The sequence below is a fragment of the Hippopotamus amphibius genome, chromosome 9, assembly GCF_030028045.1.
Source record: "Hippopotamus amphibius kiboko isolate mHipAmp2 chromosome 9, mHipAmp2.hap2, whole genome shotgun sequence".
NCBI lineage: Eukaryota > Metazoa > Chordata > Mammalia > Artiodactyla > Hippopotamidae > Hippopotamus > Hippopotamus amphibius.
In genome coordinates, this window is record NC_080194.1 from 130,792,723 (window position 1) to 131,946,155 (window position 1,153,433).

General features: G+C 45.2%; 8 protein-coding genes and 2 long non-coding RNA genes across 19 annotated transcripts; 4 read left to right on the top strand and 6 right to left on the bottom strand.

Moving 5' to 3' along the window:
* Positions 1 to 1,885: 1,885 nt before the first annotated feature.
* Positions 1,886 to 64,929, bottom strand: TXNDC11 (thioredoxin domain containing 11). The gene is given in 13 exon segments (XM_057748742.1): positions 1,886 to 2,640; positions 7,258 to 7,338; positions 10,548 to 10,657; positions 10,977 to 11,119; positions 13,391 to 14,162; positions 20,211 to 20,411; positions 22,460 to 22,572; positions 40,433 to 40,526; positions 50,518 to 50,647; positions 54,212 to 54,309; positions 57,460 to 57,492; positions 57,494 to 57,680; positions 64,535 to 64,929. Coding segments are annotated over 13 exon segments (2,856 nt in total). The 5' UTR covers positions 64,786 to 64,929; the 3' UTR covers positions 1,886 to 1,997.
* Positions 64,930 to 71,126: 6,197 nt separating this feature from the next.
* On the bottom strand, positions 71,127 to 105,747 carry ZC3H7A (zinc finger CCCH-type containing 7A). Of its 3 annotated transcripts, none has more exons than XM_057748382.1 (23): positions 105,627 to 105,747; positions 94,775 to 94,876; positions 93,937 to 93,976; positions 91,664 to 91,861; positions 90,192 to 90,350; positions 89,875 to 89,955; positions 89,743 to 89,781; positions 89,028 to 89,061; positions 88,255 to 88,538; positions 86,557 to 86,761; positions 85,401 to 85,465; positions 84,662 to 84,848; positions 83,838 to 83,999; positions 82,613 to 82,809; positions 82,230 to 82,330; positions 81,384 to 81,565; positions 80,897 to 80,973; positions 80,005 to 80,138; positions 79,480 to 79,585; positions 76,808 to 76,916; positions 74,561 to 74,694; positions 72,850 to 73,013; positions 71,127 to 72,032 (listed from the first exon to the last, which is right to left on the bottom strand). In XM_057748382.1, exons 2-23 carry the CDS (start codon positions 94,840 to 94,842, stop codon positions 71,843 to 71,845), a joined length of 2,916 nt encoding a protein of 971 aa, XP_057604365.1. In that variant the 5' UTR covers positions 94,843 to 94,876; positions 105,627 to 105,747; the 3' UTR covers positions 71,127 to 71,842. The 3 variants fall into 3 exon arrangements, 2 of the variants coding, with proteins under 2 accessions (XP_057604365.1, XP_057604364.1); XM_057748381.1 differs by lacking the exon at positions 105,627 to 105,747 and adding an exon at positions 100,577 to 101,104; XR_009055416.1 differs by lacking the exon at positions 71,127 to 72,032 and having other exon boundaries at positions 72,874 to 73,013; positions 79,542 to 79,585; positions 105,627 to 105,674.
* An 83,288-nt stretch (positions 105,748 to 189,035) lies between these two features.
* RSL1D1 (ribosomal L1 domain containing 1) lies at positions 189,036 to 202,669 on the bottom strand. Its single transcript, XM_057749763.1, is given in 10 exon segments — positions 189,036 to 190,939; positions 190,941 to 191,243; positions 193,081 to 193,353; positions 195,655 to 195,780; positions 196,195 to 196,288; positions 198,273 to 198,374; positions 198,461 to 198,609; positions 199,618 to 199,756; positions 201,538 to 201,677; positions 202,515 to 202,669. Coding segments are annotated over 10 exon segments (1,485 nt in total). The 5' UTR covers positions 202,608 to 202,669; the 3' UTR covers positions 189,036 to 190,873.
* A 5-nt stretch (positions 202,670 to 202,674) lies between these two features.
* LOC130861161 (uncharacterized) lies at positions 202,675 to 212,168 on the top strand. 2 transcript variants are annotated; one of them, XR_009055545.1, is made up of 3 exons: positions 202,675 to 202,794; positions 204,336 to 204,431; positions 204,900 to 212,168. It is a non-coding gene; the product is annotated as an uncharacterized LOC130861161 (long non-coding RNA). The 2 variants fall into 2 exon arrangements; XR_009055544.1 differs by lacking the exon at positions 202,675 to 202,794 and adding an exon at positions 202,812 to 203,344.
* Positions 212,169 to 217,128: 4,960 nt separating this feature from the next.
* GSPT1 (G1 to S phase transition 1) lies at positions 217,129 to 245,162 on the bottom strand. Its single transcript, XM_057749762.1, has 15 exons — positions 244,553 to 245,162; positions 232,281 to 232,322; positions 232,118 to 232,159; positions 231,144 to 231,371; positions 230,071 to 230,104; positions 228,333 to 228,410; positions 227,040 to 227,220; positions 226,268 to 226,422; positions 225,921 to 226,061; positions 224,844 to 224,937; positions 223,928 to 224,008; positions 220,216 to 220,389; positions 219,291 to 219,380; positions 218,982 to 219,150; positions 217,129 to 217,619 (listed from the first exon to the last, which is right to left on the bottom strand). The coding sequence occupies exons 1-15, from the start codon at positions 244,905 to 244,907 to the stop codon at positions 217,567 to 217,569; spliced, it is 1,917 nt and encodes a 638-aa protein (XP_057605745.1). The 5' UTR covers positions 244,908 to 245,162; the 3' UTR covers positions 217,129 to 217,566.
* Positions 245,163 to 245,399: 237 nt separating this feature from the next.
* Positions 245,400 to 254,840, top strand: LOC130861160 (uncharacterized). Of its 3 annotated transcripts, none has more exons than XR_009055542.1 (4): positions 245,400 to 245,583; positions 246,906 to 247,130; positions 252,337 to 252,468; positions 254,725 to 254,840. It is a non-coding gene; the product is annotated as an uncharacterized LOC130861160 (long non-coding RNA). The 3 variants fall into 3 exon arrangements; XR_009055543.1 differs by lacking the exon at positions 254,725 to 254,840 and adding an exon at positions 252,949 to 253,185; XR_009055541.1 differs by lacking the exon at positions 254,725 to 254,840 and having other exon boundaries at positions 252,337 to 253,185.
* Positions 254,841 to 317,520: 62,680 nt separating this feature from the next.
* On the top strand, positions 317,521 to 320,270 carry TNFRSF17 (TNF receptor superfamily member 17). Its single transcript, XM_057749764.1, is given in 4 exon segments — positions 317,521 to 317,770; positions 318,126 to 318,257; positions 319,772 to 320,005; positions 320,008 to 320,270. Coding segments are annotated over 4 exon segments (843 nt in total). The 3' UTR covers positions 320,235 to 320,270.
* A 3,730-nt stretch (positions 320,271 to 324,000) lies between these two features.
* On the top strand, positions 324,001 to 883,063 carry SNX29 (sorting nexin 29). 5 transcript variants are annotated; one of them, XM_057748481.1, is made up of 21 exons: positions 324,001 to 324,078; positions 343,186 to 343,250; positions 345,323 to 345,375; positions 368,791 to 368,915; positions 387,609 to 387,789; positions 390,786 to 390,856; positions 392,045 to 392,293; positions 394,634 to 395,009; positions 400,841 to 400,959; positions 407,306 to 407,381; positions 409,371 to 409,453; positions 462,948 to 463,011; positions 465,301 to 465,429; positions 537,476 to 537,558; positions 611,935 to 612,041; positions 677,545 to 677,661; positions 708,127 to 708,182; positions 711,012 to 711,093; positions 784,580 to 784,720; positions 826,065 to 826,204; positions 882,163 to 883,063. In XM_057748481.1, the coding sequence occupies exons 1-21, from the start codon at positions 324,072 to 324,074 to the stop codon at positions 882,290 to 882,292; spliced, it is 2,454 nt and encodes an 817-aa protein (XP_057604464.1). In that variant the 5' UTR covers positions 324,001 to 324,071; the 3' UTR covers positions 882,293 to 883,063. The 5 variants fall into 5 exon arrangements, with proteins under 5 accessions (XP_057604464.1, XP_057604465.1, XP_057604466.1 ...); XM_057748482.1 differs by lacking the exons at positions 784,580 to 784,720; positions 826,065 to 826,204; positions 882,163 to 883,063 and adding an exon at positions 756,592 to 756,897; XM_057748483.1 differs by lacking the exons at positions 784,580 to 784,720; positions 826,065 to 826,204; positions 882,163 to 883,063 and adding an exon at positions 729,093 to 729,251.
* An 83,199-nt stretch (positions 883,064 to 966,262) lies between these two features.
* On the bottom strand, positions 966,263 to 1,087,457 carry CPPED1 (calcineurin like phosphoesterase domain containing 1). The gene is made up of 4 exons (XM_057695900.1): positions 1,087,244 to 1,087,457; positions 1,062,945 to 1,063,163; positions 998,655 to 999,077; positions 966,263 to 966,560 (listed from the first exon to the last, which is right to left on the bottom strand). Exons 1-4 carry the CDS (start codon positions 1,087,311 to 1,087,313, stop codon positions 966,331 to 966,333), a joined length of 942 nt encoding a protein of 313 aa, XP_057551883.1. The 5' UTR covers positions 1,087,314 to 1,087,457; the 3' UTR covers positions 966,263 to 966,330.
* LOC130860176 (proteasome maturation protein-like) lies at positions 1,051,016 to 1,051,801 on the bottom strand. The gene is made up of 2 exons (XM_057748039.1): positions 1,051,619 to 1,051,801; positions 1,051,016 to 1,051,505 (listed from the first exon to the last, which is right to left on the bottom strand). The coding sequence occupies exons 1-2, from the start codon at positions 1,051,799 to 1,051,801 to the stop codon at positions 1,051,038 to 1,051,040; spliced, it is 651 nt and encodes a 216-aa protein (XP_057604022.1). The 3' UTR covers positions 1,051,016 to 1,051,037.
* Positions 1,087,458 to 1,153,433: the final 65,976 nt, after the last annotated feature.

The window sequence follows — 1,153,433 nt, forward strand, 5'->3', positions numbered from 1 at the left end:
CCACCCTGCTACACCCAGCACAGGCTTCACCGGCAACACCCGAGCGGCGGTGGCTACCTGTACCCAGAACCCGGTTGGCCCAGGAAGGAGAGAAAATTGTGATTTTTGTGTTGTTGTTGTATTTAATATTTTCTGCACTGGAGAGGGGGCTTGATTTCTTGCCCCGGACCTTTTCACAAATTCGCTTCCTTTCCTTTCAGATTTCCACCCCCCCTTGCTGGGCACTGGATTTCACTTTCCTCAGCAGGCCACCTAGAAGGAGGGTCCCCTGACCTTGCTCTAAGAGCGCCAAGTGTCATTTCTCGTGTGCCTGCGGACACAGGAGCCCCTGGCAGCTTGTCCTGAGTGGGTGCCCAGGGGAGGGGCCAGGGGAGAGTGAGTTTCAGGTTCGGAATGAGGAGCTGGTGGCTCTTGGTCGAGCCAGTGACCCCCACCCCACCCCTCCAAGATGTCCTTTGTGTATACTTAAGTGAACTTGCTTAGGTTTTTAATCCCACCACTGTAAGCACATCCTAAACTACCATGATTAAAACATGATTTGTGTCCACATCCTCAGTAATAAACTGGAGGCCAGCCCCGGCCGAGCTGAGGAGTGCTGGTCCTTAGCACTTGAACCGCCTTGTCAGCAGCACGGGCAGGGAGCTCCCGGGTGGCCAGGGGCTGACCACCCCGCCCCCAGCTCCCCCTCAAAGCTCTGGCCTCCTGGTCAGGCTGCAGGTGGCTCCTCTGGCCTCACCTAGATCCCCTTTAAAAAGCATGTTGAACGAACCAACTTACCAGAACCCCTAGGAGGGAGCTTAGGGAACACTTCTTTTAGTGGCATACCCCTAAATTAAGGGTCAAACATTAAGTTATAGCTTGGCGGGAGGGGAGGGGTAGCTAGTTAGGCAATTTGAGCTGAAGGCAGGATTGAGACAGCACAGCTGGGCTTTAGTGCAGGGGAGGAGAGGCCCCTGGCCCCCACCTAGAGATGGCCAAGCATGAGTCAGGCTGGGGGGCGGGGGGGGAGGGTCCGAAGTTCTAAAGGAATCAACTGGAAGGTCATGGAGAAGGTGTGCTTTCTAATGAAGGACATGAGAAAAATGGGGCAGGTGTTAGGTGCGTTTGATCCATTCCCCTTGCGTTTCAGAACTTCAGGCTTTCTACCTCTACTTTCTGCAGGTGGCAGCCTGCACTTAAGGCTGTCTGTCCTTCACCCAGGTAACTGAGGAGCTCCTGGGACTTGCATTTTCAGTCCCTGAGCCTGACCCTGACCCTGAAAATGACCACTGCCTGACTGTCACGCTTGCCCTGAGCTTCTTACTGTGCCTGTGCAGTTTCAGTTTTGAAAAGCTGAAGCATCACTTTCTCCTTAGTTTCACTTCTGAAGGTTCCTTATCCCATGACATCTGTGCCATTTGCATCAGGCCCATCAGCATGGGGTCAGTGCCGGGTGAGGGTCACAGGCACGGTGGGGCACTAGTAGGGTCTCTGAAGGCAAGTGCAAGTGCCTGCAGAACTGGTGGCCAACCACATAATAGCTCTCACTGTTCTTCGTTGTCAATAGCTACTTTTTTTAGCATAGACACCAGAGCCACACACTCAGATGGCTTAGTTAAGTTATGACCTCTCATTGAATTCTTTATGAATAGCCCAACTGTTGCATCCAGGTTTTCTGACTAGTCGGTCAGGATGTTGGCCTTTCATCCTGCACGTCATCGCAGAAGCAGCAGTCGCAGAGGGGTGGGGAGGGAACTCCAACACTGAGCCACTAAAATATGGACTAACTTTTCAGACAGACCTTCAAACGGACTGCTACTGTTTTGTCTCAAAGCTACCAAGTTTGTGCAATAAGTGGAAGGGATGTCAGCCCTGTTCAATAAAAGCTGAATGACATTCAAGTTGATTTTCTAGACCACTGAGAAAATCTTTATTTACAATAAATTTCAATAAAATTTGCATAAATATATTCCCAATGTACAGTTTTCACCTCTGATTTCTTCATGTCATTTTCAAAGTTAGTCTGTCCTGTTCTTGGTGCTCCTTTCGGAGGCCAGCGTGGAGCTGATGTTGGAAGGCGGAGGGGTGCTGGCTGGCAGTCGGGGAGTGCCCGAGGGCTCGGGGTGCTCCGAGTGTGCCTCTTTGGGGGCAGCGCGGTCTTCGGCCCCATCCCTGCCCTCCAGTTTCCGCTCCATGGTGGCCACCAGGATCTTGAGCCACGTGTTCTCGGTGAGGAGGTTCTCCGAGGCGTCGGCCAGCTCCTGGAGCTTGCGGGCCAAGTCCTCGAGCTCCCGGGTCTTCTGCTCGTACAGGGCCTGCAGCTGCTCGCTGTGCAGCCGGAGCAGGCTGTGCTGCCTCTCCAGCGTGTGCTGCTGCCGCAGCAGCCGGTGCTCATCCCTGCGTGCGCTCGAGAGCTGGGCCTCCACCTGCCCCTGTGCCTGCTGCAGGGCGCTGATCTCCGCCCTCAGCTTCTGGATCTCTCTCTCCAGGTGGGAGATGTGCCCCTGCTGCAGGGCAGCCTCGCTCTGAAGACACTCTTTGGTAGGAGGGTTAGCCAAGTTCTGGGGGGTGGAAGCAGGGTCTGAGTGATGCAAAATGAACCTCAGAAGATTTGGAAGGGTGATGGGAAGGTCTTCGGGGTATTTCACACTTAGGTCCTTTCTGGAGAGAAAGGGAAAGGAGTCAAAGATGAGAGAGTCACGCCAACATTCTTAGTCCAAAACCAGACTGTCGCTGATGGTCAAGTGCTTATTTCCTATCAAAAGGAAGTCAGCATGGAAAATGTCATCCGGCAAAAAATTTTCTACAAAGCTGAGGATGTCCCATATGCTGCTTCTGTAATTAAGGTGGTTTATCTCAAAGGTGTGTCTGTTCCTGAGGACAAAAAGCTCAGTTTCTGTTCACAACCTTCCAAGAAAGATAAGAGCTCCCAGGCCCAGGCCTAAAGCCAGTGATGCAGGGCAGAGAGGCCTCCATGTGCTCTCAGATGCCCAGTGATGTGTCAGGAAGGGTGTCCTGGGGGAAGACTGACACCCATGTCATCTTGTGGCCATCGACAGTGCTTGGTGAGATGGGAAAACCCTCCAACACTCAGCCTGGTTCTTCAACAAGCATTTATTACACATTATCTGAGGCAAGAGTTCTCAACTGGGGTAACTGTACCCTCCCTCCCCCAGGGGACACAGGGCAACATCTGGAGACACATTTTATTGTCACGATGGGGGAGGTGTTACTGGAGCCCCACCCTTGACAAACAGACCAAGGGGCTCTGAGGAATTAAGGCTGCCAGGCCCTGAGAGCAGAGGATAAGGAAGGAGGGTGACACATGAAGGGGATTTTCCCCAAAGCTTTGCTGCAAGTCCCGATGTAGAAAATTCCTTTTCAGAACTTGTCATTCAATTCTCTGATGACCAAAATTTCTACCACAGATACATTTACCTGTGTATATATAACTCCTGGCTGCAATAAATCCAAACCACTAGCTTTAGCATAAGTGGGACAGACAGCACCCAGTAATAAAGAAGGGAGGTGAAGGGCACGCCTCCAGGGCCTTACAGGGCTCCTCTGTGGCCTGCACTGCCTTGTCTGTAAAGAGGGGAATACGAGTCCCATCTATCTCACAGGACTGCTGTAAGGACTGCATGAGTCACCTGAAGGCTCAGGGAATGTTAGCGTGAAAAAAAAAAAAACCACACTGTTCCTTTAAGAAACTAACCAGAAACCCCTCAATAAAAGCTCGCGCACCCTCTCCATACACAAAGCCAGTGGCCAAATACCTCAGAAAAGAAAAAACGTGTTCTATCAAAGGGTAGCACTTTCCCTATGAAATAAAAATCACCAGGGGGACTTCCCTGGTGGCAAAGTGGTTAAGAACTTGCCTGCCAATGTAGGGGACATGGGTTCAATCCCTGGTCTGGGAAGCTCCCACGTACCGTGGAGCAACTAAGCCCGTGAGCCACAACTCCTGACCCTGCGTGCCACAATTACTGAAGCCTGAGCACACAGAGCCCGTGCTCCACAACGAAGAGTAGCCCCTGCTTGGTGAAACTAGAGAAAAGCCTGTGCGCAGCAATGAAGACCCAACACAGCCAACAACAACAAAAAATTAAAAATTAAAAAAAAAAATTTAAAAATCACAGGTAGGGCTTCCCTGGTGGTGCAGTGGTTAAGAATCTGCCTCCCAGTGCAGGGACATGGGTTCAATCTCTGCTCCGGGAAGATGCCACATGCCACAGAGCAACTAAGCCCCGTGTGCCGCAACTACTGAAGCCTGCATGCCTAGAGCCCATGCTCCGCAACAAGAGAAGCCACCACAGTGAGAAGCCAGTACACCGCAACAGAGTAGCCCCCACTATCCGCAACTAGAGAAAGCCTGCGTGCAGCAACAAAGACCCAACACAGCCAATAAATAAATAAATAAATATTTATTTATTTTTTAAAGTGTTTAAAAAAATAAAATAAAAAATAAAAATAAATAAAAATCACAGTAAATTAAAATCAGATATGCCCCATTTTATAAGCTTATGGAAACGTTCAGGTAAATGGAATAATTTTTAAACTTTGGGGGTAAATATATAAACACGTCTTTCTTTAAAGCATAGTTTTCTTAACATGTAAGCTTTCTTCAAGTGGGGCCTCCCAGCCATTCAATCAACAACTAAGAACATCCTGGCCCCTGTGAAGTGCAGGTGAGGATGGACAAGCAGAAGCTGGATCCACCCCTAAGTTCTGCAGCACGACCTGGTCTTCTAGGCTAGAGCAAATATGAATCATCCCTGGCAAAGAGCTTAGCGTGTGTATCTGGAGACAACATGGGTGAAGCATGCTATTTTAGAGTCTCTGGAGCCATCGCCATGGACCTACCTGATGGGTGTGCTGAAACGCTTTCACACTTCTTAGAAGTAGCAAGGACACAGAGCATCAACAAACTGCTTGCAAAATGGTAATCATTCTGAAAGTGTGGTGGTAAAAGGCCCCACTGTTTGTCTGACTCTCCTCTAAGCTCACTGGGAGCGTGCTTACGCATCTCTAGCATGAAAAGGCCAAATACAAAATGACCAATGGGGTAGAAGGTATCTGCTCCAAAGAGGGGCTATAATACTGAGGGAGGGTGGGCTGCTCCCCTACAATGTGAGGTCCTTCCCCAGGGGACACATTAGAATAAACCCTCCACCCACTTCTGATCTCCTGGCCCAGTGCCGGACCAGAGCATCTGCCTTTTGGGACGTCACACAGTGGTGGAAGAAGAGTGGTCCTAAGGTGCCCCGGCACAGGAAGGCAGCCCTGCCGGGAGCAGGCGGTGGCCCAGGCTGCACACTGGGGCAGAGGACAAGCTCTTTCTTACGGTTTCTTTCATGATTGTGAAGCACAATATGCTCACTGAGGACAATTTGCAAAGGATGTAAAAAGCATATGAGAGGCACCCCCAGACCACTGACAACCCTCGCTCCTCCAAAATCGTTGTCAACCTCTTGCCACCTTCCCTTCTGCACACACTTTAACCCAGTGCATGCGTAAGTTTACGTGTCACCCAAGCACATATACACTTTTACATTCTTCTCACTAAAAATGACATAAGCACGGGCACTATGAGAAAGGTCTTACTGCAAGTCACCAATCTTTTCGTTTCCTCTTTTGCGAGCTGTCAGCTCATATCCTTTACCCAGTTCCCTTCCGAGTGAACTGAACACTCACTTTGGACCAGCTAATGAGGAGCTTACGTCACGTGTGATTAGCTTTTATTTTTAGGAAATAAGAAAAGTTCCATTCCAAAGCAGTAAGGCTTTGGTTTTACCAAGCTCTCTCCATTAAAACAGACCTGGACAATCTTCTCCCGTTCAGTATTCACGTTGCTGGGAAACAGGAAGGGGCTGCAGCGACCTTGCTGCAGGGTGCAGAGAATGAGCTCATCTCTATGCTGACTCCAGCAGGCAACCTCAGGATGAAAGGCACTCGACCCAAACACGGAACGATCCTAGCTGCTGAGAACCTCTCCACGTGAGGGCACGCACTGGGTGTTAGGACTTCCATGCTTCTTCAAACTATGCTTGAAATTTGAAAACTATGCTGTATTAAACTTCACCTCTGTCCCACACACGATGGAATTATTTGTGTTACTGTCCACGGTTCCTGGACTGTGTGGCACTTGAGACACTTCTTAGAAAGAAAAAGGCTCGTCACAATACAGTCAGCGGGAGAACTGGGTGAGTCACACTCTGTTTTTAGTGTGTGATTTGACAAGACCCTACTACCATAGGAAGTATTCCAGCAAAAATTCTTTGAGATAAAGAGGAAAAAGCAAGGAAACGATTCAGCGCACACGAAGGAAGCACTCTCCTAGAGAAACATGAAGAGCATGGCAGCGGCTGCAATACATCATAAACGTGAGCGCCGGAGAATAAAACATATGTGAGTTTGGGAACGTCACGAAAATCACCCTGCAAGTGCTTTTCCTGGCAAAGATGTTGTCAAAACCACGTGACTGGGTCCCTGAGGACCCATCCTTTTAAAAACAAAAGGGAATCTGTACAAAGAGAACATCTGGTTCATCAGGCTTTAAAAGGGCAAGAGTTAATTTCCCTTCTACCAAAACAATCTGGATCCACATTCACTAACTGCCAGGTCATGTCCCCTTGCTAACGGCCCATCCCTGCTTGCTGGGCTTTCAGAGAAGCTGCCCTGATCACTCACCTTGGAGCGCCACTGAGACAAATGTGAAGAGATCAAGGTGACAGCCCCGTGATGACATTCACAGAAGTATGCACACCTGGGCAGAAGGCTCCTTGAGCCTCAGGATGGGGGTGCAGTGGGTAGGAGAGCTGCCGTTTCCTCCTTGTACCAGGGGTCCGGGGTGGCTGTCCACAGGGCTCAATGAGAAATGGCTCACGTGAAAGCGGGCAGGCCAGGCCTGACTCCCTGTGAGGCCCAACAATGAGCTGCTGCTTTGCCCCACGTGAACCTGGGGCTCTCTGCTGTCCATCTCAGCACCTGCTGTGTGCTCATAAGGCCAAGAAGGTGAACAAGTTCCACTGGCCACATTCATGCTCATGTAAAACACACTCCAGGAGGGGCAAACTTACAAAAACCACCACACCTGACATCGTGACACTAAAGCCCTTTTACCCTTGGTCCCTAGTGGTACATTTTTTGAATACATTTTAACCTAAATACTTTAGTAATAAATAATGATGTACATTTCACTTCTGTGAAGTACCTTAAACCCATTTCGTTTTCAGCAAAAGAATCCCATCTGCCCAAATATTAAAAATTCAGCATTACCTGTTACAGGGAAAAAATAAGACAGTAGGAAGACGGTCAACCATAAACTCCCAAGGAAGATCATTCTGAGATACGTCAATCCTGGCAAAGGGAAAGAAGAGAAAAAGCAAAAGATCAGCCCAAGGAACTCCAGTGTGAAAGGATCTTCTCAAGTAACCTAAGAATCCAGAACACCATCTGTGCCCACACAGACTGGCGCCCAGCGGTAAGCGCGCCAGGGGGTGTAAGGCAGGCAGGCACAGCTCACGCAGGAAGCAGTGAGCCTTCTAGGACACGCAACTGCCCGCCTAACGCACTGAGGGAAACGTCATGTCGTAAAAGTGGAATCCCCCCCAAAAAGAGCCTCACTGACACCTCAGGAGTAGTCCATGCACCTAACAGGATCTGGGCAGGTACTTTAACCCTTGAATCAGCTCTGGAAAAAAAGATATCATTGAGCAAAATACATCGAGCCTCTGAAAACGTAAAACTAGAAAAAAAAGATTACAGTCTATACTTTGTAAGTCTAGACAGAGGCAAAAAAGCTGTATTTTCTTAGCAGATTTTAGATTAATTTTCTAATACAGGAAATGCCGTTTGTGCTAAATTACCCAACCTGTGCTTAATTACTACTGAACTAGGTGGGGGCCCCTCCTGCCGCCTGCCCTGAGCTGGGCCTGCAGGAAGGCCTCCCCCACCCGCCGCCAGGGACTGTTCAGTTGAAGCAAAAAGAACATCCTAGAAGGAGGAAGCAGCCCATGGAGGGCCACTTGGCCAGGTGTCAATATTCACAAATAGTGCATACAAAAGATGGAAATGTTTCGAATCATTAACCTGACCGGAGTTTTCAGAAAGTATAATTGGGAGTGGGGTGGGGAGGGGGGAAATCAGTGCCATGCATGTGTCCAAAAGGATGAAATTCACTTAAAAAAAAATTGACATAACCAAATAACAATGGTTTTAAATCGCTTCATTAACAGAACAGCACTCTTGCCTCTCCCTGTGAAAGCCTACCGAGAACATCAGAGTTTCTATTTTTTAAACAAATGGTGTTGAACAGTTTATTCTATAATCAAATGTTTTTTTCCTCTGATTTTCATTTAAAAGAAAAACCAAACTGTAAAATTAAAGGAAACATATTTGTAAACATCCACTCAGAATCCCAGTGGGCTAATCGGGACCTTCTTCCTGGGATTCTCACTCAGGCTTTGGTATATATGCCTCCATACTGTTAAGAGCAGCCATCATATTTCAAACTCTATTCTTTTTAATTAATTATATGAAAGCATTGTTCTAATGAAGGGGTAAAAATCCCATCAAATGCCCAACCATAATTTACTTAACCGTTTTTCTACTGTTGGATATAAACAATGCTGCAATGACTACCGCATGCTTCTCTGGAAGTCCTATTTCCTTAATTCCCCAAAGTGAAATTAACTGGATCAAAAATGTATAACCATTTTTGTGATTTCTTACAAATGTCGCTAAAATGCTTTCCAAAAAGTTTATGCTAATTTACTTATTCTATTAGCTATATCTGACTGTGCCAATTTAATTTTATCAATATAAGATTCTACCACTTAAGAGCATTGGTTAATTTAATAAGTGTAAGTGATACTTTGTTATTGTTTTAATTTACATTTATTAGATTATAATTTCCCCACTTGTTTATTTACTCTCTGCTTTTACATGAAAAGCCTGTTCATGAGCTTTCTTCACACTGCAGTCTTTCTCAGCTGTATCTGCCTCCATCCCTCAGTTTTTTTATTGTGGTAAAATATACGTAACATAAAATTTACCATCTTAACCGTTTCTAAGTGTACAGTGCAGTGATATTAAGCACACTCCTAATGCTGTGCAACCATCACCACCATCCGTCTCCAGAGCTCTTTCATCTTGCAAAACTGAAACTGACCCCATTAAACAACTACTCCCCGTTCTCCCCTCCCTCCCTCCCCTCCCACCCCTTGGCAACCACCATTCTGCTTTCTGTCTCTATGAATCTAACTACTCTACGTGCCACATACAAGGGAGACCATACAGTGTTTGTCCTTCTGGGTCCACTTCACTTAGCATTAACATCCCCAAGGCTCACTCATGTTGCAGCGTGTGTCAGAATTTCCTTCCTAATTTTTAAGGCTGAATAATATTCCATTATATATACAAACCACATTTTGCTCTCAGCAGTTTTCTTAAACCATTTTAATTTCCCAGGGTCTGAAGCATGAACATCTGACTCTGAATCCTGGTCTCTCATTTACAGGTTGCATACCTCTGGGAAAGCTGCCTAATCTTTCTGAGCCTCAGTTTCCTCCTCAGTAAAAAGACAGTGGTAATCACACCTGCTCCACTGAATGGTATAAGGATTAAGTCAGGTAATATGGATGTATAAAAATCTTGCAGCATAGTAACGCCTCAAATGTGGCTCTAAGTTACAGCATACACAGAGGTAAGACATATATGCTCGAAAATACAGCTGTTGTCCTTTTGTAAGTCTGTTTATTTTTGTTGCACATTTTTCTAGTGAAATCTGTTCATCTTTCATTATTTTTTCAACTGCTTTGTTTTGGCAAGTTTCCACCTCTTGAAGGAACTAGCAAATTCCATATTCTAGCTTCTGTGATTTTTTCTACAATTTGATCTTTTATATTTAATTCTATCTATCTGAAGGGTTTTTTGGGAGGAGGGGGAGGAAGAAGCTATAGCTTAAATCTAAATAATTTCCCCCTCAAACTGCCAACAACACCATCCAAAAACTCTCTGAGTCTTGTTTTTACAAAACAATGATTTAAAATTTTTTTGTTTACTAAAGAGCCCACACAGAGCACCACAGAATCACAAAACTAGAACATGTGGATATCAGCCAATCTTTCCTCTTACTTTTAGGAATGAGGAGGGAAACGAGACCCGGTGGAGAGATTTGTGCCAGGTCCCAGGGCTGGGTGGCAGCACAGCAGAGACTGGCCCCCTGTTGCTGGGCCAAGGCCCCAGTGCCATGTATTCCAGAAAGCTGGCCACTTGGGGGGCTGTCCGAGCAACGAGGTCAGCACCAATCCCACAGAACTGCACTCACCCTCTTACGAACTCAAACAGGACTAAACTCATGCCACGTCATGGAAGGAACACTCAGCATTCATCAGGGAAACTTCAGCTCTAATGAGGTTTTGCTCACAGCTTTAAGCTGACAATTTACCAAGTATTACCCAAGGTCAACAGAAGATGTGCGGGCCCTCGCAGGCCATATGGCTAAGCAGTAAGGAAGAGTGAAGAGAGGCATGCGCCCTAACGTGCCGCAGCACGGGCTTCCTTACCTCGCCACAGTGAATGCATCCGCGGGCAGGAGCCGAGCCAGCTGGATAAAGACGTGGTTGAGGGCTGGACAGAAGCCGCACCACTGTGCGTAATAAAGCAGCAGCACATCCTGTGGGGAGAGGAAGCCGCGGCTGTTACTGGGCTCCTCGGGTCCTCGCTGTGCTTAGAACCCGGCAGGCATTCGATAAATGTTGCTCGTGCACAAATTACAGTGAAAATTTAATCTTTAGGTTATCTTCAATTACGTGCTTTCTTAAGGATGTACTGCAATCCCAAAGCCACCATGAAATTCACGCATGTTCTGGAGTAAGACTGTGATGTGGTGGATCTTTTGTACGTCAGGACCGACTGCTCGCCTCGTGACTGCATTGGAAATTACTTTAATAGGGACAGATGGCTTGATTTTCACCTCGCTCATGAGTCCATACCTGCTTTTGAAGGACCACTTCCCAAAAGGTATCGGTTGTCACTTCAGTGATTAAACGTTGAGAAGGGAACTGGGCGGAGTCACTTCCGATAAGATGCCTTTTCAAGGGACTGTAGAGAACGCTGAAGTTTTGAATGAACGACTCTAAAAATGAAGAGAAAATGAGATCAGCTCTTCTCTCAGTACAAGGGAAGTAGCTGGCCTACTTTAAACTCGACATTTAAAAACTCGGGCTGGCTTCACAGGCCCACATTTTTAACACTTCACCTACAGGCAAAATCCTGAACAAAGCCACCCGGGGGGGGACAGTGGGTAGCTTTGGCAGCAGTAACTCAGCAGACAGCACTTTAGGTAACAAAGCACCATGAGGCATTCCAGGTTCTACTATACATGTACTAGGAATTCGATGCTCTTTTTTAAAAATAACACTGGTCCACAAATAGACACCTACGACTGTGTAAGTACATGCCACCATCGAGATTTCAACCTACAATACCAAGACCTTTAAGCATAGCTACTGACGCAGTAACTGCATAAGCTGCTGTAATGTGGAAGGTGTTTAAATACTCGTTAATTTGAGCACGAGGAGCTATGGCTTTTGTTTCTTTATTGAAGTTCTTCAAGTTTCTTTCTTAAAAGGTTAAGAAAAACTCAATTATATTTAGTAGAAAAACACATAAATAAAGCCCATAAGTAATCCAAAACCCTAACTTGAACCAAGAGTTTTACCCTCCCCACCACCGACACTGTCTTCAGATTCCTTCCTATCATCTGAAGCAGCACTAATCTGAGTTTCACTTCTTTTTTTTTTTCTTCTAACTCTCTCCATTTTGAGGTCCTAGTGAACAATAACATGACCCTCGGAGGAAGGGGAGGAAAGTCGTATGAATACTAAAGAGAATCCATCATCAACATCTGAATAACACTTGGTTGGCTACATTTTTGAAATATGAAACCAAGAATTATTTACTAATTTGAATGAAGCCTGAATTCTGAAACTGACCCAGAGACAGATGACTAAGAGTCAACTCTGCAAAACAACGATACACAGTGAATGTTTTTGTACGAGAACTCTGACAAATTTTGTCACCAACCACAGGACAAAGAACAGAGCTACATGTTTCAGAGGAGACATAGAAAATGAAAAGAAATCAGAAGAAAGCTTCTTTCAGATTACTGTTAAATTCAGGGTGCCCACATGAGCTCACCGAATGCTTGAGTATTACAACAGAATGCAGGAAAATCCAATAAACACTTACTTTAAAATCACAGGCGTGTTTCAATTTAAGAAAACTCAGTATACCTAAATGTAACTTTAGAAAACATGAATTAGGAGCAATTTGTAGCATGAAAAGAGAACACACTTCATAAAGTGACTGGTCACAGGGTTCCTCTAAGTACTCAGGAGGCTTTGTGTTTATAATATATAATTTGATGTAAGGGAAAAAAAATCGCCATTTACATAAGCCTTTTCAAACGTGTCTAATGTAAGAAACAAGCTTCACCTGGACTTAAAAGACAGAAGTGAAAATGACTATTATTTAGGGGCTCTGAGTTTACTCTTGCTTTCATAGGCTCCAAAACTTGAAAATAAAAGGTTTCCCTCCCCACCAAATTCCTTCTGTCTCCGTCTGGCAAACGCTAACTTTCCCTCATGTTTCCAACGAGGTTGAACTAACATGGCTTTTGAATTCTCACTTCCTTGTGTGCACATCAAGGATGCCAGTGAAGCCCTGGGAACAGGACAGTGTGGGTTATTTCACTGCTGCTGCCAAGCCTAAGGGCAAGTTCTCGGGTGCTTTCCCAAAATGGAGCCTTACCCACCCCCCCCATATTGAGTTTTGCTGGTTTGCAACCTGACACTTGTTTATTCCACTTGACATCTGTTTGTTACAATCGAGGCAGCCAAGGTCATAGCAGCACTTCTCAACTTGTTATAAAAGAGCAGCAGAACAAATTAGGTCTGGTAGCCCTGATATTTAGAGAGTTAAACCTGTGAGACAAAAAGGGGGTGGGGGTGGGGGGCAGGCGGTTCTATCATTTCACTGCTTTCTGTTTAAATACCTTTAGAATGAAGCTGCTGTCATCAGCCCCTGTGGAGTTAGCACCAGATCCCTCTCCACCACCCTGTCCATCACAGAGGCCAGGTTCCCACAGACCACAGCTCCCGCTACCTTAGAGAGGCGCTGCCGATCTGGAATGCTGGACTCTTAGTCCTCAAGGGCTAAGTGACCAACGGATCCAAAATTTGGAGTTAGAAAGTTTCTGTTCCATTTAATAGACAAAATTCGATTCTTTCAAAATTATGACCAGCTGCAGAGCTAAGAGCCAATTGTAATGAGATCCCTAAATAACAGTTACCTATGTTAAGTCAGGTAAAGCATTAGACTTGGGGAAGGAAACTGCCCACGGTACCTAGGGTGAACTTCATAAGAGCTTGTTTTGGATCCAAGATATAGTGAGACTCTTCTTTCACATCAACAATTGCAGCAAATTCTTTCACCAGAGCAGTGCTCGGAGCACCCAGCCTCTCCGCATATAACCAAAATAAATTGGAATCCAAAAGGTAGATGTTTAGGGTCTTGTTGGTTCTGCAGCTCAGGCCTGTGAAGCGTGTGCTATTCAGGTCCAGTTCAGGAAAGAGATACCCGTTCTCCTCAATGTGAGGAATGGAGCTTGGGCTATCAACCTCACATTTCTTCTCAAGGGAAGAAAATGCAATGGTTGGGGTTTCAAAGACATCTTGCTCGGAATCAATGAAGCCCATCATGCCCCTGTTTATGGTCCTGCAACATGCAGTGTAGTAGCTGAAAGGGCTATAGAAACTTAGAAAATTGCTGCATTCTCTGCTGTCTGATGCCACATGATAAAAGGTCTGCTCCTTGAGGTAGAAAGAATCCAGAGCTGCTGCCATCTCAAAAAAGCTGCACTGGGGCATGCTGACCGAGCTCGGCCTCAGGCCGCCGGCGGTCTGGTTGACACACAGTTCACACACGTTGTGGGTCCTGGAGATGGAGTGCCACTGGGGCAGCACCACGGTGTTGCAGCAGGGGGATGGCAGCGGGGCCGGAGGCTCAGGTGCCAGAGACTTGAACACCGGGGCATCCGCTCGCTGCAGGTGCTGAAGGAGCCGCTCCACCACCTGGTCCCTGTGACAGTTGTTGTACTCCAAGGCCACTGCGGTGATCTGAAACACAGGGTGGAGCTCATGAGAGGTGTGGTGGGGACTGATGGACAGACCCAGTGCTCTGAGGCCTGGAAAGCATCTTGTCTGATTCACGAAAACATCAAACAGGAAGCTGTCACACCAAAAGCTATTAATAAAGAGGCTTGGGTTATTCTTCAGATCATGTCACTCTGTTAACAAACCCTGAACTGCCTGTTCAGAGACGGAAGGGTCTTAGAGGGAGACGTCTTAGCCCACCACGTGACAGGGTGAGGCAGCTCAGCCACGACACACACCGAAGAGCCAGGAACAGAACTGAAATCTCAGCTCCCGGCAGAGTGTGTTTTCCTTTACATCCTTAAAACTCCTCCAGACAATGTCCTCTTTCTTCATCTTAAATATGGTCTAAAAACTTCCCAAGCACCTAATGAGTGGATCAAATATTTCACAGCATTTGTTTCCGAGTAAACTCATGTTTCACAGGAGGTTAAGAATTCAACGTCTTCCAAACCATACTCATCCATTTTGCCTTCCTCCTGTACCACCCTTCCTGGAAAATGGCATCATCAAAGTGGAGAATCAGCTGACTCGCAATTTCTCCTCCACGTCACCCAAGGCTCCAATCCAGCCAGTTCTGACTTCATCAGCACCACGAAGCAGCTCCCCCTCTGCATCCTCACCGCCACTGCCTCAACTCAGGCCCCCACTCCTCACAGACTGCCCTCTTTCTCTCCCCCGCCTCACCGAGCCTCCACACTGCCACCACTTTTTTTTTTTTTCTTTTTTTGCCACCACTTATTTTTAAAAATACAACCCTAAGCATGAACTCCTCGGCCAGATGACACTCGATGGCTGCCTGTTATCTGGAGGACAAAACCTAACACACCCTGACCTGCATCTGCCTTTCTGGTGTCACCCCACCACCTTGAGACAAGGCCAAGCCCTTTCACAACACCTTGCCTTTAGAGGCCTGGTCGGGGCCTCCTCCATCTGACAAACCTCAACACTCTCCCCAAGACCCTAAACGAGGATGGCTGCTCTGGGAAAGCTAACCCACCCCCACCTTGGGAAGAGTCAGGTTCTGCATCTTCAGGGGCCCAGAAGTCCTTCCCAGAGGCTCACAAGCGTCTGTCAAGACGCCCCTCTTCTCCACAGGCTTATGCATCCTTGTGGGGATACGTGTTGGATGTACCCTGCTATCCCCGGAGCCTAGCCCAGAGCAGAAACATAACAAATGCTCCATAAACACCTGGTGAACAAAGGCATCTCAGGGTAACATACATGCTCCCGCTTCTTGGTGAGATGAACCGTTTTACCCTCAGACCACTGTTAGCCATTCAGATCCCCATTTCTTTCCAAGACTCTTCCATTTCCAAACTGAGTACCTTTCACCACCCAACACCCAGCCCAGTTTAATGAAAAAGACGAGCAAGGCATTATAATCCAAAGGCATTCATACCTCCTAAAATAGAACTGTGTGCTAACTTAAATCCTGCCAAGGTTACTTAAAAGGTGTTAAGTCACTCAGGATTTTGTTTCATTAAAACGTGTGTGTCTGTGTGTGTGTGTAAAAACCATTTAATAAGTGCTTTTCCAATTTAAAAGAAAACCCACATTTCATAACATATGATACTTACAGAGTTAATTTAAGACATATGCATTTGTACAGAAAACCAGATTAACTAGTTCTTGGGCATAAAAAGGGATGCTTTAGATGATACACCAGTGTTTTGGTTTCTCCCCACATACAAAAACATCTCAGCCCTTTTTAAAGGACAAGGCTCTGACAGCACATTTTGCTGAAAAGGTCAAGCCCATATAATTTATAAAGAGCCCAGCTGCCCTCTTGCCCCATCCTGGTACTACTTTATATTCAAAGAGGTAATAGATTACCAATCCCAGTCCCCCCCAAAACCCACAAAACTTCAAGTACAGTCAGCCCTCCATATCCTCGGGTTCTGTATCTGCAATTCAAACAACCATGGATAAAAAATGTTCAGGGGGAAAAATTCCAGAAAACAAAGCCTGAATTTGCTGCACACAGGCAACTATTTACATACCACTTATACTGCATCAGGTATTGTAAGAAATCTTGGAGACGATTTAAAATACATGGGAGGATGTGCATAGGTTATATGCAAATATTAGGCTGTTTTATGTACGCACCTTGAGCATGTTGGATTTTGGTATCTGCAGGGGGCCTGGAACCAACGCCACTGTGGATACCAGGGGATGACTATTTACCGTGGGCTTTTATGAAAAGTCAAAGCAGGAGTACATTGAGGGCAGCAAAACTCCTTATGAGGTCTTCCTTCCTCATCGCTTTCATTCTTAACATCTCTCACAAACAAAGCAGTCGTGTAAAGGATATTCTTAACTGAAGAAAATATTTTGTACAGCAATGCTCTTGAAGAGTGAGGAGTTCTTAATTTTCTCCTATAAACGGAACCAGTTTCTACTTTTTCTTTAACAGGAAGTTTTGAAAAGGCACTCCAGTTATATCCCTTATGTGAATCACTTGATGTCATATTTAATTTCATGTGAACTAATAAGGAAAATGTGGCAAATAACTTTAAATGTTTGCACTATAAATGCTTCCTTCCATTTTCTTTAATTGGAGAAATCTGTAAGTCTGGACAAGATAACCGTGCCTTTGTCCACCAGACTCATGCAGTGGACACCTCAGAGTAGCATGGTGAAAGCTAAGAACCCATGTAGACTCTTGGCTGGCAGCGCAAAGATTTTTCACAAGCATGCTGAGATGGCTTATGACCTCTCCAGGACTTTCTAGAGACGCCAGGGGCAGGCGCCTGATGCTGTGCGCAGTGTAGGCCGTGCTCTCCGGGGCGGGCGGGGTTGGCACGTATGGAACAGCAGCTGCCCAGTCCTGGCCTGGGCCTCACAGTGCAGCCCCCACGTGGCTGTCCCTTATTGACTGACCCCACCCCCAGCGGCCCCAACCTCTACTACCCCCAACTCTACCACGCTCACTCTATGACAACCCCTCTCTTCTTGACAAGGCAAGCCTCTTCAATTGCCTGCCCAAACTTAGGCCTAAAAGCATAATGGAAAAACAAGGCTTAAGGCTCAAATTCTTGTGGTCAAGGAGCCTTTGAGTTTACAACTCACCCCATGTAAGTGAGGTGTTCATTCCTCCCACCCTGCCCAACCCTGAAGATGACTTCACTGTGTTACTCTTTCCCTGGTCACATGTCCCACTTTCCATCCCCACCACTCCATCCAAATTCAGCATCTTACTGCTTCTCACTTTTCTGGAACACGGCTACTGACATCGCTCCATTGTCAACGAGACTTTGATGGCGATGATTAATCCTTAAGTCCTCAAAGAAGCACCCAAGGACCTCTCCTCCAAAGGTTTCTTCTGGGTCTTCTCCAATCAGTCCTTTACGGAGACCATACACCCTGTCCTATTTGCTAATATCTAAACCTGCCACCCCTCCCCACCCCTGTGCCTTTGCTCAGGCTATTCCTTCCCTTAAGTTCCTCTCAACCCATCACGATCCTGGCCACCCCTGAAGGCCTGTCTCAAACACTCACCCCTCCTACAGCACCCCCACCTCCCTCCAAGCCCAGCCCCTAGCTTCCTGGGACAGCGCCCACTCTCCTCCAGTTCCTCCTGGGGCTGACCCTCCTCTGCCTGGATTTATAAGCTGTCCCCTGCTGGACAGGCCCCCGAGACCATGAGACCAAGGCTGTGCCTTCTCTGTCTTTCTCCCCCATGGCTCCCTGGTACAGTGCTCGATAAACATCTGCTAAGCGGACCTGAATGAACAGGGAAACATCCTGCACTTGGCTGAGTAATTCACAACACTGCTAAGACACTGCCTGGTTTCAGCTGCTGGCCGAGGTTAAGGGGGTCTCTTCACCTTGCAGGGACACGAGGAGCCTGAAGGAAAGGAGTCGCTGGCAAACCCCTGATGGAAAAAGAAGGACCAGGGCTTCCCTGTTGGCGCAGTGGTTAAGAATCCACCTGCCAATGCAGGGGACACAGCTTTGAGCTCTGGTCCGGGAAGATCCCACATGCCATGGAGCAGTTAAACCTGTGTGCCGCAACTACTGAGCCTGCGCTCTAGAGCCTGTGAGCCACAACTACTGAGCCCACATGCCGCAACTACTGAAGCCCACATGCCTAGAGCGCGTGCTCCACAACAAGAGAAGCCACCACTAAGGAGCCCATGCACCGCAATGAAGAGTAGCCCCCACTCTCCCCAACTACAGAAAGCCCACACACAGCAATGAAGACCCAGTGCAGCCAGTAAGTAAATATATTATTAAGAAAAAAGAAGGCCCAGATGCAGGACTAGGGGAGATGGGGAAGACACTCACCCAGAAACAGAGAGTTGGAAAGTAAGTGTCTCCCACCAGGTACCTAAACTCAAGAGGAATTGGGCTCCAGTCACAAAATACCACCCAACCCAGAACCCCAACATGACTAAGCCAGACAAGATAGGACTCTCCAGGAGAAAACTTTAAAAGTTAAAGTAAAAATCCACAACCACATGTAACACCTTGGTTGAAAACCCCACTTTTCCTACAAAGAGCTTTAAGGGCTATTAATACTAGAGTGTCTTAGTAAAGGAAGAGTGTCTTAGTTCATAAAATAACTGTGTAGTGAAGATTTTCTAAAGAAATCAAGTCTTATTACTTCAAGTTCTCCCTAATCAGAGAGTAAACAAAGCTTTTTCATTTCCTCCTCTTTCCTCCTCTAAGCCATCGTAGCAGCACTCACTCAGAAGGCCCCCGGCAGGAATAAGGACTTCAACAAAGAGACTCCAGAGCAGCAAAGTGAGGGGTCTGACCTGGCAAGAATCCTGCCTCCTGGCTCCCCCAGGTGGGCAGGCCATCAGACTCACGCAGGGGCTCGGGAGAGACAGTGTCTGGGTAGCCTGGCCAGTGCTTCACTGGCTGTTTGAAATTGGTTTTGGCCAATTAAGGGATCCTTGAGGGGAGGAAAAAATAAAACCACTAGTAAATCCAATTCAGCAATCCCAGGCGCTCTCTGCTGATTGTTACTGCTCTAAGTACCTCCAAATGACCCATGTGTAAAATACACCCACACCCAGAGACAGCGAACGCACCAGATGAAGCGGAAAAGGCAGGAGGGAGGGGCTAACTCTTGATGGCGGTTGTCTTGAAAACAGCTCTGTGAGACACAAGGTTTAGAAAAACACGGGATCCCAAGGTCACCACTGTGGCTGCTGGCTGTTGGGCTAAGGATGGCCAGGGTCAACAGGCTGGCCAAGGACTTCCTAGGTGGCGCAGTGGTAAGGAATCCGCCTGCCAATGCAGGGGACATGGGTTCGAGCCCTGCCCTGGGAGGATTCCACATGCCACGGAACAACTAAGCCAGTGAGCCACAACTATTGAGCCTGTGCTCTAGAGCCCGTGAGCCACAACTATTGAGCCCATGTGCCGCAACTACTGAAGCCCACATGCCTAGGGCCCGTGCTCCACAACAAGAGAAGCCACTACAATGAGGAGCCTGCGCACCACAATGAAGAGTAGCCCCGGCTCACAGCAACTAGAGAAAGCCCGTGTGCAGCAACAAAGACCCAACGCAGCCAACAAATAAATAAAATTAATTAATTAATTAATTAATTTTAAAAAAACAAAACAAAACAGAAAAACAAACAAAAAAGCCCAGTCTGGCCAAACCCCAAGACAAAAGCATCCCAGAGGCCACACGAAACCCTGCCTGTGTTGTCCACTCCCTCCGCCTCCCTCCTGGACATCAATCACTGCAGGAAGAGGGCCATCTGGTCCTTCTCCGGAGAGGCATGGTTTGGTTTCCCTGTCCCCTCTGACTCACCCAGACCTGAGCAGCTGTTAGCAATGTGGCCGGAGAGGCCGTGGTAGATGCTACCCGAGGCACGGGCCCTCCTGCCCACTTACAGGAGAAAGGAGTAACAACCCCCAGAAACACAGCTGCTACTCTTGGTGGCTGCTCAGTGACCAGGGGAAACTGCTCTGATCGTGGAATAAGAAAAGTCTAAGTGAATGAGGTTCTCCTACTCCTTATGAGACACCTTTTACCATTATGACTCTTACCTCATCTATTAAAGGATGACTTTCAGCTAAGGGATTAAAAGGTACGAATACAAAAAGTGCTGGTCCTTTCTTCAGTTCATTGTTCAGCAGGAGACTCTTGCCGCCGTGTGGCCACAGCCATCGAAGGAGCATCTCTCGGTTTTCTAAGGCCCACTTATAGATGTTCTCAGCTGTGTAGTTGATGACCTCCCTGGGAAAGACCTGGGAAGGACAAACGCACAGATAAAAGGCAGGGCAGGATCAAAGCACATCAGCCCCATCCTCAATCCCACACTTCGCAAGTGAGGAAAATGAGGCTCAGAGCAGCAATGCGACCTGCCCCAGCTTGTGCAGCTAAACCCTGGCTCTGTTTCTCCAGACACAGCGCTTCCTCACAAGCGGCTCGGAAAAGCAAAAGCAGCTGCAAGAGGTGACTTTCACATCGTGTGATTCATCAGTTCCCCTTCAGACAGACTCATCTATCAACAAATAAGTCTCCCTGCCTTCTGCTGGCAACAATGACCTCTACCACCCTGCACGAGGGGAGCTCTAAGGGAAAGAAGTGATGGAGTCGAGGATCATGTTTACCTTGGTCCCTGGGGACCCTCCGCTAGGGCAGAAGTCTGTATCTGCCTTGCTCACCTGTATCCCCATCGACTAGAACACCTGACACAGAGCAGGAACCCAACAGATATTTGCATGAATCCATGAGTGACCTAGAACTTGTACAAGGCCACAGATTACACTTCACGTGCACAGAACGAAGGAGAGAGACATCTAAATTTTTTGCTTTGTTGTCCTGTAACAAAGTATGTCAACATAAAATTATTTTTGAAATTTCAATGATATAAATCACTGGGTTTCAAACAAAACTCTCCCCAAAATGTTTTGGAGAGTTCCACAAAATGAGATATTTTACACTCCCCAAAACAGAGGTTTCAATTGGCTTATAACAAAGATGGCCACTGCTTTTATTTTTAAAAAATACTGGTATCCCAATAATATTTCATTTACAAAAGGAATTCTGCTGCTACACCAACCATCCAACCTTAAAAACTATGGAACTGATGCAGTAAGCCCAAGATCTTTTTCAGTATCATTCTCATAGTCCTACCTTTTCTTCATCTATTTTAAATTTCTTCCTCAGTACACTTTACTGTACATAAACATGATATATGTTGGTTGTATAGCATGCTATAAAAGAAGGATGAAGGAAAATGACAGACAGCAAAAGCAGATGAAGTCAAAAGCAGCTCAGACAGAGGCACAGGGAGAGTGGGTGGGTGCGGGAGAAACCATCACAGCAGTGATTCTCAAAGTGGGATGGTGGGAGTCTGAAAAAACATAATCATCATAATAAAATTTGTATCTCAAAACTCTGAAACACATTTGATTTTGGGAGTATAAACTGTGAGAAGTAAAGCCATCTGGTCGACAGAGAAATGCAGAAGCCAGGGTGACTGGCACCAAGGGCACCCCCCAGGAGGGTCTAACAGCACAAGGCCTACATGCTGAGCCAAGGGGAGGGTGGGTTTAAAGGGCTGGGCACACTGGGTGCAGGGGTTCTGGTCTTCACTCGACCTGTAAGTCACTGACACCATCAATGAAGTCAGAGAGAGAAAATACTGAAGAAAAATAAACTCAGTGCTGGGACTGAGGAAGTAGCAATAAACAGAGCAGAAGCACAGGACTAAGTAGGATACAGGTCAAAAGCTCAGAAATAGCTGATATGGGGTTGGTCCACCAAAAAGCAAATAAAATCAGTGAGCAAAGACAACAACGGAAATCCGGGCTCTCTGGGGTGGGAAGCCATCAACTTCTCACTGTGATGGACAAGACTTCAAAATCCATTTCATCCGCTAAAGGAGAAAAGCATGCCACATTACTATTCTTGATAAATGGAACAAATGAACAAAGAACATCGCCCAACAGAAGTTTAACCTCTGAGAACATGGGCCCAGAGTAATACTTCTCCAACAGAGTAATTCTGCAATTTCATCCAAGAAGGAAAACTAACAAGGCTGTATCAAAATCTATGACTATAAACAGAATTTCTAGTGTTAAATCCAAGAGCCCTCTAATGCACGGGTTCTAAACCGGGGGGTGTGGGCTCTAGAGAGGGGCTGTAGGGACTCAGAGTTTGCATATAAAATCACATGCACTCTCCTAGAGACAGTGTCCATCGATTGTATCCAATTCTCACAGAAGTCTGTGTCTAAACAAGGTTAAGAGTCACTGCGCTAATATAAACGTGATTTCAAAATACTTACAAGTGATGTGTTGAAATGTCTATGTAAATACACACTTCCAGAGTGTACTAAGGATACCAGTTTCGCAAGATGTTTATTTGTGATAACCCCAAATCGTACTGTTCCTAGGTAATCTGAAACAGAAAATTTTCCTTTATTAAAAAGAAAAAGCCTATGCCTTAAAACCATCACAAAACCCAATGATCAAACCTTGATGCACAAACACCCCGGAGCAAAGCTCTTTGTGGACACCTACCCTAGACAGAAAAGGAGGAGCTGAAGAAACCACCTTCTGAAACAGACCTCACGTCTAATCCTGATACCCATCTCTGAAAAGCACCTGCGCTGTGTCCGTCCATGCCCCCACCCCCTCCCCCACCTGGCCAGCCCTACCTGGGAGCCCAGGCACGTGCTGTTCTGTCTGCTCACTTCCACAGCCCCTTCCTTCTCATCATTCAGATCTCGGCTCCAGCCCCACCTTCTCTGAGAAGCCTTCCCTGAACACCCCACTCCGGGCAAACACTCAGAGGATGGTCTGCAAGGGGAAACTAGGGCTACGTCCTGACTCAGGCCCTCTCTCTACCATTATTATTCTAATTTTTTAATAGCACTTATTATCATTTACATAATCCTACTAATTTATTTAGATTTTCTTTGGTCCAACTTCCTCTTAAGTTCTGTGAAATGAGAAACCTTGTTTATTGCTGTGACCCCAGCACCTAAAGCAGCGTCTGGGCATATGTATATTGATCTCTTGATCAATAAATATTAGTTAAATGAATCAATCTAGGCTTTACAAGGAACTCTTATAAATTAGCAAGAAAAAGAAAGCAGCTAACAATGGGCAAATCACAGAAAAGGAAATGTAAAAGGCTAATAATACACTCAACCTCACTATTTCACGGAAAGCAAATGAAAACAAAATGCCACTTTTCACCTTCAAAGTGCCCAAAACCTGAGACACAGGAAATATCAAATACTGGTGACCAGTAGAGAAATGAGTACTCTGATGCAAAGCTGGTGGAAAAGGTAAAATGGCAGCCACCTGGGAGGGCAATCTGCTAGACTGACTGCAAGGGAACAGGGACAGCCTGCAGCCCCACAACCCACTTCCTTGTGCCTACACATGTGCACCAAGTGTCACACGCAAGGACGGTCACCAAGAAATACTCTACAGATGTTAAAAACAGTGAACTATCTATACAACGTGAATAGACTTTCTAAGACACATGTTAGTAAAAAAAGCAAACTGAAGAAAAATAAAGTGTACCTTTTATGTGGAAAAAAGCCTCACACTTTTAAAATGTTTTTCACTACAGGCACATATGTTTAGAAATGCATACAGAATCTGAAAGGATAATAAAAACTGTTTTGTGTTGGGGAATGGAGATCAAAGGGAACTTTATCCATATGTGTGGAGCTTTCTTTTTTCCCTCAAGGAGAATATTTAACCTAATGTTTGTGTGATTAAAAATTGACTAAAATATCTTGTATTAAAGGAGGGTGGATAAGGTGGTATAGGAAAAAGTACGTTCTTTCCTATCCCCTTTCTGCTTTCATTAGCAGACATTAAGTAAAATATCAGTTGAACTTTAAATGTTAGCAACTGATGTCTAAGTAGCTAAAATATTCAGGTATTAAACACACGAAGCTACTAGCTCAATCACAGGAGTCCACCTTCCAGCAGTGGTGGCCTCTTCCTCTCGGAGCGGCAGGGCTGCTGAGGAGGCGGCGAGGGTGACCGCATCCTTGGTGCCAGGCTGGACCATCTAACACAAGCCTGATGACTTTAAAATGGCACAAAACCAAAGAAACACAAGAAGAATAAACCAGCAATGACACAAATGGCTTACTTACAGGGTGAGCAGCAAAGTGGGGGGGGGTCAGGGCAAATGCGAACTAGAGAACGGGGTGAGGCAGCCTGACCTTCCTCCAAGTATCAGAACTATGGCCAAGCTTCACAGGCTTCACATACTCAAAAACAAAAATCATGACACCAACCAGCATGTGTGGGGATCCAATGTGGAACACAGGCACTAACAAATAAACCCAACTGTCCTGCAAATGCATCACCTCCCAGGGAAGGGGCAGTGGGAGGGGAGACATAGTGGAACCGGAAAAGAACTGCAAACAGTATCTTGACTGGATAGTGTAAAACTAAAGACAATGAGAGCCAGGCTTCTCAGGGCAGGAGAAAGAAGTTGCATATGAGGGGAAAGCTAAAGTAAACTCTGTGGTGTCGGATTGGAATCAGAGGAAATCAGTATAAACTTATGATTTTTAACATAACCTTATGACTTATGACACAGATAACAGATACAAAACTATAGAGGCATGCATGTGCCTGGGTATAAATACACATGTGTCCTAGCTCTATCTGCTGAAAGGGCCTAGAAGTAATGCCATCTGATACCAAAGATCATATCTTGCACCCAGATCTGGGTTTCTAAACGTCATTGTCCAGGGACTTCCCTGATGGCGCAGTGGTTAAGAATTCGCCTGCCACAAAGGGAGATCAACTCGATGATGGGTGATGCCTTAGAGGGCTGGGACAGGGAGGGTGGGGGGGAGTCACGGGAGGGAGGGGATATGGGGATATGTGTATAAATACAGCTGATTGACTTTGGTGTACCTCATAAGCTGGTACAAGAGTGTAAAGCAATTATATTCCAATAATGAGCTTAAAAAAAAAAAAAAAAGAATCCGCCTGCCAATGCTGGGGACACAGGTTTGATCCCTGCCCCAGGAAGATCCCACATGCCATGGAGCAACTAAGTCCGTGAGCCACAACTACTGAGTCTGTGTGCTGCAACTACTGAAGCCTGTGCACCTAGAGCCCGTGCTCTGCAACAAGAGAAGCCACCTCAATAAGGAGCCCATGCATCACAATGAAGAGTAGCCCCCGCTCACCGCAACTAGAGAAGGCCCGTGTGCAGCAGTAAAGACCCAACACAGCCAATAAATAAATTTAAAAAATAAAATAAATAATAAATAAAAAATAAGTGTCACTGCCCAATAAAAAGACACCAGGGCTTCTTGGAGAAGGGGATGATCCCAGAGTTGGGACAAAGGAAGTACAAGATGAGCCTGAAACACCTTGTTGAGTCAGAAGGAAAGAACTGCTCATAAAAGGAGGGGAATGTGTTCAAAGGACACAGGCGCCAACCCAAGATGCTCCTAATGGCCAAAGTCGGAACAATTTGAGCAACAAAATAAACAATGATCAGCATTTTTCAAAAGTGTCAATGTCATGAAAGACAGGAAAGAGCAAGGAATTGTTATAGGAGGGGATTAAGGAGAAAAAATAATTAAATGCGATGTGGGATCCCAGATTGGACCCTGGAAAAGAAAACAGACATCAGTGAAAACACTGGCAAAATTCAAATAAGGTCTGCAGTTTAGTTAACAATACTGTACCGGTCTTAATTTCTCAGTTTTGACAAAAGCACCATAATAAATGCTGAGATAACATGTTAACGCTGGGGGAAGCTAAGTGAAGACAGGGCTTTAGGAAACTCCCTATTCCATTTCTGCAACTTTCCTACAAGTATAAAATTAGTACAAAATTTAAACTTTAGAAAAATGGCATAACATATAAGTTCAGATTCCAAAGCTGTCAGAAGAAAAAGCAGGACCCAAGAGAGGGTATGAATTGGTAGAAGCAAAGACCCCACTCTCCAGGAGAGGGCTGAATCTTGGTAGACAGCCATCAATAGAGAGAGGAGTGAAGGGAAAGCAGCCAGTAGGAAACTCATTTGATAGTCTGCCAAAGTTGCCAACATGATTTATTGGAGCAGAGGAATAAGTAGTGACAGCTTGACTCAAAAGCTGAAGGGCGCCATTCAAAAACCTGTTTAACTGCATTAATAAGAATGGACAGCTGCCTTCATAGAGCAGATTCTAACACGCCCAAACATATTACAGTTTCAAAACTTTATTTTTCACACAGAGAAACGGACAAAAAACACACATTTTAAAAGTTCTTGCATACAGTGGAAATCTTGCTGGAAGAAGCAGCTTAAATTTGCAGTCTCATGTGTACAAGGATACCTGAATTAGCAGAGGACATTTACAGTGTCAGAATGACACAAGAAAATAAACACTTCTCATCTCCATATCCAGAACATTCTGATAAGCAGGGCTTCAGGGCTTCCTACAATAGGGGTCTTTGTTCTTTATTAAAATGAATACTTTTGTCCTAAAATAATGGAGCTTTAATATTTTAATTAAGGACTTTGAATGTGTTGAATAATTAAAAATAAATTCAGAATTGTGCTCTCCCCTCCCCCATCAATGGTCCAACAATGGCATGATCCTACTCAGTTAATAATAATAATAAAATTTCAATAAACTCTGTTAGCTAGGTAACTGGCCAGTTATCGTCTCTACTAATCATCCAGTGCAAAGTGTCAGAAAGTCCAGGGCAAGATGTAACAACCTCTTGAAAGAACATCTGGGTGAAGGCAGTGGTTAACTGAGCAGTTTCTGTAGCTGGTCACACAGACACTAAGTAGGTCAAGGTAAACACAGCATGAAGACTGGCTTGTCTGCCGAGGGCTACAAAAGGTGCTGAGTCCTGGGCCCTGTGTCCCTCAGCTACAAGGCAACCCACAGCGCACACAGTCACCACTAGGCTCCCCATGAGACATGGGGTGAGCGGATCGAATACTAGCATGCCTATTCGCTGTTCGTGTGTTTTGAGTAACAAACAGCTCCTAGCTTTGATCCATCAAACTTTGTCTGCTTTTAGCACTTACTGCAGGTTTACCCCTTGCTATCTTTTATGAGGTTGGGGTTCTTTTCTGCCACTAACAGAATGCTCCACCCCTGCTTCCCATGCCCTCGCAGGTGGAGCTAATGAGCACTTCTTGCGCCTTTCACACCCCACTGTCACCACTTACCTCGTGGCAACCACCAGGGACGCATCAAGAATGGAAAGATCTGAAATTCCACCTGGTTTCCATTTAGATTCATCTGGCTCACTTGTGATCTTTCTGGTGTGCATCAGGGTTTTTGTTTTTGACCACTGCATAATGTTTTAATATCAGACTACTTTATTTTGCTTAAAACCACAGCTTTAAATTCAACCTTTAATATTAAAACTTCAGTTCAGTTTTAAGGTAAAGCAAACATATTCTGAGGCAAGACCTCAGTGAGGCAAAATATTAAAATTCTCAAAACATTCCAGAAAGAACAAGAATTAGTTTCTTTTGTTAGCAAAAGAGAATAGTTCTTTTGCTTTTTATTGAAGTATAGTTGATTTACAATACTAAGTTTCAAGTGTATAGCAAAGTGATTCAGTTATATATATCCATATATTTCATATTATTTTCCACTAAGATTTTTAACTATGCTTTAAAATTAATAATAAAGGGTCCCACCAGAAACAAAGCTACACAATTTGCACTCACCAACTAACAGACTACCAGGAGGACACTCTGAAGCATTAACTCGAGGGTGTGCCTATAGAAAGGAGACTCAGTATCTTAGGAAATAATTGTTTTCCACGGGATACTTGGATAATGAGGCCTAGGTCCCAAGTGCACTGTCTTATGTGGTAGCCACTAACCATATGTGACTAATGAGCACTTGAAATATGAGCAACCAAGGGACTAAATTTTTAACTTTATTTGATTTTAATTAATTTAATTTAAAAGTGATACTCAGTTCAGTTATCAGAAAATGTTTAAGTTATGTTTAAGACAACATGGATGGAATTCCCTGGTGAAGCAGTGGTTAAGAACCTGCCTGCCAATGAAGGGGACACGAGTTCAATCCCTGGTCTGGGAAGATCCCACACGCCGTGGAACAACTAAGCCCGTGCGCCACAACTACTGAGCCTGTGCTCCAGAGCCCTCGAGCCACAACTACCGAAGCCCGTGTGCATAGAGCCTGTGCTCCACGAGCCCGTGCTCCACAACTAGAGAAGCCACGACAATGAGAAGCCTGCACACCACAACGAAGAGTAGCCCCCACTCCTCACAACTAGAGAAAAGCCTGCATTCAACAATGAAGACCCAACCCAGCAGCCAATAACATAAAAAAATTAAAAATTAAAAAAAGACTCGGTTCAAAAAAGAATAAAATATCTCAACAGTTTTTATGCTGATTACATGTTGAAATGCTCATAACTTGGGTACACTGAGTTAAATAAAATATAAATTATTAATTTTACCTATTTCTTCTTAAATTGTAATGCAGCCACCAGGAAATTTTAAAATACTTCTGTGGTTCGTGTTATAGTTCTACTGGACTGTGCCAAAGTGGCGATGATGAAAAAGCAAGATTCATGTAACTCAGGAAGGTTAGGCTCAGATAAAAGCCCATTAGCCAGTAAATCTGAATAATGGACAATTACCTGGGAAGGATACATAAGACAAAGATTTTTTTCATGAAAACCCCTCCAACAGCAGAGAATGATTATTTTTAAAAGAGTGTTCCCACTCTCTCTTTCAGAAAGGAAAATGTGGGGCTCTAAACCTTGTGACTCTGGGTATAAACTGCCAAGCTTCTGAAATTAATTCTCTCTCAGAGGCCTAGAGTAAATAGCACTCGATGTCCTACAAAGTAAGGTACCCAAGGATACACTGAAAGAATGAGCAGAAATGCTGGAACGGCACAACGTGGAAATTTTTACATGAGGACTGGCCATCTGCTCTCCAGGAGGCTTCTATGCGAGCTAATCTCTCAGGGATCACAGGACAAAATGGAATATCAGGTCAAGAAAAATACTGATAAAGGAAACTGCTAACAAGTAAACCATGATACTCTTCAAAACTGAATACCACTGGATTAAGCCACATGGCTTATTATCTGCATGGCTAAGAAGTTATTTACTCCCTGGGAAAATTTCTCTCATTCTCTACTCTGGGAAGTAGTGACATTCCCAAAGGCAAACGTGTACTGTCGTACCTTCCATCCTGGCAACAATTCTCATTTGACTCTATACTCTGCCATTTTTATTAACCTCCACTTTGCCACTCTTCTTCACAAGGTTTTGGACAAGGAAGGAGGAAAACGACAGGAATGGGGTAACAGCAGCCCCTGCACACTTACTCAGCATTTACACAGTGATCAGCACTGCTCACTAGATGGTGGCTCACACGCTGCCAATGCTACATGCACTCATCAAAATGAAAAAATCTTCAAACAAACGCAATAGATTATAGAAATGTTTCTTTCCAATGCATGAACTATAGCTATTGCTTGCATTTTTTCCCCAGAGAACTGTGACTCTGAGATTTGTATAATGTCAAAATTCTTTTTTTGTTTGTTTTTTGGCTGCACCGCACGGCTTGCGGGATGTCAGTTTCCCAACCAGGGATTGAACCCAGGCCATGGCAGTGAGCCACTGCCACTCACCACTAGACCACCAGGGAACTTCTTCAAAATTCTTACTATGAAGCACAAAGCAATTATCGAGAAAAAAATATGGCATTTGAGCACCAGAGATACAATATGCACATTCTGGTGCTTGCCAAAATACTGCTAAACTCTAAGTAAACACGTAACTCCTTAGCTGTGATTTTTCTCTTTCTTGTGAGTTCGGGAGGAGGGAAAGAAAAATACATCATTTTAGGGGAACATAAACTATAGAGCTAACTATGCACTGTCCTGTTTACTAACATGACAGTAAACTTAACACCCTCACACCACTGTTCTCACTTAACCAGAGCATAATATGAAAATGATCAAGTCAAATACATCCCTTGTATGTATTTCAATTAAATTCCTTTTTAAAAAACACCCTCAGGGAGGGAAAGACTTCACCAAAAAAACACACCTGCTTAGAAATCCCTCCTCCATCCCCTCCTATGCTGCTCTTGGGGTCTAGCATAGGTGTCACATACCCTTTTTTCTTCTTCCTTTTTTTTTCAAACAACCCTTTACAAATATAAAAACAATTCTTAGCTCCCAGGTCTAAAAAAAACAGGCCAAGGGCCAATGCATTTTCAAGCTGAAGTTTCCTTCAGAGGCAACCAGGGCAAAGCTCGCTTCTCCTGCAGAAGGGGAACCTGAAGATCAGTGAGAAGGGGTGACTGGTGAGCTGTGGTCCACACAGGATACCTGCCACTAACATGCCTGATCAGAAGTCAGTCCCTGACCACTTAGTAGGAGAATACCACTAAAGTCTAAGGGAAAATCGGAAAACAACATTGGTTGCTAAGTGAGAGACACAGCCAACAAGTGCAACAGGAGTTCCAAGAAGGGAGCCGGTGGATGGAAATCTCCCCTTGACATCCACAGTGTGCCAGACATGTCAGCTGAGCAATACTTACAGATCCCAGAGGACTTCAGCTAGGCCTTGAAAAATTAGGAAGGCAGATAATAACTAGGGCAAGGCACTGCCTTTTAAGCAGGAGCAAGGGCAAAGACCAGGAGGTGGGAATCACCATACTGTGCCACCTGCCCCACCCCAGGAGAGCACAGAGGCAGATGTCTCACTCCTCACTTACTGGTACCTGGCTATACTAAGTTGCTATTTCTGCTGTAACAAATTACCACTAACTCAGTAGCTTTAAAAAAACAAATTTATCTTAAAGTTCTGGAGGTTGAAGCCCAAAACGGGCCTCACTGGGCTAAAATCAAGGTGTCAGCAGGGAATGTTCCTCCTGGAGGCTCTAGGGGAGAGCCCATCTCCTTGCCTTTCCCACCTTTTTTAGAGGCTACCTGCATTCCTTGGCCTGTGGCCCCTTCGGTCTTCAAAACCAGCAATGGCCGTGCAAGTCCTCCTCACACTGCCTCACTCTGATACTATTCTTTGCCTCTCGATTCCACTTCTAAGAATCATTTTGATCACACTGGGCCCACCCAGACAATCCAGGATAACTTCCCTTTCTAGATGTCAGCTGACTAGCAACCCAAATCCATGTGCAACCTCAATTTCTACTTGCCAAGTAATGTAACATATTCACAGGTCCTGGGGATGAGAATGTGGGCCTCTCTGGGAAGCCACTGTTCTGCCTCACAGTGACCTGGACTCTGTTAGCAACCTCCCCAAGCCTCAGTTTCCTCACCTGAGATAGTAACACTGAGACAATAACAGTTCCTACTTCAAAGAGTGGCGGTGAAGACGGGGTCATCCTGGTAGAGTGTACCGTCCAGTGTCGGCTCATCACGCTCAATGTACATAACAAGCGGTCAGGTGGAGACCAGAGCGGGGTCTGTCTGCACCGAGCCGTTTCACTGTAAGCTGGTGACATATTATAGACGGTGATCCCTGAGAGGTTTTCAAGTGATTAATCTTTTTGGTTCTTTGTCCAGGAGTCTTATTTCAGCTTAAACAAAACAAACAAACCACAAAACCCCAATAACCTTGAAGACATAGCATCAGAAATCAACACACACACACACTACTAAAAACAGGACAACTTTAAAAAGGTAGAAAATACCACAAGACAATCAGAAAGTAAAGATGGTGTAATTTTTCAAATACACGGGTTCAAGGAATCAAAATATCTACAAATGACCACATTTGGTTCTGAGCTCTCTGCACAACTTTTGCTTTTCTCAACGCCACCTATTTTCCACTTTCTCGTTCCCTACACACTTACCTGAAGGCTGACCCCTCATTCTCCTGGGAAACCGTCCCCACCTCCAGACTTGCCTGATCTGATCTGCACACCTCACCTCTGAGCTCGGTCAAAGCCTGTCACAGACGTGCCACTGCACTCACACCGTGGGCAAGCCCACCTGCTGGTCACACGAGCTGGCGGCACTCCTGACGGTGAGGAACAAGTTCTACTCATCTTTACAGCTGCAGCACGACGTGGATCCTCAAATGTTCGCTGAATTCATAAGTCATGCTTCTGAATCTAACTGAAAGTGTGGGGATGTCTGTTTTTGGCCTTACTGTTTATCTAGCAGCACTTACAAGGCTTAAGAGATGTCATAACGGGAATAAAAGCATTTGCTATGAAATATGATCGTATCCTTGCTAAAATAATAGCAACACAATTTACAAGTCAGTTTAGGTATGGGAACAAAAAGTATGGAATTTCTAATGTGTTTATTCTAATGTGTATTCATCAGTACCCAGAGGGCCTCAGAACACAGGCAATTAGTTAGAAAAAGTGAGTACAGTGACAACAAATGAGAGTATCTGAGAAAACCAAGTGACCTAGAACCTGCTTCATTCACGGAGAATTGTTAAACCCAATGCCTGGTCCAAACTCCCAAGAGTCAGACCCAGGAACCTGAGAAAATAAAGCAATTTCAGAGTCAACCTTACCTAAGAAGTCAGTCTCTTGTTTTTTCAATGACTTTAAGAATGTCACTTTCAGGATCAGAAAATCCTACTTTTCAGACCTCTTGATGTCATGCAAAGTTTCGCAATCTAACAGAAAAGTGCTCCAAAAAAGCTTTATTCGTGAATAAGGATATGGAGGGAGCTTTCTGTGTCCTGACTGAATTCCACCAGCAAATCACAGCACCATCAGACGCCACCTGGTGGAGTAGAAGGGACCCTACACTGGGATTACTTCCTCTAATAAGATCCTATGAAAAAAATTCATTACAATAGTATTTTCCAAAGGTGTTTCTTAGAAAACTAATGCCACAAGGTTTCCCGTCAACTACCTTTAGGAATTCCTAAAAGTGAAAGAAAGGAGTGGAAACAATGTCTTTAGTTAATAGTTTAGTGTGTTTTGAAGATGCCATTGAAGTATCATGTGAATTTCAACTCAATCCATTAGGATTCTAGTGTCAGGGCACAGTGAGAAGCCAAGAAGAAAGAGTAAGAAGAATGAGCCAGGCAGGGACTCCATCCAGTCCAGTGGGAGTGATTCCTGCACATGGTCTACTGAACCTGAAAGGCCAGGTATGAGGAGAAGTTGTGGTGGTTGTAGGGGATCCACAATGACTTAACATCCCACGCAAAAGTCACTCCCACCTGAGCAATTTCAAGGTTAGGTGTCCTTTACTAGTCATTCCTTCAAACTTTTAGCTAAATTGTAAGAGCTGGAGAAGCAAGATGACAAAACCTTGGCCTCAAGGCACTCAATAAATACTGTCTAAACAAACCAGCTCAAATTCTGGTGGGACAGAGATGCAGTCAATTCCACAGCGAGAACACCATGCAGTACCATCATTCCTTGGTGTCCAGGGGAATTGGTTCCAGCCCCCCACCCCCCTAAATACCAAAATTCATGGATGCTCAAGTCCCCTATATAAAATGGCATGGTATTTGCATGTAAGCTACACACATCCTCTGGTATACTTTATATCATCTCTAGATTACCTATAATATCTAATACAGTGTAACACTAAGTGAACAGTTGTGAATACAACATAATGCTATGTAAGTAGTTACCAGGTACGTGATAAATTCAATTTTTGCTTTTTGGAACTTTCTGGAATTTTTTTTTCTAATATTTTTGATCTGGGGTTGGCTGGATCCAAAGGTGCAGAACCCATGGATATGGAGGGCCAACTACACAAAAAGCAGCAGGTATGCAGTGCTCCAGGAAAAGGGAAGAGGAAGACCTGTGTCTGCTGGTCAGTCAAGATACATAACATCTGGTGTATATGCTTTTAAGAAAACAGACATAGTACTTACTTCAGGTGCTTCCAGCCAATGGCTTTCTCATTAAACTACCACAGACTTTCAGACTATTATTTTATTCACATACAACATACTTCACACATGGGGTGGCCTCATAAAACAAGCATTTACCTTTCCCTCCACCGTCTCCAATGCTACAGACAGAGAAACTCAAACACAGAAATGTTAGACATTTTGTTCAAGTTTATAGACCCTGCCAGGGGCAGAAAAAGGCTAAGGACCAGATACTGCCAGCTCCCAGGGCACTGCTTCCCACCCCCCCCCCACCCCCCGCCCCAGGTGGCATTGCATCCCTTTTGAAGCTCAAATGAACAAAATTTGTTGCAAATTTTCTCTGTTAAAAAAGGTCACTGAATCACAGCAGAATATAACATTGTGTCAGAACAAATTTTTACAGTGAGTAATGAATTAATCATAAGATGGAAGAAAATCAAGTAAGCAACTTAAAAGTATCAACCCCTCTACCAAATTTTCTTTAGGCATAAGGAGCAAGAGCCTGTCTGCTAAGATCAAAGGTGGAAACGCTCCAAGAAGAACAGTGCAGAAGTACAAGAGACAGGCTTCCCCAGGATCCTGAAACACACAGACTGCCAGTCCACAGTTAATCATTCAGCACTTTGAAAGGATTAACCATTAATGAGGAATGTGTAAGACCTTTCACAAAAAACTGAAAGGAAGGTCTGAATAAATTAATATCACGCTGTGATTCTAGAAAGGAAAGCTAAGTTTATGAACATGTCAATTACCTCTAAGTCAACTTAAAAATTTAATAAAATCCCAACCCAAATTCAGCCAAATGCATAGATGGATATAAAAGAATATTCCATAAAACACAAGAACTAGAGGATGCAGAATCCAGACTTCACCAGGTAATTACTTACAAAGTAAAAAATGAAATTACATTTATTCATACAAAAAGAGGGCTCTAGACCAAGAGAAAACACAGAAACAGATCCAATTACATATAAGAAAATATTTTCTGATAAAGCAGGCATCACCAAGATGAAGAAGGATAAAGGAAGCATTATTCTGTAAATAGTGCTAATTCATTAGCCAATAAGAAGGGAGGAAAATTAACTGTGCTCTGTATTTTAAGCCACAGTAAATCCAGGCAGCATAAAGTACTAAATAATTTTCAAATTGAAAAAGAAGAAAGTGAACTAGTGATCAGATTTCTCAAAAAAAAAAAATCAAGAAAAAGAACCACAGATTTAACTACATGAAAATACAGAACTGCTATATATAGGGCTTCCCTGGTGGCGCAGTAGTTAAGAATCCACCTGCCAATGCAGGGGACACAGGTTCGAGCCCTGGTCCGGGAAGATCCCACGTGCCACGGAGCTACTAAGCCCATACACCACAAGTATAGGGTCTGAGCTCTAGAGTCCACAAGCCACAACTATTGAGCCCACATGCCACAACTACTGAAGCCCGCATGCCTAGAGCCCATGCTCCACAATAAGAGAAGCCACCACAATGAGAAGCCTGTGCACTGCAACAAAGAGTAGCCCTAGTTCTCTGCAACGAGAGAAAGCCCACGCACAGTAACAAAGACCCAACACAGCCAATCAATCAATAAACTTAATAAATAAATTTTTTAAAAAATTTTTAAAAAGAACTGCTGGATAGCTTCCTCCACAAGAGGGCAGACAGCAGTATCAAGCAGTATCAGCAGTATTTCATCTTGTGGAACTGAAAACCACAGCCACAGAAAGATAGAGAAAATGAAAAAGCAGAGGACTTTGTACCAGATGCAGGGACAGGATAAAACCCAAGAAAAACTACTAAAGGAAGAGGAGATAGGCACTCTTCCAGAAAAAGAATTCAGAATAATGATGGTGAAGATGATCCAGGACTTTGAAAAAAGACTGGATGCAAAGATTGAAAAGTTTACCAAAGACCTAGAAGAAGTAAAGAGCAAACAAACAGAGATATGCAACACGATAACGGAAATGAAAAATACACTAGAAGGAACCAACAGCAGATTAACTGAGGCAGAAGGGCAAATAAGTGAGCTGGAAGACAGAATGGTGAAAATCACTGATGTGGAAAAGAATAAAGAAAAAATAATGAAAAGAACTGAAGACAGCCTAAGAGACCTCTGGGACAATGTTAAACCAACATTCACATTACAGGGGTCCCAGAAGGAGAAGAGAGAGAGAGAAAGGACCCGAGAAAATATTGGAAGAGATTATAGTTGAAAACTTCCCTAATATGGGAAAAGAAACAGCTACCCAAGTCCAGGAAGCGCAGAGAGTCCCAGGCAGGATAAACCCAAGGAGAAACACGCCAAGACATATAGTAGTCAAACTGACAAAAATTAAAGACAGAGAAAAGTTATTAAAAGCAACAAGGGAAAAATGACAAATAACATACAAGGGAACTCCCATAAGGGTAACAGCTGATTTCTCAGCAGAAACTCTGCAAGCCAGAAGGGAATGGCATGATATATTTCAAGTGACGAAAGGGAAGAACCTACAACCAAGAAGACTCTACCCAGCAAGGATCGCATTCAGATTCCACAGAGAAATCAAAGGCTTTACAGACAAGCAACAGCTAAGAGAATTCAGCACCGCCAAACCAGCCCTACAACAAATGTTAAAGGAACTTCTCTAAGCGGGAAACATAAGAGAAGAAAAGGACCTACAGAAACAAAAACAAAACAATTAAGAAAATGGTAATAGGAACATACATATCAATAATGACCTTGAATGTAAATGAACTAAATGCACCAACCAAAAGACACAGACTGGCTGAATGGATACAGAAACAAGACCCATATATATGCTGTCTACAAGAGACCCACTTCAGACCTAGGGACACATACAGATGGAAAGTGAGGGGATGGAAAAAGATATTCCATGCAAATGGAAATCAAAAGAAAGCTGGAGTAGCAATACTCATATCAGATAAAATAGACTTTAAAATAAAAAATGTTACAAGAGACAAGAAAGGACACTACATAAAGACTGAGGGATCAATCCAAGAAGAAGAGATAACAATTATAAATATATATGCACCCAATATAGGAGCACCTCAATACATAAGGCAAATGCTAACAACTATGAAAGTGGAAATGTAAGGCAGAAATAGAGACAAAGATGTAGAGAACAAACATATGGACACCAAGTGAGGAAAGCGGGGAGGGTTGGGGGAATGAATTGGGAGATTGGGACACCAAATTGCACACTCTAAATATATGCTGTTTATTGTCTGTTAACTGTATCTCAATAAAAGTTCTTTAAAAAAAAAAGAAAAAGAACTGCTATATAAAAAGTGATAAAAGTGGGACTTCCCTGGTAGTGCAGTGGTTCAGAATCTGCCTGCCAATGCAGGGGACACAGGTTCAAGCCCTGGGTCGGGAAGATCCTACATGCCGTGGAGCAACTAAGCCCATGTGGCACAACTACTGAGCCTGTGCTCTAGAGCCCGCAAGCCACAGCTATTGAGCCATGTACTGCAACTACTGAAGCCTGCATGCCTAGAGTCCGTGCTCCACAACAAAAGAAGCCACCGCGATGAGAAGCCCGAGTACTGCAATTAAGAGTAGCCCCCCCCCCACTGCAACTAGACCCAATGCAGCCAATAAGTAAATAAATAGATTTATTAAAAAATAAATAAATAATTTTTTTAAAAAGTGATAAAAGTTAAATGGCTAAGAAAATAATGGACAGTAATATAACAAAGGGTTACTGCCCATGCCACCAAACAGGAGCGCCGACATAAACTGACAAAATCAGCACCAAGTTGGAAAGCAACAGGCAAAGGACACAGGTAACTGAGATGTCCCCTCTCAGCACCCCTCTAGCACTCAGGCAGGATGCTTCATGCATGGTACATTCTCAAAATATCTGTAGACTGATGGCAAGCGAGCTTTAAGAAACGAATGTTAGAGAGTGTCCTGGCTATTTCTAAGACAATTAAAAAAAAAATATGAAGAAAACATTTAGGCAACGGAACGACATGTATTTTATATATGCTTGTGGCTTGGTGAACCAGGATATCTGCTTTCTACCACAACGGTCTAAACACTGCTAACAGTCAGTTAAGCTCTCTATTACCAAATGTTAAGTGCGTCAAATGTTCCTCAGGTCTCAATTTACGTACATAATAGAAACACAACAATGACCTAGAATTTACATTTCAAACTACCCAATTAAAAAAAAGTCTGCACACGTTTCTCTTACTGAACATCGACTACCAATAATAAGTAAAATACCATTTGACTTCAGGGTAGGAGAAAGAAAAGGGGAAAAAAACCCAGATGCCCATGGCAAGATTTACTTTAGGTAATCCTTCATTTACGGAAACATCTTTCCAAATTTTCTTTTTCTTAAACATCTTTCCAAATTTTCTTTTTCTTCTAAAAATGGTTCATTAAGCTTAAGTGGGAGTTTACCCACAAAAATGGGGTGAAAAATTATTAATCAGAATGAACTCAGTTTTTGCAAAGTTCATATGCAACAGGATTTTACAAGACCCAACTAGACTCACAAGAGAGGGAAGAAATGTAGTAAAGGTAAATTGAGCTGGATTTATTCCAGGAGGAAATTTCATGTAATCATTCGGCAAAATGAGTGATTTGACCAAGAGGTTCATTTTTACCTTCAAGTAGTTTTTATCCATTTATTACCCTCCTTGCTTAAAAAAACAAAGAGAAAAGAAAAAAATAGGGGTAAGTTAACTATACTTAAAAAAAAAAAAAAAAAAAAACCACACACAGCAGGGGGAAAAAAGGGTTTTTCCAAAAAGAAGCAAAATTTTGGAAACCTCTGAATGCAAAAGTAATTTAAGATGAATCATTAACACACAATATAAGCCAACTGGATAACAAAACATCCTTCCAAATCTTGAAATAACATCTTCAACTCAAGAACTTGGATGCTGCCATCATTTTAGTGATTGACTCTGTGCTACCCTTTTATACATAATCTTCAAAGGACTTTAGTTTTCTAAGAAGATTTTTAAACATCTGTCTGCTTAAGCTCATTTACGTTGGTAGTATTTTGTTTTCAAAATTCAAACTGACTCACTGAACCTTCTTAGTCACCTGAAGCTGTGCAGCCCAAAGTCTTCCAAGTGGACAGAAGACACACCTAATGTGACAGCTTGAGCTCCTTTCACAATGTCCCCCATGTAAAAAGCATGAATACAGTAGATTCTCTATGCATAAAACTTTAAGACAATGGACATATTAAAATGGCCAGTAATATAACTGTTTGACATATTAATAGCATACTATTATAATACCCCCTCCAAATACTGAAGCAATGTGATTTCCAGGAATAGGAGGATGGCTACATATTTTTGGCTGACCTACTGGGGGAAAGGTAACATGGCCATCAATCTCATCACTCATTTGGCAAATAGTGACTGAGCCCCTGCTGTGTGCCAGGTGCTGGAGAAAGAACACTAAACTGAAGACACATGGTCTCCACCCTCAGAAATCTTCCAGCCCAGGGAAGACAACAGACAGGAAACAAATCACCTCATAACCTACACACATCAATACAAACTATGTTGAGTGCTACAAAGAAAACAACAAATCTCTCCGCAGGGGGGATACTGGGGAGGTGATATCTGAGCTGGAACCTGAAGGATTTACAGGGGTTTGACAGGTGGAGAGCTGGGCCCTGGGGCTGGGGAGGGAGAGGGCACCTTTCAGGCAGAAGGATGAGCACAAAGGCCCTTGTGTGAGCAAAGAGGGCGAGACTGGGTACCAGGTAAGTGCCCCCTGGTCTGGTCTAGGGGTGGGGAAGGAGCTTGGACCAGAGTGGTAACAAGGAGATGAGGAGCAGGTAAAAGTATGTAGCAGAGAACTGACACAGGTCATGGCTGATACAGGGAAAAGAACGTGGAGCAACATGAAAAAATGGGCCGGATACAATGCTTAATTTTAAAAGTAGGACTTCAAATAAAATATAATTTAGCTAAGTAAAAAAAAAAAAAAAAAAAATATATATATATATATATATATGGATTTGAATATAGTCAACCTGGCGATAGGCTTATGCTGTAATGTGACATGACCTTCATACTTACAGAAATACTTCATGAAGAAAATGTATTCCTAAATTATGATACATCCAACTGACAATACAACCACTGAAGACTCCGACCAAAACTTGCAACTCCACCCAAAAAAAGAGGTTATAATAAAGTTTAAAGTACAAAATATATCACTGCAGACACTGTGTGATGCAGCTACATTTTTAAAAAGTCTCTAAACATTTAAGAGACTATACTTGAAACAGCATAAAATTTTGTTTGCCAATAAAACAAAAAACAATGTAATTATTTAATACAAATACAGAGAAAAAGAATCAAGAAAACTAAAACATACAATCATAAAGATAACATATGCAAAAGAAAACATCAATATACATACACTTCTGTTAAAGTTCTAATGTCTTAACATGAATCGTGTTTACCTTTCTTTAATGAATGTAATGCTGAAGTAAAGAAGGTCAAATAACCGGGAGGCTGGGGTGAGCCACTGAACTCAAAGTACCCGAGTACTCCAGGCTGCAGAACAAGAGCAGAATTAGGTGACTGGGGTATCGCTGGTTACTGCATAAGGGGAAAAATTTTAAAACAAAAAAGGCATGTCATTATAATTTAACAATTGCAATTTGTTGCGTTTCATTTTTTATAAAGCCTAAGCCCATGAAAAAAGTTGCCAGTTAGGGCTGACCTTTCCCTCCATTTAGACAACAAACAGGGCAAGGGATGGAGCTGCAGCAGCTTCTACAGGGCAATTCAGAGCTGAAACTTCCTAAGCAGGTCTTTCCACCCTCTGCGGATAGCTCTACATCCCTGGTTTGAAACTTCACTCAAGTTCAGGCACTCACTTGCTTTTGTTTAGCAACTCCAGACAAACTAGGTCATTGATCTGTAACCTTTCTTACATTTTTCCCTCAACCTCTTCCTCCCCTCACTCCAAACACAACTTCACACTTACTGGAAATCAGACCACCTCCGACTGGCTCCACTGGTGCTCAAGGTCATCCTTCGAGGGGCTCCTTCCTCCCGCCACGCTCAGAGCCCAGCATTCCACAATGGCCACCCTCCTCTCCTGTCAGGTCAGTCTGCTGAGAGCCCTCTTACTCCTCCGCCCCAATTTCCAGCTGTTCATGCCTTTTCTCAAAGCTTCACACAGAACGCCCCTCCATTCTTCCAAACCAATTAACTGTGCCCCACCAGACACACTCTGCCTTCTTGTTCAGAGTAAGTTCTTCCTTTTTACAAGGTGTTTTGGGCACTCGTTCTGTCTGGTTTTGTTCTATATGTTTTAAAAGCCCAACTGTGAGATTCTTGAGGAAAGGGTCAGAAGATACAAGCTCAAGTCTGACAACTAAATGATCTCGGGCGAACCCTTCAATGTGAAGCTCAGTTTCCTTATCTGGCAAATGGGGACCATTCATCATGGGGCTACTGAGAAGAATGAGCTTGATGAACTATGAAATACTAGGCAAATGTAAAGAGTCCTTTCTAGTCCTAAAACACGTAAGACTGTGTTCTTAATAGATAATTTTGGAGTTGATGTGCTCACTGGGACAAAGTCACATTCAAAAGGTAAAGCAGAAATTTAACCTGTTGGTTGAAGTTTAAAATTGGTATTTTGGGCTTCCTAGGTGGCGCAGTGGTAGAGTCCGCCTGCCAATGCAGGGGACACGGGTTCGAGCCCTGCCCTGGGAAGATTCCACATGCCACGGAGCAACTAAGCCTGTGCGCCACAACTATTGAGCCTGTGCTCTGGAGCCCGTGAGCCACAACTACTGAGCCCATGTGCCACAACTATTGAAGCCCATGCGCCTAGGGCCCACGCTCCGGAACAAAAGAAGCCACTACAATGAGGAGCCTGTGCACCACAATGAAGAGTGGCCCCTGCTCGCAGCAACTAGAGAAAGCCCGTGTGCAGCAGCGAAGACCCAATACAGCCAATAAATACATAAAATAAATAAATAAATTTATTTAAAAAAAAATTGGTATGTTGTATAAAAGAGGAAATTTCTGATCCGTAGAACATACTATCTTCCAAATCTAAATCACCTGTTAACTCTAATAACATTCCATGTTAAATAAATCAATTGGTTTTCACTCTGGTAGAAACTGAGATAGAATGCTTAATCTTAACATCTAAAAAAACCCAGGAAATAACTAATTATAATAATAATTTCTGAGGAAGTCAGAAAGTAAAATTACTGAAACAGGATTTTCTTCTGCTAAATTCCTTAAAATGTTTTCAAAAAGCCAATCCACAATTGGCTCAAAGTAGAATTACAGTGTTTGGGCTCTTAAGGTTTCAAACCAGGCTACGATGGTATATAAGCCCTTGTACCATGAACAAAGGGAGACAGGATCTTCAGAAATTTTAGTCACTTAGTTAATACTGGATACAAGATAAAAATGAAAAGTAACAAAGAAAATAGACTCATTTACTTTTCAATTCCGACCAATCTCCTAAACCAAAACCAAATGGAATAAATTGGTTCTAAATATTAAGAAATGATTCATGGCTAATAACTGAACAAGGTAAGTTTAAACTCTCTTCTTCCATTATGTTATCTCAGGTGGCTTCACAGGAGGAGACACATGGCCCATACACATGCATCTCTCTACATGCATGTATGCAACTACATATGTGTTTATGTAAACACATGTTAATGGGAAGCAAAAACAATGTGAATTTTGAGTCTTTGTGAGAAACCGAGATTAAACCTTTGAAAATGAATGCAGGTGAGACCATTTGTAGGGATCTTCTGCAGATCTCACTGCAGTGTAAGGGCTTATTCTTGCTGATGGCACCACTGCTACGGTTTTGCAAGGGGCTACAGTTTTCCAAGGCGCTTGGAGCTTCGATGAAAGAGCCTCTACCCTCAGAAGACCCGTACTGAAATTTCCAAGTAGTGTGACCAAAGAAATACCATAAACAATACAAACAACTCCATAAGCAAAATTATCTTTACTTTTCCTTCCCAAAGAAATGAAGATCATAAGATTCAACAACTATATAAGGGGATTAAAGGTTGTAAAAATTATAAAATACTAGCTATTTAAAACACAAGAAACAGGCAAAGTATATTTTAGGTACTATTTTTCAAATATTCATGATACTGTGATAGTCTGTATTAAATTTTGAAAAGTGGCATATTTAATGATATGACATTTCAAAATAATAAAAAGGAAATACAGTGAAGTGATAGTTATCTGTTTATTTCTATTGCAAATTACCACTTAAAAGTTATTGAACTGGCTCTGGTTATGCTTTAAATAAAATAAATTTTGCAACCATTTCCCCGAAGTTTCAATGTATCTGCAACCAAAGCTGTATTTGAGAAATGATCATATATTTCAGAGTTTCCGCCACAGTTCTTTCTTAAATCTGGAAAAAGGGAAGTTTGGGGAACAAAACGCATGCATGTTCACAAAGGTCTACACCCCCTGTTTACTGGGCTGCAAATAAACCCAAGAGCTGGTTCAAAGCAGACACCTTGGCCCCTGCCTCACACTTCTGAGGCTCTCTTTCAGATGAGCAGGCACAGGATGTGGGCCAGCCCGACCCTGGGCTGAGGCTGGGGTGGAAGCCTGCTGGCACGCAGGCTGTCCCTCCACACTCTGATGCTCCCCAACATGTAAAGATGGTCCAACCTCAGAGGGTCCAGCCACAGTGTTTCCACCAGTCCCTCCCAGATGCCTGCCTTCATGTTCACAGGGCCTTCTTCCCTGTGGATTTAGGACCCATTCTAAATCCGGGATGATTTCATCTTGAGATCCTTAACTCGTGACATCTGTACAGACCCTATTTCCAAATAAGGCCACATTCTGAGCTTCTGGGTGGACACAAATTTGGGGGGGATACTACTCAGCCCCCTATATCTTGTTTATTTATTTTCCTATTTGTCTATCTCCACATTTTTTTTTTTGGCTGTTCCATAGTTGCTGCATGTGGATTCTCTAGTTGTGGCGCAAACACTTAGTGGCCCCCCCCGCCCCCGCATGTGGGATCTTAGTTTCCCGACCAGGGCTTGAATCCACGCCCCCTGCATTGGAAGCACAAGTCTTAACCACTGAACCACCAGGGAAGCCCCCTATCTCCACATTTTAACTCCATGAAACAGAAGCTCTCTCTTGTTCATCACTACCTTTCAAGCTCAGATGGTGCCTGGCACAAAGCAGGCACAAAATAAATATTTATTAAAGCCTGAATGGGGATAAAAAGATAAATAAGACAAAGCTCCTCCTCATCAAGTTTACAATTTAGTGAAGAACAAAACATGATGAGTACCAGATTATAACTTGACCCAGTTTGTGTGTTTCAACTCCATTCCATGATGTACAGTATATTCAGTACCCGCTATAATGACGAAGCTGGAAATAGGCTATTTATAGGAGGCCAGCACATCCTCATCAGCATAAAATATTTCTTTTCCTAAGTGAGCACCATTTGCAGTGTCGCATAAATTTCAGCAGATAGTGTACACACCCTCTAGTGGCCATGAGAATAGTTACATTTTTTCCTCAGTGGCAACTGAAACATTTCTGCCCTGTTAACTCACACTTAGAAAACTTAAAGCTACTTAATTCACAGCTGTATAGAACTATGCATTAACAGAAACAGTATCTATTTATGTGTGCAACATTCAGGGTACAAACAACACTTTTACTAACAAACAACATAACAACAGGTACCAGGTAGTCTACTAGGTTTTTCTCCGAAGTGCTTAGGTTTCTGTCACCTGGAGAACTTCTCCCCTCCAAACAACTCCCAAGTCTTCCCCTATCCCACTTAAATTTAAAACAACTTGGTTTACCAAAACTGCTAAGAACAAATGAATGGATGTATGCTAAATCACTGCTCTTAAATAAATTATAGAAATTCATGAAAAGATTTCAAAAATATTTTGGTTACAGATATAAGAGTTCTAAATAATACTGTTGGCATTTGGTGGGTAGATTATAAGGTATAAATCTGATGATTCTGTCACATGCTTTAAAATATTAAAAAGAAAGCATTATTGATGTAGAAGCTACTGATTAAGACAAATGATGTCTAAAACATACCGACAAATGAGCCCTAAAACTAGGTGACTGTGAAAAGTGACATTACCATACTTGGTCTTATTCCCTTTCCAACCAACTTAATGTCTATCCAAAATAAAAATGACACTGGGTTATGTCTGACTATGTTGTCTACAAGTAATAAATTAAATTGTCCTGTCTGTATCTTAAATACGCAGGAAGAATGGAAGAGGAATTCTAAAATGAAGAAAATGAAGAAAGGAGAATTTCTTAACATGGTTTGCAACACGATGACTTAAAGCTCCTGATCTCCTCTGCAGTGTCCACCAGAAAGTCCACTTAGTTTTAGCTACGTTCATTATTTATAAGGCAGGTATGATTTTAGTGCATATCTGGGAAGAACATTCTAGACTCTACCTGGCCTCAATACTGTGATTATCATACACAGAACACTCCCAGTTCTGCAGAATAAATGCTAGTGACCCAATTAATAACAGGAAATGGTAAAACTCTACTGTTTTAACAGTAAGTCAATAGCCATGGCCCATCCTTTACCACTAATTATTCTTACAACCATTCCTAAAGACAAAGGGAAAAAGTTACAGTTAAATTAAGAAGCCAACTTTCAAAATTTCTCTTTCATGAAAAAGAAAGGTTCAAAAATGACATAAAAATAATTAAATATTCAAAGTTTTAACCTCTAGATACACAGTGAAGTTTCAAATCAGAGACCTTAAACATTCCTTTGTGTACAAAGAAGAATTTTGGGAGCCAGAAGATCTGGGCTACAGTCCAGTCTCTCTTAGGGTACATCATACCCTCTCTGTACCTTATCTTCTTAATCTGTTAAAAGGATCTACAATTTCCATCCATCTCACATGCTTGTTGGGAAGGTCAGAAGTAAAAGCACTTGAAAACTACACGGCACTTACCGATGCATAGTTTACTCACTTTTTGTTTGCTAATAATGTCTAAAGTATTTTGGAATTTACAGAGTCAAGTATTTATAATATTCACCCTTTAATGTCTTTCTGCAATGTTCAGTAAATTAAAGGAAAAATTATTTTCCTAAAAATTGCATCTGGGTTCAGTGTCATATTTTATAAACATAAAAGTATGGTGAATGATCTGATTTGGGTAGGTTTGAGATATCTAAGTCAAATAAAATATTTTCCATTGGTTAAAAACGTCTACTCTTCTAGGTAATTCATTATCAAATCAACTGCAATAGGCTTTTAAAAGGATTCACCTGCAGGACTTATAAAAAAATTCAAATCAAGCTAGAATTAGAGCATTCCTCTTTATACTAGCAATATGTGAATAAAGTTCAGTATACGCATAATAAAATTTTATGTCAATATAGAAAGTTGTTAATTTCAGGGTATCATCACTTCCCAAGTAATAAACACTAACTAGACAAACTTATGTTGATCCAAACTGTTCACAAATATCTGGATCAGAGACAAACTTATAAGTAATCAATGTGGTTTTTTTATATGAGGGAGAAATTATCGATTGCACTCCTATATGACGTTACAAACACATCTAGAGATGGAAGCAAAAAACAATGCCACCCTAACAAAACTCAGAAGTGCCAAAGAAACATTAAATAATTATTTCAGGGCTTCCTAGGTGGCACAGTGGTTAAGAATCCGCCCGCCAATGCAGGGGACATGGGTTCGATCCCTGCTCCAGGAAGATCCCACATGTGGCGGAGCAACTAAGCTCATGCGCCACAACTATTGAGCCTGTGCTTTAGAGCCCGTGAGCCACAACTATTGAGCCCATGTGCTGCAACTACTGAAGCCCACGCGCCTAGAGCCCGTGCTCTGCAACAAAAGAAGCCACGGCAATGAGGAGCCCGTGTACCACAACGAAGAGTAGCTCACTGCAACTAAAACAAGAAAGCCCGTGCACAGCAAAAAAGACCCAACACAGCCAATAAAATAAATAAATAAAATAAATAAATTAATTAAAAAAATTATTTCAGCCCAATTTTGGTATACTTAAATTTAAACACACTTGATACTGAAATCCATATTTATAAAAAATATAAATTAGGAAACAGGGCTTGTGATCAAAACAAGTATCTTTCATACTAAGACTTCTTTAAATCACCAATACCCTTAACTCGTTTAGGATGCATGCTTTTTTGAGGGGGGATGTGGTATGGACAAACAATTTGAGTAAAAAGTTGAGTGTCAGGGACATCTATTGATAACAACATAACTCACACCTGGCTCTAGCTCCCCACAGGTAACACTCCACAATTTTTTAGTTAAGGCACTGCTTAATTTTCATCTTCCCTCTACTGTTACACTTATGAGCAGATAAACTTGCAACAATCAGACTGTGGCATTCTGTATGCTACATGAAAAACTTTTTTATACTAAGACCTGTGAGGCATCCTTAAGGCCTTATTTGGGGAAATAATAACTGAGAGCAGTGTTCTCAACTAAGGCGACTTTTCCCCCCTAAGGGGACTTTGACAATGTCTGGGTATTTCTGGTTGCCACAAGTAAGGGGGGAAGGTGCTCCTGGTATCTAACAGATGGAGGCCCAGGATGCTGCTAAACATTCTGCAAAGCACAGGACAGCCCCTCCACAGCACAGAACTGTCTGATTCCACATGCCAATAATGCTGAGGTCGAGAAACCTTAATTCAGAGGAATGTCTAAAAGTACATTATGCTCCAGAGTGGGGCTTCCCAAAATGCCTTTAACTTTCCTACTTATTCAACTATCAAAACCATGACAATGGTTTCATTTCTGGATCTGGAATTCAGTCTTTATGTTACCTTACAGAGAGTAAATGAAACTGATACCACTTCTTTCTAGGCAGTATTTGGTATGTTTCACAAGATAAGTGGCTTCACATCTGAAACCATGCAGGGCTTGACTCCCGAGTTCTTTCACTATTAATCTAATACTGTCTCTTGCCAACCCAACAATTTCATCTCAGCTTTCGGGAGGTATTTGAAAGGCCGACAGAAGCTATCCAGCGTCCCATATGAGCAGCACTCTCTTGGGTCCCATCTTGAAGGCAGTCTAATCGTTGTTGTACATCTTCTAATTAAGTGCACTGTCAAAAAACAACCTTGAGTAATGTCACTGGCATAACAGTGACTCTGATGTGAACTCAGTATCAGACTTAGAGCATCATCTCTGAAAGTGCTGCTGAAAAGCAGGTTCAAAGAATGCACAGGCTCAAGGTCAGGAATCATCCTTGCTGCTCAGTCATAACCATGCACTTGTCACTCTCCTGCAGATCCAACTACAGAGACACTACAAACATCTTAGAGGCAATAAATAAAAAAGAAGCAGAAAGATCTCTGATATAGATGCTCAAAGGCACTATCTCAAAAATACCTTCCCAACCAAAAACGATGAACCTTCTTCTGTCTGCCTCTTTCCAACCTCTAAACTTCACCAAAGCCAACAGTCAGGAGGGATCATCTGAGCCACTCCCTTACTTCAGAGATGAGAAATCGGCATAAAAATCAAAGATTTCTGTCAGGGCTAAGTGTCAGGGCTAAAACCCAGGCCTCTAGAATCCTAGCTGAGTCCATCTTATCACATGACTGCTGCTAAGAACTGGCTCAGAACTCTCTGGATACAAATCTCTGATAGAGTTGGACATAGTAACAAAGCCACCTCTCTGTGCTCTTTTAAGGCTAAACAACCCCATTTTTTCCCACACTCTTTTGGGGAAGGGTAAGTACATGCTGTATGCTATTTGATATTTCACAGCTCTTCTCCCATTTTTTTATTTTTTAGAAGCCACTGAGTGAAAGTTTGAAGAAAAAAACAGAGGGTACCAATCTGGACACGGTGTTCTATAGAAGTCCCAGCTGAGCTAACCTGAAGGAAGACCTCTTGGCCCTTACAGGTTATTTGTTATCGTCTTATTTACAAAACAAACAAAAGGTTTTTATATCAATATAAGTAGGGAATTCCAGCAGGTGTTGTGCACATTTTAAGTCCCCTCAGTCGTGCTAAATATCCAGGATTTTTTCACAACGTCATTTTCACTTACAAATTTTCATTTATTAGGACTATATCCTAGCAGGCATTTTCTTTTTTTTTTTTAAATCTCATCTAATCCCTGTTTCATAGATGACGAAATGGAGGCTTAAAGAGGTTAAGTATAATACCAGCCGGAGGCCACACAGCTACTAAGATGGAGATGAGTCTGGATTCAAGTCTCTCTGAGTTCTGATTCTTCACCATTTTGCCTGACCACCTCCAGTGACTGCCTGTCATCTGCTGCAAATCTATGTGAAAACCCACATCACACAATCATGACACCTAAAAGTTAAAAGGAGTCTCAAGAAAACCCTGTTCCCAGGCCCTGACGCCTAACAGATGAGTGACCTGCCCCAAGTCACAGACCCAGTTAGTGCTGCCAAAGGTATTAGGCCCTGATGCCCTGCTTCCTACTGTAGCTCCTGCCCACCAGCCTCCCAGGCAAAACAGGAGGAAGCCCGTGAGGGGCACAGAAACCCACCCTTTATCCACATAAGAGTCAGGAAGCATTCACCCTATAACGCGCATCTGAGAACTACAAGCAGAACAACTAGATAGTAACTCTGCTGGCTTAGAGAATCTGCCAATAGTTAACACAAAGTGTTTCTAACATAACTGAAAAAAGCTGTAAATGATGTTCTAGGGAAAGAAATTCACGTCCCATCTACATAAAATATACATAGTGCAAAAGGTAAACTTCGACCGAGTGACAATTACTAAATTCTGTATTAGTGAGGTGTGGATTCATATGGTTTTTATCTCTATCAGGTACTTATGGTCTTGATTTTGTTGTAGCTAAGTACCATTTTTACTTGTGCCCAGGTATGATTTTACACTTGATCCAATGAATTTTTTTGTGGAACTATTTTTATAATTTATTGAGATTATTTTAAGCTTTATACTGGCCTCTCAATAATAAGCTGTCTTGAACACTCACCGAGGATCCTATCAAAATAATCCATCAGAAGGGGAAAGCAGTAGAGATGCCATGTTAGGAAACTTTTTGTTAATGAACCTTGAAACTGTTATGTACTTAATAAAACAGAAAGGAACATATTTCTAGTTTTGTTTTGTTTTTTAAAGCTAAACTACAACTGACAAGAAAAACCAGATATCTCAGAGTAAAATGATGTAAGCATCAAATAGAATTTTTAGAAATCTATAGCTGCATATAAATTGTAAGTTCATTCTTACATACCCTAAGTTAATTGTGAGACAAACTGAAAGCTTGTTAAAAACTCCCAAATAAAAAACTGACAAGGTTTTGCAAGTATTCTGCTCTCTAGAAATTCACACAGCCAAACTATCCCTATAATCAAGTATCTCAAAAAGCATTTAATGGGGGCTTATCTATAATGTGATCTTTTAATTGCTGCAAATCAGGAGGTATAAAGACTCTTCTAATATAAACAATCCAGTATAACCCAGTGAAGCCTGGGGGAATGGGAGAAGATAGGAAAGATAGGTACCTCGTAGCTTGAGAGAAAATCTAGTAATTCTGATTGAGATGGGATGTAGAGAAGTGGTTTCATCACCCGGCGGACAAACTTCTCAATGTAAACAGCACTCATGGGGCCTTTGTATTCGATTGGTCCAAAACTAGTGCCAAAAAAATAAAAATTAAAAATAAAAATAATACACCACACATTACACCTGTAATATACAACTGAAATCATCAACACCACAAAATGAAAATGTCTTAGGATCCCAACTGGTTCACACATAAGCAGCCTTCCTTGTCTCAGGAGGTAACCGGGGGGCCAATTAAGAACAAGCATTTTATGTGAGGGGAGGTATAAGCAGCTGTTACATTTTTATTTGAGCTTAATTCTGCAAACTGATTTCAAAGCAAAGCACGTTCATTCTCGTCTCTGATAAAAATTAATTCTCACAATATTTCTTTAAAAAACAAAACAAAACAGACAGGCAACCCTGGAAACTGACCAAATGCCAAAGGACTACAGGATCTTAACTACACAATTCAACTGGGGGGGGCGGGGGCCCTGGGGGCAGACTTTCCTTTTCAAGTCACTCTGAAATAAGGAACAAGTTGAGCAGTTGGTCCTTGGCTACTAAAAAGTAGTTATTAAATATTATCAGAGGCACTTACACAAAGGATCACGAAACGAACCTTAAACCTGTTTAACGCTCTACTACAACAAAAAACTATATGAAGTATGAAGTCAGGGACCTGTATAAACGATCTTCCTTATTTTCCCCTCCAGTTGTGCTTGAGGACGCACAGGGATTTGATTTAGTATTTCTAAGCGATACTTCCAACATTCAGTTACCCTCCTAAGCTAATCAGAACCCTCACATGGCTTTCTTCAGTCTTGCACAATAGAGACATTGCTCAAATATAACTGGATGGTATGTGGCAGGGGTGGGGGAGTATGGTGAAATTCAGCAACTCCATAACCATTCTTCTCTCTAAACAAACTGACATTAAGCTTACTGTTAACAGCAACAATAAAGCACAGTAAAGAACTATATAAATGGTGATCACATTACTATAATATATGGTACAGAAATTAACACACACACATAATGTGATGAGATAAACACCATTCTTCAGTGTGCACTGCAGACTTTTGATACCAGACAGAGGAACATGAGCATGAAAAAAGTAAAAACAGCACTCTACATGCACAGCTGCTGAGAGACTGGGTAAACAAATTCTATCAATTCAAGACTTATTACAACTCATTTGTTAACTAATTCGAGTTTTAAGATTACTACCACCACCAACCCCACCAACCACCACCAATTTTTAATTTAAAGAAAGAAAAAAAAAAATCACGTGATAACTTATTTTGTTCAGCAAAAAGGAGGCAAGTGATCTGGAAACCTTGTTACTCAAGCAAACAGGTTCTGCTGAGGTTCCCTCCTTCTGTGTTACAAGGGTCACAGTGACTTGAAAAGATCCCAGGATGCAGGATGTAAAACACGTTTTGCCAACACACTACAGCCACTGCCTTAGGACAAGCTGACCGAGGGTAGCTGAACTTTGCACAGAGTATTTTGAGAAAACTACTCCCTGCTTCGGGGTCTTTTATAAACTGCCTTCATAACTGGCATCAATACAAGCCAAAAAATGGAATCTACTCTCACAAAACAGAAAAGCCTGCTAATTTCTGTAAGCAGCTACTACTAAAAATGGAATCTACTCTCACAAAACAGAAAAGCCTGCTAATTTCTGTAAGCAGCTACTACTAAAAATGGAATCTACTCTCATAAAACAGAAAAAGCCTGTTAATTTCTTTAAGGAGCTACTACTAGTTAAGTCATTACACAAACAGCAGCAGCAACAACACGCACAAACAGCAGTGGTCTGTCCAGTGATAAGACTCAAGGGTCGTATTTGCAAGCGCCGTTAGCCAGCAGAACCACAAGACTACCGAAGGCTCACAAGAGAAGTTAGCAGAAGGAACACATTCATTCATATGTGTATGTATAAAACAGAGGGCTTAAAGATCCTTAAATACGATATGGAAAGACTATCTTTTGGGTATCTCTGTGCCTTAGCACTTACTTCTATTTTTGGTACATTGAGAATGGTAGATGTTGAAATGAGTATTAATGGGTCTGAACTGACTTAAACAAGTAAAAGTTTAACAGGCAAAGATAACGGGCAAGCACTTCAGGGCAAGTACCAGCCTCAAATTCCTCATCTGTAAAATGAAAGGGCTGGACTAAGTATTTCTAAAATTCCTTTCATGTCCTTTCAATCCTTCTATAAAACTAAGAATATAAATTGTGTAAGACAATGTTGCACATCCACATATCCCCAAATGACATTCGTACTCAATTCAAGGGAACTCTTGTGATTTTAATGCCACATCAAATTAAGCCTAGCTCTGGGCAGCTGGCTTGGTTACATACAGTTGCAAGGCCTACACTCCCTGCCAGCCATCTGTGCCCTATTTCTTATTTCCAAAAAAAGAAATGCACGGATCTCTCCAAGGCAAGCTCATCAACCATTACACAGCACCGACTTTTAGATCCTTCAAGTATAACACCTTATACTTACCTTAAGGAAAAATAAAAATAAAAAAGTAACCATCAGAAAGTTACTCAGAAAAACTGTACTTATACCCACAGGAAAATTTGAGGGTGGAGATGGGGTAGGAAAGCATGTTTTTGCCCCATTACTATTTAATAGCTCCTGAGAAACAACACTCTGTGCCACAAAATTTTCTGTTAGAGACACGGGAGTGTGCTGGAAGGTGACAGATAATCCACAAATGACAGTCTGTTGATGTTTCTAATAAATCCCCATTGATTAAGGCCCAGGAATTTTAGAGGAAGGAAATAAGGCCTAAAAAAGTAAAGCTCTTACTAGTCAACTCTGCTTAACCCATTTTACCTTCAGTAACAAACTTTAAGCCAATTACACAGAACAGAGCCCAAAATCCCATCTCCTGTCTCCAAAGTCCTTCAGGTCAGATTTTAGACATAATACCCACAGCAAGGTCTGGGCAGTTCTTCAAAATCAAACACCAGTTTTTCTGCAGCAAAATAAGTACAGTGGCACCCTGGTATGGTATAAAGACTACAGGCGGCCTCTTGGTACTTCAGGCCAGATGCTTGCATTTGGGGACAAAGTTCATGGAAGTCTCTCAGGTTTTCAAAGTTCTCTGCATTTCATAATGATAGATTATATGACTGCAGACTTGCAGTCTTTTTCTTCCCAATCTGAAAAGATGTTGGATACCCTCTTGACTATGCTATGCTGCCTGGTAATGGGATAAGGACTTTTGTATATTTTTATACCATAAAATACTTTTAGAACATTTGAAATGTACAGCCACACAATGGAGTAACTGGTACTATTAAAAACAATGCTATCGAATACGTAATGACATGAAAAAATACTCACAAAAGAAAGAAAAAACAGCTGAGGAGATAGTATTACTATATGATCCCACTTTTTAATTTATAAAAACCGGGGGGGGTAGATATTATAGTCACAGGAGGATTTAAATTAAAACACATAGTGATTATGAATGGCTGATAAAATCACAGATCCTTTTATTTACTTATTTTGCTTACCTGTATTTTCTCAGTTTTCTACAGTGAATACTTTTAAACAGAATAAAACAAAACTCACTTTGAAACTGATAAACTTAATTGGAATTAGAAACACTACTTGAAAGTTCTTACCTCCGATGATACAGATATATTACAGGAAAATAAAAGAAGTGTTTCTGTTTTCTGCATTTCCCCTGATTCCACCAACAGTTAATTGCAACAAACAACACCTGCAAGCCAAAGAAGGTTTCAAATGACTATAAATAACAACTGAAAAATTACCAATATTTAAAATATAAAATTATAGAAATGAAACAATTCCTCTGCGAAACAGAAAGTTTTAAAAAAATAGTTCTGAGTGTTCAAAGAAGGTCCTCATTCATCACGACAAGGACAAAGAAAGACGCTTGTCCACGATGTCCAGCTAGGACTCTGAATATTAGAGTCTGGCCCAAGAGGAAAATGATTTGCTTCAAATTCTGACGTGAATGACACCAACAAACTTTTTCTGAGTATGATTACACTAAAACTTAGCAGTAGGATATGTCTTTTGATACTCAAACAGAGCATCTGAGAACAAAAGAAATCTTACCTACAGATGAAATATCCCGAATTTCAAAGGGCCATTTTTAATAACTATATTAAAAACTAATAATAGGTGACTAGAACTATGTTCTGAAATGTACTATTAGATAGCAAAAATATGGAATAAATATGTATTTATAGATAGATGCTGAAGTATTTAAGGAGAAATGTCCCAATGTCTGCAATTTACTGTGAAATGTACCCAAAATAAGATGGATTAATAGTTAGATTGGAGCTGAGTTTCTCACCTTTGCTACTACTGACATTTTGGGCTTGAATTGTTATAGGGATTTTGTTGATGCTATGTTTGGTTTTGTTGGGGGAGGGGGAGTGCTGTTCCACACAGTGGATGTGGCATGGTAGGATCCCTGGCCTCTACCTGTTAGATGCTAGTAGCATCCTCCTCAAGTAGTAACAATCAAAAACCTCTCCAGACAGTCCCAAAGGTCCCCATCTACTTCTAGTTGAGAACCACTGATTAGAGGGATGGTAAAATGAATAAATACAAGATAAAACAAGTGTAATAAAATGTTAATAGAGCTTAAGTGGCAGATATATGTCACCTTTGCTGTATAAATTTTTTTATAACAAAATATTGAAAAAATATGAAGATTACAAATGAAAAGTCACTTTCAGATGCCTTACACTTAGCGATATTGCTCAAAACTTAGTGGAAACTCTCAAGAGCTCCTTTTACAGTCTATATGAGAAAGATGGGCAGTAATATCTTCACTAAGGTTGACATCTCAAAAATAGGGCACAATCTACCATGTTTGCTAATTTTATTAAGTAAAGTGGCTCAAAAAATTTTTGCCTGTTTCCAAAAATAAACCCACTCCTTTTCCCTACTGAGAACATAAAACAGTAAGTTCTCAAATTAGAAGGAGCTGAAAAAATTTTTTGAAAAAAGCAAAGCCCATCAGTTGTGCACGGCACTGTAACCTCCACCACTTGTGCTGTGACCTTTAACAAACTGCTTTGCCCTCTAAACCCGAGGTCCTGCTTCAGAAAAACAGCTGCCAGCATCAGCTTGCAGGGCTGTCCTGAGAAACAGCACGCGCCTGCACAGCAGCACGCCATCCCTACAGCCACTCCGAAGGACGCATTCCCTAGGCTGACAGTAAGATAACAAGTAATTGCCACTTACCCTAAAATACAACAGATTCTCCTATTTTCCCCTACAAGTTCTCTAAATTCGGAAAACTCAGGCAATGACTGACAAAGCCTGCCTCTCAGTGCTCCCTTAGAGTCGCTTCCTCCCTGCGAGTGCCGGCATGGTTACTATCAGCCATTTTTAAGCGGGGTGAGACGGGGGGGGGGGGGGGGGGGGGGGGGGGGGGGAGGTAAAAGGAAGACAGGGAATAGATCAATTCCATGGGTCCAAAGCTAGAACACGAAATCACAACCCCCTCAGAATCAATGTTATAGGGAATGAAAACTTGTATTTAAACAGTACCTGGTACTACATTCAGGTATATGAAATAGTTACTGGGCAGGAAGCCTAGCCTATCATTTATAACATTGTTTCTAAGAAAAACCAACTGAGTTCCAAATGGACTTCTGGAACTCAGCTGGGCCACAAGTCACCCCAGATCAGTGGGTCTCAGCAGCAGCTTCTCAGAAATCTCTGGGATGCTTTTTGGCTGGTTGTCAATGGCTGGGGGAAGCGACAGGGCAAGTGGTGGGGGCCGTGGTACCTACCCTGCAATGCTCGAAACTGCTCTGCACGGGAATGGTCATCTGTATCACCCAGAGCAGTTTTAAACGTCCTGCCAAACACTGATGTTGAGGGAAACCTGTCTGTTGTCATTCAAATGCTCAGAACCCAGCTCCACTTTACATGTGAATCCAAAGCACAGCTTTTGTGTTCACTGAATTTCTTAAGAATGCAACTGCCGTTTAATTGAGGGGCAGAAAGTACTTTGGTTCAGAACTTTACCATTTAGAAAAATCAAATCACTGAGAGCAATGCCCTCGTGTCACCTGAGCCTGCCAAACACATCCTACCTTTATGGGCCTGTATTTGTAACTGGTCCCATTCTCAGTGGTTCTACATAAAGGTAGCAGGAACAGGAACCTAACTTACCCAAGCACTTACATACTGAAACATGCCGATTTAATTACACACCACTTCTCTTTTTTCCCCCATCTTTATGTTACAATTAGTGCATTAAATTGGGCTATTTTGAAATTAAATATATAGGTAGTTCACCTATGAACTCCTTTTGAGGACAGAAAAAGGGACATCATAAAATACTTCTTTTATAAAGGGACAACTGGGATCCACTGATTGAAAACCACTGCCAGACAGAAGGCCTATATATCAACCACCTATAGACCCCTTTTATCTAGCACCAAGGTGGCATTCATTAAATATTTGTTGAATATAGTTCTGGTCCAGGTATTTAAAAGGTCTAGCCTAGTTTTACACTGTACTCATGATACATAAATTTCTTACATAAAATAACTAATCAGCAAATATCAAATGTATATTCAACGAGGATTTTCAGTCTCTCCACCAAAACCAAACAGCATGGCACCCTGAGATAAGCGCTGGCCTGCCTCATAAGGAAATGGAGAATCTCCTCCCTTTCCCTGCCTCTGACGAACTAATGACCATCACAATCAGAAATCCTCTGTTTCTTTATAGAAAGCTTCACAATTTCTGACGTAAGGCTCTCTGGACCCTCACACTGGCAAAATCAGCTACCTGGGTAAAGAGGTCTCTATGGGGACAACCAGCCCTGCACATGAACTGACAGTCATTTGATTCTCAGGCTGAATGTCAACATTACCTGGTCTGAAAGCTGACTCGCTGCTTGTTCAATTTTCTGCCCTGGCGGCGATGGACTGTCCACACCATGGGGCGTAAGAAGAACAGCACGCACCACCTCTGAATCCTGGGCGAATGTGCTCTGCGTAGTCCAGCTGACCCTGGAAGAGGTCAAGAACCGGAGACCTCGAGGAGAAAAAGCTGACAGGTGGCTTTGCTGGAATTATCACATCTTTTGCTCGACTAAAAAAAAGAGGCAAACACAAACAACATTGCTTAGTTATCTTCTAACAACAGTTCTGCGTTGGAAGAAGAATGAAGCTTAAAAGAAAAGTCTTCCTTTCAATAAGAAAATGGAGTTCCCAAAACATTGTCCTGGAGTATAAAAGTAATATTTTTGTACTAAGTTAAGGCAACATTTGGCTGAGAGAAGGCAAGACATGAATAGCACGTTAAAATGACCCTCTAACATTGTCTGCCGAGGTTGGTGGGGGTGCGGGGAGGGGAGGTGGGCACTGGTGAGCAGAAGAGAAGGGTGTCTTCCCATAGTCCAAATCCTTGCCTCCCCCCACTCCGAATGACTCCATTCTCATCGCTCTGCAGCCTTGCTCTCCACAAAGCCAATGATCTCGAGGGTTTCAGAGCCACCAGTTGAGCTCGCTCAGTATTAGGGGGGAGGAGAGAACATGGGGCACGCACTAACAGGCATGGGAAATGCTTACGATCAACTCACATTAAGTTTCTTAGCTGGAGTTGGCCTGTACTTACCCAGGGCACTCAGGCAAAAGTAATAATTAAATTATAATGTAGATTTCTCCAGATATATATTATGATCCAAAGGTTAATAAAGATGAATAACAAAGCAACAGCCCATTTAATTGGAAAACAGGTTTCCTATGTACATACTTGAGATTCCCAGATCAGGAGGAGAAAGGAAACAAAACTAAACACGTGGTCAGAAGTCACAGAGCTGCCACTATTTCCCTATCAAAGACAAAAAGATCTCGGTTGAAGCTGCATCCCACCACATTAAAGAGTTCTAATAAATGCCCTGAGGTGTCCATATATCTGCATTAAAATAGTATAAAACCATTATAGCAGCCTTAGCTAAAACACCAATAGAGGAAATAAAAATGGAACCCTAAAAAGTATTCAATTAACCCAAAAGAGAGAATTCCCTGGTGGTCCAGCGGTTGGGACTTCTGCTTTCACTGCACAAGCTGCGTGGTGCAGGGAGGAAAAAAAAAAGCAAGCAAGCAGAAAAGGACCAAGAAAGGAACAAAAACCAGAAGGCACAAATGGAAAACAAATAGCCAGAAGGTAGACATAAACCAACCATTATCAATAATTGCATTAAATATAAAAGGACTAAACCACCCAATTAAGGGAAAGAGACTACCAGGCTGGATAAGGAAGCAAAACCCAACCATGTGCTATCTAAAAGCATTTTAAACATAAAGTCATAAGGATGGGAAAAGATAAACCACATAAATAGTAAGCATAAAAAAGCTGCAGTAACTCATCAAGGTGAAAAGATAAATAAACTGGGGTGTATTCTTACAATTAAATGTTATTCAGCAATAAAAAAAAAAAGAACTGATACATACTATCACTGGATGAGTCTCAAAATAATTTTACTGAATGAAAGAAGTCAGACAGCAAAGAATACATATGATATGAATGTATTTATATGAAATTCCAAAACAGGCAAAACTAATCTATAATGAAATAAACCACATCAGTGGTTGTCTAGAGTTGGGAGCAGGATGGGAAGACTGACTACAGAAGGGCGTACTGAGAGAAATTTGAGGGGAACAAGGAAATGTTCTGTATCTTTTTTTTTGATTCAGTGTTGCTTTATTTTAAAATTTCAATTCACATACAAGACAAATCATGTTATAAACTGTTATGTTATATATTGGTTGAATGAATCTGCAGACACATTTACTGTTAGAAATAATAAATGGCATTAGATTGCCAGGTCCATTCAGATGACGTCTACTTAACTCATAATATAGCTGAACTATAGTACAAGCTCTAATAACAACATGGACAGTGCCAAGAGGTTATTACATTGCTGAATCTCACTACTGAAACATAAGAGTGAAGAGTTCACCCCACTTTTTCATATGAATCCATTTCTAACAAAAGACATGGATTATTTTTCTCCATTCCTAGCCAGGAATCTTCCAAAAGGACTTGGTTAACTTTTTTTTTAAAGCTCTTTATTGGAATATAATTGCTTTACACTCTTGTACCAGCTTATGAGGTACACCGAAGTGAATCAGCTGTATTTATATACATATCCCCATATCCCCCTCCCTCTTGCGACTTCCCCCCCACCCTCCCCCGTTCCCCAGCACTCTAAGGCAATCATCCATCATCGAGTTGATCTCCCTTTGTTATACAGCAACTTCCCACTAGCTATCTATTTTATAGCTGGTAGTATATATATGTCTACGCTACTCTCTCACTTCGCCCCAGCTTCCCCTTCACCCCCCTCCACCCCCCCCCCAACCCCGTGTCCTCCAGTCCATTCTCTGCATCTGCATCCTTATTCTTGTCCTGTCCCTGGATTCATCGGTACCCCTTTGTTTGTTTTTGGTTCCATATATATGAGTTAGCATACAGTATTTGTTTTTCTCTTTCTGGCTTGTTCTATATCTTGATTAGGAGGATGGAGGTGGTTACATGTGCCAAAAGTCATGGACCTATATATGTAAAATGTATGACTTTTACTGAATATAAATTATACTACAATGAAGTTGATGAGGAAAAAAGCTTGGCTGATGTGCCACCTCCTCAGCGAGAATTGCTCTGATGACTCTACCAGAAGCAGGGAGCTCGCAAATTTTTTTCTCTCAGCTTCCCACTGAGAAGTTGCTTTCATAGCCCTCACCATAATCTGTAACTTACTTATTTTACCTGTTTATTAACTCCATGAGGGCAAGGACCCTGGTTCTCTTTTTCACTGTTAAATCCTCACTGTTTCGCAGTTCCCAGTACTCTGAAGTTCAATAATTTGTGAAATGAACAAATCTACCCTACTCACCTTACCTGAACCCATGTGAAAGCAAATTAAACATAAATCCATACAAACATAAATTAGTAAGAACAATCTGAAAGAATCAAAACATCAGAAGGTCCATTCGCCCTAGAGTGATTCTGAGGACCACCTAATTGTGTTCTAACTTTATATGTGTGCAAATGAACTTGATAATCTGGTTTTTCAGAATATAGCAAAATATTAGGAAGGAGGAAAAGGAAGGAACGTGCTGCCAGCTCTGAGATACGCAGCAGACAGCCAGATATTTAGAACCAGAAAGGAAATCATACAAACACCCAAGACTTAAGCTACTTTAAGAGCCTTGGGTCATTTAGTTTGAGGAAAAGAGTCCACCCCCCTTCTCTACATCTAGAAGGTGTCAGCTTCCTGAATTAAGACCGTTTTAAATATACTGCTTTCCCATTTTAACTAAAAATTATTAACATCATAAAGTACTGCTGTTAAAGGTCAGAGCAAATCTCCTATTTATGCACTCATACTAACATTTTAACTCTGCAATCATGGAGCTTTGTCTTTGTAAAATATCTTCATGACCTGAAAAACTCAGTCACTTACACAACTCAAAAAAAAAAAAAAAAAAAAAGTTCATGAGCAAATGTTACTGTGCTTCCGGCACTGCTCTATAGGAACCAACGCACATGTTCCCGAGGGGCTTCCTTTCTCAGGGAGGAAGACAGGCAAACAACCAAACCTGTAAACAAACATAAAACCACACAAAATAATCATGCTCTGCGGAGAATTTAACAGAGTGATGTGACACGGGACCTGGGAGCTCCTCAGTGGGGTGGTGGTCAAGGTGGTATCTTTCAAGCTGAGACCTGAGTGGCAGGAAGACAGTCATGCAGAGGTGAGGGAGGCCCTGTGGCGAATAAGCTGACACATTTCTCAGCAAGTCCAAAGTTCTGCTCTTTGGAGGTATTATTTTTCTACTATTCAAATTTCACATTAAGGGTTAAACATGCCATCTGAGGGAAATGCAGGTCTGCGACAGCCAAACAAAGGATGACCATCCACTGCACGCTGCTGTTGAGCACCTCCTCAAGTAAAGCAGCCAGAGAAACCTGTGGCCTGTGAAAAAGCAAACGTTAACCAGGGCAGAGAAACGTGGGCCTCTGCCCCAAAAGAAATACTCACGCGTTTCCACTTAACTCCTAAATCTGCTATCATTTTTGAGAAACTATACCTAGATCAAAGATTTCCTGCAGCTTTGAAGTCTCTCAGGCACCAAAAACTCAAGAGTTGGTTGCAAACAAGGAAGGCCTGTTGCAACTCCCAATTTTTTTTATGAGAATCATACTCTACACCTCCTTCCAAAGAGGATGTGAAGCGGCTTTGAGGTTACAAAATGAAATAAAGCAAAATGAATATATATACAAATAGAGATCATAGAGACAGATACACAAACACACACTCACAATTTTTTCCCGACAAAAACACACCCACAAATTAGGGTATAAGGAAAGTGAGGCTGAAGTCATGGAGATTCCAATGCATAGAAAGGCAGGTAGGATACAGATTAAATGCCCAGAAATGCACAATTATTCATAGTGTATCAACCCCCAAGTCTACCTTTTCTTAATACTATCTGATTTGAACTAAGCTAAGCAACAAGACACTGAAGAGGGGTGTCACTTATTTCAGGCCTGGAGCTATTAATAAAGATTAAATTAAAAAAAAAAATTCTACTGTCCTTTAAGCCTCTGTCCTCATTAACACTAAGATCTTAAAAGTAAAATATGAGGGACTTCCTAGATGGTGCAGTGGTTAAAAATCTGCCTGCCAATGGAGGGGACACGGGTTCGATCCCTGCTCCAGGAAGATCCCATATGCTGCGCAGTAACTTAGCCTGCGAGCCACAACTACTGAGCCTATGTGCCACAACTACTGAAGCCCACGCGCCTAGAGCCTGTTCTCCGCAACAAGAGAAGCCACAGCAATGAGGAGCCCTTGCACCACAAGGAAGAGTAGCCCCCGATCACAACTAGACAAAGCCCATGTGTAGCAACAAAGACCCAACACAGCCAATAAATCAATAAATAAATTTATTTTTTTTAAAAAAGTAAAATAGGAAAAGAGTGGCAGAAATGTTAGTCAGTTGTAGAGCGATAAAGTAGTATCATGACACCATTCAATCAAAGGAGACTCTTAAAAAAAAATCAATCAGAGTCTATTAAAACACTGTCAAATTTGTCAGTGCACAGAAAGAAGCCCGACAGGCAAGCAGTCTGTTCACTGGCTCAACCTCCTTCCCTGAAGCAGGTGGGGATCTTGCTCAGTCTGCTCTAGTACCTGGATTTACACTCTTCCTTCTTCTTGAAATCTCAAAGGACCTTCATATCTATTAAGCCCTGTTCTCCCAGCGCAAACACTATGAGTTATTACTATAGATGGACAAAGTGATCCAAGTAAGCTCCCCACCCTTGGAGGAAAGAAAACCTTTCTTCCTAATTTGAACCCAAATACCACCTTGCAATACTCTACCTTGTAAAATACTTTGTCTAATTTCCTTGTGCAGGACATGATAAAGAACAAGGCTAAGAGCCTAGTTCCTGACAACAAACAGGTTCCATCCAGCTCTGCCACTTATTAGGTGGATGTGATCTGGGGCAAGTTTTGCAACATGACCAAAGCTCCACTCCTTTGTGTGTAAACTGGGTAAGAGGGTATATATCCAGATTTTACTGGGGATTGAGACTTCAGTGATCCATAATACGCTCTCAGATCACGTGTTAAAGGAATAAATGCATTCATGTAATCTGTAGTTCTCAAACAGGCGATTCTGTTCCCCAGGGGACATCTGGTACTGTCTGGAGACAATTTTGGTTGTCACAATGGGGTGGGGGGTAGGAGCAGGCAGCAGGAAGGGTACTGGCATGAAGTAGGTAGAGCCCAGGGATGCTGCTAAACATCCCACAATGTACAGGACAGCCTCCCACAACAAGAATTAGCTGACCGAAAGCATCAACAGTACCAAGGCTGAGAAACCCTGCTGGTAGTATAGCACCCCGCACATGGCATATGCTCAATGATAGTTATTATAAGTTGTTCTTTCCACTAAAATCCCCAATCCTCTGACATCTCTTTGACAACAAGGGCCACGCACTGTCCTTAACAGACTCAACAAAAATGTTCCAAGCTGAAATCTTCCTCGTGGCCAGTATGCCAGTCACTGGCACCACAGATTCATAAAACCTGGAGACCCAAGAGATACACTGTGGACGTGGGAGGCCAAAAGTACTCCTGAAACTCAAAGTAAATTTTCTATCGGTGTACTTACCAAAGTGAGACACATTAACTTTCATTTATCCCCACTCACTATTCTCCAACCTACTCAGGCCTTCCTTCCAGTTCCAGGAAGGAAAGACACCAGCATTATCCAGCCTCAGGACCTCTGCACTTGCTGTTTCCTCTACCCTGGCCCCTTCCCCTTCTGGAGTGATTTTCCTATGTAGCTCCCTTAGGAAAGCCTTTCTGCTCCACCCTCATCGCTTCTATGCCCTGCACAGCACTTACTGAAGCCCTTTAAAATTATATTAAGTGTGCTAGTTTACTGCCTGTAACACCCCCCTGGAATGGAGAACACGGACTTTCCTCTTCATTGCTCACCTGGCTGAGCGCTCCGCACGTAGTAGGTGCGGATAAATAATGATTAGGTCGATGAATGCACGAATCCTCAGCGTCTGGGTCGCTAATGGTCGTCTACGCCTACCCGAGGCACAGAGGAAATAAATGAGGGCAGAGGCGACAGGTGCACCCGCAAGAAACCTCAACAGGTGACGATCAGCTCAGGACTTGGCCCACCTTCCTCGGTGTTAAAACGGGAGGAAGGGGAGCCGGGCAGCACCCCAAACCTCGCCTTATGGCTGGCCGGCCGGGGAGGGAAAGCGGCGGGCACGGCCGCGTGCTGGAGGAGGATCAAGTCCACCGCTCCAGGCAAAGTCAGGCCCGACTTCCCCGGAGGCCGCAAGCCGGCCACGCGCCGCCCGCCGGACCGAGCGGGCGCCGGGCCCGGGCCGCCGGGCAGCCTCACCTGCAGGTGAACTTGAGGGCGAGGAGGAGCGCGCAGCCGAGCGCCACGGCTCCGCAGAGCAGCTCGGGCCGCCGGCGCGCCATGAGGGAGGCGCCGCGCAGCCCGCGGCGAAGCCGGCCCTCCGAGGACGCGGCCGGGGCCGGGCTGAGCGAGCCGGAGCCCGCGGGGCCGCCGCCACCGCCACCCTCGTCCTCGACGTCGTCGCTGCCGCTGCTGCCGCCGCCGCCGCCGCGGCCTCCGCATTCCGACATTACATGCTCCCCGTCGCCGGCTTTATACCGCCGCCGCCGCCAAGGGCCCGAAGGCCCGGCCCGGCCCTTCGCCCCCCAAATCCCGCAGCTCGCCGAGCCCGCAAACCCGAACGGTCCACGTCAGCCTGCCGCCTCCGCGGCGCCCGCCCCCGCGCAGGTGGCTCCGCCCCCACCCGCAGAGGCTGCGCGGACACCGCCTGGCAGCCCCGCCCCTGGTGGGCCACGCCCGCTTGCTCACGGAGTCTGCGCGGACCCGCTCCCCGCAGGCGCTTCCCCACAGGCCCCGCCCCCGTCCCTGGAGTCTGCGCGGACGCCGCCGTCGCCACGTGCTCGCCCGGGTACCGCGTCCACTGAGTCTGCGCAGGCGCTGGAGCCACTCCTACCCTGGGATCCGCCCAGCTCGGACCTAAGCAGCTGGGAGCTCCTGGCCGTCCCCGCTTGGCTCCGTGAGTTCGAAGAGCCGTGATGGTGACAGCAGTCTGCTAATGTCACTGCCGTCCCCAGAGGAACTTAATTGCCATTTACTGTCCCCGCTTAAGGAAAGGAAAACACGTACAGAGGCGAGAAGTGCCCACGGATCCTGGAGTGAGGTGGGAGCGGTCACAGCCTCGGTTTACACATCTGTAAAATGGGGGTGATATCAGTAGCGCTCTCACAGAGCTGCTTTGAGGATTAAATGAGGTCATGAATGGAAATTGCCGGGCCCATAGTGAGTACTTAATAAATCTTAGTGACCGTTGTCTCCTGGTGTCCATTTCCTGCACCAGTGACGTGCTGTGCGCCCGAGCACCATGTGCCTACACCGCAGCCCTGGGAGGAGGGTCTGTACAGCCTGTACTCACTTCATAGATGGGAAAACAGAGGCTTGGAAAAGCCCCGTGACCGTGGCCGCAAAGCTAGCAGGCGAGGAATTCAGACTCATAGGCAATTTGGTTAACAAGCTGCTCGCACTTACGGACTCTAAATCCTCTCTGACTCTAAATGTTAGGTCCTTTCTAAATAATTTTTTTGATTAAAAACAAGTTGGGGGAGGATGAAATGTGATTTGAGAGTGACAGGAAAGGATTGTTTCCCTGGGACAAGTGTACCTGGAGCGGAGAGAATGTCTGTAATCACCCAACTGCTGGGGCCGCAGATCTAGACTAGACTTACGCCGTTAATAACTACACACCAGACGGATAAAACTCGGAGAGAACTAAGGTAGTATGATGCCACGCAAAAAAAACGCAGAAAAACAGAACATGAGATCCCACTTGTGCCGCAAGCCAGTCGCATGACCCTGGTGCAGTTTCCAGGGATGTAAACTGCGCAACGTAACGGTCACCTTGGTAGGTGACCCAGAGCGTTCCGTGTTAACCACAGAGGTCAAACATGGTCGCTCATAGTCACCTGCCATTTTGCTCTTTGGTTTCTATACCTAGTCTGTTTTGTTCTTCCTTCTTTTGTATGAAGTGGATCTTTTCTAAAACACTATTCCTTTAATGATTTCAAACTTTTTTTTAGTTTATATTCTTAGCGGTTGCTGTAGGGATTACAATATACATTTTTTCCGAATCTACTGCAGATTTATACTAACTTAATTCCGATAAGATACAGAAACTGCTCCAATACAGCTTCGTTTTCTCCTCTCTTTTTATGCTATTATTACTCTTTTTTTAATCTACTACAAACCCAATAATACAGTTTTATATTATTGTTTTATACAGTCTTGTTGGAAGCAGCTAGAAGAGAAAAAATGTGTTTGTTTTTAAAACAATATTAACCTTTTTTACCATTTCTAGTTCTCTTGATTTCTGTCTAGATTAGAGTTACATGGTATATTACTAACAAAAACAAATATGGTCCAACGTCACTGGTACTCATTCACTGCAGGTTGCTAGGTCAGAATCCACCCTACTCTTCCATGAGACACCTGTCGTTTGCACAGGTCTTTATAAAGTTCAAAGAAATTTTGCTGCCTGTGGGTTATCTCATGAGACCCACAATATCTTATGGCAATGCAGGGCCGGTGTCTTACAGGCCTGGAAACCACCCTGAATCAATAAAAGGATGTTTCCTTTTCTCTCTGTAGTCATCTGGCTGCTGTTCTGGCCCCAGACTGGCCCCAGATGTTCTCCTGAAACAATAAGAAATTCATTTTAGATTAGACCAGGCCATCTGGGTCAGGCTGCACTGGTCTTCAAGGCTAGGTCAGCCCTAACTAGTCCACATCAACCAATAGCTGAGCTCTCATGGCCACTTTTTATACCATGATCAAGGTGGTGGCATTTGAGTAGGGGGTAGCGAGACGATTACATATATTTCTCCCAGGTATTAATTCTTTCTTAGAATCAGGGAGAAATAATGCTTGTTAATTTTTTAAATCAGAGCTCTTTCTTTTTGTGTGTGCAAATAATCATTTTTCCCCTGCCCAAAATTTTATAATTCTTTTTAACTGTTTCATTACTATTGTTTCTAAGCTAAATTTGGTTATTTTAAAAAGTGAGTTACTGTGGTGGCTCAGAAAGCAATGATAGCACTTGCTTCAAGTATTTTATTCTAATTTGTCCTTTCACCAGTTTCCTTAAATCTGAGTCTTTAGTTTGGTATTCTGTCAGTACTTCTTACACAAGGAAACCCGTATTTTACATCCTGTAGTTTCAACTAAATTTTTAAAAAAATGAAGTATAGTTGATTTACAGTATTGTGTTAGTTTTAGGTATACAGCACAGTGATGCAGTTTTTCTTGCAGCTTATATTCCATTATGGGTTATTACAAGAAATTGGGTAATTCGGGACTTCCCTGGTCGTCCAGTGGCTAAGACTCTGCACTCCCAATGCCGGGGGCCAGGGTTCAATCCCTGGTTGGGGAACTAGATCCTGCACGCATACCACAACTAAGAGTTTGCATGCTGCAACTAAGACCCAGCACAGCCAAAATAAATAAATATTAAAAAAAAAAAAAAGATATTGGGTAATTCTCTGTGCTATATACAAAGCATAGTAAATCCTTGTTGCTTATCTCTTTTATGTATAGTAACTTGTATCTGTTGATCCCAGACTCCTAATTTGTCCCTCTCTCCCTCTCCCCTTTGGTAACCATAAGTTTGTTTTCTATGTCTGTGAGTCTGTTTCTGTTTTGTACATATATTATTTTTTTAGATTCCACATATAATGGATATCCTATATTATCTATCTTTCTCTGACTTATTTCACTACGCATAATAATCTGTGGTCCATCCATGTTGCTGCAAATGGCAATATTTCATCTTTTTTTATGGTTAATATTACATTGTATGTTGTATATGTTGTATTTGTATATATATACACACACGTGTATATATATATATATATATATATATATATATATATATATATATATATATATATAAAAAACATCTTTTGCTTGTTTTTTTTAAAGCTAGGAAGGAGCCCAGACCCTGACCCTGGGTAAGTCTGGACAACAAGGCTGTTTCTTGGAGACTTTGTATCAAGATCCCAATGCTGCCTTTCCAGAAATTGGCATTCATCCCTTGCAACAACTACTCACAGGAAACCAGTATTCTAATCTCTTTAGGTCAACTAAGGAGTGTTTGAACCTGCACTAACTGCCCAGGGAACATACTGTCCTTCAGTTTCCCAATTGATGCGGGTCCCTAGAACTCAGTGGCAAGGCAAACAGTCCTCAAAGAGCAGGCCCGAGAAGGTCGAGGGTGATGGAGAGGGGTTAGCCCTTCCACCACCAGCCTGCCTGCCCAGGGCACATCCAACACAGGTGGGAGGACGGGGCAGAGTAAGGGTCCACCTGCCACCTCCCACACACCTCTCCAGGACTGATGGGGCCGGCTTGTTGCAGCCAACACAACTTACACGTGAATGTTCCCTTTCACAAGAGCCAAAGAGGGGACTTCCCTGGTGGTCCAGTGGTTAAGACGTCACCTTCCAACACAGGGGCTGTGGGTTCGATCCCTGGTCAGGGAGCTAAGATTCCACATACCTTGTGGCCAAAGAAACCAAAACATAAAAACAGAAGCAATATTGTAACAAACTCAATAAAGACTTTAAAAATGGTCCACATCAAAAAAAAAAAGTCAAAAGGAAACAAATGCCCATCAACAGAGGAATGAATAAACAAAATGTGGTAGATCTGTAAAATGGAGTATCATTCAGCAGTTAAAAGGACTGAAGTACCAATACCTGCTACAGTGTGGATGAAGCGTGAAGACGTTATGCTCAGTGACAGAAGCCAGTCACAAAAGGCCACATATTCTATGATTCCACTTACATGAAATGTCTAGCACAGGCAAATCCACACAGACAGAAAGCAGTTGAGCAGTTGCCTATAGCTTGAAAAGTAGGGGGAGTGGATAGACTGGGGTATAGGTTTGGTTTGGTTTTAGGTAATGAAATACTCTAAAATTCATTGCGGTGATTGTAGCACAACATTTGCAATCTATTAAAACCGTGGATTTGTACTTTAAAATGGTAAAACTTTTGTTATAAAAATCGTATCTCAGTTTGTTAAATGTTGAAAGAAATCCATCCTGGAGGAGATAACGGAGATAAACATGTCCAAGTAGACACACCAATTATTAGTTTCCTCTGCTGTTAATATTGGAGTTTTGCTCCTTCATACTTTTTTTTTCTTTTCCCGTTCCCCCCCTCATGCCTTGTTCTTTGCTTCTAGGATGGAGGGTGTGGCTTCACCGTGGAATAATTAGCACTGGCTTCCTGATGCTGAGACCAAGGCTGTGGCCAGGGTGGTTCTTGGCTGAAACCAGGGCAAGAAACTGGATGATTCAGGCAAAAGTGGAATTTACTGAAAGGATAGCTCAGAGCACAGAGAACTGAAAGAAAGCCGAGACACAGAAAATCTGAGGGGGGGGGGGGGGGGGGGCGTGAAAAACCAAAAAATTCTCATCTTGACCAGTCAGACTTTAAGTTTCTAGCCTAGATTCCAGAGCTTAAGACAACCAACTTTTTTTTTAAGATTGGGGGGGTGCAGGAAACGGACCATTTTTAAAGTCTTTATTGACTGTGTTACAATATTGCTTCTATTTTGTTTTAGTTTTTTGGCTGTGAGGCATGTGGGATCTTAGCTCCCTGAAGGGGAATCAAACCCTCACCCTCTGTATTGGAAGGCAGAATCTTAACCACTGGACCACCAGGGAAGTCCCAAGACAACCAACTTTTTAAACTGCAAGCTGAAAGAGAGCACCAGAGACAGCTTTTTAACATCTATTCTCCCTGGGAAAAAAAGGATGAAAGGAGTTTGGAAGGACAGAGAAGAAAAACGTCATGAAGGCCATCAGACTAGCGAGACCTAGCAGGATGATAACACCGCCAGTCTGTTCTGCAGAAAACGTCCCCCAGAACAGATTACTTATTTGGCAAATAAGAGGCACTCCTAGTGCACCTGCCAAATAAAACTGGTTCCAAATGCCTCCCGCACATGGAGGGAAACCAGCCTCCTGCTGTCTTCAAGGAGTCCCCGGGCTTGCCTGTTGCTCTGAAGCCTCTGGTTCTGCCAAAGGCGTCCCTTCTCTCTCATCTCTCTACTTGCAGTCATGCCCCCCCCACCCCCACCCCTACCCAGGCTGGACTCACGCTGAACAAAGACCTTTTTATGATTGCCCCAAACCCCACTGACTCAAGGTTGTCATGAGGACGAGAATTTCGAGTCCATCAGCCATTCCATCTGACTCTCACCCCCAACAGGGGCTCTGTACTGGCAGTGATCTCATGAGGTGGTGGCCCCCCACACCCCGATGATGACTCTTCTCCCTAGTTCGCCACACCCAGAGCAGGCCTGGGTCTCAGGACAGCTCAGCCCTTTCCTTGTCTCTGCCAGGCTGTGCTGACCATGCCTTCAGTGGTCTTTCAACAACCAAAACGGCCCTATCGAGGGTATCGTGCTGGACAGTTGTCTCTGTGGGATCCCACGGCCCACGTCTTAGCTGACCGTGTGTCCCCTTGCTGGGCGTTCATCTGAGTTTTCACTCACAGAGGAGCCCCCAGAGGGGTTAGCATGTCGATCAATAAGAGAAGCCTCTTAGCAACCCGAATCAGAAGAGAGCGGGACAGAGTGAAAGTTTCTGTCATGTCCCTCTAATTTGCCTTCTTGTCATTAATTGCTTAAATAAGAATGTTTAAAAAAAATCTAGGGAGTTCCCTGGTGGTCCAGTGGTTAGGAGTCTGCACTTTCACTGCTGAGGGCCCAGGTTCGAACGCTGGTAGGGGAACTGGGATCCCACAAGCCGAGTGGTGCAGCCAAAAGAAAAAAAATCTAACCTTGTGATTTTAGTACCCAGTTTTAACAATTCTTTGAGGAATTGGCAGGGACCACACCAAAACATGAAAGGCATCTATATATAAAATCTTTATTACAGGCAATATTGGTCCATACACTACACAATACCAACAGTACAAGTTTAATCTTTCAAAATCATCATTTAAACAGCAAAAGACCAAGAAATAAAATTTGAGTCAGCTGATTATTTTTCAAAATATTCTCAATGCACATTATCCTCAGTTCCCTTATTATAGTGAAACATACAAATACAGAAAAATACCCCATTTAACATATACTAGTGTTAAATGGTTATTTGGCTTAAAATCTGAGTTAAGAAAATCCTTTTTAGCAACCTACATACAGATAAGTAGCAAACTTTATTATATTAGACAAATTCGTTCCTCTTAAAACGTGTGAAGAATTTCATCCATCATGTGTTTTGATCCTAGTACAGTGTTTCTCTCTCACCATTGTGGTTCTTATTTGAAGGACCCACTCAAGGAGTCGTCCTCAACATAACCTTATCCTCTTCCCCAACACAATTCATCCAAAAGTCTGTTCGACAGATGGCGACCGTTAGCGATCGCTTGGCCATTTGATGCCGTGAGAGCCTGGCCAGACCCGTCAAACAGCCCGTTTTCCTACCTACTGTGGGTTGCTGCTCAGGAGGGACGAGAGACGCCAATACAAGCAGAAAGTCTGCAGCTCCTCTGCTACGTGCCTTACAACACTTTCAACTTTTCTGGTCAATGCTCTGATTAAGTAACATACGTAAAAGCCAGCATATTAGTTTAAATCTTTAAACAAAAAACTATATTTTCCAAAGTCATTATCATTGGGGGCAATTAAGTGATCTTTTCGTGCTTTGTTGAGCTTCATCTTTAGGGCATCTCTCCTCTCTTCCCATTCGTGAAGTTCAGCGTTGCCGTGTGCAAATTTACAGCTGCTTCCTTCCGTGCAGGTACCATTCATATACCTGTTAGGACAAGTCAGCTTGGTAAGCCTCCACCGGTTGTTTATAAAACTCTTTAAAATGTGTTCTTCACTATCTTTGTGGTTTGCATTAAACTTTTAGCTCAAATTCTTAATCCTAGAAAAATGAATATTTTATTGCCTTGACAGCTACAATAGAGAAATTGGTACTTTATTTAAATGCAATATTTAATGAAAAATACTCATCACTGGGGGAAGAAAGACTCTACTCCTTCCTGATGCAGTGGAAAGAAATCAGAAGGGGCAGGAAGTAAAAAATATCTTCAATAATTCTGTGTCATGTGGATCTAAACTTGGAAATCAAATAGAAATAGCACCAACAAAATGAGGAGCAATTCAAAATTATCTAGCTTTTCATTGAAATTTTTTCTAAGTAAACTTAAAGGAGTGATACTAATATTTTCCTTTGACCTGAGAAAGTTCCAGATTTACACTTGAAATATAATTCAAAAGCAGTTTCAAGACTGATGAACACCTACTACGAGAAAGACTGCTGTGAAGGGTCAGAGAATCACCACTACCAGCTCAGAGACCGTTTGGGCAAGACTGAATGAACTTACTTCCCTATTTGGTTATCTTAGGACGTTTCATGCCAGTACCAGCAGACTAGTGAATCTTTTCATGCAACACAGAAGAGTGAAGGAAATGTTCAAGGAGCAATGAAAACTTTAAGCCCAAATCCAAGCATCCAGGATTAAAGACGTCATCACCCAAATACTCTGTCTACTCGCATAACAACCGTGAAATTCAGGTTTGCAGGTCAGCAGTTTGCATGTGGAAAACTGAAGAGCCCCACGTACCTATCACAAATACTAAAATATCCTGTTGGAAAGCGGTGCTGCCAGCAGTACTGGTCATCTTCGGTGTGGAAAACCTTCTCTTTGTGCTTCTCAGAGGAGATGTGGCCCTGCCACTGCTTCTCGCTGTTACAGTTCTTCCCACACATCCAGCAGTGGAAGTCCACCTAGAGCGCATGGAAGACACGCGTCCCGTCAGTGGTGGCTGGCTGTGTGGCCCTAACAGGTCACACGAGTTCAGGCACCAGAACGACTAGAGACGACTGCACCTAAGACCCAGACTCTATTCTCAGGGAGTCCGTGCAGTGGGGGGAGGCTGGGCGAGAACATAAAACTCAAAGTCAAGAGCAGGACCAAGGAGAAGCCCCCTCCACGGAAGGCGTGCCAGCACACAGGAGGCAGAGAACTGGGGCCATGGACTGGGCCAGGGGTCCAGCCGTCTCCAGCAAGGAGCTGGTGTGCAAACAAGGGTGTCTGTCAGGAGGACAAGGGTCAGGTTCAAACCAGGACTCCAGGGAGGATTCATATCATGAGGAAAAGCAGAGCGGATGTGAAAGCCTGGGGCTTGCCCACTGCAGAAGGACGAGCAGCCACTCCACTCGTGCACAGGAGCTGAGCCCCTATGACGTCCAGGACTTGTGCCGGAGGCCAGGGAAGTACACGTGCTGGGAAGGCGCCGCCCCAGAGGCAGAGACCCACATACTAGCAACCCTGTGCCACCACAGACACAGAGTAGTATTTCCCAAATGCCCTGCAACCCTGGAGAAGAACAGGTCCAGAGAGACAGGGCAAGCTGGGAAACCCTGGCAGTGCTTGCGAAAAGGTGGGGGGGGGGACTAGCGCTGAGCCTTGGCAGAGAGGGCAGAGTTCACAGGGCGTATCGTGCACAGAGACATGTCCGTGACCTGGATCTGACTGACTCGATACGGAGAGGGGCCACGAAACAAAACCAGAAACAAGGAGCAGAGTCACGCACATGCCTGTGTCAGTTTTAAAAAACCTGCCAGCCGGAACTACAGATTAGGAATAAACAGTCCAAGATATGTAAACATGGCTTGGAAAAACACACACTGGATCTGGTCCCTCTGGGAAGGGGGACAGCTGGGGTTCCAACCTTCTCGGTGACATTTTATTTACGTTACAGAAGCCAACACGACAAGCTGTTAGCATCAGTTCACTTGGGATGGTGGGCTCAAGACAGTCATTATATTATCCCTTTGTCTGAAAAATTTAAAACAGAGCCAAAACAGTGAAAGACCACGGGTGACTTAATGTCTCCACAGAACCCAGAGGCAAAGGCCAGACTGCAGGAGGCTGAGGAGAGAACAAGAGCACCGGGCGGTGGGGAGGCCACATCTCCTGAGCACCTTCCATGGCCCAGCACTGGGATAAACCTGCAGGCTCATTGCACTTCACAGCTCCATCACAGGCACCCCCTGCAGAGACGTTCAGTAACCTACCCAGGGTCACAGGCTATAAGGAGACGATGCAGGACTCAGACTCACAATTTTCTGGCTCCAGAGTTGGAAAAAGGCTCCAGGAAAGGTGTTTTTAGGATGAAGAGATTTCAACTGACAGCAGGGAGCCAGCGCAGAGAAGATGAAGATGGGGGTGGCGGGCAGACCGGCCGTGAAAGAACCAGGTTTTGGAGAAGGTGGGAAAGAAAAGAAAGGCCTGGAAGCAATGGTGAGGGGAACTACCCTGAGGTACTTACAGTAACTTCCGCGTAATCTGTCGGCATGTGAATTTGTTTTCCATTTTCCTTGTTTGACTGACTGGCTACATCATCGCTTTTTTCATTTTTTTGGCTCTTTAGCCAGAGTTCATAAAACTGCTCCATATCTTGTACTAAAGAAAAATGAACTCCTTTCAGCAGCAAATATTTATATACTCCATTTAAATACATACAAGAACATGCACTCTTTTTGTATCAGTCAGCATAATTTTCAAAAGAAAATCAAGAAGGCTGGAACTTCCCTTGTGGCACAGTGGTTAAGAATCTGCCTGCCAACGCAGGGGACACAGGTTTGACCCTGGTCTGGGAAGATCCCACATGCCACGGAGCAACTAAGCCCACGAGCCACTACTGAAGACTGCGTGCCTACAGCTCGTGCTCCACAACAAGAGAAGCCACCACTAGCAGCAACTAGAGGAAGACTTCACACAGCAACAAAGACCCAATGCAGCCAAAAATAAATAAATAAAATTTTTTTTTAAAAAAAGGAAAATCGAGAGGAGACTGAATGGAGACTGATCGTATGAGACACAGAGAAATGGTCCATTTCCAAACTCTCAGGGGTAAGAACCAAATTCAGGACTGTTAGACCACAGACGTTAGTGTTAACTCCTCCCTGCATTTGCAGCACACTATAGGGGTGTTCAAAATTCAGAAACCATCCAAGGGCATTGCTGAAAAGGAAAGCCTTGGCCTGGCTTCATGATGTGTCACATGAAACTCTCGTTACTGCTGCTGCTGTAACACCAGGCTACTTACATGGCCTGGGGGACCTAGAGCTGATGTGTTCCTCACGGTTTATTGAAAAATGTGAGAAACCTACTATAGGGACTGAGATTCTGACCTTGATGAGAGCCTGTCAGTCAAGCCACAGTCCCAGAGGACCGACATGCTGGGGTGCAATTTACAACAACACAATTGTGACCGGGTCCTGGGCAGTGGCTGCAAGCTGCTTCCTACAGTAAGAACAAGTGTACCCAGCATTACCGTCAAGCGATAAACCACGGTTTTTCAACCTCAGCACCACCAACATTCTGCACCGGATAATTCTTTGCTGTTGGAAGTAATCTTGTGCATGTAGGATATTTAACATCTCTCTACTCACTAGCTGCCAGTAGCACAGCCCCACAAGTCATGACAATAAAGATGTCCAGACATTACCAAGTGTTCCCAAGGGGAGAGGGGGGTGTGTGGCAAAATTAATCCTGAGAGCCACTGATCTTTCTTTTAAAAATCCGGTAATGAGGGCTTCCTAGGTGGCGCAGTGGTTAAGAATCCGCCTGCCAATGCAGAGGTCACGGGTTCGATCCCAGCTCCAGGAAGATCCCACATGCCACGGAGCAACTAAGCCCGTGTGCCAAAAAAAAATCTGGTAATGAGGATCTGGTCAAAACTCAGCTTTACTGTCTGCCCAAGTGTTTCTAACAACATACCATCAGGCTAAGATTAGAAATAAACTAAGAAAGTCTTCTTTCTTCAGATCAGTGGTAGCAGGAATCACTGCAAGAGCCTGGATTTGCAAGGACACCTTCAGTAAGACCTGGCTGGATGTCCCCACTCCAAGCAAGAAGGAGTCCCATCCACGCCCATCACTGAATTTTTTACATGGTTGAAATACGATAGGTGATATGCTTCAATCGGACTGGTTCTTGTAATCCAGAGATCGCAGATCTGAAGCAGTCGGTAAATCTCCTTCAGTTTACTCAAGACTGAAGAGCAATAATCATGGTAGCAAAACCTTTTCTGGTTAGAAGTGAAAGGTTGTCCGAGGCTCCTCTCAGACACTCTCACAATAAACCTGACACTTGACCAAGACAAACATTCTCTCCTTGGGCCTTTGAATCTGGACCTGTTCTACCAGTAATGGCTCCTTGAAGAAACCGCCAATTCTAACCTGATTAATTCCGGGGTGATTGTTCACAAAAGGAGCAGATGATCTGATCTACGTGCTCATGGAAGGACTGAACTTCCCCAGACCATGAATCAGGGACATGTCTATGACACGTCAGAGGATGCTGACCTATGTATTTGTATTTGTATTCAAATCCAACCTAAGCAAACATGATCGGAGGTCAGACCCTGCTTCACCGATAAAATGGGGTAACGGTTTAGAACGCAGACTGCTTTCTGAGTGCGCAGTAAGTTGGCATATTTACAGAGAGGAAAGAGACTTTCAGGTGAGCTAGATTTCACGGGTGTCAAGGCCATGGTTAATCATCAACTTACTCCCGTTTTCCTTCATGTAGGTCCACACTTCTCGTTCCTCGGGACTGTGAGCAAAGGAACAGTTTCCAACATACTGACATTTCTTCCCAGAAGCAATATGATTGCACAGCTGTAGTAAAAATAAAATATGAATATGCTTTAAGGCAGAGTACACTTAGTAAAACTGCCTAATTTTTACACTTAAGCAAAATAAATATTATTATCCATACTAATGCTGAGTAATATAATTTTAAAGTGAGATTCATTTGCTTCTATTCAAATTGACTGTAATCCCCAAATACATGATGATATTAAGCTTTCTGTCTCAAAACTTTTCAAAAGAAAATTTTCAAAAGAAAGTAAGTATAGAACTGAAATATGGAGCATTTTCTTATAAGAAAGTGTCAACGAACTCATTTATTCAGAGTTAGCTGCTTTTAACACAGCAGAACATTTTACCTCTGCCAGGCAAGTCTCCAGCCCCTCAGTCTGACGGGTCCTACTCTCCCCTGCCTGACACCCAGGATGCCTCCCTGTCAGCACCTGGGAAGCAGTAAAGAAACCGCAAACTCTCCCAAAGGTACTAAACACTGTCAGAAAAAAATCACGGACATTTACTTATCACCAATACTGGCAGCTAATCTCGACCACATTTTCACTAGCTATGCATTGTCTAAAGATAATTACTCCACTAACCAGGCCATCCAGTTATACAGCATTCAAGTAATACCTCTTCTGGTTATTTGCATTTTTACTTTACAGAGTAAATACAGTAATACTGGTAGGGAAATAAAGTGACAGTAATCAGCAGAATGCAGATGTCCCTAAGACCCATGACTATTAAGAACCAGGAAAACCACCGTCACTGCGAGCTCACTCTTAAATATCATCAACATACGTGTCTTTATAAAGCATAAATCCTAGTACAATTGTTGGCTTATCTTATTTCATCCATGTTTCGACAGGAGCTGGCCCTGTATATCAGGTTTATGTAATAGTAGAGGCTTAGCCACGACTTTCACTAGAAAGCAAACAGCAGTCAATGCTTAACACTACTTCTTTCCTCCCTTGGGCCAACATCAGGGACTTGCCGCCCCCCACGCCCCCATTTTCTGCATGAAGTCAGTAGTCAACAAAACATTCTTGTGATGGACTTTATTATACTCTTTTCCCAATCGAACCCCAATAAGTACTTAGGTATTACTAGGTAGACATTTACCATCCTCTTTCAAAGCTCAATAATAAGAAGCAGGGAGAAGAGAAGATAAAGGAGAAGGCCGCTCTGTGCTGGGTTTTTACACAACACCATCTCATGTATCTTCCCTAGGATGCAATTATTCCCATTTACAGATAGCAAACCAAGGCTGAGTATCTTGCCCTTCGGGCAGACTCTGAAGCCCATCCTCTCTCCACCTCACCACACTGTCTACACACATACACAGAGTATTATTTCTTCTTTTAGAAAAAGGATCCCTTAGCAATACCTAGCATGGTAGGAAAAAAGAGGAAATAAGCTTCTGTAACATTGCAAGGTAGAATACCACATCCAAGGTGAGAAAATAATCAGAGGTCCTTGGCAGCTGCCTCATGAGCTAGAATTGTTCCCAGTTGTCTTTGTTTTAGCAAAGTTTTAAGGAATATGCCCATAATCTCCACTGTCTTTTGAAGCACGATATATCAATGGTTCCAATAAACCTTCCTCACCTCCTACATAACACATGGATTAAATCACCCAAATCTACGAAGCTGAAACCACTGTGGATAAAAACAAACACACCACTTCCTTCAAAGACTGGCCTTGTAACCTGTATAAGTTTTAAAAAACGCAAGGTACGTTGGGTGACGGGAAATGAACCTGCTTCCTCAACTCTCAATTCGGAAAGGGAGCCTGATTACGTAGGGACTTTGCAATCCATCTGCACTGCTTCTCTGGGCAAAAGGCTCTCTCCATATTTCCTCCATTGGGGCAGAAAGTTTCCCCCCATCAGAGCTCCTAGTGTCCCTTGCACAGTGAAATCCCTTCTCTCTTGTGAAGAGGAAAGTCGGACCAGCCCCAGGGCTTTGCCCAGACAATCATCTTTAAGACCACGTAAGGCACAGGGGGTGGGGGACCGAGCTGAAATGTGCCACCTTGTGAGTGAAATGCTACCCACACGTTACATGGGTCTGGTGTTTTCATGCCAAGGGCTTCTGCAGAACATGCTGCTCTAACGTGGAGCATTTTTCCTTTGGGTCATTTCAAGAAAATCCTGTAACGCTGGGTATCCTTTAGCGAGCATCCATTGCTTCAGTGAAATAAACAGGCATGATAAAAAACAACTCATCAACAGCATTTGTGATAATACAGAAGGCCTTGGGCTTATAGCAAAGTTGAGGAATCAAATTTAAATGAAATTCTCTCCCGTTTGCTCCCAAAGTAATTCATCTGGAAAATAAGCTAAGTCATGACCATCACTGTTCTCTAGCCCACTGTCTGCTTACTTTTCCTAAGTAATTAATATGATTCCAATCAATCTAAAAATTGTCCCAGAAGCTCACATACAAAAGGTGAAAGAAAATGAAAGGACCACTTAGATTTCATTAACACGATGAGCATTATTTAAAGGGTACCAGTTTCCATCTGAATTACTACTACGTTCTAATGATCTGAAATGCCTAATAAAAAAAAAGTGGCTTAAAAATTACGTATGTACATCAAACTGTAAAGGCATTTGTTTCTTTGTGGGGAGAGGACGGATGTTCATCCACTTCTTACGTTCAATAGACATCACTCTCATCGCACGACGATCTTTGGTCCACCTAAGAAAAATGGAGTTCAGAAAAACCAAAAACACACCGGCAAAGGCATAGTATAAAGGGGCAGGTACAAAGTTTGTACCTAAAGGACCAGAGTTTTTTGTTTCCTCAACCCTTCTAAAAGAAATGCCTTATGATTCTGTCATTTCATTTCCTGTTGATATTCATAAACAAACACTCCCTACGAATCCTAAACAAGAAAATGATAAAATACATGAAAAACACTATTGAATTCTGTTGAATTCTTAGCTACTAAATCCTAAAAATCTCTTCTCTTTTGCTTTGCAATTACTCCTAAATTGTCTACTTTTCTTTGCTCTCTTCAGAGTTTTAATCTTTTTTTCTTCTATGTATGATTCTACACCCATGAAACAGACTATTATGAAGCAAGCACTATTTCCACACACACACACACTACTTACGAATGCCTTGCTTTTGCACTACAATATTTTCTGTTTTTGTCTGGTTCAATGACTTGACCATTTCTCAGACACTGAGCACATACAAATTTTATCTTCATATTAAGGGATCCAGGCATTATTTGATTGCCAAGTACCTTAAATAATTAAAAGATTACTTTTAATTTAACAGAAAACCAGTTTCTGGGGACACAATCAATCACCATGCGTTTTTTCTCATAATAACATACGATTTCTGTTTTTGTCTGGTTTGATGATTTGACCACTGTACATATATGATCTGACAACTAAATCTCCGGTTCTCCAGACAAGAGAATATGATAAAAGCAGATTACAAATGCTAAATCTCAATGTATGAAAGTCATCTTTGCAGCTAATGACCAGGACTTTTTTCAGGGGAGGGGAAGGGGGATAGCTGGATAAAGCAGTGTGGCCGGGCGGTAACCAAAACCACAAACACAATCGACCTCCCTTACACCAAGGATCCCCGCAGCCCAAGACCCCAACTGTTTTGCCAATGAAGCTGAATAAGAAAACCGTATCCTACAGTCTTTTTTTTGGCTGCACCACTAGACTTGCAGTATCTCAGTTCCCCGACCAGGGATTGAGCCCATGCCCCCTGCAGTGGAAGCTCAGAGAACTAACCACTGGACCACCAGGGAATTCCCTATCCTCCATTCTTAGCAGGTATCACGGGATGCCTAACTTTTTTTCTCTTATGATGACCAACTAAAATTCAGAATTTTTTTTCACATTAAGAATTACTCAACTCAATTAAACATTAAGAAAGTAACTGGACTGCATGTAAGTGTAAACTGCATCTGCTGACAACTAACATCGATCAGGCCGTTCCAGAAAGGATCCCACACGCAGAAAGTACACAGGAAAAAAATACCTGAGCTCCAGGTACATTTGCTTCCAAATTTTGCCAATATCGTTTAGATTCCTGGGCAATAGCATCATGTGAGATACCTGGAAAACACAGAAGCCCTTTTTTAGGTGCTCTACAGAATAAGAGGCCACCAATCTAGGTACAGTCAGACTCAATTCTGTAATTAACCCTCACTTGACATAATCTGTCCCCAAGGATGAATATCACATCAGCCTTTCAAAATGGAATATTTACAAACATAGCTCATGGTGCCTTCCGAGGAATCCTTCTTCCTCACAAATCCATACTAGATACATGAAGTTGTATCAGCAATTGCTTATGTGAGACCACACTCAAAACAGGCCACTCTAAAGACAAGGTGACTACATGGTTTAAAGCTCAGGATAAAATCAACAGTGCTGTCACATCAAGCAGACAGAGAAGGGTCTCCAATACCGTTTCACAAACCCTGACTGCTCTTGAGACATTTCTCAGTCGCACCCAAACCTACCTGTTTCATTTTGCAATATCCAGACTTTCAATTCTACAAGACTATGTGCATAAAAGCACTCGTCTTCCCTTAAACAGCCATATCGAACCTCATGTCGGCATAAATCAAGCTGACATTGACCATGAAAAGAGCGTATTTTGGAGTATTTTACTGTTGTCTCTCGCAAAATGTGGACAAGGCACCTAAGAGGAAAACAGAGTGACATTTTACTATTGTTCTCTCATAGCTTTAAAAAAATGTATATACACATATAAAATGTAAAGTCTAGGCTGAAAATACACTTTAAATCTTTATCAGAAAAACTAAATCACTGTGTGCAACTGTTGGATTAATTGGGGAGGGGAGAGGATAATTATATGTTAAGCTATGAAATACCTAAATCCATGTCATGAGAAGCTATAAATCAGTATTTCTTTCCTGTATTAAATTTCAATTAAATAATTCATTTTAAAATTCTCAGCAAAACCTATTAGCCATTTAAAAATAGTCACCAAAAAAAATTAAAAAAAAAAATAAATAAATAAAAATAGTCACCATCTTTTAAAACAACAACAAAAGGAGAGGGGGGGTTGCAAGGCAGAAATAGAGACACAGATGTAGACAACAAACATACGGACACCAAGTGGGGAATGCGGGGCGGGTTAGGGGAGAATTAACTGGGAGATTAGGATACCAAATTGTACACTCTAAATATATGCAGTTTATTGTCTGTTAACTGTATCTCAATAAAAGTTCTTTAAAAAAAAAAGGAGAGGGGGAATGCGGGGCGGATACTACTCTGGTTTTATTTGGATCTAAAAAAAGAATCTATGTTGTCACTATAAAAATTAGAAACTACCAACATACTTATTGTCTTCAAACTCATGCTTTGTAACCGGATGGGAACAAGAAGTAGAATTATCTTTGTTTCTTTTACTTATCATTCTAGGCTTATGATCAAAACATTTCTGAAATAGAGAAGAAGAATTACCATAAAAACATAATACGAGATACAACTTTTCTGCCATGCTTATGATGTACATACCTATATATTACATGCTTACACCAATTAATACTCAGTAAGTAGGATGTCTGAACAGTATTCTTTCAGATAACAGTAGTGGCTACCATTGCTGAGCAAATGCTTTATCATACAGCAGGACCAGGGCTAAAGTACTTGATACTTCTGGGCTTGCGGGTCGGAAGCTACCACCAATTTCACAGCAGAAAGTAAGCTTTGGAGAAAGTACCTCACAAAGGAATATAAATTCTCCAAGATGCTCTTGGAGCAGTTTGAACACAGTAAGGTTGATCTTTCCATTGCCACCGAAGAAAGCCTCCCTGCTGAACGCTCCCTTTCGCTCCAGCGTCCAGACATCTATCTCTTCCTGGCAATAAGCAAATGTGCAGTGGCCCGAATATCTACACTCCTCCTCGGCAGCAACATCTAGAAAGACAGGAAATTAAAAGACATTTAAAACACGGGCCACTGTTTTTTCAAAACCAATGAATATTAAACATGCTTAGGGCATCATTTGAATTTTTAGAACAATTTATGGACAGCTTCAAACCATGATATGTATATTACTATGCAGGAATGGTATTAACTCTTAAAACAAAAACAAAAACACAGCACCACGACTCGAAATTATTTTTATTTCAGACAGGGGAAAAAAAGCCTTGATATTCGTGTGTATTCCACCTAAGTTTAAAAAATCATTTAAGGACATTCAAAGCTCGTTCAGGTGAAGTGGTCTGACAAAAACGAAAATACTCAGTTGTCTCAAAAACAATTTAAAAGAACAACACTGCAACTTCCCTGGTGGCACAGTGGTTAAGAATCCGCCTGCCAAGGCAGGGGAAACAGGTTTGAGCCCTGGGCCGGGAAGATCCCAGATGCCGCAGAGCAACTAAGCCCATGTGCCACAAGTACTGAGCCTATACTCTAGAGGCTGGGAGCCACAACTATTGAGCCCACATGCCACAACTACCGAAGCCCGCACGCCTAGAGCCCATGCTCTGCAACAAGAGAAGCCACTGCAATGAGAAGCCCACGCACCACAAGGTAGAGTAGCCCCTGCTCGCTGCAACTAGAGAAAGCCTGCGCCAGCAACAAAGACCCAACTCAGGCAATAAATAAATAAATAAAATAAAATAAAAGAGCAACACTTTTCAAAGGCTTAGTTCAGTGTTCTGATTCCATTTAGACTAAGTCGGAGAACCTAAAGTTTGAGACAGTTTTAAGACCTAGGGAAATCCCTATTTCCATAAACAACTATAAAACACCCACTAGACAGGAAGTTAAAAACAAAGGTAAAAATAATATAAGAAATACCAATGTCTCAATCCAAGGAACTTGCTGTTAATTCTATCTAAACATTTTTAATAACAGTAATACTGTAACCATTATAACAAATGTAGCAAATCATTTCTAACTTAGGCAATGTACACCAATTAAGTAAGTACAGCATATACCTTTACATATGTAATAAGGTCCTTCATAATTTGTTTTTGTTGGTCTTGGACGTATTTTTTTCCATGATTTATCTTCAACATTCTTTATCCTACCAATTAAAATATCTTTCTTACATTTATGATCTATATTAGCATGGTAAGTGAAATCCATTAACTTAGGGCCTGAAAAAGATGTAAAAAGGATTGCTCATATGCACAAAAAGTATCATTTCATTTTACAGGCATATTTATAAGCAGATGTGAGGAGATGGATGATGATTATTAAATTTCCATTAAAAAAAAAATCCCATCTTCATAACCCCCAAAACGTAAACAAGCTACAGAAGTGATTTTTGCCTTTTGTGCTGTTTGTCAGACAAACCAAAGGTCAGGACAAAAACACCAGCCCTCCCAAAACATAACCCTTATTTAACTATTAGAAGAGGAATTCTGATGGCTTCTAAAGGTAAAGAACACTGTTTAAAAAAAAAGACTAAGAAAGAAAATTAACTTGTGTCCAGTTTAGAATAAACTGTGTTCATATCACTTGCCTTAGGGGTAAAGATATGAAATAATCCAACAGAAAGTACTTTAATTTTCACAAACATTACATCACCTACTGGTCAGGTAAATATTCTACTCCATATGATTCTATACATAAAATTATATACATAAAATTATATCAAAGAAGAGCAGAGACTTATCCTATTAGACCCCAAAGGCCCCTAATCAACAACTGCTGCTTCTTTAGAAAGAACTCAAATAGAGACTGAAGAGTCACAGTAGCTGGTGTTTCCACATATATTTACAAATTCCTAAGAACAGCTCCTTTGTTTGGTCCTGACCTGATTTAACGAAACAAATCTGGCAAGCTTGTCTCAGTTCATGGGTTCCTTCAAGGGGATGTCGTGGAGTCACTGAAGAAGGTGGTTTAGTTACTGCACTTCCAAAAAAGTTTCCAAAGTCATTCCTAGGGTGACTTGACATTCCCAGGAAACTCTCAGAAGCAAACAAACTGCCTGGTCCATTCATCTGCAAGAAGAATAAGAAAACAAAAAACAAAACAAAAAAAAACAAAAAACAGCCAACAAATATTGCACTATCACTAAAGAAGGAAACAGATGCATCTGAAAAAATAAGACATTCTGCACAGACTGACGTTTCTGTCCTTACTGTGTTTCTATTTAAAAACCATTTCCTTCTACATTTTCCTCTCTTTTGGGTCTCCAGGCCCCTCCCCCACTTTTTTGGATGCTCCAGGAGTTGTTATAAGTGATGGGTAATTGTTCTGCTTCATCAGCCAACACGTTTCTCACGCCTGATCTTGTATTTCTTGTCATTCATGCTGTGCTAAAGCCTCTTACACTACCTGCATTGTGGTTAATCTGCTATGACAGATCCAGCCTTAAACACAGAGCATTTATTACTGGATATTCTAGAAGAGTCTTATTTTAGCGCTCTTTCCCACAGCACACACAGAATTTCAGGGAGACAGTCATGTTCATTCAAATAACCCAGTTACTTAAGTAAAAGACCTATTTGCAATTTAAGCGACGTATTTACAAAAGAGGAAGTGGCACTTACAAGTAAAAGGGAAGAATTACTGTTGTTAAGCGCTGTTCCCTCTCTAGAAGTTGAGGTGGACAGATCTAAAATAATAAAAAAACTTCAACAGACCTTTTCATTCTAATCATGTAATAAGAACATCAGGGCTCCGCAGCTGACTATGGCTTCCCACGTTACTGTCCCATCCCAGCTCCGAGAAGCTTTCTTGCTTGTGACCGACACTCAGAGAGGGCTACGGAGTGTCTTTCCTCTCCTTCCAGAAACCAAGGGCATAGATAACCCTTAGACAAGCAAATGTAGATAAAAAGCAATTTTCAGAGACAAAAGCTAAGGCAGGGCCTACCAAGGGGGACTATTAAAAAGACTAAGAAAATCATTCATTCTCCAAATGGGAAAGGAGCCTCTCCTTTTGAAAATATGAATCAGGAACTCATCACAACACTAAGAAAATCAGTAAGGTTCAATTACTTTCGTTTTCTTAGTCTACCACTCAGTTACTTTCTCTATGCCCTTCTGTCTCCCACAAATTTTAGTTTCTTCAGTTGTCAATCTTTAAATCAATTATTTTGATTTTTACCCCTTTAACTGTAACAATGCCTCAAAAAATATGAAGATTTTTATTGTCATCGTTTAAAGCACATATTAAGCCTAGGATTACAGAAACAGGAGTCAGGCCAAAACCTCAGCAATCTCTTGCAAAATTAAGGCACCAGGCATAGTCTGCCGAGCTCAATGGATGATGGATCTATTATCATTCTAAACACTGATTTTAAATTAGTCTTAACTAAGTATTTGCCTAGTTCAGAATTTAAAAGGATAGCCTGTCTTTAAGACCCTTTAAGGTGGGGTAGTCCTTTTTTAGAGAAAACGTTGAAAGTCATTTCACCCCCCCCAAAAGAAGAGATACCCAGCTTAACAAACTATCCTATTAAAAAAACCAGTACCACATATATTCCTGCTCTCAGGGCTTTGCTTCTTGATCTCTGAAATGGCACAATTAAGTCAGGTGAATTTACAACAGAAATTTAGCACATTTAGAGCTACAATGTATTTTCAGCTACAATGAAAATAATTCAAGTACCAACTACCTAGAGTTAGTTAAACAACTGTCAAACCAAATTGTCTTTTTTAGAAAATGAACTGTAACTGTTTACATAAATGGCTCGAGTCTTACCTCGTTTGGATTCACTCATTGAAAATGAATTTAGAGAAGAACAGAAATCTTCTAAGGATGAAGCCAAAGGTGGATACAACTCCGAGAAGGAGGGTCCAGGCGCATATCTCGCATTGATGGGCAAGGCCCCCAAAAGAGACGCCGAGAAGGGGATGTTTGGGCCAACGCTGGCTGTTGGGAGGGGGCCTCTGACTAAGGCTGATGGCTGGAGGGGAAGCAAGACCAGATTAAAGTCCGTGAAACTCACTTTCAAGCTGGCCAAACCGCTTTTAACATCAGCATATAAAAACAAATTATTCCACTGGGTGATTCTGTTATGTAACAAAGTTGAAATCAAAATCAAGACTCAGTGGCGAGATCCAAGCTACAGAGCTGATTTCTTATCAAGCCCACTTTTTTTTTTTATAATTTTATTTATTTATTATTTTTTGGGGGGTACACCAAGTTCAATCATCTGTTTTTATACACATATCCCCGTATTCCCTCCCTCTCTTGCCTCCCCCCCAAGCCCACTTTTTAAAAAGGATGGAGATGTGATGTCTAATATTACTGTAATCCAAATGAGATGTTCATGGTTCATTTTCAAAACTTCCTTAGGATTCCCTACATTCCCTACCCTTCCCTGACCATAAGGCTCATAAGAACTGGCTTCATCGAAGAGGAACTGTGAGGATATGTGTGGGGCTGGAGCGGAAGGAAGGGTGCTTCAGAGAAGGGAGCTGGAGTAGCCTGGAAAAGTGGGGACCATCTTTCTGGATGTGAATGTACAACCTCACAAGAACAAATGGAACGCTACCTTGCCCCTCCCCCACAGAGCAATGATTTTTCGCGAGCTTCCAGGTGCCTTATACTATGATAAATCATATATCATCTATTTAATCCTTCTAACCCTATGAGACGTATCCTACTAGGACCACCACTGTACAGATGAGAAAACCGAGGGACTGAGCAGTGAAATAACCTGCCCAAGATCAAAGTGGTAAGAACCAACCCTACCCCTGCCTGTCTGCATTTTACATCTTCTCTCTGTCAGCTCCACGGGACATCAATGGTTTCACTCACCCTGGAAAACAGCTCTGAGCCCCACCCCTCCCCGCAATCATCCTACTGCTGCCACTATTTTAATATACTTCACGGCAGGAGTCAGTGAAATTTTCTATAAAGGTCTCGATGTTAATACTGTAGGCTTTGTGGACTACATGGTCTCTGTTGCAACTACTCAACTCTCTTACTGCAATGTCATGAGATATGCTCATGGGTCTTAAAATTTTTTTTTCTTCCAACCAGGTAAAAATCTAAAAACCATTCTTAGTCTGTACAAAACAGGCACTGGGTCAGATCAGGCCTGTGGACCAAAGTTTGCTGACACTTCTTTATGGTATATGGTTATAGGAGAATTATCCTTAAGGAATGAGAAGTCCTTAATCCATGAATTCGTTTTGCCTTATATGTCAAATGCCTATTCTCTGTCAGAAAAACTTACCTTTTCCATAATATGTGATCCCTAGCATGTTCCTTTCTTTATTTAAAAAATGACCAAATTAGCCAGTTACCACTGGAAAAGGACAAAAGTAATTTTCAAGAAACCCAAAGTTTAGTCTATAGTCAATACTGAAAATATCTAGCAGGTTATACTACAATTAAAAAAAAAAAAAAAAAAGCCTGCCTTCAGAAGAAAGGAGTGGCACTGAAATTTACCATAATAGCTTCATTAGTTTCAGGTGCAGAATCAAGAAGGTCATCTATTTCATCTCCAAGGACCATATCTCCATCATCTAAAAATGCTTCTGCCACACCGTAGGGTATCTTTCCTCCATTTGTCAACACTGTCGATGGCAGAGAACTCTCTTCCACTTGCAGTGGCAGAACAGAAGCTAAGTGCGTAATAGGAACTGAGGCCAGCTCACTTCCAACTTGGTGAGAAAAACTGGATGCAGGTATAGAAACAACAGAAACTGCTTCTTGCCGCGGAGTTAATAAATCTGTAACATGGACGGACATGTACTCACTTATCTTCAGTGTATTTATGTAATACTAGTGTTAATAGCCAATAATAGAGAAAATGAAGAGCTGGGTGAAAATATGAACACTATTATAAAACTAAATAGATACAGCAGTGAAAGCAATTCAAATAAAAGAGTACAAGTAATCCTAAAAACAATTTGTTTTGCCCAGGAATAGATATATTCACTTGTGAAAACTTTTCCTTCTGTCTCAAAACACCTGGGTCCCTTCTGTGTGGAGGTACTAGAGGGCAGTGAGGCAGCAGGGAGTATTGGACGGTCGCCCACTGATACCCAGTACTTTCAGTCCCTCACTGGCGCACGTTCAGAGGCACTGATGGAGTTTTCGAAATTACCCTTGTTTCAATACTAATAAGCACACAGTAATCTTATTTGACAACACTATTAACATACATAACATCTAAGGCTGGCACTTTTCAGATTAAGAAGATGTGTGTGAAAACATACCTGGCTCGATATCTTCCACAGAACAGTTCAAAGCCTAGAAATTAAACCAAATAATAGATCATGGTATTTTCAGGATTCTAACCCATAAAGCAAGCTATAAAACTCACTCTAAGGGAGCAATGCAGGTTCTCACATTTGACCTCCTTACAATTAAGATAGAAATAAATGAAATGCATAAACCTTTGCAATATATGGCGTTAAACAGTGCTGGCTTATTGGCACTTGTTTCCTGTGGCCCAGTATTTCTCAAAGGATATTCAGGAGCCTTCCATCCAGAGGGACTAGCCTAGCCACCACTCTCTCCCCAACTCTCAGCAGCATCCTTACAGCTCTAAGAAGACTTACCTTTAAAAAACAGTAACTTGTTAATTATGTTCAACCCAATGACTCCTAAAATTAATATGTGGCCCCAACCCACTTTTTCTCATAAAACCTGACAGCTGTTAACATCCTGTAAAATGTTCCATTAGCCTCAGGAAATGCTGATTGAGAGTAACAGATATTACTTGAATTGTTTGTTTTCTTTTCACAGGGCAGGAAGCTCCGGCTACTTTTGTGTTTGAGGAATAAAAAGGTCTCAAAAATAGACACAAACCAAAAAAAAAAAAAAAAAAAAGACACAAACCAAAAATATTAAAAGCAAAACTGCTAATGCTTCTATCTTTTCTTCTTCTTTTTTTTTAAATTACCATTCTTATAGGAGTAATAACCTTACCTTTGTAGCCCCATCCCCAGGACCTGATTTTAGCGAGAGCTGAAAGAAAATTAAGATGCTAATTTAAAACCAGAACTGACTCCAAGTTACAAAACAAAATGAAAATACCTTACAGCGAGAACTCCAGCTTACCTCGGTTCTAACATATGCTTTTCTTATTTTAAATCCCAATTTCTGAGCTAGTTCTTGAGTTAGTTTTATTACATGTTCATCCTGAAAAAAAGTGAGAATATATGATTAGTGGAGGGTTATATTTACTAACTGTAAAGATGAAGAGGCAAAACAGTTCTAACATACTCTGTCAAGACACGTGCTTTATGGGCAATTATTCCCAACTGCGGCAGGTGAATGGCTGGCTGGAAAATGTAACGTTTTAATGTCATTTCTCTACATACAAGCAATAAAACGGTTATGATGTAAACGAATGAACTAAAACATAAATTCCCTACCTGAGGCACTGCCAGGGAGCACTTCGCTACAGCGTCATAAGCCTCTTTGTACCTTCTTAAATCATTTAGAGCCTTAGATTTCCGATACAGAGCTTTGAAGTTACTAGCATTTAAACCGAGGACTGTATCACAGTCTTCTAAAACTTTATCATGGAAACCCTGGTGAGGAAGACCAAACAAAGTTAGCAATCAAACAGCTCCCATCTTGCGATGATGTCTCCCTGTAAATGCAAACAAATTTAGACCCTCCTTTTCAATTGAACGTTAGCGGTATTTGTTTTTTAAAAAATTATTGTCGTGAAATTTCAAACACACAGAAGTAGAAAGAACATGATGGCTACTCATGTACCCACCACCCAGACATCTGGCCGTAGAAGAGCCCAGATCTTCCAGAAAGAAAACTTTCCAGGTCTGGCTGAGGCCCCCGCGTGTCACTCTGCAGTCCTGTTTTCCTCCCCGCAGTTGTTACCCCCTTTTGAGAGCTCATCAAATGGAAACGTAACTCCCAAACAGCTACTGAATGAGGAATATATTATAGAAAACAAAACAAATCATCAATGAATGTTCATTAGCAAAGAACTAAGTGACAACATGGATACTTTTCTTAAATTCATGGTTAAAATCTACTGGATGTCTATAGTGAAAATTACAAGCACATCAAAATGTTGCTTTTTAAATTCGGACATGTGAAGAGCTTGTTAATTCTTTTGAAGGCTAACTACTGTTTTGTGCCAAAGAAAAAAAAACCTAAGAGAATCCTAACTAAGAAAAAAAACTGTCAACAGAGATACCTGATGGGTACCCTGTACCCATCTGTGAACATCTGTATCTTCCTAGGCCGATTTTTTTTTTTAATATTTATTTATTTATTTATATTTTTGGCTGCATTGAGTCTTTGTTGCTGCGTGCTGGCTTTCTCCAGTTGCAGTAAGTGGGGGCTACTCTTCGTTGCAGCGCTCAGGCTTCTCATTGTAGTGGCTTCTTTTGTTACGGAGCATGGTTCTAGGTGAGTTGGCTTCAGTAGTTGCGGTGCATGGGCTCAGTAGTTGTGGCTCGAGGGCTCTAGAGTGCAGTCTCAGTAGTTGTGGCGCACCGGCTTAGTTGCTCCATGGCACGTGGGATCTTCCCGGCCCAGGGATGGAACCCGTGTCCCCTGCATTGGCAGGTGGATTCTTAACCACTGTACCACCAGGGAATTCACTCAGGTTGATTTTTTTTTTTAATAAGCAGACACACCCCATCAAAAGCCATACTCAAAATGGAATCTCCAAGGACCAGTATCTAAGAAACAAATTATTTTTAAAATCCCTAAACATTTGGCCAAAGCTGATTTCTCAAAGTTCGAGGCCACTCTAAAAGCAGTTAATATACCTTTCTTATAAACTGAAATTAGAAAACTGACTTTTGCTCATGTACTGTTATTGAAAACCTTTTTTCTCTCTAGAAACATTGCTTTAAAAATCACAACTCACCATATTAGAATAGCAAGCAATACGATTTATATATAGTTTTTCAATGATTTCTTTAGGGATTAAAATTTCTTCAGACTTTGCATAATCAGCTATACTCAAAGCTTCTGAATATTGGCTTATAGAGTTGTTCCAATCACGTTCCCGATAAACATCATTTCCTTCATTAAAAAGATTTTTCACAAGAGCCCGTAAATATACCTAAAAAAAAAAAAAGTTATACTTGAAACCCCTTAAAGAACAAGTCAGAGTGTAAGCAAATTTTAATTTTGAACCTAAAACTTCAGAGGAAATAATTTGCCAGAGCAACAAGCACTGCTGCAAGACATTAGGAAATCCAGGCCAAGCCACTGCTAACTCAGCCAGGGTTTCGTCCTGCTTGCATTTCCCAAGAAAAGGTTCAATGTCTCATGATGAAGAGCAGTGCTGCAAAAGCACCATCTCAATATTTGTTGACACCGCCAACTCTGTGCCTGGGATAAATTTCTACGAGTGGAATGAGCATTTTAAGGCTTCTGACTAGTATTTCCAAATTGTCTTCCAAAAACGCAATAAAAAGGAATACTTAGAGTGGCTTGCGTCAGAGCACCCCCGCCAAAGCGTGTGTGCACACGTATGTGAGCATGCACACATAAAATCTACCCATTTCTGGGGACTTCCCTTCTGGTCCAGTGGGTAAGACTCCACGCTCCCAATGCAGGGGCCCTGGGTTCAATCCCTGGTCGGGGAACTAGATCCTGCATGCGGGCCGAAACTAAGACCCACCGCAGCCAAAATAAATTAATTAATTAAAATAAAATAAAATTGAAGGGTTTCTTTAAAAAAAAAGATCTACCCATTTCTAGCTGAAAAATGGTATCCTTTCTTATTTGCATATCTCATCTAGAGGGAGGTTAAACTTCCTCACATTTTTATGGACCATTTGTACTTCTTTCGTAAATGTTTAGGTCATTTACTGATTTAGGGGGAGGGGATGCCAAACCTTTTTCTTATCACCATAAGCAGGGGCAAGGTTCTTAAGTCTCCTTCAGGATTTTTATCATTGTTTTAAGATTCTTTTTTTAAAGGACAGCAAATTTTTTAAAATTATTTGTTTATTTATTTACTTTTTGGCCCAGTGGGGTCTTAATTGCGGCACTGGGGACCTTTGTTGCGGCGTGAGGGCTCCAGAGCGCTTGCGTTCTGAGGTTGCGGCTTGCGTGCTCAGTAGTTGCCACACTCGGGCTTAGTTGCCCCACGGCATGTGGGATCTTGGTTCCCCGACCAGGGATTGAAGCCACGCCCCCTGCATTGAAAGGCGGATTCTTAACCACTGGACCACCAGGGGAGTCCACTGCTTTAAGATATTACAAGTCCCTTCCTATCACAAGATCAGACAAACATTCAGCTCTTTGTCTCATTTTACAAATTTACATCTAAGCTGATGACAGTAATAAAGAAAACCGTTCAGATCAACCTTTAACAATTGAGGTGACTTGAGAGGCGGGTCATTTCACCTCTCTGGACCCTAAATGTATGTTTGTAAAATGAAAGGACTGCTCCATGTGATTGCTAGTTCTCATGTTTTTTAGTTCTACATCTGCTTGGAGAGAAGGAAGGAAGGGAGAGACTGAAATGAACTGAGAGGGAGGGAGGCAGAGAGAAAGGAGTGACATTCTGAAGCACCAAAACCCACAGAGACACAAAGCCACAGGGGAACTAACGGTCTGTACAGATGAGAGCCTTTAGTCTAAGACCCAGTCAGCGGGGCTTTGTCTCTAACTACCTAGACACATCTCCAGCTCTTTCCTCTTTTTATCCAGTCACCTCTTTACTACTGTTACAGCTTCTAGAGAAAAACAGAAGATACTCTGCACTCTCCCTCTCAATATACTCTGTCCCCCTCATTTCCAATGACATGAAAGGCTACAAGTAATTGTCAAGGGGCTCAAAAGAAATTAATTCAAAACTACACTAATAGAGGAAAGAAAATATAGGACAATTGTCCAAGTACGCTGGAAAAAACGACGTCGTCTTACACATACAGGTCAGCAAACTTTTGCTGTAAATGCCGAGATTCCTATTTGATTTGAGGCTTATATGGTCTCTGTCTCAATCACCATGTTGTGAAAGCAGCCACAGATAACTTATCGACAAATGGGCGTGGCTTGTGTTCCAATAAAATTTTATTTACAAAGACAGACAGAGGGCCACATCTGGGTTTGCCAACCCGGCTACATGTGACAGTTCACAGGCTAATTGTAGAGCTTTCACGCAGACCTTCCCAGAGTCCTTACCGCATACTCTTCCTGTGTTCCTGGATACGACAGCGGTGACCTAAAAAGAAGAAACAAATTAACTTTGATGATCAGGTTTGTATCAGGATTTGTTCATCCAGGAGTCATCTTAAAACTGAGGTTCTCATTAGCTCTCCACTGGTTAAAAGCACATTTTAAAGACCTACTTCTCCTTCACGACCATTACTCACATATAACTGTAGTCATGGGGAAAAAATAACCTGAAACTATTCTTTTGTACTTTCTTAAGTATAACATTTTCCCTGCAAATCTACTTCTACTAAAAGAGGGCCTAATTCCTCAAATGCCGAAAAAGTTTTAAAATAATACAGAACCACTAGTACTATTTGATCCAATTTACTATAGAACAGAGGGGAAGAATCTCCCCTTCCCAGGAGGGACAAAAAGGCCTTTCTGCATAGACACGGCCACCCAGGCCATGGTCCTGTCACTGATGTGCTTCACGAAGGCCAGCTAGAGACCGGGCTTTCTAACAGAGAGAGTGTGATCACAAAAGCCCTGTGTGCTGACAGATGTTGAGTTTCACTCATCAGAACTGTTCTTATGAGACTAGGTTCAAATTCCTCAGTCTAACATTTTGGTGGATACTTAAGGATCTTAGCCCTAAAAATCAGTGACAGCAAGATCCCCTTCAGAACACAAAGAAATCAGTGTCCAAGAGCAGAAAATATTGCTGGAACAAAAATATCTCATTTCTAACCCAAATGAACAGGACTTATGAAACATGACTAAAGGTTTCCTAATCCCTGTTAAATCCCTACCACACCAAAAGGAACCACTACATGACGAGAACGCAAGGCAGGCAGTGAGCCCTTACTGTATAAACTGTAGTCCTTCCTTAATGTTCTGCTGCCTTTTTCTTCTCTCCTCGGACACACTGGACATGTTACCCCACACATCCACTTTCTAAAGGAGAAATCTGGAAAGAAACAGGCAAGAAATTACACAACGCACGGGGCTCCTGGACCCGAGTTAAAACACCCATAATCTAGGTCTTTTCACACAATTAGCTGTGGACACGTCCATCTCCACCAACTTGACCAAGGTCCTGGATGCCAAGGACAACACCTGCGTAGTGTCTGTGGTCTCCGCCACCTTGTGAGCCATGAGCAGAGGGTTTCCATACTCTGCCTACCCCACACTGAACAGCCGGGCAGATTTTGTAGGTCCCTCCTAAACAATCGCCACGCCAAAGTTCTCTCTCTCCCCCTCTCATCTTCCCTCCTCCCACAACAGGTTTTGTTTCTGGCCCGTCTCTATGCACGCGGAAGTGGCCATGAGAACAGTCCTGGCCTTGTTTTGCTTCTGGAAGCTTTCCAGAAGCAAAAAGATTTCACATCCGCTTGCATCTGAGGGATTTTGACTTCCTTGTGAGCAAAGTCTAAACCTTATCTGTATTTTGTTACACAGACTTTTGAAAAATTCTTGTTGATACAACTACTAGAATAAGGATCTAAGTGAAGCTACTTTAATTGGAATTTTCTGGACGGTAAGGGTCTATCTTCGATGTAACACTGGCAAATGTCAACACTGTTGGTATTTACCACGACTAGTCGGCCATTCATTAAGCAGTTCCCAGAAAGCTATGGGAGAACCACGGAGAAGAGATCTCAGATAAAACATCACCTCCCAACGTCCTAAACCAGGGTTTCTCAACCTCAGTCGTCTGGGCCAGGTAGTTCTCTAGTACGGAGGGCTGACCTGTGCACTGCGGGACGCTCGCAGCATCCTGGCCTCTACCCACTAGAGGCCAGCAGCACCACCCCCCTCTTGTTGTGACAAACCAGTGTCTCCAGATATTGCTAAATGCCCCCTGGTGGGGGTGGGAAGGGGGTGGGGGGTCCACACAGTCACCCCTGGAGGAGGACTTCTGAGAGCACATGCTCAGAGGACAGCATGTCACATAAACCACATGGACCCACGTGACAGACATGGAAAGGGCACCCGTGTTTCAAGTACAGAGCTGAAATGTTTTAGTTTCATTACTGTTTATTATTTGTAAGCAAGTTTTATTTTTAAGTCTACCTTTCCTCAAAGTGTAGAGTGGGGATGGAGGCTGGAATGTCCCGGAGGCTCAAAACTGGTGCTAATACTTTTTCTTTTTTTTTTCCTTCCAGTTTTATTGAGATTATCATTGAAATAAAGCACTATGTAAGTTTAAGGTGTAAAACATAATGATGACTTACATACATCATGAAATGATTACCATAATAGCTTCAGTGAACTTCCATCATCTCATATAAATACAAAATTAAAGAAAGAGGAAAAATTTCTTTGTCATTGTGTAACAGGGAAGAGCTAAATTGGACTCCATCTTCAACTTGTTTCTTTGACTTTAACCTTTGCTTTTTGCTGCTTTGGTTATTATAATCATATATGATAGCCTGCCTCAGGCAACCCTGCCCCTCTGCCTGAATGTTAAACTAAAGTGCCTCTGTTCAGCTCACAAGCAGACAATATGCCCTGCCCACCTGTGAGAATGGCTGCAAGAAAGAAGAAATTAACACATCCCCTCACACTGGCTGGTCATTCCCAGAGATGTTCTGCGAGACTGATGGCCCTTTTACTTCCCTGCCACCTCTCCCTCTCTATTCTACCTATTTACTTTACCTCCTCACAGCCTTTCCCTCTCTGATTTTATAAAAGAAATTGGCATCCAGACCCCACAAGATGGTTTTCTGGAGACACCAGTCTGCCGTCTCGGTCTGCCGGCTTTCTGAATAAAGTCGTATTCCTTGCCTCAACACCTGCAGCGAGTGAGCTTGGCCTCGGTTACACTTGTGCTGAGAACTCGTAGTCTACTCTCTTAACAACTTTCACATATATCATACAGCAGTGTTAATTATATTTATCACGTTGTACATTATATCCCTAGCACTTATTTATCTGACAATTAGAAGCTTGTACCTTTTGCTTTTTGTCTTTTAAATACTGTCAGTTCTAAATATTTTGATCTTGTATCTAAAAGTTGGTTAGTTTTCTGAAGTATTGATATTTACAAGTACACCTGGAATTTGCAAATACTATGTTTGAAATTATCCCCAAATTAAAAAGTTTAAAAAATTACACTGAAGTGAAACAATTGTTTCTGGAGTTTGTTTTTAAGATACTCTAGCTTGAGGAGGGGGTGGGGGTAAATAGGTGGGCATGAAACAAGAGCAGCAAAAACATAGGGAACTGTTTCAGCTGGATGAGGGGAGTGGGCAAGGGGTTCATTCTGCTCTGCTACTTGAACATGTCTGGCCATTTCCATAAAAAAACTTTTTTTAAATTCATATGTATGCATATTTACAAAGTTCTTTAAAGGCACGATTTCTAAGAGAAAAAGATGAGACGTTAACTCAATGCCTGTCAAAAAGGAAATGGCTGAATAAATTGTGCTGGGGGAAAAAAGGCAACGTGCAAGTATCCACAGTAAGACCCTGTCTTGTTATTTAAAAGGAGGGAGGGATGTAATATTCATATTTGCTTGTGTATACACAAAATATCTCCAGATGGAATCACAGAAAGCTATAGCAAGAGAGAAACCCAGGGTTGTGGGAAAGGGGTGGTGTAGCATCTTTTCACTGCAAACCTTTAAAACTTTTTTTTTTTAACCTTGCAAATAAATGACCTCTGGGAAAAGAAAGTATTAAAAGAAGCCTATGAAGCTTCTGAGCCCTTCCTTAGAAAGATGACTTTCGGGGCCACCCAGCCTTTCTTCTATTTTACTTAAAGCAGAGTCAGAACCTTAGAGCTCAAAGGCACCCAGGGCTGCACGTGGGGGTCCAGGGCGGTCAGGCCATAGGGACTGGGACAAAAGAAATGAAGCCAAAGACAAGAAGCATCCCCTTTCCTTCCGTGAATGACAGACCTCTCCAAACCCCTGCCTGGCGAGGTAGGGAATTAGTTTGAGGTTCACTCAAAAAGAAAATCTGCTGGCTCAGAAGGGACTCTTGGGTGATGATAATCCGCCAAGTTAAGAGCCTTAGAGCTATTTTCCCAGAAAGTGCTCGAAAACCTTGAACCTTGGCCTCTTACGGACAGAGGACAGGTGGAAAAGAGCTGACAACTCAAGCAAGTGATTAAGAGAAAATAAGATGCAGCCTCTTAACAGCATGAACTACTGTGCCTCCTTTACATGTTTAGAGTTGAGAACATATCAGGTGATATTTAAATACAATATGACAGAGCGTTTCATGTTCTGTAGATTTTCCCCCTAAATTTTCTTATGAAGAATTTTACACACAAAGTAAATTTTTTTTACAATGAACACCATATACCTCTATACTACCTATATCCTATAATTAATATTTTGCTATATTTATTACTTCTGCCCATCGTAATCCACCTGCCCACCCTTCCATCCATCCATCAACCCAGTTTTCGTAAACTGCAAAGTGAGTTGCAGACCTCAATTATAAATTACCACTAAACACTTCAGCATATATACTATTACCTGGGGCTCAGCATTTGCTTACAGTTTTTTAAGGTAAAATGCACACATCTTAAGGAAAACTTTTGACAAATGATACACTCATGTAACCCAGACCCCAGTCTTGAGACACACCATCACCATCACTCCAGAAAGGGCCCTCAGGCCCCTTCTCTAGCTAATCCTTGCTCCACCCCCACCACAGGCAGTCACTCTTCTGGTTTTTTTTTTTCCGCCGTAGATTAGTTTTACCTGTTAAATAAAGCCTCCCCACCCCCCACATCTCATTTTAAAAGAAGATGATAAATGCTTTATACACCATCTTACTTTTGGATCCAGTCAACAAAATCTGGCCTCAATTTTAAAGTGAGGAAGAATTTGATAAAGTTAATCCAACAAGCACTTTTCTTCTTCAAGCTCAGCAGCACGTGACAGGTGTCCACTCCCTCCTTGAAACAGGGGCTTCATCTCCAGCCGACCTCTAAATGTGAGGGCCCTGGGGCATCATCAGACTCCCCCTCCCAGGCACCCTCTCCCCTCGGGGACCTCTTGCTCTGCCCAGATGTTAAATACCCTCGTCTAGGGCCTGACAACTCCCCACATCCGTCCCCTGGCAGATTGCGAGATACCCTCTACCTGGTAGTTTTACTTGGATCCCAGACATCACAAACTGTTCCGAAAGCAGGAGTTTAATATTATGACAGTGAAAAAGAATGCTGCCTTCCCAACCCTGTCATCCAGCCACCCATATGCCCTCTGAGGGCAAGCAATCCACACCATTGTTTCCGATCTGTCTGTGTCCTGACAAAGATACTCTGAATCAAGCTGTATTTTGATTGTAGTGGTGGTTACATGAATCTATACATGGGATAAAACTGTATAGATACACATACACACACACACACACACACACACACACACACACACACGTGAATGTAAAACTGAATCAGGTCTGTAGTCTGGTTAACAGTATTATACGAACGTCAGTTTCCTGGCATTGCTATTGTACTACAGTTAGGTAAGATGGTACCACTGGGGGAAGCAGATGAAAGGTTCATGGGATTCTATATACGACTTTCACAATATCCTGTGAGTCTATAATTATTTCAAAATAAAAAGTTTAAAATATCCTGTGCATATGTTATTTTTTATACAAACCCAGGCTCCTAATGTGTTCTACACCTTGCTTTTCCCGATTGGTACCTTGTATCTTGAAGGTCAGCCCATATCAGCACATATCAAGCTGCATTACCTTTAACAGCCAGGCAGTGTGCTACGTGATACGGTTGCACCATAACATCACCAGGCCCCTAGTGATGGGACATTCTGGTTGTTTCCAATCTTTAAAAGTTCACCAGGTACACTGGACATTTCATATGTGCATATCTTCAAAGAATTTCCGTAGGATGAAGGGTATGTGCATTTCTTAATTTTGCCGGCTCCTGCCAAGTTTTACCAAATGACCCTACCCACCTATTTCAGGGTTCAAGAAATTATCAAATGTTTCCATCGCTGTCAAGGAGATGAGACACAGTGTGACAACTGTGGTTGGGGTTTTGTTTGTTTTAGTCTTTCTATCATTAGTGAGGCTGAACATCTCTTCAGATTTAAGAGCCGTTTGTACTTCCTTTACCGTGAACTGTTTCATTTCCTTCACCCATTTTTCTTCCAGGCTGAGTTTTTCTGATTTACGGAAGCTCTTTATATGTTGAGGAAAGCAGTCCTTTGTGATGTTATTATTATTTTCTCCAATGTGATGTCAATCTTTTGATATTGGTTATAGTACTCTTTGACAACAAAAGTTTTATTTTTAAGTAGCTGAGTTTATCAATACTTTCTTTTATGGCTTCTGGATTTTGACATACTCAGAAATGTCTGCACTACTCTGAGATCATAAAATAATTCTCCATGTTTTCTTCTAGTATTCTCACTGTTTCACTTAAAAACCTTTTTTTTCTTCAATCAGATCCACCAGTTTACTGTAAGGAGTGATGTACGGAACACACACACACACACTCACTCACACTTTCCCTGCCAAATAGCTACCAGTTGCCCAAACACCATTTACAAAAAGGCTATCCTACACTGTTATGTATAAGGCCCATACAAAATTCTGCGTCAGTTTGTGACCTTTATTCAACATTTTTAACTGGAAGGCCCCCTAATCCCATGACCTCCCAAGACGAACCCTTTGCCCAAACTTACCTTCTCAGTACTGAGACCACCTTCTGGCCAACTGCTCAAACCAGAAACCTTTGTCTCACCACATCCAATCAATCCACCAACAAAGCCTCTATCGGTGATACTGTCAAAATCATCAGCTCTCAAGCCTCCTCTGCCACCCCAGCCTGAGCCAAGGGGCATGTCGCAATACCCTCCTCTCCCGCCTCTGTTCTCAGCTGCCCATCCTCGCCGCTGTCCCCTCCCCCACCCAGTTCCCACACTAAACTGAAAGGAATGCTCTTTAAAAGCACAAATCAGTTATTCCAGCCCTGCTTAAAATCCTCCACTGGCATCCCCTGGGCACTGAGAATCAAATCTAGACTCCTGACTGCGACGCCACCCTCTCCCAGCGCCTGTGGCACTTGGCCTTCTTCCTGTAGGCTCCTGGGATAAGCCAAGGGCTCTGTGCTTCTGGGACCTCGGCCTGCTGTGTCCTCTGCCCACGACACTCTTCCCATATCTGCACAGAGCCGGCTCCTTTCATCTCAGAGTCTTGGCTTCAGTGTCAGCTTTAGAGGCCGTCCCTCCCCTCCCCCACTGTGTCACCACGCCCCACCCTCACTGTCACCACGCCCCGCCCTCACCCCATCATTCCCTTCCAGGGGCCCCCTGTCTTTCTCAGTCCTGGTCACCTTACACTCTCTGGGTCCAGGTCAATGAAAACTTGAATGAAGCGGCCAAGTGTAGACAGCGCTCCATACAAAGCAGCCTGCACAGCCGGCCGCTCGGGGCAAGTGTGGGCAGGCGCCAAGAGGACGTGACCGGCGGCCAGCCGGGCAGCTGAGGCGGACCCCAGGCCTCAGGGAGCAGCGCAGGGAGTAAACCAATAGGGCGGGAATCAACCAGAAATAATGACAGAGAAAAACCTGGAACCTTAAGTGACTCCTCAAGGAGTGCGGTGAAGGGTTTCATCCATTACCAACAGGGGAAAAGCAAGTCAGCCACACCCTCTTCTCCTTAAACGAAAAGGAAATGGGGGGTGCGGGGGGTGGGCTTTGAACAGTAAAAATAAATGAATAAGTAAATAAAGTCAGAAACTCAATTAAATAGGAATTTCATTCAATTAACTAAACTCTTGCAAGCTGCAACATACATCACCTTTCTGGAATCAGCTGATTTTAAGTTCTTTACTCACTCTGAAGCTTTACAGGAGGAGAGGTCCCCCCGCTCTCCAGTACAATTCCTTACATATTTATTCCGTGCCTGTTAGGTGAAACCCATTACAGTGAAGTCCAGTACAAAGCTGTAACTAAACCATGAAATGCTAAACCATGAACCTTTGGCCTTACCTGGTAACTTCGGAAACTAGCTCCTCTTATCAGAAGACACCAAGGAAACGAGATGTGACTACACTACACGGTGGAGATGGAAATAACAGCTAACACTAAAGTCTCTTCCTGGACACCAGGCATTACTCGAAGTGCTTTGCACATATTAAATCATCGAATCCTTCTAAGAACCCTGAGAGGTAGGTACTTAAGAGGAAACTGAAGCACAGAGAAGTGACGCAAACAGTCCAGGATCACACAGCCCAGAAGTGGCCGAGCTGGCCAGGCTGGCTGGGAGATTGAATTCCTATCCATTTCCACACTGCGTGTGCCAGGAGGGCAGGCACACGACGCTGGCCCTGGGCTGGGCTCTGAAAGACACATGCAGCTGCGACAGACAGGTGGGCACTTCAAAACCACGCGAGAGGAACAGGACAAACGCAGGCCTCTGCACACGCAGGCACACACGATGATGTGTGCCAAGGACATGATTTAAAGCAACTCAGACAAGCAGAGGTTGCCCACCACGTGGACACAGGGAGTTAAGGTAGCACTCCGGGTGGAACTCTGAATGGAATTACGCTCCGCCCACAACATCATGTGATTAGACACAAGGAATAAATATTAAACAGCCTTACTTCCAAGACACCCTCACCAGGGACCAGAGAAGGTGCCCTAGGCAATGCGGCGCAGTACCAGTATTTTTCCCTAAAAAAGACATTCCTAAGTTTCAAGTGAAAAATTATAATTACCAGTCTGTCATAAATGCTATCCTCAGCCTCCAGCCTCTCTTGGTAATGGCATAAACAAACACACACACAAGGTAGTTAAAGTTCCCTTCACCCCAGCTTGCAACAGTGTTCTTCACTCTGCTAACACTAACAAAAGCATGTGGATACATTACCTCTCTCAGAGACCACAAACCCAGGGAGGGAAACATTATTACCATGTTCTAGCATTTTCTTGGAACAGTTAATCTCCTACTGGATACTTTATGAGACAGTTTTCCCCTTTTACTGAAAAGGAAACTCCCATGATCAAGGCTGTGCTAAACATCCCCAGGAGGGAAATTTCATATTTTTGTCACACCCCAGCCCGCAAGCTTTTCATTTTGAACTTGCTGTCAGATATAACAACATGTGCGGGGTGCCCCTTATAGGGCCCAGCCCTCCTAAGGCCCAAGGAACACCTCACTTCATACAGGAACCCTGTATGAGAGGAATGAACAAGAAAGATGTGAAATCTTCCAAACAGCTGCCCAGGGGCGCCCAGCCCCTGGGCAAGCTGGGTGACATGTCCAGGACTGCAAAGGTCTTCAGAAGTGCCAGATTACTATCCTGCTCCAGACTCAGGTTTTCTAATAAAATACAAAGCTTCCACTTTCTTATTTGTGAAACAGAAGAATTTCTGCCTCTCTCTTACTGCATCCACTACCTGGTTCCCAAGGCTTAGAAAGGTCTGTGAAATTAATAGTAATTAACTAAAAACACATCATTAAACTCATAATAAAATTAAAAAGCAAGTTTCTTGTTGGGGCAAAACCTGGTAAAGAACAAGAAACAAGGAAACCTTGTTTCTCTACATCAAAGAAAATTTTCACCTCACTTAATATGCTTTGTGTGTGTGTGTGAATTAAAACATGTATTGTCACAAGCATAAATTTTTAAACTTCTGGATTAATGTTTTACTATTTCTTCACCCTTAAAAATACTATCTAAAGTTTTCCTCTTGATTTGTAAACACTTCACACTTTGGAAAACAAATTTCACTTCGAATCCTAAAATTCTGGAGAAAAAATTTTTTCGTTAAAACAGAAAACCACTTCAAGGTATCGTCTGGAAATCAAGTCTCCGCACATCATACTTCCTCTCGAAATCCCTTCCAGAGTAACGAAGGCAACAGAATACAGACATCTTCTGTTTCTACCTTGTCCCTTACTGGAATGCTCACAACTTTCCAACAGCCATTCTCACCATTCCTAGAGTTGAGATTCTATAGTAGTTGAGTCTCTCCCACTTAACACCCTCCCAAAGTGGCAGGTTTTATACTTAATCAACATTAAGGATTAGGGGACAATATGGTTGACAACCACCATTTTTACTGGCAAAAACAGTATCTGAGGGCTGGGAAGGGAAGAGGGTGTAGGTCAGGGTATGACGAGCGCCCAAGAAAAAGCCACAGTGACTTGGAGGATGGCATTTGGGTGGCAGAGGCCCTGAAAATTAACATGCTCTTTGCATCATACACACACACAAATATTGAAAATACTCAGCTTTGATAGCTCATGATCTGATTCTGAGTCGAATCTTACCTGACTATATACAGACATTTTTTCAACAAAGAAAATTCTGTCCACTAACTTGAATTATTCTGCAAATTAGGACAAGATCCTCATTAAGCAATCAGCACGACAGTTCAGCTGAGGGTGAGAAGGAAGAGGCAGGGGGTTCCTTGAGAAGCTAGGAGAGAAGAGGCCACATGCCATCACAGAAGCAGGAAAAAACAAGCAGATGGCATAGGCTCCCAGCTACCCCTGCCCCCATTCCGATGCTCTAGCTGAACGCTGTCCAATTGAAATATAATGCGAGTCATATATCTAATTTTAAATGTTCAAGTAGCCATGTTAAAAAAAGTAAAATGAAACCAGTGACGCTAATTTTAATAACATCTTTGAGTTAACCCAATATGTTCAAAACATAATCATCTCACTCTGTGTGATTTAAGCAGAAAAAAAATTACGAATGAGGTGGTTTACTTTTTTTTCCCTAAGTGTTTAAAATCAGATGTGTCTTTCACTGGGAGCGCATCTCCATTCGGTCTAGCCACATTCCAAGCGCTCAACAGTCCCTTGTGGTCAATGGCCACCTTCCCGGGCAGCTCACATCGCCTTTAGGCAGACCCTTGGTTCTTAAACACCAAACTACATATCGGGGGACGGGGAAAATACCCAACTCCCGAAAAATTCACCCAATCGGGGTGCAGGCGCGACCTCTCGGGACCAGCCGGAGCCTGCCAGCTGGACCACACCCCTGCAACGACCGTCCCCAACAGGAAATTCGCGCTAATGGGAACTGACAGGTCTTCATTCTTTAAGGGTGCGGAAAAGAAACCTAAAGCCTGGCCGGCTCCCGATCCACAATAAAGGCAGGAAACCATTCGCCGTGCGTCCTAGACGTGCGCCCCGCGCAAAAACAGGAGGTGGGGAGTAACCCGAAATAAACGAGCCAAGCGCCCCGAGAGCATCCTTTCCGCCCCCAAACCCAAGGTTCTGAATTAGGGCTCCTCGATCACCGGAACGCCATACAAATAATGGAAAAATTTTTAAAAAAATCTTTCTTTTCACTTAACCAGAGAGGAGGTATTTTGCCAACGGAAACGCAAACAGGGATGGAGGGAGAGGCAGCCCTCTGCGCCCCGCTCGGCGGAGACGCGCCCCCGGGGGGAGCCCCCCGCCGCCCCCAGGGAGGGAGGGGACCGGGACCGCCCGCCCCCGTCCGCTCGCCCGCGGGACCCGGGCGGCGGCGCGCGCTCGGACCGCCCCTCCGCCGGGGCCGCGCGCCCTTTGTGGCCGAGCCCTCCGCCCCCAGGGCCGGCGCCTCGCCGCGGGGGGGCCGAGCGCGCCGCCCCTCCCCCACCCGGCGTCCGTTACCGACCGCGCGCGAGCACGAGGCGGCGGCGGGCGCGCGCCGGGCGGGGGCGCCGGGCGGCGGAGGAGCGGCGCGCGCGGGCCGGGCCGGCGGCGGGGCCCGGCGGCGCCCACCTACCTGCGGGCACGGCCGCGCCGGCGGGCGGGCGGGCGGGCGGGCGGGCTGCGGCGCGCGGTGAGCGGGCGACGGCGGCGGCGGCGGCGGCGGCCTGGGCGCTCGCTCGCAGCTTCCCTCCGCGACCGGCGGCGGCGGCGGCGGCTCCGCTCCGCCCGAGCGGCGCCCTCTGGCGGTCGGAGGCCGCGCCCGCCGCCCGGGAGAGGCCGCCATTGGCTACGCCCGCGAGCGTCGGCGCCGGGGGCGGTGGCGGCGCCACGTCGGGGCCGGGCGGCGGCGACCCTCGGGCCTGGGCTCCGGGGCCGCCCCCGGGGGCGGGAGCCCGGCTGGGGCCGCGGGGTGGAGCCAATAAAGGGCCAAGCGGTGCCGGGACGCACCGGTCCTGAGAACTGATTGGGGTGGACGTGCAGTTCAAACGGATGGGCGCCGCGCGTGTGTTCTGGGCAGCGGCCCCGGAGCAGAAGAGCAGGGAGTTAGAATAGCGTCTAACAGGGAACTGACCTAGTTTCGGGTGTCGCGAGGCCTCCCCTGAGACGCTGTTTATTTAGCAAATCCTCATCCGGTGCTTCTTGCTCTCCCAGTTGTAACTCTTTGGAGCCTGCGGACAACCATTGTTGTCCCCTTTCCCCCAGATGAGGAAGGGGAGCCCTGAGCTCCGTGGCAGCTCTGCGATGGACCCTAGAGGACCTGGCTCCCTGTCCTCCAGCGCCCCCCACCCCCCATACACACACAGCTGCCATCTCATTCACGTGCATTTTCTTTTTTTTTTTAATGTATTATTTTATTTATTTATTGGCTGCACTGGGTCTCCAATGCTGTGTGTGGGCTTTCTCCAGTTATGGCAAGCTGGGGGGGGGGGGGGGGTGGAGGGGACGGGGATTCTCCAAGCAGATGGCCTTCTCTTGTTGTGGAGCATGGGCTCTAGTTGCAGGGCCTGCCTTCAGTAGTTGTGGCACTTGGGCTCAGTAGTTGTGGCACTTGGGCTCAGTAGTTGTGGCACACGGGCTTAGGTTGCTCTGAGGCGTGTGGGACCTTTCAGGACCAGGGCTGGAACCCGTGTCCCCTGCATTGGCAGGTGGATTCCTAACCAGTGTGCCACCAGGGAAGCCCTCATCCACGCGTATTTTCAACAGCCAGCTGTGCTCGGGGCTCCGCAGTGGGTGAGGCAGAGTCCCTGCCCAACAATGGGATGGGGAGTGGTGGTGTGGACCAACAATGACTCAAAAAAGACCATTTCGGGCAGTGAAAACCAAGGAGACTAGGTCAGGGTAATGAGGCCCGTGATGGGAGGGCTCCACTTAAGGTGGGGAGATGGGTGGGGGTGGGCGATCTGGGAAGGTGACAGTCATGCAGAGATAGGGAATGTGCTCCAGGCAGAGCAAAGGTCAAGTGCAAAGACCCTGAGGCCGGAGCTTGGTGTCTGGGGGACAGGAGGGGCCTCTCTGGTGGGTGTGTTTGAGGGGAAAAAGGTCTGAGTGACAGAGGGGGGCCACAGTGTGGACTTTAGAGTTCTGTGTGGCTCTAATGAGTCTGAATTGGGAGTGACATGATGTGATTTACATTTCAGGTTGTTCTCTTGGGCTACGGTGCAGAGACTGGACCATAGGAGGGATAAGAGGAGAAGCCAAAGCCGGAGACAAGCTGGGTGGCTTTGACAGTGATCTGGGTGATACAGGTTTATAAACCAGATGCACTAGCTCAGGCTACTGTAACAAAATACCGCAGCCCTGGAGGCTTAAACAAGAATTCATTTTCTCACGGTTCTGGAGTCCAAGATCAAGGTGTTGGCAGGGTTGGTTTCTGATGAGAACTCTCCTTGGCCTGCAGACGGCCACCTTCTCACTGTGTCATCACATGGCCTTTCCTCTGTGCACAAACATTTCTCTTGCTAGAAGGACACTTGTCATATTGGATTGGGGCCCCACCCTTATGACTTCATTTAACCTTGGTTACCTCTACAAAGGCCCCATCCCCAGACACAGTCATGTTAGTGCTTAGGGCTTCAACATATGAATTTGGAGGGGACACAATTCAGTCCATAACAGCAGGTAAGTACTGTGACAGAAACATTCAAGGAGTGGCACTTCCCTGGTGGTGCAGTGGTTAAGAATCCTCTTGCCAATGCAAGGAATATGGGTTCGATCTCTGGTCCAGGAAGATCCCACATGCCATGGAGCAACTAAGCCCGTGTGCCACAACTACTGAGCCCTCATGCTGCAACTACTGAAGCCCAGGGCCTAGACCCAGTGCTCTGCAACAAGAGAAGCCACCACAATAAGAAGCCCGAGCACTGCAATGAAGCATAGCCCCCACTCACCACAACTAAAGAAAACCCGCGTGGCAATGAAGCCAAAAAAAAGTAATGAGAATTCAATAATATGGCCAGATCTATGATAAATATGCCAAAGTCAATAGCTTTAAGAAAGAAAGAAGGAAAGAAGGAAGGAGAGAAAGAAAGAGAGAGAGAAGGAAGGAAGGAAAGAGGGAAAGAAAGAAAGAAAGAAAAAGAAAGAAAGAGGAAGGAAGGAAGGAAGGAAAAGAAAGAAAGAAAGAAAGAAAAAGAAAGGGAAAAAGAAAAAAAAGAAAGGAAAAGAAAAGAAAGAAAAAGGAAGGAAGGGAGAAAAATAAAGGGAAAGAAAGAAAGATTGATGCAAGGAGAGCTGACGGGGGTGGCTTCAGGGGAAGCGCCTCTGAGGAAGGGGTTCTGCTCATCACTGAGGTCTCAGCTCAGATGTCTTCCCTTGGACAGGCCTTCCCTGACAGCCACCTAAAATTGCCCATTAACCCAGCACCCTGTTTGGTCATCACTCTGGAATGAGCTTGGTTAATCATTTAGGTACTTATCTGAGGTCTTCCTCCACCCCCCTAGCACAGCAGAGACCCTTCCTGCTTTGTTCTCTATTCCCAGCCCCCTAGCACTCTATAAACATTTCTCCAACGGATGTCCCCAGGAAACTTGGAGCTAAGATCCGCAGGATGAACAAGAGGTAAGGAGCAGCAGGGGTGTGTGGAGAGAGAGAAACATTTAAAGTCAGAAGATGCTGAAAGGCCAGAGTGGCTGGACCACCGAGAGCTGTGTGGGGTCCCAGGGAGGTGAGACAGGAGACAAGCAAGGGCCAGGCCCTGGCGGGGATTGTACAGCTACGTGAAGGTGGGCATCATTCCACCAGGACACAGGAAAACTCGATGCGATTGGATGAGTTTCCTATGGCTGCTGTAAGAAGTCACCATAAACTTAATGGCTTAAGACAACACATTTATTATCTTACAGTTCTGGAGGTCTGACGTCTGAAATGGGTCTCGCTGGGCTAAAGTCAAGGTATGGGCAGGGCTGGTTCCTTCTGGAAGCTCTAGGAAAGACTATTCTCTTGCCTTTCCCAGCTTCTAGGAAACTTGGGCTGCGTGCCTTCCTTGGCTCGTGGTCCCTTCGATCATCTTCAAAGCCAGCAATGATTGGTCAGGCCTTTCTCAGGATGCAGCTCTCCAGCTCTGCTTCTGATGTCACATCTCCTCTGACTCTCCTGCTTTCTTCTTTCCCTTATAAGTACCCTTGTGATTACACCAAGCCCATCCAAATAATCCAGGATGATCTCCCTATGTATATATGGAAGAGTTCTTATGACCAGAACATTCGTATTCTAAAGGAGAGAAGGCAAACAAGGCCTGTTTTTTGTTGTTGTTGTTGTTGTTGTTTGTTTTTTGCCACATCTCATGGCATGTGGGATCTTAGTTCACCAATCAGGGACCAAACCTGTGCCCCCTGCATTGGAAGCACAGGGTCTTAACCACTGGACTGCCAGGGAAATCCCAAGGCCTGTTCTTTTTAGATAGGTTTTGTTTTTGCTAAGGTAGTTTGAATTAGTTTGTGATTCCAGTTTTCCTACACACCCTGAATTCTCCACTCCCCTGCATGTTGTCCTGTCAGTTCTCAGCTGTCAACATATAAGTCTATTTTTGGTTGCCTTGGTTTTCCTTTCAGCAAGGTACCAAATTAGGAATCTAAGTTTAAGAACCTCATCTCCTAGCACTCATCTGGAAATGTGGGAGTGAGTTCTTGGGCCATGGAGATCTCTGGATAGCAGCTCTTGTTACTACCCAGGCAGTAGCTACAGTGGTAGTTCTGTTTCATTGTATAAAGTTCCCCAAGATTCTCAGCTGAAGCTGGGCACACATACAGACAAAAGTGGTTTTTGTTTTATATGTTCACATCCTAAGTCCCCTCCAAAGGAAAAAAAAAAGTTCGCATCATTATAAACACAATACTCTCTCACCCAAGCTCCTCCAAATAAATATAAAGTGAATGTCATGGAATGAATGTTTGTGTCCCCTCTCCCAAATTCATATATTAGGAATCCTAACCCCTGATATGATGATATTAGGAGATGGGCCTTGGGAAGGTGATTAGGTCATTCGGGTGGGGCCCTTATGAATGGAATTAGTGTTCTTGGAGGCACAAAGGAGTTGATTTCTCTCCCTTTCATGTGAGGACGCAGGAGAAGACAGCCATCTGCAAGCCAGGAAGAGGGTCTCACCAGACATCGGATCAACTGGCACCTTGATCTTGAACTTGCCAGCCTTCATATCTGTGAGAAATAAATATCTCTTGTTTAAGCTCCCCAGTCTGTGGTATTTTGTGAGAGCAGCAGGTATGAACTAAGACAGTGAACATCTAAGATACAAGTAGCTGGTCAGTAGGAGGTAGCACAATGGTGGTAGGAGAGGGACTTTGGAGTCTGGGAAACAAGGGTTAAATCCCAACGTGCTCCTTACCCATCTGGCTGGCCCTGGGCCAGTTTCTTACCTCTGTCATGAGCTCCTCATCTTTAAATGTGGCTAGTAATCCCTCTGCTGTGGTGAGGAGTAAATAATGTGTATGTAAGGCACCTGGCACAGAGAATGTTCGATAACTAGCAGTTACATTTCCCTGGAAGTTGTTGCCTAATGAATGGAATAAACTTTCCAGCATCATCTTGGGGGTGGGACGGGGCACTTGCACCCCCCCCCCCAGACACTGTGTGGCGGGCTCCCCGGTCCCCCTGGGAGTTACTGCCTTTGGAGAAACTGTTTTGTTTTTTTGTTTTTTTTTAATTTATTGGCTGAATTGGGCCTTTGTTGCCACGTGCAGGCTTTCTCCAGTTGTGGCGGGCGGGGGCTACTCTGCGTTGTGGTGCACGGGCTTCTCATTGTGGTGGCTTCTCTTGTGGAACACGGGCTCTGGGCGCACAGGCTTCAGTAGTTGTGGCTCGAAGGCTCTAGAGCTCAGGCTCAGTAGTTGTGGCGCACGGGCTTAGTGGCTCCACATGTGGGATCTTCCTAGACCAGGGCTCGAATCCATGTCCCCTGCATTGGCAGGCAGATTCTTAACCACTGTGCCACCAGGGAAGTCCAAGGAGAAACTGTTCTTGAGAGACTTGATGGAAGGGTGACAGATCTCTTAGGTATCCTGAGGCGAAAAAATGCTTGAGAGTCACTGGCTTAAAAATGGAAGCTCAGAGATAAACCCACGATCTTGAGGCCATTATCACTATATTGTCTGTGGAAATGGATTGACCACAGGGCCAACCTCGAATAAGAATAAAAACAATCTATTTGTAAATATTACATACCTGTACCAGAAAAGGAAAACGTTCAATTTTATAGCAATTCAGAACATGAAAGGCATGTTAAAATATTTGCTAAATGACCCCATGATACTTTGACAAGCCACATGCACTGAATTTTGTCAGTGCTCCTATGGGAATCTGTGCTGGAACCTACATGTGCAGCATAAAAAATTTAATATTATTACATTACTTCTTGAACAATGAAGTAAACTGAGTAATCACTGTGAATCACCTGAGCTATACTTCTTCCACATTCTGCTTTGATGAAATGCTGAAGTATAACAAAGATACAAAAAAATATTGACCAGATTCTTTCATTTGGCATCATAGGTACTATATGGATTAGGCGTTTGCTTCCTCTCCACTTTCTCTTGGTATTTATCTCGTGTTATTCGGCTTTGAAGATGGCTTGCTCAAACCTCTGCCCATGGGCTGATCGCGTGGACATCAACTTACATGTGTAGTTACTGCAACCGAGCTCCTAAACATTGCTTAAGGCAAGAGAGCCTTAATTACCCAAGGAAAAAAAAAAAAAGAGCATATGCATAAATAATTGGGGGACTAATGAGATAGACTTTATGTTTTACTTGCCAGCATTTTTTCCAGGAATCCTTTGGGGCTCCCCCGATACTAAAGTTTAGCGCCACAGTGTATCACACAGTTCCTTGCTTTTATCTGGGGAGACATATTTAACATTCAGAAAAAGAGTTGATCAAATTCCTGGTAGCTTCTGGGGATGCAGGAGCATGAGAAATCAGGAGTGCTGCCTTCCCAGTAGGAAAATTCTTTCGAATTCTTTCCCCTATTTCTTTCTGCCCCAAGTTGGGAATACAGGAGTCCCTTTACCATGTATTCTGTCTTCCACTCCGTACCTATCCCCAGCTGACTTTTCCTCCCCCATCCTCTGATTAATCCTGCTCATAATTTCTACTGCCTCCAGCCTCTGGAACTCAAGCCACCTGGAACTGGTCCTCCTGGAATGGTGGATGGGATCCAGGGAGCTCCATTCATCTGTTCAACAAATATAAGAGCCAACTACATTCAGGGCAATTTGCTGAATTCCAAAACCTGCAGTCACGGCTGCTACTCTCAAGATACTTGAAATCAAACTTGCTGTTTGATCCCCCAAGATGTGGGCTTGGGAAATAGATAATTAGAACAGGAAAGCTCGGGGACCCCTATGATGAACCAAAAACACAGATTAAGGGAACCTGAACTGTTGGATATAGCGTCCAAGATCTTTGTCTTTTAATATGTGAGATTCTCAGGATGTGTAAATAAGGGGAATTAACATGAAATCAGAAAAAAACACCACCGACACTGCGGTTTAAAAGATACTTTCTGGATTTCCCTGGTGGCGCAGTGGTTAAGAATCTGCCTGCCAATGCAGGGGACACGGGTCCAAGCCTTGGGAAGATTCCACATCCTGGGGAGCAACTAAGCCCACGAGCCACAACTACTGAGCCTACTCGCCACAACTGCTGAGCCTGCTCGCCACAACTACTGAAGCCTGCGCACCTAGAGCCCATGCTCTGCAACAAAGAGAAGCCACCACAATGAGAAGCCTGTGCACTGCAACTAAGAGTAGCCCCTGCTCACCGCAACTGGAGAAAGCCCGCACAGCAACAAAGATGCAACACAGCTGAAAATTAATTAATTAGTTAAGTAATTAATTAAAAAACACAGAAAAACCCAAGCTTTATATTTAAAAATAATAATAATAAAAGATACTTCTGCTTCAATTAAAGGAAACTGCTGTCAGACTCCTTTAATGCAACTAATCTACAATAGAGTGCTTTTTTTTTTTTTAACATGCTCAAGGATCATAAGTTTTACTCAGTCTTTTATAGCCTTTGGCAGGGTGCCAAGGCTTATTAGGAAATTGCAGAAACCATAAATATAAAAAATGTACAAGTTCTCCATTGAGTAACCACACAATGTTTCCAAAAACATGTCCAAAGCCATTTTTCCCTTCTGTGAAGTTGTAAAATGTACTTAGCACAAAACTACATCTGCTTCTCTAGCCTGATTTATAGCAAAAATTTAAATGAATATATTTTAAAGATATTTGCAAAAAAGAATAAATGTGAATAAATTCTAAATCTGAATCATGGTCATCTGGTTGTGCTATAAATTTTTAATATAAATTAAAAAAAAAAAACACCAAAAAAACCCTGAGCCAGCTCTTCTCCCTAACATTCAGCACGCATCCTTTAGGCATGATATTTAAGGCATGTATCTTCATTAGGAGAGATGTTTGTAGGAGTGTGTGTGTGTGTGTGTGTGTGTGTGTGTGTGTGTATGTTGCAACCAAAAAAATTCATATAGGGACTTCCCTGGAGGTCCAGTAGCTAAGACTCCGTGCTCCCAATGCAGGGGGCATGGGTTTGATCCCCGGTTGGGGAACTAAGATCCCACATGCTTCACGGCATGGCCAAATAAATAAATAAATAAAACTCCTGTGGAAATACAAAAAATCTTTTTCATGTATTTCACACAGACTTATTATAGGATGGACTTAAATCTCTTTTCTCTAGAATAAACATATCTAACCAGGTTTTAAACATCCATGGGGTCAACGTGACTTTGTAAGAGCTTTCTTTGATTTTCAATTCAAATGTAAATTTTCTTCACCTCATCTACAGTATGGGCAAAGTCTGTCTTGCTTTTCTTCAGCTTTGATCAGGGGAATTGTTTTCAAGTCTGCTAGTTTATCCCTAGTAAACATTACAGCAGTTTGTCACCTTTCTTTATGGGAGGACATAGAATTCTAGCAAAGAAGTCCCTCTAACCAGGGGGACCCAAAGTCTTGGTGATTCAGTTATCTTTTGGGGAGCGAGTTCCTTCTCAAGCACAGTACATTACTGGTATTTTCTTCCTTCTTTCCTTCCTTCCTTCCTTTCTTTCTCTCTTTTTCTGGCCAAGCCACGTGGCTTTTGGGATGTTAGTTCCCCTACCAGGGATGGAACCCGGATCCCCCACAGTGGAAGCTTAGAGTTCTACTGGACCACAGAGGAATTCCCTACAGGTATTTTCTTTAAAGAAGTTCATGAATGGGTATGTCAAGAATTTTTTAGTAGCAATGAGCTTTAAGTAGTGAATTCTGCTTACCCTAGAAAGCAAATTTATAAGCACATGTAACTTCATCATCCAGGTAAGCCGGACTTGATGTCACCCAAACCCAGTCTTTCTCCATCTGTCAACTCTGCTTTTCATTCTCAGGCAGGTCCTCCCCTTGTGGGGGCAAGAGAACTGCTAGTAGTTCCAGACTTATGGGGCATCTTCTCAGCAACCCTCACAAAAAGTCCTATAAATATTCAAGGCATGACTCTCATTGGCCAAACTGGGTCATATGACCATCTGGAATCAATCACAGAGGCCGGGGGAAGTTATCCAATTGTGTTGTTATACACTTGCATTGTACACAATCGTTTTAGACAGTGATGACTTGGGCTTCAGCTGTACACTCACTTCTGGAGCTGGGGATGGTGTCAACCCCACCAAGAAACGGAGAAGGATGGATCCTCCAAGGAAAAGTGCTGGTACCTAAAGACGGTTACGAGTGGATGGTACATATATGTCCAAAACAGGGACTCTATCTCTAGTAAAATAATAGATGGATACAGGTCCTCTTCTGTTCCAATTCTCCACCATCCTAGGCAACACTGGTTCCCACTGTCATTTATGGCTCTTCTGTGTACATCTGCAGCCCTGATCAGTCCTCTGAACCCACACCCAAAATATAGTCCAACTGCCTACTTAGTATCTCTTCTTGGATATCTCAGAAGCACTTCCAACACAGCATCTCAAAAGTTGAACTCATGACCTCGCCCTCCCCCATGTGACACTTTCTTAGGGAAGCCTTCCCTTACTTTCCCAGGTACATCAAGACTGCCCAGCAGAGGCAGTCAGCGTGTGTTATGTACCTCCCTCTTGGCACTGGACACGAGCGCAAGGTTACATTTGTTTGCGTGTTATGTGACTCATGTTTGTCTTCCTCGCTAGACTGTAAATCCCCATGAGGTTGGGACTGTTTGTTTTTTCCTCAACATTATATCTCATAGAGACTGGAACACAGTCAATAAATATTTCATTGACTACATTAGTATTTATTGACATATAGCTATTTACTGAGAAACGTGTCCCACTACTATACGAATACCCTCTGAAAAGGACCATCTGCTAGAAAGAAATTAATCCAAAGTACAGCAGACCAGATGGGTGGTGGTGGATAGAAAGACACTGGTTTCAGGAACATGCTCCTTGACCCCCACTGCTCTGTAACACAGAGATCCTAAGGGGAATTTAAGAGACCACCTTCAGGGACTTTCCTGGTGGCCCAGTGGTTAAGATTCTGTGCTTCTACTGCAGGGGGCCTGTGTTTGATCCCTGGTCGGGGAAGTAAGACCCCTCATGCCACACGGCCAAAAAGGAATAAAGGTAAAAGGGCACGAAGGCTCTTGGAAGACATGCAAGGTAAAAAGGACATGTAATATTATATATATATATATATATATATATATAAAAATTATATATGCATACATTTATATATTCTAATATTTTCTATTTCTATTCAACATTAAAGCAGATCTGTTTATTCAGTTCTACTTTTGGGTTCCTCTAAAGTGTATGTGGCATTAATATTTTTCTCTAAGTTTTTATGTAGAGTTTTTGTTACAATTAAAAGGTTATAACTTTTTCATTAAGTTTTCTAAGCTATTAAAACTTTTTATTGAATGAAAGATTCTTTAAGTTCTATAAATGCTCTATAATTTTCAAAAGTTTCACACACGTGATTTCATATAATTCCATAATAACCCTTATTCCCCTGTCCATACATTGCCCTTCCCCCTCCTCTCTCCCCACTGCTAACCGCTAGTTTGTTCTGTTTCTGTGAGTCTGCTTCTTTTTTGTTTTATTCACTAGTTTGTTGTATTTTTTTAGATTCCACATGTAAGTGATATTATAAAGTATTTGTCTCCCTCTGCCTGACTTATTTCACTTAGCGTAATGTCCTCCAAGTTCATCCATGTTGCTGCAAATGGCAAAATTTCATTCTCTTTTTATGGCTGAGTAGTATTCCATTGTGTGTGTGTGTGTATACATCTTCTTTATCCACTCATCTGTTGATGGATGCTTAGGCTGCTTCCATACCTTGGCAATTGTAAATAATGCTGCTGTGAACGTTGGAGCGCGTGTATCTTTTCAAATTAGTGTTTTGTAACATTTTATATTTAGTTATGAAAATCAAGCAGTTATTAAATAACATTCTTTCCTCCATGACTGAGATGTCCTTGTGATAGAAGTCATTAGCCCAGGAGGAAATAAAGCGGAGACTGATAAGATCAGAGAAAAGGTCAGAGAATGAAATGCAAAGACAAGGAAGGAAAGGTCAACAATAAGATTTCATCAGCCAGGGAGCAAACTGTGCTTAAAGGAAGCCAACTCTGTGACAAAGTTCACCATGTTTAATAAACAAAAGTAGCAGTTCCGGTGGAAATTTTTGTGTTATGTGCTTTTTACCAGAATTTTTTTTTTTTTAAGTAACAACTCTGGAAATTATTTACCTCATAAAAGCAATTAAGTAAATTCCTAAAAGGCTGTAAAGTAAAATAACTTTTAAAAAGTGAGGAACGTTTAGTTTTATAGACAAAAGCCATTCATACGAAGCATCCATTTTTGAAGGCAAAAGACCCCAGAGCAATACTAGAATATTATAGATCAACTGCAAACATTGAGAGAAAGGATATGAAGAAAGTGAACAGCATTCATGAACTGTAGGAAGAAAATAAGGTGGATCTAAACAACCACAATATCAAGAGATTAAACAGTAATAGTGCTAGGGAAAAACAGTTAAATGTTTCCCCATTAAATCCCGAAAGCTTTACTTCAGAATATTCTGAGAGCATCCTGGTAACATTTGAAACTATCTGCTGTTATGTATCATAGCAACTCCAATCTAAAGAAAGAAGGTGACATCTAGTATCTTCTTGGAATTCAGTAATTATTAGATGATCATAGAATATATCTTTTCATTAAAAAAATCAACAGGCCTGTGTAAACCATTATTGATGTTTCAGTTTAAGTTTGTAAAACGAGCTATCACTAAACTTTTTTGCGCGATCAGGACCAAAGTTTGATGTATAATAAAAATGGAATACAATTTATGTGTTTTATGTGTAACGCATATACATGCAAACATTATTTTGTGAGTATAATTATGCATTTTGCAAGAACTATCAACTTGTAATATTTAATCCAATCCAGGTTAAAATTATAATTCTGATTTGGTGAGCTCCAAATTAACACAGTTTTTTGTTTTTTTGTTTTTTTTATTTACTTTTGTTTTTGGCTGTGTTGGGTCTTCGTTGCTGTGCACTGGTTTTCACTAGTTGTGGAGAAGGGGGCTACTCTTCATTGCAGTGTGTGGGCTTCTCATTGCAGTGGCTTCTCTTGTTGGGATGCACGGGCTCTAGGCGTGCAGCTTTCAGTAGTTGCAGCACACGGGCTCAGTAGTTGTGGCGCGTGAGCTTAGTTGATCTGCGGCATGTGGGATCTTCCCTGCCCAGGACTTGAACCAGTGTCCCCTGCACTGGCAGGCGGATTCTTAACCACTGCGCCACCAGGCAATCCCCTAGGACGGTTTTATTGTATTGGCAGCAGCTGGTATTTTCTGGGCCTCTGTTTATTTTCTTTGGTCTCTTCTAGATTTTTACTACTCAAAGTGTGGTTGGTGGACCAGCCACACTGACACTTTGAACTTGTTAGGAATCTAATTCAGTACAGCTGGGGTGGGGCCTGAGGCTTTTGCACATCTTACAAATTTTCAGGCCATGCCAGCATTACTGGTCCATGGACCACACTTTTGAGAAGTGAGATTCCTCCAGAGACTGTCCCATTTGCTTTCTTTAAATTCTATTCCTTTTCTTAGGGGTTTCACCAAAAAAAAAGACTGGAACATTGTGATTTCCTAGTGCTCCCAGTCAGAAAAAAACTGTTTGACTATGGCAGTTTCATATTCTTTATTCTTTAAGATGGCCAAGTCCTTTCTTCCTGAATGACAACTCTTGTATAGAGAAATAAAAAAAAAAAAAAATAAGTTTCAGAGAGCTATGACAGACCACTAGTGACCCCCTGCGGTCAATTCTTATAATTACAAAAGCATTTGGGGGTTTCTTCCCAATGTAAAATTAGACTGACATCGGATTTTTAAATTCCAGGAGTCTGTGTTTTAATACTATTTTAATTTTTTTAACTGATTACTTTGAAATAGTTATGTTTTTTAATTTTTTATTTTTTTAAAATTTACTATTTTATTTTTTTATTTTTATTTGGCTGCACTGCACAGCATGTGGGATATTTGCAAATGATGCGACGGACAAGGGATTAATTTCCAAAATACAAACACAACTCATACAACTCAATAAAAAAAAACAAACAATCTAATCAAAAAATATGCAGAAGATCTAAACAGACATTTCTCTGAAGAAGATATACAGATGCCCAAAAGGCATATGAAAAAATGCTCAACATTGCTGATTATTAGAGAAATGCAAATCAAAACTACAATGAGGTATCACCTCACTGGTCAGAATGGACATCATCACAAAGTTTACAAATAAAAATGCTGGAGAGGGTGTGGAGAAAAAGGACCCTCCTACACTGTTGGTAGGGATGTAAATTGGTACAGCCACTATGGAGAAGAGTAAGGAGGTTCCTTAAAAACTAAAAATAGAGTTGCCATATGATCCAGCAATCCCACTCCTGGGCATACTTCCGGAGAAAACTAATTCAAAAAGATACATGCACCCCAATGTTCACTGCAGCACTATTTACAATAGCCAAGACATGTCCATCGACAGATGAATGGATGAAGATGTTGTATATATATATATACAATGGAATATTAGTCATAAAAAAGAATGAAATCATGCCATTTGAAGCAATATGGATAGACAGAGATTATCATATTAAGTGAAGTAAGCCAGACAGAGAAAGACAAGTATCATATATCACTTATGTATGGAATGTAAAAAAAATAAAGATACAAATGAACTTATTTACAAAACAGAAAGAGACTCACAGACAGAAAACAAACTTAAGGTTACCTTACCAAATTAGGAGGTTGGGATTAACATATATACACTACTATGTATAAAAAGATAACTGACAAGCACTATACTCAATATTTCGTAATAACCTATAAGGGAAAAGAATCTGAAAAAGAATATATATGTGTGTATATATATATAATCGAATCACTGTGTTGTACACCTGAAACTAACACAACATTGTAAATCAACTATACTTCAATTAAAATAAACAAATAAATAAATATGTGGATGGGTTGAATGGTATATGAATTTCTCAATCAAGTTATTCTTTAAAATGCCAATAAGAACCAAGCAGCTCTTGTGCTGATGGGCCACACTGTCCTCAAGAATAACAGGAATGAGAATAAGATGATGGAACTGGAGAAGTTTCCAATGACTGATGAGGGGTGAGGGACATGTTGGTGGCACATGGACAGATGGACCCTAAGAGGACCGCCCCGAGAAGAGGAGGTGTGCTATCACCACATGGCGTGAGTGTCAAAGCAGGAGGATTTCAGTAGGAGGAAACAGCCAGTTCAAAGTAAGAGGGGACATTGAAAATCTCTTTCACTGCAGTTTTCAGTGTTTTATTTCAAGTTTGAAAATGGTGCATGAAACAAAGCTGGGGTCCTAGAGACATTCAGGTTAAATATGAGATTATAAGCAGGTACTGGCTGAGATTTCAGGCTCTTGAGGTAGAACTCGACACCAGACAAGGTGAATGTTCTGGGCTGCTTCTCGTGCCCCTGGGGATCTCTGGAAGCTTGAGTAAGTGGTGTACACGCTTATACCTCCAGAAATACTGAGAAGGACACTCAGAAAAACAAGCATCATCCCAAGGAGGACAACCACATTGGTAAACGCTCCAGTTGTGACAGCAATTCCCAGAGCCACAGGCAGGTGAGGACGATGGGACCCGGCCAGTGAACATAAAAAGGTTTTTTGTTTTTTTGGGTTTTTTTTTTTCTGTAAAAATAATTCATTAGCCTTGGATCACAAAATATAGGGAAGACACAAGGGCGATACCTGTGACCCCTTGGCTGCACTTCCCTTCCATAATTACCTTTTAGAAACGCAGGCTTGTGCAGTGCAAGCATTCCCTCCCATCCTAAGAGCTGCCATTGTCACCAAAACACAGTATCACCGTGGTCTTGTGTGGTGCACTGTCTACTGGATGGGGTTATGGTGACAGGTACTGCAGGTAATACTCTGAGATCCATTTTTACATCAGATTAGCTATTCTTTCACTCATTTATTCATTTCCCAGATTTAACCCATCTTCTCAGCAGCAAAGAAGTTGTCAACAAACTCTTCTTAACTATACAGCAATAAGAATGCTTCATATAAAATTAAGAAATACGCTCTAGTTGAATTCAGCACTGAACATCAAGTTTAAAAACCACACACACACACACACACACACACACACACACACAGAGCCAACAAATAGTGGCTATCCCAGGCATGGAAAGATGGCTTAGCATGACACAATCTCAGTGTAACATACCACAATATTTTAAAAATATATGAAAAAAAAAGCCCATATGCTTATTGCAGAAGATGCAGATAAACCATTTGATTCAATTTCCCAGCCATTCATGATCTGTTTAAAAGCATTTATCAAAACGGTAACTGAACAACATTTTCTTAACTTGGTGCATGAATCTGCAAAAAGTTAACACTTTTATGAAAGACAATCTAGCTTTACTTACCAGCAGTCTGTAATCCTAGAAATAAGGAGTAATTTCAAGAAACCAGCTAGCAGCCTTCCCAACCAAACGGACACAACCATCGGAGAAGAGTTGAAACCTTTTCTTTTTCTTTTAAGTGAGAGAGGGTCTTGATTAGATAATGACCGTAACGTGGACTTTCCGGGGACGCCTTTATTAAGCCTTGGATGGGCATTTATTCCCACTTACCACAGTGACTGGCGCTCTCCAGGGGGCTGTGAAGGGCGTCATCAACAGGACTGGTAATGAGCACACTCTTGTGAATGTCGAAGCAGGGAACATCCAAGTGTCTGTATAATATCAGGATGCGATGGATCTGTTTCACACTGATAATGTCTTCCAGTTAGGAGCCACAGCTGGTCCTTCTATGGCTGCTTCATCTTCTACTAGTTCGTTAACTATGAAGTTAGTGGTTCACTACCCTGGATGTATATCTGAATCACCTTGGGAGCTTTAAAAAAAATACCCTTGGGCCTCATCCCAGCCACTACCTCAGAATCCCTGCTGGATGGGGTTGGGGGCCTTGAAGGGTCCCCAGGTGACTCCAGTGTGCAGCCAGGGCTGGGGAGTGTGGTGAGAAAGTTACAAACTATATGTATAGGAACGGTCATCAGCAGCAATGACATCTCCTGACCTGTTACTTTAGGCCAAGCTTTTTACAGGCGGAATCTTGTGAGGCAGATATTATCATCCTTATTTTACAACAAGAAAACCAGGTTCAGAGAGTTAAATAATCTGCACAAAGTTTTTGGGTTTTCAGGAAGTGGCAGAATTAGGATTCAACTCGGGGTCTGGTTTTTATTTTTAAATAGTTGGTGATTTTTAAAAAAAATTTTTATTTATTTATTGGCTGTATTGGGTCTTCGTTGCTGAGCATGGCTTTCTCTAGTTTCGGGGAGCAGGGGCTACTCTGTTGTCGTGCGAGGGCTTCTCATTGCTGTGGCCTCTCTTGTTGCGGAGCACGGGCTCTAGGTATGCAGGCTTCAGTAGTTGCAGCTCACTGGTTTAGTTGCTCTGTGGCATGTGGGATCTTCCCAGACCAGGGCTCGAACCCATGTCCACTGCATTGGCAGACAGATTCTTAATCACTTCGCCACCAGGGAAGCCCTCATGGTCCATTTTACTTGATGCTCTCTTTGGGTATTTCATAGCGCCTCCCTCACAGGCCTGGGTAGATGGAATAGATCAGAGGTTCTCAAAGAGTGGTCCTCAAACTAGCAGCAGCTGTATCACCTGGGATATTTTTAGAAATGCAAGTTCTGGAGACTCCAACCTAGAGCTACTGGATTAGGAATATTTCGGGGTGGGACCCAGCAATCTGGCTTTCAATAAGCCCTGCAGGAGATTCTGAAGCCTTCGAAAGTTTGAAAACCACTGATTCAGATATTCAGTCCTATTTGACTATCCCCAAGACACCTGGAATTCCTCGTAGAAAGAAAGGAAGCCTCCTGTCTTTGAATACTCCCAAGCAGACTATACTTCTATAGATCTGATATTCCCAGTTTAAAACTACACCAAGAAAAAGGAGAAACAAGAATCTCAGAAGAGGCAGAGAAAGATTTCTTTATGAGGAAAGAAGATAATTTTAAAATATTTCGTTAAAGGCAGGAGTCCACTGATGCTTCTGTTACCAAATCAAACTTGGGTCCACTCACCCACGCTCAGTAAAGACAATCTACTGACACCGGGTTGTGGTGAAGGAAAGGGCAGCGTTTATTGCAGACACCAAGCAAGGGGTCCAAGGCAGCTAGTGCTCAAAAGGCCTGAACTCCCTGATGGCTTTCAGGGTAGGGTAGCAGGGTTGTGGGAGGGTGTGGTCAGCTCATGGACATTCTTCTGATTGGTTGGGGGTGAGGTAACTGGGAGTCAACATCATCAACCTTCTGGTTCCAGCTGGTCTGGGGTCTACCTGCCTGTGGTCAGCAAGCAGTTAACTTCTTCCATCTGGTGGGGGTTTCAGTGTCTGCAAAACAGGTCAAGAATATGGCTCAGAATATTATCTATAGCCCTTGAGAAGGAACTAAAGGTCCTTGACTTTGTTTAATGGCTAAACTATTATTATTATCTGGCTTGACTCTTTTCCTTTGTTCCTGCATTTTCTTACTTCTGTGATTCAATTTATTCTACGGAACTTGGGGAAGGCCTAGGAGGCTAAAGTTTTTCTACAAACAAGAGGCAGGTGGAGGACATGGGGGTGGGGATGGGGGTGTGTCCCGGGGAAGGCCCCATGGGGTCCTGCTCTGTTACACTTCCAGTTCATCAGGCACAACAGCTCACCAAAACCCCCCACAATCAATAAAATCAGAAGTGCCCCTGCTCAGCCTAATTGATGACCTTCCGCTGGATGTACATGTCAGAAATAGATTCTCCTGGCAAGTAGATTTTTAAAAAATTTCATCAGGTGGTTCTGTTCTGCATCTTTGGCTAAAAACAATGGGCTCAAGTAATTTGCTTTATTAATAAAGTCTACGTTTTCACCACATAAGTGTGTATTAATGGAAATTGTCAAGGAAACAGAGTGTAAAAATCTTAATTTGTCATTAGGCATCTAAAGATGTGTAGAATTACGTGGCTCTTGGGGTACCATAAAGCTCACTGGAAGCAACAATTTTGTGAAGAGCAGTGATAAAATTGCTATATGGAGATCTCATGGCTTCATACTTTTTGAAAAGAGGGGAAGAGAAATGTTAACATAAAAGTCAAGAAACATTTCCGTATGAACTCTGCTGCTGTGAATTCATAAATCATGGATTTGGTTAGCCTTCCGTTTCCAGTGCATATGTGTTGTTTCTAGCAGATATTAAAAATAATAGCAGCGAATGGTCTAGAAGGTTGTTAGGGGATGACTCACAGTCCAATAGGTTAAGAAATCCTAGGGATGGGCTTCCTAGGTGGCGCTGTGGTTGGGACTCCGCTTGCTAATGCAGGGGACACAGGTTTGAGCCCTGCTCTGGGAAGATTCCACATGCCATGGAGCAACTAAGCCTGTGTGCCACAACTATTGAGCCTGTGCTCTAGAGCCCATGAGCCACAACTATTGAGCCCATGTGCTGCAACTACTGAAGCCCACCCACCTAGAGCCCGTGCTCCACAACAAGAGAATCCACTACAATGAAGAGCCTGCCCACCGCAATGAAGAGTAGCCCCCACTCTCAGAAACTAGAGAAAGCCCATGTGCAGTAACGAAGACCCAACACAGCCAATAAATAAATTAAACAAATAAATAAATAAAAGAAATCCCAGGGACTTCCCTGGTGGTCCAGTGGTTAAGATGCCATGCTTTCACAGCAGGGGGCACAGCTTCAATCCCTGGTTAGGGGAACAGATCCCTCATGCTGCGCTGCACGGCCAAGAGTTAAAAAAAAGGAAAAAAAAAAAAAAAGAAATCCCCCTGACGACTCCAGTCCTGACGACCAACCTCAATCTTCCTTATCACTTGCAGTTTGAAATATACTTTCTCTAGCCCTTCCTTTATGTTATCAATTATTCTACCAAATCATCTGTTAATGGGAACTTTCATTTGTGCTTTTCTTTTTCCCATATCAGTTTGGGTGTTGGTAAATTAATCCTATTTTCTTCTGCCGTATCATGTTTCTAAAAAATTATTTTTAAATTTTTTATCACTGTGCTGCCCAGCATGTGGGATCTTAGTTCCCTGACCAGAGACTGATCCCGCCCTTCCTGCATTGGAAGCGTGGAGTCTTAACCACTGGACCACCAGGGAAGTTCTAAAAAATTACTTTTAGTGGTGGTAAAATATGTATAACATGAAATTTACCATTGTAACTATTTTTAAGTGTATAGTTCAGTGGCATTACATACACTCATGGTTTTGTGCACTCTATGCACAGAACTTTTTGCATCTTGCAAAACTGAATATGTGGTTTTTCTAATCTCATATGTTTAAATATTTTTTCCATTGTCCCCACTATAAAGGGCTCAGCTTGTATACATCTCCTCACCTTCATCTTCCAAATCTTTTCACTTTTCAATTTCTGCCCTCATTTTTAATTGCTAAGTGTCCTTGTCTTAGTTACTAATCCTTCACACAATCTGATTCTTATTTCATTTTGTGATGTATCCTACTATCCCAGGCCTGAGGATATTAATTACAAGCTGAAAGAAAAAAAAATTTTTCCCCCTGTTTATTATCTTCTGCATCAGCTCCGTCTGTAAATTACTTTCAGCTGTTCTTTTGAGAAGAATTCCTTCAAGGTCCTTGATTCTGGTCTCTGTCTTCCTATGTCAAGGGCAGTTGGGTAGGGCTGTCGGCTGGTGAGATTTCTAGGATGAATACGTGGCATGTGAGTCCAATTCTCAACGGGGGACCTTGAAATGTCAGGCAAAAAGAAGGAAGATATTCTTTTGAGGCGTTTTTCTCATAGAGGAATCTGCCGGTTCCCAGCCTGGGCAGCAAAGGAGAGGAGGCACAGTGAAACAGAGGGACAGCAATGGGGGTGCCTGTTTGAAGTCAGCGATCATGATTTGAAGGAAACTATCATATCACTTACTCCAGGAGGTTTGGCTTCTTGGATTCCTGGACCACTTGGATAGGCCAGTAAAGTTACCAGGAATATGCAAGAGAGACCGAAGGCGGTGAAAAATTGGGAACCCAAGAGGGACAGGAAAAGAGTCAAGGTGCTGTGGGAGAGTGAAGAGACCGGGGCATCAAAAGGACGGAGAGAGGGGACCCCTTGGCGGTCCAGTGGCTAAGACTCTGCCCTTCCAATGCAGGAGACGCGGGTTTGATCTCTGGTTGGGGAACGAAGATCCTACACGCCCATGGTGTGGCCAAACTAAAAAAAAAAAAAAAAAAAGAGGGAGAACTCTATGCCACTCGAGGACTGTCAGGTAGGGGTACAAAGGAAAGTTAATGAGGACAAGGGGGGGTGTGGTTAGAGGATGGGGTGTCTGCAACGTTGGGGATCCCAACAAGAGACAGGGCCATGGAGGAAGATAACTGATGGGGAAGACAGGACCTTCCTCACAAGGCAGGTGAGGAGGGCCTTGAGTTGGACACCTGGGGTCCTGGATGCATCTGCTCTCTGCATATTAAAGTCTGCGGGAATTGATGTGAAGAGACAGAGTAAGAAGCAGCAACTGGATCTCAGTGATGGTTGGAAGCGAGCAAGAAGGTGGGTAGTTGTGGCAACAGGGAGAAGGAAACGGATTGCTTCATCTGACATGAATTTGAAAGAACAAGGATTTCTGCAGAAAGATATTTCGGAGAGGCAAGAACAATCCAAAGTCAGATAATAAGCTTTTTAGAAGCCAGAGTTTATTTCTATTTAAAGTGATGCTCAAAGGGTTTTTTAAAGGTCCAAAGGCACAAAGGCATTTGGGATTTAACATCAAATTATAGTCAGGTGCTTGTGGTTGGTGCCCCCATTTCATAATGGTTATTTCTAAGACTGGGTGTTTCTAAGGTTTGAGAATTCTTCTAGGCTGACAGGCGAATTTTCTGAGTTTTGATGTGCCTCATACAGGATGAAGATTGCAGTAATAACAACAAAAACAATTCCAGAAAGAGCCATCATCATTGCAAGAGGAAAAGGTCTATGATCAGATATGAAAGCCACGGCAGGACTTCCCTGGTGGCGCAGTGGTTAAGAATCCGCCTGCCAATGCAGGGGACACGGTGTTCGAGCCCTGGTCTGGGAAGATCCCACATGCCCTGGAGCAACTAAGCCTGTGTGCCACAACCACTGAGCCCACGAACCACAACTACTGAAGGCCTCATGTCTAGAGCCCGTGCGCCGCAACAAGAGAAGCCACCACACTGAGAAGTCTGCACCGCAACGAAGAGTAGCCCCCGCTCGCCGCAACTAGAGAAAGCCTGCGCACAGCAGTGAAGACCCAATGCAGCCAAAAAATAAAATAAAATAAAAACTAAAAAAATTAAAAAAAAAGAGAAAGCCACTGCAGAAAGTTCCAGAAACAAAATCAGTAATCCAATGTGAAAAAACCAGATACATTTGTAAAAATACTGTGGGAAACCTTGCTGTCGTACTCTCAGCAGCCAGCTCCACAGGGTATGAGCTTGAAAAGCTGTAATCATGATGATCTTATCTGCAGAGATTAGAATAAAAAAATTGAGGTCAGATAAGTCAGAATTTGACTAGGAACCTATCTCTCCATTTGCCATGACATTGCTCTTAGATAACTTTTTTTAAAAGATTTATTTATTTATTGGCTGCGTTGGGTCTTCATTGCTGCAAGTGGGCTTTCTCTAGTTGTGGAGAGCAGGGACTACTCTTTGTTGCGGTGTGCAGGCTTCTCATTGCAGTGGTGTCGCTTGTTGCAGAGCACAGGCTCTAGGTGCACAGGCTTCAGTAGTTGTGGCACGTGGGCTCAGTAGCTGCGGTGCATAGGCTTAGTTGCTCCTTGGCATACGGGATCTTCTCAGACCAGGGATCAAACCCGTGTACCCTGTGTTGCCAGGCAGATTCTTAACCACTGTGCCACCAGGGAAGTCCCTTAGATAACGTTTTGAATTCCAGTCACTCTAAGTTGCCAAGTGTCCTGATGGAGTAAAATAAAGGGCTCCTGTCTAGGATGACCTAGGAAGGTTGCCAGGAAGTCAGGGAAGATAAGTACACATTCTTAATTTCCTTTAAATACTCATTCCAATAACCTTTATCAAACTATCACAAACTTCTGGAACACTTGCAGAGAGCACTTGGGCATATAGCCCATAGTCCTGAGGTTTGCTTGGGGTCAAGTAGAGACTCAAGACTGCATTTTAAGGGAGTGTCAGAATTACTTAAATTCATCATTTAAGATTGTTATACTAGTTCTAGTACAGATGATATGAAACGCAAAGCAAAAACCCTGTTAATTAATTTGGATTTAGATATATTGGAATAGAGGCAGAAAGCAACGTGTACTTCAGACAAAACATGTCAAGGGAACTTTGAACTCTTGCATAGGGTCCCTTATATACACAAAATATTGACAATAAAGAAACAAAAATATTAGAGAAACAGAGAGTATAACAAGAAACCCCTATCTGAGGAATTGCAATGGTCAATGAACTTGAAAAGACATCCCTGACCTCACTTAAAAGTAAGAAAAAGAGCACCTTTAACGACTTCCAAACACATCACTACTTTTATATCTAAATATAGATGGTGGTGTGGATTACCTGGTATTAAGTGCAGCTCTTTCACAGCAGATACCCTTCAAGATGAAATGCTAAGCACAGCTCCTTGTGTTTCTTTTATAGGAGACAGGATCTTGGTTGGATAATTGCAATAACATGGATTCTGTGTAGAGACTTTTTCACCCATCAGCTTAGCTTTTCTCCCAATTCATCCGATGATAGAAGCTGCTGGGGGTGTGGGGGCAGAGGGGGTGCTGAGAAAGCTCCTCAAAGGAGAGACTGATGACAAACACTTACTATATGGTGGCTAAGGATACTGTGCCGTGAAAAAAACCCTAGCGAATGATCATTTGTTTTTCCCTTAGCTGTTAATGGCAGTCATTTTATTTGGCTTCACCTGGTGATGGTTTGGTCAAGTTGAGGGAAGTTTCCTTCTCAGCTGCAACCCACTTTATACCAGTATTTCCCAACCACCTGGGCTTGAAAAATCTCAGGGCTCTTGTTGAAAGCCCAATTCTCCACATCCTTTCTTGGAGGACCAGTCTTCCACAAGCACCTGTGAAGAATCTTAATACTGTTATCAAACCAGGCACAGCAAGCCAAACGCTGAGATGCCGAGGCTTGTAGCTGGGAAAGAGTTTACTTACAAGTCAGCCAAGCAAGGAGACAGGACAACAGTTCTCAGATTCGCCTCCCCAACGCTGAGGGGCTTGGGATATTTATATGATAAGCAGGTTGCTCTTAACTATGGGGAAAGGTGATTGGAGGTAGGAAAAAGGTGAGGTAACCCCAAATTTCTGTAAAACGACTGAGCTATGTGAAGCTGGGAAGGTATGCAACTAAAGAGGGGGAAGAAAAGAAAGGAAAATGACTAAAGCGAGCTTAATCAGTGAAGGCAGTTTACAAACACATGGGTTTTAGAATGCTGTTCCCCATCTGTTGCTCTGCAAGATAAGCTCAAGAATTCCTGTTAGATGCACCTCAGTACTCAGTGCAGCACTATTGACAACAGCCAAGACACGGAAACAACCTAATTGTCCATTGATAGAGGGATCAATAAAGAAGATGTGGTACATATATACAATGGACTACTACTCAGCCATAAAAAGAATGAAATAATGCCCTTTGCAGCAACATGAATGGACCTAGGGATAATCACACTAAGTGAAGGAAGTCAGAAAGAGAAAGCCAAATATCATATGATGATCACTTACATGTGGGATCTAAAATAGGACACAAATGGACCTATCTACAAAACAGGAGCAAACTCACAGACACGGAGAAGAGACTTGTGGTGGCTAAGGGGGAGGGGGAGGGCGAAGGGATGGCGTGGGAGTTTGGGGTTAGTAGATGCAAACTATCACGTATAGAATGGGTAAACAACAAGGTCCGACTGCATAGCACAGGGAACTATATTAATATCTTGTAATAAACCATAATGAAAAAGAAAAAAAGAATTCCTGTTAGTCATCAGCTTCTGCTAACTCTAGGGGGCGCAGTTTCAAGACCAGCGAGTATTGGGGAGACAATGCTTAAAGCCATTCATTCTCTACTGCCTTATTCACAGCTTCATAAGAGATAGAAATGCAGTACAAACACTGCACATATTCAAAATGTACAATCCAAGGTGTTTTGACATATGTACCTACCTGGGATAGCATCAGCACAATCAAGATCATTGACACACCCACCGCCCCAAGCGTTTCCTGTTGTAACCTGTGCCTTCTCCCCTCCCATCCACAGGCAACCATTGGTCTGCTCTCTTTTTTCTTTTTTTTAGTTATTTCATTTTATTTTATTTATTTTTTATTTATTGGTTGCATTGGGTCTTCATTGCTTTGCACAGGCTTTTCTCTAGTTGTGGCGGGCAGGGGCTATTTGTTGCTGTGGATGGGCTTCTCGTTGCCGTGGCTTCTCTTGCTGTGGACCACAGGCTCTAGCCATGTGGGCTTCAGTAGTTGCAGCCTGTGGGCTCATAGTTGTGCTCATGCAGGACACCTGGGTTCAATCCCTGGGCCAGGAAGATCCCACATGCCACGGAGCAACTAAGCCCGTGTGCCACAGCTACTGAGCCTGTGCTCTAGAGCCCGTGAGCCACAACTATTGCGCCTATGGGCCACAACTACTGAAGCCCATGCACCTAGAGCCTGTGGTCCACAACAAGAGAAGCCACCACAATGAGAAGCCTGTTGCACCACAACGAAGAGCAGCCCTCATTCAGCGCAACTAGAGAAAACCCGCATGCAGCAACGAAGACTCAATGTAGCCAATAAATAAATAAATAAATATTTAAAACTATATATATATATCGGGAATGTATCTCCATCTCAACGATGGAAAATCCAAGGCCAAAAAATTATCCTTGTTGTTAAATTATACCGGGACTTCCTTGGTGGCACAGTGGTAAAGAGTCCGCCTGCCAATGCAGGGGACACAGGCTTGATCCCTGGTCCGAGAGGATCCCACATTCCATGGAGCAACTAAGCCCGTGCGCCACAACCACTGAAGCCAATGCACCTACAGCCTGTGCTCTGCAACAAGAGAAGCCACCATAATAAGAAGCCCACACACCGCAAGGAAGAGTAGCCCCCGCTCGTCACAACTAGAGAAAGCCCACACGCAGCAATGAAGACCCAACGCAGCCAATAAACAAATAAATTTAAAAAAAATTTTTTTAAATAAAAATGATACCAAGGAAATGTCTATATGAGAGATTGGCAGAAGAATTGGCTGGGACCTGGAAAGGCTCTTCCAGGTCTTTGCTGCTGACAGACACAGGAAGTCTCTCCTTGGCAATGTATTTTCATTTCCTGTAAACTTTCACCAAGTTACTGCCACAAGACAACATAGAAAGGCAATTTTATTTCTTTATTTATTTTTAATTCAACCAATATTTATTGAGACCCTCATGTGTCCTAGGCGTTGTTTTATCTCCAGGGACACAACAGTGAACAAAATTATCAAAAAATCCCTGCCTTTTGGGACCTTCCAATCTAGTGTGATGACGCATATACTATAGAAAAATAAGAAGCAAACTGTATACTGTATTTAAAAGTGATGAACATCTTGCAGAAAGCTAAGTGATAGGAACTGCTGGCAACCATAACCCTCACCAAAAACGTGACATTTGCTCAAAGAAGGGAAGGTACAAGACTTGCAAATATCTTAGAAGCAAGCATTTTAGTCAAGGGTCAGCAAGTGAAAAGGGCGGAATCTGCCTCACCAGCTCAGAAACAAGGAGCAGTGTGGCTGTAGCAGATTGCACGAGGGTAAGAGTACCACAAAATGAGGTCAGGAAAGGTCAAGTGCAGGGAAGCAGCCGATCTCATAGCACCTGATAAGTATACACAGACACTGGGTTTCTGTGCTTGTGAGGCTGGGCGTGGGTAGTATGGGTGGCACTGAAGAGTTTTAAGCAAAGAAGTGACATGTTTTCACTGTGTTCTAAAAGAATCATGCTCTCTACAGATGGCTAACAGGCACATGAAAAGATGTTCCACATCACTAATTATTAGAGAAATGTGAATTAAAACTACAATGAGGTATCACATCACACTAGTCAGTATGGCCATCATTTAAAAAATCTACAAATAAATGCTGGAGAGGGTGTTGAGAAAAGAGAACCCTTCTACAGTATTGGTGGGAATGTAAATTGGTGTAGCCACTATGGAGAACAGTATGAAGGTTCCTTCAAAAACTAAAAATAGAGTTGTGATATGATCCAACAATCCCACTCCTGGGCATATATATGAACAAAACTCTAATTCAAAAAGGTACATGCACCCCAATGTTCATAGCATAACTATTTACAATAGCCAAAACATGGAAACATCCTAAATGTCCATGGACAAATGAAGAAGATACAATGGAATACTACGCAGTCACAAAAAAGAATGAAATAATGTCATTTGCAGCAACATGGATGGACTTAGTATGAAACTAAGTGAAGTAAGTCAGAAAGAGAAAGACAAATACCATACGATATCACTTAAATGTGGAATCTAAAATATGACACAAATGAACTTATCTGTGAAACAGAAACAGACTCACAGACATAGAGAACAGATTTATGGTTGCCAAGTGGGAGGGGAGGTGGAGAAAGGATGGATTGGGAGTTTGGATTAGCAGATGCAAACTATTATATATAGGATGAATAAATAACAAGGTGCTACTGTATATTATAGGGAACTATATTCACTATCCTGTGATTAAACCATAATGGAAAAGAATATGAAAAAGAATATATATATATATAACTGAATCACTTTGCTGTACAGCAGAAGTCAGATCAACTATACTTTAATAAAATAAATTAAAAAAAAAAGAATCATGCTCTCAGGTCTTCCCTGGTGGCGCAGTGGTTAAGAATCCGTCTGCCAATAAGGGGGACACAGGTTCGATCCCCGCTCTAGGAAGATCCCACATGCTGCGGAGCAACTAAGCCTGTGAGCCACAACTATTGAGCCCATGTGCTGCAACTACTGAAGCCCACGTGCCTAGAGCCCATGCTCTGCAGCAAGAGAAGCCACGGCAATGAGGAGCCCGCACACTGCAACGAAGAGTAGCCCCCACTCACCGCAACTAAAGGAAGCCCGCGCACAGCAAAAAAGACCCAACACAGCCAATTAAATAAATAAATAAATAAATTTACATAAAAAAAAAGAATCCACCTGCTAATGCAGGGGACACAGGTTCAATCCCTGGGCCAGGGAGATCCCACATGCCACAGAGCAACTAAGCCTGTGCACCACAACTACTGAGTCTGCGCTCTAGACCCAGTGCTCTGCAACAAGAGAAGCCACCACCATGAGAAACCTGTGCACCGCAACAAAGAGTAGCCCCCACTCGCCACAACAAGAGAAAGCCTGTGTGAAGCAATGAAGACCCAACGCAGACAAAAATAAATAAATAATAAATAAATTTAAAAAGAAAAAGAAAAGAAAAAGAATCATAATCTCCATGTTAACAAGAGATGACAGAGAGGGTATGGGAGGAAGCGAAGCCAAGAGTCCAGTTTAAAGCCAATTTCAATGACAGTATTTTGTGAAATGTTACTTATATATTATGTGGGATTTTTTTAAAAGTATGATCCATACATTATCATCTGTAGTGTGCTTCATGGTGACCCAAAAACTTTAAAACAATTTGCTGGTTTTGATTACAAAGTAATACATATATTCTTTGGGAAACTTGGGGAAAAAACAAGACCCAAGTAGAAATAATCAGTATTTCACCCCCAGAAACAATCCCCATTAATGATTTCCACTGTGTTTAGATATTTTTCCAGCTTCATTGAGGCATACTTAATATACAAAACATCACGCATAGCTGACGTATGCATTTTGATGAGTTTGGACATATGCATATACCCATGATATCATCACCACAATCAAGGTAATAAACATAGCTGTCACCTCCAAAGGATTTTTTTTTTTTTTGTAAGAACACAACATGAGTTCTACTCTCTTAAGTTTTTAAATGCACACAACCATAAAGTTTAGATTTTTTTTTGTTATCAGTTTTAGGGACAGTAAAATATTTCAAGGTCATTGTGTATGTTTTTTAAAAACCTCTATTTTTGGACATCGTTTTCAATTTTTTCACATTGTAAATGGTTCTACTTGAGTATATCTTACAAAAAATGTTGGATTTTTAGGTTCTATCCTCATTTTTAATTTGCAAGACCTTTTGCCTTTTTTTTTCTTATTGACCATTTATAACACCCTATTCTGGTTTTATTTTTTTGTTTGTTTTTTGGATGCATTGCATAGCTTGCGGGCTTGGGGGATCTCAGTTCCCTAACCGGGGATTGAACCTGGACCCTCGGCAGTGAGAACCTGGAGTCCTAACCACTAGGCCACAGGGGAACTCCCATTATAACACCCTATTTTTATTTCACTTATGTGATATGTTCTCCCACATGGCTGAAAATATCAAGTTGAAAAAATTTTAAGATTTTTTTTCCTATTTACAGTTGCCTGCACTGTCTCCTTGTCTTCTAAAGTCCTTTGAGTTTGCAGATCATGGCAGAGGTGCTCTTAAAAAGTCCTGGTTTCTCTTTCTTCATATTTCAGAGTGAGGTACTCAGGGGCTGTTGGGTGGGGTGGACTGGGGTGAATTTCTAGGGTACGCCATCATTTTCCTTGTGGGACCCCCCCCCCCCAGTGTCTGTCAAGGGATAAGGAATGCCCCTTCTTTGCCAGTTACCTTACAAAAGAATCTTCCAGTCTCCAGCCAGAGTTGAAAGCATGACAGCACAGCAGTGGGGAGTGATCATGACTTTGAAGGCATTCAGTCAACCTTTATGCATGATTTGCTCCGAAACATCTGTCTCTCTGATTTCATGTACCCAGGTGGTGGCTGAACCAAGTTCATCTGTGACCAGGCATAGAGTTATAATGCGGTGAGAAGTTACAGGTGTATCCAGAGGAAGCACAAATGACACAACAAGAGAAACAGGAGAGGGATGCCAGGGAAATCAACCAAGAACCAAAGGGGCTGTGTGGTGAGAGAATGGGGTGTCTGAAGGAATGTTCTGGAGTCTCATGAGTGGCTGTGATGAAGATACAGGACATGACCATGAAAGCAGTAGCAGAGATAAAACTGCGACATTAAAAGTGAGGATGGCCATGAGTTGGGAACCTAGAGTCTTGGATGGGTCACCTCTGTGCATGTTAAAATCTCTAGGCACTGATGAGAAGAGCCAGAGAAAGAGGTAGCTCATCAGTGATGGGAGGCAGAGAGCAAGGAGGCGGTAGATGCAGAAACGAGTAGGAGAAAACTGGTACATTTACCTGTCATGTATTTGAAAGAAAAGGGCTTTCCCCAGGAAGAGATTTCACAGAGGCAATAGGGAATGAGAACAATTCAAAATCAGATAAGCTTTTAAAAAGTCAACTTTTATTCCTTTTAAAATGCTCAAGAGACTTTAAAAAAGTCCAAAGGCCCAAGGAGGACCAGGTTTTAAATAAGACGATAGGCAGGTCCTGACTGTTGGTATCTCCGTTGCTTAAGCCTGAATTTCAACCTGCTCAGTTCTATACTTCCATGATGCTTCCACTTGGGGAGTGGTAAATTCCCCTGACTTCATAAAAAATGACCACTCCAAGAATGATGAGAAAAACAATGACAGTAATAATCAGTGTCATTGCCAGGGACAATGTCTTACGATCCAGAGAGAAAGCTGCCATGGCAATCCCAAAAGTCAAAATGATTAATCCAGTAAGGAGCAGAAAGAATCGTTTGCAGAATCGATATGAAAACTTGACATGGGTTGTTCTCCGCAGCCAGGTCTGCTGACTATAAACTCGAGGTGCTGAGATCATGATGAGTTTTGCCTGCAGGGATTAGGGGAGAAAAAAGTTAAGATTAGGTAAATCAAAAGGTTGACTGGGAGCCTGTCTTCCCAATTTGGAGTGATTTTGCTTTTAGATGAAGTTTCAAATGCTATTCATTATGTTAGTGTCCTGGTGATGTAATACAAAGGGCTAGTGATTAAGACAACCCAGGAATGGACTTCCAAGGAACGTTGCTAGAAAATCAGGGATGCTTAGTATATAATCTTTATTTACTTTAAATATTTCTTTCAATAGTCTTCATCAAGCTATCTATCCCAAACTTCTGGATCCTTTTCAGAAAGACCGTTACTGAATTGTGTGTATCATGTAGTCCTGAGGTTTGCTAGTGGGCATGTAAAGACTCAGAACACACGTTGCATTTTATGGGAATATCAATATAACTTGGGGGTATACTTGATTGTTGAACTAATTTAGGTACAGAAGAAATGGAACATAAAGCAATCATCGAGTTCATCTCCCTGTGCTATGCAGCAGCTTCCCACTAGCTATTTTACATTTATCAATTCTCTTTCTGATTATAATTGATTATATCTGATTTCTCATTACAGAAGGTATTAAATTTGCATGCCATTAATTGTAGTTAGCAATTTTAATTTCTAGCAATAATTTGAATACTCTTTAGTTGAATCCTGGATTTTCTAGGTATATGGTCATACCTGTAAATCATTTTTCCAACAGTAACACCACTTTCCTATTTTATTACATTGTCTAGAACAGCGATCTTCAAATGGACATGTGTTCCCTTGAAGGACAGGAAGACCTTGCAGATGGTTCGTGGTCCAGAAGCTTCCCCAGGCTCCACATTCTCAGCTCCCTGTGGTCCTTCCTATGGCTCTGCCTGTAGTCAGGGCATCCCCTTGGCAGGTGCCCTTCCTCCCTCTTGACAGAAGAAAAGCATTTCCCTCATTCACATTTATCTTGCTGTGCTGCAATGCACCAGGGTATTAAAAATATCTACCTGGCGCGCCAAAATGTAGAAACAGTTCAAAATATAGTTGTCGGTCTTAAGAAAGTGAATAACAAATGAGTTACAAATGGTTTTGTAAATAGAAGACTCTTATTCTTTGTTGTTAGGGGAAAAAACCCACACAAGCTGGAGGAGTGAATGAAGTTGTCAGCTAAGGAAAATAACTCATAAAAGATCCTTTTGTGATTTTTTTCATATGTAACTTTGAAGAATTTCAAAGATCAGTGACACTACAAAAGACTCCTTCCATTCTCTTCGTTGTATGGATGCAAACATGGCATCTTTTGCCTTTGCCTATGAAATCTAAGAGAATGGATACTGAACCTCTTCTCCACTACGATGTCAAAGGGTGATAATTCTCTATGCAAATATGCGCTTTAAAAAAAAAAGCAGGGCTTCCTAGGTGGCGCAGTGGTTAAGAATCCGCCTGCCAATGCAGAGGTCACGGGTTCGATCCCAGCTCCAGGAAGATCCCACATGCCACGGAGCAACTAAGCCCGTGTGCCAAAAAAAAAATAAATAAAAATAAAAATAAAAAAAAAAATAAAAAAAAAAGCAAAGAGGGACTTCCCTGGTGGCACAGTGGTTAAGAATCCACCTGTCAATGCAGGGGACGCAGGTTTGATCCCTGCTCTAGGAAGATCCCACATGCAGTGGAGCAACTAAGCGCGTGTGCCACAACTGAGCCTGCATTCGAGAGCCCTTGTGCCACAACTACTGAAGCCCATGCACCTACAGCCTGTGCTCTGCAACAAGAGAAACCACTTCAATGAGAAGCCCATGCACTACAATTAAGAGTAGCCTCCACTCGCTGCAACTAGAGAAAGCCTGTGTGCAGCAACGAAGACCCAATGCAGCCAATAAACAAATTTATTTTTTAAGTGTTTAAAAAAATTAAAAAAAGCAAAGAAAACAAAAGCAAAAGGTATACATATTCTATGACTGGAGGTGCAGTTCCTAAAAGTGTTCTCTGCATGTTTAATAACAAATTTGTAATATGTTTTCCTCAGTCCATTGGGGGTGACTGGATGGCTTATAAAGAGCAGAAATGTAGTGGTCACGGTCTAGAGGCTGCACCTCTCAGATCAGGGTGCCAGCATGCACAGATGAGAACCTTCTCCTGGGTGGCAGATTTTTCCTTTTATCCCCACTTTGGGGAAGGAGTGAGGGAGGTCTGCAGGATATTTTCTAAGAGCATTAATCCCAGTCATTAGATCTCAGTCCTTCCAACCTATTCGCCTCCCAAAGGCCCCACCTCCTAATACTATCACCTTGAGGGGACGGTAAGGATTTCAACATATGAATTCGGGGGAGACACAAACATTCAGACCATAGCAATGTTGTTTTGATCACATGTATACTAATCGTAATTGTAACTCAGTTCAGAAGAAGTTTTACTGTTAGAACATCATGGTCGGAAGAAGTTGCCTTAAATCCAAGTTTATCTATACGTATATAGCTTTGTTGTAGAGAATGATGATATGGGTCATCAAAAAAGACTTGAAAGCATAACACTGTATTAAGATGCATTTCAGGAGAGATTGAATGGAATGGAATGGAAGAACAAATTAAAGAAAAGGAAATGAAACAAAATTTCAGACTGTTAAAGAAGAATTTGTTTATGTGTATTTCAAATGCATGACAGTGGTAAAGATTCAAATTTATGTATATATTTAACAGTACTATTGAGGGGACGTCCCAGTGGTCCAGTCATTAATAATCTGCCTTCCAATGCAGGGGATGTGGGTTCAATCCCTGGTCCAGGAGCTAAGATCCCACATGCCGGGGGGCAACTAAGCGCCTGTGCCACAACTAGAGAGCCCATATGCTGCAACTACGGAACCTGTGCACTCTGGAGCCCAAGAGTCACAACTAGAGAGAGGCCTGAACGCTGCATCGAAAGATCCCATGTGCCACAACGAAGACCTGATGCAACCAAATAAATATTTTAAAAAAGGTTAAAGTGGTAAATTAAAATAATAAATAAATAAATAAATAAATAAATGTAGTATTGAAACGGAGCAGTACCCTATGGTCCTTGTCCCCCATGTCCTCAGCCTTCCTTCTGTCTGTGGAAACTCTTTAGCCAAAGAATATGTTTACTCAGAAAAGTGAAAAAATGCGGAAACAGAGGAAAACAGTCCAACAAGACTAAACAATAATACTCTAGTCATTAAGCGAAGTCAAGGATGTTTAGTTCCTTCTCAAGGGCTGTAGATGATATTCTGAGCCATGTCCTGTGAGCTGTCTTGTAGATACTGAAACCCCACCAGGTGGAAGAAGTTAACTACATGATGACCAGGCTGTAGCCATGACATAAGCTGCCACAATTCTGAGAACTGGCCTCAAGAAATGGAAACAAACCAACCCTGGAACTGAAGAGTGACTGTACTTAAAACAAGATGACACAAGTCAGACCACCGATGACCAATTTCAAGATGACTGCCAGAGCTGACTGTGCTCTTTCTGCACGTAGCCCCCTCCCTTCACCTATAAAAGCTCTTGACCCGTGATTGTCAGTGGGAGGAGTCAGCCTTTGGACAGACGGCCCCCCTTCCCACACGCCCCCCCCCCCCCCCCCCCCCCGCATCCAAAATAAAGCAAACTTTGTGTTCCACCAACCTTGCCTCTTTATTGAAGTTTGAGCAGCCAGCAGCCAGACCCCACTTTCGGCTACAGTGTAACAGTTATTTTGAAGGGTTGCCATATGCCAGAGAGTGAATTCTTTGTGACTGTTTAACGTGATGAAAACTTTTAGAAGTCAACTTAATGTACAAGTAACTATGGAGTTGTCTCCAAAAATATTATGATGCATGAGATCAAAGAAACTGAGGCACTCAAACACAAGGAGAATATCACTGAAAACTGCCTCGCTTTGTAGATTATCGCCTCTAGCTCCAATGCTTGGTTTATTTCACCATTTCTTACATTCTTTGCTGTTGGCAGATTCTCTTTTTTTAGAATCAGCATTTCCATTCTTCTTTGAGAATTTGTCGTCAGAAATTGCTAGGGAATTTTGTCAAATGCCTGTTCAGCACTTGGTGGTAAATGTGACTTTCTGCTTTCCTTTATTAATATGATGAAATTTATCAGTTTTCCTAACTGGACCTATCCTTGTGTTCTTGAAATAAATACTCTGTTAAATGGTACAAGTAATGTTCTTAATCAAGGTGGTCTTCAGTTTTTGTAGGAGAATGCCCTTCTTTGCAGGAGATCTGGGTTCAAGCATTTAGGCATGAAATTCCTAAGGTCTGCCACTGCTCCTCAAGTGATTCAGCAAACAATAATAATAGGAATAATATAATAATAATAGCAACAAATGATATAAACATGTACCAAAGTTACAACGAAATAATTTGTCGATATTAAGGAGGATAGGTGAGGGTTCATTGTGTTTTAACATTTTACACACTTGAAAATTGTGATTCAAGCTTTTTGAAAAGGTAAGATTTTATTTGCTCATTATGTTAGGACCTTTACCGTGTAGGTTTTTGGGTTAAACTATGCCCCCGTTTCATCATGGGGATTTTTATGGGTGCTGGGGCTAAGGTAACGTTACCTTCGGAAAAAGTGGCCTTTGGAAAGCTCCCAGAGCTCAAAGAGATAGGCCACTGGGGCTCTTTAGGGGGAGGTGTGAATACATTTTTCATATCTTCTAGAGTGATTTATATGTCTCCTGCAACTTTCTGTCACTTCTTGAATCCATTTTGGTAACTTTTCAAGGAAACTATCCCTTTAACCTAAATTATCAGCTATTTTGCTATGAAGTTGTACATTACCTTTTTTATAATTCTTTTTACCTGACTATATTTCTTATATTATTCACCAAATGCTCATTTTTTTAAAATTGTTTTCACAGAGTTGATCTATTTGTCACCATTTACAAGAACAATAAATGGATAAATGAATAAATTTATTATTGTTTAGTTTTACCTATCAGGCATGGTACTGTATTTGATTTTGAATTCAATCTAGGCTTTTAACTTTCCTCCTCTATTTCCACTGATTTTATTTATTCTAGTTTTTTTTTTAGATTGAATGCATATTTTCAGTCTTGCTAAGTAAGGAAGGCACTTATGTTTTACTCAAAAAATGAAATAGAGATGCCTTAAAAAAAATCTCTTGGATGGCATGACATCACAAAGTTATGGTAAGTGACCAATTAAGAGAATATATTTTACACACAGAGGATAAAGTGTTAATATCCTTCATAAACAAAGAACATCAACAAATTGAGAAAGAGATAAAAGAGGAATGGGATAAGGAGGGTGGGAGGGTGACTCAAGAGGGATGGGATAAGGGGACATATGTATAAATACAGCTGATTCACTTTGCTGTACAGCAGAAACTGGCACAACAGTGTAAAGCAATAATACTCCAATAAAAAAAGAAAAAGAAAAACAGATACAGGACATAACAGGAAACTCACATCTGAGGAACTGCAATGATCAATGAATCTAAAAAGACATCCCTGACCTCACCTACTAATGATAAGAAAAGCACACCACTACAGTTATAGGCAAAAAATTTTAGGCTCATTTACCTGGTATGAAACACAGCTCTTGAACAACCAAAAAAGTCAAGCTCCTTTCAAGATGAAACACCAAGCACAGCTCTTTGTGTTTCTTTTATAGGAGACAGGATCTTGATTGGATAATTGCAATAACATGGATTCAATGGAGAGCCGTGTTCACCCATCAGCTTAGCTTTCTCCCAGTTCATCCAGTGATAGAAGCTGCTGGGGAGACTGAGGAAGTTCCTTAAAGGAGAGCCTGGTGACAAACCCTTGTTACAGTGGTTAAGGATCATGTCCTCGTGTGAAACACTAGGAAATCATAGGTTTGTTTTTCCCTGCCTGCTGATGGTGGCAGTTTCGTTCCGCTTCACCTGATGACGGTTTGGTCAAGATGAGGGAAATCTTCTCAGCTACCACCCGCTTCATACCAGGGTTTCCCAACTTCCCTGAGCCTGAGAATCCCTGAGGCTCTTATAGAAAGCACAATTCACCTGGTGCTTCATGGAGGACTCAACGGTGGGACCATGTGTGTGGACTTTCCACAGCACCAGGGGCTTCTTAATATCAGCAAAGGTTGGGGAAGCATTGTTTAACAGCATTCACTCTGTGCTTCTTCATTCACAGCTTCATGAAGGTACAAATGAGGTACGAAAACCAGCACATATTTAAAGTGTACAATTCATTGAGTGTTGGCATGTATAAACACATGAGAGCATCAGCTTAAGATAAAAACACATACCCATCACCCCCATTTTCCTTGTGCTTCTTTGTAATTTACACCTCCCTCCTTCCCACTCCCAGGCAACCACCAACCTGCTTTCTGTCATTAGAAATGATTTTGCATTTTATATGAATGACATCATCCAGTAGGTGCTCTTCTCTGTCTGGCTTGCTCCCTCTGAATAATTATTTTGAGACCCATTCATGTTGTCTTGAGTATCACCAGATTGTTTTCATGTTGAGTAGTATTCCACTGTATTTGTTTATCCATTCCCTCTGTAGATGAAAAGGTACGTTGTTTCCAGTTGAGACTATTGCAAGTAATTTTAGATAATTAAAGAGGTACAGTGAAGGAGAAATGACTTTTCCCTTTTCATTTGAAAAATTTTGCTAGAAAAAGTTGAATATGACAGATGGTAATAAAGAACAGAAAAGAAACACCCTACACACATAGAGAAAAAGATTATCAGAAAATGCACTATCCTCGTGTTAGGGAGGTGGGGACTTGAATATTATTTTCTCACAGACTTTCAATCTCAAAAGTGTAAGACACTTCAGGAACAGCTAGGTGATGTATTGATAGCTCAATGGTGGAAAATTCAAGGCAAAAACTTATAGCTGTTTAAAAAAAATGTAGCAAATATGAGAGATTGTCACAACAGCTGGGTACCCAAGTAGTCAGCTCTCCCTTGTTGCCGCTGGATGGCATGGGAATTCTCCCTTTTGGACATGTACTTTCATGTCCTGTATCCTTCAGCCAGGTCACCTGGACATTGATATATATAATAGCAATTTTATTTTTTAACCTTTGTTTTTTTTGATTACAGAGTCTTGGAAAACTTGGGATAATAAAATATCTAAGTACAAAGAGGGTCATTAGTTATTCCATCTCCCAGAAACAATCGCCATTAATGATGGTTTCCTTTTGTGTTTCTTTTTCACGTCAGTTAGGGATAGTAAGATATTTCATGGTCTTGTTCTATTGTATCAAGGTTTTGAACAATTCCATTGTTGGACATTGTAAATGGTTCTCCTTGAATATATAGCTTGACATTTATCATACATAGCTTTTTGGATTTTTTTAATAAACTTATTTATTCATTTATCCATTTATTGCCTGTGTTGGGTCTTCGTTGTTGTGCTCGAGCTTTCTCTAGTTGTGGTGAGCAGGGGCTACTCTTCATTGTGGTACACAGGCTTTTCATTGTGGTGGCTTCTTTTGCTGTGGAGCATGGGCTCTAGGCGCTTGGGCTTCAGTAGTTGTGGCACACAGGCTCAGTAGTTGTGGCTTGCAGGCTCTAGAGCACAGGCTCAGTAGTTGTGGTGCACGGGCTTAGTTGCTCTGTGGCATGTGGGATCTTCCCAGAGAGGGGCTTGAACCCCTTCCTCTGCATTGGCAAGGGGATTCTTAACCACTGTGCCACCAGGAAAGCTCAGCTTTTTGGGTTTTTAAGTTCTGCTCTCAGTTCAAGAGCTCCTGCTTTTTTCTTATGGATCCTTTATAACACCCTGTTGTTGTTTCAATTATGCAGTATGTTCTAGGTGTCTGAAAATGTCAGTTGAAAGATATTTGTTTTCTGCTCCCTGCAATCTCTGTGTCCTCTAAAGTCTTTTGAGTTTGCAAATCATCACAGAGGCATTCCCAAAGGGTCCTAGTCTCTGGGCTCTCCCTTCTCATTTCAAAGTTAGGCCCTCAGGGCTGTTGAGTAGGGCTTGTTCAAGGGTAGAATTTCCATGGTGAGGAGGTTGAGCCACTGTTGTCATTATGGGACCTCTACATGTTAGGGGAGAAGGAACAGTTTTTCCTTGGCCAATTAACCTAGGAAAGAGTCTTCCAATCTCCCACCTGAACTGAAGGACTGGGGACACATCAGAAAAGCAGGACAGCAGTGGTTATCCCCCCTTTGGTGAATGATCATGATTGAAAGGAAGCAGTCACTTTTATTGAGTGATTAGCTCCTTGGATTCACGTACACAGGGGGATATCCTGGTTCAATCAGGTTCACATGTCACCAGGCATGTACAGTTATAAGGGGAGGAAAAGGTAATTCCAAGAAGAAGCCCAACAGAGACAAGAAGTCGAGGCACTGCGGGAGAGTAAGGAGATGTCAGAATCAGAAGGGTGGACGACACCATCAGGTTGGAGGAAGGTCAGGTGAGAGATGCCAGGGAAATTGAGCAAGGATGATGGGGGCTGTGTGGTGAGAGAAAGGGGTGTCCGAAGGGACGTTTTGGTGACTCACAGGCAACAGTGAGGAAAAGTTACAGGACAGGACCATGGACAAGATCAGGGCATTGCAAGTGAGGATGGCTGTGAGCTGGGCACCTATAGTTTTGGGTGAGTCAGCTGTGTGCACATTAAAATCTGCAGGAGTTCACATGAAAAGCCAGAGCAAGAGGCAGCAGCTGGATCTTCAGTGAGGGTTGGAAGTGGGCTGTGGAAACAGGGAAGAGAAAACTGGTACATTCATTTGACGTGACCTTGAAAGAACGTCTGCAAGAAGATTTCAAAGAGGCAATAGGGAAGAGAAGCATTGTGAAATCAAGTAAGCTTTTTTAAAAGCCAGAGTTTATTTCTCTTTAAATCTTTAAAATGTCCCAAGTCCCAAGGATTTCCAGGTTGAAGATGATATTACAGGCAGGTGCAAACTGTTGGTTTCTCCATTTCTAAAGCCTCACAAGGATCCTGAGCACTTCTACTCCTTGAAAATTTTTCTTGTATGAAAGCTGATATCTTATTTGCTTCATGCAAGTACATCAGTCCAGTGAGGAAGAAAAACACGATGCCAGTAACAATCATCGTCCTTACAAGGGAGAAAGGGGTATGGTCAGAGAACAAAGCGATCAAAACACCTCCAAGCAACACCATTATTGTTGCAGCATAGAACAAGTAGAAGCAGATCCAGAATCTACGTGAAAACTCTTCTTGCATCATTCTTTGAAACCAGGTCCAGTGATGATTAGCTTGAAAAGATGGGGTCATGATGAGTTTTAGCTGCAGGGATTAGAGGATGAAAAAAGTTAAGTTCAGATAAATCAAAAGGTTGACTTAATGTGGCTTTCTTTTAAATGAAGTTTCAAATTCCATTCACTCTAGGATATCAAGTGTCCTGATGATATAATACAAAGGACTAGGGACTGACAATCTGGGGGTTGGCTTCCAAGGAACACTGTTAGAAAATCAGGGATGGTTGGTATATAATCCTTATTTATTTTACATATTTCTTTCAATATTTTCATGAAGCTGTTTATTACAAACTTCTGGATCCTTTACAGAGAGACCATTACTGAATTGGGTGTATCATGTAGTCCTGAGGTTTGCTAGTGGTCATGTGAAGACTCAGAACATACATTGCCTTTTATGGGAATATCAATACAACTTGGGGGTATACTTGATTGTTGAACTAATTCAGATACAGAAAAGGAACATAAAGCAAGATCACCATTATTTAATTTAGATGCAGATGGAATGGAATACATCCTAAAAGCAACATGCATTCCAGACAAAGTCTAGCAAGGGAATTTTGACCTGCAGCACAGGGCCTGTGTTTTCTCTTCTTCTGCCAGCAGCAGGACTCGGGTGCAACGTTTGACCTACAAGAGAGAAGGAAGCTTCCAGGTGTTTCCCACTGATGCTCTTGTCCTTGCCTGAGTGAACTGAAGGGGAGTCTTGAGTTCACTAAACCTCCAAAGGGCCACTTGGGAGGGGCAGGGTAGAGGAAAGAGCCAGCAGGTAACTCTTGTCCTGGTTGGCATGTTAACAGACAGATGGGCTGCCTGCTGTCTCTGGACCATGGAGAACCCCCCGAATGGTGGACGTGGTTTCTAATTCATGTGCTTAAGAGACATGATCTCAACTAATCAAGGGATTTACTTCTCCCCATTATTATATTGTTATTATTATTAATCATTAGTTTCTCAGGTATATAGTCCATTTGATCAACCAGTCCTGGTGCTGGCACGTTTTGTTACATTTCAAGAGACATTTAAGAGGCAATACCTCACCTTAAGATTATAAAGTGTTACATTTTAATAACTATGTTATTCGTTTTAATCCATTGACAATTTTTGTACTTTTGCATGAAAAGGAAGTCTATATTCCCTCCTAAATGAATAGCCAAGTAGTCTTCTACCATTTATGGAATATTTCATCTTCGCACATTATTTTGAAATGTTATCCCTACTGCAATAAATTACACTGCAAGATGTTTTGACACCCTATCTTCCATTTACATCTAGTCTTTTGCCAGCCCCAAATTGTACTGATTTAGACTCCATTTTGTGCTTTTGTTCAAAGTATTCCCCAACAACCTGTCTGTTAGACTTCTCCTCACACAGGAAGAAAAGTTAGGGCTTATAACTGAAATTGTGAGAGAAACAATTTCTTAGAAACATATTACATTTTGTAATAAGTCTTCCTTTTCAGAAAGGGCTCTCTACTGAGTTCATCTTTCTAGTCTTCATTACTGTTTTATGCTCATTTCTTATTTAATATTTATATTTCTTCCTTTTATGTCTATCTATAACACAAAATTACATAATCATATCAAGTGACATGATTAACTTTATATACTAATTGTGAATTTTATCCATTCGATTTCTAGCTGGCAATTACCTCCGTAAAGGAAAACTACTAAATTTGTAGACCATTGCTTACCACTAGCTATTTAAATTTGTTGCACTCATTCTAAAACTTTTCAGATGAGTCCTGGATTCTCTAGGTATACAGTCATATACGTAAGAATAATTTTCCCCAATCATTTTACTGTTTCATTTTCCCATTTTATTACATTGTCTAGAACAGTTGTCTTCAAATGAACCTACATGTACCCTCAAGGAACACAGACCATCCAGGTAGTTCATGGTTGGGAGCTCCATCAGGCTTCACATCCTCAGTTTCCTGTGGTCCTTCCTACAGCTGCTCTGCCTGCAGTCAGGGCATCTCTGGCAGGTGCCCTTCTCCCACTTCAGAGGAGAATCATCTCTCTCACTTGTATTTACCTTGCTGTGGTGCATTGCATCAGGGTCGGTATTCTGGGACACCAAATGTAGCCACAATTCAGAATGCGGGCATCTATCTTAAGAAAACAAATGACTACTAACCGGGTAACAAGCAAATTTTACAAGTAGAATCACTTATTTCTTGCTGTTAACAAGAACTGGAGGAATGAATGAAGTTGTCAGCTCAGGAAAATAACTCGACAAAAGATCATTTTGATTTTTGCATGTAACCTCAAAAGACTTCAAAATATTGAGTGACATTGCTATACATGCCCATCTCTCTATGTGTGTGAACGAGTTTCTTTTGTCTGTCTATGAAAAATAAAAGCAAGAAGTATAATGACGCCAAAATTGTTCTCATCCTAGCAGTGAGAATTCTCTACGTAAATGTGCATTTTAAAAAGTGAACGGAAAAGAAATTAGAAAAGAAAGAATATATTATTACATCCTTAGAGATGAAGCCCTTGCCAAGTTTCCTTTTCATTTTAACAGTCACAATTGTATTACATTGTTTTGATCACGTGTATACTAATTGTATTTGTAACTTAGAAGAAATCTAACACCTAGAGTCTTCTAGTCAAAGTTGTTTTGTTTTGTTTTGTTTTGTTTTGTTTTGTTTTTAATTTAGGTTTGCAGGACTTCCTTGGTAGCGCAGTGGTTAAGAATCCTCCTGCCAATGCAGGGGACATGGGTTCAAGCCCTGGTCTGGGAAGATCCCACATGCCACAGAGCAACTAAGCCTGTGCACCACAACTATTCAGCCTGCGCGCCTAGAGCCTGTGCTCTGCAACAAGAGAAGCCACTGCAGTGAGAAACCTGAGCACTGCAATGAAAAGCAGCCCCCACTCACCGCAACTAGAGAAAGCCCGTGCACAGCAGTGAAGACCCAACACAGTCAATAAATAAATAAATTTATTTTTAAAAAATTTAGGTTTACATACACACTCTTACTGCAGAGAACTATGCTATGTTGATCAAAAAAAGCTTTAAGGCATAACATATTACATTAGGACACACCTCTAGGTGGGAGTGCATGGAATAAAAAGCAAGTTGAAAAAAGGAATGATGTGAAGTTTCGGATTGTTAGTGAAGAACTCAGAATACATACATTCACATATGTATCAAACAGATGATCCAGTTAAAGATTCAGACTCAATGTATGCCTTTGAAAGTTGTGCAGCAGTTGCTCTGAAATATCAACATTTATAATATGTCAGTGCATCCTTTGTGACTATTTTAATTTACAATGAATTGCTTTAGAAGTCAACTTTGTACATAATTAAGGACAGAATTGTCCTCCAAAAACATCACGGTTCTTGGGATCAAAGAAATTGAAGCTCTCAAACACAGTGGCGAATAAGAACACTGGAAAGCACAGAGCTGTGTATGTTACATTTCCTGGAAACACGTTGATCATTTCTCATGCTCTTTGACAAATGTCAATTGCCTTTTAAATATTTAGAGAACGTTTCTATTTTTCCTTGACAAATTGTGATGCAAATTGCTAGGGAATTTTTTTCCAACACACTCTCAGCTTTCGTTGATAAACGGGGCTTTCTGCTTTCTTTCACTAGTACAGTGACATTTGATGATTTTCCCAATTTGGATTCCTCTTTGTGTTCCTGAAATAAACCCTCATGGGCATCCTGCTTATATTAAACCTTTCAGTAATTTTCCTACACACAGGTGAGTTATTGTAGGGGAATGCTCTTATATGCAGAAGATGTAAGGTGGTTTTTTTTCTTTTTTGATTTTTAAAATACTTAATTCTTTCACATGTGTGAAATTCATTCTAGTGTGGGTGAGGCTTTTAAATATTTCCCCACGTTTCTTTTTCTTTTTTTTTATGTCTATTATTATTATTATTATTATTTTAAGCTCTTTATTGGCATATAATTGCTTTATACTCTTGTACCAGGTTTTGAGGGACACCAAAGTGAATCAGCTGTATTTATACATATATCCCCATATCCTCTCCCTCCTGTGACTTCCCCCCATCCTCCCTGTCCTGGCCCTCTAAGGCATCATCCATCATTGAGTTGATCTCCCTTTGTTATACAGCAACTTCCCACTAGCTATCTATTTTACAGTTGGTAGTGTATGTATGTCTATGCTACTCTCTCACTTAGTCCCAGCTTCCCCTTCATCCCCCGCCCACCAACCCCGTGTCCTCCAATCCATCCTCTGCATCTGTATCCTTATTCTTGCCCTGTCACTGGGTTCATCAGTATCATTTTTTTTTTTAAATTCCGTACATATGAGTTAGCATACAGTATTTGTTTTTCTCTTTCTGGCTTACTTCACTCTGTATGACAGACTCTACATCTATCCTCATTACATACAGCTCCATTTCATTCCTTCTTATGGCTGAGTAATATTCCATTGTATATATGTGCCACATGTTCTTTATCCATTCATCTGTTGATGGGCACTTAGGGTGCTTCCATGTCCTGGCTATTGTAAATAGTGCTGCAATGAACATTATGGTACATGTTTCTTTTTGGATTACGGTTTTCACAGGGTATATGCCCAGGAGTGGGATTACTGGGTCATATGGTAGTTCCATTTTTAGTTTTTTAAGGAATCTCCAAACTGTTTTCCATAGTGGCTGTACCAACTTACATTCCCACTAACAGTGCAGGAGAGTTCCCTTTTCTCCACACCCTCTCCAGCATTTGTTGTTTCTAGATGTTTTGATGATGGCCATTCTGACCAGTGTGAAGTGATACCTCATTGTGGCTTTGACTTGCATTTCTCTAATGATTAGTGATGTTGAGCATCTTTCCATGTGTTTGTTGGCCATCTGTATGTCTTCTTTGGAGAAATGTCTGTTTAGGTCTTCCACCCATTTGTGGATTGGGTTATTTGCTGTTTTGGTATTAAGCTGCCTGAGCTGCTTGTATATTTTGGAGATTAATCCTTTGTCTGTTGCTTCGTTGGCAAGTATTTTCTCCCATTCTGAGGGTTGTCTTCTTGTCTTGTTTATGGTTTCTTTCACTGTGCAAAAGCTTTTAAGTTTCACTAGGTCCCATTTGTTTCTTCTTGATTTTATTTCCATTATTCTAGGAGGTGGGTCAAAAAGGATCTTGCTTTGATGGATGTCATAGACTGTTCTGCCTGTGTTTTCCTCTAGGAGTTTTATGGTGTCTGGCCTTACATGTAGGTCTTTAATCCATTTGGAGTTTATTTTTGTGTATGGTGTTAGGAAGTGTTCTAATTTCATTCTTTTACATGTTGCTGTCCAATTTTCCCAGCACCACTTATTGAAGAGGTTGTCTTTTTTCCATTATATATTCTTGCCTCCTTTGTCAAAGATAAGGTGCCCATATGTGCTTGGGTTTACCTCTGAGTTCTCTATTCTGTTCCATTGATCTTCCTTTCTGTTTTTGTGCCAGTACCATACTGTCTTGATCACTGTGGCCTTCTAGTATAGTTTGAAGTCAGGAAGCCTAATTCCACCAACTCTGTCTTTCCTTCTCAAGATTGCTTTGGCTATTCAGGGTCTTTTGCGTTTCCATACAAATCGTAAGATTTCTTGCTCTAGTTCTGTGAAAAATGCCATTGGTAATTTGATAGGGATTGTGTTGAATCTGTAAATTGCTGTGGGTAGTACAGTCATTTTCACAACATCGATTCTTCCAGTCCAAGAACATGGTATGTCCCTCCATCTGTTTGTATCATCTTTGATTTCTTTCATCAGTGTCTTAAAGTTTTCTGCATGCAGGTCTTCTGCCTCCTTAGGCAGGTTTATTCCTAGGTATTTTATTCTTTTTGTTACAGTGGTAAATGGGAGAGTTTCCTTAATTTCTCTTTCTGCTCTTCCGTTGTTAGTGTATAGGAATGCAAGAGATTTCTGTGCGTTAAGTTTATATCCAGCTACTTTACTAAATTCATAGATTAGTGCTAGCAGTTTTCTGGTAGAGTCTTTAGGGTTTTCTATGTATAATATGTCATCTCCAAAGAGTGACATTTTCACTGCTTCTTTTCCAATTTGGATTCCTTTTATTTCATTTTCTTCTCTGATTGCTGTGGCTAAAACTTCCAAAACTATATTGAATAATAATGGTGAGAGTGGGCACCCTTGTCTTGTTCCTGTGCTTAGAGGGAATGCTTTCAGTTTTTCACCATTTGGAACGATGTTGGCTTTTGGTTTCTCATATATGGCTTTTATTATGTTGAGGTGATTTCCTTCTATGCTCATTTTCTGAAGAGTTTTTGTCAAAAATGGATGTTGAATTTTGACAAAAGCTTTTTCTGCATCGATTGAGATTATCATATGGTTTTTATCCTTCAATTTGTTGATATGATGTATCACATTGATTGATTTGCATATACTGAAGAATCCTTGCATTCCAGGGATAAACCCCACTTGATCATGGTGTATGATCTTTTTAATGTGCTGTTGGATTCTGTTAGCTAGTATTTTGTTGAGGATTTTTGCATCTATATTCATCAGTGAATTGGCCTGTAATGTTCTTTTTTTGTGACATCTTTGCCTCGTTTTGGTATCAGGCTGATGGTGGCCTCATAGAATGAGTTTGGAAGTGTTCCTCCTTCTGCTATATTTTGGAAGAGTTTGAGAAGGATAGGTGTTAGCTATTCTCTAAATGTTTGATAGAATTCACCTGTGAAGTCATCTGGCCCTGGGCTTTTGTTTGTTGGGAGATTTTTAATCACAGTCTCAATTGCCATACTTGTGATTGGTCTGTTCATATTTTCTATTTCTTCCTGGTTCCGTCTTGGAAGACTGTATTTTTCTAAGAATTTATCCATTCCTTGCAGGTTATCCAATTTATTGGCATATAGTTGCTTGTAGTAGTCTCTCAAGATCTTTTGTATTTCTGAGGTGTCCGTTGTTACTTCTTTTTCATTTCTAATTCTGTTGATTTGAGTCTTCTTTTTTCCTGGTGAGTCTGGCTAATGGTTTATCAATTTTGTTTACAAGGTTAAATGTTTAAGGGTGAAATGTCATGAAGTCTACAACTTACCCTCAAATCATTCCAATAACAATAATAATGATGATAATTATATACACGTACCACAGTTATGACTAATTTGTTGCATCTAAATGTGAGTAAGCATTCTGTTGATTATTTAAACTTTTGTGAATGAAAACTATTATGGCTGTTTTTTTTAAAGATAGGATTTTATTTCCTTATGTTGTTTTGTTTTCTTTACATGTATGTTTTAAATTTAAACAAGGCCCCAGTTTCGACGTGGGGATTTTTATGGGTGCTAAGACTAGGGAAAAGCTACCTTTGTAAAATAACTGCAAAGCTTTCCAGCAGCTCAAAGGAATCAGTTCCTCAGGCCATCTCTAGGTGAATGTGTGACCAAATTTTAAAATTCTTTGAAAGAAGTGGTCTGTTTGGAGCGTCTGTCCTTTCTAAATTTAATTTTGGTAAGGCTTGTTTTCCAGAAAATTATTCGTGTAACCTAACAGATCAAGTCTATAGCTATGAAGTTGTTCATTATCTTTTTAATAATTTTTTGTACAATATTTCTTGTTATAGTCATAATAAACTAAGTTTTTTATTGACTTGACAGGGTTCATCTCTTTCCAAAAAGAAAAATACTTTGCTTTTCCAAAAACCAGCTTTTGTTGTATCCACCAACCACAGTGTTTGCTTTCCGACTGGTTAATTTTAGATGTTCCTTATTAAATTCCTCCTCCATTTCCAATGTTTAAAAAAAATGTATTTTCAATGCCTTGTATAATTTCAACCTTGCTAAATAAAGAAAAAGGTAAGTTTTTAGCAAAAAAAAAAAAAAAAAAAATAAGGACAGCTGCTGTAAAGAAAAAAACCCTCTAGAGATATAAAGTGACAGGATGGGGGGATATATTTTCAACATAGAGAAAACAAAGAATTAAAATCTATTAGATACAAAGGACACCACAACTTAAGAAAAGAGTAGAAAAATTGAGAAAGGGCGTGACAGGAAACCCACAACTGAGGAACTGCAATGCTCTGTGAGTCTCAAAAGATATCTGCAATCTTACCCAGTCACAGAAAAAGAGCATTCTTAATGACTTCCAATCATACCACTACTTTTATATAAATATAAAAAAACTGTAGCATGTTTTACCTGGTGTTAAATGTAGCTCTTTCACAACTGAAACCAGCAAACACCCTTCAAGGTGAAACTGTAAGCACAGCTCTTTGTGTTTCTTTTATAGGAGACAGGATCTTGACGGGATAATTGCAATAACGTGGATTCTGTGGAGAGCCATTTCACCCATCAGCTTCGCTTTCTCCCAGTTCATCCAATGATAGAAGATGCTGGAGGTCTGAGAAACTTCTCAAACAAGAGACTGGTGACCAACACTTGTTATATGGTGGTTATGGCTCATGTGCTATGAATATAGCCTAGGAAATCATTATTTGTTTCTCCCCCCAGTTGTTAATGGTGGTGGTTTCATTTGGCTTCACCTAATGATGGTTTGGTCAAGTTGAGGGAAGCCTCCTTCTCAGGTGCCACCCAGTTTGTACCAGGGTTTCCCAATTGCCCTGAGCCTGAGAATTCCTAGGACCCTTGTTGAAAACACAATTCACACGGTGCTCCGTGGAGACTCCAGCAGCGGGACCAGGAGCATGGATTTTCCACAGCACCAGGGGCTTCTTAATATCAGCAAAGTTTGGGGAGACACTGGTTAAAATCATCAGTTCTGTGCTTCTTTATTCACAGCTTCATGGATGTACAAATGAGGTACAAAAAACAGCACAAATTTAAAGTGTAAAGTTCAGCGAGTTTTGACGTGTATATACCAGTGAAGGCATCAGCACAAATATCATAAACACATCCATTGCCCCCCAAAGTTTCCTTATGTCCCCTTGTATCCATGCCTCCCTCCCTCCTTTATTCAAGCAACCACCCAATCTGCTTTCTGTTACTAAAGATTACTTTGCATTTTATGTAAATAGTGTCAAGTACGTAATGTTTTCTGTTTTGCTTCTTTCACTTAGGTTAATTATTTTGAGATTCTATAGCTTGTTCCTTTTTATTTTGAGTAATATTGCACAGTATGGCTATATCACTGTTGGTTTATCCATTATCTTATTTACGAATATCAGGTTGTTTCCAGTTTGGGGCCATTACAAATAATTTAGGAAATTAAAGATGAGATAAATGCCAGTTTACTATTTTTTATTGAAAGGAAACTTTATTGACAAAAACTTGAAAATATGTAGACTGGAAATATGGATTAAAAATTAAAAGCGCTATATATTGGGGGGAAAGATGATCAGAAGACCAATCATCCTTATGTTTGGGAGTTGTTCAGGTTGAATATATTTTATTGCAGAACTTCCATTTCAGAAGTGCAAGATATTTCAAAAAGTTCATAGGGATGTTTCCCCGTTACAGTGGTGGGAAAGCCAAGACAAAAAGTTTATGGGTGTGTTTAAAACAATACCAAGGAAAGACCTATATGTGATATTGGCAGAAAAGCTGGGTACCATCTTCTAGCTCCTTGCCACTTTTGGGGGGAGTATATTTTTATTTCCTGTAATCTTTCACTGAGCCACTAGATAGATATATATGTATGTATATACACACACACATATATGCAATTTTATTTTTTAAACCATTTAGTTTTTTTATAACTCTGTAATTAAAAGCCTTAGTGGAGGTTTGAGAAAATCCAAAAAAATTCAACTAGAAGCAAAATTCATTACTTACCCCCCTTCTCAGAAGCAGTCACCTTAATGGTGATTTCCTATTTACTTCTTTCTGACATAAGTTCAGGGATGGTAAAATGTTTATCTTATTCTATTGCATCTTTTAAAAAAATCATTGGACATTGTTTTCAGTATTTTTCACTATAAATGATTTTTCCTTACTTTATCCCCTCCCCTTTATGATACAAAATTTTGGATTATGAATTTTTGCCCTCATTTTTGATTTCCAAGAGCTCTTGTTTTTTGTTTTTGTTTTTAACTGGTCCTTTATAACACGCTATCCTTATTCCATTTATACACTGTGTTTCCTGCATGTCTGAAATGTTAAATGCAAGTTGAAAGGTGTTTTTTCTGTGTGCTGCTCCCTGCACTGTTTCTACATCCCCTGAAGTCCTTGGAGTTTGCCGATCATGGCAGAAGATTCCTCAAGGTTCTAGTTTCTGGGCTTTCCGTATTTCAGAGTAAGGCACTCAGGGCTGTTGGGTAGGACTGTGCACTGGGGGGATTTGTTGGGTGATTAGGTGAGTAGGTGGCATAATAGTCATCATTTCATTGTGAGACCCCACACATCTGTTGAGGGAGAAAAGACTTTTCTTTGGTCGGTTATATTAACAAGATTTCACTCCCCATTAGGGCTGAAGGGACACCTGAGAAATGTGGAACAGAAGTAGCCCTGTGAGGCAGTGATCATGATTTTTAAAAGAAGCCAGTCAACCTTTTAGCATGACTCGCTCTAAGATGTTTGGGTCTGTAGATTCACGTACACAGTGCATAGCTTAAGTGGGGTTCCTATGTCCCGAGGCTGGGAGAGTGAGAAGGGACAAAAAATTGGGGGCTTTTCCAATGACAAAGTGTCTCTCCTTGACCCAACTTTAGTCTGGCTCTTCTGAGTCATCTTCCCAAGTAGGACTCAACTATTTGCACTTCTGTGTTGATTTTTGCATCACCCAATTTGAGCAGGAATCTTGCTGAGTCGGTTTAGTGAGAAACCCCCACCCCTGGTGGCTGATCAGATTCCTCATCCCCCCACCCCCTCCCCCTGGTGATGTCTGCTCACCTTGGCCTGCCTTCTGCAAGAATCCTGTTACGTCGGTTCAGCCACAATCACGCCCCGCCCCACCCCCACACATACCCCGAATGTTTCCTAAGTAATTTTCTATCCAGTGACCACCCCCCCACCCTTCTCCTGAGTTATAAATCCACACTTGCCCATGTTGTATTCAGAACTGAGTTCAGTTCTACATCTCTTTTCCCCTTCTGCAATATTTCCTGAGTAAACTCTGATTTTACTACTTTACTTTCTGGCTCTGGTTTTCTTGGACATCAAGAAGCCCAGGACTTCCCTTGTGGCCCAGTGGTTAAGACTCCCTGCTTCCACAGCAGGGGGCACGGTCTCCATCCATGGTTGATGAGTGAAGAACCCGCATGTCATGATGCCACGCGGCATGGCAAAAAAACCCACCAAACAAAACAACCCAAAAGGGACAAGAAGAAAGAAAGTGAAGGCACTGTGAGAGAGTGGGGAGACATCAGCAAAGGGTTGGAGAACTCATTCACAGTCAAGAATTATCACATGAGAGGAAGGAGAGAAAATAATCAGGAATGATGGGGGAGGTGTGTGTGGTGAGGAGGGATGCGTGGTGAGGGAATGAGGTGCCTGCAGTGATGTTCTAGGGGTCTCACAGGTTGCACTTATGACAAGGTACAAAACATGACTATGGAGGTGGGCATGTGGTGGGGGAAGAACAGGACATGGCAGGTGAGGAGGGCTGTGAGCTGGGCACCTGTGGTCTTGGAGGCATCACCTCTATACTTGTTAAAATCTACAGGAGTTGACAGTGAAGACCCAGGTGAGAGGCAGCAGCTGGACCTTCAGTGATGGCAGGGAAAGAACAAGAAGGTTGGGAGCTGCAGAAACAAGCAGGTTGAAACTAGTTCCGACATGAATTTGAGAGAGAAGACTTCTGCAGGAAGAAAGATTTCGTACAAGCAAGAGAGAACAAGCACATTCCAAATCCCGATAACAAAACTTTTTAGGAGCCAGAGTTTATTTCTACTTTAACAATACTCAGGGAAATTTCAGAAGGTTAAAAGACCCAGCAATATCGGGGTTTGATATAATATCATAACCAAGTGCTGCTTGCTGCTGCCCCTGTTTCAAAATCCTCAGGATGACCCTGGGCAATTCGATGCCTCACTGATTCTTCTAGTTGAAGAGGGGTGTATTCTGAGTTTCGGCATAATCCATACAAAACCATCCCTCCAGAAATCAGGATAAAAACAATGCCGGAAGCAATAATTGTGACTGAGAGGGAGAAAGGTAAATGATCCCCGAAGAAAGCCACCACAGCAGTTTCGAGGAGCAAAATTGTAAATCCAGTATAGAACAAACAGATGCGCTTGCGGAATTCTTGCTTTATTCTTTGAAACCAGGTCCACTGACTACGAACTTGAGTAGCTAGGATCATGATGAGTCAGTCTTATCTGCAGGATGGGGGGTAGGAAAAAGTTAAGGTTAGATAAATCGAAAGGTTGACAGGGAACCTGTCTCCCCATTTGGCATGACAGTGCTTTTAGATCAAATTTTTAATTGTATTCACTGAGTTACCAAGTGTCCTGATGGTATAAAACAAAGGGCTACTTTCTGAACAACCTGGGAATTGACTTCCAAAGGAGATTGATAGAAAATCTATGAGGATGAGTACATATTCTTAATTTTCTTTGCTCCTTTCCGTAATCTTCATGAAGCCATCTATCACAAACTTCTAGATTATATCCAGGGACTACACTACAGAGTTGGGGCATGAGACCCATAGACCTGAGAGTTGCCAGAAGACTCAGGTTGCATTTTATTGAACTATCAGCCTAAGCAGATAGTCACGTCCTAAGATTATTACACTAATTAGATACAGATTAAATGGAACACAAAGTTTAGATGCAGATATAATGGAATACATGCTAAAAACAACATGCACTCTAGACAAAACATAACGAGGGAACGATGACCTGCCGCTCAGGGGCCTGTGTTTTCCCCTCCTCTGCCAGTAGGAGGACCCAGGTGCAACGTTTGACCTGCAAGAGAACAGAAAACTTCCAGATGTTTCCCACTAATGCTCTTGTCCTTGCCTGAGTGAACTGAAGGGAGTCTTGAGTTCATGAGACTTCCAAGGGCCACTAGGGAGGGGCAGAGTTAAGGAAAGAGCCAGCAGGTAACTCTTGTCCTGATTGGCATGTTAACAGACAGATGGGCTGCCTGCTGTCTCTGGACCATGCAGGACCCCCCTGATGATGGACGTGGTTTCTAATTCATGTGCGTAAGCACCGTGATCTTAACTAACTCATATTTATTATCATTATTTATCTTTAGTTTCTTAGGCATAATACCCTTTGACCGTTGAATCCCGGTGCTGGGCATGTTTTGTTACATTTTAAGAAACATTTAATTATATTCAATATCTTATAATAGCCTATAATGAGAAGAATAGGAAAAAGAATATATATGTGTGTGTGTGTACGTGAATCACATTGCTATACACCAGAAACTAACATTGTCAACTATCCTTCAATTAAAAGAGGAAAAAAAAATTTAAGAGGTCATGCCCGACTGTGAAGTCTTATGTGGATAGCTTCCTTATTCATTTTCATCCATTGGTAATCTTTTTACGTTGCTTGAATGAGAATCTGTATTTTCCCTCAAAAGAATAAACAAGTAAATCATTTGTGGAATATTTCATCCCTCCCTATTACTTAGTCCCACCTTGGGACTTCCCTGGTTGCTCAGTGGTTAAGAAACCGCCTGCCAATACAGGGGACACGGGTTCGATCCCTGGTCCGGGAAGATTCCACATGCCGCAGAGCAACTAAGCCCATGCGCCACAACTATTGCGCCTGTGCTCTAGAGCCTGCGAGCCACAACTGCTGAAGCCCATGAGCCACAACTACTGAAGCCTGCTCGCAGCAACAAAGACCCAAGGCAGCTAAAAAATAAATAAGTAAACAAAATTTTAAAAAATTTAAAGAAAGAAATGCCACCTTAATCATATTGAATAACTATACATTCTTGGACACATTTTGCTGCAGGCTATTTTCTAGTCCTTTGCTACTTCCAAATTGTAGTGATTTAGATCCTGTTTTGTGACCTGGTTGGAGTGTTTCCCCATCAGCTAGTCAGTCTGCCTTCTCCCAGAACTGCCTTCCGCACAAATTCATTGGGGTTTTGATTGTATGACAGTAAAATGATTTCTTAGGAAGAAGTTATATTTCCATCATCTTCCTCCTTAAAGGGCTCTACTGATTGAATTCATCCTTATAGTCTTCATTATAATTTTATGCTTATTTCCCACTTAACATTTTCTTTCTCCTCATTTCTGTATGTATGCATGTCTATGTATAAACACATATTTTTAAGTGGGATTTTTTAAAATCAATTCTCTAACTGCTAATTGTACCCATAAAAGAAATCTGCAGAATTTTTGTATATTGTTACTGTTAGCTAGCCATTTAAATTTGTGAAGAAAATTTTAAAACTTTTCATTTTAAACCTGGATGTGCTTCCTATATGGTCATCTCCGTAGAGAATCATTTTTCCAACATATGCCATTTGGTTTTCCTATTTTTTATGTTACCTAGAATACTGGTCTACAAAGTGACATACCACACATGTACCCTAAAGGGACACAAAGACCATCGAGGTGGTTCATTGTCGGGGAGCTTCCTCAGACTCCATATCCTCAGTTTCCTGTGGTCCTTCCTACAGCTGCTCTGCCTGCAGTCAGGGCATCCCTTTGGCAGGTGCCCTTCTCCCTCCTCACAGAAACAAAGCATCTCATTCATATTTATCTTGCTATCATGCAATGCACCAGAGTATTAAAAATATCTGGGGAAATCTACAAACAGTAAATGCTGGAGAGAGTGTGGAGAAAAGGGAACGCTCTTGCACTGTTGGTGGGAATGTCAATTGATACAGTCACTATGGAGAACAGTATGGAGGTTCCTTGCAAAACTAAAACTAGAGTTACCATATGACCCAGCAATCCCACTGCTGAGCATATACCCAGAGAACACCATAATGCAAAAAGACACATGCACTCCAATGTTCATGGCAGCACTATTTGCAATAGCCAGGACATGGAAGCAACCTAAATGTCCATCAACAGAGGAATGGATAAAGAAGTTGTGGTACATATATACAATGGAATATTACTCAGCCATAAAAAGGAACAAAATTGGAGCATTATGTGGAGACATGAATGGACCTAGAGACTGTCATACAGAGTGAAGTGAGTCAGAAAGAGAAAAACAAATATCGTATATTAACACATATATGTGGAATCTAGAAAAATGGTACAAATCAACCGGTTTGCAAGGCAGAAATAGAGACACAGATGTAGAGAACAAACATGGACACCAAGTGGGGAAAGCAGGGGGGGTTGGGGTGGGATGAATTGGGAGATTGGGATTGCCATATATACATTACTAATAAGAAAAAAATATCAAATTGTACACTTTAAATATATGCAGTTTATTGTATGTCAATTGTATCTCAATAAAAGTTCTTAAAGAAAAAAATATCTGGGACAACAAATACAGACACAATTCAAAATGTAGGTGTTTATGTTAAGAAAGTGAATGCCTAATGACTGGGTAACTAAGACTTTTGCAAATAGATGTCTCTTATTCTTTCCTGTTACTAAAAAATGGAAGAATTAATGAAGTTGCCAGCTCAATAAGAAAAGTTGGCTGGCTGATCGTTAAGTGATTTTTTGCACATAACCTTGACAAAGTTACAAGAATTCAGTGACACAGCTATAATCAGACTCTTTCCATTGCTATCCTTTTATGTATGTGAACAAGATTGCTTTGGCTTCTGTTTATGAAAAATAAAAGTAACAAGAGATCCCGAACCTGGTCTCATTCTGGCAGTAAGTTACATCAAACAGGTACTAAAAAATGACAAGAAGAAAGCAAAGCAAAGAAAAAGTGTATAGATTGTGTGACTAGAGTTGCAGCTCTTAAGCAAATTTCCCTTTTCACATTTACTACCATAATGTGTAATATGTCATTTTGATCACGTATATTATTACAGTCGTAATAATCCACTTCAGGAGAAATTTTACATTAAGAGCCTTACAGTCAGAAACAATTTTAAATTAAAGCTATATATATAATTTTCTTGCAGAGAATGAACTATATGTAGTGATGTTTTTAAAAAGACTTTAAAGCCTAACATATTACATTAGGATACAAGTTTGGGGATGGTGAATGAGACGGAAAACAAGTTAAAGAAGGAAAAGAAATGAAGCAAATTTTCAGACAGTTAACGAAGAGCTTGTGCATGTGAATTTGACACGGATGCTGATGGTGAAGGTTTAGATTCCATGCATACCTTTAACAGTGGTGCAGCGATCAGAAGTATCAGCACTTTAAAAATGCCAGGTAAGGGCTTCCCTGGTAGCCCAGTGGTTGAGAATCTGCCTGCCAATGGATAAAGAAGATGTGGCACATATATACAATGGAATATTACTCAGCCATAAAAAGGAATGAAACTGAGCTATATGTCATGAGGTGGATAGACCTAGAGACTGTCATACAGAGCGAAGTAAGCCAGAAAGAGAAAAAGCAAATACCGTATACTAATGCATACATACAGAATCTAAAAAAATGAACCCAGTGACAGGGCAAGAATCAAGATGCAGGTGCAGAGAAAAATAAATAAGTAAAGGAAATAGGAGTCAGTTTTTTAAAATTCTTAACTTTCTGGGGGGTGGTGGGAAGGGATGAAGGGGAAGCTGGGACAAAGTGAGAGAGTAGCATTGACATATATACACTACCAAATGTAAAACAGATAGCTACTGGGAAGCTGCTGCATAATGCAGTGAGATCAACTCTATGATGGGTGATGCTTTAGAGGGTCAGGACAGGGAGGGTAGGAGGGAATCGTGGGAGAAAGGGGATAGGGGGATATATGTATAAATACAGCTGATTCACTTTGTCGTACAGCAGGAACTGGCACAACAGTGTACAGCAATTATACTCCAATAAAGAGCTTAATAAATAAATAAATAAGACCAAAAAAAAAAAAAAGAATCAGCCTGACATGGGTTTGATCCCTGGTCCGGGAAGATCCCACATGCCTCAGAGCAACTAAGCTGGTGCACCACAACTACTGAAGCCCACACGCCTAGAGCCTGTGCTCCGCAGCAAGAGAAGCCGCCACAATAAGAAGCCAGAGCACCACAAGGAACAGCAGCCCCCGCTCTTCAAAACTACAGAAAGCCCATATGCAGCAACAAAGACCCACTGCAACCAATAAATAAATAGGATAAATAAATAAATCAGAAAAAACTGCCAGGTATTACACCCATCATGACTGATTTATGCTGAACACCAGTAGAAGTCAACTTAATATATGGGAAATAAGAGTTGTTCCCCAAAATATTATGGTCCTTGGGATCAAAGAGGCTGAAGATCTCAAACACAGTGGAGAACACAGAAAAGACAGAGTTTTGTACGTTGCCTTTAAGGGAAATGTTTTAACTCTTTCTTAGGCTGCTTGCCATTAACTATTCTCTTTTGAATATTTCAGAAGAATTTCTATCCTTAAGAAATTTTAATCAGGAATTACTAGGGAATTTTTTTCCGATACATTTTCAGCATTTGCTGATCCATGGGACTTTCTGCTTTCTCTTGTTAATATGATGTTCATTGATTTTCCTAATGCAGAACCATCCTATGTTCCTGAAATAAACCATCATAGGCGTTCCTTATTATAGTAAACCATACAGGTAATTTCCTTGTGTAAAGGTTGGTATTGAGTTTTTGTAGGGGAATGTCCCTAACTATAGGAGATGCATGTTCAAGAACTCAGGAGTGGAATGTCATGGTGTCTGCAACTTATTCTCAGATGATTCAGCAAGTAATAAATTATATACACATTACATCATGGTGTATTACACCATTTATCACAACTGTGGTATAGTAAATTATATACACCACACTTACATCAAAATATTAACGTGTTGCACTTAAGCGGAGAGTAGGGAGTGTTCATTGTACCTTTTTTAAACTTGTCTAAGTGTTTGAAAATTATCATGATTAAAGGTTTTTAAAAGACATGATTTGCTCGCGTTGCTAAGCATTTTACATGGTATTTTAGTTTTGTCGGGAGGATTTTTATGGGTGGTGAGGTTAGGGTAATATTGCTTTTGTAAGATAACTGGGAAGCTTTTAGAATCCTTGTCCTTTCAGGGCAACTTAGGTGGATGTGTTACCACCTTTCTCATTTCTTCTAAAAAGGTTTGTTTATTCTGATGTTTCCACCTCTCCTTGATTCAATTTTGGTAACACTTTTTGGTAACTTACTTAAGAAAACCATACGTTTTAGGATATTATGCTAAGTGAAATAAGTCAGACAAACACTGCATGATCTCACTTATATGTGGAATCTAAAAAATAAAACAAACAAAATGAAAACAGACTCATGGATACAGAGAACAAATGGATGATTGCCAGAAGGAAGGAAGGTGGGAAGTGGGTGGGTGAAACAGGTCAAAGGGATTAAAGGTACAAATCTCCAGTTATAAAATAAGCCACAGAGAGCTAATATACAGCGTAAGAAATACGGCCAATAATATTTTAATAACTTTGTATTGGGACAGAGGGTTACTAGACTTAGACTTATTGCAATGATCATTTCACAATGTATGCAAATATCAACAGTACATCTGAAACTAACATAATATTGCACAATTATATTTCAATTTTTAAAAGTCTTTATATATGGCTGGATACAGAATTAATGTATTAGCATTTGTTTAAATAAAGGCTGAGAAAAAAAAGAGAAAGAGAACTATGTTTTGCCTAAAATGCCAATTATATTGGCATGAAGTTTTACATGATCTTTTTTGTAATTCTTTTTATCTGACTATATTTTTTGCCTCATTCATAAAATGCTAATTTTTTGGCTTGCCAGTTAGCAACTTTTCCCCTTCCTCAAGAACTAGCTTTGAGTTTTATCTATCAAGCATGGCATCAATTTTCCAATTTATTTTGTTTCCTTATTAAATCCCTCCTTTATTTCTATTGGTTTATTACTTTTTTTCCTGGAGCCTTAGGTTGAAGGCCGAAGGTTGTTTTGAGTCTTGCTAAATAAATAAATAAATTCTTTCAAGTTTTTCTTGGAAAAAGTGAAACAGATGCTTCAAAGGAAAAAAAAATTCCTTGAATGTCAAGAGACATTACAGACAAGTTATGGTAAATGACCAATTGGGAGAATACATTTTACACACATAGAAGATAAAGAGTTAAGATCCTATGTACAAAAGACATCAATAAGGAAAAACAGACAGAAGGCAAAACAGGAAATGCATCTGAGGAATTGCAATGGTTAGTGAAGCTTTGTAGACATTGAGTTCACCTAGTAATAAGAAAAAATAACTTTAATGACTTTCAAACATAGCACAATATATATTTTTTAAAACGTTGCTTCCTTTACCTGATTAAATGAATCTCCTTAACAACAAACAGCCAAACACCCTTCCAGATGAAACGTCATCATATCTACCTCACTGCGTTTCTTTTATAGGAGAAAGGATCTTGATTGGGTAATTACAACAGTGTGGATTCTATGGAGAGCCTTTTTTTATCCATCAGCTTTCATCCCAATTAATCCAATGACAGAAGATGCTGAGGGGCTGAGAAAGTTTTTAAAGGAGAGATGGGTGGGACACGTACTATATATGATTAAGGACCATGCAATTATGTGAAACACTAGGAAATCGTAGGTTTGTTTCCCCTTGGCTGTTGGTGGTGGTGGTTTCATCTGGCTTCACCTGGTGATGGTTTGGCCAAGATGAGAGAAGCTTCCTTCTCAGCTACCACCAATCTGTACTGGAGTTTCCCAACTGCCCCGAGCTTGAGAATTCCCAGGATCCTTGCTGAAAGCACAGTTCACCTGGTGCTTCCTGGAGGACTCAGCAGCGGGACCAGGTGTGTGGACTTTCCCAAAGCACCAGGGGCTTTTCAATATCAGCAAAGGTTGCAAAAAACACTGCTCAAAATCATTCACTCTGTGCTTCTTTATGCACAGCTTCATGGAGGTATAAATGAGGTACAAAAAGCAGCACGAATTTAAAGTGTGCAATTCAATGAGTTTTGACATATGTTGTATACAATGAAAGCATCAGCACAAATAAGGTCATAAACACACCCATTGCCTCTCAAAGTTTCTTTGTGCCCCTTTGTAATCCACATCTCCTTCCCTCCCATTCCCAGGCAACCATTGATATGCTTTTTGTTACTATAGATTACTTAGCATTTTTAAAAAATTTATTTATTGGCTGCGTGGGGTCTTCATTGCTGCACGCAGGCTTTCTCTAGTTGCGAAGAGCGGGAGGGGGGAGCTACTCTTTGTTGCAGTGCGTGGGCTTCTCATTGCCGTGGCTTCTCTTGTTGCGGAGCACGGGCTCTAGGCGCGTGGGCTTCAGTAGTTATGGCGTGTAGGCGCAGTAGCTGTGGCTCGCGGGCTCTAGAGCACAGGCTCAGTAGTTGTGGTGCACGGGCTTAGTTGCTCCATGGCATGTGGGATCTTCCCGGACCAGGGATCGAACCCGTGTCCCCTGCATTGGCAGGCAGATTCTTAATCAATGCGCTACCAGGGAAGTCCCTACTTAGCATTTTATATATACGGTGTCATTCAGTTTGTATTCTGTGTCTTACTTCTTTCACATAGGACAATTATTTTGATATTCACCCTTTCATGTTGTGTATCAATAGTTTCTTCCTTTTTATGTACATAGTATTCCACTATTGAGTATGCTGTATCACAGCATATTAATTCCCCCACCAATAGATACTGAGGTTGTTTTCAGTTTGGGGCCATTACAAATAATTGTAGATAATGAAAGAAGTACAATTAAGAAGAGATAACTTTTCTTTTTCATTAGGATAGAAATTTTATTAGCAAACCTTGAAAAATATAAACAGTAAAAAAGAAGGAAATGGGAACTTCCCTGGTGGTGCAGTGGTTAAGAATCCACCTGCCAATGCAGGAGACATGGGTTCAATCCCTGGTCCGGGAAACTTCCACATGCCTCGGAACAACTGGGCCTGTGTGCCACAACTACTGAGCCTGAGTTCTAGAGCCCGCAAGAGACAACTACGTATACCTTGGGGACATTTTGAAAAATATAAAATGATTCAAGTAGAAATAAAGATTATTACTTACCCCACCACCCAGAAATGACCACCATTAATGATTTCCTGTCATGTTTACTTCTTTTTGACATAAGTTTAAGGGACAGTGGATGGTTTTGCCCTGTTCATATATGCAAGGGTTTTTGTTTGTTTGGTTTTTTGTTTTGTTTTCTTTTTGTTTGCTGGACCATGCGGCATGTGGGATCTTAGTTCCCAGACCAGGGATCCAACCCACGCACCCTGCAGTGGAAGCACGGAGTCTTACCCACTGGAACACCAGGACAGTCCCTCTGCATGCATTTTCAATTCTCTGTTATTGGACATTGTTTTCAGTTTTTCCCCATTGTAAATTCTTCTCTTCAATATATTCCGTCATCATCATCGTGCAAAAATTTTTGGAATTTTAATTTCTGCTCTTATTTTTCATTTCCAAGAGTTCTTGCTCTTCCTGACTGATCCCTTATTACACCCTACTCTTATTTTATTTACATGATTTCTCTGCGGTTTGAAAATATCGGTTACAACTTGAAAGGTTTTTTTTTTTCTGTTTACTGCTTTTTGTCTTTCGGTTCTCTGAAATCCTCTAAACTTGCCGACCATGACAGAGGCGTTGCTAAAAGGTCCTAGTTTGGGGGCTCTCCCTGTATATTTAAGAGTGAAGCACTCAGGGGCTGTGGGGTAGGGCTTGTGCACTGGTGGCTTTTGTAGGGTGCGTGGTGATGTGGTAAATCACTTTCACTCTGGGGCCCACAAATGTCAGCTGAGGGAAAATGAAGGACTCTCCTGCTAGTTAGCACGACAAAGAGTCTGGCAACCACTGGCCTGAGCTGAAGGCACTGCGGACCCCTCAGAAGGGTGGAGCAGCAGCAGCGTGTGGCCTTGGAGTGGGGCGAGCATGATTTTAAAGGAGACCAGTCAACCATTGTGTGTGACTTGCTCCAAGACATGTGCCTTTGTGGATGTGTGGACACGGATGGAAATTTCAATTATCCCAGGCTAGTATGTTACCAGGCATGTACAGTTGGAAGAAGTTGCGGGTGTTCCAACTTTGTTCCAAAAGGGACAAGGAGAAAGTGAAGGCACTATGGGAAAGTAAAGAGACTGTGGCATCGAAGAAACATATTGGAGAATTATCAGGTGAGACGTACAAGAGAAAGTCAGCAAGAACAAGAGGGAATGTGTGGTAGGAGACTGGGGTCCCTGAAATGATGTTTTGGGGGTATCACAGTAGCAGTGGTGACAAGGTATCAGAAACAACAATGAAAGTGGGTCACTGATATCAAAGATGGGGAGACTGCAGACAGTGAGCTGGGCACCTGGGGTCTTAGGTCATTTCCATGCACATTAAAATCTGCAGGAGGTGATGTGAGAAGCCAGAGTGAGAGGCAGCAGCTGCATCTCCAGTGATGGCTGCAAGAGAGCAAAAAGTGTGGTAGGTGCAGCCACCAGGAGTGAAGTGGTTGGCCAGATGACATGAACACGAAGACACAAGGAATTCTGCAGGGAGAATTCATCTCTACCATCGGGAGCAAAAACATTGCAAAAAGCAGGAAATGATTTTAAGCCGCTAGATTTTATTTGTATATAAAAATCAATGCTCAAGCTTCCCTGGTGGCGAAGTGGTTGGGAATCCGCCTGCCAATGCAGGGGACACGTGTTTGATCCCTGGTCTGGGAAGATCCCACATGCCTTGGAGCAACTAAGCCCGTGCACCACAACTACTGAGCCTGTGCTCCAGAGCCCATGAGCCACGGTTAGTGAGCTTACGTGCCACAACTACTGAAGCTCACATGCTTAGAGCCCATGCTCTGCCACAAGAGAAGCCACTGCAATGAGAAGCTCACGCACCGCAACGAAGAGTAGCCCCGCTAGCCACAACTAGAGAAAGCCTGTGTGCAGCAACGAAGACCCAACGCAGCCAATAAATAAATAAATAAATTTTAAAAATCAGTGCTCAAGAGACTTAAAATCGAAGTTTCAATGGCCCGAAGATATCAGAGTTTAGGATACAGATACAGCCACCAGGTGTGGCTATGGGCCTCTTAGTCACTAAAGGCTCTGCATGACTTCGGGTCCTTCTGCCCCTCCTCCCTGCTTCCAGTCTTGGCCTGTGGTTCTCTGTGCCTTCTGGCTTTCTGCACACAGGGTTAGCCGTCCAGTTAGCACGACAATAAAAATGTCCACGGCGACCATGATTATTCCAACAGAGAAAGGCGTGTGGTCAGAGCAGTCACACACATTGACAACCTTTCCCAGAGTCAGGTACCCTATGCAAGCAATGATCATGTATTCAGAGCAAGACATGAACCCGAGCTTTTCCTGCCCTCTTCTTAGTAACCTGGTCCGCGGATTATAAAGTACCACCGGCTGCAACATCATGAGTTTTTTGCTGTCATGGTTAAGGAAAGAAAAAAATATTACAGGTTAGAAATATCAAAATGTTGAGGAGAAATGTCTTTGCTGAAGACATTGTTGCAAATTGCATCTCCCTGAATTATCCATCAGAACTGTGTTGACCCTCTCAAGTGTCCTGCAGCCTTAATTCAAAAGGGCTGGCTTCTAGGAAGAGGGAAGTTTCCCCTCCGAGGAAATTCTCAGAAGGTCAACATGGATTGTGGGAAGTTCTTAATGGCTTAACGTACGTCTTTCCATATATTTCATGAAGCTGTCTCGTGACATCCAGAGAGACTACTTCTGACAATGAGCTTCTCCGGGGTACTTGAAAAAGTGGGATTAACGTAACATCTTCCTGAAGCATCATTATTATTCAATGCTACGTTTTGATTTTTATGCTTTAGATATAAGTGATGAGATTCTAGGTGAAAAGTTAATTCTTGAATCGGAAGGAAACTTTGGACAATTACAGAGAGAAATGTGTTTCCTCCCTTCTGCCAGTAAGGGGACCCACTGCCAAGTTTAACACCTTGGTTGGGGATGTTTCCCACCATTAGTTCTAGCTCTTGGTCTGCTACTCCTGCGTTCACTAGTTGTAGAAAGCGGCACTTGTCAACTGCAGAATTAAATAGCAACTAAAATAACTCGTCTTGACGGGCATTTTAACAGAGAAATGGGCTGCTTGGGTTTCACCAGAATCCATGTGAAAAGGCTTGGCTTCTAATTAATGGGGTTATTAGGCAACTCACAAATCAATCGTTTTTCTTAACATACACAGACAAAAGCCATTTACTGAATGAAAATCTGAACCTGTCTTGTTGTGAAATCACCACTCTTCATCACGTCAAGAACGTTAAAAAAAAAAAAAAAAGACTTTGTCCAACACAAAATCATCAGATCCTAGGTTTTCCAAAATTTGTACAGTGCCTGAAATTTGGTTCTAAATTTTTCACAACTGAATAACCAAGAATTCCTACATTACAGTGCATTTCATTTGTTCCCTTTAATTTGAAAAACCACTATGATGGTATTAAAAAATTCCCCAAAACACTAGGCCTGTTTTGACTTACCAGTTATGTTTACTTATTTACGAGTGTGCGTGCGTGCATGTGTTTCTTCCTGTATCACATAGTAGAGCTTTGTGGCATGTTTTGAAACCTGGATGGAAGCATTTCCCCTTCAACAGTCTTGTAGAGGTTTCCTGGCTATTTTCACATACCTCCTTTTCTAGCAGAGGAATTGACTTCAACTTGTCTATATCACCCCAACACACCTATTCAATCTGGGGTTTTCAGTGGATTTGACGAAGAACTACTATAGGGCAAAGTCAAATCTTCTTAATGAGTCATTAGAGACCTAGCAAAGGGAGGATCTCTGCACTCACTGAGGTTGACTATGTCCTTCCTTACGTCATCTTACTTTTTATTTTCTACATAAGAGTTATTTGTCTTGCTCAATTTATTTGTATGTGTTTTATAGGTCTTATTGCTATTATAAATGGGATTTTTGTCAATTCCATTTGTAATTGGTCTTTACTCCCATAAAGGAAAGCTACTGTGGACTTGTAACCTGACCTTATCTGCTGTATCTGTTATTGTTCTGATATATTATTACCTAGAACAATGATCTTCAGACTGGGATACACAGTCCCTTTGGCGCATACAGGGACTTTCTAAGAATTACACAAGCATGAGAGTTTTAAGGAAATGGTTTGCAAGTTCTCAACTTCTGCATGTTTTTTGTTAAAGCAGCAATGTCCAAGAACCTGCAGTTAAAGCATTCTCATTTTACAACTGCCCTTCTTCCATCTATGGGAGGAAAAGTGCCGAGACCAGCTCGGCAACTCGGGGCGAATGACAGGTGCCGCAAAGCATAAAGAAACACAAACACAGACTTAAGAGAAAGATGGGACCGGGGGACTCAAGACATCTAGGATCAAGAGCCACGCTGATTCATCCCACGTGGCCTTTATTGAGCTCTCGGCATTCAGGAAGTAAGATAGCATAAGGTTCGCACACTCCCAGTTGCGTCCCACAATCAATGTTTTCTTTGAAGTAGCCAAATTTCTCTTTGTACAAAGGGCCTCACATGATTGGGGGCAGTGGTCTTGTGCAAGAACAGCAGAAGAACAACCAGTGCGTGCGCAAGCAGCTTTCTAACTTGCGCTGACCCGGCGTTCCTAAGTCCGCTCCCCTTGCTCCTCCGCTGCACAAGCAGGACGTCCTGCCCCCCGTTGCTCGGCCCATGTACTTTGATTACTCTTAGCCATATTTTCTGTTACATTCTCAAGGCTTCAGAAAAACATCTGAATGTTTCCCCACATTTCCCCCTTTTAGTTTTTGTAGGAGAAGATAAGCCGATTGAGCTACCTCGGCTTCTCTTGCGCATCTGAGGACTAAACATAAGACCATTAAAAAGCAACAAAAGAATATCTGAGTGCCTAGGAGACCACTACCCATGCTTTTTAATCCATTCCAATGGATTCAATGCTTTTAATCTATCGGCTATACCTTGTAAAGTTGCAGTTTGGTGTAGAGATTGTAAGGATGCATGTTGTATGCCAGTTATTTTAGCTTGTAATTGTTGGATGTCCAGTGTGAAGTTATCTGCTTTATACCCCAGTAGATGTCTCCTTACTTTATCCCCAGATGTGTCACTAGCATCATATTCCTGTGGCGTTACGCAAAACGCGGTAAAATTCCAGTCGCATTTCAAATGTATTTGTAACTTCAAATTTTGCACTTCATCCCCTAAGAGCAGCACAGCATTTTCTAAATCTACAAGGCGACTGTTTATTTCCTCGTCAATGTGGCTTTGACTTCCCCATGCTGAACTGGCGTTTTTATGCCATTCTTGCACAAAAGTAGTTGTCTGTATAGTCTGGGGTAATGCCATTCCAGCAATAGCAGCTGTAGTAGCTATAGCAATGATGCCCATAGTGGCTGATATTAGCAACCCTATAAATCATTTAAATCTTTTTAAGATAGTGTTTAATACTGACAGCAGGGCATGCATATCTGGGGATACCTCCCAAGGTCTGGTTTGGTTAACAGGAAGCCAGATTCCCAACCGTCTCCTCAGAATTACATATGAGTGGTTTTGGTTATAAATTGTAGAGTTTAAACATGTATATAATTACAGTCCATACATGTCAAATTTTTCTCCATATCATTAATAATTATAGTGCTGGCCATCAATACGTAAGGATCTCGTACACAGGCTTGAATGTAAAATGTCCAATTAGTGGAAGTATTAAAGGATAAATTATAATTAGTGTTACGAGTATAATTGCCATCCCAGATTCGTAATGTTTTTAAACTTGAGGGAAGTTTCCATGTTTCTGTTTGAGCTCTGCCATTCTCTAATTGAGGCCAGGGAGGTACCAATCCAGCCCCGTGCCATAAGATGGGATAGGGCAAGTGCGTGGCAATATTGTTATAATTATGTCTAGATACATGCCATCGCAATCTTTTATAGGGATTGCAGGAGGAGTTTTGGTGTGAACAATTAGAGACTGCATACCCCTTAGGGGACCAGTCCCATACTGTTCCATAGGAACCATTAAGTAGTACCACACCCTCCGTCCCACAGCAAACATCCCAATGAATCTGATCTTGTCTGTCAGCCCATATCCGTTTTATTTCACACAAAGGTCTATCAGGGATGGTATAATTAGTAAACTTAGTTTCTTGATATCCAAAGCTCAAACCTGAAAACAAATGTAATTGCGCTTTAGTGTGGTTTCTATTTTGAGAATTGACAGACAGCCATGCCTGCATTGTCATATTCAAACATCCTTTGTCAGCACCTATATAGGCCATGTTTCAAAACCCATGGAGCTATTAAATTGGGTTCCTTCTTCGCCCTTGTATTTAGGCAATCTTTTATCCCCTGGTCCAGGAATCCAAGAGGAATCATTAACATAAACAGGTATCGATCTTTCTCCCCAATTAACAGGTCTTAGTAATGGAGGATTAGGCACATAAGCCCAACAGGTATAATTCTTTTCATCTGCTGAGACAAGGGGCATACTCACTGTGATACTAATCAGAGCAAACATCGTCATGGTCAAGTTACCTGGAGTCACTGGTTGTTTCTGCTCATCCAGGTGTTTCTCTGCTTCTTGGCACAAATGCTTCACTTGCCCCCATGTCAGGATTTTCGCTCTCCGTGTTTGTGGTAAAGGGCCTGTGATTTTGGTTGTCTTTTAAAATCAGACCTCAAAGCTCATTACCAGAGGTTCCATGTCCCATACAAAAGGGCATCTCTTTGGGGCGCTCGTGATATGGTTTGACTCTCCGAGACGGGATCCACACAGGTTCCAGGCCTTGTCCTGGTAACACACAAGCAAACCCTCTTCCCCATGTAACTAACTTTCCTGGGGACCAAATATTAGTCATTGGGTCCTGCCACCATATCAGCCGCTGTGTATCATTAAAATGAGTCATTCCTGGACGAGGCTCAAAAATGCCTCTCAGCTACTGTATCTGTAGCCTGTGCAGATACATTCAAAAAATTAATAGTGTATAAGGCTTTATTGAAAGTTGTTTGTGGCCCTTGGGTAATTCCCCCTTTTGGTTTTTGGAGCATGTTTTTAAGTAGTTGGTTTGCTCTCTCAACTATGGCCTGCCCTTGGGGGTTGTAAGGAAGTCCTGTAGAATGTGATAAGGACCACATATCAAGAAATTGTTGAAATGTCTTACTAAGATAAGCAGGGCCATTATCTGTTTTAATGGCCTGTGGCAACCCCATGACTGCGAAACATGCATATAAATGCTTCTGCACATGCCTCTCAGCTTCCCCGGACTGGGTAGTAGCCCATATGAATTGAGAAAACGTATCAATGGCTACATGCACATAGGAGAGCTTACCGAAGGATGAGATGTGAGTAACATCCATTTGCCATAAAGAATTAGGGTGCAAGCCCCATGGGTTTACACTGGGTTCAGATTGTGGAGGATTGTTAATAATTTGGCATGATGGACATGTTCGTAATATATCTTTGGCTGGATTCCAGGTAATATCAAACTTCACTTTTAAACCCTTTGCATTTACTTGAGTTAATTGGTGGAAATGTTTAGCTTCATCCGATACGGGTGCAACAAGTCGATCAGCAGCCCTGTTACCTGTTGCCAGAGGCCCCAGGCAAGGTAGTATGGGCCCAAATATGGGTAATATAAAAAGGGGCGTTTCTAGAATGGACAACCCATTGGAGTAATAGAAAAAATCATAAAGAGGCTGTGGAATGGACTGCTTGATGGTAGCTGTTTCTATCATGTTAGTGACTTGAACCACATAGGCAGAATCAGATAAAATATTAATCGCCTGAGATATGTCTTGCAAAACACAGATAACCACATATAATTCTGCTTGCTGAGCTGAAAACTGAGGGACAGGGATTTGTTGTGTTTTAAATCCCGTTTATCCCACTCGGCCCTTACTAGAGCCATCAGTAAAAATTATAGGATCACCTGGTATAGGATCAGATTTTACTATTCGAGGTAGAATCCATTGAGTTCTTTTAAGAAACTGCAAAATGGGGTTTTTGGGATAGTGATTATCAATTTTCCCAATATAATTAGCAAAGGCAATTTGCCAGCTTACATAATTTTGGAAGCAGGCCTGAATTTCTTTAGCGGTTAAATTAATAACTATATGTGAAGGGTCAGTTCCAATCAAATGCTTACTTCGAGCTCTTCCCTTCAGAACCAACTGACTTATTCATTCCAAATAAGGTGATAAGGATTTTACCATAGTATATGCTAAAGACAACCATTCCACAATCCCTTCATTTTGCGTTAATATCCCCGTTGATGAATGAGAAGGTAATATAATTAACTGCAATGGCTGATTAACGGTTACTCTCTGTAATTGAGAAGAATGAATTTTATTTTCTACGAGTTTTAGTTCCTTTAAAGCGGCTGACGTTAAAGTCCTTGGGCTATTTAATTTTGTATCTCCTTTCAACAGTGCAAACAGGTTAGACAATGCATATGTGGGGACCCCTATGCATGGGCGAAGCCAATTAACATCTCCTAGGAGTTTTTGCAAATCATTAAGAGTTTGAATTTGATCTGTCCTCAGTTCCACCTTTTGTGGTCTAATAGTTGTTCTATCAACGATTGCACCCAAATATTGATATGGGCTATGCATCTGTACCTTTTCTGGAGCTAGTTTAAGCCCTGCTTTATCAAGGCAAAGTTGCATGTTAGTGTACGCGGAGGTAAGTAAATCTTGATTAGGAGCAGCACACAAGATATCATCCATGTAATGAATAAGATAACAATTAGGGAATTCTAATCGTACTGGTTCAAGGGCTTTAGCAACAAAGTTCTGACCAATAGTGGGGCTATTCAACATGCCTTGGGGTAACACCTTCCATTGAAACCTTTTCTAGGTTCTTTATTGTTTAATGCGGGCATGGAAAAAGCAAATTTTTCTTTATCATTGGGGTGTAATGGAATGGTGAAAAAGCAGTCTTTTAGATCAATGACTATTAAAGCCCAGTTAGCAGGGATCATATTAGGTGATGGGAGGCCTGGTTGTAATGCCCCCATCGGTTGTATAACTGCATTGACTCCCCTGAGATCTGTTAATAAACACCATTTACCAGTTGTTTTCTCCATTGGAAATACCGGAGAGCTCCATGGGCTAAAAGATTCTTCAATATGTCCCTTTTCTAACTGTTCAGTCACTAATTCTGTTAGAGCATCTAACTTTTCCGTGGTTAAAGGCCACTGCTCAACCCAAACAGGTGTATTAGTTTTCCAGGTCAATGGGATTGGTGCTGGGGGAAGCAGTAAGCTTTTACGAACAGTGGCCACTAATGAAAAGACTGATATCCAAGACCTTCTCTATTTACATTACCTTCAGCTGGAATGAGAAATACCTTCCCTTTATAGGTCCAAGGGCCTTCTTACAAGCTGTATCTGCATTTTCAGAGGCCATTAATTGTAAAATAGTATCAGTGGCCTCAGCATTAGTGATCTGTTGCTTGATAGCCTCCTGTAATCTGGCAATAAATTCAGTATAGGGCTCTTTTGCCCCCTGCGTGATCTTTTGAAAAGAGACAGGAGCTTGCCCTTTAGTTTCTATTTTTTCCCAGACTCTTAGGCAACAACGCCTCACCTGTTCTATGGCCTGATCTTCCATCAGAATCTGATCTTCAACTCTTCCCCAATTTCCATTACCTATCAATTGATCCAAGGAGATAGGACTCTGCCTTGCTTGGTTATGGCTTGCCATAGTTTCAGCATGGTCACACCACCAAAGTATGAATTGTAAAAATTCTCCTGGGGCTAGTACTGTACGAGCCAACGTTGCCCAATCAGCAGGAATCAAACGAGAACCTTTGGCTAATCCCTGTGCGATTCCTGTGCTGAATGGAGAGTTCACTCCATAATTTTGTACTGCTTGCTTTAATTCTTTCAGTATTTTGAAAGGGATCGGCTCGTGTATTGCCTCGTAAATTCCATTGGGAGTACTAGGATCCACTCCAGGTGCCACCCTTTCATGAATAGTCACCGGGAACGCCATTTGCATAGCCTCCAGATCTCCCTCTTGCCTAGCCTGCAAAATGCCCTTCTGTAAGAGTGATAAAACTGAGTGTCCTTTGGACACGGGAAAGGCAAGAGCTCCCCCAGGTGGCATTAAAGAGGGTGGAGGAGGTGGCGGTAGAGGAAGTTTGCCCTCCTCAGCAAATGAAGGAGCCGAGGGTCTTAATCCATCAGCCACTTGTATTCCCTCTTGTTTTCCAGTTCCCTCTGGCACCGCATATGCCAGTCGGTCCTCTGACGGACCAGCTTCTTCATCAAGGCTATCGTCTGAGCTTTCAGGAGTTTGTAGAGGCTCTAGTACTGATTTCATTAGATCCCATGTTGACCAAATTGAAACAGGTATAGGAGTCCCTTTGGAGTGTAGTTTTTTAAGTTCGCTCCCAACCTTTTCCCAAGTGTGCAAATCCAGTGTGCCCAAAGAAGGAAACCACGTACAATGTTTCTCAATCGTTTGCAAAAGTTTTAATAATCACCCTTCACTTGTTTTTGCTCCCGCTGCCCTCAGAAGCTGCTGCAACAGGCATACATACGGTCAATATTGGTCTGAACTTTCTGTATTTCCCATATTTTACCCCGAAAACAAAATACCCGAGAGATTTACTTACTGGCAGGGAATTTTCAGAGGCCTTTTACTCCCCTCTCGGGGCTTCACGGCACTTCCCAACTTTTAATTTCACTTTTCATGAGCCTTGGTCATTCGAGCCCCTTGAGCCCCACTTTGGGCGCCACTTGCCGAGACCAGCTCAGCAACTTGGGGCGAATGACAGGTGCCGCAAAGCATAAAGAAACACAAACACAGACTTAAGAGAAAGATGGGACCGGGGGACTCAAGACCTCTAGGATCAAGAGCCACGCTGATTCATCCCACGTGGCCTTTATTGAGCTCTCGGCATTCAGGAAGTAAGATAGCATAAGGTTCCCACACTCCCAGTTGCATCCCAAAATCAATGTTTTCTTTGAAGTAACCAAATTTCTCTTTGTACGTACAAAGGGCCTCACATGATTGGGGGAAGTGGTCTTGTGCAAGAACAGCAGAAGAACAATCAGTGCATGCGCAAGCAGCTTTCTAACTTGCGCTGACCCGGCTTTCCTAAGTCCGCACCCCTCAGTCCTCCGCTGCACAAGCAGGATGTCCTGCCCGCAGTTGCTCGGCCCAAGTACTTTGATTACTCTTAGCCATATTTTCTGTTACATTCTCAAGGCTTCAGAGAAACATCTGAATAGTTTCCCACAGAAAAGCAGCATACGGGGTTTTGGTTTTTTGTTTTTTAAAACCTCCAGAAAACCTAGCAAACATTCAAAATATAGATATCTGTGCTGAGAAAGTGAATGGCTAATGACTGGTAACATTGTTAAATTGACCGGGTGTTTGCAAATTTTGGCTTTCAACGCATCCTTGCCCTCAAATGGCAGAACTAATAGATTTTCCGGCCCAGTAAAAATAATTCAGGGATACATCACTGTAATGTGGGCATGCATTGGCAACTTTGAATAAACCCAAAGAATTGAGCCACACTACTGTAAGCCCCCTCCCATTTCTATCTACCAACGTGAGGTTTCTCTGCACTTAAATGTGTGAAAGATGAGGCAAATGGAGGCTGAACCATCTCATTCTGACAGGAAGGAACAGTCATTCACGGAAATGTGCACCACGGAAAGAAACCTGGCTCACTGAGAGAGGTATCTCTCATAACTGTAAACCATGAAAAATAAAATCTTAAAATAGGTGATATACACAATTTGGTCAATTGTATACTAGTAATTATAATTTGGCCTTAGACCAGAGTTGATACTTAGAGACTTACAGTCACAGGAAATTAAATTTTAAATTGATATCTTTTTGGGGGGGGATGGGGTGGGATGAATTGGGAGATTGGGATTGCCATATATACATTACTAATAAGAAAAAAAATCAAATTGTACACTTTTTAATAAATTTATTTATTTAATTTGTTTTTTAGCTGTGTTGGGTCTTTGTTCCTGCACACGGGCTTTCTCTAGTTGTGGTGAGCGGAGGCTACTCTTCATTGTGTTACACAGACTTCTCATTGCAGTGGCTTCTCTTGTTGCGGATCACGAGCTCTAGGCGTATGGGCTTCAGTAGTTGTGGCACACGGGCTCAATAGCTGTGGCACACAGGCTTAGTTGCTCTGCAACATGTGGGATCTTCCTGGAGCAGGGCTTGAACCTGTGTCCCCTGCATTGGCAGGCGGATTCTTAACCACTGCACCACCTAGGAGGTTCCCTCAAATTGTACACTTTAAATATATGCAGTTCATTGTATGTCAATTGTATCAATAAAAGTTCTTAAAAAAATAAACTGATATCTTTTTTGTGTGGCAGAGTGATAGGATAAAGTGATCAATAAGATAGTTAAGTATAAAAAATGCTACATTAATATAAAATCCCAGAGTGGGGGTGGGGAGACAGAAAGGAAACATTTAAGGAGAAAAAGTGTTAAGAGCTGGACCATGTGTTTCTTGAAGTGGGTGATGGTGGTCATCAAACCCCTTAGGTATACAGAATCTAGGGTATACCTGAGTATGAAGTAACCGTTTTATTTTAAAAGATCATTATTTATACAATTTCCAGTAACTGTATCTTTTTTGTTTGTTTGTTTGTTTGTTTTTGGCACACGGGCTTAGTTGCTCCATGGCATGTGGGATCTTCCTGGAGCTAGGATCGAACCCGTGACCTCTGCATTGGCAGGTGGATTCTTAACCATTGCGCCACCTAGGAAGCCCCAGTAACTGTATCTTTATAACTGTATACACTGAAAATTTTAGGTGTTAGATTACATGCTAAGTGACACTGAGTTCTTGACAACATTTTAGGATGTGTAGGAACGAAAGGGTGCAGATGAAAACTATAGAAAATAGTAGTGGTTTTGGCCTTACAGACTCCTTCCTGACTTTAATGGCAACATTTTACTAACTCAGCATTTCATATGATGTTTGTGGCTTTAGAAGTTTCCTTTGCTTGTTCTATTAAAAATTTTAATTGCAAATTGCTGGTCAGTTTGGTAGCTGCATTTTAAACATTTGTTGTTATGGTATTTTTTCCTTTAATTTATTGACGTGGAATTTTAATAATTCCCTAATGTTTTACCATCCTTGTGTTCCTCAAATAAGTTTTCCTAGACTATTTATTATCCTTAAAATGCAGTACATGGTGATTTACATTTATCTCAAGCTAGACCAGGTTATAGGGTTTTTTGAGGGAGGAGGGGGAGAAAATTATAAGGTTTGAGTATTAAGAATGCTACTTTCGTCAACAAAACAAAACATAACAAAGCAAAAAAAAAAAAAAAAACCCAAACAAACAAAAAAACTGGGAACCTTTGATTTACAGTGGGAACAGCTCAAGATTTTTATACATGATATGACAATGATGGTGATGATGACGATGGTGGATCTCATGACCTTTATTCTCCAAATTTTTAGGTTTTTTTCTCTATGTTCAATTTTGATAACTAATATGTTCCCAAAATATTCATTCCATCTAGATTTTCAAATATGTTGGTAGGAAGTTAATCATAATTCCCTGGGTTATTAAATAGTAAATGTTTGTTTTGTTTGGCTTTACAGGGGTTTATTGATCTATCACCTTTCTCAAGAAACAGGTTTTGGTTTTATCTGTTAATTTGTTATTTTTAGCTTTCTTCTTTAAAGCTTTTCCTGCATTTTATTAGTTTCCCCCTCAATTCCTTAGGTTAAATGCGAACCTGATTTTCAGTTTTTGTTCAAGAAAGAATTGCAAGTTTACTTAGAAAAATGAAACCCAGAACCATAAAGGAAAAAAAGCATTTTAGGATGTAAGATTTCATTAATTAAAATAGAATTACTGTTATATTTGGATCTTTAGCACAAACACACATACATATACATAAAACACATACAAAGAGTAAAGATCCCTAAAATACAAAGAACTTCTGCAAAACAAGGACAAAAATCCAATGGCCTAATAGAAAAATAGTCAAGGCATACAAATATGAGACCCACCTCTGAAGAAATGCAAATGTAAATCAATACACATAAAGAGATATGCAGCTCAACCAGCAATAATAGAAAAAGTACATTTAAGTGACTTTCGAACACACTAAGCAAAAAGCAAGTTGGTAATTTTATAGAAGAAATGATAGTTTCTCAAACCTGGCAGTTGTTTAATTTCTTTTTTAAGACAGCTGTTTAATTTTTTTTAAGTATCAGAAATAACTTACCCCAAACAGCCAGATCCTTTTAAGTGACATGTCCTTAGATGAAAAGAGAGCCTGTGTTTCTTTTATATGATTTAGGCTCTTGACTGGATCATTGAGATAACATGGGCTTTTGTGGGGAGCAGTTTTCATGCATAAGCTTAGTTTTTTTTTCTGGATTAATCCAACAGTGTAAATATCTTGATTCTATAGATTTGGAATAAATTCCTATCAGGAAGAGACAGGGGCTAAGTGCATACAGTTCACTTGAATATCCTATGTAAAAAAAAATAGTAAAAATAGGAAATAAAAAGAGATCTTTTACTCTAGTTTTCTTTTACTTGGCTGTTTCACTTGATTTCATCTGCTGAGGATTTGGGTAAGACGTTTCTACTAAGTGGAGGCCACTTCTAGCTACTGCAGACTTTATACCAGTGTTTCCCAACCTAGCTGAGCATAGGACTCACCTGGCCTCTTGTTAAAAACACAGATTCCTAGGTCCCACTGGGTATAATTCCAATGATTAAGTAGGTCTGCAATGGGACCGGGAGTGTGTATTTTTCAAAAGTGTCACACCTCACCCCCAAGGATTTCTAATTTCCTCTGTGCTCTTAATGATAGACATTTAAGGGAGTAAAGTGCAGGAGTACAGGTGTTTGTCCACTGCAAAATGATTTCATTAAAGAAACATGGGAAAATGTAGAAGAAAAATACTTATGCACAGGGAAAAGGTAAGAAAATATATCAAAATATTAAAATATGAACTGTGCTTATGTTTGAGAGGTGAAATTATGGATGTTATTTAGAAATTTTCAAAACAAAGAGTGCAGAATGTACTAAAAATAGTTCATGGCAGTATTCCCATTTCACAGATGGAAAAAACAAGCACAAATGGTTATTTATTGTTGTTTCAAAGCAGGATACCTCAAGAGAATAAGACAAGCTACAGAGTGGGAGAAAATATTTGCAAAAGACACTTCTGATAAAGAACTGCTATCCTCAAATATACAAAGAACCCTTAAAACTCAACAATAAGGAAGCAACCTGATTTTAAAAACAGCCGAAGATCTTTTTTTTTTTTTAAGCTCTTTATTGGAATATAATTGCTTTACACTCTTGTACCAGGTTTTGAGGTACACCAAAGTGAATCAGCTGTATTTATACATATATCCCCATATCCTCTCCCTCCTGCGACTCCTTCCCACCCTCCTTGTCCCGGCCCTCTAAGGCATCTCCCATCATCGAGTTCATCTCCCTTTGTTATACAGCAACTTCCCACTAGCTATCTATTTTACAGTTGGTAGTGTATATATGTCTATGCTACTCTCTCACTTAGTCCCAGCTTCCCTGTCACCCCCTGCCCCCCCAACCCCGTGTCCTCCAGTCCATTCTCTGCATCTGCATCCTTATTCTTGCCCTGTCACTGGGTTCATCAGTATCATTTTTTTTTTTTTTTAGATTCCGTATATATGAGTTAGCATACAGTATTTGTTTTTCTCTTTCTGGCTTACTTCACTCTGTATGACAGACTCTACGTCTATCCACCTCATTACATATAGCTCCATTTCATTCCTTTTTATAGCTGAGTAATATTCCATTGTATATATGTGCCACATCTTCTTTATCCATTCATCTGTTGATGGGCATTTAGGGTGCTTCCATGTCCTGGCTATTGTAAATAGTGCTGCAATGAACATTATGGTACATGTTTCTTTTTGGATTATGGATTTCTCTGGGTATATGCCCAGCAGTGGGATTACTGGATCATATGGTAGTTCTATTTTTAGTTTTTTAAGGAATCTCCAAACTGTTTTCCTTAGCGGCTGTACCAATTTACATTCCCACCAACAGTGCAGGAGAGTTCCCTTTTCTCCACACCCTCTCCAATATTTATTGTTTCTAGATGTTTTGATGACGGCCATTCTGACCGGTGTGAGATGATACCTCATTGTGGCTTTGACTTGCATTTCTCTAATGATTAGTGATGTTGAACATCTTTTCATGTGTTTGTTAGCCATCTGTATGTCTTCTTTGGAGAAATGTCTATTTAGGTCTTCTGCCCATTTGTGGATTGGGTTATTTCCTTTTTTGGTATTAAGCTGCATGAGCTGCTTGTATATTTTGGAGATTAATCCTTTGTCTGTTGATTTGTTGGCGAGTATTTTCTCCCATTCTGAGGGTTGCCTTATTGTCTTGTTTATGGTTTCTTTCGCTGTGCAAAAGCTTTTAAGCTTCATTAGGTCCCATTTGTTTATTCTTGATTTTATTCCCATTATTCCAGGAGGTGGGTCAAAAAGGATCTTGCTTTGATGGATGTCATCGAGTGTTCTGCCTATGTTTTCCTCTAGGAGTTTTATAGTGTCTGGCCTTACCTTTAGGTCTTTAATCCATTTGGAGTTTATTTTTGTATATGGTGTTAGGAAGTGTTCTCATTTCATTCTTTTACATGTTGCTGTCCAATTTTCCCAGCACCACTTATTGAAGAGGCTGTCTTTTTTCCATTGTACATTCTTGCCTCCTTTGTCAAAGATAAGGTGCCCATATGTGCTTGGGTTTACCTTTGAGTTCTCCATTGTGTTCCATTGATCTTCCTTTCTGTTTTTGTGCCAGTACCATACTGTCTTGATCACTGTGGCCTTCTAGTATAGTTTGAAGTCAGGAAACCTAATTCCACCAACTCTGTCTTTCCTTCTCAAGATTGCTTTGGCTATTCAGGGTCTTTTGCGTTTCCATACAAATCATAAGATTTCTTGCTCTAGTTCTGTGAAAAATGCCATTGGTAATTAGATCAGGATTGCATTGAATCCGTAAATTGCTTTGGGTAGTACAGACATTTTCACAACATTGATTCTTCCAATCCAAGAACATGGTATGTCCCTCCATCTGTTTGTATCATCTTTGATTTCTTTCATAAGTGTCTTTTAGTTTTCTGCATGCAGGTCTTTTGCCTCCTTAGGGAGGTTTATTCCTAGGTATTTTATTCTTTTTGTTGCACTGGTAAATGGGCGAATTTCCTTAATTTCTCTTTCTGCTGCTTCGTTGTTAGTGTATAGGAATACAAGAGATTTCTGGGCATTAATTTTATATCCTGCTACTTTACTAAATTCATAGATTAGTGCTAGCAGTTTTCTGGTAGAGTCTTTAGGGTTTTCTATATATAATATCATGTCATCTGCAAAGAGTGACATTTTTACTTCTTTTCTAATTTGGATTCCTTTTATTTCATTTTCTTCTCTCATTGCTGTGGCTAAAACTTCCAAAACTATGTTAAATAATAATGGTGAGAGTGGACACCCTTGTCTTGTTCCTGTGCTTAGAGGGAGTGCTTTCAGTTTTTCATCATTTGGAACGATGTTGGCTTTTGGTTTCTCATATATGGCTTTTATTATGTTGAGGTAATTTCCTTCTATGCCCATTTTCTGAAGAGTTTTTACCATAAATGGATGTTGAATTTTGTCAAAAACTTTTTCCGCATCTATTGAGATTATCATATGGTTTTTAATCCTTCAATTTGTTGATATGATGTATCACATTGATTGATTTGCATATATTGAAGAATCCGTGCATTCCAGGGATAAACCCCACTTGATCATGGTGTATGTTTTTTTTTTTGTGCTGTTGGATTCTGTTAGCTAGTATTTTGTTGAGGATTTTTGCATCTATATTCATCAGTGCTATTGGCCTGTAATGTTCTTTTTTTGTGACATCTTTGCCTGGTTTTGGTATCAGGCTGATGGTGGCCTCGTAGGATGAGTTTGGAAGTGTTCCTCCTTCTGCTATATTTTGGAAGAGTTTGAGAAGGATAGGTGTTAGCTCTTCTCTAAATGTTTAATAGAATTTGCCTGTGAATCCATCTGGCCCTGGGCTTTTGTAAAAATAGCCAAAGATCTTAATAGATACCTCACTAAAGAAGATTAAAAAAAAAAAGAATAATAATAAGATATACAGATGGCAAATAAGTATATGAAAAGATGCTCCACATCATATGTCATCAGGGAAATGTAAATTGAAACCACGAGATGCCACTACACACCCAATAGAATGACCAAAATCCAGAACACTGACAACACCAAATGCTGACGGGGAGCTCTCATTTATTGCTGATGGGAATGCAAAATGGTGCCACTACTTTGGAAGACAGTTTGGCACCTTCTTATACAACTAAACATTCTCTAATCTTATGATACAGCAATCACACTCCTTGGTATTTATCCAAAGAGTTTGCAAACTTACGTTCTCACAAAAAGCTGCACACAGATGTTGATAGCAGCTTTATTCACAATTGTCCCAAAACTTGGCAGACAATAATAATAATATTCCAGGCAATGGGATATTACTCAGCACTGAAAATAAATGTGCTATCAAACCATGAGAAGACATGGAAGAATCTTAAACACCTATTACTAAGTGAAAGAAGGCAGTCTGAAAAGGCTACCTGTTGTATGATTCCAACTATATGACATTTTGGAACAGGCAAAACTGTGGAGACGGTACAAAGATCAGTGGCTGCCAGGGGTTCTGGTGGGGGGAGGGGAGAAGGATGAATAGGTGAAGTGCAGGTGATTTTTAGGGCAATGAAAATACTCTGTGTGATACCACAATGGTGGAGGCACAGTCTTATACATTTGTCCAAACCCATACAATGTACAACATCCACAGTGAACCCTAATATAAACTATGAACTTTGGGTGATGATGACGTGTCAGTGTAGGTTCATCAGTTGTAACAAATGCACCACTCTGGTGTGAATGTTATTAATGGATAAGGCTATGCAAGGTGGGCAGGGAGACAGAGGTATATGAGAAATCTCTGTACCTTCTGCTCAATTTTGCTGTTAACCTAAAACTGCTTTTAAAAAATTGTCTTAAAAACAACAACCACCAACACAGAAGATCTACATGTATACATGTGAGAATTGCCTATATGTAAGATTAGTGAAGAATGACTGGGCAGTGCTCTGAGATGGAAAAACCAAATGTCTTTTTGCTCTGCTCTCTAGTTCTTTGCCATGAGGGCTGAGGAGCGTCTTTCGACAAGTTTCACTTCTTGTAACTTTTCAGTAAGTCATGAGAATAAGGAAAGAAACTCAGTAATTTTCCTTTTACTTTCTAAACACTTTTTTTCTGATTATAAAAGTAATCCCTGTGCCTTTTGAAAAAATTAGAAATTATGGAAACACTTAAAGAATAAAAACCACCTATAATTCACCACCCAGAGATAGCTGTTTTTAGCACTTTGTAGAAATTAGCCCTTTTGTTGCAGATATAAACTTTAAGACAGAACTGGAAAGAGCTTGTGTATAATGTAACTTTCTCTGTCCCATTAATAATAAATAGTAAATGTTGAGGTCCTAGCACGGGTTGGAAAAGAATTTCCAGACACAAGGCAGAATGTAAGGAAGAGAGAGTTTATGAGAGAGAAGAGATGCTGTAAAGACAGAGGGATCACTTCCTGGCAGACCAGGGAGGGCTGACACTTTCGTGAGCTTGTAGCCAATTTTTATACCCTCAAAGAAAATTCTTGCTAGGAAAATGGCATTAATTGATTGGTCAGTACGCCATAAGGCAAAGGATGTCATTAGGTGATTGGTCAGGTTGCTAAATGTTGGATACTTTACCTAGTAAGGAGTGGGGAGGCAGGGGGTGGTCTTTTCAGCCAAGGCCTTGGAGTGGGAAGGGGCTGTTTGGCCAAGGTCAAAAGAGCCCTTGCTGACAGCTGCTATTGGACTTAGTCCAGGTGCTTCTTCTGTTCTGTGTCTTTGCCATAGGGCTCCACAGTCAACATTCCAGGTTTATTAATTTAAACATTGAATTTAAATATTTCTTTGCACATCTTTCTGTATCATTTGTAATGATTGCAGAGGTTTTCAATTCATTGCTCTGTGTCCAAAACCATAAGGATTTAACCAACTCATTGTAATACTGTTATTAAATTTTTCTGTTTTTCCCGTATTAAAAATTAGTACCTTACATATAGATCATTGCATGCAACTTTGTTCCTTTTTAAAGTACATATTTATTCCGAACAGTTTAATTGCTATGTCAATGGGTATGACCATTTGGAAGCTAAAGCCATTCAAGAACGCAGGCTTAATGCTTTCATTACTGCAGGCTCTAAAGGGGAACATCAGTTATGAACTTGTCATTAAAATGGATATGACTTATTAAGCACCTACTACATGCCACTTTTATAACGCTAAATCTTGTGAGCACCCTCTACAGTGAGTATATTAATCCCCATTTTATAAATGAGAAATCTGGGGATCAGAGAGGTTAAGGTTGAGTGGTGGTACAGAAACAATAGAATTAGGATTGAAACAAATCCATCTGGGGCTTCCCTGGTGGCTCAGTGGTTAAGAATCCGCCTGCCAATGCAGGGAACACGGGTTCGAGTTCTGGTCCGGGAGGATCCCACATGCCGAGAAGCCACAAAGCCCGTGCGCCACAACTGCTAAGCCTGAGCTCCAGAGCCTGTGAGCCACAACTACTGAGCCCATGTGCCACAACTACTGAAGCCCGTGTGCCTAGAGCCCGTGCTCCACAACAAAGAGAAGCCACGCAATATGAAGCCTGCGCATGGCAACGAAGAGTAGCCCTTGCTCTCTGCAACTACAGAAAGCCAGTGCACAGCAATGAAGACTCAATGCAGCCAAAAATAAAACAAATTTTAAAATAAAAAAATAAAGTGTGGCAGGCAAGGTCAGCTCACCACCCACCAGCCCTGTCCCCTTAAAAACAAAACAACAAAAAAAACTCCATCTGGTTCTAGAATTATTCCCCTTCTGCTAACCCAATAGATACATAATTTGCTCACATTAGGGCACACCTAGAACCCTAACTGTGGTGTCAACAACTGTGTGGTACCCAGGGAGAAAATGAAAGGGATTTAGAGGCATCCACGTGAGATTCGTGGGGAAAATGCAAAACATTTTCTATATTTTACAATTATATTAAAATAAAATATACCCTATTAGATATTAAATATTGAATTTGTATGAAATTCCCATTTTTATATTTGTAAATGTGAACTTTGAACTTGCTTCTGTGAACATACATTTTTCTTATCAAAGCTGTATAGAGATAATTCATGTAACATAGAATTTACCCTTTGCAATTGTACAGTTCACTGGTTTTCAGTATTTTCACAGAACTCTACAACCATCACCACTAATTCCAGGACATTTAAATCACCTCAGAGAGAAACCCTGTACCCATTAGTGGTCACTTCCCATCCCCTCCCACCCCCTGACCTTGGCAACCACTAATCTACTTTCTGTCTCTATGGCTTTGCCTATTCTGAACATTTTATATAAATGAAATATTACAATATATGGTCTTTGTGTCTGGCTCCTTTTACTTAATAGTATTTTCAAGGTCCATCCATGTTGTGGCATGCATCAGTTAAGTCTTTCCTTTTTGTGGCTGAATATTCCATTGAATGGATATGTTACATTTTCTTTATCCATTCATCAGCTGATGGACATGGGGTTGTTTTCACTTCCTGTCTGTTAAGAATAGTGCTGCTATAAACATTCATGTACAAGTCTTTTTGTGGACCTATGTTCTTAATGCTCTTGGGTGTATACAAAGGAATGGATATGGTAACTCTAGGTTTTAAACTCTTCCAGGAAATGCCAGGCTGTTTTCCAAAGCAGCTGTACCATTTCACATTCCCACCTGCAACGTAATGAGGGTTCCAATTTCTTCACATCCATCTTTTTACTGCCTTTTGGGTTACAGCCATCCTAGTGGTGTGACGTGGTATCCCATTGTGGTTTTGATTAGTATTTTCCTGATGACTAACAGTGATCATCTTTTCATGTGCTTGTTGACCATTCATATATCTTCTTTGGGCAAATGTCCGTTCTGATCCTTCGCTCATTTTAAACATTGGATTGTCTTACTATTGAATTATAAAAATTAATATATTCTAAATACACATCCTTTCTCAAGTACGTATGTCCCTTCATTCTGTAGGTTGCCTTTTCACTTTTTTGATGATGTCCTTTGAAGCACCAAAGTTTTAAATTTGGATGAAGTCCAATTTTTCTTTTAGCACTTACGTCTTAGGTAGCATAGCTAAGAAACTACTGCCTTAGCCAAGGTCCGGAGGATTTACTCCTGATTTTTCTTCTAAGCATTTAAGTGTTTACATTTAGGTCTAAGATCCATTTTATTTTCCATTAGTTGAAGACTGTCTTTTCCCACTGAATTGTCTTGCCACTCTTGTCAAAAATCAGTTGAGCATAAACATAAGGGATTATTTCCGCATTCTCTATTCCATTCCATTGGTCTGTATGTCTAGTTCTTTTTTCTAGTCCCTTCCCATGATCTCCACTAGCACTTCCTTCCAAAAACATACATTCTAAGTTTACAACAGTTGATAGGTATCAAGAGAAGTTCCCTAGGCCCTGGGCCCACCTCCTTGCAGCCAAACTGTGCCCCGTATCAAAATTCTGAGGATGCCAACTAGACCAGGGCATCTCTTGAAGGGCAGAGCTGTGTTCTGTGTACTAGTTTTCCAAGCCTGGTACCTTGGCAGTTTGTAGGAACTTAATGGTTAAAGGGTATGTGGGTAACTGGATGTCTGAGTGAATGAAATAAAAACTTGGTGGCTCAATAGCTGAGTTCAACAAAGTTTTTGAGACCGTGTCATTGCAAGGTTGAGTACAGTTGAGGAATAGATTTTGAGGGAAATCTACAATGAAAAGTTGATTGAGTCACATCAGCTAACATCTTGTGGAGAGCTAAAACACACCTTTTTAGGTGAGTCAAAATCACAGGTACGCCCTACTTCCTGCAGCTTCAAGTATAGAAAATGCCCTGAGTTATACAAACAATGTTAAGTGAGATGTAGTGTTCATCTTTTTAAGATAGTGTTCAGTGAGATGTAGAATCTGGGGTTAAATATAACCACCTAAAGAATTTGCCATTTTCTGTCTCCAGGATCATTATACAGACATCACTATAACCAAAATTTTATTTGTGGTCTTTCATCACATGCATTAACTCCTTAAAGACCCAAGGACTGATGAGGGCTTTTCATACTCCATAAAGTCCTAATTGGGAATCTTGGTGTTGTGACTATTAACAGACTAACTATAGGCAAGGAAAACATAGCAAATTTAAGAGAAAAAAATGTAGGTAGTGCAGAACCTTCAAATAGTTAATTCAATGTCAAAAGACTTGCTAATTAAACCCTTAAACATCCATGACCTGAAAGTAAATATAAAGTGTTTTTGGTCTGGTGATACAACAATATGATTTAGCAATTTCTTCGTACTCACATTTAAATATTTCTCCAGACTATGAAATACAATGTGACTTTATTGAACACTTGGACAGTCTTAAATACATTCAAGGCATTTAAAACATTAAAATTTCCATGCTTATTACAGTTCCTAAAAAACAAATTAAGATTCAAATATTTCTTCACAACAAAAATGCTGGTTTCTCCCACCAGATCTGGTTTTGCCCATTAAATCTCTACAGCATGGAGGACGAATCCAGAAATCCAGTGTTGACTTCCAGTGAAACATAAGCCATATACTCCACCTCTTAACCCACAAAAGAACGTAATTCACTGCATAGATTTCCAGGACTCCTGTTGGCCCCTCGTAGGCCATTATCGGCTCACAGCCCTTTTAGCCGCCAGGTAAGGCGCCCCCTCAACCTTCTTAAGCCTTGGAAATCTAGCACCATGATCTGAACGTTTTCTATACAATTTGGAATTATTTCTAACTCAACTGTGGCCTTCCATTGTCACAAACTACCATCCTGCTCAAGAAACTTAAATAAATCTGCTCTTTTCAACACAGAGAACTATGAGAATTTACTAGAGGGAAACTAGATGCGCAATGGAACAGGAAGGTAAATATCTCCATCGTACTCAACAGGGACTAAGCTACAGCCCAAAGAACCACTGGGTGTTGCAAAATCTCTAGCTGGCTAGAGGGTGGGATTAAAACACCACGCAGCTCTCCCCAGCAGACTGTCACGGAGAGCACAGATTATGTGACGAGGTAGGTGAGTTTGCCCCACGCAAAGCAGCTGGCTTACATCTTTGAATAAGTGAAATAAGTCTGTCTGACCACCTGCCCACAGAACCTAGTTTCTATGGTAAATTACACTAAACCCCTACATTAAATGTAGTATACTCACTTTGAAAGGACTGTGAAATTAAAGGCAAGGTATTTTGTATTTCAGAGGCTTTCATGATTTAAAAAGCTGTCTCGAATCCTCGACTTGCTGGAAAACCATCTAAAGCTTTTATTCTTTTACTCATATTATCTTTGAAAGCATGCCTCACTTTAGCCTTTCCTGTATTACAGTGACTACGTCACTTACTACTAGAGATGTGTACCCCAGCTCAAATCCAGCGAAAGGCTGAGTGCCTGCAAAGTCATTTACTGCCTCAGGATATATATATCAATGACTCAGAGTTTAAGAGTCTACTCTCCCAAGCTTCCTGCCCTAGCGTTGTCACATGTAGGTAAATCTATGTAGCATGAGGAGTAACCAGGGGAAAGATGGAAAGGCTTATGGAAGATAAATATCTTCTTGCCTCCAGCGTGCAGGATTCGATCCGGTGCCTCAGCAGATGTACGCTAACTCAGTGATCTGCAACCTGGGCTGATCCCCACCTGGGCCCTGGAATCAATTCCTTTAATTTTGATTCCAGGGCCTTTCCCAAGACCCACCAAGATGGACCAGCTCAGCATGAAGGCCAAGAAACTGGAACTGGTCCTAAGTTCCATGGCTGATTTGCATGCAGTGAGCCCATCAGTGGCCCACAGATGAGCTTTGGAAATGTTTGCACAAATTACTGTCATAGAGCTGCCACGTGAACAAATGGTTTAAAGCAGGGGAAATCAAGAAAGTATGGAATAGCGACAGTATTGAGGAACAAATGTTACACTTTAATAATAAAAAACAAAGCCACAGAGAAGCACGGTATTTTTCCTCTATTATATTAGCAAATACACAGAAGAGTGATGAAATAAATGGATTTACTCAAACTACTGGTTCTTATACCCTTGAACACATATCAGAATTACTTGTGGAAGTTTTAAAAAACATTTAAGTCTAGGCCTCACTCAGCAGTTGCAATGGAGGGTCAGGACCCAGCTATTTTTACAAGCTCTTCAGATAGCTCTGATGAGTTTCCTGCTGGTTGAGTCTCTGATTTTAGGTTGACTGGGGTACTTTGGGTTTTTTGGGCCACTGTTTCGGGGTACGGGGAGCTTTCTTTGCAGATTTACTAGCAGTAGTGAAGAACTTGGCCTCTGGCTTTTTGGGAGTCTGTCTTGGGTCTTTTTTCCCCAGTGAAGAGGTTCTTTCTTTCTCCACCTCTTCTTTGATTCTTGCCTTCTTCCCTGGGCCTTTACCTGGGGTCTTGGGCGCTGCAGCTGATGGGGTCTCCAAAGCTGGGGAGGCCTTTCTCTTCTTCCCATGAGGTGTGTTGGGACCAGGATTCTTTTTTGGAGACTTCTTTCCTGTGGCACCTTTTTGTATCTAAGAAAAAGAAAAGAGTTAAGTCTGGAGGGTAGAAGGGGGGGGGGAGGCATGGGAGAGACAAATGACAATGTTAACTCCAAGAGTTACTGTTCTTAAAATTTAGGGAACCCCTAAGAGGCACACCGCAGCATGATGAACGAGGAATGGTCTTTTCCTTCTGCCTTGCCAACATCTTCAAGAGGCAGCTGTACTCCATTATTAACGACTGCAGAAAGGACTCTGGCCTCCCCCAGGTCCGATCAGAGGAAAGCCATCTTTCTCTGTAGCTGGCGCCAAGGACTCCTGGAAGCACTGGGAACAGGTGGGGAGACCTGTGGTCTAATCCTGACTCTTCTTCACCTTCAGCTGTAAATTCCCTGCATGTGGATTAGGGCAGGGGGTCCCCAAACAGTGTGTGTGAAACCCAACTGGGGTGCCTGTTAGCAAAACCCATTTCCCAATGTCTGACTGAGCGGTTCTTTGAGGGGACTGTGTTCCAGGCCAGAAATCCTGGATTTTTTAAGCAGCTCAGAATATGGCTGAAGATCTGAGGACAACACTCCAGCAATGGGCTCTTGTCCTATGCAGAAAGAGGTCACACAGGCAAAACAACCAACACAACGAAACTGTTTTTGGATTAATATAAAATAACAGATGATGGAAATTTGGAAAAATATCAAAAATACAAAAAACAAAACTCCTCAATAACTCTACCACAGTCTTAACTATTATCACTACCATTTCCCCGTGAGTATGTATGTATTTATAAGCCCAATATTATGCCCTATCCCTAATTATCTCATTAGTATTTCCTAAGCACTATAAACTCGCACTCAATGCTATTTTGAATAACTTTATAGAAAATACTGCAAGGGTTCATGACATTTTCTCATTTCTGCTTCTACAGTGAACAATGATGTGACTTTCCTAGATGAGTTCAAAGGGCACCAACATGCCTACAACCCTTGACACGCATCACCCATGCAGCATGCTTTCCACTCTTTATTTTCCAACCCATCACCTGCCAGTCCCATCATAACGGAAACAGCTTACTTTTTCTAGAAACAATTATACTGCCCACAGTTAGTATACTGATTATCAACATTAATTTCAAGTATATTCAAAAATTTAGTAGCATTTTGGGGACAGTGTAAAAGGAATATTTTCTCTAGTAGAGAAAAATTATAATTCTGACTTTAAGGATTACTGTGAGGAAAAAATATGTAATAGGTAAAGTACAGTAATGGCCCTGGGTCAACCCTAAAGGGCTGTGCCCAGAGGAGCCTCGAGTCTCATGCACACATGGTGAGGGCAGCCCTCTAGGCTTTTAGGGACCCATTTCTCCCCTTATTTTCAAGAGGTCTCCCCCGCAACAGTTGGATGGATACTATGAGTAAAAACATTACCAAAATGGGAATTCCCTGGCAGTCCAGTGGTCAGGACTCAGTGCTTTCACGGCTTGGATCCAGCACCCAAGTCTCCCTTGGGAAGTTTTCTAAAACTAATTATGTGGTGACTGAGGACTCACCTTTAGAAACCAAACCTGCTTTTCAAAACCACAGGCAACGTTTCTTACAATTATTAATACGGCCCATTCTCCCTTGATTCCAAGGTACATGAAAGGCTGTGCTGACGACATATCACTCCAATATTTAAGAGGGGTAGAGTCAGTCAGGGGTTCTCGGGGTTTACGCCAGTATTTTTCATCCCTGAGTTCACAATCTCTGGTAGAACAGATTTCTACAAACGATGCCTCCCAGCTGCGCAGCACTTCCTGTCCCCCACCAAGCGCCTGCCTGGCACATGGGGGCCCTGGAACCTGTCCCTGATGGATATTAAATATTAATGAAAATACCTCTACGCGTCCTGCAGCTGGCGTTTCCTTCACTGGTACCAGCAGTGGGATCTCATCTTCAGGCTCGTCTTGCACTTTAGGTGGGGCACTCACCCCGCTGGTTTCATTCTGGGGTCCAGGGTCCTGGGCTGGAGCACCACCAGTTTTGGGGGCTGCTGCATCTGTCGTCGGGGCTGGTGCAGCCTTTCTAGCCTGTTTCGTAAGCTTCTTGTTTCCTTTCTTCTCCTGTTGTCTTTTAAGATGTTCTTTCTTCTTTTGGCTTTTCTTTGCTACCTACCAAAAAAAACCAAGCATGATTTTAATGGGGGAATCTTTTGTTGGTAAATAAACGCCACAGACTTAGCATGTGCAGTCAGGCCACTCATAAGCTCCCTGAAAGGGCCGTGACCAGCACCTAAACCCCAACTCCACTCTATTTCAGAGTCACAGCCAAAGATGCATTTTATGTGGTAAATTATATTCAGAATCAGGGTACCTAAAGTGTGCAGTCACCAGTTGTGTGGACGTCAACCTCATTTACAGGTAATGAACAATCCAGAATTGTACAGTATGTGAGGTAAATTAGTTGGTCTTCCATATATACAGGTTACACATCTGCAAATTCAACCAAACTTGAATCAAAAATATTCAGGGGAAAAAAGAAAATTCCAGAAAGTTCCAAAAAGCAAAACTTAAATTTGTTGCACTCTGGCAACTATTTACATAGTGCTCACACTGTAGTAGGTGTTATAAACCATCTAAAGATGATTTAAAGGATGCAGGAGGATGTGTGTAGTTCATGTGCAAATACTATGCCACCTTATATAGGGACTTCAGCATCCACAAATTTCAGCATCCATGACAGGGATCCTGGAACTAATCCCCCCGTGTAGAGATGGGTGACTGTGCATCTCCACGAAGCTCTTACAAAAACCAAAAACCCTGACATTTTTTTCCTGCCTTAGTTTGTGGTTGAGAGTTAAAGCAGTAGCAAGTTTACTTAGCTAGAGGTCCATTATCCTTACCACAGAGTACTGTTAAATAACATTTGTAACTGAGTCAAAATACCATTTTAACCAGCAATTCCAACACTGTCACAAAGCCCTCAAATGAATCTGACAAACGGCAAAAAAATTCAGACTTCCTATTTTCAACAACAGCAGTTTATGTTATTTTGGATTATGAAAACAAGTAAAGGACTTCCCTGGTGGCCCAGTGGTTGGGAATCTGCCTGCCAATGCAAGGGCCACGGGTTCAATCCCTGGTCCATGAAGATCCCACATGCCACGGAGCAACTAAGCTCATGTGCCACAACTACTGAGCCTGCGCTCTAGAGCCCGTGAGCCACAACTACTGAAACTCACATGCCACAACTACTGAAGCCCACATGCCTAGAGCCTGTGCTCCACAAGAGAAGCCACCACAATGAGAAGCCCGAGCACTGCAACGGACGAGTACCCCCCCGCCCCCCACCCCTGCTCACTGCAACTAGAGAAAGCCCTCGCACAGAAACGATGACCCAACGCAGCCAAAAAATACATAAACTTATTAAAAATAAAAAGTGGGGTAACATTAACAATTTTTTTCATAAAAGCACTGATGAACTGATTACACTGCCAAGAAATGTTTGCTCTGAGAGTATTTGCTGATCTCTAACTTTTAACAGCCCTTAAGACTGGGGATGGGAGGGCGGGGGTGTGAAGTGGAGAGAAATCAAATCCCAGCGTCTATACCAGGCAGGGATTCTAAAAAAAAAAAAAACCCCGTTACAATAAGCTGGGACCCCAATGAGCTGGACCCTCAGGGTAGAGATGAACTGGAGGCAAAGCCGTGCAGGTTTATCACCGTGGGTGGTTTGAGTCATTCAGGGAACCTCAAGCCTTGAACGTGCTTCCAGGTGGTTCTGGGCTGAGAGTGCCCCAAGGTGCCTTGCTGCCTTAAGTCTAAATCCTCTGGGGAAAGATCTTCATCCCAACCCTCAAATTAGTTCTACAAATAATTTTCTAAATGGAATGACCATCACAGTCCACGATAACCAAGTACACAGGAACCAGCATGTGGAGATAATCAGCTGCATCACGAAGACGCTTACAGTTTGAATTATCAGACAATAAAGCAACAATGCTTAACGGGTTCCAAGAATCAGGACAAAGTGGAAGACTATTTATAGATAACAGGAGACCAAAAAAGGTAATAATCTGAAAAAGAACAAAACACAGAACTTGCAGAGACAAAAAATTAAAAGACCGAGCCTAAAACTCATTGGATACATGGATGAACATGGCTGGAGGAAGACCAAATAAACCAGGAGACTGATCCAACCAACAGAATAAAGTCGTATTCTCTCATATGGCTTTTTGCAATAGTACCAGCAGCACTGAAAACCTACAAACCAAAACCAAGAGGTATGTCAGCCTCACACAATCCTCAGTTTCGCCCATAAATAACCAAGTGTTCAATAGACAAGATTTCGGTTTTCTTCTCCCTCTCAGCTCCTCTTCCACTGCACAGGCCCCTTCTAAGCCTTTGTTCTCCCTTATTGGGCTGTGGTTACAGCCTGGATTAAGCCAGCCTGAGATCTGAACTTCTACTAACTTTTTTCTTCTGACTTTGTGTGCGTAGTCCCCTGGCTTCACCCTGATTGCTGACAAATGAAGAAAAGACAGGCAGGGAAACCGATCTCTCAGTCTTCACATACAACAGCTTCACGCTTTGCCATTTCTGCAACAGAGAGAAGAATAACATCATCTGTATGTGTTTTGCTTCTTTTAAACGAATGACCAGTTGGGACTTCCCTGGTGACGCAGTGGTTAAGAATCCGCCTGCCAATGCAGGGCACAGGAGTTTGATCCCTGGTCTGGGAAGATCCCACATGCCTCGCAGCAAATAAGCCAGTGGACAACAACTACTGAGCCCACTTACTGCAACTACTGAAGCCCAAGTGCCTAGAGCCCATGCTCCACAATAAGAAAAGCCACCATAAGAAGCCCTCACACTGCAATGAAGAGTAGCCCCCACTCGCTGCAACTATAGAAAGCCCGCATGCAAAAACAAAGACCCAAAGCAGCCAAAAATGAATAAATAAAATAAAAACAAACAAACGACCACGCAGCTGAAGCACCTGTGAGCCCATACCTCCGGCAGCTTCTGTGAAAGCCTTTTTGTAACGGCAACAACGTTTTCGACTATGTGCGGAACCTGCATCCCCGTGTGGCCGATGCGGATGGTGCTGAAATTTAATAATGCATTAGACACACAGGTCTGAAAACGGAACTTGTTCAAAATAAAGCACAGGCAGGTATGTGAGAAACACAAATACACAATCTTAAAAACTTTTCTTAAGGTAGAAACATTAAAATCTTTAAGTTCTCAATTTATTTCAAAGGAAAATGTTCATCCTTCATGTTCTAGAAACGCCCTCAGCCTGAATATGCCCTAACATCAAGAGGTGACTGAGGAGCTGGCGCCTAACCATGTGAGGCTGGGACGGTCAGTGGGAAGAGCCAAAGGCAGCTCTACCTTCCCTCTAGAAAACACAGGTCACTGAGTCAGCCAAGCTTTTCTGAAGGCAACGACCTCCAGCTGCGGCTGTTCTAAAAAGGACCACCCCCAGGACTGCTCGCTATCTTCATAGCTCCATTGCCCCGACACAGCGGCCACCTCTAAAACAAACAAGTGGCTCGTGTAATAGTGTCTTCTGGCTGAGAGCAAAACCATCTCCTCGGCTGAAGCAGAGGGCAGCCGCAAGCCCAGAAGGGCTGCTGCTTGGCCACTGGCTCCGCGGGTCCTAGCAGCCCCCACTCCCCCTACCAGGGGAGCTGAAAGGCAGGGTGCCTGTTGGCAGGCTAAGTGCAGAATGAAGGTGAGACGGGCTGGTGCTCCCACTTCCCTCCAGCCAAAGACGGGGCTCTGCCCACTCTGTGAGCCCACGGTCACTGACCAGCAAGGACACCCTGAACCAGGCCTCTGACCTTCAAGCTAACTGCTTCCCTTGACATCAGCCTATAATCAAAAAGTGGGGGATCCAGGCCTGACCATCAACTCTTCTCAGCTGCTTAACTCACCCAACAAGGGGGTTTTCACCTGCAGGCAGAAGGCAACAACAGAGTCCACCCGTCTCGCCCAGCCATACCCCAACCCTACCTGGAGACACTACTGAGGGCTGGCCTCCCTGGTGAGAGAGCCAAGACAGCCTGGTGGTCCTGTTTTGTGATACACACAGGCTCGCGGGGTATCTCTGGAAGGAAGGAGTGCACCCTACACCCCGCCCTACTGGCAGCTGCCCATCCCCACACCACAGATGCCCAGTCAGCAGATGAAGGATTTTATGAAAAGATTTTGAGTATGTTTAAAACTCCCTTCCTTCCCACAAACTCAAACTCAGCCCTCCCCTCAGGCACTCAAAATTTAACCTGCTTCTCAGCCTAATAAATAAAGGCTGAGGCTGTTCTGTCCTCCTGAAAGCTGGGATGCAATCACTGCCCTAAAAGGTCTTCGCCAGTACCTAGGGCTGGGAGGGGGATTCCACCCGGCTCAGAGTTCCGGGTAAGAGAAGATCAGTGCAGCAACATAAACACATGTGACGGGCTGGTGAAACAGGGGGGACAGGGAATTCATTTTAGAAGTTACAGCAAGGCTGAGTAGACCTTTAAAGGGTAAACGATGCTGGCTGACACAAAAGCCCAGAACTCCCAGTGTTGCCTATGCATCAGTCTTACTCTCCTGTTTTCCTGAACATCTAAAGGTGCCCTGTCCAGGGACGTCCCTGGCACTTCAGTGGTTACAGCTCTGCACTCCCGGTTCAGAGGGCGCGGGTTCCACCCCTGGTTGGGGAACTAAGATCCTACACGCTGCGTGACGCGGCCAAAAAAAAAAAAAGGGCACCCATTCAATACAGTACAAATCAGCAGATGTGCCTTCTTCAATTTAAATTAGTGAAAATCGAGTAAAGTTAGAAATTCAGGTTCTCAGCTGCAGCAGCTACGTTTCACATGCTCAGCAGCCCCCTGTGGCTCACTCTCCTGTGTGAGTGCACAGCTGTGGACTAGCTCCACCACTGTGGAAAGTTCTAGAGAACTGAATACTTCTAAAGAATTTTAGTTTTAACAGAAGAATCTGGCTTCCTTAACACTATATTATTTTAAAAAGTTTATAAAATCAGTATTACATATAAAATTAAACAACAGAGGCACACCTTAATGCCTTTAACCTACCTGCAAGAACCACTTTTAGAGATGTTCAAGACAGTTCCTCCTACACAGTCACTGATTTCTCTGGATAAATTCTTGGCCTGAAGGTTTACAGGTACTGGAACTCTAGAACAACACAAAGGCATTTAGAGCAGCACATACACACGTGTAAATTTCAGCTACTAAATTCCGGTCATTGCTGAGAAACTTACTTTTTTCTGTTGTAGAAATGTCTCCCTAGGTGTGAGGGTAAGAGCCGCCTGATCCTGGCGTCCGTAATGAAGAAGTCAAAACTACCCAAGAGGCGAAGCTTGGCTTCATAGGCTTTATATTCCTTTTTTAAAGTTCTGAGGGGAATAATCTAAAAAATGTAAAAATAAAATCTATACACAAAACAGAAACAGACTTACAGACATAGAAAACAAACTTATGGTTACCAAAGGGGAGAGGGAGGATGGAGGGACAAACTAGGAGTTTGGGATCAACAGATACATACTACTATACATAAAAGAGGGAAGGAACATGGATTTATTGTATAGCACAGGAAACTATACCCAACATCTTGTAATAACCTATAATGGAATATAATCTGCAAAATACACAAACAGAAAACCCTGAGTCACTATGCTGTACACCTGAAATAACAATACTGTAGGCCAACTATACTGGGGCAATTTGTATTTGAATTTTAAAATAGAGTCACAGTTTAGTGAACATGTTTGAGTATCTAGAACAACACAGGCACTACGTTAAATGCTGGAGACACAGGGACAAATGAGTCAGGACCCTCAGCTTAAAAAAATGTACCAATGACTACAAAAAGGGTGAGAAGTGCCAAGTCGGAGGCAAACCCAGGATGCTCTGGAAGGAGAGGAGCTTCAAGATATGAACGTTACTGATGCATGTGTTGAGCTTTTAGGTCAACAAACCTCAACAGCTCACCCATCACAGGGAAGAGGGAATATGCCCTATCTAAAGCCAATGAGAATTAAATTAAAAAGTGAAAACTAAGTTAAAAATTAAATTCCTAGGAGAGAAACACGTACCAGGTAATTTAGGAATGTATTATTTGTCATTTCAATTGAATCCAGTCTTTCGTCTTGAAAATATTAACCTGCTCCCTACCTGAGATGTTCCCCCCCCCAGAATAGATTTTACTGAACACAACAGATCTAAAATACGATGTTTAATATATAGTTTACAGAAATTAAGATATTTTGTATTCTTTTTCCATGTTAAATCCTTAAAATCCAGTATTTGTGTTACAAGACATCTTAATTCTGACTAGCCACCTAACAAGTGCTTAATGCCACGTGAGCTGCTACCATGACGGGCAGCTCAGCATCAGTCAGTTACAGCCATTCATTACCTGAGAAATAGTTTTAATCCCATGCTTGTTCAAAAGCTTCTTATAAAAACGTTCTGTCTGTTCAGGAGTTAAATTGGGTTCATCTTTGGTAAATAAACAGATATCTGCTAAATCTGATCGAATACCATGAGGCAAGGACCTGCAAAATACATGAGAACGAACCACAGAATAAAGCATTATAACTGATAATACATATGTTTATATTCCACAGACTACACAATAAATTCACTGTCATTTCCATAAACTTCATTCACACTTTTTAAGCAAATATGCTACTGAGAACATTTTAAAATACATCTGGTTTTCAGTGGTACAGAGGAGATTTAATATTCAAATACTAAATCACCAGAAATACCTGCAGGCCAAAATGTCACTTAATATTTGGGATACAATTAGAGTTAAAATATAATCAGATGCTCAAAATAGTGCACGTTTAATTATTATTATTTTACACGTCGTTATATATGCACAGGTACTATGATGTGCTAGAACAACCTAGCTTCATCAGGACAGTTCTGATTCAGAACTCTACCCTGCAGAAAGCCCTGGGCTCCAGAAACACAACTGAAACAGCAAACAGGCAAACCTACAGGGACCAGCAAACATGCATTACGTTGAGTCTCAAAAAGGGAAAAAAGGTTTAGCTCACTTCCTAGGCCTACATGTTCTGAGGAAACATTCCCTCAGTTTAAGAAGAGAGCAATCCAAAGTAGCAGGACTTGGCAAACAAGATGGCGCGTGGCAGAAATCACCACAAGGCGAGCAGCTGGGAAAATACCCTGGAGAAGCTAAGGGCTTTCCAGAAGCAAAAAACTGCCTGGGCAGAGGTGTGGAATAAAGAACACCCCCGAATACAGAAAGCAACAACTCAGGCCATCTGGCTGGGGCAGTTTGTGAAGATGGGTTAAGAGAGAGTCTGAGGGTCAAAAGGGTCTTTCCAATTGGTAATCATTTTTAACCCCTAGCCCCCACCTTTATGCGGGAAAGAAAAAGCAGCTCTGCCCCATGCTGTTTTCTATAGCAAAGCTGGCTTTTTAACATCCAGGAAACGAGGGACTCCACAGAGAGGCAGGGTTACTAGACAGAATACAGGACACCCAGTCAAATCTGAATCTTTTTTTCCCCCAAATATTCAGGGGGTTTAATTAATATGGCAACAGTTTATAAAGTTCTTTTGAGACACTAAAGGCAAAAATATACATGAGTCTATACGACTTCAGTTATGTGGTAGAAAGTTATCTGATGGAATGTGTGATACACAGAATTCAAAAGGTGATACTTTATGAAAGATAAACCAAATTAAATCATAATTAAAATCAAAACTGAATCATTTTTGAAGTATAATTATGTCCCAATATTACATGGGACATACTTACACTAAAAAATTGCTTGTATTTTTATTTGCTAAGTCTGGCAACTCTGCTGAGAGAGCATCTCTCACCTAAGAGTCCTACCAATAAGAACGTGTAATGACCATGGGTTCCTTTTCTGTTAGGAATTCACCGCCAAGTTTTTAATAGTCTCTATATAAAGGAGTGAGGTCAGGGCCTCAGGAATTTTAGCTTCGAACTAGCTTGACATGGAACGATAACAAAATCTATGAAAATACAAAAGCTGTTTCATTTATTCTAACTTTTGTCCTCTCAAAACCAGGTTTTCAGTTTCAAGTGAACAGCTTAGGTCAAACCGTCCACCAAACATCCAGAAAACTGGTGAAATTTCTAGAAAACTTACGCACATCTTAAATTCTAGAGAATTTAAGCACATCTGAAGACCTGTGGTTTTTGGGGGGCACAATTTATTTCAACTCAGGTATTTTGAGTTTGCAAAGTTTCCACCAGAAACTACGCCGTCGACTGTTAAAGTTCCACAAAGTGACCAAGCACATAAAAACAGTAAAGGTAGAAAATCAGAACTTACAATCTGACCCTCAGTTCTTTACTTGGAATTTTCCATAATACCACCATTAAAAAGAAATTTTCATTCTCATTCAAAAGCAATCCATTCGCGTTTTTCCTGGATTTGGAATGTGCCAACAGAGCTTCTACCGCCTTTTTAACCTGCAAAGTGGAGATACACAAATAAATTAAATCTCAATCGCATGTAGCAGTTGCCCCTACCCCATCATTTGCCCCTGTTCAGTTTCTATTTTAGCAAGTAATCTCCACAACCGGGTCCATTAGGATCCTGCAATTTGTAATCAGAGGAATGTAACCACCTAAGTATCCGCTAATAGCATCCTCTACAGAAAAGAGCCTCTTCTATGTAAGACGTTGAGACAGATGGGAATATGCTTCCCCCGCCCTGGATGATGAAGGCAGTAATTCCAATAAAAGCGCAATACACCTGCATCTAGCAGTTCCTGAGCGCTTACTGTGTGCCAGGCCCCCTGACTACCGCGCTTTAGGTGCATCACCTCCTCTCAGAGCCCGTTTTAAATACCAAGTCACTGAGGCTTGCAAAAAGCAAGCGACTTGGCCAAAGTCAAAGGCAGAGAAGCACAGCCAGGTGGACCTCACCCCAGGGCCCCAAGTTATACCTGCAATTCAACTCAGGATAAGGGACTTCCCTGGCGGTCCAATGGTTAGGACTTCGCGCTTCCACTGCAGGGGATAGGGTTCGATCCCTGGTCGGGGAACTAGAAACGCGCAAGCCGCGCGGAGCGGACAAAAAAAAAAAAAAAAGAAAAAAATCCAACTCAAAACAGCCAGGCCGCAGGGCCGGAGAAGGGAGGCGGGCGCCTACCCGCGCGTACAAAGCAGCGGGCGAGCCGAGGGCACCGCGACCGAGCGACCCTCCCAAAGCTCCGGAGGCGTCCACACCTGCGCGGAGCCCGCAGGCCGCACCAGCGCTCACACGGCCACGCTTCCGAACACCCCTCCCTAGGGGCCACTCACCTGCGCTTCGTCTAGCTGCTCCAGGTCGGCCGGGGTCGCTGAAGCTGAAGTTGCGGTTGAAGCTGACGGTGGGGTAGAAACCGAGGCCTCCATCTCTCCTTCACCTCGTGGAGACGTGCGTGCTGATCCCAGCCCCCTGGTTCCCCGTGCGCATGCGCAAACCTAGTCCCGGAGCCGGAAGCCGGGGGGCGGGGACGGGGCCTCTCGTCACTTCCGGGAGCGCGGGGTCGAGTTCCTGGGCGTCGCTGCGTCAGGGTTTGGCGGGAGCGAGCAGACTAAGGTAGGTAGTCTCTCCGCCGGCCGGTGTGCGTCTCTTCTCGGAGGGCTTTCCTCTCCCGCTGTTCTGCTCAGGGTGTCCTTGAGGCGCGTGGGGCAGCCTGGCGACACCTCGCTCTCACTCTTCCACGGAAGAAATCGAGCGAGCGCCCGGAGGCGGGAGAGGAGGCCTGTCCGACCACCCGGTGGGACCACCCGCTGTCAGTGGACCCCCCCCCCACCCCCACCCCGTCCCGCCCCGACTTTAGGCTTGCGGTGTGGGAAGCTCGGGGAGTCCGGCCCCATCACCCACCTGCCGGATGACCTTCTGCGAAGCCAGCCACAGCCCCGTCCACCGCGATGGTGGCGGGCCCCTCCCCGCTGGCTGGTGGCAATTCCGTGGACTCGTGCCCGGGAAACACCAGGCGCGTCCTTAAGCGGTGTGGGGCCCGAAAGATGAGCCGGAGCCAGTTTCCTGAGCGTCGGGGCTCGCAGAGGCGGGAGCTAGGAGCTACCTGTGAAGGTGCAGGCTGCAGAACGGGAGAAAGCCTCCCTCCCTCCCCGCGGCCCCAGAGGTGACCACTGTTACCTGTTTCTCCTGGAATTTTCTAGGGATGTTCTAGGCATGTTTAGGCAATACTTATACTTTTTTTTTTTTAAGGATGGCTGGGTTTCAATTTTCTTTTCTTTTTTTAAAAATTAATTAGTTTATTTATTGGCTGCGTTGGGTCTTTTTTTGCTGGGCGCTGGCTTTCTCTAGTTGTAGCGAGCAGGGGCTACTCTTGCTTGTGGAGCACTGGCTCTAGACGCAGGGGCTTCAGTAGTTGCAGCACATGGGTTCAGTAGTTGTGGGGCTCAGGGTCGGGCTCTAGAGCGCGGGCTCAGTAGTTGGGGCACACAGGCTTAGTTGCTCCAGGGCATGTGGGACTCTTCCCAGACCAGGGCTCAACCCGCATCCCCTGCGTTGGCAGGTGGGTTCTTAACCACTGCGCCACCAGGGAAGTTCCTTTTTTTTTTTTAAAACACAAGTAGTATCCTGTATACCCATTGTTCTGTAGGTTGCCCTTTCCTCTTAATATATTTTGGAGGTTGTCCAAGTCAGTCTTTAAGGCTCTGCCTCTTTTTTAACAGCCGTATGGTCTTTCGCCATGTAGATAAACAAGAGTGATTTCGGAGCTTTTTGATGGATATTTAGGATGATTCTTTTCGCAGCTAGCTGTGGAAACTTTTGAGAGATAAAAGAATGGGAGTAGGATGCTCTCGCTTTCAGTTGCTTTCAAAGAAATGCTCCTTCCATATTGCCAAAGCTGGAGGAAGGAGTGTTTCGCTGCTGATCTCTAATAACTGGCTTTGTCTTTTTTATTTTTTTATTTTTATTGGAGTATAGTTGATTTACAGGGTTATATCTGGCTTTGTCTTTAACCAAAAACTTGTAGGAGAAATGTTCTAAACCTTTGGCACCTACTCCCACTTGTCTGTTGTAGAATAATCTAGTATAAGATGGAATTTGTTTTAGCACGATATTATGAATTGTTACGTTAGACTTCATGTATCTGTGTTTCCTAGTAATCTGAAAAGAGCATGAGGGCTTTCAGATGTTGGGTCACCTGAATTCAAGTTCGAGAACCAGACTTCCAAGCCAGGGGAACAGCATGTGTTCAGGTGAAAGAGGATGGTGGTGTTTGGAAGCAGTAAGTGGTTGGAGTAGGGAAGTGCAGAGGGGAGAAATGGGAGATGCGGCTAGAGTGGCGAGGTTAAGGAATTTATTATCAAGCTGAAGTTTTATATTTTGGAGAAATCATATAGATACAGGTTTTTGAACTGGTGTTAGGGAAGAAGAGGAGGTAGTTAGTGATGAACTATGCTATAGGAAGGTTAATCTTGCCGTGGTATTGTAGTGGTTAAAAAAAATGTCATAAGCCCACAAATTCTTTAAAACTTAAGTGATGGAGTTTCATTCCTCTCCCCTTGGGTATGGGCTGGACTTAGTGACTTGCTTCTAGCAAATAGAACAGAGCAGAAGTGATGGGATGTCACTTTGGAGATTAGGTTGTAAAAAGACTATAGTTTCAACCTTAACTTCCTTGCCATCTTTCCCTCCACCTCTCCCTCCCTTTTTCCTTTGTTCAGATTACTTGCTCTGGGTGAAGCCAGCAACCATGTTCTAAGACTGCTCAGGCAACCTGCCAGCAAGTGAGCTTGGAAGTGGTTCCTCCTCCAGTCGATCCTGCAGACGTTTGAGAGATCCTGAGCCAGAACCATCTAGCTATGCTGCTTCCAGATTTCTGACCCACACACAAAAACTGTGGGATACTAAATGTTTTTTTAAGCCACTAAATTGGGGGTAATTTATTATCCAAAAATAGATAACTAGTAGAAATGTGTAGTCCTCCCATCTTCAGACCCATCAGCTGTGTTGATACAGAAGTCCTGTTGGGACCTAGCACCGTAAACAGGTCCCACCATGAACTCTATCTTCCTCTTAAACCTGCTTCTCGTGTGTTTTCTGTCTCAGTTTGTGGCATCATGAACTCACAAGCCAGCATATGGGAATCCTCCTTAATTCTTTTCTCCTCATTCCCCAAATATGGTCGATAACAAAGTCTTGTTGTTTATTTCTTCTAAGTATTTCTTGCATTCATCCAATCCTTTTTTATCCCTTCCAACTTGTGATGCAAGCTCTCGTTACTTTTTTTCCTAGACTACTGTACCAGCCTCCTAGGTTGTCTTCCTAACTCCACTTTTGCATCTTGTAGTCCATTCTCCACCCTTCAGAGGGAGTGATCTTTGTAAAGTGGAGGTGTGATCCTGTCAAACCTGATTGTGCTTAACCAACTTCCTTGTAATATCATTGTCATTAGGATGAGGTACAGGTTTCTTAATTTTCCTTTTACATATCTAAGTGGGCATTTCTTGTCTGGTGTCCTATCTGGTTTAGCATGTGTCCTAGAAAAAAAGTATCCCAGTTTGAAAAATAAATTCTATGGTCATTCTCAACATATTAAGCACTCTTCACCTGCTCTCTCCCTTATTACCTCCTTGACTTCATACACTGCCACTCACCCCTTCGGTCTTTAGATCTTGGTTTCAACTCTGCAGTTTCTAGTGCTCTTCATACCTTCCAACATTCTGTAACTTCCTTCTGGAGCACTACTGCCTTCAAAGTTGTTCTACCATCATTGGGTCTCCCCTGCTTGAGGGTAAGCTCTGAGAGGTCAGGGGATAGCCAATTAATGGTAGGAAAACTACAAATGATATCTTCACCATTGTTTTGTTAGCACCTAGCCCATATATGACATAATTGGTATTCATTTGAAGGGTGAATAATGCATTATAATGGCCTGAGATGGGGCTTAGTTTGACAAGAATGGGAAACTATTGTGATTTTCTAGGTATTGAGGTCTAATATCATGATAGCAGGGAGGACAAAATATAAGACTTGAACAAGGATTGGATAAACAAGGGAGGGAATTCAGATTACTTCCAAATTCTGAATAACTGGGCAAATTGGTGGATTTGTTAATAGAGCTTGGGAAGGCAGGAGGATCAGTAGATTTGGAAAGAAAAATATGATATTCTTTTTCAATATTGAGTTTGAAGTTCCAGGGGTACATCTCTGTGGATCGGAACGTGGAGGAGAAGGTTCCTGAACCAAAGTAGGAAATGTGAAAGTCATGGAAGTGAGGGTTAAAACTGTGGAGAGACTTCCCTGTCAGTCCAGTGGTTAAGCCTCTGCGCTTCCACTTGCAGGGGGCACAGGTTCGATCTCTGGTTGGGGAACTGTGAGGGTGAGTCAAAAATTATCCTCACTCTGGCTGTAGAATTTATTTTAACTTTTAGAAAAGACAAATACATCATTTTTCAACATAATCTCCTTGCTTTTCAATACACTGTGTCCATCTGTCAACAAGCTTTCATATTCCCTCATTAAAAAATGTTTTAGGCTGAGCTGCAAGCCACAAATGCATTGCTGTCTCCACTTCTTCACCAAACAGGTGAAAGTCCGATGGAGCAAGATCAGGACTATAGGGAGGATGATTTAACACCTCAAAACGAAGTTTTCGCAGAGTGTTGACAGTATGCGTAGAAATATGCGAATGTGCACACCTTCAGACCACAAAAAACAAATCACTGCACACTGCTCTTTCCTGCAAATCACAAGTGGGACATCCATTTTCGCTCACACCGCAGTTACAAATGAACTGACTGGGGAGACAGTAGCCTTGAATGGAAAGTGCTGATAAGGCAGTGCAGCCAACAGAAGTTTTAATATAACTGGAGTGAGGATAATTTTTGACTCAACGTTTGTAAGATCCCACATGCCATGTGGTGCAGCCGAAATCCAAAAAAGAAGAAGGAAAAAAATTTGTGGAAATAGATGAGATTGCAAAAAGGAGAAGCATAAAGTCAGAATAGGGCTATGGAGAAACCCTCAGTTAGGGGACAGGAGGAAAAAGAGCCTATGAAAGAGAGAAGTAGTTGAAGATGTAAAATAAAACTAAGAGGGTGTCTAGGAATGGAGAAGTGAGGATGTGTTAATACCGTCAAATACCGAGGAACTTCTAAAAGACCATTTGTTGAGCAGTTAGGTCATGGTGACCTTACAGAAAGCAATTTCAGTGAAAGGATTATGAGGAATGTGAGTGAGAGGAAAAATGCAACATTTAAACTTTTCCCATTAGGGCGAATGAAGTGAACATATTTTTGTGTTCCAGGTAATTCTTTAGATTGCCAATTCTCTTTACTATCCACAGTAATGTATATAATACCACCTGCTCATCTCTCTTTATGGCATTTATTGAATTACTTGTTAGCATTTTTGATTTCTCCAAAGATTGAACGTCTGTGGCCTTATCCTATTCACTTTCACTCCATAGGGCCCAACTCGTGTGTAGGTGCTTACCACCAGTGAGCTTACAAGTTAGAGCAAAATAAGGCATACGAGGCAGGAAGTGGTAAATGCTGTAAGTGGTATAAGATGCCACATGAACTCAGATTACTTAAAAACTGAAAAAAAGAATAGCAGTAGTAAGAAGCGTTCTTAAAGTTAGTGTTTTACCCTACTGTGACAATGACTGTTGCTTAGTTTGTTTCCTCTAGGTACTAGGCACTAGATTGAGTTATTTGAGGACCCAAACTACGGTTTAGTTATCTTGGTGCACACAGAGTCTGCCTGGCACATGGTGAGCAGATGCTGAATCTGTGAATCCCTTCCTGCCTTCTTAAGACTTTATGCTTAATGGTCCTGCTATTCCGTTATCTTCATTTTCCCCTTCTCTAGTGGCTGTCTTTGCTTCATGTGTGTTCTTAAGAGATAGTGTCATGCTACTTCTCCTTTTTTCCTGCTACCTTTTTTTTTTGTCCTTTTGTAGTCAAGTGCTTTAAAGTGCTTTCAGCTTTCTCCTAACTCCTTGGTTTCAATCACACTATTCCTCAATTAGGGGAAAGTCACCAGTGACCCTTTTTTTTTTTTTTTTTAACCAGTGACCTTTTAATTCAAATAATTTTTTAAAAAAACCTAGTTCTTCTTTATCTGTTGTATTTGAAACCATTCTCATGTTCAGTGAAATTTGTCCAGGAATTTTATCCCTTCCTAAATATCCATACCTGCTATTTATTAAGACCTGAGTAAGCCATTAGTGAGCACTAGTTTTAAATCTGAAATGTACTCTATTTCTGTGTAAATATGGTTGCCACAATATGTTACTTAACTTTGGGATTTATGCTGGAAAATATTTTACTCCACCAGTTCATCTTTTATTTTTATTTCTTGGCCACACCGTAAGGCATGTGGGATCTTAGTTCCCCAACCAGGGATCGAACCCATGCCCCCTGCAGTGGAAGCATGGATTCTTAACCACTGGACTGCCAGGGAAGTCCCCAAATCAGTCCTTTAAAACAAGCTGAAAAACTGATCCATGTTATTTTATTAAATTTCACTCAGTACTTTGAGGATAAATATTTCATTCATAAATAATTTAAAATTTTCTTAAACTGCTGTCAGTTTTACTTTTTAAAACTTTTCGAACTCAAGATACTATTGAGCACACACAAGATTAATACTATGTAGCTCTCTATCCAGACTCCACGTATTACATTATTTATGCCTATCTATTGTTTACCCACTAAAAATAATGAATTTTTAAAAAATTAATTTATTTTTTGGCCGTGTTGGGTCTTTGTTGCTGAGCATGGGCTTTCTATAGTTGTGGTGAGTAGGGGCAATTCTTTGTTGCGGTGCGCGGGCTTCTCGTGGCTTCTCTTGTGGAGCACAGGCTCTAGGTGCAAGGGCTTCAGTAGTTGTGGCACACGGGCTTAGTTGCTCCACGGCATGTGGGATCTTCCCGGACCAGGGATTGAACCCATGTCTCCTGCATTGGCAGGCAGATTCTTAACCACTGCACCACCAGGCAAGTCCCCAAATAATGAATTTTTAAATGAATTAAATATGGTAATTGCTAGCCAAAATGAACATAGTATTGTACGTGTAAAGGAATATTATAGGTTGTCTTAATAGTGGAGATTGAGTTAAAGGGAAAACTAAATGTAGTATGTATCCTGAACCATGTATGAGTTACTTTTTAAAAATTAATACATGTTAACATCTGGGAAGAAAAGTGATTAGCATGTACATTTCTAATGAAACAATTATTAAGTTTTGTGGTATAATTTCTTTTTATAGTAAACATACATTGAGTAACAGACATTCAACATTTTGAGTGCTCAGGTCTCACTGCATACTATTAAGTTGTTTCTCTGAAGGTATTGAAAGAGGTTTCTCTTTAAACTTGAAATTTTTTTAGTAGTTGCAAAATCTGCCTGCTTAACAAAATGGCATTAACTATATGCAAAGTAGTATATAATCTTATAAAGGATTTAATAAATCATAATGCAACTACCTGCAAAGAATGTATGAAGATGTTGCTAGATGGTAAACAAAGTTTAAGAAACAGAAAACTTAATAGTGGAGCTCAAAATCTAGTTACTTGAAAATAAATATTTGCTAGAATCAACTAGTAAATCTAGACAGCCCTGCAAAATTAGAATAATTACAAATGGCAAAACAAAAAACAAACCATATAATTAATTATCCATGTCTGGATTATCTAAAAGCAATTTAAAAAATCTTATGTGAGTGTCCTCAAGATACTCATCCTGGTATTGAAATCTGCTAGGAGATATTAACACTAGACATAATGGAATCAAGAGGTCAAACAATATTGTGCCAATACAGAATGTGACATTTTAAGGAAGGTAGGAAGAACATGGTCTTTTTGGTCAGAAAGATCTGAGTCTGAATCCCAATTCAGTGATAAACTAGTTATCTTTGGACATGTTAGCTAATCTCCCAAGCCTCAATTTCTTTATCTGTAAAATGAAGCTAGTTCTCCACTGGAATTAAGAGATTAAATGAGATAACATATATATTTCTACATGGTATCTGGCACATATGTAATAGCACAGGGATAGCCCTTTGCTGAAAATAATCATTAAATGGATTGGAAAGTGAAATGTGCATCTTAGGGTCTGAAAGAGGGGAGGCCATGAACCTAAACTCAAGTGGGGAAAAAGAGGCTAGTAGGTGAAGAAATTATTAGGTTCTGATTTAAAAAAAAAAAAATTGGGGAGGGCCCTAGGGAAGGAGAGGCAAGAGAACAGATCACCAGAGAGGAGAGAAGAAAATGAAAGGTTTTCAGTAGAGAAACTTTATCAGCCTGTTTGCTGTTCCTCTTTAGCTATCTTCTTGTACCTGTATAGCTGTGTGGGTACCTCAAGCTCCTCATATTGCTCTGTCTCATGATGGACACCAACCTTTCCTTGTACACCATTTAGGTAGACTGCTTTTTAATCCAGTCAGCCTCAGTTTAGAGGAATTATATTCCCTGAGAAATCTTATTAAGGCTATTTTTATTTATTTATTTATTTATTTGGCTGTACTGGGTCTTAGTTGCGGCAAGCGGGATCTTCAGTTGTGGCACCTGGGATCTAGTTCCCTACCCAGGGATCAACCGGGGCCCCTTGCATTGGGCACAGTCTTAGCCACTGGACCACCAGTGAAGTCCCATTAAGCCTATTTCTAGAAATGACTTCTAGGCTTTAAAAAACAAACAAAAAAAGCACAACAGATTTTCAGTACCGTTGATCATCTTTCATTATTGAAGATAAGCAGCTGACAACTTCTTAGAGGACTGTTCTTTTAACCATACCAGTATGTAACTGGTGAATGTTACTGACAGTTCAAAGTGCATCTTTACTCAAATTAGGAAGCTTTTCAATAGCTACAGAAAGTATTATGCTAGGTCATCAATAAGGGATCAATAAAAGAACTTCTAAAAGTTATTCATACATGTAATTTAATAAAATAAATCTACCAGAAAAAAAAAAACCCAAGGACTTCGCCCTGAGGTTTAAAAGTTAGTCAGTAGAGGTACAAGTCAGGTGACTTTGCCTCTAGCAACATGCAAGTGTGACAGGGACAGTGAAGTTTTATAATTGACAGGGCACATCAAAGGGGACTGAGTGAAGGACTGACAGGGAGATGGGAAGGGAGCTCACGTTATTTCACCACCTTTGGGGAGACTAAGTCTATTTCTGTGTGGTAGCAGATTTATAAAAGGAGATTAAGGGAGAAGAGGTAAAGCTTTTCTCTTTGGGTACTCATTTGCATTTCTAATGATAATTCAAACAAGGCTGTTTGTGTTTGCAACCAACATGAGAAAGAACCCTGATTGGAAAACAAAATTAAATCTTTCAAGGACAAAAAAAAAAAAAGGGATATTCTTCAAATATTACTCAGCAGTAAAGAGAATAAACTACTGATAAGACATGTGGGTTAATCTCCAAAACATGCTCGAGAAAAGACAGCTGGGTGTATAATGTGCCATTTATGTGGAGCTCAAAAACAGGCAAAACTGGGACTTCCCCAGCAGTCCAGTGGTTAAGACTGTGCTTCCACTGCAGGGGGTGAGGGTTTGATCCCTGGTGAGGGAACTAAGATCCTATATGCCACATGGCGCAGCCAAAAAATAAAAATTAAAACAACAAAAACAGGCAAAACTAATCTATGGCAGAACAGTGATTGTCTTGGCAGGAGGAAGGGATGGACTGGAAAGAGGCAGAGAGAAACTTTCTGTAGTGATGAAAATGTTCCGTATGTTAATGGGGATGTTTACGTAGTTGTATGCACTTGACAAACTCATTGTAAACTTGAGATCTGTGCATTTCACCGTATGCAAGTCTTCTCTTAATAAAAAAAATGCTCTCCTTTGTGTACACTTTCTGTCTGCTGGAACTTCTTTACAAATAATAATTACTCCTAAGAATCTAATTCTTTCAAAATTTCTTTCTTATCCTAAAACTTAGTGTATTTGCCAGGGAAATAGCAAAGATGGTGATGGAGATTGCTTTTGCTCTAAGTAACTTGTGTAGTTTATACTCAAACACAAAGTCCTTTAGGACTGTACAGCTCAATTCAGAGGGGTGAAATCTCAACCTAAATATAATCACAAACAAGGGTGCAAAGAAAGTTCAGTATATAAGTTTTCTTGCATAATGCCCTCTCTAACTCAACTATTTTGCCAGTAGACATATTATCAGTAGCCTCACTCTTCACTAAACTCAAAGAATAGAACTTTGCAAGTAAGGTTCATATAAATCATAAAATTTCAATTTCTTTTACTGCTTATTTCACTTTTAAGACTAACATGTTGAATTTAGCAGACAGATTAAATACAAAGAACCAAAAATGTCATAACAGTGCATGACTTTTCAAAATCTTTATCTAGCATCAAATTTTGGTTCTTTTAAATTTGGAAAACTTTAAAATTTATGTCATTGTAATTTGGTCATCATTTATTGCAGACTGGGATATATACTTCTTCACTGCAAAGCTACAACATCCAAGGTACTGATGCTATTTTTCTGCTTTAAGATGCATTGATAGAACTTGCGTATCTGAAACTGGCTCCATGGGCCATGAAGTGTAAAATTCTTTATTGTTGGTCTTGTACACACTGCGGTACAATACCTGTGTGTGGTCTGATGCCCAAACAGGACATTGAGGACTGTAGAGAAAACAGATACACTCAGTATGATACAATACAGGTGATTATAAACAAAAAGACAAATCCTTCAAAAGGGAAGATGACAATTTTTATTGTTATTACAAAAGCAAATTTTTTTAACTTCAGTCATTTGAATAATTGCAAGAGCAGACTAAGGGCTTAATCCTCACACAGGCACCAAGTCAGGCACAGTAGGTAGCTACAAATCATAAGAAAAAGGTTTCTTCACCTTGGATTCCCATAATTCCTACCTAGAGCATTCTGCCATGCTTTGGAATTAGGTTAAAAACCCAGCAAACCTAATCAGTTCCCTTTAATTCTTTTTAAAAAATGAGAGCTAGGTATTAACCTGCTGTCTAGTGAAAACTAGTCACTAAATCCTGGCCTGAGAGAGATCCATATTTCTTTTAGAACAAAGAGAAGAAACTAGTTAACTAAGAGGTGTGTCAGTTTCTGAGAGCCCCATGTGAGTGCTTAAAATGCAGACCTTCTGGGCTCAGAGCTCAGTTTCACCTAATGCATGTGGATGGTCACCTGAGGAGTGCAGGGGCTCCAGTTCCAGCACAAACACTCTTCCTGGGCAGCAGGAAAGGAGGTAGCAGGGACTTGGGCTGACATCTGAAGCACTAAGCTAATGTGCCTGGCAGAGGGGAGCCTCAGGAAGCACAAAATGTCATTCTCCAGAACTTTGCTGTCCACAAACCTGAGGTTTCCATGTGAAGTATTAAAGGGCACAGTGGCATGTGTGACAAGGCAGAAAAGACAATTACCATTCTGAGAGTCGCTTAAGAAATCCTGCCTAATTTTCTGCCTCATCAGACATGGTGCCTATCTGCTTCTCCCTTATTTTGGAGAACACTCCAACACTCCCACACCTCCAGGCCCTTAAAACATTTCTTAGTAAACAACTCAGCTAGCACATTACTGTTTCAAGGAAGCATAGGATTAGAGGTATGTTGAAAAGTGTATTTACTGAAGGGAAGACTCAATATGTTCTAGGATATTGAAAATTAAGAATACCCTAGAGCCAAGACCATTACAAGTTGAACCAAATTTACTGACATTTGGCAGTAAATTGGTTCAAATGGAATCCACTGAACTACAGGAAAATAAAAACACTTCCTATTCCATTTACTGTGAAATCTAATATAACCAACTGACTGCTAAATTTAAACCTACTAAGTCTTTGAGTTGTGCATGTATAATTACATTTATTTCACAAGTTGCTGCCATGGCAAGATCCCCAGAGAAAGAAACAAGATCATAAATGTATTAGATGGCATCTGCTATAATCACTGGAAAATTAGCTGGAGGAAATATAAAGCCATTTTATTTGGAGACAGAAAATCATCCCCTAAATTCTGTTGATTGCTATCTACCTTACGTATGTATGTCTGTGAGAGGATTAATGGCACAGTTTATTCTGATAAGATAGGCCAACACTGAACATTTAGTAATCCTACAATCAGAGCTATAGTGCTGTTAACCAGAATTTTCACAAAGGGTTTTTAAAAGCTGAAAGTTGCCTGATGTTAAGAGCTGTAATAAAAACTGTCCCTCGACTACTTTAAATTCCTACCCAAAGCAATGAAGCTGGCATCCGTGAAGCAGCGGTCCACAAGGAAGTCTGTGCCAATGAGGAAGGTGCTAGGATGCTGTCATGTGAAACAGCCATCAAAGACCACGGAGTAAGTACAGTCGCAACTAGTGTTTCTGAAGATTGCCAGGGAGTTTAGTTGATTTTTTTCAAAAGTTCATCATGGAAGCAGTTTTTGACCATAAATTCATCTTCTTGAGTTGCAAAATTGCAGCTGGTTGAAAGTGTGACCCAGAATATCTGCAGCGCTTCAGCTGAGGATGCCAGTAACTGTTCAATTGCATTACCAAAGTCCATCCCATGTTGTAAAAGCAGTTCTTGTAGTTTATGTAACTAGCAGACAAGTATGAATTACCTCTTGTTACAGTGAACAATCTGTATTCTTCTACAATTTACAAAGTTTTTACATTCAGTTATCACATATCTCAAGACTTTGAATTCAAAACAAATATACATGGGCTTAATTATTCAAGAACACTTTACTTTTGTCACTTAGTTTCAGGGCATTATATACTCAGTCCATCTCTTTTGGTTTGATTTTACATAAATTTTCATTGGATAAGTTCTGTTTGCAAATTAGAAACAAGAAACAGATGCTATATTTCCCCTTCTCCCATAGTAAGAAACAGGGTTTAAAATGGCCATTACTTAGATGTCTATTTCAATATCTTAAATTCATTTCATTAATTTAAAAAACTATAATTAAATAATCTAGCATGAAAGCTGTATATAAAGAACATCATTAATGCAAAGAAAATGTGATTCTAACATATCTATGCTAAAGATAGAGAAAAAAATGTCTAGGTCTGTAATATCCTAAGTCTGCAGCCAATTACCCTATTTTTGCACTGTCAACAATATAAACACACTTGCACTTACGGAGACAAAATGACAGCATAGGAATCTGTATTGCTTTTGAAAGGTCCAACATCTCCACACACTGCCAGTTCACTTCAGACATTTTATCTGCCTGCCAAGTAACCAGGCAGTGTAACGAGGAGTTTAAAATGCATCAAGTTTAAGTGAGCACTCTTCCCAAAGAACTTCAGAGCCCACAAAAATGTATGGTGGTGGTTAAATTAACAATGAGGTTTCTTCTAAAAAATCTTATTTGCATAAATCTGCAAGAATTCATTGAAATTTTTATTTCATAATTATATTTATTCTTTATTTTTTTAGAGGTAGGCCCTTCACAGTTGATGTATCCATGTCATTTTACTTGAGTCTTGGCAACATGCACATAATATCCTAAAAGTGGAAATGTTTTAATAGCAAACATAACTGGTTTTTTAAAAATGTGTTCAATTTAAAAATGGAAATCTATCTCTGGAAATAATTTCAATGACTCTTGAGCTTTTAAAGATTCATTAAAATCCAAGCAGTTGCTAGTATTTTGTTCTTATTAACTTGGAAGTAGAAAAAGAGTTACTATGTACTGATTAAAGCACCCACATATCCCAGAAAAATAAAAGCCCAGAGATTTGCAGACATAATAAAATTTATTTAAATTTCATGCAATTTTAATAGCCATGAGTATAGTTATAGGAAGCTGCAGGACAGTAACTATGCTCTGTCCGTAAGATGTGGCCTCATTCATGAAATGAATGGGAACTTTACAGTTAAGAAAACAGAATTAGATTAATTTTTATGTTTTGTGACTGGAAATACAGTCTGACTAGGCTTTTCTTTTCTGAGGCAGAAGATTACAGGGAAGGGACATGTCATTAAATACACAATTACAAAGTATCTTATTTAGAGATAAACCAATCTAAAAGAGGCCAAGTCTCTGATAAAGGGGGTGTCCGGTAAACCAAGAAAGTGTGCCTTCCATTTCCCATTTATTCTCATTGAACATTTCAGAAGTTATGACAGTTAAAACAGAAAGTCAGCCTTCAATCTAAAAACCACCACGGTGCTGCACTGTGGTTCATCCAAATCATAATTTAGCAAATTTCAGCTTTATATATAAGAAAACAATTTCAAATAATTGAGACAAACTTTTACTGTGCTTGATTCTACTTATCACTGTTAACTTTAGTCTGTGCAGATTCTGATGGTTCTAAAACGTGTTCGTTGAGTTGCTGGATGAGATTTAGCTTTAATCAGCAAAGATCATCCAGCCTTTAAAATTACTGATACAAACAGTAAACTAATTTGTAGAACTGGCACTTGCAGTTGATATGGTTTTCATACTAGATGCATGCAGCTCTTATAAATACTAAAGGAGGCATTTTTTGGCCAGGTCTCAACATGCTGTCTTTATTATAAATTCCATTAATATAACAGGTTAATGGAATTTTTTTGTAGGGGTACAATTTCATTATGCTTTTATACTTATGAAAACTATAATATGCTGTTCTCTTATTTTAAAACCACTTACTGTGTTTAAGAAATCATGTTAAAATATAAATTGGCAGAAAATAACTGATAGACCTAATAAAGCAGTGTCACAGTTACATAAAGATATTGTATGTATGCATTAACCATCAAAAGAAGGGGTCAAACTAATTCTTTCTTTTAATACAAACTTGAACATTGTTTGTAAATGCCTCATTTACAGTAGTGGATAAGGAAAGAGTTTAGAAAAGTCCAAGTAATAAAATGTACTCAATTACTTGGTAAAGTTAAAAAGCTAATGCAACAATGTTACATCCAGATAAAAAACATTATTCAAAAGCAATTCAAATACCGAAAAGGGTTTCAAATTGAATATTTTATTAACATGGTAGTTGTCGTTGTAACATGTGCACACACACTCGCACACTCAGAATGATCTGCCTGGGGAAAAAAAAAGACCAAGTATGCCTAAGGGGAAATGAAAAATAAAAAAATTCATGGTAGGTTTTCATTATTGTAGGCAATTATGTCCACATCACTTACAAAGCTATTGCCAAATCTCCAAGGAAGCAGAGTTTGAGAGGGGAAGAAAAAAATCTTGGGAAAAATTCAACAGTGGCATAGCAGAGCTCTCAATATGAGAAAGCTGACATAATGTGGACTTTTGCTGTGAATTTTTTGTCTTTGCAAAATATGGGGAGAGGTTTGTCAATGGGCAGAAAATAAGAGAAGGCGGTGTGAAGGAGGCTTTTGCAGTCAATTTTCCTCACAGTATTGTGCAGGGTCATCAAGAAAATGCTTAGTCTTTCTCTGGAACCAGTTTCAGAACTTTTCCAATTGCAATGGTCTTACCTAGAAATGAAATTTTTAAAAAACCTTTTCAGTAGTTAACAGCAAGGCTATGTAAGATATTAAAACATTATTTTAAACCATTATTTTACAATGTAAATTACTAATTAACCAGCTTTACCATCAAAGACATGATTTCTGATTAGTCAAGGGGAACCGGAGATATGATTTTCTCTCAGAGAAGTAAAACATGGATGTCCGTACAATGGAATACGATTTGGAAATAAAAAGGAATGAATTACATACAATACATGCCACAACATGGCTGAACCTCAAAAACATGCTGAGTGAAATAAACTAGACGCTAAAGGCCACAAACTATATGATTATATGTCGTGTAAAAAAAGGCAGAAAGAAAAAGTAGATTTATGGTTGTCTAAGGCTGGGGGTAGGAATTAGGGTTCCTTTTTAGATGTTCTGGATGTTATAAAATTAGAATGTGGGGGTGACTGCACAACTCTGTAAGCATGCTAAATTCACTGAACTGTATACTTAAAACAGGTCAATTTCATGGTATGTAAATGATCTCATTAAAAGCTGTTAAATAGGGCTCTCAGTCCTACTATAAGAGGTGCAAAACCCATTAGGTCTTGTGAAAAACCTAAAAGACTAGCTACTCTACAAAGAAAGAAAGAAAAAAAATTCTGAGGTTAAAATTCTTGTTACATTAATTTCTTCTGCCTGATTTTATCAGGTAACTAAAATTTTGTTATATTAGTAGGACAAATCCAATAACCAGTTTCACTGTCGCCAAGGAAAGTTTTAAGATAATGACTTTAAATGGATACCACTTTATAATGACTTTAAATGGATACCACCTTTATACAGATTTCCCCAAAATATGACTCAGGGACCATACGCATCATACTCCCAGTGCTTGGCACGGTTCCTGCCATGCAGGAGATAGTAAAGTTTTTGCTGACTGGAACTGGAACTAATATGTGAACTGACTATTCTATATTTCAAGTGAACCGTAAAGTTTTCCATAGGCTTAAAATGGTTATCTCAGTTAATATAACAATCTATAGAGAAATGTTTAATAAAAGTCATTTTGTTTCCATGATACCAAAGAGTTTCATGGCTGTGAGATAGGAAAATTACAGCCATTCCAATCCACTCAGGTAGGCAGAAATGCACATACACACAGAACATGAATATTAAACTTCTATTCATCTAGAGCATCCCTACTAAGATGTGTGGTCAAGTCTGTCTGCTGTTCAACTCATAAAACATTTATTATATGAATATATTATAAAACAAGTATTCCAGTTTCCTACAAACTTGCAATGTACACTGTACTCAGAATGAAGATTACCAAAGCTAAGCATCTTAGATATACTGCTAGACATCAATTTATAGGCTTACCCTCATCTCTTAAAGTAAAACGACCCATCTGAGGGAAGTCTTTAAAGGTCTCAAGGCAGATGGTTCCTGCTGTTCTCAAGCGGGCAATGCATACTTGATCTTGTTTCACAAAACGCGGTCGAGTCTTACTTTTTTCTCCTGATTTTTTGTCTACCAAACAGATTAAGGCCTATACAAGAAAAAAGGATGAGATTAGAATAATGCTAGGAGTGCAAATAAGAATACATCACTACTGCTGATCAAAAATTATCAAGATGAAATGGTCTTAAAACAAAACCCCAATTATCTTAAAAAAAAAAAACAACTCACTGTTATTTCCACTTCTTCAATACAGGTATGGATATGCAGCACCGCATTATAACCCGGGCAGATAATGGATTTGTGCTCTATAATCACTATCTGTCAAACAGAAAAATTCACATCTTTATCCCTAGATAAAGAAGAACTGAATCTGTAACTCACAGTCTCCATAGGGCACCAATTTATTTTTGTGTTAAAGTGATAGATCAGGTTGCCTTACCTCCAAACATGAACTTTGATATCCTTACCCCACTGATCTTGGCAAGTGCCCAAACTTTAAGGACACAGACAGACTTTCTTCTCTGGGAAGCCTTTGCTCTATTTTCCCCACCAAGGAATTAAGTTGCTGCTCACATGCTAGGTTTTTTCCTCCTAGATGTGAACTTATAGCTTTATCCATTTCCCAATACTCAAGGTCCAAAGTTAACCTTGTATCTGACATCAAAATCTAACTTGATTAGTCATCATATCTTAGAACTCAAAAATTCTGTGAGCTGTACCAATCACTTACTCTGTCATTCTTCTGGAGAGGTCACGGTGCTAATAACATGGAGAAAATATATGTGCTTTTCTGTCTGCAAAGTTATTTGCTCTGAATGAGCAGACCAACCATGACTTCCAAGGCAGCTACGCTCTACTTAAAATGAAAGATACTTTGAGCAAAACATAAGTATCACTATATATTATCAATAGGAAATAAAAAATAAAAGGGAACTTACAGAGAATACTATCTACCCAGTACTTGCACCATCTTAAAAGACCTTATGTGTTTGATATACATCACAGCTGTTGTGATCTCTATATATGGTTTATTCTCAATTTCCCTTCTGCACACAATGGCATGTCACCAATAATCAGGACAAAGGACATTTAAATTCTAGTTTCATTTAGACAGTAGTAAAGATCATTATGATAATTACAATAACTGGCTTACCTGGGCGTCAAATGTGCGACCAGAATGACAAAGATTATTAGGGTCACAAAGTATGAACCCTGGAAGAATCTCCTCCTCTTCAATTCCTTTCAGTCTGATTTTAAGGTTTTCGCCTGGGGCTACAGAATCAGTTTCTACATCATCGGAAAGGATTCCAAGAACTTCCACATTGTGCTTAAAAAGAAACCAAGATTGGAGATTTTTTTTGACACATTCACTGCATTATAGAATAGAAAATGATCTGTGTGCTGAAGACTCGCAAGTCACATTTTTCTGTGGCTGTTGATTAGCCAAAATAATCCTTTGAGTATAAAATTCTATCACGTTTGTATGACACAAACTTAATGAAAATCATATCCCAGAAGTACAAACTGCCAATTAAAAGATTTATCTGTCATCTTTAAAAAAAAATTATTTATTTGGTTGCGCTGGGTCTTAGTTGTGGCAGGCAGGCTCCTTAGTTGCAGCATGCATGTAGCATCTAGTTCCCTGACCAGGGATCGAACCCAAACCCCCTGCATTGGGAGCTCAGAGTCTTAACCACTGCGCCACCAGAGAAGTCCCTGTCATCTTTTTAATATCACATCCTAATAATTTCCAAATAGAACAAGTATAAAGTAGCATTTGCCTTTTTTTACTTTTTCAAAACTAAAACATTAAATCTAAAATTTGGATTTTAATTTTATAGATGTAATTATTATTATTATATTTAACAGACATAGCTTCCATTACCTATCAATCCCCCAAACATCTGAAGAATGTACTTTTCTAAGGTTATTTGAACAATTAAGCTCTAAAAGTGCATTGTTTAATAGGTACAAGATTTCCTTTTGGGGTGATGAAAATGTTCTGGAACTAGACAGTGGTGATGGTTGCAAAATACTATAAATGTACTAAATGTCATTAATGGTAAAAATTTATCTTTTACCACAATTTTTTTTTAAAGAGCATATATATGGGAAAAATTTTAAAAGCAGTACCCACAAGTAGTCCCATATTTTATTCCATTTCTGCCCTTGGAGATAATTCATGTTTTTAAAATACATAACGGAAAACAACAAAAAATAAAGCCTTCAAGACGAAAATGAACTTTCTCATGATGATAGATAAACAGTAGAGAATCCAAAATCATTATATTCCATACCAGAATTCCACAAACGATCACTTGCTAAACTCTAGTAGTTTCCCCATACACACACATATACAAATAATAGCTTTCTTCCCCAAAAGGCAGCTTATACCTTATCAATAACCTGTCGAAATTCATTCCAAGAACTGGTAATACAGCCATATTTGCTAGCAAATTCTTTACAGTAATGGGATAAAGGGGTAAAAACCAGCAGTTCCATCATATACAATTAAACAAGTATTGTTTAATACTTTTTGCCCAAATAATCCAGCATAACAATTCCTCTCCCCAAATAAGAACTTTTATAGCTAAACACAATACAGCAAGTCTAATCTCTAATCCATACCTATGAAAAATTAGGACCAACAAATTCGTACTTTATGAAAGGTATTAAGGATTTTACCTACTCTAAGTACCTCACATAAGTAGAGTCATATTTGATTTATCTTTTTGTGTCCGGCTTATTTCACTTAGTATAATCCCCTCCAGGTTCATCCATGTTATAGCCTATGTTAGAATTTCCTTCCTTTTTAAGCTGAGGTAATATTCTCTTGTATGTAGACACCACATGTTGTTTGCTCATTCATCCATCAATGGACACTAGAGGATGCTCCCATGTTTTGGCTATTGTGAATAATGCTGCTATGAGCATCAGTTCTTCAAGGTCTCCTTTCAGTTCTTTAAGGTATATACCAAGATGTGGAACTGCTGGATAATGATTATTCTATTTTTAACTTTTCTGAATAAATGCCATTGTTTTCCACAGCAGCTGAACAATTTTACCATCCTGCCAGCAGTGCACAGAGGTTCCAATTTCTCCACATCCTCACCAGCATTTGTTATTTTCTGGGTTTTTGTGGGGTTTTGTTTTTTTTTTTTGGTAGTAGCCATCCAGATAGCCATGAGGTGTTATCTCATTGTGACTCTGATTTGTATTTTCCTAGTGATTAGTGATGTTGAGCATCTTTTCATGTGTTTGTTGGCCATTGTACGTCTTCTTTGCAGAAATGTCTGTCCTTTGCTGATTTTTTAGTAAGGTTGTTTCTTTTTGTTGTTGAACTACAGGAGTTCTTGATATATTATGGATAGTAACCCCTTAATCAGATTTATGATATATAATTTTTTACTCCCGTTCTGTAGGTTGCCTATTAATTTTTTAATGTAAAATAGTCTGGCATCTACATCTTATAAAACACTCTATTCCACTGAGACTCAGGGAACTAAAGTGAACTGAGTTTTTAATGCTTAATTAACAACTATAAGATATGGTACACTGACCTGCTTAGTTATTAGTATAAAGTGACAGCTTCTACAATAACTAGTATATTAAGGCCCTTTACCTTTAGCTATAATCCAGCACTAAGTTCACCTGCCCATATTAAGTCCTTTTCTCTCTATTGTGATAAAATACTCAGAAAATTTACCTTTTTAAACCATTTTACATTGTATGTTTCAGTGGCATCTACATCCATAGTGGTGTACAACCATCACCAATATCTGGATCCAAAACATCTTCATCACCCCAGAAGGAAACTATACCCATTAAGTAGTCACTCCCCCATTCTTCTTCCCCCAGCTCCTTCCTTCCATCTCTACAAGCAAATCTGACTTCTGTGACTGCTCAACAGATAAAAGAGAGCAAGGATTCAAACTGACCACTATTTTCATTCATCATTAACCTTCAAGTTGCAGAGATAATTACCTTAGAAAAAAAGATACCATGATAGGATACTCTGATCTCCAAGGCATCAAGAAACCCCAAAGTATAATTTATAAGGTTCCAATTATACCTAAACAATATACTGACAATTACCTTTTGTAATTCACTGTGCCTAGAATAAGCAGGGTAAAGAAACTCTCAGTTAAATCTAACAAAATCTCTATTTGGAGGTTCTGATGATCGAGGCCTAGTTTCCTACATAAGTAACACCTCTAGATTGTTAGCAAAGTCCTCTGTAAAACAGGTAAAGGTTTTTTAGTAACACACCATCTGCAATTAACAGCAACTGAGCAGTCAGAAATAACACAAAGGAAAAGTTCATAAAGATTTTTGCATGTTATTTAATGAAACCCTCTCCAATAATGAAGAAACAACAATAAGGTAGAAAGAGAGTTACGGAAAGACCCATTTATGATAAAGGCAAATCCTCTTCTCCCAAAATAAATTAAGAGCATAGCTTGGACACATTATTTTATAATATCCAATGTAACTATGTACAAAAAATAAAAGAAATCTCATTATATCACGATTAAACCTGAGTTTTCATCCCTGGCTCACTTACTAATCTGTTGTGTTAACAGAAGAAGTCACTTGACCACTTCAGATCTCTATTACTTCTTATAAAATAATGGAGCTGAAGCTTTCATGATGATGTACCTTTTAACTCTAACATGGAGCTAATACTGTCCCTTCTCCATTTGTCCATACTCTTGTCCATAAATTTTGTACTTGACATTAATAAAACAAAATCCTGGATTTAAAAAGTTGTTTCTTTTAGTGAAACCCCTAAGATTAAAAAGTTCTGGATCCTTGCTAATTTTCAAGAGCAAATTTAAATATGTAAGAGCATTACTAATTCTTACCTTGTTTGGCATCATCACAAGCTGCTGGCCTTTACAAATAGACCCCGATTCCAGCTTTCCCAGGACCACAGTGCCCATATCCTGTTTAAATTTAAAATAAAAAACCAAATGTCAGACTTCTATTAGTGCTCTACAGTAGTTCAACAAAGCAAAGTGAAATCTTGCAGGGCTTACTCATAAAAGAAAATCTTTGGCTCAGGTGGCAGAATGCTTAGGATTAAAGATAACAAATACTGTATATTTGTGTCATAAGCATATATATAATTATAATACTAATAAAAAATATGCCTAGGATTTAAAAAGAAAGCACATTGCAGGAGACGGTGTAAAATTTTGTTTGAAGATCTGGAGTATTTGTTCAAATTCAGCTTCTCTCAAAAATATCTGAAACTTCTCCCTCTTATAAAATTGGGAAAATTCTTATTCAAGAAATTTAGCATGAAGCTAATGAAAAGAATGAAGTATTTGAGATGGGCAAAATATTACATATTGATAGTGCCATATTTAAAAAATGAAGCTGAAAACCTAGTTAAAAATAGTGAAGCTTATTTTTTTAAAGACTAACATCCAGTGTTGGTGAGGCTATGGTAAAACTGGCACTCATACTGCTGGTGGTCATGTAAGTTAGTGCTGTATTTTGGAAGGCTGTTTGTCTGTGTCCATCAAACCCTTCCAGCAGTTTTACTTATAGGAGTCTCTCTCTAAAAAATGATCATTGGCTCACTGGAAAACAGCTGAAATAAACTAAGCCTATAGATTAAATTATGGTCTACCTACACTGCTGAATAATATATAGCCATTAAAAAGGAGACATCTATGTTACATTATTAATTATTAGTTATTTCATAATTTAAAACAAAATACAAAATAATTTATCACCTCCCATAAAACCCAATTTCTTGAACATTTTGGGTACCTTGTACTTATCCACGATTGGCAGCCTGATTGGTCCATCAACTGATCTATTGAAGTTTGGCAAATTATCCAGATATGGAATAAATGGTAATCCACTGAGAACATAACAATATCCATTAAAGAGAGTCAACATAAATGTTAAAATTTTAAGAAATTACATGACTCTATACAAAAAAGTGGTTATAATATTTCCATTCTAACCATGTACTCTTTTCGTTCAACCTTTTTATTACCCAGTTCATCTCAATTATTCCTCTGAAAATTAAAAAAAAAAACCAAAAAGGTCAATATAATGAAAAAGCTTCTCCATAAATTTATTAAGATTGAGAAAAATATTTTATGGCAAATAGCCCACATATAATAGTGACTTCACTCTATTACTTAATTTTTATGGAGTTTTCCAGCTCTGAAATCAGGACTCTATAAAATATTAATAATTTCCCCTTTAAAACTACAGTATATGGATTGTGAGGCTTAATATTCCCAAGATCGCAGTGCTCCCCTCAAACTAATCTACAAATTCAGTGCAATCCTTATTAAAATCCCAGCTGCCTTTTTGCAGAAATTGACAAGCTGAGCCTATTGTTCATGTGGAAATTCAAGGGACCAAGAACAGCCAAAATAATTAAAGACTCACACTTCCCAATTTAAACACTCACAAAGGTAAAGTAATCGAGGATTTACCTTACAAAAAATTAATCCAAAATGAAACACACCCCTAAGAGCTTCAATAGGCTTAAATGAAAATAACAGGGCTAACACTTTAGGACTGGATTAGGCAACATTTCCCTAAGCATGACACCAAAAGCACAATTAAGAGAAAAAAATAAACCAGGCTTCATCAGAATTAAGACCTTTTGTGCTTCAAAGGACACCATCAAGAAAGTGAAAAGACAGCCCACAGAATGGGAGGAAATACTTGCAAATAGCATTATCTGATAAGGGACCCTTAACAACTCAATAATAAAAAGACAACCCAATTAAAAGACAAAGGTCATGGTATTTTCAACGCCAAGGTTACAGTCAATATTTCCTTAAATTACTTGTTAAGACCCAAACGTTTATAAAGGTTACTTACATGTACCAAGGGCAGAAATCTGATTGCTCTTTAAGATTTGCTCCCGTCAGTCCTGAGCAGGGCATGAAGTGAATGTCCTTTTTGGGATTGAAGCCAACTTTTTTCAAAAATGGCACTAATTTCTCTTTACATTCTTCATATCTATTAATATTTATAAATAACTCAGTTACAATGTAAAGCAAATGAACTCTAGTTTCAACATTAAACAAATTAAGGTTTAGAAAAACCCCAGGGGAAAAGAAGCATACAGTAACAAAACCATCCTTTATTCCACTAACATGTCTATTAAAATTAAAAAAAAAAAAAAAAAAAAAAAAGACATGTCTAACATGTCTATCCAAGCTTACCTCTCATTGCTCCAGTTTACTGTTGGATCATCCATCTTATTAATAAGCACAATTAAGTGTTTTACACCTGCTGTCTTTGCCAACATTGCATGTTCTCTTGTCTGTCCTCCTTTTTCAAATCCCGTTTCAAACTCTCCTTTCCTGGCAGAGATTACCTAGTCCAAGAAATCAGATAGTTTATTCTTACACATTCAGGTACACTCTTCTAGCAATAAAACATCTTTCCTTTCAGTTTTATCGGAAGCTTCTTTCAGGAAAATAGAAGTAAATGAGTTATATGTACTTTTGAACGTCACAGTGTTTAAATGCTTTAAGATTTTGGTAAATGTTTCTTCTGATTCCCAACTCTAAATATAGTATGCCTTTATTTTTTTAAATTCAAACATGTATGTGATTCAGTGCTAGTACACTGACCACCCCCCTCAAAATTATAAACTGACTGAAGACCTTGAAACAGATAATTTCTTATTCATTTTTGTACCCACAGTACATTTATTGAGTACAAAACGGATTAAGCTTGGCAGTCAGCGGACACTGATTTCTGACACAGTAAGAGATAATAGCAATGGTAGAGAAAAAATGAAACATTTTCCTGAGTAAATCAAATTATGGAGATTTCTTGGGCAGATAAGTGAGAAGCGAAAATTGTGACTGTATATATTATTGTTCACTGTAACCTAAATTCTAGCTTTGAGAAGGTAAATTCAAATGTTTACATTTTAAGTTGGGCTGCTAGCAAATACACAGGTGAACTGGAAACGTCCCTCCTTACCAGTACAGCCAGATCAGCTTGTGAAGCACCACCAATCATATTCGGGACAAAACTCTTGTGGCCAGGGGCATCTAGAATTGTAAAATGCTTCTTTTCTGTTTCAAAATAGGCACGACCCACTTCTACTGTTTTACCTTTGTCTCGTTCTTCCTGATTTGTGTCTAAGGCCCAAGATAAGTACCTGAAATAATTTTAAAATAAGAATAATACTGATAAGAACATAAAAGTTTTAAAAATATTCTTCTACCAACATTTAAATCATGAACAGGACTGGGTAGAAATAAAAATTAAATGACTAAAACTTGTATTCTTGTGATTCAAACACTTGGAGTTTTTATGTATAGCCAGTGTCAATTATATATTCTATGAGCAAACATCATGTATGAGAACAAGCTGACAACATACAGAGAAAGACTATTTAGTACCAATGCCAATATTACCATGAGTTAAGTAATAAGTTCCTTTATATTTCATTTTTAAAATCATCTAGCACAAAGTATAATACAGATAAGGCTGTCTAACGGTATCTTTCAAAAGTGAAGGCCACTAACCCGCCACTTGGGAGAAAGGGTTACTTGCTAGATTATTTCAATATTTCTTTGCCATATAAAAATTACTTATATAAATTCAAACCATCCATAACAGTAGGTCTTAATTTAGATTACTTCATCATCTGTATTTCAGAGTAAGTAATCCATTTTTTAATATTACATTAATTAGGATTTTTTTCCCTTAACACAGAAATACAATTAAAAAAAAAAACCCATCAATGTCCTATTCAGATAAAGGTTGTTAACTTAAAAAAAATAAGGTCAGAAAGATGAAAAAAGCTGACCCTTTCTCTCACCATGCAAAGGCAATCCCTGTCAATAATTCCATCTATTCTTTTTTTCTTTCAAGTGTTTATTCACGTAATGATCATACCCTAAGTACTATTATGTTACCTGCTGTCTCTCCAAATTCCACTGTTAACATCAGTTTTATTCCTGGCCACTATAAATGCTATAAATGAAATTTTAGTGGCCATGTAATGACTCAATTAAATAGATGTTTTATAATTTATCCTACAAGTCTCCTATTGTCATCCTGGTTGTTTGGATGTTTCCAAATTTTCTCTGCGTTAAGTTATGAAGTCATCAGGAACTTTCCTACTGGGTAGTATGAGGGGAAGGGAAACTTTTCCTTTGTTACAACACCATTTTAGACCTCATGAACTTGTATGTTAGTAGCCTACAAAAGCATTAAGTAGGCAGAGTTTCCTTAAAAGTAATTTATAGTGTCATAAAAGTTTACCAAGTTTCTCTGTTTTTTTCTTTAGCTTCTCTTTCATATTTCTCAAGTGTCCTTTTGTCAACCATTCCAGTCAAATACCTGAAAACATTGAAAGAAAGAAAAGAAAAACATTTAATTACTCACAAATTATTCAGTTGTGAAGTTAGGCAACGTTTCACGCTCTTGAGGGGAATCTGAACTCCATAAAAAAGCTACATTAAAGTACAAGTACCACTGGAGTAGATGCTGAAATCATGGAAAGTTTCAGTGGAAAAGATATTTACAGTATCAAATTACCTCCCCCAAGATAATGGGAAAAAAGTAATTTTGCAGTGGAGAATTTTAGTAGACACCACCTTAACCAAGTAATCATGGCTATTGTCACTAGTAATAAATAAAACATACAGAATATTGCTATCATGTGCACCCTGACAGGATGCTCTGATAAGAGCACAACAGACCTTCTGTGATATTGTTGTCCAAAATGCATACCCTCAATCTAATTGTTAACAGCAGTCAAACCCAAATTGAGGAACATCCCATAAAATAACTGAACAGTGCTCTTCAAATTATGAAGGTCATGAAAGACAAGACTGAGGAAATGTCACAAATTGAAGGAGACAAAGGAGACGTAACAACTAAATGCAGTGTGGAATTCTAGAACAGAAAAAACAACACTGGTGGAAAAACTGGTGAAATTCAAGTAAGAGCTGTAGTTTAGAAAAGAGTATTGTGCCAGTATTAACTCCCTAGTTGTGATAATTGTACTATGGTTATTTCATATGTTAACATTAGGATAGGCTGAATAAAAGTTGCATAGCAACTCTGTACTGTTTTTGCAACCTTTCTATAAGTCTAAAATTATTTCAGAATAAAAGTTTAAAAAGCAAATGTAAATACTATATAAAAGAAAATAATTCCAAGTGTTGTCCAAGCAATTGTCTAACATTTCAATATTTAATATTTTAAAAATATTAATCAAAATGACATTATAATTTTTAAATAATTCCTTAATAATACCTAACTGCTTCCCTTGACTCAATCCAGATCAAATCCTGTTCTTAGCTTTTGCCTCTATGTGTTCTCTGCAGTCATCCATAGTGCATACTTCTAACCATTCTGGTATAGAATCTTGGTGAAATGCCAATGAAAATTCCAGCCCATAAGCAAAAAATATATACTCTCCTAAAACACAACATCGACTGGGCATGTCAATTCCTTCCACAGAGCCTTAGGTAAGGATTCCTGTGTAATAGCCTGCTTTAGGGTCTGTTGTGGAGATTTTCAGAATTGGAAAGACTACTGATAAGATTACTTAACAAGGCAAGACAATGAAGATATGCCCTCTAGATCCTCTGATGATACAGCTTAAAGAAATGAGTTTAATTTAGGAGAGATTAAAAAGACATTTTAATTATTTTTCAATTCTAGAACACATCACTAAAAGTCAACCATGGCATTTTCATACCTAGATACCTTCTATATATGATAAAAAAAATTATTCAGCACATTGCCAGACTGTCCTTGATTAAATCCACATATATTCAAGGAGTTGATGCATGAGGAAAAACCAGTTCCCCCAGATTCATTATTTCCAAGAAAATCATATTTAAAACAGACTAAGATTTTTCATAATCTAGGGTTCTATATTAGTTTTTATTAACAAATCTAAAAGAGAGCTATTAGAAATACATTTAATTAATGTTTCATGAGGGTCTTACAGTGATAACATAAGATATTTAACAAAAAATATACTTACATTATTTGTCCTCCAATGGTTGACTTGCCAGCATCTAAAAGTAACAAATAAATAAATAAATGTAACAACATCATCAATAATAGGCAAACCACAGGTGTAATAAAGACAAAACAAAACAAAACACAATCACTATATAGGAACACAACTAAAGGTCCATTTAACATACACAGTTACAGCTTGCAAAAGCAACTGCAATGATAGGAATCTGGGTCATAAGATTTGGTTAGTCACCTTCTCCCTTTGAAGCTAAGACCCCCTGCAGCTCTATAGTGACTTAGCACTACTTTACTGATAAAGAAGGAAAGACTTTAACAGATTGCTCCTAGACCTTCTGCAGCAGCAACAGAATATGAATTGTCCTAGGGAAGCCTTGAATGAGAACAAAAGTAGCCAGAGACCCATCCATGAACTACATACATTTTGGTAGTCTGCTTTCATTTTTAGGCAATATAGGTGTTCCTTTACAAATTTCAAAGGAGTTCTTGCTACTAAAAAAAGTAGAATGGTGTATCATCAAATTCAGGGGAAGGCAGAGATAAGATAAAGGAAAGAAAAAGGGTCACCTAATTCTCTTATTTTCTCACAATTTTTGGCATAAGTGAGATTGTCAGAGAATATCTGAGTAAATGAAATAGGGTTTTGTTTTGCGTGCTAAACCAGCAACCTGACAACATCCAGAAGTTACTCCAAATTATTAATTTCTCATACACACAAAATTAAACTACCTAAAGATAATACTGCAAAATTTACTGAAGTTCACACAAAAAATAGTGGCACATTTTCTGTGATATTAATTAACAGATGTCATAATATGCTGAGCCATCATCACTGGTCTACTACATACAAATATACTGAAGCTTATTTTCTTCCAGCCTCCATGCCATTACAACTTTCAAGAATAAAGGGTTGGCAATGTTTTGCCAGCTAAAAAAAAATCTACTGAGTTAAGATATTTCAGATTAATTTGGTTCAGTTTCACTAAACACTTCCAAGTAGCTAAATAAGATGTTCTGCGCTTGATGTACCCAATAACTCTGGTCATTTCTTATATCACTGCTATGAGTACAACTTACCTACATGCCCAATGAATACTACATTGACGTGTTCTTTCTTAGGAGCACCTGGCGGTGCAACCACAGACTTAGGTTTTGGTATTTCCTCTTCCTCCTCCATCATCTCCTGGGCACTTTCCTCTGTGGGCCTTCCGTCTCCCAAGGAACCATCCCCTGGCTCTGCTTCATTTATTTCTTCTTTGTGCTCCCATGATTCTTCTGGGGACATTTCTGTCTCCCCGTTTTCTACTGAAATTAGACATTTTAGCTTAGTATTCTGAAAAAGGTTTATCATCTATGCTTTAAAACACAGATACTTTCAAACAAATAGAACTTAACATATTCAGTTCCATTTCCTAACACCTAGTGACACACAAGCAAGAAAATCTCATTCACAACAGAAACGGATAAGCTGGCCTCACTGCTGACATCAGAGCTCTGACTCAGACTAGTAGAGACTATTTTAAAGTAGCTTCATCTTGATAAGGACAAACAAAAACCATAAACAGATCTAACATTCCTATCAGCCCAGTTATTCCATTGTCAAGATGTCCTAACAGTAGAAAAAAGGGAAGTTCCAAATCAGAATACAAAAAAAGATGTGAAAAGATTTAGATCTTTTCTTTTTCCTCTGTAAACAGCAGAACTCTGGTATCAACGTTATCAATCACCTTGGGACTATGAAACCCTTAAGGGTAAGAAAGTTACAAAAAGGAAGAACATTTTCACAAAGTAAATGGATCAAGTACAACTATTCAAACTGACTGTAGCATTTCCTCCACGCATTTCTTTTAGATTTGCCATCACTAAATTTATCATGGCAGTGTTAATGCTCAATTAATTCTGCTTTCCAGATCCTAACAGCAAAGACTCAGTTTTAAATGTAGTTTTAAATGCAGGCATTATAATAAGCATAACACTTACATTTGCACCTTAAATCTTGAGAGTGAAAGATTTTCATATTACTGTATTAATATGGTCAGAAATTTTCTTACCAACAGGTTCTGAAAGTTCCATGCTAACAGCTGAATTTGAACCTAGACAAGAAATTGAGATATAACATATATTTACACAACAGTATCTAGCTTTACACACTAGACAACTTAATATTTTGTTTTCTCAATTAGATGTTCAAAGAGTCACATCACAGAAAATTACCTTCACACAACGACTGTTCCTCTTGAGAAGATTCCACAGGTGCTGTTTAACAGAAATAATTTTTATTAAAAATTGAAACGTATACATCCATTTCCCTTATCTCTTAACATACAGGAAAAGTAGAAGCTCAATAACAAAACAAAAACCTCAATAATTGAGAACAATGGCAACTAATTCAGGCTTTCAAATTAGAAGTCTCTGTTTAACTTACCAAAAAGAAAAACTATCAATTAAAGCTAATTTTAAAACATTTTCAGTAATTGAAATGTATTTATAAAAGCATATTTATTCTCTGAATTTGCTTCATAACTTTCCCTTTACAGATGTTGTAAAAGTAATGTGCAGCCTAGCGCAGCTCAAATGAGATTTTGCTCAACAAAGACACTTTGGGACTTCCCTGCTGGCATAGTGGTTAAGAACCCGCCTGCCAATGCAGGGGGACGTGGGTTCCATCCCCGGTCTGGGAAGATCCCACATGCAGCAGAGCAACTAAGCCCACAACTACTGAGCCCACAAGCCCAGAGCCTGTGCTCCACAACAAAAGAAGCCACCACTCACCAAAACTAGAGAAAGCCCACGCACATGCAACAAAGACCCAATACAGCCAATAAATAAATAAATTTTAAAAAACAAAAAACAGACACATTACTTCTCTAGATTCTCCCTTGGTAGCTCTAGCCCAAGGAGGCAATGATCAGTCCTTTTTAAGATTCTATAATCATACATGTTATCATCAAGATCCTTGAATAAATTCTATTCGATACCAATAAAATTAAAAGGACATTCATAGGCTGTCTCTGAAATGCATATAGGCCCTTACATCATCTCAGAAAAAATGACTGCAATGATGCTGGTTTTGTCCTATATTAGAATTCTAAGGTCAAGCAACAATCCAGTTTCCACAAGGGTCACACTGCAAATCTTATGACATCACTGGAAGAGATGTATGCAAAATATACACTAATATGTCAATACATAAGTTTATTTTTTATATCTGATAAACGTAAATGATATTCCAATATCTAAGTACTCTTGCTTTAAAGAATCACGATGCAAAAAGACATCAAAGAATTTGAAGTCACATGAATCCTGCACACCAATAAAGAATAGTAAATTCATAATCTGCAAAATGAGGGTGGCAGTGGCAGGACAGCTGTCCTGTCTTCTGCACATTTAAAATCACTGCCCAGAAAGTATTACTACCCATAAGTCAACAAAAGTTTTGGACCCAATCTTCAATAACATGAAGTGCCGAAGAAAGTAATTCCTGGGAGTTCCCTGGTGGCCTAATAGTTAGGATTCTGGGCTTTCAATGCCACGGCCCCAGGTTCCATCCCTGGTCTGGGAACTGGGATTGCACAAGCTATGCATCTCAGCTAAAAGAAAGAAAGAAATTCCTGTCCCTGAAAGGTAAAGGCAACCAATTTTTTTTGAGGAAAGAAGTGACGTGCCAAGTGTTACTTAGGAAGATCATTCTAGGGTAATACTTGGATGAACCAGAAAGGTAAAGACACTACAAGACAGAAAGACCAACAACACTACTTATAAATCTGCCATCAGGACAAATGAGCAGTACAACTAGAAGGATTAAGTGCAAAGATAATGGGAGCAATAGCTGATAGGAGTAGGAAGAAATGAAGAACAAAAAGTCTAAGATGACCCCAATTTATGTGGTTAGCAGGGTATTTTAACAGAAACTGGGGGGAAAATCCTTTGAACTCAGTTTGGAAGGTAACAGGAACTGTACTTCAGACATAATATAGATTAACCTTTTTTTGTTTTCCTGTTAAGAAAAGTTTATAGGTAAGATAAGGAAAAATTACTCAATTTTCAGAGAAAGCCAGGCAGTGGTAAATGAATCAAGCTCATACACCACCCTAGGGATGGGGGAGGTGGCACAGAGTAGTAGCAAGAGGATAGAACTGAGCTGACTCCTGCTTTAAATCCTGGCTTGTCATTTGTAAGTTACGAGATACAATTATTTCATTGAATCATGGAAGTGACATGCCATCTGCCAGACAGGATTAAATAAGAGAATACATTTGTTTAGTATCAATTAAATAACTTGTGGCACCTAGTAGGTATTCAACAAATATGAGTCTCCTCCTACCATGGACTGAGCATCAACTCGATTCTAACACCTAACATGTATTGAGTGTCTATTGTGGGCTAGACGGGCATAAGAAGCACTCGCCAATCTCTACATGCTGGAGGTGGGGGTGGGGGTGGTGGCAAATTACTCTAACTCCAGTTAATTTTTATTGAGCCCTTATGTGCTACCTGCTATCTCATTTAATTCCCCTGAAGACCCTGTAAAATAGATAACTACCATCTCACATTCAGACATATCAGACTCAACTGGACTTTTCCAAGTTATGTAAGTGCCACTTTGCTCTTCCTCAGATATCTCTGATGAAAATCACTCAGAGAAATTAAACTGAGAAAGTGATGATGTACAAATATTTTAAGGCAGGAAAAGACAGATAACTGGTGTGATGGGCTCTCCTGTCACTTAGTAAGATAACTCCAACTGCAAGTGGGCTTTATAAAATGAAGTATAGTACATACACCTGGCTACCTAATTCTAGAACCAACTCTTAAATTGACAAATATACAGTAACAATACATGCATTAGGCTGTAAGGCACTTCTCTGACTATGACGTCAGTCATGAGTTCACCCCCACGGGTGAAATGGAAAATCGGTTCACGGTTTTATTTTTCAAAATATCTTAGTTTTATAGTATGTTTATCTTAAGTTTATAAAGCTTACAGAGACAGAGTTAAGCATCAAAAGCAATTAAATGCTTAACATACACCTAAAGATATTATTACAGAGCCCCCAAATAAGCAGCTGACCATAGTTTCCCCATGGTGGGAAAAAGCTTTGCATGCATTCAGACCATGGATGACATTATAAACTTAATGGCAATGCTAGTGACATTTGCAAACTGATGTTTTTGGAATAATGAACCAGAAAAATCACAGATATAATAAGATGTTCCTTAAATTGAAGCTTCTCAATATAGTTGTACCCAGTCTCCACACACACACACACACACACACACACACACACGCAACCCCTTCTTGTTCATTCTGCTCTGGTCTTATTCATCATGCATGTCATATTCAGATTTTACTGGTTACTGTTGATCCTGGGCTTAGAATTCTACTAGGCCCAAAGTCATCTGTTCATGGTTAGCAAATAGATGACTATTAGTATTTGATTTCTCAAGTCCTGCATGGTTCATATCTGTTAGTGAAAGTCTAGAAGTAAAACTCCCAAGGAATGAAATTACGGTTTCATATTTTCCAATTGTATCTCCATGTTCAGAAACATATCCTTATCAAGTATTCAAAGGAATAATTCTAATTAAGTAGGAAAGTTATCAGAGCGTACGAATGAATAAAACTGCCACACCCTAAGTTAAAAGGAGAAACTAACAATTGTAGTAAATTACCACAATTTTTAAAACAAGAAGATTTTACCAAAAGACAGTTGGGCAACAGTACTGTGTTTTAACACAGATGGTAATCTGCATCTTAAAATTGCTAGTTAATTCCAATAAAGAGCTTTAAAAAAAAATGCTAGTTAAATTTGATCATGGCAAAATAAGCCAGTCACAAAAGGTCACATGTTATACCATTCCACTGACATGAAACATTCAGAATAGATAAATCCAGAGGCCAAAAGCAGACTGGTGGTTGCCAGAAGCTGGAAGGAAAGGGGAATGGAAAGTAACTGCTTAATGGGTACAGGTTTCCTTTTGGGGTGATAAAAAAGTTTTGAAACTAGACAGAGGTGATAGTTTTTACAACACTGTGAATGTACTAAATGGCATTGAATTGTTCACTTTAAAATGGTTAATTTTATGTTATATGGATTTCAGCTTAATTTTTTTTAAAGAATATAAAAAATTTCTTAAAGATTTGATCATGGATCAAAGGACTTCAACATGGAGACTCCTATTTGGCCAGTTCACAGTAGAGCACAAGTTAGTCAAGAACATACATGTGGCAGGTAATGAACCCATGTTTTAATTCTGGCTACATGTTTTAAACACAAACGGAGGACTGATTCTTGAAAAGTGCTTAATCCATATACTTCATAAATCAGCAATTTAAATTTGCACTGCTTTAGATATAAAACCAATTTCTAATCCTCTTTACACACTAATTACAGATTTTTTTTTAGACAGAAAAAGTATTTTTATTCTTAAAGTTAGGTACAAATTAAACATAAAGAAAATATTAACATTTAAAGGTTACAAAATTTTCCCATAGGAAATATCTGAGAAGATCACTTCAATTTATAAGAATACATTTTGCCAAAGTTAGAAACATCTTATAATTTACAAATTCTAAATTTTAATGGGCTGCTGAAAGATAAGCTTCACTTATTCTAGAAGAGAAGTAGTTTTTGGTTTGGGGGGCCAAACAAGATCAGAAAAGAAAATAATTATTCATAGGAAATACTCTATTAGAACCCATTTTATTTATTTTTTTAGCTCTTTATTGGAATATAATTGCTTTACACTCTTGTACCAGTTTTCGAGGTACAAAGTCAATCAGCTGTTTTTATACATATATCCCCACATCCTCTTCCTCCTGCGACTCCCCCCCACCCTCGCCGTCCTGGCCCTCTAAGGCATCATCCATCATTGAGTTGATCTCCCTTTGTTATACAGCAACTTCCCACTGGCTATCTATTTTACAGTTGGTAGTATATATATGTCTATGCTACTCTCTCATTTCGTCCCAGCTTCCCCTTCACCCCCCGCCCCCCCCAACCTCGTGTCCTCCAGTCCATTCTCTGCATCTGCATACTTATTCTTGTCTTGTCACTGGGTTCATCGGTACCATTTTTTTTTTTTTAGATTCTGTATATATGAGTTAACATACAACATTTGTTTTTCTCTTTCTGGCTTACTTCACTCTGTATGACAGACTCTAGGTCTATCCACCTCATTACATATAGCTCCATTTCATTCCTTTTTATAGCTGAGTAATATTCCATTGTATATACATGCCACATCTTCTTTATCCATTCATTTGTTGATGGGCATTTAGGTTGCTTCCATGTCCTCGCTATTGTAATTACAGATATTTAAAATAGCCATCCTAACTAAAATATCTTACTTCTGTTAGCTAAATGGTGTGTTCACTAAGGAAAAAAAAAAAAAAAAACTTCGGTGCTGTCACAGAAGTCACAGTGTCCTACACTGCATGGAAGTGAGAAGCGGTGTGACAATTCTGTCCAACACAAGTTTCTACAATGATGGAAATCCGAAATGTGCTATATCTGTGCTGTGATGATGTCGCTAGCCATATGTGGCTATTAAGCACTTGAAAGGTAGCTACTGTGACCAAGTAGCTAAATCTAAACTGAATTTTAGATTTTATTTAATTTTAAAATTAAATAGCCACATGTGCACAGTTCTAGCACCTCTGAAGGAATCCCATTAATTGTGGTAGGAACTTGCCTTATCTGGTTTTCCATTTCCATCCCATTCCCCATTCACCCCACCAGCCGGAAGGGCTAATAAGCTCTCTTCTGAACTCCTCTAGGATATGACCCTTCTTTCAATTATAGATCCACCCACACACATAGCTTAGTTCTTGTTCCCTAGGAGATTATGAACTTCCAGAATGACTGGTTTTCTGAAACATGGAGACTTTTTTCTCTACTCTTGTAATCTCCACGGGTTGGCAGTGTATAATATAGAATAAATAATGCAGTTAATTTTTACTGAATAAACTCAAGCAGTTTCCATTAGGGTTCAATAGAGTAAAAAAAATTTTTTATCTGTGCCAATTTTCTAAGAAGGGAGTTAAAGAAACAATATCCATGAAAAATTAAAGTACAGCTTGAATAAGAAACTAAAATTCTCTAGCACAAAGGTGACCATACAGTCTCACCAAAATTGCACATTGAGGCATTCTTCTCCCACAGACAACACAGGAAAATAGTAAAGGCAGACATCAGAAAGAAAAGCCCACAGAACACATACAAGTGTCCATGGTTTTGCCTTAACTACTTAACATTGTAAAAATAAAAAGGCACAATGTTACAGAGTGGTAAACAGAGTATATCACTTGCTAAAATGTATCTAGAAGTAATTTCAAAATATTACTTTAAATTAGAGCATTGCCTGCTTTGAAATCAGATTTAGAGTCTAATCCTAACTTCTCCATTTATTCATGGATGTCACCTCACCTATTTATTTAGCTTCTCTAAACCTTAATTTTCATATTTGTAAAAATGGGTCAACAGTACCTATACCTTAAAAGGTTGTTGTGAAGATAAGGGCATATTAAGTACGCGGTAACTACTCAATAAATTTATTATTACAATGAGCATTTCAAAGCCCCATAATAATTACAAAAACTTTAAGAATGAAATATAAGAAACACAAATTCCAGGGCCACTCTCTCAGAAATCCATGCTGGTTGTGGTCATTAGCTCTAGGCATGCCCTTTTTTTACCCTGTTATTAAACAGCACGGTGTGGCAGAGAGAGCACTAAATTAGCAGCTGGCAAATTTGGATTCTAGACTCAGCTGTGTCCTTAAATCTGTGAGTGACCCTGGGTGTTCACTCAGCATCTCTATGCTTCAGTTTCTTCATCTGAAAATGAGATTGTATTACTGCCAGGTCATTCCTAGCCCTAACATTCTAAGAACCTATTTACTCAGTCACTAAAGCAATGCTACATATTAACCTGATTAGGCTTTTCTATAGAGTAACTAAAATTCCACTCTACTTTTCAAAGAATCCTAAAAGATAGTCTTATTTATGATTTAAATCCTATCTACTGCAAAAACAATGATATTTAATTGACATTCTAAGGTGCGCACTTTTTTTTTTAAAAATTGAGGTATAGTTGATATACAATATTATATAAGTTTCAGGTGTACAACACAGTGATTCACAATTTGTAAAGGTTATTTTCCATTTATAGTTATTATAAAATACTGGCTATATTCCCTGTGCTGTACAATATATCCTTGTAGTTTATTTTATACATAGTAGTTTGCTAAGGTATGCTTTTTTTGTTTGTTTCAAGTGAAGTGACATACAATTGCTTAGTCAGAATGTGATCTGGAATTTGGTGTGACCACTCTCAGGCTTAGGCTAGTGAAAGATGCTCAAAACATCCTTGCTAAGTGTTTCTATCACCTAGGAAGTAGAGTATGATGGGGACTGGTTTAACCTGGAGTACTGTTAACACCTAGGTTTCCTTAGAACAAAGTCATTTATGAAAAAACCACTACACATCTGTAGCCCAGCCACACTTTGTTAAAATCTATTGAAAACAAGGACACAACTTTTAAGAAGCTTTGGTGTGAATCAGCAAATGACAGCTAAAAAGGAGTCTGAGGATCTCAGAACAATCAAGGACCTTCAACTAAGTAGCCAAATTCCTGCTTCCCCCAAATTTTTAAGAACTGTGAACAGAGTGATGAAATTGTAAATTAACATGCCCAATAGACAGCCAGAATCACAGTAACTCACTGCTGTTTGATATGAAATAAAAAAGCCTCTACTAGTAAGTAATGTAAAGATGACTGGTGCTCTGCTCTAGCAAATTTCTAGCAAACTTAAAGTACAGAAACACAAGAAGGGTGAATTTTATATGTTTATTATACCTCAAAAAACCCACCCCCAGTGTTATGGTATTCACATAGAATACTTAGTAGAAAATACATCTCGGTTTTATGATTTCACAACTGAAATTATTTATATAAGGGTACCTGTGAACAATTCTTCTCAGCTTTGAAAGCCTTCTACACCTTGTATATGGCCCTCTTACCATTAAGTGTCTTCCATTAGAGTAAACTGGGTATCTGATCCCTTTTTAGACTCCTTAAGAACCAGTTATCCATCTTGGTGGAATCACTTTGAGTGCCTAGCACAGCATCCTGCCTTCCTGCAGGCAGGCGAATGTCTGTTCAGTAACTGCTATACATATATCTGAGCAAAACCAGAGATTCACCTCTCAAAAAGTTCCATTCTATTACTGCTAACTCACCCCACAAGATGCAAATCTCTTTTTCATTCCTTTCTCTCCAATCAGAAAGACAACACTATTTTAACACTTTAAGACATTTCCTCTCCAGCAAACACAAATAAAACAAGGCTTAAAATCTATCTGTTCTCTACAATATTTCCCTAACTTGCTGTGATAAATTTTAATTATCTTTTCATGCAGTACAATTCCAGAAAAGGTGAAAAATAAACAAAGGGAAAAAAAAGGCAAAAAGTGCTGAATAAAAGCTGCTCTAAAGGTTTATTCCCATGGGAATTCCCTTGCGGTCCAGCAGTTAGCATGCTGTGCTTCTGGGGCATGGGTTCCATCCCTGGTCAGGGAACTGAGATCCCACATACCAAGATTTAGCCAAAAAAAATAAATAAATAAAAAATGAAGGTTTATTCCCAATCAAAAATTTTAACAGTTTAAACAGCTGCTCAACATGGTACGGCACTAGCGGATGCCCTCACTTGTTCCCTGCATCCTCACACCTGAACCGTTCCAACAGGACAAATCATGAAGAGAGCCAAAAACGAATGATCTCTAATAATCAGCAAGTCAAGGCAGGAAAAGAAGTAATACTCAGGAACAATACTTTCCCTAATCTCCTCAGCCCACTTATCCCATTCACGGTCCCATCTGAAAAATCCTTTCTATTAGAATTGTTATTGCAGGCAGGAAAGAGAAACAGGTGGAGAAACTAGTGGAGAACCGGATCTATCATCTTATCTAAACTTAACTACCCATCAACTGGTATTTGTTAACATAATAATAAAGCTTACAAGCCCTTCAGGACAAAACAGACATTACTTTGATTCTGGATCTTCTCTACTTCGGTGACATGAAGAGGTCACCTTTGGGAAAATTCAGTGATTAACCAGCATCCTCCAAGTGGGGAAGGTAGCACAACTTTGTGAATATACTAAAAAAAACTACAGAACTTTTAAAAGGTGAATGTTATGGTATTTGAATCATACCAGTCATTAAAAAAAAAGTCCCTCCCCCACAACACATTCAGCAAAACCCAAACACTACATACAAAATAGAACATTTCTCTTTAAAATTCAAGTTCACAATATAATTCGTTACATTTTGGAGATAACCCCCCTCTAAGGACTTACTGGGGACTGCTAGTTTTATTCTATACCCATTTTACAATGGCAGAGTTTTGAGAGGCATTGAGGGTGGGCTGATAGGAAGAATGTAGAATTTAACCATGACTTTAGAAGCTCTGGCTGTGTCTAAAAGTCCAAGTTCTACGGCCTGAATGTTTTTGTGTTCCTCCCAAAATTTGTATGTTGAAATCCTAATGCCCAAAGTGTCGGTATTAGGTGGGGCCTTTGGGAGGCCTTAGGTCAATGAGGGCAGAGCCCTCGTGAATGGGATTAGTGCCTTTACAAAAGAGGCCCCAGAGAGTTCCCTTGCCTCTTCAGCCCTGTGAGGACACAGAAAGAAGTCAGTCAGCAGTCTGCCATCCAGAAGAGGAAAGAAGGCCCTCACGCAACCAGGCTGGCACCCTCATCTCAGACTTCCAGGCCAGAACTGCGAGCAACACATTCCTGTTCTTTTCAAGCTACCAAGTCTATAGTATTTTGTTGTATCAGCCCAAACAGACCAAGATACCAAGTAACCCTGATTAACACTGCTGAACCTGTTTCTCATTTAACAATAAAAAAGACTGAAGTTAATGCAAATTGGAACTGAAAATAAGTATATTCAATCATAGAAAATGGTTGTTCTAGCACACACAACCCTTGTCTACGTTTTCATTCATTTCGGGGACTCTAAATAACCATCACTTAGCCATTTTACTTAGTTCTGCAGAGAACTGCACTTAAATGAATTATACTTAATTATATTTACATGAGCTCTACTTGATCATTTCTTTGGAAACCTATATTAAAAATTTTCAAAGCAGTCCAAGGTCAACACTGAATCCGAAGTTCTGACTCGGGATAGCTGGATACAGGCATTAACCAGCAGCCTGCCAGTGAAAGTGAATGACTATGCAAAAGCATCTTTCTCTACTGGTTGCTCAAAGAACCACTGAAATTATTTCAAAAAAAAAAAAAGAAAGAAAAGAGGAGAGAAAAAGAGAAAACTAGCCTTCTTTTCGGAGAATGACAGATATTCATCCCAGACACACACATTTTAAAAGTCATTCATTCTAGTGCTCTATCTCTAGACTCCTTCGAGAGCTCCCCTGGTATCTAGTTTAAAAATACACCCACCACCAATTTCAGGTATGGCATAACAACAGAAGAAAACATGCTAGCCCTACAGTGTATTTCCTCACTATAAAAACCTGGCAAACTTTATGGTTTCCCCTTTGTAAATTTCAGCCTAAGTGCTATTTCCAATTTTTTCCCTGTTCTTCCAAGCATAGTTCTCTGCTCTGATGCTGGTAATTTATGGACCTGAATGTGCTTGAACATGCACTCGAACGGTGCCACATTAACTGGCATTTTGCAGAAGCAGCTGACAGTAACACCAAAATAGGTTTCTGATATTAAAAAAAATAAGAAAAAAAACCCATCATATAGGAACCACAAGGTAGGGACAACCACTTCCCTATACATTCTTACATCTCCAACTTCTAGCAGTGTCACAGAGCAAAAGATTAAAACTGCAAATTGGCAAATATCAGGAAGAGAAAAGACAGTCCTTCTATATAAGAGGCAATTCCTACTCACTCAAGAACGACCACCATTCCAGATCACTGCTCTAAGGACGACTGTCCCTTGATGACTGTTTGGCTGATGACTAAATAGGCTGGAAACGGAGTCCCAGGTCTAGTCAGAGTGGTACTGGTGACTCCAGAGTTAGGAAGGAGGGCCAAAAAATAAAATGGCTGGATAAAAGCAAACTGCATGATAAGGTTTGAGGAAACAGGCACTTTTAAGAGTTAGTAAGTGAACTAGTTTACGTAGCCCAAAGGACTTGATCTAAGCAAAGCTAAGCTCCCTTGTTCAAAGGGCAAACATCAATGGCTTCACACAAGTAAAAGAAATACCAGTCGATAAAACAGCCAAGTCCAAACCATGTGCTCACAGACATACTTCCCAAAAGCATTTCCCCAAACTCTCTTTTTGCCTCTAGAGAGAAAACTGTAGCCAAAGTTTCGGAAGAAACTAAACTCCTAGAGCACTCTTACAATGTTTACTTATCCAAGACATACTAAAATATAGAACTTTAAAGAGAAATCAAGTTCACTCATTCGACATTCCTACAAAATCAGTACCTGAAAGCATGCTATCACTTAAGCAGGCCCTAAATACACGAAGATTTTAGAAGACTTAACTTGAAACCACAGAAAGTCTGTCTACTAGCCATGGTCAAAATGGCACGTGACACCTAAGAAGTTACAACAAATGCTCAGGTGTCTGAATAGACTAATCCTTGACACAAGAACAGAGAGTGAATTACACCAAGCAACCAGAATAAGGCAAACGATTTTAACGCAATACAAATTCTAAACGTGTCACCAACTAAGGAGAAAAGCCCAAGTCCCACTTAAGGAAAAGAGCACACAAATCAACGTAGTTTCCTACACACTTTAATGTTCAGTGAGGACCTCTAACTCTGGGACACTGTGAACTTCAAAATGCTAAGGGTGAAAAAGATCTATTGATAGCCGACAGTTTCTGCCCCATCGCAAGGCTGCAGTGCATCTTGGGATTCCTTCAGGACGGCTCGGTGCCGGAGATATTGGAAACGTAATTAGAGTTTCAATAGTAGAAACTGCAGCGGGAGACGCTCTCTCGTCGAGGCCCAAGGTGAAGGGAAAACGCGAGCATTCGCGCTCCCCAACTCCTCGGCTCTCTCAACGCCCATCCGGCCGACTCCTGGCTCCATCTGTCCTGGCTTCCAGGCCTCGTGGCACTGACCCGCGGCCGTCCCCGCTGCGTCCCATACGGTCCCACTTCCAGCGGGGAACTGCTGCCCCCGGAGGGAGGGGCGGATCGCAGGCCCCTCCGGTGTGTCCAGCCCCCCGCTCCCGCCCCGCCCTCCGCCGCGGTCGCCCCACGCAGGCCGCCTCCCCGGCCAGGGGCCGCCCCACCCAGGACAGCCGCCGCCGCTGTCAGCGCCCCACGTGCCGCCCGGCCCCACGGCCACGCGTCCCCGGTCGGGCGAGGCGCGCCCCCGATGCCACCCCGTGCCCCATCCCAGGTGGGCTCCGGCCCCCAGGCCGGCTGCTCCCGCCCTCGCAGCCCGGCTTCCTCCCGCGTCCCGGCCCTTTACCCGAGGGGCCTCCCGCGACGGTGCCGGCTCCGTGGCTGTTGGCGGCGGCGCCAGCTGGAGGTGCCTGCGGCTGGGCCGGACCCCGCAGGAAGGACGGCACGAACTCGGCGGCGTGGACGTTGGGCACGAAGGGCTTGGCGTTGACGTTGAGTTGCCGGCTGAAGGCCGCGCTGAGGTGCTCACGCTGGGCCTCGGCCGCCGCCGCCGCCGCCAAGGGGCCGCCGGCGCCACCGCACGGACCGGGCCCGGGGGCTTCCATGTCCGCCTGCTCCCAGCAGTCCGGCGCCGAGTCGCTGCTGCTGCTGCTCCCGCCGCCGCCACCACCGCCACCGCCGCCGCCGCTGCCGGGATCCATGATCGGGGGGGCCGTGTGTGTAGTGAAGAGAGGGCGGGAAATGGAGGCGGGGGCGACAGGCCGGGGAGGAGCAGGCTGCGATGACCCGGGGAAGCGGAGAGGCAGAAGGGCCGGGGGCTAGCGGCACAATCTCCGGCGTCGTCGCGGCGGCAGCTCCAGTCCTGACTCCTCGCTTGCGACGACGGCGGCGGCGGCTCAACCCTCCTCGTGTGTGCGAGCGGATCTCCTCCCACCCAGCCCCAACCACCTCCGACCGCCTCAGCGCCAACCCCACGCCCGGCGCGGATTGAGCCCTCTCCGCCACCCGTACCTTCGCCTCGGTAGTTCTCGGCCCGGACCGACCCTGTTTCCGGCTATGAAGCGCGGCAGAAGGTGGAACTACCAGTTCCGGCAGCACTCGCGCGACCCCGCTGCGGTTTTCCCGGGGGCCGACGGGAGTCGGAGTTCGGGGCCGGGAGCAACCGGAAGCGGCTCCGGCTCCCGGCAGGCAGCGCGAGGAGGCGGAGGTCTGGTCGCAGCTCGGCGGCCCCACCTGTCACCGGGTGGGGGCAGGGGTGGGAGCGAGCCCTGGCGCGACTCAGCGCGGGGCAGCGGACCGCGAGTCTCTCAGCCCGCGGGGGTGGCCCGCTCCGTCCCGTTCTGTACAGGACGCGGGAAAAGGGACAACAGTTATAAGGTGTAGAGAAAAGCTCTCAAGTCCTGAAAATTCCATCCTTCTCTTTTAACCAGCCCTCTGCGTTTCCTGCCTCACAGTCTCCTTGCCGTGTTCTTTCTTTCCACCTTCCTCCTCCCCGCCCCCGGCCGGAATTCGCCCTACATTTCAGAGGCGACGCAGGGCGTCCTTCGTTTTCTGTATTCATTTGATGCAAGAGACCATAAAACCGTGAGCCATTACCACTTAAACTGCAGTGTGGCTCATAAAGCGCTCCGGCCCAGGCTCTGCCCCGGCGGAGGGGATTATTAGCTGGAAACTTACAATGACTCACTGTCTGTGTGACTAGTCATTTGAAGCCTTCACTCAAACTTTTCCATCCCTTCCTCCTCCCGGCCAAGGCCTTTGCAAACTAAACAGAGGATTGCCATATTCCATGATGTAGCCAGCTGGACCCAGCTAACAGGGTTATTTTTGTGCGTCCAGCTTCGTTATGCACCTTCAGGTGATAGTGGTTTTCTTTTGAATGGTCGAATTTGCTCAGGTTTTCCCGAAGTACTTTATTGACTGCATCTCAAGCTGCCAGGTTGCGGTTCCGTAAACATGGGGAAAGAAAAAAAGCAAAAGATAAATACATAGGCCCAACTGTTTGAAGTATGAAAGTACCTAACTTTTCTTTTAATTCACCCTCGTGGAGCCCAAGACAGAAAAAAACATACTGTTGATATTTTTCTGGACGAAGTCTAGACAGAGTGCAACTAACCTGCTAGCTAGAAATTATAGAGTACAGGCGGCAACACAGAGAGAATGTTTCTTAACCTTATGTTAAGGTCCAAAATCTAGCTCTAGATATTAATTTTAATTTTAAACATCTATTTAAAGATTAAAGAGGACTCAGCCTAATGAGACAAATCAAAAACAAAGCTGTCAGTTAGCTTTGAAAGCCAGTCCTACTCTAAAGTGGCTCGAAATGGTGTTTAATATTAAATTAGCAAATTTGACGGATGCTTTATTTCTTTAACACATAACACTTGGGAAATCGAGCCCTACGAATGTAAAGAAACCAGAGACCTTTATTATCAGTCTGGCTTTAAATTTGTCAACAGGTCTGTGGTTCATGCTCCCTGAAATCTTATAGACCTTGATTTTTGCTCCCCCAAAACAGAGGATTTATTCCTCTGATTAATACAAAGTTCTGGTTACAGCCTGTTAATATAGTTCTCTGAAGACACCACTGGATCTTTCTTATGTGTCCCGCTTTAAAGTTGGCATTAAGTGATTGACCTCAGGTTTACAGAGAATTTACCAATGATTGATATAAAAACCAGACCTTCTTTCATACATAGGAGACCTGCATTGCTCTTGAACCAGTCACAAGAAAACACCATGTGTCCAAAATAAAGTGCCTAAAGTGCCTTCTGACTCAAGATGTGTTCTCTTCAACCTACTAAGAAAGTGTCAATGCAAGCAGCTGACTCAAATAGTGAAGCACACTGTCCTTCTCCAACCCCTTGTCATCGGATACCATACTTCAAGAGGAATCACCTGGAGGGCACTGGGTGATCACGCTGGTAGGTTACTTCTTCACATCTAATGAAATTAGCAGAGTTTCTTTGGTGCTTTTTCTAGGGACAAAGAAACTGCTAAGACTGCAGCTTAGAAAAGTTGATGTCATTAACTGTCCCTGAATAGGATAATTATTCAGGAAAGAATCCACTCTATTTGTTTTCAAAAGCTTTGACCTGTCAGGGTAGAGACACTGCTCCAAGCAGGAAAGGAAGAACCTCCTTTTTTTTTTTAATCCCTTTTTTCTTTCATTTTCCCTTTTTTTTTAACTGACTTATAGTTGATTTACAATGTCTTAATAATTACTGTTGTGCTAAAACTGAGCAACTTGAGGTCAGAATCTTTTATTCATCTTCTTTATATTTGTAATACCCAGTATAATGCCTGGCATAAAAAACATGCTTAGTAAGTGTTGAATGAACGCATGTGGGAATCAATAGGGAGTCTGGGAGGATACTGCCCTTTTACACTCATTTGGGGCTGTTGAGACACAGGATTGTCAACTTTGAGAGTTTTTCAAGGACGTCCTGCTGTTCCTTGTGTTGTCGGTGTTAGCTTGACAACACGTTTACTTTGCAAAGCTATACTTTTTCAAGGTCTGAACCATTTCACCACAGATATTCCCATCTTCCAATGCAGATCCCCTCTGCTGACGTTCCTAGTCTCTCTCTCCCTGTCTGTCTGTCTGTCTGTCTGTCTGTCTCTCGTGCTCTGTGGTCTTCCAAATCCCTCTTAGTTATTCTGCCTTTAAATCAGGGTCACAGCATTTACACCTTTAATCAACTACACAGTAGTCTGTGGGGTTTTTTAAAATTATTTATTGATTTATTTTTGGCTCTGTTGGGTCTTTGTTGCTGCGAGCAGGCTTTCTCTGCTTGTGGTGAGAGGGGCCTATTCTTCATTGTGGTGCACAGACTTCTCATTGCTGTGGCTTCTCTTGTTGCGGAGCACAGGCTCTAGGCACGCAGGCTTCAGTAGTTGTGGCATGCAGGCTCAGTAGTTTTGGCTCACAGGCTCTAGAGCACAGGCTCAGTAGTTGTGGCACATGGGCTTAGTTGCTCCGTGGCATGTGGGATCTTCCTAGACTGGGGATTGAACTCATGTCCTCTGCGTTGGCAGGTGGATTCTTAACCACTGAGCCACCAGGGAAGTCCCTGTTTTTGTTTTTGTTTTTTGTTTTTATAAATTTATTTATTTATTTATTTATGGCTCTGTTGGGTCTTTGTTGCTGCGAGCAGGCTTTCTCTGCTTGTGGTGAGCGGGGGCTCCTCTTCGTTGTGGTGCACGGGCTCCTCATTGCAGTGGCTTCTCTAGTTGCAGAGCCTGGGCTCTAGGTGCACGGGCTTCAGTAGTTGCAGCACATGGGCTCAATAGTTGTGGCTCACGGGCTCTAAAGCGCAGGCTCAATAGTTGTGGCACACAAGCTTAGTTGCTCCGAGGCATATGGGATCTTCCTGGAGCAGGGATTGAACCCATGCCCCCTGCAATGGCAGGCAGATTCTTAACCACTGCGCCACCTAGGAAGCCCCTGTTTTGTTTTTTTAACCTAAAAGTTTATCTTTTATGCTTCTGAACCTGAGACTGATATGAAAAGTCAAAGCTGTCCTGGGCTTTTAGTGGGTGAAATCTGTGCACACACGGATATTGATGTAGCAGTTCCCCTCCTCGAGGTGTATTCTACAGAAATATGAACACAATTGTGAAAAGTTGTTCTTTCCAGCATATTTTGCAATAATTCCAAACTGGAAACAACCTAAATGTCCATCAACAGGGAAATGGTTAAGTGATGGTATCAATATTATGGAATAATATGTAGCTAAATGAAACAGACTAGAGGCCAACATGGAAATATATGTATAATATATGGCAAAGTAGAGGAAAAGCAAGATATCTAATATGTGTATAATATGCAGTGGATCAGTGTACCTGGTACACTCCTACTTCTGTAAAGATCTCTAACTTTTTTTTCCTCTCCCTTGAATGCTCTTTCCCTAGATCTTCATCTCTCTAGCTTGTCATTCAGCTCACTGTTGTATCCTCAGCTCAGAGACCTCTCCTACCCACCCTGAGCCCCCACCAATCCACATCACTCTCTACCATCTTATCCACTTTAATTTTTTCAACAGCAGTTACCACAGGCTGAAATTCATATTCGTTCCCATGCTTACTGCCCATCTCTTACCAAAAAATTAATTCCATCAGTCTGTTATTCACTACGGAGTTTCCTATCACCTACAAGATTGCCTGCCCCACATGGATAAAGCGCCCAATATACATTCAGGAGAGAAGGAAACAAATGTATCTCTCTGTATGTTACAAAGCTTTTTGAAATGTGGACCTTGTTACATATCAAGCAGTTAAAGGAAGATGTATTTGTGGGGTGGGATTGGATGTGGAGAGGCAAGCACCTGGGAGAAGAAGAAATTGTAATTTTTTGCTTCTACTTTTAGGTTTGAATTTTCCTACAACAAGCAAATTGCTTTAACATTTCTTTTATTGAGATGAAGTTGGAATAACATAAAATGGACCATTTCAAATTGAACAATTCGGTGGTATTTAGTGTTGTGCACCCACCACCTCTATCTAGTTCCAAAACGTTTTCATCATGACATAAGGAAACCCATAACTGTGGTAATGATTCCCATTACCCTGGGAACATGTGCCCATCTCCTCTCCCTAGTGCCCCTGAAAACCACCAATCTCCTTTCTATCTCTAGGATTTACCTAATCTGGTCATTTCATATAAATGGAATCATGCAATGTATAACCTTTTGTGTCTGGCTTCTTTCACTTAGCAAAATGTTTTCAGAGTTCATCCATGATGTGTATGTATCAGTACTTCATTCCTTTCTATGGTGGAGAAATATTCCATTGTATGGATGTACCACTTTTTTTTTTTAATGGATGCTTTTATTTATTTATTTAAACATTTATTCAGAGGGGGAATAGTGTGGAAGAGACTATTTATTTTGAACCTTGAGAGCCCTCTACTTTTTTTTTTTTTAAATAAATTTATTTATTTATTTATTTTATTGGCTATGTTGGGTCTTCGTTGCTGCACACGGACTTTCTCTAGTTGGGGCGAGCAGGATCTACTCTTCGTTGTGGTGTGCGGGCTTCTCATTGCGGTGGCCTCTCTTGTTGTAGAGCACAGGCTCTAGGCACATGGGCTTCAGTAGTTGCGGCACATGGGCTCAGTAGTTGTGGCTCATGGACTCTAGAGTGCAGGCTCAATAGTTGTAGCGCATGGGCTTAGTTGTTCCATGGCATGTGGGATCTTCCTGGTGCAGGGATCAAACCCGTATACCCTGCGCTGGCAGGTGGATTCTTACCCACTGCACCACCTAGGAAGTCCTGTACCACTTCTTGTTTATCTAGTGGCTAGGATTCCATGCTTTCAGCTTTCATTGCTGTGGCCCACGCTCAGTCCCTGGTTGGGGAATTGAGATCCTGCAGGCTGTGTAGCATAAGCCAAACAGGTGAAGTCCCAGGAAGGTGTGGCATCTACTTAATTGTATTGTGGCAATGTCAGTTTCCATGTTTTGACAGTGTACTATAGTTATGTAAGATGTTAGTGGGTACATAGGACCTGTCATAATATTTTTGCAAATTCTTATGAGCCTCTGATTACTTCAAAATAAAAAAAGTTAAAAAAACTCTCATTCTAACAAAAAGCCATGTTTTCTGAACTCTTTGAGTCCACTTGTAATTATATAGACATTAGCCTCAGTTCCCAAGTCTTTACCAAAAGAATTTTTTTTTCTGCCTTTCTTTTTTGTTTGTTTGTTTTTTTTTTTGTTTTTTTGGCACATGGGCTTAGTTGCTCCGTGGCATGTGGGATCTTCCTGGAGCAGGGATTGAACCTGTGTCCCCTGCATTGGCAGGCGGATTCTTAACCACTGCGCCACCTAGGAAGCCCTGCCTTTCTTAATTAAACTTGTTTGGGCCAGGGGTAGCATTGGGGAAGGGGAATTTTTTTCATCTTTGAGGATTTTATAAATATAGAATAATACAAAGACTCACAAACACTCACACACCTACATACAATCCCAGGAGTGTCGATTTTTTTTTTTGACTTTTTATTTTGTATTGGAGTAGAGTTGATTAACAATGTTGTGTTAGTTTCAGGTGTACAGCAAAGTGATTCAGTTATACATATACATGTATCTATTCTTTTTCAAAATCTTTTCCCATTTAGGCTGTTACATAATACTGAGCAGAGTTCCCATGCTATAGTTGTTGGTTATCCATTTTAAATACAGCTGTGTGTACATGTCAGGATTGTCAATTTTTTTTATAAATTTATTTATTTATTTATTCATTTATTGGCTGTGTTGAGTCTTCATTGCTGCACATGGGCTTTGTCTAGTTGCGGTGAGTGGGAGATACTCTTCGTTGTTGTGCACAGGCTCCTCATTGCTGTGGCTTCTCTTGTTGTGAAGCACAGGCTCTAGGTGCATGGGCTTCAGTAGTTGCAGCACACGGGCTCAACAGTTGTGGCTCATGGGCTCTAAAGCGCATTCTCAATAGTTGCTCCGTGGCATGTAGAATCTTCCTGGAGCAGGGATCCAACCCGTGTCCCGGCATTGGCAGGTGTATTCTTAACCACTGCGCCACCTAGGAAGTCCAGGTTTGTCAGTTTTTAATATATCGTCTTGATTCATGTTTTAAAATCAGAATTAGGACAATTCCAGTGCACATGCCACCTCTTTACACCCACCCCTATCCCATTCTACCCCCTCAAAAAAGGCAATCACTCATTTATTTAACGTGATCCGTACAATCTAAAGACATATTTATATACATACAACATACAAATCAATGAAAGATACACTGTGTTGTTTTAAAATTTACATGCAGTATACAAAATCTGTCATTTCATCTATCTTTCAACTGCTGTATAATAATTCCGTCTATGTTTATAAGTCTCTTTTTTTTTCCACCCATTTCCCTACTGATAGACTTTTAGGTTATTTACAATTTTTTGTTATACTGACAGTACTTGTACAAGTGTCAGGATCCTTTCAGAAGCAAGTTACAGAAATTTCAATTCAAACTAGATTTAACCATGGGAAATGTATTTTCTTACATAACTATAAACTCTAAGATAGGACTGACTTCTTAGTCCATTGGTTTGGGAGCTTAATGACATCACCAGTGACCTGTGTCTTTCCATCTGTCTGCTGCTCTGGTTGTTGGCTTCATCCTCAGACAGGTCCCAAGATGGCTCCAGGGCTCCAGATGAGAGTTCCAGATGCCACATCCAAAGAAGCAAGAGAGAACACCTCATCCTGCAGCCCTCTTTTAGGAATGAGGAAACTTTTCCCAGAAGCCCTCTATGAGGTATCTCCTCCCATGTTTTTGGCCAGAATCTGATCACCTTCCCATTCTTTTCTTTTTAAGATTTTTTTTTTTGATGTGCACCATTTTTTAAAAAGTCTTTATTGAATTTGTTACAATATTGCTTCTGTTTATGTTCTGATTTTTTGGCCATGAGCCATGTGGGATCTTAGCTCCCACCTGGGATTGAACCCGCATCCCCTGCATTGGAGGGTGAAGTCTTAACCACACTGCCAAGGAAGTCCCTATCACCTTCCCATTCTTGAAAAGAATATATATATATTCTTTTCCAGATTCTTTTCCCTTATGGGTTATTACAAAATATTGAGTATAGTCCCTTTGCTATACGGTATGTCCTTATTGGTTATTTGCTTTATATACAGTAGTATGTCTGTGTTAATCCCAAACTCCTAATTTTTATCCCTCCCCGCTCCGCTAGAGTTTTTGTTCTTGCTAACTATAGCCAACTTGAATTATTCACAGAAAATTGGAACCAGAGGGGCATGCCAGCCCAGATAGCAATAATGAACAGAAAACACACTGCTTGCTACTTGATTTTCTCACCCAGCAAACATTTTGTCAAAATTGGCATCAAACGCTGTGGTAAATTGACTGGTTCTGCACTTTGGCTCGACTTTCTCGTTTTTTGTGTAATTTGTTTGTTTTCAACAGCTTATTGAGATTTAATTTGCACGCCATACAATTCGCCCATTTGAAGGGTACAACTCAATGGTTTTTAGTATAGTCACAGGTGTGACTCCATCATCAGATTTCATGGTATTTATTTTTTAAGTCTGAGTGGAAATGCAGTTTGCAATGAAATGACCTAGGAGCTGACATCAAAAGGGGTCTCGAGTCACAAATACATAAACAATTCTGCACAAAGAAGATTGCACTGTGCAAGATTTAGAAGGTAAGGGAAGACTGAATTGATAGCAGGTGATGGTGATGATGATGGTGGCGATGATATTGTTACCTGAAAAACTCAGTTTGCCTCTGGGTGGGTGTCCAGCCAAAGGACACCCAAAGACACAGCCAAGCCAAAGAGCAAGGAAAGGAAGGATTTATTACCTGCAGCAAGTAAAGAAAACACCAGGGATCTTCCCCAAAGCAATGTCTCCCCAACAGCAAAATTGGGGAAGTTTTAAGCTGAGGGTACATGCATATTCATGAAGGGGCCTGAGCAGAGGAGAATTCAGCATAGAATTGGGGCCAAGGTCAACAGAGTCCAAGCTTTAGTTGATTGGGTCAACCTCACGATTCCGTCCTCTACCTGGGTTGGGGCCTGAGTTCCTGCAGACCTCAAAGACTGTATCAGATTGTGATGCACATCCCTTGAGGAGGAAGTGGGACTCTGTTTCATCACTGAACTGTTGTTTCTTGACTGCTTTTCATTTGTTCCTGCGTTCCCTCACTTCCCTTGCAATCACTAATTACTGAGACCTGTTGAAGGGCAAGCCTTATGGCCAGGCTTAGATCCCAAAATGGCTTTTTACATCAAGAAAGCCACGCCTAGTTCTCTTTCTCCGGGCACCCGCTGTCCTATCTGCTTACAGTATTGTTAAAACTCAGTGATGCCAAGGAGATCATAATGACTTTAAGCCTGAGGACTCTGTCTTAGTCAGTCAGCCAGTTCTTGTCTTGAAATTGGCTTCCTCACTGGCTCCTGTGTGTTAACCGCCTTCCCAATGAACTGCTAGGAAAACTCGTTGTTCTGGTTTCCCCAGGAATAGGAGATGCTTCTGTGAGTAAATGTTTTGCGTCACTTTGCCCATTCATCTGTATTCAGAGATCTTAGCCAATGTAATCCTAGTGCCCTCCGTGACCAAAACCCAAGAGGCTTAATGACCACTGACCCTCTGGGGTTCCCTGTAAATAGGCTTGTCCTCCTGAAGCAGAATGAAGCTACCAGGACCACCCTAAGAGCTGCATGTTTCCTCAGCCAACATGCCCGACTCTCTCCCTGTGTTAGCAGAGCTTGGCCATTAAAAGGTGTCTAAATAGCAGCAGTCCCCAGGTTCCACTGCCTTATTGATTTACATTTGAAGTAGCTGTCTGAGTGCTAATGATTATCTCATTACATCCCCTTTGTGAATTTAAAAGACTCACAACTGAGAGCACAGAGAGAGACTGATAGTAACCAGCTGACTCAGATGAAAAGTTGATTCATTCTGCAGAAATCAGGGTTCATTATTCCTGAGGTATTAACATAGTACTTGTGATGTTTTACACCTAACAGCCTGGCACCTTTCATTCCAGGGTCCCCCACCCCTTCCGCAGGTTTCTACAGACCCCTTGCTGGGAAAGGTATGTTACAAGTCAGAAGAGGGAAACTCCAACTAGATTCAGTAGTTTTAAGCTGCACAGCTAGCCTGTTAAATCATGTATATATTATACAAATATGTAATAATAGCAATTAAACTTTATTAACAAAATAAGTATCTTTATTTTCTTTAATTTTTCATTTTTAAAGAATTGGGATAAAATACACTTAACAAAAATTTACCATTTTAATCACTTTTAGTTCAGCAGCATTAAGTACATCCACATTGTTCTTCAACCATCACCACCATCCATCTCCAGAACATCTTCATCGTCCCTAACAGAAACTTTGTAAACAATAACTCCCTTCCCCCAGCCCCTGGTAACCTCTATTTTACTTTCTGTCTCTATTAATTTGCCTATGCTAGGCACCTCATATGTCGAACCATATAGTATTTGTCCCTTTGTGTATGGCTAATTTCACTTGGCATGTTTTCAAGATTCATCCATGTTGTATCAGAATCTGATTCCTTTGCAAGGCTGAATAATATTCCATTGTAGGTTTATACCACATTTTGTTTACCCATTTGTTGCAGAAAAGGGGGACCCCTTCCAAGGCCTGAGAGTGGGCTCTTATCTAACACTCAGAAATAGATGTCCAAGTAGATGTGTGTGCTGACAAAGCAAAAGACTTTATTGGGAGGGGGCGCCCGGGTGAAGAGCAGGAGGGTCAGGGAACCCAGGAGAACTGCTCTGCCGTGTGGCTTGCAGTCTCAGGTTTTACGGTGTTGGGGTTAGTTTCCGGCATTCTGACTCAGGGTCCTTCCTGGTGGCACACACATCACTCAGCCAAGATGGTTTCCAGCAAGAAGGATTCTGGGATATTGGTATGACATGTGGACTGGCATCTCCTCTCTTCTTTTGACCTTCCCCCAGTTCTTCTGGTTGGTGGTGGCTTGTTTGTTCCGTGTTTCTTACCAGGACCTCCTGTTGTAAGATAACTCATGCAAGTGGCTACTATCTTGCCTGGCCAGGGCAGGAGGTTTCACTTAGTGTTTCCCCTAACACATTCAACCGTTGAGGGACACTTGGTGGTTTCCACCTTTTGGCTATTGTGAATAATGCCGCTATGAACATTGGTATAAAGTATCTTTGAGTCCTGGCTCTCGATTCTGTTGGGTATATACCCAGAAGTGAAATTGCTGGATCTTATGGTTATTATCTGTAATGTAACTTCAAAATTTATCTTTAGCGTCACAGCAGCCCTGAAGGACCATATATCTTACCTCCATTGTCAAAGGGAGAAAATTCAAGTTCAGAGAAATTGAATGACTTGAACCCAGCTCTGTCAGACTGCAGAGCTGGGGCTCTTCCTCCACGTCTTCACACACAATGCTAACGTCACTGGTGTGTCTTGCATAGGGACTCAGTTAGAAACTGCACAAACTAGCTCCTGTAGAGAGTCTTTTAAAGCTTTGCTTTAACAAATAAGCTGTTTTCTGATCAGTTGGATTAGAAACAAATCTGTGGCTTAAAACTGTTGCTGATTCCAACAAGATGGCCATGCATTCTAAAAATGTCACTGATTTGAAACCCTGTCCAAACTTCCAAGGAAGATTGGAAACATTTTATAATAAAACTGTAGGGATGATAATGCCAAGAAGCATGAAACAAGAGGAAAGTCGGAAACCAAGATATAAAAAGGGGAGAAGAAGGGAGAAAGGATATCAAGATTTTTTTTTAATTAATTTATTTTATTTATTTATTGGCTGCACTGGGTCTTCGTTGCTGCACACGGGCTTTCTTTAGTTGCTGAGAGCAGGGGCTACTCTTCATTGTGGTGCGCAGGCTCCTCATTGTAGTGGCTTCTCATGTTGTGGAGCATGGGCCCTAGGCGCGTGGGCTTCAGTAGTTGCGGCACATGGGCTCAGTAGTTGTGGCTCACGGGCTCTAGAACACAGGCTCAATAGTTGTGGCACACGGGCTTAGTTGCTCCGTGGCATGTGGAATCTTCCCAGGGTAGGGCTTGAACCCGTGTCCCCTGCATTGTCAGACGGATTCTTTACTATTGCACCACCTAGGAAGTCCTATCAAGATTTTTTGATTGAGGAAGGCTACATGGACTTACCACAATATTTAGCTCCAATTCCTCAGTGCAGGGAAATGATCCTCAACATAAACTCTGCATAATTTGCATAGTTCACTTACTTGGGACTTTGGGGAAGTGTGTGGTCCAGTAATTCTATAGCAGAATAAGTTTTATTTATTGAAAATGACCTAATTATTGAAGGGTAGCAGAGTATGCCCACCCAACGTGCACCCAGCATGGCAAACGCCAGGGCATGGCTATTGTCTAACAAATGCCAGGACTTTTGTTCCCTCAGCCAAACTAGCAGAATGTGGTCCTTCCTGGTTTGTCATTCATTTAACAAATGTTATTTCACATCTACCATTTTCCAGATTTAAATAATATTAATGTGCGGCTGATTATACACTGAACCCACTCTTGCTGTTTACAAACTTTTCAAATAAGAATAAGCCATAGAGGGCTTCCCTGGTGGCACAGTGGTTGAGAATCCACCTGCCAATGCAGGGGACACAGGTTCGAGCCCTGGTCCGGGAGGATCCCACATGCCTTGGAACAACTGGGCCCGAGTGCCACAACTACTGAGCCTGCACGCTAGAGCCTGCGACCACAACTACTGAGTCCATGCTCCGCAACTACTGAAGCCCGTGCACCTAGAGCCTGAGCTCTGCAGCAAGAGAAGCCACCACAATGAGAAGCCTGCACACTGCAATGAAGAAGAGTAGCCCCCACTTGCCACAACTAGAGAAAGCCCACTGTGCAGACCCATCGCAGCCAATAGATAAAAATAAATAAAAATTTTTTTAAATGTTAAAAAAAGAATAAGCCATAGACACTGACTCATTATACATATATGTGTATATGTATATTTATATTGAAATATAGTCGATATACCATGTGTTAGTTTCAGGTATATGGCAAAGTGATTTAGTTATACATGTATATATATAAATATATATATTCTTTTTTTTACATTCTCTTATAGGTTATTACAAGATATTGAGTGGAGTTCCCTGTGGCATACAGTAGGTCCTTGTTAGTTATCTATTTTACATATAGCAGTGTGCACAGAGACTGACTTGTAATTCAGCCTATAGAGGGCAAGGTATGGGGAACTAGAAAAACCACCTGGTCGCTTATATATAGATAAATCAGGTTCTCATGACCCTCCATAAAGAGAAGTGTTGAGAGTCTGTGCGCTCGAGAAGAGCCAGGGAGGGAAGTAGAACATAATAGAAAGAGTTCAGCTGAGAGTTAGATAGAACTGGGTCTGAATCTTCCTCTGACGTTTAGCTGTGTGACTTTTGACAAGTTACTTAACCTCTCTGAGCCTTTTCCCTTAAAGCTCTTAGCATATTATGCTCAGAAAGTGGTAACTGTAATATGTTACGGAATTGTAATATGTTAAGCATGGTGATGATAACTCCCCTATATCATTATTTAAGAGCAGAAAATGGATTTGAATTGTTGCAAGACCGATTTAAGCTATATGTAAGAAAGAACTTCCTACTTGTTAGCATGCCCAAGTTAGAGAGAGAGCACGGCCTGGGCTGCCTGGGGGGAGCCAGCCAGGGCTACTTGGGAGGGTCCATGAGAGGTAGGGACTGAGGGAAGGACCATGGGGGTGGCCAGAAAGGAGCCCCTGGTTTAGAGAAAGATCTGAGTTTTATATAGGTGATGGGCCAGGATCTATGTGGGCTTCAGGACAACCCGCCCCAACCTCACTTCTGCAACTTCATCTCCTGCCTCTCTCCCTATCACAGGCTACTCTCTGCACTTCAGCTGCTCCTTTCTGACTCCCCGACTCGCCTAGCTTGTTTCTTTCTCTTGTCCTGCACTCTTGCTGCTCTTTCTGCCTTGCACGCTTTGTCCCCTGCACCTCACATGACTGGCTTCATCTCATCATTCAAGGTTCGGCTGAGATGCTACCTCCTCCTCAGAGAGATTCCTGGTTGAAAATTGAAACCCTCCTCTTCCTCACTCTCTATCACATCACACTGATTCTCATTATTTGTTGATTCGATATTTGTGAATCTGTCTACTCGCTAGAATTTATTTGTAACCCCCAAATCAATACTTTGAAACACTTTCTCAGTCATTCTCGGACATGTATAGAGTGGCAAAAAATTTTCATCACATTCCTGGCTGAGTTGGAGAAAGGCCATCTTCTGCCTTCTTGTTTCTGTTCTCACGTTGTAAGCAAGTGTCCTTTTCAGGAGGCGATCAGGGCACAAACTATCTAAAAATGTTCCGTGTCTGTGTCTTCTTGTTGATTACTGATCATCTGTGTGCATCAGCAGTGGAGGTGCCTTGAGAACTGTGGCCTCAGTTTCCACCGTCAGTTCTGTCTCCCCTGTGCCTAAAAGGTATGTGTCCCACTAATGAAGAAATGAGTGAAAAGATCGAGCTGTCGGTACTTAGGAGGGAGGGTCAGAAGCTGGGAGGGTCCACTGGTGGATGACCATGGAGGAGATGAAGGCAGAGAGCATCCAGGCATGCCAGTGTGGGACTAATCCAGAAACAGCCTTTCCTGTGCAGCTTACGTGGCCAGGGATGGACCCTTGTGGGGCAGACTTCTGAGTGTTAACCGGACACCTAGAATGTGGTCCAGAGGTAGGCGGGGCAATAGTCACACCCATAACATCCATTGAGTTGGCTGCTTTTATGAGTCAGATGTCTTGCTTGGTGATGCACTTATGTATTTAATCCACATATTTAATCCATGCAACTACTCCATAGGGATGGATTATTCCCTGGAACAAGTGAAATAACTGGCCCAGGATCCTAGAGCTACCAAGGGGCAGAGCCAAAATTCAAACCCAGGTCATTCTGACCCCACACCAGAATCCCAGCTTCAGTCTTCACATTTTTGCCATCTGTGCTTACCATCTGTACTATTATTTACTTCATTTTTTTTCTTTAAATGGACACCCTTTTTTCACCAAGTTTATTGTAAATGGAAGCTTTATTTACTATAGTAAATAGAAAACGAGTATCCCTTACCATGAAAAAAAGATAATTTAAAAAATACATACAAATGAAACAAAATATGATTACATTTTGGCTAGATACTGTTACCTGCTTGAGGCCCACTTTCTCTTTGTTCAAGATGGAGGTTAGCAGGCCTTGGAGGTGTGTTAAAAACAGTAGAATTCACCAGGGACTGTCTTCTAGAACTAATCAAAGTGTAATTGAATGGAGAATAATTGTCTCACTGTGTGACTTAATGTTATTTAACACCATGCCTCTTAATCAGAAACAATCTTCTCATATTCCTCCTGAAATCAATTCATGTACCACCCCAGGCTTCTGGAAACAGCCGCTGACCTTTGTGGCCTTAGACCCTGAAGAGCTTCACTCCTGAACAGCCTGAGGAGGCAAAGTTTATGTTATGGAAAGTTGTAGAGGGAATTTAAGGAGCTAGAAATGCAACTCCTTGAGCTGACATTTGATTCAGCCCCAGAGAATAGTCCAAGGATCAGTAGCCCCAGACAATGAGTACTCTGCTATGTTCGCTTTCTAGGGATGCATCCAAGTTATGATGTGTGGCTTTGAGAATGTTGATAAGCGTCACTAGAGGACATCCAAATTCGTACTCAGGGCACAGCAGGGGACTGGTAATTGTGGAGTGGCACACAGTGCGTCCGTCATAGGTGGAGAGCCAGTTTAGAAGGTCTACACAATATCTCTGTCTCCCACTCTGAGTCTTCCTCTACAGACGTGGAAAACAAGTCAGTTATTTGATGTGCAAAGAGGAAGTAAACTCACACCCAGACAAACAGCAGCAGAGAGGAGGGGGCGTCGTGAGAAGCTGGAAAGGCTACAGGATTCCTTGCAGAGTCTTAAGTTACAGAGCCTGATGTGAGACGTGATATCAGAGGCTAAGATGCATTTGTTGTAATTCATATGAGACAGCCTGGGGTTTAAGTCAAGGGTGATCTTGTGACATCTCAGAACTGGCAGATAGCTTGGATGGTTGAGGGGAGAGGTTGCTAGAAGGGCTTTGGGGAGAGAAGAAGGGGTGTGTTTGTCTTTTACTTTTCTCTCTCGTACTCTTCACCCTTAGTCCTTTTATAGTGACCGCGCAGTCAATTAAAAGGTGAGAAAGGAGGGATTTCCATGGTGGCGCAGTGGCTAAGACTCTGTGCTCTCAATGCAGAGGGCCCAAATTCAATCCCTGGTCAGGGAACTAGATCCCATATGCATGCTGAAACTGAGAGTTGTCATGTCACAACTAAGGAGCTGGTGAGCCGCAACTAAGAAGCCTGGCTGCTGCAACTAAGACCCAGCGCAACCAAATAAATAAATAAAACAAAAGAAACAACAAGGTGAGAAAGGAGATCCGAGGTATCTCTATCTATGTTCCATTATAATTTAATTATTCAGCACGTAATACTTGCTACTTGCTGTATGCCGGTCACTGCGCTGGGCACCGGGCAGCCACAGATGAATAAGCCAAGTCCACGCTCACAAGGGCTTTGTGGTCTGTTTCTGTTTTGTTTGTTTTGTTTTTTAGATTCCACATGTAAGTGAGATCATATGGTATTTGTCTTTGTCTCATACATTTCAGATTACTGAGTTGGATTTACTTGCAACATTTCATCTCAGCATTATTTATGGATAAGCAAGGTACAGTGACACTCGTGCTGAGACCTGTTTGCCTTTTCATAACACACCTTTCATTGAACGCCAGGGGGCCACCAGCAGAGACTGAGCCTCAGAGGGTAGCTGTGCCTTCATATGGTCCTAGTGGTCTGGGTCTGGTGAGCTGGCTTTGTGTATTTTTGTCAAATCATTCAGAGGTTATCAGACTCAAAGACTGATTCGTAATTATGAAAATCTTAAGAACCTGATACAGAAAGAAAAATATCAGTTCATTTCTGTACCTAGAAAAATGTCACTGCTGAAATGGCTGAAATCCTGTGCTGGTCTGATCAGCAGACCTCTGCTCTACAGGAAAGTGTATACAGGAGTCATAAAGTATTTACCTTTTTTGTGTTTGGCTTATTTCACTTAGCAGAATGTCCTTTAGGTTCATCCATGTTGTAGCAAGTGTCCAAATGTCCTTCCTTTTCAAGGCTGAGTGTGTATATACCATGTTAGGCTTATCCATCCATCCATCAGTGGGCATTTGGGTTGTGTCCACCTTTGGCTATTGTGAATAAACATTCGGCTTTTGCTATTAACGTTGGTGTGCAAATATCTGTTCGAGTCCCTGCTTTCAATTATTTTGTGTATGTACCCAGCAGGGGAATCGTTGAGTCATATAATACTTCTAAGCTGAATTTTTTGAGGAATCACCATACAGTTTTCTACAGCTGCACTATGTTATATTTCCACCAATAGTGCATGAGTTCCGATTTCCCCACATCCTCATCCATACTGTTTTCTGTTTTTTCTTTTAAATTTATTTATTTTATAGTAGCCATCCTAATGGGTGTGAAGTGCAGTTTTGATTTGCATTTCTCTAATGATTAGTGATGTTGAACATTTTTAAAGTGTTTGCTGGCCATTTGCATATCTTCTTTGGAAAAAAATGTCTCTTCTTTATGAGTCAGGGTATCTAGTTCTGTAGCATCTTTTTTTATAGCTACATAGTACTCCATTGTATAGATGCTCTATATAGTTCATTAAACCAGTTTCTCACGGTTTAAGGTTTCTTTTTTTTTTTAAATAAAAGTATTTATTTATTTATTTATTGACCACACTGGGTCTTCATTGCTGCACACGGGCTTTCTCTAGTTGTGGTAAGCAGGGGCCACTCTTCGTTGTGGTACACAGGCTTCTCATTGCAATGGCTTCTTTTGCTGCAGAGCACGGGCTCTAGGCGCTTGGGCCTCAGTAGTTGTGGCATGTGGGCACAATAGTTGTGGCTCACAGGCTGTAGAGCACAGGCGCAGTAGTGGTGGCGCACGGGCTTAGTTGCTCCGTGGCATGTGGGATCTTCCTGGACCAGGGCTCGAACTGATGTCCCCTGTATTGGCAGGCAGATTCTTAACCACTGCGCCACCAGGGAAGTCTCTCTCATGATTTTAAACAACATGATGATGAACGTTCTTGTAACTAAAACTCTGAAGGCTTCCTTAATTCTATAAGGTAAATTCCTGGATGTGAACTTCTGGGTTAAAGAATATATATATTTTCAGAGCCTTTCAACCCACATTTCCTAATGCCTCGTGGAGCAGTAGCACTGCCTACACTGTGCCCACATTGTAAGAGAGAGATACACTGCAATAGTTAGTTTATGTTCAGAAACATGTTTTAAGCCTTTATCCTTATAAATTATAACTGTGCCCTGTTTCTTTGGGGCTTCAATTGCCTTTGTCAGATTAGCCCGGCTGGTGGGTGCTAATCCTCACAGCTCTTCCTAAACACTATTAATGTCACTAACCTAATAACAGCAGCAGCGTTCGACTCAGCAAGCCTGCATCTCACTTCCAGCCAGGCGATTAGAGTCTGTTTATAATTGCTTGGTGGAAAGACTGGCTGATTTCCAATTAGCAAACCAGACAAATAGTGTTCATTTGCAATGTTTGTTTGTATATAATAAACTGAGTGGTTCCATAATTCAGTTTCTAATTAAACATAAAATCAGAGAATGGTAATTTCCCTATCTTCTGATACTTCCTGGATAAATATTTGCACCCTTGTTATTGAATATTTGTTTCTGAAGATGTATTTTGTTTTTGTCTCCACTTGCGCATAGTTTTTCAGCCTTGAAGTGTTAGATGTAGCAGGGACACAAAAGGCTTGGGCAGATCTGGACAATGATACTCAAATGAAAGTGGCTTTGTCTTTTTCACAGTGAACTGGCTCTCACTTTTCTTGTATCTACATGACATTTATGTTATTCTCTTGCATCACCTCTCATGAATGGATGGTCCAGTTCTAGGAAGATAGCATAAAAAGTAAGGGTCTACAGTCAATTAAGATTCTGGTTGAATTCTGGGGTTGAATCCAAACTTCAGTGTGTGCCTAGTATTTATTTGTCTATTATGTAACACATCCTATGGCAGTGATATATTATGTACATCATAAAACATACACAAAAAAATTTAAATTAGGGACTTCCCTGGCAGTCCAGTGATTAAGACTCCACACTTCCAGTGCAGGGGTCACAGGTTCGATCCCTGGTTGGGGAACTAAGATCCCGCAGGCCAGTGAGGTATGGCCAAATGAATAAATAAATAAATAAATAAACAGGATTAAAAAAAAAAAAAAACCTCCAATCTGATCCTGTCACTCCCCTACCAAAAAAATTTTTTTAATTAAAGCATAAGATAGAAAAAAAATGGTCTAAAGCCGTAGAATCAGAGAGATTTGGTTCCACCATGTACTAGCCCGGATGAGTAATGAAATCTCTGTGTGCACCAGGTTCATCTCTAAAGAGACAGGATAATCATAATCATAGCCTCCCTTTCAATGAGAAAAGGGATGTAAAAGTGCCTGGCAGGCACAAGGAATAGAAGGCTAATCCCTCTGTAAATATTAGCTATTATTGTTGTTGCCATTTTTATCATTGGTGTTGTCAGTGCCTTCCTGATCTTCCTGCAGAAATTTGCAGTAGCACATGTGAGAAGGAAGTGGTCTAACAAGAATTGTATTCATGGTGATAAAGTTTGTTTCAGGTCTGTTAATGCTATTTTGGGTGCTAGCTTCCCGGGGCGGGAGACACTTGAACTTGCTTTGAACATAATCAGAGCTCTCAGTTCCTGTGAGGGATGTACCTCATCAGCTCATAGTCTTTATGTGGGTTTAGTAGAATAACTGGGCTGCTGGCTCTGAGTTTAAACTCTGGTGCATTCACAGAGCAGGTGCTCGACAAATACCTGCTGAATGTCGTCCAGGGATTTAGTCACTGGTGCCTTGGAGCACACCATCACCATTTCCTCTCCCTTCCTCCCTGTTTTGGGTGACTTCCTCCTTCTTTAGAAGTACCCGCAATGTGGTTTTTGTTTTTGTTTTTAAGCTCTTTATTGGAGTATAATTGCTTTACACTGTTGTGCTAGTTTTTGCTGTACAACAAAGTGAATCAGCTGTATTTATACATATATCCCCACATCCCCTCCCTCCTGCAACTCCTTCCCACCGTCCCTATCCCAGCCCCCTAAATCATCACCCATCATCGAGTTGATCTCCCTGTGTTATGCCGCAGCTTTCCACCAGCTATCTGTTTTACATTTGGTAGTGTATATATGTCAATACTACTCTCATTTCATCCCAGCTTCCCCTTTGCCCCCCACCCTGTGTCCTCAAGTCCGTTCTCTACATCTGCATCTTTATTCTTGCCCTGTCACTGGATTCATCGGTGCCGTTTTTTTTAGATTCCATATATATGGGTTAGCATACGGTATTTGTTTTTCTCTTTCTGGCTTACTTCACTCTGTCTGACAGACTCTAGGTCCATCCACCTCACTACAAATAACTCAATTTCATTCCTTTTTATGGCTGAGTAATGTTCCATTGTACATATGTGCCACATCTTCTTTATCCACCCACCTGTTGATGGGCATTTAGGTTGCTTCCATGTCCTGGCTATTGTAAACAGTGCTGCAATGAACATTGTGGTACATGTATCTTTTTGGATTACGGTTTTGTTAGAGTATATGCCCAGGAGTGGGATTGCCGGGTCATATGGTAGTTCTAGTTTTAGTTTTTTAAGGAACCTCCATACTGTTTTCCATAGTGACTGTACCAATTTACATTCCCACCAACAGTGCAGGAGGGTTCCCTTTTCTCCACACCCTCTCCAGCATTTATTGTTTCTACGTTTTGTGATGATGGCCATTCTGACCGGTGTAGATGATACCTCATTGTGGCTTTGACTTGCATTTCTCTGATGATTAGTGATGTTGAGCATCTTTTCATGTGTTTGTTGGCCATCTGCATGTCTTCTTTGGAAAAATGTCTATTCAGGTCTCCTGCCCATTTTTGAATTGGGTTGTTTGCTTTTTTGATATGGAGCTGCATGAGCTGCTTGTATATTTTGGAGATTAATCTTTGTCAGTTGCTTCATTGGCAAATATTTTCTCCCATTCTGAGGGTTGTCTTCTTGTTTTGTTTATGGTTTCTTTTGCTATGCAAAAGCTTTTAAGTTTCATTAGGTCCCATTTGTTTATTTTTTATTTTATTTCCGTTATTCTAGGAGGTGGGTCAAAAAGGATCTTGCTTTGATTTCACAATGTGTTTTTGAAAGGGGTGGCCCAAGATGGTTGTGTTTGTACTAGTTTTTACCACCTACTTGCCATGGATGGTTGGACTAAGGTGTCCACCTGGCTCAGAAACTGCCATCTTCTAAGGAAGAATCCTTCCCTGCCTCTGCTAGCTTCTGGGGAGAGTTGGCAGCTCTTGGCCTTTCTTGGCTTATAGAAGCATCGTTCCAGTCTCTGCCTCTGTCTTTGCATGGCCTGCTCCCTGTGTGACTATATCCAAATTTCCCTTTTCTTATAAGGATACCAGTATTGGATTAGGGGCACCCTAGTGACCTCATGTTAACCTGGTTACATCCGCAAAGACCCCAGTTCCAAATAAGGTCACGTCACAGGTACTGGAAGTTAGGGCTTCAACGTATCTCATTCTAGGGGGACACAATTGAATCCATAATGAGAGAGGTGCACGCTGCTCTTTTGGGTTGAGTGCTCTGTAAGGGAACAATCGACAGAAACCAGGCAGGGAGGAGGGCTCCCAGAACAGATTGAGTATAGAACAGGGCCCGTGTCCTTTGGTGGGAAGGAGCTGGATGTGTCTGAGCAAAAGCCAAGGGGACAACGTGGCTGGAACAGAGGTCAAGAAGGAATTGAGTTCAAATAGGTTGAGGAGTGAGGGACCCAGATGGTGGGGCCTCCCCCCGGTCAGGCCTCCTCTAATGTGGCAGCCCCTTCCCCTTACACCCCATTCTTGCCATGGGGCAGTGCTGGCCCAAGACTACCAAAGTGACCACGTTTTTAAGAGAGGCTAGAAATCTAGGTTTTTAAAGTGTGAAACCTCTCAATTTTTAAGTGTTAATAACAAAGTTTGTTTGAGGCTGTCAGTTTGCAGGAGGGAATTAGAGGAGGGGAGGGAGTCAGGGGAGGCGTCTTAGAGAAGGTTCAGGATGGTGAATAGGAATGAAAAATAAAGGACGAGTCAAAATGTAGAACAGGATGGCTCCCCTCTTCCATCCCCCCCCCCCACCAGTGGCCTTTTTTCTTTTCCTATCTCCTTTGGAAGTCTGGCGTTGTCTTTTCAAGTATCCCCACTTGCAAGCTCTGTGATCATGGTTAAGTCATCCAGCCTCGTTGTACCTCAGTTTCCTCATCTATGAAATGGGGCAAGTCCTTTAACTTCTCTGGGCCTCAGTTTCTACTCTGAGAAATGAACTAAAGTGAGGGGAGAGGTGGAGGGCAGGGCAGCAGTCATGAGGATTAAGTAAGATTCAGGTGGTTAGTAGAAGCCAGTTCTTGTGGTCCTCTGTCCCTTCCTCTTTACACTACCCCTCACCAGCCCAGCTTTGGAGGGTTGACCAGCCTCCCAGGCCCCCACGTGGAAGGCAGCTGTCTTCCAGCTCTGCCCTCCCCCAGAGGCCTTTAGGTACAACCACGGGGATCTGGCAGAGGCTGGTGGAGGGATTCCTTAGCTGTTTCCAGCCGTTTGCCTTGTTTTCCTAGAGAACTGGCAGTGGGCCCAGCATCTCTGGCAAACGAATAACCAACCAATCGTTTCTCGTTCGGGAGGAAGGTGGGATTGCAGAATGGGTGCCCAGCGACTCCTGTTGTTCTGCCTGGATGACTCCTGGGCTGTGATGATGGCTGTGAGTGTGTGTGTGTGTGTGTGTGCACGTACGCGCGCGTGCGTGGGCACTAATGTTCTGTCAGCGAATGGGGCTCCAAGGTGTGGGAGGAGGAACACCAAGGTCCAACCACAAAGGTGAGAGGAAGCCGGGTGAAAGGCTTTCCGGTCACCAGGTACTCTTGGCTCTAATGCCTTTGAAAGCTTTATCTCCGTCATGGTTAATTTTGTGTGTCAAGTCGAGTGGGCACAGGGTGCCTAGATATTTGGTTCAACGTTATTCTGAATGTGCCTGTGAGAGTATTTCTGAATGAGATTCACATTTGAGTCCATAGACTGAGTAAATCGGATTGCCGTTCCCAGTCCAGGGGAGTGGGGGTGCTCGTCCAATCCAATGCGAAACTGAGTAGAACAAAAAGGATAAGTAAGGGAGAATTCGCGCTCTCTGCCTGACTGTTTTCAAGCTGGGGCAGCTGTCTCTTTCTGCCTTGGGACTTGGGATTTGCGCTGGAACTTGCAACCACTGGCTCTCCTGGGTGGGTCTCCAGCTCAATGACTGCAGACATGGGGACTTCTCAGCCTCCTTAATCACTGAGCCAATTCCTTACAATAAGCCTTTTTTAAAAAAATGTATGTCTCCTGTTGGTTCTGCTTCTCTGGAGAACCCTGACTAACACAGCCACTTTCCTATACTTAAGGCCTTTTTCCTTTCTCCCTGTCATGATCCATAGAGAAATCTTCCAAATGAAATGAGTCTGTGGCTGGTTTGGTTTGGGGACTGGAGCTCATTCATTTGTCCATGTATTCGAGAGATCTGTACTGATTAAGTGCCTACTGAGAGAGTTCCCTATGTTGTGCACTTCTTGGGGGATGGGGTGCACTTCACAGAGGCTACAAAGTACACTGTGCCCCTGGAGCCGTACAGCTTGGCAGCCTCCTGCTGTGTTGCCGGGTTCTGGGGACACAGCAGTGAGCAAAGCCGACCACTTCCTGCCCTCCTGAGCTCACCTTGACCTGCTGTAAAGTACTAGAAACCAGGCCAGTTCATGGGCCCAAGACACTTCTGTCATAAATAAGGAAAATTACTGGTTTTGATCACAAGCAGAAGGCTTACAATTTCCGGAGCCTGTAGGGAAATGGTTTCTGACCCTCTTCATTCCCCCAGTCTGGGTTGGATGCCCCATCTCTCTGCTCCCATCTCAGTCTCTGCTTCCCCAATCACAGCACTTACCTTCCTGTTCAAATTTGCAGACAGAGAGACCAGCCAGCAGAACCCAGAGAAAGGAACTATAGATGTAGGACAGGGCTGCCTGGCAAGAGCTGTGGCATTTGGTAGAGGAATGCAGCCAACACGCCGTGTCTTGGCAGGGAAGGAGCTGAGGAAATTGATACCTCAACCTCTTTCCTCCTGTAGGCTATTCTCCTGCCAGTGTCTTCAACTGGCTGAACCTGCCTGTGAGCAAGAGGGTAAGGATTAACTACAGTTGATGTGGTCCACACTTCTCGGCCTCTTGGGGCAGAAAGCAAGGTAGAGGAGGTAGAGGGTGGATCTGGACGGGTGAGTGGAAACCATTCAGCACAGGAAGCAACTCCAAATGTCCTCGGCAACAAAGCAGAACTTTCCAACAGTCCAAAAGATGAAACGGGCCACCAGGAGGAAGAGAAGGGTGTTATAGACAGCCTAGTAGGATCAAACATCAGCTGGGAGACTGGGCTACGTGACAAAGTCCGTATCAAGGACTTTAAAGGATTAAGTGATTCTGTGAAAGCTGTTGCCACCAGCTGCCCTCCTGCCTTATCTGTAGATGCGACAACAGTAGTAGTAATAGAAACAACAACAGCAGTGACGATAACTGCTGACGTGTAATTAACACGTAACGGATGCATGCTCTGTGAGGCACTGCGCTAAGCCACTTGCATGCGTCACTGTATTTATTCCTCACGACAACCCTATTAGGTAGCTACTTTTACTGATTCCATGTTATGGATGAGTAAACTGAAGCTTAGAAAGAATATCTAAGGAAGTGGCTGGAGGTCACACAACTAGGAACTGTCAGAGCTGGGATTTGAACCCAGGTTTCCACAATGGAGAGGTATAGCCTGAAAGCCAGCAAACAGTAGTGGTCTTGTAGCGAGAGTGAGGAGGATGTGTGGAGTTCCTCTGAAAAGAATGAACCCCACCCCAGGCATAGGCATCTCCAAGGGTAGGACCCAGAGTTTACTGTGGTCTCTCTCCAGTGTACGGATGCAAGGGCTTCACGGGCTTCTAGAGCCGTTGTGGTCACCAGTTTCAGTTCTTCCTGACAGTTCACGAGGGCTCCGTCAGCTTTTCAGTCTCTGGCTGAGTCATCCATCAGCTAAGTACACAGACAGAGCTCCCTTTCCAGCTGGGGAAAGGAGAGCTATAAATAATAAAGTTGGGGTTCCGCCTGGAACCAGATTCTCATGGCAGAGGACACCGGTGACGGCTAAGATCTGTCAGTCTTCCTCTTTGCTGACCTGCAGGCCTGGGTTCTGCTGATCCATGTTTCTTGGCAAACTAAGTGGGAGGGATGCCCCCCAGAAGCCTCCACGTAGATCAGCAGACGCTGTGTGCGGGCCGTGGCAGAGCCGGGCCTCCTGTTTTTCGGAGGAAGAGAATGGCTGCAGGGCCACATGGCTCACAGTGGGGAGGCGTACTTTAGGGTGTGCATCCATAAGATGGGGATCATCACAGAACCCACTGCATACGGCTGTAATGGGACTAACAGGCACCACGTAAAAAATACATGTGGCATGGTGCTTGGTACCTGGTGGTCACTCAGTAAGGGCTTGTTGAATGCAAATGCCTCGTGATGTAATTCTAGAAGGGGAACTACTTTGTAATTTTGCCCACTCTGTATAACGTTCTTTTTTTTTTTTTAAATTAATTTAGCTGCGCCGGGTCTTACTTGAGGCACGCAGGATCTTTGTTGCCACATGCAGAATCTTTAGTTGCGGTATGCAGGATCTAGTTCTCTGACCAGGATCGAACCCGCATCCCTGCATTAGGAGCACGTAGTCTTAACCACTGGACCACCAGGGAAGTTCTTTTTAAAAATTAATTAATTAATTTATCGATGCTGCACATGGGCTTTCTCTAGTTGCGGTGAGTGGGGCTACTCTTCATTGTGGTGTGTGGGCTTTCTCATTGCGGTAGCTTCTCTTGTTGCGGAGCATGGGCTCTAGGCACACGGGCTTCAGTAGTTGTGGCACATGGGCTCAATAGTTGTGGCTCATAGGCTCTAGAGCACAGGCTCAGTAGTTGTGGTGCATGGGCTTAGTTGCTCTGTGGCATGTGGTATCTTCCTGGGGCAGGGATGGAACCTGTGTCCCCTGCATTGGCAGGCAGATTCTGAACCACTGCGCCACCTAGGAAGTCCCGTGTTCTTGATTGAATGGCATTAAATGCCTTTTCTACATGAATTGTGATAATCATATGATTTATTCCCTTTAGACGACCAATGTTATAAATTACAATGATAGATTTTCTTACAGTGAGCCATCCTTGCATTCTTTTTTTTTTTTTTAATCTTTATTAGAGTATAATTGCTTTACAGTATTGGTCAGTTTCTGTTGAACAATGAAGTGAAAGAGCCACATGTATACACATATCCCCATATCCCCTCCCTCTTGAGCCTCCCTCCCACCCTCCCTATCCCACCCCTTTAAGTCTTCACAAAGCATCAAGCTGGTCTCCCTGTGCGCTGTAGTAGCTCCCCACTAGCCATCTATTTTACATTTGGTGGTGTGTATATGTCGACATCCTTGCATTCTTGAAATACACCCTACTTAAGAAATACTGTTTGCTTGGGCCTTCCCTGGCAGTTCAGTGGTTAAGACTCCATGCTTCCGCTGCAGGGGGCATGGGTCTGATCCTTGGTCGGGGAACTAAGATCCCACCTGCCACATGGTGCAGTCAAAAAGGAAAAAAAAAAAAAAAGAAATACTATTTTCTTAATACACTATTGGATTTCGTTGGCTAATTTTCCATGGAGAGCTTTCTTTCTTCTTTCCAACTTTACTGAGGTGTACTTGACAATTAGAAATTTATATATTTAAGGTATGCCACTTGAGAATTTGATAGACATACACATTGTAAAATAATCACTTCAATCAAGCTAGTTAATGTGTTCATCCTCTCACATATTTACCATCTTCTCCTTCTTCTTCTAATTTTCTTATGCAGTGAGGACACCTAAGATATACCCTGTTAGTACATTTCAGGTATACAATATAGCATTGTTTTTTTTTTTTATTTTTTTATTATTTTATTTTATTTTTTTGGGGGTACACCAGGTTCAATCAACTGTTTTTTTTTTTTTTTTTTTTTTATTCTATTTTTTTTGGGGGTACACCAGGTTCAATCAACTGTTTTTATACACATATCCCCATATTCCCTCCCTTCCTTGACGCCCCCCCCTCGATTCCCCCCCACCCTCCCTGCCCCAGTCCTCTAAGGCATCTTCCATCCTCGAGTTGGACTCCCTTTGTTATACAACAACTTCCCACTGACTATTTTACAGTTGGTAGTATATATATGTCTGTACTACTCTCCCGCTTCTTCTCAGTTTCCCCTTCACCCCCCACCCCCTCCCATACCTCGAGTTCTCCAGTCCATTCTCTGTATCTGCTTCCCTGTTCTTGTCACTGAGTTCATCAGTACCATTTTTAGATTCCGTATATGTGAGTTAGCATACAATATTTGTCTTTCTCTTTCTGACTTACTTCACTCTGTATGACAGATTGTAGTTCTATCCACCTCATTACATATAGCTCCATCTCATCCCTTTTTATAGCTGAGTAATATTCCATTGTATATATATGCCACATCTTCTGTATCCATTCATTTGTTGATGGGCATTTCGGTTGCTTCCATGTCCTGGCTATTGTAAAGAGTGCTGCAATAAACATTATGGTACAAGTTTCTTTTGGGATTATGGTTTTCTTTGGGTATATGCCCAGGAGTGGGATTACTGGATCATATGGTAGTTCTATTTGTAGTTTTTTAAGGAACCTCCAAATTGTTTTCCATAGTGGCTGTACCAACTTACAGTCCCACCAACAGTGCAGGAGAGTTCCCTTTTCTCCACACCCTCTCCAACATTTGTTGTTTCCAGGCTTTGTGATGATGGCCATTCTGATTGGTGTGAGGTGATACCTCATTGTGGCTTTGACTTGCATTTCTCTGATGATGAGTGATGTTGAGCATCTTTTCATGTGTTTGTTGGCCATCTGTATGTCTTCTTTGGAGAAATGTCTATTTAGGTCTTCTGCCCATTTGTGGATTGGGTTATTTGCTTTTTTGGTATGAAGCTGCATGAGGTGCTTGTATATTTTGGAGGTTAATCCTTTGTCCGTTGTTTCATAGGCAATTATTTTTTCCCATTCTGAGGGTTGCCTTTTAGTCTTGTTTATGGTTTCTTTTGCTGTGCAAAAGCTTTTAAGTTTCATGAGGTCCCATTCGTTTATTCTTGATTTTATTTCCATGATTCTAGGAGGTGGGTCAAAAAGGATGTTGCTTTGATGTATGTCAAAGAGTGTTCTGCCTATGTTTTCCTCTAGGAGTTTTATAGTGTCTGGCCTTACATGTAGGTCTTTAATCCATTTGGAGTTGATTTTTGTGTATGGTGTTAGGAAGTGTTCTAATTTCATTCTTTTCCATGTTGCTGTCCAATTTTCCCAGCACCACTTATTGAAGAGGCTGTCTTTTTTCCATTGTATACTCGTGCCTCCTTTGTCAAAGATAAGGTGCCCATATGTGTTTGGGCTTACTTCTGAGTTCTCTATTCTGTTCCATTGATCTTCCTTTCTATTTTTGTGCCAGTACCATACTGTCTTGATCACTATGGCCTTGTAGTATAGTTTGAAGTCAGGAAGCCTGATTCCACCAACTCCATTTTTCCTTCTCAAGATCGCTTTGGCTATTCGGGGTCTTTTGCGTTTCCATACAAATCGTAAGATTTCTTGCTCTAGTTCTGTGAAAAATGCCATTGGTAATTTGATCGGGATTGCATTAAATCTGTAAATTGCTTTGGGTAGTACAGTCATTTTCACGATGTTGATTCTTCCAATCCAGGAACATGGTATGTCCCTCCATCTGTTTGTGTCATCTTTGATTTCTTTCATCAATGTCTTAAAGTTTTCTGCATACAGATCTTTTGCCTCCTTAGGCAGGTTTATTCCTAGGTATTTTATTCTTTTGGTTGCAATGGTGAATGGGAGAGTTTCCTTCATTTCTCTTTCTGCTCTTCCGTTGTTAGTGTATAGGAATGCAAGAGATTTCTGTGCATTAATTTTGTATCCTGCTACTTTACTAAACTCATCAATGAGTGCTAGCAGTTTTCTGGTAGAGTCTTTAGGGTTTTCTATATATAGTATCATGTCATCTGCAAAGAGTGATAATTTTACTTCTTCTTTTCCAATTTGGATTCCTTTGATTTCTTTTTCTTCTCTGCTGTGGCTAACACTTCCAAAACTATGTTGAATAACAGTGGTGAGAGTGGACACCCTTGTCTTGTTCCTGTTCTTAGAGGGAATTCTTCCAGTTTTTCTCCATTGAGAACAATGTTGGCTTTTGGTTTGTCATATATGGCTTTTATGATGTTGAGGTAATTTCCTTCTATGCCCATTTTCTGGAGAGCTTTTATCATAAATGGATGTTGAACTTTGTCAAAAGCTTTTTCTGCATCTATTGAAATGATCATATGGTTTTTATCCTTCAATTTGTTGATATGATGTATCACGTTGATTGATTTGCGTATATTGAAGAATCCTTGCATCCCAGGGATAAACCCCACTTGATCGTGGTGTATGATTTTTTTAATGTGCTGTTGCAGTCTGTTAGCTAGTATTTTGTTGAGGATTTTTGCATCTATATTCATCAGTGATATTGGTCTGTAGTTTTCTTTTTTTGTGACATCTTTGCCTGGTTTTGGTATCAGGGTGATGGTAGCCTCGTAGAATGAGTTTGGGAGTGCTCCGCCTTCTGCAATATTTTGGAAGAGTTTGAGAAGGATAGGTGTTAACTCTTCTCGAAATGTTTGATAGAATTCGCCTGTGAATCCATCTGGTCCTGGGCTTTTGTGTGTTGGGAGATTTTTAATCACTGCCTCAATTTCTGTACTTGTGATTGGTCTGTTCATGGTTTCTATTTCTTCCTGGTTCAGTCTTGGAAGATTGTATTTTTCTAAGAATGTATCCATTTCTTCCAGGTTATCCAATTGATTGGCATATAGTTGCTTGTAGTAGTCTCTCATGATCTTTTGTATTTCTGAGGTGTCCATTGTGACTTCTCCTTTTTCATTTCTAATTCTGTTGATTTGCATCTTCTCCCTTTTTTTCTTGATGAGTCTGGCTAATGGTTTATCAATTTTGTTAATCTTCTCAAAGAACCAGCTTTTAGTTTTATTTATTTTTCTTATGGTTTCTTTCCTTTCTTTTTCATTTATTTCTGCTCTGATCTTTATGATTTCTTTCCTTCTGCTCACTTTGGGGTTTCTTTGTTCTTCTTTCTCTAGTTGTTTTAGGTGTAAGGTTAGGTTGTTTATTCGATCATTTTCTTGTTTCTTAAGGTAGGACTGTATTGCTATAAACTTCCCTCTTAGAACTGCTTTTGCTGCGTCCCATAGGTTTTGGGTTGTTGTGTTTTCGTTGTCATTTGTTTCTAGATACTTTTTGATTTCCTCTTTGATTTCTGTAGTGATTCCTTGGTTGTTTAAGAGTGAATTGTTTAGCCTCCATGTGTTTGTATTTTTTGCAGTTTTTTTCCTGTAATTGATATCTAGTCTCATGGCGTTGTGGTCTGAGAAGATGCTTGATAGCATTTCAATTTTCTTGAATTTGCTGAGGTTTGATTTGTGACCCAAGATGTGATCTATCCTGGAAAATGTTCCGTGTGCACTTGAGAAGAAAGTGTAGTCTGTCATTTTTGGATGGAATGTCCTATAAATATCAATTAAGTCGAGATGGTCTAATGTGTCATTTAATGCTTGTGTGTCTTTATTTATTTTCTGTTTGGATGATCTGTCCATTGATGTAAGTGGGGTGTTCAAGTCTCCCACTATAATTGTGTTACTGTCAATGTCCCCTTTTATAGCTGTTAGCATTTGCCTTATGTATTGAGGTGCTCCTATATTGGGGGCATAGATATTTACCATTGTGATATGTTCTTCTTGGATGGATCCCTTGATCATTATGTAGTGCCCTTCCTTGTCTCTTGTAATAGTCTTTACTTTCAAGTCTAATTTGTCTGATATGAGTATTGCTACTCCAGCTTTCTTTTGACTTCCATTTGCATGGAATATCTTTTTCCATCCCTTCACTTTCAGTCTATATGTATCCCTTGGTCTGAAGTGGGTTTCTTGTAGGCAGCATATAGAAGGGTCTTGTTTTTGTATCCATTCAGCCAGTCTGTGTCTTTTGGTTGGAGCATTTAATCCATTTACATTTAAAGTGATTATTGACATGTGTGTTCCAATTACCATTTTCTTAATTGTTTTGGCTTTGTATTTGTAGGTGTTTTCCTTTTCTTGTGTTTCCTACTTAGAGAAGTTCCTATAGCACTTGTTGTAAGGCTGGTTTGGTGGTGCTGAATTCTCTTAACTTTTGCTTGTCTGGAAAGCTTTTGATTTCTCCCTCAAATCTGAATGAGATTCTTGCTGGGTAAAGTATTCTTGGCTGTAGGTTTCTCTCTTTCAGGACTTTCAGTATATCCTGCCATTCCCTTCTGGCCTGCAGAGTTTCTGTAGAAAGGTCAGCTGTTATCCTGATGGGTTTTCCCTTATATGTTGTTTGTTGCTTTTCTCTTGCTGCTTTTAATATTTTTTCTTTGTGTTGAATTGTCGTTAGTTTGATTAATATGTGTCTTGGTGTATTTCTCCTTGGGTTTATTCTGTATGGGACTCTCTGTGCTTCTTGGACTTGGTGAATTATTTCCTTTCCCATGTTGGGGAAGTTTTCCACTAGAACCTCTTCAAATATTTTCTCAGGCCCTTTCTTGTTTTCTTCTTCTTCTGGGATGCCTATAATTCGAATGTTGGTACGTTTAAGGTTATCACTGAGGTCTCTGAGGCTGTCTTCTAGTCTTTTTATTTTTTTTTCTTTTTCCTGCTCTGTGGCGTTTATTTCTCCCATTCTATCTTCCAACTCACTTATTCGTTCTTCTGCCTCAGTCATTCTGCTGGTTAGAGCATCTAGAGTATTTTTAATTTCAGTTATTTTGTTATCCATTGCTGTTTGTTTTTCTGAGTTCTTATGAACTGTTTCTTGTACTTTCTCTATTTTGTTATCGAGATTTTGTATCATTTTTACTATCATTACTCTAAATTCTTTTTCAGGCATTTTTCCTATTTCCTCCTCATTTATTTGGTCTTGTGGGTTTTTTTCCTGCTCCTTTGCCTGCATGGTGTTTCTTTGTTTCCTCATGGTTGTCCAAGCTTTTGGGGTTACTTGTCCTGGTGATAGAGGTGTTTATAGAAGACTGTCCAAGCCTCAGACTAATGTCCAAGTATTGGATTAGACGAATATTCAGTCTTAATCAATTTGACTTGGGCAAGTTTATTAGCATCTAAACCAAGCTAGCAATCACAGGTCCTTCTCTCTTCCAGGTGGTTCAGCATGCCCTTGATAAGGCCAGTAAGGGGAGGACGTGTCTAGTGGTGGCTCACAGACGCTGCATGATACAGAATGTAGATTTGATAGTGGTTCTGAGTTTTTCTTAGGGGTGTAAGGGAGAAATAATGCCTGCCTGTTCCGACCATAATGCTGACAGGAGGCGGAGCTCAGGCGGTAATGCAAGTGATGGGGAGAGCATATGTAAATATAGATGAAGTTGCTCTCACTCGGCTGCCACTCACCTCCTGCTGTGCGGCCCAGCTCCTAACAGGTACTGGTCTGTGGCCCGGTGGTTGGGGACCCCGGAGCCTGAAAAGTCATACCTGTGGCTTGAGAAATCCACTCCAATATAGCATTGTTAATCGTAGTCAGTGTTGTACATTAGATCTCCAGAACTCACTCATCTTGCGTAACTGAAACTTTGTACCTTGTGCCCAGCAGCTCCTTATTTCTGCCTCCCCACAGCCCTTGCCGGTCACCATTCTGCTCTTTGTTTCTGTGAGTCTGACTGTTTTAGGTGGCACAGGTGAGATACGCAGCATCTGCCTTTCTGCATCTGGCTCGTTTCACTTAGGTGATATCCTTCAGGTTTATTATGCACATCACTGTGAGTGGCAGGATTTCCTTCTGTTTATTTTTTTTATTTCAGTTTTTAGAATTTCCTTCTGTTTAAAGGCTGAATAGTATTCCATTGTGTAGATGTACATCACGTTTTCTGAATCAAGAAATAGAAAGCCTGAACAGACCAATAACAAATAGGGAGATTGATTCAGGAGTTCAATTAAAAACTTCCCAACAGAGAAAAGCCCAGACTGCATGAGTGAATTCTGCCAAACATTCAAAAAGAATTAATATTGGTCTTTCTTAAATTCTTCCCCCCAAATAGAAGAGGGAATACCTCCAAACACATTTCACGAGGCCAGCATCACCCTGATACCCAAACCAAAGAAACTACTAGAAAACTACAGCTCAATATCCCTGATGAACATTGGTGTAAAAGTCCTCAGTAAAATATTAGCAAACTGAATTCAATAGTGGAATTTATCCCTGGAATGCAAGAATGTTTCAACACTATGCAGGATTTTGGTATCTGCATTCATAAGTAAAATGGGCCTATAATTTTCTCGTATCGATCTTCTCTGGTTTTAGAATCAAGATTATACCAGTCTCATGTTATCTGGGCAGCTTTCTCTCTTTCCCTGTCTCAGATAGTTTCTTGAAAAGTATCTACTTATAAAATCATCTGGACATGGAATTTTGGGAAGATGGAAGTCTTGGTGACTCTTCATTTTCTTTAACACTCATCAGTTTATTTTAGCACTCTACTCCTTTTTCACACCTACTCCTAAGAATTCATCTGTCTCCCAAAGCATTGATTGTAATGGTTGAATAAGAGTTCATCTAGTCCAGATATGTGCATGTAACTCAGACACCAGCTGAGGACCTTCCTGCCACAGTAGAGCTAGATGTAATATGAAATTTTCTTAGAAACACCTTCCATCCTACACCCCAGGGTGTGTGGAAATCCAACGTCCTCCTCTTGATTTCTGCTTCTTCCCAGGAGGTTTATACCTTCCTGGCTTCCCCTGCCTCTGGGGTTCTGGTTTGTTTATGTGCTGTCTCTTTCCCACACCATGTCAAACCCAACGTCTGTTCAACTTCTTCAGTTTCCACAACAGCCAATCAAGTGGAAATTTTAGGTGAAGTTGTAGAGAGTGGTCCTGTCATATAGTGCACGGCTTTCTACCATCTTACTGCCTTTGTGTCTCCTCATCCTATCTCTGCTCCCCATCCTCTCCCTCTAGGATTCCCCAAGGAGCCCAGCTGCTTCTCTTTCTCTTTTTTGGGGTAGCTTCCACTTCTTCTGAAGCCTTGGTAACATATGACCCTGAGGCCTGAGGAAAAAGAGGAGACTCAGTTTCTAACCCAAACACTTATCTAGTCATCTTTACCAACCAAGACAGTTCCCTCCCTAGAAGGGATTCTTTTTTTTTTTTTTTTTTTTTTAAATATTTATTTATTTATTTGTCTGCACCAGGTTTCAGTTGCAGCATTCGGGATCTTTGTTGCCGCGTGCAGGGTCTGCATTGTGGTGTGAAGGATCTTTAGTTGTAATGTGCAGGATCTTTAGTTGTGGCACGTGGGCTCTTAGTTGTGGCATGCAGGATCTAGTTCCCTGGGCAGGGATTGAACTCGGACCCCCGACATTGGGAACGCGGAGTCTTAACCTCTGGACCGCCAGGGAAGTCCCTACAAGGGATTCTTATTTTGCTGTTAAAGTCATATAATTTTCTCCATCTGATTTTAACTGTCCAACTATTGGATATTAATTATCCAATCTCTGTCTAATATTTGGGCTATTGGGACTTTATTAACATGAGAAAAGGGTAAATGGAGAATGGCTAAACCCATACTCTGGAATGAAAATTCTACAACTTTAATAACTTAAATAGAAAGGCACACAATGGGTTATGTGTTCTACACGGTGGGATTCATTCTGACATTAATTTCTTATACTTTCTCGTGAAGGAACTATTACACATTTCTTAGCTTAGGCTGAAATAATATTCTGTATTGTGGCTCAGTTTAGTCTTCTTTTCTTCTTTTCTTCAACTTCCCTCTTTTAGCTCATTCTCTTCTCTGTGCCTTCCTTTATTCTTATTCCTTGATGTCTCTGCTAGAGCCAGTTGCTTCCCTAGGTTAAGTCCTTTGTGCTGTTTGGATGGAATTCTTAGTCCTCACCTCAGCAAGCATGCAAAGTTCACTCCAAATGCTTGATCTTTGCCTCAGAATTGATAAGGAAATGTGCCTTTCTCCACTCTACTCAACAAAATGCAAGTTACAGAAAACCCAACTCAAGCTGGCTTAAACAATACGAAAGATGTCTTGGAGCCTGTGACTGAAGAAGTCTGGAGGTTGGATGGACTTCGAGTACTGTTTCATCAGTGCACTGAAACTGTTCCTCTGAGTAACTTCGTCCTAGAATAATGGGAAGGTCACGGACCTCACATCTGTTTAGAAGAAATAAGACTGCTCTTTCTTCATGCCGTGCTCTTAAGAGTGAGGAAATGCTTCATGAAAAGATGCCAAACAACATTCATTATTACAGACGTGCAAATTAAAACCACAATTAGATGTCACTGCATATCTACCAGGATAGCCATAATCAAAAAGACAGAATGACAAATGGTGAGGATGTGGAGAAACAGGAACCCTCATACATTTCTGGTAGGAACACAAAGTGGTGTTTGGAAAACAGTTTGGCAGTTTATTAAAAATGTAAACATAAATGTACCATATGATCCATCAGTTTCCCAGATATTTAAAATTGAGAGAAATGAAGACGTATGTCCCCACAGAGACTTGTACAAACATGTTTACAGCAGCATTCCTCATAAAAGCCAGAAGGTCAAAACAACCCCCAAATCCATCAACTGATGAATGGATAAGCAAAATGTGGTATATTCTTATGATGAAAAATTATTTGGTCATAAAAAGGAATGAAGTACTGATACCTGCTACAATGTGGATGAACCTTGAAGACATGCTAAGGAAAGGAAGTCAGTCACAAAAGACCACGCATTGTATGATTCCATCTGTATGAAATGTTCAGGAGAGGCAAATCCACAGAGACAGAAAGTAGGTTAGCGGTTGCCTGGGGCTTGGAATGGGGACTAAAGCTGACTGTAATGGGCGTGAGGGATCTTACTGGGGTGATGAAAATGTTCTAAACTTGTATTGTGGTGACGGTTGCACAGCTGAGTACATTTACTAAAAATCATTCAATCATGGGCTTGAAATGGTTCATAGTATGTTAGAACAAAAAAAGAAAGAGAATGTTTTCCCAATGCCTCTGGCAAACCACTTCTTGGGATTCATTGGCCCAAGCCGTGGCTTCGGGAATGGCATGTACTTATTGGCCTGGGCCTTGGTTCTGGAAAGGGAAAGCCCATCCCTGGAGCTGGGGCTGTGGTCAGCTCTCCTGAAGCACATGGGATGTGGGCAGAGATCACTACCTCAACAAAAATCAGGGTATCGCCAAGAAGGTAGAAATGGGAGCTGAGTAGGCAGCCACTAAGATGTCAGCTACACCCAAGACTGGCTGCTTAAGGGACTTCCCTGGTGGTCCAGTGGTAAAGAATCCGCCTTCCAATGCAGGGCATGTGAGTTTGATCCCTGGTCAGGGAATGAAGATCCTACATGCTGCAGGGCAACTAAGCCTGTGTGCCACAACTTCTGAGCTTGCGCGCCTCAGCTAGAGAGCCTGCGTGCTGCAAACTACAGAGCCCATGTGCTCTGGAACCCGCGTGCCACAACTACAGAGCCCACGCATCCTGGAGCCTGTGTGTCACAGCTAGAGAAGAGAAAACCCACACGCCACAACTAGAGAGACACCCACGAGCCGCAAAAAAGAGCCTACGCGCTGCAACAAAAGATCCTGCATGCCTCAACAAAGATCCTGCCTGCCGCAACTAAGACCCAGGACAGCCCCCCCCCCCCCCCAAAAAAAAAGACTGGCTGCTTAATCCAGTGGCCCTACCCCTGCATTCTCTGATCTGTTACCCACATTTGGTCTCTGAGTTCTCTGCTTGGTGTGGCAAAGGGAAGGAGGGGTCATGGGAAGAATCACTTCTTGAGAACATGAAACCTCAACTAGGGTGACCAACTGACCTGGTTTCCCTGGGCTGGAGTAGTTTCCTGTGATGGTGGTAACACTGGGGAGGTCCCAGGCAAACGGGGAGAGGCTGGTCACCCAATGGGCTCACCAAATAGAAATACAGAAGAACTCCTAATGAATTGGTGGATCTTGGCATCAGTGGACGCTAACGCCACAGAAAGACAGTTGGTCATTGTGTGCCTCTGATGAGCACACACTCAGCACCACTTCTGAAATATTTTTTTTGGCACAAAACTTGAATATAAAGAAGGCTGTAGATCTAACTATCAGCTAATAGGAAAAACAAAGGACCATGGGGGATGTGAAAGGACTCCACATAGGCACTTGTGGGACAACTGACAGATGACCTAATTCTTAAACAAATAAATTGCAAGGGGAAAAAACAGAGATGGAGGGAGGACCTGTAGATTAAAAGACACTTAAGAAGCATATCAACCAATTGCAATGTGTGGATCTTATTGGATCCTGATTTGAAGAAACTAAGAGAGAGAAAGAATGTGTGTGTGTGTGTGTGTGTGTGTGTGTGTCAGGGAATGTCTAACAGGATATTTGATGATATTAAGAAATTATTGGTATATATAAAATAAACAACAAGGATTTACTGTATAGCACAGCGAACTGTATTCAACATCTTGCAATAACCTATAATGGAAAATAACTGAGAAAAAATTTATATGTATAACTGAATCATTTTGCTGTGCACCTAACACTAACACAATATTGTAAATCAAATATACTTCAGTTTAAAAAATTATTGGTAAAATACTATATTGCAGTTAGTTTTCTCAAAAAGAGTTCTTACCTTTTAGACATACATACTGAAATATTTACAGTCAAAATGATTCGGGGACTTCCCTGGCAGTCCAGTGGTTGAGACTTTGCCTTCCAATGCAAAGGGTGCTGGTTCGATCCCCGGGCTGGGAGCTGGGATCCCACATGCCTTATGGCCAAAAAACCAAAACAAAAAATAGAAGCAATATTGTAACAAATTCAGTAAAGACCTTAAAAAAAAAAAAAGGTCAACATTAAAAAAAAAGAAAATCTTAAAAAAAAAAAGAAATGATGTGATGTCTGGGCATTGCTTCAAAATAATCCAGGAGGAAGTAGGCGAGGGTAAAAATAAAGCCAGCTCTGCCCGTAGTTGATAATTTTTGAAGTCAGGTGATGGCATATGAGAGTTTGTTATACTGTTCTCTTTACTTTTTGGAAGGTTGACATGTTTCTTCATCAGGACAATTAAAAGAAGCAGCATGGTGTTCTTATCCTGCCTACGTAACCCTCCTGGCTTGGGGGCTGCTCTTAGTCACAAGTAGGCCAGGGTCTCACCAAAATTTAGATTTTCACAGATCAGTGAATTCTCCAAAAATTTGGGTGAAGTACAAAGTCAACTTTTCCTTTTGCCAAATTAAAACAGAAGAAAACCAAAAAAAAATTTTAAACTCCCATCTATTCTCAGTATCATTTCTTAAAAGGAAGAGCATATAAACACCAATAACATCATTTCCGAAAAGTCTGGCCTTTCAACTGGGCGCAATTAGCCTAATGGACAAATTTGTTCCGTGTCCCTCTTTTGTCAGTTCACCCTGAAACTGGCTACACAAACACCCTGGGGAGAGGAAGGAAGACTTGAGGGCTGGCTGCTCTCACTTCCCTGCCTGCTAATGAGGGAAGGACTTGGATGCTGCTGTCATTACAATGTGCAGGGCTCTCAAATTATCAGCCTCTCAAGGGATTCAGGTGAAGGTCCCCTTAAACTGGGTCCCCTGGAACTCATGGATGAACTTCCCTTTCTATCTAATCCTAGTGATGTGTCCCTAGGCAGGGAAAGGAGTTGCAAACTCAGGGAGGGCTTTCCTGCCGAATGAAATGCTTTGAAATTGAATGGAAAAAAGCAGCTGGGCCCAAGGCAGCAAGGGCCCTGTTTGTGTTCAGCTGGCGATGAGGGCCCCTTCGAGACCTCAGAGAGTGGAGCCAGCCTTGCGATTGACATCAATTGTCTGCATGGCTGTGCCCCTGAGACTCCACCTGATACACTGTGACTTGCTCCTCTTTCTGTCTCTTCCTCCTCTCTCGTACCCCACCTACAAGGGATTTTGATTTTTTTTTCTTAAGGCAATAAATTTCAGGATCACATACGAGCCCACTCTTCCTTGGAACTCAGGCACATAAAAGACAGATCATTTGGAGTAATGAAATGTTCTGAAACTAAGTAGTGGTGATAGTTGTACAATGTTGTAAATGTATAAAATGCCACTAATGGTAAATTATATGTGATGTATATTTTAGCAGAGTTAAAAAAATTAACAGACTGTCTCCTGGGTTCTCTTTGGGGCAGAGTCTTAAAGAAGGTCCAATATTAGAATATTAGAGGTGAAAGAAATCTTACAGGTCATCTGTAAGAAATCTTACCCCGTCATTTCATAGATTAAGGGTCCTGAGGTCCATCACAGGGAAGTGATGTGCTCAAGACCACCTGGCAATTTAGGCAGAGGAATTTCACCCTCTACCATGAGCTCTTGGTCCTGATGAAGGAGAGGCATTGGTCGTGTGTCTTTTCATAGTAAGGTACTCTTGGACCTGGCCATCCCCAGATTCTATGCAGCCACCAGATATGTTTTGTTTGGCTGGGTTGTATTTAATATTCTAAAATTAAATGCTAGCATTTAAAATCGGGCAAATTTATATAAAAATCCAGATTTCCAGCGTCTTTTAACAGAAAGCTCTGGCAGCATTGGGCCCATATTCTCACATGGCGGTGATGGGAGCTGGTAGGGACCATGTTCTCTCCAGCTCTCCACAGTCCCCACTGCTCCCCACTGTCTCCCATTTATCCTCAGGCCTGTGTTGTTTTTCTAATGTTTAACCTACTTTTGTCATTTCTACTACCTGCCTGCCATGGGGAGACAGGAGGATTGGCAGCCCTGCTCTAGCCTGGACTGGAGGACGGTGGGTTTCTGAACATTTTTCCTAGGTGCATTTCAGCTGCTGGGTGGAATACAGTTGGCCCTTTGTATCCACAGTTTCCAAATCTGTGGATTCAACCAACCATGGATCAAAACTACTTGGGGAAAAAAAATCCAGATAGTTCCAAAAAGCAAAACTTGAATTTGCCATGAGCTCTGGCAACTATTTACACAGCATTCACATTGGTGAATTAGGTATTATAAGTAATCAAGAGATGATGTAAAGTACATGGGAGGATGTGCATAGGTTACATGCAAATACTATACCATTGTACACAAGAACTTGAGCATCCATGGATTTTGGTATCTGAGGGGTCTTGGAACCAATCCCCCATGGATACTGAGGGATGTCTGTACAGAAGGTGCAGTACACACACCTGGAACTCTGTGTATCTCATCCATTTCTGTTTCACCTACACTGTGGTCCCAAGATATCGTGGATTAGCTTTAGCTGAAGAATTTGCTTCTCTGTGGTGCCTTGCCTTTAAGAAATGTTCCCATTTTACAGATGTGGAAACTATAAGAGAAACAAACACAGGGATATATCCAAAGAAGAAACTCACTTGAAGGCCTAGCACTATATTTGAATGGATGCAGGCTTAGAATGGTATCTCTATATGATGGAATATTATTCAGCCATAAAAAGGAATAAAGTTCTGATAGATGTCACAACACGGATGCACCTTGAAAACACTCTGCTAACAAAGGACACGTTTCGTATGATTTATATGAGGTGCTTAGAAGAGGCAAATTCATAGAGACAGAAAATAGAACAGAGGTCCCTAGGGGCTGGGGGAGGGGGGTATGAGGAGGTATTGTTTCCTGAGTACAGAGTTTCCGTTGGAGGTGATGAAACATTTTGGGAAGAGATAGTGATGATGGTTGTATGACATGCTGAGTGTAGTTAGTACCACTGCACGGTTCACTTAAAAATGGTTAAAATGGGGACCTCCTTGGTGGCTCAGTGGTCAAGAATCCGCCTGGCAATGCAGGGGACACAGGTTCAATCCTAGCGCCTAGAGCCTGTGCTCCACAACAAGAGAAGCCAGCACAATGAGAAGCCCTTGCACCACAACAAAGAGTAGCCCCCACTCACCGCAACTAGAGAAAGCCTACGCACAGCAATGAAGACCCAACACAGCCAGTAAATAAATAAATATGTAAATAAATAAATAAATTTATTTTTAAAAATGGTTAAGATGGTATATTTCATGTTACATGTGTTTTATCACAATAACAATAAAGAAAGAATAGAAAAAAATGTTATCAACAGGAAGTTCCAAGTAGTGTTGCTGCCTCTCTCTCCTCCAGCAGTGGTACTAAATACGGAGAAAGAGGACCACAAATTTTTAAAGGTTCTGTTATCATCTAGGACACCACTGAGGGGTGGGTGGCTGTTCCCTTCCGGCTCTTAATACTTAGTAAGTCCTACTGATTCCTCACATGTCAGCTCACCTTTGCGCTCCCCGAATTTTGCATGCACAGCATTTCGTGCAGTGGCAGTGTATCATCTTTCAGGGCGATGATCTGATTAATGTCTTTCTCACTTGGCTGTCAGCATCACAGCATCACAAGAGCAGGAGTCGTGCCTGGTTTTTGGGTCAACATTATATCCCCAGTGCTTAGCCTACGGCCTGGCACATAGTAGGATATCAACAAATATTTCATGAATGAAAGACTGGAAGTTCATAAAGAAGGTGTACTGAAAAAAAAAAGGAAAAAAATAAGGAAAAAAAAAAAAAGGTGTACTGGAGGTCACAGTGTCACAGGGGAGGACACATGTTCAGCAGCTGCCATGTTGCCTGGATGGTATTTCCTCCGTGATTCACACTACTTGGGGTCATTCTCCCTTTCTGCTAGCCAGAGTCTCTTTCTGCTGTTTGCAACTAAAAACAAAAACAAACAAACAAAAAAACACACAAAAAACCCAAAACCAACCAAAGAAAAAACCCTTCCATTATGTAATCTCCCTGAGCGTCAGTTTCTTCACCTGTAAAATAGGGGTAATAATAGTACCTTCCATTTATTCATTTTAATAAGGATCACATTAGTAAACTCAGTCAGGGTTCAGCAAGATGATGATGAGCAAGAGGAGGAGGAAGATGGTACCATGTGTATTTTCTATGGCTGCTGTAACAAATTACCACAAACTTAGTGCCTTAAAACAACCAAATTTATTCTCTTATAGGTTCGGAGATTGGGTCAGCAGGGCTGCCTTCCTTCTGGAGGCTCTAGAGGAGAATCCGTTTCCTCGCTTTTTCTAGCTTCTGAAGGCCACCCACATTCCTTGGCTTGTGGTCCCCCATCACTCCAACCTCTGCTCCAGGTGTCACCTCCCGTCCTGTGACTCTGGTCCTCCTGGTTCTCGCTTGTAAGGACCCTTGTGACTGCATTGAACCCATCTGGATAATCCACGATAATCTCCCCATCGCAAGATCCGTAACTCAGTCTGCAAACTCGTTTGCCAAGTACCTTTTTCCGTGTAAGGTAACACTTACAGGTTCTGAGGATTAGGATGTGGATTTCTTGGGGGGCTGTTCTTCAGCTTACCACTCGATGTGTCCAGAGATTTGGTTTATAACTATTTATGTGGTTATGTGGAAGATTCCAAGAAAAATAAATTATCTTCCCTGCCTTCAATGCTTAGAATACTGTTGGCGAAACAAAATATTTACCCAGTCCAAAAAAGCCCCAGGCAGTGTGGTTGATGCTACTTTGGGAGGTGAAGATAATATTTTGAGAATATGAAGATGAGTGCAGGAATCCTTTATTTCTGCTGGGTATCTCCTCAGACCTGTAGCTTACAGCCTCGTAGGATGAGCCTGCTCAAATCAGGGGGCCACCTTCCCAGGAACAACGGTGTGAATCTTGTCTCCTGGAAGTGTGTGACACAGCATTCCTGCCTTCTCCTCACGGGAAGTGGGAGACTTTGGGAAAGGCAATGTGGAATCCCTTCATTAGATCAGCAGACATCTTTGCTTTCTACTTTTATAGATTCCTATGGCCTGAATGTTTATATTTCTCCCAAATTCATATGTTGAAATCCTAACCCTGAATGTGATGGTGTCAGGAGGTGGGGTGTTTGGGAGGTGCTTGAGTCATGAGGGCTGAGCCCTTGTGAGTGGGATTAGTACCCTTATAAAAGAGGCTCCAGAGAGCTCCTTTGTCCCCTTCTGCCTTGTGAGGACACAGCCAGAACTCTGCACCACCTTACCTGGTCATGCTGGCACCCTGATCTTGGTTTTCCAGCCTCCAGGACTATAAGCAATACATTTCTGTTGTTTATAAAGCATCCAGTCTGTGGTGTTTTGTTATAGCAGCCCAAACAGACTAAGACACTGATGATTTGTTAAACTTCATTTGGACCCTAGGGAGAAGGTTCTTAGCGTTCATTTTGGCTTAAGGTCTGACAGGTAAATTGATGGTAAAAAGGAGGGGCAAAGGGGAAGGCATGTTCCCCTCCTCCACCTTCCCAGAGCCCTGGAGAAATTGTATCCATTAGAAACTGGACAGGATGATCCAAAGAACAAGAAATCAGCTGCTAGATCATCCACTGGGATACAGTTCATGAGAAGCATGAACCATGCCCATCTTTGATCGAGATAGTAAAGCACCACTGCCAACAGCAATGAAGACAGTCTGTGAGCAGTGTGATCGAGGTATCTAGAAGGGAGACCTACCACTATGTGTCCAAATAGGCGTTCCCCAGCCCCCCAGCGCTCAGGTAACTGACTCTGGATCTGGCTCGTGGCTAGAATGAGTTGGATCATTCATTGGTGAGTTCTTAGTTTTTCAGCTGGTGTCTGTCCTGGGACCTGGCCCATGAACTCTGCTTTCTCAGAATAAAAATTGTGACGTGTGTCTCAGTAAGAATTACTTGGTGTGTGTGAGCTATGTGACAAATATAAAGGTCTTAAAATTTACTTATACATTGGATCTTTTAAGAAAAAACAGCTTTATTGAGATATAACTCACATACCATACAATTTACACATTTAAAGGGAACAAGTCAGTTTTTTTGTATATTCAGAGTTGGGCAACCATCACTGCAACCAATTTTAGAACATTTTCTTCAACTCCTTACTCATTAGCAGTCACTCTCCATTTCCTCCCAACTCCTACTCCCCAGCCCCTGTCAACCGCTAATCTACTTTCTGTCTCTATGAATTTCCCTGTTCTGGACATTTCGTACAAATGGAATCATAAAACGTGTGGGCCTTTGCGACTGACTTCTTTCACTGAACATAATGTTTTCATAGTCCATCCATGTTGTAGCAGTTAACAGTACTTCATTTCTTTTTACGGCTGAATAATATTCCATTTTGTGGATATACACATATACTATATACCTGTATACATATGTGCGTATACTATTTTGGTTATCCATTCATCAGTGGATGGACATTTGGATTATTTCACTTTTGACTGTGAACAGAGAGTAAGGGTAGTATATTCATGTATGAGTTTTTGTGTGGACATTTGTTTTCAGTTCCCTTGAGTATACACCTGGTGTATACTGGGTCATATAGTAATTCAATGTCAGTTCTCTTGAGTAGACACCTGGAATCTCTGGGTCATATAGTAACTCTATGTTTAACCTTTCGAGGAGCTGCCGGTTTGTCCTCCAAGGTGGCTGTACCATTTGACATTCCCACTAGCAAGGTATGGGGGTTCAAATTTCCCCACATCCTCACCGACACTTGTTATTTTCCATTTTTGTTGCTTTTGGTGTTATTTGTCTGTTGTTTTTATGGTCACCCTAGTGAATCCGAAGTGGTATCACATTATGGTTTTGATCTGCAGTTCCTTCATAGCTAATTATGTTGGGCGTCTTTTCATGTGCTTTTTGGCTATTTGTATATCTTCCTTGGAGAGATTTCTATTCAGATCCTTTGCCCATTTTGTTATTGGGTACATTTAATCTTGAACGGTCTCCTAAACGATTGCATACAGAAGCTGCTATAGAATAGTGATTCACTGTGGGAGCTCTGCGGTTGATGGCCTGGATTTGACTTACACCTTGGCCATGTATTAATACATGACCTTGACCATTCTCTCCGGACCTCAGTTTTTCCCACCTACACAATGAGGATAGAAATATTAGCGACTTCATAGGGTTGTTGTAAGGATTTTAAAAGGTAGCACATGTCAAATGCTTAGTAAGGCTTAATAAAGACTCAGTAAATGTTACCCGCAATAGTTACATCAAGCCTTTTCTATTTTATGTGCACATGGGACATCTCATTTAATCCACATGGCAATCTTACAAAATAGGTATCATCATCTCCATTTTACAAGTGAGAAAACTGAAGCTCAGAGATATGAAGGGATGTGTCCCGGGCAGCACAGCTGGTAAGAGACAGAGCACAGAATCCTACCTGGATCTGAATGACTGCAGGGCCCTACGCAAATGTGTCTTTTAGCCTTCTGCTATTAGGCTTCTGCTTTTAGGCTTTTGCTTTTCAAAAAAAAAAAAAAAAGCTTTTAGGCTTCTGCTATTCAAATGCAACTGTAATTAAGCAAATGATATCAGAAAGGAATCAGAGAGGAACCCAGTAATGAAATCGTCACCAGCTTATTCAAGCAGAGGAAAGCTCTAGCACTCCCGAGAAAGATGAGTTCATTTTGATTTGGGCGGCGATTTTGAGTCAGAGGGTCTTTTCACACAGCCCTGGCAAGCTCTCCCTGTTTAGCATGGCCTCTCTGAGGACCTCACGGGGCTAACTGGAAAACGGACGAAAGGCGAGCATTCAGGAAGGCTCCCTCTTCTGGAACCGCCATTTAGGATTTCTGTGTAGTTCTCCATAGTGACATTGGGGGTCACCTGAGAGTTGTTTGAAGCCGGTCTCCCAGAAATGGACAAAATGCATCGTTTTGTTCCAAGAGTTTCTGGCTTTCTAAGATGCAGTTTGGAGGCATTCGTTACCAGCACTCCTGGCCCCAACTCAGCCTGGATAATCTAGTTCTTGTTTACGGAGCCAAGCGTTGTCCTTAAAGAAGAGGGCTACCAGCAGCTGGATAAGCTTTGAGTTTGAAGATGGGATCCATGGCCATGACTTTGCCACTGACTTCTCTTCTGCTGAAAGGGGGGTGATGACATAAGGATGAGATAGTTTATGCAAAGGCCCTACCAGCTCAGAGACCTTTTCTCCCAGAGTTCTTTGCACTGGTCTGTCTCATCTGCTCACACCTGTGTCTACAGCAGGCTGTGAGCAACTGTGGACAACGAGGGGGCCGGGACTCTGTCTCCCTCCCTCCCTCCCTCCCTCCCTTTCTCCTTTCCCTCTCTCCGTCCCTTCCTTTCTCCTTTTCCTCCCTCCCTCCCTCCCTTCTTTTCTTCCTTCTTTCCATTCCATACATATTAAATGAGTACATATTATATGCTAGGCACTGGAGCTAAAACAGAAACAAAACAGCAAAATCCTCTTCCTTCATGGAATTGACATTCTAATTCGTTATTTATCTGTATGTTCTCAGCACCCAGCACATGCTAGGCACTTAATAACTGCTTTAATGGATTGGTATATACTCTTCTAATTTTTCCCTATGCATATACTAACACCATACACAATATTTAAATTTTAGATAGAAATGAGATTGTGCATTAAAACTATTCCATAACCTTTCTCCCAGCTTAGTAGTGTATTGTGGTCATCTTTCCATGTTAGAACATAAAATTCAACTTCAGGGTTTTACATGTCCCCAAATGCTATTTGGAATCACTCTGCCCCTTGGAGTCTAGAAGAGACTGGCTTGAGCTCAAATCTGTTCCCTGGGAATTCTCAGGGTCAGGTTAGGATTGTGAATGGGCCAGGGTGCTCATGCTGTCATGGTCACTTCTAGTCCCTGTTCATGCTTCTGATAAGTTAATTTCATCCCAAATTATTTAACCAGTCTCCTATTGTTGGATATTGAGGTTGTTTCCAGTCTTCCTGTCACAAACAGTGCTGTAGTGAAAAAGCTTGTTCACCCTTTGTTTTATGCAAATTGAGTACATTGCTAGAAGTGGTGTTGCTGGGTAAATTTAGCAATAGATACTGCTATAGATACAGATGTTGCAATATCTATGGATGTTGCTAAATTTTCTCCTCAGAGGTTGTACTAATTTTCATTCCCAATAGGATGTTACCAAATTATGATATTTGCTTATCTGTGCAAATACACACACACACATTTCTTTTTCATATTCTTTGCCTTTTTTTTTTTTTTGGTGAATTGATCTGCAGGATCAACATGTTAGGGAAAGTATCCCTTTGTAACTTAAAATACAAATATTTTTCTTAATTTATTATTTGTTCTTCACATCGTCTTTTTCCTTTAAATAGCTGCCTGGTATTCCATAAGTAATTTTTAAGCCATTTCTTATTGCTATACATCTAGGTCATTTTCAATTTTTTGCTGTTATAAACTACACAGCTCTTTCCATTAATCTGCATTGCATCTCTTTATGCTAAATTCCTAAAAATGGAATTGCTTGGTTAAAGGATATTGACTTTAAAAAGCCTTTTCATGCAGATTGGGTATTGGATACTATATGTTAAAAACCTTTTTATTATTAGAAACAAACATTTAGTAATTTAAAAAAATGTCCCACATCCCAATCACCCATCCATTCAGACCAACTAGTCTAATCTATCCTCCCACCCCCTTCCACTTGTTCTGTATTATTTTGAAGCAAATCATTTCATCTATAAAGGTTTAAGGATGTAGAGAGATGCTATCTTTGGATGAGAAATTCACCGTCTCTCCCCCAAGTTCTTCTAGATAGTGGCAGTGGAAAGTTACCCAGCGATGCTGTTTAGAAGCCTTCTTCTTGGAGGCTGCTGAGGGGCAAACGTTTAATCACATTCATGTGCGCCTTCTCTGGAGCTCTGCTCTTGTTTTGCAGACAGGACAAAATGTTCACCCACACGGGTGACTCAGGCAGCCCCAGGCCTCTGTGGTCCACTGCAAAATCTCCACAGACCCCAAAGCTTTGCTTCAACCATAAGTTTTCACTTGTCTTTTATTCATCCCAGAGGCAGGCAGGAAATTGCCATTGGTCCATGAATCACACAGGAATCTTTCCTCTGCCTCTTCCCATCTGGATGTTGCTTCCTTGAACAATACCCAGGTGGACGGGCACTTCTCCCACGCGATCTTATCTTGATGGACACTGACATCCTGCTGGTGGGGGCTCTGTCTGTTTCATGGCTGAGCTCCTGAGACTTGGGGTGTTGCCCATGGCCTACCCAGGACTCTTCCAGGACCCTCCAGGCCATATTCTGAAAACTCCTCTTGCTCCTGACAGGCTCCCAGTTTGCACCCTGAGTTGACTTCACCCTGGGGGTAATGGGCACTGAGGGGGTCGGGGTGGGCACTGACAGCCAGGACCCGCCTCCTCACTTACGCAGCACCACTTGTTGCCAAGGTGGCTGCTAGCCCTCAGGATGCAGGCAGCAGAGAACCCACGGGGGTGCAGCTGTGTCCAGAGCGGCTGCTGGCAGCCTGGCTCTCTCTGCACGGATGACCTGACCCTGTGCCGGCCGCCGAGGTGCTGGGGCCTTACCCACCTAGCTCACTGAAGCCACCAGTGCCCTGCAGATGGCATTTCATTATTCTTATTTTACCCAAGAGGAATAGGAGGCTATCAGAGAGACTAAGGGAGTCAATGAAAGTTATATAATTTGAGCAAGTCCTGGTACTGAGATTTTGAATCTAGGTCCTCAAGCTGGAAGTCTGACCCTAAAGCCCTTTTGATTCATTTTTAAGAACAAATATGGTGGAGGTCATAGCAGAAAGGCTGCCCAATCAAACTCCCCTCTGAGGCCCAACCTGGGGAATCCAAGGGAAATAAGGTCACGTTGGGAGTGGCGTGAATATCGGCTAATGACACTTTTCCAGGTATAAGTGTTTTCCAGGTGATGGAGGCTTCTGGAGGGAGAGTCTGCTTATAAGTCATGGCTTCTGGCCTCTTTGGGCTGCTGGCTATGTTACTGAGTCCAAGCTCCTACTGTTTGCCACATGACAGGCCAATAAAATCAAGAGATGAGTTGTTGGAGCGAGGAATAGCGACTGTATTCAGAAAGCCAGCAAACTGAGAAGATGGTGGACTAGTGTCCCAAAGAACCATCTTCCCTGAGTTAGAATTCAGGCTTCTTTTATACTAAAAGGGGAGAGGGTAAAGTCCTGGTTCCAGTCACACTCTGGAGGGGCTGTGTTAATTTCTTCCTTCTTGCAGCCATTCACAGGTTGGCCTGGTAAGGAGGTTCTCTATGCGCTAAACAAAGGTATTTTAGCTTAACACTCTTTACATGGGAGGCAGGGTTCCCAGAGATGGGCCATTATGTATAATTTAAGCTTATAGGCAACATCCTTTTTGTGATTAACTTGTAGCAAAAGCAATAGAATACAAAGGTTAAAGGAAAAGAAACAGACCCAATATGGAGTCAGATTTGTTCTTCTCTTTTACATCTAGAGATGAGAGGGGACTTCCTAGTTCAACAATGGGCAGCACTGGGGGCTTTGGAATGTTCTCCCATCACATTGGATGGACAATCCTGTACATCCATGCGGAGTCAAGCACTTTGCCCAGGTGGGGATGCTGGGGCTGTGGTCTTCTCTGCCCACCGCATCAGGACTCTGAGCCACCAGGGGAACTATGGAATGTCAGTGTGGTAAAAAGGAATTTGCCCTTCTGAGTGTTAAATGCTGGATAATGACCAGAGACTGGATTTCATTATTCCCGCTTAGACCCATTAAATAAAGGCACCTGATGGGCAGATTTCCAAATGGGAGCTTCCATGTGTGTCAGGGCTCAGCCGTCATTTTGCACTGAAGCCCTCCTCCCCCAACCCAGGCCCTTTGGTGAGTTTGTGACATCACCGTTTGTCTGGGCTCTCAAATGACAAACTCAGGCTCACTTTCACTTACTCCCTGTAGCCAAGCACGTGTCATTGACCTCTCCGTTCTTTCTCCACATCATTTCAAAACTTTCAGGAAATCCTATTGGTGTTTCCTCCAAAACACACCGCACATTTTTTGACTCCTTTGCACGTCTATTCTACACCCACCCTAGGTGCTCTCACTCATAAATTCTGGAGCTTCCCCCTCTTTCCCCACTGTGGTCTGTTCTCACAACATAGGCAGAGTGAGCTTCTAAAAACACAAATGAGATCTTGTCACTCTTTTACTTAAAATCCTTCTATGGCTGTCTTCCCATTGCATGTAAGAAAAATCCAAACTCCTTCCCTAGGCCCCTAAGACCCTGCCTGGAACTGGTCCCTGCCTGCCCACCTCTCTCTGTTGGACTTTGTTGTAGACATACTGGCTTTCTTGCAATTCCTACCTGTTAGCACAGTCCATCCAGCCCCAGGGCAGCTTCCTCCACCTGGACTGCTACGAGTCTGACCCTTCCTATTTATTTATTTTCTTTAATTTAATATTTATTTATTTAAAAATTTAATTGAAGTATAGTTGATTTATCATGTTATATTAGTTTCAGGCATACAATATAGTGATTCAATATTTTTATAGATTATACTCCATTTAAAGTTATTACAAAGCAATGGCTATATTTCCCTGTGCTGTGCAAAGTATTCTTGTTGCTTATCTATTTTATACCTGTAGTTTGTACATCTTTTTTTTTTTTTTTTTTTTTTTTTGGTGCACGGGCTTAGTTGCTCTGCGGCATGTGGGATCTTCCTGGAGCAGGGATGGAACCCATGTCCTCTGTATTGGCAGGTGGATTCTTAACCACTGCACCACCTAGGAAGCTTGTAGTTTGTACATCTTAATGCCCTACCCCTAAGCTTCCCCCCCACCTCCACTGGTAACCACTAGCTTGTTATCTATATTTGTGTCTGTTTCTGTTTAGTTATATACATTTGTTTGCTTTATTTTTTTAGGTTCCACATATAAATGATAACATAGAGTATTTGTCTTTGACTGATTTCACTAAGCATAATACTCTCTAGGTCCATGCACATTGTTGAAAATGGCAGAATTTTATTCTTTTATATGGCAGAGTAATATCCCATTATATATTATGTACACTGCATCCTCTTTGTCCATTTATCTGTTGATGAACACTTAGGTTGCTTCCATATCTTAGAAAATTTATATGGAATGACAAAAGATCCTGAACTGCCAAGGTGATTTTGAGAAAAATGAACAAAGCTGGAGGTATCAAGCTCCTTAACTTCAGACTATACTACAAAGCTACAGTAATCAAAACAATATGGCACTTGCACAAAAACAGACATGTAGATCAATGGAGCAGAATAGAGAACCCGGAAATAAACCCACACACCTGTGGTCAATTAATCTATGACAAAGGAGGTGAGAATATCTAATAGAGAAAAAACAGTATCTTCAATAAGTGGCCATTCTTATCTTTCAGGATTCTGTTTAAGTGTTAGTTCCTCAAAGAAGCCTTCCCTGATTATCTAAGCAGGGCTCCCCCTCTTTTAAAGTAATAACATCCCTTTCATTTCCTCCCTATAATTTATCACTGGGTTAAATTACGTCCTCTAAAAGGATATGTCCAAGGACTTCCCAGGTGGCGCAGTGGTTAAGAATCCTCCTGCCAATGCAGGGGACATGGGTTTGACCCCTGGTCTGGGAAGAGCCCACATACCTTGGAGCAACTAAGCCCCCTGTGCCACAAATACTGAGCCTGTGCTCTAGAGCCCACGAGCCACAATTACTGAGCCCACGTGCTGCAACTACTGAAGCCTGCTCACCTAGAGCCCATGCTCCACAACAAGAGAAGCCACTGTGACAAGAAGCCCTCGCACCACAACAAAGAGTAGGCCCCACTCACCGCAACTAGAGAAAGCCCACATGTAGCAATGAAGAACCAACACAGCCAACAAATAAATTAATTAATGAAAAAAATAAAAATAAAAAGATATGTCCAAATCCTAACCCCCAGTACCTGTGAATGTAGCCTTATTTGGAAATAGGCTCTTTGCAGATGTAATCAAGTTAAGATAAAGTCATACTGGATCAGGGTGGGCACTAATCCAATGATCGGGGTCCTTATAAGAGGAGGGAAATTTGCACGTGGACAAACGCCTGTGAGAATGCCTCTGAAAACAGAGGCAACGATTAGAGCCAAGGAATGCCAAGGATTGCTGGCAGCCTTTAGAAGCCTGAAGGAGTAAGGAAGGATTCTCCCCTAGAGCCTCCAGTAGAGCCATCCCTGCCAACACCTTGATTCCAGATTTCTACCCTCCAGAACTGTAAGAAAAGAAATTTCTGTTGTTTTAAGCCACCCAGTTGTGGAAGTTGTTACCTAGGAAACAAATACAGTTGGCTAATTATTTTGTTTGCTTATTTGTTTATGATTTTTCTTCCACTTGACAAGACTTTTATTTCTTTATTCTCTCTTATATCCCTAGTGCCCAGCTACTGGCACAGAAAGAACTCACCAAATATCTTTGGATGAATCAATTCTCCCACATAATCAGCCATAACACCTTATCAACTGTAGCTTGTCTTGTGTTCATCACTTGGAGTCATGTCCATCGCTCCCACTTTTGGTCATCATCTGCCTCTGAATTTTTGCAAGAGCCTTCCATCTGGTCTCCACGCTGCTTAATTTTTTCTCCTCTTTTTAACACAAATCCGTTCTTCTCACTTTTCAACTTTAAACCCTTTAGTCTTTCCCCATTGTCCTATACTACCTGTTGGACCTTGGGAATGCACCATAAACTCTCAGCCGCAGCCTCAGTCTCCTCATCTGTGGAATGGGAGTAATAATTGCACCTACCTCACTGAAGATTAACTGAGAATCAATGCAAAGCACATAGCACAACACCCAGAGCATCACAACAGCCAGGTGAATGTTGGCTTTCACCACTATGGTCAGCCTTTCTGTTGGATTGAGGCTAGAGATCTGAGGCTATATAAAATGAGTCCTTTGTTAAGATGAAGAAAAGCATTTGCAAAAATCACAGGTTCAAAGTTGACTTGCCCAGCAAAGTGATTAAAAAGCAGAGTTTGCCTAGCCTTTTGGCCTGTTGAAGTTTGGAAAAGACATCTGTTTTGAAAGCATGAGTTTGTATATCATTAAACACACAATGCACTTAAATACATTAAGTGAAAAATTTAAAGTAGACTCACATTTATATTAAAATTATATCATTTGTACCGTAGACATAATCTTAAATGTAGAAATGAAGGAATTCATTTTAATCATGGCTCAGAACTGATGCTCTCCATTTCTGAAAACCTCTTAATCTGGAAATTTCCAAAAAAAAATTGTTTAAAATACATGGTAACACATTTCAGAGCAATTCCAAAATTTAGTGTGTGCAAATTATTCATATATTCATAATTTTATTATAGCACATCGGATTTGGGAAATCAAGCACAGGGTAAAGGGAATAGCCATTAGCTGCTAAAAAAGGCCCATAAATGAAATGAATTTAAATATTACAACTACCTTGCTATCGACCCAGAGCTCTCACTAAAGCACCAGATATTTAATAATATTGGAAGTTCTCATTGATTTGAAAGGCTAAATTGATGAGAACCTCTCTTTTTTTAAAAGAGCTTTCTTTCAAAAAGTCAGGCTTTCTGTAGAATCGAACAGTTCTGTGATGTGGTCCACTGCTCTTCTGAAGCTGCTTTTGTTTGATTTGGCAAGTTTTAAAAATAGTGCCGCCGGGCGCGGTGGCGCGCGCCTGTAGTCCCAACTACTCGGGAGGCTGAGGCAGGAGGATCGCTTGAGCCCAGGAGTTCTGGGCTGCAGTGCGCTATGCCGATCGGGTGTCCGCACTAAGTTCGGCATCAATATGGTGACCCCCCGGGAGCGGGGGACCACCAGGTTGCCTAAGGAGGGGTGAACCGGCCCAGGTCGGAGACGGAGCAGGTCAAAACTCCCGTGCTGATCAGTAGTGGGATCGCGCCTGTGAATAGCCACTGCACTCCAGCCTGGGCAACATAGCGAGACCCCGTCTCATTAAAAAAAAAAAAAAAAATAGTGCCAGCAGGGAAGGGAGTAAATGATTGAAAATGGAAGTACGAACGTGACTTGATAGTATTATTTACTATTTATTAATATTAGAAATTCTCTTAAAAGTAAATAGGAAAGACAGAGAGGCTTTTGGCCAAAGTACAGAAGCCTGGGAGGACACCCTGTGTGTGTGTGTGTGTGTGTGTGTGTGTGTGTGTGTGTGTGTGTGTGTAAAGACCTTTTTGCCTTGTGATATATCTATTTCTGGACCCGTCCCGGCAGTCATTGTGGGTCCTAGAATCACTGAGAAGAGGTAGAGACTGTTTGACAAGAAGACTGGAGATTTTACTGACTCTTAGAAACGAACCAGGCCCTGAGAACTGAACCATGACCCAGGCCATGCCCAGTAGGAAAGGAGAAGTCTCTCCATTGTCTTATTTTATTAAAAAGTAAAATCTTCTAAAATGGTCTTTGGTTGCATAAATATACCTTCACGTTGTATACGATGAAAATAGTACGGATAAAATGATAGTGTTCCTTGACCGTCTTACTCTCCCCACTCACTCTCCACTTGGGACCCTAGCTCCTCTCAGCCCAAGGTCAACAGGCATCGGTGTGACCATTTCCATGCATCTCCTTCCAGATATTTTCCATGCATTTGTAAACACACATGGGCATAGAGAAATCGACAGGGTTTGTGCACTATTTCTAATTTACATTTTTAAAAAATTCTAAACTATGCGTGCTTAGTTTAAGGATCCAATCATTAAACAAATTCTGAGGAACAGCAGACCCTGCCCAGTTTCTAGCTCCCCATTCACACGGCCCTAAGGTAAACACTTTCAACTTGTCCTTGAACCCTCTCTCTCACTAACATGCTTAGACTTCTACTTCAGATTTCTTCAGCTTTAGACATTGTCTTTTAACTTCCCAGGATGGAAGTCCAGGCTTTAGACTTCAGTTTTATGCCACTGCTAACATCTCCCCTACTTCTGTCCTCCTGTCATCATGGTACCAAAATCTTGGTTAGATCAATATTTGCATTATTACACATACGGATGTGCCTTTCACAGCCGAGCCATATGGAATACCATGGAGTTTTGGTATTTTTTAACTTGCTTTCTCGACATTAGTAATTGTTAAGTTTTCCCATGTATGTCATGTTCTGTATTCTTAGCACTAATTAAGCTGTAAACTCCCTCTCCCAGCCATCCCTACCGCCTCTCCCTACTGCCATGTGCGTTAGATTTTCCATCAGCCTCATCTTGGAGTGACCCTCCAGGAGCCTTTGACCTGCTCCATTTGGTACTGTCTTCTCGCTAAGCCCAATGCACAGGTGTTCGTCCTGGGAACTTTCTTCTCCTCACCCCGGGATTCCTTTCCCTTTCTCTTGAGTTGGGTTTTCTGTTGCCTGGGTTCCCTATCTTCCTCTTTCTTGGTTTGTTTATTTATTATCCTCTCCAGCAGATTTCTGAGGAAGGATACACGGGTAGTGTGGGTGCTTTTTCTGTAAGTGGGATCTTATTCGGCTATTCTATACTCTTCCTTTTTTCCACTTAACCTCGTGTTTTGACAATCTTTCCCCACTGGTGTGAATAATTTCCCTCTTATTTTAATGGTTGCGTAGATCATAGACGCCCTCTTAACTGAAACAATTGGCACTCTCTGTTGGATACTTAATTGAAAATTAGAATCATAAGAAAGACATACTATGGAAAAGAGTAGCTCAAAGCTCACCAATTCCATTTCCTCATAAGAAGACTGCGGGTCCCAGGCTCCCTTGCAATCAGGTTGGGGGCCAGGTACAGGGATTGACCAAAGACATGTGAAATATGTAGAAGTATGTATTAGGGTCTCCAGAGGAACAGAACCAATAGGACATAAAGAGAGATTTATGTAAGGAACTGATCATGCGACTGGAGGCTGAGAAGTCCCAAGACCTATAGTCAGCCAGCTGGCCACCCAGGAAGGCCAGTGGTTTAGTTCTAGTCCAAGTCCGAAGGTTGATATCCCAGCTCCAAGACATGGAGGGCAAATTCTCCCTTCCTCAGCCTTTTTGTTCTACTCAGTCTTCACTGGATTGGTTGAGGCCAACCCGGATTGGGGAGGGCAATCTGCTTTACTCAGTCTGCCAACTCCGGTGCTCCTCTCTTTCGGAAATACCACCACAGACACAGCCTGAATAATGTTTGGCCAAATATCCGGGCACCCTGTGGCCCAGTCAAGCTGACACTTAAACTTTATCATCACAATGTGACAGGTCACTTGCAGACCTAGCCCTAATGCCCCCTGTGTAGTCTTTTTTTCTTCTCTGTGGTGCCTTTGGAAGCCACATATTAGAGGTGGTGGAGTCAGATGGAAGGTGCCTGAACCCCTGGTTCACCATTTGTCCATAAATAAATGAATGAATAACTGGGGAAGCAGGGAAAGCTCTTTCCTACAGAACAATGCCAACTTACACATGCGCAAGGAGCAATGGAATTAGAAAGTCACCATCTGGCAGCCACCACAGTGATGAGTGTTTCAGGCAAAAATCTTCAATGGGTGCTAAAATTAGTAGGTGAAAGATTGACGAGAAACTGGATATTTGCATAGTTTCAAAGTATATCCAAGTAAGATATTTATAAATCAGGAAGGTTAAAAAGTAATAACTTTAGAGTGGAGAGATCTGGCTGAGATCATCTTAACCAATAATCCAAATTAACATCACCAGCAATGTGTCAAATATACATCCTGTGCCTTTCATACGATGCACTGAGAAGGACCAATATCACGTCTGTGGTATTTTGACCATACATGCGTAACCTGAATCTAATCAGGGGAAAAACCATAGGATGAACTCCAATCAAGGGACATTCTAAAAAGTAATGGGCCTGTGCTCTTTGATTTATTTATTCATCTGGCCACACAGCTTGTGGGATCTTAGTTCCCTGACCAGGGATTGAACCCATGCCCCCTGCAGTGGAAGCATGGCGTCTTAACCACTGGACTGCCAGGGAAGACCCAAGGGCCTGTGCTCTTTGAGAAATGCCCAGATGGTGAAAAACAAAGAGAGAAGAATTCCAGATTCAAGGAGACCAGCTAACTGCTTTGTTCCTGGATTGGACTCTGGACCAGGAAAAAAAGTTTTTCTTTTGCTATAGACATTAATGGGAAATTGGTGAAATCTGAATAAGGCCTTAGATGATAGTATCAGTATTAATTATTATCAATATTAATTTCCTGATTTTGACAGTCATACTGTATCTATGTGATAAAGAGCCCTTGTTTTTAGGGAATACACACAAGTATTTAAGGGTGCAGGAGTATCATGTCTGCCAGTTGCTTCCTAAATCATTCATAAAAATGACAATAATTATATATATAAGGAGAGAGCATGCTCTAGTGAGAGGAAGAATTACAGAGCAAGTGTAAAATGTTAACATTTCTATAAGTATGAAATTTTGTCAAAACATACACTTAAGGGAATTCCCTGGTGGTCCAGTAGTTAGGACACAGTGCTTTCACTGCCAAGGCCCCAGGTTCAATCCCTGGTTGGGGAACTAAGATCCCACAAGGTGTGCAGCGAGGTCAAAAAAAAAAAAAAAGCCCAAAACCAAAAACCAAATAAAAACAAAATGCCCATAAAGTTAAAAACAAAACGGCATAGATAGGGAAACCTCTGCCGTCATAAATCTCAATGTTGATTTCACTACAGTGAATTTTCTGAAAAGTAATTTTGAGATAGGATGTACTTTCTGTCACATAATGACAATTATTGTATTTTCTTTATTCTATGAAGGGATACATTAATTACACATTTCTGCTAACATTAAATATGTCAAAGAAAATATATAGCAACTTGCTTTTTTAAAATGCCTAAAGATTTTAGGCATTTTTGTGCATATTTTGGATGGTATACCTATTTCCACTCAGCCTGAGAGGTTTGGGTTTATGAGGCTTACAAAATATCCCACAATATTGATAGAAACAAAAAATGTATGAAACTAGGAAAACTGAAGAATTGGCTTGTAGAGACTTCCCTGGTGGTACAGTGGCTAAGACTCTGAACTCCCAGTGCAGGGGGCCTGGGTTTGATCCCTGGTCAGGGAACTAGGTCCCACGTGCATGCCTCAACTAAGAGTTCACGTGCCGCAACTAAGACCTGGTGCAACCAAATAAATAAATAAATATTAAAAAAAAAAAAAAAGAATCGGTTTCTACCAAGAGAGAATATTTTCCTAAATAAAAATTGATGTACTTTCATCAAGTCTTTCCAAAGCATCCAACTTAGTTTTCATATACACACTAACGCTTTTTACTTTTCACATTTTCATTGGTTTATGCGATATTTACACAAATAATTATAAGGACAAGTACAAATGTAAGTAGGTTTGGAAACACAGAAAATTGACTTTTGGAAAAGCATACAGCTCAACTAATGGAAACAAACGTTCACCTGTTTGTAGTAGCTCAGTATCTCTTCCCATCCTTGCTGTGGGCATCACGGAGACTGGCGAGTATCAATTAATCCACCTGGTTGGGTAACTGGAGATCATGAAAGGACATTCACATTTTATTAAATAGTATGCATTTACTGTACTTTGCTTAATCGTTCCCCTACTGATGGACATTTCACCAAGATATTCTAGGCCCTGATAATACAGTGTGTCCTAGTTATGAACCATCTCTATGGCAAAACTGATAACAAGAGGGGAAAGGGAAGTGGCCCCTGATGCTATCTTGTTCTGGGATTTTCAGTGTTTCAAGGTTGGCAGCGCCACTCCTAAATTCAACATGGTCGTGTAAAGAGCCTGTTGGTAACATTTTCACATTGATGGGATTGAGGATCTATTAGAGAAACCCAGGAGTAGTTCAGTGGTATTGGGTAGGACTCTTTAAGATGCAAGAGACAGAAAAGAAACTCAGATGTGTTTAAAGGAAAAGGAATTTATTGGCATGTGTATCTGAAAAATCCCTGACTTTAGGCACTGCCACCTCCAGGAGTTCAAATGCGTAAACATTTCTGCTAAGTTTATCTCTTCCAGGGACTTGCCTGGCGGTCCAGTGGTTAAGACTCTGCGCTTCCGATGCAGGGGACGCGGATTCGATCCCTGGTCTGGGAACTAAGATCCCACATAGCTCACAGTATGGCCAAAAAAAAAAAAAAAACCTCTTCCCCCCAATACTGAGATTCATTAAAAGCAGTGAATCATTTATTGGCTGGAGAAATTTATTTATTAGTGACAAATGCCTGTACATTTTAGCCTGTGGTGTGTATATCTCTAACAGCATTTCCCAAAATGGGTTCCTTAAGACATCAGTTCTATTCATCGATATTTTGTGAAAAAGGGTCCATGATCACATATGTTTGGGAAACACTGAGGTCCACAGTATTCTCTATGCAGAATATTCACAGACTACTTCATATATTGTCGATGAAAAATTAATCAGTCAATATAAGAAAGAAATGGAAAATTTTATTCAAGCCAAATTTGAGGATTACAACCCAGGAAGAGCATCTCAGAATGCTTTGAGAACTGTTTCACCTGTTAGAAGTCAAGGCACAGTTATATAAGTTTTTTGAGACAAGGAAATGTAACATCGAATGACATGTTATTGACAGTTTACATAATCCAGATCTAAGCATCATCGTGGTGGGTAATGTGACCCCTCACAAGATCAAGAAGGAACGTTATCTTTTAAGGAGTTATCTTGGTGATGCTGGGAGAATGTTGCTCTTTATGATTGAGCAGGTATTCTTGCTGATGGGGGAGGTTTGGTTGATGTCTAATGCAGATACACAATGCACAGAAGAAGGGAGAGAGGAGGCCAAAGGGCAGACAAGAATTCTTTATGTTTAACTTTTTCTTATTGACATAAAATATGAATTTTATTTCACAATATAGGTATGCATCATAGGGACTTCCCTGGTGGTGCAGTGGTTAAGAATCCACCTGCCAATGCAGGGGACATGGGTTCCATCCCTGATCCGGGAAGATGCCACATGCCACGGAGCAACTAAGGCCGTGCGCCACAACTACTGAAGCCCGTGTGCCTAGAGCCCGTGCTCTGCAACAAGAGAAGCCACCACAATGAGATGCCTGCGCACCACAACAAAGAGTAGCCCCCGCTCTCTGCAACTAGAGAAAGCCCACTCACAACAACGAAGATCCAACACAGCCAATAAACAAACAAACAAACAAAAAAGACTTGTACACAAATGCTGATAAGCACTATTCATAATAGCTAAAAAGTGGAAACAACCCAGACATCCATGAACTGATGAAATGGAGAAAGAAAATTGGTCTTGGGTAGATCAACAGAACATTATTCAGCCATCAGAAGGAAAGAAGTACTAACACCTGCTACAAAACAGGTGAACCTTGAAAGCATGATGCTAAGTGAACAAAGCCAGACACAAAAGGCCATATGTTTTATGATTCCGTATATACGAAATCTCCAGAATAAGCAAATCCACAGAGACAGAAAGCACATTAGTGGTTGCCAGAGAATGGAGAGTGACTGCTAATGGGTAGGAGTTTTTTTGGAGGGTGATGCAAATGTTCTGGAGTTGGATAATGGTGATCTATGTACAACTCTGTGAATATACTAAAAACCACCAATTGCATCTGTCCTGGGGCTTTCTGCACCCCCGGGAGGACACATTATGGAAGATGATTGTGATAAAATGGCAATAGGCTTGGGATTCCACCTGAAAGTCAATTTGCTCAGTGCGTTTTGTACCCAAATCTCCTTCACTAGGAAAGTGAAGTGGAGCAGTTGTGAAACATATACTTTTGCTTCAGATGTTTGAATGATTTCACAACAGGAATGGAGGAAAGCCCAGTCTCGCTCTGCTAATCAGTTCATCAGATCATAATGTGTAGGTTTTAAAGTTATTTATACCTTAGGAAAGAGTATTTTCCCAAAAGTACTGGAGAGAAAGTAAAAGTTCTTGAACCTGACGGGAGAGAGAGACAACCATAAAATAATTATGCCATCTCTTTTTCTAAGCCATAGGATATTTATAAATAATTTTCTTGGCATGTTAACTTATACTCAATCTTTTTGGGGTATATGTCTAGGTTATTAGACTCCACATAATACCATTAAATATTTGTAGGTGATCATTGACTGGTACATGGTCCAAATTGTGTTAACAATGATCTTGATATTCACCCAGATGATGTGGAAGCTGTAGATTATGGAACTACTCAAACTTTTAAAATATTTATCAAACAACATGTATGACAAGCCACTTAGAGACTGTTTCCTATGTTCTAGGAATAATTGTATTATATAGATTGTATATTATATAGATAATTGTATTATACAGATTGTATTAATAATTGTAATACATATTATAATTGTAATAATTGTATTATATAGATTGCTTTACAATAGTCTTACAACAGCCCTATGGGGTAGATGTTGGCACCTTTGCACAGGTGAAGAAATTTGCTCAGGTCAGACATCTAAGAGGTGACAACAGCTGGACTTTAAACCAGGTCTGCCCAATTCTAAAGACCATGATTTTCACTTATATACCATACTGACTTTATTCTAAATGTCATTGGTTAAGATATTGAGTAATTTTTAATAAATTTATTTATTTATTGGCTGCATTGGGTCTTCATTGCTGCGCACGGGCTTTCTCTAGTTGCAGTCATTGGGGGCTACTCTTCGTTGCTGTGCACAGGCTTCTTATTGCGGTGGCTTTTCTTGTTGCAGAGCACGGGCTCTAGGCACGTGGGCTTCAGTAATTGTGGCGTGTGGGTTCAATAGTTGTGGCTCATAGGCTCTAGAGCACAGGCTCAGTAATTGTGGTGCATAGGTTTAGTTGCTCTGCGGCATGTGGGATCTTCCTGGTCCAGGGATCAAACCCATGTCCCCTGCATTGGCAGGCAGATTCTTAACCACTGCGCCACCAGGGAAGTCCCAAGATATTAAGTAATTTTATTTTATTTTATTTTATTTTATTTTATTTTATTTTATTTTATTTTATTTTATTTTATTTTATTTTATTTGGCTGCATTGGGTCTTTGTTGCTGCACTTGGGCTTCCTCTAGTTGTGGCAAGTGGGGGCTACTCTTCGTTGTGGTGCTCAGGCTTCTCAGGGCAAGGGCTTCTCTTGTTGTGGAGCATGGGCTCTAGGCACACGGGCTTCAGTAGTTGTGGCGCAGGGGCTTAGTTGCTCCGCGGCATGTGGTATCTTCCTGGACCAGGGATCGAACCCGTGTCCACTGCACTGGCAGGCAGATTCTTAACCACTGTGCCACCAAGGGAATCCTTATTTTAATTACTATGGTATATAGATGGCTTTTGTTGGATTTAAACCTAAGGTATCTCAGATTGTGTGCTGCTAATATATACTACTACTGTTTCAAGTATTTTATACTTTAAAAAATCACTTGAAAATGCCTATTATAAGATTTTATAATGAAAATAACTTTTATTATTATAAAAGTAATATACATTTATTGGGAAAAATTATTTAATACAGACAAAAATAAGAATCACTCATAAAAGGATACTCAGAGATATGCTTTCTTAATACCTTGGGATAAATTCTTTCATGTACTTTTAAACTAAAATTTAAAATTTCACAGTATAAAACTTTCATACCATATGCAAAATAGAAAAGATATTATAGTGAACCTTAGATACCCATGATCCAATTTAGAAAGCAGTTTCCCCTCATAAGAAAGGCTCTAGGAGATCATGGAGGACTGCTCCCCAAACATGCGGGGAGACCGGCTGCCTTGTCGGTGACCCCTGGGAGGTGCCACAGGGAGCCCGCCTGCCTGACTATTCCAGCTGCGACTGCTCGCCGCTGCTTTCCCACGGAGACTTGGCTTTCCCGGGCTGCCCCCAGCCAGGCCCGCACATGGCCAGGGGACTACAGCATTGGGCCCATTCTTCCTTCCAGGCCCAGGACTCCTCGACCAGCAACTTTGGCTCAAGAACCCCCCCTCCCCCACAGTCAGCCTGGCCTTGCCCTGCAGCCTGAGACACTTGGTACCCAAGCCCCTTCCTTGCCCTTCTCCTTCACTGGTGTTAGACCTGCTTTATGGTCTGAAGATTCTTCCCTCTTTCTCAGGCTCCCTCCCTGTATTCTTCACAAGTGTTTCCCCCTCAAAACCTGTCGCAATCTGATCCCATCTGGTGACTGCTTCTTCGAGGGCCCCCAACTCACAGAGGAGTTTCTTTCCGCTGTACCATCTACCCTCATTCACCTCCTTTTAGGCTCTTTTAGCACTGTGCGTTTTCCTTAATAGGTCTTTCGCAATTGTAGACACTTTATTTATTAGTTTCATTTTTTTCCTGTGTCCCCGACTAGACTGTAAACCCCGTTAGGGCAGTAACCACATCTAAAATGAATTCACTGTTGTACCTTGGTGCTGGGCATAGTGCCTAGTATGTGGTGGGCACGCAATCACTATTTATGGAATGGGAGGATTTTTCTCTGCTTCTCAACTCGTCTAATGACTCAGGCACCACTGTCAGCATGCTTTGTGTCTTGTGGTTGTTGGTGTTTACAGTGGAGACAAAAGGTGTTACGAGGAGAAGTCAGTGGTTTGAAAAACAAGAAATCAAACTTCCCTGACATGATGAGGCTTACAACTGCAAACAGCCAGGACGCCCTGGAAATCAGAGTGAACTCACATTGAAAAATTCTTCAGAGCCGACAGAAGGTGGCATTTCTGATAGGGCTGATGGATGGCAGGAGTTCAGAGGAGCAGGTCTTCAAAGGGAATCTTCTCGGAAAACTAGCAGACGGCCTCGAGACTTGGCCCCAAATCAAATTAGCCTTTTCATGTCCATGAGCAAACAGGCTTCTGAGGGATGTGCAGAGATCTGAGTATGAGGGAGAGATGGGAGGAGGAAGGTCTTTGCGTTGGAATCTGCCATTGCAGGATTCACCCAGCAGGGATGCTGAACCTCATGGTTCATGAGGTTCTGGCTCTGAGCTGTTTCATCTCCTCCAACTCCCCTTAACACAAGCTTAGTCTCCCCCAGGCTCTGTTTCAAGTTGAATAAGAGACCAAATCGTCTGCAGTTTATGGGTTCACCAGAAGGCTGGTGTTTCTGGCTTAATGTTTGCTGTTCCTTTGTGTTCTTGTTAGTTTTATGTTCTTTTGAGGTTTCCTTCAGTTTGGACTACAGTACTAACAAAAGCTTTTTTGGAAATATTTAGTGCTCATAAAGAAGTTTTTAGTGGTAGTGAAGAGGCAGTGCTGCACAATGGTTAATATCATGGGTTTGGACTCTGTAGCAGTCAGGATAGATGAGGTCATGTTGCAGTAACAAACAGCACCCAGATCTCATTCATGCAATGTGTCTGTCTCAAGCTGCGTGGGTTGCTATCACAAAATGTGATAGGCTGCATGGATTAAACAACAGAAATTTATTTCTCACAGTTCCAGAGTCTGGAAAGTCCAAGATCAAGGTGCTGGCAGCTTTAGTGTCTGGTGAGAGCTCCCTTCTTCGCATGCAGCTGGCTGCCTTCTCCCTGTGTCCTCCTATAGCACTTGAGTGCTCGAGAAAGTTCTCTGGTGTCTCTTCTTAAAAGGGCACTAATCTCATTATGCTCCCTGCCCCCACCATGACCTCATCTAAACTTTATCACCTCCCAAAGGCCTCACCTCCAAATACCACCACTTTGGGAGTTAGGGTTTCAACAAATGAATTTGGGGGCACAAACATTCAGCCCATAACAGTGTCCCTCTGGGTCAGCTGGGCTGTGCTTCTATCATCCTCCCATTGGAACCCAGGCCCACAGAGCCATCACCATCAGGGGCATTGCTATTCAACATGGCAGAGGGAAAGAGAATGGTTGGATTAAGCACTGGCCTCTGTCTTCAAGTGACATGTGTCCCTTCTGCTCACATTCAAAAACAAGTTACTCATCTATGTGTAACTTCAAAGAGGGGCACAGAAAGTACAATCCTGCCTTGTGCTCAGATGGAGAGAACTGGGAACAGCTCCAGTGATCACCAGAGTCACACAGTCTAGATGTTGTTATGAAGATATTTTCTAGACATGACTAACATTCAAATCAGTGGACTTTGAATAAAGCAGATTACCTTCCATAAAGTGGGTGGGCCTCATCAAATCAGTTGAAGGCCTTGAGAGCAAAGACTGAAGTTTACTCTCCCTCCAAAAAATTTTGGCCTCAAGCCTGCAACATAGAAACCCTATAATTTCCAGCCTGCCTTGCTTGCTGTCTGCATTTTGGACTCAATACTGTAACATCAACTCTTCTCTGCATTTTTAGCCTGCTGGGCTTCCCCATGATTTTGGACTTGCCAGCCCCCACAAACGCATGAGCCAATTCCTTGAAATACCTCTTTCTCTCTCTCCCTCTCTCATTTATCTGTCTTTCTGTCTGTCTCCTGTGGGTTATGTTTCTCTGGAAAACCTTGATTAATACATAGTTATACTCCAATCATAAAATTAACCCCACAACCTATTAACAACCAGTCCAGAGCTAAGCCTATTTCCTTGAACCTGCTCCCAAATTACCTCCTACAAATCCAAATCCTGTAATAAGAACTGTCGAACCTTCTCTAATTAAAGAAAGCACTAAATAATAACTATCAAAATAACGTGCCAGAGTACATACCATGTGCATCCACTGGAGTAAGTGACATTAAAAGCATCTCGCTGTTGATGCAGTTTTGCAATGATATTTGAATTTCTGGAAGCTATTTTTCTACTTTGGGAAAAGGTAAGGGTTTTGGGTTGAACTTGTAGGTTTCCTATAGGCCACTATGCCTGTTCCGTGCCTCACATCGGTCATCCTATAAAAAGAGAATTCTCGCTTTTGCTTCTACTCCTTACTTTAGCACTAACCCCTTGCCTTAACTCATCTCTCAAACGCAAACACATTCTGCTTTCCACCCTTGCAGTGCCCCTTTGCTTCATCGTCCCTTGAAATTTTAGCATTTGTTATTTATTTATTAATTTAATTTATTTATTTGAAATTCTAGCAATTAGTGCATAATATTGTTTTCCTGGCTTTAGTTTGGGGATGACCCCATTTATGTGGGGTCTCCCCCTGGTGATACTGTTCAGGCCACCCTTGGGCAAACAACCTTCCCAAAGGTTGACTGGCTCTGGGCTTCTTGTGAATAACAACAAAATCACTAAAGTTTGCTGAGTACTTACTCTGAGCCAGGCACTGTGCCCATAAATTATTCGCACATAAATTTATGTGTTCTGGAAATTATCTTACTTAATCCTTGCAACAATCCCAGGAAGTTGATGTATAATCAAGGACATTGTTACAGATAAGGCAACTGAGGCTCAGAAGCAACTTGCCCAAGGCCACACAGGATCCACTGTGGTGGAGCTGGGCTTCAGATTTTTCTGGCTCCAAAACTTGTGCCTTAATCATAATGCTGTGTCACTCTTGGGCAGGATCTGGACAGTTCTGAGTGAATTATTTCAACTGTAGGTTCCAAAGAACACGATTAAAGAGGTGTATCAGTCACCTCTCGGATGGTCAGGGGAGCTGAGCCACCATGAGTGGTACAGCGAGAGGGACATATTATAAGAATCAGACCTTCCACAATTGTGGGAGAAGCTGGGAGGTGAGGACCAGAGGAGCCACTTAGCAGCTGATTTGAGAAGTCGGGGGTAACCTCCAGCTGCTAATATGGGGCTGTGAGGGGGAGCTTGTAGGGTCATCTAGGTTGCCTCTGTGTGGCTCCCGCCTCTGTGAACCAGCGGGTAAGCTGATGGCAAGATGGTGGGGCTGGGGCCGCTGTTGGTCAGCAGGGCCAGCAGGTGGGAAGAAGAGCTGGATGTAGAGCGAGGGAGAATGAGGATGTGCCTGAACGCATTAGGCATCTTGGTGACCATCCATCACCGCAGGCAACTGTGATGTCCTTTGGAGAACAGTAGCTGCTGCTTCCTGTCCACTTTCCCAGTGTCATGCACGCTCCTCTGTTGGCCAACTCTATCCTGGAACGGTGCAGGGATGGGGATTCTGGGAGACTCAGCTTGCGGAGTAACCAGGTAGCACAATGTAGCACAGAGGTTATTCAGGGAGGTCAACAGAAGGCAAGGATTGGATGTGTAGTCAAGGGCCTTGTGATGGTTAATTTTACGTGTCAGTTTGATGGGCCAAGAGGTGCCCAGATGTTTGGTTGAACATTATTCTGGGTGTGTCTGTGTGATGTGATTAGCATTGGAGTGAGTACACTGAGTAAAGCAGACTGCCTTCATCCAAAGAGTTGAAGATCTGCCTGACTGTTGAGCTGGGACACCAGTCTTTTCCTGTCTTCAGACTCACACTCAAACATTGGCTCTTTTTGGGTCTCGAGTCTGCTGGCTCTTGGACTAGAACTCACACCATTGGCTCTTGAGCTAGAACTTCAGACTGGACTATCACTGTTGACTTTCCTGGTCTCCAGCTTGCCAAGTGCACATCTTAGGACTTCTCAGCCTTCATAACTGTGTGAACCAATTTCTTATGGTAAATCTCTTTCTATATATATAAGGGTGAGTCAAAAATTATCTGCACTCTGGTCATGTTAACACTTCTGTTGGCCACACTGTCTTATCAGCACTTTCCATTCAAGGCTACTGTCTCCCCAATCATGGCTGTGCTGGTGTGAATGTGTTACATCAGCTCGTTTGTAACTGTGGTGCGAGCAAAAATGGATGCCCCACTTGTGATCTGCACGAAAGAAGAGCAGTGTGCAGTGATTCTTTTTTTGTGGTCTGAGGGTGTGCACATTCGCACACTTCTGCCCACACTGTCAACACTCTGCAAAAACTTCATTTTGAGGTGTTAAAGCATCCTCCCTACAGTCCTGATCTTGCTCCATTGGACTTTCACCTGTTTGGTTCCCCTGAAAGTATCCCTATGAGGACGAAGATTCACTTCTGATGAAGTGAAGACAGTGGTGCATTTGTGGCTCACAGCTCAACCTAAAACATTTTTTAATGAGGGAATACAAAAGCTTGGTGATAGATGGACAAAGTGTATTGAAAAGCAAGATTATGTTGAGAAATGATGTATCTGTCTTTTCTAAAAGTTAATTAAAATAAATTCTACAGCCAGAGTGTGAATAATTTTTGACTCACCCTCGTACATCCTGTTGGTTCTGTTACTCTGGAGAACCCTGACTAAGACAGGTCTAGATTTCCCTCTCCAAGGGAAAAATTGAAGTCCTTGGAAGAACTTGTGTACTGTTGGTTTGGATTAAGAGCTAAAGGTCAAAGTGTTCTGTGAAAACTTGCTGGTAGTTCAGTAATTTGGAGAAAGGTTCTTTTAATTGGATGGAATTTTCCTTGCAGAACACGCTAACGGCTTTGGAATTTTGAGGCAGCGTCTCTTCGCTTCTTTAGAGTGTTGAGTGAGTGCTGAAGCTTCATGCTGACTCGGGGATTGGTTTTCCTCCCTGTTCTTTCTGTGTAGGGCGAGGTCAGACCCAGCACTCTTTTAGTGATGTTATTATGATACTTAAAAAAAAATTCCTTATTTTAAAACTATGCTACTTCTGTTTTATTGTCATTCTGCTAAATCCTCAAATCACAGTCTTTGAGGACTGGAGGGAATTATGGAGATAATCTGGGCTGATTTTTCCAAAATTGTGTTCCACAAAACATATATTCCTAAATGTTCATAGGTGGTCCTTGAAAAAATGAATTCAATGACCAAGTAGGTTTGAAAAGGCAGCATACATTCTTTCCCTTTTGGAGAATCCAAATGCACCTTAATAAAGTTTGAGATACCTCTTAGACTTTGAAATGGACATATCAGGTAGGCAGTTGTAGATGCAAGGTTGGAGTTGGATATACAGGTTCAGAAGGTAACACATTTAAGACCATGAGAGCAGATGAGATGACAAGGGAGAGTTTAGGAGCAATGAGTGTGTGAGGGCTGGACGTGCTGCAGCTCTCTTGTGACCATGAGGGAAAGACCTGGGAATGGAGCCAAGACCCAGAAGATGGCATTGCTGAGGTAAGTGACAGAAGGAAGCTTGGACATAACTCGAGCTACTAAAGCTGATTCTACCATTGGACTTATCAGCTATAATACCAGTAAATTCTTTTTGAACTTAAGTTTTTATGTCATTTCTTATGGAAGGAATCCTATCTAGTATGACATCTCCCACACCTTTTTATACACTTATCTCTGTCTCCTCCTAGCCTGCGGTTCCTCATCTCCTTTCCTGTCATGGAGGAGAATCAGCTGACCCTAAGATGCCAGAATTCACCAGTCACCCCTATCCTAAGGAGCAAAGGGGAAGGCACAGCTTACCTCAGTCAGTGTCTGCTGTTGACATTTCAGGCAAGAATGGAGAAATTAGTTAAGAATGGGATAATACGGTTAAGGATTTTATTTTTGGATTGTTGGCAACCAACCCAACTGACTCTAACTGACTTAAACCAAAATGGGATTTTATTGGAAGGATCACAGGTTTTCCCCACAAAAATCAAAGAGAGAGCCGAAAAAGCTGAACAGCATACCTGGGGAAGGGGAGGGATCGGGGAGCCTCAGCAGGCTAACAGCACCATCCTCTCTGGGCCACCCATCTGCTGATGTGGTACAGCTCCAAGGCCTGCACGCTCTGGTACGAGCTTGAAATGACTGGGGGAGAGAAGATGCTTGCTGGGAGAGGGCATGAGGCAAGATGAGGCTCCCCGGCCTGGTCCCTAGGAGCCTACTCAGCGCATCGAGAGGCTTGGCACATGCCAGGAGGCCACTGCCATGACCTCTCTGAGGACGCAGCCATTCCTGGGTTTCTCCGAGACGCCCGAGGCCTACATGGGATTAAGAACAACCTCTGCAAGGCTTTCATGGCTCGTAAGGCCTAGTGAGGGTGCCGGGGAAAAGGCTTCCTTTGCTTTGGCTTTCAGGCCTCACACTGTCTCAGACTCTGCCCATCAGTGGTCCCTCTGACTTCTTTCCTCTTTCCTCTTTTCTCCTTTGCCTATGCTCTCCATCTTGGGAAAGTCTCCCTTTCACTCTACTCTTTTCCCTCCTCCAAGCTCCCCAGCAGCTGTAGACTGAATGTTTGTATCCCTCCCACCCCGCTCATCAAATTCTTATGTTGAAACCTAATCCCCAGCCTGATGGCTTTTGGAGGTCTTTGGGAGGTCAGTAGGTCGTGAGGGTGGAGAGCTCTCCTATCCCCTCCACCATGATAGGTTACAGTGAAAAGAGAGCTAGCTTCCTGTTTGGCTCTCACCAGACACCACATCTACTGACACCTTGATCTTGGATTTCTCAGCCTCCAGAACTGGGAGAAATATATTTTTGTTGTTTATAAGCCTCCCAGTCTATGGTATTTTGTATAGCAGTCTGAATGGATTAAGACCACCACCCTTTAAAAGAAATGATTCTTATTTAAAAAATAATCATTATTATGAAAAAAAATTATTCAAACAGTACCAAAGATTTTTCAGTGAAAAGTAAGTTTTTTTTCCCCTCCACCCTGGACTTTATGTCTCTTGACAGAGGCAGTGACTATTATCAGCCTCCTGCATATCTTTCCAGATGCAACATATGTTTATGTCTCTCTCTATATAGACCCTACATATTTTATTTGTAAACACAGCAGAGAATATTATCAACACACTGTTCAGTACCTTGCCTTTTCCACTTGGTGATGTATTGTTCGTATCAGCGCACATTGGTCTCATTCTTTTTCATGGCTGTGTAGTATCCTACAGTGAGGTCCCCACTGATGGACAGGCTCGTGTGAATACAGATGATGCTGCAGTGAACATCCTTCTACATGGGACTTCAGGCACCTGAGCCAGTACATCTGTCAGAAACAGCAGTGCTTTCTTTTCCAAGAGTTATCAAAGCTTAGTTTTCCAGTTTCCACCAGACTTCCCAGGCATGGCCCACCTTGGCCACCTCCTCTTTCTCTCCGCTCCTTAAATACCTACAATATGCCTTCCACTCACTGACATACTCAAAGGGCACCAATGACCCCCTTCCTTAGTGCACCACCTCTGACTTTTCTGCAGAACTTGACCCCACTTCCTCTCCTTTCCTGAAACTCTCCCTGCTTGGCTGATAGGAGAGAGAATCTTTGTACTTGCCTATCTCTAATCATGCTTTTCCTGTGTCCTTTCCTGTCTCCCAAAGGTCACCATTTGGCAGGAGCTTGAGAGCGTGGGACCAGCTGGGCCAGCCCTTTCAGCTCCTGGTTGTCCTATCCAGGCTGTCACACCTTTTGACCTCACTGCCTGAACCCTAAAGGAATGTGAGATTGTGATCAGTCTAAGTTTAAACTTTCCTCTAGGCTCAAGCCCTTCATAAAAAAAAAAAAAGTGTTGTTTTTAATTCCTGCATTTTATTTTATTATTATTTTCACATTTGTTACATACTCTTTAAAAAGTATGAAAAAGTGTAAAGAATAGCTGAAAATACAGTAAAAGAATAACACAGGAAATGCCGATGTTTCCACCATTTAGCTTAATAAATGTGACTGATACAGGTGAGGCCTCTTTTGCACCCACCCTGCCTCCCAGAGATATTCCCTGTCCTGAATCTGAGGTTCGTCTTTTCCTTGCATTTTACTTGAGTCCTGCATTTCTGACTGATCTCTCTGGACGTTTCCATATGGGTATCTCTCAGTATGGTTAAAAGCAAACGCATGTGATTCCATTTATGTAAAAAGAAAAATGCACTACATGAATCTATCTATCATCTATCTATCTATCTATCATTCTATCTATCATGTATGTATGTATGTATGTATGTATGTATATATCTATCTATCTATCTATCTAATCTATCTATCTATCTATCATCTATCTATCCATCCACTTACAGAAATCCTTCCAAAACGATCTATGTCAGGAGTTGGCCAAATAGAACACATTGGCAATAGCATGGGGAACTCTACTCAGTACTCTGTAATAACCTTTATGGGGAAAGAACCTGAAAAAGAATAATACAAGTATATGTATAATTGAATCAGTTTGCTGTACACCTGAAACTAATGCAACATTGTAAATCAACTATACTCCAATATAAAATAAAAATTAAAAAAAAAAAACACATTGGTAGGCCTGTTTGCAGACTCCATGCGATACACCAAAATATTAACAGTGATTATTTCCGGATGCTGTGACTATAGATAATTTTTCTATATGCCCAACTGTTTTTTCTAAGTTTTCAGCAATGGAACATGGATATTAATAATATATTATAATATTATATTAATAGTCATTTATTACTATTATGTTCCAAACCTATCTTCCTGCCAACCCTCTTGCCGACTTCACTTTTACCCTAGAAGTCCTATTTGTCAGAATTCTGGGATTCTTCCTAGGTTTGAAACCTGGTAGGCATGCTTCATAGTCCTTCCTTCTCACATTCTATCTTCCTACTACACTTGTGGTTATTCGAGTGAATTTCTGTCTCTGCTGTTAGGTTTTAAGTTCCTAAGGGACGCAGACCTTGTCTTGTCTCTCTCCCCGGGGCCCATCACGCAGCACGGCTCACAAACAGATGCTCCCAAGATGGTTACTGAACCTTCTGCTTGATGCCTCAGGCTTGCCGACATCCTGCAACTGTCACCTGCCTGAGAAATTTCCTCTATAAATAAGCAGTTTCTGTTTCAGGTATAAACAATAGCCCTTGCTACATACACCCCATCTCTTATCCCACACAAGCCTCAAACTTAGAAACTGGAATTAGCGTTGGTATTCAAATTCTCAGCCATGGTACAGAGTCAGCCCCCATAAGAACCAAGTCAGTCCTGTGATGTTCTTTTTTTTCCTTGACATTCTTGCTGCTGTCACTACATTTGCTGGGGAATTCTCAACGAGATTCTACCTGTCCTTCCATGCTGTTCTTTCTGTGGTTTCCTTGTTTCTTTTTGCGATCCGGTTCCAGATGGCTCAGCAGTGCTTCCAAAATGAATATTTTGACAGATTGCTTAATACTTGCAAACCGTGTCACCTTCGATGCCCTAATACCCCTCCTGTAATATGTCGGCGTTATTGTAATACAAGTAAGTAATACTGCTTGAACAATTCCTCATTGGTGTGATGTATTCTCTCTGTATTGACTGTTTATTCAAAGAAGAAACATTATGGGGATGGTGGTGAGATTTTCTGAGTCAAAAAGAGAAAGAAAATAAGGCAATCATTTAAATGCCAACAGGAACGCATAATTATTCAGAACTAAACTCAATTTTATTCGGCTGTCTTAACAACATAGATTTTTATCAGCTCTCCTAATTAAGTATTACTTAGAATTTAAAAGTCAATGCTGAGGAATTAGGGGAATTGGATGACAAATAATCTTTACTTGATGTGGTTATTATGTTATCAGTTCATTATCTCTCTGACATTCTTTTAATTCAGTGAAAGGAACAAATGCAATTCTCTGGACCTGTTTGGGCCTCAGCTTAATAGTTTCTTTGACAGTTTTCCTGTTGATGTTCTTGCTCAGGAAGATGAGCTCGGAACCCTTAAAGGACGAATTTAAAAACACAGGTTGGTTTGATGGCTGATCTCTGAAATCTATTTCCAAGAGGTGTCTGGTCAATTTCAGTTCCTTTCTTTTTTCACCTTGAGTATCTCATTTGGTGAGAGTCCTTTTGAGTGTGTTAGATGACAGTTAGGTTAAATGAACTCTTGGAAGAAGCAAGCTTTCTTTCTGATGTTTACACCCTTTGCTGATGTCTTACAATGTCAGCCTTCTGCAACGCTTTTTCCAGTTACTCTTTTGAAGTACTGAGGCTTCCTTGGGAAACACCCATCTCTTTGACCAAAGTTAGCACACTGATTAAATGTCATGCTATCAGAAACAGCTAGCCAGGTCTGGTACTATCGGGAAAAGTATATTTGGCAAGATCCGTGGCCATATTTTCATACAAAGATCAGTGTTGTTTGCTTGGGTGAACATTTTACTGCTGAAAAATGCTAGAAATGAATACCAGTTGCTCCTGGATTATTTAAGCAATCATCTCAAAGATTTTTATGTTTATTAAGCAGTAGAGAACCAGTCCCAGAGAAGTGAGTGTTCTACTTAGGGGCTTCTTAAGATAAAAATATTTCAGCACCTTTGCCTGTGATCTGGCTCCCGAACACTTTGCAGTCATTGCCCTATTTCTTTATGCATGTATTTTCCGTGCGTAATCCGTAAAGCATCCACTTTATTTGCTTTCTTAGTGCAGTAAGGGGAGGAGATAGCTGTTCCATATCATTTACTCATTTCTCTTTTTTTGCCTGAGGTCTGAGAGACAGGTGGGGGGGTGCCTTTATTGTGACGTTCTGGAAGACAGAGTTACACTGTGGAAGGTTGGAAAAGTAGTAAAAACATGCCTTCACAGGCCTATAATGGGGAAGTAACAGAGGCTCCTTCCTTATGTGATCATGAAAGATTCATTAAAAAAAAAAAGGAATCTGCCACAAAATGCTCTGTAAGAGAAACATCTTTACTTTGAATTCTAAAGTGTCACCCAAGACTGATTTTGGTGTGCTGTAACATATGGGAATTTGTCATCTCACGTGTGTAAAAAGGATCAGTACCTTAGTGCATCCAAGGGCCGAGTGGGAAATGAATGCAGTGGGCTGCTTGAGGCTTCGGTGATAGGGGAGCCCATGCCCTGCTTGAAGGAGACGGGTGCTGTCGACTCCGGATTGTTTCCATGTAGGACTGTCAGCTCCCAGTGGCCACGTTATGCTGTCCTAAAAAAAAAAAAAAAAAAAAAAAAAGAGGCCAGTTGTTTAGATTTGTATGTGAACTCTCTTGATTTTCAAATGTGGGCCAACATAAAACAGACAAGCAAACACTTAAAAACACTGTATGTCCTAAACTAAGCCTGTCTTTGAACTCAGTATGGCCCACGGTCTGTCAGTTCATGAGGTCTACTGTAGGACCCACTTATTTGTTTTGTGGAAAGAGACATGCCTCAGTTGCTTTGATCCCTGATGTGTGCGGCTAAGTCTGGATGACCACGCCCCCTGAACAGTTTAGGTTAACAGTTCTGTTTCTGTGCAATCAGGACCGGCTCTCCAGAAGGATGCTAACACAGACCTGGGTGCTAGCCATGGTGCCGGGACTGTTGCTGAGGCTCTTCTTTCGAGAGGCCTTGGGTACACAGTAGAAGAATGTACGTGTGAGGACTGTGTCAAGAGCACGCCAAAGGTCGATTCAGACCATTTCTTTCCACTCCCAGCCATGGAGGAAGGTGCAACCATTCTTGTCACCACGAAAACAAATGACTACTGCAACAGCCTGCTAGCTGCCTAGCAGTCACAGGGATGGAGAAATCAATTCCTACCAGAAAATTAACCATTTCTATGGTACAGAGCTACTTGGAAAATCTTTTGCCAGAAGGAAAGTGTGATGTATCAGATCTCTTTAGGATGATTGTACTTATTGTTGGATGGCATGCCTTTTTGTCCTCTAATTCTAGAAAATCTTTATGTTTGATATATTTTTCTACCTTGTTGTTGGGAGCTTAACTGTGCAAACTTACTTGGCTTCATGATTAAATTGAATCACTGAAAAAAAAAAAAAAAGCACTGCAATGTGTAGATTCCATAGTCATGCATTGCTATGGCTAGACCTCTTCTCTCCTACACACACACACACATACACACACTTCAGGGCAGACTGGATTTCTCTCTTTATTGCTAAAAGAAAGCAAGGTTATCCCATGTTCTTTCTGTGTATAGGAGAAGGCTGGAGTCAGCCATGCTAATTCAGTGTGCAGTGCATGGCTGGTTCCTGACCTTGTGAGCTTTCAGCTTAACGGAGGCATCATTACAATCATATAAACAAACGTGTAGTTGCAAACTATGATAAAGGTGTACTAGGTATCGTTTTTGCACCTACATGCAGGTAATAATGATAGCTAGCACTTATTTAGCCTTGCTAACGTGCCAGGGCTTATTCCAAGTGCTTTACCTGTACTAACTCATTTAACATATGTGACAAACCACAAGGTAGGCAGACCCTTATAATCCCCATGTTACAGATGATGACGGAAACTGAGTCAGAGCAAGATCACATAGCCTGTAAACAGCAGAACCAGATTTAAACCCAGACCTTCTGACCTATTCCTGTTTTTTCTCTTCACATCAATTTAATTCCATTTCTGAGTTCCCCATCTCTTTGGGCTCCAATCTTAGTCATTATTGGGAGAGGGGTGCCTTCCTTGGGTTGTGCAAAGGTCCTGGGGTGTTATGGAAAGGCTGTGCAACAGGCAGTGCCCTCGGGTAATCTGTTGACTTTGATCATTGTTAACATGCCTACTGGCACCACAGCAGAGACCCTCAAGGTCTTGGGGCTTTGTGGCTTTTGTGTCAGGTCTGGGATGTGGAGAAACTTGGTGGGACCTTTTTATCCACTTGGGGCCCACCATGGATCCAGGCCCTTGAGGGCCACAGGAGACAATACAGTACAGTGGTAAAGGCACTGGCTAGGGGAGTTTGAATCCTGGCTCTGTTACTAGGAAGTTATAAATGTTGGGTGACTGTGAGAAAGGTACTTAACCACTCTCTGCCTCGGCTTCCCCATCTGTAAAATGGGAATAATAATAGCATCTACTCATAACGTTGTTTTAAGGATTGAATGAAAATATACACACATATACATTTATTATTTATTTTTTTCCCATGAAAAGTTTCTGGTTCATGATGAGTGCTTTGTGTTAGTTACATTGCCATCATGGTTTTTATTAGTTCTTTGAGGTCTAGTCTCTTTGAGGGCAGGCACACACTCCTTTTCTGTTATACAGCTTGGGACTATTCCTCCTAGCTTCTCACAGGCCTTCGTCCTTCTCCCCTCACCCCCCTCAATGGGTTTAGAGTTTTTCAAAAGCCCAGAAGAGCTGCTGACATTAGGCTTTTGATTCTCCATCCTCTAGTACCACACTAAGTCTCGGGAAGAAGGAATTACAGTACTTAAAGGGGGTGGTTGGTGGTAGCAATTGTAAAGTACATGCTACGAGTTCAATAACTTTTCCCATGTCAAGTGCCATAAAGAAAGGGTACAGGGCGCTGCGAGAAGGCATAACCTGTATCCTCATGATGATTCCACGAAGCAGGTATGTGATGTCTCACCAAAGGTACAGAGGCAGACAGGCCTAAACTAGGCTTTCTGAGGGGGGAGAGGAGGGATTCAGACACGCTGACTCTTTAACTAGAATAACAAATTAGCACAACTGTAAAGTACAATTTTGAAAATGGGAAAAACAACCCTACCAACCGAACACACAAGTATTTTCATTTTTACATCCTATCACAGTCCCTGCACGTGGCTGTATTTTGACACAATTATAATCATGGTGTACAGACCATTTTGCATGGGGCTTTTTTTCATCTTAAATTTTTTTTGGCCAAACCGTGTGGCATGTGGGATCTTAGTTCCCTGACCAGGGAACGAACCTGTGCCCCCTGCAGTGGAAATGTGTAGTTTTAACCGCTGGACGGCCAGGGAATTCCCTGCATGGGGCTTTTAAAACTTACTGTATGATCATTGGCCTTTCCTTGCATTTCCATAATCTTTACAATTACCATTTTCAACTACTGCAACAGAGTTTTTGCGAGGTGGGCCATGATTTGCTTAGCTATTCTTCTGTAAGCTGGCTTTGGTGCTTTCCACTTTTTCTCTATTATAAATAATGCTGCAGGGCACCGTTCTCCAAAGATCTCTTGATCTCTGATGAGTCCAAAAGGTAAATTCCCAGGGGCGTGAGAGTATGTGTTGAGAAGCAATGTAGAAGGAAGACTGTTGTGGGTCACACAGAACTGGGCTGGAATTCTGGCTCCATTTCCCCATGGGGCTTCAATTCAGTATTTTGTGGATCAAGACTTAGGAGATCAGTCATCGCACTCAGCATTGAAAGAAAGAAAGAAAAATCGAAAAGACTACATTACCTACATGATTGTTTTGTTATACAGCTTCTTAAATGTATGCATTTGTGTACTGGGTTGTAGTGTGAAATGCATTTTCTTTTACTCTGGGTTGTGGGCAAAACAAGTTTGGAAAATGCTAATTTAACCTTTCTGAGTCCCCTTTTCCTTATCTGTAAAATGCGGCAGTAACCTGGACTTAAGATTACTGTGAACACATTTTCAAACACGACCCATCTACATTGACACCATTGCCACCACCTTAGCCCCAAGCACTAGCATCTCCTGTCAGACAATTGCAGTGCCCCCCTAACCAGCTTCCCTTCTCCACCCTGCCCCACTACAATTCATTCTCAACCCGGGAAGAGGAATCATCTTAAAACCTAATTCAGGGGCTTCCCTGGTGGTGCAGTGATTGAGAATCCGCCTGCCAATGCAGGGGACACAGGTTCCATCCCTGGTCGGGGAAGATCCCACATGCCACAGAGCAACTAAGCCCGTGAGCCACAACTACTGAGCCTGCACTCTAGAGCCCGCAAGCCACAACTATTGAGCCAATGTGCCACAACTACTGAAGCCTGCGCGCCTAGATCCTGCGCTCTGCAAGAAGCCACTGCAATGAGAATCCGGAGCTCCACATCAAAGAGTAGCCCCTGGGTGGCCACAACCAGAGAAAGGCCTCGCAGCCAATAAATAAATAAAACAAAAACAAAACCTCATTCAGATTGTGTCACTCTGCTTAGATTCTTGTAATGATTTCGCATTCCCTTACCTCCTTAGAGTCAGGCAGAAAAGTCCAACTCCTTCACCATGGCCTGCAAGGCCTTCCACCCACCTCTTCAGTCTCCTCTGTCACACCCCTTTTCTCGCTCACCCTTTCACTCAAGAGAACACCCTTCCTGCGGAACTTCCCGGGCCGGCTCCCGCTTACCATCCGGTTCTCTAAAGTCCTCTCCATGGGGCAGCCCCCCTCCCGGGACAGCCCACGTCCCCTGCCCCCACGCTTTGGCCCATTCCTCGTCTCAAATTTTCCCGTTCCGCTCCTAGTGCTCTCTGGAATCGTGTTGTCTCATTTCGCGTGGCCACCTTCCCGTCTGGCTCCCCGACAGAGGTGTGAGCCCAGGACGGGGGGGAGGAGTCCCGTCCGGTCCGGTCCGGTCCCTGCCGCACCCCGGGAGCTGCAGATCGCGAGGCGTCGCTGCTGGGGTCTCGGGTCTGCCTTGGGCGCCCAGCCACCGCGCACAGAGAGAATCACCCCAAGCCTTCCACCCGGCGCGGGCGCCGGTGTTTATGTTCCGGGTCGGGGGGCGGGGCCGAGGCGGCTGCGCTCCGCTTCCGGGGCGGGGCGGCGGGCGGGGCGGGGCGCGCCGTCTCCCGGCCTGTCTGGAGCGCGGCAGCGGCAGTGGCGGCGGCACGGCAGGCACCGGCCCGGGGAGCGGCACCATGAGCGGTGAGTGGCGGCCTGGCCGCTGTCACCCGCCCCGGCCGCCCCGGCTCCCGCCGCTCCAGCTGCACACTCCGGCCCCCCAGTCCCCGCGTCCCGCCCGCTCGCGGACCCCGTCCCATCGCTCCCAGTTTCCTGACCCCCATGTACCCGCAGCTCCTGGTCACCTGCACTTTTTTCCCGGGTCCAGGCACTCCTAGTCCCTTGACTCCTGTCCATCACTTACAGCCAGCTTCTGCACACCTGTCCCCCAGATCCCCCAATCCCTCCCAGTCCTCCGACCCCCTGTCCGGTTACCAGACCCCCAGTTTCTCAGACCTCCTGTGTCTCAGTTCCTCCTAACTCCGAGACCCCCTGAGTCCCAGTTCCAGTCCTGGGTCCCCCTGCTCCCCAGTCATTCTCACTGTCCAGGCCCGAGCTCCCAGTCACTCCGGTCTCCACACAGGCAAAGAGTGTCTCATTCTCAGTTTGCTGACCCCGAGCCCCGTGTGCCCCCTAGCTCTCGGTTCCCAGAGGACTCTGAGCTCTCCAGCCTCTTTGTCTTCCCCGTCCCTCCGGTTCCCCCGTCTCCTCTCCCCCAGTGCTTTGCTGCTCCAGTCACCAGGTGTTCCCAGTTTCTCATTTTCCCTCTCTGGTCCTTGCTTCTTGTATTTTGGTTATTTTTTTCATACTCCAGCTCCTTCCATTTCTTTTCCTAGCTCATTTGAGGTCTTCGTTGTCCTGCCCTGCATCCCTTCCCCTCTTGTCCAATGCTGCGCTCATCTGGGGACCACTGCCCTTCCCAGTCCAACCCTCTCCCTCCCACGAGGGAGTGGGGTGGTTTTGGTGGGAGGCTGGGAGGTGTGTGTGGACAGCTTGTCCTCAGTGTTTCTGAAGTTCAGTCCCTGGACTTGGACGGGTGTTCTCAGCCCTTTCCACTCAAGAGATCTGTTGGTGTTTTGGTGCTAAGTCATTCCTGGGTGTAGTGTGTGGAGATGGGAGTGACTCAGGGAAGCCTCACAGCTGCCCTGCCTGGGATCTGGATTTACTTAGGAGGACCCGCCTACCCTCCTTCTGCCTGTTTTCCTTTTACTGTGGAATCGGTCCTAAAGTATCCTTGCAACCATCCCTGCTGGCCCTAGCCTTGCACCCAGGCATTTCTGGAGGTCGAGAGGGGGCAAGGTGAGGGCCATGTGTCTTTCTTCATCTTTAACTTTTAAGTTCACTCTGTGGATCATTTCCCACAACTTAGGTGCTTTGGTTTTGCTATTCATGAGCAAGATTTGTGAAGTTGATGGTCTTAATGGGGGAGGCGGGGTGGGGGTGGGGGTTCCTGGGAGATAGTCTTCTGTTGTCAGGTGATTTTTGGCTTAACTGGAGTTTCTGGTCCTTGAATATTAGTGATACTGCAACAAAGATGTGATGAGCTGGTTTCCACCCAGGAGGTAATAATGTAGCCTGGAATAAGTGCAGACCCTGGTGCAGACAGCTTGGGTTCAAATCCTGGCTCTGCCACATAAAGCTGTGTGATTTAGAGCAAGCTTTTCCACTATTCTGGAAGTCTCAGCACAATGGGGATAAATAATAGTACCTGGATCCTAGGCTTATTGCAATGACTAAATAACATTATTCAGGTAAAGTGGTTGGTACTGTGCCCCTCACATGGTATGTAGCCAGAAACTTGAAGCTGCTATTGTTGTTTCTGTAAGGACCCCTGTGGGGTTTTGAAGGGGGGGGGGTGTTCACTGGCCCAGCTCTGGGACTAGGGCTGGAGCTAAGAGTGCCCTGAGAATCTCTTCCTTTTAATGTGACCAAGGCGCCTCTGCCTCAAGCTCACAGTTCTGGACCATTCTCTCTACTGCCTTCATTGCCCGGGAGCAAGTGAAATTGACAAGCCAAGGGAAACTGACCAATGTATCTTTCAAGGAGCAACTTAATATCCAAGCTAAGGAAGTTTTGAAATTCAGTTACAAAAACCCCATTAGGTCTAAGGTTAAACAAATCACAAAAGGAAACCAACATATGCCTTTTTTTTGCTGAAAAAGCATCAAGGATGAAAGCCTTCTTTTGGAAAGATGGTAATTGATGCAGAAAAAGTGGTTGCTGAGGATTGGAAGGGAAAGTCAAAGGTATTTTCCACCTATGCAGTTAATAATTGGCACATAAAATAATGTGGCATGGAAATATTTCATCTTTTTTTTTTAAAGAAAATTTTAAGCAAAAAAAGAGTGGAGAGAATAGGCTAATGAAGAATTACCAACTCATGACCACTTCACACACACACCTGTCTACTTCCTGCCTCCCTCTCCAGTTTATTTTGAAGCAAATCCTAGACACTATATAATTTTATCTGTAAATTTCTAAAAATCTTTATCACTAGAATATAGGGACTCCTTTTAAAAAAAAATAACAGTTCCATTATCATACCTATAAGAAATAAGCAGTAATTCATTAATATCATATATTGAAGGTTAAATTTCTGTTTGCCTCATAATTTTATTTTATAGCATGTTTTTTTTGGCCACACTGCGTGGCTTGAAGAATCTTATTTCCCTGACCAGGGATTGAACTCAGGCCCCCGCAGTGAAAGTGCTGAGTGCTAACCACTGGACCGCCAGGGAATTCCCTATACTGAATTTTCAAAACTCAGGGTCTAAACAAGGTTTAAACAATGCAAATTGGTTTGTCTTTTATTTGTTTTTTAGGCTCTCTAAGTTTTTTTAAAAAAATGTTTAGTGTATGCACAGAGTTGTGCAAACATCACATAATAAATTTTAGAACATTTTCATTACTCCAGAAAGAAAATTCATACCCATTAACAGCTGTTCTTCATTTTCTGTTCCCTCAGCCCAGGCAACCACTTATCTGCTTTCTCTCTCTATGGATTTGCCTATTCTGGACATTTCATATACATCAAATCATGTAATATGTGGCCTTTTGTGTCTCTTTTCACTAAGTATCATATTCTTAAGATTCATCATATTGTAGAGTATCTGTACTTCATTCATTTTTGTGACTGAGTAATATTCTTTTTAAAAAAAATTATTTATTTATTTATTGGCTGTGTCAGGTCTTCATTGCTGTGCACGGGCTTCTCATTGCTGTGGCTTCTCTTGTTGAGGAGCACGGGCTCTAGCTGTGCGGGCTTCAGTAGTTGTGGCACGGGGGCTCAATAGTTGTGGCTCATGGGCTCTAGAGTGCAGGCTCAGTAGCTGTGGTACATGGGCTTAGTTGCTCCGAGGCATGTGGGGTCTTCCTGGACCAGGTATTAAACCTGTGTCCCCTGCATTGATAGGCAGATTTCACGAGGACAGGCCTGTGACAGAATAATACTCTGTTGTCTGGATATTCCACCTCTTGTTTATCCATTCATCATTTGATGGACATTGCCTTGTTTCCACTTTTTGGCTCTTATGAATAATGCTGCTGTGAACATTCACATACCAGTTTTTGTGTGAATGATATGTTTTCATTTCTCTTGGGTAGATGTCTAAGAGTTAGAATTGCTGAGTGCATTTGAGGAACTGTCAGACTGTTTTCCAAAGCAGCTGCCCCGTTTTCCATTCCTGCAGCACTGTCAGAAGGTTCTGGTTGCTTCATGTCCTCACCAATAGGCTTTCTGTTAATAACTGTTCTAGTGAGTGTGAAGTGGCATCTCTTTGTGGTTTTGATTTGCACCCCTAATGGGCTGTGATGTTGAGCATCTTTTCATGTGCTTGTTGGCCATGTGTATATCTTCTCTGGAGAAATGTCTGCTCACATTCTTTCTCCCTTTAAAAAAAAAATCAGGTTGTTTTCATTGTGGAGCTGTAAGAATTCTGTATAATTTCTGGCTGTAAGTCCCTTATCAGATATCTTTACAAAAATTTTTTCTCCTTTTCCGTGGGTGTTTTCTTCACTTTCTTGATGGTATCCTTTGAAGCACAAAGTCTTTTTTAACCTATGGGTTCCCCTTTCATCTCTCTCTCTTTCTTTTTTTTTGCCCCCTTGCCATTTTTGTTGAAGGAAACACTTTATCCTGTAAGGTCTCTTTGTGGAATTTTGCTGATGGCATCCTTTTGGTGTGGTTTGACATGTTTCTTAGTCTCTCGCATAGCCTATAACTTGGCATTTAGAGTCTGCTATGTTTTGTAGCTGAAAATGTTTGAGTAGATGCAGAGGTCAGATGGGTACAGGGTCAAATACATTAAGTGCAAATAACCAGGAAATGGAATGGTTAGCTAATGCATACAGAAGATAAATGGGCATCAGGGGGCCAGGAACAACTGAGATGACTGTTAACAGGGGAGCGGACAAATATATGTGGTATGGTCACATGATGGAAAACCTCAAAGATGTTAAAAGGAATAAAATAGATTTGTACATATCACTGTGGCTGTATCTTAATATTAATGTTCTCTAAAAAGAAGCAGCATACAGAATTATATCTAAAATATATACCTTGATGCACATTAAAACACGCACATAAAACAGTGTTTATGGATTCATGTATATGTGCAGAAGTAAACACATTACCAGGAGGATGGATACCTGCCGAATGTGGGTGATAGTATCATGATTTGCTTGTTTCTTTTTAAAGAATCTGGTAGGTGGGAATACTTGATTACCAGCCTCTGCTAGCTGAGGAATTCTGATTTTCAGATAATGCTTCTGTTCTTAATGGGGAGTGGAACTTGTAGGGTCAGAAAGTCATTATGATTCTGAAGCATTGTCTTTGGTAAGACTTTATAGTTGAAGGCCCTTATGCTCATTTCCATCAATAATAATTCTGTCACGAACCCTTCTTAAGACCCTGAAGTCCCCGTTTCAAGGCCTGGGGAAAGCCAGACCAAGATACGTTAAATACTTAGTGAACCAGACAAGCTCTAAGGGCCTGAAACACCAGAGTTGGGGCTTAGTGGGTAACTTACTGCTGTGTGTTGTCTGATGTTTAGGTACGTTTTAGCAGCTTTGTCTTATTTTCCTGAAATGTTGAAAGTCATGGTTTTCTCTTCCGCCTTGATGGCGTTGTCTCCAGCACTGGCTTGTATTTGGAATAAAGGATTAGCTGATGGGGGAGAGGGAGATAAATTTGGAGGTTGGGATTCACATATGCACAGTACTATATATAAAATAGATAAACAACAAGGGCCTACTGTATAGCACAGGATATTCACTATCTTGTAATAACCTGTAATGGAAAAGAATCTGAGAAAAGAATATATCTGTGTATGTATGTGTGTGTGTGTATATACATATATATTGAATTGCTTTGCTGTACACCTGACATGAACACAACATTGTAACTTAACTATATTTCAATGTAAAAAACGGTTAAAAAAAAGAGTCGGCTGAAATGAGTGGATGGAAAAAAGAATAGCTATGGTTTTCATTCAAGGCAGAAAAAGCGATGATATCACCATTTTCCCCCCCAATGAAGGCACTGGACTGATCTGTTATGGCGGGTCGTAAGAAGAAAGTGTTCCACTGTCAGCAAACGTTTGCCTGCCTCCCTTGCGAGCAAGCGGCAGTGGACTCAATGCCACTTCATCTCCACTCTCCCGCCTCCCTGTTGTGTGGCTGTGCCTGGGTAACCAACAGGAAGTCAAGTGCTCAGAGGTCTTACAGTTTGGAACTAAATTCTCTAAATTCTGGCATTGCGAACATAATCGCACCTAAAGCGCCTCCCATCGTGCCATCTATTCTTGTGTCTAAAGCACGGATATGCATGATGCACAACATATTTGTGGTATTAAAATTTCATGGTGGGGGTGATTAAGGAAAAAATGTCTAAAAGGGATCCAAAGAGGGAATAAGAAAAAGCTTGAGAGACACTGACATAGGCTGAAGTAATTTTATCACTATCATATAAATTCGCATTTTGCTTTTACCCTTAACATTTCTGGATAAAACTTTATCATATTGCCACATGGTCTTCATATTGATCACTTCTATGGACTTCGTAATCCATCAATAATAATCCATTGTTATACATATAGCATAATTTTTAAATTACCGACTTTACTTGTGGAAACTTACCCCCCCCTTCTTTTCTTTTTTGTTCCTCTTATAAGTAATGATGCAGTGGACATTTTTGTTCAAGGCAGTTTTCCTTCCTTTCGATGATGTCTTTAGGATGATTTCCCTAAAGTAGTGTTAACATGAAAAGTGTTGATGGTTTTTTTATATAAATTTATTTATTTATTGGCTGCGTTGCGTCTTCGTTACTACACGCAGGCTTTCTCTAGTTGTGGTGAGCGGGGGCTACTCTGTTGCGGTGCATGGGCTTCTTGGTGCAGTGGCTCCTCTTGTTGCAGAGCATGGATCCTCGGCGCGTGGGCTTCAGTAGCTGCGGCACACAGGCTCAATAGTTGTGGCTCGTGGGCTCTAGAGCGCAGGCTCAGTAGTTGTGGTGCATGGGCTTAGTTGCTCCTTGGCATGTGGGATCTTCGCCGACCAGGGATCGGACCCGTGTCCCCTGTATTGGCAGGTGGATTCTTAACCACTGCACCACCAGGGACGTCCCATGTCAGTGGCTCTTGATTGTTCTTTCTGCCAAAGCCATTGCACTCATTTAAAATGCCAACAGTGAGAGTGAGGCATTAGTGGCATCAGAGTCTGGACAGAAATTCAGGGTTCAGCATTCAGCAGTCATTTATTGGGTAACTGTTTGGCTCATCTTGTGTAACTTAGCAAAGGGCTGTACTGTCAGTGTTTGTTGAAGGGAATTGAATGAGTGTACCCAGAATGTTAGAGTAATGACTGTGTTAACCAGGGCTCTCCCCCCCCATCCCCCCACCCCTGGCCGCACCATGCAGCTTGTGGAACCTCAGTTCCCTGACCAGGGATCAAACCCAGACCCCAGCAGTGAAAGTGCCGAGTCCTAACCACTGGACCGTCTGGCAATTCCCCAGGACTCTTTTCAGTTGCATGTGGTGGAAGCTGATTCCAGCAGAAAAGGGAGTTTAAAGCATCTTGTGCTGGAAAGATCTAGGGATAGTCTGGCTTCAGCTGGCCCTTAGAGAGTCATCAGAACTGCCTTTCGGTCTGGCTCGCCAATACTTTCCTTTCTGTTGGCTTCACCCTCAGGCATCCTCCCCTCCATGGAGGCAAGAGGACCACGGGCAGCTCTTGGGTCACATCCTACTGTGTAGCAATGCCTGAGCAGGGTGGGACTTTCCCAATTGCTCCGGCAGAAGTCCTGGGGCTGACTCACAGCGGTCTGGCTGGCCGTGCAGCCATCCTGCCCAGGTCTGGATCATATGCTCAGTCCAGAGCCCCAGGGTGGTGTCTGTCCTGCTTGTTGTCTGGATGGAGGATGAACTGAAGGCGGAGGGAGGGCTCTTGTAATTTGGGGTGGGGGGGGTGATGGTCAAGGAAGACCTTGCAAGGAAGGTGATATCTCAGCAGGGAACTCAGGAGGCGAGAGTGACTCCTGAGCAGCTGGACCAGTGAGAATGCCTTTTGCTGAGGTGGGAAAGGCTGTGGGAGGGGCAGCCTGAGGCCTCCAGGCGGAGTGAGGACGCTTCCCCAGCCCTGACTTCTGCTGGTCCATCCAGGAGCCCTTGGAGGCCTGTGCTCCCCAGTGTCCCACCATGGGGGAAACTTGCCCACTGGCATCTCATTTCTCCTTGCCTGCGTCTGCGTATTTTGGAATCTGCTCTTTCTTCCTCCAACCAAAAAAAAAAAAAAAAAAGCAAAATCCCCAAATGACATTAAAGACTATTGTGGAAACAGAATATACCTATAAATATACCTTTCTAGCATATTAAATATTTAGATTTTTAGGTATTCCACTTTTGTCTGTGTTCAAAGCATATGTATTTTACCTAATTGCGTTGAGTATATTTGAATTAGTGTTTCTGCTTATTATAGCATTTACCTGTGTGCCTTCTCGTCACAATTATTTAAAAATGCTGTGTAACATTCCAGTAAATTGATGTGCCGCAGTTGTTTAATCTTTCTCCCATTATAGGAAAAGAAAGTAAATTCTGTTTATAATGTTCTAGGATGGAGTTGGCAAGCATTTTCTGTAAAGGCCCAGATAGTAAATATTTTCTGCTTTATGGGCCATCTGGTCTCTCTCCCAACGACTCATGCCTGTTGTATAAAAGCAGCACAGGCAATACGCAAGTGAAAGCACGTGGCTGTGTTCCAATAAAACTTTATTTAGAAGACCTGCAGTAGCTGGATTTGGTGTGGGGGGCTGTAGTTTGCTGACCGCTGCTCTAGAATGCTATAGGAAAAATCTTCGCCCCGACACCATGTTTAGGCAGGCATTATATTGCAGTGGAAAAACACTTTGGACTCAGGCAGTCCTGGATTTAACTCCCAATGGAAGAACCCGAACAAGTTGTTGAACTTCTCCGACTCAATTCCTTCATCAGAAAATGGAAATGAAAGAGAGTGATGAAGGTACATTGCCTTAGTCAGAGGGAAGTACCTGGATGACAGAGGGACTGGTAAAGAAGTTACTTATTACTTTTCTCATTCCCCCTCCTACCTCCCCCTTCCTCCTTAGCTTAGTTTCCCAGGAGTCAGGAAGGTGCTTTGATGTTCTTGCAGTTTTTGGTATTTCCTGCATGTTGCTTTCCAGGACATCCCTGGAGCTTTACCAGCAATGGGGAATTTCATTTTTTAAAAAAATTGAAGTGTAGTTGATTTACAATGTTGTGTGTTTCAGATGTATAGCAAAATTATTCAGTTATACATATATATGTGTATTCTTTTTCAGATTTTTTTCCATCATAGGTTATTATAAGATACTGAATATAGTTCCCTGTGCTATACAGTAGGTCCTTGTTTATCTACTTTATATATGGTAGTATGTATCTGTTAATGCCAAACTCCTACTTTATCCCTCCCTTGCTTTCCCCTTTGTTAATGGTAAGTTTGTTTTCTGTATCTGGGAATCTGTTTCTGTTTTGTAAGTTCATTTGTATCATTTTTTTTTAGATTCCATATGAGTGATATCATATGATATTTGTCTTTCTCTGACTTATTTCACTTAGTATGGTAAGCTCTAAATCTATCCATGTTGCTGCAAATGCCAATATTTCATTCTTTATGGCTGAGTAGTATTCCATTGTATATATGTACCACATCCTCTGTATCCATTATCTGTCGTGGATATTTAGGTTGCTTGGCTATTGTAAATAGTGCTGTTGTGAACATAGGGGTGCTTGTATCTTTTTGAATTAGAATTTTCTCCAGATATATGCCTAGGAGTGGGATTGCTGGATCATATGGCAACTCTATTTTTAGTTTTTTAAGGAACCTCCGACTGTTCTCCACAGCAGCTACACCAATTTACATGCCCACCAACAGTGTAGCAGAGTACGCTTCTCTCCACACCCTCTCCAGCACTTGCTATTTGTAGACTTTCTGATGATGGCCATCGTGACTGTTGTGTTTCCCCGGAACTTTGCCAGCAATGGGGCATTTCACTTTAAACGTTTCTTGGTGAATTTAGTAGTTATACAGTGGTAACAGGTGGTGGTTGATTTGGTAAGTTTATAATTTGCATTTCTCCAGCCATGAGGGAAGATGCACTTTCTCTTCACAGTGTTTGCAGGCTGCAGTTTTCCTTTTTTTTTTCTCCTACAGCAAGGATTGGCAAACTGGGCTGGCCACCTGTTTTGTAAATAAAGCTTTATTGGAACCCAGCCACACCCATTCTTGCTATTGTCTCTGGCTGCTTTTGCACTCTTGATTGAGCAGCTGTGACAGGGATTGTCTGACTTGAAAAGCCAAAAATGCTTAACCATTTTGCTCTTTACAGAAACTATTTGCCGACCTCTGCTCTAGGGTGAATTCTTTGCCTGTTTATGAGTCCTCTGTTGACCTAGTCTTTTGTTCTTAGGCATCACAAGGCCACTTGGATGGCCTGAGCCCATCTGCCTCCAAGCAGAGCCTGCCTCTTTCCATCGTGTGGTGGCGGACAGTCTGTCCTTTTGTCCTCGTCCAGCTGCGCCACTTTGCCCTACAATACTGGGAACCAGCGCCCTGACTTTGGGTGCGAATGACTGTCCATTTTATCTGTTCATGTGCTAAGGCAAGCAGAATTGGTGCTTCACGCATGCTGTGCGCATCGTGTGCATGAGGTTGTTCTGGTCCTCTCCATTTAAAGCAGCCGCTTGGGGGATCACAGAGCTGAACCCCGGAGTCCTAATCCAACAGTTGTTGAGTTTCTTCTGGGAGGAGGGGAACCAGAAACACAAATCATCCCAGACAATGTCCCACATGCTTACCTGGCTCCATAGACATGCCATATTCATTGCAGCTTTGCAGGGTGCGTTGAGCAAATCCTGTAATATCATTGAATGTATCGTGTGTTTGTTACATAATATCAGTAAGTCATTTGTTGCTTATTCATCTGTGCTTCCAGATGTTTTGGCCCCTGTGTAGATAATTCGGTGCAGGAGGAGATGGGGAGAAAAGCGCCTTGGGCCAGAGCTGGGAACAACCATTGTGGAAGGGGCAGCCCTCACAGAGGGTGTGGCCGCTCTCATGAAGGAAGAGCTGTGCTGGGCAGGACAGCAGAGAAATGGGGTTGCCGCTGGAACGGCATGTGGGAGCAAGGCATGGCTTTCATTAAACGGAGGGGGGGTGGGGCAGTATTACGACATCCCTGTATGCTGTAGGAACTGCAGAGATGAAGAAAGGATTGATGATGTGGGAAAAGGAGGGGACCATTGCTGGAGTATGTCCTTGAGCAGGTAAGAGGAGATGGGTTTCAGAGCATAAGCAGAGGTTTATGTGTTTTAGCCTCTTGGAGCCTCAGTTTCTTATCTGTGAAATGGGATAATCAAACTTCATTTAGGGCAGAGTTTCCTAATTGCAGCACTGTTGACATTTGGGCTGGCTGATTGTTGTGTGGGGCTGTCTTGCTGGAGTAGAGGTCAGTAGCGGCCCCCTAGTTGTGCCAGAAATCAGTTGTGCCAAAAATGTCTCTAGGCATTGTCAAGAGTCCTGTTGGGTGTGTGTGTGTGTGTGTGTGTGTGTGTGAAATCTTGGTTGAGAATCGCTTCTCTCCACTGCTCCTCTGTAGGGCCCCTTATAAATGAACCTCCTTGAAGTCTCCTTATTTGAGAGTGCCTGCTGTTTCCTGTTAGGAGCCTGACTGATGCAGAAGTTAAGGACTTACCAGCATCAGACAGACACTCAGTGTAATCAGAAACGTGAAAGAGAAGTGAGCTTAGCTTTCCTACCCTGTGTTTCAGTGTGGGAGCTGGGTGCTTTCTAGAGTTGAGTCCCACCCCCAGGGGGCTCCTGCTGTGGTGGCTGCTTTTTTGGAATGTGCTCTTATCCGCCTGTTGTAGTCCTTCCCATAAAATAGTTTCTTACTGAGGTGAAATTTAGATAATCTGAAACCATATATGCTTTTAATACAATTAAAACAATTAACAGTTAAATTAGAAATTTAACAATTATAAAAACAATTAACCATTTAAAAGTGAACAGTTCAGTGGCAATTTAGTGCATTTGTAATGTGCAACCACCATGTCTGTCTAGTGACAAAGCACCTTCATCACTCCCAGAGGACACCCTGTACCTATTAAGTAGGTGCATTCTATCTGTATGGATTTACCTATTCTAGTCCTTCCTATTTTTTTAAGCACAGTTCAAATTCCCGCTTCTTCAGTCAGCCTCCCCTGGCTCCCGGCAGGCCAGCAGTATGGCATGGAAGGAGTCAGGTAGACCTTGAGCAGAATTCCCGGCCTGCGGTGGGCACCCAAAGAACCTTGCCATCTTTTTCTTTTCTCCCTCGTACCTGCTGAGTGCATTGCAAGGATTGGCATTAGAGCAGAGAAATTGCTTTCCCTGTGCCACTGCATAGAGAGACAGGGAAATACTGTTGTTTAAGTGTGTGTGTGGCCTTGACCAAGTGACCTAACTCCTCTGTGGATGGGAACCATGATTACCTTGACCTCTTGGGTGGTGGCAGGGATTGAAGAAGGAATATATGTATACATGTAGAGTGCCTTGGGGCATCTTGCAGGTTTTCCCCTCCTCAGATGCCAGAGATGCTTTTTCCACCCCCCAGGGCAGTGAACACAGAGGCCTGGATTGGATCGCTTTGCCTGTGCTCTGGAGAGAAGGAAGCCCGATGAAAGGATTTCTTAAAGCCAGAGGTATAGGGTAGCCCACAACAACAACAGTAATAGTTAACATGTGTAAAGTGATTGGTGTGTACCAGGCACTGTTCTAGGTGCATTAATTCTAGGTATCCATTCACTCATTTAATAGCTTTCGGAGGTGCAGAGAGGTTAAGTAACTTGTCCATGGTCACACAGCTGATGATGTAGGATTTGAACATGGCCTGTCCTACTCTTAACCCCTGCTCAGTCTCCCCAGGAGGTCACTGAAGGCTGGAGGTTTATGGGAAAAATTAGTGTAGGATTTTAAGGATTCTAAACATGAAAGACAGCAGGGATGCACCTGAACCAGGTGATTGATTTTCAGACGCAGGTGATTTCTAAGTTAGGGCCTCAGGGGGTCACTGCATTTCTCTGACAGGACCCCTGGGGGTGTTCCCTGGGGTGCCTTTCTGTTTTCTATTTTCATTTTTTTAAAAATGATTTTTCCATCTATTTATCTACAATGACTGTGGTTTTTATTTTTTTATTTTATTTTTTAAAATTTTAAATTTATTTATTTATTTGTTTATTTATTTATTATTGGCTGCGTTGGGTCTTCTTTGCTGCCCGCAGGCTTTCTCTAGTTGCGGTGAGCGGGGGTTATTCTTCGTAGCAGTGCGAGGTCTTCTTGTTGCAGTGGCTTCTCTTGTTGTGGAGCACGGGCTCTAGGCATACGGGCTTCAGTACTTGTGGCACACTGGCCCAGTAGTTGTGGCTCATGGGCTCTAAAGCACAGGCTCAATAGTTGTGGCGCATGGGCTTAGTTGCTCCGCGGCATGTGGGATCTTCCCGGAGCAGGGATCGAACCCGGGTCCCCTGCATTGGCAGGTGGGGTCTTAACCACTGCGCCACCAGGGAAGCCCCTCTATTTTCATTTTGTTGGTGCTCTAATGGGAGATTGAAAAGAAGCCTCTTCTGTGAATCACTTTGCTGTACACCTGAAACTAACCCAATATTGTAAATCAACTATACTCCAATTGAGAAAAAAAAAAAAAAGCCTTTTCTGACTCATCTGGTTGATCATGTTGACTCAGGGCTACCCTTGCAGAAGGAAGGAAGCAGAGAGGCTGGGCTTTCACAGAGAAATCATTCCTGAACCGGTGGCGGGGCTGTAGCTGCAGGCTTGTTACAGGGCTTGAGGATGGGCGAGACTTAACAGGTGGCTGAGCCAGTGGATTCAAGATTGAATCTCTCCTTGAGCACTGCCCTGGGTGAAGGTCTCTTCCTTTCAGCCTCAGTGCTCTGTTGGGCGGAGCCACCTTCCCTTCTTTGTCAAGGATTAGATGCCAGTCAATTAATAGCTGAGCCACAGCTGGGGCTCAGTAGGTGGACACTGGCTCCCTGCTCCTCTTGGGTGGTTGCAGCGGTTGAGACTGGAAGATTCTCCTTGCTCTGGGAGGGGTCCTTTATCCTCCTCTTGGTCCCTGGGAGAAGGTAGGAAAGAGCCCGGTAGCATTGCTTGCTCTGCCTGCCTGTCTCCACAGGCACCCCACGTTCGCAGCCTGCAGAGCTAGGAGAGTATGATCTCCTGCAGAAGGGAAGTGACTGTCCGTGTCATGTGGCCTGCAAGCAGCCCAGCCCGGATGAGAACTCCTGATGCCTCGTGACTTCCCACTAGCACTCCTTCCGCTGTTCCTCACGGCCACAGGCACCTCCTGCTGTGCTCGGTGGATGCTCCCGAGGCCACCTGTGCTCCCGCCGCCCAACGAGACCCTCTTCTCTTAATCCCCTTTCAGGGCTGGGATGGCCGCAGGTGCCCCTTCAGGGGTCAGGATTGTGTCACTCAAGTGCACTTCTTGTCTGGAGAGAGATGGCGTCAGGCGGGGTGCATGGTGGGCTGAGACCTGCATGACCTCAGGCTGTTTCTCTCTACAGGACAGTCTTTCTTCCCACCACAGAGAGGCTTTGCACGGTGAGGCAGAGGAGGCTGCAGCCCTCTAGAGAAAGCACTGGGGCAAGTTCTGTCGTGAAGATCCGGGATCATCTTGCGTATCATTAGGGGAAGGTGCTGTGTCCCCGCTTTTCACCTGTGGGTCAGGGACCAGCAGCGTCAGCGTCACCTGGGAGCTTGTGAGAAATACAGAATCCCAGGCTGCACCCAGCCCTTCTCAATTGAACCTGCCTTTCAGCAAGACCCCCGGAGATTCGTGTGCCTGTGAAAGCTTGCGAGTCACTGTGCTCACAGTTATCAATATTGAGATGATGGAGATTTAAATTTTCTTTGTACATTTCCCTTCAATTTGTTGTTGTTTTTTTTTCCACATGAATTACTTTTTTAAAAAAATTGTGGGGCAGGTACTTCCCTGGTGGCGCAGTGGTTAAGAATCCGCCTGCCAATGCAGGGGACGTGGGTTCGATCCCTGGTCTGGGAAGATCCCATGTGCCACAGAGCAACTAAGCTGATGTGCCACAACTACTGAGCCCATGTGCTGTAACCACTGAAGCCTGTGCACCTAGAGCCTGTGCTCCATAACGAGAAGCCACCGTAATGAGAAGCCCGAACACCACAGTGAAGAGGAGCCCCTGCTCACCACAACTAGAGAAAACCTGCATGCAGCAACGAAGACCCAATGCAGCCAGTAAAAAATAAATTGAAAAAAAAATGTGGTAAAATACATATAACATAAAATTTGCCATCTTAACCATTTAAAAAATTTATTTTACTTAATCTTTAAAAATTTATTTATTTAAAAAATTTATCTATTTGGTTGCCCTGGTCTTAGTTGTGGCTCATGGGCTTCTTAGTTGTGACTCGTGGGCTTCTTAGTTATGGCATGCAAACTCTTAATTGCAGCATGCATGTGGGATCTAGTTCCCTGTCCAGGGATTGAACCTGGGCCCCCTGCATTGGGAGCATGGAGTCTTATCCACTATGCCACCAAGGAAGTCCCTTAACTATTTATTTATTTATTTATTGGCTGTGTTGGGTCTTCATTGCTGTGCGGGCTTTGTCTAGGTGTGGCGAGTGGGGGCTACTCTTCGTTGTGGTGTGTGAGTTTCTCAGTGAGTTGGCTTCTCTTGTGGAGCATGGGCTCTAGGGGCACAGGCTCAGTAGTTGTGATGTGTGGGCTCAGTAGTTGCAGCACAAAGGCTCTAGTGCTCAGGCTCAGTAGTTGTGGGGCACAGGCTTAGTTGCCCTGCGGCATGTGGGATCTTCCCGGACCGGGGATCAAACCCATGTTCCCTGCATTGGCAGGTGGATTCTTAACCACTGGGCCACCTGGGAAGCCCCCCTCCACCATTGCGGAGTGTGCAGTGTGCTGGTGTTAAATCCCTCCGCAGTGTTGTGCAGCACCCCCACCGTCCTTCCCCAGGACTCTTCTCATCTGTTAAATTGCAGTTGTGTAGCTCTTACACCCGAACCCCCATCCTCCCCCTTCCCCTCCCCTTGACAGCCACCATCATACTTTCTTTCCCTATGATTTTGATTACTCTTAGTATCTCGTGTTAAGTGGAATCATACAGTCTTTTTTTTGTTTGTTTTATAAATATTTATTGGCTACGTTGGGTCTTTGTTGCTGCACAGCGGGCTTTCTCTAATTGCTGTGAGCGGGGGCTACTCTTCATTGTGGTGCGCAGCCTCCTCATTGTAGTGGCTTCTCTTGTTGTGGAGCACGGGCCCTAGGCGCGTGGGCTTCAATAGTTGCAGCACATGGACTCAGTAGTTGTGGCTCACGGGCTCTAGAGCACGGGCTCTAGAGCCCAGGCTCAGTAGTTGTGGCACTCGGGCTTAGTTGCTCCGTGGCATGTGGAGTCTTCCCAGGGCAGGGCTCGAACCCATGTCCCGTGCATTGGCAGGTGGATTCTTTACCACTGTGCCACCTAGGAAGTCCAAGAATCATACAGTCTTTATCTCGTTGTGTCTGGTTTGTTTCACTCAGCATCGTGTCGTCAGGGCTCATCCATGTTGTAGCCTATTGCAGTTTCCTTCGTTTTTAAGGCTGAATAATACCTATTGTGTGTGTGTGTGTGTGTGTGTGTGTGTACATATTCTGCTTATCCACTCATCTGTTGGTGTACACTTGCATTGCTTCCACATTTTAGCTGCTGTGAATCATGCTGCTGTGAACACAAGCATACACACATCTCTTCAAGACCCTGCTTTCAGTTCTTTTGTGTCTAAACCCAGAAGTGCTGGGTTATATGGTCATTCTATCACATGAATTACTCTTGTGATCAGAAAGAATAGCAAAAGCACTTCAGCGGGGAAAACCTTGTTAAGTTTCCAGTTGGCATTGCCCAAGGGCAAGTAGAGTTGTTGGGTGCAGTACTTGAAAAAAGGAAGAAAGCAAGCCTGACTTCCGTATTCTGGTGTTAGAGAGAGAAGCGTGGAAACTAGACCTTCTGCTGAACGAAGAGCAGGATGTATTGATAGACACAGGTGTCAGGAGTGATGGTTCAGGGCCTTGGGGGCGTGGGATCTCCAGCCATCCTGAATGATGCTTCAGGATGGCCTCTGGTTTGGTGGGAGGGATGTATGGGCCATCCTTTCTTAAGACCTCTTCCAGAAAGAATAGCAGTGGCAGCGTTTAAGTCAGCTGCATTACTGTGTGTCCGTGGAGAGTCTGCTGACTGGTTTGATCTCTGGGCCTGGGATGCGGCAGGAGGCCGCGTGGTAGTCCTAACACAGCCCTTTGGGGCACGGTCTCCAGTCAGGGTCACAGTTCCAAATATTAGTGTTCAAACCAGAACAAAACCTAAACCCATAACCGTGGTCCACGAGGCCTTTGTGACTGGCCCCGCCTGCCTGTCTGATCTTTGCTTCTCCTTTTCTGCTTTTTGCCCAAGTCACAAGAGGCTTCCTTTGGGTCCTGGAAGACCAGAAGCCAAGCTATTCTTGCTTCCCTTCCCTGGCCGTTTGCTCTGCCTGGAACGCGGGTCTCCCATACCTTTCCGTGGCTGCTCCTTCTCGTTTTACAGAGGGCTCAGCTCAGGTGTCACGTGTGCAGAGAGGCCTCCCCGACTGCCCGGCTGCCGTGGCGCTCTTGCTTCCTCCCTGTCTCATCACCCTGCTTGGATTTTCTTCCTTGTATGACTCTCACACATCATCTCCTTTATTAGTTTACTTAGAACTATTTGTTTCTTCCTAATAGGATTTTACCTCCATGAGAAGATGGCTTTTTTATACCATTTACGTCCTGTGACCCCAGCGCTTAGAACATTGCCCGGAACACGGTAGATGCTAGATGAGTGGGTCAGTGCACGCAACTGCTTGTCTCCTCTGAGCTTCAGTTTCCCCATCTGCAGTTCGGGGATCCTAATACTTGGCTGCTGGGTGGTTGTGAAAATTACAGAGCACAGTGCACCCAGAGGACTCAGTTTCATGCCTGGCATGCAGGAAGTGCTCACCACACGGGCACAGTTGTTAACAACCAGGTGGCCCTGGCATGACTTGCATGAGTCACTGACTGTCTCTTAGGTAATGCCCAGCTGGTACTCCCTGGTGAAGCCCAGGCTGAGTTGCCCCAGAGAGAAGGAGCTCAGGGGCAGTTAAGGGCCTGCGGTGTGGAGCATCTGCTCTTGTGACTCTAAATTTGGGTCTCCTTTGAAACAATTGTGTTCTGTGTCTGATGCATCATAACATGTAGCCGTGTCTCTGTTGATTGGAGTCACTGGGTCTCTTGTGGGGCATCAGATGTGGTTCTGACAGCGGTGTGCCTGGGGCTTCCAAGTGTCCTTGCCACACACCCTCTTTGTTTTTTTTAATTAAAAAAATAAATTTATTTATTTATTGGCTGTGTTGGGTCTTCTCTAGTTGTGGAGAGCAGCGGCTTCATTGCAGTGTGTGGGCTTCTCATTATGGTGGCTTCTCTTATTGTGGAGCATGGGCTCTATAGGCACGTGGGCTTCAGTAGTTGCGGCACATAGGCTCAATAGTTGTGGCTCACGGGCTCTAGAGCTTAGGCTCAGTAGTTGTGGCACACGGGCTTAGTTGCTCTGAGGCATGTGGGATCTTCCTGGACCAGAGCTCAAGCCCGTGTCCCCTGCATTGGCACGCGGATTCCAAACCACTGCGTCACCAGAGAAGCCCTGCCCCACACCCTCTTAAATGGGGGTTTCATGTATGCCATATGTATCAGTTGGGGATGCTTTTGGCTGTAAGTAACAGCTCAGTGTACAGTGCTTGAACAAATGGAACTGTTTGCTGTGTGAGAGGTATGAGATTTCTGGTATTTTGGTTCAGCAGCAAAACGACATCAGGGCTGGTGTCTGATTCTCTTGGGCTTCCCTGCAGGCTTGTGGGCTCATGGTAGCAAAATGCTGCTCTGGCTTCACCCGACGTGTTTATGATTAAGCCATGAAGGATGGAAGAAGGCATGAAGCCATTAACATCTGTTCTTTTATAAGGGTGGCATAATTTCCCCAGATCCCTCACGAGTGCTCTTCTGCTTACATCTCATTAACTAAAACTTCTTAAGGTCAGCCTTACAAGAGAGGCTGAGAACTGGAGCAATTAGGTTTTTCATGGGAAAATGATGTTGGAGATGGTGGTGAGGTCAGCCAACGAGCAGTGCCTGCCATACTAGGAAACCTATATTTTAAGTTAGACTGTTGGTTCTCAACTGGGGGCAGTTTTGTTCCCCAGAGGATATTTGGCAGTATCTGGAGACATTTTTGTTGCCACAGCTAGGGTGTGTGTGTGTGTTTGTGCACTGATGGTATCTGGTGGGTAGAGGCCAGGGATGCTGCTAGACGTCCTAACACTTCGTGGGGCAGCCACAGAGAATTATCTGGTCCAAATGTCAGTGACACCAAGGTTGAGAAACCCTGGGTTAGACCATTCTAGAAACATGATCCAAATTTGGGAAACACTAGTTTAGCAGCTTTCCTGTGATGCAGTCACAGGAAAGTGGTCAGTCTTCATTGTAATGATGTAGATTATTGATACCTGGTCTTGTTACTGATTTTACTAAAGAGGAGGCTGATGCTAGTTGGGCACAGCCCACGGCATGTCAGAGAGTCTTAATAGAAGGTGAACGTCAGACAAAACTAATTAAGCCTCATTGCATTTTAGGATCACAGAACAATGACATGAAAAGACAGTTTCTGCTGGAGCGACTGTTGGATGCAGTGAAACAGGTAAGAATAAAGCTCACGTTTGACTTTGAGGTCAGGTCATAGTGTCAGAGGATGAATGCAAAAGTCATTTCTGCCCTTCTGTCTACACAGACTTACTCCCGCTTGGTATCTGGGAATGGTGAGGCTAATCGTTTTCCCTAGCAAATGAGAGCCATCAGAGCTAGGGACAGAGGAACTCCTGTGTCCTGACTTCCTAAAGCCCCTGGAGGACCCGACCCCTCCCTTCACAGGTGTCCCTTGGAGAAAGGCATTGACTGGGTTTCAAAGCCTGGTTTCCAAGCACTTGTGTTTTAGGGCAACTCCTAAGGGTGCTGCAGTGGTGGTTGGAGTTAGGACCTGGTGAGCACGAGAACGGAGAGGAGGCCGTGCTCAGGTGTGTATGCATCCTCCAGGTGGGCTCTGCTCGGTTTGGTCGATGCTGTTTTTGATGCCCGGCTCCTTGCTGGGCATGGAAGCGAGCTGTGACTCGAGGCCGGAATCAGTTTGCCTGCTCGCAGCTGGACCAGACAGTCATTGTTTCCTGCATATTCATCGAGTGCTTGACTCTCTGCTAAGTGCTTTACATCTAATCCTTCCAACCACCCTGCAAAATAGTTCTTGCAGTTATTTCCATTTCACAGCTGAAGAAACTGAAGAACCGAAGCTCAGGTCCACTAACTTGCTGCCAGTGTCATAGTGAACAAGCAGCAGAGCTCGGGTCCAGCCCTAGGAATTCACGTTTTGGTAGGGGCGACTGGCAGTTATCTGCGTGTAACCACGAGGTAGGGAGATAGACATGTCCTTTGATGGAAGTGTCTGTTGAGAGCTGATGCAAGCCCAGAGAATTTAGCACCTGTCCAAGCCTTGAGGCGTCCGGGTGTGGTGGAAAGGACACAGACGCAGGTGAAGCTGGGGTTGAAGGCCCGCTTCGTCTCTTCACAGCTGTGTGTGCTGGAGCCACTCCGCCAGCCTCTCTGAGCGTCCTTCTTCTCTTTAATTGGCTTACTGGTTTCTGTAAGGCTGTTGAGGGAATTGCATTTGTTAAAGTGGATAAAGGGCCATGGCCAGCACCTGGTTCCCAGTAAGTGCAGAACTCATGTTATTAGTTTCTTCTTTTTTGGCTCCAGAAGTGGAAAGTAAAATAAGAAGATGAAGGGTTAAGTCAAACCACTTCAGATGTAGCAGTTAAACAGAAATAACTTGGATCTTCTGCCCAGAGCTGCTATTATTATTATTATTATTATTTTGGGGGGGTGAAAGTGTTGTATATATGCCTTTTAAAAACCAATTTTATTGAGGGATAATTTGCATACAATAAAATGTACCAGTTTTAAGTGTGCAGTTCCATGAGTTTTGACAAAAGTATCATTTAAATTTCTATATGTATACAAACACACACATATATATGATAATAAATTCAGGAATCTTGCAAACCTGCCACCCACAGTGGAAATTCTACACCTTTGAAAGAGAGTAGCAGAGTGGTGATGGTTGTACAATATTGTGAGTTGAATTGTGTAACTAAAAATGGTTAAAATGGTAAATTTTATGTTGTCTTTATTTCAGCACAGTTAAAAAAAAAAAGAGTGAGAACAGTTTGCTTTTGTTTCCACCCTCCTGGGTGAGTTGTCGTTCAGCACAACCAGAGGACTTGTTTGAAGCTTGGTTTATGCTGTCATAACTTTACAGCCAGCCATAACAACTTCGGGCCCTGTCAGAAGGGACCCATCATCACAGATTTGTGGAATTTTTAATTATTGCCTGTTTAGAGCTCTATGTTATTGACAGTCAGCTGCTGACAGATAGAAGAAGCTTTCTAGATAATCTGCAGGAGGCTGTTTTCCTCTCGGCGTTGTCTTTGCACAGCGCTCACTTCTCTACAAGCGGGAGATAGGGTTTCCTTCTAGTGGCAGCTGGAAGACTGGGATGTCCTCCATCTTACGTCTTGGGCTGACACCCAGGGCATGGGGACGCCCTGACTCGGCACCCAGGGTTCCTGCTCCTGTGTCCCCCGCGACCCTGAAGGTCTATGGGGGCAGTTTTGTGTGTCCCATCTCAACAGGTCACCTCAGTGCTTCTTTTTTTCCGTGCAGTGCCAGATCCGCTTTGGAGGGAGAAAGGAGATCGCCTCGGATTCCGATAGCAGGTAAATATGTAGCTTCTGAAACCCTTTACCCTCAAGACCAAAAGGGTGGCCCGAGAGGGACCAGTGTCTGTATTCTGCCGCTGCCGTCGGGTGGGGCACTGATTGCCTTTGGGGATGTGTAGGTCATCGATGCAGGGACTGCTTGTCTGAAGTACTTCCAGCTTCCCGTCATGCTCCTTCTAGGAGTCTACTCTTAGCGAATTACTTGAAATGACTTTCCGCATGAAGTTATTTTCACGGTAATTTATAATGATGAAAACTCAGAAATCTGAATGCTCAACAATTGGGAAATGGTGACTAAAGTATAGTACATTGGTGGAATGGAAGGTTATATAGCCATTACCGTGATGTCTGTACAGAATTTGTTTTAAGCAGAAAAATGCAAATGTAGCGATTTAAAAAGAATATATTTAGCAAAAATAAAAAGAGCAGGATACAGAGTTAATATGGATGCAGAGTGATCCAAGCTATGTGAAACATCTCTGGCAAAAAACGTACTAAAATGTGACTAGAGGTCATGTTGAGGTTAAGACTATTGGGAATCTTTTTTAAATAAATAAATTTATTTGTTTATTTATTGGCTGCATCGGGTCTTTTGTTGCTGGGCACTGGCTTTCTCTAGTTGCTGTGAACGGGGGCTGCTCTTCATTGTAGTGCGTGGGCTCCTCATTGCGGTGGCTTCTCTTGTTGCAGAGCACGGGCTCTAGGTGCATGAGCTTCAGTAATTGTGGCACTTGTGCTTAGTAGTTGTGGCTCATGGACTCTATAGAGCGCAGGCTCAGTAGTTGTGGCGCACGGGCTTAGTTGCTCTGTGGCATGTGGGATATTCCTGCTCCAGGGATCAAACCCGTGTCCCCTGCATTGGCAGGTGGATTCTTAACCACTGTGCCACCATGGAAGTCCTATTGGGAATCTTTATACTTTCTGGTATTTTTTTTCATATTTTAAACTGTGATAGTGTGTCCCTTCTATAATTTAAAAAAGTCCTAAAAATGGCCATTGAGGGACTTCCCTGGTGGTCCAGTGATTAAGACTCCACACTCCCAATGCAGTGGCCTGGTTTCCATCCCTGGTCGGGAAACTAGATCCCACATGCATGCTGCAACTAAGAAGTCCACATGCCACAACTAAGGAGCCCACATGCCTCAACAAATATCCTGATTGCCACAACTAAGACCCGGTTCAGCCAAAATATGTAAATAATAAATAAATAAATGTTAAAAAAATATAAATGGCCATTGACCTTCACGACCCAGGAAAGGCTGACATGACTGCATAAGCTTATAGCACCACCTGGGAGGAGAAGGAGTTCTTTTGGCAAAGGTAAGAGACACAGGTGTTTGCTGAAAATGCCCAGTGAAGTCGTTCAGGGCTAATTCATGCTTTGCAGCTGTGGCGGGGCAAGAGGAACATTCCCGCAAAGGAAGGGGAGAGAAGGGAACTCACGTGCTCAGCATCCTGGAGACCGAGTGTCCCCACCCTCTGATCTTGCCCCACCCCTCCCAGCCAGTTCCCTTCTCTGTCCTTCCAGACCCTTGCTCTTTGTGACCCTTTCCCAGCCGTGAGCAGAGCAGTGTAGTGCTACATTTTAATCGAGTTACGGGACTATTTGAAACTGGTGCAGATTTAAAATTCTACCCCCCACCTTACACTCTCCGCTGCTCCTTTGCTCAGTTTTTTTTCCTATAACACCAACTAACGACTGTACATTATGCTTTTTAATTTTGTTTCTTTCTGTCGCTCATACCGTGATGGTGGGCAGGGATGTTTGGCTGTCTTGTTCAGGATGTATCCCCAGTGCCTAGAAGCATCTAGAAGGTGCTCAGGGAGATTCATTGTCCGGTTGAGTGTGTGCATGGCTTCATACTGCACACGATCAAGTGTTCTCTTAATTTTTAAATATTTATTTATTTATTTGGCTGCATTGGGTCTTAGTTGCGGCACGCAGGAATCTTTCGTTGCAGTGCATGGGCTCTTCGCTGTGCACATGGGCTTAGTTGCCCTACGGCATATGGGATGTTATTTCCTCGACCAGGGATCGAACTCCTGTCCCCTGCATTGGAAGGCAGATTCTTAACCATTGGACTCCCAAGGAAGTCCCTGGTCAAGTGTTTAAAGAAGCTGTGAGCTTGGAGGACAGAGGGGCAGCTTTTCCATTTTTTCCTTTCTCAGTGTTTTGCACAGACCTTCTGTGCCCGTCACGCACTAGGTTCTCTGTGTTTGTGGCATTAGGTCATGAAACTGATTTATTGCTTCAGGTCTTCCTGGGGGTCTGCTACGGGCCCTGGCCTCTGTCAGCACAGGGGTTCTCATTTTGGAACCCAAGGTCCACGTGCGTGAGAATGGGAGGCTTATTAATTAATAATGCAATTCTATACCCCATCCTAGATCTCCTGAACCAGGAGGTGTGTGTGTGCATGTGTGCGTGTGTGTGGGTGTGTGGGTGTATGTAGTCAGGAGTTCTTTATCACTTCTTTTCATAATTATGCTTTTCATCTCCTGAGAGAACCCATCTCTGAATGTTAGATTAACGTGTTCTTATAGACTAGAGCTTATTATTACAACTTTTGTTATGTAAACTGTTGTGTTTCTTGGTTGAATTAACAAAGTTAATTCCTTCCATGGTAACTGTGGTTTCCGGCTGAAAGGAATATTCTGCTTAATGAGAGTTACTGTCTGTTACTGTTCCAGCTGCCCTTTGTTCGTGTTGGCTCTTAGTCTCAGGGCAGCCCCAGGAGGAGTGGCGATGTAATTCTTTCTTTACAGATAAGAAAACAGAGGCTCAGAGAGGGGAAGTAACACAGCCTAGGTGAGTCATCTTGGGAATGTTAGACTTGCAGGTTGAACCCTAGTTTCTTGGGCTCCAAAGTCTATTCTTTCTCTGTTATATCACCTTTAGCGATTACACTGGTTTTGAAGCTGCATTTAAACAACTTTTTCGTTTTTTACCCCCTAGAGGGTTCCCTTTCAATATCAGAGTCTTGGTCTCATCGTGCAGTGTGTCTGGCTAAAGGCAGCACCACCTTCATGTAGGAAAGGTCACATCATTGTCCTTATTCTGTGAGAAAGTTTAACCTCAAGAGGGAAAGTTGGTGAATATTTTAAAACAACTGTTGTGAAGTCTGAAAAGAAAGATTAGTCACCTCCCTCCTTGCGCCTGACAAACGACCTGGCACCAGAATGGATCTCAAATCCATTCTCTTCTCCCCAGCTGCCCGGCTGCTGCCCCGTCGCAGTCACCACGTGGCTCACAGGACAGCTGCCAGAGACCCACCCCATCTTCCTTCTTGTCCTGCCTCCTGGGCATCGAGAGGGTTCTGCCAAACGCAGGTTCCCACCCGTCACTCCCCCATGGAGAACCTTCCGCTGGCTTCTCTTTGCTCTTGGGAAAAAGACCCATGTCCTTAGCAGCCTGAAGGGCCCCGTACCTCCCCCGGGCTCTTTGCTTCTGCCACCCTGGCCTGGCCTTTCTGTTTTTTGTTCTGAAAGCCTTTCAGTAATTTTTCAGGGAAATCTCCCAGACCCCTGACACGAGTCCTCCACGCTCCTCTCCAGCCCTGGCCATCTGGACTGTTTTCCTTGCTCTGCACCATGGACTGGCAAACTCTCTCCGTTAAGGCCCGCATTTGGCCTCAGGCTGTACTTTGCTGACCCCTGCTCTGTACTGTCAGAGTCTGTAAACCTGTTTCTCATTGTGACACATGTGTGTGATGAATCGACTACATCTGTCTGCTCAACTAGATGACCAGCTGGAGAGAAGCCTGTTTTGCCCCCACTACGTCCACAGCACCTGACACGTAGTAAGTGCTTAGTAAGTACTTATTGGATCACTCATTTGTTCAGTGGTTAGTTACTGAACGCCTACTTGGTATCACGTTCTGTGAGAGGCACTGGGGCTTCCCAAATATTTCAGACAGGTTTCTACCCCTCAGGTGGCTTTGTGTCCACCAGGGAAGATAGTCCAGTGAGGCAGTGATTACAGTGTGCGACGCCGAAATCCACTTCCAGGGACTGTCGGGCGCCGCGGGCAGGCTGGCTCGCAGGCTCACAGGCTCTCCAGGCCTGGCTTTGAAAGGCTTTTCCTCATTCCAGCTGCATCACTAACTTTTCTAAGCCCAAGACTTAGGTCTACTGTGATACTGTGATTTATCATAAGAAATATACACATTTGTTCTTTGCCCCATTCCTGGTACTGAGCTCCTAAAACCTCTGGAATTTCCAAAGCGGTGACAGCCAGAAAGGTGTCTTTTGTTGTGTTAATGTAGGAACTTTGGAAAGCACCAAAGGTTGGGGGCTGGTTGCTAGGAGAACCCAGCGTGGTTAGAGAGTTGGAACTTTCAGTCCCATCTCACCACCACCAGGGAGGGGAGAGGGGCTAGAGATGGGGTTCAGTTGCCAGTGGTTAATTATTTAATCTTTCAAGCCTGTTTAATGAAGCCTCCATAAACACCCAAGAGGACAGGGTTCAGAGAGCATCTGGGTCGGTGAATACTTGGAGGTGTGGGGCGGGTGGTGCACTGGGAGAGGGCCTGGAAGCCCTGTGCTCTTTTCCCATACGTTTCCTCCAGCTGGCTGTTCCTGAGTTACATCCTTTTATGATAAACCAGTAATCCAGAGAGGAAACTGTTTCTCTGAGTTTTGGGAGCCGCTCTAGCAAATGAATTGAACCTAAGCAGGAGGTCGTGGGAACCTTTGAGATACATAGCGGGTCAGACAGGAGCATAGGTGACAACCTGGACTTGTGATTGGTGTCTGAAGTAGTGGCGGTGGCCTGAGACCTTCACCTGTGGGAGCCGATGCTGTCTCCAGGTAGATAGTGTCAGAGCTGAGTTGAATTGCAGGACGTAACCAACTGATATCAGAGAATTGCTTGATGGTGTGCGAAAAACCCCCACATTGGAAAAGGTGGCCAGAGTCCCATCTGCTGTGCCCCTTGTGAGGATTAAGTCAGATACTGTGTATGAAAGTGCCAGACATGTTAGGATTGTTAGTTTCATTCCTCACAAGGAGGTCCTTGCCCCTCAGGGAGTGAAGTCTGCCTGGGACACTCATCACTCAGCTTGTGACACCTGCCCACGCTGCCTGTTGATGCGGGTGGCAGACAGCAAAGAGAGTAGAAGGGCTAATGTGAATTATTGAGCCTTTTGTCGACGTCCTCTTTTATTCTCAGATGAACAATGGAAGATAAGTGTTTATTTGCATGTAGTTCTGGACCTAGTTTTCAGTCCCGTTTGGAGAGTGGAACTTCTTACGTGTCTCTTCCCATGTCAGTATCCTCCAGGAATCCAAGAACTAGGAAACACTATTAATAATACTAAGAAATAATGGATAATTGGGAGAGATTCTTCTTAAAAGGCCAAGTGTTATCTTTGGATGCCATTTTAAATTTCCCGTCCTAGGAGAAGTTCTAGGCAGGACTGTGAGGGGTAGGCTTGTGGTTGCAGCTGGTGAGTCCAGCTGGTTGGATGAATATCAGTAGGAATCTTGGAAAGGATGGTACACTGGTGTATCTGCCAAGGCTGTTTGGTAACAGGCAACAGAAATACTCTCCGCTTGAGGATACTGTGAGCTCGTGGAATCAACGGCAGGTCAGGTTTGGAAACAGGAAGGAGTCAGAGCAACTTCAGAAGTCTCCTAACCTGGAAACAAGGTCCACGAAATGGTCTCATGGCAGAAATGGTCCAGTTAATGCCCTGTTGCAGGAGCGGACACCACTCCTGACGTGCTCTCATTCTGCCCAAGGTTGGCATTCCAGGGAGGAGGCGCCTGATTGGCCAGTCTCAGGCCACATGACCGCCTCCTGGCCGCCAGCAGAAGGATTGGCTGAAGGAGCTTCCTGGGACCCCATTGGCTTATAAAGTGCAAAGATGTCTGCTTGGGTTCACCACTATCCCCCTAAGACAGTATCCAGTGAGGAAGAAGTAACCCTTCAAAATGAAATCTGGGTGCTGCTGTGAAGGTGGAGTGAGTATAGGGTGGCCACAGTACCCAGCACTTGTCCCTGTAACTCCCATAGCCTTTCCCGTGACAGTTCTGTGTGGTTTGAAAATACTTGCAGGTGGTGGAATGGGGCTGGAGCACAGACTGCATATTCCCAGTGTGGTCGGCACTCGCTACCACTTCCCTTCTTGTTTTTCAAGCACAGAGTTTCCCCTGATGAGAGATTTGTATCATTGCAGGTACTTAACGTTATTTTAAGTGTTAAATATCACAGCATTACATTCCTTTCTATTGCCCAGCGGCTCAGTTATTCTCCTTTCAGTTCCTTTTAAGTCTCAGTGATGTTGGGGGAACACTTGGTTTGCTGTTAAGTTGAATTAAATGATATTGCCAATATTTGATCATTTTTTGACCTACAAAAATAGCAGTATCGTACAGTCTAAAATAATATCTGAAACAGCTCCCTTTCCCTCTTTAGACAGGGCGTACAGATTTTAAGCACGGTCTTCCCCTGGCAGCCGCAGAGGCAGAATTTAATACTTTACTTGGGTGGCATTTACTTTCAGGGCCACTCTGTTGAGGGCCCACAGTACTGGCTTTCCATTTGCCATACTGGTGGAGTTTTCCTTTTAAAACAGGTTTTTACAAGTGGGAAAAACGAGTCAGACTCAAGACAAGTAAATAATAGAGATGTCTTCACGAGTGACCAAAGTGGCCAAGGTGTCTGTGGACAACTGATGTTGAGGAAAGAAAAAGCGGGCCAGACTGCAGCTGCTGGTTTTGGGGGCCTACACGATGTATAGTATTATCCTGTGAAAATCCCATATGCAAAGTACATGTGTGTATGCGTGTGTGTATGCGTGTGTGTATGTGTGTGTGTGTGTGAGAGAGAGAGAGATTTGTTTGGTCTTGTGAGATTACACGGCAGGATGCAGCAGTCCTCACTAGAAGTATAAAACAACATTGACAGGAAGGAAAATGACAGGCAGGGCTTGTTTTTTCCCATCAGATTTTGTCCTCAGAAACCTCCCCTGGAGGAAGTGATGGCGGTCGAATCACACGGGCTCCATCCCGCACACATTTCTCCTTGTCCGGTTCTGTTGGCCTTGTTCTGCTCTGTGTTCCCTTAAGGACAATGACCCATTCTTGTGCTTCAATGAAACTATTCCCCGTTCTGCCAGTCAGACTGGCCTGTGGGAAGGCTGTCACATATCTTTCGAATAGTTTGCCTTCTAGGAAGAATGGCCCAAGAACTCAGCAGCCACTGGAAGTTACCTGTAGACGCGCTAGAGCTCCACAGATGCATGTCTTCCCACGTGGATTACAGAACGTGCTGAGTTTTCCTGTGGAATTCAAAAGAGCAGCCCAAACCGTGGGGCTGCAGAGTGAGCGTGGGACTTGGAGCTCCGAGTTTGAATCCTGGTGTTGCCAGTTCCCGGTCGTGTTGAACTGTGGGCAGCTTCCTGACTTGTTTGTGCCTCAGTGTCCTCGTCTGTAAATGGGGAGAGTGGTGATAATATTCACTTCATAGAGCTGTGAGTTCATGTGTAGCCCTTAGAACGGTGCCTGGCAGCTACTAAGTTTCTAGAAACTGTGAGCTGTTGTCACTGCTGTTATAATTTTGTGTGAAGTGTCTTGACACTTGGTAAATATTCTCTGCATACTGGGTGCCTGCCATTATGGGTGGCAATGAGTTGGCTTTGGGCATTTGCCTCATTTAGAAATTGTCAATTTTTGTTACTCATTCAAGTGACTATGCCAGAAGAAATCTGATGGGAGAGTTTCTTCTCCTTCCAAAACATGCCAGGGAAGAGTGCTTTGTTTTGGTGATTTGCTTTACCTGTTAAGGAATTTGAAGCAGTTTTGAACTTTTTAGGAAGCTAAAAAACAAAACCAGCTGCCCTTTGCTTTTCCCTAATGATGTTTCTTAGCGCAGTGGAAAACTGTCCTGTGCGTTCCTCTGCTTATGAAACCGAATGGCTTTTTCAGACGTTCCTTTTCCTTTTTGAAATGTCTCTGGATGTCCACCATGTGATTTTTTAATCTTCAGTCTGTCACAAGTTTCTTACCAGCCTCTCAGTGGTTTGAGGTGTTGACTGGATGTTCTAATTCTTCTCAACCTGGCAAAAAACCTTGGGGTCCATTAATTGAATTTCTTATCTCCTCTGCCCTGTGCACTTGATTTCCACTTTGAGGCTCTGTAGTAGATAATTCCACATTACATATGCTTTCATTTTACTGTATTGATCAAATGAATCGATTTCTTTTTGCAAAAGATAATTTTTAGCAAATGGGGAGCCCTAGGGCATTTAGCGTATCTGAGCACATTTCCACCTGAATTTTAGTAAATATTTGTATGGTTTATATTGACAGTTGTTGAGAGCAGTGCTTGGCCCAGAGGAAATCATGTGCAAGCACAGTCATCTTGAACACCACCACCATCCTGGCGTGGAGAGAGGCCTTGACCGTGAAGTATGAGCTTTGGAGTCAGGCAGACTTATCTTCACACCCACTTGGCCCACAAACCACCAGTTACCAGCTGTGTAATTTAGGACTTGCTCAGCTTCTCTAGGCCTCTTTGCACTATCTGTAAAATTAGATGATGATTGTGGTACCCACTTCCTAGGGTTGAAGTGAGAATCAGATGTAGTAATGTTTGCTTGACACACCCAGTGAGAACTTAATAAGCACAATACATTTTCTTCCTATGACTAGACATACCAGTGTTTTGGCTAATTTGGAAACTAAACGCTAGAATGGTTGCTCATTAATTCCTTCATTCAGCAGATACTTACTTGTAGGTCACTGGGTTGGCCTTGGCGCTATAAACTGGATGAGATGGTTGCTGTTCTCAAGGAACTCAAAATTGAGCCTGGGCGATGGGCCTGTAAATTGCAGACAGTCATGGTGGCCTGTGGTAATAATTACATAGTATAGATGTGAGAGGTGAGTACAGGGTCATTAGTGGTCCAGTGGTCAGGATGGGACTTGCAGACAGCAGGAGTAACAAATGAGAAGATGCAGGGGTGTGTGAAAAAGTAGTGGGATCACGGATGACGTGTTGTACGTGTTGGGAAATTGGCTGGGAAGTCAGTAGGTTCTTGGCTTGCTGTCACGGGGACGTGTTTGAACTTTATCCACTGCAGTATTATTTCTTAAACTGTGGCGATTTGTATACTATTTTCACAATTTTTGTGATCTCCATATACCTTTGGAGGCTGAGATTGGCTCGAGGTGGAATTTCAAGGCCCTGTCTACTGTGGTCTTGTCATAAACTATCAGTGAAATCAAAAATTGATGGCTACTTCTGTTTTGTCTTGACATAGTAAAATGATTAACCTAAAAATGTTCATTTATGGTCCCCCTAGAATCATTGTCATGTACCATATACCCATAGCAAAGTGTGGTAAGAAAAATAATGACGTTGTTGGATTTGCATTTCACGAGGGTAGCTTCTGTTCAGCATGCCAGGGGACGGGTGGGTAAGATGGGACCTGGGATGGCAGTGAGAGGTGGTGGCTCTGTGCAGTAGACGAGGAAGCTGATGGAGGTGGTTGGTGTTGGGAGAAGGGACTGAAGGCTTAGGACTGAACCTTGGTAAGATTGACTGACCGGACTTGGGGGATGAGACATAAATGCTCTGGCTCTGAGGGATGGCTAGAAATCAGAAAAAATGTATATTGTTTTAAATTTTGTTTTATTTATTTATATATTTTTTGGCTCTAATAACAGCCTGCAAATTGTGTTAAGTGGCCTTTGCTTTTTCAAAGGTACATCTGTACTGCAGAGTTGCCTGCATCTTATTTGTTTTTGTTTTTTTTTCTGAAAGTTTTTAAAATTTTCTTAAAATTAAAAAAAAAGTTTTAAAATATTTATTTATTTATTGGCTGCATTGGGTCTTCATTGCTGCACACGGGCTTTCTCTAGTTGCAGCAAGTGGGGGCTACTCTTCATTGTGGTGCATGGGCTCCTCTTTGCGGTGGCTTCTCTTGTTGCGGAGCACAGGCTCTAGGCGCTCGGGCTTTAGTAGTTGCGGCACATAGGCTCACTAGTTGTGGCTCATGGGCTCTAGAGCGTAGGCTCAGTAGTTGTGGTGCCCAGGCTTAGTTGCTCTGTGGTATGTGGGATCTTCCTGGATAGGGTTTGAACCCATGTCCCCTGCACTGCCAGGCAGATTCTTAACCACTGTGCCGCCTAGGAAGTCCCACATCTTATTTGTTTTTGTTTTTAATTGGAGTGTAGATGATTTATAATGTGTTAATTTCTGCTGAACAGCAAGGTGAATCATTTACACGTATATGAGGGTGAGTCAAAAATTATCTGCAGTTCGATTATATTAAAACTTCTGTAAATTCTACAGCCAAAGTGCGGATACTTTTTGACTCACCCTAGATACATCCACTCTTCTTTAGGTTCTTTTGCCATATAGGTCATTACAGAGTATTGAATAGAGTTCCCTGTGCTATAGAGTAGGTCCTTGTTAGTTATCTAATTTATATATAGTAGTGGGTATATGTCAACTCCAATCTCCCAATTTATTCCCCCCCTCCCCGGTAACCATAAATTTGTTTTCTACGTCTGTGACTCTATTATTTGTTTAAAGGAAGCTTTCAGTGTGGAGTTTCTTTCTCCCAGGCTATGGACTCTGACCAAACTTGAAGATCCCTTGTCCACTGACTTTGTTTTTTTCTTTTTTTCTGTTTTCTTTTTGACCGCACTGCGCAGCATGTGGGATCCTAGTTCCCTGACCAGGGATCTAACCTGTGCCCCATGCTGTGGAAGCACGGAGTCTTAACCACTGGACCACCTTGGCCACTGACTTGATATCACGTCTCTGTTTCTTCATTTCCCATTTATTCACTCCTTCTGCATCAGGGGGGCTCTTGCTTTCCTCCATCCTCTTTTTCCCTTTTGATTTACCAGCTCCTTCAGCTGATCCCTTCTCAGCCACCATCTCCTGTTCCTGACTCTGAAGCTCCCCATCTGCCAAAGCTGGGGTCTGTCTACCCAAGAGAAGACCATTACTGTGTTTGTATTAGTAACTTTTAAAAATGATCAGAAAATGATGATTTAACCCATTTAAAAATTGGTTATTTTTCTAATTTCTTGTTCCTCTGGTAGAACATTCATTTGACTGCTTTTTGCATGCCTGTTTGCCATCCTCAGGCCTTCACACTAATACTGTCTTTTTTTTTTAAATTGATTTTTATTGGAGTGTAGTTGCTCTACACGCACTAATAGTATCTTGAAAACTACTGCCTTGTGAGCTTTCACTGTTACCAAGCTTGCATTTTTTCTGGTTCTTTGTCAGCTGTTTTCTTTTTCCCCTCTTTTTTCTCTACCATATCCTCTTCTCCCTCCCTCTGGGTAACTTATGTTAATGATCAAGAATCATTTGTTCTGTGTGTTTCTCCACATTCATTTAATCTTTTACAAATAAAATACATGTGTATACACACACATGCACACAGGTTTTATTGCCATTGTCTTACAAAAATTGAATTATATATAATGTTCTGCATCTATATTTTCTCTCTTGGCACTTCTCTGTCAAAACCTTTCCAGGGACTTCCTAGGTGGCACAGTGGTTCGGAATCCACCTGCCAATGCAGGGGACGTGGGTTCGATCCCTGCTCCAGGAAGATCCCACATGCCACGGAGCAGCTGAGCCCGTGTGCCACAGATATTGAGCCTGTGTGCTGCAGCTACTGAAGCTTGCTCGCCTGGAGCTCGTGCTCTGCAACAGGAGAGGCCACTGCAATGAGGAGCCCACAAACCATAATGAGGAGTAGCCCCCGCTCACTGCAACTAGGGAAAGCCCTTGTGCAGCAACAAAAACCCAACACAGCCAATAAAAAATAAAAAAATTATTTTAAAAAAAACCCCCAAAAAACAAAAAATCTTTCCAAGTTAGAGTTCTAAAAATTCTTTTTAAAAGCCTGCATCATATTGCATGATGCAGATGTACCAACAGTTGCCTATGAAGTAATACTGGCTTTGTTTCCAATTTTTAACACTCTGGACAGTGAAACAGTCAACATCCTTGAGCATCTTTTCTTAGGTAATAAGGATTCTGTCTGGCAGAGATTTCCGGGAGCTGGGTTGCTGGGCCAATGAGAATGTGTTTATTCTTAATAGTTGTGGTCAGTTATCGTTCTAAAAATTTCTTCTGGCAGTGCATGAAACTACCCTTTTCTTCCTTCCTAATAATAGTTCTGAGTGTTGTTTTGAAGTTTTGTCAAGTGGTGGCTCACTGTCCTTTTAATTTGCATGTTGATGGCTAGTGAATTTCAGTTGTTTTTTTTAACGCTTGTGCGCTATTTGGCTCTGCTCTTTTGTGCAAAGCTGCTTCATACCGTGTGTCCAGTTTCTTGTTGGACTATTTGTCCTCTTGTCAGTTTGTGAGAGCTCTTTGTATATTATAGTCATTAATTAACCTTTCATCTGTTTTCTGCATTGCAAATATTTTTTTCAAATCTGTCCTTTATCTTTGTGAGCACAGGTAGTAGTATCTATTATAATATTACATTTAAAAAATTTTACACGGTTAAATGTCTTTTTGCTGACCCATATACCAGCCTACCAGTTTCTGTGTTTTCAGTGTTTTGAAGTCTTCCTCAATGTTAGAGTGTGTATGTGGTCTTTTACATTTTCTTGTAAGATTTTTTATTGTGTACAGTTAAGTCTTTGGTCCATCTGGAATTTACCTTTGTATGGTTTCTGAGATGAAACTAAAGCCAATTTTAGTTTCTTCTAGATGGATACCACCTTCCTCAGAGACCTTTTTGGCTCTTTATCTCTGGGATGCAATTTACTTTCGTTCCATTTATGTAGCACAGAGAGAGGATGCTCTAGGCCAAAGCAAGGAGGACTAATTGAGAGCACTGTGCTGACTGAATTCCCTGGTCCTGGGACCCCTGGCACAGCGAGGAGTGCGAGAGAACCTTGCATACTGGTGCTGTCACGCTGAGGGTGAGATGCCCAGCCTTAACCCTACCCCTCATTAACCTGGCTCTAGATGAGCTTGCCTGAATTTTCAAGAATGCTTAAGTCTACCCACTTGACAGTAGATGATGCAAATAATTGAGAGGACAGTCTCATCGAAGCCCACTCCTCCTTCACTTTTTCTCCCTCTTCCTCCAAAGGGAATCATACCATTTACATTACACTGTAACTTGCTGCTGTTTTTTGTTTGTTTGTTTTTAAATAAACTTGGCCATGTATTATGGACATTGTTCCAGGTCACTAGGTAGCATACTGGTGCAGCCTACCATCCATGGCTTCTTTATGTGTAGTTAAGAAAGAAGAACCAGTGCCCGTTTTAATAGGATAATTTCATCAAGTAAGAGGCACACTTGGATTTCCAAGACCTTACAATGTGGGAAAAAAGGGTGCTTCTTAGGTTGTTTAGGTTTGGCATCTCATTCTTTTAAAATTTCTACCTAATATTTTGTAGTGTGGAGGTGCTGTAACTTATTTACTGTTTTCCTGTAAATGGACATTCAGGTTGTGTCTAGTTTTGTTTTTGCTTTTACTATTATAACAGTGTTGCAGTAAAAATATGTATATCTTTGCCTACTAGTGCTTTTCTATTTAATTGTTTATTTTAACTTTTAATTGTGAGATAGTTATAGATTCACATGCAGTTGTAAGAAATAATATAGAAAAATTCCATTTATCCTTTACCCAGTTTTGCCCAGTGGCCACATTTTGTAAAATTCTAGGATGGTATTTCACATTTCGCTAGTTTTACTTATACTTCTTTGTGTGTGTGTGTGTGAGATTTAGTTCTATGCAGTTTTATCACTTTGTAGGTTCATGTGTCCCCCACAGTAGTCAAGATAGAGAATGGTTTCATCACCACAGATTTCCTCCTGTTTTTTTTTTTTTTTGTCTGTTTTTTTTGTTTTTTTGAAACAAATGATAGGAGTTAGGGAGATGGAAGCAGGGCAGAAGGCCATTTTTAAAAAAAAATTTTTAATTTAGTTTTGGCTGCATTGTGTCTTCGTTGCTGTGTGTGGGCTTTCTTTAGTTGCAGCAGGCGGGGGCTACTCTTTGTTGCGGTGTGCAGGCTTCTCAGTGCGGTGGCTTCTCTTATTGCAGAGGCTTCGTTAGTTGTGGCTGGAGAGCTCAATAGTTGCAGCTCTTGGGCTAGAGCACAGGCTCAGAGGCTTAGTTGCTCCACGGCATGTGGGATCATCCTGGACCAGGGTTTGAACCCATGTCCCCTGCATTGGCAGGCGGATCCTTAACCACTGTGCCACCAGGGAAGTCCCCTGTTGTTTTCTTTATAACCACGCCCACCTCCCTCCAGTCCCCTCCCTCCCCATCCCTAACTCCTGGCAACTACCAATCTGTTCTCCATTTCTGTAATTTTGTCATTCCAAGAATGTTATGTGAATGGAATCATACAGAGTGTAACCTTTTGGGACTGGGTTTTTTTTTCACTGAGGGTAGCTTTCTTAGGATGCATCCGGATCGTTGCATGTATCAGTAGTGTGTCTTCCTTTTTATTGCTGAGTAGCATTCTGTGGTCTGGATGTCCCACAGTCTGTTTATTCACTGGAGGACATCTGGGTTGTTTTCAGTTCTTAGCCACTGCAAATAATGCTGCTCTAAACATTCATGTACAGGTTATATGTGTGAACATAAGTTTTCATTTCTCTGAGATAAGTACTCGAGTGCAATTGCTGGATTGCATGGTTTTTTTTCTTTAAAATATTTATTTAGGCTGTGCTGGGTCGTAGTTGCAACATGCACACTCTTAGTTGCAGCATGTGGGATCTTTTAGTTGCAGCATGCAGACTTCTAAGTTGTGGCATGCGGACTCTTTTAGTTGCGGCATGTGAACTCTTAGTTGCAGCATGCATACGGGATCTAGTTCCCTGACCAGGGATTGAACCTGGGTTCCCTACATTGGGAGTGCAGTGTCTTACCCACTGGACCACCAGGGAAGTCCCTGATATTTGCATATCTAGCTTTATATTAGAAACTTCCAGCTGTTTTCCAGACTGGCTGTACCATTTACATTACCAGCAACGTGTGAGTGATCCAGTTTCTCTGCATTCTTGTCAGCATTTAGTATTGTCATGATTTTCTCTTTTAGCCATCCTTACAGATGTGTAGGCATATCTCTCTGTAATGTTAATGTGCATTTCCCTAATGGCTAATGATGTTGAACATTTTTTCATGTTCCTGTACGTGTGTATCCTCTTTGGTGAAGTGTCTGTTTATGATTTTTGCTCATTTTCTAATTAGTAGTGCTTTTATTTTTATAGGATAAATTCCTAGAAGTAGAATTGCTGGGTCAAAGGATACGGGCATTTAAAAAATTGTACTGCTCGATCTTTTTGCAGAAAGATGTAGCATTCACATTCATATTCCTATCAACAGTACCTGTTCGTATGTACTCTTGCTAGACCTGTGACTGGTTTTAAACTGATTCCTAAGTTGGTATGTTAGTATTGTGACACTTTTCTGGTCACTAGTGAGATTTAATATCTTTTCGTATGTTTATGGGACAACTCTGTTTCCTCCTTTCATAGTTTGTTGGCTCACCCTCTTTAACAGATTTTTTATTTTTTGAGTTGCATGTCTTTTTCTTGTCCATTTGTGGAAGCTCTTCACGTACTATGGCCCTTAATTGTTTTCAGTTGTGTGCTGTAAATATTTTCTCCAGTCTATCATTTATTGTTTTACCATATTTATATCTTTTGCTGTGTTGAAATTTAAACATTTTATGTGGTTAATTCTACGAACCTTTAAAATTTTGCTTTGAGAATATTCTGCCTGAGGTTCTTCTGTATTTTTCTCTATTATTTTTACAGTTTTATTTTTCTACACTTATATATTTTTTTGGATCTTGACCCATCTGGAATTTAGTTCTGTGATGGCTTGAGACACAAATTTATTCTTATTTTCTTTCAGCTCTATAGCCACTTGTGTCAGTGCCATTAGTTAAATAGCCCTTTTTTGCCCAGCTGAATTGAAGAGCTACCAGTATTATATATAAAACATTTACATATTCATTTGGATTTTTGGAGGGGGTTCTCTCCTCCATCAATTTGTTTATCCCTGTATGGAAAACCACACTGAGCCAAGTCCTTCCTGTGATCATTATTGGAATTGTATGAAATGTATACATTAATTTGGGAAGAATTGACATTTTTATTTTAATAAATCTTCCCATGTAGGAAAACAATATTTCTATTTATTTTAATCTTTATACATTTTAAGAAAATATGGTTTTCTTCATATAGGATATGTATCTTTCTTTTTAAAAATATGATTTATTTTACTTTTGTTACTGTTGTGAATGTAGTTCCCCTCCCCCATTTTATTGATTAAAAATATCAACTTTTAATGTTATGGTTTCCTTTGTTGCAATATTTGTAATTTGTGAGTTAGAAACACTTTTATATCTTTTTGTAGATCTGCTTTTTTTTTTCATTTAACATTATATAATCTAAGCTTTTAAAAAAATGCCATTTCAGGTTCTCTGTAAGCATTTTAATAGTTGCATGATTTTTTCTTACCATAACTTTGATGCCATATTTCTTCATTCTTTGTAGCTCAAGGTAGCAGTATTTCTGGTTCTTAAGACATGAATACTTTTTAAACGCTTGTTTTAGAAAAAAAGCTGTCAGAAAAGCATAGAGGCAAGAAAGACATCACCAGTAACTATTTTACCATGTTGCTCTTAATTTTTCACGTAATTCCCTTCAGATTTTTTCTGTTTTTTTTTAGCATAGTTGAAAGCATACTTAACATACACTTTCACACCCTGCTTATTTTTCATTTTATGTTGTAAAGCTGTTGACTTATCATTATAAACTCTTGGTAAATATTTTTAAGGCCTAATGGCATTCAATTATGTTGTATTATCATTTAACAAATTCCCCAAATGTCAAATCTTTATGTGTTTTTAACTTTCCACAGTTGTAGATCATGTTTTGAATATTTTCATTCTTATATCATTATCTGACTTGTAGATTACAGTCGAGGATTGATCTCTGCCAGTAAAATTCAGCGGTTAAAGGATTTGAACCTTTTTGAAAACGTATAACACGTAAATGTAGGGCACGGCCCGTTTCAAGTGATTGTCATGTGACAATCAACTGTAGCAAGGCTAGTTGATGATTGTACTGTGTCAGATCTGAGGTTTGGCTAATGCTGTTAATGGCCGGTTTTTATGGTGACACTGGAGCTTTCCAAACGGGGACAGCCAGTCCATTTTCATGACTGCACTTGCTTTTCACTGAAAGATTCCAGTAAAGCTGTAACATAGTGCAAGGATCAATTCGAAGTTATGCCCTCTGTCACCAGGTTAATTTGATGCGGTTCTTAAAACGCAGCTTTTATCGCTGACCCTGTCTGTCTCACATTTGCTATAAATGTCTAACATTTGCCATAAAAAAGGACAGGATTCTTATTATTGATTAATGTGGCAGGTTAAGCAGTCTTGAAATATAGGACAGCTCAGGAAAACCCATGCTTGCAGAATTTTAGCAGTGCAATATTCCAGCTGTGCTGGTGGTGGGAGACAGTTTTAAATTCAGCAGAAGGAGGTTATTTCATTTTCCACTCGTTAAACTCCTTTACTCCTTCGTTAAGCTTTCACCGAGCACCTTGAGGACAGGTTTTTTTTTTTTTTTAAACAGTTTAATTGAAGTCTAATTTACTTACCGTAAAAATCTCCTTGTACATATACAATGTAGTGATTTTTTTTAAAGTAAATCTATAGAGTTGTGCAGTCATCACCAGAATTCAGTTTCAGAACATTTTCATTACCCCAAAGAGTTTCCTCGTACCAGTTTACAGTTAGTCCCTGATTTTAGCCTAGGCAAGCACTAATCTGCTTGTAGTTTCTATGTACTTACCTTTTCTCAACATTTCACAGACTCATACAGTGTGTGGATTTTGGGTCTGACTTCTTTCCCTTAACTTAATATTTTCAAAGCTCTTCCTTGTTGCAGCATGTATCAGTACTTATTCCTTTCCACTGCCAAGCAGTATTCTATTGTATCGATACACCACATTTTATTTATCCATTCATCTGGTAAATAGCTATATGCATAAAAACTTGAAGTGATTTTCTTGGCTGGTGCTTTTTAAAAAAATGAAAACGTTCACTGTAAGTGCCCCGCCTAATTAAGAACATGGCCAATTCATTAACTTATAGAAGTTAGATGTGAGAAAATGCCCTGCAAGCAGCCAGTTCCACCCCCACCCCCACCCCCCATGGATGCCAGAGAGCACTCAGCAGAGAGCATTCTGGGAAATAGGAGAGGCTGAGCTGAGAAAATAATGAGCTCTATGAAAGCAGCTGCCTCTTTCATTCTGCAGAATGTGTCATAGGCCTGCGTCAAGATGAGAAGAAATGGAAAAACCTTCGGGTGACGTGATTATACATCAGTGGCCATAGCATGCCCACCACACTGAAAGGTGTAGATTCATGTGGTTGGACAAGTGTGTTCTCCTTGGTTCCCTGGTTTTGACTGACCTGGATTCCAAATTATATAAGATCTCCTGAGATGCATCTCTCACCTGAGTAGACATCAAGTCCATGTTCTGAGCTCTTCGAGGGGAGGGACCATATTGGTCACATATACCATAGAAGGCAGGCATCATGCTAGGTGCTGGCGCGACTAAGATGAACGAGGCGTGATCCTTGCTGTCAGGGAACTCAGATTAGCAAGAGGAGACAGCTGTGGAAAGCAGATTGTTAACAGAAGGAAGTGTTGCAGCGGAAGGAAGCTCAACATGAGGAAGCACTCAGGAAGGCTTCCTGGAGGCGGAGACCCTGGAGCTAAGTCTTGAATGACCTGTAAATATACGCTCAGGTCAAAAGGGGAAGGGAAAGGGAGCCATGGGGAGGCTGTGAAGTAGAATGGCCTTGAGCAAGTCAAGCATCACTGTGTAGGACTAACGCCCACCTGGGTTTTCTGCTATGTTGGGTTGATTGTGACCTTTGGGCACCTGGAAGGTGATACTGCTGATGTCACCCAAACCTTGCAGACTGAGTTTGTGCTGTTCACCTGCATTCCATTCCCCTTAGGGGCCAGATGTTATTATAGAGTTGGTGGGGCAGTTACTGACTTGTGCATTGGCGACAAACAGACCAACGAGATTGTTGAGTTAATCATTTTATTTGCAGGTGATTTGCTTAAAGATGTGGTTTATTATGGAGGACTCAGAACACAGACCAAGGTCTTTGTCCGTCCTCTGCCACCCCCCCCGCCCCCCCCCCCCCACCCCGGCCCCGACTCCGGCCCTGGTCAGGCTCCATTTTGCTATGCATCTGTTTTGGTTCCTGTGAGGTTTGGATAGTTTTGGCGGGTGTCTCAGCTTTCAGGAAGCCCTCAGATGTGTGCCTGTGTGGATATGCAGAGAGACTAGCATATGCACATCTAATATTTAAGAGTGACGTCTGCCTAGCAAAGAGGGTTGTTTCAATGTGGGGGAGTACTGTGGGACCCAGGGTTCACGGTTAATCCCCCTTTTGCCTACTCACTGAAAAAGCATTTGCGGCGCACACGCTGTGTACCAGGCACTGAGTGAGCTAGGCGTAGGGGAGCCAGGAGGACAAAGTAGGACTTGGAAACCAAATAGTATAGTTCAGAACAAGTGTTAGGTTTGGGATGTCAGATGGGGCTCCTTCCTGTGGAGGGCTAACTTTGATCATTGGCAGTAGTAACCGAGAATGCTGGGATGGATTAGTGGTGTGTGTCACATGCATGGACTAGAGAGTAAATATACCTGTGCTGTGTATTTGCTGATACTGTGTTAGGGTTTTCTGGTGTGGGCAGAAGACTTGAGTAAAGGTGGCATATGGGAGGGAGTGGATTTCAAAGCACATTTGTCTTGGTGGTATGGGGTGTAGTGGAAACTACCTCGATCAGCATGGGGGTGGGTAGGGCTGGAGTAGCAATGTTGCTGTTAATTACGTACTTATTAGGTACTGTCTCTTAGAGGTCTCTAAGCCTCAGTCTCTCGATGTGTAAAATGGAGATAATACTACCTGCTTCAACCATATCATAATGTTGATGGGAGGAGCTAGTGAAATCATGGATATGAAGATGTTTTACCAGCCACAGAGTGATAGACACTTGGAGTATTATTACTCCAGGTGTGGGGGTGGGTGGAGCAGGAAATGTCTACAGTTAGGCAGGGATGAACCAGGTAGTGGTGGCCTCAGGGTCTTTGCACTGGGCCTCTCTGCCCAGCCTGCTGCCTCCTGTCAGCAGATTAATAACTCTAAGGTTACCTGCATCTGGGCCACAGAATCTAAGCCCGTTCTTGCCCTGGCTCCATCTACCACCTCATCCTGTTTTATTTTCTTCAAAGTTCTCATCAGTTGATATGGCCTGGTTGGCTTATTTGTTCGTGTATCTCCTCCTGCTAGAACTGTGGACATGTGGTGAGGCAGAGACCTTGTCTGTCTCATTCCCACCTTTGTATCTTCAGAGGCTAGAACAGTGCCTGGCACGTAGGAGGAATTCAGCATTTCTCAACATTTGTTGCATGAGTGAAGGGAAGGGTCTCTGAAGTCCACAGATCCAGTCGGGCTAGGGGTCCAGGAGCCCTGGGAGGGTTGTTCAGAATCGAATGTAGTTGCTGTGACCTCACCTCTCTGTGAATATGTTCCTGAATCTCCCATTTCTTTGGTTATTGAGAAATAAATTCAATTAAATGCACAGTAAGTGTAACTTAATTGAAAATTCCATCAATTTCGGATCTGAGCTCACAATGTAATCTCTTGCAACAAAATAAAGAACAAGAATCAGAATTCATGATATTTTTTTAGGGTATGTAACAGGCCATGAAATTACACAGTGTTTCCAATTTGGCAGGCTGCTGAATTCCCTCTCTTAAAAGGTAATCTTGTTTCATAAGCAGCATGATATGAATTAGAGTTGAAACTTGTGAAGTGGAGACAATTAACACCCAATCCATTGTATATTCTTGCCTGCTTTGTCAAAGATGAGGTGCCCATATGTGTGTGGGTTTAACTCTGGGTTCTCTATTCTGGTCCATTGATCTACCTTTCTTTTTTTGTGCCAGTACCATACTGTCTTGATCACTGTGGCCTTGTAGTATAAAGTCAAGAAGCCTGATTCCACCAACTCCGTCTTTCCTTCTCAAGATTGCTTTGGCTGTTCGGGGTCTTTTGTGTTTCTATACAAATCGTAAGATTTCTTGTTCTAGTTCTGTGAAAAATGCTGTTGGTAATTTGATAGGGATTGCAGTGAATCTGTAAATTGCTTTGGGTAAGATAGTCATTTTTACAATACTGATTCTTCCAAGAACATGGTATGTCTCTCCATCTGTTTGTATCATCTTTGATTTCTTTCATCAGTGTCTTATAGTTTTCTGCATACAGGTCCTTTGCCTCCTTAGGCAGGTTTATTCCTAGGTATTTTATTCTTTTTGTTGCAATGGTAAATGGGAGAGTTTCCTTAATTTCTCTTTCTGCTCTTTTGTTGTTAGTGTATAGGAATGCAAGAGATTTCTGCACATTAATTTTATATCCTACCACTTTACTAAGTTTATCAATTAGTGCTAGCAGTTTTCTGGTAGAATCTTTAGAGTTTTCTATGTGTAATATCGTGTCATCTGCAAAGAGTGACATTTTTACTTCTTTTCCAATTTGGATTCCTTTTATTTCATTTTCTTCTCTGATTGCTGTGGCTAAAACTTCCAAAACTATGTTGAATAATAATGGTGAACAGCTACATGTAAAAGAATGAAATTAGAACACTTCCTAACACCATATACAAAAATAAACTCAAACTGGATTAAAGACCTAAAGGTAAGGCCAGGCACTATAAAACTCCTAGAGGAAAACATAGGCAGAACACTCTATGACATCCATCAAAGCAAGATCCTTTTTTAACCCACCTCCTAGAATAATAGAAATAAAATCAAGAATAAACAAATGGGACCTCATGAAACTTAAAAGCTTTTGTACAGCGAGAGAAACCATAAACAAGACAAGAAGACAACCCTCAGAATGGGAGAAAATACCTGCCAATTAAGCAACGGACAAAGGATTAATCTCCAAAATATGTAAGGAGCTCATGCAGCTTAATGCCAAAAAAGCAAATAACCCAATCCACAAATGGGTGAAAGACCTAAATAGACATTTCTCCAAAGAAGACATAGAGATGGCCAACAAACACATGAAAAGATGCTCAACATCACTAATCATTAGAGAAATACAAGTCACAGCCACAATGAGGTATCACCTCACACAGGTCAGAATGGCCATCATCAAAACATCTAGAAACAATAAATGTTGGAGAGCGTGTGGAGAAAAGGGAACTCTCCTGCACTGTTGGTGGGAATGTAAGTGGGTACAGCCACTATGGGAAACAATTTGGAGGTTCCTTAAAAAACTAAAACTAGAACTACCATGTGATCCAGTAATCCCACTCCTGGGCATATACCCTGCGAAAACCGTAATCCAAAAAGAAACATGTACCATAATGTTTACTGCAGCACTATTTACAATAGCCAGGACATGGAAGCACCCTAAATGCCCATCAACAGGTGAATGGATAAAGAAGACATGGCACATATATACAATGGAATATTACTCAGCCATAAAAAGAAATGAAATGCAGCTACATGTAATGAGGTGGATAGACCTAGAGACTGTCATACAGAGTGAAGTAAGCCAGAAAGAGAAAAATACCGTATGCTAACTCATATGTATGGAATCTGAAGAAATGGTACTGATGAACTCAGTGACAGGGCAAGAGTGGAGATGCAGATGTAGAGCATGGACTTGAGGACACGGGGCTGGGGTGGAGGGTAGGGGGTGAAGGCAAAGCTGGGACGAAGTGAGAGAGTAGCATAGACATATATATACTACCAACTGTAAAACAGATAGCTGGTGGGAAGTTGCTGTATAACAAAGGGAGATCAACTCAATGATGGGTGATGCTTTAGAGGGCTGGAACGGGGAGGGTGGGAGGGAGTCACGGGAGGGAAGGGGATATGGGGATATATGTATAAATACAGCTGATCCACTTTAGTGTACCTCAAAAGCTGGTACAAGAGTGTAAAGCAATTATATTCCAATAAAGAGCTTAAAGAAACAAACAAAACAAACCAAAAAAAAAAAAAAAAAAAAAAAACACGCAATCCTTCCCCACACAGAACTGATTTGTTTTTAAATTGGCTTTTTGTTCCCCTTCCCCTGCTGGCTGGCACCAATTGCATTTCCCCTTGTTTCTTGTGAGTTGTTACTGTGCTTTCACCAGTCTGAGGAACTTGGCTAGACTGTGTGTGCCTTCCCTAAGTTATGTGAAATGAACATAAATGGGGAGAGTTGGTGTGGAGTCAGTTACGTGTCAGTTCCTGTCTGTAAATCCAGGTGTCTGGTGTGCACCCTCACTTGCTCCCTGGAGCCACCCTGGTTGCTTCTCTCCCTTCACAGGGTGGATTGATGAATCGTTGGTTCTCTTGCAGGGTAACCTGTCTTTGTGCCCAGTTTGAGGCCGTCCTGCAGCATGGCTTGAAGAGGAGTCGAGGATTAGCACTCACAGCGGCCGCGATCAAACAGGCAGCGGGCTTCGCCAGCAAAACCGAAACAGGTACTGCTCGGCCTGATGCATCCCGGAGGACGTTCCTTTCTCTTGCTCTTTTAATTTTTATTTGTGTTTTAATAGAAGGCAAGGCAGTCATTGGGCAGGTGGCACGCGTTGTTGCAGAAATCCATGGATGTCTTACTCGCAGTCAGTAATGGTGTTGTCTGGCATCTTAATTTAAATGAAGTCTCCCTTTGTATAGAGTTCTCAGAGCCATGTATTGTGCTCTCCGAGGGACTGGGGCGGGGTGGGGGGTGGGGCAGCGCCCTGCAGCCGAGGTGCTTATTTTGCTAACATGGTGTGGCAGTTGCTGAGAAATTAATAATCTGTTCTATTTCTGTGCGTAAGGATAGCGTGGCATTTCATCATTAAATCTGTCTTCAATAACAGCAGCAGAAACCACGCAGGTCTCTGAGCTTACAGTTCTGCTGCCATCCATTTTAGAGCAGTCATTTCCCTTGTCCCGTGCTCCTGTGTCTCAGTGTCAGGGATGATGCTCGTACTACTAGCTCATAACAGTCATGAGTGTTGGGTGCAGGCCTGGCGCTTTGTGAGTCTTTTATATAAGCTGACTCGCTCAGTTCACACCATAGCCGTGTGAGTGGTGGGGACCTTCATCTCTCTTCTCCACAGTGCAGATGTGATTTGTTCAGTGATGTGCTTTGGATCTGAACCTTGAAGTGTATCATGTCATATAAAAAAATCCTACGTCCCCCCACCCCCGCCCCTGACAATTTAAAGAGCAGGTTCTTTCAGACCCTGCTTGTGGCTGCTGCCCTGAATTCCTACATTGTTCCTGTTACTGTGATATCAGCGTCACTACTGAGTAAAATGTGTTACCTTCTGCTAGTTCACCTCCTTTCACGGCAGAAAATCAGTGCTCGCTGTGTTTGGTGGAGGCATCTGTGGAAATTCTCTGCCCACTCAGGCGAACCCTTTGCCTTTCCCTCTCACGTTGGCGTATCTCCCTTCCCCTTTCTCTCAGCCCTTCCGCAAATCTTTGATCCCTGTTCATCTCACCGGTTGCTCATTTTCAGAAATGAATATGGGTCAGGCTTCCCTGGTGGTGCAGTGGTTAAGAATACACCTGTCAATGCAGGGGACATGGGTTCGATCTCTGGTCTGGGAAGATCCCACATGCCGTGGAGCAACTAGGCCCATGCGCTACAGCTGCTGAGTCCACGTGCCACAGCTACTGAAGCCCATGCACCTAGAGCCTGTGCTCTAGAAGAGAAGCCACCACAATGAGAAGCCTGTGCACTGTGACAAAGAGTAGCCCCTGCTCACCACAACTAGAGAAAGCCCGCGTACAGCAACCAAGACCCAACGCAGCCAAAAATAAAATAAAATAAATTAATTGATTAAAAAAAAGAGAAATGAATGTGGGTCCTCAGGGGACAGCTGCAAGAGGGATTCCTGACACCATTGATTTTTTTCCGTGTTCCTGGGTCCCTTCCTTAGAAATCACAGGGACACAGGGGGCCGGTTCAGAGGAGAGCCAGCGTCAAGGGCCTCAGTCCTCGTAGAAACCACAGCCAGCTGCCTCGGCCACCTCAGATGCCAGCCTCAGTCATCTTGGTGGCACCTTATGTCCAGGATGCTTCCCTGAGCCTCTGTGTGGGGATGGCGTAGGGCTGGTTGATGGCTGTTTGAGGACACGGCTTTTCCGAGAGTCCCCGTCAGGTCCCTGGGCCCTCTTGTTTCTTCTCATTTCCTTCTTGCCTGTCTGCGGGGGGAGTTGCCTCAGAGGAGCTGGTGTGGAATAGGCCACGAGGCTCCGGGCAGTGCCGGGGCATGGCACAGGCAACCCTGGCTTTGGAGGCAGACTCAGAGGGTCGGTCTGGCGTGACCCGGGGAAGATGCCCGTCTGTGCCTTCAGAGTTTGCACCTGCAAAGGCACAGCATCGGTCTCCCCGGGGGGCTGTCAGGAGGCTTCAGTGAGAACCTCATGTGAAGCACCTGCTTCGGTTCACAGATCCCAGTAAATGTTTAACCAGTTACCCTCTTCTCCCACGCACCCTTTAAACTTTTAGCCTCTTTCTCCATCTCACCCTCTCTTGAGGCGCTGACCTTTTGACCGTGAAGAACGGCTCTGTCTATTCCCCTCCGGACTGGTATTCCTGTCTCTGTGTGACTTGGCCCTTATTATCACAGAAGCACTTACATGTTTGCAAGGCATCGCCAGCCTTCACGTTCTGGCAGTTTCCCTGCATCTTAGCCTGACTTCTACACTTGTGTCCTGAAGAGACTGACGAGCAAGCCGTCTCTGGCTTTGTTTCTGCCGGGGAGGGTGTCCTGGGCAGCCTCCTGGTCCACTGGAAGCAAAGGAATGACCAGGCTAGCTTAGCCCTGGAGTGGCTGCCAAGGGCTCGCGTCGTCCTCGGCGGCGTTAATTAACCTCTCACAGGTGCAGGCTGGTCCTTGGCTGATTCAAACCTCTTTCCTGCCATTGAATGTTTGATTAAAAACCCCGCGAGAGTGGGGCAGGTGTTTCTTCAGTTGCTCAGAGTCGGGAAAGATCAGACCAGTGACTTCTCACAGGTGTTCTTAAAGCCACCGGAATGACCTTGCCAGGCAGAGTGAAGAGAACGAAGTCTGAAGAGGAGGATCAGGTGGGATGCGTGTCACTCTGCTCCCGCGTCCCAGCTGGCTGCTGGGCTGGGCCCTCTCTGTGGCTTAGCGATCCGACAGTAGGGTTGAAGTCCCCGCTCAGCGACTTGTAACTCACGAGCTCTCTGGGACATCTCCTCTCTAAGCTTCGGTTTCCTTATGTGTAAAGTAAGGGTAATAACGGGACCCGCCTCGCAGGGTTGTGGGCTTGGTACCAGGCTGCCTGAGCTGATGCATTATAACACGCCAGCAACTTTCCAGCATAGGTGTTGGTGTCCTTACTTTTCAGATAGTGACCCTGAACCTCAGATAAGTTAGTGTTACCCAAGTTCCCACAGCTGGTAAATGGCAGAGCTGAGGATTCCAACCCGGCTCAGAGTGACGTCAAATTCCTGGCTCTTCCCCACTCCCTGCCTCCTCTGGCAGCAGGCCTGACGCCCATCAGGGCTCCTCTGTAGACCACTCTGGCTCAGTTAACTGAATTGAAAGTGACAGGAGAGAATGAGGAGCACTGAATTAATCCACAAGGCTGTTGCAGTAGCTCTGTTTCTAGATGAAGAGAGAAGAGCTGAACTTCACAGTGATGGCTGAACAAAATGACGTTCTTGAAAATCACAATACTGTTGATAATACTGAGAGTCTGCCAGGGGCATGACTGCATTTGGTTGTCTGTGGTTAGGGTGCATGTAGGACTGAGTTTGGAAACCGGTGCCCTTGTAAGGCATATTGAAACTTTGTTTTTTAAAGTTGCCAGCATTTAAAAATTACGAGATTTTATGTTGGAAGTATATAGATTTCTAGGTTTTCTTAAACTTGAGGATCTGTGACTCTGGGCCTACACGTCCTGTTTGACTTTGTTTGGAGTCCAGCAGCGCTGCCCTCTGCAGATGGGGCAGAAGAGCTCCAAGTCACCACAGTGTCCACCCCTCCCTGTTGCCCCTGACACTTGAGACAGAGTGTTGGTTGCCTTTTCTTGTTGTACTGTTGTTATTGTTCCCACTGTTCTAATTAGAAATTCAGCAGTTTTCGAGGGTAAACACCTATCAAGTTGGAAGCCTTTGAAGCCAGATTCTAGAGTGCTGAAACCCTTGTTTTGGTCAATTTTGTCCAGTTTATAGTTGCTTTTTGGGGAGAGGATTTGTTAACCTTCTCACTGGGCTGTAGCCAAAAGCCCCTTATTTTTTGTTTTCGTCTTGACTTTGAATACATTCTTGTCTTCGCGCGTATCTGGTATTTTTGACTGAATGCCAGATGTTGTGTAGGAAGAATTGTAGAGTTAAGTTGACATTTGGGATGATGTTATCTTTCTTCAGAGAGGATTTACTGTTGCTTCTCAAGCAGTTAGGGTAGAGAGAGGTCACTGTAATCCAGTCAAGGATGGAGCCAGTTCACACCTGGGCTTTAGCATCTGTGACGGCTGATGTAAATATTTCTAGGATGTAGTTCTTTGGTGTTTCCAGCTTCTCTCAGTTTCCTGGAGCTGCTATAGCAAATTTTCACACCCTGGGTGGCTTAAAACAAGAGAGAGAATTGTACTTTTTCACAACCTGGAGGCCAGGAGTCCAAAATCTCAGTGTCAGCAGGGTTGGTTCCTTCTGGAAGGCTCTGAGGGCGGGTGTGTTTGTAGCTTCTGGTGCTTGTCAGTAGTCCCTGCTGTTCCTTGGCGTGTAGCTTTATCACTCCAGTCCCAGCCTCTGTCTTCACGTGGCTTCTTCCCTCTGTGTCCATGTCTCTCTGTGTCCCCTCCCCTCCTTAGAAGGACACCAGTCATGTTAGATTAGGGCCCATCCTACTCAAGTGTGACCTCATCTCAACAAATTACACCTGCAGAGAACCTTTCTCCAAATAAAGTCACATTCTGGGGTTCCAGGTGGACATGAATTTTGGGGGGACACTATTCAGTCTGGTACACAGCTGAATCCTTGAGGTGTTTACCCCAGTGCCCTTCCTCATCTTCAGGTCCTGAACTCTCATTTTTTTTTTTAAAGACCCTGTGGGATGTGGCACATATATACAATGGAATATTACTCAGCCATAAAAAAATGAATTTGAGTTATTTGTAATGAGGTGGATGGACCTAGAGACTGTCATACATAGTGAAGTAAGCCAGAAAAAGAAAAATAAATACTGTATGCTAACTCGTATATATGGAATATAAAAAAAAATGGTACTGATGAACCCAGTGACAGGGAAAGAATAAAGATGCAGATGTAGAGAATGGACTTGAGGACACAGTGGAGGGGGAGTGGCGAGGGGGGAACTGGGGCGAAGTGAGAGGGTAGCATTGACATATATGCACTACCACATGTTAAATAGATGGCTAGTGGGAAGTTGCTGCATAACACAGGGAGATCAACTTGATGATGGGTGATGACTTAGAGGGCCGGGATAGGGAGAGTGGGTGGCAGTCGCGGGAGGGAGGGGATACGGGGATATATGTATAAATACAGCTGATTCACTTTCTTGTACAGCAAAAACTGGCAACAACAGTGTAAAGCTATTTTACTCCAACAAAAAGCTTAAAAAAAAAAAAAGAAAAAAAAAAAGACCCTGTGGGAATTCTGAAAGCTCTACCTAACTTCTCATCAGAGAAGCTCTGTAGTTGGAAAAAGCCTCAGGACAAAATAAGGCTCTACAAGATAGGAGTCATGTCTGTGGACTTCTCTTTGGGATATGAGGTCCTCATGACTTTCCTGCCTATGCAGAGCTCCTAGGCCTTCAGTTTTGCTTTTAAAAAAAAAAAAAGTTGGCTTTTTCCGTTGCTGTTGTTTTCGTGTGGGAGTTGGTCTGGTTCAAGCTAATCTTCCCCAGCTGACAGTGGACCCTTGGAGTGATGCTTTCAGCATGTGCCTTTTCTGGTGCCCAGATGCGCCCCCTCTGTGAGTGACCATCTTCAGTTACTTTCCTATAAATCAGGTACCAGATTTTCCTCCTGAGATCAACTGTAGCCTGGGAAAGGGAGTTTGCAGGCAGTTTTCCTTCTGTTTTGTGATGATGTTAATCACATATATCTCCCATTCCTTCATTTGCTGTCTGTTCGGTGGTTTGTTTTGTTTGGTTTTGATTTTAGCTTAGCATTCAGGTTTCTTTCTGTTTTTGACTTGGGGAGTTTTTAACCCAAACATTCCTGACCTATGAAATGTTGGTAAGGTAAACATCATTCTAAGTAGTTATGCCGCCAGCTCAGCAGTTATGCCATCTTGGCAGACATGGGAAGCAGTGTCCATCCCAAACTGCGATCCCTTTGAATAGATCATCCAGGTAGTTGGGTTACACTACGCAGGATGCATAGAAGTTTAGAATAAGGTCACCTGGTGTGTCTCCTTTAGAATTCAGACCCCAGAAGTGAGAGCTTGCTGTGCCTGGTAGAGCTGTTTCCTCTGACTTATGACAAGTGACTGGATTTATCTGCACAGACAGTTGATTTGCTGGTGGTGAGGAGGGAGCCTACATTTTCTGAGTCTGGTCCTGCAGTTTATTTAAGCTTTTCATTCCAGTTGTGCAAGTTAGCGTGAATCATTTCAGCAGACACTGGTTATTCCTCACACAGCAGTTATGTTGCTTCTTTCTTGCTAATAGAACTCTGATTTTGTTCTCATGTCGGGTGGCCACGAGCTTCAGGCCTGAGGCTAGCCACAGGAGGAGTGAATCTGCATCAGATCAGCCATAATAATTTCCAGCCTGCTGTAGTTGGTTTAGGAATAGGCATGTTTTGCAGTTCTGACCAAAGGGAATGAAAGAGAGGTCTGCTGAGGGGCTTCTGAGAAAGCTCCTTGTTATTTAAACGGAGACATGAGAAGGCTTATTTTATGGCCTTGGGTTATTGTGTGAGACTGATGGTTGGAGCTGTGGCAGTGATGTTGTGACCATGAGGAGGGAACAAGTCTGAAAACAAAAGCCAGTACACTCAGGTTGGCAGCTCAGAAAGATGGAAAGTACCTTGGACCCTGATAATGTCACTGAGCTTCTGAATTAACCAACTCTGGAACTGCCCTACCTCTGGACTTAATGTTATGTGAGATAATTAATTCCCTAGTATTTTAAGTCACTTTGAGTTGGATCTCTTTTTATTCACATCTGAAATCATCCTAACTTAAACAATAGAGGAAAGCAAGACAACTTAAAAAGAGATGGGCTGTACTCCAGAAATGGGAGGAATGATGTGCTTAGCACATTCTTCTTGGAAATGACACCTGGGTGTTTTCTACTCTTTTTAGTGACCCATGGGCCAGGCTTGCTTCGTGTTTGCTAGTGACTCATACTGAGCGGCTCCTGTGACCCAGGGGGTTCGTTAGACCCTTCGTGCTCAGTGTTCCATTTTATTGCTGAAGTGATTATGCATAGTGAATGACAGGGGAAGAAAATGAGGCTCAAAGAAATGAAATCGTTGCCTTAATGATTCAGAGCTAAAAAGTGGCCAAGCTGGGATTTCTGCTGAGGCCTACACGATTGCGATTCTGAAGCCCTTGCTCTTCTTCACAGTGGCATGTTGTTTCCAGAAAGAGGGTTCTCTGAAAGATTGTGGCCTCCCCAGTGTGAACTCACAAATAAATTAAGGAGCAAGTATTGAGTAAGTTAGGAGCACTGAAGAGCAGAGGCTATTAGCAAACTGTGTCCTATCACCTGCTTTTATAAATAAAGTTTTATCAGAACACAGCTGCAAACATTCATCTACTTGGTGTCTAGGCAGAGTTGTGACTGAGACCATCTTGCCCATAAAGTCTTAAGTTTTTATTGTTTGGCCCTTTACAGAAAACGTTTGCCACCCCCTGTCTAGAGAACAAAGGTCAGAGGATTCCCCCAGATTCAGATGTCAGTTGTCCGGATACCCCACTAGATGGGAAGCTCTAGAATGCCGGGCACCATGTCCGCATTACTTCCTCCTGGCTTTCCAGCTCCTAGCATAGAAGCACGTGGGCTCTTCAGCAAATACCTTTCGGCTGGAAGGAAGGGCATTATTCAATGTGCATAGTGCTGGATTTTGTGATTCCCAAGGTGCCTTAAACCAGATTCACTCCAGAATGCTACCTCTTCCTGGTTCATAGCCTGTGCCTTCTCACTGTCCTCATGTGGGGGCCCCTCTGGAGCCTCTTTTTTCAGGGCACTAATCTCGTTCATGAGGGCTCCACCCTCATCACCTGAGGTCCACCCAAAGGCCCCATCTCCTAATACTATCATCTTTGGGGATTAGAACTTCAACAGGTTAATTTTGAGGCGACACATTCCGATGATAGGAGTGGCGTTTCAGTGGCATAACGTGGAATTGGATGTTCTCATGAATCATAATTCATCCTCATCAGGTTACGCGTCAGCTGTCTATTACAAGGCGATAGGCAGGATTCAGCGCATACATACATAATAGCACTTGTTATTACTGAGATGCCTGTCTTGTAGAATGTAAGTGAATCTTCCTTATCTGTTCAGCAGCCTTTGGCGCCTCTGACCTTGAAACGTTGTCTTCCCCTCTCTTCTGTAATGCCACAACCTCCGGGCACACTTTCTACTTCTTTGCAGATCCTTCCTGGCGAATCCCTCCTGCACCTTCAAGCATTAAGTATTATTTATCCTCAGATTCTGTTGTTGACTCTCGTTTCTACACATACTGTCTGAGTTACTTGGTGAAAACTGCTATCTAGGTGTTGATCACTCTAAGTTATACCTCCCTCAGATCACTCCCCGTCTTTCTCGAGTGTCTCTGTTTGGATGTACCACACTCAAACTTCTGTTTTTCTCTCCCTCTCTTTTAAACATTGTCATAAAGTATACGTAACAAAAAAAATGACCATTATAACCATCTTTAAGTGTACAGTTCAGAGGCGTAAAAGTACATTCACATTGTACAACTATCACCACCATCCATCTCCAGAACCTTTTCATCTTTCCAAGTTGAAACCCCGCCCCCATTAAATAGTAACTCTCCATTTTCCCCTCCCACTAGCTCCTGGCAATCACCACTCTATGTCTTTGAATTTGATTACTTTAGGTACTTCATATAAGTAGAATCATACAATATTTGTCCTTTTGTGTTTGGCTTATTTCATTTAGCATAATGTTTTCAAACTTCATGCGTCCTTTTTAAGGTTGGATAATAGTCCATTGTACAAATAGACCACTTTTGTTTTTGTTTTTGTTTTACTTTTTGGCCACACCACATGGCATGTGGGATCCTAGTTCCCTGACCAGGGATGAAATCTGTGCCCCCTGCAGTAGAAGCACTGGACCGCCACGGAAGTCCCTAGACCACCTTTGTTTCTCCACTCATCTGTCGATGGACACTTGGGCTGCTTCCCCTTGTTGGCTATTGTGAAAAGTGTGGCCATGAACAAGGCTGTACAAATAACTGTTCGAATCCCTGCTTTCAGTTCTTTTGGGTACATACTCAGAAGTGGAATTGCTGGATCATGCGGTAATTCTGTGGTTAAATTTTGAAGAGCCGCCATACTGTTTTCCACACTGGGTGCTCCATTGTAAATTCCCACCAGCACTGCATGAGAGCTCCAGTTTCTCCACATCCTCACCGACGCCTGTTATTTTTTGTGTTCTTGATAATCGCCACTCAGATGGGTGTGACGTGGCATCTCATGGCGGTTTTGATCTCTTGTCTGTTGAAGTTTCAGATTTCTCTCTAAAAGTCATTCATGAATTCCCTGTTCAGCGGGACAGTGCCCCTCCTGTTGGTGACCCCCCACCCCCACCCCCCGCCATAGTCCTGAGCCCCCCTCTCACCAGATCTCTGTATGGCGCTACCTGTCTTCTCGTCTCCCTCTCTGGTTGGTCAGGGGCTGGGTCCATCCTTGCTCACATTTGCAGCTCCAGTGTATTGCAAGGAGCCTGGCCACCGAAAGGCTACATTCGGAATGATGACTCGAAGACCCAGACGTCAGGTCGTGCTGCTCTTTCTCCTGGGATGCCGGACCCCACCCCCTTCTGTCTGTGCATCCTCACAGTTGAAAGCAGGTGGTATTAATATACCCCCAACTGTAAAATTAGAAAAACCAACTTCCTTGATCCTCCGTGGGGATTTTTGAAAATGGTTGATTGCATTTAACTCTAATCAGAATTTATATCTTGCTTCGCCGGGGCGCCTTGGGTAACGATTTCATTTCTGTGGAAAGTTAACCGAGGAGGAAGCCGCATGCGCCAGGAGAGCCCCAGGCCCATCCTCTTGATCGTGAGGGGAAGTCCACTCCCCACCCTCCGGTCCCTGTCGCGTTTTCAGTTCCCTCTTTGTGTTTCTCTGTTGAATTCGCGAACTTGCAAATCAGCTAGTTCTGATGAAAGAGACGTTGGGAGGATTTCTGCCGAAGGGGCAGAGAAGATGTCTAGGGTGGCCATAAACGTGTGCAGCAGCTGGTGGGGAAGGGCTGGCCTTAGAGAGGGAACCAGGGCCACAGCGCTGTGCCCCGTGGGCAAGGTGTTAACCCGTGAGCTGCTAGATTTGGGCGATGTGCACAGGGTCCTGGGAGGGTTCTTGACTGCTGGGGTGGCTGAGGGCTTGGGCCAGTGGCCATTTCCTAAGGCGGATGAAACTGTCCCAGCATACTAGGATCTGCTGTAGCCGGACTGATGCCTCTGGGCCGAAGGGGACCTCTGGCTATTTCAAAGGTGTTTAATCTTGATGTCCTGTAAATTAAGACTCAGACCTGGCCTCAGAGTTGTCAGTTGTGAACTATTATCCAGCCTGTTGGGTCCATGGATTGTGGTTTCGCTTCTTTCAGCATGAAAATGGCTCTTGTGCAGAGAATGGGAGTACACCCCCAAAAGGGAACAGGACACAGGTTTTAGAAGCGCTGGAGAAGGTTCCCACTTGTTCATAAAGGTGCTGTAGACCCTTGTGTCATGTGGATGAAGGCCAGGTGTGCTATGCTGAAGTGTTAGAGCTGGGAACTCAGACTTCAGTTGCTGACACGGGCCAGACAGCTGACAGATGAATGAGTGGGGCTGATGAAGGGTGCCAGGGAGCAGTGGCACCTGTGAGTCACCTGGCCCCAGCAGACCAGGCTGGGATGTGTAGTTAGTCTGCAGGTTCAGGTGGAAGAGAGGATAGATTTGGATAAGCAGCTAGCAGTCTGCCATGGTGAGGGTTTTCCTTTTCTCTCTAGAGGGGCAGAGACACCTCTTTATTGGGACATTTGAATAGATACCTAAGGAGGGAGTTAGCTATCCTGTTATCGGAGGAAGGAATCCCAGGTGGTTCAACAAGTTCAAAAGCATGTAGCAGTCAGTCTCTTGTTTGCTCTCAAGTTGACTCCCTGCCCTTCCCCTGCAAACTCTGTTTCCTGGGTCCCCTTGCCCATCTTTTCAGTGGGAGGTGGTGACGTGGTGAGCCGGTGAGAGGAAAAAGGAAGCTGGAATATTTCTTCCTCTCAGCCCTGCTTCAGGGGGCATTGCTGGCAGTGGCTGTGTTTCCTCCGTGGTCCATGGAGGTCCCCCATGGCTGCCAGTCAGGGCTTCCTCCTGTCCCTACACTTTGCCACTAGGTGCCTCTGCCACAGTCCAGCTTTGCCCGTGGCCCTGGTATCACCGCCTGGTAACACCTTTTGTTCCTCTGGCTCTAGGGATGGGTTGGCTTTCTGACATCAGTTATCTCTGGGTGCCCTCTGTATCTCCTGTTGGGCCTTCTGGCTCTTCCAGAATCTCTGTAACAGATGTCCTGTTTGAAATTCCTTCAGTGGACCTAGGTGACCTGGTTTCTGTTTTCAAGGCTAGGTGGGCCCTGAGATAGAGCAGGCTTGGCTTGTTGGAGGAGCAGCCTGGAGACCAGTGAGGCCATCGCAGGGTAAGTGACAGGGAGCGTGTGATGAGGTGAAGTGGAGAGGTAGAGGGGAGCCGGGCCACATCCCGGCAGTAAGTGGTCCTCTGTCCTCCTTGACTTGCTCTATGTTTGTGGTCTCCTTTCACCTCCCCCTCCAAGAGCATTGGCGCTTGTTCCATAGAGTAAGCAGGGATGTTTATTTATTTTATTATAAATTTATTTATTGGCTGTGCTGGGTCTTATTTGCTGCGCACAGGCTTTCTGTAGTTGTGGAGGGCAGGGGCTACTCTTGGTTGTGGTGCGTGGGCTTCTCATCCTGGTGGCTTCTCTTGTTGCAGAGCACAGGCTCTAGGCACATGGGCTTCAGTAGTTGTGGCGTGTGGGCTCGTCATTAGTTGTGGCTCGTAGGCTCTAGAGCACTGGTTCAGTAGTTCTGGCGCACGGGTTTAGTTGCTCTGAGGCATGTGGGATCTTCCCAGACCAGGGCTCGAACCCGTGTCCCCTACATTGGCAGGCGGATTCTTAACCACTGTGCTACCAGGAAAGCCCCAGCAGGGATGTTTAAATTTAAATCTACTGAAGTCTTCAGAAGCAATCCAGCATCTGAGATCATTGTGCATTTATTCATTTAAAAAAAGTTTTATTGGGGTATAGTTGATTTACAATGTTGTGTTAGTTTCAGGTGTACAGCAAAATGAATCTATATTCATTCTTTAAAAATGTATCAAGTTCTGAATTATACACTTTAAAATGGTGAATTTTATATTAAGTGAATTTTACTACAATTAAAAAAAAAAACCCTGGAAGTGGCTAAGTTACCTTTAACTGACAAATTTTTTTCCTGAGAGTTTGAAAACTAACTGAAAGGGAATTTAATAGCAGAATTAATTTCAGTTGCAGAGAAATATAGACAATTCCATTTTTAAAAAAAAGTGTCAATGTAAAATGGTGCAGCTGATGTGGAAAATAGTTTGATGGTTCCTCAAAACGTTAAACGTAGAATTACCAGGCCATCCAGCAATTCCACTCCTAGATGCATACCTAAAGAAATTGAAAGCAGGGACTCCAAACACACAAATATTCATAGCAGTGTTCTTCACAAGAGCCAAAAGGTGGAAATGACCCAAATGTCCATGGACAGATGAATGGATAACAAAGTGTGGTGTGTGCTATATATAACGGAATATTATTCAGCCATAAAGAGAAATGAAGTAGGGGCTTCTCTGGTGGCGCAGTGGTTAGAAGTCTGCCTGCCAATGCAAGCGACACAGGTTCGAGCCCTGGTCCGGGAAGATGCCCCATGCTGTGGAGCAGCTGAGCCTGTGCTCTGCAACAAGAGGAGCCACCGCAGTGAGAAGCCTGCACACCAAAACGAAGAGTAGCCCCTGCTCTCCACAACTAGAGAGAGCCTGCACAGCAACAAAGACTCAACACAGCCAATAAAAAATAAATAAATAAAAATGTGAAGTACTGCTATTTACTGGAACATGGATGAACCTTAAAAACATGCTAAGCGAAAGTTACCAGACATAAAAGGTCATGTATTCTGTGATTCCACTTATACATAGAATCTAGAATGGTCAAATTCATAGAGACAGAAAGTATGTGGGATAGAGGTTACCAGGGGGTATGGGAGGAGAGGATGGGGCAGCGTTAGTGTTTAAAGGCTATGAAATTTCTATTTGGGATGATGAAAAAGTCCTGGAAATGGATAGTGGTGATAGTTGCATGACATTATGAATGTACTTCATGTTGCTGAATTATACACTTAAAAGTGGTTCAAGTGGTAAATTTTATGATGTATGTTTTACCGCAATTTAAGAAAGCAAAAAAAAAAAGTCCCAAGTTTACATACTTTGTGCAAGTCTTGATTATGTATTCTTCATGGTTAAAGCACAGTCCTTGTGTTTAGTTCCAGGAGGCAGGCTTGTGACTGGTTGGGCGATGGCCAAGTGACAGAGCCACAGCCCCTTCTTGGAAACTCTGCTTTGCCAGTGCACTTGTGTCTTGTAGTCGGGCTCATGCAGATTGGGGTGTGACGGGGATTTAGGGGCGCCTGTGCTCAGCCAGGTCTCAGGCTGAAACATGGAAGCACTGGGTTTTGCCTTTTGTTCCTGGAATGGTTGATCCCATGTTTGGGGCTGATTCTGTTAGTTTCCTACCTAGAATCCTTTCCCTTTTCTTCTTTGGTTTCACAGAACCCTGACTTTGCTTGGGGCTGTGGGATGTCCTTCTCTAGGTCCTGGCTCATGAGTGATTTAGCCAGTCTTGATATATTCTGCACTCCCTTGTGCTTTTCTGGGGTCACTTGCCTGAAAAAAGGGGGTGATAGAGCTGGCTTTATCTTTTTTTTTTAAATTGTTTATTTATTTTTGACTGCACTGCGGCATGCGGGATCTTAGTTTCCTGACCAGGAATCGAATCCGTGCCCCCTGCAATGGGGGCGTGGAGTCCTAACCACTGGACCACCAGGGAATTCCCAAGAACTAGCTTTATCTTAACCTCTTTCTTCTGCTCCAGTTGTGGATGTGAGGCCCACAGTGGTGGCAGTCCTCTGAGACAGGTGAAGGTCAGGAGGGTGGAGATTCTGCCCATGACTGAGCCTTTGAACCAGCTCTCTACCTCTCGACTAAGCATGTGAGAAAAATAAGCCTTTCTTTGTTTACAAGGAACCTAGCTCCTTGTAGTTGGGTTTTTTCGCTTCTTGTTGAGCAATGCTTTTGTGTTTGTTGTTGAGAGATGCCTTTGCCCTGCAGTGCGCAGGCATTGCTCAGGGCCTGCTGTGTTCTTGGTCCCCTGAAATGATTTGTCAGATGGTTGAAGAACATGCCCTAGCTCCCTGCATTAGGCTTCTTCTGGTTGCAAGTGACAGCCAGACGCTTATACAGAAAAGGGCTCTTACTGACTCAAGTGACCAAGAAGACCAGGGGTTGAGCTGGACCCAGGGACCCAGCATCCCCCTCATCTGTCCCTTGGTCTCTCTCGGCCCCGCTTCTCTCTGGGGGGCGCATCTTTCCCAGCTGGGCCACTGGGTCACTCTACATGATAGGGAGAAAAGACCCGGGGAAGCTCCAGATTTACATGACTATTAGCGCTCCTACTTCTAGAATGGCGGTTGGCAACCTTCTTCCTTAAGGGATCAGATAGTAAGTATTTCAGGCTTTGCGGGCCATAGGTTTCTGTAGCAATGTCCCAGCTCTGCCTTTGTAGCAGGAACGCAGCCACAGACGGCCTGTAAACAGATGCATGTGACTGTGTTCCCGTGAAACTTTATTTATAAAAACTGGTGGGTGTGCTGATTTTGGCCTCGGGCCGTTGTTTGCTGACTTCAGTTCAGGAGGGAGACAAGGCCTCTCTTCTCATGGCTTAGGCAGAAGTCACAGGGAGGGCCCAGTGGTCCAGGGCTGAGACTAGGGTGAAGCCAGTGAAGCACTCCCTTCAGCCACAGAATTTAAGGGAACACCAGAAACCCAGCAATCAAGATGAATAATACTTTCACGCAATATTTTAGAAAATCAAAATTAACACAGAAAAAAATCCATCACGCAAAGGTCAGGCGAAAGTCAGACAAAATATCAAACAGGGCCAGGATGAGGGGGTGCTGAGTGAGGCGAGTCGAGGTGCCTGCCCTGCTATGTATGGCCAGGTGGTTGACCAGCTTGGGTCACCTGCCCACCCCTCTGGGAGGGAGAGGTTGGTGGTGCTAAAGGCAGCTTCACAGGGAACCGAATGGAACATGGTTCCCCTGGGAAAGCGGGGTGCAGCTGCCAGAAGACAGGGGAAGGGATGCCATTCACCTGCCTTGGTGACTTAGCACCAAGCACTTCACATGCATGCTTTATTTTCTCATTGTTTTCCCTCTTGGCAAACTTCAACGGCAGGTAGTCATCCCCATTTTACAGAGGAGGAAAATCAAGGACAGACTGTGTTGCCAAAGGTCATGCAGCACCTGAACTAGAATTTGAGCCAGGGATTTTGTCCTCCAAAGTATGCATTCTTGAATTCTTTGCATCGATTAAAGTTGAGGCCTGTTACAAGCTTTGCCAAAGGCTCGTGCGTTCGGTCATCCCCTGTCAGCAGGTGGCCCCAGGTAGCTCACCTCAGTGCCCCCTTCTTGGCTCTTGTTCCTGTCGGCAGATGACCTTCAAGAGTTGGGAGAACCAGAAGCCCTCACGCACTTTTGGAGTCAGCCTCCGGTTTACAGCAGTTAGAGATCAGTGTATATTCCCAAATTAAATCATGGACACTGCACGTGTTAAGTGGCAGGCGAGCCGCGCTGTAAGTAGACCACGTGAATTCTGGCCGTGGCAGCGGAGCCCTGCTGGGATGGTAATGATCACCAGCACCATCACTCGGCAGGCTTCAGAGGGATGCTGTAGCGGTGAGCGGTTTGCGAAATCGAAAGGTGAAAACACACCTTAAAGTGTCTCATGTGTACTCGGGGTCAGAGGGAGGTGACTGCAGTTTTCAGGGAAGACAGACTGCAGGTGAGCATCTGTTGATTGGAATTGTGGTGCATGTACAGATGGTCGTCTGGTGGGTTACAAAACAAGTTGTTGGCCATCTGGCTGGCCAGCTGGCCCAGAGTGGTACTCTCACCACATTCCCTGTCTTGGTTTCTGAGAGAGGCTTTAAGTAGAAGGAAGGCTTGTTATGCACTTGTGTGGTTTGGGCTGATCTAATGGGTTTGGGAAGGGAATTAGTTTGACTTTTAGGGATTGAGACAGAAGGTATTCTGAGTGAACTGACCTGCTGGTGGTTTTACCAGTCGTTCCTGAGATGTTTATTCGAACTGATCTCAGAGGTTGACTTGATCCACAAATGTATACACACACTCATACGTACGTACACACTTAGATGCTGTTAACAGGAAAAGGAGAAGAGGAAACAATACGGATGCTCTTGGCCAAGAAGATAATTATTTAGCAAACGGTGGTTGGTCATCACAGGCTGGGCGTCACGCTCAGTGTTTTACCTCCCTTTTCTCCAGTTACCCCAATAACCCTGGGTGATTCTGCACGTGGGGGCCTGCTTTAAGGGAGAGGAGTCTGAAGCTTAGCATGGTTGAGGGATGTGCCCAGGGTCATTCCGCTGAAGAGCTCCTCACCTGCTGTCCTGCCGGCTGGACCGGAAGCTTGTTAGGGACGAGTGCTTGTCCACCTGGCAGCCCACAGCCCCACCCAGCTCGTGGCTCCTGGGAAGGAGGCAGTCCGCGCTCCCTGAGCTGAGCTGCAGTCTTAGAGTGAGCTTATTAACGTGGCGTCCAGTTTATGGAGATGTGTACATTCGCATCCTTCCGGAAGGAAGGTTGAAAGATCTTTCACCTTGTCAGAGGGCTCCGAGTCTGCTTAGCTCCTGGGTTAGAATCCCCATCGGGCTGCAGGGACGCAGCAGCTTCTCCCTCTGGACATCAGGCTGTTGCGAACATGATCCTTTTTAAAGAGGCAGAGCCCCTCCTCACTTCGCAAGGCCGTGTGATGACGTGGTTTGCAGTGAGACACACTGAGGTCCCTTTCTGCTGTATCGCTTATTACCGCGTATCACTGGGCTGGTTACTTCACTTGTCCGGGCCTCTGCCTTGTCTTTGAAATGCAGACGCCTTGGTAGTTGTGAGGACTGAGGTCAGATGGAAAGTGTGGCGTGCAATGGCTGGTACGTAGTTAATGCTCAGTGAGTAGCAGCGGCTGTTGCTGTTGTTGCCGTTATTATTACTGGCAGCATTGAAAAGTGTTGGTGGATTATTGTTAAGTAAAGAAGATTGGTCATAAAATTAGGTGTACACTAGAATTACACCTATGAATAAAAATCTGTGTGCGTATGGACTAAGAAGGCAGGATGTGAGGCGACATGATGACTATTTTCTGGGTAAAAACAAACTTCTTAGCTTTCCCTTAAAGCCTTAAATCTGTTCCTATGCTCAGACCTATGGAACTCTCCCCTAAGGAGCTAGAAACGAGGACAGTGAGTTTGTACAGGGATGTTCAAAGTGCTGTACAGGGAAAATTGACATCATACTGTGTTCCCGGCAGTTGCGAAAGAAATTGTGTTTATCTGGGGAGCCAGCAAAAGTCATGTTTTCAAGGGTCTTTTTTTTTTTAAATAAATTTATTTACTTATTTATTGGCTGCATTGGGTCTTTGTTGCTGCACACGGGCTTTTCTGTAGTTGTGGCGAGCAGGGGCTTCTCTAGTTGCGGTGAGTGGGCTTCTCATTGCGGTGGCTTCTTTTGTTGTGCAGCACGGGCTCTAGGCACATGGGCTTCAGTAGTTGTGGCACATGGGCTCAGTAGTTGTGGTGCACAGGGTTAGTTGCTCCATGGCATGTGGGATTGTCCCAGCCCAGGGCTCGAAGCTGTGTCCCCTGCATTGGCAGGTAGATTCTTAACCACTGCGCCACCAGGGAAGTCCTCAGAGATCTTTAACTGTTACAGGAAAATGTTCATGATGTAGACAAGAAAAGAAACAAGTCAGGATACAAAGCTACGTGTGTGTGTGTGTGTCTGTATACATATACAACACACAGTATGATGGTATCTTAATTTCTTATGGGTGCTCTAACAAATTACCACAAACTTTGTGGCTTAAAACAGCACAAATTAATTTTCTTACAGTTACGGAGGGCAGAAGTCCAGAGTCAGTTTCACTAGGCTCAAGTCAAGACGATGGCAGGGCCGGCTCCTTCTGGAGGCTCCAGGGCAGGATCTGTCCCTTGCCTCTTCCGGCTTCTGGTGGCTTCCGGCAGTCCTTGGCTGTGGCCGCATCACTCCAGGCTCTGCTTCCCTAGTCACGGTGCTGCCTTCTCTTGTGCATCAGCTCTCCCTCTCTCTCCCTCTTTTAAAGACATTTGTGATTATGTCAGGTCTACAGGGACTACCCAGGATAATCTCTCCATCTCCAGACCCTTAATTTAACCATACCTGCAGAGACCCTTTTGCTGTATAAGGTAACACGCACAGGTTCCAGGGATTAAGATGTGGTTATCTTTGGGGGTCATAATTCAGCTATCACAGATGTCAGTTTCATATAAAAAAGCAAAGTGCCCGCAAAAAGACTGACTTTTTGAAAATGTTAACGTTGTTCACCTCTGGTTGGTGGAAGGGGGGTCATTTTTATTTTCAGTATACTCTCGGGTATCTTCCTTGTCTGTGCTAAGAAGTAACTTTTACAGCGCTCAAAACTGCCCACGGACATGTATACCTTCTTTTTTTAAAAAATATTCTTTTCCATTATGGTAAATCAACTGTACTTCATTAAAAAAACAACAAAAAACTGCGCATGGACTGTTCCTCTGCAAACGATGCGCGTCCCCACGGCGCGGCCCCGCTGTCTCTGCAGAGCCCGTGTTCTGGTTCTACGTGAAGGAGGTCCTCAGCAAGCACGAGCTGCAGCGCTTCTACGCCCTGCGCCACATCGCCTCGGACGTGGGCCGCGGCCGCGCCTGGCTGCGCTGCGCCCTCAACGAGCACTCCCTGGAGCGCTACCTGCACATGCTCCTGGCCGACCGTGGCAGGCTCAGGTACCTGGGCGGGGCTCGGGAGGCAGGGCTCGGGGAGGGGGTGCGCCGACAGGTGACCGTCGCAGCATCTGCCCGCCTGCATCTGGGCTGTCCGGGTTCCCCTCTCCCAGCCCCAGTTTGTCCAGCTGTGCTTTGGGGACAGTGGACCAGAGACTACATGAGGATGCCTGTAAAGGGTTTCCTCCGCGTGGCAGCTGCATGCAGCAAGCACTCAGTAGATGCTTGTTATTATTAAGGCCTGGGATGCGGCGAGAGCTGTGGCCTTAGGACACAGCCTGCGCCTCATTTGGTGGAATTTTAATCTGGGCTTCTTTTAAATTTAGAATTTCTTTCTCTTTATATGTTGGGGTGTTCAGTGCCCGGTTGCATGTCGTGTCTCTTCTTGCATGCTGGGTACTACAGTACACGGCTCCTTCTGGTTTTTTTGAGGGTAATCCATCCCAAACTGATGGAAAGAAATAGGGAAGTTTTAAGTTGGGGAGAGAAGTCATTTGTTTAAAAAAACAACATCCTGTTTTACTTTGTTTTCTTTTTTCTTGATCATAAAGGTCACTCGTTGGTTAACATAGGCCAGGTTATGCTGCCATGACAAGCATCGTATACACCTCAGGGGCTGGAGGCAGCCAGGTTCATTTCTTCCTCCTGTTGCATGTCTGTCATGGGTGGGGTGTGTCTCAGCTCAGGGACCCAGGCTGACAGGGGCTCTGCCTTTACATGTGCTTTCCTGATTGCCAAGGCAGGACAAGGGGCTGTGACTCAGGGAAGCACTGGCTCTTAAAGCCTCTGCCTGCCGTGATGCTTCGCTTCCGCTCGTATTTCATTGGCCGGCAAGTCACACGGGCAAGCTCCGTGGGGTGGGCGAGGTATGTTTATCCCACATCCATGGGGAGAGGCCACTGAATACGCGCCAGCGATGGTGCCGTCAGCCACGTCCCTTCAGAGACATTTGACGGTGCTGTAGGACCCACCGGGACCAAACTTAAATCACTCATAAATGACACAGACATCAGTGCTAACATGTTGGTATTTTTTCCTGTCATTTTGCTTGTACACTGATGTTTGTGGCCTCTCTCTCTCTCTCTCATTCACTTGCTGCCGTTTTCTCTCTGAGAAGGGTGGACTAGACATGTTTTGTGTCACCTGGTGATACAAAGGGACAGTGATCAATTCTGCCCCGGTTCCTTGAATAACTTCCACATCGGCAGTGCACAGATCCTCACCAGTGAAATGCCATTGAATTCAACAAGCTGGCATTTCATAAGTGCTGTGACGCATTCCTGTGATTTCGTATCTTGCTGTGCATTCCCTAGCTCAGGTCTCCTCTTCTGTTTCTTCTGCTTCTTGTGGTCACCCCTCTACCAGTAGTTTGTTGGACGTTCTGGGATTGTGCACTAAGGCTGTTAAAGATACCCTTGACGTTCTGTTGACGTTGCCAGTGATACCTTGTCCAGTTGTGTGTTCAGACCCCGTGGGTACGAAATGGTAGGGATGTGGGCCAGGATGACTGGTGTCAGCTGTACCTGTGTGCTGCTTAGGGTCTGAGTTGGGAGGCTGCGAATGTCTGTATGTACCTCTGAGCATTAACCAGCTTTCATTAAGGAGAGCATACTCACGTTTCGTACAGTAGTTTTTTTTAGTGAAGCTCTCTCCACAGATCATTTACAAGTGCAGCCCGCCTTCCCTATCCCCAGGTTCCGCGTCTGTGCACTCAGCCAGCCACGGACTGTGTTTAAGAGCCGTGGTTGGTTGAATCCATGGATGCAGAATCAGCCGCAGGTTTGGAGAGCCAGCTCTGCGATGCTGTTATATAGAAGCGTCCGCAGATTTTGGTATCCATAGTGGGTCCCGGAACCAATCCCCCATGGATACCAAGGGACGGCTGTAGTTGTACTCTCAACGTCAAGGTGGAAGGGAACAGTGAGCAGCTAAAGCGAATCAGCTGTTAAGAGTCACAGTTGAACTTACCTGAATTCACTACCCACTCAGACCGGACGTGGGGAAACCAAATTCATTTACTTGTATGAAAACTGGCTCCAGTTTGTAAAACATCACAATTTTGGGAAGCAGAAGTCTAGTTGCCAGCTTGGCCATGTTGTCTGTGCTTCCACTGCTGTTTTTGCTGGGTTAAGTGAGTTGAAAGTGATGTGTCTCTTTCCTCTTTCTGTGAGTCGCATTCAGTCACTTCAGCCACTGTGTGTCTGGTCTCTTGCTGAACTCCAGGTCACCCATCACTGACTGTGCTTCAGGGAAGTTGAGTTTTGACTCCATCAGTTTAGAGTTCTCTCACCTGAAGGGAAAGTCAGGGGGGTGAGGATATTTCCTTGTTATTGCTTAGCCGGGAGTCGGATAAAGAGCTGGGGAATGAGGCTGGGAGACCAGCTTTGAGCGCTGGCTGTACCATTTATTACCGAATGACCTTGAGCAGTGGAATGAGCTGTAGGCCTTTCTGTCCCCTCCTACCCCACTGCTGTTTACATTTGTGGGCCTTTTTAGCTTCCCAGCCCTTTCCAGGGGAAACTTGGGCTTTTGAGGCTGCACCCAAGCTAGTATTATATATAAATGCCCTGGTTGATGTGGAACTACAATTTCTTTCTAAAGTAGTCTCTTCTTGTATTAGCCCGATCAGGGAGGCCCTGTGGGCTGGCTTGGATTTCCTGTCTGTCTCTTAGAGACATAGCTTGAGTGGAAGTCACTCCTCTGTCTGTCCCCTTCTCCTTTTCTGCTTCATAAATACCGCCTTTACATTTCATGCCTATTTCAGTACTTTCAAGCTCAGGGGACTCTGAAGATCTCAGGGGACCAATGAGGAAGTTGTAGGATATACGCGTTCATTCCTTTGTTTATAACCAGAAGCCTCAGCACAGTAGAGGCCTCGTATGTCCACTCTGGGATGACCAGGCATGGATTTTCCAGGGAGCCGTTTGTGGGGATTGTCGGGCTGACGGTTGCTGAGAACCACTGTTCAGAGGTTTTCCTCTCTCTCTTTCAATTTGCAGCACTTTTTATGAAGACTGGGCATTTGTGATGGATGAAGAAAGGTCTAGCATGCTTCCTACCATGGCAGCTGGTAAGCCTGGCCAGGGGCGGGGGTGGGGGGTCCTGTGGAGCTTGGTGAGCAGAGGAGGCTACCTGGGAGTGAATTTATAACTCCAAGGGATGCTCTGATTTCCCCGTCCCTCACTGAATTAATGAGTCACTTGCCACTGTCCTTACTTTTTGGTGGAGATGAGCATTGAGTCCATTCATCTAGAATCTGATACCCTGATTGGGAAAGCATGGGGTTGAGGGGTTTTGGCTGTGGCTTTGCAAGTGTAATATAAAGAACTGGGGAACTGGAGAGGAGACCTACCTTTGAAGCCTGGCTCTACCCATCTCTGGCAGGTGGCCTGGGGCAGATCCTGTGAGCTTTTTTACCTTTACTTTCCTCTTCTGTGAGATGCGATCCCTGATAGCATGGCAGTCACCTGTATAGGGCTGTGAAAGAATCAGATGTGAGAAAGCGTCAAATACATGATTTGTCACCATGAAAGCCCTGCATTGATGCTAGTGGGTGAATTGTTAAATTGTTTAACATTTGACTCTCACTCAAAGGGTGACCCCAACAGAAGTGGGTAACTTGCTTCTTTCTTTCAAATCCTTTGTTGCCTCCTTTTTCTGTCTTTCCTGGAAGTTTACACTGAGTCCCACCTACCAAGAGCTATGTTAGGCTTGTCCATTGATAAGGAGATGTCAGGTGACCATGATGTCCTGTGTGGGCCACAGGAGACCAGGGCAAGTTTTTGCTGAAAGTGATATAATGGTAGTGATATTGATGCACATTTTTTGATTGCTTACTGAGCTGTTTTTGGTGGGTGATGGTCTTTAATAGTCTGTGAGAGAGATGCTGTCATCCCGTTTATAGATAAGGAAGCTGAAGCTCAGAGAGGTCATGAATAGCTTGACCAAGGTCTCAGAGCACGTAAGTCACAGTGCTGGGATTCAGCCCAGGCAGTCTGACTCCAGAACGTACGCCTTAACCTCCCCAGGTTGACTTCTTATTTGCATTTGTCTTCCTGATAGATAGGGAGAGAATTTGGAAAGACTCAATTCCAGTGACAGCAGCACCTCCTGACCCCTGTTTTGTGGGTGGTTTTTATTATCATTTGAGATGAGTGTGTACCGTCTCGTGTACTGTAACATCTGCAGCTTGTCTGTGGTGTTGGAGGTGTGACTGTTGAACAGCAGACACACCGGGCTTTTCCCTCTTGGGGGGCAGGTCTGAACTCCATACTTTTTGCGATTAACATCGACAACAAGGACTTAAACGGGCAGAGTAAGGTTGCTCCCACCGTCTCCGACCTCTTGAAAGAATCCACGCAGAACGTGACGTCCTTGCTGAAGGAATCCACGCAAGGAGTGAGCAGCCTCTTCAGGGAGATCACGGCATCCTCGGCCGTCTCCATCCTCATCAGGCCTGAGCAGGAGACCGACCCCCTGCCTGTCGTGTCCAAGCACGTTGGTGTCGGTGAGCGGGAATGGGGGAGGACGGGGGGTGGGTGGGTGAGGATGACAGGTTGTGTCATCTGAAAGCGCCAACGGGAGTGAAATCTGATGCACTTGTATTTTCAGTTCAGGTCTGTGTTTATCTTCTTAAATTTTTTTTTTTTTTTTGTGACACTGTGTGACATGTGGGATCTTAGTTCCCTGACCAGGGATCAAACCCGTACCCCCTGCAGTGGAAGCTCAGAGTCCTAACCACTGGACTGCCAGGGAAATCCCCCCGTGTTTATCTTTCTTACCGTTATTCACTCAGAAAGGGATCTGAGAGCCTTTCTGAGATGTGAAGATGGTAGGCTAGCCCAGCCAGCAGCTCAGTCAGAGCAAACTGAAAGGAAGGGTGTGATGGTCACGTGAAGCCGGAGGAGGTTGATCTTCATTCCTTTATTCCTTCATCCATTCATTTATTTACTTATCCTTCTGATAAGTAGGGTGAAAACCCAGCTTAGAGTGCTGTGGAGAACGTATACTGTTGGGGGGATGACATTTAAGTGGAGGCTGGGGGAAGGGAGGAGTTGCTCAGCTTTGACTCTAAGCTGTGGGGAAGCAAAGGAAAGTTGATGTAGTTACGATTAATTTTTTTAGAAGGAATTTATATATTTTAAAAAATTTTATTATTTATTTATTTATTGGCTGCATTGGGACTTTGTTGCTGCAAATGGGCTTTCCTTAGTTGTGGAGAGCAGGGGCTACTCTTTGTTGCAGTGCATGGGCTTCTCAATGTGGTGGCTTCTCTTGTTGTGGAGCACGGGCTCTAGGTGCGTGGGCTTCAGTAGTTGTGGCTCACGGGCTCTAGAGCACAGGCTCAGTGATTGTGGTGCACAGGCTTAGTTGCTCTGTGGCATGTAGGATCTTCCTGGCCCAGGTCTCAAACCCATGTCCCCTGCATTGGCAGGTGGATTCTTAACCACTGTGCCACCAGGGAAGTTCTAGTTACGATTGATTTTGTGAGACATTTACAATACCCTTTGAGCCTTCTGGGACATCTAGAACGTTGCAACAGCAAAATTGGACATTGTGGGTATGAGGGCTTAGTCCTGGTATTCTCAAATCACTTAAACAAGGTGGTAATCATGGTCCTCCCTTTGGAATTATTAATGATGTGAAGACTCAGAATCCCAGGGAGTTTTCAGTGTACACTGGCTTTATCTGTCTTGTCCTCTCTTTCTCGAGCAGAGACCCCACGTGAATGACATAGAAATAGGACTGTTAATAACTTTGTGTAACAGAGATGCTGGAATTTGTATGCCCAAAGGAGTATCTTTTCCATCCGTTTTGGGGACCCTGCTTTTGACATCGTCTCAGAATTGTGACACTGGTGAAGCATTACCACGTCACACCTTGGGTTTAGGTGGATTCAACTTTTTGGAATTGGCTCCAGAGTGCCTCACACCAAAGTTTGTTGATTAAGATGGGTGAACAAACTGGCTCATCTAAGTGCTGGTCACCAAGGAAGCCTTGACTTCTGCTTCTTGTTAGTCTTTGCCATGTAACAAACAGCTCCAAAATGTAGTGGCTTAAAACAAACAACCACAATTTATTATTTTTTTATGATTCCGTGGGTTGGCAGGATGTTTCACCTGGGCTTCCTCATGGGGCTGCATTCAGCCAGTGGCTGAGCTGGAAGATCCAAGACGGCCCCACTCACACACCTGACTCTTGGCTGGGGCGTCTCAGTTTCCCCCCATGTGGCCTCTTGTCTTCCAATAAACTGGGCTGGCCTTGTCCGTGGTATTTTCAGGGCAGCATTCCATGAGGGTGGTGCCGAGGCTCTAGAACACACACACTGTTGTTTCTGCCACGTTCTGTTCTTCAGAGCAGAGCACTGAGCCCACCTAGATTCACGAGGAGAAATAGACACCACCCTTGATGGGGGACAGCAAACTCCCACTGTACAGGGGCATCGCGCCGGGCTGGGAGGAATTGTGGCCGTTAAACAATCAGCTACAGTCCCCAGACTAAGTTTCTTTGTCTCATCTCCCAGCCAGGAGAGCATTTTCCAAAGTGGAACAGTACAAATCATTTCAATAATGATACATCCTTCAAATCACCGTGCTTGGAAGGATTGCTTAGAAGGAATGATTGTAATGTATGCCCTGAGGCATATTTGTTCAAAGCAGAAGTAGAGGCCCACATCCATTTTGCTTGGTCTCCCACAGACAGTTTTTTCCCCAAGGATTAAAAAAATCGGATTTTATCTGAGATTTATTTTTTAGTAGAATAGTAGAGATTTTCCACAGTCTAGGGGCAGGATGGCTTGATCGTTGCTTTATCTTGCCTGCTTTTTCTTATCTCTATCTTTTGCCAGATGCCAAATGTAAAAGGGAACGGAAGAAGAAAAAGAAGGTGACCAACATCATCTCGTTTGATGACGAGGAAGACGAGCAGAGCTCCGGGGATGTTTTTAAGAAGATCCCTGGGGCAGGGGAGAGCTCGGAGGAGAACTCTGACCGCTCCTCGATCAATATCATGTCAGCCTTTGAAAGCCCCTTTGGGCCAAATTCCAACGGAAGTCAGAGCAGCAACTCCTGGAAAATTGATTCTCTGTCTTTGAATGGGGAGTTTGGGTACCAGAAGCTCGATGTGAAAAGCATCGATGATGAAGACGTGGATGAGAACGAGGACGATGTATACGGGAGCACGCCGGGAAGGAAGCGCCTGGGCCACTCGGAGTTGCTGGAAAAGTAAGTTCTGCTTGAGCTTCTGAGGAAGAGTGGTACATGAACTGCTCTTTCTGCAGTATTGGGTGAAATTAGACTGCAAGTTTTCTGTTTGTTTGGGGCATTATTTATTTTTCAGATCTTGATTTTGGAGGAAGAAGGTTGAGCTTGCTCTACTTCTGAGAACTAAGGGGAAGGAGCATATGTACTGTTTGAAGGTGCTTGTTGCAGAGTTGGTATCAAGACGTTGTACCTTGAAGTTCTTTTTCTTTTTTTTTTTTAATATTTATTTTATTTATTTATTTGGTTTCACCGAGTCCTAATTGTGGTGGCACTCTGCTTAGTTATGACTCGCCGGCTCCTTTAGTTGTGGCATGTGTACTCCTTAGTTGAGGCTTGTGTGCTCCGTAGTTGAGGCTCATGGGCTCCTTAGTTGGGCACGTGGGCGCCTTAGTTGTGACATGTGGGCTCCTTAGTTGTGGCAGGCAGGCTTCTTAGTGGTGGCATGCATGTAGGATCTAGTTCCCTGACCGGGGATTGAACCCAGGCCCCATGCATTGGGAACGTGGAGTCTCAACCACTGCACCACCAGGGAAGTCCCTGCCTTGAAATTCTTGCTTTATGTATACGTCTTTCGTTTTTGTTGCTTGCATCTGTAACTTGCCAGTAGCCCAGGAGAGAGGCAGGGTTTATCTGTGTTTATCTGCAGGGGTGTGAATGGCAGTAACTTGCCTGCACTCACCACCTTAACCCTGGAGCTGCTGTACATTTATGCCCGTGGGAGGGGCTTGGTGCATGTGAAGGTGTAAAGCAGAAAAGCATAGTTAGGAGCTTGGATCTTAGAATCAAGACAACCTGGGTTCTCACTTACTAGCTACGTGACTTAGGTTAGACTAGGTTTGAGTTTTTTCATCTCCCGGAGCCTCAGGCCTCACCTGAGACCTGGGGGAAACACAGCACCTGCTTTGTAGAGTTGTCGTCCAGTCATTGGGACCCTGTGTGTGGTGCCTTAGCCCAAGAATGCAGGACGCAGGCAGCTGCGGCTGCTGGTACGCTGTAACTCTTGCGGTAATTCCTGTGCTTGGTCTTACTTGTAATGCCCAGTAAACTAGTGACCTCTTCACCCGAGTTCTGTAGCGTGCAGTGCCGCCCTAGTCACGGGTGGCTTCAGAACCAGCCTGTGAGAGTATAAAATGAAGACACCGGGACCCCACGGTGCGATGAAGGGGCACAGTGTGCCTCCAGCCCTGAGCTTAGCATTTCCATGTGCTGAATTGGAGTTTTTTTTCTTTCTGATGAGACTCTGTTCCTGTCTTTGGTTTTTACTCTCATCCTCGTTCACCCGGATGCCCATGTTAGTAGTGTTGCCTTCTTGACCACTGGGGACAGGCCAGCTGCGGCAAGCTGCAGGTCACTGTACCCGAATTCTTAGAGCTGCCCGGGGGGCTCGTGAGTGTCACCCACCAAAGACTGCACGCCGCCAAGAGTTAAGATGTGTCAAAGCAACGGGCAAAACTGGGGTTAAGGTTAGGTTGTGCTGTGCTCCAAAGCTTATATGTACTGTCAGATATTTTCCGTGTTTCTACATAACCCTGAACCTCGATTGGTTGATATTTGGTTAGATCAATGTCACGATTTGCTAAAGGTTCCTCTGTTGTTGAGTATTTAGGTTGTTGGTATTATTTTTGTTTTCTGTTATCAGCCATTTCTGTTATCAGCCATTCTCGCTCACTGGGTATGAATGATTTTGTACTTGGATCCAGTCTTGTGACCCGCTGTATTAGGGTTCTCCCGAGAAACAGAATCAATTGTGTGTGTCTGTGTGTGTGTGTGTATGGCCGTCCCCACGTATGTGTGCATGTATCTAGGGAGATTTATTTTCAGGAATTGGCTCATGTGATTGTGAAACTTGACAAGTCCAAAATCTGCAAGGCAGGCCAGCCAGCTGGAGGCCCGGGAAGACGTGCAGTCTGAAGACCGTCTGCTGCCCGAATTTCTTCTTTGGGGGAAGCACAGTCTTTCACGCTTAAGGTCTTCAGCTGATTGGATGAGGTCCACCCAAATTATGGAGGGCAATCTGTTTTATTCGAAGTCTCCTGACTTAAATTTAATGTCAGCTTAGCAAATACCTGCACAGAAACATCAAGGATAATGTTTGGTCAAATATCTGGGTGCCACAGCCTAGCCAAGTTGACACACAAAGTTAACCATCACACCTGCCGACAGTTCTTCCTCTGGGCCTTTCAGGAAATGCCATTTGCATTCTCTGTCTCTGTAGGTGAGTGCACCTCTGCGTTGACTCACTCCACGAATTGGTTTTTTGGCCTCAAACGCAGTCGTTTCTCTTCCTAATGGACTGGAGCCACAGAGGGGAGGCTGGAGCGGGGAGGCCACCTTGCGAGCCAGGGTAGCTGCCCGCATGGTGATGTGTGAAACACAAAACAGTGCAGGGTGGCCTTTACAGGGTCCGGGCCCTTCGAGGCCATTGGGTCCCCTGTGGGTTACAGACAGCCGCTCCCTGGTGTAAAGCGGGGATCTTGAACGAACGTTCTGCAGAGCATCTTGGGGAAGGAGCAGAAAAATGATGAGTTGGCCTGCTAAGTAATACTTTCATTTTGCTTCTAAGCTGATATTCACGTGAAAGGTCTAGGAGCCTGGAGGGGCCAGAACTTTAAAAATTTAATAGCGCAGCCAGGTTTGTTAGGGGGAAGGGACCAGGCTGGGAGAAGCACGTGGTGGGTTGCAGTGGCCTCTGGCAAAGTCGAGCGCTCTGATGGTCTTTTAGATGCTCTGTTGGCCCAAAATTGGGTTTACACCTCTACTTGCTAGCAGTTAAACCACTTCTTTGATGACTGAGGAAAAATCTTGTCCCTCCTACCCCGGTATTTGTTAGTGATGGCCTTGTTGTTGTTCTTTTCTTAAAGCATTTTTTAATTTATTTTTGGCCACGCCCTGTGGCATGCGGGATCTTAGTTCCCTGACCAGGGATCGAACCGAACCTGTGCCCCCTGCAGTGGACCCCCAGGGAAGTCTCTGTTTTTTTCTTGAAAGAAGATAATACTTTTGTGATAAAAAGGGGTTTTCCTGTCACTTTATATGTGCTCCACGACACCAACAGGGAAGTGGGGCAAAAACATAATTCAAAAAGAGTTACAAGCATGAAAAAGGCTGCGCTTCACTAACAATTAAGCAAATGCAAAGTGACACCAGACACTGTCTTTTGATCACCTTCTGCGGCAAGATTTAAAAAGAGAACTGGGTGGACGGCGGCCCTGGGTTAGTGCCCTGCCGAGAAGGCCCGCTCTCAGTGTGTCCTCAGTGCTGGGAACCTTCCGGACACACAGCAGGCGTTAACTGTGGAGTAATGACGAGGCGCGGCTGGTGCCAGGGTCATCCTGATAGAGCCTGGTCGTGGCCACAGCCCTTGGGGAAGACGGCTTGACAGAATGTCAGGAGCCTTAAAGATGTTTATCCCCTTCAATTTAGTAATTCCAGTAATTCTGCCGCTGGGAGCTACGCTGAGGACGGGCCTCAGGAAGAAGCTTGCTGTATCCAGACGCCAACGTGCGGATGTAGAGACGCTGAACAATGAATCTGGCAAAAACGTGCAACCACAGGGGAACAGTTAACAGCGGAATATTTCATAGTTTAAATCTTAAAGTCTTAGTGTTCAGAATCTTAAACATCTTAAGTGACATCTGAGAGTATCTCAGGAGTGTGAAGATGAACTTGTGAGTTAATACTGAATGAAAAAAGCAAAATATGAAAACCTGCATCTGACTTCATTATGACTTGGTAAAGAAAAGTATGTGAGGAAAGAGAGAAAAGACACGAAGGAAATCGTGTCTACCTCAGCGGTGTTTTGGGTAATGGGGCTTTGGGTGTATTTTTTCACCTCCTCTTCATGGCATTTTCTAGGTTTTAAAATAAGTGTCTTACTTCTCTAATGAAAAACAACACTGGTTCTCTTTTTAAGGCACGCGGTGACACCGTATTCTGAGTTGGTCTCTGCTTCAGGAATCGCTTCAGCGTACCTGCTCTTTAAGGTGGAGGCCCTTGGCTACTTTTGTTCAGGTCCGAACCTCAGTTGGTGGGGCCTGACTTCACCTTGTGCTTGTGTGTTGCCGGGAGATGGCAAGATGTCCCCTTAGAAACAACAGAAAATCCCGCCTGTAGGAGCCGGTGCAGCAGCCGGGAAAGGACTGTGGTTTTGTCGCTGTGTCCCGAGGGGCGCCCCTGGCCACCTCTGGGTGTCCCCTTGGTTGCCAGCTGCTGGATCAGAGCCCTGGGTAGGCGGTTCTTTACGGACTGTAGAGGCAGAGCCAAGTTCACCCCAGAGGCCGGCTCTGCTGCTGGGCACGCAGGTGGGGGCCCCCCTCTTCCGGGCCCTGTTGTGTGTGTTACCTGCAGGACTAAGTGACACAGGTGGCGAAAGTCTGTTAGGGTTACTTCCCCCTGTGCTTCTTGCTCAGTGTCACATGTGTGACTGAAAGCTCAACGGAGAACGTGTCTGCAGGACAGGCCTTAGAAGAGGAGTTGGCACACGAGCCTGCTGGCCAAATCCGCCCCTAAGAATGACTGTTACATTTTTTAAAGCGTAAAAAACAAAAACCAACCCAACAAAAAACCAACCAAGACGTATACTTATGGCCACAAAGCCTAAAATATTGACTGTCTGGTCCTTTCCAGAAAAATTTTGTTAATCCCTGCTCTAAACCAACGAAGAACTAGATACATCACGTAACTGATGGGCAGTGGCCAGAGACTCATTGTAATCAGATCTGGACGACCTGGGCTGAATTCTACCAGCCTTGGTTCTGGCCAAGTGATGAACTTGGACAAGGCCCATGATCTCTTTGAGCTGTTTTCCTCCCCCGCTCTCCTCCCCTCTTTTCCCCTGCCCTCCCTCCCCCTCTCCCTCCTCATCCCTCCCTCTCTCCTTCCCTGCCTCTATTAAGTAGGTCTGATTATGATCCGCTTTGGTCTCCTTTACAACCGAATTACAACGTGAGTTTTATAAACTTGCAAGTACTACACAAATGCATCTTGGTACTTATCCGTGTTTCCTGGTTGCCCAGAGGCAGACACTGTGGTGGGCAGATACTTTCTCACACAAATTTAACTGAATAAGCCAGGAGTTACAAAAATCATTCAGGTTAGTTGGGTACTTGGTGGGTAAGGTGACAGTATAACAGATCATATGAGCCTGGTTAATATTTGAGCTGACCCCCTTTCTTGGAAGGAGCCCAGACGCGCTCTGGTCTGGTTCTGTCCTTTTACTCACGAGGGTTTGAGAACCAGCAAGGCGAAGGGCCTGGAGCCCAGGGTCACATGGCTGCCCTCATTTCAGAACCTGGAGCCCACGGGGCCTCCCCGCACGTCAGCACAGGCATACACTGCCCCTCCCCCCACCCCCCCCTTGCCTCTCATCTCCCCCCTCCCCCCACCCCCCAGGTGATTCCGGTGCTCACCTCAAACCTCCCTTCTTCCAGGAAGTCTTCTAGCGCCTTCCCGGCCAGCTCCCCGAACCTGAGCTGCCGTTTCACACCTTCTCGTAGGATTATACGCTTCATGATGCGTCCCCCAGCAGAATGCGAGCTCCGTGAGGGCAGGGTGGACACTGTTGGCAGGTTCTGTGCCAGCAGAGTGTGCGTGCCCTGCCGGGCAGGTGGCAGGTGCTCAGTAAGCACGGACTGCAGGAGTGAGCACCGGGGGGCCGGCTGCCGACTCCCGCCCGGGCCTCCTCTCTTCTCAGCCCCTCACGGCCTGGTTGGTTCCCAGGAGGGGGCTTGTGGAGGCCCGGCAGGTGCTGTGGTGCTCGGGACCCTGACGGCAGCTGTGTTCTCGCCCCGCAGGCCGCTGGACGGGGACGCCTGCCTCTCCCAGATGCATAGCTGGGCTCCGCTGCAGGTGCTGCACGGCGACGCCGACGTGCTCTTCCCAGTCAACGGCATGGGCTCCTACAGCCCTGCAGGTGGGTGTCTCCCGATCCCTCCCTCCCTCCCCCTCCTCCCAGCTCTGGCTCGACAAGCAGCAGGAATGGCTGGCTTACGTCCGTGGAGGGCAGGGAGCAAGGAGGCCGGGGCTCAGGGCAGGCAGGGCCCGTCGAGCTCAGGAGCGACAGAGGCTGCTTTGCTTGCTGAACCCGTGTAGTTTGAGGTGCTCTCAGCTGAGCGAGTGTTGACAAATCACAGGGGAGCCCCCGGGCCTGTTTTCTGGCCGGGGGTTTGTTGAACTTGGTCACGCACAAGCTAATCACAAATGGCGTCCACTGTTTTTGCCTCTTGGCAGAAGGTCACAGAACCCAAAGCTCTAAAGGTCTCTTACCCTTTGCAGCCGAGTGCTTGGGGGTCAGGCAGTGGCTTGTTTAAAAGTGGGTAAGTGTTTCTGACATGTTCCTGTGGTTGAGCAGGCTTGCGTGTGGTTTGTTATTATTTTCTTTAGCTAGAGCAGGTCGTGGTGGCAGGGTGTGAGGGTGGGAGCATGGATGAGCCTGGCTCACCTGGTGGGGTGGGTGTGCCCAGTGCCTGGCCCAGTGAAGTGCGTGGTCGCCGTCACCACCCCATGGCACCACTGTGTCAGTGAGGCCTTGCCCCCCACCCCACCATGTAGGTGCCCTTCTCATCCCCTAGGCCCAGGTTTAGGAACCGTGGACGGGGCCCACTGCCTACCCAGGAAGCTGTTGGCATTCTGAACCGGATGATACACTGCTGTCGTGTGAGGAACAGAAACCCGCTCAAACTAGCGGGGCCGTGAGGCCGGGTGGGCACGCTGGCTGTCTCTGGTGTGGAGTCAGCTCAGGCCCAGCGCTGGAAGTTGCTGAGGCAGGCAGGTTGCCGCCCTGCGAGGCCTTGTTTCCAGTGTAAGTTGAGGCGGATGAGAGTGTGGCTGAGTGACTTAGGTCCCCAGGCTGCTCTCCTCACCTGGACGTGTGATGGAGGGGATGACAGCCCTTAAAGTGGGTCTAGGACCGTGAGGTGACTGATCTGCGTGAACTCATCTGCTCTTGACCACAGCCCATGGGGGGGTTGGTTATTGCTATACCTCCTCCCTCTCAGACCTTCAGTGGAGGTTCCCTGAGTTAATCTGGGAAGAGGTGCCAGGCACACGTGAAGGCCCTGGGCAGGCTTCCCGCCGGCATCTCACTGGTGAGGTGACAGGGCATCTTGGGGGCGCCCGTGGGCCGGAAGCTGGGGTGTTGGGAGGGAGGGCCTCTGGGCCTGGCGAGGTCCTGCCATCTTTCTCCTTCTGGGCCTCTGACTCCTCTTCCTCCTGGTCTGCCTTTTCTCCCTCATCACCCTCCCTGCCCCTTCCCGTGTGGCCGACACCGCTGCCTCGGCCGTGCGACCTTCCACGCCAGCCGGAGCTTCTGTCCGGGTCTCGATTGAAACCCCAGAGAGGGACGGCCTGGTGGGCCTAGTGGGGTCTGCAGACCAGACTGCAGCCACTTCCGTTCGGGGACCAGCCTTGGTCCGCGCCACCGGGGGTTGGGGCATGGTCACCTCGCCCTTGCCTGCTCAGCGGTAGTGCAGATGCAGGCGGAATGGCTGAGCGGTGGGGGAGGGGTGGCTGGCAGAGAGTAGGTGGTCCTCACGTGTGGCTGAGACCACTGGAGGGCCACCAGTGCTTGTCCCTGGCATCCGAGTCGGGGTCCAGTTCTGCGTGCCCCTTATCCAGCTCCCCACTGACGGGCCTTTTGGTTGGGTCGTGAACCGTCCCTGGGCTGTCACATCAGCCTGCTCCAGGGGCTTGGCTGTTTGCTGGTCACCTCAGGGTTTAGTCACAGAACCTGGCATTCAGGCTGGCCTCCAGGATCCTCGCCAGGAGGCATCCCCCCGCCTTCGGCAGATTTCCCGTGGTCCTGCCTCGGGCTCTCAGCCTCTCAGACCCAGAGGCCCCATCTTGTCACTACTGATGGGACCCCAGCTCTGGCTGATCTTGACCATCCTCACCAGAGGCGCTGCCAATTTTTTAATTTACTACAGTAACTAAGCTGCCAGCAGGCTTGTGGCCGCCTGAGGGACAGACTCACCGTGGGTGGGAACCCTGCATGGGAAAGCACATTATTCTAGGGCTGCACAAAGATACTAGAGTCGGCGCTGGAGGAAGCATGACCTGGCTGGAATGCCAAAGCACATCAAGTCCCTCCTGGCCCGATGCCCCATCTCCATGGAGGCGCGCAAGCCGGTGATGCTGAGGCTGGCCTGGCTGCCGCCCCCCGCCCCAGAAGCCCTGGGTGTGCACGGCCAGATTTCTCCCCAAGACTCCTTCTCTTCCACTCCATTTCTCACTAGTGTCCCTTCTGATTGACACCCACCTACTTCAGTGACATTCAGATCTCCTCTCTCCTTCTGGCCTGGGAGCTGTTTCTTGTCTTTAACTTGGGGGTAGTTAGAGAAAGAGGGAAAGGATAAAAAAAGGGAGCGAGGCCTGTGGCAGGAAAGGATGGATGTTTTAGGAGCTAAGTCTGGGGAGGGAGCAGGTGGCAGAGAAGGGGACCCTGAACACAGGAGTATTATCCTTCTGAACCTTGGAAGATGCACTTCTGTGGTTTGGGGGGGGCCATGCCTTGGGCTGCATTTTTGGGGTTAGGGAGGGGCTCAGAGAAAGGAGACACCAGCCCAGGGTCACCGGAGACCCTGGCAAGCAGATGGAGGATTAGATCCAATCATTCCTCTGGGTGTGTCATTTGCCACAGAGCAAAGCACATCTATCAACATCTGTTTGAAGCTGCCAGGAAGAAAAAGCCCCCAAAGTTTCTTTCAACTCAGAATCATAAATTGAGGGAAACAGAAAACCCATTGTGCACACTGTGTACGTGGGAACATTGCTGCTCCTCGCTGAGGGCCTGTGGTTGGTGCTGGGTTTTGGCAAATGCGGAGCCGATGCACCAGACACCTCGCGTCCTCAGCCCCTTCCTCTCCTCATTGGGTCCAGTGTTCTCCAGCTTCTCCTGGTCTTGCCATCGGGTCTGGGGTTGGGTCACTGCCAGGCTCTGGGAGATCTAAAAGTGAGTCCCCTGGGAGTGTTGCAGGCGGGGAGGGCGCAGGAACATCATTTTAATCCCCTGATGTGGATGAGGAGGAATGAATGGTCGAAGTGTCTGCTGAAGGCTTCCGCCACCCTATTCTAACTCATCCTTCTCTCTCTCTTTTTTTAATGATATCTTTAAAAAAAAATTATTTATTGGGCGCAGTGGGTCTTCATTGCGGCACGCGGGCTTTCTGTAGTTGTGAAGAGTGGGGGCTGCTCTTCATTCCTGTGCGTGGGTTTCTCATCACAGTGGCTTCTCTTGTGGAGCATGGGCTCTGGGCACTTGAGCTTCAGTAGTTGTGGCTCGCAGGCTCAGTAGTTGCGGCTCGAGGGTCTAGAGTGCAGGCTCAGTAGCTGTGGCGCATGGGCTTAGTTGCTCTGCGGCATGTGGGATCTTCCACGGCCAGGGATCGAACCTGAGTCCCCTGCATTGGCAGGCGGATTCTTAACCACTGCGCCACCAGGGAAGTCCCTCATTCTTCTCTCTTGCTGGGCTTTTGCAAAATAGCCTCTCAGTAGCTCTCTATTCCTGCCCCTCACCCCATCCATCCTTCTTTCAGCAGCCAGAGTGATTGTTTTAGAAGGTCATCAGATTGCCTCATTCTCCTGCTCCAGACCCTTCTACACCACTTAGGGTCAAAGCCTGAATCTTCCCTGTGCCCACCCAGCCCCGCTCTCCCTGCAGCCTCCCCTCCTCCCATTTCCCCGCCGCCCTGGCTGCACCAGCCAGCTTCCCCGTCCTTCTCTCCTCAGGCTCCTCCTACCTTTTTCTGCAGCCCAAGGGCCGCTGTCGTAGAGAACACACTGCCGCCCGGCACACACCTCAGGCCGGCCAGGCCTCGCGTTTCACACTGTTGTAAACCTAGGCATCTCCGTTGCTCTAACCTTGGTTTGTGATCGTGTATTTGTGTAATTACTTGATAACTCCTGTCCCCTACTTGCCCCCTGCACTAGCCTTTGAGGTCCATGTGGGCAGGACCATGTCTGTCTTGCTCCCAGTGTGACCCTGACCCTGGCCAGAGCCAGGCCCGCAGCTGGGGTTCAGGGGAGCACATCGACGCAGGGTTGGTGGTGTGGGCTTGCTGGAGGGAGTGGACGTCTGGCAGTTGGAAACATGACATCTGGTTGGGGACAAAGGAGCAGGGGGCCTCAAGGGTATGTGAGACAGTCTGTGTCTGCCATCACTCTGTGGCCCCGTGCGTCAGGCCCGCTTTGGCGCTCACAGGGTCTAGTGTTGTGTATTACGATGGGAAATCCACCTGGGCTGGGTAGGTGTGGTGTCCAGAATGCTAGTGGGTGACCTTGGCCTTTACTCGAGCTGTGGATTTCCATTGTGTAGTTGGAGTCCAGTCTTTGCTTCAGGGAGTGGAATCTGACAGCCGTGTGTGGGTTAGATTAGAGGCTGAAGCAGAGCTGAGGGGACCTGCTACAGAAAACCCCGGGAAGGCCCGGAGCCCTTGAACTGGGTGGTGGGGGAAGCGGTTGGGGAGCAAGGAGTGGGACGTGACTGGGGGGAGCCGATGGGCCTTGGACACCAACCAGCCCTTGGATGGGAGGGAGGGTGGTGTCATGTCTTCTGAGGCTGCAGGCCAGTGGGAGCAGTTTTGAAGGTCACGATCAGTTGGGAGGACAGTAGTGTATCCCGGTGCAGTCTTCTGGCGGGTGGTTATAAATGTGAGATTAGGATTCAAGATTGAGGGCCTAGCCAGAGGTGAGGGTTGAGAGCTTTCACCTTCGTGGAGCTGAGAGCTGGAGCCAGGACCTTGTGTCAGAGGCTGTGATACAGAGATCTTCATGTAGAAATCAGAGAAAGAGACATTGGGGGGAGGAGGACCGCTGTGTTTTGAAGGCTGAGAGAGAGCTCCTGGGAGGCGGGGTGGGGGGGATTCGGTTACAGGGCGAGCTGATGCCGGCCGCCACTTGCTGCACACTCTCACTGAGGTGTATGTGTATTAAGATGTGTAAGTTAATTATGTAGCGGGCATTATGAAAATGTATGGTTGGCACTAGTGTCAGCCCATTTGAGAGATGAGGAAACTGAGTCACAAAGAGGCTGAGTAACTTGCTAGATTAAAGTTGGGGTGCAGGGACTTGAAGCCAGGTGAGTGGGCAGAGCCTGCACCCTAAACTCACCATGATGCTGGGGAGTGAGGAAGGGGAAGTGGAGAGATGGACACTTTCTCTTTCCCCTGTGAACTTCTTAAGAGTTAGGAGTCAGTGGAGCAGCTTGATGGAGACAGCAGGGTAGAAGAAAAGGTGAGAAAACATTTTTTCCCCGAGGGTTCCCTTAGTTCAGCCGCATAAGAGCTGGGGAATCTTGAACAGGACCGGGAGGGGGAGGTCACACGACAGATGACTTAGGGCAACGAGACGTGCACCCTTCTGTCCCTGCGTCCCTGTCCCGATTCAGGCCTGGTTGGGGGTGTCAACAAACCAGAAGTTTGTTCAACATGCAAGTGTTCTCCTGGGTAACATTGGCCTTAATATCACCGTTCAGCCCCAGGGACATGGATTTGCACTTTTTTCCTGGAAAGAGACTTTGAATAGCAGCTAATACATCTCTGAAAGTCTTTAGGGCCTCTTGCCTGTTGTGTCTAGAGATGATTTATGGCCTCACTTCTTCCAAATGCCTTTCCCACTTGACGCGGGGCAAGCGGCTCTAGAAAGCAGCAGGCACTGGGCTTTGGTAGAGCAGGGGCCGTCAGCGATTGGGCCGTGCTGCCCTCGCGTGTCTGTCTCCAGACACTGCACGTGGGAGCCATTCTGTCTAACCGCGGATTTATTATCCCCTGGTTCTGAGGTCGGCTCTGGCTGTGGACTTCATGCATTATTGCAGGTGGCTCAAGATCTAAAAGGTTAATAAGTAAGTCATGGGATGTAACGTACAGCCTAGGGGATATAGTCACTAGTACTGTAATAACTTTGTCTGTGACAGACGGTTCCCACATTTATCGTGGTGATCAGTTTGTAATGTACGTGAATGTCGAATCCCTATGCTGTATACCTGAAACGGACAGAGTATTGCATGTCAGCTTTACTTCAAAAAAAAAAAAAAGGTTAAATGGGAGAACAGGGCCTCCAGTCAGAGACTGATGCCAAGTCTGAGATTATGGCCGAAAGAAATGAAAAGGGTAGCAGATGAAAATCCAGTGTGCAGATGGGGAAACATTCGTAAGTCAACTGATTTAGCAGGTGAGCCAGTGTCTGCACTGTGTCCTTGTCTCATGGGGAAAATGAAACGAGAACAGAACCCTGACTTTCTCTCTGCGGTTGCTGTCTGTGTGCAGATGCCCCCCTCGGGAGCCTGGAGAACGGGACGGGACCCGAGGACCGCGTCCTCCCGGAGCCCGGACCTCGGTACAGGTGAGTATTCAGACCTCGAGCTGCCTCTGGAGTTGAATTGTCCGCTTCACAACTCTGCCTTTTATTCTTTTTTTAAAGACGGGCGGGCACATGCTGGGACTGAAGGGCAAGGCCTCCCTTCACATTAATTTAGTTCAGGTTTGGTCTCACATCCGAATGTGAAGTGGCCAAGGATCTCAGGCCCAAGACGTGGTATCTGTCGAACTTCATTTGCCGACCACCTTTACTTTTTCCACTTTGGGGGCCCTATCTGGGGACCTCTTATATCACGATTTGCTTGATCTTAATATTTGATAATAATAAACAGTTGAACAAGTTTAATATTACAATTTACAATTTTAATATTATATGATATTTAAACCACTTCAATATCATGTATCTGTGACGTGCTTAGTCTGGCATTCAGTAGCAAGCACCGTGTTGGTTTTCTTTCTTTCAAATGAAAGTATGTCAAGGAAAGCTGAATTGTCCAGAGTCACTGGACGTTTGGTGGCAGAGCTGCGATGGACACCGAGGACTCCCTGATGCCCCCGTGGTCCTTGTCACTCTTACAGCTTTTTCCGTCTTCTCTCCGTGGGTTTAAATTGGGTCCCCGTGATGTAGCATCTGCATTTTCACCCTGGCTCCGGAGTGGGGTCATTGCTCACCTCCACCTGTGCCTGGTGTTCCTTCTCGCCCTGCTCTCTGAGAACGACGCTCCCCACAGGAGGCTCACATGACCCATCCAGGACGCTGAGTCCTTCCCGCGTTTATTTTAGAAAATTTGGAAAATGCGGCTGTACATGAAGCTTTCTCACTCTTAACCCCAGCTCCATGTTATCGATGATGTGTTTGGTCCTTTTCTTCCTGGTTTTGTGGGTGGGGACGTGGTAACCAGGTCATGGTCCTGGTATTCTCGGAAAAGATGTGAAGGATTATTTTCCCATGTTGCAGATTCTCTGTAATGACACAGTCACCTCTCCTTGTTCGTGGTGCTGGTGTTCTATCAAGACGGAACCATCGCTCCTAGGCGTATTTGGACATAACGTTTTTGTCAACAGATCAATACATACCTTTGTTTTACTCTTGTTTCTGTTTAAAGAAACCTTATTTAACATGCGTTGTTGATTCACGGATGGTGAACTTGAGGCCAACAGCACTATCATCAGGCCTGAACAAGGGCTACCTCACATGTTTTCTCCATCAGGCACCTCACAGCCTTGCACGCAGAAATACCAGACAGCACTTTAGCACCATGTTGGGGCCATTTTAGATGCAAAATCACCAATAAAAAGCATAAGGAAGTGAACAATGTGGTGCTAAATACCTCGCCAGAAGGACAGAATCATAGTTGAGAGAAGGGCAGGGACTTTTCTGGTGGCGCAGTGGTTAAGAATCCGCCTGCCAATGTAGGGGACACGGGTTTGAGCCCTGCTCCAGGAAGATCCCACGTGCCTCGGAACAGCTAAGCCCGTGCACCGCATCTACTGAAGCCCGTGTGCCTAGAGCCTGTGCCCTGCAACAAGAGAGGCTACCACAACGAGAAGCCCTTGCACTGCAGCAACGAGTAGCCCCTGCTCGCTGCAGCTAGCGAAAGCCTGTGCACAGCAATGAAGACCCAACGCAGCCAATAAATAAATAATAAATAAATAAATAAATAAATAAATAAATTTATTTAAAAAAAAAAAGAAAGAAGTGCAGAGCTTGCCTTTTTTTGGCGTGAGCTGGGAGCATGTGTGTCCGTGACGTAGCTTTTTGGCCACTCTGCCTGTGTTCATGGGTGACTATGTTAGCCCCGAGAGTGCAGAATTTTGGGGTAAACTTCAGGGAGTAGGCGAATTTGCAGATATGGAATCCACAGATAATGAGGACCACCTGTAACTTTAAAGGGCTGCCCTCCCTTCCTTCTAGTCCATACACCTGGATTAGCGTAGCGCCTGCTGGTTTTGCATGGCGAGGTGGCGTGTTGTAAGTGGCCGACTGTAACCTCCCTCTGCTTGCCTTTCCCAGTGTGGATGCCAGTCCCCCAGGCCAAGGAAGTCCACTGAGCAGCCTGTTACCTTCTGCCTCGGTGCCAGAGTCCATGACAATTAGTAAGTACTTTCTGAGCAGCTTCTGCCAGTGCCGGGATGGCTCTTGGGCCTGCACATTGCGGCAGTGCCTTCGTGCTTGCTCCTGCGTGACCTTGGACTTTGCTGAATGTGGGATGAAGTTGGGTGTGTGTATGCCTGGTCATGGACTTGAAGTGTGGTGTGTGGCCGTAAGCTCCCTGAGCTGTAAAACTTGATCTTGGGCGTGTGCATGCTCTAAAGGACACGCTTCAGAGGTGGAGCAGCACTGAGGCAGAGGGAAGCTTCTCTTGTTCAAGATTTGGGGTTTGCCTCCTGCAAGGCCACCAGCTACAGAGCAGCTTTCTGGCTGGGTTTGCTTTGTAACTCTGGAGGAATCAATTTTATTAAGTAAGGGAGAGAGTGTCTCTCAAAGATGAATGAAGGTTGCTAATGGTCAGGTTCAAACTGTTTGCAGCCTGACTGCTCAGAAAAAGTATTGGCGATACAGCTATTAAGGTTAGGTTTGAGTGGCTTTATGTAGTAAAGAATAAAACAACTAATTGTGGCTGAATGTGATAGGAATTCACCTCTCTGTCCAGAGGTAGGCAGGCTGGGTCAGTGTGTGGGTCTGTGGTCATCAGCGACCAGGGCTCCTTCTATCTTGCCTCATAGTCCAAAATGGCTGTTTTAGCTCCAGCCATCCCATTCTCATCCCAGGTTTCAGGAAGGAGGAGGGGGCAAAGGAGAGACTTCCTCTATTTCCATAGGTAGGATTCAGGGGTCTGAATTTGCACAGGGAAAGAAATTACAACTTTTTTCTCTAGCCTCTGACTGTAATTTAGTATTTATTTTTTATTCTAATTTATTTTTTATTGAAGTGTAGTTGATTTACAATATTATGGTGTACAACATAGTGATTCAGAATTTTTATAGATTATAGTTCATGTAAAGTTATATTGGCTGTGGTCCCTGTACTGTACAATATGTCCTTGGAGCTTATTTATTTTATACCTAGTCGTTTGTACTTCTTACCCCCTCCCACATCTTGTCCCTCCCCCTTTGCTCTTCCCACAGTAACCACTAATTCTCTGTGAGTCTGTTTCTGTTTAGTTATATTCATGTTTGTTTTATTTTTAAGGTTCCACATGTAAGTGATATCATATAGTATTTGTCATTTTCTGTCTGACTTACTTCACTAAGCCTAGTACCCTCCGGGTTCATCTGTGTTGCTGCAAGTGGCAAAATTTCATTCTTTTTTAAGGCCGAATGGTATTCCATTGTATATATTACCACATTTTCTTTACCTACTCACCTGTCGGCGAACACTTGGATTGCATTTCCTTTAATTATGAAAGTCGCAGCAAACCATAGGAACCTTAGGAGTCGCAGCAAAATGGGTGACTTTGTCAGTGATGGAAGTCACAGGCACCTGTAAGAACAGTGATACGAAAAAAATCTCCGTGTCATTTCTGCTCAAAGGTACAGTCGTGTTTTAATGTGATAATAAAAAATCCTGCATTCTAGTCTGTCCCTGTTCTTTTTGGCATTTTGATAATTCTATTTCAAAATAATCACCGTCTGAGAAGAGGCCCGTGGGCTTCATCACGAGACTGAGGAATGGGTCTGTCGCACAAAAAAAGGTGAACCTGTCCCTCCCGCAAGCTGTAAGGACCCTTCCTAGAAGGTGCACACAGATTCCCACTCGTGTGGCTGACACCCTCCCCAAGGACTCCCCTGGCCTCTGGGGAGGCAGGGTGTCCCTCCCACCACCCTCGCCCCTCCCTCCCACCAAAAACAGGGTTCTCAGGGTTCAGGAGGGAAGAGTGGAGTTTGGGGGGCCACCAGCGTCCTGATTCAAGGGTGAGGAAGGAAATGAGTAGGTGCTGTGAGGTCGGAGTGTGGGGACTGGCTGGCCTCACTGTGTGCAATGAAGGCATGTGGTTTATGGTGGCCCCTCAGGCCTGGGTTCAGCTGAGCAGATGTTTCTAGATCCGCCAGTGTGGGGGACACACGGGCCAGGAGAGCACAAAGGTCACTGGTTTTCAAATTTCAGTTATTTCTTTACCGCTGTACTGTTACCTACCCTGCCATTTAAAAAAAAAAAAATGGGTGCCCTTAAAAAACCTGAATGCCTTTATTTAAAAATGGAATTTTATGTGCTTAATGTCAATGGAGAACCACTTTCAGTTGACTTGAATAGGAGGTAACTGTGAAAATAATGTCAATGAAAAGGAACCAGTGCTCGTGAGTCGGCCTGGATGTTGTCACCTGTCCAAGCATCAGAAATGTGCTGACGATGTTTCAGTGCTAAATGCAGGTATTTTTCCTGACATTGTTGGAAACGGGACAGGGAACATCACTGAGAGGGAAAGAGGAACTCTCTCTCTGGCTCACTGTTATTTGATGCCTGTCTTTCTAGCACCTGCGATGCTGCCTCTTCGTGTGGGTCACACCGTGATGTAGAGGGGTGAGACTTCACCCTGGCCCTCAGGTGCACCTGTTCTAAAGAGCACCAGTGTTGGCCTTATTTACATTTGTCTTGAAAAGGGTAGTGACCCTGAGATTGAGAGCGTGAAGGCCAGGCTTCGTAGGCACCTTGTCGTGGGCACCTTTTTGTAGGAATACAGGAGTCTCCACGCCCACCCCCCACCGCCAGCCTGTGGTACCCAGCTCTGGGCTTCATATAGGTCTCCTGCACCCTGGGATGAGGTCCCGCCATCTCAGACACGATTCGCTTTGTCAGCTGCTCTTTGGGGTCAACAGAGATGGTGGTCTGTGGGCCTCCCTCAGCCATTTTCCTGACTTTGAGGAGGTGCTGGCCCTGCTTGTGTGTTTTCACTAAGGACAGGCCTCTGCACACGGGAGTTATGTTGATGGTAGGGGTTTAGGCTGTTTTGCTTGTTTTTAGTCATACACTTTTCTAAAAATGTAAATCCGGTTTTCTTATTTGGTATCTTTGGCAAGTAGAGGCATTTCCAGAGTTTACAACCTGCATCTCTGAAGAAAAACATCACTGTATCCACATTCTGACCTGCGATACTCTAGCAATGTGCTTTGTGGGGGGATATGTGTGTGTGGTGGGAGGGGCTTCTGTTTTCTGCAGTGGCTGTAAATTTCAGGGAACCTTCAGGGGATAGCGCTGTTGTCTGTCCTGTGGCTCTTCTAGACGAGAGATCAGAACCCTTAGAAATTTTGTGAGCAGGGGAGGGGGGTGGTTTTGACTTGTACCCTCCCCATCCTGCCTCTGCCTCTGGTGTCATCGCAAAAAAATAAGAAGAGCAAGTCTGTCTGGTATCCAGGGCGTATTACTTTGCTAGGGTTGTCGTAACAAAATACCACAGACTCGTGGCTTAAACAATGGAAATTTATTTCTCATAGTTCCGGAGGCGGGAAGTCCCCCAAGATCAAGGCGCTGGCAGTCTTGGTTTCTGGTGAGGCCTCTCTCCCTGGCTTGATGGCCTTCTCTTTGTGAGCGCACAGCCCTGGTATCTCTTCCTCTTATAAAGATGCTTTCATTACCTCTTTAAAGATCCTACCTCCAAATGCAGTCAAAACATATGAATTTGAGAGGGATGCAGTTCAGTCCATAACGGGGTGTCCCAAGGGCTCTCCAACTTCAGGATGAGAATTGCATCCCAGCATGTGACGCACCTAGGATTCCACTCCAGGGGAGATGCCCCACTCTCACAAGCCCCAGGAGAGCCTGGCAGAGGAACCCCAGCTCTCTTCCTTGGAGTAGAGAATGTTTCCCTCACTTCCTGCCAAGTGGCTCCTGGCCTGCATTGAATAATCGGTCCAGGTGGCTATCTTGGTCCTGTCATTGAGCTGGAACACGTGTTCTTCATCCTCAGCACTGCGGGTAATTGACAAGTCATCTGCCGAGCAGCCTCCCCCGCTTGGCTGTCTCTGAAATGGCAAAGGATTTTGCCCTGGGATTTGGGGCATATATTCTTATTGTTATTTAGTGCCCAGGAAAAGATGTGTGATCACACCCACATTGCAGCTCTCTCCTTCTGCAGAGCCTTTGGTACTTAAAAAAACACAAAAGCCTATTATGAAAAATTAATTATTGAGGGGAGTCGTAAAGACACGTGCTAACCCAGATGCCCATAATTCTGCCCCAGAGGTCCTTTCCATTCCTGCAGGTGAATTTGCAGTCCTGGATTTGGGGGCGTGCAGAGTTGTAGCTGGTTGGAATTGCAGCGTGCCTGTTGCTTTAGTAAGACATGCTCTGAAACCACGCCCACTGCCCAGGTTCAAATTCTTAAACCTCCCAGTGTCAAGCATAAGGATTCGGTGAATACTCGTCTTGTATGGTTGTTGTGAAGTTTAATTGTGATGTGCTTAGAAAAGTACTTAGATCAGAGTTAAGAGTCATGAATGTTAGCTATTGTCGATGTGCTTATTTTGTATTCAGCTCTTAACGTTTTATCACAGTTGTCCTTTTTTTCCTCACCTCCCCGTCCTCCTGTTGAATGTGTTGACTGAAGAAAAATGCACAACTTAAAAGTTGCGAGTTAAGTTTTGTTTGGGTATCATGCCGAGGACTGTAGCCCAGGACACAGCCTCTCAGGTAGCTCTGAGAAAATGCTCAGAAGGGGTAAGGGAGGAGTCAGGATATATAGGAGTTTTTTGCTGGGAAAATAACCCAAAAACATGTAGTCCAACATCAAAAGACTACTACTAATCACAAAAACCAGACATTTCAAGTTAATGACTTTAGTGCTTTTCAATGCATGGGAAGATGCAAGAGTCTGGGTTCGTTGAAGTAATTCCTTAGACACACGTCTTATCTGGGGTCATTATCCAAAGCACAGAATGCTTCCTGTTTTTCTCCATCCTGGATTCTCCTTGGGGTGCACCAGCAGGGTCAGCTGCTGTGGCCAGTGGCTTGATCCTTGTAGGACTGGAGTGGCGGGCAACATTCTCTGTCCACAAATGGCTGTGTAACGTTCCATCACTTGATTAATTACAATTTACTAGGTTATTTTTTGGGAGGCTCACCAGCCAGGTTTTTTTTTTCTCTCCACAGTGAGTTTCTTCTTTCATTGTAAGGAAGAGTTGGAGAGTGCTATTAGTAAGTGCATTCTAAGAATATTGGCTATTATTCTTTTCTGCTTAAGCATTCCTTTGTGGTAAATTTGTGGGATAGGAGGCCAAGGTTGGACCGTATTTATGGGCTAGTTCTCAGTAGCCATCTGTGTTCTGAGTTAGCGCGTTGCCAGGTGGATGACAGCTGCATTTCTTTGCCCTCCACCGACATTAGGTGCTCACGTGTTAATTTGGTTTTGCTCCTGGAAAATGGCCTGGAAAACGGTCCTTTGTGGACGGGTGGCTTTGCAGTCCCTCCGGGGCAGCCCGTTCTCCGCTGTTGTTTAGCATTTGTGTCCCTGGTTTGAGTCGTTGGCTTACATCCTCTAGTTTTGGGGTGTAGTCCCCCACTGGGTGTTCTGCCTGGCTTGGGAGGGCACAGAGAAAAGAGGGATGTCACTCCAACAGTTGCTCTTGGCTGGTGGCTCAGTGGGGAGGAGGTCAACAGGGGCCAACATGTCATATTGTGTAAGAACATGACCTAGCAAGATAATAACAAGCTTTAGTAGGTCTTACAGCCTGTCAGGCATTGTGCCTAAGTGGTTAAAATGCTGTTTTCTCGTTTAATCCCCCAGTAGCCCCCTGAGGTGCGGGTAACATCACTCTTTCTTTTTGTTTAGGAGGACAGGATGAGTGAGGTTCAATAAGTTGTTCGAGGCTTTACAGCTAGGATAGCGTTCAGTTTATTGAGCACGTACTTTGTGCAGGGCATGGTTGCCAGGTTGAGTAAGTTATGAAGCTGGTGATGGACCCAGGTTTCCTGACTCCCAAGTCCGGATGACCTGAAGAGGGTTCTGCCATCACCCAGCCAGAGCCTGCAGTGCTGTCAGTAATGGGTGGGCATCCAGCTCTGAGAGCCTTAAGTTATTTTCATCATTATTTTTTTTAAGCTCTTTATTGGAGTATAATTGCTTTACACTGCTGTGCCAGTTTTTGCTGTACAGCAAAGTGAATCAGCTGTATTTATATATATATATCCCCAAATCCCCTCCTTCCTGCAACTCCCTCCCACCTTCCCTATCCCAGCCCTCTAAATCCTCAGCCATCATCGAGTTGATCTCCCTGTGTTATGCAGCAGCTTCCCACTAGATATCTGTTTTACATTTGGTAGTGTATATATGTCAATGCTACCACCATTTTTTTTAAGCTCTTTATTGGAATATAATTGCTTTACACTCTTGTACCAGCTTTTGAGGTACACCACAGTGAATCAGCTGTATTGATACATATATCCTCATATCCCGTCCCTCCTGCGACTCCCTCACACCCTCCCTGTCCTGGCCGTCTAAAGCATCACCCATCATCAACTTGATCTCTCTTTGTTATACAGCAACTTCCCACTAGCTATCTATTTTACAGTTGGTAGTGTATCTATGTCTATGCTACTCTCTCACTTCATCCCAGCTTCCCCTTTGCCTCCCGCCACCCCAACACTGTGTCCTCCAGTCCATTCTCTGCATCTGCGTGCTTATTCTTGCCCTGTCACTGAGTTCATCAGTACCTTTTGTTTTTTTAAGATTCTGTATGTATGAGTTAGCATACAATATTTGTTTTTCTCTTTCTGGCTTACTTCACTTTGTATGAGAAACTCTAGGTCTATCCACCTCATTACATGTAACTCCATTTCATTCCTTTTTATGGCTGAGTAATATTCCACTGTATATATGTGCCACATCTTCTTTATCCATTCATCTGTTGATGGGCATTTAGGTTGCTTCCGTGTGCTGGCTATTGTAAATAGTGCTGCAGTGAACATTATGGTATGTGTTTCTTTCCGGATTATGGTTTTCTCTGGGTATATGCCCAGGAGTGGGATTCCTGGGTCATGTGATAGTTCCATTTTTAGTTTTTTAAGGAACCTCCAAACTGTTTACCATAGTGGCTGTACCAGCTACATTCCCACCAACAGTGCAGGAGAGTTCCCTTTTCTCCACACCCTCTCCAACATTTATTGTTTCTAGATTTTGTGATGATGGCCATTCTGACTGGTGTGAGGTGATACCTCATTGTGGCTTTGACTTGCATTTCTCTAATGATTCGTGATGTTGAGCATCTTTTCATGTGTTTGTTGGCCATCTGTATGTCTTCTTTGGAGAAATGTCTGTTTAGGTCTTCCACCCATTTGTGGATTGGGTTATTTGCTGTTTTGGTATTAAGCTGCATGAGCTGCTTGTATATTTTGGAGATTAATCCTTTGTCTGTTGCTTCGTTGGCAAGTATTTTCTCCCATTCTGAGGGTTGTCTTCCTGTCTTGTTTATGGTTTCTTTCACTGTGCAAAAGCTTTAAAGTTTCATGAGGTCCCATTTGTTTATTCTTGATTTTATTTCTATTATTCTAGGAGGTGGGTCCAAAAGGATCTTGCTTTGATGGATGTCTTAGAGTGTTCTGCCTATGTTTTCCTCTAGGAGTTTTATAGTGTCTGGCCTTACATGTAGGTCTTTAATCCATTTTGAGTTTATTTTTGTGTATGGTGTTAGGAAGTGTTCTAATTTCATTCTTTTACATGTAGCTGTCCAATTTTCCCAGCACCACTTATTGAAGAGGCTGCCTTTTCTCCATTGTATATTCGTGCCTGCTTTGTCAAAGATAAGGTGCCCAAATGTGTTTGGGTTTACCTCTGGGTTCTCTATTGTGTTCCATTGATCTTCCTTTCTGTTTTTGTGCCAGTACCATACTGTCTTGATCACTGTGGCCTTGTAGTATAGTTTGAAGTCAGGAAACCTAATTCCACCAACTCCATCTTTCCTTCTCAAGATTGCTTTGGCTATTTGGGGTCTTTTGTGTTTCCATACAAATCATAAGATTTCTTGTTCTAGTTCTGTGAAAATTGCTATTGGTAATTTGATAGGGATTGCGTTGAATCTGTAAATTGTTTTGGTAGTATAGTCATTTTCACAACATTGATTCTTCCAATCCAAGAACATGGTATGTCTCTCCATCTGTTTGTTTTGTCTTTGATTTCTTTCATCAGTGTCTTATAGTTTTCTGCATACAGGTCCTTTGCCTCCTTAGGCAGGTTTATTCCTAGGTATTTTATTCTATTTGTTGCACTGGTAAATGGGAGAGTTTCCTTAATTTCTCTTTCTGCTCTTTCGTTGTTAGTGTATAGGAATGCAGGAGATTTCTGTGCATTAATTTTGTATCCTGCTACTTTACTAAATTCATCGATTAGTGCTAGCAGTTTTCTGGTAGAGTCTTTAGGGTTTTCTAGGTATAATATCATGTCATCTGCAAAGAGTGACATTTTTACTTCGTCATTTCCAATTTGGATTCCTTTTATTTCATTTTCTTCTCTGATTGCTGTGGCTAAAACTTCCAAAACTATGTTGAATAATAATGGTGAGAGTGGACACCCTTGTCTTGTTCCTGTGCTTAGAGGGAATTCTTCCAGTTTTTCACCATTTGGAATGATGTTGGCTTTTGGTTTCTCATATATGGCTTTTATTATGTTGAGGTAATTTCCTTCTATGCCCATTTTCTGGAGAGTTTTTGTCATAAATGGATGTTGAATTTTGACAAAAGCTTTTTCCGTATCTATTGAGATTATCATATGGTTTTTATCCCTCAATTTGTTGATATGATGTATCACATTGATTGATTTGCATATATTGAAGAATCCTTGCCTTCCAGGGGTAAACCCCACTTGATCATGGTGTATGATCCTTTTAATGTGCTGTTGGATTCTGTTAGCTAGTATTTTGTTGAGGATTTTTGCATCTATATTCATCAGTGATATTGGCCTGTAATGTTCTTTTTTTGTGACATCTTTGCCTGGTTTTGATATCAGGGTGATGGTGGCCTCATAGAATGAGTTTGGGAGTGTTCCTCCTTCTGCTATATTTTGGAAGAGTTTGAGAAGGATAGGTATTAGCTCTTCTCTAAATGTTTAATAGAATTCTTCTGTGAATCCATCTGGCCCTGGGCTTTTGTTTGTTGGGAGATTTTTAATCACAGTCTCAATTGCCATACTTGTGATTGGTCTGTTCATATTTTCTATTTCTTCCTGGTTCCATCTTGGAAGATTGTACTTTTCTAAGAATGTATCCATTTCTTCCAGGTTATCCAATTTATTGGCATATAGTTGCTTGTAGTAGTCTCTCATGATCTTTTATATTTCTGTGGTGTCTGTCAGTTGTTACTTCTTTTTCATTTCTAATTCTGATTTGCATCTTCTCCCTTTTTTTTCCTGGTGAGTCTGGCTAATGGTTTATCAATTTTGTTTTTCTCAAAGAACAAATTCTTTTTCACTTATTTCTGATCTGATCTTTATGATTTCTCTCCTTCTGCTCACTTTGGGGTTTCTTTTTTCTTCTTTCTCTAATTGTTCTAGGTGTAAGTTTAGGTTGTTTATTCGAGATTTTTCTTGTTGCTTGAGGTAGGGCTGTATTGCTATAAACTTCCCTGTTAGAACTGCTTTTGCTGCGTCCCATAGGTTTTGGATAGTTGTGTTTTCATTGTCATTTGTTTCTAGATATTTTTTGATTTCCTCTTTGATTTCTTTAGTGATTTCTTGGTTGTTTAATAACGTATTGTCTAGCCTCCATGTGTTTGTATTTTTTACAGTTTTTTTCCTGTAATTGATATCTAGTCTCATGGCTTTGTGGTCAGAGAAGATGCTTGATATAATTTCAGTTTTCTTGAATTTACCAACGCTTGATTTGTGACCCCAGATGTGATCTATCCTGGAGAATGATCCGTGTACACTTGAGAAGAAAGTGTATTCTGTAGTTTTTGGATGGAATGTCCTATAAATGTCAATTAAGTTGAGATGGTCTAATGTGTCATTTAAAGCTTGTGTGTCCTTATTTAGTTTCTATTTGGATGATCTGTCCATTGATGTAAGTGGGGTGTTAAAGTCTCCTACTATTATTGTGTTACTGTTGATTTCCCCTTTTATGGTTGTTAGCATTTGCCTTATGTATTGAGGTGCTTCTATGCTGGGTGCATAGATATTTACAACTGTTATATGTTCTTCTTGGATAGATCCCTTGATCATTATGTAGTGTCCTTCCTTGTCTCTTGGAATAGTCTTTACTTTACAGTCTAATTTGTCTGATATGAGTATTGCTATGCCGAGACCAGCTTGGCGACTCGAGGTGAGTGACGGGTGCCGCAAGCTTGAAGAAAACACAGACACAGACTGAAGAGAAAAGTGGGACTGGGGGACTCAAGACCTCTCGGATCAAGAGCCTTGCTGACTCATCCCACGTTGCTTTTATTGGTTTCTCGGCTAACATTCTCAGGTTACTCCCATAAACAATCAAAAGTCTCACATGACTGGGGCAATTATCTTTGTTTGCCTCCTGGGTCCCAGTTGAGCAGGTGTGGATTTGAGCTGGGCGTGGAGAGCAAAACAGCCCTGGGGGCAGGAGACCTCTCTCAGATACTAGGGGTCTGTGCCCCACCCGTGTTGGCCCCTCTGCGACTGTGCCTGTCTTAGGTTGTTCCTCCCTTGAGGAATCTTACCCGTCTCTGGCTAACCAGTCATCCTCCAGGGCCAAACAGGGTGATATAAGGAACGCTCTATGCACCACCCCTGTTGGCCCCTCTGCGGCTGTGCCTGTCTTAGGTTGTTCCTCCTCTGAGGAATCTTACCCGTCTTTGGCTAACCAGCCATCCTTCAGGGCCAAACAGGGTGATATTAGTCTCCACGCCCTGCACCCTCAGCTCCTCCACTGCTCAAGCAGGACGTTCTGAATCCCATTGCTCGGCGCACATGCTTTAACATTTTCAAGGTTTCAGAAAGGCTCCTGAATGTCTTCCCACATTGCTACTCCAGCTTTCTTTTGACTTCCATTTGCATGGAATATCTTTTTTCATCCCTTTGCTTTCAGCCTATATGTGTCCCTTGGCCTGAAGTGGGTTTCTTGTTGGCAGTATATAGAAGGGTCTTGTTTTTGTATCCATTCAGCCAATCTGTGTCTTTTGGTTGGAGCATTTAATCCATTTACATTTAAGGTGATTATTGACATGTGTATTCTGATTACTATTTTCCTAATTGTTTGGGGTTTGTTTTTGTAAGTCTTTTCCTTCTTTTGTGTTTCCTACTTAGAGAAGTTCCTTAAGCACTTGTAAGGCTGGTTTGGTGATGCTGAATTCTCTTAACTTTTGCTTATCTGTAAAGCTTTTGATTTCTCTGTCGAATCTGAATGAAATTCTTCCTGGGTAGAATATTCTTGGCTGTAGGTTTTTCTGTTTCAGGACTTTCAGTGTATCCTGCCATTCCCTTCTGGCCTGCAGAGTTTCTGCAGAAAGATCAGCTGTTATCCTTATGGGTTTTCCCTTGTATGTTATTTGTTGCTTTTCTCTTGCTGCTTTTAATATTTTTTCTTTGTGTTTAATTTTCATTAGTTTGACTAATATATGCCTCGATGTATTTCTCCTTGGGTTTATTTTGTATGGAACTCTCTGCACTTCTTGGACTTGATTAATTATTTCCTTTCCCACGTTGGGGAAGTTTTCCACTATAACCTCTTCAAATATTTTCTCAGGCCCTTTCTTTTCTTCTTCTTCTGGGATGCCTGTGATTCAAATGTTGGTGCACTTAATGTTGTCACCAAGGTCTCTGAGTCTGTCTTACATTCTTTTTATTCTTTTTTCTCTTTCCTGCTCTGTGGCAGTTATTTCCCCCATTCTGTGTTCCAACTCACGTATTTGTTCTTCTGCTTCAGTTATTCTGCTGTTTATACCATCTAGAGTATTTTTAATTTCAGTTATTTTGTTGTCCGTTACTGTTTGTTCTTTAGTTCTTCTGAGTCCTTATTAACTGTTTCTTGTATTTTCTGTATTTTGTTGTTGAAATTTTGGATCATCTTTACTATCATTACTCTGAATTCTTTTTCAGGCAATTTTCCTATTTCCTCTTCATTTATTTGATCTTGTGGGGTTTTTTCCTGATCCTTTGCCTGCATGGTGTTTCTTTGTTTTCTCATTTTGTCTAATTTATAGGATTTGCTGTCTCCTTTCCCTATGCTGTCTAGTAGTAATTCCTCTTGTTTCTGCCCTCTGCCCCCTGTGGTAGGGTTTGTCCAGTGTCTTGAGTAGGCTTCCTGGTGGAGGAGTCTGGTGTCTGCTTTCCGGTGTGTGGCTCTGTGTCTTTTCTCTCTGATGAGCAGGGATGTGTCAGATGGTGTGTTTTAGGGTATCTGTGAGGTTAATATGGCTTTAGGTAGTCTGTGTGCTGATGGGTGGGTTTATGTTTCTGTCTTGTTTGTAGTTTGGTGTGAGGTGTCCAGCACTGGCAGCTGCAGACAGTCAGACGAAGCCAGGTCTTAGACTTTGATACAGGGCTCTGTGAGAGTTCTCTGCAGTTAATCTTCCCTGTGTCTGAGGACTCCCTAGAAGTCTTGCATCCTGGATTCAATGCTCCCTCCCCAGAGCCTCCTACTTGACTTCTGATGGAGTAGTCCAGACTTCAGAGATTCCTTGTTCCAGCAATAAAGGGGTTTAAAGAAGACTGTCCAAGCCCCAGACTAATGGCAGTGTTGAGTCAAACAAATACTCAATCAAGGAAACACATACATGTATAAGACACACAAATACTGAATCCAATAGAACATAAGGCACTAGAAGGACCTGACAGAAGAACCCCAGTATGCAATCAGACAATCAAAGAGAAAACCAACAGATATTCAAAACCAAGAAAAAGAAAACCCCCCAAAAAACCCACCACAAACACCACACACACACATATCCAGGGAGATTTTGAAAGGTAGAATCAAATGTAGTAAAGAGCAAGAATACCACCAGACAGACTGAAGGTTCTCAGAACAAAATCAGACAGTTATGCTTAGAACGAAGATAAAGACAAAACATAATAATGAAAACCAAAGTAGTGTGTCATCTGGAGAATAAAGCAAGGAAACAGAGCAGACCGATAATATTGCTTATAAGTATGTTACAATAAAAGAAACTGAGAAAGGATATAAGACAGGGCAACAGAAGAGCATAGTGTGGCTGGAAATATGAAAAGAAAAAGAAAAGAGAGGAAAAAATAGAAATGTATAAAAGATAGTGAAGAAAAGAAGGTAAGAGAGAGAAAATCAGCACTACAAAAAACTTAGCTAGAAATAGAAATATGTAAGAAGTCTAAATATAAAAATAGAAGAAAAATAGAATAAAAGAATAAAAAATATGTTATAATACATGTAGATCCCTTAGGACTAAGATCGTAATTAATTAAAAAAAAAACACCACACATGCACAAACACATATCCAGGGAAATTTTGAAAGCTAGGATCAAATATAATAAAGAGCAAAAGTACAATCAGACAGACTGAAGATTCCCAAAAACAAAATCAGACAATTATAATCTAAACTAAGATAAAGACCAAACGTAATAATAAAAACCAAAGCAGTGTGTCATCTGGAGACTAAAGCAAGGAAACAGAGCCAAGCGATAATATTGATTATAAGTATATTAAGATAAAAGAAACTAAAAAAGGATAGAGACAGGGCAACAGAAGAGCGTAGTGTGACTGGAAATATGAAAAGAAAAAGAAAAAAATAGAAATGTATAAAAGAGATGAAAAGAAGGTAGGAGAGATAGCGCTACAAAAAACTTAGCTAGAGATAGAAATATATAAAAAGGCTGCAAATAAAAATAGAATAAGAAATAGAATAAAAAATATGTTATAAAACGTGTAGATCCCTTAAGACTAAGACAGTAATTAATTAAAAAAAAAAAAAAAAGCTAGGACTGATCCCAGAATGGACCAGAGCAATAGAATTAATAATAATATTTCTTTTCCCTTGGGGTCTCAGTTGTAAGTGTCCTTCTACCCACTTTGGGCTTTTTGTGTTACTCTGCGACCAGCAGAGCTTCCTTTATTGTTCGTCTGTAAGCGCCAGTGTGTGGGGAGAGAGAGGGTACAATAGTGGCTCCTTCCCCTGGGAGTGAGTGAGCGGTGGTGCCCTGCCTGGGTCATGGTGGCTTGGGCGGCTCAGGCTGAGAGAGCGACTCCAGCCGGGGCTCTTACCCCATTCTATGACTCTGCCGGGATGCCCTGACTGGGTCACGGCGGCTCAGTTGGCCATGGCGGTGCCTGTTGCAGAGGGACGCCGGTGGCTCACGTGTAAACAGAATGTCTCTAGAGCTGGGCCACTCTGCGAGCTTTTGGCTCTCAGCTGCAGGCACTCTAGGCCAGTCCCACCCGGGGACCTTTGTTATCCCTGAGTGTGTTAGCCAGACCCAGAGGGGTCCTTCCTTTGTCCGTCGCAGACCCTGAGAGAGAGGCCACACCTGCGGCTCCTCTCCCCTACTTGTGAGTCAGCAGTATCAAGCTGCCGCCACGGCTGCCCAGCTTTCTGCGGTAGGCACTCTCCGCTGCGGATTTCTTCCCTCCTGTCCTCTCAGTCCGTCTCCCCACTGCCAACAATGTTTCTCACCCTGAATCAGTTCTCTGGTTCCCACGTTCCAGCTCCCAGACCCCCTGTTCAGCTGTGAACCGACATCTCAGTCCAGGCATGCTGAGCCGTGGTGTGGACCTTACGTGTGTTTCTCACTCTTTCCTGTCTGCCACAGCTCAGCTGCTTCACCCTCTCTGAACAGTCCCAAATGCCTCCCATCTGACCCAGGGAAATTCCCCGTTGGAGAAGGAGTTTTCCCGTCAAATAAGGGATGTTTCCCTGAATTCGGCAATCTCCCTTCTGTTTCAGATCCCCCCGCCCCAGGGTGTGGGACCCGTCCCTTTCCTTTCTTCTCCTCCTCTTTCTCCTTATTTTTTTCCCCCTCTGTCCTACCAAGTTTTGTCGGGATCTTTGCAGTCCTTTCTGGTGTCCGAGGTCGTCTGCTGGTGTTCAGCTGGTTCTCTGTGGGAATTATTGTGTCTTTTGATGTATTCCTGATGCATCTGTGGAGAGGCGTGCATTCCATGTCCTTCTACTTCACCACCATCTTTCTTCTCCCATCATTATTTTTTTTAATAGAGCAAGGGATTCCTGGGTTAGGACCACTAGGTTTTTAGGATGAGCATACCAAACTTGTTTATTTTCAGGGACACTTTTTTGCTCTGAATGTGTCCCCTCCCTAAGTTTATATTTTGAAATCCTAATGTCCAACGTGATGATATTAAAATGTCGGGGCCTTTGAGATGTGATTAGGTCCTGAGGTCAGAAGCCTTCCAATGAGATTAACACCCTCACAAAAGTAGTTCCCGAGAACTCCCTTGTCCCCTTCTGCCACGTGAGGACACAGCGAGAAGTCTGCAGCCCTCACCTGACCACACTGGCCTCCTGATCTTGGACGTCTGGGCTCCAGAACTGTGAGCGGTACATTTCTGTTGTTTATAAGCCGCCCGGTCTGCCTTGTTTGGTTTTTGCAGCCCAAATGCACCACTGACCTCTGGTCCATACCTGCCACTCTTTGCAGGTTGCTGCTTCTCTGCTTCCCAGTTCATCCCCTTCCACTAATGCCCCAGATGCCCCAGGTGACAACCAAGCTGTCCCAGGTTGATGTGTCACCTAGTGGGTGGTCCAGGAACTAGCCCTGGAGTTTCTCTTCCCCATCGCCACCTTTCCCTCCTTAGAACATGAACTTTGCAGCTCTTGGTGTGCTTTTCATTGTAGATGGTTTAGGGAATTTCACCTGAGATTATCATTTTCACATCTCCCTAAAATAATAAATAGTGATGGTTATTATTCATATCCTTTTAACTCCGTTTCCCTTTCTTTTTTCTCCACCTTTATCTCAAAAATCTTTGTCCTTTTATGGGATCAAAATATAACCTTATTTTTAATGGGTAAATAGAAAAGGAGTTTGCCTAATATACTGAAATGGAAGCAAAAGAAAGTCGTATATTTTTGAAGTGAAATTAAACACCAGAAATTCGTGTTGTTTACCTCTAATGCCTTTAAAAATATCCAGCAGGGCTTCTCGTTCCATCTTGGAATTGGCACACAATAACTTTCTACCTTGTCATCATCTGCTGTTTAAGCTGACTTACTCCAGACACCAAATTTTACAATGAATAAAATTCCTTTTTCTATTCTGCAGTTCCATTGAACTGTTGGCATTCTTTTAAACTTAGTTTGTGGCAGCAGTGTTTCAACAGAGTTTTGGATTAAATAGCCCTAGGGTCCTAGTCTGGGGTCCGAGAGGGTGCAGATGGGGCAAGAGAGAAGAAGCCATGCGAACTGTCGTGAGGGAGCTTGACCCAGGTCTAGAGCCGTGAGTCTTTTTGCAATAGCAGGTGTCTCTGCTTTTGGCCAGGTGTGCTTTAGTCTGTGTGGTAACGAGCAGGGTAGCTAATACCGAGGACTCACAGGCGAGTGTGGCTCATGGTGGTGGCGTGGGAGGGGCTCTTGGTGGTCAGTAATAATCACGATAACAATTAATACTCATTAAATGGTGTCACCACAGTCTGTGCCTTAAACGTAGCCATCACCTCCTAGTTTCCTCACACCCTACTGATCGATGGATTGAATGATTAAGAGCACGTAACGTATGATCTACCCACTTAGCAGATTTTGGGGGAGTGCTTATCTTGGTGAAGAAAAAGTGCACTTTTCTTTTCTTTTCTTTTCTTTTCTTTTCTTTTCTTTTCTTTTCTTTTCTTTTCTTTTCTTTTCTTTTCTTTTCTTTTCTTTTCTTTTCTTTTCTTTTCTTTTCTTCCTCCATCCTGCCCTCCCTCCCCTCCCTTTCTTTCTCTCTCTCTTCCTCCCTCCCCTCTCCCCCTCCCCCCCGTTAGATTTTTTCCCTATCCATTCAAAACCCCTTTGTGCCGCTGCTGGCCAGGTGTCAGACACTGTGCTGCTTCTGGCCTGGGCATCGCTGAGCAAGAGGCCAGAGTCCTGCCCTGAGCACTCGCCAGGCCAGTGGGAGGACAGACACGTGGGTGGGGGGGCTCTTTTAAGGTGGGTTACCAGGGAAGCTCTCTCTCGGGAGACAGTGGGACTGAGGTTGTGGGATGAGGGGACTGGGCCGGGTTTGGTGGCGGCTGGGCAGAGGTGGGGGCAGAGCTGAGCGGGAGGATGCTAGATTTTATCCCACGCTCAGCAGGAAAGTGGCAGAGGGTCTGCAGCAGGAGTGATGTGACTTTCCCCACTTTTTCTTGGAAAGGGCAGGCTGTTCACTTGTGTGCTGTCCTCTCCCCGTCCTGATGGCCCTTCCTCGCCCGAGTGGTTCTTGAAGGGCCTCCCTTGCGCCTCGCAGGGTGGGGACTCCTGAGTTGACGGGGGCTTCCTCACTCTCTCAAGCTGCTGACCATCCCTCGTGGGTGCCCTGAGTACGGTGCGCTGACCCCCGGAATTCAGAGAGACCTGCTAAGGGCAACAGGTGAGCAGAGTGGGGGAGGCTTTGGGGGGTGGGGTGGTGATGGACCACTGCCCTGGGGTCAAGCCCAGCTCCAGTACTACCCAGCTAGGTTTCTCTTTTTTCCCAGATTCTCTGGGGCCTGTCTCCTCATTTATAAAATGAAGACACTTATGCTGGCTTCTCAGGGCCATTCGAAGGGTTAAATGCACCAGTGTCCAGAGGCAGAAAACCTGAGCCCTGAACCAGGTGTTGTACGGTTGGTTGTGCGTTGAAAAGCTTCCACAGGTGGTGAGCGCTGTCATTTTAGTTCTTCGGAGTCAGGTCTCTGCCTGGGGAGGCTGAGGACCGAGGATGGTGAGGGAATCAGTGCCACGTCTGGCATCATCTCCACGTGTGGGTGTCACGGGGTGGTGTCACTGCAGGGAGGCCAACTCTTCCGGAGATCATTCTGAAGACCCTCTTTGGGCATCTTTCCTGAGCCCATTCAGTAGCTCCAAGGATGCACGCCCTAAACCCACGTCAGAGCCAGACCCCTAGGATTCTAGAGCCTGGTCTCACGTTTCCATGCTGGTCCTTTCCATTTGATGTCTGCCAGCCTTCAGACATCAGAGCCACCCGTAAGTTCATACTTATTTCTGGGGCAATTCCAGATATTCCTTCAAGGAGTGCCTGGAAAAGATTAATAATATGGGTATCTCCTCATTTATTTTCCTACTGTGAAGCAGGATGTGTCTATACTGACACTCCATTTTCACAGCATCCCTGCAAAGTGGGAGCACCATTGGCTTTGTTTTGTAGTTCGAGAAGCAAAGGGCGAGAGAAGCTTTGGTGAAGGTCCCACCGTGAGGATGTGGGGGAGCCAGGGTTCACCCCCCCCCCCCCGCCCCCGCTGTTCCTGGACACCGCAGCTTCTGGAATGCTCTGCCCTTGGTGGGAAGCATTCAGGCCTGTTGAGATGACCCTGTTGGAGAGGCTTCCCTTCCCTGATGGCCTGTCTGCTCCCATCACCCTCATCTTATACACACTTTGTTTGCGTCTGCGGGTGCCAGGCTTCTGAAGCCCCCGTGGGCTGTGTGTACTGTTTGTTTCTGTTCCCACCCGCTGGAAGGTGAGCTCCTCCAGGGTGGGCGCCTACCTGGCTTGTTTGCTGCGAGGCCCCGGTGCCTGAAACCCTGTCTGCTGTGCACTTGTTGCTCAAGACCCTTTAGTTGATGACGTGAAGGAAGGAATGAATGTTCTAGTTCTAACACACAGGAAATTTACAGAGGCTTCGGTAGGAATGAACTGAAAGTGAGTTCCCTGAGGGTGGGTTCACGTCTGTTTTTATCACCTTTGCATCTCTAGCTTGGTCCGTGGAAAAACCTGGAACTATGAGCTGCCCACGGAGTGAAGGAGTGAATGTTTCCCCTTTTTCCCTGTTGCGTCAGGGAGGAGGCAGCTGGGGTGGAAGGAGCACCAGCCTGGAAATCCGGAGCACTTGGTTCTGATCCCAGCCCTGATAGTGGTGGGTCCATGCACCTCTCTGGGCCTCAGTTTCCCCAACTGTAAAGTGGAGGAGGCCACCCTCAAGGATTCCTAGCCATCTGTTCTGGGAAGAGTCATGATACTCACATCCTCCTTTGCAACCATTCCAGCTCCAGGTTGTCGAAGTCTGGATGTTTCTAGCATCGTGCCTGGTCTTGTTGGCTGTCCTGCTGCCAAGGCAGGTGTCTTCATTTTCCCCTCACTGACTGTCTCCTTTGCAAACGTGTTGACTATTGCGTTGACTTTGAATGACTTTTGGCTGGGGGAGCTGGTATCCATAAACATACTGGCTCTGACGTTTGGCCTGTAGCTTTTTCTACTCTGGGACAGGTGCTGGTCAGTGTTGGAGAGAGACAGGATGGTGTCTGTGTGAGGGTCCAGGCTCCCAGGGACTGCTGTGAACCGATGTTGTCTTCCAGACCATGTAAAGGGGAATCAGCCTTCTTTGCGAAAGGCAAATGTCACCTTCACTGTTTCATTCTGAGTGGCCAGCAGCCCTTACATTGTCACTGCCAAGTTTCCGTCATCAGTGCTGCTAGATCAGACGTGTAAATCCTTTCTGTCCTTTGTACATCTTTTATTTTTGTAGTGCCCTGGTGTGGGCGGTCATGGATGAATTGAGTTGTAAAGGCAGCCTTCTGGGGAGGAAGGAATGCTGTAGTCAGGCAGACCACAGTGCTGCTGCTCCAGAGCATGCGACCTTGGGCAAATGCCTTCACTTCTCTGAACTCAGTTTCCCAGTGCATGAAATCGTGGTGATATTACCTGTTTGCAGGACTCTTCGGAGGCCTCTGATGTGTCTAGCACAGAGCCTAGGATGTATTGTCTGGGTGCTTCCTTGGAGGCCCATAGATAGTTTGGGAGACTTCAGAAGCCTTTTGCGACTGTGTGCAAAGTGATGTCTGTGTATATGTGCTCATACGTGGATTTTCCTGGGGAGAAGGTCCTTTGCTTTCATCAGTCTCCTTCAAAGGATTGCAAACCTTAGAAAAAAGTAAGAAACGCTTTGTGATGATTGCACATAGTGTCCGCTGCAGCCCTAATAATTACGGTGTCATTGTTCTCGTTGCTGCCATTCTGCTCTCTGACAATCCTTCCAGCGAGACTGGCTGTGTTCTCACCCACCTCCGTCCACAGATTAGCAGTGGGAAGTCATTTAACTTGTCCAGGCCTCAGTGTTCTCCTCAGTATAAAATGAGTCTGCTAAGAGTACACATCTGACAGGGTCGTGAGGATTAAATGAATGAACACATGAAAAACGCTCCAGATAGTGTATGTAAATTATACCTTGATAGGAAAAGTGGAAAAGAACATGAAGATGAGGAGTGCCTGGCATATTAAATGCTCACTGACTGGTGGGTGCTATTTTATTGTTAACCTCCTCAAAGGGTACATTGCTAGCTAGTCACCTGGAAAACAGTATCCGGGCCTTCTTGTTAAACTGCAGGTGGATAGACCTAATTTCCTGTTTTACTGACACCATCCTTCCTGCAGAGGCCCCTCAGGGTGCCTTCCCGTGGCGTCTCCTCCTTAATCTTTCCCCTCCTCTAGAGGAGACGAAGCGAGTGGCCTCAAGAATGGACATGTGATCAGGTAGGACAGTGATTCTCAGCCAGGGGCGATTTCAGCCCCCAGGGGGCATCTGGCAGTGTCTGGGGATGTTGTCGGTTGTCACAGCGGGGGTAGGGATGCTGTTGGCATCTAGCGGGTGATCCCAGGGATGCTGCCATACATCCTGCCACGCATGGGACGGGCCCCACAGTGGAGAATTCTCCAGTCCCAAACGTCAGCGCCGAGGGTGAGAAACCCAGAATAGGCAATGGGGCTATTTTCCAGGAACCATATTTTATTTTAGACTTTTTTTTTAAACCACCTGCCTCCTGCATGGTTCAGGGAATGAAATAGGATAAAAACGAACCTGAACGAAATGACAGATACCAGGTAGCGTTTGTTCCCATGTGTGTATTTGGGAGCTGTTCGGTTCCATCACCCCTGCACTGAAGGTTATTTAGGGGGTGCTGTAGGGCGCATAAGGACAAACACCTGTAGAAGGTACCAGAATAAATGATCTCAGCCTGATAGCTGCAGAGACAGTCATAGCACATGCAGCTCATTGGTGCTATTTTACCAGAACATAATCGAAAATTCCTTCAGTTGATATTTATTGGCATTCATGTCGGCCTTACATTCCATCACTTCCTCTTTAGAAAATGAGTTTCTACTCTTGAATTAATTTCTTTGTTTGAATATATGATGATTTGTGAGCTGGAAGTTGCAAGACAGTGGCTCAGCTTGTATGTCTGTTGATTGCAGGAAGAGCAGCACTGCAGCCACCAGGGGGCGCTCTGGCCCTTTCTCTGCCTCACTCTCCCCTGCTTTCCTGCTGGGGATGGTTGCTGGTTCAGTTTTTGATGTCCAGCGCTGATGCCCCATTTTAACAGTGAGGGGGTGGTGGGAGCAATGGTCTTTTCTAGATGAAAACACCATGTACACATAGAACATCCTACTCGCCATTAGCACAGCAATGCCGGTACATTGCCAGTAACTTCCTGAAGGGGAGGTTTAGGCGTCTGGTCCTGTTTTGAAATGGAGTACACAGCTAATTAGAAAATACTTCTCCCTTGTCATTGCTTTTCATGAGAGATAATTGATTATCCAGGGATATTTATTCAGCACTTGAATCCTAATCATTGCCTTCTTTTTTCCTTTTTGGTGGGGGGGAGTCATTGGGGAGTGATAGATAGTGGAGAGCGTTAAGCCCAGATAATCAGCCCGATTGTTTCCTTTTGATTTCTCCCCACTTTTGATCTTGAGCCAGGGCAGAGGGGGCAAGAAAAAATATCCTCGGTTGTCAATAGGCCTTCTCGAGCGGGTCCTTTCTTCTCCTGGCTATTGTTGGAAGGGATTCTCAATACTAGTGAGGAGGTCCGGCTGGTCGCCTGGCAACGTAGTTCCAAACACTCGGCAGCTTGGAGAGCGCGGTAATAAACGTTCACAGGGAGATGGCGAAGCCCCCAGCCGCCGACTGCCTAGCCGAGGGTGTGATGATGGAGGTTTAGGAAGAGGCGGTGGGGCAGCCGCGCCACCTTGGTTGTGCTTGAGCCCTCTGGCCTGGAATCACAGGGAGTGAATCTGGGTGGTGCAGCTGACCCAAAGCCTCAAGTTGGGCAAGTGTCTTGAAAGGGGAAACTTCCATGGAATTTTATCTGCTAGACCTTCAGGGACTGACTTGGTAATTGGAACGTTCCCGTTGGAATTTAGACATATCTCCTTTCCTTACTGATCTGTTATTCAGTCCACAAACATTTACTGAGCATCTGTCACATGTCGGGCACCGGGGAGTCAAGGTGAAGACGATCCAGCTCTGCGCTCAGAAACTCTGTGCCTGAGTTTTGCCATCGTTCAGCTGCAGATTGTAAGAGAACCAGCATCAGAGTTGTCGTGAGGTCCAGATGAGTTAATCCACACAGTGCTTATGCCAGTGTGCTCACTGCCTAGTCGATGTAAGCTCTTCCTGTGCAAACCTGGCCCACGAGGAGTTTAAAATCTAGGGGAAATAACAGTGCTCATAAAATACAGAAGCAAAGAGCCATTGGATGGGGAAAAGGAAGGCAGTTGGGGCCCTTGGGGGTGATGGAGTCTTTGTTACCTATGGGCACCATGTGACCTCCCAGGTCACCTTCCCGCACCCTCACGCTGAATGAGTTCCCCAGAAGTGGGAAGTCCTGATCTGAGTTTCAGATCAGTTGTACAGCATCAGCCCCTTCCCTGGAGCCTCAGAGGCCTTGAACCTACTGCCAGGGCCCATGTTGAGTGACACAGACTTTGTTTCCTCCATCCCCAAGGTGGGAGGGGAAACGGGTGAGAGTGCAGGGGGTGAGGGTGATAAGGATGGGTCTGGCTGAGGAGAGGGCGATGGAGGAGGAAAGGGCTCAGGGTGGGGGCTGGGGAGTTAAGGAAGCCTTGACAAGGAGGGGGGCCCTCCCCGGGGAGGGGCAGCCTGTGCAGAGGCGCCCCAAAAGAGTAAGGTGGAGGGGCTTTTCCCACCTCGAGAGATGGGGATGCCACTGCTCGGTCCCTTGCCGTGTTCACTCATCCTCCGCAGTGATCCCATGGGAGGGGCTCCTGGTACTCATGTTACAGAGTGGGGTACTCCACCTTACAGAGGGGTGAAGGGGCTCGTCCAGGAAGGCCATGTGCAGCCTTGCCCGGAGCCCCTCCCAAGCCTGCTTCCCGGGGCGTCTCCATGAGCCTTTCTTGCAGGACGACTGCCTGCTTCAAGGGGTGTCACTGCCCCAGCGAAGCTCTCCCCCAACCGCAGTTAAGCAGAGGATGCTGTGAACTCCCCTGGTCTCAGCATCATGTCTGTGCTGTTGGTTCTTTTTTGAGCCAGACATGATTTTTTATTTTTTCATTTTGAATTTCTTCCTTCCAGTCGCGGTCGGTTGCGTTCCCGCTGACCCCCTTAGCGACTCGGGCTCCTCGTTTGTTCGCATGTGTTGGAGTGAGGGTGCTTGTGACCCCTGAGCCTGGATGACTTTGGGCTTGAGCTCTCCAGCTCTCTGTCTCTCTCAGCTGGGCCTGGTTGCAGCTTATGTAACAGCTTGATGCCTTTCAGAGCGGATCCAAAACAGGCTTCTTGCTCAGCGGATGAGGCACCAGTCGTGCTTGTTGGAAGTGTCAGCTTTGTTTGAAACGTGCCACCAGAAGAGCTGGGGGAACTGCTTTGTAGAGTTGCAAGAGGGGGGCAGTTACGAGGCTTGACTTGGGGGTGGGGGTCGGTGGAACTGGTGACCCTGGGCTGGGGGGGCGTGAACCTGGAGGGGGGGCAGTGAGAATGCCCAGCTCCTGCAGCCCTGGCCCTCCTGTCTGCTGTGCCCGTTCCTTACCCTCCCTGGACCCCCTTTTCCTTATTTCTAAAGGGAGGTGGTAACACCCGCCCGTGAAGAGCCGCACGCTCGGCTCAGGGGGCCTGATCAGCGAACAGAAGGGGGCGCTTGAGTGTTGCTCGTGCTCAAATTCTTCCAACTCTTCCCCCTCCCCCACTTCAGCTCCTCTCCCTCCTCCTCCCCCCATCTTAAATACTAACTTTAAAAATTATTGTTAACGTTTCGGTTTGTATATGAATACATTTACGTGGGGAAAATCCTCAACAGATACTGCTGGGCACGGTGACGTTTCCCTCCTGTCTCCTCTCAGCCCCAGATCCCCCTGCAGGGCTCTGACCTTTGCGGTTCAACATCTGGGAGAGCACAGCTGCCAGACTCAACAGGGGGTCAGAGGGATAGAGCCAGTACTTGACTTTGACCGTCCCCAAGCCCTTTGCCAGGAAGCCTCGCTGCCTCGGCAGCTCTGCGCTGCCCCTGGTCCCTGCACACGGTGCCTGACGCTGCCCCGGCTAGTCCGTGTGCCCGGGGCGCCCTTCCCACTCCCCCAGTGTGGCCTGTGTGCTCCTTCATCCTTGAAGCCTCAGCGTAGATGTCACCTCCTCTACACAGGCAGAAAGATGCAGATCAAAGTGGTAGCTTTGTTAGCAATCAGGCGGACTGGGAAACAGAACTTTAAGCCTGTGGGCAGATGGGCCGCAGAAATGCCAGCCCTGAGCTTGCTGGTCGGGTGGGGACCCCACAGGGGCAGCTCCTGAGCATATGCCGTGGTGGGTGGGCAGCAGCTGGCCCCTGAGAGAGAGAGACGGCCCACAGGGGGCTGAGCTGAGCTCGCCCAGTTCCTTCTCCCAGGCTCCTGAGTCAACCTCCCTCCTGGGAGCGGTGAGGGGCAGAGTTGGGGTGGGGAATGGGGCGGAGGGCACTGGTTCCACCTGGAAATGGAAAGTCAGGGACTTGGCGGTTCGCCTCCTCGCTCGGGAAGAGACATTGAGATTTCAGGCTGTTTTTCTGGTATGTGGTCAAGGGTCAGTGACGTTCCTGAGGGTCTGTTTTCACTTCTGCAAAATGGGGTCACTAATCCATCCCTCCCAGATTTGCTGGGAGCATTTGTAAGATAAAGCATGTCAGGAATGGTGCCTGGATCCGTGAGGCACGCGGCTGTGCGTTCCGTCTTTGTCATTGCGGGCTTGGTTCCATGTTCTCGTGCCGCCCTTCTCCCCGACCTTGCTTCAGACCCATGTCTCCTCTTCTCCCTGGAAGCGCAGCTGCTGCCTGGGGGGGGCGGGGGGGCATATCTAGCAGGGAGCGGGGTTCAGTTGAGGAAGGGCCAGCGCGCTGGAGCCACGTGGCTGGGGCACTGGGTGACAGCCTGTGGCCCAGCGTGTGGTGGCCGCCAACGTGGTCCTCTGGGGCAGGGGTCTGGGGAAGCGTCCGTCTGTCGAGCAGTGGGGAGGCCACGGCCTGGGTGGGTTTTGACCTCTTCCTCTCCCCACGTGTCCACACTCCCCAGCTGAGTGTTCTGACTTTATGTAGCCAAGAGCTCAGAACTTAGTACGAACGGTGCAGCCACAGGAAACTGGAGCAGGTGCAGCCTGTCCGAGGGCGGCCTTCCCTGGCGCCGGGGTTCCCTCCACGGCTCTGTGCTGGCCTTGGTTCCCAGTGTGGGGGGGGTCGTCCTGCCAGCCCCAAGAAGGCAGCTGGTTCTGCCTGGGCCACGGCCCTCTTGTTCAGACTCTCGTCAGATTTCGGGAGAAGCCGCTCCAGCCTTCTGGGCACTTTTGATTCAGGGGAGGCTCCTCAGCGGGGCTTTCCCGGGGGAGAAAGCTGAGTGCCCAGGTGTGCCTGCACCCCCGGGAAGCTGGCCTGTCTGCTCCCTGCAGGACGCCCCCTCTCTGTGACGTAATACCGTAGCACCCGGCTGGTTCTGATGCAGACTTTGATCTGAGGCCCCTGACACACCCGCTGCTGTGGGCAGCGTTGTGAACGCCAGGCATAAGGGACTTGGCATGAGTGGTAAGGAAGTATGTCCTTGATGGGCGCTGCGGGCCAGGCACCGTTCTGCGCCCCTTAAGCCTATCCCCACATCTAAGCGTCACACCAGCTCCACGAGGTGGGTGTGTTGTCACCCCGTCTTACTGACGCGTAGGAGCTGAGGCTCAGCCGTGAAGGGGCTTGCCCAGCAGCACACGGGGAGTCCTTGACGGGAGCCCGTGGGACCGCATCACCTGGGCTCCCAAGCCTGGTGCCCTGCTGCTCCGGCCCGTCCGTGTTCACGCAGGCATCCGTGCACTGAGGACCTCCTGTGTGCCAGGCACCGCGTGGGGCTCCGGGGCGGGGGTCTCAGCCTTGGCACTGTTGCCTTCGGGTTGGATTATTCTCTGTCACGGGGTGTCCCATGCACTGTAGGGTGTTTACCAGCACCCCGGCCTCTTCCCACTCGATGTCACCCCCCCCAGCTGTGACACTGAAAATGTCTCTGACATTGTCAAATGTTCCTTGGTGGGGCAACCCCCCCACTCAGGTGAAAACCAGTGTTCTAGCAGGGAACATGGAGCTTATGTTCTAGTGGGGGAGCGTGGAGACCACAAACATAAATATATGTATCAGGTGAGGGTCTGTCTGAAGCAAATGAAGCTGAACGAGAGCATAGATGGAGTGTGGCCAGAGGGGCTGCTGTGTCCTGCTGTCCGTGAAGGCCCATCTGATAAGGGGACTTTCACGTAGAGGCCTGGATGGAGTGAGGAAGGGTGTGTCCAGCAGAGGGGATAGCCAGTGCAAAGGCCCTGGGGTAGGAGGGTGCTGGGCGGGGCTTAAGCAGAATAAGCCTTAGACAGTAGGAGGTGAGGATAGGGTGGGTGGGGTGGCTTTAGCTTTTTCTCTGAATGAGATGGGAAACCATTGGGGACTTTAGAGCAGAGGAGGGACTCCTTCTGACCTGTGTCCACTGGGTGGAGAGTTGACTGGGGGTAGGGGCTGGAGGGCCAGGGAGAGAGCAGGGGAGCAGCTGATCCAGGCAGCAGATTCTGGCCACTTGGAGGTGGGTCCAGGAGTCTCTGTGTTAGAGGATGACCTGTGGGGCTTTTTTGCAGATTCAGATAGTCAGCGCAGTACACATCCATGGTTGAAGGACCTGGCTCACCTCTTTTCATTGCTAGCCCTGTTCCTTCCAGGATTAAGAGAGCCTCTTCACCTTCTAGCTGTTATTTCTGCAGCTCAACACTCCTCTTGAACCACTGTTTCTTGAGTGAGCACTTTTTAGCTTTTTATCACTTAATTTCCTGCTGGGATGGGGAGGGATTGTGTTTACTGCTTTGAGCCCTTCCTGGGCCGAAGGAGGCAACCTCTTTTGTCCTCCTTGCTCAAGGCTCTGCTTTGTTTTCTCATCTAAATTGAGGTGTCCTAAGGTAGCTCTTTGCCCGATTTTGCCTTTCAGAACCTTTCATTTCTCTCTGATTGTGTTCCTGCCTCTAATGAACAGCTGACCCCTAATTAATTTTAATCATTTTATATTGGCAACTTCAGTTCGTCACAGCTGTCCCTTGATGTCTTTTTAATGCATCCTTGTTTCCATTTATCATCTCTCCACAGTGTTCTCATAATCATTAATTTATTCACGCATTCCTAGAGGCCTAGCTGTGTGATTAGGGCCCTTCTAACGTTTACTGGTAAAAAGATGAAATATACTTGAAAAAAATGACTTCTACTCACTTCACTTTCCTGAAATTGGAAACCCGTGTCTGGAGACTAAGGCTCTCACCCCAGAGGATGCAGCCTCAAATCAGAATTTGTTTCCTTGAAACTGTGGCTGCTCCTTGGTCCCAGACCATCTGACAGGCGCCTTGTTTGAAAATCAAGGTGTTGTTTGATGTTTGTGGGCACGTAGGTGCCAGGAGAATCTTCTCAACGGACACCAGACACAAACCCTTGTCAGAGGTCTCTGGGGCAGCACTCTTGGAAAAGTTCCTGCCACCTGAGTTACTGGGCTGCGTGGCTTCACGCAGCATCACTGGGGTTAGCTTTGGGTCTGGGCATTGTTTTCACACACTGTACTTAGGAGTGTTCTTTGTAGTACACGGAATAGGTGACATACTGATCACTGTGGAAATGGGTTACATTTTTCTGTGAAAATCTTTGATGAAAGTAGTGGGTGACCCTTGGCTCTATTGCTGTATGTCATAGAGCCTTCTTTGCCTTACAGAGATAGGCCCCCAAAGCAGATTATGCTGAGGAGAAGGACCTGGAAAGGATGTCAAAGGCTTCTGCCACATTGTCTGCCGGGAACGTGGGGTTGGCCCAGCTCCCACAGGCGTGTCTGGTCGGCTCCGAACTCAGACCTGCTTGCATTTTATCAGTGCTTCTTTTTGCCTGTTCCTGGCCAGTCAGCCCAGGGAGCAGTCCGAGGCTTACACTGAGCTTCTGGGAAGTCAGCCTCCACACTCAGAATGTGAGAAACGCAGCGAACAGTCGTCTTCACAGTTAAGCCACGGTTAGCCCATGTATGAAGCTGGACGGTACTAAGACTCCAATTTTAAAAGAGTATTTTGGAAAAAAATCCACCAACAAAATTTTGGTGAAGTTTGACCCTTGTGTCTAAGTTAGATTTTTTTTTTTTCCTCTTCTGAGTAGCACTGATCTCTTAACTCATTATTGACTGGGGGATTTTTGCAGAAACGAACACCTGTGGCCGGTGATTTGATATGTAAGTGATATTTCTTCGTCTCCGGTCAATAATGTTCAGGTAACAAAGGACGTGTTAATACGTCTCTGGTCAATAATGTGTTAACACAGCAGATGTCTTTTTTCAGGTAATAAGTTAGCACTAGAAAACTCAGAAAATGGCGACAAGTGCTGTCTGTGTTTCCGGGGATTCCTGTCCCCTCCTCCTTCCAGATTCATCACCTGGTCCTGTCATGGTCCTTGAAGTGCGGCCATCAGTCTGGAGAGGTGAGTCTGGCCGAGTTCTCTTTGTGTGGATGTTCAGTTCAGGTGACTGAGCTAAGAAGGTGGGGCCGAGGGACCCCCGACCGTACGTACTGAATGCTGTCTGGTCTTCGTGGGAGGAGACAGAGTGACTGCTCTCCAGAGGGAGCCCCCGTCATCTGTCGTCGCTGAGACGGCTCCTCCGTGGGGACAGAGCATGCATCTCCATCACACCGGGGAGGCGGCAGAGGCACTGAGGTCCTCACAGCTTTGTATGAGATGCTTCCACCAGGGACCAGAGAGGCTTGGCCTCTGTACATTTCCTCTGCTCACCTGGCTCACGTGGGCCAAGGAATGGGACTGGAAAGTCACCGCGCTGACGCGTTGTTTGCTTTGTCAGGAGATTCATATGTTGTGGTATCTGGCAGGAAGTTGCTCCACAGCAAGGACCCGGAGTAACACTGGTTTAACTGGGATAGGATTTTATTTCTTCCCACATAGCAGCTTGGGACCCGGTGCCCTTTCATCTGGCCGCTCCGTTGTTTCTCCGATGTTGCCCTCGCGCAGTTCACATTTCTGCTGGAGAGGAGGCCTGGCCCCTTCTCCTAAGGGCACAACCCCCAGCTTCCAGCATTGCTTCCACCCATCTCGCTTCGGCGGGAGGTAGTTGGAGGGTCACATCCAGCTGCTGCAGCAGGTGGGAGATGTTTTTATTCCGAGTGGTCACTTTGGCCAGCTGTGCAAGAGGAGGATGGCCCCTGCTCCCCATGGAGGACAACACGGTCAGTCTGACCGGCACACTTTTGGGGGCTATATATATATTTTAACCTTTTTGTTTTGAAAGACTTTAAGCCTCACAAGAAGCTGTCAGTCATGGTAGAGAACTTCCATGTGCCATTCCCCAAGCTTCCTCCTCCCTGATAACATCTTCCAGAACCATAGCACGGTGTTAAAACCAGGGAACGGACGCCGCGGCAGACCTCATCTGGATTCTCCCGGTTCTTGCGTGAGCTGTTGCACGTGTGTGCACGTGTGTGTAGCAGTGAGAGATTCTGTCACAGGTAGATCCACGTGGCCAGCGCCACAGGTGGCACTTCTGAAAATCCCTTTGGGGTTGCCCATCCTTGGAGACCAAGTCCAGGCCCGTCCGTCAGCAGCCACTGCCTCATCGCCCGCCACTCTGTTTCCTCGACAGGCACTGTGAACAGCTGGTGGTTCTCCGGCGCTTCCTGTGTGGTCCCCTCGCTCTCTGCATTCGCTTAGGCCCATAGGTGCCAAACTGGCAGTCACAGCGGGGTTTCGTTTGGGCTGTGCAGTGTTGAAAACGTTTTTAGAAATTTAGTTGCCGGCACGGAATCATGTGAGATTTTCATGTTAACAACAACATCAGTAAACCAATACGCTTGACCTCAGTGGAACAGTCAGAACCCCTGCGGCCTCCGGGCATGTTTGCACAGCGTCGCGGTAGCTGGAGAGTGGCTGCCCGCTGTACCGGGCCCTTCCCAGTTCCTCCCAGCCCTGGCCGGCTGGCCCCCAGGGAGCTGAGAGGGCACTTCCTGACAGAAGCAGGTTTCTCTGTTATGGGGGGTCTTAACTTAATTTGGGGGTAGCCGCTACTCACCCTCCAAGCCTTTGTGCGGCGTCTTTCCTCTGAGGAAGGATTTCTTGCCTTCCCGCTGCCCACCCCACAGGCTTTCGGCGGCTCTGCTGTCTTTGCTGGTCTCCGTCACCCCGCTCTGTGCTTACTGTTGTCCTGGCAGCCCCCTGGCAAGCCTGCAGGCTCTTTGAGGGCAGGGGCCCGGCTCAGGGCTCGAGTCTCCTCTCTCCTCTCATCCACTGTGTGTCCGCAACCTCGTGCCTGTGCCTGGTGCCTCGGGAGTGACTCATCATTGTTGGTCGAGTGAACAGAGCAGAATTGAGGTGATGAATAGGCAGTTAGTAGGTGCAGCGTGTTGACTGCCCACCTGTGGCTGGGCCCTGCCTTGGGCCGCGTCCTCACTCATCCCCCCCGCCCCCCCCCCGATCCTGTGGGGAGGTGTTCTCTTGTCCGTCTTATGTGTTAAAAACTGCAGCCCAGAGAGATTACAGGGTTTGTTTTCAATCATAGAATGAGGTGAAGCTATGACGTGTCTTCTGCCACGGGCATTTTTTTTTTTAAGGCCAAGGATTGATTGACAGCTCCCAAGTGAGACATAGAAATGTATTAGGAATTGCTAGAAAAGCACAGGAAAAAGGAAGAGGTCAAGTGTTGAGCCACAGAGATTTCCTCTTGATGCATCAGTTGCTGTTTGCAGTCCCAGAGAGGATAATGCTGCCCTTCCAGCTAAGGTGGCAGACAGGCTTGGCATCGGCAGTCAGGCTCTTCCTGGACAATCCTCAGGGCTCGAGAAGCCCTCCGGGTGGCAGAGGAAGTTGACTTTTCCTAACCTTCCCTGACACTCTTTGAGAAGCACCGATGGAAATGAGGAAGGGGTCAGGGTGAGTTTGGGGGAGAATGCCACTTGGCTGTTGGGGCTGGGGTTCCGGTCCTGGTGCCTCTTTAAGGGAAGGGCCATGCGAGGCCCTGGGGAGACTTGGTTGATGACGTCCATCAGGCAGGATGACCTGGCCGCGGAGAACAAGGCAGCAGGTGCGCTGGGAGCACCTGGACGCTAGTTCTGGCTCTGCCCCTTAATAACCCTTTAGGTCTTGGAGGTGTCATGTCATCTGTTCTTTTAGGGGAGGGTTAGAGGCGTCCAGGTTGTGGGGCACCTCCTGTGTCTGGGCACCGAGCTGGCAGGAGCTGTTGTAGCCTGTAACTCACTCAGTTACCCTGGCAACCTTGTGAGTTGGGTGATCGTATCCCTGTGCCCAGATGCCACCACTGGGGACCAGGGAGGTCAGTTCATTACTCAGAGTTACACAGCTAGTACTTGCTGGAGCAAGGATTGAACCGAGGCTCAACTCTGAAGCCTCTGCTCCGTTCACCATGCCAAGTGGCAGCCTCACCACTGCACTGGTCCTCATGGTCTACATACGGGGCCCTTGCATGCACCATGGAGTTTTGCCAACTGGAGCACAGAGAGGACATGGTGGTAGGAAGCTGTCCAGCTGAGAAGCCCAGCACCAGCTCCAGAAAGTTCTCGTGAGAAAGATGTGAACATCCTTACAGACCCCATTGTTAACCTCTTTAGCTTCCAATTTCATCTTTAAAACAGTGTGATCTCACCTGCCTGCCTTCCTCATGGGGCAGAGTGAATGCAGTTTGCAGGTGTGTTGAAAGTGAGGCGGGGGCTGCACGGGGTGAGCTGGAGTTGGCGTCGGGCTCCGAGCTGGGGGAGGGTTTCTCAGTCAATGCTTGTCTGTCTCAAGCTGCAGACAGTCTCAGGTGACGTCCCACGTCCCTGCTCAGGGGCATTCTCCCCACACAAGGCAGGGGAGAGGCGGAAATATTATTTGTTTACTTCTGCTCAGCCAGTCCTGGCCCTCATGGGGTTTTGGCAGCCCGCCCTCCCCAATTTAATACCTCTTCCCGCCCACCATGGTGCCTGTGTATTCGTGATTAAAGACTAATTTTCTAGCTCTCAAGGTGGAACTCAGCACAGATTCTCTACTTCTCTCCAGATGAGTGGGTTTTACACTGATGCCTCAGACCATAGGCTGTGAGAAACCTGGAAGCAAGCTTCCAGGGCCATCTCCCAGCGCACTGAGCCCTGCCACGAGGACCACGAAGACCGAGGACGTAGGGGGCAGGTGTGAGAGGTTGACTGCTTAAGCCCCAGGTTTCCAGAAGTCTTAGGTGCTGTCCCAGGCTTTTGAAAACACACAGCCCATCGTCACGTCCCACCAAGCCTGTGTCTAAAGCCCGGTCTGCAGGCCCTGGGCTCCTGGAAGATGGGGCGGGCAGCCTGGGAGAGCAAACCTGATTATTCACAGAAAAGGGTATTTTTCCTGCGGGTACCAGGATTTTAATAAATGGAAAGTGTACAGGGACGCCTAGAAAGAGGTACTGAAGACTCGTCCACCGCACACTCGTCCTCTCGGTGGGACGGCCATGTACCTGGGCAGGTGGGACGGGCACACCCACACCCCTCCGCCCTTCTCTCCTCTGATCCCTGCAGTGGCCTTTTTCTGCACTTGGCAAAATCTGAATTCCTGCCACGGCCTGCCCTTTCTCGTCTCCGTCCCTGTCCTGCCACGCTGGCCTCTGGGCAGTTCTCAGACTCACCAGGCCCTTCCTTCTGCTTGGATGCTCTCGTTCCCCCACGCCCTCTGCCCACCTGAGGACTCTTACTTCATCACCTCCAATTTTCACCCTCATTTTCCTCAGCATCACCCGGCCATGCCCCCTCATGTGGCTTTCTCTCCCTGGTCTCTCCCTTCCCGGCATCCGTCTGTGATGCTTTCTTTCCGCATTTGTTCAAAGCCTGCCTGCCTCACCGGTCTGAAGCTCCGAGGGGGCCTGGGGTTTCTGCTCCTTCCCCTCCCCTCCTGTGGCTTTAGGAGCAGTCTGGGCAGGTAAGACTGTGGCCGGAGCGAGGAGAGTGCCTGCTGTTCGCTCAGGTCTAGCACACCTCACCATGTGACCTTGGGGGACCCTCGCACCTCAGGGGGTGCCCTGCAGGTGGGATCAGGGGGCACCCGCCTCATGCCTGCTGCTCCTTCCAACACTTGGGTCCTTCCTCGGTGTTTGCATGGGGAGGCCCGCCAGCTGGCGGTCTGCAGCCTCCACCTCGCACCCTCCTCCCTTCGGGTTTCGCTGGGGGTTTGGAGTCTGACTGTGAGGAATTGATGCAGCCCAGGAGTCTTAACTCTCAACACGAAAAGCACCCAAAGAACACCGTCATTCCTCGCGCCACCTCCGTGCTGGCCTCCAGGTATGTGTCCCAGGCCTGGCTGTGCCATCCGAAAGCAGGATGGCCTGCCTGGGCAGCCTCTTAAGTCTTGGGGACGGGGATTCAGCGTGAAGGAAGGGAGCTCATTCTCTTGGGCTGCACTCTGTTAGGTGCGAATCCCCAGGTGGGTCGAGGGTGCCCATTTCCACCAGGAGGAGGCTTTCTGCCTGTTTACTTGGGGCAGTGCTTTTCCTTCCTGACCTCGGCCCATGTTGGGCAGGGAACTTCGCCGCACAGACTTGGCTGCACTAAGGTGAGGCGGCTGCCTCCTCAGCTTCCTTTGGAGGATTTGCTGCTGTTACCAAACTAAACTTGGGTCATCTCGCCCACGCACAGTAAAGCCAATCGACTGACACTGGGTTGTGGTGAAGGAAAGTGCAGCGTTTATTGCAGGCACCAAGGAAGGGGTCCAGGCCGCTAGTGCTCAAAAGGCCTGCACTCCCCGATGGCTTTCAGGGTGGGGGAGGGGGTTGTGCGGTACGTGATCAGCTCGTGGACATTCTTCTGATTGGTTGCTGGTGAGGTAATCAGGAGTCAACATCAACCTTCTGGTTCCAACCCGGCTGGAGTCTGTGTGCTGGTGGTCAGTGTGCAGGTAACTTCTTCCACCTGGTGGGGGTTTCAGTATCTGCAAAACAGCTCAAAGATATGGCTCAGAATGTTACCTACAGCCCTTGAGGAGGAACTGAAGGTCCTTGACTTTGTTTAACGGCTAAACTATTATTTGGTCTTGCTTGACTGTTTTCCTTTCTTTCTGCATTTTTTCACTTCTCTGATTAAGTGTATTCTTTGGAACTTGGGAAAGGCCTAGGATGCTAAAGTTTTTCTGCAAGCAGGAGGCAGGTGGAGGACGTGGTGGGGGCGGGGGTGGGGGTGGGGGTGGGCGGCAGTTCTGACTGGGAAGAACCTGTAGCATCCTGCTTGGTTGCACTGTGAGGTGAGTCTGTCCTGGGGTGGGGGCAGGAATAAGATGGAGGGAGGGCATGGGCCTTCCCCCTCCTACTGGTGCCCTCCACTTATTCTCCTCCAATCTGCACAGTAGCCGAAGGAGGTAAATTTGATCTCCCCATTTTATGGGTGAGAAAATGGGTTCAGAGAGGTTACTTCATCTGCCTGAGGTAAAACAGCAGGTAACTGACAGAGCCAGGTGCTTCAAACCTTAAGCCCATCTGACCACCAAGCTGGAGTATTTTTTGGCTGTGCTGCCTTCAGGGAAGCCAGTGAATGTTGAGGACCTACTGTGTGTGAGAGGTTTTCACACCCTACCAAGTATTTTATCTTGTCTACTCCACAGGGCCAACCTGTGGCATAGGTAGTATGACCCTATTGTAACAGGGGACACCGAAACTCTGGGAGGACAGGTAACTTGGCTCTGAGTGGAATCCGGGTTGCATGTGTGGCTGGTCCCAGAGAAGCCTTCAGAGGCTAAGAGGTGGGCCTGAGAGAGGTGCTGACAGTGAGGAATGCTTTCAGCTGCAAGTAATTGAAAACCCAGGAAAAGGAATGCTTTCAGCTGCAAGTAGTTGGAAACCCACGAAAAGGAATGCTTTCAGCTGCAAGTAGTTGAAAACCCACGAAGAGTGGCTTCAGCAGGGGTTTATTTTCCTCCTAGTGTGGGGGTGGTGGGAGGTTGCCTGTCTGCTTCAGCAGCTCACTGCTGCCAAGGCTGCAGGTTCTTTCTGCCGCAGCCTCTTCGGTGGTTAGTTTTCACCCTGATGTTGGCCGCCTCATGGTGGCCAGACAGTTGCTGCTGTTGCGGTGCCCACTCTGAGCAGGAGGCAAGGGAGCAGGGTCAGCCCCGCCCTTCCCTCCCTTCATCAGCAGAGGAGCTTCCCACAGGCCCGCACGGCAGACTTGCCTTCACATCCCTGTGAGCAGAACCGAGCCTCACGGCCCCGCCACCTGCAAGCACCGTCAGGTACAGTGCAGACTGGGCGTGGAGGGAATCCGAGGTGACAGGTTGCCTCCTGCTCACACACCGCTCGCCACGTGGCAGGGCAGGTTGTGAAAGGTAGAGCCGAGGCCCTCGGGCTGCCCCACGGAGAGGAATTGGCTTCAGCTTGTGGAGTCCAGAAGGGCTTCTGCGGGAGAGGACGGCTGAGCTGGGTTTTCATGGTGCACTAGGAGGGAGTGTGAAACCCGTGGGTGTGAGAGGCCACTGCCGGGGCAGTTTCCTGTGACGCTGCCTCTGGTGGGGTGGCTCTGAACACCCTCCTGGCCTGAGCTTAGGAGCCTCCGTTACCAGCACTGAGGGCAGCTTGACGCGTGACTCCCGTATCCTGCCTGGCGTTAGAGGTCTCTGCTCCTGGGTCACCAGGGCACGCGGGGGCAGTGCGTGTGGTGTGTCTCTCGGAGGGACAGTGTGGTGGACTCGGCGCCGGGAGAGCCCAGCCATTTGCGCTGTTCCTCGGGCGCTCGTGTCCTGGGTGTGTCGTGGCTGTGAGTCCACGTCTCTGGGCCTCCCTTGTCTCCACTGTGAGAGGAGCATCCTGCCTCCCTTCCCGGTTGCCCACGACTGAGGGGTGGCGGCTCGGCTAGACACCCGCTCGCCTTTCACTGATGAGCTCCGCGTGCCTCCTCTCTCTCTGTAACCTTGGAGGTGGATGAGCTGCCGTCATGCCCCTTGCAGACGAGGGGAAGCAGGTTCAGAGAGGGCAAGCGACACACCCACGGCTGCACAGGAGGTGAGTGGCAGGACTGGGAGTGGAACCCGGTCCATCTTGGCCACCGGGAGCTCGTGTTCTGTGTAGCGACATCAAAGCACCCAAGTGTGGAGCAGGACAGCGGAGAGCTGGCGCGACTCCGCCTTCCGTGAGGTCTGCCTGTGCCCTCTCGGGAGCTGTGTGCTTCTAATTGCAGATTATGGGTGTGGGTCTGTCCGACAGTTGCCCACACATGATCCCACAGCCTGTGGGTGGACGGAAGCTGCGCATCTGATGTCCTGATTATTTACAGGCATTTCACATGTGAATAATCTTCCTTGCCGTCAGTTAACCCCACCACCCTGCTGTGCGTGAGACCGGTCTCAGCAGGTGCTGGCGTTGCTGCCCCCTCGGCCGACCTGGGGCTTTAGACAGGTCAGGTCATGTTGCTCCTGGTTGCAGTTGGCAGCCCCGCCAAGCGCAGGCAGCCGGCGGGTAGAGCAGATGTTGGGGATGCCTGGTGCTCCCCGTTTGCTTGCCGGAGCCTGGAGCTAGGAAGGCTCATCTGCTGCCCCTGATGCTCGCAGCCTCTCAGAGCCAGGAGGGTTCCAGAGGGTCAGCTGGTCTAACCTCCTCATCTTATGGACCGAACATCTCAGACCCAATGTGGGCGTGACACGCTTAACGCACCGTGCCAGCTAGCAGCTGGACCGACCGTGGACCCGGCATCCTTACCTGTTGCTTGTCATCACGTCGCACGTCTTTGCTTATCGTGCCGTTTCCTCGTCCTCTGTGTCTCCCAGCTTGCTGGCCACACTGATTCCAGTGCCACCTCGTGTAGGCTCCAGGGTGCACCATGTGAGGAACAATTCATTTGGTCCCAGTTGCCAGAAACCAGCTTGAACCTGCTTAAGTAAGGGAATGTGATTGCCCTCAGACCTCCAGCATCCAGGGGGCCTGTTGTGTTTAGGCAGCACTGGGTTCCCAGGCTCAGGTGGTCTCCAGGGCTCCTCCTGAGGGCTGTTGATGGAGTGATGAGGAGAAGCTGGGGAAAAGCATGTCCATGACCTCTGGCCAAGCCGACTCTGCCCAGAACCTGCTGAGGCTGGGTTCTTTAATGAAAATCTTGAGGATGTTGATTTTGGGCTAAAATACAGGGCTGGCATGGAGCTCTGGCCTCCTCTTTCTGAGATCCCCCTGTGGGTTCGGGGGGAGGGTATCACATGGTAGGTGTGGTTGTGGGTCCTAGTGTCAAGTGGCTTGTATTCTGATCTCTGTCTGTTGCCTTATTTATAAGATGGATTTGATTTGAGCACCTGCTTTGTGGGGTTGTTTGGAGGGCTTAATGAGACAATTTATGTACAGTTTCCCCCACTGTGTGGCAAGTGGCATGTGCCCTGCTAGCAGCTGTTATTAGGAAAAGTTATTTAATGTCCTAGTTTTACCACCTGTAAAGTGGAGGCTTGGATGCCACCAGTTCTATGAAATAAGGAACTTAGTTCTTTCAGTATAGCCAAACCCAGACTTATGCTTCAAGGTTGGTAGTGGATGAAAAACTGCGACGTGCAGAGGGGCAGCTAGACCGGGGGCCCTGTCTCTCCTCTCCATCAACTTTTCCCTTTTGGGTGCTTCCGTCACACTCAAGCCCCATGCTTCCTCTTGGGGGGCGCTCTGTCCGCTTTAACACTCTTGCCGTGCCTCGGACAGAGGCTAGGCTGGAATAGTTAATAGGGTTTGTCTGAAAGTCGGGGTATAGGTATCAGCCCCTTTTCCCTCCAAGGGGAAGCATCTGCAAACACTTCCCTAGAGAGACCACTGTGATTGTTCAGGACCAGGACAGAGGCTTCCGTAGGTGGCTCTGCAGCTTAGCGGTGAGGAACAGGCACTAGGGCCTAGCAGGCGCCCTAGCTTCCTAGCTGTGTGTCCCTGAGCAGATTGACCTCTCTGAGCCTTGGTTTGCACATCTGAAAAACAGGAACAGCGACAGCATGTGCTTGTTGGGAGGATTGATTGAGGTAATGTCTGTAAAGTTCTCTGGGTGGCGCCTGGCCCACAGTAGGAGCTTTTGAACGTTACCTGCTGCCACTGCTGCTGTGCTGAGTCGTCTTCAGCTTGGGGTCACCTGCAGCCCTGCTTCCCAGCCTTGGCTGCACGCTGGAATGAGTGAGGGGATTTACCCAAAAACACTGCTGCCTGGGTCCCAGCCCAACCCAATTCTGGATTAGCTGGTCTGTGGTGCAGTCTGAGGTTTGGTTTTTGGTGCTGGTTGTTTTTTATTAGCTTCCTAGGTGGTTCTATCATGCAGCCCAGTGTGGCTGTAGAACCACTGCACTAATGTCTGCCAACATCTGCTCCGTCCCCGCGTGACCGAGCACCCCCGCCCCCCCCCCCCCCCCCAACGTGGGTGCTCTCTTACCTGCTCTAGGCTCTGCCAGGTCCAGACCCTGGAGAGAGAGAGAGGCTCTCCTTTTGCTAGAGGCTGAAGCCAGGAAAGTCACCTCTTTGAATGGAGACTTCGTTCTCTGCCTATACCTGTAGTCCAGCACCCAGACGAAGCTCCTGCACCCATGAAAGGACTGCACTAGGCAGAATGGGGTGGGGTGCCCTCTCGTCTCTTGATTAAGGTGGTCCGTGAACGTCAGGGATGCTGACAGGAGCTGGTCAACCTTGACAGACCATTCTCTGGGGAGGCTCTACTTCTGATTGACTTATACATACATACCTGAAGAGGTGGGGCCAGAGGACTCTGGCGGTGGAGTCTTTGAACTAGTGGAAGAGCAGTGCTACCAGCGCTGTTTTCCTCTTGGTTGGGAATCCTGTCCTATGGGAGGGATTGGAGTCTCCTCCACACCCCACAGGATGAAGGTGGTTCCCCAGTTTACCCAGGGGTTATAGATCTGCCTGGCTTCAGAAGCCAGGCCGGTCAAACCTCTGGCACAGGTGGGACCTAGCAGGATAGGACATGCTCTGTCCAAAGAGATTAGTTTTTGCTGAACCCTGTCGCACAGCACGGGTCGTGTGTGTGTGTTTCAGGGGGGAGGGGAGGATGTTACTAAGTTGAATCATGCTGTAATAGCAGTAGGATGGCCTCAGTTACTCAGTAGTTCCCACGTGAACACCTTTGTAGAATGTACCATCTCTCTTGGGGTGTCTGCTGATTAAGCCACTTTGCAATACAGAGCAGGTAAGCCCTGCTTTTCATGTCTTCATATGTATCTAATACTGTCTGGTGAACACCTGCATTCCACTTGGCACCTTAACTCAGACGCTTCACTGTTTTTGCTGCATGTTTCTCACTGGGCCTTTCTCATACAACACTTTGGCACATGACTAGCATCTCCCTGCCTGCTGGTGAAGGAGAAGAGGATGAGCTTGGTGTCTGAGAGCTGAGTGAACAGCCCGCCACCCCTGCAGTAGCATCCCTCCTGGGTGAGCAGCAGGCTCCTACTCCTCTCCTCCCAACCCCCGGTCTCATCCGCCATAATTTATTTTTCAACTATATCTGTAATGTCTTGTTGTTAAAAATATTTGAAGTGAAGATGGCAAAATAATGAGTTGGCCATGCTGGGTGGTGAGGATGAAGACATTCACTGTATAGATTTGTGAACTCTTCCGTGAGACGTAGTGATTGCAAACAACGATGCCTGCTCCCCGTGGAAAAGTTTGGCAGTTCTTTGGAAAGTGTGATAGAATCACCACTTGTCCCCACAGTTTCACTCATAAGCACAGACCCAAAAGGATTGAAAATGGAGACTCGAGTACGTGTACACAAATGTTCACGGCAGCACTATTCACGACAGCCCAAAGGTGGAAACAGCCCAGATGTCCGTCAGTGGATGAATGGGTGGACAAAATGCGGTCTCTCCATCATACAGCGGAATGTTATTCAGCCGTTTGAAGAAGTGAAGTGCAGACACCTGCTACAACATGGATGAACCTTGAAAACATGCTCCGTGAAAGAAGCCAGATACGGAAGGTTACATGTTGTAGGATGCAGTTTATGTGACATAGCTGGGATAGGAGATTGCACTGAGCCAGAAAGCAGATTAGTGGCTGCCCGGGTTTGGGGAAGGGGTGACATGTGGGAGAAGCTGCTTCGTGGGCGAGGGTTTTACTTTGGGGTGCTGGAAGTGTGTTGGGACTAGACAGAGGTGGCAATTGCACAAAACTGTGAATGTACTAAAATGCCACCGAACTGTTCACTTTCAAGTGGTTGACTTTATGTTATGTGAATTTCACCTCAGTACCTTAAAAAAAACTACAATTATCCCCGCCGCCCATGCTGCTCTTACTGCCCACAAAACTCACTCAGTTCTATTTCTTCTTCTTGAAGCAACTTCTGCTTACAATTGTTTCTGATTTTAGTTCTTCTGGTGGATACCTCGTTAAAGCTAAATGATGTACCGATGCCTTTTTCTTTCTTTTTAATTTTTAGAGAATGTAGACTCTTGACTCCTTGATATTAAAAAAAAAAAATGTGGAAAGGATGAAATTAAAAGAGACAACCCCCCACCTTGCCCCGGTTACTCCTCCTAGCCTTCTGAGAATTTCGTGTGTTCTCAGGTGCTTTCCTTTCTAGGTCTTTCTGAGTGGGGCATGGCAGGGGTGCTTGGGGAGCTGCCCTGAGGGGTCCAGCCCCTGCCCGTTCTCTCCATCCCCTGGGGGTCTCTGCCTCCATTAGAGTCCCTCTCAGGTCCCTTCCAACTCTACACTTTTGACATTTCTTTGACGGGAACAGAAAGCTGATTTTTCAGAAGTGGCTGTGCGTTGTTGTGTGCTACTCATCTTGACATTTTCAAAATGATTGGTGGTCAGGAACTCAAACTTCAGGGCAGGGGGTCTCAAAGTGGGGGCTGGGAGCTGTGATCTGTTGGGCCAGCCTGGTAAAAACCTTTGTTAACAGCCTTTAAAATCAGATTTGTGTAAAAACATGAATGTTGGTTTCTCAGAGCAAGGCTGTGTCCCTGTGTGGGGCAGTGGACTGGAGGCAGGGCTGCTGCCTTTGCTGGGCATGTCTGACCCTCTTCCCACTGTCCCCACGTCCCTCTGAGCACTTTATTGCACTCACTCATGACTTTTTGCTCCTGTCTGTATTTGCTTTGGGGACACCTGCCTTAACATTTGTATCACAAGTCACTTGTAAGCAAATACTATGTGTGTGCACGTGTGCACCTATGGGTGTGAGTACACACACCAGTGAGCGAGAAAACCCACAATCACACACATGGTAAAGTTCACAAAGGTTTAGAACGTTATCAAGGTATTGAAAGGTATGTTTCTTATCCCTTCTGATTTTCTTTTATTTCTCATTCTGTTTCCACGGGTTCCTCAAACCTTTTCTTCTCATTTTCAGATTGCTAGAAACAATACCTAAAGTGGGGGTGGGGTGGAGGGTAGGAGGGGCAGAATTTAATCAGATTCCTGATTCTCCTGGAGGGGAGAGAAAGGTTGAGAAAGTTGCTGGAGGCCACACACTGGGAGCTGGTTGAGTCTCGAGGGCATGTGTTCCATCCCAGGAGACGGCAAGGCCTGGTGCTGCAGCTCGGGGACAGGCTTCCAGTGGAATCTGGCCAGGCTGGGACCTTGCCCTGCCACCTCCTCCTGGCTGTGTGGCATGGGACAAGCCCCTTTCCTTCTCTGGTCCTCTGTTTCCTCATTCATATAATGGGTGTAGTAGACTAAGTGCTTTTCACCTTGCTGGGTGTAGAGAAAACAATGCACAGCGGCCACTGGCCACGTGAACACCCAGAACATGTCCTGGGGCATTTAAAATGTTTTCATCATAATGAATTGCAAAGCAGAAACTCTGGGTGGGTAGAGGGAAAGGGCAGGCAGGAAAGAGAAACAACAAAAAGCTAGAATGGGCCCGAGATTGATTTCAGAAGTTATGTTTTGGAGCTCAATATAGTTCATCCTTTCTTTTAGAGATAAAAGGAAAGGGAGTGGGTAGGCAGAAAAAGATATAAAAAGCAGTATGAGTTTGGAAAACGGCGGTGTAGGTTAAGTATATATCCATAGATGAACACTGTTTATTTCTGTGCATGTGCCCTTGTGAGCCTTCTCTTTAAATATAACTGAGTACGGGCCCCAGGGGAGTGTTTGTAAAGGCTCTTTGAGGTCTTTGCAAAAAGTTGCTATATAAAGCCAAAGAATTATCACACAGCTCTATGTATATGGGCAAGAGCGTATGCGTGTGCTTACACGTGCCCGCACGCACCCCGATGTCTAGTTACAGTCATCGAGTTTTCTCCCTTTAATCTTGAAAAGGGCATTGAAGATCAATTGATCTCAAGATAATTTTCTTCCTGGAGGGCCTTTAATGGCTGGAGATGGGAAGGCTCTCACCCCCCCCCCCCCCCCCCGCCCCCGTCTTCTCCCTCCCCCACTCCTGACGTCATTGTTTCAATACTTTATGAAGTGACCTCTGACGCCCATTCTCATCGTGTGAATAGAGGGTTCCCTGTAGTGTGTGTCTTTGTTTCTGTTCGGGTTCCTGGACAGTGGCAGTCGGCCCCTGCTCTGCTGATCTGTTAGAAGTCGGGCATTCGGGTGGTCGGATTCATGTGCCAAGGGGGAGGGGAATGGTTTTGCAGGCTCACCCGGTTTTAGGTCACGGTCGTGATAGGTAAGAATTCTTCCCTTTCCTCCCATGTGTATCCATTCATGAGACACATATTGGAAAAAGCTCATTTTGAGTCTGAGTCCCTGTCACTGGGGCAGGAAATTACAGCTGTGAACTGGTAGTTAGTGCCTCTGGTGAGGCCTTGAACTTATTATTAAATGCACTTGACATTTCTGCCTGGCCCATCCCATGCTCAGTTCCTGGAGGTGAGGGGCAGGTTCTAGCAGTGGGCATCTGTCAGTCATTCACTGACTTTTATTAATCACAGTCATTCACAGTCATTTATTAATCCACTTATTCATCTGGCCTTTGATTCATTCTGTTGGTCTTGTGGGTACTGTGCCCAGGGGCTGTGGTGGCCCAGGAGCCCCTGTTCTCAAGGGGCTCACAGGCTTGGGGGCGGGGCTTTGATAGCCACACCTGCAGAAGAATAAGTCCACCTGGATAGACAGAGCTTTCACGGAGGTGGAAATATACAAGATGTGCTGGGGCTTAGGGAAAGTGGGGTCCACGAACTCTCCTTGGCTTGTTTGGCTGGAACTCGGAGCCTGCTCAGGTTAGAACACTAGGGTAGAGGATGTGGGGGCTCACAGGGGCTTGGGTGCTGGGTCCCTACATGGTTGTCTCATTCCTAGGGCTGCTTGGTTTCTGCAAGTTGTTCTCAGAGAGCTGTCTTGGCGATTCTAGTAGAGCAAGAGACCAAGCCAGCCAGTAGCGAGTTAACTGAATCAATAGGGATTCTTTTCAGAGTCTGGGTTCCTCTGTGCTTTGCCCCATTGTCAGGCCACAGGGCTCTGTGGCTCATGTGTGACATTTCAGGTGCCAGCCACTTCGCCAAGCTCAGCCTTCTCTGCATGGAGTGGTCTTGCCCTCCTGGAGGGGTTTTATTGGCTCTTTGGTGGGCTTCTCATGTGTCCCTGGCCAGGCCTCTGCACCTGGTAACAAAAGCAGCCCAACAAACCGTCCTTGGCTAAGCTTTCAGCAGGTGAACCTTGCTCCCATCCTCTTTTGTCGGAGACTGTGGCCCATCCCAAACTTCTGGAAGACTCTATTAGAGTTAGCCAGCCACCCTAGGTCTCACCACCACCTCCACCCTGCGGATGCCCAAAGCTCCAGCCTGTGGGCAGAGGAAGATGATCTCGGGCAGGAGGCCGATCAGGGACAGCGGAGGGACAGAGGCAAAGCTGAGGGGGCCTTTGAAGAGGCAAAAGGGATCCACAGTGTCTGAGGCAGCAGCTGCTGCACTGCTCTGTCACATCTGTTAAAGCCGGGCCTGCAGTCCCTTCTTGGGTTTCCAGCCGTGGGGCCCCACCACTGGCACCCATGTCTGGCAGGCCACACACCTAATCTCAGAAGCCCCGCATCAGAGAAGGCTGGCATGGGGAGTGGGGGCAAGAGCTTCTGGATGCTCTTCTAACCTTTCTTGTAAAGGGCCACATGGTAAATGTTTCAGGCCATGGGCTCCTCAGCCTCTGTCACAGTAGCTCAGCTCTGCTACCATAGCATGACAGCAGTGTAGACAATGTATAGACAGACAGTGGGGCTGTGTTCCAGTACAACTTGTGCCACCCCCTGTCCTGTTCTATGAGGTCAGTGTTATTAGCACCATTTTTCCAGCTGAGGGGACTGAGAGGAGAGGAGGGACCCATAGCTGAGACCGATGGAATCTAGGATTTGATTAAAAAAACCTGTGTTCTTTCTGCTCTGCCTGTTCGCTGCCCCGAAGAGCTTAGTTAGTTTCCACAGTGGACCAGTTTTTTGTTAGATTGGCCTTCAAATTTGCAAAAGGTTAAAAAAAAGCAAAAAAAAAGCAAAACTATCTATTTATTTATTATTTTTTTGGCTTTGTTGGGTGTTCATTGCTGCGCACAGGCTTTCTCCTGTTGCGATGAGTGGGGACTACGCTTTGATGTGGTGCACGGACTTTTCTTTGCGGTGGCTTCTTTTGTTGTGGAGCATGGGCTCTAGGCGTGTGGGCTTCAGTAGTTGCAGCACAGGGGCTCAGTAGTTGTGGCTCATGGGCTCTAGAGTGCAGGCTCAGTAGTTGTGGCACGTGAACTTAGTTGCTCTGCGGCATGTAGGATCTTAGTTCCCTGACCAGGGATGGCACCTGTGTCCCCTGCATTGGCAGGTGGATTCTTAACCACTGTGCCACCAGGGAAGTCCCAAAACTATCATTTCCTTAATGGACTTGTTCCTTGATTGCATGTTAAGAGGGGCCTCTGCTGCTACAAGATGGCACAAATGTTTGTTCCCATATTTATATTGTTTTTATTGCCACATTTCACACATTTAAATTATTCTGTCTGAAATTTATTTTGATATGTAGTAGCTGCAGAGATTTAAGTCTTGTTTCTTGCTTTCAAAATGGTTCCCTGCCCTGGCAACATTTATGGACACATCCATCCTTTCTGCAGTGATTCGGAATGCTCTTTATCCCAGACCGATTTCCTGCGGGGTTAACATTTTCCTGTGTTCTTGACCGGATTTGCTGTTCAGTTCTCTGAAGTCGGGCCAGGAACTGATTTCGAGATGGACCATCCTTTGCCTTTCAGCCTTAGGAGAGGGAGACCCCAGCTCAGCCGGGCTCTGCAGAGACTGCAGTGCAGAAAGGCTGCGCTGTTGTCCCTCAAAATGTGTGTCGCGGCTGGTGATGAAGAGGAAGGAAGTCACAAGGACAGTGGCTAAACAGTGGGCTCTGCGGCGCCGGGAGAGAAAATGACAAGTGAGGAGCGCCTCTGCCGGTGTGTGTCACCGATGTATGGACGTCAACCCCAGCGTTACCTGTCCAAGAAAAGTCAGCAAAGCAAATGCAGGGAAAGTTAAAACCCATCAAAAGAGCGATTCTTTTTTTTGGGGGGGGGGGGTGGGGCGGGTGGCAGATACCAGCTCTCAGGCCGTTTCCTTTTGCACCATTAAGCGTGAATTTCTGTAATGGTAACTTGGGGAAGGCGGAGGGGACAGTCTGACAGTGATGGATTTTTTTTTTTTTTTTTAAAGATCTGAAGTATCAGAGTACTGCGTGACCTATATTTGTGTCCTCAGTCATTCGGATTGCTGATGCAGACATAGGGTGTGGTCCCAGAGGCTGGAGATGCACAGCGTGTGGGATGGGGGAGGGAGGGGTTATGATGGGATGATGGCCATCCCCCTGCTTCTGCGGCTTCTGTGCAGTGTGACTGTGGCCCCTGCTAGGTGAACTTGTGGCCGAGATGTCTCATTTCAGTGGCTCGTGGCTGTTCTTTGCCAAAAGAGCATTCACATGTTTTCTGGGTCTTCCCGGGAAACACTTCCTCCTCCAAGTTTTCTTTTCCCCATGGGCTGCCTGCACGTTTTTCAGCTTCAGAAGACTGAGTGGTGACGTTCGGCATCCCCGCATGCTGTGCCTGAAAGCCCGGAACCGTGACCTGACACTGTCGCAGTCCCCTCCAGCCGACACCTGGCTCTCTGGGTCTGATTTCCCATGTTGCCCGTGCCGAGCTGGTTTGACGGTTCATAAAATTATGTTATCTAGTCTGCTGCTCTGGGGCATAGACTGCTTAAAAAAATTCCTTTTTATTTCCCAAGGTTGAGTTACCTGGGAGCTCAGTAAATCCTGTAGCTCCTGAGAACGTGCCCAGTTGAACCCACCTGTGCTTGGGTGGTCACCGCGACCTTTGTTGCCATCTTTCCATCCCTGCCATTGAAGGGAAAGGCACTAATTATGGTGATCAGTAGCATTTGTCCAATGCTTTCTACGTGCTGGGGCTTGAATCCTTACAATACTTCTGTGAGATAGTGACTGTATAAAGATCCCATTTATAGATAAGGGAGTAGGTGCTCAGAGAGGGTGGGTAACTTGCCCAAGGTTACCCAGCTGCAGAGGCAGAATTTGAACCCGGGTCCTGACTCTGGAGCTCATGCTCTGAGATCCAGGGCCCTGAAGCACCTCCCTGCATTCGCTGCAGCGCTGATACCACCGGGGAGCTTTAGTTTACTCTTTCCGCATCTTGCAGGAAATGTGGCTTTATCCCCTTTTGTATTTTGCTTTGGCGGAAACCTGCTCGAGGTTACCAGGCAGTTAGTGGCTGATCTGGGGCTTGAACACAGATCTCCCCCGCCCCAGGGCTTGTTGGTAGCAACCTTCCATGGGTCCTGCTTCTGCGATTGAAATGGAAGCTACTGGAACCCCCACCTAACCTTCTTGCCCCTGGCAGGTCCCCACTGAAGCACTGTTTCTCTCTAGCTCTTGGACCTGCCCAGGACAGTTTCCACAATTTTTGGCCCTTACGGTTTGGAAGGCGACTTGGGGCCCATATGGGCAGCCTGGCTAGTCCCAGAGTGGGTTCCTGCTCTGTGTTTTTGAGCGTCCTCATCAGGTGGTCGTGAGAATTGAAATGAGGCTTCGGTGCTGACATGTTCCTAGACACAGAAGTGCCCACCACATTACAGCTGGTACCTTTGTGCTCCGTTTTAGTAGTGTCATACTCAGGTAGGAATCGTGTCTATGCACCACTTATTTTCCATCAACCTTGACCAAGCGCCTGGCCTGTGAGAACTCTGGAGACCCCAGATGCACGGCGTGCTGTGCGCCTTTAAGGAGTTGTGAGGTGATTGCAGGAGACAGAGGTGGTTAGCTGTTGCACACTCTGCAGCTTGCTGAGGGGTAGGGCAATCACGGAGGGCTTCCCAGACGAGGTGCCTTTTTATCTGGGCCTGAGTAGATGGGTTTCATCAGATCGGGATGGCGGGTGGTGGTGAACACAAGGGAATCCATGAAACAACAGTCTGTTGGAACAATATTCAGCCTTAAAAAGGAAGGAATTTCCGCCATAGGTGACAACGTGGGTGAACTTGGAGGACATTATGTTAAGTAAAATAAGCTGGACCCAGAAGGACAAACACCGTATGATTCCCCTTATGTGTGGAATCTGAAATAGTTGCACTCTGAGACGCGGAGAGTGGAATGGTGGTTGCCAGGGGCTGAGGCAGGAGGGAATGGGGAGATGCTGTTCACCGGGTGTGAAGCTTCGGGCAGGCCAGACAGGCCAGCCCTAGAGACCTGCTGTACGGCATTGCGGCTGGACACAGCCCTGAACATCTGTGAAGGGGGGAGATCTTGTGTGACGTGTTCTCACCACAGTGAAAAGCTCTTGGGCTTGTGTCTTATTTAGGGCCAGGTGCTCACGTTTGTGGGGAGGGACACAACAGTGCAGTCATGTCACTCCGGGGGGTCCCTCAGGAAGGCTGGGGCCCAGGCTGCTGGCCCAGGCAGATGGCGTCTGCAGTCCAGACCAGGTAGAGGGGTTGGTGACACCTGATGAGGCCAGGAGAGGGCATGACACCAACATCTCAGCATGAGGATTGTGTTCACAGGTGGTGAGCTGCTTCCTCCAGGACAGGCTCGGCACGGCCGAGGGGCTGAGGGCCCTGGAGCCGGACCCTCCTGTCCTGCCTGCTCCAGGGTGCCTGGTGCTGAGTGCCCTGGCCAGTGGGTGTGCCTGCCCTGAGCACATGTGCCCTTCTGAGCTCTCATCCCACGTGCATCCAGTGCACGTGGCTCATTAGTGTAAATCAGGCTCGCATGTGACATGCATCACGGATCAGAAGGCTGGCGTGATTCCTTTGATTAAGAGGAGATTTCAGCAGGCGTTAGTGGGGAGGGAGGATGAGCAGGCGGAACACAGAGGATTTTTAGGGCAATGAAACTATTCTGTATGATACTGTCGTGGTGGATACATGTTGTCACATAGTTTCTCCCACTCTTGGAATACAGGCAATGTCAAGAGCAAAAGCCTGATGTAACCGGGGGTGATTATGATGGGTCAGTGTGGGTTCATCGGTTGTAACAAATGTCCTACTCTGGTGGGGGCTGTTGACAACGAGGGAGGCTGTGCACATGTGGGGGCTGCTGGTAGATGGAAAAACCACTGTACCTTCCCATTTTGCTGTGAACCTAAAACTGCTTTAAAAATAGTCTATGTAAAAAAAAAAAAAAAGAGGATATCACTTCTTGTAGCCTCATGTTGCAACGATGACTATCCAGTCCTTTGCTCCCATAAGAAGTTTGGGTCAGTTGAGAATTCCAGAAGTCCTTGTTAGAAGATTCAGACTTCAAACAGGCTTTAGAGTAAAGGAGCAGTTTCCTGAGGCTGCGTCTCTGATACCCAGCTGCAGCCTTGCCACCTGCTATGGCTTTCTTTTCTTTCTTTCTTTCCTTTTTTTAAAAAATAAATTTATTTATTTGCTGCATTGGGTCTTCATTGGTGCATGCCTGCTTTCTCTACTTGTAGCGAGTGGGGGCTACTCTTCATTGCGGTGCGTGGGCTTCTCATTGTGGTGGCTTCTGTTGTTGCAGAGCATGGGCTCTAGGCACTCGGGCTTCAATAGTCGTGGCACACGGGCTCAGTAGTTGTAGGTCACGGGCTTAGTTGGTCCGAGGCATGTGGGATCTTCCCGGGCCAGGGCTGGAACCTGTGTCCCCTGCATTGGCAGGCGGATACTTAACCACTGCGCCACCAGGGAAGCCCCTGCTCTGAGTTTGTTGAAGTTAAGAGCCTGTCTTCAAGGATATATTAAATCTTGATTTCCTGCCCTCCCCTCCCCTCCCCCCCCCGCCCCCGAGGCTGTGGTGTCATGGGATTAAATTCCTGGCTTGTTTTTATTTTTACAGATTTATCAGTGTTTTTAGTTAAAAATGTGAAATCTAGCATTACGTTGAGTTCTTCTAAACTGTCAGCACTCCCCGCTGCCGTCCACGAGAGGCAGTGCCTTGACTCAGCACCGTCCTATCTGGTCTCTCCTCTGAACCTTGCAGCACCCCAGGGAGGTGGGAAGGTGGGTGCCGTTCACCCTCGATCTCAGAGAGGCTGAGACCCTCGTTACCTGGTCATGTTCAGGATGCAAAGTCAAACAGACCCTGTCTCCTCGTAGGCATGTGTGTCTGTGTGTGTGTGTGTGTGTGTGTGTGTAGAGGGGTTTGTCCTCCATTAAGAAGTGCTCTGTTGAGGACACCCCTTCCTTAGGTAAGCTGGGAGCCTGGCTCTCCCCTTGGGAAGGTGCCTTGTAGCCAGTAGGTAGGTGCTTAGTAGATGTTCCTGATGAATGAATGTGTGAGCTCAGGGCTGTTGTGACTCCAGGCAGCCTGTGGCGGGGCAGGCAGCACATGGTGGCTTTATCTGTGTCACTGCCAGCTCTCCCCCGCCTTAGAACTTCAGGGCAGCAGCTTGGCCTCTTTCCTGTCTCTTTAGGCTGATTAACTCTGCTGAGGATAAAATAGGTAACTAATTAGGGCTTACTGTATAGCACAGGGAACTCTTCTCAATACTCTGTAATGACCTATATGGAAAACTAATCTACAAAAGAGTAGGTATATGTATAACTGATTCACTTTGCTGGACAGCGGAAACTACCATGACATCTTAAATCAACTATACTCCAATAAAAATTAAAAACAAAACAAAAACCTCTACCAAGGGCCTGACCCTCATTCCCTCTTTCCTTCCTGGTCCTGCCCTCTCCCTGCTCTTTCTAACCTTTAGTAATATCTTTTTTGGAAATGCCTTTTCTGCTTATTGTTTCCATTATGGACATTTTCAAACCTTGTGAAAAGTGTAAAGGGTGCTGTGCGGCTCTGGTCCTACAACGTGTGCCAGGAATTGAGCCCCTGGGGTCTCGGTTGTGGCCTTGTTACCTGGACCCATGCTGCTCAGTGGCCTTCCCGCGGGCCGAAGTCTCCTCCCCAGCCAGGCGGCGGCCTCAGTTTTCATCCTGGCTCTGACACATAAAGGTGTGTGGTTGTGCAGCTTATTTAATTACCTCTCGGGTTGGTGGTTGTGGCTTAATGTCACTGTGAGGTGTCATGAAATAGTAGTTCTTACATGCCTGCATGCCAGTGGTGGTAATCACTGTTTCCTGGGGTTGGGTGCAGAGGTTGGAACTGGACAGATTGGACCCAGATTCCAGCTGTGACTTTACATCTCCTCTCTCTGAGCCTGTTAGCAGGCCTGGAGAAGGGACATGGCCATAGCTCCCAGTAACATCGTCCTGCAGCACCAACGAGTCAGTATACCTGGGGCACTTCGCTGGTGGGTGCTAGAATTACCATTGAGTCCTCGCGTTTCCAAGCTTTCTGAGGGCAGGGCTACCCTGCCTTCCTCGTGTGACCAAGCTCACGCCTGTCCCAGGGCCTTTGCACGTGCCTTTTGCCGTGTGGAATGTTTCCCTCCATAGAGCAGCACGCTGGCTCCCTCTCTTCCTTGACCTCCGCTGACATGTCGTTCCCTCAGAGAGGCCTTCCAGAGCCCCCCAGGAAATGGCGCCCTCCCCACCCCCCATGTCTGCACTGCACCTGGCTTTCCTCCTGGTGCTTCTCGTCGCACTGATGGTTCCCTGCTGGTTTGTCTGTCTCCCCTCTTAGGGAGGAGGCCTGCCTCCTGCAGGCAGAGACTTTGGTGTCCTCTGTTCAGCCTTTATCCACAGCACCAAGAGCAGTGCTCGGACCTTGTAGGTGCTCAGTAAGTTCACATCGACCCAGTAAATTTTGAGTCTTCCTTGGTGACACCAGGAGAGGGCCACCTCAGACACTCGTCCTCACAGCACCTTAGGAGACTGGTCTCTCACCATGGGACCCGCAGGTTTCACGCTGTCACAGACACGACGGGGAAGCCAGGGCCCGGACCTCCCAGTCATGTCCTCGTGATGCCTATGTGGCTGCTCTGGGTCCGAAAAGACAGGAGAGGGTCTGTTTTTGACCCCGAGGTTGGGGAGGAGCCCCCCGATTCCCCTCCTTCCCTTTCGTCCCCTGAGACCTGGGCTGTGGGCTGTTATCTCCCCTGTAGCAGCCTGAGGGCAGCGTGGGTCCCGGGACCCATTTCTCGTCTCAGGGTCTTTGGTGGGCATCCTGAGTGTGATTAGACTGAGGGGCCTTCCTATTTATCTGTGTCCTCTTCCTTCCCCATTTCCCCCTTCGTTCCAATTTATCTGTACCCTAACAGTGTGGGGGTAGTGTATCTTAAGTGTGGGTAGAGGACTGAGTGGGATGGCACCAGTATGGGCTTTGAACAGAGCCTGGCAAATACAAGGGTTTGAAATTTAGCTAAACAGAAGAAACCAACAAACTATACGTCTTTCCAAAAGAGGACTTGAGGCAACATATTAAAACAGATAAAAAAAAAAAAAATAGTGAGACGTGTTATGTGTAAATGGGCACCAGGTGGAAATGCAGGTTGGCGATCAGGGAGAGGGTTCGGGCGTGTCGTGGTGGCCACGCGCCCACGTGCACTCACTGGATGTGGAGCTTTGGCTGTGAGCTTCCTCGCAGCCAATTCCAAGAGGGACATGAAGTTCACGGGGTTTGTTAGGAGAAAAAACAGAACCGGCTCTCCGGGAGAAATTCACACCTTCCTGGTCTTGAGATCTGAGTGTTACAGTAAACAGTCCACCACAGGTGGACAGAGACAGCAGGTTTTGAGGTAGATAAGAAACTCGGGTGCTTATTGCGTTTAAAGGCGTCATTTTCTACCAGTGACTGCTTTCCTCTGTTGAGGCTGTCGGGAGGTGCCGAGACCAGCTCGGCGACTCGAGGCGAGTGACGGGTGCCGCAAGCTTGAAGAAGACACAGACACAGACTGAAGAGAAAAGTGGGACTGGGGGGCTCAAGACCTCTCGGATCAAGAGCCCCGCTGACTCATCCCAGGCTGCTTTTATTGAGTTCGTGGGCTAACATTCTCAGGTTACACTCATAAACAATCAAAGGCCTCACATGACTGAGGCAATTATCTTTGTTTACTTCCTGGGTCCGAGTTGAGCAGGTGTGGATCTGAGCTGGGTGTGGAGAGCAAAACAGCCCTGGGGGCAGGAGACCTCTCTCAGATATTAGGGGTCTGTGCCCCACCCGTGTTGGCCCCTCTGCGACTGTGCCTGTCTTAGGTTGTTCCTCCTCTGAGGAATCTTACCCGTCTTTGGCTAACCAGCCATCCCTCAGGACCAAACAGGGTGATATTAGTCTCCACGCCCCGCACCCTCAGTTCCTCCACTGCTCAAGCAGGACATTCTGAATCCCATTGCTCGGCCCACATACTTCAACATTTTCAAGGTTTCAGAAAGGTTCCCGAATGTCTTCCCACAGGGAGGGTTGCTCCTACAGATCATTACGGGCTGTGTATTGGAGAGGCCTCAGCCCCTCTCACAGAGTCTAGGGGACTCAGTGCAGGCAAACCACATCTCTCAGTAAACCTGAGTATTTCTGTGTTAGTATGGAGTCCATTGTCCTGTGATCTGCTGTCTGATCCGTGGCTGATAAACATCTGTAACTGGGAACGTATTGGGTTGGCCAGAAAGTCTGTTCGGGTTCTTCTGTACCACCTTATGGAAGAAACCCGAACAGACTTTTTGGCCAGCTCAGTATTATCGTTCAAAACAGATGCTGTCCGGTCGCAGAGACCTGGAAAACCGCTTAGAAATTACCAGGCTGTTTCTTCCCTAGTGGCTGATGATATTCACCAAGGAAACGCCTCCACGGTTATTCTCATCCTGCCTTGCCTTTGGGTTTTGTGTGGCTAATAAGAGTGATTGACTGAGCCCACTGGATCTCTTAGACTGTATAGGAATTATTTTTGAAAGGGAAAAGGGAACTTGTCTAGACAAGTGGCCCTAAATAGCACACAATCCAGACCGGTGAGGGGCGGTGTAGCAGGCGGGCCCTGCTCTGCCGGCTGATTTGGACTTGGCTTTCTTCCCTCAGGTGAACTGCGACAAGCCATCGTGGCCATGATGAACAGGAAGGAGGAGCTGGAAGAGGAGAACAGGTAACGAGAGCTGCCGGCTTGCGGGGCCGTCTCCTCCGTGGAAATTCTACCTCTGGGGCAGAGAGAGTAGCACCGCGAAGGAGGTTTTGCTTTATTGGCAGAGCTGCGACCGGTGATTCCACACGTTTCGGTTTGGGATGTCCCGCTTTAGTATATATATAGTGGCTGGAGTGTTAGCAAGAAACAAAAACCTATGACCCTGGCCCCATTTTAGAACAGACCGAGGCTCTGTAAAGCAATCTTTTTTAGTTTTTAAACTCTTTAAAAAAAACCAAACTTTGAGATACAATTCACATATCATATAATTCACCCATTTACTGGTTTTTAGGATGTTCACAGATAAATGCAAGCACCACCACAGTCAGTTTTAGAACCTTTTTAAAACTCCCTCCGAAAGAAGCCCCATCCTCACAGCCATCACCCTGCGAGCCCCTTAAGCAGTGGGTGACTTTTAATTGAGGGTCTGTCTGCCATGATCCAAGCACTAGAATACTTAAAATTTTCTTCAATCAGGTACACCTTGGGCAAGATGGTATGTGGGGTCTTCTGACTTCCCCCAGAGCCCAGTTGCAGACACAGAGAGGTCAAAGGGTTTTATTCATTTTGATGCGCTGTTGAAAGCAGGGCTAGATACCGGCCAGGTGTTAGCCGTGTTGCCACCGTCTGGCTGCCCGGACATGAGCTGCTTCACAGTCGGGACCTTGTCTTGGCCTCGTCTTGGCCTCAGGGTGGTCACTAGAGGGGTTTGCCTGCGGTTATCTGCTGAGGCTCTGCGAGCACGACAGGCTGCCTCCCAGGGGTGTGTGAGTGTGTGTGCGCTCATGTCGCCCTGTTTGTTTATTTGGCTGCGACAGGTCTTAGTTACCGTGCGCAGGATCTCCGTTGCGCGGTTGGACTTCTGTCTAGTGTGGGCTCCAGAGCACACGGGCTCAGGAGTTGCGGCGCATGGGCTTAGTTGCCCCACGGCATGAGGGATCTTAGTTCCCCAGTCAGGGATCGAACCCGCGTCCCCTGCATTGGAAGGCAGATTCTTAACCACCGGACCACCAGGGAAGTCCCTCATGTTTCCCTCTTATCCTTGTACTCAGAGCAGGAATTTTGTCCCTGGTGACACGGAGTCGTGATTCTCCTTTTTAAGCCTCGATTTGGGCCCTGCTTGACAAGCTTCTCCCTCATCCTTTATGGAAACATATAAAAGCAAACAAGCGTGATCTGGAAAACAAAAGTTTTTAAAAAAGGGAATCTTCAGACAGTGTAATTTTCCAACGAAAATAAATTCCAACAACGGGCTGTAGATAGTGTAGGATGCTTTTTCCTTGCTCCAGCTGGGGCCATTATCTTGGAAAAAGCCATAGATTTTTGTCTTACCTTGTAAAGAACAGTAGTCACTGTCTGGTAATTTCTTCTCCTTCCCAGCGAGAGGAAAAAAAAATCACACTGTGTTTGTGTTGGGGGGTTTCCAGGCCCAAGGAGGGGGTTGGGATTCATACACTTTTGCTTATGTTCTGATGTCACGTGGCAAGTGTCCTCTAGATTTAGGATGTGGCTGCACCAGAGTTAGTAAATGTTTTCTAGAAGTAGCCACTTGAGGTCTAGCGACGAAGACAGTCAGAAGAACCCTGCTTGGCTCATTGTGGTAACTTGTTATTTCTGGAAGAGCTGCTGTCCTCTCTGCTATTTAAGACCAAGGACGACAGAGTTGCAGGCGAATGTGTTTGAGAGGGTTAACACACTCCAGATTTAAAATACATTCCATGCGATGTCAAACGATTTAGCTCTGGAAGGCACTATATGCTTGTTTAACCTGGAGTGGTGAGGGAGCAGGGGAAAGGTGTGTTTTGTGGCAGAAGGAGAAATGGGGCTCCCGTTGTCCATCAGGTAACTAGAGCCTATCTTCTGCTTTTGTGGTTTAGGCAGTTCTTTTGGCCAGTCTTGCAGTCCTTTCCTTTGTTAAATCTCCTACGCAGTGTGAATGTCTCGGTTGAATGTGCTGCACCTCTGCGTGGGGTGTGTTGAAGGGGGCTTGCCTGCATTGGTTCAGCACATCGTTTTCCCCTGCTTTAAGCTGCCCACAGGCTCTCAGGGCCGCAGGGCCGGGCCGCAGACAACTCATCCTAATTATAACTCGGAGGCTCTTGAGCAGAGTTTGGTATCTCCTCAAATCAGTGTATATGAGATGGACTTGAACTGAGGTCTCTGCAGAGCCTGGTGGAACCTGAGTGAACTAGGACTTGACTCCACGGTCTCTCGGTTGACAGCGTCTGAGCAGGTGGGACCTCCTCTCCCCAGGTCGCTGCGGAACCTGCTTGACGGTGAGATGCAGCACTCAGCCACGCTCCGCCAAGAGGTCGACTCCTTGAAAAGGAAGGTGGCCGAGCAGGAGGAGCGGCACAGCACGAAGGTCCAGGCGTTGGCAAGGTAGGTGGGGGGGTGGGGTGGGGGGGCTGTGTTCAAACCCCGAGCACACCTTTCAGCAACACTTTTTAATTAAAGAAAAAAGCAACCAACGGAAATAAAATGTATGCATCTGAAATTTTAACTTATTCAGTATTGAATCAATATTGAATAGCATGTATGTACATGGTTCAATATACAAAAGGTACGAATTGCTAAACTCTGTGATGCCCGGCCACCAGCTCGCCCCTGGAGGTGGGCAGTGCTGCCATCCCGGAGGTGAGCCGGGCGCACCCGAGCAGACGCGTACGTTCAGATGCACAAACTTCTTCTTTTTTTAAAAGTGTAAAATTTGATATTTTTTTTCTTATTAGTAATGTATATATGACAATCCCAGTCTCTCAGTTCATCCCCCTGCCGGCGTCCATATGTTTGTTCTCTACATCTGGTTGATCTGTACCATTTTTCTGGATTCTGCCTATATGCGTTACTATACGATACGTGTTTTTCTCTTTCTGACTCACTTCACTCTCTATGACAGTCTCTACGTCCATCTACAAATGTCCCAATTTCGTTCCTTTTTTTTACGGCTGAGAATACTCCATTGTATATATGTACCACATTTTTTTTATCCATTCATCTGTTGATGGACATTTAGGTTGCTTCCATGTCCTGGCTATTGTAAATAGTGCTGCAGTGAACATTGGGACACCTGTCTTTTTGAATTATGGTTTTCTCTGGGTATATGCCCAGGAGTGGAATTGCTGGGTCATGTGGTAGCTCTATTTTTAGTTTTTTTCAGGAACCATCATACTGTTTTCCATAGTGGCTGTACCAATTTTCATTCCCACCAGCAGTGCAGGAGGGTTCCCCTTTCTCCACACCCTCACCAGCATTTATTGTTTGTAGGTTGTCTGATGTGATGATGCCCGTTCTGACTGGTGTGAGATGATACCTCATTGTCGTTTTGATTTGCATTTCTCTAATAATCAGTGATGTTGAGCAGCTTTTCATGTGCCTCTTGGCCGCCTGTATGTCTTCTTTGGAGAAATGCCTGTTTAGGTCTTCTGCCCATTTTTTGATTGGGTTGGTTTTTTGTTTTTGTTTTTGTTTTTTGATATTGAGCTACATGAACTGTTGGAGATTAATCCTTTGCCTGTTGATTCATTTGCAAATATTTTCTCTGATTCTGAGGGTTCTCTTTTCGTCTTATTTATACTTTCCTTTGCTGTGCAAAAGCTTTTCAGTTTTGTAAGGTCCCACTTGTTTATTTTTATTTCAATTACTCTGGGAGATGGGTCAAAAAAGATCTTGCTGTGATTTATGTCAAAGAGTGTTCTTCCTGTGTTTTCCTCTAGGAGTTTTATAATGTCTGGGCTTACATTTAGGTCTTTAATTCATTTTGAGTTTATTTTTGTGTATGGTGTTATGAACTTTTTTTTCTTTTCACTTCCCTCCCATCCTCCCTTTCTGCCGTGATGCAAGTGGTCATGTATCCTACACCCCACTCCCTCCCTCCACAGCTTAGAGGGCGTTCTGCGTGGGGTACACAGGGCTGCCATCTCTCTAACGGCTCCGATCCCTCCTTGCACGCTGGCACACCAACAGCCAGGCATCTGGGTTGTTTCTAGCCTTTTGCTGCTCCTAATAATAATAACATTCATGTTTGTCATTTTGTCCCCACATGACTGTATTTGCGGGAGAAGTTGCTGGAAGTAGAATTGCTGGGTCAAAGCTCAGTGCTTTTCTGAGTTGGATAGCGGTCTCAACCTGCCCTCCGTGGAGGCTGGGCCTCACCCTGCATAGCCCTGCCCCCGGGGCGGATCCCACTTTGGGGTCGTTGATAAAATCACAGGTGAAAGCGGTGCTGGCAGAATATTTTTCCTTTGCATTCCCCCTGGTTCAGAGTCTGGCTGAACCTTTTTTTTTTGAGCTATCTTATTAATATTTCCTTTTCTGTGACTTTGTTTATATCTTGTTAAAGAGAACTGTAAAGCAACTGCCCACCCCCACCAAAGCACCAACTCCCCTAAAAACGTGCGTTTTTACTGAATTCGTTCACATGCAAACGTATTTTTAAGTACCATACTTAACATCTCCAGCCTGTCACTTCTTAGGCTGCCTCCCTCCACCACTGAAGCTTCATGGTCACCATTTTCCTGTTCCTGGACGTGGCATTTCATGGAGTTAATGCACCATCTTAAAATAACCACTGATTGCTGGGCATTTGAGTTGTTTCCGTTTTTTCCCCCCATTTTAGGTAAGATGAGCAGTTTACCACGTTGTTCTTTAAAACTAGTTTAAAATTAGACCAGGAGGTAAAACTGTCTTGCGGATGTGCGGGGGAGCCCAGGGTTAAGTAAACCGGCAGCAGCGGTGTTTCCCAGCCTCGTGCTGTCAGCTGATGGGAGTGGCACTAAAGTGTTATGTGTATGTCACTGAAAGTTGGCACCCTGATCCCATATTTAATTTAATTAAATTGATTTTTTCTTATTAGTCATCTATTTTATTTATTTATTTATTGGCTGTGTTGGATGTTCATTGCTGCGCACGGGCTTTCTCTAGTTGCGGTGAGCGGGGGCTCCTCTTCGTTGTGGTGCACGATGTGTCATCTGTTTTATACATATTAATGTATATATGGCAATCCCAGTCATTCAGTTCATCTCCCCCCCCCCCCCCCACCCCCTGCTTTCCCTCCTTGGTGTCCATGTTTGTTCTCTCCATCTGTGTCTCTCTTTCTGCCTTGCACACTGGTTGATCTGTACCATTTAATTTTAATTTGAACTTCTCTCCTTTGTTCACATTTGAGAATGACACCTCAGGAGCTTCAGAGGCAGTTAAGTGACTGATACAGTCCCAGCTTCCTGTTGGACATTCTCTCGAGTGGACCCCCGTCTCACCGGGCTGTGCTGGGGTTCCGTGGTGTCATTGTGTTTCATGTTCTCAATGAAACTGCAGTCTGTGGAGACTCGGGTTCTGAGTCATGGAAGTAAGGCAGACTTCTGTCCCCTGTCATTTTTTATTGTGATAGGAGCCAGATTAGCCTTGAGTCCTTGCTCCAGTGCTTGCAAATTGTGTGTGTTGGGTGAATTGCTTCACCCGCCACAAGCACGCGTTTCCTCGTTTATGAAATGGAGAGGGTGGGCTTATCCCCCTGCGAGGGCCCAGCGAGGAGGAGTGTGTGTGTGAAAGTACAGAAGGTGCTGGGCGGGGGCACGCTGTTGGAGTGTGTTTACAGTAAATGTGTTTTGAGAATATGATAATTTGGGGGTAAATTTTATTTAGCCCACGAATGGAATAGAAAAAACTAACTTCTTAATGGAGGAATCTTGTAAACTGAAGCCTCTCCATTTAAACAATGGTGGCTGAGCGTTGAGGGTGCCTGAAAGTTTGCAGTTTGCAGGTAGGAGGAACGTGTATAAAATGCGCAAACACTTCAGAAGGAGAAAGCTGGAGGAAAGCAAACGTTGAGTTGAAAAACTCAACTGCTGACGTGTTGCTGCCAGACGTGACCGCTGCCAGCTGTCAGAACTTTCTGCTCGCTTGGCCGCAGGAGGAGCGGCTGTCAGTGTTGTCGGATGGTGGACCTGCGTGGTCAGTTGCGGCTGGGGGGCTGGGGGGTGCTGTCACCGACGGAACACAGGCAGGATGTGCAGGATCACAGGCCGGAGGCGAGGCCCACGTGGGTGCACCAGGGCTGCCCTGTTCCGGGTCCCCGTGTGTCCAGGTGGCAGGTCTCACAAGCAGGTGGTTTGTCCTAGTGGTTGGTGGCAGGGATTCTGACTTTGGACCCTGGGGATCCGATCATGGCTCTGCTGCTTATTAGCTGTGTGACCTCGAGCAGGTTACTTAACTTCTCTGTCTGTTTCCTTGGCTATAAAATGAGGATAAGAGAACTCTCTACCTCATAGACTGGTTAAATAGTAAAATGACAGACCATGTATCGGCTCTGTGAATGCACTTCATGAATGCTCAAAAATGTTAACTATGATTACCATTTTCCTCCAGCATAATGATTATATTACTAAGAAACCTTGCTTAATCAGAAGTTGTATTTTAATGGCAGTGGTGCAGAAAGAATTAAGAATTAGGCTATTTCAGACTCAAGGAAGTGAAATTATTTTTGCCGTGAGTACTCCAATGCTGAGAAGCGTGTTTGGGTGTATGGGGGGCTTACTGGCTCTGAGTGTAGAGTTGTAAAAATGGGAACATCCCTGAGCAAACCTAGCGTTTTATTGCACATTCATTTTGCTCAAAATTAATGGCTTTTCTTTCGTGCTATCATGGCTCAACAAAGAGCAAGGTCATATAACCACCCCCATGCCTTTGTGGCGCCGAGCAGCTGCTCCTCGCTAGGCGGAGGCATTGTAATCAGTTGCTGTTCAGGGTCGGTAAATCTCATTCCCCGAATAATTGATTGCCTTATTTCCTGTGGAATTAAGAAAACTCGAGCTAAAACAACAGGGTCCTACTGCATAAGCACAGGGAACTATATTCAATATCCTGTGATAAACAGGGTATGAAATGGAAAAGAATATGAAAAAGAATATATGTATAACTGAATCTCTTTGCTGTAAAGCAGACACTAACACGACATTGTAAATCAACTATATATACTTCAGTAAAATAAAAGAAAGCTCACGCTACGAGACAGGTGTTAGCAGAAAGAAAACACACCTTTACCTGAGCAGAAGTTCCTTTGAGGGAAGCAAACAGAGAGGGTTGTGAGATTACTTCAGGGACGTTTTCTGCTTCTGCTCTTTGTATTAGTTACCCCTGGCTGTGTAACAAATTATCTCCAAACTTGGTAGCTTAAAACGGTGACTATTGAGGATCCTCTATAACTTCTGTGACTTAGCAATGTGGGAATGGTGCAGAATTTCTCATAAGGTTGCGGTCAAGCTGTTGGCCAGAGCTGCGGTCATCTGAAGGCTTGACTGGGGCTGGAGGGTCCACTTTCCAGCTCCTTCACGTGGCTGTTGGCCGGAGACTTCAGTTCCCTGTCACATGGGCTGCTCTCTAGGGCTGCTCACAACCTAGCAGAATGAACTACCCAAGAGCAAGGGAACACACCCAACACGGAAGCCACTGTGTCTTTTGTAACCTAATCTCGGAAATGACACACGATTATGTCTGCTATATTCTGTTGTCACAGAGCTCAGCCCTGGTTCAGCATGAGAGGGGTCTGCACATGGATGTGAATACCAAGAAGTAGGGGTCATTGGGGGCCACCTCGGAGGCTGCCTGTCACACCCACCCTGGGACAAACACTACCCCAGTCTTCCTTGGCCGGCTCTTCCTCCTCCCCATTCTGTCCCTGTGTTTTGGTGGGAGTGACCCCACCACTGCCCCACCTGGGCTCCAGAGCAGGGCAGACGACATCGGCCTGGACAGTCAGCTTGTTTCATCCTGTGGCCACCATGATTAGGTCACAGGAGGGTGTGCGGCCAAGCTGATTTGGTAAGAAACAGTTCCAGCATTCTTGGGAGGATATGATGGGAGTCTGGAGTTGCTGGCTGCTGTCCTTACTGCTGTGGGGGAAGGTCCTGACCCCACGTGGTGACAACACAGTGGGGGATGGAGGGAGGGAGAAACCAACAGGTCCTAATGATACTGTTTGAGCTCCTGGATCCAGTCCTCCCTGAAGCTATATTTCCTCTGGACTTGTCAGGTATGTGAGCTGATAAATTCCTTTAGTTACCTGAGCCAGGTTGTGACGGCCTTCTCTCTGTTACAGTCCTCAGTCCTGACCAACCCGGCTGCCTTGTGTGGTTATTAGGGGATCAGAGCGGGGGGTGTTTTCTCTGTGCATAAGTGAAATCGCTCCTCAGCCATCGGCCTGCTGGGCCGTGAAGCGACCTCTTTGTTGTGATCACCGACGTGGTTAAGAGGGTTTCTTGAGGAGCACCCGCTGGTCAGTCCACAGAGCACCGCTCAGGGCCTCGCCTGCCCATGTCTCATGTCGGGACCAGCCTTCTGAGCATCCTTGCGTCATGACTTTCCCCTCCTCCTGGCGTTGGACTAGATGTGTGACTGGGGCCATTCCCTCCCACCTTCTGAGACTCTGGTCCTTCATCTTTAAAAGTTTGAGGTGGGTGGTGGGTTTGGGGCCCTCTCCACACCTTGTGTGCCGTGACGTCAGGCAGGATGCTGTGCGTGTGTCCTGGTTGCTGCTGGCGTGGAAGGGCTGTGTCTCATCCTCAGCGGGGGAGGCAGCACAGACTCCTGGCTCTGCCAGAACTCAGTAACTTCTCAAATCTCCCGTCACAACTGGGACATAATAATCTTAACTAATAGTCATGCTTTTGGTGGCAGAAACTCAAACCACATTAGCTTGGGTCTGCAGGGGAATTTTGTGTTTCTGGAACTGGTCCCTGGACCTGGGTGCTTCTGTGAGGTCAGTGCTCTTTCCTCCCTGCTCTGGGCTCTGTGTCCTCTGTGTTTTTGTTATAAGATTTATTATTTATTTATTTGTTTATTTTTGGCTGTGTCAGGTCTTAGTTACAGCAGGTGGGATCTTTTGTTACAGTGCTCAGGCCCTTCGTTGCAGCGTGCGGACTTCTCTCTAGCTGTGATATGCAGGTTTTCTCTTCCCTGGTTGAGGCATGCAGGCTTAGTAGTTGGGGTGTGTGGGCTTAGTTGCCCTGTGGCATGTGGGATCTTAGTTCCCGGACTAGGGATTGAACCTGCATCGTAAATGCTCTGTGGACGTTCCCCGACGTCTTCCTCCTAGCTGCTGCCTTGGCAACGCACGGCGAGGGATGCTGAGGCTCGGCCAGGATCTCATGAGTCCTTGCTTGACCCAGCTTTCCCCTGCACTGAGCATCTTGGAGCCTTTGGCGGCAGGCTTCATTTGACCTTTAGCCTCCCCTGGTGCTGTTTTCCGGCCCTGCTTGCCCAGCACGTGTCCCTTTATTTGTCCCTGTTGGGCTGCTGAGCAGTGATCTGAGACAGCGTCCTGCATGTAGACGGAAGTGGTCTGCACAACCTGTAAGCAAGGCTGGACCAAGGGCCTCGGGAGCCCTTCTCACGCCACTCCATCCAGCCTCCCGGGAGGCCTTTATTGGCTTTCTGTGAAGGCTTTAAATCTCTGTGTCTGCCCCAAGGCTCAGTCTCTCTCTCTCTCTCTTTTTTTTTAAATTATTGGAGAAAGATGAAGACTGTGCTTTTTGTGAAAAAGAACAATAAACATCTTATGTCCATATAAAGACATTGATTATGTTTTTAATCGCAAGAGGCAAATGGTCGAAGTTGAGAAAGTCAAACATGGAGGATACTGGCTTGAATTCTGAGCCTGTCCTGGGTTAGGGGTGGCATTTGGAACCAAGAGTCGGTTCTTTTCATCACCAACTCCCAGTTGGAATACATGCTTTGACAGGAAAAGCCAATAGTAGGTTTCGTCCTGTTGCCAACTCTGGAAGTTGGTGCTTGGGGTTCTGGGTTGAAAAGGATTCTGGGGTCTCATCCAGGCTCAACAGGAGGCAGTGCTGTTACTGATTGGTGACGTCTGCCGTGGACAAGAATTTGCCTTCCCTGTACTAGTGCTGGTGGAGCAGTGGGAGCTGCTGGAGATAAAGTCTCAAAGCCAAGAGGGCAGTCACACATGGGACTGAAAAAGGGAGAATCTGTCATTCTTTTATGACGTCCCCTTGTTCAGTCCGTCTCATGAAAGAAACACGCTCTGGAGGACTGTTTCAAACCCATTATGTAAAACAAAACAAAACTGCAGTCAGGGTGAGTAGAAATCAGAAATAAAGTCCAGTTTTTGTCTATATGTCTTTTGGTTTGTTGTCTGATTCTAGAAGCGCATGGTCGGGAACTGAGAGTTGGGAAGGGAGCTGAGGGTGGGCTTCTTTCACTAGAAGAAGAGTTGCTATAGTAGACATATTGTTTCCTGAAAAGCCCTCCCCTACATTTTTCCCACACGGAGAATCAACTGTGGCTTGGTTTTTAATTTTTTTTCCTCTTGGTTGGTGGTAGGGTTGGTTTTTAATTTTTTTTCCTCTTGGTTGGTGGTAGGGGTTGAACTCTCCCAAACACCCAAGGGTCAGCCCTGATTTGCCTAATCTGGTCAAGATAATTCCATCTCCTTTCCAAAATAATTGGTTCAGGTAACCATGGCTTGACCCAACTAGGTGTGGTGATTGGACTTGGCTCAGGAAATGGGCCCAAGATCTAATTCTGGCCATGGAGATGTGGCTGAGGTTTGCTAGGGCTTTGGAAGAAGATGGTCCCTTGGTGGTTGGATGGCTGGATGGCCCTGAGGGTGTAGAGGCAGGAACTGCTGTAGCCATTTTACCACCACGAGGGGGACAGCCTGAGGGCGAAGCTTATGCTACCGCTTGGAGTGGAGAGGAGGGCTGAGATAACTGGGTCTTATGGTATCAAAGGGCTGCTGAATCAGCCTCCCCTGGAAGCCAGACTCGCCCCTTGTGATGGCCAGTGAATCCCCTTTGCTAGTTAAGCTGTTTTGATTTGGATTTTCTGTTTCTTCATCAGGAGCCCTCATTGATGCAGAAGGCTTTGCCCACCATCTCCTGCCCAACCACGGGCTGGTTCAGGTCCCTCTGTGCTGTCCTTCCGTGGGAACCAGTGTCCCACTGTAGTTGTATTGTTGTCAGTCGTGTGTCTGTGTTCGCCTTTAGGCGGTAAGCTCCACGAGGACAGGGACCATGACCTTGTTGTCTTCCTGACCCCTAGCACCACACCTGGCACACAGTAGGTCCTCTGTAATAGCGGTTAGATGAGGGAGGGCAGGGACCACCGGACCAGTGACAGTGCCACTGGGTCCTAGTCTCGTTGAGGAACGTCAGCTCCTGGGACACCTAAGGGCTCTCCTGTTGGTGTCTTCCCTTGGCACAGAACTGTCACACCAGGCTCAGCTTCAGACCGGCTGATGGTTGTCATTTGCCCCAAGATGATGTTCTGGTCACTCTTGGGGGCTTGTGGCTTTCTGGAAACCCCTCAGCCATCTACTTAAATCTTATCGATTAAGATAGGTAGGTAGTGAGAACCCTCTGTATGAAGTGATGGAAACCCACCGGAAACTGTCTTGTGGAGAGGTGCCCTTGATTGCTCGTGTAACTGACAAGCTTCGGAGAAGAGCCAGCTCTCCGCCCAGCTGGATACAGAGCCGGGGGTGTCACGCGGGACCCCCGTCCTTCTGCGTCCCCCACTCCTTCCTTCGGGTGCAGCCTCGTTCTCAGGCCTGCTCTTCTCTCGTGGTGACAAGCGGGCTCCTGGGCAGCACTAGGCATAAATCTGATTGGCTTGGCACCCAGTGGGAGGAGAGCACGTCTCCCCGAAAGCTCGGGAGAAGGTCCTGGGGTTCCCTCTGAGTTCCCTAGCCAGATGTGCTGCTCTTGCTGCCCGGGCCTGGGTCGCGTGCCCCCCTGGAGCCAGGAGGCGGCTCGCGTTTCCTCACCTGGCCGGGAGGAGCAAGAACAAGCGACAGAGGCGTTTCCTCAAAAGGACAGTCGGGGAGCTTGTCCCGTCCGATGGGGATGAGTGGCGGGGAGGCAGAGACGGCGGCCCCTGCGGTGGGCTTGGCGCCTTGTTACATTTGGAGACTAGGCTTCCCAAAGCAGAGGTACTGTTGCTCTTGAGCCAGCCCTCCTGTGAGTGATGGTGAAATCTGGGCACCAGGTCATCCCAGTGTCTCTGCGTGTCTTTCTTTGGTGGAATGTTTACGTCTGATATAATTTGACCTCATTAGTAAGGGCCTAGTCCAGCCACTTTGGCATTTCTGGGTGTATAGTTCTCAATTTCAGCCTCAGTATCCTTTAAAAACAAAACAAAACAAAACCCTTTTACTATCCTGAAATGAAATTCATAGCTAACATACCCTACCTGTACAAATAATTTAAAAAATCAGTATAATATCCTAACTCTAATATGAAGGAGAAATAATAGGAAAGTAATTTATAATATGAAGTAGATTACAATATCTATTGGCTGGGCATTGCTAGAAAAACACAATGCAGTGAAGCGCTCACACATAAAATGCATACGTTTCGATTTAAAGGCCATAAGATCAGGAGTTTCTCTTTAGAAGAAGTGCAGAAAATGAAAGAGCAGCGCATGGGTCAACCCCAGGGTGAAAACTGGTATATTCATTGTATAGTTAATGAATTCAAGGATAGGCTCAGATTACAAACAAGCTTTTCACCCACGTGAAGGGCCATCGGGACCACTGAGAGCGTGGCAGGATGTGGTTTGCTCTTGGCTGTGCGACTGTCTTGGTCTTTCAGGGCAGTTCGTAGTCTTGGCCGCCTCTCTCAGCGCTGGCAGCACCCCTCATCACCGTGGTGACCAAAAGCATCTCCACGTGTCGGCCTTGCCTAGACTTTGCGGTGCATCGCCGTCACCTGGGGAGCTTTAAAACGGTGTCCACTCCCAGTGAGCATCGCCGCTTGGCCCTTTCTGTAGTGTTCGCGCCTCGCCTTCAGGTCTGTAGATGTACCTTCAGGATTCTATGTTCGAGAGCCTCCTTGTGGCCCACGTTCACGTGGCCCCTCTTTTTGAGTCCTTGGGCAGGGACCGAACCCTGCCCCCCCACCCCGGCTTATCCGCGGAGCTCCCGGTGTGCTGGCCCACCCTGCCCCCTCCTGTCCTCCACTTCCCCTTGGGCACGAAGCTGGCTCCCCCGAGGTTGCCGGCTCCTCCGCTCGGCTGAGTCTCATTGGCTGAGTGAGTTGTGCTCTTCGTTATTCTTCAGCATGTCCTTGTCAGCAGCTGACAGGCCCTCAGTGCCTTGGAGCAGCGCGGCGTGGGGTGGCACTGGCGTGTGGCGACGGGGGGAGGACCGGCCACGCGTGTCGGGGCAGCAGACACGGTGGCACGGGAGGGGGAGCTGCTCGCCTGACGTTTAGTGCTGCCGGGATCAGGGAAGGAGAGTGGCTTAGTTAGCACTTCAGCAAACACCTGTTCTGTGTGACGGTGCCTCAGTCAGAGAGAAATAAGATACAGCTGACTAACCTCTGGGTGCTGAAAATTGGGGGAGGAATATAAACACAGACTGTTTACCCTTCTGGCCAGTCGTTCCCTGTGCTCTGGTCGAGGTGGCCGTTCTCGGTGGAAGTGCGGGGCGAGCCTGGACTTGAGTCCAGCGTCTGAAGGCTGGGACTGGAGGAAGGTGGGAGAGACCCTGGGTGCACAAAAAGGGCGGCGCTCACTCTGAGGGCCCTGCGCGTGCTCCTTCCACTTCTAGGTGTGTGACTTCAGCTGGTCATTTCACCCCGGATGCTTCTCACCTAGAAAACAGCCACATGGTTGTCTCTCCCTTCTAGATGCTATCGATACGCAAAAGATAACGCAGGACAAGTGCTACGCACAGCGAGTGAGCGCCTGCGTGAATACTTAGCAAAGGCAGCCGTGACTGTTATCACTGATTTTGCTCAAGTAAATTATTCCTCCATTCAAGGCTGCAAAGAGTCATTTTCAGGAGTTCATCTAGCCCTCTGTTGCTCAGATGTAACTAACTACCTAATAAAGAATTCTCTGGGCTGAGGCGCTACATGCCTTGCTTAGATTTGGCTGTAGATACATTGCAGTCACCAGGGGAGCTTTTAAAACTGCTACGACCAGGCCGCCCTCCAAACCAATTACATCAGAATCTCTGGAGGCGAGACCCAGACTGCTCAGGTGCAGCCGAGGGTGACAGCCCGTGACTCAGGGCAGCACGTCTCAAACCTCCGCGTGCCCGCCTGGCGCCTGGGGGTCGTGGTGGGCCTCGGACTCTGATTCCGTAGGCCTGGGTGGAGCCTGAGAGCGAGTATTTGTAACAAGCTCCTGGGTGGTGCTGATGCTGCCTGAGGCCTCTACCTGAGGCCACTCCCGACTGTGGGTGGCCAGGGCTCAGACAGTTGCTGGTGATGATCTGAAAGCGTAAGTTCAGTGGTTTGAAATACCCGGGCTCTTAGAAAGACATGAAGGCACTTGTGATTTTTTTTTTTTTTTTTTTTTTTTTTTAAATCTCAGAACCAAGTTGGAAGTTAGTTTTTGTTCGTTGGCTTGTTCGAAGAATATAAAGGATGCTATGATCCACAAGAATTAGCACGATTAACATTTGTCATTTTTACTTTCGATTTTATTTTCAAGTGAACTACATAAACCATGTACAGGCTTGCTTTTTTGGTGGGGTTCAGGATCTGCATGTGGGCTTTTCACACGAGCCCATCCTTCTGCAGCTTACCTTGCTTGCCCGCCATCAGCTTGAATGCGTTTAGGTTAAGTTGCCCACAAGGGGGATTCCGGGATGGAATTCAGTCATGACTGGCCAGCGTGAGATTTCTTGAGAAAGCTCTTGTTTCCTTAAAAACAAGAAAGATTACTTTTTTGCTTAAAAGATTACTTTTCAGTACTTTTAAGTTACGAAAGCAACATAACTTGAAATAGTCCCAAATCTCATGACCCTAGCATGACAGTTATTTCTATTCTTAGTCCATTTAAGTACAGTTTTTACATAGTTATGCCACCGTTAGTGTGTACATGCAACTCTTCTTTTATAGAAGTATAGTTCGTTTACAGTGTTGTGTTAGTTTCTGGTGTACAGGGAAGTGATCGGTTATATATACACATATATGTACACATACACATATTGTTTTTCAGATTCTTTTCCATTATAGGTTATTACAAGATATTGAATATAGCTCCCTGTGCTCTACAGTAGGCCTTTGTTGTTTATCTATTTTATATATAGTGGTGTGTATCTGTGAATCCCAAACCCCTAATTTATCCCTCCCCACCCCTTTTCCTCTTTTCTAACCGTGAGTTTGTTGTCTCTGTCTGTGAGTCTGTTTCTGTTCTGCAAATAAGTTTATTTGTATCCTATTTTAGATTCTACATAAAAGTGATATCATATGGTATTTGTCTTTCTCTTTCTGACTTCACTTAGTATGATAATCTCTAAATCCAGTCTCTAAATCCATTCATGTTGCTGCAAATGGCATTATATTTTATTCTTTTTTAATGGCTGAGTAGTATTTCAGTGTGTATATACCATATCTTCTTTATCCATTCATCATCTGTTGATGGACATTTAGGTTGCTTCCATGTCCTGGCTGTTGTAAATAGTGCTTCAGTGAACATTGGGGTACATGTGTCTTTTTAAATTAGACTTTTCTCCGGATATATGCCCAGGAGTGGGATTGCCGGATCATGTGGTAACTCTAAAAAACTGACTCCTTAGTTTATTAGGGAACCTTCATACTGTTTTCCATAGTGGCTGTACCAATTTACATTCCACCGACAGTATAGGAGGGTTTTTACATGCAGTTTTTATTCTGTTTATAGTATTTTCTTGTGTTTCTACTTAGACTTCAATCTATGTTTAAGGAGGTTTTACCCTTAGAATATAAAAGAAATACACAAATTACATTCTTTAAGTCTGGGAAGAACAGAAAAGCTTAAAGAAGAAAATCACTTGGACATAATTACTGTTAATGTGTTTTATTCCAGTTTATTTTAAGTGCATTCATTTTACATAATTCAGATCATTCTGAATCCATAAATTGATGGTCTGCTTTGAAAACCGTTAACAAAGTAAAATATCCTCTTGCTGTTCACTTACGTGGATATTACTTTTGATGGCCATGTAGAATTTTGTTGGGTTATGTTCTTGTTTCTCATACCATTTCCTTTTCTTCACCATTTCCCCACTTCCCCTCCTTTTAGAAGTAGTATTTCCATGGACATTTATATTTTTTGTCAACTCTTCCTTTTATTTAAAAAAATTTTTTTTAAGCTGGATTTCTAGAATTGGAATTCTCATTTTAGAAAGTATGAGTATCTGCAAAGACTCTTGATTCATGTTGCCAAATTCCTTTCAAGAAGAGGTCTCACTTGATCCCCCCCTCCCCCCTTAAGTATATGGAGGACCTGCTTCTTTGGCATTTTTTAAAAAATAAATTTATTTATGTATTTATTTTTGACTGTGTTAGGTCTTTGTTGCTGCACGTGGGCTTCCTCTGGTTGTGTCCAACAGGGGCTACTCTTCGTTGCAGTGCACAGGCTTCTCATTGCAGTGTGTTCTCTTGTTGTGGAACATGGGCTCTAGGTGTGGGCTTCCGTCGTTGTGGCACGTGAGCTCAGTAGTTGTGGCTTGTGGGCTCTAGAGCACAGGCTCAGTAGTTGTGGTGCACAGGCTTCGTTGCTCCTTGGCATGTGGGATCTTCCCAGACCAGGGATAGAACAGACAGAGGAACAGGAGCGCTGCAGCATCTCTTAAAGCAATCACGTACAAGGGCGAAAGCCACGTGCTTGTTTATTTTCTCTAATGCTCCTCGAATCCAATCAAAGACTCAGGTTTTGTTGATGAACTAAAATTTTTAGGGAGTAAGCAGCAAGGTATATTTGCACGCACATCTGCATCTGGAAGCACGTGCCCCTGTGGAATGGTTCAGCGTCAGAGCCATTAGTAGTTGGCGCCAGATGTTCCCCACAAAATGTGCACCAAACATGGAGTTGGGCTCTTCATCAAGATGTGAAAAATAGGCAGCTGTTAAGGGAAAAGGGAGATGGTTGTGTCTGAAACGTTGCTCTAGCCCCTCACTTTTTCCCCATCAAAGCACAGAAGCAGGAGGAGATAAAAAAAAATTACCCAAACCAATCAGTGTGATAGAACTCTCATTAGAAGGTTACGGTAATTATCTACTGGGGAGGGAAATGCGTTTACCATTCATTAACGCTCTGTTTGCTGTCTTTTCTAATGAGAAGCAGGCAGAAAAGTCTAGAGGAATAAATACAAATAAGAGAATGGCTTTGAGGGATAACAGAAGAGCCCAGGAAAGGAGACCAGCTGGGAGAGATGTGATGCTACCAAGTGAATGTCAGTGTTTGTGTTACTTGAGAGAAACGGTTGAAATTAAACAGCTAGACCTCGCTGATCCCAGGAGCCGGAGCCCTTTGCTCAGATTAACACCCTGGCTTCTTCCTCTTTGTCTTGGAAGAGGTAGAGCTGGTAGCCTGATTCTTCGTAGAAAATAATTTTTCAGACCTTGCCTTTCCGGTATGGTTCACAAGGTGGCAATTTCCATGTCACTGAACATGAAGTCTGGGTCTTAAATATAGCCAGCATGTGAATGCCCTGCAGGCGGTGACAGTGGCAATGACATCACTGCTAAGCAACTTCTTGTTATTTTGGAGCCGGGGAGGGGAGCAGCAGGAAGCTCGGCGGAGGGGAGATATTCTTGGCAGCAGCAGTAATGCACTTTAGAGAGAGACAACTGTCAAGTCTAGTGGCTCTGGAAGTTTGCAAAGTTTATTTGTTGCGCGAGCAAACAAAAGTTCACCGAGTTCGTCCCGGGTGCCAAACTCAGACACGTCACAGACATGTGAGACGCTCACCTACTTTCACGTGGCTCACGCCACACAGCCATCACAAAGACGTTTTATTTTAAGCAGAAGAACTGTTTCTTCAAATGTAGCCTTTCTTGGAAGCTCCGCATGTAACCTTACTGAGAGCTGAGCTGCACGGGTTGGCGCGGAGGGCGGGGGTCCTGGAATACTACCTCCTGAGCTGCTAAACCCCCCATTGTGAGCCGCACCAAAAAGGCAATTTAGAAATGATCAGCTAGTGTGGAACAGGTTTTCCTTGGAGTTCATGTCTCTCCTTTCTGGTAACGTGGAATAAGGAGTTGTTAGGACTGAACTAAACTCGCAGATGGTCCCCACAGCTCTTCTCCATCTTGTGAGGCTGTTTCCTTTCCCAAGGTGGTTTTGCTGGGAGAGGAGTTAACTGTGTCTTAGAGATATTCTTGTTTTCCTCCTCACTCAGTCATTGGTCTGTCAAATCTCACAGTGCAATCTCTCCCTTTCCCTGCGTTCTCAATCCCCCTTATTTTGCTCTTTTCCTTTTTTCTGTAGCATTTATCATCTTCTGAGATGTTACTTGTAATCAGGTGTTACTGCCTTTTTCTCTTATGCTGTAAGCCTCGTGGGGGCAGGGACCTTCATCTCATCTGTTCACAGATGGATCTATCTTGGGGGCCTGTGCAATGCCTGGGACATAATAGAGCTCAGAAATTTGTCAGATGAGCAAGTGAGTATTTGTTAATTACTTCTCTGTTGTTGCTCTGCTGTGTTTCTGGCTTAAGTTTCTAATGTCCTTCATGATCTAAGATGGCTGCTAGAGCCCCAGCCATTACATCTAAATTCTAGGCAGTGGGAAAGGTGAAGCAGGGGAAGAGTAAAAAGAGTGTGTGCCACCTTCTTTTAAGGAGGTTATCTGCAAGTCACTCAGAATAGTTTCTTCTGCATCTCAGTGGCTTGTACTTTTTCTGTTAGGGATGCTGAGAAATGTGTTTTTGTTTTTTAGTAGGACACATTGTCACTGTAAATAAACCAGAAGAAGGGAAGAACAGGTATTTTGGGAGGTAAATAGTGGTCTGTGTTCAGTGCCTTGCACATAGTAAACTCTCATAGAACTAAACTAAACATAGAAAGCCCACTTCTGTTGTTATACATGGAGTGACAGGGTAGCTTAAGTTCTGTTCTGTGGTCATCAGTATATCAGATTGACCCCGTGGTGATTAACAAAACAGCTTTTGAGTCAGAAAGACCTTGGCTCAAATCCCTGTATGAAGCTGTGTGACCTTTGGCAAGTTACTTTACCTCTCTGAGCCTCAATTTTTAAAAAAAATCTAAAAGATGGGGATAATACAGAACCTCCTCAAGGGTGATGACGAGGATTAAGTGAGATAACGCAGGTAAAGAAACGTGGCCTGGTGTCTAAAGCCTGGAAAGTTAATAAATAGAGGCTGTTATATGTCATCCCAAGATCTTTATCACCATCCTCAATCAAGTATGTTTTCTAGATGTCATCCACGGATGACAAAGACATGATGTCTGTATTCCAGAAGCTCACAGAAGGGCATTCCAGGAAGAGAGAACAGTTTGTGCAAAGGGAAAGAGACAGGAAGCAGGATGATGTGCTAAGAAAGCTGCAGGTGGCTCACGGTGGCTACAGCGCAGTGTCCTGGAGTCCGGGGTATGTTTGGGGAGTCACTGAGGAATGTTCTTGAAGGGCAACCTGGGAACAGAATCCAAAGGCCCCAGTGAGGCGTTTGGACAGTTGGAAACTAAGGAAGGCCTTTAAAGAAGGAGGGTAATGGATCAGATCTGTTCTCTGGACAGTTCCCCATCCTGGGCCCCACAGAGAAGTGGGTGGAAGAAGGCCAGCCTTGGAGGGGAGAGTCTGGGCTCCGGGTGCTTTGAGCCGCTCAGGTAAGAGACTGTGCTGGTCACATCTGAGCAGGGCCAGCAGTTCCAGAGAGGAGATGTGGTGGGCGAGACAGAGGGTAGAGTCAGCACTGGCTAGTGTGACGCTAGCTGTCCCTTTCTTGGGTTAGAGTCTGTTTTTCCGGCCGACTTTGTTACGTGGGGGTGAAGGGAGGGTAAACAGGATGTAAATGGAATATTTTTTACGCCCAGCATAGCTTCTTAAGGTAAAGACCAGACCCAAGCCAGGTCTTTGCTGGCGCAAGTATTTTCACTGCAGACGTTTACTTCATTCCTGAGTCCGTGCATGTTTGTTAACCTGAAGCCGTTAAGTGGCAGGTCTTTTGAAGAGGGAGTCAGCATTGCAACTTTAAAAACCTGTGCCCGGTGCCCAGAAATGGCAGCTAATGAGCTAATTACTGCCCATCAATCACATCTTGAGATTGTGTGTGTGAACCTGCATCCCTTTGTAATTACCATGGTCACAGGGTCAGCCAGCCCCAGGCTTACGAGAAGGAGGTTGTCCCTGGGTCACCAGTGGGGTCGCAGCCTGTGATTTTGGTTCATTTGCACAGATTGGGGCTAATTTGTTTTGGCTGCTTCGTCTGAAATAGAAATTGCTCAGCAAAGACAAAAGATGTGGTCAGTTAACAAACAGATGTGCTGAGATGGGGAGTGTGAGGTGGGATGTGACCTGGGTTTTCCTCCAGGTTCATTGCTAATAGGGATGTGACCTTGGTTTTGAGAGGACCTTAACCAGGCCAAGATGCCTTTTCCCCTTCTGCCACATGGCCATAGAGTGAAGCTTTTAGTAACTGTTTGCTTATGTTGCTTATGTAACATTTTTTAAGGCATCTTTTAAATACATGCTAAAGTAGACGGCAGAGTATAACAAACCCCTGTGCACCTATCACCCGGCCTCATAGTTATCCACATTTTGTCCACTCTGTGCTTCTTTTTTTGTTGGAATATTTCAAAGCACATCCTAGATATTACGTCACCTGTAAATGCTTCATTAAATAGGAGTCTCTAATAGATATGGACTTATTTATTTTTTAAGAGGTATTATTTATTTATTTATATTTATTTTTGACTGTGTTGTCTTTGTTGTTGAGTGCAGGCTTTCTCTAGTTGCATAGAGTGGCGGCTTCTCAGTGTGGTGGATTCTCTTGTTGCGGAGCATGGGCCCTAGGTGTGTGGGCTTCAGTAGTTGTGGCACGTGGGCTCAGCAGTTGTGGCTCGAGGGCTCTAGAGTGCAGGCTCAGTAGTTGTGCACGGGCTCAGTAGTTGTGGTGCACGGTCTCAGTAGTTGTGGTACACGGGCTTAGTTGCTCTGCAGCATGTGAGATCTTCCTGGGCCCGGGATTGAACCCTTGTCCCCTGCATTGGCAGGCAGATTCTTAACCACTGCGCCACCAGGGAAGGCCCCAGATATGAATTTAAAAAAACATAATCATGTAGAATGCTATTATCTCACTTATTAAAATGAGTACCAATCCTTTGGTGTCATCTAGTTTCTAAGTTCAAAGGTCCTTGGGTTGTCTCAAATTTTTACAGCGGCTTCGTCTGAGTTAATTCTGAATTCGCTTTCTAAAGTGTAAATTAGCTCCTGTCATTCTCGTGCGTAAGACCCTCTGTTGCACACGGAATAAAAGGTCCACGCTCCTTCCTGTGGCTGAAGCCCTGCACCGTCTGACCTGCGGCTCCCCACTTCCCGCCGAGGCTCCCTGCTCTTCCTCCTGGAGTGTCGTACCCCGGGGTCTCTGCGTGGCCATTCCACCCCTCATCTTCCCCTTCCTCCCCCAGGCATCTTCTCTCATCCCATCCCTCACACTACCTGTTCTCGTCCATTTCTCTGTGGGGTGCAGACCTTCCCCTCTTTGGTGCCCGTTCACCAGGGGTCGGGGCCAGGCCTGCTTGGCCACCACTGTGCCCCCAGTGCCCGGCACGCAGGAGCTGCCCAGCCAGAGCTTGTGACGTACGTGGACGACGCACAGCACAGCCCCCTCTGCAGCGTGTGGCCTGGAAGCCTGCAGCACTTACCTTTTTTGGGGAAAAGTATTGAAAAGGGAGTTTCCTCTCCTTTCCTGCTGCTCTTCTTTTTTTTCTGTTTTGTAATTGCAGTGTTGGCACAGATGGTTCCGGCTCTCAGAAGCCGTGCCCGTGGTGGTGGTGATTTACATGAATAAGACATTATAGACACTGCATTGTAGGATCCTTGGTTTAGAGAACTCTTTCCTGTGAAGGGGAGGTCCCGAACTCGCCTTTGAATCCTCACTCCCCACATCTGGGCCAGGAAACGGGCTTACCAGATTGGGAAGCCAGGGCACCTCCAGGTGGTCGTTTCAAGGTCTGCCTCACGCAGCATCTGGAGAGGAGTCACTTAACTTTCTCTGAACCTCGTGTTGCTTGTGTATAAGTGGGGTAAGCCAGCACCCCCAAACCAGCGAGCGGCCAGGCCATCCTCTGACTCCGTCTGTGCATCCTGCACAGAGAGACTGATGTGTTTTAGTTGGTGACCCTGTCAGTCCGAGAGAGGAATGCAGCACACACCCTACAGGTTCCTGGAACAGATGCTACCAACTGAGTGTGGGCAAAATGTCTTAAAAATTTTTTTTTAATTTTTTATACAGTTTTTAAAGGTTACTTTCCGTGTATAGTTACTATGAACTATTGGCTATGTTCTCCATGTCGTACAGTGCATCCTTGAGCCTGTCTTACACCCAAGAGTTGGTACCTCCTGCTTGCGCATCCCTGTACTGCCCCACCCCGCCCCTCCCACGGATAGTCTTTAGTACTCTGTCAAGTCTGCTGCTCTGACGGCAAATGTATTGTAACAGCTAGCTCTCCAGTGTGTTCTGTGCGCCAGGGATTGTTCTGTCTCGCACACATCTGCTCAGTTAATGCGCACAGCAGTCAAAGCTGAGCCCTGGGGTTTTCTCATGACCGATGAAGCAGCTTGCCTGAGGTCACTCGCACAGTGGCGGGGCTGGGGCTTGGACCTCTGTCTGCCTTCAGACCCTGCTGTCAGGCCCCATGACATCCACTCCTCGTGGTCATCAGATGGTTTTTGTCCTATGTGACTGTCACTTAGGACAAGGGTCTCTTGTCATGTCTCTTACTGTAGGGTTTTTTGGTCCCAGCCCTGGCTGCTTTTAGTCAGTGAGAACGACAGTTTAAAAAGGGGCCGCGTCCTTCATTTTCAGGAGGGACATTTCATCTTCCAAAATTGTCTGATTCTGTACCTACCACCTTGTTCCCTTTTCTAAACTTCTCAGCCAGGCTCATGTCAAGTTACAACCTGGGCTGAAAATGTCTCTTATTTTGCCTCTCCCTGAATCTTTACGGTGAACGCAACTTCTTCGGAAAGTATTATGTAGCAAGACATTATGACAGGAAGACAAATTGTTAAGCTTTAAATCAAAGAAAAACAGCGGGCAATTTGTCTGGTGTGCCCCAGGTCTGTTCTTCTGCCTTCTTCTAGTTTGAATCATGGAGATGATGTCCTTTCCTTTTGAAGGTTAAGCTGCTGGAAAGTGGTTTCTCGGGGAGTGTTCTGTTAAAGCGTTAAGAACAATTAGACGTAAAATCCTTTTTTTATTTCTACCGATTTTGACATGTAAATAATTGGAAGTGTGGCTCTCTTTTGCTCGTCCTTAAAGGACTTTTAAAAGCACTGGAGTGAAATGTATTTTAGGGGGCATTGGGCAGCAGGCTTACCGTAGTTGCCCAGAGAGAAAAAAAATATACTTATTTTTGGAGGTTGAAGCTGATCTCCTAGCCTGAGTGGTCTTTTTTTTTTTTTAATATTTTATTTTTATTTATTTATCATTTATTTTTTGACTACGTCAGGTCTTAGCTGCAGCACGCGGGATTGTCGTTGTGGCATGCGGGCTTCTCTCTAGTTGTGGCGTGCAGGCTCCAGGGCACATGGGCTCTGTAGTTTGTGGCACGCAGACTCTCTAGTTGAGGCGTGTGAGCTCAGTAGGTGTGGCGCGTGGGCTTAGCTGCTCCATGGCATGTGGGATCTTAGTTCCCTGACCAGGGATCGAACCCGCATCCCCTGTATTGGAAGGCGGATTCTTTACCACTGGACCACCAGGGAAGTCCTGGCCTGAGTGGTCTTGATATGGCAGGCTGTCCCCTCCCCTCAGAGGCCCCTGAGATGGAGCAGGTTGTTCTTTTCCTCCTCGTCTCACTCTGGCTTATAATTATGTATTTGTGTGCATCTTGGGTTAGAGATTGTCTCCTCTGTGAGACTCGGAGTCGTGTGAGAGAGGGCATCCTGGCCCTTCCCCTCATCTCTGGCTCTTCATCCTCAGGCCTGAACCTAACACATAGCAGGATGACTGGCATCTTTGGCATTTGAGGAATGAAGGGATGGAGCTTCAACAAGGCTTTCCCTCTTACACCTCCCCAGCCCCCCAGCCCAACACCGCCCAGCCTTCCACCAAGGATTCTTCCTGCTGGGTTTTCACGTGTCCACTTCCTGTTGGTGCTGGCCAGCACTCCCTCGCCCACCCCAGGCTGCTCTGGTGCCTGCTGCCATTGTGCTGATCAGGAGAGAAGACTCCCTCCCGGAGGAAGTGGATTTGGTTGGGAGGTTTGTGACAGTATAATTATGTAGCTATGTGTGCGTGGAAATATTCTGTGTATGATGTTGGTGGAACAATATTGTATTAAGTCACAGAATTCAGAACACACACAATTTATCAAGCCTTTGGGAGGAACAGCTGACATTGTTTATCTTCTTGAGAGCCCAAGGGTGGGATGAGTCACGGATACAGTCATTAACAGGTAGAGGAAAGGGTCTGGCTTGGGTGGAAGGACCCCAGACCCCTCAGTGGCCTGGTGTAGCCCACTTTTCCAGTGAAAGGCGGCCTCGCTTGAGTTTGAGTAGAGGTTGGTGCTGCAGTTAGATGGAAAATAAAAGAGGGAACTGAGCTGGGTGGCTCGGAGCACCTCGGGCCCTGAAACTTTGTCTGGTTTATCCTGCTGGAGTGGCCACACCCGCCAACAGGCACGATGTGATATGCGCTTGACAGGCTGATCTGGGTGGAGTCCTGACCCTCATTTCCTGCTGTGTGACCCTGGGCACCTTTGAGCCTGGTTCCTTGTGTGTAAAATGGGAGTGTGAGGATGAAACGAAATGGAGCCTGTAGCGCTGTGCTCAGACCTGGTTATTGGCCATTAAGTCTAGACCCCAGCCGACTTTCCCCAGCTAGTGCCCAGTGAATTGTTCACGTCATCCCAACTCAAAGCGAAATCTTCTTGTCCTGTGCGGTCAAGTTGTCTCTCTAATCATGGGGGGGTGGATTCAGAATGGGATTTGCAACACACCTGCTGCTGTGCTGAGATCAGTCCTCCTGTCAGGAAAATGCTGGAATTTACATGGCGTGGGTGTTGGTAGAGAGCACCTCTTGTGCATTATCTTAGCAATTAGCGCAGACAGAGCCTCCCAGTGACCCCTGCCGAGGACACCAGTCCACTGACGGACTTCCTTGGCTGCAGCAGTGGCTGCTGCTCTCCATGGGCGTGGTGACTCCCTGCCAAGTTACTCCCCGGCTCTGCCTAATCCCCAGTTGCAGGCGGAGACTGCAGAGGGTTTCAGGGAGTGGGCCACACTCCCCACCCCTCCGTTCTCTCAGAGCTGATGGCTCAGAGCTCTGTGTGTTTGGCGGCTCCTCCTCCGAGTCCTCGTAATCAGAGAGCCCAGCGCTGAGCAGATGCAGGAGGGTCTGGAGAACTCTCACCATTTCACTTGCTAGGCTGTGCCTGCAGATGTCTTGGACTAAACTTTTCCCTCCAAAGACGGTGAAATTTCACCAAATGTGTTGATGAACACATCATCACGTTTGTGATGTCGGCCTCCTGGACCACATCTCCTTGGAGACAAGGCGGAGTATTCATTAGAGGAGGTTATCTCACCAGTAGGAGAAGAATAGAGATCTCCACTGACTGGGAGAATTCGCACCTCGTGGGTATGGGACTCATCGTTTGCTGCTACTCCTGCATCCCATGCCCATGGCTGACATTGGTAATCAACTCCCGCTCCCTGCTGTAGCCCCAGGATCTGGCGTCCTTAGCGTCCAGTATCTTTGCATCTAAGTGCCGCAGTATCTAGGTAGTCACTTCTGATCAGAGTTGCTTATTCAGTGAAAATCTATTCTTTGACTTTCCTATCTCTGTGAACCCTAAGAAAGGCCCTTTCTGGAAGGGGCAGAATGGACAAACACCTCAAACAAATGGTTCTGAGGCCACGGGGGATGACGAGCTTCACCACAGCCAGGAGGAGCAGCGAGACCGTGGTGATGGGCAGGGTGGTCGTGATGCCAGTGAGGCCGGCTGTCCCCAGTCCGTCCTGGGCCCAGTTCTGCTGGCCCCCAGGAGCTGCCTCCACACCACTTCCTCTCCGTATCTGCACTGGAGGTGGCCGTCGTAGGAATACGCCACATTTACCATGAAGAAACTCTTGTCTGGGTGGAGGGTGCTGGGCCTCCGTTTGGTTTGGATTCACAATTCCCAGTCCTCTCAGCCGGCCTCCTGGGTTACGTAGCAGAGGGGTGTATGTGCTCTGCTGACCAGCCCACTAGCTGTGGCAGGTCCCAGCCAGAAGGTTGGTCTGAACGAAGCAGTTAAGAATCCCGTGGTGCTGTTACCTGATTGTATGCACGGGTGATGGCCAGAATAGGCAGGCTCACTGGGAATGAAAGATGACTGGTTGTCAGGGGCTGGGGGTGGGATGGGGCAGCTGGGAATGATTGCTGATAGATATGAGTTTCTTTGGGGGTGATGAAAATACTCTGGAATTAGTGGGGATGGTTGTAGAACATACTGGGAATATACTGAAGATGACTGAACTGTGCATTTTAAAAGAGTGAATTGTGAATTATGAATATCTTGATAAAAGTAGAAAAAAAGTACGTGAGGATTTTAACCTAAACAAAATCAAATGTTTGTAACAGCTGCCATTAGTCAAACACTTAAAAATAACTTTGCCCAAGGGTTAGTGCCATTCCTTGTCTTTTTTTTTTTTTTTTTTAAATTAAAAAAATTTTTTTTGGCTGCGCTGGGTCTTCATTGCTATGCATGGGCTTTCTCTAGTTGTGGCGAGCAGGGGCTACTCTTCAGTGCGATGGCTTCTCTTGTTGCGGAGCACATGCTCTAGGTGTGCGGGCTTCAGTAGTTGCAGCACATGGGCTCAGTGGTTGTGGCTCGTGGGCTTAGTTGCTCCACGGCACGTGGGATCTTCCTAGACCAGAGCTCGAACCTGTGTCCCCTGCATTGGCAGGTGGATTCTTAACCACTATGCTACCAGGGAGGTCCCTTCCCTGTTTCTTGATGACATTAGAACATCAGCGTGGGCATGATGATGGCTTTCTCTTTTGGGTCCAAAGCAGTAGAGACTCGGTTGCTTTCTGCTCTGGCCCTGTGCTGGGAGCAGTTAACGTGTGTGTGATGTTGAGATGTGCAGTCAGCCTTTCTTAATTCCACCCAGGAATGCTGACATGTTGTAACTGATCAAAGTACACACCAATTACATTTTTGACAGAGATGCAATAATAACAATTTCATTTTCCATTTGCTTAACACTTTTCTCCCAAAGAATGTCTCTATCTGGTACCTCACAACAAACTTGGGGTTGATACGATTGACCTCACTGACGGCCCTTGAAGTGACACTGACCTCTTTTCTGACCTTCAGATGTACAAAGGGTGCCACGTAGACTGTGTTTTCCCCTCCCAATTTACTGTCCACTCTTCTCTACCTTGCTCTGCGCCCCAGGAAGTGCACCCTGATGGGCTGGGTCTCTGGGCTCCCCTGACCCCAGCTTCCCGTGGGGCTCGGGCCCTTTCTGTCCGATGGGAGGCGCCAGCAGGAGGAAGGCAGGGTCAGGGCATTTGTGCCTCCAGCTCCCTGCCTGCCAGGCCCTGGGTTGTGTTCTTGTCCTGGGGGCTGCAGCTCCTCACGTGTCTGCCCGAGTGCTGCTGGGGTCAGGGAACCGCTTCCTCTCGCCCCTTCGGGCCTGGCAGAGGGTCGGGGAGGGGTTTCCACCACCTCCAGCCCCCGAGTCCCTCCCCATCCCTCACTGGTTTTCCCTGCACCTGGCCCCTCAATACAGAGTCTCTTCATTAAGCCCCATGGTGTGCCATCCGTCTTCTGCTGGGCTGTGACTGAAATGCCAGGCCTGGTCGAGCTTCATGACTTTGCACTTGGTTGTTCCTCTCCAGGAACACTCTCTCCTCAGATCTTGGCACGGTTGGGTCCTTCTCAGGATACCCAGGCACAGCTGCAGCTGTTACCACCTCGGAGGGGCCTCACCTGTCTGCCCTCCCAGCCCCTCTGTCCTAGTCCCAAGACTCACTTCTTTACAGTACTTTGACCTTGAAAGCATCTCTGACTTGGTTGTCTGGCTGGCCTGGTCCAGGTCATCCTCCTAAGTTGACCGGAGGTCAGCAGACGTTTTCTGTAAAGGGCTGGAGAGTAAATATTTTCAGTTTTGCAGGCCATACAATCTCTGTTGCAGCTACTGCCTTTATAGTAAGACAGTGGCCACGGACAAGACGTGAGTGACTGGGTGTGTCTGTGTTCCAATAAAACTTTGTTTACAGGCAAAGCAGAAATTTGTGGTAGGTAAATTTTATCTCAATAAAGCTATTAAAGAACAACAACAGAAGAGGCAGTGCAGTGTGTTTGGCCTGTGGGTCGTAGTTTGAGAACCCTGAACTAGACCTAGAACTCGGTGAGCATTGAGACCTTATTGTCTTATTCACTTTGGGCCCTGAACTTTGAATGGGGCCTGTCCCATGGCAGGCGTGTAATACATGGTCCCTGACTGGACATACTTATTGGATGCCTCTGTGTAGGTCACTGTGCCAGGCAGTGGCAACAGTGGAAAAATAAGACAAAATCCCTTGACCTTGCAGCCCTGGAGGACACCCAAGCGTGTGTTTATTGCACAGCACAGCTGTTGGTTCTGATGACAGAGGGAAGTGCCGCGTGGGTTGGCTCACCTGCTGAGAAAATCGGGGGCTGGCCTTTAAGGGGAGGATCCTTGAGCTGCATCTTGAAGGATGATCAGGGGTTTGGCAGGTGGGCCAGGTGGGGGGATGGCAGAGAGGAAGGCTTTTCGAAAAGGCTGGGAGAGGATGGTGTGGACTCTGCAACCCAGGATGACAGAGTGACCGAGAGGTGTGTACTGGACAGAGGCCAGATTGTGAAGAGTCCTGTGTACTGTGCTTCGGGAGTTGGTGGCCGTTGTCCTGTGGGCAGTGGAAGGCACTGAAGGAGGTCAAGTTGAAGAATTACCATGATTAGATGAGCATTGTCTTCGAGGGTAGTACAGAGGGTGGGCTGGGAGGGGTGGTAGCAGCGGGAGACAGACTGTGTAGAAGCTGCTTGTCTGAGAGTGGGGTCTTGGTCTGGGGTGGGGTCTTGGGAGGATGCATAGTTCTTAAGGCTGAATTTTATGTTCAGCCAGGACCAGGGACTGTTCCCTGCCTTGAACTTGGTGTGGGAGGAGATGGGAGGGAGGCTGTTGCAGACTCCAGTTCTGCCTTGATGGATGGCAGTGCCGTGGTGCAGGAGGATGGCGGGTGTGGGCGAGGAGTGTTCAAATCAGACTTCCTGGTGGGGTGGGGTGGGAGGAGAGAGGCAGTAACAAGTACGGCCGGCCCTTGAACAACGTGGGTGTGAACTGCATGGGTCCACTTACACGCGGGTAGTTTTCAGTAGTAAATACTACAGTGCTACACAGCCCATGGTTGGTTGACTCCGCAGACGTGGAGAAACCTTGGATGCAGAGGGCCGACGATGATGATGAGTTATATGCAGATTAACCCCCGTGTTGGTCAGGAATCACCTGTACCTGAAAATGTTCAGAGACTGTGAGTACCGAGAAGACGGCAAGAGATGGTTGATGCAAAGCTGATGGGGACGTTTGGGGGCAGCTGCTCTCCTAGTTACGGAAAGCCTTTCGGGGTGGGGGGGGGTGTCCGGCACAGAGGAGCCAGATTGGGAAGATGAGAAGGAGCCAGCTCTCCCGAGATTGGGGGCAGACTGGTCCAGGTAGGGGGAAGGGCACATGCAAAGGCCCTGAGGCGAGGATGAGCGGGAGGTGTGTAAGGACTGTGACGAAGGCCAGTGTGACCAGAGCAGGACCCTGGAAGGGGAGTGAGGTACAGAATTAGGCTGGTGGTGCTCCAGGAGCCCCCATCATAAGGAGTCTGGGAAACAGAATTTCCAGTTAATGGCGATTCCTGGTGAACAGGATGCTAGTTACGCCAGTTGAAGAAAACTGGCGCCATAGTGGGTTGTTACATAATGGGGGTTTATAGGACGTACTTGGGAACCCTTGATCGTGCAGGTTCAAGGCTTTCAGAAGTTGAGCCTCTGCGTTTTCCCTTCCGGCCTCGCGTTACAACTTTGAGAAGATTTAGTACTGTTTACGAGTGTGTTCCTTTTCAGTTGTTAATATTTTTTTAAACTTCTCACTTTGAAATGGGCTGGCATGCGAAAACTGTGCGAGCAGTCTGAGCATTTGGCTTGTTTTTAATGCTGGAATTTTCTTATTTTGGGCAGTGAAATTCACATGGAGCATGTTAATTCCTGCCTTCTTGACTCACGTCTCCCACGGCTGTTCTTGCATTTGCATCGCCACCGTATGAATGAATCCAGAATCTGTCAGGTTCAGTCTTTTGAGGAACAGATAAGAAGCTCTTACCAGAACTTTTGGAGACGCATTAACAACTTCTTAAGTGGAAAATACATGGTTTCGCACGGAAGTGAATGTAAATAGAGCGGGCCCGTGTTTTCGCATCAGAGGACTCATTGCTCAGTCCGCCTCGCAAAACATGCTTTTCCTGGGTAACTGTCCTAAAGCATAGAGTAGCTTGAGTGACTTCCCATCCGCACACCCCTTTTTCCACCGCCCTGTGCTTTCTAGTTACCAGGGGGCACATGTGTGGCTTGTCAAAGCCGTTCAGCCTTTTAGTGGCATGGAAAGATAACTTGCTGTCATTATTCTGTCCCAGGTCAACTCACTTATGCCTAAGGCGAGGGGAGGAACGATCTATGCAGTCAAAGTTGTCGATCCTTTCGTTTCTGAATGCTTATTCAGCTAAACAGTTTTTGTAAGTCTACTCTTATAGGCCTATTTTTATCATTCAGATATTAAAAGTAAACTTTGATTCCCTGCACATTTCTGGAGGGCCTATGTGTCATTTAGGGCTCACGATGATAAGTGTCAGAAAATCCAATGCAAATTGACAGGAGCGGAAAAGGAGGGGATTCGTGGGCTCCCATGACCCAGTTAAATTTTGGCTTCAGGCACGGCTGGATCCAGGGTCCACCTCTGTTCTCTCTGTCTGGGCCTCGTTTCTGGAGAGAGTTTCCACTCTCCACGTCTTCCAGGTGTGAGATGGCCACAGCAGCTCCAGACCTCCCGTCTTCTTCACATTATGTCCAACGGGCAAGATAGAGCTTCTGGACTCTGAGCAGTCAAACAAAAGCCTTGGGCTTGACTCTCATTCCTCATATTAGGGCCAGATGTAGGCCCATCCATGAGTTGGTCTGAGTTGCTGGGGAGAGTGAAGGCCTGACTAGCGAGCTCTGAATTCTACACCCACCCCTGGAGGTGAGGCGGGTTGGGGGGGGGGGGGTCCGCTCCCGGGCGACCATCCTGGGAGAGAACCAGGTATAGAGGGAATGTTCCTGCTGAGAGCAGAACAGGCGCTGCCCCCTAAGATGTATCCTGTTCCCGTGGGTATCCCTCTTTGCACCCCACAGATGCCCAGTGCCGTGCCTCACCTGTAGTGTGTAGATTCAGAAAATGTCCTCAGAATCCAATTACACCCCCCACAAGAAGCTGCAAGTGAGGCTGTGCACAAGCTGGCCAGAGGGGGCGCTGCGGGGCTGGGCTGTGTTCCCAAGTTTGCAAGATAGGATGGTTTTCCTTGCTATATGAATGAATGTTTTTTACTTTCCTAATTACATTATTTGGGTAAGTTTTTAAAAATAGAGTATAACCCGTCAGATCTGTGACTTTTCAGAATCCGTTGCTTAGGACAAAGTGATGTAAAAAAGTGGGTCAATTAAAAAAAATATTAAGGAAGTATTAGCATGATTGAGAGCGACTGATGTGTGTGCAAGCCTGTCCCAGTGGCGGGTAAGGGGTGGGTCTTGAGCCAGACTGCCCAGAATCCCCCAGCTTTGCGCACATGTGGGCTGGGTGACTTTGGACTCCTTGCCTCACCTCTCTGGGCTGTTCCCCCTGTGAAGTGGGGCTTCCGTGGAGGGTGCCTGGGAGAATTGTATGATGTGGTTACAATAGTGCTGAATACATAAGGCATGTTTAGTCAGTATCAGCTATCAGTAGTAGTAGTACTCGTGGTGGCATATGGACACCAAGTTTGGCATATGGACACCAAGTGGGAAAAGCGGCATTGTTGGGATGGGATGAATTGGGAGATTGGGATTGCCATGTATACATTACTAAGAAAAAAAATATCGAATTGTACACTTAAAAAAAAATGTAGTTTGGAGGGTCAGTGAAGTAGATATGTTAGTTCATTAATGAAACAAGTGTTAACCAAGCCTCTGCCATGGGCCAGGCACTGAGCAGGGCACTGGGGATGCCGAGGTGAGCAGGCAGGGCCCCTGTTCCTGGAGGGCAGCCGTCCAGTGGGAGAGGTGAATGCAGAGGCTGCGATAGGTGTGCAGGGCGGCAGGTCTCGGAGAGTGTTGAGAGGAGGGGGCGGTGGGAGGACAGCGGAAGAAGCCTCCCCACCCAGCGAGGATCAGAGAAGGCCTCTGAGCTGAGCCTTGGCGCCGGAGGCGCCAGCAGGTGAAGGTGTGGGGGTAGGGCTCCCCACCCAGAGGAGCCAGCATGTGCAAAGGCATGGGGCACCCAGAGCTAAGTCTCCCGGTTGCGGGCAGGACTTGAGCGCCTGGGGCCGAGGAGTTGGGCGCTCACTTTGGTTGGAGCTGATTATGTCCTTTGGGTCATTTTGTCATCACATGCTTCCCCTGCCTACTTCCCAGGTGACTCCTCTCTGTCGGGAAAACAGGACAGGGGCAAATTGTAAATCCACAACTTACAGAAAGTGTGAAAACCCTGTGTGTCTTTCCTCCCTCAGAGGCTCTGCATTTATTTGTTTGAGAATTGCCACCAGTAGCTTCAAACATTGCAGTGTGTGTGTTTAAAATCGGGAGGACATGATATACTTTCATTAGATGATTCCAGAGAATCCCTGGTCTAACTTAATACTGTGAATTTAACTGTAACTCATTATTGGTCTGTGTGAGCTATTTATTTATGTTTATTTTGCAAAACGATTAACTTTGGGCTGCTGCATGGACCTCCCCTTAGGAGGGGTCAGCCGGTGGTCAGTGATGACGGTCAACGAGGGACATTCTGTTACGACTCCCCACGTGGCTCGTTAGCTCCGTGCCTGTCTCTTTTGCATCCAGAGGACTGTTTGACTTTATGAAGGACCCTGTAATGGAGTCTTAGCTTTGCTGGCTGAACCAGGAAAACTGACATCCGGGCCAGCTCTCAGCAGGTGAGGTCCTTGTCCTCATTTGCAAATGGAAGTGCCGGTTGGCTGGCGCAGAGCTGGAGTCACCCAGGGGTCCTTGTCTGAGTTCTGCCAGGGCATCTTGTGGGTCAGCTGAGAGAGGTGACTGGCGGGCCACCTGTCTGACCATCCAGACTGTCCGTGGGTCAGCTCTCATGGAGCCTCTGTGCGCCCCAGAAGAGTTCTTGAAATGTCTCATTCCTCCCCGGGCTCACCTAGTTGCCTCTCTCGTTGTCGTCCTCCTCATCATTGTTAGTATGGGCACCGTCGTGGCAGCCAGCACTTATTAAGTGCCTAGGGCTGGGAGGTACAGTCATTGATTCTCTTATCCCACTGTCATTAGTTAAGACTTTAATGATTATGACAGCTCACATTTGTTGAGTGCTTACTGTGTTCCAGCCGTTGTTTCATCCTCCCAAAGCCCAGTCTGATTTGACAGATGAGGAGACTGAGGCACAAAGAACTTAAGCCACTTGTCCAGGGTACCATTGCTGGGGCGTGGCTTAGCCTTGTGACCTGAGACAGGGTTGCTCCAGCTTCTAAGCCTGGGTTTCCTCATCTGGAAGGACACTTGTCCTCTCCTATCCCCTTTTCTCACCCCTGGGCCTTTGTACATCCTGTTGCTTCTCCCTGAGAAGCTTAGGCCACATACTGTGACTCTAGAGCAGAAGTTGTCAGACTGTGGCCTCTGGGGCCACCATCTGTTTTTGTAAATAAAGTGTTACTGTAACACAGCTACACCTATGTGTTTACAAATTGTCTCTGGTGGCTTTTGTGTTACAGCAGCAGAATAGAGTGGTTGTAACAGAGACCTCCGGCTCGTTTCTGAAAATGTTTGCCACCCCCTGCCCTGAGCCCAGCCTCTCAGCCACCACGCTATGCTGACTCTCAATGAAAAAGCAAAGCACAGAGTTCCTACAGTGTGTGCGGCACTGTGCCAGGCCCTGGGAGACAGTGAGGAACTGGCAGACACGTGTCACATTCTGGCGGGGCCAGATGGTGGTCAGGTCCTCATCTTAGTAAATGCATATTTATAGACAGGAGTGCTCTGAAAGGAAAGTGTAGGCTGTGTGAAAGCAGAGAAGAGACTGTTAGTGCTGGAACATACGTGGCGGAGGGCAGGGGTCAAGGAGGATTCTCTCATGGAAGTGATTTGAGCAGATAAAGTTTGAGGGAGGAACCCTCAGGGAGAAGCAGCAGGATATGCAAAGGCCCTGGGGTGAGAACAGGGGATAGGAAAGGACTCCTTCCAGATGAGGAAACCCAGGCTCAGAAGCTGGAGGAACCCTGTCCCAGGTCACAGGGCAAGGTAAAAGGTCACGTAGAGAACTGAACCCAACTTTGTTCTCAGCCCCATATTGTTCCTCCTGTTCTGTTCCTCTGCTCGCTGTGTCCGTCTTCTTCCATGCGGTGTCCTAGTGGGACCCATCGTCTCATGATGGGATAGGCCTGTGGGGCTCCAGCGTCCCAGGACGTGGCCCGGACCCTCGGTGGGCAGTAGCGCAGGTGAACCAGGGCCTTGAGAGCCTGGTGTGTCTTTTGCAGCCTGACCCACTTTTTTGCGTTTCTTGTTTCCTCCATGAGAGCGACTTTTTTTCATCCCTCGTCACACAGGGAGGCAATTTGAGCACGTTCCTGAGTTCACCTTTGCTGCTAGAATTTTTTAATGATAACATCTTGAGTTATTATTAGACGGTTACATAAATTCCTATCAATGCACTTTGGTAGCTTGCCCTCTGAAGTGATCCTTGAGAGGATAAAAGAAATTCAAAGGACGATGTGAGTGAGTTCAAGTTGCTTGTGTGTTGGTTTCTTCTTGCTCGGAATCATCTCGAGAAAGGGCTGAGCGCTGGGCCCTGGGGGTCGGGTGGGGAGGGGGCTGTCCAACTTCTGAGCAGAACCTGTTGGGGGGAACAGTCCCAAGAAAGGGTTCCCCTTCCTGAAGATCATGGCCATAACTGAAGGATGGCTTTGGAGGTGACCTCAGAACTTCAGTTTACTGCTAAGGGCTGCAGGTTTAGAGGGATGAAATGTTCTAAAATGGGTTATAGTGCTGTTTGCATTAAAAATCATTACATTTTACAGTTGAAATGGGTGCACTGTATGGTATGTGAGTTATATCTTCATAAAACTGTTATTTAAAAAAGGGACTAGAGGGGAGGGGAAACCACTTCAGCTCATTCAGGCCTGATAAACAGAGGATGCAGGAGGGGCTGGGGATTTGGCAGCTTTAACAGGTTCCCAGGGCCCTCGTTGTGCAGGTAGTTGCGATCAGGCCCTGGTTTTAGAAAGGGCACCTCTGATGCACTCTGGAAGCCAGCTGTACCCCATAGGCTCAAAACGCAAGTAAGGCCAGCTGCACACAGGCCCCCAGAGCTGTGCTCTGACATTGAATAAGGCAGAATGTGCCAGTCGTGTGTGGAACCCATCCTGGGATTTCTTCCCAGAAACGATCCCGTGAGGCTCTGTGGGGCTTGTCCATGGGACAGGCGGGGGGGGGGGGGGGGAGTCTGGGCCTGGCAGGGGTCTGTTGTCTGTGGGTGTTCTCTCTAAGACCAATAACTGTAGGGGGAGCAGTGCGTGAGGATTCTGGGTTGCAAATCAAAGAATCCCAATTCAAATCAGTTCATATAAAATAAAGCCAGAAACCAAGGAGCGTACCCGGTTAACATCACTGGGAGCATCCAAAGGGATGGTGTGGGCTTCCCTTAGATCTGGACCCAGGGCTGTGCTGACGTCACCCACCTCTGAGTCTTTCCCCTGGGTTTGTCTTCTGGGTCGACATCACGCTCAGGTGGGCTTTCTCCAGAGGTGGCAGACGTGGCCTGGGGCAGAGCCAGGCTGCCACTCTTCTTTCAGGCAGGGTCTCAGTGAAGTGAACCCTCTGTCCCTCCCCAGAAGGACCCTGGCCAGCTCTGTATGGTCATAGGGCCTCCCTGGCTTGGCTCAGTCTTCAGTCCCAGAGGGTTGGGCCAGTCAGGCTCCCACCCCTGGTAGGGAAGGTGGGGCTGTGCGATTGTGCCCACCAGAATCTCACAAGGGGCAGGTTCCAGAAGGAAGAGAAATGGGATGACCTAAAAGTAGAAGTTCCCTCCCCCTGAAACCTTCACAAGTGCCAATGGCTCTAGGATCCCAGATTGCAGGTTTCAGGCATACTGCTGCATTTGGGTCAAATTCATGTTTCTCTAATGATTGTTATAGGTACACTTTTGGAATGGCCTCTAATGTCTCCTGTGTTCACAACTCAGGGCACGGTGAGTGGCCCAACTGCTGAATTTGGTTGAATTTAGTGCTCAGCTCTGCTCCTTGCTGGCTGTGTGCCTTCAGGCAAGTCTGTTGACCTCTCTGGGCCTTGTTTCCAAGGAACACCAAGCCTGTCAACCTCTCACAGTGCTTTTGTGAGGATCTCATGAGAATCCTGACTTCGTAAACTGTGCACTTCCTAGCAGACATTCCTGCTGCTGCTTCCTGGGGTCTTCGTTCTGGGACACTGTGTGTGTGTTTTATTGCATCGAAAACTTTCCATCTTTATTCTGGAAGTGTTACTTGCTCTGATTTAAAAAATGTTTCGTGTTTTCTTTTTTTACCTTCTTCACAAGGTGAAGCGTTGCATATGAGTGAAACGCAGATGGGCACCTGAGGCTTTGTTCACTAGCTGAGGAGCAGTAGTCTGCGTTAAAATAAACACAAGGTGGCAAATTCCTCTTGGCAATTTAAATGGGGAGGGAGTGGAAGGAAGGAGAGGGACAGGGCTGGAGGGAAAGTGTGGAGGCCAGAGGGGGCCGTGTGGGGCTGAGATGTGTCACTTCACTGTTCTGGTGGGTAACACCTCCAGCACCCGAGTCCCCAGGACCTGAAAGAGCAGAGGGTGTGGATGGGTTAGGAGCTGGGATTGAACCCCAGCTCCGCTGTTGACTAGAGGTGTCGTCTTGGTCAATATCCTTCATTTCTCTGAGCCTCCGTGTCCTCATCTGTAAAATGGTTTCGTAATATTGGGTTAGCCAAAAGGTTTGTTCAGTTTTTCCGTAAGATGGCTCTAGTAGTACTTAGTTGTCTTTAACTTCATTTGAAACGGTTTTGTTAGGTCGTATTGTGACAGCTGTCATATCAGTATGTATTAAAAAAAACTTATCAAAATTGGTCAATATTTGTGTAGCCATTTTAATATTGAAGATGGAAGAAAGAAAACAACGTCTTTGGCATATTATGCTTTATTTTTTTCAAGAAAGGTAATAAAAAGCAACCAAAAAGCAAAGATTTGTGCAGGTATGGAGAAGGTGCTGTGACTGATTGAACGTGTCAAAAATGGTTTGTGAAGATTCGTGCTGGAGATTTCTCACTGGATGGTGCTCCACGATTGGGTAGACCCGTTGAAGTTTACAGCACTCAAATGGAGACATTAATTGAGAACAATCAATGTTCTACCACATGGGAGATAGCCGACATACTCAAAATATCCAAATCAAGCCTTGAAAATCATTTGCACTAGCTTGGTTATGTTAATTGCTTTGATGTTTGGGTTCCACGTAAGCGAAAAAAACCTTCTTGACCATATTTCCGCATGCGATTCTCTATGTAAACGTAACGAAAACGTTCCGTTTTTAAAACAAATTGTGACGGGCGATGAAAAGTGGATACTGTACAATAATGTGGAATGGAAAAGACTGCGAGGCAAGTGAAATAAACCACCACCAACCACACCAAAGGCCAGTCTTCATCCAAAGAAGTGACGTCGTGTATATGGTGGGATTGGGAGGGAGTCCTCTATTATGAGCTCCTTCCAGAAAACCAAGCAATTAATTCCAACAAGTACTGCTCCCAGTTAGACCAACTGAAAGTTGCAGTCAACGAAAAGCATCTGAAATTAGTCAACAGCAAACGTATAATCTTCCATCAAGATAACACGAGATTGCATGTTTCTGTGATGACCAGGCAAGAACTGTTACAGCTTGACTGGGAAGTTCTGATTCATCCGCCGTATTCACCAGACATTGCGTCTTTGGATTGCCATAAATTTTGGTCTTTACAAAGTTCTCTTAATGGAAAAAATTTCAATTCCCTGCAAGACTGTAAAAAGCACCTAGAACAGTTCTTTGCTCAAAAAGATAAAAAGTTTTGGGAAGATGGAATTATGAAGTTGCCTGAAAAATGGCAGAAGGTAGTGGAACAAAGGGGTGAATATGTTGTTCAATAAAGTCCTCGGTGAAAATGAAGAACTTGTCTTTTATTTTTTCTTAAAAATCGAAGACACTTTTTGGCCAAGCCAATATTAACTTCTTCATAGTGTTGTTGTAATGATTATATAAGATAATCCAGGCGAAGTGCTCGGAATCTTGTCTGGCAGATATTAAGGGATCAAAGAGTTGTTATCATCGTTAGTATGATGTTTTAGTGAATGAATTTGTTTTTTATAGCTCTTCGAGATACAAAGGACAGATGGTCACGCACTTCTCATTTTAAGGATAATGGGCACAAAGTCAAAGATGTAAAATAACTTCTGTGAGGTGTCACATGGCATGTGCGTCCACAGACTTCATCTGTAAAGGACCAGATAGTAAATATTTTTAGGTTTGTGGACCATCAGGTCTCTGTTGCAGCGACTCAACTCTGCCAGTGTAGCAGCAGCTGCAGATGACACATCAGCTAGTGGTTGTGACCCTGTACTTGTAAGACTATTTACGAGAACAAGTGGTGGCTGGATTTGGTCTGTGGTCCACAGTTTGCTGACCCCTGATGGAGCTGATAAGTGGCCAGGTGCTGGGTTTTCTGGCTTGGAATTCTAGCCCTGTCCCGTGTGATGCACGGCTCCCTCTACATGTGGGTCAGGAGAGGCTTGCCCGCCCACCAGGAGCCAGACACCTGCTTCTGGAGCCGATTAGAGCCTTTGGGAGAAGAGAAGGCTTTGTCTCCCAGCCTGTGAGATGCCTGCGGAGACATTTCCTCTTTTATGACTTAACGTGTTGTGAGTCCCTCGATGCTCAGGTGGGTGTTGCCACCCCTCTGCTGCTTGTTGACAGTTCAGCAAAAGTGGACTCTAGGAACTTGAAGGCTTGACCTGGACTGGTGGGCCTGTCTCAGACTGCAGGGCAGCTCAGCGGCCTTCCTGGTGCCCTGTTGCTACTGTGCAGCCGCCAGCAACGGCATCTCCTGGCGGGCCCTGGTCACCTCTGTGCTCCTGAGCTGCTGGGATAATCGCGTGGGAGGGATGGTGGCGCGAAGCCTATCAAGACAGAAAGTGGCCCCTTGTTACCCCGTGGCCACTGACTGATGAAAATTAGGTCAGGGAGAAGTCTCATCTTGACAAGAGGAGTCATTGAAGACTTTCAGCCTTGACCTCTGCTCAGAGGGAAGTGCGGACGCACCCGGTTGCTGCTGCCAGTGTCAGCTTCAGGCAGGTGGGAGGCAGAGAGATTTATCGTTGGATTTCAACCAACCCCACAGCAGCCTTAGCGCTGGTTGACCCCAGCTGGGCTGGGAGAAGACTTAACGGTGACAGACAGACCAGCTCGAGTGACAGTCTCCAACTTTCAAGGTGTCATTTGAACCAGCACAAAAGAATCCTCAAAGCTCATTTAAAAACCGGAGGAATCGGTTTATTTTTCACATACTAACTCTGTTGGTGCTTTATAAATAATGAATAATAAAAAGATTACGAGGCTACAGAATAATATGAAAATGGAATCTGTGCTGGGTGGCTTGTTCGAAAGATGCTGTATTCTCCTCCCTCTTAGTAATAAACAGCATGTTTAAGGAGATTTTGTGTTTGATGGTTTTGCTTTTTGGATTTTGATGGGGGAGGAAAATGGTTCTGTAAATTGAAAGTGTTGTTAATATTTCAAAAACCTCAATCCTTTTGTCCCTGAGGTGGGAGGGTTAGTACATGGCTTAGTGTCCTCTCCTGAGAAGCCTAACAAAAAACGTTACTTGTATTTCATTTACCGCTTAGGTAGTTTCTAAAGGGAGATTGGCTTGGGAATAATTATTTGGGGATTATTCTATTTTTAGGGTTGATGTTGAAGGATTACTTAAATTGTGACTAATCTATTTCTAGACTGCATTTTACTCACTGCCTCTGTTAGAAAGTTTCAGCAGGCTTGGCCCCTATAGGAGGTGGGTCACTCTTTGTCTCTTTGTTACGGATGCGGTGTGTCCTTCCAGTATTCATGTGCTAAAGCCCTAACTCCCGACGTGACTGTGTTTGGATATAGGGTCTTTAAGGAGGTAATTACAGTTAAATCAGGTCATGAGGGTGGGACCCTACTCCAACATGATGGATGTTCTTTTTTTTTAAAAATTATTTATTTTTATTTATTTTGTGTTGGGTCTTTGTTGCTGTGCACAGGCTTTCTCTGGTTGTGGTGAGCAGGGGCTAATCTTCATTGTGGTGTGCAGGCTTCTCATTGCAGTGGCTTCTTGTTGCAGAGCACAGGCTCTAGGCGCATGGGCTTCAGCAGTTGCATAATGCAGGCTCAGTAGTTGTGGCACACGGGCTTAGTTGCTCCGTGGCATGTGGGATCTTCCCAGACCAGGGCTCGGACCCATGTCCCCTGCATTGGCAGGCAGATTCTTAACCCCTGCACCACCAGGGAAGTCCCATGATGGATGTCCTTGTAAGAGGAAGAGATGCCAGGAGTGTGCACACACAGGAGTGACCAAGAGAAGGCGGCCGTCTGCAAGCCCAGGAGAGAGGCCTCAGGAGAAACCAAACCTCCTACACCTTGGTCTTGGGCTTCTGGCATTCAGAACTCTGAGAAATAGGTATCTGTTGTGAAGCCGCCCAGTCAGTGGCATTTGGTTATGGCAGCCCTGGGAGATGAACACGCTCTTAACTGATGTCTCTTCTCCCAGCTTTTGGCAGGTACAGTTTCATCCTGGCCCCACTGCTTATCAGCTGTGAGTACTTGGGACGAGCTGATTAATCTTTCTGAGCTTCAGTTTTCTTTTCTGTAAAATGGGGAGTGTGTGTCCCAGGAATTATGTGTATATGTGTGGTTTTAGTGTGAATTGCAAAAGGGGTTGACTCTAGCTGAGCCTTGCTGTGTCAGGAGACTCCACATGCTGAGGTTCAGTGTACCTGGGGGATCCCTCTGTGTTTCCTGTGACTCACATTTGCTGCTGCTGGAGGCAAGCATCTCACTCGGATTGGTGACCAAGGTGGTGTGGTGTGGGGGGAGACGAGCTGGTTCTGGGGTCAGGCTGCTCGGGTGTTCATCTCAGTTCTTCTCTGTTGGGTATGGCCGTTGGCTAGCTGTGGTCCTCCTCACAGCCTGTTTACTCAGCTGTAAAATGGGGGTGGGTGTGGAGTTGGGCTGGGTCACTAGCATTCTTGTATGTGATACAGACTCTGATTTTCTGACTCCACGTCGATAACCCAAACATGACTAGGCCCCTCATGACTGTCCTTCTGGTTTTCCTTCCCTCGTGTAGGTAGTCTGTGTAGTGTCTTTTTTAAAAAAAAAAAATTCATTTATTTATTTTTATTTATTGGTTGCATTGTGTCTTTGTTGCTGCATGTGGGCTTTCTCTAGTTGCGGCGAGTGGGGGCTACTCTTCATTGCGGTGTGCAGGCTTCTCATTGTGGTGGCTTCTCTTGTTGCAGAGCACAGGCTCTAGGTGCTCGGGCTTTAGTAGCTGCGGAGCATGGGCTCAGTAGTTGTGGTGCACGGGCTTGGTTGCTCCAAGGCATGTGGGATCTTCCCCGAGCAGGGATCCAACCCAAGTTCCCTGCATTGGCAGGCAGATTCTTAACCACTGCGCTACCAGGGAAGCCCTGTGTAGGGTCTTAAATGAAAGCCACGTTGATCTTCTCGAGAGGCAGACCTTGTTGGTTATATTCTTTCACATCCCTGTGCTTGTCTCAGTGCCTAGTGTATAGCAGATGCTCAGTTATTTTTATTTTTTTATCAGCTTTGTTGAGATACAGTTCATACATCATGCAATTCACCCACCTAAAGAATGCAATTCAGTGATTATTTGTATATATACAAATATTTTTTCTCAATTTTTTAAAATGAATGAATGAATGCTTTATCTGTTGCTTCATATGTAGTGCTCATTCATTCATTCATTCATTGAGTGTTTGCTGAGTGCCTGCTGAATGTGAGGGAAGGTACTGGTTGCAGCACTGGGGATCCAGCAGTCTCCCCATCAGATGAACTCCCCTGCCTCCACGGGGCTCACAGTCTTGTCAGGAGGACTCTGTGAACCAGGAGTTAGTGGCGTTGGCCTCCTGTCTCTCACGTAGCTTCTCTCTAGCTGTTGAGCAGAGCTGCCTAGCAGTAACTGGCAGTCCACACTATCTTAGACTTTTCTGTTCCCGCCATCCCCCAGCTTGCCCGTACAGGCTATATGTCATTGTAGTTGTCATCTGATCACTGTTCACTGGACCTGAGGAGGGGCCCAGGGGCAGGAATGTGAGGCTGGAGGCTACACGATCCCTTGAGCTCCAGGGGCTGAGATGTGCGGGGGGCCTCGCAGGAGGAGCATCTTTTGGTGACAGCGTGTGGCTGCTGTGGGGGGTTGACGCCTCTGGTCTTTTCTGGTCACGGCCCCTTCCCTTTGCCGTGGTCTGTGGGTGGTTCTGGGGCTGGAAGGGGGCTGGTGTGAGCTGTTGCTACCGTGTGAAGAGGTGGGAGGGCGAGTCGTGTTCATCTGAGAGTGAAGCTGGAGACAGGCTTTGCTTTGGTCCCACGGCACACAGCCCTCAGCCCGCACATCAACCAGATCCCAAGGGTCCCAAACCAGCCTGGTTTTCGTCCCCTTTTAAGTCATCATCCCAGGACCACAGAGGGCCAGAACTCCTTCAGAAAAATGCCTTGTGGTCCTGGAAGCAATATGGAACCTGGAATAATCAGGAAACTCATTTAATAGGCCTTTTTGTCTTTATTTTGGAGAGGTGAATGGTAGGTGATTGGATTCACCAAAGATGAATCAAAACATAATTTCCCAGTGTACACCATGGGATCCTCTCCTTTTTTTTAGCTTCTCCTTTGCTTTGTGACAGTGGCCATCTATCTTTGTGGACCCCAAAATAATGTCCAAGTCATCAGCGTTTTTACAGTTCAGACTAACTTGGGTGATGTTTTGTTTTCTTTGTACTATTGTGTAATTGTGTAGACGTGTAACTTCGATGTAGCATATTTGGCTAAATGGACACACAGACTTCTTGAATGCCTTCTGGTAGTATTGTTATTCTGAGACTACTGTGTATCTATAGTGTTATAAAGCAGACAAGTTATGATGGTATATTCTAATTCTATTATCCTGTGCATCTTGGTGTGCATATTTTGTATGAAGAGAAAAGGATATATACATTTGTAACATAAAAGAGGTTAAGTAAAAAACTCTCATTGAATTAGAGTTGGAAATAGTATGAATAATGAGGTATTTTATCTTAAAATAAATAGAAATATATACAGATACCCAAACCTATGTGTAGCTAATCTGTAAAGTCTCAGAATACACTATAACAATAATTGCTGAGAAGATAAAAATTTTTGCATATGCTTTCTCCATTCTCCTCTATTCTTGAAAAATATTCATTCTATATCTACATTATCTGAGTGTATAGCCAATACATACTTTACTCTTTCCCTTTCCTCCTTATTTAGTTTTAGTTCTGTAAGTTTTCCCACCAGTTCTGGTGCTATCCTGCTCGTGGTTTTGTCTGTCTCAGGCTTATCTTCTGATAGATTCTGTGGGGAGGGCTCATGGGACCAGTGTTCCGAGTTCTTACATGTTGTTACTGGTTTGTACTTCAAAATCAGTTTGATGGCTCTAAAATCCTTAGGTTGCATCTTCTTGAATATCTTAAGTATGTTACTACATTTTGGGGAAGCATTGTTGTTGGACGTGGATGAAAATCTAATTTTCTTTCCCTTGGAAGTCACTTGCCCAAAGGAGTTCTTCCCTTTGTTTAAAGTTCAGTAATTTTACTAGGATGCATCTTGGTATTGGTCACTCAGAATCAGCTCTCTCAGGTACCTGTGGTCTCTTCCCGTATGTGATTTCAAATCTCTTTATTTCAACAAAGTTGATTTGAATCATAGTTCAGTATCCCTTCCCTCTGCTTTTCCTCCCCTTTGGTTTCCCATATGTTGGATCCTGTCTTTAATATTGGACACTTTCTCTCCAATCTTGATTCTTTTCTTCACTTACTTTTAGTGGGTTTTTTTTTTTTTAAAGTTTGTTCTTTTTGCCTTCTATGTATTCCTTCTACGTCAGTGTTCATTTCTGAAAATTTCCCTTTAGTTTCCTGAGTTTTGTCACTTCACAATTGAGTTTTTCTAATCCCGGTTCGTGTTGTTCTTTCATGTCTCGTACCATCTCCGCATCGTCTTTGAGCTTGGATTGAAATAGAAGGCTGCAGTTACGGGGGTATTTTTGGCATGCCTTCATTGTCTGTAAAAACTTTCAACTCCTTCCGCTCTTTTTTCTTACAACTTCTGTATGGGATTTTCTCTGGCCACTTCTTTGTTGCTGTTCTTTCTGTGTAGTCAAGACTCTAAACTTTTATAGGGGAGTGAGGTTGAGGGCAGATCTTCCTACCTTCTCTTGTGTTCATGGAGGGACCAGGTGTGTCACAGCTTGCATTCTGAGACCAGCTGGTTCTGTTCTTCTCCCTTTTATCTAGATCTTCTCTTCCCTTTGCCTCTAGTGTCTCTGTACTGCTCAATTACTGTTCCACTCAAATAGTTGTTTTCTCTGTCCTGTGAGGCCCTGACCTGGAAGGGAGTCCGAGGGGGCCAGTTTGGAGAATGAGTGGAGGCCCGCCTGAGGTATCTCCTTGGAGTTCATCTTACGTCCCTTGCACTCATCTGCTGTTGGGAGAAGGGAAACCGCTCCCGGTTTTATTATGGTTGTCAACTTGGTCCACCATGCCTTCCTTTCCAGGAATACTCGTTGGTGATTGGGGGGTTCTTTTCTCAGGGTGTCTCCTCAGATGCCCTGTTGCTGCTTCCCTCTGCATCCTCCTCACAGGTGCTGAGGCTCTGCAGGCCTTGTACATGTTGGTTTGTCTTTACCTGCTTGTATTTTGGGGTTTTGGGGCTTCCTCATCACCTAGCTTTTTTGTATTACCCATCGGCTTTTGATTTTGCTGTATATATTTAGAGAGATTAAAAATTAGGCTTCTGTCACACCTGTCTTCTCAGAATCCCCTTCTAAATAGACATTTAATATAATACAGATAAATACCCCCTTAATATTGATCCCACCAGACAAAGCACGAAAAAAGGAAGCTGCCAGTGAGGGTGAAATTGAAGGCGAACAGTCTGCTGGTAATAGGCCGATTGATTACAGGGGATCAGAACTCCTTTTGCTTCACACAAGTGGTTACTCTCCTGGTTCCTAACAGCCCTGGTTCATTCAGGACAGAGCTTCCCAGCCAGGTGCTGCAGGGGCTTACGGGCTGAGATAGCGATGCTTCCTGCTGTTGATGTTTTCAGAGGGACCTGGAGGCAGGACCCCTGCCAGTTGCTTCCAGCCTGAGCGGCTTCATCTGTTCATCCTCAGTGGGATACAGAAATGTCATTTTGAGCCTTGCTTGTGGATGTATTTATTCATCAAATATTTATCTAAAAAAAAAATTACCTTGTTTACTTTTGAGAATTTTCAAACCGACAGAAAAGGTGCAGGACTGGTGCAATGAACTTGGGTACAAACACGCTTTACCTAGATTCACCAGTTGTTAATATTTTGCACATTTGTCTTTACTTTCACTTTTTCTTCATAAATAAACAAATGAACAAAAAAGTGTGTGTATATACCTATATATTTTATATATATATGTATTTTTTTCTGTACTGTTAAAAGTTGTTTTCAGACATTGTGATTCTTTACTCCTAAACCCTTCTACATTCCTTTCCCGAGAACAAGGATATTCTGCTACATTACCACAATATCATCATCCTACCCAAGAAAATTGACAATAACTCCATAATATCTAATTTGCTGTCCATATTCATAATTCAATAATTGTTCCTAAAGGGTCTTTTTTAGGCATTTCCACCCCTAGATTCAGGATCCAAAAAGGTTTATGCTTCACCTTTGGCTGTCGTGCCATCAGGCCAAAGCCGGAATTGTGTGCCGTGTGCGGTACCGATGCAGGGGTTGCGTAGGGCCCCAGTGCCTGCTCCTGAGGAGCTCGTGGTCCGGAAGCGGCCAGGTTAAAGTAAGAGCGGGACAGATCTGGACCTCCTCGGATCTTCGTGCTGGTAGCTATAGTCCTAAGAGTTTCAGTTCACCTTTGTAACCAAAGGCGTGTGGTTCTCACCTGGTCTTCAAGCGTGCCATGCCCGGTCAGCTTCCTGGAATCCCTGGGAACGCATTCATGTTGGACCCTGACGTGTATAAAGTCATCTTGAGAGCCTTCTGGGCACGTTGTCTTGACCCTCCTAAATATTCTGCCGGGAGCCTGGAGGCCAGAGAACAGACCCTCCTTACATTTAGTAGTGTCTTCTAAAGCTTTTCAGTAATTTATCCCCGAGGTGTGCAGTGGAATTGAACACGTTAAAGTGTTTTAACCAACTGTAGGTGAGCAGCAGTGACAGACAGCTTGAAGGAGCCTCGTTTTCTTTTCACTCTGTCAACTTGCAGTCTTTAGCTGTCGACAGAAAATGATTGTGTCTTCTCAGAAATGCATTTTAGTTAGCTAGATCTTTTGGGACTCTTTTTTTAAAAATTAATTTATTGACGGCGTTGGGTCTTCATTGCTGCGCATGGGCTTTCTCTAGTTGCAGAGAGCAGGGGCTACTATTTGTTGTGGTTTGCGGGCTTCTCATTGTGGTGGCTTCTCTTGTTGCGGAACACGGGCTCTAGGTGCACGGGCTTCAGTAGTTGTGGCACACAGGCTCAGTAGTTTTGGTGCACGGGTTCAGTAGTTGTGGCCTGCAGGCCCTAGAGGACAGGCTCAGTAGTTGTGGTACACGGGCTTAGTTGCTCCTCGGCACGTGGGATCTTCCCAGCCCAGGGCTCGAACTTGTGTCCCCTGCATTGGCAGGTGGATTCTTAATCACTGCACCACCAGGGAAGCCCTGGGACTCATTTTGCATCAAGGCAGAAGTGCCTGTTTGAGCAGGCCAAAGGCAGTTTTGCTGTAGTCACTGAACCATTGGCCACCACACGGAGGGGGCTATTTGTATGAAGCTGGACTTAGGACGTGGTGGTGACCTAACTTCTCTATCACGTTCATGTTTTGACCGTGAAATTGCCATCCCACAGCTGCCTCTGGAATTTGTTGGAGTGCCAGTGTTCCTGTGTAGTGGGGTGGGAGGTTCTCAAACAGGCATTCCTACAAAGGGCCAGATGGGTAATGGAAGTAGATGATGCAGGCTACAGGTGACAGGATGGGGCGTGGGGCCTGGGAAAGCACTTGTCCTGTCTGAAGAAGCGGCAGTGCCAGCCATTACTGGTCCCGTGGGCATGTGGGTTTATGTGGTCAGACACTCGGATTTTTCAAGAACAGTTAGAAACCTAGATCTTTAAGGGAAATATCTTGATTTTTAATTATTTGCACCTAATTAAAAAACAACATCAGGGGCTTCCTAGGTGGCGCAGTGGTTAAGAATCTGCCTGCCAATGCAGAGGTCACGGGTTCGATCCCAGCTCCAGGAAGATCCCACATGCCACGGAGCAACTAAGCCCGTGTGCCAAAAAAAAAAAAAAAAAAAAAAAACACATCAGATGTGTGTACACACACCCCCGCGTCCCCCCCCCCCCCCCCACTCTGAGGGACGATAGAGCATGTCCACAAGCCAGACAGTCCTTGTGGTTGAGACGTGTGGTAACATCCACCCTCCTTAGGCAACCTTTGTCTGTCTCTCTCTCTCTCTCTCTCTCTCTCTGCTGCTTGGCCTCCAGTGCTGTATTTTGTTGCTACCTTTTTATTTTTGATTCATTCACAGTCCCTGTTTCCTGCCTGAGGCCTCAGGAGGCTGGGATTTGATGAGACTATTGTGACTTGTTCAAGAGCCAAACTGAGTTTTCACCCTGGCACTCAGATGCAGGACGCCGCTCTCTCCAAGTGCTGTGTTGGTAACTACAGCTCCTCCGCGGCCGATCAAAACCCCCAGACCCCGTGCCGCCTCGTGGGAGGAAAGCGGCCCTCTCCTGGCCCTTCCGCCCGTTCTCCTCACCTGCCGATTGGGAGATGATGATGGAGATTGAACGCCCCTGTTCCCAAATGCCACGCGAAGTGTTTTCTAGATTCTAAGCGGTCAGGCCGGCATTGCCACGATGGAGACCAGCGGATTTCCAGAGCTGCACTCCTCTCAACCACGCTGTTTATCAAAGTGTGCATAATAATAGTGGCTGGGCCTTGTTATTCCCAGGTACTCTTTAATAGTTAAGGTGCCGTGTTTATACTTAGCAAGCAAATTTTCTTGGCTTTTCAGTGCCAGTTAGGAGCTATTCAGTTAACCTTTGTAACCCTACTGTGTGGGCTCTTATGATAAGTTATGATACAGTTGGGAGTCTTTCTTTCCAAAGAGTTTCTTTTTTAAAACTTATTATTTTGAAATAATCTTAAATTTGGTGAAGAATTGCAAGAATTGTAAAAGAATTCCCATGTACCTTTTACCTAGATCCACTAGTTGTTAGTATTTTGCCATATTTCAGATAGATATCTCTCTCTCATCTCTGTCTGCATTCACCTGTATAAACTTTTTTCTGACCCATTTAAGAGTTAGTTGTGGACATTATGACCTTTTACCCGTCAGTGCTTGTATTTCCTAAGAACAAGGGCACTTTCTTACATCACTATAGTGTGGTGATCAAATTCAGGAAATTTAACATTGATGCAATATTATTATGTAAAGTCCATATTCATCTTTCTCCAGTTGGGCCAATGAAGCCATTTATGGCCATTTTCTTTGCCTGATCCAGGAACTGGTCCAGAACGAGCTACAGCATTAAATTATCCCCTAAATCTCCTTTAACCTGGAACACTTCTGCAGCTTCTTTGTTTTTCATGACCTTGACTTTTTTGCAATCCTCTTCTGGCCAGTTGCTTTGTAGGACATCCTGCAATTTGGGGTTGTGAGCTGTTTCTTCATGGTTAGATTCGGGTTATGCATTTTTGACAGGACCTCAAGGGTTTTAATCCATTTCCTTGGTCTTACAGACAGCGAAGTTTGATACCAAAAGGTGAAAGTCAAGAGCAGAAGTAGCACTTGGTGGCCCCAGGTGGTATTCCGCTCACAGATGTGCTTTCTTTGGCATATGAGATATTTTTAAGAATTGTGAATCAGTGTTTTAAAGGCCTCTAAACTTCGCAGAGAAATCCAGATTTCCAGCTGCTCTTGGAGAGTTCGACAGTCTGGCAGCACTGGGGCCACCCTCCCCTGTGCCTGGTGTTGAGCTGTGGATGTGCCCTTCACACAGGCATGTGCTCTCTGCTGTACTGTGATCCTCACCCTCACACAGTGCCTGACGTGCCCTGCTCCCAGCCTGCTCCACTCCTCTGTGTTCCTTGCTTGGCTCCTGCAGGTCCATGACCCTGAAACCTCTGGGACCGGCTTGTAGTTAAGCCCTCTCTGTATTCTGCTCCTGTAGGCCGTATATATTCTTCTTGGGGCCCACCAGGAAACAATTTGCCATTTCATATCTACTACAGTTGGCTATTCTTCCCGCTTTGGGGTGGTTGGTTTATTTGAATATTCATTCTTATGCAGTGGTACTGTTTGCATTCACTCTTACCCAAGGAAGATGACATGGAAGACCTTGGGGTGTTCCAAACTGGCTCCCATGGAAGCCCAATGCAGTGAGAGGCTCCTTCAGCTCCCAGTGAATGTCGGAAATGCTACATCCCTAGAGGGACCTACGCTAGCCTGGGGAGATCAGATAAGTGTTTTCTGAAGAGGTGAGGTTGAATTGGTAATGCCTTGTGTTAACTAGGGGACAGGCTTGGGGAAGAGGACTTGGTATTGATGCCTGACCTGGAAATCCGACCAGGGATGATTTGAGCATCACTCCAGGTCTTCCCTACCCTTTCGCTTCCATGGAGAAAAAAGACCTCTTTGGGTTAGAATATAATGACAGTGGAGCCCTGGTTTACAATTTATGACTAATGATAATCATAACTAATAAAAATAATAGCTAACATTTTTTAGTACTTATAATGTGCCAGATACTTCTGTCAACTTTAATAACAGCCTGTTATTTTACCAGCAAAAGTGAGTTGATGTGGGAGTAGCCAGAGGAATTGGAATTCGGGATATGTAAGCTATGGTGGACCATCGGCAGATCTGAAGAACTTGCTTTTATGGGGAAAATGGCGGGCTTTGGAGAGGCTCTAATAACTAAAGAGTCAATTGGAGGAATCTGAGAGTCCGAGTATGGAGGCTTCTCATTGGTTGGGCTGCTGCAGTCTCTGATTGGCTGGGCCGTCATTGGATGGAGAGCAATTTTCTTCTTCCTGCTGAATAGTAAAGTAGGCAACACCTCTCCGTTTGGAGTAGTTGATGGTGCCTGGTGGGGTGTGAGAGTTTCCCCAAAGCCCTGTCCCGACTCTAATTTTGGCTGAGGTTTCTTTAATTATTTCCACTTTTCCCCCTTTTCATCAATATCTTTTTTTCAAAAGCATTGCTGGTCAAGAATCAGGATCTCCACATGCAGTGGTTTTTCCTTCTGAGCCAGGAGGGAGCTTCTCTGGTTGTCATGTCCTACGTTGGAGGGAAAATACATAAACCGGAAACCTCACGAGACCACATTTGAGTAACAAGGAGGGGTGGTACGGAGAATTTTGAGGTGTTTCATATTTGGAGTCTGCTTCATTAGAGTTGTAAGCACCAGAAATTATCTTGAAATGCTGAGCTAGCATCACCTTATTAGGCATCTCATTTTTACAAAAGTTCAACAAACAACAGGTGCAGAACATAACAATAAGTATGCAAGCAGAATTAAAAACAACATTCCAAACCTAGTTGGCAAGATGCTTCTAAACCAGGAGCCCAGATCTCAAGGTAGCCAGCTGAGTGAATAAAAGACAGTGGATTGTCAGGTGAAATTTGCTGTAACCAATGTGCTTGTTCTTTAATTTTATGTAACTGGGTCTCTACTTCCCCAAAGGCATTTATCCACATCCAAGAGGTGTTTGCTATTTCACAGATAATTCCTTGCTCAGCAAGTAGGTTATCAAGGGCTTTGCTATTATCCAATGAGCTAAGTGACAGTTTCTGAGCTGAAACGGTTGTTTCTGGAGTCAGCTAACTCTCCAGATGTCAGGGAGAGGTTTCTGATTGTTGGTGCTCACTTCGATTTGTGGGAAGAAAGCTCTCCCTACAGAGGCAAAGCCAGAAGCACACATGCCTGCTAAAAGTTCTTGCTTAAGGTGGTTTTAGGGGTTTATTGGGATGGATCAGTCTGAAGCTTCTGTTTGGGAAAAGCTTGTGTAGGGAGAACAGGACAGTGAATACAGCAAGGGCACGCTGTCCTTGCGTTCTCCAGCTGTCAAGCATAAAGGCCATTCCCCAAACTTCTTCACTTGAAGTTGCGACGGGGGGTGGGGGATGGCGGTGGGGTTTATAAGGCCCTTGCATAGAGTGTGGTAGTATCTGATGGACTCATTCATTGGTGTAGAGGTGTTAGTATCACTTAACCAAGCCTCAGACGTTGTGTTGTTATACACTGAGAAGTTATCTACGTATTAAGATACGTCAGCAAGTTTGCAAATGACCTGACTTGCATTGCCAACTCCACGGAACCTTTCATACCAATATTCAGGTCTTCTTTTGCCACCCCAGGGTCAGGTAAAACTGAAGCAAGGAATAATTTTAGGCCGGCTCAGCACTCTTATTCAATAAAACGGGCCTGTGAAACAATTTGGAGAGACAAGAGTATCTCGAACTCCAGTGAAACTACTTACAGGGTGAACCAGAGGGTCATTGCTCTCTTGGACATAACTGAGGTTTCTGATGGCAAATCGAGTGATCAGAGAGGTTTCCCCCTTTTGTAAGGGATTAGGAAATATGGAAGAGGGCATTTCTCATGGAAAAGAGGGAGAAAGCAAGGTAAGAGACAGTACTGAAAGAAAGGTATTCAGGCCTAGCCCGACATCTTGGGAAAGCTGTCAGCCTCAGATATCATCTGCTTCTGAGCCTGGTGAGCTTTACCTGCAGGTTCCTGGATGGTGTGCAGGTCTAGTGGTTCGGTGTTTTCGTTAGATGTGACTCATGGATCCAGGGGTCTACTCCCTGGAGTTTGGCAGCACAAGAGCTAGTCAACAGGGCCTGATAGGGATCCTTCTAGGGAGGCTGGAGAGAGAGTCCTTTCAGTATACAAACTCTCTAGGTTGTAGGGGGTGACATTTGGGGTCTTTGTCTGCTGGGAGTACACTGCAAAAAGAGTGCTCTACTAGAGCATGGTTATTTTTAATAGAAGCAATTGGCCTTTACGATGTGGAGTACATGCTCTCCTTTATCAGTTGTGAATCAAAAGAAGCAGGAGCTAAGTGTATTTGGCATCCTGTGATCATTTCAAAGGGTGAGAGTTTATGATTGCTGAAGCGGGATAGGCCTAAAAGTCAGAAGGACTAGTGGCAGTGCTTTTGGCCAGGATTTCTGGAGAGTTTCTACAGACTTCACTCGTTTATTCTTAATGATGCCATTGGTGTGTTTGACCAGCCCAGAGGATTGAGGATGATAAGCCCAGTGGAAGTGTTGCAGAACTGGCCAAACAGCACAGACGTGCTGTAGTATTTGGCTGGTAAAGTGAGTTCCCTGATTACTGAAGGTCAGAAGGGGATCCCCAGGTGAGAATGATCTCTTCCAGCAGGACTTTAGCCACAGCAAAGACAGTAGCTTGTCTAGAAGGGAAGGCTTCGGTCCAGTCAGTAAACATGCAAACCATGGCCAGAACGTATTTAAATCTGTGAGATGGGGGAAGCTGGATAAAAGCCAATTATCAAAACTTGAATGGTCCATTGGGCAAGTTAAAGTGTCCAGGAGCAGGGTGAACAGGTTTCCCTGAATTGCATGTTGGACAGGTAGGGCAAGCAAAATAAGTGCTTTTTGCAGCTTTATTGATATTTCCTCACTAGTATTGATGCATAAAAGTTACCCTTTATTGGTAGACCAATGATTTCAGAGCATGTACAGTGGGCAAAAAAGGGAACTCTAAAGTCTCTGGTATGACCAAGTGGTTATTTGGTCTGAATCAGAGCTGCTTTTTTTTTTTTTTTCTTTCTTTCTTTTTTTTTTTTTTTTGTCAAACCAGCAGTTGTTGAATTTCCAATCTTGTTTTACTTTTTCTGAAGCAAATTATTGGGTTTCTGTAGTCAGCTTTTCTAAGCTCTCATTCAGGAAAATTTCGTGTTGAACCATGACAGAGATTTGGCTGCAGTTGGCTCCTTTTTTGCTAAACTATCAATACATAGTTTCCCTTAGTCTCCAGGGATTCAAGTTTAGAATGTCCTAGAATCCGAATAACAGCCAAAGCAGCAGGTAAGATTATGGCATTCAGTAGTTCCTTAGCATAAGGACTGTTTGTACCTTTATTTCTGCTGGAAGTGAGGAAACTACTTTGCTTCTGTAGCATCCCAAAGGGCTACTCTGAAAGCATACCTGCGGTTGGTATAAATGTTGGCAGCCTTGCCCCCCGGCTACTGTACAGGCTCGAGTAAGTGCATATAATTGGCCTTTTGGGCTGAAGTAGGCAAGGGCAAGGGTGCCACTTCAGTTACATCAAAAGGTGTTACTGCATATCCAGCACAATATTTGCCATTGTCACATTTTAAGTAAGAACCAATAGTGAACCATGAGATGTCAGCATTACTCAGAGTGAGTTTCTTGTAGGTCATCGCAGTGGCGGTTGGCGGGTGTTCAGAAGGTGATTCCTCAGTATTAAACAGTTGTTGGGGATTTCATCGGTAACAGGGGAGAGAGTTATTACAGGTTATTACAGTGGAAATTATATGAGGAGTGGTTTTAAGAGAATCTCATCAGCGGTGAGATGGCTACCAGAACGATGCTGTGCGTGGTGAGAATTTAGAAGGGCTTCCACTGCATGAGGTATGGAAAGGATCAGTGAAGATCCTGCAGCTATTTCTTCAGTGGCCTTAACCAAAAAGGCAGTTGCAGGGGTGGCTCTAAGGCAGAGAGGGTATCCGCGTGCTCCGGGGGGCAGTTGTTGGCTGTAGTGTCTTCTGGGCCAGGGGTGATCCCCATGCTTCCGAGTAAGCACCCTGAGAGCCTTCCCTTCTTTCTCACGCACGGAAAGGAAAGGTGGAAGTTGATATCTGGGGTGCCCAAGGGCAGGAGTGTTCATTACACTTTCCTTTAAGGCTTCAAGGGCTATTTATCCTGTTCGCATAGAATCGAATTGGGATGGTCATCTTTTAGTAAAACGTACAGGGATTTGACTGTAAGAGAAAAACTTGGATTCCAATTCTGAAAACAGCCAGCCAGCCTGAGAAAACCTCTTAACGGGCATTTAGTTTCGAGTTTTGAGACTCTCAGGACCGCCATAAACCCAGTCTGGATCTAGGTGTAACTTTGTTCTGATATCAGGTGACTCAACTACCAAACCTGGACAAACTGCAGTTTCTCTTGGCGACCTTGTGTCCTTTTGGGGCTAAAAGTGTTGGTAAATGGATGCTGTCTTCCTGTGAGGAGGCCTGGGGGGGAGAACAAAGAAGTAAGTTGTCTACATATTGCAACAAAGTAGAACCTCTAGGAAACCTTACATCATCCAGGTCAGCCTTCAGGACTTGTGAAAAGAAAGAAGGGCTTTTCAGTAAAGCCCTGAGGCATTGCTGTCTAGGTAAATTGTTTTCCCTCCCACAGGAAAGCAGAAAAGGTACTGGCTGGCTTTGTAAATCAGAATACAAAAGAAGGAACCGGATAAACCAACTACTGTGAAGAACTGTGAAGAATTTGCTTCCAGTTGGGATAGGTCCCAATAACATACGAGAGTTAGGAACAACTGGGTGCCTAGTGATGGCTGTGTTACTGCTTGGAGGTCCTGGACCGATCTCCATCTTTGGCCATTGGAAGTAAAATAAGGAAGTTACAGAGATGAGTGCAGGGTACGATAAGGCCTTGGGCCTTAGAGTCCTCCATTATCAGCTCAGTGCCCTAGAGGGCCTCTTTAATGCTGGTTAATTTTGGGAAGAGGCTTTCTGGGATCTCTTTGGATTTTGATGGGAGGTGCACTGTGGGGTCTGCCAGTATCTGTTGCAGACTTTGCCCACGAGGAAGGTTGAATGACTAGTGTTCAAGTTTGTTTTGGTAACAGAACAGATAAAAGATGTTTTAGGATCATTTAATTTACCAAATGCCAGTTAAGAGATTTTCTCAGACTCTTTCCGTTGTTGCTGTCACTGCTGTTATCAGACTCTGGAATTATCTCCCCCTTTCTAAAGAAAGAAATACCAGCATGGTATTTTTCTAGGAAATCCTAGCCCAACAAATGAACAGGAGTAGAGGGACTAAGAAGAAAAAGGGTGGGTATCTCTCAAAGGGCCCAAACAAAAAGGAATGGGTGTGGAAGCAAGGAGTGTCGAGGTCTGTTTGAGACCCGCCTGTCTGAACCATTGAGTGCACCGAGGCAGGGCTGTTGAATGGCAGTGGGGTTGAGCACCAGTACCTCCGTGTGCAGGTAAAAAGGTTCAAAGATCCATTCTCAGTCTGGAGAAGGGGTTCCCCAAGCTAATGACGGGGAAGGACTGGTACAAGCTTTGGTTCCTGGGAGCCTCGGCATTGGGGCTAGGTTGGTTAGAGGACTGAAGGCACATGGAGTGCTTAAGCTTGTAACAGTCCCAGTGTCCTGGCCTCTTGTAATAATGGCAGAGACCAAGAATGTTTTTTTTTTTAAGTTTTGTTCAGGGATCTCCATTTGTCGTAGTTGAAAATTTGTGTATATTGGCATTTGCGCACACACTTATTTTCATTCTTCCTAGTTTCTTTTTTTTAATTAATTTTTTATTAGAGTGTAGTTGATTTACAATGTGTTAGTTTCAGGTGTACAGAAGAGTGAATCCGTTATACATATACATGTATCTACTCTTTTTTTAGATTCTTTTCCCATGTAGGTCATTACAGAGCACTGAATAGAGTTCCCTGTGCTGTACAGTAGGTCCTTATTTGTTGTCTATTTTGTATATAATAGTGTGTATATGTCAATCCCAGTCTCCCAGTTTATCCCTCCCCCTTTCCCCTTGGTAACCATAAGTTTGTTTTCTACATTTCTGTTTTGTAAATAAGTTCATTTGTACCTTTTTTTTTTTTTTTAGATTCCACATATAAGTGATTATCATATGGGATTTGTCTTTGTCTGACTTACTCAGTATGACAATCTCTAGGTCCAGTCACGTTGCTGCAAATGGCCCTATTTCATTCCTTTTTATGGCCTAGTTTCTGAAGTAGGTACTTTGATCATCCCATTTTGTAGTTACTAAACTCAGGATCAGAGAGGTCAGGTGACTTGCCCAAGGTCACACAGAGAGGTGGAGGCAGAGCCAGCATTCACATTGGGCCTTTCTGACCTTTCTGACCCTTTCAGTGGCCCTGAGGACTGAAGGGAGCAGTGAGCTGCCTGCTCGATATATAAATGCACCAAGAAGTAACTTTGCAAGAGTTTTGAGTGAGTGAAATGACAGTCAAGTATGATTCCGGCTATTAGGTTTGGAACCCTGTGATTTTCCCATTGTGCTCAGGATATTTTGGGTGCGTGTCATCTGCAATTAATTACCTTCATGAGTTGTTGGAGTTGTTTGGGCTGTTTCCCTGGCTCTGGATATGAAACGTGGGGGCCAACGTGCCATTCTGAGGGGAATTTACCAGGTGGCTAATGAGACGGGGCTTATAAAACAAATAGTGAAATGATGGGAACGGGGCACGAGCACTAAAAATCCAACAAGCTTTTCACGGCTCCCCCACTCCCTCCAGCTGGCAGATGAGATGCCGCACAGCCCAAGTGAGAGGACGGTCAAGGAGAAGTGCAGACTTCCTGGAATGCGAATTCCCTGGCAGCCCTGGCCCTGTCTTTTTAGTGAAGACAGCTCAAAGAAAGGAGATGAGACCACTGTTTCCTGAAGGGTGTTAGAAGCAGGATCGTTGCCCCTGTCTGGGTTCTCATTCCAGTTGGCATACGGCAGGAGAGCCCAGGGCGGTGTGTGCTTCTTGGGCTCGAGGGGCCCAGAGATGTCCTGGAGGCTGGTTAAAACGCAGGTGCCAGCCCCATCCCAGAGCTCTGCAGCAGGGCCTGGGAGTCTTTCTACTTTTCACTTTTTTTTTTTTTTTAAAACCACAGAATATTAGTGTGTTTCCTACAAATGAAACATTCTCCTTCATAATTGCACACAAGTATAAAAACAGATGATTGAACTTGGTGTACCCCCCCCCCCAAAAGAAAATAATTGCACACAACAAGCAAAATCAGAAAATCGATAGTGATACATTTTTACCATCAAGTCCTCCCCCTCCTGTTCCGCACTCTCCGGTTGCCCCCAGTAATGCCTGTTCTGACAGAATGATTGAGTCCAGACTGACTTGTATTGATAGCAGGTCGTTGTCAGGTTTCTTCCGTCTGGAACAGTTTCTCTCTTTCCTTGTTTTTCGTGACCTTGATATCTTTGACGATTACAGGCCGGTTTATTTTGCAGCCTGTTCGTCACTTTGCTTTGTTTGCTGTTTCCTCAGGATGAGATCCAGTTTCTGCATCTGTGCTATTAATATCACAGAGGTGATGCGTGTGCTTCTCAGAGCATCCTGGCGGGTGGTACATGGCTTCATTTTGTTCCTACCATCATGCTAACTTTGATCCCCTGATTAAGGTCATGTCTGTCCCCCTTCTCCACTGTGAAGTTACTCCTTTTCCCTTTGCAGTTAGTAAGTATTTTGTGGGGCGGTATTTGGAGCCTGTGTTAACATCTCATTATACATTAAATCGCTTCATTTATTCATTTTTGGATTCCTGGGTTCGTGTCTCATTCAGTAGCTCATAATCCATTACCATCACTATTTGGATGTTCATATTGCCCCTGATTTGTCGGGTGAGAACCCTACTGAACTGGCTTCCAGGTCCTTCTGAAATGACCCCGTAAGTTTACACCAACACCTTGAATTCCAGCCCAGCACCGCAGTGCTGACGTCTGGTTTCCCCCCGTACTTATTTATTACTCCCTGCGCTGACAGCAGAAGCCTGGCTCCCGTGGTCTGCAGTGTGTTGAGGTATTTGCCCACTCTTCTTACATCTCCAGTGGCCTTCACTGAACAGTTCAGGAAGGAATGAGCAAGGCTGGGGGACACCTGCTCTCTTAAGCTCCTCCAGCTGCTTCCTATAGGAGAACCTCCATCCTCTGACCACATTGCAAGAACCCTGGCCTAGGGCTTGAGGGTGTGGACTTTGCAGTTGACCAGATGCCATTCCCAGCTCCACTCCTGGGTGACATTGGCCAGTCACCAACCTTGCTGAACTTCTGTTTCCTGTTGGGTCAAGTGTGGATGTGGGCGATACCTGCTTCATGGTTTTCAGGGCTAAAATGAGATTAATAAGGTCCGGCTGCTCTCCTGCAGGTCTCACAGTCTGGCTGGGGGAGATGAGCACAGGCCAGCGGTATGGAAGTCTTAGACTTGAGCGTGGAGCTTGCCTGGGGTATGGCAAGGGCAGAAGAGGGAGTGGTCACAACCCCGGATGGTGGAGGTGGAGTTAGCCGGAAGAGCTTCAGAGAGGAGACAAGCCTTTAAGGAGACTCTTGCAAAATCTGTAGCTGTTCACCAGGGAGCTGGGGAAGACAGGAGGGGCGGGTCAGCCTTCGTGAGAACCTGTCTGCTGTGGGTGCCAGTGAGGAGCTGGTGGCCACATCCCAGAGTGGAGGTGGGTTCTGTGTTAGCCCATCACCTGAGCTACCAAGCTACTTCTGGAGCCCTGGGAGCTGCAAGAGGAGGAGAGGGGTCCAGCCTGAAGAGCCCTGACTGTGTGTAGGGGGAGCAGTAGCCTGAGGGAAAGCCTGGGCCAGGCTCCCCTCTGTGGCCTGGGGGTGGTGCTCTGAAGGGCATCCTTTGCTTCCTGCACTGACCCTCACTGCCTGATGCTGGCTGCCTGCCTGGGTTTTATTGCACCAGACCTCTTGTGATTGCTTCCTGTTTCACAAAGACAGTAGAGAGAAGTGGTCAGGCTCTGACTCCGGAGTCACACCTCCTGGCTCGGAATCCTAGCTCTGCACCTTGCACTCTTGTCACTGCTTAGAGAATTACCGAGTCTCCCTGGAGGCGTCTTGTGTCTGTAGATGACTGAGAGCCTGCTGACCCGCTCGCCACCCCTCCTCCCCAGTCCGTGCTGGACAAGTGTTAGCTTCTGGTCACTGTCATGGTGAAGACTGAAGATGGTGTGAGCGCAGAAGTGTCCTGCAAAAGACGATGCAGAAACAGAATGCATGTGCTCATTTGAACAACAGGTGTGAGAGGGTATATGCCCCCAGAGGGTGGTGGAGCTGGAGTCGGGGGTCTGAGGAGACTAATGGGAACGCACACAGTTTTGGGAAAGTGGCTCTTCTGCTTTGACTGTGTGTTGTTTCGCAGTGAGCTTGGCGGTGGCCGTGAACATCACAGAGCCGGGGGAGTTATGCCTCCCTTCCTGTCTTTTGTTGGTGGCGGCTTGGGGCAGTCATCTTTTGAATAATTTGGTCTCTTAGCCACGTTCTTCTAGTAATCAGGTGCCTACTTGGTACCCACCAGACCACTGGTCAGAGGTACCCCGATGCCATCGTCTGGCGGGGGAAGGCAGAATTCCTGTAGGTGTGTTTCACTGCGATGTTTTGATGCCTGCGAATTACCAAATGCACTTAACAGGTTCGTTGGTTTTGTTTTGAGTAATTATCCTTTGAGTGGTGCTGTCTGGGGTTGCCGGCTGTTTGTTCTGACATTGGGCCAGGCATAATTGCTTTGACTTACAAACATTAATTATTGCCGTCATTGGAAGCTGTTGAGAGGTACTTTCCACCTCCTCCATGATTTGCATCCTTTTCTGATGCTTTAAAAGAAAACTGCAGGGTGGCCAACAGGTGTGTTTGGGGCTGGAGGTGGGAGCTGGCAAGACTTTTTGCAATCCTAGAGATGAGATCTGAATACGGCTGTCTCTGCTGCCACCACCCGAGTCCTCCCGGTCCTGGAGTCCTTCCGGTCCTGGAGTCTTCCCGGTCCTGGCCGCCATCATGTCTTGCCTGGATGGATAATCACAGTAGCTTCCTTCTGGTCTGACACTTGTCCTGTTTCCACCCCACTCTTTTGTTTTCCCCGCACAGCCTGCCATTCCCCTGCTTAACACTTTATTGGTTGCCCTTTAGGCTTAAAGTTCACACGTCGAGGCACCTCATGATTCCTCCTTGCTGCAGCCTCCTTGGCCTCCCTGAGTTCCAGGAATAGGCCAGGCGCTGGCCTTGGGGCTTTTCCCTGACTTGTTCCTCCGTCCAGAACCTCACAGCTCCACGTGCGGTCCAAGGTCCGGTGGTATTGGCATCCCCAGAGGGCCTGGCAGAAATGCCGTTTCAGGCTCCACTGAGACACGCCGAGTCAGAATCTGCATTTTTGCAAGGTCTCTGGATATCCCCTTCCCCCTGTCACACGGTCCACTTTCTTTAGGTCTTGCCTCTGTCACTTTTCAGAAAGGCCTTCTCAGATCACCCTGCCTAGAACACCCTTTACATCTTTTTCTCTTGCTTCATTTATAGTAAGTCCCCTACATATGAATCTTCAAGTTGCGAACTTTCAAAGATGCGAACATGCATTCGTCTGTCCAGTCACGTGAGTTAGTTCTATTTGAGGAGGCGCTGTTAGTTTTTGAGGCACAGGACCTGAACATAGACTGGTACACGAAGGTTACAGCAGCCATTTAGAATGCGCTCCAGTGCCACCCTGTCATCTGTGACGGGAAAAAAAAGACATCACTCGATCGTTGTTTCAAGAGGGTAGATAGAATTGAATCCAGCCAGGAACCAGAACCTGTGCTGTCCACGTCGGGCGTGGGTGAAACTGCAGCTCGCCCTCCATCTCCTGTTGCTGACCATCTGTCAGCTCTACCACCTCCCACCTCCTCTCCCTCCTCCGGTCCGTACCTCTTCCTGCCTGTTCACTCGAGGTCAGCCGCTGTGTGCCAGCTGTTGTACTGCTGTACTTTTCAAGGTACTGTACTGTAAGAGGAAACATGTTTTCTGTATTTTTTGTGTTTGTTTTTAGTGTATTATTTGTATGAAAAGTGTTATAAACCTATTACAGTACAGTACTGTATAGCTGATTGTGTTAGTTGGGTACCTAGGATAACTTTGTTGGACTTAACGAAAGTGCGCTTAGAACAGAACTCGTTCATATGTCGGGGACTTACTGTATTTAAATTGATAGACTTTCAGGGAGCAGCTTTAGATTTACAGAAACGTGTACAGCAAGCCCAGAGATTCCCGCATATAATATGTCACTGCCCTCCTTTCTAGTTTCCCCTGTTATTGACATCTTGGGTTGGTGTGCTACATTTGCTACAACTGATGGACAACACGGACCCATTACTACTATTGTTATTATTATTTTAATATTTTTTTAGGGGGTATTTATTTGTTGGCTGCGTTGGGTCTTCATTGCTGCACGCGGGCTTTCTCTAGTTGCACAGAGCAGGGGCTACTCTTCATTGCGTGGGCTTATTGTGGTGGCTTCTCTTGTGGAGCATGGGCTCTAGGTGCTCAGGCTTCAGTAGTTGTGGCATGTGGGCTCAGTAGTTGTGGCTCGTAGGCTCTAGAGCGCAGGCTCAGTAGTTGTGGCTCATGGGCTTTGTTGCTCCACGGCATGTGGGATCTTCCCGGACCAGGGCTCAAACTCATGTCCCCAGCATTGGCAGGCGGATTCTTAAGCACTGTGCCACCAGGGAATCCTGGACCCATTGTTAATAACCAAAGTCCAGCTCTACATTAGGGTTCCCTCTCAGTGAGGGACATTCTGTGGGTTTGGACAGATGGGTGACATATGTCCACCACTGCAGTATCACACAGACTAATTTTGTTGCCCTAAAAATCCTCTGTGCTCCAGCTATTCATCCCTCTCTGCCAACCCCTGATCTTTTTACTGTCTCAGTAGTTTTGCCTTTCCCAGAACATCGTGTAGTTGGAATCATGAAGTTAGTAACCTTTTCAGATTGGCTTCTTTCACTTAGCAGGAGGCATTTCAGTTTCCTCTGTGTCTTTTGATAACTTGGTAGCTCACTCCTTTTCATCGCTGAGTAATATTCCACTGTCTGGATGGACCCCAGTTTGTTTACGCATTCACCTATCAGAGGACATCTCGATTGCCCCCAGGTTTTGGCAGTTATGAATAAAACTGCTAAATATCATGTGCAGGGTTTCGTGGGGATATATGTTCTCAGTGCCTTTGGGTAAACACCGTATGATAAGAGTATGTTTAGTTTCGTAAGGAGCTGCCAGACTGTCTTCCAAAGTGGCTGAACCATTTTGCGTTCCTGCCAGCAGTGTGTGAGCGTTCCTGCTGCTCCACAGCCTCACTGGCGTTTGCAGTTGCCAGTGTTCTACCAGGGGTGCTTTGGCTTTTATCGTCCTCACTGTTCTCTGAAGCCTGTTGCTTGACTGGTGTGACCACCTCCTCTTTGTGATGGTCACTTCCGTGAGTGCAGAGACTTAGTCTTTCTTGTCTCCCCCTCCATTTCTGTTTTCTAAACAATGCCTGGTACATAGAGGGTTTCAGGAAAGCCTTTGTTGAATAAATGATATACTTTCTGCAACAATCCCCTGAGGCCTCGGTATTCTTCCATTGTTTGGACGAGGAGACGGAGCTGCAGAGGAGGATGTCCGCCTTGCACACGCTTGGATAGATGTGAAATTGCCCAGACTGCAGGACTCTGACAGATGAGGGACTCGAGGGTCAGGAATGAGTTGCCTTCGGCATGTTATTTGTCCTCTTTGTCGTTCTTACCTCTCTGTTCCTTGGCCCAAAAGGATCAGGGTACCGCATACAATAGTTGTAAGGATTAAGTGAATCAGTGTCATGGAAAGCTATATTAGTTATCAGCTGTGTAACAAGTATCCTCCAAATTTAGCAGATGAAAACAACACATTGATTATCTCATAGTTTCTGTGGGTCCAGACTCTGGACATGGCTTAGCTGGTGCCTCTGGCTCAGGGTCTCTCATGAGGTTGTAGTCAGGACATTGGGTGGAGCTGTGGTCATTTCAGGGCTCAGCTGGGCTTGGCAGATCGTCTCAGTTCACTCAAGTGGTTGCTGGCAGACCTAATCATTTACTGTGTGGGCCTCCTTCGGCCTGCCCAGGTGTCCTCAATACAGGGCCATTGACAACTGGTGGGGGGGGGGGGGGGGGAGGGTGACGGCGCATGTGCCCAAGCCAGAGAGCATCCCAGGTAGATGTCAGAGTCTTTTAATAACTGATCTCCAGACTGACAACCCGTCTCTTCTGTTGTTAGAAACAAATAATGAGACCAATCTGAACTCAGATCACGGGATGGCTCTCACACGCAGCTGTTAGTACCAGCATCGTCGGGGGACAGTTCAGAGGTTGCCAACCACAGAAGTGTTCACAGCAGTGCCTGAGGCCCAGTGAGCACCGTGTAAGGGTTTAGATGGTGCTGCTGCCCCTCTCCCCCCACTGTTACTGCCACCACCGTCCCTGCCACACTCCCAAAGAGCTGGTAAGAACTGGAGCAGAGAGCTGAACCCAGTTTGTCTGGTTCTGGATGTTTCCAGTTACCTACGCTGCCTCCTCCAGTTGACTTTTCTGGTCCACATCGTGGTTCCCAGAATTGGCCTTCTCTTCCCGGCTGGATGGCGAACTGCGGGGTGGGGGCAGGGTCCTTGTCCATTTTGGGCAACCTCGTGCCTCCTACACTCAGTCCTTGTTCAGTAGATGCTTTTTGATGGCCTTGCTGGTAAAACCATCCTCAGGGGAGTGTGTGCTGGTTTTGAGAGTACAGTCCACTGCTGTGTATCGGGGGCAAAGCAGACTGTTGAAAGCCCAGCCCTCGTGTGGAACCCAGATTTTGTGGGATTTGGATCTAATGCATATTGCAAAAGCAAAAGAGGAATTACGGTTAATGAGTGCCTCTGGGTGTTGAGCACTGACTTCATACCCACAGTCTCTAATCGTCTCAACCCTGCAAGGCTCGTTTCCTCCTCTCCTACTTGGGAGCTCAGGAGTCCTGGGCTCAGAGAACCGTTGGCCCCCAGCTGGGCGAGACAGGACTGATGTTTGAACCCAGATGTGGGTAACTCTAGAGCCAGACACCCTGCTTCCTCTTTGGCTTTATGTGTATAAAGGATCCAGTGTTTTACAGTAAAAGCCTGCCAAAGTGTAAGTCTAATACTAATTGAACAAACTAAAAACCTGAAGCAATTGAGAATAGTGGGGATTTGGTTAGTTTTTTAGGTGTGATGCTGCTTTTGGAATTAGGTTCAAATAAAGACTCCTTGCCATTGAGAAGTAAATCCTGACATTTTTATGGATGGTATTCTGTGTCTGAGATTTATTTCAAAATAAGTTGGGGAGGGGGCACGTGGGTAGGTGGGACTTGGAAAGAAACGGGACTGACTAAATTGTAGAGCTGGGTGGTAGGTCCATGGAGGCCCACTGTCTTGTTCGGTCTGCTTTTCTATATATGTTTTTTTTTTTTTTAGAGACGTTTATTTATTATTTTTTGGCTATGTTGGGTCTTTGTTGCTGCGCTCGGGGCTTTCTCTAATTGTAGTGAGCAGGGGCTACTCTTTGTTGCAATGTGCGGGCTTCTCATTGCGGTGGCTTCTCTTGTTGAGCACAGGCTCTAGGTGCATGGGTTTCAGTAGTTGCAGCACATGGGCTCAGTAGTCGTGGCTCACAGGCTCTAGAGCGCAGGCTCAGTAGTTGTGGCACACGGGCTTAGTTGCTCTGTGGCATATGGGATCTTCTTGGATCAGGGTCAAAACTGTGTCCCCTGCATGGGCAGGCGGATTCTTAACCACTGTGCTACCAGGGAAGTCCCTCTGTATATGTTTAAATTTCTTTCATCAGAAGTTAAATCTGCATAACTGAAGAAAGCTGGCAAAGGCTTACCAAGGACCCAGAGTCGGTGACCTCATGAAGATGGTCTGATGCAAGGCTGGAATGGAACCTTACTTTACTTTTCAAGTGTTGCAGCCTGTACCTGTTCCAACAGAAAAGTTAAATTAAAAAATTGGGAAATAAATGAAGCTCCAAGAGGCCAGGGAATTTTGTCCTTTTTGTTTGTTTGTTCATGTGTTTTCAGCACCTAGATCAATGCATGGCCCTCAGTAATACCTGCTGAATGAATGACGAGAATTGATCCCTTTTTGTAGCAAACACTCTAGCCTCCCTCTGGCTGATGTTGTGGTTAAACTAGTGATGCGTTCAGTAGAGGTTAAATCCAATTGTCCAGACATGTTCACGCCCTGCTTTGTTCTGTACGGATTTTAAAGCATCTTATACTCTGGATGTGAGCAGTCAATTTTCAAAGAATTAAAAGGTAATAAAATAGTTGAATCTAGGATGGAACATAAGCTGGTTTTTGATTCTGAAGTTGAGTCAGGATCTCAGGAAGGAAGATTGAGGTGTCCGTTGCATCCATCAGTTCTCACTGCACGGGAGGGCTGCTGCAGGCAGACCTCTGTGCGGTAGAAGCCAGAGCAAGCCAGGCTTGACTGGCCTCCTTGTGTTGATGTCCTAAAATGACGCTTGTTTATGGCTCATGAGTCTTTGCAGCCACGTTTCAAACCAAGTTTTGAATTGGTGTCCACTTTCCTCAAAGCCACAAGCAAGCTGTACCACTGTTGATACTAACATTTGCTTAATCATCTTTCTTAAAAGGATATAAATCACAGAGACAGCAGGTAGCATTGGTGGTTGTCAGAGGCTGGGGTGGGGGTTAGGGTGGGAATGGAGGGTTCTTTTTTAATGGGCAGAGTTTGTTTTGCAAGATGAAAAAAGTTCTGGAGGCAGATGGTGGTGATGGTTGTACCGAAACGCAAAGGTACTTAACCACTTATAAGTGTACAGCTCTGTGGCATTAAGATGGTAAATTTCATATGTACTTTATCACAGTTAAGAATAAAAAAAAAAAGAAAGAAGGGAGGAGAAAAAGTCTGCTCTGTCAAATGCTAACCTTGTTAACTGTGATTCTTTTCCTGTCCTCCCCTGCCCGCAATTGGCAGCCCGTGGTTGTATGGTGTATTTTTCAGGTACCCGTGTTATGGACCCTGGTCAGCGGGAGATGCCTCTGGGCTGACTTCTAGGCAGGCCCACCTCCTGTTTTCTCACTTAATTCTTTTTTATTAACTAAATTTTTTGGTTTTAATGTCCATACAGTAAAATTCAATTTTTAAAGATGTACAGTTGCGTGCGTTTTAGGACTTGCATAGATGCATGTAACCCCACCACCACAATCAGGATACAGAACAGTTCCATCACCTGCAGAAATTCTCTGCTGCCACCCCTTTGTGGTCAGACCCTCGCCCCATGCGTAACTCTTGTCTACCACTGAGCTGTCCTTTTCCCTTGTAGGTTTAACTTTTCTAGAATGTCAAATACATGAAATCATAGAGTGTGTGGCCTTTTGGGACTGGTTTCTTTCCTTTAGCATACTGTTTTTGAGATTCATCGAATTCGTAGCATCTGTCAATACCATATTCCGTTTTATGGACAAGCAGTATCCATTTGTATGGGTGGACCACTGGAAACAACTCAGTTACCCAATGAAGGGCATTTGAATTGTTTCCATTTTTTAGTGATTATGAATAATGCTGCTATAAACATTTATGTACAGATTTTTGTGTGAACAATAAAATTGCATTTCTCCGGGAAAAATACCCAGAAGTAAGTTTTTGGGTCATATGACAGGTGTCTGTTTAACTTTGTAAAAAGCTGCTATACAGTTTTCCGGTCACCAAACTATTGTGCATTCCTGCCAGCAATGTAAGAGGGTTGCAGTTGCTCCAGATTCCCCCGGCACTTGATATTGTCATTAAAATTTTTTTAAGCTATTTTAATAGGTTTGTAGTGCTATTTCACTGATTTTGATTTGTATTTACTTAATAACTAATGATGTTGTGCATCTTTTCATGTGCTTATTTACTGTCTGTCTTCTTTGAATTGTCTATTCACATCTTTTGCCCGTCCCCCTTTTTATTGGTTAGTTATGTTTTGTGTGTTTTGAGAGTTCATTTCAGATACATGTCCTTTTTTATTGTTTGTCCGATTTTCTCCCCGTCTGTAGCTTGTCTTCTCCTGCTCTTAAAATGTCTTTCACAGAGCAAATCCTGTTTAACTTTTTAAAATTATGACCCATGCTTTTGGTGTTAAATCTAAGAACTGTTTGCCTAACCCCAGATTAGGCATGGAGGCTTTCTGAAGTTTTATAGTTTTATGTTTTGCATTTATATGTCTTCCAGTTTCAGTTAATATTTGTACAAGGTGTGAAGTATTAATTGAAGTTTATCTTTTGGCATATGAATGTCCAGCTGTTTTCACACCACCTGTTGAAAAGACCATTCTTTTTCCTGAATTGCTTTTGTACCTTGGTCAGAATTATTTGGCCATATTTGTGTGAGTTTATTTCTGGACTCTTTGTTCTGTTGGTCTGTGTCTTTCCTTTGCCTATGCTGTGTTCCTTGATTGAAGCTTTATAGCAAGTCTTAAAATTGGGTAGTGTGAGTCCTTCAAATTTTGCTTTTATTTCAAAACGATTTTGGCTACTATAGTTTCTTTGCCTTTCCATGTGAATTTTAGAATCAGCTACTGTTATATGTGTAAAATATTCTGCTGGGATTTTTATTGATTCACATCCAGTCTGTAAATCAGTTTATTAATTGTCATCGTAACTATTTTGAGTCTTAGAGTCTGTGAACCTGATATTTACATCGATGTGGTTCTGTTCTGATTTCTTGCATCAGTGTTTTATAGTTTTCAGCGTGCAGATCCTGGACATGTTTTGTTGGATTTACATCTGTGTGTTTCATCTTTTCAACTATGATGAATGATTCTTTTTATAATACTGCTTTCTAATTGTTCGTTGGTAATATATAGAAATACAATTAATTTCTATATTAGACCTTGAAAAAGTCACTTATTAGTTCTCAGAGCTTTTTGTAAATTTGGGGGATTTTCTATGTAGAAAATCACATCATCTGCCAGTGGAGACAGTTTTAGTTTTTCCTTCCAATCTGCGTACCCTTTTTTTTTTTTTTAAAAAAAAAACCCAACAAAACCTAATTCCACTGGTTAGAACCTCTAGTACTGTGCTGAATAGGAGAGAGAGAGAAAAAGACTTGAGAAAGACTTCACGCCTAACCTGGGGTTAGGCAAAGAGTTCTTAGAGACTTCCTAGCCTGTTCTCAGTCCCATGGGGAAACCATTCAGCCTCTCACCACTGAGTATGATGTTAGCTATAGGGTTGTTCTTGTGTTTTGTCTGACCTTACTCTTCACATTACTGTTTTTTATCTAGTGTGCTAATAAAGTCTGTTGATCACATATTAAAATTTTTTTCTCCTAATTTCATCCCTCAGAAGTAAGCCCCGTTAACATTGTGGTGCATATATTTCTAATGCAAATATATACCAGTAAATGTGAGGGGCTATAGTAAATGTATTTTCTTTGTCCTCTGCTGCATTCATGCAGTGATGGATTGTAAATGTTCATCCGTGTTAATTGACGTGCAACTTCATCACAACTTGGGCAGCTTCATAGTGTCCTATACACTGTAATTTATCTCCGCCCTCCCCCAGGGTCAGACATTTAATTTGTAACCTGTTTCTTCCTGATACATTCACAACATCCTCAGGTGTATGTTTTGAGACTTCTGCTCCTTCTTATTTCCTAGATGTGGAGTTGTTGGGCCAAAAGGTATATAGTTCTTGAGGCTGTTGATTCGTATTTGGAAAAAGCTCACCCTGGACCTCTGTCCTCAGTTCCTCCATCTGTAAAATGAGAGTAATGAGTCAGAGACAGTAATGCCTCCTGCAGAGTTGCTGTGCAGACCCAGTGAGAGCACATTGTGTCTGCAACATCTTGAACGTTCAGAGCCCCACTCAGAGGCAGATACTCTTGTGTTGTGGGTAGAAAAGCCTATTTCCTATGACACACGGAGGGAGCTTTTGAATGAGGCCCAGGTTTCACCTGCGGGAGGTCTTGGCACCAAGCTGCTTCTCACTTAACTCACACGGAGGGATTTCAAGGAGGTGTAAACATCTCAAATGCCCACCTCTGCCACGATCCACATGGGCAGTGTTTTTCTAACAGACACGTGATTCTCTTCCACTAAGATTTCCCTCCCACTCTTAGAGGTTTGTGCTCGTTGTGAGAACGCAGCGTTCCACAAACTGTAAGGTTTGAGGAGTTAGTAGGTGGTCAGTGTGCGTAAATAGGTTGAAGGCTCTGAGGAGCCCCGGCAGGCGGTGGTGGGGGGGAGGGGGTAGGGAGAGGGAGCTTTCCTAATGTTGCTGGGAATTCAGTGTGGGAAGTCTCTTCTCCTTATACCCTTATTTTATCTAAAGCAAAGATTCCCTTCCTCAGGTCGGTCTCTGTGCACCCCCTTCATGGTATTTTGCCGTGTGTGTATCGCCCATGTTACTTATTCCTTAATGTTTATCTTTCAGTCCACTCACTTTTGAAAACCTTTGCATTTCTTTCCAAAGGATTCTTTATATCACTGCCATAGATGGAAAATATACCGGGGGAAAGGCCTAGGTATTAAAATACAAAAAGTTTGGTAAACCCCCAAATGATCTTGGGGATGTACCACATTCGGGAGATTCTGTTTTAGTTCATCCTCTTTTGTGTTTTTTTCTCCTTTCACTGAACTGCGAGGAAGTTGGATCCCACCACCCTTCAGAGTGGGAAGAACTGGGTGGTTACTAAAGAGGTGGTGGAGGGGGGGCAGGGGGAAGGGTTTCTGCAGGTTTATCTTCCCAAGTGCGGTTGGATTCCCACTGCCACGAAATAAAAACCAAACCTCCACCCCCACTCCTCCTCACCCCATGGCTTTCTCATCCTCACTCTTGTAGAGTGATGGCTGAAGGCACCCCGCCACCCACATCCTCCTTTGAGGCAGATGTGGGAATTGCAGCTGAAAGAGTAAATCCTGGGGGAGGGGCCAGGTGGACAAGTTGACAGGTGGACCACCATCTGGTCACAGAGGGTGAGACATCCACCAGCTGCGCCTGGAGCACCAGTGATGGCCCGCGGGATGAAGGTGGAGGAATTGGTTGAACGCTCAGGACCTCTGAGTGGCCCATTTCCTTAGATGGTCTGAGCACTGATAGTTCTTTTTCAACAAAGCGCTCCTGCCCCTGGCTTTTCTAGGCAGTTTTCCAGGTGGAGCGTTAGTATTTGATTAAAATACGCTGTTGGTTGCAGAAAGAGCCAGGTATCATGGGTCACGTCCAGCTGGGCTCGTGTACACCCAGGAGGTGGAGAGGGGGACATCCCATGAAATGGAGACGAGAAAGTCGCCCTAAGACCTGGCTCACGGGGCTGCAGCCATCTGTGCCGCCTCCCGCGGGGGTCCCGTCCTCACGGGCTGGCTTGCTTGCAAGCAGCCAGTGTAGATGGGGCGGGGGTGGAGCGGTGCCTCCCCCCAGGCGGGGCGGGGCTGGGGGGGCCCTGCCCCATAGCAGCCTCATCGTCCCTCTTAGCATTTTCTTTAAGTTTAAAATTTTTAGAGACTAGGCAATGAAAGGGTTCTTTTGTTTTCAAACATGATTTTGTGGTAGACAACTAGAGAACGTAGCTGAACAACAGCAACCAAAAAAGTTAAAAGTCAAAGCCCTGTGACTCGACTCAGAGATGTCTGGTCAATCCCACCTGTGTGTGTAGCCTCCTGGGCCCTGTGGCTCTCGGTTTACCGCACATGGGTGTGCTCACGTGCACACACACACGATAGGCACCCAGGCTCTGGACTGCCTGGGCGCTGGGCGCGGTTTGGTCCGCTCTGCTCACCTTGCCTCTCTCCTGTTCAGGTCAACGGGCGCCCGTGATGTGACTGGTGCTGGATTGAAGGCCCCTGTTGGGATGAGCCTCAGCCACAACCCAGTCTCGCTCGCACACTCGTAGGGTTTCTGAGGCCTCTCACAGCTAGGATGTGCTTAATCGTTGGCCCATGCCATTGTCTCGTGATGTGGCAAATAAAACGGCATTCTTACTTGATCATCAGGAATGGTACAGTCTATACGGTTCCTCTGTCTACACATTACAGTTCTGTTGGCTGGTTGCAAATTAGTCGTTCGGAGCCTGGGAATTATTTTCTTGGGCCACTGACGTGTTAGGTTTTTAAAAAATACCTTTTGGTGGGGCAAGAACTCTCTAGTTGGCCTCAGCTCCCGCCCCTTCGGCCCTCTTGTCTTGCGCCTGGCTTGCGTCCCTCATGGGCCTTGTCTGTCTGCCTGCTGCGGGCATCTGAGCCTGTGTCCCGTCTGCATGTTGTTATGAGCATCTGTTGAAATACTGGGCTGGATAGAACCACACATGATGTGACCGCGTCGGAGTCCTGGATTTGCTATCGGACCATAGTCACGGAAGATGTAACCGTTGCGGGAGGCTGGGCCGGAGGTATACAGGACCTTCCAGTAATATCTTTGCAAATTCCTGAATTTGAGCTTTTCTGAAGATAATTACTTCAGAATAAAAATGAAAAAGGACCTCATCTTGCCTGGGGTCAGGAGCCTGTTGCCTCTTTGGGGTGGTCAGTGTGCCCTCCAGGGGTTTGCATTTGCAGCAAGAGCGGTTCCACTGACCTGAAAGGGTTCATTTCCCACAAAAAACAAACATGTTCATTGGCGCAGAGTTGACTGGGATGAATTTCTGGTTCCCAAAGGCGGCTGTCCACAGGATGTTCTCCATGACTTATCGTTTCAATGGAGGTCTGATTTGTATTAAAATTTTTGGTCTCTGTCTGTTAGGTCTGATATTTAGATAGTCTTAAGATGCTTTTAAAAGATGGCTCCAAACCAGAAGAAAGGCAGCCACTTGAACATTTTAGTACCAGCTGCAGAGTTGAAGATGAACGAGACAGCCGTGGGTGGGCCTGGATGGTGTGAGCAGCCAGGCTGAGACCTGGCAGCAAACACAAACGTGACCCACCTGTTGGCCTGCCTGAAAGAACCTGCCTCTTCCACCTCTTGGACAGCATTCTGCATGAACCGTTGATAAATTAGGCCGTGTAGAAATGCACATCCGTGGCTTTTTCTCCCTGGTTTTAAGATGATATGTGCGTGGAGTTCACACGGGATTAGGAGTAGGCTGGAATGAATGACAGGATCTGGCTGAGGGGATCCAAGAAAAGCAGCTGTACCAGCCTGTCTGTCGGGGAGTGTTTCCCTCCCACAGACCTTCTAAAGACTTGTTAGTTGTTTAGCTTCAGACGTTTGCTCTCCGTAACTCAGAGAAAGCGTGGCTGCCGATAGAAACCTCCGTGATGGGCTGTCTAGGAGGAGGGCGATAGTTAAGGGACTCCTTCATGTTTTACTTCCTCTCCAGCTTCTGAGATGAATGTACAGTTCTCAGGCGACACCTAAGTATGTGGTAGTATCCGCCGTTGGTACTTAGGTTCTTTCTGCCAAAATACAGTGTAGGGATGCAAAATACAAACAAGGCGCTGTCTCTGGGGGCATCAGATGCATCGAAAACAGACAGAACCAGTGAAGGGCAGTCTGCAGTTTTCCCACTGAGCAAATGTGTAGCATAGTCATACCGAGGAGTGGCATCTCCATCCGTGAAGAGGGAGTCAGAACTTACCGTGGTGAATTGTTAAGAGACAAGCCAGTTGCAGAGAAATTTGTAACAGGATCTGGTTTCATAAAGTAAACTCTATTTGAGTGTATCAGATTTGTAGTGACAATATGAGCATGGAGGAGGCGTGAAATGTGTGTACCAGGTGTTTAACGTTCGTTACCATGGAGAAGGATGAGCGTGTCAGTAAACAAAGGAAAAAAGACTTCAAACAAAAAAATTTAGAGGAGTGTGAGAGGTGTTTCATCTGTGAATAATTATATTTAGTTGTGTGTGTGCGAGCGCGCGCGTGCCTAGAAAGAGGGCGGATAGGACAGATGTAAAAATGTTAGTGGCATTTATTTCAAGGTGTTGAGTTTTTAGTGGATTTTTTACATTCCTTCTTAAATGTGTTCTGATTGTTTGAGTGTTTTGCAGTGAGTGTTTTATGTTTTATAATCATAAGACACCCAGCCCTAACGCTCTTTTCATCGTGAGGAAATAATCCAGCACGTGTGAGAGCACTGAGGCTGAAGAACTTGCTGCGAGAGGAGCAGGAACAGAAAATGTGGAAGAGGCATCTGTCTCTGGGGTAGCCAGGGAGAAACTGACTCCAAATCCCAAAAGAGACAGGGAAGATCTCTTCTGGGCCTTGGAGGCAGAGAGACCTGGGCTTGTGTCTTGGCCGTGTGCCTTATGTACGACCTTGGCCTTAGCTGTGTGACTTTGTTCATGTCCTAGTTCCTCTCCTGCAAAATGAAGACAATACTACAGGGTCACTGTGCCTGACATGTGGTTAGATACTTAACATTATTCAGCGTTACCATTGAATGAAGGATGGTTGAATGAATACACACGTGCTTGATTCAGTGAGGTCACGTATATAAGTCTGAGCTGTGTGGTAAATACTCAACAAATGGTAGTTTTCCCTCTGACCCTTGTGTCCTGTTCCTCAGCTAGGGTACCTGGGGAGTGAATTTAGTAGAGTGGGGTCTTGTCATCGCCTGGGTTCCAAGTTCCACACTACAGTCTTACATGGGGTGTTGGTGAACTTGGTCGGCTCGTTATACCTCACTTTCCTCATCTGTAAAGTGGGTGTTGTGATAATATACATCTTGGGGGGATTAAATGAGAAACATAAAGACTTCACATGATGCCTGGCAAATAGGAAGTGTTCAATACATGTAGTAGTTAATAAAAATCCTGAGCGTTCCCCAAGTAAGTGGTAATTAGTGTGTGCTTCCGTAAGTGGAGAGAATACTACAGAGAGCCTGACATAGCACAGGCACCTAACAGATTGTTAGATTCAAATAATCTGAGCACAACACATGTCCACATCCTGAATTTGTGGGCACTGCACCCAAATTAGCACTTATTTCCATCACGAATGAATGGTTCTCGAAAACATTCTGCCAGTGTGCCCTTGCTAACATACTCTTTTCCAGCCACGATCTCTAAAACAGAGAATATGTTATTGTTTATAAGATGCGCATTGTGTATTTTTCTTTTCACAGATTCTCCCCCTACCTTGGGTCTAAGTTGCCAATTTTTAAATATATTTTTCTAACGTTCTTGTACCTGCAGAGAAAACGAGGTGCTCAAAGTCCAACTGAAGAAATACGTAGGAGCTGTCCAGATGCTGAAACGAGAAGGTCAAACAGCTGAAGGTGAGGGGCAGATGGAGCCTGAGTGGGGAGGGGCTGCGCCTTGTCATCTTCATCACCCCGTGCCTGGCAGAGCAGACACTCAGCATGGGATGAATGCACACGCAGATGAATTAGGAAAACGGTGCCAGTTAGGGTTCCGTAAAATTAATTAGATGGAAAACCCTTCTCTGTATTCTTGCTAAATGCGTAATATTGTAAGATTTGCTAGATTATTAGTGTATCAATTTGTGTACTTAGGGAATTTTGTGTCGAGGGTCTTGAGACCTTTGCAAGGTAGTGAACATGCAGCATGATCACGTCACGTCAGGCCAGGGGTGAAAGCAGCAGAATGCCGACGTTGGCAGAGCATCGGAGCTGTGGAGTTAGGCTGATTAGGCTCCAGCCCCAGCTCTGGTTACATTTCTTAATCTCTGTGGACTTCAGTTTTCTCATCTATAAAGTGGGGTTAGTTGACAATGCCTACCTCATGAGGCAATCCATGTAGACATCTTAGCGTAATGCCTACCACAGAGTGAGTACTGTGTAGATTTTAGCTATTGTTATTAATATTCTTAATCAGAAATACAGGTAGATTGAAAAATGATCACTTGACCAAGATCTCACTAAATAAAGTGGTGCCATGTGCTTTCCTCCCTGTGCAGTTTGGCTGCACTTTAACTGTCATGACTCTACTAAAACATTTCTCAGGTCAGCCTGAAGGAGGTATATTTAACTTTGGCTGAAGTGTCTTGCAACTTTCAGCCAACTGACCATTACAAGATTTTCTTAAACAAAAATGAGCTTTCAGAGTGTGGACATTTTAACAGAGAGGTGGACGCTCCACGCTCACAGGTCTTGGGAGTCAGCCAGACCTGGATTTGAATTCAGGCGCACCCTCTTTAACTTGACCTCTTGGAGTTATCAGTACTTTGCCATGTGGACGAGGAAACGCCACACCATTGTAACAGGAAATCACAGCAGTGTCCCAAGGGTCGTTGTAGAGATTTACTGAAACAATGAATGCAGAGCTTTCACTCATGTTGTACCCAACATACAGTTGGTGCTCAGTAAATGGTAGTTATTTTTGTTATTTTTGTGTGTCATGGAGGGAGACAGGATTGGAGTCTGGATTTGGCTTGCAGAGTAATATCATAAAGGCTTGAATTTTCTTTGGAGCATTTGTATTTATTATGCTTTCTCTTTGATCAGGTTCAACATGTTGATTTTCTTTCTACTTTTATTTTTTTTCCTTTTGGTTAACATACCTCGCTTCATTCATGGTTTGTCTGTAACTGTTACCAGTCTGGGGGTTATCAGTGCAGAGTTAATGTTGTCTTCCTCTGGGGACTCATCACCCTTTTCATACAGATACTGCTCACATGACCCGGAATCCATCTTGTGTGGATGTGGAGTTATGTCCATGCTGGCCTTTTTTTTTTTTTTTTTTTTTTTAATATTCATGTTCATTTATTTGGTTGCGCCAGGTCTTAGTTATGGCTCGCTGGCTCCTTAGTTGTGGCATGGGGACTCTTTAGTTGTGGCATGCAAACTCTTAGTTGCAGCATGCATATGGGATCTAGTTCCCCCACCAGGGATCAAACCTGGGCCCTCTTAACTACTGCATGACCTTAACCACTGCACACCTGGGCCCCTCCTAACCACTGCTCCACCAGGGAAGTCCCTCCGCTGGCCTTCTGACTTTTCACTTCTCATCCTTGTTCCCTCAGCACCTGGCTTTTGCTGTCATTTATTCCATTCACTGCATGTTTCGAATGAATAGTATTTGTTTAGCCCTTTGACCCTTTCCAAGCAAGTTCAAATCTATTCACATTTGACTCAGTAACCCTGTGATGAGTAGGTATTTTCCCTTTATTTAAAAAGAATTCATTGTTGGAGCTCAGGAGAGCTTAAGGGACTCGTCCATGGATCTGGGGTGGAAGTGAACTTAGGTCATTTTCCTCCAAATTCCTGGTTCTTTGCTTTATGAACTTCTTATACTAGTGTGCAGAGGCCTTTCCTAGGGAACCTCTTAAACGTGCCTCTTATCAGGAGATCTGGGATGAGGCTCTGGATTCGCATGTCTAGACAGGTGACTCTTATGCAGGTGACCTGTGGACCATACCACCAACCTTCTGAGAAATCTATACCCACACAGAGCTTTGATTTGATGCAGTAAGAAAATTAAACCAAGGGGGCGGGGGTGGGATGGGGGTGGGGGGGAAGAACCACTGGGCTTGCCTTTGGTTTAAAAACCACAATACTATATTAAGTACATTTCTGAATAGGAGCGTTTTTGGAGTGCATCCCCCCAAAACAGTACACAGAACATACAGTGTACAAAATGGTTTCTCATAGCAGCCAAAGTCCCTTTTCCTAAGACCCAGCCTGAATGCTCTGAGCCAAAGCTGGGTATGACGTAGCCCTTAAATGGAATGGAGCAGAGATGATGAAACACATTTTTTTACTTCTTTGCAGTCCCGTACCAGTAAGTTTCTTACTGGGTCATTTAAGACCATCTCCCTTATCTGTGAGCCATCCTTAGTGGAAGGTCTTTATGAAAACCCTCAAATGTGGGCACCTACTGGCCGATGCCCTGTGTTTGCTTATTTAAGTCCTGCAGTTAATTCCTTCTTCCACTTAAGTAACATCCGTGAGCACCAGCTGCATGGCAGACACCAGGAAGCAGCCTCATTAAAAGGTGCACTTTCAGAAATTGCACTCTGGCTTTTCCAGAGCTTTTACCTAGTTTTTTTTTTAACAGATTTTTTTTTTTAAGCTCCTTATTGGAATATAATTGCTTTACACTCTTGTACCAGCTTATGAGGTACACCAAAGTGAATCAGCTGTATTTATACACATGTCCCCATATCCCCTCCCTCCTGCGACTCCCCCCCCACCCTCCCCGTCCTGGCCCTCCAAGGCATCACCCATCATCGACTTGATCTCCCTTTGTTATACAGCATCTTCCCACTAGCTATCTATTTTACAGTTGGTAGTATATATATGTCTATGCTACTCTCTCACTTCATCCCAGCTTCCCCTTCGCCCCCCGCCCCCCCCCCCCCCGCAACCCTGTGTCCTCCAGTCCATTCTCTGCATCTGCATCCTTATTCTTGCCCTGTCACTGGGTTCATCAGTACCTTTTTTTTTTTTTTTTTTTTTAGATTCCGTATATATGAGTTAGCATACAATATTTGTTTTTCTCTTTCTGGCTTACTTCACTCTGTATAACAGCCTCTAGGTCTGTCCACCTCATTACATATAACTCCATTTCATTCCTTTTTATAGCTGAGTAATATTCCATTGTATATATATGCCACATCTTCTTTATCCATTCATCTGTTGATGGGCATTTAGGTTGCTTCCATGTCCTGGCTGTTGTAAATAGTGCTGCAATGAACATTATGGTACGTGTTTCTTTTTGGATTATGGGTATATGCCCAGGAGTGGGATTACTGGGTCATATGGTAGTTCTATTTTTAGTTTTTTAAGGAATCTCCAAACTGTTTTCCATAGTGGCTGTACCAGCTACATTCCCACCAACAGTGCAGGAGAGTTCCCTTTTCTCCACACCCTCTCCAACATTTATTGTTTTTAGATGTTTTGATGATGGCCATTCTGACCAGTGTGAGGTGATACCTCATTGTGGTTTTGACTTGCATTTCTCTAATGATTCGTGATGTTGAGCATCTTTTCATGTGTTTGTTGGCCATCTGTATGTCTTCTTTGGAGAACTGTCTATTTAGGTCTTCCGCCCATTTGTGGATTGGGTTATTTGCTCTTTTGGTATTAAGCTGCATGAGCTGCTTGTATATTTTGGAGATTAATCCTTTGTCCGTTGCTTCATTGGCAAATATTTTCTCCCATTCTGAGGGTTGCCTTCTTGTCTTGTTTATGGCTTCTTTTGCTGTGCAAAAGCTTTTAAGTTTCATTAGGGCCCATTTGTTTATTCTTGATTTTATTTCCATTATTCTAGGAGGTGGATCAAAAAGGATCTTGCTTTGATGTATGTCATAGAGTGTTCTGTCTATGTTTTCCTCTAGGAATTTTATAGTGTCTGGCCTTACCTTTAGGTCTTTAATCCATTTTGAGTTTATTTTTGTGTATGGTGTTAGGCAGTGTTCTAATTTCATTCTTTTACATGTTGCTGTCCAATTTTCCCAGCACCACTTATTGAAGAGGCTGCCTTTTCTCCATTGTATATCCTTGCCTCCTTTGTCAAAGATAAGGTTGCCCATATGTACTTGGGCTTACCTCTGGTTTCTCTCTTCTGTTCCATTGATCCTCCTTTCTGTTTTTGTGCCAGTACCATACTGCCTTGATCACTGTGGCCTTGTAGTATAGTTTGAAGTCAGGAAACCTAATTCCACCAGCTCCATCTTTCCTTCTCAGGATTGCTTTGGCTATTTGGGGTCGTTTGCGTTTCTATACAAATCGTAAGATTTCTTGTTCTAGTTCTGTGAAAAATGCCATTGGTAATTTGATCGGGATTGCATTGAATCTGTAAATTGTTTTGGGTAGTGTAGTCATTTTCACAATGTTGATTCTTCCAATCCAGGAACATTGTATGTCTCACCATCTGTTTATATCGTCTTTGATTTCTTTCATGAGTGTCTTATAGTTTTCTGCATACAGGTCTTTTGCCTCCTTAGGCAGGTTTATTCCTAGGTATTTTATTCTTTCTGTTGCAATGGTAAATGGGAGTTTCCTTAATTTCTCTTTCTGCTCTTTCATTGTTAGTGTATAGGAATGCAGGAGATTTTTGTGCATTAATTTTGTATCCTACTACTTTACTTTATAAATTCATCGATTAGTGCTAGCAGTTTTCTGGTAGCATCTTTAGGGTTTTCTGTGTATAATGTCATCTGCAAAGAGTGACATTTTTACTTCTTCATTTCCAATTTAGATTCCTTTTATTTCATTTTCTTCTCTGATTGCTGTGGCTAAAACTTCCAAAACTATGTTGAATAATAATGGTGACAGTGGACACCCTTGTCTTGTTTCCGTTCTTAGAGGGAATGCTTTCAGTTTTTCACCATTTGGAACGATGTTGGCTGTTGGTTTCTCATATATGGCTTTTATTATGTTGAGGTAATCTCCTTCTGTGCCCATTTTCTGGAGAGTTTTTATCATAAATGGATGTTGAATTTTGTCAAAAGCTTTTTCCGCATCTATTGAGATTATCATATGGTTTTTATCCTTCAGTTTGTTGATACGATGTGTCACTGATTGATTTGCGTATATTAAAGAATCCTTGCATCCCAGGGATAAACCCCAGTTCATTATGGTGTATGATCTTTTTAATGTGCTGTTGGATTCTGTTAGCTAGTATTTTGTTGAGGATTTTTGCATCTATATTCATCAGTGCTATTGGCCTGTAATTTTCTTTTTTTGTGACATCTTTGCCTGGTTTTGGTATCAGGGTGATGGTGGCCTTCTAGAATGAGTTTGGGAGTGTTCCTCCTTCTGCTATATTTTGGAAGAGTTTGAGAAGGATAGCTGTTAGCTCTTCTCTAAATGTTTGATAGAATTCGCCTGTGAATACCTAATTTTTAAATGATGTCATCTACTCCTCAAAGAAATGGGGACTCACTCCTCAACTGCAGCCAGATGCTGACTTAGTATGTTGAAAACGATTGAGTATGTGCCCTCACCAGCTTGGGGTGCCCTTGTCAGTCTTGGTATTTTGGGGTGTCCTGGCCAGGCTTGGGGACCTTGGGGTTTCTGGGCAGTTGGAGGAGCAGTGGCAGGGAGAGGTTGGAGAGGGAGAGTCCTTTCTGAGCCATGATTTCCTTGGCTCCTGATGTTAGATGGATGTAGGAACATGTACTAGCTTCCCAAATTCTAGAGGGGGATTCAGAATGCATTTTCCACGCGAGAAGCCTTTTAGTTTGAGGTTATAAAGATTTTTTTTATCTTTTGGACACAAATTGTTTATGAAACTGAGCTCATCGGAAGCGAAAAGAGTGAAAAATCATTTAAGCCCCGAGGCCTTCAGGGTTGACTCGATGGCTGAGGGCTGTGTTGGGATCATTACATTCACTGTTGTTGTGGGAAGTGTCTTCATGATTAAGAAAAACAATCAATTTAAAATGGACCTTTAGACTAGATTGCTGGCAAACTTTAAGAGGTTAGTAGGTAACTTAGAGGTTGTAATTCATCATGGCTCTTCTTTCCCCCCAAATTCTCGATGAAACACTGATGTAGGAATCAGACAAAAAGTGATCAAAATAACATTTTATTACTGACAGTTGATTGGAAACTCCAGCTTGACCTGAAGCCAGAATCACTCTTCCCAGTACATTGCCTCCCAGGGACCCCCCTCGTGAGGCATTGTTGGATCTGCAGAAGTACGCTCACCTAGTGGGCACCAAGAGGGAAGGCAGTCCATGGGGGTGTTTTCCTTTTCAATACATCATCTCCATGTGATTGCCAGTCTCACAGATCAGGTAGGGGGTGGGGAGTGAGGCTGAGAGCATATTATGGTGGGTGTCTCCCCATGAGAACATGGCCCTAGGTGGGGGCCCTTGGCTACGAGCTGTGGTGACGCAGCTGCGGTGCCTCCTGAGGGAGAGGCGGGGGCAGCGGGGCTGGGGGAGGACTGGGTCCGTGAGTGAGCACCTCCTCCACTGCACCTGACCGTCTGGAGAAGGGCGGTGTCAACAGAAGGAAGTCTCATTTCACCTGTAGCTGTGACCTTTCTCCAAGGGGGTCACTTCATCCTAGTCCCTGTACATGTCCCCACGAAAAAGGTAGTCACGGACAAAATGTTTGGGAAACACTGTGCTTTCCACATTCTTCTTGCACGTCACGACGGATGTGAATGAATGACTTCTGTGCCAAAGACACTGAAGACTCCCTGGGGAAACTGACTTGGAGGCCATGTATCTTTCTTTCTTTCTTTCTTTTTTCTAGACCAGGTGGGGTTATTATAGGAATGCAAGAGGGATTTACGGTTTAAAGTCAATCAAGAGGCCATGTAACTTTCTGTACCTCAGTTTCTTCCTCTGTAAAATGGGAATTGTAATAGTACCTTCCTTATAGGGTTTTGGGGGAAGGGGAGATAGATTAAGTACATGGAGAGCATTTAGAATGATGTCTGCTATGTAGTAGCCACTCAATAAATGTTATAATAATTATTATTACTGTTTCTACTATCTTACTTTACCTCTCTGGGCTCCTTTGAACAATTGTAAAATTAGGATTTATTAAAGTAGTGTATACTGCGTCGGTTGTTGTGAGGATTAGCTGTTAAGAGATGTAATTCGGATAACATGCTGGGATCTAGAAAATGCTGTGGTGGACAGAATGTTGGTCCTCCAAAGAGGTCCGTGTCCTGATCCCCGGCATCTGTGAATATGCCACCTTACATGGCGAAAGCGACTTTTTGGATGTGATGACTTTAAGGAGCTTGACATGGAGCGATTATCCTGGTTTACCCAGATGGCCGGCCCCAGTGTGATCCCAAGGGCCCTTGTGAGAGAAGGGCAGGGGGGCTGGAGAGGGGAGAAGGGGTGACAACAGGAGCAGAGGTAGGAGTGATGCACTTTGAAGATGCAGGAGGGGCCGCAAGCCGGGGACTGTGGGCATCCTCCAGGAGCTGGAAGAGACAAGGGAACAGGTGCTCTCCTGGAGCCTCTCGGAGGGATGCAACCCTGCCGCCGACACCGTGATTCTAGCTTGTGTGACCGGTTTGAGGCTTCTGACCCCCTGAACTTCAAGGTAGTAGATTTGTGTTATTTTAAGCCACTAGGTTTGTGGTGACGTGTCACAGCAGCCACGGGATCTCATATAAATATTCAGTTAAGCTGAGGTATTGCCTTCATCCTTCACGGACACGGGCATCATCTTTATCAGCACCTTACGGAGCTTGTGGTGGAGGCTGATGTCTTGAAGGTTGGCTTTTTGGGTCAGAGGCCCCCTGGTGGGCAAACTTGGGACCTCAGAGGAGAGCTGTGGTCTTCGCTTGGCAGCCACACCTGGGGCAGGAAAGCCCACTGCCCCTCCTCCACGCCCGTCTGTGCCCCGTGCGTTGACCAAGCCCGAGAAGTCCTCGTCGCAGGCCACGCGCGCCCCACCCTGGGGTCGCCGGTGCCAGCCCCGGTGGATGTTTCCTGTCACCGGCCGGCTCTGGACGTTGGAGGCAGGGCCCCCAGAGCTGCATGGTAGTGGCCTTATTGTCCAGTGGGCCCTTGGTGTGACTCTTCGGTGTGGTCCGTGTTGCGTGTGCAACTGTGGGGGATCTGGGCTCTCTGAGCGTCCCACAGCAGGGGGTCAGGTCATTCTCATGAAGGTCTTTGCTGCCCAGCAGAGCCTTACTGGGTGTTGGGCTTCTGCCTGGCTCTCCCGAGGAGCATTTGCCTGTGAGTGGGAGCTTGCTCTCTGTGCTAAGGAAGAGGTTCTCCTGCCAGGGGCAGCCGAACTTGGGATTCCAGAGGTGCGTGAGTCTGCCCTTGTCACACGGCTCGGGTTGCCTCCCCCGTCTGTCTGTGTATGGGGGACATCTGTGGCCTCACAGTGTCAGGTCTCACCAGCTCCAGTTTTCCTCGGACCAGTGTCCTCGCTCAAGGTCAGCCCCATGAGGTAGGTGAGGCTCCAAGCTCCGTCCTGCACTTGACCTCAGCCACCTGGCTCCAGCTGGATGCCAGGGCTCTGCTAGGCTGTCAGGAGTTCGTTCTTTCCCATTGGGCCTGGAAGGCTGGGGCCACTGTAGGTACCTTGCCTCCAGGTGGAGCCTGGGCCTGAGGCTGTCACACGGAGAGAGGAGCTGAGCTGAGGGGCAGAGAGGAACTGGGAGCCAGTCGTGTCCTTTGAGCCCCTGAATCCAGCTGTGCCTGATGTGACGGTCCGGCCCTGAACGTACTGTTAACAAGAGCAGTAATTCCCCAACGTCCCTTGCCCCCATTTTCAAGCTTGAGTTGGCTTCCACAGCTCATGTGCTGCGTGGTGAACTATTAGCTCTTTCCTGGGCGCAGGGTCCATTCTGTCTTCATGAAGCACTGTTTCTCTGGACTCTGTCCTTCCCCATCCGCAGTGTCTGTCGCTGTGGTGTGAGGTCCTTCCTCCCAGCTGCCCTCCTTCTCATGAGGTCCAGTCCGCTGGCATCATCTGTCCCGGCCGCTGTAGTCCTGTTATGCGGTGATGGATTTTAAGGCTGTAAGCTCTCACCAGCATCTCCATTTAATTCATCAGCTGTAGGCTCAGGGGCAGATGGAGAAGAAATGGCCTCTTGCTGGCGGCGATCAGAGTCGTCGGCGGCGGCGGGACAGGAGATCCAGAGGGAGGAACTTGGCGGATGAGGGAGGCTTGGGAGCAGTTTTAACAGTTTACTCTACGGAACAAAAGAAGTAAAAAAAACCAAAAGTCATCAGCCTGTCTCACGTGCCGCGTCTCTGCTTGTGTGTGGCATGCCCAGGGGTCCCTGTTCCACACCTGCCTGTGCTTCACACCCTCCCTGGGGTCTCAGTTTCGCTGGGCTCCCGGAAAGTGGGGCAGGACCGTTGAGAAGCCCGATTCTGTGAAGATGGACGGTCACGGGCGAGAGGATTCCCGGAGCCTGTGTGTTTCAAGGGTGCGGTGCCGGGTAACCTTTTATCCTACAGCGTCAATTGACACAGGTGCTGGCGTGTCTCCCCTTAGGTGGCCCCACATTCTTGCCACCTGTGTGCGCAGAGGCGGAGGTGTCTTGGTTTGAGGCAGGCTTCTTTGGTTGCAGGGAAAGCAGGCTCATGAGTCTGTGTGTGTGTGTTTGTGTCTGGTTCCAGTGGGAGAAGCGTGGGACCTCGTGGAAACTATGATAGGATCTCATCACCCTGCTGTGTAAAATTCAGTCCAGACTTTTTGACGATGGGCTGCGGTGCTTGGTGTGATCTGGCTCTTCCCTGCTTCCTAGCCCCACCTCCCACCCTCTCGCTCCCTCTCTCGGCCCCAGCCACACGGGCCTTGAGTAAGTAATACCTCAGGGCCTTTGCACTTGCTGTCCTTCTGCTGGAATGCTTCTCCCTCAGTCTCTGAATGGCTGATTCTGCCTTGGCTGGCAGTCTCTGTTCAGATGTCACCTCCTCTGACCCCCCTGCCTCTCCTTCCTTCTTTGTTCCATTACTTCCTATATCATCATCACAGCACATGTCTGTACCTCACAGTATCTCAGTTGTTTATTCCCTTACCTTGTTCACTGTGTGTGTCCACCCTGCAGTGTACAGCCCACAGGAGCAGAGACCTTGCCTGTTTTCCCCCTCTGCTGTGTTCAGAGTGCCTTGTAAGTGCTTGATCCAAGGGACGTGCTCCATAAATATTTATAACATGAATGAAAAGAAATCCAAGAGGAGCTGTTATAGGACCTGACCTCCTGGCATTTAGGTGATTGAAAACCAGTGGCAGCTAGGGAGAGCTCGGCAGTGGGTCTTCATTCTAGTGCCACACCAGTAACGTGCTGTATCCTGTGTGACTGCCTCCTTCCATCCTGCCTCCAGATTCTCCTCATCACTTACAGTTTCAGCTCCTTGTGACTGTAGTTAGCACGTCCCTTTGATCTTCCAGGGTTTCATCATTCAGAGCTCTTTTGCTTACAAGAGTCAAAATCCAATTCAATCTGTTTTAAACGAAAGCAATGGAAATCCAGGAATGCCTGTCTTCAGGAGTGGCTTGATCCAGGGGCTCATTAGGAGGTTTTTTATTTTTGATTTTTTTCACATCTCAGCTCCATACCCCACCTGCCCAGTACTGGCTGTGTGGTGCTGGTAAATGTTTCACAACTGTCTCTCTGGGGGGAGGAGGCTCTGATTTAGAGTGCTCGCTGATTTCCATGGTGTCAGTGCTCCCACTGAGGCTGATTTCAAGCTGTCAACACGACGTCTGCATGCAGAGCTGGGAAGAGGTGCACGCATTGGGCTCCCAGGAGCCAGTGTGCCCCGGCTTTGCCACCCCCCACCCCTGTGTGTTGGCTCCATCTTCAGGCATGTTCTTAGGCCGGCGGAAAGCTGCCAGCAGCTCTTGGTGTAATCTTCCCAGCAACCCAACTGAAAAGAGAGCTCTTCCCCACTAGTTTCCTTATAAACCAGTCTCCCATCTTTCCCCATGTGGAGCAGTGCTTCTCAATCTTAGCTCCATATTGAGTCACCTGGGGAGTTTAAAAAAATTCCAGTGCTCAGCCTCTTGGAACCACTGCCTTACAGGATATCACTTTTGAACTAATGAAGTTCAAGGTCAGCCAGTGTGCTACAGGTGTGTCAGTACTCCTTGATCCTTGGCCAGTGGTAGATATCTTGAATCACATTGACACAAGAAATTAATCACTGCAGTCATCCCCCTCTGAAGTGGCTGGGCCAAAATTCCTACCCAGATGTAAGCCGAGTCCATGCTTCCCCCAGCGCCCCTGAGTTGATTCTCCTGGAAGTGTTCTAGGTGATAAGATACACTGTACGACTCTGGGCCTCAGAGGTGGTGTCTGACAGGTGACTGAGAGGTGCTTGTCTGTAGCGGCAGCCTCTGCCTGGGGCTGGCTGGCTCAGTTGGTTAGAATCTACCCTTTAACTTTATCCTGAGAAAACCCACTCTATTCCCCTGTCCTCCGTGGGTGAGTGAAACCCAGTCATGGACCATCTGCCACGTGGGGAGCCGGGTCAGAGGCTGAGGGGCTTGGAACTGGACATCAGCTGGGGACGAACAGAAGCGCTGGCTCACCGCTTCTCAGTAGCAGTGGTGTGTGTGAAGCAGGCTTGCTGTGGACATTTCTTTCTTCTTCCGTGAAGGCTCCCCTTTCCACAATAAAGGGAAGCCTTTGCCTCAAGAAGGAGCATGGAGAATGCGACAGCAGAGCTTGGATCAAAAGGCAGGCACACATTTTCCAGTTGGGGGGTCTGGGTTGAACTTCAGCCCTGTCACCTACCAGCTCCGAAGTCTTGGAATAAGTTTTAATCTCAGAGCTTCAGTGTTTTTATTTGAACAGATATTAATAGTGTTGACTTACTAGCATTATTTGAAGTTTAAAATGGGTGACATATGTAAAGTACCAGGCAATTGTTGACATTATTTTGGATCGGAGATGCGTTTTGAAGGGCATCCAGGCTATGGAGGGTCAGGACCCCTTAGCAGAACACCTGTACATTAATTTCTGAAAGTGCGTGAATGATTATGGTGATAATTGTAGAGTAAACCTCTTTGAAAGCTTTGCAGTCCATTATCCTGATAAAACAATATTTGTGTGATTAGCCAGTTTCCTGACCTTTAAATAAAAATCTGAACAGATAGCCCCAGTACCTGGCCCTTGCTAAGTGCTCAGTACTGCTAGCACCAGGAAGATGCTCCAGGGACAGTGGCCAAAGCTTTGATATTTTAAAATTAGCATTTACTGGAAAAGCCCAGAGAGTAGTGAAGTCCGTAAAGTTGTAGTATCACTCTACGTACTCACCACCCAGGTATGACAGATGCATTTCCATATTGATTTCAGATTAATAAAAAGACTTGAAAGTTGCAAATGCAGTTGAGGGTGTCCTTACTGACTGCATGCACAGATATTTCCAGATTAATTCTGATCGGCCCAGCTCGGGTGGCAGGCATCAGTTAAACGACTTCTGGGGGCTTGGGTGTGTGTGTGGGAGAGTTGGAACTCCGATGGGCCTGGCCATGGTCACGCACCCATTCCTGGAAGGGAGGGCATAAGGTGGGAGCAGCCTCATCTGAACATTCTGGATTGAGAGTGGCAGAGGGACAGGCCCCCAGAAACAGAGATGGATTCTGACAAGAGAAGATTTTAGGAGCAAAAACACAGATGACGCTGCATCTGGATGATGTGGGAAATGGTGGTGATGCCAACATGTTTATGTAGGGTGGGGTTTGGCGGTTCTGTTGGTAAGAGGGTTTGAAAGCATTGTTTCGAGACTGCATCTGCATAACGTGCTCTGTTTTTATTATATTTGTGTGTTTCCTTGGGAGAGCGTATCAGGTAGAACTAGGTTTGGCTGCATTAAAAAAAAAAAAAAAAAAACCCACGAAAACCTAGACTATACTGACTTCCACAGTTTTTCTCCTTATCTCACACAGGTCTAGAAGTAGTCTAGAAGTCTAGTCCAGGCCTGGTGTGATGATTTCATAGTGGTTGGGAACTCAGGCTGCTGTTTTCATCTTGCTCTATCATCCTCAGTGCACAGCTTTTTATCTTCTTGATTGCCTCATGGTATATATGTTTCAGGTAGTGCTCCAGCCATCACATCTGTATTTCAGGCAGAAAGAAGCAGAAGTGGGAAGGGCAGAGAGTGCATTTCATAGCTGAATTGTATATTCTATAAGGATTTAAAACTTTAAGGATCGTAAACTTTCTTTAAGGAGCTTTCCCCCCAAATGACTTCTATTTAAAACTCTTGGGCCTCCCCTAATTGCAGGGAGAGCTGGGAAACGTGGCTGCTTAACTGGCACATAAGGAAGGAGGGGCAGTGGATATTGGGTAGGCAGCAGCAGTGCCTGCCCCAGGTGGCTTTGAGGAAGGTGAAGCTGATGACAGTTTCGCTGGGGTGGGTGGAGGAGGATGTTTCTGAAGTCCCCCCAAGCCACCCCTTAGTGCCATCACTACTGGGAAGAGCTTCATCAACGATACAGGGTCATAGCTGCAAGAGGATGCAACCCCAGGCTCTAGAAGTGGCCCATGTCTCTCTGGAGACCTCCATAAGGGATGATGTTTTATTTGTTCCACCTGATTTTATCCCCTGCAGGATGCTTTCCTCTCCTAAATCATTGTAAAAAGCAATTGCCTGCAAACACGAAGTGTCGATTCATCATTTTTGTTCATTTCCTTTTATTGTTGGGTAGGAAATTAAGGCTCAGAAGCAGAACAGGAGCGCTTGGAGTGCTCAGCGCCCTCCTTAGAGGCCCAGGCCAGACACACATTTATCCCCGTCATCGTGACTTTTTAGGGCCATCTTGCATTGTCATTCTCGTTGTACAGTTTGTCAATCAGCGTCTCCTTTGGTGTTCGGCTCCTCCCCTTCCTGCAAGCTCACAGGTGACTTGTTTTGTTAAATGCCACTTTGGTTCTGACAACTGCTCTGTTCTAAGTTTCTAATTACAGTTTTCATCAGGCAACTGGTCATTTTGCTTTGCCCGAGTGGGTGATGATGCTTTTCCCTTGGCGGAGAGTGACTTGTCTAAGTGTTTTCTTTCTTCTTGGACCGAATAGAAAAATAGACATCCTATAAAAAGATAAAGGCCCTCTCTTGGTCTCGGGTTATTTCACTGTTTATGGCCTCATTTTCATTCTTTATGTTTCAGGAGAAATACACGCCCTCCTCACCCCTCTCTGTGGAGTGCCTTCTTACCCTGGTACCTTCTATTCATTTAGTCTAGAATCTTCCTTCTGCCCGGTACACCTCCTTTTCACAGTCAGCTATCATTGCTCCAGGAAGCCCAAATGATGTCTCCAGCATCCCTTCCCCTAGTTGGTCACTCCCAGATCTATAGTATTGCTGCCTAATTTGTGCTGTAAAATTTTAGTTTCTTCCTTTCTTTAGTGACGTCTTCAATAAACATTTACCAGATACAAGCTCCGTGACAGTGGGGACTGACTTGGTTTTGATGCTGTTGTGCACTCAGCTCCTAAAACAGGTATCTGACACCTGGGGGTGATCAGTAGCTGGTTGGTGAGCGACGGACTGACTTACTGAGTTCAATAATAATAATGGCTAATGCAGGTTACACGCCACATGCCAGGTCCTGTGCTCACCAGCCTAACAGGCCACCTTCCTGTGAGGTGGGTCCTCTCGCCATCCACGTTACAGGTGAGGAAACTGAGGTCGAGAGAGGTCAGAGAGAGAGTGTAGAGGAGTCAGACTGTCGACAGTAAAGTCCTTCCCACGTACTGTGTTAGGTTGCTCTTGTTGTCAGCGTCTCCGTCCAGTACTGCGCCCAAGGCACACAGCTGGTGAGTGAGGGGCCCAGATCATGGACGCCCCGACACAGGAGTGAATGACACGCAGTGTCTACACCTCTGGAGCTCACAGATGGGGGCGAGCGGGTGGGTCCGGAACCCTGGACTCCAGGAGAGGGGCCGCCTGGTCTTTCCAGTTTCCTCCCAGGCAGCCAAGCCTCCAAGGCAGAGCAGGCGGGGAGGCGGAGGCTGAGCCACGTGAGGTGCTGCTGGGGCCCGGGACCCGAGGCCCTGGGAGGCATTCTGGGCCCGCGCTGTGCTCCCCATCACCTCGCTATTTCTGACTTAGAGTCTGTTTCTGAGGCCCAGTCCCTCCAAAAACACCCTCCTTCCCCCAGGTGGAGCCAATTAGGCCAAGCTCGGCTCTACCTTGAATTCCTTTTGCCCTCATTTGCATCTGGTTTGTCTCATTATAGTGCCGTCAGCAGGATGGCAACCAGGGATGGTGCGCACACGGTCTTGAGGCCCTGCTCCTGTGGTCTCGGCTTCCTTCTGAGTCAAATGAAGGATTTGGAGTAGACGCAAGCACACGTATCCCCCTGGGCCAGAAGCAGCCTGCTGAACTCACCTCGCTTGCCTGACATCTGTCTTTCAGCAACCTGATTGTGGAATAATTAACAATTTGTGTTTTCTTTCCTTGTTAAAAAATGAAACCATATTCATGATAGAGAATGTAAAAAGGGAGACAAGCGAAAAAGGAGAAAATAAAAATCGCAGACCCTCGAGCGTTATTACTATTTTGGAATATGTCCTTCCAGATGGACATAGCACTTTGCTCTGTGAACACTCTTGGGATAAACCGTCCTGCCTGAAAAGCTTGGGTGCCCCTTACTGCCCTGCTTTACACAAGGACTTCGTGGGCTAAGAAGAAAGCTGATGGCATTTTAAAAAATGCCAATAACAAATAATTGGTAGGGATTTTAATAGTAAAATCAGGCCGTGATATAATAGGATTGTAAATTATGCCAGGATCCTGTCAGTAACCAGTCACGTATGTGCCAAGGTGACAGGAGGTGGGGTTTGATGGGCATGCAGGCTGGATACTGCTGTCTTGCCTCCTTCCTTACCTCTGTTCCAGAGGAAAGCAGGACAGCATTCATGAAGGCTGCCCATCTTGGGTTAGAGCACAAAGGCGTAGTCCCTGGGTTTGGCCCGGAAGATTCTAGCTCTGTCCTTTGCCAGCAGTGTGACCTTGGGCAGATAACCTGGCCTTTGTGTGTGTGTGTGTTTTTCCTTTCTGTATGTGTATTCTTTGGCTAGTGTGTGTTGCTAAGCATTGAAGTGCACTAATCTTTCTTCTGCAGTTTGCTCATGACACTGTACGGTGGCTGTACCTGGCTGTAAGGGATGCGGGGGAATGTAGTCTCATGGTTTTCTGCCCCGACATCCAATCACCCAGCAAAAATTAGTGTTTTTCTCAGTACAGAAGAGAGATTGGCTATTAGGGGAGATGAGCCATTTTTGCCATGCATTTGAATTAATTGCTACTCTGCTTTTGATGAGGAAGTGGGAGCAAATGCTGGCTTTGGGGGCAGTGGCAGTAATGGGGTCAGTTTCAGTGAAGAAGTGGGAAGAAGTAAAATGTGAAGGATGGTCTCTGCTCAGCACTTGGAAACGCTCCCTCTGTTTGGATGAAACAGGAGTCATCCTCCTCTTCATGTTTAAGAAGCAAGGTAGCCAGTTGCTGTGTGTCCCATGCAGATTTGCCCTGTGCATCTAGGGTGCCCTCGTGGCATGTAGGGTTAGATTTACCATGGGCACATGTCCCATTGATCAGCTAGGTCAGTGCCAAGAGAATTTGAAGAAACTAGAATTGAGACTTGGCTTAATGCTCTTAATGCTCATGTTGTTTTTGGATGCCGTAAACTCACCGCGCCATCTGTAAGGCATGGGTAGTGACTACCTGGCTCAGTTAACAGTGGATCCCAGGTTTACAAGATCAAGTTTTGAACTACTCTTTTTATATCATTTGGTCTCCCACTGGGAGAGGAAAATAAACTTTACAGTATTTTTCTTGGTTTCTGCCTTCCTTGAATAATTTCTATCTAGAGTATGACAGTTGACATTCAATTAACTATGAATTATAGAAGGTCTCTTCTGTTGTTTACAATGATAAAAATATTGGTTTAATATATTAGAATTGATTTCGGTGAAAGCAATCACTACATAGCTTGTTTTTCATACACATTGTTTTTTATATTGAGTATTTTATTAGAATTTCAAAAATGAGTTATGTGTTTTTTATAACAAGCCCAATAATACAGAGACATAGAAAGGAGTTAATCTCCCTCAGTGCTCCCCGTTTTAGACACCCAGGGTGAATTGATGTCTGTGAACTTGGGCACATCTATACTCTACAAATGTAAGTATACCTGTTCTACCGATTCCATTTTTTCCTCTCAAAAATGGGATCGCAGTTGCTATCGGGTTGGGAAACGACGGCCCGAGGGCATGCCATCGGTTTTTGTAAATAAAGTTTTATTGGAACACCGCCACACCCATTTGTCATATATTGTCTGTGTGCTTTCTCTTTACAATGGAGGAGTTGAGTGTTTCCAACAGAGAGACATGGCCTGAAAAACTGAAAAACAACCTCGCCCTTTAAGGAAAGTTTGCTGACCCCCGATCTGATCTACTTTGGCTTTCTCAGGTCACAGTATATCACTGAACAGTCATGAATCTTCCCCCAGATCAATAGATACAGATCTAAGTCATTCTCTTTGATATCTGCATATCAGAGTTCATGATGTGACCGTCCTGTGATTGTTAAAGTGATTCCCCCATAGATGGTATTTAGGGTGATTGCAGGTTTTTGCCATCACGAACAGTATTTCATAAATCCCCACGTACATGTTTTCTTATATCCCGGGCTGCTTCATTTGCGTAGGAAAGATCTAGAGAAGTACGGTTGCTGAGGGAAAGCAGGGGGTCTGTGCCCATCAGTTGCCTTCTAGTTTGAAACTAACGAGTCGTGTCATCAAAGGTTCTCTGATGACGCCTTTTTTTTGGGATCTGACAGTTTTTATAAACGTGATTTTCAATCCCTTTCAACTCTGGCTTACAGTAAGAAATACGCTTTTGAAGCACATACTTTCCAGTACGGATGTAACTGAGACACAACCTTCCTGGAATAATACTTAACCTTTACTGTGGGCAAAACCTTCTCATGCTTTGTATCTTGTTCTGTTCCTTCTTAACAAACGTCAGTTGTGACTCACTGAATTATTTTCACCACCTCACTAAAGGGACACAACCTGTAGTTTGAGAAACACCATTTTCTAGAAAGGGGCAATATTCTGGAATCTTGTAATCTAGTTAAGTTTGATATTTTATCTGTTGGTCAAGGTTGTTCCTCCTCCTGCCTTTCCTTATTTAAGGTAAAAAAGTTATTCTTCTTAGTGAAAATTCATGCATATTTTAAGGCATAATGTCTTTGCAGTTGCAAGGTGGACTATAGACCAGTTTCCTTTGGAAATGGGAGTTGTCCTTTGGTTTTCGTGTGTTTCCCCAGAGAGACCAAATACTGGGGCTTTGCCACCATGCAGTGTGGACACACCTGTCAGCCAGGCCACCTCACAGGTGATTTGTCCTCTCTCGGGTCTAGCCCGGTCGCTCATACATTGATCCCGACCAGCACCTGACCCCAGCGTTCACACACATCACTACCCCCTGCTCAGCCTCAATTCCTACTCTGTCCACTTAGGAGTGCTCTGCAGGCTTTGGCCTAGACCAGCCATGAAAACTGTGATTATGCTATTCCCTCTGGGTCTGTTGAGGCCTGCGGCCTTATTTTAGTAATAGAACTTTTCTCGTCTTTGGTAAACAATGAAGCCAACTGAAGCTAGCAAGAAAGAGTATTATCTCACAGAACTTCTTCAGATGCAGGTCTGGCTGGATCCAGGTGCATAAGCAGTTTACCAGGAAGATCTGTCTCCCTTCCCCTTTTTCCTGCTTCAGGTTCTGGTAGGTTTGTTTCATTTTCAGACAGCTTATCTTTCCTGGAGGGAGGAAGAGGTGAGATAGAAGCTGGAGAGACAGGCAGGGTCAGAGCAAGGATCACTCTAGTTGACCTGTATAGAGGCTTGGATTTTATCCTCAGGCTGGGGAACCTGGTGAAAAATTTAAAGTGGGAAGTGACATGAGTCAGTTTGCATGTTTCCTTCCCTCACACGAAGATCTGCCCTGTGTGTCGTCCTGTTCTGTGCACATCAGAGACTGGATTCTGCCTTTAGAGGGATGGTTACTTTCAGACACCTAAAATATTTTTCTTTTTTTCTTTTTTTTTTAAATTTATGACATTGTTTGAATTTAATGATTCATATTACGAATTATTCATGAAAATGATCTTTTAAGCTTCTTATAATAGCTGAAATTATCCTTCATTAGATACTGACAGTTCCTGTGATGGGTGTAATTATAAAAAAATATTCTTAGGCTAGCTATATTCTGCAGTGTTAAAATTACGCAAATGAGCAAGGGATAAGAATAGAAGCTGAGTAGGATGGTCAGATTTTATGGGATGGGGGGGTGGCGGCATTGCAAAATTTCCAAAAATGAATAAATATGTGCTGTACACATTAAGTACGTTTTTATTACAGTCTGCCTCGATGCTCACCCTCTCATTGGCAGCGGAGTGCATTAATTTTAGCGCCCTGAATTGTTTGTAGCTCTTGCCCATGTATGAATCGCATAAAGGAGAGTTTCTTTTTCCTTTCCTCCTCCGTTCCACTCAGCATTTTATGCAGGGCAGGCTGTAGTAATCTGATAGTTCTGCAGAATGGCAGGCTCGTTCCTAATACAGAGAAAGCTGAGCGGGGAGGGGGGAGGTTGGAGGGTGGGGGCAATAAGCCGGGTGGGTCTCTGGGTTATTAGCCTGAGAGATAGGGACTGCATCTTGTTCGTGTCCCAAGGGTGGCCAGGTGGGATGTTCATGGCTGATAGGGGCCAACCTACTTCTTGGGATTAACCTTGGCAACTTTGTGGGGAAGCTCTGGGATGAGAAGAGTTGAGGAGTCTTATAAACTTATAAACCGTGATGGCCAGGGCCCCACGTGACCTGCCCTGCCTGTCTCCTCCGGGTCTCTGTTAATCATGCCCCTTTCTGCCTCTTCCTCATGTAGTCCCATCCCTTCTTGGGGGCTCTACAGAACCCCCAAGAGAGCGATTGGTGAATAGAGCACCATCACTGGCTGTACAATCTAAGATCAACTCATAAGTAAAGCTGACGGAGTTAATTCTCCCATCTCTGTCTTTGAACTGGACCGGTCAGCAAAATGTAAGGTAGAGAGTGATTAAAAAAAAAAGGGGGAGGAAAAAAAAGGCTAACGTTTAAGCAGTGCTTACTCTGAAGAACCATCCATGTACTCATTTAGTCCTCGCATCTATCTGATATGCTAGATGCTATTATGGTCTGCAAGTGAGGAAACATAAACTGAGAGCTTACGTCTCTCATCCAAGATCACTCAGCAGATTAAGAAGGTGAAACAATGCTGGTAAATTTCCATTGATTGGTGACAGGTGGGGGTGGGGGCCTGCTCTGCCACCCAAGAGGTTCTCAAGCAAGCTTGGGTTTATTCACGCAGACATGTCTTCTAGAGCTCTCCTTTTGCTTTACCTCTTGGGACCTCAACCCATTTCCCATCAGGTTCTGGGTGCCCACTGTGCTGCCTGTTTCTGTGCCCAATTTCGCATGTACCGCCACCCCTTGTGTAATATTATATGTCACTGCAGTGTGGGGATGGCTTGGTGTCTTCCTCACTTGCATCTGGGCAGCCCTCTGCCTTGGTGTTTGGTTTTCTTCCAAAATGTGCACAAACTTCATTATGCCTTCAGATGATGAGAAGTAGATGCTTACTTTCCATTATATCCTAGAGGCCAGAGGTTGGCAAACTTTTTTTTTGTAAAGGCCCAGAAGTAAGTATTTTAGGCATTGTAGCTGGTCTGCCTCCTCGTCTGCTTTCTTCTTCTCCTCCTCTTCCTCTCCATTTTTTCATTAATTCCCCTCCTCCTCTGCCTCTCCCTCACAGTTTTTTCAGTAAAATAGACCAAAGGCTGGATTTCATCCAGGGGGTGTAGCTTTGCCGACCCTTCTTACAGTCATTTGTTGGTGTTAAACTGCCTCTCTTAAAAAATTGACAACAGCAACTGTCCTTGTTCTTGTGGGTGAGATTTTTGGTTCAGGTGGTTCTTCTCGCGCTTACTCTGTCTGCTTGTTTCTGATGTGCCCTGGACCGCTTGTGTGTTTTCTCCCATTCCCTGTTAATCTCATGCTACTCTTGCCTGTTCTGGTTTTGCTCCAGCCACCCTGGTGCTCTGGAAATTTCTCAGAGATGCAGACCTACTGGAGTTAAAGGTAATGGTTATTTACTTCTTCCGACTTTTCTTTCCATAGTTTCTACATGAAAAAGCCCGCTTGATAAAAGGTAAGTACCAGCCTGTGTGTTTGCACCTGGACATTGCTTTGGGGCAGCTTCTCCCTGAGTGCTGGCTGTTGCAGGAGGAGGCGTGGGGAGGAAGCTCTGTGGTTTGCAGATGCCGTCCTCTTAGCCATCCTTTGCCCGCCTTCTGAGGTTACTAGTGTAGATATGCTTCTCACTTTTTAAGTGAGAAAACTGAGGCTCCACACAGGGTTTGCACGCCGCATGTGGCAGGGCTGAAGAGTCAGTTTAGGTGTGTAGATTCCAAATTTGGGACTCCAGCTGGTACCTCCCTTGGACGTGAGTAATTCTGGAATGCTTCTCCTCAGTGTGCTCATGGTTCAGAGCAGGGTTTCTGGAGTCAGGCTGTGTGTGTGGGGGGGGTGAGCCAAGTTCTACCCCTCAGCAGCTCTGTGACCTTGGGTAAGTTACCTACCCTCTCTGGACCCCAGCTTTCTTTTTTTTTTGTAAGAACTTCTATTGAGATACAGTTGACATATAATAAACTGCATATATTTAAAGCATACAATTTGATATTGTTTTTCTTAGTAGTAGTGTATATATGGCAACCCCAGTCTCCCAGTTCATTCCCCACTCCCAACCCTCCATGCTTTCCCCACTTGGTGTCCATGTGTTTGTTCTCTACATCTGTGTCTCTAGTTCTGCCTTGCAAACTGCTTGATTTGTACCATTTTCCTATATTCTGCACATATGTTAATATACGATATTTGATTTTCTCTTTCTGACTCACTTCACTCTGTATGAAAGTCTCTAGGTGCATCCATGTCTCTACAAATGTCCCAATTTCGTTCCTTTTTACAGATGAGTAATATTCCATTGTGTATACGTACCACATCTTTTTTATCCATTCCTCTGTTGATGGACATTTAGGTTGCTTCCATGTCCTGGCTATTGTAAATAGTGCTGCAATGAACATTGGAGTGCATGTGTCTTTTTGCATTATGGTATTCTCTGGGTATATGCCCAGCAGTGGGATTGCTGGGTCATATGGTAACTCTATTTTTAGTTTTGCAAGGAGCCTCCATATTGTTCTCCTTAGTGGCTGTACCAATTTACATTCCCACCAACAGTGCAAGAGCGTTCCCCTTTCTCCACACACTCTCCAGAATTTACTGGTTGTAGATTTTCTGATGATGCCCATTCTAACCGGTGTGAGGGGATACCTCATTGTCGTTTTGATTTGCATTTCTCTAATAATGAGTGATGTTGAGCAGCTTTTCATGTGCCTCTTGGCCATCCGTATGTCTTCTTTGGAGAAATGCCTGTTTAGGCCTTCTGCCCATTTTTGGATTGGGTTGTTTTTTTGATATTGAGCTGGATGAACTGTTTATATATTTTGGAGATTAATCCTTTGTTGATTCATTTGCAAATATTTTCTCCCATTCTGAGGGTTGTCTTTTTGTCTTGCTTATAGTTTTCTTTGCTGTGCAGGAACCCCAGCTTTCTTATGCATAAAATTGAGATAGCAGTATCACCCTCGTGGGTTGTAATGACTACAGAATGAAACCGATGAGCTGATGGTCGGGAAACATTAACTATCACTGCTATTTCTTTTTTTATAAACTTTATTTTCAATTGTAGTAAAGCACACATAAAATTTACCGCCTTAACCGTTGGTAAGTGTGCACTCTGGCAGTGTGAAGCACGTTCACATGGTTGTGCAGCTGATCTCTGGAACTCTCGTCGTCCTGCAGATCTAAAGCTCTGTCCCCAGCCCCCTGCTTTGCTTTTTTAAACACTCATGTTGAGGCGAGCAGCAGGCGTTTGGTTGAACTGAAAACAGTGCCTGCAGTCTGTAGAGGGCTGCTGTGCCTTGCCCTGTGGGTGGCCCGGCTCCTGGGTGGCTGTGAGGCATTTACAGTTGGGGGTCGGCTCCCTCCCTGGCCCTGGCATCTACTGTTCACTGCCTGCTTTCTACTCATGGGCTCTGGGCTGAGCACTTGACGGTCAGCATCTCTTGGAATCCACACCACAGTACTTTCTGGCATGTTCTTGTAGTTCCTCTATTTTACATAAGAAGAAACTGTGTCTCAGAGAGGCTCAGCAGCTTCTGTCCGGCCACGTGGCTTAGAGAGGGCAGAGCCGGGGCTCTTACCCTCACCCAGGGGCTGGCTCTGCACCTGGTAGCCTCACCTCCCTACCCAGTTTCTTGTTATTGGGCAGCTAAGGTGAGGGTTTTTTCTCATTGTTTTCCTCAGCATGTGAAATACTGATCCACTTGAGTAGTGGTTATTGGAGCACCTGCTTCTGATTTCAGGAATGGAATAGATGTGGCAGACTGTACATCTCCCTCCCTACTGCCCATTTCTCTCCTCTCTTTCTTGCCTGCCTGCCTCCCTCCCTCCCTCCCCTGGCTTCATTGCTTTCTGTGACACATCTTTATAGAGGGCTGGCCATGGACCAGGCCCAGTGCCCGATGCCCAGATGCAGACATGAGACAAAGTCACCGCCCTCAGAGTTTGTGCATGAGAAGGGCAGACAGATGAGTAGGAAGAAGTTACAATACAGTGTGATACATACCCTAGCATGGCACTGAGGTGTGGGGGGAGTCCAGGTGCAACAAGAGTATAGCCGAGAGACCAGCTCATTCCGGGTCTGGGGAGAGCATCAGGTTCTTAGAGAGAGTGTCTCTGATTTGAGGGTTGAGAACTGAGTAGGAATTCTCTGGTTCAAAAAAGGAAGGATGAGATGGCCGTAGCTTTCTGAAGAATTCTAAAGAAACTGTCTGTGCAAAAGCAGGGCGGGCCATTGAATTTGATCTTTCTCTGGTCAAAAGATTTTTTTTTTTAATAGCAAATAGGCACAAAGCCAGGTAATCCACGAAGACAAGCCTGCTGGAGTCTCAGCACTGTGTCCTTTTGGATGCTTCCATAGTGCCTCGTGGAAGAGCTCAAGGCAGATGTGACAGTATTCCAGGGCAGGACCAGTTAAGATTAATGAGGGATTCGAATAGGTGGCTGCACGCAAGACCAGGGTAGAATCCAGCCTGGGCACCTCGCAAAGGCAGAGGGCTGTTGGGCTTTCTGGATGTTATACTGTATCCAAGCAAGGAAAGAGTGTGTGTGTAACATTTCCAGCTAATCTGTAAATCTCAGCCTCCCTTTATTTCACTGAAAAATCGTTTCTAACACCCATCATTCTACTGAACAAAGTCTTTGGTGGTCATCAGAGACAAAGATGGCCGAAGTCTTAATATTGCCTGTCTTTAAAAGGCATCTTACGTACTTGGCCCTGGGTGTGTCGTAAAGTTTGTGGTAGGCATCTGGGTCAGCCGAGGTCCAGGGTGCAGGGTAGAAGCAGCACGGAAACTTTAAGGTCCTTTCCTGAATTGTTTGAAGGGTTGAGGATTTGAGGTAGGGGTCTCACCAGATCTCAGCAAAGCCCAAACAAGCCGTAGTTGTGAACCCAGAAAGCTTTCCTCTCTCTGTTAAAAAAATGCACTTTCCAGCCTGCAGCCCCATGTTTACTTTGCCGTCCTCATTGTAGTTAACTCTGCAGTAATACACTGGAGTTAATGAAGGGGCCCTCCTGACTTTCAGCTAACCCCAGTTAGACAGATGAAGCAATTGAGCTCAGTGTTTTACACTTGGAAACCAGGCAGCATTCAGCCCTCATCCCCCGGCATTCCAGCGAGAGGCAAATTCACCCAAAGTATGAAATCCCTCGCGTACAAATGACTTCTTTGCTGCCCCACTCCTTCCTAACAATTAATCCTGGTGATGATGAATCGTTTTGCTGTTACTTTATCTAAAGAACAGTCTTGTTGAACATTCTGGAGACTTGAAAAGCGCTGTGTATGTTTAATATTAATAAACAACCAGTCAGAAAGGTGCAGAATAAATTGAATTAATATTGTCAGGGAGTTTGGGATGCTGTAACCAGCAGAGGCCCAAAATCGAGGTGTAAGCTGGTGGAAAGTGTGAATCACCTCCCCGCCCAGGAGAATGTTCTCATGATTTTTTAATGGCCCCCTGAAAATGAATGTGTGCTATTTAGGTAAACTCTTTAAAAATTAAGGCTTTGGTAACTCTGTGAGTTTAAAAGGGAGAGAGAGAGAAAAGATTCTGTAGACTGTGTAATTCAGAGGAGGCAGCTCTTGGAACTGACTGGGCTGCATAGAGCTGCAGGGTCTCTGTTCATTGTGAAAAAGAGACTTTGGTTTCCAGTGCAGCTGAATGCAGTGAACTGAGCCTTCATGTTTGGGGAATGTTTATTTAAGACCAAGTCCACTGGCCAGCTGATCCCATCTGCCTTCAGCAGGGTCTGGCTACAATCCTTGATTCAGAGCTGATTTGGATCTGACTTTGGGAGGGAAATTTGGACTCAGCTAGTTTTCATATTATCAATAGTTGGGATTATGGACCAGGAATGTGGTGGAGTCCAGACACAGGACACAAACTCCCTTTGGGGGCTTTTGTTAAGAGCCAGCCTTGCTGTCGTCATGCAGCCTGGCTGGGGCTCCAGCAGGGGGCGCGGTGCAGCTCTTCTGGGGACCCAGCTGCAGCTTTAGAGCTTAGAGTTCAGATAATAGCCCATGGTTAGAGTCAGCCCTGTTAGGCAGATTTCTACCCTCGGCATTTCATCACTTCTTACCCTTACCCTCACCCAAATGATCTGTAACTCAGTAAGGATGAGGTGCAGGTCCACAGACGACATATGAGACATATGTGTGATGTTGTTGGTGATGTTCTAGGGTCATGCTTTTTATGGCCAGCTACCTGGAATTTTTCAGAGTTCTTTTTATTTCAGTTAAGGGCCAAAAGTCACACACGAGCAAACAAACAAAAAAAACCCCCCAACTTGGCTCAATCAGCATTTGTCGAGAGTCCTTCCTGTGTTGAGCCCTGGGAGCTGGTGTTCATCCCGTGCAAATCTGAGGGGGAAGAGAAGAGTACAAGCTCCAGACGTGTGCTGTTCAGAGTGACGTGTCTGGACCAGCAGTATTGGCATCATTACCTGGAAATGATTGAAATGCAGAGTCTCAGGCCCCCCCACCGGCCCCACTGTTTCAGAATCTGTACTTTAAAGATCCCTAGGGGAGTTGTACACACATCATAGTGTGAGTAGTACTGCTTGAAGTTTCTGTAGACAGGATGTATATTGACACCTGTTTCTGTTATTCCCTCTCCTGTGCCTGTGGCAGGCATCACTAATCAAACCAGATACCTTTTCCGCAACGAGCCCTGTCTAAGCTTCTCAACACAGTGGTCCAGGTAGCCACTTTCAGTTGTTCAGAGCAGGTCCTCAAGATCAAGTTTTTAGTTGCTGAACTCGACCTCCATCAAGTCCATGATTATCTCTTACCTAGACAACAGTGACGTCCTGATCCCTTCTTTTCTTATCCCCCTCCTTTCCTGTTCTCTATAACACAGTCATCTTTTAAAAGTAAAAAACTGCCCTGATTCAAACCCTTTAGTGACTTTCCATTGCAATTTAAATAAATCTGAATTCCTTACCATGACTTGCAAGACCCTGCCTGACTGGGCCCTGCTCACCCTCCCGCCCCGTCTTGTGGCTCCCTCCCCCTTTGCCTGCTGTTCTCTGCCCCTCTGGCCTTGTACCAGGTCGTGGGGCATGCCACGCTCTTCCTGCTTCAGGACTGGGACACAGCTACGTCACCATCTCCCCCTTGTCCCTGTGAGAAAGCGGAGGAGAACAGAGGTTTGGTCTGCCCTGAAGCCTCATGAGCAGTTAGAACTGGAGCGAGTTCCTTCAAAGCCTGTGATGCTTGTGTAGTTCCCCCCCACCCCGCCGTGGACACACCAGGGAGCCTCCTGAGTGTCCTCTGAGTCTTCCTGTCCTTCTGTGACAGCAGGAAGAGTGCCCCCCTTCCTAGACTGCCCCCCAGCACCTCTCATGGCCAGCTCCTCCTCATCCCTCAGGGCTGGCCTTGGGCTGTCACCTCCTCAGAGAGGCCTCCTCTGGCTGTTCTACCCAGGCGGCCCCCATGTTCTCTGTCTCAGTGCTCTGGAGAACGTGTTCTCATTCACAGTTTTGTTTGTGTGTTGTGGGCTAGTGTTCAGTCTCTGGAGGAGATGATAACCTCCGCGGGGACAGGATTGCTGCTTGTGTTATTGGCCCCACATGAGAGCACCAACAGTGTGCCTGGCGCACAGTAGGTGTTTAGTAAACACAATCCGAACACATGCACGAATGTGTGACAGAAGTGCAGGACGGTCCTCACATTTTTGGCCTAATTTGGACCCAAGAGCACGTCTAACCAGTCTCTGCTTTGTATGTAGGGTGACATTGAGGCACGGAGGGGTTTGCCCTGCCTGAGGCCGAGTGGCCACTCAGATCCAGAGGGATTTTGTCTCACTGCATGGATGCCTTTATATATATATACATATATATATATATGTATATATATATAAAAGATTTATTTTATTATTTATTTATTTATTTATGGCTGTGTTGGATCTTTGTTGCTGCACACAGGCTTTCTCTAGTTGTGGTGAGTGGGGGCTACTCCTTGTTGTGGTGCAAAGGTTTCTCGTTGCCGTTGCGGAGCACGGGCTCTAGGCGCACAGGCTTTAGTAGTTGGGGCATGTGGGCTTAGTAGTTGGGGCATGTGGGCTCAGTAGTTGTGGCGCACGTGGGCTCAGTAGTTGTGGCGCACGTGGGCTCAGTAGTTGTGGCGCACAGGCTTAGTTGCTCTGCGGCATGTGGATCTTCCTGGGCCAGGACTCAAACCCGTGTCCCCTGCATTGGCAGGCGGATTCTCAACCACTGTGGCACCAGGGAAGCCGCTGCATGGATGCTCTTTAAAGTTACCGTATCAGGTAGCCCCAGATAAATATTCTTCATACCATTTGCATCTTTTCTTATTCCCTTTGAAGAATGGCATTTTTTTTAAGACCATCAAGTGACCTTTTCCTCAGTCAAGTAAGATCCTTTCTGTGATCTGCAGAGAGCTTCCAGCAACAGGATTTACCTAGAATTTGAAATGAAGTGTTGCTTTTCTTGGGTGGACAGTCCCCATGGGATAGTGTCTGTGAGCCAAATCAGAAGGGATGAGCTGGGCTGGCTTGGAGTTCCATCTGTGGTCCTTCCTGTCTTGTGCCAGAATCTCTGCAGGTGGCTCAGTCCCATCTCGTGCTTGTCTGGTTGGACTCATAAGGTGACTCAAATGAATTGCCATCATTTTTTCTAGGACAGAGGTCTGCAAACTTTTTCTCTGAAGGGCCAGGTAGTAAATATTTCTGGCTTTGTTGGCCAGAGGAGTCTTTGTCAGAGCCACTCAACTCAGCTGTCATAGGGCAGAAGCAGCCCTAGACATTATGTAAATGTGTAGACACCATTGAGTGCCAATAAAACTTTATTTACAAAAACAGATGTCAGCCCAGATTTGGCCTGAGGGCCAAAGCTTGAGGCCCTTGTTCTAAGATGTCCAAATTAAAAACCGAAACCAAAACACTTTAAATGTTAGATAGCTTTCATTTCTTGGCAAATTTGTTTGCAAAGTGCCTTGGAAGACAGATTTGAAGCTGTTCTTTGGACTCAGGAACTGGTTCTTAAACTTGAAAAACATCATTGCTTCCTGTTTGGGCAAAGAGTCAAGCAGTGATTTCTCAGTTGCAGAAAATACTTTTCATTTTTCAAATAAACAGTCACGTTCTCTTTGTTAGTCGCCCATCTGCTGGGCCCTCTGTGGTACCGGGGAAAGATTCCTTCATAAGCTGTAGCAGGATTGCATTGTCCCAACCAACCCTGCTTCTTTAGTGATAGCTCTTTTGTGGAACCTGGGCTGTTCTGCATGTGCCCAGATGCTGGGAGGGCCCATTCAGCTTTAGTGGAAATGCTAACAGTACTTCCAGGTCGATCACACAAAACTGCACATCGACCAGTTTCAGCACTTCTTTTTTGACCAACAAACAATAGACAGGCCTTGAATGTCCCAAATGTTCATCTTTGAGTTAGGTTGGAAAAAAATGCAAAACCGAATCCGAAGTGGGAATTAATGCTACTCTACCACCTAGAAATGATTTGGGCTGCAAGTAACAGCTGTGGCTTTTAAGAATAAGTGTTTGTTTTCCTTTGTAACAAGTCACTTAAAGGTTAAACTGGCTGATGAAGAAACTGAGTCTGGTTGATTAAATAGGGTGCACAGTTCACTCTGGGGGGATCCAAAGCTTGGTCTCTTTTCACCACACTGAGCCCCTTCACTAGAGAACATTAGGAAAACAGGACTTCCTTCAAAAGATTTTTCTTGGGCTTCCTAGGTGGCGCAGTGGTTAAGAATCCGCCTGCCAATGCAGGGGACACAGGTTCGTTCCCTACTCCAGGAAGATTCCACATGCCATGGAGCAACTAAGCCCATGTGCCAAAAAAAAAAACCAAAACAAAACAAAGAAAAGATTTTTCTTCTCTTCTGACACCTTTGAAAAACATTACTGAACTCACGTTTACATCGAATTTTGTATCTTGCTTCTTCCCCTGAATTGTCTGCCTCAAGGCCTTTTCTATCATTATATAGACTGTGTAACTCCAACTTGTAACACCTGTAGGACCATCTGTTTAGAGGATGGCCAGAGTTTGTTTACTCCATTTCCTATTCTTGGGTTTTTTTTTTTTAACTGTTATTTTATTGAACAATGCTGCAGGGAATGTCTTTTATATCCAAAAATTTCTCATGTTTCCAGTTAATTTGGGGGATGTTGTACCATAAACCGAATTGTTGGATGAAATGCTGTGTTTTTTCTGACTTTTGTTACGGTTTTCCGTGTTGCTTCCCAGAAGGACTGTGTCCATTTGAATGTGTCACCCGACTACAGGGCCTTGTGGCCACTCTCTCCATCATTGATGGACGGTTACCATTTGAATTCTAGTAGGCAAAAATATAGCTGGTTGTATTTGTACTTCCTGAGTTGCTATGGAGATGGAATCCTTTTTTTTTTTTCCTGCTGTGTTTATACATTGAATTTCCTTTTGGCGAATTAGCTCATTTCCTTGGCGTTTGTGTCTTAAGGATTTTTCCTTTGGGCTCTATGAGGCCTTGGCATCAGTGAAGATGTCATCTCTTTGCTGTAGTGGGTTCACAGTTCTAAGGTCTAGAAATAGTCAGAAATTGTCCTCTCCTTTTGGAGTGTCCCCTAGTTTAGGTTTCCAGCGGGTGGCCTGGTTAAGGCACTTTGACAGGCCGTATTTCGAGAATGAACGCTTTAAGCCTTTGTTTGAAGGTACTTATAGGGGCTTATGGTTATTAAGGGGGAAAAAGCATCACGCAGCCCCATCAGAATTCCTCGCCACCCTGTTTCCCGTGGTATAATTACTTTGCTAGTGGATGTGTCTGAAAGCTTGGATCCTGGGCTTACTTTTCCTTTGGTAAACAAAAGAGCAGCTCTGGTTTGTAAGCTCCCTCTGGGCTTCACAGCGGGGGAGCTGGGACTCGAGGAAATCTGGCTGCTCACAGGAGTGTGGTTCTCCCCGAAGCTACACAGACTTCAATACCGAGTGCTGCGTGCAGCCCATTGCTGTCAGATCCAAGCAGGACTTTGGAGACAGCTGGTGTAGGAGGAATGCTGATGGCTGGCTGCGTTTGAGCCCTTGCCCTGTGCTGAGCACGAGGCATGGCAGAGAGAGGCTGGCTGCGGGGCGGGTCCTGGCCAGACGCTTTTTTGAGCCGCGTGCGCGTGCCTTGGCAAGCTGCTTCTCTGAGCTTTATATTCCTTATCTGTAGGATGCGCGTGGTAACAGTTCCCTGACCACTGTCCTGAGATCGAGCCAGTCCAAGCCTGGTCTAAGTCTCTGGTGCAGGAGGGTATCCAATGAGCAGTTTTCTTCCATCTCACATTGGTGTGCATAGAGTTTATAAAGTGCTTTTGTATCTGTTACCTTTATTTTTATCTTGAAAATAACTTCATGGCTTCTGGTCTCTCAAACGTGTCACTGCTTAAGACCCTTCCTTCCCTGGTCCCTTGTTGCTCTTGGAGGTCGGCTGTCAGCAGCATTTCCTGAGCTGAGGTCTCCCCACCTTGTCCCCAGCTCCCGGCCCATGCATGTCCCCTTCCCCCTGCCCTCTCCGTGCTAGCAATGCAGGCCTGTATCTTCCTCCAGTTTCCAGGAGCTGTGTCCTTTTTCTTCCTAAGGCCTTTGCACTGACCGTTTTCTTCTTTGCTTGAACTCCCTCCAGGAAAAAAATAGCCAACTCCCTCCCCTGTTTGACTGGCCGATGCCTGCATCCTTTAGGCCTTGGCTGAGGGTACATGGCCTAAGGGGTCCGGGGCTGGGCAGTTGGGAGGTGCCTGGGCGGGTGCCTCCAGCACTGGACTTGCTCGCTAGTTCCCCGCAGCACAGTGGCACTTATGTCATCACTCATGTACCTCCGCACTCCAGTTCTGGCTTCCCCACTGCAAGCCACTCCCAGCCCTCCACCCAGACAGGGTGGAGATTACTATTCTGTCTCTGGAGATTGGCCTGTTCTGGACATTTCGGATGACAGACTGGAGTAATATGTGACCCTGTATGTCTAGCTTTTTCATTCACTGCAATGTTTTCAAGATTCATCCACATAGTAGCAGGTGTCAGTACTTCATGCCTTTTCATGACTGAATTATATTCCATTGTAAACACCACATCTTAATGAATCCATTCATTAGTTGATGGGCATTTGGGCCGTTTCTGCTTTTTGGCTCTTGTGAGTAATGTTGCTGTGAACGTTCAGGTACAGGCTGTTGTGTGGACGTGTCTTTTCATTTCTCTTGGCTACATGCTTAGGAGTAGCATTGCTGGTCAAGTGGTGACTCTGTTTACTTTTTTGAGGAACTGCCACTCTGTTTTCCAGAGTGACTGCATCTCTCACCAGCAGTGAGTGAGGCTTCCAGTGATTCCACCTTCTTGCCAACCTTGGTTACCCTCTGTCTTTTTATTACAGGCGTCCTAGTAGGTGTGAAGTGGTACCTCACTGGGGTTTTGATTTGCGTTTCCCTGGTGACAAGTGATGCTAATCATCTTTTTCCTGGCCACCTGCGTATCTTCTTTAGGGAGATGTCTCCTCAGATCCTTTGCCCATTGTTTGATTCAGCTGTCTTTTTTATTGATGAGTTGTGAAACTTATTTGTATATTTTGGACATAAGACCCTTATCAGATATGTGGTGTGCAAATATTTTCTCCCATATTGTGGGTTGTCTTTTCACTTTCTTGATGGTGTCCTTGAAGCATACCTGTTTTTAATTTTGATGAAGCTCATCTTTTTTTTTTTTTTCCTTGTTATTTGTATTTTTGGTGTCATACCAGATTTAGTTGGTTTTTATTTAAATCATTGTTTCTGTCAATTTTATGTCTCAAGGTGACTTGATATTTAGAGATGAAGTACCCTTTGGCTCTGCTCTGGCCCAGTGGTTTTGGGGGTATATTGAATGGAGAGTTGTTCATTTCCTCTTCAGAGTCGCCATCATGCTGCATTTACATGCCTCTGTTACCACCACCAAGCACCCAGGACTGGGATTGTTGAGAGTTTAGCTGTGTCCCTGCTGAGCATATGGTATGTGCTCAGAAAATACCTGCTGAGTAGATGGCGGAACAGTGGACTTCCCATGCAGGCAGGTGTCACTGACTCTGTTTCTCTGATATTGTTTTTCTTCTCCACTCTCTCTCTGTGTCTCTGAGTGTGTGTGTGTGTCTCTATCTCTGTCAATACTCCCCATCCTCCTCCACCTACCCCCCTCCTTTTGGTTCTCTCTCTTTCACTCTCTTGGTCTCTAGGTTCCTCTGGCTTGGTCTCTTTATTTCTCTCGAATCTCTCTCTCTCCTCCTCTTTCTTTTTTCATTCTTGTTTCACTTTTCTGAGCAGTTTACCGCATCCGTTGATCTTTGCAAGTGATTGAAAGTAGACCTGCTCTTCCTCCCTCCCTCCCTCCCTTCTTTTCCTTTTCTTTTCTTTCTCTTTCTTTCTTTTCTCTCCTTTCTCTCTCTCTTTTCTGTTTCTTTCCTGTCTCTTTCCCTCCCTCCCTCCCTTTCTTTCCTGTCTCTCTGATTATCTTCGGTGTTTAATGAGTTGAGAGATGTTGTACACAAACTGTTGATGACTCTGACCGGCCCGGGTTGGGAGAAGTCGCTCGGGAGCCACTGGCCCGTGGGCTGCAGCGCTCAGATTTCCAGCTCGCTGTCTGCGAGTCTGTCCCCTAGACCTGAAGTACTTAATTTGAAATTTGGCTTGAAAGCTGCAGTGATACATTTTCACATTCTGAGGTACATTTTTGGCCTGTTGGATGGGAGCAGTGCAGACAGACTTTTCCCTGCACGCTACTGCTGACGGTTTTTGTCAGGGGCTTTGTTATGGAAATCACCATTTCTGCCTTTCCATTTCCTCAGGTTACTCTCCTATATTGATATATTTTCATCTGTGCAACATTGGGCTATTCTTCAGGCTTCTTGCTTTCCGATTCAGTGGCAACACTCAAAATAACACAGAGGAAAGAAATGGAAAAACCTCTGGGTAAAAAAGATTTGCCCTCCACACTTCTCTTATTGAAAGGAAAATTAATCAGTGTTTTGAACAGAAAACATAAACACAATAAAAGATGGATGAAAACATAGGTTGTAAATTTGATCTGTGTGTTTGTGTATGTTCGGAGCACTTCTTTTTTGGCAGTGTACAGAAACCTGAGGGAACTGAATAGTAACAGGTGAGGATGCAGAAATAAATAACAATTTAGGGGTTATTGGGAAAGTACAATATTCTGTTTCTGTAGGACTTGTTTCTGCCTGGGGTGGGGGGTGGGGGAGGAGAAATATGTGCGGCTTAAAACCTGATCTCTCTTTTTATTATGTACTGCCTCTGCTCGCACAGATAACCCAGAACTGCTTTACATATTCATTTCCCAATACTATAAGTTTGGATTTTTATATCTCTGGTTTCTTCATATCAGTCTGATGCAAATTTCATTAAATGAATGTCCATCATTTTTTAAGTACATCTTTATTGGAGTATAACTGCTTTACAACGTTGTGCTAGTTTCTGCTGTACAACAAAGTGACTCAGCTATATGTATACATATATCCCCATAACTCCTTCCTCTTGAGCCTCCCTCCCAGAGAGTAAGAACACTTTTACAGTTCCTTAATTTATTCTTTTCATTAAATCAGACAGGTCTAACCTAATTAGTCCAAATAAATGAAGTTTCACAAAACCCTTTAAAAAAAAAAAGATAGCTGGGCAAAGCCAGAGTTTACCGAGAATCCTAATTTATGAATAAACCCTGGTTTGTTCAGTTGTATATTTAATCTTTTATAAGTATTCAGGCCTGGATTTGGGTCATTTTGGAATTTTCTGCCTATGTGCAATCTTTTCTACTGCTCTATCTACATGTGTTGTTTTAAATTGTCTAATAAAATGATTTTAATACACAGTGAAACCTCAAAAAAAAAAGTTCATCAGCTATGTTCTAACAGTTAATACATCCTGTCAGTTGAACCAAAAGACTAGATTGGAGAAGGAAGGGCGGTCACTTTCAGGTTTCGAGTATTTGTTTTTAAAGTCTTCATTCGAACGCATGTCTGTGGGAGAAAGCAGAAGGCAGAAAGGGCTCACTGCCGTCTGTCCTGCGGTGAAGGAGCTTCCTTGGGAGTCCTGTCTAGCAACTTCCATTTCTGTCTTCCTAGCCAGACCTAGTGGCACCACTTGGATATAAAGGAGATGTGAGGTGTGGTCTCTCAGCTTAGTGCATGGCCTTCCCCAATAACACTGGGCTTCTGCCAGGAAGGAGGAAGGAGGGGAGGGATGCCTGCCGGCAGCAGCCGATGTTCACTGAGTGATTACTACGTGCCAGGAAGTACACTAAGCACGTTATACGTATTAGAGATGTGTGTGGGTAACCAGATGGCACCTACACCTGCTCTAGGCTCCAGCATTTGTTGGCCAGGAGATTTTTAAACTGTTCAACACCATTTCCTGGGTAGTATCTAGCTCACTGGACTGCCAACCCATTGAGGACAGGGGGTACTTGCTTTTGTCCTTTAGAGTACCTATTTCAGTGCTGTGTACCTAGGAAATGTCCACCACATTTTGGCTAAGCCAAGGCTACTGCTCCTGAAAAGTGTGTGTGTGTATGCGTTTTCTGATTATAAAGAGCTGTACACTTACTAGAGAAGAATTTTCAAACAGGGGTGAGGACAAAGAAAGGAAAAACAAATCACTTTTAATCTCATCACCCAGAAATAGCCACGGTTAAGATCTTTCAAATACCTATGTTGATCTTTTTTCTTTGTTTTTATATTTGTGTAAAACAAATTTGGATCATTCTACGTGTATCATTTTGTATTCTCTCGTTTCACTTGGGATTTTATCTTGAGCATTTTTACAGGTGGTTAAATATTTTTTCTTAACAGTCTTAATGGCCGTGTAGTGTCTCATACTCCCTTTGGCTGGACGTTGACGTTGTTTTTATTGTCCTTACTGCTGTTGTGACTGTTTTTTACACCCACATTTTAGTTTATGATTCTAATGGTTTCTCTGGGGTCAGCGCCTATGAAGAGAATCACTAGGTCATTTAAGGCTGTTGACAAAGATTGCCAACATGCTTTCCAGAAAGAGAATGTTGGTGCCAACTCTGTGTGTTTGTGTGTGTGTGTGTGAGTGTGTACACGCACCTGATTTCTTCTCATTGTTGTTAGTATTTCAACTCTTTGCTAATTTGATAGTGAATTTTGTCTTATCTTATATTTCTACAGTAGTTGGATTTTTCCAAGTGTGTTTGGAGAAACACATTTGTTGTTCTGTTTGGGTGTTTGCTGTGTAGAGTCAGTTTACAGTCAGTCTTTTTTTTCTCCCCATGTGACTTTTAGTTTTTCTGTTTTTGATTTGGGCATCCTTCTTGTTTATATGAATAGCCATACTTGGCCTTTTTTGTGGCAAATACTTGTTTTCCTTTTGTTTTCCTGTGTAATTTTTTTTGCCATATCGCCATTTTTAATTTTCACCGAATCAAATCTATTGACTTTTCTTTCTGATTTCTTCGATATAGAAACTTCTTACAGGTACTGAGAACTAGCGTTTTATTATTTGGCTTACTTGTAACTTTTAAATCTCTTTAAAGCACTCTGAAATTTATTTTAGTGAAAGATGTAGGGAGAGGGTCTGACTTGTTCCTCACCACTCCCCAATTAAATAGTTATTTTGTTCTGCATTGTTTACTAATGATTCTTCTCCCTCAGAAATTTGTGATACTACCTTTCAGTCTTTGTTATAACATTAAAAAACAAAAAAACATTCTAGCACCTGTATCTGGTTATTTTTTCTGTTGCAATGAATCTGTTGGTGGACTCTTGTACTTTATTATTTTAATTATTATAATTTTGTAGTATGTGTGTTGGAAAATCTCAGCTTACTGTTGTCAAAAAAAAGTAACTGTTCGTTGGATCGTTTTCTAGATGAGCTTTAAAATTTGGTAGATTAAAAACTAATTAATTAGGATTCCAATATTAATCTCATAAAAATGCCTAAGTGGCTTTTAAGAGGATTAGTGATTCTCTGGTAAAACTCTTCTCGTCTGGCTTGGCCTGATGGTCCCTCAGAAGTCATTGTTGTAAACAGAGGAAGACAATTGACTTAGTATTGAGGCAAGAAACCCTGAAAATGACTAATCCTGATTTATATTAAAAGTGAGTTTATTGATTTCTGTAACAGAAGTTTCTGGCTTCGGGCAGTGCTTGATCAAGGACTTGTTGTTACTAGGACCTAGTCTGTCTCTAGGTCTGTCTGTCTCTGCTTGTGTTTATCTGTTAATATCTCTCTTTGTCTCTATTTCGTTCCTTGTCTGTCTGTATTTTTCTCTCTTTCAATTTTGTTCTCGCCCATGTTGGTTTTGTCATCAGACAGGGCAGTCTCTCTGCATGACTATAAGGTGATTGAAGCAGCTCCAGGCCTTGGATGCTCATGTTGACAACAGTTTCTTGCAAGTGGTAGATTCTCGCAAGGAATGCACTTTGGGAAAGTGAGGGGCAGGAAGGGGACTATTGGAGGAAGCTACCCGCACCCTGACTTTTTTAGGAGGGGGAGTTACATTCAGTGCTGATCTCGAATCCTGTGGGTGTTGATGTTTGTAGGCCTCTTCTTTTTTATCTTGAAAGCAGCCAGCTCTCAAGGAGCACTAGGCTACTAGATTACAGGGGAAGAGCATCGATCCCAGGAGTGAGTTATGTCTGCTGTGACTGGCTTTCATTATTATCAGAGAATCCGAATCACACATTGCCCACCGGAAAAAGAAGACACTCTTGCAAGTGTTTTGCCTCTTCAACAGCTGACTTCTCGTAGGATGAAGCAGAGCAGACAGTAATTGTGTGAACGTTGCTGGCAAGCAAGTTGGTGGTGGTGGTTCACCAGGAAGTCACATCGGGACCTTATGGGTTAGGGATGGATGCAAGAGGAGGAAGATGGGTGATTTGAAGAAGACAGCAAGTACAGGTTAAAGCAACAGGTTTAAGGAAAACATGCTCCACTATCAAAAAACACATTTAATCTTCAAGTTTTCTCTCGTCATTTGTGTTATCTGACGCATTGTTCTGTGGCCTTGGGTAGAATTTTGTGTTCCTGTGAGAGGCCGTGCCAAGCTTCGAATTAAGTGGCCTTTTGATTGAGTCACTATTGGCCTCCACAGACGCCTCTAGTCTATCCAGGAATGCTGATAGCTTATTTGGACCTTCATCCTGGCCCAGACTCTTGCGGAGCGTTTAATTGGGTTGAATAGTTTTGTTTGGTTGGGTTTCAGGTCCATCCACATAGAAGACTCCAGGGGCTTTGATTGCAGGCCTGGCTCTGCCCTCATGGGATCTGGTGACTGTCGGCATCCCTGAGCACCAGGTTGTCCCTCTGCTCAGACAGAAGATCTGCTGGTCACACCTGCGTCAGCAGATCATGGAGATGGAGGAGGATAATGTCCATGAAGACTGTCGTCATCAATGTCCGTTCATTCAGCACGCCGCTGCCCGTTGTCTACTGTCACAGAGTCCGTTGTGGCTCTTGCAGAGCTCTGCTTCTCACCAGCATGGAGGAATCACCAGGAATTAGAATTACTCTGGAGAATCCCTTAGAAAGGTGCCATTATGGAGATGCTCCTTCTTCTGGCAGTGGAACAGATTGTGGTTTCTGAAGTCAAACGCCAGATGAAGTGGCTGGTGGCTATTTGAGGGCATTTAAGAAGTGGATTGTTTTATAAACACACACTTGGTTAAACCCTTAACCTCTCACTTCTGCAGGAACCTCGTACTGGAAGAAGCACGTGGCTGCCTGCTTCTGGGGAGTGGACATTCCTACATGTGCCCTGAGCATGTCCTGACACACAGGCTGGAGGAGTGGAATTGGGGGGTGGCGTTGACTTTATTTCTCTGCTTTTCCTCTCTTTATGTATATTTCAGTGCAGGTCTGATCGCTCTCACATGCGTCCATGAACTTGGTTGACCATGGATAAATTAAATGTGCTTTTGATGTCACTCCAGGGCATGTGCTGGACACAGGCGCCATGCCCTGCATGTGACCAAGCCCTGTCCCTAGGCTGGGCTGTCGCGGCTTGTGGCGTGAGTACTGGGGCAGGTTTACCAGAGGCCCTTGCTGACCTTTGAGCTTCTCCCTTTCTGCCGCTCCACTGTGTGTCTTAAAATGCCTGGCGTCTGCTTTCTTAGTTGGTAATACCACCTGATGCCTCAGGATGGTTAAATAAGAACACTTTGAACCAAGGCTGTCATGGGACTTGAGGTTGTTGGATAACTTTAACTAGGTCCTGGTTAGTATTCTTGCCCATCAGGGTGATAAAGTGGGGTCTAGAATTCTGAGAATGGAGGATACGATTCTGTTTTTCATTCATATGGTCCAATAAGTGACGTGCGTTCAATGGAGGGTTTCTTATGCTTCCTCGAAGCAAAGTCATCCTCTCAATACTGACTTGGGCCCAGTATGATCTAAATAAATGGAAGGTGATTTCCGTCTTTGAGAAACTGTTGCACATATCTGAGAAGCCGGGGCTGGAGGGATGGTGCAGAGGGGTTAACAGGAGGCTCGCTGGTTAATGTTCAAACGCAGATGTGCGTTGCTCCCAGAGTCACATTTCTCGCCATTTGTTACTGTTACTTAATTTGAAATGACAGCAGTTTTGTGCTCTCAAAAGAACAGTCACATTTCTCCTTCCAGATTTGTTGTGGTAACTTATTAGTGGATCTAATTATAATGTTTGTTTGATGAGGCCTCAGGTAGGACCCACCTAAGTGGTAATAGCGCTGCTTTAAAAATAAGTCTGAAAGGGCATAGTTTCCTTGTAACGATAGAGAACATTGATTTTTTTTTCCCCCTACAGCAATTACTAAGTGGTAAACGTAAATGGAGAAAGGATGTTTCCCTTTTTTGTTGGATTCTTACGTGGTGGTTGAGAGCTTGGGTTCTGGGATCGGTCCGTCTCCTGGCAGAATCCTGACCATGACTCCTTATTAGCTGTGTGACTGTGGCTGAGTTGTGCCATGTGGCCCAGCCGCAGTTCTACCTCCGACAAACGGTGTCATAAGAGGATGCCCTCATGAGGCTGATGGGATACGTACAGGTCTGTGACGTGCTGTGACAATGCACGTCAAGCACTTAGTGGGATGACCCTCTCCCTCCCTAGAAACAGCCCAATACACGTGACGACAGTTATGATTACTTTGAATTCTTATCCTTTGTTTGGGTTTTGATGTATAGTGACAACTTCTTAAGCTTCCTCTCGCATGGGAGATGCTTAACTCTTCCTAGATATATTTAAGGGAAAAGTTCTCTTAAATAGGTTTAAAAGTATAGTGCTTAAAGACATTTAACTTTCTCTTTTTTTTTCCTTTTTGACCAGACTCAAACCCTGTGGGTGACATTTATTATTTGCTGCACCCCCCCCACCCCTAATTTGTGGGAATAAGGCCTCGGTTGATGAATTCTGAAACAAACGTTGTTTGCTGCTGAAGCATCATCTGTTTCTTGGGCTGGAAACGCACTTGTGTTGGCTGCTCTGGGGTTAGGCTGGTTTTGTGGTTGATGGTGTGTTGTGGAGAGGTGAGAGTCTCTGCTCCAGGAACTGGCCGGCTTGATTGACAGTGGAAGGGTTGCATGTTTGGACTTACCAGCCCTTTGACCTTGGGTTAGTAATTCCCTTAAGCTTCATTTTTCTCATTCGTGAAATAGGATAGTAACAATGGCTTCTTTGTAGAGTTTTTGTGCAGGTCGAGTCCACAAAAGGATAACTCACACAGTGCGGGCATGTAGTCAGCACACTATAAATGTTAGCTGTTGTGTTTTTCATTCTGTTATACTTTCCTTGTAAAACACTAAAGATGACCGAGAGGGTGTCTTCATGCGTTGACCTTGTCATCCTTCTTCTTGGAGTCTGTAATTTGGATGATATATATTCATACTGAAATAAGTTCAGTTATTGGTGAGATAAGGTGATACCCTTATTTCAGAGATGGGCGTATCTCTGGATGGCTGTAAGCAGTTTTGATGTAGACATTTGGATGGTCCGAGGACAGGAGAGGATGCTGGTGGGAGGCACAACTAATAGTAATTAGAGCTAATAATGCCGCCTCCTTTTTGGTTGGGCCACAGCTGGGATGAGTCTTTGGATCAAAAACAGCGCGAAGCTTGATCATTAATGACTGTGTCCTAGAGTCAAAGAGTAGCCTTTAATGTGTGGCCAGCACAGAAGAGGCAGTCTGTGGTGTGCTGAGAACAGTGGCCCCAGGCCCAGCAGTCACTTGTCCAAAGCAGCAGCTTCAGAGGATCTGCTCAGGTCTGGGGGTTGGGGGTTTGCACGGGTCAGACACAGCTTCGCTGAGGATGGGATGATGGGGCTCAGATCTGAAGCGAGGAGGGTGTTTGCCTTTCCTCACCAGGTTGAAGGCCTGAAGAAGGAGGGGAGCAAGGTGTTAGAGGAACTGAGGAGAGGCTGGTGTCATTGGAGCTCGGAGCTCAGGGGAAATGGCGTGGGGCCCAGAGCACCACAGGCCCCATAGCTCCCAGGAAAGGGTTTGATCTTTCTTTTTTTTTTTTAAGTGTTTTTATTTTTATTTATAAATTTTTTTTATTTATTTATTGGCTGTGTTGGGTCTTTATTACTGTATATGGGCTTTCTCTAGTTGCAGCGAGCAGGGGCTACTTTTCATTGTGGTGTGTGCGCTACTCTTCGTTGTGGTGTGCAGGCTCCTCATTGCAGTGGCATCTCTTGTTGCAGAGCACGGGCTCTAGGTGCACGGGCTTCAGTAGTCATGGCACATGGGCTCAGTAGTTGTGGCTCATGGGCTCTAGAGCGTAGGCTCAGTAGTTATGGTGCACGGGCTTAGTTGCTCCGCTGCATGTTGTATCTTCCTGGAGCAGGGATTGAAACCGTGTCCCCTGCATTGGCAGGTATATTCTTAACCACTGCGCCATCCAGAAAGTCCCAGGGTTTGATCTTTATTCTAAGAAAAATGGAAAGTCTTTGAAGAGTCATAAATAGAAGACTGACAGGATCAGATCTGCATTTTATTTATTTTAATAAATTTATTTATTTAATTGGCTGTGTTGGGTCTTTTTTTTTTTTTGCTGTGCATGGGCTTTCTTTCAGTTGCGGTGAGCGGGGGCTACTCTTTGTTGTGGTGTGTGGGCTCCTCATTGCCATGGTCTCTCTTGTTGCAGAGCATGGGCTCTAGGCTCGTGGGCTTCAGTAGTTGCAGCACATGGGCTCAATAGTTGTGGCTCATGAGCTCTAAAGCGCCGGCTCAATAGTCGTGCACAGGCTTAGTTGCTCCGTGGCATGTGGGATCTTCCTGGAGCAGGGATTGAACCCGTGTCCCCTGCATTGGTGGGCAGATTCTTAACCACTGTGCCACCTAGGAAGCCCCAGATCTGCATTTTAAATGTATCACATTCCCTGCACTGTGGAGAGAGAACTGAGGAAGTGGAGGCCTCTGTAGGGGGACCAGTTGGCTGCCCAGCAGTGATCCAGCTGGGTGTGGTGGTTGGCACTTAGGGTGGAGATGATGGGAATTAAAAGAAGATCACAGGATCCAGGAGAGGCGAGGGAAATAAAATGGACAGGACCAGGAACCCATGTCTTGCGTGTTTTGATAGAACTCTTTCTTATCAGACTATGTTGTTTTGTTCGTCTTTCTGCCTGTACTTAATTTTCCTATGGCCTGCACAGTCTGTTTCCTTTTGCTTTTCCCTGAAAGTGAATCTGTGGGTAAAAATAAATATCTTCCAACTTAGAGCAGCTCCTCTTCCACATGAAGCAAATAAATGAGTGCCTGAAATGAAGAGTGATTTATAATGAGAAAGGAGTCAGCGGCCCGTGATTGACACAGGTGCAGCGTTTCCTCCCAGAGAGCTGTTGAGTCCACGCTCCATTTACAAAACGCACGGCAGGGTCTGCATTGGGTAGTGGCGTTACCCAGCAGAGCATTACAATATCGTGTAGTTTATTTTCAGCCTCAGTTAAGGTTGAAAATCTCCATCTCCAAGCAGTCTTCAGACTAGGGTTGCTTTTCTTTCGGCTGCGTTCCTTACGTGGCGTGCTCAGGAGGTGCCATTGGAGCGAGTTTTAGAAAAAGAAAACCAGCTGTGTGGCAGCCACATGTGTGTCCTGTGCCAACCCTGAAGTTGTACAAGAATGGCAGTCAGTCTCATCTTATCCCAGAGAAGGGCAGGTCAGCCGCTGGATGTCGTTGACCAGCGTGGGGTTACCATGGGAACAAGGATAAGGTGAGCATCTCTGAGCCGTCCGGACTTCCAGTCCAAGTCATCATCATATGCCTCCTAGATGCTCTCCCTGCTTCCTCTCTGGCTACGCCTGTCCCGCTGTTGAGTCTTCTCTGCCTCCAGCATGATGCTTTGAGAAGAGTCAAGTCTGTTGCTTCCCAGCCTCTCTCTCTCAGGCTTCCCTCCCTTCATCCTGAGGGCGTGGTGAGGCCCTGAGCACAGCCCTTCGAGCCCATGCAGTGGCCCTGCCCTCCTTTTCCTCTTTGTCTCCTGCCACTGTCCTGCCCAGACACTGCCTCTCCTTCCTCTGTGGTGTGGCTCAGTCTCAGGGCCCTTGCTCTTGCTGTCCCCGTGGCCTGGAATGTTCTTCTTACAGATCTTCGTATGGCTTCCCCTCTTCCTTCAGGACTCTGCTTAAATATCACATGATCAAGAGCCCGTCTCGTTTTTCTCTGGAGCTCTTGGCACTGCTTGACACGAAAAGGAATTTATCTGGGCTTGTCCGACTCCCCACGAGAGTGGAGGCTCTTCGAGGGCCGGAGCTTTGTCTCTTCCCTTCTCGGCCAGGTCCTGGGCCCAGACAGCGACATATGCGCGGTATGCTCTGGGTGTTTGTTGAATGAGTGAGCACGTGCTTGAGAAGCTCCGCACTGGGTCAGCCTGATCCTGTCTGCAGTGCTTCTGTTACCTGTGGCTTAAAACTCAGTGGCTTAAAGCCACCAGCATAGCATTTGCTCACTTTCCTGTGAGGAAGGAATCCACCGAGGACGCAGCTGGGGTGGCTCAGCGCTGCTCCCCGTTGTCTGAGGCCTCAGCTCACGTGGCCGGAAGGACCGCAGGCTGTTGTCCCCCGGCTCAGCTAAGGCCCCTGTGTTGGGACCTCCATTCTGGCTGTTGACGGAGTCGCCCCAGTTCTCGTGACGTGTCCGTGAGCCTGTCCATACCCCAGTGATCTCAGAGTTCTGGGGGAGTGTTCCCAAAAGACAAGGCCACGTGCACGGCTAATTGAGCCTCGCTTGTCCCACACTTGCTGACGTCCCATTGGCTGGAGCACGTCTCCAGGCCACGTCGGGGCCGATGTGGAAAGTGACTGCACGGGGGCAGCAGGGGGTACCAGGAGGGGTTGTTCATCTGAGGCCGGTGGTATAACTGGCTGCCACTGGCAGGATGATAGTTTCAGGGACGGATTTTAGAACCAGCCTGCTGGGTTGGAGACTTTACTTACCCACCCTCGGTGAAAAGTGTGACTTTTGGTGAGTTGCCTAATTTTTCTGTGCTTCTGTTTTTTCTAATCTATAGAATGGGACAGAGCCTACATCATAGGGTTGTTACTGAGTTTGGGGAGAAATACATGTAAAATTTCTTAGACTGCCTGCTGGTGCATGATGAGCACTGTCTGAGCTCGGGGTGACCAGTAGCCATCTTTGTGCTGAGCTGTCCTGTCACCCATTTCCCCATGCATTTCTTCACTTAGTGTTCATTCATTTTATCTATCAAATATGTATTAACCGGCTGCTGGGCACCAGCCCTGTGCTGGGCTCTGGGAAGGGGGCTGGTGAAGGCAGAGTGGGTGGTCAGGATGCAGTCTCAGTGCAGTGTGAGGTGGGCAGGCTTGGGGCGCCCCATGGGGAGCCCTTGCTTGGGGCTGTGGCAGGGATGGGCCGGGAAGGCTTCCTGCAGGGAAAAACAGTCCTGGAGGGACATGATGGCCTGAAGGGGGAAAAGGTCCCAAGCACATGGAAGAACATGTGCAAAGGCCCAGAAACGCGAGAAAGCGTGGTTGATGGAGGACCCGAAAGAATTATGGGAGGAAAGTCTGCTCCCTGCTCCTGCGGAGAGACGGACTAGGGGTTTGCTACTTCTCAGTCTGGGGAGGCAAGGTGCCCGAGGAAGGGATGTTGGTGGGAGCCCCAGGACAGGGGGGGCACAGGTGGGAGCTGGGCAGGTGGCCAGTCGGTTGCCAAGCTGGAAGAGCCTGGCAGGGAGAAGAGGGTTTCCAGAAGGAGTGAAAGTAGACGTCAGTTGGCCAAGAGCCGGCCTGAGTGCACATGGGTAGGATGGCGGTGGGGGGGGTGGGGTTCATCCTGCAGGCTGCTTGTGCCCCCGCGTGTGCCGTGCACGCACTGTGTGCTCGCCTGCTCGCCTGGGTGTAAGCTCTCGAGGGAACAGTGCGGGGCCTGACACATGTCCTCGGGTTGTGTTCTGGGAAGAGATGATTATTTGTGTCCATTCTGTACGCTTCTGTACAATGAGGTACCACCTCACACTGGACAGAATGGCCATCATCAAAAAGTCTACAAATAATAAATGCCGCAGAGGGTGTGGAGAAAAGGGAACCCTCCTGCACTGTTGGTGGAAATGTAAATTGGTGCAGCCACTGTGGAGAACAGAGTGGAGGCTCCATGAAAAATGAAAAATAGGGTTACTGTGTTATCTTGCAGTCCCACTCCTAGGCATACATCTAGAAAAGACAAAAACTGTAATTCAAGAAGATAAATGCACCCCAGAGTTCATAGCAGCACGATTCACAATAACCAGGTCATGGAAGTAACCTAAATGTCCATCAACAGATGAATGGAAAAAGATGTGGCACGTGTGTGTGTGGAGCAACATGGATGAACCTAGAGATGATCATACTAAGTGAAGTAAGTCAGAGAAAGACAAGTATCACATGATATCACTTATATGTGGAATCTAAAATATGACCCAAATGAACTTATTTACAAAACAAAAACAGACTCGCAGACGTAGAAAACAAACTTACGGTTACCAAAGGGGAAAGGGGGGAGGGATAAGTTGGGAATTTGGGATTAACAGATGGATACTACTATAGACAAGATAGATAAACAGCAGGGTCCTCCTGTATTGCACAGGGAACTATATTTAATATCTTGTAATAACCTATAATGGAATAGAATCTGGAAAAGAATATATATACATACATACGTGTTTGTGTGTGTATATATGTATAACTGAATCACTTTGCTGTAACCTGAAACATTGTAAATCAAGTATACTTCAATCAAAAAAATGAGATAATGTGTGGCAAAGACTTAGAACTGAGGTAAGAACTCAGCAAATGTAGTTATTATGGCCGTTACTATTATCGGTCCTCAATGGACGCTATTTAGGGTTTTTAATGATGTAAACTTTAAGATGCAGAAGTCATTAACCTGAAAGAAAATTGCAGCCCAGGCCGTACTCATTGTCACAAATCATCTCTTCTCCTGCCCTTACCAGTCTACCCGCAGTCCATACAGATTTCAGGAACAGAAGTGAATGACAAGACTGTTCACAAAGTCACATCTTCAAACCTTAAAGTGACAGATTTAAAGGAAACTTTACCTCTCTTCCCGCCCCAGCATGCAGCTGGAAAACCCGAAGCCTCCAGGAGCGTGTGGCCTGGCCCCGCTGCCTGGTGACCTCCCCCGTCTCCTCGGGAACTCTGAGCCAGAGCCCCTCACCACCCACTGGCTTCTTGACCTCATGGGAATTCAGTTCTTGTATCTCTGAAATGGGGGAACACGTGCGCTTCATAGGATTGTTGAGAGAATTGGGCGGGGTTGTGTGCCGGGCTCAGGTCATGGTACGTGCGCAGGCAGTGTGGCTGAAACAGCATCATCTCTGACCAGTAACTCTCTGTGGACAAGAGCTCATTTCCTGGTCCCACGGGTGCCTTTGTGTCTCATTCCTTCCGTGAAGGGTCCCCTCCCCACGCCTGCCTTCAAACTGCCTCCTCTTGCTGCCGGCAGCTCGCCTCGGCCTCAGGGTGTCTCGGGGAAGCTCTGCCCCTGGGGTCACACCCCTAAGAGGCAGCAGCCCTTCGAGGGGCTCCGGGCACCCCGCCACGTGGAGCCTCGGTGGGCCACCAGCTGCCTCTCCCAGTGGCGCAGCGCCCATAGCAAGCGAGCAACTGCCTCTCCCAGCTGTCTAATTGCTCGGCACATCCACTCGAGCGCCAGCTTAACAAGTTTCACTTCTCATGCCAAGCCCTCTTTTCCATGATCTGCCTGCCAGCCCAGGATCAGGGTGGGGAGGGGTCGTGGGTTGGGTTGGAGGAGTGCTGAGGCCAGATGGAGAAGCTGGTGACGTTTGGGTCTCTGGATCATCTCCGGGGGCCCGGCGATCCCAAAGGAATGGTCATTCTTGCTCACGCAGCAGACGTCCTCTAACTGCCTACCATGTGCCTGGCAGATCTTGAGAGAGAAAAGGCAGAGGGACACAGTCATCAAGGCAGTGACCCACTGGTACCTGGGCACTCGCCTGCAGGTAGTCATTCGTTCGTTGTCCATTCATTCATTCGTTATTTTATAAATTTATTTATTGGCTGTGTTGGGTCTTCGTTGCTGTGCGCAGGCTGTCTCTAGTTGTGGTGATCGGGGGCTACTCTTCGTTGTGATGCGTGGGCTTCTCATTTCGGTGGCTTCTCTTGTTGTGGAGCATGGGCTCCAGGCATGCGGGCTTCAGTAGTTGCAGCACGCGAGCTCAATAGTTGTGGTTTGCAGGCTCTGGAGCACAGGCTTAGTAGTTGTGGCGCACGGGCTTTGTTGCTCCTCGGCACATGGGCTCTTCCCACCCAGGGATCGAACCTGTATCCCCTGCATTGGCAGGCAGATTCTTAACCACTGCGCCACCAGGGAAGTCCCCATTTGTTATTTTAATAAATATTCATTAAGTGCTTGTCATAGGCCGGACACCCTCCTGGGCATTTGGGTGAACAGTGAACAGAGCCCCGTGGAGTTATGTTCCAGCTGGGGGTACCAGGCGTGGTACCTACTGTGCGGCTGGTGGGAAGGTGACAGTCGCTGTGGAAGGAGGGTAGGAATAGAGCAGGCCGAGGGGCTCGGGAGTGTGGGGAGGTGATCGCTTCAGACACGTGAGGATGAGCTTCACTGAGAAGGTGACGTTTGAGCACACACTTGAAGGAGAGGAGGAGTGGCCATCAGGCAGGAGAATGTTCTAGGCAGAGGGGATGGTCCAGTAACGGCCTGCGGAGGGAGTGTGCCCGGCGTGTCTCAGGACCATCAAGCAGGCAGTGAGGGGCAGGGGGTGGGGAGTAGGAGGACGTAAAGTCACAGAAGCTTCCAGCAGGTGAGATCCTGCAGGGCCCTGTGAACTGCTGTGAGGAGGTTTCTTTTGTGTGAAATGGGGAGCCGCTGGAGGATTTTGAGGGAGACTGACATGTTTTCCAGCACTGCTTTGGCTGCTGTCTGGAGACTAGAGTATGGCGGGCAGAGGTGGAAGCTGTTGACCAGGTTGAGTTTGGCTTAGGGCAGAGCAGGCTTTGAGGGGTTGGGGGGCGATGAGGAGTTCCGGTGGGGATGTGCTGAGTCAGAGACGTGGACATCTTGGAGGAGATAGGCCGGAGCCGTGTGTGTCAGGAGTTTAGAGGAGGTGCCGGGGCTGCTTCCGACTTGGAAGGTGTGGGCATATCAAGATGTTTAAAGCCCTAAGAGCGGAAGAGCTCCCCGAGAGGGCATGTGTAGATGGACCAGGACTGAGCCCCAGGGCATCGCACAGGAAGAAGATGCAGGAGAGGAGGAGGCACCAGCAAAGGAGATGGAGAAGGAGTTTCCGAGGAGGAAGTGGGGAAACCAAGGGAGTGTGAGGTCCAAACGGAGAGCCTGTTTGATGGAGAGGAGAGCAGCTGTGCCTGGTGCTTCCCAGTACCCGGGCCAAACAACCCAGGGGCAGGTGGCCTTTGGGATCATCTAGTGGTGAGCATTTGGGGTGACGTTGACAGGAGCAGGTCAGTAGCCTGGTGGGGTGATTGGAGAGCTTTGGAGGGAGAGTAGGAGAAGAGGAACTGGGAGCAGCAGGCGTAGACAGTTCTTTCCAGGAGGATGGCTGCAAATGAGAGCGAGGAAGCATGGCAGCGCACAGTAGGGATGTGGAGTGAGACTTTGTCTTAAGAGAGGACCATCAGCATTCATTCAGCCGGCACCGGCTGTGTGCCGGGCCCTGTGCTCCTGTCTGACTGACATCATTCCTGGGTACGTGGGACCTACGTCTGCTGGGGATCACAGTGGGAGAGGCAGGTGTGACCCCCGACCTCCCCACTTATCTCCAGATGTGCCTCTTTTTGGTGACTGGCCTCCATCCAGGAGCATGCCCTCCCCCCCCGCCCCGCCCCCAAGCATCACCTCCATAGAACAAAAGACAGTCTCTCACCCAGAAAATTCCAAGGGATTTAGGAGCTCTGTGTCAGGAACCAGGCTCAAAACCCAAATATTAGAATAAAAGATGCTCCCAGCATCTTATCACTCAGGAGAGTACAAGGGTTTTAGGAGACCTGTGTCAGGAATCGGGTCAAAGACCTATATATATTTCTTATTATTTAACAATTTTTCTGTCTCTCCACGTTATTTGCTTAGAGGAAAAAATACTTTCCATCTGCCCATGTCTCGTGGGACTTGTAAAGGTTTGGGTGTTGGTTCCTGAACTTGATGTCTTTTCAGTCAGAGGTGCCAAGTGTGGAAAGAGTGGTTATTTTTTATCTAATATACAATCAGACACCCTCGAGGACTTCCAGCCTCCCTTGGGAAATTTCCTTGAATCTCAGTAGGAGGAGGACTTCTGTCCTGTGTCATTATCTGACTGCAATAGTCAAGTACAAAGAGACTACCGCAAGCAGACAAGAGACAGCCCATCAGTGGTGGGTTCAGCCCTCTGGCTTGGAATGTTCCAGTTCCTTCCCCTTAATCCTCCTCCCCAGTCTCTTCTGTCCTCTGCTTCCTCCAGATCTTTCCTGCTTTGGGTTCTTAGATATAATTAAGGTTTTCTGGGGACTTGTCAGAGCTGCAGAACATCTCTGTGAGCTTTTCGAAATGGCCTCTGGTTTGTCATTTATTATCATGTTGTTCTAAATAGTTCAAGGTCTCGTTCTCACGTGGGAAAAAAAGACACTCAGCTGTTCAGATTGCAGTGTGGTCACCGCCCGCCACTGGGTCCTTCGGCCCCATCTTTGGGAGGAGCAGCATGGGCTCGCTGGCTGGGGTGGGACCCTCCTGGGACCCTCCCCCTTTCTGCCCTCCTCCTGCAGCTCTCACTAGCCCTGATTGAGCTGGGCGTGTCTGCCTTCCCTCCCCACGCAGGGGAGCACTGAGGAGTGGGATGGGGCCAGCCCTGGAGGAGAAATCTTGCATGTGGTTGTTCTCCCATTTCCTAGTCTCCGTCTGGAAGACATTTTCTCATTGCTTAATGCTCTGGTTCTCAAACTCAGTGTGTACATTGAAATCACCCTGGTATTTATTAAAAATGCAGATACCTGGCCCTTCCCTCAGATGCACTGAATTAATTTCTGGGAGTGGGGGCCCAGGAACCTGCATTTAAAGAACTTGCCACTCCCATCCCATCCCTCTCTAAGTGGTTACAATGAGGGTGCCCTTGGCCCACGCTTAGAGCCATGCTGAGCTAGTGGACCTCTGGGCCTGGGTCACCACCGCGTCCGCGAGGCCCCTGCCCGGAGTCCCCGCATCAGCAGCCGCCCCGCCCCGCGCGTGAGGCCGCTTGGACCTTGCTCCTCTCCACGAGCCTCCGCTTTTCTTCTTCTTCTCTCTGTCCCCTTAGGAGGCAGCTGCTCTGTCGGAGCTTCTCCTGTGCTTCTCTGTGACCCTCTTTTTCTTTCCATTGTGACCTGACCCCGTGGCATTCTTTAGAATTCACGAGATGTAAGCTTTCAACATGATTTCTTTCTAAACCAATCTTTTTTCGCCCCTTGACACGTTAGACTTCCCCGTGACCTTGAGTCTCACGGATGATGATTTTTGTTTTCATGACTGTGTTCTAGATGTCCTTTGACACTGCTCTCTTGCGGGTCCCTGGAGCAAGGACAGATTTTGAATTCTCAACATTAATTGTATGAGCTTTTTTTTTTGTAACCCCTCCACCTGATAAAATCCTCTTCCTTGCCTTCTGCAGCGTGGCTTTCCTTGACTGGCTTTGTCGGTTGGGCTTCCGGTGGGTGAGTGTCCTCGAGGTACTTGCTGGTGTTCCCTGTGGGTAGAATAAACCGCCCCATGGAGCCCAGGCCCTACAGCCCTCACGGTGGGAGCTGGGGGGTGTCCGCGCCCTGCAGCCTGCCAGGCCCCGGGAGACCTGAGCCCTGGAGTGCATTCAGCCTCCGGCCGTCTCTCTGCACACTTACTCCAGCCCCGTGTGACTTTGTCAGGCTTCCCCTGGATCTTAGGATTTAAACAATGAATATGTGAACTGAAATTGACTACAGAGTCTTCTGCTTGGTTCTATCAGTGAGGGCGCTGAGGCCTGTGGAAGTGAGGTCATTGTTCAAGGTCACAGGACACTCTGTGAGAGTCTGGGTGATGGGCAGGATTCATCAGTTTTCAGAGTTTAAACTGCACAGCCCTCGACCCAGCAGCTCCATTTCAGGGAATTCTTCACAAAGAGAGCTTTACGTGCGTGCGTGAGGAGATGGGCACAAGACAGTGGACATGGCATTATTTGGATCAGGATCAATAAAAGACGGGTGAAGTAGATCGTGATTCCTTCCAGAAATGCAGCTGCAGTGAAGAGATAAGGCTGGTGTGTCTGTGCCCTGGGGTGCGGTCGTCAGGTCTGGCTGTGGAGGGAAAGGTAGCTATGCCACATGTGCCCCTTACGGTTTATAAAGATCGAAACCTGTAAGAGTATGTCAGTATGTGTATCTGTATACATAATTACACAGGAAAGCGTAGAGCTTGGAAGAATGATCCTGTGACAGTAGTGGGGGCAACAGGATTGGGGGCGGGAGGGTGAGCTGTGATAAAGGATGCCCTGCACTTTCTATGCTTAGGTATTTCCATTTTTTTATTGAGATATAATGTGTATACCATACAGTTTACCTGTTTTAAGTGCACAGTTCCGTGTTTTTCAGTGTATTCACCAAGTTGTACAGCCATTGCCACTTTATTGCTCCATTTTCTTTGCCCTGAAAAGAAACCCAGGACCCACTAGCAGTCACTCCCCACCCACCCTCTTCTCCCCCAGCACTCAGCAGCTGTGAAGTTACTCTGTTTCTCTTGATTTGCCTATTGTGGCATTTTGTATAAATGGAACCATACTATATGTGGCCTTTTGCATCTGGATTCTTTTACTTAGTATAACGTTTTCAAGATGCATCCAGGTTGTGGCATCTGTCAGCACTTCATTTAAAAAAGATTTAAAGATATTTAGTTGTGGTAAAATGCAAATAATATATAGTTGACCATCTGTTTTGAAATGTGCATTTTGCTGATATTAAGTACGTTCACATCGCTGCGTAACCACCACCACCATCCGTCTCCAGAGCTCTTTCCAACTCACAGAGCTGGACCTCTGTACCATTAAACAGTAACTCCCCAGCCCGCCCTCCCCTCAGCCCCTGGCCACCAGCATTCTCCTTCCTGTCTCTATGAATTTGACTAATCCAGGTAGTTCATGTAAGTGAATTCATATGGCTTTGGTCCTTTCGTGGCTGGCTTACTTCACACAGCATCATGTCCTCAAGGTTCGTCCGTATTGTAGCAGGGGTCACAATTTCCTGCCTTTTTAAGGCCAAATGACTGTTCATTGTAGGTACAGACCATGCTGTGTTTATTCATTTGTTCATCCCTGGACACTTGGGTTGCTTCCACCTTTTGAACACTTGGATACAAGTTTTGTGTATAGTTTCAGTTCTCTTGGGTTGAATTTTTTTAAACTACAAACTTGTGCTCACGTATTGCCTTTGAATTTATAAAGAAATGGGGAAGAGAAAATAAGTAGTCACATCCACGATATCAAGGTTTCCTGCGTTTCTTTCTGGGACGTGGCACCGCCTGGGGGAAAAACCAACATCCTGGAGAACAAACCCCAGCTGTCTGAGGCTGGCTGCGGCTCTCCATCTGGAACCCAGACCTCCCGTCTGTCTCTGCCAGCCCAGACTCACGTGGCTGAAGGGAGAGGCTGGGGCTCCGGGACGGAGGTGTTGCAGGGCAGTTTGGAGCACAGCCTCTGGACGCGAGTGCGGGCGGCAGTGCACGGGAAGTGCTCCTGTAGTGCCAGCGCCTAGGAGGCAGCCAGCACACGGTAACCATTGTTACTAGTATCTTCTCTTCTTGGCCAGTCGCCCAATCCCTGAAGAGTTTTATAGGCCAAGGGAGAGAGTGGCTGTGTACACACCTTGGTGAGAGTGTGAACTGTCTAGAAATATAATGGATTATCTATGACTTGTTGGCCGAGTTGGGATTTATACCCTGTGAATGTCCCAGTGGTCTGGTGTATGTACAGCAGGGACATGAAGATATTAAAATGGGTTATTTTTCCTGCAGTGAACATGTGTGACTTTTATAAATTGAGAAAATAAACTTGTGAAAGAAATAGAAGGACTTCCCTGGTGACGCAGTGGTTAAGAATCCACCTGCCAATGCAGGGGACGTGGGTTTTGAGCCCTGGTCTGGGAAGATCCCACATGCCGTGGAGCAACTAAGCCCATGCACCACAACTACTGAGCCTGTGCTCTAGAGCCCACGAGCCACAACTACTAAGCTCATGCACTGCAACTGCTGAAGCCTGCGTGCTCTAGGGCCTGCGTGCCTCAACTACTGAGCTCATGTGCTGCAGCTACCGAAGCCTGCGCACCTAGAGCCCATGTTCCACAAGAGTAGTCACCACAATGAGAAGCCAGTACACCACAACAAAGAGTAGCCCCCGTTCGCTGCAACTAGAGAAAGCCCTCGCACAGCAGTGAAGACCCAACACAGCCAAAAATTAAAAAAAAAAAACAAAAAACAAAGAGAAGACATAACCACAAGGTCTGAGAACCACGCTATGCTGTACGTGCCTGGTCAGCTTGATGGCAGCCCCAGTGAGAGTGGCAGATCTTTGCTGACATCCCGCACACCCCCCCCCCCCCCGCCCCCATCACACACATTTCTGCTGCTCGTGGAATTCTTGAACCTGAGACATATCTGCATTTTGGAATGAACAGTTTTACAAACAACCTTTGGAGCCGTCTGTGTCATCTTTTCCCACTGCTCACAAGCAGACCCTCGTGTGTCTGCAGAGTGTGGTGGGGTCCAGGGTTCTGCTCAGCAAGCACTTTTCGTGCCACTTCAATCAGCAAAGGTCTGCCACTCTAGGTACTTTGCTACATTCACACTCAAAGAGGTGTTGGTCAGCCAGCCTGGAAGTATTGAGAATCTATTTTGTGCCTCATCAGATTTTGGACTTTTTTGTGGGTTCAGAGAAACAGGATGGAACCTTTGCCTTTTGGGAGCTTCTAGTCTGGGTAGACAGTCAAGGTCATGATCTGATGTTCCGTTAATTACCGCGATAGCTCCTGCCCCCATCGCCGCGCACGCCACGTGTCCTCGGCTCCAGGCCTCTGCTGGCCGCTTCACCTGTTATCTCCACGAATCCTCCACTGTCGCCCTGCGGGATGGCTGTGATGAGGAGCCCTCTTTGCTGAGCCGGAGACTGGGCTCAGGGCAGCTGAGGACCTTGCAGAAAGGGGCCAAGCTTGCGCCCTTTTCATTCTATTCACACATTGCCTTTTTTTTGTTGTTTTTTTTTTTTTTGTTTGTTTTTGGTCACACTGTGCAGCTTGCGGGATCTCAGTTCCCCGACCAGGGATTGAACCTGGGCCATGGCAGTGAAAGAGTGGACTAACCACTGGACTGCCAGGGAATTCCCCACACATTTTCCTTTTAAAAAACTGCACCACGTCTGCCTGTAGCATGGCGCGGAGTCCTAGGACCACGGCAGTTTAGAGAAGTCTTCCACGTGGGCTTTTGAAATTCTAAGTTTCTTCTTCTTCTTCTTCTTTATTGATTATAAGGGTCTTTTTTTAAAAAAATAAAGTTGTTTATTTATTTATATTTATTGGCTGTGTTGGGTCTTCTTTGCTGCCCACGGGCTTTCTGTAGTTGCAGAGAGCGGGGGCTACTCTTCCTTGTGGTGTACGGGCTTCTCATTGCAATGGTTTCTCTTGTTGCGGAGCACGGGCTCTAGGCACTTGGGCTTCAGTAATTGCAGCACGTGGGCTCAATAGTTGTGGCTCGTGGGCTCTAGAGTGCAGGCTCAGTAGTTGCAGTGCACGGGCTAGCCCTTAAGTCCCTTCTTTTTTTTTTTTTAATTTTTCATTGTTTATTGTTTGCAGTAAACTGCATATATTTAGAGTATACAATTTGGTATCCCAATCTCCCAATTCATCCCCCCCCCCCCAACCCTCCACGCTTTCCCCACTTGGTGTCCAGATGTTTGTTCTCTACATCTGTGGCTCTATTTCTGCTTTGCAAACTGGTTGATTTGTACCATTTTTCTATAGTCCACATATATGTGTTAATATATGATATTTGTTTTTCTCTTTCTGACTCACTTCACTCTGTATGACAGTCTCTAGGTGCATCCATGTCTCTACAAATGTCCCAGTTTCATTGCTTTTTACAGCTGAGTAATATTCCATTGTGTATATGTACCACATCTTCTTTATTCATTCCTCTGTTGATGGACATTTAGGTGGCTTCCATGTCCTGGCTATTGTAAATAGTGCTGCAATGAACATTGGAGTGCATGTGTCTTTTTGAATGATGGTGTTCTCTGGGTATATGCCCAGCAGTGGGATTGCTGGGTCATATGGTAGTTCTATTTTTAGTTTTGCAAGGAACCTCCATACTGTTCTCCACAGTGGCTGTATCAATTGACATTCCCACGAGCAGTGCAAGAGCATTCCCTTTTCTCCACACCCTCTCCAGCATTTACTGTTTGTCGATTTTCTGATGATGCCCATTCTAACCGGTGTGAGGTGATACCTCATTGTCGTTTTGACTTGCATTTCTCTAATAACGAGTGATGTTGAGCAGCTTTTCATGTGCCTCTTGGCCATCCGTATGTCTTCTTTGGAGAAATGCCTGTTTAGGTCTTCTGCCCATTTTTGAATTGGGTTGTTTGTTTTTTTGATATTGAGCTGGATGAACTCTTTATATATTTTGGAGATTAATCCTTTGTCTGTTGATTCATTTGCAAATATTTTCCCCCATTCTGCAGGTTGTCTTTTCATCTTGCTTATAGTTTCCTTTGCTGTGCAGAAGCTTTGAAGTTTCATTAGGTCCAACTTACTTATTTTTGTTTTTATTTCTGTTATTCTAGAGGGTGGATCAGAAAAGATCTTGCTGTTATTTACGTCGAAGAGTGTTCTTCCTATGTTTTCCTCTAGGAGTTTCATAGTGTCTGGCCTTACATTTAGGTCTTTTATCCATTTTGAGTTTATTTTTGTGTATGGTGTTAGGAAATGTTCTAATTTCATTCTTTTACATGTAGCTGTCCAGTTTTCCCAGCACCACTTATTGAAGAGGTTGCCTTTTCTCCATTGTATATCCTTGCCTCCTTTGTCATAGATTAGTTGACCGTCGTTTATCTCTGGGCTTTCTATCCTGTTCCATTGATCTATACTTCTGTTTTTGTGCCAGTACCATACTGTCTTGATCACTGTGGCCTTGTAGTATAGCCTGAAATCAGGAAGCCTGATTCCACCAACTCCGTCTTTCCCTCTCAAGATTGCTTTGGCTATTCAGGGTCTTTTGCGTTTCCATACAAATCGTAAAATTTCTTGTTCTAGTTCTGTGAAAAATGCCATTGGTAATTTGATCAGGATTGCACTGAATCTGTAAATTGCTTTCGGTAATATAGTCATTTTCACAATGTTGATTCTTCCAATCCAAGAACATGGTATGTCTCTCCATCTGTTTGTGTCGTCTTTGATTTCTTTCATGAGTGTCTTATAGTTTTCTGAGTACAGGTCTTTTACCTCCTTGGTTAGGTTTATTCCTAGGTATTTTATTCTTTTTGTTGCAGTGGTGATTGGGATTGTTTCCTTAATTTCTCTTTCTGATCTTTCATTGTTAGTGTATAGAAATGCAAGAGATTTCTGTGTGTTAATTTTGTATCCTGCAACTTTACCAAATTCATTGATTAGCTCAAGTAGTTTTCTAGTGGCATCTTTAGGATTTTCTATGTATAATATCATGTCATCTGCAAACAGTGACAGTTTTACTTCTTTTCCAATTTGGATTCCTTTTATTTCTTTTTCTTCTCTGATTGCTGTGGCAAGGACTTCCAAAACTATGTTGAATAGTAGTCCTGAGAGTGGACCTCCTTGTCTTGTTCCTGATCTTAGAGGGAATGCTTCCAGTTTTTCACCATTGAGAATGATGTTTGCTCTGGGTTTGTCGTATATAGCTTTTATTATGTTGAGGTAGGTTCCCTCTTTGCCCACCTTCTGGAGAGTTTTTATCATAAATTGGTGTTGAATTTTGTCAAAAGCTTTTGCTGCATCTATTGAGATGATCATGTGGTTTTTATCCTTCAGTTTGTTAATATGGTGTATCACATTGATTGATTTGCATATATTGAAGAATCCTTGCATTCCAGGGGTAAACCCCACTTGATCATGGTGCATGATCCTTTTCATGTGTTGTTGGATTCTGTTGGCTAGTCTTTTGTTGAGGATTTTTGCATCTAAATTCATCAGTGATATTGGTCTGTAGTTTTCTTTTTTTGTAGTATCTTTGTCTGGTTTTGGTATCAGGGTGATGGTGGCTTCATAAAATGAGTTTGGGAGTGTTCCTTCCTCTGCAGTGTTTTGGAAGAGTTTGAGAGGGATGGGTGTTAGCTCTTCTCTAAATGTTTGATAAAATTCACCTGTGAATCCATCTGGTCCTGGACTTTTTATTTGTTGGGAGATTTTTAATCACAGTTTCAATTTCATTACTTGTGATTGATCTGTTCATATTTTGTATGTCTTCCTGATTCAGTCTTAGAAGGTTATACCTTTCTAAGAATCTGTCCATTTCATCCAGGTTGTCCATTTTATTGGCATATAGTTGCTTGTAGTAGTCTCTTATGGTGCTTTTTATTTCTGTGGTGTCCATTGTAACTTCTCCTGTTTCATTTCTAATTTTATTGATTTGAGTCCTTTCCCTCTTTTTCTTGATGAGTCTTGCTAGAGGTTTATCAATTTTATTTATCTTCTCAAAGAACCAGCTTTTGGTTTTATTGATTTTTGCTATTGTTTTCTTTGTCTCTGTTTCATTTATTTCTGCTCTGATCTTTATGATTTCTCTCCATCTACTAATTTTGGGTTTTGTTTGCTCTTCTTTCTCTAGTTTCTTTAGGTGTAAGGTTAGATTGTTTATGTGGGATTTTTCTTGTTTCTTGAGGTAGGATTGTATCGCTATAAACTTCCCTCTTAGAACTGCCTTTGCTGCATCCCATAGGTTTTGGATCATTGTGTTTTCATTGTCATTTGTCCCTAGGTATTTTTTGATTTCCTCTTTGATTTCTTGAGTGATCTGTTGGTTATTTAGTAGTGTGTTGTTTAGCCTCCATGTGTTTGTGTTTTCTACAGTTTTTTTCCTGTAATTGATTTCTAATCTCATAGCGTTGTGGTCAGAAAATATGCTTGATATGATTTCACTTTTCTTGAATTTACCAAGGCTTGATTTATGACCCAAAATGTGATCTATCCTGGAGAATGTTCCATGTGCACTTGAGAAGAATGTGTCCTCTGCTGTTTTTGGATATAATGTCCTATAGATATCTATTAAATCCAGCTGATTTATTGTGTCATTTAAGGCTTATGTTTCCTTATTAATTTTCTGTGTGGATGATCTGTCCATTGGTGTAAGTGGGGTGTTAATGTCCACCAGTACAATTGTGTTCCTGTCCATTTCCTCTTTCATAGTTGTTAGCATTTGCCTTATGTATTGAGGTGCTCCTATATTGGGTGCATATATATTTATAATTGTTCTCTCTTCTTCTTGGATTGATCCCTCAATCTTTATGTAATGTCCTTTCTTGTCTCTTGTAACATTTTTTATTTTAAAGTCTATTTGATCTGATATGAGTATCACTACTCCAGCTTTCTTTTGATTTCCATTTGCATGGAATATCTTTTTCCATCCCCTCCCTTTCAGTCTGTATGTGTCCTAGGGCTGAAGTGGGTCTCTTGTAGACAGCATATATATGGGTCTTGTTTTTGTATCCATTTAGACAGTCTGTTTCTTTTGGTTGGGGCATTTAGTCCATTTACATTCAAGGTAATTATCAATATGTATGTTCCTATTACCATTTTCTTAATTGTTTTTGTTTCTGTAGGTCCTCTTCTTCTCTTATGTTTCCTGCTTAGAGAAGTTCCTTTAGCATTTGTTGTAGGGCTGGTTTGGTGGTGCTGAATTCTCTTAGCTGTTGCTTGTCTGTAAAGCTTTTGATTTCTCCATTGAATCTGAATGAGATCCTTGCTGGGTAGAGTCTTCTTGGTTGTAGGTTCCTCCCTGTCATTACTTTAAATATATCCTGCCACTGCCTTCTGGCTTGCAGAGTTTCTGCTGAGAAATCAGCTGTTATCCTTATAGGAGTTCCCTTGTGTGTTATTTGTTGTTTTTCCCTTATTGCTTCTAATAACTTTTCTCTGTCTTTCATTTTTGTCAATTTGACTACTATATGTCTTGGCGTGTTTCTCCTTGGGTTTATCCTGCCTGGGACTCTCTGTGCTTCCTGGACTTGGGTAACTATTTCCTTTCCCATGTTAGGGAATTTTTCATCTATAATCTCTTCCAGTATTTTCTCAGGTCCTTTCTCTCTCTCTCCTCCTTCTGGGACCCCTATAATGTGAATGTTGGTGCGTTTAACGTTGTCCCAAAGGTCTTAGGCTGTCTTCAGTTCTTCTCATTCTTTTTTCTTTATTCTTTTCCACATCAGTGATTATCACCATTCTGTCTTCCAGCTCACTTATTCGCCCTTCTGCCTCAGTTAATCTGCTATTGTTTCCTTCTAGTGTATTTTTCATTTCAGTTACTGTGTTGCATCTCTCTCTTTGTTCTTTAATTCTTCTAGGTCTTTGGTAAACTTTTCTTGCAACTTTTCAATGTTTGCATCCAGTCTTTTTTCAAAGTCCTGGATCATCTTCACCATCATCATTCTGAATTCTTTTTCCAGAAGAGTGCCTATCTCCTTTTCATTTAGTTGTTTTTCTGGTGTTTTATCTTGTCCCTTCATCTGGTACAAAGTCTTTTGCCTTTTCATTTTTTGTGTCTTTCTGTGGCTGTGATTTTCAGTTCTACAAGATGAAATAGTGCTGATACTGCTTGATTGTGCTGTCTGCCCTCTTGTGGAGGAAGCTGTCTAGGAGGCTCGTGAGTGCTTCCTGATGGGAGGGACTGATGGTGGGTTGGGCTGGGTGGGTGGAGCTCAGTAAAACTTTAATCCCATTTGGTGGGTGGAGCTCAGTGACACTTTAATCTGCTTGCCTGCCAATGGGTGGGGCTGTGTTCCCACCCTGGTGGTCGTTTGGCCTGAGGCGACCCAGCACTGGAGTTTACAGGCCCTTTGTTGGGGCTAATGGTGGACTCTGGGAGGGCTCACGCCAATGAGCACTTCTCAGAACTCCTGCCGCGAGTGCCCCTGTCTCCTCGGTGAGCCATAGCTGCCCCCCACCTCTGCAGGCAACCCTCCAACACCAGCAGGTAGGTCTGGTTCAGTCTTCTATGGGGTCACTGCTCCTTCCCCCTGAGTCCTGGTGAGCACACTTTTTTGTGTGCCTTCCAAGAGTGGAGTCCCCATTTCCCCCAGTCCTGTGGAGGTCCTGCAATCAAATCCCACTGGCTTTCAAGGTCTGATTCTCTGGGGATTCCTCCTCCCGTTGCTGGACCCCCAGGTTAGGAAGCCTGACGTTGGGGCTCAGAACCCTCAGGACTTCTGTGGTATAACTGTTCTTCAGCTTGTGAGTCACCCACCCAGCATTTATGGAATTTGATTTTAACGTGATTGCCCCCCTCCTACCATCTCATTGTGGCTTCTCCTTTGTCTCTGGATGTGGGGTGGTTTTTTTTCTGTGAGTTCCAGTGTCTTTCTGTTGATGATTGTTCAGCAGTTAGTTGTAATTCCGGCTCTCTTGCAAGAGGGAGTGAGCGCACGTCCTCCTACTCTGCCGTCTTGATCCTTCCCCCTCCCTAAGTCCCTTCTTAAGGGCAGGTTGTACAGTGACTTCCCAAGGAAGGTTTGATGCCTGTAAACCCAGGGCTTACAGATGAACGATTCCTGCCTCTGATAAGTGTGGTCTGCTGCTCTAAGCATGAACTGCAGGAATCACAGGTGCTGGTTGTTCCAAATAAAATAATTCAGAGGCTTAGAGTGAAAACAATGATTGTTATCTACTGCTCTCTACACCCAGGTGACTAGGGTTAACAGCTTGGGTGGGCCCTGTGTCCTTGCTCAGACAACCAGGAACACATCCAGGTTGTCCTCCATCCTCCCTCCCCCTCCCTTCCCCCCAGGTGGAACCACATCACACACATTTCTGCTGCTAGTGGAATTCTTGAACCCGAGACATAGCTGCGGTTTGGAACGAACAGTTTTACAAACAACATTTGGAGCCATCCGTGTCATCTTGTTCTGCTGCTCACAAGCTGACCCTTGTGGGTCTATAGAGTGTGGTCGGGTCCAGAGTTCTGTTCAGCAAGCACTTTTGCACCACCTAGATCACGGCAAGGAACCGCTTGGGCTGGCATGCCTAGCTTCATGTTTTCTTCCAGCAACAGAGTGGTTTTCACTCTCAAACTGGTTTTCACTTACGGGGAGAAACAACGCTGAAGTTTCCATCAGAGCTTCTGCTAGGCTGCATCATGTGAGCAGGTGGAAATGTGGTTGGCGAAGGGTGTGATGACAGTTCTGGTTGGATGCACTTGCCATTCCCAGCTGTCCCTGTGCATGTGTTATGTATTTAGATGATCCTTTGGAAGAGAGATGCGGCATCTACACAGGTGAACAGATTTCTCTGCAAAGACCTGGAAGAGATGGAAACTTCTAATGACTAGACTTTCTAATTTGAAAAAGGAGGCAGGCTCTCACTTTGTATTTGCCTATAAAAAATTACCATATCTTTAGTGCTATATAAGGTAGCTTGTATTTGTTTGTTTAATATAAGGTAGCTTGTATTCGTTTGTTTAATCCTCACAGGAGATATAGTTATCCCTTTTACAGATGAGGAAACTGAGGCTCAGGGTCATGAAGTCACGTGCCTGTGATCTCACTCTGCTTAGTGACAGAGCCAAGGTTTGAACCCAGGGATGCACTTGTGTCTCTGCCCACACTTCTGTACTTATGATCATACATGATTCCTCGTCTGTTAGAAAAACAGTATCCCTCTCGATCCCATGGTTCCTGGGTTCTTGAGGGATACAGATGAGGGTGTCTGGGTAGATGATGTGGATGTCATGTGCTAGGACATTGTTTGAGAAACATTTTCTTAGCTTGGCTAAGACATGTCCCCTGTTTTTAATCAAAGAATCATCTATCTGTAAGGTGACTGGGTGTATCAAGTTTTTGGAGAATTAGGTTTCAGCTTTCTGGAGAGTTTGAAGTTTATAGTTACCTGTGAGCAGGCAACCAAAAATGTAAGAGTGTGTGTGTGTGTTTGATGCATGTAGGGAAGTAGGTTCCTCTGGGGTTTCAGCACATGGTCTGGAAAGTCTGTCACAAGTGGAAATTGGTGACACAGTGACCAGTAGGCTTAAGAGATAGGCAGGCAGTGTGGTGATTTGGGAGCGTAGGGCTTTGAAATCAGGCCGACTGGGGTTTGTAGTACTGTGTCCATTGTTGACAGTGTTGTAAAAGAACCCACACCTTTGGGGGGGACTTCCCTGGCGGTCCAGTGGTTAAGACTTCGCCTTCCAATGCAGGGGTTGTGGGTTCGATCCCTGGTCGGGGAGCTAAGATCCCACATGCCTGGGGGCAAAAAACCAAAACATAAAACAGAAACAGTATTGTAACAAATTCAATAAAGAGTTTTAAAAAGTGGTCCGCATCAAAAAAAAAAAAAAAAAAGAAAGAAAGAAAGAAAAAGAGCCCATACCACTGTTTCCTCGTCACTGCAGTGGAGATACTGCATGGTGGTATTTGGAGCCATACATGAGATGGTGTAAATCAGCTGCTTGTTGGGCTCTGTAAACAGCAGCTTTTCCCCTTTATTGCTGCCCATGGATGTTCCCTCAGTGCTGCAGCCTGAGGCTGTGGCAGGGAGGTGGAACCTTCTCCCACTCCATTTGGGAGCCACTGTTCCCTTTCAATGCCTCAATCTCTTGTCTGTTTCACCACCTTCTTTCCTGAGTACTATGACCTGGCTTCTCATGGGAAACTGGGTGGAATCAAGATTTCTCAGTTTGCGGAGACTCCCTTCCCCAAGGTCAAAATTAGCTGACTAGCAGCCAAAGTTCATTGGTTGTCCTATCCCTATGAAGCCCGAACATGCTCAGTGATAGTTCAGAAAGCCCCCAACGGAAGCTCTCTTGAGAGATGCCAGAGACTTGCTGCCCTGGGACACCTGGTTCTGGGGACTGGAGGCAGTGTTGGGTTTCCTCCCTACCTGAAAGAGGTATGGAGGCAGTGTGGTGACTTGTAACCTTCGGGCAGGGAGAGGAACCCCCTAACCTCTCCTTAGCTTTGGGGACTGATGAATGCCTGCTGGACAAAGGTCTGAGCCAGAGAATAAGTGAGTCTCCCTTAGCTATTCAGCTGCTGACGGGGAAGGAGCGTGTCATGGGGGAAGGAACACAGGCTTGGTTTTCATCGCGAATCTGCCCTTTGGTACCTGTCTGACCTTGGGCTAGTCCCTTCATGCCTTGGAAACTCATTTTCGTGGGTTAATAATATCTACCACGCGTGTTTATTGTGAGAACAATAGATAATTTAGTAATGTGCTCAACAGTGTGCCTGGCGAGGCAGAAGCATGTTGAAGGATGACCTCAGCAGTAACGTCTGTGCTTCTGGCCGCACACGGTACTGCGTGCTTTGCCCGTATTGTGGTGGTTCATCCTGTGGCTCCGTGGGGTGGGGGCTGTTACCAGTAACATCTTACAACAGGAGGACGCTCAGCTTCCAAAGGTAAGGTGGTCTCACCTAGTTCTGTGGGTCTTATCCTGATGTTCTTGTCTCCTAATTTTGTATCTCCAACCCTGACCTCTCCCTTAAACTCTAGACTTACGTGCTACTGTATTTTTGATATTTCCTCTCAGGTAATATCCGCTTTCTGAAAACGAAGCTCCTGGTGGTCCCTCGCCACTTCCCCCCCACACCTGCTCTTTCCCTAGTCTCCCTGGCTTAGTCCAATGATGGTTCTATTCTTTAGGCTCCTGAGGCCAGCAATCTTGGTGTTAACGTTGACTCCTGTCTTCACCCAAATCCCACATCAAATCTGACTTCTCCTTCTCACCTTCTTCCACTGCTCGTCACACCTGTTGCTGTTACCATGGTCCGGGCCAGCATCATTGCCTCCTGCCTGGACCACTGCCGTAGTGCCCTAACCAGCTCTGTGCCCTGGATTCTCTCAGGAGAAGATGCTGTGACAAAGTGAGGAGCACAGGAGGAGTCCTGGGGGATTATGCCCATGAAGTATAAAGGGGGCAGGCAGCATCGGGCAGGGAGAGCCTCAGACTTGGATGCAGACTCAGCAAAGTTTTGCCCCACCCCCCAGCTCGGTGGGGAGGTCTGTACAAAGATTGCTCATGAGAGGGGTCCCGCATTGTCCCAAGGTACCTGTCTGTGCTCAGCCACTGGCTAGGGCTGTCCAGGAGGAGTAGAGCATCTGGAAGGGGCTATAGCTGGCGATTGTCAGCTAGCTGCACTCCTTGCTACCTGTAGGACAGTGAGTTCTCTCTTGAAGGCAGACCTGAGCTGGGTGCCTCCCCAGCCACTACACCTGCCCTCCCAGCTTCCACACTTGCCCCTTCATAGAGCCTGTAGGATGATCTTTAAAAAATATAAGTGTGATCATCCCACCTTTAGTTCAGAATCTTCCAAGGGCTTCCTGTTTTGCTCAGAATAAAATACCATAGCCTGCAAATCCCCACCATCTCCTCTGTGGTCTCATTTGCTGTGTCTAGTTCATGCATTTTCCTTAAGCCATACTGGCCTCCCTACTGTTCCTGAAACACATTATGCCTGTGCCTACCTCAGGGCCTTTGCACTTGCCATTCCCAGGAATGCTGTCCCTCAGGGCTTTGCATGGCTCACTCCCCCACTTTATTCTCATCTCTGCTCAGATGGTATCTTCATAGTGAGGCCTTTCCTTACACTTTAATTAGTATTCCTCCACCATCATGCTTTAACTCTCCCATAGCACTTTTGACAGCCTGACCTATTAAAGAGTTCTTTATTTTCTAAGTCTTCCCATTTGAGTGTAAGTTTCATACTGGCATTCCCTACCTGCCACCAAAAACCCCCGTACATCCCTGTATTAAGTATCTAGTGTGTAGTGCCTGGCGTGTAATGAATCTGAAGTAGCTAGTTGTTGAGTGAATGAATGAAAGACTTGCCCAAGGTCACTTGCTGAGTGGTAGAGCCAGAATTGCCCCTGGTATCTGTCTAATTGCAGAGCTCACGCTGTCTCGTTCACTGTGCTCTCTCCTTGCCGCAGTGAGCGCTTGGAGATTGGCGGATGCTGTTATGAAGACTGTTTTCTTTGCTGAAACAAGTGTGGGTACTTGCCTTCTTGTAAGGATCACTGTCACCTTCCCCAGGAGGAACTGTTCTCCTTTGGAACCTTCACATGTCCCAGATTCCCATCACACCAAGCCCACCCACTGTTATAGGACCTGGCACACCTCCTTTTGTCCATTAGAATGTTCAAGGGAACCATCTCTGAATTTTAAATGGTTCTTTATCCACCAGCATCTCATACTGTTTGCATCTGGGGTCAGGCTAAGTTTGTTTAAATTGAAAGCAAAACAGTAACCTTATCATACTGTTTGCCATGCTGCTCTCCGTGGTATTTGAAGTTTTGCTTAAGATAATTTAGGCAAAAACCCCATGTGTTCTCTGGTGCCTTGCCTGCTAGTGAGATCAGCACAGTGTCTGCGTATTTCAGGTGAATTATCACAGACGCCTCGGCAGGCTGCAAGGAGGTGAGAAACTGTGTCATGTTCTCTAAGTTTAAATGACCTGCTAGTGGTGCTAACAAACCCACAGCTCTTCTGGAACATGAAAAATAGTTCTGATTTAAAGTCAATCTCTTTGTGCTTCTACCGAACACAGTTTCAGTGTCTATTTGGATTTAAAGAGGGAAGGCTTATTATTTTGCCAAATTTCTCCATTTGGAGTCTAACTTCGATAATTATGCCATCCAGGAAATACAGGAGAAAACTGCTGACTGCTCAGAGTATGTGCAAGTAAATAAAGTGTAGATTTTCTCGTGAATAATGTGGATGTTAACTAGGTTGCCTGGGTTACGGGGCATTGTGTGCTAGATACCGAAGGTAGCTGCACAAACCTCAGCGGGCCAGGCTGAGCTCTGTAGGGAGGCTCATTTGAAGATGCTGGTAAACTCCAAAGTGCTGTGTAAGATGAAGTGATATTGTTTTATTTTTATGGGAACCCATTGTGTATGGATGTAGCTTTCAAATTTCATTTGACAAATTAAATATAGCCTTTATTTCGTTTTGCTTTTGGATCTATGTTTATGTTTTGACCCTTTTAACACAATAGTCCCTCCACCCCCAATCCTCTGGGGGTGTGTTTCAAGATGCCCAGTGGATGCCTGAAACTGTGGATAATACCGAATCCCATATATGCTATTTTTTCCCTATACTAACGGGCGGGCCACGTGTACAGCATTGGATACTCTGGACAAAGAGACGATTCACGTCCTGGGCAGGGCAGAGCAGGATGGTGCAAGATTTCACAATACTACTCAAAATGTTACATGATTTAAAACTTATGAATTGTTTATTTCTGAAATTTTACATTTAATATTTTTGGACCACGGTTGACCACAGCTAACTGAAACTGTGGAAAGTAAAACTGCAGATGGGGGTCGGGGGCAGGGGATGATGCTACCATACAACTTAAGTTTCTTATCCATGGTTGAAATATCTAATCATGTGGGCGAAAGTTTCCTTCTGTCCTGTTGGGGACCAGCAGCTGCCCTCTTTGTGCAGTGCTTGAGCAAGGCAGGAGGTCAAGTTCTGAACACTGTCAAAGTAACTCAAAATATGGACCGAGACCGTTAATGAAAAAATTTTAGGTTTAAGATGGCTTTGCTACCCAGTGTTTTTAAGTCTTGTATTCTGGAATTCAGTGAGCTATTTTGGACATGAATAGAGAGTTTCCTCCTGGGTTGTTACATTGTCTTTCTTTTTGTTCCAAGACTAACAGATCACTCTCAGGAAATAGGTACCTTAAAACAGCAGCAACAAACTTGAAGTGTGATCAGTCACAAACATTTGTTCAGATCAGACTTGCAGAATTTGATCACAGTTGATCCTCTCCAAGTTGATCGGTCTACTGGAGGATGTGCAGAGAGTAAGGAATGGTGCTGTACGCTGCTGTTTTTGGCTCTCCAAATGGCTTGGCGTTACTCACACCTTCCTTAAACACCTGAATGTTCTTGCTCCCAGGGCAGATGAAATCTTCTTGACTTGAAAATACACAAATCAGATGTGGTGCTTGTACAAACTTCAGCTAAAGGGACAACTGACTTCTGGTGCCTGGCCACTGTTCACCTTGCCAGTAGGGAGATGGGGAGTGTGTAACTGATGAGATGGCTCCCCTCACTTTCCTAATATTAATCTGTAAGCTATAGAGGTACATCTTTTTCCTTTCATCTGTTGATGGACATTTAGGTTGTTTCCATATCTTGGCAATTGTAAATACGTAATGTGCCTCTATGAACATTGGGGTGTATGTATCTCTTCAAATTAGTGTTTTTCATTTTCTTCATGTATATACCCAGGAGTGGAATTGCTGGATCATATGGTAGTTCTGTTTTCAGTTTTTGAGGAACCTCTATACTGTTTTCCACAGAGGCTGCCCCAGTTTACATTCCCACCAGCACTTATTATTTGTGGTCTTTTGCTGATAACCATTTTGATAGGTGTGAGGTGATGCTGCATTGTGATTTTGATTTACATTTCTCTGATGGTTAGGAATGTTGAGCATCTTTTCATGTGCCTGTTGTCCATCTGTATATCTTTTTTGGAAAAATGTCTGTTCAGGTCTTCTGACCATAATTGGGTTTGGTTTTTTTTTTTTGATATTGAGTTGTATGAGCTGTTTATATATTTTGGATATTAACCCCTTGTTATATTATTTGCAAATATTTTCTTTTTTGCTGTTGTTGATAGTTTCCTTTGCTGTGCAAAAGCTTTTAAGTTTAATTAGGTCCTATTTATTTTTGCTTTTATTTCCTTAGCCTTAGGGGATGGATCCAAAATATATATTGCTACAATTTATGTCCAACAGTGTTCTGCCTTTGTTTTCTTTTAGGAGTTTTATAGTTTCTGGTCTTACATTTAGTTCTTTAATTCATTTTGAATTTATTTTTGTATGTAGTGTGAGAAATGTTCTAATTTCATTCTTTTACATGCATCTGTCCAGCTTTCCCAGCACCACCGATTGGAAAGACTGTCTTTTCCCATTATATATTCTTGCCTCCTTTGTTGTAGATTAATTGAGCAAAAGGTCATGGGTTTATTTCTGGGCTTTCTATTCTGTTCCATTGATCTATATGCCTGTTTTTATGCCAGTACCATACTGTTTTGATTGCTGTAGCTTTGTGGTATTGTCTGAAATCAAAGAGTGTGATGCCTCCAGCTCAGTTCTTTCTCAAGATTGTTTTGGTTATTTGGGATCTTTTGTGTTTCCATAGAAATTTTAGAAGTATTCTAGTTCTGTGAAAAATGCCATTGGTATTTTGATAGGGATTGTATTGAATCTATAGATTGCCTTGGGTATTATGGTCATTTTAACAATACTAATTTTTTCAGTCTGAGAACACAGTGTATCTTTCTATCTATTTGTGTTGTCTTCAGTTTCTTTCATCAGTGTTTTATAGTTTTCTGAGTACAGGTCTTTTACCTTCTTGGTTAGATTTATTCCTAAGTATTTAATTTTTTTGATGTGATGGTGAATGGGATTGTTTTTTAAGTTTGTCTGTCTTTATAGTTCATTATTAATGTAAAGAATTGCAACAGATTTCTGAATATTATTTTTGTATCCTGTAACTTTACTGAGTTCATTAATGAGCTCTAGCAGCTTTTTGGTGGTATCTTCAGGATTTTCTATGTTTAGTAACATGTCATCAGCAAACAGTGTCAGTTTTACTTCTTTACAATTTGGATTCCTTTTATTTCTTTTTCTTGTCTGATTGCCATGGCTAGGACTTGCAGTGCTGTGCTGAATAAAAGTGGTGAGAGTAGGCATCCTTACCTTCTTCCTGATCTTAGAGGAAATGCTTTCAACACTTTCAGCTTTTTATTTAAAAATTAAAAAAAAAATTTACCAACTAAAATTGAGTTTAGTTTTTTTAGAAATTGAGCTTTTGTACATAGCCCTGTGATAAAAGACCTGATACTTGTAGCCACCAACTTCCCTCATTTCCCACTCCCCACAAGCAACTGCTTTAGACTTTTTAACTGATGGTTTTAGTTGTTACCTTGATATCTCTGAATAACATGTGTCTATTCCCAGTTGTTGATTTTTTTAGTTGTAGTTGTTGTTTATTGATTTCTCATTGTGGAAGATGAAGGGTATCATTCTCTGATCCTCCATGCTCTTGAAGTGTGCATACACGTGCATGCGCGCGTGCACACACACACACCCTCCAGCTGTCATATAATCTAGCACAGTCATGTAATCATTTTGGTTTGATCAGTGGTCCACGATTACGTTATTATGACTCTGAAAATGCTCTCCACAGTTGAGCCATGAGATACATGATCAGTATTTTTGGACTTTTAAATTTCTTTGAAGTTAATACTTATCTGTTTTTGTTTTTTAAATTTTGTTGGTATTCTGTGTACTTATCTCTGATTCAACCCCAAATGTTCCCTCAGTTTTGTAAGTCTCAATATTTTCAAACACTTGGGTCATCAGTGTCATCCTGAGGCAGTCTCTCCTGGAGTCCTCTGACCGATAGTTGGAAGAAGCCTGACTCCTCTGTGGGCCTGTACTCTCCAATTCACTCCTCCTTTATTGAGATATAATTCATATACTATACCATTCACCCCTTTAAAGTGCACAGTTCAGTGGGTTTTGTAAATTCACAAGGTTGTGCAACCATCATTTTCTATTTCCAGAACATTTTTATCACCCCAGAAAGAAACCTGATACTCACTAGCAATCACTCTCCATCACTCCTTCCTCTCAGCCCTTGGAAATCAGTACCTCTCTGGACATTTCATGGAATCAGGCAGTATGAGGCCTTTCATGTCAGGCTTTTTTTCACTTAGCATCATGTTTTCAAGGTTCATCCATGTTGTGGCATGGGTCAGTACTTCATTCCTTTTTAAAGTGAACAATAATCCATTGTATGGGCATTCCACACTCTGTTTATCCATTTATCCATGATGGCCCTGCAGGTTTTTTCCACTTTGGTTATCATGAAGAATTTCCTGAAACTCATTTTTATGTTGGATCTCCTATATCTTGGCATCTCCTTCTTCCTCTTCCTAGATTTCTTCTCTTCTTTGGGTGGGAGATAAAATTTCTGAGAGGATGCATATCTGTAAATGCCTTTATCCACTTCTCAGCATGGTTTGGCTTTGTAGATAATTCCAGGTTTGGAAATAATTCCTCGCAGGACATTAAAGATTCATTGTTTTCTAGCTTACAGTGATGCTTTTCAGAAATCCTGTGCCATTAAAAATGTTTTTATCCTTTGTAAAAATCCTGAGTTTGTCATCTCTCCTCTTTGTCTCCTGTGTTCTGGAATTTCACTGTGAGCATCTCTCATCACTGAGCTCGTCCTGTGGAGCTTCTCAACCTCAGCACTCATGTCTGTTGGTTCCGGGACATTTCTTGAATTATATCTTTGACTTCCCCCTCTCTGTGTTATTTTTTCTTTCTTGAGTTCTTCTTATTTCATAATTCTTTTTTTTTTTAAAGATTCATTTATTTATTTATGGCTGCATTGGGTCTTTGTTGCTGCATGCAGGCTTTCTCTAGTTGCGGTGAGCAGGGGCAGTTATTTGTTGTGGTGCGCAGGCTTCTCATTGCAGTGTCATCTCTTGTTGCATAGCATGGGCTCTAGGCTCACAGGCAGGCTTCAGTAGTTGCAGCACGTGGGCTTAGTAGTTGTGGCGTGCAGGCTTAGTTGCTCTGAGGCATGTGGGATCTTCCCGGACCAGGGCTCAAATCCGTGTTCCCTGCATTGGCAGGCGGATTCTTAACCACTGTGCCACCAGGGAAGTCCGCATTTGATAATTCTTGGTTTCCTTTTTTTGTTCGCCATTTTGTCATCCTTTGGCTCTATTCTGTAGAAATTTCTTTACCTTCTATCCCTTATACCTGGTGTTCCATTTCTGCTGTCATAGTTTTGCTTTTCAAAGCGCTTTTTTTACATTGTGTGTTCTTTTAAAATATCTCTCTCTTCCTGTGTCTCAGCTGCGCCTGCTCCTCTCTCTCCGGGAGTATTACCAGTAGTTCACTTTTGAAGTGTTCTTCTCACTTAGTAATTTTTCTTTCCTTCAAGTTGATCACCGTTTGTTTATTCTGGTTCCTGTCTTTCATCTTAGGTGCTTGTCTCAAATGTAAGGTGATTTCTGGCTGTCTTCTCAGGTGTAGGAGTGGGGTACTAAAACACCGATTGAAAACTGTCTATGATCATTTCTTAGTGGGGTGGTGGGGCTGTGCCTTTTTCCAGAGAGCCTCATGCATGGGGCCCTTTAGGTCTTTCCTCTTTGGCTGGTAGATTCCTAGGAAAATACTTCTCTTTCCTTGCTCAGAGGTTACCTGCTACTCTGGGAGTGGGGGACGGAACAGGAATGCGGGAACTTCAGAAGTTCCGTGCACATTACTTTTACCTCTGTTTTCAGTAGGGTACCCCTACCCTCAACTTGGATACAGCTGCCTTCCCACCCCCTCCAGAGAATAAACCCCTAGTCTTCTGCTAGTTGCTTCTTAAGACTTTTTATCCCTTCTTTGACTCTTAGCTGGTGTTCACCCCCACTTCTAGAGGTGTCTAGTGTTAGTAATTTATGCAGGTTGTTCGTTTGAGTCAGATTGTATTTTGGAGTTGCCCACTTGCAACCTAGAATGAAATTTTCTCCGGTCTGTCAAGTTACTTACAAGTTACCTGCCTGCTTCTCGCTTCTAAGATTTTGTGTGTTGTTTTCTCTCATATTCGCTTTTTCTTTAAGGATGGAGCCTTAGGAAGAATTATTTTTACTTGGTGTTTTAATGAGATTTTGAGAGGTTGTGAATGTAAATTAACACGTTCAGTCTCTCAACTTTAACAGATTGTTACTGGGTCGCTCCCTGCAGTCGTGCCTGGAGCTGTAGTCACTGCTGGCGTGGAAACCACTTAGGGTTTTAGTCCAGCATGTTCTGCATCATCGCACAGGGGCCCTGACCAGCTGTGGCCGCACGGAGGCGCCGTGAAGGGCTGAAGGGGGAGCCAGCGGTCAGTTCAGGGCCAGCAGCGACTCCCATCTTTGCTCAGCCTTTCCCCACGTTGACTTCTCCCTCGGTGCCAGACCAGAGCCCTGTCTCTCTAATCTGTCGCTGGTAGACTCACTGCAGCTTCCTGTCCTGCCTCGCTGCCTTCTCATCACACTGTTGGGCATCCAGGAGTCTCATCTCAGGGCACACAGGCATCTGCATCTGCATCCCTGAGGCTTGTTTGCAGACCTGGGGCGGATCCCTTCCATCATACCACTGGGTGGGTCTTCTCAACTGCTTGTGCAAGAGTTCTCCCCTGCTCTCCTTCTCTTACTTATCTTGGAATTATCTGGCTCTTTCCCAGTTTTTATCTATTTACTCTTTTCTACAAAGTGAGCATATGTGGATATATACCTGATAGGAGAAACAATGCCCGTGGGCATCTACTGGGCTAATTGTTTTCTTTTTTTAATTGAAGTAGAGTTGATTTACAATGTTGTGTTAGCTTCAAGTGTACAGCAAAATGATTCACTTATACACACACATATATATACACACTTTCAGGTACTTTTCAATTATGTTATTACAAGATATTAAGTATAGTTCCTTGTTCTATACAGTAGGTCCTTGTTGTTTACCTGTTTTATATATGGTAGTGTGCACAGGTTAATCCCAAACTCCTAATCTATCTACCCCCTCCCCCACTATACCCTTTGGTTACCATAAGTTTGTTTTCTTTGTCTGTGAGTCTACTTCTGTTTTGTAAATAAGTTCACTTGTATCACATTTTTAGATTGCACATATAGGTGATAGCATATGGTATTTGTTTTTCTCTGACTTCCTTCACTTAGTTTGATAATCTCTGGGTCCATTCATATTGCTGCAAATGGCATTATTTCATTCTTTTTTATGGCTGAGTAATATTCATATATATATATGTATGTATATGTATGTATTTATTCCACATCTTCTTTACCCATTCATCTGTCAGTGGACATTTAGGTTGCTTCCACATCTTGGCTATTGTAAATTGTGCTGCTGTGAACGTTGGGGTCCATGTATCTTTTCAAATTAAAGTTTTCTCCAAATATATTTAACTCTATTTTTAGCTCATACAGCTTAGTATTAAAAAAAAACCAAACAACCCAATCAAAAAATTGGTAGACCTAAGTAGGTATTTCTCTGAAGAAGACATACAGATGGTCAACAGACACATTAAAAGATGCTCAGTATCACTAATTATTAGAGAAATGCAGATCAAAACTACAGTGAGGTATCATCTCACACCAGTCGAAACGGCCATCGTTAAAAAGTCTCTAAACAGTAAATGCTGGAGAGGGTGTGGAGAAAAGGAAACCCTTCTACACTGTTGGTGGCAATGTAAATTGGTACAACCACTATGGAAAAGGGCTTGGAGGTCCCTTAAAATACTGTGCTGATTCTTGTGCTGACTTAAGACCCGAGAGCTAGTATCTCATGAAGATGTCTTTGCGTTGTCATTGTGCATTGGTTTTAGAGTTTTTCCAGAAGCTTCCTTGGTTCTAAATGTAATCTGAGACCCACTACCATTTCACTTCAGGCTGTAGGCAGGCGCTATCTCATAGAAAACATTTTTGTTGGAGAAAAAGATATTTGACCAGTATAAACAATGCAAGTGCAAGCTCTTATATCTGCCAAAGCATTGTCTGTTTTCCCTTGAAATGGAAAGGCGTGACAAGATAGTTCCCCAGACTCCTGTGCATCTGTCTCTAGAACAGTTACGTTGTTTTTAAATACAGCTTATCATTCACTTTATTGTACTTGTGTGAAAATAATGCAATGCTGAAGTAATTAGTAATTGTGATTTTTTTTTTCTCCTTTAACAATAGCTTTCTCTTTGGAGAAGCCATTTGGGAAAGAAGAAATTTTTTTTTTCAACTGGGAGAATTATTTTTGATTACTCTTAAAATACTTATGGAATGTCTTTCTTTTCCTAAAGTTGTACCAAATCTTTGGAATGTGGATGGTGAAGTTACAGTTACTGAGCAGAAGCCGGGAGAAGTCGCCGAGGAACTAGCAAGCTCCTACGAAAGGAAGCTCATCGAGGTAAGGGCGGCAGAGTCTGCCTTTGTTCCCAAAGTTGGCTGCTTTGGAGACTTTTCAGATACATGCCCAGCCTGTTAAACAGGTGTTAGCAAAACAAGCAGTCACACACTCCACCTTCTCCTCCAACAAGCAAAACACAAAACAGTAAAACCATTGTAATTGATACCGAAAAGTAAGAAAGGAAGGGGTGGTTTTTTGAAAAATATCATTTAATTAGAAACCTGCGGCAAGGAGATAAGAGAGAGAACATAAATATATAACGTGAAAAAATAAGGAAACAGTTGTACCCTTGGGTTTGGAGAATAGTCAGAACAGAAGAGAACATCACATACAATTTTGTGCTGAGAAATGGGAACATGTTGGATGTGAGGGACTATTTTCTAGCATCACATTCAGTATCAAAATCCACTGAAGATGAGGCAGCCTACCTGAAGGGACCAAAAAAATTCTGTGGGAGAAGGCAGCAAAAGTTAAGAAAGAACTGTATCCCTAGAAGGTAGCAAGCTGGGATGGGTTTATGTTGATTTTCAGGACACCCTTCAAGGTGAACACAAAAAGTCCTTCGCTATTTATATTTCCTTAGAGCAATTTTTTTTTTTTTTTATCATGTCTGTACTTTGGTTCAAGTTTGTATCACTCCAATGTAAAAAAATCCTACAAAGATAGCAGAGACAAGAGAAGTATAGACTGGTAGCATTTGTGCACGTATATATAACAATTCAAGAAAGGTATTGCCCAGTCAGATTTGGGTGTATATTAAAGGAACAACACACATAAAAACTTAAGATTTATTTAGGATTTCTAGGATGGTTCAACGTTAGGAAGTTCATCCACGAAGCCTGCTCATTAATAAATGAAAGGAGAAGAACTGAATGTTTATCATGATTGGTACTAAAATGTCCATTTGATAATGCTCACCATTTGTATCTGATAAAACATTCTTGGTAAATGAAGAATAAAGGCACAGACATATATATACTACCAACTGTAAAATAGTCAGTGGGAAGTTGTTGTATAACAAAGGGAGTCCAACTCGAGGATGGAAGATGCCTTAGAGAACTGGGGCGGGGAGGGTGGGGGGGACTCGAGGCGGGGGGAGTCAAGGAAGGGAGGGAGTACGGGGATATGTGTATAAAAACAGATGATTGAACCTGGTGTACCCCCCAAAAAAATTAAAAAAATTAAAAAAAAAAAAGAATAAAGGTACTTCTTTGATATGATTAAAGTGTTTTTGGCAGAAACCGTTAGTTGTCACCATACTCAGTAGTAAGGCTGGGAGACTCAGTTTTTGATTAGGTAACTAATATATGAAATATATACAGTGTGTGTATGTGTTTTGATCACATGGTGGTAGTATTTATTACAAGTCATGTGTTTGTATACAAGTATACGCAGTAGTTCTAAATCTTCTATGGTAAGTAAGTTTGAATTTTAGAATCAGGAAAACACCCACAGTTGCCATGGAGACATGCCTGGCCTGGGGTGGGCTTCAGGGCAGGGCCTTTGAGAACAGCCCCTGAGCTCATTCTCGTTCAGGCTGCCATCCCTGTGGTCTGTTTTGTCGGTCTCTAAATGACCTCTGAAGAAGGGAGCTGACTTTATTTATTTATTTTTTAGATTTATTTTATTATTTATTTATTTATTCTGGCTGTGTTGGGTCTTTGTTGCTCGCAGGCTTTCTCTAGTTGTGGCAAGTGGGGGCTGATCTTTGTTGTGTTGCACAGGCTTCTCATTGCAGTGGCTTTTTGTTGCGGAGCTCGGGCTCTAGGAGTGCAGGCTTCAGTAGTTGTGGCATGTGGGCTCAGTAGTTGTGGTGCACGGGCTTAGTGGCTCTGTGTCATATGGGATCTTCCTGGCCCAGGGATGGATCCCATGTCCCCTGCATTGGCAGGCAGATTCTTAACCACTGCACCACCAGGGAAGCCCTGGGAGCTGACTTTAGAAGTAACTTGAGTTCTAACTCAGGTGAGCTCAAGGGAAGGCCAGCCATGGTCTTAGCAAAACAGGCAACTGGGGGAAGAGTTACAAACTGGGTTGGGAGGGCCTGGGCACTGGGGAGGTGGTCCCTGCAGGGTCTCCGCCCACCACTACGCCCATCCGTGGACCCTCATTCGATGCGGGGCAAGGGGGGGGTTGTCATGAGACCAGAGTTGGCTGGTGGCAGAAAGCCCAGGTAGAGAGGGGAACGGGTCCCTTACCCTCAGGGCTGTGACAGTCTGGGCGGACTCCGAGTCTCTGGGTGGCAGAGATGCTCTTTCATCTCTGCATTCTCAGTGACCATTTGTTGACAAGTGGTGAATTTAGCTAAATAGCCCTTGAGTGAAAGTATTTGAAATTCTCCTGGGACAGGGATGTCTCTGGTTTACTGAATGAAGGAAGGACTGCTGAGCTAGGAAGGGTGAAGGGTTCTTACCAGAGTGAAAGGGGGTTGGGAGCGTCTGTCCCTTCTGGGGACACCAGAGTGAGGTGTCCACTTGTAAGGGTGCGGTCAGACCCACGCAGTTTAGAGACCAATGATCGTGTCTCCAGATTCCTTCGGGCGCCAGGCCTGGGACAGGGATCCGGGGGCGGGGTGCTGACATGCTCATCAGAAACTCTGAGGGGCTCAGGAGGAAGGGACTGGCTGCCTGACCCACTGAGGAAGCACTGCACTTCGTTCCTGGGCTGGCTGCTTGCTTGCTTGCTTGCTTGGCTCATTCAGTGTTTGTCGGGTGCCCTGGCTCTACCTGCTTTGACCGTGAGAAAGTCTCACCACCTCCCTGCGCTCCAGCTGCAGAGCGCAGGGAAGATCACGGTGTGATGTGAAGTGTCCGTCAGACCCCCTTGCGTTGTTGCTCTCGTTGCCTGCGAGGGAGGGAGGGGTCGAACTCCCACATCAGGGCAAGAGACGTCTCTTGTCAGCCTTAAGCCTCCTTTCACGTCCTTCTGTGATCCTCTTACCCCAGGAGCAAGTGGCATCGATGGCTCCAGTCAGGGAGCTGGGAGCGAGGTGAGGTTGAAGCAGAGATGGTCCTGCAGCGGCATCTACTACGCTGCCTTGAGTTTTCTTTCTGGTTTTGTTTGCAAAGTGAGATCCTGTCAGGGATCTTCTTTCTGTGAATAGCATTAGCATTTCATTTCCCCATGAGTTTTACCGAACCCTCTTCGTTGGCATTAATCAAGCCCATTCTTCGTGATGCGCGGCTGTCATTTTATTAATGGGTTGGTTTTTACCAAGAAAGAGTTGTAAACGCGCGTCAGAGTGGAGTAATAAAAGGATGAGGGGGAGCAGTTTATGCACTGCTCTTTCCATTTTAAAAGGGCAAAGGAAGAAAAGACATTTCGTTTTAAATAATATGACTATTTAAAATACCCCAACAGTTGAATGACTCTTCTGTGATTCATCCCAATGAAAAGGGAGTTCCTGAACCTTCTTTCTCTAGGTGTCTTTCAAAGCATTAAAACCATTCCGCCCACCTCCACACACACACTGCACACTGCATGGACAGCTCGGAACCCAAAGCAACTCCATACCTAGTAGCTGGTGAGAATCAGGGACCTGGGACAGGAAGGATTATGCAAAAGGTTGTTCCTGACACCTTGTGGGGGTCAACTTTTGAAAACGAGAAGGAAAAGAGAATCCTGACAGGTGTAGGTTGACCTGGCAGGGAAAGAACAGTAATTTCAAAACACTCATCATGTAAGAGCTGCTAAAATGTTAGCAGCTAGCCGTCAGCGTGGACTCTCAGTTCTGCTTACCGTGCTAAGGCTTTACCTCGGTGAACCCTTGCAGTCGCCACAGAGTTCCCTGAGGAAGATACTGTTCACAGATGGGGTTTCAAGAAGTGAAGTAGCTCCTCTGAGATATCTCAGCTGATAAGAAGCAGAGCTGGGTTCAAATCCCTCAGGCCGTCCAGCACCAGAGCTGTGTCCTGGAAGGCTGGGCTCGGTGAGGAAAGGAGACATCGAAGAGAAGGGCCAGTCACCAGTCACATTTGAGGGAACGCGTGGAGGGAGGTGAGGAGGGTCGCCAGCAGTAGCTGATGCAAACGTGGCCCATTGGCCATTTGGAATAGGGCTGGCAGGGCCTCGTTCACACCCTCAGGTACCGCAAGAGGAGGGGATGCCTCCCATCCGTGCTCAGACCTACCTGCTCCTGAAGTGCCTTGCAGTAAAATGCCAGGCTGAGAGCTCCTTGAGGGAACTGTGGATGTTCTTTTTAATTGTATATTTGTTGCCTAATTCAGATATAGCATCTTGTAGGAGCGCCAGAGGTCTTGAATGGGATGACAGCCTATCAGGTGGATTGGGCTGTTCAGGGTCATATTCAAAGATTGATGGTCTTCTCTCAACTCTCAGGTTGAGAGTGGGTTGTATAAGGCAGCCCTTTAGCTTAGAGCATCCTGGTGGAAAAGATTTGATATCTAATGAGAGGAAACATTGCTCTTGGGAGGAGACACACTTTTTTTGGCTGTCAATTATAAGGGAAATTTGAGCTTGGAGAGGCTGCAGGGGACTTTAAGAGACAGATGGGCAGTACCAGCTCATATAGCACATGTTTACTGACTACCGCCTAAGTGTCCAGCCTTCAGCTTGATGATTCTGGGAGACAAGCCACCAGAGATATGAGTCTGAAGCTGATGTCCCTCAAATGGCATCTTCTTTCCTAGACTGAGTTTTCCTCCTTTTTTTGATTGCAAAATCATTGATATTTCATTCGTGGATAGCATCTGTGTAACCAGGATTTGTCGTTGTAGGTTACAAAGATGAACAAGACATAGTGCCTACTTCTGGGGAGCTCCTGGCCTGGTGGGTGAGGCAGACATGTCCATTATGATCGTTAGGAAGCAGGGTTAAAGTGCCAGAGGTACAGACGTAGAGCGACACCTGCCTCAGGGGCTACTAGAGCTACGTCTGTAACAGCAGTGTTGTAGAGAGCTTGGGCACCTAACTGGAGCTTCTAGAATATCCTTTCCCTTTTCTTTGGGATTGTTAGTGATGACTCAGAAATTTCTTTTGTCCACTTCCCATCCCTCCTGAAGATCTAGTCATCAGAGGAAATGCATTTGTTCTCACCTGGGGTTTTGAGGGTATAGGATACTGGACACATCCAAGATAGATCTGCTCTAAGGTTCTTCTTTACGTTTTTCAAGTACAGTTCTCTTGGTTTGGACTCATCTCCAGAGATTTTCCCATTCTTTTCTAGCAATTGCCATCAAGAAAAATGTAGAATGTTGGTAGCATTTGGACTTTGGTCCTGTATCACCTTCTGCACCCCAGTGGCTTGGAGAGCACAGGTGTCCCACTCCAGATTGAGTTCAGATTGGTCCCTCACTGCCATGTGCTGCTGGGCAGGCCACCTGACCTCTCTGAGCCTTAGTTTATCTGTCAGTAAAATTGGGCCAGTGATACCTACTGGTAGGGTTGCTCTGAGGATTAAATATAGAGAATCAGGTTCGGTGCCTGCAGTAGAGAGGAGGTTCCTTTGTGCTTTCTTTGCTCCTCTCTCCTGATTTCCTTTGGAGGAATGATGGTCCCACTGTGTCTTGCCATCTTGATGGAGGAGTAAATTTAGATACTGTGCCCTCCCCTGGCTCCGGGGCAGGCCTGTGACCTGAGCCAGGGCAGTCGGGGCTTTAACTCCTGAATTAAACAAGAATGGCAAGAATGCCTGAGAGGCCATTTATTCAGTAACTGGGTCCATTTGTTCCTGTGTGAACTGGCCAGAGCTGTTCTGGTTTCAGTTCCTTCTCTGGGCTGGGTCCTCCTGGTTTCCTGACAGTTACAGTAATTGCTTTGTAGCTCAGGTTAGAGTCTGCCTCTGTCACTTGCCTCCGAAATACCTCGGTTCACATGAAGCCTTGTGAATGCCTGCCATCCACAGATGCCACTTCCTCATCCTCTCTGTCTACTGGGGCTGCTTTGTTCTGCCTTCTTCATACTGTCCTATGTCTTGATCCCCACCCTGCTTGCCCGTCTCCGTGCTGGGTACCGTGCTGCCAGTCCATCCTTGGCAAACAGATCTTTACTTCCTCCCGTGCGGAGGGACTCAGCTAGCTGTTGATTGATTTTTCAAATTATAGGATACTTACCATTTACTGTGTGAATGTAGTTAGTCCCTGAATTTTTGCTCATGGGTGAAATAAGTGTGTGTTAGCAGCATTTGTTCTCATTATAATGGCAGAGTTACTATTAATGGAAAAGTAAGTGTAAGCATCAAGCTGGTAAAAAAATACTTTCATAATCACACGCTGTGGATAACTGCCAATGTGATCATCGTTTTAATAAAACGGAAAAGTTCCTGAAGCAGCCAGGACCTTGGGAGCAGGTATACCGCCAGCACTGGCTTCATAAATTGGCACCAAGTGGGTTCCAACACTCTTGATGTAGCTGGGAGTCATTTGTTTTAACTTAAAAAAATTTATTTATTTATTTATTTATTTATTTATTTATTTATTTATTTATTTATTTCAGCTGCGTCGGGTCTTTGTTGCGGCATGTGGGATCTTAGTTGCGGCATGTGGGATCTTAGTTGCGGCATGCATACAGGATCTAGTTCCCTGACCTGGAATCAAACCTGGGCCCCCTGCATTAGGAGCACAGAGTCTTACCCTCTGGACCACCAGGGAAGTCCCTCTGAGAGTCATTTTTATACAAAAGCAAAAAGACTGGATTCCATGTAATGACTCTGAGCTGAGATCTCCATTAAACGGCTGCTCAAAATGAAGAGTTTGAATTGTTGACTTAGAAAGATATATACACAGTGTGAGAGTTGCGCGTTAAGTTTTATTTGGGGCAAAATGAGAACTGTAGCCTGGGAGAAAGCATCTCAGCGCTGAGAAACTGCTCGGAGGAGGCGAGGGGAGGAGCCAGGATATATAGGAGTTTTGTAACAAAGAACAGGAAGTCAGGTACCTCAAGAGATTATTGTTAATTAAAGGAAAGCAGATATCTCAAGGTAAGGAATTTAGCACTTTTCTGTGTATGGGAAGATGCAAGAGTCTGGGCTCACTGAAATCCTTCCTTTAATATGTACCTCTGCCACCTGGGCCAGTATCCTGACACATCCTGAGTCTCCTCAGGGCTCCCCACAGGGAGTGCTGCAGTCTGATGGCAGGTACTCTTTTCAGTGAGGGCTGCAGTCCTTGATGACTGTGACATCCTTTGTTTATTGGTATGGCAGGAAGTAGTCCATTTATAAATATTCCATTTATCAGAATTGAGTTTGCTTTTGTTTTTTAGTATCCCATGGTGCTGAGCAGATTGAGAGCAGGCTCTCACTGCATAAGGGAAAAAAGTTTGCTCACCCTGCAGAACTAGCTTTTGAAGTGAAATTGTTATGTGTGAATGAATACTGGAAAGGCGTTCTTTCTGGAAGGATGGGGTAATTCCCACTAAAGTGTAAATGACTAACAAGGTCAAATCTCTAAGGAATTCTTAAAAATCTTTTTATTATGGAAAAGGTACAAAAATAGAATAGTTTAATCAGCCTCCAAATACCTGTCATCTGGCTTCAGCAGTTAGTATGTAAGTCCTGGCCAGTCTTGCCTCACATCTCTTCCATCCTACTCACCAGTCTCTCATGGTATTTTAAGTTTTCACATCATTCCATTCCTAAGTATTTCAGGCTATATCTATAAAAGATAAGAGCCCTTAAAAAACACAAAACAAAACCACAATACCATCAAAAAAACCTTATAAAGGAGGCCCATGTCAGTCCCAGTGAATCTCAGATTGGAATATGAGAGAGAGACTTCTTTTAACGGAGCACCTTTTAGGGGACCCAGTTCCAGCGTGTGTGTGTGTGGGGGAGGGGCTGTTAACTTTGACACGTGAGTATTTCTGGAAGGTGCTGTTTTGGAGTTACTGCTAGTGTTCATCACTGAACGGCACACAGCAGGTTGTGTGCTTTCCCACAGCAGCAGGGTGTCTGAGAATTCAGCTGAATTCTGACACTACCTACCCAGAGATAAAATCAGATTCTATAGGTAAGAGGGCAGTCCCACAAGACCACCCTCCCCTCCAGACACCCGTTGTAAGCCCAGGCTGTCACCTGTGCTTCTAACCGACTGGCTATAAATCAGAGGTTCCCAAGACATCCCCCCCCCCCTTGGGTTTGATTAATGTGCTAGAACGACTCACAGAACTCAAGTATTTTACTCACTAGATTACTGATTGATTGTAGCAGGATGTAAGTCAGGAATATAGGACCAGGTACGGGGACAGGGCATGGGGCGTCCATGCCCTCTCCAGCACGCCACTCTCCCCAGATCTCCACGTGTTCACTAGCCTGGAAGCTTTCGGAACCCTGTCCTATCCATAAAAATAGAAGCTTCATTACAGAGGCAGGAATGATGAAATCTTTGACCATTGGTGAGTGACTCAACCTCCAGCTCCTCTCCCCTCCCTGGGGGGCCAGGAGTAGGAAGGAAAGTTCTAATCTCTAATCACAGGGTGGCTTCTCCTGGCACCCAGCCCCCATCCTTAGGTGCTTCCAAAAGTTACCTCATCAACATAACAGAAGACATCTTTATCATTCTCAACACTTAGGAAATTCCAAGGGTTTGGGGAGCTGTGAGCCCAGAGCTGTGGCCCAAGACCAAAGGATATTTCTTATAAATCACAATATCGCAGGGCCCCTTGCTTCCTGTTCCTCTTCGTAGTTTGCTAAGGAAGGAACCTTAGCACCTAATTCACGTGAGGTGGCCAAACCCAGGTCTTCCTCCCCTTTGCTTGGCTTTATACATTAATTCCAGTTAATGTCAGCCACAGCCCTGTCACCAGCACAGCTGCACCAGCTCTTGGAAGTGGAGCATGTTGGACACAAGGAGGTGTCACCGTGGCTCGTAGGTTTCCCAGTGCTTGGGTTTCCGAGAGCTTGAGTTCACAGGACTCCGCTGTGCCCTTGTGCGTGAATGAACTAGTTCCCTAATGAAGGTCACGAGCAGTCCAGTATTTTTTTCAAAAATTTTTTTTGTGTTTTCTTTTTAAAAATATTCTATTTAAAAAAATTGAAGTATAGTTGATTTACAGTATTGTGTTAGTTTCAGGTGTACCATAGTGATTCAGTTATACATATGTATGTATATATGTGTGTGTATATATGTGTTCTTCACATTCTCTTCCCTTATTCAGAATATATTTTTATTATGGAAACTTTGAATGTAAGGATAACCAGAAGAGTATAATGAACGTTCATGTACCCATCACCCAGCTGCAGTGGTGGCCAGGTTATGGCCAATCTCACTTCCGTCCATACATCTTCCTACTTCCCTCCCTTCTCATAGATACATTGAAGCAAATCCAAAACGTAAAGTTGGTTTCCTCCCAGAGTATTTTGGAATATATCTCTAATAAAACATAAGGGCCCTCCTATTTTTTTTAAAGTAAAAAAATCCTATAATATCACACCTAAAAATTAGCAATAATTTCTTAACATTATCAAATATCTGTTGAGTGTTCAGATTTTCAATTCAAACAAACGTTTGGATCAGGTTCCAAGTGGGATCCGTCCACACGCTGTGATCGGTTAATAGACCTCTTAAGTCTCTTTGAATCTTCAGGTTTCTGTATCTTCCCTCCCCTCTCTTTCTTCTTTACTTGGAATTTATTGGTTGAAGAAATCGGATTGCTGATGGAAGAGAATGTCTCCTGCCAGTGTTTTCTGAGAGTCTGTTATGTGCTTGGTACTCTGTGACCTCTTAGGCTTTTGGTGACGTTTACTTAGAGGAAAGCAACCCCAAACGCTGATGACGGTGACGGCAGTAGCAGTGAGCATGTTGAGGGCTTATTCTGTCTTTAGGCCCTGTGCTGACTGCATCACAGTGCCTTGTCTAACCTAATGTTTGCTGTATCCTTACAGATGAGGAAACTGAGGCATGGAGGTGACAAGGCACCTGCCCAAGGTCACACGGCTTCACGTGTAGGATGTGACCTTGGCTTTCTGACTCCAGAGTTAGTGCTCTTCCCATCACACCTAGCTAGAATCCGGAATCAGGCCTTCCTGGCTGGCTGTCGTTTAACTCTAAGGGGAACCGCAGTGGTGAAAGGCTGGCTGTGAGCCTGTCACACCCCAGGGACCTGCTGAAGGTTGAGGAGGGGTAATGGGAAGAAATCCTGGCTGATAGACTCCGTCCCTGCTGTAAGCCGCGTCGATGCACACGAGCCCTGCGCCTGCTCAGATGGCAGCCCTCTTCCGATGCCTCTTTTTTTTAAATTAACTTTTGTTGGAGTATCGTTGACTTACAGCGTTGTCTTAGCTTCTGCTGCCATCGCCCCGGTGCTCATCACGTGTCCCCAGCCTCTTCCTGTGTGCTCAGGCGGCCTGCCCAGTGTAGCAGAGGGTTAGGTTCCCCTTTGGGCAGTGCGCCGCTTCTTGCTGGGCGGCCCTCCTTTCTTTCCTGCACGTCCCCTGGCCTTTCAACACTCATTGCACTGGGCGGGGCTGTCTTGAGCAGCAGGTGACAGCCGGGCTCCTGTGCAGGCGCGCCCGCACTCCGGGCTGGTTAGCGGCTCGCGCGTCCCCACCCACCGCCGGGTGTCTCTCGTAGACCTGTGGACCCCTCTTCTCCCGTCGTGTGGTGGGGCCACCGCCCTCCGTAGGTGATGCCACCGCAGGCCCTGCCCTTTGCTCGGTGTCTCCGCCCCGGGTGTTCTGCTCGGCCTCCGTTCCTGTTACCACCTCATTTCTGGTTGCGTCTCCAGAGTCTGGAGCACTCGAGACGGAACAGATGAGCTTCCTTAGAGAGACGCTTGGAAATGATCTGCTACTCCTTTTTGGGCGATGGATAAAAATACTTGTAATTATGGTGGCTGGTTTTCAGCTTTTCAGCCCCACACTATTTTGGGCCTGTTTTATATTTGCTTTCCTTCTTGAGGCAGGAAGTGGCTTCTCGAAGCTGCTTCTTGGGCTCCCAGAAGAGCTGTGTGGTCTGGGTGGAAGGGGGTGCAGGAGGCACCGTCCTGTCGGGGCCGGGCTCTGTGCTGAGGATGTGCCGGGCGCAGGCACAGGGCTGTCGTGCATGGAGAGCCCAGCCCACCAGGACATCTAGGGGTTGTCCCCAACAGTGTTGGGGGGCAGATGCTGAGACAGGGAGAAAGGAGGTGGCGAGTTTAGTGCACGTGGACGGAATAATGAAGAACTACCCCAGGGCCATTTTCCTGCTTCAGACTCCAGTGACTCCCCTTTGCCCTAAGAGTCGTTTGAACGTAGCCCCTTTTTCATATGTTCCTGTGAGACCCCGTATGCCGTGGCTCTTGCCTTCTCCTTCAGCTGTGTTTCTCACCTCACCGTGTGCTTGTGTCAGTTTCCAGGTGGGCATGTTCTCACTCATCTTTAGACCTTTCCACTTGTTGGTTTCTTACCCGGAACCCTATTCTTTCTCCATCTCCCCTCCCCTCCCCATTTTCCTGGGCTGACTTCTGAGCTTTCAAATCTCACCCTAGACACTTTCCCAGCCACCCCTCTGCACTCCTGAAGGCTGAGTTCCATTACCCCAGGTGTCTTGTTGCTACCTGCCTCTCCCGCATCTCCACCCCTCATCCTGACTGTGGTGTGTGTGTGTGTGTGTGTGTGTGTGTGTTTGCCTGACTTGTGGGTTCTTGTTTCCCTTTGTTCTTTGCCCGCCTCTCACTGTGCTGTGGCTTCCGTGGTGGCAGCTCTCACATGGTCCTGTTCATGGTTATGGTCGCAGCATCTGCCGCGATCCCTGGCACCTGGCCGGTGCTGATGTCATTTCAGAGTCTTTTGGTTGCAGGTAACAGAAAGCATGGCTGAGACTGCTGTTGTTCATCAAGCCCGTCTCACTTCTGTCTCCCTGGACTGGCAGGGCTGGTGTGTTTTACAGTCTCCCTTAGGTTAGGCTGGGGCCACGTGACTCGTTCTGGCCAGTGGGCTGTGAGGAGAAGGGATGAACGTCCTCCAAGGCTGAAGCGTAGAAGAGCTGGTGTGGATTTTCTTTGATCTCGTTGTCCTTGCCATGATGACCCTGGAAGCCATGTGTTCCGTGTGGCATAGCTGCAGGGTGACACTAGCCTGGATCCCTGAGTCACTGCTTGGAAGGGATTGGCCCCGTCGTGCTGCTGGGCCCACTGCAGACTTTGTGAGAACAGGAATAGACCTCATCATTTCAGCCATTGAGATATCAGGGTTTGCTTGTTATTAGGGCAGAGCACAGCCTACCCTGATAATGCCTAGAAAGAGAATTTCTTGATTGAAGGGAGAGTTTGGCTTTGGGTGCGGCTGAATCTTGGGACGTGAGCTCTGTTACCAGGCTCCTGTCTCTCTTTCTGTCTGGCTCTTGCCTCTACCATTTTGGTGGGTTTATCCCTCCTGATCACAGCTGGCTGTGACAAGCCCTGGGCGGATAGTTCTTCCTCCAGGTTCACATTCTGGGGAAGAAGCAAGGGTCTCTTGATTCCTGGGAAGAGCCTTGAGCTCCTCTGATAGAGCCAGCTTAGGTCCCCTCTCCCTTTTCAGCCAGTTGCAGAATCCCTCTCGTGTGCCAGCGCCCAGGGAGGAGCCCCATTCAGACGTGAGGATGAAGGCTGGCAGAGGGATGGATCCCCCAGTGGACACAGAGACTGTGGCTGGACAGGAAATGGGTGCCATAGGACAGGTGACCAAGGTCCACGTCAGTGCTCTGTGGATGTTTGAGTGCCTGCGTGCATGAGCCGATGAGCGAATGGATGCGTGAGTGAATGAGTGCCAGTGATTCAGTTTATATATATATACACACATATATATATATTCTTTTTCAGATTCTTTTCCATTGTAGGTTATTACACAATACTGAGTGCAGTTCCCTGTGTTATACAGAAGGTCCTTGTAGTTTACCTGTTTTATATACAGTAGTGTATAGATGTTCACCCCTAGCTCCTTATTTCTCTCTCCTTGCCACCCCCGCAAAACTGGGTTTTTTTTGTTTTTTTTTTTTTGGTTTTTGTCTTCTTTCCCCAGCCGGTTCTGATGACAGCAGGGGCCAAGATGCTGCCACCTTGTTCTTCAGACGGTGCCGTCGTTTGCAGAGGTGTCACTGTGAGACGTGACAGCCCTCCTTGGAGATTAAGCACACCATTTCTGTTATTTCCTGACACATTTTATGACCATCTTCCGGTGGAGTACTCTTCCAAAGCTCTAAATAGACTCGAGGTTGAACCTGAGCGACTGTGGGGTTTTGCCGTTTCTCCTGGCTCATGGCTTGAAAATTAATCAAGTGAATTACATAGCCCAGCTCATAACTTGCCTTCATCAAGGAGCTCTGTAGAATGAGTTCAATGTTTTTATTTAATCCATTTTGGGGGCATGTTTGAATGGATTAAAAGAATAAAAAGCACAGAGAATCCTTTTTATCAATTGATTGTGAGCCATTCTGTTCTTCTGGGGGCAGGTGTCTTTCTCAGGGATGGTTCAGATCCTTGTCAGGCTGCCTGGCTCACATCTGCTCTGTGCTTGTAGCGTGCCAGGTGTTTTTCTGAACACTTTTTCTCACTTGATCCTTAGAATCACGTGATGTGATGGTCTTACCCTTATCTCCATTTTATAGGGGAGGAAACAGGCGTGGCGAGCTGTCTGGTGTTTCAGGTCACACAGATAACTGGTGGCAGAGCTGGGAGTGAAATTCCAGGCCCGAAGTTTATCACTGCCCCTTGTTGAAAACAGCCTTGAATCTGAACTACAGGAGCTGGTAGAGGTGGTTTGTCCCCATGTTGCCAGAGTGTGAGAGTCCCAGTGATGGCCTTAGGTGTGTACCCGGCCCTGTTACCCAGCCTCTGTGAGCCTCAGTTGTCCTCATCTGTAGCCCGGGAGTGTTGATTTCTGATGTGCAGTGTTTACAGATCAGGTGAGGAATCATCTGCCTTGCTTCCTGCCACCCTTCTTCTCCTTGGGTGCCTTGTGCACCATGGGGAAGGACTCTCTTGTCTCATTTACCTGCTGGGGGACAGACAGTGACACTCCTGAGTTGAATGACCCCTGAGCCTCACCAGTCACAGAGCAGCCCCACGTCTTGTCATTGCCTGGACCTCCCTCCCCCGATGGGCCGAGAATGGCCTGGTGAGCGCACTCAGGGAGATGCCTCCTCGGGAGTCAGTCCCAGTTTCCCAGGACACGCCCCTTCCACCCAAGGTCAGCGAAGTCCATGGTCATCAACCCTCTGCTGTCTGCGCAGGAACCTGGGCATCTTTGGGCTACCACTGCCACCGCTACAGCAGAAAGCATCGTCTCTGCTGCCTCATAGCTGGGCCTGGCTCCCTGTGTGATCCTCTTCTTAGGGGTGAGCACATATGTCCTCTCTGAACACATACCGGCCCTTCCACAGCCTGGCTCCCCAGGCAGCGCCCCCCCCCCCCCCAACCCCCGGCTTGCTGTCACATGGCTGAGGACGGCTTGCTGTCACATGGCTGAGGACGGCTTGCTGTCACATGGCTGAGGACGGCTTGTTTCACCACGGGAGCTGCTCTGGACATGCTGGGGCTGGACCGCAGCTCCCAGGGCAGTCAGAGCCCCAGGGAGAAGATGTCCCTCCATCCCCCGCCTTGGTCCTCCACTCTGCCTGTCCCGGGACTGACTTGACCAGGATGAGGAACAGTGGGGTCATTGGTTCTCTTTAGGGAACCCCACACCCCACCGCAGGGCAGTGAGGTCTGCCTCCCGCCTCGCTCGGAACCAGGTTTCTGAGTCACCACCCGTCTTGTCTGGAGGGGCTGCTGGGATCCCTGACCCTTCCTCCCTCTCCTCCCAACCTCAGAACTTTCACTTGCCAAGTTGCCCATGGCTCTCTTAGTTTTGTTTTTCAGAAAACAACTCTGTCTCACAGCATCCTTTGTGGCTAATTTTTCCCCATCAGCATCCTGCTTTTTCTGCCACTTCCGTTGACGCAAGTAAATTTTACCTCTGTACCTGGTGAAGCACAGACCTGAATATACTCTGCCTCCTTGACGTGACTCACAGGTTCCGTTTCAGTACCGAAAACTCAGCTTTGCCAAGGCAAGCTGTCAGCCTCTTTCATACAGTGACGAGTACGTCTTAAAAGTTTCTTTTCCTTCACAGAACCTTTAAGATGCCCTGATTCACTGACTTCTCTGGGTCATGCAGCCAATTCTGTGGCCTGCTTTGGGCAAAGAATGATACTTCTTTTTTAGCAAAGGGGATCGAAATTGGGTTCTCTTGATTTTTCTTTTTTCCTTCACGCCCTCTAGGTGGTTTTAAAAAAAGATCCATTTTTAACAGTGTAAAGATAGAGAAGGGAGACCAGTGTTACAAAAACTTGGAAAGTTTTTTTCTACAAAGACCAACTTCTGTGCCCCAGCTCTTTCGTTTCCAGGTGCCTGAGATTAATGCTTCTGAAAATGAGTCTTTTAAATTCCATTCTTCTTCTCTAAATGAAATGTGTTCTGGGATAACAACCCAGTTCCTACGATGTACAAATTATTTTCCTTTTGTGAAGAAAACTGGATTTAAATGCAAAAATACTGCCTTTTTTTGTCTTCTTGAAAAATCTTTTCTGCTTTGGTAGTTAAACGCTTTTAAAATTAATGGAAAATTCCCCCATCCCTTTGCTATAGCTCAGGAGGAGAGCAAGGTATTGGTTTCTCTGTAAATAACATAACAACTGCCTTCCTGGTGTTTGAGCTGCTTTGATGGCATATATTTTAAAACAAAGTGGTGGTCAGTTTGGATGAAAAGTGATAAAATCGAGTGGATGAAATTGGCCGTCAGCAGTTAAAATGCCATTTTGCGTCTGAAACTTTGTGCCAACAGCTTTTATGTATGTGGGGAAAGAAAAGTCAATTTCCTACAATTTTCTTTGGACACATCAGAATTATAGCTGGGGTGTGTGTGTGTGTGTGTGTGTGTAGATAGCATTTTGCAGTTTCTAGATCGTGGGTCAGCAAACGTTTTTTTCTGTCAAGTAATAGTATTTCAGCCATTGCAGTTTACATAGTCTCTGTTGCAGCCACTCACCCCTGCCGTTGTAGCATGACAGCAGCCTCAGACAGTGTGTAAACAAATGGATGTGGCTGTGTTCCAATAAAACTTTATTTATCAAATCAGGTACTGGGCCGTATCTGGCCAGCAGGTGGTAGTGTGCCAGCCCCCCATCTAGGTGATTCTCCTTCTTGATGATGGTGGTGGCGGTGGTGATGGGGGATCATCATGCTGTTGGAGGCAGCTCCTGTTCTCAGTGCCTGTCGTGGGCCAGGCAGGATGCATGTTTCGTGCTCGTAACACTTGGGTAAAGGGTAAGTATGAGTGTTGTCGCTTTACAGAGGAATGCAGTGCAGCTCAGCTGTGTGCTCATAAAGCTTTATTTATGAAAACTTTATTCCTCCCGAATAAAAAGCAACTTCTCCAGTTAAAAGGAGACCTACTCATATATATATATATATATATATATTTTTTTTTTTTTTGCACTGACACTATAATATTCTGTTTATCATTGTGGATTGTGTTATCTGCTCTTCTTTCGCTTTGGAAGCTTTCTGCTAAGTAGTACCTTTTACAAAGCACAGTGGACTATCTTGGGACCACATTTGGGGGTGAATACCTTCTGAAAGAAATCTCACCATTTCCTCAAAGCTTTTCTAATTCAGGAGGGTCCATTCTGGGCTCTTGAGGAGCGTGGCCATTGTGCGTCAAGGGAGTTTGATTAGTCTCTCTCTCCTGTCACTAGGAATAAAAGTAACGTAGGATCACTGCAAAAATTACAGAGAAGTAAAACTTAAAAAAAAGAATTCACTTGCTGTTCATCCCAGAGATGATCACTCTCGACACTTTGGGGTCTGTTGTGACCTTTTGTTCCCATAATTACCATATAATTATTTGTTATCTGTCACATACTGTATGCTTATTTTTGACTGGAATGTATTGCATTTCTCAAACTTGGCATCATACTCTCTACAGAGTTTTGTAACTTATCATTGGGGGTCAGATTCCCACTCTGGAGGCATTGTCAACAGTGGGTGGCTTAGTAGCGCCATTTCCAGAGCACTGTGTGACCTGCTAACAGGTGGTCAGATTTCTAACCCAACAGCCTTGGAAAGAGTAGGGATCGGCCCTTGGTCAGTAGCACATATGTCTTCCCTCTGGGTTTGTGTGAGTATAAGGTCACACTTTGTTCCTTCCAAAAGTCTCCAAAAACTTATTTTTAAGAGATGATATTCATAAACATCTGCCTGAAGGTGAGATGGTCTGTCCGTGTGAAGCCCTTTTGACCTTGAATGAAGCTAGTTCGTGGCAGGAGCACCTGCAGCGTGAATCGTCTTCCTGCCTAGAGAATTATTCTTTTTCAATTTACCATGAAACTGTCAGTCTGTGTTGAAGCCTGCAGACCAGCAGCTGATAGGCAGCGTCTAGCCCATGGGTGTGTTTTCCTTGCACGTGTACAGTTGATCCAAGTGTTCTTTTTTTTTTTTTAAAGATTTATTTTTTTTATTATTTATTTATATTGGCAGCATTGGATCTTTGTTGCTGTGTGCGGGCTTTCTCTGGTTGCAGCGAGCGGGGCTACTCTTGGTTGCGGTGTGTGGGTTTCTCATTGTGGTGGGTTTCTCATTTCGATGGCTTCTCGTTGCAGAGCACGGGCTCTAGGTGCGCGGGCATCAGTAGTTGCGGTGCGTGGGCTCAGTAGTTGTGGCTCATGGGCTCTAGAGTGCAGGCTCAGTAGTTGTGGTGCACAGGCTTAGTTTCTCCGTGGCATGTGGGATCACCCCGGCCCAGGGCACGAACCCATGTCCCCTGCATTGGCAGGTGGATTCTTAACCACTGCGCCACTGGGGAAGCCCCAGATGTTCTTTTTTAACTGAAGGTAGTTTGGACAGTGTTAAAATCTAGCTTTGAGCCCCATGCTAGAGAAACATTTGCCCACACGCATCAGGAGAGACACAGATGCTATGTCCATAGCGTTGCTCATAACGACAGAATGTTCAGTGCAGCTTGAACATCCATCAGTGAGAGAGGCAATGTTTTTAAAAAGCGTGGCATGGCATAGTGATCAGTACAGCAGTGACACTGGACGGGCCTCAGCTGTGCACGTCTATGTGGGCGGGTCTCAGGAATATTACGTAGCAAATTGCAGAACATGTTTATATAAAGATGAGAAAAACATAGGACGGAACAGGAGGTAGGTTAGGAATGCACCCATGTGGTGAACCATCCAGAAAGCCAGAGGCATGACAAATATAAAAATCAGGGCAGTGTGGCCACGGAAGAGACTCTCAGACTCTCAGAAGGACTGGAAGGTTTTGTATCTTAAGTGACACAGGCAGCAAGTGGGTACACAGATATTTGTTTTATTACTGTTAGTTATTTCCGCCATGTCTGTATGATAATTCTTCTTTAGTATGCTTGAAATATTTCACAGTTTACAAAACTGGATTGTCTCTAAGCATTGGGCCCATATTCCCACACAGCAGCAGTTGGGTGGAGCTGAGTTCCAGCCGCCTCCTTCAGACGCTTTGCAAACTTTCCAGCTTAATACTGTCCTTAACTACCTACTGTTCCCTCGTATTCCCCCAGGCCAGCCTATATCTCACCTGTTCTCAGTGGTATTTGAGTTTTTGTCCTCCATCCTTGGGGTAGAAGGAGATACAGCCTGCTGAAAATCATTGTTGTATTTTCTGCAGGCATGTAGGTAAGGATGTTGCTGACTCCTCACAACACATTGTATGTAATGTGAGTAATTTTATTGGTCTACAGTTAGTTATTGCTGCGCATGGGCTTTGTTGCTGCACACGGGCTTTCTCTAGTTGTGGCAAGCAGGAACTACTCTTTGTTGTGGTGCACAGGCTTCTCAGAATGGTGGTTTCTCTTGTTGTGGAGCACGGGCTCTAGGTGTGCGGGCTTCAGTAGTTGCAGCACACGAGCTCAGTAGTTGTGATTCAGAGGCTTAGTTGCTCTGCAGCGTGTGGGATCTTCACGGACCAGGGATCAAACCTATGTGCCCTGCATAGGCAGGTGGATTCTTAACTACTGCGCCACCAGGGAAGTCCCATGTGAGTAATTTCTATGTGAGAGAAGTTTCTTATAGTTATAAGTCCCAGGAATAATTCTCTTGAGTAAGTAGTCAAGTCTTTTGGCTGCTGTGAATGTTGTCAGTGATGGTGTTTCCTTCTTTGCCTTGCCTGCTAGGAAGCTCAGGGGCAAATGTGGGCTCATCCTTAGCTAAAGTGGAGACATTGTAGCCTGTATGTGCTGTTCTAACCTGTTTCTGGCTTCCCTTCCATCTGTTATCCTCCCTTTTTTATTTCCTCACTTAATTTAAAAATATTATCCCATAATACACCTGATTATGAGTGGTCATATTGTTTTTGGAAAAAGAAGATATAAATGATCAATTTTCATTTACCTAGGATGATGGAAGGATACAGGTTTAGTGAGAACATTCTGGAAATCTGAGCTTTATCCAGAATGTTTTATTCACAAAGCTGCCTTGATCATCTATTTCAGCCACGTGGGTTAATAATTTTCCAAGAATGAGAATATAATTAAAATACACTTAACGCTAAAATACAACTGAACATAATTTGATCTTTGATAATTTAGAAGACAGTGAAGGAGCTTGCCGTGCCTCGAGGCCATAATTACGAGCATCAGTTATCATAGTGTGACACTATAAAAAAATCTGGTTATTTCAGCTTTCAGATTTCCGATTATTTGAAATCTGTAGGAACTAGAATTTAGAGGCAGTGTGTGCAGTGTAGATGATGGTCTTTTGACTCTCCGCACCCTGTATAAATAGTTCATGTGTGATTTCATAGTTGATGAGTGTCAGAAAAGGGCAGGCAGGTGGTAGGATGAGTTCAGTTCTCCAGACATTTACCAGATAGTTCCTGCCATACGTTGAGTGCTGGAAGTGTTTGGTTTTTGATTTGATGCAAAATACAGGAATGTAAGTAGATTTTTTTTTTAAAGTGTTGAATGCCTTGGCAGCACAGATTGGTCTCTTACCTGAGCATTAAGTGGGTAGTGAAGGAGTCACTATGCCAGGAAGTAGCATGTCCATTGGGAAGCAGAGTGTAAGTGGATTGGGGCTTGGAAAGATCTAAGAAGACCCAGAACAGCCTGGTTTGTTTAAGGGGGTTATCTCTTTTCATCATCCTCTTCCTGGTGATGGGGAAGGAGGTGGAGGAGATGGTATTGTTAGAGGAGGAGGTGGTGGTGGTGGAAGAGAAGGTGTTATTGATGGAGGTGGTGGAAGTGGAGAAGGTGGTGTCATTGATGGAGGATGTGATGGTGATGGAGGTAGAGGTGGTGGTGGAGGTGTTGATGGAGGAGGTGATGGTGGTGGGGGTGTTATTGATGGAGGATGTTGATGGTGATGGAGGTAGAGGTGGTGGTGGAGGCATTATTGATGGAGGTAGAGGTGGTGGTGGATGTGATGGAGGAGGTGATGATGGTGGAGGTGTTATTGATGGAGGAGGTGATGGTGGTGGAGGTAGAGGTGGTGGTAGAGGTATTATTGATGGAGGAGGTGATGGTGGTGTTTTTGATGGAGGTAGAGGTGGTAGAGGCGTTATTGATGGAGGAGGTGGTGGTGGGGGTGTTTTTGATGGAGGTAGAGGTGGTAGAGGTGTTATTGATGGAGGAAGTGATGGTGGTGGAGGTGCTATAGATGGAGGAGGTGATGGTGGTGGAGACGTTATTGTTGGAGGTAGAGGTGGTGGTGGATGTGATGGAGGAGGCAGTGGTGATGGTGGTATTATTGATGGAGGTAGAGGTGGTGGTGGGTGTGATGGAGGAGGTGATATGGGAAATGGGGGTGCTTGGTTTAGCATTTGTTGAGCATTTCTGGGCCAGGCACTGTGCTATACACACATTACATACACTGTCTCACAGTAACCCTCTAAGGGTAGGTATTTTTTGTACTTCCGATTTTCGAGATGAGGAAGCGGAGGCACAAGGAAGTTAAGTATATTCCTCAAGAGGTGGGAGTGAGCAGAGGTGCCCCAGGCCAGGATATGGGCTCATTTCCTCACCTCCATCAGGTCTTTACTCAGATACCCACTTCTCAGAGGCCCCTCCCTGACCACGCTATTTCCCTCCAGCTGAACTGAGAGATTTTTGTCACATAACCTATGGAAGTTTAAGAGGTGTCAATGTGGTGATCTAATACACGAGTATGTTGTGAAATGATTACCACAATAAGGTTAGTTAACATCTCCATCCCCTTACAAAGTTACTATTTGTGTGTGTGTGGGGGGGAAGGGGGTTGAGAAATTTAGGATCTACTCTCTTAACAGCTTTCAAGCATACAATACAGTATTGTTATCTATAGTCACCATGCGGTACATCAGAGCCTCGGAACTTAGCCATCTTGTAACGGCAAGGTTGTGCCCTCTGACCAGCGTCTCCCCATCTCCCGCACCCCTAGCCCCCAGCGGCCACTGCTGTACCCTCTGCTCCTGTGAGTTCAGCTCCTTCCGTTCCACATATAAGTGAGACCACGTGGTGCTTATCTTTCTCAGACTCCTTTCACTTAGCACAGCTTTTCTGACTGTTTGGATCTCCTCTCCGAGCTTTGCCTTTTTTTCATCTTACTTATCGTCTGATTTACTCTGTCTCACCTGCTCTGTCTGTCATGTGTTCCATGGGAATGTGATCTCCATGAGCACAGGTGTTTGGTCACTTCTGTCCACTGCTGTGTCCCCAGCACCTTGAACCTTGCCCAGTGCGCGGTGGGGCTGATGCTGGCTGGAGACCTTGTGCTTTCTCTACCCTCGTGAGAAAGTAGCCCCGGAGTTACCAAAACCTTTCTTTGTTAAGAGAAGTCCCACGTCTCCTGTTATCCTGAAATCTTAATTTCAAAATGCTGGCAACTGAGTTTAATCCTAAACACCCAGGGAGTCCAGAGAAATACGTTACGAGCTGCCACTGGCCTCTCCTCTGGATGTGGGAGGAGCACTGACCCCGGTGAGAGAACTGTGCCCACCCAGGTTAGATTGACACTTGGTGAAGATCCCTCGGGGCAGGGAGGGCGGTGCAGTGACCCCACCCAGGGCGGCAGGGATCCCAAGAGCACAGAGCAGAGGGTCTCGAGGCCTGGGAGTGTTAGTTCCCTGTGATGTTGTGACGGTGGCAAGTCACTTTGCTTTTGTGGACATGTTTTATTATCTTCGGAAGGAGCAGCAGTGTGGAGCCCAGCCACAACACAGCCTGAGGCTAAAGGAGAAATCAGTATCACTCATCCCGTCTTTATGGAAAATTTTGCTGTTTTGTTCATTATAAGTTTTCTGCATTATTTTGATTTTTCAAAATATTGCACAAAGCACGATGGTTGATTTTTTTTTTTTTTTTTTTGGCGCCCTCTTAAATTTTGCACCTGCCCCCTCGTCACCCTGTCCCACCCTGAAAAGCAGATTGCTTTTGACATGGGGGCCCATGTGGGTTCTGAAAACCTCAGACACGGCAATTACAGTTTCCTAATTACACTTCTGTGGGCCTTGAATAGGAGAAGGCAGTGTTTCCACTAGAACTTGGTCAGATTACTTGCCTTTTTTTATGTGGCAAGGCAGAGTACCAACAAGCTATAACCCATCCAGATTTACAGCAAGGCCTTTACATACATCTTGCGATTTGTTGAAGTAGCAGAATCTTTGGCTGGAGAATTCCAGTATTACAGAGCTTTTGAAATCTTCGTCCTGTTCTGGCCGAGGCTAGCGTGTAAATGTCTTTGAATGCGTGTTTTGCTGCCTTTACAACCACACTCCCTCCAGTTGAAATTGAAGGGAACTTGGTTTAGTGGTGGACGGCTTGAACGCACTGCTGACGGCAGAGCTGCCACCGCAGTGGCCTGGCCTTCAGGGATGGTGGCACAATGTTCGGCCCCATTTCCCCAGCACTTTGGAAATTTTTCAAAAGAGTTATTAAGGATCTGACAGCAGAGGACGGGCTTGTCAGCCGAGCTGTCCTGTTGAGCTCACCGGGAGCACTGGCCCAGAGGAGGCGCAATGCTGGTCTTGGTGGGGGGTGGGGAGAATTGCTGCTCTTCAAAGCTTTAAGACAGAGAGAGCATTGGGATCCTAGGGACATGGCCCCCTGAGCACCCGTGGCCTTCTGCACCTCCGTTTCCTTGTCTTTAAGTAGGTGATGAAGCATGAATTTCAGAAGAGAGCACCAGAAACTGTGATGGCTTTGATAACAGAAAGATACAGGTTCAAATTCGGGGTTCTCCGAGCTGCCTCAATTATGAATTTTCCCTCCATCAAATGGGGTCGTGATGCCAACTGCATGCTGTCATGAGAGTGAATGATTACATGTGTCGAGTGCCTGGCAGACCGAGGGTGTGGGACTAGCGGGGTGTGGTGGCGGTAAGGGGACAGAGAGAACCGTTTGCGCTCGCTGCAGTGAGGATGCAGTCCTGTCACTGAGTGAGGTGCTGTGAGGTCATGAACGCGAGGGGTGGTGTCACATGGACCTGTCACCATGCACATGTCTCATGAACCGGGGAGCAGATGCACGAGGTCCCTGCATCTGCTGGGGCTGGTCAGGGTCCGTTTTCCTCGACATTTAATCCCGCGTGTCGGGCATGGTGTCGGGCAGCTCAGCATCGGTAAGCATTTTCTGGATGCAGGTCTAGGCCAGGAAGAGGCAGGAAGCCATCAGCATAGAATCTGTGGGGGGCTCCTGAGCCGTCTGGCACGTGTCACAGCCCGAGTGGCTCTGGGAACCCCAGAGGCCTGTCCGCAGAGAGGGCAGTGCCTGGCTGCCTTCTGTCAGGGCTCGGATTTAGCACTGATGTGGCTGGGCTGGTCATTAAAATGGTCACGTATGCCCCCACCTGTCGGCAGCGTGCTGTGCCAACTCCCTGTGTCGTCCTTCACCTCCCCTGTGACCTTGACCCTCAGGACCCTGAGACCACCAGCTGCCACTGCTCTGAGTGTGCTTTGCAACCAGCAGCAGAGGTGACAGGCTGGCCCCTGGCAGGTACGTGTATGTCTGCCAGCTGGCACTCCACCTAGTCCCGGCTCCTGGTGGCTTCTGGGACCTTCAGCCTCTGCTCTGTACTGACTGCTGTATGTTGTGACCATTTCCCGCAGGGCCTGGGGTGGTCCCGGACTTGACTCGGACCTCAGGTTCACTAGGTGATTGCGGGGCCGCAGCACCACGTGGGCCCGGACAGATACCATTCTCCAGCCTCCGCGCGCCTGCTCGGTGGTACTGTCATCTCTCCCTGATATGTGTTGAGTTACTCTTCAGATACGTACTGAGTCCCTACTCCGTGCCAGTCTCTGTTCTGGGTGCCAGGGGTAAACAGTGAACAAGACAGAAAAAATCCTTGACTTCATAGGTACGAGGTCAGTGGCGGCAATGCAGGTGTGATACTCACTATTGCTATTTACACCTACGTGATGCTCCTGGACGGCTACCAATGAAAGACAGTTTCATCACTTTCTCAGGGGGAGAGTCTTGACCACACGTAAGAATTTATTTACCTAGCGAGCAGAAGCGACAGGGTACGACGATTATGTATGACTACGTGAGCCGTCGGTTATGTCCAGACCCATCAGAAGACCGTTAATCTGCTGTGCGTAGGAAAGAGAAGAGCAAGTCAGGGGCACGCAGGTCACGGTTGGCTGGGGATGAGGGGACAAACACGAGCAGTCCTGGCAGAGACCGTGTGGGAGGCAGCCTCGCTGGGTGTTAGCAGCTCTGGGGCGTTAGCATTGACAGGAACTGCCCCAGGATACGGGTACCCGCCACGTGTGCTTGGGAGTGATTTTGGTTTCTGAGGCCCCGCTCTGATTTCTGTGTACCCCGAGAGAGGGGAGCAAAGTGGTGGGTTCCCCCGAGAATTCTGGGTCCGCTAGAGTTGTGCTCAGCTCAGAAGACCTTTGGTATAAACAGAGGTCCCCATCCTGTCCCCAAGGCGCTCGAGTGGCGAGATACACAGTGTCGAGATGCACAGATACATATCATCTAACTAGCTGTCCCCACACCCCTGCCTGGGCCTGTAGCTGATAATATAACAACAGCCGACAGCCAGCCAGCGTTCACTGCCCTGAAGGTTACTCGGTCCCTGCTCAGAGATCTGCCCCTCAGGAAGTCCTTCCTCCCTGACCCTCCGCTCCGAAGTACCCTGCCTCCTCCCACAGTGCTCCGTGCGCAGCCCCCCCTTGTTTTCTTCCCAGCACCTGCGCACATGCTGATGTCTGTTCCATCAGCTTGCTCCTCCACGCTGTGAGAGCAGAGACTGCTTTGTTCACTGTGGGATCCTGGAGCCTCCACAGTTCCTGACACGTAGCAGGTCTGTAGCCGTGCGTTGAATGAAGGACGACTCACGAGGACTCTGGAGATGGGCGCCGCCATCCTCGCTCTGCGGCTCCTGCCCTGGGAGTGACGACGCGGCAGGGCTGACTCACAGCTTTAAATCGCCCGTGTCGGTGACTTGCAGCCGGAGGTGTGGTGTGGCATGGTTCCCCTTAGAAAGGGCAGTGGAGTTGAAGGCTCCAGTGTGGGTGTCACGTTGCCTTTGATCACCCCGTGCCTTTGGCCTGAAATCTACGTGCATCCCTTTCATCTGCACAGCTTATGTCCCAGTTCAGTGCTGGGTCATATTTTGTCTTCATACCTCTTAAGTCAGATATGCAGCAGTTAGAGTTCTGTGAAAGAAACGGAACCACCAAGACATCTGTCCGCACGTATGTTAAAGAATTTGGTCCGTGAGCTTGGCCTTACACGGTTGTGGGAGCAGGTTGAGCCTCTGTAGGGCTGTTGTTTTCCCATCTGTTGCTAGAGCTTGAAGTTCTCAGGCAGCCTCCAGGATGGGGGAGTGGATGTAAAGTGGGGGGATTAGGAGCAGGTTGGCCCCACGCCCGAGGCAAGGCCATGTCCATTCTCACTCCTTCACCAGGGTGCCCGTGGGTGCCCTGAAGCAGGCAGGCCCTTCGCCACGGAGCTAAACCCACAGCCCAACCCGGGGGAGGGTGACCCCGAGAAGGACCAGGCAGGATGGAGGAGTTTCAGGCCCAGCTGTGGCCTCACCCAAAGGTGTGAGCCAGCGGGTGAGCAAGGAGGTGCGTGAGCTGCGAAAGGGCTGCTTGCTTCACTTCTACCCTGCAAACCTCCCACGGGAATCTCTTCATGGACCACCCTAACTGGAAACGTGCAGGAGAGGGAATTCTGGAAAATGTAGTTCAGCTTGCCAAGTCGACACGTGATGAAGCCACCACAAAATGCATGTTATTAAAATACATGTAAGCACTTTGAGGCAGGTTAGCATACTGGTTAAGGATGTGGACCCAGGAGCCACGTGGCCTGGGTCCAGATCCCGCCTGCACGTGGAGCTGCTGGGTTGGTCCCCTGGGGCAGGTTACCTCCGCAGCCTCACCCTTGGTTTTCTTGTCTGCAAAGTGGTGATGAAAATAAGACTTGCTTCATGAGGCTTTGAGAGGATTCATTTAGTTACTAACTGCAAGGTGTTTATCACAGCCTGAGGTGTATATTAAGTGCTCAAATGTTAATAGAGATAATAAAATAGCATTGTTTACCTCGGCACCACTTTGAGTTCTCTCATATCAAAGATCGTCCATGCATTTGGAGAGACTCATTTCAACACTGATCCCAATATTTGAACCTGAAAAGAGAGAAACGCCAAAGGGACAGTACTCCACCTTCAGTGGCAAGGTCGTCATTCCTGTCCCGCGTTTTTAGCAGGAGGAGGCAATGCATGTCCACACAGTGACCTCTGCGTGAGTGTCCGCAGCAGCTTTACTGGTAACAGCCCTAAGCTGGAAACACCCAAACGGCCGTTGACAGTGAAGAGACATACAGATTGTAGAACTTCCATCCGCTAAACAGGAACGAACCACTGGTACACAAAACAGCATGGGTGAATCTCACAGTAATTAATCTGAGTCAGTCACGTCAGACCAGAGATGAATATTACACCATATGAATGTGTTTACAGAAACCTCTGGTAAATACAAACTCACCTACAGGGACAGAAAGCAGATCAGTGGGCGCTTGGGGGTGGGGGTGGGGAGGGCGGGAAGGGGGGTGTGGAATTACCAAAGGGCCCGAGGGAACTTCGGAGGTGATGAAACGCTCGCTGTCGGTCGTGGTGATGGACTTCACACACGACCAGACCTGCCTGGGGCACCTGGCACGGTCCGGAGCAGTGCCCCACCGCAGGAGGGGCTCACTTACAAGCCACCCGTTCCTGGAAGGATAATGGGGAGCAAGCAGTGCCTCCCCCAGAGAGGAAGCTTGTTGTCTGTTCAGTAACCGCTGTGGAAGGAGGGCAGGGGGCATATAGTGAGATGAGGCTTCCCTAGGCGGACCATCACCTAGTTGTGAGTTAGGGCCGGTCCTTCATAATCAGCTCCACAGAGCAAGGGTGCCTCACTGAAAAATCAAGCTCTTTGTTTGAAACCCTGTCAGGGGCTCAGGAGTCGGTTTCTGATTTTCTGAAAATCGTGTGAGCTAGGAACTTCTCTTTCTGACCCTTCAGTGCTTCTCTTCCTGGAGGTTGCTGAACATGTGTCCAGGGGTCTTCCAGCAGGTTCCATCACAGAGGGGACTGATGGGAACTGAAGGCTCTGGAGGCAGCCTGCTGAACTCCTTCTGTTGTGCAGTTCCCTCTGCTGGAAGCACATCCTCCTGCCTGTGGGTATCGTTTGAGATCCTGCCCAGGTGGTGCTTCCTCCAGGCAGCCCTCCTGGACTTCTTGCACTGGGTTAGGTGCTTTCCTCTGTCCTTGTTTCCCTCTGCTCACTGGACAGCCCTGCACTGCCCTCCTTTTGTGTCTTCCCAAAGCCTCCAGGCTGCTGTACTTGCAGTTCCTTGCGCCTGGAATGTTCTTCCCAGGGCCGGCGGCTCTTCAGCCTTCAAGTCTGAGCTCTCACTTCCTAGAGAGGGTGTTTCTGAGTGCGCATGCCTGTAGAGATTAATCTCAAACCCTTCATCGTCCTTCCTTCAGGACAACACAGTCTGAATTACTTGTTTCTTGTCTGCCTGCAGTTAGGATGGGAGCTCTGTGGAGCAGACACTTTGGCTGTCACTGCTGTGTCTCTGGCACGTAGAACAGGTGGGCAGCATAAGTGGGGCTTGTTATAATGAGCTTAACACAGACAGACTATCATAGGATTAAACAAAGTGAAGAATTACTCTGTCCTACATGAAAGTCTGAGCTGGTAAGTGGTCGGGCAGGCAGGCAGCTCTTCTCCATGAGATGATTTAGGGACCCAGGTTCCTTTTCTCTCTTGCTGGCCCTTGGAAGGAGAACAGGAAAGGGAGAGCCAGCACCTTGGCTGTGGGACCCAGAAGCTGCCCACATCACTTATTCACATTCCACTGGGCAGAACGTAGTTCCTTGGCCACGCTCAGCTGCAAGGGATGCCAGGAAATGTAGTCTTTCTCTGGCAGCCATGTGTTCACAACTAGGTTCAAAAACTGAGTGGCTTTTATTACTATAAAGCAAAAAGGATATTGGGGGATGTTAGCAGTCTCTCTTATGTGCTTGATCGGTGTTTGTTAAATAAATAAATGAATGGATGGATGGATGAATGAGTGAATGCTCCCCATCCTAGCCCCTTGAGCTTCCTTCCATCACAGCACTTACCACACTGTAATTTATTCATGGCTTACCCATCTCAATTCCCAGTGCTTGGCCAGGGTCTGGTGCATGATAGATGCCTAGTGCAAGTTGAATAAAAAGCCAGCGCCTAGATTGTAAAGGTTTTTCCTTAACTCTGTGCCATTTGGTGGGAGTTAGGGTCTGTGTTTGAGAAAGCTCTGTCCATGAGCACGAAGAGCTTTTCTTATAAATGCAGCTGAAAATGAAGCGTCCCACTGAGGCAGGTTTTGCAAGAAAATAAGCCCCAGAAACCAGAAGCTGGGATGAGGTGTGCAGGGCAGGGGAGCCCAGGATCTCATGTTTCTTTGGAGCTTAGGATCTGGTGCCTCATCTTCTCCCGCTCGTCAGGAATCCCCTTTGCTGCTTGGCTTGGGGACCGGGGGGTTTGGTGGCAGATGCTTTCATATGGTTCTATTATTTAAAAAATTTATACACCAAATAACTTCCATGTTAAGGGTGAAAACGTTTTTCTAGATGTTATCCACTCTTAGAAGATGGAGATAGAAGAGCTTTTATAAAGTGCTCTGAGACATTCTTGTGGGTATCCCAAGAAGAAGAAAACCAGTTATGCCCGATGTGTGTATTGCCTTGAAGGCCTCTCACGGACAGGAGGATACATGGCCCATTGGGGACACGATGGCCTTCGGAGTCAGGAAGATCTGGCTTTTGGGATCCTGGCATTGTCATGTAGGAACTCTGGGACGCCGAGTCTTAATCTTTCAAAAGCTCGGCTGGTGCGTCTGTGAAATAAGGATAATTACACTTCCCTCATGGTCACTGCCAGGGTAAATGGTGATGCCCAACCGCAGGCTGAGCTCAGGACCTTTGCACGTGCCCTTCTGTCTTCTGGGAAAGTGCCTGCCACCATGACCTGGTAAATTCCCACCAGCTGAGAAGGGCCCTTCCATGACCCAGCAGAATAAACTAGGACAGTTCCCATCATACTTCTTGTGGTATCCTGTTCTTTACCCTTGCAGTGTTATATGGTCTTAATCTGCAGCTTTTGCCTGAGCACCTGTTGTGTGTCTGTTTCACCCCTTGACTGTAAGCCCTGTGAAGGCAAGGTGGTGTCAGTTTCGATCACCAGTGTGTCATCCCTTGCAGCTCACCCAAGCGCCTGATGTGGCGTGACTGCCCCGTTAGTACTGGTTGAGAGAATGAATCTGTAAGTAATAGATACTCAGTGAACTGAATCCCACAGCAGTGGTTTCCTATCTTGCAGAGAACGTTTACGGTCTTAGCTCTTTGGCATCTAAGCTAATCATTCTTTCTTTTAGACCTCACTGCTATATTTATTCTAGAAATACCTGGTGGATGACTGGACCACAGACGTGACCTATCCACGTCACGCACACCCAGAAGAGAAGAAACACAGAGTGGTGGTTGAGGGCAGACTCTGGAGCCAGGTGGCCTGGGTTGGAATCTTGGCCTCTTGACTTCGTAGCTATGTGACCTTGGCTGAGCTACGTAGCTTTTCTGAGTCTCTGTTTCCTCATCTGTACAATGAGGATCATAACATCCATCTGCCTCCCCCGTCAGTTTGTGGTGAGGACTAAATGAGTTAATGGAGATGAAAGGTTTGGAGCAGTGCCTGGGACACAGGAAGCACTAGTTAAGATTTGTTTAAAAAAAAAAAAAAAAGGACTAGAATTGGGTCTTCAGTGTCTTCTTCCCTGTGAGCTTTTGAAACTGAGGTTCTTTGACTCTAATTGAAATTGTGGTTGAACAGAAAGAAAGCCACAAGAGGAATAGAAGCCAGGCACGTCTGGGGCCCTTGATAGCTCTTGGTGGATAAAAAGTGACATCCCTGGCATCCCTCCGTCTCATCACAGAAGGCCTGGAACACCAAATCCTCCATTCTCTGAACACTCCTTGAGTGGTTTCTGAATCATGATGGAGATGCTGTTAGCAAACCGTGTATCCCACCAGATTGCTGCGGGGCTGGCGTGTGACAGGTAATGCGCTTCCCTCGTTTCCTGGATGTATCTTAATTACGGCTTTGTGGGCTCAGGGTTTTAATCTCTGGTTTCATACTCTGCAATCGTGGGCACCTCCGTAGCCAGCCCAGGGGAGTGACAAAACTAGTGGTGATTGCAAAGCAAAAGAAGATGTCCCAGGGCTAATCAAGAGCCGTGGGGAAGATGAGGACTGTGGTGATGTGGTAAACACAGTGGGAGCCTTGCTCTAGACCAGGAGGCAGCAAAGTCGTGTGAAGGGCTGGACGGGAACTGTTTCCCCACAGTGCTGAGCTGCTGGGCTCTGTCACGACGGCTCAGCTCTGCCGCTGGAGCGTGGAAGCTGCAAGAGGCCACGTGCCACCGATGGGCGTGGCTGTGTCTATGTGCTGACTTCTGTCCCCATCCCCACCCCAAATGCCTGTGGAAGCCCTAACCCCCCAGTGTGACTGTAGTGGACACGGTGCCCAGAAGGAGGTAGTTAAGGTTAAATAAGGTCACACACGTGGGGCCCAAGCCACCAGTGGGACTGATGTCCTCGTAAGGAGAGGAAATTTGGACACACAAAGAGACAGCAGGGCTGTGCGCTCACAGAGGAAAGGCCACATGAGGTCACAGCGAGAAGGTGGCCATCTGCAAGTCAACGAGAGAGGCCTCAGGAGAAACCAACCCGCCGACACCTTCATCTGGGACTTCCAGCCTCCAGAACCGCGAGCAGTGAATTCCTGTTGCTTAAGCCACGCCGTCTGTGGTGTGTCGTCTTGGCAGCCCTGCGAGACGGATGCAGTGCCAATAAAACTCCATTTACAAAAGCACACAGTGGAGGGCTGTCAAGGCTGAAGACATCAGCAGAAGTTTTTGGTCCCGTATTCTGGGCCAGGTGCCAGGGATCTGAGGGGGACATGAGGCGTACGTCCTCCACTGGAACGGAGGTGACGTTCTCCTGGGTGAGACAGTCAGCAAAGGCACGAATACACAAAGCCAAGGCGATTGCACATGGAGCCCCCCACCCTGCAGCTGACGGGGTAATGTGATCGGGTGGCCGCTGGGCGGGGGGCAGGCAGAACGGTCAGGGGGTCCTCTGGGGGGGTGACGCTTAAAGTGCAAGATCAAGGAGTCCGGTGTCCCAGGCAGAGAGGCTAGTAAAAGGCAGAGGCAGAAGCAAGCCAGGTAGGTCGGAGGGCCTAGTGGTAGCCTCAGAGGTGGGAGAATTTGGGGCACGTGCCCCAGGGACAGGGCGGACTTGTATCTCGACTAGTGTCACCTGCAAAAGGCCCCTTTACTGGAATCAGGGTCTCATTCTTTGCTAGCTCAGGGGCCAGTGCTGCCCACCTGGGGTTACTCCCTCCATTCCCACTGCTGCCCACCCCCTCCCCAGCCCTATGGGCTCAGAGTGGGCACATTCTCTTCTCTGCCTTCTGCCCCTTCTGTCTCCCGGTTTCTCTGCCTGCCTCTGCCCCTTGGCATTTCCTGCAGCCTCCTTGTGGGCAGAATGATAAGGGCAGGGCCACTGCATGGTGAGCTCAGAAGAGGGCGGGAGGTGAGAGCTTCCAAGGTCATGTGGAAAGTCATCGGAGGGTTCTGAGCAGAGGCAGGCTTTAAAAGGCGCCTTCTGGCTGTTGGGTTGAAAACAGACCATGGATGGAGCGGTGGCTAGGGCCAGAAGCCCCATGTCCCTGGGGGTTAGACACATTGCACTTCATTGATTTTTTTATTATATGAAATTTGCCTCTTCTTGCCCAGCTTGCTTCTTACCTGCTCTGCTTGGAGGAAATCTAATCACAGCCATATTTTTTTTTTCCTTTCCCCCCAGTAGTTTCTCTTCCCACCTTGGCGTTGTGTAGGAGCCCAGGGCTTCTCCAGGAGAACAACTGGAGGGCGCTCTTCTGGTCCGCAGGGCACAGAGACAGCCGCTCCCAGGGATAAGTGATGCACAGGCTGCAGGCCCGGATAAGTGATGCTCCCTCCTTCCTCGTCTCGGGTCCTACCCCCTGAGCTGGTGGTTCCCTTTCTCCCCCATCTCCTCGTCCCTCCCCTGCTTCCTGTCGTGGCTGTTTCCCCACAGTCCTCGCTAACAACCCGTCCTTTCTTTTCCTGTCCCTTTCTTTTATGATTGGGCGTAATGACTCATCCAGAGATGCTGGGGAGTTTGGACAGCTGGGCCCCAGACCCTGGAACCACCTGAGAATCTGCTGGCCTTTCTCAGGTTCTGTCTGGACACCCGCCGTATCAGCCCCCCTTCCATCCCCTGAAGGTGGGAGGCACTGCTAGTAAAGCCCCAGAGAACAGATCACACGGTTTGCATTCCCGTGTCCTGCTGTTTGACAGTCTCCCTCCCCTCTGTGAGCGATTCAACGTACATGTAATTGTTTAATATCTGACACCGTCTATGAAGGCAGGGACTAAGTGTGTATTATGCACCATTGTATATGTGGTGGCTTGCATACAGCAGACACTTAGTAAATGTGGAATGAATGTGAAACAAATCAAACAAGCATTATTAACTGGATGACCCTGGACTCGTTCCTTAAACTGTCCACTCCTCAGCTGCTTCATCTGCAAAATGGGGATGATGACACATCCCTCCACGTGCGGGGAAGGTGAAATGAGCTAACATACGTGACGCGTCTGGTTTCGTTCAGGACCTGCCAGCGTTTATCATTTCCTAGTATTTCCAGGTGCCGGGGGGCGGGGACCTTGCTCGGCTCAGGCGGTAGCAGTGGCCGGGTCAGCCGTGGAAACCACAGCACCACCGTCCTGTGTGTGGCGGAGTTCTGGCCTGCGTTGGGCTCTGTGCTGGCTGTTTGAACTCCTGGCTCTTGATTCTTCGGTTGGGGCAGCTCTGGCCCATCTTACGGATGAGTCCGTGGGGCTTGGAGAGGGTGTGCGCGCCGTGCGTGGCCGGAAGCCAATCCCACGTGGCAGAGCTGGGATTGAAATTCGCGTCTTGCTCAGAGCCCACGCGCACAGGAGCATCCTCGAGTTCTGTCCGGAATCAGCAGCCGGGAGACGCGTGTTGGACCACGAGCAGCAGCCTTGGATCCGGCGGGGTTTTCTGCCCTGACGTTCCTTGGACGTTGTTATCCTTGGTTTTCTCTGGGTGACAGGAGCCCCCGAGGGCACCGTGTTTTGTGTCATCTGCTCAGGGTGGATGGAAACAGCAGGTAGAGAGGGAGGCTTTCTGCCGCGGGTGGGAGATGCGTGTGTGTCTTGGATACAGACTCTGCCTGGGGGGAGGAGAGCTGCTTTTGGTGCAGAGAGAGGACTGAGTCGAGAGGGCAGAACCGCACAGCTTTATTCGTGTTCTTTCTTAGAGAAGAGCTTGGGACCAGCAGTTAGAACCTCATCCTAAGGATGTGTAGTCTCTCCCAGCACAGTAGTCGCGAAAATGTAAAAATTTCAAGTTCCCCTCCCACTACTTCATAGGGACCCTCATGTAAGTAATAACATTTCCAGCTGCAATTTGACAGGGACCATTGTCCTGAGAGCATGAGCGACAGGTCATCTGTGATGCTGCATCCACTCATCCCAGGAACTGAGCAAAGCAGTGATTATGAGTACCCATTTTACAGATGAGAAGGCTGTGAGATGGGTACTCATTTTACTTCTCCCCGGGAGGAGAGGAAATGGTATTGGCAAGCAGCCACAGGAGGTGTCTGCTCTGCCCTTGGCACGTGTTGGCTCAGATCCTGTAACAGCCCTGGGAGGGAGGCTTCCTGCTTGCTTTGTGAATTGTGGAGCATTTAATCAGGAAGAAGGAAGAACAAATGTTCTTTCTCTTAGAAATTTCCTGGATGGCAAAGGCTCAGCCATGATGAGTTTGTCGGTGGCAGATTTCTCTAACCTCCCACCAGGAGCAGATCAGGGTGTCGTGTTGAAATGCCCCTCTGGCTGGCTCCAGGCTTTCCCTCTTCACTGGCCTCACCTGCTCTCCAGGAGCGGCTGACTTTCCGTAACCAAGCCCAGCACACTAGACGTGGCCACGACCAACAGTGAGGAAAACTGGTGGCTCCAGGCTGACCCATTGGTGGCAAAAAAACTTTCTTTTATTCAACAAAATAGTGAGAGGTTGATAAGTAAATAAGCAGATGGGGCTGATGCAGAGGACAAGTGTTTGTCCCAACATTCCTGGCAGAGGACCTGAGGGGGAACCCGTAGGCCCAGTCATGCTGGTGGTGGCAGTGGGAAGGGTTCCCCGACTGGCCAGCCTCATCATATGTTCCGCCCTGGTGCCAGGAGAGGAGGCCTCTTGCCCAGAATTCCTTGGGGATACATGGGAAATCAGAGGCCATCACAGGAAGGGCAGGGGATGGATGCTTGGGGGGAGGCGGGGCCAGGGGGCACCTAGTGATCGCTGCAGATCTCGTGGGATTCTGCCCCGTGGGAAAGTGCAGGGAGTCTAGTCCTGGGTAGGTGCGCTTGCTTGATCAAATATCCCAGTCAACAACAGGATTCTGCAGTGTTCATCTTTGTTTGCAGCATGCATAGTTAGATTATTTGTAATGCGCAGAGCAGAAACCTGAGACCTTTAAAGATGACAGGTAAAAGTGGATCTAAATTGGAGCATTTCTTTTGGCGTCCCAGTGGATTGTCTCGAGCGCCCTGCTCTGACAACCCCCGATGTGATGCTGTTGCCTGAGGCTGAGTCATCCCCCTGCCACCACGTCCCAATGCCATCACCTCGAGTTGAGTCATTCCTATTCTACCATCATGATTTCTGCTGTATCTGCCCACCAGTGGTTTAATATTTTCTTTAAATTGGCTCTCATTTTTTGCCTAAAGTAAATTTATTTATAAAGAAAACCGGGATCCTTTGCCACCGGGGGAAAATAACTGCAAAAATACCAGGATGAATACAAAACAACTGTTAGTTTCTGGCCAGAAAATGTTGCCTGCCCAGAGGTAAAAAGGAAGGTGAGCACCAAACTGAGTCTTCAGAGAGACTGCGAAGGTGTGAAGGGAAGAACTTTGTCTGTGGGGCGTCAGCGTCGCTCCCTCTGGTGTCCAGGCTCTGCAGAAAATGATCCTCGGTTCTTAGTTCCATGCCTGGGGAAACACCAGTGGAGTGGTTAAGAGCTTGGGCTCTCGAGAGGGATGGACGTGAGTTTGAGTACTGACTTTATCGCTTCACTCCCATGCCTCAGTTTCTCCAAAGTCTGTAACATGAGCCTGCCTCACAGGGTTTCTGGAATTTAGATGGAATCACATTTTCAGATCTCTTCACATAACATGCATTTGATAGATGCAACTTTTTGTTATGAGTGGTCGGTTATTTGAGCTGTCCTATGTTTTTTCATGACTCAGTCCCCTTTCTCAGCATTCCATGGGCTCTTAGGGAACCCTGTAGTTTTGAGGATCATATCCTTGGAGCCTCAGAAAAGAGAGCAGCCCATCACCAACTGGTCCCTGGATGCTGTGAAGGCAGGCCTCACATCCAGTGGGGTCCAGGCTGGGAGCCTTCATGAGGGATGGAGGCCACGGGAGGACTGTGGGGATGATGGCCCTCTGTCAATGCCAGCTGATTCTTGCCCTGGGGGAATGCTTTTGGCATTTAAATGTTGGCACCTGGCTAATGCTTTCCTTCTGTAGGTTATACAGGGTGAGCAAAACCTATTTGCAATCCCTGGCCTGAGTTCATCTGCTTAACTAATTCCGTTGACTGCTTTTGCCCCTGTGTAGTAGACCTTGACGTTTACTAAGTCCTGGTTTACTGCTCATCTCACAGCCCCTTTGATGGTAGCCAGTGCCATGAACACAGCTCAGAGCTGACAAACGACCCTCCTGACCCCGCAATCCATTTTTCTGGGAAATTCCTGAAACCGCCCCAGCTACCCAGACCTCTGCTTTTAAAGCCGCATCAGGTAGTGAAAGATATTGAAGGAAATTATTGCCGCAGAGAAAACAGCAGCAAAGTTTCAACCAGGACACAAGCTGTGAGTGACTTCACCCAGAAGGCTCTTCCTCTGCCTCTGGCCCTTTACATAATCCTCAGTAATGGTAGGTATGGTGCAGCAGTGTTGCAAAGCAACTGCCTTATGAAAGGTACAGAAACCACGTGAAAATGCCCAACTTTTAACTGACTTTCCTTTGCAGAGTTTTGCCCTCGCCAGCACTTCATCCTGTTTCTGCAGTTCTGAGGCCCTTTCCTAATGGGAAAAGAGAATCAAAATCTAAAAATGCCTACATTTCGACTGTCACTCTTCCAGTCAGCCCCTCTGAAAGGCATTGGTTAGAATGGTGGCATTGTTAGAATGTCACAGACATTTATTTGCATGGTATCAGAGCAGATTTTAATTTGACAAGGAAATCTGCCGAAAGAGGAAGGAATGGAAAGCCAGCACGAGGTGACTTGGAAAAGGTTCGCTTTGTAAAAATTAGTTAAATGCATTCTGGCAGCTCTTCTTTGAATGTTAATTGTGATACTGACTGTTAGGAAAAACCTAATTAATAATAACAGGGGAAAAAAGTTACATTTAAGTAATATTAAGGTTGTGACAAGCACTTGATAAAACCAAGAATTCAACATTAAGCTTTAGACTTGATCTTCCAACCTGTGGCCCATTGTTCCCAGGTGGCGGAGCAGATAAAATGCATTAATTAAATATTTGGGAAGCGCTCTGCTGGTTCTCCTTATTTATTATCTTGTGTGAGGTTGACATCTTGGCAATTTCTGGGAACAAAAGAATCTGTGGAGAATTTGGTTTGCTCTTTATTTTATCAGGAGGATTATATTTAAATGCAATTTTTCTCTCTGTTTTTCTTTTTCCTTTCCTCTGTCAGGGTGTGAGGGGCAGTCAGGGTTCGGGAGAGTCCTAGAAGGGTCGAGTGGGGTGGGCATGGGGTGAGGTCAAGAGTCTGCAGCAAGGTTGGCAAACCTTCTGTAAAAGGCCAGGTCATAAGGTCAGCTTTACAGCCACGTGGTCACTGTTGCATCTGCTCAGCTGTGTGGACAGCACAGGAGGGAATGGGCAGGGCCGTGTTCCAATGAGACCTGATGTACAGCAGGGCTGGATTTGGCCCACGCGCCGTCCTCAGTGGGAGTCTGGAGTCAGCTGGCCTGGGTATGAATCTAGGTCTCTCCCGAGTCTGTAACCCTGGACACGTGCTGTAGGTTTCTTGGAGTAAAATGGGGACAATGGTAGTACCTAGTCCCACAGTGGGGCGGTGAAGGGGGCACAGCGGGTGGGAGCAGTCTGTGTATGGGGGGGCGGTGATTGTGCCTGGGGGCTGGGTCGGGGGGGTGGCCCCGTGTGGCTGAAGCCCGGTGCATGTATCACTGTGGGCCGTTGTCAGAGGCGTTTGGGAAGCGCTGGACGGGGGGGTGGAGGCAGATACTGAGAGGGGGGAGAAATACTTGAGGCTTCCTGTTGGGCTGACACAGCCCTGGGCCATTCTACTAGAAAACTGGAGGAGTGATCCCGTGGGCTCAGGATTTCATGCCTTCTGTGTGGGTGACGTGTGTGGTCAGCGTGGATGCTGTCACAACGCCTGGACAGCTTTATTTGTAGATGATGGGGGTCTTGTTAAGTTTCTGAGTCTTTAGCCTTTGCAGCAGGTTGGGAGCGCCTCTCGTTTGAGGGTATTGGATGGAATAACAATTGGCTCAGGCCACCATGACAAAGTACCCCCGACGGGGTGGTGTAAATGATAGGTGTTTATTTTCTACCAACCCTGGAGGCTGGGAAGCCTGAGAGCAGGTGTCAGCAGAGTCCGTTTCCTCTGAGGCCTCCCTCCTTGGCTTGCAGATGGCCGCCTTCCCCACGTGGGCTTCTCTCTGGGCACATCTGTGTCCTGACCTCCTCTTCTCAGGACATCAGTCATATTGGCCTAGGGCCCATCCTAGTGACCCCATTTTACCTTCATCATTGCTTTAAAGACCCTATCTCCAAGTGCAGTCACATTCTGATATACTGGGGATTAGGATTTCAGTATGTGGATCTGGTGGGAACACAATTCAGCCCCTAGCAGATGGAGTCTCTAGGTGCATAAAGAGAGAGTGTGTGAGTGAGAGAAAGCGTGCAGAAATCAGGGAATGCGAGGCCCCGGTGTGTGCAGGGAGGAAGCGGAGGAGGGCGCTGAACTGGGCCACGTGCTGGGCTTGCTCCGGTGAGGTGGCCGTGTTGGGTGCGGTCCCAGCACCAGGTTCCCGAGTGCCAGGCGGGCAGGCCCTTTGTGCTGCCGGCCTGGGTCATGATCCTCTGGATTTCCGCAGGACCTGCCTGTGGAGCGCAGCCCTACTCAGGGACCATGCTCAGGCAGTGTCACAGCCAGACAGTGTCACGGTGGCAAGAGCAGGCCAGCCTGGCTTTCCAAAGCCATCTCAGCCGCTGCCCGCTGTGTGCCCCTGGGCAGATCCCTCCTTTCCTGAGGCTTAGTCTCCTCACCTGTGAAACAGAGACACACCTACCTGTCGTAGAGTCTTGGGAAGATGTAACCAGAGCCTGCACATAAGCCTCCCACACAGTACATGCCCGTGAACGTTAGCTGTTCTTTTATTACAGTTGCAGTCACACCTCCCTTTTCTGCACTTTGCAGATACTATGTTTTTTGAAACTGAAGTGGCAACCCTGCGTCAGACAACTCTACTGGCGCCATTTTCCAACAGCATTTGCTCACTTCCCATCTCTGGGTCACATTTTGGTAATTCTCAACAGTATTTCAAACTTTTTCATTATTATTATATCTCTTATGGTGACCTGTGATCAGTGATCTTTGATGTTACTATTGCAAAAAGATTATGACTCACTTAAGGCTCAAATGATGGTTAGCATTTTTTAGCAATCAAGTATCTTTAAATTAAGATTTGCACATGTTTTTTTAGACACAGTGCTATTGCACACTTAACAGATTACGGTACAGTGTGAACGTAACTGTTTTATGCACCGAGAAACCAAACACCTCCTGTGACTTGCTTTATTGTGATAGTCACTTTATCGTGGCGTTCTGGAACCGAAGCGGTAACACCCAAGGTCTGCCTGTACTGCTTTTGTCATTTTACTACCACAGGTGTGAGTACCCTCAGCCGAAGATGTTTCCTTTGGTCTTTTGGATAAAGACGGTTTTAGAATTAGCTGCTTTAAGAAACAGACTCAATGGTGTTTTCGAGAATCCTGGATCTAATTGTAAAGAAAATTCTTCCACGAGCTCAATAGCAAGGCCTGGGCTGCCTCACACCCCCAGTGATGGTATTTTTCTTGCTGGCAACAACTCTTAGGAAACAGAAGCACAGGCTGTGGCCCTGGCCTTCGAACAGTGACTCTCGGCTGGGGGGAGGCTGCAGATGGCAAGGCTCCCTGGAGCATGACTGATTCCTGGGGGCCCGGGATTTGTGGGTGTCTGTCCCCAGAGGACCCAACTCTCTGATCAGTCACCTTCCTTTATGTTACCATGGTCAAGCATTTCTTGAGGAGGAGTCGTCCATCCCTTCCCCTGGGCACCCTGTAAATCGGAGTATATTTCTACCACAGCTCTGCTGACTATTCTTGTGTCTTATTCTTTATGTGTGTCTCACTTGTTAAGCTTCCTTCCGTTATGATTGCCAGAAACCCGTCTTAAAATGATTTAAACATCATTAAGCATCGTTTACTGGCTCATGTAACAGACTGTTCTAAGAGTGGTGGCAGCTTCAGGCCTGGCTGGGTGTGGGCACTGACATGATGCTGTCAGGCCGCACTATCCCTGCTGTCTCAGCTGCCTTTCCTCTCTCGGCTACATCCTCAGGGGGCTCGTCACCTGTTGGGGCAGAATAAGCACCGCAGCTCCAGGCTTCCATCCTAGTGGCTCAGCAACCCCAGCTAAAGGCCTGGGGTGGAGTCTCAGTGGCCACTTGGAGGAGGACTCAGTAGACTGGCCAGACCTGGGCACTTGTGCCAACCCCTGGTGCCATGCGCACTGGAGGTGGCCAAGTCAGGGTTTCCCCAAACAAAATGTCCTGCCATCACCAGTGGATGGGAGGAACGCTGGGCTGCCACCAACAGCACGCGTCCCCTCTGCCCCTCGGGGCGGGGAACTCTGGCTTCCTGGGGTTTGTTGTCTGTCGCTTACAGAGTGCGTGGCAAGTAAATCCCAGGCATTGAACCAAGTTGTCACACGAAGGTAATTTGGATCCTCGCTTGGACGCTCCTGTTGGCTTCTGCGATTGTGTCTTTCCACGGTGATCTGAGAGTGACTGGTACCCTGCACAGCCCTGTGTGGTAAACAGGAGACAGGCCCCACAGCGACGAAGTATCTGGCCCCAAACGTCAGCAGTGCCAAGGCCGGGGACCGTGGGCTAGTCTTATCCCTGTGGCACATGCAAAGAAGCCGAGTGCAGAGCGGTCACACGGTCTCCGCAAGTCGCACAGTGCGGGTGGCAGAACCCGGGCTGGAACCAAGGCTGGCCTGCTGGCCGAGCTTCCGCCCTTCCTTGCTGTGGTGTTCGGTGTGTGATGGTAAGGGTGATGGAGGTGGTGATGACGGCCACCACCTGTGAGCCTTGTCTTCCAGCCATCACTCTAAGCCAGAGGATGACAAAGTTTATAATGGGACAAATAGTATTTTAGGCTTTGTGGGCCTACAGTCTGTCATTGTACCGCAAAATCAGCCACAGACAGTGTGTAAACACAGGGTCATGGCTGCATTCCGGTAAAGCTTTGTTTAGAAAGCAGGCCCTGGGCTGGATTTGGTCTGTGGGCTCTGGTTTGCCAACGCTGGTTCTCTGTGGTTTATGTGACATTTCTCATTTTGGGGTTGTTCAATAGTCAGAGAGCACATGATAGAGTCAGAAGGATGTAGATTCTGTTTTTTCAAAGATCTGCGTGTGAATTTTGGTCCCGTCACTTACTGTCTTGTGAGTGTGCCACACAGTCTCTCAGGCCCTGGTCTGTGTCTGTAGAAGGGGGACCGCAGCACTGACCTCATGGTGCTGGTGGGAGACTTGGGAAGCATGTGGCACAGAGATGTTGCTCTGGGAACAGTGGCCCCCTCGTGGCCTGGCGCAAGTGACGTAACCTCTCTGAGCCGCAGTTGCCTCAACTCTGAGATGGGCTTGATGCTTATATAATAGCTAACGCTCATGTGGTCCATCTTTGAGCCAGGCTTTCTGCAGGAAGCGAGCCATCCAGTCCTTCCCACAGCTCTGTGAGAGGAGTGGGCACTGCTGTCACCGTTTTACAGACGGTGGAAACTGAGTCCCGGGGAGTTTGAATAGTAGCCCGAGGTGACATCCCAGCAGGTGGTTGAGTGGGCAGCTGAGTCCCAGAGCAGGACCCGGGCCTAAGTGTCCACACCCGTGCAGGTCCCAGAGCTGATGTCAACATGCTGGCTTGGGAAGTCACAGGAAGTATTTTTAGCCATAGGTTCTAATTTCTCCCTCAGCCCACTGTGATCCGCTGCTGGATGAGCTTGGAGCAGTTTCACATTTCATGTCTTCCCTGCATTTCCTTCCGGAGCTCCTGGGGCAGAGCCCTGCATACGGGACACGTCGTCCATTCCATTCCTGCCTCCCCCTCCGCACAGTGGCAACAATTCAGTTTCTCACCTTCATCTCCTTGCTCCACAGCCTGCACCTGTGTCTGGCTGGGGGCTGTGGCTTCACCCCCACCAGGCTCCCACCCTGAATCCTGGGCTGGTGTGAGCAGGGCAGGGTTCAGATGCAGGTCCTTCTCCAGAAAGAGCATCTTGGCCTTAGCTGCTCTAGCCCAGCTTCCAGGCCGCCAGGCTTGGCCACGCTTCATTCCCAGAACCTCCTGCCTGGAGATGAGATTACAGGACAGAGGAAAGACTAACACCTTCTCTGTGTGCTCCAGGTGGGTCCCCTCAGCGTAAGTTGCTGGGGCATCGCTGTACCAAAAGATGGATGCAGAGGCTTCCCCAAACTTGATTTTTTTAATTTATTTGTACCCTGTGTTGTTTCAAAAAGCATTTGAAGCAGCATGTCTTACGTATAGGTGCTGGGACTGTGGGCTGTGGCATCAGATACACTCTGTGATCATGGGCGTGTTCCTTAAATCTCTCTGAGCCTCAGTTTCCCCATCTGTGAAATGGGGACAACAGAAGACCTAGTGCACCGTGTTTGGAGAATTAAATAATTTACAGCATAAGCGTTAGTTACTTTTGTTGTTGTCACTGCTGCTGTTACTATTATACTCACTAGAAAGCATTTAGGCATCAGGCAAGGTGGGCTTTTAGTCCGGCTCAGGACCGGGGCTGTGTGTGTGCTTGTGTACCCGTGCACCCATGTATACATGTCCTGACCTCGGTGCCAGATGACTGCACCTGGTTCTCCCTGCATGAAATGCCATCATTTTCCATGGATGCTGAGCAAATTAACATTTGCTTCTTGCAGAGATGGCTCGTGAGTGTCATGCCTGTTAGGAATACCTTGTTAAAGCAGTTTTATTGGTGATATTTTAAAAACAGGTTGGGACTTCCCTGGTGGCGCAGTGGTTAAGAATCCGCCTGCCAATGCAGGGGACATGGGTTCTATCCCTGGCTCAGGAAGATCCCACATGCCACAGAGCAACTAAGACCGTGCGCCACAACTGCTGAGCCCGTGTGCCACAACTACTAAAGCCCACGTGCCTAGAGCCCGTGCTCTGCAACAAGAGAAGCCACTGCAATGAGAAGCCCGAGCACTGCAACAGCAAGTAGCCCCTGCTGGCCGCAACTAGAGGAAGCCCATGCGCCGCGATGAAGACCCAGTGCATCCAAAAACAAATAGACAAAATTTGAAAAATAAAAATAAAAACAGGTTATTCTCTGTGTATCCCTTTTGCCTATTGGATGATGCCTTCCAATCTTCCCCCATCCCGATCATATTTAAGGCCATGATCCAAAAGCTTGAGAAAGACCCAGCGCCTGGTGGGATGGCCGTGGGCTTCCCTGGGGTCCTCTGGCAGGTGCTTCTGGCTCGCGAGAACTCCAGTTTTAGGCCCCCTGCCGGGTTCGCCTGCATCTCCAGCTCCTAGATGGACACCCGCTCTGTGTTTCCCTCCCAGCCCGCCTGTCGCTGCCCTGCTCCCACCCTTGATTCTGCAGACTCCGCTCTCCTCCGCTGTCCTCACAGCCCTGTCTGCTTTTCTGCTGTTTCCTCTTGGCTTCGTCTGTCCTCCTTCCTCCTCACGACGTCTGCCCCATCCTTTAAGCCTCAACTCCAAGCCAGCTCCTCCCCTGGACCAACTTCCAGACCCGCATGTTGGCCCTGCTTGCGTGGTTGGCGTGTGCTTACACAAGTTGGGAGGAGATGGACAGAGGAAGGGAGGGTGGCGCGTGAATATTAACACCTGTGCAGGGCACCGTGTTTTATGGTCACTGGACAGTGGTGATGGTTTTCCTGTTTGAGAGATAAGAAACCTGAAGGTCAGAGACGTTCAATAATTTGATCAGTGACTTGTGATGATGAAGTGTTGAATTCAGACTTTGTTGATTCGTTCGTACATTCAGCAGCTTTTCATCAAGTGCCTGTCATGGACCTGGAGCCTTTGCAGATGCTGGGCTGGTAGCTGTGAACAAGAGGTTCTCACCTTTTGGGGTTCACAGTCCAGGCCCAAATCCACTTCTGTGTGACTCCAGGGTCTCTGTTCTTTTTACAGCACCACATCATCCGTAACGGTTTCTTCCCAAGCACATGATCAGGTCCTACCCGGACCACCATCTCCATCCCCCACAGGGCCTGCATATGGGGGCCTGGGTGGGAAGGGGGAGCTCCTATAGTGTTGAATGACTGATTTAGACAAGAGCGCGTTTGGCCAAGTCCAGTCTGCTGTCCGCAGAGGCCCAGTTGAGAGTGACAGGGGCAGCTTCCGCTCCCAGCACATGCAGCCTTTCTGTGTCCCGTGTTTATCTCTGTTATTTCACTGCACTGGGTGCCACCTCGTGGGAATGCTTATTGTTTACTTCTGAAGCTGATGGGTCTGTCTGTTAAATATCTGGGCTGTTTAAATTTTGGATAGCCTTTTAGGGGGAGAAAAAGAGATGTATCATCCTTTTCAGCTAAAGAGAAACAAATAGGAAATCACACTTCAAAGACAGGGTCCCTTCTGAAGCATCCCCTCCAGATTTTGAAGTTTTGACTAAGACAAGTGCAGTGAAATGATGAATGTTGATTTAAACCCGTAGGCAGTCTGGAGAGCCTTTGGATGGGGTGTTTTAAAAGGAAGTGCAATGCAGATGAACCCTCTTAGCTTGGAGCAGCTTCCACCACTACTGCCTGTGGATGGGCCTTTTGATGGAGAAGCTCTGGAGACAAAGGTCTGGGGCTTGGCTTTTGGGAGGTACCCTCTTCCTCTGTAGATGGTCCCGCTTCAGGAAAAAGTAATACTGAGCCACATTTGAACGTTACCCCATTGAAGGCACTGGGTAGAGCACTTGACGTGGATTCTCTCATTTAACCTTGATTTGTGAAGCTGATGGCCGAAGTGGACGTGCTTCTGATGACAGAGGATTCTTCCCCTCAAAGATGAGTTTATTTGCAGGACTCCTTTAAACCAGAGATCCTTTTAGCCACATCAGACCTAAAGACCTGTTTCATTTGGCTAATGCCATTTAAAAAACTGAATTTATTGACAATGTCGAACAACCCATTGTTGAATTTCCTATAAAATCTTCGATTTCCAGTTTCTCTTGAAAACATGCAAGGATCCAACAGCAGTGGGTCTGTGCTCACCCAGGGCCGAGCAGCACCTGCCCCGTATCCAAGAGACGGTCCTGGCCACATCCCTAGCCCACCCAGCTTGTTTCTCTGTCAGGTTTTGCCTGCCTGGTCATCGAGGCATTTGTATCGGCCCCTTCTACTTTATCAGTCTTCCTAGTCTTACTTAAGGCAGCAGTTTCTCAAATTCGATTTCATATACAGACTTTCAGACATGTCATTCACTTAGGAGACCCTTGCCAGAAAATAAAATCTGCCTAAGAGGTTGGTTGACTGTTGCTTCACGATTTCTTTTCTGTGGGAAGTGACTTAAATTGCAACAGGGGAGAGGCCGCCGGGTCCGTCGGCAGCACTTCCCACGGGGGCCCCGTGAAGGCGTGGCTTCTTTGGAGATCCACATGGTCAGTCATGTCTTAGATGGCCAGATTATAGATCCGCGAGGACTTGGGAGTCCAGGTGCGTGTTGCAGGTCCTTCCCAATGTGGAAAAGAATCGTTCGTTTTACCCTAAGCTGTTGCTGCGTGGAGTATGAGAGTTCACTTCATCCAACAGAAAAGGCTCTAAGCAGTGCTGCCCAGTAGTAACAATAGTGCTAATGCTGTTTGCGTTCTCATTGGGTGCTAGACAGTATGCTGAGCGCCTTACCCAGGCGACATCAGTTACTTCTCACCACAGCCCCGTAAGATGGGCACCGTGATTATCTCTGTTTTACTGACGCGAAGGCAAGGCCCAGCAAGGACTAGTTCAAGGTCATGTAGCTCTCAGCTGGCAGGTTCAGTACTGAACCCAGGCAGTCGGACTCGCCGCCTCCACCCTCTCCTGCCTCCTGTGGGTCAAGACACAGCCACGAAGACAATCTGTCTGGGTCTGAGTGTGGAGCAGTGGCCAGGGCGCATTCTGTCTTTATTAAGCCATTATCATATTTGAAGAAGAATCGGGTCGGTGTTGAGGGAGGTAGAAACACATAATATTTACATTTAAAATCAAATTAAATTAGACCATCGCCAGAGACCAGAGGCACTGATTGTTCCCAGAATAGCTAACAGAAGGTTGAGATGACTTAATAGTGTTGTCTTTCAGCTTTTAGGGAGAAAGATTTGGTTTGGAACTCAGGGCAGCACAGGTAGAGCCAAGGTGTTCAAAATAGAGTCCCTGCTTAGCATCTTGAGACCGCATGGGAGCCGTAAATAGATCTCACTGCAGAGCAGCTCTTGGCAGGAATTTTAAAAAATCTTGTAGCAGGTGGCACGGTGACATGACACGAAACTCTGTTCGCACTGCCCTATATGTGTCACGATGCCATTGGGTTTGGCCCGGGCATGCTGGCACTTCTCACCGACTGTTCTTTGTGTTGTGGTGACTCTAATACCTTAAAGTTCTGTCCTCTTAGAGAAAAGGTATTGGGAGACTGTATTTCTCTTTATCCAGGGTTTGCATTTTAACCGGTGACATTTGTTCTGTTTTCTTTATCCTGAAGGGACAGCAAGTGACACATCATTTGTTGTCCCATTTTCGAGGTGGACCATCGGGGTGCAGGGAAGCCGAGTCTTCCTGCAGCCGCGCCCTGAGGCTGGTACTGGAGGAAACCACAGAAGGCAAAGGGGCTAAGCATTCACTTATTACCAGCATCCGCCAGGCCCAGGAGAATTCTCTTTCCTGATTTTATCTTCTTAACCAGCCTAGGAAGCAGACAGCAATAGCCCTTTTACAGACAAAGACATGGAGTACAGGACACTGAGTTTAGGATGTGTCACCTGTTCAAGGTCACCTGGCTAGTGGGTGATGGAGCTGGGATACAAGTCTATTTTTATTTTTATTTTTGTTTTTTTTAAATTATTTTAAGCTACTTTGTTTTTATTTTTAAGTTTTATCTTATTTTGGAGTATAGTTGATTAACAGTGCTGTGTTAGTTTCAGCTGTACAGCAAAGTGGTTCAGTTGTACATATACAAGTATCTATTCTGTTTCAAATTCTTTTCCCATTTAGGGTGTTACAGAATACTGAGCACAGTTCCCTGTGCTATACAGTAGGTCCTTGTTGGTTGTCTGTTTTAAATATAGCAATGTGTTCACGTCAATCCCAAACTCCCAGTCTGTGGAATGCAAATCTAGATTTGTCTTCTCTCCAAAAGCCCCGTTCATGTCACTGTGCCGCATCGCTTGTAAAGCTGTGATGTGTAGATCTTCTCAAGCACCAGCTGAGACTTCCCTTTCCCCAGGGCACCAATTTGACTATGGGCCTTGATCCCCAAGTGGCCTTTCCAGAATGTCCTGGAGAAGGCAGCTGCAGGTAAGGCTTGGTCCAGCAACACGGAAGCAGTCATGAAAGACCAGAGTCCTCCCCAATCCCTCCAGCTTCCGAGGTGTGCACCTCTGCTTCCCCACACACCTCCTGAACGGCTCCAGAGCCACCAGCCTCTGGTCACAGCACTGGAGGAAGCAGCCAACTTCTCCTTCCAGAAGGCTCCACAAACATCTCGCTTCTCCTAGACTCCTGGTGGTGCAGTCCTTGAGCCAGTCACGTGTGATGGGGGTGAGATTCATCCTCCCAAAAGCCTGTGGTGGAGGATGGGAGAGGGGCCCTTCCATTCTGCCATTTGTAATAAGAGCTCTTTGTCATCTGTATCCTAGAACTATTTTCCTTAGATCTGTCATTTGTCTGTTGCAGGGCTGGCTGCATAATTTGCAGGGCACAGTGCAAAGTGAAAAGGCTGGTCTTTGTTCAGAAATTAGGGTGAAAACGTCTCCCTTCCTTCTGTAGTCTCCCTCTTGACTTGTTAGGGTGTTTTTTAAAAATTGTGTTTGCTATTTAATGTCATGCTTCCCTGGATGTGGGGATCCTTGCAGGGCAAATGCAGACCCTCCCAGGCACCTGGGGCCCTGCCTGTGGCCTGACGTACGGGGGGCACGTGTCCACACAGGCCGGGGGTGGGGGTGGAGCGTGGCAGCACGTGCTGAGTGTGGTGGGGAGGCGGATGGCCAAGAACCTGGGTCCTCTGCTTATACAGGCGCTCCGTGGCCCCATCAGACTTGACATACAGATCACTTCTAAGATCAGATTACTTTAAGAATTTCCCAATGGTGAACACGGAGCGTTAAGCCCCAAGTGCAGGCTCCTCCCCCTCTTTGAAGCACAGGCCCCCATGTGAAGGAACTGGTCACATGCCCCCGAGGCCAGTCCTAGCCTGTGGCCTTTATGGTCACTACCATACCAGAGTGTTAACTTTTCATCTAGTTAAACATCTCTGTTATTTTAGTTTCTACATTTTCAGGTTTTGCAAAGGCAAGCCCAGGTGTATTGCAAGAAGGGGGTGTAAATGCTGGGCAGTAAATAGCAGACGCCCATTGCAAGGAGCTGCAGCTGGAAGTCTGGAGGCCGTGTGTGTGTGTGTGTGTGTGTGTGTGTTGGTGTGTGTGTTGGTGTTGCCAAAGACTGGATGAGACGTAGGGATGTGGGGGTGACCTTCCTTCCCCAAGTAATCTTTTCATGTAGTAAACCTGTTGCCGCCGTATGAGCTCAGCCATGCATGTCAGCTTAACAGCATCCCTCGAGGGCCCTGTCCTTGGCACATGTAGGGTTTTCTTTAACTACAGGTGGCTCCTTCCAGCCTCCATCCTGTCCATTGGGAGCTGCCCATACCTTCCTTGGCAACTGAGGAAATGGATGCTAGCCTGGCTCCGAATGTTGTCTGACAAGCAAAACACCTTCCCTGTGGGCGGGGGGCCGTGGTGGAAAGTGGAGAACAGTGTCCCATCCCCTCCCCCCCCCCCCCCCCCCCCCGGAGTCCATGCAGCCCCCAGGGTGTGGGGTGGAGGTGGGACCTCTGCAGGAACATCCCCGCCCCCGCCCAGGTCTCTTCTTTGGAGGAATCCTTTTTTCAAAACAGCAACTTGTTTTGCTAAATTTCTGGCTAAATTTACAAAGCAACTTGTGTTGATATTAGTCTGTTGATACCAAAATCACATGCTAGTTCCTTCCCAGGAGTAAACTACTCACAGAGGGGGTGTCTGCAGAGTCGCTGCGACTCTCCCAGCCTCCTTGAGATGCTGCTGCTAAGAAAGACACTCTCCCAGCAGTGACTTGAGGTTCACGGTTGTGAAGTGAGTAGCTCCCCACTCTGGGAATCAGACAGAGCTGGCTTTGAACCTGACTAGCAGGGTGGCTTCAGCCAGTTGCTTCTGCTCTGCAGGGCTCTGTTTCCTCATCTTAAAGAGGGAGGTTGACGTGGAAGGATGAGGTGAAGGCAGCTCAAGTAAAGGGCTTGGCACTGTCAACAGGCGGCAGCTGTCCCCACTTGCCCATCATCTCTGAACGTCCTGTGCCCCGTGTGCAGCCCCACGGAAGAGCTTCCCAGGAGGCTCTCCCAGGAAGGCATTTCCAAGTGTGGCTGATGTCAAGGAATCCTAACGCCAAAGAGCTTCTGAGCTCACCTGCCGACTCCCATGGAAATTGTGTTGTCACTTTTGCATATTTATTGAGTGCCTTTGCCAGGTACTATGTGTGTGTGTATGTGTACGTGAGCACACAAAACAGACTTGGTCTTGCCTTTATGGAGTTGATATTCTAGCAAATTGAATAGACTACAAACAAATCAACAAGTAAATTAATCTAGGTATATTAGTTACCTATTTCTGTGTAACATTTGCTTCCAGACTTAGTGGTTTAAAAGAACATGGTATTTATTGTTAACTTCTGGCTGTGTTTGCCATGCCGCACGTGTGTGTACCAGTGTGTCAGCACCAGATCACATGCTCCTTCCCTGCTGGGCCTCAGGTCCCCGTGCTTAGGATGGCTGACACGTGGTTCTGTTGTAGGGAGCGGTGGAGAGCAGCTGCGAGGGCGACAGCAAGAGGGGTTCAGCCTTTAGTAACCTGTGTTCGCAGCAGCACTCAGTACCATTCCATCCTCTGTTCGTTGAGAGGCAAGTCACTGGGTCCAGCCACCCTCATGGGAAGGGGATTCCACGGAGGCGTGAGGCGAACAGGACCCAGTGCTGGGAAGAGCCTCTGCACACAGGGCGGTCAGGGAGGCCTCTGCGGAGGCGACGTTTCAGCTGAGTCTTGAGTGATGAGAAGGAGAGAAAGGAAGAGTAGAAGGCAGAAGGAGCAGCAGAAGGAGGCTCTGAAACGGGGACGGGCTCCTTGGAGGAGCCAGGAGACCATTGTGTTGGGGCATAGTGAGTTAACCAAAAAAAAAAAAAAGGTGTGGAATTGTGCTGGAAAGGTTGGCAGGGACCAGCCTTTGCTCAGGATCCCGTGGTGGTGGGGAGTTCACCTCCTACCCACTGAGGGTTAACAGTCATCGTCGCGGGTTTCTGTTGAGCTGGAACTGGTCTTCTTGCACTTGGCTACAGGGCCCCCTGGTTCTCTGCACTTGGAGTCCTGAAACTTACTGAACACAGAAGCCTCCTGTGTGCGGGGCGCGGAGCTGAGCATCACAGCGTGTGTGCTCTGGGGACGATGGAGGCTGTCCTCCCTGAGGCCTCCTTGCCTCCCAAGCCGGTCCCTTCCAACGCCCACACACCTTATCTCTTCCTTTTCAAACCTCACGGGTCAAAACATACTGATGTGCACTTAAAAATCCCTCAGAGAAGGTGCCAGAAACACCTAGGGCCGGAGTCGAGAGGGGGCTTGTGTTTATGTGGAGGAACCTCCTTCAAGCCGGTGGGAGTGTGGGCAGGCGTTGCCATCCCTTCTTCTTGGCGTCGGACCCGCTGAGCTGCCTCCCGTGATGACCCGCCATGCATCGGCGGGCTTTGAGCACAGACTGTGTGTCAGAGGCAGAGCAGTGAGCCCAGCCGCAGGCCTTGCCCGGAGAGCACCACCTCTAGTCCTGTGGGAGATGCCAGTGTGCAGCAAGAAAGCCAAAGTCGTGTGCTAAATGCTGTGCTCGGGAAGGGAGAGGTGGCCACCTTCTGCGTTCCTGCTGGTGATTCAATGACCTGAGCCGGGCTGACATCACGTGAGCAGGACCTGGGAGTCCCAGCACGCGGGCCGGGCCAGTGGCAGCCTGGTCAGCAAAAGAGGCCCTGCTGACCTGCGGGGAAGCACCACCAGATCTTAACCCTGGTCTGAGGCTTGAGGTCCCCACCCTGCGGGATCCTCCCCCGTCACCTTCCCCTTCTTTCCTCGAGCAGAGGAGAGCCCCTGAGTGAGGCATTTCAGTCCATTCAGGCTGCAATAACAAAATGCCACAGACTGCGTGTCTTACATACAACAGGCATTTATTTCTCAGGGTTCCGGAGGCTGGGAGTCCGAGACTGCGGTGCCAGCAAGTCCAGTTCTTGGGAAAGGGTCGGCTTCCTGGTTTGCAGATGTGCATCTTCCTGTGTCCTCACGTGGTGGAGATCTAGCTTTCTATTGTCTTCTCTTTTTTTTTGTTTTTAAGAAAGTTTCAATGATTTTTAAAATTAACGGATTAATTTTATTGGCTGTGTTGGGTATTTTTTTTGCTGTGCGCGAGCTTTCTGTAGTTGTGGTGAGTGGGGCTACTCTTTGTTGTGGTGCTTGGGCTCCTCCTCATTGCAGTGGCTTCTCTTGCTGCAGAGCACAGGCTCTAGGCGTGTGGGCTTCAGTAGTTGCAGCACATGGGCTCAATAGTTGTGGCTCACAGGCTCTAAAGCGCAGGCTCAATAGTTGTGGCACATGGGCTTAGTTGCTCTGTGGCATGTGGGATCTTCCTGGAGCAGGGCTCGAACCCATGTCCCCTGCATTGGCAGGTGGATTCTTAACCACTGCGCCACCTAGGAAGCCCTCTATTGTCTTCTTAAAGGGCACTGCCGTGGTCTGAATGTTTGTGGTCCCCCTGCCCCAATTCCTAACGATGAAAACCTAATGCCCAAGGCGATGGTCCTAGGAGGTGGGGCCCGTGGGAAGTGCTGAGGTCATGAGGTCATGAGCCCTCAGGAGTGAGATTTAAGGCCTTTATAGAAGAGGCCCGAGAGAGCCCCCTTGCTCCTTCTACCACGTGAGGACACGGTGTGGAGTTGGCTGTCTGCACCCTGGACGAGGGCCTTCACCCCACCAAGCTGGCACTCCCTAGTCTTGGACTTCAGCCTCCAGAATCGTGAGAAATAAATGTCTGTTGTTCATCATCTACTCAGTCTGTGGCATTTTGTTATAGCAGCCCGAACAGACTCAACCTAGCACTAACCCCATTCATGAGGGCTCCACCCTCATGACCTAATCACCTCCCCAAGGTCTCGTCTCCTCACCCTGTCACATTGGGGTTAGGCTTCGACACATGGATCTTGGTTGGGGGACGCAAATGTTCATTCTGTAGTGCTTGCACTTCATCAAAGGCAGAGGTCCTTCACTGTGGATATAAACCCTGGAGTTCTAACGTGGTTGAATGTTTTTTTAACATTTAAAAAACCATTCATGGGCTTCCTAGGTGGCGCAGTGGTTAAGAATCTGCCTGCCAATGCAGGGGACACGGGTTCCATTCCTGGTCGGGGAACTAAGATTCCGCAAGCTGTGAGGCCAAGAAAATAAAAGATAAAATAAAATAAGATGGTTAAAATGGTAAATTAAAAGAAAATGCAAGTGGGGCTGCTGAGCGAGCAGTTGAATGTGTGAGCCTGGGGGGTCCCAGTGGGAGATGTATATTTAGCGATCACCAGGGCGCAGGTGCTTTCTAAAACCATAGAACCAGCTGAGGTCATCTAAGGAGGTTTTTTTGTTTTTGTTGTTGTTGTTTGTTTTTATATATATATACATATATATTTTTAAAATAAATATATTTATTGGCTATGTTAGGTCTTCGTTGCTACATGTGAGCTTTCTCTAGTTGCGGTGAGCGGGGGCTACTCTTCATTGTGGTGCACGGGCTCCTCATTGCAGTGGCTTTTCTTGTTGCGGAGCACGGGCTCTAGGCACGTGGGCTTCAGTAGTTGTGACACATGGGCTCAATAGTTGTGGCTCACGGGCTCTAGAGAGCAGACTCAATAGTTGTGGCGCACAGGTTTAGTTGCTCCACGGCATGTTCCTGGAGCAGGGATTGAACCCGTGTGCCCTGCATTGGCAGGTGGATTCTTAGCCACTGCGCCACCTAGGAAGTCCCTAAGAGGGGTTTAAAAATCTTGCTTTGAAGAAGAAAGCTTACAACCATCTCCCAACCCATTCACCCAGACGTTTAGTGGAGGAGTGAAGTGAGGGCGGCCTGCCCGGCAGCATGAGGACAACGGCCTGGAGGAACCTGGAAGTTGGCAGTCCTGGCCCAGCAGCTGCTGCTCATCCCAGGTCTGGAACAAGTCAGCTCAGGTCCTAGGAATACAAGCACCAAGGAACCAGACAGATCCTGCCATGAAACTGGTGCAAAGTGCAAGTTTCCGGGGCTGAGTAACCGTGGTGTGACACTTCCACGGCCCTCCCTTGGCTGCTTCAACCTGATGTGCTGCATCCTTGAGCCAAAGTCGTGTTCTCTCCACAGCAGTTTCCAGAGGAGCCTCTGAGGCCCCTGCAGGTGGAGAATATTCAGTCTGCTGTGAGATTGGGTGTATGATGGATTTTTTTTCTCAGCATGAGTAGATTTCTACCTGAGTGTCCCATCGGTGCTTTGGGGGCTGAGTCATTATGGAAGTGGGAGGCTGATCAGTTTTTCAGGCCAGACATCGCCTGTTCAGCCTGCTGAAGGCAAGGTCTCTGTTTCTTTGACAAGGAATGTGTTGGAGAGCAGTCCGCATCCTTCCCTGTGTGGAGGTGCTCCAAGTTCACCTTCCAGCACCCGCCCACACTGCCCCCTTGTACTTGAGCGGCACATCCTTCTGTCCAGGCTCTGTGTGTCCACAGTTCACTGCTTGGCATGACTGTGTCCACCCTGGAGAAGCAAGGCGGTCGTTACCTGAGGGCAGCTCCTCTCAGCTTGAAGCCAGTGCTATTTGGCGTGAGAAGGACCATCCAGGGAGAGAAACACTTTTTTGATGCTCATAAAATTTAATGCTTTTCATTTATTGTCTCTCTTTTGAAACGTGGGCATAATTTATTGAGCCGTGTTTAAAATACTCAGCAGGGCTCTGTGTATTCCTTCCAAAGGAGTATGATTAAAAATGCACCGGCCGCCCCTGATTCCTGGAAGACATTAGAATGTGACAAAGAGCCACATAATTTCAGGATTTACATCTTTATATGAAATCCTGCGCTTTCTAGCACCCTGCACAATACATGTAACAGCAACACTTCAGCGTGAAATATTTTCTGGAGAAAGCCTGTGAACTGGGGAGTGAGTGGTAGATCTGTGATATTCTGTGATTCCCTCGGACTGGCATCCAGTTCTCCGGAATGAGAATAAGCTGTCCCGGGGGAGCCCCTCCTGTGTGCCAGCTGGGAACTCTGAGGTCAGCTCTTGCCCCATCTGGGCCTCCCACCAGCCCTGCCCGCTCAGACTGAGGGGTGCCCGCTTTACAGCACAGGAGCCGGGTGGGGGGGGGGGGGGGGCACGGCAGTGCTGGGCTCAGGAGCAGCTCGGCCTGGGTGTGACCTGGTTCTCCTGCCTCATGCTGGCTAACCTCCTCCCGCCCCGCAAGCCTCACCTTGGGAACAGTCTTCTGGACCCCTCCCCCATGCTCCCAGGACCCCAGTACATTCTGGTGGGACACTGGCTGCGCTGTATGGGCACTGTCAGTGTCTGAATCCCTCGGGGGCACGGAGCTCCCCACGGTCACCACTGATGCCCAGCGCCCAGGACAGCGCCAGGCACAGCAGCGAATGACTGCACAGGCGAACAACGTCATTTCAGAAGCAGCCGCAGGTAGGAGGAGCTTTATCAACAAACCACCCCAGAGCCAAGAGAGGGTCCCTCTTGGTGGTGGTGAGCGTGGGCTATGGCTTCAGAGCCCAAGTCCTCTGCCTGTTAGCCTTGACCAGGACTGAACCCCCGTGCACCTCCATCTCCTTGTCTGGGGGCAGGGGGGGCATCCCTGCTAGATTGGAGAAACCACCCAGGCAGGGATTTTCTCTCTCATTTGCTGCTGTGTCTGCAGTACTTAAAACAGGGCTTGGTAGATGCTCAATAAAAATTTGTTGAATGAGTAAATCTCTGAAAATTCTCGGATACTGAAGATGAATTTCTGAAGAAGAAACGATGCCGTGGCTGGACCTCAGAAGGTTGCCTGCAGATGAGCTGATGGAGGGACGACGCTGGGAACTGGGTCCAGCCCAGGGTGTGCGCTCAGCAGATGTGTGCTCTCGATGATGCAGACCTCTCCTCCTTCCTCCTCCTTCCTCTCCTTTCTTCCTCCTCCTTCCTCTCCTTTCTTCCTCCTCTTCTCCCCCCACTCCTCCCTCACCCCCACCTCAGCAGGCTGGAGAAGGCTTTCTGCACTGGGGAGGCAGGCGAGGCCAGTGCTAAGCTGCCTTCCAAGTGTGCAGTCCCTGGGAATCGATAGCTGTCCTCCGTGAGCAAGCCTGTAACAGCAGGGCTTTTGAAAGGAGAGTCCAGCAGAGCCTTTTAAAGTAATTCTTGACCATTTTCACAAGTCCGGCTGGGCACAGTGTTTTGTACTTGTAGTGGGTTATAATTACAGCTATTGTATGATGCCAGATAAATGACATTATCTGCTGTGTTAACAGAAGAGAGCCTTCGCCCTCCTCAGTTGTTCCCCACCCTTCATTGATCCAGCAGGAATAAGCCCAGGAAGTGTCTGGTATTGTCGGTGGCTTTGGCCGCCATCCCCAGGAAGACATGTGGAGTTGGGTGAGTGCTCCGTGACAGGCCTGGGAGGCAGCATTTTGTGCTGTGGTGTGTGGAGGCCGGCCACACAGGGCCACACCTCCTCCTGCGGGAGCCTTGTATAACAAAAGGAGTATGCTTCTGGGCGTCACCTAGTGCCCTCATCTCTGTGTGACTATGGTCAAGTGTTCTAGCCGGTTTGGACCTCAGTTTCCTCCCGTGTAAAATGGGAGCAACAGTAGCACCTAGCAGAATATCTAAGGCTGCTGTGTGTCATTGTGCAGGTTGTACACTGCACAAGGGCATGTGGCTCTGGGGACAAGTGGGAGCTGTGTCCAGCCCATGCACCTCTCACTGAGCCCCTGTGGGGCTGTGGCTGGTGTGGCTCTGGAAGTGCTTGACATGTATCAATAGTAACTGCTCAGAAAACAGGAACTGCTCTTACACTCTTGAGGAATCATTTATGGAGAAGATAGGTAAACATATCAAAGGATCTGGGGAGTAAAGTAAAGAGAGATTTGAGTTCATCTTTGAAGGGCGGATAGGATTCTAGGAGGTGTGCACAGAGGAAAGTGGAGGGGCAGGATGAAATCGCATATGATCAGTGTCAAGTTTTCCCTTGAAATATTTCTTCCTCTCCCCTTCCCACCTTTCCCCTCCTCCCATTACTTGTGTACCACACCAGGGAAACTCATGGGAAGCCATTGAAAGATACTTTTAAACTTTGAATTACGGAGAGGTTTTAATGTAGGCAGAAGAGTGTAATGTCCCCCATGTACCCATCACACTATCTTATCCGCCTCACATTCCCAAGGCCAGTCCTACTCCATACCTGACCCTCTGTTGCCTTCACCTCCATGTTCTTTTGAAGCAAATTGCAGACCTCTTGTCATTTGTCAACATCAGTGAAGGGTTTTAAGCAGAGAAGGGACATGATTGGGTTTGGGTCATAGGGAGGCCATTGAGCACCAGCTTTGGGGTAGGGCAGCGGGATGGCAGCTGGGAGACTGTTGTGTTTGTCCAGGTGGGAGATGGGGGCGGGGCACTTCTCAACCAAGGCTTGGGTGACAGAGATGGCAGAGAGGAGACAGATCTGAAGGTGGGTAAGGCTGTAGATTCTGCAGGACCAGTGACACTGGGTGTTTTTCTTGGTGCCAATTTAATGGCATAACCATGGCCAGCAATTACGGAGCACTTGGTGTCTGTGAGCTCCTCACTGAGTGCTTCCGACATACATGAAACCTTATTCAGATCTCTCTAAAGCCCTGTGAAATCTACACTGCTAATCTCATCTTATGAATGAGAAACTGAGACCCCAGTAGGTAAAAGCTTCTTGTCTGCAGTCACAGCTAGAAGGTGGGGATCCCAGATTGCTGGGCTCCAGAGTTTGCGCCTTAAACACCAGGCTGTGCGACACCTCTGGTAATGCCAGGATGGGTGACAGGTTGTTTTTGGCCGAAGCGTGAAGGATCTTAGTTCCCTGACCAGGGATTGCACCTGTGCCCTTTGCAGTGGAAGTGCTTGGACCACCAGGGACATGCCAGGGTGAGTGACAGTTGATGGAACCTGTCTAAAAACCTCCTCAGATGCAGGACACCTCTTGTGTTATTCTTCTGATAGGAACACATCTTTCATCAGAGGGCTAGGACTCAGGGTTTTTTGCTTTTTTCCCCCATCATTGCTCATTTGTTTCAAACGACCACCAGGAAGGTGTTGGCTGCTCTTTTGTTATTGCCATTTCTGTATATTCTGCCTTTGTTCTCTAAGGGCCATTAGCGGAAGGCAGGAAAGAGAAGGTGTTATCTGGGTGGGTAGCAGCTGTTGCCATGCGCAAGCTTTCTTCACCGCTCGCCCGGTGTGTTCCCTGAAAGGTCGGGCATCAGGAGGAATGAGGTTCAGCGTCGGGGACGGGGACCCAGCTGCTCTGTGGTGGGGCCATAACAGTTATGTAACATCTGTTTCTCAGACACATCCCGTAATTACTCAGTTCTGGGTGTTTCCTTCCCCCCTGTTATCCCATAATCCCAGCCAAACGTTTTTAAGCATCCCTTGTCTAAAGCTCGGCGTTCTGAGCACAGAAGGGCTCCTCACAGAGGAGATGAAGGGAGTCTCTCTTCCACAGTACTTATCCCTCGGCCTCCTTGCAGGCCCTTACTTATCTCAGTGGTGCCACGGACGGAGCCACGTGGCGCTGTCTCGGTGGCATTGGAGGATGGAGCTGCGCCCGGGGCAGTGATCCAGGAGGATCTGTCCCGAGACCCCAGAGCTCTGCCTCGTCAGGATGCCTGCTTACCTCCTGGGGTCGGTCCCTCACAGCAGAATCAGAGCGCAGGGTGGGCTGGGAGGTGCAAGGAAACGGGAGACTCGGGAGATACAGGACCCCGAGCCCTGTGGTCAGACTGGCCCCCTCTTGCAGACCAATGTTGGACAATCGCCTTATCTTGCCCAGCCTTGCTTTCCTCACCTGTAAAATGGGCATAAAGCTCGACCTCCCAGGCCATGGCGCCTGTTCCCATAAAGCCCCTGGAACACCGCTGGCCTGAGGAGGTACTCTGTCACCATGAATAAAGGCTCCCTCACTGTGGAAGACACTGGGTGCTACCCAAGCTCTGTCATTTTTTTTCTCCTCATGACAAATCTGAAGAATAGGGAACAATACCCGCGTTTTACAAAGAAGATACCAAGAGTCAGAGGTGTGAAATTATTTACTCCAGATCACACAGCAGTGAATAGACAGGACCTGGGTTTGACTTTCACCCTCATTTTTCTGCACCTGATTCGACCCCCCACTTAGAGGGCTCGTTGACGCCACACATCTCCAAGTATTCCTGACCATCCCTGGGAACTTCTTTATGTCGGATTTTCATTTACACACTGGTCTCCATGGTGCCTTCATATGAAGCAAAGACCACCTTGAAGAAGGCTCACCTTGGCTGCAGGCCAAGTTTCTGGGTTTCTCCTTTGGACCCTGCATTTCACAACAGCGCCTGCTCCTTCCCTTACTGCCAGGGTCCCCTCAGGGTGGGTGGTTGCAGACTGGTCTGTGATAAGCCAGACTGGGCCTGGGAGCAGCCAGGGATGGTGCCTTTTCCCGGAGCATGCGTGCGTGCGTGTGGGCGATGGGGCCCCTTACTTGGGTGATGCTCTTCATACTTGATCCCCGGCACCTCCTCCAGGTCTTCTGGTATCTTGAGATGCCAGCTCAGCCCCCTGGTCATGGTATATGCAGAGAGGCAGGGTAGCGAGGCCAAACCATGGACTCAAAATTTTGAAAACCAGTTCTGCTGCTTGCTTCCTGTGTGGCCTCGGGCAAGGTGCTTACCCTCTTTGTGCCTCTGTTCGGTTTGCTGCTCAGTTCCTGAACCTCTCCTTCCTCCTCTGGGAAATGGGCGTGATCAGGCCGCTGTGGGAAAGGCTCACTGTCCGTCTCAAAGAGAACAATGGCAGCTGTCATTTTTTGAGGATGTCTGTGACCTGTGACCCAGGCTAGGTCTGGACTTGTGTTGTTTCAGTTAATGTTCCTGGTTGTCTTAGTCTTCAAGCCTAGGTTAACACTGTACAGGAAACAGGGTATATACATCTGAAAGACCAACAGATATTAACGCTGGTTCTTACCTTTCTTTTCAACTCTCTGCACAAATTTTATACAAAAATGGTCATATTTTGGTTTTTTTCATCATTATTAGTCATTGTTTCTAATTAATATTAATGCAAGACATTCTCTCAAGTGTAGCATATGTGTTGTCAATAGGTGCTTCTCAAAGTATCTGTGCTGAATAACCAGTTTTTTTGGTTTGTTGTGGTTTTGGTTTTTTTTTCTTTGTTTTTGTTTTTTTCTTTTGTATTTCCAATTCATTGCAGACTGGTACTTTTGTAAAATACAGGAACAAAACAAACCCACAAAAAAAAAAACCAACTCAAACAAAAAAAACCCAACTAGAGAAACTATGGAATTCCTGGATTTCATACCAACATGAAATTGCTTTGAATGTTTCTAAATGCTCATTGTGAACTCCCGGCCTGCTTCAGATGAGCAGCAGACAGCTCACAGCCCTACCCCAGTCATAGTCCCCTTGGTTGCAGACTAACTCTTCTGCCATCGCAGGAGTAACAGTGCTGTGTGTGGCGGTTGCTGACATCCGGTGCTGGCCAGCAGGCTTGACGTGGCTTTTCTCTGGCTGTGGCTTTGTTCACCTCCTTCAAGTGGAGGAGCTTCTGTGACATTCCTGTTTTACAGATGATGAACGGAAAAACTAGGGAATGGCCCCACTGCAGTTCACACCTAAGTGTGTGAAATCCTTCCCCTTTGTCTTTGCTAGTGGTTTCCAAGTCTGATGGATCATCACAGTCACTGGGGTCTTTAAAAAGTACTGTTCTGGACTCCCCCACATTGAGTCAGCATTTCTGGGAGTGAAGCCCAGAAATCTGCATTTCTCAGAAGCCCTCCAAGCGACTAACGATTGGCTCACTTTGGGGGCCACTGGTCTGCACTGTGCTGCTTCCCTCTGCTCTGCGGCACTGACGCATCTCCTTAACCCCCGAAGGCTCAGCTTTCTCCTGTGCCCCAGGGTGGAGGGCAGGGAGCACGGACAGTGGCTCTGACTCTGATGCCCTCGGCTCATAGCCTGACCTCTCTGAGCCTTGAGGCCCCGTCGGTGGGAAGCCCTGCCCACCTCACAGGAGCGTGGCGAGGGGCACGTGAGCTGATGGATATAACGCCCAGAAGAGGCCTGGTGTAGAGTTGGTGTTCGGAAGTGTGTTAAGGCATGTGGACACTGGCGAGGGCTTTGCCTTCTCCTGGGCGGGTGCACTGTCTTCACGGCAGAGGGAGATTCTGGTTCCCTCCCACAGCCTCGTCAGCGTGACCCACAAACAGCCTGTGCATCTTGTAAAACTGAGGTAGATTCTGAGGCCTCAAGTGACTGTTCTCAGAGAGTTTGGGTATGTGACCAAAAGCGTCTCAGTTGCTGTTAAAATTTGGGGGTGTCTTGGCCTAATTAAGCAGGAAGTCTAATTTGGTAGCCGAAGGAGGGATGAAGCAAGATTTACTTGAATGTGATTAGATAGAACATTCTGATATGAAAGGAAATGCCAGAGGCATTTTGTTTTTTTAATTTATAATCTTTTCGTGATTTGGCAGGTAATTATGATAATTCCTGGGATTTTCACAGACTTAAAAGCTTTCTCACTGACGCATTATTTTTGGAGATCATCTTCCCTGATGCTCCAGCTGGAAGGGATTGCTCAGTCTCCTGAGGCTCCAAAGGCTTCATCTTACGAAGGCCAACTCAAATGTCACCATCTTGATGATGCCTTCCCCCATCCCTTATGCCAGGGATACTAAATAGGTGTCATCCTGTAGGCCAACACACTGATAGATTGGTTAGGCCTGCCTGGGTGTCTTCTTGAGGAAGGAGGCAGAGATTGACTAGTGATGTCTGCCAAGCAGCAGGCAGTGGGAGAGAGTAACAGCGGAACCTGATAGATCTCACCAGTCCCCTGTGGTTGGACATTTAGGTGGGTTCCAGCCATTTGGAGCTAAACTTCTGCTTGAGCACGTGTACAAGTAGAGGCACAGGCTGCTTCACCGCATGGGCTTTGCTAAGCCACAGGTGAGTGGTTTCAAAAGTTTGACAGACGTTGGCAAACAGCCTTGTGACTTAAACTTCTTAAATCTTTCTGCCGTCTTCTCTCCATCCAGAGGACAAAACCCAAATGATGACCGATAAGCTTTCATACCTTGTTAGCTCATGCGTTGTGCACCTTCCAGACACAACTTAGGAGCCAGGCCTGCTGCCATCCAGGTCTTCCCTCAGGCCTTTCAGAGAATCAGGGCTCAGTTCCTGGCACTTTGTCCACCTCGGGCTCTGCTGGAAGCTGCATCAGCTGTGGTCAATGTCTCTCCACCTGGCATTTGCCTCTGATTTTGTCACTGTCATTCGTGCTGTCAAGTGGCAGCTCCTCCTTAACTGCCTTCAGATTAGTTTTCAGGGAGATGCAACCGCTGAGAGTAGTGAGAAACACAGCAGACTTCTCAAGTGGCCCTGAGCGCTGATGGTGCAGGAACACAGCGAGGGCCTGGCCGTGATTTAGGGCAGGGATGGGCCACGGGAGGCTGCTGGCAGGTGTCGGGGCCAATTAGGGGAGTGACTCCTGAGTGTTTTCTCTGGGTGAGGCCTTTCCTGATACCTCACCTTCCTTCTAAGTCGTCCTCGCTCCCTGAGCTCAAGTCCAGTTTGACCTCTAGGATGTGAAGCCCGTAATGTTCCTGCACCCCAGCACCGAGAACAGTGCCTGGCAGATGGTTAGCAATTCTCTTGGCAACTTTGGGGGACAGTGAGTCTCTCTGCACAGCCGTCTGAGCCACTTGTTACGGCACATGTGGCCCTTCTCCATCTGGCTTCCGGACACCTGCCAGTCCTCCTCCTCCTCCTTTCTCATGTCCTTTTACATGATCACCCTCCATGTAAAACCAGCTCTCGTCCCCTGAGCATTTGCCACGCCTGGACACGGTGCCAAGCCTGCTAAGGGTAGCAGCTCATTTCATCCACACGCGGCCCGATGAAGTGAGCATGGTTTTTAATCCCCATTTTGTAGGTGATGGGCTTCAGGCTTGTAGAGGTTAAGGGACTCGCACAAGAGCACACTGTTAAGTGATCCAGCCCAAGGCCTGTCTTGCACCAGAGTCTGAGCCCTTAACCACCTCTCTCAGCTGCCTGGCTGCCAACCTCTGGACCTTTGCACCAGCCGTTTCCTCTGCTGGATGTACCTTTCTCCTCTTTGTCCACAAGATGACCTCCTAGAGCTGAGCATGTTTAAGGAACGTAGAGGACCCATGAGACTTAGTGACTTTAGGGAGAGTCGCCAGAAGGAAAGGGGCAGGATATGGTGTTAGGGAGAGAGACCAGCACTGGATCTGGAAGGAGGGTGGATTTTTATCCTTAGGGTGGCGGGAAGCATTGAAGGTTTTAAACAGCAGGTGACAACATCAGCTGTTGCTTTGGGAAGATCACTGCTTCTGCTTAGTGGAGAGAGGATTGGAGGGCACCTGTCTCTCTATCTCTCCACATCCTATTCCCTGCAGCTGTTGAAAATAAGGAAGGCAGGTCAGATGAAATGTGTAAATGCCCTCAGAGCCTCATAGAAATTCCGGTAGGCAGTGGTTGTGCCTTTTGTTTTGATGAAAATGGGAACCATTTGTGATCTCACATTTCTCTTCGGAGGCTCTCTCTGAATCTTGAATTCATTTCTAGTTATGCTAGAGTGTGGAAAGTGTTACTTGAGGAATAGTAAGCTCAGTATGGTTTATGAAAGCTGTTTATATCAATAACTGTTTGTAGGGATATGTAATGGAGAAATTCAGGATTTCAGAGCTTAGCTTAGTAACGATGAGCATTGCCGTTGTAATGACTGCAGGAAATTATTTTGTCAAATTGTGTCTCCTCGGTTCCAACGGAATTTTTCCCCCATCGCCTCATGAAATGGAAGCTTTGTCTGATGTGGTCAAGTTACTCTCTGGCTGCAAGAGAGAGCCAGGGTTTTGACAGCTCATGATAAACACCTCTGGAAGCTGGGATGTTTCAATGTTTTATGCATTTATGGGAAATTGTTTTAACACCCTGGCTTCCACTGCCAAACAAAACAAAACAAACACAAAGCGAAACCCTGCTTTGCTTTGGAAATGACAGTGGCACTTATTTAAAGCTTGCGTTTTGTGGGGGCATATTAGCAGGTATTTAGCAGTGATATTAGCAGTTGTGTGTGTTTCCTGCTTACTGTGTGGTAAGTGGATTCTCAGCCCTGAGGAAGCTCAGGGAGGGTTTATGTGATTTCTGTGCAGTGGAGTTGAACAGACATTATTAGTGATGTATTAGTGATGTTGTATTTGTTTGTGAAAGGCCAAAATATCATCTTAAGCTTTTTTTATACAAAAGAAATAAGGCACCAAGGGAATATTAATTTTAGGTCTGTATGACAAAAAAAAAAAAAGTTGGTTAAAAGACTCAGTGACTTATTCTCCATTTGTTAATTGCAGTGTCTTTTGTGCCATTTTCACTTTGCATTTCACACTGGTTTGAAAAAAGTGAGCACCTGAGGGACAGAGGGGATGCCATTTGAGTGGAGAGTCACAGAGCAAGTTAACAGATGCATCAGAATTACAGTTGGGAACCCGCTAAATTTCATGTTGATTGCATCTGGCTCCCCTTAGTTTCAGGTGAAGAATTTTAATGCTTTTAAAGAGCCTAAGTGGTTATTCTTTCGATAAATGAAATAATATTCATTATTAGGAAACTGAAAAGTAAGGAAAAGTAGAAAGAATGGAAAGAAAAAACACCCCTTGACTAATGTTAATATCTCCGTGTATTTCCTCCTATGCCTTTTACCCTTTATAAAACATACCCAAGAAAATAAAATAAAAAGGAGGGCTTCCCTTTATTCCTCCTGAAGCATCAAGATTCAGGTTAATCTTTTCTTCCCACAAAGCTTCTCCTTATATCCCTTCTTTATTCTGACAGTATGTTTTATTTTTCACATAGAATACTTACTATAAATGATTTGATATTATTTATGCATTGTACAGAATATAGTAAGTACCTGGCTGAAGTCTGTGGTCTAGGAGGGGTGATCTTTTGGGAAGGGCAGGGAGACAGGGGCTGGGTGGGGTCTGCTTGTTTGCTGCATTCTGGGGGCTTCTCTGTAAGATGCTTGCCAGGTTCTTCTCCCAGGGTTCCTGATGAGCATGGCAAGATTACATCTCACATTTCTCTAAAACCTTTAACTAAATTACGGTTGAATTTGATTTTAAGCCCCAATAAGATCACTGTTGTCTTCAGAGAAATTACTGTATATTTTGACCATATGGGATATCTTTGTTCTGTTTGTAAGTTACAGCTGGGAAGGTCTGTTATTGATTCTGTACATCAGTCATGGGCTATCTTATCACAACCTCTATTTTTATTTATTTGCCATCAGCCAAGAGTATTGAGACGTGGATAAAGTCGCAGGCTGTCGGCAGGCCTGAGTGGGTTGCACAGTGGAGTGGCAGGATTGTGGCGTGTGGCCCAGTGGTCAAGAGCCAGGGCTCCAGGGTCAGCCTTTATTACCTATGTGACCTTGACCCAGTTCCTTGAACACCTCTGATATTGTTCCTCTTTCTGTGAGGCAGGAGTAATAATACTTGCCTCAAGTATTTTCCCGGCACAGAAAGAGCAGTGACCGTAGCACAGCTGTGCTGCTGCAGGTGTGTCTGTCACCATCTTCAACAAGGCTCTGTTTCTGTCTTCTTGGTTTTCAGAACCGAGGTGCTGATGAACAGAAACGGCCAGTCATTCTAATGGTCGGTGCCAATAGCAGGGAAATTCTTGACATATATGACTCAGATGAGAAAGAAAGCCTTTGCCAGAAAATTATCCATGTCTTAAGAATAAAAGCCTAAGGTCCCAAAATGACCTGATACAGTCATATTCTGACCGTAAACTGGGGACCGTTCAGTCCATAGTGTTAAAATCAACCAAGTCCAAAACGTATTCAACTTACGGGTGGATTGTGTAGCTAATCCATAAATAAGCAGTGTTTCTGTTTCCAGCCTGAGGACCTCCTGCTGCCTTGCTGGCACACCATGGGCTCCGAGAGGGCGGGGTGCGTCGTGGGGAGGGTCTGCCCCCTGAGTCTCACGATGTGGTGCTCGTGTGTTGCAGGTGGCGGAGATGCATGGGGAGCTGATGGAGTTCAACGAGCGCCTGCACCGGGCCCTGGTGGCCAAGGAAGCCCTCGTGTCCCAGATGAGGCAGGAGCTCATCGACCTCCGCGGGCCGGTGAGTGCTCCCACCCAGCAAGGCCTGGCCTTGCCGTTCTGCCCAGGCCGTCTGCCTGTCCACCCGGCCTCTGCTGCCACAGCCCCGCGGTTACACTTGCGCAGTGTCCAGGGTGTGGGAAAGGACAGAGACTGGAAGAGGGAGCGTCAAGGACCCGCCCTCCAGATTTTACGTGCATCGGCCGTTTCCACATTTGCTTTCCTTTGGGTGGGAAGGGGTGAAGTAAATAAAATGCTGCAAAATCCAGCAAAGCCCCTTTGGCACCCTTTCATGCCCTGCACGCGTAATCGATATTCTGAAATTGGCAGGTAGCCTTCTCCTCCCTGTTTTTAAAACAGTACTACGTGGATAAATTTCCGTAGCAGTAAATAGTCTGGGTTCTGTGTAACTTTTACCTGCATGGTATTACTTGTACATACCTGCCCCGTGTATGTGTGTGTGTGTCTTCAGTATTATGGTTCAAGGACCATCCCACGTCAGTCTGATAGAAGGTTTTTAAACTGCAGCACTGTGGATACTCTGGGCTGTTAATTCTTTGTTGTGGGGCTGTCTTGTGCATCGTGGCATGTTTAACAGCACCCTGGTTTCTACTCACTAGAGGCCAGTAGCCCCCCACCCAGTCATGGCAACCAGAAATGTCTCCAGACGTTGTCGCATGTCCCCTGGGGGGCAGAATCACCCCCGGTTGAGAACTCCTGATCCATGTCATTCACTTTCTTGGTTCTTTAGTTCTCTGTTGCAGGGGTCCCCAACCCCCAGGCCACGGACTGGTGCTCGGTCTGTTAGGAACCTGGCCGCACAGCAGGAGGTGAGCGGCGGGCAGGCCAGCAAGTGAAGCTTCTTCTGCCGCTCCCCTTCGCTCGTATCGCTGCCTGAACCATCCCCCGCCTCCCCATCTGCGCAAAAATTGTCTTCGACGAAACCAGTCCCTGGTGCCAAAAAGGTTGGGGGCCGCTGTTCCACTGAATGAAATACTGCTATACTTTAAATCTGGTCTTCTGTTCATGGGTATTTAGGTTGTTTCCAACATTGTGCTACAGTAAACCGTGTCGCCAAGAGCATCTTATCCTTTTGTGCACATTTATAAGTTTCTTATTTGCTTTAAAACTTTCTTATGATATCAGATGTTAAATGCCCAAAGGTCAGTGCACTGTCATGTAACCATTGTTCAAACGAACTGTTGTCAGTCGTGGTCAATCTTACTTCAAGTTACCAGCACCTGCTTTCCCCTTTCTTATTGTTTTGAATCAAATACCAGAGATTATTTCATCCATAGACATTTCAGTGAATAGCTGTAAAAGTGGAGAAAACAAGTAGGATATCATTGTCAGCCTTTCAGGATGAATAATTCCTTTTTACCAACAAATATCACTGTTCAGATTTTATTGTCTCATAATTTTTTAACGTTCTTTTGAATCAGAATCTGCATGAGTTCCATGTGTTATAATTGGTTGTGTCACTTAATTTTTTTTTCTTTTTAAAAAACTTGTTTTAAATTGTAGTAAAATATACATAACATAAAATTGACTATTTTAGCCATTTTTAAGTCTACAGTTCTGTGTTCACTAAGTACATTCACAGTGTCCTGCCACCATCACCACTGTTAATCTCGTGAACTTCTCATCTTCTCCAGCTGAAATTTTATACCCATGAAACATGTATCCCCACCAGCCCTGGAAACCACCATTCTGCTTTCTTTCTCTATGAATTTAACCCCTCTCTTATTACTTTTTGTCTCTAGAGTCCTTCATCTCTCTTTCTCTTCTGATTTATTCAGTAAAGACACCAGGTCACTGAATTTTGCTGATTGCATCTCTGCAGTGCTGTTGGACATGGTCTGCTGTTCCCTGCATTTCCTGAAATTGGCATTTGGACCTAGAGGATCGTGTTTAATTTTGCTGAGAACATAACGCTGTTGTTTCATGGTGTTTTCTATCAGGAGATGTATAACATCTGCTTGTTTCTCTTTTTGTGGTATTAGGAGCCATTTATGAACACTTTTTACATCCATTACATGAGTGTTTCCTTAAGGTCAAGGCCTAAATGGGAAGTTGCTGAGTCGGAGGGTGTGGTGGTATAAAATTTGCTGTGCTCGCCTTTTTATGAAGTAGAGGCCCTAATTATGATCCCTCTGTCAGTGTGCGAGAGTTTCTGCTGATACTTTCACATTGACCTACCTGCACGTCGGGCATGAAGTGGTTTTGACGTGTGTTTCTCTGATCACAGTGAGATGGACCACCTTTTCATTTGCTTCTTATCCATTTTGCTTTCGCTTCTGTGACCTGTTTCTCATAGTCTTGGCCCATTTGCTATTGGATTGTGTTTTTTATAACTGATGTTTAGTGGTTCTTAGTATATATTTTTCAATTATATGTGTTATAAATATCCTACCCCAACTTATGATTTAATCGTTTACCTTTTTTTATTTTTTTATTTTTTTAATTAATTAATTAATTAATTTTTTTTTGAGGTACACCAAGTTCAATCATCTGTATTTATACACACATTCCCGTATTCCCTCCCTCCCTCGATATCTTTTTTTTAAATTGAAGTGTAGTTGATTTACAATATTGTGCTAGTTTCAGATGTACAGCAAATGATTCAGTTATATATATATCTATTCTTTTTCAGATTCTTTTCCATTATAGGTTTTCAGAGGATACTGAATAGAGTTCCCTGTGCTCTACAATGGGTCCTCGTGTATCTGTTTTCTCTATAGTGGTGTGTATCTGTTAATCTCAAACTCCGAATTCATCCCTTCCCCTCTTCCCTCTTTGGTAACCGCAAGTTTGTTTTCGAAGTCTGTGAGTCTATTTCTGTTTTGTAAATAAGTTCATTTGTGTCATTTTTTTAGATTCCACACACAAGTGATACTGTAATCACTTACTTTTAATAAAAGTGGAAAACTTCAAACATGTAAAAGCAGAGAGAAGCATTTAGCGAAATCCTGTCTCTCAGCTTTCACAGTGTTCAACTCAGGGTCATTCTTGCTTCCGTCATACTCATTTCACTCCCTTCCCAACTCAGATGATGTGGGTACGTATCCAAACCATATTATTTCATAATAATGTTCCAGTATCTATCACTAGAAGACATTCGCAATATCATTATCATGCCTAAGAAATTAACAGTAGTTCCTTCATATCATCAAACGTCCAGTCAGTGTTCAGTGCTCTTTGGTTCTCTCGAAACCTTTTCCATGTATTTGCTCTAATCAGGACCCTGGTAAAGTACACATGCTGCAGTTGGGTGGTAGGTCTCCTAAGTCTCTTCTCGTCTGTGTATTCCTCCTCCACATTCCTCCTTTCCTCCCCTGGCCTTCTCGTTGTTACTCTGAAGAAACTCGGCCCTGTGAACTGTAGGTTTTCCTAGTTGGGATTTTGTTGATTGCAGCCCTATGCTGATGCTTGCCTCTCCTTTGAATTGGTCGTTAACTCTAGAGTCTATCAAGCTCCAAGTCTGATTTTTTTGACACAACGCTTCACAGATGGGGTGTGTGTTTCCATCAGGGGACTTGTAACCATTGGTCTGCGAAAGCACCCTTGGAAGCACTACTTCACACTGGGCCCTGTTTGCTTATGTGAGTGTAACCTCCTGTATTCAAAGCCTTGTGGTGCAGTCCCTGGTTGAGGGTTCTCTAACTCCTGATAAGTCCAAGAATTTGTACAGATCTTTTTGGAATTATTTAATGAGGGCAATACACATTTCCCTAAGAGGGAACCGCATCTAGTAAGCACCTATTGTGCATGAGGAACCCTTTGAGGAAGTGACTTCATCCCTGTTTTATAGTCTCATAGAGGCTCAGAGAGGCCCCAGGTCCTTCACTGAGTATGTTGTAGGGCTGGACTCAAACTCAGATTTAATGATGAAGTCTGTTCCCTTTCTCTGCACTGCACCAGCTTTAGGAATTGCAGGCAGCGGATGTGAGCTGGTCCCTTGTGTTACCCATTGCCCTTCTGAGCAAGGTCCCGAGGGCCCCTGTGCAGTGGCCTTCCCAGCCATGCCCCACGTCAGAGACTTGTAACCCTGTCGCTGAGAAAAGGCAGGGGGTGGTGGGGATGGAGAAATCCCGGTGCTGACCTCTGTTTCCCAGTGTAAGGGGGCCGGTCTGAGAGACAGGCAAGTCTCTCCCCCACCCCTGCCCAGTTCCAAGGTCCCAGCCTGCTCCACCGCCCACCTTGTTGGAGAGGAAACCGACAGGCAGGCAAGGACCAAGGGGTGGGTTCCACTCCTTGGGACAGATTTGTTCCCTGTAGGAGGATTTGTGTGTCCTCTAGGCTGAAGGAAAGGTCCGGCACGCCCTTCACTACAGATGCATTTCCAGAGGGTATCTTCAGTGCATTATTCTCCTTGTGAAGGAGAAAAACAATAAACTAACTAGTACAAATCAGCAACTCCTGTCTTAATAGCTAACATTTATTGAATAATGGATGTCTGCCAAATACTTGCAAAGTAATAGTATTTCACCTAGCCCTTACCAACTCTAGCAATAATTATTACGATTCCCATTTTGCAGAAGAGGAAACTGAGGCTCAGAAAGGAAGTAACTCAGACAACGAATGTCACATGGTGAGAGGTGACAGATCTGAGTCTGTGTGCTCTCAAAGACTGAATTTTTTTTCCCACAATTGTTTTTCCTACAATTGAAAATTTGGACTCTTGACAAACCTTGTTACACCCATGCTAAACAGCCAAGGAGCAAAAAAGGGTATATTCCATGAAAAATAAATCTCCTTCCAATCCCTGGCCCCTTAATTTTCCTACCCAGAGGCAGTAACAATTATTTGTCTTGGGTTTGTCTTTCCAGAGATGAGCAATGCTTGAGGAAGCCGCCCGCACTACCTACGTGTTTAATAAGTAGTAGCCTGCTCTATTCCCCGTTCCCTATCAGTACTCGCCCCCCACTTAACTATATACTTCAGAGATCATTTTATTTTACTTTGCACGTAGCTCTGCATCACCCTTTTAAAGAGCTGCATTGTAATCCTTTGAACTGGCCGTACCTCAGTTTATCTAACCCGACCCCTGTTGATGGATATCAAGTTGTTTATTTTTACGACAGCGTTGGCCTAATATCCTTGTGAAATCCCACATTTAGATTAGAGGGTTGTCTGGCAGCTCGTGGGGCTCCGCTCGGCTAGGTGTAGACCCAGAGATCTCGTCTTGCAAGATTTCAGGGCGCTGGAAGGGCCAGCCTCTTCTTCCGTCCTCCTCCACCTGTTGCAGGAAAACCCTTCCTGAGCACCAGCATCCGTCAGAAGCTCCCGGTTGTCGGAGTTCTGACAGTGTGTCAGGCACACATGGGTCTTCACCTTCATTCTCTCATTTGATTTTGAAAACGAGCCTGCGAGTCGAGTGGTATTAGCATCCTCTTTGATAAACATGGCAGTTGAGATGCAGAAGGGTTCAGGCCCCGCTGGACCTCTCATTATACTCCGCCCCCAGGCTTTCTTCTGCTCCGGGTCTGTTGCTTCCTCCCTCTGTGGGATCTTGGCTCCTGCTGTCCCCTCTGCCTGGAATAAGGCTCTGGACCCAGGTAATTCATCCCTCGGTGTCTACTCACCGCCTCCTCAGGAAACCCAGCAAGGTCAGCTTTTCTGTGTTGAGCGTGTTGTTTATATGTAGCTCTGCCTTCTTCTTTTACTGTGATCGTATGTTTCTCTCTCCCTGATCAGCGTCTCCATGAGGTGCCCCTCCTGGAGGGTAAGTTCCATATCTTTTTCTGTTCCCTTTGAATCCCAGTGATTCAAATAGTAGGTGCTCAGTAAATACAAGTTGAGTTATTGAGTGAATGAGGGAATGTCACAGGTAGTAAGTGGTGGAGTCCAGCTTTTCCCTGGGCCCCTCTGACATGCAAACCCATCTTCTCTCCTCCTGCCAGGCTCACTCTTGCTTCAAGTCTGATTTCCCTTCAAAGCAGTGACATCCCTTTACCCAGAGGCAGCTCAAACCATCATCAGATCCTTTCCTGCGGGCTGGTTGTGATGACCAGAGTGAGGAGGGAGTAAAGCAGTCCTGAAGGCTGTTGGGAAGGGCTGGCCATTTGGGCATCGGCCCCAAGGGGACACCTTGACCTTGTCGTTACTGCCTGAGGCCCGTTCTGGTCATCTGCCCAGAGCCAGAAAGCCGGGGTGGAGAAGGGAGGCAGCCGCAGGCTCAGTTTCAGTTCTGAGCCCACTCTTCCTTTCCGTCCTGAGGGGCCTCTGTCGTGGGAGGCTATCCACCCCCTCACTTCATCTCTACTCTCTGCCGACCCCGGATAAGACTTCCTCCCAGACCGCCAGAGTATTTGAGCGCCTCAAGGGCAGGACCAGGTCTGCTTTATTGGGAAACCCTGGTTTCCCCTTCCATCAGGTGGGGAGTAGCGTGGCACCAGCTGCTCGGGCGGCTCCGTGAGATGCTGCAGGTAAAGGCGCTTGGTGGTGGGCACGTGGTGGGGCCCGGTTTTCATCTCTGAGGCCCCAGTGCCCAGTGCCATGCCCGGCACATAGTAGGTGCTCCATAAATGTTTGCTAAGTGAGAACTTCATTTTCATAGAGCAGAGGATGGACCAAATAGTAACTTTTTAAAAAGATAGGAACAAGGACACAGTTTCTTCTCAGTGGTATCTTTTTTTGATATTCTAGATTTTTAAGCTAAATCACTTTATTTTAGGGAGAAAGAGTTTGGGATTAAGGGCTGAATTTTTTCCTTTTTTTGAATGTATTTTTAGGACTCTCTCCTCATTTTTTCCCCCTCTGGTATGAGATGTGAATGAATGCTGGAGGTTTTTTTTTTTTTCTTTTTTTCTTTTTAGCAGGATTTGATTACAGCCCTGAAAATTCTCTGGGAGAGTAGCTCCTAATTTTGAATAATAAATGGAGACAGAGAAATAGAACCTTGTAAAGTAGCAGGATGTGTAGAGGTCAATTACAGTCACAGCACAGGGAAAGCTGAAGGCAAAGCAACTCATTAAGTGCAAATTTGTTCCCACAGGGGAAGCAAACTTGGTCTCATTTTATGTAATGGAACTTGAATTCCTCTCTCTCCTGCTCCTTCTGTGGGTCTCTGTTTCTCTGTCCCAAGGACCATTTAAATGCATCACCTCCACTTAAGCGGAAAAGATGCCCCACCTGGTGTGGCTAGAGGTCTGTAGAATCGCTTCCCTGACAAAGCATCAACTCTGTCGGTTTGTCCTCCTGTCGCCACTCTCTCACCTGTCCCCTCCCTTGTCTGTTTGGTGAGGGCCATTTACTTCGTGCTTGGCGTCTGTGTGCATTTTTATCCTTTCCCTTCGGAACAACCCTGTAGAGTATGTAATGGACCTAATAATGTCCGTTTTTCAGCTTAGCAAACCAAGGTGCAGAGAGGCTTCAGGACTCATGCCGAGGCACAATGCTCCGTGGTTGCACAAGACTGAAGATCCAGGACCATCTCATTCTTGAACACCATGCTGTATACTCCTCTGTTTTTCTTTCCTTTTTCATTTCAAGCAAAATTTAGTGTCTGTTGTGCTCCAAGCACAACCTTCCTGGGGATTTTAAAGATTCAGATCCATTCGTGGTGAAGTTCTCACACATTCCACACCCGACTGCATCTCCCCCTTCCTTGTCTTCCCGTCTCGCTTTGTACATCACAGTTGGTTGTTTTTTTTTTTTTTTTTGCCTTAGCCTACTGATCACTTCATCTTGATATCAGACAGGCTCTTTGGGAATTTGGAATCTGGAGAAGGCAGAGGTTCCTAAGAGTAGAATAATGATTCAGAGGGCGCACAGAGGTGGTGCAAATGAAAAAGGAGGGGCGCTGTGGTAAATCATCTTGAGAAAGGACGGTCAGTTGGCTTTTGGCTGTAGCCCTTTCCGCCAGGGCGCCTCCTGGCCGTCTAGAGGGGAGGTCTGGCATGCCTTCTCGGCATTATTTCCCCAAATTATTCCTCCAGGACTGCCTTTTCTAAGTTGTTTTTCAAGGGATGCATTTTAGGAAAGTTAGGGTGGAGTTACGTACTGTGTTCATTACCCCACACCAGCTGCAGGGAGATCTGGGCAGCCCGGGTGGTCCCATGAACCCATCCCAGCCTGGGGTGCACAGGGCCTGGAGGGGAGGAGGTGGCACTTCTTGGCCACGGGTGTGGTGGGCCTACCCCGCTCCACCAGGGGTGAGTGCCCGGCTGGGTGTTCAGTCTTGGGTTCCACTGGCCTTCCACCGACTCACCAGCTGGCTGGGGTCTCAGTCATCTGAACCGCACTGTGTGCCCAGGCACTCGGGGCCTCCTCCACACCGGCTCCCAGAGAGCAGGCCGTGTGGTTCCCTTCGATTCCCTGTGCTCTTTTGCTGTATTTTTTAATCTCTTTGTTTCTTCTCCTGTGTCTTTGTGTCCCTCTCTCCCTGGTCCTCTTCATTTCTCAGTCTCTGCTCCTCTCTTTCTTGGTCTGCCTCTGCCTTCTTTCCCTCTCTCTCTCTTATCACCTCCTATGTGTGTGTTGGTCTCTCTGCCTCTGTCTGTCTGTCTTGTCTGTCTGTCTCTCCCTGGTGCTGAATCTCTCTCCCTGCGGCTGTCTCATGTTCTGTCTCTCCCTCCCCCCTCCCCACCTCCCTCCTCACTGTCTCTAGTTTCATAAGCATTTACGTTGCTCTGTGGCATGCCAATGATGCTATTCATTGCAATTGCCTTGAAAAACTGCAAATCCTTTCTGTTTCACGTCCCCTGAAGTGGCTTACAGTAGAACCAATTTCTGCGAGAGTCTTTGCAGACTCTTCCCCTCTTGCCCGCCCCGTACCCGAGCACCTGCCTGGCTCCTAGTCTGTTTCGGTGGCACTTTGTGTCCCAGCATCTGTCACTGTGTATCACCACTTTGTGTTGAATATTCTTTTTTTAATCTGTGAACAGATAGCTGCCCTGTGACGGGGGCTGTGTTCATTTTCCTCCTGTCAGAGGCTGGCACACACAGTCACTCAGGGAGTCGATGCTGTGCGAGTCTGACCCGCACCTGCAGTATCTATGGAAACACTCTATTAACCACAGTGTTTGAGTATCCAGAAAGGTGCTGTGCTGGAACCTGCTGGATGCCAGAGACTTCCCATTAATCCTCGCTGAGAGCTGCGTGGATTTTCCATGGGACACCTTCCGTCCATTATTGAAACGACTGGGCTGGTGGGAGAAAAGACAAGGAGTTTAAAATTCAGGGATGACATAGATGGAAAAAGCTCATCCCAACTTTTGTATTAAGGTTTACTTCGAAATAAAATGCTTCCTGGAACTCTCTTGGTATCTTTAAAACCTTCAGAGGGAGTGATCTCATTTGAGGGTTGATGCTATTTAAGTCCAGAAGCTTAATAAGAAATATATTTTTCAGCTGGGTGCCACTTGCCGAATATCTAATGATCAAGCACCAAATTGTCTGCGGTCCCATGGCAGCTCTAAACAGCACGTTCCAAATTATAAGAGGCCTTTTAATTCGGCACTTGGACATCCGTGTTCTAATCGTCTGCCGTCTTGAAGGAGATTATTTTTAAAAGTGCCATTTAAGAGAGGCTACTAAAAATACGTCTCACATAGAGGCTTAGCTCAGAAATATTAGTTTTTGACACAAAATCATCCGGAAAGATGCTTGCAGAACCCACTTTAAACAGCTCAGTGCCAGAGAATAAAAGTTCCTCTTTGAGTCCAGTCATCCTTTTCTGTCAGTGGGCATATACCCCGTGTGATCACATGCTCCTTGACATTAATGCTGGACTCACAGGTCTGTCTGCCCACGGGTGCCTGGGTCTTGCCTTGGTTTATGCCTGGTTCACTCATGGCCACGGGTAGTTGGGTTCCTCTGAGGGGCTACAATTTAGGGTTTAGGCAGAGCCTGGCTACCCAAGGCTTACGGGTGGGGTACTTTGAAATTACATTTCCAGTAAGATCAGAGTTTTGTGTCGATTGGCAAACACAGTGCGTGCGAGCTTTGTCGCAAGGCTGATCCCTTATTGATGCAAATAGGAAGCACCGGCAAGGAACAAAGTCATCAAGACGTGTGCATGTAGGGCTCCCTAGTGACCCTGGCTGTGGGTTCAGGGAGATATTTGCTGCCTGTCCGTCGCTCGTGTTTTGTGAGGCCGTCTTTACACAGTGTGGGGTGCGCCGCAGGGCTGTGCAAGATATGCGCTCTGAGAAGGTCAAGAGCAGAATATATTTTGCCTGACTTGCATCTCTCTGGTTTGACTGCATTGTGACTTGGCCTGGGGACAGATAACTCAGAGACCTTTCCTGCCACTGATGTAGAAGAGACAGAAGCCAGGATTACAAGGCAACTTTTGCCCCCATTTCACCTGCTGGCTCACGTGGCCGTGTGATCGCTCGGCTCGCAGCCGCACCGGCAGGAGAGACGACAGGCAGCGCCAGCCAAGATGCTCCCAGGCCTGTGCTCGCCTTCTGTTTACCACCCAGTCCTTCCTGACCTGAGCCGGTTCTTCCTTCTTTTGTTTTTAATTGAAATCCTGAGCTAGTGACCCACGCTTATTATTGGTGTAAACAAGACCTCCTTTTCTTTATTTAATAAGTTATCCCTGATCTCCCTCTTTACCTTCTACGGAAGCTGCTCCCAGACTCCACCCCACCCCTCCTGCGGGTTTACCCTCAAGACCTTGGATTCCTTGGCTGCTAACCGTTGTGGGTGTCATTGGCATGTAGGTTTCTCAGTCTAATGTTATTAGCCTGGAAAAGTGGTTCTCGGGGCTCAGGACTCTGTCCCGTGCTGTCAGACTGTGGCGCTGTCCTTGACTCATGTCATTTTTGTCATCCTCTCCAGCCTCTTCCATTCTGTCTCCACTGCCTTGTCAATCCTACTGAGCGAGACTGGTCCATCTAAATCCTAATTTAATTGATTCTATTTCTGCTAAATTAACACACGCTGCATTTCCAAGGATACGTAATAACCACATGAGTATACTTATATAAACCCTCTAACTAAATACGTGCTTATTTCTTTTTTAAAAAAAATTATTTATTTATTTATTTATTGGCTGTGTTAGGTCTTCATTGCTGTGCCCGGGCTTTCTCTAGTTGCGGTGAGCGGGGGCTACTCTTCGTTGTGGTGCGTGGGCTCTAGAGCGCAGGCTCGGTAGTTGTGGTGCACGGGCTTGGTTGCTCCATGGCACGTGGGATCTTCCCAGCCCAGGGATCAAACCCGTGTCCCCTGCATCGTCAGGCAGATTCTTAACCACTGCGCCACCAGGGAAGCCCTGTGCTTATTTCTTAATGAATATCTTTCTCCACGATAATAGAGTTCCCTCCTGATTAGTCCTTCCTTCCCCACCAGTTGTGACTTTTTTTTTTTAATTTCTTCTTATTTTTTGTAATATTAAAAAAATAAAGGCCCATCTCTTCTGCCTTCTCTCCTGGCCCATCATTAACTGGGGCTGCTGGATTGGGAAGTGAGCAGTGGCTCACTTTTCATTAAGTGGCATCTGGGCATCGGAGGGCACTTACAGTTTGTTCTGGAAGCGTTCCCAGTCTCCTTGGAGTTGGTTTATATAATCTTCCAGGGGAAATAAATGCTGTTTTTACTGTACGCGTCATGGAGGTTGATTCCCTGGGCAGCTGGTGGTGTGGCATCCAGAGCTGATTGTGCCTGGATCCATTGTTGTCGTCTTTTCCGGGAAACCAAGCCAAACCATTGGCTGCCTCGACCTGTTCTTTTGAAAATGACCTCTTCCTGAGGGACGGGTACCATATTGGAATTTCCTGTGGTATTCCTGAGGCTTCCTGCCCATTGGGTCTGCAGAGCTGCTGCTCTTGTTTCGGCGGAAAAGGATTTTGCTGACCAGAGTTCAAGTGGTGTTCTCCCAGGTACACAAAACCTCTGGGCCTTATCCGCACTGAAGTGGGTGGCCGTGTTTTGAGATGTGACAGATGTTGCCAGCCAGGCATTCGAGATCTGACTTGGACAAGGCTTTTGATAAAGTCAGAAAAATCTCATGTCCTCTCAGATTTTTTTTTCTTTTCTGGGAAAGTAGCTACCTAGCTTCCTCCCTCCCTCCCTCCCTCCCTTTTTGCTGTCCCAGGGTGTCATGGCCTTTGCCAGCATGAGGGCACATGCCTCCAGTGGGAATCACCTCCTTCCCCTGCCGCTGTGAGGCTCACAGCCAGCTATGTGGCTCCCAGAGCTTCCATACATGAAGATCTTTTTTTTGGCTTTTTTTTTTCTTCCTACTGAAGTAGAGTTGATTTACAATGTTGTGTTAGTTTCAGGTGAATCGCAGCAAAGTGATTCAGTTGTGTATATTCTTTTTCAGATTCCTTTCTATTATAGGTTATTACAAGATATTGAATATAGTTCCCTGTGCTCTACAGTAGGTCCTTGTTGTTTTTTTTATATATAGTATTAGCCTTGTTTTAGGAAGAATCAGGCAAATGCTGCAGCAGGGCCTGACTCCGGCCTTCTCCTCGCCTCTCGCTGTTGGCCGGTGGGCCACAGAGCCTGCCCCAACCTGTGCTCCTGCCCTCCAAGTGCATTGCCTTGCTTCTCTGCCTTTTGTCTTTCAGAAGACGTGCTTAAAAAAAATTTTTTTTTACTGAATTATACAGATAAGATAAGAATCTACTTTTGAAAGAAATTATTATACAACTGAAGAGAGTATAAAATACAAGTGTCCATCTCCCAGAGGTCCTTACTGTGAAGAGCTTGGTGTGTATCCTTCATGAGTACGCGTCACCTTCTCCTTTCTTCCCATCCTTCCAGACCTTCCCCGCCCTTCAAAATCCAGATCATTGTAAAGCCCCCAGTGGCCTTGTCAGTACTGAATTGTTTTTATCTCTAACTTCTGAAATCCTGTAATCCTCTTCCCCTTCTAGACCAGCCATTTTGTCTACTTATGTTGTCTTGTGTTTACTTATTAATCAATCCGTTCTGTTGAATTACACCCAGTTGATTTTTTTCTGGCCGAGACAGAAGCTTGTCGTCCAGTGGAGGACACACAGAGACGTGTTCCCACATGACTGCTGTAAAGTATGAGGAGGGTCTGGCTTGTTTAGGGGAGGCTCTTTATACATATTTGTTGAATGACTGAAGTAACAAATAAGAGAATTACGTGGAATCAGGTATAATGGTGGCACAGTGGTGGGCTAGTTAACTGCTGGGATTGTCCTGGAAGGCTTCAGAGAGGACAGGTTTGACTTGGGTTTTGAAGGATGAGTAGAACTTGGCCGAGAAGACGGGCCTGTCAGGCGGGGGCTGTAAATCAACATGGTGTGTTCGTGGATATTATCATCCAGTAGTTTCATGGGCATATGTTTTGGCTTCTCCATCAGATAATGAAGTGCTTGAAAGTGAGAGTGGCATTTCCACTCCTTCCTTCAACGGGTAACATTCATTGAGCACTTTTTATATATCAAATCCTTCCCCAAGTGTAGCAAGCCCATGAGGTGCGTATTCCTGATTCCATTTTTGAGATAAGGAAACTGAGGCACAAGCAAGCTAGATAATGTCCCCAAGTCTTCAGGACTAGTAAGCGTGGCGCTTGTGAGTCTTACTTTTTCAGTCTTCACGTCCCCATCCTTAAATGGGGTGATGCCCACAAGAGAGAGTTGTATGAGGTTTGAATTAAATGACTCAATACTTCTAAATCATCCAAAGTAGGCACCAAATATCAGCTTCTCAGAACCCTGAATAAAATAGCACCCCCCCCCCCGCTCTATTTTTCTTTGTGGCACTTATCACCACTTGGCATAGAGTTGCTTATTTGCTGTCTCGCCCTTTGTCTGTTGTATACGTGACTGTGTCCCCAGTGCCTGTAGAGAGTATTAAGTATTTGTGGCACGAATGAATGAATATTATTCTCACTTCCCACCATAGCATCCTGACTGTTGATGCTCAGGAAATACTTGATGAATCTGACTGACGCGAAACATCCTATGCCAGTTGCCTATACTGACAAGGGACCATGGATTTATATGTCACAAGATGATCGACACTGCTGTTTTCATTTTTTATTTGCTGTCACGTTCAGGGAACTACCATATGTCTCCCACCCTTGATTTTCATGATGTCTCAGTGTAAGCGTTTCCAATTTGAGTATGAAATTATCCATCAGTCGCAGAGAGAATTTGTGTTTTCCTCGGTGCCTTGGGAACAAGCCAGAGCTTAACTGGAGAAACTGCTGTTGGAAGAGTGAGGGCTGGCTGGAGGAGGCTTGCCCCGTCTGCCCGGGGCCCCATCCAGAATACCACTTCCCCTCCCCGGGACAGTGGTCTAATCTTGCCCATCCTCAGTATCCAGGATGACACCTTGTTTATTTACTCACTGCATACACATTAGCATCCTCTGTGTGTCAGGGGCTGACCTGGGCACCAGTGATGCAGAGAGTGGACTGTCCCTTGGGCCCTCCAGTCAACAGTGTGGTAGGGGAGATGCCCACATGAGCTGAGCTGGGATGACAGCATCCAGGCCCTCGCCAGAGCACATAAGCTACAACTATCTATTCCGAGATATCTAGAGGTCCGATGCCATGGCTCAGCCCCAGCTCAGCGGAAGGAGAATCCCTGCAGTGGGGCCAGGGCACCCCTCTCATTGCCTCGGGCGATTCTAATGCAGGTGGCATCGAGAAGTGCTGACACTTAGAATTTAATAAAGTTTTGCTTTCATTAGATTCAGTTTGCTTTGTATAGCAAGTGCAGTTGGTTTTCTATTTGCTAGAGTGATTTCCCTTTGAGTAAGTTGTATAAATGAAAAAGGTGAGTTGATGTAAAAAATAACATCAGTAAACAATAGTGCAAGCAGTATGCGAGTGTGGCAAACATCACGACGGTGCCTCAGGACAGGCTGAAGTGTGGGAAGTGCTCCTCTCCATTTTACCCTCTTATTTTGACTCTCCTAGCATCGCTGGGACTGGTTGGGCAGTAAGCCAACGATTCATGAAGGGGTAGCATAGAAACAGTGAACGAAACTCACCATTATACTTCTTTAGAGATTGTACTAGTTGTCTAGTTCTGCGTAACAAATTGTCCCAAAACATAGAGGCAGAAACAGCATCTTGAAATAACAACATCTACGATCTCATGGTTTCTGTGGGTCAGGGATCTGTGCGGTTTAGTTGGTGCTCCCTCCGGGTCGGGGCCACAGACCTCTCAGGCCTGACGGGGCAAGGGTCTGTTTCCACACTCACCCCTGTGCTTGTTGGCAGGACCCAGTTTCTCAGGGGCTCTTGGATTGAGGGCCTTAGTTCCTCCCAGGCTGCTGGCGGGAGGACGTTTCTTGCCACCCTGGGTCATCATGGCCACTTGCTTCAACCAAGCAAGCTAGCCAGGATTACGTAAGAGAGAGACCAGCAAGGCAGAAGTTGCGGTCTTTTATAACCTCATCTCAGAAGTGGCTTCCCATCACCTCCACCTTCACCTACTGGTTAGAAGCAAGTCAGTAGGGCCCGCCCACACTCAGGCAAGGGATGACACAGGGCACGAATGCCAGGAGGGGGGCCACTGGGATGTTTGTTCGGAGGCTGCCTAGCATGGGACTGTGCTGAAGACACCTGCTAATTCACATCCCTGTCACCTTGAGGGGCACCCATGGGAGAATGTTCTCACAGGTCCTAATGCCAGCAAAGTTGTGCTTCCACTAAGCAGTCACTGGTTTTGTTTTTGTTTTTTGTTTTTTTTAAAGATTTATTTTATTATTTATTTATTATTTATTTTTGGCTGCATTGGGTCTTCATTGCTGTGCACGGGCTTTCTCTAGTTGTGGCGTGCAGGAGCTACGCTTCGTTGTGGTGCATGGGTTTCTTATTGCGGTGGCTTCTCTTGTGGAGCACAGGCTCTAGGTGCGCTGGCTTCAGTGGTTGTGGCACGTGGGCTCAGCAGTTGTGGCTCACAGGCTCTAGAGCACAAGCTCAGTAGTTGTGGCGCACAGGCTTAGTTGCTCCGTGGCATGTAGGATCTTCCCGGCCCAGGGATCACATCCATGTCCCCTGCATTGGCAGGCAGATTCTTAACCGCTGCGCTACCAGGGAAGCCTCTGTTTTGTTTCGTTTTTTTGAGTACACAGTGACTCTTGTAACTGGTTTTGTTTCAATCTTTGGTCAAGAGGCATTTGAGTCAAAATTACTGCTTCTTTTTGATTATAGAGAAATAAGGTATAGAAATTTATGATCTAGAAATTGTAGGGCAAGACTTTCTGAGTACTGACTCCCTCTGGTCTGGTCTTCAATAATATTTCTATTTTATTTCTTTCATTTCTTTCCTCCATTCTTTTTTGTATTATTATACTGAATTGTGTATATTTTTACATGCCTGTACTTTCACATGTCTTGGGATTTGGGGAACTTGGTATTTGTGAGTTTTGCTATTTTAGGGTAGATTCTTGTTTTCTTAGGTACAGAGGGAACAACACCTCTGTTTTCCTAGTGCCAGGGGCTTCCAACCAGGAGCATGTGGGCAAGGCTGGCAGTGGAAGCCCTAAGTCAGCTGGTTGGGGGGGTGGGGCATGGATCACAACTCCTTAGAACCTGAGGAACAATGGCTAAGGCTTTCTGTGTTCTCCAGGCCTACACATGCCTCTCTGCTTCAGTAACAGCATGGTTTGGGACAAGGCCCTTCACCTCTTGGAGCCTCAGTTTTCCCATCTATAAAATGGGGTGTGGATTATTAGGGTGGGCTGGGTTATGCTGCAGTAACAAAGAAGTCCAAGATGCCATCACAGAAAACAGTGGTTTCTGTCTCATCCATGTTGCATGCCCTTCCTGGGTTGGCCAGGCCTCTGCTATATCTTGTCATCATCCTCACACCCAGACCCGGGCCCTGGTAGAGGGAGCTGACAGCCTCGCCAAGCACACACTCTCTCTTCCAGCTGGATATGAGACATACCACTTTTCTCTTATTCCATTGGCAAAGCAAATCCCCTGGACGCAGGTCATTGCAGGTGGGTGAGGAAGTGCAGTCCTACCAGGCACCTGGAAAGAGCAGAGTTATTTGTGGGTGGCCCTGGTGACTTCCAGAGGTGGCAGCTTACTTGCCTCCCAAGATGGTGATGAGGCCTCAGTTAGGTGATCTATGCAGAGCTTTTTGTGCCTGTTACCTGGGTAGCACTCACTGAACCATAATGCTGGTAGTGGTTATGGTGGCTCTGATGGGGATGCTGATTAGAGAAGTAAAGCTTACACCTCTGTCTTACCGATCTGTTTATTCAGTCCATGTGTGTTGAATTTCTCAGTTTCCTGAGTTCCACGTACATACTATGCTTTGAACTGGGCATCAGAGACAAGATTAACATGGTCTGTGTCCTTAAGTAGCTGCAGTCTCTCCTTAGCAATGTGGATTGAAGGGCTTCCTTTGGGTTTTTCTTCTGAGGCCTTGGCCTTCCTAGGAAAACATATGGAATAAAACAAAACAAATGCTGGAGCTGGCAGGAATCATCGTTTCTGTATCAGTTAGGATGCTTTCAGCGACGGAAACAGAGGACCCAGGCCAAAGTGGCATCAGCAGAGCAAGGAAGTTGTTTCATTAGGCAACTGAAAGGTTCAGAGCTGGGTGAGCAGCGATCCCATCTTCTCAGTCATTGTCAAGAGAAAGAATGAGACTGTCCACTGTTGCCAGCAAAATCCCCAGGCTTCACTCTGATTGAACCAGCTTGAACCAGTCACTGTGGCCACAGAACAGGATATGCTGACTGACCTATGATATTGGGGGCTCACCCTTGGATCAAGGCGTGGGTGGGGTTTGTTCCACACAGATCTCTTGGTGGGGTGAATTTCCCAGGCGGGGAGTGGATACCGGCAGCAAACAGCCACAGTCCACCCCTTTATCCTGCCCTTTCCTTTCCTTGGGGAGGAAATGGAAGCCCAGAGCAGGGAAATGACTTGCCCACTGCCCCTCAGCAGGTTGGAAGCAGAGCAGGGACCAGACTGTGGGTCTAGGACTGTGTACTCTTGCTGCTTTGACTCAGTTCCAGAAACATCTTCTCAGGAAGTCATCAGTTTCAAAGGGGGTTGGGGAAGCGTCACACTTTGGGAGATGTAATTATAAAACAGATGTTAAATTGTCTGTCCCCAGCATCTTTAATGAGGAGAACTTCATTATTGATTGCTTATTGATAAAAGACAGATTGAAAATTCGGCAGATTTCTCCCTGGCAGGACTGCCTCTCATGTCTGATCTCTGCAGGGAATGGTTTGGGGCTCTAATTGAGGGTTTTGGTGATTGGCTTCCTAAGTCAGCAGGGGCAGCGAGTGGGGGCTGCCCAGCCGTGATGAGGCCATTGTTTAGCTGGTGGTGGGAGGCGCTGGGGTGGGGGGTGTGTGTGTGTGTGTGTGTGTGTGTGTGTGTGTGTGTGTGTGGTGGGGCTGTTAACTTTGACATGTGAGTATTTCTGGAAGGTGCTGTCTTGGAGTTACTGCTAGTGTTCATCACTGAACGGCACACAGCAAGTTGTTCAGGCGCTGGTTCGGGAATGGGCCTTTTTAGTGTTGGAGGACAGGAGTTCAGCTTTAAGAATTCTTTCTCCCTTTCTGCCATCAGTACCATCACCTTTTGCTCTCGCACAGTGGAACCCCTGAGGCTGACCAGCTGCCAAAACTATCCTGTGGAATTGATCAACTCATCCATCCTCCCACCCATCTGGTGTTTCTGAGAGCCGACAGCATAGTGGAGCGGGCCGGGTGAGGGAATGTAGGAAATGGTCTGTGCCCACAGTCATCGTGTTGCTCGTGGAAGAACATGTCTTCCAGCCATTTCCTACCCCTGGCCTCTGATATGACCATCCCTGCCTGTGAATAGCACCCTGACGCGATCTTATCCACACCTTCAGGAGATGCTCGCTGAGTGCCTCCTCTGTACCCAGCACTGGGATACAATACACCAGACTCTCTATTTTCATTCTTTCACTTAATCCCTAATAAGCCTAGCAAGGAAGTATTACTTGTCCACTTTATAACTCAGGAAAGTGAAGCTTGGAGGGGTCGGGGGCCTTGGTTAGGATGGCAGAATCAGTGCAAGCTTAGCCCTGACAAACCCCAAAACTGTGTTCTTTCACTACATGTTACAGCCCAGTGTGGACTCTGGACCCTGTGCCCAAGTCCACTTCTGGCTCTGTCACTTACAGCCCTGTGCCCTTGACCAAGTGAAGTCAACTCTCTGAGTATCTGTTTCCCCATCTGTAAACTGAGGATGATAATAGCATTAACCCCTCAGGGTAGTGACACATTTAAGACATGTAACCCAGGGCCTGGCGCCGAGCCTGAGATCGATAAATGTGACAAGTCACCACAAGCTTGGTGGCCTCAAACAACTCACATTAGTCTCCCAGTCCTGGAGGCCAGAAGTCTGACATCAGGGTATCGACAGTGGCAGGGCCCAGCGTTATCTGGAGACTCCAGGGGAAGAGCCTTCCTGCCTCTTCTAGCTTCTCGTGGGCCCGAGCGTTCCTTGGCTCGTGGCCACATCATTCCAGTCTTTGCCTCTGTCTTCGCACGGCCTTCTCCTGCTTCTCTCTGTGTCTCTAATAAGCACACTTGTCGTAGGGTTTAGGACCCACCCAGTAAACCAGGATGATCTCATCATTAAGATCTTTAATTAAGATCTTAAGCTTAATAACAAAATTGTTTTTCCAAATAAAGTTACATTTACAGATTCTGGGGCTTAAGATATGGACATACCATTTGAGGGGGACCATCATGCAACTCAATACATCTATTATTTTTAAAAAAAGACTTTTTTGGAAGGCACCAGTATTCCATGAATGTATTCTGCGTGCAAACATTGAGACATGATGTCAAAATCTCTTTGGCAATCACCCTCAATTCCATTCCCCTCCCCAGAGGTTACCGACCGTCCTGATGCGTTTGGTGCTTACCCTTCCAGCCCTTTCTGTTAGGATAGAAAGACAGAGGTCATCACGGATTATTACCCTGTGGCCGGGCCCCATGAGAGGCCCTGGGCATCCGAGGTGAGTGAAAGCACAGCCTGGTGCCCGGTCAACTCACAGGCATCTGGGGAAGTAGGGAGCCAACCAGTGATCTCCACACACGTGGGAGGGGCTGTAACAGACACACGTGCACAGTGCCATGGGGATACCACAGGGCAGCCTTTAGCTCTCTTTGCAAAAGAGGAACAACACGTTATAAAGGCTTTACTGAGTGGAGGGCACCTCAGCCTCATAGGGTTTGAAAGATACCAACCTTGAAAGGTACATGTCTGGAGAGTTGGGTGAGGAAGGAACCCAGAGTGGACGTGGCCAGTGGCAGGAAGTGAGTGCAGGGTTCCTGGAGGGTGTGCCTGGGGATCGTCCTCCTTCGGGGTCGGGAGTGTTTCTCCAGGGTGGTGGGTTTCAGCCTGTGTCCCACGGGGCTCCAGGCCTCTGAGGGGAGGACACAGGGCTGGGGTGGGTGGGAGGAGGGCAGGGTCCCAGGCTCTCACCTGGCTGGGCCCCAGCATCCCCTCTCCCCAGCAAGTGGCCTGTGGTCCCCTCCCACCTCGGTCTCCATCAGTGGCCCCAAACCTCTGGAACAAACATGCAAATGAAGGAAAAGCCATGTGCTTTGGACAACTGCTATATTGGCAAATGGCAATAATAGGTCTAGATGGACCAAAAAGACAAAATGAGGTGACTCTGGGTGACTTTTCAAAGTCACCTTTTTAGGGTTTGCTCATGTAAAGGACACAGAGGGTATCCATTGTGGCTGGCAGCCAGATGGACCATGTTCTCCAGGACCAACGGCAGATGCAGATGCTCGGGCCCAAGCCCCGGGCTGCTGTGTGGGTGTGATGAGTGAGAGGTGCTCAGACCTTCTGGAAGCATAAGATCCGTCTCCACGTCCAGCCCAGTATACTTGGCCTTGTGAGGACTCTCGCTAGACCTTCGCATGCTGGGCCGCTCTGGCGATGCAGCCACAGCTGCACTTGGAGCCCTGACTCTCCAGCTCTCTTCCCTGCACGTCACATCAGTTGTTTCACTTCTTCAGGACAACCCTGCGAGGGAGGTGTAGTTATTCTACAGAGAAGGAAACGGAGGCGCAGAGAGGTCTAGTCACTTGCCAGGCTCACAGCACTTGGGAGCGGGCCCCTGGACGCTGGGTTCTGGCATCCGTGCCCTTCTCTCTTGCTGCCCTGCTCTCCACCATGTCTCCTAGCCCGCGGCCACCAGGGTGATGCCCCACAGAGCAGCCAGGGCGACCCAGAAAAGTGGTTTGCTTAAAAAAAAAGAAAAATCGAAACCTTGAAAGTACAGGGAAGGGAAACCCACAGATGCGTTTTCAGCCTGGGCCGTATTGTTCACAGACATGTGGAAATACAAGTTCAGTGTTGATAAGCGAGGAGGTGAAGGGTAAGAAATGAAACAAGAAGCCTTCTGTCCCGGTAGAGAGGACAGACCAGGTAACAGAGAGTAGCACGTGTCAGTTGCTGACGTGCAGAAACCGAGAGGGCGTCCTGCTTTCAGGGCCTTAGCACCGCCTGGGAGGCACGCGGGGCTACGTGGGTATGGCAGTTCTCACCTGCTTGTGGCACAGCTGCTTGGGGTGAGAAATGCCGGGCCTAGGAGAACGCAGATGGCCTGCTCGCGTGCCCGTTCCTCCCGGTGGGGCCGGGGCTGCTCTGCTTGGAGTAGCTGGTGGGCGGCCCTGGGCTGCCCCAGAGACAGATTGGGAGAGATGGTGGGTTCTCAGTCGTGGAAAATGGATTCTAATTAAAACAAACAAAAAACCGAGCTGAAGGCAAGTTCACTAAAGTCCAGAGCTGGTCCGAGTTCCCCTTCCTGTCACCTTTTTCGTGCAGGGAGGCGACAGGGAAGGTGAGAAATGGCAGCTGAGAACGATGTACTATAACCGTGCAGGCAGCTGGCTGGGCAGAGGTTGGGGTGGGTGAGTTCTGGCCCCATTTTACAGGAAAGGAAACTGGGGCATAGACGTCATGGTTAGTAAGTGGCAAGGCCCAGGTCTGCCTCACCTTAAGACTCCAGACCCTGTGTCTTTCCCGGCGACCTGGGCAGCCAGAGTGAATCACAAAAGAACTTGCCGATAAACTCACCCCTCCAACCCACCCCACGTGCCTGAAGCAGCCTCCAGGGTGTGGCTCTCTTTTTGAGGGGTAGAAATTAAATCCCCAGAAAGAATCCTGGGAGGAAACATCCCAGAGTCATTCTGCTTTTATCTGGGAGTCAGCAGTGCCTGCTCGTTTGCTGGTGTGATCATCACACTTGTAGCGGCAGAAATACAGTCCAGACGCGTCGGTCGCCCCAGGGAGCCCAGGCGGATGCATGCTCTGATTGCGCGAGTGTCTTCGTTTCCCATTACAAGGAACAGATTCCTTCCTTCAGAGATTAGCCTGGATTCTTGTTCTGTACCCACGTGTCTCTGGGGGGAGGCAGCAGGTATAGTAAAAAGAGCACAGCTTGGGATTCAGCCAGACTTGGCTTTGAATTCTTGCTGTGTCCGTGGGCGCGTTGCAGAGCGTCCCTGAGCCTCTCGCAGAATATGGGACACAAAATCCTCATATTAAACGGCTGCTGTGAGGATGATGTAAATGAATGTAAATAAGGTCCTGGATCCTCAAATGTCATTTCTTATCCCTCCCCCTCCATCCAGATCTTTTTACTCTCAAGCCACTGAAAGTCATTCCATGAAGCTGTGGAGCACAAACATTTGTTCCTCCCCACCAAGAAGAAGGACGTGTCCCCTGAAATTACTGATAATTTTTCTACATCTGTTCAGCCGTGAGTGACAGCAGAAGTTGGCAGACTTTTCCCATAAATGCCCAGAGTAAATAGCTGTTGTGGGTCGTACTGTCTCTGTCACACGGACTGAACTTTGGAGACAGAGTGTGACAGCAGCTCTAGGTGATACACACACGTGTCAGACCAGCATCACTGTGTCCCAATGAAAACGTATTTGCAAACGCAGGCTGGATTTGGCCTGTGGGCCACAGTTTGCCAGCTGCTGATTTTGATTCTGGGGAGGTACTGGGTTTAGGGACCAGAAGTGTAAAAATGATCGACACCCCCCCCCCCCAGGGTTTTCCCTAGTGGCACACCTGGCCGTGCAAGTTCATGAGGGGTGTTCTGTCTGCAAGAAGACAGCATTTGGGATAACAGGCCTAGAGAGGGGCTTCTGTTGTCCTTACAGCCTGGTGTCTCCAGCGAGTCAACCCAGATAGACCCGGATCCGCTCCCGTCTGCAGTAATGAGCTCCTCTGACCTGCCTCTTCAGCCTCCTTGATACACCTTAATGCTATTAAATGCTGCTTGGTGGTCCCTGGCCAGTTTCTAAGCGACAATTTCACTTGTTTGCCGTGTGTTTAAGAAAATCCTACATTCACCCTCCAGTTACAGCGCAATCCTGGTGAGAGCAGGTTTGGATTCTATAGTTTGCACAACTCCGCTTCTCTTTGGCATCCTCCGGTTGCTCTGTTGCCTCCGTTTCTCTGGCTGTTCAATGGGAGTTAATGGTGAAATGAGGCAGTTTATTCATTTTAAGTTCATTCATTCAAGTTTATTTCTAAACTTCTTTCTTCTTAAGTAATCATGCTTGTGTAACCTGTTCTTTAAAAGGAGCTCTGTGTTGGAAACTCGGTGTGGGAAATGGGTCAAAGTGGAAGCTGCCCCCGCGGAAGGAGGGCGTTGGGGGAGGGGAGGCTCTGGCCACCGAACCCTTGCAGCAGCTACTAGAAACTTTGGAGGCCTGTCAGCAGCAGGCAGGACCCCCGGATGTGGTGCGAAGCCTGCAGGGGGGCCTGGCCGCTCCTCAGCCCTGGGCGTCCTCATCTGCAGCGGGAGTGAGGATGGATGTGTCGGGTGCTCTCAGCTCCTCCTTAAGAAGCCTAAGTCTCGTTAGAGAGTGGCCGAGAACTTATGACTGAAGGATAGCTTTCTATTAGTGATTAAGCCTAGAGAGACTGTAGACGGTTGTGGATTTGTACTTTCTTTACATGTGAGGCTTAAAAAATTTGTTGAAAAGGCGACGGGCAGACAGGCTGGCGAGTGATCCAGTGTGCAGTCACGATGGTGTGTGCGCGCACATGCGCGCGTGTGCACGGACGCGCATGCGCAGGCTCACACCGCAGCCTCCTGGCCGTCGCCTCTTGCCTGCTGCGCAAACTGATTTATTCAAACAGGGCTTTGCCTAGTCTCTCCTTTGCTTAAATCCCTTCGGAGGCTTCCCTCTACCTGAGCAGAGACCAGAGCCATGCTGTCCTCCCAGCCACCGTCCCTCCAAACCTCTTTCCCGAATCGCCTTCCCAAACACCTTAGTTATCTTGATGCTTCTCCATGGACCTTTCACACCATAATTGTGCTATCAGTGTTTAAAGATGTCTCCCTGGAGGGACTGTGTACTCCGTGAGCCCCAGGCCTTCATCTCCCCTGTTCCCTGCTGCCTCCCTGGTACCCAGAGTGACTGGCCCATAAGAGGAACCTAGTATGGATTTACAGACTGAACGTCTGAGTAGCAAGGGTGTGTGTGTCTGTGGCGGAGAAGCTGGCCCTGCACTCGTGGGTGGAGACTGCTGGGCCCCAAATGCCTGTCCTGTCCAACACCCTTGAACTCTGCCCATGAAGAATGAGAGTAACTGCCACTTAGCATTCCCTTTGTACATATGTTGTCCGTGCATCTTAATTGCTTGGAAAGAAACTAGATGTCCATTCTTGGTCAGTTAGATAATTTTCTCACACCTCCTCCCCTTTCATCTCTGCCCTCCCCCAACCATCCCATCCCCCTTCTATTTGTTCATCTGTACATCTGTCCATCCATTGGGAACATGCTCTGAGCAGTCAGCATGTACCTGATAGTATCTGGGGCTCTAAGAATATTGTCCTCGAGACCCTCAGAGTCTTTTGGGAAAAACAGGCACATCAAAAACTAATTCACAGAAGTGTGCTAGCCTGCATTTGTGCAAGCTTCCAGGGCTACTCAGAGGATAGAATTAAAAACTCTTTAAAGCTCTTATTTGCCAGTTCTTTACTCCCAGCGGAGAGTCTTTGGCCTCAGCTGATGCCTGTAATTGTATATTTGTAAAACAAAAGAACAAATTAACAGATAAACACAGAACCCTGAACATGGTCCAGACCTGGTAGCTGCCTCCCGGAGGCAAGGAAAGCCCAGGCCTGCTTTGTGTTCAAAGCAGCAGGCCTGGGCCTGTTTGTCCTCTGGTCCCGAGACCAAGCTGGAAACAGAGCCCTGCATTTCACATGTTGTTCCTTCTTAAAAAGTGAGATGAGAAAGTAAGGTGTTGGCAGGATGGGAAGTAGTTGTCGTTTCTGGCAGTGCAAAGTGAGAGCTAATTGCTTAAGGGGAAGGCTATGTGGAAAGAGGGACGTGTGAGAAAGTGAATGGAAAACATAAATTATGAGTGTTTTTTCATGATTGGGACAAAGATTTGCTGTCCTGTATTATCTGCCTTTTTGCCTTGTCTTTTGAGCAGTGAGTCAGAGAGCCCTGTAATTAGAAGACAGAGAATATGATTCTCTTCCTTTGGTTCCTCTTATCTCCAAACCAACTGATCCTTCTCATGCAGGATGATTTCGAATTTGCTCCAGAGCAGTTTAAAACTTGATTGACACTTCCGTGGAAATGGAGCTTCCCACATCATTCACTCGCTTCCTCAGTCACAAATGCCCAGTCAGTGCCCATGGAGTGCCAGGGCCTGTGAACGAGAGGATGTGGAAGCTGCTGTTCCCAAGCTCGCAGGGAGGGACCAACACACAGCATGGAATAATTGTAGCCTGAGCACTGGGAACAGTAGGGGGTGGCAGTGCAGAATCAACTTAGTTCCGGTGGTCAGGGAAGGTATCTCATAGGAAGTCATCTTTCAGCTGAATCTTGAAAGATGTGAAAAGAGCCAGCCATGCACAGAGGCAGGGGGAGGGAAGGAGGGAAGCATGAGTTGCCATAATACTTGCTTCACAGTGTTTGAGGATTAAATGTGTGAATACATTGGCGCATAGTAGGTGTTCAGCGCACATTGGCCCCCTCTGCCTGCCATCTTTATTGCTTTCTGACAGCTTGTCATGGGATTGGCGAGGAAGAAACCCAAGTTTGCTGAGCCACGTGACTTCTCTAATGATCAGTGGAGGCTGACTTGTGTACCCAGAGATGGAAAAGGATGCTGGTTGTCTGTGGGTCTCGCCTGTCCCTCCACATCCTCGTTTATGCAGCACCTGGGTGTTTGCTCCAGAAAGACCCAGAAATCCTGGCTGCTCTGCTTCTCCAGCCACAGGCTCTGCCTTTCCCTGCACTTGTGTACTGCCCCCTGACCCCCCAGACTGCAGGCCAGATTGTGAGCCGCCTTCTCTGCGGGGCAGAGAGAAGCGAAGCAGGACGACCACGCTTACTCGTGTATCCATGTTGGGAGGAACCAAAGAGAAGACTCCATCGCAGAGATGTGTCCTCCGAGATGCCCAGGGCTTCAGGAAGGCACGAGGGATGTTTGTGGCCAGTGTCAATAGACAGTTGATTTTTCTTACAAAGCCTCACACTTCTTTCACTGCCAGTATATAAGGTCAGATCAGCTCTCTGGACTCTTGCTGTAAACCCCACATGCTGTCTAGCTCCAATCTGGGTAGACAGCATGAAAAGACAGCATGTTAAGATGTTTAATAATTTTGTCCATCATTTATCATCCTGCACTTGCTGTAAAGCCTGGCCTGATTTTCAAGATCTCTTCCCCTGAGGTCAGAAAGTTCATGGATGCATTTTTCAGCCAGACTCCCTGAAACTCATGCAGACACATATATGTCTCCTGGTTTTCTGATGTCAGTCATGCCAGTGATTAGAAGAAAAGCTCCTGAGCCGGAAGGATTTAACTACCCCCAGATACTTAAATCCACTGTCCAAGAGGGTTCCTATAAGTAAGCATCCCTAAAGGGAAATTTGTCTGTTAGGAAAATACCTTCTTTTAAAAATCAATTGTTTTGAGGAAGCTCTTTGTTCATAGCATTGTAAAATGACATCTGTCCTTAAAAACCTCACCTTATATTTTGTTTCTGGTCACCTTTCCCCTCAGTCTGGTTGGCAGACAGTCAGAACTTTCCTTCTTGTGAATGAGGTACCCCGAGTCCAAGCTCTGTTCACGTCCGGTCTGAGACGAGGCTGCATTTGAATGCAATCTAATGACGCCACTGGCGCCTTCTCAAGTCTCTGGTCCTTCCTCCAATCTGTTTCCCTGATCCTCGCACTGTGGCAGAGGACCTTCCCCAGGCCCAGCTGCTGAGAGGCAGCTCCAAGAGGAGAGGCCAAGAGCCGCCCTGCAGGCCCATCAGAGAAGGCACTGGGTTCCATGGGGAAGCGCCAAGGAGAGCGTGCTTTCTGGGGTTGGCGGGGGGCGGCCAGGGTGGGGAGTGCCGAGGCACTTCAGAGCCTGTCTTAGCCCTCTTCCATCCCTGACGCATAGGAAACTGGAGGCACAGCCTCTCCCATCCTGTGGGGGAAGATTGGAAGGAATATTTTATTTACTTCACACAGTAATATGCATATTTAATGTGTAATATGTATCTGTTAGCAGTTACACGACTAATGCATCTTCATTGTAGAAAGTACAGGAAAGTTCAGATTCATGCTACGAATCCGTCTGACTGCCCTCTCTCTGATACCCCACTGTCTTTGGGATCCCTTTCATCCTAACCTTATTGATCCATGGCCATTGTAAGTTATATTTAGGACTCACACTGGGCACTTGCAGTTCATAGCAGCTTTTTTTAAAAAAAAATTTTATTTTTGGCTGTGCCATGTGGCTTGCTGCAGGATCCTAGTTCCCTGGCCATGAATTGAACCTGGGCCCTTGGCAGTGAAAGTGCAGAATTCCAAGCACTGGACCGCCTGGGAATTCCCCACAGCCACTTGCTATTAAACAGAGACCAGGGGCTTTTTTTCTGTGCCATTAGAAATTTATCAAAAGCACTCTTTTGGTGAGATAATACATTTTAATTTATATTTTTAATTGGTAGTATTAGATTATTTCAACACTGAAATGATACAAAAGAGGGTTGAATAAATAACCTTGCTCCCACCCCACTGCCTAGGTCCCACCCCACCTCACCCCCAGCACCCAGTCTGGTGCCCCTTTGCTTGGTGCCTTGAAGTTCACGTCTATACCTTTTGCTGCAAAACCAAACAAATACAAGTTGATATTCTTCATTCTCCATTTTTGCACCCAAGATAGTATATTAGACCCACTGTCTGTACCCTGCTTTTGTGCTCACCTGATGGTCTGTCTTGGAGATGTTTTCGTAACTGCACGTGGAATGCTATCTCATTTTTCAAAAGCACATTTAACTTCTTTGAAAGCAATTCACTCAAAAGATAATTTTTTAATCTTACAGAAAGATAGCAAATGAAAAATAAGCGTCATTTTTCTCCCCCATGCCACTCCTAATCTATTATCAGTGATAGCCACTGTTACTCTTTTCTTATATAGTTTCCCAGAATTATTTTTGTGTCGTGAGTGTGTGTGTAACTTTTTTTTTTTTTTTTAAACCAGGCATCTCCTACGGTCATAACTTCTTGAATCATTCCTCTGTAGTTGGACCTTTAGATTCTTTTTTCTGTGACTTGTGTAAGCATGGAAAGAGGAATGATCTTCCATGTAACTTTTGGTTGGTGTCTTTGACTGCTTCCCCTGCATAACAGAGGAGTGTGATTTCTGGGTCAAAGGATGTAGATGTTTTTAGGGATCTTGGAACACACAGCCTCGTGGCCTCCCCCCAGTAGATTGTACTAGCTCTCACCCCAGCCACCTGGAGGAAAATGACAGTCCCTCTAACAGCAGGGCCACCCTGACCCCCAGCCCAGGGAGTTCCTGGTCTTTTGAAACTGATGTTGTTTGAAGCAGTTAGGCAGCTTTCTCAATTTTTGAGTTTGAAAGAATCTCTTAAGAGCAGCTCCTTAGCAAAGCCTATGGCCTGGAGCCCAGTTGAGCTGCTTAACTCCAGAAACCTGGAAAGGGCTCAGCCTGGGCCATCCTCCCTTGCGGCTGCCATGTATGGGGTGGGACACCCCTAGGTGGCAGGCAGCTTTGTGTCTGGTGTCAAGGATAACAGACAACTTCTCAGTAGTTGTCATATTATTATAGTATGCAAGTCAGTGAAGGAGACCCTCTTACCTGCCTGGCACTGTTCCACACACTCTACACGTATCAAATCCTCTTGTCCTCAGAACAACCCACTTTGTATTTCTGTTATACCCACTTTATGATGAGGACAGTGCGACACAGAGAAGTCGGGTGACTCGCTCGTGGCCACACAGTCAGGAGCTCAGGATTCGGTCGTGAGCCTTGTGGTCCCAGAGCCATGCATAACCACTGCCTCCTCCTACCTCCAAAAGGGACTGCCTTCTAGAGCCTTCTTACCCTCTGTACAGGCAGGACTTTACTGAGTCTCACCTTCTCCTGTCACCTTTGAGCTGGCCTTTCCTCTGTTTGCTAAGGGTTTGTGCCAGAAGAGCCTTGAAAGTTGGACAGACCTGGCTTCACGTCCCCTTCCTGCATGTGTGGCCGTGGACAAGTGCAGCCCCCGGGGGCGGGGGACGTCACCCACCCCGGGGTCGTTCTCACAGTTGATGAAGACCGAGGATGGCACAGAGGCCTCGACAGGTGCACAGTGTGAAACACGCGGCCCTTGTCCCTCGTCACCTCGTACCCGCCTCTGTTCCACTTGGTCCCTCTTGGTTCCTCTCTGTGTTGACCCACAGTCCTCAATTCTCTTCTGCTTAAATTCGACCCTGTCACAAAAGGAAGCTCATTCCCAGCGTAGGATAACATCATAAAGTTTTTGTTTGTTTGTTTGTTTTTTGGGGTTTTTTTTGCCACATGGCGCGGCAGGTGGGACCTTAGCTCCCCAACCAAGGATGGAACCTGTGCCCCCTGCAGTGGAAACGCGGAGTCTTAACCACTCGGCCGCCAGGGAAGTCCCCATGTCACAGTTAATTGAGCATCTACGAGTGCTGGCCATTTGCTGTCTACTGTGCGTGAGACTTGCTGTCCCGCCAGGCGGTTTATTTTCTTGCACCCAATCCTGTTCTCACGGGGCCCTTCTGAGTCAGAAGAGAAAGTGATGGGTGGCTGCTTTAAATTGCTCACGCGTGTGAGGGGAAAGGATGGAGCCATCTGGGGGACAGACATTGGCCTCTGTGTTTGTGCTCACACACCAGGCCTGTCTGTGTGTGATGCTCATCACCGTGGCGGTGGATCTTTTTGCCATTGCACATTTGATATCTTGTCTCTCGGCTCCTAATTAGGCCTCTAGAGCTCCAAAATTACATGCTTTTACACGCCCGTGATGATCTCAATAGGATTAACAGTCCTCTTTTTCCATGAAGATAATTGAGATCTTTCATGGTGGCATATTTTTGTTACTGTGACTCCGTCTCTAACCATCCTTCCACAGAATCTCTTATTGTTTTCCAGTAACTGCTTCTTCACCTCATTCTGAACAGGAAGTGTTCGGAGATCATTGAGAGGCAGAATTCCCCATGATTATGCAAACCATGGTAACCATGATGTGTTTTCTCTCTCCTCCTCCCCCTCTCCTGATGGCAGGTGCCTGGAGACTTGAGTCAAACATCCGAAGACCAGAGTTTGTCGGATTTTGAGATGTAAGTCCACAGCATCCGCTCGCAAGCGGCCCTTTAGAAACAGGCCTCTGATGCTTGGCTTGCATCCCAGGAGACCACAGGGGGAAACAGCAACAGCTGTTGAAATCTGCATGGCTGATTTGGTTATTGTAGAGGTGGGGAGTTGTTCGCCTGCAGCCTGAATCTGGCCTTCAGATGTGTTTTTATCTCCCTCCTTGGGTATTAAAAACCAATTTTGGGGGACTGACATTTAAGAGTTGGAAGATAACACATGAAAATTTAAATTTCACCATTTTTTTTTAAAAGACGAAATCCCGGCAAGGCCACCGCCAGCTAGAGCTGAGCTGCAGCCGCCTCTTGCATCCAGGGCGTGTGCTTGTCAGCCTGCCACAGTCCCCCCTCCTCCCTATTGCCTGACTCTGGCCCACTCCACTCATTCCATCATCTGGGTGTCTCCTGTTCGAACTTTGAGTTTGCAACCCCGGGTTATTGGAAACAACAATAGTTCAGTACATTCGTCAGATTTTTGATTGGATTTGATTCTCTCTGGCGCCTCTGCTGATAACCCCTAAGGAATTTAGTTGGTCTTCAGACTGACTCTTTCTGGACCTGAGTTTCCTCATTCATAAGGCATAGATCACAACTGGCCTTCGGAGGCTGTCATGGCGATAAGAATGGGATTATGAAAAGCGTGAAGGGGATCAAGAGGCCCTGCGGTGCTTGGGCGGCTGCAGTGGAGGCAGAGGTGGCTGTTAGATTGCGAAGTGAGGTCGGTCATGGAGGTTAAGAGGTGAAGGATGAAAATCAAAAGCGAGTTTGCCTCCCATGGGCCTGGGGGGCGGGGTGGAGGGGAGTACAGCATGAAGAGGATCATGGGATGGTGGCCTGGTGGATGGCAGGGAGGGACCCGCTGGGGAGAGAGGTGAAAGCCATGGAGGGGAATCCCAGACACGAGCCACTGGTGAGGCGGTAGAGACTCATTATTAAAACAAGAATTTATCACATGCCTGCTGCAGGGAGGGGTCATGCCAGGTCCTCCGCAGAGGGATGAATCAGCCCTGGTCCCTGCCTTCAGGCAGCCTCTGCCTGGACAGTCCCGGCCACATCCTCCTCCTCCTCCTCCCAGGTTGCTCATCTCCACTAAAGCCTGAGGAAAGTGCCATCTCCCTCTCTTGAGATGGAGGTGCAGATCCTTCCCATCCTTGCAGAGAAGACCCTGGCTGACCTTGCTCCATCCCCAGCCTCCCCCGACCCCCACACAGCCCGTTCACACCAAGTGCCCTGGTGGATTTGACTCCTCCAGCTTGTTTGGTCTTCCATACTCAGGATCGTGATTTTACTCACTAACGCACACTTCTAAGTCTAGGAGAGAGGTGGTCATGTAAACAATGCTAATACAGCACGGTACACGCTCCGGAAGGAAGACATGCCCACAGCCTGGGTGACGGCCTGGGAGGTGGTCCAGCCCTCACCCATCCTGGGAGGTTGATGAAAACCAGAGTGTTAGTTACACTTCTGTACCTCTCCCCCTCCCAACAGAAGTGAAAGGGGAGCATTCTAGTTACTAGCACAATTTGGGGGACCTTTCCAGGAGGGGTGTCTTAGATATCCAAACCAATTTGGTGGCTCAAAATAGCAGTTTGTGCTCGGAGCCCAGGAGAGGTGATCAGTAGGGTGCATTTTGCCCCATGAAGGAGGACAGCGCCTGAGCTCAGAGCCGAGAAGAGATGCTGCTTCAGGAGAGAACCATTTCTTTGTGAAAAGGAAATGCTCTTTACTCTGGAGGTTGTGAGGCTGTTGAGTCATGGAATCTTTCATCATCATCATCTCATCCTGTGTTCCAAGCACAGGAGGCTGGCGAGTTTTTATGAGCTGCTCTTAAGAGAGAAGGAGAGCTTGAGAAAAAGTATTTAGCCTCTGAGTGGAAGCAAAGGCTAGGACCTCCCAGCCCTTCTAGAATTGCACAGCACTGTTGTGAGACCTGTTGTGATTGATCTGGAAGTTTCAGTGACGGTTAACTTATCAGCTTCACGTGATGTGTGTCCAGCCAGTGGAGGAGTGGTGGTGGCGGGTGTGTGCACCCAGCGACTCCGAGTTAGGTTGAAGTCATCACATAAGGCAGAACTGTCACAGTACCGAGAGAACCCTTGAGGTTCTCTCAAATAGCCTGCAGGGATCAACCAAGATAATCCGGGTGAGAGCATGGAGCCGTACCTTGTACGTGCTGAGTAAATGATTTTGCAATTGAATTTACATCTCGCTGTGTTCGAGCCCCACAGAGTGTTTCTGGAAAAGTTGCAAAAGCAGTTGTTGGTGCCTGGCTTCCTGGAATCTCCTCCCCCCACCCCCAAAAGCTGCCACTCACATAGCATGAGTGTTGGTCTCCTGAGCTCTTTCGTGGAGTCTGACCTTGAAATGGGGGTCAGGGTCTAAAGTGAACACAATGAGGAGGCAGCATGACTCCTCCGAAAGCTCCAGAAACCCTCTGGGCATGAGTGCTCTGGACCCTGCCCCCTCGTGGGGGCTTCTGGTGACCGTCCCCCTCTTCAGACAAGCAAACTGAGGCTCAGAGAAGTTATGGGCCATGATCACTCAGTAAGAACTGAAGGGCGGCTCTCTCTCATCCAGAATACAAATTGCATATATAAATTTTAAAAATACATATATTTTAAACTAAGTCCCTTAAAAATGATCTCGGGGAACCAAATAATGAGACGGAAACTGATCCTTTAGCTTACAATTACGTGTAATAGATGTTGTCATACATTGTGTGCCTCTTAGAGGAGAAAATAGCTTCCTCTCCTTTTTTGGTGAATTGAAATGACCACTTTCGATCTTTCTTTGGTTCAGATCAAACCGAGCTCTGATCAACGTCTGGATCCCGTCAGTGTTTCTCCGGGGCAAAGCTGCCAACGCGTTCCACGTGTATCAGGTAATTACCTGGTTTTCAGTTAGACGTCTCCGTGGGGGCAGAGCCCATGCTTGTTTGTTACTCTTGGGTGCTTTTGCCTCTTGGCGATGGAGAAGCCACGGCCTCGCAACGACAGCATCCACCTGCCCAACCTCCCCAAGGAAATGGTCCTTCCGTCAGAAAGGAGGAGGCAGGGTGGTGCTTCCTGGTGCTGTCAGGCCTCCTAGTGTGGCTGTGAGCACTCGGCTCAGACTGCTTGAGCAGAAACGGGATTTGTTGGCTTGTGTTGCAGCTGAAAAGTCCCAGCATGGGTCTGGCTTCAGGCCTGGCTGGACCTGGGGTCAGGAATCTGCTCCCATTTCCCCTGGTTTCCTCTGCTTGGGTGTCCTTTTCGGGGTGGCGCCATCTGTGGGTGGACCAGGTGGCTCCCAGCAGCACCAGACTCTTAGCCTGTCTGGGCATCTCTTGAGTCTGTCTTGGATCCCAGACCCATTCCTAAACCCTGGGGTTGGGTGATGGACTTCTGTGACAGGCCAGGTTTGAATCATGTGACCCCCACTGGCACTGGGATTGGAGTTGACCTCACCTGACCATGTGACTGAGAGGGGGGTGAGACAGCTCCCCAGATGAAAACCAGGCCACTCTTTGCCAAGCAAGGGGCGACAGATACTTGGCAAGTGAGCACTGCAGATGTGCTCTCTGCCTCCTTGACGTGGGGCTGGCCACCCCATCCCCCCAGTTGGGGATTTAGTGTCTGGGACCAGGGGACCTTTGCTTTGCAGGTGATTTTGCCCCAACTGTTGGGAATCCCAGTTTTCCATCTTTCCTCTGATTTTCTGATGCCCTTTCCAGCCTTTCCTACTTACCATCTTGTTGTCTTTTTCTTTTCTTACCTGAACTCCAGCTGTTGGTGTTAACTTGTCCAGGGACTGTTTTGTTTTCACCTTTGACTCTTAGCTGCTTCTGCTTCTACTGTCGTCTTACATCACAACTTTCATTAGGTTTTGTTCTTATTCCCCATGAGCTCTGTGAAGAGCCTTGAGTTTTGTTGCCATTTTTTTAAGTGGGGAATTGACCATTGAAGAAGTCTTCTCGCTATTAAGATATTTCCCCCAGAGACTGGAGTGGTGCAAAAAAGGATGCTGAACTTGAGCATAGAAGCCCTGGTTTCACTTTTGTGGCCTTAGGTAAATCTCAGTTTCCTCATCTGTAAAATGAAAATAATAATAATGCTTACTTTGCAAAGCTATTGTCAGAATTAGAAATACGTGGTGTCCAGTAGGCACTTAGTATTCATTTCTCATCTTCCGAAATGATTGCTGCGTTTGGTCGCTGGTGGTCGGACTGGTACTGGGCATGCGTTATATAGGAATGGGCTTAAGCATGATACACACCTCTAGCCTAAAATCTTACGGACAAATGAGCTAGAGTTTGGCAAGGAAGTTTGCACTGAAAAATTATTCTGGTTTATGTGTTCAGCTGGGCGACAGTAGCACTTTTATAAGCGTTAGAGAATCTGAGTGTTCCTGATGCTCTCAGCTCTGGCTTGAAAAGAGAATTAGATATGACAGATTTCCGAATATCCTATTCTCCTTTTGTCCCAAACTAAGCCAAGAAAATAAATAAATAAAAAGCTCTTATTTGAGTGTCCTTCAAGATCTATTTTATGGTCATCAGAAAGCTGGGAGGTGTTACCTGGAGAATGAAAAGTGAAGCAGACGGCTTCATTTTAGAGCAGAATTAAAATGTGAGATCACTCGAGAGGTTTCCTTGACCTTTCATTTTTGCCTCTTCCCCCTTGCCTCACCCCAGGGAGCAACTGGGCCATTTTTAGCTACTGAAAGTCAGTTACGGAATGAGACGGACACAGCACATATGCCGTTGCCTGGGAGATTGTTTCCACGGTGGTCACGGTGGCATTCGAGCCACACTGTCCCCATCCTTGACCATTTCTAGAGCTTTCCTTGGTGTGGTCCAGCCAGCACACCAAGGATGAGTCCCAGGTTTCGTGGAGCCACGGGCCTGGCAGCTCCCACATCACCCAGGGCAATTTCATCCCACCCTGTGGGCTGTCTGAAATCTCTCCTGATCTTGGAGGGTGTTGAACGCAACTGTTTTTCTCCTTTGAGCTAACAGTGCTTCTGGTTGGTACCTAAGAGCAAAATCTGAGCATGTGTTTGGAAGCATTTTAGAAAGTGTCCGTTACGGTGTGCTTTTTTTTTTTTTTTTCTTTTATTTATTTTTATTTTTTTTTGGGGGGGTACACCAGGTAAGGTGTGCTTTTTTGTTTTTTGTTGTTTCTTAAATAATAAATGATATTGGAGAAAGGGTGACTCATTTAAAATACTGGTACCAGTGGACATTATTTTTATTAGTTAAGAAAATGCATTTTATATAATTCCATGAAACATTTGAGATCATTTCTAGAGAAATTCCAAAAAGAATGATAAAATGGAAGTAAGAAATAAAATATCAGAGTCAGAGAAAATGTGAACTAAGAGCGTTTCCATTAAAGGAACAGAGGAAATCATATGTATACATACATACACACATGTATATGTAGGTATGTAATGAAATCATACATGGTTGCTCTCATTGGTTTGTAAGTTTCCTTTGAGCTTCCTGGCAGCCAACGTGAAAATGGAAATGTGGCTATTTTGGATAATTCTGTTGCTAGTAAGAAGAAAATATGTCAGTTTCTCAAAGTGACCTCTAAGAGAAATGCCCTCACAGGGCTTTATATTAAGTTATAATAAAGGATGTCCTGTTGCATCCCTGTGACAGATCACTGTCAGGTTTCCTTAAGATCTCCCTCCAAGGAAGCCAAGGGCATAACCTCAAAATGAACTGCAAGTCCGTTAGAAAAGCCCAGACGAAAGGATCAGCATGTGTAGCTTTCTCAGTAGATCTGCACCGTCCAGTTTGACAGCTACTAGCCACTTGTGGTCATTTAAATTTGACTTCATTAAAATCGGAAGAAATTAAACTCAAGTTCCTCGGGTGCACCAGCCATGTTTCAAGTGCTTCGTAGCCACGTGTGGCTCATGGCTACCGTATCAGAAAACACAGACACAGAGCACTTCATCATTGCAGGAAGCTCTATTGGGTGGTGGTGATCTAGAACAGCCTCTCCTGGAGTGGCGGAAGGCAAGACAGTCTTCTGTGTGACCTTCTTTCTGCTTAGCGAGGTTTCAGAGAGACAGAGACTGGACGTCCAGTAACAGGTTCTGCAGGAGAAGGCCACTCGCCTTTCAGCTCTTCCATCACTGGCGATGATCTGAAGGAGAAGGTCTCCCTGTGCCCACTGTGGCTTTAATGCCCTCTAATCTTGCTTAGCAAAGACAGAGGAAGACCCAGGATTAATGCCTCTGAGGGGCAACAGACTCCAGCTCAGTTAACTACATTGTTCTCTTTCATGGTATTTATTTTTACGCCTGCCTTCTACTTACGGCACAGAATTCTATCTTTCTGTTTACCACAGTGATGTATAGTTTCCTTTTAAAATAGTTTTAAGCAGAAAGAAAGTGAGTCAGCTTAAAGAAAAATAGCTACATGTACAGTAAAAGAAGTTTAGGACAGTGCTATGCGAGTAAATAATATTTGGAAAATGCCACCTCTCAGTGGTCTGTGTACGTTACATAAAATAGCTTATTCAGTCCTCACAACAACCCAGTGAGGTAACAAATACTCATTATCCCCATTTTCTAGATGAGAAAACAAAGACACAGAGGAGCAGCTCATTCCGTAACGTGATTTTCAGTCCAAAAACATTTTCTGACAAGGTACCAGTTTGCACAGAATAAGTGAAGGGGGGTGCAGTCCAGCTTTAAAAATCCGAGGAGCAGATGGGGTAATTGCCTTGCAAGGGCCCAGCCTGACCAGGAACTTGCCTGTGTGGGTGGCCCCCTGCATCCCTGAGGCCATGGGCCAACGGCCCCTCTGCTGCCAAGCCAGGGATTTTCTGTGCATCTGCTCTGGTCCCCTACAGTGCACACATCAGAGCTCTGCAGAGCCCAGAGCCGGGCTGCAGGCGGGTTCACTTTGGACAGTTGTTAAAGCAGGGCCTGTTGGCCATGACTGCTCTGGCTGCTGAAGAGTTTGGGGGGATGCTCCTTCAGAACCTGTTGTGTGAGCATCGTCAGGGTGGCCCAGAGGCTGGGGAACTGTGGTACTTCCGACTGCAGAGTGACTCAGCTGGGTTACCTGCTGCCCTGCGTTGCTGGGCTCTCACCGCTTGTCTTGTGGGAGAGGTCTGGGTGTACATTTGGCACAAAGGATTCTGGCCAGAAGTGCTGTCCCTTGACAGGATTGAAGGCAAGTTATTAAAAAAAAAAAAAAAAAGAGTTTGTACCTCGGAACACCGTGGTTTCCACACTGTGCTCCTGGATCTTGAGGTGGGGCTGAGGTGTGTTCTGGCATGAAGGTAGGAAATGGCTGCCTTTAACCAGTTTTCAGAGCAAAAGTAAAATTGATGTCCAGAACTTGCCCAGTTTAAGTTTTTCTTCCATGAATGTTTCTTACCTCTGGCCCCTATTAATGCTTGGCTGCCAGCAGACACTAGCCAGAGACAAAATGATTAAACAGCAACAAGCAGAATGGAAACAACAAAACAAAACCCTGTTTACTAACTGGTCTTGCTTAGTTTCTCTCTCTCTCTCTCTCTTTCTCTTAACACACAGTTGTGCTGTCGGGTTTGACTTTCTGTCCCTTCCGCATGACATAGTGACATTTGTTGTTAATCAATTAGTTGCTAGTTTATACCTTTGCAAATGTTTGCTCTTATTCCCCACATATCCCAACTTCCAAACAAGTTTCAGGTCCACTGTCTTAATATCCTACTGTAGTGTTTATAAAGGCATGTTAGACCTTAAAATAATCTACTTTTTTTTCCTCATGCAAATATTACAGCCGCTAAATTGGCATAAAATAATACATCAATACACTTATTCTCTGAACGCTTAGATCTTTCCCTTTGAAAAACACCATTAGTGTAAGTACAGCTGGAGTCAGTCCTCTACCTGGAATTCATTTCAGCCTTTGAATTTCACCACCAGAAACACTGGCTACGGTGCAATGTTCCGTTTGCCCGGCTCAACTAATTAGGTCTGCTTTGTAAAGAAGGTTTGTTTCAGCAAAGCTTTTTCCTTATAGAATAAGCCCCTTTTCCTAGGGACCACAGGGGGCTGTCTTGGCTTAGAAAAAAGGTGGTACCCCAGGAAGACTCCTTCACTGTTGGAGGTTCCCCCGCCCCCCAAAGGTTATTATGTAGCCTGGGCAGGAGTTTTCAAGGTTTATTCTAGTGGAGCATGTTTATATATGTGGTGCAGGGAAAAATCCATGATTTTTCGTATTAATAATAGATCACAGGGTCTGGCAGGCTGCATGGGGCTGCAGGTGGTTTGGAGGATGGTGGTGTTTTGCACCTCAGGCTTCGGCTGCTTCAGCCCTTTTCATCTCTGTCTTAAGATGGTTTACCCCTCAGGCCCTCAAGTTTGCTTTTACCTACAGTTCCATCTTTATGCTTGCTTAGTGTGTAGCTATGCAGAGAGGGAGGAATTCATTAAGTAGAAGAAGATGAGATGTTTGAGCCACGCACAGAAATGGAAATGGCAGCTGCATAAACATAGGCTGATCAGAAGCCTCCACCCTGGCGGGTACCATTCCAGGTGTGGGGACACAAGGACCGGTTCTGAGGCCAAAGGGATTCTCTCTCATTCACGTCAGGTCCTTCCCTCTACACCTGCTGTGAACCAAGCAGGCGGGGAAGGCAGCTGTGGATCGTTTGATTTCTGAGTTTCGTTCCAGCCAGGTTGGCTTCTGTGCTGCATGATAAGTGAAACTGTGGGAGCCTTTGCCTTTGTTCTTGCTCCCTCCTTCCTCTAGAACTTTCCATTCCACAAAGTCGAGCACCTCTGCACCTCTGAAGATTACAGCACATTAACCTCCAGCTGTTCTTGGGATGCTCAAGGCTTCTGGGAGAGCCTGATACAGGTGAAAACAAAAAGCCAAACTGAAGAAGCCTGTTTTCCTCACCGTGGACATACATGTCACTATGATTCTCTGTTACTGCCTTTATCTTCTCACACAGGAGGAACTTTTTTCCTCCTTTCATAGTATAATTACTTTATTTATCCCAAAGCTGTGGATGGGGGCTGACTAGATGCCCGGCATGTGCTAAACTCTGCAGAGCCTGGGGTGAGCAAGACTTGACATTGCACTCACCCTCCTAACCTCACAGTCCAGAGGGGGAAAGATGCTCTCGTGTAAACATAACAGTCTCGCGAGATAAGGGCTGCAGAGAGAGGTACGTGTGGGAGGGACGTAACACCACTCACCTTGCAAAGTGACAACAGAGGATGATGGATAATGTGGTTAGCGCAGCACCTGGTGCACAGCTGCCCTTGGTGACCTAAGGACCGCTTGACTCGTGATAAGCAGTTAGACCTGAAAGTAAACGTAAATGAATCTCCCCCTGTTGAATCAGATGTCTCTGGGCACATTTGCATGTTCAAAAAAGCCTTTATTTAGCATCTCCTTGATCAAGGGCTCCTCATCAACCTCCTTAAGGACGTCAAGGAGCAAGATATGTTTGTCCTCAAGGTGTCTGGTTCTGGTGAGGAGATAGAGCCCCACTCAAGCAGCTGAAATGCAGGGACCGTGTCCAGCGGCTCCGTGGAAGCTTAGCAGAGGGGCGAGCTCTGCTGGAGGGAGAGTCTGGGGCTTAGAGGTGAAACCTAAGTTCAGAGTTCACTTTCCCAGTGGGATTCCCTGGACGCCTGAAAGCATGAATGCCCAGGCCCCAGGACAGTATAGTTTCAGCAGCCCAGAACCGCCCAGTCGGTGTAGGTTTAGTCTAGTTTTGAATTTAAGTACAGTTTTTACTTGCTGCGTAGTGGGTTGCACCGGTGGCAGTATTCACCAGTGTTTCCAGGGCGCCTGCACCTGGCCCATGGCAGCATCACCTTCTTGGCCTCCCCCAGGGAGGTTGCCCAAGATGGTACCAAGTTTAACGCTGCCTCTTTGTGTGGAGCCGTAGGCACAGCTGGCATGTGAGTCTGGATGAGCTAAGCACGTGCATGTCCTCGGTTTCTGTTGCTGGAACACAGTTGGGGTGGCTTCAAGGGGGTACCATCCCCCAGTTCTGAAGTACTGCTGGCTGTCGTCCTCACAGAGCCCTGCAGCTGGCGTTTGGTTGCTGTTGATCATTGCCAAGGAGCTCTCCTCCTTTGAGATCTTCCCTGTAAAATCTTTCACCTTTGCTAATTAAGGCAGTCTGAATTGGCCATCATTGTTATATGGGACTTTTAGGACATCTCCATTTCTGATTTGGTGTAGAAATGGACTCTAGTAAAATTATTGAGCATTAAACACTGTATGAGGAATGCTTTTTGCTGCAAGTAACACATTATCCCACTCAAAGTGACTTAACCAATAGGAGTTAATATATGTAACAAAAAGTTTGGGAATCAGGTACTCAACAGCTTAATCACATCAACGCCTTCCAGAGCTGCTAGCACTTCCTCTTCACAAGAAAGTGTCCAAGTGGAAAGAAGCGAAGTTTTTACTGGCACATTATTTTTCTTAATCAGAAAGGAAAATCTTTGCTTAAAACCCTCCTGTGGCCTTCCCTTGGATCCCATTGACCCAAAATGAGGTCACTTAGCCATGGTGTCACTGAAAGCAAAGCTGGGGAAATGAGCATCTCCCTCAGCCCCTGAGCAGGTGGGAAGCTGGCCGTTGGGTAGGCAGCCGGGCCTCTGCCACAGGCACTGTCATCTACATCATGTCTACAGAAATTAATCAGTCGATCTAAGAAAGAAATGGAAAATTTTGAGTCAAACTTAGGAGTATAACCCAGGAACAGCATCTCAGAAAGCTCCGAGAACTTCCCCCATTAGAAGTCAAAGCACAGTTACGTAAGTTTTTTTGAGACAGAGGGCTGTACGTGAAATGTATTACTGACAGTTGACACAGTCCACCTGTGCAAGTACAAGGTGACCCCTTACAGGATCAAGAAGGAAGGTTATCTCCTAAGGAGTTGTCTTGTTGATGCTGGGAGAATGTTGCTCTTTACGGCCGCACAGGTATTTCTGCTGAGGGGGAGGTCTGGTCGATGCCTAATGCAGATACGCAGTGCACAGTAGAGGGGAGAGAGGAGGCCAAAGGGCAGAGAAGAGTTTTTTATGCTTAAGTTTTTCTCGTCTTGCCGTAAGACGTGAATTTTATTACACAGTGGCCACCTTCTCTGGTAGGCACTGTTACCATCTCCCCTGTTTCTGTCGATGAAGGTGCTGTGACTCCGTGGGGTAAATAGCATCGTGTGGGTCACACGCGAGATGCTGCCTGTTTGCTCTTGTTACCCGCCGCGTGGCCCACTGTCTGCCCCATAGGTATGTGCCCTAAGTGTATGTTGCAGTGAAACCGACCCATTTCCATCACCTGCTTCCTCCAAGGAATTCTCCCCACAGTCTCATTGACCCATCACTCGTTGTCAGGACTGCCCCAGGCAGCTGATACTGGTGACAAGGGAATATCCTGACAGGGTAGAGAGAGCTGCGAGGACCGGAGTATGGAAATGATGGGTCCCTCGGAATTTGAGAAATTCGTTAGGGCAGAGACTTTCAGCCTAAATATGTAAAGTCATCGACTGTTAGGGTTTAAAGAAAGCGGAGAGCTCACCTTTGTGTGGGAACGTGTGTGCGTGCGTGTGTGCAGGTATGTCCAGGTTTGACACCCCCCCCACCCCGCCCTTGTCTATTTCTTTCTTATGTGAGGAAACTGAAAGCAGTGACTTGCAGGAGAGCCTGCTGCATGCAGCACAGAGCAGAGCACGGATGTGTAGCCCGGAGCCCGTTGTCTTCCTGCTGTGTCTCAGGGACCCTTCCTAATTGCTGTGCCCCGAGACAGCCCCCGTTTTATCTAGGGCTGCTCGGGGCGCTTATCAGGTGGTGACTTGGAAGGTCGCGGGGCTGATAACTTTGCCCATCGCGGAGATCTGCAGCTTTCGTTCCTTTTCTGTTCTGTGGTCACTGGCGTCCCCTACTAGAATACAGGCTCCCCCTCTGTCTGAAAGCGGAGCGTTCCTATGAGACCTTCCGTAAGCGTCAAGTGAAGAAGCAGTTACCTTTTTTTTTGTAAAAGCAAGATTCCTCTTCGGATTTCTTTCAGTTAGCAAAAACAGGTGCTCATGTAGGTCTTTTGTGAAAGCAAAGCGGCATAAAGTGAACTTTCAAAAAGCAAGGGATACCGGTGTCTGGTATTAGTTGGGAATGGAGGGCGGGGCTGGGCGAGGTGCGCTCGTGATTGAAGCAGCCAGGTTCTGATGGGGAAGGTGGAGGTTAATCATTATGAACACGGAGGATGTTTCGGCCGGGGGTGTGCAGAACCGATGAAGGACCCGGCCCCCCACTCTTGCTGCCGTGGGGCTGGTGCCTCCTAACTGCAGGCAGACGACCCAAGCGGTAAGCACTGCCAGCCTCCAGATGAAGGGAAGGGGCGGGCGTGGTGTCCAGGGAGGGCCCGGGAGTGGAGAGCAGAGCACCGGACTTAACCCACGGCCACCAGAGTGCAGCGACCTCTGCAGGGACACCTGAGGCCAAGGAGGAGCCGCAGGGTGAGGTGGGAGGTGGCAGGAAGAGCATCGCGGGAGAGTGCAGCGGGGAGTAAGGACACACAGAGACAGGGAGGAAGGAGGGGTGAAGGAGAACGCAGCAGGGGCCTGGCAGCAGGGCCAGGGTTCCAGGCGTCCCCCGAACGCGTAGCCTCCAGGTCTCAGGAAAGGCGCACGGCGCAGGGAGTCTGCCCCACCGCCCCGTCTGATAAGATGGCTTCTGAGGCCCCTGAGCTCAAAGCCATGGCTCCCCTGCCCCAGCCGGAGCCAAGACTCCCCAGGAAGCCTGCCTGGACTCCCTGACCAGGCTGCCATCCCAGTCTTACAGCTCCTCCTTCGATGAAGAAATAGGAGGAAGGGGCTGTGCCACCTCTGAGGTGGGGAAGGATGTTCACTTTTACTCCTCAAGGCAGCAGAAACAGCCTCGTGCCTCCTCTTTCCGGGCCCCCTGCCCTTGCTTTTCGCATCAGCCGAGGGCCCAGAGTCACCACCTTCACTTACTGTTTTTAGATGGTTGTGTCCCCTTTTCTAAGCCCACCTTAAAGGTTTTTTCCAAATGAGGCAGGATGTACGTAATTACATACGAAAGGAAGAGGGGTGTGTGTTCTCTTTTCCTGTTGTGCGTTGGCACAGCTGGATGGACCTGTGTCAGCTTGGTCCCCGCATCCCACCTTCAGCCCCACCATTAGAGAAACAGAAGCTAAGAAAGAATAACGTGGCTGAGATGTGAATCTGATTCCCTCCAGTGATGCCCTTTTCCAGGTTCCCCAGCCACAGCCAGCTGAGCTGGTCCTTTTCCGTTCCCTCGTCTGAAGGGAGATTTCCGGTGAAAATAGAAGTCCCGAAAAGCTGCTTTCCTGCCTGGCTGTTGTTTTTCAAAGGCCGGAATTTTGTTTCTTTTTATGAGAGACTCCTTTGCATTTTTGTTGGCCTCCTGAGGAGACAGATGGTGGCTCTGAGGGAAGGTGCAGAAGCTCCCAGTGGCCGGAGCCCCAGACAGGCGAGGCCTCCGAGAGAGGGTGGGGTCCTCTCGGGGCAAAAGTTCTCCCCTGCCTTGTGGGGCGTGGGAGCAGAAACCGGGACCTGCAGGCTGGCAGCGAGTGGGCCAGTGCCTGCCTGCAGGTCACCTCCGCGTGGTCTGGGCACCACACAAGTGCCCACGGTGTCTGGTAGGCGGGGACGGGGGCAGGACCCCCGGAACTGAGCTGGCCTTGCCCGCCAGCTCAGCAGGACCAGCTCGGAGTCTTGATTGAAGTGCAGTCAGCAGTTACTGCTGGAAACCTTGATTTTTCATACCCACCCCAAGCACCGTGATGTCTTGTAATCACACAGGAAGAACAGGCTGTTTCTTCTCCCTACTCCCACCTTCCCTCGCCCGAACAAGAAATAAATAAATAATACAAATGCCACAATGAGTGAATTCAGCTGCATAGGTCTCCTTGCGGGAGGGTCGATGCTCGTGCCTCAGGACGCCGTGCGGTCCAGGGCCCGGGGTCAGCATCCAGCACGCCTTCCGTCCGCCCGGGGATGCGGCCTGTGGGTCGACATTCACAGCAGGAGGAGGGAGGTGCCCCACCCCCCAGGACATGATCTCGCCCAGCCGGGGCTTGAAGCAAGGCCAGCAGAGTGACCTGGTCCGGGCTGATGGGTGGATGGGGCCTTCTCCCCACCCAGGCCGCAGGCCCCATGCTCCCTCACCCAGGCCAGGAACACCCACTCTTTCCTTTAATACACCCAGAAGGGGTTGATTTTTTCTTTTTCTTTTCTACGAGGTGGTGAAAAGCAAGGGCTATTAAACCACTAAACTCACGTCTCCCCTGGGAAAGAGCTCTTGGGCAGAAGACACGACAGAAAACCTTCCCAGCACAGCTTCTCCGGGAGCCTGGGTGGTGGGGCGAGCAGCTTCTTCCCAGACTGTGGCCAGAGCCCATCCCTGCTCTCTCTCCTGTCCCCTGTCTTGGTAGGTGGGCTCAGGGGACACGGAACAGTGTGGCTTCATCCTCAGCTTTGTGAGGCTGAAGCAGCCCCTTCATGTTAGCCCGGGGGGAGATGAGAAATCCAGAATGGGCCGCGCTCTGCTCAGGTTCTGAACCAGTAAGGCCACTAATGGTCCCGTCCCCTTCAGCTCTTCCTAAACTCTCCCCTCCAGTCCACTTAGTGCAGAGTCAGGGAACGCCAGGGAGTTTCGGGTCACAGCACAGTCATTATTCATTCAGCATTCATTTGCTGGGCCCCCCCTGCAGTGACAGGAGGAACAGAACGGCCCTCCCTCCCAGCCTCCATCCAGTGAGGACTGCAGCCTCTCGGTCCGCGTTAGACAGTCATGGGCACTGCTTGGGCTGCTGCACATCCATCCAGGTTTTGTCATTGAGACGGTTTTGTGCTTCCCCAGCTCACCCACAGGGAAGATGCTCCGAGTGTTCACCCCAGACTTATGCGGCCCCACGGCATACCCCTCATACTCAGAGTCTAGAGGGCCCTGGTTCCAGAAGGAGCTTCCACGGAAGCTGCCTCTTTCCAGGAGCATTTGCTGCTTTGAGGCTGTGTGGCTCATCTGTCTCCGGGCATCTGTCACGAGGGCTGGGGGACGGCGACCTCCCTGTGGGACGTGGAACAGAGGAGGGCTGGTGTGTCAGCATTTCTGTCCTCTCTGTCCACTCGGCCCCAGGATTTCTCTCCCTTTCTTCTTCTTCTCCCCCTCTTTTCTGTCCTTTTCTGTCCTTTTCTGCTCTTCTCTCTCTTTTTTATTCTCCTTCCTTCCATCTCATCCTCCCCACCCCATCTCCCTCCTTCCTTCTCTTCCTCTCTCTTTGTGGCTCCCCGCTCTCTTCCTCTTTCTCCCACTTCTCGGCTTCCTGGCCTTCTCTCTCCTTGCCTATTCTTCGTCCTTGACTCAGAGAGGAAATTCCTAACTCCCCATATCCGCCCATCTTTCTTCTGCTCGGGGAAGAAAAGTTCTGCAAACCACGGATCGGCAAGTGTTTTCTACCTTCAGCCTTTGGATGGCTTCTTGGTGTTACCCGTTCAATCTCTCCATTTGGCTGCAGACTTCCTTCTCTGAGCTTTTGGGAAGGGGGAAGGGAAGGAATCAGGATAAAATGCAGGGGACACTTTTTCTCCTGGAAGCCTGAATCACATGCAAATATGAGAGCCCCAAGCTGCCTGCCTGTGGCAGTTGTCGGAAATCAGAGGATCCCTGCCTGTTGGGAAGATGTTGCTTTCTGGCACGATGACCTCGTCACTCCTAATAATATTCACCTGCAGCTTTTTAATGACCAATGATTGTTCTGTTGCAGAGTTCAAATGGTACAGAGTTAATTGGTTGGTGATATTTTTATTCTTGAAAATTGTACTGCTGTTCATCACTGTCTGTGAAACGCTATGCCAGTGCCCCCTAAATCAGCCTGGCCAGGAAAGAGAACATCGCCGTTCACCGTACAGATCACGTACAGAGTGTTCGTGCTGGCAGTGAGGATATTTTTTTGCCAGAAAGTTGTTTTCCAAGTGGAGAGGGGAAGAAGGGGAAAGGGCACCTGTATTGTCTGGTTGTGGTCTCGCATTTCTGGACATGGTTTGGTCCTCTGCACCAGCGTCTGTCCTGCTGTGTTCCTGAAGTTTTCTCCACGTGCCCCATGACAATTCTGGTCCCAGGACTTGGGGGTCTCCTGCTCAGAGCCAGCTCTGATGTCTCTTCTTTCTTCCCATCACCAGGAGCAGTCGTTGTAAACCTGCCCACGCTTGCCTAATGTCTCTCCTTCTAGACCGTGGCAGTGGCGGGGGGCGGGGAGGTTAGGGTGCTGCTCAGCATGGCTCCACGCACAGGACCGCCCCCACGACAGTGACCTGACCCCGCGTGTCAACAGTGTCACAGCCGAGAACCCCTGGGCTGTTTCGTTCTGGTGCTTCCGTTTGCTGGTCCCTGCTCCTGGTCCCCTGCGGGCAGGTTTCCGTGAACCTGAGAGCCCTGGAGACCTGGATGACAGGGTGTCTGACGCAGCTTCTCCTCGGCAGGACCCAGCCTGATCCTGCCACGTGATCCCCCTTCACTTCCGGGTCAGAGATCCTCTCATTGGGATCATGTGGTTGACTAGCTGCCCACCCGATTCATCTAACCAGGGCACTAATTCCTGACCTACACCAGCACTGTCTTCCTTGTAGGAGAAGGAAAACCAGCTCAATCCAGTGTAAGAAATGCAGGACATTCATTGACTGCTAATGGAAAAGACCAAGGGTGTGCGTAGCTTGAATTCCAGGAGCTCAAGGTCATGAGGACTGACTGCTGTCTTTGGAGAGGGTGGTTTTGCGCTCTGTACTGGCTCCGTTCACAGCTAGGCTGAGGTGGCAGGACATCTGTGCGCACCTCCAGGCTTGCATCCCCTCAGGTCAGCTGGCCCTATTGGAAAGGCCTCTGTTTCTCCCAGTGCTGACAAGGGTCCTGGGTCTGAGCCTCGCTGCCTCTCGCTGGCGGGGGCCATGCCCCTTGTCAGCCAACCTCTGTGTCCACCTGGGTGCCACGCTCACATTCCTCCTACTCAAGCTGCAGGCCAGTGGCAGTAGGGTGCTTCTGCAAAGGAAAATGAAGATGCTCTTACCAGCAGAAGGGGGCTGGGTCAGACTGGCCAAAAGAGCGCATGGCCCCCAAAGCCTGCAGGCTGCTCGTAGCCCGGAGTTGGCTCGTGAGCCAGCTTGGTGACATTTAAGTGTCGCTACACCAAGGTTTCTCAACTGTAGCACAGCTGACATTTGGGGCCGGGTAATTCTTTGTTGTGGGGCCTCACCTGTGCAGTGTAGGACAGTGAGCAGCATCCCTGGCCTTTACCTGGGTGCCACCTCTCTCCTCTCTGCAGTTGTGACAACACAAGATGTCTCCAAACATCACCAGTGTCCCCCGGGACACCGAGCTTCTGCTCTACACAGCTGTTGCACGCTGTTGTGGTTTTAGCACACATTTATTGGTCTCCTTCTTTGACATAAACGGGATCATGTGATACATGCCCTCCTCCACAGTAAATAGACGTCTCTTCTGCTTACTGTGTTTAAGCTTCTGCATAGTATTTTCTAACATGAAGGACTTGCCCTAACCCAGGGTGGCCGAGAGCAGGGAGGGTGCCTCAGCCTCTTGTTCCACATCACGGTGGCTCAGCAGAAGCCACTTAGGTGGCTGCTGTGGTTCTCCTGCCGTCAGCAGGGCCATGGCTACCACGTTTACATCCCTGGCCTGGACCTGGCTCCTGAGGTCTAGACCCAAGCCCTGGTGTGCCGCCGTAGGCAGGCTGTGACCTGCTGCTCACCCCGTAAGTCAGCTCCACAAGGCACAGCTGCGTGTCAGTGCTGTTGACCGCAGTGTCCCCAGTGTCTAGGACAGGGGAGGCAAGCTCGCTGCTTATTAGACAAATGGATGGATGATGGGATGGACAGACCAATACGTAAACCTACAAATGAACCTTTCTAGTGGGAGGGCTGTGGTCTTGATTTAAACTCTTGACTCCAGTTCTCCAACTGCAGTGCATCCTGATAGGCCCCTCTCGTCAGAGTTCTCGTTTTGCATTTCTTATCAAACTCTTCCCTACACGACCCGCCCCTCCTGGATCATGCCTTTTGTCATTCAAGTTCAGCTCTGCCTCAGTTTTCTCACTGACTCAAACAGCTTTCCTCATTGCTTGTAACTGCCCCCCCCTTGGTTCAGAAAGTTTTACCTGCCCAGGTATCACATGCTGTCTTGTGGTTTAGTAGTAGTTTCTCTAGAGTTCGATGGTCAGGGGTAGCCCCTGCCTTCAGCTGTAATCCCCAGACTTTCCCATGATCACCTTCACACACTCAAGGACCTGTGCCAGCACCTGCCCCAGCACCTTAGGTACTGGGAGTAAGAGTTCAGGATCAGCAGGAGGGGCTTTATGAAGGTCAGCCGGAGAGCATTCATGGAGCCCCTCGTGTGAGTCAGGCACTGTGCAAGATCCCCCCGCCCCAATGGAGCTTGCAGTCTTATCGGAGAAGAGACTTTAAACCTATTACTGTGAAAATTATAGATGAATGCATAAGTAGTTACAAACTGTGTACATGCTGTGAAGGAATGCTACACAGGGTCCCGAGGTTACAGAAGAGGCCCAAGTAATTGGGGGCAGGAAAGCAATCCCCTGAGGACATCTGCTCATTCCTGAAAGATGGTTTAGAGTTAACTAAGTAACAAGAAGAGGAATATTCTGGGCAGAAGGAACAGCGCGTACAAAGGGAGGAAAGGGTTTCGTTCACAAGAGGAACTGGAAGGCTGGTATGGCTGGAGCGGAGGGAAGTGGGGCTCAGGGCACTGCAGCCAGCTGGGTCTGTCTGTCTTTCTGTCATGCCTGGCCGCCTGCCCACACAGAGCGGCCACAGGGTGGAGCACAGGTGATGCGCCTGACGTGCATATCTGTGAGGATTCCTGGGCACCTGAGACGGTGGTCCAGATGTGGACTCTGCAGGCAGCCTAAGTGTGTACCCACATCTGCCACTTGGTTCCGAGCTGGGTGACCTTTTAGGACAGAATCTCTATCATCCTGTCCAAGTCACAAATTTCTCACCTCTAAAACAGGGCTGCCGCTTCCTTCATGGGGTTGCCGTGGGTTAGAAGACATGTGTGGCGTGGGTCTTGACACGCACACATGTGCACTCACAGGCCCACAGTGGCCCCCAGTCCTAGAAGCAGCTTGCTCTCCAGCAGGGAGCCCGGAACCCCGGCTACTGCATCCTTTATTCCAGTTGATTGTTTGGGCACAAGTGTCTGCCCGTCCCTCCTTGGCCTTGAGGTTTGATTGTGACCAGAAGACTCAGACCACAGTCTGGACCCTCCGAACCACGTGATGCTGAGCTAGTTTCCTCATCCAAAGATCCCGCTCCGGCCCAATGCTCGCTGAAGGTGAAGGGAGACAGATGTAGAAACAGTTTGTCAGCCATTAGGCATTTGTTCAGATGTCAGCTGTCATGATTTATGTTTATGTGCTGGATGTTTTCCCAAGGCCTATGGCACGAGAATAATCACTATTTCATTCTTGTGTTTAAAAAAACAACCCTGTGCATCGGGTGAGTAGATGCCTCTCCTTAGCTTGGGTGAGTTCTCTTATGATCTTTAGAACTTGAACTCTACTGGCATTAACGGGGTTTTTGCATCACCTTGGTAAGCGTTCATCTGAACCAATGAACTGAAACCATTAAGGCTGTTGTGTTTTGGGTATTTTTTCCTCCTCCCTGGTCTGGGCTTCGAGAAGCCCCAGTGAAGTCAGTTGCGGGGGGAGAGGGGCTGTCGCTTTAAGTTTGGAATCTTTTTTTCTACCCCTCCCAGATACGAAAAGCATTTTGAGTCCAACCTTTAAAGGTTATCTTCTTGTGCCGCCGGTAGGCACATCCCGAGAGACTGTGAATTCCAGCTCTGTGCCAGACTTTCCCATGGAGTGACGTTCTGCGAGACTGCTCTGGCTGTCTAGAGCTGGAGGAAGTGGCTCAAGTTGGCGGCCAAGTGGAAGCTGCTTTTTTTCAGGGGCCAGCAGAGAGGAGAGTGTGAAAAAAGTGCAGGGTGCTAATTGGGGTCTCAGGAAGACGCAGAGAACAGTGTGATGACCGTCACAAGGGGTGGCGAGTGTGAGGAGGAGGAATCTCACTGCTGAGGTGGCAGGGCTGCTAGTCTGCTGTGACCCAGATACCAGGAGGCAGTCTGGAGCCAGGGAAGACCAAGAGGGAAACGGGGTTTGAACACTTCAGTTATTAGAAGACGCAGAAAGGAAAACAAAGTGCATTTTGCAGCACATGATTTAGAGGAAGCTTCGTGCTGAACTGTGGAACCACAGTAAATAACTGAGTCATGTTACCACGTCTGCCCCGACCCTGCCCATTTTTACGTGAAAAAAGAACATGGGAAAGAGATACACAGGCCGCTGTTAATAATAAGCACTTGCACTTACTGAGCCTTTCATTACATAAGTCTGATTCCTTGCCACCACCCGTGAGGGGAAGTATTTTCATCTCTGTTTACAGATGGATAAACTGAGGTCAGAGAATGTAGTAACCTGCCCAGCATAACACAGCAAGTGAGTAGCAGGGATGAGGTGCAAACCCTAGGTCTTGATGACCTCCCAGGTCTATGTTCAAGAGAAAAATACTGCCTCTTTCTTAACTGAGTTTCCCTAAGAAAGAAAGGAGAGAGAGAGATGTGAAATAAACATGAGGAGGGGGAGAATGATAGATGATGGTGAGGAGGAGGAGGATGGTTGATGAGGATAAAGATGAGGATGAAGATGAGGATGATGGTGGTGGTTGATGATGATACCTGATGAGGATGGTGATGGTTGGTGATGGGAGCAGATATGTTTCCTGAGCACTTCCCATGTACCAGACATTGTGCCAAGTTCTCTCCATGTTTTATCTCCTTAAACTCACACAGCACTCCAATGGGGAATTTCTAAATACAGCTGCAGGAGTAAGAAGAGGCCCATGTTTCCTTTGAATACCCCATCATATCAAGAAAGATTTGGGAATCTTTTCGCTATTAAGAGAAGGTTTTCTGCATGTTACAGCTGGTTTTCAGGCATTCACTGTCAAGGACCCGACAGAGCCTGAGGAACCGAAAGCCCTATTTAGTCCCCATACCTCCCTTGGGACCCTAGTGTGTACTCTTTCCCTGACTAGATCTTTGCCTAGACTTGCTTAAAGCACAAAGTAGGTGCTTTTCATTTCCACCTCCAGGCCCTGGCTTTTAGGAGTAGTGCCCACCACTTTGGACCTCTAGCTCTTTTCATGAAAAATAGAGAAGTTGTGGCCAGCTTGGCTTCTGTCATTGTTTTGCTTTGCTTTTTTTTCTTTAATACCTTGGACTTGGGATCAGGGGGCAAAGCCAACCTCTGTTATTTACCAGCTGTGTTTTTACCAGCTGTGTCCCTCATCTGTGAAATGTAGCTACTGACCACCTCACGTGTAGGATTGGCGCAGGAATTAAGTGAGATGTATAAGAGAAGTGCCGAGCATGGGACCCAGCACATAGTAGGTGCTTAATAGACCCATGTCTCCTCCATTTGCCCATCTTGCTGTCTCACGCAGCACTTACCTTTTATTTATTTATGTGGTTGCTTGTTTATTGTCCCTCACACCTTCTCCATGAGCGCTGTCTTATTTTTCTGCTGTATCCTGCTGCCTAGGCCAGTGCCTGTCAATAAATGTTTATTAAGTGAATGAACAGGCAAACATACATTTACACGCATTGCGAAAACGAGAATTTGCGTGAGGAGTCAAGGCATGTGGGCAAAAGATGAGGCTACTGAGGGATGTCCAGGCTATTCATAATTTTCACATAGAGCATGAGCTCCCTGGAGTGCCGTTTTAAGGTCATCTTCTGAATTGGTTGGTTGGAGGGGAGCAGGGCCACGGGTGGCCTCACCTGTGCCTGTGTCTGAGTTGGAGCCTCACAGGTAGGACTGAGAAGACTCAGTTTTAAAAGGATGATGCGTACAAATCCCAGAAGCCAACTTCTGTTCCCACGTGGCAGGCAGTGACTTCCTCTTGTCAACCTCCACTGCTGTGAAAGGAAGAGCCCATCCAGAGTGGAGGGTGGCGTCCCTCTAGGGTGTGGCCTCAGCCCAAGGTGTGAATCCCTGCCTAAGAGGCCCCCTTATCACTTTCTGTTCTCCACCTTGTGCAGGACTTTTGTGTGTTGTTTGCTTTTTTTTCCCCCCTACCAGTGCGTATTTTACAAAAAAAATTGAAAAGATAATTGAATTGTGCAGGTTTTCTCTCTTGAATGTTCTGACAACGTGAAGTTGATAATATCCTGTCTTAGAGCCCCTCCCCAGGCAACTAGATGCTTGGCAAGGAGCTTTTTTGGGGAGCCGGAGACTCCTGGTACCTGCAAACTTTTACTGATAACATCGAAGTATCTTTATTGGCATTAAGAGGCAGGAATCCTTTAAGAGCCCAGGGGCTTAATTTAATGTGAAGTATGCAGGGAGGGAAGGAGCTTACCGTGAGCAGGAATTAGGAAATTATTCAGCTGGATTGTTGAAACAGACCTTGTATTTGGGGCGGAGGTCCTGTCTTTGGACGGACGGGTAACACGTGTTCCCTTCCTCTCCTCTTGCCTCCTTCCCCCTCCTTTCTTTCCTGCCTTGCCTCCTGTTACGGATCAGGCGCTGTGTTAGGGCTTGGATTACAGTAATGAGAAAGTATAAGGTGGGTTCTTCTCATCATGGAGTTACAGTCTAGCGAGGGGAAAACAAATATTAATCAATCACATAAATAAAAGCAAAATAGCAACTACGACGTGCCCAGTCACAGAAAACGGATAAATAATCTGTGACGTGTTCACACGATAGAGCGCCAGACAGCAAGGAGAATGAAGCTCTGTAACTGCTTCCAACAACGTGAATGAGTCTCACAAACAACGTTGAATGAAAAGCTAGATCTAAAAAGATACACACCAGGTGATTGCGTTTCTCCAAATACAAAGGCAGGGGAGGCTCATCCATGCTGTTGGAGGCGCCCCTCGTGGTTGACAGGACAAACAAGTTTGACCACTACACCATCAGCGAGGTCCCTCTGACCGCCCAGTCGGCCATGAGGAAAGTGGAAGGTACCAGCACACTGGTGTTCACTGTGGAGGTCAAGGCCAACAAGCACCAGGTCAAGCAGGCTGTGAAGAAGTTCCATGACATTGACATGGCCAAGGTCAGGCCTGATGGAGACAAGAAGCATATGTTCAACTGGTTTCTCTCTGGTGCTTTGAATGTTGCCAAAAAAAATTGGTATATCTAAACTTGAGTCCAGCCAGCTTATTCTAAATATACGCTTTTTCGCCATAAAAAATTCCTTCCAAAACCAGGCCCTTTGGAGGCCTGGGGGTGAGGTGTGGCTGACGTCGGTTGCTTAGGTTAGCAGGGCATTGGGTGACAGTGGGGGGGCTGGGAAAGAGGAGAAAGTGAGGTCACCAGGCGCATGTTGAGAAACCAGGATCAAAGCCTTGGGCGTGGCTGGTCTCAGAGGATTCTTACTCAAGGAGCACGTGTCCCAGTGTGTGCACGAACCACACGGGTGTCGGGGATCTGCTCCTCCCCTGGTCACGCTTCATTTCCAAGTTCCTTTCGTATTGTGAGCATCTTGCTGCTTAAAGCTACCTGGTTTGGGTACCGCTTTCTTCCACCCTTGGACGCCACCAATAACCATTTAAGGTCTCAGCCGTGAAAGTTGGTGTGTTTCCTGCAGGGCCAACATGGACCCTCCTGTCCTGGAGTCCAGCAGGTGCACGGAGCCACTGCCCGCAGCCACATCCTGCCGAGACCTTCAGGGCCAGGCTTGGGCACCGGCCAGAGACCTTTTACGATGGTCTTATTTTAATTTTTAAATTTATTTTAAAGTTTTAATGCTTTAGTATATTGATCAGCTGAGGCTAAATTATGCCATTGTAACAAGCCGTCCCCAAATCTTGGCAGTTGGCAGCGTTAAGTTTACTACATGTCTGGTTCCCACTCGTGCTACACGTCCCTCTGGGTCAGCTGTGTTTACGCTCCACATCATCCGCATGCCAGGATCCAAAGCAAAGAAGCAGCCCTGAGCCGGGGCACCCCGCTCTCACGGCAGCAGAGACAATGGCGGATCACGCTTGCTTCTGAAAGCTTGTGCTCAGAAGTGACACGTATCACTTCTACAAGACACATGGTCAGGCCCGACGGTAATGGACCGGGAAGAATAATCCTCTTGCAGGGAGGATTGCAGAGGGGGGCCCTGCAGAGAGGGGAGCTGGACTGTCTGGTGGAGTGGTAATATGATACACCTCAAAAAGTAGTACTTACTCATGGAAAAATCAGCCAAGATAGGTCAGTAGTGTATAGCCACTCAACATGGTGATGTGGATCTCATGTCAGCTTGTTGCCGGGAGGGGGGGCCCCTGCCAGGGCCTGAGAGTAGGCTCTTCCCTAGCATTCAGAAACGAATTATCTGAGAAGGCACACGAACTGACAAAGCAAAAGACTTTGTTGAAAAGAGCTCTTGAGCGGGGTGCAGTAGGGTAGGGGAACCTAGGAGGACAGCACTGCCTTGTGGCTCGCAGCCTCAGGGTTGACGGAGGTGGGGTGGTCAGCTTCCAGGTTGTCTGGCCAGTCATCTCACTTGCCCCATATTTGGCGTGACGCTCGGCCCTGCCTGGTGGCGCATGCCTCTCCCAGTCAAGATGCGTTCCAGTGCGAGGGTTTCTGGAAGGTTGGCAGGACATATTATGGGCTGGCATCTCCTCCCTCTTTTTGGCCCCTCCTGAATTCTTCTGGTTGGTTTTCGTGGCCTCTTGTCAGTTCCGTGTTCCTTATCGGGACTTCCTGCTGTGAAACCACTTCTACAAGCACCCAGGGTGAGCAGTTTTGGTCCACGGTTCCCTAACACGCTTGGAAGGTTATTTCTTATATATGACAAAAAGAGGGGAAAATAGGTGACTAAACAGAATATATCATTTAATCCCACTTAAAAAAATAATGTAAACATTTTCAGGAAAATGAGATGGAACGTTCTAGACCAGCTGTGGTGAGCAGCGAGGCAGGCCAGCTGCTTCTCCCTGCCGGCCAGTTGTCAGCAGGCGGGAACTTGGGCTCTTTGTCCCCCGATCTTTCAGCCTTTTTATGTGAAATGGAAATCTGGATTTAAACAGTAAAATCTTTTATTTTTAAATGTTGGCGAGTAATTAAAATTTTTAACGTGCGCAGGCTGCCAGGTTCACAGTCTTTGACGTGAACCAAAAATCATCTTCTCTGGCCAGTGAGATTTTGTGTTTTCTTCCTTTTTCATTATTTTTTTCTAGCTTTATCTTAAAAATGGCCATTTCTTTGTGACAAATAATGGGGAAAACAAACAAGAAAATCACTCATAAAAGGAAAAATGTGTTTTAGCTCTTGACTTTGTAACTCTCTATTCAGTTGACAATTGGTGGTTCTTAAAAAAAAAAAAAAAAAAAAAACCAGTGACCTAAAGAACGAGCCATATTTGAAGCTGCCTGATGTTAATAAAACTGCCGAAGACCCAGGTCTGTGATGAGGGAATGCCACAACCCAGGGGGCGGTCGCAGGGAAGAGAGCCCAGGGGTCCTCCCTGGTGTCTTGGTGACTTCAAGCATCAGGATTCTTTTGTGCTGAAAATGATGCCGAGACAAGAAGCCAGCTGTCTTAGCGGGAGAAAGGAGAACCACTCTGAGGACAAGCTCCCAGGGCAGTTTGCTTGAAGAAAATCAGGTGAAGCATGTGGACCCCAGCTGCATTGACCAAATGCACCTTTTGCCTTTGAGGACATGGGCGATTTGTGTGGAGGGGAAAGAGGATGTGTTGGGTTTGAATGTGGATGCAGGAGTAGGCTTTACATTCAGGACATGCTGTTGAATATTCAGGGTTTTTTTTTTTTTTTTCCATTTCTTTTTACCCCCAACTGTAATTCCCTGTCTCATCACCCATCATGCAAATGTGATTCTTACACATTTTCTGATGTTACTCTTTCCCTAAACAAGTAATCAAAACAAGGTTTTGAGCTGTATTTGAGCTGCAAATAAGTTTAGTATAAAATGCAATTATTCGCCTCCAAAAATCAACAGAGACGATTTGGACATTTCAAAGGCTTGAATTACCCTTAATCAGAACTCAGAATGGCGTCCATTCCAAGGATTAAAATAAGCTAAGACTCAGCCCTATTTCATTATAGCCCGTTGCTTAAAAAAAAAAAGTTTTTAAAAGGTGCTAAAAGTAGCATATGCTCATTACAGAAAATCTGGAAAATAAAAGAAAGTTGGAACGAAGGAAAACAAATGACTCAGTCCCATTACATAGATACAATTATGATTAATATCGTCTTCCAGCCTTTTCTCTATGTATTTTTTCTCTAGATGAAATCATCCCATGGATGAACTTCTGTGTCCTCCTTTTAATTTAACATAATTTTTCCTGTCACTCTGTACTTTATGTCAAAATCATCTTTCACAGCTGTATAATGTTCTACCATAGCAGTTTAATTTCTTTGATCATTCTGATAAAAAAAAAGGAGTCATGTTACAAATTTCAAGAGTTTATTTGAACAGACATTGATTCCAATCAGGCAGCACCAAACTGGAAGTGGTTTTCAGCATTCCACCAACAGGAGCTGGGCAAGGTTTTGGTAGAGAGGATGTGACAGCAAAACAGGGAGATTACTTGATTGGCTATAGCTTGAGTGGTTACATTATTTAGGACAGCTTTGCTGGCTGTTTGTGATGGGCTGGCCTTGGCCTTGAGGCCATTACAGGGACTGACCGTGGCTTAGGTGTTGGTTTGCTTACGTAGGCTGCCAAAGCACTAAAGCCACCACAGTCTCTGGTCTCCCTGTTTGATTAAGTTAACAGTTCTTATTGTTCAACATTTATGTTTTTTCTAGTTTCTTACAGTCATCAACAATTACAGAGGACCATGATATCCTTCAGGCCTATTCTGTATTTTAGATTCTTCTTCTAAATAGGTCTGTAGTTGGAGAAGGGAGCAGCAGTGTAATATATAGTAGGAGGGGCCTGGACTTCTGGAGTAGATGAAGACAAGTTCAAGTCTGACCCTCCTGTTTTGTTTCTCTGTGATCACAGGCACCTTATGAAATTGCCTTTGCCTTGCTTTCTTCATCTGCACTTTGGGGGCAGTATCACCCAACCTGCAGGTCATGGTGAAGTTTAGAATAATGACTGTGAAGTCACCAGCCTCCAGGGGACACATAGATAACTTGGCTTGTTGTTGGCTGCAGTGACTTTGACATCAGACACACCAGCTTTGGAATCAGGTCATTTCTGGATTAACATCACATCTCTGCCCTGAGAGAGCTGTAACCTTGGGCAACTTTTATAACAACCCCCAAGCCTCAGCTTATTCACTTATAAATGGGAATGGTGGTACACAGCTCACAAAGGGCTTGTGAGGATTAAATGAAATGAGTGACATGAGATTACACATACAGCACTTCGTATAGTGCCTGGGCTACATCTGGTTCATACTTAGTACATGACGGCGTTACTGTATGATTTCTATCCTCCTTGTTACTATAAGTGCCGGAAGTGAGCTTTACCGAAGCTGCCGTGGGAGAATAAGGAGAGACCCTCACTCTCTTTGCCAGTGGTGGGGAGAGGTCATGGAAGCTTCCAGGAAGAAGTGATGCCTGAACCAGTCTTTAATGATGAGCCCGGCGGGTAAGAGAGGCAGAGGGTCCTGCAGGCTCCCAAGCTCCCAGAGATGAGAGCAGACAGGAGAGGAATGGCCACGCCCCCTAAGCAAGCGCCGCAAGGGTGCAGACCCGGATGACGTCTCTTCATTAACTGAGCCCTGGGGGTTTGGGAGGAGGAGGAGCAGAGTATGAAACCCTTCTTGCTGTTTCATCCTCAGGGACTGGGGCCTTCCTTTTGTTCTTACATCGCTCTTATCGACCCACAGCGTGAGAGCGAGGCTGTCCGGCTCTGCAGTGGAATGAAAAACCCAACTTGACGGGACACATCAGACAGTGAAATACTCATTCCTCCTTAAAAAAAATCTGATCTCTTGCAGAGTTTCAGAAAATGAGTCCTGTGTTATGTAAAATGCTGTTTCGTTTTCTCCTTGAGTCGAACAAAGTCAAGAAATAACGAAGCAGAGGTCTTCTGCTTCAGTGTTAAGAATTCAGGGATGCAGCTCTGTGGCCGGTGTCTTCTGAGCTGTTAGCCATGCCCTTAGCTGATACCAGGCGGTCAGGTAATGCTCACAGCGCAGGGGTGGGTGGCTCACAAGCTTCTTTCTGATAGTTTGTTTGTTCATTTGCTCATTCATTCTTTGAACCAACCAACCAAGGACCCCACCAACAAATATTTGTTGAGCACCTTCTGTTCCAGACTTTCTGCTGTGCCCTGGACATGTACTCATGACCCTCAACGGATACGATCCCTGTTCTCACAGAGCATACGCTCTAGTGCAGAGGCCCTGTGAACACATGCACGAGCACTGTGGTTTTATCCAGCATTTAGTACTGGGAAGCAGATAGCATGGGTGATGTGGTGGAGGCAGCAGGGCGTGTTCAGGTAGAGCAGCTTCCCGCAGGGTCATTGGGGAAAGCCTTTCCTCATTGGTCAGCCTGGGAGTGAGTCCTGGGGCTTAAGGGCAACCCCGTGGGTGAATGTCCTCCCCATCCACCCATTCAGCAGGCGGATGTTGTTACTTACAGCTCTTTGTACTTCTTGGTGTTCTAAGACTTGACCCTTGTCCTCAGGGAATCTTACGGTCTAGCGGAGGAAACGGATGCTTTGTGGGATAAATGCTGTCATTGTCATAATACCCTGTGGTGAGTGTGGAAGAACAGGGTTTGGGCACTTAGCTGTGGCCCGGGTAGAGGAGTGTTCTGGAGAAGAGATGCTTGGGCCGATGGAAGGGTGATCAGGGAGAGATCACCCCAATCTTTGGGCAGGGCGGAGGGAAGGCCCAAACAGGAGCCACGAAACAACACGCGGGTCAGAAGCGGCGTTGCCGACCTCACAGCGGCAGCAGACATGGTGTCGGCCCAGAGCCAGACCCTCCGTTTAACCTGTAAAGTCCAGGTACAGGGCACTCTTAGTTTGGATCCTTCACATGTCAGTGAGAAGAGCTTGGTTAGTTTAAATGTTTAAAAAAAAAAAAAAAAAAAAAGGTGGGCGAGAGGGCTTTTAGCCTACACAGTGAGAAGAATACTGTGGAAACTCACACAACAGGCTGTGGCAGCGGAAGTCTGATCCTTGAGGCCGGAAGCCGACCTCACCACCTCCCCCCCACAAGTCACCGTGGGCCTCCCCGTGCTGCCTGCAAGATCCGCGTTCTTCCAGGGGAGCAAGGCCAGTGGGCAGAGAACTTTCTCCAGTGTTGCGACGGTGGATTACTCTTAGGAGAGAGCTTTGGGGGCCGGGGGGGTGGACTTGGCCAGGCCACGGACACGGGGCAGTGGGGTTGAGCAGGCCTGGGGCCGTGTCATGGGGGCAGGTGTGGGTTGAGGTGGGTTCTGTGGCCACCAGGGTGGAGTGGGCCTGGGGTGGTTGCCAGAGGCCGGGGCACGACGCAGCAGAGGCAGCCCCGCTCTTCTGAAAGGCGTGCTCACCCCCACACCTTTGTGGCCATTGCAGGGATCTCCCCGCCCCCGGAGGGTAATCCGAGCTGTCACAGCGTGGTTAGCCACAGTTCCCGGCAGCTTTTGTCAGTTTAAAAAAAAAAAAGTGTCGGGGAGGGGAATGTCCTGAGGGGAAATAAGTCTACGTAATGAGCCTCCTTCCTCTGCTTTAATGTCCACTAATTGGAATACTCGCTTTAGTACGTCTCCTAACAGGAAAATAATGAGAATTGTAGAGATCAAAGGCCCCGTTCAACTTTCCGGTGTTTCCATGAAAACATTTCCAGATCCCAGAACTGTTAGAGAAGCTGAAATTCAGCAACGCCGCCCACCACCCTCTCTCAGTTCCAGCTGGAGCTGCCTTCGTGTCTGAAGTTCAGCTCCTCTGCGTGACTCACCTGCCAGAGGGTGTGTCCTCTGCCCCCCTATCCTGAGGCCCTCAAGTTGGGCGTCCTTTTTAATTCCTCCCAGACTCCTTCACTAGGTCAAGGGTGACAGGTGACGTTACCAGATGCTGTTGGTTTCACGGCCTTTGAGGTGGTGGGGCAGCAGGAGTGTGGGCTCTGGGGTCAAATTCCATCCCGCTGACTCCTCTTGGCCTCTGCAGGCCTCTGTACAGTGGGGACAGTAGCAGGAACAGCTTGGAAGATGGTGTAAGATGTTGAGCAGTGTCTGCAACATAGGAAGCGCTCAGTGACTGCTCTTGTTTCTCTCTTTGCCCTGAATAGGGAGTGGCTGGTCAGTGAGCCCCAGGATTGGAGACCTGGGACCCGGGGACAGCCCTGCACCCTGAGAATGGTGGGGCTGCGTGTCTGGTGGCAGGAGGGGAGGGGCGCTGCTGTTCGTTCATCCTTCCCTTTGTGTCCCATCTCAGAGCTATAGCTGTGTGCCCGGAAGTGCCCCCCAGCCCCCAGGGCCTTGTGATGACTCCACAAAGCCAGCCCCTCCGAGTGCTGGGGGCTGTCTTGACCCTTCACCCGGTGACAGTGCTACGTGCATCTGCACTGCTGGACTGGCCGACCTTGACCCCAGGAGAACCAGGGGCTCCGTTTGCTCCGGTCCCGAGACAGCATTTGTGTTAACCTGTAAGGAAGAGTTAGAGCAGATATGTTATCAGGTGACACTGACATTGTGCTGGGACATTCCTCCCTGCTACCATGTTGTCACATCTGTGTTAGAGAATAAAGTCAGCCTCTCGTGGTCCCCACGGGAAGACTACCATCCCTGGGGGCCTCTGCCGTCAATCCTGTTGAGCATAGAAAGAGGATGGGGGTGCGGCACACCTTCCAGGGGTAGAGATTGCATTTGAGGAGCCTGACATCAGCCTGGTCAGCCCTTCCTCCGGCCCAGGGTAGGGTTGGAGGACTCAGAGCCACACGTGGACCTCTGCGTTGTTCCACAGAGAGCACGTGGCCTCCCTGCCTTGAGAGCTCCAGCGTACCTGACATGACTTACTGGCGTTAAAGGGATCCTGCAGGAAAACGTTCCACCTTACATCTGTTTCTTAACGTTCTGAGCTATCCTCTCTCTGACTTAGAGGAGGATCCCACTTATTAAACTAAGGACCGGCGGGGAGATGGCCAAGTGATTTCCTTGCTCAAGTGGATCAGGGAACTGCCCTCCTGTGCTGCCCCTCTTGGAGATTCTTGCCTCGGGAAGCATGGCAGAGGCTCCGAGAACCTGCTGGAGGGATGCTGAGCAGGGCGTGGGGGGCTTCCTTCCATTTTAATGAACACCTGTGGACGTCAGTGACGTGGCTGTTTCACGGCAGTTTAGAAAATGCTAGTTTTGGTACCCATTTCCCTCCTTAGTTACCACGATTCTCCGTAGTAGCCACGTCCAGGAGTGCCGTCTGGGTCCTCAGCATGGGTTTCTCTTACTTCACTTTCTGAGACCCTGGCTGGAAGAGTGGCGGGTTTGTCATCTGATCCTGCCCCAAGCTGGGTGAGTGCCACATGGGGCGGACACTCCTAGCCCGGGGTCCTGGACTGGTCTCCAGGCTTCAGGTCTGCCTTGTTTGTGGGGCCGCTGCTAGGATCAGGTGAGAGAGTGGCCCATGGCTCTGTCGGGGCCACGCTCAACCCCAGAGCTTTATATTGAGATGCAGCATCTGTCAAGGTTGATGTCCCAGAGGGGAGAGCCATTTTCCGGGGATGCCCTGCAGCACTGGGTGTTCCGCCCAGGCCCCCGAGGTGGCACTGGTACAGGCGAAGGCCATGTCTCCTGCCTGGGCTGGGCATCAGGCCGGCGACAGGAGGCAGCGGGTTTAGGAGCTCACAGCCATTTCTATTCGGAGAGAGGTGAAGGAGCAAAGGTAGAAAGACGGTACCATTTTTAGCACAAGGAGACGCGACAGCTTGGCATCAGTGCAAGGCGTGACACCTCCGTGTGTAAGGTGTGTGCTGCCTGGTGGAGTGGGGAGCCGGCACCTGACTGCTTGCCTCCCGCCAGATGCCATTTCAGGAAGACGCCTGCGTTGCTCAGACAGGCGTTCGCGGCCCCGACTGCTCAGGCACCAGCCGTGCTCAGGATGTGGGGCTGCTGAGCAGCTTCTCTGAGCCCCAGTTGTTCCTGGAAGGGCGATGCTGGGTCCCTGGAGCATGTGGTGACATGGCCATCCCTCCAGGGCACTGTCTGTCTGGGTGCTGGGTGACCTTGGCCGTGCCCTTTCACTTCTGGGGGCCACACTTCCGTTGCCTGTGAACCTGAGGGTTAAGGTTAGACCAGACTGACATCTCTGAGTGTGTGAGAGGAGGGTATCAGGCCTGAGATTCTGGAAGACCTTTTGTGTTCCAGCTGAGAGTGAGACACAGGCAGACAGCATGGCCACAAAGACCTATTATTTTTTGGTAAAATGTTACTGAAATCCTGTATTGTTTCACCATAACCAAAACGAATGTGATGTATTTCTTTCTTCCTCCTTCTCTTCCTATTCTTTCTTTCTCTTTTTCTCTTCTTTTCTTCCTTTTCTCCTCTCTCTCCATTTATTCTCTCACTCATTCTTTCATTCTGTTTAACCTCCACATACCGGCAGGGCTGATATTGTGTGCAGTGGTAGGGATGGAGTGGAGGAGACCAGGCCCTGCTGCACTATATTCCTGGTCTCACTGGGGAGGGAATCACATGTTTCAGGCCACCGTGATGTCGTGGATCAGGTGTGGAGAGAGAGAGGGGTCCCCGGGGTGGTGGGTGTACAGAGGCCTTCCTGGAGGGCAGGTGTCACCGGAGCCAAGTCTTGGGTCACACGTCTGAAAGATATTGACACAGAAAATGGGGCTGGGGGGTGGGGCTAGCTAGCAGTTAGGGCACCACCTCTTCCCATACTTAACCCCTGGAAACCTGTCATCTGCATTCTTTCTCTGTGGGTTTCTCTGAGGGTTTGCCTTTTTGTGACATTTCATGTAAATGGAATCACACAGATCTTATAGTGTGTGGCATCTTGTGTCTGGCTTCTTTCACTTAGCATAGTGCTTTCAGGGTTCATCTATCTCGTAGCAGGTGTCAATGCTTCGTTCCTTTTTGTGGCTGCATAGTATTCCCTTGTGTGGATAGATCACATTCTGTGTGGACATTTGGGTTGTTTCAACTTTTTGGCTGTTATGAATAATGCTACTGTGAGTATTCTGTACCAGTTTTGTGTGGGCATTTGCTTTTAGTTCTCTTGGGTATACACCTAAGAGTGGGATGGCTGGGTCCTACATCAGTTTTATTGATTATAGCCATCCTATTGGTATGAAGTAGCATCTCATTGTGGTTTTTTAATTTTATTTTTTTAAATTAATTTATTGGCTGTGTTGGGTCTTCGTTGCTGCGTGCAGGCTTTCTCTAGTTGCAGTGAACGGGGGCTACTCTTCATTGTGATGTGTGGGCTTCTCATTGCGGTGGCTTCTCTTGTTGCAGAGCACAGGCTCTAGGTGCGCGGACTTCAGTAGTTGTGGCACTTGGGCTTAGTTCTTCTGCGGCATGTGGGATTTTCCCAGACCAGGGATCAAACCCGTGTCCCCTGCATTAGGAGGTGGATCCTTAACAACTGCGCCAGCAGGGAAGTCCCTCTCGTGGTTTTAATTTTCATTTCCCTAACGGCTGATGATGTTGAACATCCTCTCATGTGCTTATTAGCTTTTTGTATATCTTCTTTGAGGAGTATCTGTTCAAATCCTTTGCCCATTTTTAAATTGGGTTATTATTTAATTTGAGTTCTTTATATATTCTGGATACAAGTCCCGTATAAGATTTGCAAATATTTTCTCCCATCCTGTGGTTGTCTTTTCATTTTGTTGACGGTGTCCGTGACATGTGAAAGTTTTTAGTTTTGATGACTTCCAGTTTATCTGTTTGTTTCTTTTTTTCCTCATGCGTTTGGTATGATATCTGAGAATCCTTTGCCAAGGGCATGAAGATTTAGTCTTGTTTTCTTTCTAGGAGTTTTATAGTTCTTGCTCTTACATTTAGGTCTTGATCAATTTTGACCTAATTTTTGTCTGCGGTGTAAAAAGGGGATCTGACTCCGTTCTTTTACCAGTGGGTCTACTTGTCCTGGCACCATTTGTTGAAAAGACTATTCTTTCCCCATTGAAAGGTCTTGGCACTCTTGTCAAAAACCAATATAACATAGATGAATAGGTTTATTTCCAGACTCTCAGTTCTGTTCCCTAGATCTTTATGCCTCTGCTTAGGACAGCACCACACTGTCTTGATGCCTGTGACTTTTAGGAAGTTTTGAAGCCAGGAAGTATGCCCCGTCCTTCCCATTTCTTGTCCTTGTCTCCGTTCTTCCTTCCTCTCCTTTATCTTTTTGTGTGTTCTTTAGAGCAAGTGCTCATGAATGTTTTCAGTAAAAGGCCAGACAGTATTTCAAGCTTCGCAGGCCATGTGGTCTCTGTCTCAAGGACTCAGCTCTGTTCTTATGGTCAAGGACTCAAAGCACTCATAGACTATATGTGAGGAATGGGCGGGGCTGTGTTCTAATAAAACTTTGTTTTGTTTTCTCTGAAATTTGAATTGCACATACTTTTCATATGACAAGAAATGTCATTCTTCTTTTGATTTTTTTTCCAACCATTTAAAAATGTAAAAACCATGCTTAGTCTGTGGGGCACACAAAAACAAGCAGCAGGCCACACTCAGCCTGCAGGCCGTGGGTCTGCCAGTCCCCGTTTGAGAGGAATGAACCTGGAGGGGGATTTCAGAGGAAAGTGGAGAATCCCCCGAATCATGTATGGCCCCAGGCCAGGCTGGGTTTTTTCTGTCAGCCCTCCTCCTCACAGAACCCACAGGAGATCCTGTGGGGACAGGGTGGTATCCATCTTCCTCGGCTTGTGATGGGGTTGTACCCCAGTAAACTCCTTGTAAGTCAAAAATACTAAAAGTCAAAAATGCACTTAACACACCTAACCTACTCACCATTATAGCTGAGCCCAGCCTACCTGAAACACTTATGTTAGTCTACAGTTGGGCAAAAACATCTAACACAAAGCCTATTCTGTTATAGAGTGTTGAATATCTTACGTAATTTATTGAATACGGTACTGAAAGTGACAAACAGAATGGCTGTCTGGGTCCAGAGTGGTTGGAAGTGTACTGGTTGTTTCAGAGTACGGGTTCTACTAAACGTGTATCCCTTTCACGCCAGCATGAAGTCACAGGCCTGAGTTGAACCATCACGAGTCAGGGACCATCTGTGCTGCCCTGAGATGTCACACAGCACTGTGTTCGGTGCCGCCAGTGGGAGCTGCAGTGCTGGGTGGCTCTGTGGGGAAGGAAAAGAACTTTCCTCTACCCTTTGAGGTTCTTCTGGCTAGAATAAGAATTAAATTGACAGCAGACAGGATTAATAGGGGAAAAGCAGAAGTTTAATAACACGTATACATGGGAGAGACCCAGGAAAACTGAGTAACTCACCAAAATGGCCCAAACTCTCGCCTTAAATACCATCTTCAGCTAGAGACAGAAGAGCATGTTGGGGGTGGTGGTTTGGGACTTCAGAAAGGGAGGAAGGCAATTCACATGGAGATGGAAAAATAAAATGTTTGGTAAACAGATGTTTGCTGGGCCGGGCACAGACAGTGGGGCACAGCGTGGACTCTGGTCTCTAGACCCTGCCGAGTTCCCCTCACCCACCTCGCCCACATTTGCAGACATCTCTAGTGATAGTTCTCTTCCTGGACCAGGCTCTTTATCCGAATTCCCTTAAGCAGCTAAGGAAGAGGTAGAAAGAAAGACTTCCTGAGTCTTCTGTTTCTTAAAAATAATCAGCCTAAAATAACCCTCATGCCTAAAAGAGACACATTTGGGGGTGGCAAATTTTGCTTCCCCATAGTCCCACCTTTGAAATGTCTCCAGGAAGTTTCTTGGTCCAGACGTTGAGTTTTTAGGTTGTTCCACCTCTCTGAACCAGCCTCTCAGTCCTAACAGTTGGTCAGTGCAGTTAAACTCATTTCGGGAGGTGGTGATGCAAGTGGGCTCCCAGAGTTAGGCCTTTGGTGTAAGCAACCAGGTGTTTAATAAGAGGCATGTCTATGGAAGCAGGAAAAAAAACAACGGGTCATGATTGGAGCAAACCGTAATCCTAGTTTCTGAGTTTTGAAGGCAGCCAGCTGAGAAGATTTTTATCTGTCCTGCTGGAAGTATCTTCGGATAGAGTGAGGGCAGCTAACGACAGACTGACAGATCTTTACTTTGCCATTCGAATGTCTCTGGTGATCTTTTCTGAGTGGCCCAATGCAGCAACAGGATGAAGATTGTCTGTATATGAGCTGTTGTGGTGATTTCTCTGAAGTTTATGTCCAGTTGTCTAGCTTCAGTTTATAGGGCTTCAGGGAAAAGGGCAGTTTTAGTTCTTAATGATTCCAAGTCAAAAGGATGGGACAAGTTGGAAATGTTCGCTTGGAGAGTTGTAGCCAGATATGAGGAAACCATAAGAATTCAGAATCTATTCCAGTTTATAGGTAGATAACAAACAGCAAAGAGAAAGGATGGTTTTAGGATGTAATAACCACAAAGGTATATTATGGAAACAATTTTTTCTCTCTAAGATCACCCTCATTTCTACCAAAGATAGCTAACTGAAGACTAATTTGTTTGCAAAATGTTTAGTTTCATTAAATTTGGTCCAGTTATTTACATAAGTACAGTAGGAATAGAGATTGATGATATGGGCTGTTTATTTATTTATTTTTATTATTATTTTTAATTTTTATTGGCGTATGGGTGCTTTACAATGTTGTGTTATCCTCCACTGCACAACAAAATGAGTCAGCCATACACATACAGATATCCCCTCCCATTTAGGTCACCACAGTGCATTAGGTAGAATTCCCTGTGCTATACATGTATTTCCATCAGTTGTCTATCTTATACATAGTATCTATAATGTATATGTGTCAATCCCAGTCTCCCTATTCCTCCCTCCTCACCCCTTTCTCCCTTGGTATGTGTTCATTTGTTCTCTACGTCTGTGTCTCTGCTTCTGCTTTGCAAATAAGATCACTTATACCATATTTCTAGATTCCACATGTATGCATTATTGTATGATATTTGCTTTTCTCTTTCTGACTTCACTCCCTAGGTCCATCCACGTCTCTATTAATGACCCAGTTTCATTCCTTTTTATGACTGAGTAGTATTCCATTGTATATATGTGCCACATCTTCTTTATCCATTCCTCTGTCGATGAACATTTAGATTGCTTCCATGTCCTGGCTATTGTAAATAGTGCTGCAATGAACATTGGGGTGAATGTGTTTTTTTGAATTATGGTGTTCTCTGGGTATATGCCCAGTAGTGGGATTGCTGGGTCATATGGTAACTCTATTTTTAATTTTTTAAGGAACCTCCAGACTGTTTTCCATAGTGGCTGCACCAATTTACATTCCCACCAACAGTGTATGAGGGTTCCCTTTTCTCCACACCCTCTCCAGCATTTATTGTTTCTAGGTTTTTTGATGATGGCCATTCTGACCAGTGTGAGGTCATACCTCATTGTAGTGTTGATTTGCATTTCTCTAATAATTAGTGACGTTGAGCATGTTTTCATGTGTTTGTTGGACATCTATATGTCTTCTTTGGAGAAATGTCTGTTTAGGTCTTTCACCCATTTTTGGATTGGGTTGTTTGTTTTTCTGATATTGAGCTGTATGAGCTGCTTGTATATTTTGGAAATTAATCCTTTGTCAGTTGTTTCATTTGCAAATATTTTCTCCCATTCTGAAGGTTGTCTTTTCGTCTTGTTTATGGTTTCCTTTGCTGTGCAAAAGCTTTTAAGTTTCATTAGCTCCCATTTGTTTATTTTTGTTTTAATTTTCGTTACTCTAGGAAGCAGGTCAAAAAAGATGTTGCTCTGATTTATGTCAAAGAGTGTTCTGCCTGTGTTTTCCTTTGAGAGTTTTGTGGTATCTGGCCTTACGTTTAGGTCTTTAACTCATTTTGAGTTTATTTTTGTGTATGCTGTTAAGGAGTGTTCTAATTTCATTCTTTTACATGTAGCTGTCCAGTTTTCCCAGCATCACTTATTGAAGAGGCTGTCTTTTCTCCATTGTATATTTTTGCCTCCTTTGTCATAGATTAGGTGACCAAAGGTGTGTGGGTTTATCTCTGGGCTTTCTATCCTGTTCCATTGATCTATATTTCTGTTTTTGCACCAGTACCATACTGTCTTGATTAGTGTAGCTTTGTAGTATAGTGTGAAGTCAAGGAGCCTGATTCCTCCAGCTTTGTTTTTCTTTCTCAAGATTGCTTTGGCTATTCAAGGTCTTCTTTGTTTCCATACAAATTGTAAGATTTTTTGTTCTAGTTCTGTGAACAATGCTATTGGTAATTTGATAGGGATTGCACTGAATCTGTAAATTGCTTCGGGTAGTAGTCATTTTCACAATATCGATTTTTCCAATCCAAGAACATGGTATGTCGCTCTATCTGTGTCATCTTTGATTTCTTTCATCAGCATTTTATAGTTTTCTGAGTACAGGTCTTTTGTCTCCTTAGGTGGATTTATTCCTAGGTATTTTATTCTTTTTGTTGTAGTGGTAAATGGGATTGTTTCCTTAATTTCTTTTTCTGCCCTTTTGTTGTTAGTGTATAGGAATGCAAGAGATTTCTGTGCATTAATTTTGTATCCTGCAACTTTACCAAATTCATTGATTAGCTCGAGTAGTTTTCTGGTAGCATCTTTAGGATTTTCTGTGTATAGTATCATGTAATCTGCAGAACAGTGAGAGTTTTACTTCTTTTCCAAGTTATATTCCTTTTATTTCTTCTTCTTCTCTGATTGCCATGGCTAAGAATTCCAAAACTATGTTGAATAATAGTGGTGAGAGTGGACACCCTTGTCTTGTACCTGATCTTAGAGGAAATGCTTTCAGTTTTTCCCCATTGAGAATGATGTTTGCTGTGGGTTTGTTGTATGTGGTCTTTATTATGTTGAGGTAGGTTCCCTCTGTGTCCACCTTCTGGAGAGTTTTTAACATAAATGGGTGTTGAATTTTGTCAAAAGCTTTTTCTGCATCTATTGAGATGATCATTTGTTTTTTTATTCTTTAATTTATTAATATGGTGTATCACATTGATTGATTTGTGTATATTGAAGAATCCTTGCATCCCTGGAATAAATCCCACTTGATCATGGTATATAATCTTTTTAATGTGTTGTTGGATTCTGTTTTCTAGTATTTTGTTGAGGATTTTTGTGTCTGTTCATCAGTGATATTGGCCTGTGATTTCTTTTTTTTTGTAGCATCTTTGTCTGGTTTTGGTATCAGGGTGACGGTGGCCTCGTAGAATGAGTTTGGGAGTGTTCCACCCTCTGAAATTTTTTGGAAGAGTTTGAGAAGGATAGGTGTTAGCTCTTCTCTAAATGTTTTATAGAATTTGCCTGTGAAGCCATCTGGTCCTGGACTTTTCGTAAGGTATCTCCAGATTAAACTCTTAAATGTGTCTCAAGGCCTGAAAGCCAAGCCAAAGACTTCTCTCGGACTGACCTGTAATACCTATAGCTTTGGGTGAATTCTTCTCAAGGTCCTCAGAATATCCTGACGGTCCTGCACCTGCTAGGAAGTGACCTTCCTTACTTACTTGATGAAGCCACTGGGAACCCTGTAAGCAAAGTACCAGGCTTTTTCCCCAAAGGGCTTTATCAGCTCCATAAAGTCAACCTTAGTTCTTTAAAGCTGTCTGGTTATATCTGAGTCTATGCATGTCTCTCTCAAATATGGCATTCAGTCAAAGCCTTGGTAATATATCCATTTCTCAGTGTGTCCTATTACAAGGAGGACAGATTCTTATTGAACTTATGTGAATGTGACTGTGTTGCTGTGAGAAAAAGGGTATTCACTAGGCGCTTCCAAATTCTGGAGGGATCATGTAGAGAGAAGAAGGTAAATGTTTCAATTCTGCTTATAAAGCTATAATTTACCAAATTGCTTTAGTTAAAATTAGTGTAAGAAGAAAGATTTCCTTATATTTGGAAAACAAAAATTAAAAAGCCAGTAATATTTCAGACAAAAAGTTATAAAAATTGTCATCATATTCATAGTTTATTCAGTCCTATGTGACTATTTCTTGTTGATCTTGAGCTTCTGTTAGTGGTTTTATGAAGTCATCCGTTTTTCCACTAGAGTTCTGTAATTTCTTACCCAATTCAGTGGTGTGATTTGAAAGTTATCAGAAACTTGTATTTTAGAGTACTTGTGAGATTCCTTTCCATGAATTTTTCTGAAAACACATTTGCAGGAAGCTTTTGTAAAAGCATTTGTGTAGAACAGTAACTGTCTGTAAATGAGAAAAAAAGACTTAAAAATGGCCATTCCATTGTTAGAGTTCATTTGATAAGGAAGTGTAGTTACTTTTGTGATGTACAATGTTTTAAGATAACAATTGAAATTATGATGACAGTATTATATCAGGTTGTATCAGATTTGTAGGGATTTCATAAAATTTCTGGAACATTTATAATATATACCTATACAGACACAGCGTAAAGAAAGCTTAGTATTACTTCTTATTTAACATTGCTTCCCATGTAATTTAACATGTCAAATAAGCCTAATTAGTTTACTATCTCCCTTTTATAAGGAGAGAGAACAGATCCTTTGAAATGTTCCAGGGGCCCTCTGAAAACTTCAAAATTTGTTTCGTATTAAAAAAAAAAAAGATTTCACTTAGGATTTGATTTGGGGTTAGTTTGTCAAAAATATCAAAAGACTTTAAACACTTGATTAAATAGGATCATAGGTCACTGTGAAACAATACTTAGTTATTCATTTAAACCATGGTGACAAAGACTTTGCAAGCAAATACAGGAACTTAAGTAGTTGTAAAAAGCCTTAGCTCTTTTAATATTGAAAAGACTCAGTTTTTTTTCTTCTAAGTAATTGGAAACCTGATAAAGACAAAACACAGAATCTTTGTTTTTCTAGACAGATTACAGTAAAGGTAAAGAAAAACCTTTGTTTATAGTTTCTCATTAAGAATAGACCAATAATGTAATAAAAACTTTGCCTAACAGAGAAAAAGCAAATTCTAATTTTGTACCAGTGTACCTTTGATAATGAAATTCATTCACTTGATTAAATTTATTCCTATCTGAGCCATCATGATCTCATGTAAAATTCATTTTCCAAGATTCCTTTTTTGCAAACCTTCTACAACTGTGTCCATTTTTGTTTGTCCCTTGTTCTCTTTCCCATTTAGAAATAATCAGCTCCCTTTCATTCCCTCAATAAAAATACATCTCCATATCTCATACCTTTTCTTAGCCCAAAATACATTTTACTTTCTGTGCATACAGAATTGTTTTCTTTATTATTTCTAGTAGCCTTCATCACGTATGTTATTTAGAAACCTTAATTTCTAGTGAAAATTAAAAAAGCAAATAATTGTGAACTGTTATTAGTGTTTATTGGCTTGGCATATTTATAAATACCTTTTATAATTTCTAGAAACATGTGCCCATTTAAATAGTGTAACCTTTCAGTGTGGCACAAGACATGGTTACTAATAGACCCTAATTTTTCTTTAGTTTCTCTACAATAGGAAGCCAGAAGCAGATAGACTTATGTTCAGTAACAAATGTTTTATTTCTTGTCTTCTGTGGGAATGATCTAGATGTTCAGTGAATGTAACTAACTCATCATTTAACTCAGCTTAGCAAAGCTCTGAGAATTCTGGTAACCAAAAAGATTCTAGAAGCTGTTTTTAAGTATACATATACCATAACACATAATTATTGTTAAAAGCTTCACTTAAAAACTTTTTATCATGCTTACAGCTATTTAATTTTACTTGTTATTAACAAGTATGTTTAGAGTACCTGTGAGAACTTCGTGAGGTATTAGACAAAGTCAGTCATCGTCTCAAGCTATATGTATTTTTTTCTGAAAAATTTTATAGCAGAGATAAATGAACTTGATTAATAACCCAGGTAGAGTAAACGCTGCATGTCTGTATTATACCCAGTGCTGATAACTCTGAAGACATGCTTATTTAAATTGTCACAAACTTAAATAAGCTCTTGTTTACCAAAGATTATTTTATATCATGTTAACTTGAAAAAAATTGGGGGTTTAGTGTCTATTATATTTTTTGAGAATTTTTATATAAGCACTTCTTTGTTTAAGCCAATTAAATGGAACTCTTTTACAAATTAGTTTTGGCAGTACCATGGCGGGGGGATCACACATCTGTGCACACACAGACACACACACGAGCACACAGACATATGCAAAGAGATCTTAAAGCTTTCATTTTAAAAGTTTCTTAGTCATGAGACGAGTACAGTAATACAAAAGTCACTAGTCTGTAAAAGAATAGTTGGATCCAGGGACTTCCCTGGTGGTGCAGTGGTTAAGAATCTGCCTGCCAATGCAGGGGACACGGGTTCGAGCCCTGCTCCAGGAAGATCTCACATGCCGCGGAGCAACTAAGCCCACGAGCCATAACTACTGACCCCGTGAGCCACAAGTACTGACCCCTCATGCCACAACTACTGAAGCTCACACTCCTAAAGCTGGTGCTCTAGGCAACAAGAAAAGCCACAGCAATAAGAAGCCAGCACACCGCAATGAAGAGTAGCCCCTACTCGCCACAACTAGAGAAAGCCCATGTGCAGCAACAAAGACCCAACTCAGCCAATTAATTAATTAATTAATTAATTTTTAAAAAAAGAATAGTTGGATCCAGATTTTGTTCTGGCAGCTTGAAAAGGTTAGGTTTATCTGTTCAGATGGCTAAAGCCTTTTTACTGTTTGCAGAGAGGACTTTTAAGATTTGCATTTGATGAGTAATCCGAAGGAGGCTGTGGTCTAGGGTTTGGGCAAAAGAGCTTTTCTTCTAGGCTGTATCTTTTTAAAAAGCTCCTTTCCCTCTTTTTCCCCCTCTTTGGTTTCAGGTTCTACTGTTTGGATTAACCCAGCTCAGTTTCAGGAGATTGTGGGTTATGTTTATGTTTCTGAGTTTGTAGAGATTTGCAAGAGAAAGGCAGTTGTTCCTGTTGTTGTACATTGGCCTCCTGCTTACACCACACCCTGGGTGGGCTCAGGCCACCCTGCTGGTTCCCTTTACCATTGCCCCAAGTGTGGATTTAAATGCCCTGTTCTACAGTGCCAGGCAGGGGAAGCGTTCCCCAGCGAGACACAGTCCCCATCCCCACTGTACACTCAGGCAGAAGAGATGTGCAATCCTTCTACACAGAGCCCACCAGTTTTCCTACAAACTTCCCCCTCAGTTTTAGTAACTGTCTTTTTTTAATTGCAGTATAGCTGATTTACAATGTTGTGTTACTTTCTGGTGTACAGCAAAGTGATTCTTCAATGAATAGATAAAGAAGATGTGGTGTACACACACACACACACACACACACACACACACACACAGTGGAATATTACTCGGCTGTAAAAAAGAATGAAATAGTGCCATTTACAGCAACATGGGTGGACCTAGAGATTTTCATACTAAGCGAAGTAAGTCAGAAAGAGAAAGGCAAATACCATGTGATATCACATATGTGGAATCTAAAATATGACACAAATGAACTTATCTATGAAGCAGACTCACAGGCATAGAAAACAAGCATGGTTTCCATGAACTCTTATACCTCTAAACAGGTGCATTTCACTAGGACCCCATCAACCAGTTTCTGTCTTACAATTTTGGGTAAAGGAAGCTTTCCTGGTCCAACCCCACATCCATTCCTATAAAACACTCAGGCAATGTTGACACAACCTCTTCACATAACACCCACTCAAACATTCCAACTTTATCATCAATCCTTGCATTTTTACATTTTCTCAATGTCATTATAGCCCGAATTGTGGCCCCCACAGTGGGTTTTGGCGTCACAGCTTAGGGGGCTCCCACATCAAGGAGTCCTGGAAACTTCTTTCTGCCCCTGACCATTTGACCCATTTCTGTGCGAAAGGCCTTGGCTATCGGGTGAGGGGTCCAGCCAAGGGTCCCGGGCCCTTCTGCCAGTCTTTAACTTGATGAATCAGCCCAACTGTTGCCCCAAAAGATTGACAGTCAGGTTTCTCAGTGTAATTTTTGCCTTCCGGCCTTTTAAATTTCTGCAGACTTGTTCAGGGCCTTTAAATACTGGGGGGATGGGTGGCAGGTCCCTTTGACCCCCACCCTACCTTAGGTAGTGCTGCATTAAAACCTTTGTTTTAACCCCATCGATGTCTGTTTTATTTACCCCATTTCTTAATAACCATCTAAAGATTTCCATCCTGCTGAGACCAGTCCTCTGACGCCTCCCTTTCTGATTCTTCTGTTTTGCCTCTTTCAGTATTTGCTTTGTTTACCTTGTTTCTTAATCACCTAAATTAAATTATTAAATGATCTAAATTAAAAATTTCCACCTTGTTGGGAATGGACTCTCCCCTTGACCTCTTCCCATTCTCTGGTTAATTGACCTAATGCTTTTTTTTTTCTGTTTAAATTTTAATTAAAAAAATTTTTATGGCTGAGTCATATTCCATTGTATGTATGTGCCACATCTTCTTTATCCATTCATCTGTTGATGGGCATTTAGGTTGCTTCCATGTCCTGGCTATTGTAAATAGTGCTGCAGTGAACATTATGCTACGAGTAGCATGGACATATTTACACTACCAACTGTAAAATAGATAGCTAGTGGAAAGTTGCTGTATAACAAAAGGAGATCAACTTGATGATGGGAGATGCCTTAGAGGGCCAGGACAGGGAGTGGGGGGAGGGAGTCGTGGGAGAGAGGGGATATGGGGATATATGCATAAATACAGCTGATTCACTTTGGTGTACCTCAAAAACTGGTAGGAGAAGGTAAAGCAAATATATTCCAATAAAGAGCCTAAAAAAATTTTTTTTAATTGAAGTATAGTTGATTTATAATATTATGTAAGTTTTCAGGTGTACAAAATAGTAATAAACAATTTTTAAAGGTTCTACTGCATTTACAGTTATTATAAAATATTGGCATATTTCCTGTGGTGTACAGTGTATCCTCATAGCTTATTTTATACATATAGTGTGTACCTCTTAATCCCCTACCCCTATCTTGCCCCTCACTTTACCTTCTCCCCACTGGTAACCAATCATTTGTTCTCTGTATATGTAAATTTGTTTCTTTTGTGTAATGTTCACTAGTTTTATTTTTAAGATTCTACATATAAATAACAACATAGAGTACTTGTCTTTCTCTGTCTGACTTATTTCATAAGCATAGTACCCTCCAAGTCCATCCATGTTGTTGCGAATGTCAAATTTTCATTCTTTTTTATGGCTGAGTAGTATTCCACTGTATGTATATGTGTGTGTACACACACACACACACACACACACATGAGGGTGCGTCAAAGATTATCCGCACTCCGGTTATATTAAAACTTCTGTTGGCTGCATTGTCTTATCAGCGCTTTCCGTTCAAGGCTACTGTCTCCCCAGTCACTGCTGTGCAGGTGTGACGTGTTACATCACTTCATTTGTAACTGCGGTGCAAGCAAAAATGGATGTCCCACTCGTGATCTGCACGAAAGAAGAGCAGCAGGCAGTGATTCGTTTTTTTGTGGTCTGAGGGTGTACCGGGTACCGTTATTTATCGAAAACTTTGTGCGCAGTGTGGAGAAAGTGTCGCAGAGAAGTGCGTATGAGTGGATAGAGAAGTTCAAGGAAGGTTTCACAAGTGTTAGCCATCAAGAAGGAGTCGGATTCACTTCTGATGACGAAGTGACAGTGGTGCATTTGTGGCTCGCAGCTCAGCCTAAAACGTTTTTTAATGAGGGAATACGAAAGCTTGTTGACAGACAACGTGTATTGAAAAGCAAGGAGATTATGTTGAAAAATGACATATTTGTCTTTTCTAAAAGTTAATTAAATTCCACAGCCAGAGTGCAGATAATTTTTGACTCATAAGCACGCACACACACACACATTCCACTGTGTGTGTGGATATATATCTACACATACATACATACATACATATATATGCATATGTATATCTACACACATGCATACATACATACCACATCTTCTTTATCCATTCATCTGTTGATGGACGTTTAGTTTGCTTCCATATCTTGGCTATTGTAAATAGTGCTACTATGAACATTGGGGTGCATTTATCTTTTCAAATTAGTGTTTTGGGTTTTTTTTTCAGGTATATACCCAGGAGTGGAATTGATGTATCTTATGGTAGTTTTATTCTTCGTTTTTTGAGGAACCTCCATACTGTCTTCCACAGTGGCTGCACCAATTTATATTCCCTCCAACAGTGCACTTTTCTCCACATCCTCACCAACATTTGTTATTTGTGTTCTTTTTGATGATAGCCCTGCTGACAGGTGTGAGGTGATATCTCATTGTGGTTTTGATTTGCATTTCTTTGATGACTGGTGATGTTGAGCATCTTTTCATGTGCTTGTGGGCCATCTGCATGTCCTCTTTGGAAAAGTGTCTATTCAGGTCTTCTGCCCATTTTTTTAAAAAGTTGTTTGTTTTTTATATCGAACTGTATTAACCTAATGTTTTTGTTAGCATCTGTAAGGCCCCCAAGGGGAAGCTGAAACCATAAATTTGCAAACTCAATAAGGCTTCTTGAACTTGAACTGTTTTTTGTCCTGAGTAAGGGAGTTCTTAAGGCTAGCCATTATATTTCTTTGCATCCACCTTCTAATTTGATCTTTCTATAGGTACCAATAAAACAGGTGTTTATAATGAGAGCTTTCTAGAAATTTGCCAATTTAAAAGTTTTTCCAATTCAAAAGGTCCATCATCTGGCCATTGATGAGAGGAGGATCTTAATAGTGACTCAGACCAATAAGCCTCTTTATAGCTTAACGAGGGATATAAGACGTATCCCCAAAGGAGAATTCAAAAAGATGCAGCTCTCGTAAGACCCAGAAGGTTCACTTCTCAAAATAGTCTAAGAAAGCAGAGACCTTGGTGCACAGGTGTCAAGGATGGTGTAGTGCCCCTTCGGGACCGGGATCCCTGATGACAGATTCCCCCGAGAGCTGGCTCCACTGGACAAAGAGATGTTACCAGTGCTTCTGACCAACTGGCTGCAGCTGCTGAGAATCCCAGTCTATTGGACTGACTGTCAGATGCACACCAGTACGTGAACCTTCCGGGTGGCGGAGACCATAGAGAATGTTCTCACTGGCCATAAAGCCAAGCTCTCAGCACACAGAACAAGACCAAAGGAAAAATCTCATCTGGTTTTTCTTATGTGCACATTTACAGCTAAGCCTTGTGTCTCTTGGAACCAAAATGATACCCAGGAGGGAGGTGTCTCAGGGTTGGGGATTGTACATTGCTTTACAGTGTACCTCGTTGCATGGAGAGTTTCTTGAGGTTGACAGGTGACCTAGGGTCTGTCTAACCCATTCTGTGACCAACTTATCCTATCACGGGTGCCTTCCTGAGCACCCCAGTGGCTCTTAAATGCTCAGCTTATGCCCACCAATTTTTGCAACTTTGGCCTCTGAGATTTCCCTTAGCAGTAGCTTTTACCTCTCTCATCCACGGGGACATCCTCCATTTTGCAGTGTTCACTCTGTGCGGTGATGGGCTCTTCCTGTGATTGTCTCTCCATCAGATGGGAGCTGCTGGAGGGCAGTGGCTCTTTATCCTGGGCCCCCGATCCTCTCACAGCACAGACACGTAGTAGGTGCTTGGTACCTATGAGAGGGATAGGCGACTGATTGGCTGGCTGAATGAATGAGACAAGCATACTGAATGGTTGGCTAAGAGAGATTCCTTCCTGGTTGAACCTAAGCGAAGCTTCTTCTCCTGCAGAAATGTGGCGTCAGTGTAGAGTTGGTCCAGAAATTCCATCTGCAGTCCACCAGCTCCCTCCCCAACCCTCAAGGGAGGAGGTGCCACTGTGAACGTGACAGATATTCAACATGACACGTGCTGTGTGCCAGCCTCTTGCACTAAGTGTTTTAGGGATATTAGCCAATTCCAGCCTCAGGACAAGTCTAGGAGGAGGGTACTGTTACTACTTCCATCCTCCAGATGAGGAGATCAAATATTGGAGAGGCTCAGTGGCTTTCCCGGGGATGCCCAGCTGGTAAGTGTGCACGTGTATGGACAGTGGGGTGGGGGCTGCATTCACACCCACACAGGTGAGCTCCAGAGTCACGCCCCTCCCAGGGCACACGCGCTGCAGCCCCAGGGGGTGCAATTATAGCAGCAGCTTCTCATTCCGTTTGCTTTAAGACAAGGAAACTCCTTTTAGCTTCTCTGCTTCAAATCCTAAAAGCCCAGCGCAGTCAGTAATTGTGCTTTATCATCTGGTGGCATATTTAATGCATTAACTTCCTTTAATTGAATGGGTGATTCAGGATCGATCTCGCGCTCCAAGAGGCACCCATTGTGTACTCAAGCAGAGAAGAGAGTCGAATGAGCTTGTCAAGAACTTGTCTCAGAAGAGGAGCCAGCAGTAAATGTTTTCATTCGGCAGAGCTGGCCCTGTGGAGGGGTTGCCTCACGAGGATTCGTGGCCGTGGAGCTCTCGGTGACTTCTTACAGAACGCTGGTTTCCCCTGCTGGAGTGGAGCAGGTCGACTTAATGGAAGATTAAAGGACAGGACCCTTAAAGCAAAATCCAGATGCTGTGACCATAGAACAGGGTGTGGACATACTGGGAAGAAAAATAAAAATACCCAAGCAAACAAGAAAAAAATGGCTCTTGCTATTACTGGCACAGGTTCAACTAGATGATGTTGTTTGAAGTGGGTAATGAGATTTGTATCTGGCACTTTCACTGGGACGTGGCAGGAAAGTCAACCCAAACCGGCCTAAGGAAACAGGGAATTTGTTATTCCTTATAACTGACTAGTCCTGGGGATATATCTGGCTTCAGGCACAGGTTGATCAGGGCCTCACATGAGGTCCACCTGCTCTCAACATTTCCCCGCTCTGTTCTCTGTAGGCACATTCTCAGACAGGCTTTCTTCTCATGGGTCAAGTTAACTGTGGCAGCTCTAAATATGATCAACTGTAAGTCAGTGGGAAAAGAGTAAGAATCGGTTTCCCAGTAATCCCAGCAAAAGCCTTACCAAATCATAGGAGGTCATGTGCTCATCCCTGAGCCATTGTCTCTGGCCAAGGAAGTGAGGGAATGAGCTGATTGTCTTAGGCCTGGGTCGTAGGTGCTATCCAGAGCAGCCACAGGAAACAGAGGGCATCATTCTACCAGGTGGCCCAAAGCAGCCCACACCCGGTACAGTCTGCTGAAGCGGACTTTGTCTGCGGTGCCGGAAGCTCGGCCATTGCCCAGAATGTGACAAGGAGCCTGTGAAGTGGTTCCGAGAGGGCAAGGATCCATATGATGGGTGATCTGGGCCATTCGTTGTGGGGAAGGTGGGGTTGACTGGAGGTCCCGGCGAGAGTTGATAAAGGACTGAGCTCAGGAGTGAAGAAGGGGGGACAAGCCCAGGACGTCCGAGGAGGCAGACTCAGCCAGACTCGACGTGCTCCTTTGCCTGGTGAGAGATGTGATTTGCACTGTGCAGAGTGGTCAAGGCAGGGACCCAGTCCTGGGGGAGTGACAGGGCTTTTACCCGTGATTTTAAACTGAATGCTTACCTTCCACAAGCGAGGGGGAAAGTCCATCTATTACCCAAACAGTAGCCACTTTTGTCCTTGAGTAGAAGAGCTCCACAATACTCAATGCTATTTGTATGTGTTCAGCAGCCCACTACCCAGTGGCCCCCAGACTCGAAATGTATGTCCTCATTCCTCCTCACCACGTTCCCCTGAGTACACATGAGTCATAAACACAGTTTCAGGGCGTGAGGAACTGGAGATGTGCTGTCACAAAAAATGAGCTTTCCTGCCAGCTGCACCAGGTTTGGGTTTCCTTTCCTTGGAAGGCGGTATTCTTGATGGGGGAGAGAGGAACCCTCAGGTCAGGAGTCCTAGTGACCAGCCACTGAACGGTAGCAGCTCCTGTCACCCATCATGTAACCATCTGGTGGTAGCCCAGTGGGCAGGATGACCCGTGACCCCCTCTGTTTTCTTTACCAACAAAACATACCCCATGTAGCAGCGTTTTGGCACTAAAATAAATATGAAAGGCCACCATGCTGTGATCGCATGGCTTCCAGAAACATGCTTTAAAACCAACTGGCCTCACTGGGCAACTCCCTCTCTTCCTGTCCTGGAATAAGGGCGGGGGGGGGGGAGGGGAGAGGGAGAGGGTGGTACTGTACACCATCAGCTTTAGCCATATGGGCCTTGTGGATTCAGTTCTAGAAAAGGTCAGTTCCCAGCTGTTTGACTTTCAGAAAGTTATTGAACCTCTCTTTTTTCATCTGTAGGATAGGGGTAGCTGTACCCATCCCATTGGACTGTTATGGGGCTGAGATGAGATATGGAAACAGCTGGAAGGTGCTTGATGAGCACTGGAACTAGCTGTGTGGCCCTGAGCACACTGCTGGGCTTCTCTGAGACGTTGTCCCTCAGCGATTCTCAACCAGGAGTAATTTTGCCCCTAAGGGGGCCTTTGGCAATGCCTGGAGGCACTTTTGGTTGTCACAACTGGGGAGAAGGGGGGGGTTGCTACTGGCATCTAGTCAGCAGGGGCCGTGGATGCTCCTACAGCGCACAGGGCAGCCCCCCAGCAGAGAGTTATCCTGTGCAGAGTGTCAACGGGGCTGAGGTTGAGAAGCTCTGAAGTACAGAAAATACGTAGTACAATGTGTGGCTCTGAGTGTGTTCTCATAGAGGGTAGCCATCAATGGTAGGTGCCATGTGCCAGGGACTGGGCTCAAATTAGAGCCAGAGATCAAGACAGATGTGCATGGGGTGCTAGTGATAAAAGTACCGGAGCTCAGAGGAGAGTCACCTAACCCAGACTGGGAGGCAGGACTGGCCCTCCTTGGAGCACAGGGCTCTTGAGCTGAGTTTGGCTAGGTGTGGAGACTAGGTGTCTACCCATGTGACTCCTGAACCCTTCTGAGTATCAGTTGCATTGGGCCTGTGGGAGGGAGAGGAGGAGCTGGGTGGCCAGGGTGTTGGCAGGGACAGTGCTTTAGGACAGGACCTGTCACCTCTGCTCCAGTCTGAGATTGTGGCTCTGTCCTAAGGGTGGATTTTAAAATAAACTTGCACCTTGTTCTGACTGTAGCTGTCACTTTTGTTACTTTTGAGGCCGTTTGTTAGAAGAATAATTTGGGGCTTAGAGATGGCCTTCATCTGAGAAAGTTGCTAAACTTCCACTCTCTGAAAGCATGGGAGCCAGAAAGGATTCTTAGCAGCACACCTGGGACCGTCTCACCCAGTGGCAGTGTGTGCCTCCCCTCCCACCTTCCACAGACAGACCAACCACCAGAAATCTTGAATGTGGGACTATGAAATGCATGGCACTCATGCCACCCCTCCCCATTACGACGTCCCCGGCAGACATAGCTAATCAATCACCACCTTTCTCAGTGAGCTCAGGTCCATTCTCAGAATCCTCCTGCACACAGCTGCTACCTTCCCCAGGCAGCCACCACGAATGGACTAGAGCAGGCAGGCACCTCTAGCCTTGGCAAATCTGCCATTCTTGCTCTAAAGCCTCGCCGGCTGTGTGGCCCTGGGCACATCAGTTATGACCCTTCCAAGTTTCTTTCTTCTGCAAAACGGGGATAATAATACCTCCTTTGAATGATTGTTATGAACACTACAAGGTAAAAATACATGAAGTGACTAGCATAGCACCCAGTATAGAGTAAGTGCTCAATAATTAATTGCCTTCTTATTTGCGTAGATCTTACCCTGCCAAGGGTGCATCCTGCACCATGACCTGTGGTCTGTTTTATTCCTGCCTGATATTGTCATTTATCTCTTCAGCTGCATCTGTCTCAGTCCTCAATCAGAGTGTGGGCACTTAGTGAGCAGGGATGGTGTCTTTGGATTCTGTCTGTCTGCTGGCCTTCCTTCAAGATGTAGTGCTTGGGTATATAGGAATGTGGCAGAGTCTGCTAGTTGCTTGCCCAAAGTATCTATTTTTCGCTCGTCTTTTAGTAACAGAGCAGTGTGCCCAAGAGGAAAACACTAAAATTTTCAGCTTCCTTTGTACCTGTGTATGGCCAGTGTGACTAAAATCTGGCCAGTGAGATATAGGTGGACGTGTTGGGTATGGCCTCCCAGGAGGGCTGCTAAAAGGGAGATACTTCATCAGGGTGGAACATGCTTTGCCCTTCTCCTTTGTCTCCTTCCTGTTGTCTAGAATTTAGACATGATAGCTGGAGCTCCAGCAGCCATCTTGGTCCTTGAGAATGGCAGCCAAAGAGTAAGGATGGCAGAGCAGAATGATGGACAGCACTTGGTCCCTGATGATTTTGTGGAGTAGCTGTACTAACCCTGGACTGCCTCCCTCCAGACTGCTTGTACAGGAGAAAAGAAACCAGAAATGATTAGGTCCCTGCTGTTTTGGAGCCAAATGCAACTCCTAACTGCTACAAAGAGTTCTTTGAAAAAAAAAGTTAAGAGAATTGCCTTCCAAGAACCCTAGAGGTGATACAGCACATAGCATTTAAGGAATCTGGAGTTCGAGTCATTGTTTTCAACAGCTATTTATGAGTTTCCACATGGCAGGTGCTGCTAGGCAGTACGGCTCATTGCTGGGTTCTTAAATAGCCCAGGGGAAACAGCCAGAGAAGAATCAGAGGAGAGAGATGGGCAGGGGAAGAGCCTTCCATGCCCTTTAAGCCATGTCCAGATTAAGATTAGCACCATGGAGTGCCATTGAGGGGGCTTGGATTCTGCTTTGGAACCCTCGCCCTGTCTGTGGCTTCGAGAAGGGCTGGAAAGGGAGAGAGCTGCCCTCACCTAACCTGACCAGGATTCCACTTCCTTCTAGAAGATCTGAGCCTGTCAGCCAGCTCTAAGACCGCCTTTCCCACAGTAGACCCCCAAGTCTAACTTGGTTGGCCAGTCGGACCTCGGTATATGTCTGGTGCTTTCTAAAGCATCCACAGCTCTTGACATTCTGGGCTGGGCCTTCTAGACCCTTGGTCTGCTCCTTTCAAAAGGCCTTTAATTGAGAACCTCCTCTATTCCTGGTCAGCCACATGCCAAGCAAACTATGGAGGGTTTGGCCAACATCCCAGCATCCGCTGTGTCTGTAACTGACCTCTAGGTGGCGATGGCTGCCCACTGGTGCTCTGGCTCTCGGCGCCATGGCAACTGGAAGTCTTTCCTCCACAAGAGCCATGGGGTTCCTTGCCTCTTTCCTCCCTGCAGTTTGGACCCGCGTGCCCATCTCTTTCTGTCTCTTTTGTGCTGCCCCTCTCACTTCCAAGTTTTCACTGCTGTGGATGTCATGGGTCATCTTTACAAAGTCTTTGTTTGCACAGAGGGCTGGTCAGGGCATCACACACAGAGTCCACATACACACGCCTTGGTCATACAGGACATACACACCTGTCAAAGACATCTGTCCATTGCTCGCTGTTAGGTAGTCACCAATGAGTCACTTTCACCTGGGGGTGGAGTTGGGGAGGGGTGACAGACATCGAGTGAGCTGAGTCTTGGGAAACGTGTGGGTTTCTGCCTGGCAGACTGAAGGCGGAAAGGCCTTGCAGGCAGAGGGCCTGGTGCAGGCAGAGGGCCTGGTGCAGACAAAGGCCACATGGGCCAGAGCACCCGCGGTGAGGAGGGAGAATTCGGGGGTCTCTGGACAGCTCAGCATGACGTACCCAGGCCACAAGACAGATGGGAGAGGGGCAGGGCTGCCAAGACAAGCAGGGAGGAGGTTGGGAGGGGCCTCAAGTGCTTTGTCAGGGAGTGTGCACTTGATCTTCCATTCTGGGGGCTTTCAGACCTGGGATTGTGGTGACCTAGCACTCCACTGAGGTGCCTCTGGTCCACCCTTGGGAGCAAGGAACAGGTGGGGCCCTAACCTCCTCCTCACTTTCACCAGAGCTGCTCTAGGTCTAACACCTAGGATTTGGTTTGATAAAGGGGTTTGGCTGCTAAAAGGGATGCTTGAAAACCTAGAGTGAGAATGGGGAGAGATTGTTGTTGAGCATAATTATTAGCCATGTGGGCTTTTGCTGTCAGATCTGGCTCTTGAAGGCTCAGTTTATTCATCTATAAAATAGGGGTAAACAATAGCACCTGCCTCTTAGGGTTTGTGTGAGGATGAAACATGCTGTAAAGTGAGATGCTTAGCAACAGCGCCTGCCACACAGTTGGTGCTCAGTAAATGGTGGTGTTATTATCATAATTAGTATTGGTTCTCATGTCTTTTGTTCTTCCCACTTCTCCATTGCTTAGCATAGTTCTGGACACACAGTTAGCACTCACAAAATTAAGATTAGTTGTCACTCCTTCTCCATCTAGCCCAGATCCTATGGCAATAAAGCTCATCCCCTGGTTCCTCTTTCACAACCGATACAATGGAAGCTGGAAGAAAGACAGTGTAACATAGTAGCTAAAAAGCTCAGGCTCTGAAGATCAGAGAGACCCAGGTAGAATCTCTGCAGCTTTCTATGGTGTGAGTATAAACAAATCATGTAACCCTTCTGGGCCTTCATTTTCCAATCTGTAAAATGCTTGGGATGATTAAATAAGATGTGTAGAAAGCAGTTAGGACAGTGAAAAACAGTGGCCACACTGTAAGCATTCAGCAGAGTACCTTTGTATGCATTCAGCTTATCCAATTTCACCTATTCCAGCCAAGTGTATCAGTCAGCTATTGCCACAGTAATATGGTGTAACAAACAGCCCCCAAACTCAGCAGCTTAAAATAATTCTTGCTCAAATGTCTGTGGATTATTTGGGGGTTGGCAGATCTAGCTGGGCTTGGCTCTAAGCTTCAGTTGGTCCATTTTCCACATGTCTGTCATTCTCCAACTGGCAGACCGACTGGGGCATGCCCTTCTGGTGGAGGCAGAGGTGCAGAGACCAGCCAAACCACGCACATGCATCTGAAGCCTCTGCCTGAGTTACATGTGCTGATTTTCTGTTGGCCAAAGCAAGTAACACAGCCAAGCCCAAAGTCAGAGGAAGTACAATCTCCCTCTAGTAGAAGGATCTGCAAAGTCACATGCAAGTGATGTGGACTATGTTGGGGTGTGGTTGGGGTGGGGGCTGAAGAACTGGGACAGTAATTCAGTGGCCCACAGTCAGCAAAAGAAAAAGGGAGAAAAAATTTAAATTGTGTAACCAGGCTACTTTTCTCTCATTAAGCATCCTCAGAGAAGCATGATACAGGAGACAGTCTGCTGGCCCTTTTCTTGGTCTTCGATGTAAAGTTACTCCCAGAGTGTAGTGTTTAAAGAGCTGCCTCTTTTATATAATTAAAAATCTTATAAAATTACATTTTGTGCATAGCCTTTATATAGTATATAATACTCTGTGCACTATATGTTTATATAGCCAAATTACCCCTCAGGGTTGTACACCAAACCGAGTTCACTGTACTTTATGGGCAGGTTAAGAGATCTCCAGGTGGTAATTTTGACCAAGCTCACCTTTTGCCTCTGGGCTGATTTTAAAACATAAAAGTTCAACTTCATTTAAATGGATTCTTCTATTAAAGGTCCATAACTTATTATTCAAAACTCTTGAGATCAACACAGTTCAAGATACACAGTGTTCATTTTTCTTTTCTTTTTGAATTTTAGGAAGGAAAAGGGCATAATCAGCAGGTCTGGGGCAGCACCTGTAATCGGACACTTCAGTGTTTCTAGAGTGAAACAGGAGCGTTCATACGAAGTGGAATGGGTCAAGTTTATGAACATCTTCATTTTGGTTCAGTCAACTTTTGCTGCCAAATGGGTTTGCACTAAACTTAATAAGAGCCTTTTGGTTTTCAGAGCTTTTCTGATAGGAGAGTTGAGGATGGGGGGTTGTGGCTGAGAAGTTGGGCCCCTATTAACATTACTGTTCTTGACTTGCCCCCCAGTAATACACGGGCCAGTTGGTCCTGGGCCCTAGGAGCAGCCCTCCCCATTCCCCACCCCAGGGCCACTTGAGGATGTGTTTTGCCCAAGTCCATTAACTTGGGTCAGCAGGTATGAGATATGTGGTTTTCACAGCTCCTTTCTGCAGAGGAAGCTAAGCTGTCAGCTGATGTGGGCTCTGACACATCTCAGGAGGACCCTCAGAAGAAGTCTTTGGTGCTCAGTCATTGCATCGCACCAGGCTGCCGGGTCATCTGCTAGGGTTAGGGCATAGGCCTTCCTTCCCCCCTTCCCCCTCTGTGCATAGGAGAAGGGCTTGGGTGGGGAGCTAGGACCTGGAGCGTGAGGATTTCCTAGAAGCAGGGCTGTAGGTAGCCCTCAGGCAGCTTAGGGCCTTATTTGGACCCTTTTGGAGCCAGAAGTGCCCACTTGTCACTCAGAGGTTGTGTGTCCCTCCCTCTAAAGTAGAGGTGTGACAGTGGCCTGCAGGGTTGCTACACGGGGTAGACGAGTGAACGTGTGAATGCCACTGAGCTGGCCGACAGGGGGTGCTGCAGCAGCAGGGTGGGGGTGCTCGGGAATTCTAGTTCGTAGACCTAGCCGCTGGTGACTTCCTCACTGCGGTGGCTGGATGGGCCCCAGCTTTGTTGAATGCTCTGAGATGATTTGTAAAAGTGTATGTACCTGGTGGGGCTGTGTGCGTGTGCGTGTGTGTATGTACCTGGTAGGGCTCTGTGTGTGTATGTATATATGTACCTGATGGGGCTGTGTGTGTGTGTGTGTGTGTGTGTGTGTGTGTGTGTGTGTGTGTGTATGTATGTGTACCTGGTGGGGCTGTGTGTGTGTATGTATATATGTACCTGGTGGGGCTGTGTGTGTGTGTGTGTTTATGTATGTGTGTGTACACCTAGTGTAATGTGTGTGTATTTGTCTTTTTTCAGGAAAGAATCCCCAGCCTTTATGAGTTATTTCAGGGAGTCTGTGATCCAGGAAGCGGGGAAGGAGTCTGAATCCTGGCTGCAGGGAGATGTGGCTGGGTAGATAAGAACTGCTCAGGGCTCCCCTCCATATAAACTCCTAGAAGCCAAGGGACCTTCATCATCTTTCCACCAAAGACCTCGAGAGAAAATGCTTTGTGCATCTTGGTGCCAAAGGAATGTTAGAATCAAATTGCCAGTGTTGATTGTGACAACTCTTTGCCATCGTGCCCCCCTCTTTAGTGGGCAGCAAGCTGAGCTATTGGGCAAGGCTCTTCCGTCTTTTCTTTCTCTTACCAAGTAGCAGCACATCCCAGTGTTCCCAAATGTTCACCCCAGCCCCATCTTGAACATCCGAAACTTCAAAAAAAGTTATCTTATTGGCGTCATTATGAGGAAGAAATGAGTACACGGACCAAATTAACTGTGTTATGATGTTTGTGGTCTGCAAGCTGGCAAAATTTGCTTGTGTAGGGGGATAAAAGAGGGTTCTTCCTAATGACTAATATGCCTCTTTAAGCGAACATTAGAGAGAGGTGCACAGAGTTCTCATCCGAAATGTTCTATTGTTCTGTTTGTTTCTCATTACTCTGAAATGATTACTGCAAAAATTCTTAAATTGGATGCTTTTCAAAGAGAAAGATTAAAGACTGTAAGCAGAGGCTCACAGCTGTGTAAAAAAATGCGTGCATCTGGGTTGCTTTGGGATGCTTTGGGAAGAGCTTTGGCGGCTTCACCTTGGGCTCTCGGTAGCACGTGAAGGAGCTTTCAGGCCTGTTAGGGGTGTATCTGCCATGCTATGCTCCCTCCATGAGTCTGCTTGGAGCCGAGTTGGCAGCTGGTAGCGTTTCTGCGCAAGCTCAACGCCATCTTTTTTCATGTTATTTAACTAAAGCCTCCTAAATGCATTTCGGTGAGAGATCGGTTTCCATAACACCAAGACAAGGATGCTGAGGCACTCTGAAGAAACCCAGGCAGAGACCTTGAATGAATACACAGGAGGAAGGGAAATCTGGTCTCGACATGCTCACCAAAGTACTTTGCAGTGACTGCCTGGGAATTCGTAGCTATTTGGTTAAGGATCTGTTCTAACTGGAGAGTCCTGTATTCCTAATCCACACTTTTTTTTTTGTTAGACAGTCACCATTTGTCCTGTTTCTAGACTGAGGGGGAAATATTTGTACTCTCAGCTCGGCTCCAAGGCTATCCCAGCCCACAGTTGCCAGCGTTACTGCAAAGGGCACCAGAAGAAGCTTTGTGTTGCGTGAATAAACGAAAGGCCCCCTTTGAGGTGCTTTCCCAATCTTCTTCTACTTCTCTTGGAATTGGCCCCTTCTGCCTCCCCCCCCACCCCAATGCACACTGCACAGATACACAGAGGCAGGCACTTGCCAAGGCTAATTGCCCAGAGTGGACACCCACCCAGGGGAAAACTGTGCAGATGCTGGTAATCACATTCTCTTTTGGTCTGAGTTCTTTTTGATTGTAAGTGACAAAAATGTTATCTTAAAACAGAACTTATTGGCTTAAGTGACTAATGAGTTCAGGTATGGCTTGATCCAGGGGCTCAGTCATTCTCCCTCCCTTTTCCTTTTCTCCATCCTCCTTCTCCTTCTTCCCCTCCCTCCCTCCCTTTCTCTTATACCTTTATTCTCTAGTAAACCCCATTTCTTGTGGTGTCTCCAGCAGCTCTGAACTTATATCCTCATAGGCCAAATACAACGAAAACACCCCTCCCCTCTTTCCCAGTCATACAAGCTCCCAGTTGGCCTGGCTTGGGTGACATGCCCTTCCTGTGGTGCCCCCAGGGCTTTGATTGGCCAGACCTTGATCTCATGCCTGCTTCTAGGGTCAGAGCCAGAGTGGGGTCCACAGGAAGCACAGGGATTGAGGTTGGGTAGAGAGTGGGTCCGTAGAGGAGAATTGAAGTCCTGCTGCCAGAAGGAGGGGCACGGGCGCCCGGCAGAGAGAAGTGCCCAGTGTTCACTCTGGAGACTCTCTACTGGAACATTTGGGATTGCGCAAGCCACGAACGGGTCAGCCGGAACATATAGGGGGCTGAGTTTGAGAGGTGTCCTGTTTGGACCATGAGCTCAAAAAGCAGAGAAAGCAAGCATGCTGAGAGAGCGAGCAGGGGGATGTGCAGCCCCCTGCCCTGGTCCTGGACGGCTTTCTGGCTCCTGGTCCAGCCCCTCGGAGGGTCCAGCAGCACTCCTAGGCCTTGGTTGCCTGAGATACCCTTATACCTTTCCAGTAAGTCCCCATTTCCCGGAAGCTGTCGTGCATTGGGTTTTCTTTCTGGCAATCAAAGGGTCCGTGACTGGAAACAGAAAACTCAGGGACAGCGTTAGACTAGCTCACAGGGTTCCTTCCAGGAGAGAAGCTCCCCCTCCTGCAGGGGATTGATGTGCCCAGAGCAGAAGCGTCGTGCGATGCAGCCGCAGCTGGTATGGATCGAATTCTGCACGTCGAGAGCAGCTCCCAGTTCCTTAAAGGACAATTAGCAGCAGCAGCAGGAGGAGGGTCGCTTAATCACATTAGAAAGTGACACTCAAGGCCATCCTTGCTGAGTTATTGCCTCCCTAGCCCATTCGTTCACACGAGAACTGCTTGCCTGAAAAGACCTCGATCACGCAGCCCAGGCCTCTGGAGGCCACACATGGTTGAATAGTCCTCATGTGTCTGAAACTCTTCATTCAGAAGGAGAAGCCCTAAAACCGTCTTTTGGGGGTAGCCATTTCTTTGGTATCTTCAGAGTTGAGTGTAATGCTTCAGATACCAAATTCTTTAGTAACGATTTCATTTTCACTATTTCTCTATTCTCAAGGACATTTGATTTGGAAAGGTCTTGGTGTAATCAAGCAAAGCAGAAAACTCAGGCAGCTTTAACCTGAACTGTCCTCTCCCTTCCCCTCCTTCCCCTCACCCTTCAAGGTTTTGTTTAGACATCACCTCCTCCAGGAAGCTTTCCTTGATGGACTCCACACTGCATTCCATGCTGCTTCTCCTAGTCTCCCTGCCTCCCGTGCTTCCCTCTGTCATGGCACTGATTCCAGCAGACTATAGTTTTTGACCATTTGTCTGTCGGCCTCACTAACGTGTGACCTTTAGTGCAGGCCAGAGCTTTGGCTAATAACAGCCAACCTTTTTTTTAAACAGCTACACGCCAAGCAAAGTAGTCGATCTTAAACACAATCCTAGAAGGTGGGTGCTAAAATTGCCCCCACTTTTACATTCAGAAATTAAGGCACGTGGAGAGGTTTAGTAAATTACTAAAGTTCACAGCCAGTAAAGTAGGTGAAATCAAGATTGGAACCCAGGCAGCCCTAGTTCCAAGCTTTTGGTCCACCTCTGTCTATCTCCTTGCAGCCAGCACGGGTCCCGGCGCTTAGTAGGTGCTCAGTAGACACTGGGTGAGCTGAAGTAGGTTGAATACCTACGTATGTGCAGCTCAGCTTAGGAGGACATTGTCAGGTGGTTTTGCTTCTTTCATGACTGCAGTGAAACTTAGAGACAAGGGTTGGTTTCCCACTCAAGCAGTTTTTTTGCAGCGGAGAGCAAGTTCTCACCAGGACCCTTCTCTCTGAGGCAAAGGGACTTTATTTTTAAAACGAATTTCCCACACCAGCAGCCTCCTCCAAGGCTTGAGCTCTGGGAAAACAGAGCGACAAGTAACTTCCCATCTATCACAGCAATATCACAGCTGTTTGGGGCTGGGAAACAATTTGGAACATCAGATCTTCCAAGAGCATTTTCCTTTCAATTTCCTTATGTTGGCAGAATCCAGGCATATATGGGGATCAGTATCGGAGACATCCTGGGCCCCCGTTCTGCCTTCACACGCATGTGCAGTTTGGTCTCATGCCATGCGCAGGACTGCCTGGTCCCCGGGCCCCAGCGTCAGGGCCCTGCATCTCCACCCCGCTCACTTGTGCAGATTTCCTCCTAAATGACACAGATAATTGTTTTGTTTTTGGATGTGGCCATGCATTTCAAAACAACTCTGTATTTGAACATTTATCCAATTGCATTTGGAGAGAAGAGGGAGGGTAAGCTATGCGTTCTCTTCTCAGAGCCCACCAGAAGTCCCTCTTACTTGAAATATATCATTTAATTTTTCCGTCATCAAAGTCTGTATTCAATAGAAGCAAGAAATTTGGGAAACTGGGAAAACCATAATGATAATAAAAATTTACCAACATCCCAAAATAACCACTGTTAATGTTTTGCTTCGAATCCTTCTGGTTATTTTCAGTGATATAATGGCACACATACACACATGTGATTAGCCTCATACTTATATCATAAGTGGTCTCTAAATTAAATTATTTCAGGGTAAACAGATGTCCAGCTTCTGCTTCCCCCGCCCCCCTCCCCACACCCCGGACGACTTGGCTGGTATTTACATCCGTGAAGAGAGAAGCAGAAGGGTTCACTACTTTTTCAGTGAGTCTAAAACTCTGTTCGTAATTTCAATGCTACAAACAGAGTAACCAGCTTTTATCAAGTGAACGTCTGTTGCCGTGTGCATGGCTGGGGATGGGGTGGGCATGAGGTGCGTGACTCACATATCCAGACTGCGGCGTGTGACTGCAGGATGAGGTCACATTTCCTTTTAAAATTTCCCAAATGTGATCGTTGGAGCCCCCGGCAGCTTGATTGCGGGAGATTAGCTCCCATCACATGGCTCCAGCTGTTTCTGAGTCTCCTGGGAACTGTCTCACGTGCACTCAGGGACCTGCCCCTTGTGGTTTTTCCATGACCTCTGGTGTTGCTGCCCGTGCTGAAGATGACCCTCATACATGGCTGGGCACCTGGCCTGTGGTGACCTTTGCTCTGGCTTGGGATGGGGAAGTGGGGGGTACAGTGCCTTCTCTCACTTTGCTATTTGAACCCCAGAAGACAGCTGGGCCTGTTCACTCTGTCCCCTCAGCACAACAGAGACCAGGCCAGAACTTTTTTTTTTTATAATTAGGTGGGTTTTTTGTTTTATTTTGTTTCTGTGTTGGTTTTGGCTGCATTGGGTCTTCGTTGCTGTGCACAGGCTTTCTCTAGTTGCGGCGAGCGGGAGCTACTCTTCGTTGTGGTGTGTGGGCTTCTCATGGTGCTGGCTTCTCTTGTTGTGGAGCATGGGCTCTGGGCGCTCGGGCTTCAGTTGTTGCGGCACTCGGGCTCAGTAGCTGTGGTTCACAGGCTCTAGAGCGCAGGCTCAGTAGTTGTGGCGCACGGGCTTAGTTGCTCTGCGGCATGTGGCATCTTCCCAGACCAGGGATCGAACCCGTGTCCCTTGCACTGGCAGGCGGATTCTTAACCACTGCGCCACCTGGGACGTCCCAGGCTAGAACTTTTAGTAAAACTGGGCCAGCAGGGTAGGGCTCATGGCAGAGAAATACAGCACAGGGGAGACCTTGCAGCTGCAACTGCTGGACACGGCTGCCCTCACGTCCAGGGGTCCCCGAAGGATGATTTTGCCTTCCTTCTGGTCTCCAGCTACCTCAAAGGGCAGATGGCCACCCCATCGGGAGGGGGTTCCGCCCCAGCGCGGGGCAGAGCCGTGACGCCCAGAGCACAGGCAGTTTCACTCTTGTCTCCTCCTTAGTCCTCTGGCCGAGGCTGTTGTTAGTGGTTGGGGCTGAGGGGGCCGCGGTGGGTGTCAGGGGAAGCAGAGGGTCCCTGATGGACTTGAGTGGGTTGGAAGGTCCATTAACGTCGCAGGCGTGACGTAACCTGGAGGCTGTCCCCATGGGTCCTCTGTGAGGGTCCACCTGCATCTGCACCTCACCGGGAGTGGTCCTGCCTGTGGCTTATCTAGTCAGAGACTTTATTTTAGAGCCACAGGGTAGGCTCCAGGGTCAGAAACTCAGTCAGTCAAAGGGACCAGAGTTGCCGCTTTTGTCGCCAGCTTCGTGGATGGCAATGGGATGGCAACTGGAGTCAGGCGGACCTGGGCCCCAGTGTTTACTCCCCTTCTGACTGGCTGTTGTTGGACCAGTGGCTCGGCCTCCGTAAGGTAAGATGGCAAATGAAAGTACAGTTGAACAGGCCAGCCCTGGTTCATGGGCTCTAGTATTTAAAAAAAAAACTTTCCTCTCTTCTTAGAGGCTTACATCTGTGTCCTCTCTCCAATAATCTAAAAGTAGTATAAGAGCGCTCACTGGTACGTAAAGCGCCATTGTTCACTGCAGTGGAGGTCTGCGCTCTCATTATGCCCCCTCCACATCCGCTAGATGAAGGTGACAGTCCCGTGCTCTGAGCAGCCCCTGCTTCGTGTATTGGACGCAGAGCCATTCAGGACACGCACAGACACGGGAGGGGCAGACATCCTGCTTTTGTGGGCCTGAGCTTGGCCATGCTCTCACTGACATCTGAGCACAGCACCGGTGTTCACCCAGGGCCTGTCCTTCCGTCCATCCACCCATTCCATCCTTCTTAAAACTTTATTTACATCAGTGGATGTATATTGAGGGCCTCCCTGTGCTGGGGTGGCGGATGTAGCAGTGGACAAAATCAACCTGGTCCCTGCCCTCACGGAGCGTCGCTTTTGGCTTAGAGAGCCGAACAAGAAACAGACAAAGAGACGAATACCTAGTGTGCCAGTGGAGGCTGGTGCTGTGGATCAGTAGGGACGGTTGATGCAGAAGGCTCCAGGAGTGAGGGGACAAGCATTCTAGGCAGAGGGAACAGCAGGAGCAAAGGCCCTGAGGCTCCTGCCCCTTTCTTAATCTGTGACATGTGAAACCCAGCTCTGCCCACCTCCAGCATCCTCTCACATCCCCCTGTTCTCCTGCCCAGCTGCCCTGGCCTCCTTTCACTTCTCCTCTGTTCCATTCTCCTCCTGCCCAAAGTTGGCCTCCAAACATGCCCTGCCCTTTGCCCCAGAGCTGTTTCCATTCCATGACTGGTCCATTTGGACTCATTGCTTTCCATCCCAGATCAAAACCTCCCTGTGGCTAACCTGACGCCATTCCCAGGCCTAGCACAGCTGCAGGGCCCGTGTCCTTTTCCTTACAGCTCTTTGCCCATGTGAAATATGTTCACATGTGTGATTATTTGCATAAGGGCAGCTGTCTGCCCTGGCTGACTGTGGGCTCCAAAAGGCAGGATTGTGCCTTGTTTTATTCTCCATAATATGCCTGGGCCCAGCCCCGAGCTTGGTGCATAAGAGGCACCAGTGCTTCCTCTGGGGAGGGAACGCCCAGTTCTGATTGGGGTCCAGAAGGGGTGGGGGAAAGAAGACAACTGCCCTGAGCAGGGTCTGGAAGGAAAAGTCAACGCCCTGAACCCAGTGTCTGGCTCTCATCACCTTCAAAACCAAGTCAAGTGTCTTCTGCTGCGAAGGGTGGTCTTTGGGTCCTTCTGGCTATGCATGAGATTGAGGTCGTGTCCAGAGACAGTAGAGCTCTGGCTGGAACCTGGCGTGTGCACCATGGTGCAGTCCCTGAGAGAGAGTCAGCCCCTCAGCCAGCATCAGTCATCAGTGCCGTATCCCTGTTCCAGGTGGAGCAGGGCCCGGGCGGGGTCTCTTCACTTCTCAGCTGCTCATCCTCTGCCCTTCTTTAAGAGGAACGGGGATGATGCTGGCCATTCCTAGTAAATACTGCATTTCCACCTTTACAAGTCGGCCTCGTCCACATAACCCAGTGAACCAACACGTCGTTTTCCTCCAGCTAAGTTATTCTTCTTCTTCTCGGCATTTGGCTGCAATAATATCCCTCCATCAGCGTGGTCATACAGTAATTCAGGCATTTTGTTCTAGCAATGAGGACACTTATAGTTAATAACACATGAAGCCATTTCATTAAGAGCAAAGTTTTGTTCGGATCCATTACCACAGGCCGCCAACCAAAACACAAATCATTTTCTTCCTTGGATATTAAGGAAGCAAAATGAATCAGGAACCTAAAACCATTTTTAAAAGACTCTTTCTTATGCTGATGTCATCTAACTCTCGGCATATAACAGTCCTCATAAGGGGCGTCTGAGTTCAGTGTTTACGGTGCTTGCTTTTCTCTGGGGCGGAGACCATGTGGCATGGGCATTGTGTGTGGCAGCAGCGTGAGGTCCAGTTCCGGTTCTGCTCCTCACTCTCTGGGTCACTTTGGGCATGTTGCTTAGTTGCTCTAAGACTCCATTTTTAGACATATAAAATTGCAGGGTTTTGGTGAAAATTGTAGGTAAAATGTCTGGGACATGATTGGCGCTGCTAAATGGTACATGATCTTCTCTAATTCTGAGGACCTTCACGTAATTTAGCTTTCACTCTTGAATATCACAATACACATAAGAAAGCATTGGGGGACTTCCCTGATGGCACAGTGGTTAAGAACGTACCTGCCAGCACAAGGGACACCGGTTCGAGCCCTGGTCTGGGAAGATCCCACATGCCGTGGAGCAACTAAGCCCATGAGCCACAACTACTGAGCCTGTACTCTAGAGCCCACGAGCCACAACTACTGAGCCCAAATTCCACAACCACTGAAGCCCGCATACCTAGAGCCCGTACTCCGCAACAAGAGAAGCCACTGCAGTGAGAAGCCCTCGCACCACAGTGAAGAGTAGCCCCCACTCGCCACAACTAGAGAAAGCCCGAGCGCAGCAACGAAGACCCAATGCAGCCAATAAATAAATAAATAAATTTGTTTATTTATTAAAAAAAAGAAGAAGAAAGCATTGGGTTCTTTTGCTTGTGGATAATGAGGAGGAGTGTGGATAATAAGTCACCTGAAGCTGGAAACGGAGAGGCAGACATTTGCTCTAGGAAGTTTCTGAACAAGTAGCGTGTAAATGAACATTTATTTCAGGCTCTTGCTGCTTTCACATCAGCAGGTTTCTCTGGTCCTTGCAGAGGTTAGGAGTATCCGTCACGTATCTCCTATGAGGTCCCTGTCCTAAAGTAGCAGCTTGTCCGGGAACCTTGGTGCTTGTGGGATGGGGCTGTACGAATGCCCGTGTACCGAGCTCGTTTTGAGCCAGCAGCGCCAGCAGCGCTTCCCAGGTTTTGTTTGCACGCTTGAAAACCCGCCCGAGAAGGTCATTTACTGAACTCCACTGTTTCCGTTGACAGCTTTTTGGAAGCAGAGGGGATGTTTAACTGCCCAGCCCACAGACTGTGTGTTATGTTTGTGTTTCCTTGCCTGCCTAGCATTCGACAATTAATTAGGCATGGTAATTACCTGCTTTAATTTCATGATTGCACATCCTATAATTACCCCTAATTCTGTAATAGGGAAGTTCATGTACACAAAGGCAGATGATGATGAAGGTGATGGGGTTACCATATTAACAGCTGCCATGGCTTCCCGCCTGCCAGGCATGGCATCTCACAACCGCCCGACAAGATTGGTCTTGGCCCCATTTTACAGATTGAGAAGCTGAGACTTGATTGAGGTGGAGTATTTGAACCCAGGCCTCCCTCCCTGTACAGCCCATGCCCTTTGTGCTCATCTGCCTCCCCCAGGACAGGCGTCACACGTCCGTAAGATTCAGCGTGCTGCTGGCTAAAGAGCCTGTGCTCAGCAGACCCTCAGAGCAGAGCTGGGACCTCAGCCCCCCTGAGAACAAGCTCTTAAATCTTCATTCTCCCTCCCCCCTTCTTCCTTTTCCGCCTGCTCCCTCCCTTCTTCATATATATATATATATATAGAGAGAGAGAGAGAGAGAGAGAGAATCGAGGCTTGAAGAGGTGCATTAACTTACCCAGGATGGCTTGGCTAGCAAGAGGTGGAGCTGAAATTCAGACCCAGGTCTCCCTGAGGCCAGAGTCCCATCCCTGGACCCCTTCCCAGCACTGACATCTGACTGTGTCAGGTCCACATGGAAGCTCACAGACTAGCTTAGACATCCTACCACCATAAATTAGGGTAAAAGCTCACTCTCTGGAAGATAGTGTGGGCATGGCTTTCTTTGACTTTTGCTTTTACATCCAGGTTTAACATAAATATCATCAGAGGCATAAATCTTTTTTTGTTGTTGCCGGTAGTTGATTTACGATGTTTTGCCAATCTCTGCTGTACAGCAAAGTGACTCAGTTATATACATATATACATGCTTTTTTTATATTCTTTTCCATTGTGGTTTATCACAGGGTATTGAATATAGTTCCCTGTGCTGTACAGTAGGACCTTGTTGTTTATCCACAGATGCATAAATCTTAAAGGTATAGTTCAATTAACCTTTACTTCTGTGGGTATTTGTGTAACCACCGCCCAGAGACAGAGGACATTTCCAGCACCCAGAATTGTGCCCTCTGTGCTCTGAGCAGGAATCCTTACCATCCCCAGGGTCACAAAGATATCCTTCTAGGTTTTCTCCTGATAGCTTTCTGATTTTACCTTTCACACTTACAGCTATGATCCCAAAGGAAATGAGCGCAGAAGCCAAGTGCATCAACGCCTGGAGCTGCTTTACTCATAACAGTCCCAACTGGAAACAACCCAAATGCCTATCCCAGCCCAGCGGGTGTGTAAGCTGTGGCAGGTCCATACCGTGGGCAGGCACTGAGTGCTACCCCCTCCACACAGAAGCATCCCACAAACGCAGTACAGAGCAGAAGGAAGCAGACACCAAGGAGCACACTCTGTGGGAGCCCATTTAGATGAAGTTCAAAAGCAGGCAAAAGAAGCTGGGGGGAGAGCTCAGCAGAGGGGATGGGTGGTGCTGACGGGCAGGAGCACAGGGTGTGGGGGCCCCCCCTCCCGGGCAGGCGGCCTTCATCTTCTAAATGAGAGTGCTTCCCGGAGGGACTGTCTACACAAGGGTTTGTTCTGGATTCAGTTCATCCAGGCTGAGGTTTTTGCCTCCTCTCCCCCACTTAACCACTCCTTCCCCCAGTATTATTACAGGCGTCCCTGGGGTCATTCTTCCCAATGGAAAAGAAGCCTCAAGATTCGAATTTTCCTCTTAAAATAGAGAGGAGAGAGTTTGCCCCAATTCCTGATTACAGATATTACCCTCCTATTTTATTTTTCTTTTGCTGAGTCGAGGAGATTGGACTTCAAGTGTCTTTTTATTGCTTATTTTAAAAGGGAACTTGGCTTTGCTGGAAGAGGTCAACTCTTTTTATTCCTCCAAGGAATTATTATCTTTATGGCTCAAGCGGAAGGAATTGGGTCCTATCAAACTTAATTTGGAGGAGGTGAGCCTTTTAAAAACAAAAACAAACAAGAACAAAAACCTAATAATTTTGGACGTAAGCCCTTTGACTTCTTCAGTGAAATAAGTGCACAGTTTGGTTAAGTATAATTCAAGGACAACTTAATTTGCAGAGAAAGTTTCCCTATTTCAGATGCTAAAAGCACAGCTGTTGAGGATGGACTGTTTGGGTAGTTCTGGGCAATTTTAATGGCATTAGATTCCTGAAGGGAGAGGCATGAATGAGAAAGCACACTTGAAGCATCTGGTGCCAAGGAGACTGTTGTGAGGACATGTGATCTGCCCAGGAGAGGGGCATTGGGGCCTCAGAGCTATTGAGCAGGGACCTTCTTGTCAGTTGCCAGCATTTCTGGCTTGGGGTCCCTGGGGCCCTCGGGAGCCTGGGTTCTGCAGCAGCGTGCTGTAAGAGAAAGGGCCGACCTTAAACATCAGGCAGATCTTCCATCTCCCCACTTCCCCTGTGCAAGGGACACACGCCCTCGGAGCCCACGTCTTCATCTGGAGGAGGGCAAGTTCACACCGGCTGCCTTGTAGACTCACGTGAGGATGAGAGGTGAGGCGTGCAGAGTGCCCTGCACATAGTAGGTGCTCCATAAATGGCAAGTGTCAGCATTGAAGGTATTTAATATTCTAAATTCTAATGTCTTATTAGAATTCTGGAAAGTATCGTTTTACTCTCCCAGGTCTGGCAGTGTACTTGACTCTTGCTGGGGTTTCTCATGGAGCTTCAGAACTGTGACTGCTGATGGGAGAGCTGAGGATTTGGTTAACATCCAGACCACAGCAGAAGCCAAGAACAGGGGCGCTTGACCAGAAGTGTGTTGCTGGTCTCCATGGGCTCCGTAACTAGCTCCCCTCCTCTCCCCTCCCCTCATTATCAAATGGCCTCCAGCTGGAACAGAGGCTGGTCCAGAAATGCCCACGGGCCACTTTTCACCTGTGAGAGGGCCTCAGTCTAATGATGACGGCAGAGGCAGGACAGTCACTAAACTTGCCCGGTTCCCCCTTGGGCATCAGTTGTTTCCTCCCAGTGTTCCCAGGAAGCTGCTCTCCTGCTTGGCAGGGCGACTCAGACAGCTGAGCTTCCAAGAAAGAAGCCCCAGGGGTGGTTCTGCGGTTGCCTTTCCCCTTGAGTATGAGATCCTCCTAAATCAAGCCCAAGGTCAGACCTGCTGCCTGATTCCATGAACAACCTTGGTCTCCGCAATGAAGTGGGAGCGGGATGTGGGTAGAAGAGGCCCAGTGACGTCCATGGGATTTAGGAATCACCTGAGGACTCAGAGGACCAGAACTGGAGGGCTGTGAAGGGACCTGAGGCCATCTCATCTAGTTCAGCCCCTGCATTTTATGCAAGAGGGAGCGAGGCCTGGAAGAAGCAAGTGTCCTCCCAGGAGCGCACATGGTGGCTGGAGGGGCCATGCCATCTGGTCTCAGGGACAGAGCTGCTGTCTGGTACTCCTGAGAAATAACATGTTTTGGGAGTCATGTTTATGGAGCGTTTTAGGGGAGGGGTATGATAATTTGTATTTTTACTTAGAGTTTTTAATGACCCACAGCATAATTTGCTCTCAGCTCTTGGTCTCAGGCTCAGCAGTAGTCTGCATACTTGTCCTTTGTTAAGCAGAGCTCCTATGGTGGAGATCGTAAAGCTAAGACAGGTGTGACTTCTGTGGCAGTGCTGCTTCCAGTTTGCAGAATTTCATGCTGTTAATGTTGGTGGTAACAATAGCAATAATAATAATAGCGACAGCAGTTAACCCTTCTGGCATTTTTATGAAGGCTTTCAGGCATGGTTGGGGTTTTTCTTGGGGGGCGGGGGGATTATACCCATTTCTCGGATGCGTTAACTGAGACTCAGAAAGAAGCAATTTGCCCAACATCATGTAACTGGTAGGCAGTGGAGGTGCTGAGCTTCTGGGATCCCCCTGCAGTTCATGAGCCAGCCCAGACCATCTTGATGTCCCAGTAGAGCCCAGTTCCCATCAGTCAAACCATTGGAGGGGATGACTGTTCAAGCTGATCACCAAGATCAGAAACTTACAAAGTCCAAATCTTTGTCAGTTCCGAGTGGCAACCCAGCCAATAGGTTACATTTTTAATTATTTATTCATCAAACACTTACGTGACATCCTCTATATACCAGGTGCTGTTCTAAGCCCATTCCATGTGTGAACTCATTTAATCTTCCCAAGAGTCAGCGAGGGAGGTAATGTCCTCATTTCTCAAAGAAGGAGGCATAGGCACAGAGAAGTGAACTGACTTTCTCAGGGTGCACAGCTAGTGCACCGGCAGAGCTAGGGTTTGAATCCCAGAGTTTGGCTGCAGAGTCTGTGCTCTTAACTGCCTCCATGCATCGCATCTCCTTACCGATCACACTGTTATGATGTCAGATCCCCTCCTGTCCTCCACCAGGATCTTGCTCCCCAACCTGGTCATCATGCCCATGACCTTCCCTCCCTCTGACATGTTTATTCAAACCCTCAGTCCAGGTGGCTTTCCCCAAGCCATTGACCCCCTGGAGCCAGACATCAAAGAGGATATGTCATGAGGAGGGAGTCTTTTGACTTGCGAAAGGAAGAGTTGAACTAATGGTTTCTGAGGTCCTTTCTAACCCTGGCATTCCGAAGTTCTGAGTTCCTGAATGTCTGCTGTCCCCCAGAGCAGGGGGTACAACTAGGAGAGAGTTGGAGGGCCAAGGGATGATGCTATTTCTAGGACAGGATATTTGCTCTGATCTGAACACTTTTTTAAATAAATTATTTATTTTTTGGCTGTGTTGGGCCTTCATTGTGGTGTGTGAGCTTATCATTGCGGTGGCTTCTCTTGTTGTGGAGCACGGGCTCTAGGCACGTGGGCTTCAGTAGTTGCAGCACATGGGCTCAGTAGTTGTGGCTTATGGGCTCAGTAGTTGTGGCGCACGGGCTTAGTTGCTCCGCAGCATGTGGGATCTTCCCGGACCAGGACTCAAACCTGTGTCCCCTGCATTCGCAGGCAGATTCTTAACCACTGAGCCACGAGGGAATTCCCTGATCTGAACATTTTAAAGGATATTTTAAAGAATGCAAACAAATTGGCACCATCCTGGTTGCAAATAAATTTTTAAGAATTGAAGAAATTTAAAGAATTTTTTTAATGTTAAGAATTGAAGAAATTAAAGAATTTTAAAGAAAGTGCAGGCAAGTTGGCATCCTCCTTGTTTGCCAAAGCGAGGGATGGAGCCTGAAGATGATTGCAGTCATGCAGGAGCCCTCCAAGCCCACGGGGGCCGCCCACTGTCCCTACCCCAGATCCAGTCTCTGGTATGAGCATTCTTCATGAACAGTTGTTGAAGGAGTGTGAACTGGGGAGGTGAAAATGAATTGAATGGGGAAAACAAAGGAGGCCAGAAGGGCAACTGGAGGCCTGCTGTAGTGGCCCGGGCAGGAGCGGGGCTGACTCTGGAGGTGGGCTCAGCAGGCCCTGCTGTTCGCTACTTGGATGTGGGGGAAGGAACAGCACTGATCGATGCCAATGCCGGATTTCTGGCTCAGGCAACTCAGTGGTCCTTTCGCTGAGAGAGCGAGGTGCGGATCCTGAGTGTGGATGTAGCATTGTCAGCTCTGAGTCCAGAGTTCACATCAGAGCCCCAGACTAGAGATGAAAATTTGAGAATCATTGAACCTAAAAGTGAAATGTGCAGACATGGGAGTGGATGCTTGTGGAGGAGAGAGGAGGGGCCAGGGGAAAAATCTCCACCTTCAAGACATGGACAGAAGAGGAGGTCCCCACATGCAAGGCCCAGAAGGGGCCATTGGAGAAGCAGGAAGGACTCAGCGCTTTCGTGGAGTGAAGCATTTGGCTCTTGAATGTGTTATGAAAAATGTAGAATCATAATTTATAACTCACATTAGAGTTGCCAATTTTTATGGTTATGTGAGAGGTTTTTAAGATGTGTATTGACATTCACTGATTGCAGATTATAAGAGCTATTTATCATTGGAGATTTTACTCTCTGGGCTGTTCTTAACTCTTGTAATTTTTTAAAATGCATTGATCTCTCTCCCACTGTTTTCCCTTGCGGTGTAGTTGCTGCATGTCCCTGGAAGGTGTGAGGGCCTATAAAAAGCTGATGAAACATCCCTCGTATGTTGTACCCCCAGAGTGTTCTGTTGATTAAAGTGAAGAAGGTTTATGCCCCAGTTATGCTTATCCCATCTGGAGGTCTTTCCATCCATTTGGGCCGATCTCAACTCTGGCCCCTCCCTCTTTCCCCAAATCAGTTTGCCGGTGTATGTGATTCCATTATATACCTGAGGACTCTCCATACTGCCTTGCGAGCAGGTGCTGTTAAATCAGCTCCATTTTATAAAAGAGGAAACACATGGGGAGGAGGAATAGTCTGTGCTTTACTTCAAGGGGCCTCCAAACTGCCCTTTGTCTTAGTGCACTTGGGCTGCTGTAACAACTATAAACCATAGTTCTGGAGGCTGGAAGTCCAAGATCAAGGCACCGGCAGATGTAGGGTCTGGTGAGAACCTGCTTCCTGAGCTGTCTCTTCACTGTCCTCACCTGGCAGAAGAGGCAAGGGGTCTCTCTGGGGCCTCTTTTATAAGGGCACTAATCCTATTCATGAGGGCTCCACCCTCATGACCCAATGCCACTACATTGGAGGTTAGGATTTCAACATGTACATTGGCGTGAGGGGAGGCACAAACATTCAAACTGTAACACCCACTCATCAGAATCACCAGGAAAGCTTTGGAACACTAGGTCCCAGATGACTGCTGTGCCCCACCCAAGGGCTGGTAATATTGGGAAAGCACTGCCCCTCTCCATACTAGGTTTGGGTGTGTTGGTAGAAAAATAATAATGAGGACTTCCTGAGTATCTAAATCAGGGATCAGAAGAGGTTTTCTGTAAAGGGCTAGAAAGTAAATATTTTCAGCTTTGCAGGCCGAATGGTCTGCTGCAGCTGCTCAGCTCTGCCATTGTGTTGTGAAAGCAGCTATAAACAATAGGTGAACAAATAGGCGTGGCTGGATTTGACCCACGGGGCCATAGTTTACCTCCCCTGATCTAGATAATTAGTTTTGTGCATGACGATCAGATAAGTGATTGATTTTGCCACTCTTCAGGGCATCTTTGGACTTGTGTAAGAATAGACTGCAAGCAGATACAGTCCATTCAAGATGTATGGGAGCAGAGCTGCATTTGGCCAGTAGTACAAAGACCTCTAAAACATTAGCTTGAACAAATTAGAGGTGATTGTTTCTCTTCTGTTAAGAAAAAGTTTTGGATAGTCTAGTATTTGGTGTGGTGGCTCCGTGATGTTGTCAGAGACCCATGGTCCTTCTGTCTTTCTACTTCCATTCTCACGATCAGCTCATGAGCATAAAATGACCTCTGGAGCGCCTGTCGTCACATCTGTGTTTGAGAAAGAAAGAAAAAGAAAGGGAGAAGAGTAAAAAAGGCACTCATCAGCTGAGCCAGATCTCTCCTAATAGCTTTTTTTTTTTTTTTTTTTTTTTGGCTGTGTTGGGTCTTGATTGCTGCATATGGCCTCTCTCTAGTTGGGGCGAGCAGGGGCTACTTTTTGTTGTGGTGCACGGGCTTCTCAGTGTGGTGGCTTCTCTTGTTGAGGAGCATGGGCTCTAGGTGCATGGGTTTCAGTAGTTGCAGCACTTGGGCTCAGTAGTGGTGGCATGTGGGCTTAGTTGCTCCACAGCATGTGGGATCTTCCTAGACCAGGGCTCAAACCCATGTCCCCTGCATTGGCAGGTGGATTCTTAACCACTGCACCACCAGGGAAGTCCCTAAGAGCTTTCTTAGAAGCCCCAAGCAGTGATTTTTGCTTATATCTCGTTAGCCACTCTTATCTGCAAGAGACATAGGAAAATGCAGTTAAATTTTTTTTTCTCTGAACACATTGCTATCCCCAGAAATACTGGGGGAAAGTGAATACTGAGTGGGCAACTAGCACTTGCTGTGACTTGGGAGGACCCAAAGAATGGCCCAGATGTGCTGCATTAAAGTCCCATGAGCTCTGCTGGGTTTATTTGCTAACTGATCCATCACATCTCGGTCTGTGGAGACTGAATGCCTGAAGTTCCTGTTCTCCACAACTAGCCAGGCCTTTCCAGATGCTTCTGGGGTCTAAGGTATCCTTCACTGTTTTAAAGCAAACCCTTGCATAATTGTGTTAACAGTCCTATTAGTCATCCTAACACTGCTTGAATACCTAGTGCCAGGAAACCTTTTGAGACATGCCTTTTCCTCTCTGGGCAGCTTTGGCTGCTATCAAGTTCTTTCCTAATGAAATCTGTCTTTGTCTAGTTTCTGTCTGCTGGAAGTTTGCTTCCTGGAATCATCCAGAACACATCATCTTGGTCTTTCTGCTTCCTCATTACAGCCTTCAGAGCTCTACCTCCTCTATCCTGAGGCTCAGGTTATCACCCTCCAGTGTCTTCCATCTTTCTTCTGATAATTTGGTTGTAAATCAGCTTCTAGGGCCTGTGCTTCTAAACCTGAAAGTGTGTATGAGCCACTGGGGGTTCTGGTTAAAATGCAGATAGGATAATTAGGGAGTTTGGGATTGACATGTACACACTGCTGTATTTAATGGATAACCAACAGGGACCTACTGTATAGCACAGGGAACTCTTCTCAATATTATGTAACAACCTAAATGGGAAAAGAATTTGAAAATGAATAGATACATGTGTAAGTATAACTGAATCCTTTTGCTGTACACCTGAAACTGACACAACATTGTTAATCAACTATACTCCAATATAAAATAAAAAGTTTTAAAAAAATGCAGATTCTGAATCAGTACACCTGAGGTGGAGCCTGAGGTGTTACATTTCTACCATCTTACCGCATGATGCTGATGCTTTCTGGTCCACAGACCACACTTGGAGAAACAAGTGATCTGGGCCTTTCCAAACCTGTTTCAGTTCCTCTTTTAACAGGTCACAACCAAATCCTAAGTTGGTGTGGTCAATTTAGAATAGAGCAAGACTTGTCAATTCCTTTATTCTATAAATATCATATAGCTTTTAATGAGGCGTAAATAGTACATAGGCATTTTTGGTGGCCCTTTCACATTATTCACTTAGCTTGAATTTACTAAAACCTATAAATCTTTGTCCCATAGGCCATTGCTGTGCTGTATCTCCTCTGTCTTATACTTACAGTGTTGGGTTTTTGGATTATACTGATTTTTTAAAATTTCATCATGTTGCATTAGACTCTTTCCTCAGGCCAGTTGAGATCACTTGATATCTGTCATCCAGTGTATTTACTGTCTGTCTTAGCTTGGGGGCTTCTAACAAACTTGGTAAGCCTCTGTTTCTCCATCTAACTCCACTGGAAACTTCCATCCATTGATTGGAATTCTTCGGTTTAAATTCTCCTTCCTTCATCTTATTTACAAGAATATTGTGAGACCTTGATGGTCGCTAGGGATGCCTACTTTTATGGTTAAAGAGATTTTAAGATTTGTATTGACATTCACTGATCGCAGATTACTATAGCTGTTTATCATCGGAGACTTCGCTCTCTGGACTGTTGTTCACTCTTGTAATTTTTTAAAATGCATCGATCTTTCTCCCAGTTCTCTGTTTTGCCTTGAGACATAGCTGATGTGTGTCCCTGGAACGTGTGAGGGCCTGTAAAAAAGCAGATGAAACAGCCCTTACATTTTATACCTCTAGAATGTTCTCTTGAGAGTCACATCTTGATTACAATAAAGAAGTGTCCTGCCCCAGGTGTCTTTATCCCATCTTGATGTGACCTTCCATCCAGCTGGGCTGATCTCAGCTCTGGCCCCCTCCCTCTGTCCCTCCCTCCTTCTTTCCCGAGGTGATCCCACCCCCTCGCGTGCTGGGCTATGTGATCCTAGGCACAGCTGCAGGGCTTACATGCCCAACTGTGCTCCACACCAGCGTGGGAGGAGGTGCTGTTCATCAGCTGCATTTTACAGAGGAGGAAACACACGGCCAGTGAGGATGCATGGCCTCTCAGGCACAGTCTGTCACTGCTGAAATACGCATGTGACAAAAGTATGACAGCTGCATCTCTGAAATTAATTGGGATGTCCAGCTCTGCTGATACTGGGAAGCTGACGTACAGCGTGTTATTCCTGCAGCCTGCCTGATGGAGTGATCTCTCATGTACCCACTTGTGCACTAAGTACACTGAGTCCCTCCTCTGTGCCCAGCAGAGCTGGTTTTCATGGGGAGAGCATTGCCAGAATCCCACTCCTTCGTAATGAGAGTTTTAAGAGACGTTTACATTTTCTTTCTCACTCCTTTTCTCAAAAGGTCTACATCCGGATAAAAGATGACGAGTGGACCGTGTACCGGCGGTATGCGGAGTTCAGGAGTTTGCATCACAAGTTACAGAACAAATACCCTCAAGTGAGGGCCTATAACTTCCCACCCAAAAAGGCCATTGGAAACAAGGTAGGTGCTGTCACTGCCTGGGGGCCAGGCACCTCCAGCTGGTGCCTCTGTCTTCTCCTTCCATTGGGGATTTAAACATATGTGCTCCTGTTTTTAAATATATGTTTATTTTATTTATTTACTTATTTTGGCTACGCTGGGTCTTAGTTGCTACACATGGGATCTTCGTTGCCACATGTGGGCTCTTTAGTTGCAGCACGTGAACTCTTAGTTGCAGCATGTGGACTTCTTAGTTGCAGCATGCATGCAGGATCTAGTTCCCCAACCAGGGATCAAACTGAGGCCCCCTGTATTGGGAACACGGAGTCTTACCCACTAGACCACCAGGGAAGTCTCTGTGCTCCTTTACATAACTCAAAAAGTTGGCTAATATGAGACATAATAGGAACGAAGAAAACAGTCACCCATCATTCCACCCCCGAGAGACAATCCCATTGTGTTTTGTCTGTGTCTGTCCTCTCACTCCTCTAGGGCAGGGGCTGCCGAACCTGTTCAGTTAAAAGACCAGAGAGCAAAGGTTTCGGTTTTGCGCACCGTACCATTTCAGCTGAAAATACCCAGCTCTGCCGTCACGGCAGCAGCTGCAGACAGTGTGGATGTATGTGGGCGTGTCTGTGTGCCAGTAAAACTCTATTTATAAGAGGAGGTGGCAGCTGGATCTGGCCTGTGGGGCATAGTTTACCAGCTCCTGTTTTCAACCAAAAAAAAAAAAAAAATGTTTTCTACTTTTCATCCAGGGTTGTCATGATATTTATTTGGACTTAAGAATGTGTAGTTATTTCCCAAGCAGGGCTTTCTCAGAGGAGCTCCTTTTATTATAGGGTTACTACCTCATGAAGGTTAGTCACTGAAAATGACCCAATTTGTTCCTGTGTATTCATCCAAGTAGCCAGGAGAAGGGAGGCGCTAGCTCTCCACTCACCTGCTGGTCAGTTAGCGTCCATCTATTCATCCAGCCAGCATTTACTGAGCACCAGTTAAGTGTCACAGTGCAAGGAGCACCGCAGATGACAGCCGAGCCGGACACCAGGGCCCGGTGTGTTGTCCGCTTCAGCTGGTCAGCATCATTTCATCTGTCACGTTTGCAGCTGTTCTCCATCTTGGCTGCTCTTTGAATCACTCGGGAAGCTTTAAATAAAATCTCTGAGACCCGCCCACCCCCACCCTGAGTTCATCGGTCTGGAGTAAGGGCACTGAAGGATTTGAAAGCTCTCCAGGTGACTCCAGGATGCAGCCAAGCCAGAGAACCCCTGGCTTCCGGTCACGTGGGTGACAGAGACACTTCATCTACTGCAGTATATTAACTAGCTTGGCAGGGACAGTGGGGTCAGATGCAGTAACGTGGACCCTTCTCAGGATCTGGGAGAAAGCAGGCCTTGGAGGGGGGCATCCCTCTACTCCTGTGGTTCTCAGAGCATGGCCCCCGGCCAGCAGCATCGGCCCCACTGGAGCTTGCTGGGAATGCAGATTCTCAGGCGCCCCCCTGCATCTGCTGGAACATAGGCTCCGGGGCTGGGGCCCAGCACGGGGGACTTACCAGACACTCTGGGTGGTGCTGAAGCACAGGAAGCATGGGGACCACAGCACTATCACATGGACGAAGCCTGCAGATTCCATTAGCCGTGACTTCCCTAGCTTTTCTCTTGAGGAGGCGCCTTGCCTAGGATTTCCTGCAGTCTTCATCATAGAAACACCAGAGCCAGTTTCCATAACCCGCTCCCCACACTTGGGAATTCCAGAGAGAAAACTGTTATTGACCGTTACGTTTACATGTTCAGAGAGTTCTGTGTTTAAACCAGATTGGAAATCTGATCACATCAGGGTCTGCTGGAACATAATGTAAACAGTTATGAAGCAGGTTTATCTCAGGCCCAGAATAAATCTGTCGTGCTTTTTTTTTCTGTTGAAGAAAAGTAGAGTTGAGCCCATAAAAACAGAAGACTTAGAAATTCTACCCTTGTTCATAGCAAGGAGTCCAATAACTCCTATGAAGAGCGGGGAGGGGTGGGGACTTTATACTGATTTAATCTAATGACATGCAGGCTCATACAAATGTTGGGACCCATCCAGAATGTCAGAATGTCATAAAACAAAATTCTACGTAACCAACAATTATCACTGTAAGACATTCTCATTTGCAGAGAGCATTGCACTTAAACTGTCCTTCCACCACACCTGCAGGGAACGCGGCCTGTCTGTGTCTCACTAAGGGAATTAGTTCAAGGCTGAACTGGGAACGTGTCTGTCTTTCACTGTGTTTTCACTTCCTCCGACTGTTGTAACAAATTCCCACACATGCAGTGGTCTAAGACGATTCAGGTCTCTTATCTAAAACCAGTCTCACTGGGCTAGGATTAAGGCCTGGGCAGGGCTGCATTCCTTCTGCAGGCTCCAGGAGAGAGTCCGTTCCTGGCCTTTTGCAACTGCTAGAGGCCCCCACATGCCTTGGCTTGTGGCTCCCTTCTGTCTTCAAAGCCAGAATCACATCACTCTGGTCTCTGCTTCTGTCAGCATAGTCACACCTCCTTCTCTGACTCCTCTTCCTCTAATAAGGACCCTTGGGATCACAGTTCCCCTCCCAGTTGCCCCCCCCCCCCCCATCCCCGATAATCTCTGATCATCTTCTACCTCAGGTTCTGCAAAGTCCCTTTTGCTGTGTAAGGTAAGATGCACTCAGGCTCTGGGATTAGACTGTGGACACCTTTGGGACCCACACTTGCTGAAGGATTTCTCTGCAGCCCGAAGGACCCCCCCCCCCCGCCCAACTTCACTTCATCTCTCCTCAAGCCTATAGCTACGCACAACTTACTTAAGACAAGAACAAAGCTGCCAAGAACACCACCAGTCCTAAGTATGCTGGTGTGCGAGGCTCAGGCTTAGTGAGATGACGCACAGGCCTGAGGAGGCGGGGCTTTCTGGAGTGATGTGATTTAGAAAGAGCGTGAAACAGTCCTCTCTCTCCTGTGCCAGGAGCAGGGACCGCGAGTGAGCTTCCCCTCTGAGGTGCGTCACCCGCAGCTCTGCTCCCAGTCCTCCCGTCCCTGTCAACCCGGGACCGACCTTCAGCAGCAGTGGCCTTGTCGCCTGTGAAATCTGTATCAGTAGGGCACCCAGCGCAGCCCTGTTTGCAAATAAATGAGCTTGGAATTAATGGTACTATCTTGGTGGGCCTGGCCCAGTGATGGCCCGCTTGTACACGTGCACGGGCTGGTTCTTAACTAGATCTTTGGTCCTGCCCCCCATGGTCAGGGGTGGATCTGACAGTTTCCTCTCTCGCTCCGGAATCTGACAGCTCAGAGACGTCTCGGGGCCTCAGCCTCTTGTCTCGTGTGTGCGGCCCTTTAGCTTTTAATTGGCTGGTCAGGTTCTGACTGTAGTTTGATTTCCTGTGCTTCCCTCTCCCCGTCCTCCACCAAAGTACACTTTGGCTGCTGCCCAGGACAGATATGAGGATTTTCAAGGGCAGAATGAGTCAGGATTCAGGACTTCAGTGCCCAACAGAGGCTAACGATGAACTCTTCTTAAGAGACCAAGCTTGTGCTGGCTGCAACTGGGTCTAATTGCTCAGGGTACCTCTTTGATACCCTGAGGGCAGGTTTTCTAGAGAGCTTTGATTCTAATTTGGCCCAGAAAAATGTATCACATCAGAATCTTTTCTTTGATCAGATCACTTCTACAGTGAAACGCTTGCCCACTTGAACCATTTAGGCACATAGACAAGACATCCTTAGGTAGATTGAGTTACATACACCTTGTTGCTCTAAGCCTTGGACTTGTTAAATGACTCACTCCAGAATTCACAGTCCTGGACAGTATTCAAGGATACATTAAACATAGTGTAGCCTTTTAAAATTCATCAGATGAGCATCTTTCTAGCCTGAATTTCTAGATATTTCCCCATCTTTCAAAGTAAAATGTGATCTTAACCCTAGTTTGAACTTTTAAAAAATTGTTTAAATTTATACATTTTATAGTTTCTGGATGCAAGATTTGTCTTCACCAAAGCATTTCTTTTACCTCAATATGCCACTTATGTGTTTAGTTATAAATGTGCAAGGTGCCCAGATCACTCACTAAAGACATCCGTGTCTTCATGTACCACATCCAGCCCATCATGTTAAAATAGTTTCCTGATTCTCAGTCCACCACTTGATGAAATTTATTCTTTGGTAACTGAATCAAGCCACAATAGTTGAATATTAAAATTACTCATTAATTATTAAATATCATATGCACAGGGCTTGTATCAGTCAGGATAAGCTTGGTTAGGCTGAGATAACAAACAGCACCATGGTCTCGGCAGCCCACGCCAACCAAGGCTCATATTCAGTGTCCATTGTGGGTCATCAGTTAGGAGCTCTGATTCTCATAGCATCCGGGGCCCAGGCTGCTGGAGCCTCTTCTCTGTGTGTTGCCACAATTATGGCAGCAGGGGCAAGGGACAGAGGCAAGTCAGATGCTGGTTCTTAGAGCTTCTGCCTGGAAGTGATACATGTCAATTCTACTCGTGTTTCATTGACCAAAGCAAGTTACACAGCCCTGCCTAACACCAGGGGGGGCAAAGGAGTCTGCTTCCACCACATGCCCAGGAGAGCCAGAATCTTCACAGTTAGCTCTTGTGACCCCCACAAGGGTGGCATTTCTCTTGAGCCACGTGACTGAGCAGGATTGAGATAATAACACAGCTCCACCAACCCACAGCTGGAGGGCCAAGACCCGTGGTCTCCGCCTCCAAACAGTCCTAGCTCACCTGCCTCCCTCCATCCCATCGATTACTCTGACCTAAGCCACTGTCATCTCTGGCATGGGGCCTACAAGGACTGCCTTTTTCCATTCTGGCCCTACCTACAGTCCCCTTCCCACACTGCAGCAGTGATGTCTGTGCAACATCAGTCCAGTTGTATCGCTGTTGATTAAAACCCACCAGCAGCACCAGTTAAATTCAGGACTCCTTGCCATGACCTGTGAGGTGTCCCCTGACCTGTGCCCCCCTCCCTCCCCTACCTTAGCTCAAGCTCCCCTCCTCTCCCTCTATAGACCCAGCCAGTCTGACCTCCTGAGACTTCCATGCGGTTCTGTAGCCTTTGCACCTGCTGTTCCCTCTCCCTGGAACCACCTTTCCCCTGTCTCTGCGTGGACAGCTCCTTCGGCTCATGAGGTCTCCGCTCAGTTCCAGTCCTTGGAGAGAAGCCTTCCCCAGGACCCTTGTCGGTGCCACACTCTAGCCCGTTACTCTGTTTTCATTTTCTCCCAGCCTCTGCTGGCACATACCATGAGTAGAAGTGATTCCTTTGTGTACTTGAGTAGCGACTGTCTCTCTGCACTGTCTCTCTGCATGGAAGCTCGGGAAAGAGGGCCTGGGTCTGTTTCTGTTCACTGCTATCTCCAGCTCCTAGTGTAGAACCTGGCACATCGGAGACACGCGTGGCCTGAATGAATGAATAAGTGAGCAGAAAATAAATGGGAATATGTCCCTTTTATTTTCTTCTTTACTTCACCAGGTCTTGGCACAAATTCAAAAAAATCTGAATTCCCAAAGTGAGTAGAATAACTTTCAGGGGGTCTTTGGAGGTTGTTCCCACTCCACTTTTGGCTGAATATTTCTTGCAGGCTGGGCAAAAGACTGGCAAGCCTTTGCAGACAGGGAAGCAGGCTGCCTAGCAACCTGAGGGCGTGGCCCAGAGCTCCCTGTCCGAACGACTTCACTGGCATAGGTGGAAGATGCGTTTTTGATGATGCTACTAAAAGTCTGCATTATTGCTCAGTGAGCAAATGAGAATTGAGGGACTGTCATTCCTTCTTAGGATAATGGAGTCAGTCTCCAAAAGTTCATTTGGCACTAAGGCAAGGCAAATCGCTTTCCCCCAAGCTGCAGATAATTCAGCTTGTTGGAGAAATTATGCATTAAAATTTTCATTAAAAACACATACACCATTATGCGGTGGAGAAACTGACGGGCACTCGCTGAGCTGAGGAAAGCGCCTCTGCAGCTCCTGAAAGGCGTAGGTTTCAATGCAGCCCCGGAGACGATGGCAGGACCCTGGCAGAGGGTGGAGACAGCGGTGGGAAGTTGGAGCTGATGAATTCTTCCACTTGGCAAACATGTTGCAAGTGCAGGGGTGTCATGCTAGGTCGGGGAGTCAAAGATGATTTAAAGTGCGGCCTCTGCCTTCACAAAGGTCACAGTCTTGTAGGCAGAAAAACTAGTGAATCATGTGGGCTGGAGGAGGGTCCCAGTGCACTTGGAGAAGAGCGAGGAGGGGGAAGCAGAGCTGCTCTCTGCAGGAGAGAATGCTCAAAGGGCCAGCAGGAGTCCTGGTGGTGAATCTCACATGAGGGAGCAGGCGGGGACACAGGCAATTCTGGGGACCTTCCCTGTTTCGTGAGCTTCCGTTCCTGTGCAGAGAGATGAATGCTACTCAAGTACACAGTTCACAGTTCCCGTCCTCTGTGCGTCTGTCTTAGCCTCCTATGGCTGCCTTAACAAATAGCACAGACCTGGTGGCTTGAGGCAACACACATTTGTTGTCTTATAGTTCAGGAGGTCAGAAGTCTGACACAGGTCTCACTGCACTAAAGTCAAGGTGTTGGCAGCACTCATTTCTTCTGGGGGCTCCAGGGAAGAATTTGTTTCCTGGCCTTTTGCAGCTCCTGGTGGCTTCCTGCATTCCTTGGTTTGTGGCCCCTTCCTCTGTCTTCAGCTCTGCGTCTCTCTGACCATTCTTCTGTAGTCACATCTTCAGCTGACCACAGCAGGGGAAGGTTCTCTGCTTTTGAGATTAGATGTGGTCCAACCAGATAACCCAGGATCATTGCCCCATCTCAAGGTCCCTAATCACCTCTGCAGAGTCCCTTTTGCCACATAAGATAACATAGTCACAGGTCCTGGAGGTTAGGGTGAGAACATCTGTGGAGGAGGCATTATTCCACCAACCTCACGCCTCTTTCCTTGCCTGGAGTAGAACACCATTACTGTTACCTCACTTTACAACTGGGGAAACGGGGACACCGGGAGGTGAAGTGACTTGTCCAAGGTCATCTTGCTCAGCAGTGTCAAGGCTGATGTGCGTGCCCCGGCCTTAAGCCTTCACCCTCTCACCACAGATCTGCTGCAGAGGACCCTGGAGGGCGGGTGAATGTAGATTATTTAGCCATTGCCCAGTTGGTGGACATTTATATTGATTCCATAAGTCAGGATCTTAGCCTCATTGGTGTAAAAATCAGGGAGCAGGTGACACTGCCCCCCCCCCCCCCCCGCCCCCGCCCTGGTTGCCTCTCCCTTCTGCTGAACCATCCAGGCCTCACACTCCACCCACCCTCACTTAGCAGCCATTTTTGGAGCTAGAAGGTGCTGCCTTCACGGCCAGCCTGCCAGCTTATAAACTTCCCTGATAACCTGAGTGTGTGGAGAGTCAGTCACTCATTTGTGTATGTATTCGTTCTGCAGGACTTTGCCAACCCTGAGAGTGAGAAAAAAAAAAAAAAAAAAAGGAAAAAACGGTTCTTACTGGTTCACTACTTCTGTGGCCTTGGGCAAGTTATCTGACATCTCTGTGCCACAGTTTCCCTTCTGTGTAACACGGATGGTCCTGGCACTTCCCTCCTAGTGACGTTATGAGGATTTAAGGTGGAAACGTTTCTATAGTGCTCACAACTGTGCCTGCCTGTGCTGAGTGCTGCGTGTGGGTTTGTTAAAGGGGCGTGTGGTCTGGTCACGAAATGGAGCAAGCAGACAGCATAAGCGCATCCCCACCGTAAAGGATGCTGGGACTCCGGGCGCGCACAGTGGACGAGCCTGACATAGGTGGTCCGTGCAGAACCCCCACGCCCTGTGTTTCTGTGTACAGCATTGCCAGCCATCGTGTGCCCGGCTGGTCATGTACCCTGGAGGCTGTATGTTCATTTTCTCATCATGCAGTTGTTACCAAGCCCTGTAGAAAAACATCTTACAGGTGAGGAACAGGTGAGGAACCCGGGCTCAGATGCTGTAGGCATCCCACCCAAGGTCCCATGGCTCCTATCAGGGATTGAGTCAGGCTCGTGCTAATGGCACTGTGCCTCCTGGTTGAGAAGCCGCTAAACCCGCACCCAGATCTGGGGGCTGGTACTGCAGGAAGTCACGGTTACCACAGGTTTCTCTGTGGAGATGCAACATCTCAGGGGCTTCCGCCAGAAACACCCTCATGTGCAAGAGGATCCAGAAGGCAATGTGGATACCACCACCCGATTGGAATGGAGACACAAGGAGCTCAGACACCAGTCCCCGATGCTGAAGTCTTTCCAGAGAGAAGTTTAGGAGAGAAAAGAAGCTCCAGCCGAATGAAGCCATAAATGCAAGCTTGTTTCCCATTTGACACTCTGCCAACTGCTGTGTAAATAGTCCTGGTACTTAATGTATTAAACAGGAAGAAGAAAGAAATTGGGCTCATGATACATCACACGTTTGTGTTTCTCTTTAATACAGTAAAAGCCTCTTAAGATATTTTCTAGGAGAGCAGTTGCAGAAGTCATCTCGCCAGAAAACTTGTCTCAGGAGAGAGGCAGTGCTGAGCCTCAGACCTGGACTGTGTATACGCCTGCATATGCGCTGTGGACGTGCATTTAGTACGTGGGGGGTTCTTGGGAGGACTTTTCTGTAACATCAAATTAAAATCCAATTTTAAAAATCAAAGTCGTTTTACGAACGAATAATCCAGAGCCTGCAGCTGGAGGTGTACTTGCTGCTCTGTTCCTGCCCCTGTGTTGTCTGTGTGTAGCGTATGGAGAGCTTGATTCCAAGAGAATCATCTTGGTGGTCTCAGGTCACAGACCTTGCAGGTCCCGCCTCCTCCAGGAAGCCTTCCTTGAACTCAGAGTGTTAGCCATCCTTCCTCTGGATTCCTTTCTCATGCTCCCCCCGGGCTGCCTGATACACAGTCCTCTCCCCCCACCCCCATTATCCCACGGAAATAGAGAGCAGAACCAGGCCTGATGAGTCTTTGTCTTCTCAGCATCTCACTCAGTGCCTGGCACATAGCAGGTGCGGAGTGAAACACGTTGATGAACAAATGAACTCAAGCTACATAGAAATCAGTGTGTGACGTCAGTGTTGTACAGCTTCCATTTCCCTTTCTTCTCAGTTCTCTGCATCATTTAATACTTACAGCTCTTTTGGGACTTCCCTGGTGGCGCAGTGGTTAAGAATCCACCTGCCAATGCAGGGGACACGGGTTCGATCCCTGGTCTGGGAAGATCCCAGGTGCCGTGGAGCAACTAAGCCCATGCACCACAGCTACTAAGCTTGCGCCCTAGAGCCTACATGCTGCAACTACTGGGCCCACATGCTGCAACTGCTGAAGCCCGCACACCTAGAGTCCATGCTCCACAACAAGAGAAGCCACCACAATGAAAAGCCTGCGCACCGCAATGAAGGGTAGTCCCTGCTCACCACACCTAGAGAAGGCCCACATGCAGCAACAAAGACCCAACACAGCCAATAAATAAACAAAACAAAACAAAACAAACACTTACAGCTCTTTGATAATTGCTCCTAGAAAGATCCTCAGGCCCTACCTGCCCACTGGATGTAGACCCAACACTGAGAATATTTGCAGGAGGGTCTGTAACGATGTTGCATTAGCCGTGCCTTGTGACACACCCGGGCTCTGGCCCCTCGGTTCACCAGCTGGAATGGGCCGGCTGCTCCTCAATCATCACTGGGGAAGCCTCTGATGGTGCAGTGTGGTCTGGAAATTGACATGAGTTATAAAACAGTTGACTCGCTCCTGGGCATTAAGTGTTGCCCCACATGTTTCTGGGGCTGTTAAATAACTTGCATGTCATTATTTAATCTCTCCTTCTAGCTCTGAAGACCTTCTGAATATACATAACCCATGTTATATCTGCTTTCTCCCCCCCCTCACATTTTTGGGCAACCGCTTAAAATCACAACCTGGAAGAGTACTTCTCAGCTTTTACTCACGTCTCCAATAAGTGAGAATAATCTCCGCCTTCCCCTTCAGTACCCCCATTAACAGTTGAGAACTGTGTATTGCGATCTTGGTTCATCTTTAGTAAGCTAGGGAAAAAACAGCTTTTGTTTCTCAAGTTGTTGCCATTTTAGTTCTGTCCCCGCTACCAGGTCTCTGGGGTCAGAATCCTGCATGGATGGAGGAAGCCACCCGCTTCCCCTTGACTTTCTCTGCAGCTGCACGGGCCTTATGCGTTTTTAGAAGCCATGCTGTTTAGCTTCTAAATTGCCAGAGGCCAAGGGGTTAAGTGCGTGGGCTGGGCATCTCACTGGCCACAGCTCAAGCCTGTCTCTGGCACACACTGGCTGCGTGACCTCGGGCAAGCCTGTGCCTCCGTGGTCTCAGCTGTCACGTGGGGCGAGGGCGCTGACATCACAGGCTCTAGAGATGGTCCAACGAGACGCTGCCAGTGAGCTCTTAGCACCACACCCTAGACGCTAGCTTGAAACTGTAGGTCTCCAAAGAAGCCTCACTAATTTGGTCACTGTTCTTTTCTGACCTGTGATGACTGAGACAGGCCTGCTGGGTTCTTCTTTCTTCCCTTCTCCCGCCTTCCTCTCCTCTTCATTTCTCTCGTTGTTATGGTGGCGGTTTTGTTGTTGTTGTTGTTATTTTTAAAATTAAGGTGTAACATCCCTCCAGTCTTAAGTGTGTAGTTTGATGGACTTCACAAAATGTGTGTTCACAAAATGAACACACCTTTGCCAACAGCACGGAGACCAAGAAATAGACCATTAGCAGAACTCCAAGCCTCCTCTTGTCACTCTCCCCACAGGGGTGGCCACTCTCCCAATTCCTAGTACCATGGATTCGTTTTGCCTGATTGACATCAGTGGGATCATAGACTCTGTCCTCCTTTGTGTCTGGTTCCTTTCTCTCAGCATCGCATCTGTAAGATTCATCCATATTCTTGCAAAGGGCACTCATTTGTTTCTTTCATTGCTGAGTGGTATTCCATTTTATGAATAAGTCACATTGTATGAATTCCACTGAGAATATTTCATTGTATGACTGTATCATGACTTTTTTTAATCTTTGACTGTTGGTGGAGATTTGGGTGGCTTCCGGTCTGGCTCAGTTACACACAGAGCTGTAATTAGCCGTCTCATGTGTAGATGTCTCCTGGTGGAGGGCAGTCCTGCTTTCTGTGGGTCTGTACTTGGGAATGGAACTGCTGGGTCAGAGGATGGGCGTGTGTTCCACATTAGGAGATGCTGCCAAAGGGTTTCCCAGAGTGGTGATACAGTGACAGGTGGTTATACAGTGATGATTTCTTGAAGGAAGGAAAAAACATATATATAAGATAGCAAGCACTCATATCCCCACAGCCTAGAATTAACAGCTGTTCACATTTTGTCATATTTGCTTCTAAGCTTTCAAAGATTTTATTACAAAATATTTCAAATGTGCCTTAGAATACACAGAAAAGTGTAAGGAACATGCATGTATCATCATCCAGATGTAATAAATGGTAATGTTAAGAGTTAAAATAAACATTTCAGGTACAGCCGAGTCCTCTACTGTATCCTCCCTCCCAGAGGGACCATTCAGTCGCGTTGTTGTATATCCTTCCTGTCTGTGGTTTTATGCCTTTATTACATATGCTTAAGAGAGGGTTTGCCTTTTATTACTTTACATAAATATCAGTCTTTTTTATACTTCTCACACTTTGTATTTTTCACCAATATTACCTTTTCGAAATTTATACATTTGGATGTATGTCCTAATTCATTAGCTGCTATACTTACTGATATTCTAGTGAATGAATATTCAATGTTGTATGTATGTATTCATTCTCCCTTTGATGGGCATTTAGTTTGTTTACAATTTTCCTTGTTCAAACAGTGTTGCAGTGAGCATCCTTCCATATCTCCTGGCACACGTGTTTTAGACTCATAGGTGATGTACCTGTGAGTGAGGTCGGTGGCTCATAGGGCATGCTTGTCCTCAACATCCCTAGCTGTTGCCAAATTGTCCTCCCAGGTGGTGGCACCAAGTGTTCCCTCCCAACCCGGTGGATGGGAATTCCCATTGTTCTCAATAACACTTGGCATCGTTAGACTTATAATTTATGTTTTGCCAACACGGGGGGAAGAAGATGGTACTTCGCCGTGGTTTTCATGTATTTGCCTGGTTACTGATAAGGTTGATGATTTTCGTCCCTTCATATCTCTTCTTCCCTTTCTTGCCTGTTTGTATCCTTTGGTCATTTTTCCAAATGACCAATTCTTATATCTTTCTGGTTGGTTTCTATGATCTTATGTTTTTCTTGTTGGTTTCTATGGTCTTTTCATGTTTTCTGGATGCCACCCTCTGTGCATTCTTTTAAAAAGATATAACTCTTGTCTTCATCTCCAAGAAGCCCCTCTGGCTCCCCTCACAGTAGAGCTCACCACCTCTTCTTCCTCCCTGTGCTTCCCACATGCATGGCGCCCATTTCCTTCACAGCCCCCATAATGCTTTAGTGCGTACACGTGTTTACACGTCTGCTTCCTCATTGGTCCAGTTTCCCAGAGGAGCAACGACTTCTCATCAGACATGCCAAGACACTGGCATGAAGTCCTCTATCAGTCGAGGCTGCATCAGTGGTTATTTGCACGAAGGAACGTGAGGCCCCAGGTTACGTTCTTTAATGTGCACCCAGAATCAACCCCTCCACAGCTCCTCTGCCTGAGATGGGGTCCAGAAAGTCCTGAGTGTCCAAGAAATGTTGGACATAATTTCCTTTGCGTCTTTGGAGAGCTGGTCTTCTCTACCACTACGCTAAGCTTAGCCACCTCCTTGGAACTTTCTCATCATTACTCTTTCAGCTCTTCTGCCTTCCAAGGGAAAGTGAAGTTCTTTTCGTAATGAGTTTAGAAGATTTTTGAGTTAAGTGCCTGATCATCATAAGCCCATGAAAATGGAACTGTTTTGTATCATAAAGGAGGCTTTGATGCTGGCTTTTAGCTCTCCCCTGTGAGCTGGGCAGTGTATTCCTAGCAGCAGGAGATAAATAAGCCTTCCTTCACATCAGCACTGCCGTCTTACTAAGAATAGCAGCTATTCTTTGAGCGCTAACTCCATCCAAGCCTGGTGCCAAGGACTTGGCCTGCACACTCTCATCTAATCCTCTCAGTGTCCTGGTGGCTGGGGAGCTGTTATCCCTGCCCGACCTCATGCCGCTGTGCATGTCTCCCTTTTAGATTTTAAACCCTCAAGCCCCTTCATGCCTCAGGGCCTTTGCACATACATTTCCTCCTAGAACACTCTATCCCTCACCCTTCTTTCTCATCTGTCAGCTCTCAGCTTAAATTCTACCTCCTCAGGAAACCCTTTCCCAGCCAAACAGAATAAATGGTCTCCCTCCATTAGGGGCTTTTTCGGCCCCATGTTTTTTTTCCCCTTTGTAACATTAAGTACATTTTATAACTACAAGGACTTGTTTAAACATAGATGTGTGTGTGTGTGTGTGTGTGTTGGGGGAGGAAGCCATTTAGGGATTTTTTTTTATAAGTTTATTTATTTGTTTATTTGTTGACTGCATTGGGTCTTTTTTGCTGTGCGTGGGCTTTCTCTAGTTGCAGTGAACAGGGGCTTCTCATTGCAGTGGCTTCTCTTGCTGTGGCGCACAGGCTCTACGTGTATGGGCTTCAGTAGTTGTGGCACATGGGCTCAATAGTTGTGGCTCACGGGCTCTAGAGCTCAGGCTTAGTAGTTGTGGCACATGGGCTTAATTTCTCTGCAGCATGTGGGATCTTCCCGGACCAGGGCTCGAACCCGTGTCCCCTGCATTGGCAGGCAGATTCTTGACCACTGCACCACCAGGGAAGTCCCCATTTAGGGATTTTAAGCAGAGAATTACACAATCTCATTTTTATTGTGGAGACATGGCTGCCATGCAGAGGATGGCTTGAGGGGGTGAGCAGGGAGACACATGCCAGAGTGTGGACAGATCATCTGGTGCCAATGAGGTTTGGGTTGGTACAGAGCCACTGAGGACTGAGAGGGTCATTAGCAGACCTGGAGATGTGGGATCTGACCTGCAGAGATGGGGTCTTGTAGGAGAGGTGGACACACATAGGTGACTGTACTCTATGGTGTTGTAGTCTTATTTTGTGCCCTGGACAGAGCGCCAGCCCAGAAGCTGTCAGCTGGTGGCACACAGGTCACATTCCACCTGAGACATAGTTTGTGTTTAATGACGGTGATGAAGGTCATGGTGACAACAGTAACAATAAACCCACGTCTGCAGCTGAGGGTGCACGGGCTGCCCAGCAAGGGGAGGCTGCTCTTTATCTTGGATTTCCTTCCTTCCTTCCTCCCTCCCTCCCTTCTCCCCTTCCTCCCTTCCTTCCATATATACAGAGAGAGAGATTGATTTGGTTGTGCCAGGTCTTCATTGTGCTAGGTGGGCTCCTTAGTTGCAGCATGTGGGCTCCTTAGTTGCAGCTCACTGGCTTCTTAGTTGTGGCACGTGGGCTCCTTAGTTGTGGCACATGGGCTCCTTGGTTGCAGCTCTAGGGCTTCTTAGTTGTGGCATGCAAACTCTTAGTTGTGGCATGCATGTGGGATCTAGTTCCCTGACCAGGGATCAAACCCAGGCCCCCTGCATTGGGAGGGCAGAGTCTTATCTGCTGGGACACAAGGGAAGTGCCTGTCTTGGATTTTCTTGTGGCAAACAGTTGGCAGGAGTTGAACGGTGGCTGGTCCTTAGATGGAACACATGTTCCCCAGGTCATCAGCCTGCCCAGCTTCTCTCACTTGTGGTCCCTGAAGGCTTTTGGACTTGTCATCCCTGGGAGTTCAGGGCAGACTCCTTGGAGGGGAAGATTTTTCATGTAAGCTTTGAAGAATTAAGTAGAGAGGAAAGGGAAGAGCACTCATTCAGGGGAAGGCATCAGCAAAGGTACAGAAACATGAAAAATTAATGGGTTCAGGCATGTGTTGGATCCTTTATGTCCCGGTGCTCCAGCCCCTCACCTGGACGTAGGGATCCAGTGATGACTTTGGCCTTGGATAATGTCCAGACGAGCAAGAAGCATGGTAATGTTAGGACCCTGGGCCACGTGCTTTCTCAACACCTTGGATCTGCCCCTTCCTGTTATCTTTGGAATCTCTGACTTTGGAGAACTGAAAACAAGCCATCAGGGGAGCAGAGGAGACTGGAAATAGCCAAGATCCTGAGAAGTCTAAGAATTCTTGTCAGAAAGGCCCTTAAAGTAAAGCAAATAAATGGAAAGCTTTGTGAATTTCCAGATAAACATTCCTTCACTCTTTCAGTTCACACATCTTTATTGCGTATTTGTGGTACACCAAGTCTTGTGGCTACTGAGGTGAATGAGAGTGTTTCTTGCCCTCAGGAAGCTCACAATTATGTAGGAAATTGGTAGATCACCCCCTCCCCAGTAAGTGCTATGAGGAAGGTTAAATCAGGGTTTCGTGGGCACAAAAGGGAGGGTATATCATCTAGGATGCTTTTCCCTGCAAGTGACAAAAACCAAAGTCAAACTGTTTTTAATTTAAAAGAGGTGTTATTGACTTGTGTAACTGAAAGGTTGAGATCTAACTTCAGGAATGGCTGGCTTCAGGAGCTTAATGACATCCTCAGAGGTCAGTATTTTTGCCAGTCGTTTTCCCCTTTGCTCACTCACTCTCTTGCTTCTTTTGTGCCTGTCTATCTGTCTCTCTTTCCGCCTGCTTTTTTTCTCAGTTAGCTGCATTTGCAGACAGGCTTCCCTCTCATGGCTTTCTCCATATCACCTTAGCAGCTCAGTGCTCTGTGACAACCTACATGGGTTGGATGGGGCAGTGGGGGGCGGGGGGGGATAATGAGAGGGAGGTCCAAGAGGGAGAGGATATATGTGTACATATAGCTGATTCACTTCATTGTATAGCAGAATTTTGTACTTTCTAAAGCAATTATACTCAAATTAAAAAAAAAAGAATAAATCTCTTTTCAGTGGTCCAATCTCAGCACTGATGCTCACTGGCCCAGTGAAGACCATTGAGGACTTGCTGCGTCCTGTGCCTATTCCAGAGTCAATAATAATGACTGTGATTGGCCAGATCATGTGCTCAGCCTTGAGTCAGGGGGTGGAATCAATCCCATCCCAAACCCATGATCTGAGAGTGGGAAAAGGTTGATTCCCCAGGGGAAGATTATAGCACTGTCACCAGGAGAAAAGGGCATGGGTAGTGTGTGTAGGCGAAACAGCAAGGGGGACCAGCCTGGGGGGAGAAGGGAAAGAGGGAGATCAGAGAAGCTTCAGAACAGAGGCAAGAGCGGAAGGATGAGCCTCGAAGGATACAGGATCCAGCTGTTGAGTGAGAAGGGAAATTCCAGGAAAAGGAAACAGCACTTTGGAAGGCAGAGCTTGTGGTGCAGCTCAGCTCCTCAGGCTTCTTGGAAAGCAGTGTGGAGGATGGATAGCAGGAGAGACTGGCCCAGAGAAATGTCCACAGACTTGTCAAGAGGAGCATCATGCATTCACTCACTCACTCATTCAACAAATCTTTCTTGGGTTTCCGTGGTGGTGCAGTGGTTAAGAGTCTGCTTGCCAATGCAGAGGACACGGGTTCAATCCCTGGGCCTGGAAGATCCCACATGCTGTAGAGCACCTAAGCCCGTGCACCACAACTACAGAGCCTGTGCTCTAGAGCCCTCAGATCACAACTACTGAGCCAATGGGCTGCAGCTACTGAAGCCTGCATGCCTAGAGCCCATGCTCTACAACAAGAGAAGCCACCATAATAAGAAGCCCACACACCACAACAAAGAGTAGCCCCCACTCACCACAAGTAGAGAAAGCCTGTGCGCAGCAATGAAGACCCAGCGCAGCCAATAGATAAATAAGTAAATAAATAAATTTTTTAAAAGTAATAGGAGAAAATGGTTTTAAAAAAATCTTTCTTGGGCATCTACTGTGTGTCAGCCACTGGGGCTAAACAGATAAGGGCCCTGCTTGCATAGGGCTTACAATCTGTAGCGGAGAAAGGGGTGAGGAGGGAGGACAGATGATGTACACTTAAACAAGCATATAGATAGTTTCTGATGATCTCTGTATAACATGCTAGGTAAAAGAGATGTAACACCAGAACTGTCCTGGAAAGGTTTCCCAGGTCATAGGAGATATTAAGTTATGAACTGGTCAGTATGGAATTTCTTTGGCCTGCAAACTAAAAAATAAAATAAAATTTTTAGCCCACTGCTGCCAGGCAAATCAAAATTACTCAGCTCCCATTGAAAGACAAGGGTAAAAATAGAGAGGTGGTAGGTTCTCAGCTAACAATGGACTATTACTTGGGCTTGACCTTCTGCTGCTTCGTGTTCGAAGTGTCTCTGTGTGCTGACTACTGGATCTGTAGTTCATTTTGGACAGGTGCATAAATCTTTGGGGGAAGCTGAAAAATGAGCCAGCCAGGCAGGCCTGGCATTCTGCTTAATCCTCATTTCCGCCTTTTATCCTCTCCCCTCCCCTCTGCTCATACCTCGCTCTTACAGCGGGGAGTCCCTGTGGAAAGCGCAGACTGGAGTTTCGTATAGGCATTCTTCAAACTAGAGCATCAGATAAGGAATGGTTTTGCTCTCTAGGGCCTTTCCCTCAGTAATACCATTAGTGTTCAGGCAGGTCTGGAGAGCTGTAAATCATGTCTTTCACCATTGCTTTGGGGACTGTTGCAAATGCCTCAAATGCATTGATTTTGAAAATAATTGGGCATAACTGTTTTCCCTTTTCCCTTGATTAGGCGTCACTGCTGTGTGCCAGATGACCGATGGTGTGCCAGTAATGCTGGTAGCCAAGCAGGGCAGAAGATGGCTGCATCTTTTCAGATTCTCAAACAAAGTGGGGAATTATCACCTCCCAGGGATCTCCTAAGTCTGTGTTTAGTCCACATTGCACGGCACTGGTCAGCACCACGGAGAGTTCCACCGCGAATGTCATTTGTCTGATGGTTTCCCACTCTGGATGTGTATCTGAATCATTGGGTGAAACAGATTCAGATGCTCAAACCACCCCTCAGACCTACTGAATTAGAATCTCTAAGGGTGAAGCCCTAGAATCTGTATTTTTGAAAAATCCTTGGAAAGTGCTGGCACAGCTGGTCTGCAGATCAATAATGGGGGGCCACTCAGAGGCCCAGGAAGAGGAAGTAAGTTGCTCGAGGTAACATGGTGAGGTATTCAGAGGGCCAGGACTGGGGCTTCTGATGAGTCCACTTCCCGTTTACGGGCTCAGCAGGTGCACTTACTCTCAACCTTGTGTTCTGTGCCAGGGTTTCCAGCCAAAATCTGACTTGAGATGAGCATATCAAATAGGACCTCAGAGGGTGGTTTCAGATTCTCATATCTGTTCTTTCTAAAGATCTTGCCACTTAAAATGTGTTTTTTGCACCATCGACATCACCTCACCTGGAAGCCTGTTAGAAATGTGGAGAGTCAGGCCCTGCCCCCAGTCCAGTTGAATCAAAATCTGCGTGTTTAACTGGCTTGCCAGGTGAGTTTATACTCTCAAAAATTTGAGAAGCAGTGTTCTGGAGTTTCTGTAATTCACTGCCTGACCCGGATTCTTCCAGCAGGGCGCTTCCCCACTCCTTCCTGTTCCCCTCTGGGGGAGGAACGCTGCACAGGTTGTCAGATGGTCAGGCTTGGAGCCACAGCTGTCAGTGGGCAGAGTCACTGTGTGTTAAACAGGTACATCAGGATGTGCCTGTGTCCGGTCTCAACCTCCCAGGTCGAAACAGGAAGCTCCCTAGAGGTAGGCTGGCTCTGTCCCTAGCTGCTTTTTCTTCTTCCTATGTGACATTCATTCGTATTTATTAAGCAATTGTGTTTAAGTCAGTAGGGGAAGAAATGGTCCTTGCCCTGTGGAACTCTTAGTTTAGCAGAGACAGACATTAACATATAAAGCTATAAATAAAGATACTTTTATGAGTGCTTTTATGAGCTTTTATGTAGGAACAGCGCAGAGAGCTACAACAGAAGATCTGATTTAGTTAAGGGGTCCAGGTAGGGACATTTAAACTGAAATAAGGGGGCTGTGTAGCAGTTAGCTAGGAAACAGCCCAGGAGAGGCAGCGGCAAATACAGGCCGGCGGGCAGCCCTGTGCTGGGTACTGAGTCAGAGTCTCTTCTCTTCTCAGCTCCTACAGCTTTTCCTCTCTTTGGGATGAAAAGATTCTAGTTCTTGATGAAAATTTAGGGTCTGTGTTGTCTCCAGGCTCAGGATTGCTTGACGCAGGCTGAAAATGTGTTCCATATAGACACGCAAGGTTTGGAGCCAAGGTCTAGAGGCTTTTATCTCCCTTGGCTCTCTGGGGTAGTGGGAGTGAGAGGCGCTGGACGAGAGCTCAGGTCTGGGGTCCCCTGAGTTTGAACTTGAGTCTGAACCCTAATACCAGTGTAAACCAGCAAGTCCCTTGCTGTGCCTTGGTGTCCTCAACTATTGGCATCTCCCTTTTGAGGTTGCTGCATGGATTAAGTGAGGTAACAGGAACATGCTCAGAGTATGCCTGGCCCACAGTGAGAGCTCAGAAGCTGCTGGTGGTGGCTGGTACTAGGCCATCTCCTGGGTCTCCTGGCCACACTGCCTTCGTAATGCCATCCCCCTACCTCCCCACTCCCCTCCCCACAGCGGCAGGGCACCATTCCCAGCCCCATTTTACAGATGGAGAAACTGGCTCATAGTGTCCTGCTCGAGGGCACAGCCTGATGTAGCGCAGGAGTTCTTATCCTAGAGTCTGAGGATAAAATCCAGGTGATCAATGAGCAAGGATCACACTTTATTTTCACTAATATGTAACTGACACAAACCGTAACAGTAGTTGTGGTATCTGTGACTTTGTCCCCAATAGAAACCAGTCATGTGTGTTTCCCTATCACGTGACAGTTGTTGCAGATGGCTCACTATCCTAAAGCTCATCACAACTTTGAAGGCAGTGATTAGACCTGCCGCTCAATCTTGTTTTAATGCCCTAGCAAAGAAGCACTCACACCGCTTTATCACAATTATGATAGCTGTGCTTAAAATATAAAAGCTGTGCTTTTCTGTCTAAGCCTATGTACCTTGTTTTGTGAATTTAAAAACACATTTCTGACAAAGAGATGGTGGGCTTCACCAAGGCCACGCGGAGAACCCTGCCAGTGCCCCTCCCTCGCGTCCCCAGCGTCTCTCTCCACCACACACGGTCGCTCCCGGCCCTGGTGGAGGGCTACCACCCACCTCTGCAGTTTCCAGCTGCGTTGCTCTTTCCAGGCTCTTCTCCCTATTCCTTCCCCACCAGATTCCTTTTTTGTACAAGCAGGTGCTGGATAAATAATAGGGTGGGAAAACTTGTTGGAAATAGTACAGCTCATGTTTATTTTTAAGCAGCTGAGTTATAGAGCCCTGCTTCAGGTGCAGTCCAGGTGGGGAACGCATCTTTGGCTAGAAAGAAGTGGTGTGAGGTTGATGGGGGCTGCTGTGAGCGAGATGCAGAGGAATTTGGGATAAGCCTGGGCACTGGGAGAGTTGGGGGGTTGGGTGGGAAGCCCAGGGAAAGAGGGGTCTGTGACCTGAACAGTGAGTGGAGGGTGTCAAGGAAGAGCCACAGTTTCAGTGAGGAGCAAAAACCCTCCCAGATGGGCAAAGGCGTGAGAGGAGTTTGGTTTATGCGATTGAAAAGAGCAGGAATGGATTGCAGCTTCAGACATAGCTGGTCCAGGGCTCATAGGATCCCATCAGAACCTGGTCTCTCCCTCCCTCTCTCCCTCCTTCCCTCTCTCCTTTGCTTTCCTGTGCTGGCTTCGTTCTCAGACAGGCTTTCTCCAAGATGGACCCTCTGGTAGTTCTAGGTTTATATCATCCGGACAGCAACCCCAGAGGAAAGAGCTTCTTTTCCAGTAGTTCCATCAAAAATTCTGGAATTAGACTTCATTAGTCTGCCTGGATGATGTGTTCATTTTTTTCAGTAGCTTTAATCTACTTTTTTATCTAAAGATTTGCCTCTTCTGGAAATGTTATATAAATGGAGTCATATACATATGTGGTCTTTGTGACTTCACAAAAGCATGTTTTCAGGGTTCATTTGTGTTGTAACATGTATCAGCACTTCATTTGTTTTTATTGCCAAATACTGCTCCGTTGTATGGATAGACCACATTGTGTTTATCTACGCATCAGTTGATAGACATTTGGGTTTCCATTATTTGGCTATGATGAATGATTCTGCAATGGACCTTTGTGTCTAAGTGTTTGTGTGGGCATATGTTTTCCTTTCTCTTTCATTTCGTTCTTTTGTTTCATTTCATTCCACCTGGGAGTGGAATTGCTGGGTCATATGGTGACTCCCTGTTATGCATTTTGAAGAACCATCTGTTTTCCAAAGTGGCTGCACCATTTGATATTCCCATCAGCAATGTATGAGGGTTCTAATTTCTCACATTCTTACCAGCACTTATTATCTGCTTTTTTTTTTAAATCACCATCCTCGTGGGTGTGAAGTAGTATCACGCTGTGGTTTCAGTTTGTGTTTCCCTAATGACTAATGATATTCAGCATCTTTTCATGTCCTCATCTTCTTTGTATATCTTCTTTGGAGAAATATCTATTCAGATCTTGTGCATTTTAAAATTGGGTTACTTGTCTTTTTATTGTTGAGTTGCAATAGTTCTTTGTGTGTTTTAGATACAAGCCCCTTATCAGATAGATGATTTACAAATATTTTCTTTCATTCTGAGTTGTCTTTTCACTTTCTTGATCATGTCCTTTACAGAACAAAAGTTCTTAGTATTGATGAAATCCAATGTGCTTATTTTCTCTTTTTCTTTTCTTCCTTATGCTTTTTATGTCATATATGGAAAGCTTTGCCTAAACCCACAAAGATTTATTCCTGATATCTTCTAACAGTTTTACGTGCTTACATTTAGTTTTGTGATTTGTTTGGAGGTAATTTGTGTGTATGGTATAAAGAAGAGGTCCAATTTCTTTGTTTTGCATGTGGATATCCAGTTGTCCCAGCACCATTTGTTGAAGAGATTGTTCTTTCCCCCGTTAAGTTGTCTAGTCATCCTTGTGGAAAAGGAATTAACTATAAATGTGAGAGTTTATTTCTGGACTTTCAGTTCTTTTCCACTGATCTAAATATCTACCTGCATGGCAGTACCATACTGTCTTGATTACTGTAGCTTTGGTCATAAGTTTTGGAATTGAGAAGTGAGTCCTCCAGCTTTGTTCTTCTTTTTCAAGACAGTTTGGCTCTTCTGGGTACCTTAAATTTCCATTTTAGGATAAGCTTGTCAATTCTGTAAAAAAGAAAAAAAAAAAAGGCAACTGGGATTTTGAAAGGGATTATATTGACTCTATAGATCAATGTGAGGACTGTTGTCATCTTTATAATATTAAGTCTTCCTTTTCATGAACATAGGATGTTTTTCATTTATTTAGGTCTTCTTTGATTTCATTCAACGTTTTGCAGCTGTTGGAGTATAAGTTTTGTACTTCTTTTGTTTCCGTGCTCATCCTTGAGCCAGTCTCTGATCAGAGGGAACATTGCAGTAGCTGGACCAATCTCACGTGCCTGCTTCCTTCTGCAGCTGGAGGTGGGAGCGCAGCCCTTCCCTAATGACGTGAACTGAAAATGAGGAACAGGAGATCTTTGAAAAGATTATTGTAGTCCTCTTAACAGAGGCGTGGAGGGGATGGTTGCTGGGCAGGCAAAAGTAAGAAAGACGAAAAATTGGCTATTATAAATTCTTACAATCACAGCCTCGGAAAGGCGTCTAAAGGAATATAGAGGCAACGGAGCCGGGATTTCAAAGGCCATTGTCCACTTGATTACCCCAGAAAAGAAGAGATGAAGAGAAATCACTGACACCTCCAGCATCCTAGGGTACACGGGGGATTTTTTTTGGAATCTTATGTTCAGCAAAGGCCTAAGACATCAGGACTTCATCAAGAGCTTAAGAGAAGGTCAGTTTAAGAACCTCAACTCTGGTCAGTGACTGATAGTAACGAAGAGTTAGCTGGGGAGGTGGGAATCTCCTGCCTTAAAAACTTACACTAACCACACCTCTCTCCCAACCAGCCCACCAAATCCAGCTGAAACCTGCTCATTCTTTGGTCCCTTTCCTGGGGCTGGTCAATACAGTACACTGTCTACCTTCTGATTGTCACTCCGTTTTGTGTTCCTTGTCTGATTAGAGCGTGAAGAGCACGTCTTGTGTGCTTATCCGCCAGTGGGGACAATTATCGTGCTGAACCCACAGGTTATTGTGAGAATCAAACAGCCCAGCAAAGAGGATACTGATGATGGAAACAGGCAGCCCAGACTGAGTGCTTGCTTTGTGCCAGGCCTCCCAACTCCTACTATTATCCCTCTTTTAGAGATTCTAAAACTGCAGTAACTGTCCCAAGGCCAGAGATCTAGGGAGCGGTAGAGCTGGGCTTCAAACCCCAGTGGTCAGAGCCGGCAGCTCAGGTTCTTCACCACCAATTCGAAGCACTAGCACAGGGCCTGGCACAGAGCAAGCCCCCAATGCGTGTTGGCTGCTGTGTGTAGTCAGAGAAGGAGACTCTTTACTGTTGTGCGGAGTTGCTGATACTTGTGCACTGGCCCCATGGTCCCAGGGCTGGACCGTCACTGACCAGGGTAGCAAGGAGTCCCCTACCTCATCCCTTTCTCTACACGTGCTAGCTGGGGTAGAGCTAGCTGCTGCCACAAATTTAAACCTCAACTCTCAGTTTATTCCTTGTTAATGTTATTGTCCAGTGTTTGTGGTCAGAAGTGGCTTGTACCTGGGCCCAAGCTCTTTCCATCCTGAGCCTTCATCATGCCCTGGGGCAGGGCTCTGCCAGCTTTTTCTGTAAAGAGCTTTGACAGTTAAGTATGTTTGGCTTTGTAGATCCTGTGGTCTTAGCAGCAACTGCTCGGTTCTGATGTTGTAGCATGAAAGCAGCTACAGACAGTGCAGAAACAACTGGGTGGACTGTGTTCCAGGAAACTTTATCCACAAAAAAACAGGAAGTAGACCGGATTTGGTCCGTGAGCTCTACTTTGCTGACCCTTAGGGCCTCGGAACACTTCACCAGGGGTAGAGAAGGGAGGAGAGAGTATGAAAAAGACACATCCGCTTTTTAAACACCTTGGCCCCAAAGTACAGCATTGCTTCTCCTTACATTTGATTGGTAAGAACTAGTCCCTCAGCGTCACCTAAGATGCAAGAGGGGCTGGGGAGTGGAGCCTCTGTCTGGGTCACTGCTTTCCAGAAACAAGCCTCCCTCCTGGAAGGGGAGCATGCATTTGGGGCTCAGCGAGCTGGAGTCTCTGCCCCACGCCCCTGAGGCACCTCCCAGTGCTGCACTAAGTAAACTGGGATGGTCATGGGGCCCCGGTTTGCGATACATTAACCTATTTTCATTAAGTAGATGGGCCAGGGTTGGATTTCTGGTTCCCATTGTTCAATGGATGTTTGACCTTGGACAAGTTCTTCACCTCAGTGCCTCAATTGCTGCATCTGTAAGCTGGGTCTAATAATAGCGCCCACTGCCCAGGCTGTGGGGATTGAACAAGGTAATATATGAGAACTGTTTAACCTTGAGCTTAGCACGGACTGAGCTCTCAGCCTATGGCAGCTTGCTGTTACCACCAGCATCAGCATCTGCAGTTCGCTAAACAGACACAAGGGGAGCTGCCACCCAAGACACTCCTAGGAACCCTGCAGGAACCTCCTTTGAAGACCCCTGAACTCCATGAGATTAGAACGCCCTTTGGTTCCCAGGGACTCGGAGTCTAGGAGTCTTGGTTGAATCTTGGCTGCAGGCAGGTCTGTGCTTCAGGGGCCCCGTCTGTGCAGTGGGGTTGGCAACAGCTGTTCTGCTATCAGCAGGTCATCTGAGGCTTGGAGGGGAGAAGGGCAGAGCACATTTTCTTGGAGCGTTGAAGAGAAAGGGGAGGTGGGGGGAAGTAATGGCCCCCAGGTCACTGCAGCATCCCCAGCAGAGAGATGTGGGAGAGACACACCAGCCCTGAGCCACCCCCACGTGGTAGGGACCACTTCTGTTCACCACCCATTGGCTGGAACTGGTCCTGGGACCCCACCCCACTGCAGAGGTTACTGAGAAATGGAACAGATCATAAAGATATTTTGTGAGCACCAACCTTCTATGCTATAGTCTTAGTCACCACTGGATCCCAGCTCCCAGCACAGGGTCTGGCACGTCATGTTGGTTGAATAAATGCACGATGACAGCACCCACTCTCATTTTACAGATAAAGATGCTAAGACCTCGAGTTGGGACATGTCTTGACATGTGGTTCCTTACTTGACTCTGACTTTATTTTTACTTTGCTTCCGAGAGGAAAACTCCAGAGACCTTGTCCAGGGTAAATCAAGTTTCCAAGTAACTTTAAAATAAAATCCCTTTATCCTCTCAACTTTATCTTATCCATTTGGTTTTATGATATTGTGATGTAATAAGCCATACATATTTGCTCTTCCTCCCTGCTTCCTGACCAGCTTGTAAAACCCTTGTAATCTCCTGAGTGATAGGGGTGAAAGAAGGGTCTTTTGTTACAATATTTGTTCTGACACAAGAGCTTATAAGACCCTTAGAAATCCTGGAGTGATAAGAGTGGGTTTTGTATGCTAATGAAATGACTAGTGGCTGGAGCCCCAGATAGCTTCAGGATGGGGTCTCTTTCCCCAAAGGACCAAGACGTGTTTAGAGGGTTAGCCTCCAGGGAGGGAGAAGGGCTGGAGATTGAGTTATCACCAGTGGCCAATCTTTTAGTCAGTCACTGCTGTATAATGGAATCTCCACAAAAACCCTAAACTGTGAGGTTTGGAGAGCTTCTAAGCTGGTGACCACATTGAGGTGCTTGGCGGGTGGTGCACCTAGAGCTGGCGTGGAAGCCCCATTGCCCTCTCCAGTACCTCTCCCTCTGCGTCCATTCCATTTGGCTGTGCTTGAGTCATATCCTTTATAGGATACCAGTAACAGTGTGTAAGCGGTTTTCCTGAGTTCTGTGAGCCATTCTAGCAAATGATCAAACCTGACAAGGGGGTCGTGGGAACCACTGATTTATAGCCAGTTGATCAGATGTCCCAGTGGCTCAGGATTGCACCTGGCATCTGAAATGCGAGCCGTCTCATGGGATCGAGCCCTTAACCTTTGAGGTCTGATGCTAATCTCAGGTAGTTAGTGTCAGAATTCAGTTGAATTGTTGGGCACCAGTTGGTGTCCAGAAAGTTTGAGAATTGGTTGTTGGTGTGAAAACAACCTCCACACATTTGGCGTCAGAAGCATTGTAGATAAAACAGTTCAAGTTTGCATTGAACTCAGATGGCCTGAGAGGTAGGGCCCACCCTCGTCCTCCTCATCCCTCCAGCGTCCAGCCTGGCACCAAGCATGTGATAGAGGCCCAGTCAAAGTTTTTGAAACGGGTGGATTTTTTTTTTTTTAAAGATTTTCTTTTTGAAGTGGACCATTTTTAAAGTCTTTATTGAATTTGTTACAATATTGCTTCTGTTTTATGTTTTGGTTTTTTGGCCGCAAGGCACGTGGGATCTTTAGTTCCCGACCAGGGATCGAACCCACACTCCCTGCATTGGAAGGCAAAGTCTTAACCACTGGACCGCCAGGGAAGTCCCTGGATGGACTTTTTGTAGCCTTCCCCTGTGTAAACAAAGGAACAGTGTGGAACAGCAGAGTCACTGGGCCTGGGTTAAAATTCTAGCTCTGACTGCTCTAGCGTGACCGCAGACAAGTTAATTCATCTCTGTGAGTCTCAGTGCCCTTACCGGTAAAGTGCAGAGACCACCCCTTCCCTGAAATGTGTTTTGAGAGTTAAGAAAAATTCTGTCTTCTGAATGTCTAGCCTCAGGTTGGTGTGCTCTGTGTTCAGTCTCTAGGAACATAATCAAGGGTAGGAGTCCCGAGGAACGGGCCATGGTGTCTAGTCCCAGCCCTGCTCTGGAGGGTGGGCTGGCCTCCACCCCTTCCCAGGATGTCTGGATTGTTTCTGTAGAAAGATGCTTGGCCCTTGGAAGCATGGAACCATCCCACCCCCTCTCTGTAGCACAGCTTGGGGGAACTAATTTTGCAGAGGTGTGTTTTTGAAGACCCTAACAATTTTTTTCTCTTGCTTCTGGATGGCCTGTGGATATATTTTATTTCTTCTGCACCATCATATTCAAGCCTGTGAATTAGCTGCCAATTGAGAGATTTCACCTAACAATCCAGATTTGCAGCTTCCCTTAAAAAGTGGGGGAGTGGGGACTTTCCTGGTGGCGCAGTGGTTGGGAATCCACTTACCAATGCAGGGGACTTGGATTAGATCCCTGGGCCAAGAAGATCCTACATGCCGCGGAGCAGTTGGTCCTGTGTGCCACAACTGCTGAGCCCACGTTCCGCAACTACTGAGCCTGTGCTCTAGAGCCCTCGAGCCACAACTGCTGAAGCCCGTGCGCCCTGGAGCCTGTGCTCTCACGTCAGGCCTGGGCCCTGGGCCCTGGAGGAGCGGAAGCTTGCGCCCCTGCCCGCTGCCGTGCACGTTGCGGCTGGGGCTGTTGGCATCTGTCCTCTTGCCCTCGGGAGGGGTGCAGCTGCCTCTCCACCTTCTCTTCCTTGGCTTTGAAGCCTGCTTGTTCCTCCCAGCCGTGTCCCACCCGAAGGGCCCTCCCTGGGGGCGTGATAGCCGGGAAGAGCCAGAGGAGGATGGGCTCTCGAGTCAGTTCCCATCCTGCCACTGCTGCTCCTCAGCTGTGTGATCCTGGGCACAGTACTTAACTCCTCTGAGCCTCATCTGTGAAACGTCGTTGGGGTCAGAAATAATATTCATAACCGTCTCCGCTCACATCCTGGCATTCGACACACACTGCCTAGTATCAACACTTTGACTCCATTGTGCCTCTCTTTGCCCAAACAGCTGTTTCAGCCTGCGGCATCAGCAGTTAAAAATTTATACTGAAGGTAGAGGCTACCAATTAGGACAGTTAGAGACGGCCCCACATAATTCCGCTGTTGCTGCCGTTAAAAGCTTCTCTAAACCAGACCCTGTGTGGCCATCAGACTTTCAATAGACTGTGAAATGGTCCAGGGCATTGTGGGGGACTCGCTTGTCAATAATGAGGAAGTGGCTGTGTGGGTACCATCTGTCTGCCCAGCGATCACTGTGTGGTCTGGGGCCAGCACAGGCAAAGCAATCGCATAGGGGAGTGGGGAGAGGAGGAGAGAGGGGCCCCACAAAGCCCCCAGCGAAGACTGGGACAGAAAACACATTCAAGCACTCTGAATTCCTGGTTGGGCTCTTACAGCTCAATCTCAGCCTCTGGAATTGTTGGACTTGGAGCTTTTCAGAGCAGGACACATCTGGACCCAAGATCCCGCTAGGGTCTTTGGGTCCATCGGAGGGAGGTCCTGGCAGAAAACAAGTGCAGACAAGAAAATACCACATTTCTCCTTTTTGATTTTCCTCTTCGGACCTCACATACAGAACAGCAAGTTCATGCTGTTGCCGAGCTCCTGATACAGGGGTCTCAGTGTTCACTCTGAAACCTTATGCCTCAAGTTCCTCATCTCTCATGCTGTCAGCCTCCTGCTCTTCGTGCTGCCACAAGTACTGCTCCAGTGTGTTTGGCTCAGAGCTGTAAATCTGTATATTTCCTTCTAGAATATGTTGCATTATTCCTATTTTTAATTAATTTACATGACATTGTGTTAAGAGTCTTCGTTCTTTCGCTTTTTACACTCAGCACCTGTTTAAGCTCTGTGCGTGTGGCCGGGGATGCTGCACTTTGCTTCTGTAACTGTTCAGTATATTCTGGGGAGTGTGTCCACCACATGTCACTTATCCTGTGCTACGGAGTTGCCACCAAGTGGCTCCCGACTCCACCTCACTCAAAAACAGGGCAGTGATCTCCTTGTATATGACCCTTATGGTCCAGTATGAGAATTTCTCTGAGATAGATACTCAGGGTGGAATTGCTGGGCCGTGTAGTGTACTATATTTTATTTTTTAAAACTGTTACTGAAGTATAGTTGTTTTACAGTGGGTTGTGTGGTGTACTATATTTAATTTGACCAAATACTGCCAGACTAAAGAGTATGGTAGTTTTAAAGGCAGAAGGAACCTGAGCTGTGCCTGCTTCTAAAAAGGAAATCACGTGTATTGAGTGTCTACTATGTGCTGGGAATAGCTCCAGTTTTTGCTTTATACACATTATCTCATTTGATCACATAACAGTCCTCTGGGGCAGGCACTCTTAACATCTGTTGCACAGGTGGAGAAATTGAGCTCCAGAGAGGTGGAGGAACTTGCTCGGGGTCACCCAGCTAAGCAGTAGCTGGGGCTGAGCCCGGCTCTGAGTGATTCTTCTGGACACATCATGCTGCTTTCCTCAAGAATCCCAGGCCCCAGACCTGGCTTCTATAAGTTTGTGGGAAGCATTCTAAGTCAGGGAGCATCTGATTAGATCATATGTCTGAAATTGGTGGCTTTGTGTGGCCTGCATTCTATTTTGTTTGATCCACCTGGTCTTTAAATCTTTTATAATTTTCAATATTGAAAAACCTGGAATTTCACTTAAAAATCTAGGTGATCTGACAGAGTGGGCCCACTTTCCCATGAGGCAACAGTTGCTGGAATTAAAGTTGTGGCTGTATCTTCCCAGCTGGCACTGTCCACACGGGCCCCTCCCAGCACTGGAGCTCACAGCTCTGGGAAAAGACGTTTTTGCACATGGGCAAGGTCTTTTTTCTGCTCTGAGTTCTTCCCAGTAAATGCATGAACCAGCCTGCCCCCCGTCCCCCACTCAGCTGTCCAGCCTGCAGTTTCCCTTGGCTGCAGAGTCAGTAACAGAGAAAAGTAGGCTTTATCTGCGAGGGAGCTCTGCTGCTGGGAGATGATTTTTCTAGGACCCAGCCTGTGTCCGGCACCACGGAGGGTGGAAGAGACGTTGCAGACTGGCTCCCTCTTGTTGAGGACAGGCAGCCGTATCCAGCCCATCCTGAGCAACAGAGGCTGCTGTGAAGCTTCTGTCCATAATCCCCCCCTCCCACAGTTGGGGGGAGGGGGGGAGGTTCCCATGGTAGAAAGACGAGCTTCATCCAGCCCCAAATATATAGCTCTGTGCCAAGAGGAACATTTTCACAGCTATGGTATTTGGTTCACCCCATGTGAACTGCAGGACTGCTTTGTTTTTTTATTCCTGTTTTTAGCAAAGCTGTAGGGCTCCTGCTGTTGTGAATAAATTGACCCTAAGAGCCAGGACAGCATCGTGGTTATGAGCTGAGCTCAGACGGACATGGCTCTAAATCCCAGCTCTATTCCTCTCTAGCTGGGTCACCTTATTTCTTGGAGCCTCAGTTTCTTCATCTGCAAAATGGGAATATTTTTATCTACTACATAGAGATTTTGCAGGGGTACATTGAGATAATTCAGGTAAACACTCCACACAGTGCTCAGCATATAGCAAACTTGCAATAAAAACTATTATAAACAAATATATATATAGCAAACTTGCAATAAAAACTATTATAAACGACCTTGTTGTCGTCGTCTTGAGAAGCGCGTGGGAAGAGAGTGTAAGCATACCTTGAGCCCTGAAGGGGGGTGTGTGTGTCCCTTTTCTGAGGTAGAGACTTGCTTTCTTTCCTGTGTTTGCAGTCAAGGGGTTGGGTGGGGATGCCTTCATTGCAGGTGGGGGTCAGGATCTATCTTCTGTTCCGACATTTAGCATAATTCACTGACATCACGCAAGTGCTGTTTTACAGTCTTCAAGCTCTGCCACATATTGTATGAGCTGCCCAGCCCTGAGGGTCTGATCTGTTTCCCCCATTTTAGAGTAAGGTATTGTGAGCGATGGGGCTGGTCCACAGCCTTACTCAGGGCTTTTTGAGCAAGAGGAAGAGGGTCTCTTGGGTCAACGGGAAGCGCAAGCTTGGATTTGGTATGGGCACTAAGCTAAGCCCCCTGGCCTTTTTCGTGGAAGTAGTGTGGAGAGGACTTTGGGGTCTGTGATGTCCTCTTGAGTCTGCCCCTTCTCTTCCCATCACAGTCAACATCTCACCCAGAGGCCATCAGAACCTCGGGGCTGCCGACAAGAGTCGTACTTCTTCCTGTGCGCCATGTGGAAAGTCCTATTTCAGATATGACGGGGGAGGCAGTTAGGTTTGCAGTAGCCCTTTCCGTGGGGCATTAACATATGCCATTGATGGAGTCAGAGGACCTGGCTTCACATCCCGGCTCCATAATTTTCCAGATCCGTGGGATTGGGCAAGGCTCCTCCTTTTCCTGCACCTTTGATTCCTCCTCTGTGAGATGGGGGTGCTAGTAGAACCTACCTAGAAAAGTAATTTTGTGGATGAAACCAGGTAACAGGTGCAGAGGACTTAGTAGGCACTCAGATGTCAACTGCTTCTGCTGCTGTTATTATTGTTGGTACTGTACTGTTGTTCTCGCTGTCATTCTTTATGCACCTATTGTGAGGATGTTTTTAGCTTCTCGGGAGTTTCTGTTACCTGTTAGAAAGGCGGGGTTCATGGTTTTCTTCGCCTTCCCCACACACAAGGTTCTACACAAAATAGGTGGTGTCAATTTAACAATTTAGTGCAAAAACAGGAGTGGGGTTTGGATCAGAAAGTCCACAGTTTGAATTCTGGCCCCTCCCCTTTTTTCTATGGCCTTGGGATGGGCGAGGAGCCTCTTCAACCCTCTGGCACCGCTTCCCATGCCCCTCCCTGTGCAGCAGGGTTGAGCCTGCCCCACGTGTTCAGCGGTTTAGGGGGTTAGACATGCCCCCAGCTGTAAATATTATTGAAAATGTTACCAGGTGAATGGGAACAAGGGCTCTGGTGTTAGACCACCTGAGCTCAAATCCCAGCACCATCATGTTCTCCTTGTTGGCTTTGGGCATCGATGGCATGAACGTCTCTGAGCCTCAGTTTTCCCAGCTGTGAAATGGGGGTAGTAATTCCAGGCTCACAGGAAGCCACAGGGGTAAATAGCAAAACTCCTGTAAAGTATATAGAGTGGTCCACGTTATGCGGCAGGCATCAAATGATCAACTCCTTTCTGTTCCTTCCCTGAGTCTTGATCTCCAGGGCTCCTGAACGCCCAGTGTGTGCACCTGGTCTCTCTCCCAGACCCTCAGCACAGACTTCATGACTTACCATTGGCTTCTTTCCAAAGCCTGGCTGCTTCAGTCCATATATCCCACCCCCCCCCGCCCCGAGAGGATTTCACCCTACTCCCTGAGCCTGGGCTCCCCGCACTGCCCTCAGGCACTCTGTCTGGGCACCTTTCCTCCCGTCACCATCTGCCGAAATCCCACCCACCCCTCCAGACCCAGGCCGGAGGTGCCTGCGGGTTCCCCGCAGCCCCGCTCAGAGGGGCCGCCACCCTCACTCCAGGAGCTCTCCTCCTGTTCTGCCACACTGTTGTCACCACTGGCTCGAGAGCTGACACCAGGACCTGTCATCTCGTCTTGGGGCCCCCAGCACAGGACCTGGCCCGTCAGTGTTGGGAGAAGGAAGGGATTCTCAATTACAACCTCTGTGAGGGCCGCCGTCCTGCTCACCTTCTCTGGCATCTGCTCATCACAGGCCCTGGTGCGAGGCAGGCGTCTGGGGCAGGTGTGGATGGGCGAGGGGAACCCCCTCTACTCGGGTGCCTGGTAGATGCTCACATATGAATGAGTGAGAGGCCATTCGTGCCTTTAGGGCAAGAACTGGGTGTTTTTCATCCCAACTAATTGGGCCTGGCAAGGGGAAGTGTCAAGTAAATGTTTGCGTGGATGGATAACTGTAATATCTTAGGGACGCAGTAAATGTTCCAAGTGGGAGACGCTGACCTCCATGGGACTACACCTATTTCCTGTCTTTCTGTGTCCTTCCCAGCCTGTTACCAAGCTACTTGCTTGGTAAATGGTGGCCAGGCTGAGTAGCGACAGGTAAAGTAATTCAGTTAACAGGACTTTGCTTCCCTGTCCCCACAGGAGGGGCAGTGACTCCGCCTCTAAATTAGTGGGTGTCTCTCAAGGCTTAGGGCCTGAATTTCTCACCAAGGGTGCCTTAGAGACTCATGGGCCTTTGCTCCCCTCACTTGCCCTCCCACTCCCAAAACTGCTCCAAATAAAGCACTCCTCCTTCAACTCTCATTCACACCTGGTCCTTCCAGCGGGTGATCACCTGGAAGAAAGCTTGTTAGACAAAACTTGTTTAAACCGGCCAGGCTGCTCATGCATCTGTTTGACCCAGATGTAGACATGAGGACCCCTGTCCTGACCCCTTGGAGCCCACTCTCAGTGTAAGGATGAGAAAGAGAGTTTCCTTTTTTAAGTTCACAATCTTATTATTTCCGAGTTAAGCAAATGAAGATACTTTGCGCTGTTTTGCTAAAAGCACCCAATCAGACACTTATCAAAGGGCCTCAGTGATGTTCGGGGAGCTGCTGCCAGGCTCCGTCACGCCCGGCTCTCCATTGCTCTCAGAGGCCTCTGTCTGGAGTGTTTCAAGTGGCAACAGCAGGCATTTATTTTCTCTCCTCAGTTTCCCACCAGCAAGTGCACGATGGTCACCTTAGAAACAACCCTCAGGTGTCAGCGCTGGGAATCCAGGCCTCACCCTTGTAACAAAGCTGAGTTCATGGGTTACAGCCTTTGCTCCAGGAAGACGGGGTTGGGCCTGTGGCTCAGATGCACCCACACCTCTCAGCCGACCCACATGTGCAAGAGGAAGGGCACTTCTCAGCCCCACAGAAAAGGGATTGGAACAAGAGAGCTTTCCAAAACTGACGCATCTTCTTTTCATTCTCACGGAAGCAAGAGCTGATTGTCACTCTTTGCTTAAAATACCTGTGACCCTGAGAGTAGCAACCAGATTCTCTAAGGTGACTTCCCAGGTCCCCCTGCTCCCCGGATCCCCCTCTGTCAGTGCCCCCTCTGATCCTCACCCCCCTGGTTCCTCCGGCTGTGGTCTTTGGAACCTCTGGGCAGTTCTCTGCCTCCGTCTTAGAGCAGAGGGATCCAAGCACAGGCTCGGAGGCAGGCTTCCTGAGGTCGAGTCCTGTCTGCACCCCTCAGTAGCTGGTGTCTGGGCAGTGGCATTCATCCCCCTCTGAGTCTCAGCTTCTCTCTCTGAAATGATACTAAAAAGTACCTATCTTGGTGGGCCTCTGAGAATTCAGTAAAATAATTCATGTGAGCGCAGCCCAGTGCCCAGCAGAGAAAATGTTTGGTAAACGTTAATAGTAACACTTCCTCTTCCTGCTGCTGCTATTATGATAACTATTACAATCACATGACCCCCGGGGAGGGCCTGTGTGCTCCCCACGCACCCCTGCAGCAGACCTTGTGTGCACACCTTTTTTTTTTTAAATAAATTTATTTATTTATTGGCTGTGTTGGGTCTTCGTTCCTGCACACGGGCTTTCTCTAGTTGCAGCGAGCAGGGGCTACTCTGTTGCGGTGTGCGGGCTTCTTATTGCAGTGGCTTCTCTTGTTGCAGAGCATGGGCTCTAGGTGCACGGGCTTCAGTAGTTGTGGCACACAGGCTCAATAGTTGTGGCTCACGGGCTCTAGAGCACAGGCTCAGCACTTGTGGCGCACGGGCTTAGTTGCTCCGTGGCAGGTGGGATCTTCCTGGAGCAGGGATCGAACCCGTGTCCCCTACATTGGCGGGTGGATTGTTAACCACTGTGCCACCAGGGAAGTGCACACCTTTGTTATGTGTGTTCATGGCTTTATCACGCTGTTTTGCAACGATCGACCTGTTGGTCTTTTCCATTGACTGTAAGCTCTGTGAAGGCAGGGACCGAGTCGCATTTATTCCTTCACTCACGGCGCCTGGCTCACAGTGGACCCCCAAGGTATCTGTCGCATGAATGAGTGAACCGATAGGTGGCCGCATCATTGAATAAATGAATGAAGGGTTCCATCCCATCAGCACATCCCACCTGGGTCGTCGGCTCTAAGATAGAACTCGGAGTCATTCGCGAACGCTGGGCTCCTTGGGAAACTAGTCACTGTTCTGGGATGCTCCAGCCAGCGAGGCGCCCTTAGAGGCGCTGACTCTGCAGGAGCCTCTCTCCACGGGGCCTGAGCTGCCTGCCGCTCCCGATGGACAGGGCACTCTATTTATTGTATAAAACACCGTGATTCCCTCAGACGGAAATAAAGAGGAACTCTGGAAGTGCGGCATCGTGGGAACGGTCCCCTTGGAGAGGGTGGGACATGGTCTAGAAAGCACTGTTGTCAGCAATGACCCGGGAAAGATGTCACGAAGCACAGGGGGCAGGGGGTCGGAGCGTCGTTTCCAGAAGCTGTGGCCCGTCGTCTTGTTCACAACATCCCATCGTTTTTCAAATGGCTAGTCTCCATTTGATGGCGTCTTTATCTTCTTGAAGCTCAAAATAAAATTAACCTTTTCTGGAGGGGAAAAAAAATACTCCCATTAAAATAGTCCTGACTGTTCTTTTTTAAAGCGAGGACAAACTCCCAGTGCTATTATTAGTGTTCAGCCGTAATTGACAATAGTATTATGACCAGACTGCCGCGCAAGATGACAGCAGGGCCACAGGCAGCGAGGACTCATTAGGCGGCCACCAGAGGCGTCTGGCAGATTCCGCGAGCTGGGCTTGCGTCCAGCCCCTCGCTTCTAATGCTGCGTTTTGGCTGCAGCCTCAGGAGCGCAACCAAAAAACTCACAAGTGCTCCTTGGCCCTTTAAGTGCTGGCCCCTACCCAGCAGGGCAGGCCCTGCGTGGACGCTGATGTCCTCCCGGGGTCCCGGGTGACAAACGGGGTCCCTGAAGGACCAGCTCCCTGTCTTCACTGCCCTGGGGCCAGGGGTGTAGTTGGGAACCTGGGAGCAGGTTTGTAGCTGCTTCTCTCCATCCTCCCCCCCCATCAGGGGGCTTTGTCGTCTCTAGTCGGGGCTTGTTGTCCCCGGCGGCCTGCCGTGTCGCCCCTCAAGCCATCTCCCACATTTCTGTGCTTTTACAACAAATGTGGATGGGGCAGCTGTGATCTCCAGGATACGGGTGTGTTGATGGGGTGGGGATTGGGGGTAATGGGGGGTGCCGTGAAGGGAGGTGGTCGCAGGGCATACGGGGCCTCACGGCGAAGGTTCCTGCGAAGGAAGCTTGGTTGTGCTAAGGGTTCGGTGGTGTGTGTTGGGAGGGGCAGAGTTGATGGGCACCAGGGGAGAATTCCAAGCAGGGGAGTGGCTTGAAAGGTCCCTCTGCCTCAGGCTGCTCTGGGCCATTCCCCGCCAATAGTCTTTCTGAATGCACCTCCTGTGGAAGGACCTAGAGTCTGTCACACAGAGTGAAGTAAGCCAGAAAGAGAAAAACAAACACCGGATGCTAACGCATATACATGGAATCTAAAAACAAACAAACAAACAAAAACACGGTGCTCATGAACCTAGAGGCAGGACGAGAATAAAGATGCAGACATAGAGAATGGACTGGAGGACATGGGGTGGGGGGGACCTGGGAGGAAGTGAGAGAGTAGCATAGACACATGCACACGACCAAATGTGAAACAGATAGCTAGTGGGAAGCAGCTGCATAACTCAGGGAGGTCAGCTCGATGCTGGGTGATGACCTGGAGGGGTGGGATGGAGAGGAGGGGAGGGAGGCTTAAGAGGGAGGGGATATGGGGACATAGGTGTAAATACAGCCTATTCACTTTGTTGTACCATGGAAATTGCGCAACATTGTAAACAGTTATACTCAAAGATCTGAGGGGAAAAAAACAAAAACAAACAAATAAATAAATGCACCTCGTGCACCCCACCGCCATCAACTTCCTTCCTGGTCCACAAGGCTGTGTGTGATCTGGCTCTTGCGCGGCTGCAGCCTCAGCTCAAAACCAGGAACTGCTATGCCCAGCCACGCAGGCCTGCCTCCTGCCACTCCCACAAACCACACTCCTTCTGCCTTTGGCCTTTGCATCTGCTGTTCCCTCTGCCTGGGCTGCCCTTCCCCCACTGAGAGCACCTAGCTAGACCCCTGACAGGTGACTGTCCTCCGAGAGATGCTGAGGCAGCACCTTCAGGAGTCACCTCCTCCGAGTGAAACCCTCTCTCTGCTTTTCCTGCAAACTGCCCGCGTGCTTCCCTGATCACCCGTGAAAGGCGGCCTCCCAGCACTTGCCCCTGCGTGGGCACCCACTGTCTGCCTGCCTGTCCCCACCCCGTGCACAGAGACTCCCTGAGGAAAAGCATCCTGGCTGAACATCCAGAATCATCAGTACCTGTCGCAGAGCCTGGCAGGCGATGTCGGCTCCTGGGCACTTCACCTGGATTACCACGAAAGACGTAGACACCATCCTTATCCCCAGTTTACAGATGATAAAACTGCAGCTCTGAGTGGTTTTAGCCGCCAGACAGCAGAGCTGGCCAGTGGCAGTGCACGCCATCCTGCTGCCTAAGGGAACGTCACGTGGAACGTGGTCACCTGGAACATGGTCACCTCGCAGGGTAGCTCTTGGATGGTTCTGTAGGGCCTCGGGCAATCCAAGTGGTGCAAATCCAGGGTCCAGCGGAGGCCAGGTTGGGGATGGGGCCAAGGGGAGGAGGCTGGTAGCCCTGTGTTGCCAGTAGTGAGAGCCATTTATCAGGGGAGGCCAGGAACCTGAATCTGAGGCAGATTCATCTGGTTTTGATGTTTTTAGGCCGTACAAGCTTTGTCAGCAGCTGGTGGTGGAAAGGCACCACCATCTTCACCTTTTGATCAGAACCCAACGGATCCCCGAGGGGGAATCTGATCTGGACAGAATTGCATTCAACCTGATGGAGAATTGCCAGCTTTGTTCTGGGATGGACTCCACCCCCTCTTTTTCAAAATCCCAGAAGCAGGAGACCCATTTGAAAACTCAAATGTTTGAATATAGACTAGCTGTGAGGTAACACCAACAAATCATCATTCATTTTGCTAGAGGTGATCACAGTATTGTGGTCCAATAAGAAAATGTTCTCAGTATTTTAGAAGTACACCCTGAGGTGTATAAGGGTAAAATGTGATGACTGTAATTTACTTTAAAACACCTTCGCATAAAGGTAAAAATGACGTAATATGGGAAAGGATTAAGACTTTATTAGATGAAGGGTCATGGGGTTCATTATACCATTCGCTCTGCTTTCTGCCATATTTTGAAACTTTCATAGTAAAAAATGAAATGATAGTCATGAGAAAGAAAGTAGGCTTCCTTGAGTTGTTCTGAGATCTTCCCAGCCCCACTGCATCCTGCCAAGTCACATGCAGCCACTTGAGGTGTCTGCACCTCCAGGATCAGTTTGAGACTCGAGGGCAGGGCATCCCGGCAGAGGCTGGTAGTCAGCCCCCCACCTTCCTGCCCTGTAACCAGTTTCCTTCTGCTAAGCCAATGGGCGGCTGCAAGTTAACTGCATCTTGGCTGGGAGATGCCTGTGGTTTAGAGGACCCATAGATTTTTCTTCTGTAAATTGAAGAGCGTCTTCTGGATTGCGGGAAGCTCTGACTGCTCACAGGTCCATGACCTGGGACCCTGCTCAACTGCCTGCAGGTCCTGAGCCCTAGGGCAAGTTCCTTACCCTTCCTGAGCCTCAGCCGTGCTCTAAGGATGCAGTACCAGCAAAACACTGAGTGCAGAGCGTGAATAAAGACTCCACAGATACCGTCGCTTGTTCTGAACAGCGCAGGTAGAAATTGCTCGGCTGTCACACTCAGATGGCTGCCGTGTTGGGTTTTCTCAGGAGCTGACTGGGGTTTCCAGGGACTGGCTAGTTCAAGCAGTCAGTACATGGGAAGGATTTGGGATTCCTCCAGGATGATAACCTTTCTGCCAAGTTGCTGTTGGCCCTGGGGCCTGGGCGAGAAGAGGCCCAAGTGAAAATGGGCAGATTCAACTCCTGGGTAGGATCCTCTGACCTTCACCTGGGGGGTCCTCACCTTCCTAGGACCCCGTAAGCCCAGCTCAGTCCCACAGGCAGCTCAGGGAGCCAGCTGCAACCTTGCCTTCGTGCTCAGAATGTTTTGAGCATCCTCCCTCCAAAAAAAAGAGAAATCTCCATGAGTTCTTCCAGGGCTGATTAGCCTCTTTCTCGCCTTCCTGCAGCAAAGCCTCTCAGGCCATCCTTGAGGGTGTCTTCTGCAGATTAAAAACCAAGCCTGATTAGCCGCATTCGCCACTGCTCTGGCACATTAACCACCTTGCCAAGGAGGAGCATCTAATTGCTTAATGATGGGTTGACACTTGGAGACCGCGGGGTGGACTCTGGCGTCCGACCGGTGAGCGGAGCCCGGGTGGCCGAGTTTGGGCCCAGGACCCACAGCTTTCCTGGCCTGCCGCCTTCGCTCCCCTCACTCAGCGCCCCTCCCGCCAGGCTGCAGGAGATTTAGCCCCCGCCTGAGACCGCTCTGGCGCTCAAGTGGGAGCGGCCAGCAGCAGTGTTTGAGCGCTGTCGCCCTCTGGAGAAAGGTCCAGCTGAGGCAGTGCGTGAGGGGGTGGCTTCTGGTGAGATGACCTTGATGTGACCTTGAAGTGGCCCCCAGGGACCAGCAGATGCTCTGTGTTCCCTCCTCTCCACCTGGCACTCGGAGGAGGCTCGCCAGATGACATACAGTGAAATACGAATTTCAGACAAACAACGAATCATTTCTTAGTATAAGTGTGCCCCAGATATTACATGGAAAGGTTTTATGGTATAGGCCACACTTGAGTACTGCAAAATTATTGTCATGAATTATTGAATACGGAGTTATGAATGCTGAAAAATTCATTGTTTATCTGAAATTCAGATCTCACTGGGCATCCTGGCTGTTGATTTGCTAAGTCTGACAACACTTGAGAAAGAATCTCCCTGCTCCGCTCAGGCCGTCGGCAGGGCCTTGTGGGGACAGGGCACGTCCTCAGGTGTCTGAGCACACGGGCTCATCCTGCGCACTGTTCCCTGGCTGGGAGCGGCAGAGTGGCGAGTGTCCTGCCCCGTCTGCGGGGCCTCGTGGGTGAGCGGCCCCGCCCCACTCTGGGCCGCAGTGACCTCATTTGTCACGTGAGACTCCTCCTGTGAGGATGGGCGACCCTCTTCCTCCTGCCGCCCTCGCCCTGCTGTCCCCTCTCCACCCGACTCGGCCGTCAGTCTGGGAGGATCACCACTTCCTCAGAGAAAGCCTTCCCTGCCCCTAGGCCGGCCCTGCTTTCCTTTTTCTACGCCAGGCCCCCCAGTGCAGATGCCCCTGGGCAGGACGGGCTTCGGGATCTGTGGGACCCAGGGCAACAGGCAGATGTGGGGTCCCTCGTCACTGAAGAGTATTCAGTATTTCAGCCTAGGGGCAGCAGGTCACCACACAGGGCAAGTTCTGACCTGACTGACTGCCCAGGGCACACACCTGGCAGCCGGCCAGGCAGACACGGGGGTGGGTGGGGGCGTGAGTCAGGAGGGCCCTGAGCGCAGATCTGGGGCCCTGTGCCTGCCGCGGGGGCCGCACCGAACAGCCCCCGCCTGGAGCGGCCCTGGGGGCGGGGCTGCGCTGCTACCGCTCCTAGTTTTTCAGAGAAAGTGGAATTTGTTTATTAATGAAATCGTTCTTAAATAGTGGCAGCTGATTCATATTTCAGAAAATTCCCGTGAAGGCAAAATGAAGCATTCTCTCTGGAGGCCAGCATTGAGTGTGATAAATAGTTACACGCTGACCTGTGTGGTCACTGGATTTATTGGCCTGTGACCTCCACCAGGGCCACAGCAGTGACCCTTTGTGTTCACGGTTTGTCCTGGGTCCGCGCACCACTCTCGGCACCTTGCAGGTGCTAAGATTTCATCCGTTCCTGGGAACACACTGTAGGAAGTGTCACGGACCTTGCTTTCCCGTTAACAGTGGCACCAGCATCTCCCGTTACTAAACGTGATCACACGTGGAAAGCCCGAGGCACTACGTACACTTGCTCAGGGTGGTGGTGATTTTTTTAAATTAATTAATTTATTTGTTTATTGGCTGCATTGGGTCTTCGATGCTGCGCGTGGGCTTTCTCCAGTTGTGGTGAGCGGGGGCCACTCTTTGTTGTGGTGCATGGGCTTCTCAGTGTGGTGGCTTCACTTGTTGTGGAGCACTGGCTCTAGGCACTCGGGCTCAGTAGTTGTGGCTCTCGGCTCTAGAGCGCAGACTCAGTAGTTGTGGTGCACAGGCTTAGTTGCTTCGCGGCATGTGGGATCCTCCCGGACCAGGGATCGAACCCGTGTCCCCTGTTTTGGCAGGTGGATTCTTAACCACTGCACCACCAGGGAAGTCCCTGGGTGGTGGTGATTGATGGCTGCATGTTCTCCGGGTCATCCATCTCCGGGCAGGTGAGGAAGACACAGCTGAGCACACCTTTCTGTCTGTCTGTCTTCCTAGGATGCCAAGTTTGTGGAGGAACGCAGGAAGCAGCTCCAGAACTACCTGCGTAGCGTCATGAACAAGGTCATCCAGGTGGTGCCCGAGTTTGCTGCCAGCCCCCAGAAAGAGACCCTGGTCCAGCTGATGCCCTTCTTCATGTGAGTACCGGTCACGTTCACGTGCTCCGCCCCACGCGTCCCTCCTTCTCTCTTCTGAGGTTGGGCAGCAGCGTGTGTCTGCGTCCCAGACACCCCAGGACCCAGCTGCTCCCTGAGAGCCTGCCAGGTGCTCATGTGGAGACTTGGGTGCGGGCATTTGGGAGTTTAAAGGGCTCCCTGGAGAGCAAGCCCGCAAGCGAGCATTGTTGACTTTAGCCTCACAAAAAATGCAGAGCTCTGTGGCTTTATCCTTTAGTACATTTTGATCAAAGGAAAGCCTGCAGCTCACAGGTGGTCCAGAGCTAAAGGGGTCTCTGTCAGGCTTTCTTCAGCATGTGAGTGATGAACGCAAGGAAACTTCTGGCAGACTCCCACAGGTACCGACACGGGTACCGACTTAATTACTTGCATATTAATATGACTTAAGTATGAACCAATTTAAAACTAGGTATAATTCCTTGTTCTTATATGTCTTATAAAAGTAAAAAAAATTAAAGACGTTTACATGTTAAGTATTTACAAAATCATCACAATTCAGAATCAGCGGTTAACAGTGAATGCTACTTTTTCTGAAACCATACCTTTGCGCATGATGTGTGCAGCGGCTTCTTCTGAGCTTGCCACATGCCGTGTATGGTGCTGGTGGTCTGCATGCCAGCCACCCCCCCCCCCCCATGATTTTCATTGGGTTACGTTGCCGGGAAACGTGTTCGGGCCACATCTTGGGGCATGTGGGCCTCACTGGTATCGCTACTTTATCACTGATCAATCCCCTCTATTCTCATAAGTCTCTCATCACATCACACCGAGACATTTCCACCCTTGGATTCAGGGAACCCGAATGACAAAGCATCCTTAGTTTTTATAGAGTCTTCAGGTGCCAGAGAATATAATTACACTCTACCCTTGAATAATACAGGGGGTAGAGGTGCCAACCCCTCATGCAGTTGAAAGTCTGTGTGTAACTTTTAACTCCCTCAAAACTTAACTACTAATAGCCTACTGCTGACCTTACCAATGACATAAACAGTCACTTAACACATATTTTGTGTATTATTTGTATATCTACATATATTTTATGCATTCATGACATACCAAGCTTTTTCTTAATTTTTTCAATATTTCCAGGCTATGCAATTTATCTGCAATTTTTTTCAAATTGTGGCAAACCTCCACAAATTTTTCCAATGTATTTATTGAAAAATATCCATGTATAAGTGGACCCACACAACTCAAACCTATGTTGTTCAAGGTTCAACTGTATATTATTTCTAAAATGTCATCACAGTGGAAATGATAGATATAAGAATCTATACCATCACAGTGGAACCATAGATAGCAAACCCATGGGCCTCTGAAAGTGGGTTGGAACTTGTCACTTGAGAAACACAGATTTTCTGGGATGAAGCAAGAGTTTCCTTTCCCCAGAGCTCTGTTAAAGTGGTATGCTGAGGGTTTGGGGATCGGTTTAGTCCTAATAGTGATGCTGTAACTCAAGCTGGGGCTTATTTCTGCTTCCATCTCTGGGGGGAGGGGTGTGCCTTTGGCATCACACTTTCCAGAATTTCCTAGTTGAACTTCCAACCAGACAGCCATCAGCAGGGCTGCCCCTCTTACCTGCCTAGGGCTTTGAAATTGCAGCCAAGCCGCTTGCTTACGTCTTTCTAATCATTTCAGGACCTTTATGAGAAGATATAGTTGTACTGTGATAAAAAGATGCCTTTTCCCCCCCAAATAGGATACACCATATGGAAAACTGTGTTTTTCTTTTTTTGATATTTTTTTCTTATTACTAATGTATATATGGCAATCCCAATCTCCCAATTCATCCCCCACCCCCGCTTTCCCCCCTTGGTGTCCATACATTTGTTCTCTGCATCTTTGTCTGTTTCTGCCTTGCAGATCCATTGATCTGTACCATTTTTCTAGATTCCACATATATGTGTTAATATACGATATTTATTTTTCTCTTTCTGACTTACTTCGCTCTGTATGACAGTCTCTAGGTCCATCCATGTCTCTACAAGTGTCCCAATTTCATTCCTTTTTATGGCTGAGTAATATTCCATTGTATATATGTACCACATCTTTATCCATTTGTCTATTGATGGACATTTAGGTTGCTTCCATGACCTGGCTATTTGTAAATAGTGCTGCAGTGAACATTGGGGTGCGTGTGTCTTTTTGAATTATGGTGTTCTCTGGGTATATGCCCAGGAGTGGGATTGCTGGGTCATATGGTAATTCTATTTTTAGTTTTTCAAGGAACCTCCATTCTGTTCTCCTTAGTGGCTGTATCAATTTACATTCCCACCAACAGTGCAAGAGTGTTGCCTTGGAAAACCGTATTTTTCTTTTACTCAGTTATTTGTGATGCTTGGCCTTGATCTTGCTGCTTGAAAATGCTGCTGTAGTTCACGAGAGCAGGTCCCCTTCTTCTTTTAAAGGCAGGCCCCTGGCCTGTGATGAGTGTTTGAAAGTCAACCCCTCACTGAGTCAGGTGTTTTTTGGCCAAATTTCCTGATGAAAATGGAGTCCAAGAGATCGTCCCGAGACCCCAGTGCTAAGAAACGCTGCCCACCTCAAGTGTGAGAAGAGGCTGCCTTGTGCGGGTGAGCTGGTGCCCCTACTGCAGGGGCGGGCAGTCCAGGCAGCCCCGTGGAGCATGCCCCAAACATCAGCCTGCAGAATCGTGACGACTGCACATTAACTCAAGTGTCTCGGCGTGTAGTGCCGCCGCAGCCACGCTGGTTGCCGTTGATCAGAGCTGAGAGACAAAGCTTTGTGCCTGATCAGCACCGAGAACGTGGGGTTCAGTTTCACGGACTTTAAAAAGCACAACGCATTTTGGTAGGGAATTAGGGCAAATGGCACAGTATTGACACGAGACTCCCGACTCAACATTGGTCTCAACCCTGGTTGTAATTAAACAGTTCCCCCTTTGGCTTCCCCTGCAGTTCTGCAGTTAGCTGCCCTCTCCTCCTTTGTCTTTTTTTTTTTTTAAGATGATTTCTTTTTCCTTTTTTTAAATTAATGTATTTATGGGCTGTGTTGGGTCTTCATTGCTGCGCGTGGGCTTTCTCTAGTTGTGGCAAGCAGGGGCTACTCTACGTTGCGGTGCATGGGCTTCTCATTGCGGTGGCTTCTCTTGTTGCGGAGCATGGGCTCTAAGCTCTCTGACTTCAGTAGTTGCAGCACATGGGCTCAGTAGTTGCGGTGCGCAGGCTCAGTAGTTGTGGTGCACGGGCTTAGTTGCTCCACAGCATGTGGGATCTTCCCAGCTCAGGCATCAAACCCGTGTCCCTTGCATCGGCAGGCGGATTCTTAACCACTGTGCCACTAGGGAAGCCTGCTCCTTGGTCTTTTTTCAGTGAGATGGGATTACAGGTTGGAGCGTGCAGATTGTTTCGTTTGGGGGAGATGGAAGGTGAGCCGCAGCCCAGTTTGTCCATGCTGGTGGGTCTCCACGTGATCATGTGCTGTCTGTGTGGTACCTAGATAACAGTGGGCCTGGTGTCTCGGCTCAGAAGCTCACCCTGAGAGATTCCTACTTTAAAAACCTCTCTCTCAATTAAGGAAATAAACTCCAAAAAGCGTGATTATTATAATCTTGACAGATTTCCTCGGGTCTTTCAAATGCTGATTCAGGGCCCTAAGGATCCCTTTCAGCTACTGAACACAAGTGGACTTTGATAAGGATGGCTTTGCCCTGCTTCCTCCCCTTGTTTAAACAGTCGAGCATTTACTATAAGCTCCGGCTGCAGATTTCACCTGTGTATCTCATGCAGTCTTCCTGAGAGCCTGTTAGTTAGGTGGGCACTGTATCTTCATTTTGTTAGGTGGAGCCTTACAAAGTTGACAATGAGAGGGTAATTTCAGAAGGTTCCACCTAACACTGACAAGGAAAATGAGGCCAGAGAGGTTACCTGGTGATCCCACGGTTACCTACCAGCACACGGGAGGCCTGGGCTGTTTGGTGCCAGAGCCCATGGTTAGAGGGTATGAGTGACAGACCTGCTGCCTGTAGGTGGAGCCTGACCCTCCAACCTGTTTTATTTGACTATTCTGATGGGGTTTTGTTATCTGTTTTTTTTTTTTTCTCTTTTTTTAGTATCTATTTTATATATAGTAGCGTGTATCTGTTGATTACGGACTCCTAACTTATCCCCTTCTTCACCTTTCCCCTTTGGTAACCATAAGTTTGTTTTCTGTGTCTGTGAGTCTGTTTCTGTTTTGTAAGTAAGTTTATATCACTTTTTTTTTAGATTCCACACGTAAGTGATATTATATGATATTTGTCTTTCTCTGTCTGACTTACTTCACTTAGTATGATAATCTCTAGGTCCATGTTACTTGTTTTTCTTTTTTTAAAATTCTATTTATTTTTTTTTAATTTTATTTATTGGCTGTGTTGGATCTTCGTTGCTGCACACGGGCTTTCTCTAGTTGCAGCGAGCAGGGGCTACTCTTCGTTGCAGTGTGCGGGCTTCTCAGTGTGGTGGCTTCTCTTGTTGCAGAGCATGGGCTCTAGGCACGTGGGCTTCAGTAGTTATGGCGTGTAGGCAAGGTAGTTGTGGCTCGCGGGCTCTAGAGCACAGGCTCAGTAGTTGTGGTGCATGGGCTTAGTTGCTCCACAGCCTGTGGGATCTTCCTGGACCAGGGCTCGAACCTGTGTCCCCTGCATTGGCAGGTGGATTCTTAACCACTGTGCCATCAGGGAAGCCCCTACTTGTTTTTCTTAAATGAAGCGTTGCCCACATCAGAAAATTAGGTGTCAGATAAAAAAAAATTATGTATCAAGCTTCTCTTGAAAACTCAGAATTGGTCACACCCTGTCGTGGACTGAATGTTTGTGGGCCCCCCCCCATTCATATGTTAAGCCCTAATCCCCATGTGGTGGCATTTGGAGGGGGCGCCTTTGGGAGGTGATCAGGGTTAGGTGAAGTTATAAGGGTGGGTCCCCATGGTGGGATTAGTGTCTTAAGAAGGAGAGAAAGAGACACTAGCGTGTTATCTTTCTGCCATGTGAGGTCACAGTGAAAAGGCAGTCACCTGCATGCCAGGAGGAGAGCCTTCACCCAGAACCGAATCTGCTGGCACCTTGATTTTGGACTTCCAGCCTCCAGAACTGTGAGAAATAACTGTCTGCTGCTGAAGCCACCCGGTCCGTGGTATTTTGTTATGGCAGCCAGGGCAGACACATACCCACCCCCACTCCCACTGGACCAAGCTTGGCTACCGTCAAACAGTGCTGCCCTGCCGTGGCTGAGCCCCCGCTCTGCTGTCTCCTGGACCCCGAGCCGAGCCTTCCTTGCCATTCGCTGTTAGTGTCTGGCTGTTCTTCTCCCACAGTCACTCGCGTGACCTACCTGGCCCCCGGAGACACTTGAGTTTGCAGCGCTGCTCCTGCCTGCTGCTCGGCCGTGTAGGCTTTGGCTGTGAGGTGCCCATGACGCATTGCTCATGCTCTGTGCTCCGAAACATGTCCTGCAAGCTCACCCACTGCTGAGCGCTGGTCAAGGTGGTCCCTTTCCCATGTGGGGTGGGAGAGGGAAGGTATACAGGGGATTCAACCTCCTGGCTAGAATTTGCTCATTTTTCTCCACCAACAGCCTTAAAACCTTCAGGTTTGTGCAGCCTGGAATCCAGTATTCCATAGCACCTGCTTTTGCACACACTTTTCCATTTCATTTTTCTTGTTTAATGTGTCAGTATTTCACTGTGTTCTGCAAGGGGCAGAGTGACTTCTAAGGATTCTGCCATCTGCACAAATCTGAGAGCTGAAGAATCAGCAGGTTGAATTTTTTTCTCCAAATCTCTCTGCTGCCCGGTTCCTTCCTTGCTAATGCCAGCAGCAGTCAGAATTAGAAAGTAGGACAGTAGGAAGTGGGCTGTTTCTTTTCCGTTTTGAACCCTGTGTGTCTGGCCCATGTGGGGACCAAAGCCTGCCTTCCAAAGTGGTGGGCAGACAACAGCCCCTAATACCCTCTTCCTTTGGGGGCCCCATGTTGTTTGCATCCTCCTGGCATCTTGGAGGGAAAGGCGAACCCCAAGACATGACACATGGTAGATGTGAGCAGTGGCTTAGGGAAATGCCAGGTGCTCCTTTGAAAGTGCATTAATGAAGGGAGACCAGGATTCCAAGAATTCATTCTGTGGGACTGGACCGCAGATCAGTGAACGCTCTAATGATTTGCTGTGCTCTCATTTCACACGTTGTTAACATGTTTTTCTGCAGAGTAATTCATCCTTGGGAAATGCATCATGTTCTGCTGTTCTGTGAGGGGAGAGGAAAAGTCCTGGGGGTGGAAGCCAGAGTAATGTAGGTCACAGCACAAACTCCCCACCAGATTCTCAGCAGAAAACACGGTCGATGTTTCCCCCACTCCCCACCCCCATCTGCTGCCACATTTACTCTCAAAGCTGTTAAATATATTTTTGCCGAAATGGGAGCTGCCACGTTCGCCTGGCGAGTGGGGGTTTGGCTCAGGGTTGAGATGCTCCAGCCTGGGTACCACCAGGATCACGTGGACCCCCGCGGACACGCTGCTGTGCCAGGGGCTGCTCACAGGAGTCACATGGTTCCTTCCTAGGCCCCTGGACTCCCATTGCTTTTGTGGACTGACCCAAACCAAACCTTCCAGGTGGCAAAGTGGTCCGCAGTGCCCAGCGGCCAGAGAGGAGTGCAGACCCCGTTCAGAAAACTTCAGTTGTGTGGCCAGACTGGCAGACTGGTTAGGTGTGGGCCATGTTTTAAAATAAAATATCAAGGCGAGTGACTTTTGATGGGATGAGTCTGCCCCAGGCTGGCAGCTCTCCCGCTGCTCTCTTTCGAGTTGCCTAGGTCTGCTTTGCTGATGTATCTCAGCTACCTGGCCCTCGAAGGCAGATGAGTCTGAGACCCCTGGTGTCCAGATGGAAAGTGCGGGGATTTGGGAGTCAGTCCTGTTCCCCACTAGTTCTGCCATGAAGAGGGGGGGTGATCTCGGGCAAGGATCCAGCCTCTCTGAGTCTTAGTTTCCTTATGTGTAAAATGGGAAGAGAAGTATTGACATCACTCTTCTGCTGGGATGTTAGGTGAGGATTCTGTGTGAGAGCTGGACACAGCGGCTTCTTCGTGTCAGCTGCCGTTGATAATGAGACTCGTGAGAAAGCCCAAGAGAGAATCCCCGCCAAAACCCTATGGACATTTCTCCATCTGTCTTCATCCATCCATCTGTCCATGCGTCCATCCATCCTTGTCTACAGGTGAAAAGCTGGAAGCGCCAGGAAATCTGAGTGGTTTGCGTAAGGTCCTTGTGAGGATAAGTTATGGGCCAGGGCAAGAGTCCACAGTGCTGCCCTGAGGTACAAGGACTCTGAGCATTCGGCACATAGTAGGTGCTCATGAAATGCAAACTTATAACATGAAGTTTTCTGGAAGTCAGCCTCTCCTCCCTCCTTCCCCCATGGAGATCTCTCATCTAGATGCAGTGACTCAGGGCCTGCCCCGGGGAAACTGCGTACAACAGCTTAGCTCTGGCTCTTCTGGGAGCCCGAGAGCTCGGCCGGGCCCAGATGGCAGCGTTTCCCTCTGTGGGCCAGGGCACTCCCACAGGAGGACACCCACTCCTCAGAAGCTCATTTACCCAGAGGCCCCTCCCTGGGGGGCCCTGCTGCCTGTCCCTGGAGAGATGACATGTAAAATGCCACTTAATCACCTCCATCTGCTGGCCTGGCTATTTCAGGGGCCATGTTAAGGGAGGCAGAGAAAGTGCAGTCCCCAGGGTACTGGTCCTCCCTGTCCGCGGGGCTCCCGCCCACAGAGATCAGAATGAATAGCTCTTTCTGAAAATGACGAGGGCAACAGCTACGCTCCTCTGATACTGGGATGGCCTCCCTGCCCCCTACGCATCCCACTAGTCACAGTAATTGTGTTCCACTCCTGCCATTTCTTTCTGTTTGGTGGTAAAGAGGGGAGAGATCAGCTCCACAGAGAGGAGGGAGAAGAGGACAATGGTGCAGCTTTTTTTTTTTTTTTAATGTATTTATTTATGTATTTATTTATTTTATTGGCTGTGTTGGGTCTTTTTTGCTGTGTGTGGGCTTTAGCTGTGGTGAGCAGGGGCTACTCTTCGTTGTGATGTGCGGGCTCCTCATTGTAGTGGCTTCTCTTGTTGCAGGGCCTGGGCTCTAGGTGAGTGGGTTTCAGTAGTTGCAGCCCATGGGCTCATTAGTTGTGGTTCACGGGCTCTAAAGCACAGGCTCAGTAGTTGTGGCTCACGGGCTTAGTTGCTCTGCGGCATGTGGGATCTTCCTGGTTCGGGGATCGAACCCATGTCCGCCGCGTTGGCAGGCAGATTCTCAACTACTGCGCCACCTAGGGAGCCCCAGACAATGGTGCAGCTTTTACAAGTCCCAGAAAAGGTAGGGGAGCCTAGAACATCTCCAGGGCAGAAACGCCGCTGAGCGGATACACAGAAAGCCCCTGTCAAAGGGCTTGTGTTCAACAAACAGCTCTTTCGTCCATTCAGCGTTTATTGAGCACCTGCTAAGGAGTCAACAGGCACTGGGGATGTAACAGAGAAGAAAACAGAAAAAAGAGGATAAACCACCTTTATGGAGTCGGGGAGATGGAAAGCAGACAAATAAACATTATAATATGCTGCTAAACAAGGTCTTTGAAGAAAATTAATGTGGTGTTTGAGGCTAGGCTGTCATAGTCACATGGGCGGTGTTTCCACCAAATGGTCAGGAAAGGCCTCTCCGAGGGAAGACCTTGTGAATTTCTGGGGGAAGGGTGTTCAGATAGAGGGAACAGTAAGTGCAAAGGCCCCAAGGCGGGAGCAAGCTTGGGGTGTCAGATAAGTCCATTGTGGCCAGAACAGAGGAAACAGGGGAAAGAGGCTGGAGAGGTTGCCAGGGCCGGGATCATATAGGGCCTTGGAGGCCATAGCAGTGACTTTGGGATTTACTCCAAGCTGAAAGGGTTGGAACAGGGGTGCGACATGATGTGGTTTATGCTTTGAAGACCTCACTCTAGGTGTGGGGTAGAGAATGGAATCTGGGAGGGCCAGGTAAGGAGGTTTTTGTAGGGTCCAGGCAGGAGGAGGTGGTGGCTTGGCCAGAGTGATGAGAAGGGCAGCATGAAGTGTGTTTGGACCCTGGACATATTTGAGGACCAGCTGTCAGGGTGCGAGAAGAGAATTATGACATGCCCGGGGTCCTGACAGACGGGCAGATGTGGAGATGCACCAGGTTACTCCATGTGGACAACCCTGTATTCAAGTCACAGACGTCTCTTGAGCACCTGCTCCACTAGGCCCCTGGGGTAGCGGGGAGGTTGGTGGGGGTATTATTACACAGACGACTAAGACAGGTCCCCAGCCCTGCGGGTCAGCAGGTGTGGGGTCATGCTGTCATTCCAAGGCAGCAGTTTGTTCCTGCATCCCTGTGCTCACTCACTAGGAATTTACAGAGTGCCTCGGCAGGTGTCAGACTGCCCTGTTTGTATCCCAGCTCTGCTACGGACTAGCCGTGTGGCCTCGGGCAGCTCGCTTTAGCCGGCCCGGGCCTCGGGGTCATCCTCTGTACAGTGGAGATGTTCCCAGCATCCCCTCATGGGGCTGCTGCGAGGCTTGCATGAGCACATGCACATCAAGCTCGTAGAACAGCACCTCGCACGTTGTAAGCTCTGTACGTGCAGAAATATTTTTTACAGCAGAAAGGGAGCATGGGCAAAGGAGAGTCTGGGGAGCAGACGTTTTGGAGGAAGTGATAAAATGATGGTATTAAAAAAAACCTGAAACACTACAAAAAGATATAAGAAGGAGACATAAACATCACACCCCCTTCTGCCGTGTCCCCCACCCCCTGTGATCACTGTCAAGTTTCTTATGTAACTTTGCAGAAATCGTCAGTACTTACGTAAGCCGGGCTCTACCCAGCCCTTTGTAGTTTGCCTTTTTAATTTAATAAAGCTGGCTCATTCCCTTTGAAAGCTACGTAGTACTCACTGCAATGGCTGTTTCATAATTTATCTCACCATCGCGCCATCTGAACACTTAAGAGGTTTCCATATTTTTCTCCCTCAAACAGTATTGCCAGGAACATTTCAAATAGATGTACATTTTGGCAGGTAGGTCTGTAGGACTGATTTCTAGAAGTGGTTCTGGCTCAGGGGGCAGGTGCATGTTTAAATTTGGACAGATATCACTGACCCCTACCCTCTCATACCAATTTGATACCATTTTGTTAGGCGTGCGGCGGGAGATGTCCTGTCCAGATTGGCAGAGCAGCTGCAAAGCTCAGGGAGCGTCCCCCCTCCCCTCCACTGTCCCCCACTGGCTGAGAACAGGGCGCTGCCCTGGTGGTCAGGACGCCCTGGAAAGCAGGGCTGGGAGCTGGGGGTGGAAGGTCTTGAGGGAGTTTCCATCTTGGCCTCTGGGAAGGGAGCCCCTGCAGGTCTCTCAGCTCAGGTCTGTGCTTTACAAGGATCCTGCTGGCAGCCGGGGTGGTGGTGGGGAGTGAGTGGTGGGGAGACGGGCAGGGTGCTTTCATGAGAGCCCAGAGAAAGGGTGGGAGGGCCTGAATCAGATGATGCCAAGATTTTGAGGCTAAATATCTGGGTGAATGATGGTCGGGGGAGAGAGGGGAATCTGGTTTGGGAGCAGATGAGGTAAGCATGAGGTTTTGGGTTTAGAAACGGTCTCTGTGAGGTCCTAAAGGCAGGAGAGAGAGGTGAGCCTCTCCTAGGTTTTCAGCCTCTGGCCTTGGCATCATGTGCGAATTCCTGCCTGCACTTCTCAAGAAATATATTGTTTTCCAGATCTCAAGAAAAATCAGTCAGGAAATCAGGAAAAAGTATGATAATTCTCCTGTGAAATTAAAATGTAACAATCAACATCTCTGGTTTGAAGGACTGCACGCTCACCAGGCAAAAGCAAGAGCAGGACGTGCCACACGTGGAGGTGGAGGCAGAGGTCGGTAATTCCAGGAACCGGGACAGGCGCTCGTAGGAGAGGAGCGGTCACGATCTCATTAGTCAGTCTTGCTTTCAGCTGACGCCGTGTCAAAAGTAGTGTGGCTCTGTCTGCTGCAAACTATGAATCATTCTTGCAAATAAAATAAATACGAATATGTTTATGTGCATAGTATACTTGCTATGAGTGGCATTCCAAGAAATAAGTTTTGGAAGCACAAAAAGTCCTTAAATTGGCGATATCCAACACAGGAGATTCGCACGTTCTGTTATTATCCAAATAGAACCCAGTAGTGTTTGCTGGCATTTCCCAGCATTTGAATATTTGCCCTAGGCGATGATTCTTTGTGAAATAACACTGAACCTAATATTTCTTATTTATTAAGCAGATCATGTTAGAGTTCCACAGTAATGAGTAAATAGTATGAAGAATGTTGGCACTGTCTTAAGAATAACTTATGATTTGGGGAATTTCCAAGAAAACACCCAGGAATTCTGACTTCTCACTCTCCAATCCCAAAGAGTCATCTCTTTCAGGATTTGGGAAACACTCCTTGGGAGACAGTTTCCCAATATAAACTTGGGAATGGATGTCATGGAGGTGGGGAAGGGTGCTCAGGGAAACAGGGAGAGCAGGAGGAAGTGACAGGGTGGAAGCTGGGACAAGGCAGGACAGGAGCCAGCGCAGCAGAGGGCAGAGGAGGTGGGAACTTGGAGAAAGCTGGGTCAGGGCTGCGAGGCGAGAGAGCATTTCCCAAAGAAGGCTTCCTCTGCATGAGAGAGCTGCCAGGTTAACACCTCGTCCCCAAGCAGTGAGGACAGCAAGCTTTCCCCCTTCCTTGCTGCCAAGCTGGCTGGGGAGCACAGAGCAGGTGGCGCAGAGCAATGGTGGTGGCATCCCTGCCACCTGCGTCGGGGGAGGGCGCCTCAAACACAACATCGAGGGTGGCAGGGGGACGCGCCTGTGAGAGCCCAGCTGCCTGTCGGGCCTCCTGGAGTGGGGTGGTGCAGGGGAGACAGGTTGGCTCCACAGCCCTGCTTAAGAATGTGCTTCTTGGACGGGTGGGCAGGCCTCTCTCTGCAGGAGCCCATGCGGGGCCTGGCAGCTGTCCAGGGTCCTGGAGGATAATTGGCCTTGCCTCGCAGGATGGGGCAGTTTATTCCGATGGGGAGCACTTTACAGAGGTCAAAGCTGCCACCTGGGGAGTCAGCTCTGGTGACTTTGGGGCCAGTATCTGGCCCCTCTCTCAGGAACCATGACCGTTTGGGGTCCTGGAATAACTCAGATCAGATAGAGGTCAGCTGGGATTTCAGAATCTTTGACTCCTTTTCTGATGAGTCGGTGTTTGGATTCGATGGGGCAGAGTACTGAGGTCTCACCCCCAGCTCAGAGGGGACCACGAACAGACTTGGGTAAATTGTACAAGTCTTTTCGTCCATTGCAGCCTTCGTCATTGTCTCCTAGCTTGTACCTCTTACCCCATCGTTATTAATCCGGTGACGTTTGGGGGAAGAGGCACCCCACCATCAGGACTGGCACCCCAATCGGGGCAGATGTGTCCTGGGGGGAGGCCCCTCCTGACTTGTTTCTGCGACCTTTCAGCATCATGCTTATCGGGCTTTGGCACCTTCCCAGCATCCAGGACCAGCAGAGCAGACACCCCAAATGTATCCCTGTTAACTGGAGGACCATGGCAAACTCAGATAGCTCTCGGGTCCTGCAGGTCAGGAAAGAGAATGAAGCCAGTGTGCTGTGACAGTAGGCACGGGTGTGGAGTGGAGCTCAGAGACCCCGCCTAAGAGTCGGCCACTACTCAGCCTAATTCATTACCACTGAGACTGCAGGTTGCCAATTTGTGAGTTTTCCAAGAGATGGCGGAAACCCATGTTGTGACATAAAATCTGACTTTTAAATGAGTTGGCAACTAGTTTGTCTGTGGGCCAAACACAACAGCTGTGGGCCTCTTTTGGCCCACTGTATATCAAACACCTTCTAGAGCCCAAAGGGCCTGCTTTAGATGAATCTGTTTAACACCTGAAGAAATGCAGGGCACAAGCAGGCAGTAACCCGCTCAATCCCAGAGGACAGTGACAACAGGTATTGGCCAGCGTAGCGCTGACCCCAGGGGCTCATGGCAGAGCGGACCCTGCAGTTCCGACTGAGGCCTCATGGGTGATGGGTGCACCGGAAGAGGCCACAAGCAGTAGACGTCGGCTCAGTGTGCAAGTCGGCCCTGCCCTGTTGCTCTGTGCAGAAGGTATCGTGTTCCCAGAGTGAGGCCCTTGACCAGCCAGATGTTCAGTTCCTCCAGGCAAAGTGCCTGCCTGAGTCTCCCACGTCTTCTCCAGGGCAGTTCTTTTGTTTCTTGTCATCTTTGTGTAACCACAGGCCATGCCTGTTTACCTGCAGAAAGAACACAGCCAGTAATTATGTGGTTTTCCTCTTAGCAGCTCACCAAGAAACATGGGTCCTTGGAGGACAGTTGTGTCTGTTCCAGGGAACTGATCACAGATTGTTAGGGTTGAAAAGGAAGTCTGATAATCTCTCCTGTGAAGTTGAAGAAACAGATTCTGTTCATGAGTACAGTTTACCTGAAGGGGTTTTGTGCAGAGCAGCTGTTGCAGGACTTTTTATTATGATTGTGTTCGTGTTGCTTCTTTTTCGCACTCAGTGCCCCTGCCCCACCAACCCCCATTGGGTCTCCTTGTGCCTCTCGCTCCATGGTTCTCAACTAGGGGCCTTATTAGCAGTGATTGGAGACGTTTTTGGTTATCACAGTTGTGAGGGGCAGTACGACTAGAGTCTAGTAGGTGGAGGCCAGGGATACTGCTCAGTCCCCTGCAATGCACAGGACAGCCCCCCCCACAGCAGATAGCCACCCGACCCCAAGTGTCAGCCGTGCCCAGGTTGAGAAACCCTGATCCAGCCCGAGAAGCTGTCACTGGATCTTGTAGAATCAGCTGCAGACTCCTGTGGTTCCATGGCCAAGAGAGAGATAAAGAGGAGACACACCAGGAAATAGGCCAGGAGCTGTTCTTTCATCAAGTCCTCACATCTACCCTCTGAGGGCGGTATAACTGTTCCCTCTTTTTCAGAGGAGAAGACTGAGCCTGTGACAGTGACGTGACCTGCCACAGCCTCGCAGCTGGAGGTGGCGGGCTGGGGAGCGTAAGCTGAGTGTGTACGGTTTGGCAGCCTCCACTCTGTGTCACCGTTACGTCGAATGAAGCACACGATAGAGCATTCCTAAGTATCTTCCGATCGGCTGTTGCCAAGTTCAGGATTCTCATTGTGGGTCCTCTGTACCCCTAGGAAAGGAAGCCTGGCCTTGTCACACTTGTCTTTGGCCACCTGCCTCTCCTCTGGAGGGTCTCTGGCATGGGCTGGGGCCACTGGATTAACCCCGTCCCCACCATGGTCTCTTAGTGTGCACATCTGTTATAGGGCAGCTGCTTGGTGCTCTCCAAGGTCCTACCCAGCTCCCGCTTTGGGCTTAACTCTGAAAGTTAATGTTGCAGAAAGGAAGGGAAAATGGAGCTGAGGCGGGTTCAAGCATTCCTGAGGGCTTTGACCCAGTTGAGAAGAGCGGTCTTAGATACCTCCTCCTCGCACACTTTCTACCCCTCCTCTTCCAAACTGGCTTGCTCGCGAGCCTCAGCCCCTTCTTGTTCTTCGTGAATCTAACACACACAGGATGTTTTAACTGGGCCAGAAAGGAGAACCGAAGTCCTGCCTGGGCCCTGGGAACACTCTCCTTTGAACACACCGTCTGCTGGCTTAGCAGGCATCACTCAGAAGGTAAAGCTGGTCACAGACTGCTGAGTAAGAACAGGATCCCTTGTTTTTATTTTTCTTTTACATATGTGAGAACTTGCTGTGACAGAGTTGTGGATGTTTTTCTCACTAGCTTGTTCGGGGAAGGCAGGTTGAGAAATTACTAATGTGACAGGAAACAAGCCATTCTCTCAGGGTTTGGGATACGGTATGTTTTATGACTTTTGCATTAAAGGTACAAGCTAACGGCATCGTCGTTAAGAGAAAGAGCTAAAGTCGTGCAGGCCCGGGTTGCACTCGAGGCCATTTACTAGCTCGGTGATCTCTGATCAGGCCCTTTAAGGGCTTTGTGCCTTGACTTCCCCACCTGTAAAATGGGGAATAGGCCGTCCGTCAGAAGGCTGATTCAGAGCTGAGACAAGACAGTGGTGGAGCACTTAAACCTGGCACATACTAAACATTTACTGGGTTAGCTGTGGCTGCAGGAATAAAACAGTGGCTTCTGTTGTTAGCAGGAGAACACACAGCTCATTGCTGGGCTCCTTTAGAATCGGGGCAGACCTTGGAGCTGTGGCATTTTCATGGCATGACAGCCAGAGGAACACACAGCAAGCTCACTCGATGAGGATGCGTGGGAGACAGTATAGATTTCTCTGTGACTCTCCCAGTCATGGTCACTCCTTTTCTTCCCAAATGTCAGTCAAGTGGATCTGGGGGGCTGAGGCTCTGTGATCAGGTTAGCATAAAGATGGCAGCCCCAGGGCCAAGCCCTAAATTGCTGAGCCCAGTGACCAGGCAGCAAAGTGCCAGGTTCCTCTAAAATAGCAGACCTTCTGTTCACCCCAGTAACTTCAGTGTGATGGATAGATCACATGATAGCAGATAATCCAAAGCTCTGCTATTAATTTCTTACAGGATTTAAGCAGCACCTTGGTATCTAACTGAAAGACCAAGATTTTTTTTCTTTTTCTTTTCTTTTTTAAATTAATTCATTAATTAATTTTATTGGCTGTGTTGAGTCTTCATTGCTGCACGTGGGCTTTCTCTAGTTGTGGTGAGTGGGGGCTACTCTTCATTGCAATGCATGGGCTTCTCAGTGTAGTGGCTTCTCTTGTTGCAGAGCATGGGCTCTAGGCACATGGGCTCAGTAGTTGTGGCTCGCGGGCTTAGTTGCTCCACGGCATGTGGGCTCTTCCAAGACCAGGGGTCAAACCCATGTCCCCTGCATTGGCAGGTGGATTCTTAACCATTGTGCCACCAGGGACGTCCCTGAAAGACCAAGGTTTTTTTTTAATTGAAGCATAGTTGATTTACAATATGTGTCTATTTCTGCTGTATAGCAAAGTGATTGTTATACATATATATATTCTTTTTTTATACTAAAAAGAGCAAGACTGAGTCAGATAGATCTGGGTTCAATGTCAACTGCACTACCCAGCAGTTTGTGATCTTGGCCTCTCTGTGCTTCAGTGTCCCCATCTGTAAAACGGGCCAGTAGTACAGACCTTGCCATCTTGCTAAGAGGATGACATGAAATATCACCTAGTAGGAGCTTCTGCAAGGGGAGCTATTTTAGCTGCACATTTCACTTACTACTTTGTTCAGACTCTCACTTCAGTCTCGAAATGATTTGAGTTGGCAACTTCGAGATTATGACAATTGCTTGCCCTACTTCATGTCTTTTATTTTTAAACATTGGAGCATCTGAAAATTCAGTTTGGAGCAAGGGAAGCAGATTAAGTTATTTTTGGCACAATAAAACCTCCATCCAGTTTGCTGTTAGTAAAAAAAATAATAATAGTAATAAAAGTTCTCTAACATCAAGGGGGTGAGACCACAACACACAAGAAGTTGACTGCTCTTTGCAGACAGAATTATTCTGTTCCACTGTGTTATAATCAATCTCAGTGACAGCTTTCTTCTCAGTGGGTCAAACAATTTCACAGCTTTCTACATTTCCCCCTGCACTTTTCAAATGATCTCTCTGAGCAGTAACTGAGAATGGTTACTTAATTGGGTGATGTATCAGTTATCTACTGCCACGTTAATGCTGCGTAATAAACAACCTTGACATCTTGATGGTGTACAATAATAATGACATATTGCTCACATGTTAGGTGATGGGCTAGGAGGCTCAGCTAATCTTGGCTACATTTGATTCTGGTCTGGGGGGTCAGCTGGCTGTCAGCTGGTCCAAGCTGGCCTTGACTGGGAATAATGGGGCAGCTGGGACCAGCAGGCCAGCCTGAGAACGTATGGCAGAGGGTGAGAACAGGGAAAACCCAATCAGTGCAGCACCTTCCAAGCTCTGACTGTGTCACGGTTGCTAATGTCCCATGTCAGGCCAAGGCATGTCCACAGCAGAGACCAGAGTTGGAGTGGGAGGGCCATGCAAAGCCACAGGCAAAGGACAAGACACAATGAGGGTAAATAATTGGAGCCATTTGTGCACCTACCACAGATGAATAACTTGATCTGGGTAGAAGGTGAAAGGGTGTGGGGGAGGCACAGCTGTAAAGTTCCACAGCAGATGATATTTCAACTAGTAAGACAGTGGAAGGAAGCCCAGTAATTAGAGCCCCAAGTGCCCACAAATCAACAACAGGGCTCAGAGAGGGGTCCTTCCACTGCATTCTGGAAAGGGCCAGGCTAACACCTTTCATATACTGACCAGAGTCCTGCTTGCCTTCACTTTTTAAAAAACTTCTTTTTAAAATCAGCGCACAAGGAATTCCCTAGCAGTCCAGTGGTTAGGACTCAGTGCTTTCACTGCCGAGACCCGGGTTTGATCCCCGGTGGGGGAACCAAGGTCCTGCAAGTCGAGTGGCACGGCCAAAAAAAAAAAGAAAATCAGCATACAGTAAAATTGACTTTTTTTTTTTTTTTTTTTTTGGTATTCAGTTCTATGAGTTTTAACACGTGTATAGGTTTGCATTGCCACCATCACAATCAGTTCCATCATGCTCCCCCCCTCCAAAAGCTGTCTTTTGCTGTCCCTTTATGGTCACACGCTCCCCCATCCCTAAGCTCTGGCCACCACTGCTCTGTTCTTATCACTACAGTTTTGTCTTTCTGAGAGTGTCATCTAAACAGAATCACGTAGTATCTAAGCTCTTGAGACTGGAGTCTTTCACTGAGCACAGCTCCTTTGAGATTCACCCAGGTTGGCAGGTATATCAGTTGTCTGTTCCTTTTTGTTGCTGCATAACATTCCATTATGTGGATATGCTGCAGTTTGTTTATCCATTCACAAAAGACACTTGTGTTGTTTCCAGTTGTCAGCAGCTTTGAATGTAGCAAATAGAAACATTCGTGTGCAGCTTTTTACGTGAACTAAAGTTTTCATTTCTCTAGGGTAATGCCTTAGAGTGGGGCTCATAGGGTAAATGTAAAAACTGTTGAACTGGGTTTGGGAGTAGCTGTGCTGTTCTGCATTCCCACAGTCAGTATGTGAGTGTCAGATGCTCTGTGCCCTCATCAGTGTTTGGTGTTGTCACAGCTTTTATTTTAGCAGTTTGAAAGGATCCACCATGGTATCTCGTCATGGTCTTCATTGACGTTTCCCTAGTGGCTAATGATGTAGAGCATCTCTTCGTGTGCGGATGTTTCTTTGCTGTGTCCTCTTTGGGGAAGTAGCTATTCAAGTCTTGTGCCCATTTTTAAAAATTGGATTGTTGTTTTACTGTTAAGTTTTTTGAAGGTTTTCTTTTGGGGGGGGTTGTTTTAAATTTATGTATTTATTTTTGGCTGCAGTGGGTCTTTGTTGCTGCATATGGACTTTTCTCTAATTGCAACGAGCGGGGACTACTCTTTGTTGCAATGCACAGGCTTCTCATTGTGGTGGCTTCTCTTGTTGTGGTGCATGGGCTCAGTGGTTGTGGCTCCCAGGCTCTAGGCGTGCCGGCTTCAGTAGTTGCGCCTCCCAGGCTCAGTAGTTGTGGTGCATGGGCTTAGTTGCTCTGCGGCATATGGGATCTTCCCGGACCTGGGCTCAAACCTGTGTCCCCTGCATTGGCAGGCAGATTCTTAAACCACTGCACCACCAGGGAAGTGCTTGAGTTTTTTTTAAAGTATAGTTGATTTATATAATTTACATGCTATAAGGTTTTGTTAGTTTCAGACATACGACATAGTGATTTACTATTTTTATAGATTATACTCTAAAGTTATTATAAAATATTGGTTATATCCCCCTGCAGTGTACATTACACCCTCATATCTGGTTTATTTTAGACTTAGTTGTTTGTACCTCTTAATCCCCTTCCCCTCTCTGACCCCTCCTCCCCACCCCCCTCCCCACTGGTAACCACTAGTTTGTTTTCTATATCTGTGAGTCAATTTCTGTTTTGCTATATTCATTTGTTTGTTTTAGATTCCACATACAAGTGAAAACATATAATATTTGTCTTTGTCTGACTTATTTCACTTAGCATAATACCCTCCAGGTCCATACACGTTGTTACAAATGACAAAATTTTCTTTCTTTTTTATGGCTGAGTGGTATTCCATTGTATATATACACCACAACTTCTTTATCCATTTCATCTCTTGATGGACACTTAGGTTGCTTCCATATCTTGGCTATTGTAAATAATGCTGCTGTGAACATTGAGGTGCATGTATCTTTTTGAATTAGTGTTTTTGTGTTCTTGATATACACCCAGAAGTAGAATTGCTGGATCATATGATAGTTCTATTTTTAGTTTTTTGGGGAACCTCCATACTGTTTTCCATAGTGGCTACACCAGTTTACATTCCCACCAACAGCGAATGAGGGTTCCCTTTTCTCTACATCCTCACCAACATTTGTTATTTGTGTTGGGTTTTTTTTTTTTTTTTTTTGACAATAGCAGTTCTGACAGGTGTGAGGCCATGTCTCATCGTGGTTCTGATGTGCATTTCCCTAATGAGTAGTGATGCTGAGCATCTCTCCATGTGCCTCTTGGCCATCTGTATGTCTTCCTCGGAAAAATGTCTGTTCGGGTCTTCTTCCCATTTTTTAATCAGGTTGTTTGTTTTGATATTGAGTTGTATGAGTTCTCTATAGATTTTTGATGTGTTGAGTTTTGATGGTTCTTTATATATTCCGTATACAAGCCCTTGGTCAGGTAGGTAATTTTGCAAAGATTTTCTCCCTGTCTGTAGCTTGTCTTCTCTTTTTCATAATAGTGTTTTTTGCTTTACAAAGCTTCTAAATTTTGCTACAATTCAGTTTCTTAATTTTTTCCATTGCGAGTAATGCATTTAATGTCATGTCTAAGAACTCTTTGCCTAAACCGAGGTCACAAAGATTTTCTCCTAGGCTTTCTATTGAAAGTTGTGTAATTTTGTATTTAGATCTGTGGTTCATTTCGAGTTAACTTTTGTATAAGGTGTGAGGATTGGGTTAAGGTTCACATACCTCCCATAACTGTACCCGTGTCCAGGGCCAAGTGCAGGGAGACAGAGAGATAAAAGGCACTGAGGGTTTGTCCTGCCCACGTGGGACCACAGCTCTTTCATCTGAAGACTATTTTCCCCCCATGTCAGTTTCCTATGGCCACTGTAACAAACCTACCACAAATGTAGTCACTTAACACGAGTATGTTGCCTTCCAGTTCTGGAGGTCACAAGCCCAAAATCAGTCTCATGGGACTGAAGTTTAGACGTCGGCAGGGCTGGTTTCTTCTGGAGGCTCTAGGGCAGCATCTGTTTGCTTTCATTTTCCAGCTTTTAGAAGCTGTCCACACCATGCCCCCTTCCTTACATCACTTCAGCCTCTGCTTCCATCAGCTGCTCTGTGACCCTGACCTCCAGTCTCCTCATGAGAACCTCGTGATCACACTGGGCCCACCCAGATAAGCCAGGATAGTGTCCTCATCCCAAAGCCCTAAATTAACCACACCTGCAAAGACCCTTTTCTCATATGAAGTAACAGGGATTAAGACAGGACATCTTGAGGGAGCTGCTATTCATCTTACCACATCCTCCCTCAGAGTTTTAGGTGCTTCAGGACCAGATTCGGGCACGAGAGCACAGAGGAAGGAGAGAAAAGAAACACGGGTGTCCCCCACTCTTTCTGACCATTAGGAACGCCCTTTCCTGCCTCTTAAAGTAGAACTAGAGGGCTGCCCGGAGCCCTCTCTATCCACACCCTGCCCACTCTCGAGTGTCTGGCTGCCTTGAGTCCGGGCTGAAGGATTCCAGATGGTAAAAACAGTGAACTCACTTGAGGTTTAATGGTTCATCAAACTCTGGTCACCTTCTCCAGTCCACCTGCTGTTATTGACTTTTCAGCCTCCACGAATCACTGCCTCGTGCATTTTCTCCAGGTTTTATAGCCACTTTTGGTGGGAGGCCCAGGGTGGAGTCAGCTTACTCTACCTTCCCCACATCTTTTGCCTTTCCTGCACCAAAGTATCATGGAGCAGCTGTGCATGCAAAGAAGGAGTGTGCTGTGTAAACATGTATCATGTCAGGGAGTGAACGCTCAGTGCCAGGGAGTGTTACTGGGAATTATGACAGTCAGCATTTGTCAGGCACTTTCTGTCTGCCAGAATTTTCTCTGCTTGAATTAGCATGCTTAATTTTTGTAATACTCCCTCTGAGGGCAGTTACCATGCTTAGTCCCATTTTACAGATGAAGAAGCTGAGGCCCAGAGAGGCTAATGAACTTGCCAAAGGATCCGTAAGTAGTGAGTGATGGGGACAGGATCTTGGACCCAGATGTGTGTGACTTCAGGGTACCAGGTCATAACCACTCTGTCGTGCGGGTTTTAACTACTCTGCCCTATCAGGGACCGCAGAACCACTCTCCACGGCCTGGCCTGTTTCCCGAGTTCAGACCTTGGCCACGTCTCCGTCTAGCCCCATCAAGCCTTCCTTTAGCTGTCCTGACACCCTGTTACCACCACCATCAGGTGGGGTTGGGGGGGCCTCACCTGATTTCCATCACCTCATGTGCTACCCTCCATGGAGGCCACCATTGCCTCGCGCCGACCTGCTGTGTGGACGTGTGTCTCTCACCCCCTCCGGTGTAACTGTCCAGAGGGCAGGAACCCCTCCCCCTTTATCTCTGCTGTGGAGCATGGGGCTGGCGATGGCCGATGCTCCAAGAATATTTATTGTAACGAACCAAAAGCTACTTTCCTTTGATTCCCCACAGTAGGGACCTCCCCAGACAGGATGTGTGATCCACTTAAGGAGACTTGTCTGATAAATCCAGAAGCGTTCCTGTTTGGGACACTACTTCTCTGTTTTCTTTTTCTTCCTTTCTTTCCTTCTTCCCTTCTTTCTTTCTTTCCTTTCCCTCCCTCCCTCCATCCCTACCTCCTTCCTTCCTTCCTTTTCAAATTAGTAAAGCAGAGATAGACCTAATCTGCAGTTAGCTCAAATCCTGCAGTACTGCCTCCTCCCAGACCAACTGATCCCTGAAAGGCACCAGCATTTCAGATTCAGCCACGTCACCTAGAGCTCCTCCCGTGTGTCAGGCCTTGTGTTGCGCATTTCCCAGGCAGGATCTCATGTCATCTGCAATTCTAAGAGCGATGGGACCCATCCTTATTCCCGCTTTGTAGATGAGGAAGTTGAGGCCTAATGTGATTGAAGAACTTGCCCAAGATCACACAGCTGGGAGGTTTCAGAGCTGGCATTGAACTTGGGTCTAATTCCTCAGCTTGTGCTATTCGAAGGCAAAGTATTGAGAGTGTGGACTTTGGTCCCAGGCAGGTTTTGATCCCTGGTCTCTGACTCTAAGGCCATTTGTGCATGGAAACACTCTCACTTCTTTTTACAAAAATAAGTTATTAGTTAAGTGGGAAAATGAGGCAAAGGCATCTTGTAAGGTATCTGGACCCAAGATAGGCCCTCAAAGTGCTAAATGTCTGAGTCTCTAAAGGTCCCAGAAGCATGGTATGTGTCACAAGGGACTCTGGTTATAAAATATCAGAAACCTGCTTTGAATTATCTTCAGCTGAAAAGAAGTACTTACTAGCTCATGTAACTATAAAGCCCAGGGTGGCTTCAAAGGCTGGATCCAGAAGTTCCTATAACATCAACAGGACTCTGTTGGCTTCATTTTCAAGCAGGTTTTCTCTTTCTGATGGAAGATGGCCCCTGGCAGCTACAGGCTCTTATGGACCCTAAAAATGCAAGTGCTAAAGAATAAGCATCCTATTCACTGGCTTCTGCCAGAGTCCTAGGGAAGATTCTGATTGGTCGAGCTTTGGGTCATTGGCTTATCTCCAAGCCAATCACCGTAGCGGAGGGAATGGAGTACCTTAATTAGCCGAATCTGGGCCAAAGGGAAGGGCATTCAGCCACCTCGACTCATGGACTGAGCATGATGGTTATGGAAAGAGGGGGGCGATTTCCTGAAGGAAGAGAAGGTGGGTGGACAAACATGTCCGTTTGATAGGTCTGTTGTGAAGCCACAGCCAACTACCATGGTAAGTTTTTGTGGAAGAAGCTTGTGATGCCTCTGGGCCAGGCTTCCATGCCCACTGAGCCACGAGACCACACTTCTGTGCAGGAACCTTGTGCACTCGTCGTGGAGTGGGAAGTATGCCTTACCGCTTCCAGCCATGTTTGATAGGACATTCTGATTGTAACGTATTCACCAGGATGGACTAATGGATTTGGGGGTTGCATGGGTTTGATTGGGGTTGTAGGGTAGATGTCTCAGGTAGTTTCCTCCCAGCCCATGGGGTGGAGGTGTGAGAGACTCTCTCTGTGTTTGAAGGAGAGCAGTCTAGGCTGAGAGGTCTCTTACCACGCTACAGAAACCCTCGTGTCCCTTTGCCCTGGGTCACAAAGGTAGGATCCAGTGCCTTGTTGCGGATGAGGAACAGACCCAGTGAGGGAGGTAGGGGATGGGAGGGAAGGGACTCCTCCAAGATCACGCCATGACTCAGCAGCAGAGGCCCTGGACTGCAGACCCGAAGAGACAGGAATTCCTGTTGCTCACATCAGCAGGGGCAAAGGTCTTTTAGCAGGATTGGGTGCTGAAGGCTGTTGTGAACAATAAGTCCACATCCTGGATTTTAAAGTAAGCCTTCATCGTTTAGAAGAACCCATGGCAGGAGGGAGGGGGAGGCGTGTGCATAGACCGGGAACCACAACACCCGGTTCCTCAACACCTAGGACGCAGCTCAGGGTGTTAGACTGTCCCTGGGAACTGCCTCGGGGCCCCAGGGACGGGCGTCCCTGACACTCGGACAAGGTGGGGGGAGGCGGACCCTGCAGTCACGGGACAGCAAACGTCAAGAGTGTTGGAAGGGGCTTCCTAGGTGGCGCAGTGGTTGGGAATCTGCCTGCCAATGCAGAGGACATGGGTTCAATCCCTGCTCCAGGAAGATCCCACATGCCGCGGAGCAACTAAGCCCATGTGCCAAAAAAAAAAAAAAAGAGTGTTGGAAGGGGTCCTGGGGCTTGTCTGCTGAAGCTCGAAGGCTCTGTCATCTGTGGACACTCTAAACTTCCTTTCTAGCCCGCGTCTTCTTCCGTAGAGGCAGGTCCCTTATTGGGGCTTGGATGGAATGTTCATGTGGCCCAGGGCCGTCCTCCCAGCATGTTCCATTAAGGGGCTCATTTGTCCAGCAGGCCTTTATTACTCAGTTGCCATTCCCTATTCTCTGTCAGACCCTGGGATCGGTGGGTTCGTGGGAGAGCCCATTTATTTCTCCCTACAGCCCTTGAGAGAGCTGTTACTCAAATTATCTTCACTTACCATCCTTTCCATAGGGGCAGGAACATTAAGCCCAGAGAGGTGAAGTCACTTGCTGTGGGTCACACAGCTGCTGAACAACAGAGCCAAGATTCCACAGCTCAAGCTCTTAACCCTGCCAAGGCCTTCTGCCAGGGAATTCAGCAGGAGCTCCTTGGTGGGATGCTCAGAGCTCCCAAGGGAAGGGTAAAAATTAACTCATTTATATTCAACTTGAAGAATTTCAGAGCTGCACAAATCCCAAGGGTTAGGTGGAGCAAGGGGTGTAGATCAGGCTCAGAAATCCAGGAAGTGGGGAGGGTCACCACAGCCAGTGCCTCAGAGGAGGAGCCCGAAGTGTCAGGGCGATAACACAACACCTGTGTGTGGCCCGTCCCTGATCCGGGGTGGGTTGACCAACAACCAGCGGCTGCTACATGTTATCATCACCATTCTCTGTGCACATTATTTCCACATGAGGAAACTGGGGCTCAGAGAAGTTAAGCAACTTGCCCGAGCTCACACAGCCAGGAAAGGGCAAAACTGGGCTTTCACAGCCACGCTGTGAGGCTCCACGGCCCAGGCACACTCTTCCCACTCCACTAGCACAGTTACTAAGTGCAGACACTCTGCTGGCCCCCGGAGAAATAGCAATGATTAGGAAAAAGGACGGGGGATGGGCTGTTTTACAAGGAGATAGCCCCTGGTCCCAAATAGCTCCACAGAGTTTTGGTGAGTAGCTGGCTTGCCACGTGGACCTATTTAAACATGGAGGACCTGCAGCCCCAAGGAGGGGGCAGCGTTGACTCCCAGTGCACGCAGATGGCGGCCCCTCGCTGCCACACCAGACACACAGTCACCTTCCCAGCCCACCCCTGCCCAGCTCCATCCCCCAGAACTATTTCTGTCCGGCTCATGGGCTGATATAATACCACCTCGCTGGCCCTGGGGCCTGCAGCCTCGAGCAGGACTTTGCCCTCCTGTAGATGGTCCCAGTCAGAGCAGGTGATGAGGGCCTCTGACAGCAGGGGCTTTTTGGAAAGAGCTAGTTTGAAACACTGAGGAGGCTTTTTCCTCCGGAATCTGTACATACAGAAAGCAAAGGTCCGACTGTTTTCTGCTCTTCTCTGAGTCCGGACTGTGGCCTTTACTTGGCCTGTAGCCTCCAAATAAAGGAGAGTGTATGGTTCACAATTGGCCTCACTGTTGCCTAAACTAGGGGGTCATCAGACTATAACCTGGGAGCCAGATCCAGCTTGCTGCTCGTTTTCATTGATAAAGTTTTATTGGAACACAGGCTCCCCCATCTGTTATATACTGTCTCTGGCTGCTTTCATGCTGCAGTGGCAGAGGTGAGTGGTTGCAGAGACTATGTGACTCTTACAGCCTAAAATATTTGCTCTCTGACTCTTCACAAAAGCTTACCGACCTCTGCACTACACAGCGCCCAGCAGTGATCTCAGGTGTGGTTAATCCTGGGAAGGATGCCCTTATAATTCAGAGTGTAAGTTAAAGAGGGAGGTTGGTTGCCGTCCTGGCAGACAGTGTAGCACAGTGACCACGAGCATGGGCTTGGGAGCCAGGTCTAGGTTCCAGCCTGGACCGTGGCCCTGACTAGCCATCAGACCTTGAACAAGTTACTTCACCTCTCAGGGTCTCAGATGCCTTGTCTGTAAAATGGAGTTAATAGTAGGACATGCCTTTTTGGGTTGCAGTGAGGATGACCCCTAGAGCAGTGCCTGGCCCATGGTAAATGTGAGACACACTTTGCCGTCTCTGCTGCGGCAGCTGCTGCTGTGGTATTATTATCAGGAGCATGGACGTGATATCAGAGCATGGACCAAGGCTTCTGTTGTTTAGTAGCTCTGTGAGTCTGGGTGAGACTCCCTGGGCCTCAGTCACCTCCTTTATAAAATGGACACAATTGTATTTCCTCCTCTTGCATTTAGTCCTCGCTGCACAGTCAGGCACAGGGTTGTGCCCCAGAGGTCAAGGGCACAAGGGTATTTGTATTGTGAGTGTTGAATGTTGTCAAATACTTTTCTTGCATCAATTGAGATGATCCTTTTTTTTCCTTCGTTGCATCTGTGTGGTGTGTTACATTGATCAATTTTTGTATATTGAGCCATCCTTGCATTCCAGGAGTAAGTCTTCCTTGGTCATGGTATATAATCCTTTTAATATGCTTCTGAATTTTTTTTTAATATTTATTATTTTACCTTTTTTTTAATAAATAAATTTATTTATTGGCTATGTTAGGTCATTGTTGCTGCCTGCGGGCTTTCTCTAGTTGCAGAGAGTGGGGGCTACTCTTCATTGTGGTGCACGGGCTCCTCGTTGCGGTGGCTTCCCTTGTTATGGAGCACGGGCTCAAGGTACATAGGCTTTAGTAGTTGTGGCACACAGGCTCAATACTTGTGGCTCATGGGCTTACTTGCTCCACAGCATGTGGGATCTTCCTGGAGCAGGGATCAAACCTTTGTCCCCTGCATTGGCAGGCGGATTCTTAACCACTGTGCCATCTAGGAAGTTCAATATGCTTTTGAATTTGATTTGCTAGTGTTTTATGAAGGGTTTTTGCATCAGTATTCTTCAGGGATTTGAGTCTGTAGTTTTTGTTTTGTTTCTGCAGTGTCTTTGGCTTTGCATCAGGGCAATGCTGGCCCCATAGAATGAGTTAGGAAATGTTCCTTCCTCTTCTATTTTTTTGGAAAAGTATTGGCATTCGTTCTTTAAGTGTTTGGCAGAATTCATCAGTGAGGCTATCAGGTCCAGACCTTTCCTTTGTCAGAAATTTTTTATTACTGATTTCACTCTCCTCACTAGTTATATTTCTATTTGGATTTCCTATTTCTTTCATACATTCAATCTTAGTAGGTTTTTTGTTTCTAAGAATTTTTCCATTTCATCTAGGTTGTCATCTGTTGGCATACAATTGTTCATAGAACTCTTACAATCCTTTTTATTTCTGTAGAATCAGTAATAATGTCCATATTTTCATCTCTGATTTTAGTAATTTGAATCTCTTTTTTTCTTAGTCCATTTTTTAGTCAATTTTGTTGATCTTTACAAAGAACTAACTTTTGGTTTCATTAATTTTCTCTATTGCTTTTCCATTCTTTTGTTTTGTTTCTCTCTGCTCTCATCCTTATTTTCTTCCTCCTGCTAACTTTGGGTTTAGTTTCCTCTGTTTCTACTTCCTGAAGTCATAAGAGTTCTGATTTTACATCTTTCTAGTCTTTTTTTTTTTAAATATAAGCATCTATAGCTATAAATTTCCCCCTTAGCACTGCTTTCACTGCATCCCATAGGTTTTGGTATGTTGTGATTTTGCTTTCATTCCTCTTGAAGTATTTTCTAATTTCCCTCGTGATTTCTTCTCTGATCCATTTGTTGTTGAAGAGTGTGTTTAATTTCCACAACAACTTGTGAATTTCCTAGTTTTCCTTCTGTTATTGATTTCTAATTTCATCCTCTTGTGGTTAGAGAAGATATTTTGTATGAAATCCATCTTTTAAAAATCTGTTGAAACTTGGTTTGTGGCCTAACATCCCTTGTGGCTTTGAGAAGCATGTGTGTGCTGTGGTCGTGTGAGTGTTCTGTGTATGTCTGTTATCTCTAGTTGGTTTGTTATATTATGTCTTCTCTTTCCTTATTTTCCATGTGGTGGTTCTGTCCACTATTGGGAGGTGGGGTATTGAGGTGTCCACCTATAATTGTAGAACTAGCTGTTCCTCCCTTTGAGCCTGCCAATTTCTAAAAAAACATTAATTTATTTATTTGCCTGTGTTGGGTCTTAGTTGCAGCACGTGGGATCTTCATTGCAGCACGCAGGATCCTCTGCTGTGGCACACAGGCTCCTTGTTGCAGCACACAGGCTCCTTGTTGCAGCACACAGGCTCCTTGGTGAGGCACGTAGGCTTCTCTCTAGTCGTGGCACATGGGCTCCAGAACACGTGGGCTCTCTAGTTGTGGCCCACGTGCTCAGTAGTTGCAACACGGAGGCTTAGTTGCCCCGCAGCATGTGAGATCTTAGTTCCCTGACCAGGGATCGAACCTACGTCCCCTGCATTGGGAGGCAGATTCTTAACCACTGCACCACCAAGGAAGCCCCCAATCCTGTCAATTTTTGTTTCATATATTCTGGGGATCTGTTGAGGGGTGGGGGCAGATGTTTATATAATTGTTATTTCTTCGGGCTGTATTGAGCCTTTCGTTAATCTGTAATGTCCTTCTCTGTCTTTGTAACCTTTGATTTAAAGTCTGTTTTGTCAGATACCAGTGCAGCCATATCAAGGGTGCGGGGTGAAAAGGAGACTTGCAGTCCCGCTGCTTTGGGATTAAGTCCTTTATTGACAGCTGTGTGTTGAGCCCCCTCTGCCCACCCCCAGGCACCATGCTGGGCGTTGGGAAGACACAGCCGACAGCCTGTCCTCGGGGAGCTTCAGGTCAGCCTGGAGGCTCCGTTGGGGGTCAGGAGGCACAGTCAGCGGAGGGGTCTCCGACTCGTGCTTTACACCATTGGGGGTGGGTGTTATGGGGGTGGCCCCTTGCCACTGCCACCCTTAGAGCGAGCCATGGCCGCCTTACCCAGGGAAGGGTTTCCGTTACACCTGTACATGCCACACAAAGTCCATGCAAGGTGCCCTAAGACGTGACACAGGACCCTCGGCTGGTGTGGGGTCAAGGACGTGTTTGCTGAATGAGGAGGATGACCAGGAGTCAGCCAACCAGAGAGGGTGGAGGGAGAGAGGAGTGAGGAGGGAAGCTGGGGGGGGGCCATGGGTCAGGGCCGGCAGGTGGTAGAAGAGGGCAGGGTTGAGGCTGGGGCTTCAGGGGTCACGGTCAGGCCTTTAGATCCCAGCCTGAGACCCCGGGGCAGCCTTTGAAAACCCACTCTCTCTCTTCCACTGGGCACGTGGGTGCTCTGGGTGGCCTCCTCATCAGACCCTGAGCCCCCACTCTGTAGGCTGCTGTGGGTGGGGAGGGACCATCCTCGGCAGAGCCAGCGAGGTCCTGCAGACACTGTGCCTGGGCTCCTCCCCCAACGCCTGGCTGCCTCAGCCCTGTTTCAAAACCTGGACTTCCGGCCTCAGCAGGACGCAGGGCACCGCTGCTCTACCCCACCACCATCAGTGCACTGCTGAGCCTGGCCGGTCCTCTCTCATCACAGGGGCCCTGTGGTCCAGCTCTCCAGACACCCCCACCCTGCAGGGCTGCCTGGGGGCAGAGGGAGGGAGCGTGACTACGTAGGCTTGGGAAACCCTTCTGAGAGAAAAATACAGGCACACTTCATGTAACTGAGCTTCACAGACATTGCATTTATTTTTTTAACCAACTGAAGGTTTGTGGCAGCCCTGCATCAAGCAAGTCTGCCGGCCCCATTTTTCCAACAGCGTTTGCTCACTTCGTGTCTGTGTCACATTTGGGTAGTTTCCACAATATTCCAAACTTGTTCATGATTATATCTGTTACAGCGATTGGTGATCTTTCATGTCACTGTTGCAAAAAGAGTACGACTCACTGAAGGCTCAGATGATGGTTAGGGTTTTTTAGCAATGACGTAATTTTTAATTAAGGTATGTACATTGTTTCAGACATCATGCTATTTCACACTTAATAGACTACAGTATAGTGGGAACATAAGTTTTACATGCACTGGAAACCAAAGCATTGTGTGACTTGCTTGCAATGTTCACTTTATTGTGGTAGTCTGGACCACCGAACCCGCAGAATCTCCAAGATGTGCCTGTAGCAGGAAGGGATGAGTCTGGTGGGGGTGTGGGGGAGGAGGGGGCAAGCAGCCCAGATATTTGGGGATATTTATTTATTCTCTACTTTGGTGGGGAGCTGGGGACTGTAGCTTCGATATCTGAATATCAAAAGAATACAATTGGAGTGACTTTCCTGGTGGCGCAGTGGTTAAGAATCCGCCCGCCAACGCAGGGGACACGGGTTCAAGCCCTGATCCGGGAAGATCCCACATGCCACGGAGCAACTAAGCCCGTGCACCACAACTGCTGAGCCTGTGCTCTAGAGCCCGCGAGCCACAACTACTGAGCCCACGTGCCACAACTACTGAAGTCCATGCACCTAGAGCCCGAGCTCCACAACAAGAGAAGCCACCACAATGAGAAGCCCAGGCACCGCAACGAAGAGTAGCCCCTGTTCTCCCACAACTAGAGAAAGCCCATGTGCAACAGCAAAAGACCCAACACAGCCAAAAATAAAATAAAAATAAATGAATTTAAAAAAAAAAGAATACAGTTGGAAAGAGTGGGGCAGTCTGGGTTCAGGTCCCCAGTCTGTCACTTAGCTAAGTGACCTTGGGCAATTTATTCTCTTCTCTGCACCTCACATTTCTTCATCCATAAAATGGAGCCGATAACCTAGGCCTCACAGCATGGCAGCGGTACTGATGCAGTGAATATAAAGCAACCAGCCACGTAGTAGGTGCTCCACGCCACAAAGTATCGATGAAACGCAATTTCCCTTCTCCGTCCTTTGCTCAACCCAGGAAGGATGATAGGAGTCAAGTATAAACACTAACTTGATTGATTGGTAATTATAAACAATGATATAGAACAAAGGGAGGGGGGAATCTTTATTTGTTAATATATATAGAACCACTGCAATTAAAGCTGTTGTTTTGACTGGAAAACTAAGAAAACATGATGAGAAAATTACAGAGACATTTAAGCAGCTACCTTCTACACAGATACATTTATTACAGAAGATTTTAAATATAAATGATTAGGACTGCTTTCAAAATATGTAAAAATAGAGGGATTAAAGTTAGTCTAAACACTAAAAGGTATGTGCAGGCTAGCTTAGTTCTCCCCAGGATCTGTCCGAGTTCCAGGGAGGAAGAAGCACAGCTGCTTCAGCCTCGGCTGGGCCAGGAGGTGGACTGAAGTCATGGTGGGATTGGAGCAGGTATGATGGGAGGAAAATTCCTCAGTCTGTCCGTCTGTCCATCCATCCCACCCAGCAAATACTTACTGTGCACCTACTATGTGCACCATTTCAGATACTGATAGTTCAGCAGTGAATAAAACAAAGTCACTGCCCTCATGGACCTTAAATGAAAACATAAACATATGTATGTCAGATGGTAATTACTATGGAGAAAAATAAATGGGAAAAGGGCACCCTAGGGGGTGTGTTGGGGAAGGATGCTGGGGATGTGTCATGTATGGTTGGGGAAGGCCACCAGGATAGTCTGACAACATGGAGACCTGAGGGACTGAGTCAGGTGGGAGAAACAGCAAGTGCAAAGGCCCTGAGGCAGCGCCTGCTCAGCCTGCTTGAAAAACAGCGGGGAAGCCAGTATAGCAGGAGCAGAGTGAATGAGGGGGAGAGCATTGGAGGTGAGGTCAGGGAGGTGATGAGGACAGTCAAGGGAGGACTCTGGCTGCCAGTTGGAGTGAAATGGGAGCCATCGGAGGGAAACAGCTCTGTTGTGAATAATGATGTGGGACCAGAAAAGAAGCAGGCAGGGCAAGCAGGGGACGATGTGGTCCCTGAGGTGAGAGGAAATGTGGGAGGGGCCGTGGTGTGAGCAGCAGTCAGATTCTGGATGTGTCCTGAAAGCAGAGCAGGCAGGATTTGCTGATGGGTCACTGTGGGCTTCAGGGAAAGAGAAGAGTCAGGATGGCCCCAAGGTTGTTGGTGTGACCGACAGGGAGAAGAGAGTTACCATTGACAAAGTGGAGATGGCCAAGGGTGGGGGGGGAAATCAGGAGGTGACCTTGGACTTGTTATGTTTGCCGTGCTTGCACTCAGACTCTGGGTGGAGACTACCGAGTCTGAGAGCCTGAGTTCAGGAGGGAGGGCTGGGCTGGGGATGGAATCCTAGGAGTCATCACACACAGGTGGCACCTAATGCCACAAGCCAGGGGAGGTTGCACAGAGAGGGAGGACGGAGCCCTGCCCGCCCCCGTAGAGGCTGGTACCTGAGAGGGAGCAGCCGAGAAGACAGAGGAGCCTGGGAGTTCTTAGGAGGACCCAGCTGGAGACCAAAGGAGAAGGAGCACAAGCAGGCGGGCAAGCACAGCGAGGGCTGGGTTCTTCCCACGTGGAACATCCTCTGACCTGTGTCCAGGAGGCTGCGATGTGGTGGGAAGAGCCGCCTTTGGGGGTCAGGCAGCCTGAGATGCAGTCACACACTTGCCAGCCATGCGGGTGGTGTGGCAGCGACCCTCTGGAGCCTCGCCTGTAACAGGGCACGGCTGTCCATTTCTGTGTTAATGTCTCGATCCTCTTGGTCCCCACCCCAGAGCTGCGGTTCCCTGTTACACCATTCGGAATGCCACAGATGTTGGTGATGTGGCCTGGCAAAGGGTGGTGACAGTGCTGATGCATAATTATAACAGGTCTGTTCACTGTGGGCTTGCTGTGCGGCAGGTGCAGAGCTCAGCACCGTTACTTTATGAAGTTTTCCCTCCTACCAACCCTGGGAGGTAAGGACTCTGAAAACTCAAGAAACTGCTGTCACATGTGGCTTCCTGAGCTGCAGGGACTTGTGTGATGTCACACGTGTCCTATGTAACAGAGCAGGACATGAGCCCAGGCCCATCTTCTCAGCCTCTGGGCTGAGTGGCAGATGACAGAGCAGTATTTGCAGAAAAAAAAAAGAAGGCCTGCGGGGTGCTGGGAAGATGGTGCAGTTTGTGAATTTGCTCACCTCAAGTGAGCCTTTTCATGCCCGCCCTTGGCAACCCGTCTGTTCTCTGTGTCTGTGATTCTGTTTCTGTTTCATAGATAGGTTCATTTGTGTCATATTTCAGATTCCACATATAAGTGATACCCTGTGGTATTTATCTTTCTCTTTCTTGCTTCACTTAGTATGATAATCTCTAGTTGCATCCATGTTGCTGCAAATGGCATTATTTCATTCTTTTTTATGGCTGACTAGTATTCCATTGTATATATGTACCACATCTTTATCCATTCATCTGTCAATGGACATTTAGGATGTTGGCTATTGTGAATAGCACTGCTATGAACATAGGGGAACAGGTGCCTTTCTGAATTAGTTTTGTCTAGATCTATGCCCTGCCCCATCATCTCCATTCTCTTCTAGATGGTGTCCTTGACTTGTGAAAGAGGCAATAACATCAACAAGAGTATGCTCTCCTGGGGCCACGTTCTACCCCTTCAGCTTCTGATCTAGTAAAGCTCCCTTTTTAAGCCGGGAAGTGGCCAAGGGCCTCTGATATCAGGCAGGGAGCCCAGGCAGGGGCAGGAAGAAGGCCCACTGGGCAAAGGAGGGGCTAGACTTGTCTTTAAAGAGCTGGAGGGAAACCTTTGATGCCTCACATCCCTCCCCTCTCTGCGCCTCAGCTCCTCGCCTCTAAAATGGGTGTATTGCAGTAAGGACCTCTAAGACCCTCCCTCTCCTGTGCCCTACCTTGAGCAGGTGTAGCATTTTGCAGAGGATGGGAATTAGCAGTGTCTTCCTTGAGTCAGAGGAAACACAGCCACAGACGGGCTGATTTACCAGTCCGGCAGGCTCCTTGGGGGAGGCGGCTTCAATCCCAAAGCGGCTTTACCTCCACTGTGTTGAGTCGGCACCTGGAATGCTCATCTGTCTGGGTCCAGCTGTGGACCACGGTCACAAGCGCCCTGGGGTGTGCCATCCATCCCAGGCTGGTGGCGCACAGCCTCTCTCTGGCTGAGCCCAGAGGGGGCACCAGTATGCTTGTGAAGACCATGCTCAGGGCAGCTGGCACTAGTGGAACAGGGCTGGGTCTGAGGACTGGCCTGATGTGTGGTTTTTATGAAACAGCAGCAGTAGTCATAGTAACGGTCGCCGTCACTCCTGGAGAGCCACTCGTCTCTGAGACTGCGGGAGACACTTTCCGTGCCTTTTCTGTTCTCATCCTTGACCCTGTAGTGTAGCTACCATTGTTGCCATTTTACAGGTGAACAAGATGAGGCTCCACAGATTGAGTGTCTTGCGTGAGATTCCAAAGCAGACCCTGCGGACTCGCGTCCAGGCCTTCCCATTCCCTGCTGCAGCCCCTCTTTGGAGGGACACCCCCAGAAGTCCATGGGGGCTGTCGTGTTGCATCGTGGCTAAATGTGGCATCGGGGCTGCAGCCTGTGATGCCTGCTCTGTATGTGGGAAGAGGGTGGCGGAGACATCCTAACACAGGGAAATCACTGCTGTTAGGGCTCCAGTGCAGAAAGCGTGGGAGCGGCACCCTGATTTGCCTCTTTCCAGGTGAGAGCGGCTGTCAGCTGCTCCTGTGCCCTTCCTGTGGGCTGGTCACGGGCCAGCTGCTCTACATACTCTACGTTCTTTATGAGACACTCACTGCTTCTCAGCATGGGTCTTCTCTGACCCTCAGTGTCCTCATCTATAAGATGGGCTTATTATTACCCTCCCTCGAAGGGAAGTAGCAGCAGTAACAACTCATTTGAACTTCCCTGCATCAGAGCCTGTGCTGAGCACCTTCCGTGTATTCATTTGACCCTGTCGACTTCGGGGCCGTCGTGGTACCAGCCTCACCTAACAGAGGACAGCACGGCAACGAGGTGAGGAACCCGCCGCAGTCCCTCAGCCTCTCCGTGAGAGCAGGGATGCGAACCCAGCCCGTTTGCCTCTGATCCTTTCACTTGCTCAGTTAAACATGCTGATCTAAGAGCCCGGCGTGTTACTAGGCAAACAGGAGGTGCTCTCTGTACGTTAGTTTTCTTCTCTTTAGTGAGTGCTCTGAAGAAATTCCCAGAGGCTACCATGGGAGGGCTGGGCGGCCTGTCCGCTGCCCGGGTTGGTCTCGAGGAGAGGTGTCTGTGTGAGTCCTGTGGGGGCCCGGGGTCAGAGGATGGCCCTGGCCCTGTCCAGCTCTCAGTTCCTCGAGTCTGCAGCCAGGGTCCTGGGTGCGTGTCCCACAGATACCTGCATTCATTCAGGCAGCTGATGTTTTCATCACCGGCAAAGGGCCAGGTGACCAGGGAAACCACAGAAAACATGAATAACTAAGCTAGCCTGCTCTCTTGGTGTTTTTGGTCTACTGAAGGCAGCAAAAAAAATTGCACAGGTGATTCCTAGCTACAGGCCAAGAGGTCAGGGCAGAGTTGTCCAAAGAAGGGACAGCTGGTCACATCTGGGCAGGCGTTCCAACATGGAACCAAGAGTGGGGGTCGAATAGGAACAGGTCGTGGAATGTCTAGGAACTTACGGCCATACTTGCGGCTGGTCATTCATTGTGGCATCTGGATTTACGTTAAATGATGTCATTTCTTGGGGACACGGCAGATGGAAAATCCTGGGGTCGAATTTTGACCTTTTATTCGACAGTTTTCATCCTCATACTGCCTGCTGAGTGTCTGCAGGCCAGGCCCCCTCAAGATGCTTGGCTTCTCTGTCATTTTGGATCCTCCCACACAGCGGAGAAGGGCTGGAGTGGGGTTCAGGCCTTGCCCAGGACCCAGTCCTAGGGCCCAGGCCTCTCCTACCCCAGGATTTCCACAGCCTCAGCGCTCCCCACCTCTGCACACTTCTCTGCAAAGAAAACAGAGCTGCGGAAACCAACAGTCCCCGCGCCTGGCACGTCTGTATCCTGGATGCTGTTCAGAGGGCGGTGGGGTCGCCAAGCACAGTGGGTTCCAGCGTTTAGCTCGCAGTGTGCTGGGCGATAAGCAGACGGCAGAGTTCTCTTTGCAGTCACGTGCTCATGGAGGAGGGAGGCCCACCCCCGGTCCCCGCGCTTGCGACCGGCAGGCCCCGCCTCCTTGGTGCTGTGCGGCCGCTGATGGGTGGACGCAGCTGTGAGCAGACGGCCACAGGGAGTGTAGAACAGCGGTCAGTAAACGGTGGCCCGCGAGCCAAGCCCCACCCACTGCCTGGTTTTGCCAATAAAGATGCGTTGGAACACAGTCACTCCTGTTTATTCACATATTGTCTGTGGTGCCTTCGTGCTACAAGGGCAGAGCTAAGCAGTTACAGTAGAGACCAGAGTGCCCGCGAGTGCCCGCGAGCCCTGAAATGTTTACTACCAGACACTTTAGAGAAGTTGGCCAGTCCCTGAACTAGACTATTGGGACTGATCTATGTACAGTGATACGGAAGATCTCCAGGATGCATTGTTAAGAGGAAAAAGCAAGATGTAGAGCAGTGCATACATTTCCATTTTCAGAAACAGCAAACAAATATGTGTATGTTGTGTGTGTATATACATGTACATATATACACACACACACACCTGTGTACATGCTCTGTATGTGATGGGTAGCTCTAGAAAGATACAGTTAAAAGTCACTGTGGAGGAGGGGGATGGGAAGACTCACTTTTTGTACATTTCCTCTGCATACTTTTTCATTTTACACCACTTTCTATGTTCCTTGTTCAAAAAATGAGATCATTTTGTTCAAAAAAGTATATTGAGGCCAAAGAGTTGAGATCAGGAGGGTGGAGAAAGGAATATCTTCAGCCTTATTTTCTTTAACCTTTTCAGGAAGACAGAGCTACTATATATTTTTTAATGGGACCTTTTTTTATTCGAATGATATTTTCTCTCTTTTTTATATATTACTTTTTTTTATTGGCTGCACTGGGTCTTCATTGCCATGCGCACGGGCTTCCTCTAGTTGCGGCGAGCGGGGGCCACTCTTCGTTGCAGTGTGCGGGCTTATCATTGTAGTGGCGTCTCTTGTTTCGGAGCACTGGCTCTAGGCACGCAGACTTCAGTAGTTGTGGCACATGGGCTTAGTTGCTACGCAGCATGTGGGATCTTCCCAGACCAGGGCTCGAACCCGTGTCCCCCACATTGGCAGGTGGATTCTTAACCAACGGAATTGCTACAATGTGCTACAACGGAAGTCCCGAGCGATATTTTCATAACAGGCTCTTTCTGGGAGGAAGCCTGCGAGAGAACTGCCAATTCTACTGAAATGGAAGTAAATCTCCAGTTGACCCGTAGAAGTAGAAAGTGTTTCTCCATCTCAGGCCAAGGGATCTGTGCTTCTAAGTGGGTGCATCTTCATTTTCCAGTGATGAGGCCTGATCTGGAAAGATGAAACCAGGGCCCACAGCTGCTGGGTAAATACTGGAAACCCCTTGGTACTGTCCGTGAGTCTCTCGCACCAGCAAAGCTCTATGCACTGTGCCCAGATGTGCCCTCTTTCAAGGATGGTTCACATTGTCTCTCCAGAAAGTTCTGACACCATCAAATGTTCCACCAGTTTGCCAACCCACCAGAAACCTGCCTTTGACCTCAGAGATAAAGGGTTTCGTCCTCTTTCTAGCTGGCAGATCGCCTGGCACGCCTCCAGGTAACACGGGGGCCCTGCCCGCTGCCACGTGGCCCTGACGGAGGGTGTGGGGCCTTGGCGGCAGGCTGTGAGGAGCATGAGATGTGTTCAAAGTGCAACGGGCAGCCTCTGAAGGGCTGTCGTCAGGGGAGTGTGCTGTGATCGGGCTTCTGCCTCAAGAATGATGTAAGCCTAGTTAGAGGGGATCACTCTGATGCCATTTCTCATCAGAGCCGCCGTGTCGTGTGGGCTGGGCCTGGGGGTGCAGGCTGGCGCGGTCGCGGACATCTGGCTTCCAGCTCTGGGATCCTTCTGGGGTTTTTTGAATCCTTAGTCAGTGCACGACTGCAGTTCTTTCCAGGGGCAGTGCCAGAGGATGGGGCTCGGGAGAATGGAGGGAGACTCTTCCAGATCACTGTTGCCTGGAGGTATCCACCCAGGCCATGCAGAAAGGCGAAATTGAGAGAGCAGGGCAAACATGGCTGGAAACTCAGCGACAAGGGAGGCAGAGACGACAATTCAGTCTTCCCAGAGCTTGCTGGCGACAGTGATAAATTGGACTGGTTACAAGCAGATCTGGTGGCTGACAAACAGCTCAGATGCGCTCCTGCTAGTTGAGCTGCCCTAGGCTCGCTCTGGCCCTGGATGGCTTCAGCCTGGCCCAGCTGCCCGTGCTTGCCCTCCCCGTGCAGAAAAATGGAACCTGGGGATCTCCAGGCAGCAGCCCAGGGGCTCTTCCCATGCAGTGTTTTGCTTTTTATTGTGTTTTTATTAAGTGAGTAATGTGTTCTATTTTTTTTAATTAATTAATTTATTTATTTTATTGGCTGTGTTGGGTCTTTTTTGCTGTGCATGGGCTTTCTTTAGTTGCAGTGAGTGGGGGCTACTCTTCATTGTGGTGCACAGGCTCCTCATTACCATGGCTTCTCTTGTTGCAGAGCACGGGCTCTAGGTGCGTGGGCTTCAGCAGTTGCAGCACATGTGCTCAATAGTTGTGGCTCACAGGCTCTAAAGCGCAGGCTCAATAGTTGTGGCGGACGGGCCTAGTTGCTCTGTGGCATGTGGGATCTTCCTGGAGCAGGGATTGAACCCGTGTTCCCTGCATTGGCAGGCAGATTCTTAACCACTGCGCCACCTAGGAAGCCCAAGTAATGTGTTCTAGTTGAAAAAGTTAAAACAACATGAATATACAGAACAAACACGAATGTCGCCCTTCACCCCCATCCTTCTGGTCTCTGCATTTAGACGCATGTTTATGTGCACATGCATTTTGAGGTTTCACTTTTAATAAAAATAGAATCCTACACTGTCTTGTTCTATAACCTACTTTCATGTCATCGTACCTTGAAACGTTTTCTTGTCTGTGAACATCGGTGTGTTGTGTCTTCTGTGACAGCAGCATTGCTGTTTACACATGTGCCTTCATGCACTTAATGTCTCCTGCCTCCAGGCAGGCAGGTTGTTTCCACGCTTCCTCATTAGAAACCACACTGCCTTGAACATCCTTGCCACGCGCAAGTGTCTCCGTAGGAGGGACGCCTAGAAGTAGCATTCCCGAGTCAGAGGGTTTGCACATGCATGTTTGTGTGTGTAAACATGCGTATGCATGCATGCACAGCTCCCTCAACTTTCCTAAAAGCTTTCACCAGTTGTACGTCTGCAACTGCACAACCACCAACTTCTCAGCATCCCCACAAAAGCTTGGTAACAAGCAGGTTGTCTCTTACCTTTTGCCAGTTTGCATTCTCCTGACGACTAGTGAGGGTGACTCTCTCTGGATGTGTTGAGTCCTCCTCTAGGACTCTCATTCCACACGTGGTCATTGAGCACTACTGTGGCATTGTCTCTACGTGCTTGTTTACAGCCGCGAACCAGACCCATGGCAACATAACACACCAGATGACAGTGCGGAGTAGGGGAAGGGAGAGGTAGGAGGCCGGTGGTGGCAAGGAAGGCGGCACTGAGAATGTCCCAGAAGAGGAACGACCTGGCAGAGGAGGGAGAGAACCCGGCAGAGAACCCTCTTTGCTGTGGGGCTGAAGAGACAGTAACTGCAAAGGCCCCAGGGCAGGCGTGCGCCCAGCACCCACTGAGGAGCCCCAGGCAGGGGGTGGAGTGAGGGAGGGAACTGCCCGGTTAGGGATGGCCTGGAAGAGCATTGTGAGCACTTTACTCCGTGGAAGGTGGAAGCTTGGAGAGTTTGGAGCAGAGAGCGCACGATTGGGCTTGTTTCGTCAGCTGGGTCGCTAGGCATTGGATGAGAGTAGCAGCAGGCTGGACACGGGAGGGCGCGGGGAGGGGTTCAGGTAAGAGAAGACGGTGCCTGGGGCCACGAGGCCACCTCCCCAAGAGCAGGAGCTCTGTCTGCTATGCTACATGTAGTTGGGCTTCAACAAATAGCAGAATTACTGAAAAACCTAAAAAACCATTTATTTTTCTTCTATCACGTGCTCCCTGCATCCTTTCCCTGTGTGCCGTTGGGCTGTAGCCTCTTCCTCTGTGGTTTGTAGGAGCCCTGCACACACCCTGCACATTTCATCCCCCTCCTTACCAGTCTGTCTGTCATTTCAGTGAGTCATATCTCTCCATCTTTTCCCTTATGTACTTCTGCATATGGTATTAGGTCTGTTCACCCCACACCAACTTTTATGCCACTTTAATGTTCTCTTTGCACCCCTAGTGTTATAACCACTGTAGCTTTTACCTGATGGGCCAAGCCTGGGTGATACTTCGGAGGCAGTTATTTTTCTTATTACCAATCTCATAAAAGTAATATGACCTCCACTTTCTATGAGAGAAGTGAATGTAGATTATTACTCTTGTTTTTTCTAATTGAACCACAGAGGCATTAAATGGCTTTTTCGCAGTCACACAGCTGGTACCTTATAGAGTCAGGTATTAACCGGGGGCTTTCTGATTCTGAGTGTAACACATTGCTGACTCCTCGAAGTTGGGGGAGGACAAGGCACCATCCAACCAGGAGGACAAGGTCCAGTGGGGACGAGCTTGGCATTTGCTGGCCACTTTGACCTCACCTAAAAGGTTAAGGGGGCCAGGCACTATTCTAGGCACTGAGGTTAGGGTGGTAAAGATGATACTTCAGAGAGTGACAGGTGCTGTAAAGAAACTAAAACAGAGTTGACGTGATGGCACATGACTGGCAGTGACTTAAGTCCCCCTGAAGAGGAGACTTCCGAGCAGCCCAGGCAGTCCCAGTACAGCTGGAGGAGGTGAAGGTGAGCTGGAGCCCTGGTAAGGATTTGATTGAGTGCAGAGGGAAGCCACGGAGGTGGGAAAATGATGGGATAACTTTGATGAGTTGGCTGAGGAATCAAGTGGAAGCAGGGAGAACATGTGGGACTCGGTCGTGAGAGTCCAGGCAAGAGGTGACGGTGGCCAGACCTAGGACAGTCACAGCAGAGTGGAGAGAAGTGGAGTAGAGAGCGTGTATCTTCAGGTAGAACCCAAAGGGCACGTGGATGGATTAGGTCTGGAATGTAAGGGAAAGGGAGAAACCAGGGTGATGTGCTAGGTTCTGGCTTGAGCGATGGGGTGGGGGATTGCACCAGTTACGAAAGGGGAGACCAGAGAAGGAACAGAAGTTGGATGGGGGAATAAGATAGGGATGCCTATCAAACATCCAGGTTGAAGTGCCAGAACGTCCATTGGATCCATTGACCCTGGAGCTTGAGGGCAGCCGGGGCTGAAGTGTCACTGCAGGAATCCTCGGCGTTTAGACGTATGTGATGCCGGGGTCTGGGGGAGACTCCACCCAGGGGCTGCAGACAGAGATGAGGAGAGAACCGAGGCCTGGGACCCTCCACGGTTTAGTGACCAAGCGGCAGAGTTGCTGCCGAGGGGTCAAGGGGACCACGGGCTTTGAGAGCGTGGAGGTGGCCAGAGGGGCTGGAGGCCAAGGAGGGCTTTAAGCTGAGAGATCCCAGGACATGGTGACATGTGAAGGAACCCGGCAGGAGGGGGCAGGGCCACGTCCTCGGGAAAGTCCTGAGGGAACCGCCCCTGGGCCCCACGGAGGGGTTGGCCTTAAGTAGGAGCAGGGACACGTGCTCCTGTGTCAGGGGGGGAAGAGCCAGAGCCCCCCGGCTGCTTTCTGGGTGACCTGCCAGGCAGGGCGGGACGGAGATGGTCTGAGAAGAGGGAAGGAATAAAATAGTCCCTTCAGCGAGACAGGGAGGGGCCAGGCAGGGACCAGGGGCAGGATCGTTGGGGGCTGTAGGGTTAGCTGTGAACTGAAAACACAGCAGCCGGCCCCATCCCGGGCTTTTTTCCTCCCCGGTCTGCGGCTTGGTTTAGCCAGGATGGGTTGGGCCGGGCTTATGACGCTGAGGGGAGAGCACCGTGAGGGGGTGGGCAGCAGTTACCGTGGAGATGTGATGAGGGCTGGCCTGTGAGAAGGGGCTGCAGACGAGGTCAGTGGTGGGATTCAGAGAGGGGGTCTTGGTGAGGGATTGGCAGGGGGCTCCTCGGGGGAGCAAGCAGAAGAATCATCCAGCCCTTTTCAGAAGCGCCTTTTAGGTACAGATCCCCAGCCTAGGACATGACGTATAGACTCTCTGAAACGTCAGCCGAGTCAGGTTGGGAGCCTCGGAACACCCCCCCACCCCCACCCCCACCCGGCCGCCCCGGCTAACAAGGAGCCGTAACTGAAGAGGCTCCCAGCCAAGCACCCGGTGCAGCCCCGTCTGCATCTGGGCCATCTGTAACGATCAGAATCTCATCCATCATGGTTTGTAGCCATGAAGTAATGAAAGCTGACGTGTCTGGGCGCCCAGGTAGGGAGTACAGTGTTTGTGTGGAATTGTGAGATCTTCCTGGCAAACAAGGCCAAATGCATCCTTACTTTTTTTAAGAGCATAATTTATCCCGGGGACTCATGTGCCCCCCTCCACCTGTCACTTCCTGTACCGTCCCCCTCACCCAGCTCAGCCATGGCCTGTAGTCCAGTTTCCAAGCACAAATGAAACCCGTCCTCACTTCCCCCATCTGATTGGTCATCGAGCCTTAGGGATGCTCTCTCTTCAGCACCTCTGGATCATCCCTCCGCTCCCCCGCACTGCCACTGCCCCACCTCCGCTCTGTCCTCAGGCTCTTTCTCTCGGGGGGGTTACACCAGCCCCACACCAAGGCTCCCTGTCTCTGGGGCTCATCTCTGTCCTGTGGCTCCTGGCCCCATCGGGAGATCTTTAGAAGCTGTGCATTCGAAGGAGGTTACACCCTTGATGCAGCTCCCCAAGGATCCTCTGCCAGTTCCCCCAGCCCCTAGGGCCCTCGTTGACAGAGAGCAGCCCCTGTGTTGTTTTTTTTTTCTTTCTTTCTTCCTTCCTTTCTTGGCTATGTTGCATTTTCATTGCTACAAGCCAGCTTCCTCTAGTTGTGGCAAGCAGGGGCCACTCCTCGTTTCAGTGCACGGGCTTCTCATTGAGGTGGCTTCTCTTGTTGCGGAGCATGGGCTCTAGGGCACATGGGCTTCAGTAGTTGCAGCACACAGGCTCAGTAGTTGTGGCACATGGGCTTAGTTGCTCCGTGGCATGGGGGATCTTCCCAGACCAGGGATGGAACCTGTGTCCCCTGCCCTGGCAGGTGGATTTGTAACCACTCTGCCACCAGGGAAGTCCCCATGTTGTCTTGTTTAATCCCGTAGCCCCATTTGTCAGGTGGCAGTCATAGATTAAGAGACTTTGCCTAGAACAAGGCTAAGAAATTCCTTAACTAGATGATGACAGAGGAAACGCAGAGATATTGGGGGCGGGGTGGGGGGAAGGGCATGAAAAGGCTCACTTCAGGTGATAAATTCACAAACTGCACCATCTTCCCAGCACCCTGTAGGCCTTCTTTTTTTCTGCAAATACTGCTCTGTCATCTGTCACTCAGCCCAGAGGCTGAGAAGATGGGCCTGGGCTCATGTCCTGCTCTGTCACGTAGGACACATGTGACATCACACAAGTCCCTGCAGCTCAGGAAGCCACATGTGACAGCAGCTTCTTGCATTTTCCCAGAGTCCTTACCTCCCAGGGTTGGTAGGAGGGAAAACTTCATAAAGTAACGGTGCTGAGCTCTGCACCTGCCGCACAGCAAGCCCACAGTGAACAGACCTGTTATAATTACACGTCGGCATTGTCACCACCCTTTGCCAGGCCACATCACCAACACCTGTGGCATTCCGTGAAAAGAATGCCTTGATTTAAAAGAACATCAGAGCTCAAAGCAGGTTTATCTATGAAGTAACCATTTTCATATTGAAAGATCCACTACAAGACATGCACATAGAAAACGACCTGAAAAGTCTACACTCCTGCACTAACAGTGGTCGTCCGTGGAGGGCAGGATTACAGGCTGTTTCTGTTCCCACCCGTACGTACCGGTTCCATTTCTTCCCCTACAGTGAGCCTGTGTCGCTCCTCTGTAACGTTTGTCAATGACGAGAGGGTTCTCTACATCCTCCTGCTTCCCTTTTTACCATCGTTTAACTTGTGTGTATTTAACCACCAGGCCAGAGCTTGGAGTAGAAAAGCTTAAAGCTAAAATATTAGAAATCTGTCAACAGAGAGCAGCAGTTACATCAGAGCACTATTGAAATCACATGTTGAAAGATCTTGAGAATGTAACACGGGATTTACTGAAATGGGGTTTTTGGTCACCTGGAGACGGATGCACCCTCCACAGTTCAGGCTGTTTCCAAAGGTCAGATGGTGCGTGCTGAAGGCACAACCTCTCAGATGGCACGAGCACCAGCGGCCCTGGCCTGACTGCAAGGTGTCCTGTGTCATCTAGTTGTGGGCTTTCAGTCCAGACTGCGGGATTCAAGACCAGCCTCTGCTTCTCACTCGCTCTGGGGACTCCAGGCAAGTGGCTTCTCTGCTTTAACATCCCCAGTTGTGAAACAGAGCTGGTTATCCCCACTCCTCCTCTCCACAGCTGGCGTGCAGATTACATGAGAATTGGTGTTAATTTTAGCCCAAGACCTGACAAGCAGTGGCCTTATTTAATCCATCCAAAAGAGTTAAATCACTAAGTGCCTTTTGGGGTCAGGAACTGTGAGGACCCAAAGAAGAACCAGACCAAGTCCTGCCTTCAGGGAACCCTTGCTACTGCCAAAGCCATTTCTGGGTCACATCCAGATGGTGACACTCTTTAGACCCAGGTCAAACCAAGGGACAGAGAGGAAATGCAGTGGAGGCCTCCTTCCTCAAATCCACAGGCGACCTTAATGGACGTTAGTGGAGTGGCAGAGTGCGTGGGTAGAGGTGGGTCTCCATCATGTGGTCCTGAGCCTGAAGATGTGTCTACAAGCGAAGTCAGAGGCTGCCTAGCCTGGTGCCGGCACCTTGACTGATGTGGAGGGAAGGGCAAGGCCTGGCCTCCCCTCCCCTCCCAGAGACCAGAGGGCACAAGACTCAGGGTCTGAACACCCTGGAGGCAGTTCTCCCAACTCCTGCACACACAGGCTTCGTCAGGGGGCCGCTACTGGAGGACAGCGGCCACATCTTCTAGAGGAGGCCACGCAGTCCCAGCTGTGTTCCAGAGTCCAGCCCAGCAGCAGGCAGGGCCCCTGTGAAGCCACCCTCCCACCTGCAGAAGGCAGCTCCCAGCAAATGGAATACTGACCGGCCCTCGAGAGCCACTTTATAGGTGAAATGAGCAGTACATCTCTCCTCATGGTCATTTTCACTGATGAGTGGCTGAGACTGGTAGGTCAATTTCCCCTGTGTGCTGGAGGACAGGACACCGCAGTAATTTGCCTCAGAGGCTTAGTAAAAGGAACAGCCCCCCGGGGCTCCTGGCGGGGACCGCTTCCATCTTGATAGTGGCTGGCAGTGGGGAGAGTGATGAGACTGGAGAGTTTCTGGAACAGATGCCGAATGTGTCTCAGGAACGAGAGATCTGATAGGAGGAGGGGGCTCTCTGCCTCAGCTCCTGTCTCCCCATCCCCGCAAGAGAGGGGGCGGTTACTCTGGGGATGTCTGGACTGTCTCCTGGGCAACCATCAGATCTCAGGAGGCTGTTTGTCCACTGCCTTCCAGCTGAGGGCCCAGTTCCAGATGAGCTGAGCGCTAGGTGTGAGCCCTGGGGAAGCGATGTCCCCAGACAGCTCCCCGTCTCCATGACAGTGAGTCCCTGGGGCTCAGGATGGCCAGGATCTTATGGGTTTGGGGAAGAAAGCCTCTGTATCATTGCCTCCCTGGTTCCTTACCTGCTGGTTTGAACTGGGTCTCCAAGACTCTCTCCATGGACCCAGAAATGGCTCTAACAGCCTCAGACCCAAAGCACAGGACTCAGTTATGACCTGGAAACAGTTTTCTCAGAGGCAGAGTGAGCCATGCTGGAGGTTGCCAAAGCCAAGTTCAGAAGCAGGTGAAGGGAGGGGACAGTTACTGAGCACCCCCTCCAGTACCAGGCTCTGTCCTAGCATTGAATGCATCCCTCAGCTGTGACGCAAACCTGCCAGAGGAGATCCTGTGATACCCTTCCTTTTTTTTTTTTTTTTTTAACACGTACCACTTTTAAAACAGCCTTACTAAGATATAGTTCACATACAGTTCACCCATTTAAAGTGCACACAAGTTAGTCATTTTCAGCATATTCACAGATGCACGCAGCCATCACCACAGTTGATTTTAGTACATTTTCATCACTTGGAAAAGAAAGCCCACACCTTCCCTGCCCCCAGCAACCACACATTTACTTTCTCTAGCTATGGACTGCCCTGTTTTGGACTTTCATACAAACAGAATCGTAACGTGGACTTTCGCGTCTGGCATCTTTCACCAGGCACAGCATTTGCAAGGTTCATCTGTGCAGTAGCACATAGGGGGGCAGCGTTTTCTCTCTCCCCTCTCAGGGCTTTTCAGCTGGGTCTGAGTCAAACCGGCATAAGATGGAAAAACAGGAGAAACGCATCCAGATGTATACAAGTGTGACATGGGAGCCCTAGTAAGGAAGTGAAGACCCAGAGAAATGGCCTGGCCAAACCTACCTGCTATTTTTGACTTGATTTTATATTATGTTGAACAGAGAGAGTCAATTGTGGAAAAGTAAACTATGTGAAGAGGGCAAAGGAAGACAATTATTTTAACAAGATCTGTTTGTACAGAATTCTCTCCACTTCAACTTCTTGGCCTTAATGAGAAGAATGTTACTTTCCTTCTGGTATAGGGAGGACATCTTGCACTTGGGAATTTCATCTCCTACTTTAAAGAAAAAAAAGGAAAGTAAAAAAAAAAAAAAAAATTCTTAGCCTAACATTGGGAAAATAAAGTGATCCCCATTACTAGCGTAAAAGGATTCACCTAGAATAAATCATTCTAAACAAACCCCCCCCCCCCAAAAAAAAGGTCAGAGCGCTTACTTGTATTTGTTTCTTTTCAAGTGCCTTTAACTGGAAAATAGTACGCCAGAGCAGCATTTTGGAGCGGAGCACACGGTAGCTACTACATTCAGATGTATCAGTGCTTCATGCCTTTTACGGCTGAGTAATAGTCCGTTTTATGGACAGACCACATTTTATTTATCCGTTCCACCGACACCCATTTGAATTGTTCCTACTTTTGGGCTGTTATGAATGATGCTGTTTTCAGCATTCATGTCCCAGTGGACATGTTTTCGTTTCTCTTGCGTATATACCAAGAAGTAGAATTGCCAGGTCACATGGTAATTCTATGTTTAAGCAAAGTTGCACCATTTAATATTCCCACCGGCAGTGCAGGCGGGTTCTGATTTCCCCATATCCTTGCCAGCACTCATTACTTGTCTTTTTGATAGTAGCTCTCCTAGTGGGTGTGAACTGGTGTCTTTTTTTTTTTTTTTTTATAAATTTATGTATTTATTGGTTGTGTTGGGTCTTCGTTGCCGCACACGGGCCCTCTCTAGTTGCGGGGACTGCTCTTCTTTGTGGTGCGTGGGCTGCTCAGTGTGATGGCTTCTCTTGTTGTGGAGCACAGGCTTTTGGCGCATGGGCTTCAGTCGTTGCAGCACTTAGGCTCAATAGTTGTGGCTCACGGGCTTAGTAGATCTATGGCATGTGGGATCTTCCCGGACCAGGGATCGAACATGTGTCCCCTGCATCGGCAGGCGGATTCTTAACCACTGAGCCACCAGGGAAGCCCTGAAGTGGTATCTTAGCGTGGGTTTTGATACCATGCCCTGATCGTGCTGTTGAGCATCTTTTCACGTGCTCACCGGTCATTCATACATCATCTGTGGGGAAATGGCTAGTCAGATCCTCTGCCTCTCCATTGATTGATTGTCCTCTTACTGTGATGTGATCCCTTCTCACAGGTGAGGAACCTCTGTCCCAGGGAGCATCCGTGACCTGTCCAGGTAGTCAGCTGGTAAATGAGAGAGTTCGAGATACCTGTCCCCATGTCCCCACGCTTTCCAGCTGGGGAAGGGGATGAGGTCACTGTCTCCTGGGAGACCCAGAATGGATGAGAGGTGCTCATTCACGCTGAAAAAGCAGAGATTTTTAAAAACAGCCTTTCTCAGCCAAGCTTTTTGAGACTGAAGTAAAATTTATACATGGTAAAATTTGCCCTTTTTATTATATAGATCTGAGTTTTGACAAACACATGGAGTCACGTACCACCACCACCAAGATACAGAATAGCTCCTTTAGCCCCCAGAGTCCCCTGGTCCCCCTCTGTAATCAGTCCCTGGCACCCACTGATGTGTCTTTTGTCCCTATAGTTTTGCCTTTTCTAGAAGGTCATATGAATGGACTCGAATGGGGTGTAGGCTTTGAGGCTGGCTCTGTCATTTAGCATAATGCCTGTGAGATTTATCCATTTTACCAAGAACACACATGTTGAAGAAGAGAACATTCACCCAGTATTTGGAGTGGTAAATTAACCAGTGGTGATATGTAGGAAATTTGTATGTAATGTCAGTATGCATTAAATCCATGTTTATGGACATTTTTTTTTTTTAAGGGTCTTGTTTTTGTATCCATTCAGCCAGTCTGTGTCTTTTGGTTGGTGCATTTTATCCATTTACATTTAAGGTGATTTTTTTTTTTTTGTTTGGGGGGTACACCAGGTTCAATCAACTGTTTTTATACACATATCCCCATATTCCCTCCCTTCCCTGACGCCCCCCCCCCCTCGTATGGACATTTTTGCATAGGCCCAAAGTAACCTAAAAATAAAGGTAAAAGAAAACCTTGGGTATTATATAGGAGAGACGCAGACATGGGGGAAATTGTGGAAAGCATAAAAGCTGATAAAGCCAGAATCTGCAAAACATCGCTACATGTTCTCATCACAGCTCTGGGCAGGGTGACCCTGGTCTTCAGTAACGGTTACTCTCCAGGATAAAGGTGACGTGATTCTGGGAATCACACACCCAAAGTGGCCTCCTCCCCCATCGCTGACCTTGGTACCAGAGGAGCTTCAAGGTCATCTAGACCGTGGGCTCTGAAAGTCCTGTTTGTGGTCTGGAACCCGTCCCGGAGGGAGTGTTCTCCAAGTGAGACAAAGGACAGCAGTGTGGTAAGATCTCCCCGAACCTAATGTAAGACGCGGCTATTATTCTGAGAGTCTGTTACTTTATTACTGTTAATATCAGTGGCCATGAAAATAGTTGGATTGTGTTCATGTGTATTATGTCCTTAGTTGGCAACTTTAGCAAGCTGATTTGTTGAATTTTGTTGCCATTAAGAAGTCATCTCTGGACTTCCCTGGTGGTCCAGTGGTTAGGACTCTGTGCTTCCACTTGCCACAGACTGAGTGGATCTAAACCTTCAAAAAGGCAGTCATAGAACTCACGGACCAGGTGTCTGTATCATCTTGAAACCTTCCTGGTCCACATATTCTGCCCTGCAGACATGGGCAGCTCCAGACCCCACCACCTGTCTTTCTCCCCCTGGAGCCTTTTCCCGGCTGTTCTTGCTGCTTGGAAAGCCCTTTCCTCCCCCCTCTACTCCACTGAGCCTTACTCATCTCCCCCAGTCTCATCCCCCCACCCTCAGGCCCCCGCCCCCAGCTCTGCTGCTGTGCATGTTCTTCGTTTCATCATGTATTTTCCCCTCCTTCCTCTGCCACCCTCGCCCCTGGTCCGAGCACCTTGAAGGTAGAAAGTGATTCTGTTATCTTGATCTCTCCAGAGTCGAGCACAGGGTCTGGCCTTATCTCAAAGGAAACTGTGGTTTGATTTCATTTCATTACAGGATGTCTGTGATTTTTCTGTCCTTGTTTGCTGTTGTATCTTAAGGCCCAGTATCCACCTGTTTGCTCACTTATTTCCTTAAGCTGTCTCCAAACATCCCTGCCAAAGCCCATCTCTCTCCTATCTCTGTAGATTTTAGGACCCCCTTTCCAGAAAGCCTAGTATGGTCTCTTCAGAGAAGGTTCCGTCCTCTGCCTCCCAGCTCCCTGCCGCCAGGTCAGACAGATGGAAGACTTGAGTTGTGCTGGGAACAGGGATGGGAGGTTTTGAGGTATATTTCTGTAGTTTGTAAAACTCTTTGCAAAAGCCTCTACCTACTTGCCTTGATGCCTCTGCCGTCAAAGTTTTTAAGATTTTGCTGGCCAGACTTGCCTGTGCCTATTTCAGTCATCTCGGGGCCTTGAAAGAGCCAGCTCTGTTCCTACTTATAACAGACTTATGAATTTGTGTCGAATGATACATGAACAGTAAGAAGGACCAACATTATGCCCATTTAACAGCTCAGAAAACTGAGTCTCGGGGAGGTTATACATCTTCCTCAGAGGCACTAAGGTGTCTAACTGAAGGCACATAGATTTTCTGACTTTGAATATGGAGTTTCTATTATTCCACACAGCCTTTGGAAGTCTATTCTTATAGTGGAGGTAGGGCCTTTCCTGCCCTCCACACCCCCCTTTTCTTGTTTGCAAAATTGGGGTAGACATACCGCCCACATTAAAACAGAATCGAGTGGATCAGGAACCTAATTTTACCTTGCTTAGTGGTTCTGATCCTGCCCAGACCCAGAGCCACCAGCCTGCTTTATTATGAAAACATAGGCCGTAGGAAAGGAGAGCTTCTCAGTGGCCTGACTTTTTTTTTTTTTTTTTTTTTGCTGCGTTGGGTCTTTGTTGCTGCAGGTAGGCTTTCTCTAGTTGCAGCTACTCTTCCTTGCAGTACGCGGGCTTCTCACTGCAGTGGCTTCTCTTGTTGCAGAGCACGGACGCACGGGCTTCAGTAGTTGTGGCGCACAGGCTTAGTTGCTCTGAGGCATGTGGGATCTTCCCGGACCCAGGGATTGAACCTGTGTCCCCTGCATTGGCAGGTGGATTCTTAACCACTGCGTCGGTGGCCTGTTTTCTGTCGATGGGGCTGGGTAAGAAACAGCACCATCCTCTTTTAAATCTCACTAGTGCACAAGGCCAACAAAGGCTATGAGCGATGAGCATTTCAGCCTGCGGACATAGAAATTTCTGTGATGCCATCTGAGATGGCAGCTGCAGTGAGCTTTGATGTAAAAAAAATCAATGTCAAGGCTTTGCTTGAGACTTTCTGTGAGACTTTCCCTGGAAGCTACTTGTGCACAGCCCTGGGCTCTGCTGATGGACTTCAAGTCCTGGGGTGCACGTGGCCTTGGCCCTGGCTCTCTCCTAGAAGGAAGGGACCCAGGGAGAACCCCAGCTCTCCTTCCCATTTACAGCAGGCCCCACCGTTTTCCCCATCCACCCCAGATCCCTATCACCTCGCAATTTATACTTACCCACAATCCCCTGCCTTCAGGTACTGTTAAACCATGTGAGATTGCCAATACTAGACTTTTTTTTTTTTTCACTGTGGCAAGAACATTTAACCCTAAATCTACCCTCTTCACAAATTTTAGGTGCACAGTATAGGACTGTTGCCTCTAGGTACAGTGTTGTACAGCAGATCTCGAACTTATTCATCTTTTTAATTTAAAATTTCTATATTGTAGTTAAATTTATAAAGTGATTCAGTTATACATGTATCCATTCTTTTTCCAATTTTTTTCCTATATAGTTTATTATAGAATACTGTGTAGAGTTCCCTGTGCTCTACAGCAGGTCCTTGTTGATTATCTATTTTATATACAGTAGTGTCTGCATCTGTTAATCCCAACCTCCTAATTTACCCCTCCCCCCAGGGTTTCCCCTTTGGTAATCATAAACTTGTTTTCCAAGTCTGTGAGTCTGTTTCTGTTTTGTAAATAAGTTCATTTGTATCATTTTTTTTAGATCCATAGGTAAGTGATATCGTATATTTTTCTCGGATTTACTTCACTTAGTATGATAATCTCTAGCTCCATCCATGTTGCTGAAAATGGCATTATTTTGTTCTTTTTTATGGCTGAGTAGTATTCCAGTGTATATATGTATCACATATTCTTTAAACATTCCTCTGTCGACGGACATTTAGGTTGCTTTCATGTCTTGGCTGTTGTAAATAGTGCTGCAATGAACATTGGGGTGCTTGTATCTTTTCGAATTACGGTTTTCTCCAAATGCATGCCCAGAAGTGGGATTGCTGACTCATGGTAATTCTTAAAGTTTTTTAAGGACCCTCCATACAGTTCTCCATAGTGGCTGCATCCGTTTACATTCCCACCAACAGTGTAGGAGGATCCTTTTTCTCCACACCCTCTCCAGCGTTTACTGTTTGTAGATTTTCTGATGGTGACCATTCTGATACCTCTTTGTAGCTTTGATTTGCATTTCTCTAATAATTAGCGATGTTGAGCATCTTTTCATGTGCTTTCTAGCCATCTGTATGTCTTCTTTGGAGAAATGTCAATATAGGTCTTCTGCCCATTATTTGATTGGGTATTTTGTTTGTTGACATGTAGAGCTATATGAGCTGTTTGCAAATTTTGGAGATTAACCCCTTGTTGGTTGCTTCGTTTGCAAATATTTCCTCCTATTCTGTGGGTTGTCTTTTCGTCTTGTTTATGGTTTCCTTTGCTGTGCAGAAGCTTTTAAGTTTAGGTCCCGTTTGTTTATTTTTGTTTTTATCTTGATTATTCTAGGAGGTAGATCCAAAAAGATATTGCTGTGATTTATTCATGTCAAAGAGTCTTCTGCTTATGCTTTCCTCTAGGAGTTGTACGGTGTCCAGACTTAATCCATTCTGAGTTTAGAACTTATTCATCTTATTCAGCAGCAGCCTTACGCCTGTCGGTTAGTAACTCCCTGCTTGCTCCTCCCCCGGCCTCTGCTAACCACCATTCCAGGCTTTGCTTCTCCAAGTTTGACTACTTCAGATGCCTCATGTAAGTGGAATCATACAGTATCTGTCCTTTCGACTGGCTTATTTCATTTAGCATAGTGTCCTCAGCGTTCATCCACGTCGTCACACATGTCAGAATTTCCTCTTTTAAGGCTTGAATATTCCACTACATGGATGGACCACGTTTTTTATCCATTTACGGAGATTCAGGTTATTTGCACATCTTCCCCTTTGTGAACAGTGCTGCAGTGAACATGGGGGTGCAAAGAGATCTCTTCCAGATCCTGATTTCTACTCTTTTGGATAAATATTTATTCTACCCTAGAAGCCTCAGCTCAAAGCCAACAAGACTCTTGCCTAGGGAAACGCAGCTCGTTAGTGGCTCCACGTGGGGTGAACTTGCCTGTCGTTGCCACAGCGCCGTGAGGGCTGAGCGACTGTCATCCCCATGCAGCCCAGGGTGCAAGGCTCAGGGACAGCGAGCACAGCCCATTGGCAGGGGACCCACCCTCACTTGCCGTGCTGCTCCCCACACAGTAGGTGCCTTTGGTGAAATTAAACGAAGTGCCAGAGTCCCGGCCCCGCTGACTCCTAAGTGCTCCCTTGCACCAGCCAGGCTCCAGCCTTTCCCAGGCCCTCCCAGGAGCCAGCTCTTCTGAGGACCACAGGCTCTGGTCACTGCAGACAGAGGGCCTCCTGGCCTCGTGCGTTATGCCCAGTGATGATGGCACCACGGGCAGCTGGCTGGACCCCCGACCCTGAACAGTGTGAAGGGAGGAGGTTGCGGGGGGCAAAGATTCCTTCCAGCATCTTCTGCCCACCTCTAAGGGGCATTCAGGGATAAAGAAGCTTTTGGTAACGTGAGTGTTTGGAAAGAAGAGAGGGCCGTGGTGCCTTTGGGGCCACAGAGGATTCAGAGCAGTTCTGGCTTTGTTCAAGGTCAAATGCTTCTCTTCCCTCCATGCACAGAAGCCCAGCACACCCTGGCTCCCATGGGAGAAGGTGGTAGTTAGAGGGATTTTTCATTTTTATCTTATGGAGATGTCATCCCAAATGCAAAATGAGGGACATCTCACAGAACACAGTGTCTGGGTCCCTGAAAAGGCATGAAAATCAGATCGTGTAAACGGAACCACTCCTGCGATGCAGGAACCAAGTGGCCATTGCAGGGACCCCTGTGGGAGGAGCGTTTCTCTTTGGATATGACGCGTTCCTTTGCTCCCCTGGACCGGCCTTGGACACAGCTGGTGGTGATTCTGGCTCTGCCGCTTGCTCGCTGATGGCTGTGTCCTCCCTGAGCCTCGGGGCTCAGCTCCAGGTGGGCCCTGGCTTCCCTTGCAGAGTCCTGTAGGACTCACATCCGGAAAGCCTCTGGCACGGAGCCTGATGCCCCAGAGACAGTCAACATTTAATCTTTAATTTTTAAAAGCATTTTGTATCAGTGAGATATTTATTGCCAAAGTTTTCTCTTATTTCTCTTATATTTTCTGTCAGCAGTGATCTCACCATGTAGAGGCAGTTCAGTTACCAAGTCTTGTTGCTTCTAATTCCTATTCAATCTGTGATAGACAGGATGACACCCACCCACCCCACCCCCCTGGCCAAAAATGCACCCTAACCCCTGGAACCTATAAATGTGTCCCCTCACATGGCAAAGGGGACTCAGCAGATTTAAGGATGGGGCAGAAGAGAGATACCCAGACGGCCCAATGTGATCACAAGGGTCTTTATAAGAGGGAGGCAGGAGGGACGGAGGGAGAGAGATTAGAAGATGCTGCACTGCTGGCTTGGAAGACGGAGGCAGGGGCCACCAGGCAAAGAGTGCGGGCGGCCTGTGGAAGCTGGAAGAGGCCAGGAAACAGATTCTCCCTTAGAGCCTCCAAGAGGTACACCTTGAGGTAGCCTCATAAGACCCATTTGGGACTTCTGGCCTCCAGAACTGTAAGACAGCACAGCATGTTGTATTAAGCCACCAAGTGTGATAAGACAGAGTTCAGCAGCTCTGCATTCACAAGCCCAGCCCAGGCTTCCGTGCCTGGGGCAGTGGCCTTGGCATCGGGCAGTTCAAAGGCAACCAGATCATGGACCCCAGCCCCTGCCGAGAGCCCTCCAGAGGATGCCCTGCACCCTCCAGCAGCTGCCTCCCTGCCTCCACCTGTGCTCAGAGCCTCCTGGTCCCAAGCTTCACCCAGGCCGGCCTGCTACCCCCACTCTGGCACCTCCTGCCATCACTCAGGCTCCCTGCTTAGGGCAGCTGTGGCTGCATTTGTAACCTAAGTCTTTATAACATGTGATGTTTTTAACCCCCCTTCAGACTGTGAGCCACACGGGGCCTGGAAGAATCTGTGTTGTTCACCATTTATCCCCAGTGCCTTGCACAGTGCTTGGCCCACATGGGTGTGCAAAGATTCTTGGAGTAAACAAATGCATCATGTATCCTTCGGGTGTTTTCTGTACACAGCGGGGTTACACCCTCCCTACTGTGCTTTCTCCTGTGTTGGAATCATACGCCCTCACTGGTTCAGAAACGCACACCCGTGCATTTACTGGCTGCTGCTGTCTCGTGTGTAGGTGTTTCATACCCAGTGTCTGTGATCCCCTCGCGCTGGACTCTTAAGTTGTTCCCTAGTTTCGGCTCTTTCACACAGTGCTGTCGTAAACACCCTCACAATTAGACGCTGGCAGACATCCTGATTATTCTTTTAGGATGAACTTCCACCAGAATTCCCTCTTCTGTGTTTGTGCATCTTTTATAGCTTTAGATGCAACATCCTCCAAAGCATTTTTTTTCTTTGACTTTTAAATGTGCCTTTGCTGGAAGATCAGTGAAAATGGTGAGAAGAAAGCCAGGGCCACAACCTTATTCCATTGACTTAAAAGAGGGTCCAGAACTGTCTGGGGGCTATTGACAGACAGGAAGTTTACACAACTTGCCCCCCCCCCCCCCCCATTTCTCCAGGCTGCTCTCGCCACCCAGCCAGGCAGCAGCTGTGCCCCTGAGGCCACTCCCACTGTCCTCCTCACCCCCGGCTCCTGCCCTGCCTGTAGCCATTTGCACTTGGAATCCAACTTCACCCACTTCTCCCCACTCTGTCTTACAGCGACATCACTCCTCCCGGAGAACCGCTCACCAAGAACAGCCGACCCAAAGCGGCTTCCCGCTTCCCCAAGCTGTCCCGAGGTCACCCCAGGGAGACGCGCAACGTGGAGCCCCAGAGCGGCGACCTCTGACCTCGACGGCCACCCAGACTCGGGCCCTACGTGCCACGCCAGCTGCCTCCACCCTGGCCACGGCAGCTGGCCCCTTCCACCTCGGAGGGACAACCCTGTCCCCCGGTGAACCCCAGAGAGCACACCTTCCCCGTGGGGCACGTGACACCCCGATTAAACTGGGCCGTGTGAGAGCAGGGCGGCTCCTCTCTGGACAGACGCAGACACGCGGGCCCTGCTCTCCCCAGGCCCTGCCCTGGGCCACGAGGGCCAGCCGTTCCCCTCCCTCCAGCCCAGGGGCCAGCAGGAGGGTGGGCGCCGGGTCAGGCTTGGAGTCTCCCTGGTCGAGATGCACAAGTCTGATGTCTCATTTGGTCAGAAGGTTCATTCAGAAACCACGTCTTGACTCTTTCCCCTGTGGGAATTCGAATGACTGTTACCTTTTTTGTTTTCTCCTGTTTAATGTACTTGCCTGCTACAACCTATGGGCACGGAAGGTTTGGGCTGGGGTGGCTCCTGTCCATGCACTCCCCATCGGTGGTCAGTAGACACCCTAGTTCTTGACACCGTGCTCCAGGGAAACAGTCCCATGGCCTTCATGCAAAGGAGCCGTTAGAAGGATGCGGAACTGTGGTTCTTGGAGAACTTCCCTACCTCCTTGTGGTTGATTCTGGAAGGACCAGCCCCTACAGGAAACCTGAGGCCCCCTAGGCCCACGTGCACCTGCTCAGGCCAGCCATCAGCGGCAACCTGGTGACCCGTCCTGGAGTGCCCTGGGCTATCCAGGAGTCGGTGGCCTCAGCCTCGAAAGCCAAGAGGTGAGGCCTAAGCCTGTGAGAGACGCGGCCGCGGGAAGCCCTCCCGCAGGTTCTGGGGGCCTCGGGCTTTCAGACCTGGCTCCGGGGCTCCGTGGAGCTCGGCCTGAACGTGGACATAGCGTCCCCTCGGCGCAGATCGTGGCTGTCCCCTGCTGACACGGGTGTGCAGCACAGCCCCTCAGCCAGCAGCCCTCAGTGGCAGCAGGGCCCCGTGTGGCCCCGAGAACCATCCCTCTGCTCCTCCTGTTCAGAGCAGGGCCCGGCCGGTGGGAACAGGACGAGGAGGAGGGACAGCGTCAGACGGCCCCGCGGGACCAGCGCCTTTGGCCGGTTTCAACATCCGGAATCATGGAACTCTCTCCCCCTCCGGACAGGAGCCGTCCTCAGCTGCTGATACAAAGAGGGGCATCTTCTGGGGACGACAGATGTGTAAATGTGTGTGAAGGTGGTCGGTAGACGGCTGACCACCCATCCGCTTACAGCTGGGCAGCAGCGTGGGTGATCATTGAGCATTTCCTAGTTAGGAAAACTCTGGAAGCGATCGCCTGGAAGGCTTGTGCTGCATGTTCCCCCATCAACCAGAGGGACACTTACCAGAGCAGTTAAGCAGAGCTGAGATCACGTACGCACAGCCCTCCAGAGACTCGGAGGAGGTCTGAGTGACTTCGGAGGGAACATTCTGCCCGGTGAGCCAGGCCCCGGTGAGCGAAACGAGTGTGTGGGTCTGGGGGCCCTGTTGACAGTTCTTGAGGGTCGGAGGACCCGAGGGACGCGGTGTCCTGGAAAGGCAGCGTGGTTTCTCTCTTCCATGTGTGCGCGGAGGGATGCGGTGCACCTGCGCTCTGTAGGGCTCCCGAGGGCTGCAGCGCTACCTGGAAGACAGCGCCCTCCTCCACCAGATCCTCCGGGACCGTCTGGAAGCTCCAGCTGCCCCAGAGCCCAGCCCCCCGCATTTGGGTCCGTCCACGGCGGTCAGTTTGATGCCAGCTGACAGGCTGCACAGCCAGATCTCTACCCAAGATGTTTCCTCTCTGTACGAGATCCAGAATGGAACCACTGCCCTGACATCCCGGGGGCCAAGGGTTCCGGTCAGGCAGTCTTGTTCTGGTGCCTGACACGAAACATGTCTGAGTGAGAGTCTGGTCTCGCCTTCTCCAACCACGCCACCAGGAACCAGCTTTCATGTTCTGCACACGGAGTTTAGAAAAAAAAAGGCACCCAGAGCTACGGCGGACAGATGCTGAGCCGGGAGACAAACGCACTCGCAGCCGGTGTTAAAAAGGAGAAACTCTGCCTCCCCGTTTTTTAAAGCTTAATTATTCACGGAAAACTGGCCCTGCTCTTCCAAAACGTGCATCATAAAGAGCATGTTCCTAGGGGCCCCACGGGGACCCTCCAGGCTACTATCTGTCCCCCCGTTTTTGTGATCCTGCAGCAACCCTGATCTTCAGTCCCTCTGATTTCAGCTCAGACATGCATGTGACGTGCACATTACAGCACCTCCTCAAAGCCTTAACTTTGGAATCACATGGAATATTCTGCAATGATACAGCCCATCCAGCTGCTCAAAATACTCCTGCCCTGCTCTCCAGGGTGGCAGGATGGACTTGGAAGGGGCGGACCCCCCAGCTCCTGGAGAAAGAGAAGAAAACACTGAGGCCCAGGCTGAGATCCAGGGCACAAAATACCACCCTCTGAGGATGTGTCATCATCCACCCACCCACCCAGATCCAATTTAGAGGGTGGGATGTCCACCCAGACTCACCAGGAGGAAAGACATCCCCTCAGAAAGGACCCGTTGACCTTGCTTCTGTCTCCTTGATCAAATTAGAAGATTCTTTGGCATTTGAAAGAGGAAGCCCTCCCCATTCAGAGAGGAACCAAAGGGCCTGTCTCTCTCTAATGGCCTTGACCCTCTAATGGCACCACACCTGTACTGGGAGGAAGTCCCCTGCAGGTCCCCTGAGCAAAGCCAGGCCATCTGCTCAGGGGTGGCTTCAGCCAATCAGAACACCATCTCTGCCATCATCTCATGTGCTCCCTCCTTTTCCCCCAGATAAAGGAAACCCAGGAAAAGCAGGGCTGGGCAGAGATGTCTCTTCTTCAAAGAGAAAACCAAAGCTTCCAGGAAGGGAAGGCTGAGGCTGGTGTAGACCTCTCCCAGAAGTGAGTTTTCTCAGCTACCATTCCCGCCCCTGGTCTGAAATCCTGGCTTGAAACAGTGCAACATCTCTCTACAGTCAGATCCTGGGGAGGAGGCAGCTTTCACAGAAGAGTCTGTTACACCCCAATGGTGGTCGCCTTTAATGCCATCACCAGGCCCATCCAAGGGCTTCCTGGCTACAAAAGGGATCACCTGATTGAGTTGTAGAGACACAAAACCATCTTGTGAGACCTGACAAGAGGTATGAACAGTGAGGGGGAGGGACACAGAGGGGGTGTGGACCAGGTCTGGTCACACAGCTCGGGGCCTATTGAGATGCATTCTTTGATAACCGCTGGGTTTTACAGCAATGCCAGGCTGTGTTGCGCCTTTAAAAATAACAGAGGCACTCAGAGCTGTTTACACCCCTGCGATTGATAACACATGCCGAGAGGCAGTGGGCACTGGAGGCGCAAGAATGAATCCCCAGGTTTGGGGCCGAGAATCAGGAACCAGGAACGAAGACCCACTGGCCAGCCCAGGTGATCGGAAGCGCTCCTAACACACTGAACCAGGGCTCTGCGACCCGGACAAGCTGGTGGTCCAGCCTCCTCCTTTTCTCCTGTTTCATCATGAGACAGTTTGCCCACTGGAGGACCAGGTCACCAGGTCCAGGCCTTGGTCCCCCACGCCAGCTGCTCACCCTCACAGGGGGTGCCGCCCAGAGCCACCAGCTGGCCCCCTCACCAGGAGGCCAGACCCTATTCTCAGGCCCCAGCAGACTTCTCCTAACCAGTCACCTCTGGCATCCTTCCTTCATCGCTCTGCCTGGCAATTTGGTACCAGCACCTGTTCACAGGAGATGCTCTCCCCCAGAGGGGACATCTCGCCTGGGCATGTCACTGACAGCAAAGACCAGGCTGGGTTCCTCAGCTGGGTGGGCATCCCCCAGGACCTGCTGGAGGAGGAGCACGCCCTGCTCAAGCTTCAACCCCAAAGGCAATAACTGTCTTGACCCTGTCCTGCTGATTCCCTCGGGACAGTGCCACCTACGCTGGACCTTCCCCCAGGCTGGGCGCTTCCGGCAGGCAGGCATCCGCTCACGAGCAAGGCCTTTTGTAATGATCATTTTTCAAAATATTGTGCATTGTTTCGTTAACGCTAACATTAAATGTTTGCTGTCCAGATTGGCTTCTGTGCTGACTTTGCACAATTGTAGCACTGTATATTTTATCTACCATTCCCATGGCAAAAAATTCATTTTTCATGTTTCCCTAACACGTGGTCTTGATTATGTTTCTAAAATACAACTTTAGCTGCTGGACCGATAGAAGTGAGGGTGGAGTCTTGCCACTCTCCGTGCTCTGAGCTGAGCATCTGTGCTCCGAGCTCATCCGCTGTGACTGAAACGCCCCCAGCTCAGTTCATCATGGGATTTCTGACCTTCCCTTCTGCCATACCCATTGCCAGGGATGGGCCTGATTGTGGTAGTTCTCACGTCTGTCAAGGAGCCCTTACTTTCATCTCTGAATCCTAACAAGCACATTGAATGAGTTTCCTTACCTACCCAATCAGTTTCTGAAGAGACATGGAAAAAAAATCTGGTTTCTCTAGAAGAAGGTCGAGCCTAGAGCAAGGAAGAGCAGTCCCACTCGAAGGACGGGCTGGACCCATGGGTGTTTTGAGGTCCAGGGATTCAGTTCTTACTGGCACAGAAATGTTGTTTGCCATTGTCATTGAAAACCACTAGCTGACCCGCCCAGGCTCCCCCACCTGCCTTCAAATCCCATCAGGTCTGCCTCCTGCCTTCAGGAACTGCAAGGGGAGAACTGCAAGGGGAGAAGCCATGCACCTCCAACGGTTCTTTCCGCCATCACTCGAGGCCACACAAGGGGAGTGAGGATGGGGAAGGGTACAAAATGGGGGAGCGCGCATTTGCAATTGGAGCTGCCAGCCGCTCCAGAGATGAGCTGGAGAATGGGCCTTGGGGGGGGGGGGGGGTGGAGCTCCTTAGGATTTTTTATTATGTAGGATTCACCCTAGAAAGAATGTCTTTACCTCTGCAGCCTGAGAGGCACCATCCCTGCCATCACCATTGGGTAGAACACTTTGCTTAACCCATCAGATGCCGACTTCTTGGAGGAGGGAGTCTTTTGACTGCAGGCGCCGTGGTGACCCAGCCAGTCACCCACGACCGGGTCCCAGTGAGCCGCTGTCTGTCAGAGGGGAACAAGGCAAGAAATCTAGAGTCTGTCTGTTGTCTGGTTGTAAGTGAGGCCTAGAAGCCCGCAGATTCGCTCTGAAACACGTAGTATTATCTTAACTACCCTCTTCTGTTACGGTTTACACAATAGAATTTTTAAACAAATGTGTTTAATTTTCTAAAATCTCTTGTATTAAAATTTTCTTTTGGAATAAGCTGTGGTAATTTTGTTACAATCTGGTTGAGATACACCTCTTTACAACGGACAAAATTAAAACAGTGACATTTTCTAAGTTAGATCCTTGGTTTACGGTCTGATTCTTTGTGTCCATCCTTTTTTCGGCAGCTGGGGATCAGGTGAACTTTCAATATACATGTTATAAAGACTTCCAGAAAGGTCCCTCACCGTGTCACATGTTACCCTAAACCACAGGATTGCATTGGACCCACATCACTTTTATTTGAAGTGGAGCAAAATCCTATTTTGAGCTTATCAGGCAGATCTGTACTAATTGGAGATGTAGAATCAAAATTCTATACAGAAAACAAAATCCCTTCCTATTCATCACTCAGAAACAGATTGTATTGGGCACCTACTGTATACCATCATGCCAGGCACTGACCAAGACAAAGACCCCGCCATTGGTTTTGTTTGTTTTTAATTTTTAATTTTCTATGTTTTACAATAAACTGCATGTCTTTAGCATGTACAGCGTGGTGTCCCAGTCTCCCACCCCTGCCACAGCTGACTAACCTTCCAGGTAAGGCAGATGGACAATAGTGTATGTCACGTATTTCTGTCTATACACACACACACACACACACACTTTCTGAAGTCAGCCATCCAGGCAATTACAGACCACGATGAGCACCATGAAGGAATAAGCAGGACTTGGAGAAAGGATCCCCTCTAAATAGTCCCGGCCAGGCTCTCACCCTCAGCCCTGCTGACATTTGGGGCTGGACAATTCTATGTCAGGGGGACTGTCCTGTCACTGTAGGATGGTCCACAGCCCTGGCCTCCACCCACTGGATGCCTGTAGAACCCTTTCCCTTCTGATAACCAGAAATGTCTCCAGATGTGACCACACGTCCCTGGAGTGAGGAATACCGCCCTCCCTCCCTCCCCCCATCTCCTTGAGAACCAGGAGACTAGACCAAGGGATTCTTTGGGCAGAAGTGACATTTAAGCTGTGACCTGAAGGATGAGGAAGAAATGCTACACTGTCTCCTGCTCCCCACCCCAAATTGACATTGGCTTAAAAATTCATACCCTATAGCAAGGCACTTAGCCTTTTTAACCAGGATAAGAGCCCAGGCATAAGGTCAGTATATAAAAGTCATACCAGCAAATCCTGGGGAGATTCAGCCCAGGGCCCCACGAAGCGTGCACTGCAGACCCCTGAGCCCAGTGCTGTGGGAAGAGCACTCCTGGGCTGATAAAACAGGAGAAGGGGTAGGACCAATGTTGGTTTTTGAGGGCGTGTACATGAATCACACGGCGCCCCATGCTCTACAGCCTCCAAGTTACTTAACCCTTATGCCACCCCAGTGTATCCTCTGTTTGAACAAATGAGAAAACTATGCACAGGTTGAATGCTGGCCAGAGCTACCCCAGCCTCAAGGTAGAGGAGGAACAGGACTATTTCTATCATGCCCACAGCCTGCATTGTCTTGGCCACACTAGTCTGTCCTGGTCCTCACTTCCAGGAGTATGGAACAAACTCCCCAGTAATCTATAACCTCTCCTCAGGGAAGTCTCCCAGCTTCCCAGCCATCTCCAAGCATGGCTGTCTCCTAAGGGAACTATTCACTCGAGCTCCCCGAAGGAGAGGCTTTCTTTTTTATTCTCCCTCAATCCATATTCCCAGTTCCCAGCTTCCCTGCTTCAGACCCCTTTGCCTCCTTAAAAACATCAGTTCCTTTGACGCTCATGCCATCCACCTGTAACACCCTCTCCGCCTAGGCTTGGACTTGTCTATTGACCTTCAAGCTGCTTCTCACTCACTGACGATGAGTGCCTCACTCAGCGGCCCCTCCGTCCCCTCCAGCCACACCCTGCTCCTCCCGTCTCTGAGCTTCTCCCTCTCTAAAGGCTATTCCTCTGTGCTGCTCGCAGCTCTTCTAGACTAACGCAGCAGCCATCACCACACCACCTCTAGAATCTTGATGTCAGATTCTCTGCTCTGATCCACTCTGTCCCCCCAGCACTTTGCTCTAGTGCCCCCACAGCAACAACGCTTCAAATTCTTCAGGCCTGCAATCTATCACTTTTAAAACTCCGTCCTCCTCACGTATGCTTGCCAAGCACCCCCATCCCAGCATCAGTTCCGTGGGCCATGATGATCGTCGCTCCCTTCGGGACATCCTGATGCCCCTTCCCCACTTGAATACTTGCTTCGCAAAAACCCAGCCCTAGTCAAGCTTCTCAACTGAGAAGCTAGTCTAAAAGCCAGTATTATTTGTAACTTTGCTTTGTAATGCCACATTTTGTTTTCTACATAATTTAAGAGACTAATGCATTTAAAAGAATGATTAGTTTATGCTTGGAGGAACACAATGTATGAAGATATATAAAGGGGTGGGGATGGAGCTATAAAGGAGCAGGGTCTTTTTGTTACTGAAGTTAAGCTGAGATAAATTCAAATTATTATTCAAAGTAACTTTAGGTGGTTAAATGTAATCCTCACAGTAATCACACAAAAAAAACAGCTATATAGTATATACACAACAGGAGATGGAAAAGGAACAAATTCTGACAAAAACAAAACTAATCACAAAAGACAGGAACACATGAAATGAGGGACAAAAAAAGCTATAAGGCATGTGGAAAATGAATAGCAATGACAGAATAAGTCCCTCCTTATCAGGAATAACTTTAAATGTAAATGGATTACACTTTCCAACCAAGACAAAGCTTGGCAGAATGAATAAGAACACATGATCCAACTATATTTTGTCTACAAGACATTCACTTTAGATCCAAAACCACAAATAGATTGAAAGCATGGAGAAAGATATTCCATGCAAGTAATAACTAAAAGAGAGCAGGAGTGGCTATACTAATCTCAGACAAAACAGATTTTAATGAAAGGTTCAAAACAGGAAGAAGATAAAACAATTATAAAACATTTACGCACCTAATAGGTTATCAAAAAACAGAAAGCAGAAACTTACAGAATTGAAAGGAGAAACAGATGGTTCTACAATAATAGCTGGTGACTTCAATACCCCACTCTCAATAATGGACAGAAAAACTAGACAGAGGATAAGGAAATGGAGGATTTAACACAATAAACCAACTAAATCTAACAGACACACACAGAGCACTCTACCCAACAGCAGCAGCATATACATGCTTCTGAAGTGCACATGGGACATTTTCCAGGATAGACCATATGTTAGGCCACAAGTTATGTCTCAATAGATTTTAAAAGATAGATTTCATACAAAGTATCTTCTCCAACCATGATGGGACAAAGTTAGAAAACAATAAGAGAAGGAAAATGGAAAATTCACAAATTTGTGGAAAAGAACACAAACAACCAATGGATCAAAGAAATCACAAGGGAAATTAGAAAATACTTCAAGACAAAAGAAAATGAAAACATTTAAAAACCTATGGGATGCAGCAAAAACAGTGCCAAGGGGGGAATTTATAGCTATAAATGCTTATAATAAAAAGCTAGAAAGCTAAATCAACACTCTAATCTTATAGCTTCAGGGACTAGAAAAAGAAGAGCAAACTAAATTCAAAGTTAGCAGAAGGAAGGAAATAAAAGGTAGAGCAGAAATAAAATAGAGAATAGAAAAGCAATAGAGAAAATTAATGAAAGTTGTTGGAATGAATCAATAAAATTGACATACCTTTAGCTAGATGGATGGACTAAGGAAAAAAGGAGAAGCCTCAGTATACTAAAATCAGAAATGCAAATGGGGATGTTACTACTGATTCTATAGAAATAAAAACAATTAGAGTATCATGAATAATTTTATGCTAACAGGTTGGATAACCTAGATGAAATGGACAAATTTCTAGAAACACAAAACCTTACCAAGACTGAATCAAAAAAATAGAAAATCTGAATAAACTTATATGTAAGTAGTAAGAAGACTGAATTAGTAATCAGTCTCCTAAGGAAGGAAAGACCTGGACCTGATGGCTTCTCTGGTGAATTCTGCCAAACATATAAAGAACTAATGCCAATCCTCAAACTTTTCCAAAAGATTAAAGAAGAGAACACTTCTCACTCATTCCATGAGGCCAGCATTACCATGATACAAAGGCAAATAAAACACTACAAAAGAAAACTGCAAACCAATATCCCTGATGAACATGGATGCAAAAATCCCCACTAAAACACTAACAAACAATTCAGCAGCATATTAAAAAGATTATTCACCATGACCAAGTGGGATTTATTCCTGGAATGCAAGGATGGTTCAGCATGTGAAAATTGATCAGTATAATTTGCCACATGAACAGAATAAAGGAGGGGGACCACTTGATCATCTCAATAGATGTAGAAAAGGCATTTGAAAAAATTCAACACTGTTTCATAATAAACACTCAACAAACTAGGAATAGAAGGAACATACCTGAACATAAAAAAAACCATATACAAAAAACACAGCAAACATCATGTATATTCAGCAGGGAAAGACTAAAAGCATTTTCTCTAAGAACAGTAACAAGAGAAGGGTGTCACTTTTGCCACTTCTATTCAACATAGTACTGGATGTTCTAGCCAGAGCAATTAGGCAAGAAAAAGAAATTAAAAGCATCCAAATTGAAAAGGAAGAAGTAAAATCCTCTATTCATAGATGATGGGATCTTATATGTAGAAAATCTTAAAAATTCTGCAAAACAAAACAAAAAGAGCCCCACAACTGTCAGAGATAATAAATTGCAGCAAACTAGCAGAGTATAAAGTCAACACGCAAAAATTAGTTGCATTTCTGTATACTAACAATGAATAATCTAAAAGAAAAATTATGAAAACAGTTCAACTTGCAATAGCATGAAAAATAATACTTAGGTATTAACTTAAGAGGTAAACGACTTGTATAATAAACTATAAAACATTCCTGAAAGAAATTAGATAAGACATAAATAAATGGAAACACATACCATATTCATGGCTTAGAAGATTTAATATTGTTAAGATGTCACTACCCAGAGTGATTGATTCAGTGCAATCCCCATCAAAATCCCAATGACCATTGTTGTTGGTTTTTTGTTTGCTTTTTTTGGTTTTTTGGGTTTTTTTTTTTTTTTTTTTTTTTTTTTGCAGAAATAGAAAAATCCATCTTAAAATTCATGTGGAAGCTCAAGGGACCCCAAATAGCTAAAACAATCCTGAAAAAGAAAAACAAGCCTGGAAGACTCACACTTCTTGATTTCAAAACTTTTAACAAAGCTACAGTAATCAGAACAGTGTGGTGGTGACATAAAGAGAGACGTACAGACATATAGAATAGAGTGGCAAACCTAGAAATTAACCCTTGCATATATGGTCAAATGATTTATTGACAGGGGTGCCAAGACCACTCAATGGGAAAAGGACAGTCTTTTAACAAATGGGAAAACTGGCTGTCCACATGTGACAAGAAGTTGCATCCTTACTTAACACCACATACAAAAATTATCTCAATCGATCAAAGACCTAAATATAAGACCCAAAACTATAAAACTATTAGCAGACAACACAGGGGTAAAGCTTCACAACATTGGGTTTGGCAAGGATTTCTTGAGTATGACACCAAAGGCACAGGCAACAAAAGAAAAAATAGACAAATTAGACTTAAGAAAAATATTCAATTTTTGTACAAAGACAATATCAACAGAGTGAAAAAGCAACCCAGAGAGTGGAAGAAAATCCTGGAATATCAAACTTCTTATAAGGGAGGGACTTCCCTGGTGGCACAGTGGTTAAGAATCCACCTTCCAATGCAGGGGACATGGGTCTGAGCCCTAGTCTGGGAAGATCCCACATGCCTCAGAGCAATTAAGCCCATGTGCCACAACTACTGAGCCTGTGCTCTAGAGCCTGTGAGCCACAATGATTGAGCCCATGTGCCTAGAGCCTGTGCTCTGCAACAAGAGAAGCCACTGCAATAAGAAGCCCAAGCACCGCAACAGAGAGTAGCCCCTGCTCGCCACAGTTAGAGAAAGCCCGCACACAGCAAGGAAGATCCAACACAGCCAATAAAAAATAAGTTGTTTTAAAATTTTTCTTATAAAGGATTAATATGCAGAATATGTAGAGAACTCCTAAAACTCAACAATAACAAAAAAACCTGATTCAAAAATGCTCAACAGACTTGAATAGACATTTCTCCTAAGAAGATATACAAATGACCAAAAAGCACATGAAAAGAATGCTCAACACTAATAATCGTTAGGGAAATTCAAGTCAAAACTATAATAAGATAACAGCTCATACCTGTTCGGATGGCTACCATTTTTTAAAAGAAGGCAAACAGAAAATAACAAGTGTTAGTGAGGATGCAGAGAAATTGGAAACTTTGTACATTATTGGTGGGAAGGTAAAATGGGACAGCTGCTGTAAAAACAGTGTGGTGGTTCCTCAAAAAATTAAACAGAGGATTACCACATGATTCAACAATTCCACTCCTGGATATATATCCAACATTATTAAAAGCAGAATCTTGAAGAGATATTTGTATACCCACATTCACAGCAGCATTATTCAGAGTAGCTGAAACATAAAAGCGACTCAAGCATCCATTGACAGATGGTTAAGCCAAATGTAATAGTATATACATACAATGGATAGTGCTCAGCCTTAAAAAGGAAGGAAATTCTGACATTCTACAACGTGGATGAACCATGATGATATTATGCTAAGTGAAATAAGCCAGACACAAGAGGACAAATACTGTATAATTCCACTTACACGCGGCACTCAGTGAGACTCACAGGGAAAAAGTAGAATGGTGGTTGCCAGGCGATGGGAGGAGGGGTTGAGAACTTATTGTTTAATGGGTACAGAGTTTCAGTTTTACAGGATAGAAAAGTGCTGGAGACAGATGGGGTGATGCTTTTACAACAATATGAATTACTTAATGCTACTGAAACATACACTTAAAAATGGTTAAGATAGTGTTATGTGTACTTTTTCACAATTAAAATAAATAATGACTCTGATTTCACAGAAGAGATGATTAAAGCCCAGAGGAGTGATCAGCTTGCCCAAGTGTATGTGGCTTTTATGTTATTGCTGGGAATTCAAACCCAAGTCTGTCCACACCCAAGTATTAGCTCTTTTTACTAAAACTAAAGGCGTGAAAAGAATAATGAAATAAAAGTTGAATGAAAGTTCACTAATGTGTGGGGTTTTTCTATCTTGTGCTACCGTGGGTCTCTCTGTCAGTAATTTGGACTTCAAAATTTGAAGATTTTAAGTCAATACAATGGAAAAAATTATAACGGAAACATTTATCACGGGCTGTGAAAAGACTCTTTGAAAGAGGTAAACTTTGTGATCAAACAGAAGTGAGTGGATTACTCTCCAGAAGGCTGCTAGAGAATTACTGCTTAAGCTGGAGTTGCACCAGATGACTTCTAAAATCCAGGCATATGGACTTCCCTGGTGGCCCAGTGGTTAATAATCTGCCTGCCAATGCAAGGGACATGGGTTCGAGCCCTGGTCTGGGAAGATCCCACATGCCTCGGAGCAACTAAGCCTGTGCTCTAGAGCCCACAAACCACAACTACTGAAGCCCATACTCCTTAAGCCCATGCTCCGCAGCAAAAGAAGCCACCACGAGAAGCCTGCGCACTGCAACAAAGAGTAGCCCCCACTTGCCACAGCTAGAGAAAGCCCACGCGCAGCAACGAAGACCTAATGTAGCCATAAAATAAATAAGTAAATTTTTAAAAATAAAGTAAAAATAAAATAAAATCCAGGCATACTCTGTTTTAGTGTGCATCACAGATATCACTTTTTTTTTTTTTTTTTAACAACTTCTACTCCAGGTAGAAGCTTGCACAGCTGGTGCATGATTCACCTTCCTTTCCCTCTGCTGTGGTGATTGTGCAAGTTTGTGTTGAGAGAAATCTTCTATTGGCCTGGACAACAGAGTAGTTCCAGTGACCAGAGCCCTATTGAACACATATTATGAAAGAGAAATAAACTGTTATTGTGTGAAGACACTGACATTGGGGGATGTTTGTTGCTGCAGCATAACCTGTCTTATTCTGACTTGTACAGCTTCCTTCTCTGATGCATTCTCCACATTCCTCTCCTCCCCTCACTCTTGAGCCCCTCTGATCTGGCATTTCCCAGCCACTGACCTCAAACTATTCCAGGAGAGATTATCAGCAACCTCCCCATGGTGACACCTGATGGTCAAATCTTGGTCCTCATGTGACTTGACCATCCAATGAGGCTGCTCATTCTCTCCTTCTTGAAACCTTTTCTTCACTTGTGTGAGGATGCCACACTCTCCCGGCTTCCATCCTGCATCTCCAGACACTCTCGTCCAATCTCTCTTGCTGGCTCCTCCTCATCCCCCTGACCTCTTCCTGCAGAGCACCCAGGGCTTGGGTCCAGACCTCACCCCTCTGCTTCTCAGGGACTGCATCAGTCTCCTGGCTGCCCCCAGATGTCTCTCTGTCAGCCATGCTGCTCCCTGATTCCCAGCCTACGTTTTCACCTGCTCACCTGACAGCTCCATGTGGCATCTCATCAACATCTCAAACTTAACACATCCGGACAGAGCTCCTGATCACCCCCACAAGCCTGCTCCATCCCTAATTGTTCCTCCCTCAGGGTCCCTGAGTAACCATGATGAGCAGGCCAGAAACTCTGGAATAGCCTTTCAGTCCTTTTTTTTTTTTTTTTTTTTTCATGCCACACACATTCTATTTATCAGCAATTCCTGTCAAAATATATCTGGGCTCCCATCACTTCTCACCATCTCCTTGGCTACCACCTTGCTCCAAGCCACCTGCCCCTATCACCCAGACTATTATATTAGCCTCATAACTGCCCCAGCTCTCACCTTTGCCCCCTTACTAATGATTCTCAACCCAGCAGCCTAAAAAATCCATCATAAAATATCATTCTTTTCCTTAAAACCCTGCAATTGCCACCCCCCCACCACTGCCCCGCAATTTCCCTCACAATAAAACCCACCATGTTTAACAATGGTCTATAAGGTGCAAACCATACAGCCCCTAACACCCTCCTCCCCGCCCCTGGCCTTCTCTCCCAAGACCCTCCCTCAGTTCCTCCAGCCACACTGCCCTCCTGGTGTATCACACTCCCACTTCAGGGCCTTGCAGTTGCTATATCTTCTGCTCAGGACATGTTGCCCCTACGTCTTTGCTCAAATGTCACCTTCTCAGTAAGGCCCACTCTGACCAGTCTATTTAAATACTTGGTGGGCAGAATTCTAAGTCCCCAGGGGCCATCTAGAGGGAATGGAACCTATGAAATGACGGGATATCAGTCCAGTGATTATATTATCTACTTGGGGACAAAAGCAGTTTGAGATATAATTAAGGTTACTAATCAGTTGACTTTGAGTTAATTGAAAGGGAGAGTATCCGGTGGGCCTGACCTAATCACATGGGCCCTTTAAAGCTGGGTCTAGAGATGGGAGACAGAGGAGGCAGAAGCTCAAAGCATGAGAAAAATCTGGCACTTGTTGCTGGCTTTGCAGATGGAGAGGATCACATGGGAGCAGCTCCCAACTGACAGCCAGCAAGGAAATAGGGACCTCAGCCCTACAGACACAAGGGACTGAGTTCACCAATGACAAGAAGGAGCCTGGAATTGGATTATCCCCATATCTTCCAGGTGAGAACTCAACCCCAATGACACCTCAATGTAGCTTGTGATGCCCTAAGCCAAGAACCTAGCCAAACTCTGCTAGACTTCCAGTCTATGGATGCGAGCTAATACATACGTGCTGTGTATCAGCAGCTGTGTTTGTGGTAATTTAATTTATTTATTTTTTGGCTGCGTTGGGTCTTCGTTGCTGTGCATGGCCTTTCTCTAGTTGCGGTGAGCAGGAACTACTCTTCATTGAGGTGCGTGGGCTTCTCAGTGCAGTGGCTTCTCTTGTTGCAGAGCACAGGCTCTAGGAGCACAGGTTTCAGTAGTTGCGACATGCAGGCTCAGTAGTTGTGGTGCACAGGCTTAGTTGCTCCGCAGCATGTGGGATCTTCCTGGAGCAGGGATCAAACCAGTGTCCCCTGCACTGGCAGGCAGATTCTTTTCTTTTTTTTTTTTTTTTTTAAGAACTTTTATTGAGATACAGTTAACATACAACAAAGTGCATATATTTAGAGTGTACAATTTGGTATCCCAATCTCCCAATTCATTCCCCCCCAACCCTCCCCGCTTTACCCACTTGGTGTCCATTCGCCTGGCAGGCGGATTCTTAACCACTATGCCAACAGGGAAGCCCCTGTGGTAATTTTCTATGCAGCAATGGAAAACTAAAACAAATAACCTTCAAAACTCTAGAGTAGGAAAATATATTTGCAATCCATCTAACCCACAAACAGTTCAGAAGATAAAAAACTTCTACCAAACAATAAGAAAAAAACAGGCAACCCAATAAAAAAAAATGAGCAAAACACCTGCATAGATACTTCATGAAAGGATACCCAGGTGGCTGATAAAACATATGAAAAAGTATTGAATGTCATCAGTCATCAAGGAAACAAATTAAAACTGCATATATCTGGAGAAAACCATAATTCAAAAAAAATACACACATCCCAATGTTCATTGCAGCACTATTTACAATAGCCAGGACATGGAAGCAACCTAAACATCCATCGACAGATGAATGGATAAAGATGTGGTACAGATATACAATGGAATAACTCAGCCATAAAAAAAGAATGAAATAAAGCCATTTGCAGCAACACGGATGGATCTAGAGATTACCATACTAAGTAAGTCAGACAGAGAAAGGTAAATATCACAATATCACTTACATGTGGAATCTAAAAAAATAATACAAATGAATTTATTTACAAAAGAGAAAAACAGACTCACAGACACAGAAAACAAACTTATGGTTACCAAAGGGAAAAGGTTGGGGGGAGAGATAAATTAGGAGGTTGGGATGAACATATACACACTGCTATATATAAAATAGATAATCAACAAGGACCTACTGTACAGCACAGGGAACTCTACTCAACACTCTGTAATAACCTATACAGGAAAAGAATCTGAAAAAGAATAGGTAGACTATTTATAACTAAACCACTTTACTGTACACCTGAAATACAACATTGTAAATCAAGTACACTCCAATATAAAATTAAAAAATAAAAAAAAACTGAAATGAGACAACACTCCACACCTACCAAAATCCTAAAATGGAAAAAGACAGGAAATACTAAGTGTTGGGCAGGATGGGATACAGCTAGAATTCTCATCCTGCTGGTAGGAGAACAGATTGATACACACTCTTTGGAAGACTGACATATCTACTGAGGTTGGACATATGTGTCCCCAAGATCCAGTAATTCTGCTCCTGGGTATATACCCAAAGGAAATTAGCACACATGTCCAATACAAGCCAGACATAGGAATATTCATACATGCATTATTCATAGTGACTTACAAATGGCCAGGCTTTCCAGGGCCTCTCTGAGCTCACCTCCCTCTAGTCTCCCTCTGGCTCACCCTGCTCCACCCTTACTGGCTTCCTTGCTGTTTCTACACACAACAGGAGGCCTTTGCACTTGCTGTTCCAACTGCACAGGAACCCTCTTGCCTTAGAGCAGTAGTTTGCAACTGGGGTGTGACTTGGCCCCCCAGGGGACATTTGGGAATATGTGGAGGTGGCTTTGATGAGCATGCCTGGGGGTTGCTACCGGTATCTGATGGGTAGAGGCCAGGCGTGCTGCTAAACATCCTACAGTGCCCAGGACAGCCTCAGCGACGGAGAATCCCCCAGTTTGGAATGCCCAAGGTGCTAAGGTGAGGAAGTCCACCCTACATACCACTGTGGCTTGGTTCCCACTTGCTTCAAGTCTTTGCTGGGATGAATGTCACTCTCCCAGTGAGGCCTTCCCAAACCACCCTGGTGAAAATTGTGAATGACCCCCTTTCACACAGCCCTTAGTTTCTCCAGAATAGTCATCACCTGACACACAATATATTTTACTTATAAATTTGTTACCATCTCTCATTGAAGGTACACTTTTACAAGGCAGTGATTCTGGTTTGCTCTCTGCATCCCTAGCCCCTAGAAGAGGTGCTCTGTAAACATTTGTTGGATGGATAAATGGATGGATACCAGACTAAACGAGAGGAAAAATAACCAAACTTGACTACTGTGCCCAGGAATTTTATTTACTCTCCTACACTGACAGCAAAAATTGTTTTGAAAGGTAGGAGCCTATGGTTGGGAAAGCACCAATAAGTACACGCAGCAATTGAAAAGGAAGGCTTCTCATCTGCCTATGTTTTACTTGTTACAGTTTGCTTTCAAGGTCCAGTGTTTTGCTATTAAAACTAGACTTTTTGTCCAAGGCAGCTGGCCATTATTGTCGGTAAAACAAACTTGGGGAAAAGTGGAGGCAAGGACCACACATGTTCAGAAAGCAGATGACACTATCTGGATGTAAAACCCGTGATGGCCAGAGGGAAATCTGTGCTGATGGTGCAATTCCACTAGGCAAATGCTGTCCTTTCTAATGCTCTTCATCTCGACTCCCTGAGCAGGCAGAGTTGAATTAGCACCACTTTAACTTTTCTGTGGAAGATAAACACCCCCTCCCGTGGTTCTGATGCAAGAGTTTTAGCGAAAGGCACCGAGTGAGAACCTGGGCTGGCTCCAACGGACGGGGTGGGGTGGGGGGGCTGTGAGGGGCCCTCCTATGATGTCAGCTTCTCTTTGGTGTGTGCTTCCAGAGGTCTTGATCACCTGACCTTGTCTGCAAATTTCTGAGCATGAACCCACAATAGTTTTTCTTTTAATTTAGAAATTATGAAATGTGTTTGACTCTGCTGTTTATAATACATACAGCCTCCAAAGAAAAGTTGTCAAAGAATGAGATTTTCAGAAGTGAAACTTTTAGATTTATACTACTCCCCAACGAACTGTCTCTGGGGCACGTGTACTCTGTCTTGGCAACAGCTACGTTAAAGGCAGTTTCTAAGACTCTTCTCAACTGGCTTCATTACAGCAATCACAGCAAATGAACTGGAGGCCCAGCAGCAGCAAGTTTTGTCCCAAGAGGGCCATTATAACCTCATAGCTGTCACCAGCCACATTCATCATGATGAGGGGCTTTGGAACTAAGAACAAGAGAACAGGGCTAAAAGCATCTGAGACAATTTCCAGCCTTTCTTTTCTTCTGTACATCCTTCACCTCTTCTTCCACCCCTCTTCAAAGCATCTTATGTAAGACCACTGAATTTGCCTGGGCTGTGTAGATGCGCTGAGCAAACTTGATGGGCCACCTGCACTAGAGGTCAAGGACCCCTACCCAATGACCAGCCAGTATGTTTCTGGAGGCTTCTGTGGCAGAGACTTGAAATCCCTCAATATCCATTCTCCCCTCCTTCTATCATGACAGAACACACAATTTTTATGGAACACCTGCCCACCCAGGATATAGACTGTATTTCTTAGATTCTTTGACATTAAGTGGAGCCATGTGACCAAGTTCTGGCCAAGAGGGTGTAAGCAGAAGTGAAATGTACAATTTCTGTAAAAAGAAAGATGCTTGGGGCTTCCTAGGTGGTGCAGTGGTTAACAATCTGCCTGCCAGTGCAGGGGATAGGGGTTCAATCTCTGCTCCAGGAAGATCCCACATGCCTCGGAGCAACTAACCCCGTGTGCCACAACTATTGAGCCCTCGTGCTGCAACTACTGAAGACCACGCACCTAGAGCCCATGCACCTAGAGAAGCCACGGCAATGAGGTGCCCGTGCACCACAATGAAGAGTAGCCCCCACTGGCAGTAACTAGAGAAAGCCCGTATGCAGCAACGAAGACCCAACACGGCCGATAAATAAATAATAAGTAAATTAAAAAAAAAAAAAGAAAGATGCTTGTCCTCCTTCTTCTTCCTTCCTACTGGCTAAAGTGTGGCCATGAGGGGGGCGCCATCTTGGGCCCTGTGGACAAGGGCAGCGCCTTAGGGATAGTAGAGCAACAAGATGCAAGGAGCCTGCGCCCTTGACAACTCTGCAGAGCAGATCTATCTCTGCCTTGTTCAGACTGCTGGTATTCTGAGTCTCTTGTCTGCAGCTGAAGTTATGTAACACAGATACTGAAAAACTAGATAAAATCCAGGAAAAGTTCACCACATAATGAGGGGTCTGGGTCTTGTGTCTTAAAATCAACATTTGAAGGCCTAAAATATGTTTAGCCCGGGAAGAGATTAAGTCGAAACATGGCAACTGTCCTCAAACACCTGAAAGTCTGTCCCCAGCAACAGAAAAGGGTGGCCTCCTCTGTGTAACTACAAAATATTTGTTGAATTGGTTAATGAACGATTGAAATTTGATGTGTGGCTATTTCAGGAGGGCTTATGTTGGTTCCAAAAGAAAAATACCTTTTAAACAATTACAATTAATAGAGAAGGGAAGAAAAGTCGTGTCTGAGGACCTGTTATATTCCATACAAGGTGTTATGTGCTCAGCATCCTTCATGTGATGTCATCACCCTCTAATCTGCCCTCCAGTGTGAATTTCCAAAGCATAAATTTGCTCACAGTGTACACTTTAACTCAAAGACCTTCTCCATTTCTCCAAAGTTAACAAATGGCCAATAAGCACATGAAAAATACTCAACATCATTAATCTTTAGGGAAATGCAAACTGAAACCACAATGAGATACCACTCTACACTTACTAGGATGGCTGTAATTTAAAAGACAGACAATAACAAGTTGTTGGCAAGGATTTGGGGAAGTAGGAACACCAGTGTCTTGCTAGTGGGAATGTTAAAAGGTACAGCTGCTTGGAAAACAGCATGGAGGTTCCTCAAAATATTAAACATAGTATATAACCCAGTACTTGTTCTCCTTTATATACCCAAGAGAACTGAAGTGTGTCTTCACACAAAAATTTGTACACAAATAATCATAGTAGCATAATTTGTAATAGCCAAAAAGTAGAAGCAATCTAACTGTCCATCAGCTGATGAATGTATAAGAAAAGTGGTCTATCCATACAGTGGAATAGTAGTTGGTTATAATAAGGGATAAAGTACCAATATCCATGGCATCATGGGTGTGCCTTGAAAACACTGTGTGAAAGAAACCAGATACAACGGGACAAATACTGTGTGAGTCCATTGATATGAAATGTCCATAATAGGCCAATTCAGAGAGACAGTAGATTGGTGGTTGCCAGGGGCTTGGGCTGGGGCAGGGGCAGGGGAGGAGGGGAAGGGGAGTGATGGCCAATGAGTGAATCAGCTTTCTTTTGGGAGTGATGAAAAGATTCTAAAATTAGGTAGTGATGACAGTTGTACCATCGCTGGGAGTATACTAAAAACTGAACTATTTTAAATGAGTGAACTGTATGTTATATGAATTCTTTCTCAATAATGTCATTTTTAAAAAGTCCTGTGGCAGCTCTGTTGGCTTATGCGATAACCACATGCACCATTATTTACTTAATATTTTCCCTTAATGCCAATTTTTTACTGAATATTTCTTTTAAAAATTGTTCATTACTCGTAAATGAAAAGCTAATATTACTTGAGAGAAATAAGAACTATTGACAAGCTCCATCTGTTCTGATTTGTCAGCGTTCATGCCACCCTGTTACTAAATATTTCGCATTTAAATAAATAAAACCCATGACTTTTTAATTTTTAAAAACTGAAGTATAGTTGAATTACAATGTTGTGTTATTTACTGCTGTACAGCTAAGTGACTCAGTTATACATGTATATGTGTGTGTACACACACACATTCTTTTTCATTCTTTTCCATTCTTTTCCATTATGGTTTATCACAGGATATTGAATATATTCCCTGTGCTGTAGAGTAGGACTTTGTTGTTTATCCATCCTATATATACCAGTTTGCATCTGCTACTCCCAAACTCCCAATCCAACACACTCCCACCTCCCACCCCCTTGGCAACTACCAGTCTATTCTCTGTGTCCGTGATTCTGCTTGTTTCCTAGATAGGTTCATTTCTGTCATATTTTAGATTCCACATACAAGTGATATCATATGGTATTTGTCTTTCTTTTTCTGACTTAATTCACTTAGTGTGATAATCTCCAGGGCCATCCATTTTGCTGCAAAAGGCATTATTTCATTCTTTTTTATGGTTGGGTGGTATTCTATTGTATATAACAGAAGACCTAAAGAGACATGCCTAACTTCTAAGATCTGTTGTCTGAAGGCTGCTCTTAATTTGTTAAAGAAAAAAAAAAAGGGTAGGGGGAGGGGAATTAGTGTTAGGTGTTAAAAGACCTAACACGTGAAATATTCTCCTTGATGTGATCGGGCTAGAAAGGGAGAAGAAAAAGGAGTAATGTCCCCTTTATGTGATTTGATAATTTAATGTGGCCGCTGTGATGTCTACCTGAAGGATATACCAACCCTTTCGGAGACACTGACCTTGATGAGAAAGTGTCCAGCTCTAAATACATTTAAACTCCTTGGGAGTCATGACAGTGTCTCATTTGTCCCTGGATCCCCCTGTGCCTGGACCCGTTAGGGGACACTCTTAGCACCAAACATATTCTAGCTGTTGCTGTCAATGCTCCCAGGGTCTTATATGGGTTTGTGTCACTCTAAAGGCTGTCGTTTCAAATTTCTGGTTACCAAAGGAGATAGCGGGGGCAGGGTGGGGAAGAGATAAATTAGGAGTCTGGGATTAACACACACACACTATTGTGGGTAAACAACAAGGACCTACTTTATAGTACAGGGAACTCTACTCAATATCTTGTAACAACATATAGTGGAAATGAATCTAAAAAAGAATGTGTGTGTGTGTCCGTAACTTTGCTGTACACCTGAAACTAACACTGTAAATTAACTATACTTCAAATTAAAAAAAGGTCTTGAAAAAAGATAAAGGCTGTGGTTTCTCAAGGGTTGAGTTTTCCATCAACAAACTCTTTTCATGTAGAGGTTAGACATCATCTGTCAGAAATATGCAATGGATTCCTGGTACAGGGGCACCTGTGATCTTGGAGCAGCCCAAAGACTCTTCCAAGACTAAGAAGAATGAATATACATGAAACCACCCGCATCAGAAAGAGCACAGCCTCTGCAGGCAGGGAGCTGTGCTGAGTGCTGTAGGCTTGGCTATCTCCCCCAAACTCAGTTGTTCCATCTGTAAAATGGGCATGCCATGCCTAGCTTTCAGGGCCATTTTAAGGATTAGCTATATAATTGAAAGGTGGAGAATTCAGGGGGTAAAAAGGACAATAGGAGGGCTCTGAATTGTGACCAAACCAGTTTTCAAGCATTGTCTTGGTCCTGAGGACAAGAAGGGAAGAGCAGAAAAAGCAGACCCAGGAGCTTAGTCTCCTCGCTGTTGTCCTTCGAGGCAGAGGTGAGCTAAGGTTTCGGCTCCATCTTAGCTTCTCTTATCATCAAGCACTGCACCTCATCAGGTTATTCAGAAGTGGAAATATTGCCCTCTCTTCCACGTCCAGCCGTGATGGGATAACTGGGACCCAAATAACCCTCCTCTGTAAACGACTATAATACCGGCAAAATATACGAAATAACTGTGCCCAGACTTCGTGCAGCTGAATGTGCAGGACCGTGATCCCTAAGACACGGGGGGAAGGGAGCGCCCAGCTTTTGGCCTGAGATCCCTTCTGGACGCAGCAGAGGAAGGCAGAGTCCAAACAGAGCAAGGAGGAGAGAGACTGGAGATTGGCAGAGCTGAACTGGCTGGAATCTGCGGGGAAGGGTCCTGGAGAGAAGGGGCTACAGAGAAATGCATCAGGTCCCTTGAGCATCTGGCTGAGCAGGAGGCTGTGAACGCGAAGACCAGTCCTGCACGAGGATGGCCCTGAGCACCTGCAGGGGAAGGAACTACCCAGGAAAGAAAACACTAGGGAGCGGTGTGAGCGGAACAAACAGCAGAGCTCGCAGGGCTGGGAAGCGTTCAAACGCCAACCGTCCAGAGCGGAGAGGCCCCCTGAACACGCGGAGCTTTCCGGAGAGACCCCAGGAGGCTGCACTTAGGAGTGGGGCTAAGCCAGCCTCAGAGCAAAGGCTACTCCTGATGCAAATTAACACATTTCTAAAGGATCAAGCTAATGCGCAAATAAGGAACTGCCTGCTGCAACACCATTCTATCAAGACCACAGAACCCTGACACTCGGCAGCATAGAATCCATGCAATGAAACATACATGAAAACGCAGGAAAAGGTAAGCACGACCCAGAGGATCAGAGTCAATAGAAACTCGTCCAGAAACGAAATAGGATGGAATGGTGACTACGACACCTGTGATCAGCATATTCCAGCATCTAAAGGAAAATAAGACCGTGAGGAGGGAACAATGGGGACTCTAGATACAGAAATGAAAAGATGACAAGTAATCAATACTGGAGAGGGTGTAGAGGAAAAGGAGCCCTCCTACACTGCTGGTGGGGATGTAAATTGGCGCAGCCACTGCAGAGAACAGTATGGAGGTTCCTTAACAAACTAAAAATAGAGTTACCATCTGATCCGGCAATCCCACTCCTGGGCTTATATCCAGAGGAAGCTCTAATATGAAAAGATACACGCACCCCAATGTTCACAACAGCACCATTCACAATAGCCAAGACATAGAACAAACTAAGTGTCCATCGACAGATGAATGCATAAAGAAGATGTGGTGTGTGTATACACACACACACACAGAATATTACTCAGGTATAAAAAAAAAAAAAATGAAGCCATTTGCAGCCACATGGATGGACCTAGAGATTATCATACTAAGTGAATGAAGTCACACAGAGAAAGACAACTACCATATCACTTATACCTGGAATCTAAAAAATGATATGAACTTATTTACAAAACAGAAATATACTCACAGACATAGAAAACAAACTTATGGTTACCAGAGGGTATAGTGGGGGAGAGGGAGGGAGATAATTTAGGAGTTTGGTATTAACACATTCACGATTTTATATATATATAAAATCACATAAAAATATATATAAGCACTTTACTGTATACCTGAAGCTAACACAACATTGTAAATTAACTATACTTCCATTTTTAAAATGGTTAAAAAAAGAAATGAAAAAAAAATTTTTTTAATTCTAACTTTTAGAACTGAAAACTACAATATCTAAGTGGAGATTGTTCACTGGATAGAATTAAAAGAAGATCAGACATTGTATAGAAAGAGAGAAAGATTAATGAACTTGAAGAATAGAGCAACAGAAATTGTCCAAACTGAAGCAGGGAAGTGAATAAAAGAGGAAAACAGAGCCTCGGTGACCTATAGGAGGAAATCAAGGAGTCTAACCTGTGTAACTGGAGAGCCAGAGGAGCAGAAAGCTTGGGGCGGGGCTTCAGTTTCTACAGCAGTGCTTAGGTTGAATGCACAGCTCCTAAGGGAGAGGTGTGTGAAATCAACGATTCAGGTCTCTATCTTAAGAAGTTAGAAAAAGAAGAGTAAATGAAACCCAGAAGGAAGGAAACAATAAAGAATGAGAATCAATGAAAGAGAAAACATATAATAGAAAAAAATAAAAAAAAAGGTGAGGCGGTATCTCATTGTGGTTTTGATTTACATTTCCCTGATGATTCATGAGGTTGAGTATCTTTTCATAAGTTAAAAGGATGTAATGTACAGCACAGGGAATAGAGTCAATCTTTTATAATAACTTTGTATGGAGTGTAAGCTGTAAAAATATTGAATTACTATTTGTACCCCTGAAACTAATATTGCAGGTCAACTATACTTTTTTTAAAAAGCTGAAAAAAAAGTTGTTTCTTGGAAAACATTGATAAAATTGATATGCCACTAGGCTAGACTGATTATGATATAAAGAGGATAAAATAAATTAATCAACATTAGGAACAGAAGAAAGGACATTGCTACAATCTTAGAGACATTGAAAGGACAGTAAGAATTTTATGAACAATTATTTCAATAAATTTAACAACTTAAATTTTAAAAAATCAATCAATTCCCTGAATGAAACAAATTACCAAAACTGATCAGGAAGAAATAGAAAATCTAAATAGTTCTCTCTACTAAAATATTCAAATTCTTAATTAAAAAGCATCCCACAAAGAAAATTCCAGGCCCAGAGGGCTTCACTGGTAAGTGTTATCAAACATTTAAGGAATTTTGTCGCGCCATATGATTGCTTCACAGATTTCTACCTCTCATAAACATATATGCAAACATCCTTAACAAAATATTGAAAAGTCCAATCCAGCAATCAGATGAAGTTTGATTATGAAATGCAATATTGATTTAACATTCGAAAAATCAATACAATTATCCACACTAAGAGGATAAAAGAGAAAAAAACATATGATCATCTCAACGGATGCAGAAAAAGCTTTGGGGAAAAAGTCCACATGAATTTATGATAAAAACTCCCAGAAAACCAGATAAAGTATATCCATAAAAAGCCTACAGCTAGAGACTTCCCTGGTGGTCCCAATGCAGGGGGCCTGGTTCAATCCCTGGGTCAGGGAACTAGATCCCACATGCTGCGACTAAGACCTGGCACAGGTAGGTAGGTAGGTAGGTAGGTAGGTAGGTAAGCAAGTAAGCAACTAACTAAATAAATAAAACGTTATTGCATTATTAAAAAAAAAAAAAACACCTACAGCTAACATCATACTTACCAGTGAAAAACAGCTTCCCTCTAAGACTGGGATTTCTATTGAACATTTCACAGAAAGTTCCAACCACCACAATAAATAAAAGACATAAAAATTAGAAAGGAAGAGCTAAAACTATATTTATACATTACATAATTGTATATGCAGAAAATCCTAAGGAATCTACCAAACCAACCAACCAAACCAAAAACCCCCCACTAGAACCAATAAGCAAATTTAGCAATACCACAAGGTATGAGGTGAACATACAAAAAGAAAATCATTCTATTATATCAGCAGTGAATGATTGGAAATGAAAATTTTTAAATACCATTTATAATAGCATCAAAAAACATAAAATATATAAGGATGAATTTCAACAGATATCTAAAACCTCACTAAAAATGACAAAATATCACTTAGAGAAAACAATCTAAATAGATGAAGTGATACATTATGTTCACAGATTGGAAAATTCTAATGTTAAGGTGTCAGCTATAGACTTACAACCTCAATAAAAATTTCAGTAGGATTTTTTTTTATAGAAATTGGCATGCTATGTGTAAAATTTATATGGGAATGCAAAGGACCTAAAAAAGCCAAAACAGTTTTGGAAAAAAGTATGATTTTGACGTAAGAATAGACAAATAAAACAATGAAGCAGAACAGAGAGCCCTGTAGATTCACACCTATGAAATTGATCCTATTTCTCAAAAAGGTGCCAAAACAATTTAACAGAAAAAAGAAACTCTTTTCAACAAATGATCCTGGAACAACTAGATATCCACACAGAAAACAAGTGAACTTTGATGCATACGTCATTTCATAGACAAAAATTAGAATGAGAGGGATCAAAATTCTAATCTTATTGCTAAAACTATAAATATTCTAGAAAACCGAGGAGTATATCTTACTGATCTTGGGCTGGGCAAAGATTCCTTAGACAAGGCACAGAAATTATCATAAAAGTTTTAAAATGTTAAAATACACATCATCAAAAAAATTCTGTACGTTAAAGGACATCATGAAGAAAATAAAAAGCTGCTGATGAGGAGACAAAAAATCATAATATGTATGGCTGACAAAGGACTTTTACCCAGAATATAGAAATGAGTTTTACACCTCAATAATAAAAAAACAGTAAAATAAAAACGGGCAGGGACTTCTCTGGTGGCACAGGGGTTAAGAATCCACCTGCTGAGGGTATGGAGATAAAGGACCCCTCCTACACTGTTGGTGGGAATATAAATTGGTGCAGCCACTATGGAGAACAGTAAGGAGATTCTTTTAAAAACTAAAAACAGAACTACCGTATGATCCAACAATCCTGGGCACATATCTGGAGAAAACCATAATCTGAAAGGATACATGCACCCCACCGTTCATTGCAGTACTATTTACACTAGCCAAGACATGGAAACAACCTAAATGTCTATTCACAGACAAATGGATAAAGAAGATGTGGTACATATATACAACAGAATATTACTCAACCATAAAAAAGAATGAAATAATACCATTTGCAGCAACATAGATGGACCTAGAGATTATCACATTAAATTAGCATACTAAATGAAGTCAGACAGAGAAAAACAAATATCATATTATATCTCTTATATGTGGAATCTAAAAAAAGGTACAAATGAACTTATTTACAAAACAGAAATAGAGTCACAGATGTAGAAAACAAACTTATGTTTACCGGGGGTAAAGGGGGCGGGATACATTGGGAGATTGGGATTGACACATACACACTACTATATATAAAATAGATAGCCAATAAGGACCTACTGTATAGCACAGGGAACTCTACTCAATACTCTGTAATAACCCATATGGGAAAAGAATCTTTAAAAAAGTGGAGATATATATATACACATATGTATAACTTATTCATTTTGCTGTACAGCAGAAACTAACAGAACATTGTAAATCAACTGTACTCCAATAAAATTAAAAAAAAAAAAAAAAAAGAACCACCTACCAATGCAGGGGACGCAGTTTCGATCCCTGGTCTGAGAAGATGTCACATATTGTGGAACAACTAAACCCATAAGCCACAACTACTGAGCCCACATGCCACAACTACTGAAGCCCTCATGCCTAGAGCCTGTGCTCTACAAGAGAAGCCACTGCAATGAGAAGCCCGAGCACTGCAGCAAAGAGTAGCCCCCAGTCTCTGCAACTAGAGAAAACCTGCGCACAGCAACGAAGACCCAAAATAAATAAATAGGCACAGCCTAAATATATAATATACATATTATTATGTATTAATAATATGTATTAAATATTATTAATATAAGCCAAAAAAATAAATAGGCAAAAGACTTGAAGACCTCTTTACAAAGGAAGACGAGTGAATGTCCAATAAGCACACGAAAAAGCACTCAATATCATTTGTTGCAAGGAAATGCAATTTTAAATCAATGAGATACCACTACCTGCCCATCAGAATGGCTAAAATTGAAGATTGTCAACCTCATGTTGGCAAGAATGTAGAGCCACTCAACTCCCAAACATAGTGGAGATGTGTAAAGTGGTACAACCAGAATGACTATTTCTCGTAACATCAAACATAAACCTTCTCCATGATGCAGAATTTTCGTACGTAAAATAAATGAAAATATGTATCCAAAAAAAGCCATGTACAAGAACGAATGGTCACGGCCACTTTATTCATTGTAGCCAAAACCCAAAAATCACTTAAATGCTCAGCAACAGGTGTACAGATAAATGATGCTCCATTCATATAGTGGAAGACTGTTTATCATAAAAGAATGGACTGCCGATAAATTTCACACCATGGAAGGAGCCAAAAACAGGCTGCATGAAAAAGTCTGGACCCCAAAACAGGACATATTGTATGATCCTGCTACATGAAGACCTGAAAGAAGCAAAACTAGTCTACAGCAAAAGAAATCAGAACAATGGTAGCTACTCAGCTGGGGGGCGGGGGTTGACTGAAAAAGGACGTGAACCATCTTCCTGGGGATGAAAACATTCTGTGTCTTGGTAACGGTATAGGTTTGTGTGAATCTGTCATTGAACTGTATGCTTAAGATCTGTGCATTTTCCTGTATCTCAATTTTTAAAAGTTTTAAAATTAAAGACAAACCAAAACAAACTTCCAAAACGAACACTTCTACCAGTCCAGAAGTTTCTAGGTCTCTTGAGCTGAAGTTCCCATGCAGAGAAAGCCATATTGTAGATTTCTCCTTTCCATCACCTTCATAGCAGCCCCCATTTATTGAGCACTTACTATGCACTGGGCACTCTTCTAAGTGCTTTATGCAGATTAACTTCCCACTATTCACAGTCTTCACGATATTGATCATTTTCACTTCACAGATGGAAAACCAGACCTACACACTCCCACGGGTAGCCTCCCCTGGGAGACCTTTACAAACGGATTTCAGTCATTGATGGTGGCAGTACCACGTCCCAGGGTGATATGGCTTTGCCACTGGCAAGGTGGTGTCACACTTTGCATTTAATTAAATCAAGTTCATGGGTGAAGGTTGTAGACCTAAGAAACAAAGCTAGTGAAGACAAGACTGAAATACAGGTTTTCTGGAGCACGTGATGCCCTGGTCCCCTAAAGAAAGGGACTATTTGGGATGCTAAGGCTAGTGAGGAAGGGTACTTCCTGCCTGGGAGCCCCAGGGGGCCATGTTCAGGTCATACTGGGTCCTCCTCTGCAATCTTCCAATCGTTTGCATCCCGCATGCAACCCCATCCAGCTCATGAGGGACAAACCCAACAGGGCAGGCTGTCATGAAAGCAGTTTAGGAGAACCCCAAAGTCCCATGAAGTCACTGTGTAAACTTGGGAAACGTCGGTTATAAATAGAGTCCTTTATTTGCAAGCACATCAATATCCGTGTCCATTGCTACATGTTGCCAAAAGTAAGAACCACAGTGCTTTAGGGTCCCTGCTTGCTTTCCAGGTTTCTACTGGACATTGAGGGAACACTTGCCCCTCACCACCCGGAGTGCGTTGAGAGAGCATTGGTGTTTGTGCAAATGAGAAAGACATGTTTCTCTCCCTGGGCAGATACAGCCTCACACTCAAGTGCGCAAACTTGGCAAGTGGGTAACAGGTCGGGATTAATCTCCCACTCACCCCATCACGGGACATCCTGAGGTCATGTATGACCTGCCCAGTTACACCCAGCAGCCCTTACAGAGGTCTGGGATATTTCCATCCAAGGTAGAAAAAGCAACCAGAACCCCAAACAGTTGCTGTCTCTTACCCACAGAGCTCGGCTATAGTAAGCGAACCTCTTCGTAACCACACTCCAAACAGGAGCCCTGCTTAGAAATGAAGAATCCACCTGTGGCTGATGGCTAAGGGCTGGCTGCTGTGTGGATAATTACGAGTATCACTGCTCTGTGTCCTGAGGCCACAAAACTTTATCGCTTTACAATGAGAAGAATCAAGGTAAAAACTGAACCCAGAGAGACAGGCTGACTGGTGTTTCCTTGGGTTCCCAGATCCTGGTTTCCTTTGCTTGGGGATCCTCTGTCTTCTGCCCTCATTCTCACCCAACAGATCCCAACTCAATCCTGTTCATCTTCCCTTGTTTAAGTCATTGGTTTTTGTTTTTTTCATCAATTAATTAAAAACCACTCTGTAGAGGCTTCCCTGATGGCTCGGTGGTTAAGAATCTGCCTGCCATTGCAGGGGACACAGGTTCGATCCCTGGGTTGGGAAGATCCCACATGCCATGGAGCAACTAAGCCCGTGCACCACAACTACTGAGCCTGTGCTCTAGAGCCCATGAGCCACAACTATTGAACCCACATGCCACAACTACTGAAGCCTGCATGCCTAGAGCCTGTGGTCTGCAACAAGAGAACCTGCTGCAATGAGAAGCCCATGCACCACAACGGAGAGTAGCCCCCACTCACTGCAACTAGAGAAAGCCCATATGCAGCAATGAAGACCCAACACAGCCAATAAATAAACAAATTATTAAAAAAAAATAAAAACACTTCGTAAGGTGAGAAGTGAGACCTAGAGAGTAAAGGTGTGTCAGCTAATACAGTCAGAGCCAAATTTAGGCCCAGGGCTGCCAACTCCAAATTCAATGCTCTTCCCATGCGTCCACCTCACTTGGGGTCCAAACCAGGAAGGCACCCCCAAACATCAATATTAATGACACTTAAGAAAATGGCATTGATGCCTCTAAGCCCAAAATATGCCTCAAATGAATCCAAATTAAGGTCAGGCTGGCAAAAATTAAAATCTGATAACCAGTGGTAGCAGGCAGAAAAATGGCCCCAGAGACATCCACGTCCCAATGCCTGGAATATATGAGTACATTCTGGAGGTGGCAAGGGCAAGCTGAAGGTGCAGATGGAAATCAGGATGCTCGTCAGTTGATCTGAGACGGGAGATTATCCGGGTGGGCCCAGCATCATCATGGGGTCCTTCAGAATGGAAGACGGAGACAGAAGAGGTCAGAGAGATGTGATGTGAGGAGGATTCTACCTGCTGTTACTGGCTTTGAAGGAAGGGGAGGGGCCACACAGGTCCTTTTCCAGAAGCAGGAAAAGGCAAGGAAACGGATTCTCCCAGAGCCTCAGAAGGAATGCGGCCCTCCCACACCTTGATTTTTAGCCCAGTGAGACCCTTTCAGACTTCTGCACTACAGAACTGTAAGGTAATAAATTTGTGTCATTAAACCACTAAGTTAGTAATAATTTGTTACAGCAGCAATAGGACGCCAAACACCCAGCACCCCTGCTAGCACACCGTCAGTGCTGGGTGCTATGGGAACATAAGATCACCAAGTGCAGTCTTCAGGGAGAGGGAAGGAGTAGAATCGTGGAGACTTTCTAGAAGAGGCAGCGTCTGAGCTGAAGCTTGAGGTTCCCGCCACAGAAGGAAGGGGCAGTGGTTTTCACAGAGACCTCTGTGGAAGGCGAGCTAGAAGGAGGTGCCTGGGGAGTAACAGCAGTTGGCTCTCTGCATGGGAAGATGGAGTGGACGCTGAACGTGGATGTGGGTGGTGGCCACATTAAGGGTCGTGGACTTTATTCCCAATACAGCAGGGAGCCTGTAGGGGATTTTAGTGGGTCATGCTTGGCTTCATCAAATTAGTCTTTTTGCAAAGCCCACCCTGGCTGTGGAGAGTGGATGGGAGGGGCCACTGCAGCATCCAAGCAGAAGGTGAGAGGCCTGGACCAGGATCTGGTCCAGATTCATGTGGTCATGGCAGCGGCTGGCCTGGGCCTGGGGAGGGATGCAGGAGCTATGTGGGTGTCTTGTTTGAGGTTCTTGGCACGTCCCTTCCACATTCTTTCCACCACGTCCTACCCTGAGTCTCCCAAAGCTGCCCCGTGCTCCTTGAAACCACCGCAAGCTCCTCCGCTGTGCCCGGAGAAACATTCGACGTGGAACAGGGGTTGTCATTTACCATTTGCTGAGAGAGGCCCCAGTGGAGGACGAGGCGTGTTCATTAGGAGGGGGGCACAGGAGAGTGAAAGAAAATAATTGCCATCTGCTCCGGTGCTTTGGGGAAGGGGTGGGACTAGGACGGGGAGACGCAATCGGTGACCCCAATTTAGTTAAAAGTGCAGCTGTCTCGAGGTCTGAGCTAGAGGGACCCAGATGTCCTTGGCAGTGCCCTTAGCAGACAGATGGAGTTTCTCTGGCCCCCACCTAGAAAGTGGCTCTGGGCCTTCTCAAACAGAGCAGGGTTACCAGGCAGGGTCTGTCCACACTGGGGGTCCGTGGGAGGGCACTGGGCAGGAACCATGACCATGGCGGCCAGATGACAGGTCTGTTGGGTAAAGAAGATGCTCTGTACAGGGGAGAGAAGGAAGGAAGGGTGGGAAACTGCCTTCAGGACACACAGATTCAGGGTGATTCTAAGGAGGATGGACACCATTTTCCAAGCAAAGTTGGGAATACGGGTAAGAGATTGTTGTACATCCCAAACACTGTACAAGTTAAGAATTTTTAAAGAGAACTCATTTAGGCTTTACAACAATCATATGGAGAGAAGGGGTGAGTCCTATTATTACAGCCATTTGATAGATGGGCAAACTGAGGCCCAGACAGATTAAAAGGCCCAAGCTAGTCAGTGCACAAGACAGGGCACTGGTCTAGCTCTGGTCTGCAGCTCGCATGGTGCTCTGTTTATCTACAAAGTGGACCATAAGCTCCCTGAGAGCAGGGCTATGCGTGTTGGTCCTGTGACCACCCATGTACACACACCCCTCCCCCAACACTGAGCCCACCAGCCCTTATCCTTGTTGACAGATTTGGTCCATTGAATGAACCTTGACCAGCTCTGATTACACCAGCTGATAACAGTAAATCCCAGCTCGGGAAATCGCTGCTCTAAGCCAGGGGTCGGCAAACATTTTCTTTAAAGGACCAGCTAGTAAATATTTAGGCATTGCAGGATGTTAGACCTTCGTTTCAAATGCTCGGCTTGGGTGCCTGGACATGGCCATGTTCAAACCAAACTCCATAAAATGGGAGGACTGGCTGGATTTGGCCCACAGGCCAGAGTTTCCTGGGCCCCACACACTTATAAGCAATTCACTAAAAGCCAGTTATGGGGACTGGGGTGGATACCTGATCTCAAAGGATGAGACACGTTCTTCCTTCCACCTTTCTGTAAGAAAATGAACAAGATCTGCACTGAAGATCAGAGAATAATGGCATTTACCCATAACGTGCTGCCTACTGCCTGTTCGGCACCTTCATTCATTCATTGTAACCCTCACAATCATTCCCAGGAGGAAGGGTTTAGCTCCATTTTCCACATAAATGAAAACACTCAGAGAAGTTAAGGAAGTTGTCAAAGATCACACAGCCAGGAAGGGGTAGAGTCAAGATTCCAACACAAAAGCCACCTCTCTTCCTGCCATACCCTGCTGGCTCTCATCCGGTCCTGGCCTCAGACCCCTGCATGTGAAATAGCTTCATGATAGCCACTGAGATGACCCTGCAAGGTCACTGCTGGGTGTTCAGGGCACAGCAGACACAAAAGCTACATGAGGCCAAAAAATAAGAAACACAGTGTCTGCTGTGCCCTGAATGCCCAGCAGGCTGTGTGCTGACCACTTCGACCCAGGTAAGAACTTGATGGAAACATAAAATCAGCGAAGAAGGTTGTGAGGAGACCATACGAAACGTCTAGAGATTTGGGGAAATTTAGGAGGGTACTTTGAACTTCCCCGAATCCATGGAATAGGGGTTTTAATTAGTTTTAGATCTTAAGGGGCTGGGAGATAGTCCCCCCTCCCAGCTGACTCTGGGGCTTCACACCAAAATATGTATAAAATTGATAAAGGGCCCGTTCTGGTTGAAATGGGAGGTGACAGACCCAGAAAGCTGTCTGCTGCACTTCCCCCTTCTCCCCCGAAATCGCTGGACTAGACGATGTTTGAGATTCGGGCCTTTTGGCTTTGACATTTGACAATTATAACACCAATTATACATTAGATGGAAACCACACTCCAACCAGAGGGTGTGGACAAAAGGGAGATACACACAGACCTTGGTCGTGCTCCCAGCACTAGAGCTGTGCAGACCAGGACATGATAATCACTTGTTAGCCAGCAAATACCTGGGTGCTCTGTCTTGAATTCAAAGACTGAGAGACGTATTCTTGCTTATTTCCCTTCCAAACCCTGCACTACCCCATCGGTTCATGAGAAAGCTTCCAACAGCCACAGGATCTGGAATACACTATCCAAGAACTGACTTTTTTAAAAAAAAAATGGTGCCTTCATGAAACGATGCGCATCATTGCTAATTATTAGAGAAATGCAAATCAAAACTACATTGAGGACTTCCCTGGTGGCGCAATGGTTAAGAATCCGTCTGCCAGTGCAGGGGACACAGGTTCGAGCTGTGGGCCGGGAAGATTCCACGTGCCACGGAGCAACTAAGCCCGTGCTCCACAACTACTGAGCCTACGCTCTAGTGCCCGCGAGCCACAATTATTGAGCCCATGTGCCACAATTACTGAAGCCCATGCACCTAGAGCCCATGCTCTGCAACGAGAAGCCACCACAAAGAGTAGCACTGCAACAAAGAGTAGCCCCCACTCGCCGCAACTAGAGAAAGCCCATACACAGCAACGAAGACCCAACACAGCCAATAAATAAATTAAATAAACTTATAAAAAAAAAACACTTACTTGTAGTACCACCTCACAATGGTCAGAATGGCCATAATTTAAAAGTCTACAAATAATAAATGCTGGAGAGGGTGTGGAGAAAAGCTAACCCCCCTACACCATTGGTGGGAATGTAAATTGGTGCACCCACTATGGAAAACATATGGAGGGCCCTCAAAAAACCTAAAAATAGAGTTGCCATATGATCCAGTAATCCCACTCCTGGGCATGTACCCAGACAAAACTAATTCAAAAAGATACATGCACCCCTATGTTCATAGCAGGGCTATTCGAAGACATGGAAACAACATAAATGTCCATTGATGTGGTACATTATACAATAGAATATTACTCAGCTGTTAAAAAGAATAGAATAATGCTATTTACAGCAACAAGGATGGATCTAGAGATTATCATACTAAGCAAAGAAAGACAAATACCGTATATCACTTGTATATGGAATCTGAAATATGACATAAATGAACATATCTATGAAACAGAAACAGACTCAGACATAGAAAAGAGACTTGGGGTTGCCAAGGGGGGTGGGGTGGGGAGGGATTGATTGGGAGTTTGGGATTAGCAGGTGCAAAATATTATATAAAAAATAGATAGACAACAAGGTCCTACTGTGTAGCACAGGGAACTATATTCAATATCTTGTGATAAATTATAATGAAAAAGAATATATATATGCATAAACTGAGTCACTTTGCTGTACAAGAGAAATGAACACAATATTGTAAATCAACTACAATAAAAAAATTTTTTAATGGTGCCTCAGGATCAAAGCCTCATTCTTGCTTTTCATTTTGGGTGCACGTACTAGTTTTTGATAAGGTTGTGCAATGTCGGTTTGTAACCTGAAATCAGCAAGAACCCCAATTCTGAAATGCAGTGAAAGTTTAACTGCATATACAATCTCTTGATGTGTGAGCCCCAGATTTCTCATGGACATAGTTCACATTTCACGGTCAGCCAAGTTTGCTTACTTCAGGGCAAAAAACTAAATGACTGTGGTGTGGTCTTTAACAATGTTGATGTTATCTAAGAAAACAAGGGTAACTTTACACATCTGTGTGGATGTCACTCAACAGGAGATACTCAGTGGAGAAGAGGGAAAGAGCTAGGAGAAGAAAGAAAGGGCCTTACTGTACAGCACAGGGAACTCTACTCAATCGTCTGTAGCAGCCTATATGGGAAAAGAATCTAAAAAAGAGTGGAGATGCATATAACTGAATCACTTTGCTGTACACCTGAAACTAACAACACTGTAAATCAGCTATACTCCAATAAAAATTTTTTTTAAAAAAGAGGTAGCCCTCGCCCTCCTCTGTTTCTGTTCAGGTTACTTATATCCCACTTATAAGGAGAGGCAGGCACGCACCGCCCCTCTGCACAGGCATGGCGTGTGGTCCACACGCAGCCTTATGTCTGCCCAGCAGGTCTCACGTGGCCGAGCCTTGTATCTCACCGGGTTCTGCCCCCAGACCTCAAAGCCCTTGGCGACCTGTACATGAAGGACGAATTTAGGAGACGTAAGACCGTTGGTTGCGACAAGGCCGAGCGACTCTTGCAAGAAGGGAGGCATACGCAGCAGTGCTATGGCAACAAGCTAGTGAAAATAGACAAAATGCAACTGAAAAAGCAGGTTTTAGAATCTCCCTACCTGAACAGAAAGTTAATGACTTTCGGGATGGACAGACTGGACAGTTGCAGGAGCTGATGCAAGAAGCCACTAAATCCAACAGGCAATTTAGTATGACTGAGTCCAGGAAACCAAAATTTTAGTCTATACAATAAGGTTTAACAAAGCATTTCAAGTTCAGAGCCCTTGATTTTAACTATCATTGGTTTTTAAGTTTTATTTCTTAAGCTATTAGGCTTTGAGAATGCCTGGTGTTAATGAAATATTCTTTTATTTGGGGATATTATGAATGAGTCCTCTAATATATAGATCAGGATCATGAGGGGATGAAACTTTACATTACTGAAGTAATAGCACTTGCTGGATAGGATTTGTTTTTTGGACTAAACAAGAAGGAATGGCTCTAAAATGGACAAGCTTGTGAAATTTTTTATATATAAATTTTTAATATATACATTTTTTATATATAAATTTGTTTTAATGCTGTTCTTGTTCAAGTATTAGTCTCAGGGCTTTAGCATCAGGTAAGTATATCATGATAATGATAGTTGTAGAATTCCAAGGTTATTATTTAATTTCCATTTGCATGGAATACCTTTCTCCATTCCCTCACTTTGTCTGTGTGTGTCCCTGGATCTGGGGTGGGTCTCTTGTGGACAGTGTATATAGGGGTCTTGTTTTTGTGTCCATTCAGCCAGTCTGTGTCTTTTGGTTGGAGCATTTAATCCATTTATGTTTAAGGACTTGAGCTCACCTCCTCTCACAAAAACACCAAAATCACAACTAACTGCTTAACAGCCATCGACAGAAAAGACTCAAACCTACCAAAAAAGATAGCCTACACTCAAGGACAAAGAAGCAGCCACAACGAGACAGTAGGAGGGGCACTATCATGATATAATCAAATCCCATACCTGGCAGATGGATGACCCACAAACTGGAAAATTATATCACAGAGGTTCTGCCACAGGAGTGAGAGCTCTGACCCCCATGTCAGGCTCCCCAGCCTGGGGACCTGGCATCATGAGGAGGACCCCTCAGAGCACTTGGCTTTGAAGGCCAGCAGGGCTTAAGTGCAGGAGCTCCACAGGACTGGGGGAAACAGACTCCACTCTTGGAGGGCGCACACAAAGTTCCATGTGCACTGGGACCCAGGGCAAAGCAGGGACTCCATAGGAGCCTGGGCCAGACCTACCTGAGGGTCTTGGAGGGTCTCCTGGGGAGGCAGGGGTTGGCTGTGGCTCACTGTGGGGACAAGGACACTGGTGGCGGAGGCCCCAGGAAATATTCACTGGTGTGAGATCTCCCAGAGGTCACCATTTTGGCACTGGGACCTGGCCCCACCCAACAGGATAAACATGCCAAGATACATTGTCTTTAATTTGTCAATTTGATTGCTAAGAGAAAGTATTAAAAACAAGGGAAAAGCAACAACTAACATACAAGGAATCCCCATCAGGTTAGCAGCTGATTTCTCAGCAGAAACTCCGCAGGTCAGAAAGGAGTGGCACAATATATTTAAAGTAATGAAAGAGGAAAACCTACAACCAAGAATACTCTATCTACCCAGCAAGGCTCTTGTTCAGATTTGACGGAGAAATCAATAGTTTTACAGACAAGCAAAAGGTAAGAGAATTCAGCACCACCAAACCAGCTTTACAAATGCTAAAGGAACTTCTCTAGATGGGGGGAAAAAAGGCCACAAATAGAAACAAGAAAATTACAAATGGGAAAGCTCACCAGTAAAGGCATCCACACACAAATATATCAAAATCAGCAATTGTGAGAACAGGAAAATACAAATGCAGGATATTGGAAATGCATTTGAAATTAAGAGACCAGCAACTTAATGACAGATGACCCCTTAAATAATTTGTTAGTTAACCTTGAAAATATCGCTCATGGCTTAATTCACGGGGAGATAAAAACTTTCATTATTTTTTTCTTATACTTAAGTCAATTTATAAATTGAAAAAAAAATTCCATTCATATCCTAAAATGCTTATGAATTTAAACAAAAATACACACTAAAAAAAAAAAGAGATACAGGGTCTAAACAATTTGTCTATTTCCATCTTAAGAGATTACGGAACAATGATAATAGCTGGGATAATATTAACAACTAGAAGAAGCCAAAATGTATTGAGTGTATAAAGTGTGCAGCGGATTGTGATGCATGAGGTGTCTGCTGGAGCTACCATAACAAAGTACCACAGACAGGGCGGGGTGGGGCGGGCTTAAACAACAGAAATTTGCTCTCTCAGTTCTGGAGGCTGGAAGTCCAAGGTCAAGGTGTCTGCAGGGTTAGTTTCTTCTGAGGCCTCTCTTCTTGGCTTGTAGACAGCCTCCTTCTCCCCCTATCCTCGTGTGGCCCTTCCTTTGTGTGCACACAGTTCTGATGTCTCTTCTTCTTCTTATAAGGACACCAGTTCTATTGGATGAGAGCCCCACCCCTATGACCTCATTTAACCTTAATTACCTCCTGAAAGGTCCATCTCCAAATACAGTCACATTGGCAGGTCTTCCACATATATATCTGGGGGGTAGGGGGCGGGGTGGGGAGGGACACAACTCAACCCATAACACATGGCTTATTTTAAAGACCACCACTGTCCCAAGGTAGGTCCTATTATCCATTTGATAGTTTACAGCTATGGTAACTGAGGTTTCATGCACACGGTGGGCAATCTGAGATTTAAACAGTGCACTCTGAGTCCAGAGCCTGTACTCTCGACCACTAGGTGGTCCTGCCTTTCACAGGCCCTAGTGTGCACTTCCTATAAGCAGGCCTGAGGAATCGCTCCCTGGAGAGAACACTTTTAGAAAGATGCCCGGGGGATTCAATGATCAGCCAGTTTGAGGACCAGGAGTTAAATACAGGCTCTGCCTTCAGCAAGGGTTTGTGATATTGTGAGTGGCTACAGAACAGCCTTAGGTCACATCATCTGTACAAATGGGGTATTGATCCCTCCAATGCATGACTGTGGCAATCAAATCAGATGATGTATCAGAGCCCTCAATCAGAAGAGATATGCAAAAATTCCATTGTGATCCTCAATCTCAGTTTGGAAGAGTTCTTAGTGTTGAGAAAGACCTTAAGAAATCACCTGACTTACTTCACTCTGTATGACAGTCTCTAGGTCCATCCAAATCTCTACAAATGACCCAATTTCGTTCCTTTTTATGGCTGAATAATTTTCCATTATATATATGTACCACATCTTCTTCATCTATTCCTCTGTTGATGGACATTTAGGTTGCTTCCATGTCCTGGCTATTGTAAATAGTGCTGCAATGAATATTGGGGTGCATGTACCTTTTTGAATTATGGTTTTCTCTGGGTATATGCCCAGGAGTGGGATTGCTGGGTCATTCAGTAGTTCTATTTTTAGTTTTTTAAAGAACCTCTATACTATTCTCCATAGCGGTTGTATCAATTTACATTCCCACCAACAGCACAGATGTAAATCAGAAAGAGAAAAAATGAATATCATATATTAATGCATATACATGTAATCTAGAAAAATGGTATAGATGATCTTCTTTGCAAAGCAGAAATAGAGACACAGACATAGAGAACAAACAAATGGATACTAAGGGGGAATGAGGGAGTGGGATGAACTGGGAGATTGGGATTGACATACATACACTATTGATACTATGTATAAAATAGATAACTAATGAGAACCTACTGCCTAGCATGGGGAACTCTACTCAATGCTCTGTGGTGACCGAGATGGGAAGGAAATCCAAAAGAGAGGATATACGTATATGCACAGCTGATTCACTTTGTGTACAGTAGAAACTACCAACATGGTAAAGCAACACTACTCCAAAAAATTAAAAAAAAATAAAGAATGAACACAAATGAATCATCCCTGCACACCATCTAAAGAAACCGATTATTAAAAAAAGAAAAAGAAATCATTTTTCTCTAAATAGAACCTTGCCCAAAGAGTCCCTTGTTATAGAAAAGGTGAAGAAATTGAACCAATGACTCAACAGCATTGGCGGTGATGAACAGAGCTGACACATCAGACAATTCATTTGTCCCAAAAAGCAGAAGGCCAAAGGCCAGAAAGCAAAGGAGAAGACAATGATTTGGGAGGAGAAAAAAGAACAGTGACTCTTAAAACTGTTGGTTTTCCAAAGAAATTAAAACAGAAAGAATACACAAAGACATAGTTGAGGAAATCATGTGGCCCGAAGACCATTCTTAAAGTTTTTATTATGAGGAAATAAATTCTGAAAATATCCAGGAAGATAAAATAAATGTTAACCCAGAAGAGGCCAGAAATTTTTCTGGGAAAAAAATCTGAATACAACAGAATAAAATCTGAAGGATTTTGAGAGGAAAAGCCATGATGTAGCAATTTAATGCCCAACCAAGCTGCTGTTTGTGCTTAAAGCTGAGAAAAAGCCATTATCAGAAGAATAAAAAGGCAAAATTAAAAAATGAATAATAATTGGTGATGACTAAGCCATCTATGTATTAAAGCAAAACAAAGCTGCAATAAATAGAGCAGCATGATACTAGTTTAAGAATTAATCCTCCTGTACCCCCAAAAAATAAAAATTAAAAAAAAAAAAAGAATTAATCCTCCTGTCAATGCAACTGAATCAATAACCTTAAAATAGACCCCAGTATAATTTTGTAAGAGTTAGGGACAGTGCAAAGATTCATGCTATCTTTCTGCTACTTTTCAAAATTGTACTTAAGGTTGTAGTCTACATAAGAATAAGAAGAGAGAGAAAAGATGGCGGCGAAGTAGAGAGACGTGGAGTGCATCCCTCTCCACAGATGCATTGGGAATGCACGGAAGGACGCAGTGATTCCCACAGAGAACCAGCTGAACACCAGCAGACGGCCTCGGACACCAGAGAGGGCTGCGGGGAGCCCGACATAGCCAGTAGGGAGGCATCTACGAGGGCTCAGAGAGGGTGAAGCGGCGGAGCTGTGGCAGACGGGAGGGAGTGAGAAACATACGGAGGGTCCGCAGTGCAGCTCAGCGTTCCCGGACCGAGACATCGATCCGCGGCTGAACGGAGGGTCCAGGAGCGGGAGCGTGGGAACCGGAGAGCTGGTTCAGGGGGAGAAATATTGTTGCCGGTAGGGTGACGGACCGAGAGGACAGGAGGGAGGAGGTCCGCGGAGAGGAGTGCCCGTCCCTGAGAGCTGCCCGGCCATGATGGCGGCTGGAGGCTGCAGGCTCACGGGCGGGGGGGAGGAGCCGCACGCATAGCCTCTCCCTCTCTTTCGGTGCCTCTGCAACAGGCAGTGGAGAGACGCCCTGCGGGCCACCTAAGGCGCTCAGGGATAACAAGCACCCTCAGGCACTCGGGTGGGGCTAGAGTAAAACCCCTTGCAAAGCCAGCAGCAGGGAGGCTGCAGAGAGAAAAAAAAAAAAAAAAAACAACAGCATCAAAAAGAAAAAAACCCCGAGAGAGGCCCAACTCTAAGACTTTCTGTTTACGCCTGAGCCACCAGCGCCCTCTGCAACAGGTACCTCCAAGCCTGACGGAAACAACAGTGCGCCACTGCTCACTCACTCCCAGGAGAAGGAGCCACTATTGTACCCTCTCCCTCCCTACACACCGACGCTTACAGACAATAACAATAAATAATAAACAATAACAATAAATAATAAACAATAAAGGAACCTCTGCTGGTCACAGAATAACGCAAAAAAAAACCCAAGGCAAGGAGAAGGACACTTACAGCTGAGACGCTAAGGAAACAGAAATAGTAGTATCAATACCTATTGAACTGGTCCATTCTGGGATCAGTTCCGGATTTTTTATTTTTTTCTTTCTCTCTCTCTCTCTCTTTTTTTTTTTTTGATTTATTAAATATGATCTTAGCCCTAAGGGATCTACAAGTTGTATAACATAATTTTTTAATGATATTTTTTATTCTTTTTTTTTTTTTTTGCCTTTTTATATACTTCTATATCTAGCTAAGTTTTTGGTAGTATGGACAAAATATCTCTCATACTTTCCTTTCATCCCTATCTTTTATACATTTCTATTCCTTTCTTTTTATTTGCATATTTCCAACCACATTATGCTCTTCTGTTCCCCTTTCTTCAAGCCTTTTTAAGTTTATTTTATCTTAACATACTTATAAGCAACACTATCGGTCTGCTCAGACTCCTTGCTCTATTCTCCAGATGACGCACTGCCTTGGTATTTAATGTTAGGCTTTTATCTTTATCTTAGTTCTTAGTACAGTTGTCTAATTACATTCTGAGAATCTCCATTCTCTCTGGTGGTACTCCAGCTCTTTTCTATATTTGATTCTAGCTTACAAAATCTCCCTGGATTGATGTTTGTATGTGTAGGGTGTTATTTGTTGTTTGTTTGCTTTTGCTTTTGTCTCTGATTTGTTCTGTTTCAGTTGTCAATTTCTGCTGGGTTTCTCTTTGAATATCTGATAGCACACTGGGGTTCTGTCAGGTCTTTCTAGAGCCTTATGTCCTAACGGATTCAGTAATTGTGTGTCTTATACATGTATGTGTTCCCTAGACTTAATATTCGTTTAATCCAATACTTGGACATTAGTCTGAGGCTTGGACAGTCTTCTATAAACACCTCTATCTCCAGGACAAGCAACCCCAAAAGTTTGGACAACCATGAGGAAACAAAGAAACACCATGCAGGCAAAGGAGCAGGAAAACAACCCACAAGACCAAATAAATGAAGAGGAAATAGGAAAAATGCCTGAAAAAGAATTTAGAGTCATGATAGTAAAAATGATACAAAATCTCGATAACAAAATAGAGAAAGTACAAGAAACAGTTCATAAGAACTCAGAAAAACAAACAGCAATGGATAACAAAATAACTGAAATTAAAAATACTCTAGATGCTCTAACCAGCAGAATGACTGAGGCAGAAGAACGAATAAGTGAGTTGGAAGATAGAATGGGAGAAATAACTGCCACAGAGCAGGAAAAAGAAAAAAGAATAAAAAGATTAGAAGACAGTCTCAGAGACCTCAGTGATAACCTTAAACGTACCAACATTTGAATTACAGGCATCCCAGAAGAAGAAGAAAACAAGAAAGGGTCTGAGAAAATCTTTGAAGAGGTTCTAGTGGAAAACTTCCCCAACATGGGAAAGGAAATAATTCACCAAGTCCAAGAAGCACAGAGAGTCCCATACAGAATAAACCCAGGAGAAATACACCAAGACACATATTAATCAAACTAGTGACAATTAAACACAAAGAAAAAATATTAAAAGCAGCAAGAGAAAAGCAACAAACTACATATAAGGGAAAACCCATCAGGATAACAGCTGACCTTTCTACAGAAACTCTGCAGGCCAGAAGGGAATGGCAGGATATACTGAAAGTCCTGAAAGAGAGAAGCCTACAGCCAAGAATACTCTACCCAGCAAGAATCTCATTCAGATTTGAGGGAGAAATCAAAAGCTTTCCAAACAAGCAAAAGTTAAGAGAATTCAGCACCACCAAACCAGCCTTACAACAAATGCTAAAGGAACTTCTCTAAGTAGGAAACACAAGAAAAGGAAAACACCTACAAATACAAAGCCAAAACAATGAAGAAAATGGTCATTGGAACACACATGTCAATAATCACCTTAAATGTAAATGGATTAAATGTCCAACCAAAAGACACAGACTGGCTGAATGGATACAAAAACAAGACCCTTCTATATGCTGCCTACAAGAAACCCACTTCAGACCAAGGGATACATATAGACTGAAAGTAAAGGGATGGAAAAAGATATTCCATGCAAATGGAAGTCAAAAGAAAGCTGGAGTAGCAATACTCATATCAGACAAATTAGACTTGAAAGTAAAGACTATTAAAAGAGACAAGGAAGGACACTACATAATGATCAAGGGATCCATTCAAGAAGAACATATCACAATGGTAAATATCTATGCCCCCAATATAGGAGCACCTCAATACATAAGGCAAATGCTAACAGCTATAAAAGGGGACATCAACAGTAACACAATAATAGTGGGAGACTTGAACACCCCACTTACATCAATGGACAGATCATCCAAACAGAAACTAAATAAAGACACACAAGCTTTAAATGACACATTAGACCATCTCGACTTTATTGATATTTACAGGACATTCCATCCAAAAACGACAGACTACACTTTCTTCTCAAGTGCACACGGAACATTTTCCAGGATAGATCACATCTTGGGTCACAAATCAAACCTCAGCAAATTCAAGAAAATTGAAATCATATCAAGCATCTTCTCAGACCACAACGCCATGAGACTAGATATCAATTACAGCAAAAAAAACTGCAAAAAATACAAACACATGGAGGCTAAACAATTCACTCTTAAACAACCAAGGAATCACTACAGAAATCAAAGAGGAAATAAAAAAATATCTAGAAACAAATGACAACGAAAACACAACAACCCAAAACCTATGGGATGCAGCTAAAGCAGTTCTAAGAGGGAAGTTTATAGCAATACAGTCCTACCTTAAGAAACAAGAAAATGATCGAATAAACAACCTAACCTTACACCTAAAACAACTAGAGAAAGAAGAACAAAGAAACCCCAAAGTGAGCAGAAGGAAAAGAAATCATAAAGATCAGAGCAGAAATAAATGAAAAAGAAAGGAAAGAAACCATAAGAAAAATAAATAAAACTAAAAGCTGGTTCTTTGAGAAGATTAACAAAATTGATAAACCATTAGCCAGACTCATCAAGAAAAAAAGGGAGAAGATGCAAATCAACAGAATTAGAAATGAAAAAGGAGAAGTAGCAATGGACACCTCAGAAATACAAAACATCATGAGAGACTACTACAAGCAACTATATGCCAATCAATTGGATAACCTGGAAGAAATGGATACATTCTTAGAAAAATACAATCTTCCAAGACTGAGCCAGAAAGAAATAGAAACCATGAACAGACCAATCACAAGTACGGAAATTGAGGCAGTGATTAAAAATCTCCCAACACACAAAAGCCCAGGACCAGAGGGATTCACAGGCGAATTGTATCAAACATTTTGAGAAGAGTTAACACCTATCCTTCTCAAACTCTTCCAAAATATCGCAGAAGGCGGGACACTCCCAAACTCATTCTACGAGGCCACCATCACCCTGATACCAAAACCAGGCAAAGATGTCACAAAAAAAGAAAACTACAGACCAATATCACTGATGAATATAGATGCAAAAATCCTCAACAAAATACTAGCTAACAGACTGCAACAGCACATTAAAAAAATCATACACCATGATCAAGTGGGGTTTATCCCTGGGATGCAAGGATTCTTCAATATACGCAAATCAATCAACGTGATACATCATGTCAACAAATTGAAGGATAAAAACCATATGATCATTTCAACAGATGCAGAAAAAGCTTTTGACAAAGTTCAACATCCATTTATGATAAAAGCTCTCCAGAAAATGGGCATAGAAGGAAATTACCTCAACATAATAAAAGCCATATATGAAAAACCAAAAGCCAACATCGTTCTCAATGGGGAAAAACTGGAAGAATTCCCTCTAAGAACAGGAACAAGACAAGGGTGTCCACTCTCACCACTATTATTCAACATAGTTTTGGAAGTTTTAGCCACAGCCATCAGAGAAGACAAAGAAATAAACGGAATCCAAATTGGAAAAGAAGAAGTCAAATTGTCACTCTTTGCAGATGACATGATATTATATATAGAAAACCCTAAAGACTCTACCAGAAAACTGCTAGCACTAATTGATGAGTTTAGTAAAGTAGCAGGATACAAAATTAATGCACAGAAATCTCTTGCATTCCTATACACTAACAACGGAAGAGCAGAAAGAGAAATTAAGGAAACTCTCCCATTCACCATTGCAACAAGAAGAATAAAATACCTAGGAATAAACCTGCCTAAGGAGGCAAAAGATCTGTATGCAGAAAACTTTAAGACATTGTTGAAAGAAATCAAAGACGACACAAACAGATGGAGGGACATACAATGTTCCTGGATTGGAAGAATCAACATCGTGAAAATGTCTGTACTACCCAAAGCAATTTACAGATTCAATGCAATCCCGATCAAATTACCAATGGCATTTTTCACAGAACTAGAGCAAGAAATCTTACGATTTGTATGGAAACGCAAAAGACCCCGAATAGCCAAAGCCATCTTGAGAAGGAAAAATGGAGTTGGTGGAATCAGGCTTCCTGACTTCAAACTATACTACAAGGCCATAGTGATCAAGACAGTATGGTACTGGCACAAAAATAGAAAGGACGATCAATGGAATAGAATAGAGAACTCAGAAGTAAGCCCAAACACATATAGGTACCTTATCTTTGACAAAGGAGGCACGAGTATACAATGGAAAAAAGACAGCCTCTTCAATAAGTGGTGCTGGGAAAATTGGACAGCTACATGTAAAAGAATGAAATTAGAACTTCCTAACACCATACACAAAAATAAACTCCAAATGGATTAAAGACCTACATGTAAGGCCAGACACTATAAAACTCCTAGAGGAAAACCTAGGCAGAACACTCTATGACATATATCAAAGCAACATCCTTTTTGACCCACCTCCTAGAATCAGGGAAATAAAATCAAGAATAAACGAATGGGACCTCATGAAACTTAAAAGCTTTTGCACAGCAAAAGAAACCATAAACAAGACTAAAAGGCAACCCTCAGAATGGGAAAAAATAATTGCCTATGAAACAACGGACAAAGGATTAACCTCCAAAATATACAAGCAGCTCATAAAGCTTAATACCAAAAAAGCAAATAACCCAATCCACAAATGGGCAGAAGACCTAAATAGACATTTCTCCAAAGAAGACATACAGATGGCCAACAAACACATGAAAAGATGCTCAACATCACTCATCATCAGAGAAATGCAAGTCAAAGCCACAATGAGGTATCACCTCACACCAATCAGAATGGCCATCATCACAAAGTCTGGAAACCACAAATGTTGGAGAGGGTGTGGAGAAAAGGGAACTCTCCTGCACTGTTGGTGGGACTGTAAGTTGGTACAGCCACTATGGAAAACAATTTGGAGGGTCCTTAAAAAAAACTACAAATATGATCCAGTCATCCCACTCCTGGGCATATACCCAAAGAAAACCATAATCCCAAAAGAAACTTGTACCATAATGTTTATTGCAGCACTATTTACAATAGCCAGGACATGGAAGCAACCTAAATGCCTATCAACAAATGAATGGATACAGAAGATGTGGCATATATACACAATGGAATATTACTCAGCTATAAAAAGGGATGAGATGGAGCTATATGTAATGAGGTGGAGAGAACTACAATCTGTCATACATAGTGAAGTAAGTCAGAAAGAGAAGGACAAATATTGTATGCTAACTCACATATACGGAATCTAAAAATGGTACTGATGAGCTCAGTGACAAGAATAAGGATGCAGATACAGAGAATGGACTGGAGAACTCGAGATATGGGAGGGGGCGGGGGGTGAAGGGGAAACTGAGACGAAGCGAGAGAGTAGCACAGACATATATATACTACCAACTGTAAAATAGTCAATGGGAAGTTGTTGTATAACAAAGGGAGTCCAGCTCGAGGATGGAAGATGCCTTGGAGGACTGGGGCAGGGAGGGTGGGGGGGACTCGAGGGGGGGGGGGTCGGGGAAGGGAGGGAGTATGGGGATGTGTGTATGGAAACAGATGATTGAACCTGGTGTACCCCCCCCAAAAAAAAAAATTAAAAAAAAAAAAAGAATAAGAAGATCTATAAACATAAAAAGGGAGATACAAAGCTAACTATTTATGAAAGATAGAATAGAAAATATTCCCTAGAAAGTTCTAAGGGACCAAATTGACAAACCCTTTATAAGTAAGGGAGCAAAGTAGCCAGATATTAGACCAACATAAAAAAAATAAATAAAAGATTTAAAAAAATGGAAAGCTAAAATCTAAAAAACAAAAGTAGAAGATGCAATAGGAAATTTTTTTAATAACCAAACAACAACAAAACTTTAAACTTTAATAAGATCTTTATAGTGACAGTGCTAGATCTTTACCGAACAAGAGATTTCTATAAATGGGGTGATATACCATGTTCATAAATGATAAGACACGTAAAAATGTTAGTCAGTTCTTCCCAAATTATTTTATAAACGTAATGCAGCCCCAATCAAAGTTCCAATAAGACTTGTCATAGAATTTGACAAGCTTATTCTGAAATTCATAAGAAAAGCCAAGACAATTTGGGGGGAAAAGATCAAAGTGAACCTTCTCCTACCAGATATCAAAAATATATGTATACAAAGCTATGTGATACAAGTTATTGTGATACATAAACCAGTGAAGAGACTACAAACCCAAGAAATGAAGGTTTAATGTGTTAAAAGGAGGTATCTCACATGGGTGAAAACAGACACACTCTTCAGTAATTTGTGTTGAGACAACTGACTGTGCATTTAGAAAAAAATATGTAAGTTGGATCCTACCTCATATGACACACAAAAATAAATTTTAGTAAAAACCAAAACTATAAAAATATTATAATAAAGTATGAGCAAATGTTTGACTTTAGGTTTTAAAGGCCTTTAAAGATTTTTTTTTAGAATATTTTATTTATTTGGTTGCACTGAGTCTTAGTTGCAGCAGGCGGCCTCCTTAGTTGTGGCATTTGAACTCTTAGTTGTGGCATGCATGTGGGATCTAGTTCCCTGACCAGGCACTGAACCGTGGCCCCTGCTTTGGGAGCGTGGAGTCTTAACCATTGCACCACCAGGGAAGTCCCCAGATAAGATAGTTTAAAAGCCGTAAAAGACTGAAATTTGACCATACCAAGATGTTAAGGTTCTGCATAACAAAATATAAACAAAGTTAAAAGGCAAGCAACATTGACGAGATCTGTAGCATATATAACAATAATTGTTACTGAGAGAAAATTTATATATATAATTTGAGGGGGGAGAAAGCCCTTTTATACAGGTTAATATAAATCAAAAGGAAAAATTTGAGCAGTGGTAATGAATGACCAATTTGCAGAAGATGATCATATGAAATGATCATATGAAAAGATACCCAACCTCATTAACAACAAGAATTAAAAATTTAAACAATGAAATAACATTTCTACTTATTAAATTGCTCCAAACTGAAATATGATAATTACTTTTATACATCGCTGGTGGTAAATCGCTACAACCCTTTGAGAATATTTTAGCAGTAAAATAAGTGGGTACCCTAGGATGGAGTTTTCACTACCTGCCCCTGGAAAAGCATTTGCCCATGTTAACAAGAAAGCCTGAACAAGTGTGTCCATCACATCATGTGTAAGAGCAAAATCAGAACACCATCCAAATGCCCACCACTGAGTGAATGGCTAGATAGACTCCGATGCACCTGTACCATAATACATTGTACAGCAGTTCGAAAGAAGGAAATGTAAGCATACTCTAAGATATCTAAGTGGTAAAAAAAGCAAGTTGAAGAAGGATGCACACATCATACATACATTCTGTTGACACCACCAGCACCAATAGGTTCTAAGGGTATGGATATGAATGTGTAGGAAACGGTCTGGAAAGGCATACTCTAAACCAACGACAGGTCACACCAGATAAAGGAAAGGAGCGGAGGCCTGGGATCACGGCTAGTGGCGCAAGAGGACTTTAGTCTTTTAAGTCACCCTTTTGAAACATCTGGGTCGTGATGAATGTATTGATAGTTCTCTGAAAGGATTGAGAATACCTCCCATGTGGTCGATTACATTTAAAGTCTTGAAAAGGATCTTGAGAAATAGCTGCCAGAATCCTAAGAAAATAGGCAATGGATGTGAGTGGAAGACCAGGTTCAGATGTGTGATGCTGGGTCTACTTAACTCGAGTAAACCAATTTCAGGAGAAAAATGTTCTGCTTAGGTTCCTGGAGGATCAACCCAATGACCTAAGAAAGTAGAATTTCTTCTGGTCCCAAGTGACACAGCACGCATCCTGCTACAAAAATTAGAATTCCCGTATTCAAGTGCCAACTCCATCACTTCTAAACTGGCAATCTTTGGGCAAGTCTGTGATCTCTGTATGCATAGAATGGGATAACATGGCATGCCCCACCTATTTTCCTGGGCTATTTCGAATCTTACATGAGATAATACAAGCAAAATGCTATTGAAAGTTGATAAAACCATAAAGACATAAAATATGACACCACTCCCCCCACCCCCCAAAAAAACCCCAAACACACCAGAATGAAGTATGCACATACTCACTGAGTAATTAAAAACATTTAAAAATAGCTATTTTTCCTTCAGAATTTCTCATCAGTTCAACATCTCATGCCATATTCTTTTTAAAAAGCCCAGATGAAACAAATAGTAAAAATGAAACCATAAAAAAGCCAACAACATGATTTTGAACACAAAGGAAATATTTGACCACGTAAAAACTTTAAACTCCTTGTCATCAAATAATACAAGCAAAAAATAAACGGCAGACAACAAACTTTGAAAACAATAGACACCACATTAAACAATTGCCCATGATCCAATGAAAAACACAAATTATCTAATAGCAAAATAGACATAAACAATTTCCAGAATTATAAGCTTATAAACCCAAGAAAACACCTCACCTCAGGGAAGAAAATTTTAAAACAAATGAGATACTATTTTTTGGCTACCGAAGTGTTCAAAATTTAAAATACCATTAATACTTAATGTTGCCAAAAATAAAGTAGGATGGACCCTCTACAGAAGTGCTGTCCAAGGAAATATATGCAAGCCACATACATAATTTAATACTTTCCAGGATCCAGGTTAAAAATAAAAATAGGTGAATTTTAATAATAATTTAACCCCATATATTGAAAATGTTATTTTAGCTTGCTATGATTAACAAGATATTTACATTCTTTTTTGGAGAGGTACAAATTCTTCAACAGTATGAATTTTATACTTTCAGCATCTTAATCCAGATGCTAAATTTTTACTGGAAATATACTTCACATTTTGTAACATTTTCGATTGAAAAAGGAGGTTCATGTACTCAAGTTGCTCCAAACATACTTAAAAACGTTTTCCAGTAACTGAATGGAGTACCAGGTTTTAAAATTTATTCTAAATTAAAATTAAACCTCAGTTTCTCAGTCCCACTAGCCTGAAAGCCACATGTGCTGCTCTCTGATCAGCATTCAAGAATATTTCAAGACATACCCGCATCCTCCGATGCATGGGTCCAACCCGACATCCTTTTCTGTTCCTGCTGTGACTCTTCCCATGAGTCCGACAGCCCAGCCCATCACCGGCACATCTTGAGTTCTCAGGCTCTAAATGGTTAAAAAAAAAAAAAAAAGAAAGAAAAAGAAAAAGAAAAAAAGAAAAAAAATGGGAATGACAATAAAGCACGATGGGTTCTATCTGTTGAGCAGAGCATGGCGTCAAATGCTTTCCATTCTTTATCAATAACCTGTACCCCTCCCGTTTACAGACGGGAACCTGAGGCTTCGAAAAGGAACCTGTTAAGGTCAGGCTATCAGGAAGTGGAAGAGCCACGCACTGCTGGAACCAGAGCTGACCGGCCCTAACCCCCCGTCCTCACCCCTTCCCCACGCTGTTCTGTTTGGGTGTTAAGGTTCCCTCCCCCACCCCCGTGCAGCCACCCACGGGGGCCCCCAACCCTCCTTGTGGGGTCCGGGGCTCTGGGATCCCATCCAAGGTGCCTTCTCAGAGTGTCATTAGGCCAAGTTGAAGGAACCACCATGTGAGAGCCTACTGGGTGGCAGGCCCTTTGCAATAGGAACCGTCACTGCTCCCACTTCACAGAGAACGACTGACTTGCCCAAGAGCAAACAGCTAGGAAGGGGGTGGAGGGACTGAGATTTCATCATCGTATCTGTTCCATGTGATAGGTGATGCAGGGTGTTTCCCCCTGCCTCAGTCTCCACCTCTGAGGTTATCTAACCCCTCTTAGGATCTGTGGTCAGAGCCAAGTATATAACCCATAATGTTATAACAGGCAAAGGTGTTCTTAACACTGCTGTGTGTATAAACGAGGAACCATTTCAAAGGCGTGTCGGGAGAGGGTCACTGAGCCCCTGTGTGCTTGCCCTGCGCGAAGCATACACCTGCATCTTTACACCTAAGTCTCTAACAGCCCTACAGGCCGGGTGCCATCCGCTGCATTTCACAGGCTACAAAGGCCAGGGCACACCTAAGATCACAAAGTATGTCAATTGCAGAGTCAGGGTACAAAGCCCCATCCTGAAGCACAAGGTCAGGCCGAAGGCTCATATTCCTCCACGCAAACACCACGTTTTGGCATCTACTACTGACTAGGTAGGAGACAGGAATAGGACGGACACAATCCCCAGTCCAAGGAGCTCAGACTCCCAGCAGGTGGCTGTGCCGACAATGTGTACCGATGCCAGGTCTCCGTGTGCTGCCTCCCTCACCTGCCAGGTCCCGGCCCTGCTGCAGTTGGGTGGGTGGGACCCTGTGTTGGGGTCCAGCCTGCAAGCTCTAAGTGGCAGTGAGGTGAGGCCGTCAGCTCCAGGTTGATGCACTTTGGAGGCACGCCCCTCAGCTCTCTTTGCAGAACAAGTACTGAGTGGGAGGAGCCAGCCTGGAGCCTGAGTCACCACGTGGAGCACAGCTGAGTGTCCTCACGTGAGGGCGAGGCCTGGGTGCATGAAGCCAGTGAGATCAGGGGGTTTGCTTGTGACGGCAGCAGAGCCTAGCACCTCTGGATCACAGGGAGACATAAGAAGGGCACGAGGAGAGATTTGAACAGGGAGACAGATCTGGTCCTGCAGGGAAGGCAAGGGTTGGGATTGGGCGGGTGCAGCCCAGACTTGCAGGTAATAATGATGGCAGGTGACAGTCACTGAACATACATGCCAGGTACTGTGCTCAGTGCTTTACAAACATCCGAGCAAAACCATTCCCGGGAAGAGTCTAAAGCCTGGGGGACTTGTGAGTCCGCCCACTGAGTGTGGTTTCTCTCCCCTTTATCTGCCAGCACTGAGCACCTACTCTGTGCCCGGCAAAGCAAAGCCCCTGCTTTCACGGCTCTCACACCCTGGAAGGTGTGAAGGGGGAGAACAAGGATGACATGTCAGGAGGTAATAAGTGCTATGAGGAAAGAGAGCAAGGTAAGGGGCCCCTAGCGACCCGGGCTGGTTGAGATGGAACGTACAGGAAAGCCTCTCTGCAGAGGTGACGATGGAGACGAGGGCTGGAGGGGGACCGTGAGCCCTGGGCACGGGGACATCTGAGGAAGGACATTCTCAAGGGAACTGTAGGTACAAAGGGGGTGCCTGGTGGGTTTGAGAACCAGCAAGGGGGCGATGGTGGCTGGAAGAGTGAAGGCGGGGGAGGATGAGGTCAGACACAGGGCTCTGGATCCTCCTGAGTGATACGGAAGCTCCGGAGGGTTCTGAGCAGACAAGGAACATTATGTACTTCACGAGGATCTCCTCAGGGGAAGCGGTTCTCAACCAGGGGACATTTGGCCACTTCTGGAGACTTGTCACAACTCAGGGGTTGCTCCCAGCTTCCAGTGAGTCGAGGCCAGGGATGCTAGATGTCCCCAATGCACAGGACACCCTCCCCCACCAGCAAAGCATGATCCAGCCCCACATGTCAGAGTCAAGGTTGAGAAATCCTGCTGCCAGGGCTTGATAGCAAAGAGACTGCAGAGGGGAAGCAGATGCCAGGAGCCCAGTTAGGCTACTGAGTAGTCCAGACAAGAAACAGGGGTGATGGATGGACCTAGAGTTTATTGTACTAAGTGACGTCAGAGAAAGACAAATACCATACGATATCACTTATATGTGGAATCTATAAAAAATGATACAAGTGAACTTATTTACAGATGAGAAACAGATTCACAGACATAGAGAAGAAACTTATGGTTACCAAAGGGGATAGTGGAGTAGGGGGTGGGGGAGGAAAATTAATTTGGGATTAGCAGATACAAACTACTAAATATAGAATAGGTAAACGGACTTTCCTGGTGGTGCAGTGGTTAAGAATCTGCCTGCCAATGCGGGGGACACAGGTTTCAAGCCCTGGTCCGGGAAGATCCCACAAGCTGCGGAGCAACTAAGCCCGTGTGCCACAACTACTGAGCCTGTGCTCTAGAGACCACGAGCCGCAACTACTGAAGCCCATATGCCTAGAGCCCATTGCTCTCCAATGAAAGCCACCACAATAAGAAGTCTGCGCACAGCAACAAAGACCCAACATAGCCAAAAAATAAATAAAACAGGTAAACAACAAGGACCTATTGTATAGCACAGGACCTATCGTATAGCACAGGGAACTATATTCAACGTCTTGTAATCACCTATAATGGAAAATAATCTGAAAAATATACGTGGCTGAGCCACTTTGCTGTACACTTGAAACTAACACAGCATTGTAAATTATACCTCAAAGAAAGAAAAGAAAAGAGAAACAGTGCTTGTTTGGACCAGAGTGGCCAGAAGTAATATGACTGGGGATGCACTCTGAAGCAATGGCAGTAAAACATGAGAGAAAGCGGGGGGATGTCCAGGACAATGTCAAGGTTTACAATCAGAGCAGTGAGAGAAGAGAGGCATTTACCTGCCAACAATGTATTTGAGGGCCTACTATGTGCCAGGCACTGTTAGATGCCAAGGAGATAGTAAGAAGGAAAAAAAATCACTGCCCTCCTTGGCACTTAGACTTGAAGGGGGAAGGAAACAGGCGGGTAAGCCGACAAATTAATAAGTCATTTTGGATCACAATAATCCCTCTGCAGAGAATAAGAGGATGATTCGATAGAGAGGGGGTTACTTCATACGGGGCAGTCAGGAGTTTCTCTCAAAAGCTGACATCTGAACAACAGAAGATATGGGGTGAAGGCACACCAGGCAGAGAGTACTGGCGGTGCAGAGACTCAGAGGCAGGATGTGCACAGCATGTTTGCGGAACGGCAGGCAGACCAATGTGGCCGGAGCAAGAGGGCGCTGGACAGGTAGGCAGGGGTCCAAAACTAGAGGGTCCTCGGGCCACACAAGAGTTCAGATTTCACGTCCAGTGCGGTTGGCTGCCATTCACGGTTCTAGGCAAACAGCATCAGCTAATCTTCAGACATCTTCCAAGGAGGTCTCTTGGCTACCACGGGGGAAAGGACTATGGGGGCATCAGGGAAAGTGGGGAGACCCCCCCCCCCCGGGAAGCTGTGCAGATATCAGGAGAGGGGATTCCCTCTCAGGACCTGGGAGTCGGGTGGGCTTGCATGATATAAAGAAAGTGCTGCCAGCTGGTATGGGGCCTCTTCTGCGCCCTTACTGGGGTCCCGTGGGTGTGTTCAGGCAGCGACCAGCCCTAGCCATGAGGTGTCCCATTCCAGGAGGGCTCCCTGGGAACAGTGACTCAGAAGCCCACAGCTGGGCGCTGGCCCTGCCCATCAGACCCCGGCCAGTCCTGTGAGTTGCACCAGCCACGGTGCCGTGGAGGGGCACCCCCAGAGCTATGCCATCAGGCAGACTCAGATTAGGGTCCTGACCCCGCCAGCCACATGCTCCAGCTCCCTCCCGTGTGAAAATGGAAACAGGGCCTGCCTCGCAGAGTTGAGTGCATGCAAAGTGCTCAGCCCAGAGCAGGTACCCAGGAAACTATGGCGCGGATCATCTGTGTGGGCATGGAGATTCAGCCTTGTGAATTACGTGCACGGCCCATCCTCTTCCAGTTAAGAAACATGAAACTGGCAGAAGCAGCAGGAGGAAGGGAAGGAGACAGTGGGTCTGTGTCCCTAGAGCCAGGAAGCCTGGGTTGGGACGTCACTGAGGGCTCTTACGCAGCTCATTTGAAGTTGATGAGCCTCAGTTTTTCCATCTGCAAAGTGGCAATAACACAGCAACTACAGGCATACCTCGTCTTATTGCACTTCACAGATACTACGTTTGTTTTAACAAATTGAAGTCTTGTAATAACCCTGCATCTAGGAAGTCTATCGGTGCCATTCTGTGCAACGGCATTTGATCACTTCGTGTCTGTGTCACATTTTGGTAATTCTCACAATATTTCAACCTTTTCCATTGTTCTTATCATTGTTACTTCATTATTATTACTTGCCATGGTGACCTGTGGTCAGTGATTTTTGATAGTATTGCAAAAAGATCACAGCTTACTGAAGGCTCAGGTCATGGTTAGCATTTTTTAAACTAATAAAGTCCCTTTAAATGAAGGTATGCACGTCGTCTTTTCAGATACGCTGCTGCACACTTACTAGACAGTACAGTGTAAACATACCTTTTATACATGCTCGGAAACCACAAAATCTGTGTGACTCGCTTTACTGCGACATTTGCTTTCTTGCAGTGGTCTGGAACCGAACCTGAAATATCTGAGGTCTACCTATACTTCCAGGGTTCATGAGAGCCCTTCACGAGCAGATGCACAAAAGATGCTTAGTACCACACCTGGCCATTAATAAAAAGTTGAGCATGAAAGGCAATGAGGCTCTGTAGAGTCCTAATCCACACGTTGGAATATGCTGTTCTAGTGTCTGTTTCCATTTCCGGAAATACTGCTCTTATTTTTCTTACTCTGGACCCTAAGGCAGTGGTGCTCTCAGGGCGAGCCCCACACCGACAGCAACAGCATCACCTGGGAGGCAGGGCCAGGTTCACAAACGTACAGCCTGTGCAGTCCCCCAGGTCCTGTGCTCCGAAGGGCCCCCCGCTGGGTTCCAGGCCCTGCTGTCACCATCTCGAGATTCTCAGGTTAAGCAAGGCCCCCTGCAAACTGTGTAGCTGGGCCTGCCTGGGAACTAGAAAGGCAAACTCTCGGGTCCCACTCCAGACCCACTGAATCAAACCCAGGGCGGGGGCCCAGCCGGCTGTGTTTCATGAGCAGGTGCCGCACCGCCTGTGATAAGCAAGTGGCACGCATCTTCCTGGCCAGCTACATAAGAACTTCGCCACCGGGACAAAACCACGGGCCAACCTGTGGGAGGGGCTGGGTCAAAGGGTGCTGTGCTTTCTGCCTGTAGCATCTGCCTTCCCTCTGCCGACATCAAGAGCTGTCTGTCCAGAGGCAAACTTAACACAAAGCTAATGATGTCTCAGCCTCCCTCACTGGCAAGGGCCCCTGCCAAGACCCAGTAACTGATTTTACATCCACGATGCTGCAATCTCTTCTTAAAGAGGCCCACGAAATCGTACCCAGGCCTGCTGTGGTCTAGACAGGCAGGTGGGATTATCTACCTCAGCTATGACATTTCAGTTGCTAAGTAACTAGGTGACACTACTTCTCAGACATCCCCCTGCATCAGCGTCACCTGGAGGGTTTGTTAAAATTCAGATTGCCAGGCCCCACCCTCAGTTTATAAGGAGGTCTGTGTGGAGCTTGAGAATGCGCATGTCTAACAACCTTCCAGGTGATGCTGCTTCTGCCAGCGGGGACCACACTTCAAGAACCAGCATCTTTGAGGATTCTTCCCACCTCCACCTGCCCCTCATTCCCCAATGTCATGGAGCTAACGCTGCTCCCTTGGCCAGAAAGCACCCCTGATTTCTGCCTCCAAGGGGCCAACCCCTGCTTGTCCACCCCCTCCAGGAAGCCCTCCTGACCTCCCAGGCTGGGCTTGGGGCCCCATCTTTGGGCAGCATCTAGCCCTCTTCTCACTCTCAAGCTACATTGTGATGGTCAGTTGTTTATCAGTTGCCCCACCAGACCTTGAAAACCTGGAGTCTCCATCCCACCTCCACACTGCAGGTGAGCAGGAAGGCTGCTCTCTTCTCCTTGGACTTACGATACCCGCTTCCTGCCCAGGGCCCTGCTCCCTTGCCAGCGAGGCTCCTGCACGAAGCCTCAGGTTCCCCTCTGCAGGATCTCCCAGTCAAGGTGACTTTCTAGAGATTCCCTAGAGAAAGGGGAGCCAGGTGGAGACACAGGTGCTGCAGTTGCTGCGGACACAGAAGTCTGTGTCTCCCGGGCTGAGTTATTACCTGGGAGGTGGTGGCTTCCCCCAGCACAGCAGTCTCAGCTGCTTCCTAATTAGGTCACAGCCAGCGGAGGGGACAAAGGGACAGGGCTGCCCGCTCCTTTTCCTCCCGCACCCCTCCTCTCTCTGCAGGAACAGCGCCCAGAGTGTGGAGCTTGTGGCTTAAAAAGCCTTCATGCGATTAACACGTATATGTGGACTATAGAAAAATGGTACAAATCCACCGGTTTGCAAGGCGGAAATAGAGACCCAGATGTAGAGAACAAACATATGGACACCAAGTGGGGAAAGCGGGGAGGGTTGGGGGGGAATGAATTGGGAGATTGGGATACCAAATTGTACACTCTAAATATATGCAGTTTATTGTAAAAAATAAAAAATTAAAAGAAAAAAAAAAGCCTCCACGCGGCATGCGGCCTCCGGTCCCCCCTCCCTCTCCCAGCGACGCTGTCGCGGCCCGTCCCTGCAGCGTTACAGGGGCCAGGGGTTCCCCTCAGCTCACCCATCACCAGCACAGGCTAGGCTTTGTCCCCTCAGCCACTTTGCCTCTGCACTTTCCCACCACGCTCAGCCTCCCCCTCCCCCCTCCCCTCCAGCAGCGAGGTGCATCCTGGAGTTGGGTGAAAGTTCAGAGGCCTGGCCCAAGGCTGGGTCTCCAGGGTCACCGACACACATCTGAGGTCCACAGAGCTGCCCCAGCCCCACCCATGTCCCCCTGTGGATGAAGGGAAGCTACTCACCTCTCTGGCTTCCACCGACATCCTCCTAGGCCTGCGGGAGAGCTGGAAATACCCAGCCGTGAATGGGCACGCGGGCTTTAAGCCAGACAGGTTAATATGGTCCACAGCTGGTGGAGCCCTGGGCCCACCCTCAGGCAAACCGGCTGTGGGCCTCTCGGGCTTCGGAGCAGAGCGTTGATCTCCATCACCCGAGTGAGATTCACCCCAGGTGCTGGGCAAAGGTTCCCGGCCACCCCCGACCCCCACCCCAGACCCGCCGAGGCACAGCTGCTGTTGGTGGGGCCTGGGAGGAGGGTCTGCATTTTCCCATGCAGTCCCAACACACACACACAGGGAACTCTGAGGACCACTGCTCCTGCATCTCCATCATTAGGTGCATATTTTCAGGCTCTTTATTACCAGGCGATCTGAGGGGCCTCAGCTGTGAGGGGTTTTCTTCTTTCTTCAGGTTTTATTTATTTGCATTGTCTTAATGAGCAAAGGTGGGGAATGGCATCAGCTCTTGCTAGGAGCCAAACACTTCACAGACAAGGAAGCAAAGCTTTGTCATCACAAACCACCCCATTTAAAAATAGTGGTGCCCTCTGTTTAGTCAAGTCTTGCATGTCCGTTATAGGGAACTTGCAAGTTATAGCAAATTATAAAAATAAAATGATAGTCATCTATAATTCCTCTAGCTACAGATACCAACACCATTTTGATATATTTCTCCCCAGTATTTTTCCTAATGCCTGTATGTTAACATAATTGAGAGTTTACCAAATACTGTTTTTCTTTAAGAATTAAAAAAAATGAATCCTGATCAAGGTATAATTAATGTATAATACACTGCACATATTTAATGTGTATAATTTAAAATGTTTTGACAGTTGTGTATACTCATGCAACCACCACAAATAAGATAAAGAACAGATCCATCATGCCCAATTTTTTAAATGGAGTTTTTATTTTGGAATAATTTTAGATTTACAGGGAAGTTGCTAAGACAGTACAGAGAGTTCCGGTATAGGCTAGACCCAGTTCCCCCTAATATTAATATCCTACGTACCATGATACATTTATTAAAACCAAGAATTTAATATTGGTAACTTGCCATAAACAGCTACAGACTTTATCTGAATTTCACCAGTTTTTCCACGGACACCCCTTTTCTGTTCTAGGATCCGGTCAGGATACCAAATTGCATTTAGCCAAATGTAGTTTGATACCTTACTTTTTATTAGCATTCGATGGTGAAAATCTCTTCAAAAACTTGCTTTAAACAAGTGCCTCATATTTCTTGATGTCAATTTACTTTGCTTTCCAATTTTTGCTATTATTCACAGTGTTGCCATGAAAATCTTTGTAGACAAATCTTTGTTCACATCTTATATTGCTTCCTTGAGATATTTTCCCTTTTTTCCCCAGCATTACTGAGATATAATTGACATATAACAAGATTTCCCTTGAAAAAGGAAAAGTCAATGTCCTTTGATGCATACTTGCTTTTAATCCTCGCAACAATGCTATACGATTTGGCAACCATTATGACACTTGTTTAGGTGAACGATCATCTGTGGAAGCTAAAATTAAAGCGTGAACGTTTGATGAGAAACAGGATAGTCACGCGGTCTCAAAATAACACCCCATGGATTCCTGGTTGATTACAAAGGAAGGAGCAGCCGCTTGCCAGTGAAGAACACCTGTGGGCACCACCTTAATTGAGTGATCAAAGTTAGGACATCAGAATGAGACAAACCCCACCGTGAGCCCCCTCCTCGGACATGCCAAGGAAAACACAAGATCAGGCTGAGACATTCCTGCCAAAGATGCATTACCTGAATTTAATAATGAGAACATGTCAGGCAAACCCAAATCGAGGAACATTGTACACAATAATTGGCTTGTACTCTGCAAAAACGTCAAGGTCCTGGAAAGCAAAGAAAGGCTGAGGAACATTCTAGGTGAAAGGAGATTAAAGAGACATGACCACCAAATGCAATATATAATCCTGGATTGGATCCTGAATGAGAAAATACAATTAAGAAATTTTTATATAAAAGACATTATTGGGAAAACTGATCCATGGATTAGATAATACTGAATAGTACTATATCAATGTTAATTTCCTGACTGATATTTTTTAAATTTTTTATTTATTGGCTGCACTGTGTTGCTACGCACAGGCCTTCCCTAGTTGTGGGGATCAGGGTCTACTCTTCATTGTGGTGTGTGGGTTTCTTATTGCAGTAGCTTCTCTTGTTGTGGAGCACGGGCTTTAGGCGCGCAGCCTTCAGTAGTTGCAGCACTCGGGCTTAGTAGCTCCGCGGCATGTGGGATCTTCCCGGACCAGGGATCGAACCTGTGTCCCCTGCATTGGCAGGCAGATTCTTAACCACTGCTCCACCAGGGAAGCCCTGATAAATATTTTTTAATGCAGAAGGGGCATGGAGTTCCATTGATAAGGGATTCCAGAAAGATCCAACATCAGACTTGTTTTAAGTGCTAAGAGGCATAGTATGATGCTTTGGAATTCAAGCAACAGAAAAGCCTTATTATCTCACCAAGGTGATGGTGAGATGCTTCCATAAAGTCTTGGAGTTTTCAACTTACATAATTAAAAGTTGCATAATTATAACAAAGAACTCCCATATGCCTCTCACCCAGAGACCTTATTCAAGTTTTGATAATTGCCCTAATGATACTCTTTAGGGCAAACCCATCCAGTCCAGGATCAGGTGTTATAACCAAGTTTCACAACCCTTCAATGTGGGCTGAATCTGGAAGGAAGGAAGGAAGGAAGGGAGGGAGGAGAGAACAGAGGGAGGAAGTGTGGGTATAGATTTTTAGAGCATCCTTTTGTTTTCTGAACATCAAAGTTTTTGAGTTGGAAAATTTGGAAAACACAACAAAGCACAGAGAAGAACTAACCTCAGAGTCACTCCACCTGGAGACAAGTATTGTTCACTCTGATGAACCCCATTTTTTGTTCTTTGATCATATTTGAGATTATAGTGAATATATAACATTTTAAGAATGCACAGCATCTCTTGGTGAGCTTGCTAAAAGTACAGACTTTTTTGCTCTGGCCCTATCCCGAGTCTACTAGTCAGGACCTGCAGCGCTGGGGTTCTGGCATCTATATTTTTAACTAGATCCCAGGGATGCTGATACAGACCCAAGTTTAAGACTCACTCTTTGTGTTCTGCATTTTCTATTTAATATTATGTCATAACTATGTCCCTTCACTGTTAGGAGGCCTATTCAATCACTTATATGGGCATGCTTTATTTATACTATCCAAATGATACTTTAGAAAATCTTTTAAAGGCCAGCCAGCCTCATAGTCCTGATGAATAACTTGTGTTAGAGGATACATAGAGGTGGACACAGAGCAGGGGCCAAGGGGCCATCTGGTGGAATCTCAAAAAGACAAGTTGTGTTGGATCCACACATCAGGAAACGGAGTGAAGTGGATCCTGCCCCAGAGATTCTCACACATTTTGGGGAAAGAGTGAGCTGGTGACATTGCATTCGGTGGTGATACCTACTGAAATTAAAAATATACTTAGCCAATGACCCAGCATTTCCATGACTAGGAATTGGTTTCCTGTGGATATTTTGACATCAAGCAAAGATGGATGATTTAAAGAGCTCATTGAAGTGTCGCTTGTAACAAAGAATGATTGGGCACAACATAAATATCATCAAATGACATGGAAACCAAGTCATGGGGTGCTGGGCAGCTATGAAAATGATGTAACAGTTCTCCATGTAGTGTTATGAAGAGATTCCAAAATGCCTTACGAACTGGGAAGAACTGTGTATATGTTTTAAAAAATTAGAGATAATAGCATTTGCACACATGTGTATGCTAAGACATTTCTGGAAGGACACACAAGAGACTGTTAAAATAGCCATGGGTTGGGACTTCCCTGGTGGCGCAGTGATTAAGAATCCACTTGCCAATGCAGGCGACATGGGTTCATAGCCCTGGTCCAGGAAGATCCCACATGCCTCAGAGCAACTAAGCCCGTATGCCACAACTACTGAGCCTGCACTCTAGAGCCCGTGAGCTACAACTACTGAGCCCGTGTGCCACAATTACTGAAGTCCTCAGGCCTAAAGCCTGTGCTCCCCAATGAGAAGCCATTGAAATAAGCCCACACCCCGCAAAGAAGAGTTAGCCCCTGCTTACCACAACTAGAGAAAACCCATGCACAGCAACGAACACCCAACACAGCCAAAAATAAATAAATAAATAAACTTATTTAAAAAAATAGCCATGGGTTGGGAGGAGGTGCTCTCAGAGGTCTGGGGTGAAAGGGGGATCTATTTTTAGTTGTATATCTTCTTGTGCTGTTTGACAATTTTACCATGTGGATGTACTATCTGCTTAATTTAAAAAATTACAGGGAACTATATTCCATATCCTGTAATGACATATAATGGAAAAGAATCTGAAAAAGAATATATGCATATATAACTGTCACTTTGCTGTACACCTGCAACTAACACAACATTGTAAATCAACTATATTCCAATTTAAAAAAATGATTAATACTTGAAAAATACTAGAAGTAAAGGAATGCATGCATGAATGAATGAATGTTGACGAAATATTAGTAGGGGTGGGAAGGCAGGGATTCAGAGAGTGTGCAGGCACTGGTTCCAGCATGGAATTCCCAGGTGATCCTAATGGTGGCGCAGTGGTTAAGAATCCGCCTGCCAGTCCAGAGGACAGGGTTTGATCCCTGCTCCAGGAAGATCCCACATGGCGTGGAGCAACTAAGCCCAGGCGCCACAACTATTGAGCTGCGCTCTAGAGCCCTCGATCCACAACTGCTGAGCTCGAGTGCTGCAATTACGGACGCCTGCGCACCTAGAGCCCATGCTCCACAACAAGTGAAGCCACCACAGTGAGGAGCCCGTGCATCACAACTAGAGAAAGCCTGTGTGCGGCAACAAAGACCCAACGTGGCCAATAAATAAATAAATAAATAAATAAATAAATTTTAAAAAAATTTAAAAAATCAAGTGGGTGAGCAAGGGGTGTCTGCTGCAGGGGGTGGGTTGCATGACGAGTGTGTAAGATGCAGAGTCCCTGCCCACCAGCCCGGAAGCGCAGGTCCAACCCAGAAGTTTTCAGATCAGCTCCCAGGTCACTTGGTTTCTTCCCGCGGCCTCCGTGTAGCCCACCTGTCCTTTCAAACTGTGGACTCCTCCTCCTGGGCTTATGAAACAGCTCCTGTGCTTTGAAGCCCACCCCATGTCCAGTCAGATGTGGTAGTTATGGGTATAAGCACAGAGGGCAAGACAGCAGGGTTCAATGCCTGCTTCCACCACTTACTGTGTGACCTTGGGAAACTGACCCAACTTCTCTGAGCCTTCCTTGCCACATCTGTAAGATGGCATTAATAGTAATATCTATCTGAGTTCCCTGGTGGCCTAGTGGTTAGGATTTTGCACTTTCACTGCTGTGGCCCGGGTTCAATCCCTGGACGGGGAACTGAGATCCCACAAGCTGCCTGACGTGGCCGAAAAAGAAAAAAAAAATCTATCGTTAAGGGGCCATAAGTATTAAGTGAGATAATCTCAAATCAGAGCTCACCAAATATCAACTATTTATTTCATTAACAAACATGTATCAAGCACCCTAGCCTGTAGCAAATCCTTTGCTAAGAACTGGGGATTAAAAAACTTTTTAAGGTGCAATGGTCTTTGTTCTTAAGTAATTCATAGTTTAACAGAAACGGGGTCATACATAATATTTAATACTTTTTCCCCCAAAATGCTTCCAGATTTATTACCTTCTTTAATTTTGATTATAACCCTATGCAGTACCTCTGATTATTCACATTTTATAGATGAGGAAATGAAGGTTCAGAGAGGACCAGAGCAGTGGGCTGGGATGAAGAGGAGGCTTCTGGGGAAAGTACCACTGTGTTTCTCCCCTGCTCCCTCACTGCTACCACACTTCGCTTCTAACATCAGATGGGTAGGTTTTTCACGCATCAGGCAGTTCTCCGAAACACCAGCTAGGTATGCTACGATCCACTTCTGACACTACTCAGAGTTAGTGCAGACTCCACAGGTTAAAGGATCCAGCCTACACGACTGCCCCCACCAACTTCAGACACCAATCACAAGTCATAGGTCCCCAGGTTACCTGCAACATCTGTCTGACTTGGCTACAAATTGGAAGTTCCCGTGACCGCTTCCTTGGGTTCCATCATTTGTTAGAACAGTTCACAAAACTCAAACAATGGGTGATGGGTGGCATCACAGAAACATAGCCCGTCTGCAGGCTGAGAGATGCTGGAGTGTGTGGGGGCCAGATATACATTGCCCTGTGGTCCTGCAAAGCCTCCCCATCTCTGGACCAAGTTCTGGGTCATGGGATTTTCTGAGATGGAGGGTTGCTAAGCGCATTGGCTTGATAGGCACCCCAGCTGTGCGTTTTCCCTGGGCTGATCCTCCAAATCTCTTCTGAAAAAAATGATGCAACAGTTTTGGGCTGCAAGTAACAGAATGCCCTGCTAAAAGTGGCCCAAACAACAAGGACGTTTATTCTGTCATTGAATGAGCAGCCTGGAGGTAGGTGGTTCCAAAGTTGCTTCATTCAGCCCTTTGATGATGTCCACATGGACTCTGGGACAGTTTCCCTGCAGTTGTTGTTTTGTTTTATCTTCCTCTGAGGGTTGCACAAACACCACAACCTCACGATGCCCAAAAGCGGGCAGGGAGCGAGGGGTTCCCTGGGCACACATCGTTCCCTTAACCAGGGAGGAAAGTCTTCCCCTAGAGCCATTGCAGACTTCCCCTTACATCTCATTGGCCAGAACTGAGTCACGTGCTCCAGGTCTGGTAATTTCACCCTAAACTTCTTTGCCATAGACATCTTTGCCTCAAGCACTTTTGCTGCAAACATTTCGCCACATAACTAAATGGCCGTAAGGCAATTTTGCCGTGAAAGATAAAATAACTGGTTGACAGTGTGTTTTGACAGTTTGGTTTTCGACTGGTTGAAATTTGTTAGAACTTCCAAGCAGTGATGTTATCGATGGCTTTATGGAGCTGACAGATGATGAGGATTTGCCCAAGAGTCGGTTTCTTATTTTGAAATACACTACATGGAAGGAGAAAGAGGCTGAGGGCCTTGAAGGTCCAGAGTTGAACCCACATGTCCCAAAGAACTTTGGAATGTTTATCGATGGACATGTGACAACATACCAAGAACACAAATGATGTAGAAGGTTTTTATGATGCATTACAAATCTCAGTTACAGACTAGTATTGGGAAACTAATACCTCTCAATTAAAGAAGACATTTTAGTGAAAAAAAGTGCAATGCTGAAAGAGGAAACAAACAAGCAAAAGAAAAAAATTTATATTATGAACAAAAGACTTGAAAGACAAGTGCTTTGGTACAACCCACAAAATAGAATCAGTTTTTTGCACACTATTGCCACAAATCCACACACATTTTATTTATTATTTATTTAATTTTTATTTAGTTAATTTATTTATTGGCTGCGTTGGGTTTTCGTTGCTGCAAGCAGGTTTTCTCTAGTTGTGGCAAGTGGGGGCTACTCCTCATTGGGGTGCACAGGCTTCTCTTGTTGCAGAGCATGGGCTCTAGGCTCTCGGGCCTCAGTAGTTGTGGCACGTGGGCTCAGTAGTTGTGGCTCATGGGATCTAGCACACAGGCTCAGTGGTTGTGGCACACGGGCTTAGTTGCTCTGCGGCATGTGGGATCTTCCCAGACCAGAGATCGAACCCATGTCCCCTGCATTGGCAGGCAGAATCTTTTTTTCTTTTTTTTTTGGTAATACCACATTTTATTTATCCATTCATCAGTTGATGTTCACTTGGTTCTGCCTGTCCCCAACACACATTTTAGCTTTTATGAATAGTGCTATGACATTTTTTTTTAACTTTTAAAAAAAATTATTTATTTGTTTGTTTTTGGCTGTGTTGAGTCTTCCTTGCTGTGCGCAGGCTTTCTTTAGTTGCAGAGTGGGGGGCTACTCTTCATTACAGAGCACCGGTTCTAGGCGCAAGGGCTTCAGTAGTTGTGGCACATGGGCTCAATAGTTGTGGCTCACAGGCTATAGAGCACAGGCTCAGTAGTTGTGGTGCACAGGCTTAGTTGCTCTGTGGCATGTGCGATCTTCCCGGACCAGGGATCGAACCCATGTCCCTTGCACTGGCAGGCGGATTCTAAACCACTGCGCCACCAGGGAAGTCCACACATTTTAAATGTATTCAGATATTTTGTAGTTTGTGATAAAGTCTTTTTAATTTTGTTAATCATTTCTCATGTTTCATCATGTCCTCTTTAACATCCCTCTTTCATTATTCATTATTTTATCTTTTACAGCAAAATTGCCATTCGGCCAACTAGTTACATGGCAAAAACGTTTGTGGAAAAATTGCTGCAGCAAAGGTGTCTATGGTAAAGATATCTTTGACAAAAGTACCTAGAACCCACATGCCCATGCCTGTACCAACTGCTGGGTGCTGCCAGCCGCATTGAATGCCACTGTCCCCACTGTGCTCCTTGCATGACACGTTCCCTCCTGCTGTAGGACCGTTACCAGTAATAGTCCCTATGTCTGGAGTGGTCTCCCTTGTGAACACCTATGCACCCTTCATATCTCAATTAAGTTTGTCAAGGAATTTACTGAGCCTCGTCATGCCTCACTTCCCTCCTTGGTAAAATGCACCCTCTTATTTACTTGTTTATTACCCACAGTTCTGCAGGGAGGCTGTGCTTGGCTGGGTGGTTCTTCCGCTGCTCTCATTTGCTCTTGTGCAGTTGCTGCTTGGTGGTGGCTATGGCAGTTGTGACAAGATGGCCTCACTCACATGTCTGGTGCCTCAGAGGGGACAGCTGGTGGGCTGGCACTTTTGTCTCTCCTCATGTAGTCTTTTCCTATCACTTGGGCTTTTTTACATGGTGACTGGGTCCCCGCAAGCACAAACGTGCCAGGTTTTCTGGAGGCTTGGATCCACAGCAGGTATGCTGTTACTTCTGCCACATTTCACGTGGTTAAAATGAGCCATAGGACCGCCCCTGGTAGGAGTAAATGTCTGGCTTGGGTGTGAGAGGGGAGGTGATGGAAACAGTGCCTCTTACTGGCTACTGCTAGACTAGATTTTCTTATGGAGTCTTCCTAGCTCTAACATTCCAGAATGATACATTCTTCCCTAAACCTTCAGTAGAACTTAGCACCCACTTAATGATCTGACCCACTTAATGACTGGGAGGTAGTGGAAATATTTGTCTCTGGTCTCTGTGTTCCTTTTAAAACCTGTACCATCTACTTCTTGCCTGATAAATGTAGAGACTGTTGACTAGAGGGATTAACTTTAAAGCCTTTACCCAATCTACATGCATCTGCCCTGAAACTAATGATTTCAGGCTTGTGAGATGTGAGTCACCTTCTCTTTTTCTCTGGAAAGACATTGAAAAGCCACCTCTTTAGAGGCAGGGGGTCATTACCAACGGGAAAGGGAAGGACCCCTTCCTTTAATTTGTGGATAAAAGTGGGGTGCTGGAAATAGCCTTTAAGCATGTGACCGCAGAGGTGGGACAGGCTGTCACAGGCTTCAGCCGTCTTGGAGAGGAAGCCACAGGTTCTGCTGCGGGGAAGGGAGGCAAGGCACGGAGTAGTATCCTCCCCAGAGTGTCAGGAAGACTGACAGCCCTCCCCCAGCATCCCTGCCGGGAATGGAGGAACTGGTCATGGGGCTGGGACCCTGGCTGCCATTTCTGACAGCTTTATAATTATACCATTTATTTGTCAAACTACTGGTAACCTTCTGATCTGCTCATTGGGGAGTGTGTGTGTTTTTGATGTGTCTTTTATCCTAGCCTGATAGTCTAATCATCGTTTTCTTTACTTTCCCTCTCTTCTTTATCATGTTGACTGCAACCCTGGATTCTTGGGGCCTACTTGGCTACTCTTTCCTTCTGCTTTTCCCTATTGTTGAATTACCTTGAATAATCCCTATCACCTCTCTGACATCAGTTTCCCATTAGTGGAATAAAATATTTTGATTGGATGGTAAGAATTGGTGACATAAAACATCTAACTCAGCCTGACACGTCTCTGTCCAAGTCCTCATCCTCTGTCATAGGTGAGACCTCAGTCCTAACATCCCCAGATGGCATCCCCATGGGCATTTGAACTCCCCCCACAATCCAGTCTCCACCTGAGCTGGAGTGATCTTTTAAAGCTATAAATTGGATCATTTCACTCTCTCGCACCGTCATCACACCTCTAAGACCAGCCTCCCTAACGTGTTCTCCGAGGTCCCATGTGTCCAGTGTCTGCCCACCTCTCCTCCCTATTCCATATCACTTCCTCTCTGTCCTCAGTCATCCCAGCCTTCCAGGTCCCCTAGCCTAGAACAAGAGTTCTCAAATGTGGCTGCACATTGCAATCACTTTGGAAACAAAAAAAATCCCAATGCCCAAGCTTCACCCCAGACCTTTTAGAGCCTTTGGAGGTACATTCGTGGCATCAGTATTTTTAACATCTTTCCAGAAGACTCTAATGAGCAGCCAAGATGGAGAATGAACAGTCCGGAGCACCTCCATCTCCCTTACTAATCATCTCCTGCCATCCCAGAGGCTGTTGTCAGAGTACCATCCCTGACCCCCACCTATGTCTGAGTTAGACCTCTTGTTATTACTTTCAGAGAACCAGGGTCTGTACTTTCAGAGCACATGCTTCAGTTTGCAACTGTACATTCATTAGTATGATATTTGATTACCGTCACCATGACTGTGGTGGCCAGACTCCAAGACAGCCCCCAATACTCTCCACTTCCTGGTATTCACATCCTGTGCAGCCTCTTCCCACAAGGTACCAGAATTGGATTCTGTGATCAATAGCAAACGGCAGAAGTGACAGTAGGCCACCTTCAAGATTAGGGTTTAAAAGACTAAGGCTTCCATCTCAGGGATTCTCCTTCTCTTGGGTCAATTACTTTGGGGGACGCCAGCCACCATGTCAAAAGGACCCTCCAGGCAGCCTGTGGAGAGACCAATGTGTTAAGGACAAGGGCCTCTGACCCACAGCCAGCAGAGAGTTGAGGTCTGCCAAGAGCCACATGAGTGAGCCTGGAAGCAGATTCTGCAGTTTTCAGGTAACTGCTGTCCCAGCCAACAGCCTGACAACAACCTCATGACAGACTTAGCCAGAACCACTCAGCAGGGAACTTCCCTGGTGGTACAGTGGATAAGAATCCGCCTTCCAATGCAGGGGACCTGGGTTGGATCCCTGCTTGGGGAACTAAGATCAACATACTATGGGGCAACTAAGCCCACATGCTACAAGTACTGAGCACATGCACTCTGGAGCCCATGTGCCACAACTACAGAGCCTGCATGCCACAAGTAGAGAGAAGCCCGTGCACCGCAACAAAGAGCCCGTGTGCTGCAACAAAAGGATCCCACATGCTGCAACTAAGACCCAATGCAGCCAAAAATAAAATAAATACTAAAAAATAAAAAATAAAAAGAACCACTCAGCAGAGCTGCTTCTATATCCTCAACTTTCAGAAAATGTGAGATAATGTTTATTGCTTTGAACTGGTTAAGTTTGGGGGTGATTTGTTACACAGCAGTAAATTACTAACACATTCTGATAGTTCCATGCGGGTGGAGACCATGGCCATGGCTGCTCACCATTCTATCTCCAGAGTCTGTAGGAAGCCTCAACAAATATTTTCTGGAATTTGTCAATCAACAAATGCTTCTTGAGCACCTACTCTGGGAAGACACTGGTCTAGGCAAAGGCGATACAGTGGAATTTACATTCCAGGGGGATTTGGTGAATAAAAAGTGGGAAGGGGATTCTAGGAAGAGGAAACAGTTGGAGCAAGGGTGGGGAAGTCTGGAACACAGAGATGTGCAGTGGGGTAGAGGGAATTCAGTCATGAGCGAAGGGGTCTGGGGTTTCTCAGGCCTGTGGGTGGGTCTCAGGGAGGCCATGAACCCATTAGTCTTGTGTGTAAAATGATGTGCAGATGTGCCTTTGGAGGATGGAGGGATTCTACATGGCATCAAGTTCTCAAAAGGAAGGCTAAGAACAATTGGCCTAGATGAACGTTACAGGCGAGTGCTGTGGACTGAACTTTTGTGTCCCCCCCCCCCAAGTTCATATGTTGAAATCCTGACCCCCAAGGTGATGGTATTAGAAGACGGGGCCATCGGGAAGTGATTAGGTCACTAGGGTGGAGCTCTCATGATCAGGACTAGTGGCCTTATAAAGAGACAGGAGAGCGCTTGCTTCCTCTTCCTGCTCTCTGCCACGTGAGGACACCGTGAGGAGGTGGCCATCTGCAAGGCAGGAAGCGGGCCCTCATCAGACACCAGATCTGCCAGCACCTTGATCTTGGACTTTCCAGCCTCCAGAACTGTGAGAACTAAACGTCTGCTGTTTAAGCCACCCAGTCTGTGGTCATTGGTTAAAGCAGCTCAAACTAAGACACTGAGGCAGGGGGTGATCTTCCAGGGCAGCCAGTTCCTATTCTTGTTGTAGGCAGGAGAACAGAACGGGGAGAAAACTGGACTTTGGGGTTTAAATATTTGCTCTGACATCCACCATCTGCAGACTCTGGACAAGTTATCATCTAAAGTCTCAGTTTCTGCACCTGTAAGCTGAGTATAAGCAATGGCTTCATAGGGTTCTTATGCAAATGAAATAGGATGTGTATGTAAAGCTCAGAGCCCTGCTGCCCAATGAGTGCCTACTGATAGCTGTTAAGGTCCTTAATGAGGTGAAAGAGATTTGAGTTCTGATACCTTTTTTCTCAATATTTTTATTTTTTTAAAGCTTTATTTATTTAGTTATTTAGTTAGTTAGGCTGTGTTGAGTCTTCGTTGCTGTGTGCGGGCTTTCTCTAGTTGTGGCAAGCCAGCTTCTCATTCCGGTGACTTCTCTCGTTGTGGAGCACAGGTTCTAGGCACATGGGCTTCAGTAGTTGTGGCTTGTGGGCTCAGTAGTTGTGGCTCGTGGGCTCTAAAGCACAGGCTCAGTAGTTGTGGCACATGGGCTTAGTTGCTCCACAGCAAGTGGGATCTTCCTGGACCAGGGATGGAACCCGTGTTCCTTGCACTGGCAGGCAGATTCTTAACTACTGCGCCACCAGAGAAGTCCTTCAATATTTTTAAATGAAAAAATTTCAGATATAATGAAGTGTTGTAAAGGCTTTGAAGTGAACATGAATGTACCCACTACCTAGGTTCTACCATTAAAGTTTTGCTGTATCTGCTTTATCACGTATCTACCTACGTCGCTGTCTAGCAGACAGTGTTTTTGCCAGACTGATGTTCTCAGACTGTGATTAACTTTGTTTAAAGTCTTTACTTCTTCAAAGCTCAATGGAACCCTGCCACTGGGGAATTCAAACGAGTCCCCTGCTCTTTTTCTTTTTCAAGCAAGAGCACATTGTGAAATTTATCAGTATCAATTACTATATGCATATGCGCTAATCCTTTAGGCATTGAATGGTTCTCCTTTCTGCTAGGTTTGATTTCATGACAATAAATGGTACCCAGGGGCATGATGATTGCATTGGTGGTTTGATCTGAATTTCTGATGCTTGACAAAATTCACCCCAAAGCAGACAATTGGCTTTAGAGCCCCTGGAGGATCCAACCTGAGCCAAGATCGGCAAGGTGTCCAGAGAAGCAGAGCTGAGTTCCTAATTTCTAGTTCTCCAGGATCTGGGGTTATCACCTTCAGAAAACCCCATCATGCACCAAAAGGGTGTTACAATTATCAGCCCTGTTGGGGAGATGTTGCTGAACTGTCTACACAACATCAAAAAGCTTGTTCTCTTAAATGATAATTAGAGCATCGCCATAGGAGAGCTAGTTCATAAAGACGCTCCGTATGACATTGCTTCCTGCAGACAAACAAGCCAGACGGGAAACTGTGACCAGGAGGGCAGAGGCCACCACTAATTAGACGTGACATCAGCATTTAGACTCTGCTGGCCAATTATGTCGGGAGAAATAAATAAAGCTAATGAAACTTTCTCTTCATCTGTGCCAGGAGCTGCAGCGTCTCCGTAGGTGAGCGGGGTTGGCCCAGAAGTCCCCTCTGCTGGAGACCTTTGGGGGAATGTGTGACTTTATTGCTAGAATTTGTTGGAGAGAGAAAAACAAAATACCTAACTAAATTGAACAATTAAATGGGTAAACTTGGTTCCATGTGTCAGAGGAGACATAATTTTAGGAGGGAAAGAATTTGCTTTCCAGGCTATGACTCCAAGATGAGCAGAAGGACTTCCATGTCAGAGTACAGGCTGGGGTCCTGTTTGGTAATCCAGTCCTCCCTGTGTATCTGAGGGGGACATGCCTTGTTTCCACTCCTTCCACCACAGGGGGCTGGAGGCTTGCCTCCACGGTCAGCCCCCGGAGGACCACTTTTGAAGCCTGGGGCAGTATAGGGGTCATGGGTTTTGGAACCACATGGATGGGTTTTGATTCCCAGCTCTGGCACTTATGAGCTGTGTGATCCTGGGCAAGTTCCTTAATGTCTCTGTGCCTCCATTTGCTTATCTGTAAAATGGGGATAATGAAAGTACTTACCTTACTAGGGTTGTCTCCAGCATTCGGTGTATTCAGGCACGTGAAGCTATTAGAAGAGTGACGGGCTGTTTAGCTGATGTCTCCCTGCCTCGGCTCCCCGCTGCACTGACCAGAGGGTGCTTTCTTTTCTCCTTTTGAGGCTGAATTGTAAACACACCCACTGCTGCTCTGCTAGTCACTGCACCTGCCTTCCCTCTGCCCTTCTCCCACGGCCATGCCCATTCTCCCCACCTGATGTAATGACCACCAGTGATGCTATCCTAGGAATTCGGGAATATAAATTCACTTTTAAGGAGCCAGCTAGAAGGCACAACACAGGAGTGGCCCTTCGCGAGGCACTACTGGGCTCTATGCTGGGGTGGGGGTGGGGAACCAAACTGTGGAGTTTAATGTTGATTAGCATCTTTGTCTACAGGTGCACATTCTGCATCTAATACGCTAACACGTTAAAGAATAAGCTCATTTCAACTTTATGGGGAAGGTATTATATTGTACCCATTTTAACGATAAAGAAACTGAGTCCCCCAAACAGGCCCCTACCTGCGCAAGGCCACAGAGTTATTGAGTGAGGGGCACTTATTGAGACAGGGGACAGCAGAAGAGAAAGCGGTTTTAGAAGAAAGATGAATTCAGTCCTGCAGATGGTGTGCCTGAGGCCTCTCTGGGTCACTGTTATGCTGTCCGGTTGGCATTTGGAGGATGTGAGGCCAGGGCTTAGAGGGCATCTCATCTTAAAAATGGCTTCTGTGGGAACTGTCATCACAAAAGTGGCAACTGATGCTATTGGTACTGATGCTTCCCAAGGACAGAAGGGGGCAGAGAGGGCTGCCCGGGAAGCAGGGGAGACATCAATGTTTAAATTGTCTCACTGGTGGCTTACAAGAGGCCATCCTGTCCCCAGGGGCTCATGACCCTTTCTGACAAACACTGGAGACCAGAAAAGTGCAGGCCTACATGGTAAGTACAGGACAATGTCACTGAAATGGCTTTTCAGAAAATATGTGACAGTGAGAATAGGTGATTTAGGGACATGATGTCCCAGTTTGGTAGATTCCACAAAAAGCAAATCCAGACAGTCTTTCAAAGACATTATAAGAGATGAAATGGATGAATTTCCCCATGAAAGCTTGAAAGAACAGCTTCAGAGCCCAAGGAGAGACTTTGATGGGCCCAGGAGTAAGCCACACCCTGAATGTGCTCTCCTTCAATGTCTAAACACATCTCATAGGGTCTATCTGGGGCAGAGATTCTGTGAAAGCCAGATGGTTAGCAGTCTATACAGATGGTGGCCTTTGCCTGACAAGACAGTTGAACTGAGCATACATTCAGAAAGTCTCACCTCTTTGCAATGAAGCACAAGCCCAGAGCATCTGACAAATGCCTTCTCGCGACATGGAATGAGCAAATTACGGAAAGAAGTGTGACTTCGTTTGCTCAGCAAGATCACTTTCAGTTCATCCGTGTTACTTCATGCATCAGTAGTTCTTTCCTTTTTAACGCTGAATAGTATTCCGTCGTAGGAAGGTACCACGTTTTGCTCACTCACTTAGGTTGTTTCTAGTTTGGGGTTGTTATTACACATAAGCTGCTCTGTACAAATTTTGGGGTGAAAATATATCTACATTTTTCTTGGGTCAAGGAGTGGAATTGCTGGGTCATATGGCTGACTTTCACCTTTCAAGAAACTGTTCAACTCTTTTCAAACATAGCTGTACCATTTCATATTCTCGCCAAGAATGTATATGAGTTAGTGTACAGGAAAAAGGCTGATTTTTCTTTACTCACTGCTCACAGAATACCTCACTTTTGGTACTTAGGCTCACCAGATGTGTGGGTTTTTTTCCCCACACCAAGCAATTCTGCAGCACTGGCTGGATGTGCTACAATAGAACTCAACAATGACGTTATCTACCTAGAGATCACTTCAGATCCCAAAGGTTAAGGGTTCAGTCCCACGAGACTGCCCCACCCCCCAAGTCAGATACGAGCCCAGGTTGTCACCTGTGCTTCTGACTGATCAGCTGTAAGGTGGAGGTTCCCACAATGCCCTTGTAGGGTTAAATGAATTCGCTAGAGAGCTCACGAAGCTCAGGGAAACATTTTGCTCACCAGGTCACCGGTTTATTACAAAACGATGGCTCAGGAGCAGCCAGATGAGGAGATGCTTAGGGCAGTCTACAGCTATACTACGCCAAACCCGCCCGATCTCGTCATGTAGGCAAGGTCAGGCTGGTTAGTGCTTGGATGAGAGGTGCACAGGGGAAGGTACATGGGAAGGGGCACAGAGCTTCCACACCCTCTCCAAGTGTGCCACTTCCAGCACTATCACCCTGGAAGCTCTAAGCATCCCGTCCTTTGGGATTTTATGGAAACTTCGTTGCCTGGCACGATTGCTTAAATCATCGCTTGCTGGTGATTAATTCAGTCTCCAGCCTCTTGGCCCTCCCTTGAGGATGGATGATGGGTCTGAAAGTTCCAACCCTCTAATCTGGTTCCCCTGGCAACCAGCCCTCATCCTCAGGAGATTTCCAAAAGTTGCATCATTAACATAAACTTAGGTGTGGTAGAAAGGGGCTTCTTATGAATAACAAAAGGTATCCTCATCTCTCTTAGCATTTAGGAAATTCCAAGGGTTCTAGGAACTCTGCCAGGGACAGGGATGAAGACCAAATACATATGTTTCATTATGAACCGTAATATCACAGAGTTGTACCAAATTCTTACTAACATTTGGTATTGTCAGTCTTTTCCATTTCAGCCACTTTAGTGAGTGACAGATGGCACCTCACAGTCTTAATCTGCACATCCACGCTGGCTGTGATGGAGAACATTTTTCCATGTGTTTGTGGACCATTCATATATTTTCTTTTCTTAAGTGTCTGTTCAAATATTTTGCCCACATTTTCTTTTTATTACCCTTTTAAAAATTGAGTTGTAAGAGTTCTTTACATATTCTGGATACAAGCCTTTTATCTGATAAATGTGTTATGAATATGTCCTTCCAGCCTGTGGCTTGCCTTCCATGTTCTTAGTGATGTCTTTTGAAGAGCAGATTCTTTTATAAAGTCCAATTTGGCAATATGTTTATGGCTCATGTTTTCTGTGTTTGCTGAGCATCTGGAATTTATAAACTTTTGTCTTTTTACCAAACATAGGAAGTTGTTGGCTTTAGCTTCTTCACGTAATTTCCTGCTCCATGAGTCCATTCTTTTGGGGGATTCCTATTAGCTGAATATTAGACCTTTTTACATTGTCCCACAGGCCCCTGAGGCTTAATTTTTTTCCAACCCTTTTTCTTTGCCTTTAAGTTGGATGGTGTATTCACCCATGTTCATGTTCACCCATCCCCACTGCGGTATTAAGCCCATCCTGGGAATTTTTCAATTTCAGATATAGTATTTTTTTCAGTTCTAAAATTTGCATTTCATTATTTTTATACATTCTATTTCTCAGGTGAGATGCCCTTTATATTAATTCATTTCAAGCATTTCTTTCTTGTGCTTTATCTCACTGAGCGCTGTTATCACAGCAGCTTTGCTACCCTAGTGTGATAATTCCAACACCTGGGCATCTCGGGGGTTGACTGCCTTTGCCTTTGAGAGTGACTCAAATTTTCTTGGAATGTGAGTTTTTGTTTGCTTTCTGCTTCGTTCTGTTTTGTTGTACATCAAGCGATTTGGATTGTATCCTGGGAATTGCACGTTATATTGTGGACAGTTGGGATTCTGTTACATTCCTCTCAAGAATGTTGAGGTTTCTGCTTCAGCAGGCAGTTAACTTGATTAGACTCAGGTTAATCAAGTTAAGTTCTCTGTTGCTTGCCCTAGGCAGTAGTTCAAATCCCAGTTCAATTCTTTAAGCTTTTGCTTCTCTATTCTGCTCCTGTATACTCAGAGGTAAGCCAGAGATTTGTGTGAAGTTCACATAGAAAATCAGGGAGTTTCCATCCCCAGCTCCCTGGGATTCCCCACTCTAGTGACCTGGGCTTCTTCCCTGGCTTCTCTGGTCAAACAGATGGTGGGTTTTGGGGAAACACTTTGACCATCCCAGTTGTGCTGCTCTACAACTGTGGTTCGCCCTCAGGACAAAGTGAGGAGAAGGCAAGTGTTGAGCTCCCGGTTTTTGTTCACTCTCCAAATTACCAAGTAGGTTGAGTTTATAGTTATCCGCAGGAGGGCTAGTTCATGGGGGCTTTAAACCACTCAGCTCTGAGTGGAACCCATTCCTTTTTCTGTTTATTCAGTGTGCATCAGTTTGAACTTTTCAAAAAGATTCCCCTTCCCTCCTTCTGTGGCTTCCATCTTTCTCTTCTTGTGCTGAAATGCAGATGTTCCCTAAAGGTCTATTTTGAGGTTCTGTCCTTAGGTCTCTTCCAGTGCTGCTCAATTTTCTCAGGAATCTCATTCATTCATGTAGTATCTCTGGGCAGACCTTTTTTTTTCACTGCATTTTTCACTTTTTTTTTTCTTTTTAAAGAACTTTTATTGAGATATAATTGACATACAATAAACTGCATATATTTAAAGTGTACAATTTGATATATTTTTTTCTTACTAGTAATGTATATATGGCAATCCCAATCTCCCAAGCATTTTTCACTTCTGAGTGCCACACTTGTATTTCCAGCCATCTCATTTACATATTCCCATATAACCTTTAGTCTAAACTCAGTCCCTTCTCTGGGCTAACCTGCTTTGGTTATTGGCACAGTATTCATTCAGTGAGCAGGGCTCAGAATGACTAAGAACCAAGGATACTTTTCTTTTTACCCCCAATTTCTTCACTGAGTGGAGAACCAAAGATAACACTGATGCTGTTATTAACTGACCTGTTGACAATACCTAACTCAGAGGACAATCCCCAAAGAACTACCACAAGGCTTAGGGATGTGGCCTCTTTTCCTTTCTTCCTTCCTTCCTTCCTTCCTTCCTTCCTTCCTTCCTTCCTGCCTGCCTGCCTGCCTCCCTCCCTCCCTCCCTCCCTCCCTTCCTCCCTCCCTTCCTCCCTTCCTCCCTCTCTTCCTTCCCTGTATTGAGTGTTAATGTTGATCATCAGTATTGCTACATATCTTTACTTATTTATTTCACATTCATGGACTAGCTGTTCATTACTCATGGAATAAGTATGCACTGAGCAGCGCCGCTGTCCCAGGCAGGGTTCTAGGCATGGGGGAGAGTGGCCGATGAGACACACAAGGCCCCTGTTCTGGAGCTTGCATTCTGGGTGGGGGTGAGGAGACACACAATGCTCATGAAAAACAAGTAGATTTCTTAGTGATGTGCTAGGAAGAAAATAAACAAGGGGACGGGGAGGTGACGTCTGGGGACAAGGAGCACGACCACAGACAGGTGGGGAAGTAAGGCCATTGTGAGGACTTCTGAGCTGTGGTCAAATGATGGGAAGCCAACGCCCAGCAGAGGAAATAGCAAGTGCACAGGGCAGTGGGATGGGCAGCAAGGGCAAGGTGGCCCAACCGACGAGGACTGGGGGTGGGGCGGGCGGGCAGAGTGGGCGGGGCCTGGGGAGTCATAGGAAGGAGTCTGGAATTTGTTCTAAGTGAGGTGCAAAGCCCCTTTAATGAAGAGAATTACTTTTTAAAGACAAATATCAGAACAGAATAATAAAAGGTAACGAATGTGTGAATATTCATCCTCCATGAAATTTATTTACATAGGTTTTTTATTTACATTGTTACTTTAGGTTTTATCTAAAGAAAAAAAACAACTTGTATATACTTGTGTATGTTGTCAATGATGTTAAAAAAAATGACGGAAATAAAATCCATTGAAGGAAAAAGAGAATTTAGTCAGTAAAACATTTGCTAGAAGGATGCTAGAAGTCATTTATAATTCCAAGAAAAAATCCTCCACTGTGTGTATATGTAAATATACCTAAGAGCTCTCCAATGGTATAACACTATTTTATGAAGTTATAAAAAAAATCAATATCACCTGTCGAGTACTATTTCTTGCACGTGCAACCAAAACTGCTAAGGTTAGCTGAACAAGAAATCCCTGGTGTCTATTACAGAGAGTTTTTAATAGAACTTGCCTTGGTAATGTATTCCTAAATCTTCTTTTTCCCCCTTAGTTCAATACTATATTGCTACTAAATTTCAAGACTGCACAAAGCTGTTTTAGACACTACTTGGGGAATAAGTTATTAAGAGTTCAAGTAAATGCAAATGATGTTTTTGATACCTTTTCTCAAAAGATTTCACATCAGAAGACAGACTATAGTATTAAGCTGTATTATGTGTATATACTGGTAGATTCTACAGTCATATGTAATTCAGTATCTTTTGCAGGTATGTAAGGTAAATGGCCCTAGTGGTTTTGTTTGTTTTTTATAGTGCTGCTATGAACATAAGGGTGCATATATCTTTTTTTTCTTTAATTTTTATTGGAGTATAGGTGATTTACAATGTTATGCAGTTTCTGCTGCACAGCAAAGTGAATCATATATATATATATATATATATATATATAAAATCTCCACTTTTTTAGATTCTTTTCCCAATCCTAGTGTTATTGTTAAGGCTTAAAACTAGTATTTGCCTCATAACCCTCTATTAGGGACTGACTATATCCTGCAACGCTGCAAATCAAGATATTATGAAACGTTCTGTTTGTTGGTTCCATGAAGTTTGCTACATTTTCCCCCTGTTCTCCAACCTGAGGGAAACATGATTGAAGACTTGAGATAAACTTATTTATTGTAAAAAGCAAGTGCAATTAGATGACCATCTCCCCACCTGCTATCCACAAACCCACTCTTGAGTCCTGACAGTTCAATTCTAGATCACTTTAAAGAAGCTTCCTCCTGTAGCAGTCCCTCATTTTTTTCCCCAATTAAAATGATTAACTGGAGGGGGAAGCATTAGGTGGCCCTCTTTGCCCTGAGAGATGCTGGCTTCCTACCCACCGGGGTGAAAACTGTAAACAAGGAAGGAAGCTTCATCTGAGGAAGCATTTACTGCTGTGGCCAGAGCTGCGTCTTGTGGCCCGTTGTGGTTCAATTCAGCCTTTCAAACTCCTTCAGTGACAATTCTCTGCTAGAACAACCTGCTCCTTGGACAAGCTTTTGCCACCCTGAACCTGGTGTCAGAGAAGGGGCTTCTGGGCTTTGCAAACCCTGGGATGCGGTTCCAGGGCCTCCAGCTAGCACTGGGTGCCGTGCTGCCAAGAGCAGGTGTGAACCTCTCACCTGTGAAAAATGTTTCCAGGAAAGAGGATGGTGTTAGGGAGGACAGGCTCAACAGCTGGACTGCCTGCATCTCAGTCCTTCCTGCCCCACTGAGGAGCTGTGTCACCTTGGCCAAGGGGCCTCACCGCTCAGAGCCGAAGGACGTAAAACAATACTTAGCGCACAATAAACATTCAAAACCATAGAGCTTATGACCATGGTGTGTTTTATTGTTTATCCCAGTATAAGGCACTTTTTAAAAAATGTCTTTTTTTTTTTTTAAGAAAAAGGAATCATAAGTGAACACATGGGTTATTATCTATTATCAGAATGATACACAATCATTTCCTAACTCCTTTCTGAACCTATCACCATTGGGGAACACTGCTGTTTGGTTACTTTAAAAAGGGTGAGAATGTCATAGGATTCCCTATTCGTAGCATATTCTTGCTGTGTTCTGAACCAATTATCTTCCTTATTAGATTTTTAGAGAAGGAGATTTAGAAGGTCCATTTTGGTTACTCTGAATTATTTTCATATCCTTCCCCAAACCCAAGTGCCACAGTCCAGAGGAGCGGTCCCCAAGATTTTAGGCACCAGGGACCTGTTTCATGGAAGACACTTTTTCCAGGGACTGGGGGTGGGGGGGGGGGTGGTTTCGGGATGATTCAAGTGCATTACATTTACTGTGCACTTTATTTCTATTATTACTACATTGTAATATATAATGAAATAATTACACAACGCACCATAACGCAGAGCCAGTGGGAGTCCTGAGCTTGTGCTCACTTGCCACTCACTGATGGGGTTCTGATAGGAGTCTGCAAGCAACTGATTGATGATGGTCTCTGTGCAGTCAGACCTCTCTGCTGATGATAATCCGTATCTGCAGCCTCTCCTCAGAACGAGCTTCACCGCCTCAGCTCCACCTCAGATCACCAGGCATTAGAGTCTCACAAGGAGCCCGCAACCGAGAACCCTCGCAAATGCAGCTCACAGTAGGGTTCACGGTCCTATGAGCATCTAACCTGATCTGACAGGCGGCGGAGCTCAGGCAGTGATGTGAGCGAAGGGGAGCGGCTGTGAGTACAGGTGAAGCTTCGATCACTAGCCCACCGCTCACCCACCTCCTGCTGCGCGGCCCGGTTCCTAACAGGCCACAGAGCGGTCCCGGTCCCAGGGGGTTGGAGTCCTCGGTCCAGAGCATTGTGCACAGGTGAGAAAGACGACCCCATCACCGGTGGTGATTAAACGCTCCCCAGGTCCCCCAGGAGCCCCACATCTGCACTGATAATCCTGGGTCACATTCCTGGTGTCTGAGTCTGAAGTTACCACATTCCCAGGCATCAAACACACGGCTTATTATTGGTCACGCCTCTCACTGAATTCCTCTTCTTGAGCTCTTCCATCCACATCTGTTGTAGAGAAAGACGAATACAAAGCAAAAATGCAGCAGGACTCCAAAACAGAAGCATCCTAATTTTGAAAATTTTTAATTTTCTTGCCACATAACAATGAGCTATGGTGTGTCACCGATCTGTAGTATAATTAACTTCTTGTCTTTTGTTCCTTATGAATTTACATATCCAATTATCTATTTAATTTCTCATGGTTTTGCTACATGGACTAAAACTTTTTAACAAGAAAGTCTTTTAATTTAATTGACTTTGCAGTTCATTTGTAACCAGTTGTGGGGTTTTTTTTGTTGTTTTGTTTTTAGGGTGACTGAATGCTACTGTGTAACACTGCGACGTTTTCCTGGCAGGAGGGCAAGTACTCGGGTTCCTTGTCCACTAGGATGACTTCTGGAAAAGATGACGTGGATGGAATTACGCAGTGGTCAGGAGCCACGGAGACGCAGCAGCAAAGTAGGTTAAACAAAGACAATGCTGATTTTAACCCATCCACGCTCCTTGGTCAAGAGACCCTGTGCCAGTGCATGTAATCAACGTCAGTGCCAATTTAGACAACGTGGCTGAAAGCACTGTTTTTGCCCCATAGGAATTTCTGCTTGGTTTCTGAAGGACTCTACATCCATTCCCAGGTTTTCTGTCAAAGGAGACAGAGCTAAGAGGCTCATAAATGGAGAATGACTCTGATCACACGAGAACATGCACGTGCGGCGGGAGGCACTGCAGCAGGCAACGTGAACGTGAACGTGAGTCAGGCATGCTGCCCGTGACAGAGGCAGCCTTTCGGGGCTTCGGTTCTAGTCTCTGGGATGAGGTTTTTGAATATGGACGACTTATGGGCAAAGGTGACTTTTCTAGCCGTCAAGACGGTAAACTCAAGCTTTGACTTGTATCAACTTCATCACTGGCCATAACAGACGTCCCAGACTTTACCAGCGCGTGTCGGCGACTGAGCTCCCTGTGAAGGTGAGTCTGTGGCTCTGGCAACGGGACATGATTATTTTGTTTTGTTAGGAAGGGCATTTCGCCTGGTATTTTGGGAATTGTGACCGCAGTTCACTATAATCAGATGCAGTTTGTTCAAACCATCATCAAAGATCACACTTGGATATCAAGGTGCGAGTGAGGTCGATAGGGAGACATTTACCACGTGATGCCAGAAAACCACTTATTTCAGAGCGCAGCTCGGAAACACATCATCAGGAGAACGTACTCAATCACCCATGCAGAGATATTCTAATAATATCATTTATTTTTTCATATCCAGTCTCCTCCCCCTCTTTTTTTTTTTAAAGGGAAGGCAGTTCTATTTTGAATATCATTTAGGGCAGGACCCGGCTCTCTGATTTAAGCAAAAGTACATGAATTCACAAACCTGCCTGTGTGCAGCTGCTGTTTCTGACAAAATGAAAAAAACAGTAGAAATGAAAAGTGAATAAATCATCACCGGTTATCATTTTTTCTTCAACAAGTCCATTAGATCGTCTTCTATTCCCTTGTCACTCAGCTCATCTAAACTGTAGTACCGATGGACGATTTTCTCAGCAGTGACCACCACGACTCGGAGCCCATGGGTGTCTCTGCCCAGCTGGCATCCGATGGCGGAGGACACCACCATGTCGAGGTCCTGGTAGGTGCCCCCGGCATTCCTGTGGTAGTGGCCTGAGAACACAGCTTTGACACCTGCAGGGAAGGGAAAAAACATTAGGGGGCCAAGGATTTCCACTTAGGTAACTTGGGGGCTCCAGTGGTTTCTTCTGTGAACAACAGCACATTATTATAGTAAGTGCATAATATTATTCAGCATATAATAAATAAGGCATCATATGTGACATCCGGAATCTTTTCAAGGATAATTCATAAATATATAATACATTATTAACCTGTTTCTTGTAACTCGTACAGGAAAAAGTACTAGGGAACAAGGAGAGAAGGGAGAAAAGGTGAATGACTTTGGGAGAGATGAAGGAAATATTTTGAGGCCTATATAAATAGCCACAGGGTAGAAGGCACATGTCTATGAAAAACGTTTATGGAGTGCTAATCAAGATAGCACAGCATGGTCAACATTTAACGTACCTCCTTCTCTCCAGACTTAGAGCCGTGATGGAAAAAATACAAAAAAGAAAACCAACGGACAGAAGCAGCTTCAAAGCCAAAATAAATAGCTCCGTGGACCAGAAAAAAATAAAGATGGCAGAGCAATGAGTGGAAGCTGAGCTCTTAGAAGATGACCTAGACTGAAAGCACGTTCTCTGACATGAGGAATTAAAGGCTGACTCCTGGGTAGAAACAGGGGCAGCGTTAATACCTCCATTTTTGGAAGGAGACCGAAGGAAACCACTGCTGCCCTGGGCCAGGGTGGTGAGGGCTGGTGTGGTTAACAAGAACTCCAGAAAAAAAACAAACAGAAAAGACTTGACTTACAATGTTTGCTAATTTCTATGGCATAAATATTCTCACGATGGCCGATTTCAAATGGCCAATGTGATGTCACTGAACCAAAGTGGGCATCCCCACCACCACGGAGTGTTTCCACCACACATACGAAAGCTGAATGCACCCAGAGAGCAGGCATGAGAAGAACACGGAGCAAGAGAATCAGAGAGTGGTAAGTGTGGAGTATGATCATTTATTACCTTTGCTTCTTCATATAATTTATTTAATGATGAATTTATATAATTAAATTATAATAATGGCTATTTGAAAACCAACTCACACAATTCCTTAACATTTTATCATTGGTTTTCATGTGCTGGTAGGAACTGTTTCCAGCGCAGCACTGGGCGAACGAAGGCTTATAGCAACCCATGGGTCTAGGGAGGAAGGACAGACACAGGCTCAAGTCAAGGAATGGAAACATGTTTTCCCAGGATGACTGTGGGGCCCGGACTCTAAAGCACTATTATAAGGCCTGGTCCCAGAGGGGAGCCCGGAGGTCAAGAGAAAAAGTGAGGGAAAAGCAACCCAGCCCCACCGCCCCCAAAATACCTCTTACTCAAACTGAACCTGAAATAAAAACATTCCACCGCTCATGAAAATCTCATGCTAAATAAGACAGTCTTCAAGCTCTTCAATCGGGAATATGAATTCACCCCAGGGGAAATCAATGATATAAACTGTCTGAAAAACACTTAAAATAACTGTTTAGGATATCAAACATCCTCAATAAAGGACAAACATCCATGAAAAAGAACAAGATGTTGTGAAACAAAACAGGCATGAATTGAATGAGAAAGGTCGGTAATGGAAATTTAGAAATGGTGGACATAAAAGATATGAATTAAAATTTTAAAACAAAACTCTCAGTAAATGGGATAAATTCTAGACTAGACACTAATCAGACAGGGAATTAGTGAGTTAAAAGGTAGAACTGAGGAGCTGAATCAGAAAACAACACAGACACCCAGACACAAGCAATAAGAACGGGAAGTTCAAAGAGCCTGAGGGATGGGTTAACAGGTATCAGTGGATGTTTAGGAGGAGCTGGAACAGGAGGAAGGAGGCGACGATAGTAAGAATAATTTAAAGAAATGGAATTTTGCAGAAAGGAGGAACATAGGGTAAGTAGGATAAATAAAAATCAATTCATAGTGACATATGTCATGGTACAATTATGGAGCACCAAAAAGAAAAGTCTTAAAAAGATATCATGGCAAAAATACTGTAAAGGAATGGTAATTACACAGGTAGCAGACATCTCAGCCATAAGAACCAGGGAGTAACACCTTCAAAATGCTGAGGGCAAGTAACTGTGAACCTCAAATTTTATACCTAGCTAAACCATCATTCAAGTTTAAGGGCAAAATAGATACATGTTTGGACACATAAAGACTAAGAGTTTACCACTTCTCAAAACATTATGCCAAGTTAAAGAAGTCAGATGCAGAAGGCCCCATATTGTATGACACTATTTATAAGAAATGTCCAGAATGGGCGAATGCCTAGTGAAAGAAAGTATATTAGTGGTTGCTGGAGGAAGAGGGGAAAGAGGCAGTGGGGATGACTGCTAACAAGCACAGGGTTTCTTTGCAGAATGGTAAAAATGGTCTGGAATTAGACAGCGGCAATAGTTGCACAGTCTTGTGAATATATTAAAAGCACTGAATTTTGGAGTAAATTATATGGTATGTGAATTATACAGCTCAATAAAAAAGTTAAAAAAAAAACCAAACAAACCTGGAGCTTCCTTGGTGGCGCAATGGTTAAGAATCCGCCCACCAATGCAGGGGACACGGGTTCGAGCCCTGGTCCAGGAAGATCCCACATGCCGTGGAGTAACTAAGCCCGTGTGCCACAACTACTGAGCCTGCGATCTAGAGCCCACGAGCCACAGCTATCGAGTCCACATGCAACAACTACTGAAACCTGCATGCCTACAGCCCATGCTGCACAAGAGAAGCCACCACAATAAGAAGCCAAGACACTGCAACGAAGAGTAGCCCTTGCTCGCCACAACTAGAGAAAGCATGTGCACAGCAACGAAGACCCAATATTTAAATAAATAAATAAGGGGGGGGGGGGAGAACCTGCATGGGAAGGGGAGGAGGTAATGGATTAGAGTTGGAGACATCAGGATGAATTTGTGTTTAGCTGAGATCCTGTTGACACCTGGAAATATTTATATACGTGTAAGTACACGGGTTAGTAGACGGACACGCATTTCCTTGCTCTGTCAGGTGCGAGTGCCCAGAAGCAAGGACACATACTAGCAGTGAGCACACCTGACACCCACATCTTGGTTTCTAACTCTATTCTCCAACAAAAGGAGCTGTGGATTCTTGGAGAAATAGCTGACAGTAAGACTGGGGCAGGAGATGCATTTAAAGAGCCACGAGTCCATATTAATACAAATAAATGATTGAATAAATGAATAAATGTGGGGAAAAGAGGCAAATATCCCCTACAGAAGACTAACAGATAATTTATGGGGAAATTTGTCCTTCAAGGAGGTGGAGCATAACTCCCTAACCTCTAGGTACTGGCTGTGCATAGCGACTTCCTTCAAACAGGAAAGTATAAAGAAAGGTTAAAAAAAAAAACTGACAAACATCAACAGTGATGATGTACCCTGATATGACTGGGATTAAAACACTAATTGACCTGTCTGATCTTCCTCTCCCAAACCCATAATTCTGGCATGAGAAAAACATCTGACAGATCCCAATAGACATTCTATGAAATATCTGACCAGTACTTCTCAAAACTGGAAAGGTCATCAAAAACTAGGAAAGTCTACGAAATGGTCACAGTTAACAGGCATCCACGCCAATGGAATACTCCTCAGCAATAAAAAGGAATCAACCATTGACAAATGCCGCATCTTGAATGCATATCAAGGATGTTACACTGACTTTAAAAAGCCAACTCAAAAGGTTCCATACTGTATGATTCCATTTACATAACATTTAAAAAAATTTTCTTTTTCAAGTTTAAGTGGTTTTTTATTTATTCATTTATTTTTTGGCTGCATTGGGTCTTCGATGCTGTGCACAGGCTTTCTCCAATTGCGCAGAGCAGGGGCTACTCTTTGCTGTGGTACGCCAGCTTCTCATTGCAGTGGCTTCTCTTCTTGTGAAGCACGGGCTCTAGGCACTCGGGCTACAGCAGTTACAGCACGTGGGCACAGTAGTTGTGGCTCATGGGCTCTAGAGCGCAGGCTCAGTAGTTGTGGTGCACAGGCTTAGTTGCTCCCACGGCATGTGAGATCTTTCTGGAACAGAGATTGAACCTGTGCCCCCTGCATTGGCAGGCAGATTCTTAACCACTGTGCCACCAGGGAAGTCCTACATAACATTGTTAAAGTGACAAAATTATAGCTATGGTTGCTAGGAGTTTGGCACAGGGATGGAGGGGGCTGGGAGTGGGTGTGGCTACAGGAAATGAAGGAAGTGCTCTGCATTTGATAATGATTCCAAAAGGTCTGAAGGAAATAGGATCAAAACGTTTAACCCTTTTGGTTAGTAGGGTTCTGGAGACTTTGAACAGAGCTCTGGAGACTACAGTCACTCTCCAGCAGCAAGAACTGAGACGCATCTGTGGGCAGGTGTGGGTCTGCCAGCCCCTGTCCATAGCTAGGGATGGAAAGGAAGGTTTCCCTACTTAAAACAGCCAAGGGTGGGGAGAAACAGTTATTTCCATTGACCGCTAATAGGATGCAAACAGATACAACTCATTTCAGAGGGTAATTAGGTGCTATTAGGTTTTCACATTTTGTCATGCATTCCCCTTTACCCAACACCAGCATTTTCATAGAAATTTATGCTTCAGAGATACCCAGAGAAGAGCCCACTGATGTAGATGTGTTGTGTCTGTGGGGATAAATATGCAGTGTTCATGGAGGCACTGTTTCTAATATTCGTTTACAGGAGACTGGATAAATTATAGTATGTGTATTAAAAAAAAAAAGGGGGTAGATTTACATGTACCGGCATTGAAAGGCACCAAATATAGTATTAAACATGAAGAGCAAGATGTAAAAAAAAAGAGTTATGATCCTGTTTTTGTAAAATAAAGATAACGTCCGTATAAGAGGGTGTGTGCTTGTGTTTGTAACCCCGGCTGAATGCGAGAGAAACAGACACTAAACTCACACAGGTGATGTCATGGCCAGGGTGGTGGGGTGGGATTAGCAAAGGGGGCGGGGGGAGATCACTTTCTATTTTTTATTACCATAATGTCTGCAGTTGATCATGCATGGATCTGGTGATCATGAACAAGCATCAAGGTGATGTGGACCAGGAAAGAATGACAGGAGGGATGGAGGTGCTGCCACACCGGGGCTGGGTGTCTTGCCGTAAGTGGGGAAGCGAACAGCTCCTGATCACTCAGGCTGGAGGGCCGTGGAAATGATTGCTTCCTCCACTGCCTTCCTGGGGTTTCTAGGCCTTATGGCCTATGGCGCGGGAGGCCCAGATGGGAGCGTGTGTGATGAGACCCACCTTGGGGAGCTGCTAATGGCCATTCAGAAATTAGGAGTATTATTTTGTTGTATGCTAAATTATGTTTATGAAATTTGGCTCTTTATGCCTAACTCATGGTTGCAAAATGTACTATTCTGGAAGGAATGCTGGGCAATTTTGAAAGTCGCTCGCATTAGCCGTCATTAGCTGTAAAAACTTATTTACGTTTAAATTTCATGCCGTACTTATTGGCATTTGCAGACAGGAGTGTTAACGTGGATTGTGCAAGTGACTGGCAGACCTTTCAGAAGGGTTCTGGGTAGACTGTGGGCAGCTGGGCTTCTCTGCCATCAGCGTGTCCCATCCATTTCCTGTCCCAGGCCCCCGAGGCCTCATCCCTTGTTGTTGATGTCGAAAGTCACAGACAATGTGACCAAAGGAGGATTTTTAGATGAGCAAAGGAGCCTAAAGAGGACTAGAAATGATGAAAGAGACTGTCAGTGATCAGAGCTGTTGTGTTCAACAGCTTCTGGTGAAAGAGAACCCCCCCCTCCCCCATTACAGCAAGGACCTTGACATTCTGGAGTCGTGGACAGGAAATCAGGCAATGACCATGTGGTACATTTACAAATGGATGGGCAGGCAGCAGACTCAGGTCTGTCTCAAAGTAGGGGCATGTGAATGACTCTCCACTCTCCTGGCTTCTGGTGCTGAGTTCAAGGCTCTGGGATATTCCTGGTTGGCCCAGGGAAAAGCGAAACACAGGGATGAGACTCAGGTGAGAAGTGAGGGAGCCTCTTCTTGGGTTGGAACCGGAACCAGGAGCCCAGTGTTTGGGAGCCGGAGTTTCTATTTCCCACCTCCTGGGAAGCCCAGGAGTTCTGAATCCCGATCACATCTCCGGATCCCGTCCCAACTGAGGGCACACACTGAGGCAGACGGGGTCGAGGGGAGCTTGGAACGAGGACAGCTGCAGGACACTAAGGACTTTTTATCCATCATCTCCTGAATCCTCCCAATGGACCTTTGTCCTAGAGACACAGGAGTCATCTCCATTTTACAGGTGAGAAGACTGAGGCATGGAGAAGTTAAGGGACTAAGGCAAAGCTACTCCGTTAGAAGGCAGGGCAGCGAGGATCAGAACCATGGTATTCGGATGTCAGAGCTCAAGCTTGCAGGCTCAGGTTCTGTCCTTTGGGACCTTGGGCAGGTTTCTGACCTTTAAACCTCGATGTCCTCATTTGTAAGACAATGCCTGTCTCACAGGTGGCAGAGAGGTTAGGATGAGAGCGCGGATGCTGGCAACGTGTGCCCAGTAAACAGTAGGTGCTCATCATCTTGTCATCCCCCGAGTGTCCCCTGCTGGAGTGGGACACAGGCACAACCAGCTGGCCCTGCAACACGCAGGCCCTCGTCCGAGCTACAATCCTCCACCGGGACTTGCAAGGAGTTTTACTCATTGTGGTTTTCTATTAGCTTCTGATGGGGACGCATTGATTCACAACTCGATGGAGGTAAAGAATATTAATAAAGCATGGTTTTCCTGACAGGGGATTGATTTCAGTGGTGTTTTCCAGAGTTGTCCAGAATTTCCACTCAGGCTGTTCATCCGTCATCTGTGGCCGACATGCCTCTATGTTTCCTTAATTGAGCATTACGTATAGATTGTTTTTGAATTATGAACTGCTGTAAGGAGATGGCAAGCATCTTCTTAAATTACCACCAGGAGAAGAATTCCCAGCAGAGACAGCCCCTGCATCAAGAGGACGACTTCCGTGGCACCAGCTTTGTGTTTGTTTCTCCGTGGTAACAAGCCATAAAGATGCTATAAGAGCTATTTTTAATTTTTTAAGCTGTCCTGATTCAAATTCATTTCAAATCAATTAGAGGATTGGGATGCAATCTCCATATAATTTAATATTCTAATATCAGAAACTTGCCTCAAATCAACCAGGAAATCGGGAGAGACCCCGGTACAATTTTGGTATTAAGAACTGACTTCCTTAATGCCTAAGTGTTACTTAGGCTTGGAGAGTGTAAACAGGTTCTAATCGGGCAGTTTTTACTTTTATCCTGCCTGAGTATACATTTATGAAAATGCTTTGCATCTTTACATTGCCAGCTGTAACAGTGAAAATTGTGTCACAAATCATTAGTCACACTCAATTTATTCTGTTTCAGCAGTAAGGAAAAAAATGGGACTCATGAAAGAAACAAAGAAAAGGAAAATTAAGAAAACGAAAGGTTGGTGTGAACATATAGAAAGCAGGTATAAATAATCCCTCCTGAAGGTAAGGAATTTGCTCAGCAGGCCGCCAAGATGCAGGCCTGGAGGCGGTGATCCCTGCCAGCGGCCGGCGGCCCAGGATGGCCATGAGCAAAGGGAGAGAGGCAGATGTTTCTTAGGCAGGGCTGGGAGGTCAGCTGCTGATCCCACATAGGGGTTAAGGCCCACCTGACCCACTCGGTATGACATTCTTCATATTAAATTACGATTTTGAGCTGCTAATTTCGGAGTTCTAGATTCCCGTATAATCACACTCAGAATTCCACTCGCAGGTATCTTTCCAGATGCCTTAGCGTCCACGGCCCACGGCTGCCAGGGACCGTGGAGAAAGGCAACGGCCTGCTCCTCGTTCTCTGGGTGAGGCAGGATGCTATTTCTTCAGCCAATTTGAGGCAATAGACATTTGCAGAGCTCCCTCTCGATGCCAGGTGGTGGTGGAGCCCAGTGGGGCACCCAGAGCAACCACTCCCAGCAATCAAGAGCTTCACGTCTACAGCTGGGCAGTACTATAAAGTGCTTTCATACCAAAACGCAGAAAGTGAAAATAACACAGCTTAGCAGAGTTTTGTTTACTGAACATCTGCTCTGAGCTGAGCGCTCTGCACGTGCATCATCTCAGTTAAATCTCATAAGGACCCCCGCGAGGAAGATACTGTCCCCTTTCACAGATGACGGGATCAGGCACAGAGAGGCTAAGTAACTTGCCCAGGATCACACAGCTAGATCAGACTGACTCAGAAGTAAATGCTCTGTCTACCATCCTGGAGGTACAAAATGCCGCAGATCACTGATGGTGCTGGGGCCCAGTAAGAAGGCTTCCTGGAGGGGGTGACTTCGACCTGACACACCCTCAGCTGCTTCCAGTTCTTTGCTCGCGCCTGCCCGGGGACCTGAGGGAGGGTCGTGATTACGGTAGCAGTGAGAAGCAGCAGCGAGAAGCAGCAGCAGCAGCCCTTGTGGGAGCTCACTGCCTGCCAGACAGTGTTCTGAGCTACTTCACACGTTTGTAGCTCACTGAATCCTCACCATTTCCCTAAGAAGAAAACACAGTTATTATCCCAGTTTTGCAGATGGGAAAACTGAGATGCAGAGACATTCACTAGTTTGCCTAACTCAGCCTGTACCCAGGAATCTGGCCCCAGTGGGTGCTCTGAACCAAAACATCTGCCAAGTGAAGATAAAAGCAAGGCCCGTTAGGGAGGGGGCAGTCACGGGCACAGAACAGGAGTCAGGCGTGTGCAGGAAGCGGCAGCAGCTGAAGAACAGCAGCAGCAACGCTCCTGCTGACTGGCTGCCGGCAAGCACCGTATTTCCTCGCCAGCCTCTGGAATCCTCGCCAGCCTCGGCAGAATGTACGCGTGCTTCCCAGGGCAGCGGCTGGCAGCACCAGGGTTCCGGGTCAGATTCTGGTCCCGCTGGAGGGCCCGGGAGGCGTGGCCAGAGGCTAGACTCCCTCTGGCTGCCGTGGAAATGGACTCCAGACAAGTGCCAGCTCGGTTGTGTCTTCCTCTCGGGGTGAGCAAAGCATCCCATCACGTCCTGTTTCAGCCTTTCACTGACTCAAACCCTCCCATCCCCAAATTCACATTAACTTGAGGGGGATCTTAAAGACATTTTCATGGACCTTCTTTTGAAGATCACATGTAACTCACATGACCTGGGGTCTGCCAACCTTTTCCATAAAGGGCCAGACAGTGAATATTTTAGGCTATTCAGTCTCCATCACAACTACTCGACTCTGCCTTCCTATGTGACACAGAAGCAGCCACGGAAAGTGTGTGAACACGTGGGTGTGGCTGTGATCCAATAAAACTTTATTTACAAAAGGGGAGGAGGGCCACCCCCAGTAACAGGGGAAAAGCATACCATCCTAAAAATTACATTTGGGGACTTCCTAGGTGGCACAGTGGTTAAGAATCCATCTGCCAATGCAGAGGACACGGGTTCAAGCCCTGCTCTGGGAAGATTCCACATGCCACAGAGCACCTAAGCCCGTGCGCCACAACTATTGAGCCTGTGCTCTAGAGCCCGTGAGCCACAACTATTGAGCCCGTGTGCCGCAACTATTGAAGCCCACGTGCCTAGAGCCCGTGCTCCACAACAAGAGAAGCCACTACAATGAGGAGCCTGCACACCACAATGAACAGTAGTCCCTGCTTGCACCAACTAGAGAAAGCCCGTGTGCAGCAACGAAGACCCAAAACAGCCAATAAATAAATAAAATAATTTAATTAAAAAAGGAAAGAAAAAAAAGCATATTTAAAAAAAATACATTTGGGTGATCAAAGGTCAGTCACGATTTCTTGATTCTTCAAAAATTGGAAGCTCCTATGCTTCTCCCAGATAAAGTAAACAATAAAGGACAAAGTAATTTGTAATTCAGTTTATAAAGCTATGGATGCCATTCTGACCAGAAGAGACAAGCATATTTGCCCCAAAAGAACACTGCTTTAAAGAACACAAAATTGGTCAATTTTTCTATAAACAAGAGCACCTGTCCTGATGGTCAGAGACTTCTGTGCCTACCTCAAACTAAGTGTTCACATCCTTCCATCTAAAAAAGTAATTCAGACCTGCAATATCAAAAAAAAAAAATTGCTGACAATTTCTGCTTCAAATTAAATAGCTAATGGACTTAAGAATAAACCCATGTATCAATAAGGGAAACTATAAAACTTAACCAGCATACATCTTACACTCAATAAATATAAACATATGCTGTTGAATTAACTTCTTAGTCGCCTCTCACATGGACAATGTGGTAATGGAAAGAGCTCTGAGGCAGCACTGGTTGAGAGAAATGTACTGTGAGCCTCACGTGTAATTTTAAATTTTCTAGCAGCTCCATTAAAAAAGTAAAAAAAAAAAAAAAAAAAAGGTGACATTAATTTCAGTTATGTATTTCATTTAACTCAATGTATCTAAAATATTATTTCAACATCTATTCAATATATAAAATATTACTAATTTTACATCCTCACTTTCACATTAAGTTCTTGAAAATTCAGGGTATGTTTTATACTCAGAGGTCACCTCAATTCAGACCAGCCACATGTGGCTGGTGGCCACTATATTTAACAGTGTGGGACAGATGTGGAAATCCAATTCCAGCATTGGTACTTCTTAATGGAATGGCCTTAGTTTCATCATCTATCAAATGGGGATAATAACAGCTGCTTTGCAAAGCTACTGTTGTGAGAAACAGCTATGTTGTGCCTGGCACATAGTAGGCACCAAATGAATGAAAGCCATTATTATATTAATTAATTAAAGCACTGAGTATTTCTTTAATACAAGTTCTTAATTATTAATATCAGATGACATATACAAGGCGCTTTTTTAAAAAATTTAATTAATTAATTTATTATTTTTTTGGGGGTACACCAAGTTCAATCAACTGTTTTTATACACATATCCCCGTATTCCCTCCAATACAAGGCGCTTTTGCAGAGCAAAAATGACAACTACACCACATACACAAATAGACAAAAGAGGCTGGCTCCAGGGTCATCAGCTTCCAAAGTTTACGAAAAGGTTGAACTGCTGGGTCAAAGCACACCTCTCCCTTTTGGGTACAGCTTAAGGTATAACTGAAGAACCATAAACTGCACGTATTTGATCAGTTTTAGCATATGCACACACCTGTAAACCATCACCAAGATCAAGGCCATGAAGCAGCCATCATTCCCTCCCTCCATCCCTGTCCCAGGCAGCCACCGACCTGCTTTCTGTTCCTATAATTAACTTTGATTTTATATAAATGTAATCACACAGTGTACACCTTTGGGGGCGGGGGGCGGGTCTGGGGTCTTTCATCCAGCATACTTAAGAATTATGGAAGCATAATTTTGAAAGATCTGTTCATGTACCAACAGTTCATTTTTTCACTGCTGAGAAATATTCCATTGTAAGATGTCCCATAATTTGTTTACCCATTCAGCTGTTGATGGACACTGCAAGTTGTTTCCAGAACTGCCTCAGTTTTGATGAAAAATGATTAACCATATACATTTGGGTCTATTTCTGAACTCTCTTTTCTGTTCCACTGATCTATTTATCTTTTAATACCAAATGCCAAACACCCTTGATCACTTGTAGGTTTATAGTTAATCTTGAAATCAGGTAAGATAGGTCTTTCAACTTTTTTCTTCTTTTTCAAAATTGTTTTGCTATTATAGGTACTTTGCATTTCCACAGAAATTTTAGAATCAGCTTGTGGATTTCTACCCAAAAAATAAAACTGCAGGAATTTTGATTGGTATTATGTTGACTCTATAGATCAATTTGGCGGAAATGCCATATTAACAAGTCTTCTGGTCGGTGAACGTGACCTATCTTTCCATTTACTTAGGTCTTTAATTACTCTTTGTAAGGTTTTGTAAATTTTTTTAATATTTACTCAATAATAAAACTTCTTTTTTGTATATTTGAGGAAAGGATTTTCTAGGTTGACAGGAATTTTATTTTCCGTTTTCCCTCAACACACGGAACAAGCTTCTGTCACGATAAAAATATAAAATAAAACAACGGTCTCATCCGTGCGAACTGCGCTGATGCCAGTGGTTTTCCCATCACTTGATCAAATCCCGGGGAAGCAGCTGTACTGCTAGATGGATCTTCCCAGTGGAAAGAACTGGAGAGATGGAATCTCTGAAATCTTCGTGTGTTCAAAAGGGCTCTGGGCACAACCCACACTTTACAACACTATAGGGACTGAAACTCCCATCCTCATGTGGACCCTGGGTATTAACGAGCTGGCGTGGAGTATGTGTGTTGAGAGGACTTCTCTCACCTAGAACTAAGTGACCAGGTCCAAAACCAGTCTTCCTTGCCCATTATTCCCAGGGCAATGGTTATTAATCTTTTGGAGAATGTCATTAATTCTTGGGAATTCTCATACTGAAATGGTGCACCTCAGATTGGGACTTGAACTCATGCAGCCGGGACTTGAACCCGGCCAAAACGTATGGTCTTCCAACTGAGATCACACACCTGGTTTCAGGACTTAATGAAGCCCAGGTTCTTGACGTCTCCTCGCAGAAAGAATTCAGTGAGAGACAAAGTGATAGGTAAGAAGTGGATTTATTTAGAGAGAAACACACTCCACAAACAGTGTTGTGTGGACCGTCTCAGAAGGTGAGAAAGGCCTGTTTTGTAATTTTTAGGGTAGATATCTTAAAGTATCTTTCATCATTCCTAGGCATTTTATAGTTTTTGGTGCTATTGTAAATTGAACCATTTTTACAATTTCACTCAACAACTGTTTGCTGCTAGTATATACTGTATGTAATGATACTAAGAATACAATTGACTTTTGTCTATTAAATTGTTCAATTCATTTTTTAGTTCTAGTGATTTGTATATTCCTGTGATTTTCTAAGTAAACAATCATATCATCTGCGAACAGGGACCGCTTTACTTTTTCTTTTGAACCTTATGCTTTCTCTTGCTTTTTGTAATGGCTGGAATCTCCAATAAGACGTAAAACAGGAGTCCTGACCTTAGGGGAATCATAGTGTAGGCTTTTGATATGACTGTCAAACGATCCTTCAGAAAATGAACCAATTTAAATTCCCACCAGGGGTGTGAGAGCTTGGTTACTGAGATTCCATTCCCTGCTTTCGAGGAAGAGCCTTGTAGGGATTACCAAGGGAGCCTGCCCAGGACAACATACACTATGCCTCTGCTTATCCAGAACTTCTCAGTAACTGCTGTATAATCCCTTGCATTTCACTCTCAAAGAAGCCCTTTCACGTGATTTTACTCTGGGGAACTTGGATGGTGTCCCCCGCTAGGCTCCTTTGCAGGCTGGTGTGTCTATCCACCAGCTGCTGGGCAGGCTGGCTCCTAATGGCTGCCCTTCTCTGGAGGCCTGAATGATGGAACCAAAGCCACTTCACTCCGGAGGTTACCTCCCCTTGAGGGTCTGGGGTGGGGGAGAGGCACAGCCCATGACTGAATGACACGAGAGTGCAAAAGGCCAGCCCCCAAACTGTATCGTATGATTCCATTTCCATGACATGTCCAGAACAGGCACATCTATAGAGACAAAAAGTAGATTTCTAGGGCAGGGAGGGAGGGGGTGGGGAGGAAGTGGAGGAGTGACAGCTAAAGGGATAGGGTTTCTTTATAGGGTCATGAAAATGTTTTAAAATTGACTGTGGTGATGGATGCACAACTCTGGGAATATACTAAAAACCACCGAATTCTACATTTTAAATAAGTGCATTGTATGTTAATGGTATGGTATGTCCATAAAGTTGCCATTAAAAAAAAAAGGAAAACAGGGAATAATGACTATAATAGTGATAGCTATCATTTGCTGAAGATCCACTGTGGGCCAGGCACCAGGAACAAGCCTCACTATGTCTATTAATTTGAATTCTTTGACATTCTCTAAGTATATTATTGTATACAGGGGATGGGGGAGTTCCCCCCTCCCCTCCCCTTGCTCCCCCCACCCAAGGAGGGACCACCTCTGGTGTGACCCCTGCTCCCTCTGGATGGGCTCCCTCCCAGCAGAGCTGAGCACATACCCTTAAGCTCCGGTCGCCTGCCCTGTCCCTTTGTTTCTTCCCTGTTCCCTCACATGTCCTCCAATCCTGGCCTCAGGCTCTGCCTCCAAGGACCCCATCTGCTTGGGTTGGACCCCTTGCCACCTCTGTTGCTCTATTTGTGAGGCTCAAGGGCTCATCAGCCACCTGACTTTGCCTATAGCCTCACCTACTTTAAAAACAACAGAGACTTTCTATTAGAGCCTCAGCTTGCTCTTTTCAGTGGTTTTAAAATTTCCATACCACGATTTATCTTTGTTTTTCTGCTTTCAAAGTAATGCATGCCTTAGGAGAGCAGTTGAATAAACTATGGTTCACTCACAGCTGTTAAAAAACAAAAACAAAAACAAAAAAACCAAGGAAAAGATCTCCATGAACTGATACGAAATGATTCCAAAGAAAAATATGAATAATGTGCAAGAAAGCATATAGAGGAGCCTGCCTTTTGTGTAAGGAAGGGAAAATAAAACACACATGATGCATGCAATGTACCCTCGAATAGACCAGAAAGACACACTTGCAATATCTATTGCAAATAATAAAAAAATTAAGCAATTGGGGTAAAATGCCAGATAAATCTGGGTAAAGGGTATATAGGTGTTCTTTTTACTTCCAACTTTTCTGTAAACTTGAAAATATTTCTGAATAAAAAGATTGGTTTTTTTCCCCCCCAAAAGCAATGCATTCCTGCTAAAAATAAAATCAAATATTGTAAAAATACAAGGCATTTTTTTAAAAAGAGGAGGGAAATCTCTTCCCATTTTAGAAGCTCCATGTGTATTGTCCAGATGATTTAAATGTCTGTACTAATAAAACTCATGTAAGATACAGGTCTACAGAAATACACACATACACAAATACACATAATTTCACAAAAACGGGACATGCCACCTCTGGATCTGATCCTTGCTTTTACTGACTCAACAATCTGCCCTTACATTGTTCCCCTCAGGACATACAGAGCTGCCGTATAAAACCCTGAAAACCGTACCTGCAGTGTGTAACATCTAGACCGTCAGATGATCAGTCTATACTTTAAACCGGGAGGTCGGGAAGTTCAGAGCCTTCCAGGAACGGCTCAGGTACTTGGGGACACTCAGTGCAGCTTCTCAGAGAGCCTTGGGGGGCGCTGGGGCAGGGACCCCACAGGGAAGAAGGTGAGCATCTGCCCAGCCCCTGCAGCCAACTTTCCAGGGTGGGGCCCACCTGCTCCTGTGTGCTGCTGGATCACCAGCACAAGAAGAGACTCCCTCAGGTTAAAGAGCACCCAGGCCAGGCAGCCCCGCCTCTGTGCCACTCACCCTGGGGTGGGGGTGGGGGGGTTACCAGCCACAGGATGTTGAACCCCAGTCTTCTGAAGGGCAGGAGCAGCCACAGAAGGCAGGCGAGGACTTCGCTGCCAGGGGATCAGGTGCTCCTGGGCTGGGCCACCGCTGGAAGCCTGGGTTCACGCCACCCTCTCTTTTGTGGGTGCTACGCAACACGCAAACACCTGGCCGCCTCGGGCATTTGCTCAGGGGTCTGGTCCACACGCCGTGAAGCATCTGGCTTGTCTTGAGGATGCAGAGCCTTCTCTTGGGATTTCCCACCCCCCCCCCCCCCCCGCCCCCTTTGTTTTGCTTGGGTTGAAAGTAATGGCCCAGTTATTGAAACGACCTTCACCCAAGCCCAAGAAGATTTCTTTTCTCTCTGGAGCAGAGGCTGGCGTTGGGTGAAGAGATTTCTTTTGTTTTAAAATTCCCCTCCCCCACCCCGCTTCGGCTCCTAAAAAATCAGCCATGTAAATTCCACATTTACCTCCCTTAGATAATCATCAACAAAAGGACACTCTTCCCCTCCCCAGGCTCCTCCTAGTTGAAACTATAAGAAGGTGGGAGGGCGAGGGGGTGAAAACACAATTCTCCGTGGCAGAGGAGTGGCTCAGAGAACCCCGAGGGGCTGTGCATCTCCAGCTCAATCAGGACGGGAGTGGTTTTGCTGGAAAAGTTCCCAAGAAGAGCATGTAGAGAGAGATTCACTGGTCAGTCATCACGCCCACAGGGGAGGTGGTGGAGAGGGCCCTGTTCCCGTCTGTCGCAATGTGTCTCCTCCTCCACCCTCCGCACCCGCCTCACGACGGTCAGGGCCTCACGCTCCTGCCTTTGGAGCACGTGAGCTCACAGTCCCGGGCACAGGGCTGGGGCGTGATTCCTCTCGAGGCCTGGAGGTGCCTGTCTGCCTGCCCTCACACGTCCAAAGTCCCCAGAGTAAGACTGCAGTGAAGCACTGCTTCTCCACCTGGAGTGGAGGATTAATTACGCTCCTACAACCTTCAGACTCACTGCCCTTTATTCTTCTACGTGGGAGGTATGCTCAGCTTCAAAGTGTTTCCTGTTCCTGATGACTTGGAAATTCAAAACCTGTGTGCAAGAGGGCTATATTTTATTAATAGTCACATTTGGTTGCTAGAAAAGCAGTGGCAGCTTGGGGTAGGGGCTCAGGGGACGTTGGCTTGAACCCCAGCCTGCCACTGCCAAGCTGTGTGAGCGCGGCATGCGCGGCCACCTCTCTGAGCCTCAGTTTCCCCCATCTGGAAGGGAGGACTAATGTCAACCACCGCCAGGTTCAGCACCGTGCCCAAGGTCACACGGCAGGAAGCTGCACGTGACACACGCAGGCGAGGCTCAATAATTATACCTTCCTCTCATCCTTCTCTAAGGATCTGATCAGAAGATCTTTTCATTTGCACAAATTACATCTTTTCTGCTATTCATAATTTCCTCTTTATTTTTAAAAGAAGGCGGTAGGCTTGTATGTGAGCTGGAGCGTGGGGCACAAGTAAGGTTCCCATCCAGAATGGACAATTTTCTAGATTTCCATTAGCCGGTTTCCATGCCCTATCTTAAACACAGCTGTCAGGACAAGAGGCTCATTAACAAGACTGTTTTGACTGATGGCACGTTCATGTATCAAATTGGAAATCCATCCAAAAATACTCGAGGGAGGTAGACAGAGGTGGCAGCAAGCCACGGAAGGGAGATGTTGTGCAGAGTGCTGAAGATGACATTTACTGGGGAAAAGGGCTCTGGCTCGGACCAGGAGGGAAGCTCTGTGCCATGGAAATGTGGGGACCTTGGGCAAGTCAGCTTCCATGTTAATAACTTGGGAAAGAAGGCTTCCAATCAGGCAGAGATGCCTTAAAGAGCACAGCGGGCTTCCCTGGTTGGTGCAGTGGTTAAGAATCTGCCTGCCAATGCAGGGGACACGGGTTCGATCCCTGGTGTGGGAAGATCCCACATGCAGCGGAACAACTAAGCCCATGCGCCACAACTACTGAGCCGGCGCTCTAAAGCCCGAGAGCCACAACTACTGAAGCCCAGGCACCTAGAGCCCGTGCTCTGCAATGAAGAACAGCCTCCGCTCTCTGCAACTAGAGAAAGCCTGCACACAGCAATGAAGACCCAACGCAGCCAATAAATTAATTAATTTTTAGAAAACAACAAAAAAAGAGAGCACGGCATCTGCCGAATTAGCGTGCTTTTTCACAAACCCTTTAGGTGGCACCTTCCCTGGGCTCTGGCCATGCCCTACTCTACTGGTGGGATGATCACGGCCTGTCATAATCTCAGTCACCCACCTACTGACGACCCCGAATCATTTCCCGGCCCAGACTTGGTTCTCCCACTGCCTGGAGGACCTCTCTTCCTGATGTCCCTGCTGGTACTGCAAGCTCACTCCTTCCACTCCAGCCTGCTCCTCCTCGAGGGCTTCCCTGGGCCTGCACACAGCCACCCGCTTCAGGGATGCGGGCCATGTGTCCCATTGGTTTTTCTGCCTGAACCTGCTCACAGCCCTTTCTGTTCTCCATCATCAGGGTGGTCTTTGTGGCCACCTGCTCTGCCCTCCTTTCTGCCCCCAGGTTTGTCAGGATGACATTCAGCTGTCAGCGACTTAAAGAAGCAAAGGGTTGTGCTTGTATTTACCTCTGACCTGTCCATCCCATAAAGAGAAAGGAGGTGGGCAGTCAAGGTGGGTTAACTGCTCAACAATTTCACCAAGAATGCAGGCTCCTTCTGTCCTGCTCTGCTATCCCCAGCTTGTGGCTTTGGCCTCAGGACTGCAAGATGGCTGCAGAGCTTCCAGGCATTACGTCCAAGTTCCAAGCAAGAAGAAGAGGGAAGGGCCAATGAAAAGCTTTCCAGGAAGCCCCACTTGCTAAATTCCAGAAATGGGACCTGTGGCCATACTAGGTGTAAGGGGGTCTAGAAAGGAGTGTTTCTGGCCTGTCATATGGTGCCCTGAACAAAACCAGCAAAGGAAGAAAGAGAAAATGCACCCTGGACAGACCGAGCAAGGTTGTCTATCTAAAATGCAAAACCCCACTGTGCCACTTCTCCACGTAAAACCTTCCCATGCTTCCCCATCACCTTGGGGCCAAATCTGGCTCCTATTCCGCGTCATCCAATACCTGAGCCAGTACACTGTGGTCACCGAGCAGCTCCAGGGCCAGGCCCGGTACCTGCCCGGTTGTTCTGTGGCTCGTCTCTGCTCCGCCCTGGGTCTGGAGTGCCCTCTTCCTGCCCACATCTGCCTGTTGAATGCTCACTCATCCTTTAAGACCCTGCCTGCTCCTCTCCGTGGGGAAGACAGCCCTGGCCAAGCTGGACCAGGCTGAACCTCCTTCCTCCTGTTCCTCCCACATTCCTCTACTTTGGTCCTTGGGTTTCTTGCTCCCACCCTGGTGTCCCTGCTGGCCTGGGAGGACAGAGGCCAAGTCTGTCTCACTAAATATCCATCCCCAGAATGAAGATAACAGGGCTGCTGCTCTATAAACGACTGCTAGAGGATGGAGGGATGGATGGATGGACGGTTAGACAGTGAATGAATATATGAGATTTGTGGCAACTCATAAGCTGCATTTTAGTAGGTGTCCCCAAGGAGACAAATCTCCCCTTTGCCAATATTATCTAAGGAAAAGTAGAGTGCCAGTATTTTATGATATTACAAAAGACCTGCCATGTTCCTTACAAAAGGGGGCCTGATGTTACCACATGAGGGTGGGAGGCAGAGATGGTGGAATAAGCAGTGACTCTGAATCTTGTCTGTCACTTAAATGCCACATGAGCTACTTTACCTTCCTGAACTCAGTTTTTTCCTCACCTTTAGAAAGGGGGTGATAACAGATCCCTTGTGGAGCTGTTGTGAGTTTCAGAGATGATGTGCTGGAGCCCCGGCCTGGGCTCACTAATGTGCCCTGGGGACACAACACTCTTCAGTCCTGTCTTTGAAATAAAGTGTAAACGCGGGTTCTTCCTTCCTTGCCTTGGGAGGCAATGCTGGCTGCCTCCCGATATCCATGCCCTTCCTTTTCCTCTTTGCTAAAAGGATCCTGAGTTTGCTCTGGCAGGCCCTGGCGGCATCCCCAGAGCCAGGAAGGAGGCGGTGCTCTTCCTACGGCCACCCATGGGGCTGGGAAAGGGTCTGTGGCCCAGGTCTGGGTCCGGCGCTGCGAGAGGATACCTGCTGGGGGTCCGTCCCAGGAAAGGTGTTGTTTCTTTTTTTTAAAGTCCCCTTTTCTGCCTCTTGGGGGTCTGTCAAGTCTGAACTGGATGCCCAGAACTACAGCAGCCACCTGAGGTCAAAACGAAGGAAAGGGCCACACTGTGTGTGTGTGTAGGCGGGGTGGGGGGGGGACAGCAGAATCACGGCAAGATCCTGGTCCCTGAGTTAGACTTGTCTGAGAGCCTGGACCACATGACACAATCAACTTCCTTATTCTCTGAGCTGGGCAAGTGGGAGCTTCCGATTATGTATAGCCAAAAGGAACGAATATTATCCTACACTTTAATTTCTTTTTAAGCTCTTTATTGGAATATAATTGCTTTACACTGCTGCGCCAGCTTTTGAGGTACACCAAAGTGAATCAGCTGTATTTATACATATATCCCCATATCCCCTCCCTCCCTCAACTCCCTCCCACCCTCCCTATCCTAGCCCTCCAAGTCATCACCCATCATCGAGTTTATCTCCCTATGTTATGCAGCAACTTCCCACTAGCTATCTGTTTCACATTTGGTAGTGTATATATGTCAATGCTACTCTCTCACTTCGTCTCAGCTTCTCCTTCGCCCCAGCTTCTCCTTCGCCCCTACCCCCCACCCCGTGTCCTCAAGTCTGTTCTCTACATCTCCATCTTTTTTTGCCCTGTCACTGGGTTCATCAGTGCCAGTTTTTTAGATTCCATATATATGAGTTAGCATACAGTATTTGTTTTTCTCTTTCTGGCTTACCTCGCTTTGTAAGACAGTCTCTAGGTTCATCCACCTCATTACAAATAATTCAATTTCATTCCTTTTTATGGCTGAGTATCCTATCCTTTTTATTTTAGAGCCGTAACTTGTCTTTTGGGGTGACCAGTAATCTGATTTTAAACACAACATAAGTTGCCCTTTGGAAGCTCTTACAAGACATTACAAAACGTCCCAGGATGTTTCCTGGATAGGGTGGGGTTCAATAGAACTCCACTAGAGTGCTGTTTCATCAGGGATCTTGACATCCTTTCTACAGCTTGTGAAATTGCTTTCTCAAGCATCAAGCATTTGGGGCTTCCCTGATGGCGCAGTGGTTAAGAATCTGCCTGCCAAGGTAGGGCACACGGGTTCAATCCCTGTTCCGGGAAGATCCCACATGCCGCAGAGCAACTAAGCCTGTACACCACAGCTACTGAAGCCCACGCGCCTAGAGCCCTGCTCTGCAACAAGAGAAACCACCGCAGTGAGAAGTCCACGCATCACAACGAAGAGTAGCCCCCCTTGCTACAATTAGAGAAAGCCCATGCATAGCAACGAAGACCCAACACAGCCAAAAATAAAATAAACAAATAAATAAAATAAACCTTAAAAAATAAAATAAAGCATCAAGCATTCAACAGGACCTCAGGCACAGACCCAAGGCAGTGCCTGGCACAGAGGAGGGGGCAGGGCACTGGGTAACCTTAGGCCATGTCTACATGACAACTTGGAGGCAATCTGGAAGTGAGAAACAGACAACACAACAGAGGCAGAGTGTGCTATTACTGAAAGGCCCCAAACATGGTCAGCTAATAACAAAGAAAGAAAATCTCCTTCCTTAGATTTTAGTCTTTCACTTGTGGGCAGAAGAGATGAAGTGTGGAAGATGCTAAGAGGTATAATCTTCTGAAAATAACTGACGGTGTTGTATTATTATCCTTAAATACAAGTGTCAAAGGAGACTGATCTTAAGTATCTAGACCAGGGGCTGGGAAATCACAGCTCATTGTCTATTAGCTTTTTTATTTATTTTTGTTATGTATTTATTTATTTGGTTGCGCTGTGTCTTACTTGCAGCAGGAGGGCTCCTTAGTTGCGGCTCAAGGTCCCCTTAGTTGCAGCATGTGGGTGCCTTAGTTGTGGCATGCTGTGGGATCTAGTTCCCTGACCAGGGATCGCACCCAGGCTCCTGCACTGGAAGTGCGGAGTCTTAACCACTGAGCCACGAGGGACGTCTCTGTCTATTAATTTTTAAGGAGTGTGAACTCAGAAAGCTTCTTACATTTTTCAATGGCTACATTTAGGTTTACATGAGCCCCTATGTATTCTTTTCAATTTCACCTCTTGATCCACAAGGCCTAAGATATTTACTATCTGGACCTTTACAAAATCAGTCTGCCAAGCCCTGACCTTGACTTCATTATAGGGATTCTTTTTATTATTCTTTTTCCATTTTTTGAGAAACAGAAGATTCAGATGAGGAAAAAAATAATCTAACATTTATATTCTCACCATCCACAAATGATAAATATTAACAACATCTTATAAGATCTCCTTTCACAGTTTTTAAGAAAGAAATGAGTTATAACTATATAACTGTGTAAAATCATAACCCATGTGCCCTCTGACCAGCCCCTCTGTCTCAGAGGCACCTGGCTTCACCTCTAAGGAACAGGCCACTCTGGCCAGAGGGTCACGGGCCTCCACAAGGTTGAGAACAGCTGCGCTACAGCCTTGGTCAGGAGACAGGAAACGGGCGCAGGGATCACAATTCGTCCAGGTGCTGATGGGTCAACCACACAGAAAGGGCTCTTCTCCTTGAAAGCACTCTTTGCCATGATAGTGGGCTCAGCACATAGCAGGCAGACTCCGGGCAACTGAGTTAACTGAATGGGTGCCCCCAAAGCAAGACACAGCCGCGAAGTAAAGGAAGGAAGGGGACAGGGAACGAAGGAAGAAGGAAAAAGGAAAGAGAAAGGAAGGAGGGAAGCAATACCCCTGATGTGGAACCCATCCCTGGCAACCAGTACAACGCCATTCACACACTCTTAAGGGAAACCACGCCCTATCAAGTAGGTAGCAAGCAAAGTACATACACATCTTCAACTGTGATTTATGGAGAGAGGAATTTAAATATTAAAAACAAGTCTCTAATGTGTCAGGAAGTACCTACTCTAAGGCTTCCACACTGATTGTAATTCTCTGGTTCCCTTCCGACGCTGCCCCTAGGATTGAGCTTCTTGAGGGTAAGATCAAAGCTTATTCATCTTTCTTCCCCTAGTTTCCAAATGCAGAGAACACGTGCAATGTGCTCAAAATGCAGAGATGTACGTGACCATACGCACAGCACCCGACCCCAGTGTCAAGACTGTCAAAAGACACTCTCCAATCAGAATGTTGAACCTCTTCAACAAAACATGCCTCCAGGTCACACTTGGCCTTACTGTGACCAATTTCAGGCATTCGTTTCATACATAAAAAACATGTAAGCATTTTTATTTTAAGATTTGGCCCTGTTCGTGCACAAAGAACTTCATAACAGTAGTATTTATCACAGAGAAAAATCGAATACAACTTAAGTGTCCAATAGTGGCCAAAGAGTTCAATGAACATGCTATGTTTACACTGTATAAAACATCTGTGGTTTGGAGAATATTCTTAATGACATGAGAAAATGCTTTGTATGACATAATCTTATGCTTCTAACGTGCTCATATGATCTTAACTGTATGAAAAGAGAACTTCTTAATAACGAGAAAACATTAATGAATGGATTACTTATAAATCAAACCACTACTAAACCCCACCCCTCAACCTGTACAACCAGACAGAGGAACCGTTCCATTAAATCACACACACATACACACAAAGATGCAGGATTTTATGTGAAGCCGATGAAAAGTAACACCAGAGAACTGCCTGAATCACAATTTAGGCCAAGGGAAGCAAGCTGACACTTGATTCATTCTTTGTTCATCCTAAGAGTTGGTGCATATTTGCAGTAACAACCAACATTTTATCAAATACAAGTTGAAATAAGCTGATGACCATAATTTGTCTCTTTTCTCAAGTCTCAAGCCAACCTTTATTTTTATTTTATCACTATTTTCTACGAGCTACAGTTGCCATTTTTAAAGTGAGCTTTTTCTAGTGCTTAGAATCCTCTGATAGGAGCCCACTTGGACTTGTATCCCTGGGGGGTGGGGTTGTCTTGGGGAAGCAGGGATACAGATCCCTTTCTGTTTCAAGCAGCATCTCTGTCTGCAGAAGTCAGAGCCCATTCATTCAAGATGAAAGGATGAGGTGAGGGGCTTACTCTGAAAAAAGACTGCTGCTTGCTGAGGCCAGAGGGGAATTCCACACACGGCGTGGACTCCCTGGACCCTCACCCAGCAGGACCCCTTCAGACGCTGTGATTCTAAGCCTCCACGGCTGGCTGGACCAGCTCCTTCCCTGGGGCAGCCCCTGAAGAAGCACAGGTAGAGAGGGGACATGGTAGGTAAGCAGTGGGAACTGCCCTAACACAAGCTGGCCTGGCTCCTCTCATCGTGCCCAATGCATGTTCTACTCATTACCCCAAAAGCATGATTAAGAGGCCAGGGGCCAGGACCCTGGGACTGGAGCCGAGCTGTGTGAATCTGGGTAAGCTAATGTGTCTCTCTGTGCCTCAGTGTCCTTATCTATAAAGTCAGAGCAATAGTATCTATAGTATAGTACTTAATAAGTGGGAATTATTATTATTATGTGAATGTAATGTTGTGTTTTAAATGGCTTATGAAGTAAAACTGATACTCGAGGAAGCTGGTTACCTTGGGGTCTTTAGCACCCACTGATGGCACATGTGAGGCTGACTCAGGGACGTGGGACCCTGGTGTGGCGGGCAGAGGAGGGGTAGAAAGAACACAGTCAGAAGGACTTCGGCTCCAACTCCGGCCACACTCCAGCCACCAGCAGCGGGTGAGAGGTGTTAACTTATGCAAGGGAGAAAATAGGTTCCTTACACACCTGTCTCTCTGATGTTAAGTCACCTGAAATATTTTTATGATAATAATGAACACGGCGACACTAAGATGGGTGATATAAGAGCGCCATCGTCACTGAGCACTCACCAGGAACCAGACACCGTGTCAGGGTGTTGGATTATCTTATCTGATCCCCACATAAACCTGAACTGTTCCATCCCTGCTTCCTAGCTCTGTGACCTGAACAAGTGATTCAGCCTCTGGGACTTTGCTTATGAATAAGATGGTGAGAACGCCAGTACCGTGATGGGTGTTGTGTAGGCTGCAGGGATGATAAGAACAGCCACTGACAATAATGGGAGCAATAAAAAACTGAGTATTAGCCATGGCTCAAGACCTTGTTCATCTTCTGCCTTTTCCTGGAGAAAAACTGCTCTATCAGGTGCCTTCGGTGGCATCACGGAGGAAGTGAGGTGAGGAAGTGAGGTTACAGCCCCTGAGGGAGACAGACACAGGCCCCCACGCTACAGGTGGCCCAGCAGGAGGCTGGCGGCTGAGGCAGCATTGCACCTGCCAGGACTCGGCCCCTCCCCTCTGGGCAGTGGTGCAAGGACTCCTCACCTGCACTTTCACTGGTGTGTAGGGGAGGGCCTTACACAAAGGAGACATTTAAGAGAAGTTCTTTTCTGTCCTCGTCTGTCTATAATTTAAATTTGAAATGGACTCAGGCTCCTCACTGCTGTGTGCTCGGGTTCCTCACCTGGACTGCAGACACCTGTACTCACAGGACCCTTGGTTGTGATGACGGGGCACATAGGAGGCTTTACCCAAATGGGTGATGTTCTTTTACTTCCAAATAAATCATCAATATGCAAACATTTCTGTTAAGTAAAATTGTAAAACAAAACTAAAGCAATTTCCAGCTTATTTTACGTAGCAATATTCTAAATTTTCACATAGAGTATTAACCATAATTGGGGCAAGTGCCTTTTAAATGAAGGCAAGTCCAGTAAATAAAAAAAAAATACTTGGGCTAGTATAGGAAATAAAGGACTTTGCTGGTGGCGCAGTGGTTAAGAATCTGCCTGCCAATGTAGGGGACACAGGTTCGATCCCTGGTCCAGGAAGATCCCACGTGCCTCAGAGCAACTAAGCCCGTGCGCTACAACCACTGAGCCTGAGCTCTAGAGCCCGCGAGCCACAATTACTGCATCCACACGCCACAACTACTGAAGCCTGAGTGCCTAGAGCCCGTGCTCCGCAACAAGAGAAGCCACCACGCTGAGAAGTCCACGCACTGCAATGAAGAGTAGCCCCCGCTTTCCGCAACTAGAGCAAGCCCACTCACAGCAAGGAAGACCCAATGCAGCGCCCAACCCCTCCCCAAAAGTATAAGAGTGTTTAGCTAAGTGAGGGATATTTCAATTTTACAAAGGAATCCCACTGCTCATTTGAAAATGACACTAATTGCTGTTTTTAAAAACGTGACCTAAAAAGAAAAAATATCATATTTTGACTTCACAAGCTTAAATAGGCATTGCTGTTTCCCATGCACTTGTGGCTCCTTTTTGAAATGTTGCTATGGGATTTTCCAACAAGATTTTGAATTTTTGGTTTGAGGGTGACCCACACTACTCTGTTTTGTGCACTGCAGCCCTGGGTGCCCAGCACAGGGCCCAAGCTATTGGCTGAATGGATAAATGCTGACGTAACTTCAGGAACCAGCAGCACACACTTACACATGCCAGATTCCCAACTTATAAATATTTACCATCAGGACTTGATTTTAGCTTTAATTAGCCCAACTGTTAAGGATACCTCCAAAGTGAGAAATGTAACCCATCCCTTCGCACCAGATGTAGCTTCCGCAGTTGGTCTTTTATCTTGGTTTATAGCGAAAGGAACACAGACATCAAATGACTAAAGCATGATGTTTCATAGTGAACTGATTGAAACATAAAGCAGACCAAAGCTGGAAGATGAATTCAAGACCAAATGTAAATTAAAGAAGGTCAAGTTTCCTCAAGCTGACATGCCCCCAGAAACTAAATTCTACAGATGCTCAAAAAAAGGACTGTTTGTTGAGTTCTCACTTGAAAATTAGTTTAAAAAAGAACCAATCAGATAGGGTTTTTTTAGTGCATTTTAAACAGAGTGTGTTGTTTGATGATGGCCTTGCCTTGTGGACCCATTTGCTAGATTCAGAAACATCTGACTATGAAATTACGCATTCCAAGGTGTGTTTACTAGTACACTAATTGGTGAGGCATGTGCTTTAAAAAAATAAATGCAGAGTCAGATCCTCTCACTAAATTCCATAGGAATTTTCCATCTAGTTCAATGTTTCCCAACCTTTGAAACTAATATACCTTTTCAACAAAACTGAAAATAGTGTGCATTCCTCATTCACCCTGATAAACATCAGACTCCCTGAGACATACTGTCTTCCTGCGTAGCCCAGAAGCCAAGAGGTTTCTTGTCTAGTTTTATTTCCTTAGTTTGTATTCTGAAAAGAGTTGCTAATTCCTTTTTCAATATCTAAAGTTATGTGAGCAAACTGCAGGCATGTCCCCAGTCCTGGCACGCCTCTCCACACTTTGAACATCCTCACTACACCCTCCATAGAGGACACTGCCCGCTCCTGCCAGCACCAGGGGTGAGAAACGCTGCTCTAATGAGAGGAGGAAGCCAGACCCGGGTAAGCTCACGTGCCTGCTGTGGGCTTGCAGCATGGTCCAGGGTCAGATGACGACAAACCACCCTTCATCAAGCACATGCCGTGTCCCAGGCACGGGGCTAAGTGCTCTTACACACGCCTCCCTTTCCTTGATTCTCACACTAACCTTACCAGGTTGGGACAAGCTAGGGGCTGGGTTTATAGAGGTGAACAAATCTGGGACTCCACTTCCTGGAGGAATCAGGATGGAAACAAACAATTTCAGTACAACTCAGTATCTGATGTCAGAGTAGGATTTGATGTTTCATTTTTCCTATTAAGTAGACCCTGCAAACCTGACCTTTTTGTTCTTTAAACCTTTGAAATTCTAAAACCAGAACATTACATGGGCTAAGATTTCTCTCCACTTTTTTTTTTTTAAAGCATAAATAGAGATGAAACTAGAATTCTGTGAAATTACTCAGCTTTTACAGGAAAGATCAACTTATTGGAATTTTTCATAATTGCCATATTCGCTCTGGGCTTTCTACTACACAGTTCTAATCTCTATGTGGAGAATGGAAAAAAGAAAAGGTATCGAGACATCAAGGGAAACAGGATCAGTTAAAGAGCTAGACTTTTGTTTTTTAAGATTGAGTTTTTAAATTGAAATCCGTATTAACTGGGTCACATATTAACCTTCTGCTGAAAAAAGGCACGAGGGATATAGACAATGGCCAGGAGGTTCGACCAAGATTTCATTATCTCCTGTCTTTGCAACTCCAACTAGGTATCAGGTGAATTAAGGGGAAGACCAATTTCTACGTCCCGTGGATGTGATGAAACTGATTATCCTCGGGCACAGCAAAAGAAGACGGAAAATAACGGTGCTGCTTCACATCTGTGCATCTGTCCTGCCCCGATAACTGTTTATCTGCACTGGCTATTGACAACGTTTTCTTACCATACAGAGAAGTTTTTTTATTGAGCTTCAAAAGGAGAAACCAAATGCACCCGTTTCTAGGGAAACCTGAGCTGGGACGCGCGAGGATCCGATTCACAGAACGCATCCCTCCACACACGGTGGCCCGCTACATAGCAACACCCCTCCTCCTCACTTCCCTCCTCCCCTTTAGGAAAGTAATGCCACAATGTGAGATGATTGTTGATGCTCGTTATTAAATCATTTATTCATCCCACACAATGATTCAGAATTATTCATTAAGCTTGCTGGAAGGAGGCTGGGTGTTACCTCCATGGTGGTTTGAGGAGGGAGGTGCTCTTTAAAAGGATATTTTGTAACAACACAATTATCATAATTAAAAGCTACCCTGATATTCTGATGAGCTTTTGACATATTTTTGAGTACTGGCATTTCAGCACGAGGAGATAAATGAGACTGAAATAGTATTAGGGAATAATATTGCTGTGGGGGGAAAAGCTGGAGGCAGTATGAAATACCATCTGCCATCAGGACCCCCAATTTGATCACGGGCTTTAAGTCAGTGAATTTCACAAAATGTCACTTGAACTTCTGGCTTTCCAAAATGAGTTCAAGAATTACATGGCTGTGACCTGAGTGATCTCTGGCATTACCGAGTCGTGGGGACCTGCATTCCCCAGGATAGCCCACCTACCTGTGCTCCCAAACCACACAGGCCCCTCAGGCGGCCACGAGCTGTGACCAAATCTGATCCCCATCTCTTCCCAACGCTGCCCATGGTTTGTTCTGAGTTTGAAAGGCCATTAAGCAGAGGGCCTGGTTTGGGAAGCCACTCAAACTGACAGGTGACTGCAGGAAGGGCACCCCTCTCTCCGCTTTTCCGTGGTCAAGCAGGTCTAGGGGAAGATCCTAAGGGCGGTGACCAAGAAGAGCACACCTGCTCATACATGAAGGTGGCGCCTGGTGGGGACAGCAGGGGGCCACCTGGGAAGAGAGCCATCGACTGCTGGGTGAACCTGGAGAGCCAGCACGTGGGTCGGAGCAGAGTCACACGCATGGCCTCACCCAAGACCGAAGGACCAGGAGGCCACGTGATGTGTGCCCGAAACACACCACGCACAGGCTTGCGCCCAGGAGCTCCTTGCAGAGGGACCTGGTCTGCTCTGTGCCGGGTGCACAATGGGTGCTAAACAGAAATGAGCTGGGCTGGTCGGCCCCAGAGGGAAGGAGTCTGAGTCAGAGGTTCACCCTTCACACATCCCGCCAACACTGATGAAGCATTTATTACAGGCTAAGACCTGAGCCGGGCGTCCCCTGCACTCAAGCAGCTCAGAGGCTAGGGGGGCTTCAGACAGGCTGACACTTACCAATGCGCTGGGAACAAGGGAAGCTGAGGAAGAACCCAGCGGGCAGGGATGGGGGCACCTTGTACTGAAAGTTGAGGTGGCACTGCCAGCTGAAATGGAAGAGGCACAGACAGTGACAAAGGGTGAGGAGCCGGCCCGATCCTGTGCGTGAGGAGGCCTCCGAAGGGTAGATGCTGCCAGGCTACACACCCCTCTGGCTGTAGGCGGAGAATGGACTGGAATGGGGCAAGAATGGGCAGGGGACCACGTCAGAGCTGTTGCTACGACCCAGCTGGGAGGCAATGGAGGCCTAAAGAAGTGGACAGGCTGGAGAGCTATTAAAGAGGTAGAATTAAAGGCACATGAAGCATCAATCTTCCTGGGCAAGGAGGCCCTACTGGAGAAGAATCCATCAGTTCCAGAGTCAGATGCTGCTAAGAGCTGATAAGATTGTTTACAGTAGCCAAGACATGGAAGCAACCCAAGTGCCCACCAAAAGACAACTGGATTAAGACGTGTGGTACACACACACACACACACAGAGGAATATTATTCGGCCATAAAAAAGAAGAAATACTGCCATCTGCAGCAAAATGGATGGACCTAAGGACTATTATACCCAGTGAAATAAGTCAGGGAAAGACAAATACTATATGATATCACTTACATGTGGAATCTAAAAAATAATACAAATGAATGTATGTGCAAAACAGAAACAGACTTACCAACATAGAAAACAAACTTGTGGTTACCAAAGGGGAGAGGGAAGGGAGGAGGGACAAATTAGGGGCATGGGATTAACAGATACCAACCACTATATATGAAATGGATAAGTAGCAAGGCTGTACTGTACAGCACACGGAATAGTACCCAATGTTTTGTAATAACTTATAATGGAGAGTATAATCTGTAAAAATACTGAATCGCTATATTGTACACTTGAAACTAACACAATATTGTAAATCAATTATACTTCAACTGAAAAGAAAAAAAAAAAAGAGCAGATATGAAAACGAGTCCCTCCACTCTGTCTCATGCTTTGCAAGCAACCTCCCAATTATAGCTTGGCCTCCCATGTTGCTCTGCCTACGGGAAGAGACTGTGCTGCTGGGGTTAAGGGGAGGATTTCAGCCCTGCTCTAAACTAATAAAATGCCATCCCAGTGGTAGATCTCAGTCTCTGTGAGCTGGGGCAATTGGAGCCCACCTGTGAGACACAGATCAGCTCTGGGTGTACCCACAAATCCTCCCTGAGCTCACGGGGCTGCAGGCCTGAAGGGAGAGGTGTCTGGTGCACCTCAGATGCGATGCCACCCTCTGGGGTTCCTGGTGGGTGGACAGCAGGCTTCCCCCAAGGATGTCCTGTTAGAGCCAAGGGCTGTCTGGGGTCTCAGTATCTGGGGTTGCTCATGGGCTGCGTGTGCTCCGTCCTCCGATGGGAAACCCAGAACCACGTGCCACTCAAGAATACAGCTGACAAGAACGGAGAACAAAGAGCAGCTATGGGGACGGCATCTGCATCGTTTAACATTTGATATGAAAGGAATCATTTCAGTGGCATAAAGTGTTCTCACTGGCATTATTCTCTGTTACAAAATAATCTCCGTGGTGGGGCTGATGCCATCTTGACACTTCATTTCCTTGTCATCAAACTCAAGCATGGCATAAAATTTCAAAGACCTTAATAGAAGTTTTCCAACTTCATCTCCATGGAACAGTTGGAAAATGTCTCCAATTATGCAAGCTTTTGGTAAAATGTCTCGAAAATACAGAGGGGCCTATTGTACTTTTCACCAGCAAATGTGAATACATTTAATGCTCAAAGATGAAAGGAGTGTCAGGATTTTTTTAATGACTGCTTGCTACTTAGTGGGGTAGGCCACTGTCCTTTCCCTCCCCCTTAACAAATAATAGAATGTATTTAAATTTTAGAAGAGTCTGATGAAGCACACTCTGGAAAGATCTGAAAGGAGGCATTAGGACCAAAACAAGAGACACAACAGTTGTCAAAATTGGAATCCTGCCAAGTCACTGGCAACATAGGGAACTGGCTTAGAATGTACCATATCTCGGGAGAGGAAAGCTGCAGGTGCTCCCAGGAGGAGAAATGAGGTGTGTGGGCCGGAGGTGCACACAGCGTCACCGGAAGTGAGAGCTCTGGACACAGGGTGTCCCCACTGTGTGTGTGCGTGAGGGTGTGCACACGTGCACACATATGTGACGTGTATGATTAGCTTACAATTCACAGCAGGGTAAGACAGGACTAAAGAGATGTCTCCTCCTGCTCAGTCCACCTCCCTAAAGGAACACTGATGAGGCTCCCGGACCTGCCCTACAGCCATGTCCAAGGATTTCCCGGACTACATCTAATACTGGTAGGAAGTCTGGCTCTTAAATATCATCTGCCCTTGGGCAAGTTCCTGAGTCCCAGAGAAAGGAGAAAAAGCATCCCTGGCGACTTCCTTTGCTTGGGGCACAGACAGCTACACTCAGACACCCTCCCTCTATAACCCCCAACCAGTAGTGTCCCCACCCTCAGCTGTGAGCAGCTACAACTTCAGGAGTCAGCTTGGGGCTGCTCTAATCCTGTCCAGGCCTCTTCTCGTTGAATCCTTACAGCCATCCCGTGAGAGAGCTGCTATTCCTACTTTACAGACAGGAAGGTGAGGCTTGGAGGGCGAGGCAGCTCGTCTAAGGCCACACAGCCATGAGTGGCAGAGCAGGGATAAAAACCCAGTTCTGTCCAAGGCCGCATCCTCCCCTCTCCCCTTTGCCAGGTCGCAGAGGGGCAGGAGAAGGATCCGGACACCCCGTCTCCAGACCACCCTTCCACCCAGATGCCGGGAGTCCCAGGCCTACCTGCTTCCGTGAACTTGTCTGCCACCTCCTTCCGCACAGATTTGGTGAGGTTGAAGTAGTCGTCATCCTCATCAATGCTCTGCAGGAACAGCGGGATGTGCTGGAAGACAACCGCGTGCCGGCACTTCCGCTGCCCCGCGATGCTCAGCTGTTGGTCCAGCCACTGGTCCTGGGCCTGCTTCAAGGCAGGGCACATGGAGGCGTCATACAAGAACTGGGAGTTGATGACGAGGAACAGGACGCCCCCGACCCAGAAGCTGAAATAGTCATCTCCCCAAGTCCGCTGGAACTCCGCGATGGTCTCGGGGGTGGGGACGTTGCCCACGTCGTGGTTGCCGCTGACAAGGACCAGCGGGATCTCACTGTCCACAGCCCTGAGCACCCGCTGCAGGTCCTCCGTCTGCTCCTTCCGCCAGGGTGTCCCTGGAAGAGTGAGGCATGTCCTGAAATGGCCAAGGCTGTTTACGCCTTTGTTAATATCAAATAGGAGAATAATCTAGAAATCCACTCAACTGGACACGTGGAAACAGCCAAAAGCGGTCATATGTTAAACAAATCAACAAGTGAGGTGGGAACTTCTGTCCTCCTTCCCCTGAAAACTCAGCGTCTAACTGGCCATCTGATGCAACACTGATGATTAAGTGATTGTGTAGCGTCCTTCTAATCGTAAATATTAGTGAAGCTGAATTTCTATTTAATTTTATTAGAAAATAAATAGTTGTGACTTTTCTCCCCTGTTTCAAGGGGTCATCAAATGCACCCCTGAGATGTGTGGACCCAGCTCTGAACACTAATCTCAAATGACACCTATTTAGGTTTTTCTTACCATACATAAGACCGTGTAGACTGTGCGACCACCTTTACGGGAAAAATTCTTAGAATCCAAATGGCTACATCAACTGGCATGTGTATCTTGCCAAACCTTCCCCATATGGGGGAAGAGGCATGTTATATTCTGCTAACAGTGTGTAAGAGAGCAGGGGATCAATGTCTTAACATGAAGTACACTGCCCCTGGCACTCAGGAGTTGGTATGGAGATGATTATGTGGACAAAGACTGGGTTCCCCCCTCTCAGGCTTCCAACTGTGGGTTCCAAGTGTGGATTCCTGGCTTCCACACTTCCTGTAATAATGTATTAAAACCTTAATAAATGGGTTTTGAAATGACCAATTTAATTCCAGATCTGCTTTGTGTGTGTGTGTTTGTGTGTGTGCGTGCACGTGCGCGTGCACTAATTTATTCAACAAATATTTTTCTAATACTGACTATGTATAAGGTACTGATTTAGTTACTAGGATGAGCTGTGAGTCAAAGAGACACACAAACCCTTCCCTTCAAACTGGTGAGTCACATAATCTGTCAAGTAAATCACAGAAGCATACACATCTGATTCACATGTTATTAAGCGTGATTGAGAAAAGTAAAGCGGGGAAAGGACGGAATTCCTGATAGTCCTGAGGATTAAGCTCAGCATCCCACAAAGACAGCATAAGACAAATGATGAAAGAGAGCAGTCTACCTTCACAAGGGATGATAAAAACTCACCTGAAAGGGCTTCTCTGGTGGCGCAGTGGTTAAGAATCCGCCTGCCAATGCAGGGGACACAGGTTCGAGCCCTGGTCCGGGAAGATCCCACATGCCGCGGAGCAACTAAGCCCGTCAATCACAACTATTGAACCCATGTGCCACAACTCCTGAAGCCTGCATGCCTAGAGCCTGTGCTCCGCAACAAGATAAGTTCACGCACCACAACGAAGAGTAGCCCCCACTGGCCGCAACTAGAGAAAGCCGTGCACAGCAATGAAGACCCAATGCAGCCAAAAACAATTTAAAAAAAAAAGAAAGGAATTCAGTCTAGATCAGGGGTCCCCAACCCCACTGGGCAACACAGCAGGAGGTGAGTGGAGCTTCATCTGCCACTCCCCACTGCTCGCATTACGGCCTGAACCATCATCATATTCCCCCCTTCCCCCATCCAAGGGAAAACTGTCTTCCACGAAACTGGTTCCTGGTGCCAAAAAGGTTGTGGACTGCTGGTCTAGATGGTCAAAAAATAAGCAGATGTGAAATAGGAACTGGTAAAACTAACTCAGGAAAGAAAGAGAGGGAACTGACAAAGCTGTCAGAAATTATGACCACAGGATTAGCAGTAGTGAGATTTCCTTCACAGCAAGTATATGCCTGTTTTTCTAAATAGGCCACAAGAGCATGTGCAGAATGTGCATTCTCTAACTGTTGAATATAGAGCCCATCACGTTTCCACTCAAACTTGTTAATGGGGTGAACTCAAATTCTTTGCTTTTGGCCTATTGATCTCTATCAATTTCTAAAAGACTTAGTTAGGGCACCACTGTAATTATGGATCAATCCACTTCTTGTGATTCTGCCTAGTTCAGCATTCACTTAGTTTTAGCTATGTTGTTAGACGCTTAAAAGTTCACAATTCCCCAACTCACTGAAATATTTTTACATGTAATTCTAACAAAATAAATAAGTAAAAAGAAAATAAAGAGGTAGATCTATATTGATGTTCTGGAAAGATCTGTAATATATATTAAATTAAAAAGGTAAAACATGGAAGAGTAAAAATCACATATAAATTTTAAAAAGGCTTACACATATTCATGTATTATGGCTAGAACTTCTCCAAAGATACAAAGGAAACTATTAACTCTGGTGAAATCTGAAAAACAGAAGTGGAGAGTGAAGGAGACTTTCACATTTGGCTTAAAACCCTTCAGACTATATTTTTAAAGTTCCTTCCTTTCTTCTCCACTTTTTCCAAGCTTATGTATGTATCACTTTCATTTTAAAAAAGAATTAAATTTTAAAAAGAGAGAATTTTTAAAAGCTTATGTATTACTCTTCTAAAAATTTTTTAAAAAAATCCTTAGGCCCAGGATCCTAAGGATTGAAGAAAATTCAGAGGAGGCCAGTCAGGCTGCTGTATTTCCAGTGGACCCCAATCTCAGGGGTGAGGGGAATTTGCTTGGGAAAGGCCAGCTGAGCCCCACAGGAAGAGCTCAGGTGAGGGGAGAAGCAGGTCCTGCCTGGCACTGGGGACCAGGAAGCCTCTCCCTCGGTGGTGCTGGGGATTTGCTTACAACCAGCATCTGCTTCCTCACTTGTCTATGCTGCCCTGGGGTTCCTGGTTTGAAGACGCCATTGACTGATGTTGCTTTCTTAGCTGAATTTGGACTGTGGGTATCTGTGTTGACTCTAATCCCCTCTAAGACCTCGCTGGTGAGTTCTTCTCCCATGTGAACATACTGCTAGTTAGAGATGATGAATCCTTTATGGCCTTGAACATGATAAACCATCTCAAAGGGATCCATGAATCAAGACTAATGTTATCACTACTTTTCATAATCAGTTTTCTAAAAGGCCCCAAAGCCACCACAATTGTTTCCTTCTTTCCATTGACTTGAGGATTTTCTGACACTCAATACTAGCCAATATTTACCGAGCACTTACTCCAGGCCAGGCACTTCTCTAAGAACTGTACGTGTATTCACTCAGGTAACAACCAGTGGGGAACTTGAACTCGGTGCTCTGGCTCAGAGTGCTGCCTCTCATTACAGCGTCCTGGTCACAGTGTATTATCAAGTCCTGATCCATAAGATGAGGACTTGATAATACACTGGGGTGCAGAGTGTCTCCCATTCTTGATTTTCAAAAGACATTTCATCACAATGCTTCACACAATGACTGAGGCAGACACAGAGAATGTTCAAGTAGCATACACAGAGAAGTTAAAAAGGAGCACCTCAAAAGAGAGACTTATTCAAACCTTGGAAAGGAGACCTTGTCTACAAAGCAATCTACAGTGAAGAGCTCTGAATTATTCACGATAATAGGATGTTCATTTGTTTCCAAACTTCAGATGAATGCTGCTCTTGGAGAAATCACAAATAATTCCCAATAACCTGTTTAAAAAACATGAAGCCCATCTTCCCTAGATCCCCTCAATCAAAGATGAGCCTCTCTTGTGCAGCTTTCCCAGAACTTTCTATACCCTCCTCCTCCACTCCCATGTGGATGTGGAGTCTGTGACACGTGGGTTTGGAGCTTGGCTCTCGCCCTTCACAAGCTGTATGTCCTTGAGTGAGTCACCTGGGTCCTCTGAGCCTTGGCCTCATCATGGGTGAAAATGGGAATGACAATCCCCATACCTCAGAGGGCAGCTGTCAGGATTCACACCAAGATGATTTCTAGAGTCTGGTACAAACAGGTACACAAAGTGTTAGCTGTCTTCCCTCCGTACCCACACCTAAATGTATTAATTCTTCCCTCTTCATCAGTGACACGACCATGTACACATAGCAGTCAATGTGTCATTTCTTGGGAATTCCCTTGTGGCCCAGTGGTTAGGACTCCAAGCTTCCACTGCAGGGGGCACGGGTTTGATCCCTCATCAGGGAACTAAGATCCTGCAAGCTGCATGGTGCAGCCAAAAAAGAAAAAGAAAGAAAGAAAGAAAAGAAAAAGAAATATTTCTGAAGGAATGAAAACATGCTCCGGGATATAAATAATTTTTAGCTAAGAATTTCAAAGTGAAAGAGTAAATTCTAGATGGTAAAAAGCCAAGTTTAATGAAACTATCTGCATTACGTTCAACATGCTCATTTGTGTATATCAGAATTTCTTTAGGGTCAGAATACCCAATAATACCTTAGAATTAACATAGCTCATAGCACGTCTTAGCACAGCTTCCTAAAAAAGTCATAATATTGTAGCAAAGCCCAAAGCCAAACCTCACTAGCACCAGGAGTAGGAAAAAAATGGAAACCTGGCCAAGGATCCAGAGCTCCCATGAGATTATTATTAAGCAAGGCTCTGCACTTCACAGAGAAGATAGAGAGGGAGGCAGGAGAATAAAAGACTGGCAAAGGAAGAAAAATTGAAAGAAATGACTCAGAAGAGAGAAGGAGAAGGATTGTTCTGGGTGGGTCTTCAAACTGGATGAGGGGCATCTGTTGAGAAGTGGGTGCTGAGAGAACGGGGACCCCCGAGGTCGGCACACAACTGTTGCACGCTGAGGATAACTGCATGGGACTGGCAGAGCAGTGTGGAAAGCTATGATGTGTTTAAAATATCTTTTAAAAAATTTTAATGCAAGGAATTAAAATTAAATCAGGAGGTAAAGAACATTATAAAGATAACAGCAAAATACCTATACCATTTGTTGACTTTGAAATTTTAACATGATGTGGTACCACAAAATGTGTAACTAACTACTGTCAATATTCATTAAAGCAGAGATTATTATCTTGTTATCAGAATAGCCTCAAAATACATTGATAAAATCTCTTAGCAAACTTGGAAGAGAAATAAACATCCTTCACTTGATAAAGCGCATGTACAAAAAAACTATAGCTAACATATACTTAATGGTGAAAGACTGAATGCCTTCCCCCTATGATTAGGAACAAGGCAAGAATGTCTGCTCTCACCACTTGTATTCAACATCATATTGGAAGTGCCAGCCAATGTAATAAGGCAAGAAAAAAAATGAAATAAAAAGCATACAAATTGGAAAAGAAGAAATAAAACTGTCTATTCTCAGACTGCCTCCATAGAAAACCCCAACAAATCTAGGAGAAGAAAAAAAAGGGCTCTAGAACTAATAAGGGGAATTAGCTTGGTTATTGGATGAAAGGTCAATATATAAAAGTCTGTTTTATTTCTATTTACTGGCAATGAAGAACTGGAGGAATAAATAGAAGGATTTAAGAGATATTTAGGAGGTAGAAATGAGAAATCTTTGTCGTATTGAGTACAAGAAGGAGAAAAAGGACTCAAAAATAATTCCCAGACATCTGAACAACTGGAAGGTTAGCCAGGTCATTTATTGACATGGAAAAGACTGGGAAAGAAACAGATCAGAGGTAAAAGTCAAAAGCCCTTTTTCAATATAAAACTTGATGTATAGGTACAGGCAACATAAGAAAAAATAGACAAATTGGACCTCATGACAATTAAAAACTTTTGTGCATCAAAAGACACTATCAACAGAGTAAAAAGGCAGCCTACATTTTGGGAGAAAATATTTTCAAATCATATATCAGATAAGGCATAATATCCAGAATACATAGGTAACTCCTAAAACTTAACAACAACAAACAACCCGACACAAAAGTGGGTAAAGGACCGAAATGACTCTTCTCCAAAGAGGATACAAAAATAGTCAATAAACTCATGAAAAGATGCTTAACCTCACTAGTCATTAGGGAAATGCAAATCAAAACCCAAAAGGGATTACCAACTCACATCCATTAAGACAGCTACAACAAAAAACAAACAAGCAAAACACAGAAAATAACAGGTGTTGGTGAAGATGTGGAGAAATTGCAAACCTTGTACATTCTTACTAGAAACATAAAGTGGTACAGTATGTTGGCTCCTCAAAAAATTAAAAAGAGAATCACCATATGATCCAGCAATTCCACTTCTCTGGGTAAATACCCAAAATAATTGAAAGCAGGGTCTTGAAGAGTTATCTGTACACCCATGTCCATAGCAGCATTAGTCACAATAGCTAAAATGTGGAAACCCAAATGTCCATCAGAGGATGAACGGATAAGCAAAATGTGGTATATACACACAATTCAGCTTTGAAAAGGAAGGAACTTCTGACATATGTTACAACATGGATCAATCTTGAGGACACTATGCTAAGGATAACTTGCCAATCACAAAAAGACAAATACTGTATGATTCCACTTATGTGTTGGGGTTGGCATTTCAAGTTGAAGCACAGGTACGCTCTAGATTCAAAGGTTGTGAGACTGCCTTCATGGGGGGTGTCCTTTAGGCACAATCCCTTCTGGGTCTCTACCCCGTAAAATGGAAATTTTATCACCTCTTTTATGGAGATGCTGTAAGATAAATGAGATCGTGCACTAAGTGCGCGATGTGTGGCACGTGCTCTCCTGCCTGTCCCCTAGCCCTAACCCTCTCCTCACCAACCCCCCCCAGTGAAAAGGTGACGAAGAGGGAAGCTAGACTTTAGGTCATCTTAGATCTCCCTGGTATCCTCCTTACTCTCAGGGTGATTGGCTCCTGGCCCTGCTGCTGTCCCCTGAGCTGTGCAGGAAAGGACAGCACACACATGCATGCTGACACCCTAGCACAAGGGTAGGGAGAATACCCCACTCACATTTACCTGGCAATTTGCTTGTGATGTTTGGAGGCCACATGGCACTGCAGAAAGATAGATGGATGGATGCATGGATGGATGGATGGATGGACGGATGGACAATGATAAGACACTTGCACTGAGGGTGAAACCGGCCAAAGGTGAGAACTTATAGTGCCAGCCCTCAGAGATCTCTGGCAACACCATCAGTGGTGGCCCTTTATCACATGAAGATTGGAAACAGAACAGTCATATCAGGGTATCTACTAAATGGTTAAGATCATAAATTAAAATTCCTTTTAGGGGACAATTAGGACAGATCAATTTAAAATTTTAAGAACTCATATCTAGTCCTTAGCAATTCCATTTATAAGAATTCATCATCATATACACAGAAATATACATGTGTATGTATATTCACTGCAACATCATTTGAGAAGACAGAAAAATCTGAAATGACAAATATTCATCAGCAGGCAGTGTCTTCACTATATATTTATAAACATGTAAATATGTATCATATAAATGTACATTTGTGTATAAATATATAATATAAATACATAATAAACAGGTAAGTAAGTATATACTGCTAAAGCTTGGGGAGTGATGGCTTGGGCAGGGAGGTTATGTGAAAACAGTACATTGCAAGAACTAGTATGTAAGATTCTGTTGAAAATAAGCCAACAAGTTAGAATACTCAGAGATAAAATTTCTAGAAAAATAGGGACAAATTATTAATAGTAATTATCTGTGGGGAATAGAATGACAGAAAACATTTCAGTTTCCTGTAAGGTCTGAATTCTTATAATGAGCATAAATTACTTTTATACTCAGAAAAACAATTAAGACATTTTAAAAATCACAAATGTGCTAGAATTATATCTTGTTAGGTAAACAAGTATAATTTAAATGGGAGCAAATATAAAACAAAAGACAAGGCCAATGTGTAAGATAAGTTCTTCACTCTCAGAAAGACAGAAAATAGAGGAAAAGAAAAGGAAGCACCAGAAAAATAGGGGTTCTTTTAAATTGTTTTTTTGGGGGCTTCATATAAATAGAATCTTACAATATGTGGTCTTGAGTGGCTGGCTTCTTTCACTTAGCACAGTGTTTTCAAGGTTGATCCATGTGGTACCTTGTATCAGCACTCCATTCCTTTACTGCTAATTGATACTTTATTGTACAGATACATCACTGTTGGGTCTATCCATTCATCAGCTGACGGGTATTTGGACTGTTTCCACTTTTTGGCTATTATGAATAATGCCGCTATGCTATTAAACGACTACATACAAGCTTTTGTGTGGATATATCTTTTCATTTCTCTTGGGTATTTCTCTAGGAATGAAATTGCTGGGTCATATAACTGTATATTTAATCATTTAAATAACTGCCAGACTGTCTCCCGAAACACCATTTTACATTCCTACCAGCAATATCCAAAGGTCCCAATGTCCCCACATCCTAGACAATACTTGTTATTTTCTGTCTTTTTGGTTAGAGCCACTCTAGTGGGTGTAAAATGGAATCTCGTTATGGTTTTCATTTGCATGTACCTAATAACTAATGATGCTGAATGTCTTTTCATGTGCTTATTGGCCATTTGTTCATCTTCTTTGAAGAAATGTTTATTGTGATCCTTTGCCCATTTTTTAAATTGAGTTATTTGCCTTTTCATTATTGAGTTATAAGAGCCCTTTATATATTGTGGATACTAGTCCTTTATCAGATATATAATTTGCAAATATTTTCTTCCATTCCATGGGTTTGACTTTCCACTTTTTTGTTAATGTCTCTTGAACCACAAAAGTTTTCAAGTTTGATAAAGTCCAACTTACCTGTTTTCTCTTTTGTCATTTGTGCTTTTTACTATTATACCTAGGGAATCACTGTCTAATAAAAGTCATAAAGATACATGCTTACATTCTCTTCTAAGAGTTTTATAGTGTTAGCTTTTATTTGGTCTGATACATTTTGATATAATTTTTAATATGGTGTGAGGTAGGGGTCCAAATCTACTCTTTTGCATGTGGATATGCAGTTGTGCCAGCACCATTTGTTGCAAAGAGTATCCTTTCCCCCACTGAATTGTCTCAGCAACCTTGTCAGAAAACAACTGACCCTAAATGTGAGGGCTTATTTCTGGACTCTCAGTTCCATTCCACTGGTATCTATCCTTATGCCAGTACCACACTGTTTTGATTACTGTAGCTTTCTAGTAAGTTTAAATCAGGAAGTGTGAGTCCTCTGATTTTGTTCTCCCTTTTCAAGGTTGTTTTGGCTATTCCGGGTCTCCTGAGTTTCCATGTGAATTTTAGGATCAGCCTTTGGTAACTGTGGAATCAAGGAGAGCTAAGATCAAGGTCTACCATGCAAGAAACTTCTAGCTTTTCAGGAAAGTCTGTTTGAGTTTCTGTCATTGCAAACATACCACAGGCATGCTGGCTGTTCTGGCACTGGACCATGACTCAGCAGGTTGGCCCATGCCCAGAGATCAAAGGTGACGTGTACTTCTGAAAATAATGTCCTAACCACCTGTTTGCCTGCACTATACAGATGAGGGAGGCAATGAGGGTGTGGGGCCCTGTCATGTTCTGTGAAGGATGTCACGTTAGGAGGACCGTGCCCTCAAGAAGATTCATCTGCCAAAGGCAGACAGGAGGGCTTAGAGGGAGGTGAACAGAGGAAGAGGGGCTGACAGAGCGGCGATTTTATGGACTCCAGCCAAGAGGCAATAAAGACTGGAACAGGGCCATGATACTAGGAATGGCAAGACAGAAGACCATCAAAATACACGTCAGCTTTACCCTATTTGAATAAGAAAACACGGAGGAGAAAATCATGTAAACATTCTGCCATTATCTGGACTTACTGCTGCTAGCCAAGGTCTTCTGTAAGTTATTTTTCCCTCCAAAGTGATCCTCTACCTGGTATTTGTCTTCTTTAGAGCCAATCTTGGTGCTACTATACAGTGTGTACAAATATAATGATAATAAAATATTCAATTTAACAAGATGCTACTGGCCACTTGGTATATGCAAGACACTGCTTAAGCCCGATGGTGGTAAGAGACAATGCCATGTCCAGGGACAGAGAAGCTCCAGGACAGGTACAAGCTGATTCGCCTCCAGTACCAGCAAGTCCCCTCAGAGGAAGGAATGAGCATTTCTGTTAACAGTTTCTAGGGTGTCAGGTGCATGAACAGGTCTGATTTAGAATGAGTGCCTCTTTTTTACTTTCAGATTCCATTTTATAATCTGAACTCTAGCACTAGCCCCCTCAATCTTTGGTTCCATTTGGGATTTTAAATACGCCACCTAATGAAAAGTTAATAGAGTCACAGTTAAACTCCAGATACAGTCACTGCTCTTTCAAAGCCAGAGGCAAAAATCTAAAAGCCCCAGTCATTGCAGGGCTAGGAGAAAAGAAATGATTTGTCTTCCACTAGGCATTTATTCAAGGTACACCTGCTGTCCTACTGTGTGCTAGGTCATGGCCACACCAGAATAAGTAAGATGGCATCTCTGTTCTTGTGGAGCTCAAAATCTGAAAACAGGCAGTGACCAGATGGGTTGTGAAGTTATGTGAGGGGAGCACAGGGTGGGGGTAACCGATTAGTCAGGAAGTATTCGAGAATGCTGTCAGAGGAAGCAACACTCCAACCAAATATCAAAAGGCTTAGAAAGAGGGCTTCCTAGGTGGCGCAGTGGTTGAGAATCCGCCTGCCAATGCAGGGGACACGGGTTCGATCCCTGCTCCAGGAAGATGCCACATACCATGGAGCAACTAAGCCCGTGAGCCACAACTACTGAGCCTGCACTTTAGAGCCTGTGAGCCACAACTTTTGAGCCCATGTGCTGCAACTACTGAAGCCCACGCACCCAGAGCCCATGCTCCGCAACAAGAGAAGCCACGGCAATGAGGAGCCTGCACACCACAACGAAGAGTAGCCCCTACTCACCGCAACTAAAAAGAAAGCCCGCGCACAGCAAAAGAGGCCCAACACAGCCAATAAAATAAATAAAAAAAAAAAGAAAAAGAAAAAGAAAAAAAGGCTTAGAAAGAATTTGTGCCTGCTGAAGGGGGGTGGGGGGTGCTTTCCTAGGCCAAGGGAATAGCGGGGTGAAGGCAGAGGTCAGAAGGAGAACCTGGCACCTTTTGGGAAGTCAGGCAGTAAAGACTGCACAAGCCAGAGTATAGAGCTTAGATGCTTGGGTGCCTGTTCTGTACTTAGCACTGAGCTAAGTGCTTTACACGGATAATCTCATTTGTCCCCATGAGAACCCTATGGGGTAGAATTAACAATATAAATGAGGAAACTGAGGCACAGGTGAGGACCTCATTCAAGGTCACAGAGTTCATAAGTGGCACACCTGGATTTTAAGCCATGTAGGGATACCAGATAAAATATGGGATACTCAAGTTACATGTGAGTTGTAAACAGATGATTTTTTTAGTATAATTATGTTCCATGGAATATTTGTATTCCTGTATTTTTATTTACTAAATCTGGCAACCCTAAACTTCGATCCCTCCTGGGTTAACCCAGCCTGACTCCAGAGCTGGTGTTCTTGGCTATGAATGTAAAAGGGTGCAAACACCATCTCCTGGTCAGCGCCAAGAGCAGATGAGGAGTAAATGCTATCAGGGAAGAGAGGGGGAGCTGCAGGCAACCCCCTGCGTTTCTATGTTGAGATGCAAGGCTATAATCTCAGGCCCAATCCCTGGAACAATTAGCCTGACCACGTTTTTCTTGATGTGTTATTCATCCAACTGGCAACAATCAAAAAGTGTTAATAATACAATTTGTTGGTGAGGGCATGGGGAAACAGAGCCTCACTTATAGAGTGTAAATGATTTCCTTTATTCAAATTTTTTGAAAACCCACATATACTTTGACCCCAACATCTTAACACCTGGGAATTTTCCCAACAATGTGTGAAAAAATAAAAAAAAAATAAAAAACCCCAAAACACACACAAAAAATGTACAAAACAATTTTTATTGCAGCCTGGTTGTAAAAGCAGAGCAGCGCTGGGAGTAGGACAAAGAGAGTGAATGCAGAATTTAAGGAGGCACTCACTCTTGGGTTTGTGCAAGTGCTGGCCCTGAATTTGCACAATCCTGAGAGCAAGTGCCTCCTTAAATTCTGCTCCCTAGATGCCTCCCACACTTCACAGACCCCCAGTGCTGCAGCCTATCATAATTGCCAACCTAAGCGAACACAGATAGGAGACTGGGTAAATAAATTACTGTCAATCCATACGATGAAATACCATGCAGCCACACACAAAGAATGAGGTAGACTGTCTACACTATGGGGAAAGAGAGCAAGACATTGTGCATAATTTCCTACCTTTTATGTGAAAAAAAAGGAGAAATATATATATATAAATATGTGCATACACTATCTCTGGAAAGATGTCTTAAAAACTGGCACTATGTGTTGCCTCTAGGGAGGGAAAGTGGGTTAGCAGGGAATATTTTATACATTCTTTTATAACTTTTGAATGTTGGTCCATATAAACAGACTCTCTATTGAAAATGTAAATAAAATTATGAAAATAACATGTAAGGAAAAAATATGCAAATACACTTAGAAACGCATCTGGAAAAGATACACAAGAAACTGACAGTTAGGCTTCCCTACTGGCATAGCGGTTAAGAATCCACCTGCCAATGCACGGGACACAGGTTTGAGCCCTGGTCCGGAAAGATCCCACATGCCGCAAAGCAGCTAAGCCCGTGTGCCACAAGCACTGAGCTCACGCACCACAACTACTGAAGCCCGTGCGCCTAGGGCCCTGCTCCACAATGAGAAGCCACCGCAATAAGAAGCCTGTGCACTGCAATGAAGAGGAGCCCCCGCTCTCTGCAACAACAGAAAGCCCGCGTGCAGCAATGAAGGCCCAATGCAGCCAATTAAAAAAAAAAGAAAGAAACTGACAGTTGTCTCTGGGAAGAAAACTGCCACTTAGGGGCAGGGGGCGGAAACAACTGATTTACCATTGCTTACAGGATTTGATTTTTTCCCCATATGCACATATTACCTTAAAAATTAAACACATATAACTAACTGCATGTATGTTAATTACACATACATCACACTGCATGTGCGTGTACACACACACACGTTTATGTTTCTAATCAGAAAGTCATTAGAACTGAACAAAACTGGATGACTTCAGATAGATAGATAGATAGATGGATGGATGGATGGATGCTGGACAAGCCCAGATATCTCTGCACAGCTCATCATCTTCAGGGCATGTGCAGTAGATCTGGTAAGTACCTGGCATCATTTTTCTCCCCAGGGGATGGCACCGCAGAGAGACTGATTAGAGCAGTGTGGGACCAGGCTTTTCTCATCTGTGGCTTTTTCCACTGTAGAGAAGGAAGCCTTTGCCCTAAAATACAAATGTTGGATTCTCTTCCATATTCTTCCTTACTGTCCCTGATATCGGACACCCATGCGTGGCTTGGCTTCAGTTGCTAGCAAGTCTTTCTCAAACAGGTGTTCAGTGTCTATGTTCTCAGAGCTCTCTCCCAGGGATCTGTGTTGCAGCTAAAGAACCTTCTTCTTCTCTGAGTTTTTGACATTAACTTGGGTTTTTTATTATATACAGGTCTATCAAAGCTTAGTTTACAGCTCAACATGATTAAATAAAATTATATGTTGTTAAATATCGTATATTAACACATGTATGTGGAATATAGAAAAATGGTACAAATAAACTGGCTTGCAAGGCAGAAATAGAGACACAGATGTAGAGAACAAACATATGGACACCAAGTGGGGAACGCAGGGAGGGTTGGGGGGGAATGAACTGGGAGATTGGGATTGCCATATATACATTACTAATGAGAAAAAAATATCAAATTGTACACTTTAAAAAAAATTATATGTTGTTATGGGACAATACTCCCATGCCCGGTTCATTTATTCCACAATTAAACTCTTTTGGGCATAGTAGATTAAAAGTAAACATCAGAAAGTACCTGAGATGGCTATTCATGGAATATTCCCATAATATTTCAGAAGCAATGGTAAAACCCTTGGAAGGATGAGATGAACTCTTGGCCATGTAGCTTTTCTTAGGATTTTAATGCACTGCAATTTATTCTTTATTGAGAACCCAAATGGTTGCTTCATTTCTAAGAACATAAGTGTCCATGTTACTGCCATTTTCTCCCCCTAGACTAAGGCTCCATCTCCTGAAGAGAAAATAAGCACCATGCATCACTTAAAGTATACCTTAACCAGAAGTGCAGGCAGATACTGCAGGAATTTTTGTGCTTACCAGCCAAGAACAAAACATCATGATAATACACATTTGTTTTCCCCTTTGGGGTAAAGGAAAATAGAAGCTGCAGCAAAGCACCAGAACCCACGAGTTTCCATTTCCCTTAAACCACCCACCCCAGCCAGCAATACACAGTACTGCAAAATCCCACCAGCAGATTGCTGATAAGAGCCATCCACCTCTGAGACCTTCAAAACATTTTCTCTCCTCTGTGGAGGTCACCTAATAAGAGATACTGTGAAACGATTTCAACAGCGCTATGAATCTATTTACTGTTTTAATAAGAAGTTTTTCTTCTTTTTATCAATACAAACAAGGAAACCAATGTTCTCTGTAGCAAAGCAACGTGAAAGGATGTTGCTTAGTTAATGAAAATAAGACCTCTACACTCCCCAGTCCCTATAGCACAAGAATTCAAATGAGAACTGATGATAATACACTCAACCACTGGCAGGAAAAGTTAAATTAAACAGCAGAAGAGTAGAGAAACAGTCAAGTGAGGTAACGGGCTACTCATTCAGGAGAATCTAGAGTGGACTTCCTGGTTCAATACCAGCGGCAGCGAAAAGAACAACAAAATCAATGCAGCCCTCGTTTAAGCCCATTCTGAGCAGTTACTTGCAAACCAAATGATTTCTCCAGCTGAGGCCAGTGCAGGGGAGGCAGATGACTCAGCCTGCGGTGGGGAAGGATTTCCTGGCGGAGAGGTGGCTGCTGCACTCTGTCAAATCCTTTCACATCCACAGAGCCTCTTGCCTGCTCCAGATCCTAGGTGCATCCTTCCTCCTGGGCTCTCACACAGACCCTGGCTTCCCCACAGCCTCTGGAGGCTGGGCTGTTAAAAGACAAGAGGTCTCCAGCAGCATTTTTTTTGCACAGTGACGATGTTTGGTAGATATGTGTCTGGATTTGGTCTAATCTGGCTGAGTACAGAAAGTAATAGGAGGGACTTCCCTGGCAGTCCAGAGGTTAAGACTTCACCTTCTAATGCAGGGGGTGTGGGTTCAAGCCCTGGTTGGGGAGTTAAGATCCCACAAGCCTTGGGGCCAAAGAACCAAAACATAAAACAGAAGCAATATTGTAACAAATTCAATAAAGACTTAAATAAAATAATAAATGGGGAGCTTCCCAGGTGGTGCAGTGGTTAAGAATCCACCAGGTTCTATCTCTGCTCCAGGAAGATCCCACATGCCACAGAACAATTAAGTCCGTGCATCACAACTACTGAGCCAGTGCTCCAGAGCCCGTGAGCCACCACTATTGCGCCCGTGTGCCACAACTACTGAAGCCTGCATGCCTAGAGCCTGTGCTCTGCAACAAGAGAAGCCAGTGCAATGAGAAGCCTGCGCACCACAACAAAGAGCAGTCCCTGCTCGCCACAACTAGAGAAAGCCCGTGCACAGCAGCGAAGACCCAACAAGGCCATTAAATAAATAAGTGAATAAATTTATAAAAATAATAACAAAAAAAATGGTCCACATCCAAAAATCTTAAAAAAAAAAAAAAATTAATAGGAAGATACTGAGCTATGCATGGAACACCCGTTTCTCGTCCCTCCTCTTCCTGATTTCAGCAGTAGGTTAACAGCTGGGCAGCCTCAGAACCCTTGTTCCTCAGTCCAGGCTTTCTGACAAGAACAGAAGTCCAGCAGCTTCTCCACTCAGTTCCAAACCAACTTCTACACACACACTATTCCTCTGTCTTCTAAAGTCTCTTTTCCTAACAGAGTTTTGGCCAATTTTTAGGCAACTGAAGGCATGACACATGGCTTTTGGCAATCAGCAAAGCTGTAACATACAGTAGCATCTGCCTCTTATGGACTGAACTGCCCCCCACGCTCATTCGTATGTTCAAATCCTAACCCCCAGCCCAGGAAAGCTAACCCTTTGTCCTCTATTTAAATTCCCCTCTACCCATCCTTTCCGCATCCTAGAACTGGCAAGACCAGGTTTCCTCTCCCCTGGTCACAGCTCACTGCCCAGAGGACCGCAATACTCTCCTGACCAGCCCAGTGGCTGTGAGCACCCCTGGACAATCCGTTCTCACACAGCCACCGGCATGAGTCTTTTTCAGCCAGGCTACCAGCCTGTCCAATCATTCACCTCTCCCAATCACAAACTATTCAAAGTTTCATAAATTTAATCTCATCTTCTCATACTTTGTCACATCTGATCCTCACATCGTCCCTCTGATGGCCCAATGGATGGCCCTGTGGCATCTTATGCAAGAGGTATCTTCTGAAAACCTTGCCCAATTCACAACTTGCATATTTCCAGACTACTCCTGAAACAGAATGGTACTTCTTTACCAGCTCGAGTGTCCTTGCCACTTTGCAAAAGCACCAAGAGTTCTGCATTTACAGCAAGTCCCCTACATACAAACCTTCAAAGTTGTGAACTTTCAAAGATGCGAACATGTGTTTTCATGTCCAATTACGTAAATTAGTTCACATGTCTGGCGTATATTGTCATGTGTGTGCATCCTCTACAAGTGGTCGTGCTTTTGTGTATAGAGTACAATATCTTTATTTCAAGCCCAGGATGTCTGGAAGCAATTGTAAAAGCAGTGGCGATATAGCTGATACTTCTAAGAACTGCCAAGCAATTAACAATGGAAACATAAGTGAAAATAATTGAGAGAGTGGAGCAACAAGAGTTAGAGGAAGTAACTGAAGAACTGAAGCGATTCAAGACATGGGAAATGGCAAGGGGATTTTCTTCATTTGGGGAGGCACTGTTAGTTTTTGAGGCACAGGACCCAAACACAGAACAGTGTGCGAAGGTTGCAGCAGCTGTTCAGAATGCAATCCAGTGCTACCCTGTCACCTATGATGAGAAAAGACCTACTACCCAGACATCACTGGATCATTATTTCAAGAGGGTAGATAGAATTGAATTCAGAAAGAAACCAGAACCTGCGCCGTCCACGTCGGGCGTGAGTGAAACTGCAGCTCGCCCTCTGCTCCTATTGCTGACGAACCTTCAGCTCTACCATCTCCCACCTCCTCTCCCTCCTCCGGTCCGTACCTCTTCCTGCCTGTTCACTCGAGGAAAGCCCTGTGTGCCAGCTGTTGTACTGGACTACTGTACTTTTCAAGGTACTGTACTATAAGATGAAACATGTTTTCTTTATTTTTTTGTTTTTTATGTACCATTTGTGTGAAAAGTATTATAAACCTAATACAGTACAGTACTACATAGCTGACTGTGTTAGTTAGGTACCTAGGCTAACTTTGTTGGACTTACGAACAAATTGGACTGAACAGATGCACTCTCGGAATGGAGCTCATTCAGGCGTAGGGGGCTTACTGTACTCATCCACAGCTTTACCAGCTCTAAAATGACATGATTCTTGACAAAGGTTTAATTTGAAGGGATTTGTATTACTTCAAAGCTAAAGCATAAACAGAGGCTTTTTTTTTTTTTCTGGCATCACACTATTGTGGGTTCACATAGCATCCATCCCATTGTTCTGTTACCACTGTTTACAGACAAGCAAACCAAGGCTTACTGCAGTCACAGGGTGGAGGGGATGGGGTATGAGGACTCAAAGCTGAGCCACACAGAGCCCAGGGCTCAGCCACGGAGGACTGGCCTGGGAATGGGCCCGTCTGCGGGGCTCACCGCTGGGGACTCAGGAAGTGGGGAGACCCGGTGTTCGATACCTCACTCGCCGACCAACTGGCTGTGCTCTTTTGGTAACAATCAATCATAAATACAGCCCTCGCTATCATCAGTGAGGGTTTCTATCTGCCAGGGCACCAAGGAAAGCACTTCACACATAATATTTCATCGGGACAACAGTCCTGTCACCATGACACCACTTCTTACTTAACTGTGTGTTGCCCTCATTTCTCCAGGTATAAAGTAGCAATAGTAAACTTGCTGTATCTATTTTCAATGAATGGAAAACAATGAAAACAATGACATGGGACTTCCCTGGCGATCCAGTGGTTAAGGTTGGGCACTTCCACTGCAGGGGGCACGGGTTCAATCCCTGGTCGGGGAACTAAGATCCTGCACACTGCGGTGCAGCCAAAAACACACACACACAAAAAATGACGTCATGTGTGCACAGCTAGGTGCCCTGGATAGCGTGAGGAATGAGAAAGACACGCCCCCTTTCCCCATGGAGCTCGGCCTGTGTACACAAGGCTATGCTGGAGCCGTCAGGAGGAGGACACTTCTTCCACTTGGTCTGAGGACCATCCTCGTAGTATCCATCAAGGAACCATCGATTCAGTAACAGGAGAGAACAAACGGCCCTCGGACTTTCGACCATAAACAACTTGACCCCTGGGTTTACGAGGTATGGTTAGTACATCCAAATGTGTGTCGAATATCGGGGGATTCTAGACATTCCTGAAGTATACCCAGTTTAGTTGTTCAGACAGGCACTCCAGGTTGTGGTAACAGGGAATACAGAGCAGCAAATCCTTTGACCAGAGCATCACGTTTGCCAAAGGGAGGTCGCTGGAATTGTAGGGGAGATTTGGGGTACCAAAGGCAATTTTTTAAGCATCCCCTTCTAATGGAATAATGTCAACTCTCCAAATAAAGTTGAGGCTCTACAGTTTCTAAATTCATCATAATTCTGCACTTATGAACATTATAATATGGATTTATTAACTTGCAGAGTTTGTAAATTATCCCCTTTGTAGCATGCAGCAGTATGAAAAGAAAAGGGAAAGACAATAGAATTATAAAACTTTTTTAACCTCTTAGAGCGGTCTTCATTTAAAAAACGTAATGTGAGCAGAAGTTCGCTCATAAACTGCCCGTTTCAAATGCAACGACGGTTTGTCACAGAAATAACACTGTAATTTGTGATTAGACCTCACAAAAACCTAGCTTTTTTTTCATCACAATGTACTAATTCAACTACATAAGAGTTATAACCAAGCTTTTCTCCCTAGCCACACTGTTTACTTCCTAGTAAAACATTTGAGATTTCTATTATTGTTACCAAATTTTATGTCTTTTCTTCCCTTCAAAATTCTCCTACCAGCTAGCATAGGAACCTAACCACTACTTATACCCATAGGTAACAATGATCATAAGGGAATTTAATATACTAGAGGAGAGAAATGTATTATGTAAAGTAGTAAGTATATTAAATGCAGCTGATTAGAGGGTCAGTAAAGGCACAATCATGGTTATTTATACTTAGAAATATTATTTGTTACATTAATAAAAGTAAACTGTATGAAATTAGTGGCTTTGGGATAACATCTCTCTGATAAATGATGAAGCAGGAAGATAAAGATGAAGGGTCTGCGGCTGCTTATATTCTCAAGACTCCAAAGTAAGAGACAGGTTAAGTCAAGGTCACAGTTTGAGTTTGATGAAGTGAAGCATGTAACTCTCCTGGTTACTCAGAAGCTCACTGTATAAGAAATAAACATAATATCAGTTCTCATTCATGGAATTCTTACCATGTACACCTGCTTGACTGCACCCTGTGGAGCCTATTAGTTTATTACAACACATGACACATCTGGTTGACCAGCTGACGGGGGCCCCTCCTCATGCTAATACTATTCTATGAGTAAAACCACATCGGATGAAGTGAACCATAACCAAGGGAGAAGAAACACGGTCTTGCCAGTTCTGTGATGCAGGAGGGATGGATCAAGAGGAATGTACCTACAGGAAAAAGGGCGAGCTCTCCCGAGGAAGAGCCTGGGTGGTAAATGGACGCGGACATCCGGAGTCTGGGAGCTCGGGAGCAGCTCAGGCACCGAGGGTGCCTGTCATCTTGTCTGCCTCACGGTTACCATCACTGTCAGCAAAGATGTCTGGGACTCCTTGCTGCCATCCTGCCCTGCCAGCTGCCATCTCTGCATTGGAAGGAGGCCCCAGAGGGGGCCCAGAGGGGGCCCAGAGGGTCAGTGGGGGTCAACATACACCACCGGCTCTTTGGGGACACAAGATCTGACTCTCGATTCACGACTCTAGGAGTTCCACTGTGTCCCCTGGTGTATAAACCAAAATGGTGAAGAAGTTCCAGGAGTGATGGGAACACCTGGGCCTCACGCTTGGGATGTTACAAGGTTAAATGTTGGGATGTTACAAGGTTAAATGTTGGGATACTCCAAGGTTAAATGTTGGGATACTCCAAGGTTAAATGTTGGGATACTCCAAGGTTAAATGTTGGGATATTACAAGGTTGAATGTTACAGTATTCAGATTTGCCTAGACTTGTACATTATTTGATCAGCTTAAAAATCCTAAATACAATAGTATACTCAGGGTTTTACAAACTGAAGAAAAAAATGTAACGGAAAGCATCCCAACAAACTATACCTTCAGTTTGTGTTCTTTATTAATCATTATATCTGATAAAGACATGGAATCATAATTATCTTACTATTGGGTTTGCAGTGCAGAACACAGAAAACAATGTCTACAGTAACTGTGAAAGGCTGAGAACCACAGAACCATGTTTTTATAAAACCATTAAGCATAAATGACTCAGAAAAAAACACAGGGATAATTATGTTTGGTGAAACTGAGAGAGCTAAAAACCATCTTAAAATCACATCTTAAAATTTGCTTCCAGTTAAACATGGTGGACTGAAAACACACACTTATCTCTGTTCCTTCCACAAACCCTACTGCAAAGACAGCAAATTTCCCAGGACAGAGATAACAGGGAAAGAGAAAAATAGCCACAGATATTTGGAAACCAGAAAGCAGATGGACAAGTGGTAACGGGCTTAGCCAATTTATAAAGTTAAATATTCCTCTGGCAGTGGGAAAAGTCAAAAAGCAAATGGGGACTTCCTAGGTGGCACAGTGGTTAAGAATCCACCTGCCAATGCAGCGGACACAAGTTCGATCCCTGCTCTAGGAAGATCCCACATGCCACGGAGCAACTAAGCCCGTGTGCCACAACTATTGAGCCTGTGCTCTAGAGCCCATGAGCCACAACTATTGAGCCTGTGTGCTGCAACTACTGAAGTCCACGTGCCTAGAGCCCGTGCTGCACAATAAGACAAGCCACCGCAATGAGGAGGCTGCGCACCACAATAAAGAATAGCCCCCGCTTGTCGCAACTAGAGAAAGCCTGTGTGCAGTAACAAAGACCCAAGGCAGCCAATAAATAAATACATACATACATAAATACGCAAATTTGTTTATGTATGTATGTATGTGTGTATTTAAAAAAAAAAAAGAAGCAGCAGCAAATGGTTTGGTACAATCACTTTGGAAAGAAAACTCTGGTGGTATTTACCAAAGCTAAACCTACATCTTCTGATGGCCCAGCAATTCCACTCCCAGGAATACACTCAAAGAAATGAGCACACAGGTCTATTAAAAGACAAGAAGAAGAATGTTCACAGCAGCTTTACTCATAGCAGTCCCAAGAGAGAAACGACGCAGATAACCATCCACAGTGGAATGAGTAAATAAGCTACGATATAATCACTAGATGGATACTACATGGCAATAACTAAGTGCTGCTACATAAAATACCATGGATGCATCTTTGACATCAGGTACAGTAGAAGCCAGAAGAGTACATACTGTATGGTTCTATTTTTATGAAGTTCAACAACAGGCAAAACCAACTGATACTGATAGAAAGATTACTGATAGAGAAGAGACACACGGGAGGAGCCTGGCATGTGGAAAATGTTCTCCATCCCTGAATGGTGGTTAAGGGTGGATTCACATTTTCAAGTTCTTCACTTCAGATTAATTGCATTTCACTTTATTTATATTAAACCTCATTTTAAAAAAAAAGTAAAGAAAATGAATGAAAAGAAAAAGACTCTGCTTTATATTACAGATACCCCAAAGGCCCAGGAATCTGTGGTGACAGGTATCCTTGGAGATGGGAGTAAAAGAGCAAAAAAGAAAGACCTACAGACACTGGTATTGGGGACAGGGGTGGGGGGGGCTTTACTACGGTGAAGATCATGGAACACCAGCCCTCCCACAAAAAGGGTCCAGTCAGCTTTCTAGTGCTGCATTGTTTTTGTGTGTGTGCTACACCCTTAAACTAGCAGGCAGCCAGGTCAACAAGACGCCTGAGGAAAGTGTACAACAAAAAATCAAAACAGGAGGAAAACAGACTATTTGGAGAAAAAAATAAAACCATCATTAATATTCTCAGAGAGGGAAAAGAAGATATTGCCTCCACTAAACAATGGGAGGATGCTATTTTTAAAAGGCATTTAATGACCAAAAAAGCTCTTGGAAATAAAAAGTATGGTAGCAGAAAGGAAAATCTCAGTAGAAAGCTTAACAGATAAAGTTGAGAAAATATCTCAGAAAGTAGAATAAGCAAGGAAATGGAAAAACAGGAAATAATATTTGAGGACCAGTATAGCAAGTGCAGCATCTGAAGAATTCAAGTACCAGAGAATATAGAAAAGAAAAAAAAAATCACAGAAGGAAAATCTGTGAATAAGTTATTTTGAATAAAATAATTCAAAAAGATTTCAGAACCAAAGGCATGACTTTAAGATGAAGCAGATTCGCACAAGGTACATCACAGTGTTATTTCAGAACCCTGCATACAAAGAGAAGATCCTACGTGTTGCCAATGCCATTTAAAGGATCAAGAATCAGAACAGAATCAAACATCTTAACATCCATATAAGTGAGCAAAGGCAAGGAAGCAAAGCTTTCGAAACTCTGAGAGAAAGATGACTCCTTACCTAACATTCTATACCCAGCCTAACTACCAACCTACCAACTCAATGCGAGGGCAGACTGAAGATATTTTCAGATATCATTTCTTCTCCAGAAGCTGCAAGAGGATATAGTCCACCTACAGAGGAAAGAAACAAGGATCCAAGAGGAGAGCGAAGTAGGCAGTCCCTTGAACAGGAATGGAAATCCCAAGATGACAGCTGTTAGACGCAGAGAACAACCAGCCAGGAAACAGAGGGCTCTAGGAGAAATTTCTTCAAGAAGCTGAAACTGATAGAATGCCTAATATTTTTTAACGTATGGACATATCTTCCAAAGATATGTGCACCTAAACCTTTTGAAGGAGAGACTGAGGTTGATCTAGTACATTTAAAAAACTAAGAAATTTTACTTTAAAAATGCAAATAAAATTTGCAGGAGAAATAATCATGGCTTATGAAATGGCTCAGTTGTGAGTAGTGTTTAAAATATCATATATATAGATGAACTATAAGAAACACTAAATATCAATATAACCAAAATTAGGATTTAATGAAGATGCAAATTCAATATACAACAATAATCAGATCCAGAAATAGCAGCATAAATATGTTACTTCAAATTATGGAAGTGACTATGAACAAAGTTAGCTAAAATCATTGATAGTGGTGGCCTCTGGGAAGAGACCAGTGGGCAGGTGAGGAGTCCTAAGCAGCTGCTTCTCACAACATCCTGTGTACAATTTGACTCATTACCCTGTGTGCATATACAACACTGATAAAGATGAAAAACTAAATCAAAAAAGCAAAACTTTCAATTATAACTCCATTTTTGTTTTCTATAAAATAGCAAGTCTATAACCTATATAAACCACTACACAATCATTTTTGTAATTTAAAAAATCACTTTCCTGTCCCCAAAGGCACGTAAATGTCTGGCTCCAGAAGGCAGTTCAACTCCCCGAAGTGTCTGTGGGGTTCCCACAACCGCTCATCAGAGCAGATGAGGAAAGTGGTGGAAACTGCACACAGAGGGTCACGAATCACGGTGTGCAGCCCATGAAGACCACAAGGCAGACGAGCCTCTGGGCAAACAGAGATCAGCCAGGGCCCGAGATTCGTGGGCTCCTCTGTCTTACCCTGTGCTCAACCGCTCTCCCAAGCCCAGCACCAGACTTCAGAGACCAGCCAAGGCAGGAGAACGCAGGACAGGATATGGGTGAGCCCTGCCAATAGGCAGAGAAGAAGTGGGGTCCTCTGAGTGTCTGAAGGGTCAGCTGGGAAGACTTAAGTCGCTGCCGTCACAAGTACACAGACTCTGGGTGCAACACCTTTTTACGCGCCTGAAAATCTGCCCCTTTGACGTACTCCACGGAACGATGATTATTTTTCCCTTTTCATCTCTTGGGAAAAGAGAGAGGATAAGCAGCCTGTGACTATAAAGCAATTTGCGCCAAGATCCAGGTGCCCCTTCCCCAAAGATGAATTACATGCAGTGTAACAATATGTGTAATTATACTGCCTGCTTTACAGGACTGTTACAAAGATGAAGTGAGTTCATCTTTGCAAAGCACTCAGGACATTGCCTGGCACAGAGCAAGCTGTATGGATGTTAGTGATATAAATAAAACAAAACCAGGGAAGAGGACATGGCATGTTTGCAGAGATGTTATGAGACGTCTCAGTCCAGAAGCTGTGCTCACATGCTGATGAAGTGTTTCTATAAGAGAGTAAACAGGGCCTGCCCCCTCAGTGCCCCAGTGAGGAGAGATTCAGATTAAACCAAACAGTGGAAAGAGAGGTAGGCCTGGATATCATGACAGGCCATCATTTTAGCCCTAGGGGGAGGTATCAGTACAGCAGACCACCCCCTGCCTTAGAAACAAGAGCCCCTGGGCCCTTGGAGCTGGACTGAGCTTGCTGCCTAGACTTCTGTATTCTGACTCTGTTGTACTGAGCTGGGCAAGGGAGAGTGGGGGGCCCCTACATCTAGGGTGGCGTTGACCTTCAGAGAACCATCTTCCCAATAGTGGGCTGTGTATCCCAATATTGCTCTGAACTGTGCACAGATGAGGGGATGGCCTAAATACCTTTGGATTTGGGCTCTTGTTGTCTAGGAACGTTCAGCTATTGTCTCTTGTTGTCTAGGAACACTCAGCTGTTGTGTTTAAAAGAATCAGAGTACATACCCAGAGAGAAGACTACTAAGAAAGTGGAAGAGTGATTTAGATTGAATATCCCCCCTCATCAGCTTAACAAGTATTTACTAAACAATTACTCTGAATTTATCTACAAGAGAGAAATAGTTACAAATGTAGAAAACAAACTTATGGTTACCGGGGGGGGGGGGGGGGGGGGGGGGGGGATAAATTGGGAGATTGGGATTGACATACACCCATTACTATATCTAAAATGGATAACTAATGAGGACCAACTGTACAGCACAGGGCACTCTACTCAATAGTCTGTAATGGCCTATACGGGGAAAGAATCTTAAAAAAGAGTGAATATATGTATATGTATAATTGATTCACTTTGCTGTACACCTGAAATTAACACAACATTGTCAATCAACAATACTCCAAAAACAATTAAAAAAAAAAATGAAGAAAAAAATTACTCTGGACCTAGCACTATGCTAGGTACAAAGAACAGAGGTGACAACAGAACAAAGAAAACTTCTTGCCCTCTTCGAACTTATATAATAGCAGAGAAGAGACAGACTATCAGTACAGTTAATAAGTAAAACACGTAGGATGTTAGATGGCACTAAGTGTTATGCAAAAAAATGAAGCAAGGTAGGTGTCAGGGAGCTGGTGGGGATGGCAAGCATTGTAATTTTAAAATCAGAGATAATCTCAATGAAAACGTGACATGAGAGCAAAGACTTGAGGGTAGGACCACAAATAAGTGGAGGACCAGCATGAGTTCAGACTCGGGAAGGAGGGAGAGGAGGTAGATGGAACAGTGCAGGAAGAGGGAACAATATGTGTGAGACCAGAAGATCAAAGGAACACAGACCACTGAGGAAGTGAAAAGTAGCTGGTAGGGCCGGAGGCCACAGCGCTCAGGGGAGAGTGACAGGAGATGCAGCAGGAGGGGCCAGACAGGCAGAACCTTGTGGCCCACCGCTGGGACCTGTCTGGATTCCAGGCACAATGCGCAGCCCCTGAAGGGCTTTAAGCAGGGATGGGCATGTTTGGGACTGAGGTTTCAAATAACCTCCCGGGCTGCAATGCTCTTCTTGCCCACAACTTTTCCTTTTTTTTTTTCTTTTTTTTTTAATTTTTATTGAAGGATAGTTGATTTACAACGTTGGGTTAGTTTCAGGTATACAGCAAAGTGATTCAGTTACATATTCAGTTATATCAGGGGTTCCCAATCCTCAGGCCATGAAAAGAGGTGAGCAGCAGGCGAGCAAGGGAAGCTACATCTGTATGAAAATTTACAGCTGTTCCCCATTGCTCACATTACCGCCTGAGCTCTGCCTCCTGTCAGCATTATGGTAAGCTGTATAATTATTTCATTATATACTACAATACAATAATAATAAAGTGCACAATAAATGTAATACGCTTGAATCATCCTGAAACCATCCCCCCCACCCCTGGTCCATGGAAAAATTGTCTTCCATAAAACTGGTCCCTGGTGCCAAAAAGTTTGGGGAATGCTGAGTTTTATGTATATATGTAATCTGAAAAATAATATATATATACATTATTTCTGAGATTCTCTTCCATTATAGGTTATTACAAGATATTGAGTACAGTTCCTTGTGCTATACAGTAGGTCCTTGTTGGTCCCAAAACTTTTCTAAAGAATGAAACATTAACAGATGGTCTAAGTTTACCCTTGCCTTACTAAAGAATTCTGTTAACCACATGAGGTTGCAGAGGCCAGGGGTGCTGGCTGAGCCACGAGAAGAAAAGGGACACTGGAGCTGGATGGCAGTGGGGCTCGAAGGCCACCAAATGGTGGCCAGACAGGGAAGACCGGAAGAGAACAGCTGGAGGAAACATATGAGTAATTTTCTCTCTGACTTCTTGGTACTCATCCTCTTGGTGTCAGGGGACACCTGCCAGCAAGAATGAACATCTGGTTGTTTCTTAAAATATAAAAATTACCAAGGAGAAGTCATCATGATGACTGATGCTCATCCGTGGTAAGTGTTAACATGCCATATGATGCAGTAGAGGACCTGTTCGCAGATGTGTCCGGACGTGGGTTATTCTTCCTTTAGAAAACATTAGCAAGTCAAGGCTCACATCATGACATCCATGAGCTAATCCAAACATCCATCAATAAAGGAGGGTGTGTTCTACTTTTTGGGGAGTGGGGGGGCTGACGGGGAGTTCCTTAAGCCATGGCTGTGGAATGGCACCCTTCCATTGTAAACAACTGTCTATGAAGAGCCAGATGCAGCGCTGAAGGCAGGAATGAAGGAAAGCACAACTCAAAGGCTGTGCTCACTTTCAGTAAAGACAACCTCAGACCACCCTGTGCTCACCAATGAGCCACCCTCTATAGCACCCGAGCCTGCAAACCTACAACCTCGTCCCCACGATAAGAGAGGAGAGCATGGCTGGTTGGTAGTCACACTATTCTCTAAGAGACCAGCCTCTTGGAAAAGCCCAGGCATGCCCACACCTAAAGGCACGACAGAGCAAAACAGGGAGGGTTCTTGAAGTTCTTGTCAATGCTTGGTTAGTAACGGGCCCAGGAACTGGACTCCCATGTACAAAGCTGCTGGAAGACTGGCAGGCTGCCTGTTAAAGAACATGTGAGTTATCTGCAGAGAAATCGTCAGACTCAAGTCTCTATAAGGTAGCAATTAATTTCCGTGTTGGGAACAACCACTTGCAAACTCCAGAAGCACTTTAGGCTATTTGATAACAGCGATGCAATCATCTGCAGGTTCATATAGGCACAGAGAGAGAAAATGAAAGGTCACAGGCAAAAGTTGGGAACTGGAAGAAAAACATAAGGCACAAGTTCTTAACTCTTCTTCCTAACACAGAGATGGGATACACCTGGCAGATCTGTTGCTAAAAAAATCATTCCTTAAATTATACATTCAACATAGGAGGAAATGATGCCTTCTGAAAGAAATATATTAAATTTTTCTCTAACAATTAAAACAATCTCTCATCTGGTGGGTTCTCATATTTGTAGTATCCATCAGTCACAGAGTAGAATAAATTATGTTCCAGGCCTTGAATTGCAAAACCGAAACAAACACAACCAAAAATATTGTCTCCATACTAACTGTAGCATCGGCCCCAGCCATGGAAATTACATTATCCCACCCCAAGCACGCGCTGCAGCTATTCAGAATTCTAGTAGCTGTCAGTGTGATACTCTGCAGCTCTGAGGGCCCTGGTCCAGATGTTACCGAATCCCTCTATTTGGAGGTAATCTGAACAGAAAAGTTAGGAAGAGGAAAGGAGGGAGGAGGACAGCCAGGCAGTAGATGTGCTTTCCCACTGCTGTCTTGGTAAATCTGGACTTGAGGTCAGCACCCTAGTGCCTGCTGGGCAGGAGGAAATCTAGACATATAAAATGGGCCAGGAAGACAGGGGGCAATCACAGTGAACCATCACATCAGAAGACACCGAACATTCAGAAAGAGAACAAACATTGCTGGAGTAAAGGGGAGCCTGGCAAAGAGAGGACGATGCCTTGGTATGAACCACCAGAGAATACACGTTTACCAGATCTTCTTAAAATGAAGAGGCAGGTCCTGAAGTGAATCTATCAAGAAAGTGTTCCTACCTTGAAGGATAAAAAATATTGAAAATATTTTTACTTAAGGGACTCTAACATTGTTTTACCTTGGTGAGTATTTAAAAATTATGAAGGATGGTGTGTTCTTTTTTCCAGATCTTTATTGGAGTATAATTGCTTTACACTGTTGTGCCAGTTCTTGCTGTACACCAAAGTGAATAAGCTGTGTTTATACATATATCCCCATATCCCCTCCCTCCTGAGACTCCTTCCCACTCTCCCTATCCCAGCCCTCTAAGTCATCACCCATCATCGAGTTGATCTCCCCGTGTTATGCAGCAGCTTCCCACGAGCTATCTATTTTACATTTAGAGTGTGTATGTCCCTGCTACTCTCTCACTTCCTCTCAGCTTCCCCACCCCCCGCCGCGTGGATGATGTGTTCTTAATGAAGAAACATTATGCAGCCATTCACAATGATGCTTGTTTGTGTTCCATGAAAAACCACAGCAGAACTGCAAATAATGTATGAACTCAGCTACACAAAAAAAAAAAAGTAAAAAAAGATTAGGAAGGACATATGCCAAAACTGCTAACAGTTACTGTCTCTGGGTAGCATAGATTTATGAGTGATTTTTCTCATTATTCTTCTTCCCACATTTCTTTCAATTGAGCATCTATTACTTTTATAGTCAGAATAACCACACACAGTAAGAAACATGCTGCAGGGATGAAATGTCTCTAAATATTTTAGTTCACAAATGCATAACTGGAAGCTGAGAATATGAATATAGATGACCATTGTTTCGTTTATTCTGAAATAAGAATGCTGGGGTTTTCCAGAATAATAAAGGGCAAAAAATCCTGGCAAAGTGCCTTACCTACCTAAACAGGAAAAGATCATGCAAATTATTCAGTCTTAAGAGTATGGACTAACCGTGGGGTAAATGCTTATTAACTAGCCTACCACACGTGGCCCTGTACTAAAAATTATAACTGCTCATAGGATGAATGTCATTTCCTTAGACCCCAAATATAAAACCACCCCAAATTACAGTTGCAATATTATTAGCAACCTGTTTTTGCCAAAACAGTGTTTAATGTAGAAGCTAAACTCTGTCAGGCTAATAATCACTGAGCTCTGGTAGAAAAGAAATCAAATGCAGGAGTTTCCATGGGATCAGCTGTAATCATTCCAGAGGCAGTGTAGCATTGTGGAAGGTGAGACCCGGAGGGAGGGAGGTTTGTGTTTGAGCCTTGGTTCTGCCACTTATAGAGCTGCATAACCTTAGGCCTGTCATTTATTCTTCCTGAGATTCCATTTCTAATTGCAAAATAAGTATAATAATGTCGAGACTTCCCTGGTTGCACAGTGGTTAAGAATCCACCTGCCAATGCAGGGGACACAGGTTTGATCCCTGGTCCAGGAAGATCCCACATGCTGCAGAGCAACTAAGCCTGTGCACCACAACTACTAAGGGCCCGCGAGCCACAACTATTGAGCCCACATGCCACAACTCTGAAGCCCATGTACCTAGAGCCTATGCTCTGCAACAAGAGAAGCCACCGCAATGAGAAGCCCTCGCACCACAATGAAGAGTAGCCCCGACTCACCACAACTAGAGAAAGCCCGCATGCAGCAACAAAGACCCAATGCAGCCAATAAATAAATTTTTAAAAAAAGTATAATAATGTCTACCTCGCCAGAACTGCCATGAGAACAAGAAAGCTGTATCTGAGAGAGACTAATGCCTGGCTCACACTGCACAGTGGATGGATGAATGAGCAAATAACCAAAGCAAGTGTGCTTTTCCTACTCGTCCACTAACACCAAAGTACTTGTTTTGGTAAATACTGGGGCAAAAGGGGTGGGGCAGACCACTTCTGGTGAGCTAGCCTAGCGCTCATTTCTTCCCTTTTTCTCCCTTGTTCACCTCCAATATAAAGGCTGCAAAGGCCACACATGTGGTTTCCAGACTCCTTTCTAGCTACAAGTGACGAAGTAACAAAGTGACATAAGCACAGATTGGCTGGGGGGATTCCAGGGAATCTTCTGCTTTCTAAATGAAAGGGTCACATGTCAGTGGTACTGTCTCTCTAATTTCCTTCTTCTCTTAAACATGGAGGAGATGGCTGGGCTACAGCAGCCATCTTGCACCCATGAGGAAAGTAACAAGAATGTGGCAAAGACCCTGATCATGACAGTGTTAAGCAACTTAATGCCAGAAGCTGCCTACCTTTAGACTTGTTATTATATAAGATAAATAAGCCCTACCTTATTTAATCTACTTTTTTTTTTATTTTAAACCAGCAACAAAAGCATTCTTTTTTTTTTTTTTTAAATAAATTTATTTATTTATTTAATTGGCTGTGTTGGATCTTTGTTGCTGCACATGGGCTTTCTCTAGTTGCAGTGAGCGGGGGCTACTCTTTGTTGTGGTGTACAGGCTCTTCATTGTGGTGGTCTTTCTTGTGGAGCACGGCTCTAGGCCCGTGGGCTTCAGTAGTTCGGTACATGGGCTCAATAGTTGTGGCACACAGGCTTAGTTGCTCTGTGGCATGTGGTATCTTTCTGGGGCAGGGATCGAACTGTGTCCCCTGCATTGGCAGGCAGATTCTTAACCACTGTGCCACTTAAGAAGTCCCGAAAACATTCTTAAAGAATACAAATCATGAGTATAATTAGGTGTGGTGCATGCTCTCATGGGGCCTACTGTCTACTAAGGATAAGAATAATAAAAAGGGCTCACAAATAAATGTAAAATTAGAATGTACGGTCAGCCCTCCAAATCCACAGGTTCTACATCTGTGGTTTCAACAAACTACAGATGGAAAATATTTGGAAAAACAAAACCTAGAATGTTCCAAAAATCAAAACCTGAATTTGCTGTGTGCTGGCAAGTATTTACATAGCATTTACATTGTATTTACAACTATTTTCTTAGCATTTACATCATATTAGGTATTATAAGTAATCTAGAGATGATTGAAAGTATACTGGAGGCTGTTTGCAGGTTATATGCAAATACTGTCATTTTACATAAGGAACTTGAGAATCCACAGATGTTAGTATCTGAAGTGGGGAGGGGTCCTGGAACTAATCCCCATGGATAATGAGGGATGACTAATATTATTAGTGTTTGAAGAAGGGGGTGCCTGAAACTCAGTCCTTCCTAGATGAGGGCATTTGAACCAGCGGAGGAGTTCAGGGGCAACTTCCCTGACTGGGTCATGATGATGCTGAGGACGGTGGGACTGAAAGAGAGGATTCTCAGCAGAGTGAAGAGCAGGTGCAAGGCCCTGTGGCAGGAAAGAAAGTACAAAGTGTGAGGATCCTGAAAAAGGACTGTGGGCTGGCACACATAGAGCATGGAGAAGTACAAGATCAGACTGTGGAGATGGGCAGGGTCAGACCTCTTTGGGCCTTGTATTTATTTTAAGTATTTAGTGTTTTGGGTTTTTTGGTTTTTGTATTTTATTTTTCCCTAAGAGCAAGGGAAGCTACATAAGTGAGTCTGGCAAAGAAGTGACATGTTCAGATTTGATTCTGGTGGTTATGTGATATTGACCTCTGGGTGGGTTGTGGTGTATGAGAGAAAAAGAGAGATTGAGAATACACATCTGTGGCCAACACTAACAACTGAGTACCCAGTATCCATCCTCCTTCCTCTCTTGCCAACAGAAACCCAATTTTGTTGAGGGCAACCATGTGCTGTGCCCAGCTGAAGAGCAATGACGGGTCCACACCAATAAGTGCACTCCTCTTCCGTTTTCCAAGACTCCCTGGGGTCCAGAAATGGCCACATGACCCAGATCTGGCTGAAGGGACCTCAGGAGACGTCTACGGAGCACTGAGGGTGGGGTGAGGGTAGAGGTGTGTGCAAAGGGCATAGTCCTAGGGAAGCGATAAAAGGGGACCCACATGTGGCCGATACAGCCGACTTGAGAGCACAAGGCAAGAAGCAGGAATCTGAAAGCCGGATGCTAAGGATGATGGTGCTTAAAGTTACAAATACTCTGGGTCCCTGAAGGCACTGCTTGGGCTACTGAACTGCAGACTCCTATTTGTTTAGGCTGCTGATACTTGGGTGGTCTATTAATTGTAGCCAAACACTTCCTAAGTGATATAATAGCTTTCCCCACCTAATTGAAGGAGAAAAGACTAAGGGTCTACACTTATCCAACATGTTTTATAAGTAATTTGCTTAATAGCTCCAAGGAGCCAGCACTGCACTAGGTAACATTTCCATTTTAAACCAGGAAAACTGCCCAACACAGCAACATAACGAGACCCAACAATAACTTCAGGTCAACCACCTGGATGATAACTGTAATATAGTGGGCAGAACAGAAGAGTAATTGCTCAGAAGGAACTATTCTGCCCTGTAAATGGCACCAGAGATGCTCAGAATGGTTTTATAACAGATTTTCTAAAATGGGCAGAAAAAATAAACCCTCCTTTGGATGCTTTTCTGTAGGATAAGTGAATTGAGACAGACCTGCTCATAGAGAGCTGCAGAGAATCACATGTGATCGGAGAGAGATGGCAGTCGTTCAGAGTGATATCCATTCAGTGTGGGTGTGATTTAAGGCATTCAGCTCAATTTGGAGCAGTTTCTGAAGCGGGCGTGATTATTTGCTTCCCCTCATTAGGGGAAGAAATTAGTTGGACACTATGGATCTCTTCGTACAAGCCACCAGGGAGAATCACTATCAAAAAGCAGGCTGGGTGTGTGAATTTCTATGAGACAAAATACACTGAATGGACAAATAAGATATCTCAGAATTTTATACGAGGGTTCACAGTTAACTGTGCTGCAACTTACAATTTCTTGTATATAATGCCAGTCCCTGTACCTGTGCTTACCTCACCTCTATGGTCAAAGTCAACAGTATTTAAAACACGACAAAATAGAGATGTTCTTGTAAACACATGAAGAGAGAAATATATAGAGATGACCATAATATTTGTAGAATATATATTTTAAATAACTGTAGACGTGTTTCAAAACATGCTAATGAAATCACTTAACTAATAATGAACTATTACCTACAGAAACATTACGTGAATAAAAGCAACTGGTTGGATGAACAGCTGGCTCGCTCTGTTAGAAAACAGAGACGAGTCTTAGTTTGGCTGCTATAACAACGTGTCACAGACTGGCTGGCTCATACACAACAGACACTTATTTCTCATGGTTCTGGAAGCTAGAAGTCCAGGATCGGGGAGCCAGCATGGTCAGGTGCTGGTGAGAAACCTCTTCCAGGTTGCCACCTTCTGGCAATGTCCTCACATGGTGGAAAGAGGAGTAACAGAGCCCTCTGGGGTCTCTTTCATCAGAACACTAAGACCAGCTATGAGGGTTCCTCACTCATGACCTAATCATACCCCGAAGGCTCCACCTCCTAATACTATCCCATTGGGAGTCAGGAGTTCAGCCGATGAATTTGGGGGTGGGAGGGATACACACATTCAGGCAGGAACGTGAAGCATGTTAAGTAGAAGGATCTTACACTCGCAGACAAGATTAGGGAGATAGAAAAATCCTAACTTGAGGTATTAAAGGAACTATAAATGTTTCAAGATGATAAAAAAAATGACTGCTAACCTTAAATAGATATAGGAAAATTTATTTCACGAATTGCAAAAATATAAAATATGCCCACCTGAAAGATTTACAGCTAACTGTTTAACCTTCCTCAAACTACCACAGCACTTTACCTATTCCTTTCTTACGGTCCTTAATGATCGTTTATTGAGTGATGTAGCGTATGTGCCAGGCATCGGCTAAAACACCTGAAAGCAACGGGGGCTTAGATGTTTAGATGAAGAAACTAATGTTTAAGAGTAGTTAAGAACACTGCCCAACATCTGCTTCTCAGGATTACGTTCACATCAGCAGGGAAACGATAGTGTGTTGGGGGTCCTCAGGACCACTCCCAGGTTTGATGACTTGGGAGGACATACAGTACTCAGCACCTAGCACTCAGGGTGCGATGCATCCCAGCAAGAGCATACAGAGCAGGATCGGCAAAGGGTCAGGGGCGTGGGGTGAAGTGTGCAGGAAATCAGCCGCCAGCTCCCGAGAGTCCTCTCCCAATGGACTCACACAGGACGCGCTCGCCTCTTCCACAATGAGCTGTGACAGCACATGTGACGTGCTGTGTATCAAAGAAGCTTGGTAGAGACCCTGCATCCAGGCTTCTCACAGGCGGCTGGTCACGCAGGAGCCTCTGCCTGGCACAGACCGACGTTCCAGACTCGCAGAGGGAAGGCGGTGTCCAACATACACTGCATTGTTTGAGCAGTCCAGGCGCAGTGAGGCCCTCTCCTCAGGTCTGGGCATGGGGGGAGCCCTCCGAAGCCCAGGTTCCCAGACGCCGGCCAAGGGGCTGACCTTGTGAACAGGCCTTTCATGTGGGAAGTCTCAGGCCTGCCGGGCCAAGTCTCTTCTGCACAGATAGACTATTCATTAAACAGTGACGGGGCAACTGGTAATCCCAACTGGAAAAAAGGAGAATAAAATGGGGTCTCTATCCCTACCACACACAAAAATCAGTTTCAAATGAATTAAAGACCTAAATATACAAGAACTTTCAAGCTTTTAGAAGAAAGTATTAGTAGACTATCTTGATAACTTCAGGGTTAAGCCTTTCTTAACTAAAATAAAACAAAATGCACTCACCTTATTAAAGGAAATTGACAAATTGGACTACATTAAAACAACTTCTGTTCATCAAAAAACAATATAATTTTAAAAATGAAAAGATAATTAAAGCTAAGAAAACTTAGCAACAACCAATTTAAGCTGACAAAAGATTAATCTGTAAACTATATAAAGAACTATTCCAAGTTACTAGAAAAAGTCATATATACCTCAATGGAAAAAACTAGGCTTACATGAACAGACAATCCAGAAGGAGGAAATCCATGTGGTTGGAAAACATGTGACAAGATGCTTAACCCCACCAGTAATTACGAAAAGGAAATTAAAGCCACAATGAGGACTCACTTCTGCTCCCAGCCAAGGAGTAGGAACACACACTAGGTTTGCCCTCCTGCCTGGAACATTTAAAACACTGATGGCACTCAAGACAGTGAACTGGGCCATGGCCGTCAGTGACCAAAAGGGACAGGAAGCAAGTGAGGTGAGCCCTACAACTGCCCGGATACTGTGTGGAGAGTTTCCAGGCCATGCTGTAGGGAAGGGGGACCCAGGCAGAGCCTGACAGTCTCCCTGAGATAAGAAAATGGAGTTGCAACCATGTATTTATACTGTCTGGGAACCTGTGGTTATAGTTCTGTGGGAAAAATCATTTGTCAGTGTTCAGCAGCTTGTAAAAATCTAATGTGAGAGCTTAAACATTAAATAAATGATGAAATTTTAAGGAAGGAAGGAAGGAAGGAAGGAAGGAAGGAAAAAGAAAATGGAGCTGGGAGTCCAGACATCGAGAGTTTGAGGACGGAGAACAAGCAAAGAGAGAGTCTCATTGATAAAGATTCCCAGATATTCTGCGAATGCCCTCCCCGCCCCGCCCCCGCCTTCAGTGAGAACAGATTGAAGCAAGTGAGGAAACTACCCCAGGCCAAGGAAAGAAACACTTGAAAGGATTGCTGGGAACAGTCGCCAGTGCTCCACGGGGCCAGTAACAATTCCCGTTACCACCCATCGGAGAGGAAAACCTCATAATTCGTGGGCAACTGGGTAGAAGACCTCAAGATGTTTGCTTTAGTACTTTGGGCAAAATTAGTACCAAACCAAGCTCTGAGCTGGTCCTGTGTAATAAACTTATAAGGAAGACTGAGAGGATTAGCTGTTTCCATGTTAACTGTGTCCTAGAATTCCTCAAAAATATTTACAGGAAGATAAAAATATCCAATCAGGTACAATTTACTAAGTCTGGAACCCAACTAAAAATTACGAGAATTGCAAAGTAGTAGGAAAACAACATCCATAACGGGGAGAAAAATCAATCAATTGATTTATAGAACAGAAGAGAACAAATATAGCAGCAAAAAACTTAAAACATCTTACATGTCCAACAACAACATAGTGGGTAATGGTAAATTATGGTACAGTCATATACTGGAATACTCTACAACAGTAAAAAAATAAATGAACTAGGATGATTCCTGTGACTGTGGATGACTAACATACAGCCAAGTGAGGGAAAAAAAGCAAGTTGTGGAAGAAAATATACAGGATATAATACTATTTACATGAAGTTTAAAAACATGTAAAATAAGCCTATATATTTCTGAGGGATACATACACATACAGAAAAAATATAGAGAGACAATTTTTTAAAAGCCTCTTAATTTAGGATAGTGTTTACCTCTCAGGGAGAAGCTGAGAGCTGCCTATCTAATAAGCCTTCTTTTCTTACTAGAAGAACCTACATTTTGATGGCAGTAAAAATGGTCTCTGCTGATAACTACAATTTCCAGTACAATTCTGGTCTCTGGGATGAAAGTCATTGGATGGGCCTTCCTGAAAACCCCTTTTGCCATTGGCATTTCCTCCTTCGTGGAACTCAGATGTGATGGCTGCAGCTCCAGCAGCCATTCTGTAAAGCATGGAAACAAAGGCCACACCCTAAAGAGGAAGGATCCCAGAACTAGAACAGCCTGGGTCCCAGGGATGCTTACCCCAAAACTTCTCATTACCCAAGAGGAAAACATGTATTTTTGCCCCTTTTATTTGGATTTTCTGTCACATGCCTTTAATCTCTAACTGAAACTGGCACACAGGCAGCTTCAACAGCATTGTTAATGTTTTATTTTGTAAGCTGGCTGGTAGATACACGCGTATTCATTATATTAATCTCCAGGCTATTTTTGGTGTTCTTTATGCCTTTTAGTTTTTCAGGTTTTTTTCAAATGCTCAAACATTTAAAACTCTTAGCCCAATACTTAATCCTCAGTAAGATTTTGAAGACTCTATGATAAAATATATGAGAAATGCCTACAGTAGGCAACTCAATAAATAAACTGAATCAGAAATAAAAAGAAAGCTTGTAGGCAGTGGTGCTAGAATTCAAATCAAGTTTTGTCTGACCTCCAGTTCCCAGCAATTCCCAGTACACCCTAAACGAATAAGCAGACAAACACAACACTGCCTTAAAGATAAAAGTGCCTCATAATAAACTCATTCTGGCTTATAAAAACCAAACACAACAGGAATAGAGCAGAGGTTAAAGTGCTATTTTAAAATGAAAAGGCTCATTCTTTCTTTAAGAAAATCTGTTAGACATCACAGGTTGTAACTGGATTTTGGTGAAAAACATCCTTAGGATCTTAAAAAGCCCACCTGATGTTAGTTTATAACATATATGTGGCACCTGAATTGCTGTTCAGGTTTTAATGAGCTGCCACGCTAGATAAGAAGCTCTCATGTTATCTATTACTCGACCACACAAATAGGGAAGCTTTGTTTAATCTTGACAGCGCCCACTTAATTCTCCCTAACTGCCTTCTGTTCAACCGCAGTTGTCTTCAGATTAGTGGGAATAAATCAGTTCGCGTCAGCTTGAGCTGATCAGATTGATTAAACTCTGAAAACCGGTTACTCGAGGACTATTCTGGCAGGTAAACAAATGAATAAACAGAGAGAGACTGCATGGAATGGTATGAAAAATTACCTATATATTTTATTCTGCCTGGGTGGCAATACCAACTCCAAAATCTCTTGCCTTTCAGACTTACAAGCTGAAGACTGAGAGCAAAATGAAGCTTTCTAAGCAGATTTGAACTGTCTGAACCATCATAAATTCAGTACAGTGTGAGTTTATCTTTAATTTTTTTTCTTATTCTCTTATTACTTTATCAACCACTGAAAATATTTCTCTGAAAATATTGTATTTCTTAACATGTTATTATGGACGGAATGTTTATGTTCCCCACCAAGTTCCTATGTTGAAATTCTAACCCTCTGGACTTCCCTGGTGGCGCAGTGGTTAAGAATCCACCTGCCAATGCCAGAGACACAGGTTCGATCCCTGGTCCAGGAAGATCCCACGTGCCGTGGAGCAACTAAGCCTGTGCTCCACAACAACTGAGCCCATGTGCCACAACTACTGAAGCCTGAGCACCTACAGCCCATGCTCCGCAACAAGAGAAGCCACTGCAGTGAAAAGCCTGTGCACCGCAACGAAGAGTAGCCCCTGCTCGCTGTAACTAGAGAATGTCTGCGTGCAGCAACAAAGACCCAGCCCAACCCAGCCAAATAAATAAATAACTGAAAAAGAAGAGAGAAATTCTAACCCCCAGTGTGATGGAATTAGGAGACGGGGCGGGGGGGGGGGGGGGTCTTTGGGAGGTAATTAGATCATAAAGGTGGAGGTCTCATGAATGGGATTAGTGCCCTGATAAGAACAGACCCAAGAGAGTGTGCTTCCCCTCTGCTCTCCACATGTGAGGATTCAACGAGAAGGAGGCTGTCTGCAAACCAGGAGAAGGGCCCTCACCAGACCCCAGAGCAGAGCAATGCAGAAGGAGAGGCACCTGGACAGTGGTGCTGTGAAAAGATCTTCCATTAAGCTCTGCTTCCCAGCTCCCCAGAGCTGGTCTGTTCCTTCTGCTTTCCAGATGCCTGTTTTTCAGCTTTCCCTTCAATCCTGTGAACCATTTCTTATACTTTCCATTAATTGCTTTTTATTTCTTCTTAAATTGGCTGCTTCGTTTCTGGTACTTGAAGCTAAAGAACCTTGAGCAACAAACTGAAATGTCCTCCTCCCTCTCTGGCCAGGGATATGCTCTGGTAGACGACACCAGCCTGGTCCCACTTCTATCCGCACACACATTTATGGGGCCGAGTGCCAGTAGCCATGTGTGTACCGCATGACCTTAGCACCTGGCAGTGGCTGGGTGGTGTCAGAAGACACCTGACCCCAGCTCAGCCAATCACAGGTTCTCTTCTGGGAGTCTGAAATTGCACTTTTTGATATCGATGCATCTCACTGAAGAGCTGAGATGTGAAATAACCAGAAGGCAGATGGGGGAATCATCCTGTACCTGCACCCAAATGGTGAAAGCTACCTTCCACGAAGCAGAGGCCAGGCAGGCCCAGGGACAGCATGTGTCACTGACAGATGCCTTTCCTGTCTCTGTCCTCACACCTCCTTCCTTGGATTCCATGAAATCCTCCTGAGATCCAACCACCTCCCACCCCCACCCTCAGTGCTTGATTTTTCTCTCAAGCTAGTCTCCCCCTGCCCCACCGACTAACAGCATAGTCAATACACTGCTGGGAGAGCACAATTCTAAACCTGGTGAACCACACAGAGGGGATGGGTGCACAGTACATGTGCATCCTTGGCCTTACAAAAGGATAAAGGGCAGAGACCCTCTGATCCATCCTCTGCCGCATCCTATTTAATAGTGGGTTGGCCAAAACGTTTGTTCGGATTTTTCCACAGCCTCACATGGAAAACCCGAACGAATATTTTGGCCAACCCAATAAACATTCAATTTTCACACGTACTTTTCTACTGCCGGTGAGAAAGAGGCCGAGAGGGAGAATACCAGCTTTCCTGACCTTCCAGTAGACCAAATTAAAGAAACTATTAAAGTACAGCAGGAAAGGTGGGGTCAGACTCGCTATCACACTTCTGCTCACAGGAAGTGGCAGGGCGGGAGCTGTATCCCAGACTCAGATGAACAGTCCTCGTGTGCCCCCCTCCGCCCCGGGCGTGAGGCACCAAAAATGGGGTCGAACGGTCTCCAGTGAGAGTCTTCGGGCATTGGAACTGCATCATTTTTATGACCATCACAGTGACCCTTGTGGATTAACCTCTGAAATTCTCTCCGGGTGACCCTCTTACGACTATTCCAATGCACATCTTTATGTATCTACCAGCTATGCAGTTAGACCACTTGGCACAATAGGTATAAATACTTTTGAGAGGGTTCATCTCCACAGAGTAAAATTAATTCCCTCTCTGTTGCTTTATCATATGAAAATGGCTAGACACATTCAGCAAATTTGGAAGATATGTTTGGGACGGTGTGATGCAAAACCCAGGTTAAGCGGCATATTAGTAATTTGCACTGGGGGCTCTGCCAGGTGTCTCAAAAAAGCAGAAGTCGGTTCAAAGGCAGACCCTCTGAAATGGGTACAATGGTATGTCTGTAGGACAGGAGATTAGGGAGGTACGCTGTCCGTACTGAGAAGCTGTGGACGCAGGCAGCTGTGGTTTTAAACAAGAGCCCCAAACGGAAAGTCACAAGGGCAAAGCTGGCAAATGAGAAGAGTGATTTGCAACAGAGCTGCATCTCACACCGGCAGTTCTGTGCAAACTGCTCCCAGGGAAGCAGCAGCAGAGAGACATATTTATTTAACAACAGTTAGTTATTCTCTCGAGAAATGCCAGGAAAGCCAGCCATCCACAAAATAAATCAGACAAAAGTAAGCAATTAAAGGGCATTATGGGAAGCTTAGGGTACAACTTTAACCCTGGGGATCAAAGTTACAGACCTCGACTAGGCTGCTCTCCCAAACAGGATCCTGATGGATTGTTTTCCCCACAGAGTGGTGAACATTTACCTTAAATGCATGGATCAACCATTTCCTAGGTCTCATTTCTGAAGTTTTTAGTCACAGTGCCCTGGAAAACATTTTTCTTCACAAACTACCATCTGGGCCTGGGAGATTGAGAATGACCAACCATCTCAATTTGCCCAGAACTGAGGGTTTCTCAGGATGGGAGACTTTTTGGTACTATTACTGGGATAGTCCCCATCCAACCAGGCTGCCCTAAATTAGAGCAACACAGAACTCTCAAGGTCAGCTCTAAACATCCCCATGCATGCTGGAGGAGCACCATATTTTGCAGTCTGCCTGTAGGGTCTGCCTACCTGAACTGTACAGAAGGACCTTAACACGCTTGAAAATAAAACCTCATAAATAAGTCTCAGGAATTAACATACAGCATGGTGACTACAGTTAATAATGCTGTACTATGTATTTGAAAGTTGCTAAGAGGACAGATCTTAAAAGTTCTCACCACAAGAAAAAGAAATTGTATAACTCTGTGTGGGTGACAGATGTTAACTAGATTTACTGTGGTGATGATTTCACAATACACAAAATATCAAATCATTATGTTGTATGTGTAAAACTGATACAACGTTACAAGTATACCTCAATTAAAAAAAAGCAAATTCAAAAATGAAAACAAACAAAAAAATCAAAACAAGAAAGAAAGGAAGGAAGGAAGGAAGGAAAGAAGGAAGGAAGGAAGGAAGAAAAAGAAAATAAAGGCCCACATGACAATGCCTTGGCTGGTTTTCTTTTGAGCACTGGTATTTTATAGATAGAGCCTCAGAACCTAGGCACTGGTATTCCACACAGGGGTCTTAGCAGCAGAAGTATGGTGAAGGAATAACAGTTTGCACCAATGATGAGCTTCATTCCCTCCAGATCAAACCAGTCCTAATCATCAACGAAACCAGTCCTAATGGCAACTTTTTAAAAACGTCCTCCTGGTGTCCTGTCAGATGGTGCCAGAGGAAAACGCTGCGTCATTATTTACAGGAGACGGTGGTGTGTCAGAACATTTGGCTGAAAAGACCATGTTTCCAAATAAACTTAGTAGCGAGCTAGGGTTGCTTTAAAGCACAGCAAAATATACAACAAGGAAAGGCAGAAGAGGAACTGGTCATTTGGGTGAATCATGTAATCACATACTCAGTTTTCGTCACAGGGCCCTCTTGGCTGTTGTTTTTCCATGTAAGCTTTTGGAAAAAGCTCTGAATAAGAGCTAGAAGGTCAAAGAAAGAAAAAACAAAGCCCCTTTCTATTCCTCATGTTTCCACTTCCTGCAGGAAAAAGGGCAGGGTACTACTGCATGGTCCAGCACGGCGTCAAGTGAGGATAAAGGAAAACGAGCCAGGACATCACTCTCTTATTGCTGCCACCAAGGTCTATGATGGGCCCTGTAACTTCCCACCTTGTTTGATCCTCCAAACAACCCAGGAACAGAGATATCATCTTCTCTGGCTTCCAGATAAGGAAACAGACGCTCAGTGAGGTCTAGGACCTTGCCCACGGCCAAATAGCTCTTAAATGACACTTAGTTTTAAACCCAAGTCTGCCTCTCTCCAAAAATGCTTTGAGCACCTGCCATGTGTCAGACACTGTGGCAGGTTCTGGGACACAAATGGACACATGGCAGAGAACCTGTCTTCAAGAGGTTCACGAGCTGGGAGAAAATACAAGCAGCAGCACCGTGACAGTCATTAGTAATGATGGGGTGCTTAACAGGTGCCAGATACCGTGCAAACGTTTCCCAGGCTTCAGTTAATCCTCCCACCTGTCCACGGTCACAGCTATCACCTTCCATGTTTTACAGAGTCTAAGGTTTAGATAGTTAAGTATCTAACCCAGAGTCACCGGGTAAATGAGTCATGTCTCCTGACTCCAAAACCCAGACTCTTCACTGGACAGCACATCAAACAAAAGGAGAGGATGGGCTGAGCTCAAAACCACATCAGTGAAGCAGACCACCAAGTTTAATGCAGAAAGAAATCACTAAAATACTGCTATTTCTGAAGAAGTTTTCAAGAAGAAGAAAGGAAGTGGAGCTGAATCTCAAAGGAAGATGTGATGGTGAGGCCGATGTATGACAATGACGCCAGCATGATGAAGACGGAGGGTGATGGAAGGGGTGGGCGGTTCAGCCACCGTTTACTCAGTGCCTGTGTTGTGCCAGACCTTATATCAATACATCCATCATCTCGCCTCATCCCCACAACCAGCCTCTAAAGTGGGTACCACTGTCAGCCTCATTTAACAGAGGAGGAGGCCCAAGGTCACATGGCCTGTGCTCTTGACCTCTGCAGTCACAAGGTGAAAGGAACGTGAGAAACACACTCCACCCCTGGATGGGAGAGCTGCAAAGGCACACTGCAGGGTAGGGTGCAGGACTCAGACCACTGTGTAATAAGAACACTTCAAGGGTGATGAGGCTGAGTATGTGACACAGAGGAGGTGGACCAGGTGGGCAATGGATGGGACAGTTTGATGAGGGGCCACACTGGCAGTAGAGGGCTCAATCAGGAGGCAGCTGCACAAGTCCTGGCATGAGAGTGTCTGGGGCTAAGAGGACAGAGAGGAGTCAGGCTACACGGGGACTGGGCAGGACTGGGCAAGGGTTGGGTGGGGAGGACAGAGGGCTCAAGAATGAATTCAAGGAACTTCCCTGGTGGTCCAGTGGTTAAGACTCTGTGCTCCCATTGCAGGGGGCTCAGGTTTGATCCCTGGTCAGGGAACTAGATCTCACATGCGTGCCGCAACTAAGAGTTAGAATGCCACAATTAAAGAGCCTGCATGCCATAACTAAAAATCCCACATGCTGCAGCGAAGATCCCACGTGCTGCAACTAAGACCCAGTGCAGCCAAATAAATAAATAAATATTAAAAAAAAAAAAGAATGAATTCAGAAAGTTCACATCCTCATGACTGAGGGAACAGTGAGGAGGAAGGTCTAAGAAGAAAGCGAGTTTGGTTTTCACACGATGAAATCAAGGAGGTGGAGTGGAACGACTAGGCAGATATACCTCGGGGAGAAGCACAGAGTGGAATCTGCCCCAGGGTGGTGACCAGGCAGAACTAGAAGAAGGGGTTGTGGAAGCTTCCATCGGTCTGGTTCTTTGTCGCACACAATTGACTCTGGCTAGTATGAACAGAGAAGCAATCTATAAAAGATATCACGTAGCTGGGAGTCTCACACACAGCTGGAGAACCAGGTTTCGAGGCGAAGAAGGCAGAAGCAGCACCTCCAATCACATGCAAAAATGCTTCCAGGGAGAAGCGCTGGCCTGGGCACAGACCCTCCCAGGCCGCCCGCTGCACGGCTGATGGCAATGCCGGGTGCTAACAACGTGGGGACCCCGCCCACTGCTTCCCCTGAAAAGTGGACACAGCTGCCAACCTCCCGACCAGGACAGATCCTGCCCCCTCTGTGTCAACAGCTGAAGATTCAAAATCTGCTTCAGGGAGGTGTAGGTGGTTGAGACGAGCTCACACAAAGCCTGAGTCCTAGCTGCACAGGAGGCTGGAAAGAGCAACAGAGCAACTGGCTTCAGTCACAGCAGGTGGTTTCTGCCTCCCTCCAAGACACACACGGGAGGGAACGTGCAAAGTACTGGGAGTTCTGTCTTTTCTCAATAACTGACAGCTAAATTTGCCTTTCACAGGTGGAAACATTTGCTATGTCTTGGAACGAACAAACTGTTTAAGATGGTGACGCTAACATTTTGGAGCAGATGGTCACATTCATCTTTAGCAGAGTCTGGGGGCTGCTATAATGACATGGTCTATTTTTCTGCTGTTGGGGGCCCAGTGGTCTTGGGGCAGCAGGCCTAGTCACTGAGAATACCAAAAATGTCTTCTGTTCAGAAGTATTGTGAATCTCCCACAGCGTGTGCCAAGTGTTTGGAGATCCCTGGATTAGGGACTCTGGGGACCGTTTTTAATTTACCGATAGGTAGAATTCTAAAATGTGACATCTTTGAGTACCGCTGCCCTGGTCTATTAAACAAAGAGGAGCAATTCCCATGCCAGTATCATCCTATTAACCTAAAGCTGATAATGCTGAGGTGGCCCAGGGCTGGCAGGATGGCCTCGATTGCGACGGAACAGCACCTGTTTGCATGTACAGAAACGTGGCTGCACCCTCACTGTATATGCTGCATCTAGAATACGGAGGCTGATCATTTTTGATTGTGTAGGTTTAGCTCCAAAACCACGGCTAGGGCTGGCCATCATCAAATTCGAGGAGGGAACACTTGTTCTCCCCCCTCCAGCATCTCTTTCCCTACTTCATGCAGCCTTGGCCTGTTGGAGGGCAGCAGATAAAGGATTCACCCTAGGGTGGCTGAACTCCTTGAGGGTCCAGGAAAGGGAATCTAGGCTCTGAGTTACTGAGCTGGGCTCAGCCACTGCATCACCTCCCGCAGCGGGTGGAACCGAGCAAGCTGTCTGACTTGACAGTTTGCTCATCTGGAAAAAGGGATAAAAGCACCGTTCTCTCATAACACAACTATCTTAGCTGCTCTGCACTACCACGAGCCCTACTCTTTAGAGTAACAAGGTCTTCCCAGTTTCCGGTGGCCATTTAGTTGACCTAATGATGAGAAAGGAATCAAGACTGTTTTTGAAGTGATTACGTAAGAAATAATAGGAGGCTACAGATACTTAACTAAACTTTGTAAACTTGCTCTTCATTTTCCAAAAGTTTGGGTTTTATTTTCAGACAAAAATATTCTTAATAAAAACTGTGAAAAAATGAAGAGTTAGAGTCTTATTTAAAAACAAAAAACAAAACAGGCTGTCAGCTATTTGAGATGGCAAACTAAGGTTTGCCTGAAGGCAGGGAGATGGCCCCCTCCCCACCCCCGCCTTCTATTTAGTGACCAGGGACTTGAATTCCCACATTAAAAATACCCTCTCTTTGGGCTTCCTAGGTGGCACAGTGGCTAAGAATCCGCCTGCCAATGCAGGGGACATGGGCCTGATCCCTGCTCCAAGAAGATCCCACATGCCATGGAGCAACTAAGCCCATGCATCACAGCTCTTGGGCCTGCGCTCTAGAGCCCATGAGCCACAGCTATTGAGCCCATATGCCGAAAGCACTGAAGCCCATGTGCCTAGAGCCCATGCTCTGCAACAAAAGAAGCCACGGCAATGAAGAGCCTGCGCACCACAACAAAGAGTAGCCCCCGCTCGCCGCAACTAGAGAAAGGCTGCGTGCAGCAAACAAGACCCAACACAGCCAATAAATAAACACATAAATAAATAAATTTATTAAAAAAAACCCTCTTTATTTATACTTTGGGGGGTAGTAATACAAAGAATACAGTAAATTTGGTCTCTTGGGCCACTAGGGATATTAGTAATGGAATAAAAATATTAAAATATATGGACTTCCCTGGCGGTCCCGTGGTTAGGACTCTGAGCTTCCACTGCAGGGGGCCTGGGTTCGATCCCTGGTTGGGGAACTAAGATCCCACAAGCCTCGGGACACAGCCAAAATAAAAAATAAATAAAATAAAATAAAATGTACTAGCTGACCATATATTAGGACAAGAGTGTAATTTCCACTTTCCTTAATACTAACATTTGGTTCAACAGTCTATTTCTAAGAAGTCATCTCACAGAATAACAATGAAAAGTAAAAGCAGGTAAATGAAATACAGTCTATCCCTACAATAGAATATTATTCATACATAAAAGAGAATGAAGTAGTGACACCTGCTACAATACAGATGAACCCTGAAAACATCATGCCCAGTGAAAGAAGCCAGTCACAAAGGATCACATATTATATGATTTCATTTACACGAAATGTTCAGAACAGGCAAAGTAGATTAGTGGTTGCCTAGGGCTGGAGGGATATGGAGAGGAGTAGTTAATAGTATGAAACGAGGCTTCTTTTTGGGTTGATGAAAATGTTCTAAAATTGATGGTGGTGCTGTTTGTACAACTGTGAATATACAAAAAGCCACTGAATTATGGGTGAATTAAATGGGTGAATTACATGATATGGGAATTATATCTCAATAAAGCTTTTATTAAAAAAAACAACTAACTAGTGGAAGTGATTGTAGTTACTGGATGGTATTAAATGCCAGACAGTGTTCTGAGCACTTTAAGTTTTATGAGAAGCATACCAACTAGTATCATTATTATCTGCATTTTACAGATAAGGAAACTCAGCTACTGAGAGATAAGGTAAACTGCCCAAGGTTACCCAGTTAGTAAACAAGGGATCCAGGATGTGAATCTGAGCAATCTGACTTCAGAGCCACATCTTTAACAGCTGCACATGCACACAGAGGTGCACTGGTCACCACAGAACACAGGGCACAACATAAATGCCCCCTAGTCGGGGATGGTTCAAACACATGCTGGTATCCTGTCCATCGAAAAGAGTGACGCACGTCTGTACCTGCTGCTATGGAAAATCAACAGAAACGACATAAACAGATGCTGTGTCTTTTTTTCTTCTGTTTGTACTTTTTACAAAACACTCTACAAGCAAGTGTACATAAGCTTGACAATTTTCTGTCATTTTTCATGAAAAATTAAGAACCGTGGGTTTCCTCTAGGAAGCAGGTCAGTGGTGGCTGGAATGCCTACTTTTTTCCTGAATACCTTTCAGTACTGTTAGATTTGATTTGATTTGTTTGAACCATGAGCAGGACAGCGGCTACCTAATACTACGCCGACTTCAAGGCAGCCTTCTCTAATCCACCTGACCAGGGGCTGCATCCTACACCTGCTCCCGGCACCAAGCACCACGCCTGGAATCACTCACCAAGGCTACCTTTTATTTCATTTGAGAGCTTTTCATGTGCCTCCTCTCTCCCTGACTGTAAGCCTCCTGATGACAGGTACTGGGTTTGTTGCTTGCTAAGCAGTGCCAGGCACGTAAGAAGACCCTCCGCACTTATTTGCTATTATTGATCAAACATACGAGTAAATGAATTAAGGTCTAATTACCTGACTGCAACTACCAACAGTCAAGACCACAGGCAGTGACTGATGGAACAGGAGGACACCTGGCTGGAAAGCACTAGGACTAGGGACACGGTGGCACAAGCTGCTTTGAGCAGAACTTAAGAAAATGATTTATTTCTTCAATTAAAAACATTTACTTTCATCTAGTCCCAGAGGATTTATGGAGCCATAATCCCTTCCATCTCAAATCGTTTCCATTATCTTTCCTAATTAATTGAGGTATGTAAATTCATTTGATCTAAATCTTTGCAAGCATAAATATTACTCACGTGGTGATTTGGCAGCACACTGCTAGCAGATCAAGTTTAATCAGGTTCTACTGGTTTTTAAATTATACATGATATTAGACAAGATTCATTTCACTTTGCATCTAACAGCTACAACTTGTTACGTTGACGGCTCCCACACATTTATAGCAAATCGCTGTTGAATCTGTACTGTGAACCAACTGAAAATACAATTAATAAAAAACTCTTTGACATAATAGGAGCTTTTGGTATGATATAAAATATACTTTAATGTATTTTAGGGAAAGAAAAAACATTAAGGAAAGTGTATCATCCAAGGGAAATTTCTAAAGCTGCTACCAGACAGATCAATACCAAATCTCTTCACAAGAATATTTACAGATTATGACAGCAGCATTTCACCCAAACAATACATAAAGAAAGAAAGGAGTAGTAAATTTTTTATACAACCCAAATAATATATATTGAAAAGAACCTACCATGGTTTTCCAATAAACTATTTAGGAACTGAAGGGAGTGATACAGAATTCCAAACATGTAGGTGAGTTGCTAAAATTCTGGGGGTTACAAAATAGGCATCCTCAGCAGTTTGGGCCTGAAATGTGCTACTTTTTCCAACCTCTCATTATTTTTTTCATTTCACATTCCCATCACTTGACCAGCTACCTGATAACTGAACTCCTCTGGGATCATGCTTCATTTTAGTATTTCACTTAGTTGCAGATAATAGGCCCATTAAGGAGGTGAAATGTCCCAATTCCAGAAAATGAATATTTAGAGCAAAAACAATAAAAGGAAAGATGTAACTATTCCAATTAGCTAAGCACAAGCTAGAAAGATGCTGGTTTGTCTACACTGTATAGGTTTGCCTGGGACTCTGCAAACTTCTGCAGCATCTGTCTGCCACCTCCAGGAAATCCCCAATGATGGGGGGAGGGTGGAAGTGGGCTCCAGAGCTGTTCTGCTCAGTGGCCTGGGCCGTTCTGAGGGCCGGCTGGTGTCTCAGAGCAGATTGCCACAGGTCCTTTGCTTAATGGCCTCTATAATCACTGTCTGCTACAAAGAAACAGGGATCCAGTCTGAGAGAGGTATTCAGTCCCTAGAACAGGGATGGAAATACCAAGACAATAGCTGTTAGGCTTAGAGAGTAACCAGCCAGGGACTTCCCTGATGGTGCAGTGGTTAAGAATTTACCTACCAATGCAGGAGACACCGGTTTGAGCCCTAGTCCAGGAAGATCCCACATGTCACGAAGCAACTGAGCCTGCGCTCTAGAGCCTGCAAGCCACAACTACTGAGCCCATGTGCCACAACTACTGAAGCCCATGCACCTAGAGCCTATGCTCTGCAACAAGAACAGCCACAGCAATGAGAAGCCTGCACACAAGGAAGAGTAGCCCCCATTCGCAACAACTAGAAAATGCCCGTGCACAGCAATGAAAACCCAACAGCCAATAAATAAACAAACAAACAAACAAATAAATAAAAGAGAGTAACCAGCCAGGAAACAGAGGGCTCCAGGAGAAATTTCTTCAAGAAGCTGAATACCTTCTATTTTTAAATGTACTGACAGGAAGAAGACACTGAGGTTTTAGTACACTAGTACATTTGAAAAACTAAGGGATTTCCCTGGTAGTCCAGTGGTTAAGACTCTGCACTTTCAATGCAGGGGGCATAGGTTCAATCCCTCCCTGGTAGGGGAACTAAGATCCCAGGGGTCATGCAGCGTGGCCAAAAAAGGGAAGAAAAAAAAAAAAAACTTAAGAAAAACTGCCTTCAGAAGGGAGTCAAAGTCGAGAGAGCTCAGATCATAAATGATTTTTGCGCCTTGGTTCCTTATCCTTCTTTTGAATCTCAGAGCCCGTGAGGAAAAAGCTATATACATCTTCTCCCCATTTCACTCCCCAAAGCATCTGTGCAAATACACTGGATTTTGCCCAGTGTGATGGGCTCATTGGTGAGATGAAAAAAATTTCTTTTCAGCCCAAGATTCTCCAGGAAAAGCTGTGATCCTCTTAGACATGGGAATGGCTTTGTTTCTCTGACTATACTCTGTCTCGCTCACCCTTCATCTTATCAACCACAACAGCCCTGAAGACCTGCCTCTTTGTTTCTGCCTCCTGCCCTCTGGCCTTGACTTCCTATATGAACTTATATTTTCTTTGGTTCTGGTTGGTTGTTCCATACTTATAATTTCCCATTGTCTGTTTCTGTTTGCATTAAGCCTTCTCAAATGCTTCCTGGAACAAACAAACAACACCATACTCTCTCAATTTTCAGGTTTTGATCCAAACACTGAAGACCAGAGAAAAAGATTATGAAAGATTTTTTTCCTCCTTAATCAAAAGACAATTGTTAACTAGCTCCTGTTACTCAGCTCATTTCTTTTCAGGGCATAATCAAACGTCTATGTTTTCCTAGCAACAATTAAGCAGCATTTTAGCCTTTAATTAAAGGTAGAGTTTCTGCCATCGAGTTTATACCCTGGTCAATTATAATATCCACACACTGAGTATGAAGAGGCAGCTCCAACTAGTCAAACAAGAGTATATCCACGTGTGCACAAGGATAAGGGCTCTTAACCTTGAGTCCACGGGGATCTGTGAACTCAGATGGGGAAAAAACCCCGATTTTCACTGACCTCTAACTGACATTTAGCATTTCCTTCTACTATGAAGCTAGGCAGAAAACCGCAGAGGTATTCATGCTCCTGTGACTTTACCACCAACAGAAATCACGAGGATTCTTCATATCCCGTTATGGTTGCTGCAACACTGCACAACGTTGCTTAAGCTCAGCACCACTTTGAAAACGTGGTAGTGATTAGCCTTGCTGTTAGACTGTGTTATATAACAACAGATCAACAAAGAGGTATGCATTTTACTCTATCAAATAAATTTTAAAATATTTTGATAACTGTATTTCAATACAATTGGTTTATGTGAAATTCCATGCATTTTGTTTTACGCATTTAGAAACACTATTGTGAGAGCTGGTCCACAGGCTTCACCATCTGCCAAAGGGGTCCGGGCACAGAACAGGCGGAGATGTCCTGACTGCGGCAGTGGGCACAGTGCCTCTGCCATGAGGCCACGTGGCAGACGCTGGCGGGGGGTGGGAGGACCATCACCGCTCCCAGCAAAGCTGCTTCAGACCACACATCATCAGAAACAACTTCGCAAGTAATGCTCCGAGTTCCCTAATTAGTAATATTAGGTAAATTCGTTCAAACCACTTTCAATCAGCCCCAGCCCCAGGCGGGAGGCATTGTGGCTGATTGCCTGGACGTTTCAGCTGCGCTTATAATGGGTGTGAAGGAGGCCAGGAGCCCCGGGCTGGCTGATTGCTCCAGGTCACCACTGCTCAGCATTCAGCACACACACGACCTGCAGCAGCCGGCCCGGTTCAGGGCCTGGTGATATTTCTACCAAGGCACTCACAGAACCCCCCTTTAATGTTTCTGTATGTTAAGCTGTGTGGTAAATTGTCTTTAAATCGTGCCATTTCTTGGAGCCTGGAATATGCACTTAAAAATAACAATGCAAGGCTAATTATACAGCCGAGGAACTGAATGAACATGAGTTAACTGAGCTTCTTTTTGAAAACAACAACAACAGGGACACACAGTTTTGAGGGCTTTAGCCGGCTGTGGCCCCTTGCCTGGCAAAGCAACAAAGCTATTCTTTTCTCTTTTTTTTCTTTTTTTTTCATGTGTCAGTGTTTTTAATGTTGTGCACATCAAATTATAGTAAAGACAACTATAAACAAGACACAGCCCCTCTGTTTCCATGAACAGCACACTGCATTACAGTAAACCGACCTTATAGTCAACCATCAAATGTGGTTCTCCCATTAGTTTACTCTGTGACGGGTCATTAAGAATATCTTCAAATCCAACAGTCTCATCATTACACCTCAAAATATCCAGTGAAAGGTCTGAGCTTGGAAGAAATGGAAGACGCTGAACCTGCTGCACTGCTTTGAATTCTATTTGCAGTTTTAGTGGAGCAAATAGACCACGGATGTTTCTCAGTGTGGAAAAGTTCATTTTATCTTGGTTGAGCTGGAAATTTTTTTCTGATAATTCAAGAGGATGACTGGGCAAAAGTTCATTTTTCACACAAGAAAAACCTTTTTGAAGAAGATCATGACCTTCAAAAGGTCCACTTGCTGAAAGTTCAGTAACTGGAATACTGTCCTTTAGCTGAGATTCAAGTCCTCTGGCATTCAACTTCACCTTGCTCTGCGCACAGCCTCTCAAAGCTATTCTTGTCTACTTCACCCCCCGCCAAAAAAAAAACCCAAACACCACAGCAACAACAACAAACAACAACAACAACAGGAACAAATCCCACTGTTAACAGGGACGAAAGGGTTTCCTCCCACTGGAAACTTCCTGAACACCTGGGGTACGGTGGGCAGTGTGGGCAGACATGCGGCTGCCCGGAAGAGGTGACACGGAAGGAAAGTGCGGCCAGGCCCCGAGTGGGGTCCTGGGAGCTGCAGAGCAAACTGCCTGGTGTTCACTCCCTCCAAGTGCTGGAGCAGGTCCCGAACCAGCCAACCCATTTTGACTTCAAGCCTGAAGAACAGCTGACCTGAGTACATGAGAAGAACCTCTGCCAGCAGCGCTGTTCAGATGATCCCTCCCAGTGATGCAAGGAGAGGACTACCAATGAGGAGATTCCAACCATGGAACTCAACGCAGTGATTAAAAGCCTGATAGAAACCTGCATGTAGTTATGTAACAGGCTTTTCCAGATGGATGCAAGGGGGAAAAGTGATGCCCAGTGGGGCCCTGGGGGGCTCCTGGGCATGGAGGCCTTTTGTCCCCCATTTCCTGTAGGCAAGACTCCAGCCTCCATGACCTCCCCTGAGTTCCAAAGAGCAGATTCACACAGTTGCTCATCAAGGAAGAAGCAGCCATGAAACCACCTGAGGTGAGATTAAAGAGACCAGAGATGCTGAGATTAAGAGATTGACCACCTGCGACACTGCACATATCCCAATCCTGTCAGTAACCCCACCCTTTTGAAACTCTGCGGAAGAAAGAAGACTGTACTGCCGTGATCCTTATCACACACCTCTGATCACTACCCTTGACTGTATAACCTCTCCCTATTCCCCAGGGAGGGGGGCACAGTTCTTGAGGTGCTGCTAGCCTACTGTGTTCCCCCTGTGCCTGGCAAAGAAGTAAAGCCACTCTTTCTTTCTCCTCCATAACTCTGTCTGCATATTTTGATTTGGCACTAGTGCAGAGGGAGTCAAGATTTTGGCAACAAAAGCAGGGCACAGAAGAGTGTGCAGAGAATGCTGACATTTGTATCAGACCATGAGGCTCACAAACATGTATACTTCTAACTATGGTGCCCTCAAGGGATGGACCTGGGTGGGGGGTTACACAGTTCATTCTAGATACAGACTAAATCTTTACAAAGAGAACCTATTCACATATTGATTGTTTAATTTTAGAATCTAATAAAATAACAATAAAACAGCTCCACAGCTACCTGAGTTTGAGTTGTGCAAAAGATGAGAATAACAGAAAAATAATAATTTCATGTTTCCATGTGTCCCTATTCCTTATTTCTAGATCGAGCACAGGTTTGGTCTGTTTTATTCACGATGTAGCACAGGCTTCTGGAACAGGCCTGGCTCGGAGTATGCACTCAATAGAGATGTGGTCAATAAACGACTTGATTACTCACCTAATCCAGAGATATGTACTGGGTGCCGACCACGTGCCAGCTACTTGCTAAGGACCCTGGGAAGCATACAGTGATTCACGTGACCTGCACTCATCCACACTGTTCACATGCCCACAGTATTGGGCGCTAGATAAAAATGCACACCAACACAGATACACACAGATACTGCCCTTTAGCAACTTAGAATTCAGCTTGGGGGAAGGTGAATCACAGAGGTTGGAAGGAAGAGATAAGACCTTCTCCTGGCAACAGCCACAGCCTTAATCCTGGCTTTGGTTTTCAAAAGTGTGCCTCTGAGGATTTGCTTATCATAGTCTGCCTTGTACCAGGATTACATTCACATGTTTGTGCCTGCTCAGCTGGGGGGAAATAAACACCAACCTTCCTGGACTGTGTGAACCACAGAAGGACAAATGGCTTATTCTCTGCCTGAAGCCCAGTGCACCAAAGCACTCTATCTTGCTTTATTTCCCAATTCTACCCATTGATCACAGAATTAGAAATCTCCAAGTGGGGAAGGAGTCTTGATGGTCATTTGGCCAGGGCTACTCTTATCTGGACCTCGGCCCAGCTCTTTACATCTAATTTAAGGTGAGGGGCTACCAAACTCGATGACATAGAAGCTTCCAGGTCTCGGTTGGGTCTTGCGGGAAAACCACAATACCACGTGTCAGCAGCCTTACACTCCCAGTGTCTTCCGTCCTAAACACCACTCCGCTGACCCCCTTACTCTCCAGACGTTTGCAGCCATGTCTGCAGAAGCCCAGTCTTTCTCTACTTTGAAGGGAACACTTCTGCACCTACGTGGATTATTCTGCACGTCAGCTATAAATTGGCACTTGCCATCCACCTCTACTACAAGGATTAAACCACACACGCCACTGCAGCTGCTGACCTTCAACATGCCCTGAAGGGAATTCAGGGAGACCAGGAATGAGGCACTCTGTGCTTTGGAAAATGGACGGAACAGGTCTTCAGATAGTTTGATGTTTTCAGGAGCTGATTTTATGAGCCCAAGCCTTGCATCTCCTCATATCTAGGAAAGCACTAAATTCCTACATGATGACGTCTGCTCCTCGTGACGAGCAGAAACCCCCTACGAAAAAAATGTTTGATTGCATGGACTCCTCCTTTACCAAGAATACATATATACTAAGGTTGCCCCCTTCCTCTTTGGAACAGTTTCTCAGAACTATCTGGGATGCTGTCTCCCCGGCTGCAGTCCTCATTTTGCCCCCAAATAAACTCAACTCGCAACTCCCACATTTTGCAGTTTTCTTAAGTTGACACGCACTTACCTGTAGCAAACATCATCTTTTTTGTACACATACCCTCTCTTTCAAGTTGTCAGAATCATTTCTGAATTCAACTCCATTTTCATATTCAGTCACTTTGGTCCCAACAGGAATGGTACCCAAAATTCAAATATAAGTTGCCTGGGGGGCTTCCCTGGTGGCGCAGTGGTTAAGAATTCGCCTGCCAATGCAGGGGACACGGGTTCAAGCCCTAGTTCGGGAAGATCCCACATGCCATGGGGCAACGAAGCCCACATGCCACAACTACTGAGTCCGTGTGCCACAACTACTAAAGCCTGTGTGCCTAGAGCCCATGCTCCACAACAAGAGAAGCCATCACACTGAGAAGACCGCACATCACAACTAACAGTAGCCCCAGCTCACCACAACTAGAAAAAACCTGCACACAGCAACAGACCCAACACAGCCATAAATACATGAATGAATGAATGAATGAATAAAAATACATATAAGTTGCCTGGGAACATTTTTAACTTTGAAACTAAAAGGTGGCCATTGTGCAGTGGGTGTGCAGAGGTGAACTTGGAGGATGACATTAAATGGGAGGGAAGGAAGAGCATTCTGCTTCCAGTGATGAAAGGTTTCTTCATCATACATTCCAAATGATCAACACTGCAGGTTCATATGTTCTTATTCAAAATGCTTTGGGCCAGATCTGGTTTGAAATCTGGAATTTTTCAAACTTTAGAACAGCAATACCAGACAGAGGGTGCGTATTAAAGAACGCCTCAAGCTGGGTCTCAGGCAGCACCCTGTCGTGGAACAGGGTAGTATTTCACTAGCAAAACATATGAATGTTCTAAGTAGGATAAATAGAGGCTATAAATAGCCTCACGTTAGTTCAGGTCAGTTTTGCTGCCAACTGAGTTAGTTTCAAACTTAAAGCGAAAAAGGCTTAGTGTTCAGGGCTTTGTGAACTTTGGAACCGCAGATAAGGGATCGTGCACATGGACGGGACCCAAAGAACCCTCCTGACCTTTCTTCACAAAGATCTTCTGCAAGCATATAGATGTGGCTGCTTTCCTGAATATTTTGGTCAAGTTCTGTTTGGGAAGCCCTGCATAGCAGAGGTCACTTGACTTTAGTTACTCAAACTGTTGTTTAGAAAGCAAAATAAAACCTACAAACTTAAAGCATTTCCCTTTGAAGCTGAGCGCTGGAAGTCTAAAGCAATGATAGTTCTCTTGCTAAACCATTATCTTTAAGAGCTGAAGGGAATTTTCACAAACCACTTGCATACACACAAAATGGTACATAATACATTGAAACGCAAAACACCCAGGGCACTGTGCCTATCAGTCTACTAAGTGCTTCTCAGACTTGATTGTAAGATTCGCCTAGGGAACTTGTTAAAATGCTGATTCTGTCTCATTAGGTCTGGGTGGGACAGAAATTCTACATTTCAAACAAGCTCCTGGCTACTGCTCTGAGGACAAGCCTTTGAGCAGCAAGGCTGCAGTAGAAGTATGTAAAGTTTGGAAACAGATGGACTTGAGTAAGATCCTACCGCCACCACTTACAAGCTGAGCGACCCTGGGAAAATGGAAATAACAATGACACCTTTTCAAGACCATAATGAGTAAGCGCACTAGCAGCACAGTTCCTGGCAGGTAACAGACCCTGAATTCACCCCACGACAATGACAATCTGTGGTTGGCTGAATAACGGTCCCCCAAAGGTGTCCACATCCCAACCCCCTGAATCTAGGAATATGCCACCTTACGTGGCAAAAGGGAATCCGCAGATGTGATAAAGTTAAGTCTTGAGATGAAGAGGTTATCCTGGGCTAAAGGAAGGAACCAAGGTGATCACAAGGCCGTTGATAAGAGGGAAGCAGGAGGGTAGGACTAATAGAATATAACAGGGTGAATCAAAGGTCCGTAAAGAGAGAAGATGCTATACTGCTGGCTTTGAAGACAGAGGAAAGGGCCTTGACCCCAGACATGTGGGCAGCCTCTAGAAGCTGGGACCCCCAGAAGGCATGAGGCCCTGCACACCCATTTTATACTCTGTCCTCCTGAATGATAAGTGGAATATTTATAAACGGAATATTTCCTGCCACATCAGTAATCAAAGGATGTCACAGCCATCAAGACTGCAGCCCTTGCAGCCCTCCATAAGCTGGTGAGCCCTGAGGAAGCTCAGGAAGGAGAAGAACACCTGCCATCAGCAGCCATCAGACCGCAGCCACTCCCTGAGGTGAGCCCTGAGGAGACTCAGGATGTGAACATACAGGATACTGGCCCCAGACAGCTGAGGTGCACATCAAAGGAATGATTTCACACTCTTGCATCTTCCCATAGGTAGAAAAGTGCCATATTCCTTAACTGGAGATATCTGGTTTCCTTTGCGTAACAATTATCTTTGGATGTTCCCAATTACCTGCCCTTTGCTGGCAAAACTCCTATATAACCTGGCTCCTCCGCTCGCCTCCTTGGAGCAGTTTCTCAGAGCTATCTGAAACACTGTCTCTGGGCTGTGGTCCTCATTTCGCCACAAATAAAACTTAACTTGCAACCCTCACGTTGTACTTTTTTTTAAGTCAATAAGAAATGTAAGAGATTAAATATGTTGTTTTAGATCACTAAGTCTATAGTAATCATTTACAGCAACCATAGGAAATTAATATATCACCTATCGAAATAATGCTAACTGCAGGCTTGCCTCACTTTACCTAACAGAGGACATCCTGCGGCTGAGGTCAGTAAACAAGGAAGCTTCCAGGAGACTTTGTATCAAGGGAAGAATTCCTCCTGCATTATCTGTTTTGTTTGGTTATAGCCCTTGTTACCAAACAGGGACAGAGAGGTGTGTTAATAACACACTGTCCAAAGGCTGAAGGGACTATTCTGCACTCTGCTTGTATCATCATGTTCCGATTTGTCATAATTGTCGAAACCTAACAAGGGTCCTGGGGACAGCATCAGTGAGCTGAAGCCTCCACGTCAGGAGGACTGAAGACAGTCACCCTGGGCTCAAGAGTGAAGGACTGAAAATCAATGGTTTCAATATTTGTACAAGTCTTCATTCGCTACTTATAATGTGGTTTATCCCACAGAGAGGTTTATAATATAAGAAAATACCAAGAAAACCCAAAAGACACCTGCAGAATGAAAACATATGTTTCAAAACTAAATGGGGAAAAAGATTAAGATGGCAGAGTAGGAGGACGTGTGCTCACTCCTTCTTGCAAGAGCACCGGAAATACAACTAAATGCTCAACAATCATCGACAGAAAGACACTGGAACTCACCAAAGAAGACACCCCACATCCAGAGACAAAGGAGAAGCCTCAATGAGATGGTAGGAGGGGCGCAATCACGTTAAAATCAAATCCCATAAATACTGGGTGGGTGACTCACAAGCTAGAGAACAGTTATATTGCAGAAGTCCTGAGGGTTCTGAGCCCCACGTCAGGCTTCCTAACCTGGGGGTCCAGCAACGGGAGGAGGAATCCCCAGAGAATCAGACTTTGAAAGCCAGTGGGATTTGATTGCAGGACCTCCACAGGACTGGGGGAAACGGAGACACCACTCCTGGAGGGCACACAAAAAACTGTGCTCACCAGGGCCCGGGGGAAGGAGCTGTGACCCCATAGGAGACTGAACCAGACCTACCTGCTGGTGTTGGAGGGTTGCCTGCAGAGGTGGGGGCAGCTGTAGCTCACAGAGGAGACAGGGGCACTGGCAGCAGGGGTTCTGGGAAGTGCTCATTGGCGTGAACCCTCACAGAGTCCACCATTAGCCCCACCAAAGAGCCTGTAAGCTCCAGTGCTAAGTTGCCTCAGGCCAAACAACCAACAAGGTGTAAACACAGCCCCACCCATTAACAGACAAGCAGATTAAAGTTTTACTGAGCTCTGCCCACCAAATCGGATTAAAGTCTTACTGAGCTCTGCCCACCCAGCCCTATCCACCATCACTCCCTCCCATCAGGAAGCACCCATAAGCCTCCTAGATAGCTTCCTCCACAAGAGGGCAGACAGCAGTATCAGCAGTATTTCATCTTGTGGAACTGAAAACCACAGCCACAGAAAGACAGAGAAAATGAAAAAGCAGAGGACTTTGTACCAGATGAAGGGACAGGATAAAACACCAGAAAAACAACTAAATGAAGAGGAGATAGGCACCCTTCCAGAAAAAGAATTCAGAATAATGATGGTGAAGATGATCCAGGACTTTGAAAAAAGACTGGATGCAAAGATTGAAAAGTTTACCAAAGACCTAGAAGAATTAAAGAGCAAACAGAGATATGCAACACAATAACGGAAATGAAAAATACACTAGAAGGAACCAACAGCAGATTAACTGAGGCAGAAGGGCGAATAAGGGACCTGGAAGACAGAACGGTGATAATCACTGATGCGGAAAAGAATAAGGAAAAAGAATGAAAAGAACTGAAGACAGCCTAAGAGACCTCTGGGACAATGTTAAACACACCAACATTCACGTTATAGGGGTCCCAGAAGGAGAAGAGAGAGAGAAAGGACCCGAGAAAATATTGGAAGAGATTATAGTTGAAAACTTCCCTAACACGGAAAAGGAAATAGCTACCCAAGTCCAGGAAGTGCAGAGAATCCCAGGCAGGATAAACCCAAGGAGAAACACGCCAAGACATAGTAGTCAAACTGACAAAAATGAAAGACAGAGAAATGTTATTAAAAGCAACAAGGGAAAAAAGACAAATAACATACAAGGGAACTCCCATAAGGGTAACAGCTGATTTCTCAGCAGAAACTCTGCAAGCCAGAAGGGAGTGGCACGATATATTTAAAGTGATGGAAGGGAAGAACCTACAACCAAGAATACTCTACTCAGCAAGGATCTCATTCAGATTCGATGGAGAAATCAAAAGTTTTACAGACAAGCAACAGCTAAGAGAATTCAGCACCACCAAACCAGCCCTACAACAAATGCTAAAGGAACTTCTCTAAGTGGGAAACATAAGAGAAGAAAAGGACCTACAGAAACAAAAACAAAACAATTAAGAAAATGGTAATAGGAACATACATATCAATAATTACCTTGAATGTAAATGGACTAAATGCACCAACCAAAAGACACAGACTGGCTGAATGGATCCAAAAACAAGACTCATGCATATGCTGTCTACAAGAGACTCAGACCTAGGGACACATACAGACGGAAAGTGAGGGGATGGAAAAAGATATTCCATGCAAATGAAAATCAAAAGAAAGCTGGAGTAGCAACAGTCACATCAGATAAAATAGACTTTAAAATGAAAAATGTTACAAGAGACAAGAAAGGACATTACATAAAGATCCAGGGATCCATCCAAGAAGAGGAGATAACAATTATAAATATATATACACCCAATACAGGAGCACCTCAATACACAAGGCAAATGCTAACAACTATGAAAGAGGAAATGCAAGACAGAAATAGAGACACAGATGTAGAGAACAAACACATGGACACCAAGTGGGGAAAGCGGGGAGGGTTGGGGGGGACAAATTGGGAGACTGGGATACCAATTGTACACTCTAAATATATGCTGTTTATTGTCTGTTAACTGTATCTCAATAAAAGTTCTTAAAAAAAAATACTATATCTTAGCATCTAGAAGCAGGTCTGGCACATACTAGGCATTCAATAAATACCTATGGACTGAAAAAAAACCCTAAATGGGCTTTGTCCTGCATTTCTTAGGCTTCTTCCTGCAGGCCCTGGCACCAGTGGTGCCTCTTTAACCATCCTGGGTTTTGCACTTCCGTAACCAGATTCTAAACTGCGGGGAAGGGCTGGTCTCTCATTTCTAACTATTGTCTCCACAGCATCTAGCACTATAACTGGCACTTAGTTTGCACACAATAAATGTTTGTAGGTGGATGGATATTATGACAGATATTTATAATGGAAAAGCATATTAGGACTTTCATTAGAAAAAGCATTACTTGTAAAGCTCTTTTCTCTGATCTAAACTTAAAACTACTTGGCCCAAGATATTATTTACGGTAGAATTAAAAGTATGCTCTCCAATTTTATTTGCCTATTAATATATGCACTTGATAATTAACAATGTGCTAAGCAGTCAAAGCAAATAATTACATTTCTAGTGTCTGTCTCTGCATATGAGCTAAATGAGGGGGAAGCCACTAACTGCATATTAAAAAATGCAATTAAATGCAAAAGAAATGGTAACTAGATTCAAAACATTCTGTTTAAACCTCAGACCACAATATTCAAAGCAGTTACAGTCCTTTCACTGGCTCAGTTACAATCCCACAAAACAGTCCAAATCTTCAGAACAGATAAGAATTCTGCTTGGGTCACACTGGATATAAAACAAGTTCTCAAAAGTTTGCCAGTTCACATTTTTGAGGTCTTCTAACTAACTGGTAGGGTTGATCATAAAAACTCTATCTTTTATTTTATTTATATTCAGTACACTTTATTTAAGAAGCAATGTAATCACAAGAAATGCTTTTATTTTAAACCTTATTTTGAAATATGACTGAATACATTAACATAATTCAGAACAAGTCAGTAAACATCTACAAGAACATGTTATATAATTCTAGTGAGTCTCATAATATTCTATTTTCAAAAGAAAAAAAAAAACCACTAGACAGAAAAGCAGTAAATTTGGAATCTGTTTCAAGTGCCCAATAAAAGCAGAAGTTTGCTCACTGTGCGGTCCGGAGTGAGAGCTCTAGCTGATGCTACAGTGTGTATCAGGCAAAATGATTCCAAAGAAACCAGCTAAGTGCAAATCAAACCATCTGGAAGTAGCATTAATCTGTTAGATCAACTCATACATTACCTTGGGTTACCCTGTAAACCAAAACTCCAAGTCCTGCTATGATTTCTAACTTCTTTAGAAACTGGGGTACTCTGTGGTCCCCTTAGCCCTGTATAATCTCAGCACTAGGGAACCTTCAGCCAAGAGTCACCAAGGGTGGCCAAATTCATAGGTAACTAAGATTTTACCTCTCTACAGAACAAAACTCAGCACCATCTTGAGAATGCATTTCTTCTGTACCAAGCTGCTGCGATGTTCACCACCTGCATGGAGGTATAGAGTTGTCTGCCCCGTGCTGTGTAGCCCCAGACTGCTGAGGTTTCAAATTCTTACTGCATCAATGGGCTCTTGGCTCAGAAACTGAGGCTCTAAGAAGTTAAGGGGTCTGGCCAAGTGTACCCAGTGCATAAGCGGCAGATGTGGAGCTGGCATCCTGGCCACGTGAGCCCTAGTTCAGGTCTTTGTCCACTGCCTTGTTTGCCCTCTTTCCCGTGCTGCAACCCAATAGCAGGAAAGGCAGCTTCTCCAGGGATGACATCACTGGGTTCTCCAGGGGCAGTCAATGATGTGGGCCATGGGCTTGTCCACAATCTTGACTTTGTGTAAAATGTGAGTAAACAGAGAATGAGGGAAGATCTGAGGGTTCTTCCTGCTGGCCACACTCCCTGGACTTCAGGGAGAGCAATTCTGGGCAGCCCCTTTTCCATAGTCACACATTCACTCTGGGATTGTTCTGGATAGGTAGGTTACCAGGCAAGTGAGCCCTGGTGGGGAGGAATTAATGCACCCAGACTTCCTGCAGACTGCCTCGGCTTCTAAAGGCATTAGAAATCACAGCAGGACTCAAGAGTCATGGCTTACAAGGTAACGTCAGCCAAAAACGAACACCCACAGCTACTGCAGTGCTTGCTGCAATGGTCTCTGGGTCATCTCTGTTTCACTAAGCAGAGACCAGGACACAGACAAGAGTGATCATGGGTGCCTGTTCTGCCTCCTGGATGGGCAGGGTGGTTTCCACTTGCTTATACTTGCTCAGCAGGCTTTATCCTTGCCTGGGAGAAAAGGATGTCAGAGTAGGAAAGGGGAATAAAAAAAAGGAAGTGAGTTCTAGAAAGCATCTGTTATGTTCACATTCCTAGTATCTATCTCACTTTTCTTTAGGGGAACCATCCTGTTCTTCTGACCACATGGCTGAAATGAAGCTGACCCCACACCCTGGCTTCATGGGGCTGTGTGAGCTGGATGGGTGCTGGTCTGGAACTTTGGGCCACCAAGAATAAGGCACTTTCTTTCTGTTGTGGTTTCAGTAAGAAGGACATAAACCTAGAGCTCCCAGGAGCCACTAACTAGACAGAGACTGCATGAGAATAAATTCAACCCAGAGGAAAGCAGGGCTGAATGAGGAAGAGACTAAGTCCTGATAGCAAGCTCTAAGCTCCTGGATCCAGCCATACCTGAAGGCCAAATCTGCCCCTGGACTTTGCAGTCCCATAAGGTAATGCAAACTTTAAAAAAAAATTAATCCAGTTCAGGTTAGATTGCCATTTGAAACTGAAAAAGCACCAACAAATACAGAAGAAATAAAAGCATAAGAAGGGAAACGAAAGGAGATTACGTTTATGGATGTGGAATCTGAAAGCAGTTCAAGTTTGTCCCCTGGAAATGAAGAAAGGTGACACATAGGAAGCTGTTCCATTTTTCATAGTAAGCGCAGATCATCAGAACTGTAGCTCTGCCTAATTACTGTGATTAATCTTGCCAAATCCTAAAAATAAAACGAGTGTGTATTTTCTGATGTTTGATGATACCGCAACCGTTGTGAAGAGAAGGAACGAGCCATTCCTGAATAGAGATGTCTTTTAAGACAAATCATTTTTTTCTGGCTGGGGGAAGGAGACAAGGTCACAGCGACAACCTAAGTCTTACCAGGCATGGCGTGGACGAGGTCCCCGCACAGAACAAAGAACTTGGGCTTGGGCTTCAGCTTGTTGATGGCCTGGACGGCCTGCTCCGTCAGTCGGATCTCCTGCTCCCACTCATCACCACCGCTGTCACAGTCCCCAGTGGACCAGGCCTTCATCAGTCCAAACTGTGGGTCTGCACCCTGGATGAAGTAGAATGGGCCTTCCCATTCCCTTTCTTTTTCTTAAGAGAGAGAGAGAGGGAAGAAATATTATAAAATCTGTCAGGGAAAGCATCCAGGTTACTGTGCGAGTGGATACAATATTTTTCTTAAATTAAGTAGGTCATTTTAATAAGCTGCTGTTCAAACACACCATTTTCCTGTCATCATCTAGAGGATTTTGATTTATACTAATTATGCCTGGGACCTGGTGATTCCCAAAGGCCAGGGAAAAACCACGTGGCATAACAGCCACACAACCAAGCTGTTTGTTTAAAAGCTAGACAGTCAAAATGGAGCGCAGAGGCACCGCAGCGTGCTGCACAGAGGATATTAACATTCAATAGTTTTTTAATTAGAATTAAAAATACCCCAAATTGAAAGCTGCCAGAAGTATTATGTTTAAATGACTAGGTGAAATGCTTTCAAATCTTTTACGCCAGGCTTAATAGCACAATTTGCACTGTTTCAGGGGATGTGACCAAATTCTAATTATAAAACTTGGAGCTCGGAAGCTCAGGCTATCTGGTGGGAAAGGCAGGGCCTTAAATGGGGAAGGGTAAAAAAAAAAAAAAAAGGATGCTAACATTTCCAGGGCAGCATGATGTGGGCAGAGGTGAGGTGTGAGGCTGCGGGGCAGGTGTGGGAAGATGAGATTCCTTCATTCTTTATGTACTTAGAAAGCACTTAGGTCACCTGAATGTAAATTACCAGCTGCCCTTCCCATTGGTTCTGCTGGCCCAAAACTTCCCCCAAAGCTTCACGATCCACAGGTCTCTACCCTAATCTGACCAAAAGAACTGCCAGCACTCTGCATTTACACAGCTGGAATCCCCATCAGTGGGCTCGTGGGTTTTAAACTTCGGCCACAGAATCCTTTCTTCAAACAAAACCACAGGTGGGTGACCAGTGTAGACAACACGTAGCCTCCTCTGCCCTAGTGGGCTCCAGGGACAGGGCAGTCCAACACGCCCACTCGTCAGCCCAGATTTTATCCTCAGCCCAGAGAGGTGACGGGACTAGCCTCATGGCCGCCAGCCATCAGCTGCAGGGACAAAACTACCCCACAACCTTGAGTCTGTTTTCTTCTTTTCAAGAAATGAACGTACTTAGCAGGTGAGCTGAATAAATGGCATTTCCTTTGGAAGTACATGAAGATATTAGAATTTCCCAAAAATTCCTTGAAATCATGTCACATCTTTGTGTTCACTCGTCTATTTGGTATTTACTGAGAGCCTGCTGTTTGCCAGGCCCCGTGAGAGGTGCTGATGGCACACAAGTGGACCAAGACAGGTGAGGTCCCGGCTCTCATGGGCTTAGTTCTCATGCAGGAGAGACAGCAAACAAGGAAATAACGCAGAGACTAGAGCGGGAGGGTGCTAAGGGCTCTGCAGAGGATTAAGCCAGAAGCAATGGTTAATTTAAATTAGATGCACAGGGAAGGCCTCTCTGAGGTGGTGTCAAGCTGAGATCTAGATGTCGCACATAAGCTTTTAAAATTCCACGGCCGGGTCTTCTTTGGTGGCGCAATGGTTAAGAATCCACCTGCCAATGCAGGGGACACGTGTGAGATCTCTGGTCTGGGAAGATCCCACATGCCTCAGACCAACTAAGTCCATGGGCCACAACTACTGAGCCTGCGCTCTAGAGCCCGTGCTCCGAAACAAGAGACACCACTGCAATGAGGAGTCTGTGCACCACAACAGAGTAGCCCCCACTCGCTACAACTAGAGAAAGCCTGTGCATAGCAATGAAGACCCAACACAGCCAAAAATAAACAAATAAATTTATTTAAAAAAAAAAATTCCATGGCCACCTTCCCACCCATCAAACCTAGCTTACTATCATCTTAGGAGTGGCTCTCAGGCTTTAGGCCTCCTTTCCTTAATTCCTTCAACTTAAGACAAGCATGTAAACAAACAAATCTACCTGTACATACTTTTCAGAACAAATTGTGTATGTGTGTTAATCACCAGTTCTTAACCTACAGCTTAAAATGCTGGCTGTTCAGTCAAATCACAACTGACTTGAACTCAGTCTAAACAAGGACTGCATGAAACCCTGTTGTGTACATTTCATTACTGAGGACAGCAACCCAGCACTACAACAAATTCCACTCATCTTTATTGAGCCCTTACTACACGTGGTGGAAACACTCCAAGATGCCCGGAAGGCCCCTCAGTCCTGATATTCACATCCTGTGTGATCCCCTCCCCTTGAGTGTGGGCTGGACCTAGTGACTTGCTTCTTATAAGCAGAATACAGTTATGGGATGTGCCTTCAGAGACTGGCTAGATCAAGATATGGAAACCTAAATGCTCCTCGATGGATGAATGGATAAAGAAAATGTGGTATATACATACAATAGAATATTAGCCTTAAAAAAAGGAAATCTTGCCATTTGGGAAAATATGGATGGACCTGGAGACATTAAGCTAAGTGCAATAAGCCAGTCACAGAAACACAGATACTGAACAACCTCACTGGTGTGTAGAGTCAAAATAAACTCACAGAAGCAGAGAGGAGAGTAGAATGGTGGTTTCTAGGGCCTGAGGGGGTGGGGGAAACGGGGAGCTGATGAGCAAAGGGTACAAGTTTCAGTTATGCAAGATAAACAAGTTCTGGACATCTATGAAACAGGATGGTGCCCACAGCTAACAATACTGTATCGGACACTTAAAACTTGCTACAAAGATAGATCTTCAGCGTTCCTATCACTCACACACACACATACACACACACTAATAATAAAGGGGGCGCGAAGAAACTTGAGGAGATGGATGCTGATGGTAGGGATGGTTTCACGAGTCTACACTTATTCCCAAACTCACTGAGTTGTACACATTAAATACATACAGCATTTCACGTGTCACCATACCTCAATACAGTGGTTTTAAAAAAGAGAGATTAGGCTAAAAAGGAAAAGACAGTGACTTTCACCTTGCTCACTCTCCCTCACTCTCTCTCGGAACCCTTGTCCTAGGGGGAAAAGGCTGCCATGACGAGTAGCCCCATGGAAGGGCCAACATGACAAGGAACTGAGGGAGGCCTCTGGCCAACAGCCTGTTTAGAACAGGGGCCTGCCATGCAACAACCTGAAAGAAACCGAATCCTGCCAACAAGCACATGAGTGCACTTGGAAGAGGATTCGCTCTAGGCGAGCTTCTGGATGAGACTGCACCCCAGGTTGACAGCTTGACGGAAGCCTCACGAGACTCTGCAGCAGAAGGACCCAGTTAGGTTGCACCCAGGTTCCTGCGGGAACCTGGGAGATTACACACATGAGTTGTCTCAAGGTGCCAAGTTTCTGGGCAGTGTGTTACATGGATCAGGTAAAGGGCCAGGAAGGAATCATAAAACTACTCCAAGAGCTAAAGCCTGGTGTCATAAAAAACACTGAGATTCTGATTTGTGTTTTAAAGTTCATTGTTGACACTGTTCATTTATTTTACTTGACTAATAACCTTTTTGCACTGATGAATGCTTCTAGCTGTGTCCCTGTTTCTGAGGCAGTTTGCAAAGCTGTTTAAACTGGATAAATTAATCAGGGGGGTGATCGTCACCCCCACGTTGGGGCATAAATCAATCTGCCACAACAAACAGAGTTTATAAACAGTTTTCTACAGCTAACGTTTTAACAAATATAGTTTCCTACAACGATCAGTCTCGAAAAGTCAACAGTCTTTGGAGATATTAAATCTTTCATTATTACCGGTTTACTTAGTAAAATCTTAGAAGAATCTCAATTTTATGATGACAAGGCACAAAATAAACAGATCTGACCTAAAATAAATGACAGCGTGTATGTCACTGTTCCATCTACCTCATCTAATAAAGGCAATCTGGTGAGTCAGGGTTTTGTGTTCTCAAAAGCACCTGGAGCCTCTTAAAGTTCCTGCTACAGAAGTTTGTGGTCTTTGATTTCACCTTAATTTTAATCAAGGTTGAATTACAGATATTTGAAGCTTGTAAGGCTTAGTACTAGATGGAGGGATGTTTTGTAAACTACACTTCCCTGACCCTTCAGAAGGGCAGATTTTCATATCAGGAAAGCGAATTCTTAGCATTTGCATTACATTACTTCACCAAAGTCCAGAGATACCCCCAGGACAGGGCATAGGTATTAGTTGACTGATACCTACAAGAGCTTTCGATGCCTCCCTTTCAGGGCAGAGCAAGTGTCTGGCCCCAGAACAGACCAGCTTCTCTCTTTAGATGCCCAGAAAGCATTGTTCTGGTAGCTCAAACCATGGAAGTCTGGATATGGTGAGGTCCATTCCTAAAGCACCCTGATACACCATCAGGGCATTTAAAAACCACTTAAGGATCCAGTGGTTTGTTTTTAATTTTCTTAGTAAAAGAGCCTAAATGTGAGACAGCCTGGTAAATGCCTGACAACCCACATTAAGGAGCAGAGGTACCTAAAATGGAGGCTGAGGGAGAAGGCGAGGATGACGAGAGAACAGCAACCACTCGGGCTGCACTTGGGCCCACGGAGCAGGGCTGGGCCTCCACCTCAGTCCTCAAGGCGTGGCCCACAGACTAGCAACATCACCACCACTTGGGAATTTGTTGGAAAGCCCACCTCAGACCTACTGAGTCAGAATCTCCACTTCAGCAAATCCCCAGGTGATTTTATGCAAATCCAAGGGTGAGTAGCACAGGCGTGCAACTAATCAAGGAATTGCTTAAACGTGTTCTATATCAAACAGAGGTAAAGCAATTGTTTCCCTAAACTGAAAATAAGGTCTTGGAAGGGTTTTGTTGTTGTTGTCAGGGGTTGTGTTTTTTGTTTTGTTTTGTTTTTGTTTTTGCATATTTTCCTATTCATTCTGACATCCTGCCTATGTCCAGCTCAGGTATTTGGTCCTAAACATTTCTTGGTCTTATCTATTACCATCTAATCATCTCCCTTTAAATCACCTTTCAAAACCAATTCAATATTCTTGGTAAGAATTCCCAGATTCCAGGTAAGAATGTAACCAGGGAATTCATTACTAATTAGTGAGTTCTAATACTTTAGATTTTCACATGACATCATGGCATACAACGAAAGCACCCGTTAGCAACTGTGTGTGTGCAGCTTACACAAATGTGTATTTTCAAAAGCACAACAGAGAGGGTTTTTTGGTTTTTTTTCTTTTGGTCCAAATTTGATACAAGAATGCAGTCAGGGGCTCTGATGACTATGATAAGACCAAGGTCAAATTCTGAGATAAACTCAGTACTTTAGAATGAATGGATTAAAGAATAAAGTGAGTTGATTAAATTAAGATCTCATTGAGTTGATTAAATTAAGATCTCATTCCCGACCCTGACAGTACGAAAGCAAGATTGTAACCTTTTGAAACATTTGACACAAACTGCTGGATAATGCCTATACAGTTCTTAGTGTTAAGACACAGTAATGCACACATTCATTTAACTAAAACACTTAAATCTGCTATGAATAAGAATGTCGACAGTGAATTCAATTTTTCAATGTTAATTTTTTAAACAAATTCAAAGAGATGGTCTATTAGCTATCTACTGGTATGCAACAAATTACCACAAATGCTGCACCTTGAAACAAAACATTATTTATCTCACACAGTTTAGCTGGATCTTTGCTCAACATCTCTCAGAAGCTGCAATCAAAGTGGTGGCTGGGGCTGAGGCCTCATCTGAAGAGCCGGGTAAGGCAGGATGTGCTTCCCTGCTCACTTAGGTGGTTGTGGACTTGGGGGGCTGAGGGTGCCTGTTCCTTGCTGGCTGCCAACCAGAGGCCACCTCTTCCCTGACACACGGACCTCTCCAATGTGGCAGTTCATAATGTGGAAACCTGGTCACCAAAGCCGGCAAGAAAGAGGGTTTGCTAGCAAACAGAAGTTACAATCTTATGTAACAGAAGTGACTGCCCATCACTTTTACCAGGTTCAATTCACTACAATCAAGTCGCTAGGCCAGCCACACTCAAAAGCAGGGGTCACTAGGAGGCAGGTCCTGTCTGCCACAAGCAATAATAACTAACATAATTAACTAATCTCAGGTAACCAAGTTTACACCTGACCCTCCTGGACTGAGCTGAGCGAGCTCATCTGTTGCAGCCCATCCTATGAAGGCTAAAGGCTCACCTGAAACAAGCCCACCTTTCCCCCTTTGTGCTGGAGGGATTCTCAGAGTTACTTTAACCAACACTCTCATTTAACCAAGGCGGGAATAGTGAGGCCTGGCTAGAGAGCTTAGTCATGACTCAAGTTCAAGTTTACACATTTATGAACAACAGCCTCTACTGCTGAGAATCTCAGGGCTGCCCGGCTGGCCTGGAGAGTAGAGAGCATGAAGAAGACGGAATGCTCCCTGGGCTTCCTGCAAGTTGCCCACCTCCGTAAAGACATTTTTGTCTCTAAAAAGTTTCCTTTAAGTGGCGCCTCTTGGTGAATAAGAAGACAGTACACAAAGATAATGCTGGCAAGGCCCAGAGCTTTTCCCCAGGAAGCTGTGACGCTCACAGACCCTGCCAACAGCAAAGGGCTGAGACAGGGGTACAGGCTGGGGCCCAGGAAATCCATCGTCTGTGGTGTGCTGACCACTAACTCCAGGTCTCTGGAGGCGATCTGGCGAGCAGATGTGCTCTGCTTGGCCCACGCAGTGTTTATAAAATTTTGAATTTGTTGCCAACATTTTAAACGCATGACTTTCATATATACACCTGGCTTTCTAGGTTCTCATGGGAAATCTAGCCACACCAGGCCCAACTGGAATGTGCCAGCAACTAGCTGGACTGAGAGGTAACTGCCCCTTGACTGGCATGAATGCTCTGGAATTCACCACGGTCCACACCTGGCCCCATTCACCACCTGGACATCTGGGATGCGAAGCCCTCATCCCCAGTAACCCTTCCATTTGGCTTAGAGGCACAGAAGAGGAGACTCACAAGGTCAGGGGTAAACAACCTGATCGAGACTACAAGGGGTGAGGGGGCAGAGCCAGGCCAATTATGCCACAGAGCCCAGACTTCAGGGCAGGTGATCATACAGGTGAGATCACAAAGAAGACTCATCCAGGTAGGAGTGCTGAGTTCTGCTCAAATGACAAGCCAGCAAAAAACAAGCTCTGAGCTACCAAAACAGACTGCCATAAATAAGCATGCTACCATAGCCTAAATCAAAACTTCAAATTAACTGAAAAATACTTTTTAAAGAAAAAATGGGCCTTACAAAGAAATCTGATTCATCCGTCGTATACAGAGTAACAAGATATGGCCACTTCCAATTTGCAGCTAATGGATGGAGACTGCCATAGAAACAATCTTTCAAAACTGAGGTATAGGGCTTACTTGGTAGCACAGTGGTTAAGAATCTGCCTGCCAACGCAGGGGACACGGGTTCGGCCCAGGAAGATCCCACAGGCCGTGGAGCAACTAAGCCCATGCGCCACAACTACTGAGCCCACGCTCCGCAACTACTGAAGCCACTGCCATGAGAAGCCTGCGCATGGCAACGAAGAGTATCCCCCCGCTCTTTGCCACTACAGAGAGCCCGCATACAGCAACCAAGACCCAGTGCAGCCAATAAATGAAAATAAATAAATTTATTTTTTAAAAATTGAGGGATAAAAAGGACAATGGATTTTGAGTGGTATTAAACCATGGTCAGGAAAGGCCTGTGAGTCTCCTTTAAGCATTATTGAGTACACAGCAACTACATACAGAGAAGAATCTTAAAGACCTTTTAAAATTCACATGATTCCATACCATTAAGCCTTCCTATGAGATTCTGTTTATGTGCCAATATCCTGCCTGAAAGACAGACATTCAAATTGCAACCATTCTTTACAGTTTGCACTTTTAACATTACCAACTAAATGTTTCCTTGGATTTGTCTCTGCCGATATATTTCCTCTCACTCATTTTTATTACACCTTTTGGGCATATCTGTCAATTGTTAATGAAAGTTGACTTTTTAATATATACCAAGAATTAGAAATTGCATTGATTCTTTCACTCTTACCAGTTAATCAATGACTCACTATAACAAACGCACTCCCCAAAAACAAATAAATCACTGCTCCCATCACCCAACTTGGAAAAGGCCTACGGGAGTCAGCCATGTCACTAATTAATATTCTAATAATTTATATTTTCATGATGTGCTAAACTTGCTACTTCACAGGCAACCCCAAATAATTCAAGGTGGAATACAATGATAAATAGCTTTCTTAATTTACTTTCTACAAATAAGAGTCTCATTTTCTAAATCTAATTTGACTCTAGGAAGACAGAGTTAAAATCACAAGATAGTGGTTAAGAAGTGTGAGAGTGTGTAGTCTGATTAACAAGGTTCCTGTCAGCACAACACATCACTACAGTGTAAGAATATTTAAGAATTCAATGTTTTGACTCCTGTTAACTAACCTGACTCTAAATAATACACAAATTGGGACTATAGAGGCCACATTTCTCCACTGGACTATAAAGTTAGAGAATTAACTCAGCATTAACTGACAGCATCATCGTCTTGAGTGAGGTGTCCATTGAGTCCTACCCAGCGTGACCAAGACAGCTCCATGCAGGACTCCCCACTCTGCTGTACCTCAGCCAATCACTGCCATCACGACTCTTCCTAAAATGCGCACCCTGATCATCAAACTCCCTCACAGAAAGACCACTACCTACTCATCTCCACGAGGAAAGGCCTACATTTGCTTTCCCTTCCCAGTACTCTGTCAGCATGTATCACTTGGCCCCTGGCAGGTGGGACGCATTCAGTAAACACTTGGTGAAGGGATTAAATGAAGATGTTAGTGCATCCTCACACATTCCGGCAGCTGGTGCTAAAACGGAGCCCGAAACTTTTCCAGCTGTACCGATTACTGTTCCCACTAGACCAGTGGCTCTAAACCAGGGATGATTTTGACCCCCAGGGCACATCTGATGTCTGGATGTCACGCGGGGAGGGGGATGGGACTCCTGGCATCCAGTGGACAGAGGCCAGGGATGGTGCTAAACATCCCACATTACACAGGGCAGCCCCACAAAAGAATCCAGCCCATGTCAACGCCGAGACTGAGGAACCCTGCACACCATGTACTACAGGATCCCTCCACCTGGACCCTTATCTGCTCTTCAAACACACCCCATGCCTCCCCAACCCTTCCTCCAGGGGCTGCTCTCCATTCTACCAGCTCTTCCTGCTGAGATGCCATCTGGCCTTCCCGGCCCAGCTCCCATGTTACCTCCCCTGACGCCTCCCCTCATTCAGCTAGTTTGTTCTGAGGACAGGTGCCACGCTAGTCACCAGACAGTCAACAGTGGCTAAGGCCACAGGTCCCATTCCTTAAGACCTTACAGAAGGTTAAGTGGTTAAGAATCTGCCTGCCAATGCAGGGGACATGGGTCCGAGCCCTGGTCCAAGAAGATCCCACATGCCATGGAGCAACTAAGCCTGTGCGCCACAACTATTGAGCCTGTGCTCTAGAGCCTGTGAGCCACTATTGAGCCTGAGTGCCGCAACCACTGAAGCCCACATGCCTGAAGCCCGTGCTCCGCAACAAGAGAAGCCACCACAATGAGGAGCCTGTGCGCCACAATGAAGAGTAGCCCCTGCTCGTCGTAACTAGACAAAGCCTGCATGCAGCAACAAAGATCCAATGCAGCCAATTAATAAACACACAAATAAATTTAAAAAAAAGAGATCTTACAGAATGGTGGTAAGAGGGACAACGCAGGTCAACAACTGAGCTCATTACACACTGTGCTCCTCAGCGCCGCAGAAGGAATCAAGGTAATCACGGATGGAGCATCTCGTGGCTGTGCGAGCTTTGCGGTGGATGGAGCAGTGAAGCAACACAGGAGATGAGACCTGAGGACAAGACAGAGCCAGGCCGGGGGGGGGGGGGGGGGGTGACGGACAGTGGGAAATGCACCTCGGTGGGCACAGCAAGGACCAGACCCTGATACCAGGGGCAAATATGAATGTAGGGCAGGGGATAAGGGAGCTCACACGCAGATATGTGGGCTTGGGGAAGGGCTTCAAGCCCCTGTTACCACCATGGGCCTCCAGCTCCCAAGCCCTAACCTGGCTGCAGTACAGCCCAGATTCTGCGGCTTGAGTGCCAGGATCAAATCCCACTTCCACCCTTTACCAACTCTGCGATATGATGCAAGTTCCTTAACCTCTCAGGGCCTCAGTTTCCTTACCTGTAAAGTTACAATAACTCACCTACCTCCAAAAGGTTGTTGTGAGGAATTACTGAGTTAATACATGTGACGCATTTGGACTGGGCACACAGCAAGCAGTCAAGTGTGAGCTCCTAACACCATGACTGTTATTCATGGTGACTCCTACCCCTGTCTTGGCAGACTGAGTTCTCAAAATGTTACCTATTTCTTTGTTCCCCATAGCACATGGCGGGGCTCAGAAAATATCGGATGGTGTGTGTGTGTGTGTGTGTGTGTGTGCGTGTGTGTGTGCGTGCGTGCGCGCGCGCGCGCGCGCGCGTGCACTTTGGTCTTAACATCTTTTCCTTCACATACTGTGGATATTGCTTTGGTTATAAAATGGCAAAGATGGGTAGCTTTACAGATGCCTGGAGGCTTTCTGGCTAAAGAGCAAATGCCAATGAAATGCAATTTTTGCAGTTTCTCACAGTAGCAATCTGCACCGTGAATCACAATCTAAATGTCTTCAGCAATACCCCTCATCTTCCTCTGGGGACTAATTTTATTTTAGTGATTAAAAAAGAAAAAACCAAAAAAACACAACAGTAGCAAAACAATCTTCACCACTTTGGGACTTTTTCTCGTTTAACAATCCAAATGTCCCAATGGTAAGACTGCCGGGACTTAATGCAGCAGTTAACAGCATCTTCCATTAGTGTCTGCCCAGCGTTGGGGGGGGGGGGGTGAGTTTCGGGGTGACAGCTAAGGGATGTGGCATTTCTTTCTGGGGCGGTGAAGATTTCTAAAATTTGTGGTGATGGTGGTACATCTGTGAATAGACTAAAAGCCACCAAATTGTTCACTTTGCAAGGGTGACCTGGGTGGTATGTGAAGCTATTTAAATAAACAAGTAGTGTCCTTCAGGACCCCTCTCCCCCCAGAATAATTAAGTGTGACAGCAAAATCCTCAGAGTCTCCAAATTACATTTCCTAAGGACCACAGTGAATTTAACCAACCTCTTTTCTTGGACTACATGCTTCCAAAAGGTAGCTTTCTGAGATACACAAAAGCTTTTGAGTCACAGCTTGGCTGCCACACTTGCCATTTGGGGATGAGGGGCCTGCCAGCATCTTATCTGCAGCCCTTCAGAGAAGCAGGAAGGCAGATGGGCCAGGACTGCTTAGCCAGGCAGCTTTCAGCATCACTGGCTTTGGCCAGTGCTATTCTAGACAACGTCTAACGGGGGAAAAAGACATTTTCCAAACCTCTCTCCCTTTTCAAAAAGCAGAACTCCATTTGGGGTCTGTGTGTTTTGGGAAGAGGTTTGCTCTGACTTTTGCGCCATTCCCCATGTTCCGCTGCCAAGAGCGCTGGCCCGGTTGGTGCTTTGGGGAGAACTGGAAGAAGGCGCTCGTTTTGGGCAGAGGCAGCCCTGCAGGGACAGGCTGGGCAAACAGAGGCCCTGGATGGGAAGAGAAGGCCACCTTTCCTGAGGGCAGATGCAGCTCTGTGAGCAGACAGGGAGAGGAGGGACCTGCCTGGGAACGAGCGCCGCCCCCTGCAGGTACCTCTGGATAAGGCGCCAACTGCCCAGTGGTGTGAGGTTTGCAAGGGTCCTGCTGACTGGCTCAGTACCTTGGTTTCTGTTGGTTTTGTCCAGAGAAAACATGCTGTGTGTAAGCCGTGGGTTTGGCGGATACACGCACGTGATCCAGGGGGCAGTGTATTCCTTTTCATTCATTCATTCACAAAATGAAAGGCCACCGAAGGTCCACTACTGCCAGACACCGTCCTAGGCCCTGGCTTCCTGCCCAACTCCCCCCAAGGAATTTATCATCTACAGGCAGGAAAGGACATCAAAGTTACAGGAGTAAAGACAAAACTCTAAGTTGTAATAAGTATCATAAAAGAAAAGACTGGGTGAAGGCGAATGACTGCAGGGCACCTAACTTAGAATGGGAGAACCGGCACAGGTCTGAAGTGCGAGGAAGAGAGAGAAGAGGGGGACAGAGAAAAGCCACGGCAAGGGCTGACAGACCCAGTTTCTCTTTCAAAGACATGACTCTGGATGCCATTCAGGGAATGGAATGGAGGGACAAGAGGAGATGCAGAGGCTGTTGGGACTGTCTGGGGGTGAGAGGTGGGGTGGTCAGGTTCACGATGGTGGGAGCCGGGATGCAGAGAGGTGGATGAAGCCCAGATGTTCCCTGGAGGTGCATGGATGGGACCGTGGGCAGCTGAGACATGCAGAGGAGGGAGGACCAGAGGTCAGGAGAGCCCCCCAGGCTGCTGGTGGGACAGAGGAGCTGGGGGAGACTGGGAAGGAGTGGACTGGGGGGGAAGATGAGGTGCTCTGTCCTACTCCAGTGTGTTCTGCTCGTGAGGCCAGAGGGCTGGGAGCCTAAAGAGCTGTGTTCTCCTCTCAACCCTCCTGCTTACTGGTTTGGGACTTGAAACCACCAAAGTGCCCCCACACAGATGAAATCAACGCACTCAACAACAACATCACCTGGCTGCTCCTTAAGACACATCTGGCCAACACACAGCCTCCTTCTCACAAATGAGGACCTTTGCCATTAGCTCAAGGATTTTTCTTCTTTTCTTTAAACAAGGCTACAGGGCTTCCCTGGGGGCGCAGTGGTTAAGAATCTGCCTGCCAATGCAGGGGACATGGGTTCGATCCCTGGGCTGGGAGCAACCAAGCCCATGCGCCACAACTACTGAGCCTGCGCTCTAGAGCCTGAGAGCTATAGCTACTGAAGCCCAAGTGCCTAGAGCCTGTGCTCCACAACAAGAGAAGCCCCTGCAATGAGAAACCACCGCACTGCAGTAAAGGGTAGCCCCCACTTGCCACAACTAGCCTGTACACAGCAACGAAGACCCAACACAGCCAAAAATAAATAACAAATAATAAATCTCTAAAACAAATAAACAAAAAACAAGGCTACATGGGAGAGTTTGGACATTCTTTCGCTCAACAAATGTTTCCTGGGTGTCTGACTCCACATGAGACTTGGTCCTGAGAGTGGCTGGCAGCAGTTCCGGGGCTTCTGGAATCTCTGGTTGCCCTGGCCCCATGTTACTGCCCCTTGGTCACTGGAGGGTTTGACTAAGTTAAAAATCACATATTGCACAAACATGAAAAGTTGTCTGTTAGTCCTCTCCGTGAAGAAGACACTCTCTTAACAGAAGTCCACTAGACCAAATGTGAAGGAGTCCCAACACTCTCCATGCCTCTATGAAGGCTCTGACCATGGCCGAAGGCAAGCAGATGGCCCTCCCATGCTCTGTACACAACAGTGTCTGTCAGGAGGTGTCCCCAAATCTGTTCGTGCTAACACTTATTTTTAAATTGCCTAATTTAATTAAACATGTAAACCAGAGAAATACAAATGTAAAAAAGGGTTGTTTCTATTGAAGCAAAGATGGATGCTTTGGGAAGACTCAATAAAAGCAAGCTGGTAAAAATAAAATACTATTGAATAGTGTTGGGGAGGCAAGTGTAAAAGATCTGATGAAAAAGTATAAACCTAGAAGAATCCTTTGCTCAGAGTGCTCTCTTAAGTGATTTTTAACTGACTACTTACTCCACTGGAAAAAACCCAAACTGGACAAGATTCATTACGGGTGTTGTTTATGTAAGAAAGGCTCCCCCGCAGGCCCATCTGTAAACCCATATTACAAGACACAACCTTGGCCTGACCTCAAAAGATAGGTAAATGAATGTACATTTATAGTTTACATTAAAACAAAATGTCAGGGACTTCCCTGGTGGCACAGTGGCTAAGACTCTGCCTGCCAATGCAGGTGACATGGGTTTGATCCCTGGGCCGGGAAGATCCCACATGCCATGGAGCAACTAAGCCCGTGCGCCACAACTACTGAGCTTGCGTGCTGCAATTACTAAGCTCGCGCACCTAGAGCCCGTGCTCCACAAGAGAAGCCACGGCAATGAGAAGCCAGCGCACCACAACAGAGTAGCCCCTCCACCCCCCACTTGCCACAGCTAGAGAAAAAAGCCTGCGTGCAGCAACGAAGACCAACACAGGCAAAATAAATAAAGAATAAAAATTAAAAAAATTTTTTTAAAATGAAATGTCAAAAATGTGTAATTTTTTAATGATTCCCTTCTTTAGCTAATTTTTTCTATTCGGTGAGAAACTACCAGTCTTCTACTGTGGTTAAAAAAAAAAAAAAAGGAAAATTTCTAATTAGACCCTTATCTACACCATAAGTAAAAATTTACTCTATATAGACCCAGACCTAAATGTAACAGCTCCAATTATAATACTCTTAAAAGAAAAAACAGGAATAAATCTTTACAATTTGGGTTTAGGTAAATATTTCTCAGATATGGCATCGAAAGTACAAGTAATAAAAGAGGAAGTTGATAACTGGGCCTTCATCAGAGTTAAAAACTTGGGTGCTACAAATGGTATCATCAAAAGTGAAAAGACAAGCCACAGAATGGGAGAAAATATTTGCAAATCATATATTTGACAAGTGACTTGTATCCAGAACATATAAAAAACTCTTACAACTCAATAATAAAAACATAAATAACCCTATTACAAACCAGGCAGAGAGGGACTTCCCTGGTGGCGCAGTGGTTACAAATCCGCCTGCCAGTGCAGGGGACACCTGTTTGAATCCTGGTCCGGGAAGATCCCACATGCCTTGGAGCAACTCAGCCCACGCACCACAACTACTGAGCCCTCGTGCCACAACTACCGAAGCCGACCCACCTAGAGCCTGTGCTCTGCAAGAGAACCCTCCACAATAAGAAGCCCATGCACCACGATGAAAAGTAGACCCTGGCTCTCTGAAACTAGAGAAAGCCCAGGCACAGCAATGAAGACCCAATGCAGCCATAAATAAATTTATATTAAAAGAAAAACCCAGGCAGAGGATCTGAATAGACATTTCTTCAAAGATTACAAACAGCCAATAAGTATGTGAAAAGACATTTATCATCATTAGGCACTAGCAAAATGCAAGTCAAAACCACAATGAGATTCCCCTTCACACCCATTTGCTTGGTTATAATCAAAAATACGAAGTGTGGAGGAGGATATGGAGAAATCAGAACCCATATGTACTGCTGCCAGGAATGTAAATGGTGCTGCTGCTTTGGAAACCAATTGGTGGTTTCTTAAAATGCTAAACACAGTTACTTATGCCAATCCTAGGTATCTACCCAAGAGAAATGAAACATACATCCATACAAAAAGACTTCTCTGTGGATGTTCATAACAGCCTTATTCATGATAGCCAGTGTCCAAACAGGGGAATGTCTGCCAACGTCCAAAAAATATTCCAAGTGCTCATCAATGGGGGAACAGATAAACAAAATGTGGTAATTCATACACTGGAATATTGTTCAGTAAAAAGGAACAAAATGCTGATACACACTGCAACGTGGGTGAATCTTGAAAAGATTACATTAAGGGAAAGAAGCCAGTCACAAAAGACCACAGATTATATGATTCCATTTATATGGAAAGTCCAGAAAAGGCAAAGCTATGGAGGTAAATTAGCAGTTGCCTTTGCTGGGAATGGAAACATAAAGAGACTGAAAATGGACACAAAGTATCCTTTTTTGGGGAGACAGAGACTTCTAAAATTCAGATGTTATACCACTCTGTAAATTTATTAAAAACCAGTGAGACTTCAAACGAGTGAATATTATGGTACCTCAATAAAGTTATTTAAAAATAGAAAAGCAAAGAAAAAAGGCATCCAAAAGTAAAAAGTTCATTTGTCTTTTGGAAATGTTATAATGGGAACTTTATGCACTGATTTTTACAGACGATGAGAATGAGGGAATAAATAATCGAAATTCCTACTTTAGTCACAGGAGCCATTCTCAAACAGGGAACTGATTTGGCCTACATGCATGGCACAATTAAAGGTATTCATTTCATTGTTTTCATTGATAGGTTAGAATTTTTTACACCTCAATATTTCCAACCCTGTTCAGACTTGAACAAACATTTCCAGGTCTATTGTTTCTAGAGAAGTTCTTAGGTGAGAACTAGAAGGGATGAAGTACATTATTCTTTAGAGATTTCATTTATTCTCTATAAGTGAGAGGGTGTTCAGAAGGGACGAAGAAATATTCAGAATTAGTGAATAGAGTTGGCTCCTCTGAAACAGCTGCGGATGTTTAAAACGTCCAGGGAAATCTCTTTTTAGGTAAATCACTGAAGATCCTTGTTCTCTAAGGGGGAAAAATATTCCAGTGGTAAAATAAACTGGAAAAACTGATTAGGACCGGAAAACAATTAAATATAGGCAATTTTGAAAACATATTTTATCTTGATATTTCTCCCTGTGAGAATTTCTTCAAAACAGGTGTCATAAACTTTTCAGAAAGACAACTATTTGCTAGGAGGAAGCAGTCTTAATTAGGATATGTGTCAAGGAAATATAATTATCAATTTGCCTAATTAAAATGAATATTTGAACATGTCTGAGTATTGTGAGCCTTCTCAGGTGAGACATGTACAACTTACTTTCTATAAACATCTGTTGACAGAGCCTAGCAGATTGTGTTAACAGCAAATGGATGACTGAAGCCAGGCTTTGCATACAACTCTCCTGGAGGAAGTGCATGGGAAAATTGTTACTCAAAAATCACCAGGGGGAGGTGGTCTTAAAGTGCTTGCCATAGACAGTGTCCCCCCAAAATTCTTACGCTGAAATCTAACCCCAAATGTGATATTTGGAGATGGGGACTTTGTAATGTGATTAAGTCCCGAGGGCTTAGTACTGGGATTATTGCCCTTATAAAGAGACCCTAGAGCCCTCACTCCTTGCTTCCTCCATGTGAAGACACAGCAAGAAGACAGCCTTCTACTATCATGCTTACATGTCATTACATGTCATTATACAGCACATGTCATTATACAGCACATACACATTGTATGTAAAAGGTACAACTCCAAGAGTGAGCTGTAATATAAACTGTGGACTTTGGGTAATTATGTTGTGTCAATATATGTACATCAATTGTAACAAACATACCACTCTGGTGGGGGATGCTGGTAATGGGGGAGGCTGTGCATGTGACGGGGCAGGGGACATAATATGGGAAATCTCTGTACCTTCCTCTCAATTTTTCTATGAACCTAAAACTGATCTAAAAAAGAAAGTCTTAAAAAAAAAAGAAAAGAAAAGAAAAAAGAAGACAGCCGTCTATGAACCAGGAAGAGGGCTCTCACCAGACACTGAATCTCAGGTTCCTTGACCTTGGACTTCTGGTCTCCAGAATGTGAGCAATATATTTCTGTTGCTTTTACGCCATTCAGCCTATGGTGTTTTGTTAGAGCAGCCCGAGTTGACTGACACAGCACTCTTTCATTCATTTGACAAGCTTCACTTGAGAAACTGTTTAATTCTGGAGGGGGCTTCCTATAGGGAGTGTGAGGGTTATCAGGGCTGTGATTTTAGGCACAGTTGCTTGAGTTCACCAAAACCTCTTTGACAGGCAATGTGTATTTTGGCAAGAGGCAGAAAAAGCCAGTTCCTTTCCTTTCTCTTCCAAGCCTGCCCTTGGGGCAACTCTACCAGCTTGCCACTTGCCCACAGAGCCTGAACTGGCAATGGACCCTCCAAGAGCATCATTTAAAGTCACCAGCAATACTAATAGGGAACTAGGACCCAGGGAAGTCAGCGACATCAGTAGAGGCAGCCTGGAGGTACACTAGGTGTTCAACATCTAGAGAAGAGTTCTCCGCCTGACCCTCCAAGGCTGGGCCTCTAAAAGCCCTGAGCTACATGACACATACTGGGCATGCCCACTGGGGCTGCTCAACCTGCAGAGGAGACCAAGTGCAGGCCCCACTTCTACAAGTCCAGGGTCATTTTCCCTCCTATCTCAATTTATCTTCTAGGTCTCTCTTCATCCCCTCCCTGGGCCCCATTCTTTTCCAGGTGAACACTTCTCTTGTTCTCTGGTCCCACGGCAGCCCTGGGGCAGCTCCAGTGGGCTAGTAACTTTCACACTTCAGCACCCCCATAATCTCCACCAGAAGCCCCTACCACCTCAACATATGCCTCCAGCGACTGAAAAATCAACAAATTCAAAGTGAATAATGTGTGCCTTGGAAATGTTGCTTCAGGATAAGTTGCTGAGCTCCAGCTTACAGTCAATTGCACCCCACGTCCTCACAAGCAGAGACTTTTCTGTTGTTACTGCTGCAGCCAGACCATTCTTTCCAAAATGGAAATCAGATCATGTTTCCTTCGGACTTCTCTGGTGGTGCAGTGGTTAAGAACCCGCCTGCCAATGCAGGGGACATGGGTTCGAGCCCTGATCTGGGAAGATCCCACATGCTGCAGAGCAACTAAGCCTGTGTGCCACAACTATTGAGCCCATGTGCCGCAACCACTGAAGCCCACGCGCATAGAGCCCATGCTTCACAACAAGAGAAACCACCACAATGTGAAGCCCGTGCACTACAATGAAGAGTAGCCCTCGCTCGCCACAACTAGAGAAAGCCCATGTGCAGCAACGAAGACCCAAGGCAGCCAATAAAGTAAATTAATTAATTAATAAAAAAAAAGAGACCATGTTTCCTTGAGTCCTCACAGATGCAACTTAGATAAAGACAAAACTTCTCAATGACTCCCTTCCCCATGCTCCAGTCTCATCCCATGCCACCCAGCTCAACTTAAGGGCTTCTTTCTCCGCACACCCTTCCCTTTCCTGTCCCACCACATCAGACTTTCACATGTGCTCCACCTACGCCTGGTCTACAATGGTCCTCCTTCCCTTCACTGCCCAGGTACCTCCTACTCATCCTTCAGCAAGCAGGACACACCCCTTCCCCAAGGAAGTCCTCCCTGAAGGGCCTTATTAAGATGCCCCTCCCCTCCTGACAACTGACATTCCTCACTTCACTGACATTTGCCGCAGCTGCGATTATGCTGGTCTGTGTGACTGGCAGGTTACTGTCGGGCTCTCTAAGTAGCCATGTGCCAGAGGTGAGGAATCGCATCTGGTTTTTGCTCATCACTGCACTCTGGGATCTAGCACAATACCTGGAAGGTGCTTGGTACACCTGATGAGTGGGCAAATGGATGAATCAATGGACAGGTGGATGGACAGACAGATGCAAAGATGGACATATGATGGACAGACTGGTAGACAGACGAATGGACAGAAAAACAGACAGATAGAAGGAGAGATGGTCGAAGAAGACATCTGTTCCCAGGGCCGACCTCTCTTCTGAGCCGTTAATGCCATCTTTTCCCACCTCCTCAGGAATGTTCTCCAGCAATTATCCTGCCTTTTGCATTTTTCAACCCCAGATCCAGCTCAGACCAATCGTGTGACCTCAGGCAAGTTGCCTAGCCTTTCTGAGATTGATTTTTTCCCACTGTAAAAACAGGATAACCCTAATAGCTAGCTCAACAGGACTACTTTGAAGATTACAAGAGACAGACCACATACAGCACGGAGTATAGTGCCTGGCACGCTGTGAACACCTGAGAAATCTTAGATACTCCTGTTGTTTTTGTCATCATTACAACTATTGCAAACCCTTCAGCCCTCCTTCAGCATTGCTCCTCCCTCAAGCAACCTTGCATCACCAAATGGCTCCAAACAGAATCCTACCCTTGCTGACTGCACATCCTCACTCACTACCACTCCTCAAATGCCAATGCACCAGGCTTCCCCCTACAGCTTTACTGAAACCGTCTTCCCAAAGGCCACATAACAATCAAAGCTGCCATCCTCTGCTCAGTGAGCACTCACCTGGACGTCTGCAGCATCAGAGCCTGTGCACCACCCTGCCTGAAGCCCTCCTCCCCAACTTTGGTACCAAGGCTGGCTGCGAGATTTTTGTTTGTTTGTTTGTTTTGTTTTTGTTTTGGCGCACAGGCTTAGTTGCTCCACGGCATGTGGGATCTTCCTGAAGCAGGGATCGAACCCGTGTCCTCTGTATCGGCAGGCGGATTCTTAACCACTGCGCCACCTGGGAAGCCTCAGCTGCAGGATTTATCTTCCAAAAGTTCTGGTTGTTTCCTTCTCTGAGACCTTCAGTGTGTCTTTTCCTTCTTCTAACCCCCTAAATGTTGGTATATCCTAAGGTTACACACACACACACACACACACACACACACACACACACACACACACACACCCTGTCCACTACTCCACACTTTTCCCCTTAGCAATGCCACTGACTCCTACAGCAATATCATCTATTCCCCTCTCCATGGATGGGATCCATACCTGCATCCCAGCTGTGTGCTGCACCCTACAAGCTGCCTCAGATTTCCTGATGGCACCTCAAAGCCACCAATTCCCAAATCAATCCCTTCAAACCCTACTCCTTACTCCCTGATTTCAGTTAACAGTCTCACCATTACCCAAGACCAATGCTTAAAATCCTGATTCCCACTTCGGTGGCCTACAGAGGCCACCAGTTGCCAAGAATTTTTTTTTTTAATACTTATTTATTTGGCTGCATTGGGTCTTAGTTGTAGCACCTAGGATCTTCAGTGCAGCATGCAGGATCTTTAGTTGCAGCATGCGAACTCTTCATGTGCAATCTAGTTTCCTGATCAGGGATTGAACCCAGGTCCCCTGCATTGGGGGTGCAGAGTCTTAACCACTGGACCACCAGGGAAGTCCCTCCAAGAATTATTTTTTGTGCCATAGCTCTGTGCTTTGATTATGAGCCCTCGCCTTTTTCTACTCTCCACAAGATACTAGAGAATGCAGTATGAACATAATACTTCCTGAACGGAAAAGAGAGTGCAGAGTCACAAGGAACTCTCATACTCTGCTAGTGGGAGTATAAGTTGGTGCAAGCACTCTGGAAGGTGATTTGACAAGATCTAATAAAGCTAGGAAAGATCATACTCTACAACCCAGAACTTTGCTCTCCTGGGTATATGCCCTGGAGAAATTTTTCCACGTATCCACAAGAAGACCTGTACCAGAATTGTTCATAACAGCACTGTTACCCACTGTGAAAAACAGAAATAACTGAACGTCCATCATATCAGGATCCTAGCAGGAAATAGCTGGCAGACTCAAATTAGGATAATTAAAGGCGCATTTAAAAAGGGATTATTTGGGATGAGTTGAGTGTAGCAAAACATCAAAGGATCTAAATTGGAGACAGAAAAGCAGAACTATGTCTGAAAGGAGGGAAGAAGTGGTTACCCAAATCTGAAAAGAAAGTTCCAGCAGAAAGAAGCAGTGAATTTCAGGTAAGGAATACAGCCAGCTGGAGGCAACCCCACAGGGAAGAAAGCAGGGGGATAAACTTTTGTTCCCCATCTCTCTGCTCTCCAGTCAGGATGCCCCATTGGCTGAATCCAATCAGAGGCCAGAGGGCAAAGAGCAAATGGATGAGGCCCCATAAGAGTTCTACCTCAGGGAGCAGTGGGGCAGGGAGAGGGTAGACTTGAGAGGCAGAGGTAAGACCCAGCAACAGAACATATCAAGTATATGCTTATATAATGGAATACTGCCCAGCAGGAAAATGAGCAAACTAGAGCTACTTTTACCAACATGGGTAAATCTCAAAAGCCTCATATTGGATTGAAATCAAGCAGGAACCTGCAGGGCCCTCCAGGAAATAAAAGCCTTCCCGTGCCCACCCACCCCACCCCCCCCACCCCCCGATTTCTTGTTTGAAGAAAAAAGGCTTGGTCTCCTAGATCTTCCCTAGTTCCAAAGAGCAGATTCAAGGAGTTAATAATTATGGAATTGAGGGAATGCAGACACAGAGGGAAAGCAGCCTAGAAACAACAGTTCCGCAATAAAACAGAGTCCTAGTTCCTCCTCAAGGGAGGCACATAACAATCTGATACTTTGAGTTCTGCAGGCCCCCACCCAGGTGAAGAATGGTAACTACATGCTGAGACCCCAGACGGGTCCAAACTGGAAGGCTGATGCTTGAGTTTCCTGGAACACCACCTTGTTAGCTCACCAGCAATCAAAAAACAAAGCCATTCACCCTGCAGTTGTCACCCCAAATGTTGCCTTTAAAAACTCTTCCCTGAAAACCAGAGGGAGATCAAGTCTTTCAAGTACAAGCTACCCATTCTCCTAGCTAGGCCCTGCAATATAAACCTTTTTCTGCTCCAAACTCTTGTTACCAAGTCCAAACTCGCTCTGCTCACTGCACGACAGGCCAATAAATCGGGAGGTGAGGTGTTGAGACAAGGAATAACGACTTTATTCGGAAAGCCGGCAGACCTAGAAGATGACGGACTAGGGGCCCCAAAAAAACCATCTTATCGTGGTCTGGATGCCAGTTTCTTTTATGGAATCAGAGAGGGAAGTAAAGTAAAAAGGCAGAATAGAGAAGGAGAGGTGGGGAGGAAGTAAAGTAAAAAGGGCCGTCAGTCTTGCAAAACCTCTCCTGGAATGGCCAGCCTCAGGGAGGGTATGGGTTTTTTTTTTTTTTTTTTTTTTTCTTCTTTCTTGCAGCCATTCACAAGTGGGCAGGGTTCCCCGAGGCAGGCCATTACGTATGATTAGAACAAAAAAAAAACAACAAAAAGCAAAGGCTAAACTCAAAGAAACAGATCCAATATGGAGTCAAAATTGGCTCTTCCCTGTTACACTCTGATATTTTGGTTTGTTTGGTCTCCCTGTGCGCCAGGCACACGAACTTGGGTTCAAAAACAGGGTGAAAAGGGCAAATTAAAATAATATTTAGAGAATGGGCACTACAACAGATTGTTTTCTAACATCCACCTCAATTAGATTTCTGGCCCCACATGCCCTTCCAGAACCTTGCCACCCCTTCCCACCCCCCACCAGTTGCAGAGAAAGAAAAAAACAAGGCTTTAGAACAGAGAGTTACAGGGGAAACCCACTTTAGTAAGGCTAGCCAGGGAAAATCTGTCTGATAAAGTGACTGAACTTTAAATAAAGTGTGAAGATGGAGAAACTGCCAGGCCCCCAGCCCAGCTATTATCTAGGCAAGCAAAGAGCAAGCACCACCAAAGCCCTGCAGAGAGAAAGGACTTGGCCATTTTAAATGCGAGTTCAAGAAAACCAGTGAAGCAGGAGAACTGAGCAAGGGGAAGAATGGTGAGTATGAAACAAGGAAGGCGAGCACAAGCCAGATCACGGAGGGCACCTGGGGTGACTTCCCTGGGGTGACAAAAACTGGTGAGTTCGCGGGAGGGAATTTGACCACGCAACAAAAGACGCGGGGAGGACCAAGGAACGGGGAGCAGTGGTCCCTCTTATAGCTCTAAGGTTAGCACACACTGAGCACCTGGCCTGTGTCAGGCACTGGGTTACAGAAATCCTTTTAACCTGCTAACCCTCCCCTATGCGGTAAATATTAACAAGCCCATTTTCACAGCGAGGCGGATTATCCGAATCCAAAGTCCAAGCACTTAACTCCACAGGACTCTTGACTGCCTCCCCTCTCTCCAGTTCGGACGGGCACTGCTAACATTTTGGTGGATGACTCATTATAGAAGGTAACCATGATTATGGAGTATAAACTACACCACGGTGAACGACCATTATAAAAATAACCGCATCGCATGTGCACCCGGCGCTTATCCAGTGCCACACATAACCTGGCTGCGATCATTCCCCTTTTACAGATGAGGAAACTGAGGCTAACACTCGCTGCGCATCCTGTCCAAGGCAAGGCTTGGAAACCGAGTCTAACTGCAGCGCCCACGCTCTTCACTCTGCTTTGCTGCCTCACTCTATCGTCTCTCAGGGAACCTCGGCCGTGGCCACCGAGGCTCTACGGCCGGACCCCTCGCCCCGCCACCCTTCTCTCAAAAGCGCCCCTGGAAGTCCCAAGTGCGGCTGGTGCCGCCGCTATTGCGGTCCCCGGCCCGTGGGTGCAGCCCCTGCTGGGGTCCGGTGCGAGGCGCGCATCCCGCACGAACGTTCCCCCTGCCGAAGGTTCCGCAAGCCCTGAAACCAGCCCCTCCCGGGGGCGAAGGGCAGGCAGTACCTGAGGAAAAAGCGTCCAGGGTCCTGCCCCGCGCTCTGTGGAAAACAGCCCCCGCCTCCGCAGCCGACATGGCGAGCGACTTTCTGGCCTCTGCTGAGTCCACTGCGTGGGAGGGAGCGACGCGACTCCTCAGCGCCCAACTGCCGGGTGGGGCCTGCGCCGCTGGGGGCTGCGACCTCTGCTCGGGGCGGGGCGGGGCCGGCGGGCGCGCTGGGCTCTGTCGCTCGAGGCGCCACTGGTGCTGCCTGGGCGGGGCTGGACGCGTGAGCGGCCCTTCTGGGATCGACTGGGGCTCCTGGCAAGTGGAGTAGGCTTGCCTGGGGTCTGGTGCACAGGAACTCAGGCTTGGTGGGGCAGCCCTTCCTTAGAGGAGGGGTCTGCAGATTTAACAAGAATGTAGGACATCCGGTTAAACTAGAATTTCAGATAACCAACAAATGATAAACATGTTGTATGCAGTTTGGGAGAGGCTTGTGCCACACGTTTTGTCGTTTATCTGAAATAGTTTAAGTGGGGCTCTGTATTTTATCTGGGAATCCTACCCTAAGGGTAAAAGGACTGGGCCCTGTCCTTGCAGGACAAGACAGGACAGTCCTCCAAGGTGTGATCTCTGACACAATTCCGAGGTATCTTCAGTTTACCGGTCATCATCACCATCATTACATTTGAAACAAGTGTCTCTAAAATCGAGTTCCCTTACTGAGTTTATGATCAATCTCACTATGCAAAATGTTATTGTCTTTCAGGTCCCATCCCTGTTCCCCTCAGGACTGAGGACTATCAAAGAAAAGGGGAGGTTGAAACCAAGTGGGTACAAAAGCCCCATCGTGTCTCCTGTTTCCTATTTAGTCTCCTAGGCCTTCCCTGGTTTCTAAAGAGAAGGCTCAAGCAGTTAATGATTGAGACAATAAAGTCCCCGGACTCCTAGTTCCTCCCGAGGGGCTGGAGATAACAATCCCATGCATATCAAGACCCCCACCAAGGTGGAGGGTGGTGACCACAAGCGCTAGACCCCAGGCTGGTTGGAACCAGAAGGTTGAAATTCCAGAAACATCACCCTGTTACCTCCCCACCAACCAGTCTGAAGAAAGTCCATGAGCATCCTTCTACCCTCTCCCCTAAAACTGTCTTTAAGAAACACTTGCCTGGGACTTCCCTGGTGGTCCAGTGGTTAAGACCCCATGCTTCCACTGCAGGGGGTGTGGGTTTGGTCCCTGGTCGGGGACCTAAGATCCCACATGCCTCCCAGTGCAGCCCCCCAAACCCCCAAACAAACAAAAACAAAAATCCTCGCCTGAAAGCCATCGGTGGGCTCAGGTCTTCTGAGCATGAACTCCTTGGTTGGTCTCCTGCGAATGAACCCTTACTTTGCTGCAAACCCCATGTCAGAGTTTGGCTGTGTGAGCCTTGGGCACAGGAGCCCTTGCTTGGTGACACGTTATTGTCATCACCACTCACTAAGCATCAGGCATTGTTCTAAGCACTTTGCACCAGCTCACTTAATCCACATGACAGCCTTAGGGGATGGTGCTATCATTAGCTGCATTTATTAGAAGGGGAAACTGATGTCCAGAGAGGTGAAATGGTTTGCACAAGGTGACACACATCCAGGAAGGTAGTGAAGCAGCCACCCACCCAAACTAGGATCTGTCCAGCAAAAAGCCATTAAACTGAACTAAGCCAGCATTTGTCAAACGTGTTAAAAATACAAATTCCAGAGTGAACCTATTGTACCCAAAATTTGGCCTCTGTTACCGAATTGAGTGTTGGAAACAGAGTTTTGGGTGAAGTAGAAAAGGATAGCTTTAGGGCTTCCCTGGTGGCGCAGTGGTTAAGAATCTGCCTGCCAGTGCAGGGGACATGGGTTCAATTCCTGCTCCAAGAAGATCACACAAGCTGTGGAGCAACTAAGCCCGTGTGCCACAACTATTGAGCCTGCGCTTTAGAGTCCGTGAGCCACAACTATTGAGCCCATGTGCTGCACCTATTGAAGCCCACCCACCTAGAGCCCATGCTCCGCAACAAGAGAAGCCACAGCAAAGAGGAGCCCACGCACCACAACAAAGAGTAGCCCCTGCTCACCGCAACTAGAGAAAGCCCATGTGCAGCAACAAAGATCCAACACAGCCAATAAATAAATAAATAAATTTATTAAAAAAAAAAGAAAAGAAAAGAATGCTTTACTGCTTTACCCGGCAAAGGGGGGCACGGCAGGATAAAGCCCTTAAAACTGTGTGTGTAGACCTGGAGCAGGTAGTGAGGAGTCTGATAGTCATGGTTCAAAGAGGAGGGCGTGATCAGATCGTGGACCTTCTTCTGATTGGTTGGGGGTGAGGTACCTGGGAGTCAGCATCATCAACCCTCTGGTTCCAACCATCTGGGGTCTGCGTGCTTGTGGGCAGCATGCAGTGAACTTCTCCCACCTGGTGGGGGTTTCAGTATCTGCAAAACAGCTCTAAGATGTTGTTATGTGTATCCCTTGAGGGGGCACCAGGACCCTGCCCCAAGGCTGCACTATTATTTCTTGACTGCTCCTCCCTTATTTCGGCACCCCCTCCCTTCCCTGAGTAGCAACTGTTTGGAACTCAGGGAAGGTCCTGGAGGCTGAAGGAAGCCTATTTCCTGCAATCAAGCATGGGGGACACTGGAAGGCTTCTGTGCCCAGGAGCCCCAGAGGGTCCTGCTCAGTTTCATTAGAGTATAAATCTCCAGGAAAAGGGTCTGTTTCTAACTCCCCTGGGAGTTCTTATGATTACGCCACGATTGGGAAACTCTTTTAACCAGCTGCCTATTTCTGAAGCATTACTTGGGTGGCTAAAATGACCAAGACAACTGTCTTCTAATCTTAGACAAGAGGAAGTAAATCATAGCAGTTAAGAATATAAGTGCCTAGGAGTTCTGGAGTCAGACTGCCTGTTACCGCTTGCTGGTAGTATCATCTTGAAAATTACTTAGTTTCTCCATGCCCCAATTTCCCTATCCACCAAAGGAGGACAATAGTGGTATCTTGGTCATAGAGTTACTGGGAGCTCTAGATGAGTTGGTGGATCAAAGTGCTTAAAACAAAAAAAACAAACAAACAAAAAAGTGCTTAAAACAATAGTTCTAACAGCAAGTGGTAAGTACTCAATGAACACTGGCCATTGTTATTCTCATCATTATTAATCACTGTATCTCTACTGACTGCTTATGGCTTGGTCCAGCAGAAAATTCTCAGGAAGTGTTCAAAGAAGGAATGAGTAAATGAGAATCAAAAGTCCTGACGGTGGCCTCAAGGCCCTGCAAGATCCAGCCCTTGCCTACTTCTCACCCACTAACATCTAGGCCACAGTCTTCTTTTTTCTTTTTTTTTAATTAATTTATTTATTTGCTTTTGGCCGCATTGGGCCTTTGTTGCTGCATGTGAGCTTCCTCTAGTTGCAGCAAGCAGGAGCTACTCTTTGTTGTGGTGCTTGGGCTTCTTATTGTGGTGGTTTCTCTTGTCACGGAGCACAGGCTCTAGGCGTGCAGGCTTCAGTAGTTGTGGTGCACGGGCTTAGTGGCTCTGCTGCATGTGGGATCTTCCCAGCCCAGGGTCCCTGCATTGGCAGGCAGATGCTTAACCACTGTGCCACCAGAGAAGTCCTGAGGCCACAGTCTTCTTTCAGTTCCTTAAGCAGGCACATCCAATTCCCTCTTTGCATTTGTGGTTCCTTTTGTTTACAATGTATCTGTTTATTTGAGTATCAAGGCCTTCATTTAAATCACACTTCCACAGAAAGGCCTTACCCTACACACTTGCACATACTCTTCAGCGCTAAACTAGGTCTCCCTCATTCTTTTTGTAGCACTATGCTCATGACCATCCTAGCCCTTTGCACAGTCGGTTACTATATGTTTACAGATGTAACTATTTGTTTAATGTTGTCTTTCCCAGTTCAAATGTAAGGTCCATGAGGGCAGGTACTTCGATTGTCTTGCTCACCAAGCAGGGTGCTTCAGACCTAGACTCTAATGGCTGTTGCATGACAAATAAGTAGATGATGGATATCTTGGCAGGATAACCTTGTTTTGACCCTGGACAGTGGGTGGGCATAGCTCTGTTGGAAGTGATGGTGAGTAACTTCAGAGCTGCATGGGTGCTATTGAACAATAGTTATGGCTGCATCTACACCCCGTCCACTAGTGGGACCAGCAACCCCTGAGCCTCATTGCCTGCCACCTCCTCCCTGATCACTGTGCAGGTCAGTGCTTCCACGCTCCCTGACTGTGCTCTTTCAGCCCATACACTCTTGTTTTCAGCTGTCAGCCTGGAAGGTAAGAGAGGCAGATAGATAGCATAAGAAGAGCATATTCCTGGGCAGCAGGCTGACCTGTTCAGTCCAGTTCTCAGCTGTGTGACCTTTGGGACATCACTTAATCTTTCTGAGCTTCAGCTTCTTCATCTATAAGGAGGTAGTCAGGGAGCTCCCTGGCAGCCCAGTGGTTAGGACTCGGCACATTCAGTATGGAGGCGACCACGTGCAATCCCTGGTTGTGGAGCTAAGATCCTGCAAGCTGTGCGGTGTGGCCAAAATAAAATAAAATAAGAAATATAAATAACTAACTAAATAAATAAATAAATATTTGGAAATAATCACAGCCCCAATCTCAAATGGTTTTTGTGAAGAGTACATGATCCTCCAGGCAGAGTTTGTGGAGCATACTCAGTGCTTGATACATTTTTGCTGTAGTTGATATTGTTAATATTGTTGTTGGAATACACTTCAACTCATTTTTTTCTAGTCAAAATTCGACTCTCTCAAGATTCTTTTAAGGAATCCTCTGGCACTCCAATGGTTAGGACTTGGAGATTTCACTGCTGGGACCCCGGGTTCGATTCCTGGTTGGGGAACTAAAATCCTGCAAGCTGCACTGCTCAATCAAAACAAATGTTTTTTTTTTAATTCTTTTAATCAACTATACTTCAATTAAAAATTTAGAAAATAAAAATAAATTTAAAAAAAAGATTCTATTCAGGTGTCACCTCTCATATCAGCCAGGTATCATTTCATTGCAAATAACTAAAAATCAGTTCAAAGTGGTTTTTTAATTTATTTTTTATTATTATTTTTTTAATCTGTTTATTTTATTATTTATTTATTTATTGGCTGCGTTGGGTCTTCGTTGCTGCACACGGGCTTTCTCTAGTTGCTGCGAGTGAGGGCTACTCTTCATTGTGGTGCTCAGGTCCCTCACTGTAGTGGCTTCTCTTGTTGTGGATCATGGGCCCTAGGCACGTGGGCTTCAATAGTTGCAGCACATGGGCTCAATAGTTGTGGCTCACAGGCTCTAGAGCACAGGCTCCGTAGTTGTGGCGCACGGGCTTAGTTGCTCCGTAGCATGTGGGATATTCCCAGGGCAGGGCTCGAACCCGTGTCCCCTGCATTGGCAGGCGGATTCTTTACCATTGCGCCACCTAGGAAGTCCAGTTCCAACTGGTTTGATCAGAAAAAGGAATTCGTTGGCATATATAAGTTAAAACTCTGGGAGGTGTGGCCAAGATGGTGGAGTAGAAGACCCTGACCTCTCCTCCTCCCACAGGAACATCAAAATCACAACTATTTACAGAGCAACTATTTATGAGGAAGACCAGAAGATGAGAAGAAAAGATCCTCTGCAACTAAAGAAGGAAGCACAGTGAGATGGGCCGGAGATGCAGTATAGTCCAGACCTTATAACCTCACGTAGGCGACCCACAAATGGGAGGATGATTACAATTGCAGAGATTCTCCCCAGTGAGTAACGAGTCTTCGTCGCACATCAGGTTCCTCAGCCTGGGGGTCCTGCACTGGAAAATGAGCCCCCAGAATGTCTGGCTTAAAGCCAGTGGGGCTTGCATACAGGAAAGCTAGAGGGCTATAGGAAACAGGGACCCTGCTCCTAAAGAGTGCACACAAAATCTCACGTGCTTTGAGTCCCAGCCCAGAGAGTAATTTGAAAGGGGTCAGACGTACTTGCTGATCTTGGAGACCCTCCCAGAGAGACAGGAGCCACATGGGACTCCACCTGGGGACAAAACCATGGGTGGCAGCCACTGGGGGGAGCTCCCTCTACCATAAGCACACCTGTGCTGGCTAAAGCCATTTTGGAGCCTCCCTCTAGCCTGTTAGTGATGGGGCTTGCCCCCCCATCCGTGGGCCAGCATTAATCCCAGGACACTGTGGGCCCCACAGCCGGCCAACCCGGGACTCAGCCACTTCCACCAGCAGGCTGGCACCAGCCCCAGCACTCCCTGGGCTGTGCAGCTAGTCATGCCAGGGCTCAGCCCTGCCCACGAGCAGGCTGGCCGCTTCCACACAAGGCATGGCCTGGCAGACAACTGGGATGAGGGCCACCTTTGCCTACCGGCATGTCCATAGTAACTGGCCCTGCCAGAACAGAAGGGCCCATGCAACCCACATAGGGGGGATCCCTAGAGCTTTTTTTTTTTTAATAAATTTATTTATTTACTTACTTATTGGCTGTGTTGGGTCTTTGTTGCTGTGCACGGCCTTTCTCTAGCTGCGGTGCGTGGGGGCTACTCTTTGTTGCGGTGCAAGGGCTTCTCATTGCGGTGGCTTCTCTTGTTGCAGGGCGTGGGCTCTAGGTGTGTGGGCTTAAGTAGTTGTGGCATATGGGCTCAGCAGTTGTGGGCTCTAGAGTGCAGGCACACTAGTTGTGGCACATGGGCTTAGTTGCTCCTCAGCACGTGGAATCTTCCCGGACCAGGGATTGAACCCGTGTCCCCTGCATTGGCAGGTGGATTCTTAACCACTGTGCCACCTGGGAAGACCCCGGGTCATTTTTTAAAAAAACCTGAAAATAACTTGCTTTGACCAGGTCAAAATATTATACTTCAGACCCCCAAAATGACTGTTTTAGTTTTTGTGTTTTAAATTTACTGACTTCATTGATACTGTTATAAGCTTGGTATTAAAAAGATTTTTCACAATTTTTTCTCCCTTTTCAAGATATTAGAGAAATTTCTGAAATGTTCCAGGTATACCTATATTCTCCAGCATGAAAGTTAAATCACTTCCTTCAGACCTTTGAGACATCATTGCACATCTCTTAGGTGAGTTGTACAGCTTACACATTTTTGTTTTCATTATTAGAAATAAAATATAACTCTTATGTGTGTTATATGTAATTATTCTTTGTGAGTGTCTACAGGGCCTTTCATGCATATTCTCTCCTTTTATCCCCTAAACAAAATGTAGTTCCACCTCGTGTTAAAAACGAAATCATAGAGCCTCAAGGAAGCTAAGTAACTTGCCTGGAGTCAGTTCACCATATACCAAAAGTGGTAAAGCCAGAACTCCGCTTTCCACGTTCTTTCTGCCTCTTGTGGTCAATTTTCAGGCCTGCTGGGTACTCCTTAGACATATATGAAGCCTCACTATTGCCTACCATTTGATTTTAAGTTTCTTAAGTTTTGACTTTGAAAACTTGTGTCCATAGGGAGGTACCCATTTAGAGGCCAGGCTGGTCAGTCACATGACCTGAGTATAAACGTGCTTATTCCACTTACTAGCTCTGTGCCCTTAGGCAAGTCACTCAACCTCTCTGAGCTTTGTTTTCCTCATCCCTCAAGTGGGGATAATCACATTTCCCTACAGAGGTGTTGGCAGGATTCCGAGCATGGATGATTTAGTGTGTATCACAGCACATAATAAGTGCCCCATAAATTGCTTGTTATTATTGTCATTGGTATCATTTCAGATAAGCAACTGAAGACCTCCCAGTACGACAGCACACTCCGGCTTCTCGTGCAGTGCGGCAGGGCTTCTTGGCATTCAGAATCTGGAATGGAGAACTGGAGTTCAAAAAATCACCCCTAGGAAAGGAAACCCTCCTACACTGTTGGTGAGAATGTAAATTTGTGCAGCCACTATGGAAAACAGTATGGAGGTTCCTTAAAAAACTAAAAATAGAGATACCATAGAAATGCCATCCAGGAATCCCACTCCTGGGTATATATCCAGAGAAAACTGTAATTCAAAATCATACATGCACCCCTATGTTCGTAGCAGCATTATTTACAATAACCAGGACATGGAAACAACCTAAATGTCCACCAACAGATGAATGGATGTGGTGTGTGTGTATATATATATAATGGAATATTACTCAGGCATAAAAAAGAATGAAACAATGCCATTTGCAGCTACATGGATGGACCTAGAGATTATCATACTAAATGAAGTTAGAAAGTGAAAGACCATATGATATCACTTATATGTGGAATCTAAAATATGATACAAATGAACTTATTTACAAAAAAGAAACAGACCTACAGACAGAGAAATCAAACTTATGGTTACCAAAGGGAAAAGGTTGGGGGCAGGGGTAAATTAGGAGTTTGGGATTAGCATATACAAACTACTATATGTAAAACAGATCAGCAACAAGGTCCTACTGTATAGCACAGGAAATTATAGTCAATATCTTATAATAAACTATAATGGAATATATATATATATAAATACATATATAACTGAATCACTTTGCTGTACACCAGAAACTAATGCAACATTGTAAATCAACTATACTTTACTGAAAAAAAATTTAAAAAACCATCCCTAATGAAGTCTCATGCTGGCAGACATCCTCTCACTTAGCCTCTTCCTTCAGATCAAGCTGACCAATCTACAAGTTGCTAGCTGCATGTGGCTACTTAATCAAAATTAAAATTAAATGACAGTTTCTCCATCATACTAAGCACATTTCAAGTGCTCAATAACCACATGGGGCTCGGGTGACCTGATTTAGGGAGAAAAACAATACAGAACACTCAGTTAAACTTACGTTTCAGGTGAAGTGTGTCCCCACCTACTTAAATGAAAAACTCATTTGTTGTTTATCTAAAGTCAAATGTAAGTGGGCTCCATATTGTATCTGGCTAGGGGCTGCTGTATTGGACAGCACAGATGTGGAGCACTCCCATTATTGCAGAAAGTTCTACTGGACAGCACTGCTTCAGAACCTCAATGAATGGGACTTCCCTGCTGGTGCAGTAGTTAAGAATCCGCCTGCCAATGCAGGGGACACAGGTTTGATCCCTGGTCGGGAAAGATCCCACATGCTGTGGAGCAACTAAGCCCGTGCACCACAACTACTGAGCCTGTCCTCTAGAGCCTTCAAGCCACAACTACTGAAGCCCGTGCACCTAGAGCCCATGCTGCGCAAAAAGAGAAGCCACCACAATGAGAAGCCCTCGCACTACAACCAGAGAAAGCCCGCGTGCAGCAATGAAGACATGAAGCAACCAAAAATAAACAAATAAACAAATAAATAAAATTTTATATATAAAAAAGAACCTCAACGAGCAACTTATAGCTAATGAACCCATCTGTTACTTCTGTTCTTCTGTCCAATGACACGGGATAGGCAAGTAGAGCACAAACAGCCCAAAGTATCCCTAACTACTATAGTAAAGTTATAGAAAGGGTTTTGAAACAGATAATACTAATTATTCCAATACTTTTTCCTCCAAAAATTTGAATTTAATTTCCTTGCTTAGGCTTTTGTTCATCCATTTATATTCTTTTCTGGCTCCCCTACATTGCTTAATACCCTTTGTGTGAAATGTGGCGTGATTGTAGGGACTTACTCTCCCTTTCTAATCTTCATTTGCTTTATCTGAATATTGAGATCAGCTTCTGAAGCATTTAAATATTTCATAACTACTCACTTTGGGTTGTGAAAAATCCTTTTTTCCTCTTCTCAACAAGAACTAGTGTTCTCAGGACTTCCCTCATGGTGCAGCAGTTAAGAATCTGCCTGCCAATGCAGGGGACACGGGTTCGAACCCTAGCCTGGGAAGATTCCCACATGCCGTGGAGCAACAAAGCCCACGTGCCACAACTACTGAAGCCTGCACCCCCAGAACCCGTGCTCTACAACAAGAGAAGCCTCCACAATGAGAAGCCCGTGCACCGCAAGGAAGAGTAGCCCCCACTTGCCACAACTAGAGAAAGCCTGCACGTAGCAACGAAGACCCAATGAAGCCAATAAATAAAATAGACTAAAATAAATTAAAATAAAAGAATTATTGTTCTTCTTAAAGCTCCAATCCTAGTGAACTTCGTTGTACACCTAGTGTACAATTTAAGCTCCTTGCAGAAATATAAGCTGCATGGAATATACCAATTTCCAGCATCAAACCTGACACATAGGAAGCCTTCAGTCAATCTGCTGAATTACATTGAATCACTTCTCAAAACTTACTAATGCGAAGAGTCTTGGGGCGGATTTCAAATTCTGCTCAGTTTTTCCACTGGTATCGGATCAGTTCACAGTGAATGACAACGACAGAATGCCACACACTTCAGAGCCTGCCCCTTGTATTGTGCATTCTTTAATTTGTTGTGTGTTTGTGCAAAGTAACTGCAGTTGATTCCTGGCCCTCTCTGGATGGCATTTCTGCCTTTGGGGACTCAGGACCAAACTGAAAGCCATTGGTTTCACTGAAAAACTCTGTAGACATACCTGGCCCTTCCTCTGTTTTCATTTTATTTTTCCATCTTTGTCCTGCTGGGTGCTGTTTGACTGAAAGCAAATCTTGTGTTTGTTAATGTCACAACAGTGGTTTTATTTCCCACAAGAAGGATCAACTATGCACAGGTTTGAATCTGACAAGTCTTACTGGTTTTTATCTTTCCAGAGCTCTAGCCTAGTTTGTTTTGGAGCTAATGTTCCAGAGAAATAAGGGCTGTATCCAAAGTCACTCCAACAGTATGATTCTGGATTTTCTCTCTGACCACATTACTCTCAGTGAGTGGTCCTCAGCCTTGTTATATGTGAGAATCCATCACCCAGGAAGCTTTTTAAGCACACCTGTTCTCAGACTTCACCCTGGAGTTTCTGATTGGATATGTCTTAGGTGAGACATGAGCACTGGTCTTAAAAATGTCCCAGGTGATTCTGATATGCAGTTAGGGCAGAGAATTGCTTGTCTAGACTCTACCGTGAGGCCAATATCTGAGTCAGGTGAATAGCAAGTGACGATCACAGCCTATTGCTGCAGGTGTGACAAGTAGTGCAGTAACATTTGCTGAGTCCCTGGATGCTGGGATGTGTGCCTTTTAACTTGGGGCTCCACACTAGATATAAAATAAATAAACAACAAGAACCTACTGTTGAGTCAAGGAAGTCATATACTCAATATGTTGTAATCACCTATAATGGAAACTAATCTAAAAAATATGTGTATATATAAAAATATATAATTATACATAGAATATATATAATATGTATATTATATATATAAAAACCAATCACTTTGTGATATACCTGAAACTAACACATTACAGATCAACTTTATTTCAATAAAAACTAAAAAAGAAAATAATATGGGGCTCCAGTTAAGTTTTACCACAATCTTGAAAGATTGAATAATGTCCCCCAAACTCATGTCCACTGGAACCTGTGAATGTGACCTCATTTGGAAACAGGACCTTTGCAGATGCAATCAAGTTCATAGGAGGTCATGTTGGATTAGGGTGGGCCCTGAACCCAATGACTGGTGTCCTCATAAGAAGAGGTGAGAACACAGAGAAGAAGCCCATGTGATGACAGGTGAAGAGATTGGAGTGATGCAGCCACAAGTCAAAGAACACCAAGGGGTACTGGCGGCCGCCAGAAGCTAAGGAATCAAGAAGGATCCTTCCGTAGAGCCTTCTGAGGGAGCACGGCCCTGCTGAAACTTCAATTTCAGACTTCTAGGCTTCAGAACTGAAAGAGGATTTATTCATGGACCCTGTTGTTTTAAGCCACCAGTTTGTGCTAATTTGTTATGGTAGCCCTAGGAAACCGATACAGATGTGTATTATCGCCACTCGACAGATGAGAAAACTCAGGCAGCATGAAGGTACAAAGAAGTTACGCGTGGGCCCCGCCACCAGAGTTTACACCGGGTCTGCAGGAAAGCAACATGTGCAGATGAAGAGCTTGGGCTGTGGAGGAGACAGACCTGGGGGCATCTCAGCTCCTCTGCTTACAAGCCGTATGCCCACAGGCAAGTCCCTTAGTCTCGCTAAGCCACATGTTCTCATCTCCAAAACACAGTACTTCATAGAGTTTTACAGAGAATTAAGTTCTCTCTAAAGAGAAACCGGAGGAAAAAAATACCTTGACTTGCTCTCAAAAATGGTCCTGTAATGCCAAACAAAACGAAACAAAAAGGTACCTGTAGTGATTGTCATTACTATTAGCGTTAATAATAGATGAAGCTGGCCAGGATGCTCTCTAGAGAAGGAGAAATCAGAACTTACTCCTGACTTTGTGCTACAGCTTCACCTCTTCTCCTGGCCCAATTGTCTTTGGTCAACAAACGCGACGGGAGGAAAGGGAGGAGGGTCTTGAGCTCCCCCTAGAGGTAAGTGTGGGTAACAAACGATGCGAAGAGAGGAAGGAAGGGAAGAAATACACCTGTGGGAAGAACGGGAAGTAAGACAGGTTAGGTGGAAGAACTGTTGGGGAAGAAACGTGAATGCCAAACAGAGGAGCTGTTTCAAGAAAGAAAATCCACGGTAGTGGTTGGAAGGAACTGGACATAAAGAGAACAGCTGAAACCTGGACTGGCTAGGGGTAAGGTTCTGGCTGTCAGAAGGGAAGAGAAAAAAATGACAGAGATAACATGAAAGAGGTAACCCGGTGACAAGACAGATGCAGGGACTCTAAGACCAGAATCAAAAGCTTGGGTTTCCTCAGACTCAGATATAGAGACTAGAGCTGTGGTTGCCAAGGTGGGAGGGGGTGGGGGAGCGAAGAATTGAAAGTTTGGGGTCAGCAGATGCAAACAGGATGTATTGTATATATTGTATGGGTAAACAACAAGGTCCTAGTGTATAGCACAGTATATTCAATATGTTGTGATAAGCCATAATGGAAAAGAATATGAAAAAGAATGTGTATATGTGTATACCTAAATCACTTTGCTGTACAGCACAAATTAATACAACACTGTAAATCAACTATACTTCAATAAAATTAAAGCACCCCCCGGCCTCCACCGCCCCCCCCCAAAAAAAACAAACAAACAAACAAAAAAAAACCTTGGGTTTCTAGCCTGAGAAAATAGGAGAAAAAATGAATCTGGTCTCAGAAACAGCTTGGTTGGAAGGGAAAGCCAGTTTGGGGAAGGAAAAAAAAAAAGATGAGTTAGTTTTTGAGCAAGTGGAATTTGAGGGAGTTTGGCGTGAGGAAATGTGGATTCTGGTTGTGGCTGAGCCATGTGTTAACAGTGAATGCAACACATAACTCTTCTGGGCTTCAGTCACTTGATCTTTAAAAATTAAGGGCACTGCGTGTGACCTTGGAAAACAGATACGCACCAGGCAATCACTGACAGGCTCTGAAAGAGGATCGGTCACTGGACAGGGGAGCATGCACATTTGTTATTTGTGGTCACTGCAGAGTGCAGAGGCAGTAGCAAACTTTGTACTTCATGCAGCTACAGTTCATCAGTTGTGGAAACTGGTATTTGAAACATATGGTTAGGCTCTTGGTGTGATCTCACATACTCACTGAAATGTGTACACCCTGGAGCCATGCAAAGCCAGACACCTCTCTTCCTCCTCTCTCTCCTCTCTTTCTCTCTCTCTCTCTCCTCATCTGAAGACTCATTTGTTTCCAAATTAAGTTTTCTTTCATTAAACTTGGCAGGAGCTTTCCCTAAGGAAAAAAAAAAAAATCGAGGGCACTGCATTAGACCCAAGGTGGCAAACTTGTGGCAGATGTGGTTTGTTTATTCTACACAGGGTTTTACATTTTAATCAGCTACCAACATTTTGAAATTGGGAGATTTTACACAAAAGCCCAGATTTCTGCCTCCAGCAGTTGGCTAACACTGAGCATCAGCTGCCCCCTTTAGACTGGCCATGAATATGTTCTCTGGCTTTTCCACAGCCTCCACCATGCCCTATTGTCTTCCTGACACTGAGGTCAAATTGTCATCGATACCCAGTTGGCTTCACACATTTAAGTTCCCTTCCTGGTCCCTCTGAGGCAATGGAATTTGAAATCCCTGGATTAGACACTCTCTAAAGTTCCTTTCAGTTCTGAAAGTCTAAATCTTACCTCCATTTTCAATTGGAAATACAAGTCTAATGGGAAGTCAGGGTTTGGGGTACAGATTCAGGAATTACATGACAGGTTATAGTCAAACCCTTGAGCTGTACCGTGGGTATAAATGTAGAAAAAGGAGAGGAGATGAGAGAATCAGGGTAGAGGATATTCACCCATGGCTAAGCATGGTCAAGGTTAATGACAGGAGAAAGATGAAAGGTAAAAAATAAGATGGAAAAAGGAGAGTTTAGATGGATAGAGACAGTGCAGCTTGATAGAAACAAAAGAAGTCTCTAGAAGGAGTAGATGTCAGAGACATCTCAGGGAATCCAGGGACAATGAGAAACTATAGCGATGGCTGACATATTGAGCATATACGTGTGTTCATTTTATCCTCACAGCAACCCAATGAGGTGGGTACCATCATTTTTCCTATTTCACAAATAAGGAAACTGAGGTTCTGGAAGTGTAAATAACTAGCCCAAAGTCATATATAATGAGGCATTTCCCATAAATTCTTGGAAATCTAGAACCAGTAGAACAAGTCACTCATTTTTAAGCACGTAGGGGGTCCCCAAAGACAGAATATAAGCCATCAAGTGTTGAGGGTGAATGAAAGCAGGGAAGTAATTGATGCACATTTTATGTGAAGGATACTCAGCTGAAAAAGACAACCAAAGGTAGCTTTTTCAAGTTATTTCAGTCACTGCTGTACTTTTGACTTTCTAACTGAATTGGGGTAATTTCTGAGGATGCCAGTTTTTTCTCCCCTTTTTGATTGACAAGTGATGATATCATCCCATCTCAGAAGATCTTTGTGTCATCTGAGTATTTACGTGATTTGCTTTGTGTCACTGGTTCTTCTCGTCTTTCTAACATCATTACATCTGTAAGGGTCCCACCAGGAGACAGTGCTCTCCAAGTGTCTACAACAGAGGGAATTTAATACAGGGGATTCATTACACAGGGGAAGGAAAAGCTGAGAAGCCAAACAGGGATCAGTGAGGCCACCAGAGTTTAGCAATAGCAGGAAACCACTCCCATTCCTAGGCTGGGGATAGATGGAGGAGGTGGTGGTACCATGCAGGCATCACCTGGGAAAAGTGGGTTCCATGGTGGGCCAGTCTAGCTGGGGGCTAGAGCCATGGAGGAGACATGACCCCTGCTAGAGACACTGCTCAAGGCAAAGAGGAAGGAGGGGAAACATCTCTCTTTTGTTCTGCAGTCTTCCACGGCTGCCATCATTGGCTGAACTCAGCCAGCTGCTGTGGGAACATGGGATCCCAGCTCATAGGAGCCAGCACCCTGCAATACAGAGCAGATCAGGAGAAGGGTCACTCAGGAGGTATAATGTTTGGGATGTATTTTAAGTAAAAGTTGTAAATAACCTTATTGGTTTCATGGGGGAATTTAGGGTAATCCCAGGCCACTTGTCACCGAGAGTAGTAGTTTGTCTATGGAGACTATATACTGTGTGAGAAAGTCATGCCTGGAGAATGATAAAGGAAAAATGAACAGTGATTACAGAGAGGCTTTTAAAGAAATTGACTCATGGATGTTCACAGAAATGATTATAATAACACTCACTACTTACTGGGGTCTGTCGTGTGTTTCATAGGTTACGTACATTATCTTCATTTATTATGCATGGATTTTATAGAGTAGAAACAGACTCAGAATTAGACTTGACAAGGCCACCCAGAGGATGCAAGTGCAGCCCGGTGTCTCTGACTAGGAGTTCTTTGCACTAGACTAGTGTTTTCTCAAAGTTCGGCCATTTGGGAACAGTCTCCACAATTTTTGTCTTATTTGTATCCTTTCTGGACTATTTACTCATTAAATATGTATTTTAAAATCATCTCTTTTAAATCTTGAATTTAAAAGTAACTTTATATTCACCACTGAAAATGGAAAACCCCTATCAACTCTTGTAATAGAAGGCAACTCTGAAAACAAATACAGTGAAAACATTATTGGAATCCAAGAAGATATGTTGTCTGCTCAAAGTTCTGAGCCGGAGGCCTTCTCTTGGGTAAAGGGGAAAATTAGCAAGTGTTGGAAAGGTCCTGAAGGAATGCTAGTACTAACGGAGACTTTCCCGTTGATGTCATTGGTGTACATGAAAGGGAATAGAGAAAGGAGAAACATTAAGCATGATGTGACTTCAACCTGATGTTGGAGTATGTATCACCTGAATTTGGATGTGTATCTATGGTAGACTGAATAATGGCCTTCCAAACATATCTGTGTCCTAATCCCCAGAATCAGTGTATATGTCACCTTACATGGAAAAGGAGACTTTGCAGATGTGGACAAGGTAAGATGGGGAGATTCTCTAGATGATCAGGATGGGCCCAATGTAATCTCAAGGGTGCTTATAAAATGGAAGTAGGGAAAAAGAAGGTTATGGGACTGTGGAAGCAGGTGGAGAGGCACTGTGACAACAGAAGCAGAGGTCAGAGATCCAAAGAGAGCACAGAAGATGCTATGCTGCTGGCTTTGGAGATGGAGGGAAGGAGACCCTAGGCAAGGAATGCAGGTGACTTCCAGCAGTTGTAAAAGGCAAGGAAACTGATTTCCCCCTAGAGCCTCCAGAAAGAACATGGCTCTGCTAACACCTTGATTTTAGCCCAGAGGAAATTTTTTGAACTTCTGACCTCCAGAACCGCAAGATAATAAACTTGCATTGTTTTAAGCCATTAAATTTGTGATAATTTGTTACAACAGCATTAGGAAACTAAGATGACACCTCATTTGAGGGAAGGACCTCATAGTATGGGAAGAAAGAGTCATGGAATCTCATCCTACCTGACCCTTTTAAGTCTTTCCCACTAGGATCTGTCAAATACACAATAAATTTACTTAAAACAGACAGTTTTGTGAAAGGCCTTGGGTGGTACCGTCAGTAGAAGTGACCACAAACCAGTCACTCAGCCTGTATTCTTCAGCAAAGCTGGCCCCTGTGCCCAACTCCATGCTGGACAACTTACAGTCCAGTTGTTAGGACTCTAGCAACATCCGCAATCAGCCATGAGCACCACACAACAGGATGACACGTATTCCTGCACTTCTTTTTTTCCAGCTTGAATCAAGAATCTTTCTTTAAATTTTATTTTTAAAAATATTATTGACACATTATTGATTTACAATGTTGTGTTAGTTTCAGGTGTACAGCAAAGTGATTCAGTTATACATACATATATATATACATATATATTCTTTTTTTTTTACATTCTCTTCTACTATAGGTTATTACAAGACATTGAGTATAGTTCCCTGTGCTATACAGTAGGTCCTTGTTGGTTATCTACTTATTTTGTTTTTTAATTTTTATTTATTTATTTTTTGGCTGCACCGCAAGGCATGTGGGATCTTAGTTCCCCAACCAGGGATCGAACTTGCTCTCCCTGCATTCGAAGTGTGGAGTCAACCACTGGACCGCCAGGGAAGTCGGGTTATCTATTTTATATATAGTAGTGTGTATATGTTAATCCCAAACTCCTAACTGGTCCTTCCCCTTCTCGCCTTTGGTAACTATAAGTTTTCTACGTCTGTGGGTCTATTTTTGTTTTGTGCATGAGTTCGTTTGTATCATTTTTTTTAGATTCCACATATAAGTGATATCGTGATATCATATATTTGTCTTACTCTGTATGGATTACCTCACTTAGTATGATAATCTCCAGGTCCACCCGTGTTGCTGCAAATGGCATTATTTCATTCTTTTTATGGCTGAGTAGTATTCCATTGTGTGTGTGTGTATGGGTACATATAGACACTCCACATCTATCCATTCTTCTGTTGTTGGACGTTTAGGTTGCTTCCATGTCTTGGTTCTTGTAAACAGTGCTGCAGGAAACATTGGGGTACATGTATCTTTTCAAAGCCCTGCATTTCCTTTTTTTTTTCCCAGGAAATACTTATTTTATTTATTTATTTTTTGAAAGCTCTTTATCAGAATATAATGGCTTTACACTGTTGTGCCAGTTCTTGAGGCACACCAAAGTGAATCAGCTGTACCCATACACATATCCCCATATCCCTCTCCCCACCCTCCTCATCCCAGCCCTCTAAGTCATCACCCATCATCGAGTTTATCTCCCTATATTATGCAGGAACTTCTCACTACCTATCTATTTTACATTTGGTAGTGTGTATATGTCAGTGCTACTCTCTCACTTCGTTCCAGCTTCCCCTTTGCCCCCTACCCCATGTCCTCAAGTCCATTCTCTACACCTGTATCTTTATTCTTGCCCTGTCACTGGGTTCATCAGTACCATTTTTTTTTAGATTCCAAAGCCCTACACTTCTTGACAGAGACTATTAGTGCAAGAGAAATTCAAAAAGAAGAGAGCAAAGAGATTCGTTTTCCTGTTTTGTCCCTTAGTGCTTTATTAGAGGAGCCACTCTTTGTAAACACTAGTTCCTGGAGAGATCAAACTCATGTCAAAATTATGTGAAGCTAGAGCTAGCTTAAGAATTTTAGAAGCCTGACCTGAAATCATGGTGCCTCCTCCTTTATAGTTGAGGATAGTGCCAAAATAAGGATGAGAAAGTCCAACAAACTTCTTGACTTTTTTTTCATTATTGGCACTTAGATGCGTATATTTTTGAAATATCATAATGTCAAATCCTTTTCGATTTTTTGCTCCTTTTATGACCCTTCTTTACTGGTGTTATATTCATATGTTTTGTCTGCCACTTGGGTAGTACGGTATTATGAAAAATGTAAATGGTAGCATGTGTGAAATTTAAGGGACTTCTTCAATTTTCCCTGAAAGTCCAATTACCTTATAAAGTTATGGTCTTTATAAAATGTTAAGTCAATTAAGAGAAAATGATAGTTTTTTCATAATTTCATTCTCCCCAGACATTACCACAGTGGCATATATAGTATATTCCAACATTTTAGTGCCTATAGGAATGCGTGTGTGTGTGTGTGTAAAATTCCATTGTTCCACAATTCTATTTTTTTAATATTTATTCATTTAATTCTTTATTTGGCTGTGCCAGGTCTTAGTTGCAGCACGTGGGATCTTTTAGTTGCAGCATGAGAACTCTTAGTTGCGGCATGTGGGATCTAGCTCCCTGATTAGGGATCAAACCTGGGCCCCCTGCCTTGGGAGCACGGAGCCTTAGCCACTGTGCCATCAGGGAAGTCCCCATTGTCCCACAGTTCTATTTGGATTCTGGAGTTGTTTCAGATTCTGTTCTTTTCAGGAGAACTGTATGAAGTTGCTGTTTTCATAGTTCAGATGCGGTCAAATATCAGCGATTTCATGTGGTTCAACTTAATGTTTATAAGCAATACCACAATGAACAGCCCAACCACACTGGTGCACTTTTCTGATACTTTTTTCAGCATAAGTTCCTGGAAGTTGCGTCATTAAGCTAAGGAGTCTACACATGTGAAACGTTGATGGGGTTTGTCAGCGTTCCCTCTCTTCCCACCAATAGTGTATGAGGCCTCTCAATGGCCCTCCAACGCTTGACATCCACACACTAAGCCATGGGTAGACCAGTTCACTCTTATCAAGCATGATGCATTCCTCTTTCTTTTAGGTTTTTCTGTGGAATTTTGTTTGCAGTTGCCTCCCTTCGGAGTCATCTTTCCTCTGGCATACACACACACTACTGCCTCCCCTGCTCTGTACCGCACGGAAGCCAGGAGGTGGAAACCTGCACTGTGCTTTCTCTCATGTCAGCTGTTAGCAGAATTTCCTGAAATGTGATTTCTAAAAGCAACTGACTTATATGTTTAGATCTCCTGTGCTTTGTGTTTATTAACTCCTGAGTGGTGTGCATTGTGCATACAGAGTGCTGATAAAATGAAGGCAAAGTTTAAAGTACGCTTACAATTGGTATAGCCACTATGGAGAACAGTACAGGGTGTCCTTAAAAAACTAAAAATACAACTACCATGTGATCCAGTGACCCCATTCCTGGGCATATATTCAGAGAAAACTCCAGTTTGAAAAGATGCACAGACCCCAATGTTCATAGCAGCATTATTTATAATAGCCAAGACATGGGAGTGACCTAGATGTCCACTGACAGGAGAATGGATAAAGAAGATGTGGTACACACACACACACACACACACACACACACACACACACACACACACCATTGGAATACTACTCAGCCATGGAAAAGAATGAAATAGTGTCATTTGCAGCAACCTGGATATGGACCTTGACAGTATCACGGTTCATCATAAGTGAAGTAAGCCAGACAGAGAAAGACAAATACCATATGATATTCTTACATGTGGAATCTAAAAAAATGACACCTATGTACAGTGAGTTTATGTACAAAACAGAAATAGACCCACAGACATAGAAAACAAAATTACAGTTACCAAAGGGGAAAGGCAAGGGAGGGATAAATTAGGAGTTTGGGATTAACATATACATGCTACAATGTATAAAATAACCGACAAGGCTGTGCTGTATAGCACAGGAAACTATCCTCAATGTTTTGTAATAACCTATAAGGGAAAAGAATCTGGAAAAGTATATATATATATGAACTGAATCACTTGTTGTATGCTTGAATCTAACACAACATGGTAAATCAACTATACTTCAATTCTAAAAACTTTTAAAAGCATAAAGTAAGCTTACAAGGTGCCAGCTACAATGTTAAGCTTTGAACTTATTGATTCCTCACAGCCACCCTGAGAAATGTGTTACCGTTCCCATTTTACAGATGAGAAACTTGGGCTCAGAGTGGTTTAATGGCTCACCCAAATTGGCATAGCCCCTGTGTTAGTTACCTGCTGTCACATAACAGGTCACCACACCCATAGCAGCTTAAAACAACATGTATGTATGTATGTATGTATGTATGTATGTATGTATGTATGTATTGAACCTGTGTCCCCTGCATTGGCAGGTGGATTCTTTTTTTTTTTTTTTTAAGGTCTTGGGTCTTTTTATTTATTTATTTTTATCTTTTAAATTTTTTGGCTGCGTTGGGTCTTTGTTGCTGCGTGTGGGCTTTCTCTAGTTGTGGCGAGCGGGGGCTACTCTTTGTTGTGGTGCACAGGCTCCTCTTTGCAGAGGCTTCTCATTGCAGTGGCTTCTCTTGTTGTGGAGCAGGGGCTCTAGGCACGCAGGCTTCAGTAGCTGTGGCTCACGAGCTCTAGAATGCAGGCTCAGTAGTTGTGGCACACGGGCTTAGTTGCTCCACAGCATGTGGGATCTTCCCAGACCAGGAATAGAACCAGTGTCCCCTGCATTGGCAGGTGAATTCTCAACCACTGCACCACCAGGGACATCCCAAACAACATATATTTGTTATTTTCCAGCAGTCTGGTCATAGCTTAACTAGATGCTCAGCTCACAGGCTGCAATCACGGTGTCAGCTGGGGCAGGGGTCTCATCTGAAGACCTGACTGGGGACGAATCTGCTACCAGGCTTGCTTGCATGGTTGGTGGTTGGCAAGATTTAGTTCCTCAAGGGTGGCGGGGCTGAGGGCCTCAGTTCCCTGAGGGCTGTTGGCTGGAGGCTGCCCCCAGTTCCTGGCACATGACCTTTCCAATGTGGCAGCTCACAACATCGGTTCTTGCTCCATCAAAGTCAGTAAGGGAGAGAATCTTCTAGCAAGACAGAGCTCACATATTATGTGGCCTCATTCCAGAAGTATCTTCCCATCACTTTTGCCATGTTCTGTTGGTTCAAAGCAAGTCACCAGGCCAGCCCACACTCAAAGGGAGAGCATTACACAAGGGCACAGATACCAGGAGGTGAGAATCATTGGAGAACCTAATAGATTCTACCTGCCACATCAACTAAGTAGCAGAACTAGGATTTGAAGCCAGTCATTTCAAACCCTGAAGCGCCCCACAGTAATCCCCTGTGCGCTATTGTCTTGCCAGGCAAATTACCCCGATTACATCTTAGAAAGATTAATCCGGTTATTCTAACATGGACTCTAGAATTTTTCCAAATGGATTATGCTTTTAAATTTCATCTCCTGAGGGGGAAGCTGAAAGATACATCCAGGGTGGGTGAATTAGCTAGTTCCACGGGTTTTATTTAGGAGTAACTCTGGTAAGTAAAACTAATGACCATTTGACTTCCAATGCTAAATCCTGACCCCTAGATATTAGACTTAGCCTTTGTAAATGATTTTTTTTAAGAATATCTGACCAATTTGCATAAGGATAAATACAAATTGGAGAGATGATTAGATTCAAAGTAGATGAAGCAAAGTTTCCCTGGGAGACAGAATTTATATTATTCACCCAATGTGGTTTTTTTCCCCTCCCTATTGGTGTCTTGAATCTGTAACTAAATTTAGAATCGAAATGACCGGCCTTAATAAACATCTTCAGACTTAGCCACACATCTGTGTGTAATTTGGTTTGGGGGAGAACAGGAGAACTGATTCATGGGGGCATCTTTGTGGGCAGAGAAATATCTTCATTTACTGACATGTTCCTAGCGACAGAAGTTGTTTTCTTTTTCGCCCCCAAATCCTCAAAGTAGAAACAGGCAAAACGATGATAAGAAATCTAGAAAATTGTAGATATATTTTAGTTTCTTTAGAGTGCAATTGTGTTGTAAGGATATCTCATTGCATTTGCTAAAATAAAGTCAGTCTCCTTTTTAAAAAAAAAATTTTTTTTTAATGAGAAACGTGGATAAATGTGGATTTTTTTCCCCCAGAACTAACTTATAGAATAGCAGGTAAATGCTATCATGTTAAACTGCTTTGGGACTACTTTGGCATTTCAATTGCATTTTCCTTGCATGAAGAGTTTTCTTTGGCTGTTTTCATATTATTCAACTCTGCAGGCTTTCAGAACTTAGCCAGCTCAATTCCTTCTGGGAAGTAACAACAACACTAATAACATTTATTTAAAAATTTTATCGATCACTTGGACTGTTTCATACTATGCTCCTCATTTCCCATGCATTATTTTCTTTTCTTTTCATAATAATCCTAAAAAGTAGGCATTTATCCCAATTTACAGATGAGGAAAATGAGGTTTTAGGTTCAGAGAACTAGAGCAATGTGACCAAGCTCACACAACAAGTAATTGGTGGAGCAGGATTTGAGACCATGCCCTTTGTTTGTTTGTTTATAAATTTATGTATTTATTCATTTATCGGCTATATCGGGTCTTTGTTGCTGCACATGAGCTTTCCCTAGTTGCACTGAGTGGGGGCTACTCTACATTGTGGTGCGTGGGCTCCTCATTGCAGTGGCTTCTCTTGTTGTGAAGCACGGGCTCTAGGCACACGGGCTTCAGTAGTTGTGGCACACAGGCTCAATAGTTGTGGCTCACGGGCTCTAGAGCTCAGGCTCAGTAAATTGTGGTGCACGGGCTTAGTTGCTGCTCCGCAGCATGTGGGATCTTCCTGGAGCAGGAATCGAACTTGTGTCTGCTGCATTGGCAGGCAGATTCTTAACCACTGCACCACCGAGGAAGTCCCGCCCTTTGTTTGTTGATTTTTTAATGTTTATTTAATTGTAATTTTAAAATGAATTATAGTTGGTTTACAATATTGTGTTAGTTTCAGAGACCATGCTCTTCAGTGTTTAGGCAAGTGCAGTGAGTAAATGAATGACCAATGAGCTGACTTAACGGCAGACCTTACCTCTAATTGTATGAGCAAATCATATTTTCTCAACTCTCCCACCCTCCCCTATGTGGTTGTTGGTAAAAAATGAAGGTAAATAATGTCAACTGTGAAATCAAACAGAGATTTATTCTAATGCAGGCTCACAGCGTTTTAGCTCTGCAGCTTTGGCGAAGTTAGATAACCTTGCTAAACCTCCGTTTGCTCCTACAAAAAAGCTGGAATAATGGGCATATTGCCATTTTACAGTTAATACGAAGATTCTCTGAGGGTATACAAATAAAGTGCTTAGCGTGATGCCTGACACTGTGGGTAAATGTTTACTCGTTGGTAGTTAAGGTTACTGTAACATGGACTTCTAGAGAGCTGGATTTGAGTCCTGGTTCTGTTATGTGCTGGTTCTGTGACTGTAAGCAGGATGCTTACCTCTGTGTAAAATGGGCATCGTAGCATCTCCTTTGTCAAGAGGGATTTTTTTACTTACTTACTTATTTTTTAATGGCTGTGTTGCATCTTCATTGCTGCATCCGGGCTTTCTCTAGATGTGGTGAGCGGGGGCTACTCTTCATTGCGGTGTGCTAGCTTCTCATTGTGGTGGCTTCTCTCCTTGTAGAGCACAGGCTCTAGGCGCGCGAGCTTTAGTAGTTGCAGCACACAGGCCCCGTCGTTGTGGCTCGTGGGCTCTAGAGCGCGAGCTCAGTAGTTGTGACGCGTGAGCTTAGTTGCTCCGTGGCATGTGGGATCTTCCTGGAGCAGGGATCGACCCTATTTCCCCTGTATTGGCAGGCAGAGTCTTAACCACTGCGACACCAGGGAAGTCCCTGTCAAGAAGAATTGTTTTAAAAGGTTGTATGGCAGTGGTTCTCAAGTGTCATCAGACATTTGGCAGTGTCTGGACACACTTTGGTTGTCGTGACTGAGGGATGCTGCTACTGGCATCTAATGGGTAGAGGCCAGGGATGCTGCAAAACATCCTGTGATGCAGAGGACATCCCCCCCGCCTCCAGCAAAGAATTACCTGGCTTCAAATACCAATAGTTCCAAGGGTGATAAATCCTGTTGTATGGGCCTTTCGGAAAGAGCCAGCGCCCAGTAAAGGCTAGCTATTATGATTTCTTGTCTCTTTGAGCTTTCATTTCAATCAATGTGTTATTTCTGAGAGTGTTTTTCAGCTTTAAAATTCTCTGATCCAACATAATGTAAAATTTATCTACAACTATGTATGAGACAGGTAGGATCTGAACGTTGTTTTTGAGTGTTCTCATCAAGACCAGTTGAAAACAATGGTCTCTTTTGGCAAAATGGAACATTTGTTGTTGTTGTTATTTGATGTTTTATAGAAATTTTACTTTAGAACAACGGTTGAGTAGAAAAGCTTAGAAAAGCTAGTCCCCCCCCCCCATTTTATATTAAAAGAACAACTCTAGAGAGGAACCATTTGTGCTACAATTCCATCCCTATTTCCAGGGATTTCATAAAACTCAAGGGTTTTGAGACAAGAAATATCCACTTGTTACTGATTTTTTTTTCTGAAAAGTTATGGTTATGGGCATGTTTGTCCACTTGTGTTTTAGGAGTTAAAGTCATCTTTGACATGTCAGGCCATCTTTTCCCTGGAGATGAGACTTTGTTTAGATTTTATTTTTTCTTTTTATAATAGCAACACTTGATCATCGTGGAAAACTTGCAGAATCTAAAGAAATATTAAAGAAAAGGAGGAGGAGAAAAAGAAAACAGGCATAATCTTGTCACCCAAATAAAGTACTATTAATATTTTGGCATATTTTTCCTAGTGTTCTTTCTCCAAACATTTCTTTAGACAATCAAAATGATACTATATAAAGATGTTTTTTTCTTACCTTTCTCACTTAAGATCACAGCATAAAAATTTCTCCATGTTATAAAAATACTTCATAAACATTTCTAGGGCTGTAGAATATTTCATTTACACATTTACTTATTTATTTATTTCTTTGGCTGCATTGGGTCTTTGTTGTTGCGCTCAGGCTTTCTCTAGTTGCGGTTAGTGGGGGCTACTCTTCATTGCAGTTCGCAGGCTTCTCGTTGCGGTGGCTTCTCTTGTTGCGTAGCATGGGCTCTAGGTGCGTGGACTTCAGTAGTTGTGGCCCACAGGCTTAGTTGCTCCTCAGCATGTGGGATCTTCCTGGACCAGGGCTCGAATGCATGACCCCTGCTTTGGAAGGTGAATTACTAACCACTGCGCCACCAGGGAAGTCCTTATTTCATTATGTTAATGGATACTTTAAAATGTATGCCACTTCTAAAAATATTTTATTACAGGATATATTAGTTGCAAGATATCAAAAAATACAGAAGTATAGCAAATAAAAACTAAAAATTAACCTCTCGTGCCTCAAAACCTCTTTCCTTAGTTGTAACTGCTTTGAACAATTTCATGTCTATCTTCCAACATGGTGTTTGTGGCCGTCAACAGCATTGTTTGAATATTTTCAGTTCCAGGCACATAGCATGATTGTGCTTGTGGATATTTAGGTTATCCCAATTTTTCTCTTGAAAAACAAAGCTGGATAAGTATCAACATACACATATTTTGAGTCCTGAGTATCACAGGTACACTTGTGGATACATCCTAGTTGACTTAATTGGACACATGAACCAATGGATCCTATATTTGGACACATTTTCCTACAATTGAACATATGAACTATTTCCAATTTTTTTTGCTGTCATCCATGCAGTGGTTTTATAGTTGACATCTATTTGTTTGAAACTTTTGGGCTACGTGGGGATTATGTGTTTAAGATAGAGACTCCAACCTGGTATTACTGAATCAAGGGTTTGGGTGCTTTCAAGGCTGTCGATGCATGTCGGCATGGTTCTATTTTATAGACTCCTGTTTCAGCAGGAACTGTCCTGGTGTCTGTGGTTGTTTTACACGTAGAGAGTGAGGGATCTGAACTGCCCATCATCAACTCCTCCTCCTCAAGGCTGTCTAAGGAACCAATCAATCTAGGCATGAAAAAGCTTGCTTAATACTGATAGACTAATTTTCTTTTTCTAGTAGTTAGAATTTTGCATTATTTTCTTTAGTTTTATTTTCTAGGCATTGATGTATTTCTATGTTTTTAAACAAAATTGTTACATCGGACTCTTTACACATAAGATTTCACATCTGAATTGGCCTTGAGCCCAGTAGGCACACCTACTGGGTTTCACTGATGACTTCTCTTTCTTTCTTTCTAAGACAATGATCCCTACCTTCTCCCCTCACCGCCCACTGCCATATCTATCACCTCCCTGCATCCGTACCACTTTCCCCCTTCCCTCCCTGCATTGATAATGATGGGACAGACTGTGATGCTCACAAAAGAAACTCTTTACCTTGTGCATTGCCTCCTCTTCCCTCTTACCTGTTCAGTGGATAGTAGTTCTCCCTTTTGCTACTCTGTCTTTCACTTTAGCACGCAATGCTGAAGAGATTTTTGTTGTAGCTGGACTTAAGCCATAAAAGTGCTTGGTCTTCCTCTCTGGAAAGGAAATAAATTTTAAAAAAAGATGCAAAGGGTAATATCTTGTCAGGTTTTCTAACTGAATGAGGACACCTCTGAAAGGATGTGGGTTGCAGCTGTCCTATCCTGGAGGGTTTGCCTATGGGACAAACCACCTGCTGCTCAAATTGCAGGATGCTCCACACAAGCTGCGCATTTTTTTCTTTCTTTCTTTCTTTCTTTCTTTCTTTTTTTAATTATTTATTTATTTATTTAGCTCTTTATTGGAATGTAATTGCTTTACACTCGTGTACCAGTCTTTGAGGTACACCAAAGTGAATCAGCTGTATTTATACATATATCCCCATATCCCCTCCCTCCCTCGACTCCCCCCCCCCACCTTCCCCATCCCGGCCCTCTAAGGCATCAACCATCATCGAGTTGTGCCCAAGGTTACTCTATTCCCAGCCCCCAGAGTTGCTGGTATGACATTCACAATCCCTAGTTTGCATGCGATCCGCAGAGCAGATGAACTGGAAACATGAAATCCTCTTGTCTCACTCTTCACACAGTACTGTTCTAGGATTTCTCAGTTAAACAAATAAATATGCAGAACTCCAAGTTAGGTTGACGGGCATTGAGATTGTGTCTTCTTTGAGACATTCATTCATTTGTCCTGCAAATATCTATTGCATGTCTGCTTTGTTTCAGGCATTGCTTTGGGGGCTTGGGACACATGCGTGAATAAAACAAAGACATCTGTCCTCATGGAGCTTACATTCTGGCTGGGGAATTCAGACAATACATATTATAGATTGATGATGGAGTGTGATTGAAGATGATATTGATGTTATGGAAAAGGACAAAGTAGAACAAGGCAAAGGGGACTGAGCACACTGCAGCAGGGGAGAGGGCAGTTTGCATTGTTAAATAGGGTGGTCAGGGTGGCCCTCATGGAGAAGGTAAAATTTCAGCAAAGATCTGGAGGAGGTGAGGGAGTTAGCCAGGTAGATATCTGTGGGGGAAGTGTCCCAATAGAGAGAAAAGCTAAAAGCAAAGGCTTCAAGGGGGTGGAAGAGAAGGCCTGGGACATGCAAGAGCAGCAAGGAGACCCGTGTTCCAGGAGCAGATGAGCAAGGGGAGAGTAGTTAGAGAAGCAGTCATACAGCACATCACATAAAGTCCTTTTATGCCATTGTAAGAGCTTTGGTTTTACTTTGAATGAAACAAGGTGACACTGCAACATTTGGAGGAAAGGAATGACATGATAAAGTTCACATTTTTATTTTTATATTTTTTTACAGAACTTTCGTTGAGATATAATTGACATACAATAAACTGCATATATTTAAAGTGTACAATTTGATATTTTTTTTCTTATTAGTAATGTGTATATGGCAATCCCAATCTCCCAATTCATCCCACCGCAACCCCCCCTCCCCCCCGTTCTCCCCTTGGTGTCCATATGTTTGTTCTCTACATCTGTACGACTTAACATTTTTAAAGGCTCACTCTGTCTGCTGTGTTGAGAACTGACTAGAGGAAAGGAGAGAAGCTGGGAAGCCTGTTAAGAGGCTGTTGCTGGGATCCAGGCAAGAGTTAACAATGTCTCAGAATGCTAAAGGTGGAGGCACAGACAAGTGGTTGGGCTCTGAATGTGTTGTGAGAATAAAGTCAGCACGATTGTATGAGCACTCGGATGCCAAGAAAAGACAAGGATATTTCTGAGATTTTGTTCCGAGCCATTGGAAGGATGGAGTTGTCAGCACATGAGATGGAAAAAATGGTGCAGTGTTTTGAGTGGAAGATCAAGAGTTCAATTGGGGGCGGGTTGAGCTTGAAATGCCTGCTAGATACCCAAGTAGAGATGTTTGTAGACAGTTGGAGAGATGCATCTGGCATATGGGAGAAAGGTCTGGGTTGATATCTACAAAGTGCTCAATTTTTTTATATTTCTATGAGTCAAAATTTCTGTTATTCAAAACAGAATTACTTTTTTCTTTTTGGTTTATTTGTCAGTACTTTCACGTATTTCTCATCAGTAATAATTAATGTTTAGAATGCTAAACATGAGAAATATGAGACCCGCAAATCCCTTCTGATTCATCGGTAATATTTTTTTAAATTATTATTTATTTATTTATTTAGGTTGTGCTGGGTCTTAGTTGAGGCTGAGGGCTCCTTAGTTGTGGCATGTGAACTCTTCATTGTGGCATGCGTGTGGACTCTAGTTCCCTGTCCAGGGATCGAACCCATATCCCTTGCATTAGAAGGCGGATTCTTAACCACTGTACCATCAGGGAAGCCCCCCATTGGCAAAATAAAATCAAGTTAGGAGGACCCTGTGCTTTAGTTTGTATTTGACAGTTCATGATCTCTTCATGGCACGGATAGTGGCACCAAGAGTATTTAATTCATTGGTCCCTTATCCAGTTCTGTCTGTACAGAGATGGGAACGTGGTGTGAGAGAAATAGCTTTAGAAGCACACAGATCTGTGCTAGATTCTTTTGCTGGAACTTTTCTTCTGTGGAGAATAATTAAAAATTTCTGAATCCCCAAATCTTTGCTATACAACAGGAATAACACCCATCCTAGAGGGATATTGAGGAAAATGCTGCACCCAATTATTTATTTATTTATTTATTTTTAAGATTTATTTTATTTATTTATTTATTTATTTATTTATTTATTTATTTATTTATGGCTGTGTTGGGTCTTCATTGCCGTAAGCAGGCTTTCTCTAGTTGTGACAAACAGGGGCTACTCTTTGTTGTGGTGCACGGGCTTCTCAGTGCGGTGGCTTCTCTTGTTGCAGAGCACGGGCTCTAGATGCACAGGCTTCAGTAGTTGCGACACATGGGCTCAACAATTGTGGCTTGTGGGCCCTGGAGCGCAGGCTCAGTAGTTGTGGCGCACGGGCTTAGTTGCTCTGCGGCATGTGAGATCTTCTTGGATCAGGGATCAAACCCGTGTCCCCTGCATTGGCAAGCAGATTCTTAACCACTGTGCCACCAGGGAAGTCCCTGCACCTGATAATTTATAATCACTGTTTTTGCGATTTACCTATAAGGGCACCCAATTAACCATCTTATTCCCTCTACTCCTCTTGCCACCATGCACAGGATGCCTAGCATGTAGCAAGTGTTTGATAAATGCTTATGATTCATGATTTAGATGACCCCCACCCTCAGAGGGGTCCTCATTTCTCTCTCCATTCTTCTGCTATGTATTTGTTTGTTTCCATGCCGCTATGTGGCTTGACACATGTATCGATCAGTTTACTCTCTACCTCACTCATGAAACGTAAGCTCCAAGAAGGGGAGAAATTGCATTTATTCAATCCCTATATCTCTAGCACCTAGGACTGCGTCTGATACATTGTTGGGGTTCAACAAAAATTTATGGACTAAACTAGGAGATAAATGAAGGATTTCTACCAACAAACCAACTGTACCATTTCCTAGACAAAGTGAAACTTCAAGGACCATCAACCAAATCACCCTGAAAAATCCTCTAGCCAGGAAAGGACAGACTGGACATTATTTCCAGCAGTAAGCATTTACAAATTAATTGATTTTTCTGACTCACTTAGTGTGGGTTTCAACCATTTACCTGAAAGTGCCGTAATATATGCTTTGAATTGCTCTAACAATAGGAGACGCGAAAGCTGAGATGGGGAGTTAAACACTGAGTCAAGCCATCTCTATTGGCCCCTCGTGTTTATTGCCTGTCAGCATCACCTCGGCAGTGGCAGCTTCCATGCACATTTGGTTCTTCTGGGGACAGATGCGAGGAGTTTTCTCCCCATTTCCCTCCCGCCTCCTTTGAGAAAACTGCAGTCCTGCCCTTTGGTGACATCACCGGCTGGAGTATCAGGAGCCTTTGGTGGAGCCCTGCCAGACCTTCTGAAGAAGGCTGGCCTTGTCCTAGCCCTGGCGAGCCACCCACCCCTGCAGCAGTAATGTTTAATAACATGGAGAATACAAAGCCCGACTGGTGAGTCACTGTCGTGAGTGACCAGCCAAACTGAAATCTCCTTTAACAAAATGGCCTTGAAGCGCAGGAAGCAAAAACAACACCCTCCTTTAATTTCCACTTTTAATGGGGATGCTATGCATTTCCAGGGACAATGCCTGTGCTTTCTTCTTCCTGGTGGGTGTCATAAAACACCTCTGAATCCGAGTTAGGTTCAGAGTTCTTTCTTAACCCAGTGTTCTGCAAACTTCAGGCACGTGCAAACTGTCTTCTTTCACTTTCTTTGCCCCGTCTGCATACTACCTCCATGACTATTTACTTCCTAGTTTTCTTTACTATAGCTCACTTTGGTTGCTTAAACGTCTGTGTGCAAAAGACAAAAATTTCATCTTGCTCCTCCTGATTCTATTAATCCAGTATTTCCTACCACAAATAGATGTATAAAATTAGAGAGGAAAACAGAATACCATCAATTCTTGTTAAACAGCTTCTGCGGTCTGCTGGGGCCTCTGAGGCTGGGATTTGGGATATCTCTGATAAAGAGGGAGAGTGGAAAGGGTTAGGTGTTAAAGATATGGTGATTGCAGATGGAGATGGTCTCATGAATGAACTGAGGAGGGAATACAGATGAAGCAGTGCCTTTGTGGTAATCTGTTCTGAATTGAGATTGTGGTGATGGTTACACAAAGCTATGAATGGATTAAAATTGCACAGAGGGACTTCCCTTGTGGCACAGTGGTTAAGAATCCACCTGTCAATGCAGGGGACACAGGTTCAATCCCTGGGCCAGGAAGATCCCACATGCTGCGGAGCAACTAAGCCTGTGAGCCACAACTACTGAAGCCTATGCACTCTAGGGCCCACCTGCTGCAACTACTGAGCCTGCACACCTAGAACCTGTGCTCAGCAACAAAAGAAGCCACCGCACTGAAAAGCCTGCACACCACAACAGAGTAGCCCCCATTTGCCACAACTACAGAAAGCCCCCGCACAGCAGTGAAGACCCAGTGCACCCAAAAAATAAGTTAATTACTTTTAAAAGTTGCACGGATCTATGCACTCACATGCATACATACATGTAAAAACTGGTGAAATCTGAATAGGATCTGTAGCCTGGTTAACAATATTGTACTAACATCAATTTCCTGGCTTTGGTATAGTACTTCAGTACATAAGATGACACCATTGGAGGCAGCCGGGTAAAGAATTCATGGGATGCTATGTGTGGCTTTTGCAGCAACTTCCTGGGAGCTCACAATTTTTTTTAAGTTGTATATTTTTAAAAAGAGTACTGTCCCCCCATGTGGCCTGATTCTGGGTATCACCTAAACTTAACAAGTGTATTACCAGTGGCATATGTCCCCTTTTGGGCAAAAATTGGTTTGTTATTTTTTGGAGGTAAAACTCTAAGAAGATGCATTTATCAGGCTTTGAAACCCTCATGTGTAGGATGTGGTATTGTAAGAAACAAGACGGCATTGTGGTTTAGAGGCTTGGGATCAGGGTCCCATCAGAACTGGGGTGAATCACAGATTCACTCTACCAGTAGCAAGACCTCAGACCACACTCTTAGCCTCTCAGAGCCTGTGTCTCTTTGGTTGAAAATGAGGATAAGAACGTAGCAGCTTTATCATGGGGTTTCTAAGGGAATTGTATGAAATCATCCAGGTAAAGAACTTAGGATACTGCATGTCTTGTCCTATCTTCTTTCTCTTATTCTCCTCCTTCTTATAATCACCACCACCATCACCACCACCAGCATCATCATCACCATCCTCACCATCACCATTATCACCACCACCACCACCATCATCATCATCACCATCATCATCATCATCACCACCATCATCATCATCACCATCATCACCACCATCATCATCACCATCACCATCATCATCACCACCATCACCATTATCACCACCACCACCACCACCATCATCATCACCATCATCATCACCACCATCATCACCATCATCACCACCATCACCATCATCATCACCATCACCATCATCATCACCATCACCACCATCATCACCATCACCACCATCATCACCACCATCACCATCATCACCACCATCACCACCATCATCATCACCAGCATCATCATTACCACCACCATCACCACCACCATCATGTAGCAAGAGGAACTAGCATTTGGGAAATACTAACTACATCTCATTTCACAATTAAGAAAACTAAGAACCGGTGAGAATAGTTGACTTGTGCTAAGTGAAATAGTGAAAGTAATGTCATACCTGGAATTAGAACTCAGTTTTCTCTGCTATTCTTTTTTTTTTTTTTTTAACAATTAAAAACATTTTTTTGGTTTTTTTATTTTTAAAAATTTTGTATTTATTTTTGCAGGCTGCACTGGGCGTTCGTTGCTGCGCACAGGCTTTCTCTAGTTGTGGTGAGTGGGATCTACTCTTCACTGTGGTGTGTGGGCTTCTCATTGTGGTGGCTTCTCTTGTTGCAGAGCACAGGCTCTATGTGCATGGGCTTCAGTAGTTGTGGCACAGGGGCTTAGTTGCTCTGCAGCATCTGGGATCTTCCCAGATGAGGGATCGAACCCATGTTCCCTGCATTGGCAGGCAGATTCTTAACCACTGCGCCACTAGGGAAGTCCTGCTATTCTGTCTTAATACCAAAACAATAATCATTGAGCCATGGAATTTTAACTGTCAGGGCCTCAGAGCTCATCTCGTCCAAATCCTTCCTGAGGAAACTGAAACAAGAAAATTATCGAATAAACAAATTAACCTTACACCTAAAACAACTAGAGAAAGAAGAACAAAGAAACCCCAAAGTGAGCAGAAGGAAAGAAATCATAAAGATCAGAGCAGAAATAAATGAAAAAGAAAGGAAAGAAACCATAAGAAAAATAAATAAAACTAAAAGCTGGTTCTTTGAGAAGATTAACAAAATTGATAAACCATTAGCCAGACTCATCAAGAAAAAAAGGGAGAAGATGCAAATCAACAGAATTAGAAATGAAAAAGGAGAAGTCACAACGGACACCTCAGAAATACAAAACATCATGAGAGACTCCTACAAGCAACTATATGCCAATCAATTGGATAACCTGGAAGAAATGGATACATTCTTAGAAAAATACAATCTTCCAAGACTGAACCAGGAAGAAATAGAAACCATGAACAGACCAATCACAAGTACGGAAATTGAGGCAGTGATTAAAAATCTCCCAACACACAAAAGCCCAGGACCAGATGGGTTCACGGGCGAATTCTATCAAACATTTAGAGAAGAGCTAACACCTATCCTTCTCAAACTCTTCCAAAATATTGCAGAAGGCGAAGCACTCCCAAACTCATTCTACGAGGCTACCATCACCCTGATACCAAAACCAGGCAAAGATGTCACAAAAAAAGAAAACTACAGACCAATATCACTGATGAATATAGATGCAAAAATCCTCAACAAAATACTAGCTAACAGACTGCAACAGCACATTAAAAAAATCATACACCACGATCAAGTGGGGTTTATCCCTGGGATGCAAGGATTCTTCAATATATGCAAATCAATCAACGTGATACATCATGTCAACAAATTGAAGGATAAAAACCATATGATCATTTCAATAGATGCAGAAAAAGCTTTTGACAAAGTTCAACATCCATTTATGATAAAAGCTCTCCAGAAAATGGGCATAGAAGGAAATTACCTCAACATAATAAAAGCCATATATGAAAAACCAAAAGCCAACATCGTTCTCAATGGGGAAAAACTGGAAGAATTCCCTCTAAGAACAGGAACAAGACAAGGGTGTCCACTCTCACCACTATTATTCAACATAGTTTTGGAAGTTTTAGCCACAGCCATCAGAGAAGAAAAAGAAATCAAATGAATCCAAATTGGAAAAGAAGAAGTCAAATTGTCACTCTTTGCAGATGACATGATATTATATATAGAAAACCCTAAAGACTCTACCAGAAAACTGCTAGCACTAATTGATGAGTTTAGTAAAGTAGCAGGATACAAAATTAATGCACAGAAATCTCTTGCATTCCTATACACTAACAACGGAAGAGCAGAAAGAGAAATTAAGGAAACTCTCCCATTCACCATTGCAATCAAAAGAATAAAATACCTAGGAATAAACCTGCCTAAGGAGGCAAAAGATCTGTATGCAGAAAACTTTAAGACATTGTTGAAAGAAATCAAAGACGACACAAACAGATGGAGGGACATACAATGTTCCTGGATTGGAAGAATCAACATCGTGAAAATGTCTGTACTACCCAAAGCAATTTACAGATTCAATGCAATCCCGATCAAATTACCAATGGCATTTTTCACAGAACTAGAACAAGAAATCTTACGATTTCTATGGAAATGCAAAAGACCCCGAATAGCCAAAGCAATCTTGAGAAGGAAAAATGGAGTTGGTGGAATCAGGCTTCCTGACTTCAAACTCTACTACAAGGCCATAGTGATCAAGACAGTATGGTACTGGCACAAAAATAGAAAGGATGATCAATGGAATAGAATAGAGAACTCAGAAGTAAGCCCAAACACATATGGGCACCTTATCTTTGACAAAGGAGGCACGAGTATACAATGGAAAAAAGACAGCCTCTTCAATAAGTGGTGCTGGGAACATTGGACAGCAACATGGAAAAGAATGAAATTCGAACACTTCCTAACACCATACACAAAAATAAACTCCAAATGGATTAAAGACCTACATGTAAGGCCAGACACTATCAAACTCCTAGAGGAAAACATAGGCAGAACACTCTTTGACATCCATCAAAGCAAGATCCTTTTTGACCCACCTCCTAGAATCAGGGAAATAAAATCAAGAATAAACGAATGGGACCTCATGAAACTTAAAAGCTTTTGCACAGCAAAAGAAACCATAAACAAGACTAAAAGGCAACCCTCAGAATGGGAAAAAATAATTGCCTATGAAACAACGGACAAAGGATTAACCTCCAAAATATACAAGCAGCTCATGAAGCTTCATACCAAAAAAGCAAATAACCCAATCCACAAATGGGCAGAAGACCTAAATAGACATTTCTCCAAAGAAGACATACAGATGGCCAACAAACACATGAAAAGATGCTCAACATCACTCATCATCAGAGAAATGCAAGTCAAAGCCACAATGAGGTATCACCTCACACCCATCAGAATGGCCATCATCACAAAATCTGGAAACCACAAATGTTGGAGAGGGTGTGGAGAAAAGGGAACTCTCCTGCACTGTTGGTGGGACTGTAAGTTGGTACAGCCACTATGGAAAACAATTTGGAGGTTCCTTCAAAAACTACAAATAGAACTACCATATGACCCAGTAATCCCACTCCTGGGCATATACCCAAAGAAAACCATAATCCCAAAAGAAACTTGTACCATAATGTTTATTGCAGCACTCTTTACAATAGCCAGGACATGGAAGCAACCGAAATGCCCATCAACAAATGAATGGATACAGAAGATGTGGCATATATATACAATGGAATATTACTCAGCTATAAAAAGGGATGAGATGGAGCTACATGTCATGAGGTGGATAGAATTACAATCTGTCATACAGAGCGAAGTAAGTCAGAAAGAGTAGGACAAATATTGTATGCTAACTCACATATACGGAATCTAAAAATGGTACTGATGAACTCAGTGACAAGAACAAGGATGCAGATACAGAGAATGGACTGGAGAACTCGAGGTATGGGAGGGGGCGGGAGGTGAAGGGGAAACTGAGACGAAGCGAGAGAGTAGCACAGACATATATATACTACCAACTGTAAAATAGTCAGTGGGAAGTTATTGTATAACAAAGGGAGTCCAACTCGAGGATGGAAGATGCCTTAGAGGACTGGGGCAGGGAGGGTGGGGGGGACTCGAGGCGGGGGAGTCAAGGAAGGGAGGGAATACAGGGATATGTGTATAAAAACAGATGATTGAACCTGGTGTACCCCCCCCAAAAAAAAAATTAAAAAAAAAAAATTTTGTATTTATTTTTGCGGGCTGCACTGGGCGTTTGTTGCTGCGCACAGGCTTTCTCTAGTTGTGGTGAGTGGGATCTACTCTTCACTGTGGTGTGTGGGCTTCTCATTGCGGTGGCTTCTCTTGTTGCAGAGCACAGGCTCTATGTGCGTGGGCTTCAGTAGTTGTGGCTCGTGGGCTCTAGTGTGCAGGCTCAGTAGTTGTGGCACAGGGGCTTAGTTGCTCTGCAGCATCTGGGATCTTCCCAGATGAGGGATCGAACCCATGTTCCCTGCATTGGCAGGCAGATTCTTAACCACTGCGCCACTAGGGAAGTCCTGCTATTCTGTCTTAATACCAAAACAATAATCATTGAGCCATGGAATTTTAACTGTCAGGGCCTCAGAGCTCATCTCGTCCAAATCCTTCCTGAGGAAACTGAAGCCCAAAGAGAAGCGATTTCCCAAAGTCAAAAAGTCAGCTTCTGTTGTTTTCTTACACACACAAAATATACACCCGAATGACCCAGCAATTGAAGAAAAATCATAGCTGATGCTGCCCCTAGTGGCCGAACTCTGCAATACAAACCATCACAGCACAGATGAGATATTTTTAAAGGTAGATTTCTTAACAAAAATAATAAACCACAGACCACGCAGCACATCAAGGGGAAAGTAAGGTTAATTTCTTAATATATTAGATTTAAATTTATGATTGCCTTTGCTATGGCACATTAATCAGTGATGCCAAAATATTTCTTTTAGCTGATTTTATATCTTTATTTCTGAGTTAGTACAATGTTATTGCACATCCAGAGCTAATAATTTTCTATTAGATTTTAACACACAGTAAAACGTGCTTAAATCAACCAAAAACTAATGTGTTACTCCCCCAAAAAACTACTTTTAAATCACTTTTAATATATGTAATACATGTAATGTAAAATTGGGATGTATTTTATATATCTGCATGGCTTAAGTGCCAACAAAAATGGTAGTAACATAGAAAAACTGTTTTTTTTTAAATATATGTTTCAATGGAGAATCTTTTTTTTTTTCTTTAAAATCATCCTGCCTTTAACTTCCTAGTCAATGCTTATATGAATTTCAGCAAAAAAAGTGATTGGCAAACAAGGTACTTAACCCACTCCCCAACTCAGATAACCCCTCCCCAACTCAGATGAGCAGTTAATCCAGGCATACAAACACGTGATCTACTTTTTGAGGATCACGGGAATAGAATGGGTTTGAGGAGTTGCTTTTCCGGAAAGATCAGAAAGTCCTCATTATCTCTGGCTCAACTATAGACAGGGTTAACCAAGATTAGTTGATCATAGGCTTGGCAAATAGCTTCAGAAAGGAGCACAGCCCTGGGGACTTCCCCGGTGGTCCGGTGGTTGACCACGCCTTCCAATGCAGGGGGCGCGGTTGGATTCCTGGTCTGGGAACTAAGATCCCACATGCTGCCCGGCGGGGGTGGGGGTGGGGGTGGGGGTGGGGGTGGGGGTGAAGGGAAGTGAGCACAGCCCTAACTCTGGTTCTGTCCTCTCAAAAATAGAATTATGATGCTATTAGTTTAAAGGGGAGAAAAGAATAGTTCACATCCATGCTGCCTGGAGTATCTTTCTCTAAGAATAGGAAGGCTAAAGGAAACTGATTTTTGTGCTGGACAAGCACTTTAAATACTTTATCTTTTAAAATCCTAACAGTATATGTGCAAAAGATGGCAATCTCATTCTTAAAATGAGGAAACTGAAGCTCAGCGAGGCTCATCTGTCCTTGGTGCTGTGTCAATTACCATTTATTGAGTCCTCACTAGGTACCAGGATCAGGACAATTCGTTTTGTGTCTCTAATTTTCTTTTATCTTCAAAATCTGTGTGGTATCCTCCATATTTCTCAGAGGAGGAAACTGAGACTAGAAAATATTCAAACTTTTACAGTCTTAAGGGAGCAATAGATATGTTTCCCTGGGACAAATTGAGAATCGGGAGACAGGGGTCAGAAATATGGAGCTCAAAACACCATGTGGAAAACCAGAAGCTGAGTGGATGGAGGTCCCCTCCCAGCACATCACATGGCTAAGTTCACACAGCTTGTAAGGAGAGAAGGGAGAATTGCCCTGTCACTGGCTTCATCAGTACCTTTTTTTTTTCTTTAGATTCCGTATGTATGAGTTAGCATACAGTATATGTTTTTCTCTTTCTGGCTTACTTCACTTTGTATGACAGACTCTAGGTCTATCCACCTCATTACATATAGCTCCATTTCATTGAGAAGGGAGAATTGGAAGTCTGATCTGCAGGCCTCAAAGCCCAGACTCTTATCTACCACACTGTTGTGTCCTGTCCTTACTCTTTTTCTTCTTCAGAGAAACATGGGTTAAGAAAGGCAACCTACAGGGACTTCCCTGGTGGCGCAGTGGTTAAGAATCCGCCTACCAATGCAGGGGACACAGGTTCAATCCCTGGGCTGGGGAAGATCCACATGCCACAGAGCAACTAAGCCCATGTGCCACAACTACTGAAGCCTGTGTGCCTAGAGCCCGTGCTCCTCAACAAGGGAAGCCACCGCAATAAGAAGCCTGTGCACTGCAATGCAGAGTAGCCCTCACTCGCCACAACTGCAGAAAGCCTGCTCACAACAACAAAGACCCAATGCAGCCAATAAATAAAAAATAAAATAAATAAATTTAAAAAAGAAAGAAAGAAAGACATCCTACAAAGACAAGTCTCATCCATACACATTTGGCTACCTACAGGGAATTCTAACTACTGTCATTAACTGGTTAACTAAGGGTTTATGAATACTTCAATTTTTTTATAATAATCCTTGGAAATGAAAACTCTATTGAAAAAAATGGTCCTCTGCCTGATTTAGCCAATATGATCAGGCCACTTAACTGCCTGTAATAGAAGCACAACTTCAACAAACATCAACTAAAGAATATGTTTCTTGCAAGGACACTTGAGAGTCAGACAAAGAAAGAAAAGGTTCTCAGACTGGGAGAAAGCAGAGATGCTTCCTGAGCTTCCATTTGACGGTGACAAGAAGGATCTTCCAGAAAGATTGGCTTCTCCAGCCGTGAGAGATGTATCAATATTAGTGTCCTACTGCTGCTGTCACAAGTGACCACAAACAGTGGCTTAATACCCCACAAATCTATTATCTTATAGTTCTGGAGGTCAGAAGTCTGACACTGATCTTATCAGGCTGAAATGAAGATGTGAATAGGGCTGCGTTTCTTTCTGCAAGCTTTCCCAGTTTCTAGAGGGCACCTGCTTTCCTTGGCTCATGGACCACTCCTTCCATTTCCAAAGCCAAGCAAAGCTGCCTCTCTCCCTGAATGTTCTTCTGTTTCTCCCATCTCCCTGACTCTCCTCTTCTGCCTCACTCTTCCATTCTTAAGCATCTTTATGATTACACCGGCCCCCATCTGTAATATCCAGGATAATCTCCCTATTTTAAGGCTGGCCGATTAGCAACTTAATTCCACCTGAAACTTCAATTCCCTTTTGTCATATACTGTCATATATTCATGGGTTCTGAGGATTACGGTACATTCGAGGGCCATCATTATTCTGCCTACCATAAGAGGTGTTGGGCTGCTCCCCACAGACCTACAAGGCCCGCACTTGCTCAGCTTCAAGACTGAAAAAAGACCCTGGAGTCAGTAACAGAGACATCCACGGTTTAATGGATGGGAGAGCTTACACATCCGAAGCAAGGTCCTGGCGAAACACCCCACCCTTTGCAGTGGACAGCGGGTAGGACATGGTGGCAGTCTTTGCTGCGGAAGGGATGGGGGGAGGGGAATAGGGAGATTATGAGTTACAGGGGAATTGATATCAGGTGAGCTCATCAATTACCAGGGAACTCAGCAGAGGGGCACGCCCCTCAGCCCCCATTCATAAGAACAATTACTAGCTGGGGCCTGGGGCAAATACACAGGAAGGTCAATTGTGTGTGTAGGGTGTAGGTGAAGCAGGCCCGGGTCGGGCATTGGGCAGGGGATGTACCGAGAGCAAGAGAACAGCCATCTTGGGACTTGCCTGGCAGCCCAGTGGTTAGGAGTCTGTGCTTCAGTTGGGACTGTGTGGGGCTCAGGTTCAATCTCTGGTCGGGGAACGAAGATCCTACATGCCACGAGGCATGGCCAGAAAAAAAAAATAACCAGCTATCTTGAGTGGCCTGATCATACAAGAGGGTAGACATCTGGATTTACCACTGAGGGATTCTGAACACAATGGGTGAGGGGTAAACTTCCAAAAGGAAGTTGGAGTGTTGGCAGAGGGGAGATAATTTGTAAGTGGCCCAAAGTGACAAAAGCCCTCGATGGATGGGGAGTCATTTCAGAGGATGGAAGAGCTGTTGAGGGAACATAACCATGGCTCTCTACTACGGAGCTAAATCACTGTGCAGCGAGAGTGAAATCTCTCTTTGATGATTCATCCTCTCTCAATGTCTCGAGACCAGGCTCATGACTACCACCAATTGTACACAGCGCTCAACAGGAAATACCAGCTTGTAAAATACCCAGAATTAAAAAAAAAAAATTCCTGGGACTTCCCTGTTGGTACAAGAATCCACCTGCCATTGCAGGGGACGTGATCCCTGGTCCAGGAAGATCCCATGTGCCTCAGAGCAACTAAGCCTGTGTGCCACAACTACTGAGCCCATGAGCTGCAGCTACTGAAGTCCATGTGCCTAGAGCCTGTGCTCTGCAACAAGAGAAGCCAATGAGATGCCCATGCACCGCAATGAAGAGTAGCCCCGCGCTCGCTGCAACTACAGAAAGCCCGCATGCAGCAATGAAGACCCATCTCAGCCAATAAATAAATAAATAAATAAATTTATTAAAAAAAAAAATAACCATCATAGGTCAGGCCACCAGATAGTTCTTCCTTGTTCTTTGAAATAGATCATATGCAAGATCTTCTTAATGTCTTGAGAGAATCCCTTAACTTCAGATGTTTGTGGGAAAATTTCCAATTTTTTAAATGTTGGCAACTAATTTAAAAATGTAAAAAAGAGTACGAAAGCTTAGCAGAATATGCCTGTGTGCTTGACTCATGCCATCAATGGCCATTCTGAGGCCTTGGAATGGATATGCTCATCAACACAGCCCCACTAGCACGGTGTTGGTAGACTCTGCCAAGGTCTGGAAGTAAAAGGATGGTGGGAAATCGTAGACTCTGATGCTGGTGGTTGAGATGACAATCATTCACCAGTGAGCAGGACTGAAACTTCTCAGCCTCCTTGACCTTTTTTTTTTTTTTTAAGTGTACAATTTGATATTTTTTTTCTCAGTAATGTATATGTGGCAATCCCAGTCTCCCAATTCATTCCCCCCCAACCCTCCCCGGGTTCCCTACTTGGTGTCCATATGTTTGTTCTCTACATCTGTGTCTCTATTTCTGCCTTGCAAACTGGATGATTTGCACCATTTTTCTATACTCTGCATATATGTGTTAATATACGATATTTGTTTTTCTCTTTCTGACTTACTTCACTCTGTATGACAGTCTCTAGGTCCATCCCTGTCTCTACAAATGTCCCAATTTCGTTCCTTTTTACAGCTGAGTAATACTCCATTGTGTATATGTACCCCATCTTTTTTATCCATTCCTCTGTTGATGGACTTTTAGGTTGCTTCCATGTCCTGGCTATTGTAAATAGTGCTGCAATGAACATTGGAGTGCATGTGTCTTTTTGAATTATGGTGTTCTCTGGGTATATGCCCAGGAGTAGGATTCGGCCTCTTTGACCTTTGTCATGGCTATATGACTAGTTCTGGTGAATAGGTTGTGTGGAGAAGGAACATGTGTCATTGCTAGGCTGTGATGAAACCCTTTTGCCTGCTTTTCTCCCAGCAATCATAGAAGCACATCCTAAAAAAGGAGCTTCCAGCATACTGCATCCCTGAGTGATTATTTTGAGAGGAGCCCTTCTAATTAACCACATCAGATATTTGTGTGAGCGAGAGGTAAATTTTGGTTGTTTTATGATTCCAAAATTCTGTGTTTTTCAAAAATAATTAAAAAATTGTGATACAACTCAGTTTATCCTGACTAACATGAGGTATATTCATTTTCTGTTGCTATGTAACAGATTACCATAAACTTAGCAGCTTGAAATGACACTTTTATTTGCTCAGAGTTCTGTAGGTCAGGAGTCTGGCAGAGTGTGGCTGGATTCTCTGGTAAAGATGCCACAAGGCTGAAATCAAGGTAGCTGTTGAGCTGTATCCTAATCTGAAGGTTCGACCAGGTAAAGTTCCACTTCCAAGCTCCCTTAGGTTGTTGACAGAATTCATGTCCTTGTGGTTGTAGGACTGAGGTTCCCATTGTCTTGCTAGTTGTTGATCTGGGACCCTTCTCAGCTTTTAGAGGCTCATCTCAGGTTCTTGCCATGCAACTCCCTCCTCTGACAGCAGAGAATTTCCCTGAAATTGAATCCTTTTCATTCTTTGTGTTTCCCTGACTTTCCTTTCTATGACCAGCCAGAGGAAACCCTCTGCTGTGTAAAGGCTCATGTGATTAGATAAATGTAATTGGGATTATGTCTTTATTTAAGGTCAACTGTTCCACATAATATAACCTGATCATGGGAATAAAACCCATCATCTTTATAGTCCTGGGGATTATGCAGGGCAATTTACACCAAAGGGGCAGGAAACCTTGGGATCCATATTAAGATTCTGCTCTTAAGAATGAGAGCAAGTGAGTGAGAGTATTTGTTTGTCTATTTCTTCCTGGAGAAGAATCTATACACCTATCTCTTTTTTTAATGACTCTAATTCATTCCTGAAAACTCTGCTGCTAAGTATAAGTAAGTCATTAAATGGGAAAAAAGTTTTCCATTACTTTTAATGGGAAAGTTATGATGCATTTCAACTCAATCGAAAATACCCTCACAAGTTTCAAAGAGAGGTGACTTCCCTGGTGGTGCAGTGGTTAGGAATCCACCTGCCAATGCAGAAGACATGGGTTCGAGCCCTGGTCCAGGAGGATCCCACATGTCACGGAGCAACTAAGCCCATGAACCAAAACTACTGAGCCTGCACTCTAGAGACTGTGAGCCACAACTACTGAAGCCCTCACACCCAGAGCCCGTGCTCCACAACAAGAGAGGCCACCACAATGAGAAGCTGCAACTAGAGAAAGCCCGAGTGCAGCAACAAAGACCCAACGCAGCCAATAAATTAAAAAAAGAAAAAGAAAAAAAAAAAGAAAATGTATCAGTTGAACAATGGAAACAAGTTTACATAAGTAATAATTTAAAAATGGAGAGTAAATATAGTTGTACATAAGATATAATGCAAAGAAGCTTCATTTTACTTGCCAAAAGAGGAAGGTAAGACTTAATTGAGAAGGAAATACTCAAGGGAATCATTCTTTGAATGGTGCATTTTTCTTTCTGCACCATTTTCTTCAGTAAATTCTGAATCATTTGGTGGCTGATGGGTTGGTTATCTTGTACTCAGACTGTACCAAAAAATTACAGTAGAGCTCAGATAAACACCATCAGGGTGAAGCAAGACTAAACTTGAGAGTGGTCGTGGAAACAGTACATGTGCAGAGCACACTGGAGAGCTACAGAAGACGTTGCCTTTTCATCCCTCGCCCTTGGTGTATATACTCAGGGAAAATGTGGTTCATCCAAACATGGCTTGCAATTCAAATTTGTTCCACTTGGTATTTTCTGACTTGAAACTGTTGTGTTGGGTACCTTGGAAATTGTGTCTTTGCCTGAAACCATAGTGTCAAATGATCACTTCTTATAGTATATATATTTAATGTGTTTTGGGGCAAAAGCATTGGTATTAAAAAAAGAAAGAGTGGTTGTCCAAAAAGTAGCATAAATTTTCAAGATCCATTATGACAAAAATCGATTGAAGAGCTATTTGTGTTGTAATAATTAGATCTAGCCCTAGGGTACATAAAGACCTTCTGAAATACATAGGCCCATAGTTGGTTTCTATTTGTTAGCTGTCATTGAAAAAAATCCCTTTTCTTTCTCATAGTTACATTGAAAACTAACAACTATTATAAAGAAAAAAATAAGATTAAATCAAGTCAAAATGACCCATTTAGGGGTCCTCGCTAATTAGAAATTTCTGGAAGAACCATGCTTCAGAAATAAATGTAAAGCTTAAAGTGGACAGTGATGGTTTTTATAAATCTTTTAATTTAATATTTTAAAAAGGAAATTTCAAAGTTAAATGTCAATTTCATATTTCAGTGTGCTATTTCCTGTGGCACCAAAACATGATAATGAAAGTACAATTTTAAAAAGTTGGCACAAAGGCAATAATAATGAAATTCTGTATCTTCCTTTAAAACATTGTAGTAGGAACTGTCCATTTGTGTGTTAGTATTCTCTCTCTGTTTTCTAAGTGCTAGGTAGGGTACGTTTTTAGGATTTTGAATGAGGTACAAAGACTGTAAACCTCAGCATTTCTCTTGCTGTTTTTCCAAGTTAGCCTTATTTTAAAAATTCCCAAATATAAGTTTAGGTTTACCTAAAGTGGACAAAGGAATATTTTTAGTAAAGTCTCTTGACTTTCTCAAGGGGAGAAAATATGGTTTAAAGTAAATACTGTATAAATGTAATACATTTAAAATAATGTTTATAAAAGATATTTTATGCATGTCCTCAATACATTTATAATCCCAAACTATGTTCTTTGCTTCAATTCTGATATTTCTTAATAGATTTGTTAAGAACTAGCCCAAGTGCTCTACTTCTGGAGAAGCAGGTAAAGCACTTTCTCTTGACCTCTCTTGCCCATATTCCATCTTAGTTTATTGCTTTAAGGATGAATTCTGAGCAAAGCAAAGGGGAAGTCAATATTTGATTTTGGTGAACACTGAATCTCAATGTTTACTGAAAACAGAGACCAACACCAATTGTTTCAGGAAGAATTCCATTATGAATGAGCTATGTACTTATTGCTTTATGCAATCTGGTTCCTCCAAGATTTTTTGAGGTGAAATTGTTATTGACAGTAGGTTTAGGACTTCTTCCCCAAGTGATAGACAGATTTGAAGGCATCTTGTTATAGTAATGTAACAGGATTAAGTTCAGCTGCAGTAAAACCCTAATGATGGTGACTTGAACAATAGAAATGTATTTCTTTTTCCTATAAATGAAGCCTAGAGGCAGGTAGTCTGAGGCTGGTATCACAGCTCCATAGTTCTCAGGGACTTACACTCCTTCTATACCGAACACATGACTTTTACCTCATTGCCCATGATGGCCACAGGTGCTCCAGCCAGCAGGAAGAAGAAAGGGAGGAAGAAGAGGCAAAATATACATGGTAGCTATCTCGTAGGAAGGTTTTGTAGACGCCACTATAGATTATTATAGGCTACTTCCTCTCACACCTAGGATTTAGTTTCATGGCCATACCTAATTACAGGGGAGGCTCAGATGGGTAATCTGTGTTCTTGGTGGCTATTTTAAATGTGCCTAAGTAAAAATTAGGGATTTTTATTACCACCACTAAAGGGGAGCAGGGGGTCTCGGTCTTTGCCACATCTAGATTCAAATCTAGCACTTACTTATTCTGTGACCTTGTGAAAGTGACACAATTAAGCCTCCATTTTAATACAAGGATGACACCATCTAGTTGTTTGTGTTTGTTTAATTTTATTTATTTATTTACTTATTTGCTGTGTTGGGTTGTCACTGCTGTGTGCAGGCTTTCTCTTTGTGCGGTGAGCGGGGGCTACTCTTCGTTGCGGTGCACGGGCTTCACATTGCAGTGGCTTCTCTTGTTGCGGGGCACGGGCTCTAAGCGCATGGGTTTCAGTAGTTGTGGCTCGTGGGCTCTAGAGCTCAGGCTCAATATTGTGGCGCATGGGCTTAGTTGCTTTGTGGCATGTGAGATCTTCCTGGAGCAGGGATCGAACCTGTGTCCCCTGCATTGGCAGGTGGATTCTTAACCACTGCGCCACCAGAGAAGTCCCTACAGAAATGTTTAAAATAAAACATTGAAGCCCATCATTGTCTTCATCCTTTAGCTTCATTCTCCAAAGATAATTGCTGTTTATAGTGTGGGCTTTTTCCTTCCTGACATTTTTTACTATAGATATTCAAACATACAAATGTAGCAATAATACCAAACATACAATCCTGCAACTGACTTTTTTTCCTCTTAACAATACATCTTGGACATTGAGCCACATCTGTGTGTAAAAACTGCCTTCATTCTTTTTAACTGCTGCATACTACTCTGTTGTATGGATTTTCCACAAACTCCTTAAGTAGTCCTGAATGGAGACGTTTAGGCTCTGTCCAGTTTTTCTCTAGGACAAACAATGTTGCCAGGAACATCTTTGTACAAATATTTTTGCTTGCATCTATGGCTAAAAGTCCTAGAAATGAGATGGCTTGCCCAAGGATGTATTCATTTGGCATTGAAATATTGAATGACAAAATGCCAGAAGAAGATGTTTAGCTGTCTTTTGTTTGCCATTACTTGATTGGCATTTGGGCTGACGAGAAATTTCCCACTGGACACAGATATAGAGTCCTTCATATTTCTAATGCCCACATCTCCTTACCACCTCTTTCCCCAAGCAGCAGGGTAACCACTTATTGACCACTATCATGTCAGCAAGAGAAAACAAGTCTGTTTATTGTGTCCCTAAAGTACTGATAGCCTTTTTTTTACATAATTTGAAAAGATACATGCACCCCAATATTCATCGCAGCACTGTTTACAACAGCCAAGACATGGGAGCAACCTAAATGTCCATCAACAGGTGAATGGATAAAGAAGATGTGGTACATATATACAATGAAATATTAGCCATAAATAAGAAGCAAATAATGCCATCTGCAGAAACATGGATGGACCTAGAGATTATCATATTAAGTGCAGTAGGTCAGACAGAGAAAGCCAAAATCATATGATATCACTTATACGTGTAATCTAAAATAGGACACAAATGAACCTATCTATGAAACAGAAACAGACTCACAAACTTATGGTTACCAAAAGGGAAAGCGGGGCGGGCAGGGGGATGCTGGTGGTGGTGATAAATTAAGAGTTTGTGATTAATACATACACACCACTATGTATAAAACAGATAAGCAACAAGGACCTACTACATAGCACAGGGAACTATATTCAATATCTTGTGGACTTCGCTGGTGGCAGCAGTGGTTAAGAATCCGCCTGCCAGCTGGGACAACACCACAGAGGGAACTGCAGCCCTGCCTGGCTTCCCACCGCGGGCGGCCATCCAGGGCAGCAACGCCACCAGGAGCAGACCAAGAGCCAGAGAAGGATGGACGCCTGCCTCTAGTTTACGGTGCCTCCCCACTGCAGGAGCCAAGGCCCCCAGATGCCCTCCTGGCTAGACAAGGGTCACACCCCCATTCTCTATAAAAATAAGCTTTTAATTTTTGAATGGTTTTAGATTTACAGATAAGTTGCAGATGGCACAGAGAGTCCCGTAGACCCTTCTCCCAGTTTCCCCATCCTTCTCACCTGCATCGCATGGAGCATCCAACACAACTGAGAAGGCACCCTTGGCACAGACTGCATCTGGGGTCCATCACGTGTCCGTTAGCCTCATCCTCTGCTCAGAATCCCCGGATGCCGCTTGGCCTCCAGCCATCAGCCTCTTCCCACCCGTGGCCGTTTCCCAGACTCTTGCTGTTTGAAGAAGCACTGGCAAAGTGTTTTGCAGAATGTTCCCCAGTCTGGGGTTGTCTGATGTTTTCTCCATGATGGGTCTGGGGTTATGGGTTTTGGAAAGAGACCGCAGAGGAGGAGAGCCTGTCTCATCCCAACCCATCCCATCAGGTCCAAGCTGTGCATAGCTGCCTGAGGCTGTGTTTTTCCGTGTGGGTCACAAGCATTTTCCACCCTGAAGGGCCAGAGGGCTAGGCGCCCCCTCCTGGAGGGGGCAGTTACTACATGTACCATTTGGGCTGCTTTGTCTCCCCTCCCCCAATTATTCAATCATTTCCTTTCATCAGTGCGGGCTCATGTACAACCATTTTATACTTTGGGGCGTAATCCAGTGGTGTGTCATGTATTTCTTTATTTGCTCAAGTCACTCCAGCTCCGGCCTGTGGCATCTCCTCTGGTTCCCCCCACCACATGTCCCTGTGACACACCTCCAGCTTTTTTTTTTTCAAGTGAGGTATATGTAAGTTTCTTTATTTTTTTTTAGGGGGACTTTTGTTGAGATATAGTTGGCATGCAATGGACTGCATGTATTTGAAGTGTCCAAAAAAAAAAAAAAAAAGAATCCACCTGCCAAGGCAGGGAACACAGGTTCGATCCCTGGTCTGGGAAGATCCCACATGCTGCAGAGCAACTAAGTCCGTGTGCCACACCTACTGAAGCCCAAGCACCTAGAGCCCGTGCTCCACAACAAGAGAAGACACCACAATGAGAAGCCCACACACCACAACAAAGAGTAGCCCCCACTTGCCCGCTGCAACTAGGGAAAGCCGGTGCACAGCAATGAAGACCCAATGCAGCCAATAAATAAATAAATAAAAATACTGCAAAAATCAGTCTTTAAAAAAAACTTGTAATAATCTATAAGGGAAAAGAATCTGAAAAAGAATAAACATATATATGTATAACTGAATCACTCTGCTGTACCCCTGAAACTAACACAACATTAAACCGACTATATTTCAATTAAAAAAAACTGATAGCATTATTGAAAGCAGAGATGATGCTTCAATGAAAGTTTTCTTTAGGTCAAAGTTCAGCAAACAACAACCTGTGGGTCAAATCCAGCTACTATTTCTTTTTATACAGTCCATGAATTAAAAATGGTTTTTACATTTCTAAGGGAAAAAATTAAAAGAAAAATAATATTGGTGCTGCATAAAAATTACATGAAATTCAAATTCCATATCCATATGTAACGTTTTGTTGGCACACACAGCCACACACACTCATTCACATATTGTCTGTGGCTGCTTTCACAGAACAAAGATGCAGTTCAGTGGTTGCAACAGAAACTCTGTAGCCCACAAAGCTGAAAATATTTACTATCTGGCCTTTTACAGAAAATATTTTCCAACTGTTCCTTTAGGTCTGCAGTGTTATTTTTTCTTTCGTATCTGTCTTATTTTTCTCCTCCAAATTTTCCTCTATAATTCTCTGTTACTTCTTTTTTTCTTCAACACTTCTCCAAAGATTATACTGCAAATTAGCAAAACCCATTTTAACAATGAATTGTACTTTCCTACTTGCCAAGTTTCTGAAGGTAAAATATATTTTAGGGAAAATAAAGAATAATGGTTTTGACTTTGGTCTGAAATTAATTTTGGTCACAATATTAATACAAAGCTAATGAATTACAGAAAGAAGGGAATTTTTTTTTTAATGAATGAAACAATACAGCTCTGAATCCTTCTAGTTTTATCTTTCCCTAGAGAGAGAGATTTAACTTTAGGGTAGGAACCAGAGGAACCCCTTTACGTTTGGGGTCCACTGAAACAAACAAAAAATCATTAACTCTTTCTGAACCAGAACTGGTCAGAGGCTGAACAGCTGCTGAAGTATCTCTGGAAAATTCTACTTCTCAACTCAGGGATTCAGGGAAGGGCTTGGTCTTTTTTAGATTAATTCTTTGCCTATCTGGTGGTTGATGCTCTTGTCACCTTTAGCATCAAAGGAGAGGATGTGAGAAGGCATTCTGGTGGCCTCTTTTCCAGGTGGGCTGCCATGTTGAGAGAGCTGTATGGGGTAGACAGGACCATGGTTGATGGGTGGCTAACAAGGCCAGAGCTTGGAAATGAGATGCCTCCCTGAGTGTTAACTATTAAATAGACGGTTCAAAGTGTGTTCCCAGACCCGCAGCACCAGCTTCTCCTGGGACTCGTTACAAATGCAAGTCATCAGGCCCCTACCATAGACCAACTGACTCAGAGACCCAGCTCTCCATGTTTTAACAAGCTTCCAGGTGATGGTAATACTTGTTTAAACTTAAGAACAGCTACATCCAATCCATGCCTAATGGTTCAGAGTGGAGGCAGCTCTCAAGAGACTGCATCTTCTACACTGTTGGTGGGAATGTAAATTGGTGCAGTCACTATGGAAAATGGTACAGAGGTTCCTTAAAAAACTAAAACTAGAATTACATATGATCTGGCAATTCCACCCTTGGGCATATAACCAGCGAAAACTCTAATTCGAAAAGATACATGAACCCCGGGACTTCCTTGGTGGTGCAATGGTTAAGAATCTGCTACCAATGCAGGGGACACGGGCTCAAGCCCTGGTCCAGGAAGATCCCACATGCTGCAGAGCAACTGAGCCTGTGTGCCACAACTGCTGAGCCTGTGCTCTAGAGCCTGCAAGCCATAAATACTGAGCCCATGTGCCTAGAGCCCATGCTCCACAAGAGAACCCACTACAGTGAGAAGACCTCGAGCTGCAACGAAGAGTAGCCCCTGCTCACTGCAACTAGAGAAAGCCTGCACGAAGCAGCAAAGACCCAACACAGCCATAAACAAACAAACAAACAAACAAATAAATAAATAAATAAATAAATAAATAGAAAAATTTATATTAAAAAAAGAAAAGGTACGTGAACCCCAATGTTCACTGCAGCACTATTTACAATAACCAAGACATGGAAACAATCTAAATGTTCATTGACAGATGAATGGATAAAGATGTAAATATACCATGGAATATTACTCAGCCATGAAGAAGAATGAACTACACCACTTGCAGGAACATGGATGGACCTGATCACACTAAGTTACATAAGCCAGATAGAGAAAGGCAAATATCATATGATATCACTTATTTGTGAAATCTTTTTTAAAAAAGAAAATACAAATGAACTTCTTTACAAGACAGAAATAAACCTACAGACATAGAAAGCAAACTTACAGTTACCAAAGGAGAAGGGGTGGGGGGAGGGATAAATTAGGAGTTTGGGATTAACATATACACACCACCAAGTATGAGACAAACGACAAGGACCTATTGTGTGGCACAGGGAACTAAGCTCAATATTTTGTAACAACTTATAAGGGAAAAGAATCTGGAAAAGAATAGACATATATATGTATAACTGAGTCACTCTGCTGTACACCTGAAACAATTAACATAATATTGTAAATCAACTATACTTCAATTACAAAAGAAAAAAAGAGAGAGAGACCGCATATCTCCTAGGGCTATAAAGTTTGAAGTTTTCTGTTTGTTGGTTGGTTGTTTCTACTAATGACAGTGGCAACAATCTAGCTAGAGCTCAGTCAGTCTCAGGTACTCTAGGACATTAAATTTATAATAGCTACCACTTATCGAGTGCCTAATGTGTTCCACTGTTCTAAGTGCTTTATTCTACCATCTCACTTGATTTCAAGAACAATTTAATGAGGTAGGTGTTGTCATTACTTCCATAATACAGATGAGAAAACTGGGGTGCAGAGAAGTCATGCCCTTCGGTGAAAGGTCATAAAGGATGTGAGCCAGGATGTGAGCCGGGTGGTCTGGCTCCAGAACCCTCACCTGTGTCCACTGTCATTGTCACTGGTGTTCTGAGATGCATTAATGAACTCATTTAATCCTCTCCACATTACTTAGAATGTGAAATTCATTACACAAATTTTATTTTATTATAATTGAAGTATATTTGATTTACAATGTTTCAGGTGTATAGCAAAGTGATTCAGTTAAACACAACCATATATATATATATATATATAGAGAGAGAGTCAACTATAAATTGGCACTTGCCATCTACCTCTACTACAATGATTAAATCACTCGTGCTGCTGCAGCTGCTGACCTTCAAAATGCCCTGAAGGGAATTCAGAGTGGAGACCAGGAAAGAGGCACACCGTGCTTTGTAAAATGGGCAGAACAGGTCTTCAGATGGTTAGATGTTTTCAGGATCTGATTTTATGAGCCCAAGCCTTGCATCTCCTCATATCTAGGAAAGTACTAAATCCCTACACGGTGACGTCTTCTCCTCGTGACTAGCAGAAACCCCCTACAAAACAAATGTATTTGATTGTATTCCTCCTTTACCAAGAATACATATATACTAATCCTCCCCCCTGCCTCTCTGAAACAGTTTCTCAGAGCAATCTGGGATGCTGTCTCCTGGGCTGCAGTCCTTATTTTGCCTCAGACAAACTCAACTCACAACTCTCATGTTGTGCATTTTTTTCAAGTTGATTATATATATATATATATACACACACACACATATTCCTTTTCAGATTTTTTTCCATTATTGGTTGTTACATGATATATTTTAATTAATTAATTAATTTATTGGCTGCATTGGGTCTTCATTGCTACGTGCAGGCTTTCTCTAGTTGCAGCAAGTGGGGGCTACTCTTTGTTGCGGGGTGAGGACTTCTCAGTGTGGTGGCTTCTCTAGTTGCGGAGCACGGGCCCTAGGCGCGTGGGCTTCAGTAGTTGTGGTGCATGGGCTTAGTCGCTCCACGGGATGTGGGATTTTCCCAGCCTAGGAACCGAACCTGTGTCCCCTGCACTGGCAGGCGGATTCTTAACCACTGTGCCACCAGCAAAGTCCCTATATATTCTTTTTCAGATTCGTTTCCATGATAAGTTATTATAAGATATTGAATATGGTTACCTGTGCTATATAGTAGGTCTTTGTTTAAACAAATTTTATAGTGGAGGAGTCAGAGGCTCTGAGAGTTCAACTTACTTTCCTCAAATCACACAGCACATTAAAGGCTCAGCTGGCTGGAGAACCTGTCCCATCCTCTGTGCTGGGCTCTCTGGGCTATCAAGCATGCTTTCTCCTCACGCTTGCCATCTTGTTGGCACACAGCAGGTCATCTTTACAAGTGCTGCAAGCTGCTGATTCAGAGACCATGTCCCAACCCTGTTTGGAGGCACCCTGACCAGTTCCTTAGGTCGTATAAGGAACAGGTCCTACATTTACCTCCAAACTGATCACCACCAGAAAGAAGATTCCCCAGGGGCCTCCTTGAAGCTTGCTGTAAACCAGCAAAGGCAAGTCCTGATTCAAGCATGACTCATTTGAACAGTTTTCATAAGTAAATAACTTGGGTTGGGGGAAAGACATCAATTAGAATATGTGGTTACATAATCAGAAAGATGCAGAAAGTCCTTGTGCCTGGAGAAAATCAGCGTGTTCCATTAACACTCATTAAGGAACATGGAATCTCCTTCCAGACTACCTGAGGCTCAGGATTCAGGAACAATGTGGTGGTATAGAAAGTCTGGGGCTTCTCTGCTGGTGCACTGGTTAAGAATCTGCCTGCCAATGCAGGTAACATGGGTTTGATCCCTGGGCTGGGAAGATCCCACATGCCTTAGAGCAGCTAAGCCCATGCACCACAACTACTGAGCCTGAAGAGGAAAATTAGAAGTTTGCACTCAGCTAGAAATAACTTCATTCTTGCTCTTCTTCTGTAAAATCTGCTTGCTGTGCTGAGATAAGAACAAGATGACCTAGCAATCAACTGTAACCTTAAAATGTTCTGATAAGCATGGAATGTTCTGCTCCTGCTCCTGCAAGTTTCTGTTTGGAACCCCCCTGCACGTAACCCATAGTAACTCCCGTGCTCTGTAACTGCCTGTAACCTATAGTAACCAGGTAACCAATCAACAAACGCTAACTGTAACCATGTGCATTGACCCCCATAAAAGTAAAACTCACCCTGAGCTCGGGGCCCCAGAACTTTAGAGAGTTAGCTTGTCTGGGACCCCCAGCTTAATAAACCTGAGTTCTCCAACCCTCTGAGTGTGGTGCTTGGTTTCTTGACAGACTGATTCGATTTCCACAACAAGCCTGTGCTCTAGAGCCTGTGAGCCACAACCACTGAGCCCATGTGCCGCAACTACTGAAGCCTGTGTGCCTAGAGCCCATGCTCCACAACAAGAGAAGCCACCGCAATGAGAAGCCTGCGCACTGCAATGAAGAGCAGCCCCCGCTTGCTGCAACTAGAGAAAGCCCACATGCAGCAATGAAGACCCAACAAAGCCAATAAATAAATAAATAAATAAATGAATAAGTGCCTGGCCGCTTTCAAGTTTAAGAAATCTGGTCACTTCAGGGTATCAGGTTCAAATTCTGACCACCCATGTGAGCTGGCAGGTGGGGGGTGGGGAGTGGGGCATGAGTCAGTCTTCAAAGTTCACCAGATACTATCTTGCAGGCTGGCTGTTGATACTGAGAAGGATCCTGTGGGCCTCCTGGGCACAAATCCTTTCCACACCCCCCTTTCTTGTTTGTAGGAAATGGGCTTCATCCAGCCTCCTAGACCTTCCCTGTGTTCCAAAGGGCAGATTCACACAGTTGCTAATTTGGGAAGGGAGGGGATGCAGAAGTAAGGGAGGAGCAGTCAAGAAACCACAGTGCAGACTTGGGGCAAGGGCCTGGTGCCTCCTCAAGGAATATACAGGGAATTCCCCAGCAATCCAGTGGTTAGGACTCCAGTTTCACTGCCGAGGACGCAGGTTCAATCCATGTGCACGGAACTAAGATCCCACAAGCCACGTGGTGCAGCATGGCAAAAAAAAAAAAAAAGGAACAAAGATAACAATATCTTTGAATCCTTCTACAGAACTAAGGCTTCCATCCAGGTGGAGGATGGTAACTTCAGGCTGAGGTCAAGTTTCCTGGCGCACCGCCCTGTTCCCTCACCAGCAACCAATCAGAAGAAAGTCACACACTCTGCAGCCTTCACCCCAAATGTTGCCTGTAAAAACTTCTCCCCACAAGCCATTGGAGATGTCAGGGTTTTTGAGCACAAGTCACCTGTTCTTCCTGAGATAAACCTTTCTCTGCTCCCAACTCCCGACGTTTCAGTTTGTTTGGCCTCACTGTGTGTCTGGCACATGAACTTGAGTTCAGTAACATCACCACAACGAGCAACTTCTCTGATTCTAACTCCCGGGAACTCACTCTGCTCTTTACACGGACTGTCCTTCTGTTTTTCTAACATGCTACTCTGGTTCCAAACCCAGGCCCTCTGCCAGGTCTTCCTTCCACTTGGATACCCTTTCCTCTGATCTTTGCTTCCTCATAACATTCAGGTTTTGGCTCAAGACTTATCCTTAGAGAAGTGTTTCCTAATCACTCGAATACTGCCCTTCTTCACAGCCTCCACTCCAGGCCAATTCACACCAAATTCTGTATTCTCTTCACTCCCTGAAATCATCTCAATTACTCAGTGTTATCCTCTTGTAACAGGGAAGAGCTAAATCGGACTCCATGTTGGGTCTGTTTGTTTGACTTTAACCTCTGCTTTTCACTGCTTTTGTTCTTATAGTCACATGTGATGGCCTGCCTCAGGGAACCCTGCCCCTCTGCCTGAATGTTAAACTAAAGTGCCTCTGTTCAGCTCACAGGCAGACAATCTGCCCTGCCCACCTGTGTGAATGGCTGCAGAAAAGAAGAAATTAACATATCCCCTCACCGAGGCTGGTGGTTCCCAGAGATGTTTTGCAAGACTGGGGGCCCTTTCACTTTACTTCCTCACAGCCTCTCCCTTTCTATTCTACCCTTTTACTTTACTTCCTCAAGCCTCTCCCTCTCTGATTCTATAAAAGAAACTGGCATCCAGACCCCAATAAGATGTTTTTTTGGAGACACTAGTCTGCCATCTTCTCGGTCTGCGGACTTTCCGAATAAAGTCATATTCCTTGCCTCAACACCTTGCCTCCAATTCATTGGCCTGTTGTGTGGCAAGCAGAGTGAACTTGGACTCGGTAACACTCTGTTTCTCTGCACTGGACCTCAGCATCCTGAGAGCAGAGCCTCACCATTAGGCTTACTCACCACAGCATCTCCAGCACCAGCAAAGCACCTGGTACATAGTAACTGAACCACTTGTATTAGCCTGGAGCCTCCCTGGGGGAAAAATTCCAGATCCCTCACATTTCCTCACCCCCTCCTGCTATCATGGACCTGATCTGACATCTGATCCTGGGTTGGTACTAAGCATATTCACTGGTGTGCAACCCAACCAGTCTGCACAGCCTGGCTGTCCCCCTGGGGAAGGGAGATTAAGAAGAGCCTGGGTTTCTGGCCTCAGGCTTGCCTGAAACTGGCAGCCTGAGCTCACCTTCCCAGCCCAGAGGGCTTTTTTTGTTTCTGATGGTGATTATTTGAATGAGGCACTTTTAACTGCACAGCCCCGACAAGGGCTTCTCGACAGGGGACCCATTAACACTGGCCTAAATGGGAGTCCCCTGGAGGGAGTGAAGCCCCAGGGACCACTCAGAAAGCTTTAGCAGAGCTGCAACCTCCTCCTTCACTGCAGTTTCCCCAGGCAATTAAATGGGCAGCACGAGATTGCTCCCTTAGCATCTCCAGCCTCTGGGGCTCAGAGGCTGCTGGGGATGGTTGGTCCCTGCTGCCTGCAAATCAACCAACTGCCTATCAGGCTCTCTTGCACCCTCTCTCCATCCTTCCCTATCCCCTCCCTCCCTCCCCCTTTCCTTCCCTCCCTTCCTTCTTTTCCTCCCTTCCCAGTATAAAAAAGTTACAAATGTCTATGAATTCTCAAGCTCTCCACCCCTTACCCCTGGCTGTTGGCTCTATCCACTCCATCCCTTTCTCCTGTATCTTGCCTGCCTCTAAAATCTGAAATATCGAGGTGACCTACTTTCACTTTATAAGTGGAGGCCATGGAGCTGTGGGCCAGATAACTGGGAGAAAGTGGGCAGAGGTGTCCAGCTGGCCAGAACTGTGGGGCCCCACGGGTTATCTGGCTGGACTGCTGGTGGCTGCTGCCAGGTATAGATTTTCAAAGCTTGGCATCTTGGGCAGCATTCATGGAGTTATTTCTTTTTTTTAATTAATTTATTTTATTTTTTATTTATTGGCTGTGTTGGGTCTTTGTTGCTGCGCGTGGGCTTTCTGTACTTGTGGAGAGCAGTAGCTACTCTTCATTGCAGTGCGTGGGCTTCTTATTGTGGTAGCTTCTCTTGTTGCGGACCATGGCTCTAGATACATGGGCTTCAGTAGTTGTGGCACATGGGCTCAATAGTTGTGGATCACTGGCTCTAGAGCTCAGACTCAGTAGTTGTGGCCCACGGGCTTAGCTGCTCTGAGTGCGACATGTGGGATCTTCCAGGAGCAGGGCTCGAACCTGTGCCCCCTGCATTGGCAGGTGGATTCTTAACCACTGCACCACCAAGGAAGCCTACACCTGGAGTTCTTGACCTGGAGCATTTTAGGGGCAACTCTTTTGGTAACAAATTGAACAGATGCTAGGATTTCTATAGCCAGAGTGCTATATTGGACCCAGAATTTACTGTGTGTTGCCACTACAGTGCTAAGCAAGATGATCTGATTAAGAATAATTGTGAGCACTTTATAAGGCAGGAAGCTTGAGCACGCCATCTGCTTTGACTCTTCCCCAAAGCTCTGTGAGATGGGGTTGGTTTGTGCCCATTTTTCAAATATGGAAACTGAGGTGCCAAGAGGTTAATTTGTACCATTTCTCAAGTTACCAGAACTCTGTGAGATGAGAATTAGAATCTCCATTTTATGCATGAAAATCTTGAGGGTAAAGGTCACAGGGCCAGTAAGTAGGAAATCTAGCACTCATCAACAGTCCCCTAGGCATGCCATGCTGAATTGCAGCGCTCAGATAAATTGCTACCATTTGCAAAATTTTAAAGCTCAGTTGCTAGGAAAATTACTTACTCATTCAGTGAGTATTTCCTGCACACCAGTTAGGTATTAGACTCGGTGTTGGTGAGGTAGATTGCAAACCTGGCCTCTCATGCATCCTTTCTCTTTAGCCACACTCCTTTGCAACATGACGGAGTACCAGTCTAGACCTCAGGAGTAGACCTGCAGCTCTGCTCTCTCTTGGAACACTATGACCTCCATGGGAACAGTCCTGGGCTCAGCAGCTAAGGCATGAGAGACATATGGCCCTGTCACACATGTAACCTTAGTTGGCAGCCAGTCAACCCCCAGAAACAGAGCTGCGTGGCTGACCAGCAGCTGATCATAGATGCCTAAGTGAGCACAGCCCAGACCAGAAGAACCATGCTGCTGAGCCCAGCCCAAATTGCCAACCTACACACTCATGAGTTAATGATTCTCAAAGTGTGCCCTCCAGCCCCATCAGCATCCCCTGGGAGGCTGTTAGAAACACAAAATTTTCAGGCTCACCTTGGAACTACCAAATCATAAACTCTAGGAGTGGGCCCAAGTGACCTTTTTAAACAAGCCATCTGGGTGCTTGGGAGGAATGCTAAAGTTTGAGAACCACTAAATACATGGTGTTATGTTAAGCCACTAAGTTTTGGGGTGGTTTGTTACCCAGCAGAAGCTAACTAATACAGGTGTGGAAGAGGAGCTCACCAGTGCCTTGAGATGATTAAAGTCCATTATGGGAGACAACATATTATTAAACATAAAAACTCTGTGATGTATAAGGCCAGATATTAAAATTATAAACCACTCTCAGATTGCATAATAATAATGATAACTTATATTTAAGTAAGTGCTTACTATGTGCCTGGCTGTGAACTACTTTGCAGTCATTATTTCATTTAGTCCTCACAGGAAATTTTTGAGGTCGGTGCTCTTTTTTTTTTTTTAATAAATTTATTTATTTATTTATTGGCTGCATTGGATCTTCATTGCTGCACATGGGCTTTCTCTAGTTGTGGCGAGTGGGGATGACTCTTTGTAGTGTGCTTCTCACTGTTGTGGCTTCTCTTGTTACAGAGCACAGGCTCTAGATGTGTGGGCTCAGTAGGTGCGGCTTGCAGGCTCTAGAGTGCAGGCTCAGTTGCTCCGCAGCATGTGGGATCTTCCCGGACCAGGGCTTGAACCCATGTCGCCTACATTGGCAAGCAGATTCTTAACCACTGCACCACCAGGGAAGTCCTGAGGTCGGTCCTCTTTTTATGTCCATTTTATAGATGAAGAAATTGAGGCCTAAAGAAGATAAGAGCTTTGCCAGAGGTCACTTAACCAGCCAGTGTCAGAGCCAGGATTCTGCCCTAGGTGTCTGCCAGACCCTGAAGCCCACGGTCTTGTGTGTTGGGATCTGAACCTTAAGTGTGGTGCAGAAAGTGTAGACATCCAGAGGCAAAGCCTCATCATTCCACAGGGGAGTCAGGAGAGGTTTTAGGAAGAGGGAGTCCCTGGGTCGATCTCAAAGGCCAGGCAGTATCAGGACATGTGGCAGCGGAAGAGAAAAAGAATTTCAGATGGAGGAAACAACTTGAGCAAATGTGAGGGAGGGAACAAGCAAACCTCAGGAAGACCAAGTAGCTTCACTGATGGAAGAGAGAGTTCCAGGGAAGGACTGCAGCAGAATTTTAAATTCAGAGCATTACAAAAATCTAGCATTAATAATCTTGTTGGACACGAGGTGTGGAAAGGTTATTTGAAATATTAAATTATTCAACCCAGCATTAACAGAGTGTCTCCTCAATCTTGGGTAGTGTGGTCTCTGAATTGATTTTCCTCCACTGTTTGACTAGAAATAGTTTGAAGATGTTTGGCTTGAAAGGGTAGAGGAAATGTTTTGTTTTTGTTTTAGTTTAATCTCTCATTTGAATTTTTATTTAGATATTTTTTTCTTGAACCTTATAGAGTGGGTAAGACCTTCTTTCTGCTTTCCTCTCGTTATACATCAGCAATCAAAACAGGGACTACTTAAGTGAGCTTTGAAGAATGGTGAATGTGTGCAGGATTCTGCCATGTTTACCGTAAGTTAAGAGGTTGCCCCTGCTCCCAAGGAACTTAGCAATCTAACTGGACAATAAACTATCTGGCACAAATTCTAAGGACCATGAACAATGAGAGAAGAGAAAAGCCAGCATAGGCTGGAGAAACCAGGAAGACCTTCAGGGAGAAGAACAGTGGGGGAGAAAATCATTTCAGCTTCACACTGACATTCAGTATGTTAGCACCATCCTTAGTGTCAACTAGAATACATGCTTATCCAATTTAGAAAAATAAAGAGATGACCCTTTGCCTAAACATTTCTTGGAATCTTTTCGATGTGAAATAGCAAATGTGTTTCACCTGTTGGGTCAATTCTGCTTGGAGTGCTATCTTGAAAAGGATTTTGAGTCTCTGACACTCTCAGAGGAAATGAGTGCTGGAATCAATTAGTGATGTCTGCCACAGGTATAGGAGGAGCAAGGAAGAATAGCCTACATATCTGACTGCTCTCCTCCATACTTTTCTCTGCAAATTATAATAACATTTTTGTTTTCATATACCCAACTAGCTGAAATCCTTAAATGGACTTCATGTCTTGCTTTTGACTTTTAGGACAGAGGCACATAAGAAAAATTAAACAAGGATTCAAAAGGAGACTCTTCCAGTACATTTCCGTTTAGCTAGTCAAATTTTAAACTGATATGCTACACTTTATTTAGAGGATTGTAAGTTGATTCCTTTATATCCTGAAAGATGACTCTGAGGTACAAAAAAAAATCCCTGGATAATGTAAGGATAGACTCTACATCTGTATAAACAGCAAGCTGTGTTCTGTTGAAAATATATGTTCTTGGCTGAGAGAGTCTTGTATTAAGGAGGGAACACTCATTTAAGGATATAGTCACTTACCGGAGTGGCATTAGGTGATTCTAAAGTGTTTGATTCTAATTAACTTGAGATATCAACTCTAGGGGCTGGAGGATAGAAATCAGGAAGAAAAGTGGGTCACATGGAGGAAATTTTTTTCTTGATTAGATAATAACAATAGCAAGAGGAATGGAATGGAGGTTAGCGGGGTTGCATACTGCACAACTTTAGGAGGTTATTTGTAGCACAGTCATTTGCAACATACTGAATGGGACTCCCTAGCATTTTGCTGTGCAGGCTCTCTTCCATCTAAGCCAAGTTCAGGTTCGAATGCCAATTTTAATTTAGCTCCATGAATATTTATCTAGCACTTATCAAGTGTATTAGAAACTCACTGGTTATGGAGGCTGAGAAGGGGAGACCCAAGAAGGCTGGTGATGTAATTCCAGTCCAAGTCTGAAGGCCTGAGAACCAGGAGCACCTATGCGGTAGGTCCTGATCCAGGCTCAAGGAATCAGGCAGAGAGAGGGCAAATTCTCCCTTCCTCCATCTTTTCGATCTATTCTCTCCCTCAGTGGTTTGGAAGAGCTCCACCCACACTGGGCGGGGGTTGGGGGGCAATCTGCTTTACTCAGTCTACAGGTCCAAATGCTAATCTCACACAGAAATGCTCTCCCAGAGACACCCAGAAATAATGTGTAGCCAAACATCTGGGTACCCCATGGCCCAGTCAAGTTGACACATAATATTAACTGTCACACCAAGCATCTGGCATTGTGTTTAATGCTGAAAATACAGAGATAAATAAGAAAGGGTCCCTTATCCCAGGAAGCTCTCAACTCTAACAAGAGATTCAGAGGAGTTGCTTTTATCCAACCTCAAACACAGATGCAGAATTAGATTCTTCACAGATTTTAAAAATTAAAATTTGGTGAGGACATACCCTAGAGAAAGCTGTGCACATGAGCTCAACATTCATTTTCTGGAATGTTCATAGGAGCATGGTTCAAGATAGCCCCACAGGGACTTCCCAGGTGGCGCAGTGGTTAAGAATCCACCTGCCAATGCAGGGGACACGGGTTTGATCCCTGCTGCTGGAAGATCCCACATGCCATGGAGCAACTAAGCCTGTGAGCCACAACAATTGAGCCCATGTGCTGCAACAAGAGAGGCCACCATGAGCCCGCACACCACAATGAAGAGTAGCCCCTGCTCACTGCAACTAGAGGAGCAGCAATGAAGACCCAATGCAGCCAAGTAAATAAATAAATTTATTAAAAAAAAAAGATAGCCCCACAGTGGAAACAGCCTAAACGTGCCTCATCAGCAGATACATACATTATATATTCCTGTGATTCTACATTATAATATAGATATATTACATGAAGTAATTACATGAATAGAGTATTTTCATATAATGCCGTACGCAGTGAAAATATAGAAGAGTACGTGCAACAATGAAGATGAATCTAGAGAACATAAAACTGAGCAAGATATAAAGAATACCTATACGATGAGTCCATTTATATAAGGGTGAAAAATCGGCAACATGAAACTATACTGTTGAGGGATGTATCTATAGGTTGTAAAACTACAAAGGAAGATGAGAAAAACCTCAAAATCCTGGGAGGCGGGATGGGGGGTTTGCAGAGAGTTGGTTCCCAAACTAGCCCCATACCTGGAGGGCAAGGAGAGACTGAAAAGAGGCAGACTTTTCCAGATTGGTAGGTGGCAGTTTCAATGAGAAGAGAACTTACGTACAAGACTTGTCTTGGGCACCACAAGATGGGTACAGATGTCTCCACATGTGCCCACAAGAATCTTAACAGTTTCTATAGAGGCCATAATGGTGTTTAATCACGTACCCCATCCAGATGGTCTCATCAACACCTTACTCTCTCAAGGCTATGTCTTTGGAATGGCTCCTAGCGCGGGAATGGGGGGATGGAACATGCATTCCAAGGACATGGGAGAGGAAGGAGGGCCTCTGATTGCCCAGGTCCAGCTCAAGGGTCAACTGGCAGTCACATTGTCTCATGACCTCCTCCAACAGGGAGGTAGGGGTCATGATGGGGAAATGAACTTGGGGGCTCCTGGGGTGTTGGGAATGTTCTGTTCTTGACCTTGGTGGTGGTTACATGAATATTTGCTTACTATTTATTTGTTACATAGGATACTCATGGTTTTTGCTCTTTTAAGAACATATTCCAGGGAATTCCCTGGCAGTCCAGTGCTCAGGACTCAGTGCTTTCACTGCGGTGGGCCCGGGTTTGACCCCTGGTCAGGGAACTAAGATCCCACCAGCTGAGCAGTGTGGCCATAAAACAAAACAAAACAAAACAAAACAAAACAAAACAAAACAAAACAACCCAACCCTCCCCCCAAACCCCCCAAAACCAAAACCAAAACCAAACCAAATCAAACAAATGCAAAGAACGTATTCCATAATAAAAAATGTAGAAAGGTAAGAAAAGGAATTTTGGATAGCAAACAAGGACTTAGCATAGGGAACTACACCCAGTATTCTGTAACAACAAATAAGGGAAAAGAATCTGAACAAAAATAGATATATATGTATGTATAACTGAACCACTTTGCTGTATACCTGAAACTAATACAACATGGCAAATCAATGATACTTCAATTAAAGAAAAAAAAAGAAATTTTGATCACATTAAATGAAATAAAGTGGTAACAGGGAAAAAGGTTAGGGGAGGAAAATTTGGCAATACACCAAGGCATTTTTTCCTTCAGTTTTATTGAGGGATAATTGACATACATCACTGTATAAGCTTAAGGTATACAACATGATGGTTTGATTTACATGCCAAAGCATTGCTCAAAAATTCGTATCACATTTGTTTAAAATCAGTGATTTATTTTGCTGTCACACTTCTTCAAGATTTATTTAAAACGTACACACACACACACATCCCAAACAGAACTGTGGGTTCCATAGTGTAACTTAAGTTACGATGTGTAGCAATCTCAACTTCTTAAACTATGCAGAGAAATCTAGAAACCACCTAGGGGTGGGGGTACAGCAGCTCCATGAATTCCAAGGCATGGTGCCTAAAACCCTCTCAAAGACTGGTCCTGCAAGTTCAAACCGCATGTTTATGTTTGCCTAAAGTCTGTTGGGAGAGCAGGCAAAATCATCCCCATTTAGGAACCGCTGCTCTAGAACAGCTCTGTTCAACAGAAATATGTGAGCCATATATGTAATTTTAAGCGTTCTAGTAGCTATACCAAAAAAGTAAAGAGAGGGAATTCCCTGGTGGTCCAGTGGTTAGGACTCCACGCTTTCACTGCAGGGCCCACAGGTTCAATCCCTGGTCGGGAAACTAAGATCCCACAAGCCATGTGGTGTGGGAAAAAAAAAAAAAGTGAAAAGAAACAGGTGAGATTACTTTTAATAACATATTTTACTTGACCCAATAACATCCAAAATATTATCATCCCCATATGTAATCAATATGAAAAACTAACATACCTTATACTCTATCTTTTTTTAAAATACTAAATCTCGGAAATCCTGTATTTTACGCTCACAGCACATCTCAGTTGGGACTAGCTGCTTTTCAAGTTCTCAACAGCCCATGTGGCTTGTGGCTGCCGTATCAGACAGTATAGTTCTAGAACATAGGCTCCATGAGGGTCTGTTTTTTACATTGCTGTATCTTAAGTGCCTAATACCGTGCATAGCACATAATAGACCCTTAATAGATATTTTAAAATAAATGATTTTTTTGTTTTCTACAGATATTTTATTTCTAAAGCCCCATTCACTTTTTTTTAATGCCCTTTATTGGAATATAATTTCTTTACACTGTTGTGCCAGTTTTTGCTGTACAACAAAGTGAATCAGCTGTATCTACACATATATCCCCATATCCCCTCTCTCCCAAGACTCCTTCCTGCCTTCCCTATCCCAGCCCTCTAAGTCATGACCCATCATTGAGTTGATCTCCCTGTGTTATGCAGCAGCTTCCCACTAGCTATCTATTTTACATTTGGTAGTGTATATATGTCAGTGCTACTGTCTCACTTCATCCCAGCTTCCCTTTTGCCCCCCACCCTCCCAGGGTCCTCAAGTCCATTCTCTACATCTGCATCTTTATTCTTGCCCTGTCACTGGGTTCATCAGTACCATTTTTCTAGATTCCATATATATGAGTTACCATAGGGTATTTGTTTTTCTCTTTCTGGCTTACTTCACTCTGTCTGACAGACTCTAGGTCCATCCACCTCACTACAAATAACTCAATTTCATTCCTTTTTATGGCTGAGTAATATTCCATTGTATATATGTGCATATCCAATTCTATTTGTAAGGGAGAGGAAGGGCATTCTTATCTAAAGTAGGGCACTTTATTTATTATTATTATTATTTTTGTCTGCACAGCGTGGCATGTGGAATCTTAGTTCCCCAACCAGGGATTGAACCCGTGCCTCCTGCAGTGGACGCTCGGAGCCTTATCCACTGGACCGCCAGGGAAATCCCTAAAGTAGGGCACTTTAAAAGCAGCAGTGAGGGCAAACCAAAGCAAATCAGAGTAATAATCCCATCTGGTGAGGGTTTAAATCTTGCACAAGGTGAAAT

What these genes read in the sequence shown, in the direction of transcription:
- LOC130860176 (XM_057748039.1), bottom strand. Translation starts at nt 1,051,801, where the DNA reads ATGGGTTGGCTGGTTCGGGACCTGCTCCAGCACTTGGAGGGAGTGAAC. An exon ending in AGGTGTTCAGGAAGTTTCCA is followed by an intron (nt 1,051,506 to 1,051,618) that starts GTGGGAGGAAAC and finishes GGGGTGAAGTAG; the next exon opens with ACAAGAATAGCTTTGAGAGG.
- CPPED1 (XM_057695900.1), bottom strand. Translation starts at nt 1,087,313, where the DNA reads ATGTCGGCTGCGGAGGCGGGGGCTGTTTTCCACAGAGCGCGGGGCAGG. An exon ending in CCTGGACGCTTTTTCCTCAG is followed by an intron (nt 1,063,164 to 1,087,243) that starts GTACTGCCTGCC and finishes CTCTCTCTTAAG; the next exon opens with AAAAAGAAAGGGAATGGGAA. An exon ending in CCTCGTCCACGCCATGCCTG is followed by an intron (nt 999,078 to 1,062,944) that starts GTAAGACTTAGG and finishes TCACTCTTCCAG; the next exon opens with GGACACCCTGGCGGAAGGAG.
- ZC3H7A (XM_057748382.1), bottom strand. Translation starts at nt 94,842, where the DNA reads ATGTCCAGTGTGTCCGAGGAGAGAAGAAAAAGGCAGCAGAACATTAAG. An exon ending in AAGCATATGTTAGAACCGAG is followed by an intron (nt 89,782 to 89,874) that starts GTAAGCTGGAGT and finishes ATTTTCTTTCAG; the next exon opens with CTCTCGCTAAAATCAGGTCC. An exon ending in GATATTGCAAAATGAAACAG is followed by an intron (nt 80,974 to 81,383) that starts GTAGGTTTGGGT and finishes TGTGTTTTCCAG; the next exon opens with GTATCTCACATGATGCTATT.
- SNX29 (XM_057748481.1), top strand. An exon ending in GCTTCCTACCATGGCAGCTG is followed by an intron (nt 390,857 to 392,044) that starts GTAAGCCTGGCC and finishes CTTGGGGGGCAG; the next exon opens with GTCTGAACTCCATACTTTTT. An exon ending in AAGGTCCAGGCGTTGGCAAG is followed by an intron (nt 465,430 to 537,475) that starts GTAGGTGGGGGG and finishes TTGTACCTGCAG; the next exon opens with AGAAAACGAGGTGCTCAAAG.
- GSPT1 (XM_057749762.1), bottom strand. Translation starts at nt 244,907, where the DNA reads ATGGATCCCGGCAGCGGCGGCGGCGGTGGCGGTGGTGGCGGCGGCGGG. An exon ending in GATTTCTGCCCTTGGTACAT is followed by an intron (nt 224,938 to 225,920) that starts GTAAGTAACCTT and finishes TTATGTTCTCAG; the next exon opens with TGGATTACCATTTATTCCAT. An exon ending in TTGTGATGATGCCAAACAAG is followed by an intron (nt 220,390 to 223,927) that starts GTAAGAATTAGT and finishes TTTCTTTTTAAG; the next exon opens with CACAATGTGGAAGTTCTTGG.